At 46.3% G+C, this 875,326-nt stretch overlaps 1 protein-coding gene across 6 annotated transcripts; it reads right to left on the reverse strand.

Annotated features, from left to right (window-relative positions):
• Positions 1 to 8,719: 8,719 nt before the first annotated feature.
• Positions 8,720 to 670,427, reverse strand: SON (SON DNA and RNA binding protein). Of its 6 annotated transcripts, XM_078656944.1 has the most exons (12): positions 670,234 to 670,427; positions 579,303 to 579,472; positions 574,402 to 576,999; positions 494,245 to 494,402; positions 413,779 to 413,922; positions 282,953 to 283,132; positions 52,491 to 52,601; positions 28,156 to 28,272; positions 20,391 to 20,538; positions 14,370 to 14,438; positions 14,170 to 14,285; positions 8,720 to 9,711 (listed from the first exon to the last, which is right to left on the reverse strand). In XM_078656944.1, exons 1-12 carry the CDS (start codon positions 670,311 to 670,313, stop codon positions 9,553 to 9,555), a joined length of 4,050 nt encoding a protein of 1,349 aa, XP_078513070.1. In that variant the 5' UTR covers positions 670,314 to 670,427; the 3' UTR covers positions 8,720 to 9,552. The 6 variants fall into 6 exon arrangements, with proteins under 6 accessions (XP_078513070.1, XP_078513075.1, XP_078513072.1 ...); XM_078656949.1 differs by lacking the exon at positions 579,303 to 579,472 and having other exon boundaries at positions 670,234 to 670,379; XM_078656946.1 differs by lacking the exons at positions 8,720 to 9,711; positions 14,170 to 14,285; positions 14,370 to 14,438 and having other exon boundaries at positions 20,511 to 21,984.
• Positions 670,428 to 875,326: the final 204,899 nt, after the last annotated feature.

Here is an 875,326-nt window from a genome sequence, read left to right on the forward strand (position 1 = left end):
CTATCATGAGTACATTTGAGCGCATTACAATAATTAACAAATTTGATTTTGCGTCGCTGTTGTGCCTAAAAGGTGACAAAACCGTGAAGCACAATCTGAGCCTCAACTTATACATTTATTAATGTGGCAGTAATCTTTTCTGCTTTATTGCTTGCAAAGTCTGCATTTTTTAATATCTCATAGGATTAAGGCACCCAGTTTCAGAGATCCTTGTGTGCCCAGTAAATCTCAGGGAATAATAATGGGAAAATAACTCGGGAGGTTAATACATTTTCAGGAAAGATGTGTGTTTTCTTTAGTCTCTGTGAATCAAAGTAGCATAGGAGGTTAATATGTATCCTGCAAAGCACATCATGTAACATGCAGATGACAGAATTATTTTATGTTCATACGTAAGTGGGTTACTGCTTTTCACATAGAGATCCTTTTGTAACTTGAAGTTCATACATTGTAATCCTTCTAATATAGCACAGTGAGCTGAGAAGAACATTTGACTCCTACACCTTGTAACCTCCACTGTCATATGTAACACTTCCTGTACATAGATTTACACACCTATGTGATTTATTGTCAATGTATAATGTACACGTGTGATGTAAACCCTGCATTGGGATGAAGAGACCTATAAAAGAAATAAAACAAAATAAAGGTATTTAAATTGTTATTTGAGTTAATTTGTTCAAATACTGCGACATAACACCTCTGACATTCTTACTGTGCATGTATAACTCTTACTTACAGGGACTGAACAAAGTCCAAAGCACGCCTCTCTTATGCACTTGTGAAGTGATAACAAGCTGTGAGTGGCGGCTGGCTTGTACAGAGGGTGGTGAGGCAGGTGGCACAAAATAAATAAATTCACTTACCTCCACAGTGCGATGTCGGCCTTCCTTACGTGTGTTCCAGGAAGCTCCCGATGCCGGAAACTGCACCACCCAATCCTGGTGCTGCTTTCACAGCATGAAAGCCACACAGACATGCACATTTTAACACGTACAGCTCCCTGCTACTGCTACTCAGCAGTACTGGTCCCGCCCCGTCCTGACACTTAGTTCAGGAAGGGTTGTTGAAGAATAAAACGGTAATAAATAAACTTTATTACTGTTTTATTTTTCAGCTCTGGGGCTTGTTGGGCGACGCTCCTCTGTTGAAATGTAGGAACCACCCATGCAAGTTGTGTGCCTTTGTTTCCCTTCCATTGCATTTGCCTCGAGGTATGAGGCTCCAGATTGCTCCCAGCCTGGATACTCTAACAAAAGGAGGCCTGATGGCCTCTTAAAGTCGTCCTTTGTTTTGGGACCTGCTGAAATTTGAAATAACAAAGCCCCCTAGCTGCCTACACATTGCTGCTTGGAACAAAAGCAGACAACATGCAGGTTCTGCTGAATGTCCTGTGGTTTGAAAATTACACAGGGGTGGGTTCATCAGATTTTAGTGAGGCCCAACTCCTTGTCTGGGTAGTCGGCGTCCACACTGTGAAAAAAGTGGGTAGACGCTGTTTACCCGCGTGTACCCCCAAATGGTGCCCTACTTAAATACTACAGCACACTCTGGTCTAATTCCCAGTGTCACACTACTCAATTATGTAGTGCAGTGGTTCTAAACATTAAAATGCTGTCCATTATTGAACCCTACGTACTTATTAGGAACAGCCAGCCCTCTTTTCTCTCCACAGCTTATCATCATATCCTACCAGCAGACCTTAATTTGTTTCTTTTGCTTCCTATTTCAAACTGTTACACAAATCACGTCTCCAGTCTCTTCCGTAGACGCCAGCTTCTTCTTCTCTGCTCTCTTATATATATCTGCAGGCATCACCTTCGCACTAGTTTGATATCAGGTGGCCTGACTTCAATGAATGTTTACCATCGACATATAGCCCTTATAGAGAACAGAGCATATCATGCACTCTACAGGTAACACATTGCAGTCTAACTCTAAATATTCCTGGGCTACATATGATGGGGCCCTACATAGGACCTCATGTGGTTCTTATATAGAGAAAGTGTGGTGATCTCATGTTCACTACATTCCAGTGATGCAATGCTGGAATGTAGAATGTCCAATGTGGATTCATGATTTAGAGATTCCTTGTATGTCAGTTACTTTAGGACTGCTGAGGTTGTGGCAAATAAATACACGACTTAAGGCATTTCTGTCTGCTGATTATTACTTCACTACAGAAAGATCCATAATTTTATACTATCCCAACTAATTTTCCCATTAAGGCCATTTCTGTACTTGTTGAGCGTAAACAAACTCTCCTCACATTTATCAGCATTTAGTCCATTCTGCTAAACCTTAATCCTTACCAGATTTCAGTTCTGAATCCTTGCATCCTTGTTCTAGACCATGTTTCACCAAAAGTGCTTGCAAGTTTATTGTATATACTTATGATTTGTGTTCTCCAAACCTAATATGAAATTCTTTGTCTGTTTCTCCCACATAGCCCAGATTGCACAGCCATAAGATGAAATATAGAACATTGCTGCTTCTGCAGCAGCGGTCATATTTTTAATAAATATCTTATTTCTGTTATGTTCCCAGGGCTCAGAGGAGATTGCAGCCTGACAGGCATTGCTAGTGCCTCATCCATGTTTACAGCTAGCAAATGTTCTCCCCCATCGGTAGACCTTTGTGCCTGTTAGACCTGGTACCATTGGCGTGGGTCTCCCCTGCATTTTTACCTTTGCCTCCTTGTTTGTGCTGTGTGTTGGACTCCATTTTGCTGGTCTAGATGCTTTGGGCACTTTGCCACTGTTGTTCAAATGTTCATCGAAGTGCATGTGCTTTGTTTGTAAATTGTTGTTATGGATTAGTGATTCTATGATTGGCATATTTTATTTACTTGTCAGTCCTCATGTGGTTCCTATATAGAGATACATCATTATATACTATCCCAACTCATTTTCTCATTAAGGCCTAGCATAGTGCACTGTGTGTGCTCAGGGCCTGTAAATCAAATGCTGATAGTGGGCTGCAGCACTGATTGTGCCACCCACAGAAGCAGCCTGTAAAATGTAACTCTGGCCTGCCATTGTAGAGTCTGTGTGCAGTCTGGGACTGCCATGTCGACTTGGCAAGTGCACACACTTGCCAGTCCCTATACCTTCCCTTTTTTTGACAGAGGCTGGAGAGGGGCAGCGGCTCCAGAAGTCTGATGAGTCAGGGCTGGGCTGAATAGACCTGGGCTGCATTTTGAGTAGGGGGATGAGATTCCCCTGCACCTAAATGGGCCGGGTCTGCCTTCAACAATGCTGTCTCCACCTCCTGCCAGGAAGCTGCACTAGTGAGGTCAGAACTTGTTTTGGCTGGGTAGAGACACACTCTGCCTTCAGAGAACAAAGGATTTTTGAGTAAGAGGGGCCCTGACCCCTGACTTTTAGATCACTTCTGGGAATCAAGAGAAAATATGCCAAAGAGAAGAGCCGGAGAAGCTGAGGAGGAATACTGCCCCTGTGCTGTTTGCTGTCTGGGGTTGGTGTGCAGTGGCTACTTGCTGCCAAGGAAAGGAGAAAATTACTTTGCTGTTTGCTTTGCCATCTTGAGGAAGAGCTTCAAGGGCTTGAAACTGAGCGTGCCTTCTGTTCTGAAGTCTCAGGGACACAAAGACTTCACCACAAGGTGCAAGGCATGCTGTATTTAGGTGGGGACATGAAGCTCCGCACATATTTTTCATTGTCTTGAGTCATTGTCCACTGTAAACTGTGGCTGTTCATTGGTCAATAGGCTGAGTAGTAACTTCTTAGTACCTCATTGTCTCATTTTGGAACCTCCCACGGCAACACCCCCTGTTACATGTGTTGTTACTCAATAGGCTATAATTACAGCCTCCAAGCACTATTTTCTCAAATAGCTTTGTCCTGCCTGCTGCTGCAGGCGGGACACATTTATAGCACGGGTGCTGAATGCATAGGTCTCGCATTTGCGAGAGTTTGAGCTATTGGCATTGTAAATGACAATGCCTTTAATTTATCTGTTGTTTAAGCTACTGGCATTGTACATGACAATGCCTTTTATTTATCTGTTTCAAAAACAATGTATACATTTAGAAAATTGTCATATACAATGCCAATACCTAAAAACTCTCGTAAATGCGAGACCTATTGCATTGCAAATGCTTGTTTGCATCTATTGAGCATTTTAACCTTGGACTTACCAGAAGGCGTCGATCGTGATGTTGACTTATTACAGACAGGGTTTGTGACCAGGACCACGAGCAGTCTGCGACTTGGTGCAAGAGTGGGACTTGTGCATGACCGCAACATCCCAGTATGTTCAGCAACATTGAGCTTTGCCTCCCATTACTGGATTGTCTTCAGGAACATTCAGGTACATTTGTAGCATGAGTTGTGATCAGAGCCCAGGCACCATAGACACATGTCTTGTAGGTCCATACTCCCTGTAGCACATGCATTACTTGAATTCTGTTGTTTTCCTTAGCGCACTATTGTAAAAGAATATTGAAGCTGTTGGATACCAACAAATTTGGGAGCGGAATTCCCAGTCTGCGTTGAATGGCACATAAAGAAAGGAAATGACATCAGCATACAGGGGTGGTGCGCATATGGCGTTACGCTCTGTCACTTCCGGTGCAGCATGAAGCCACATAGCACAACCTACTGGCAGTGTGGAAAACTTGTTGGAAAGATAAGAGTCCGGTGCCTGCGAGTATTTATATTTAAGGTAAGGAATCTGAAGTTAGAAGTGTGGGTTACATAGCTGCCAAAGTGAGGATAATGTGAAAGTTATGGCTTATTTATTACCTTAACTGTTTTTTTGACTGTATTTTTAAGTTTTGTGTTAGAGGTAAGATTCATCTCTGGTCAATTGTGACTAGAAGTGAACTCGTTTTTTTTCCAGTGAACTTTCTTTTTCTTTTTGTGGTTTCAAACACAATCCCATAGGACTGAGCTTTTAACCACAAAAGGTTTTAAGGAAGGTCAAAGTCCCCTGGTAGTGATGGCCACATGCATTAAAAATGATTACCAATATCTTGTTTCGAGTATCAATGGGCACTGGTAGTAAGGATCATGAATGATTTTTGCATTAGTTAGCATTAATGGCCATACCCTCTAAGAAATTGTATTAAGTACAGTGGAATAATGGTACAACGCAGTAAAGAGACGGAATGACTCAAGCATCAATAATTCCCTACAAGCAGTAATGACTATTGCTTGCCTTAAGCAGTAAGGCCAACCAAAGGCACTAGACATTGGTGACGAACAGGTGAGCAAACTTACACTCAGCAAATGCAATGAGCAATTTGCACACTCGCGGTACTTCACATCTGATGAACAGGGCAAGTCCTCAATCCAAATAGTCCCCCAACCTCTTGGCCATCACTGTCCTTGCAATGGTACATAAAACAATCAGCAGCTGCGCTAATCTTCAAGTCTGGTTGTCCCGAAGAGAACTACTTGAAAACTGAAATCGCACACACGTCAGGTAGCAATGTGTACTCCACACCAGACACAGACCAATGAGCTTCACGAGTACATACATGGGTATTACACTTGCCTTGACCAAGACGGTGGCATAAACTTACACCGGGGGAATGGGCCGCCTTCCTTGCAGAATCCACCCCCGAGCTCTCCACCGACCCTATTACAGCCGATAAGCAGCTGGAGGAGTGGATTACCGGCTCCCTAGACACACTTCTTCCTAAAACAGTGACCTTCAAACATCCCAAACGAATACCAGCGGCTCCATGGTACACCCCAGAACTTAAAGCTCTGCGCCAAGAGTGCAAGAGAACAGAACGCTCTTGGAGGAGAAATAAATCGAAGAGCGACAAAGATAGCTACTCGACCTCCCTTCTAACCTACAAAACCGCTATACGAAAAACCAAAAGCGCGTTTTTCAAGGAAAGAATAGAGAAAGCGGGATGCTCTAGTAAGGAATCTTATGTCATCCTTAAAGAGCTTTTGAAAACCCCAGAACAGGGACCAAGACAACCCACAGATCCCAAAGTCGATCAGGAAAAATGCCAACAATTGGCTAACTTCTTCCATAATAAAATCCAAACAATTCTTGACTCAATCCCCCTTACGAATTCGTGTGATGAAAACGATCCCCCATACCCCTCAACACCTACTTGTCTCTCCTCTTGGGGGCAAGTCACAACGGAGGAGGTAGGAAACGCGTTAAATTCCATAAAGAGTGGATCTCCCAGGGACCCCGCCCCTTTCCGGATTCTTAAGGAAGTAGCTCCCACGATCACCCCCCCCCTGACACACCTGATCAATGCCTCACTCCAACAGGGAGTTGTACCCCCGAGCTGGAAGAAGGCCGTCGTAAAAGCCTTACTCAAGAAACCCTCCCTCGACCCCGAAAACTTGGCCAACTACAGGCCTATTTCCCTACTCCCGGGAGTAAGCAAGATCGCTGAAAAGTTGGTCAACAGGAAACTCTCCCAGTTTTTGGAGAGCAACAACAAATTAAAGAGCTCACAGACGGGCTTTCGTCCAGGGCAGGGCACTGACATCGCCCTCCTGGCCGAGGTTGAGGAAGCCAGAACACTGCTTGACGACGGAGGATCAGTGGCAGTGATCCTCCTCGACCTCAGCGCGGCATTCGATACCGTCAACCACCAACTTCTCATCAAAAGACTCAAGAGAGTTGGTGTGGAAGGCTCTGCCCTTTCTTGGATCTCATCCTTCTTAGATCAACGGACCTATCAGATTTGGGAAAAGAACGCCCGCTCCTCCGAAATTCCCCTCCAATGTGGCGTGCCTCAGGGCTCCTCCCTGAGCCCCACTCTATTCAATATCTATATGTCCACATTGGAGGAGGTTATCACCCCTTTCGGAGTGAGCGTCGTCAGCTACGCCGACGACACACAACTAGTGGTGTCTCTATCCCACCCCAGACAACAATCAGCAGACTTATTTAACTGCCTTTCACAGGTCCATCTCTGGATGAACAACTCAGCCCTAAAATTAAATGGGACAAAAACCGAAGTTTTGCTCCTCGGTCCAAATGGGCTCACACTCTCCCCGAACATCTGGCCAGCCTGTATGGGCCCCCCCCTGACCCGAAAGTAGAGGTAAAAAGCCTAGGGGTATGGCTCGACTCGGACCTCTCTTTCACTGTGCAGGCAAACAAAGTAGCCGGGACCTGTTTCGGGCTCCTGAAATCACTGAGGAAAGTCCTGCCCCTTTTGCCCTTCAACTCCAAAAAATTGCTTATTCAAGGCTTGATAATCTCAAGGCTTGACTATAGTAATGTGATCTACCTAGGTGCCCCTGAGGCGACCCTCACCAAGCTTCAAAGAATCCAGAACACTGCGGCCCGGATTATCACAAATACCCCTGCCAGAACCTCCGCCAAACCTGCCCTCAAACTCCTCCACTGGCTTCCCATAAGGGAGCGGGTCAAATTCAAGGCCTTGTGTCTAGCCCACAAACTACTTCAAAAGCAAGGCCCCCCCGCTCTCAGTAAACTTATCACACCCTATAGACCCACGAGATCTCTCCGGTCGGACACAGAAAACCTCATCACCACCCCCAGATTTAAGAAAACCCGCTCAGGCGGAAGACGCTTCTCAGTCCAAACCGCACGCCTTTGGAACTCACTCCCCCGCGACCTGAGACTAGAAACACGGTACCTTCACTTCAGGAAGCGGCTCAAAACTCATCTTTTTCCCCAATGACTCACGCCCACTCTAAACATTGATCCCCTGCCCCTCCCTTTCCTTCTTTAACCGTCCTGAACCGGCCCAAACCAAAGAGATAGGGTGCCTAGCGCTGGGATACCTTATGGTGACTATGCGCTCTACAAAAATAAATAATAATAATAATAATAATACTCAACAGCAGTGCTGTGGAAAAATCAATCTGTTGGTTCTTGGAAGCTTCTTAAATCTTCGCCACTGAAGAAATGGTGATAACTCCTTGAAGTATGGTGACAGATTTGTTTGAAACACCCACTTAAGGTCTGCTCACATGTCAACACCACCTGGTCAACATTACAGCAACATTCTCCACAGAATAGCTCTGAAAACTGATTTCTGCAGACAAGTATTTAATTCAAGGAAATGAAACAGTACCTATAGTGGAACATTCCGTAAAACAGGCAATTCCCCACTACCTTTATAAACGGGGCTGTTCACTGATTCCCACCTGAGCTCCACACCCTAAAGCAAAGTTCACTGACACGACCAGGAACTCCATCACATATCCAGGGGAAGCAGAATAAGGTTTACCAAGACCAGCACTTGGAATCTAACCAGCATCAAAGTTGAGCACTGGGTGCAAAAAATACAAAAGCTGCAGCAAATATGAGACAAATGCAAATTTTCAAAGACTACTGGACGAAAGCCCAACCCAGGGAGCAGCTCTAACTCTCACTGCCTGAGAAACAGTCCTTAGGCAACTTAACTACCAACCAACTCACTCAGCAAGGCCCTAGCTCAATAATCAGCCGAACGTCAGAGCAGCAAGCCCCAACCCTACTTATCATGAGAGACCTCTGTCCTGCTGAAGTATTATGTTACCAATTGTAATTCGCTGTTCGACTTCTTATAAGGACAAAACAACAACAGGTGCAATGCTATTATCTGTTAACACTGTAAAATTAAAACTGGGAAGATCAAACATAAAAAGCAAGACTTACAACCTGGAGTAAAGAAGGGTGATCCTTTTGTGCAAAAATGCTTAATCAAAAGTCAACTTCAGTGCCAAATACTTGCTTAAGGGATGTTATTTTTTGAATGTCATTTATTATTTCTTGAATGTCTAATAACAGTAATTTAATTCACAGGACACTACATTGGCATACAGCACATGCTTCTTCTTCACAGCTTATTTTACATTTATACATAGCTAAAGAAAAGGCAGACATCATGGACCAATGGCAACAGGCTGGGCGGGAAGTGCTGGGTACATCGCGTCATTTAGGCATGGTTCAAAGTGCAAACAATCTTAAGAGGAAGCAGATGTGCATGGATTCTGTCAGAAATTCAAGCTGTTCTAAACCATGCTACAGATTGTATACCATGCTGGAAACGGTTGGCGCGGGAATTGTTCCCCAGCATTGCGGTCCCAGGCCGTTGGCCCTTTAATGTTCGCTGCTTTCATCTTCATGCTAGAATGTGTAGTTCTCTCTCTCTCTGGGGAATGGTGCGGGCCATAGAACTGTCCGGTAATGTCCATCCGCCTATTCACGGAATAGCATTAGCAGCCGCTGCGGGCGAAGCAACGGGTGTCATACGAAACGATGGACATTTTCGAAGAGAGAAAGGGAAGTAAAGCAAAATACAAAACACTGTATAAAAAACAAACAAACAAGACCAAACACAACATTCATAACAGGCATTTGAAATGGAGGCTAGACTTGAAACGGTCCATTTCTTAATTGTAGTCTCAACAGAAATACTTAAGGAAATGTTGTAAACAGTTCAAACACACCGAAGTAGTATGGCACAAAAAAAGTTCTGTTTAGGGGAAAGGGCCATGTTCCTTCGGTTGTTTTGCGTAATGATGATCAGCAGGTTTTCAGTGGCAGGACAGCACATTGAAATGTGTGGTAGAGCTGTATGTACACCAGTAACTAGCTCTCTGGAGCTCCAGGGGTGTCTGCAGGGTTGTCCACGCCCTCCTTTGGTACTAGGCCCATTTCTTGAAGCGCTGCAGTAGCAGCCATGGCTTTGGCGTGCTTCTTGTTTGGGCTGGCTTGGCTTGGCTGACATTCTTTTCCATTTACCATCACCTATCAAACAAAGAGCAACCAATGAAAACAACAGACCATTTCCATTAAAAACAGTACACAATTTTCTATTTCCTTTTTAGGTCAAGCTTTGGCAGCGCATGCGCTGCTCAGCGAGGCACGCTATATTCAGGTAGGGACTTGAAGCTCTGCCCATTTCCCGCCCATTTTTTAAAATGGCTCCTGTTACTGTCTTTTCTAAATCGTTGCATTTGATTCACGAATAGGCTTGTTAGTCCCTCTTTGGTACCGCCTTGTCTGCATTTGTAACCTCCTATGAGGACTGGACTTTTTACTTGTGTTGTTACACAGTCTGCTTTATCTAGTCGGGAGCACTATTTTCTTTAATGATTTTCCCCTATTCTACCCACGACGTGCTTTCAAACAATGCAGCACACCGCCCGCTTTTATATTTTAATTGGTAATGGCGTTCCGCTTGAACTATAGCAGCCACCCTTCTTTATTTAATTTGCCAGTGCGGTCCGCTTTAACTTTAGCTGCTGTGCTACGAAACCTTTTTGTTTTCTTTCAGTGAAAGCGCGCCATACCATGCTTTCACTTTAATATTGGCCACAACCCTTATTTTAGGCACTGCTGACCATATTCAGGTTACAGTGAGTAGCATCTAAACAAAAGGGGCGCTGCCACCATTAAACTGAAGTGGTACAAAAGGGGGTGGTGATGGACGGAGCATCTGAATCAATCAAACTCACCCAGTCAAAAGATCTGGGTTTGATCCATCACCGTTCTTTAGCCCACTCTGCCACCCCAGTTCAGATATGGCTATATGCAAATTAGCCTGACCCTGTGCCTCATGGGGTGGCAGAGTGGGCTAAAGAACGGTGATGGATCAAACCCAGATCTTTTGACTGGGTGTGAGTGTTTGATTGGCTCGGATGCTCCGTCCATTACCACCCCCTTTTGTACCGCTTTGGCCGCCATAAGTGTGGCAGGGTATGCTCAGACGTGAGTCCCTTGCTCACTTTGCCACTGGATTCAAGCAAGCCGTGCTGAAGATGGCTGGAATGCCAGAAACCGGTCCTCGGAAGCTTGTTTCCGGTCCAGGGAAGACATGGCTTGGCAGTTCGGGCTGGACTGTTCCCATGAGGCACAGGGTCAGGCTGATTTGCATATAGCCATGTCTGAACTGGGGTGGCAGAGTGGGCTAAAGAACGGTGATGGATCAAACCCAGATCTTTTGACTGGGTGTGAGTGTTTGATTGGCTCGGATGCTCCGTCCATCACCACCCCCTTTTGTACCGCTTTGGCCGCCATAAGTGTGGCAGGGTATGCTCAGGGGTGAGTCCCTTGCTCACTTTGCCACTGGATTCAAGCAAGCCGGGCTGAAGATGGCTGGAATGCCAGAAACCGGTCCTCTGAAGCTTGTTTCCGGTCCAGGGAAGACATGGCTTGGCAGTTCGGGCTGGACTGTTCCCATGAGGCACAGGGTCAGACTGATTTGCATATAGCCATGTCTGAACTGGGGTGGCAGAGTGGGCTAAAGAACGGTGATGGATCAAACCCAGATCTTTTGACTGGGTGTGAGTGTTTGATTGGCTCGGATGCTCTGTCCATCACCACCCCCTTTTGTACCGCTTCGGCCACCATAAGTGTGGCAGGGTATGCTCAGACGTGAGTCCCTTGCTCACTTTGCCACTGGATTCAAGCAAGCCGGGCTGAAGACGGCTGGAATGCCAGGAACCGTTCCTCGGAAGCTTGTTTCCGGTCCAGGGAAGACATGGCTTTGCAGTTCGGGCTGGACTGTTCCCATGAGGCACAGGGTCAGACTGATTTTCATATAGCCATGTCTGAACTGGGGTGGCAGAGTGGGCTAAAGAACGGTGATGGATCAAACCCAGATCTTTTGACTGGGTGTGAGTGTTTGATTGGCTCGGATGCTCCGTCCATCACCACCCTTTTTGAACCACCATTAAACTGAAAGCACGGCATGGGGCGCGTTTACAAAAAAACAAACATTTGTTTATGAGCTTCACAAACAAATGTTTATTTTTTTGCAAAAGCACCCTATGTCGTGCTTTCACTTAAATGGTGGACGCGCCCCTTTCTTTAAACGCGGCTCGTTGTAACCTGAATACGGCGAGCAGCGTCTAAAGAAAGGGGCGCAGCCACCATTGAAGTGGTCTCACATTTGCGAGTTTGAGCTACTAGCATTAGAAATGACAATACCTTTTATATATGTGTTGGTTTGCAAAACACATAAATAAACACCATTGTCATTTACAATGCCAATAGACTAAACTCTCGCAAATGCAAGACCACTTTAATGGTGGCCGCGTCCCTTCCTTTAGATGCTGCTCGCTGTATTCAGGTTACAGCGAGTCGCATATATATGTATGTATATAAACATATGCATGGCGCTGTATCACACTGCCATTACAGACAACACGTTTTCAAATGAAATGTCCATTACATTTGAACAGACATACAGGTTTACAGATAAAAGTATACTGAGACAAACGATAATGTGTGGAAATTTATAATCTAGTGTATTGATTTATTTTGACAAACTCAAGCTGTACAGCCTAAAACAAATAAAGTCAACAAATGGAAATCAAGCAAATATGAGTTGCCAAACACAAGGCCAATGGTAAGCAATGGGCGCAATGCATTCCCAGGGAAGCTTTCAGAATGTCCCCAAGAAGTCGTCAGCGAACCAGAGAACTGCACTGTCTGGTAGGCTTCGACCTAAACAGGACAACAAATGGAAAAAATGAAGCAAGTACACGGTTATCCCTCCTACTGAAGTGTGCATATATTTGTAATGTGTTGTTAGGGGTGGGATTCACACACTGGTCAGAATTCTGTCTAAGTCCTCCAAGTGTATTTGGGTACAGACAGCTCAATAGGCTTTGAGGGATTCTGCATTATTCATGGCAGCATCATTTGCGTCTGTACAAAATGATCACCTGTATCAAACAGCAAACCTAGATTATTCGTAGTGCATGTAAAATCTATGGCTTTATAGAATGGACATTTCCTTAGGGGAAACCACACTGCAAAAATGCACAGCAGTGAAATATAAAACTCCAAATGAAAACTATACTCCCTATTTATTTCAGATGATATTTTAATCCGGCTAATGAGCTTTAATTCTGAACTTCTCTCTAATCTCTCACCGAATTTTTCTTAGAGTGTACTAAATATATGCTATGTATGGGATAAAGTACCCCCAGGTATACAATATATGGATATTGCAAGTCACAGAGGAGTTCTGGGCCCATATTGAGGAACAAGGTCAAAGACCGAGTTCCTTCATAAAGTCATGGAGCTCCGGAGTGACTTGCAATATCAATAAAATGTATGACGGGGCACTTTACTCCATATAATATATGGTTTAACCATCACCCTTCCCACAAACTGCTTAACTACTTCTTAGTGTGTTGCTCTTTGATATGAAAGAGGTAAGCTGTTTGCAGACGTGCATAATCTGTAGCACAATCTAACACACCAAAAAGCAATTAGATATTTGTTGCAAAAAGATAATAGAATCAGTTTCATTAAATGCAGTAGCTCAGAATCGAAACTGGCATAGAGATTCTCTCTTTCCTATAATTACCTAACTAACTAACCAACTTCATCTATAATTATTTTCTGTGTCCTGCCTTTATTCCTGGCTGCTGGCTCTAGCAGCAAACATTGTAACACCCGAACACAACTCTAATAACTTATTACAACTGAGCAGCTATGCTATGTTTTTAGTTCAGGTAAGTACAAATGTGACAAGCCACATGTAATAAGGAAATTAGAGAGATTTTCATACAGAGTTTGCATGCTCCCATGTATTATGCAATTACTGCTAATTAGCAGACAGCAGCGTCAATGCTGGAATATTTGTGGTTCACGTGGGTAATATCAACATTCAGATGCTAATGAACAATGCAGGAAAACAAAATATATTTCAATATTAAACAAAGGCCACGATGTTCTGGTACGGACTACTATGCTAAAGAGTCTACAAGCCCAATAAAAAAGTCGTCATATGCTTTTGCGGCATACATAACCAACTATCTGTTACATAAGCTGTACTAACAATGAAGTCTATATAAATATGGTTAAGGTAATACTTGACACAATCTATTTGTAGTGTCTTATGAACAGGTTGACCCTTTTCTTGTTGAGACGTAAAATAAAGAAAGATTGAAAATAAACTTCTTGAGAGCATAGGAAAAAGCTACCGCCACATATTAACCTACTTGACTAGTGTCCTACCTTACAGGTGTTTTTGTAATGACGGCGGTGTACATTTCAATTAAGACTTTGAGTTGGTGAGTGAACACTCAGTCTCCAGAACCACAATCTTATTATTTTTACAGGCCATGCGGTCACCAGGAATGTGCTCACGTTGAGTTCTTTGGTCCATCTTAGACATGCAGTGCTGCTAATTATTCTGGCAAATTAAACAAATAACTACACAACAATGAAGGAAAAAGTCATTTTCACCTTATAGAGAAACACTTTGAGATGGTCAGGTCCACTGTCATGCACCAAAATGAACTCAGGAGGAGACCATTTTTTCTTGTTGCAGAGCTCCATCAATGCGGATACTGGATGTTTACCTGGGGAAGTACAAAACACATAATTATACAATACTTTAATTGTTATTGTGAACTATGCAATCAACATCCAATAAAGAAACTCACCTGAAAGATCCTTTATTGCAGTCAAATTTGCAGATTTCTTTTGTGTCTTTTCCCCTTCAGCAACAAGGCCTAAACAGGACACACGAAATGTTAATACCATAGCATTTTAATCAATATATAATTATCAGGCAGCTTCAATCTGGCTCCAATGTTTCTAAAACTGCCACAGCGTTGGTTTTCATATTAAGCTGAATAGTTACTTGAAGATTCTAAGAAATAAGTGAAACAAAGTTTATTTTTTAACTACAAGAGCTGTCCAGTGCTACCTCAATTTGATGATAACAATGAATAATCTCAGTACATTCACAATAAAGAGTCAAGACTGTGTAGTACAGATGAACACCTAACGCCATAGGAGTCGTTGTGTTGCTTCCTTAGTGGCTTTTTTTATTCACCACCAGTTTGTGCTGAATTTGGTGGAACCATATCTCAGAACTGAAACAATGGACATGGCAAATTTGGTACATACTGCCTATACTGTTCAAATGTCATAAAGGGGACGGGAGGGCAAAAACTGTACGATTTCAATTGACTATGGGGTTTCCCACAGCGGTCACTCCAAATTAATAAACGTATGGACAAAAGTTCCCCAAATGTTAATCGCAGAGCGCCCTTTGTTAGTTTTGTGAATTTTCGGTCCGCCTTGCCAGCGGTACAAAGCAAAATGTCAGCATTTCATGCATTAGTGCCAGCTATGGATCTATCGCTTTTTGCTAGTGACCTCTAGATAAAAAGGGATAATCAATTATGAACGACATAAAAACGATCACATGCATTATTTGGGCCCATAAGGAGATAGCCCAATCTTCAAGAATTCCTGTAAAGGGGGAGGTATGAAGAAAAAACAGATGTGCAGGGGTGGAGATAATGCTGCAATTTACATAAATGGGTGGGCGTTGATGAAGATCTCTCCCCGGCCTGTCATACTAGCCAGGAGAGGTGCACACAAAAATGCCTTTACCCACCAGTGGCCATCACTAAGCCAGACCAGGGAGTCTGGGTACTGAACTGGGAGTCACTTGGCCAGAATAAGTGTCACAGGATGGCCTGAAGATCACTGGAATGACACCTGGCTGAAAAAAGTAGCAGCCACAGTAATAATGAACACATCATTTTACATGCAGTTAATTGGAATACATGGTGAAAACAATGACACTTGTGTTCCATTACAGAGTAACTCATTGAAAGAATTTACAGGCAGGAGGTGTGCTACTACCTCATCATTAAGAGATTTTGTGCTATGAGTGGGAAATAACTACGGACCAGCACTGACACAAACTAGTTGCTAATTTTAGGGGCCGTGTACTTTCAGTTCAGAAACGTTGTGTACTCAATAAAGATCTTGGCTTTGTCCAAACTACATTGAGGGATGGATTTGCCATTCACATCGAACATTCAGCTTTCTTTAGGGAGATAAATCTGAGATTTTATTGTAGGCTTTCTACAGAACCATTCAACTTAACAAGTTAATTGTTAATCCTCCCACCCAGAACATCCACTCAGAGTCCATACTTTTAAGCAGGCAGTTGTAAAAGACTTCAAAGCAACCAAGGGCAACATTAAATGTCCCTTTTTCAACCTGTCACACAATGAGATGCAACTAGGCAAGGACTTTGGCAATTACCCCAACATCACCATTAAATCAGCAGATAAAGGAGTGGCTACGCTCATATTTCATACATCGACTACAAAATTGAATGCTGGTGACAACTAAATGACATTTGCTATATTCTAAAGATCCAAATGGACCCCACCATAACACTACAGAGAGAAGTCAAGGAACTTGCTGGAGAAGCCAAGGACCGCCACTGTATCACGCGGCATGAGGCTACATTTCTACAAACTCCCAATTGTAGACCGTAGTACTTCTAGATCTGCACCAAGACTCATAAACCACAGAGTCCACCAACAGGAAGACCAATAGTATCAAGGATTTGTTACATTCTAGAACCACTCTAACAATTTACAGATTGTTTTTTGAGACCAATGGTCACCAATATGCCATCTTATCTTAACGATACCAAAGACATTCTTAATCTCCTGGATACTATTGAATTTGAGAGAGGAAAACATTGTCTAATAGGCCATGACGTAGAATCACTATACACCTGCATTCCTCCGGATAAGACCATGTGTACACTACAGACCCTGCTTAATTCTACTACACACAACTGCCTGACACATACCAATTTCACAACAAACTGCACAACTTTCAGTACGAAGATCAATTATTTCCCCAAATCACTGGTAAATCCATGGGCAGTACTTTTGCTATGAGCATGGCCAACCTTTACATGCACCAATTTGAAGTCAGTTACACACTTATTCTGCCTCCAACCCACACTCCCCACATATAAAGCTTTAACAAATGCCAAATCAATGATATTTAGATCATATGGGCCAGTGGCAATGGTACTATCACAACTTTTATCCATTTGCTCAATCCATGTAATAGTCACCTAAAATGTACATGTCAATTCAGCTAATAATAACTTCCATTTCTTGACCACCTGATCTATCGTGATAGAGGATGACTACTGAATTAGACATGAAGCCCACATACCACAAATTTCTCTTGCTTATTGAAACTTCTCACCATAGGTCACTCAAAACACAAACTTCTATTTCCTATGCCTCAGGAGAAATTGTTCAGGTCTCAAAACATTTAAAGCACATGCTAAAACACTGAATACTCAACTTTCACAGAGATCCTATGCTCCTAGACTTTTTTGTTTAACCAAACAAGGAAGAGAGCATGGAATAATAATAGAAAAGGCTCTCCTAGAAACACACAACAGAGTAACTTCTAACAGATTGGTCTGTGTGAATACATTTTTCAGGTTTCTGGAACATCATCAAAAAGGAGATTGAGAAGAAATGTCCCGTCCTTAACACTGGACAAATAAACCTTGCCATGACATTTTTCACCTTCAAAAGCAGCCACAATTTGAGGAAAACACGTGTCCACACAGGACTACGCATAACCCAGACTAGATCACAGGCAACCCTATCGTCATTCTCTAGAATTACTGTACTTTTCCCCATGTTAAAACTGGGCCTCACCACATCGTGGACACTACGACAACAGACAAAATGCAATAGTGAAGGAGTAGTCAGCTTGCTCACCTTCCCAAAGAAGGATTTTATTTTTCAAAAGAAAATAGCAATGACCCCCTTCGTCATGGGAAGTTTCTCCTATGGTGTGGGTGTCATTTTGCAGTTTTCACTTCCCCTTAACACCAGGTTTTAGCTGGTGGTGAAGGACAGCAAAAAACATGCCATTTATTTGCCTATGCTAAATAGGGTGAGCGAACAAATGGCAAAACCTCAGATGGGTGATACAAAAGGGGATGATGGACGGAGCGTTTGAACAAATCAAACACTCACCCCCAGTCAACTGATCTGGGTTTAATCCATCACCCTTCTTTAGTTCACTCAGCCACCCCAGTTCAGACATGGCTATATGCAAATCAGTCTGACCCTGTGCCTTATGGGAACAGTCCAGCCCGAACTGCCAAGCCATGTCTTCCCTGGACCGGAAACAAGCATCCTGGGAAAGACATGGCTTGGTAGTTCGGACTGGACTGTTCCCATGAGGCACAGGGTCAGAGCTAATTTGCATATAGCCAGTGTCTAACCCAGGGTGGTGTGGAGTGCAAAAAAACGATGGATTTAGGCCCAGATCTTTGTACTGGGGTGAATGTATGACATTGTTCTACATTCTGTCCATCAACTGTGTTTTTTGCAATTTCACCCCGAGTGGGCTGGGGATGCTCAGACGTGAGTCCCAGGCTCTACACACCACTGGAGTCAAGCTATCCAGGCTGATGAAGGCTGATAGCCAGAAACCGGTCCTTGGATGCTTGATTCCGGTCTGGGAAAGACATGGCTTGGTAGTTCGGACTGGACTGTTCCCATGAGGCACAGGGTCAGAGCTGATTTGCATATAGCCAGTGTCTAACCCAGGGTGGTGTGGAGTGCAAAAAAACGATGGATTTAGGCCCAGATCTTTGTACTGGGGTGAATGTATGACATTGTTCTACATTCTGTCCATCAACTGTGTTTTTTGCAAAACCTCAGATGGCACTTACTCGTTTAAGTTGTGGGTGGTATAAATCAGAGGCGCAGATGAAGTAGTCTCCACTTTTGACATACTGAATATTTGCCAGACACTAAATGAGGTGGGCGGACCTTCAGTTTGGTGGAGAGGGTACTCTGTTGTAAAGACCTCTCCCACAAAATCTAAATCGGACCCAATGTCTAGAGAAAAAGATGATCTAGCCTTTTCAGATATCAAATTGCATATCACATTGCCTTCACTAATGTGATCTATAGTCTTTTTCGCATATAAGAATGCAATCTTTGTTATCTTTCCACATGAGAATTTATGATGCAGAAATGAGCACTAGATTTACCATACATACTTAAGCCACCTTTAGGTCAAAAGAAAGTCAGATATAAGACATTACAATTTAAAATTCATCTGCTCAGTCTAAAAACAAATTTGAGTACTGTAGGACATTGTTTCATACCTTGGAATCGTGGGCTATTCAGAGTGGCAGAATATTGGCATGGATTAAGGTTATGACTTTGCTATACAGGCACCAAAATTAGACTTTGGTGATGGAAAATAGGGGGTGCTTCAGCTTTTCTTATAACAAAATTAGAGGGGTACTTCTCTCCTGCCCCATTAAGTAACTGGACGAATTAATCCGAGCTGGCCAATAAACTGCTCTATACAGTCAATTTATTAACGGTGACATGCTCTTTTTATATCAGTGTACCAGAAATCCTTTTTTTTTTTATGAGAAAGCAAGACCGGTATAAGTATGCAGGTGTGGTCCTACATTTGCAAATTCAACTACAGATTTGTCAAAAGAGCAAATCGGAGATCTGAGAAACCTGGAAATCTACGCTAAATAGGTTCACATTATACTCGAAATTCTTTACATAAGGCTGCTGACAATATTCCACCCTTTGTTATAGATGCCTCATTGATTATGCAGGAGATTGGCTTCGCATGAACTGCAGTGTCTGAAACTGGAAGAATACTGGGCTGCAATATTTAACTTTGTGAGTGATTACCTGGGTGTTTGGATTAAACCATGTACTTCCCTTGATGATTGTCTTTAAGCGCAGATTTCCTTCATATGCTTATCTCTCAATTACTATTGGATGATTTCACTGGCAACCATACCAGACGAATTTCCCCGAAGTGGTGTTGCTGTGATTATTCTCCCGCCCCAAACTTGACAGGCCCGTCAGTAACTTCCTCGACTTATAACTGCCACGATATCTTGGGAAAAGTCCTACGCTCCCGGCTATTAATGTCAGGACCAGAGCCGTGCTCGTGTGCTTTTAGTTGGGAAGTACATTGCTGCACAGGGAGGAATGAGCCTGGCTGCAGGAGTATTTTGTTGTATAGGCATGGGATATGCAGGGGGAAGACTTTAAAGGGGCTACCGAAGATGGTATTCACCCTAAATGAAGTGCCTCTGGTGTAAACAAATACTCTTGCTAAATTTGATTGATTTGAGATAAAGGGCCTTATTATGATGGCGGTAAAATTACTTTGAGAGAGAACATTATTAGATAGAAATAAGCGAAAGAACAAGCAAAATCTCCAATGCTCTAGATGTATGTAGTGTATCAATCTTATGTCATTATTTGTAATATTATCATCTATCATATGTTGTGTAAGTCTAGTCGACAGCTTTGTATTATGAACCCACAATAAGAAAAAAATCTTCATCGTCAAGTGACCTTTCTAATGAAACATTTTCAAAGTCAAGCAATATAAAATAAATAAGCATGAGCTAGGTTTCACAAACAAAGGAAAAACAGTCTGATTTGCTGGAGATTCTTTATAAAGTGGAGTTGTCCATTTATTATTCAACCATTGTTTCATTTATAGACTGACAGAAAGGTTTTCTTTATTCTTAAAATGACAAGAAATGCCCCCCCAACAACTGAACAACTGCCAGTTTGAGGACAGCTCACCTAGAATCGATAGCTACGCACCTTTTCGATCAGTCTTAAAATCAACCAAGATGGGCTCCACAGTTCCCTCTTTGTTTCTGCCCAGCCCCTCTCCTTCCTTCCAGCCCATTCTTCTCATTAGATGAGCTCCCATGCCTCCTGTCACTGGGGCAGCTCTTAGGAACTGATCCTGTTCAGAAAGAGAAAAGCAAGCAAAACCCAATGCTACGTTTAACCTCAAGGTGGAGTTTGAAAAACAAGAATTACTGTACTTTGAAAAACCCTAGTTGATTGCAACTGTATGTGCTACAATACAGCCCCTTCTCTTAACGCCCCTTCCAACAAGTACGTTCTGCAGTTTAGATATTTTGATATTACTCAAATGTAAACACATTTAATACAAAAGTAAAATTATTCACCTGAAACTAATATTATGACAGATAGTAGAATGTTTTTTTCCTACTTTGTGTAAGAACAAGTTATAGAAAGGTCTAGCAAATGGATATGGTTAAGAGATTTGGAATTTGCAAAACAAATGTAAAGAATATTTGCAAATGTCAAAGTTCCAGAAATGTCTGGCAAAATACAAGTAAAGTTAATTCACAGTTTTTTTCTTTAATTTTAATGTTTGTGATGCTAAACTACAAGATTTCACAGCATCGCTGCCAATACAATTTGTTTATAAAACTGTTGTAATGGATTTACTACTTTCCAATGTTATAAAAGGTATATTAAATTAAAATAAAACTCCTAAATGTTTACGTACCTATACCTCTTTTGCTGCAGTCTTGTGAAAAGATGGGCTGGCACAGACCATGGCAAGTAGACAGCTACAAGGATTTGGCCCTGCAACAAGTTTCCAGATCGAGGGGTGAGAGTTCACAGGGCATTCTGTGAACTATCACCTCTCTACTAACTGCCTACTAACCTAAACAAAGTCTATAATATTTTACAAACAAAGACACTAAACACCTTACAAATATTCCCATTGTGCACATTCCCACTGATAACATTCACACTTCCATTACATCAACTATGGTTAAGGGTACAGGATTAGTCACTATTCTATATTTTTCAAAAGAAACATTGAAATAGCTGAACGATACTGCCTCAATTTTAATCCCCAAAGAAATAAATAATGTCTGAGATATAAGGAAGATATCTTCCTTTAGATGTACTGAAGTATGGTGGTATATCCAGTATATCAATTGTAGTAATTCATTTATTATGTATATATCTGCATATATGAAAATATTAACAGACAAATATGAACTTTTGGTACATTTGTATGCATTGGGTCTAAAATGCATAAACATAGATTTCAGACACATTCTATGTTGAGTTCCAGAAAATGTGGACAACGGGGGTTGGACTGACATTAACTTTTGCTCAAACCTTGCTAACCCAAAGCGTTTCATTCGTGCGGATCATGCAATCATCTATGAAGAAAAGTAAATTGCTGATGCTTCATACCAACTGTCGTCTTGCTCTGTACACCTGGAATGGGATTTACTTACTTATGGCTTCCTCCTTCCATCTCTTTTCCAGGAACCTCCCACAAGAAATAGGGGAACCAGGCAGAGAATGATACAAACCCCAGGCAAGGTCAGCCAGGGTGGCGATTCCGCTTTTGTACCTGCTTTGCAATGATAGAATTTTCAATATCAACATCTGTTTCATTACCTTCAGTGTGTATTCAGTTCACAAAACAAATACAGGACAATCTCTTTAACCCTTAAAAAAAAATATTAACTCTAACCAGAACCTTACTTATCAAACTAAGATGCGCTCCAATTATCTGTGCAGGTTTTTTTCTACTCAGGACCATTTATGGATTCCATATGGTATGATGACCAACTGAGTATATCCAAAAGTGCAAGTTGTCAAACAACTGGTATGTCCACTTGTGGTCAGGTGTAACCTTTCAATTACGAACCAGCCAACCAAGGAAGTGAAGTAAGCAAGATAGAATGTTTGTCTTTTGTGAAGCTGTTACTTATTTGAGATATTATTGTAAGTTATTATGGTGACCTCTCAAACTCCTAATTTTATTATGTAGAGTGAAGATTCAGTATCTGGATTTGCTATCAGAACATAAGAAAGCCTCGTCTTTCATTGGAGTGCTCATTGCGAGAGGAAAAAAGTGAAAATCCTGGTCATCGCACACACTTGCCAAGCAGGTACTGCCCCCTCCACTCCCCTGGTATACATGTTCACTACTCTGCCAAACAGAATCTTATGCTCAGTCAGCTTAGATCTATTTGTACAACCTACCACTGAACACACAAAAAGAGGAGTAAATAATTTTTGGCTGACTCTACTAAACCTGAAACTAATATTTCAACCAACATTCCTTTCCTTCAGGAAAATGTAGAGGGCCTTGTTAGGACGGGTATATCCCCCTGCATGGTATAAGATGTCTACCCAACTGCAAGTAAATTGGGTATCCAGATTTTATTTTGGCCTAAAAACACAAAATCCTACATATACGCTGCCGGACTAGGTCCGAAATGGACATTGAAGCCCTGAGCTTGGCTATGAAGTCATGGAGGTGGGGTGAAAATAATCTAATGAGTAGCCCAAGAGACCTTTTTAATATTCAGGGATATAAACTTAATGCCTACATGCCCACTTCAGTAAAGTTCCATTCATGAATTATGACCAGAACCTGCTCTGATATGGACTGCCTTTACATGTTCTATGGGACCTGTTTAGCATGGGATTGCTGAGTAATACTTCCTGGGCACTGCCATTTGGTGAATGGAGGTGAGTCAGCAAATACAGTTGCTAGTTAAACAGAAGCTTCTGGGGAGAGCCTGGGTCCTTTGTTTTTCTCTGAGGGGTCACTTCCTGGAAGACTGATGAGAGCCAGGTGGAGGGCTTAACACTTATTGTACTCATGTTGTGGGTACTTCAACTGGAGCCCAGCATCACCACTACCTGCTGTGAGGAGCCATTACCTTCCTTGCACATGAACATGTCTGTGCTGCCGAGGAAAAACTAAAAGAAACCACGGCAAACTGTGTACTATTCAGTGTAAAAGTGGGGTCAAACATTCCCAATTTGTTCCTGTTCTAACTGGTTTCAATGCCCAAGGAGACGGACCTCTATGTTCCAGGACTGGTATCACTGAGAGCCAATCTCTAGAAGGTGAGGGGACATCAGCTGGTTTCTGCAAGCCTTGCTGGAAGAAGCTGTGGGTGTGCCAGTAACTTTGGGAGCGGCCTGTCTTCTGAGAGGGGAGCAAGACTTACCTGCAGGATTATACCTGCCACTGGAGGAAAGCCATATTGCCAAGCCAGGTGTGAGGAGGGGACCAAAGGTAGCAGAGGAAACATGGGAGAGAGAGCTGGAAATACATGTAAAGTGCCAAAGGTCTTCTGGTCTCCCTGTCCAACTACAGAGTCAAGTCCAACTGAGGAGAAGAACTGTCTGACTTGCTAGTGTTAAACGCAAAGCAAAGGCTGCCTAATTTGGAGATCGCCATAAAGAACGACAGAGACATCCTGCAATGACCCTACCTGTGCTGCATCAGCACCTGGACTGAGGGAGGAAGAGCCTTCCACCACAATCACCGAGCAGAATATTAGAGATGTCTTTGTGGTCCTGCTGCTGTACCAGCTGACTATGAGATAAGTAGGGGGGGGGGTGCCCAAATGAGCTCTGGTTAGCACACTTGCGCTTGGTAATCCAGAGTGTGCATCACATCCCTGTAATTCCATATAACACTGGTTATGAGCTTTGGCTATCAGTTTGGTAGGTCACGTGTACCGAATATGGCTAATCACACACAGGTATTGAAAAGTAATGTGTTAAGGACTGTTCTATGTCACAGAACGCTAGGAAGCTGCTTTGCGGCAACATAATGAGCCTACACCTAAGCCTTAATCATGATCTCTCCAATGTTTATATTCTATAGAGATCCCTGTAGACATTCAGTGCATTCCTGCAGCATTGCTCACTCTGTGTGTACCGTATTAAGTTGTGCTGTGATTAAAAATGCTTATCTTTTCCCAAAAAGATCATTATTGGCCTGGACTTTACAATATTACATCTAATGTACGATTGCTTGGGTTCTGAACCTTTACCCCACACACTACGTCCTGAGGCACCTTGGACTGCTTGCCTACTCTACCCTTCCAATGTGGAAATAAAGTACTCGACCCAGTTTGCAGAGCCCCAGTAGAACCCAGGACAACAGTGGCAAACAACCTGAGCCACCACAGTTGTGGCCCTGTCGCCACTGTCTTCCCAAAGCCCTGATCACCCCTCATCCCAGGAAAGGGGTCACATGCCTCGGGATTGAAGAAGAATTAATTCCCCAACTTAAAACGCGCCACAAAATATGTTTGCACACATATCACCTCTAGCCCCGCCCCCTACCTTCACCACTGTGCAAACACGCCCCGTACCGCGTTCTAAGTTGGGGGATTAAGTCCCCTTGCATACTGGGGGTCCATGGAGGCCAACTAGCCCACCAGGAACCTCCAGTATGCGCCAGGGGGTTGTGTTGCAGAGACCTGTAAAGAGGTCACACCCCTTTTTACACCTCTCTGCAACGCAGGCCCCTGGCGCTTTTTCAGAGGGGGAACTAATTCCCCTTTTATACTGGGAGTCCCTGGGGGCCAACTAGCCCACCAGGAACCTCCAGTATGCACCAGGGGGCTGCGTTGCAGAGAGGTGTAATGAGGCCACGCCCCATTTTACACCTCTCTGCAACGCAGCCCCCTGGCGCTTTTTCAGAGGGGGAACTAATTCCCCTTGCATACTGGGGGTCCCTGGGGGCCAACTAGCCCACCAGGAACCTCCAGTATGCGCCAAGGGGCTGCGTTGCAGAGAGGTGTTCTGAGGCCACGCCCCTTTTTACACCTCTCTGCAACGCAGCCCCCTGGCGCTTTTTCAGAGGGAGCAGTTTGTTGTGGTAGGGTGGGAGCCGCAAGGCTCCCGCCCTACCATAGCAAACAGCAGTGTCCCAGGGGTGTCCACCCCGGGACAATGCAGGAGCTGGCCCTGGGGGGTGGCGGTCCCCAGGGCCATCGAGGGCTCCAGGAGGGGGGCCACGCGTCCCCCCTCCCAACATCTACGAAGCCCCGGGGGTGGTGGTCCCCGGGGCTGGGGGGTCCGTCATGGACCCCCCTATTTTGGATATTAGTGCCCCGGGGAGGTGGCGGTCCCCGGGGCGTGTGGGGGGGCTTGAGCCCCCCACACAGGTTTTTTAATTTATTTTTTTAAACGAAGCCCCGGGGGTGGCGGTCCCCGGGGCTGCGGGGGGGGGGGGCATGAGCCCCCCCGCATTCTTACTAATTTAAAAAAAATCAGACTGGGTTTCTTTTTTCCCCCGCAGTTTATTAAAAAAAAAATTTTTTTTTTAAATTGGGGCCTTGGGGTTCCTTGTGGGACCCCCTGAGCAGGCCTAGGGGGTCAGGGTGTGCCTACCCTGCCCCCTTTGCGTGTTTTGCGCATTTGTTTTCTGCTTTCTTGTGCCTCGGTTCTACTGAGGCACAAGATGGCTGCCAACACTTCCTGGTTTGGAGTGTTGACAGACAGTTGACATCCAATCAGCATGCAGCTCGTGCTCGGGAAGGTACTCTTACTGTACAGAGTACGGTAAGCTCCTCTAGATATACTTATGATTTTACTTATGATTTTCTCAGGAACTACTGAACGGATTTACCCCATTCAACAAAAAGGGTCATCTGCGAACTGACCCTACCCTTTTTGCCAAATTTGGTGTAATTCCGTTCAGCCGTTCGGGCTGTAGCCCTGGCTAAAGGTCCTATGGAAAATTGCATGGGGAAAACACGTTTTGGGACACCCCTTTTTTTCTCGGCCCCCGCTTGACGGATCAACCCCAAACTTTCAGGGAAGGAGCGGAGCGGAGCAGGTCATTGTCTTCATCCACCGGCGCCAAAGTTATTCCAAATAGAATGTTGCGGATTTCCTATGGAAACTAGGTCCTAACTATAACTACCTACTGGCAACCGCCAATAGGTAATATATATATATATATATCCATATATATGAAAAATGTATTTGTGGGGGGACACCCCCCCACACCTCTGAATTTACCTTAAATGTGTGGTAAAGGCATACATGTTGTAAAAACATGCGTGGTGAAAAATGTCAAGTAAAGGCGCAACATGGTAAAAACCTTGTTGTAAAGGCTGTTTTCCTTTTCTAAGAGAATTGCCACCACGTCCACTTCTTACAAAGGAGGAGTACTGAACATTAAGATGAGGCTTGTGAGCAGGGATTGCTTTGGAAAATAATGAAAGTAACATGCAAGTTCAAACTTTTGTAGAGGGAGACACTTTACAACATCCTGATATCCTCAACAGTGCTTTATATGGATACAACTGGGGATTCGAAAACTCAATCATCGTCTGTTGTTGAGGTTCTTATGACCTGAGTGCTGCATGCTGGTTGATTGGAGGCACTATTGACCTCTAGAAAAGGAGGAGAGATAAAGTCTAATTGAAGGATTAATTCACAAAGCCTCAAGTCTCACTTAAGTCTGGAGTAACACCCAGCCACAGAAAAGAAATGCTATTGGGTCTCTTTGCTTAAGGAAAGCAGGGTTGATTGACATCACAGTTTCAAGAGTTATGGGTGTGAGTTGAAAACCGTTTCTCCTCTCTTTGAATATGGCCAAATAGCACTGTACTAAACCCAGGTTGCACTGAACTGCACCTTTTTATTTACTGCACTTATTCTCTGTACCAAAACCTTCAACAAAGTTGTTAAACAAATTAAATTAAACCGGCTTAGCAAAGATGTCAGGTAGGCATGCAGTGTATGCATATCCAAGAAGTTGTGTGGGGCAGTGCCAGTAAGCAACCGTATATGAGATATAAGATTTACAATCTCCTATGATGGGGAGCCAGTGACGGGTTCTCAAGACTGGAGCACGGCAAGTTTAAAGGAACATGTCAACTTAAATTTAAGCAAAAAGGTTATATATGTTTATTTCCAAATTGTTTTAACTTCTGATGCCATCAATAATTAAATTATATTATGCTGTGTTACTGAAATATAGAGGATATATTTACATATATGTATTAGCTAAGCTGGCAAACACTCCTAGCATGAAATAATCTATAAATAGAAAAAAAATCAATTTAAATACTTAAAGTGTTTTGTATGAAGTGCACACTCCCTACTCAAACGTAACATTTGTGAACTGATAACATCACTGAAGATAACATGAAACAGAAACCTGTTTTGAGAAAATATATGGATCGAGGTTAAAGCAATAGCATAATATCATGTCTAAGAAAAGTAACTCCATTTGGAGATTTGTTGGTCATTGGCCTAATTATCCATACATCAAATCACAATCAAATAACTAAAACTAAACAAAAGGAAAAGGATGAATACAATATGGAAATAATTCTTTGATATTCCAATCATCGTAATGATTATTTGTTGAATGTGTGTGGACATGGAACACACATGAACACACTTTGAATCCATACCTATACCGTGTAACTAAACCTAGGCCCTCTATTTAGTCTGGTTTTATCATCAATTAGATGCTATTGATTTTTCATTAACATACAACTGACCTCACTTCACTTTGTTAGACTCAACCTGGTACTGCTATTTCAAACGTAAGTATTGTACTTTCATATTAAGTGGGGTTATCTACCTACCAAAATATTAATTACATTTGTTATTCTCGATACACAATACCACTCAATTCTGATTCGAGATGGTTTATATTGTTAATTTGCAAACTGCCTAACCTATCAGCTACTCATCAACAATATGTCATTCAATAGGGGTTGAATGCTGAATTATCCCATACCTTTTTGAGCCAGGCTTGAGGGCCGCTGAGGGACAATTCTTCAGATGACAACACCTGTGCTCCTGTACTTCCAGTAAATTGACCCGGCAGAGAGTTCATTTGGGCCCATGTGTCAATCTAGGAGGCAGAATAAAAGTCATTCATTAGCAGGACGCATGTAACCTCTGTGGGGCATGTGAAGGTGTCAGGTAACCCAAACTATTATTACGCATTAGATATTGTATTCCACATTTTAGAAAAGTCTATGATGCACTAATTAACTCCAACTTTTAAGCATTGAATACAACTGTAAGTCAACCTGAATCTTTTAACATGTCTTCACATTAAATAATACAATAAATAAACTAGGACTGGGCGTAGTTTGCAAAGTAGCGCTTCGCGAAGCTACGCGAAGTGCACTTCACGAGCTACGCGTAGCACTACGCGAACTGCGTAGTAGCATGTTCGCACTGTGCAAGATGCCGATTTCAATGATTGCACAGTGCGGACAAGCATCCGGCCCTGTGCAATCATTGAAAACGGCATCTTGCACAGTGCGAGCTGTAGTTTTCTGCCGCTCAAGGAGATTTTTACTCGAGCAGCAGCTTTCTCAACGCGGACTGGTAGTTTCTCACTACTCGCGGTCGCGAGTAGATGTGACCACTCGCAATGAGAAACCAGACCTCCCCGCATTGAGAATCTCGCAGGGAGGTTTATTTTCCACGCTCGCGATCGGCAACTTGATGTTGCTGATCGCGAACGAGGAAAAAGTCTTGCCAGAATGTCATTTTGCTTGCCTGTGGTCGCCAACTTGACGTTGAGGACCGAGAGCAAGCAAAAAATGACCGCTGCACTATGCTACGCTATGCGTGTTCGCACTGTGCTATGTGCAGTTCGCGTAGTGCGAGGTTGCGCAAACTTCGCAAACTACGCGAGCGTAGCATAGTGCTTTGCCCAGGCCTAAAATAAACAAAGGGAAGGGGCACAAGCAGGGGAGGCTTTTGTGCTTATTTCAGTGTTCTACACTCAATAACATGCTGACAGGGCTCCCCTGGACATCTCAGCAGCAGCCCACAAATACTTGATTTGAATCTCTTCCATACCCCCCTTAACTTAACCAGTTGATGTTTATTGAACCTGGTACCTAAAGCACCAGAAGGCCTAGACTAAAGGGATGCTAACTGTAAAAAAGAGGGTTGGTGAACGAGGTTAAACATGGACAAAAAGGGTTCAAATAAAGCAGGTTGGTCATGACGGGGATAAGGGAGAGAAAGAGGGATGACAGGAGGAAGATGAGGTCATCTGTATAGAGTCCAAGATAAAGAAGTCCTTAGAGAGATTCATGGTGAGGCACAACCAGGGAGGGACCAGGCAACGTAGACCAAAACACTCAAGTACGGGCACTACCAGTCTCAGCAATGCTCTGGCCAGCACGGTGCAGAATATGGTGCATCTCTTTGAAGTTCCTCAGTCTATGTTTAAGCAAATGGATCTGTATCGGACATCAGGTGTGCACCGACCCAGGTAGGTGAGACCTCCAGAGAGCAGGGTGCAGAAACCACCATGTCCCCAGCAGAATTAAACAATGTCTCACGTCTTCTGGGTCCCAGAATACACATCTGCTGCTTCTGGCCACCATAGAGAGTTTTGCAGGGAAGAGCAGTTTTGCTTGGGTGACAGTTCTTGCAAATTCCCTTATAGAGGTAGCCGTCTCTTACATCTTTTCTCAGTTGCTCAGGAGGTATCAGGAAAGAAGTTGCACTCTTTCAGCTGGCCGCTTCCATTATTGTGTCCTTAAAGTCCTCTGTTCTCAGGATCAACATGATCGTGGGATTCGCTCTAACTTTAAAAAGGAGAGATATCGCTAATTCAGACTTAAACATCTTTATGTGCAATAGGGATTACCATGTCAGATAACCTCAAAGGTAGTCTCCCTATACTTCTTCAGGAACTCAAAGTACCATGATATTTCTAGTCCTCAATGTCTTGTGTATCAGTTCTAACCTCTTGTCGAGGCTGCACTTGTATTTTGGGACTCTCACAGCACCTGCAGAACCTGTTTACAGACACGAAAGTTCCACTGAGCAGGTATGGGGTGAAATCTCAACAACGGCAACTTTCCAATGCTATGCATATTACACATGGAATTCAGCAGCATTGTGTATCGCTTAATTCTATGTAGCATGTCCTTCATGTTTATACTCAGTGGCAAATAATCCCTCAGGAATGAAAATGGAGAGCAGTGTTGTCTCTCATCTTCCCCTAAGTGCCCATCAGCAAGTTGCTTTGGGACAAAAAAAATCTTGTTTCTCCCTCTCCTTTCATGGTCTTTTGACAGTGTGGTGTTATGGTTGTGATGTTTCCCGGTCCTGGGATCACACAGCTCTATAATCTTACACTCTTGTAATATGGCAGTTGAGTTCGTCACTCCTCAATCCTTCCTCTGTGTCATCTTCTCTGCAGCAGTCTGGCAAAGACCTCCCTTCATCCCTAAATTCACCCCCCCTTTTGTAAGGACCAATAGGGCATCAGATGGCTAGGTTTCTAGGGTCATGCCACTGTTCTGGTCTCCCAGGTCCCGCTGCTCCTCTGCCATCCTCTTCACGTTTCATGCTTCTTGATGGTCAAGGAACTGAACCCCCACCACCTCCCTCCATACACCACTTCCCCCTTCAGGTTCTTAATCAAAAAGAAGATGTACTTGCAGGTGTTGCAGTACTCATCACTGGTGTCCTTGAGTGCAGGCTGCTTTCAGCGCTGCCTCTTTCTGCTCCACACTGGTTCTGAAGTCCTGGTTTCATGTTTGGAGGTCCTTTGCAGAAGGAGCACTGTAGGGTTGCTGCTGTCAGGTCGCCATTGTCATATATAATATACATCACCGACCTTACGCCGCACACAGTCTGCGGCCCAATCGACACAGCAGTAATCACCATGGCGGCCTCATCTGTCAAACGGGGTTGCTGACTTACCTCTACACGGGGGCTACAGCCCAATTGACATGGCAATCATTTTCACTAAGGCTCCCCTCGCCACCCCGGCATACAGGGCCACACATTTTCCTTTGCAACTGGTCTACGGCCCAATTGGCATAGCAATAATCTTCACAGCGGCCCCCAGCATATGGGGTTACAGACTTCACTCCGAAAATAAGCATCGGCGTGATCAGCATGGCACTGATGCTGACCATGGCTAACATCAGGCCAACCCTCTGGCAAACGGGGTCACCAACTTGAACTTGCACACCGGCAACGACCTGATCATGCAGCAGCCGTCTCCTCACACCTCACTATAGGCATCCACTCGCCAGGATTCCTCAATGTACCTTGTGCCCTCCATTGCTTTCCTTTTCTTCACAGAGCACACTTGTCTTGACAACCAGGCAGGCACTGGTGCTCCAGGGGCAGGTGGCCTTCGAGATCACTGGGGAAGGTTTCCTCACCCAGTAGGAGACTTCAGCGTTCAGTCTTGGTCTTGTAGTGGTTTTCTTATTTGCACAGACCAACTGGCTGCTTGACAGCTGACCATTTTGAGGGCCTCTAGCTCCCCTTCCGACAGTCCATATCCTGACACCAAATGTGATTTAGGACCTGAATCTCTGAAGGTTGTGCTAATGGGCTACCTAACCCATGCTACACAAAACAGTCTGTTACAGCAGGAGAGACACCAAATCTGAAAGCCCCACAACACAGGCCATGGGAGAGACTAGCGGTTCACATCTTAATGTGGGTCACATTGATATGTGCATGAGAATGTTACTTCAGGGCCCAGCCCCACTCTTTAGGATTCTCTTTTCAGCCCTATCTACTTCCTGTGATGTGCCCAGGCCCCTTTCTAGTGACGTCTCTCTGGATCAAAGAGTGCCCTTTGAGGTGTACTGAAGAGCCTGTCTCTTCTTCCTCTAGCGTGTGTCCCACCCAGCTTACAAGAATGCAGCAATCCACAAAAATGCCTGGAGGTATTCCTCTACCTCCTCATGCTCTTCCAGTCAACGCAGGGTCTCCCAAAATGGAACCCAGAATCTTCCATGAATTGTGCCATTCACAGGCACGCATATACCCAGTACATGCATACAACACACGCTGCACAGCACTACATAAGAACTTAATGTAGGTCAAGGGTGAGTTAGGCACACAGCATCGGAACTTTACATGAGTGAGCCTGAAGGCCTCACTCTAGTGACAGATAAAAAGGCCTGTTCACTTCCACTGATCACTACACATTGTGAGGATCCCAGCAGGCAGTCTCCTCTGCTTACTCTTTTAAAATAAAAATATGCATAAACAATGGGAACCCCACCTCACACCCTGCCCGGACACCCCCAGCCGGCAGTCTTTGATTACTTTCGAAACAAATCACAATGAGATCCCAGTCTCCACCTACCCCTTCACCGCACTTCACCCCTCACCTGGGCCATCACTCTCAATTCTGGGTAGCTGTATTGATAGATGTCTTAAAGAAAACAGCAGCTGCATGATGAAAACCTTTCTGTCATTTAGCAAGTGTCTCTGAACGGTACTGGTAATAGAGCTGAACTCAGAGAAATCTGTACCTGCCAATCCTCCCACAACACCTTACTTTATTTTGCTGCCTATTTCAAAGGTGGACCTCAAAGAGACCACTCATACTTTATGAACAGCCAGTGGCATAGCTAGGAGGGGTCGTGGGGGCAGACCGGCCAAGGCGGCACAGGTTTTGGGACAGCCGCCAGCACCCCTTCCCCCTCTCTTACTTGCGGCTGTAAGAATTGGCATTAAGCCCCCCCCCCCGGAGCCCCTGCTCTTACGTGCGGTTGTCGCGACCGCATGAAGCTCTAGCATCTCCCTCTCTCTGCTCTTCAATTAGGCCGTGGGCGGCAGATGCAGTGGCCGCCATGGGCGGCCTAAGGCCTAGCTACGCCACTGTGAACAGCTCAGTGCATAGACTATTATTTTTTATGAAATTGGCCTCTCGTTGTCAAACTCATAGCTTTTCGACCAGGGCAACAGATATTCTCTATGGATATTGCAAAGCACAAAGAAAAAGGAAGCAGCTGATAGCTAGAAGGGAACTAGTGGTGCACGGCACCCTGGCCACCCTATGGTTTCCTACGAAGCTGAACGTGTTACATCAGAATAAATACTTTTTTTCTACAGTATAGGCAGCTCGTAAATTTAAAAGTAGTGGAGTAGACTTCACAAGAAATGATTCTCCATGACCAAGGAGTAAACTTGTATGTTGATCTCTTCAGTGTGCCCTCAGTTTAAATCATTGTTATGTTATTAGAGCTTGTAGCGTGCACGGATACTCCAAGGAGTGTCCCGGCGCAGACCTTGAGAAGTGAAGGGTGACTGATTAAATAACAAGCATTTACAATGCAATGGTTTCGCCTTTTGAAAAGTTTGAGCTATTGGCATTGTAAATGACAAAATTTGTATTTATGTGTTGGTTTTGAAAACAGATAAATAAATGGCATTGTCATTTACAATGCCAATAGTTTAATCTCTGGCAAATGCCACACAAAAACACACAGACCCACACACAGACCCACACACACCAACAGAGCCACACACACAGAGCCACACACACAGAGAAACACACACAGACCCACACACACAGACCCACACACACACAGACCCACACACACACAGACCCCCACACACAGACCCACACATACAGAGAGAGCCACACCCAGAGCCACACACACACACACACCCAGAGCCACACACACCCACCCAGAGTCACACCCACCCACCCAGAGCCACAAACACCCACCCAGAGCCACACACATAGTGCTGACCCAGTGTGAGGGCTCATGCGCCTCCTCCCGTGCATCTAAGAGTTCCCCTGCGAAGTGACATCCGGGGCGCACATGCCTCTGTGTTAGCCACTGCACTGGTTCCCCCAGCGCTGCGCTGCCAAGTCGATATGGCGTAACGATCTGAGCTGCCGACTCTGGCGTATCGGCGTCTGCTCAACACTGTGATTCTGGGCAAAACACTTAATCTGTGCCTAAAATGAATGTGTCCGTCTGTAATGTAACAATACCTTCGGGTTGAGTTTGCGCTATATAAAACTGCAAAAGAAAAAAAAACATGATGGCTCATGTGACTTCGCTCTCTCTGTGCTTTCCTCTATTTCTCCAGAGCTGGGAGGGCCTCTGCCTCTTCACCAAGAAGTGCAACCGCTGCTTCTCACCCAATTCAGAAATAAAGAGGACGCCTGCTCCAAGGAACAGTCACCAAACACGATCTGTCTAGACCCTGTGTGTGCTTCCCCCATCCAAGGACAGAGTAAGAAACACGGTTGCTGAAAAAACAAACACTGGGTTTTGAGCGAAGTATTCACACTTGACACTTTATCCTTCCACTAAGGCGCCCAGACCCTGATACAGTACAGAACTAGTTACAGTAGTTGAAAAGTAACCACTGGCGTCTGCGTATGGTTGTTATAACTGTCCTAAGACTTTCCTGAAGTTACTAAGCATTGCCTACGGACATTGTTACTGTTACACACACTTGCCCGCCACACTTTTCAGCAACTAGCTGAAATCCCTGCACTAGTTAAAAAGAGCTCCCCGGAGGAATCACAGCTCGTTAATAACCACATTTGAATGAAGGTATCTTAATTTCCCGAATATCATTAATGCCCCAAATTTTAATCATTCCTAGGGTCTCAAATCCACGTCAGACTTGAAAAATAACAAATTCAAAGGGAGACACAGCTTCACATTTGAGTTAGACCACTGTGGGTCTGCAGAGACAGACCTTCACAGTCGAAGCGCACGGGCCCTCCTGGGTGGATCTACACGTCTTACCTTTCCATTCTTGCTGTGGACCCGAGAAGCAATCAAAGTAAATGGGAAGCTCGAAGAGGGAACTGAAAGAGTGAGCAGACCTGACACTGCAAGCGAGCAAACCCACACCACATAGCTTACTATGAGATGTGAGGAGACAACAGGCAGCCAAGAAGATTTCAAACGTCTAGTTAAAAACAGCCTGAAAAAAGTACGTGAGAAGGCAATCCACAGCATTAAGCACGGGCACACGGACAGCGGGAGGGGGGGGGAACGGGCAAACGGACAGCGGGAGGGGGGCGGGTTAAGCAATCCACAGCATTAAGCACAGGCACACGAACAGCGGGAGGGGGGGCGGGAACGGGCAAACGGACAGCGGGAGGGCCCTCCTGGGTGGATCTACACGTCTTACTTTTCCATTCTTGCTGTGGACCCAAGAAGCAATCAAAGTAAATGGGAAGCTCGAAGAGGGAACTGAAAGAGTGAGCAGACCTGACACTGCAAGCGAGCAAACCCACACCACATAGCTTACTATGAGGTGTTAGGAGACAACAGGCAGCCAAGAAGATTTCAAACGTCTAGTTAAAAACAGCCTGAAAAAAGTACGTGAGAAGGCAATCCACAGCATTAAGCACAGGCACACGGACAGCGGGAGGGGGGGGGAACGGGCAAACAGACAGTGGGAGGGGGCGGGTTAAGCAATCCACAGCATTAAGCACGGGCACACGGACAGCGGGAGGGGGGGCGGGAACAGGCAAACGGACAGCGGGAGGGCCCTCCTGGGTGGATCTACACGTCTTACCTTTCCATTCTTGCTGTCGACCCGAGAAGCAATCAAAGTAAATGGGAAGCTCGAAGAGGGAACTGAAAGAGTGAGCAGACCAGACACTGCAAGTGAGCAAACCCACACCACATAGCTTACTATGAGGTGTTAGGAGACAACAGGCTGCCAATAAGATTTCAAACGTCTAGTTAAAAACAGCCTGAAAAAAGTACGTGAGAAGGCAATCCACAGCATTAAGCACGGGCACACGGACAGCGGGAGGGGGGGGAACGGGCAAACAGACAGTGGGAGGGGGCGGGTTAAGCAATCCACAGCATTAAGCACGGGCTCACGGACAGCGGGAGGGGGGCAGGAACGGACAGCGGGACATCGCGCAACCCACCCCTGCAAAGGACACTTCCGAAATGGCGAAAACAAAGCTTTAAAAAAAAAAAAAACACCGCCCACCGCCGCATGACGTGGGCAAAATGCGAAAAACTGTCGGGAACGCCCACGTATCTGGTCCGGCCATGACGGACAGATCTCTGTTCCAATGGCTAGCCTCCATTTATGGAGCTAGCCAATGGAACAGAGAGGCGGCACAAACATCCATACTGTAACTCATAAGATTTCGCCTGCGCGAAAGTCTGCTGCGCTGCTTTCGGCGAGGCGAAACCTAAAAAGGAATGTTTTCAGTCTTTTTTTTTTTTTAAAGAGTGGGGTCCTGGATGCTGCAAAGAACAAATGGGAGCGAATTCCAGGCCGCAGCAGCCCTGAAAGCAAGAGAGCTGCCACCCATCCTTTGCTAAAAAAAGCAAGGAATATGTGCTAGAAGCTGAGCGAAGCTGTTTAGCTGGAGTTTAGAACATAAAAAGCTTTCTTAAATAGATTGGACCGGAATCAAGAAGGGCACGATGCGCCAGGACCAGTGCTTTGAACTTTACTCGTTCGGATACAGGCAGCCAATGGATGGGGTGCAGATGCTGCCTCACACGTCTTCTTATTGGGATGTTGAAAAGAAGCCTGGCCGCAGCATTCTGGACTACCTGTAGTTTAAGTAGGTAGTCCAGTAGGTCAACCTACAGGGCGTTGGCATAGTTGATACGTGAAAGTATCAAGGCCCGAGTGACCATTTCCTTGGCTGTCCTAGGGAGGAGCTGTAAAAAAATACTGAGGGATTTGAGTATCCCGAAACAGTTCCCAGCAAGTTTCTTAATCTGAGTGGAAAAAGAAAAGTTCTCTTCGAACCGGACCCCAAGATTCTTAGCCGGTTGCCCTGTTGAGGCCGGTAAAGGATAGTCACCCGGCCAGAGTGTTTCCCTAAACTGAGGTGGGAAACTACCATAAAGGAGGATTTCGGATTTGTCCTCGTTAAATTTAAGTTGTGCAGAGGAAAGCCAATGAAAGACAGCTGTCAGACAGTTTTTTGCCAAGTAAACAGGAGCTTTGTGTCGCCGGCATAAGCTATAATTTTGGCACCAATATCCTCCGCCAACTGAACTAAGGGAGTCACATAAATGTTAAAAAGAAGGGGGCACAATGAGGACCCCTGGGGCACCCCAGTGGACACCCCTGCGGTGTCGAGGTGAACGGGGGTAGCCCTATCTGTTGCGTGCCACCCTCCAAGAATTATTTCAACCAGCACCAAGCAGTGCCTGTAATTCCTATGTCCGCAAGTTGAGCAAGCAGCAGGGAGTGGGGAACGGTATTGAATGCTGCTGAAAGGTCCAGCAAAATCAGAGCGGCCCTTCCGCCAGAATCCAAGCATTCCTGAATGGCTTCCGAGACTTCCACTTTAGCTGACTCGGTACTATAGGAGGCTCTGAATCGAGATTGGGCTGGATGAAGTAGGCCCGAGCTTTTGATGAAGTCAGTAAATTGTTTATTTACAACTTTTTCACAGACTTTCACCAAGCTGGGTAAAAGGGAGATGGGACGGTAGCTCGTTGAGTTCAGCGGGTTTAACGACGGCTTTTTTAAAAGTGTCAGAATCTTAGTCTGTTTCCACGCAGCCGGAACAAGGGCTTCATGGAGGGACAGATTGATGAGCCTGTTTACTTCCGGGTTAATTGTCTCTTCGACTGAAGCCAGGAGTCTTGCTGCAAAAGGGTCAGATGGAGAGCCTGATTTCAGGGCATTGATGACCCTAAATTAGTCATTCAGATTGATAGGTGTATGCCCACCAGAGAAGGAGGTGTAACAGGCGGACCCGACGGTGGTAGGGTCGTGGCCGAGGCCTGGTTGCAGATAATGAAAGATGCCTGTATAGCTCGGATCTTATGCATAAAAAAACTCGAAAGTTTCTCACACCAGGTGTTCGAGGAAGGCAGCGTTATTGACTCAGCTTTCGGGGCCAGAACACACTGAACAATGGAGAAGATCTCCTTGGAGTTATTTCTGGCTAGATCAATGCAAGCTGTAAAGTAGAGGCTTTTAGCATGGGCTATAGCAGTTTAATAGATTTTCTGGGATTTCCTAAGTGTCAACTTCGCCAAAGGAAAGAAATCATTCCGCCAACAACGCTTCAATTTTTTGCATTGCTGCTTCAGTTCTTTAAGTTCCGGCGTAAAGTAAGGTTTTGAGGGAGAATCTCTCGACCGCCTGGACGAAGGAGACAGGATTTCCACCGCTTGCATGATCCAACCGGAAGAGCTAGGGAGAACTCCCTCTAGGTCATTAGAACGAGCTGGCCAAGACCCAGCCAAAGCGCGGCTAAAACTAAGGGGGTCGATTTTAGCGGAGGCAGGACCTTGACCATCCGCAATCCAGGAAAAATAGGACAGGAAATGGTCGGACCAAGGTACCATAAGAGGATCTTCAACAGAAATAGGAAAGTTGGAACAAATGGGATAGAGAATATGACCGCCAAGATGAGTCGGTAGCTTAACCCATTGAGTGAGCAGGGGAAGGTTCAATGAATCCAAAAATTCCCGAGTATCCCCAGCACCTGCCTAGTCTAATGGAATGTTAATGTTAAGATCCCCAAGAAGGAGATAGTGGGAGAATCGTAGTGCGCAGGGGACAATAGCTTCCTCCAATGTTTTAAGAAATGCCCATGCCGGCCCCGGGGGCCTATAGACTAAGGTACCCCCCCAGCAAAAAATGAGGAGAAATGCAGATGCTGAAGTCCAAAGCTTCGCACTCTACCAACATGTTTAATGCAACTCCATTATACATTATGAAGTACCACCTGAGTCAACACCCATGTCAATTATGCCTTTTCATAAGCCAACTATTTATGAGAATGACTCTGCACTTTACAGAGAGGACTTTTCACCACAATCTGAAAATCACACTACGCCATAAACTGCTTATTGCTTACCAATGGTTTTGTGACAGTGTTTAATTACACCTTGGTCCTATGTTTGGTTCACTCTAGGAGTGTTTCTTCTCATCATATGGCTATCAACCATGATCACCCCACTACTGCATGTTACAGAAACAACAATGGCACAACCTGTGGTTCGTGAACTACAGACACATCTTTCATCTCATAGAGCTCTAATAGATCTCTACGCTAATCCTGTAAGCTTATCCTGTGCCTGATGGCACGGCCTTCGAAAAGGTTCCCTATCAAATAATGGGACCTACCGAGACAGTGCAATTACCTAATATTGTGAAAGTTTCAATGAATTAAGTATTAATTCCTAGTTCTATTCCAAATGACTGGGATTGAGAGACTGCAAAGGAAATTATGTATGATTTACAGGCATATGCCACTTTGAACAATGAAGATCCTTATTTGAATTTGGTCAATGATAAAGAAATGTATTGTTATCACTATGCACATTATTGCATGCATAGAACCAGCCATCCTAAGAAAATCTACAATTAAACACAGCAATGTGAAGCTCTACCTCCTAACAGTCACCCACATTTCTTTAAAAAATCTCCTTACTTCCAGAGTAACGGTAGATTATTCATTCAAAGAATGTATTCGGGGGACACAATCTTGACAGACTCAAGAGGCAGAAATGGATTTGGTACTATGTAAGACTTCAAAAAATCTTCTAAACTGAAAGTTAATTTGACTCTGTTTAATATTTGACAATCACAAATGAACATATCTGACTGATGTAAATTGAATGATCCAAAGTGGACATTTAATTCCACTAAGTTCCCTCCTGAATGTTCAGCCTGCAGGCCTCATGAGACTAATACTTGCATGTGTGCTTTTCGTCCCAACACTTCTGGCCCTAAAGCTAACTGACCTGATCCATGATATAACACACAAACACCAATAATAGATACCACATACAGTGTGGGCAAATTGTGCCGGTTTGCAGATTTAGTCTATAGACTGCCACAGAACATTTATCTAAAGAAACCATAGACTTTTCTGCCTTACGTTTGGGACCACACCTCACTAGAAATAAAAGATTCTTTGCGACAGGAATACATGCCATTTATAATGAATGGAATAAATACTCAGAAAAACAAGCTGCAAAAATAATTAGGCAAGTAGATCAAGAAAACCTGCAAGCAATTTTTAAGGTTATCGACAATGACATCATGCACACGCTCTTGAAGAGAGTGTATTAATTAAATCACAATCTGTCCTCAGGCTTACACCTCCTCAAAGCAGAATGAGGCATGTTACAATTTGGTGATGACTTGCTAGCAGTCCAAAACTTTAGGCAATGGAAAGAAGGGTCCCACCAGCCGAAATACACCACGGTACAGAAAGAGAAGCCGTTCAGACCGCGTCAGAATACTCAGACGTGCATATATAATTGGGATACACGACAGACGCTTCTGAATCTACATTATTTGAACTTCGGGGGAGACTCCCGGTTTTAGCCGGGCATGATTAAGAGTGACTAAGAGCATCATTCAACAAACTCCAATTCGTACATAATTCACCCACCATAGAATAGGAACTTTGGTCCTATGGGAGTTGGATGCTCTATTTAAAGACTACCCCTGCCCTGATCTGGAAACGTCGTGAAATGGCAGGTCTCCAGTTACCATGGCTTCCTGATGAAGACTGTTAAGCCGAAACACGCTTAGTCCAAGCTCAAGAAGCCATGATGAAAATTAAAACTTAGCCCATACTAACTTCAATTACTGACGTAACAACAGTAACCTGTTTATTCAAAAAATGTTCATATCCATAAGCTCATTAAAACCATATGCTTGCTCGCAACATTCCTTTAATGTCTGAGATGAGTATCTCACAAGTGTGTTTATGTCCGTATAGATTGTTTGTCCATTTTTCCTCTGAGGGTGCAACTTGCAAAAAACCATCAGCATGAGTACACACCGTGCACTATAATTCCAGCCCGACCCCTGTAAAGGAAACTTCAGGGCATCACAGTAAATCCCAACATACAGGAACACCTGCAATAAATCAGCATAGGGATATCAAACATCATGCAGGAAGCATTAATATGCATTGGCATCAGTAACATCAACAACAGGGAGTACCCTTAAACATTTCCTTCCCCGTAATAACTGGGGGACCTCAGAGCAACCCATACAGCAGGAATCTATATCTTCCAAAGGGGGGGGGGGGAATGATACTCTCCAACCCAATAGTATTCAATGAGGGCAATCCCAAGTTTATCTGGTGGGGCAGTTAAGTGCAGGAGAGTCAGGACAGTACAATCCTTCTGGAGCCCAAGTTGTAGGTGCCCTCTGCCATACGGGACACCTGATAAGGTAACACAGTCCCAGGGGGCGGGCACCGGCAATGTACCCCGTTGCCCCCCCTCCACCAACTTAAGACAGGCCCCACTCACCGGCTGCACTTGGTTCTCCCTGTGGGGCTCAGCTCCTCAATCCTGCGCAGGCCACTCGGGGCCCGCAAGGCCTCACTCAGGCCTCTGCTGCACAACCGGGGCTCCCTCTTCACTATGGGGGCCCCGCGAAACGCCTCCAGCTGGCTTCGGCCCTCCGCCGGGCTCCTCTCCTTCCTTAGGGACCCGGGGCTCTCCACTACAGGACGCAGGGCTCCTTTCCAGGGGAGAGGGCAGGCACCGGCAATGTGCCTCGAGGACCCCCCCTTTTCTCGGCGTCACCCGGGCCCCTCCTGCTCACAGGGGCCCGGGGGGGGAATCAATGCGGCCTCCGGGCGGCACAATCGGGGCTCCCTCGTCCTCACGGGAGCCCCGCAGGCACTCTGCTCTGCTGGCCGGCTTCGTTGGGGGAGGCGGGGCTGGCACCGACAATGTGCCCCGGCCCCGCCTTTCTCACCGGCCCCTCACTCCGGGGCACAGACCGGCGGCGTGGCCTCCCGCTCCGGTCGTTAGTAATCAGGGCTCCCCCTCAATCACGGGGGCCCCGCACCGACCCTTCACCTGGGTCCCCCTCCTACCTCACGGGGACCCGGGGCTTCGATTCGGCTTCTCCCGGCCTTCCCGGCCGACAGCCAATCCCTGCACGGCCTTCAAGGGTCACGGCTGCGCAGGCCAATCCGTGCGCGGCGTTGGCGGGGGCGGGCCGATGACGTGGCCTGGTCCCCGTCACGTGATGGGGGACCTGACGGCCTCAGGGCCTAGCGCGGCCCTTCCTTCACTTCGGCGGCCCTCTCCTGGCACCGGGGGCCGCCGCGACGATGCCCACAGCAGTGGGGGTCCCCTCGGCAGCGCCGGGCCGCGGCGGTGATTTCGCCTCTTTACAACCAGCGCAAGGCAGCGCCAACACTCCTCGGGCTGCGGCGGTGATATCGGCCTGAGGAAGGAGCTGAGGTTGTGGGCAGAGGGAGGAGCAGTGTGCTGTGAATAGCGCCATCCTGCTGAGGAGAATCGCGCTGGAGGAGCCTACCCTCGTTTTGGCGCGCTGTCCGCCATATAATTAATTAATTAAAAAGGGAGCCTACCCCTTATTGCCGCCGATATCACCGCCGCAGCCCGAGGAGTGTTGGCGCTGCCTTGCGCTCGTTGTAAAGAGGCGAAATCACCGCCGCGGCCCGGCGCTGCCGAGGGGACCCCCACTGCTGTGGGCATCGTCGGACCGCGGGTTCTCCTGACACTAGGGGATTCCCTTCACGAGAAGGCACATCAGGACAGCCTAGGCTCCCAACCTGGGGTCCCCTTATGGAACTCTCCAGGCCCTGTGACTGCAGTTGGGGCACCTCGGGACACCTCCCCGTCTCACTCCCTCCTGTAGATGGGATGTGAGGCCCTACAACCTGCTCACTATCCTGGGACCTAGCTGGGCCATTCCTCACCTCTCCCGCCACGCTGGGTCGGAAGATCCCTGCACCACTCTCTTTAGGATCACTCCCCAATGTCTTCATAGACGCTCTGGCACTTACCCAGAGGTCTGCCTTCCGTGCAAGTTCCCTGGGGTCTGAGAACCTACACAGCAATAGATGGTGACGCAGAATTGGGAAACAACTCCTCAGCATGTGCTCCCGGATAACGGCATGGCACAGCCCGTCCCAATCCTCCACTGATCTCCTCACCACCCAATCCTCCAATGCAGTCCAACACTCCTCCTCAAACTCTCCCCAGGACTGGTGGGACAGTTTTCCCCTGCCCCTGAACACTAACCCGTCCCCCTCTTCCTGGGAATCAGGCACGGTCTCCTGGGCTTCAGGAATGGGACTCCTTGCACTGGACCTACATTCGCTGCCACCACTGGATCCCACCCTCTCCGGTGTATCCAGGCTCTTAAAACCACTCTCAGGGGACAACCTACCCACCTGAGCGTCTCTCTCCCTGGCAAAGGCCCTCTCTGCCTCTGCCATCCTCTCCTGGGCTAGGACCATTTCTGTCTCTAGCCTCTGCTGTTGAATCCTCAGCTGCGCTAACTCCATGTGCTGCTCAAACCTGAGCTTCTCCAGCGCTAGCTGATGCTCCCTTTCTTCCCTCCTATCTACCCACTCTTCTGGGGACAGGGAAAGGGATGGGGCAGTGCCCCCGGGACAGGACCCAGTGCGAGACTCCCTCTCTACGGTATCCTCAACAGCTACTGGCGTCTCTGCCCTGTTAAACTCTTCCTCCTCTCCATCCAGGTAATTACCCTCCAGGGATATGGATTGGGAGCCCTCCCACTGGCTTCTACCGAATCCACCCTTTAAATACTCGGGGGGGTAATCAGACAGGTCCCCACCGATCTTTAAGGGCTCTCCCCTCTTGAGGGCCTCATAAAGAAACAGCTTTCTCCTAATGTTTCCTACTGGGGTTTTCCCTCTCTCCAGGAGGAAGTCTATCACCTCCTGTTCGGTGTACTCCATCAGTTCCACCTCCTCATAAACCAACCCCATTGTGGCGAGGTACACTCGGGACCCACCCACAGTGGAACAAGGGGACACAATTTCACAAAACACTTTCAGGAGGAAGTAATACAGCCAACAATAATCCCCACAACAAGGCTGTGAATTCCCTCAAAGCTCTACTTGTGGTGTAACCCGTGGCCGCAGTGGTACTGCGCAAACACAAGTCCTATCTCACCGCTGCCACCAATGTAAGAAATGGGGTTACCCAAATCTCCAAGGGGGTAGCATGGAACCAAGCGGGCAGGCCAAACTTCGAGGACATGTGAAGCACTCACGCAGTACCCACAGACAACACACCAGGCGCACCACAAAAGAGGCAGGACACCAGTTTGAGTTGGAAAATTAAGAAGTTTAGTATTTCCAACCTGCAAAGCAAAAATGCATAACAGTGGTATCATCACATGGCGCCAACTGGCACCAGAGCCAAGTGTATCAAGGGGGGATTATTTACATGGGAAGTAAGGGTTGAGTCTGTAAGTCCATACCTGGAAATAAAAATGTGACTAAATAAAATTGAACCTGGGGCCAATATGGCGGGGCCAACTCAGGCTCTCATCCTTAGTGATAGGCTGTAATGCAAAATACCATCAGCATGAGTACACACCGTGCACTATAATTCCAGCCCGAACCCTGTAAAGGAAACTTCAGGGCATCACAGTAAATCCCAACATACATGAACACCTGCAATAAATCAGCATAGGGATATCAAACATCACGCAGGAAGCATTAATAAGCATTGGCATCAGTAACATCAACAACAGGGAGTACCTTTAAACATTTCCTTCCCCGTAATAACTGGGGGACCTCAGGGCAACCCATACAGCAGGAATCTATATCTTCCAAAGGGGGGGGGGGAATGATACTCTCCGCCCCAATAGTATTCAATGAGGGCAATCCCAAGTTTATCTGGTGGGGCAGTTAAGTGCAGGAGAGTCAGGACAGTACAATCCTTCTGGAGCCCAAGTTGTAGGTGCCCTCTGCCAGACGGGACACCTGATAAGGTAACACAGTCCCAGGGGGCGGGCACCGGCAATGTACCCCGTTGCCCCCCCTCCACCAACTTAAGACAGGCCCCACTCACCGGCTGCACTTGGTTCTCCCTGTGGGGCTCAGCTCCTCAATCCTGCGCAGGTCACTCGGGGCCCGCAAGGCCTTACTCAGGCCTCTGCTGCACAACCGGGGCTCCCTCATCACTATGGGGGCCCCACGAAACGCCTCCAGCTGGCTTCGGCCCTCCTCCGGGCTCCTCTCCTTCCTTAGGGACCCGGGGCTCTCCACTACAGGACGCAGGGCTCCTTTCCAGGGGAGGGGGCAGGCACCGGCAATGTGCCTCGAGGCCCCCCCTTTTCTCGGCGTCACCCGGGCCCCTCCTGCTCACAGGGGCCCAGGGGGGAATCAATGCGGCCTCCGGGCGGCACAATCGGGGCTCCCTCGTCCTCACGGGAGCCCCGCAGGCACTCTGCTCTGCTGGCCGGCTTCGTTGGGGGAGGCGGGGCTGGCACCGACAATGTGCCCCGGCCCTGCCTTTCTCACCGGCCCCTCACTCTGGTGCACAGACCGGCGGGGTGGCCTCCCGCTCCGGTCGTTAGTAATCGGTCCCCCGCCTACCTCACGGGGACCCGGGGCTTCGATTCGGCTTCTCCCGGCCTTCCCGGCCGACAGCCAATCCCTGCGCGGCCTTCAAGGGTCACGGCCGCGCAGGCCAATCCGTGCGCGGCGTTGGCAGGGGCGGGCCGATGACGCGGCCTGGCCCCCGTCATGTGATGGGGGACCTGACGGCCTCAGGGCCTAGCGCGGCCCTTCCTTCACTTCGGCGGCCCTCTCCTGGCACCGGGGGCCGCCGCGACAATGCCCACAGCAGTGGGGGTCCCCTCGGCAGCGCCGGGCCGCGGCGGTGATTTCGCCTCTTTACAACCAGCGCAAGGCAGCGCCAACACTCCTCGGGCTGCGGCGGTGATATCGGCGGCAATAAGGGGTAGGCTCCCTTTTTAATTAATTAATTATATGGCGGACAGCGCGCCAAAACGAGGGTAGGCTCCTCCAGCGCGATTCTCCTCAGCAGGATGGCGCTATTCACAGCACACTGCTCCTCCCTCTGCCCACAACCTCAGCTCCTTCCTCAGGCCACGCAGAGGGGGCAGGAAATTAACTCTTCCTCAGCGCTTCGCAAGTATAGCGCTTGACAGGCAGGCTTTACAGCACTAGGGGGCCACAACAGTCCCAGGGCCCAGCGCTTTCACAGGGCCTCACAGCACCTCAGCCAGCAGCAGTTCTTTTGGGGGCACAATCTTCCCCATGGTGCTTCAAAGGGGCCACAGCTTCTCAAGGGGGGTAGACAGTCCCACTCCTCACCTCCTGGGCGCTTCTTCCTTGCAGCGCTGGCGTAATTCCCGGTCCCCACAGTGTCAGGGACCTGGGTAGGGGCCCTCCCTTGTCAGGGGCCCAGGGGACAGTAGAGTAGGGGGTTTTAGGGGTGCAGGGCCCAGCTCACAGGCCCATGTGGCGGTAGCTCCTCGCAGCAGGTCCCCTCTCTTTCTTATCCCAGCGCTGACTGACTCTCTGGTGGCACATCCCCCTTACTTATACCCTCCTCCCAGGCAGTGCCAGAACCTTCTAGAATGTTGGCAAAGCTGGCCTAAACTGGCTCAAGGGGAGGTGTTCAGCACCCTGGGTGCCAGGCTTTCCCTCCAAAAGCTAGGGGTAGCTGGGTAATATTATCTAGACCGCTAACCTATGGCAGTCCAGTGGCAAAACCCATGGCCATGGCATCCATTTTAAACATAGGACATTTCAGTCAGGTGCATTCTACAATGGGGGGAATATACAAGTGCTCACACCATTACATAGCATTACAATTTAACAAGGTGTCTCACACCACTCATGGCCTATACAGGTTTAATCCCATGGGGGAGACATTCCAAATTAGGGGGGCAAAAAGCGAAAAATTTCAGGGGACAGGCCAAGTCCAACATTAAAGTGTTTGGAGAACCACGGTTTTAGGCTAAGTGAGAGGGAAGAGGTGGAAGATTAAACAAGGGTGCCGCACTTTGGGGATTCATGAAGAGGTGAACTCTGGGATATTGAGTCTTGAGAAACAATGCAGAGACTACAGGGAGACTGGGATAGGTTAAGCTGGAGAGGAGGTGTGATGTCACATGAGTTTAATTGATGGGGAAGTCATGGGGTGTTTTTGAACGTCGTTTTACGAAGAGAACCGTTAGTGACAAGGAACAACAACATGACGTTGCAAAGGTTTGGGAGCAAGCGGAATTGATTGTTAATATAAGGAATGGGTGATGGAACGGAGTAGTAGGAATCTAAGAAGGGGTGAATACTTGTGTGTTATTCCGCATGAACGAGAAGGCTAATAACAGGAGGGTAAGTTAGCAGGACTGTGGGTTTGTCAGGCAAGGTAGCGGTAGCAATTTATGCTCCGTATTTCGAGGGAAAGCGCTGTATTAAATGTGGCATGAATCTTTTTGCGAGTAAATGTATATATTGCACAGAAATGTATATATTGCACGATAGCGGTTTGGAACCATATTCTACTAGCAATGTTTTTTTATTTGTGGAATACCCTTGAGGAAGGGCTTTTAAATAACCCAAAATGCATTGGGTCACATAAGATTTGCAACTGGCAATGTTTTATGTCTTTTGGTGTGCCCGGAAAAAGGCATGGATTTGCATATCCGTGGCATGAGAAGCAATTAAAGATACACTTATCTGACGTATGAAAAAGACCTAAGAAAATAAATGAATCTATGCAATAATTTTGGAGTACATGGATAAATTTTCATCAGAAATGTCGATAATGAAAAAAGTGAAAAATACGTGTAAATCACGATAAACGCAGTGCGCCTAGTTAAGGAGTGAAACTTCGCTCCATTCTTTGATGGTACACTCAATAATATGCTCATACAATTCTATACACACGATAAAATTAAAAATCTATTGCGACAGGTATAAAGTCATTTGGCATTGATAAACAAAATGTCAGATATTATGATACCCACAATAATGCACAAGTGGGCTAATCCAAACTTACTCAAATCAAAACAATATAATAACCCTGCAAGCAAACATATTGTACCTTAACAGTACATTTCTTACACACTACAATGTCTGCCTAAAGTGCTCGTGCAATCCTAAAAAAAGTTCAAACAAACAGTGAAGGTACAGGAGGAAACTATAAATGCGTGTGTAGGTCTTCCATATTAAGACCGTCCAGGGTCTAGGTGTTGAGTTTAATAGTGTGACTGGATCCGAGTTTTCGTAATCTCTTTTCACGGTCACCGCCCCTCACACTCTAAGGGACAGCATCAATTACAAAATAGAAAAGACCTTCAGCATCTTTGGTGTTGTACTGCTCAAAATGACGAGCCAGCGGGTAAGATTTATCCTCATTTTTGATGACTCGTAGGTGCTGTAACACCCGTTTGTGGATGGTAAGGATAGTACTGCCCACGTACTTCAGGCCACAAGGGCACTGAAGTACGTACACAGCATAGTCTGTTTTGCACGAGAACTGACCCTTGATTTTTTGTTGAACATTTTGTGCAAAACCTAGACAGTAACTGACAGTGTTCCTGCCGAAAGTGCAAGCCTTGCACTTCATGCATCTAATGAAGCCTTCCTTTCTGCTCAGCCATGATACAGTGGGTTTCTTCCTTACTTTGCTCGGTAACATGTTACTGACCATTGCTTGTTTGAGGAATCGGGCCCTTCTAAAAGTAACCCAAAATTGGGCCATTGTGGATAATATGCCAGTGTTTGTAAACGATATTTCCTAACTGCTGATTGTTATATGTGTTAATTAATCTGCACTGGCTATTCCCCTCCTGAGATACTTTCTTTTTCTTGCTCTTAGTATTAAAAAGTATTTCTTCTCTGGTTGTCTGTCTTGCCTTGCAGACATGCTTGGGAATGCCCTCTTTCCGAAAAACGTGATCTGAGGCATGATAATTCAACATTTAAATCTATATATATACACACACACTATATATATATATATATATATATATATATATATATATATATATATATATATATATAATTATGAGAATAGTTTGAATATAAAGTTGTATATATTTCAATGTTCTGAGAGCACGGATTTCCCTATAAATAAAATAAATCCCCACATATCTCTCCGACCATCTGACTGTACAAATCAGGCGTACAAGCCGGGGATGATGTAAAGACATAAGGCTCAACTCCATATTAAGTAGGCTGAAACTGCATTTTCTGTATTTCTGCAAATCATCAACATTTCTGCATTGGTTGCAGATGTAGCCCGTCCTTATCTTTCCAAGAACTGTGAAATTGTCAACTCATTTAGATATAGACATCAACAAGACACCTGATGCAATATCAGTCTGGAACACTGGCCTTGTTAACTCAATTTCAAGGCAAAACAAACAACAATAACCAAAACAGTGGGTTCTTATTTATTTTAATAAATGTGCTTTAGATTAGCATATTCATGCTTATTGAATATATCAAACATTTCTAAGGTGATGTTGGAAATGTCACCTTAGATAAGATACAGTATAAAAATACTGACACTTGACCACTTATCAGGGGTGGTCCTTCGTCTCAGAATATCGCACGCAAGATACTGCCAGAAGAAGATCCTGCCTGCCAGAGATGTTGCTGTATCGGACTTTCTACCAGTGGTGGCTGGTAGGGCACGGTGGGGAGGGGTGGGGCAGGGGGTAGGAAATTATTTTTTAAAAGACTTTCCTGTGAACTTTGCTCTCTCTCCTCTGTCTTCTTCTCTGGGAACAGAAGCCCCCAGGCTCCCAGACTCTCCCAGCCAATCACGATGTGACTGACAGCAGCATTGTGATTTGTCTTAGTTCGGTGCTCAGAGAGGGACTGGGAACCTGTGCATGCTCTCCACCCAGGCTGTACAATTCAGCCGGAAGAGAATGTATGACTGTTTGTCCGGCCAAACCGTCATGCGCAATTATGATGCATCCACTACTCCTCCCTCTGCTGGCGTCACGGGAGGCCAGCCCCACCCTAACATGGAGCTTAAAGGCAGACTAGAAATAAAATGATAATAACGTTCTGTTATTAATATTTTATTTTTACTTTGCTCTGCTCTTATAGCAGTGGGGTGACGCTCCTCTGCCTTAGGGGGGGAGCTGCCCCGCTTTCTACTGAAAGGCGATATCGAGACTAAGCCTCTGAGGAGCTGATGCTGAGCACATGTGTTTGCCTTTCAAAGGGAACACGGCCTCCCTGACTCCTGATTATTATAGCGTCCTGCTATAAACATCTATGCAATGCGCTGATTCTCCCTAAATCTAGATGCAAGCTATTTCTACTCCATGCTCTCACAGTATAGTGCATAGAAGTAGGTTTTAAGGTGCTAGGTTTTTAGATACAATTTGAACTATGGTAGGAATGTTCATTTTATTATCGTTGTTTGCAACATGAATTTGTGCTGTTTTTATCGTATTCTGTGTGATTATTTTAGATGTGCTGAGCAACATGAGGCACCTGGTGAAATAAACACGCTTTTTAGTTAAAATGTTTTTTTCTTACCACAGTTTGTGTGAATGGTAATGAAAAGAACGAATGAGGTGTGTTTCTAATCACCACAGTGTTCCTGTATATGGATGGTTCGTAACACAAAAACAATGGCACAACTTCAACTATGTATTGGGTGCAGTACTGAGGGGCTACAAAACATGTCTTTCACAAGTGTTGGTGCACTGAACTAAGTCCACTCATGGCACCCCTGGTTGAGAAAGCAAACCTTGTAGATCTGAGCTAGAGACTAAGTTTAGGCAACAAATAAGTGTGAGGATACCCCTGGCCCATTCCATATTGTGGACCGCTCTCCCTATTTCAGACTCCCATATGTCACACAGGAGCTGTAGTGATGATTGTGTAAGGCGATGAAGTGCTTTGTACAGCCAATGAATGTGCCTCCTGCCTTTATTCAGGAAAAAATAAAGTCTGGACTTCGACCGAGGCAACGACGGAGAGTGCGTGGCCTCCCTTTTCCTGAGCGAGTGCCAGGTGAGGTGAGGCTAGTCCTCCCTACAATGTTGGGAGAGGCTGTGAAATAACAGACTACATCACTGGTAGGTCTTTATATTCTTTATCACTAGAAGTGGTAAGTGTTGCAGTAGTATATCATAGGTCTGATGAAAGCCCTGAAGGGCTGGAACATGTCGACCAATTAATATTCCTGATATGTAGTAATATTGTCATACTACATCTACTCTGCTTTTAAACATGCCGTCTTGATGGTCATCCATAATAAAATTCTTTTGTAGACATCAATACAGGTATTTTTAATTCACATTAAATTTGTTTTCACACTCTTTTGAGCACTGCAACTAAACTTATCAGCCCTTTATAACACTCTTTGTCTGGTTGACAACTCTTTTTCACATTCCGGTTCTAGTAAACCTCAACTAAACATATTGAGGTTGAATCAAGCGGAAATGTGATATGACCCAGATGATGAAGTTCCGCCAACTGGTGGGCTGATGGGTTTCTTTTCACTTTCTCTCCTGTGTATTTCTAATCACGTGATGACTATTTAGCATCTCGGTTTTGAGCACTACATCTTGGTACCAAGCCCGAAAAATTTGACAAGACCCTTGTTACCTCTCGTGTAGTTCCATGGACTAAGGAGTGACCTGCAGATTCTGTTTCAGTAATGGTCCTTTAGTCTGGAGAATGTAGATAGTACTCACTGTAGCCTTCCATAATTCCTTGGTGTAGCACTTCTTTACAAATCCTTGTTTTTTACCTCGAGAAGGGCTAATGGTAACACCTGACCTAGAGGAGACTGGGGAGGGGGACGAACAGATAAATCATTGATTATGAAGGAGCATGTTTTAGACTGGATTGGATTGGGCCTGGAAAGTACAGTGTGGATGCACAACACTGGGCTAAAGTGATCTGGCGTGGGTACCTCGTGGCTTCGGCAACTTGTGACGAAGGAATAGGTAAAAATGGCATCATGCATGAGTATAGCCAGACTTCAAAGTTTTTAACTCGGATGAAGTTGATAGGTGATAGGTGATATGTGAAGCAACCAAAGCGAGTATGCGTATCCAAATAAACAATGAAATTACCACCAATCAACACATTCTGTTTTTCCACAGACACTCGTACAATTAATTCTGCTAGCAAATCTATAGGGCTTGATCGAGCAGTTTCAGGCCCATACACAAGTAGAATATCCCAAACACAGTTGTCTACCTATGTTATTTTTGTATCTAGAAATTCACTGGGAAAAAAAGCAAAAGGTAAAGAGATGTTATATATCATAAATAATGTCATTTAACTTGTCATGAGTGACATAACATGTAAGATCATAAGAGGTTCATGGTGAGCGCAAGTTATCTTTAGAACATGAAACCATTAATTTCAGTGGGCTTTTTGGTTTCAAAAAATTACTTTTTGCCTTTACTTACTATAAGGTTACTTTAACCTTTGTTGTTTTTCAGTGATATATATACACAGCTAGAATACATGCAAATGTGCAACACGTTACACTGACATTACATATTGACTACATAAACAAGTTGTGATATCCATGTAAACAAATCAACCATTATTTTACTACACACCTGTTCCTGGGCCCGAGTCAGCAAGCACAACGCCTCTAGGTCATATGGATTTCCCGCAAGTCTCTTCTGGGCAAATGCACGTTCATTCATTGCAGTAGTGATGTCAACAGGCTGGGAAGGAATACAAAACATTGCCCATTTACACAAGGTGCAGTTATGTTGATCTACCTAAGGTTTTAAGCAATCAAAATAAATACTTCATGTGTTGTGAAATACAACATTAAACAACCTACTTACACGCTGATTGTGATGCAGGGGCATAGTTCCCTGCTCAGAAGATCTGCAGTGCACAACTTCAGCACACACCTAGCACTGGGCTTGAAAGGGACTATTTGCGACAGGTTTGCTCCTGTGCAGTGCAGTGTACAGAACAGCAGCAATTGTTTTAATGTGACGCTGTCTACCAAGTGACAGGTTGTCGCTCTCACTAATGTTCTCAGCCTAACCTCTGCTGAAAGTAAACACTCACGGATCCGTTTGCTCTCTTATGCCTCTGTCCTGCTCTTTTTACAAGTTGTATTTCAAATTATGATTTGCATGCGGAAGTGCACCTGTTTTAACAAATCAGACAGTAGAGCAGTGTGGTTTCAGCTGGAAATAGCATTTTCTAAGAAGTTTACAATACAAAAACATGCCTGTGCTTCTTAAAGGGGACAAAATCTGAACACGATTGCATTGCAGTGAAAAAGTGATTACACATTTATTTGCATGCTGTGTGCAAACGTGCGCAACGCATGTAATTCAGACTCTGATATTTATTGATCAGGTTAGCACAGCTGTGGTGTGAATGTAGCTATCGTTAGTCTTTCGATGTAAATATGACCTGCCCTGTCTGTTTTACTAGTTGCAAATAAATATGCATGCGTGCACCCACACAGAGACACACTTTCGCACACAGAGACACACTTTTCCCTACCATCCCCTCGCTTTCATAGCTGGTAAAGAATACATCTTGTAAAATGACTCCCCCCTCCAAACCTCCCCTCCCCCACGAGGTTATTCCGGACCTGGTCTACAGACTCCCGCATCTCTGCAGACCTGTTAACTTAAGACAAGTGAACAGTATAAAACCAGGGTAACAGCGTAGTAATTCGGCACCAGAATGTCACTAAACCACTATTGTGGCGCGAAATAAGACCGGGGATTCATGAAGAATTCAATCTCTGGCTGCCACATTGAGAGTTTGGCTTTAGGAATATCTCGTTGTATCGCAAACATAATCGATCGATCCATAAAGAGATAGATTCAAGACATCGGTAAACACCGTTTACCACAAAACTTTTTCCCCGCAGGGAATCCCAACGTGGTCGTTACAACGACCGCGTTGTGATTCTGCATACCATTACTCCGCAAGTTGGAACAACGACTTGCGGTGGGGGGCGGGGAGGTGTTGGATTTAAAATCCAACACCTTCCCTAGTGTCCGCACAGACTGGAGTTGGAATAGTATATTATACTATTCGTTGTAACAACCGCGTTGTGATTCCCTGTGGGGGAAAAAAGACTGCGGGATAAAGTGATAGATTCTGCAAAAAACGTTAACACATTTTATCAAAGTTTTTTTTATCATACATTCCGGAAAATGTTCTGCGCCTTTAGGAAGAAATAAGTGAGTTTAAATAAAGTAAAACTTTCTGTAAGTGTTAGTTTCCTGACATATTACAGCACACACTTGAACAGAGTTTACATAAAACAAAAACAGATAACCCTTTACCTGCTTCACTGCATTATGATGCAGATATTCCACGCACTCAAACTACATACAGTATTGTCCATTAGTCTGTTGTTGCCTTTTTGGTTTTACATCCATGGATGTAAGAGGCAGCAGTGGAAATTCATTACAATTACTCCATTATTCGGTTCCCCTGAATATTGGAGATTTCCAAGCAAAAGCATACCATAATTCTGACCACAGCACTTATACAGGAAATTCAATACTTACCACACCTAATATCACATTTCCTTATTTACTAGGTTAAAGCGCGCTACTTAGTCACATGTTAAATGACAATGACTAACTAGTGGTTACAGAGAAATTTACAAATTAGTAAAACAAGATTTATAGTATAACATAATAATTTAAACATTCAATTAAAAACAGTGAAGCGTTTTCAAAGAAGGTGGAAAATGTGGAGGTAATGTCAACACAGTGTGGTAAAAGAGCACAGAAATGGCTGTGCTGCACTCTACTGAGATGCTCCTATTTCATGTATGGGCGGTGTCATGCATACTGCAGCAACATTTTTAGGTCGGAGCCTACAAGGACACACAGCTGTTTGGTTGCGAAAAGACTTCTTGGTGACATTCTGAAAGGTTGCCTGGGAATGCATTGTGCCCATTGCTTACCATCGGCTTTGTGGTTTGTAACTCACATTTCTTGCTTTCTATTTGCTGGCTTTATTTGTTTTAGACTGTCCAGCATGTCTTTGTCCCTCTCGTGGAGCACAGCCTGTTTACTATCGGTCCTTATATTCTTCCATGAATGTTCACTTTCTGTAAACAGACCTTTACATTTTGTTCTCAACTTGCCACATTTGCTGTGCATTCAAAGATAGAGGTAAAACTTCCGGCTGCGCGTTCCCGAGGGAGGTTGATCTTTACTTTTCTTTCCCTGACTTCACAGTGAGAGGATTTATGTGACAATCTTGCTGGATACTGGAGGTGGGAAAGGAAAGGTTTTTTCTAGCACACAACAAAATGTAAATGTCAGTAAGTGAATTGTGCAAATATTTTAGAATATATCAGAATTAGGAAAGCACAAATGAAGCACTTTTTTGTAATTCTGAAGTGCGGTAGAAACAAATATTTTAGTAAGATCACAATAAATCAATACATTTGGTGATGTCATTCCAGACATTAATCAATACACTTGGCAATGTAGTTTCCACACATTATCGTTTGTGCGCTGTATAGTTTTATCTGTAAAACGGTATGTGCAAATGTAATTGCCATTACAATACAAAATGGGTTGTCTGTAATGGCAGTGCACAACCACACTGGGAATACTCCGCTTCACACCACTTCACTCTATGACACTCTACTCCACACCATTCTATGTCAATGTTTTCTACGGCACTCTATGCCACTGCACTCTAGGCCATTCTTCGAAACACCACTCTACGACACTTCACTATGCCATGCCATTTCACCCTACGCCACTCCATGCCACTTTACTCTACACCATTCCACGCTACCCCACTCTACAATATGCTACACCACTATATGGCACTACACTCCATAATACCACTCTCCTCTACGTTATGCCACTCCACTATACACCCCTTCACTCTATATGCTCTCAACTCTATGACACTCTATTATACGAACCTCTACTCCACTCCATGCCGCCCCACTCTATGCGACAACACTTTAACCCTCTCTATGCCACCCCACGACTCCATGTCACTCCACTCTGACACTTTATAGCACTGACACTCCACTCCACTCTATGCCACTGTATGACACTCTACTCCACTCTACACAATTCCCTCTACGCCACTTTACTCAACTCTACAACACTCTACTCCACAACACGCTACTCCATTCTATGCAACTCCACTTTCTGCCACTACATTCTATGAAACACTACTCCACTCTATACTACTTCACTGTTTGAAACTCTACTCCACAACACTCTACGCCACTCCACTCAACGACATTCTGCTTCACCTCATGCAATTCCCTCTATACCCCTCCAGGCCACTTTACTCCACTCCTCAATGCTCCAGTCTACGACACTCAACAATGCTCCACTATACAACACAATTCCATTGTACACAACTGACACTTTACTCCACTCTGTCACTCCACTTTACGTCATTCCATTCTAATCTACAAGACTTTACGCTACGCCACTCCCCTGTATGCCACTCCATGCCACTCCACTCTACTCCCTTATGCCACTTTACTCCACTCTTCACCATTCCACTATACACACTCTATGCCGCTCCAATCTACGACACTCTGTGCCATTTCTTTGTAGGCCACTCCACTCTACTCTACACCACTCTTCGCCACTCGACTCTACACCACTCTCCTCTACGTCACTAACGTTTAGCCATGCTGTACAGCTGCCACGCTGGTGTACATCAGGACAAAAGCAAAGTGGCAAAGTCTATTGTTCTTGAATAGCTTTGCCAATCCTTGCCCTAATGGTCCAGACAATGTGACCTAAAATATCCACCTCAGCCCATCTTTTGTTGGTTACGCCAGTGTTTTGGCCTATCCAAAGGAAAGTCACTTAAACAGCAGTTGTAGCATAAAACTCAAGAATGGATTTACCTTCTTGTAGACAGGGAAATTCATCAAATATGGTTACTGCCAAAAATAGTCAGGAGGCTGCTGCTTCATCATTTATGGATCAGCAAGTACAGGCACAACAAAAAGCTTCGCTACAAATGCCATGGACAGAAGCATGCCATTGCTAGCTATAATAGTATCCACGGAAGCCGCAGACGAAGGAGGAAGCACGAGCGTGCAGGGGGCTGATTGGGACCCCACATTACCCTTCTGTCTTGAGCTGGCTCATGAGGCATTGACTCCTCTAATGATAAGCATACTACATTGCTAGTGTGAAAGTAGAAATGTGCTGTAATTAGTAATTGTAGTTACTCACATAGATAAACTTATCTCACTTTTTTTGTATATACACTTTTTTCTACCTTTGTGGAGAAACACTAGTGAGTGACAGGGGGATCTTCCCCTAGGTCCTGACGAAGAGGCTTCACGCCTCGAAACATGTTGACCCACACAGGAGAGAGAGCCCATTAATTAGCTCTATCTCTCCGCTTCACTTTTCTTTTTAATAATACCAGCCAGTGTTTAATAAAATCTTTTTCCACTAGGCCAGGTATTTTTTAACAATTCACACCTTATATCACTCCTGACCCCACTGACCCCACTGACACTCACTCCCAACACATAGCACCCCCATCTAAAGGTGCTCCAGTGTAGTCGCTTGTCGCAGCACTGCCCCGCCCCGCAGCGGGACGGGAAGACCCCGATGATGAAGCATGACACCAAGGGCCCTTTTGGTGTGTCAGGGGTATTTTAACAAAGAAGGTGTATTCCATTGACATCTGGATATACACCCACCCAATGTGAGGTGGACCCTTTTTGATTAACAGAATAGCTATAATAGTAACCATTTCTGCAGCACAGTGTAATATAGTAGTCAAGGTTATACTAAAGATTTTAGGTTCAGTATTGCAATGCAGAATAATATTTGTAAGGAACATCTTTCCACCCTGAAGAGATACTAAACAATGTAGTATTACATTTATATATATTGCACATATTACCACCCGCCGCGAGGCACTAAGCAAAACAAAATAATATATTATAAAACAGGATTTTGATTTTGTTTTTTTACTACTGTAGATTAGGCAATTGACCATGAAACATCTTATAAACAATGCTCTAAGTCCACTTAATCAAACACAATCATGCAATTGGGGAAAATTAATCAAAACTTTGCATCAGGATTTTCCAAATGTGATTCAGACTGGTTCAAAACGTTGGTTTTGGGATTTACTTTCCAGCGTAAAATATATTTTGCCCTAGAAAGTAGCTCCAAAGTGGCACTGTGCTACCTTGCATCTAAGGGAAGGGCCATGGGTGGTACAAAAAAATTTACACCTCCTTGAGGGAGGTGTAACGTTAGAGAAAAGCTTTCTTTTCTCAAATAATCTAATATTCTGTGTGTGCTGGACTGTACAGCACATATGCAAAGTTGGAAAAGTATTATACTTTGTCAAAGCATAGAGTACAAAACATGCGTGAGATCACGCACACACCCTTGCTTTGTCATGCAGTGTGCTTTTTGTACAAGGCAGTTTACAGTGCGCCCACGTAGGGAGAGAGTAGAATAGCATCATATCTTAATGGAGGTGTATGTGCTGTGAATAACAAAGATTACTATTCCCCACCTTTATGGTGCTAGTTTTACTCGCGTGATAGGATGACAGGATTTACCAGCATTCAAACATGGGACCCTCAGATCATGGTATGGTTCAATAAACTCACTATGCCAGCCTCCCGAGTAACAAACAGACTTAATTTGTGGGCCCTTTTAAGAAAGCGCTTCACATCAGCAAAGTAAGCAAATTGTTGTGTGTGTACCGCAATTGCACTCCCCAAAACTAAGTTCAAACCAGAAAATGTTGTGCGATCTTGGCTACTCCAGGGATGGCATGGTGCTAATTACATGGTTTCCAAGAAAAAAGGGAATGCAAAAATGATCACAAAAGTAATGTTTGGTCTACCCTGTAAAATGTCTCGTAGCGTAGTGATGAGGTTTGTAAAATGTGGTCCATATGAGGCAAATAAAATATGCTAGTACAGCTTTAATATTGCATTTCTAATTGTCAATTTCTTTTGGAGCCAAGTTTATAACAACGCATATTTACTTGCACTCTATAGACATCAGGTTGGCTGTCACTGAAGGCACACCTTCTGACCCTGCCTTGCCTGACTCCGTCCCCTTGCTACCCTGCCCCATAAACGGCATGCCCCCTTAAATCCGACTCCTATCCGGATTTATTGTTGTCGAATTTCCAACACTGACCATGCCACCAGAGTAGAAGTGAAGATTAAAGAAATGTTAACATGCTTATATATTGAATTAAGTCCTAGGTGGCGAAGCCTGCAAATCCTCTCCAAAGTTGTAATACTGTGCCTGTAATAGTAAAAGGCTTTGTCACTTTCTACCTCGGCGTGGATGGCACTGCCCTAATCTTAAACTTACAAAACCTGGGAAAGGTAGGGGAAAATGTCAGCAAAAACTTTTTCTTTTAAGCTAACAAAACAATTGGAATTCACCAGTTATAGTTCTCAAATAACTATAACTCATGCTCTAAAGAAACCTTAAGGTAGAGCCCCGCCAGGCATAGTCGTGTCATCAATGAGGTGATTTCAAATGTTGCAGTAATGTTATCAATGATGTCATAGAACTTGTTAACAGTGATGTATTATGTGAGATAATTAGTATGGCAAGGGCGAGAGGTATAGTTACTTTAGAGCATGAGTTATAGTTACTTGACGACAGCCAGGCTGTACATCTTTTGGCAGCGTGGGGTTGGCAGTAGGGTCAGGACTGTGTCCAGGCCCTGTGCCCAAACCATCATGGTGCACAGTGGACGGTTGGGGACAAGGCCTGGTAATTTTCGAAGCTAAAACATGCAGCCATTGAACCAACCACAAGGGGACTGTGGACGCAAGCTGAAGCTAGGAGTGATTTGAAAAATATGGTAAGCTCTCCTGGGAGTCATGGGTTTAATTACCCAGGAAACTTACTTACTTTTTTAACATTGCTGGGGGCTGCTGCACTCCGACCAACCCCAACAACATTAATAAAGAAAAGTCTAGAGGTGCCCCTGTGCCGTCTAGGGACACCACCAGCTTCCAAACATTTGAACAAATAGTCATTATGGGTCGCTCCTCTTCTGGAGCAGTGAATAATAAATGAGAGGTTTCTGATATACATATATATATATATATATATATATATTAATATTTGTTTGGTTGTCCCAGTCCCCACCCGGGGTATCCACACCTTTTTTTCTATGTTAGGGGCAGTGGGCCCTGTGGTCACTTTGTAATTATTTATTTATTTATTTATTCATGGAATTTGTAGAGCGCAGCTGTCACCTTACAGGTATCCTGGCGCTAAGGCTTCATAAAGTGGGAACAGTGAGTGTGACAGAGAGATGAGTCCAGCAGGTTATACCTTCGGAAACAGCCAAGTTTTGACACGTTTCCTAAAAAGGAGAAGTTCCTCCGTTTGACGAATCTCCAAGGGCAGACTGTTCCAGAGTTTGGCAGCAGCAACTCCGAAAGATCTTCCCCCAACCCTGACCCTCTTAAATCTGGGTACCTTCACCAAGCATGCAGTTGTTGAGCGAAGTGCTCTGCTTGGGATGTACCATACAAATTTGGCTTGCAGCGAGCTAGGCCCGAGTCCATGCAAGGCCTTGAAGACAAGGCAGAGGGATTTGAAAGATATTCTCTGCCTCAGCGGGAGCCAATGGAGCTCAGTCATTGCCGCTGATGCAGAGGATCTTCTAGGCCAGCCAAGAGCCAGCTTAGTGGCAGCAGACCGTATTCTTTGAAGTCTGTCTAGCAGCTGACCCGGTGACTCAAGCAAAAGAGCGTTGCAGTAGTCGAGTCTGCTCAATATAGTGCATCTGACTACCATGGCCCGGGCCTGTAAAGGAAGTAACGGCAGGATCTTTCGAAGTGACCTGAACAGGGCAAAACAACTTGACACCATTTTTCGCCACCTGACCTTCCTTGCTCAGCTTATTATCCAGCATAACGCCCTGATTACGAGCCGTAGAGGCCGGTTGAGTTTTAGTCAACGTTTCTGGAGGCCAAAAATTATCTGGAAAGGGGAGAGGGATTCGACTTCCAGCACAGAACAACATCTCAGTCTTGCTGGCGTTGAACTGTAGTGAGTTATTGTGTAACCAACTAGCAATGTCTCGCATACAGTCATGAAATGACTCCAGCGGGATTGAGTCTACACCCTCCCACGACAAGATGATTTGAGTATCATCTGCGTAGTTAATAGCATTAATCCGATGAGATTTAATCAACGTAATCAAAGGTTTCAAATAAACGTTAAATAAAATCGGACTAACTGCCGAACCCTAAGGCACCCCATGAGACACCGGGGAAAAAACAGATTAAAAAGGGGGGGAGAGACACCGCCTGCTTCCTGTTGAGCAGGAAGGAGCGAAACCAGCACAAGGCGACACCCCCTACCCCTGCCTCGCTCAATCTTTCCAGGAGGATAGCATGATTTACCGTATCAAATGCGGCAGACAGGTCAAGCAGAATCAGGGCCACTGCCTGACCTCTGTCTACACGCAGTCGAAGTTCCTACATGGCCGTGAGCAAGGCCGTTTCAGTCCCATGGGCTGGGCGGAAGCCAAATTGGACTTCATCCAAGAATTGATGTTGCTCCAGATGTTTAGAGAGGAGCGAGCTCACCCAACGTTCAGCGATTTTTGCAGGGAACGGTAGGAGAGAAATCGGTCTATAATTTTGTAGACATTCTGGGTTAAGGGAGGGTTTTTTTAACAACGGGGATACAAGAGCCTGTTTCCAGGATGCCGGAACAGTGCCGCTAGCCAGTGATTGATTGCAGATACTGCAGAGGGTGGGAAATAGTTCGTCCCCATAATCCTTCCAAATTTTATGAGGAATAGGGTCCAGAGGTGATCCTGATGAAATACCCCGAGCCAGCCTGCCGAAATCCTCCTCCGTAATGAGCGGGAAATCCAAGAGAAGATCAACAGGCTGCCAACCAGGGTTCCCATTTCCGTCCTCTACACACCCATCACCTAAGCTAGTGGAACCGGTCAAAGTGGGAGAAGTAATGAGATTATGGATAATGGTGTCGATTTTTTCTTTAAAGAACAAAGTGAGATTATCGCAGAGCATCTGCGTAGGGGGGGTCGAAGTTTTAGTGCAGTCAGGATTTGTAAGACCGGTCAGAATCTGGAAAATGCTTTTAGAGCTGTTTGCCGCGGTACAGATCGTGGAGCAAAAGTAATCGGCTTTAGATTTATAGATCAAGGCTTTATACTCGGCAAGTTTAGCTTTCCATAGTAGTCTGCTGGCATTTGTGTATCCTTGCCTCCACTTTCTTTCAGCCTGTTTACAGGTTAATTATAAAGCCTTTAAAGAGTCGTTGAACCAGGGAGCCAAGGCTCTGCCCTTAAACCTGCATTTTCTTAACGGGGCTAGAGAGTCTACCCTCGTAGTGATTCTGAGGCACAGAGAATCGTAGTTTTCGTCAACTTGACAGTCTGAGGAAAAACAATCTTCAACCTTAAATACCGTGTCAATAGATTTCAACCTCCCAAGGGCTCTCCAGTCCCTGCACATAAATTCGGTGGTAGTATCTTGAACCTGTGTGCGAACCTTATTGCTATTGACAAAAAACTTAAGAAAGAAATGATCGGTCCAGGCCATGGGCAAAATTTCACTCAGATATGCCAGTTGAGGAGTCGAAAAAATCAGGTCAGCCGATGTCCAGCCCTGGGAGTGGCTCCCGTAACAAGTTGATGAAGACCAATACTATCACAAGAATGGAGAAGGTTGAACAGTCCTGCGTCTAGGGAACCATTCGGCCACAGGTTAAAGTCTCCAAGGACTATCAATTTATTGTGGGAGGCAGCCATATTAGTAAAGATGGTAAGCAATGACTGCTGTTGCTGGACACTAAAAACCCCGGGTGGTCTATAACAGATGATACCGGTAAACATAGCCCCAGTGTGGCTGTGAATAGATAGACCAAATAGTTCAGCACCAATGACTGGGTCCAAGTCAATAGTTTTAATATGCAAGGAAGCCCTGTAGATTATTCCCACCCCACCACCTCGTCCTTTAGATCTGGGAAGATGAAGAATTTTATAGACCGGCGGGCAGGCCCAGCCCAGCTCAATCTCACAGTCCATGTGAGTCCAAGTCTCGGTAATAAATAGGGCATCCAGCTGATGAGATTCCAGCAGTAATTGGATTTCCTCTGCATGTTTGGGCAGAGATCTAACGTTAAGAAGCCCACAAGATAGAAGACCCCTGGTCACAAAATCACTCAGTGGAAGAGCCGATTCCGTGAAGGAGAGATGTCCCTCATGCGCATACGCACCCAAATTAAGTAGAGTCTCTCTAGAATATAGTGGGGGGGCTACGTCCGAGTGAGAGGTGCCTACGCGGGAATGCGGAGCAGCATAACTGGCACTGGGCGCGGCTCTGGCGCGGACGGGCGCAGACGGGCTTGCCTTTGGCGCGCGTTCGCCCCAGTATCATTTTATGTAGCCTGCTCCCCAACCACTAGACCGCGAATGAGGGCTACCCTCAAGATGGCGGGTCCGCTCGCACGGACGAACCGGGCCAACTGAGTTGAAGGTAGGAACAGGGTCGCTCTAGTTCCAACAGTATAAAAGCACAATATACACAGTAAAAAGTAGTAATTCACTTTTTTGGGTTAGTGACTTGGGGCAATCACATGCTTCTTTTCGCTAGAGCCTGTGGAGGGACCCCTCTGGCCCCCGTGGCTCCTGCTGGCTCTCCTGTTGGAGGCCGGGAATTTTTAAAATCTTTGCTAGGTGCCCATCCGGGGCACCCACAATCCTGACTTTGTTGGGGGTGAAGGAGAGCCGTAGGGCCCTAAGGTCCCCCGTGGCCCCAGCCGGCTCCCCCGCCACCATCATAGTGGGAGCCCGCACCATTCCTTTGCTCCTGGGCAGAAGCATCATTTTTTTACTGCTCCTGTTGGGCAGGGGCAAAGTAAATGTTTTACAAAGTAAGTGTGAGCAGTGTATACCCGCACTCTCCCAGGTAGAAACAGTAGTGTCCCAGGTTAAGGGGTCTCCGGGACACTGCAGCTGTGCCGATCGGCTTGTTTCTTTGGTAAAGTTTGGCCACAGTGTATGAGGTTCCCAGGGTCTGTTGAAAACTCGGAGAGAGGGGACACTTCTCCCCCTCCCTAGTATACAGATACCGGCCCTGGGGATGGGGTCTCCAGGGGCCTGTCATAGGCTTGGGGAGGGGTCACACAGCCTCCGCCCCTTAAAAAAAATGGAATCCCCAGGGAATGAGATCCCTGAGGCCGATGGAAGACTCGGGGAGCGGGGGCAACCTTTTATACATACATACCAGCCCTGGTGGTCCCTTTGGGCCTAGGGCGGCAGGGTATATTTTTTTTTAACTTTTTTTTTAATAGCACAGGGCACTGAGTCCATGAATCCTGAAATGGCAGCCGCTACATCTGTTGTTGTTGTGGTGGCAGCCAATCAGATCTCATCTTGAGATCTGTTGGCCCGGCGGATCCTCTACTGTGTGACATATAGAACGTTTTTTAACCTTAATTTCTCTGAATCTACTGAATGAAATTACACAAAATCACAAAAAGCAAGCTTTCTGGACAACGATCGTGTGACTGGTAGTTTGATCCTAGTAAAAAAGTGTTCTGCGCTTTCCCATTCTTTTGCCCAGAAGAGCAAATGGCAGCAACATATAGTGATATCAGTGAATGGGGTTTTATTCTGTGTGTTTACACTACGTAGGGGCATCAGGGAGGTGTGACCTTTGTTGTTAATACTCTTTACAGTGATTTTGGTGCAACTCTTTGGTTAGAGGAGTATGGTGAAGTTCAGAATGGTACAATAGTAATGCTGTATACAAAACGTTTTCTTACATATAATGGATTTCAGTGGCATGGTCAGAGGTTCCTTCAGATAGTTGATACCGATGGGCAGTTCTGTCAACAAATCCATACTTTTCTCAATAAGTGAGTGGCGTCCTGCAAGACTAGAAGAATACCACTTTTGGTAGAAACATATACGATAAAGACATATATATGGGAAACATCTTTTACAATGAATCCATTACAACACACGCTATTACATAGCATGCCATTTCAAGACAAGTATTTTAGAAAAAAGGGGGGTGGGTCCATGTATATATGCTTAGATAAATGTAGTAGGTGGTTTGTCTTTCAGAATGACATGTTTGATTAATGATATGAATATGCAAAAAATATTTAAAGAGAAGTAAATAAAATACTTCAGGCCAAATTAATAGAGAATGGTCTGAGTCTGTTTAACTAAAAGCAGCTGACTAAAGTGACGGCTAGGAGTTTGTTTGTCTAAAAAATTGCAACACACGTGGCATTATATAACATGCTATCACAACGCACGCCATTACAATGCATATGCTTTTACCACGCATGCCTTTAACAACTCATTATGTCGTAAAGGCATGAATGGTAAAAGCATATGAATTTTACATGTAAGTATAAGGTAAGTGTGTGTGGATCCTAGATGCAGTCCTGGGGTCTAAGCTGAAAACAGTTTAGTAAAAACGTTTTGGTTATTGCAATGATTTTTAAAGAATAACATTTTTTTTTAAAAAGTTCACACTTACAAACTTTTCAGTGAAAAACTAGCAATGTTATCCTATGGCAGGAAATTCAAGTCACAGGTAACGTAGGTTCTCGTTACTTTTGTAATCCAGTACTGGACTCCTAGGTCCAGCACTGGGAACTCTACCTAAGACAGGTAAGTAATTATGGTTCAGTAGTTGGTACGATTTTTAAGGAATATTTGAAGTTTGCAAAAATAGACAGAAGAAATTTCACAGAAAAGCAGTCAATGGTTTCCTATGGAGAAAATACAAGTTACTAATAAACATGGTTAGGATTACTTTTGCGGTTCAGTACTGGGCTACAAGGTACAGTACTGACTTCTCTCCTGATCACAGGTGAGTACTTCGAAATTCGGTATTCGGCTGATTTTAGATGAATATTTTAAAGTTTCAAATCGTCACACACAAGATTTTTCGAGTCAAACCAGCCAATGTTATCCAATGGAAGGAAAGTGAGTTATCGGTTTCTAGGTGAGTACTCGACTGGCAAGGTTAAGGCTCTGGGCATAGACTCAGGGGTCCCCCAGGGTCAGGTAGGTACAGTTGGTTCACCCTCAGCGGCACTGGGGCAGCCGGGTGCAGAGGTAGTTAGGCCCAATGTTATCCAATGAGAGGCAGGGGGCCTTCGGTTGGTGGCTGCTGGCTAGCAGGCCACGCGGCTGTGGGAGCTGGGCTCCTGGTCACTCGCTCAGGGCAAATGGGGAAGTAGGATAGGGCAAAGGTTGCACTGCCAGAGGTACTCGGGCTGCTGGGTGCAGGGTGCTTTTGAGCCTCCGGGGGCTCAATGTTATGCAATGGGAAAGGTAAAAAGGGGACAAAGGCTGCAGACTCGGGGACGGTGATTCTTCAGGTGCGACCACCACTTCGAGAGGTAAGTTGGGATCTTGGAGAAGAGGTAGGTACCCCAAAGGGAGCCGCAGGGCGCCGGGTGCAGGGGTGTCTTTGGGTGTCGGGAAATCTTACCCTCAGGTGGTCGCGGTTGGAGGGGTCCCTGGTTCTGAGGCTGGATGCGTCGTTTGGTTCGTCGAGGAGGGTCTTTGGTCACTGGACTTCGGGTACCAGTCGCCGGGGGGACGTCCTCGTGGTCTTGGATGACTCGGGCACGGGCCGGGCTCGGCAGGTGCAGAGTGGGTTGGTCTTGAGCTTCCTGGCTGGCACCAGGGGTTGGTTGTTGAAGCAGAGCCTCTGCTTATGGGAGTCCCAGTCTTTAAGAGGGTCAAGGCAGGCAGGTCCTCCGGGTGTTCCAAGTTTGCTGTCGGCAGGAGTCGCCGGGATTAAGCAGGAGCAGGTTCCAGGATCGACAGGCCGGTGGGGCTTGGGCAAAGTCAGTTGGTGTCGTCCTGTTAGCAGCCGCACGGCGGGCCTTCTTGTTCTTGATCTTCTTTCTTCTATTCTTATCGGGATCTGAGGAAGGAAGGTTCAGGGTGCCCCTAAATACTAAGTTTAGGGGCGTTACAGGGAGGGCAAGGGCAGGGACCAATAGGTTCCTGTCCTGGGGTGGGTATACCCCCTAGCCTGCTCCTCTCCTGTGGGAGGGGGGCAGGAGCCTAGCTGTGATTGGGCAGGGCTCCCCATCTTAAAGATGGCCGGAGCCCGGGGTCGTGCTTCACATCGCCTCTCCCACCTGAGGGGTGGGGTTGGCACAGGCTGGCACACCCCCCTTCCTGACGTAGGGTTTCCCGCCAGTCTTCCCACCAGAGTGGGGGTTAGATCTGGTGGGGGCCAGTTGCTGAGGACATCAAGTGGCCTGGAGAAGCTCACAAAGGCGGCAGGCCTTTGAAGCTTCCCCCTGCCCATCCTGGGGGAGGAGACCTAGCACCTTGCCCAGGATGTGCATTGTTGCAGGCCCAGGAGAGCAGGGGGCTCTCCACCCAGGGGTCCAGCAACATGTCTGCTTTGTGGGAGCCTCGACGGCCACTCCGACCAGACGTGGATTGTAGGTTAGGTTTTCAGGGGGCATCTCTAAGATGCCCTCTGGTGCAGTTTACATTAAATCCAGCACTGGCATCAGTGCGGGTTTAATGTGCTGAGAATGTGATATCAAACTTGTCAGTCTTCAGTGTTGCCATTATGGTGCTGTGGAGTTTGTAATGACAACCTCCCAGCACCATATACTCTTAATGGCATCACTGCACTTACAGTGCCCAGGAATGGCCCGGGTACTGTAGGGGCACAGGGCTCATGCACTTGTGCCCACACCACTGGCATAGGGCACCCAGCTAGAGGGGTGACTGAGGTATGCCAGGGCAGTGGGTCTGTGGGCATGGCACACAGGGATGTGTGCCATTTCGACTCTCTGTTAGTTCTGTACTTAGACACTCAGCCTGCAAAGGCAGTGTGTGGGTGTCAGGGTACAGGGCCCTTAAGGGTGGCACAATAAAGTGCTGCAGCCCTTAAGAGTCTCCTCTGGTCACCATGCCCTGGTTACCTAGGGTGCCATTTACTAGGGGCTGACAGGTGGCCAGAGTGGCCAATTGGGTTCAACACAGTTGTAGAGGGGGTTAGCAGGGGCCCAGGACACACTCAGTCAAAGCACATCAGCAGTTCAGGAAAAAGTGGGGGCATACCAATGCAAGAAAGATGCCACTTTCTCACACTTATTATGTGTAAAAGATCTTGTCAGCCGCCAATTACCCCAGAGAAACCTTTCTTATTGTAAAATAGCTTCACAAAGCCCCCGCCCCTCCAGCCGCACCAGACACCTCAGGTCAGCGATGCAATGAACATAGAGTACTTCTTCACCAAAGTACAGAACATCCTTAAATGCCTACTCCCGAGTGACAGAGTGCTACATTACAAGCGAGCTCACTGATCTGAGTTCGCATGTAACTGAACATTCGTTGGAGACCTTTGCGCCGTCACCCCAGGAATCACTTTTAACCCTTCTGTCCGCGGTCAAAAGCTGGTCGTCAAGAGATCCGGCACCACCCATATCCTGAAATTGGTAGCCCCAATAGTTGCCCCCACTATCACCGACCTGATCAATGCCTCACTTTCCACAGGTACGGTCCCCCCAAATGGAAAAGGGTTATGGTGAAAACGTTGTTAAAAAAACAACAATCTGGATCATGCTGACTTGGGCAATTATCGCCCCATCTCTCTCCTTCTGGGAATCAGCAAGATCGTCGAGAATTATGTAAATAACACATTCTCCATGTTTCTTGAATCCCATGACCTGCTCCATCACTCCCAAACGGGATTCCGCATGCGCCAAAGCACTGAAACTGCCTTGTTGGTCGTTGTGGAAGAATCTAGAAAGATTCTTGATTCAGGAGAGTCCTCAGCCATAACACTACTCAACCTTAGCACGGCCTTCGACATGGTGAACCACCACATGCTGGTTCACTGTCTCAGGAGCGCAGAAGTAACTAGCACAGCGCTTCAATGGCTGTGTTCTTTTCTGGAGGGAAGATTCTTCCAGGTATTTAAGGAGGACATCACCTCAAAACCCATCCCCTTACAGTGTGGAGTCCCTCAGGGCTCATCATTGAGCCCAACTCTTTTTCATGTTTACATGGCCCGATGGTGGATATTGTAGCCCCCTTCTGGATCCGCATGGTAACATACGCCGATGATAGACAACTGGTCGTAGCGCTGAAACATGCAGATCAGATGTCAAAAGCCACCACCCATGTCTTGAAGAAGTTTCTAAGTGGATGGGTATGTCTCAACTAAAACTAAATGGTTAGAAAACCGAGCTCATTAATCTCGGCAATCCTCTAAGCTTTAAATCTAGCACCATGTGGCCAGCGTGCATGGGCCCGGTACCGGCCCCAAAAGTCGAGATAAAGAGCCTGGGCATTTGGCTAGATAAGAACCTGACCTTCAAGGTGCAAGCTATGAAGACTGCAGCCACATGCTACGGCTTGCTCAGAATGGCCCGCAAAGTGCTTCCCCTTCTACCCTTCCAAGCAAAAAAAGTGCTAGTCCAATCACTAATACTCTGAAGGATAGATTATGGCAACGCTCTATATTTAGGCGCCCCAAACTCAGTAGTCACGAAACTTCAGACTGTACAAAATTGCGCAGCTAGACTGCTGATGGGAGTTCCTAATCACTGTTCAGCAAAACCTGCACTTCACTCCCTCCACTGGCTTCTAGTGGAGGAAAGAATCAGCTTTAAGGCCCTCTGCGTTGTCCATAAATCCCTGCAAGGGAACGGGCCACTGATAAATTTAGCCATGATTCGCCCCTATAGGGCTAACAGGAAATTGCGCTCGGATGAGCTCAATTTAGTAAGGGTCCCTAGGATCAAGAAAGCCTGAAGCCGAGGTCGGCCTTTTTCGTATAATACCGCCAAGCTCTGGAACACTCTACCGCTGTATCTTCGCAGGGAATCTAACCATCTTGCCTTCCGAAAACAGCTAAAGACCTTGATCTTCCCTTAAGTTTCTGTTTCCTCTAGTACGGCTGAGCGATGGGATGCTCCCGAGTAGCCATGCGCTATACAAATGTCTTTTCATTTCATTTATATTCCAATCCCAAGAGATCTTTGGATTCTCTGACAGGACGACTCCTAGGTACTGCATCCCCTCCTTGGCTTGTGTCAGGTTCTCTGCCCAGTTGTTGCGCCTGAGGGTATCCCATAGTGGCCAGACGTTTCCCCGAATATCTGCATTACCTTCAGAATTCTAGGGCCAGTTTTGCCCGTTGGACAGTTTAGAATCTTCCCTGCAGCAGTTGGGTCCCCCAGGCACATAAATATTGGCGCTTGAGTATTCTTGGCTGGTAGGGTCAGTGGCAGATAGGGAAGATATCGACATAAGATCTAATTACAAACTAATTTACAAAGCCAGTGATTCTCCCGAATACATCTAACCCTCTTGGATAAGTCTAGGGAACCGCCGCACCAGGTTAAACCTAAGTGTGCTACAGATAACAAGGGTAAATAAGATTCTCTGTGCATCAGAAGAGGCGCTAAGAAAGAGAGAAAAATCTTATGGTTCATGTGCAAGTCGAACAAGATACTTCCCTTCAGTAACACCTTATCTAGCAGAGACTATCTAGGTGCAAATTCCTTACCTTAGAATATTCCCCCAGGTGTCAGACTGAATCCGGAAGCTTATCGAACAGTACCCCTGCGCATCAGTAGGTGGCATCATTCAGCTCTGCATCTGCGTCGTGTGTGCCGGAGGTGACTTGTAGGGTACTTATATAGTTGCCACCCAGCATGCTGACCTTAGTTACTTTTGTGACTTTTCACGCCAGGAGCGTAGAGCCACGATGAGAACTGACCACTGCTAATGCCCTGAGAAGGGTGTCCCTTACACCATAATCGATTCACAGAGCAGGGAGGATGGGAGGGTGGTAAGTAATCTGCGACTAGATAGAGACTATACTACGTAAGGTGTTACTGAAGGTAAGTAACTTGTTCATCTGCTAGAGATTTCTAGTCACAGTTTCCTTACCTTAGAATAGATACCCAAGCAACACCTCCCCTGAGGTGGGTCGGCAAAGCCAATTGAATCAAATTCCTGCAGGACCAAACGGGCAAAGTGCCCATCATGATGGATATGACTGTCCAGGCAATAGTGCTCGGTGAATGATAGCAGACCGATATCCAGGACAGGGACACCGCACAATAATGCAGTGGTCAGAGCCTTGGCTCTGGTGGAGTGAGCCTTCAGGCCCTCAGAGGTTTCCTTCTTGGCCAAAGTGCAGCATATCTTAATACATAGAACAATCCATCTCGAGATGGCCCATTTCTGCATAGCCTTACCTTTTTTAGCTCCTACATAACCCAAGAAGAGTTGATTGTCCACCCGGAACTCTTGCGTGGTAAAGATAGAACAACAACATTCTTTTTGGGTCCAGACAGTGGAGCCTCTCCTCCTCTTTGGAGGGATTAGGCGGAGCAAAAAAGGTAGGCAGGGTGTTGCTCTGACCTACAAGGAAGGGATTAAGGTTAATCAAACAAGGGCCACCTCGCAATGGGTGGGTGTATATCCGGATGTACTTGGAATACACCTTCTTTGTTAAAATACCCCTCACACACCAAAAGGGCCCTTGGTGTCATGCTTCATCATCGGGGTCTTCCCGTCCCAGCTGCGGGGCGGGGCAGTGCTGCGACAGGCGGATACGCCGGAGCACCTTTAGATGGGAGTGCTATGTGTTGGGAGTGAGTGTCAGTGGGGTCAGGAGTGATATAGTGGTGAGTAGTTAAAAAATACCTGGCCTAGTGGAATTTTTTTTTTTTATTAAACACTGGCTGGTATTATTAAAAGAAAAGTGAAGCGGAGAGATGGAGCTAATTAATGGGCTCTCTCTCCTGTGTGGGTCAACATGTTTCGAGGCGCAAGGCCTCTTCGTCAGGACCTTGGGGGAGATCCCCCTGTCACTCACTAGTGTTTTCTCCACAGAGGTAGAAAATGTGTATATACAAAAAAAGTGAAAAAAGGCTATGTGTGTAACTACTATTAATAATTACAACACTATTATGCTACCACACTAATAATGTAGTATGCCTGTAAGATAAGAAAAACTGATTAAAAAAAGGATTAAAAATGCGCCGATCCCAGAGTGCGCTTAACTCTAAGTCACCTGTAAGGAAAAAAGAGAGGCACACACACAGATATACCGGTATGCAGTAAGGGATCTAGCATGAATCGTGAAGGGATTTGAAGCATATCTTTAGTCACACTCAGTCATACACACAAGGTAAGTAATCCATGGGGGATGTGAATAGCCAGGGAATTAAAATACATACTTTTCAATGGAGGAATCACTGCCTCATGAGCCAGCTTTTAGACAGAAGGGTATAGTGGGGTCCCAACTGCAGAGGGGAAGAGAGAGGTTGTACACTGTAAAAATGTCCCATTAGTCACCAGGTAAGAGTATTTTCTGGGATACACAGGTTCCTCCCATGGGAACGGCTATGCCGTACTTACTGAGCCCCTAGCACGCTTGTGCTTCCTCCTTCGCCTGCTGCTTCCGTGGTTGTGAGGGAGGACGGGCGCGCCGAGTTTTTATATGCTCCATTGATTGGATAATTAGTCAATTAGCTATGGAAAACCCGCCGAATTTGTAAAGACTAAAAAGGGCAGTAAGGCGGGCGGCCATATTAGAATGATTACTAGGTCCACCCTCCTAGTTCCCTTTAATGCATTAAAGATCTCCGATTTGTTAAGTGCGGAGTTCGGGCCCTGATTTTATGCTGAAGTCCGTAGCCGCTTCCACACTGGGGTAGACGGGGAAGGTTCTGACTAGTTCGGCGCCGCGCTGTGATGCACGACGCGCATGAACAGCGCATGCGCCGGACTGCTACCGCCATGCGCATGTGCATCGCAGTAACACTGCGGCTGAATGTATGCGCATGCGCATAGCAAACACCAAAGTGTTCCATGACTGCACGCGACCTCGGGCATCAATAAACAGCCAGAACGAGTGCATTATCTGAAGCACATTATTAATGACAGATTACAGGTGGTTAGGCTATGGCCATGCTGTGGTTATTTGGAAATGTACACTGTATACTGGTTGAAAGGCTAAGGAGAGGCAAAATCATGGAGGGATTGGATGGAGGTGCTGATTGCTTGTAGTTGTTATAATTTGCAGAATGTAGTCCTGTATAGGAAAGACAGGAAGTGATAGACACCATGGGACTACCACACCCCCAGACAAGTGGTCCTTGAGTGCATCTCCCTGTCCCTCACAAATTTTTTTTTCCAATATGAGGACACTTATTACCTCCAAAGACATGGTACCAGCATGAGGAGCACTTGTGCCCCCAGTCTGGCGGGTCTATACGTGCACCACCTGGAGTCCACAAAAATTCTGGAACAGAGCAATCCCTACAGACATCATGTACTTACATGGAAAAGGTACATAGATGACATTTTTGTCATCTGGAGGGGTGACCAAGACTCTGTTACCCGTTTCATGAACTGGCTGAACCAACAGGACCAGTTCCTGAAATTCACACATACGGCTTCTAACGAAAATCTGGTGTTTCTAGACTTGAATATCTACCCGAAAGAAGGTAAACTTGCTACAAGTACTCACTTCAAACCAACGGCTAAGAACAGTCTGCTCCTGTACAGTAGCTTCCATCCACGCCACTTACGGGAGAATCTGCCATATGGACAGTTCCTCCGCCTAAGGCGTAACTGTAGCAACATTGAAGATTTTAAAACGCAAGCAGCAGATTTGGAGTGTAAACTCTTGAACAGGCAGTACCCCACGAACATTGTTCGTAAAGGTCTCAAACGTGCACGTAACAATAACAGAGAAGCACTTTTGGAAGATACCGTAAGGAAAGAATCTGACCCTCGCCCCATTTGCGTAACAACTTATAACACAAACTCCAACCAGATCACTAAGATCGTGAACAAACATTGGAGAGTGTTATCCTGTGGGAAATTGAATTTTCCCAAACCTATGTTTTCACATAGGAGAGGAATGAACCTGAAGGATCTTCTGGTCCATACCAGACCTAAAGCAACCGGTGCTATTGAACCTTCCAGAATAGCAGGTGTCAGTGGACACCACCCTTGTGGTACGTGTGTATCTTGTCAATACACGCAAAAGAGCAGGAGTATTACATTTTCTAACAAATCCACATGGGAACAGCGAGCGTTCACAAATTGCAATAGCCGCAATGTGGTGTACCTAATCACATGTCCCTGCAACAAGGAGTACGTGGGCATGACCAGCAGACCCGTGAAGATTAGAATGGGTGAACACCGCAGCAATGTACGCTGCAATAAGACTACCACAAAAATGTCAACACATTTTGCGACTGTTGGACACAGTGCCCACGACCTGAAATGGACAGTCATCGAGGCTTTCCCCAACGATAGAGACCTTCTATCGAAAGAACAACGCTGGGTATACCGCTTGGGGACACACCGCACAGGCCTGAATGACGAAATTCCGTGGGCCCAACTGAATACCTAGGGCCTGTTGTGTGACGTGTGACCACCAACACCTGAGCCCTCGCTAGAGTTTCCCTGATAATGTGTGTGACTGTTGCTAAATTTGCCTTGAAAAAATCCCCCATAGGGTCTATCACTTCCAGTCTTTCCTATACAGGACTGCATTCTGCAAATTATAACAACTACAAGCAATCAGCACCTCCATCCAATCCCTCCATGATTTTGCCTCTCCTTAGCCTTTCAACCAGTATACAGTGTACATTTCCAAATAACCACAGCATGGCCATAGCCTAACCACCTGTAATCTGTCATTAATAATGTGCTTCAGATAATGCACTCGTTCTGGCTGTTTATTGATGCCCGAGGTCGCGTGCAGTCATGGAACACTTTGGTGTTTGCTATGCGCATGCGCATACATTCAGCCGCAGTGTTACTGCGATGCACATGCGCATGGCGGTAGCAGTCCGGCGCATGCGCTGTTCATGCGCGTCGTGCATCACAGCGCGGCGCCGAACTAGTCAGAACCTTCCCCGTCTACCCCAGTGTGGAAGCGGCTACGGACTTCAGCATAAAATCAGAGCCCGAACTCCGCACTTAACAAATCGGAGATCTTTAATGCATTAAAGGGAACTAGGAGGGTGGACCTAGTAATCATTCTAATATAGCCGCCCGCCTTACTGCCCTTTTTAGTCTTTACAAATTCGGCGGGTTTTCCATAGCTAATTGACTAATTATCCAATCAATGGAGCATATAAAAACTCGGCGCGCCCGTCCTCCCTCACAACCACGGAAGCAGCAGGCGAAGGAGGAAGCACAAGCGTGCTAGGGGCTCAGTAAGTACGGCATAGCCGTTCCCATGGGAGGAACCTGTGTATCCCAGAAAATACTCTTACCTGGTGACTAATGGGACATTTTTACAGTGTACAACCTCTCTCTTCCCCTCTGCAGTTGGGACCCCACTATACCCTTCTGTCTAAAAGCTGGCTCATGAGGCAGTGATTCCTCCATTGAAAAGTATGTATTTTAATTCCCTGGCTATTCACATCCCCCATGGATTACTTACCTTGTGTGTATGACTGAGTGTGACTGAAGATATGCTTCAAATCCCTTCACGATTCATGCTAGATCCCTTACTGCATACCGGTATATCTGCGTGTGTGCCTCTCTTTTTTCCTTACAGGTGACTTAGAGTTAAGCGCACTCTGGGATCGGCGCATTTTTAATCCTTTTTTTAATCAGTTTTTCTTATCTTACAGACATACTACATTATTAGTGTGGTAGCATAATAGTGTTGTAATTATTAATAGTAGTTACACACATAGCCTTTTTTCACTTTTTTTGTATATACACATTTTCTACCTCTGTGGAGAAAACACTAGTGAGTGACAGGGGGATCTCCCCCAAGGTCCTGACGAAGAGGCCTTGCGCCTCGAAACATGTTGACCCACACAGGAGAGAGAGCCCATTAATTAGCTCCATCTCTCCGCTTCACTTTTCTTTTAATAATACCAGCCAGTGTTTAATAAAAAAAAAAATTTCCACTAGGCCAGGTATTTTTTAACTACTCACCACTATATCACTCCTGACCCCACTGACACTCACTCCCAACACATAGCACTCCCATCTAAAGGTGCTCCGGCGTATCCGCCTGTCGCAGCACTGCCCCGCCCCGCAGCTGGGACGGGAAGACCCCGATGATGAAGCATGACACCAAGGGCCCTTTTGGTGTGTGAGGGGTATTTTAACAAAGAAGGTGTTCTTTGTTAAAATCCGGATGAAAATTCCAAGTACATCCGGATATACACCCACCCATTGCGAGGTGGCCCTTGTTTGATTAACCTTAATCCCTGTTAAGAGGAGGACGTGCCCACCTCGGTGCCCAACGGCACCACCTCTTCACACCCCCCTTTTTGATTTCCTTGTTCTTCAGACAGCGTACAGCTGTGGGAGCCCTTTTTCTCGAATTTATCGAGACACCAGTAGTTCTGGACCTACACATAGCACCCGATTAGGCTGCCTTGTGTTCATTTAAGTATTCTTTATTTCACGCACATCACAGCTAACACTCACACATAGTCACCACACACTTGTTCTAAGTAGCCATCCATCATGGAGGATGCAGGAGGCCTTACCTTTGACGATGAGGAAGTCGATAGAATCCTAGCCACGCTCCGCCCTTTTGAAGGACTAAGCAACACCGAACCAGGCGTGAATGACAGTGACTGGGATGAATTGGCTGTGCTCAGGCGAACACAGATCAAGACGGCCCTACACGGTCTATTCATGTCAGAGTATCTAAAATCCAAGACAGCCCCATCTGGGTTGATAGTTAAGAACGAACCTTTCATCTTTACCCATGACCTCGAATTTAAAAGAGACTGGTCCCTGATCAGCTGGCGATGCACCAGGGATTGGTTGGTTCTAATTGTAAAGACAGCAACCAAGTTGACCCAAGAACTCAAAATCGAGATTTCAAAATTGGAAGTAAAAATCAAGAGTTACCTATCCCCTACCGCCCTGAATAAAAGACTCGAAGAACTGAATCAAGAAATGACTGAGTTCGAACTCACTCTGAAAAAAAGTAAATCTAAAAAACATAAAAAAGATACAGAGGAGTTCACACATGAGCGGATTTATCCGTACATCAAGAAGGACTATGTGTCAAAGAGTCAAAACAGTGATCAAGACACCAACTTTTCTGACACCAGCTCAAATAGCTCCAATTCGAGTAGAAATAGTAATCAAGGTGCCAACAGAGGGAAGCCCTCCTTCAGAGGACAATTCCCAAGGGGAGGGAGAGGCTGGATACCATACCAGGTACCCCCAGGGTACATGCAATACCAACCGGCACCACCCTTTATGGGTCACCCTTTTCAACCTTGGGACCCACAGGCTCCCCAATTCAACTACTATGGGCAGCAGCCTTTTTTAGGCCAGCGCCGAGGCCCCAGAAGGGGAAGAAATCGAAAGGGAACCCAGGTTCATTGGAATCAACCACCAGAGACCACACCAGGTGTATCAACCCGGAGCCAAACAGCCTCCACCAGTCGGGGCACCTAGTAGTGAACCTGTCAGATCAAGAGTTAACAGAAGCCCAAGAGAACGTTCTGTCTAAGGGTCTAGGTTTTGTCCCTACGAATAAAATGGACAAATTTAAAATCTGTCTGGAGATGAAGGAGTTCATGCGGAAACTCAAACACCGAGCTTTTTTTCAAGACTCCACCAAAGAGGGCACCGAGCAGTCTGACACAGGGCTAAAGAAAAAGTCGACTTTCACCCCGTTAGACTCCACCATTCCTGTAGAACTGCTGACCTTCGAAAAAGCAGTAATGGAAGATCTTGAGAATTTACCCACCGGTGAAAAGATCTCCTTTCGGAATACTTCCAGGCAAGAACAAGCTGCACTGCAGGAACTTGCGAACAACCAGAGTATAGTGATCAAACCAGCCGACAAAGGCGGGGCCACTGTTGTACAATCCTACAGTAACTACGACAGGGAATGCAGGAAACTGCTGGATGATAAACGAAATTATCAACAACTAAGAGATGATCCATCTGAGGAAGTGAGGATATCGATCCAGATCATGATCGAAGAAGCCAGAGCAAATGACTGGATAACTAGAAAAGAGAGTGAGTTTCTAGTCCAGGATAAACCGAAAGTACCATACTTTTGCACTATACCTAAGATACACAAGGACGCCCCCTATCCACCTGGGCGTCCTATAGTGTCCGGCATCAACTCAATCTTGGAGCCACTATCGAAGTTTGCTGACGCATTCCTCCGGCCTATTGTCCAAAATACCGATACCTATCTCAGAGACACTAAGGCAGTCCTCCAATTGATAAAAGAAGTTCCTTTTGACCCAGAAAATGACCTCCTGTTGGGCCTCGACGTGGAGAGCCTTTACACAAGCCTCCCACATAAAGAAACGTTAGAGATAATAGAGGAAGTACTTTTCTCCACACCATGGGACTACCACACCCCCAGACAAGTGGTCCTTGAGTGCATCTCCCTGTCCCTCACAAAAATTTTTTTCCAATATGAGGACACTTATTACCTCCAAAGACATGGTACCAGCATGGGGAGCACTTGTGCCCCCAGTCTGGCGGGTCTATACGTGCACCACCTGGAGTCCACAAAAATTCTGGAACAGAGCAATCCCTACAGACATCAGGTACTTACATGGAAAAGGTACATAGATGACATTTTTGTCATCTGGAGGGGTGACCAAGACTCTGTTACCCGTTTCATGAACTGGCTGAACCAACAGGACCAGTTCCTGAAATTCACACATACGGCTTCTAACGAAAATCTGGTGTTTCTAGACTTGAATATCTACCTGAAAGAAGGTAAACTTGCTACAAGTACTCACTTCAAACCAACGGCTAAGAACAGTCTGCTCCTGTACAGTAGCTTCCATCCACGCCACTTACGGGAGAATCTGCCATATGGACAGTTCCTCCGCCTAAGGCGTAACTGTAGCAACATTGAAGATTTTAAAACGCAAGCAGCAGATTTGGAGTGTAAACTCTTGAACAGGCAGTACCCCACGAACATTGTTCGTAAAGGTCTCAAACGTGCACGTAACAATAACAGAGAAGCACTTTTGGAAGATACCGTAAGGCAAGAATCTGACCCTCGCCCCATTTGCGTAACAACTTATAACACAAACTCCAACCAGATCACTAAGATCGTGAACAAACATTGGAGAGTGTTATCCTGTGGGAAATTGAATTTTCCCAAACCTATGTTTTCACATAGGAGAGGAATGAACCTGAAGGATCTTCTGGTCCATACCAGACCTAAAGCAACCGGTGCTATTGAACCTTCCAGAATAGCAGGTGTCAGTGGACACCACCCTTGTGGTACGTGTGTATCTTGTCAATACACGCAAAAGAGCAGGAGTATTAAATTTTCTAACAAATCCACATGGGAACAGCGAGCGTTCACAAATTGCAATAGCCGCAATGTGGTGTACCTAATCACATGTCCCTGCAACAAGGAGTACGTGGGCATGACCAGCAGACCCGTGAAGATTAGAATGGGTGAACACCGCAGCAATGTACGCTGCAATAAGACTACCACAAAAATGTCAACACATTTTGCGACTGTTGGACACAGTGCCCACGACCTGAAATGGACAGTCATCGAGGCTTTCCCCAACGATAGAGACCTTCTATCGAAAGAACAACGCTGGGTATACCGCTTGGGGACACACCGCACAGGCCTGAATGACGAAATTCCGTGGGCCCAACTGAATACCTAGGGCCTGTTGTGTGACGTGTGACCACCAACACCTGAGCCCTCGCTAGAGTGTCCCTGATAATGTGTGTGACTGTTGCTAAATTTGCCTTGAAAAAATCCCCCATAGGGTCTATCACTTCCAGTCTTTCCTATACAGGACTGCATTCTGCAAATTATAACAACTACAAGCAATCAGCACCTCCATCCAATCCCTCCATGATTTTGCCTCTCCTTAGCCTTTCAACCAGTATACAGTGTACATTTCCAAATAACCACAGCATGGCCACAGCCTAACCACCTGTAATCTGTCATTAATAATGTGCTTCAGATAATGCACTCGTTCTGGCTGTTTATTGATGCCCGAGGTCACGTGCAGTCATGGAACACTTTGGTGTTTGCTATGCGCATGCGCATACATTCAGCCGCAGTGTTACTGCGATGCACATGCGCATGGCGGTAGCAGTCCGGCGCATGCGCTGTTCATGCGCGTCGTGCATCACAGCGCGGCGCCGAACTAGTCAGAACCTTCCCCGTCTACCCCAGTGTGAAAGCGGCTACGGACTTCAGCATAAAATCAGAGCCCGAACTCCGCACTTAACAAATCGGAGATCTTTAATGCATTAAAGGGAACTAGGAGGGTGGACCTAGTAATCATTCTAATATGGCCGCCCGCCTTACTGCCCTTTTTAGTCTTTACAAATTCGGCGGGTTTTCCATAGCTAATTGACTAATTATCCAATCAATGGAGCATATAAAAACTCGGCGCGCCCGTCCTCCCTCACAACCACGGAAGCAGCAGGCGAAGGAGGAAGCACAAGCGTGCTAGGGGCTCAGTAAGTACGGCATAGCCGTTCCCATGGGAGGAACCTGTGTATCCCAGAAAATACTCTTACCTGGTGACTAATGGGACATTTTTACAGTGTACAACCTCTCTCTTCCCCTCTGCAGTTGGGACCCCACTATACCCTTCTGTCTAAAAGCTGGCTCATGAGGCAGTGATTCCTCCATTGAAAAGTATGTATTTTAATTCCCTGGCTATTCACATCCCCCATGGATTACTTACCTTGTGTGTATGACTGAGTGTGACTGAAGATATGCTTCAAATCCCTTCACGATTCATGCTGGATCCCTTACTGCATACCGGTATATCTGTGTGTGTGCCTCTCTTTTTTCCTTACAGGTGACTTAGAGTTAAGCGCACTCTGGGATCGGCGCATTTTTAATCCTTTTTTTAATCAGTTTTTCTTATCTTACAGGCATACTACATTATTAGTGTGGTAGCATAATAGTGTTGTAATTATTAATAGTAGTTACACACATAGCCTTTTTTCACTTTTTTTGTATATACACATTTTCTACCTCTGTGGAGAAAACACTAGTGAGTGACAGGGGGATCTCCCCCAAGGTCCTGACGAAGAGGCCTTGCGCCTCGAAACATGTTGACCCACACAGGAGAGAGAGCCCATTAATTAGCTCCATCTCTCCGCTTCACTTTTCTTTTAATAATACCAGCCAGTGTTTAATAAAAAAAAAAATTTCCACTAGGCCAGGTATTTTTTAACTACTCACCACTATATCACTCCTGACCCCACTGACACTCACTCCCAACACATAGCACTCCCATCTAAAGGTGCTCCGGCGTATCCGCCTGTCGCAGCACTGCCCCGCCCCGCAGCTGGGACTGGAAGACCCCGATGATGAAGCATGACACCAAGGGCCCTTTTGGTGTGTGAGGGGTATTTTAACAAAGAAGGTGTATTCCAAGTACATCCGGATATACACCCACCCATTGCGAGGTGGCCCTTGTTTGATTAACCTTAATCCCTGTTAAGAGGAGGACGTGCCCACCTCGGTGCCCAACGGCACCACCTCTTCACTCCCCCCTTTTTGATTTCCTTGTTCTACAAGGAAGGGAGCCACAAAATTTGGACAGAAGGAGGCACGTCTGGAGAGCCAGTGTCTGGGTAGAAAGTTGTATAAGGAGAGAGAACACAGAGTGACTTCGAATCGTGGACCTTCCTGGCCAGTGCTATGGCCACTGAAAAAGGCAATGTTATTGGTTAATAAGTTAAGAGACTCAGATGGTGCACACATCAGAAAGGTGAGGACAAAGTTGAGGTCCCACTGAGGCATGATGAATGGCGTCGGGGGAAACATAGGCCACAGGGCTTTAAGGACTTAGGGCCAGATGTAGGTCGGTAACGTCCGAAAATCGGTATTTTCGGCCGTTACCGACCGGTATGTACGAATTGGTATGTAGGGGCATATTTTTACAGAATCGGTAAATTTACCGATTCGGTAATTTTACCGATTCTGTAAAATACCGAATCGGTATTTTTACCGATTCGGTAATTCCCAGATGTAGGTGGGACTCTTCTGAGTCCCAAAGGCCCTACAAATTCGGTATTTTAACACACAATCCAATTGGGTGTTAAAATACCGAATTCAGGTGTGCATGCACATGTGTGCATGCACACCTAGCCATGTGACAGACAGACATGCCCTTAGGGCATGTCTGTGTGCCACATGGCGCACATGCCTATTTTTGGGGTGCCAGAGGGTGTCAAGTGACACCCCCTGCACCCTTGCCAAATTTGGTATTTACCGATTCTGTAATTACAGATTCGGTATTGCCCATTGATTCCTATGGGCTTCAAGGCCCATAGGAATCAATGGGCAATACTGATTCAGTATTTACAGAATCGGTAAATACCGAATCTTAAAGATTCGGTATTTACAGATTCTGTAATACCTACATCTCCCCCCTTCATATTTACCGACTCTTAAATACCGAATCGGTAAAATTCGGTATTTAAGAGTCGGTAAATATGAATTACCTACATCTGGCCCTTAGCCACAACAGGTGACTTAAACAGAGAAGGTTGGTCTGGCAGCTGCAAACACGGCAGAGAGAGAAATTGTCGCTGTGCCAGAGAAGAGCCCTGCTGGGCCAAAGAAAGTAAACAAAAGAACCTTGGATAAAAGTGCAGAAAGGGGGTCAACATTGTAGGAAACACACTATGACATAAAATCATCCGACCGGCAGGCTTATACCTGGAGGGACACCTGGCTCGCAGAATAACATCACAGACTTAGGGAGGAAGGTTGAAAGCTGTCAACTGTCATGCACAATCTCCACCCATGAAGGTGAAGGGTGCGCAAGTTCGGGTGCAGGACCTCTCCTGTTGCTGCAACAGAAGATCCTCAAGAGCAGCCTGACTGGAGAACTGATGGTCATGCTCCACAGCTCGGGATACCAGACTCTCTGTGCCCAATCCGGAGTCACAAGAATGACTTGGGCCCAGTCGTTCTTGATCTTCATGAGGACTCTGGGCAGGAGTGGTATTGTGGGAAGGAGTACAGAGTGCTGGAGCTCCACTCAAGACCAAAAGTGTCTCTGCACGAGCATCGTCTTGGAAACTCAAGCTCACATTGCACATTCTCAGCGGTGGCAAACACATCTAACCAAGCTCTCTACACTGCTGAAAGAGACCTTGCACCACCTCCCGATGGAAATGCTATTAGTAATCTGCTAGGCATCGTTAGCTGAGTCTGTTCTCTCTGTTTTTCAGGGAGCCCGCCAGGTGTTGAACCCCCAGGGAAATGCCCTGCCATTCCAGCCATGTTCAGAGATACAGGGCCTCATGACAGAAGGTCCATTATCTCAATATGCCCTGTTTGTTGCAGTACCATATGGCAGTGGAGTTGTCTGATCACCTGCACCAGCCTTCCTCCGATCGAAACAAGAAAGGCTTTCAATGTCACCCAAAGCTACAGCGTTCACTGAGCTCCACCTCTCCCAAATGGCAGCCCCACCTCAGGAGTGACATATTTGTCACTACTGTCAGATGAAGTTGGAGAAGGGAGAGGGGTCAGCCACTGACCCAACACGGTTTGTTACCACCACTGCAGGTCTTTTGCAGTGCCCTCCGAGATCAGGACCATTTTGAAGAGATTGCCTTGATGCTGCGCCCACTGGGACTTTAGGTCCCACTGCAGAGCCTGCATATGCCAACGGGAATGAGTAACAAGCAGGATACAGGAAGCCATGAGGCCCAATGGCTGCAGTCAGTCTCTTCAAAATCAAATATAGAGGCTGAAACATTGGAATCATAGCCTGAATACCCTGTACATGTTGTTGGGGAGAAACTGCACTGTGTCCAGAACGGCTCAGATGAAAGGGAGCGTCAGGAAGGGAGTCAGGCACGACTTCGGCACATTGATAGTGAACCCCTGAGTGCAGGAGGGTCGCCTTAGTCTCAAGTTACTAGACGACTGCCTGGGGCGAGCCTGCCTTGAACAGCCAATTGTCGAGGTAGGGGAAGATTGGAAGCCCGACCTCTGAAGATGAGCTGCAACCACGCCATCACTTTTGTCAACACAAGAGGGGCGCTAGTACGGCAGAAAAGAAGCAAGGCAAACTGAAAGTACTCTAGGCTCACCACGAACTAAAGTCTGTGGGAAGGCAGCACAGGGATGTGGAAATATGCGTTCTGCAAGTCCAACGCTACCATCTAGTCTCCCGGGTTCAGGGCAGACAGGACTTGGACAAGTGCAAACATTTTAAACTCCTCCTTTTTCAGGAAGACGTTGAGAAGGTGCAGGTCTAGGATAGGCCAAAGTCCTCTGTCCTTCTTTGGCACCAGAAGTAGCGGAAATAACAACAACCACCTACTTCTGTTGCAGGCACCCTCTCTATGGCTCCTTTGGCCAAGGAAGACCTGTGCTACCTGATGGAGCAAGGAGAGATGGTCTTGAATCAGCCAATCGTGAGTAGCATGGGTGCCTGGGTAGTCGCAAAGGGGAGGGAGTAGCCCCTTTGGACAATCTGTAGGACCCAGCAGTCTGATGTTACTCACCGCCAGTGGGGCAAGTGATAGCATATCCTGCCCCCCAGTGGATGCCCATAATGGTTGGAGGGCAAACTAAAATGGCTTGGAAGCAACTGCTGCCCGGATGTGGGGTGGTGGACTGACCCGACCACTGGCTGCCTGTCCCACGTTGCCTATGAGGCCCGCACCCTCAACCACAAAAAGGCTGTGAAGCCGGTTGGCCTTGGTGGTTGGGAGGGAATGGGCCTTGGTTGGAGACCCCTTCCGTGGCCCCAAAAGGGGGAGGAGGTGGACTGGGGTTGGCGAGGGGCCGCAGAGAGGCCCAAGGACCTGGCTTCAGCTGTGCTGTCTTTAAATCGCTCCAATGCTGAGTCCGCCTTGTCATCAAAAAGGCAAGACTCATTAAAGGGGGTGTTCATGAGGGAAGTCTGGACATCACTTGGAAAGCCAGACATTCTCAACCAGGCTTGGTGCCACAAGGCCACTAACGAAGAAATTGCCCTGCCCAGCTCGTTGGTTGTGTCTAGTCCACACCTTATGGTGAACTTAGCTGCAGCTTGTCCATCAGCAATAGCCTGGGTGAGTATCGCTCGGGCCTCCTTCGAGACCATATGCTGAAGATGCCCAACTGAGTCCCATATCGTATGGGAGTAATAGCCCAATAGGCAGTGCTAGGCTGGTGGATGTGAACATTCTTTTACCAAGGGTATCCAGCCTCTTGGATTCCCTATCTGGTGGAGTTGAAGAGAAGTTGCTGGGGTAAATTCTGGATGTAGAGGCTTTGAACACCAAGCTCTCCGGAGTGGGGGTACTAGGTAAGGAAACTAGGGTCCCCAGGAGTGGGGCAATAGCAGTGGGCAGGAGCCCCTGTGCAGAGCTTGGACCATGTCCCCAGTAGGACGTCTGTAAGAGCTTCATTGATGGGGAGTAGGGGTTCAGAAGGGGTGACTCCCAGCTGAAGCACCTCAGTCAAGACATTCGCCTTGACTGCCACCATGGGAAACTAAAGGTCCAAGACCTCAGAAGTCCTACGAACCACCATTGCAATAGAGGCTCCCCTCCTCCATAGCCATGGTAGGAGAGACCAGACTAGTGACTGGTGAGGTGTTTAACCCACTCGCCTCTGCCAGTTCCTTGTACCAATTGTCCTGCTCCTTATCGGGCAGCTGGTAACCATAGGAGTTCCTAGACCCCTACAATGTATCTTCCTCTCCAGGCCTATCAAAGACAAAAGGCATTGGCTCTGCTCCGGGAAGCATGGGCCTGGTCGGTGCCGGAGTTGGCATTGAACAACACCTATCAATCTCCGTGTTGGGAATTATCATGGGGATAAAGCTGCTTAGGGGTGTCTGCATTGGAGTGGGTACTAAGAAAGGTGTCTGTTTCGCCGGCAGCTCCACTCCAGATCTAGCATGGGATCCACAGGGCCCGACTGATGCCATGGGCGATCCTGCCGGCATTGGTCCAGTAGGGGCCCCTCCTGCACCCAGGCACACAAAGGCACTCAAGCGGGGCAGGGCTGCACAAATATGAGGCGAATGGCCTCATAGAACTCCTTCAATTGGGTGGGGGTCGTCTTGGAAAATTGGAAAAGAACGGCGCTGACGTGGAGTGAACAGACGTTGGGCAGTGAGGAGGTTGAGGGAGCACTCACTCTATGCCTTCGGACACACGGTGCGGCAGTCGTCACAGGTCTTGAAGTTGTGGTCCAGCCCCAAGCATCACAAACACACTAATTGAGGGCCAGTCACCGACCCTTGCCTGTGACAGGCCCCACATGGTTTGCTCAGAGCAGCAGACAAATTCACAACATATGACAAAACATTGAAATACATCCAGCCAAAAAGGGAATGAGGATTAGCTTAGACTGGGTCAGTACTATCTGGTACAGAAAGGAAGGAACGGGCGTTAGCGTGCTGGGGTGGCACCTATTTAGGTACTGCATGTCACTTCCGATGTGGACGACGCAGACACGGAGCTGTATGCTGCCACCTACCGGTGCGTAGGGGTACTGCTTAAAAATCTTTCAGTTCCAGTCTGACGCCTGGGGAATATTCTGCGGTGAAGAATCTGCTAAAGTTTCTATCAGATAGACAGAACTTTATCTGAAAGGGAAGGAAGGATTTTTCTATAAGTGGTAACAGGAACTAGTTACCTTTCAAACTATTTCAAGTAGTAGAGAATCATTGATTTAAAAGGGCAATGAATCAACACAGAATTCTACATTCAAATCTCAAAATGAGCAGGCCCTTCCGATGGAGAAGTAAATGTCAGATGCATTCAAAATAACAGCATTTTGCCATCTGGAACGTTATCAGACCTCCAACAAGACTCACTGACCAGTCAGTAGAACACACATGTCCACCTGGACACAATGTTGCCCAGGTGAAACAAAAGTCAATAGGTTACAGGACTGATTTCCGCTGCAAACGTTCAACAACAGAACATGAAAATTTTGTTCCTATACTGGAACTTGTGACTTGCTTCCTGATTGACGGAAACATGTCTAAATCATATCGTCAGTAGCAGGCAGCCAAGCTCACTCATTGAGGACAATATGGTAGACTGAGACTCTCCACATCAAAGGGCTACCTTCAAATTGTTCCTATACTGGAACTTGTGACTTGCTTCCTGATTGATGGAAACATGTCTAAATCATATCGTCAGTAGCAGGCAGCCAAGCTCACTCATTGAGGGCAATATAGTAGACAGACTCCACATCAAAGGGCTACCTTCAAATGGGTTGATTTCAAATGGATAAAAATGAAGGCCCAATCGACTGCTTGCAAACTGGGAATCCAAGAGAAAATGGAGTTCATCCCTCAAGAGAAATTCCCTTGCATCTTCTGTTCAGTCACATGCAAACAGATGCAATGTACAGGCTGGGCTTAAAGTCTGTGGGGGATCTCTACCACAGTGTTATGCTTCTCATGCAAAGCTTGCAGGAAGTCTGGGGAAAGGTAATGCACATGTGGGGGGAAGCAAGGCCAGACTGAACCAAAAATGGATATAATGTTGGGTCATGCACCCTGAGCCCTGCAGATGGTTCAGTTCTTTATTTATTTTTTTTCAAAATATTTTTATTGGAAAAATGACAGACATCATCACTGTTTCTCATACAATACACTGTGCAAGCTACATTTTGCATTGTATTAAGGACCAAGGCCAAAGAAACATATATCTTACACATTGTGTTCCCCATCCCTGTGCCTTCGTAATTCCAATTCTACCACAGGTGATACGCAAATCTCCCCCTTTATAAGTTCCATTTGGACCATTTCCTGTCCCACTTCTTCGGGCACCCCCTAGCAACAAACACTTCTTTCCCAGCTATCAAGCATCTATCAAACTCCCTTTGCCAGACCGCCACTACAGGAGGCGTTGCTCCACCCCAACCCCTCGCAATTTCCTTCTTAAATAATTTTAAGCTTAACGTCAGAAACTGCTGCTCTGTCTCGTTATGGTCAGTAGCCTCCCATATATTGAGCAGGCCCAATCGTGGCGTCAAATTAAGTGGTTTCCCCAGCGCGGAATGCATATGTGTCGTGATTCTGTCCCATTGACTCCGCACCAGCGGGCATTCCCATAACATATGATAAAAGGTAGACGACTGTCGGCAGCCCTTCAGACACAGATAATCTGTCCGGGACCCAATTTTCGCAAGAGTGACCCCGGTCAAGTATGAGCGGTGTAAAATACAGAGTTGAATAAGTCGGAATCTAAGTGTGATGGCAGATGACATTAGCGCCTGCCTCCAATCCTCCTCCTCAATCTTCCCAAGGTCCCCCTCCCACCACTCCTTAAGCTTCCAGAAGGAATCAGGCATATTATTACTAAGTTTCTTATAGGTGAGGGAGATCGCCTTAGTGTGCAACTGCCCATCCAGCAGGCGATCTTCTAGAGGGGACGATTCCGGTATGTCCACACAACTGGGGAACACCGTCATCAAAGAAATACCAATCATATCCCATCTGTCAAATTCTGGGTGGTGGCAAAGCATACCGAGTTTCTGGGAATTCCACAACGGCGTCGCTTTAGTAAGCACGCCTGTCCAACCTAAACGAGAATTAGCTAACTTCCAGATCTGCAACGTGTGGTGAGTGGGACCGATATAATGTTGCCTCCTAGTTTGAGAATAAAGCACCCCAAGATAACCGGATCGATCCATCTGATACCTATCCAGAGCACATGCCGGGTCATCCGGCGGGGCGTATTGCCACCAATTCACAGTCACCAGTTGCGAGGCCCAATAATACAGCCGTATATCAGGGAGCGCAAATACCCCATCATACCATCCCTTCATCAATTTCTTAAGCGCAATCCTCGGGGCCTTCCCATCCCAGAGTAGCGTACGCACCTCCCCTTCAACTGCAGTAAAGTAGGTATCCGGAACCTTATGCGGGCAATTTTGGAGAATACACAAAAATCGTGGAAGGGCCAGCATCTTAAAAAGAGCAGCACAATCTACCAATGACAATGGCAGAGACCTCCAATGCTGGATGTCAGCTCGCAGCCTTGCCAACAAGGGCGTCACATTGCGACTAAAAAAGAGAGCCGGATCCGGCGTGTCAAAGATTCCCAGTTATCTAAATCCATCTTCCGAGACCATTAAAGCACAATCTCTCGGGAGGCGTGGGGTCTGTCCATGGAGCACATATAACACCGGCTTTCCCCAATTAATAGCATACCTGGAATACTTCCCAAAATTTGTACAAATATTGAGGACCATATGGATGGACCTGTATGGGTTCGCAAGGTATAACAATATATCGTCTGGATAAAGGGATATTCTATCTTCGCACTTGTGGGACCACCGCAGACCCTTTGTCATTACGTCACGCCGTATCCAGGCCGCCAAGGGCTCCAGCATGAGCGAGAACAGCAGCAGCGATTGAGGGCAACACTGTCTGGTGCCTCTCCGTAAGGGAAACTGCCTGGATGTATAGTTGTTCACTCTGACCTGCCCTAAAATGTCTGTATAGAGTAGCCGTACCCACCGTATGAATTTAGGGCCCAACCCTGCTCTTTCCAGAACTTCAAACATGTAGGGCCATTCAATCGAGTCAAACGCCATAGAGGCGTCAAGGGACAGTATGACAGCATCCTCCTCCAGAGATCGCTGACGCGCCAACACATTATGAAGCCGGCGGATATTAAAAGCCGTATTTCTCCCTGGCATAAAACCGGATTAGTCTGGGTGCACAAGGAAGGATATCACTCTTCCCAGCCTTGTGGCGAGTACCTTCGCCAAGACCTTCGCCTCTACATTGATCAATGAAATCGGCCTGTAGGAACGACAATCATCTACCGGTTTGCCAGCCTTGTGAATTATCACAATACTTGCCAGCCGCTGATTCGGCGGTAGAGTCCCTTTCTCCCAGCTTTCCTGATACATTTCTCGCAGCTGCGGGACCATTTGGGAACCCACTACCTTGAGAAACGCCACCGGGGTACCATTAGGCCCCATCGCCTTCCCAGATTTAACTTGGCTAAGGGCCTTCCGAATCTCCTCATCCGATAGATCCGCGTCAAGTAGCTCCCTATCTACGTCTGAAAGAGTCGGTATGTCGCTTTCTGCCAGCAGTTGACGTGAATCCTCCGCGGTATATGACATCGAGGGCGATTACACTGTTTCAAATTATTCAGCAAATGCGCCCGCTATTTTGCCTGGGCGGTAAAGAACCTCACCACTCGGCGGCGTCAATAGGGGCACCCACCTCACACCTTGCTCCTTTCATTCCAGCCATGCCAGAGTCTTCCCTGCCCTATCTCCAAGCTCATATAGCCTGTGGTGGGTAGCGGCCTGTTTAGCCAACATGTGCTCCCGAGCCTTAAGTTTGTATTCCTCCTTCTTGAGCGTCAGGCTATGCAGCGCCCCCTCCGAAGGATGGAGCGCATGTGCCTCCTCACGCTCCCAAAGGGCTTCCTCCAGCTGCACCAGAATCTCACGCCGCTTTGCAACATATTGCACTTTCAACGATGGGGCATACCCTTTTAGAACCACCTTATAAGCCTCCCATATCGTCTGTGCCGACTCTACCGACCCCACGTTTTCCTCCAGAAAGTACCCAGTCTGCACCCCGAGCTCTTCCCTGATATCCGGGATTTTAAGCAACCATGGGTTAATAACTATAGTGCGACTCTGCTGCTTTTCTCTATGAGTAAAGTGTATTCCTACTGGGGAATGATCCGATAGACCTCGGGGATATGTCCTGGGCCGCCTGAAGTTACCTACTGAGGCCGGGTACGTCAGGAAATTGTCAATGTGTGAAAGGCTGCCATGCACATTAGAAAAGTAGGTAAAGTCTGTAGGAACCCCCTGTAACTTCCGCCCCACATCCGAGAGACCCAGTGCTGTGGTAAACTCTGCCATAAGCTCATTTGGCCTCGCCCCCTGCCGTCAGTTGTATCATCCATGGTCATGTTGTTATCCCCACCCATTAACAAAATACCATCTGGGAGATCCGTCAGCACCTGGCCCAACTCTACTAAGGGATCCTTGCCCAACGCCGGCGGCAAATAAACAGAAACTATATGCAAGGCTCTCCCCTCCCACTGAGCCTCAGCCACCGTAAACCGCCCAGCAGAATCCGCCCAGGTATTGTGAACTATCAATGGAATGTTCCCCCGAACCAAAATACCTGTACCCTGAGATCCGGTGGTATAGTCAGCATGCACCAGGAGCCTGTACCCCCATCTATTCAGGGCCTTACTTTTGGTACCAACCAAGTGGGTTTCCTGTAGGAGGACTAAGTCTGGGGATTGTCTCTTCAAGTATTGCTGGACGATGCCTCTTTTTATTTTATCGCCCAAGCCATTAACATTCCAGGTAAGGACAGTGTACACTGAATCACGCACAGCCCCCATATCCCAACACGGTAAACATCATAGTAGCACAGGTCGGAAACACAGCCAACAATACCATTCGTAACTTGCAAAGAAAAGCACCAGCATCACTTTTGAGTCTGTCACATAAAATAGAAACATGGAAAATAAAACAATGTAATGCACTACAATCACTATGAAAGCAGTCTCCATGGCCCACGGCAAAAGAGCAAGCTCGTGCACAGTAAAAACACATATCAATGTTTTGGAAACAGCAACCAACCCCCAAACACCCCCTACCACTCCTTGCCCCCCATCCACCACCCACCCTGCCTCCCTACTTGTGGATTTAGAACTACCCACCCCGAACATGGCAGAGTGCCTCACACCCCCCTCAGAAATGCTAGAAATGCAGAGGGAACTGGTCCACTCTCCCGCAGACACATTATACAGTCATCCAGATTCACAGCCACCCTTGTCGTACTAAAACTAAGCAACATCATATCACATCAATAAAGTCAGCAAATAATACACATCATTTACCCCGAGTGCAAGAACAGTCTTGTTTCAATGAGCCAGGATCCCCCCCTCTGATACCCCCTACTTGCGTATATCGTCAGATCCAAGTTCCGCAGATGAACACTGAAGCTTTTCAGTCTTGCTCCTCCAATCTACTTGTTCCCGCTGCAGTATCCGTACTTGCCGCCTCCAACCGGGTTCCCCTTTGTAGGGCAGTTCTGTCAGGATGGTCCCTTCTGCGATTTCCAACCGTGCTCCAGCCCTCCATCCAGTCCCAGACTGCCTCCCGTGAGTCAAAGAACCATGACTTGCCATCCGATTCCACTCGCAATCGCGCCGGGAAGAACATTGCATATGTCACCTCTTGCTCCCTCAGCTCCTTTTTTACTGCTTGAAAACTTCTCCTCTGCGCCTGGACCTTGGCCGTGAAGTCCGGAAAGAACGCCACCTCGTAGTTATCCACCTTCAAAGGCGGGCCGGACCGCGAAGTTTGCAGAATTATGTCCCTGTCACGGTAGTTGAACACTCTGGCAATCAATGGCCTCGGGGAGCACCCGGCTTTGGTCGACCACCCGGCACCCTATGAGCTCTTTCAATAGAAAAGTAGCTGGAGAATGTCTTGGGCTTCAGGTGCTTCGTGATTAATTCCTCCACATACAAGTCCGCGGCTGGCCCCTCCGTCCGTTCCGGAACCCCTAAAATTCGAGTATTGTTGCGGCGGGCTCGCCCTTCATAGTCATCCAGCTGTTGCGACATCCTTTCCTGTTTTTTTCTGCATATCTAGCATCTGGCTCTGGAGCTCCGATGTGTCCACCTGCAAGGCACTTGTCACAATTTTCAATTCCTTCACCTTCTCATCCATTTTCCTGAAATCTGCTCTTAACAACGAGACCTCAACGGTGACTGAGTCCACCGATGAACGTACCCCACCTATCGCCACCATAACATCATGTAGAGTCTGCTCCGGTCCCGGTGTGTTGGCCACCACTGGTCCCTCCTTGTCCGATCGCGGTGAGTCACCTTTTTATCCTGCTTTGGCTCAAGCAAATTTCGCCAGCTGTTTCTGGGCGTTGGTTCTAGCGTCTTTTCCCCCTGTCGCCATAGTCACAGATGTCCATAAACCCCTTCACAGACAAGCGTAGGAGGTACCCCCCCACCAGCACAGCTGTAGCCAGACGAGGAAATCAGGTCAAGTAGATTGATGATATCAAGAGGCACCACTCTCCGGGGCCAGTCCAACAGCTCTCCACATACACCGACTAGCAGTCAAGAACCAGAGGCCAGCCACCTCTGTATCCCAGAACTCACCACCTTCCGTCTCGCTGCAGAGTCCAGGCGACACTCGCAACTGCACACGGCCCTTCCAATAAATCCATCCACCCGGGCTCTCCAGGAAGATCCACCACTCACTATTCCCTCCTAGGTCATCAGGAATGAGCCGCCGAAGGCCACAGCACAGATCCGGAGTCCACGTTCCCAGGCACCTCACCAGCTCCCAGCAGAACAACCAGGCCGAACAGAGCTCATCAGCAAGCCTCCGAATGTCCAAATGCAACAGCCCACGCACCTACCAGCGTCCGTGGGAGGTTGTCCGGCTCTCCTCTCACTGCCCTTGGTAGTCTCCTTCACCGCGCTCCCCACCGGTGGGCCTCCATCCCGGCCTCAGAAGCTCCGGAATCGGGTGTAGATGGCTGCAGGTCATGAAAACCTCACGGAAGGGCAGGAGCACGTTTAGGCTGCGGCCATTTCTCTTGGCTGCAAGCCACGCACCGGTTCAGTTCTTTATTGTTTTACAACAGTGGCCTCATTTACTCTGCCATAAAGAAGTACTCAGTAGGGTATGGTTTTCTCTGTGACTGGAGTCCTGCTTGTTCTTGATGCTTTAAAAACCCAATAGGCACCCTACAGTGATGCCTTCAAAAGAGAAAAAGAACACTGAAAGGGTCTGAGGGAGACTTTAAAAAATAATAGTGAGGTCAGCTGTTAGTTCTCCAACTTGCATTTTATAGGCTAACTGTAGTAGAAAACCATTACTACTTGTGGAAGGAGATATCTAAAAAGGTCTCCCAAGAGCAAAGTCAAATGCAATCAAGACTGCCTGTAAATTTCCAGACCGAGAGTCAAAAATTCACGTTTCATCTGTACCAACATGGCCAAATACTGGACTCATTAAATGATAGCCCAAAGAGCTCACATTTGTTTCAGTCTGGTGGTGTCATTTTGACGTTCTGAGAAAGCCTGGCCCACCTTTGGTATCATGAAGAAGGGACACCAAATACAATGTATTGACTGAGTCTGCATGTTGACCTTTGTTCCCCTCTCGTTGATTTGAGATTTAGGATGTTTGCCAGCATCCATAATACGTCTGTAAATCAGTATTTGTTATAATTTTCCTACTCTGACGTTCCTGGGTCTTGTAGGTAATTTAAAAAGCTCTTAATAAATCATTAAATAAATAAAATATAAGATGGCCAGGATAGTACTGATGGGCTGTAGAGAGCATGTAGCATGGAATGGGTTGGTGCTCTAATTTCAGGAATGTGAAGAGAATGGATGTGAGGCAAACTAAGGGGCTAAAACTAGTCACAGAGGGGAATCCAACGGAGATTTATAATATAGAGACCTAAAGGGGCCAGAACTCTAATAAGCAGGGAAGGGGGACCAACCCAAGGTGCCATGGTCAAAGCTTCTATTGGTGAACCAGGTTCAGTGGCACCAGGGCCCAAAGGTCTGAGTGGCCCACTGAATCCTGAATATTGCTGTATTTCACAGTTCACACAGCTAGCAGGGAGCCCATTTCCTTCCTTGCATTAGGGCCCAAGACACACTGACTGTGCTACTGTCTGGTGTTCATCACTGAAATTTGAGGGCACGTACCTGTTCAATGTTTTCTTCACTGTGGTTCAAAAAGGGAGCTCAAAATAATCTCCACTGGCTGCCTATCCGCCAACAGATCAAATTTAAAACTTGCTGTGTCATTCATAAAGCTCTCCAAAATATGGGCCCCCCTTATCTGGTGGAGAAGTTTATTTCTTATGTTGCAGCAGGTGCTCTCCGTTCCAGTGATAAATTTCTTCTCCAAGTTCCCTCCATTAGGAGGGCAAGACTGGGAGGTAAAGCTCTTTCGTACCTTGGTCCTCGTCTCTGGAACGAGCTTCCCGTTACCCTTAGATCATGTACAGAACATCTCACTTTTAGGAAATTGTTAAAAACCTTTTTGTTTCAAACTCAGTGAATTGTTAGTACCATCTCCTTTCCTCCTCCGTCCGTTTTTCAGCGCAGAGATACTCCTTCGGGAGTCGATTCTAGCGCTATACAAGCCCTTAAATAAATAAATATCATTAGATAATATCTGTGGATTTTCTTTTTTATTACAAGACACCTTCCCATGCATCTTCTGTTCAGCCACATGCAGAGTTAAACAGAGAGTCCAGGCTGGTGTTTGTTTATAAAGTTTTATAAAGCGCGAACATGACCCAAGAGGGTACCCATGCATCTTCTGTTCAGCCACAAGCAAAGAGTTAAGCAGAGAGAACAGGCTGGTGTTTATTTATAAAGTTTTATATAGCGCGAACATGACCCAAGAGGGTACCAGAGCACTTTACAAGAGGTCAAGAAGAAGAAACAAAGCTGATAAAATCTAGAGAGAAACAGGATGGGTGGGACCAAAAAGAGGGAGGAGTCCATCACAGAGTCCATGCCACCCACTAAATATACATATACATGATCATAGAAGTCCAATACTTTACATAGGTATTTCTTGTAGTGTGAGTGAGAGCTCTACCACAGTGTTCTGCTTCCTACACATCTCATGGCACAAGATGATCAGGCCATTCAGCAACATTGACAGTCCTTTTTTGGCTTTAAAAACACTTTGGCACCTTACAGGTATACGTTTCTCCCCAAGTTCACAATCTACTTGCTTCACAGATGATTTTTGCTTGATGAAATATCAAAGATGAGAGCAAAAGTAAATGTATCCATCTATATGGTATTTCGAAGCGCGTACCTAATCAAAATGCAGCAGAGTGCTTTACAGGGTCAAGGACAAGCATAAAGTCAACAAGTGATAGGTGAGGTAGCTGTGTTTCAGATTTTTATTTAAGGAGGCGAGTCTTCAACTCTTTCCTAAATTGGTCCTGGAGTATACAGGAATGCAGTTCCAGATCCTGGGTGCATATATGGAAAGCCTACCTCCCTGTTTTATCTCTTTTTTTACACTTCTTAGTCTGCAGTGTGATGGTGTCATGGCTGCAGGTGTCAGAGAACTGAGAGATGGTAACATTGCCTGCAAGATAAGCTGGTGTGCTGGTCATGATGGACATCAAAGACCACCAAGTATAAGATTTTGGCTGGTGGATACAAACAGCTCCATCTAAGGGCAAAAGGAAAATGATATTTATCCGGTATACATCTGTTCTTGGCATGTAGATTCACATGCTGTGCATAGCCTGTCATCTACTGTTGAGTCACCTACTTCGTGATTGAAAAAGACTTCTTCGAAGAAAAACAAAGTGCAAACATCCGGACCCAACACTAGATGGCAGGCTATGCAAAGCATGTGATCTACAGCTCACATGCCTCGAACAGGCCTATTTTCAGTCCCACACCCAAGGGATGAAAAAGAAATCTGTCAGCTAACTCCTCAAGATATACAGAGAAACCAGTAGCGTCCCAACAGGCAGCTCCCACAGTACAACTTTGCAGAACCAAATGTGATACTTTGTGACGTAATCAACACTTGGTTTTACCAATGTATTAAATGTTTTCTGTATTTTAATCGTGTGATTATTAGTATTTACAGACATGCAAACATGCAACATACGCATAAAAAAATGCTTGGAGGATTCAGCCTTTCAAAGTAATACATTACCCCCAATCTCCCCAACGACACTGGTAGCCTTGTTCAATTACATTTTCAGCACTGGGAGACAATAATGATAAAATGAGCAATAAAAAAATCAAGACGACTAAGCGAAGTAACATCCATGTAGCTTGCAAGTCTAGAAGAGTCAGCATTCTGGATGTCCGGGGCAGGAGAGATCCCTTGATTTCTGAATACATAGTTTAAAATTAGCCACATAGCCACTTAGTTTACAGATATAGATGCCTTGTTTTATGGGCAGAGTTCATAATGTACTTCAGTACTAGGATGTGCTTTACTGAATTAATCCAAAGATCTGTAGAGTGGATAGTGGAGCATTTCAAAAGTGCTGGAATGACCAGCTCAGCTTTAGTAAAGTGGTGGATTATGTGATCTACCCACACTGGCCCAATTGTAGAGCACACGTCTTAACACATTCAACACTGATGGGAAAGACCAGGGAATCCAGGTGAACTGCTTTATACCTCTTTATATTACTTAGTGAGGCCATGGCAGTTTTCAGGGAATTAAATCCGTGGCACCCAGAGACGTAGTAGTCACCCACCCGTTTGAAGCTGTTCTGCGCAGTTTGCCAGGAGATGCCAGGTCGAGTGCGATGTGCATGCAGTGGAGAAGGAAGCAGCTGAATTGCAGAGCTGCAGCAGTGAAAGGCCTTGCATTGGAGACACTATCAGTATCGTTCAATCAAAGTGGCTATCATTCTACAGCCTCTTTAAACTCTTTGTGTGGGCAATTGTATTGAACTGGAAGGTGCCTGCGGCACTGCCGGTGGCGGCCTGGCAAACATAGGATGTCACTGGGTGGAAGCTGGGGATGACATGATTCAGCGCATTCGCAGGGAAGTGTGAGCGGGCACCCAGAGCACGGGATGGGACATACTACTGCTGGCGCTAAAGCCTGATCCAAACTGGCGGCCATCTTGAACTGCTGACATTTGGACCGTCACCGGGGCCTGCACACGGAGGCACACAGAAGGCACTTAATCATTGCATGGGTGATCACAGAACATCGGATATGGGCCCTTCCTCTCTCTCCACCACACAATTCCCTCTGGTGACACCAGAATCCCTATGACCCCCATCCCCCTTTTCCCGACCTGCGACAGGGCTGCAGCCAGCCCATACCACAAGCCACATGGAGCTGTGTGGTAAGCAGTGCATTAAATGGGCAGGTACTGTCCGGTACTGAGTACCTGCACTTCTTCAATTCAAATAGGAAAGAACCTGCTCTTCTCAGTACTGCTGCAATTCATTTAATGGGCGAGTACCGGAACCTCTCAGGAGCAAACAGATACTCTAAATAGGGAGTACCTGCACTTCTATATGTCCTTAAAAAGCACTGGTGATATGTGGCTTCGGTTCGTCCCGCTCTTTGCTACCCCAATGTATCTATGTCTGAATGTAAATGTGTTGCGATAGACAAGTGTACGACTAGAACGTATGTCTTCCTTTACTAGTTAAAAACTCAATGAAGAGCAATAAAAAACAAGCATTTACAATGCAATAGGTCTCGGGTTAATTAAGTTTGAGCTATTGGCATTGCCTAATATTGCAACACCAATTGCACCAAAAGTCTATAAATTGTAGGCCAAAAAAATGTGTATTTATTTTTGTAGCAGTGGTGGCATGCTGCGCTTTAGATGAATATGTTTCAAAGTAAAGTGCGCCATACTGCAATTGTTACAATAGTTATTTGTGGATGCGTTAACAATTGATGTGTGCACTGATGGCTGGTGGTGTGTGTGCCTGTAGAAATTGTGCACTGATGGCTGGTGGTGTGTGTGCCTGGTGGAAGTGTGCACTACCGGCTGGTGGTGTGTGTGCCTGGTAGAAGCGTGTACTGACGGTTGGTGGTGTGTGTACCTGGTTAAAGTGTGCACTGACGGCTGGTGGTGTGTGTCTGATGAAAGCGTGCACTGACAGCTGGTGGTGTTTGGGCCCGGTAAAAGCGTGCACCGACGGCTGGTGGTGTTTGTGCCCAGTGAAAGCGTGCACTGATGACTGATGGTGCCTGTGCCTGGTGAAAGTGTGCACTGACAGTGTGGTTGTGTGTGTGTGTGTGTGGTGCTGTGTGTGTGGTGGTGTGTGTGTGGTTGTCTGTGTGTGTGGTGGTGTGTGTGGTGGTGTGTGTGTGTGGTTGTCTGTGTGTGTGGTTGTCTGTGTGTGTGTGGCTGTGTGTGTGTGGCTGTGTGTGTGTGGCTGTGTGTGTGTGTGGCTGTGTGTGTGTGTGGCTGTGTGTGTGTGGCTGTGTGTGTGTGTGGCTGTGTGTGTGGCTGTGTGTGTGTGGCTGTGTGTGTGTGGCTGTGTGTGTGTGGCTGTGTGTGGCTGTGGCTGTGTGTGGCTGTGTGTATGTGTGTGTGGTTGGCTGTGTGTGTGTGGTTGGCTGTGTGTGTGTGTGTGTGGCTGTGTGTGTGTGTGTGGCTGTGTGTGTGTGTGTGGCGGCTGTGTGTGTGTGGCTGTGTGTGTGTGGCTGTGTGTGTGGTTGTGCGTCTCGAGCTGTGAATCCTTTTAAATACAAGCATTTGCAATGCAATAGGTCTCGCATCACTGAAAGTTTGAGCTATTGGCTTTGCAAATAATAAAGTAACACCAATAACTCAAACTTTTAGTAATGCGAGACCTATTGCATTGCAAATGCTTGTTACTGGTGCATATATCTCTTGTACATTCTGTATATAATGATCTACCATGTTATATTCTCGACCTTTGTAATTATTGATAGTAGTATCCGTTCAACTTGAACCAGTTGTAACGAAATGTTTCTCTTGTAAAGTAGTATTTGTTCAACTTGAACCAGTTGTAACGAAATATTCATCTTGTAAAGTAAAGCGCTCTAGCACCTTTCGGTAATGTCACTGCTATATAAATAAATAATCATGATCCCAATCCGACCCTGCACACCGTCACTATTCACGATTACAGTTCTCCTACCTTCGATCGCTAGACTAAACGAGCTACGTGCTGCCTCGCATGAAGGGCTTCACACCTAGTCAGAGTAGTGAATAGCTATGTAACGGCGTTTACTTACGTCCAAGTACAGTATTGTTACATAAACTCCGGAGGCGAGCACATAACACACACTTGGTCGATGCGAGACACCACGCGTGCCTTGTGCCTGAGACGCTGATAGTTAACCCGGAAAGTAAGTTGTACGTAGCGTTAGGCGATTGAGAGGAAGTTTGCCGGATTCCGTAGTCCTGATGTGGCTTCTAAAGTGAACCTCTTCCACGTCACCTACATCGCAGGCCACGGAGACAACGAAACCGCTGGGGTAGGGAGCGACACCCACCGGCGAGGAGAGGGGCCAGGGGCACACAGTCAGAGGTACGGAGAGAGCCTTGTCGTGGTGACTCGTTGTCTGGTATAGAAGCGAATATATGAGGTAGAGCATGAGATCGGATAGCAGGAAGCGCACTGTACACACAGAGGATAAAACTACAGCCTCTGGAGCCCAGCCCGCTTGAAGGTAGAGTCAGGTAGCGAAAAGGGGAGCAGGAGGACACTACCCGTTACACACTAGCAGTGCAGACCTGGGTGGGGTAGACCCGAGCGTAAGACTTTGACATGATTACTGTCAGTTAGCAACATCCTTTCTCTGTAAGAGGGTAAATGGGTTACCTCCGTTTGTCTAGCACCAGTGACAACACACAGTCTTTTGTGCTAGAAGCGTGCAGTAGTGTAACGAAACTGGAAAACAAGCACGAGCAAGGAATCGAAACCGGCCGACGCGGGAATAGAAACCAGTGGTGCGCGCGCACCAGAGGAGCGGGGGCAAGGGAGCGCGATGACAAGCCGAGACGAGGTAGGAGATTTGTGTGTGTAAGGGGGGGTTCTGTGTGTGTATGCGCGGTGGCGGCGGCAAGGGGGGGCTGTATGTGTGTGTGCGCGGCGGGGGGGGGGCTGGGCTGTATGTGTGTGTGTGTGCGTGCGTGTCTGTGTGCTTCCAAGGAGCCATGGGAGACAGGAAGCGCGCGCGACCTGATCCCAGTTCCAAGGTTGCGCGTGCACCTCACTTGTCTGTCTCCCTTGACTCCTTGAAACCGAGAATGATTACAATAGAGTCTCGGAACGACAGATTGCTTCGCAATCTGTTCGCAGTTCCGAGACCTAAAAAACCATTTGCATCAGATGTCCAACTACAATTAATTAGTATTAATAGCGGTAGATTGCAGCAGTGGTGGACAAAATTAAAGAGCTGAAAGATAAAGTAATAACTATGAGGTAGCAGATCATAGCAGTCATTACAGAAGTCCAGGGCCCCTCAAACGAAACTAATTTGATCAACTTCATCTGCCCTAAATAAATCACTGCCCTTTTTTTGGACTATGGGCAAACCAGGCAAGAAGCAAGGAGCACAGAGGAAAAGGCCATTAGTTCTTACATTCCTCCCCTGCAGGTTCTGCATTGACCGGTCCCAGGATGCTTGTTTCCGGTCCAGGGAAGACATGGCTTGGCAGTTCGGGCTGGACTGTTCCCATAAGGCACAGGGTCAGACTGATTTGCATATAGCCATGTCTGAACTGGGGTGGCTGAGTGAACTAAAGAATGGTGATGGATTAAACCCAGATCAGTTGACTGGGGGTGAGTGTTTGATTTGTTGAAACACTCCGTCCATCATCCCCTTTTGTATCGCTTTGTTCGCCCTAAGTGTGGCAGGGTATGCTCAGACGTGAGTCCCTTGTTCACTTGGCCACTGGATTCAAGATAGCCTGGCTGATGAGGATTATAATCCAAAACCGGTCCCAGGATGCTTGTTTCCGGTCCAGGGAAGACATGGCTTGGCAGTTCGGGCTGGACTGTTCCCATAAGGCACAGGGTCAGACTGATTTGCTTATAGCCATGTCTGAACTAGGGTGGCTGAGTGAACTAAAGAATGGTGATGGATTAAACCCAGATCAGTTGACTGGGGGTGAGTGTTTGATTTGTTGAAACGCTCCGTCCATCATCCCCTTTTGTATCGCTTTGTTCGCCCTAAGTGTGGCAGGGTATGCTCAGACGTGAGTCCCTTGTTCACTTGGCCACTGGATTCAAGATAGCCTGGCTGATGAGGATTATAAATCCGAAACCGGTCCCAGGATGGTTGTTTCCGGTCCAGGGAAGACATGGCTTGGCAGTTCGGGCTGGACTGTTCCCATAAGGCACAGGGTCAGACTGATTTGCATATAGCCATGTCTGAACTGGGGTGGCTGAGTGAACTAAAGAATGGTGATGGATTAAACCCAGATCAGTTGACTGGGGGTGAGTGTTTGATTTGTTGAAACGCTCCGTCCATCATCCCCTTTAGTATCGCTTTGTTCGCCTTAAGTGTGGCAGGGTATGCTCAGACGTGAGTCCCTTGTTCACTTGGCCACTGGATTCAAGATAGCCTGACTGATGAGGATTATTAATCCGAAACCGGTCCCAGGATGCTTGTTTCCGGTCCAGGGAAGACATGGCTTGGCAGTTCGGGCTGGACTGTTCCCATAAGGCACAGGGTCAGACTGATTTGCATATAGCCATGTCTGAACTGGGGTGGCTGAGTGAACTAAAGAATGGTGATGGATTAAACCCAGATCAGTTGACTGGGGGTGAGTGTTTGATTTGTTGAAACGCTCCGTCCATCATCCCCTTTTGTATTGCTTGGTTCTGCATTGTAGGCCCACCAAAAACACTAATGTTTATAAAATAAATCTAAACTGACAAACCGGAAAACGTGGCAATTACAAACTATACCACTGACCTCCCCCTTGCCCCCAAGACTTCAGACTGACAGTAAAGTTAAGTATAGGAGATGAACATTGTTTATCAGCAAGTGAAGGGTATTAGGTTTTAATATATGCTTGAAGGAGTCTAAGCTTTTTTGCAATCATGCAGAAACAGGAAATCTTGATATCTGGGAAACTATATAGGGAACCTAGTGATCAATGTGGTGCCCAGACTAATCTCATATAGGAATCCCAGGAGGGGAGTAAAATGCTGTTCTAGCAAAGAGATTGTAAGTCTGTTTGAACTCAAGAGTTTCTAGCATGGTTACCCCCACGTTTTGACTGGTGTCAGTATGTTTTTGACTAGTTGACTGGGATTCTGCTAATCAAGATCACAGTCACTGAGCTTTCTCCCTAAATTAACCATGGTAAGTACTTGTGTACATCCACAATTGGCTACTGGTGTACTCTTGTAAGTGCCTACTATATGGCCTACTATATGGTACAAAGGTATCCAGGGCATAGCTACACCAGGGGTCTCCCATGGGCAGCAGCATGTATTGTGCCACCCATGAAGTCCACTCAAACTGTGACTACAGGCCTGCCATTGCAGCCTGTGTGAGTTGGTGCTTGCACCTCTCACAACAGATATAACTTCCTTATATCTGAGGTCACTAGACTTAAAACCTATAATTCACCCCTATGGTAGGCTCTTCAGTCCTGGGAGCAGGGTGCTTGGTAATAAGTGTGAGGGTAACCCTGCACGAGCCGGACACCCCTACAAATCCCGGAATCGATTCTCCAGGCTTTGCAAATGTGGTCAAACATTTTAATACATATAGTCATTACGAGATGTCCAACTACATAGCAGCGGCACCGAACCAGGGAATGTTTGGTATCAAATATGTTGGAATCATACCCCAACACCGATTCCACTGTTCAATGGATGATCGCATGTTCTAGGGGGCTCCCTTAGGGTACCCCCTGTACTCCTGGTAACAGCCTTTCAGGGTCTGACAGCAAGCTAGTGCTGCTGCCTACCACAGACACAATTCTGCCCTCCTGCTTCTGAGCCAAGCTCGAGCAGGGGATGGTAGAACAATAGGTTTCCTGTTGAAGGGAGGTGAGACCACCTCCCAGACAGGACTTAGTGTATTGGGCAGGGGTGGGTGCGCTTGCCAGCACCACCAGACTGCTTGCATACTCCAGTTTGAGCCAGTTCAGGGAGCCGTTGGCGCCCGCTCTGTTGCGAAACTGGACAAAGGACATGGGAGTATCCTCCCCTCTGTCCAGCCTCTACTCTGGGAGGGACCCTTGAGTTGTTCCAAACCTTCCTTTAGGGTACTTAAGGACTTACCTGTGGATGGGTCCTCAGATTCGTTGTGGGTCAAGACTCAAGAATGAAACTAAGTCACTCTTCAACCGTCTGAACACTTGGACTTAGCCTGGAAAAGAGCCTATATCAAGGGTATATTCCTTACTATATGACATTGTTCAAGGTTACGATGCAAGGTTCAGGACGCACCCCTAGTAGAAAATGTCAGCGACACGCAACACCCTAAAAATAGCTTTAGGTGGTGTGCACTGGAGAAATTCATACAAAACCAAGGGGGGGGGGGGGTTATCTGATTTCGATAATAAATCTCCGTGATTGTAAATGGATACATTCTTTGAACTCAGTCAACAATAGTTTGAATGAACTAGAGAAGATTTCAAGACAGGCAGGTTGGTTATATCTGAAGTAAGTAGCCATTTGAGATTTCTGAACTGCTGGGTTATTATATATATATATATATATATATATATATATATATATATATATATATATATTATAAGGAAGATTGTGATCTCACCATTGGGTTCCTTGCTAGACAATGTCAATATGTGCTTTAAACATTGAATACGAGTCATATAATCTTAATATTCCCACAGGGAGCTAAGCACAGAATCGGTGACACTTAAGACTGTCAACTTCTTTTGTGATGTATCATCTTGGAAGTAATCAAGCCAGGAAAATGGAGCTATTTATTTTGATTGTTAGTACTCATTACATTTTCAGCTACTATTACTTAAGTTGCATTACCACCGAAGGCGTTGCAACGGTTCCCTGCCCCATATGACATGTGGCTTACTATTAACCACCGGGCCGGGCACAAACATTCTTACTACAGCAGCTCTTTAAAACCCAGTTGATGACATATTACATTGTTGACAGATTCCGCGTTTGATCATACACAATAGAAGGAATATATCTCTTTACTCTGCAAGCGTTTACAATGTGTGCCATTACCCCACATTTTTTACTCTACAAAATATTTTACAGCGCAGGGCTTTACAACACATTCCATTAAAACGCATTATCCATTACAACGCAATTTACTATTATAACTCCACACACGCATTGTAATGGTTTGCGGTGTAAAGCCCTGTGTTGTAAAAGTTTTTGCGGAGTAAAAAATGCAGGGTAATGGACTGCGTTGTAATGCAGTTGTTGTAAAGGATGTTTACCCAATATAAGCCACTGTTAGTTACTCGAAACCCAGAAGACAACCGAAGAGATATCGAGGGGGTTGTAGCCCATGGTCAAGTTCACTCGGCAGAGAACAAAGCCATTTCCTTGATCCTGTTCTCGGACCTCCACACATTAGTCTAAGAACCTGTCTAATTGCTAGTCCAGATGCAGATTAAAATTGGTGCTCGCTTATTGATTTATTCAGTGTTTTGTATAGCGCAAGCCTGACCCAGAGGGGTATCAGAGCGCTTCACAGTACAGGACATGATTACTTTTTCTTTTCTACAGTACAATACTCTGGATAGCTTCACAAACAGTACAGGACATGATTACTTTTTCTTTTCTACAATACAATACTCTGGATGACATTTAACATCTTATAAGCTGCAACGTTCGGTCAGCTGTATTCTCTACGTACATGCTGATGTGGTAAACGCGAGTTACTTATTTTCTCGCTCCGGGCACGTCTTCCATTATTGCTGATGGGAAGCGTCGCGGGTAGACTGATTTGTTCAGCACTCTGTAGGTTAAGTCAGTTTTTGTTTCTGAAGTCAAAGAACCCTTCCCAATATGGTTTTGGTCATTTTTTATGTAGCAAAAGAGCACTAGTATTTAGTAAATGCTTGGGTTTCACACCATATACTAACTCGTCATTCTTTTTTTTTTCCTCTATGGTGACTTAAACTTAACTAGAAACCTACTCTGCACCAATACTTTAGATGCCTTACTTTTGAGCATATGATGCCATTTGTGGCTGTATGGAAGCAGGAATTCGGCTCTGTATTTAACGTTACATGGATGAATTAATCCAACCAACTGTTTAGGTAGGATGGGATTCATCCCATGGCCCTTTATGATCGGTGTCCCAGAGCTCGGACATACTTAGAATTTCTTAGATAATCACGAGCGATCATTATCTTTTGTGATGCAGGTCTAAATGCATTTAAGATGTAAGAATGCGCAATCCCTGCTTTTGAAAAACTATAAGAAAAATACTACAGGTGAGAATCATGAGTTCTGCCTTTTTATTGGATTGGTTTTTATATCACACTGACACTCAGTCTATTTTTTCTTACCACACAGACTGTGCACTATTAATCGTTTAGTCCTGAGGAAGACCCCTAGGTGATGGCCTTTAACCACACTCATATGTCTTTCGGGGGTCGAAACGTAGACGGAATCTAAATAAGCGTTCCATTTCCCAGCAGACATATCTATGTTAGAAGATTAAAGCATGTGGCTGCCTTTGGAATAACGGCTATTTGGACACTTGAATCTTTCATGTATTTATGTTTATGTGATTTTATGTTGAAAATGTATATGTTTCATTGTGTCTAACATATGTATAATGTATTGAGCAGATTTGTTTGTAGAGTCTAACTTATGCACTTGTCCTATTTTTCTGCATGTTACTGGGATACCCCATTATTATTAATGGTCTAAAGAAAAAGGTATCAACATTTGAACTGTTAGGATTTGGCAATTTGCAAATACCCATATGATATTTAATAGACAATCAATCAATCAATCAATCAATTTGTAAAGCGCGCTACTTACCCGCTAGGGTCTCAAGGCGCTGGGTGGGGAGGGAGCTGCAGCTAATGGTCACAGAGCCAGGTCTTGAGCTGTCTTCTGAATGCCGGGAGGTCTGTGGTCTGTCGTAGGAGGAGGGGGAGGGCGGTCCAGGTCTTGGTGGCACGGTGGGAGAAGGATCTGCCCCCGGAGGTGGTTTTGTGGATGCGTGGGACGGCGGCCAGGGAAAGGTCGGCGGAGCGGAGTATCCTGTTGGGTACGTAGAAGGAGAGTCTGCTGTTGAGATAGGCTGGGCCGGTCTTGTGGAGTGCTTTGTGTGCGTGGATCATGAGTTTGAAAGTGATTCTTTTGTCGACGGGGAGCCAGTGTAGGTCTCTCAGGTGAGGGGTGATGTGGTCTCTGCGTGGGAAGTCTAGGACCAGGCGTGCGGAGGCGTTCTGGATTCTTTGGAGTCTGCTGATGAGTTTGGACGGGGCTTCGGCGTAGAGGGCTTTTCCGTAGTCGAGTCGGATGCTGATGAGGGCGTGGCTGACTGTTTTCCGTGTGTTTGTCGGGATCCATCTGTAGATCTTGCGGAGCATGCGGAGGGTGTGGAAGCATGAGGAGGAGACTGTGTTGACTTGGCTGGTCATGCTGAGCGTAGAGTCGATGATGACCCCTAGGTTCCGTACGTGGTTCGTAGGTGCTGGGTGGGTTCCCAGGGATGGAGGCCACCAGGAGTCGTCCCACGCCGAGGGGTTGGGCCCGAGGATGAAGATCTCCGACTCCAGTCGGCGACGGCCTTCATACCCTGGTGCAGGTTGGATTTGGCGATGAGGGGGTCCTTGGTGAGGATCAGCTGGGTGTCGTCGGCGTAGGAGATTATATTGAGGTCCTGTAGTCTGGCGATGCGAGCGAGGGGAGCCATGTAGACGTTGAACAGCGTCGGGCTGAGGGAGGATCCCTGCCGGATGCCGCAGATGGTTTTGGTGGTATCGGATTGGAACGGGGGGAGGAGGGCTCTCTGGGTTCTGTCGGTGAGGAAGGAGGTGGTCCAATCCAGGGCTTTGTCTCGGATCCCTGCGTCGATGAGGCGTGTGCGAAGTGTGTGGTGGCAGACGGTGTCGAAGGCGGCGGAGAGGTCCAAGAGGATGAGGGCTGCTGTCTCGCCGTTGTCAAGGAGGATTCTAATGTCGTCTGTGGCGGCGATGAGGGCGGTCTCGGTGCTGTGGTTGCTGCGGAAGCCAGACTGGGAGGGGTCCAGGATGCTGTTGTTTTCTAGGTAGCGGGTGAGCTGGGTGTTGATGGTCTTTTCGATGACTTTTGCTGGGAACTGGAGCAGGGAGATGGGCCGGAAGTTCTTGAGGTCGCTCGGGTCCGCCTTGGGCTTCTTTAGTAGGGCATTGATCTCGGCGTGCTTCCAGCTCTCAGGCAGAGTGGCGGTTTCGAAGGAGAGGTTGATGGGCTTACTCAGGTGGGGTGCGATGAGGCTATTGGCTTTGTTGGCGATGTGGTGGGGGAGAGAGTCCGAAGGGGAGCCTGAGTGGATGGTGCTCATGGTCTTGATTATGTCTTCGGTGCTCACGTTGGTCCATGTGGTCAGAAGGTCGTGGTCGGTGGGGTTGGGTGTGTTCGTCGTAGTGGGGTTCGTTGGGTCCATCGGGCGGTTGAAGCTGTTGTTGATGTTGGTGATTTTGAGGTGGAAGAAGGCGGCGACGGTGTCGCACAGGGCTTGCGACGGCAGGATGTCGTTGGTGCAGGAGCTGGGACTGGAGAGTTCCTTCACGGTGTTGAAGAGCTCTTTGCTGTTGTGTGCGTTGTTGTCGAGGCGGTCTTTGAATGAGGCTCTTTTGTTGGTCTTGATGAGGCGGTGATGGTTGCGACTGGCGTCTTTGAGGGCTGTGTGGTTGGTGGGTGTTCTATCGCTGAGTCAGATGTTTTCGAGTTTCCGGCAGGTGCGCTTGGAGGCCAGGAGCTCCGGGGTGAACCAGCTGACTCTCTGGCTGGTGTCTCTGTTGGCGGGTAGTCGCACTGGTGCTACGGTGTTGGGGCAGTTTTCCATCCAGATTCTGAGGGTGTGGGCCCCCTCCTCTAGGTCGGTGGGGTTGGTCGGTGGGTTGATTGCGAGGTGATCTTCTAGCAATTCCTTGGTTACTTTGCCCCGGCGGGGGATCTCTCGGGTGCGGTGGTGAGTGACAGGTTTCTGGAAGGTGAAGTGGATGAGGTGGTGGTCGGTCCAGGTGAGCTCGGAGGCGTGGCCGAAGGCGACGTGTGGGCTGGAGGAGAAGATGCCATCGAGCGTGTGGCCGGCGGTGTGGGTCGGGGTTGTGACGATCTGTTTCAGTCCGAGGGTGGCGAGGTTGTCGACCAGGGTGGAGGAGTTGCTGTCGTTGTTGTTGTTTTCCAGGTGAAAGTTCAGGTCGCCGAGCAGGATGTAGTTGGTGGAGGTCAGTGCGTGAGTGCTGATGAAGTCGGCGATGGAGTTGCAGAATTGGGGGCGTGGGCCAGGTGGTCTGTAGACGAGGGTGCCTCTGAGGGTGGTCTTGGGGTCTGTGTGGATCTTGAAGTGCATGTGTTCGGCGGTGGTGAGGGTGTCGTCGGTGTTAGTGGAGACCTTGGTGTTCTTGTGGATGATGGTGGTTCCTCCTCCGACTCCGTTGGCGCGGTCTCTGCGGGAGATCTTTTATGCGTCGGGGATGGCCATTGCGATGCCTGGGGCGGAGGTTTCGTTCAGCCAGGTCTCGGTCAGGAAGGCGATGACTGGTGTTGTGGTGGTGAGTAGGTCCCAGAGCGGGTGTTGAGCAGGATGCATCGCAGGTGGTTGGATCCCGTTGCTGTTGGTACTTTGGCATCGTTGGTGCAGGTGAAGGTGCAGTTTCGGCAGGTGAAAGGGCTGTGGGTGCGCTTGGGTGTGGCTTTGTAGCAATTGGAGAGCCGTCCATGGTTGAGTGCGGCGAGGGTGTTGGCGTCGTAGTGAAGTCTTGCTTCGTCGCTAGCGTGGGGGCCAGGGATTCTGGCGCTGGGCGCGGTTCAGCGCAGACGGGCTTGCCTTAGGCGCGCCAGCGGCGGGCCCGCTGCGCGGCCGCCATATAAGGGGGAGGTGGGGAGGAATGGTCAGCTGGGAGGCGGGAAAGAGGGCAGCGAATGGGCACGGGGCAGCGAATGGGCACGGGGGGCGGGGCCGCAGGGGAGGCAGCGGCAGGAAGGAAAACGGGGAGAAAAACGGCAAAGAAACGGCGGAGGAAGAGCGAGGCCAGGGAACCAGGCAGGCCCGCTCGGCGGCAGGGGGCAGAAGGCAAGGCTGGCAGGCAGACGGGGCACACGGAGAAAAGGGTCACAGGCAGACGGGGTACAGGGAGGCAAGGGGTAAGGGCACAGGCACTCAGGGAGTGAAGGCGGCAGTGGAAGCGGCGAGGGGACCCGCAGGCAGCAGAGGAGAGGTGGCAAGGCATGGCTGGCACAGGAGTTGGTGGCGCTGCAGCGGAGGGGGGAGCGACCTACCAGACAGATTCCCCTCACTCCAGGACCCTTTTCAAGTACAGCCAGATGACACAGCCAAATACCTATTCTTAACTACACTGAATGCTAAGAAAATGGCCGGGGGTCCTTGTCTTCCTTGCTTTGGTCAATCAGGTAAAAATGGTCCTTACATTCTTTGCGGGCTGTCTGACATGCATAAAATTCATATGAGCCTGGTAAGTAGGAGCAGGCAATAACTTGGCCTGTCTTGAGGCTAAGTTTGCAAACAGCTTTGCAACAGAATTAAAGTGAGATGTGTGTGTAGGTGCTACTAAATTATGGGCCCTCAAAGGCACAGGTATCACCCTCACTGGTGGTCTCCACCATAGAGTTTTTAATTTCAAAGTATTTTATTAGTTTTATACAAACAAGTACAATAGCAGGGCTCGAAAAATCCAAAACATAGTACTAGTCCTGCAGGACTAATACCTTAAAAAATGTCCTCGACCTAACTGCAACCTACTTGACCTCCGTCTCTGAAAGTGGAGCAAATGTAACAAGATAACAAGAGTTAAAGGCATCTTTATTGCTCATTAACTTTGTGAGCAATAAAAATGCCTTTAAATCTTGTTATCTGGTCACATTTGCTCCGTTTTCACAGACAGAGGACAAAAGTTGGTTTGTTTTCCTACTTGCCAGAAAGGGTGAGTAGGACCTAAAAACAGCTCGACCTTGTTAAATTTAGCTCGACTATGCGAGCGGTCGAGTGGAATTTTCGAACCCTGAATAGCATTCTGTCACGGGGTTAGCAAAACGAGTTTGTACTAGATCCGAGGATTAAGAAATTATGACTGCAGCCACATAAATGTTTTACCAACATAAGGGAAAACAAGACCTAAGAATGTGGGTCTGTAAAAACTATTATTTCTTTCTCGCTTCCAAAACAACCCACTGCTCTTTTGTAATTTTAGAGAGCCTGGTCTCTTTATAATTTTTAAGAGCACTCTTGATATTGGGTATCCCTTCAAGGGGTCAAAACGATCAATTCCCATATTGTTAGAATTAGTCTTGCTATTGTATTAATTCTAGGGGTCCGATCAGTCTCTTTAACTGGCAGAATACATGACTGATTTCGCTTTCAATCTGTAAATTATTAGACCATAATTTGGCTAGTATATGAAACTGAAATCGGTTAATGCCAAGCCTCAATAAGCCTTCTGTGCCTCTTCCTTCACCCTGTAGCATTATGCTTAGCATACAAATTCTTTACTTCTACTTGTAACCTAACCCTAATGACCTCATTACTATTTTTTAAACCATCACTTGAAAGTGTTCCCTCATCAGTGCCTAAATGCCTCATAGATCACATCATTTAATGTGGTCTCTTGTATCTGGGTCACGTGCAACAAGTCTTCAGGGCTTAGGGTGCCTGTCCCTGAACTGTAGTTCAATTTCTCCCATTAAAGGAGCAATACAAAATAATACTCCCATACTGAGCGTTAAATAGAGGATAATTAAGGAAAAAGTGCAAACAAAGAAAATCTCTCTGGGGTGGATCTTCCTCAAACATCCAACAGGATATTCAAGACCCTCGAGGTAGCACGAAAAAATTGTGTTGAATAACACAAATAAATTGATAATAACATCATGTAAAGACACGATTATATTATCCTCACTTATCCACAACAGATAGAGGAGGGAAGCAGTGTCTACGTTGGTAATTATATCCACGAGTAATGACTGGTATGAGATCTGTATTTCATTTATTAATAATTCAAATTCAATCGTTGGGAAAGCTTAGTTAATTACCAACGTAGACACTGCTTCCCTCCTCTATCTGTTGTGGATAAGTTAAAATGTAGTAATTTAAAATCGGATCAAGTCAGGATAATATAATAGTGTCTTTACATGAAGTTATTATCAATTTATTTGTGTTAATCGACACAATTTTTTCGTGCTACATCCCTATTTATTAAGATAATAATGCTCAAAATTAAGATCTTATGGAATTTTATTAAAATGTTTTCTCAGCAACTAGACACTAGTTTTTGACACTCTAAGATGGCCGACACTGCCTCTCCCCGCTATTTGCTGTGGATTATTTGGAATATAATAACTTAATACTGCCTCAAGTCGGTTCAAAAGAAGCGTGCCCCTATCAACATTTTATTCTTATGCTATTTTTCTTTGAATGAGAACAATAACATTTGAAACTAAGATCAAATGGATATTTATGTCAATACTGGTTTAGCACCAGATGATCGGTTTTGACATTTCAAAATGGCCGAGTTTTGCTCCAAAGAAACATGAGACACATAGCGTGAAGCACTTCCGGGTCATATGGTTTAAATAACCTGAGGCTTTTCTGAATGCTGGATATCGTGTACCCTGACAGTTTATGCTGGAGCTCACGGTGTGGAAGTATGCCATCAGCCGCATGTTAATATACCGCGTCGGCGTAGCGGTATGTAATTCGTTTGGCTCTATTTTCGCATAATATAATTTAGTTGTGCCAAATGTTGATTATAATCAACATTTTTGCTGGATGGTTAATTGTAACAACCGAAACCATTGGGTACTTTTACCTGACTTTAATAATAATGCGACTGAGCACGTTAACAAAATACAGCGAAATTGCGGCAATATGCATCCGAATAGGAGTAGGTTAACGAAGAGGTCACGGCTGTGCTCTTGTTTGTCTCTACTTTTACCAGACTTTAATAATAATGTGGTTGAGCACGTTATCAAAATACAGCGAAATTGCGGCAATGTGCACCCGAGTAGGAGTAGGTTAACGAAGAGGTCACGGCTTTACTCTTGTTTGTTTCATACCGCTTGTCTTGTAATACTTTTTTGTGTAATACTCTGTCGCACGGATGTTTTTTAATAACTAGCAGCGGTACTAAGTGTATCTAAATAACGATATCTTATGCTTTGCTTAAACGCTTTTGACATAACCGCGAGTTCATTTCTGCTAGGAATCGATAAAACTGGATTCCTTTAGCCATAAGCCAGCTAATGTTTAAAAATGAATTACACTGAAACATACAATAACAACCTAACTGTTACCCATGCACTGATACCACAGTAGGTTGAATGACTCTTATCTAGAATTAATATATGAGATGTAATAAGAGCTCTAGATAATGCAAGAATACACAGCATAATAACAGCAAATATAATGTACTACTTGTACCTAGATCGGAAGAACCATACAGCCAAAGCACAATATAGCGTGATGATTGTACAATACGAACAGTTTTGAAGTAGTTTGGCAATCGATAAGCAGGTAACTAAAATACCGCTCTTTAAAATAAAATGGTACAAAAGGGGATGGTGATGGACGGAGCATCAGAACCAATCAAACACTCACACCCAGTCAAAAGATCTGGGTTTGATCCATCAACGTTCTTTAGCCCACTCTGCCACCCCAGTTCAGACATGGCTATATGCAAATCAGTCTGACCCTGTGCCTCATGGGAACAGTCCAGCCCGAACTGCCAAGCCATGCCTTCCCTGGACCGGAAACAAGCTTCCGAGGACCGGTTTCTGGCATTCCAGCCGTCTTCAGCCCGGCTTTTGGCCACCATAAGTGTGGCAGGGTATGCTCAGACGTGAGTCCCTTGCTCACTTTGCCACTGGATTCAAGCAAGCCGGGCTGAAGACGGCTGGAATGCCAGAAACCGGTCCTCAGAAGCTTTTTTCCGGTCCAGGGAAGGCATGGCTTGGCAGTTCGGGCTGGACTGTTCCCATGAGGCACAGGGTCAGACTGATTTGCATATAGCCATGTCTGAACTGGGGTGGCAGAGTGGGCTAAAGAACGGTGATGGATCATACCCAGAACTTTTGACTGGGTGTGAGTGTTTGATTGGTTCGGATGCTCCGTCCATCACCACCCCCTTTTGTACCACCTTGGCCGCCATAAGTGTGGCAGGGTATGCTCAGACGTGAGTCCCTTGCTCACTTTGCCACTGGATACAAGCAAGCCGGGCTGAAGACGGCTGGAATGCCAGAAACCGGTCCTCGGAAGCTTGTTTCCAGTCCAGGGAAGGCATGGCTTGGCAGTTCGGGCTGGACTGTTCCCATGAGGCACAGGGTCAGACTGATTTGCATATAGCCATGTCTGAACTGGGGTGGCGGAGAGGGCTAAAGAACGGTGATGGATTAAACCCAGATCTTTTGACTGGGTGTGAGTGTTTGATTGGTTCGGATGCTCCGTCCATTACCACCCCCTTGTGTACCGCTTTAAAATAAAATGTCATTAAAATCAACTAGGAGGAATCCCTCATGATATGTATTGGTTTATATTTTTAGAAACATATAAGATCACCTTAGAAAATCACCTCTGTATAGGTGGAGACCTTCAAAGTCACGCTTGGACTTTTTTGCGAAGTAAGCTGTCTTTAACATGAATTACTTTGACATTTACGCCAAAAGACTTTCTTGATTATTAAAAATAACCTTGTAATATATGGAATGTTGGTCGTGAATTTTCACTGTGTACAATTGTTTTGTATATAAGTAATGGATTAGCCTTAGAGATGAAAGGCAATTGATTTTGACACGGATATGTTGATAGGATTGAAGAAGTTATTGTTATTGTGAAACTAATGAATATTACACTTGAGTAATTCTTTATATTCATGTTTTTAGGGGTCACAAATGTTTATATACTTTACTGTCCTGAAGAAGGTCTAAAGGATTAACTCAACCGAAGACCGAAATGTCGACTTATACAGTCCTTTTCCATGTTGATGATTAATTTGCACTGATGATTATTTTATTATGATGGAATAGATGTCAACTTTTTGATTCATATAGGATTGGACTGCTTTATAAATGAAATATAGGTTGATTTTATAAGTCCTTTTTTCATTTGTTTATTACTGTGTTTCAACCATAAATTGTTGATCTGTACCCTTTTGATTCAATGAGCAATATATAAACTAAAGCATTTTATATCAAAAGATTCATTACTCCGTGTCTCTCTCATCTCTATTTGCAAGTATTTACACATTTAGGTTTTGTGAATGCTCTGGCTGTTTCATTCAAATTGAAGGTATATTTTGCAGTGTCTGAGTAGTCAGATTAGTTTTTGTGATTATTGTTAACACAGAATCATACACTGAAAAGTAATTATTTGAAGCAAGGTAAAAATGTCCTCTCTCTTTTCCCTTGTGCCATCTTCTAGTTTTTACAGCTGTTGTAGCTTACAATCCACCGATTCTGAAAAGCGAATTCATAGCATTATAACTGGAACTGGAGATTCTCTACTGTACCGTTTTTCCTCAGACACGGGAATGGCCATCATTTTCGTTGAAAATGACTTGGTGTTATCCACCTTGAAGAGGAAGTTGCGTCATTGGTGACTTCAGAAGGAGAGCAACAAGCGAGCGGAGTTGCAACTGCGGTGTCTGAGGGGAAGGCTCTTCAGTGCCTGGACTCCCAGTGAAACAGAGGTTAAAATGCATTTATGGTGTTCTGACACTGCCCGCTCAATTGTGTTGTCATCTAATAACTCTATGTCTTTAGCTGCCTGCAGTTCAATATTCTCTTTTGTTCAGGCCTGTAGCAGGTCAAGCATCTTGTCCTTATTGATGCAGTGCCTAATTAAATATCTAAGGCCCTTAACTATTTTATGACCATAATCTAATGTTCAGAAAATAGTATGCACATTTTCTTTCCCTGCTAGCCTCGATTCTTTACTTTAGACTAGGAAGCCCTCTTCTGGCCCGAACTCAGTTTATTCATTCGACCACTCCACCAAGCTGTATCCTTTACTTCTTCCTCTTAAGCCTATTCATAACCAGACAAAACTGTTAGGTACATTGTATACAGAAGAATCTGGCTCCTTTTTTACTCTATGTACCAAAGCCAGCTATATTGCCTCAGTTTCTATTTCTAATGATCTGAAGTATGAAGGCCCTCCAGAAAGTCAAGTCCTCCCTTTCAATTCCTTCGCTTAGGCCCTGGAGCTAGATATTCTCCCTCCCACAATGTTTCTCAATATCTCTATGGTTAATGCAGTAACAAGATATAGGTCTGTGGTTCTGTGTTTCTTTAGTCATACATTTTAGGATCTTCAGTTAATAACTGCTGCAGCAATCTAAAGCAGGGAGCGGGGCACTGGAGGACAGACGCAAAAGATTAAAAGGGTATGGGGGTGTAAATATTTTAGTCAACAACTGGAAGTTATTCTTAGTACGAAACAAAACTAAAGAAAATATGTGTTTGTGTCTTTGCTTTAGAAAAGAACAATGTGACGTGGATATCTACATAGGTAGACAACTGTAGAAAGATTAAGCTTGGGTGAAACCCCAGTACAAAGACTTATGGATTATGGTTCAGGAATGTGTGAAAAAGAGCTCTTTCATTTCACTTTTGAAGATTTTGAGGATAGATTAACTATGATGGCCAGCAGAATGGAGTTCCAAAGTTTTGGTGCACAACCTTAGAAGGAACGACTGAGTTCCCTCTCTATTCTACAGGTTGGTAGCTCAAGTACAAGAGCACCTGAGCTGCAAAATTCTATTGTGAACATGAGAACTACTTTAATGGACTGGCAGTGTGAAGACTGAGAAGGGTTTTTTGTGTATGATACATTCCAGGTTGAAGGTTCTTCTTTTTTTAGTCGGGAGGTAGTGCATGACAATTAACATTTCTGTGATTTATTCAAATTTCTCAGTTCAAGAGATGAATTTGGAGGCAGCATGAAATGCTGCTTTCACTGGAGTGTGAAGTGTTCTAAGTATACCAGTCAGCAGTGAGTTAACATAGTCTAATCTGGACAGAACTAGAGACTGGACCAACTGCTTGGAATGTTCACTGAGTAGGAAAGGTTTGACAACATGTAAAGGTATAATCTGGAACTGCACTCCTTTAGTCAAAGTGTTGAAGAGAGATTGTCCAGAATAAAGCCGGCATAGTGCATAGACATGGTGTTCAGAAACCAATTTTTTTTTAATTTTATTATATCCCGGACGCTTTTCTATATATGTCTCCTAAAGTCTTATCCATATTGCCTTTTGTGAAGGAATGCCGAGCTATGTAATTGTGTTGTCTTCTACCACAACAGAATCAGTATCCACACCAACCTTCATGTAGTAGGTTCTGATTTTTTTTGTGACGTTTCTCCATAATGTAGATTGCCATATGGATCTTAGTTCTCAGTGTTAAGGGTACAGTTAATAGAAATTGCTGCACTCCATGATATGTCATTCTACAGAGAGCATTGTAGGATCCTGAAGGGTCAAATGTCTTATTTCTGCTAGAATTTTCCATTTGTAAACGAAAGATCTATCAAAAGTGAAACTGTTCATTAGCAACCATGAGTATGTGTCTCTGTCTTGAGCAATCACAGGAGTACAAAGTTCAGGACGAACTGCACACCTTGTGGCAGTCAGCCTGGTACTATTTCTACATAACCACATGTGATTCTCTCTACTGGGACTGCAGGAGTACAGGATCATGTGCCAAGCTATGGAATGACTGCATGACTGTCTGCTAATAGGCGGGCCTTTGAATTAGTAATAGAGCACACTGGTGGGCTATTGTTTCACCACTGGTATGTGGTAACCTGATTTAGTGTGTTTTGGTTACCAGAGTCTTAATTGCCCTCCACACTGCTCTTAGCGAGTGGGAGTAATGCTCCCACACGTAATAGCACCTCCTTGCAAGTCTGCTTTCGGCCCATCGGGTGCTAGGTCTTTCTCCTCTTCCACCTGGTGGCTTTTCTCTGCATCAAACAAAAGATATGCATAATTTAAATAAGAGAGGAAGGAAGTTAAAGACTTCCATAACTACTTAAATTTCATTTGAATTCCTGGATCCCTTTTTACTCCAGCATGACAAAGATCCAATAAGAACTGCAAGGAAGCATGGCGCCATCATAACTGAGTGCTAAAATTACTGGTTCTCTCCCCCCTCCTCCCCATAGTGAAAGGATGTTTGGCAAGAATAGAAGGGACCAGAGAGCTAGACCCAGCTTTATGCCTCTTTTTTCATAAAATGTTACTTTTAACTTAAGACTGTTTTCTTAAAACTGTTCTTTCCTTCATCATAAACTGCAGAGTGCCTCTGGGCTCTGTTCACTTGACGATCCACATTAACAGTTCCATGATATTAGTAACATTCTTTATCTTCCCTGCTACAAGAGGCCTATCAATATGGGTTCCTTAATCAGACACTGGACAAACTCAAGAAGGTCGAAGCCGTGCAACTGAGTTCATGAACAGTTTTAGCTCCTATTACTATATTATGCCGCACTGAAGAACTTCTACTTACCTTTGATCAACGAAACAGTGTTCTCAAGCATCTGCATGGTTTCTCTGCGGAATACTACAGCCATACATACATCTTTATCTCCTTCATTAGGTAGAAAATGGTCCAGGGAAAGTCACCAGATGTCCAAATCACACACTTTGGGAACTCCAGTCTACATCACATATGAATTCTGAATGCCCACCAACGAATTTGAAAAAGGATGAAGCCTCGTCAATTCCATAATCTGCTTCTGATACTAAAGCCTACATTGGGGAATCAGCTATTACTATCCCCACAAGCCTGCCACAGGCCTAACACCGTCTCATGCACACTAACCAGGAACATGTATGGTTGGGGTTAACCTATTCTTTCCCTCATACCAAGGCTCTACAAAGATAATTTCCAAGGACTAGCACTGTCTGGTCTACTGACCCTTGTGGTGACCTCCAGCGTCTAAGCTTTTTGACTACACCCAATCAGTTTGCCTCACAATGTTGCACAAACGTGCTTTGAAGTGGGTGAAAAACAGCACAATCACATGCATCCCCTACTGGTTTTATGCACAGTTGAGCTCATGCCTCAAAAGATGGGCTGAGGTACATTAAATATCCAGTGTTGAGCAGCAGAACATAGGACTGAGATAGCAGAGTTGGCAGGTGAACTGTTGGGGTTGATACTGGCTGCCATGCAAGCACATTCAAGCGCTCTCTGAAAAGGTTTACATGCAGTGCAAACAAATCTTCCATCCTCTGCCTCCTACCATGACATTTTGATCCATATGTGTGGAGGTTAACAGTGAATTCAAGCATGTGCTGCAATAAGAAAATGTTGCATGTCTTAGAAAATACTGTACATACGTGAAGCCTAGTAGGCCACAATCGTCTACTTATTTTCGAACCCCCATTTCTTGTAACTGCCCAAGGCCAAGTAGCAATATTACTGATTATTAAGAAAAAGAAGCAAATTATTGAACAGGATCACTTTTGCATTAGTTATGCAAAATGTTCGTCCCCATGAGGGACTGTCATTTTCTTTCTTTTAATAGCATTCTTTAAAAAACAAATGTATGGGGAAATAGAGAATATATGTGTCCTGTTCCTATCATGCTGCAGAATAAATCAGCGTAACATTCTTTCACAGAAACTGTCACTTTTCATTACGAGACATAACCCTATATAACCAGGAAACTAATAGAACATTCTCTACGGCACCGACAAGGTAGAATATGGAAGGCACCTTAATTTTAGAAACGTGAGGGCCATTACAACTCTAAAATAAGACAAAAACTCAACTGCTTCATTAGCAATATGTATTTTAACAGAATAACTGCTTTATTGTTTCATTAACACGTGATCAATGAATGGGTTTCGTTGGGGTAAACAGCAGTAGGGGCTGCACCAAGTGTGCCCGAAGGAAGTGCTAAAAGCACATTCTGGTTAACCTGCATTTACTGCAGTACGCTCATTTAAAGAAAAGAGATTATAAAATTACCGAAAAGGCAGTAATACCACATTATATAGAAAAACCCTAAGAAGGTGTAACACCAGTCATAGGTTGGCGTTAGCTCCTCTGCTCATAAATGCCAGGACGGGGTACTTAAAACCAGGGACAGAAGGTATCAAACCTGACTGCCAGAGCAACGGTCATAGAATAGAGAATGCAGGACATATAGTAGCATAGAAGACAACAACCTAGCGATGAAAGGGATTATTGATAGTTACACCACATGATTGAAAAAAAAAAATAATAAGCAACATCAAGGTTAATACCAAACATCCAGATAATAGCAAATACCACATCGTCTACTGTCACCCATTATTTCATTCTCTTCAACTAAGATTATGTATAATACTTTATAGCAGCAAATCTGAGTTATTTGCTGCGTTATAAATATTATGAGCCGCATTCACAAAGCCCCAGTTTTGTGTAGTTAATCATATTCGGCAGACCACTTGTAGGAATCTACAACAGACCAAGGAGTACTCTAAATAGAAAAACACAAAGATTTTTTAAAGTGGAACAGAGCATTTTTCACAATAAAGAAATCCTTCTGCCACACCCACCTTTATAGAATATGGCATGGGTTTCAACACTTAGCCACCCTGGAAAGTTAATTACACCTTCCTCATCACTAGAGTAGTTTAATGGGCTTTACCAGGATAAAAAACGACTTTTTTAATAATATACTCACAAAAACAACTTTGGCGTGCTATGCATTTCATGATTATCATGGTTTATTGTAATTAAATAAAAGTATATTTATATGGTTATATTTAAAGCTTGTATACATGTCGTAACTTTTCCCGGAACATCCGCAGTCCCGTTCCTTCTTCAGTATTTACAAATCCATATTCTTAAATGCAATTAGGAAACTAAATTCCAACAATGCTGATTATTTCTCTGAATTAGATTGTCGATTTTACTCTGGCAAATTAATACGCCCTAAAATCCACGATAGTTACAATTACGCCCAATTAAGCCTTTCATACCACTAGAAATAATATAAGAAACAATTATTTTGATGCAATGACATGTCCTGTGCTAATTCAAATCGTAGTTTGTTATGCAAAATTACGACTATGAGATTGGTTTCTGTGTTCCTCTATTTCACCTATGACTGCTTTAGCAGTACCCATTCTTCTTTCGAAGATGCCCGTTAAGAAAGATGATCGAAAACTAAAAACATATTAAACTTGCATTCTGAAGATCCCAGTATTCAGAGTAGGAGTCCTTGCGAACGCCTTGCTTCAGTTTTACTGATTTTTTTTTTTTAATGTTACAGTTTGTCACTATGTTACAAAAATACACAGCAATAGATACCTATACGTAAACGCAGAAATAAAAATAGTATAGCGATGCAGTGACAAGAGGGAAACAAAAAAAAGAAACCTTCAAAGCTTTTATGTAAAACTGTTACAGTACCCTTAACTTTCGCATATAGTAATGGGTACATGAAAACAAACCAAATAAACCTGCAAGTACCTGTCATTCGCTCTGAGGTACAGGTCAACACCTTGACAATTCTGCAGCATGTGACCCGGATGATGAACCTGATAAGTGTCAGCAAAAAAACTCTGCCTTTGCACTGTATAAAGCACAGTACGGCAGCTTAAGTTAAATGTAAGACTACCACACAACACTTCTGTACTATTCTTCTCTTTCTCGAATTGTTTGCGGTTGATCGGAGAATACGAATGCACTATTGCAAACTTATTTTAATTATTTATCAGCTCTTCATTAGTTAGAAATTATCAACACAAATTCGCATTGACTTTAGGTCATGACAGACTTAATACGTGATGTGATGTTAACCGACTTAGACAATTCACTGACATTTTATAAGCAAGCACTGGCTTTGCCATTATATTTTAGCCATGTTGTACAGCAGCGTAACTGTGCAGCATGCTAAAAGTTAGAAAACAGCGCAATGACGCAGCCGGCACTGGACTCATCATAGCGCTTTCTGCTTCTTCTGGGTCCGGGTTGGCAAGACGGACAGGGAGAAGTGAGCGGACAAGACCGACAAACGGAGTGTGGAAAGGGATTGGGAACAGAACAGTAATAAAATAGCAATATGATGAGGTGCTCTCCATATCGCTTTTTTGGGTTATAGCAGGTGGAGGGGAAGGCAACAGACAACGGGAGGGATGAAGCAACAGGACAGCAGGGGTAGGGAGAGGGGATTGATGAAGGGGAAGAAACAATAGGAGCACAGGGGAGAGGTAAAGGAAGCAATAGGAGGGGACGAAGAAATATATAAAAATACCCGAATCACAACACGAGCAGTGGATGGACACTACCAAAGTTAAATCAATCAGCAGTTGGCCCATGCTCCACACCAAAGAACAGGAAGTAAAGATGGCATGGGCTGGCCAATTAGGTGACAGGAAAGAAAAGTGACAATGAAGCAAACAAATGGTAAGCAGTGAGCGGAATCCAAGATCCTTATAGTAAACAATAGCCTCCGTAGAGCCAGTGCATGCACTGTCAGCAGGGAAGATCTAAACACATATTGCCATATCAACACAAGAAACAGCTTAGAGTTTTTCCTAATGTAGTATATATAATAGATACTCTTTGTAACCCATGAGGTAATCTCGAAGAAACAGCTTAATTTTTTACCTAATGTAGTATCTGAAATTGAAACTAACTCAAGAGGTAAACTCGAATGTATGGGTCTTCATCCATTACATATCAAAGTAGGAATATAAGGTTGAAGACTATCTTCAGCCCATCCCAGTGGACAGAGCAGATAATGCTTCATTCAGTCCATCCCTGAAAAGGAAACATACAAGACCAAACCATGAAGCAAATGGCGGCAAGCAGTTACATTAATCGCGCTTTTTAAAATATAGTGCTTCCTGCTACCCAGCTGCTAAAAAATAGATCTCTGCCCAGGTGAGTGGAGCAGGTGAACTCAAGTTCTATATAAATATATATGCAGCTGACCATGCACAACTCTTCTATTCTACTATCATTAGATACCTTTTGGTCGAAGGTGTAATGCATGTGACATTAAAACGTCTTGAGAGTATGCTTATTTTATATCATCAAACACCAGCAGTGCTTCACACTACTGCTGAAACCCTGTTAAAGGGCAAGTGTTGAATGTAACTTAAAAGGATACTGCAGCAACATGCTTTCAAGACCTTTGAAGCAAATGTCCTCCAAAAGTTATTAACTCAGCATGAACATTTCAGATACCCTTCCCTTTTAGCCTGACAATCTTCCTCAAATTAAGGAGAAAAGTAGAATAACAGGTTTTGCTTTTAATCGCTTTATAATTCAAAATGTTACTCGCTGATTAATCAGTTGTGAGGTCTTCACAAAGGGACATCTATTTTATACATGAATTTACACATTGGTGTCATTTAGTTTACTTTGAATGAATGAATTTAGTTGTAATTTATAACAGCATTTGAATGTTGTCACTTTGCTTCACCTGAAAGAGACATGGCATAGTTAATATGCACCAATGGAATATTACAATCTCACAATGAATTCCTATTGCTACATTATGTACTTGATACGGAGCAATGCCTTATTACAATACTGTTTTAGGCATTATGCATTTGAGTAATTCACTGTCAAAAAAAATCTGAACGGTTTAGATACACAGTAAACCGCACTTATGAGCAGCCAATTTCACAACTAATGTACCAAAGTAACCTGGAAATGTATATTTTCTTATACCTATACAATCTTGTAGCTTCCTGCTATACTGGCCTCCAGTAACACAACTGGCCTCACGGTCAAAAAACCGCCCCCACCCTACCGGCCCACCGGGAAAATGCCTGGAGCCCACTACGGCAAGTCCGGCCCTGATTATGCAGAGGTTTTTGGAACTTCACACCTATTTCTGCAAATACAAGCGGACTTTAATAGCCTTGGGAGCAAAAACGTTAAAACAGGTTGTTTAATCGGAAAACCAAGCCCCACAAAACAATTCTGATTAGGTGAATTCAATATATTGTGTATACTGAAAATATGAATACTTACACCATCTTAGTATCAATCCTGCATACTGACTTGCAAAGTATTAGGAGATTGTCTGCACATAAACTATGGTACATCAACGAAATTCATGGATTACTGGATCATTCGCACATAGGAGTTATATGCACCAACAGATGTATTATTCCATGAAATATGGGAGAACAATTTGCTATACAGTGCCCCAAACAATCCATTAATCACTGTAACCATATTTGAAAGCATATCTTAAGTGAAATAAAACAAACAAAAAAATCAATACGTAAGTCATACACATCTCTCCATTCTGGTCCCTTTAAATTACAATGCAATTTTATTGAAACGCTTTCAACAAAACAGTTTGAATAGAAAGAAGGAGACTGATGAGTGGCTTTTTAATTAAAAACGAATACAATCTCTTAGGTGCGCTATTGCAAACACAGGGTAAGTGAATGGTAAGTAGCTCCTAAAACAAAAAGTGTACTAACAATTTTGTTTTATGAACCTTGGGCAATAACATCCCATCCTTTCCATGAAGGTGTGGTTTGGGGTTCTCCTAAAATAATGAACAAAATTATCTTTCTTACGCTGCTAATCGGCAGCTTGAACACTGCCATTATTGGTAATGCAGTAAGCTTTAGAAGTCCACCACATATGTTCTAATACATAATGCGTGGCTTTGAAGCCACCAGGATGGCTTTTACAACAGATTCCCAGTGATGAATAGTACGCCACAACCAAAACATTATAATATCGGAACGTAGGACGTGATTTTACACAGCAAACATTTATTTCAATAATGGTAAACAAAACAAGTAAAAAAAACAAAGTATATAAGCAGGACTTAAATTATTTGGTAATGATGCTGCTTCTTTAAACATTCTATACAGTAGTAACTGAGGGATGAGGGCTGCAACTTCCATATACTCGAGTCGCTGAGGAGAAACTGCCTGTCCCTGGAGACACTGATATATAATCAATATCATCACTGAATAGGATTGAGGAGGTTTCAAAGACAGACTCTGAAATCTATTGCTTACTTCTTGAATCCAACCAGTTGTAAACAGTAACAGAATCTTAAATGCTGAAAAGCGGTGGAAAGTCGATAAGAAAGATGCTTCCTCTGCATGAATAATGCAGAAAGGTAATAGAAAAAATACAGAAACAGTTTACTTTCTATTGTTATTGCATAAGTATTTCTTTTATTTCAATCAAGGCTAGTTCTGTTTAAAAAATGGTTTAGTTCCATCAGAAATTGAAATTGGGAATTTAAGTCAAAATGTGACCATAACTGAAAATTCCTCTGTGGACTAAATAGTCAGAAGCAGCAATCAGAGGTAATGCTTCAAGTCTTAGATTCACAAATTTGTGAGGATAAAAAGTGCTAGATAAGATTAACCTGTACTATGCAAAAAATTAATCTTCCACTACATTAATTTTAATTTAGATTTTTTTCCTCCTTGGAAATCCGGCAACTGGCACGAGGCGGCGTAGTCAGCTGAGATTCACCCTCTGTTCTGCTGAACTTCACATTGGAAATCTGGATAAATCTAAAGCATCATGGAGATGTCAAGGAGATTTCTTTGCCTTATTTCTGTGGTTGTAACAAATCCATTCTTAGTATTCTTTAATACCTGGCTCGTAACCAACCAATCTGGCAGCATGTGGTCCTTGTTAGGCCATTAAGGAATGGATTTCAGCCACTGAGAACGCCGTTGTTTGGCAACAGGTTTATAATTACGATTAATCCACTTTCCTCATACAAATCTAGAAATGTAAAACAAAAATATGTATATTGCAGAATTTGTATAAAAGCACGTTTTACAGTAATTCAATCTACAATAATATTGATTTGGGGGCATTAAGGAAAAACAAGTCACATTTAATGAACGATTATAAAATCTACCTCTTACATCCCACAATATGAATCTTATCAACCCTGAAATGGGAGGACTACACTAGGATCAATCAGTAGTGCACCTATAAATGAAGACTAAGTGTAGCCCAAATCATATTAGGCATAACTGTCAACAATACTAAGTTACATGAGCAGTTCTGTTGTAGACTATTTTTTAAAGTTGGATTAAACCCTGCTAAAACTGAACTGAACATGGACCATAAACATAGCTCCAACTTAGTAAATATCTAAACATCCATACATTTATGTTGACTGTTAACTATAAAAGTTAAAAAAAAATACAAAAAAACTAGGTCCTTAATCATTGATGCTAATTTTGTTTTTAATTCTGCTATCAAGTAATAAAGGAAAATGGGCTGAGGGGGAACATGCAACAGAAGGAATAAAAAGTAACACTGGAGACCAAGCAGGATCTGTCATTTAAGAGCATTCACAAATAATTTATCTGCCATCTAATTTAAAGTTATGTTTGGAGACTCTTCACTTCTCATTCTGTAGAAATACTTTTAAATCAGTCTTGTTGCTGTTTCCCATTCACATGGGCTACATATCAAAATAAGGCACAATGTGAAAACAGATCATTTATATGCTAACCTTTAATAAGTGCAACACAACTTTGGTTATTCAGGTGAAGCATAAGGTTATTAGATGTCCAGTAAACTAGGACTTCTACCAGAAACTTCCCAGACTAAAGTACACGGTCTCTTTATTTAATGGAGTTCTGTAAATGATTACAAACTGGCTATTTGTTTCCATAAACACTTTGCATGCGGCTGAAGAATGTTATGGATTTTCGCCACTTTTCAAAGACTACAGAAAACATCCAGTTGTTTACTATCACTTTTAAACATGGTGTACAGGTCAGCCATATTATAATGTATTCTAAAGAGGAGAGGGCCAAGAGGCAGACCGTATCTAATGTACACCTATTGATTGTTAATAATTTAGGCTTGCTCAAAGCATGTTGTAATATCCTCAACATAAAAATGTATGGCATCTCTCACCAAACACCAAATTGGTAATGAGTTGGAACATGGCAACTCATAACACAATCTTTTAAAGCTCTTCAAAACATCCAGACGATGAGAAAGCCTTTCCTAATGCAGCTACAGTCAAACTTGCTTGGAAACAGGCTCACTTACAAATAAAAAGATAATCGGTAGCACACTCGGTTTAAGATGCACCTCAAGAGAGGGACAGATATTTTATTCTTTCCTGAAAGAGCTCTTCACCCTCCGGTCTTTCTATCCAGTGGTTGGATGAAAAAATACATAAGATGTCTGCCTCTGATTTTGAGGTAGACTTCTGAATAGGAGAGTTTTGTGGTCAAGATAAGAGTATAATCAGATTGTGTGAGTGTTGACTACAACATCAAGTCAAGAACAGACAAGGCATCTGAAATGTATCTTGATGTATTTATTCTACCAATGTCAAAGGACAAATACGAAAGGGACTTGCAGCTCTACTTCCTCATCATATTTTCCGGAAAATTACATTTCTCTTTTTGTTCCCCATCTACATCTTACACAGCCGAATTCCACCACCTCTAGTACCATTGCACACTACCCTTCTGTCATTTCTACAACACTGAGGAAAATGTTGACTACGATCACATATCCTACATTTCGCACTCAAATTAAGTGGGCTAAACTAAAACACAGTCTGGTTCCCCAGCTTTTATTCAAGTTACTCTGTGCAGCGTCTAGAAAAACATTTTCTCAACAGTTAAACTATTCTTCCCATTCTTTTTCTCATCTTTGTCCAACTCTTCTACATATGAAATGAAATGAAAAAAATGTATAGAGCGCAAAACAATCACCCAAAGGTGTCAAGGCGCTAGCTCATCAATCATGACTGACTGGACAGTCCAGAAACGCATCAAAGATTAAACATCCAGGTCTTCAACTCCTTCCTGAACCTGGGAACAATCAGATTATGGGCATGAGATGGGCGAAGATGGCGAGCAGGAATGTAAAGCTGTAGATTCTGTTTAAAAAAGCTAGGCCCTATGTCATGCGTAGCCCTCAAAGCAATGCAAAGAGCCTTAAACTCGATCCATCGCTTCACTGGCAAGTAGTGTAATTCTTTGAGCACCGGTGAAACATTTATGTCTTGGAATGTTCAGCAAGAGACGTGCAGCAGCGTTTTGCACGATCTGCAGTTTGGATAAGCACTTCTTTCGCAGGTTGATGAAAAGCCTATTACAGTAATCGCCTCTAGATATAACAAGAGCTGAGACTACTAGTTTCCACAGCTCAGCCGGAATAAATGGGAGAATCCTTCTCAGTAGTTTTAATGTGTAGAAGGAATGGGATGTAACCTGGTTAACGTGGCTTTCGAATGAGAGCATAGAGTCAAACATGACTCCCAAGTTTTATTTATTCGTAGAAGTCGGTAATGGGCCCAGCTCCAAAGGCCACGAAGCAGGGGACCAAAAATTAGTATGGCCACCAAAGAGTAAGACCTAGGTCTTCCTGGAGTTCAGTTTCAAGCAATTGGTGGCCATCCATTCACCAGCCTGATGAAGACATGTGTGAAACGGTGCAGCAGTGTCAGCAGGCGAGCCTGTCACCGAGATTACAATCTGGCTGCCGCCGGCATATGAAATAGCTGAGAAACCCAGGGACCTGATTAACCTAGCCAGCGGTGCAACATAAATCTTAAAAAGGGTTGGGCTCAATGAAGTGCCCTGTGGCACTCCGCACGGCAAACTAAAGATCGGTGACTTGAACTCATCAAGAGCCACAAATTGCTCCTGGCCAGACAGGAATGATTCAAGTAAAGCAAACGCTTTCCCTTTAATACCAACCCCCTCAGGACTTCCAACAATTTTTGATGGTTCACCATATCAAATGCAGCAGAGAGGTCAAGCAGCACAAGTGCTCTATTGCCTCCTGCATCAACTGTATGCCTAATTAATTCGGATGCTGTGATCAGGGCCAGTTCGGTGCTATGATGCTTTCTAAAGCCAAACTGAGTAGCATTCAGGAAAGCATGCTTCTCAATATATTCAGATTTAACCCCTTCGCTGCAGGGGGTAATTCCCCCCGCTGTGCTGGGGGGACGCGCACAGCACCCGCATGCTCATGACGAGCTCAGCTCGTCATGAGGCAAGGCGCTCCTGTGCTCATGACGAGCTGAGCTCGTCACAGGTGCACCGGCTCCCGTGGAACGCTCAGCACAGCAGGGGAATTATCCCCGCATGCGAGCGTTCCACGGCTCATGATGAGCTGAGCTCGTCATGAGCACCGGAGTACCGTGCCTCATGACGAGCTCAGCTCGTCATGAGCATGGAAAAGGTTAATGCCATTCATGGCTTTTCCCACCATCTTTGCAGGCAAAGGGAGTCTGGAGATTGGGCGGTAGTTGTTAGGATCTGCCCCATCTAAATTTGGTTTCTTCAGAAGGGAGAGAACAGACGCCAGTTTTCAACTGGTGGGTAATATACCAGAGGTGAACATTTGGTTAAAATAGGAGACAAATGCAAGGCAATTAGTTCCGGTAGAAGATGGAAGATTTTAGGGGGACAGGGGTCCATTGGGGATCCAGATTTAGTAGACAGCAAAAGGTTAATGGGCTCCTCCATAGTCAGTGACGGGAAATCAGATAATTTTGGGGTGTCACTGAAATCGAGGGGGGCTGAGGAGATTTCGCTAACTACCCTAGATGCGGCTAACACCTCAGGAGAGGACGCAGTCCCTTGGGCATTAGACCTGTAGGAGCCACTATAGACCACCTTAACTTTTTTTCATAATATGTAAGAATTCTTCAGATAAGTCCAACAATTCATCCAGTTTGGGGTTACTGTTTAACCATAGCTCTGATCTTCCCAATCCTTCAACACAACATACACTGATTTCATAAGAACTCATTGTATTTATTTTCAAATGTGTACTTATTTAATCTTCTGAGTGCTATAAAATGTCTTCCACAAATATACCCACATTTTGTTTTTACATTTAACAATGCTATCACTCAGATATAATGATTAATGCACATAATGCATCACACCTACATTTGTTTCACAATCTAATTACTACTAAAAGCCTCCCATTTCTTACAGATACCAGGCATGCAATCTCTCTACAAGTAAACACCTCATCAATACATTTCTCTGACCAATTGAGGCCACACACTACTCCTACATTTTGGACAAATTCCTTTTTTTACCAGAAATGCCATTTCAACATGGGTGCTTCTGGATGTACGAGGAGAAATGTTGTCCCACATACATTTACAAAGTTTACTCTTTAAATCTATAGTATTCTGTATCAGATACACCCGGTGTGCAAATTCATCCCGAAAGTTACTCAACACATCAACTAAACATCCAGTATCCAACTACACACTTAAGTCTTACAAACAGCGCCTCCCTATTAATCACTGGCATGTAATCTCTTGCCACAATGCCATGTAATATCTTGGCAGATAGCAAATCACAGTATTTGGTCCTTCACTGGTGTGCAATTATACTATGACCCCCTCAAAGAATAAATCTTCAGGCCGCTAATCATATAATGGACAGGGGAAGCGTGACCCCCCATCCCTGTGCCTCGTAGAGGCCCCAGGGACCCCAATCCTCAGGGCCGAACATATATATTAAGGAGAGGGGGCAGCAGCACCCCATCCCAAGGCTTCATGAGGCCCTGGTGACCCCATACCCAGAGTCCGTTAGCAATTTTAGGGGAGGAGCGTGCAACCCCTCCTGCACCCTCCCCTGCTCGGCCTACAGTAGGACCCCTGGAAACCCATTCCCCAGGGCCATTATCAATTTGAGGGGAGGGAGTGAACAGCCCAGTTCCCTGAGCTGATGATCAGCTATGGGAACCCCATCTCAGTGGCGGCTGTGGAGCCAGACAGGATTGCAGGGCTTCTGGTACCCCCAACATACAAAAAATGGCATGGGTGCCCCGGAACACTCCTAAAAAAAGTAAAGAAATAAAAATAAAAAAACAATAAATGACCAGCCCATTTATTATTCACTGCTCCAGACAATGATTACCTTATAATGCCCTGCAAGTTCTTTTTGATAATACATTTGTATCCTGGTGGAGCCCCTAAAAAGAGTAGGGGCACCACCAAGCATTTGTTTTATTGTGTGGGGACCTGCTTGGCGTGCAGCAACTCCCCAGCAACATTAAAAAAAAAAGAAAAACAATAAGTCTCTTAAGCCATTAAATCCATGACCCCAGCATACCATATTTTTTTAATGCACTCGGAGCTGTAACTAAATGCACTTCAGTTGGCAACTTTTATGGCCTGAAACATTTTTTTTAAAACCCTCAGACATGTTAATATTTTTGGTGGATAAGGTTTTATTAAAAAATGATAATCTTTTATTAAACATTGCAGTGTTTGAATTTATATAATATGCATTTGATTACAACTATTGCTGATTTCTTGACAAAGACAAAAGGTCTGCTTCTTATATATATATATATATATACTAGCAGCCCGTCCCGACCTTGTACGGGTGCAACAGGCTTCCCCGACCCCCGCCCGCCCCGACATTGTGCAGCAGCCGGGCCCCCGCCCGGCCCGTCCCCCGGCCTGCCCCGACCCCCGCCTGCCCCGACCCCCGCCTGCCCCGACATGGGTCCCCTTACCTGAGCCGCCGCTCCTCCCGCCTGTCTCCTGCTCGCACCGCCACTGGCCTGTCCGCTGCTCCTCACGTCACCGCTCCTACCCCGCGCCATGTCCGCCGCTCCCTTACCTCAGCCGCTGCTCCTCCAGCCTGTCTGCTGCTCGCACCGCCGCTGGCCTGCCCACTGCTCCTCACGTCACCGCTCCTCCCCCGCGCCATGTCCGCCGCTCCTCGTCGCGCTCCTGGACGCCGCTCCTCCCCCCGCCCCTGACGTGAGCACGCACGTCGCGGCCGGCGCTACTTCGGAGGGACTACTTTTTTTATTACTGTAAATTTTTTAAATCACGTTTTGTTTTTTAATTTATATAGCCTATAACCATCTACACACCCTGACGATTCCAACGGTGTATCGGGTGTGTGGATTGGCGCTGTGGTTCCCGAGTTTACCCGCCTCAAAGGCTGAAAGTTCTTCCTTTATTATAGTAGTATAGAGATATATATATATATATATATATATATATATATATCAGTACTAACCCCTTGATAAAGCCAATCGACCCACGTTTTATATTTCTGTGTTCTTACCCTTTGACAAAGTCAGTAGGTCTGCCTTACTTCAAATGATACCCTTTTTTTGTTATTACATCAAATAGGCAGTTGTGCATACCCGCAGGGGTCATACGCAGGGATTGTCTGGAGGCCAGGCCGCTTGCCCAACCCCACGCAGCGTATGGTCAAAGATTGTGTGCTACGGGCGAGTCGGCTGCCCACAAAGTAACAAAAACTCTTGCCATGCACTGCTAATTACCTCACATAGTGCATCACTCATGACATGTTATATGGCATCATTGATAACATCACTAAATTTGAAATGACATCACTGTGCATATGTAGGATATGTGATCGTTTTTTTGTGACTTTCTAAGGTTTTTTTAATGCAACGTAAGATATTATTACAATTCCTAACTAGAACCTTCACTTTTTAACTGTACACACACACACACACACACACACACGCACACGCACACGCGCGCACACACACACACACACACACACACACACACACACACACACACACACACACACACACACACACACACACACACACACACCTCTTTCCTCTTATGCCTGCAACTGCCACTTCACCAGTTAGAATGTTCAAACCCCAAACGTGTATTGAGAAAAAGTACTGCCAACACAAAACCCTTAATTGAACTGCCTCCCGTAAGGGTCCTCAAAGACTCTCTGGTGTATGCTTTATGAACCTGGGAAGATAAGTTAACCACAAAGCCTCTATCACTCACCACAGGCTCTTGTTTTCTATGTGCACTCATTATCAGCACAAACATTTTAACAGAAAGCAGCAGCCATTTAAAACTCAAGCAGTCTGATGGTTACCAAGGCAACTAATCTACCCTATACGCCCTGCACTTACTACCTCCTGCTTCACTTTGGAGATGGACTCATTCAAGTACTCATCCTAAAGCACCACTAAAATGCCACATATTAACCAACAAGCAACACTTTTCTATTGCAAACCCAGGCAAAGAATTTGTGATGAGTCCAGTCAGAGAATCACTTACTAGTTCTGATCCAAAACACAACCAACTTTCTTTAAAACCAGAATGCATGCTCTTGGACAGATATTATACGATTTCCAACTGCTATTGAAACAATGCTCAGTAGCAGTGGCTGTCTCTGCACATCCCAGAGATGTGACAAGGAATACTGAACTTTGATCTTAAGTGCTATAATGAAATATACTTCACAATAAACTAGAAATCCAATCCTTTCCTGGTAACATATCATACATGATTTCCTCAGGACTCCTGCTTGAAGAACACTTCACAACTAAAATTCCACTCATTCTTGTAGTACAACACTGGGAGACTGATCCCACGTTGTCATTGCCCTACACTTTCCAATCCACCAACACATTACCAAAGCCACCATAAAAATAACACAAAAATTCCATTTGAATTAACATGACGTGACAGGCAACAAATCTCCTGCAGCAACAATCTCAATAATATGCAGATTTTATACTCTAACCAGCTTTTTCTTGTCTCTGTAATAATGACCCTATAGCTCTCTGAAATATTTACCCTAACCCGCTCAAAAACTCTAATCTTTATCCTAACCCAAACCTTGCATTTTTTAAGACAAATGTTTCCTATTGATTTATTTGGTACATAAAAATATTACTGTTCTCACAATACTTTATTATGTCTACTTATTGGGGGGATTCTCTGAAAGATATTGTCAGGAGATTCTTTGTCTTGGCATAGTTTCACAAATGTGACAGAGCTAGTGCTGCACTGGGCTAATGTTGGGTTCCAAAGATAGTCAGTGGGAGTTAGGAACTAAGGGCAGTGTCTACATTTTTAAACTAATGTAATTTAAGTAACCAAGACCAACATCTGTCCTTGTGTAATATACATCCTGATTGCGTTACCAAAAGAATGTAAATTTGGAATCTGCAGGTCACAGAAATTTAAAGAAAAGGGAAGAATGAAGAAAGGGAAAAAACAAGCTTACCAGTACCATTCAACACCTGACAATCGAAACGTCCTACAGTCATATGCACACAATCATTATACAATGTCAGGAGAAGTGTGCAGTTATTGCTGCTGGCACAAGAAATAACCGGAATCTGATTATCCCTCTAGCTCTGTCTCCAGCCAAAGGAAAGATCAACATGTCTAAACTGAACTGGTTTCATCTAAAGCCATTGCTTCCGAGGGTAGCATGCTGCATGATGTGAGTTTGACAACCTGAGCTGCTCACATTAAAATCAGGTCGGCAGAGTCTCCAGTTCTCTGGCAACATAGGTCTGCTAGACATTCCTGAAAAGGCCCCTTGGAATTCAAAACCAGGATATAACACAATGTCATGGAGCCTAGGAGAGAGAGGACTTGCTTGATGGTTGGGCCAGAGGCTACGCGAAGATGCTGGCATTTGATCTAGTTGGCCTTTGCGGTAAAACACTTGTGATCTTGTGTCAAAGACAGCTTCCAATAATTGAATGCCTAATGGCTTAACAGATGATTTGTCACACTGCTGTATATTTGGTTGTCTCAAAATATAGCATCACTTTTTGTCCGGAGTTGGTCTTTATATAACAAAAGAAAAGATAAGAGTAGATGAAGATTCCCTTGTGAAGTAGCAGGAGTAGATGTATTGAGTTGATGGACTTTGGAGATGAAGGAGCACACACATCTCAATCTGAATTACAGTATGTGTCTACACATTACACCTGTGTCTTGTAAAAGACATAGGTGTGCCCTTTGGCCATTATAGAAGTCAGTCATCTCTCCGTTCATATGAAATCCTTTTCTGCATCCTTCTTCCCTTGGGTTATTTTCCGTATGGCAATTATGTCCGAGACACTCTTATGTGAAGAAGGTTTCTGTTGAACGTACCATGCTGGAGCGCTCCTCTTTGGACCACTTCTTATGAGGCGTTTCTTAAGAAAAAACAAATGACTTGCCTTTGGTATCTGGTGGAAATTCCATGTAATCTCAAACTCCTTTCCTTTTGTTGATCTCCTAGGCTCCAGACTTGATTTGGAGAATTTTTCAGCAGTGCTCCTGTGTGCTGGTTTGTGACATCTTGCGGCTCCACACTGGCCCCGTTCTATTCAGGGTAGGACAGAGCAGAGCTGCATTTAAGTGCCACCCTTGCAGACTTACATCTGTTTCTCGTCTTTTAAAATAATTGTTGGTGACAGTGTGTTGCTCTCTAACTTGGGACCTATTTAAATTTTGCAGGCCCACATAACAGAACAGGTAGGTCGGATAGCAGTGAGGAAAATGCAGTTATATTGTATTTTCCAGAGAAAGAGCGCTACCGAAGGTAAGTAACATGTTCATCTGATTGATACTTCTAACTACAGATTCCTCACCTTTAGAATAGATACTCGTGCAGTACCTCTAAAGGTGGGCCGGTCCGTGGAGCGGAATCAAGACAAAAAGTTAGGCAGAACGGAGCAAGCAAAGTGTCCTTCTTGCAGGGCCTGGCTGTCAAGAATGTAGTGTTTCATGAACGTATGCACTGACACCCACACCACATTTTGACAGATGTCAAGGACAGGTAAAACTAGCACCAGCAGTGTCATATGGATTTGGTCCTTGCAGATGGGCACAGACCCTAGGAAGCAGTTTCTTGCCTAGTAGGTTTTAATGGAGAACACTTTCCACCTCAACAGATGTTCTCTTCTGCAAAGCCTTCTTGGGTTCCAACTGATAAAGCCTCTCCTTCTCACGTGAGGGGTGAGGAAGAGCAAAGCATGCTGGTAGGACTCAACTTCACCCTGCTTGATGGAATATAACATGACAATGTTGACATGAACCTTCCTACCCTTGATAGTAAATCATTCAAGACCAAGCAAATGGCCTGAAGCTCCAGTAGCTTGAAAAGGAGTCCGCATTCTGCTGGAGAGCAGAGGCCGCCAATTTCCAACTATCTTAGATTACCTTCCCAATTTATTTATTTATTTATTTACGTCGTTTATAAAGCACCTGAATCACCCCAAATGGGGTATCCCCGCGCTCAGGACAGCTGAAAGGACAGGCAACCAAATTAAAAGAGTAGTGTTTTGAGCTTTTTTCTGAATCCTAAGTAGTTAGGTGTTAGACGGATCTCAGGGGGTAGCTGATTCCATAGTTTGGGGGCGAGATATGAGAAGGACTTTCCACCCAATCTGGCATATCTTATACGTGGGACCTTGAGCAGGCCCTTTCCTTCGGAGCGGAGGGAGCGGGAAGAGACATATTTCACCAACGTATCTGCAAGATACATCAGACCCATCTGGTTCAAGCCTTTGAAAACGATACAACATATTTTGAATTGTATTCTTTTTCGGACTGGCAGCCAGTGGAATTTTCGCAGCAGAGGGAGAGAGGCGGGCCGCATTATTCTGTACCACCTGCAGGCCTTGCAGAGCTGACTCCTTAGCGGCAATCAGCAAGGCGTTGCTGAAGTCGAAACTACTGAGTACCAGGGCATGGACCAGGGTTTTGCGTGTGGATACCGGTAGGAAATGAAAAACTTTCCGAAGGAGGCTAAGAGTAAAGAAGCAGGCTTTTTTTATTGCCTCTATGTTTTCGCCCATACTGAGGTCATTGTCCATTAATACCCCCTAAGTTTTTAACAACTGTCTTTGGCTGAGGAGAAGGACCCAGATCATCAGGCCACCAACTGGGGGACCAGCTGGTGATAGCGTCCTTGAAGAGTATGACTTCCGTCTTCCCTGCGTTGAGCTGTAAAAAGTTACTGCTCATCCTGGAGGTTATAACTCTCATCCCTTCTTAAAACAACTTTTGAATATCCAGTGTGTCTTTCTTATACGAGAGGATAAGTTGTGTATCATCTGCGTATGAGATTGGGATGAACCCAATCTTCCTGAGAAGGGCCACAAGAGGGGCAATCTATACGTTGAATGAAGAGGGACTGAGACATGACCCCTGTGGTGCCCCTTTGGTGACTTGAGTGGTTTTAGAAGAAAAAGGTCCCAGTTTAACTGTTTGCGTCCTATTTCTGAGAAAGTCCTGAAGCCAGGCCAATGCTGAGTTCTGGATGCTTTTATAGCGCTTAGTCTATCCAGCAAGATTTGATGGGAAATGGTATCAAAAGCGGCGGACAGGTCAAGCAGTATACGAATAACTGCTTGACCATCGTCCACCAGCATGCGAATATTGTCCATTACATTGACCAAAGCTAATTCGGTGCTGTGCAAAGGACGAAAGCCTGACTGGGACTGATCAAGGCAATGGCAAGCTTCCATATAGGTGGAAAGGTGGGCGTTAATGTGTTTTTCCAGTAATTTAGTTAGTAAAGGGAGCAAGGAAATCGGGCGGTAGTTGGATCCCTCGTTGGGAGGAAGTTTGAGATTTTTCCTAATTGGCATAATCTGCGCATCCTTCCAATCATTAGGGATATGGCCCCGTGTGATGGAGCTATTGAAGATGGTGCAGATAGGCTCCACTAATTCTGCAGCGAGTTTTTTCACCTCTTTAGTCGGTAGTAAATCTTTGGGAGAGCCTGATTTGGCGGATTGCAGTAATAAGTTTGTGCCCTCAATAGTAAGCAAAGGGAAGTCGTTAAGAGTATGCTGATTTTTTAGAGCCGGGTCATGTCCAACTAGGGAGGCATAGTTAATGTTGGTGGGAGAGGCTAATATCTTATTGTAAATATTCTCTATTTTTTGCGTAAAGTCAAGTCAAGTCAAGTCAGAGAATTTATATAGCGCACTACATACCCAGAGGGTCTCAAGGCGCTTAGGGAGGGGTGGGGGATTACTTGTCAAATATCCACGTTTTAAGTTGCTTTCTGAATGCTAGGTGGTTCTGGGTAAGGCGAAGGTAAGTGGGAAGTGAGTTCCAGGTTTTAGCTGCCAGGTAGGAGAAGGATCTACCTCCCATGGTGGTTTTGTTGATGCGAGGTACAGTGGCAAGGGCTTGGTTGGAAGATCGTAGTTGGCGGGAGGGGGTGTAGAAGGATAGTCGTGTGTTGAGGCATTCTGGTCCGATTTCGTAGAGTGCTTTGTGTGTGTGGGTTAGGAGCCGGAAAGTGATTCTCTTATTGACGGGAAGCCAGTGGAGGTTTTTCAGGTGACCAGAGATGTGTTCATTACGCGGGATGTCTAATATGATCCTGGCTGAGGCGTTTTGGATTCGTTGGAGTTTTTTCTGGAGTTTAGCGGTAGTACCGGCGTAGAGGGTGTTTCCGTAGTCCAGTCGGCTCGTGACAAGAGCGTGGGTGACCGTTTTCCTAGTTTCGGTGGGGATCCAACGAAATGTTTTTTTGAGCATGCGAAGAATGTTGAAGCAGGATGAGGAGACGGCGTTGACTTGTCTGTTCATTGAAAGTGAGGAATCCAGGATGACGCCTAGGTTCCGTGTGTGGTCTGTCGGGATGGGTGCTTTTCCAAGGGCTTCTGGCCACCAAGAGTCGTCCCATGCGGAGGGGGAGGTACCTAAGATGAGGACTTCTGTTTTATCTGAGTTCAGTTTCAGACGGCTGTGTTTCATCCATTCGGCAACTTCTTTCATTCCTTCGTGTAGGTTAGTTTTGGCGGTGCTAGGGTCATTGGTGAGTGATAGGATCAGTTGAGTGTCATCCGCGTAGGAGATGATGTTGAGGTTGTGTTGGCGGGCGATGGCCGCGAGGGGGCTCATGTATACGTTGAAAAGGGTGGGGCTGAGTGAAGATCCTTGTGGTACGCCGCAGATGACTTCAGTGGCCTCTGACTTGAATGGTGGAAGGCGGACTCTCTGGGTTCTTCCGGTGAGGAACGAGGTGATCCATTCTAGTGCTTTTCCTTGGATTCCGATGTTTCTGAGGCGCTGTAGAAGGGTGCTATGGCAGACTGTGTCGAAGGCTGCAGAGAGGTCGAGGAGGATGAGGGCGACTGTGTCTCCATTGTCCAGTAGAGTTCGAATGTCGTCTGTTGCTGCGATGAGGGCTGTCTCAGTGCTGTGTTTTGCTCGGAAGCCGGACTGTGAGGAGTCGAGGGATTTGTTGGCTTCGAGGAAGGCGGCGAGCTGGTTGTTGACAGCTTTCTCGATGACTTTGGCCGGGAATGGAAGGAGCGAGATGGGGCGGTAATTTTTGAGTTTGGTGGGGTCCGCTGTGGGTTTTTTCAGAAGGGCGCTGAGTTCAGCGTGTTTCCAGCTTTCCGGGAAGGTGGCGGAGTTGAAGGAGCAGTTGATGACGTCTCGGAGGTGCGGTGCTATGATGGAGTCTGCTTTGTTGAAGATGTGGTGAGGGCATGGGTCTGTGGGGGATCCTGAGTGGATGGAGTTCATCAGGCGGATGGTGTCCTCAGTGGAGATTGGGTTCCAGTCATTAAGGATGTTCGAGGGGGGTGAAGGTTCAGCAGATGGTTGGGTGGGTTGGTCTCCGGGTTGGTTGTCGAAGCTGTTGTGGATGTCTGCAATTTTGTTGTGGAAGAATGAAGCTAGGGAGTCGCAGAGGGCTTGAGAGGGGGTGATGTCGTTGGAGTTGGCTGAGGGATTGGTAAATTCTTTGACGATGTTGAAAAGTTCCTTGCTGTTGTGGGCGTTGTTATCTAGTCGATCCTTGAAGGCGGTTTTCTTGGCCTTTCGGATCAGTTGGTGGTGTCTGCGGGTGGCGTTTTTGAAGGCGTCCTTGGTGCTGGTGGTTGGGTCTTTTTTCCAGGCCTTCTCAAGGGAGCGGCAGAGTTTCTTGGACTTCTTAAGATCATCGTTGAACCATGAGGCCTTCTTGCTGCCAAGTTTGCTTTGTCGTTTTTTCAGTGGTGCTAGGATGTCGGCGCTGTTGGATAACCATAGGGTGAGGTTGGTGGCGGCTTGGTCGGGGTTTAAGGAGTGGGCTGGGGGGTTTAGAAGAAGCGATGAGGAGATCTGGTCGATGGTGATTTTGTTCCAGTGTCTTTGCAGAGTTGGTTGGGGGTGGTTGTTGGGTTTGGGCTTGTTGTAGGTAAAGTGAACGCAGCTGTGGTCAGTCCAGAGGAGAGTCGTAGTGTGGCTGAAGGAGACATGATTGCTGGAGGTGAAGATAGGGTCGAGAGTGTGACCTGCGATGTGGGTGGGGGAAGTGACCAGTTGTTTAAGTCCGAGGTTGGCGAGGTTGTCCAAAAGGGTGGTGGAGTTGCGGTCGTTGTTCTTTTCAAGGTGAAAATTGAGGTCTCCCAGAAGGATGTAATCTTTGGAGGGGAGCGCGTGTGGAGTGATGAAGTCCGTGATGTCCTCACTAAATTGTGCGCGGGGTCCTGGTGGCCTGTAAAGGAGGGTGCCTCTGAGTGTGGTCTTGGGGTCGAAAGTGGTTGGCTATTTTGTCGCACAGTGATTGAGTTACTTCCTCATCTGGATTACAGGCATTAGGATGGATGAGGAAATTCAAAATGTTGAAAAGTGTTTTAGGTGTATTGCCTGCTTCTTCCAACTGGTGAGCTATGTGTTTTTTCCGTGCGGATCTTAGATTTTTATGATAGGTGTTTAAGGCCACCTTATACTGTTCCTTACTTAACTGATTTTTGTTTCTGCGCCATTGGTGTTCTAGTCTTTTACATTTGCTTTTCTCTAAGCGCAGATCAGCTGTATACCAGGGTGATTGTGTGCGCGTAGGGACCACACAAGATATTTTCTCTGGTATTAGAGTGTTTAGCGCGCTCTTGACTGTGTTGTAAAAGGACGACAGGTGGTTGTCGACTGTGTCTGAGCTGGCAAAGCTTCCAGGGATATATACCTCACGGAATTTGCTAGGAGAAAGTTTATGCCACTCTCTGTATAAGCGCGTTATTGGAGATTTATTTGGGCGCTTGTTCCCGGATACCAGTCAGATCAAAGGAAATACATGAGTGATCCGACCATGTTAGGGGGAAGGTGGCTTTATGAGAGATGTCTGACGAATTGGAGAGGATTTGATCTAGGATGTGGCCACCAATGTGTGTTGGAATATTGTTCCTTTTTGTAAGCCCAAGAGCAGACATTTCCAACCGGAACAAAGTCGCATTCGGGTCATCCAGGTTTTCACTATGAATCCAATAGCAATGCATCATAACACTGTAAGGTTGAGGGGGGGATGGAGAATGGTCTTTTGCAAGAACAACTGGTATTTATCAGCCACTACTACAGATCCTGGGACACTTCCCCAAAAACCTGGATGAAATCAGAGAAGCAGCCCTTAATTCTGGGCCCACTGGGATTTCAGGTTTAATTGAGGGAGACACCTGGCATTGTTGATGAGGATGCACACGGTCAACACACCAGGAACCCTTAGAACCATCCTCAATAAAATATAGCCTCTGTACTTCCACTAATAAATTATAACCTAGTCTGAACCAGATGGACCCCAAGAGCTACCATGCAATCTCTCGCCTTCCGTTATCGGCATAGATTGTGTAGAACGCCACGAATCAACAATTGGCATATTTTATACAAAATGATCATCTTTTGGATCTCACTCAGTTTGCATTCAACAGCAGCCACAGCACCAAAACTGCCCTGATTAAGGCCACAGAAGAGAAAAGGGCTGATCTTGATCAAAGAGGGAGTGCTGCCCTTGTTTTACTCGATCTATAAGCAGCGTTCAATACAGTCCATCATGACTTGTAGATTGACCGTCTCCATGATATCAGGATCAAGGGGGCCGCACTTGCCCTGTTGAGGTACTTTCTTTCTGGGCGAGAGCAAGCGGTGACTTTAAAAGAGTTTGTTTCCAAATCTTTTTCACTGCTGTGCGGGGTCCTCGCTAAGCCCAACATTGTTCAACATTTATGAAATTTGTTGGCCATTATGATTAGATCTTTCGTTTTTTCTTTAGAATCTTACGCCGACAACACGCAAATTGATGTTTCTTTGTCAACCTGTGATAACAATACAGGAAGTAGATCCCATGATTGTATGTGCGCAATCAGCAAATGGATGAATAACAAAGGCCTCAAGTTAAATTCCGGGAAGACAGAGGTCATCCTCTTTGGCACAGGTTTCTTTTTGGTCTCCATCCTGGTGGCCGGAGGAGTTAGGAACTCTCCCTACCCCAGTAAAAAAAGCAAGAAATGTAAGAGTCCTAATTGATAACAAGCTCACCTTTGATGATAAAGTTAACGCTGTTTTCTCGTCCTCTTTTTACACCCTGAGGATAATTAACAAAATCCTCCCTTTCATTCCACCAGGCGCACAGAAAACTATTGCAACATATTTAGTGCTTTCAAAAATAGATTATTGCACTGGCAGTTAAGTAAACATGCAGCAACAACATTTGGACAAACTTCAAACCTTGCAATATGCTGCTGCATGTCTATTGTCAGGGATCCCCAATTTTCAATCTGCTTCTCAAGCTATTCATAAATTACATTAGTTTGCAATCAGACAACGAACCAGGTTTAAAGCCTTATGTATGGCTTATAAAGCACTGCACGATTCTGGCCCAGATTATTGGAGACTTGGGGCCTCTTGTAACCCGACATCCAGTATATTGGTCCGTACACCGGAATAAGTTCCGGCGGGCAGAGCAATTTGGCCAGGGGGAAAGACTAGCGCCTCCGACAAGCTCAAGGAGGTGGAAGTTGTAGCCTAATGCCTACAATGGAGGGGGTGCCTGTGGAGGCACCACCGTAGGGATTAGGATGCCTCTTTCCCTCAGCCTTTACATGTCAGTCCCCCATTCCCCTTGGGCCTCCGCTATGGGGCCAGGGGGACATAAGTGGTGCCCCCCAAAAATCCATGCACCGTGTGCCAGGCACTATATGGTGGAGGAAAGGCCTTGAACTTCACAAAGTCCAAGTGCGTCCCAATGAATGGAATCCTCTTTCAGGAAACCAGATTGGAGGTTGGCTCAGTTATGGGTAACCCAATGATATTAACAATTCCATCGTCAAACAGAAAGGGTGTACGACTGAGGTAAGCCCTCCTTCATCAGCCTGTAATGGAAGGTAATAAAATATTATAATGTGCGCTTTTACACAAAAGGTGTCCTAACGATAAGACAAAGGTTCAACAAGGAATTATAAAGTGTACATAATGTAGGTAAGCAGGGACCCCCTGTTCTCGAATACTAGTTCCTGAGACAGGAAAAAAACTATTAATAGTGTAGATTTTCAGGCAACCATAATTTATAATTCTCAATGCAATATAGAAAGGAGAAATTTACTCCATGGCGTAGAAAAATATCAACAATTAATTTTATTAATGGACTCCATAACATGAAATATCTATATACGTATCAAATATATTTCTATAATATCATTGACACATATGTCATATCGGGTCGAAATTTTATTGTATACATTTCTCATATTTGAAGGAAGAATTTACAAAAGAAATCAACCCTAAACTAAGTTCTTCCATTCCATAATATTCTCCTTAAACCAGTATTAGTAAAATGCTCCCGCTAATTTCTATTAAAAAATTCTTCGTATATCAGAAATTCTCCACTAATCTCACATTCTCTCTGCGCGTTTCGGCATGAGTGCCTTCTCCAGGCGAATCATCAAATCACTGAGTCCTAAAATTTTAAATCTTTCAATTAAAATGAGCCATGAAATTCAACTATGAAAGCTGTGTGTAACTAAACACCCGGTGACCTGCAATCTTTCCCTCATACAGTGTTTTCAAGTGCACTATTCAAGTAGTACTGTATTTCTCTTTATGGTCTTCATGCCTTTTATACAACCAGTGCCTACTAAGGAAAAGTGTTCTTTCAAGTGACATAGTGTAAACATCTAGAGGCTGCATGCATACATGATAAGTAGAAAAAAAACCATGGTGAAGTGATAATTACACCCGGTTTGGTTCTCAAACAGGCTTCTACTCACTGAAAGACATTAATCCAAAAGCGGAATAACTAAACTGCCAATAGAAAGGAATAAAAAATAAAAAGCTGGAGCATTTTACTAATCCTGATTAAAGGAGAATATTATGTAATGGGAGAATATAGTTCCACATTTTATGGTTCATTTCTTTTGTAAATTCTTCTTACAAATGTGAGAAATATATACAATAAAACCTTGACCTGATATATGTATCAATGATATTATAGAAAACATATATATGTCTCACAGCTTTGATATTGAGGAAGAGTATGGGTTATTAATGGTGTGTATGAGATACGTTTGGTATATATTTTATATGCATATAGATATTTCATGTTATAGAGTCCATTAACAAAATGAATGTTTGATATTTTTCTACGCCATGGAGTAAATTGAACTTTTCTATATTGCATTGAGAATTATAGAGGATGGTTGTCTGAGAATCTACACTATTAATAGTTATAAAGTGTACATCCATGTATTACTGGCTTTCTCAAAGGAGGGCGGGTGGTTCCACTACTCAGTTGCCTAGACAGAGAACGCCTAGCTACCCTTGTAGACTTTGTGATACCTGGTCACTTAAAGAGCATGAATTGATCTCAAAGTCAGTGTCGGAGCATAATGGTAAAATTCAGCTTGTCAACAACATGGACTAAGTCTGTATGTCAGATTTCTCAATTAATAGCCAATGTAGAGCATCCAATGCAGCTGATGAAAAAGAATCCAGTGGTCTCTGAAGGAGAAACTTAGCTACTGCATCTTGAATGCCCTGGAGTCGAGCTATTGTGTCAGCACGGGTACCCTTAAATAGAGTTACAATAATATAGGTTGCTCAAAATTGTCGCCTGGTTGACCAGAGGTCTTCCATGGCATGTTAGAGAAGGCAACGTTTTCTGCAGCAATCTCATGAGGGCGAAGCGGATCAACATGAGCAGTGATCGAGAGGTTAGAATCAAAATACACCCCTAAGATGTGTACAGTTTGCAAGTTCAGGAGGCAAAAAGCTGATCAAAAGTATCTGTTGAGGGACTTATAAGGGGGACTGCTGTTTTAGCTGAATTCAACTTTAAGGAGCTGTCCGATAGTCAATGTGCTACTGCAAACATACATTCCTGAAAACTAACTATAGCACTCAAAGAGTTACTACCCAATCAGTAATTACCCAATCAGACATTGAGGTAAGAAAATACCTTACGAATATGCACTGCTATAACTTCCATGAACACCCAAGGGGCAGAGGTGAGGAAACGGGAAGCAAAGCAAAATTGAAAGTGTTCACGACGTACTATGAAACCCCAAGTAATGCCTGAGGGATTGCAGCACAGTTATATGAAAATCCAGGTTCTGCAAGTCCAGGGACACAATCCTATCTTTTAGATCCAGGGCAAACAGAATCCAAGCAAATGCAAGCCTTTTGAATTTGACCTTCAACAGGAATGTATTGAGAGACTGAGGGCCCAAGATAGTTGAGAGACACATGTCCGTTTTTGGAACGGGGTAGTATGATAAAAAGCCCTCACCTCTCTCCAATTCCAGTATCCATTCTATATCACCCCAGGAGAATAAGAGATGTACTTCTTGAAGTAGGATGGACAGATGTTGCTCTGAAATTCATTCCAGCGTGGAAGGAAGGTGTGGTGGTAAGGAAATCAAATGGAGAGTGTAGTTCTTAATAATCTGTAAGACGCACCTGACAGACGTGACGGATTGCCTGTCCGGGAGGAAATAAGGAATCCTGCCTGCCATTGGTTGGATGTGAGTTGCTTAAGTAAAGAGCGGAGCTCTGGATCCCTGTCAGAAGGCATGGATATAATGGAACGGAGGTCAGCGCTCAAGTCTACATGGCGCTTTGGTCTGTCATTACATTAAGTAGTACAGTGCCAGCACCATCCACTGGCATGCAGTAGCACAGTGAAAAGTATCCATCAGAAACCTTTTGTTAGTTCCCTTGGCTTCTTGTGCATGTGCTTAGGCCTTTGCAATCTAAATAGGGAAGAATTGCTGAGGAAACTTCAGGTGCCAGTTGCACAGACTCCGGTGTACCCAGTGTAGTTTCAAAAGTGTAAATTATTGTTCTTTCGAGCTTCTGGGTATGAGCTCCACAAATGACTGCTACATTAGGGCAACAGACTGGAAAAATATCATGGTGATGAAGACCCTGCAAGAGTCTTTGCTAAATGCTTGCCAAGATCTCCCATCTTTTTCACACTAGCCTTCATAGTAAAGGTCTGCAATGTGGACCACAAAGACATTCAGGATTTCTTTCCTGCACAAGAACAGCATCTAGCAAGGTGTGTACATGTTGCCATTTAGAATCCATGTGTTTGGCCTTTGCCAACCAAAGAGTTATGCAGTAGGCTCTCAGAGCATTTTAGAAGGAGCTTGGCCGCCATGTTTGATTTATCCTCATTGTAAGTTCTTACTGCAGCTCTAAACAATTACTTTTTTTAAACACATCAAGGTGATACCATGGGTTTGGTTCAGGCCCCATCTTTCTCCTTGTTGTTGTTTTCCAGTTGTCTTTTCCTCTTGAATCATTATATAGCAAGTCTTCTGTCCCAGTTAAAAATGTTGTATTTATCAATAGATGACTGCCGTAATAGATTTTTTGGGGGAATTGTTTTTTCCACACGATAAAGCGAGCTAAACAGACCTTGCTCCACTTTAACCTCTTCATTAATTAATGTTTCTCTCCCCTCCTTCAACATTTCCATTGCCTTTAGCTGTTCTGAAATTTGACAATCAAGTTGAAAATGTGTTATCAATGGGAGGTGATCGTTTTCAGAGCTTTGAATTATAGTGAAGTCTCTATATGCCTCTAACAGGAGGTTGCTTGGAAAGGTGTAATGTCCCCAAATATATGCGGACATTTTTTAATTGGTTTCTTGTGTGTTCGAAAGGCTTGTAAGCTTAGAGACAATTATGCATGTTTCTTGCAAGATGGTCCATGCCAGCTAACTGCACACTGTCTAATTCCCCAAAGTATATATATCTCCTTACAGTACGACCTCATATGTTGCAAATTACGTTGTCTGTTTTAAGAAGCCTTCTCAAGTTGGTTGTACGACGGTACAACGCAGTTAATTGCTTTGCTTGCCACGCATTTTTTAGCGGGCATGTTTTTACCGCAAATATGCATTTACAACGCATGCCAATAACACGCATGGTTTATATATTTAAAAACAATGTATTTGTGGGGGAGACTCCCAACTTAACTTAAATGCATGGTATTGGCATGCGTTGTAAATGCATATTCGCAGGAAAAATATGCGTGCTAAAAATGCGTGGTAGAGGCACGACGAGGTAAAAACCTTGTTGTAAAGGCTGTTTCCCTCTACAATTAGTTTCCTGTTGGTGCTGTCAGTTTTAAGTATACATTGATGATTATTATTAGTTTGACAGTACTATCTATTTTACATCCATTGATTAATATTGCCTTGAATGAAGGATTTTCTACATCTAATAAGATTGTATCTACCTTCATGCCTGTGGATACATAGATTGATACTCCTCTGGCTGGTCTATGATAATGGTTGCATTTTATTAGCTGGTTGTTGTATTTCATGATATCCTTCGATTGAGTGGGATTTAACTGCCAACGTCTCCTGTAAGCAGACTACGTTGCCTGTGTTTATGAAGATTAAGGCTTCATGTAGATGAGCATATGCTTATGACTGCGGCCATTCCATGATATATACTGTAAGATGGCAGCTCGTTGACTACACTGTCCCTCTATTTTTTATTTTAATATTGTTAGGAATAATTTGTATTCCCAGAATTTACCATAGATGCAAGCCAGCCCCAGTCAGAATCTTTCACCAAAGGTGTTTTGAGTGGCTATTGTGCAGATTCTTTGATTGTTTATATTGAGATCTATATGGATCTGTGGATTCTTATGTAGCACCGAGTCGAATGCGCTATTCGCACCTTAAGAATGTTTTTTAAAATCCTTTTAGTATTTTCTATTGCCCTAATATTGATTGTGATATGAGAATAACTCTCAGGCTCCTAGGGTTGAATTTCAATGCCCCAGTGTGGAAATGTTGATTTCTCGCAGAGGACCTGCGCCACATGTGTTAGAGTCTTCCATGTTACTATTGTCTATTACATCTGTGGAGAGAAATGAATTCTAGTAATATCCTCTGTTTGACAATACCTTAAAGGAGGAATGTGTTGAAATAAGCACAAGATATTTACCCTTTGTCGCATTTGGCATGTGAGATATATGGGGGAGTGGGAGGGTAAATGAGTTTGGCTTGAAGATTTTGTTTTCTTTCGTGCATAGTGTCACCATCCAACTGGTACTCTCTTGCATTTGGAGAAATTGTTCAGTTTTAATGATTGATTGGCAAATCAATTAATGCATGATTTTTCGCTCCATTCTTACTTCTATGTTGGGTTGCATCTGTTCCAGTGGGTGAATGCTTGCTTCACTTGGCCAGCGGTCGATTTTGTTTAAATCTTAAATAGATTTCCTTCCAGTCTGGTTGATCCTGTTGGTTACTGCTGGAACTGTATTGGTTGGATTTACATGCAGATTACTTTGTGTATTGACTCTGTCAGCTGGCAATGTCTGTGGCTGGACCTTTGTCCCCCTGTATAGCATACCCTCTTGTTGTACACTATTGGTCGAGGTTCTTAATGTTTGACATGGATATCTGTTCTGGTGGTTGTATTATCTTCTAGTATTTCTTTCTGTGATTGTGTTTCCTGATTCCTGAAATATTGGAAAGAGATTAATTTACAGAGAATGTCCAGGAACATCCAGATGTCCTGCCTTGTGTAGGCTGCCAACATATCAGTCTATTTGGTTTCTTTTTCTGCTTCTTTAATCTTTTCTTTTTTTCTTCTAGTTAATAGCTTAACAATTGATTGAGTATTTTGTGACACAGAAGGATTCTTCGATCAAAGAGGGGCCAACTGTAGGTCCGTCGTAGAGATTGTATGTCTTGTAGTTTCTGTTCTGTGAGGAACTGAAACACCCTCAGTGTCTGGTTCTAGGATGATGTGTGTATGTGCTGAGATGTTCTCTTCCTGGTGTATTAGATCCTATTATTCTCTGGTTCAGAAATGGTTCTGTTAACAGTAGTAAATGCTATATTATATCAGTCAAGCACTTTATAAAGTGGTTCTGGCCATGTCATGCATAACAGGATAGTAAAACCTCTGTAAATCCAGTAGTGTCTCTAGAAGTGAATTTTTAAGAGGTGGGGAGATATATTGGGCCACAGCCAAAACTCATTGCGCGCGGCCCCCTATGAAGGAAATGAATGTACATATTTGCTTAAAGTGTTTATATCTGATTTTGCATCTATATGTATATATCTATATATGCATGAGTGGATTACATACACATCCCTACAAATATTCAGATTTAAACATACTGAACAAACAACATTGCTTGGAAGTGAAAGGTAGTTTGACAAATTAATGTGTTTGGCAATGAGCAGTGTCTTTTTCTGCTGCCTCCTTGCATATTCAACAACTATGGTGGTGGAGCACAAGGGGGGGGTGGACCAATAGCTGAGGCATGGGCCGATTTGTCCCCTTCAGAGACACTAGTGTGGGAAAACCAAAGCTATTAGCGTTCTCTCATGTAAACTACTATGAGCCTTATTTAGTGTTTGGTAGACAGGAAACTACGTCACAAACATGAAAGTTGCCCAATCTGGTGTATTACAAGGGGATTGTAGAGTATGACACTTGTAATACAGCGGAAGAGATATCTGTAACCTTTTGACTGAGTATCCCGCCTTCCAAACTCTAAATAAGGCCCGAAATGTCGATAAATTATTTCATGCTTTATTTTTTTTGGCAGAGTTTTATATAGCGCGAACTAGAACCGAACCGAATCAGTTATCAGAGCGCTTTACATAGCACCAGTTACGTTACATGAGAACACACTTTCATATTAGGCACGGGGAGATTAAGTGATTTGCCCAGAATCACAGGGTTTTTTTTTTGGCGTCGTTACCGAGACTCGAACCCAGATCCCCAGGTCCGAGGTCGAGCGCCTTAGCCGTTAGGCCAACCCCTCTCCCCCTTTCTTTTGGGAACTTTTTTTTAGAGTGGTTCTTTGGTCAAATCTACTTTATGCTTGATTTGGTTTAACTTGATTCTTCTTTCTTTAAATAAAAAACAAATCATAGAAAATGCAGTCTTTTCTAGGCATGTTGTCTTTATTAAATTATTTTCATGAAGGAAATTGTATATTTAAAAATGTTTTCTATAATTCTGCATATACACAAAGAATGTTCCGTAAATCAATATCAGAGAGAATCACCAAAAGAAGAAATAATTTGTTATTCATTATTTGCTTTTTTGGTTTATGTACTTCACAGATATACCTTCGTTTGAGAGAACGATATTTAGAAGAGAAAAGTACAATAGACTTTTGCTCCTGGGCCACACATTTTATTTATACTTCTGCTACCTTTGAAAACAAAAACATTTGGTGTATATTTACAAGTTGTACAAGTGATCTTACACTATTCTAGTAAAAAGTGAGTAAATTCCCCAACAGGAATTACCAGTGTTCTGTTGCACATTTTGGTGGCACTTGCTATCAAACAATTAACGATTCACAGAAATGATACACGTTACCCTATGAAAACAAGCAGTTTCACTGAAATTATTTCTATCTTATTCCAAAACCTTTCAGAGTTGAACATAGAACTGGCAGGACTTAAACGTTGATCCATGGTATTTCTCTATATTACTACTTTATCAATTGAGATATGGTTCAGGCAAGAACATGATTCTTGGTTACCTTGTGGTGGTCAAATTTCAAGTGTAAGGTAAGATGTAAAGGGGGTCCTTAATTTTTCCCTGTCTCAAAGGTGGTCAACTACACTACTTAGAATAAACTTTAGTCCAAAAATGTATTTCACTTACGTTGCTCATCTGCCGCTTGCTCGTTAATCATATCTGATTTAAGTTTGTCCCAGTACATTTCTAAATAGAGTCAAAAGAAAAAAAAATGTAACTAATGTCTTAATGATCAAAACCAAAACCACAAGGAGACATTTTCTATTATTCTTTCAGAGTGCAGCTTTCCAAAGTAAAATTTAAGAAATTTCAGCGTATTAACATTTTTATTTGCCTATTCCTCCAGAATAATAATGCAGCTTTGGCCATCACTATTGATGATTTTTTTTCAGCTAGCACTACCAAAGATTTCCTGAGTTGAAAGAAGAACTTCAGAGGCAAACTTGTGTGCAATCATATATACTCAAAGCTTTTTATTAAGACTTTTGCCCGTCCTCCCTAGTGTAAACATGAGTGGACGTATGAATATATACTCGAAATAAGGCAGACAGGACATCTGCCATTTTTTGGCACATGTCCCAAATCCGTCAAACTCTAAATAATCTGTAACATTTCTGAATGATGGGGGTCCGTGCTTTTAATTTTAAATACCTCCAAAGTGAAAATTTCCCTCTAAAACATGCTTCAGTGCAAGCGTTGAGGCAGTAATCAGACTTTGTACATGACGTGCCAGGGCTCTTAATTTTATAATAATTTTACTTTATCAGGCCCTGATAACAGAGAAGGCACAGTGACAATCACTCTCCCTCCCTTCACCCCAAAGCTAATAACCACAGCATGCCATTTTCAAGGTGCAATGGTGGGCACAGTGCCTTACTCCCTAGGGCTTAAATTCATCAGCTTAAACTGCCTTTGTAAATTAAGTAAAATAACTAAAAGAAAAAATTCAAAACAAACAAAATGCTGTCATTCAAGACAATATTAACATTTACATTCATGATTTCGCTAATACAGGGACTCATTAAAGGTGGGCTGTTATGGGACATTTGCCCACAACATGCCACATTGACAGCCTGACCACATTTATGTTCTCTAGCTCCATTTAGAATACAGAGGGAAGGTGGTGTTCTCCACGGCAGAGCCGCCTCCAGCTTTGCCATCAAAACACTATCTATGTGGTTTATTACTAACTAGAGCAGGGCAGTAAGAGATACCTAATTAATGGTGACCCCTCCAACGACATTCCTATCGGTGGACCTTCCTTCCAGGAGCACCACTGAAAGCATTCATTATTTCAGTCCTGGAGATGGATTGCTGCTCTTGGGGTTTATTCTCCTGGAAATATAGGTGACTGCCACCATGGCCTTGCAGACCTCCTGGTTTCTACTCTCAAAGCTGCTAATGCAATGAAATCAAGAGGTGCAGGAGTTATTCTGGGGAGAAAACCACCTGGCTGACAACTGTTGTCAGTTTAACAACAGTTTGGTGGCTGAACTGCCAAATCTTAAATTAGGGTATTAGCCCTTATGCTTTCCTCATTTTCCAACCTACGGGACATATAATTTCCTTGTGGTGGGTCCTGAAACTGCTCCACAGATTTTTTCATTAAAATACATGGGTTCTTTAACAATATGCACGTCTCACCATTCACTGCATAAACATTACTGAAGTCTAGTAACAAGTCCATACTAAATTTTGAGGAAGGATGGTGAGTAAGTGTTAGTATTCGGTAAAGACATAACAGTATTGCATTATCTTTTCTGCAGTCAAGTCTCGCTCAATCTCATTCCAAACATGTGGCAACCGATCAGTTTGCATAGAAAAGTTAGAAGGATATGGTAACAAAGTATGCTCTGGTGTATAAGGATATAGGTTGTTAATGACTTTTAGACTAACGGTACATTGCCTCCGCATGTAGCACTCAAACAGTAATGCTTACAAGGAGAAGGAGCTCAAATAGTTGAATGACACGTGTGCCAGACACTGGAAAGCTACATGCTCCCTTCGAGTTTAGGAAAACCAAAGGATAACCACAGCATAGAAACCACCTTAATTTACTAAAAAGTTATTCTTGACCAATCTATCTACGTATAGAAGCTTTGAGCCTTATGATTCTGCACCTTAAGTATGGGGATACTTTTCAACTTTTTAGTTCTATTTATCTAGAATCTACTGACTCATTGGAAATAACCATTTCTATGCAGGATTTTCTTGTGCCAACTTAGGCCTCATTAAAAAGGAAGAAAGATTACCTGAATTCAGTGATAGTCAGGAGCACGTATTTATATATTAGGAGATTATGTACCATTACATCACAATATAAGGTCACGATGCAGAATGTGCATTTATATTCTGGGCAAATAACCACAGGCAAGGCAGTCTTCCAGATGAGTTTAATACACAAGACGGCTACTAGTTATGTGCTTACCTACTGATAGGACCCGTTTCAGAACCAACTAGGGAGCAGGTTCTTTCAAAGGGGAAGCATGTTTAAGAACATAAAATTGGCAAATGAAGATCTGAATTCACAAAGTGAACTATCAATTTCTGTAACAATTGAAAAAAGGTAATGTTCTAAGAAGCTTTCTTCAGTTCCTGCATCTTACAATCAATCAATTAATCAGTGAACTTGTAAAGCGCACTACTTACCTGTGAAGGTCTCAAGGCGCTGGGGGAGGGGGGTGCTGCTACAGCCCGAAGAGCCAGGTCTTGAAGAGCCTTCTGAAGGTGAGGTCTTGGGTCTGTCGCAGATGGAGCAGGAGGGTGTTCCAGGTCTTGGCTGCGAGGAAGGAGAAGGAACTGCAGACGGACGTTGTTCGTTGGATGCGCGGGACGGCAGCCAGGGCGAGGCTGGCAGAGCGGAGCTGGCGGGCAGGGGTGTGGAAGTTGAGTCTGTTGTTAAGGTAGGCTGGTCCGGTTTTGTGGAGTGCTTTGTGTGCGTGGGTGAGGAGTTTGAAGGTGATCCTCTTGTTGACGGGGAGCCAGTGCAGGTCTCTCAGGTGGAGGTGATGTGGCTGCCGCGGGGGACGTTGAGGATCAGTTAGGAGGAGGCGTTTTGGATGTGTTGTAGTCGTTGCAGGAGATTAATCGGGATTCCTGCGTAGAGTGCGTTGCTGTAGTCCAGCCTGCTGCTGAGGGCTTGGGTCACCGTTCTTCTGGTTTCGGGTGGGATCCACTTGTAGATCCTGCGAAGCATGCGGAGGGTGTTGTAGCAGGAGGAGGAGATTGCTTTGACATGCTTTGACATGGAAAGGGAGGAGTCGAGGATAAATCCTAGGTTGCGTGCGTGGTCTGTGGGTGTGGGAGCTACTCCCAGTGTGGTCGGCCACCGGGAGTCCTCCCACATAGAGGGGGTGGGGCCGAGGATGAGTACTTCAGTCTTGTCTGAGTTCAGTTTCAGGCGGCTGTTTCTCATCCATTTGGCGACTGCCTTCATTCCCTCGTGGAGGCTGGTTTTGGCGGTGTGTGGGTCCTTGGTGAGGGAGAGGATGATTTGGGTGTCGTCGGCGTAGGAGATGATGTTCAGGTTGTGCTTGCGGGCCACTTGTGCGAGGGGGCCTTATAGACATTGAACAGAGTTGGGCTGAGGGATGAGACCTGGGATACGCCGCAGATGATGTCTGTGGCTTCGGATTGGAAGGGTGGGAGGCGGACTCGCTGGGTTCTGCCGGAGAGGAAGGACGTGATCCAGTCCAGGGCCTTCTTCTGGATTCCGGCTTCTTGGAGGCGTGTTCTTAGTGTGCGGTGGCAGACCGCGTCGAACGCGGCTGATAGGTCCAGGAGGATGAGGGCTGACGTTTTGCCGTTGTCTAGTTTGCGCCTGATGTCGTCTGTGGCGGAGATGAGGGCTGTCTCGGTGCTGTGGTTTAGTCTGAATTTGAACTGGGATGTTGTTGTTGTCTTCGAGGTGGCGTGTCAGTTGTATGTTGGCAATTTTCTCTATAACCTTCGCTGGGATTTGGAGCAGGGAGATGGGCCGGAAGTTCTTGAGGTCTTTGGGGTCTGCCTTGGGCTTCTTGAGGAGGGCGTTGGTTTCGGCGTGTTTCCAGCTTTCCGGGAATGTTGTTGTGTCGAAGGAGATGTTGATGACCTTCCATAGATGGTGAGCGATGGCTGCGTCAGCTTTCTTGAAGACGTGGTGTGGGCAGGGGTCTGACGGAGACCCTGAGTGGATGGAGTTCATGACTATGCGTGTCTCGTCGTCGTTGACGTGGGACCAGGAGGACAGCTGGTTGGTGCAGGTGGTGTTCGGGGTGGGGTCTGTAGCGGTCAGGGCGGGTGAGGTGTTGAAGCTGTCGTGGATGTTGGCGATCTTGCGATGGAAGAAGGTGGCCAGTGAGTCAGACAGATCTTGCGAGGGCGGGATATCGTTGGCGCTGGGGTTGGCAACTGGTGCTCCAAACAATTTACTTTTTGTACGAACGTCAAATGTTTATGTTTTTGGCAATTTTTATAGCGCACAACTACCCAGGGGTGTCTCGGCGCTCAGTGATCAGGACGATAACTATGGCAGATTTTAATGTGGGAAAAGCCAGGTTTTTAATTTCTTCCTGAAGCTAATGAGCGTTGGGGCCGTTTTGATGGAGAGGGGGAGCGTGTTCCAGAGACTGGCTGTAGAAATCCCGAAGCATCTGTCGCCCCAGTTGGCTTTTTTTGTTCGTTGAATTTTGAGCAGATGAGCTGAGGAGGAACGAAGTGTTCTTGGATTTTCTAGTGGGCGGAGGGCATCCTTGAGGAACTGTGGGCCTATGTTGTTAACAGCTTTGTAGGCAATACACAATGCTTTGAATTTTGTACGGCTTCTGACGGGGAGCCAGTGAAGCTGTTGGATATACGGGGAGCTGGAGGTGAACTTAGGAATGCCCAGTAGGATTCTGGCTGAGGCATTCTGTACCAGCTGGAGCCTGTTGATAACTTTCTCCTGGGCATTAAGAAGGAGGGCGTTGCAGTAATCTGTTTTGGCAAAAACCAGAGTACTGATTAGGGTTTTGCCAGCTGAAATGGGAAGGGAAGGAAGAAGTTTTTTGATTTTCTTCAGAGTGAAGAAGGAGGTGGAGACTACGGAGTTGACATGATGTTGAAAGGTCAGTCTGTCGTCGAAGATAACTCCAAGGTTACGAACCTTGGTGACAGGTTCTGGTGGAGGTCCCATCTCGATTGGCCACCACAAAGGGACCAAAAGAACTAGCGTGCACGAATGTAAGAAGGATGGTCATTCACAGGAAACATTCCTAGGACAATATGCATCTGTTAACGTACAAAAAGAAGTAATGTGCCATATGACCTGAGTGTAGGCGATGCACTCGTCACCAAAAATATTAGGCTTAGTTCTTGCGATGAAGTGGAGGGCTCACATCCCCACAAGGACCAGTGTTGAGGAGATGATCTGTCACTGCCAGGGTTGCTATATCAGTACTCCACAGGTACACCACAACACTCACTACCTGGTTTTGATGTGTGAGCACCTCGCCACCATGGACACAATAGATCATGGGTATTGGCAAAATGTTTCCCAGGGGCCACAAAGTTTGGTTTGTGATGGGACCGAGGGCCGCATTGATGCCACCACTGTGGTGGTCATACAGGGGGTGTTTGGCGGGTTGAAGGTGGTTGTGGTGGTGGCATTATGCTGGGTGTAGGGGAAGCGAAGCATATACATTTAGTGGCTGAACTGCACAATATGAAACAGGAAAACCTTGAATTAATCCCAGCTTCCCCACTTTACCTAATTGTGTGATCGCAGGCAATTATTTCACTTTCGCTCCTTTTTATTCATTATTGCATATAAGAGAACCTCAAAATGAATGACTTCAGGATCTGCGCTGTACAAAAGCTTCTCTGGTGTTTGATTTAATAAACTATAATGTTGTTCATGTATAATATGCACCTAAACCACATACATAACTGACTTGCCTCTTAGTTCACTATTGGCATTGTTTTCAGGGTGGGGGAAGAATGAATGTTTCTGAATTTGTTTGCAAACGATCACTTAAAAAGAAAAAAATTCAATGCACTGATATGATCTGATGTACAAAAGTGAAACAGTTTTGCATGTTACTAAAATACACTTTTTGATTTTTGGAGAGTCCATAACATATTTTTACACTTGTACTGCAAGATGTCTTTAAACATGATTTGGCTCCTAAAGTTAAGCAGACCAGGACAAACTAGTTACTTCCTTTAACTTCAATTAACTTTGAAATAAAGGCATCTTTTTAATCATAGTGCTGAGTTGAGTAAACAGAAACCTAGTGCTGCTGTTGACCATAGGGTCACATTTAAAGGTCATGAGGGCCGCAAGCAGCCACCGCACCGTACTTGGGGTATCACTGCAATAGAAGTTGCAGGGACCCAGAATATTTCCCATTTCTGTTCATGGTGGTGCCAATTGTTAATGAGTGTCCACAACTTTTATTTCTCTCAGCCATCAGGCACTATATATTAACTAGACATAATTTACCAGTCAATGGTTCTAAGTGACTTCTGTGTGGAGACTTTCTCTAGGCTGCCTAGCCTGACTTCTCACTCTAGCGTAGATTGGTTCTTCATTTTACACTGCAGCCCTCACCGAATATACACTGTACAGTTGAGCATCCACTAGTCAACTCTGCTATTAGCATAATGACTACCTGCTGGTTATTTCTTTTTTCATCTTTGAACCTCAGGCTGCTTATATCTTGGACATTCCTCAGTTTGTTTTCAGGATGAAAATCAGAAGCATAAACTCTTGTAATACATACATTTCTCTTTAATTATGTGCTCACTTACAAAGAGAGGCTTACCTGGATACTTAAACGGTGGTTTCACAAAGATACTTTGAATCAGTTGCACATTAGTGTTGCATTTTAGTTTCTACACAATTGCAAAAAACAAGGAGACTTCTCACTACTAGAGGATCACCTGTCAATTGCAAGGAAAAACTAGACATAGGATCCTGAAAGGTAGTAGGCAAATAAACGTTATCTTTGGCAACATCCTTTGTGATGGATATAATTCTTCCTGCAGATTCCTCAATATTACAGGACTTCAGGTTGACCACCAGCTGCAGATTCATATGACTTCATTACCAGAAGTGATGTAGTGGGTCCTTAGAAACGCCAATCTGTTTTGTGATGTGGGACTGACCGGTTTTCTACTTTATTTTCCTTACTATTTCAAAGTTCTCTAGGAATGACTCATCCAAAATTACTGGCATATAAGCCCTATTTGGCCGTACCTTAGAATTATCACCAGGTATCAGACTGGATCCAGAAATTATTCCTGAGAAGAACCTCTGCACGAGAGTAGCTGGCTCCGTTCAGCTCCGCATGGTGTTGTCCAAGCCGGAATTGACGTTTGCGGTGCCTATACAGGCGCCTAGAAGGCTCGCTGTCCGTTACTTTTCATGACTGTCCACGCCAGAAGCACAGAGCCACGAAGTACACTGACCACTGGTGTGCAAAAGTAGGGCCCTGAAAGGGGAAAGCCCTGCCCCCTAGAAATCTGTTCGCAGAGTGGGGAGGATGAGTGAGTCAATAAGGAATTTGCGGCTACATAGAGTCTCTACCAGATAAACAGTTACTGAAGGTATGCAACTTGTTTATCTGAAAGCAGCAGATTCCTTACCTTAAAATAGATACCCAAACAATACCTCCCCAGTGGTGGGTCTGTGGACCTATTTCACACGAGAAAGTCATGCAGGACCGGACGGGCAAAGTGCCCATCCCTACGCAACTCACTGTCCAGACAGTAATGTTTGGAAATGTATGAAGAGATGTGATGTTACTATGTGAGCTAACGCAGTTGTTGCAGCTTTAGCTCCGGTGGAATGAGAAAGCAAACTCTTAGGAAATTGCTTTTTAGCAAATGCGTAGCAGATTTTATTACATGCCACAGTGAGATGGTCCTTTTCTGCACAGCCTGTCCCTTTTTATCTCTGACGTACTCCACAAAGAGTTGGTTGTCCACCCGGTACTCATGTGCGGTCAAGTTAGAAAGACAACACCGCTTATGGGTCCAGACGGTGGAGTCGCTCCTCTACTTAGGAGGGATGTGGAGAGTAAAAAGTAGGCAAGGTGATGGATTGGCCTACATGAAATTGAGTGACCACTTTTGGAAGAAAGGAGGCCCTTGTGTGAAGCACCAGTTTGTCAGGATAATTGGTGAGGTATGGAGGCTTGCATGACAAGGCCTGAAGCTCACTGACACTGAGCAGATGTTATCACAACCAGGAAGGCTGTCTTAATGGTAAGGATCCTGAGGAGACAACTGTGCAGAGGCTCAAAGGAAGTACAAATAAGAAAAGTGAGGATGAGATTGAGATCCTGCTGAGGCATAACAAATGAAGAAGGTGTAAACAATTGTTGTAAACCTTTCAGAGCCCTATGTACAATAAGGAATTTGAAGAGAGATTGCAGGTCAGGCAGAGAGATAGCTCTTCGGAGTGTCCAGAGCAGATCCTCGCTGGGCAAGGGAAAGGATGAATAGGAGAACCTGAGAAAGAGGAGAGAAAGGGGATCAATTTGTCTTTCTGTACACCATGCCACAAATCTGGCCCAACAGCAGGTGTAAACCGTCTTGGTGGAGGGACACCAGGTTGCCAAGAAAATGTCACAGACTTCAGGCAGGAGATCGAAAGCTGTCAACTGTCGCTGATCAATCTACACATAAGAAGGCGGAGTGTTGACAGGTTCGGGTGGAGAACACTTCCCTGCTGATGCAGCAGAAGATCCACCCTAAGGGGCAGTTAATTGGAGGACCGATGGCCATGTTCAATAGCGCAGGATATCAGACTCTCTGTACCCAGTTAGAGGGCACAAGGATGACTTGGGCCCGGTCGTTCATGATCTTCTTGAGCACTCTGGGCAGGAGTGGTATGGACGGAAAGGCTCTCCCCACTGCTGAAACCAACCTTGCACATTCTCCAGATGCCGACACCATTTGTGATCCAGTAAGCATTTTAGGCTGAGTTTGCCGACTCTGGCGTGGACAGAATCCACCACATGTTGAACCACCAGGAATATACCCTGCTGTGCCATGTCTAGAGACACAAGGACTCTTTGACAAACAGAACGCATTTGCCAACAGGCATGTGTCACAAGCAGGATGCAGGAGGCCATCAGGCCTATAAGCCTCAGAGTCAGTCTTACCAAAATCCAGGTTAGTGGCTGGAACATCTGTATTTTTTATTTGAGTTTTATATAGCGCTGGCTAGACCCGGAGGTATCAGAGCGCTTTACATAAAGATTTAAAAAATTACATCAGTTCCAAGAAAACATTTCAAGAGCGTCGGAAGACGAAGTAAATGGAGCTCAGAAGGGTAAGGGGGTGGGGTAAAGGAATAGGAGGGAGAAAGGATGGATGGAGAGACGAAGGAGAGTCTGCCCAAAGTCTGTCCGGGTATGTGATGGCCGAGGGGGAAGTCCACAGCCCATCTCCTCTATAGCTATCATGTAGCTCCACGGGGCATCAGTCAAGCGGCTAGGTCTCAATGAGAAAACAGAGAGCAAAGAGGAGGTATAAATGGAGCGTAAAGAAGAAAGTGGGTGGAGCAAAGGGGTAGGAGGGAGAGTATGACAGAGAGCCGAAATAAGGTCTGCCCAATGTCCGGCTGGGTAGGTGAAGGCCGAAGGGGTAGTCTTCAGCCCATCTCCTCTATAGCTATCAAGTAGCTCCACCGGGCATCGGCCAAAAAGCTAGGTCTCCAAGGTCAGAGGTAGGTTCACAGATTCAGTATCCTGAAGGGTAGGACGGATGGGGCAAGAGTTTGAGGTCTGGTCGAAGTCCTATTTTTCTCAGAGGAGTAGCACGACGTGGTAGGGAACACAGCGGCAGCCATCTTTTGGTCAGGTCAACAGGAAGTAACAGGAAGGGCTCAAAAACGTGCTTGCCAAAAGATCATGGTGGCCCCCATACCCCTCACCACAGACCCGGCCTTGGGGAGCATCCACAGAAAAACCAATAGTATGCAGCAGCAGCTCAGCATGTGAAACATGGATACACTAGAAACATGCAAATTAGATGGGAGCCATCGCTAACTCAAGATCGAATGTGGAATGTGGGTATGAAGCCCTCCGGGCCCCCTCTGGGCAGAGTCCGACGATCAGGCACGATCAGATGGCTTCAGCTTATGCTAACAGTAATTTCTGCGATTTCCACAGTACGATGAGTCAGAGGCATTAGAGGGTTTAGTTCTGGCGTCCTGTTTGAATGAGGGACATGGAAAGGAGTCATGAGAAGTAGGGATTTGGAGTGCCCCCACTGATTTAGCTACATCAGTGTCCTTTTTAGGTCGAGCCTAGACTCAGCGCGCATGCGCTGCTCTGCGGAACTTGTTGAGGTGGAGTAGGGAATAGAAGCCTGCCCCCTCGCCACCTATATTTGCCATTGGCTTGAGTCATTGTCCTTCCTAAATGCTGACTTCTGATTTGTAAATAGGCTAGGCAGTCCCTCTTTAGTACCGCATTGTCTTCATTTGTCACCTCACATGGCGACTGACCCTTTTACTTCGATTGTTACATGTTACCTGGTATTTAGTCTTTCAGCACTATTTTTTTTATCAAGTTTCTCTTACTGCAGGCACGACGTGCTTTGGAGCCTTCTCTACAACCCCACACCTTTTTTACCCCCGCTCTGTCCCTTCTTCACTCCCTCCTGTTGTCCGTGCCATCTTTACCCCCATGTTGTCGTGCCTTCTTTAACACTACCTGCCCTCCCTCCCATTGTCCGTGCCTTCTTGAACATATCAGCAAGATAAAAAGAGCAATAACGCCACACAGTGACCTCTGTGGGCAGAAAGATGAGGTGAGAAAAGCACGTTTGAAAGTGCAAGGTTCGATTGCTTTTGATGGACCTAAAGTGTGGGCTGCAGCAGAAAGTGATTTGTAGCTCCCAAGTAACTTGGCACTTTGTAGTTGGTGTAATCAAACCAGGCAACAGACGCTTATACTTTTCACTACATGTTGCTGAAGTGTTCTGCCTTTCTGTTGTACTGATACAAACATTTATCAATGAACGTAACCTAAGCGTATCCATCCTCGGCTGTCGTTAATATAGCGGACACAGCGCTGCGACACTTCGTCAGCAGTAGTAAGCGATACATAAATGCAGTTACAAGTGAAATAGCAATACTATGGTGTAGCTAGCAGCCACTGGCTTTAGACAAGTGTGGGGTGGCAGGTCTATGCTCTGCAGATGATGAAGTTGTGTTAGAAGGAATAACATGACTTCTGGGGGGCGCCAATAAACAGCGGCGCTGGTCCTCTAGGGGAATGATGGCATGGTATACTATGGTGGAGGGACAAGGATATCAGAGCTGCCAGGGTGGGGCGTGGGTGAAGCAATCACCCTGTGCAAACAAAGCTGATGCCAGCGACAGAGAGCCTCGCACCAGGAGGCAAGCCGCCCAGACACTAATTACGATCTGTGACAATATACTGATCTGGAGGAGATTCAAGAGTTGCAAAATTTCAAACCACCAAATGGCACCACTTGCCTCCCCAATCTAGGATTTCACAGCAGGAAGACAGAAGCACCAATAACTCCAGCATTGAGTAAAAAAACAGGTGGCCAAAAAAGCATAAATGCAGTTTAACTATTATTATGGAAGGGTGAGCTGGTGTAATCTCTTTTCCAGCATTAGAATTCTTTTTTTTGTAATTGGGCTGAACCTAAGCACACAAATTATTCTGTTGTAAGTATAAATTAAAAAACTAGAATGCAAAAGTTAGAAAAGCAGTAGATTCGAATGAATGCATTTAATAATGCATGTTTTCTAATCGGAAATAAAAACATGAGAAACAACAAATTCGAAATGTTCAAACTTTCAAAAGAATATATTGATTTGTCAGGCACACAAGTGATACAAAAACAAGCTTTTGCAATGCAATAGGTCTCGCATTTGCAAGAGTTTAAGCATTTGGCATTGTAAATGACTATGCCTTTTATTGATCTGTTTTAAAAGCTAACACAGGCATTGTCATTTACAATGGCAATAGTTGAAACCCTCGAAAATGCTGTACCTATGCATTGCAAATGCTTGATCATCTTTTCCAATGCTTGGGCCACCTGGGGACCAAACACATGACCAAACGCATGCATTCTCAAATGGCACACTTAACAATGTTTGCTGCATCTCTGGCTTACAGCCAGATGCACAAAGCCAAGCATGCCTATGCAAACATACACTTCTATTGATGTCACTGGTAGCTTTGTGCACTGAGTCTAGGGCACATCTGAATTATTTGCCATCAATTTGCCCTTGTTTACAATTTTGTGTTCTCTTTTTTTGTACTTTTGGAGGAGGTCCTCCTTTTCCCCAATGTGCCCTGTCGCATCTTGCCAATAAATTTTGAGTGTTGGCGATCCGCAAGTGATTGGCGGATTGCGCTGCCACCCTCTTCCCTGAAGTGTCAATAAACTTTGACTCCTGGTCAGGTAGACGAGCGTCCGCTGAGATTTATGAGTCGGCCCTTTTACAGGCATTAGACACAACTAGGGAAGCTGACCCTTGAGGTAGATAGGATTTGAGGGTGCTGCTTTAGATTTTTTGTCGACCCTGGGGGTAATAAGTGCCTGCACTGGGTCCTGAAAAATATCAGAGTGCTACAGCATGCCCTTGAGCATAGGAAGGTATTGGCAGGCCTAGTGTGTGATGGTCTGTGTTTCAAAAAGAAAATGGTCCTCAATAGGGTTTTTGTGAAGGGGACCTGGCGATATGCTGCTACCCTAGCAATGAGGTCTTGATGAGATGAAGCATTATCAAGGGGTGATGGCTTGGGCAGGTAGAGATCTGGGTCGGTGTCACTTGGGGTATCAATATCATAATTATCCCAAGGATCTACAAGCTATGGATAAGAATAATCTCCCCAAATGAAACTCAGGGGAAGACTGAAGAGACCCTTGTGACGTAATGTCACCTGGGTCAGTATGTAAATGATGGGGTGGAGGAGGTGGCTGAGGTTGTGGAGAAGCAAGAAGGGGAGAATGCAGAGGATTGGTTTATATGTCCTTCTCAGTAGGCATTGGTAAATATTTGGCCTCTTGAAGAGAGAGCTGGTGCTTAGATAGTTGGGACGCCTGCTGCACAGCTTTACTGAAAATGCAGCCAGTCAGAGTCTGAGTGTATGCAGTTTTTTCTGCTTTGGGGCAAGCCGCTCCTGCATGGTTTGGAGGATTGGTTCAGTAGGCAACTTCAGTGCCAATGTGGAAGTTTTCGATTCCGAAAGAGATTTGGTGCTGAGGTGCTCGGAAACGAAGCTTGAGTGGCCAGGGTGCTCGGAGCAGAGGAGGCAGATGGTCAGCTCGGAGCCGAGGCTGGTTGGCTCTGTGCAGAAGGGAGCGGTTTGGGTTTCTATTTCGGTGCAGAGCCTAAGGGTGGAGCGTCCGCAGCAGATGGTTTGTCTTTACCATGGCAGTGGTGGCCTTGGAGCCATATATTTGGTTGGACTGAGTGTCTGCCGGTTAACAGGAGCATGGGTACTTGCGGTATGCTGACCTTGAAGATGATCCTGGATCTGTAGACCGATTTCAAGGTTGGAGCTGGAGTCCTGGATGGAAAAGGCCTCTTCCTCAGCCACAGAGGCCTTGTGCAGCTCTTCCTCCTCATCTGGTTGCGCAAAGAGGTCAGGTGTTACTTCTATGTCCTTGTGCTGCATCGCTCTGCGACGTGTCAGGGGAATCCGCAAAGTCTTTTCACGTAGAGTCAAACTTTACCAAATCCTTCCACCCAAAAATTTCCCTTCCACTATCAGCCCCACTTCGGAAGAGGTCAAATAATTCTGTTTTGGATCAATAAGCATCAAAATGGAGCATCTGTTCTTCGTAGAACTAGAACAGTAAGTGTACCCTAGTGCAGATAGCTCTTTGGGCCCAGCCCAACAGTGCATTCAAATCAATAGGAGATCCAGTGTCCTTCATGTGACCCCCAATTTCCAGGATCTTTGTAAGGGGACTCATCATATGCAGTAGTTTATCCTAGCAGTTACGCCACGCCCTATCCAAACACTTTGTCGGATCCTTTGACTACTTGTTCATGACGGTGACCATTGTGGGGTCAACCTCCGGAGTATCAGTGACCTTGCCTGGAAGATCCGGTCTAGGGCATTCTGCTTGAAAGAAAGCTCCAATCTTCTTCTCAAAACTGTACCTAATGTCTGGCTGTATATAGCCCCTTTTACGTCGGGGGGACCCAATTGGATGACCCAGGTGTATAGTGTCATTAGGTTCAAAAGCTAGCACCTTCATCGACTTAGAGGGCAGTGATCGCTCACCTGCCAAGTCAGAGTGTATCTTTTTACTCTGCCCCAGTTCATCACCTTGTCAGTTAGAATCTGAGTAAGATGATTCAGAGACATCAAGTATCTTGTCTGAGGTAGGCTAAACAGGCAGTGGGTTATCCAGTGGAGGGGGCGCACTATAACCATGATCGCCCACCAAAGAATCAGCCAATTTTTCAAAGGCCTCTGAGAGAGGCCAAGTGAATTCTGATCATATACTAAAGGTTCTTTCTCCAATTCTAATGGGTAGCCAAAAGCTCAGTTTGGTTAATCAAGTAACAAATAAGTCAGTAGAGGGCCTTGAAATAAAATACCGTTCATGCCAGACATGCAAGGGGGTGTCTACACTGGGAATTAAGGCAGAGGTGCAGGAAGATAAGGGGGTCTCTACAGCTTCCCCGCTTAGAGGTCGCCCCCTGGTAAACTCAGCCCCTGTTAAACAATGTTCAGAGGGTATTCAGTCCATCAGTCCTGGGGGCAATTTAAATGTAACACCAGTAATGTCCCCATTGCAGGTATACCCTATTTTTAAAAAATGCAACACAAATACATCTAGCATTACAGGATCCTCGATCAATCCCCATTTTATTAAAAAGTCCGTCGGTAGTTCAGTTGCTGCGACCCTTGGGGAGGTTACCCCTCGAGAGAAAACAATGGTCCATAAGGTCGGAGGAGGAAGAAGAACAGGATCCGGCGTATTCCTAAATGGAAACAGAAAAGACTGAGGTTGCCCATTGTACTTGAGAAGCCAATTAGTTCAAACCTGCCACCAAGTAAAAAGGTCCCTGGGCCTCCAGCATCGACTGATTGGCATATCTTTAAAAAAAAAAAAATGTTAAGAGTTTTATACAGCACAATCTAGACCCGAGACATCGGGTATCAGAGCGCTTTACATGAGCGCCAGTTTCGCTACAGACGGATACATTCATTTTTGTTAGGCACTGGAAGATTACATGATTTGCCCAGAATCACAGGATGTTGAGCATCGTTGCCGAGACTCGAACCCGGTTCCCCAGCTTCGAGGTAGACAGCTCTAACCAAAAGGCTACATCTTAGGGCCCGTTAGCAGAAATCAGCGAACCCTTTACCCAACTGTAGTTGACCCCTCGCTGAGTAAGTTAGGGAAGCAAGAAGGCCAGGAAGATAGAGGGGCGCCTAAAGTCACCATGGGTGGTGCAGAGAATTTTTAGAAACTTCTCCAACATTGGTGCAGCTTATCAAGGAACCAGTAGAGACCCTACACCAAGAAATGTATTAACACATACATATGCTACTGTGTTAGAATAGGTTTCAGCTAGTGGGAGTGCCCCTCTTTCCCGGACGGGATACTCTCCCAGTACGGTTTCATTCCGGCCAGGGGAATGTTTGGGAGAGGGCTCTTTTGCAGCTACCCGTAGTAATAGATTTATGTCTGTGAGGGGATCTCACCTCAGGTCAATTGATAAGAAGCACATAGGGTCGCGTATTGGGCAAGCAACTAATATTTTGATTTTTGTCTTCCTGTTTGATACTGATTCAGCCCTACCCAATAGAAATGCTCTCTTGCAGCTGCTATTAGAAATAGAGGATTTACGACTGGTAACAAGCAAAGACATTGAGTTGATGTATTTAGACCTTAGGAGTGGCACCCCAAACACCAGAGTTACATTCACGTCAGGGGTAGTCTCAATCCTACTACTGGCTAATGGAGACCCTTTAAGAAAAAGAGGGATAGATGTGTTTCCATATGAGCATTCCCGGATGCTCCAGTTTGAATCCCCTGGGAAAATCCACCAGGAGCCAGGTAGTAGGTTCTCTATTCCCATGTTCACCATGTAGGGAGCAATCCGTGAAAAATAGAGATTAACATTATAGGTCCCCAGGTTCAAGGACCCAGCAGTCCTGTAGTGGAGGATGAGATGGGCCAGTGGATGAACAGATCAAAAGAAACCACAAAATTGCCATTGCTGCGAAGGTAGCCAATTGGGAACAATTTTACCTTGGAACCTAGCGGGGGTAGGAAAAGCCAACTGCAAGTTACACTACCTATTAGTACACGATCCTAAAATAATTAGTCTTCAGGAAACAAGGAGCTGTGTGGATTTTTACTTTGAGAATTTCTTTGTATATTGTTGCGCAGCAAAACCCTCCACTAAAGGACATGCTAGCGGTGGTTTAGCTATTTTACTTAGCTGTACCATAAAATGGAATTCTGTGGTTTTTATTCATCCCTCTAAGTGTTGTTTGGGAGAGAAATTGAGGATAGGTAAAGATAAACGAGGGCAGTCTATTTCCCTTTTTGTGGTAAATGTGTATATCCCCCGAACTCCAAATTGGCACGCTTTGCACGTTCTGCAGCGATAACAACCATTTCTCTGTGACAGCCAGGTATTTTTTGTTTGCATAAAGGGGTCATTTTTAACCAGGACATCCTTTTTTGATGTAGCCCAGGTCTATGTTATTGAGGCATTTTTTGGAAGAGTATGGCCAATAATCGGATCATCTAAAATGAGTGGCCAGTTTTTTCTAATGATTTGTCTGATCTGTCTATCCCGTTTGCTGTATTTTAGGATAAATCTGAATGTAGAGGATTCTTGGGTCTGTTTGGTCTCCTCCCTGCTGGCATTTTTGATTAGATGTTCCCTTGTCACCCCTCAACTTTTCTTTATGGCCTATTCTATGCATTTGTTGGAGTATCCCCTGGCACGGAATCTGCTTGCACAAGCTATATTCAGATCCTCCTCTAGGCTGCATATTCGTTTTAGTCCCAGCATCTCCCCGTATGGGATGCTTTGTATCAAATGCTGCGAGTCAAAGCTGCCTGCGTGCAATATAGCATTGCCAGCAGGGGGCTTTCTATGTAACTTAGTTTCAAGTTTGCCTTCTTTGATATAGACTTCTACATCTAAACATTTGATAAACGTTGAACTGATGACTGCTGTAAAATGTAGATTAGATTATTCATATTTCGCTATGTAATAAACTGATCTGCTTCCTCTGCATTGCTTCGCCATTTTAAAAACAAGTCATCTATAAAGCACAACCAACATTTAATCTTGGTCTTCACAGTTGTGTGTTCCTTCATGAGTACCAGCTCCTCCCACCATCCCATATGCAAACAGGCATAGCTGGGGGAGAAGCTGGCACCCATGGCTACACCCCTTTGTTGTTCATACATAATATTCAGGAATAGAAAGATGTTATTCTGTAAGCAGAACTCGACCATATTTATTTACAAGCATCCTGTTGTGTTGTATAAATTTGGGAGTCATGTTACCTAAGTAATATTGCAGAGCTCGAAGACCATTCTGGTGACTGATGGGATGTATATAATGATGTCACATCCATCGCTATGAGCAGAAAATCTTGCTGCCACTGTATGTCTTGTATCTTTAAAAGATAGTCGATTGTGTCTCTAATCTATGATGGCAACTGCTGCACAAAGTCCTATAAATACTAGTCCACATATTGGGAAGTTTTTTCCAGGAGGCTGTTCTGCGCCGATATTATCGGCCTTCCTGGCGGTTTTTGTGCATTCTTATGAATTTTTGGGATGAAGTATGATTGGTTTAACTGGTTTTTCATTCCTCAAAAACGTATGCCCCTCAGTGGTTATCATTCCTGCATTCCTCCATGATGCCAATTTCATATTATAGGCACTGTATGTAGCTTTTAGTTCAAGATGGTCACTTCTGCGATAACATGCTGTGCCTGCCAGTTGATTCATGGCGTCTTCTATGTAATCATTCTTTTTCCACAAGACCAAATTTCCGCCATAGTCCACATTGCGGATAACGATTTCATTATTTCATTTGAGTTTTTTAATCAGTTGATGATATTGAAGCTCTGTCCTTTTGGATTTGAATTGTTTAGCTCTCTGTATTTTATGATTTAATTGCTTTATGCCCCTTACTAGTTGTTCTTGGAAAATGTCAATTGAATCCCTTACTGTGATGGGATTGAATTTGGAGACAGGTTTGAAGGGAGTGGTGGTTTTAAACGTTGTTGTGTCTCCTTCCGTTGTATCATCCACTCTTGTACTATCATCTTGGGTGTTGTTTTCATTTGCCAGCTCATATAGGTCATCCAACAGTGGCTGATCTGAGTCTGTCAGGCTGATGAGCGAAAGGACTTGTCGTCAGAGGATTAGGTTGAAACGTTTCTGTATTTTTGTTTTTGTTTAGAAGATGATATAGTTTTCTAATACTTTTAAAGATGTCTAATCTTGTAGTTGGATAGTAAAACAAACTTACTGGGCAGTAGGAAAGTCCTAATGTTAAAAATTGTTCCTCCGCTTTAGTCAAATCTATATTGGTAAGATTAATAACTGTTGGACTACTGTTACTTGTTTTTTCTATTGACGTCCCCAGTCGCGTCTGCGTGAGCATGTCTGTGGTTTCCTTGAATCTTCTTGATTAAGCTTTTCGCCTTTCGCGGCGCTTGGTGGCTCTGCTGTTTGTTGCCTGTTTTGTTGAGTTCTTGGGCGCAATGTGTTGCACCTTTAGTAGACCAAAAAATCCACTTCCTCCACTATGGTGATTTTTGCCGGTACTTGTTTGTTCTGCATTCTCGGGTCATTGACTTCGGTTTCACTTTCATTGCAGAACTGAACTCTGAATTAGAGGATGTGCCTGGTACTGCTTTGGTAATCCCAGCACTGCCAGCTCCTGCGTCTCCATATTTTGAAACCTTCAGAGCATCATACTTTTGTGCGAATGTAAAGATACGCCTTGTGTCGTAATCAGTACGATCGTGCTGGAATTCATAGGTTTTTCTTTCTCGTATTTTATCTTCCTCTTTTTTCAACCTCTTATTCATTTCCTCTGTGAGTTTTGTAATTTCATCATTACATCCTATTGTAGCTAGTTCCTGAATAAATATTTCTATCTGCTCCTGTAGTTTAGCCGATCTGTTTCGGAATACTTTACCAGAATCACTACTAGTCTCCTGGATGATTCTAGGTTTGTCTCCGCCACTCATTCATCATTTCGCTGTCAGGATTTTCCTAGCTCGGGCAGTTAAAAGCCGTAATCCTCGAGGTACCCTTCCAACATCAAGGTAACGCTGGAGGGACTTTGCCTCCCACGATTTATTTTGTTCAGATTTGCTTAATTTTTCCAGTAGTTTGATTTTGTCCTTGATACTGGTATTGCGCACCCCCTGTAATACATGCTGGGGAATGGAGTCCAAATTAAATACTTTGTTATCATTAAACACGTCTGCTGCCGCTGCCTCCCTTTCCTTTAGCGCATCCGCTGACATCGTGCTAGTGTGAATATAATTCTGTACACTGACTGCAACGCGCTGCAAGAGAATTCCTTTGTCCTGTTTTTAAGACTCGCTTGGCGTTTAACTGCACATCTTCAGACCCAGCAACCTGATCCTTAAGGCTCTCTCCCCCGTTTTGACAACCGCCGGTCAGGCGCCCGGCACGTCTGGCGACCCGTGTTCGCCTACCTTCAGGTTGTCTTTAAGGAAATCTGTGCCGTTTGTGTTAGGTGCTGGGGGGCCGGCTGGAAATAATCCTCCCGGACTCGTCTCCATTCGCTCGTTCGGGAGCAGCAACTCCTTTGACAGCAATTGGCCACGTTTTGAAGGGGGTCCGTGTTTAGCTGTAGGAGTCAAAATACAGCTATACATATACACATAACGGAGCACGGACCCCGAGTAAGTGCAGATTTCTAAATTTATTCTGTTCTCAAAAGCACTAGCAGCATTATGCGTTTCAGCTCCTAAAGAGCCTTGATCACATGACGGTACAGAGTCTGTTTTTATACAACCATTTATAAATTTCTTACTTTTTACTCTGTTCATTCTAAAAGTGACATGTGCCCAAAGTGCAAAGTTTAGCATAAACATAGACAACATACTATTCACTGTTGATTTCAAACGGTTACCATAATTTTTCTGTTCATGTTAAAAACCTTTAAAATCATGTAATGTTACTTGCATGTTGTTGTATTTGGTTGTATTTATGTAATTATCACAAAAGTCTAACTGAAGTTCTTTAAGAATTCCATGGTGGTATTCCGACTTACTGAACGAGGAATTTTATATTGTAAAAATAGAAGATTTTCTTTTATGGTTGGGTTGTGATGACCTTGAATGTATATTTCTTATGTGGAACTCTTCAGAGTCCGAAATCATAATAAAATGATAATGGTATTGGAGGCCAAGTGGCGTTCTTGGACTTGACATAACTCTTTTTTGGGTCTTGTGACAGCAGGATCACCAGCCTTTGAGCAGTGTGGACCCAAACTCTGCTGCAGGGCATAGTCATGTAATTGTTTAGTAAATGGACCCAGTGCTAGGGCCAAGACCTTGCTTACAGAATGCTGGACACTGCTATCCAATGCATCCAAAAGACCTAGCCCCAAGCCAGAACCAGGTTCCTCCTGGTAGCCATCATAATCATCCCCATAGGGATCGTACTGAACCCTGATGGTCTCAAAACCAGGTGGGGCATTGGGTGACAGCCATGGGTTGGGAGGCAGAAACATGCACTCTCAGTGCAAAAATCAAAGTGGCAACAAAGTGCACAACACTCCCTCTAATCACAACACAACAAGGACGGTTAACAGTAAACACGACCGGCAAGGGTGAGGCGAACAGGACAAACTGTTAACAATAAAATCACAGATGGAAAAACAATAGACTACTTAACAAGCTGCGCAGCAGCAAAGAAAGAGGAATTACGATGGCAGTTCGAGCATTTAAGGGACTAACTGCATTGTGATTGGAACATGTGATGGTGGCCATGTACAGAATGTTCATGGGATATGCAGTTTTAAGTTTTCTGTGTTTTGAGTGACTGCTGTGTTTTTGATGCAGTAAAGACAGAGAAGCATAAACAGATCCTTCGGTCCTGACACAGAATTTGGTGTCCACATAGGCAAAGCCCACACATTGTCAGTCTAAAAGGACACGTATACACACACACACCTCGCTTGGAGATGTGTTTCACTGTACAGAATGTCACTGATCTACTTTGCATCCACTGGACATACAACAATCACACACCAGGCTGGTTGAGATCTTTATTTACATGTTGACTTGGACTTATAGGAGTAACTTCGATACAGGGCTTCACATTGTACCATACCACTATGCATGGACACAAAATACAGAAACACAAAACATGCCAGAGGTTAGCATGGGCAAAGGCCATATATTGGCACTCCATAATCAAACAACACAGACAGACAACAGCTCATTCAGAGTTATAGAGCTTCATATTACAGCGCACCAAGTTGCACTTCATCTTACAAATAACAATCAGTATGGATGGTGTGGCAACCGTCCATGGAGCAGCAGTCTCAAAATACATATCACACAATTCATATAATATTTTCTTTGTTTTTCATTTACCAGCTCCGAGATGGCTGTGCCATTTGAAGATGTAAATTTGGAAAAATAAATGTAAACATGTGCAAAAAACGTGGTTTAAAAACTGTGGCTCGGCAGCAAACGGCAGCTGGTAGGATCATAGAAAACTGAAAAATAGAATCCTATTCTTTGAAGGACTGGGACAAGAAGAGAGGGAGAGCAATGGAGGAGTGGGCATTTGAGCAAAAGATGAGCTGTGGTAGTTGGAGGAGGGCAATAATTTATGGTTGTAGCAGTACACGAGAGAGAGGGCAAGAAACATTCTCATGGAGAGCTGAAACAGGAAAAAACTGTTCCCTTTAATGTGGGCAAAAGCAGCATACAAGTCACCAATCAAAAGGATAATAAACAAGCTATGGTCCAGGGGACCACACACAAAAAGAGGAGGAAAGGGAACCCATGGAAAGTAAAACAAGCAAATGAGTGACAAAACAGTCCAAAATATTGGACATTCATAGTGCTTTGGAATCTTTAAAATCTTCCACCACTATGCCCCTGGTACCCGCTATTTTGGATTCTAATGGTGCCGTCTCTCCTCGGGTCAGGGATCTTGAATCTTTTCCCCCTCTCTCCTACCAAGATCTTGAGATCCTTCTTACCAAAACCAAATCTGGATCTCCACTAGATGTATGTCCGCTAAAGATCCTAAAGCAGTGCAGAGAATCCCTCCTTCCCCCTCTGGTTGACATCATGAACAGGGCGATGGAGGAGGGTGTTTTTCCCCAGCAGTGGAAAAATGCTGTGGTAAAACCTCTGCTCAAGAAACCCTTTCTTGACCCTGGGGTTTTAAAAAACTTTCGCCCCATTTCTCTGCTCCCGCAAAGATGCTAGAAGCCCATCTAAATAAACATCTTGCAGCATTTGTGGAGAACTCCGGATGCCTGGATCTTTCCCAGCATGGATTCAGGAGGGAACATAGCACCGAGTCTGCCCTCACCATAGTGCTTGATAACATCCGCACGCGGGTTGATGGGGGTCAGACCTCCCTCCTGATCCTCTTAGATCTCACGGCGGCTTTCGATACCCTCTCTCCCTCAGTCTTAACATCTCGACTGAGGGATATTGGAGTGCGGGGGGCGGCCCTGGGACTCCTTTCCTCTTTTCTCGATCTTAGAGAGCAAAGGGTGATGCTGGGTCAGTTTCTATCTCCATCCCTGTCTGTGCATTGTGGGGTCCCTCAAGGGTCAGCGCTTAGTCCTACCCTTTTTAATATCTATGTGACCCCCCTTGCCAGACTTATTAGATCTTATGGGATGGAGGTAGTCTCCTACGCGGACGACACTCAGATCCTCGTCTCTCTCTCCAAATCAGTTACGTCGACTGCCGCCAATTTTAGATCTTGTATGGAGGCAGTCGGCCAATGGATGATTCACAATTCATTGAAACTGAACGGGGAGAAGACTGAGGTGATGGTGTTTGGAGGGAGGGAGGACATCTGGTCCGCCGAATGGTGGCCGGACTCCTTAGGTGCCTGCCCGGATCTCACATCCTCACCGAAAAACTTGGGGGTCATGATTGACCCTATCCTTAGCATGTGCCAACAGGTCAGCAGGACTGTATCGACCTGTTGGGGGATCATCCACATCCTTAGGAAAATCAGGCACTACCTGTCTCTACAGGCAAGAAAGCAACTGGCTGTTGCCCTACTGGGCTCGCGTCTGGACTATTGCAATGCGCTGTATGCTGGACTTAATAAGTGCCAGCTGCAGCGCTTGCAGGTGGTTCAGAACGCAGCGGCCAGATTTGTTCTCGATCTACCCCAACGTGCCTCTGCCACCGCTGCTAGGAAGCAACTGCACTGGCTTCCTGTTGTGGACCGCATTCATTTTAAGTCCATGTGCATGGTGTATAAGGCCTTAGCTAAGACCAGCCCCACCGGGATTGGATGCATCCTCTCCCGCTATAATCCTGGTAGGAACCTTCGTTCCTCTAATAGACTCCTTCTCTCCGTTCCTCGGGTTCGGAAGACTAGATGGGGTGGCAAGGCTTTTTCCAATCTGGCCCCTAAATGGTGGAATGCTCTCCCTCTTAAGGTTAGGTCTCTTTCCACTCTTCAAGCCTTTAGATCTGCCCTAAAGACCTATCTCTTTGTACGTGCCTACCTGTAGTAGTGCTGTTGTAATTTGCTGATCTATTTTCGATAGGCGCCTTGACACCTTCGGGTTGAGTTTGCGCAATACAAATTGCTTAATAAATAAATAAACAGTCCAAAAGTGGTCAGCAATGGGCTGGTCCAAACCCTACTAGTTGGTATTGTCCACAACAGGTATTTCTGATAAACGGATAAAAACTGCATGCAGGCAAGACAAAATCGATATAGTTTTTTAGAAGCCAAATTTAATAGTTCAAAGAACCCTGGGCTGTAAAGGGGATCAGCTAGAAGCTGTCCTAATAAGAAAATATCTGAATTAATTTCACTGTTACTTACTACTCATGGAATATGGGACTTTGGCTGTAGTGATATTATCCCACTCAGCCCCCTGTAAATCTCAAGAGAAGAGTGTAGCTTGCCAGATGGTACAGGCCACGAATGCTATTAAATCAGTCAGCTGTATTTTGACGCAGAAAGAAACTTTGCTCCCTTGTTAACCATCTGTGCAGCTGTATCTGGGTGATGCAGCAAGAGTGGAGAGTCTAGCACTGTGGCTAGTCGAAAACAGTCAGACCACATCTGCCCACTCTGCGGAATGTATATGCTACACCTGCTACTGCAGATCGCAGCTCCTTCTGCAGCCATAGGAGTGCTTAATACATCTTCATTGACACTCCATTCCCACATCTACGTTTCCAGAGGGCTCCATCCTAGTAAAAGGTACACGCACATAACCTAATACAATGTCTTCCTAGTGTATTTTATTTATTTTACTTAATGCGAACATTACCTGAAGGTGTCAGAGCGCTTTACAAAAGAACCAGTTGCGTTACATAAGGACTTTGGGTTACATAAGAGATACAAACAGAAATATATTATATATATATATATATGTGTATATATATATATGTATCTTGTCCTAAGAGACTGAGGCGAAAACACACACACTCGCCTGTCAGCGCAACATCCATTTGAATAAAACGTGATGCCCGCAGCTTCCCTACCATCCTACTTAAGGATCTTAATGACAGTAATGAAAGTGCAGACACGCCAACCTACTCAAGGTTACTATTTTGTTTCACTTCACAGGACTACGTTGACCAGGAGTCCCGGTGTTGCCAAACTCCACCCACTCAGGGAGGACGACGCCAGCTGCTCAAACTAAGACGCGTTTGACTAGCGTGAAGAGAACATGGTGTTGAACTGCGCACAGTCCATGAGGAAGGGGCGTTTGTGGCCCCGAAACGCGTCGGACCTAATTTTAACTCAGGGGAATCTGTGAACATTGCAGAGGAGCCAAATACAGACCGGAGGGTCGGATGAAGCGGTGAGCCCTCCCGAAGCTCTTGCGCAATTTGCTCTACTATATATATCAGGGGTGGGGAATTCCTATCTCCCGACGCCCGAGACATCTAGATTTCTTAGGAGGGCAAGAGGTTTTAATTTGCATTTTGTCCAAAGGACAAGTAGACAGATTTATGGTAATACGATACACAGCTGTTCAACCCTGTAGGTCACAGCCAGTAAATAAATTGCTCTGAGCAGTTTATTGGCTGTGAAAGGGTCAATGCAAAAGCTGGGGCCTGCACTTTAATTTCCCCAGAGCAGAGCGAGAAAATGATAAAGCAGAGCTCAAAGTTGGAGCCAGCTCGATAAGCTCGTTTGGCTTCCAGGCCCCGCCCCCCCCCGGTCTTTTTATTTTCGTTACGCATGAGACACACAACGAGCTTCTGCAGCTCCAGTACACTCGCAGCAATGGCATGTAAGAGGCTGCTTTTTCTGCCTCTTGGCACCTTGCTCTGCTTGAACTGTATGATCCCTCCCTGCCTTGTATTCTCGGCTCCACTCCTGGGCCTCATAGGGCTCCAATATCCCTGCTCATCTTCAACTCACTTTGATTTCCCTTCTCATGCACTCCCTTCTTGGTACTTTGCGTTTCCTGTACACCTTATGTTACACCCGGTGCCTGAACCTGCCAACCCCACCCCACCACCATCCGCCTAACCCCACCCCACCACCCTCCGCCGCCCTCTCTGACATCCCTGACCCACTCCCCTTGGCCTCTTATATCTTACGTCATCGAGGGCTTACATTACAGCTTATTAGTTTCCCCTTGGGCTTTCATGCAGGCCTAAGGCCACCCCTAATTCTGTCCTTGCACTAGGCCTCTCGTCTCACTTTGTGCCTGCACCAGGGGAATTGTGAACACACCGCTGTAGCAACTACAGCAGCTGTAGAGTTTTTGATGGGCCTCTTCAGTCTGCAGGTCCGCAGACAAAGGACCATAATATACTTGAAAGGGTGGGTGGGAGAGTGAGTGAAAGGGTGGATGAATAGATGCATGGATGAAAAGTGAAAGGGTGGATGGATAGATGCATGTAGGAATAAGTGAAATGGTGGATGTACAGATGCATGGATGAATATGTGCAAGAGTGGATGATAGATGCATACATTAATGGGTGAATGGATAGATGCATGGATGAATGAGTGAAAGGCTGGGTGTATAGTTGGATGAATGAGTGGAGTGAAAGGGTGGATGTTTAGATGCATAAATGAATGAATGAGTGAAAGGGTGGATGGATAGGTGCACGGATGAATGAGTGGATGGATAGATGCATGTATGAATAAGTGAATGGGTGGATGTATAAATGCATGGATAAATAAGTGCAAGAGTGGATGATAGATGCATAAATTCATGAGTGAAAGGGTGAATGGATAGATGCATGGGTGAATGAGTGAAAAGCTGGATGGATAGATGGATGAATGAGTGGAGTGAAAGTGTAGATGCATGGATGAATGAGTGGATGGATGGATGTAAGGATGGATGTGTCAAAGAATGGTAGGATAAGTGCAAGGGTGAATGAAGGGATGGGTGAGTGAATGGATAAGTTGAAAGTGGATTGATGAGTGAAAGGATGGACTGCTTATTAAAAGGGTGGATTCATGGGCGAGAGAGAAGATGAATAGATGGCTCAGTGGGTGGGGATGAATGGGTGGGTGGGTGGCTGGGTGGAAGGGTTGATGGATGGACGGGTCGACAGTTGAGTGTAAAGGTGGATGGAGGGATTAGTGAAAGGGTGGATGGATATATGATCAAGGGTGGATGGATATATGATCGAAACGGAAGATGGACAGGTGAAAGGGTGGATGGACAAGCGAAAGCATAAATAGAGGAAGTGAAAGGGTAGGTGGATAGATGAGTGAAAAGGAGGATGGATGGGGTGGATAGATGGATGAATGAAAGGATGAATGGAGGGATGAGTGAAAGGATGAATGGAGGGATGAGTGAAAGGGTGGATGAATAGGAGTGAAAAGGAGGATGTGTGGGGTGAAAGGATGGATGAGCAAAAGGATGGATGAGCAAAAGGATGGACGAGCAAAAGGATGGATGAGTGAAAGGAAGGCGGGATGGATCACAGTTAGATCGATAGGTTTGGAGATGGCAGGATAGGTTTGAACAGGGGCATCCTGAACGCCCCGCTTTAGTAGCTACAGTAGAGGTGGAGCTCTTGATGGGCCTTTTCCTTCTGCAGCTCGGCAGACAAAGATTCGTAATTAATGTGAAAAGATGAATGGATATGTGGGCGAAAGGATGAGTGAGTGGAAGTGTAGCTGGCTAGATGGATGGATGGATGATTGAGTGATCGGGATGGTTGAGTGACGGGTTGGTGGATGGACAAAGGATGTTATAATGAAGGAAAGGGTGAATGAGTAGATGGGTTACAGGGTGTAAGGATTAGAGAGCGAAAGGATGGATGAATGTAAAGGATAAATGGATGGATGAGTGGAAGGATGGATGGGTCGAAGGGTGGGTGAAAGGATGAGTGAAAGCGAGGGCGTATAGATGAGTGAAAGGGAGGGTCTATGGATGAGCAAAAGGATGCATGGATGGTTGAAATGGATAGGTTTGGAGATGGATAGGTAGGTTTGGATATGGATGAGCAGATGGACTGATGGATGAACAGATGGATGAACCGATTGGTGAAAGGATAATAGATAAAAGAATGAATGGGTGCCAATGTAAAGGTGAAATGCTAGATATCAGTGGGTGATAGGATTAATGGATAGATGCTTAGATGGAAGAGACAAGAGAGCTATTCTGGCGAGGATTCCAATGACTTTTTTCGCTTGCTTGGTGTCATAAGAACTTTGGATCAACGTGGGGGGTATTTTAATTTTCTGGTTACTCACTTGGCCTACACTATGCTCCTTTCTCTACCTTGGGATTATCAGGTAGGCGTGGTGCTGTATGCCAGCGCGTTCATACTAGGCTTCTAGTATTTGGTCTCATAAAGGCCACATTGCCATAGAAATTCCTGGCACTGAACAAAACTACTTTGTAAAAGAGCAGAATGCTGTGACACACAATGAAGCCAGCTCACAGATAGGAAGAGATAGCATTTTAATAAAAACAAAAGGTCTTGGTTAACTTAGATTTAATTAGGCGTTCAAATGTGAAAGTCACAAAAGTGCACCCATGATATATGTTCTTGTTTTAATGCAGATTTACGTTTTTCATGTATTCACATGAATTTCCTTAAGTAGAACAGGAAACCGTAGTCCTAGAAAATATTTGTGATTTGCATCTTAGCATGAGCAAATATGAATATGCCCTAGCGGAAATTTGTTGAGTGTTTACAAGTTCACTTTTTCTCCAAACACATTTTTCCCAGCCCTGGAAGAAACTTTACTTCTGCCATTGTCCGGGGTAAATTGCCGACCTTTCTCAGTATGGGAAAAGATTAGAGAAGAGCTGGTAAAAAATTCAAATCCTTCTATAGTATTAGCCTGACATAACCAGAGAGGCTATTATCAGAGCTCTTCTATAAAGAGATTGCTGCCATTATTTGACGGCGCACTACATGGCACAAAAGGGACAAGTGGATTTTGTTACAGGACATGTAGATTTATGAAGCTACTTGTCCCATGGACAAGTACATATTTTAATAAATTCCACACCCCTGTATATATATATATATATATATATATATATATATATATATATATATATATATATATATATATATATATATATATATATATATATATATATATATATATATATATATACACACATAGCAAATTCGCTCAAGATTTCATTTTAACAGCGATTAGGCTTGGACAATTATATATTACATATCTTATCAAAGTTTTATAAAGCGCTCGCTCACCCAAGGGTTTCATGGCGCTGACCAACAGGACACTAACTCCACTACAAAGACCATCAAACATTAGGCCAAGGCCTGGGTAAACAACCATGTCTTGAAAAAAGCTTCCTGAATGGAAGAAGAGCAATACAGGAGCGAATCTCCATGGGGAGAGAGTTCCAGAGCTTGGGAGCGAGAGTAGCAAACCTGCGGCCTCCCTTTCGCAAAAGCTTAAAACGGGGAATAATCAGGAGAGTTTGGGACGCAGACCGGAGGCTACGGGAGGGAGTGTATCTAAGCAGAAGTTTCTGAATAAACTTAGGACTACGGGCGTGAAGGGATTTGAAAATTATACAGGCCGATTTGAAGGTGACACGGTGTTGAATGGGGAGCCAGTGAAGTTGCCTCAAAAGAGCTCTGGCTGACTGCCAACGCGGGAGGCGGTGTATAAGTCGAGCCGCCTGATTTTGTGCCATCTGCAGACGTTTGCTGAGTGTGACGGGGAGGCCGAGATAGATGGCGTTGGCATAGTCTAAGTGAGACAACACCAATGCCCTTACTACCTGGATTAGGGCTGGTCGAGTGAGCATCTGACTGATCTTTTTTATTTTCCGCAATTGGAAAAAACAGGTAGACACAACTGAGTTGACCTGTGGTTTTAAAGAGAGCTCACTGTCAATGAGCACCCCCAGGCTTTTAACTGACTTAGAAGGAACAGGGGGGGTCCAATGTAGATGGCCAATAATGAGGGCCCCAGAGCAATTGACTATTGCCAAACAAAACCAGTTCCGTCTTACCCGGATTTAACTTGAGTTGGTTCTCGTCCATCCACTGGCAGATGTGGAGCATGGTGTTCTGAAATTGGTGAATCGAATCAGGGGAATTATCAATTGTGAAGGTGAGTTGCAGATCATCTGCATAATTAAAAGTGGTAACTCTAAAATACTGAAGAGACTGAAGCAGAGGAAGCATATAAATGTTAAACAAAATAGGTGACAGTGAGGAGCCCTGGGGAACTCCACACGTGGTATGCAATTTGTGAGAGGAAAAAGGGGGAAGGCCGACCGCCTGAGTGCGGTCGCAAAGGAAGGATCTGATCCAATCATGGGCCAGGCCACAGATGCCCGCGGCTCTGACACGGTCGAGAAGGATGTTGTGGTCGACCTGTAGTGTAGTTCCTATTATCCCAATAGGCTCTGCGCATTGGAATAATACCTTCAATAGTATAGGCCTAGACCAGACGTTAACTAGGTCTACTACTGTCGATATTAGACTTAAAGTTTTGGGTTTGCCAGCTAGCTCAGAGTTCACTAGAAACTTTCTCGAATAGGCAAGGAGGAGTTTAACCTCCCTGGATAGACAAGAAGGGATTTAGTTTCTGACAACTATAGAACATGACAACTTTGCTCTCCCCTAATCAAGAGTGTATCTCGAGAGTCGTGTGAACAAAAGGCAATTTATTTTACTCAGTCAGTACGTGCATTCTTAGTCTCATCAGATTGTAGAGAAAAGGAAGAGACGGGCGTGTTCAATAAAAGATGTTATTTATTGATCAGTCTCTTTTCTCATACAAGAGAAATGGATCGATATTATTGCAATACTTATGGTTAAGTAAAGTGCATACATTAAAAGCAGAAGTATAAAATAATACTGTAAAAACATTGATATGGTTTCTAAGCCATATGAAGGTTTAAAATGAATAAGATATATTACATACACATATACATTTGACTAATCGTACTCAACTGGTGTTTCTAACTACGCCTACCCCGTGTACCTGACCTAAGTCTAATGCGTGGGCGGGAATAGAAAGTTACAGTTTAAGTTAAGTTTGTTTTGCCAAGTGACTGACTAAAGAATTCTCTGTGAGGGGTTATTCAGTTCTGTACCTGGAATCTAGGATGGATGAGGGATGGTATCTCTCGTCTCTGGCCTCGATATTCCAGGCTGCCAGCGAGGGCTACCCGGAAGCGCCGGAGCTGGATTTCTCGGCAGGAGAATAGACAGCTTCTCGTTCTCAGCGCGTCAGGAAGGCGGGGCTGCGCCAGCGGGGTCTGCTCTGCTCTGGGCTTCGGCAAGTCTGGCTGCTCCGATCTCGTCACCACCGCGTGTGTTTGCATAGGGCAATATCGGTAATATTTATACCTTTAAGGTGCCGAGATTGACGTAAGGATGGACATAGATACGTCAATAAGGATGTCATACGACCAGGTCGTTAGCACATTCTTTTGCTGAAGTTCTCGGTGAAATCAAAACAATGGCCGCAGGGTTTTTCCCAGGTTGTCATAGGTTTGATTTGTTTTGAGAACTCCGTATGCCTTATCAGGGGCTGGAGGAATATCGCTTGTCTAATTAGATGGCAAGCGTTATGACCTAATCAGATAACACGTTCCTGTGCCGTAGTGTGGCTTTATCAGATAACGGTTCCTGCATCATGGGGGTTTTCTGCCTCATGGGATGGCTGCTAGTTAACTTGTTAGTTTGTTAACCAGAATAGGGTCAGGAATAGGGGGATCGATACAGAACCTATAGGAATACATCACACCCACTCCATGCTAACTATGGACATATTTACTAATCTATGCATAGTAAAACATACAGTAGAGTATCGTGTATACCTAACCACCCCAAAATACATAAATGCATTTTGAAATTATCAAATATACGGAAAAAAAGCATTTACATGTATTGTATGCACTCAAGCTGTGAAATAATGCTAAAGTAATCACGCATTTGTATACATTATTGCTAAATTGTATATGAGAATTTACACATGAAATGGCTCTTAATACAGAAAAAAGTTCGAGACCATTCCATCACAGAATAAAATAATTATGAACATACCAGCGGGCAGCTCATGTCTATAAGCTATCTAAAAGTAGAAATCTTAGTTCTCTAAGAATAGTTCTTACTTTAAGCAGAAGATAGTGTCCCGAAAAATATGCAAAAATATTTTGGGGCTGCTGAAAAAATTGCTGTCCGTGAACTGGAGGGAAAAATGTTCATGGTATTTTGCTTTTCTAGTTGAAGGCCAAATTCAGGGAACGCCGTGTACGAGCTTGCTCAAAAGTCTCTATTTCTGCTCTGGGGAGAACATCATATCATTTAGACTCTCGAAAAAGTTGTCAACAGCTTCCTGGGAGAGTTCCACTAACTCGGAAATAGGTGTAACCATGCATTCGTGCGCATGATTGTCTCCATTGACATTCTGATTTGGATTGCTGACAGAAGGTCGTACCTGATCGATGCTGCTTTCATCTTGAACTTCACTACCCCTTAATCGTAGTGGTGAAGCTTCCACGAATGCCGTCATCAGGATTGGTAGCCGTTGAGGGCAGCACAAAGCATGAGCCTTTGTTGGACTCAACAATGTTTCTGCATCCATTGGCGCATCCGATTGTAGCGTCAGACAGGTGTCTAACACGCATTCTTCTCCGCATAGCAGGCACCTTAATACAGGTAAAACACATCGATGCCACATTGGTCGAAATGAAAGAAACCAAGTCATGTTCAGGTCTCTAAGCCGGGATAGTCCCAGGATTTTTGATATCCGGTCCCGGTATCCAATGGCTAGGATTGTTTCTTCCCTTGTCGCAGGTGTTTTGTCTGTGACATGGTTTGCCATAACGAAATATAAGGACTAAGAATAGGATTCCTGCAATTAGTCCTAAAATGAGGGGAAGTCCGCCAAAAATCGAATGGACGAAATCTGGAAAAATACCCAGTATGGCTTTGAATGGTGTTAATGCCATCGAAAATACTGTCTTAAATACTTTTGAGACTCCACTGGTATCAGAAATATTTAAGATTTCATTCAGGATTTCTGCAAAATGTATGGGGGAATTAGTCGATAACAATGAATGTATCTCTGCAGTCGTCCTTGCGACTAGGAGATCATACGTTTCTTTTGATGACGTGAGCCTTGTCGGCGTCTGAAGAAGCACTGTTTTCATTCTGCTTAAAGTATCTATTCGAATAGAAGTAATTTTCAAGTTGGGCCATGCCCTTGCCTCCCTGTCTGGAAAGGAGCTGGGGAACAATAAGCGTCCACAGCACTTGACCTTCGCAGTCGTAGTTACGAGATAAGGAGTCCCGGGCATAAGACTACAGCATCTGCGGTCCACAATTAGAATGTAACTCCCATTATAGAGTCTTTGAAAGAATGGTTCTATCTCTGTAGCAGGTGTGCCTAGCTGGTGACATGAAAGGTTATTTGAGTTCCCTTCACAGGCTCCATGCAAACTAATTCCGTTACACAGAAGTGTACCGCTTAGTGACATCGCACAATTATTGCCACTAAGAAACACTTTCTGTCCTTTATTACTGACACATGCATGTGAATAGGGCAGGTTCCATGTTGTTTTAATGTACCCTTTTCCCAATTTTTCGTACATGCCAGCCTGTATATATTTTTGGCAGTATTGAAACCTGAAGGTTGATATTGGAATATTAATTATCCCATGTATTATCCATTCACTGACAGGTCGTTCTGACATTGTCACTGGTAATCTTTCGAGTTTCTCAATGCTCAGGATTGTATAATCAGCACCCTTCTGAGCCATACTGATTTGTTTATCAGTAAGGTTAAAGATATTGAAAAGTGACGTTGTGTTGATTAAACGCCAAGGCACATAGCCTGAACGCAGATTTTGTAACGTCCAGCCAAGCTGTACAATAGAACGCAATTGAGACTGACCGTGTTGTAACAACAGTAAGTCTTGCGATATTATGTCGATTGCTGAAGACACAATGCTGTCCAGAGAAAAAATTCTGGAGGACAGAGTCATTAACCCATTGTCCACTACAGAAAGTGATTTTTTCAAATTAATACGGTCAATTTCCCGTATCCTCTCTGCTGTCTCAATTTGAGTAACCTTCCAGGCCTCATTGTATGCTGCATACACAGAGGCTGCTATGAAACGCTTTTGACGCTGTTTGCGTGGTCCCATAGTGAAATCACGCAAGTCAGCACCATCAGTAAGTAAAGTTAGGTGTTGCTTAATTTCTGCCAGTGTGGAAGTTTGTAGCCATTGAAGGCATAATTTGCCCACACTGTAGGTGGTTATTATCCCTGGGTGATGTCTTTGGGGATATCTAGGGTCTGGCCTGGTCATTTTGAACCCCTGTGTTTTGTTCAGGAATCTGTCTTGACAGTTATTAGTATCTGTGGGCCAGATCAACCACTGTTTCCAATCTGGATGTGTTCTGTTTTGGTTTAATACATAGTTTATGTCTATCTCCTCATCTGTAGAGCTATTGCTGTTCATTGTTGGTTTTGGAATAGACGGTTTATTTAAGTCTTTGATTTTGGCTAAGCCAAGACAGGTAGTTTGTTGAACAGTGTCATTTAAAAATATAATTTGTTCTGGGATCATGCAGGCTCTAAACAAAGATTCTATACCCTGTACTTGCCATTCTTTTGTGCCCCAAACACTTTTCAATTCAACATTTTTGTCCCAATAATCAAAACCAAAAGTATTCATTTGTTCAAAGAATGAGTCTGAATATATCAATTTTGTGTTGGTTATCATGGTCTTTGTCCCTGTCTTATTTGACAATTTGAAATAAAATGTTTCAGCATTACTTATGTTAAAACCTGAAAAGTATGAATATTTGTCATAAACGGTTCTTGAGCTTCCTTTTGGAGGGGTTGCACAATGTTCCCATTGATTATAATTTAAAACATTTCTAGGTTGTGCAGATCTATGTAAAAAATGGTTACCATAGTGGTTGTAGCAATACATACTATCATAATTTGTAGAACCCTGCAAATAATCATGTTTGGTAAATTTAGCAGACATCACTAAGTCAGACATCATATTGTTTATACTTTCAAAGTCCCAATCATCAGCAAATGTGCTTGGTTTTACGAAGTCACTCAATGAGATTTTAATTTGGTGTGGATATTTCAGGATTTCAACAGGACCATAGATTTCGTAGTCAGTGTTGTCCCATGCTACCCCACCCGGTATAGGATTGGCTGTGAAGTTGACTGAAGAAAGTTCTCTTTTCTCGACGTGTGAAGATGTGTGTGGTTTGAGGATCAAGTTGATTTTCTGACTTGCTGTGTCCATTTTAGCATATTTTCCCTCAATGAAGCGTCCCAAAGTTAGTATCATGATGAGCCAAAGTATGAGGATAAATGCACCAAAACCCACCCAAAATTCAATCCATGGAGAAATCAGATATGTTTCTTTCAGTTGTTTCAAAAGTTCTTTAGCTTTATCTTTAAAGGTTTTTGATGATGGCTGTGTTTTTGATTCAGTGAAGCCTTCGGAGGAATCATCGAAGTTTATGAAGTAGCCGGATGCAGTTCTGTCAATTGTTCCAATTGCTTGAGGATTACTGTTTCTTGCATAGTCGTTTGTTACTTCATTATAGGTTGGTGTGTCTCTGCTAAATGTTTTTATTTGGGTGTTCAGAGGTCTAAGTTCCATTGCATTGTTGCATAGTCCTTGTCGTTCTTCTGTAGGCGTTTCGAATGTGATTAGCCTCTTTGTTAGGACCGTACTGGTAGCGAACCTTGGTGTTCTGCTACTTATGGGGAGTCCACTTGCCCTACTATTTGTTATCGGCCACATGATTGTGGTTTTACCAGGTCGATGGATACAACTCGGTTCTCCTTTTTACCAGCAAGCGGCGGTAGTACTACTGATCTTGTCCCGTTGACAGACAAGACAGGAACTGCTTTTCTGTAAGAAGGCCCAAATTCCTTCTTTACCGCGATCTTTTCTCTGACTAGATCCCCGACTTTTGGAATCCAGACAGGTCTTGCTGGGACAGGTGGTGGTTCTTCAGTGGTTGTTGGCTGCTGTTTCAACTTTATGGTACTCAGGTCTTTTCTTGTTTCGTTTAAGTCCTGTAAAATAGCCAAACGATCTTTGATATCAAAGCTTTTTTTCCTTTACCACTGAAGTCTGACTGTCAAGGTCAGAGATTAACATCCTAGTTCCAAATAATAATTCGTACGGACTGAATCCCTTCAGAGAATTTCTTGGCAGGTTATTTAGACTACGTTGGACACTTATTAGATGTTTGACCCACCCAGCTCCCGAACCTAATATCCTTTCCGTTATAGATTGCTTTATGCCTTGGTTTTTTCTTTACACCATCCTGTATCCCTCAGGAAGGAAGTGAGAAGATTCCCGCTGTGCTATGCTCATTTGGCCATGTTTCCCCTCAGGCTGGAGGGCTAGAGTGAAAACAATGGTCAAACGTAGCATGCTCTTAGCGTATATGCCATTTAGACTCGCAAATCTTTGTATAACAGTCCAGACGTCAGCCGAGTGCTGGTGATCTACATTATAAGTGGAAACTAGCCTGTATATGTTAATCGCAAGCCTTGCTTTTTACTGTTGATTTTTTCTGGAGTGAAACGACACGGTATTACACCGTTTCTCTCACCACTGCGATTCCTGTTGCAGTTGGGGCACTTTTTTACAAACATGGTGTGATGCAGGCTCATGCCTGGCCACCAGTACCTTGATTGTAATTCTTCCAGAGAATCTTTTAGTTTGAGGTGTCTGAGACCCTCGCCCATATGTGCGTCTGCGATTAACAAGTTTCTCCTGTCCATGTTTGGAATCACTCTATCCCCCACTCCAGGGATTCGAGCAAAAGGGACGGAGTTTGCATCGATTATGTATGTATAATTGAGTGGATAGTTGATCGGTAGCGCTGAGCAGTCGCCTTTTGATGACGTTTTCACTGCCAGCACTGTTTCACCGTCAATATACTTCACTGTACGCTTTTTTCGAACTACGGAAGCCGATTTAGTTGCTACCGCTGTGGCTGTCTCAGCCAATGAATTCCCTGCAACGTGAACGCCATCACGCTGATGACTCAGTGAGTGTGTCACGTGAGTCTTTGGTAGTTCTTTTTGTAAAAGAGCTATTTGTTCCCAAAGCAGTTTTTGCTTTATTGTTGCACCTTTCGCATCCTTGAAACCATTCTGAAGCCAGATCTGCAAGTATTCATTGTAAGATTGAACGCAATAATACGAATCGCACACTATGAGTGTGAGGAATTCTCGATCGGTATTTTCAAGCGCCATCTTGAATGCCAGTAGTTCAGCTCGCTGAGCTGTACAATCTCCTAGAGATTGTGTTTTAGTGATAGCTGGTTTAAATTTCCCTTCGTGCCAGCGACCTTTAACGATCGCGCACGCAGCACTGTAGGCTTGTTTACCCCCTACTGCGGGTTGTGCTGATCCGTCTGTGTATATTATACAGCCGTAATGTTCTAGAGGCAGAATTTCGGTCGGCGGAGGACATTCAAATTCATATTGGAGAAATTCTTGTGTTTTTAAGTTAGGATCAAATTCGTATGCCACGTCTGTTGCAGCAAGAGAATTAGCCCACTGTATCCATCTCGGATGGAGCGCTTTAGCATTTGGAATGCTTGCCTTTGTTACCGCCTCTAGGGCTGGTATCGGTGTCACGATTATTATTCGTTTACCTTGTGCCAGGGCTCGTTCTTTTGCTATAGCTGTCTGTGTTGCAGTTAGAATTTTTTCCGTTGGGCTGAATTTCATTTCAGCCTTAGTGTACAAGTGTGATTTGAATGCAATTGGTACCTTTTCTCCCTCATTAGAGGTCAGGTATGTGAATCCGCATCTTCCTGGGATGACTCGAATCACAAGATTGCGTGTGTTATCACGTGTTTCTAATTTTGTTTTAATTAGCATGTCTGTTTGTAAGGATCTCAGAATTTCTGTGTGTATTTGAGTCCAATTGGTTCTTTTAAAATCTGGTTTTATTAGATCATAAAGGGGTTTGACCCTTTCTGCGTAATTTGCAATGTATGTTCTTCCGAAATTTAGGAAGCCTAGAATTGACTGTAGGTTTTTTAGTGTTCTAGGTGCTTGGAGTACGGCACATTTCTCTAGAAAATTGTCAGCCAGGCTTTTGCCTTCACTTGATAGTTCATATCCTAAGAACAGGACTGTCAGATGGCCAATTCTGGATTTTTTAAAGTTGAATTTGTAACCCTCTGCTGCGAACCCAAGTATTATGGTGTTCACTCTCTTCAAGTGAGTCTCCAAGTCATCATCTGTTAAGTATATGTCGTCGACATACGATAATGCTTCGTCGTCATATGTTTGTAGTAATTCTGTTACTCTCGCTGAGAATACTCCCGGGCTGTTCTTGTACCCCTGGGCTAACCGACAGAATTGTTTTTGAGTGCCATTTATTGAGAATGCAGACAAATATCTGCTCTCTGGTGCTATGTTTTGACAAAAGAATCCATTAGAGATGTCTAATGTTGTTTTGTATTTTTTGCGCACTATGTTATTCATTAGTGCAGCACTATGTGAGTTTTGCACTGCAAAAGTTTTGCAACATGAGTTAAGGTGTCGGTAATCCAAAACTAGACGATATGAATTGTCTGGTTTGGAGACCGGAAACAAAGGGTTGTACATTTGTGAGGTGCAAGTTTCAATCACCCCCTGGTATTCTAGCTGATCTAGGATTTCTTTTACCTGTTTTTTAGCTTCTTGCTTAATTGGGTACTGCCTCTGTGCAGTAGGTTGTGATTTTAACTGGATTTTGTGAGGAGGAGAGTCCTCATCCCATCCTACGTGATTTTTATATAAAGCAGGGGCTAGGGCTACTGCCCACTTTCTAGCAAGTGTGTATTTTTTATGAATTGGGATGTGATTTGAGAAGGCAGGCATAATTATTTCTTCGCCATGAGGGCACTCCCTGACAAACTCTGGTGGCCAGTCTTTTTCAGCTAGAAGGATGTCATAGCCCTTGGAGAGATTATCCCAAAATAGTCCCCTTATTTTTCTAGTCTTATCCCCCTCTATACGTAAAGTTATTTCATATATTTTGTGAGGTTTGCTAACTGTGGTGTCTGCCGTTTCCACTTGAAGATATTCATTCGTGTCCACTGTCTCCAGATGATTCATAAGGACTTTGCGAGCTATGCTCACTTCTGCTGCGCTGTCTAGCATTGTCTGAGCCCATTCTCCGTTGTTCAGTTGTGTCCTCAGTATTCTCGGCATTGTTAACTACCTTGATACTGGCTACCTTCTTTTTTGGAAATTGTAATTTCTTTTTTAGCTGAGCAGGTTCCTTGTCTTTGGACTTGGCGTGCTCTTCTCTTTGTTCTGATCGTCCTCTTCTTTCCGATTTCTGCGAGGAAGTCTGAAAAGATTGAGAGGGACGTGTATCAATGTCTTGATATCTATCAGGCTTCTTTATATTATCCCTATTTCTAAGGTTATATCTTTTCCCAGAGGGGTCACTCTGGGGTGACCTGTGTCTTTGGTTCGGAGATTTTTCTCTTCGCCTAGGAGACCTTCCTCTGGACTGGAATTTCTTTTCTTTAGGATTGGATTGTTTGTTTCCATCCCAGCTCTTTTTTTGTGATGTTGAGTTATTATTAAAAAATATTTTTTCAGGACTTTCAATCAGTTGTGGTTTTACTGGTATTCCACCTAAACTATCTCTACCTAGTTCCTCATAGGATTTTTCTATGATTCTGGCAATTTCAGCTGGTTGGTCTGCTATATCTGTCTCTTTTAGCCTCTGGCGGATCGCCACGTTTGCTGCTTCTCCTTTTATGTTGGCTAATAATATAGCCGAGACCTGCTTGAAGTCTTTTAGTAATTTCATACCAAGAGTTAAAGCGGGTTCTGGACCATATTCGTCTTGAATTTGTTTTAGCACATCTGGTATTACCGAAATGGATGGAACACCGTGCGTTTTTGTGTAGATGGAAGCAAAGACTGTACCCCAAGTGTCACAGTCCTCAATGTGTGGTGCGATTCCCATTGGAAGACAGATAGTCAGAATCCTGTGTTTTTCTAACGGGGTGGTGTCTGGAAACACAGCCTCTATTTGGGTGATTTTTTGTGCTAACCAGAATGGTATTTGTTCCCGTTTAGCTGGTACTTTACCTAGGCAGGATTGTATGTTCTGTGGTGTAATTTTATTTGTGTTCCCCTGGTGAGGGGTCAGCTGTGGAATTTTAATTGCTGGCTGAATTGTTGAAGTCCGCATCACATATTGGACTAATTGTCTATGTATCTTTATTAATTGTTTTAGTTGTACTAAAAGATCTGCTGCAGGCATTCTTTCGAACTCTGGATGTGGTGTGTATCCGGCTAGGACCGGCCACGTTGCTCCTGGTCTACCTAAAGGACCGAGCCTGGTGATGTGATTATTGTGTTTTAGGGCGCCATTAAATAAGAGCAGGTGCTCTTGAAATTTAAGTGGTACTTCCACCTCCTCGAAAGGAGTATACTCTTCAGGAGGTTCCTCTGTTTTGTAATAGTGGAAGTACTTTGTTACAGCATTTGCTGCTGGAAAATGTATCCATGAATAGTATACCTCTGTCTGCCGATATTCGTGTGCCTCAATTACGAATATGACTGTACCACCTCTAGGTGTCAGTCCATTTTCTATAAGTTTTAAGGTTATAGATTTCCTTTTGATGACCGGGATGAGTATTATATCCTGGTCTGCTTCTTGCAGTGCAGTATCAGCTGCTGCGAGTTCAGTTGCTAATCTAACTGCCTCTCTTTCATCATCACTGTCTACCATTTTACCGACAGGATGGTTACTTTGTTTGTTTGCAGATCAGGTTTCTTATGGAAACAAAGATTAGATGCACAATATTTTGGAACGGTTTATCCTTCAACGTTGACTAAACCAAGTACCATACATAGGAGTTTCCTCCTGCGAGGTTTGGCGGATATTACCTTTCACCCACTCCAGACGTCTTTGGAGTATTATGGGAAAAGGGGTCTGAGTGAGAAAGCACGACTGAGTTACTCTAAATGTCTTACGTTAGTTTTATCGCCCTTCCAAACGCGTTGGGCGCCATGTAGTGTAGTTCCTATTATCCCAATAGGCTCTGCGCATTGGAATAATACCTTCAATAGTATAGGCCTAGACCAGACGTTAACTAGGTCTACTACTGTCGATATTAGACTTAAAGTTTTGGGTTTGCCAGCTAGCTCAGAGTTCACTAGAAACTTTCTCGAATAGGCAAGGAGGAGTTTAACCTCCCTGGATAGACAAGAAGGGATTTAGTTTCTGACAACCATAGAACATGACAACTTTGCTCTCCCCTAATCAAGAGTGTATCTCGAGAGTCGTGTGAACAAAAGGCAATTTATTTTACTCAGTCAGTACGTGCATTCTTAGTCTCATCAGATTGTAGAGAAAAGGAAGAGACGGGCGTGTTCAATAAAAGATGTTATTTATTGATCAGTCTCTTTTCTCATACAAGAGAAATGGATCGATATTATTGCAATACTTATGGTTAAGTAAAGTGCATACATTAAAAGCAGAAGTATAAAATAATACTGTAAAAACATTGATATGGTTTCTAAGCCATATGAAGGTTTAAAATGAATAAGATATATTACATACACATATACATTTGACTAATCGTACTCAACTGGTGTTTCTAACTACGCCTACCCCGTGTACCTGACCTAAGTCTAATGCGTGGGCGGGAATAGAAAGTTACAGTTTAAGTTAAGTTTGTTTTGCCAAGTGACTGACTAAAGAATTCTCTGTGAGGGGTTATTCAGTTCTGTACCTGGAATCTAGGATGGATGAGGGATGGTATCTCTCGTCTCTGGCCTCGATATTCCAGGCTGCCTGCGAGGGCTACCCGGAAGCGCCGGAGCTGGATTTCTCGGCAGGAGAATAGACAGCTTCTCGTTCTCAGCGCGTCAGGAAGGCGGGGCTGCGCCAGCGGGGTCTGCTCTGCTCTGGGCTTCGGCAAGTCTGGCTGCTCCGATCTCGTCACCACCGCGTGTGTTTGCATAGGGCAATATCGGTAATATTTATACCTTTAAGGTGCCGAGATTGACGTAAGGATGGACATAGATACGTCAATAAGGATGTCATACGACCAGGTCGTTAGCACATTCTTTTGCTGAAGTTCTCGGTGAAATCAAAACAATGGCCGCAGGGTTTTTCCCAGGTTGTCATAGGTTTGATTTGTTTTGAGAACTCCGTATGCCTTATCAGGGGCTGGAGGAATATCGCTTGTCTAATTAGATGGCAAGCGTTATGACCTAATCAGATAACACGTTCCTGTGCCGTAGTGTGGCTTTATCAGATAACGGTTCCTGCATCATGGGGGTTTTCTGCCTCATGGGATGGCTGCTAGTTAACTTGTTAGTTTGTTAACCAGAATAGGGTCAGGAATAGGGGGATCGATACAGAACCTATAGGAATACATCACAGACCGTGTCAAACGCGGCCGACAGGTCAAGTAGCACCAGTGCCTGAGGGATTCCCAAGTCTGCACTAGAACGCAAAGAGTCTAGGACCGCTACGATGACTGACTCAGTCGAATGGGCTGGACGGAAGCCGGCCTGAGAGAAGTGTAAAACGTCAGACTGTTCAATAAAATTTGAAAGATGGGAAGTGACGTGACCTTCCAGTACCTTGGCCAGGTACGGAAGCAAAGATATAGGCCTGTAATTTCGAGAGAGTAGTGGGGTCCACTCCCGGCTTTTTTAAAAGAGGCAATAAAACTGCATCCTTAAAGGATTTGGGTACTATCCCTTGGAGCAAGGAGGTATTGAGAAGTGTTAGAGCCGGGGTAGGAAAAGCGGCAAATACCATCTTTAATATATAAGGGGGGCAGCAGTCACGAGGGGAACCTGATTTTACCCTATTCAATAAGGATATTAAAGCTGGAACATCCAGAGGAGGAAAGTGGTCCAGAGTTAGGGCGTTAGAGGCAAGAGCGGGGGCAGACAGAACAAGGGTAGTGGCAGGAATGCTGGATTTAATAGTGGCAATTTTGTCCAGAAAATATTGATTCAAGGTGTTACAGAAATCTTGATTGGCCACAGGCGTGAACTCAGTTCTACTGGGATTCGACAGTTTATTGACAGTGGAGAAAATCTCTTTGGGATTGTTATTAGACTGTTCAATTAAGTTACAGAAGATCTTGGTTTTGGCTGACAAGATAGTTTTCATATAGTCAGCACGTGCGGCCAGGTAACTGGTCCTGTCAAGAGTGTTATAAGTCCTCCTCCAAGCTCGCTCCTTTTGTCAGACAATAAGCTTTTTTCCTCTCAAATCAGACGAGAACCATTTATGGGCCTTAGAATGACGAATGGTTTTGCATTCTTTTAAAGGAGCGTGAATGTCACTGGTGGCATTGAGCCAGTTGGAGACATCAGACGCGATTGAATTAAGGTCAATGTTTGGGCCCGGTTGAGAGTTATTTAGACTTTCCAGAAAAGCTGGAGTGTCCAGAATGCCCCATTTCCTGATAAGTCCATGTTTAGTAATCGCATTAGTTTGGGGCTCAGAAATGAGAATGCTAAACTGGATAAAAAAATTATCCGACCAGATACACGGGGAGATGATAAGTGAGGATATATATTAATATTGATGCTCCAAATCTGGTCCAAAATATGTCCTTTAAGATGAGTGGCGGTATTAATATGGGGCCGAAGATTAAGCCCAGCGAGGAGCTCCATGAGTTCATCAGCAGCAGGGCCACCACGCTCACTGTTAGGCCAATAATTAAAATCTCCAATGAGCAGAATGTTGGTATAGTCTGTGACCATGGAAGAAAGTTGATGACACAGGGAGAAGGGAAAGGTTGGCATGTTTTGTGGGGGTCTATATAGTAATATGCATAGGAGAGGTCCCGAACTGGAGTCAAGCTTGATAACCAAATTGTCAGCTGCAGCAAGATCGAGGGATGTCAATTTAGAGAAAGCTAAGTCTTTATTAATATTGCCGCGACTCCGCCCCCTGCTTTCCCTGCATCTCGATCTACCTGAAGAATATAATACTTATCTGGTAGGGTGGCCAAAATATCTGGGGAGGAGTTGATGTTAAGCCAAGTTTCCGTAAGGAAGAGAATATCCGGTTTATGGCAAGTAAGAAGGAGAAAAATGTCCATTTGGTGTTTGGCTAACGACCTCGTATTAAGGTAAAAGATATTCAAATGCCGTGTTTTAGCGAAAGTGGGCTTTGTTTGCAGAGATTGCAGACATTGCTGGGGCAAAGATAAAGGAGTGCTAGCGGAGGAATATAGAATACCTAATTGACTCAGGTGTCCCATGATAACAGGGGACAAGCGACTAGCTGAGCTGCGGAGGATCAAAAGACTATCAACGGAGTATGTTGTTAGAAGGACAGGGGGACTGGCCCCTGGGCCCGACCCGGCGCGGACGGGCGCAGACGGACTTGCCTTCGGCGCGCCATCGGCGCTTCCGCTGCGCGGCCGGGGTGGGGGGACACATTATATGCTGTCTGGCGTAATAGTTGCAGAACAACTACAGCGGCAACCCTGGGCTACTCCCAAGATGGCGGCTGCCCTCCCAGTCCCCGTAGCAGCGTCAAGTCGGCTGCACGAGGGACCGATGGTAAATGAGGAGGAGAAGGCGGGTAAGTCCGCGGAAATGCTACAGCAGTTTTAAAAATACACAACAATTTTAAAAACAAAATGCGATAGTGCTCCCGGCTTTCCGCCTCAGGAGTGAGAAGCAACCTGTTAATGCAACGCACAAGAGCAAGTGCGACTTATATGCTGTCTGGCGTAATAGTTGCAGAACAACTACAGCGGCAACCCTGGGCTACTCCCAAGATGGCGGCTGCCCTCCCAGTCCCCGTAGCAGCGTCAAGTCGGCTGCACGAGGGATCGATGGTAAATGAGGAGGAGAAGGCGGGTAAGTCCGCGGAAATGCTACAGCAGTTTTAAAAATACACAACAATTTTAAAAACACAATGCGATAGTGCTCCCGACTTTCCGCCTCAGGAGTGAGAAGCAACCTGTTAGTGCAACGCGCAAGAGCAAGTGCGACTTATATGCTGTCTGGCGTAATAGTTGCAGAACAACTACAGCGGCAACCCTGGGCTACTCCCAAGATGGCGGCTGCCCTCCCAGTCCCCGTAGCAGCGTCAAGTCGGCTGCACGAGGGATCAATGGTAAATGAGGAGGAGAAGGCGGGTAAGTCCGCGGAAATGCTACAGCAGTTTTAAAAATACACAACAATTTTAAAAACACAATGCGATAGTGCTCCCGGCTTTCCGCCTCAGGAGTGAGAAGCAAGCTATACATACATATATATTATATATTAGTGCAGATGACCCTGCTGAGAAAAATGATACGACAGAAATGACTTTGAAAAGGAAAGACCGCCCTTAACAACACACAATTAACAACTTTACATTGATCTATCTATGAAATGTGTTCTTAAAGGACCAAGACTTTTTTAAATGCACATATGCCAATGGTATGCCAAAACATAGTAGAACACAACTGTCGTTAAACTTACTACAAATAAAAAATGTGACTGGACCTGGATTGAAAATTGAACACTCATGCAATCAGCTTTCCATTTTGTGAGATGTTGCATGGGTGTGGAAATTGCATTGCCTGTCGATATATTGATTGGTGTCTTAGACAAGCAGTTGTAATGTCTATTTTGTGCACTGGACAAGTAGACAATGCCTTTGCCTTCATGCAAGTGATATGGCCATGCTATCAATTAGTACGGTTCGCAAGCTTAAAGTCTTTTACTTTTCATCCATAATTACAGTAATTAGGGTAAGCAGGCCCAGAAGCATGAATCTCTCATGCTCACAGCCAATCATGAGTTGAAAACAGATCCTGTAAGTGGTGGGAAATGTTTCATGACGCACAAAAGGTGATGGAAGGAATGCTTGCAATTTGTCTCACCACTGGCAATCGCTTGGTGTAAAATTACAACCCATTTTTTTTGCCCACTATACTGCCTCAGATTAGACCCAGCCTTATGCAAATCAGATTTGGTCCATGCTGCAATAGGAACAGTCCATCCCTAACTGCCAAGCCAGATCCTCTCTGAAACTGAACACCAGCAACCAAAAAGCATACAAATCTTTCATATGGGGGGAAGCTATTTCCGATATGCCCAAATAAATAGAGCCAGGCGAGCAGAAAATTCCACCTTGCATCAAGAACTGGAGCAGGCCAAGAGAGCAGACCTCGGCTTACACACCAATGAAACGGTTCTCAATCTGGCGGTGGCAAGCCAGCCGTTTAAAGATTACTTTATCTCTAGAGATGTAATAAATCAGAGGTCTTGCTTTAACAAAATCTATGAGGAGAGCGAGCATACAGCAAACCTGCGGCCTCCCTTTTGCAAAAGTTTAAAACGAGGAATAATCAGGAGAGTTTGGGACGCAGACCGGAGGCTACGGGAGGGAGTGTATCTAAGCAGAAGTTTCTGAATAAACTTAGGACTGTGGGCGTGAAGGGATTTGAAAATTATACAGGCCGATTTGAAGGTGACACGGTGTTGAATCGGGAGCCAGTGATGTTGCCTCAAAAGAGGTCTGGCTGACTGCCAACGCGGGAGGCGGTGTATAAGTTGAGCCGCCTGATTTTGTGCCACCTGCAGACGTTTGCTGAGTGTGACGGGGAGGCCGAGATAGATGGCGTGGCATAGTCTAAGTGAGACAACACCAATGCCCTTACTACCTGGATTAGGGCTGGTCCAGTGAGCATCTGACTGATCTTTTTTATTTTCCGCAATTGGAAAAAACAGGTAGACACAACTGAGTTGACCTGTGGTTTTAAAGAGAGCTCACTGTCAATGAGCACCCCCAGGCTTTTAACTGATTTATACGGAACAGGGGGGGGGGCAATGTAGATGGCCAATAATGAGGGCCCCAGATCAATTGACTATTGCCAAACAAAACCAGTTCCGTCTTACCCGGATTTAACTTGAGTTGGTTCTCATCCATCCACTGGCAGATGTGGAGCATGGTGTTCTGAAATTGGTGAATCGAATCAGGGGAATTATCAATTGTGAAGGTGAGTTGCAGATCATCTGCATAATTAAAAGTGGCAACTTTAAAAAACTGAAGAGACTGAAACAGAGGAAGCATATAAATGTTAAACAAAATAGGTGACAGTGAGGAGCCCTGGGGAACTCCACAAGTGGTATGCAATTTGTGAGAGGAAAAAGGGGGAAGGCCGACCGCCTGAGTGCGGTCGCAAAGGAAGGATCTGATCCAATCATGGGCCAGGCCACAGATGCCCGCGGCTCTGACACGGTCGAGAAGGATGTTGTGGTCGACCGTGTCAAACGCGGCCGACAGGTCAAGTAGCACCAGCGCCTGAGGGATTCCCAAGTCTGCACTAGAACGCAAAGAGTCTAGGACCGCTACGATGACTGACTCAGTCGAATGGGCTGGACGGAAGCCGGCCTGAGAGAAGTGTAAAACGTCAGACTGTTCAAATACATTTGAAAGATGGGAAGTGACGTGAGCTTCCAGTACCTTGGCCAGGTACGGAAGCAAAGATATAGGCCTATAATTCGAGTGAGTAGTGGGGTCCACTCCCGGCTTTTTTAAAAGAGGCAACAAAACTGCATCCTTAAAGGATTTGGGTACTATTCCTTGGAGCAAGGAGGTATTGAGAAGTGTTAGAGCCGGGGTAGGAAAAGCGGCAAACACCATCTTTAATATATAAGGGGGGCAGCAGTCACGAGGGGAACCTGATTTTACCCTATTCAATAAGGATATTAAAGCTGGAACATCCAGAGGAGGAAAGTGGTCCAGAGTTAGGGCGTTAGAGGCAAGAGCGGGGGCAGACAGAACAAGGGTAGTGGCAGGAATGCTGGAATTAATAGTGGCAATTTTGTCCAGAAAATATTGATTCAAGGTGTTACAGAAATCTTGATTGGCCACAGGCGTGAACTCAGTTCTACTGGGATTCGACAGTTTATTGACAGTGGAGAAAATCTCTTTGGGATTGTTATTAGACTGTTCAATTAAGTTACAGAAGAACTTGGTTTTGGCTGACAAGATAGTTTTCATATAGTCAGCACGTGCGGCCAGATAACTGTTCCTGTCAAGAGTGTTATAAGTCCTCCTCCAAGCTTGCTCCTTTTGTCGGACAATAAGCTTTTTTCCTCTCAAAACAGACGAGAACCATTTATGGGCCTTAGAATGACGAATGGTTTTGCATTCTTTTAAAGGAGCGTGAATGTCACTGGCGGCATTGAGCCAGTTGGAGACATCAGACGCGATTGAATTAAGGTCGATGTTTGGGTCCGGTTGAGAGTTATTTAGACTTTCCAGAAAAGCTTGAGTGTCCAGAATGACCCATTTCCTGATAAGTCCATGTTTAGTAATCGCATTAGTTTTGGGTTCAGAAATGAGAATGCTAAACTGGATCAAAAAATGATCCGACCAGATACACGGGGAGACGAAAAGTGAGGATATATCAATATTGATGCTCCAAATCTGGTCCAAAATATGTCCTTTAACATGAGTGGCGGTATTAATATGGGGCCGAAGATTAAGCCCAGCGAGGAGCTCCATGAGTTCATCAGCAGCAGGGCCACCACGCTCACTGTTAAGCCAATAATTAAAATCTCCAAAGAGCAGAATGTAGGTATAGTCTGTGACCATGGAAGAAAGTTGATCACACAGGGAGAAGGGAAATGTTGGCATGTTTTGTGGGGGTCTATATAGTAATATGCATAGGAGAGGTCCCGAACTGGAGTCAAGCTTGATAATCAAATTGTCAGCTGCAGCAAGATCGAGCGAGCATACAGGATGTTTTCTCCCATGGTCAATGAAGAAGAAATGTAACCAGAGGGCCATCAAATTTTAAATGTGAAGCAGAACTGTATAGTGACGGACACAGACCAGATAGGCAGGGTACTCTTGGACCATTACACCAACCACTATACCTCCAGTAGTAATCCCCCACCTAGGGCAATTAAAGCTATTGTGTAGGAATCTAGGACCCTGGTGTAATTTTCCCGATTCATGCCCATATATAGGTATAAATTACCCGATCCTTATATAGGCATAGAAATCATTACCGTATTTAGACTGAGCCTATGCAGCCCAAATACGGCATGGCTATTTCCACTAAGTTCCGAGAATCAACAACGACTTCTTAGAAAAGCCCGCCTTCAGCAGCTAGGGACTTCCCCTTGACGGAATACTAATTTATCTAGGAAATCATGGAGTTTTCAAAGAACTGAGTCTTTGAGTGACGTTATTATGTCCAATCATACGTCAAACTCGGCACCTTCAAGGTATAAATATGCCTACATTTGCCCAGACAAACACACAGTGGCTTGGAGCAGATCAACTAACTACTTGCCTGACGCCCTGCAGCAGCAAGTGCCGAAGGAAGCCGACCCTCCAGCTGACGCACTGAGAGACGCTGTCTTTTCTCCTGCCGAGAAATCCAACTCCAGTGTTTCCAGCCTACCCTTGCGGGTTGCTGGGATATCGGGTCCTGAGAGAGAGAGATACAAGACCTCTTTCATTCTAAAACCAAGGTACAGAGCTGATTAGACCCTTAGAAAATTCTTGGAATAGACTCGTGGCAAAGAATACTAAACTTAAGCTCTACCCCAAGTCTAGTACTTCTTCCATTGTACTAGACGTAGGTAAAGTACACCGGGGTAGGCGCATTTTAGAAGCACCAGTTGAGTACTTTTAGTCATTCTTTTATCACTGTATGTATTTTAAGTATTATATGTCATTTTATATGGCTTAAAAACCATACCATGCTTTTACAGTACTACTTTATAATACTTTTCGTATTATATGCCTTGTACTTTACAACCAGTATTACGATTGTAGCAGTACATTTCTTATGCTTGAGAAAGAAGACTGTTCAATAAATACTTTTATTGAAAACGCCCGTCTCTCTAGTTTCTCAGCACCTCTGGTGAAACGAAGCATGCACGAATGACTGAGTAAAATAACTATCTACTGTTTCCGCGACTCTAGAGATACGTTTCTTATCCTGGGGAAACAAAGTTGTCATGTTTATGCGGTTGTCAGAAACTAATCCCTTCTTGTGAATTCGAGAAAGTTTCTAGTGACCTCTGAGCTAGCTGGCACTCACAATTAAGTCTAATATATTCGGTAGAGACCTAGTCGACCTCAGTCCTACGTCTAAGCTACAGGATATATTATTCCAATGCGCAGAGCCTATTGGGAATATAGGAACTACAATACATGGCGCCCAACGTTTGGTAAGGCGATAATTTAATGCTAGATACTAGAGCAACTCAGTCGTGCTTCTCACACAGACCCCTTTCTCCCGTAAAAACTCCAAAAGACGTCTTGAGTGGGTTAAAGGATAATATCCGCCAAAACTGAGTGGGACGAAAAATCCTATGTATTAGTTTTTGGTTTGTTCAACGTTCAATAAGTGTTCCAAAATATTGTGCACCTAATCTTTGTTTCCTTGAGACTTGTTCACAAACTCTTCAGTCAGTAAAATAATGATTACTGACGAAGAATTAGCTGCAGCTCAAGCAGTTTTAGAAGACAGAAATCTCCTACAGAATGACCCGGATGCTATAAACATCCCGGTAAATGTAAGAAAAACTATAACTAACAAACTCATAAGAGGTGGTAAAGTAATATTTGTTATAGAGGCACATGAATATTGACAGACAGAAGTGTTCTTTTCATGGATTCACTTTCCTCCAGCGGATGGAGAGACACACGAGTTCCACTACTACAAAGTAGAGGAACCTCCAACGGAATACGTTCCTTACGAGGACGTTGAAATTCCATTAACTTACCAAGAGCATCAGCTCTGGTTTAAAGGCGCCCTACAACATGAAAATCACATAACCAGGCTCGGTCCACTAGGTAGACCAGGAGCAACATGGCTGGTACTAGCCAGCTATACACCACATCCTGACATTGAAAACATGTTAGTACAGCTAAAATAGTTAATTAAAATACATAGACAATTGGTTCAATATGTCATGCGGACCTTAACAGTCCAACCCACTGTGAGGATTCCACAGCACACCCTCACCAGGGGAACACAAACAAAATCACACCACAGACTATACAGTCAGTCATTGGTAAGCTACCCGCAAAACGAGAACAAATTCCGTTCTGGTTAGCACAAAAAATTACTCAAATAGAGGCAGTATTCCCTGATAGTACACCTCATGAAAAACACAGAATTCGGACAATCTGTTTACCAATGGGGATAGCACCACATGTGGAGGACTGTGACACGTGGGGTACAGTCTTTGCTTCAATCTACACAAAAACACATGGTGTTCCGTCGATGGCGGTAATACCAGACGTTCTGAGACAGATCTCAATTATGGGGACACAGAGACAATTTTGCCGTCTCCCCCAGGGATTCAAGAATAGTCCAGGGTTATTTTCAGCCAGAGTAACAAAGTTACTACAAATGTATGATGATGAGGCATTATCTTATGTCGATGACATCTATCTTACAGACTATGATTTGGACGTGCACTTGAAAAGAGTGAACACCATAATACTTTGGTTCGCTTCTGAAGGGTACAAATTCAATTTAAGAAATCACGAATTGCCCACCTCAACGTCCTATTCTTAGGATACGAGTTATCAAGTGAAGGCAAAAGCCTAGAAGCCAACTTCCTAGAGAAATGTGCGCTGCTCCGACCTCCAAAGACACTGAAGAACTTACAGTCAATTCTAGGTTTCCTGAATTTCAGAAGAACTAATGTTCTAAACTACGCAGAAAGGGTTAAACCTCTCTACGAACTAATCAAACCTGATTTCAAACCAACAAATTGGACTCAAAGCCATACAGAAATTTTGTGTTCAGTGCAAACAGACATGTTAGCAAAAACACAGTTAGAAACACGCGACAATGTGCGCAATCTTGTTATCCGAATTATCCCAGGGAGATGCGGATTCACGTACCTGACCTTTAATGAAGGTGAAAAGGTACCAATAGCATACAAATCACACTTGTACACACAAGCTGAAATAAAATTCACTTCTACAGAAAAAATTCTGACAGCGGTTCAAACTGCAGTAGCAAAAGAGAGAGCCCTCGCACAGGGTAAACGCATAATGATCGTTACACCTTTACATGCCTTAGAGGCAGTGACGAAAGCAAGCATTCCCAATGCTAAGGCTTTACATCCGAGATGGATACAATGGGTTAATTCTCTTGCTGCTACAAACGTTGAATACGTCTTTGACCCCTACTTGAAGACACAAGAATTCCTACAATACGAACACGAATGTCCTCTGCCGACCGAAATTCTACCTCTAGAACATTACGGATGTGTAATCTATACAGACGGATCAGCACATCCCGCAATTGGGGGTAAACAAGCCTATAGTGCTGCGTGCACGATTGTTAAAGGTTGCTGGCACGAAGGTGTATTTATACCTATGGTCACTAAAACTCAATCACTCGGAGACTGTACAGCTCAGCACAAAGCACATATGGGAGAGGGTCTGAGACATCGAGGGATCTTAGAATCTCTAACAGAATTAGAAGAGATGTACTGGTGGCCGGGAATGAGCGTTGACGTTTACAAATTCGGAATTAACTGTGACACCTGTTACAAAGATCATAGCTTCGAGAACCACCAGGTACCTGACTACAGTATAGCCAGCCCAGTCCAGACACCATTGTTAGACAGCATCAGGCTTTCTACACGCAGACGTCGCCATAGACGTACGCGGTCCCACAAATATTAAGACAGGATTTATTTGGGCGTGGCCCAGGTGCTCGGCTGTCGCCAGAACTGTTATAAAGGATTTGCGAGTCTTTATCGGCACATACGCAATCGGCACGCTACATTCTGACCAGGATCCTGCGTTTAGCTCTCCAGCTTACAAGGAGGCCATGGCTAGCTTGGGTCTTGCATTGCAGTATTCTAGTCCCTTCCATCCTGAGGGTAATGCGGTAGTGGAAAGAAAAAAACGTGACATAACGCAATCCATAACAGTTAAGGTATTAGGTTCGGGTGATGGGTGGGTCAAACATCTAATAAGTGTCCAACGTAGTCTTAACAATCTGCCAAGAAATTCTCTGGGTGGAATCACTCCATATGAAGTACTGTTTGGTACTCGAATGATAATCGAAGACCTCGATTGTCAAACTTCAGTGGTGGAACAAAAACTCTTTGATGTCAAATATCGTTTGGCTGTTTTACAGGACTTAACTGAAACAAGAAGAAGTCTGAGTAACACAACACAGAAGCAAACGATCACTGAAGAAAAACCACCTGTCCCAGCAAGACCTGTCCGGATTCCAAAGATTGGGGATCTAGTCAGGGAAAAGATCGCGGTAAAGAAGGAATTTGGGCCTTCTTACAGAAAAGCAGTACCTGTCTTAGCTATCCACGGAACAAGATCAGTGTTACTACCGCCCCTTGCTGGTAAAAGGGAGAACAGAGTTGTGTACATCGACCTGGTCAAACCACATCATGTGGTCGATAAGAAGTAGTAGGCCCAGTGAACTCCCAAGATGTAGCAGACGACAAAATCTTGCTACAATCCAAGAGGTTCAAACTGAAAGACTTATCACCTTTGATAAACCTGCAGTAAGAAAAGTAGGACTATGCAACAAAGCCATGGAACTTGTGCCTCTGGATACCCAAATAACAGTTCGTCAAGAAACACCTGTCTACAATGATGTAGCCTCGGACTATACAAATATGACAAAAGAAGAAACAGCTCCAGCAACTTCAAGTAATCCGGATGCAATTCCAACAATTGACAGAACTGCTTCTGGCAATTTCATCAACTTTGATACCTTCTCCGAGGATACCAGTGATCCTGAAGCAAGGCTAGCAAATAAAACTTTCCAAAGAAAAAAAAACAGAACTCTTTCATCAACTTGAGAAAACATATCTGGTTTCACCATGGGTTGAGTTTTGGATTGTGTTAGGTGTACTTTTTCTCCTGCTTTGGCTCATACTTGTGTTACGTTTGGGAAGGATGAAAGATGGAAAATACAGTACAATGGACACAGCAAGTAAGAAAATCAACTTGCTCTTAAAACCTCACAAATCATCTCATCGTGAAAAAAGAGACCTGTCATCAGTAAACATCACAGCCATCCCCATACCTGGTGGTATAGCATTGGATAGAACTGATTATGACATTTATGGCCCGGTGGAGCTGTTGAAGATTCCACACCAGTTTAAGGTTTCTTTGAGTGACTTTGTTTCATCCAGCACATTTTCTGATGATGGACACTTTGAAACTGTTAACAATATGAGGATAGATTTAGAAATGTCAGCTAAATTTACAGAACATGAATACCTAGAAGGTTCATCAGATTATGAACAAATGTATTGTTTTAATCATTATGGTCACCATTATTTGCATAAATCTGCAGGCCCCAGAAATGTTTTTACTTACAATCAATGGGAACATTGTCCAATGCCGCCAAAGAGCAGCTCAGAAACATTTTATGAAAAGTTTCCGTACTTCTTAGGGTTTAATATTAAAATCCAGAAACGTTTTATTTTAATAATGAAAATAAGACAGAAATGAAAACAATTCTGACCAATACTAAACAAATTTAGTCTGCAAACTTTTATGCTCAGTTGTCTACATTAGGGTTTGACTTTTGGAAAGACAACATTGAGACAAAAACTGTCTGGGGCACAAAAGATTGGCAGGTGCATGGTTTAGAAGCCCTGTTCAGAGCCTGCATTATACCAGAACAAATAATGTTTTTAAATGACACTGTTCAACAAACTTCTTGTCTTGGCCTGGCTAAGATAAAAGATTTAAACAAACCGTCTATACCTAAACCCACATCTGACAGTAATGATACTACGGAAAAGGAGGTAGACGTACCCTATATTTTGAAACAAAACAGAACTAATCCCGTTGGAAAAAATGGTTAATCTGGCCCACAGACACGAATAACTGTCAGTGTAGGAAAGCTATGCCTTGAGTGGCTACATAAATCTACACTTCCAGAAATCAAACAACACTTATCTTTACTTAAAGAAGGCAATGATTTGCGAGATTTCTTAATGGGGCCTCGCAAACCAAGTCAAAAACGTTTCATATATGCCGGTATATACGCTGCTTACAACGAAGCATGGAAAATAACGCAAATAGAAACTGCAGAAAGAATACGAGAAATTGATCGTATTCATTTAGAGAAAAACCTTACTGTAGTGGACAATGGGTTAACAACTCTGTCCTCCAGAATTTATTCTTTGGACAGCATCGTATCATCTGCAATTGACATAATAGAGAAAGACTTGCTAATGTTACAACATGGCCAGTCTCAATTACGTTCTATAATGCTGCTAGGCTGGACGTTACAAAATCTCCGTTCAGGCTACGTGCCATGGCGTTTAATCAATACCACGTCATTGTTTACTGTGTTTAACCTTACAGATAAACAAATCTCTTTGGCACAAAGAGGAGCAGACAATACGGTGCTGCACATTGAGAAACTGGAAAGATTACCATTGACAGTTTCTGGGAAGCCTGTCATTGAATGAATAATACAAGGCACCATCACGATACCAGTGACGATTTTCCAATTTCAGTATTGTCTACAGCATATACCAGCGGGCCTGTATGAAAGGTTGGGTAAAGAATACATTAAGTCGACCTGGACTTTACCATACACACACAAATGTTCGAATGGGGGAAAGGAGGTATTCCGTAGTGGTAAAAATTGTAAGAACTCACTAAGTGGTACACTTTTGTGCCAAGGTATTCATTTATACGGAGCCTGCGAAGGTTCTGCAAATAACCTCTCATGCCACCTGCACGGTACACCCTCCACAGTGACAGAACCAATTTTCAGGCAGCTATCCAATGGCAGCTACGTTATGCTCAATGACCACAGCTGTTGTGGCATGTTGCCAGGAAAAGCGCATCTAGTTAGTGTGTCATCCAGGGTCACTTGTTGTATGCAAGTATTGTATCCAAGGAGCGAGACAGAAAGGGAGACGACGTTATGGCCTTCACTGAATATCTCTTCTATACGAATTGATACTTTAAGCAGAATGAAAGCCATTCTCTTACAAAAAACTGTGCCACTGACCTCGTCTAGAGAAACGTATGATCTGCAAGTTGCAAGGACTTCTGCAGAGATGCATGCATTATTATCAACAAACTGCCCAGTACATTTCGCAGAAATGTTAAGTCAAATATTAAATATGTCTGATACTAGAGGCATCACACATGTATTTAAGACGATTTCTACGGGACTGTTAGCACCATTTGAAGCAGTCCTCTGCATTTTTTGCAAATTTCCTGCACTCTGTTCGGCGGCCTGCCTCTCATCTTGGGACTCGTAGCAGGAATTCTATTTTTATTCCTTCTGCACCGATATGGCAAGTCCAGTCACCAGCGATACCCAGACTACCATGGAACAAGCCCTCCTTGCCATGAGGTATCGTGAGAGAATTACACAGATTCTTGGCTCATTTAAGGGATCTGAACACAACTTGGTTCCTTTCGTTCAGACCAATCTGGCAAGATTGCATCTTACCTGTTCTACGATGCCTGCTTTGCGGAGAGGAATGCGTGTTGGATATTTGTTTCACACTACCATCAGTCCTGCCATCGGATGTTGACGCTTTGCTAGGTCCAGTAACGACTCATGCATCGTGTTGCCCCCAACGGCTGCCCATTCTGATGACGGCATTCATTGAGGTCTCACCGTCAAGTCTAACTGAGGGTAAAATACGAGACACTACAGGCACACAGGTACCACCTGCCGCGGACATTGCTAATGCATTAAACGCTGACGGCGATGATCCTCATCTATGCACATTTGACCTTTTAACTGAAGTGGTTCCACTTTCGCCTACTATGGTAGACGGTTTCTTTGCCAGCCTAGACGATCTGATGTTTTCTCCTGACCCCGAGAATAACTTTTGATTAATTCACACAGCATTACCTGAACTCTGAAATTTGGCCTTGGTTTTTCAAAATAAACCGTCTAACAAATTTTTCCAAATTAGAACTTGTTGGCACAGAGTAATCTGCTTAAAGTAGAACTATTCTTAGAGAACAAGATTTCTTTTGAAAACTTCCTAATGACAATATTTGGCCTTGTCCTAAAAACGAAACAGTTTAAATATTATGCTATGGGATGGTCTCGACTTTTTTTCTGTACCTTAAAGAGACATTTCATGAATGTAATTTCGTCTTTCATAAATGTTAGAAAGTATGCTCTCATACTATGCTTCATATTGATTGACACCTATTTTTTCATACAGTTTATACTCATTTCATGTGAACAAACCTTTCAAATGCAATTTGTATTTTGGGTGGGATTGTAAACACTTGCCTTAGATATGTTCAGTGCTTATACATTTAGTTTTATTAAACTTAATATTGTGGAGTGGGTGTTGTGTAGGAATCTAGGACCCTAGTGTAATTTTCCCGATTCATGCCCATATATAGGTATAAATTACCCGATCCTTATATAGGCATAGAAATCATTACCATATTTAGACTGAGCCTATGCAGCCCAAATACGGCATGGCTACTTCCACTAAGTTCTGAGAATCAACAACGATTTCTTAGAAAAACCCGCCTTCAGCAGCTAGAGACTTCCCCTTGCCTGAATACTAATTTATCTAGGAAATCATGGAGTTTTCAAAGAACTGAGTCTTTGAGTGACGTTATTATGTCCAATCATACGTCAAATTCGGCACCTTCAAGGTATAAATATGCCTACATTTGCCCAGACAAACACACGGTGGTTTGGAGCAGATCGACTAACTACTTGCCCGACGCCCTGCAGCAGCAAGTGCCAAAGGCAGCCGACCCTCCAGCTGACGCACTGAGAGACGCTGTCTTTTCTCCTGCCGAGAAATCCAGCTCCATTGTTTCCAGCCTACCCTTGCGGGTTGCTGGGAAATCGAGTCCTGAGAGAGAGATACAAGACCTCCTTCATTCTAAAACCAAGGTACGGAGCTGATTAGACCCTTAGAGAATTCTTGGAATAGATTCTTGGCAAAGAATACTAAACTTAAGCTACACCTCACATACTTCTTCCCTTGTACTAAACTTAGGTTAGGTACAATGGGGTAGGCGTATTTTAGAAGCACCTGTTGAGTACTTTTAGTCATTCTTTTATCACTGTATGTATTTTAAGTATTATATGTTATTTTATATGGCTTAGAAACCATACCATGCTTTTACAGTACTACTTTATAATACTTTTCGTATTATATGCCTTGTACTTTATAACCAGTATTACGATTGTAGCAGTACATTTCTTATGCTTGAGAAAGAAGACTGTTCAATAAATACTTTTATTGAAAACACCTGTCTCTCTATTTTCTCAGCACCTCTGGTGAAACGAAGCATGCACGATTGACTGAGTAAAATAGCTATCTATTGTTTCTGGGACTCTAGAGATACGTTTCTTATCCTGGGGAAACAAAGGTGTCATGTTTATGCGGTTGTCAGAAACGAATCCCTTCTTGTGAATTCGAGAAAGTTTCTAGTGACCTCTGAGCTAGCTGGCACTCACAATTAAGTCTAATATATTCGGTAGAGACCTAGTCGACCTCAGTTCTACGTCTAAGCTACAGGATATATTATTCCAATGTGCAGAGCCTATTGGGAATATAGGAATTACACTACAAAGCCTTTTCACACCAGATCAAACTGTCCTTCTCGGAGAACGAATTGCGGTAGAAGATAGAAGATCTCATCACACAGGAGGAAATCAAAGCCATAAAGCATCTTCCCAATGCTAAATCATGCGTCAACAATGGCACACTTTCTGAATTTTATAAAATCGTTTCTGCACAGCTGGTCGATGTGCTATATAATGAATTTTTAAATGGCAGCCAAATTCCAAAGGAATTTACTGAGTCAATTATCGTCAATTTTCTTACAGACTAGCCCCTGTAACAGCCAGGTTTGTATTGACCTATAAGTCCCTTGGACTCAGAGTAAAAACTTCCAGCTAAAATTATTACATTGAAGATAGCCCGTGCTGCATCATCAGTGGTACACGGCGATCAAAATGGCTTTGTATAGGGCAGAACATTGTCATTAAATATAAACTTTCTTGTACAAGCAATAGATTACTATTCAAACAACAAGGTTGAAGAAAGCAGCTATAATTATGACTGAAACATTGATTAAAATGTTTGTGTATTTGATATAGAACATGTTTAAATTGCATGAATTTAGATCTTTTATGGAGTGGAGAAGTGGAGTGGAGTGGAGAAGCGTGGCTCAGTGGTTAGAGGCGGCAGACCCGGATGCTGAGATCGGCCGTGGACCAGGGTTCGATTCCCCGCCTCGGCGGGTCTCGGGCTCAAAAATTCCACGGACTCGACAATTCTCGCTCCGGTGCCGACTCGACTCACGGGGTCACACTCTGCGACTCTGGGCAATAGCTTGCTTAATCTCCACTACGGCCCCTCGCGGCGGGATGCCTGGCTTTCACCTTGTGGATACCCTGCTGGGGTATCTCACAGGGGAATACCAGGACGGGTTCCCTAAGCAAGCGCCTTGATACCTTCGGGTAATACGTGCGCTATAAAAAAAAAGTCGCAATATGGCATTTTTTTAAAAACGCTTCTGATTCTGTGCTAAACTGATAGCGCTGCTGCACAATTTATATGTTAAAGCAGAGGCAAAATCATAAAAAATGCTCAGAAAGCAGGGATTATTCCTATATCGCAAGGCGTGTCAGTGGTGTCCAATGTCACTGGTATTGTTGGCTCTGTTGAGCCCTTGGTGACGGGCCCTCAGACAAGACCCGCCTTTATTTACAGAAAGTGTTGATCGAATACTGAGTTCAGATACCAGCTTTTTTAAAACTTTGGAAGCTGCCCAAAAGCTCCCGATAAAAGTTCTCGCATGCAATAACTGAAAGATTCATGCGACTTCAAGCAGAATATCAGTTTCCTTTGACGCATCTCTTGATGCCTTTAAGGGAATGTGGGCAAATAGGCTTATCTCCGCAAAACAGTGCTATCAAGAAATGGTAGAAGGCTGGGTATTTTAATCTTGACACATTTTTACTAGCGCAAAAACAACAATTGATGGACAGTATGCAGAACAATGTCATACATTCACCCCAGTACAGAGATCTGGGCCTAAATCCATAGTTATTTTGCTCTCCACACCACCCCAGGTCAGACATGGCCATATGCAAATCAGCCTTGACCCTGTGCCTCATGGGAACAGTCCAGCCCGAACTGCCAAGCCATGTCTTTCCTGGACCGGAATCAAGCATCCAAGGACCGGTTTCTGGCTATCAGCCTTCATCAGCCTGGATAGCTTGACTCCAGTGGTGTGGAGAGCATGGGACTCACGTCTGAGCATTCCCATCCCATCCGGGGTGACAAATGCAAAAACAACAATTGATGGACAGAATGCAGAACAATGTCATACATTTACCCCAGTACAGAGATCTGGGCCTAAATCCATCGTTTTTTTGCACTCCACACCACCCCAGTGTGGCAAGGTATGCTCAGACGTGAGTCCCTTGCTCACTTGGCCACTGGATTCAAGATAGCCTGGCTGATGAGGATTATGAATCCGAAACCAGTCCCAGGATGCTTGTTTCCGGTCCAGGGAAGACATGGCTTGGCAGTTCGGGCTGGACTGTTCCCATGAGGCACAGGGTCAGACTGATTTGCATATGGCCATGTCTGAACTGGGGTGGCTGAGTGAGCTAAAGAATGGTGATGGATTAAACCCAGATCAGTTGACTGGGGGTGAGTGTTTGATTTGCTCAAACGCTCCTTCCATCATCCCCTTTTGTATCGCTTTGTTCGCCCTAAGTGTGGCAGGGTATGCTCAGACGTGAGTCCCTTGCTCACTTGGCCACTGGATTCAAGATAGCCTGGCTGATGAGGATTATGAATCCGAAACCGGTCCCAGGATACTTGTTTCCGGTCCAGGGAAGACATGGCTTGGCAGTTCGGGCTGGACTGTTCCCATGAGGCACAGGGTCAGACTGATTTGCATATGGCCATGTCTGAACTGGGGTGGCTGAGTGAGCTAAAGAATGGTGATGGATTAAACCCAGATCAGTTGACTGGGGGTGAGTGTTTGATTTGCTCAAACGCTCCGTCCATCATCCCCTTTTGTATCGCTTTGTTCGCCGTAAGTGTGGCAGGGTATGCTCAGACGTGAGTCCCTTGCTCACTTGGCCACTGGATTCAAGATAGCCTGGCTGATGAAGATTATGAATCCGAAACCGGTCCCAGGATGCTTGTTTCCGGTCCAGGGAAGACATGGCTTGGCAGTTCGGGCTGGACTGTTCCCATGAGGCACAGGGTCAGACTGATTTGCATATGGCCATGTCTGAACTGGGGTGGCTGAGTGAGCTAAAGAATGGTGATGGATTAAACCCAGATCAGTTGACGGGGGTGAGTGTTTGATTTGCTCAAACGCTCCGTCCATCATCCCCTTTTGTATCGCTTTGTTCGCCGTAAGTGTGGCAGGGTATGCTCAGACGTTGAGTCCCTTGCTCACTTGGCCACTGGATTCAAGATAGCCTGGCTGATGAGGATTATGAATCCGAAACCGGTCCCAAGATGCTTGTTTCCGGTCCAGGGAAGACATGGGTTGGCAGTCCGGGCTGGACTGTTCCCATGAGGCACAGGGTCAGACTGATTTGCATATGGCCATGTCTGAACTGGGGTGGCTGAGTGAGCTAAAGAATGGTGATGGATTAAACCCAGATCAGTTGACTGGGGGGTGAGTGTTTGATTTGCTCAAACGCTCCGTCCATCATCCCCTTTTGTAACATTTTTACTAGCAGCACGGTTAAAAACCTGGAAGCAGGTAGCAGTAAACAATGCTAACATTTCATTTGTTCCCATATTTTCCTATCTTTAAATTCACAATCATCTTTGGGCTGATCTCCAGACATCCAACTTAGCTACGGAACACATGAGTAAAGCATATTTTGGGAATTAATTGATTGGGCTAGGTAGTTGGTATAAAATTTTATATCTGTATCTCCACAAATCAATTGCTCAAACAGCTTTTTTTCTTCATTTTGCAATATACTGATGGGAGGATGGGCTTTGTTAGTTGGGTTAGATTCAATCGAATGGCCCATAAGGTCATACGTGAAGTCAACTGTTAGCGTACCGCAAATGTTTTAGATGTAGGCAGGGCACATGTAGTGTTTCTATGTCCCAAATTATTTGATAGTTGGAGTAATATTATGGATTTCTTAGCCGAAAAACTACAAATGTAAATCGAACCAGACTTACAAGGGGTGTTACTGGGGATCCCGCCCTCCAACTGCTGCCTAGATTTGCGATAGCAACAATACTTCTTTATTGGGTCATTAGTAGCTAAATCATTAATTCTACAAAGGTGGAAATACTCGGTTCTGCCGCTATACGAAAGCTGGATAATGGAAATAGATTGGGTTAGGAGGCTCAAGAAATTGTATGCCCAAAGGGTAGGTGCATCATGTATGGACAACTAGATTTCTTTTTTTAATAGAATCTGTTTTTATTTTAATTTTAAACTTCAGCCAAAGTATAAGTAGGCAAGCATTACATACAATGAATTCAACAATAGTTCAAGCCGTAGATACCTTCAGGGATACAAAGATTACTTTCTGGAGGCCCATCTTCCATTGCTGCTCCCACCTCCCCAGATTGGCTGTGGCCCTCCCCACCCAGCTACATGTCCTCACTATGTGGGAGGGTCTATTTATTGCATATCACTCTTGGGTGGTGTGTTGTGTAACTTCCAGTCCCGACCCCTTGATCTCTAAGTTGTAGTACCTCAGCCATGGTTGCCATATTTTGGTGAATTTTTGGGGACATCCTCTAGCTGCCTATGTTGTATTTCCGGCATCCAAATATAGATCCATACTGGCAAGCCATTCTACCAGTGTTGGCAAGCCCTCAGCACCACAGTGTCTAGCAATATCCCTCTTAGCGACTATTAATATTAAGATACCCAGAAGATTGTATCTAGGGAGGTCAATATCTGTTGAGATGCCCAATAATATATATTTAGGCTCCATACATATCTGTGACTCTGATATGTTGTTAAGTTGCTTCATTATTCGTAACCAATAACGTTGTATCTGCTGATATTCCCATATGGTGTGAATATAGGTGCCTTGAACGGTTTTACATCGCAAGCAGTAGGGGCGTTTCTGCCCTGTCCATAGCGTGTAGCAGTCCTAACTATAACTATTGAGGGAATCTCTCTCTCTATATATATATATATATATATATGTATATATATATATATATATATATATATATATATATATATATATATATGTATATATATGTGTGTGTGTGTATATATATATATATTTATCGAGAGGGAGGAAGGGATTCCGTCAAACCCCCCTCATATATATATATATATATATATATATTACCTACTGGCGACAGCCAGTAGGTATATATAGTTAGGACCTAGTTTCCACAACATTCTATTGGGAATAACTTTGGCGCCGGTTGAGGAATTTGCGTGTAATTTCCCAAAATGTAGGCCAGCTCCGCTCCGCTCCTTCCCTGGAAGTTTCGGGGGGATTCGTCATGCGGGGGCCGAGAAAAAAGGGGGGGTCCCAAAACGTGTTTTCCCCATGTTAATTTCCATAGAACGTTCAGACACGGCTACAGCCCGAACCGCTGAATGGAATTACACCAAACTTTGCAAAATTGTAGGGACTGGTACGCAGAAGTGCTTTATGTTTAAATGGTGTAAATCCCTCCAGTAGTTGTTGAGAAAATATAATTTGAAAACACATATATATCTACATAAGCTTACTGTAAGCTTACTGTACTCTGTACCTTCCAGAGTACGAGCTGCATTCTGATTGGCTGCCAATGTCTGTCAACACTCCAAAATAGAAATTGTTGGCAGCCATCTTGTACCTCGGTAGACTGAGGCACAGGAAAGCAGAAACAAAACCGTGTAGAACTCAAAAAGGGGGCACGGTAGAAGCACCCTGACCCCCTAGACCTGCTCAGGGGGTTCCACAAGGACCCCCCAGGCCCCCCCAATGTTTTTTTTTTGGGAAAAATCGCGGTGTACGCCATCTTGGGACCAATATACATGATAGCACCTCATTAAAAAGCATTGCAGTTAATAGAAGGTTTTAGGACTTTAGTTACATTAAAAATCATTTGTTGATGGTACCATTTTTATGGAATTGTGGTGTGTTCTAAGGTGATTTTCCCATGTGAAAAAGCCTTCTGCTGGGATATCATGAATCATGTTTGAAAGAAAACTATTGAAATGAAATGATATGAAAATGGGTTTTATAAAGCGCAAATCTACCCGAAGGCCTCGTAGCGCTATTATCTCATGCTTTTCCCACAGTGGTTTGGAAGGGGATCTATAAGCTAAACTGAAAGCATATTTTCTGTAAATTCACATTATCTTTCTCAGTCATGTGAGAATGAAGTCTGACATTCTCAGTAAAACATGTACATCCAACAAGGACAGAGACTGTCAGTTGATTCCTTTGTGTTCTACTGCAGCCTCCTAGAGTGTTCTAAAGAACAACTAGAGCGCTAACAGTCCTACTTATTACAAAGGTATGGCACACCTGAAGCCATCTTGATTGGAATAAAGTGGTAACTCTTTAAACATTTAATTTAAAAAGGAACAAAATGAGGGGGTATATTTTGCCATAGAAAGTATGATTAGTGCTGCAGAAAGAAAAAGTAGGGCACATTTTGAGTGACTTCTCAAATCCTCTTCTATTTCATTAAAAAATTCTGACATGCAGTCTCCCAAGATGGCCACCAGAGACAAAAGAGCCCAAATGTAGCCCAAATATCACCCAGATGTAGCCCAAATATAGCCCAATGACAGAATGTTCTAGAGTGTTCTAAAGAACAACTAGAGCGCTAACAGTCTTACTTATGACAAAAGTATGGCACACCAGAAGCCATCTTGATTGGAATGAAGTGGCAAGTCTGAAAACATTTAATTTAAAAAGGAACAAAATGAGGGTGTTCATTTTGACATAGAAAGTATGATTAGTGCTTCAGAAAGAAAAATTAGGGCACATTTTGAGTGACTTCTCAAATACTCTTCTATTTCATTAAAGAAATTCTGACATGCAGACAAGCATGCACTTTGAATACCAGCAGCAGACTTCCCTGGTGAGCAGTAGCTTTACTACAGTGATCTAATGAGCAACTAGAGTGCTAACATTCAGAATTTATGGCAAATGTGTGACACATCTAAATGCCTTCTTGATGGAACCAAAGTAAACAAGCATTGAAAATGCAATAGATCTCGCCCTCGTTTAAGTTAAAGCCATTCTGTTTGTAATGAGGTGGCTTTTTAGCTTTGCTTTTATTAGTGTTTTTCAAACTTTCATGTAGATAACATGCATATGTATGCATATATGTATACGTACGCATGCATTTATATTTGTATTTATATAGATATGCAGATTATATATGTTTATATATATGTATGTGTATATATATATATATATATATATATATACACACACATACATATATATATAAATGCATATGCATATATGCATATATATATATATATGTATATGTGTGCGTGTAGAGAGAGGTAGAGGTGTAGAGGAAGAGAGGTAGAGGTAGAGAGGTAGAGACTAGTAGAGAGAGAAGTAGAGAGAGGTAGAGAGGTAGAGAGTAGAGAGTGAGTAATAGAGAGTAGAAAGTGAGTATTAGAGGGTAGTAGAGAGCAGTAGAGAGAGTAGCAGAGAGTGAGTAGTACAGAGTAGTAGAGTGAATAGTAGAGTGAGTAGTAGAGAGTGAGTAGTAGAGAGTGAGTGGTAGAGAGTAGTAGAGAGTAAGTAGTAGAGAGCAGTAGAGAGTGAGTAGTAGAGAGTAGTAAAGAGTGAGTAGTAGAGAGTAGAAGAACGTGAGTGATAGAGAATGAGTAGTAGAGAGTAGTAAAGAGTGAGTAGCAGAGAGAGAGAATAGTAGAGTAGTAGAGAGTGAGTAGTAGAGTGAGTAGTAGAGAGTAGTAGAGAGAGAGTAGTAGAGAGTGAGTAGTAGAGAGTGAGTAGTAGAGAGTGAGCAGTAGAGAGTAGTAGAGAGAGAGTAGTAGAGAGTGAGTAGTAGAGAGTAGTAGAGAGTGAGAAGTAGAGAGTGAGTAGTAGAGAGTGAGTAGTAGAGAGTGAGTAGTAGAGAGTGAGTAGTAGAGAGTGAGTAGTAGAGAGTAGTAGAGAGTGAGTAGTAGAGAGAAGTAGATAGTGAGTAGTAGAGAGTGAGTAGTAGAGAGTAGTAGAGAATGAGTAGTAGAGAGTGAGTATTAGAGAGTAGTGGAGCAGTAGAGAGTGAGTAGTAGAGAGTAGTGGAGAATATTCCAAAGTTTGGCACAGCACCGCTTGCACAACAAGTCCAATCAAATCATATCACTTAGAGTCCTTATTGAAGCGCTGAATCTTGGTGTATATTCAAATGCTTTTATTTTTCTTAAGTTTATGTACCACAGCCAGCCGATGCGTTTCGTTCTGTACAACAGAACTTCTTCAGGGCGTTCTTATTTCCTTCAAGTTATGTCGGTATCCTGTTGTCATATAACTAGATATTTCTTCCAAATGTTAGACGAGACGCAAGTACATTCTTATTCAAAGTGACTAGGTATCAATTTTACCCACACAATTCGGGCAGACTTGAGTAATTTTTAGCATCCTCAAAGTCAGTCTTTCAAAAATTCCAAAGTATAGGACATGATAATCCAAATCCAAATGTTTCTCAAGAAAAGTCATTTTCAATCGTTCGGAATATCGGCGTTTGGGCAGATATGACCCACGGACACGGTTTATGACTTTTCTTGAGAAACATTTGGATTTGGATTATCATGTCCAATACTTTGGAATTTTTGAAAGACAGACTTTGAGGATGCTATAAATTACTCAAGTCCATGGATGCTGCTGGGAACGCGCCCAGCAACACCCATTGCACACCCCTTTAACGCAGGACACTGTGTTAAAGGGACTGATATTTATCAGGCAGGATTACGCCACAAAAAGTGGCTTAGTCCTGCCTGATAAATATCACTCAGTCTTCTGCGCCACCGGAACGTCACAAAAAGTGCATCATTCATGACATGGTCAGTGACATCACTGATGACATCTCAAATGACATCACTGATGACATCACTGATGACATCACTGATGACATCATCCATGTGACAATCAAATACACCTCATCACACACTAGTATAATCTTTCATCACTCACTGTAAAATAGAAAGTGTCATATTTGAGACCATTGACACACCAATAGAAATTTCTAAACCCCCACTCAGATATTCATAGAACTATACACAAATCTAATCACTTACCTATAGATTCAGTGTTATATGCAGTGAATAATCAACAGAACACTATCAAATATACTTATACGCCTATTTCAACATTACACACCAGCACACATTGTATTCACTTATAAAGACATCCTTCTGACTTATGCAAACAATTGATTATACTTACATTTACTCACCTACACACTTATACAAACACCACTTCATCTATTTATATAGATAGTAACTCACACTTAGTGTGTTATAAAATCACTATTACAAGTATACAGTTATCCATATAGTGACTCATACAATCACTAAGTCTTAGGCACACTTAATTAGATATAACTGTCACATACACTGCCTTTTTTTCAAGTTTAATGGAGATGTACCATTGAGAGAAATATTTCATCACCACCACACCCATAAACATATACACTCACTGAAACAACTGTTATAACATGTAGTCTTAACCTCATATACCTACTGAATGAACTATTCACAAATTCTTTGGCAATCACACCCCCCCACCAAACCACATAGACATTCATTTACCCATACAAATACTCAGTTAAGAAACCAATAACAAATATAGTCTTTAACATAACAATTAGGACAAAGCAATAAAGACTTTCACACAGTTTAGTAACTACACATTATATATAGTGAGACTCTACACATTAGTCAAGGAAACAATCAATGACACTGTTACTAAATCCAGCATCCACACATTTATATTTATATATCCACTCATTCTTCAATGCAAAGTAGTGTATTTATAATACATATTTAAATATCAAAGCAAACCACATTCACTGGATGATGTCATCAGTGATGTCATCAGTGATGTCATTTGAGATGTCATCAGTGATGTAATCAGTGATGTCACTGACCATGTCATGAAGGATGTAATATGAGACATCATCAGCAGTGGATTGCGGGTGCGTGAGTTATAGTGAGTACAACTAACTATAACTGGGGAAGTTCAATGGTTTTGTATGAGTAAAATGTCCAGCTAACTATAATATATATATATATTTATATATACGTGCGCAGACGTGCGCGGACCTTCGCGTGAGCAAGCTGCATGCTGATTGGCTGCCAATGTCTGTCAACACTCCAAAACAGAAATTGTTGGCAGCCATCTTGTGCCTCGGTAGACTGAGGCACAAGAAAGCAGAAAAACAAACGAGTAGAACTCAAAAAGGGGGGAGGGTAGAAGCACCCTGACCCCCTAGGCTTACTCAGGGGATCCCACAAGGACCCCCCCTGAGGAAAAAATCGCGGGGTGCGCGTACCGTGTGCGCACGGGTCCGCGGACCGTGCGTGTACCTTTCCGAGAGAGCTATATGCTTATTGGCTGTTAACACTCCAATGAATCACACAAATAGTATCTAGGGGTCAGATGACCATGTGACCCCTAGATACTATTTGTGTGATTCATTGTACGGAGGGGTATGTATCTAGTGTGGGTCGTTAAACTTGCCCTTGGGCCCTCACATTAATTGTTTTTGTTTGCCCTGTTAACACTCCAAACCAGGAAGTGTTGGCAGCCATCTTGTGCTCATTAGACTGAGGCACAAGAAAGCAGAAAAACAAATGTGTAGAACACAAAAAGGGGGCAGGGTAGAAACACCCTGACCACCTAGGCCAACATTTTTTTTTTTTTTTAAACACAGTCTGTTTTTTTAAAAATTACCCCCCCAGGGGGACCAAATCGCAGAGGCATAGTGATAAAGAAGTGTGGGGGTACCCAATCCACCCCACACTGCCCCGGGGACAGCAGCCCTCCGGGGTAAAGCAACACAGCCCCCTGGCGCATACTGGATGCTCCTGGTGGGCTAGTTGGCCCCCAGGGACCCCCAGTATGCAAGGGGAATTAGTTCCCCCTCTGCAAACGCGCCAGTGGGCTGCGTTCCAGAGAGGTGTAAAAAGGGGCATAGCCTCATTACACCTCTGTGCAATGCAGCCACCTGGCGCATACTGGAGGATCAAGGTGGGCTAGTTGGCCCCCAGGGACCCCCCAGTATGCAAGGGGAAATAGTTCCCCCTCTTCAAACATGCATGGGGGCTGCATTGCAGAGAGGTGTAAAAAAGGGTGTGGCCTCATTACAACTCTCTGCAATGCAGCCCCCTGGCGCATACTGGAGTCTCCTGGTGGGCTAGTTGGCCCCCAGGGACCCCCAGTATGCAAGGGGAAATAGTTCCCCCTCTGAAAACGCGCCAGGGGGCTGCGTTGCAGAGAGGTGTAACAAGGGGCAAAGCCTCATTACACCTCTGTGCAATGCAGCCCACTGGCACATACTGGAGGTTCCAGGTGGGCTAGTTGGCCCCCTGGGGCCCCCAGTATGCAAGGGGAATTAGTTCCCCTTCTTCAAACATGCAGGGGGGCTGCGTTGCAGAGAGGTGTAAAAAAGGGTGTGGCCTCATTACATCTCTCTGCAATGCAGCCCCCTGGCGCATACTGCAGGTTCAAGGTGAGCTAGTTGGCCCCCAGGGACCCCCATTATGCAGGGAGAATTAGTTCCCCCTCTGCAAACACGCCCGGGGGCTGCGTTGCAGAGAGGTGTAAAAAGGGGCGTGGCTTCATTACAGCTCTCTGCAATGCAGTCCCCTGGCGCATACTGGAGATTCCTGGTGGGCTTTCAGGTCTTATATAGTTAGGAATTAGCATTAAAAAAACCTTTGAAATTCACTGAAAAAACCATAGGTTTCAGGCCTTATATAGTTAGGAATTAGCATTTAAAAAACCTTAACTATAACACCCCTAAAACTTATAGTTTTTTGAGTGAATTTCAAAGGTTTTTTAAATGCTAATTCCTAACTATATAAGGCCTGAAACTTATGTTTTTTTTCAGTGAATATATATATATATATATATATATATATATATATATATCTTATCTACTGGAGTTTAAATAGGAAAAGCGTTTTTTCTTTTCCCAATAACTTTGGCGTCGATATGTATATATATATATATATATATATATATATATATATATATATATATATATATATATATATATATATATATATATATATATATATATATATATATATATATATATATATATATATATATATATATATATATATATATATATATATATATATATATATATTCAAACACAAAAGTTCCAAAATTGATAGCACTCCACTCGGGGATAGTTTTTCAAGTTATTTTATTCCAACAATTGAGATCGCCTACGCGTTTCGAACTTCAGCGTTCTTGATTAAGACAATCAGTCCTTCTTTGATTTCAACATTTTATACACATGAGAGTTGCTGTGCATGCTGGTACTTGTAGTGAAAGGCACTCAGCCCAAGAATCCCGTAACACAGCGCGCAACATGTAATGACAAGATTAACATAGAGCGCTAAGTGATCAATGAATAGAATTGATCAAACTTTAAAAACATGTACCCACTTTCACTACAAGTACCAGCATGCACAGCAACTCTCATGTGTATCAAATTCTTCGTTTCTTTGAAAAGAATTGCCGCACTCGCGGGGGGAGTTCATGAACTTATTTATTTTCAACAGCCTCTAAATAAACACGTTTCTGCGTCAAGCCTTCTTCGGTGTTCATGGCACATCGAGAACGGCATGTTGATAAAGGTTTGTTTGCATACATAGAAGTAAAGAAGGGACAATTACCACATAGCTAGAGTGAGGGCCATATTTAAGTTCATCACTGCATATTCACAAAGCACATATTAAATTCATAGATGAAAATACATGTTTTGCGCAAAACGAACATCACATTGATCATTATGCTACATTTTACGTGATATAGCCATTTATCGGCAAAAACTTTGTGCAATGTGAATCAGGTAAAAATGAGACAATCTCGCCGTGGATCGGCTGGTATCCCTTACTTTAAAACATCCTTCATGTAATATCTGCGAGATACAAATATGTACACTATTTACAAATGCAGTTTTACAATTAATCATTTTCATCTTAAAACAGTCATTCAATTAATAAGCATTAAATTCATGTTTACTTCGATGGAAGACAATGAGATCATCTGAAACTGGAACTGGAAATGAATACTCTACTATTTTCCCTAATGTACAATCAACTCCTCTCCACTGTTCAAACCCTTCGGAAATTTAGTCAGTAAGTCAATGATATATCTTGATTCTAAACGGCGTAGCTTGCGTTATCTGTCACCACCTCTTATATTGGTTGTAATATAATCCAAACCAAAATACTGCAATTTACTCCTATCACTTTGATGGAATTTAGCGAAATGGCGTGCAACTGGATAGGCAGCATCTGCTTTATCTATTGCTCTGAGATGTTCCAGAACTCTAATTTTTAGCTGATGAATCGTGAAGCCTATGTAGCGTAACCCACATGGGCCCACTAGGCAGTATACTGCATATAGTGTGCTACACGTGATAAATTTAGAGATTGCTTTGGATTTCCCTGTATTTGGCAGAGTGTACATAAGAACCCTCTTGCTGCCAGCGCACGCCTTGCACCTGCTGCAAGGGAAAAAACATTTCATCTCTTTCAAAGTGCTTACTCTGGGTGTGACTTTATCTAAATGACTCCTCACCAGCATGTCCTGTAAGGACCTGGCCTTCTTAAATGTGACCAGTGGATGTGTTGGTATATCATCCCTAATCATATTATCAGTCTTAAGAATGTGGCAGTTCTTTTTGAGCATCTTTTTTAGATAGTTTGCTTCTGAGGAGTAAGGAGTGATCATACAAAATGTGCCTTTCCTATTGGGTGTCATCCTCTCTTGGTTTATCCATAAGGAGAGAGCGAGAGAGACGGGGAAGAGTTTGAGGGAATATCTCTCTCTGGTTTCGGTGCTGTGGAAAGCCTGAAACCCCGATTGAGAGGGATCCAACAGGTTATTGCTTTCTAGGTGTTTGGATAGTTGGTTATTGACCTGTGATTCCATGACTTTTCCAAACAAGGGTAGGAGAGTGATTGGCCGGTAGTTGGAGAGCTGTTCAGGGTCGGCGGTAGGCTTTTTCAGGATTGGTCTGACTATGGCCTCTTTCCAGAGTGAAGGTAAGGTGGATTGAGAAAACGAGAGATTGAGGATTTTGGTCAGATTGGAAAGAAGGGCAGGTCCAATTTTGGATAAAATCTGGGAAGAGGCTGGGTCAGTAGGTGAAGCGGATTTAACCCTAGTTAGGGTGGAAGATACTTCTTCCTTAGTAACTACGCAATATTTTCTGAGATAGTTTGCGTAAAAGAGGAGGTTTTCGACCTGACTCTCTCTTGGTGGCATGCCGGTCGGTTGGGGAAAGTTTGTGAATGTTATTTATTTTGTTCAAAAGGAAGGTTGAAAGGGAGTTGACCCATTCCTGTGAGGCGATCTGCATTAGTTGGCAGAAGGGGGGGTTGGTGAATTCCTTCACAATCTTGTACAGCTCTTTGTGAGAGTTGGAGGCCTGATTTGTTCTTTTACCCCAGTAGGTTTTCTTGGCTGTGGCTATATGATCCATATAGTGCTGGTGTATTGTTTTATAATCCTGTCTGTCTGTTGTATTTTTTGTGTCCCTCCATTTACGTTCTGCCTTTCTAACGGCAATCTTTAGATCTGTGGTGAACCAGTGGGAGAGTTTGTTAGGACATTTGACTTTTTTCCTGGGAGCGATTTTATCAAGGGTCGTGCTGATACCTTGTTCAACGGTTTTGGCTGCCTCATTGGGGAGAACCAGCTGCACAGAGGAAAGGAGGACAAAGTGTGCAGAAAAGGACTCTAAATTTATCTCATTCCAATGCCTGCTTAGTTTAGACTCTTTCGGGGGGTATTGTTGGGTCGGATTTCCCATAATTTGGAACTTTATTACATGGAGATCGGACCATAGGACTGGGAGGGGTTGATCGATGGAGTGGAGAAGTGTGGCTCAGGGGTTAGAGGCAGCAGACCCGGAAGCTGAGATTGGTCCTGGACCAGGGTTCAATTCCCCGCCTCGGCGGGGTCTTGGGCTAAAAATTCCACGGACTCGATAATTCTCGCCCCGGTGCCTCCTCGACTCACGGGTTCACACTCTGCGACTCTGGGCAATAGCTTGCTTATTCTCCACAACGGCCCCTCGCGGCGGGATGCCTGACTTTCACCTTGTGGATACCCTACTATCTCACAGGGGAATACCAGGAAGGGTTCCCTAAGCAAGCGCCGGGAAACCCACTGCGGGTAGCTGTGCGCTATATAAGCTCAACTACATTTACATTTACATCGATCTTCACTTGGAGGGAGTTAGTAAATAAGAGGTCTAAGGTGTGACCAGCAAAGTGGGTTGGACCTATCACTAATTGCTTGAGGCCTAAAGTGTTTAAGCTGGAGGTACGATCATTTGAGTGTGAATCAACTAGGAGTTCTGCGTGGTAGTTAAAATCCCCCAGCAGGAGGAAGTTATCCGCGGCCAGAACATGCGGTGCAATTGCCTCTGTTAGATGGCTAGAGAAGTGGGCTCTATTGCAGATTTAATGCTGATTTCGACCCATTCTGTTTGAAGGGAGTCAATGGTATGTATTTTGGTGTTGGTTCTGAAAGCAATGTCTATTCCGCCACCACTTTTATTCTTTCTGTCCAATCCAGTCAATTGATAGTCTTGAGGGAGGGCTACGGAGATGTCCGGTTGTGAAGACTCGTGGAGCCATGTCTCTGTGATGAACAAGAAGTCTGGTTTCCCCGAGTCCAGTAGGGACCAGATTTCTAAGGCGTGTTTTGGAAGGGAGCAGGCATTGCCATATAGGCCCGTTAGATTGTTGTGCTTTGGTGTTGTGGTATTATTTGAGGAGGTTTTGACGCTGTGACGTGCTATTGTGGGTTGGCCGCTAAGAGGAGAGTTTTCCTGGCTCGTGGGGCCCTTGGTTATTTGAGAGGGGATGACACCTTCTGCAAGCGAGTGGAGCTCCTGTCTAGTATACTGTAATATAGCCATAGAGGGATTGCAGAGAGGTCGGAAGAAAAATGGGCAGAGTGGCTGGCAGCTGTCGGGCGCGGACAGGCGCAGACGGGCTTGCCTTTGGTGTGCCTTCGGCTGCGCGTCCGCACTGCGCACCTCCTTAACAGAGACAGTAAGTGGGCGGGGCCGCCACAGCTTGTGGAGCGCTGACCTCTAGTGTTAGCATTTGCTGTAGGCTAAAATGGTGGTGCTTGTTCCCTCCGCACAATCTGCACTTGCCGCGGCGGACCAGGCAGGCACGATAATGAGCAGGTAAGCGGCGCGTTAAAAGGTTAAAATATGTCTGGGGACAATCAGCGTGGTCTGACTTATCTTCGCTATAGCATGTGCCCCAGAATACAATATGATGATGCATAAAATGGCAGGACTGGCTAAATATGTCCAAGACAGCATTTATGTCGTCTTCAAGCAGGTAGGCAGTTAAAGCTGGGGTGAAGTAAACTGTATTATATCACAGCCAGAGAGAGATGGGTATAAGCAAAAGTCTCAAATGCCCCTTCTTAGTCATTAGCTTCATAACCTTCAGAAATGTACTAATTTGTTGCCTTTTTAGCTACAGACTCATGTGAAAGACCTTGCAGGTGAATCATCTGCGAGAAAATAAAAAATTCAAATTTGACAGCAAAGAACATAAACAACCAATTCCACTTCTCTATTTCAGCCCTGAATGAAACTACACACACAAAAAGTATGTGGCATTATCCATCACTAAAAAGATACTGTAGGAAACAGCTCAGATCCTTTCGTGAAAAAAGTGACAATTTTAATTTACCTCAAAAAAATTTGCAAGGAATCTTTACATCTTACAAGTAGTAAGACAAAGGAAGACAACACGGAAAATGAATAAATGCATCTGCAGCATTTCAGTCTGAAAATGTTGCTGCAAGTTTGAACTAATCTACAGCACCTGAGCGATACCATCAATATAAAAAGACCTTCTATTTCCTTATGGTAGAGGGAAATGTACGTGGGAAAGGGTTGCAGGTGGGAAGGGACCTAGATGCTAAGTGCCCTCCCCATCAAGTGTTGTCTTTACGCAGCTGCACTTTCATGCTGCGATTTTTTTACTGCCGTTTTGCAGTTTTAACGTTAAATCCAAGAATGTGGCATGTTGAGTACTATTACTGTCCAAAAACGTCACACATTACCTGGAGTCCCTTAGCAACTACGGATTAATAGTGGGCACATGTATTACTGGTACCTGACATTTCTAGGTTGGGTGCTGGCCCAAAGATGGATACATATGTAGACAGCCCAAACATAGGTCATTTGGGTGGAAGTGGTTATTGCTTCAGAGGTAGAACTGAAATAATGCTAGGTGGAAGGTAAAAATTTAGAACAATTAAGTATAGAAAGCTGGTAGATGAGGAAGAAAATCTGAGGAGAATAAGTGAGTGTAATAATCTTAGGTGATACATGAAGATGATGTAGGTCAATGGGAGGGCCTTAGAAGAATGAAGGAGTTTCACTGTACTAGGACAAGAATAAAGAGGGATGTAAGAAAAGAGAGAGAATGCATGACTAACATATATGAGGTAAATATGGAAGAGAGTGCATGGCAGGGCGAGAATGAATTTTTGGCGAACAAATGAAATAGTGTTTGAAGGTGGACCAAATGAGAGAACACGCCTGGAAGGGTTGAAAGACAGTGAATGAGAGATGACGGTGTAACAGAGTGAGTGCCCGAGACATGTGGCACAGAAATAAAGGTGTTAAAACCCTCCCAGAAGGGGTGAGAAAAAAAAGCAAGTGAGGAGTGATTTAGTAAATTCTAAAGAATTTTGGAAGTGTTCAAGTTTGGCCCCTCCAATTCATTAAGACAGTAGGTTCGACAAGTGGATGCTTTCTGGAGGACATGCAGGTTTATGTAACAAATGGTCCTTTTCACAGATAGATATTTAAAAATAAAATCAATACACCTGAGTTGCAAAACTGGACAGTAGACGTTTCAAATCTAGTTTCAATGATGATGAACATTGTGGGAAACACGTTTCTAACTTGTTATGTTTAAGAAACAGACATTAACATATATGAAATATTACCATTGTTTTTGTGCAACTAAATAAAAACGATTTTGCATTAAGTTGAAGGAAACATTTTTTCAAACATGCAGTTTTAAGAACACATTCCAAAACACCTTAGAAACAATTTAACTTTTGCTGAGGAATTCCTCATCATGGCAACAGAAGATGGCAATTTCTGCTGCTCATTCAGTTAGACAACTTGCCCTAGTCAACCTAACTTTCATATTTTTCTTTTGATTTTTCAATCTTTATTAAACAATAATGCATTGCAAAGATACACGACTGCAACCGTATCAGAGCTTCATATACAGACATACGATGTCCTGCAGCAAAGAATATCGTGAGTACCATATGTATAAAAACAGTTCAGAGAGGAAATAACAATAGTAGCACAAATACAGTGGGGTGGATCACAGAAAAAGCACCTTAGGTAAGGGAAAGAGGAACGTTGAACTTTGGGGGAGGGGAGCAGGAAGTGAGCAACATATTTATCGGGTCGCCGGCAGTGAGCGCGAGAAAGGTCGCCGAGCGCTGGGAATTACAACTTAGGAGATAGGACGTGAGGCGGCCCCATATGTCAATAGGGCGGGATCTGGCTGGCATGAGGTCCCAGAATTCAGACAGGAGAGTCTGGCAGCGTGAGGCATCCTTGAGCCAAAGCACGGCCGTAGATGCGGGCTTGGGGGGCACATGGAAACCCTGCGTCGCGCAAGGACAAGTAGCAGGGCAGTGTTTGACAAAGCCTAGGAGGCAAAGTGGGGGATCGGGCTGAACCTGTGGCGAGGTGATATCTGAAATGACGGAGCAAACCTCACACCAGTACGTGGAGACCTGGGGGCACAGCCAGGCGATGTGTGAAAAGTCAGCCGCAGGAGCAGAGCAGCGCAAGCATCTGTCATGAGGAGTGAGTCCAATCCTGTGCAGCTGAACAGGAGTCTGGTAGAGCCTATGTAAATATTTAAAATCAATAAGACGCAGACGATAGTTCGGGGATAGGCGCTTCATCTGGTTACAACAATAAAGCCAGTCAGCTTGAGAGATATCGACAATAAAGTCCTCATCCCACGCCACGCGCGCTCGGTCATTGGAGATGGAAGACGCCTCCAACGTGAGGGCATACATTTTAGTGACCAGTTTTCGAGGGGAAGAGGATGTATATAGGAAGTCAAGAGTGGCCATCGAGGGAGGAAGTTCCTTGCAGAGGGCTCTGAGTTGGTAATATAGTAGAGTATCTATGGGGCCGGAGTCGGCTGCAAGAGAGAAAAAAGTGACCCCAGGGTAACAGACACAGTAGAGAGCCATAAACGATTGGCGTGCTTAACCATCCCAGAAGTTTGAAGCGGGGGAAAGCCGGATGATGAGCGATTGGTACCTTGTGCGCCGAGAGCATATCGGAGCCTGAAAATTTACGAAGTCCCTCCAAGGCCCAGCGCAAGGTCTCGACCGTGTCAATCTCAGTACCTGGGAGTTTCGTTGGGGCGAACAAGGCGGTCGAGAGCGACCACGGGTCAGCAAGGTCTGCCTCCACCGCCATGTGCGGCTGAAAGGGGGTTGGATGGAGCCAAAAATGAAGAAAACTGGCTTGGGCACTAATGGGCATAAAGTTGAAATCAGGGGCGCCAAGGCCGCTGCGCGACATCGGGACGGTAAGGATGTTATAAGCGATTCTAGGCTGTCGGCCGGCCCAAACCAAGGTGATAAGCAGAGAGCGGAATTTACCGAAAAAATGGGCAGGGAAAGGGATAGGAATGTTCAAAAACAAATACAAAAACTTAGGGAGCACCACCATCTTTGCGATAGCTATGCGACCGGCCAAGGATAGAGGGAGTCGGATCCAGAGGGGGATCTTGGACTCAAACCAATCCACGGCACGGCCAAAGTTAGCTCTCCACAGTTCGTCTACGTTCCTGCTCAACCCGATGCCTAAATACCCAGTGGAGCCCGATGCCCACACGAGTGGGTAGTCAGGAGTAAAAGGCGCCGTGGCATCAGTGAGGGGGAACAGCACAGATTTATTCCAGTTCACTTGAATTCCAGAGTAGCCCCCGAACCGTATCACATCACGGACCAGAAGGCTGAGATTTTCTTGAGGATTACGGACATAAAGAGTAACATCGTCCGCATACATGGAAACTAATAGAGAACAAGCCGCAAACCCGATGCCACGTTGGGTGTGGTGTTGTCGAAGGCTGGCCGCAAGGGGTTCCATAGCGATGGCGAAAAGCAAGGGTAATAGCGGGCACCCCTGCCGGGTGCCTCGCCCGATGGGGATAGACTCAGATATTTGGCCGTTGATACGGAGACGGGCAGTGGCTTAGCTCGGGAGGTTTGTCCGGTTTTGGGAGTAAAGTGAGGAGAGCCGTGCGAAGCGAAGGGGGAAATTGGCCGGTCTCATAAGAGTCATTATACATGGTAGCCAGGTGTGGGATCAAGCTAGGAGCGAAGACTTTATAAAAGAAGACAGGAAGGCCCTCTGAACCAGGGGCCTTATCATCAGGCATACCATTGATTGCGGCTAAGATCTCTTCTTTAGAGAAAGGCTTGTCTAGGAATTCCCGGTGGGGGTTGCCGAGCCATAGGAGTTGGAGGGTATCGTAATATTGGTAGAGAATCTCGAGCGGGGGGACAGAGCCAGCGGTGTAAAGTTGGTGAATAAAAAGCAGTGAATCGCGCCTTTATTTCCTTGCGCCCTTATTTATATCGGCCCCCATCTTGCAGGGCTGTTAAGTAGGACACGGCGTGAGGCGGGCAGAGGAGGTTGGCCAGGGTTTTCCCGGGGCAGTCTCCCTCACCAAAGTGGCGCGCCTCCCTGCTGAGGAACGAGAGTTCTCAGTTAGCCTCATCAGCAAAGTCAGAGAGCTTCCAACGGATCTGACCTAGCGTGGCAGGGTTAGGGTCCCGAGAGTGAGAAGAGTCCAAAGTCTTAATCTCCGTTTCCAATTTAGCAAGAGTGTTGCAGATGGAGCGCAGGACGCCTGACTGTTTGGAGATACATTCCCCACGAATGACAACGTTAAAACCCTCCCAGAGTGTGGATGGAGAGTCAACGGAGCCTTCGTTGAGCTCAAAGTAATTGGTGATAGCTGTTTGAATCTCGTCACAGAAGACCGAATCGTGTAGCGCATTGGGGGAAAGCCATCAAGAGAGAATGCACGACAGGGGGAGTGTGGGAGGCGCAGGCAGAGGCGAACAGGAGCATGATCAGAGAGGGTACATGCCATGTGATTAACATTAGAGAGCCAGACGAGGACATCCGGGGTGGTAATCCAAAGGTACAAGCGGGACCAGCAAACGCGGGAGCCAGAGATGCAAGTGCCCTTGCGTGCCTCAGAGCGAGCATGGTGCCATGCATCACACAGGAAGTTCTCAGTAGGAATTGAGCGGAGGAGCATGGCAGCGCGCAGGTGGGAAGCAGGTGGGTAGCGTGGGGGCCAGAGCGGTCTAGCGTGGTCGACAGTGTAACATTAAAATCGCCACCCCAAAGGAGCGCGGCAGGGCCGAGGGACGAAATGTGGTGCCAGATTTGCGCAAACAAGTCCGGGTCATTGCTATTCGGACCATACATAGCAGCAAGTGTCAATGGCTGGGCCTGAAGGGTGCCATGGAGGATCACAAATCGCCCCCCAGGATCGATGATGCCCTGGATCGATGATGCCCTGGGAAGTTTGCCAAGGGAGCCCTCTGAGCATGAGGATGGAAATCCCCTGAGAATAATTAGAATAGAAGGAGTGTATTTCACCCCAGTGCCGGCAAAGGAGTCTAGAGGAACACGCAGGCAATAGGTGAATTTCTTGTAAAAAAGAAATGTCCACCCCATGTCTTATGAGGTGGGCATGGACCAGGCGTGCCTTACGTTGGTTGTTAAGACCGCGGGCATTCCAGGTCCAAAAGGTGGTGTCCGTCATGGTGCCATATTAGGTAAAGTAGTGTTGAGGAGTGTGATACGCGAGGTAGGAACCTCGAGTAGGTGCGGAGAGCAATGCAATACATCACAGAGGAGCAGGTACGGTGCAGAATCGTAGGACATGCAAAAGAACAGAAGAACATATACAAACACAGTCAAAAGAGCCTCAGAAGGAGGCTGCAAACACCCAGATCACCCCACCCACCCAAACAGGCTGATAAACCACCCGCACCCACCCCAGGGAACCACAACTGGGATGGGGGAAGTTTATGACCAAAGTGGGAATCATCCTGCAGAGGCATGGCGTCGCTCAGCATTCACCCCTGCCAAAGAGGCAGGGTGGCCAAGCCAGGTGTCATAGCAGACATCAAGAGACAGAGTGTCTGAGATTCGGAGGCGCCTAGCCCCTCAGCATTATAGCGAGGGGACGAGCCACCATGGAGTCAGGAGGTGCAAAGTGGGCCCAGTCTAATCCGGTGAGCGAGCAGCCTGAGAGAGAACAAACTGGTGAAGTCATGGAAGGCTGCAGAGTCATTAATTGTCGCCTAGGTTGCAATTAGCAGAGTCTTGAGAGTTGGCAGGGGTGGAGCGATGCGAGCGGTCAAGTGTCTTGGCAAAGACCAGAGCGTCATTAGGATCAGGGAAGACGAGTGTCTTGGAGCCTTGCCTGACAAGAAGTTGCCCTGGTGTCAGATCTCACCTTTCTCCCTGGTCGCTTGAAGAATTGCGTCACGCTCCCTGAATTTGAGGATTTTGGCAATGATTAGGCGAGCCGGCAGTCCGGGGCCAGGGCGAAGGAGCGGTGGGCCCGCTCAACAATGAAGACCGGAGAAAGGAGGCCGCCAAACAGTTCATGCACAAGTTGTTCCACAAAGTCTTCCATTCACGAGATATTGGTAGATTCGGGCACACCCATGATGCGGAGGTTGCTCCTGCGGGAACGCGCCTCCAAATCCTCGTTTTTATTACGTATCAATTCCAGTATTTTGTCCATCTGAAGGAGCTTTTGTCGATCCTGGGTGACAGCGTCCTAGACGTCAGAAACCCTTGATTCAACGTGCAGCAGGCGATTGTCATGCGAGTCCACCCGAGACTTGACCACATTCAGACGTGACGACAACTGTTCCAGCTGGGCAGCTATGCCCGAGAGCGTGGACTTGACCTATAGCTTGATGGACTTGAGGTCGTCCTCCCGAGAAGAGGCCATCTCTGCAGTGGGTAGCTGAGTCGCCCCCGTCGGTGACCGCGCCGTCCTGGCACGTCTGTTGGTGCTGACCGAATGCGAGCTTGGGTTGTTTGGGGTCAGTCTTATCCATGGCAGGGGCAGGCAGCGGAGAGAAGCGGCCAGAGGAGTGGGTGAAGAGCGCAACTGGATGGCGAGATAGCAGTACCCGAGGGTGAGAGGGGGCCGTCCCAGGTTGAGAATGGATGGAGCACAGTAGCATGTTGGATTGATATTTCCCGCAGTATAGAGAAAGAATTACAGGAAAAACATACGATTTGGGAGCAGCTGTTGTTTAAAAGCGTCCGCATCAATTATGGCTTTTTACGATTTTAAGATACTGGACTGACACCACTGAGATGTCCCACACGTCACATACATTTGAAGCTTTAATCACAATATAAGATTTGAAGCATCGTTTCTGGACATCAGTTCCTGTGGAACAACTCCACACAATTGAGAGCCAAAATACCAAGTCCAAGTCCTGAAGAGAATCCCGGATTTGTTTGGGGATTCGAAATGGCTTTGCTTTATGTATGGGGTCTGTTGATGGGGTGTTTTATGAGGAATGTTAAATAATATTTCCCTTAGCAGCTTCTGACAACACCAACCAGTAGGTTAGGAATCCCCATCCTCTCACAGGCAGGACAGGAAACATGTATTTCGAAAATGAGTAGCTGTCCGTATGGTGTTAATATGAAGGTAGGACTGGTTTAATTTCAGGCTGACACACACGAGTTATTGATGTTTTTCATGTGAATACTGATTTGTTGTTATTATTTGTTTTAAAAAACGTTCCATATATTATTTTTTCTCACAAACTTTTTTTGCACTATGTAAATGTTGTATATAGTTCTATTCAAACGTTTTTGAATTGTGCGATTTACTAATGTGGTGTTTCTTTGAAAAGACATGCTCTATTGATTTATGAATGTCTTTGTTGAAATATGAAAAATAAGTGAAATAAAGCCACAACTTTGGAATTAATGGTCTAAGGTTTATCACAACTCTAATCAAAATAACCCCCCCAGACATCCGGTTTGCTTATTTCAATATTGAGGTGGTCCAGTCTGGGGAGTTACGGACCCAAGCCTTGCTTGATCACACTGGCATCTAGAAGAGCAGTGCCCGCGCAGTGAATCAGCACGGGCCTGACGGTGCGGCTCGAGTGCCCCCAATCCAACAGCCAGAAGCCCCCAGCAGCGGCAGCACTCACCAGCACTTCCAGGTAGCAGAGAAAGGCGGACCACAGGTTGGATCTCCAGGTGCAGTGTGCTGCAGCAGAAGAGGCAGGTAGGCCTGGCGGCGCCAGCAGGAAGTCCAGCCGCAAGGTGCAGGCACAGAAACTGAACTCAGCCCAGGAGCAGCGTGGGGGGCAAAAATTGCATCAGGCGGTGCCCCGGGACAAGGTGAGTCCAGATACCCAGGAGCCAGGCGGTTTCAGAGATGCAGTCTGCAGGATTCTGGCGGATGATGGGCTTGGCCGGCAGAGCCCACTTAAGGGTGCGGCCATCTTGCAGCCGGCTAAGTCAGCCCCCTACCTAACTTTCATTTTGGATTGGAGTCTGAAATTGCACAATGGCTTATGCTGGTGAAGCCGCACAAAACAGTCAACCAGATGTTGGTCACACTGGAGCAACTTGGGTAGCACCTCTGGTACCTACGCCAATGGATAACAAAGAACCTATCAAAGTAGTGGTGCTTGGTCTGTCTGGACATTCTGTATCCAGGGTAACGCAGTACTACTGAGAAGTGCAGATCAAAAACATGCAGGAGTAACCGGTAAATAAATATGGCGATGTCCTTAAAGGTGGTAAACTTTGTTGGTAGAATCTAGATTCCACCATAATAAGGCATCACAGAATCTTCCGCTCTGACAGCATTCCTTGTGGTTTACATCTGCAGTTGACTGCTGGTTGCCGAAAACAATATCAAGACCACGAGTAGCGGAGCCATCTCAGTTCCAGCATATACTGGATGATAACCAAACTACTTAAGTCAGTATACTCCAGTAACAATTCTCAGAGGTGGATCTGATTGGGAGTACAACGTTGGTGCAAGAGTTATTGACAATCATGTTCTCTGCCTTGTGGCTGCTGTAGCAAGTACATATGGTGGGTAAAGCAGTGGGGAACTGTGCTCCTTCACTCAAGCACATTGCACAGAAACAGTAGTAAGGCCTTCTCCTTAATGTTTTTCACTTTTTTCTGTAAAATGATGTGACTGTGAGCATTTGTTCATATCCCCCTTTCTAAGGAGCTCTTTTTAGCTTCCAAAGGACATTGTCATAATAAGACTATGTTTTCTTATACGTCTAATGCTAGATATCACTCGATTATTCAAAACAATGCGGACAGCTAAATAAAACCTACTTAAAAACACAACACATGCAAATGAAAGGGTAGCCCTCAGAAGAGCCTTTGATTTAACATAGAACTTTATGGTGAGATGATTAAATATAATGCCTCCCAGAAATTTACAGATTACCATCCTCGACGCGGAGACCTATCAATAGGCGAGGGGCACCTCCCCAACACCTCAGTCAGCAGACAAGCCTATCAGCTTCACCAACCCGGTCTCCTTTCTTTTCCTCTTCTTTCTTTCTCTTACTGTATCCCCTGCCAAACCCCCGCACTATACAGACAACGGGACCAGAAAGTAGCCCTCCGCCCTCCCTGATCTGCGCCACACTTTTAATACCCACCCCACATGCTGCCTATACCATCTGTCCCTGGACACACTACCTAGCCACGGATCCCGTTCTTTCCCCACCTAGGAGACTTCTTCTACCCATGATCCTTGCCTCCCTGCGACCCCTCCTGCAAACCAAGGCCACTATCAGCTCCGCTAGATAAGCCTCCTGGGAACCAACCCAATGTCTGCGACACAGGCCTTTCAGGGTTCTACCCCCTTTACAGACTATTAGCTCCCATCCCTGGTCTCCGGTGTTACGCAGGAGCACCTGTCCACGTCCCCCCAGCCCCGGCAGCCCCCAAACATTGCCCCAAAATTCCACCCCCACAACTCCCTCCCTGCACTCCTTCCTATAGCTATGTATCTATCCATCACAGTTTTTCATGCTTATTCTTTCTATTGGGCAACGTCCTCACGTTATTATATTTGAATGAGGGATGACGATCATCTATGTTGTATACTCTTATTTTTTTGTTTAATACTTGCAACACACAAAAAAAAACATTACCGCCCTCAGGAAAACTGACACCAACTCTGCAAAAACAATAATTTATGTGCCTTGTTCTGCCATAGTAAATAATGCCAAACTGCTATCGCCAAAACGTGCAGTCATGACATGGCTAGCATTGGGACGGCCATGCTCTACCTTTGAGCCGCGTCCAGTAGTTTAGAGCCACTTATGTTGTTGAGTAACATGAGAATTGTAATGTTTGTATTAGGAGGAATGTCCTTTAAGGAGACAAGATCTTCTTTCGTTTCAAAACAAAGATGGGAACCTAAGATACATACAATATCATGTCCTGCTTCATTTTAAATAATTAAACTGGGATGGCGATGATTGATCATGTCCTCTAATGTAGGAACAACAGCTCTCTATCCATGTCACAAAATCAAATCCATGTTACTGTAAGTCCAACACAACCCAAATCCGTACCCAAGTTATGCTCTTTGGCATACTGATCTTCCCAGAACACCCAGGCAGGAATATAGTAAACTTCAGACTTAAGGAGAGCTGTGATAAACCATCCTCATTGCTTCAGCAAACAATGGAAATGTATTGAAAGACTTGCCTAGTAAAGATGTTAAACACCCACAAGCAGAAGCACTAACCACTGATGTTGTAAAATACAAAATTTCACCACCTATACATATCAAATACTAAATGTGTGACTAGTTTTGGAAATACACACTATCTATTGGACAATTCAAAATAAAGCACCATACGTTTATACGTTCAATAACATTAGGAAATGGGAAAAACTGATTTATTAAAGCCAATAAGAAATGGATACTAAATGAGGTTTAACTACCGTTGACAGAAACGCTAAACAACTATTCTTTAACAAAACACTGTAAACCACATAGTCATAAGTACATTCCTTTATTAAATAAAAAAAAGGATTGTCCCTAAAAAGTAAAATTCAAAAGTAGGTTGACGGATTTGTTGATAGTGAAATCAGAAGAAAGAGTTAATGTCAAGGCCCATATTCTTAATGAGGAGGGGCAGGGGAGAATCCTGGAGGACTTGCTTTAACGTAAAGTATACAGTTGTCTATCGACATCTCAACCCCCCTTTCACTAGAGGTTCAACAAATGACTTTTGATTTCAGAAATAAACTATACATAAATACAACCATATAAAATAGGTCTGAACATGAGTTTAAAGAAGAAATTGGGCTCAATCCTGAACACAGTTACGGCTAAACGGTATGGTGCTGATAAAGTAGAAGGATAAGAGTTTGAAGCTTTTTTAATTTTTTTATTTTTTTCATTTAAATGAGCTTTATTCAAACATTATACAATGATCATAAAAGAGAAACAATACTACAACCACACATTAAAAAGTAACACATTAAACCATCAACATCAAATACATCCCAGAGTGCTTAAAACATATTAAGAAATTCATCAACCTAACATACAATCGCATGCATCCCCAAATAAGTAACATTAAATACATCAGGCTAACACTGTTAAAAAACACATTTCATTCATAACACGTAAAGCATTTTTGTGAAACAAACAAACTTTAGCACAGATCACAGGAGTGCTTTGCTCCTGCAGATCTTGCAGGGCCAGTGTACACTTTAAAAGAACAGATCCTCTTAAAATTGGGATTAAAAACGCTTGGTAAAACCTGAAAAAAACCACAAAGTATATCAAGCGAAGGAGGTTTAGAGGGGAACTTCTGTCACACGGACAAAGAGACTGAGGCAAAATAAAACTGGCCAAAGGGGAAGCATAACTGCCATCTCAATCCCAAAGTGTAATCTGATATGAATGGACCTTTCCCAAGAGTGTGGAATAAAGTCAAGAAGTGTCTCTAATCCTGTAGTTTGAATCATAATTTAATCCTTATTCTGGGTTTTCACTAACTCTATCCATTCCCGCTCGCACGGTCTTAAAGCCATAAAAGATTTTTTTCACCTATAGACTTTAGTCTTTGGGCAGACCTGCAGGTTTGCAAAAGATAGATTGTCTGCCCAAGGTAATGGACGTCTTTCTAACATATCAACTTCTGACCAATATTAGAGGCTAAATTGGGCAGAAACCCTACACTAAGCACAAAACGTATACTAGCCATGTTGACACAAGGGGACAAGGATCCTAACGAGTCAAAGGTGATCCCCAAATAGAAAAATCAAAAAACTCTAGAAATGGGGTTCTCACCAATATATAGTTGCCTCATTTTAACAACCCTACAAGTCATTACATAAGTTTTACGAACATTAACCTCTAACTTCAAATTGGTAATAAAGCAAATATAACTCGCTACTATAGTTTAGAGCCCCCAAAATGTCACTGAAAGTGGGAATCCACTGTTGGCATAGGTTAGAGCTGAAATAGTAATCCATTTGTTTTTATAGCCGGAGAATCCACTCACCTAGGGAAGCACACAGCCTTTGCGCACCCCCATCCCAATGCACTGGTGCACTCCTCACGTTCCCCCTATTTAACAACAGGCGAAAGATCATAATGGAGAGCCCGCAAAAAAACAAGTAGCCCCTTATCAATTCCAAAGGCCTCCAGCTTAGCCCAAAAAATGGACCTCACCACAGAGTCAAAAGTGCAAGAGAGGTCCATAAATAAAAAGAGAATAGACCCCTGCTTTGCAATAGGATACTTACTAATCACTAAATGGAGATCAAGACATTGTTCCAAGGTTCCCAAACCAGTTCAAAATCCATACAGCAGTTTTGAGATTCCCCTTATCCTTGACCCAAGTGATCATCCTATCGAGGACAAACCTCCCTACAATCTTAAACGTGAAATCTAAAAAAGAAATCGGCCGATAGCACCTTGGGTCGTCTCGCTGCCTTCCCCCTTTTAAATATTGGAAAAATAACAGTTGTTTTCCTAGACTGCAGCAGGCCAGTTTTACAGTCCAGGTTAACGCAATTAACGATGAGGGTAGCTCAAAGGCTAAATTAGGGCAAAAATAGTGTGACGCAGAGAGGTGTGGGTAGGAAGAGGTAAGGTGGAAAGTGTGGCAAGGGAAATGTACGAACGCGATTGGTGCAAGCAGGGAGAGGTGTAGGCAGAGATATGAATGGATGTCTAGACGAAGACAGGTGTGGATTGGGTGCAGGTTGGAAGAGGTTCAAGCAGGAAGAAGTTTTGTTCTGACCGCTTCAGCTGCGATCATGCACGCTAGGTCACTTAAAAATGAATGTGCGGGGCGTGGCTATTGACCAGCCAAGATGGCCGCAGCTTAAGAGAGCTCCGTGACCAGGAGAGCTTCCCCACGATATCCAGACACTAATCCTGCTCTTAAAACTGCGCTACACCAGCGATTACGCAACCGGAGCGCCTCTGCTACTGGGAGAATCTATTCACGTCACGGAGCTCCGCAACTGGACGGGGATCTGCCAAAGGGAAAAACGCGGCCTACACAAGCGGCCGGAGCCCGGGACTAAAGTAGCGCCAGGACCCGTAGCCTTGGGCGGCGAACGCCACATTGATCCCCGGCAGAAGCGTGAGACACGGGAAACGGCACCGGAGCCCCGAGGGACACCGGCAGCCACCGGAGGGTCCCGTCAGAAAGCCGAAGGAGGCACAAGCGGCCAAATAGTGTGTGGACGACCCGAGGCGCCCCAACGATCGCGGTGCGGTGAAGGCAGACAGCAGAGTCCCACGCATCGCTAGGCCACTACCAGTGGCCCCCCGACCGGGTGGACAGATAAGGGAGCCAGCCTCTGGGCCTGGTGCTGACGCGCACTGACGGCGGACTACCCAACTATTATCACGGCCAGGTCTGGGAGTAATTACCGGCAGCCCCACAGCAGGTACAGACCGGGCCTACAGCAGTAGGTGAACTCGATCCCCTTGAAGCCTCTGCAGGAAGAAACGCAAGTGAAGCAGGCTCAAATAAAAGGTACTGTGCAAGATTGAGCACTGGGCCCGGGCCTGAGACGACACCGCAAAGGAAGGACAGGCGTGGAAGTCAGAATACACGCTACTGCTCCGGAACCCAGGCAGAATATTTGAAAGTGCGCCACAACAAGCGACTGAGTGGCAGGGGGCCTGAGGCGCAACAGACTCCCCGGCTAGAAAAATATGTCTACAACAAAGACGGTGCAAGCTCGGCGAAAGGAGACGCGCAACAACCCTCCACCCAAGCGTCAGGCAGATCCGGCGCCACAGAAGAGATCACCCTAAATGACGTAATGGCGACACTACAGTCGATGCAGTCTACCATGGGCACAATCTCAACAGACATTTCACTCATGCGCGCAGACCTAGCTAAAGTGTCAGACCGCCTGGGTACAGTGGAAAAAACGACGGCGGGACTAACGGCGGAAACGGCGGACCTGCAAATCAAAGTACGCAAACTGGAGCAAGACAACCCAATGTTAAAAACTAAGCTGGATGAGCAGGAAGGCAGATTGCGGCGCAACAATGTGCGCCTAGTTGATGTCCCGGAGACGGCCGGAGGTCCGGCCCTCGACCTCTTTGTAGAAGATATTGTCCAAAACCAGCTTCAACCACGAGGGCTCTCTAAATTCTTCTCGGTGGAAAGGGCCCACCGCATGCCAGGGGGCAAACCTCGCCAAGGGAATTCTCCACGTCCAATTTTGGCGCGCATTTTTAACTACTGCGACGCCATATTGCAGGCCGCACGAATAGCCCCACCAATCAAAATTGAGAACTCGGAGATCACTTTTTTCCCTGACTACACGGCGGCAGTGGCGCAACAGCGGAGGAGTTTCACAGAGGTGAAAAAGGAGCTCAGGGCGAAGGAAATTAAATGAGTCGAGGTAACGGACGAAATGGACCGGATGACGAGAGGAACCGCATGGAAGACGGCCTATGAGGACGTACATTAGACTTTATCTCACCACAGATGACAGCCTGGCAGCTCACACAAGAATTCCGATGGTGCTGCCCAGTTTCATCTGAGGGGCAGAAGGTTCTCTCAGGAGTGTTCTAGAGGGTGAGGAGCTCTGATTGGTTCAGGGAAAAGTTTGGGCCTTTTTTACATAACAAAGGCTATGGGTTGTGTTGGACAGGCCCCATGAAGGGCTCGCTCCCTCCCCGCAGGACAGGGCCCGGGCCACCGTCAGCACCATTGCCCGGCCCGGCCGCCATCTTGGACACGGCACCACGCGGCCGCGCGGCCTCAGCCCGACCCCAACCCTGGGCCTGGCCAGGCCCCGACATCCCGGCACCACCCTCCACCCAGGAGGTGAACGGCCCACTTGGCAGGTCAATGGGAGTACGAAGTGTCGATGGCTCTCCCCCGCCAGGTGCCGAGCACCCCCAGCCTCCTCGGGCGCTGGCTCCACCCCCCTGCTGGGTGTCTGGACTCCCTCATCCCAGACCTCCCGACCTCCAAGAGCGAGGGTCCGGACATCAAAGGGCGCCAGACCTATAACTGAGGCAGCCCCAGGGCAGGAAGGCAGTTGTATCCTGGAGTCGAGAGACACCGCGACGAACTCATCCTTGACGGACTGTTGGCGCTGCCACAGCCCTGCCTTGTGAACTATTGTCCTGCCTGCTGGCGCTGCCGCGGCCCTCTGCAACCTTCATCCTCGTGGGACCTGCTGGCGCTGCCGCGGCCCTCTGCAACCTTCATTCTCGTGGGACCTGCTGGCGCTGCCGCGGCCCGTTGTAACCTTCATCCTCGTGGGACCTGCTGGCGCTGCCGCGGCCCGTTGCAACCTGCATTCTCGTGGGACCTGCTGGCGCTGCCGCGGCCCGTTGTAACCTTCATCCTCGTTGGGACCTGCTGGCGCTGCCGCGGCCCGTTGCCACCTACGACCTCTTCGGGACCTGCCGGCGCTGCCGCGGTCTGACCCCTCCGAACACCGAGCTCGAGGATTGTGAGCTATCACCGTTACACACCCGTACCCGTGGGTACCAAGACTGTCCCGCTACCCCCTTCCCTTACTAGAGACTAGAATTGAGAGGATCATCGTGTCCTGACCGCCTTGTATCGTACCACTCTACGACCCGAAGTGCCTATAAAAGGTGTTACCCTAATCTTTGTGTGGTGTCCATCTGTGGGGGGGAAGTTACCTGTCTGTGCGATCACTGTGCTCGGCCGACCCTCCAGGTCCCCGTCTAACATTGGTGGCTAGCGGCGCGATCCGAACCAACGCGTACCGTACAGACAGTAACTCACCCTACGACTAAAACCACAATGACGACCAAAGAGAGCGGATCGGCGGAGAAGTTCCAGATGGAAAAGCTGGAAGAATACAACCACCGAGAGCTCAAACAATTTTGCATGGACTTAGGCATTGCTACCACCGGGCTAAGCACAAAAGAAGACTTCAAAAACGCCCTAGAGGCCTGGACAGAGACAAATACCGCAACCCCCCGGGACCCCGCAGCCCCGGAAGTCAACACCACCCGGACGGAGGAACGGAGAATAGGCCCCTCCCATGAAGAGATCCAGGAGCGGGAAAAAAATAGATTACACGAGTTAGACTTGGCACGACTCAGATTAGACGGAGAATTGAAACTGGCGGAACAAAAAATAAACTTAGAACACTAACGGCTCAGAGAAGAGCGAGAGGAAAAACAGAGACAGAGAGACCTCGAAGAAAAAAGACTGGCATACGAGCACGAGTGCAAATTAGCGGAGATAGAAATACGCAAACTGAACAAAAACCCAGGGGTGCCCGAGCAACCGCACTCCCCGGGTCCTACCGAGCAGAAGGTCCACATCCCCAAGGATGTGGTCCGAGAATATCACCGGAACGACGACATACAGCAGTGGTTCAAGGCCTATGAGATTGCCATGACCGCCCACCGGGTCGCTCGAAGTGACTGGGGAGCCGGTCTATGGGGGAGATTCGTCAACGAGGGTCGTGATGCCCTGCTGCAGCTTCCGGACCATCAAATGACGTCCTATGACCACATGAAGGCCGCCCTCCTCAGTCGATATGGACTTACACCCGAAATGTACCGCCAGAGGTTCCGCAACTGCACCCGGATCCCAGGTACGACGTGGGTGGAATACGTGAACTATTTCAGCCGAGCCTTCGAGGGGTGGATCAAGGGTAACAACGTAACCACTTACGAACAACTCTTCAATCTCATTGTGTGGGAGCACCTCTCCAACAACTGCTTTGTCGAGCTCAGGCAGCACCTCCTCGACAGTAAATTGACTGAACCCCGGCAGCTCGCCACCGAGGCTGACCGGTGGGAGAGCACCCGAGTGGCCCGGAGTGGGCCGAATGAGCAGAACAGAACCAACCAAGGTCACCATCGTCCCCGAGGAGGAGGAGGAGGCCCGGGCCGGGGCAGAGACGCCGCCCCGGCCGCACCCACTAACGCCACCCCGGCCCCAGCAGGCCGGGGAAACCCCCCGATGCGCCCGGGGTTCCGAGCTAACGTGACGTGTCATCGATGCCAGCGAGTCGGCCACTATGCCAGTGACCCGACCTGCCCGAAGAACCAGGCCCCCGGGCCCCGCCAGATGGCGGCCGCCGCCCTGGGAGAAGAACAAGTCTCCGAAGACACGGAGACCTATGAGTCGGAGCAGTTCGAGTGGGAACCCGCCGCCATGACCCTGGCATGCCTGGGAGGAAGAGACATGGTCCCGCGGACTCCCCTGCCCGCCAACACTCGGAAGTACAGCCAGTGGGTGAGCATCAATGGGCGCAAGGCCGAGGCCCTGCGTGACACCGGGGCCAGTGTGACGGCCGTCCGCTGTCACCTGGTGACCCCAGAACAAATCCTACCAAACGTACTTTGCCCCGTCCGATCGGCAGATAACTCGGAGAGCCTGTGTCTGATGGCCTGCGTCCCCTTCGAATGGGGAGGAGTGTCCGGCATGCTGAAAGTAACTGTCCGTGACGATGCCCCCGTAGACTGCCTCCTGGGGAACGATCTCGAGAGCTCCCCGTGGGCCGCTGTGGAAAGAAGAGAGCATCTGGGGATGTTGGGTCTCCCGGACTGGGCATGCGTAACCACCCGGTCCATGGCCACCCGCACCATCCCTAGACCAGAAGAACCAGAATGGGCAACACCTCCGCCCTCGATCACTCCAGAAGAAGACTTCCTCCAGGCCGACCACCCGGACCCCACCCCAGAGGGGTCCACACAGCCCCCCGAGCTTCCCGACCTGGCTCAGTGGCGTCAAGAAGGGGGGCCCACCCAGGAACAATTCCGGCAGGAGCAAAAGACCTGCCCCTCCCTCGAGGGATTGCGACAGCAAGCGCTCGCCCAGAGCCAAGGAGACACCACCGGGGCCCACTGGGTTTATTGGGACAATGATCTCTTGTACAGCGAACAGAAAATCGCAGAACTGGGGGCCGGGCGAGTGCTGGTGGTGCCTCTCCACTTCAGAGACTTCCTGTTGAACCTAGCCCATGATGTCCCCCTGGCCGGGCACCTGGGCCAAGACAAGACCTACCACCGCCTGGTGACTCACTTTTTTTGGCCCAAAATGAGGAATGACGTATCCAACCATTGCCGGTCCTGCCCGACCTGCCAGGCCAGTGGGAAGAGCGGCCGCAAACTCAAGGCACCCCTACAACCATTCCCCGTGGTGACCACCCCGTTCGAAAGGGTGGGAATAGACATTGTGGGGCCCCTGGACCCCCGAACAGCACAGGGACATCGCTTCATCCTGGTCCTGGTGGATCACGCTACCCGCTATCCTGAGGCGGTCCCCCTTCGTACGATAACAGCCCCAGTAGTGGGTCGAGCCTTGATGGGGATCTTCTCTCGAGTGGGCTTCCCCCGGGAAGTCGTCAGCGACAGGGGTACAAACTTTATCTCAAAATACATGAAGTCCCTCTGGCAACAGTGTGGGGTCACCTACCGATTCACGACCCCCCTATCACCCTCAAGGGAACGGACTGGTTGAGCGGTTCAACCGCACGCTCAAAGGGATGATTGGGGGGTTGGAAGAGCCCCTCCGTCGCCAGTGGGATGTGCTACTACCGTGCCTTCTCTTTGCCTACCGAGAAGTCCCCCAGAAGTCCCTCGGCTTCAGCCCTTTCGAACTCTTGTATGGACACCCGGTGCGAGGCCCGCTCAGCCTAGTCAAAGAAGGCTGGGAAATGCCCCCTCTAAAGAACCCGCCAGATGTTTTCAAGTACCTCCTAACCCTCCGCAACCAGACCAGAAGGTTCAGAGAGATGGCAAAAGCAAACCTGGAGGCCAGTCAGGAGGACATGAAAAGGTGGTACGATCAAAATGCCTCCTCCATCGAATTTGAACCCGGCCAACAAGTGTGGGTAATGTCTCCCACCGAACCATGCGCCCTGCAAGACAAATGGACGGGGCCCTTCAAAGTAATCGAGCGCAAGAGCCCTGTCACCTATCTCATCGATATGGAATCTTCCCGAAACCCTCTCCGGGTCCTCCACGCTAATAGACTGAAACCCCACTTTGTACGCTCCGAACTCAGCCTCCTGATGGCAACCGACAATGGAACCGAGGAGGACTCCGAACCCCTCCCTGACCTCCTACGGTCACGGGAGAAGGACGGCTCCGTGGACGGGGTCCGACTCTCGGAGGCCCTCACCCTGGAACAGCGCCAAGGCTGCCGAGTCCTCCTGCTACAGTTCTCCACCCTGTTCTCCCTCACCCCAGGGGTCACCCCCTGGTGCTTACACGACGTGGACACTGGAGACAGTCCCCCTATCCGCCATCGGGCCTACCGCGTACCAGACCGGGTACGGGCCTGCATCCAAGAGGAGGTGGCCAAGATGCTCACACTCGGGATCATCGAGCCCTCAGACAGCCCCTGGGCCAGCCCAGTGGTACTGGTCCCCAAAGCGGCCGCCCCCGGCGCCACGCCGGAGCTCCGGTTCTGCGTCGACTACCGGGGCTTGAATGCGGTCACCAGAACAGACGCACACCCCATCCCCCGAGCAGATGAACTAATCGACCGCATGGGAGCTGCCCGCTACCTCAGCATCTTCGACCTGACAGCGGGCTACTGGCAGATCGGTCTCACACCCCGGGCCCAAGAACGATCTGCATTCTCTACCCCTGATGGCCACTATCACTTCAAGGTCATGCCATTCGGCATGAAGAATGCCCCAGCAACATTTCAGCGGCTAGTAAACCAGGTCCTGACAGGACTCGAAGGATTCAGCGCCGCCTACCTGGACGATATCGCTGTGTACAGCCACCACTGGTCCGACCACCTCCACCACCTCCGAGAGGTGCTACAGGCCCTCCAACGAGCTGGCCTCACGATCAAGGCCAGCAAATGCCAAATTGGCCAGGGGTCCGTGACCTATCTCGGGCACCAGGTGGGAAGCGGTCTGGTGGCCCCTCTGCAACTCAAGATCGCTGCCATCCAGTCGTGGCAGTCCCCCATCACCCAGACCGAGGTCCGCGCCTTCTTGGGACTCACAGGCTACTACCGACGGTTCGTGAGGGACTATGGCAGCATCGTAGGGCCCCTCACGGAACTCACCTCCAAAAACCAACCAAAGAAGGTCAACTGGACCCCAGACTGTCAAGCGGCCTTCGAGAAGCTGAAGGCCGCCATGTGCTCCGCCCCGGTGCTCCAGGCCCCCGACTACAGTCGGGAATTTATCGTCCAAACAGATGCCTCCGACCATGGCGTTGGGGCAGTCCTTTCCCAGCTGAACCCCGAAGGACTTGACCAGCCAGTGGCTTTCATCAGCAGACGGCTCCTGGCCCGAGAACGACGCTGGAGCACCATCGAGAGGGAGGCCTTCGCCGTGGTGTGGGCCCTCAAAAAGCTCCGGCCTTATCTCTTCGGCACCCACTTCCGGGTCCAGACCGATCATCGACCCCTGCAATGGCTCATGCAGATGCGGGGGGAAAACCCGAAACTACTACGTTGGTCCATCTCCCTGCAGGGGATGGACTTCACTGTGGAACATCGACCCGGCCAAGACCACGCCAACGCGGATGGCCTGTCCCGCTTTTTCCGCCTCGACGAGGAAAGTCCCCAAGAAGATGGGTGACTCTCCCCGCCTTCAGCTGGGGGGGACGCATGTTGGACAGGCCCCATGAAGGGCTCGCTCCCTCCCCGCAGGACAGGGCCCGGGCCACCGTCAGCACCATTGCCCGGCCCGGCCGCCATCTTGGACACGGCACCACGCGGCCGCGCGGCCTCAGCCCGACCCCAACCCTGGGCCTGGCCAGGCCCCGACATCCCGGCACCACCCTCCACCCAGGAGGTGAACGGCCCACTTGGCAGGTCAATGGGAGTACGAAGTGTCGATGGCTCTCCCCCGCCAGGTGCCGAGCACCCCCAGCCTCCTCGGGCGCTGGCTCCACCCCCCTGCTGGGTGTCTGGACTCCCTCATCCCAGACCTCCCGACCTCCAAGAGCGAGGGTCCGGACATCAAAGGGCGCCAGACCTATAACTGAGGCAGCCCCAGGGCAGGAAGGCAGTTGTATCCTGGAGTCGAGAGACACCGCGACGAACTCATCCTTGACGGACTGTTGGCGCTGCCACAGCCCTGCCTTGTGAACTATTGTCCTGCCTGCTGGCGCGGCCCTCTGCAACCTTCATCCTCGTGGGACCTGCTGGCGCTGCCGCGGCCCTCTGCAACCTTCATTCTCGTGGGACCTGCTGGCGCTGCCGCGGCCCGTTGTAACCTTCATCCTCGTGGGACCTGCTGGCGCTGCCGCGGCCCGTTGCAACCTGCATTCTCGTGGGACCTGCTGGCGCTGCCGCGGCCCGTTGTAACCTTCATCCTCGTTGGGACCTGCTGGCGCTGCCGCGGCCCGTTGCCACCTACGACCTCTTCGGGACCTGCCGGCACTGCCGCGGTCTGACCCCTCCGAACACCGAGCTCGAGGATTGTGAGCTATCACCGTTACACACCCGTACCCGTGGGTACCAAGACTGTCCCGCTACCCCCTTCCCTTACTAGAGACTAGAATTGAGAGGATCATCGTGTCCTGACCGCCTTGTATCGTACCACTCTACGACCCGAAGTGTCTATAAAAGGTGTTACCCTAATCTTTGTGTGGTGTCCATCTGTGGGGGGGAAGTTACCTGTCTGTGCGATCACTGTGCTCGGCCGACCCTCCAGGTCCCCGTCTAACAGGTTGCAAAAGGGAAATGGGCCTAGGCCTCTTTTCAGTTTGCTATACTACTAAGCACTGCTTTTTTATATACCGGAGACTCCCGTCTCGACAACGGGGAATGATTCAGGCATGTGCATCTATGAAAGTTCCAACACTGGAGTAACTGCCGTTACACACTACAGTTCCTGCCGGCCCGAACTTCAGGATGGCAGAAGGTAGGACCTATTGAACCTAAGTAGCGCAGTTGGGACTAACTCCTAGAGGGGGACCCCGTAAAAGTCACCGAGGACTCACCCCTACATGTTTACCAAGTTACGGGGGATTCTAAGCGCTCTGCTCAGTTGGGGAGGTGGATGGTTGTTGATCCGCCGGGCAGGGAGGCAGGGTGGGGGGGTGGCGAGTACTAGGTACTATCAAGTTGATGTGGGTTTGTTTGAAAGTTGCAGTTCTACAGTCTTACCTCGAAACGCCATTAGTGCAGACACGGACACTGGACATACGAATGGGGGAATTATTGCTGACAGCACCAAGCCGACATACTCCAACCCATAAACACAATGCCAGGTAGCGAAATAGCGGGACTTGGTTCCCAGACGTCTCGCACACAGGTCCCTTCCCTGACAGTCATATCATGGAACGTAAATGGGTTGGGTAACGGAATTAAACGGGGTCTGGTACTTCAATATCTAATGAGGAAGGCCCCCACGGTGGTGCTCCTACAGGAAACACATTTGACAGGTACGGCCTGTAAGGCGCTGAACAGATGGGGGTTTAAAATGGACGCACATGCAGAATTCACCTCCGGATCACAGCAGGTAGGAATTTTAATTCACAAAAGCTCCCCACTAATAATCACGAACACCTGGACAGATGACCAGGGACGATTCGCCGCACTCACTTGTCAATGGGAGGGGAAAAGTCTATAATATGGTATCAGTATATATCCCCCTGACGCTCCACCAAGCAGCCCTTCGTGATCTCGGGAAGCTCCTATTAGAACTACCTGAGGGAGACCAATTTATTGGAGGGGACTTCAATGCAGTATGCGACGCAGCCCTTGACCGTAACCCACCGAGAGGGGAAAATAGATCTAATCAGGTCCTTAGGGAATTTATTGATATGTGGCGACTCAAACACCCCGCCGAACAGCAATACACCTTTAATTCAGGGGCACATCACAGTCTCTCTCGCATTGACTATATGCTGACGCTAGCGGTAGCCCCCGAGAAGATCAGACAATTGAACACTTAGCGAGAGGAATTTCAGATCACTCCCCGATACAACTCACTTACACTACATTATTACCCAAACGAGGAAGAATCTATCCACTCTACCCTGGCTACCTACAGAACCGCAAGGTCGCGAAGGCCCTGGTGACCGCCACTGAAGATTATTTTGCCGAGAACACATCGACAGTAGACCCTCCAACCATACTCTGGGAAGCGTATAAATCAGTAATCCGGGGGGAGGCCATTTCGATAGTTACCCAACACAAACGGGAACACAGACAAACCATTGAGTCCTTGAAAACTACAGCACTGCAGGCGGAAAGTGATCACGCAATGGATCCCAGCGATGCCACAGCACAAACCCTGGCGTTAGCAGCTCAGGAGTTCAGAGCCTACGCCGCAGACATGGCAAAGACTAAACACGCAAGTACCATGCATAGGATATACGAATAAGGGGACAAAACGGGCAAAATGCTCGCATGGTTGGAGAAAAAGGAGAGGTCAGACAGGTGGATAGCCCGACTAACACTGTGAGATGGCACCCTGACGACAGACCCCAAATTGATAGTGGAAGAACTAGCAACCTATTATACACAAGTATACACCCCATGGGTAGAAGTGTCGGAAGAGGAATGCATGCAGTTTTTAAATGACATACCAGTAGCCACCCTGTCGCAAGAGGACATAGACACACTTGAAGCCGACTTATCGGCAGAGGAGGTGGGGGAAGCACTGGGGGCGCTTCACACGGGCAAAAATATTTACAACAAGGGGTGGTGATGGACAGAGTCTCTGAATTAAGCAGAATACTCTCACCCAGTCAAGAGATCAGGGCTAGATCCAACACCGTTTTTTAGCTCATTGCACCATCCCAGTTTCAGAACCTGGCTGTATGCAAATTAGTCTGTCCCTGGCCCAGTGCATCATGGGAACAGGGCAGACCAGACTACAAAAGCCAATTCTTACACTGGGAAGGAAACAAGCTTCCGGGGACCGGTTTCTGGCATTTCAGCCGTCTTCGGCCCGGCTTGCTTGAATCCTGATGGTGCAATGAGCAAGGGACTCACATCTGAGTATACCCTTCCACGCTTAGGGTGGACAAAAATATTTACAACAAGGGGTGGTGATGGACAGAGTCTCTGAATTAAGCAGAATACTCTCACCCAGTCAAGAGATCAGGGCTAGATCCAACACCGTTTTTTAGCTCATTGCACCATCCCAGTTTCAGAACCTGGCTGTATGCAAATTAGTCTGTCCCTGGCCCAGTGCATCATGGGAACAGGGCAGACCAGACTACAAAAGCCAATTCTTACACTGGGAAGGAAACAAGCTTCCGGGGACCGGTTTCTGGCATTTCAGCCGTCTTCGGCCCGGCTTGCTTGAATCCTGATGGTGCAATGAGCAAGGGACTCACATCTGAGTATACCCTTCCACGCTTAGGGTGGACAAAAATATTTACAACAAGGGGTGGTGATGGACAGAGTCTCTGAATTAAGCAGAATACTCTCACCCAGTCAAGAGATCAGGGCTAGATCCAACACCGTTTTTTAGCTCATTGCACCATCCCAGTTTCAGAACCTGGCTGTATGCAAATTAGTCTGTCCCTGGCCCAGTGCATCATGGGAACAGGGCAGACCAGACTACAAAAGCCAATTCTTACACTGGGAAGGAAACAAGCTTCCGGGGACCGGTTTCTGGCATTTCAGCCGTCTTCGGCCCGGCTTGCTTGAATCCTGATGGTGCAATGAGAAAGGGACTCACATCTGAGTATACCCTTCCACGCTTAGGGTGGACAAAAATATTTACAACAAGGGGTGGTGATGGACAGAGTCTCTGAATTAAGCAGAATACTCTCACCCAGTCAAGAGATCAGGGCTAGATCCAACACCGTTTTTTAGCTCATTGCACCATCCCAGTTTCAGAACCTGGCTGTATGCAAATTAGTCTGTCCCTGGCCCAGTGCATCATGGGAACAGGGCAGACCAGACTACAAAAGCCAATTCTTACACTGGGAAGGAAACAAGCTTCCGGGGACCGGTTTCTGGCATTTCAGCCGTCTTCGGCCCGGCTTGCTTGAATCCTGATGGTGCAATGAGCAAGGGACTCACATCTGAGTATACCCTTCCACGCTTAGGGTGGACAAAAATATTTACAACAAGGGGTGGTGATGGACAGAGTCTCTGAATTAAGCAGAATACTCTCACCCAGTCAAGAGATCAGGGCTAGATCCAACACCGTTTTTTAGCTCATTGCACCATCCCAGTTTCAGAACCTGGCTGTATGCAAATTAGTCTGTCCCTGGCCCAGTGCATCATGGGAACAGGGCAGACCAGACTACAAAAGCCAATTCTTACACTGGGAAGGAAACAAGCTTCCGGGGACCGGTTTCTGGCATTTCAGCCGTCTTCGGCCCGGCTTGCTTGAATCCTGATGGTGCAATGAGCAAGGGACTCACATCTGAGTATACCCTTCCACGCTTAGGGTGGACAAAAATATTTACAACAAGGGGTGGTGATGGACAGAGTCTCTGAATTAAGCAGAATACTCTCACCCAGTCAAGAGATCAGGGCTAGATCCAACACCGTTTTTTAGCTCATTGCACCATCCCAGTTTCAGAACCTGGCTGTATGCAAATTAGTCTGTCCCTGGCCCAGTGCATCATGGGAACAGGGCAGACCAGACTACAAAAGCCAATTCTTACACTGGGAAGGAAACAAGCTTCCGGGGACCGGTTTCTGGCATTTCAGCCGTCTTCGGCCCGGCTTGCTTGAATCCTGATGGTGCAATGAGCAAGGGACTCACATCTGAGTATACCCTTCCACGCTTAGGGTGGACAAAAATATTTACAACAAGGGGTGGTGATGGACAGAGTCTCTGAATTAAGCAGAATACTCTCACCCAGTCAAGAGATCAGGGCTAGATCCAACACCGTTTTTTAGCTCATTGCACCATCCCAGTTTCAGAACCTGGCTGTATGCAAAATAGTCTGTCCCTGGCCCAGTGCATCATGGGAACAGGGCAGACCAGACTACAAAAGCCAATTCTTACACTGGGAAGGAAACAAGCTTCCGGGGACCGGTTTCTGGCATTTCAGCCGTCTTCGGCCCGGCTTGCTTGAATCCTGATGGTGCAATGAGCAAGGGACTCACATCTGAGTATACCCTTCCACGCTTAGGGTTGGACAAAAATATTTACAACAAGGGGTGGTGATGGACAGAGTCTCTGAATTAAGCAGAATACTCTCACCCAGTCAAGAGATCAGGGCTAGATCCAACACCGTTTTTTAGCTCATTGCACCATCCCAGTTTCAGAACCTGGCTGTATGCAAATTAGTCTGTCCCTGGCCCAGTGCATCATGGGAACAGGGCAGACCAGACTACAAAAGCCAATTCTTACACTGGGAAGGAAACAAGCTTCCGGGGACCGGTTTCTGGCATTTCAGCCGTCTTCGGCCCGGCTTGCTTGAATCCTGATGGTGCAATGAGCAAGGGACTCACATCTGAGTATACCCTTCCACGCTTAGGGTGGACAAAAATATTTACAACAAGGGGTGGTGATGGACAGAGTCTCTGAATTAAGCAGAATACTCTCACCCAGTCAAGAGATCAGGGCTAGATCCAACACCGTTTTTTAGCTCATTGCACCATCCCAGTTTCAGAACCTGGCTGTATGCAAATTAGTCTGTCCCTGGCCCAGTGCATCATGGGAACAGGGCAGGCCAGACTACAAAAGCCAATTCTTACACTGGGAAGGAAACAAGCTTCCGGGGACCGGTTTCTGGCATTTCAGCCGTCTTCGGCCCGGCTTGCTTGAATCCTGATGGTGCAATGAGCAAGGGACTCACATCTGAGTATACCCTTCCACGCTTAGGGTGGACAAAAATATTTACAACAAGGGGTGGTGATGGACAGAGTCTCTGAATTAAGCAGAATACTCTCACCCAGTCAAGAGATCAGGGCTAGATCCAACACCGTTTTTTAGCTCATTGCACCATCCCAGTTTCAGAACCTGGCTGTATGCAAATTAGTCTGTCCCTGGCCCAGTGCATCATGGGAACAGGGCAGACCAGACTACAAAAGCCAATTCTTACACTGGGAAGGAAACAAGCTTCCGGGGACCGGTTTCTGGCATTTCAGCCGTCTTCGGCCCGGCTTGCTTGAATCCTGATGGTGCAATGAGCAAGGGACTCACATCTGAGTATACCCTTCCACGCTTAGGGTGGACAAAAATATTTACAACAAGGGGTGGTGATGGACAGAGTCTCCGAATTAAGCAGAATACTCTCACCCAGTCAAGAGATCAGGGCTAGATCCAACACCGTTTTTTCGCTCATTGCACCATCCCAGTTTCAGAACCTGGCTGTATGCAAATTAGTCTGTCCCTGGCCCAGTGCATCATGGGAACAGGGCAGACCAGACTACAAAAGCCAATTCTTACACTGGGAAGGAAACAAGCTTCCGGGGACCGGTTTCTGGCATTTCAGCCGTCTTCGGCCCGGCTTGCTTGAATCCTGATGGTGCAATGAGCAAGGGACTCACATCTGAGTATACCCTTCCACGCTTAGGGTGGACAAAAATATTTACAACAAGGGGTGGTGATGGACAGAGTCTCTGAATTAAGCAGAATACTCTCACCCAGTCAAGAGATCAGGGCTAGATCCAACACCGTTTTTTAGCTCATTGCACCATCCCAGTTTCAGAACCTGGCTGTATGCAAATTAGTCTGTCCCTGGCCCAGTGCATCATGGGAACAGGGCAGACCAGACTACAAAAGCCAATTCTTACACTGGGAAGGAAACAAGCTTCCGGGGACCGGTTTCTGGCATTTCAGCCGTCTTTGGCCCGGCTTGCTTGAATCCTGATGGTGCAATGAGCAAGGGACTCACATCTGAGTATACCCTTCCACGCTTAGGGTGGACAAAAATATTTACAACAAAGGGTGGTGATGGACAGAGTCTCTGAATTAAGCAGAATACTCTCACCCAGTCAAGAGATCAGGGCTAGATCCAACACCGTTTTTTAGCTCATTGCACCATCCCAGTTTCAGAACCTGGCTGTATGCAAATTAGTCTGTCCCTGGCCCAGTGCATCATGGGAACAGGGCAGACCAGACTACAAAAGCCAATTCTTACACTGGGAAGGAAACAAGCTTCCGGGGACCGGTTTCTGGCATTTCAGCCGTCTTCGGCCCGGCTTGCTTGAATCCTGATGGTGCAATGAGCAAGGGACTCACATCTGAGTATACCCTTCCACGCTTAGGGTGGACAAAAATATTTACAACAAGGGGTGGTGATGGACAGAGTCTCTGAATTAAGCAGAATACTCTCACCCAGTCAAGAGATCAGGGCTAGATCCAACACCGTTTTTTAGCTCATTGCACCATCCCAGTTTCAGAACCTGGCTGTATGCAAATTAGTCTGTCCCTGGCCCAGTGCATCATGGGAACAGGGCAGACCAGACTACAAAAGCCAATTCTTACACTGGGAAGGAAACAAGCTTCCGGGGACCGGTTTCTGGCATTTCAGCCGTCTTCGGCCCGGCTTGCTTGAATCCTGATGGTGCAATGAGCAAGGGACTCACATCTGAGTATACCCTTCCACGCTTAGGGTGGACAAAAATATTTACAACAAGGGGTGGTGATGGACAGAGTCTCTGAATTAAGCAGAATACTCTCACCCAGTCAAGAGATCAGGGCTAGATCCAACACCGTTTTTTAGCTCATTGCACCATCCCAGTTTCAGAACCTGGCTGTATGCAAATTAGTCTGTCCCTGGCCCAGTGCATCATGGGAACAGGGCAGACCAGACTACAAAAGCCAATTCTTACACTGGGAAGGAAACAAGCTTCCGGGGACCGGTTTCTGGCATTTCAGCCGTCTTTGGCCCGGCTTGCTTGAATCCTGATGGTGCAATGAGCAAGGGACTCACATCTGAGTATACCCTTCCACGCTTAGGGTGGACAAAAATATTTACAACAAGGGGTGGTGATGGACAGAGTCTCTGAATTAAGCAGAATACTCTCACCCAGTCAAGAGATCAGGGCTAGATCCAACACCGTTTTTTAGCTCATTGCACCATCCCAGTTTCAGAACCTGGCTGTATGCAAATTAGTCTGTCCCTGGCCCAGTGCATCATGGGAACAGGGCAGACCAGACTACAAAAGCCAATTCTTACACTGGGAAGGAAACAAGCTTCCGGGGACCGGTTTCTGGCATTTCAGCCGTCTTCGGCCCGGCTTGCTTGAATCCTGATGGTGCAATGAGCAAGGGACTCACATCTGAGTATACCCTTCCACGCTTAGGGTGGACAAAAATATTTACAACAAGGGGTGGTGATGGACAGAGTCTCTGAATTAAGCAGAATACTCTCACCCAGTCAAGAGATCAGGGCTAGATCCAACACCGTTTTTTAGCTCATTGCACCATCCCAGTTTCAGAACCTGGCTGTATGCAAATTAGTCTGTCCCTGGCCCAGTGCATCATGGGAACAGGGCAGACCAGACTACAAAAGCCAATTCTTACACTGGGAAGGAAACAAGCTTCCGGGGACCGGTTTCTGGCATTTCAGCCGTCTTCGGCCCGGCTTGCTTGAATCCTGATGGTGCAATGAGCAAGGGACTCACATCTGAGTATACCCTTCCACGCTTAGGGTGGACAAAAATATTTACAACAAGGGGTGGTGATGGACAGAGTCTCTGAATTAAGCAGAATACTCTCACCCAGTCAAGAGATCAGGGCTAGATCCAACACCGTTTTTTAGCTCATTGCACCATCCCAGTTTCAGAACCTGGCTGTATGCAAATTAGTCTGTCCCTGGCCCAGTGCATCATGGGAACAGGGCAGACCAGACTACAAAAGCCAATTCTTACACTGGGAAGGAAACAAGCTTCCGGGGACCGGTTTCTGGCATTTCAGCCGTCTTCGGCCCGGCTTGCTTGAATCCTGATGGTGCAATGAGCAAGGGACTCACATCTGAGTATACCCTTCCACGCTTAGGGTGGACAAAAATATTTACAACAAGGGGTGGTGATGGACAGAGTCTCTGAATTAAGCAGAATACTCTCACCCAGTCAAGAGATCAGGGCTAGATCCAACACCGTTTTTTAGCTCATTGCACCATCCCAGTTTCAGAACCTGGCTGTATGCAAATTAGTCTGTCCCTGGCCCAGTGCATCATGGGAACAGGGCAGACCAGACTACAAAAGCCAATTCTTACACTGGGAAGGAAACAAGCTTCCGGGGACCGGTTTCTGGCATTTCAGCCGTCTTCGGCCCGGCTTGCTTGAATCCTGATGGTGCAATGAGCAAGGGACTCACATCTGAGTATACCCTTCCACGCTTAGGGTGGACAAAAATATTTACAACAAGGGGTGGTGATGGACAGAGTCTCTGAATTAAGCAGAATACTCTCACCCAGTCAAGAGATCAGGGCTAGATCCAACACCGTTTTTTAGCTCATTGCACCATCCCAGTTTCAGAACCTGGCTGTATGCAAATTAGTCTGTCCCTGGCCCAGTGCATCATGGGAACAGGGCAGACCAGACTACAAAAGCCAATTCTTACACTGGGAAGGAAACAAGCTTCCGGGGACCGGTTTCTGGCATTTCAGCCGTCTTCGGCCCGGCTTGCTTGAATCCTGATGGTGCAATGAGCAAGGGACTCACATCTGAGTATACCCTTCCACGCTTAGGGTGGACAAAAATATTTACAACAAGGGGTGGTGATGGACAGAGTCTCTGAATTAAGCAGAATACTCTCACCCAGTCAAGAGATCAGGGCTAGATCCAACACCGTTTTTTAGCTCATTGCACCATCCCAGTTTCAGAACCTGGCTGTATGCAAATTAGTCTGTCCCTGGCCCAGTGCATCATGGGAACAGGGCAGACCAGACTACAAAAGCCAATTCTTACACTGGGAAGGAAACAAGCTTCCGGGGACCGGTTTCTGGCATTTCAGCCGTCTTCGGCCCGGCTTGCTTGAATCCTGATGGTGCAATGAGCAAGGGACTCACATCTGAGTATACCCTTCCACGCTTAGGGTGGACAAAAATATTTACAACAAGGGGTGGTGATGGACAGAGTCTCTGAATTAAGCAGAATACTCTCACCCAGTCAAGAGATCAGGGCTAGATCCAACACCGTTTTTTAGCTCATTGCACCATCCCAGTTTCAGAACCTGGCTGTATGCAAATTAGTCTGTCCCTGGCCCAGTGCATCATGGGAACAGGGCAGACCAGACTACAAAAGCCAATTCTTACACTGGGAAGGAAACAAGCTTCCGGGGACCGGTTTCTGGCATTTCAGCCGTCTTCGGCCCGGCTTGCTTGAATCCTGATGGTGCAATGAGCAAGGGACTCACATCTGAGTATACCCTTCCACGCTTAGGGTGGACAAAAATATTTACAACAAGGGGTGGTGATGGACAGAGTCTCTGAATTAAGCAGAATACTCTCACCCAGTCAAGAGATCAGGGCTAGATCCAACACCGTTTTTTAGCTCATTGCACCATCCCAGTTTCAGAACCTGGCTGTATGCAAATTAGTCTGTCCCTGGCCCAGTGCATCATGGGAACAGGGCAGACCAGACTACAAAAGCCAATTCTTACACTGGGAAGGAAACAAGCTTCCGGGGACCGGTTTCTGGCATTTCAGCCGTCTTCGGCCCGGCTTGCTTGAATCCTGATGGTGCAATGAGCAAGGGACTCACATCTGAGTATACCCTTCCACGCTTAGGGTGGACAAAAATATTTACAACAAGGGGTGGTGATGGACAGAGTCTCTGAATTAAGCAGAATACTCTCACCCAGTCAAGAGATCAGGGCTAGATCCAACACCGTTTTTTAGCTCATTGCACCATCCCAGTTTCAGAACCTGGCTGTATGCAAATTAGTCTGTCCCTGGCCCAGTGCATCATGGGAACAGGGCAGACCAGACTACAAAAGCCAATTCTTACACTGGGAAGGAAACAAGCTTCCGGGGACCGGTTTCTGGCATTTCAGCCGTCTTCGGCCCGGCTTGCTTGAATCCTGATGGTGCAATGAGCAAGGGACTCACATCTGAGTATACCCTTCCACCTTAGGGTGGACAAAAATATTTACAACAAGGGGTGGTGATACGGGCAAAGCAACAGTGCCCAACGGTCTTCCGGTAGAATTATATAAAAAAGTTGCAAGTAAAATTACCCCCCATTTACTCAACATGTACACTGACAGCCTCGCACAGGGAAATTTACCCAGAGACCAAAGATTGGCAACCATAGTTACAATCCACAAACCGGGCACACCCCCAGAACAACCCTCATCCTATCGACCAATTTCCCTCATAAATGCTGAAGCAAAGATCTTGGCAAAAACGCTGGCACTCCGACTGCAACCACATCTGACGCCAGTGATCCACCCCGATCAATCGGGCTTTATGCCCAGACGTAACACCTCCCTAAATCTACGGCGGCTCAATGGTGTGCTGGCCCGTACCCACCTGCTTCAAGAAGACGTGACCATCCTTTCTTTAGATGCGATGATGGCGTTCGACCTAGTGGAATGGCCATTTTTATTTGCAGTGCTTAGGAAGATGGGCTTCGGCCCCAAATTCTGTGGGTGGATTAGATTGCTGTACACAGCACCCTTGGCCCACGTGGTGACGAATAACCATATCTCAAGGGAGATCAAACTGGGGAGAGGGACGCGACAGGGCTGCCCGCTCTCCCCGCTCTTATTTGCATTAATACTGGAACCATTAGCGACGTGGATACGCACGACACCACTGGTCAGGGGAATAGCATGGGAAGAAGGATGGGAAGACCGAATCTCCCTATACGTGGACGACGTACTGATTTATATGACGTCTCCGGCAGACTCCCTGAGGGCCCTCTTAGATGTTCTTGCAGCTTTCGGCAGGAAGTCAGGCTATACTACCAACTGGTCGAAATCACTGCTCTACATGCTGCGTGGCACGCCACCACAGCTTCCCCCAGGCTGGCCCTCCAAATAGTGACCAGAGGATTTAAATACTTAGGTATCTATGTCACCCCCCAAGAGAAACTCTTCCCGGAAGAAAATCTGTTGAAACCCATGCAGAGGCTGAAATCAGACGTTTCACACTGGCGATCCCTCCCACTGACATTGCTTGGTAGGGCGGCGCTTTTTAAAATGCAAGCGCTTCCTAGGTGCTTGTACGCGCTTCATAATACCCCCTTCTCGATCCCCCTTTCATATTTCAAGGAAATTGATGTAGAAATCTCCTCCTTACTATGGGACGGGAAACCTGCCCGTATAGCACACACTAAACTAATACGTAGTTGGTACGATGGGGGTATAGCCCTGCCGAGTGTAAAGTTATATTACTGGGCCGCACAATTAACGGTTATCAACCAATGGCTCCACGCCCCACATGACGACCCAGCATACAGGCTGGATAGACACGTGCTGCCGGCAGACCACCTTATGAGAGCCCTCTACACAAACAAGAAACGGCAGACCTTGACAGGCCCTACGGCACACACAATTAAAGTATGGCACGCGTCACAGAAAGCTTTAGGATGGGCAGGGGTACTAACACTCCACTCTGGGAAACGTGCAGACTGGGCACTTTGGCAAACACCAGAGGGCTTAAACAATGGGACCTAATAGGTATCACAAACATAGGAGATCTATGGGTGAGGGAGGAGATGATTACATTCGCTGCTCTACAAGATAAGTATGGACTGGCAGACACGGAGCTTTACCGATATATCCAAATCAGATACGCACTCCAGAGCGCTATCTCCCCGGGTACTAAGCTAGCCGACGCATCGCCCCTTGATGATAGACTCCTCACAGATCATATGACCAAAAAAGCCATATCCCAGACTTTTTTTTTTAAACAGATTTTTATTACGTTTTAGTCAAACAGCACACAGTCATGCATCGTAAGCGGATCTACATTAACACGGTTCTTTTCAGGACAAAAATCAACAGTGGTCCGCATCCCCCGTCCCTATTCGAATCACCCTCCCTCCACCCCCTCTACCCCCACCCCCCCTTGTCAGTGTGCCTCCTACTGTCTCCGCTAGAGAATGGCATAAACTCTTGTGCAACAGCACCCAACTCCTCCCAGAGCATCCACATTCACGGCCCTCAGCTGCTTAACGACCTAGAGGAAGCGCAGAACATAGCAGGCAATCCTAGCGGTCCTTTGTTCCTTCCAACATAAGTGCGGACATCATCACATGCATAAGGGTGTGTAAACCTAAGTGCTCTCACCTCCCATGTGCGCCCCCGCAATCCCTGCCCTAGTCTCCAGCTCCTGAGTCGCCGGTGCATCCCTCTCATCAACCCCACTAGCTTCCATCGTTGATTGTAGGTCCGTCACCAGCACCCCCCCATGCCCTGGCCGCATCCAGCGCTTTGTTGTTAGAAGTGCGTCTGGCAAGCTGTAGTCTAAGAGTCCCCTCACTAGTTGCCCATTGTAGGAAACCCCCCCGCCACCTCAGAAAGCTGGGCCCCCCCCTAGACTTCCAGTGCATAGTGAGCTCCCTTTTGGCCATAATCAACCCCAGGTCAAGGAATTTACTTGTAATTTTTGTGGCCGGTGTGTGCGGCAACCATAGCAAGAGACACGTCCCCATGCTTACGTCAACCTGACGCCCCGTGACCTCATTCAAACACGCCATAACATCGGTCCAGTATGCACCCAACTCTGCGCAGGACCAAAACATATGGCCAAAGTGAGCTCCCCCAAACACCTGCTGGATTTTGACCGGCGTCCAATAAGCCCTGTGGAGTGTAAAATACTGCACCAACTGAAACCGAACGTTGCGTGTGCCCTTCCAGGCCCGCCGTACGAGTTGTGTCCAAGTCACCTCCGGTATCTGTCGGCCGAGGTCTCCCTCCCAACGTTCCCTCAACCGATCTAGGGGCGGCGGATCCTCCAATGCCAATCTCCTGTACAGGCAGATAATAGCCTTGAAAGTGCCAGCGGCCATCGTGATGTACTGGCAGCCCAACGACGTAGGTGGCTCTGCCAAACCCATCTTCCAGTGTTTCTGGATTCCTGACACCAGTGTCACATGAAGCAGAAAGTCGCCCCTCGGCAAATCAAACAAAGACACTCTGCAGTTCGTGGAACGGTAACAAGGTACCATCTCTATATAGGTCCCCTATCATGTGGACCCCACGCTCCTCCCAGTCGGCCAGTGCTGACCAATCCCCGCCATGCGGGAGGGCGGTGCACATGCCCAGAGGGATCTCTGGGGCATACGGGGTGGTGAATCCCGCCCGTTTCTGGCTACGTAGCCAACATTGGCGAAGGGTGCGTTCTTCGAGAGTGAGCTGATCCAGCCGAAGCCTCTGTTGGAGCACTATAAAGGACAAGACATGGCGCTGAATAATCCTGTCCTGTGGACCACCCGGGCCTCTAAACTCCCGCACCACCGCCTGCGTGAGCCATTGCAGCTGTGCCGCCAGATAGTACCACTCAAAATCTGGCACTGCCAGACCTCCTTCCTCCCGCGACCTGAGCAAGGTGTTCAGTGCTACACGTCTCCTGCCGGAGCCCCAGATGAACCCTATCACCATCGATCGCAACATCTTGAAGAAGGAGACCGGAATCCACACTGGTAGCGTGCGAAAAAAGTAAAGCAGCCGCGGGAGGGCCACCATCTTCAACAACGCTATTCGTCTGGCTACTGACAGCGGAAGAGTACGCCAAAACCCCATACTGCCTCTAATGCCCCTAAACGCTCTGCCCACATTCCCCTCATAGAGGAGCGAGTGGGTGTGGTAAATATAGACACCGAGGTACGGTAAACACTCCGACTCCCAACACAGTCCCTCCAGCACTGTGGGCTGGGCGCAACGAGACGTCAGTGGGAATAAACAAGTCTTGGACCAGTTAACACGCAGCCCCGACAATTCACCAAACTCCTGAAGGAGGGTCCGGGCTCCCCGTACCGAGGTCTCCACGTCGGCCAGATATAGTAAGAGGTCGTCGGCATACAAGGAGATGTAATGCGGCTCGCCGCGCAGTAACACCCCCCATAATATCGACCCTGCCGGGCTCGCGCTGCCAGAGGCTCGATTGCCAGCGCGAAGAGGAGCGGGGATAAGGAGCAACCCTGTCGGGTGCCTCTTTCCACCGAGCATGCCGCAGATATGGAACGGCCCGTACGAACCCTGGCGGTAGCGGAGTCATACAGCAGCTGCGTCCAACGGACAAAGTCATCCCCTAACCCGAACCGACGAAGCACGCAAAACAAATACGACCACTCCACACTGTCGAATGCCTTTTCTATATCCACCGACAGCACTGCCGCGCCTGGTAGACCCTCCCCGTCAAAGTCCATGACCCGTATCAGTCGTCGTATGCACGTCGAAGTGTTCCGCGTGGGGATGAAGCCCGACTGATCCGAGTGCACCAGCGTACGCATGTGCACGGACAGGCGCGTGGCCAAGATCCTACTCAGCACCTTATAGTCCACAGTGAGCATTGAGAGTGGACGATAAGCCATCCTCGCGGTAGGCGACCCGCCCTTCTTCAACAACGGCACTATGATCGCCTCTCTGGCCGATGGCGGTAACCTGCCCAGTTCCCAGGCCTCGCCATACATCTGATGTAATTGAGGCGCCAGGTGGTCAATGTACGAGGCGTAAAATTCCACCGGCAAACCGTCAGCCCCCGGCGTCTTCTTCCTGGCCATGTGTTTAACCGCCGCTCTAATCTCTCCCAGGGTAATAGCAGCACCCAGCGCGGTCCCCTGCTCTGAGTCTAACTGCGCTAGCTGCGCCTCCTCCAAGAAGGCATCCAGCTCAACCGGAGGCGCTGTCAGCCTTCTCCGGTAGAGCTCCGTGTAATAGCCCAGAAACTGGTCATTAATCTCTTTCTGCGAATGAACCAAGCCCCTTGTGGACGTGGCCAGTGACAGTATCGGTGTGCCCCTAGTATGCGGGTTGGCCAGCCACGCCAACAACGTGCCTACCTGATCCCTCTCAGCATGCGCCCGGACCATGTACTCTCTATAATCAAGGCAGCGAAGCCTCTCAACATTAGTGGCCACCCGAGCCGCTAGCACTTCCTCCCTACTGCCCCTCACCGTATGACTAGTCTTCTCCGCCTGCCGCAGAGAGGCCTCCTCTCGATCAATATTGCCTAGCAACGTCCGACGCGCCCCCGCTGTGGATGAGAGGCACACACCTCGTATCACCACTTTGAAGGCATCCCACTCATGCGCCCTGGTAGACGCGGATCCCGCGTTCTCCCAAAAATAATGCTCTATGCCTTCCCGTATCTCCACGTTAAACACTGGGTCCTCCAGCGCCAGCGGGTTTAGTCTCCAAGTGGGAACCGACTGCCGCTGTCTCGACCAGAGGATCGTGAGCAAGCAAGGATTATGATCCGAGATAGTCCTCGCTAGATATTCGGTGCTGCGTGTGAGTTCCTGGGCTCCAGGCGTACAAAGAACAGTGTCAAGGCGCACATGGAGGTCATGGGGCGCAGAGTAAAACAAATAATCCCTAACCACCGGGTGGTGTGTTCGCCAGGCATCCAAGAGGTCCCACCGTTCCTGCCAATCCTTCCGTGCCTTGGCCACCCTGCGCACTACCGACTGCGCCAGCGGGGGATGGGAACGGACCATCTCCACATCCACCACCGAGTTAAAGTCCCCCCCCAGAAACACTGTGCCCACCAATAGGGACGCAAGCCTCCCCGAAAGCATCGAGAAGAACGCAGCCTGATCAGCATTTGGGACAGACACTGCAGAGCGTGACGTCCCGACCATCTAGACGCCCCAGCACAGCCACAAACCTCCCATCCGAATCCATCATCGTCATCATGGGTTGAAAGGGGAGACCTGCGCGCACCCAGATCAGAGTCCCCCTGGCATATGCGGAATAAGTGGTATAGAAGAGTTGCCCCCTCCATCGCCGCTGCAGCGCCTGCCCTTCCGCCTGAGTTAAATGCGTCTCCTGTAAAAAGGCCACCTGGACCCCCCCTACGGACCAAATATGCATGCACCTTATAGCGCTTCCTCATCGAGTTGAGCCCCCGCACATTCCAAGTGATACATTTCAATTCAAGTCTAGCCGCCATCTGTAGGTCTATATCCGAGTCCAACCCCACACAACCCTACCGGCACACTGACAACCCCCTGTAACGTGTAACAGAACCAACCAACCACCCTCCCCCAGAACAGGCGCCAAACAGTTGTTACCCATCCAAACCCAACCCCCGCCAACGAGGGGAACTCTGGTAACCACCAGAGACTCACAATCTATGTGAGGTATAGGGGTGACCCCACACCAGCCAGGCCGGACAACAAGAGGCCCACCACACCGGGAATAGCCGACCTCGTATATGGTAGCCTCCCCACCCCAGCTGTGCCTCGACCCACTTGCGTTCCCAGTTTCCCAGGATCCACTCACTCCCCAGCAACACCCCCTCAACACAGAATAAAGTGGTCCTCCCAGCGCCAGGAAATGGTCCCCCAGTGTCTCCTACAATGTCAATACCACCAGCCGAGCATACCCCCTTACTGTACTTCGCTCAGCATCTGGAAAGATCATTCGTCCATCAGTCCATCAGCCGTCTGTGGGGTAACCTGTGGCAGCTCCCCAGGATCCTTCTCCGAGCCCCCATCAGAGCCTCCAACATCTGCCTCATCGGAGCCCAGCCGGGAACCCGAGTCTACTGATGGGGCCTCCGTCATCACTCCAGAGATAACCGACACCGCCTGCAGGGCAGCCTGTCTCTCCAGTTCCGTCTGTGATGCGGAAGGGGACCTTCTGTTCTGTACCCGTCTCCGGTTGCGCCTACTCCTGCGTGGCTTCGGTCGCTCCTCCGTTGCCTCAGCCCAGTTACCAGCGCCGTCCTTGCCCTCTCGGTACCGTTCCAGCCACTGCCAAGCGTCATCTGGCGTATCACAAAAAGTCGCCACTCCATCCACCATCACTTTCAAGTGTGCCGGAAACAGCAAGGAGTACTGCACCCCTTCATCGCGAAGGGCCCTCTTGACTGCTAGGAAAGAGAAGCGACTACGTTGGACCTCCTGGGAGTAATCGGGGAAGAGAGACACCGACGCGTTGTCCACCTTATATGGGCCAGCCGACCTAGCTTGCCGCAGGATGATGTACCGATCTTTGAAATGCAGCTGGTGTGCGACCACCGGCCGGGGGGGTGGGTGGGGGGAAGCGGGGCTGGGGGCCTGGCCGGGACCCTATGAGCCCTCTCCAGGGTATAGAAGTGCGTCAGGCCCTCAGGGACCACCACATCCCGCAGCCACCGTTCCAGATAAGAGACCATGTCGCTCCCCTCAATATTCTCCAGCAGACCCACCACTCGGATGTTGTTGCGCCGATTGCGCCCTTCCGCATCCTCCGCTCTCCTATCCAGGTGGTGCACTCTGCGCAACAAGTCCTCCATCGCAGTGTCCGCTGCTTTCTGGGCCGGCCCCAGTGTCTCCAGCGCTAGCTCCGCTGACTTAACCCGGTCGGCGAGCTTGTCGTGGTCCGCCTTCAAGAGGCCCAGGCCCACCGATACCTGCGCAATGTCCTGCCGCAGCACGTCCCTAGTGTCCCCTATGGCCTTGAGGTTCTGGTCCATCTGCTGCCGCTGGAGCCCCGCACCCTGGCCCTCCGTCGAGCTATGTCCTTGCACCTCCGGTGGGTCCTCAGTTTGGTCGGCCGATGCCGCTCCTGCGCCCTTTCGAGTTTTCCCCATGACGCAGCTCCGGGTCTCGTCAATCGCGCCAGGTGCCAGAAGCCAACTCCCCGATGCGCTCCCGGCCGCTATAGGAACCGTGCCCCCAGCAGCTCCGTCCAGTCAGTTTACCAGGACCAAGGCCTGGGTGGTCGTCCCTGCAGGCAGGTCCAGGCACCAACTCCGGCTCCAACCGACGCTGTGGGCCTGCTGGTATCCGTTGCCCCAGTGGAGACACCACTCACCAGCCTCAGCTCCCTCCGATCAGAACCACCAGGGGCACACAACAGCCACAGCGCCTCGCCAAGTAGGAGGTAATCCGGCCGGGTATCCCCGCATCAGGGGGGCTCAGTGCGACCGCAAGCCTCTCACCTCCTGTCGACAGCAAGCCGTGGGGGCAACCTCGGGCCAGCCGTGCCTCCAAGGGACCTCCAGGGGTCGCCCGATAGCCAGAGTCACGTGGCGTAGGGGTTATGACACCACCGTCGTTGACACCACTGGGTAGAGAACGGGGCACCCTCGTCCAAATCTCGCCCAGCCTGTGAGCACACCAGCCGCCCGCCGGCAGGCCCACCAGCAGGCCGGCACCACACACCACCTCGGGCTCCTCAGCTACCAAGCCGGGCTCCGCGCCTAGTTCCTAGGCTGCACCACGCCTCCAGCAGCACATCAGGCCAGGTCCCCAGGTATCGCCGCTCCTCGCACTGTGCAGCGCACGCCAGGACCGACCCAGGCGCCGTCCCCTCCGGTGATCGTGCCGCGCCGCGGCTCAAGGGGGATGGGGCCGTGGAACAGCTCACCGGGCCCCACCGATTAGTGCCACCAGCCGCTATAAAGCCGCCACAGTTGGTCGCGGGTGTCAGTGCAGGGCGCCCGTGTCCACAGCCGCCAGGGAGACGTTTTCAGGCAGGCGCTGGCCACCGTCCAGCCGCGGCAGTTCCGGCCTCCCAGCCGCACCTCGGTAATTGAGGCCGGGGATTAGGCAACAGCAGTAGGCCACAGGCAAGATGGCCGGACGTAACCAGCGCCGTCCCTCCGAGCTCCGGGCTCGCAGCTGCCGCGAACCTCTGCCCGTTTGTATGTGCCGCCGAGGTGCTCCGCTCTCCCTAGGCACCACGCTGGGTCGTCGGCGCCGCCGAGGGAGGTCGGGGTTAGGATAATCACTGAGATCGGCCCGGGAGCTCGGGACTCAAGCGGCCATGCCCAGCGGAGTTCAAGCCACGCCCCCTCAAAAGCCATATCCCAGACTTATCGTAAACTGATCAAAAATCTCCCGGACCCGACGGTAATACTACGCAACAAATGGGAGGTGGACCTAGGTGACAGAGGACGCTGACTGGATGTACGCATTGGCCTCGGCCAGGGAGGCGGCTATTCCGTCTCGCCTAAAATTAATTCAAATCAAAGGGCTTCACCGGGTGTACTACCCTCGTACCATGATACACAAAATTGGACGTGCACTAGACCCACTGTGCTTGAGGGGATGCGGGCAGGTCGGAACATTCTTCTATATAATGTGGGAATGCCCCAAGATTCAATCCTACTGGGAGCAAGTGGTAACTGAGCTTGCAGAGGTGGGAGGGGCGGAGGTCCAGGTAGACCCTAAGTGCTGCCTTTTGAACATATGGCAACCAACAGACCTCAATGTGGGGTTGAAAACATGGGCAACTCTGGGAATGGCATTGGCGAAGCGTAATATAGCCAGAAACTGGGGATCCAGGGTGCCCCCCACGCAGTCACAATGGGAAAATGAAATGGAATTAGCTATGGTAGCTGAAAAAGCGGTTTGCACCCACCGGGATGCCCCAAGAAATGGTCGAGAATATGAGGAAAGTCGAATGACTCCCGAGGGAACATTTGTGAACCACCGAACGTGACACTGACCCCTGAAAGTAGCCCTTGATCTACAATGTAATCACTGTCCAATCGCAAATGGGGGGGGAGTGAGGGTGGGCGAGGTGGGACGGGTGGAAGGGACGATTACTATCACATTGGGACCTGGAAATTTTTGAATAACCTTGTAATGTATGTAGTGCCCGTGAACTAAAGTTTGTACTTGAAGTTAGACTGCAGTTAATGGATGTATGTATATATTCCTGTCAATGCACTGCGAATAAAAACGTTTATGCATAATAAAAAATAAATAAAAAAATGAATGTGCAGTGCAACGAATGTAAAATCAGTTGTTCAGGCCACATTCATGCCGCACTTTCTATTTTTCCATCTATTACAGGCTTGTGAAATGTTTTCTCCTTCCCCTTGCTAGTGAGTTCATTTAAGCCTTTCATGAGGCAGCTATTTTAACAGTCAGCAAGCAAAGTATATTTATTCTGAAGGCTCGTGTCACTTTTATTTTTTTATTAAAAGGTGTGTGTGTGTGTGTGTGTGATAAAAAAGCAAATGCAGCCTTCCACACACTGGAGCTGAATAATGCTGTAAGGACTCCCCATTATATCATAAAAGAATACATTAGAAACAGGGAAAAACAACAGCAGAACATGTTTTAAAACTGTTTCAATGCTTAGCAATCAGCACAAACTCTCGGATAGGACTGAAAGCATAGACAGCTCCCAGGCTTCATTGCAGAAAACAGCCTAAAAAGGCAGGAAAGCTAACTCATAGCAACATAGAGATAAACTGGCACTGTGCCTTTAAGGCAGTCATGACCCCCAGCTTCCCATCATGCCTCAGGGGTGACAGTCAGGTCAGTTGTTCTTTGCGGAGACTCAAAAGCCATAATACAAAGAGTTGACATTACCTTTTAAAAATACAATGATCCTTTGCCTGGGGAGGCGGGAGGGTTGCTTATGACTTTGATGAGGTTTACCCCTGGAAGAGAACTAGGATTACAGGTAAGTAACTAATCCTTCTCTTCCAGAGGATCCTCATCAATAGTCATAAGCACTAGAATAGAATAGAAAGCCTCACCTCATCCACCTGCGGGCAAAGGAAACAGAACGGTAAATTAACCAACCAGCTCAGATAACCAAGCCTGGATAGATATATTACTATCCGAATAGATTCCTCAAGGAGGCCTGGCCCACTTGAGTATCCGCCCTGTAATCGGATTCTTGACAATAATGCCTTGTGAAAGTGTGAACCGATCTCCAGGTTGCTACCTTGCAAATTTCTGGCATTGGAACATCATGCAAGAAATCTACTGTGGCCGCCTTGGAAACCTGTTCTCATGGCACCATAATTCAAAAACAATTGATTTCCTTATACCCTTTGTACCTTCCAAATAGAATCTGAGCACTCTTTTGAGGACTAAGGAGTGACGAGAACTCTCCGCTGGAGTTGCGGGAGTGGGAAAAAAGGACAGTAGGGAGATTGACTGATTAATATGGAAATCAAAGATAACTTTTGGCAAAAAAGCAGGGTGAGAACTTAAAACTACCCTGTTGGGGTGAAACACAGTATATGGCTCTTAAACGGACTCCGCTCCATGCTGGAAAGTCGTGGTCGTGTCGCGATGAGAAGGCCTCGATGTCCGAAGAGTGAAAAAACTCCGCTGAATCCGACTTCAAGAGTCGGAAGAACTCGAGACCGTGCGCAAACAATACCGACGCTATAAGTACAAGGCCTTTTGGCCTTAAAAAGTTAGTTTTACTCGGTTCCGACAGAGAGAAGTCGAGACCGCATCCGAACCCAATGGCGGAAAAAAACAATCTGGGGATGGAGCCGATGCCCATGCGCACTGTAGTCCAGGGGAGGAGCCACCTATCTCAGGATACTTCGAAGACTCTTCCAGGACAACAATGTGCGATCATCCGGACCCAACACTAGGCGGCGATCTAATGCTAAGATATGAATTTAGCAGCCCACATGCCTCGAACATGGCTCTTTTGCACACAGCGCTTGGATCTCACTTACTCTGCGAGCTGATGTTATTGCCACCAGAAAAGCGGTCTTCCAGGTCAGGTGCTGCAATGTGGCTTTATGAATGGGCTCAATAGGAGGACCCATCCATCTAGACAGCACCAGATTCAATTCCCAAGGGGGAGAAGGAGTTCAAACCGGGGGATACACGTTTTTCAACCCCTGAAGGAAATCCTTAACCACCTGCAATTGGAAAAAGAAGGCTGGTTGGGTGATTTCCTGTATGCCGTAATGGCTGACAAATGAACCCTGATCGAGGCATATTTCAAGGCTGCTTTGGCTAAATAAAGGAGGTAAGGAAGAATGACTTCTTCCTGCCCCTCTGTAGAGGTAAATTGATTATTAACACACCATAGGTAGAATCTCTTCCATTTTAAAAGACAGAACCTTACTTCAAAAGATGAAAGAAGTCGAAGTAAGTAAAAAATTTCCAAAAAAGTGAAGATTATTTCTGACTAAAATCAGAAAGAAGTGGAGCTGTGTAACCAGGATCCTTCCTGAAGGAGCCGGAAAGAACAACTGACCTGTCACCCCTGAGGCATGATGGGAAGCTGGGGGTCATGACTGCCTTAAGGCACAGTGCCAGTTTATCTCTATGTTGCTATGAGTTAGCTTTCCAGCTTTTTAGGCTATGTTTTCTGCAATGCAGCCTGGGAGCTGTATATGCTTTCAGTCCTATCCGAGAGTTTGTACTGATTGCTAAGCATTAGAACAGTTTTAAAACATGTTCTGCTGTTGTTTTTCCCTGTTTCTAATGTATTCTTTTATGATATAATGGGGAGTCCTTACAGCATTATTCAGCTCCAGTGTGTGGAAGGCTGCATTTGCTTTTTTATAATATATATATGTATATATATGGAGATACATATATGTTGGGCACATATATGATTATTTTTCTGGGGTCCAGAGCATGGGCGGGAATATTCTAGTGCTTATGACTATTGATGAGGATCCCCTGGAAGAGAAGTAATATGCTACTTACCAGTATGCATCTGTTCTTGGCATGTAGGGCTGCTGACATTCACATCTTGTGCATAGATCGCCGCCTAGTGTTGGGTCCGGATGATTGCACATTTTTGTCCTGGAAGAGTCTTCAAAGCATCACAAGATAGGTGGCTCCTCCCCCGGACTACAGTGCGCATGGGCATCCTCAGATTGTTTTTCGCCATTGTGGCAGGGATGGAGTATGATACAATAAGTGATGTCCATGCTAGAGATTAAGTTTGAGTGCTACAGCTGCGACAGGCACCGGGGAGGAGGGAGGGCGATGTGAATGTCAGCAGCCCTACATGCCAAGAACAGATGCATACTGGTAAGTAGCATATTCCGTTCGAGGCATGTGGGCTGCTGAATTCACATCTTGTGCATAGAATGTATAGCAGTCTCCTCCTAGCGGCGGTTGCCTGTGCCAGCTGAAGCAGTCTGAAAAAGAGTTTTGAGTACAGCCTGCCCTACAGCTGCTTGGAGTGTACATCTACGCAGTAGTGTTTGGTAAATGTATGTATGGTAGTCCATGTGGCTGCCTTACATATGTCTTCTAGAGGAGTGTTTCCTAGGAAAGCCATGGATGCCCCTAATTTGCGTGTTGAATGCGCTCTTGGGGGAACTGTTAATGTGCGTTTAGCTTTTTGATAACAGATTTGTATGCACTTAACAATCCATCTGGCTATACCTGATTTGGAAATGGGGTTGCCTTTGTGCTGTGGTGAAAAGGCAACAAACAGTTGCTTAGTCTTCCTGAAAAGTTTTGCTCTGTCTATATAGTACAGGAGAGCTCTTTTAACGTCTAGGGTATGTAGAGCTCTTTCTGCCACGGAATCTGGATTAGGGAAGAATACTGGCAGTTCTATAGCTTGATTGATGTGAAACTGGGACACCACCTTTGGCATAAATTTAGGGTTAGTTCGCAGCACTACCCTATTTGCGTGAATTTGTATGAATGGCTCCTGAATAGTTAGGGCTTGCAGCTCACTAACACTTCTGAGTGATGTAATCGCCACTAGAAAAGCCACTTTCCACGTTAGGAATTGTATCTCACAGGAGTGAAGAGGTTCAAAAGGTGGTCCCATTAGTCTGGTTAGGACCACGTTGAGGTTCCAGACAGGTGAAGGTGGGTGTCTTGGAGGAATGATTCGTTTGAGTCCCTCTAGGAAAGCTTTAATAGCAGGTGCTCTGAAGAGTGAAAGGTTCTGTCTGTTCTGAAGATAAGCTGCCACCGCAGCTAAATGTATATGTATGGAACTGTAAGCCAGATTGCATCTGTGTACATGTAAGAGGTAACATATGATGTTTTGAGTAGATGCATCTAGCGGATTTATGTCATTATTGTTACAATAGATGACAAATCGTTTCCACTTCGCCGCATAGCATGCTCTGGTTGTAGGTCTCCTTGCCTCGTTGATAATATTCATACAGTCGGGAGGCAAGGTTAGGTAACCAAACTCTATGACCTCAGGAGCCAGATCGCAAGGCTCAACTGTTGCGGATCTGGGTGCTGAATGTCGCCATAGCTCTGCGTTAAAAGACTGGGTGTTAATCGCAGCCTTTGATGAGGAACCACGGAAAGTTCTAGGAACGTGGTGTACCATGGTTGCCGGGCCCATGTTGGAGCAACTAGGATCAGTGTCAGTGAGTGTTGTCGCAGTTTGCGTGCCACTAGTGGTATGAGCGGGCTGGGAGAAAAGCGTACGCAAACTTGCCTGACCAGTTCATCCATATCGCATTGCCCTGAGACTGCGGATGTGGAAACCTGGCGGCGAAGCTTTGGCATTTTGCGTTTTCCCTTGTGGCGAACAGGTCTATTTCTGGGTGACCCCACCTCTGGAAGTACGGTTGCAGCACTGAGGGATGTATCTCCCACTCGTGCATCTGGTGGCAGTGTCTGCTGAGCAGGTCCACCATCTGGTTGTCCCTGCCTGGGAGGTGTTCCACCAAGAGGAAGATGTTTCTCTGAATGGCCCACTTCCAAATGCTTTGCACTAGATGGGACAAGTGTGGAGAGTGTGTCCCCCCTGCTTCTGTATGTAGTACATGGCAGTCATGTTGTCCGTCCGGATTAACACGAATTTGTTGCACAAGTGTACCTTGAAAGCCTTTAGTGCCATAAGGATTGGCATCAGTTCCAGCAGGTTGATGTGCATCCTTTTTTGCTGTGTTATCCATAGTCCCTGCACTGTGTAATGGAGGACATGAGCTCCCCATCCTAGGAGAGATGCGTCGGTCGTCAGCACTATTTGTGGTACAAGTTCTTGGAACGGTCGTCCCTTGCAAAGGTTTTGTGGGTTCCATCAATGCAGCGAGCTGTATGCACGACCGGTCACCAACACTAGGTCTTTCAATTGTCCCTTAACCTGGTTCCACTGACGTGCTAAGCACTCCTGAAGCGGACGCATGTGTAGTCTTGCGTGAGGGACTATGAAGATGCAGGAGGCCATCATGCCTATCAACTGCATAAACACCCTTGCTGTGAGCGAGTGTTGGGGTCTGAATTTCTGAATGAGCAACAGAATGCTGTTGATTCTTGCTGAGTTTGGCTGCGCCTTTGCTGCCAGAGTGTCTATTGTTGCTCCCAGGCACTGTTGTACGTGGGCGGGCTGAAGATGAGACTTTGGGTAGTTTAATGAGAATCCGAGGCTGTGTAGGAGGTGAATAGTGCGGGACACGTGGCTGGCACATTGCTGGGCTGACTTTGCTTGGATGAGCCAGTCGTCCAGATAGGGGTAGACGTGAATATGGTTTCTCCGTAGGTGTGCAGCCACTGTCGCTAGGCACTTGGTAAACACCCTGGGGGCTGTAGTCACCCCGAAAGGCAGTACCTTGAACTGGTAGTGCTGATTTTGGATGGTAAACCTGAGATACTTCCTGTGTGCTGGATGTATTGGTATGTGGAAATACGCATCCTTTAGGTCTAGTGTTGCGAGGAAGTCTCCCTGACTGAGTAATGGTAGAACTTGCTGTAAAGTGAGCATGTGAAAGTGTTCTGACAAGATGTATTGGTTTAGGGGCCTGAGGTCTAGTATTGGCCTGAGAGACCCGTCCTTTTTGGGGATTAAGAAGTACAGAGAGTACACCCCTGTACCCTGTTCCTGTATAGGGACGAGTTCTATGTCCCCTTTTTGCAGCATGCTGATAACTTCTTGCTGCAATAAGTCTATGTGCTCTGTGGACATAGGACGGTGTCTTGGGGGTATGTTGGGTGGAGTGGAGGTTAGCTCTAGACAATAGCCGTACTGAATACGTTGTCTCACCCACCTGTCTGTGGTAATGCTTTCCCAGACTGGCAGGAACTGTTGGAATCTGCCCCCGACCGGTGTTATATGGTCCGGGGACAGCGACAAGGCGTCACTGTTTAGTATTGGCGGAGGATCTGGTGTTGTTATTCCCTCGTCCTCTGCCTTTATTTATTTATTTTATTTATTTCGATTTATATAGCGCGTTATAACCCGGGGGTCTCTAAGCGCTTTGTCAGGTACGCACAGCAGACATTCAGAGGGCCATTCGAGAGTTTACAGCCCCATCCAGGCTTGTTGGAAGAGCACGGTTTTTAACTTCTTCCGAAAGCACAGCAGGTTGGTTTCTTTCCGTAATTCCACTGGTAGCTTGTTCCAGGCTGCTTGAAGGGTGATAGAAATAGCGCGGCCACCAACTGTGGCCAGCCTAAAATGTGGTTGGGTGAGGAGAGTAGCTTCCGACGATCTTAACATCCTACCAGGCCTATAGGAAGTCAGGCGGGCCTTCAGATACCCTGGCGCCTTTCCGTATAAGGATTTGTGTGCAATGCAGAGCCCTTTAAACAATACCCTCTGCCTCACTGGCAGCCAGTGCAGCTCACGCATGAGGGGGGATGCATGCGTATTCCTCGGTTTCTTAAAGATGAGCCTTGCAGCGTCATTCATGACAACTTGCAACTTGTCCAGAGGTTTTTGAGGCAGGCCTATATATAGCGAATTGCCATAATCCAGCCTCGCTAAGAGCATAGCAGAGACCGCACGCCTCAAAGTTGAGAAAGACAATAATGAAGAGATTTTTCTTAGTTGTCGGAGAAGGTCAACACAGGTTCCCACCACCGCCGTGACTTGTTTCTGCATGGATAGCTTGCCATCCACATGGATACCCAGGCTTTTTACTACCGCCGCTGGTTCTGGGGGTGTCCCTAATTCTCTTGGCCAGAAGCCATCATTCCAAGGGTTGCCCGCAATAGTGATTGGCAACACCTCGGTCTTGTCAGGATTGATTTTTAGCGAATTCATGGACATCCAATTGGCTGTGTGCTTAAGAATATTTTGTAATATCGTAAACGCCCCTGGCTCGTCCTCCATTTGGATGACAATTTGGGTGTCGCCAGCGTAATTGTAAACCTGGCAATCCATCTGATTAAGCAGTGAGATCAGAGGCTGTAAATAGATGTTAAATAAAAGGGGTGAAACGGCGGACCCCTGCGGCACTCCACAGGTAATCGATGTTGTAGTAGAGAACAGGTCTCCGAGCTGTACTCTCTGCGTCCTCCCTTGCAAAAAGGAAGCGAACCAGGCATGTGCTGTGCCCTGAATGCCGAATTCCCTCAACCGCGACAAAAGTTGTTTATGACTTTCCTGCTGTTGCCACGGTATCCACCTCTGCTTGTTTTATTATAGATGGTTTGCGTGTTCCCCTTATTGTATTGAGTCTGCTGGGACACCTGGCCTCTTGTAGCTCCTCTGTTATTGGAGCGACGAAAGGAACCTCCTCTGAATTGTTGGGACTGCAAGGCCCCCATAGATTCGGCTGTCTGTGTCTTTTTTAATCTTTTCTAAGATTGTGTCCACATCAGGACCAAATAAAAAAATCAGGGTTTACAAGCTGATTTAATAATGTGGTTTGAATCTCTTGTTTGAACCCTGAGATGCGCAACCAAGCATGCCTTCTGAGCATGACACTTGTATTGATGGCTCTGGCTGCAGTGTCGTCTACGTCCAGCGCACATTTAATGGATGCGTTGGATATTAGTTTCCCTTCTTGTATTAGTGTTTCTGCTCCTTCCTTGTAGGCATCAGGCAAATGTTGTAGCAGTTGCTCTAATGTGTCATAATGTGCCCTATCGTATCTGGCTAATAGGGCCTGTGTGTTGGAAATTCTCCAGATGTTAGCTGCTTGAGCAGCCACCCTTTTCCCAGAGGCTTCTAATACTTTAGACTCCTTGTCTGGAGGAGGAGCATCACCAGTAGTTTGTGAGTTGGCAAGTTTACAAGCATTGGATACCACCAAAGAGTCCAACGGCAGTTGTCCCTTAATGTATGTAGGGTCCACAGGCGCCAGTCTGTATTTTCTTTCAATTCTGGGGTTAACAACCCTTGCTCTTGTGGTTTCCTTGAAAATGTCTCCTGCGTGTTTCGGGACACCCTTTAACATTGGCAAGGTTTTAACTTATTTCTCTGAAGTGGAGAAAGTGTCAAACAAGAAATCCTCCTCAATTGGGTCAGCATGCATGTCCACATCATGATTATGTTCTACCCTCTCTATTAATGCGTTAAACGCTACTGTATCCCCTGTTGGTGAAGTTTTTACAGGGTAAGAAGGAGTATCAGGAATAGTTTGTGACTCCCCCTGGTCAATAGGGTCTGTCCAGGCTTGAGTCTGGTCATCTTGATCATTGTCCGCAGGGTAATTATAGTGTTCATCATAGTCATACCCCATATCCTCATTAGAGCGTGTGGGTGAGTAAGCAGCAGTGTCCTGGCCATGGTACCTTACAGTTTCAAAATGGACAGGCGATGTTGAAGAATCTTTTTTCTTTTTTAGTGCAATTTTATGATTCCAGAGGATTTTCCGACCTGATCTTTCTTTGGTAAATAGTAAGTCTGCCGGTTTCGGCGTCGATATGGAGTTTCGACTGATCATCATAGGAGGGCTCCTGGTACATAACATCCTCTTCTAGAGGATGATCCTTTTTCCAAGTGACACAGTTTTGGGTGGTTCGACCCCTGTTTTCGGATCGATCGCCTTAGGCCGAGCTGTCAGGGGCAGTCCGAATTTTATCGGCGGCTTTGGGACCGGCGAGGATATCGGACCGACGGACTTCGCCCTGTCGTCGTGCTTTTGGCCTTGCGTTGACTTCGGTGCTTGTTGCGTCGGAGGCGCGCTCTTTTTCCTCGATTCGACTTGCGCCTTCGAGGCACCTTTGGGTTTTGGCTCGAGGGCTTTGACGAGCTGTCGTTTTTCGCCTCGGTTCGAGAGCCTTCCGAGACTCGAGTCCCTAGTTTGTGTCGCTGTCCGTCGACGCAGACCTCGTCGGTTTGACGTACTTGGCTTTAGCGATAGACGTTAGCGCACCAATCTTCGGCTCAACACCTTTTGTGGTTGACCCCGCAGGGTCGTCGACACTTTTTTTCGACGTCGAATCTGATGTGTTCGAGCTCTTCGATCCGAAGACTGTCTTCAGCAGTTTCGGTTTTGTTTTTGACACAATAGTTTTCGGTTTCGCTTTCTGTAGTGCGACCGATGGCTCGTGTGATATATTCTTAGCCGGGCCGAGACGCGGGGCTATAGAAATGTTGTCATGATCTTGGCTAAGGCCTTTTGGCGATGCCTCGACCTGAGCCTTTGAAAGTTTTTGAGTGTCTTTTTTGGGCCCAGTACCCACTGCTGGGCCTGGTTCATCACTCGAGTCGTCATCGACAGCTCCGATGGGGGACACGTCGTCCCTTACCTCATCGACGTTTTCATCTTCATCGACACGTTCATCGGCGTCTTCATAGTAGTTGGAGTCGTGCTCCGAACCTGGATCTGACGGCTGTTCTGGCTCCTCAGTCTCGACGACCTAATCGTCGTCTTCATGGAAGATATTCACCGGGTCGGGCGCTGGCTTCGTCATTGTTTGTCTTGCTGCACGTCGGAGACTAAGTATCTTCTTTGACCGGAACCGAGCACAAGCTAGACAGTTGTCCTCGTTGTGGTCTGGTGATAAGCACTTGTTGCACACCGGGTGTACATCAATGTGCGGGTATTTAGAGTTACAAAGGGGGCATCGTTTGAACGGGCTCCGTTCCATCGACGATCGGGCCTCTGGTGTCGAAAAGGCCACGCGGCTCTCTTCGACGTCCTGCTTCGAAAAGAACTGGAACAAGAACGCGGCACCGATCGAAATAATACCGACGACCCTGAAGGCCTTTTGGCCTTGTAGAAAAGTTTCCGAACTTGAGTAAAGAAAAGTACATCCGAACCCAATCTGAGGATGGAGAGGATGCCCATGCGCACTGTAGTCCGGGGGAGGAGCCACCTATCTCGTGATACTTCGAAGACTCTTCCAGGACAACAATGTGCAATCATCCGGACCCAACACTTGGCGGCGATCTATGCACAAGATGTGAATTCAGCAGCCCACATGCCTCAAACCCAAATATATTCAACTTCCCTGGGAGTCAATCGCGAACAGCGAGACACGAGCAAGAGACAACCAGTGACTGAGAGGGTGTAGGTGATACAGAGGGGCGCGGGTGGAATCACAGAGAACAAGCGGTAGCAACAGAAGGGGAAGCAACATGGTGCAAGGAGGGAAGCATTCTATGGGGATAAAGAGCAACATGGAGTGAGAGGTGGGGAAGGAAAAGTAAATCGGTGAGAGAGAACCACGCTGGAAAGAGAGTAAAATGTGGAGGGGGAAGAGAAGCACACTGGCAAAAGATGTCACACACTTGCACTTTTGAGGAGTGGAATGACAAGTGATGTGTCCATGCTCCTGAGGAGGGAAAAAACAGGAGGAGGGAGGAAAGCCCATACAACCTAACAAAGAAGCAACCAAATGAGTCCCACGAAGCCAACTAATAGTAACCAATGGGGGCAGGGGTGCTCTAGGCCCTCAGTAAACTGACAACCTTTTTCTACAGACAGTGTATGCAAGGTCTTGTAGGTGAGACTTAAAAATGTGTTTGTGGTAAAACGTTTTCCCTTCAATCTCAAGAATATAAGAAGATTAACACGCTGGAAGGCCCTTCATTATGCGCCTTATAAATGGTCTTATGAAAGGACTTTATGATAATGATGATGATGATACTACTACGACAAATAACAAAAATAATGCAAGTAAAAATTGCTGCACCTGAAAGTTACATTTCTTCAGTGTCTTTGTAAAACCACCCAATTATGGGTAATCACTCTGACACTGATAAGTTATAGAAACAAATAAGGAGGAGATATTTAGGAGGTAGAAATCACAGAAAATGAGAAGAAGCTAGGATGTTGCAGTGACTGAAGCTCTAGAGAAGAGACAATCTGTTTACGAATGGTACACCAGCCAAAATCTTATATATGTCAAACCAAACTAGTGTGACTGTTTCTCTCTTACTCCCTGAATGAGAAAAGGAGGACTTGACCCTTTCATAAATATCCTTTCTATCTTTGTTTTTACTCTTTTGAAGTCCTGCTTTGCCCTCGTGACCACTTAAAATCTTCAAATCAGTAAGTCACCAGACGGCACTTTAATTTGTTTGTTTGTTAAATGTTTGTTATGCCTTAAAAATACTTGGGCTTTTAAACAGCTCTGTGTTGCAAAAGAATAGGTGCCTTAACCACGAGGCAGCATAATAACAGGGTTTAGACAAGGAATAATTGAGAAATGTGTACATAGACTGATCATTATGAGCAAAATATCACAACAATTTTAACTGTAAAAGCCTCCTCTCACACCCTGCGTATATAGGTCCTTTCTGGGTTCAACCCTGATAGGTACTTGATTCCTAGGTCAAACTAGGGGCCTGTCGACATCACCCAGGTAAGGCAAACCCTGGGGTTCTCAGAGTGGACAGTCATTTGAGAGTGCTTCACGTTTCTCTGGTTAACTATATCAGGCCCCCAGCAGGCACTCCCTTTCCAGTGACACTAATAGTACTTCTCCACTAGGGGGTGTTTGTGTCCGTATCTACCTCTCATATGTAGCCATTTATGGACTGCTAATTCAGTCTGCGGTCATTTACGCATGTCTGCCTGCCCACAATGCAGTGAAGGTGCAGTTGCCAATTGCCAGACAATGGTGATGTAGCATTTAGTCAGTATCAGCGCTAGATTCTGAAATTCAGGCACCGGATGGCATCCAGCGGAAACAGACAGCTTGTCATTTTCTAGATAGCTTGGGGAAATCTGCAGCCGCTGCCCCACACCGGGGACACACACCACTAGCACCCTGAAACATTCAATCTATTTTCTGTGAGGTGAGGTATGTATGGGGTAGTGAAATTAAATATGGCAGAACCGCACATTGCATGTCACCTACTTGACCAATTGGAGACACAGCTCCATTTGTTTAGCTAAGATAACTACTCTGAGCGCTAAGTTCCATCAGTCCCCCAGCTTCGCTGTCTCAACATTGGGCCGCTGCCGCAACGTTCCCTCTCGTCAGAACCATCTCCAGGGGCGTCCCTATGGCGGTCGCACCTGGTCAGACCCCCATGTTCTCTGCATCACATCCCCGAGGGCTGACTACAGGAGGATCTGGTCCTGCCCCAACCTACGATCCAGCATTAGGGCTGCAAACGTGCAAAGTCCCTCCTCCGTGACCACATCTGCCCAAAGATTGGTCCCAGGTTCCACCCACACCTTTGTGCGGAACCCGCTCTCTATTTCTGCGCATTCAGGCATCGCCCATATCGGTAGACTACGGACATATGGTGTGATGCGTGAGCCATCGCAGACATATTGCTTCCAAACATGCAAGTCCGGAAGTAAAAGTACACCATCCAATGTTCGAGGGAGTAGCATCCAAAAGGCTATTTAAAAGGGGTCGATCCAGTTGCTCGTCTGAAATACCAGTGTTTTCGAAGGACGGTGTGCCTGCTAATCATCTCATTGGCCAGTGCAGCAGGGCTGCAGCATAATAGAGTTCGTAATCTGAGGCATCAAGGCCTCCCTCATCTACAGGGGCAAAGAGTTTTCGAAGTGGTACCAACCCATCGCCTGCCAGTATCCCATACCAGGCACGGAAGAACTCTCTATAGCTAATTAAAGAAGGCCTTCCTTATAATCATGGATGGGCTGCAAAGAAATAAAGCAATCAAGGCAGAACCGACATTTTAGCAATGGCAAATCTACCCATTGGTGACAGTGGCAGTCGAGTCCAAAAAGGAAGCGAACAATGAATCAAAGCTATCACCTTCCCCAGGTCCCCCTCCATAAGCTAATGTGTATTGTGATAGACCTGTACCCCTAGATATTTTTTTTTTTAAAACCTTTATTGAGAGACACATATCAGTACAAGCACGGGCCTACAACCACAGGGGCCGGCCGCTAAATCAGGAGATTCAAAAAGGAGCAACATCAATGTGTACGGTAGAATGAATACAGGATAGACGTGGAATAAAATCGTTACACAGTAGGCGCCAGGATAAGAAAGGTTTCATTTTATAATTTATAGAGGAGGCAGCAGCCATATCTACCAGGGTGTCATGCAACATATACAGAAAAAGAGGGGGGGGGGACGGGAGGGATACAGCCCCCCACGCAATCAAATAACCACAGTAGGGCGAGGCCCAGAGACATCCTATGCCCATCAAAGGTTCAAAAATAAAGGACAAATCATAGCAAACAAGTAAATGGGACACCATATAGACAGCCCTCCCGCCCCGATAAAGGAGAAAGTGCAGACACTTACGAAACGAAGGAGAAAAAACAAAGGGACATAGCCCACCCACTAGAAAGAAAGCAAAAAGGGACCATAGAATAAAACAAACTAAAATAACAAACACCCCCCCCACCCTACATCACTGTAATGGCTATGGCCTACCCCACTAAACAGCGTGCCTGTCGCCCAGAGTCACCCGAAATATAGAAGAAAGAGAAAGGGAATAATAACGAATAATGAGAAAAGAGAAAGAGAGAAAAGGAGAGGAAAAAGAGGGAAGAGAGAGGAGAGGAGAGAAGAGAGGAGGGGAGCCGGCGATCGAAATACAGAACACCACCCCACCCGCAATAACGGATCACTAATCGAGGTCAAAAAGGATACAGAAAAAAGCCTACACAAAGGATGGAGACAGGAACTGTCCAAACAATGAGGCACGGAGATGCCATTTAACAAAACAAAAGTCCCGCAGGCACCCAGGAACGATCACCCCTGTCCACTTCTATGAAAAGCAGAGCTGCCAGACCCCGCCACGGCCAAGAAACAGCATGATACAGTGGGTCCATACCAGTCAGAGAAAGCAAGTGGGATCTTCGCGGAACACCGTCCCGGCGCACAAGAAGCAACCAGGAAAACTCGGCAGCAGTCAGAATGCAAAATTACCCCAAAGATCCACGCGGCCAAGCACAAAATCTGGGCTGTCCAGCACGAAGCAAAGAAATCAGGATGTAGGAAACACTGCAGCATCGGCACCGGGTCCACTTGATCCCATAGAATCGAACACCCAGCTGGAGATCCCAGCACAGCAGCTGGAGAAGTCTCAACAATACCAACTCGGGGAGACGACACCGCGTCACAAAATGGCGGAGCAACCACGGCGGCGATCCGCAACTCCAAGTCCCGACATTGCAAGGACAGGTCGATCCGCAGAGCAGCCAGGGCAAACAAGACAGCACTCCGTGTAGGGGCCGCCCGAATCAAACGAGGTCTGGGGAGAGCAAATGCAGCAACGTCCCTGTCTCCAGGAGGAAGACACTCCGAGGGGCCATCCGCCATCTTGAGCACATCGCCCGCCGCCATTGTCGCATCCGCCTCCAAGTCCACCAGGAGTGCCGGAGGCCCCAGGACACACAGCCGATCCGCGGGCGGATGGCGCTCGGCGGAGAAAGGAGAGTCACCAGAAGAACGGGCGTGCTCCCCACAACACTCGGGGGAGCCCTGCACCGGATCCCAGGCGGGACAATCAACAGGAGTGGGCTTCTCACCCGAGGGGTGCCGGACAGCGCGGCTTCTCTTCTTCGGGCCGGCAGGCAATCAGGCATGCGGGGTGGCCCACCATCGGGGGTGGGTCCGCTCCGGCGCTTCCGGCTCGCGGCTCTCAGGCTCCCACCGTCGGGTCTCTCCACCGGTTCCGGACCGCCGGCACTTCGAACACCTCCGGGCAGACACAGCACTCGGGGCCCCGGCGTCAGGGCCGGGAAGGCCAGCAAGGCGACAAGGGCAGAACGCAGAAACCACTGCACGCCAGAGCCCCGGAAAAAGACGGTAAGTGAAGGCTCTTCCTTGGTAACCGAATTCGGAACACCCCGAACAGGATTAAAGACAGGATAGGTGGCGGGGAGGAAGGGATCTCGGAGCGAGGCGTTTATGCGACTGTTCCGATCGCCATCTTGGCTCCTCCCCACCCCTAGATATTTAAAGGTGTCAAACTGCAAGGTCAGCCCCATGTGCGTCAGTACCTCTCTTTGATCCTCAGGGATTGGGCTCAAAGGAACAGGCAGGACTTATCTCAATTAATATGGAGTCCCGACAGTCTCCCAAAGCCATCCAAAATCGTCACTGCTCCTGGTAATACAGAAGGGACTGCTTTAAGATAAATCAATGCGTTGTCCTCGTATAATGATATAACCTGGGGGTGTCCAATAGCACAAGGCCCCACCTCGGCGCAGAGTCTTGCATCAGGTATGCCAAGGGTTCTATCGCTAGGGCGAACAATGATTGGGATAGGGGGCCCTGCCTAGTGCCCTAAGCCACAGAAAACATATCGGACACTACATCCCCCGTGCCCACCTGGGTGACCAGTCCCGAATACAGCAGTGCCACCCATGCCATGAAGGGCTGTCCGAATCCCATACGCGCCAGAAACGGAATGAGATAAAGCCCCCTCAGTGCGTAAAATGCCTTCTCTGTTTCAAAAGATATAGCCCAACCCGTCGTCCCCTTGCGTTGTGCCCAGTCCGTGGTGTGAAACAACTGTTGCAAATTAACGAATGGGCTGCATCCAGGTATAAAACCATTTTGGTCTTGATGCACTAGGGAGGAAACCCCCGCAGTCAGGCGATTGGCCAGGACTTTACTGAGCATCTCATGGTCAAGATTTAATAGGGACAGTGGGAGATAGGACTTCCCGTTTAGAGGATCACACCCTTGCTTAGGGAGGCCAACAATGACCACTTTCCGCATAGGGGTCAGCAGAGCCCCGTTGGCCACCGTTGTACACTTTCAGTAATGGGTGTGAAAATCGATGGGAAACCAATCAGTACCAGGATCCTTCCCATGGGCTATCTGTTATACTGCTTCTTGAACTTCCTCCAGGTTTAGTGGGCTATCTAGCGCCTGGCGCTACGGATCCATTGCCAGTAAGTGGAAATCCTCTCGGGTTCCACCTATGCTGATTCTACACCCAGCCCGCTTCCAATAATGCAAGTTAACAGTATTTCACTGCTCTGTCATTACAATTGGTGTCTGAAATGTAGAGGCTAATCGGCGCTGGTCTTTTGCAGCGGTTTTGAAGCTTCACATAGGTGGCCGTGGGAACCCTGCACAGATGTTGAAGACTATCTTTAATCAATGTAAGCCGCAGAAGGAATCAGGGGAAAAGTTGCTTTGTTTCTCAAGTTCAGAAACTTACAATGCATTCTCAATCACCTGCAGATAGTAGGTGTTCAGACAAATGATTCCAACAGCTAGATATTTATGGTACCACCACATTAGGGATTGTTTTAAGGGGCTGCATCCGTAAATGAAGAACATTTGCTGCTCAAGTTCTCCTTTTGCGTGTGATCTGAGGCATCGGAGAAGGTAAACACCCAAAATAAAGGCCAGGTCATCAGATAATTCTGGATGTATTTTGGCAAACAATGTAAGTATGATTTCCATAGAGCAGCATCTGATTCCTTAGACCATCATCATTAATGACAGAACTAATGTTATTTTCTACTAGATCAAAATGAAGCCATTCCCACCCTCAACTAATGTAACATTCCATGTACAACTCAGCATAAACAGATGATTGCAGCAACACCTGCAGAACCCAGTAAGAAAACTTTAGAAGGAGCAACTGAATATGTAGCCAAAAAATGAATTAACAAATTAGTAAATCGTACAATGTAACTGGGAATTCATACCTGTGGCTGGACAGTGTTGGTGAAAACGTCATCTTTGCTTTCTTCTTTGCTTTTCTGTACAGGGACCCACTGCCCATAGACCTTATCCACTTCCTTTTTCCTGTGCTGAGACCCAGACGAGACGGGAAATTCTTTCGTCAAAGTTACCTGATTTTTTGGTGCAGACTTTCCACTGGGGTTCTGAGAAAATAAGGTTTGGAAAGTAAGCAACTGTAATGGGTCGAACCCAAACACAATATGAAATCCTCCATGGCTCATAGCAGGGGAAAAGCAGAGACAGCTGTGAATTTGAAATTAGCAGAAGGATATTGAGGTGTTTTATTTAAATGGTCAGACCATATTAGAGCTGTTTAAATGTTGAATGCAGCCACAAGAGGGCGTCAGTATGTGATGAACAGTAAGCAGATACAAGTCTGCAATGTATAGAGGGAGGGAAGAGTGTGGGAATATTTCTGGACAAGAGTGCAAATGAGGATGATGGAAGAATTAGTGCCTTTGTTTGGAATCTGGGTGAATTGAGTGGCCACTCTATTAATGGAGTCTGGACCACAAAGCCTCTAATAAAAACAGATTTGAGCAACAGCACTGGATATTACAGACAAATCCAGAGGCCAAGAAAGTGCCCAAAAAACACAAACTATGTATCAGCTTAACTTTGTTTTGGCTACTCCGGTTAGTCACTTAGGACCTAATCATCACCTTTTGCATGCCTGGAGTTCATTTAGGTTTATTATTTTTGATAATATGTCTGGGAGCTAGTTATTTGTAGGGTTTGTGGATTTTGCCTTTTATGCTTTTAAAGGGTAAAGTGTGTGGTGTTCGGGATGGAACTAGAATTGGAATGTAGAAATATTTTGATGGTACGAAGTGATTCCTCTGTTGGCTGTTAGAAGCTGCATAGAGGACATGGAGGAAGGGCTCGGGAGTAGTTGCCTGTTGCTCCTTAAATCATCAGTACTTATTTGAATAAGAAACACATTCAAGACTACAAACTTGTCAGAAATTCCTTACACTCACCCACATGGAACTAAAAATAACTGATATTACACAGCAAATATATGAACATTTCCCAATCCAGAGACTAAATATCAATAGGCTTTGAAATCATGGCAGCAGGAAGATATGAAACAGCTGATCAGATCCTTACATATAACTCTTGAGAATTCAAATTCATGTATTCTGTTTACAATAATGCTGCACAATGCTAGATATATATATTCAGATGTTTACTTTTAAGCAATGCAAATTAAAACAAGTAAAACATGGAGCCAACCATAACACATATGCATAAAGCAGTTAGTAGTGATGGCACTACAAACGCAATTTGTATGAGTTTTCTTAAGATATTTGTATGAACATTACTAATACTTTTGCTTGCAAGTCACGTGGCCCACTAAGAAAACTGACTGCAGGCACATGACCGCACCAAATACATAGCCATATTAAAGCTCCACACAAGGGTGAATGAACTACAAGCCACAGGACAACAGCCCAAAGGCTAAACAACTAATCGCATGTCTTTACAGCCACAATGTACTTAGCTCATCTGTTATCCTGAAAACATACCTCACGTCTGTAGCTGTAGAGGTTGAGGCTTTGTGGAGTAAAGATTACCCTGGTAGTTTATGATAGAGGCCCTGTTAATCTATTTCTATTATATTATGAACATCTCCTGACTGTCTCAGACATAATTTGCTTTCATCAAAGCCCTGTAACTACTGTATATAACATTTAAATAAGGTGTGACTTTGGATGATGCTTCTAAATTTAAGTATAAGGAAACAATGGTGCTGGGAGGGATCCAGTGATTGCCAATAACCTGATGCTAAACCACCACAACTGTGGATTACACAGATGACGAACACAGACCCACAATTTGAATCATCCTGCACAGGATGAGTAGCAGACCAAAGCAGTACAACACATTTATGTACTGGAGCTACAGACAATACTCCTTGCATAGAGGCAACTTGCACTCCAGTCAGGGGATAAGCTATGCAAGTTCTTATGTCCATCAGCAAACCTTTACACAAAAACAGGCAAGAGGGACAGGATAATAGCCTATAACATGTCCAGCACAAAAGGAGTGAAATTGGATAATTGCACACAACATATACCTGGTGGCTTTTCATTTCACCAGGAGAATTCAGCATCCTGGAAAGTATATTAATCAAGAGTTTCTCCCTAGGGGGGAGTAGCATCAACCATTGTAATACTGAGAATCATCATCAATAAATGTATTTACAACTAGAGAAAATAAAAAATGCTGTGACAGATGAGAAATCCATACCATCCTTTCCATGTGCTTTAATTTATGTTTCAATGATGGCAAACAAGTGCAGGAGATCATACGTGGCACACACCGATAAAAATGTGGATGAAACCGCCATGGTTCTCTTATGACCTTGTCCACAGTGCCCGCATAAACTTACAACCACTTTGAAAGCTGTTAACCCGGAAGGAGAGAATGCACACCCAAAACCACAAGTTCGGAATTTGACAACATGATGATAATGCTGATTTATGATTTATATCGCGCTCGATTGCCCAAGGGCGTCATGGCTCCTGAAGTCTTAGAATTTGGATGTCTAGGCTCATCAGACAGAAGTAAGGATTTCTCAGGTAAAACATGCAGACTAACTGCATCAAGATGCTATGAAACAGTAAAGAAAAAGAAAAAAATATCAACAATATCAAGCAAATGTTAATGCTATTCTTCTTAATTTGATTGAGAGCCATTTTAGTTATGCCTTCCTAGGACACATTGTGCTATAAGCTCGATTTAAACATTGTGCTAATATCTTTTTGTCTTGCTTGTTATCAATACGTTTTATGAGGGGGTTATACAAGTATATCATCCATATTGTCCACCCTGACAGAAACTTAAATTCCATTCTAAGAATCATGTTTCCACATTCAGAACCAACATCTAAAGCTACTTCAGAACACCTTATTAGGAATGCATTCTTAATATACATCACACCATTGAGAGACAGAACTGCATAAAGGTATGGCAAAGCAACCATACCTGCAGACACATTTTGATAAGGTATTGATTATAAGGCACCTGAAATTCATTCCAAGTATAGTTTCTTTTTACTATTTATGAAGTAGTAAGAACAAAAGTTACTTACCTGTAAACTGTGGTTCTCCAGTATTGGTGTCTTTCATAGATTCACATGCTTGAATATCCCCCGTCGTCTAAGTGGGAGTCCCACGGTACATAAAATAGCAGTAACATATGCATGTATACATGAAAAATATCATAAATAAAAATATACATACATATAATGTAATAAATTGTAAATTCAAAAAGTACCATAGAACATAATAGGCCCATTGAAAAGCCTAAGGGAGAACTCACTTTAGTAGCATATTAGTGTCATTATGTGTTGGTCCACATTCCAGCCAATCAGGCTGTAGCCTCCTCTAGAACCTTCTCCTCAGAAGCCCAAGTCCTCGGATTTTCATAGCACAAAGTAAGTAAAAGTGCCTGAGGAGAAGAGAGCCTCGGAGGGGAGGATGGGAGGGTCGAATGTGAATCTATGAAAGACACCAATACTGGAGAACCACAGTTTACAGGTAAGTAACTTTTGTTCTTCTCCAGTATTAGGGGTGTCTTTCATAGATTCACATGCTTGAATAAGAGTAGAAAGCAGTAAATCATCACATAAGTCATAAAGGTGACATACCAAGCAAATAAGGTAAACATATTAGACAATATGCAATAAATACCAAAACATTATTAGCAAAAAACCTTTATGACTGGAGGTGGGTAGCAACAGATGCTCACCTTTATTGGAAAAGATTCCGCAGCACCGCTTGACCTACTGCCCCATCCGCGGCGTCTGTTGATTGCAGGCAGTAGTGTTTAGTAAAAGTATGGCTGCTCGATCAAGTAGCAGCTCTGCAGATCTGTCTTAGGGGTACCCCCGCAAAAAGGGCAGTCGAAGTAGACACCGCTCTAGTTGAATGAGCACGAACTGGAGGAGGAAGGGGCTTCCCAGCCCGTTGGTAGCAAAAAGATATGGTAGAGGATATCCACCTGGTTATGGTCTGTTTGGTAACAGGTTGTCCTTTGCAAATTGGGCCATACGCCAAAAACAATTGATCTGACTTTCTGATATTTGCAGTTCGTTGAATGTAGAATTTAAGACAACGTTTCACATCTAATGAATGCAATGACCGCTCAGCTGGAGTTTGCGGAGCAGGAAAGAAAGTTTTTAGGATTACAGGTTCGTTGAGATGAAAGTCACTGGGAACCTTCGGGATGAACTTGCGATTAGTTCGCAATGTCACAGCCTCATTGGAGAATTGCAGGAAAGGAGGCTGTATGGTAAACGCCTGGATGTCACTGACACATCTTGAGGATGTCAAGGCGAGCAAGAGAGCAACTTTCCATGTGAGAAATTTTAGACTGGCAGAGTGGATAGGCTCAAATGGAGGTAGAAGTAGTTGATACAAGACCAAATTTAAGCGCCAAGCAGGCGGAGGGCGACGGATAGGTGGAAACATCCTAAAAAGGCCCTTGTAAAATTGCTTAATGATCCTAGAGGAACATAGGGATGTGGAACCATCATGGCGGAAGCGGGAAATCGCCGCCAAGAACACTTTAAGAGTTGAGTGTGACAGTCCTGATCTCGCCAGGGATAAAAAGAAAGGCAAAATTTGTTCAGGTTTTGCAGTCATTGGGTCCAAATCTTTAGAGCGGCACCAGACACAGAAACGCTTCCACTTTAATTGGTAGGTTTTTATGGTGGATGGAGCGCGAGCACGCGCTAACACCTCCCTGCAGTCCTCGTCGATATTTAAACGCGCAAATTCGTTGTACTCAGGTTCCAGGCATGGAGTTGGAGGTATGCCGGATCCGGGTGACAGATTCGTCCCTGCTGCATCGTGAGGAGGTGCGGTAGAGGATGAAGTCGTAACGGGTCGGACTGCGAGAAGAGGAGCAGGTCCGTGAACCATGGACGTCTCGGCCATTTGGGTGCAATCAGGATGATGTGACAAGGTTGGAACCTCATCCTGTGTAACAGGCGAGGGATCAGAGGAAGTGGAGGGAAAGTATAGATGAAGTCGTTCGACCAATTGATCGAAAATGCATTTCCGCTCGACTCTCTGTGGGGATGCCGACTTGCAAAGCGTTGGCATTTCCTGTTGGCAGCAGTCGCAAAAAGATCCATCCGCGGCTGGCCTCACCGCCGGAAGATGAACTCGACCGTTGGTTGGTTGAGTTCCCACTCGTGATTGTCCGACGACGCCCGGCTGAGTGAATCCGCCAGAACATTGGCCACACCCGGCACATGAATGGCTGTGAGATGAATTTGACGTTGAATCGCCCAATCCCATATTTCTTGTGCCAGTTGTGAAAGTAGGAGAGACCTCGTGCCGCCCTGCTTGTTGAGGTAGTGCATGCTGGTGGTGTTGTCCGTCCTCACCAGCAAAGTGTGTCCCTGCACTAACCTCTGGAAGAATTTTAGGGCTAAGAAAATCACCAGGAGTTCCAGGCGATTGATGTGCCAAGTACGTTGGGTCGCTGTCCACTTTCCTTTCACAGACATGCCGTCGAGATGCGCTCCCCATCCCTCGAGAGACGCGTCTGTTGTAAGCGTCAGAGTTGGAGGTTCGTCCTGGAATGAACGGCCCACAGACATGTTTGGAGGGTGAGCCCACCACTCCAGCGCTTTCTGGATGCGAGGTGTTAGAAGGACCTTGTCCTCGAATGACCCTGACACCTGTTTCCACTGCTTGTCCAATTCCTCCTGTAGAGCCCTCATGTGCAATCTGCAATTTGGTATAAGTTGGATGCACGAGGAAGCCATGCCAAGGAATGATTTGAACGTTCGGACAGAAACGTACAGTTTTGATTGGAGGAACCGCACCATATTTACCATGCGGTCCTGTCTTTCCTGGGAAACGAACACTTTCCCCTGCCGAGAATCTAGCGAGGCTCCGAGAAAATCTCGCCTTTGCGATGGATGAAAGTGTGACTTGTGGCAATTGATTGAAAGCCCCAAGGTTTGGAAGAGGGAGACGCAGACTTGAGTGTGCTGCTCCCTTAGGTGAAAAGTTTTGGCCTTGATGAGGCAGTCGTCCAGGTATGGGTAAAATTGGACACCTTGGAGACGCAGGAAGGCAGCTACCGGGGCTAAGATCTTGGTAAAGACCCTCGGTGCTGATCGAAGGCCGAATGGTAGGACCTTGAATTGGAACTGCAACTGTCCGACTGTGAAGCGTAGATACTTTGTGTCTGGGGTGGATTGGCACATGGAAATATGCGTCTTGGAGGTCGATCGCGAATTCCTCTGGATTGAGATAATTCAGAATTTGGAGCAGAGTTAACATCTGAAAAGTTTTTGAAATGATAAATTTGTTTAGGGCCCGTAAATCTAAAATTGGACGCCATTCCCCCGACTTTTTCTTGACTAAGAAAAATCGGGAATAAAACCCCTTGCTGCGTTGACCTTGCGGCATGACTTCGATGGCTCCTTTTTTGATCATCAATTTCACCTGGGCCAAAAGTTCTTTGAGATGGGGAGAGGGTGGCCCCGAAGGTGGACGAGTGGGAGGGAATTTTGTGAATTCCAGGGTATGACCTTTGGAGATAACGTCCAGGACCCATTGGTCGGAGGTGATTTCGGCCCATTTGCAAAAGTACTGTGAGATGCGACCTCCAAGATTTACAGTCGGCAGAAGAAAGGAAGTAAGACTGTCACTGCTTTTTATTGTTTGAGCAACCTCTATATGTTGACTTTCGTTGATATGGTCTGGTGGCGAACTGACGATTCTGGGATTGGTAGGAACCCCTCTGTCGGTTATCGTTATAGGTGTTGTACGAACGATATTGACTTGATCCTCGAAAAGTAGAGGAACCTCCGCCTCTACCCCGTGCCCCCCGAAAGGGCTGCTTCTTGTATTGAAGGGTAGCTAAAGACTTTGCAGTGTCGGTGTCCTTTTTGATCGCCTCAAGGGCATCATCAACATGTTTGCCAAACAACAATTCTCCGTTGTACGGCAAGTCCAGGACTCTTGCCTGTACCTCTGGGCGGAATGTGGTAGATTTCAACCAGCCTTGACGCCTCAAGACTGCAGCCACAGCTAATTGACGAAAACCCGTTGAGGAGATGTCGAGTGCGCAATCAATGATTTCAGATGAAATCAACTCCCCCTCTTGTATAATGGTCTGCGCTTCTGCACGGATGGAATCAGGTAGTTGAGGAATTAGTGCGGCAACCTCGGACCACATCTGGCGGTCGTAGCGGCCCAGAATAGCCAAAGTATTAGCCTCCCTCACCGTAGTAGCCGACATGGTTGTGAATTTCTTTCCTATAGAATCCAACTTGCGGCCTTCCTGATCAGGAGGAGACGTGAGTGGTGTAGCAGGATTGCGTGATCTTTTCTGTGCTGCCTGAGTTATGACCGAATCTGCTTTTGGTTGTGACACCAAACAAGCCGGGGAAGACGCCGGAGCCTTGTATTTTCTGTCCAATCTGGGCAAAACTGCAGGTACAGAATTTGGACGTTCCATTAACTTAAGGCCCTCCTGCCAAATATAATCCACGATTGGTATAGTGTGGGATTGCCTTTGTGATAGGTCCTTAAAATCATACAAGAAACATTCACTTTCATATTGGTGTTTCTCGACCGTGAGATGAAAACGTTTTGCAGCACGGATCATCAAATTGTGGAAATTTGCAATGTCCACCGGAGGCGATGCTAGAGGTGAGGTGGGCGGAGTGGAAGGTGTTTGAGTCCTGTAATTGTCCCACTCATTCATATCGACGTCATTGTCGTCGTCATCAGTATTGTGAGGAGCAGGATCCTCGTCGCCAGTGTCAGGACGAGTACCACCCGGTGATGCGGGTGAAACTGGTGCAGGTGCCTGAGGAAATTGAGGTTGAGGCTGTGGAGGAGGCGGAGGTGCTAGAGAGGCAGGTGTAGAAGGAGGAAACCTGCGGTTATAGTCATCCAGCATGTGCTGTAGGTTCATGACCAGAGATAGAGGTATCTGTGTAATTGGTTCCGAAGGCACTGGTTCTGAGGGATCAACAGGAAATAATTTGTTCCCATCTTCGACGTTATCCACTACATCACCCTCATCACTATACTCTTGGTACTTAATGTGTAAATCAGATGGACTGGATGCCTGTTTAAATAGTTCTTCCACCTCCGAATCATTTCCGGATTCTTCCTCACCAGACTGGAACAATTGATCTGGGAGATGAGTTCCACTTCTCACTGGACTCAGTTGGATGAGAGGTACTGTCCTCAAAGAAGAAGCAGTAACAACTGCATAGATGGCAGCTGATTTCGGCAAAGGTTGATGAGACGTCAACGAGCCCGTTGACGTAAATGTGGCAGTGTTAGAATCAACCTGAGGCGTCTGCGTCGTCGCCAGAGGTAATCGGCGCTGAAATTGAAGGTTTTTTCTTCGTCGACGAAGATTTCTTGTCCATCTACGGGGCCGTCGACGAGATTGGAACCTTGATCGTCGACGATGCCGTCGACGATGTTAAGATGGTCGACGGAGGCGCCGTCGACGAGACAACCGTTGACGGGCCCGTCGACGAGCTGCTTCTAGAAGGCTTGATCTTAGTCGACGGTGTTCGCGTCGACGAAGGAAGCGTCGACGATGACTTCGCCGTCGACGGTTTCGCTTTGACGGTCGTCGACGAGATCTTCACAATAGAAGTGATGGGTCTCACCTTCTGGGCCACCGTCGACGAGGTGATCGTCGTCGAGGTAGCGCTGGTCGACATAAAGCATGTCGTCGTCGACGTAGAGATGACAGTCACTGACTTCGTCGTCGCTGAAGACGTCGACGGACGCGTCGACGAGCCAATGCCAGATTTTTTAATGGAAAGCAAGGCTTTGGGCGCAGACGTCAGAGAACCAGGTCCCGTAGACGTGCCCTGAAGCAAATCCTGTGGGGGGACAATCCTGGAGGACTCCAACAGTCTACTCTTCTTCAGAAAAGGAGATGGAACCTCAGTCTCAGACCCACGCTTCTGAGAGGATTTAGAAATAACAGATGATGAACTTTCTACGTCAGAAACCACAGACTCTGAAGTCTTCAACTTCTGTAGCCACAGAAGGAGACGGGCCTCTCTATCCCTTAGAGTCTTGCAAGGGAAAGTGCGGCAGTACTTACCGTTTTTCACCTCGTGGTCTGGGTAGAGACAGTAAATGCATTTACTGTGTGGATCCTCGTGGAAAAGGCGCAGTTTACCACAAGAAGGGCAGGCTTTAAACAAAGATTTCTTATTTGAAGACATTTTCTGAGGAAAAAACAGTTAAGAGTTGAAGAAAACTGAGCAGAGCTCAGGGAGACTCCCTTCACACGACGTGCGGTAGAAAATCTGAGGACTTGGGCTTCTGAGGAGAAGGTTCTAGAGGAGGCTACAGCCTGATTGGCTGGAATGTGGACTAACACATAATGACACTGATATGCTACTAAAGTAAGTTCTCCCTTAGGCTTTTCAATGGGCCTATTATGTTCTATGGTACTTTTTGAATTTACAATTTATTACATTATATGTATTTATATTTTTATTTATGATATTTTTCATGTATACATGCATATGTTACTGCTATTTTATGTACCGTGGGACTCCCACTTCGACGACGGGGGATATTCAAGCATGTGAATCTATGAAAGACACCCCTAATACTGGAGAAGTAGAATTACTGGCGTGCTCACTCACTGGATAATGGAATCACCAAGAAAGGATACTCTGACTGCAGATTCCTTACCTTGCGACCATTCCCAAGAGTCAAACTGGACCTGGATACACTTGCACTAGGTACTGTGTGGTGGCAAACTGAGCTGTCGGCCTCTGTCAGAACTTTGTCCTGAAATGACGACACAGAGCTGCAGAGAGGCGTCACTCCTGCACTCATACATCAGTTGCCTCCGTTTCCTTTATGCCTTCAGATGCACAGCATGGCTAACAGGCTGACAACAGCAAAGTTTATACCATGTTCAAAAAGCTAAGATTATTCCCAAATGTCCAGTCCACAGAACAAAGAGGGGGGAGAACAGGTAATATAGAGCTTCTGCCAAAAGAGCATTACCAAAGGCAAGTAACTTATTCTTCTGAATGATACTTCTAACAACTGATTCATGACCTTGAACCAAAGCAATAGCTCCTCCAAGGAGGTGTGTGAGAGGAGTCGTCTTACACTAGGAAGTCCTGCAGGACTGAACTGGAAAAATGACTTACCCTTGTAGTAATTTCTGGCGAAAGTATGGACAGATGCCCATGTGGCTACCCAACAGATGTTCAAGACTCAAATACTCTGAGCTAGGGACGCAGTGGATACTTTTGCACTGATGAAATGAAAACCAAAAGCTATCAAGGAAAATCCTTTTTGGTCAATGCTTCAAAGAAATTGACACAGAGGACACTCCATTATGACAAGGTTAGTTTCGGAACTGCTTTCCCATTCTTTGCAGCATCAAACCCAAAAATCAGTTGAGCATCAACACGGTACTCCTCAGTCCCTTCAATCCGGAAGCTATGGGCACACCAAAAGGTGTAGAGAGTGTAGCCTCTCCTGTTTACATCGATACACGAATGGTGGGAGAGTGAGAGTTTACACAATAACTAAAGGTGACAAAACCTTCTAAAGAATGGAGCTTTTTAGGGGAGAAGGTAGTATAAGGAGGCGGAACTGGCAAAGCCTGCAGCTTGCTAATGTTATGCGCAGAGGTGATGAAAACAAAGAGCAGTTTTCAAGGTCAAAAGCCTCAGTTTATGGCTGTGGATATGCTAGATGAGAGCACACAACACCAAGGCTAAAACCAAATTAAAGACACACCATGTCACAATATTGAGAGCAGTGGAAAATAATTGAAAGCCCTTTTAAGAAATGCATCGCAACAGGTGACTTGACAAATAAGGGTTGATCCGGCAAAATAAGAAAGGCCGAAATGGCTAAAAAGTAACATTTAACATGGCCCACAGCTAAGCCTTGTGGACCAAAGGCAGTACAACAAAAGATTAGACAATTTCACCCCTAAAAGGGGGTCATTCTACTACTCAGAGCAGGTGCGAAATTTAGCACAATGGTGTGAATATACAAACTTGGTGGAAGTGCAGAAGGCAGACAGAATTATATATACTACTTCATACGGATGGTCTGAAACTCTGTTGGCTCTATTTAATCCCCACATACAGAGGTGTAAGCTGTGAAGGTTCAGGTGCAGTACTTTGCCTTTGTGCTGGAACAGCAGATCTTCCCAAAGAATAAGTGGAGGGCATATGCTCAGGGTCTGGTGTTCAGAGTATCAGATCTGCATAGCCCAACCCAGGGCTGTCCAAATGAGCTGTGCTAGATCCCGTCTGACTTTCTTTAACACCTACAGGATAAAAATCCAATTTGGGAACGAACATCGCTGGCCTGCGTCTCATCGAAGACTAAATGCAACCCCTTGAGAACTTCTGAGAGCAAAATTCAAAAACGCTGGGCACTGAGTGTTTTCAGGTGTAGTAAAAAGTTATATCAAGCACAAGCCCTAATGGAAGAAGATGCCTTGGTACAAAAGCCACTCATGATTTCCAAGATAGCGTCTGCTGTGTTTGCCTGCAATGATTTTGAAGGATCCTGCCAGAAAAATTAATGTCAGGCAGATCCAGTGGACTGATAGCCAGTATTATAGCCTCCAAATTCCAGTCCGAGAGCATGTGGCCCCAAGTGACCCTGTCTAAAACATCAGAACCCTAGCCTACATGTCCCGCATTCACAAGAGATGTGGAAAAGAATTCAATTTGATTGGATCCAGGTTAGTCCCAATAAAGGGCACTTTCCACAAGGGTTTGAGATGATATTTGGACTTGATAGAAATGTCACAAGTTGGACAGCAACAATATTGTTTTCTGAAGGTGACACAAGATTAGTTAAGGGAGTCCACCTTAAACAACCAGCTGTCAAGGTACAGGAATGTGTGTTTGCCCAATAGGCAAAGATGACCCATGACTAATGCCATGACCTTTGCAGACTCAAGGGCGCGATGATAAACCTAAAGGCAGGATGGTGAATTGTAAACGGTCTGACCCCGCAACTGAATGAAGATACTTCCAGGGACTGTAGGACTGGCACATGAAAGTATGTGTCCTGCAGGTCAATGTAAACCATCCAAGGCCAGCAGAACCTATGCAAGGGTCATCATCTTGATGTTTTTTCTTAAAGAACAAATGTAGTAACCTGAGGTTTAAAGTAGGTCTAAAGCCCCTGTCCGTCTCGAGGACCAAGAAGTACCACAAGTGACAATCCATTCCCATTCTGACTCATGCAAAAACATGATGGCTACCGTGGCAAGCAATAGCCACACCTTTTTGGAGAGAATACTGGTATGAGAGGCAACATTTAAGAGTAAACGGACAGAGTGGGAAGAGTATTGAGAAAATGGAGGGCATAACCAACTAAAGGGCCCCTTGGCTCTAAGAAAAAACGCACCAGTAGGGAAGGCAAAGCGGGATGTGAACCTCTACTGGACCTGGATGAATGCTTGAGGGTGAATTAAAGAGGTTTGGTAACAATTTCGGACAAGAAAAGACGGAGGATTGATGCTGCTGAACCTTTCCTCACCCAATGGCACAGCCTCTTCCCTTAGTCATGAACAGTCTGTACTGGCTGCTATATGGCTTTAGGAGGCTGCCACATGTGAAAGGCAAGGCCGCTACAGTAACCTCTGACCTTTGGTAACATTGGCAGGCCTGGGTTAGAGGGCCTAATGATCAAGCTGTAGCTATGATGTTCAAGCATTCCAAAGCTATACTGGTCTTCTCTCCAAAAGTCTGGCCACATCAAAGGGAATGTGATTCAATGATGCCTTGGTATCTCCTAACATCCCATGGAGTGCATCTAGGCGTGACACTGGTAACCACTGCACAAGCTAAGGAGTTGGTGGTTGTCAGGTCTGAACAAAGGTTGTGTTTGGCTGGGTCTTGTCCATCTTGGCCTGTCTGTGCGAAAGCTGTCCCCAGGTCATCTGACAATGTTGGCAAACCTCAGGTGTCCTGCCCCAGAAGGCGTGGCTGCAGCATCCCAAAAGACTGACAGCATTCAAGAGTCACAGTGCCAAACTGCCCAAAGGAAACATTTCTAGGGGTATTGCTTTGATTCCCTATCCAGACAATTATAGCTGGGATTGACCTTAGAAGTGGAGGCTTGTACTACACGATTCTCTGGAGTAGAGTGCAATGTGAGGAACTTAGGCTCTCTGGATACTGGCATACAGCAATGAGGCATTTCACAGCTTGAGTAGAAAATGGTTTGGATAGAGCTGCAATGATTGGCCCATTAAAATGGCAACAGAGACTACAAATTAGAAAGATCAGATTGCAAAAGGGAGGAGTTTAGCCATAGTCTCTTCAGAGGGGAGTGACAGCACAAACCTTCAACTGCCAATAGGACAACCACTGCATATTATGAGCTTTCATCCATCTAATGCCCCATGAAAAATTGAGGAAATCAGTAAGTGTCTAAATCACTTGCATTTTGTAAGTAACAATATGAACAACCATTAGTGAAAGGTGTGGGGACCTCGTTATTTACCTTCTTATCAAGCTGGACTACTAGAAGGTCATGTATAGCATCAGAGTCTGGTTCAAAAATAGCCTCAATCTAACTGTCGCCAAGGAAGAGAGTCCAGAGAAAGGTCTTCTACATATGGTTGCGTCATGGTTATGGTATGACGTGACAATAGGGTGAACTTTATCCAAAGATGGATACAAATCGTAGGCAAGAGCTGAAACCATATCCAGAACTGGAGGTAGTGGTGATGTGGGAGGCGCTTCTAGTGAAGAAGAAGAGGCAAGGCCTGGAGGTGGAGCACACAGACTTCGTCTGGGGTTGGTAGCGCAAGGGAAGGATCCACCAGCTGACGTTTTACTGGGGGCCCTCAGTGGGCTTCTGGGGCCAGAAGGCACATTAGAGGAAGCTAGCAGGAATTTTAAAATCTGAAGCATGGCTTCTTTGAAGGCCGCAATTGGCTAGGCAAACGTGGGCATGCCGGCTCTAGGATACGTATCAAGCCTGAGGAAGAAGACAACGTTTGAATTTGGCTTTTCTAACCTCTCCCTAAAGTGGGAGTGGCTGGATGTCAAAGACTCATGCTAATTATGCTTTCTATGTTTTTTCTTTCAACTTCTTAGGGACATCAAACATAAGTTACCTACTTCTTTGAAGCTTCGAGTGTGCATTTGTCATGTGATTTGGAAACATGTCTGGCATTTGAGCCACCACAGGCAGGGTTTGTGTGCATTCATAACCAACATATATTTCTAGCATGCACAATAAGGGTTGAACCTTGTTATCTTTGTGGGAGACATCTTTGCACACTTGCAAAATAATCTGTAGAAGTTAAAAAGCTGTTGTAAAAGTTATTCAAGTGGTAGGAGTGCACATCCGAATGCTCCCTTGAAAGGCACAAAAGAAGAGGAACTGAGATTCGCACACAGGGGTTGTGCTCAGATGGCAGGTCCTGGAAGCAGAGAGGAGTCACAATGGAGGCACTGAACATGGCCTGAGCTACTGCAAGAGTTTCACATTTCTATATGGCGCCTGGGGAGATTCACAAAGTGAAGCGGGTGAGGAACTGTTTACAAATATCCATCAGAAAATATAAAGCTTAATTACTCATTACATGTTAAGAACTAACCATCGGGGGGCGTGGCTTGGACGCCGACCGTGATGGCGGCGTGAGCGATCGGCTCCGCTCCAAGTCCCGCAATTACTCCTGAAATCATCAGGATTATCACCCCCTGAGTGGTAATCTTCGCTGCTCTGAGCGAGGCGAGACCGAGGGAGCCTGATCCCGACCCTGAGGGCGCTCGGACGCTGCATCCCTGGCAGGTCCCGTGCCCCGACGGAGCTGCACTCCAGCGAAGAAAGATGGCGGCGCCGGGATTCTGAAGAGGCCCAGACCGGGTGTACGGAGGCTCCAGACGGAGGCGGGCTGGAGAACGGAGCACGGAGCGGGAGATAGAGCGGGGGTGCCCCGGCAGACTGCTCCGGCACTGGTTAGGGCGGCTGAATAATTACTGCCGTCCGGGAGCCGAGCGGGCGCGGAGCCCATCCCCCCACCTCCCTGCACCACTGAACGGGTGGCGTGCGGTATCCCTGGAGCCCGGAGGGCTTGCCGAAGGTGGTAGCGGCCGCAGCGGAGACCCGCACCCGGGGCCCCACCACAGCCTCTGTGATCGGGTGAGCGGAGGGGGCGGACCAACGGCCCGACAGAGAGCACGGTGCGATTTTGTGGGGGGGCCGGTCTCCCGCTCCCGTTGGGACGCTGCTGGTTGTTGGCGAGGCGGAAGGACAGCAGGGGCCCGCTGTGTAACACTAATGCTGACCAGGGAGTACTGAACTCGGGAGATATCCCTTGCTGCATTGCGGTGCTGCCCGCTGTGGGGCTACGCCGGGCGCACCTGCGGGTTGTGTGAGGAAGGAGGTCCAGCCTGGGGCGAATCATCACCTGTGAATTGGGCACCTCCACTACTGGCCCGCGTTTACCCTGCGCGTCTCCTTGGAAGTTGGAGCACTTCTGGTGTGGCCTTGAACTGTGGGCAGCGCCCTACCGAGTGTTTTAGTGGTGCGTTGGCTTGGTAGACCCCCGAGGAACTTTGGCCTCAGGAGCTGGGCGACACTGGTGACCGGCTGGCCGCACACCGGGGGTGAGCGATCGATTTGGTGGCGATTTTGGAGCAGTGCTGTGGGAACCAAGATGGCCGCCACTGGTGGAACGCCCGAAGTGCTTGCACGGTCCCAAGATGGCGGGGCGCCTGCTCCATCTGACGCAACGACTCAGGAGCAGCGGCTGCATAAACGGCTGGACAGTATATTGGACGCGATCACTGCAACGAAAGACTCCCTGCATCAGGACATTGCGCAGGTTGCCATGGGGCTGGGACTCCTTAAGGCAGACCATGCGAAGCTCGCTGACAAGGTAAAGGACAATGAACAATTACTGCAGGAATTGAAACCGGCGGTGGTCACTGCTGAACACAAACTGGTTGATGTCCTACGCCGCTTGGAGACCCTGGAGAGACGCGCGGAAGACGCCGAAAGTCGCAATAGGAGAAACAATGTGAGGGTTGTAGGCCTTCCGGAGAAAATTGAGGGGGAGGATGCGGTGGCCTATATGGAGAACTGGTTTACCACGGTGGTGGCGCCGGAGGGCCTATCTCCCTTCTTCTCCCTTGAGCGTGCGCACAGGGTCCCGGCTCGTCCGCCTCAGCTGGGTAGACCTCCCAGACCAATGGTGATAAAGTTGCTACACTATAAGGATCGGGACTTCCTGATACAAAGGGCACGCTCGCAGGGCCCATTTCAGGTGGAAAACAGCAAGGTCACGATCTTCCCGGACTATACTCAGGAAGTCCAGAGGAGTCGGGCGTCCTTCCTGCCGGTGAAGAAGGAATTGAGGGACGAAGGGATCCAGTATTCGTTGCTTTTCCCGGCCAAGCTGAGAGTGATCCTGGACGGCACGACTCACTTCTTTCTAACTCCGGACGAGGCTTGGACGTGGCTTGAGCATTACCGTGCTGGGACTGACCGCGCTGGCAAAAGTGATAAGACCGCGCAGCAACCCCTCCGGATCAGGAAGTCTCAGCGCATACGAAAACGGAATAGACTTAAGATGGCGTTGCAGGCCGCCCAAATGGAAGCGGACCGGAAGGGAGCGCTGGCGGCGACTGCGATCATCACGGGATCGCAACAGGAGAGAACATCGGAGGGTACTGGTTCCGACGACGATGGAGCGAAAACGGGAGGTGATGAATCGGAGGTGGAGAGCACGAGGGGTCCGGAGGTTACTCCACAGACATCGGATGGACTATTTAACGAGTGAGGTACAGGGGCATAGCCCGACTGTGACTCTTGTGTGGACATGGTCTCTCTGGTCGCTAAGTGAACACTCAGGAGTGAGACTGAGGCCGCACTGTGGGACCTGGGGTGTGGGGTGGGGGCTCCGCTGTTTCTGGGTCAGGCGCTGAACCACCCTCTAGAGGCCCTTAAGGCCTTCTGTGGTAGAGTCCACAGAGTAGTGTGATGTGTGTCATGTTGCGAGTTTGGAACGGGGCTGAAGCTGGGTTATTAGGTCCTGTCCTGGGGAGAGGGGTTTGGGGGATTTTGTTGGGTGTTGGGGTTAGGGGATCCGACTGCTGCTGTGCGACGGGTATTGGGCTGGTGCTGATTCTGTATAGACGTGACTACTATGGGGACATTACCTGATTTAAAATGCATTTCATGGAATGTCCGTGGTCTCAGGACGATGGTGAGGCGCCACAAGGTGCATGCCCACTTAGTGCGGCGTGGAATACAGATTGCGATGCTGCAGGAAACCCACTTGACTGAAACAGAATGCGCTGCACTACAGAGGAGGTGGCGGGGGCAAGTGGTTGGGACCACGTATTCAGCGTTTGCCAGAGGTGTGTTGATTTGGATTAGAGCTGGGGTGCCGTTCCAGGTCATGTCTAAGCGGGTGGACCCAGAGGGCAGATATGTGGTGGTGGAGGGGAGGCTATATGGTAGAGAAGTGACACAGTGTAGTGTGTACGCCCCGAATATGGAACAGGCCTTATTTTTTGATAGATTGTCGAGCTCACTGGCGCATTACCTGGCGGGCCCCATCATTTTGGGTGGAGACTTTAATTCAATCACTGATGTGGACCTGGATAGATCCCATCCACCATTGACCGACTCGACGGTGCGCAGGTTAGCTACTCAGAGGAAGGAGTGGCAGGACAGTTGGGGGTTGCTAGATGTGTGGAGAAAACAACACCCTGCAATGAGAGACTATTCCTTTTTCTCTGCATTACATGCGCTACATGTGAGGATAGACTCGATACTCTGTAGTGATCGCCTGGCCGCCATGGTTAGACACACAGAATACTTGACTAGAACAATTTCAGATCATAATCCCTTACTGATGTCAGTGCAGTGGCAACAGGTGAGATCGGCGATTCCAACGTGGAGATTACAGCCCCACACACTGGAGGATCCGGTGTTCAGCGACGCTGTCCACCAGGGCATAGAACACTATTTCATGGAGAATGAGGGCACGGCGGCGACAAGGCTGGTGGAATGGGATGCGATGAAAGTGGTGGTGAGAGGAGTGTGCATGGGCAGGTTTGCAAATGTACGGAATTCGCTTTTGACTGACCTGGTGACGGCTGAGAGTGTGCTACGGGGCTTAGAGCAACGTAGACCGGAACGACCGGAATTGCAGGCGCAATTGCTTGAGGCCAAGGAATTGGTTGCGAAGGAAACTGAGCGGCTGCGGTGCTACGATTATAAGCTATATATTGTCAAGGTGCATGCGGAGAGGGACAAAGTGGGTACGCTCCTTGCCAGGCTCGCTGATCCAGAACCTCGTGGGTGCCCGGTAATGAGCATAAGAACGGAAACGGGGGATGTGGCTTATTCGCAGTCAGTGGTCCTATCGCGCTTCACGTCATATTACACTGATCTTTACGAGTGCCAACTAGCGGTGGACATGTCTGAGATACATGCGTATCTGGACTCTATTGCTTTGCCGGTGCTGGAGGCTGAGGATGCAGAGGGTATAGGGGGACCCATCACGCTGGCGGAGATTAAACTGGCTATTAAACAGATGGCCAGAAACAAAACACCAGGCGTCGATGGGTTGCCCATAGAATTCTATGTGAAATTTGTTGACATATTGGCACCTAGGCTATTAGCAGTGTACTCGGAGGCGGGACAGCAGGGTTGTCTGCCCGAAACGATGAGGGAGGCTCTAGTGGCTCCGTTACTGAAGCCTGGTAGGGAGGCGCTGGATGTAACGTCCTATCGACCCCTATCCATGCTGACGGTGGACTATAAGATCCTAAGTTGTATCTTGGCCGCCAGACTCCTGCCGCTCATGACCAGATTGGTGCATGTCGACCAGGCAGGGTTTATCCCTACCAGGAACACATCTATGAATGTGCGCCGTCTACTACAGATATTGGATGATGCTAGGGGCTCACCACATGATCCGGTGGTGTTGACTGTTGACATTGAAAAGGCTTTCTATAGCCTTGAGTGGCTGTACCTAGATGAGGTGCTGGCGAAATTTGGCCTAGGGGAGGGATTCCGGCGATGGACGAGGGTACTGTACTCATCAGCCACGGCAAGGGTGCGCCTGGGGTCCTCGATTTCTTCGGCTTACCCGGTGCGTAGGGGGACGAGGCAGGGATGCTCGCTCTCTCCTTTGCTGTTTGCATTGTCAATGGAACCTTTAGCAGCACTGGCACGAACGGGCGAACAGTTTCAGGGGGTGACGCAAAGGGCGAAGTCGCACTATATATCGCTGTACGCGGACAATCTACTACTGTACTTGGCCGACCCCGGACAAGCGCTAGAGGGAGCTGTAGCCATGCTGTCCAGGTTTGGTGAAGTGTCGGGCCTTAAAGTAAACTGGTCCAAGACCTGTGTTTTCCCACTACGGGAGGGCACGCGCAGCCCCCCCCCTTGAGCTGGAGGTGAACTGGGAACCTTCCTGCTTCACGTATCTGGGTGTCCGTATTTATCACGAGGCCTCGCAACTATTAGAAGGAAACGTGGGGCGATGCGTGCGCGCGTTGAGGGGTTGTGTAAACTTCTGGGCCTCTCTCCCCTTGTCTGTGCTGGGCCGTGTGGCGCTTTTGAAAATGGTAGCACTTCCGAGGCTACTTTACTACTTTCGGACATTACCGGTGTGGATACCGCGGCGCGTGTTTACGGACCTGCAGATGTTGGTGACCGGATTCCTGTGGGGACAGAAACGGCGTAGAGTGGCGTTGACGACCCTGACTAGGCCCAAGTTGGAGGGGGGGTTGGCGGTCCCTGATTTTGAACTGTATTATCTGGCAGCTCAACTGCAGGTCCTGACGCAACATGTGGCCAGGGAATTTAGAGGTCCGGACATTAATAGGGGGCAGGGTATCCAACGGCATGTTTTGTCGTACATTGTCATGCAACAGAAACTGGAGGTGAGGGACCTAACGCTGGAAGAAAGGACGCTCAGGCTCTGCTGGAACAGGAGCCTGAAGAGAGCGGCCAACTCCCGAGCGTACGCCCCTGAGATACCGCTAGGGATGCTGACCGCGCTACCACATGGGGGCGATTGGTCCCCGCTATCGGACTGGGAGGAACTGGGGCTGCAGGTGGTCGGTGACTTGTACGTTGAGGGGACGCTGGCCCCGTTCCGAGGGGTGCAGGACCGATTTGGTCTGCCAGATGGGGATTTCCTGCTGCATGCAGCAGTGCTCGCAGCGATGCAAAAACACTGGAAAGGGGGGCTGGTAGAACCGGAGACGACTCTGGCGTGTCAGTACGTGGTCATGGCTGCGGGCACTGCCAAGGCGGTTACCTGCCTCCATAATAGACTGCAGCGCGAGGGACTGGCACAGCTGGGGGCACTGAAAGCAAGATGGGAGACTAGTGTAGGTAGGCCCATCCCGGATGTAGTCTGGGGCCATGTCTTGGAGCGAACCTGGAAGGGAACGAGGAATGCCCGATTCCAGCAGATACATTTTTTCATTATTCACAGGGCTTACCTGACCCCGGAGAGGATAGCGAGATATTTTCGGGTACGGGACGCCGCATGCCCGAGGTGTTTGGCGCATGAGGCGGACTTGGATCATTTGCTGTGGGGGTGCCCGCAACTAGGGTCATACTGGCATGATGTGGGAGACCTCCTGAATACAGTTACTGACAGGGAAGTGGATTTCGACATGGCTGCATGCTTGCTACTATGGTTCCCTCACACAAAGCGGACGAAAATCACTAGCAAATTTATCGATCTGGGCCTTATGTTGGCTCAGAGGGAGATTACCTGGCACTGGAAATCTAAGGAAGGGCCATCGGTGGGAAGGTGGAGGCATGAGCTGTTGAAATGGGCGGGTTGTGAGAGTGTCATCAGGATGCGGCAGGCTACCAGGAGTGCCAATGATAAATGCATGGATATGGCGAGAGCATGGGAATTGATAGTACAGGCGCTGCGCGACTACATGATGGGAGATGAGGCTGATGATGGCGAGTGATAACTGACATTGACTCCATGGAGCAGTACCATACAGTAGATTTCACTGAGCGATGTTGTGATCTGGTTTTACTGTAATTTATACACACTCGCACTAGCAGCAGTTGGGTGAGGGGGGGGGGGGGGGGGGCAAGGGACAATCACCTCGGGGTAGTCAGGCTCACCATGCGGGCCATGGGGTATTCAGATACTGGGATCTAGTGGCAGGTTGTAGTTTAAGGGACCTAGACGACTATCCCTAGAGGACAGGGAGGCGCACGTGCTGTATTTTATAGATGGTCACCATTAACACATATGATAGGTTACCGTCACATTAGGCCCAACGCCAGGACTGGCCCCAGGACTATCTCGTTGTGTGTGGGTTGTAAGGGGAGTTGTTGTTAGGGGGGTTAAAAGCGGAAACTGTGTATCGTAGATGACTGTTTATCACTGCTGGGCGGGCACATTGGAGGTTTTCCTATATGTGAGACATTCCACGCCGCCTGACCTCTGGGTTGTGGGCTGAATGGCTGTGTATATTGTCCGAATCGGACTGAATATTCAATGATGCTCTGAGTGAACTGCCTGTCCAGATTTGAGATTTTTTCACTGACTCCGCAATAAAAACTTATTTAAAAAAAAAAAGAACTAACCATCTAGTCCACATTCAATAAGACAGAAGAGCAATTTTTATTGATGATAGAAAATGTATTGCTGAAGTATATTTATGCGGCAGGTACAATGCCATACATATATGTTTAGTAAACATTATACTATAAATATTCAGTTGTGACAGAAATAGGAGTTGGCAAAATGTTTTTGAAACATCTACTCGATCTTCACACTCACTATAGAAGGTAGATTGCTACACTGTTGATGCACATCATGGTAATCTAGAACAGGGTGAACCTGCGAAACAAGTTACTCACCTGTAACGATAGCTTTGCAGCTTGGGTCCATTCTAGATTTAATGTCTCCACAGTGAAGCCAAGCTTTAGGTGGAAGAAAAATATAAATGGCATAAATATAAAAACCTCGCACATCACTGACAACAGAAGAATAAGAAGTCTAAAAATGAGGGATACAAAATGGGGAAATATAGGCTCACAATTGTCATCAATGAGACCCTATGTTTGGAATTCTAAAGGGAAGGAACTTGGTATCCACGTTTGTGTGAACCAACAGATGGTAAAATAATACACAGGATGTGAAGTTAAAAAAGGTCCACATTGATAACATTTAATTCGAAGATATACAGTACACACTACAAAATGTATTTGTCTCCAATATTAAACATGTCTTCCTTTTAGACAAAGTGAAGTACTCCTTTTATAAACAGTCATAAGTAAATACTTTTTAATGAGCACAATCAGGATTTCAAACACTGCTCTGCAAGTTACCCACACATCTCAGCATAGGGCAATCAACATATTTGCTCCAACACAAATAGCGATGCAGACACCAGAACAAAAGAGGCAGTCTCAAAACAAAAGTGAAAGCAGAGAAGAATGTCGATAAGGTTAGAAAATGAACTGGTGGACACATGACAGGAAAATAAATGTGATTTGACTCCTAGTTCGTTTGAATGCAGACTTAAAACAGCCTAGTGAATATCAAAGGTAGTTAATCGAAGTTTGGATTAGTGCTATGTTTGCTATTTGGTTAAACTAGCAATAATCAGCCCATTTATCTGGAAGCAGAAACAGCTGAGGAGTTACTTCTGAAAATACAGAACTAATCCGAAGAAGGCCTGATCAGAAGTGAACCAATGAGTAAGGAGAGTTTAAGGATTGTCTGATTAGGGTAAGGAAATGATTAGCAACCGATGTGTAAAAGTCATTCGTACAAAAGATTTTTGGGGTTGAAAATAGATGCACTACATTAAAAAAAAAAACTGAGAGCAGCAATGACGAAACTAAGCATAAGCATGTTAACTTCAGCCTTTGGGGTCCTCCTTGATTTTGGTGCAAACTTGAACACCATATCGATAAAAAATATGTATTCGGCTATAGGAAAGGAAGGTCAGCACGATACACCAATGTATTAAGAAAGTTTATCGCACACTTCATACTTCAGTGATGGACGATCTACAAAACAGGTTCTCACAATCATTGCTCTGATAACATGCTGCCATTGGCTGTTATACTGTAGCTCGGCCTTGTGTCTTCTGGCTTACAGGATTAAAACAACCCTGGCAATGTACTATGTAAAATAGCAAAGAAACAATAGTGATAACTTCCAAAACACTTTAACAGAGTTGCGAAGTTTCTGGGATGCACTATGGCGCTTCTTAGAGGACTGAAGCATGTCAGAACTTGGAGGTTAACATCACTCACCATTTTTTTTGTAAACAAATTGTATTAATTTATCACAAGTACCTAAGTATCAGCACTCAGAGTACATAGTGCACTTAAAATTACATTCTTTAACATCTTGAGCAGATATTATGCCATATTACATACAAAAAATGAAGTGACCGCCCTAGACCTACTAGAACGCCGCAACGTTGCCAAAAACATTAACACTTACAGACACCTTGCAGGATTGTACAGACGTCTTTTGGCCAGCTGATAGAACATACCCAGTTGGTGCAATTTGTTGATGATCGGATGTTCCCGTCAGGATAAACTAGGAACATTTGTGGAGAAGTCATTTTGTGATATTGGGAAACTGTTTTGGGAATACGCAGCGGCATTCTGGCGAATCCAGCTCTGTACATACATAGCTCGTTTGATGATCTTGTAGGTCCAGTGAACATCGGGGCACCCAATACTAGTGCTCATGCCTTGAGAAAGTCTTAGAAAAAGACGAAACACGTGTCGGCAAACCGTGTGCTGGGAGTTTTTTACATTTTCTTTAAAAAAAAAATGTTTTTATTGGTATTTACAGGCTAGACATTACATATACTGACAGACGTTTTGATTGTTATTCGCCGCTGTTTGTACAAAAAGAGACCTACAAACATGAAACATAAACCATATAGTTGAGGCGGTTTGTTTGACAGGAATATATTCTGTGTTGGTGGTAGAGATGTGGCTATGGTGGTTTGAATGTGTCCATGTGTTCGTCTACTTTGGACCACATCGCTCTATCGTGATGCCTACCTGGCGTGTTTCTAAGGGTGGTAGTGTCCGCTCCTCTTAGGAAGATCACCCATTTGAGCCAGCCTTTGAATGTGGCCTTGGATGTGTCTTTCCAGTTTGTAAGTATTATTTTTGTTGCTGAGGAGAGTAGAAAGTCAAGGAGGTTTTTGTCTTCTTGCGTCCTGACTTCTTGTGAGATCTGTGCTGTGGCAAATGTCAGTTTGATGGTGCAGCCTAGTGTGTCGTTGGTGAAGGCTAAAACCTGTGTCCAGAAGTTTTTGACTTTAGTGCAGTTGAGGATGATATGTTCTAGATCTCCTCTTACTAGACCGCAGTTCCAGCAGATATCATTGTCTATTAGTCCAGTGGTTCCCAAAGTGTGCGCCGCGGCACCCCGGTGCGCCGTGATGAGAAGCCAGGGGCGCCGCGGGCGCAGGATGTGGGGGGTTTGAAAGAAATGCCACCTTCTACACGCATCACAATCGGGCCCTCCGTGGTACCTGTAAATCGATCGCCGCAGGCTATTTTATAGTGCAATGCAGTGCAAGAAACGTAGTTGCAGCACTGTGTTGTGCTGGGGGAGAAAGCAGGGCTTCATATCAGAAAAGATATTTGGTCTCATTCCCAGCACTGGCGCTGTTTGAGAATCAAAAACCCCCTGCACGATGTACAGCATACGTTTTATACTAGAAACGTTCCCATCCAGTAAAAATAAAATGCTTAAAAACATATCAAACTTTTCAAACAGGGGATGGGTGCTCTACAATATAGCAAAAATTTAAAGTTTTAATAGGAGAAATTAAAACATTTGTCCAACTTAATACCGGCCTCAAAGAGGCATTATTTGTTTAGGAGGAAGCAAGGTAGCATAAAGAGTTATTTGCATTACTATTTAGCAACTTTCCAAAACAAAAAGGTTTTGTGCTGGAAACAAAATAGTATGACACTTTGCGCTACTTTGCATCACTTTTTAAGATTTTACAACAGCACAGAGCCTTGATAAATCTGCAGCAAGACATTGCTTTAACAGTGGCCAGTGTTGGTCTGGAGAGCAAAACCAGGTAAAACTTTTCAAACCAGCCTCACACTGCAGGAGGCTGTGACTAGAATTGGACCAGGGGGCATCGATGGGTCATGACATCACATACTACTCTGAAAGCAGCTTCCTAGCCTTCAAACGTTCGGGCATTTGCCGGTGTTGCAAATGGACAATCCTGACAGTGACCCAAAGACTTGAACTTTTGAAAGAAAGGTTAAAATACTAGTCAGTTTGCACATAAAGTATTGCTCAAGAATTCTCGAGCAGGCAAAGAACAACAAAAGGAAGGAGTAGTTTCTGTCCTGTAACTCCAGTTCTGTAGTAGGGGTATCACTGTTATAGTCATAATCTAGTGAATAGTCCCGCCCATGTGCGTGGACCCCGGAGCAATCAAAAATAATCTCTTACAGTGTCAAAAAATGCAGAAATGCATAGACACTTAAGAGAGAATTTAAAGACAGATAATGCAGCCAAAAAAGGTTACACTGTCCAGTACTTCAACTAGAAATTCCACCACAAAATCCACAAAACAGCAAAGCCTGTACAGATTTCCCTTGCTTAACAGCAAAATCCCTCAGGAATGATAGAGAGAAGAACCTGGACAGACAAGCCCCATAGGCTGCCATTATGTGGCTTTAAGGAACCTTCCAGAACCTTCTCTCAGTATCCCAGAATGCATAGCAGGTCCAACTTAGTTTCAGTTCTTTTTGAAGGCGTAAAAAACGCCAGACCTGTAGCATTATGCACCTGAACAAATCTCCACCGGGGAGGCGGGAGGGCGCTTATGACTATAACAGAGATACCCCTACTACAGAACTGGAGTTACAGGACAGAAACTACTCCTTCTGTAGTAGGGGATCTCTGTGTATAGTCATAATCTAGTGAATAGAATGGCAAGCCAATCCCCACATCAAGCGGCGGTGGAGTGCATGAAATTGCGCCACTATTGTGCGGACAAATTCCGCAGCGAAGCGTGCCCAACCTGAGCGTCTGCCCTGGCATCAGTGTCCAGGCAGTAATGCTTAGCAAAGGTATGGACCGACTTCCAAGTGGCCGCCTTGCAGATCTCTGCAAAGGGAACATTACGAAGCATAGCTGTCGTGGCAGCTTTGCCTCTGGTGGAATGAGCCTTAGGTTTACCCCCTAAGGTCTTATTAGCTTTGCAGTAACACAATTGTATGCAGGACACAATCCACCTCGAGATGGACTGTTTAGAGGTAGCAAGACCTGTCCTGACTGAGCCATAATTAATGAACAATTGGTCTGACCTACGAATATCTTTAGTCTTATCAAGATAAAACTTCAGCACCCTCCTCACATCCAGGGAATGTAAAGACCTTTCCGCTGGAGATGACGGATTCTGAAAGAACGTAGGCAAAGTGATAGTCTGATTGATATGAAAATCAGAAACAACCTTGGGAAGAAACTTAGGGTGAGTACGCATAACAACCTTAGCAGCATGAAAAACAGTATAAGGTTCTTGGCAACACAACGCCTGAATTTCACTCACCCTGCGGGCCGATGTAATGGCCACGAGGAACGCCGCCTTCCAGGACAGGTGCTGCAACGAAGCCTTATGAATAGGTTCAAAAGGCTCCTTCATCAATCTGGACAGCACCACATTCAAGTCCCACGAAGGCGAAGGAAGCCTGACAGGAGGGAATACTTTCTTCAAGCCTTCCAAAAAATCTTTGTTCACAGGGATCTGGAAGAAGGAAGTCTGTGAAGGGCCTTTCCTGTAGGCAGTCAAAGCAGCCAGATGAACCTTAATGGAATGGACATTAAGGCCCGACTGCGCCAGATGCAGTAGATAAGGAAGGATGACATCTTCCTTGCATGTCGTAGGGTTAAAGTTCTTAGACTTGCACCAGATGCAAAACCTCTTCCACTTGTAAGCATAAGAAGTCCTAGTGGAAGGGCGTTTAGCCTCCTTCAGTATGTCCATACAATCCTCTGGGAGATTCAGATGGCCATATTGCACTATTTCAGGAGCCATGCCGCCAAACTCAAAGACGAGAGGTTGGGGTGCACCATCCGCCCCCCGAACTTCGTGAGAAGGTCCGGCCTGCACGGCAGCTTCATGTGAGGAAGGAGAGACCGGTGAAGCAGGTCCGTGAACCACCACTGTCTGGGCCATTCCGGGGCAATCAGAATCATTCTCGCCCTGGATTGGGACAGCTTGATGAGAACCGCCGGAATCAGGGGAATTGGTGGAAAAGCGTACAGAAAGCTGTTCGACCAGTTGATCCATAACGCGTTCCCCAGCGTCGCCGGCTGGTAGTACCTGGAGGCGAAGCCTCGGCATTTTCTGTTTTCGGCGGTGGCGAACAGATCTACGTCTGGAGTCCCCCACCTTGCGAAGACTTCTCCCAGAACTTCGTCGCTTATGACCCATTCGTGGTTTTCCTGAATGAGTCTGCTCAGTTCATCTGCCTGAACATTCTGCACACCTGGCAGGTGGGTGGCCGTTTTCGACCGTCCTTGAGCCAGAAGCCAGTGCCAGATCGCCTGCGCCTCCTGCGACAGAGTGCGCGATCTCGAGCCCCCCTGCTTGTTGAGGTAATACATCGTTGTCGTGTTGTCTGTCTGAACAAGCAGAGAGTCGGTCTGAAAGGACGGGTGAAAAGCCTTCAGCGCCAAGTGCACAGCCCTGAGTTCCAGGAAATGGATGTGGTACGTGGCCTCCGTCTGGGACCACGTCCCTTGAATCTGCAGGTCTCCGGAGTGCGCTCCCCAGCCCTGGAGAGAAGCATCCGTCACGATAGTCTGTGTGGGAATGTCCTTGTGGAAGGGAACCCCTCTGAGAAGATTCTCCTTCGAGCACCACCACTTCAGAGACTGAAGAGCATGTAGAGACAGTCGTATCTTGTCGTCCCAAGATCCTCTCCTCTGGTCCCATTGATCCTCCAAGCACTCCTGCAGCGGTCTCATGTGCAGCCGCGCATGTGGCGTCAGGAAGATACACAAGGCCATCGATCCCAGCAGAGAAGACACCGTCCTCACTGTCGTGGATGGAGTAGACACGAGAGCCTGAGCCTTCCGAAGGAGTGATAAACGTCGCTCCTCCGAAGGAGACACGCTTGCTGACAGCGTGTTGATGGAGGCTCCCAAGTACTGGATGCACTGGACCGGAGTCGGGACAGACTTGGACATGTTGATGTGCAACCCCAGCTTGTTCAAGAGAACGCACGTCCTCTGGAAGTGTGCTTGAGCTTCCGAGAAGGAGGAGGCCTTGATCAACCAATCGTCCAGGTACGGGTAGACAAACACCTTGTTCTTCCTCAGGTGTGCCGCTACCACTGCCATGCATTTCGAAAATGTCCTGGGTGCAGACTTCAGCCCGAAGGGAAGCACCGTGTACTGATAGTGATTGGTGCCGACTTGAAAGCGCAGAAACTTCCTGTGTTTGCATGCAATAGGCACATGGAAGTATGCATCCTGTAGATCTATGGCACACATCCAATCTCCTCGTTGCAGCTGAGGGTAGATCTGATGCAACGACAGCATGCGAAACTTTTCTCTGCGAATCCACTTGTTTGTCTGTCGCAAGTCCAGAATGGGCCTGAACTCATTCTTGTCCTTCTTGCGGACGAGAAAGAACCGAGAGTAAAGACCTCTTCCTCTTTGAGACAGAGGTACATCCTCTATCGCCCTTTTTCTCAGCAGGATGTCTGCCTCCGCCTGGAGCTCGCGCAGCTGGTACTGCGAGCTGACCGGAGGGATCGATGGAGGAGGGCTGATGAACCGAAGACTGTATCCATTGCAAACAATATTCAGCACCCACTTGTCCTGAGTAATTTTTCTCCACTCTGCCAGAAAAAATTGAACGCTTCCCCCCACCGGAGCGGGTAACGGACGAGGGGGAAGTAACCGCTCAGGGTTGAGACCCGGCCGGGCCCTTGGTCGCGGTAGAGGACTGCTGTCTACCTCTACCCCCCTGGCGTTTCTGGAAGGGCCTTCTGTACTGCTGCTGTTGCGGCTGATGCTGCCCAGAAGACTGTCCCCTTCCTCGGCCCTGCGACCCGAACCGTCGCTGGAACTGGCGGTAGGGTTTCTTCTCCTTGGGCTTCTCCAGGCCCACCGCCGTCAGGGTCTCAGCCTCGGCCTTCATCCTGGCCATTTCATCATCCGCGTGTTTCCCGAAGAGGGTATCTCCGGAAAACGGCAGATTCGCCACACGTTGTTGCGCTTCAGGCTTAAGGGACGTCAACCTGAGCCAAGCATGGCGCCTCTGGTTTATACCGTGGCAGTATCCATGCGCGGACAGGAGGGAGATATCTGCGGCGGCACTAATGGCCTGGTTAGAGACCAGCATCCCCTCCTGGACGATCTCCATGAAGTCCTCTCTGCGGTCGCGAGGAACGAGGTCCGCAAACTGCTCCATCGAGTCCCACAGCGAACGGTCATATCGTCCCAACAGAGCCGAGTCACTGGCGGCCTTCATCGTTGTGGAGGACGTCCCACACTCCTTCCGTCCAGCCGAGTCCATCCAGCGGCTCTCCTTATCAGGAGGCACAGTGGATGCAGGGGAGGTGGCATGGAGCTTCCGAGCCGCTGTCACGATCACCGAATCCGGTGTCGGGTCCTTTCTCAAGAAAGCTGGGTCCGACTCTGGAGCTCTGTATTTCTTGATGAGCCTGGAGGGCGCAGACTTCACCACCGCCGGTGTTAGGAAGAGCTGTTCCGCAGGCTCAAGGAGCCCTGGCACCAAAGGTAGTAGGGGGCGAGACAGGTGTTTCTTATGTAATGTCTCAAAGATGACAGAAGTTGAAGGCGTAGGAGCTGTAACCTTGATCCCCAACTTCGCCGCCCCATGCAGGAGAACCTCCTGAAACGTACCAATGTCATCTACTGGGGACACCCTAGTCTCCGGTGAATCAGATAACGTTGGCGAGTAGGAACGGGTCCCCGAGGTAGAACGGGACCGGGACCTATGCCTCCTATGGCGATGCCTGGATCTCGATGAAGACCCGCGACCACTCCTAGATCTGTCTCGTTTACCCGAGCGAGACCTAGATCTCTTGGGCCTGGGCCTATCCGTAGGCCTCCCCGGGTCAGACGCCTTAGGCTTCGGAAGAACCTTCGACTTAGGAGTCTTCTTCGGGGGTGTCGGGTACTTGGGTACCGACACCGATCTCGGCGTAACCGGTGGAGGAGGCGTAACCGGAACCGGGACCTTCGGAGCCGGCAGGGGAGGCAACGGGGGAGGGGTCGGAGCCCTCGGAGGCGGACCCCTGGGTAAAGGAGGCGGAGTAGGCTTCTTCGGGGTATACACCACGGAATACGCCGTTCCCGGCGAGCCACCACCATGTCCAGACTGTGGGGAGCCCCCCACAGTCCTGGGCCTGTCCTGACGACCTCCTGACGCCGAAGACCGGTGCCCAGACATCGAATGTGGGTCCTTCGACGGCGATCGGCCCTTCGGCGTCGACCGTTCCACACTCCTCGACGTCGACCGGTGTCTATGCCTCGACGTCGACCCCGACCAGATGGATGAACCGCGAAATCTCGACGACGAGCGATGGCGCCTCGACGGCGACCTCGATCTCTTAGATCGCCTCGACGTCGATCTCTTAGACCGTCTCGACGTCGACTTCCTCGGCGTCGGAGACCTCTTCCGTCTCGACAGCGACCCTGACGACGAGGATCCCCTCGACGACGATGACTTCGACGGCGAACGGCGGTGTCGCCTCGACGGCGAGCGCCGACGCCGGGTCCTCCGATGTCGTCCACTCGACGCCGAGGAAATCGACACCGGCTTCGACGGCGGCCTGAAAACGTCCCTCGACGTCGACGGGCGACGTTTTCTCAACCCAGAGCCCTGGGGAGACCGGGAACTGGCCGTGGACCTTCCTCTCGACGTCGTGGTCATAGCCACTGACCCAGACGGAGATTTTGGACAAGAGCCGGACTTCCTGCCCTTGGGGAGCCCCCCAGAGGCCTCAGCATGGGCAGAAGGAGCCCCTCCTGACCCACCTCGAGCCTTCAATCTTCTTTCTTCAAGTCCCTGAAGTCTGATTTTTCTCCTGTCCTTCAGGGTCCTTCCAGAGAAGCCTCTACAGATCACACACTCCTCAGGGATGTGGGAAGAGGGAAGGCAGAGGATACAGACCTCATGGGGGTCTGATTTGGCCTTCTTCCTGGAGCACTCCGGGCATTTATCAAATAATGCAGGCATTATTGACAACAAAAGAGTGCAGAAACCCAAGAAGAAAGTCACCAAAGTACTCTGAAAGCACAAAAATCGAATTTAGTGCAAAAAACACCAACAAAACCCTTGAAAAGGGAGAGCTCAATGCTCCAGGGTCCTGCTTGCAGGAGCCGGAAAAAAGAACTGAAACTAAGTTGGACCTGCTATGCATTCTGGGATACTGAGAGAAGGTTCTGGAAGGTTCCTTAAAGGCACAGTATCCTATTTAAGCCACATAATGGCAGCCTATGGGGCTTGTCTGTCCAGGTTCTTCTCTCTATCATTCCTGAGGGATTTTGCTGTTAAGCAAGGGAAATCTGTACAGGCTTTGCTGTTTTGTGGATTTTGTGGTGGAATTTCTAGTTGAAGTACTGGACAGTGTAGCCTTTTTTGGCTGCATTATCTGTCTTTAAATTCTCTCTTAAGTGTCTATGCATTTCTGCATTTTTTGACACTGTAAGAGATTATTTTTGATTGCTCCGGTGTCCACGCACATGGGCGGGACTATTCACTAGATTATGACTATACACAGAGATCCCCTACTACAGAAACGAAAAATTCAATTATCAGTAGCTAGAAAGTCAATGGACATTGTTCCCACACATGTTCATGTGTTCTAGTGTTAAGAAAAAAATAGCATATAGATAGAGACATCAGAAAATAATGTCACCCTTTTCCAACTGATATGAGCGAAAGAGCGACGCAAAACACTCTCTTTTGGCGCATATCGGAGATGTACATGCTGTTACACACCTTCCACCACAGTCAGTACTCAAAAGCGTTTGCCACGGATTGCTACTTCCAAACTAAAACCTTTTCCAGATAGATTTACGATCTCTTTTTGCTGCTACAACTCAAAAGGGTGTACAAGCACTTCAACGCCATGGCCACATCTCTGAAATGAGTGTCTCTGCTAGACTCTGTCTATATTTTGCATTACGAATTCTTTTGTAGGTTTGGGTGGTTCATACTACTTTCCAATATTTGGATTGGTAAAAAAAACGCATGTTTTGCCACAGAAGTGTAGAATGCCGGGGGGAAGTTAAACTCATAATTAACAATTTGAGGAAATGTAGAGTGCTGCCGTGTGTGTCCATTTAATAGTAAGTGAAGTTTTCGAAAGCGATTTGGTTAGTAACTTGTAAACAGTGATTCCTTACAGTATTTAGAGGAAAAAGACAAAAATCTTTAAATTTACAAAGAACAACAACTAAAACAGCTCAAAACTCTGTGCTCTTGTAATCACTAAGGAAATATAGAGTGCCCTGATTCCAAGACGAGAATGCACATTACACCTATATTATTTATGTAAATGCAGGGCTTTAAGTGGGATGAAAAAAACTGGGGGGGGGAATCTCAAAGGGGCGTGGCCGATGTAATAAAGGGCGTGGCTTAAAACACTTAAGCTAAAAATCTGTGCTTAGCATAGTGTGCTGCCTGACCCACCGGTAAAAAAATGGCGGGGAGCCACGGTCAACTGCCAATTTGGTCAAGGGAGCCATGGGTCAAAAAAGTTTGGGAACCACTGTATTAGTCCTATTGATGCCAGTCGTGCTGGTGTCCAATAGGCCAGGTGTAACAGACAGAATTTTGTTTGCGCTAGTTTTGGGGATATCATGCACTTAGATGGGGAAGCCCACAGGGTGTGTAGCTCTTGTTGTGGCAGTTTGTCCTTAGTTTGGGTTTCCCAGTAGGCCGTTTTTTTTGTCATTGAGCTTAGACGTGGATGGACAGAGCAGTGTGTACAGAAGCGAGACCTGGTGGCCTGTCTTGTTTATATTCTCCATTAGTTGGAAGATAGAGGGGGTTTGTCTGTGTGTTTTTGTTTTCGTTAGGGCTGTTTTAATGGCTAGGAAGTTATAGAGTTATATGTCTGGTAGGTTGTGTTCCTTCTTCAGGTTGTTGAAAGTGTATGGTGCTCCTTCTGGTTCCAGTTATATTGGAAATTGAATCCCCAGGCTTTTCCATGTACTCATATCTAAGGTTTTGCCTCTGTATTTAATCTTGTGGTTCCCCCCAGAGCATTTCCCACCTCGAATTTTTGATGCTGACCTCTAGTCTACGGTCTATCATCAGTAGAGCCTGTTTCGTGAGCTTTAGGATGGGGTTGTTGTTGAGTGCTTGCTTGTTCGCTGTTAGTAGAGTGAGTGGGGAAGAGTTGTTTAGCATCGCTCTCTCTATGGTTAGCCAGGTTGGTGTGTATTTTTGGGTGGGTAGCACCCAGTGCATTCCTTGTCTGGCTATGAATGCTAGTTGGAACGTTTTAGGGTCCGCTATGTTAAGCCCGCCTAGATTCTTTGCTAATCTGAGCTTGCGTAGGCCTATCCTCGCTTTTTTGCCTTGCCATATAAATTTGTTGATCATTAGGTCTAGCTTTTTGTGGAAGTCTTCTGTGAAGGGCAGTGGGAGCATGTCTGCTAGATAGTTGATTATTGGCGTGACCATCATTTTGATCGTTTCAATGCGGCCCCACCAAGTGATAAACTTGGGTGACCATGAGTCTAGTAGGTCTTTTACTTTGTTCAGCGTAACTGTTTCGTTCAGTTCTAGAGTGGTTCTTAGATTCCTTTTGAATTGGATACCTAGGTATTTGATGGCCTTTGGCTGCCAAGCTAGTCCTATATCTCCTAGTACTTCTCTGGTGGTGTGCACATTGAGTGGCATGCAGTCGGATTTGTCCTTGTTGAGTTTGTAGTCTGAGTGTTTGGCGTATGTTTTTATTGTGCTCATGAGTGTCGGTATGGCACCTGCGGGGTCGTTTGTCAAGATTAATAGGTAGTCTGCGTAGGCCGCGATCTTGGCTGTTGTGTTGTTTATCGTTATACCTGCTATTTGTCTGTTCGCTAGGGTGTCTGTGATCAGGGGTTCCAGCGCCAGTAGGAATAGTAGCGGGGATAAAGGGCATCCCTGTCTTGTGCCTCTTTCAAGTTCGAACGGGGCGGAGGATCCTCCGTTTAAGGCAATTTTTGCTATGGGTTTTTTATATAGCGCCATGACTTTCTTCGTATACTCACTTCCTACGTTGTATTCTTGCAGGCACTTCTCGAGGAAGTGCCAGGAGACTCTGTCAAACGCTTTTTTGGCATCTAGTGTGATAGCTACTGCCGGATGCATGGAGTTTGAGGAGTGTTCAATCATCTGACACAGTAGTCTGGTGTTGTCATGTGACATGCGGGATTTCATGTACCCTACTTGCGTGTTTCCAATTAGCTGGTGTAGGAATTTGTTGAGTCTGGTGGCTAGCACTTTTGCGTATAGTTTGCAGTCTAGGTTAATGAGCGAGATGGGGCGGTAGTTTTTGGGCCATTGTGTGTCTTTGCCTTCTTTTGGGATAACAATGATGTCAGCTTGTGACATGGTTTCTGTTATTGTGCCCTCATCTGCACAGTGGTTGAATGCATTTGTCAGGACTGGGGCAAGGAGATCTTTGAACTTTTTGTAGAAGGGTGCTGTGTAGCCGTCTGGCCCCGGTGCCTTGTTGTCTTTTAGTGAGTTTATGGCAATTACTATCTCGGATTCTTTGAAGACTTGGCCTAACGCTCTAGCTTCTTCATCTAGTAGTTTGGGAAGATTGAGTTTTTTTTAAGTAGTCTGTGGCGCCTGCTTCATCTATGTTGTTGTCTTTATTGTATAACTCTTTGTAGAAGTCCCTGAACGTTTGTAAGATTCCCGTATGGCTTGTGTGTGTTGTGTTTCGCTTGTCAGTAATATTTGAAATGGAGTGCTGTCTTTGTTTGCGTTTGAGGTATGACGCTAATATTTTCCCTGCTTTGTTGGCTTCGCATAGGTTGATCTGTTTGTACTTCCTGATCCACATTCCTGCCCTTTGGCTCAGGATTCTGTTATATTCGTATTTCTTACTTGTGAGGGTGAGGAGGAGGTCTGAGGGGGATTAAACATCACCCACCAGGTACAATTTTTATAAGAAAGAGCAGGGCTTTAAGTCAATCAATCAATCAGAGTACTTATAAAGCGCGCTACTTACCTGTGAGGGTCTCAAGGCGCTATGGGGAGGGGGGGGGGGGGTGCTGCTACTGCTAGAAGAGCCAGGTCTTGAGGAGTCTTTTGAAGGCGAGTAGGTCTTGGGTCTGCCGTATGTGGATAGGGAGGGTGTTCCAGGTCTTGGCGGCGAGGTAGGAGAAGGATCTACCGCTGGAGGTCGTTCGGTGGATGCGGGGGCCAGCGGCGAGGGCGAAGCTGGCGGATCGAAGCTGGCGGGTGGGGGTGTAGAAGCTGAGTTTGCGGTTCAGGTAGGCTGGCCTGGCGTTGAGGAGTGCTTTGTGTGAGGAGCTTGAAGGTGATCCTCTAGTCGACGGGGAGCCAGTGTAGGTCTCTCAGGCGGGGGGTGGTGTGGCTGCGGCGGGGGACGTTGACGATCAGTCGGGCGGAGGCGTTTTGGATGTGTTGTCATCCTAGGTGTTTGGGTGGGATTCCTGCGTAGAGTGCGTTGCCGTAGCCCAGTCTTGTGCTGATGAGGGCCTGTGTCACCGTTCTTCTTGCTTCGGTCGGGATCCACTTGTAGATCCTGCGGAGCATGCGGAGGGTGTTGTAGCAGGAGGAGGAGACGGCGTTGACTTGCTTAGACATGGAGAGGGAGGATTCGAGGATGAATCCTAGGTTGCGTGCATGGTCAGTGGGTGTTGGTGCTGTTCCCAGTGTGGTCGGCCACCAGGACTCATCCCAGGCTGAGGGGGTGGGTCGGAGGTTGAGGACCTCCGTCTTGTCCGAGTTCAGCTTCAGACAGCTGCTCCTCATCCAGTCGGCGACGGCCTTCATTCCCTCATGGAGGTTGGTTTTGGTGGTGTGTGAGTCCTTGGTGAGAGAGAGGATGAGCTGGGTGTCGTCGGCGTAGGAGATGATGTTGAGGTTGTGATGGCGGGCCACTTGTGCGAGGGGGGCCATGTAGACGTTGAACAGCGTCAGGCTGAGAGATGAGCCCTGGGGGACGCCGCAGATGATGTCGGTGGCTTCGGATCGGAAGGGTGGGAGGCGGACGCTCTGGGTTCTGCCGGAGAGGAAGGACGTGGTCCAGTCAAGGGCCTTCTCTTGGATTCCGGCTTCTAGGAGGCGAGTCTTTAGAGTGCGATGGCAGACTGTGTCAAAGGCGGCTGACTGGTCCAGGAGGATGATGGCTGATGTTTCGCCGTTGTCTAGTTGGCGCCTGATGTCGTCTGTGGCGGCGATGAGGGCTGTCTCGGTGCTGTGGTTTCGTCTGAACTCCGGACTGGGACGGGTCCAAGATGTTGTTGTCTTCCAGGTGGCGGGCCAATTGCATGTTGACGATTTTCTTGATGACCTTTGCTGGGAACGGGAGCAGGGAGATGGGCCGGAAGTTCTTGAGGTACTTGGGGTCCGCCTTGGGCTTCTTGAGGAGGGCGTTGATTTCGGCGTGCTTCCAGCTTTCCGGGAATGTCGCTGTTTCGAAGGAGATGTTGATGACCTTCCATAGTTGGGGTGCGATGGCTGCATCTGCTTTGTTGAATACGTGGTGTGGGCACGGGTCTGACGGAGATCCTGAGTGGATGGAGTTTATGACCTTGCGTGTCTCGTTGACGTTGGACCAGGAGGTCAGGCGGTTGGCGCTGGTAGTGTTCACAGGGGAGGTGGAGTCTGGCGTAGTCGGGGTGGTCATGGTGTGGAAGCTGTCGTGGATGTCAGCGATCTTGCGGTGGAAGAAGATGGCTAGTGAGTCGCACAGTTCTTGTGAGGGTGGGATGTCGTTGGCGTTGGTGCTGGGGTTGGAGAGTTCTTTTACGATGCTGAAGAGCCCCTTGCTGTCGTGTGCGTTGTTATCCAAGTGGTATTTGAAGGAGGATCTCTTGGCTAATCTGATGAGGTGGTGATGTCTGCGGGTGGCGTCCTTGTGGGCTGCGTGGTTGTCCGGTGTGCGTTCGTGGAGCCATATCTTCTCCAGTTTCCGGCATGCGCGTTTGGAGGTCTGGAGCTCGTCGGTGAACCAGGTGGCTCTCTTGCTGGCGTGGCTGTTGGAGGGTTTCTTGAGCGGGCGAGGGTGTTGGCGCAGTCGTCGATCAACTGCCTGAGGTTGCAGGCTGCGGCGTCTGGGTTGGTGGGGTCGGCGGGAGGGTTCTGGGCGAGGGTGGTGATCAGCTGGTCTTCGGTGACTTTGCTCCAGCAGCGGCGAGGCAGCTGTTGGGTGCGGTGGTGCGTGGTTGGTTTCTTTTTTTTTTAAATTTTTTTTTTTTTTATTTAAAACCTTTATTGGTCATTATCATAAAGTACATTGCCTACTACCCCCATCCTCCCCTGCGAGGCCAGAAGCTGTGTCGTGTCATATAATGATGCTTATGCGTATCTAGCAAGGGGTGGACAGTTAACACAGCATGTCGCCTACAACCCGTTCGGGCCGGCCGCGTTGCATCTAACCGTGGGCTATCTGGGAGTCTTTATTTAATCAACATAAATACATTGCAGTAGTGTAGGCAATAGAATCTTGAGGTTACTTTTTCACTTAACTTTCAACTTCATAACATCTAAGTCACATTAACTTCCCCTAATGGGCCCACCATACACAGTATGTGGTGTGATGGATCATACAGTATGGAGTACCAGTAAAGTACAATGCAGCAGTATAGAGTGCTAAGTTCTCATAATGGTATAGAGGCGCACTCCATAGACATTGTTTATTCTCAGGGAACGTGTAATCCTTGCCGTCCGAAGAGTTCAATGTCGTGTCGTGCCATAGGTATGTTGTAGGTAGTATGTCATGTAGTCATACAGGATGTGGAGAAGCAGAACTGGGGGGTGGCTAGGATCATCGCGGTCCATGTCTCCCTTGTAGGTTCTGGCCTTAGTGCATGGGTATCATGAAAGGTGTGCTATGTGCTCAGTCATGGGGGGTGGCGAGGCTCGCAGTGTCTGGGAGGGGGGGGGCAGGTTAGCGGGTATGCGCTGGAGTCAGTCTACCGCATTACGCAGGGAAGTGCGACCAAGGGGGGGGGGGGTGACGGCGCGGACATTATCACTTATTCCACCGTCACACTCCTCCTCGGATTCATCGGTGTTTCGTGTGTGGAGTAGATACGCAACAAGGGGGCCCCACAGGTCCTTGGGACGTGAGTTACGTGGTAGCAGCTCAGCGTAGTAATGGAGTTGTTCCTGCCACGTGCTCATGCTATGTAGCCAGTCCTTAAATTTAGGAGCTCTCCCCCTACCCCATCGACATGCCACCTGCCGTTTAGCCAACAGGAGGCTCAGTGCGAAAAATAGTTTATGTGTTTTTAATGTTGGGATAGTGTGTCCTAGCAGAGCTAATTTGGGACAAGGGTCTGTGGGTATGCCGATCATCTCAGAAATAGCCTCAAACACCTCTATCCAGTATAGGGCCACAGCTCGGCACCTCCACGCTAAGTGCATGAAGTCCGCACCAGGTCTACCACATCGGAGACAGCGATCATTGTCTCTGAGCCCCAGTCGGTGTAGCTTAGCAGGCGTGAAGTAGAGTCTATGCAGGAATTTATAGTGTACTAACCGAAGACGAGCGTTTCCCGTCACTGCTTGGGTATGAGAGCAGCTCAGCTCCCATTGTTCGTCTGTCATGGAGCAATCAAGATCCTCATCCCAGTCTCGTCTAGCCCTGAGCGGAGGAGGGGATGGAGCTATTTGAACATGTTTATACAGCATAGAGACCACATGCTTTGGGGTATCCGTCTGAAGTAGGGAATGAAGTGGGGCCATGGTTTCTGGTTCGTCCGGAAAGTTGGGTGTAATGGATTTAATGTTTTGCCGAAGCCGAACATATAGGAAGGTGTCCATTATTGCAGGGGTGTGAACTCCAAAGAACTGCTGTGCAGTGCGAAAGGTACCCTGGAGGTACAGTTCTCCCCAGGTATGGATAGCTAGTTTCGCCAGGAGCTTGCGCCCTATTTCTTCCTGCGCAATACTCACACGGGGGTCGTTTGCCAGTGCCATCAATGGTGAGTAGAAGAAGTGTACTTCCATATGTTTCGCTATACGATTCCAGGCCCTGACAGTGCAGTCTACAATAGTGGGGTCTTTTTCTCCAGTACTGACAGTCGTGTAAAGGTAACCTGAAGGCTGTTCCGGTCTCATGTAACCGTCTTCAACCGCCAGGTGGGCCATGAATGGTGGGGGGTGGAACCAATATGAAGCAAAGTGCCCTTGGGCACAGTCATAGTATTTGCGGAGGTCGGGGACCTCGAATCCCCCTTGGTGGTAGGGTAGCATCAGCGTCTTCAAACTGAGTCTGGCCTGTTTGCCGCCCCAGATGAGGCGTGACAGTTGTGAGTCGAGGGCGTGGAAAAAACATGAGCCAGGGTGATAGGGTATGTTGGTGAAGAGGTACAATAGTTTGGGGAGTACCACCATTTTAATCAGGGAAATGCGGCCCGCCATGGACAGTGGGAGGTGTATCCATTTAGTTATGGAATCTGTCAGTTTATCTAAGGTAGTTCCATAATTGGCCCTGATAAGAGCCTCGCGGTTTCGGGAGATGGTGATTCCTAAGTATTTGACTTCTTCAGATTCCCACACCAAAGGGTAGTCTAGGGGAAATTTCGTAGTCTTGTCAGTCAAGGGGAATAGGGCCGATTTCGCCCAGTTTATTTGCACTCCTGCTATTGCCCCAAACTTATTTATCTCCCGAAGCAAGGGATTTAGATTTTCCTGAGGTTTGTTGACATAAAGGGTTATGTCATCTGTGTATAACGCAATCAGCAGTTGTCGTGTCGGGTAAATAAGGGAGCGATGGTTGTGGTGCTGACGGAGTTTAGCAGCCAGGGGTTCGATGGCAATCGCAAAAAGTATTGGGGACAAAGGGCAGCCTTGCCTGGTTCCCCTACGAATCTCAAATGGAGCAGAACGGGCCCCATTAAGGAGCACCGTTGCTTGGGGTTTATGATACAATAACCGAATCCAGTCAATAAAGTTAAAAGGGACTCCCATCCGTGCGAGTAGTGCAAAAAGGTAATCCCATTCCAGGGAGTCAAACGCCTTTGTGGCGTCTAGGAATACGGCAGCTGCCTCGCAACGGGGGTTGATATCCTGCAACACTGCTTGGAGGGTGCGTAAGTTATGTGATGTGGAACGGTTAGGGACGAATCCTGCCTGATCTGGTAGTACAAGCCTTTCCATTAGGAGATTGAGACGCGTCGCAAGTATTTTTGCTAAGATCTTACAATCTGTGTTCAACAGGGAGAGGGGCCTGTAGGAATCGCAGTGTTCTGATGGTTTGCCTGGTTTCAGCAGTGATGTTATTAATGCTTCCCGCATTGTGTGCGGGAGTGAGCCGTCCGCCAGTGCTGCATAGAAGACTTGTTTCAGTATGGGCGCTAGTATGTGTATGAAGTGTTTATAAAATTCGATCGGCAGGCCATCCGATCCGGGCGCCTTACCAGACTTCATGGCCATGATCGCATCCCTAATCTCATCGAGTTCAAGCTCATGGTGGAGGAATTTTTGTTGGGATGGCCCTAACCAGGCAATGGCGGTATCTTCTAGGTAATCCTGGAGGTTAATCGTGCCAGTGCTGTGTGAGCTGTAGAGCGATGTGTAGTGGTCAGTTAACACTCGGAGCTGTTCCGGGAGGTCTCGTTGTGGTATGTCATGCCTGTCGAGTAACGAGGGGACATAGTTTTGGTACCGAGGGGTTCTAGTCGCAGCCGCCAGCGCTTTGCCAGGCCTGTCTCCTTCCCCAAACATCCTAGCAGTGAAGGGCCTCCCCAGGAATTTACATTCTTTCTCTGCCGCCTCTGAGTATTCATTCAGTTTTTCCCTAAGCTGGGCCTGGGTTGCGCCATCTCTATCCCCCTGCGCCAATTCCCGTTCTAGCAGTTTAATCTCAGTTTCCAGTGTGCGTATGTCTTGTCGCAGTGTCTTTAGAACTCCCCCCCCTTTGGCTATGCAGGTCCCCCTGATCGTCACCTTAAAGGCCTCCCAAACAGTAGTGAGACTAGAGACTGAGTTGATATTACGTTCGAATAACTCAGTGACCTCTTGCTCCAGTTCAGCAGCAAAGGCAGTATCAGTGAGGTGTGCGGGGTTAAGGCGCCAGTTTAGGTAAGGGGCTACAGTGATGGGCACCTGCAGGGAGAGAAGGACCGGCGAGTGGTCCGAAAATGTTCTCGCCAGGTGTTGTGCACTGATTAACCATGGGGCCAGTCCTACTGACAAGAATATATAGTCCAATCGGGCCCATGTGGAATGGAAAGCTGAGTGATGAGTACCTTGCCTGGCAGAGGGGTGCAGGTGTCGCCACGCGTCTACCAAGCGGTGATCTTTCACTATTCCCAACAGTGAACGTTGGGTATTCGTGTAATGAGAGGCCTGCGGACATGACCTATCCATCCCAGGAATTAAGGCAGTATTGAAGTCGCCTCCCAGCATCACGTGATCAATCCCCAAGGCCTGTATTTTCCCCCACATCGTGAGAAGAACATTAGGATCATCAATGTTAGGACCATAATAACATGCAATCAATATCGTATGTGCGTGAAGTTTCCCCCATATCATACAGTAACGACCCTCAGAATCTATCTCAGTCCCGGCAAGAGTAAAATTAGTCCCCCTCCGAACCAGAACCGCAACCCCTCTTGCATAGTTAGAATAGGATGAAAACACCTTGCACGAGGACCATTTTGAGGCGAATGAAGGGGAACCTTGCGGGAGTAGATGTGTCTCTTGTAGCATGGCAATGGCAATCCCATGTCTGTCCAAATATCCCAGAATCTGTCTTTTCTTCCTCGGGTTATTCAATCCACGTATATTCCAGGAGACTACATTGAACTGCGAGGTTGGTTGCGTTTCAGTTAAATCCCCCATGGTACAATCAGAAAATATATATACCTAGGGTCTACAACATCCATGTGTGTATAACGTACGGCAACGAGTGTGTGATACGATCCCGAACTTCTACCGTGACATGCCCAACATCTAGAATGACTGTCAATTAGCACGCTCAAGTATGCAACATGTTGAAACATTATCCCACCCACACCGGCATCCCCAACCCGCCGGGTATACAGAATCCCTCCCCCCATAGACATCCCTCCCTCTCCCCAACTTGGAAACAAAAGTAAAGACAAAGTCTCCCCTAGTCTGCAAGCAGAAGGGGTATTTGGGGGTTCGCCCATCGGGGATCAACTCTAGGGGGCGCCCAACCTGTCCTCCACCTCCCTACTTGCACCCACACGGAGCCAGGCATGCCCCCGGGCTCACTACGTGGGACGGAGGTGGGTGATCAAGCACCAAAAGTTGTTTAAACCGGTTCATGTAATTGCCTGAAAGTGTACCTCACCAGGTTACTGAAGTCTTGTTCGTTCATACTCATCTTGGATGTGGTAGACGCCACTGCAACAGTTCAGTCTTGGTGGTTCATAGGCGATGCGGATCTGGAGCGTTGTTTTTCAGCACTCCTCTTATCCTTGTCTTTCTTGTGCTGCTTGAGGAAATCTTCCACCTGCTGAGGATTGTGAAAAAAGAGTTGTTTGCCTTGGTAGGAGATTTTTAGTTTCGCCGGATAAAGCATAGCGTATGGCATCTCTTGTTCCTGAAGTTTTTTCTTCACTCCCGCGAACTTCTTTCTAGCCTCCTGTACTGCCGGGGTGAAGTCTGGGAAGAAGGAGAGCGTGGTATTGCAGTATCCTACAGTGCCGATCTCTCTTGCCCGTCTTAGCACCGCATCCCGGTCCCTATAGTTTAGGAATCTCGCGATGATGGGGCGTGGAGGGGCCCCCGTTGGACGGCGCGCGGCCAGGGACCTGTGGGCTCGCTCAACTATTAGGTGCGGGGAGAACGACTCCTTACCAAAGAGTTCGGTAACCAGATTCTCGATAAATACCTCCATTCTTCCTGTGTTTGTGGTCTCCGCCAGGCCCGTGATGCGAACGTTGTTTCGGCGGGACCTCGCTTCTAAATCCTCATTCTTCTCAGCAATGATTTTCAGGAGCTTGTCCATTTGGGACATATGTCTGCCCGCCGAGGTGGCCCCATCCTCCAGCACAGAGATCCTTTCCTCCGCTTCGTTGAGTCTGGAGTCGTGGCTTTCCAATTTTGAGACCACGCTATCCATGCGAGTGTTGATGTTGTCAATCTTGGAGTCAATCTTGGACAGACTCTGTTGCATGTTAATCAGCAAGGCTTTCCAGTCTTCGTCTGGGGGGCCACAGGCCCCAGGGCTACCCTCCGGGTCTTGTGTGTTTTTGGGGGGTCTTTTAGCCTCAAAAGGTATCTTGGATTGTTTGGCGTCGTTGCGCCCCATGTCGCGTGTTGGTGTCCGTGAGGTCGACGTGGCGGCTGGGGCCCGGGCGTTTGAAGGAAGCTGTTGGGCCAGTGGCCTTAAAGTTATTGGGACTGGGTGGTGTAGCGGCCTTTGTGTGTCACGCGAGGGTGGGCGCAGGCCTATTCTGCACGTGGACCTGAAGACGGAGCGCGAGTCTGTCAGTGGCAGCGGCAGTGAGCGCAGAGCAGCTTAGTCTTCTTCGTCACCAGTAATCCGGGCAGGGAAAGGCCGCATTCCAAAATATGGCGCGTGATGACACTGTGCGCTGTGAGTTAAGGTAGGGTGCGGGCCGCAGCAGCCAATGGTCCCAGAGGAGAAGGTAGTGACACAGCTGGCCTGTGGCGAAGTCTACTTGGGGAGAGAAGCAAGGCCGCCGGTCGTCGCAGTCACCGGCAGTCCGCGGTCTCAGCGACCACCCGGTAACCCCTCAGGCGGCTAGGGGCGACCAGTGCACCAGCTGTTCTTGTCCTGCGGGCGCCCCCCCGCAACACTCGTCCAGGCAGGTCTTACTTGCACCTCCTACCTCACAGGTGTAATCTCCTCGTCCGCAATCGCCGAGAGGCGGGAAGGCCGCAGCTGATGGGCAGGTAGGCCCCGCTGTCCGTAGGGTGATGCGCCGGCCTTCTCACAAGGGCAGCGAGCCGCGGGGGGCCGTGATCCAGCAGCGGGAGGGTCCAGCACCAAGGCGTAGGTCACTGGGGTGCTTGGGAACTATTTGGCAGGCAGTGCAGTTCGCTATGCGGTAGTGCGCCGGCCGGTATGCAGTCTCGTTGCCGGGCCGGACAGGCCCCGCAGCCGTTCCCGCCAAGGGATTCAAAAGACGCGCTGCAAAGTTGCCGCTTCCTCACAGGCAGGGCTCACCTCGTTCACGCAGGGGTCTGCCAGCTCCGCCGTCGTCTCCCCAGGATGTCCAGCTGCGCCGGCAGCCTCCGCAGAGCACAGGGAATGCCGCCTCGACCAGGCCTCAGAGCCCCGGAGTTTCCCGGCGCACCCAGCCGACCAGGCAGCAGGTCGCAGTCCAGCGCTGCAGTCCGGTCCCAGAAGATGGGTCGGTATCTCCTCTCCCGTTCAGGCGTTTCGTACGTGTGTACCACCGCTGAGATCAGGGGGCCGCAACAATCCCGGTTCCGAGGTGTCTGGGCAATATTTTCCGGTCAGGAAGGTCTGAAGGATGGACTAACGGCTCGATCCGACGAGAGCCTCACTACAGTGCGGCCATCTTGGTTTGGCGCAACCTAGCGCCCCCGTGGTTGGTTTCTTGAAGGTGAAATGGATGCAGCGGGGGTCGGTCCAGTGGAGTTCGGTGGTGTGGTCGAAGGCGACGTGGGTGCCTGTGGAGAAAACGGGGTCCAGCGTGTGGCCGGCGGCGTGGGTGGGTGCTGCAACGAGTTGTCTGAGGCCAAGGTTGGCGAGGTTGTCGATCAGGGTGGCGGAGTTGCCGTCGTTGTTGTTCTCGAGGTGGAATTTCAGGTCCCCAAGGAGGATGTAGTCCGTGGAGGCAAGTGCGTGGGTGCTGGCGAGGTCGGCGATGGAGTCGCTGAACTGAGCCCGGGGTCCGGGGGTCTGTAGATGAGTGTTCCTCTGAGGGTGGTGTTGGGGGTCGGTGTGGATCCGGAAGTGGAGGTGTTCGGCGTTGTTCAGGGTGTCGTCTGCTTGGGTAACGACCTTGAGGGTGGACTTGTGGACGATGGCTATTCCTCCTCCGATTCCGTTGGCGCGATCCCTGCCGGTGATCTTGTAGCCGTCCGGGATGGCTATGGCGATGTCGGGCGCCGAGGAGTCGTTCCACCAGGTCTCAGTCAGGAAGGCCACGTCTGGGGCGGAGGTGTTGAGCAGATACCAGAGGTCGACGGTATGTTTGCGTGCGGAGCGGGTGTTGAGGAGTATGCAGCGGAGGTGGTTGGGTCCAGTCCTTGGAGGTTTGGTGGCTCTGTCGCAGGTGAAGCTGCAGGTGCGGCAGGAGAAGGGTCCGAGGGTCCGTTTCGGGGCGGCCTGGAAGAAGGTGTGGTTTCGGCCGGCGTTGAGAGCGTGGAGGGTGCTGGCGTCGTAGTGGAGTCTGGTGCCGTGGCGTTCGCGGGGTCCAGGGGTTCTGGCGCTGGGCGCGGTCCAGGCGCGGACGGGCGCAAACGGGCTTGCCTTAGGCGGGCCTTCAGCATGCCAGGGGCACACCCGCTGCGCGGCTGTGCAGCGTCCGGCATATATGGGGAGGTGGGAGGGAGGTACAGCTGGGAGGCGGGAGCAGTGAGTGGGCAGGGGGCGGGGCACTGTGGTGGGGAAAAAGTGGTACAGAAAGCAAAATGGGGCACAAGGGGGGAAACGAGTGGCACAGAGCAGAAAACGAGGCACAAAGAGGGGGAAACAGTGGTACAGAAGGCAAATGGGGCACAAGGGGGGGGCGAGTGGCACAGAGCAGAAAACGAGGCACAAGAGGGGAAGACAGTGGCACAGAAAGCAAAAAGGACGGAGTACACTTACCAGCGGCAGTGGCAACAGGGGCACACAGTCGGAGCTGCGTGGAGGGGGAGCGACCTACCAGGAGGGTCAGGGGTCGCTTACCTCACCGCGCAGCGTCTGGCATATATGGGGAGGTGGGAGGGAGGAGCAGCTGGGAGGCGGGAGCAGCGATTGGGCAGTGGGCAGTCAGGGGGGCAGTGGGCGGTCAGGGGGGCAGGGCTGTAGGGGGCACAGCGGAGTGGGAAACCAGTGCAACAGAAGACAAGAGGGGCACAAAAAACGAGTGGAACAGAGGGCAGAAGGGCACAAAAAACGAGTGGAATAGAGGGCAGAAGGGCACATAAAACGAGTGGAACAGTGGGCAGAAGGGCACAAAAAACGAGGGCAAAACGGGTGGAACAGAGGGCAGAAAGGCACAAAAAACGAGGGAAAAACGGGTGGAACAGAGGGCAGAAAACGAGGCACAATAGGGGGAGACAGTGGCACAGAAAGCAAAAAGGACGGAGGACACTTACCAGTGGCAGTGGCAGCGGCAGCAGGAGCACACAGTCGGAGCTGAGTGGTGGGGGAGTGAACTACCAGGAGGGTATAATAAAACTGGGGGGATCTCTCAAAGGGGCGCAGCCAGTATAATTAGTGGCGCAGCTTAAAACACGTAGGCTAAAAACCGGTGCTTAGCATCGTGTGCCGCCACACTTGTATTTTGCTGTTTCTGTCATTGCATCCCGATATATGATACAACAAGTAACATTATACCTACAAGAAGTCAGGACTATTGACTTTGTCAATGGTGGTTAGTTGCATAAGATAAATAAGCATCAACTATGGCTTGTATATAATATTGAAAAAGCTTCTACTTACAGCCCTGGTGACACCACAACAATGCTGCTGCTCCTAAGTTTGAAAAATAGAAAGGGAAATTCAAAGAGAAAATTACACTCTTTAAAGGATTTCCCTTCCCCTACAACGCTCACCTGCATGAAGTCATGCCGTACCTTCTCCACTAGGAGAAGGGAGCAGTTTGAGCAGCGCATATCGATGTACCTGCTGTCACTGCAGTCCGGAAAAAAACGGACAACTCGTGTCAGGGCACAAAACAGAGCCCCAGAGACCCGTTTCGGGGCCCCTTTAAAGAACTGCCGGTGCTCAGCACCGGTGAGACCCGGCCCACGTAAAGGCCTGAGAAGGAGAGTATTAAATTGACCAGTTTTTCCACTTGAAATTCAGAGGGATTTGTGTTGGTTTAAAACCAAAATGTTCAATTGGGAGCTAGAACATGTAAGAGTTAGGGAGCCAGGAGAGGTACATTACAACATGAATGCAAGAGTTGTGAGGTAGGGTGTGAGGTAGGGTGTAAGGTAGGGTGTAAGTCCATATTCTCTTGTGCAGGCATTATGATAAAGCTCAAAATTTTACAATAATGGAAGGTGGTTATCCAATTTCCTCTTATTAAAGGGTAAAGATCAGGACCAGCTTGGGGAACTCAAAATTCATGATCAGGATAGGCTTGGGGAACTCAAATTTCTAGAGGGCCTAAAGATCTGCCATATAATGAGCACTAGGTAGAAGTTACCAAGCTAAGAAACCATTGGAGCCATGCAACTCCTGATATTATGGTAAAGACACACGAGGTGTGGTAGCGTTTATTTCCAATTGAAGGAGAATTTAATTAGATAAACAAGGAAAAGGATTAACTTACAACAAACCAGCAATACATTCTACATTTGTCAAACTTCTAAATTAAAGAATAAAGAAACACAGATCACAGAGGACTCAATCTGGGGCGAACTGAGAAAAACAGTTTAACTCACTGCTGTATCCGCTAACATATACATCCTAAATGCTAGAAAAAAGCACTAGCAAATTCTATGAACATTTACTTTAGTTTCCTGAAGACAACAATTCATATTTCTGATGTTAGTAGTTGGATATTGAAACACGTTCAGTACTGAATTGCAATGAAAGAAAAACTTTTCCTTTATTGCCAACACATACTATTGTTCATAAAGACTTTAAGTCCGGGAGAAGTAGAGCAATAGAAGTCTAGTGTACACTGCAAGTTGAAAAATTCAGATGTAGATAAAAACCCTGGGGATGTGCAAGAAGTATCATATAAAATAAATAGTCAAAGGATCAAGGGAGCCGAAAAGCGTCGGACATGCCTTCTCAATAAAGCAAATTTATTTTCACCCTGGAGAGTTTGTTTCTTTTGGGGTATCCTGGTCACCACTGGGTAGTTATAGTTATGCCAGCTGATCCATAGGAAAAGCATTTTTATGTTGCAAATGACTGTCACCATTTGACAAATCTCCACAATACTTTCCAAAAAGGTGCTACTTACTAACTAGTCTGTACATGGAAAGTTTTGAAGCAATCTGTTAAGCGGGGGCCAAGAAAAAGTGGGATTCACAAAATCCAAACCCCCCCATGCATTTTCCATAGACTTCTTTAAACAGGGCTAAAGCGAAAACTGATGAACAGAATTACAGCAAATGTGGCAGGAAGCAACATCTTGGTATGTAGATTGTGTATTTTATGATTTGGCATAAATCCGTTCAAGTGATATTTGAGAAATTAAGGTTAAAAAGAAATATCTAGATATCTAGATGTATGGGTTTGCGAGAGTCTCGATGGACTCTCACGGGAGCGCCAAATAAAAAATAGAGCATTCAGATAGGCCTAGGAAGCCTCATTTCCATTTGGACCTCCCGCTCTTGCGGGAGTTAGACTCTGCTTGTAGCCATTACAGACTTAGCTTAGACATAGGCCCAGATGCATCAAACCAAAATCCGCTCGCAAAGGGGCAGATTCTCAGAATCTGCCCCTTTACGACCGGTATTTTTGCATTTGGGATGCATCATCCCAAATGCAAAAATCGCAAATTGAGAATTCGCTAAATTGTGATTATTTGCATTTAAGGAATCTCAATTTGAGATTCCTTACATGCAATGCATGAAAGTTTTAAAAATAGCGAATTCGCTAATAGGGCACGCAAATTACCATGAAGTACAACTTCATGGTAATTTGAAAAAACTTTGAAAAATGCACTAAAGTGCATTTTTCAAAGTTTCATGTTGCGCACACACATGCCCTAACATATGTGCACAGATCAATTTCAGGGGGTGAAACAGGGTGTCCTTTGGACACCCCTGCACCCTTGAAATCGCAATCTCAATTTGCGATTCGCTGATTGCGATTCGCAAATTGATATTGTCTTCCCATTCATTCCTATGGGCCCCTAGGCCCATAGGAATGAATGGGGAGGTATTCCTAAATTGCGACTCGCAATTTGCGAGTCGCAATTAAGGAATTCTAAGAAATCGCTATTTTTTTTTTTACTGATTTCTTGATGCATTCCATTTTGCTATTCCTTAATAGCGAATCAGTATTTTTCGCTATTAAGGAATCGCAAAATGGGTTCTTGATGCATCTGGGGGTTAGTTCCCTGTCCTGAACATGTGAAAAATATATAATAGTGTAGGGATACCAGAACCCAAGTCCACATGGGGACCCAGAGGGGACACCCCATCCCCAGGGCCAATTAAAAAAAAAATCAGTTTCTGCTGCGATCCTGTGAGGAAAAAAAAGGATAACTTACTTACCTTCTGTAACGCCTTATCTGAGGGAGATGATCTAGCTGTATATTCCATACCTTAGAATATTCCAGGCATCAGGCCGGATCTGGAGGACTTTTGCTTGAGCAATACCCTTGTGCACTGGTAGGTGGTGTTGGTCGGTTCCACTTAACGTCGTTAGCGTCACCTATATAGGAGCCACCTCGGCGCACTAATGTCAGCTACTTCTCACAAGTTTCCACAGCAGGAGGGCGGAGCCATTGAGTGCACCAACTGTGGTGTGTTTTGATCAACTAGGGCCCTGAAAGGGATTAGCTCTGACCCTAAAAACCTGTCCGCAGTGCGGGAGGATGAGTGGGTCGGTAAGGAATCTACAGCTAGATGTCTCTACCAGATAAGGGATTACCGAAGGTAAGTAACTTGTCCATCTGATAGAGACATCTAGCAGCAGATCCATTACCTTAGAATAGATAGCCAAGTAATACCACCCCCAGAGGAGTGACTGCGGACAAGAAAGTCCTGCAGGACAGAACGGCCCAAAAAGCGGTCCCTGCGGACTTCACTGTCCAGTCAGCAGTGCTTAAAGAACGTGTGCAGGGATGCCCACGTTGCTGCCTGTCGAATGTCAAGCACTGGAACACCATGTTGCAATGCCATGGTCACAGCCTTAGCTATGGTGGAATGAGCTCTTAAGCCTTCAGGAGTCTGTTTCTTGGCCAGAGCTTAGCAAATTCTGATGCAGAGGATGACCCATCACAAGATGGTCCTCTTCTGCACCTTACAATCTTTCTTTGTTCCAACGTACCCCAAGAAGAGTTGGTTGTCCACCTGGAACTCTTTAGTATGGTCAAGGGAGAATGACAAAACTCTTCTTGGGTTCAGACGGTGGGGTTGCTCATCCTTTTTAGAGGGGTGAATAGAAAGCGGGTAAGGTGACCGATTGCACCACGTGGAATGGTGTTACCAAATTCTGTAAGAAAGAGGCCCTAGTGCGAAGCACCAACTTATCAGGGAAGATGGTCAGGTAAGGAGTATTGGATGACAGAGCCTGGAATTGGCTCACCCTCTGGGCAGAAGTTATTGCCACTAAAAAGGCTGTTTTGATGAAAGCAGCCGGAGGGGGGCAGCTGTGTAAAGGTTCGAACGAAGCGCACATCAGGAAGGTGAGAACCAAATTAAGGTCCCACTGAGGCATGATGAATGGGGCAGGTGGGAACATATGTAAGCCCCTTAAAAATCTGTTTACAATAAGGGATTTATAAAGAGGGTTGGTCTGGCAGCCTCAAGAAGGCAGACAAGGCCGAAAGGTTCCCTTTAAGCGTGTCCAGGACAGAGCCCTGCTGGGCAAGTGTCAAAATACAGAGAAGGACTTGAGACAGTAGCAGAAAGAGGCTCAATAGACCTTTCTGTAGAATATTTAAAAATGTCTGCCACCGGCAGATGTACACGATCTTGGTAGAGGGAAGGCTGGCTGCCAAAATCACAAAATTCAGGAGGAAGGTCGAATATTGCTAACTGCTGCCGCTCAATCCACATGCAAGAAGGCGTAGAGTTGACCGCTTCGGGTGGAGGATCCTCCCTTTCTGCTGTGAAAGAAGATCCTCCCAAAGAGGCAGCCTTATCAGAGGATCAATGCTCAGTTGGAGTTCCCTGATCTCCATCTCTCCCAGATGGCCGCCCCATGGTAGCGCCGATGGACGGGCAGGACGGGAATGTGAAGATAGGTGTCCTGAAAGTCCAAAGCTACCAGCCAGTCTCCGGGGTCTGGAGCAGGAAAGACCAGAGCAAACATTTTGAACTATTTCTTTCTGAGGAAGTAGTAGAAGGCTCACAGATCTAGACTAGGAAGAAGGCCCTTGTGCTTTTTCGAAACCAGAAAGTTACAGGAATAGCAACCACAGCCTACTTCTAGTGCCGGAACCCTCTATAGCTCCCTTGCCAAGAATGTCCTGACTTCCACCTGAAGCAAGTTCAGGTGGTCCTCCGTCAGAGAGTCATAATTTTGGAAGCATGGAGGGTGGGGTAGTCTCGAAGGGGAGGGAGAAGCCCTGTCGGACTATCTGAAGAATCCACTTGTCCGATGTGATGTTTTGCCAATGGTGGAGGTGACGGCTGACCCTGCCACCAACCGCCTACCCACGATCTTGAAGTGCCGGCCTAGCGAAGGATTAGAGGCTGCAGGAGAGGAGTGGACTGACTACCTCTAGACGCCTGTCCCACGGGGTCGAAAGGAGCCGCACCCACAGCCGCACTGAGGTCGTTGAACTTACACAGTCTTGTGGGTGGGATATGATTGGCTTGGCTGAGAGCCCTTTTGTTGCCACAAAAGGGGCAAAAAGCAGACAGGGGCTGGGCAGGCACCGAGAGGCCCAAGGACTAGGCCATAGCCCGTAAGTCCTTAAAACACTCCAGAGCAATGTCTGTCTGGTCTCCGAAGAGACTGGTGTCATCAAAAAGCCAGAAGTTCTGAGCCAGGAGTGGCATAGAACGGCCACTGATGGCATTATACTGCTCAGCGAGTCATTGGTGTCAAGACTACAACAATTAGTGAACTATGCTGCATCTCTCCCGTCTGATACCGCTTGGGAGAGAATGGCCCGGGCCTCCTCCGGGACCTGTGCCATCACCGGTGCAAACGTTTCCCACCGGATCCATTGGGGGCCATCGACACCAGTGCCGGAGCTGCTACAGTGGAACTCAATGGAGTCCCTTCTGAGCCTCCGGTCCCGAAGGCGTGCCGGGAAAGTCAGGCCACCAAATATGAAGCACATGGGGTCAGATAAACTTAACTGGGTAGGGCTCGCTAAGGTTTTTGGAAATGCAGGGAAGCGTGAATCCAACTCAGGCACAGGTTCCGCAGAACGAGGCCTAGGACGTCGAGGCTCCTCCGTCACGTTGCCCACGGACGGGGAGACGTTAAAGCATGCTTCAACTTCTTGTGCATCTTATGCCTCTAACCTGACCAACTCGATGACTTCAAGTAGTAGGATGAGGACTTAGGACACTCAGAGCAATGCCGGGACATGCCTCTTGAATGGGAACGAGAGCTCCGGGACAAACAGCGTGGAGTCGAACGCCGGGCCACAAGCAGCTTTAAAAACCGCTCCCTCAAAGCCTTCAGAGTCATGGCCCGGTGGTCTGAGCACGAATTTGAGTCATGGTCACACTCCAGGGACCAGATAAAAATAAAGTGTGGATCCGTCACCAACATGGCATGATGGTAGGCGCCACACAGTTTGAATCCAGAAGCCTTCTTCAACATTGAGGAAAAACCTACATATCAAACCTTTGACAAAATGTTGAAAAAAGCCTGTCAAAAAGTGACAGAGGTAGCTCTTTTCAAGGATCTGCGTTAGCTGGCGCGAAAAGAACCAACGTCAGCGTGCCGAGTTGGCGCCTACATAGATGACGCAGACCCTACGCGGATCCGGCCATAACCACCTACCAGAGTGCAAGGGTATCGCTTGAGCAAAAGTCTTCCGGATCCAGCCTGATGCCTGGGATATTCTAAGGTATGGAATCTGCAACTAGATGTCTCCATCAGATACAGCTGAGCTGTTTACCGCAATTAAAAAGGTGCAAACTTCCAGTCTTGTGGTGTCTCCTCATTGAGCAAAGCCTTGGTTTTTGAATGTTTAGCAGCCAGGCTCAGGTCGCGGGGACGCCCTGCCACGAGTGAGATGGACCTGTGGTTGAATCTCAATCACGAAGAAACGGGAGGGCCTACTTGGGTAATATCAACAAAGGAACAACAAGTACCAACATGCCAGGAGGCATACATCCACAGGGGCGGGACTTGTTCTATATAGGTCAAGCTCCTTTGAATCGTCCTACGCTGAGCTTCATAACGCCCGTGAAGAAGAGCACAGGAGTGCTTGAAACGCGTTGGGCTGTTGATCATTAAAGGAGAGACTGCTTTCCCGCTGAGCTGTTTACCGCAATTAAAAAGGTGCAAACTTCCTGTCTTGTGGCGTCTCCTCATTGGGTCAAACCTTGGCGCACAGTCTTATGGACTATGTAGTGTGTGTCCTTCATTTTAAATCCTGGATGGATGCACTTTGAGTATCCCAGTGTACAATTAAAGGTCCTAGATGGACCTCGGCGTGCTGCGTCATATATCCTTTGTCCCCTTCCCACATATGCGCTTGTCTGGATGGCAAGCACGTGGTATCCAGTCCTCACGGGGTGGTGCATCTCTTGCGGCGGGACTGAAGGACACACACTACATAGTCCATAAGACTGTGTGCCTTACTCATCTGAGGATCCCACTGGAGGGCATTTAAAAGTGGGTGTGTCGCAGCACAAGTTAATGCTGAGCCTCTGAGGAAAGAGTCAAGGGCTCTGAAACAAGTCAGACTGCAGACGGCATCCTGCTGTGTTCAAGACTGGTGTGCCGAGCAGTTTTACCTGAACAAACGCCTTTAACAGCGAGTCTCCTTCCGAGTGCGTCTCTAACTGGGGGCAGTTTGGAGCTTTGATTGAGATATATATATGTAAAAGATGTAATCAGTGAGGTTATCTATGATGTCATCAGTGATGTCATAAATGATGTCTTAGAACATGTCATGAGTGATGTAATATGTGAAGTCATAAGCAGTGCACGGCGGGGGAGCAAGTTATAGTTTACTCAGCTAACTATACCTGGTGAATTTTAGTGGGTTTTTTTTAGTTCAGAAATTTAAGGTTGCCACTGACCTATCCACCTAACAGACGTTACTTTAACCTTGTTTTTTTCAGTGAATATATATGTGGGTAAGTGTGTGTGCGATTGGCTTGTGGGCGTGAAAGTGGATGTGAGAGTGCATGTGTGAGGGTCTGTAAGTGGGAGTCTGAGTGTTTTGTGGGTGTGTGAGAGCTGTACAGGTGCGAGTAGGTCTGTGAGTGGTTGTGTGGGTTTGAGTAGGTGTGCAAGTGGTTTTGTAGGTCTGAGAAAGAATGTGTGAGAAAATGTGAGTGTATGTGTGGGTCTAAGTGGGTGTGTGAGTCGGCATGCAAGTGGTTTTGTGGGCCTGAGTGGGTGTATCAGTGTGTGAGTGCCTGTATGGGTGAGGGTATGTGTGTGATATCTTGTCAGTTGAAATAAAACCATAAGGCAGCCTATTGAGACCTATGGATGCTTGACATTGAAATAGTTCCTTGCCGCTAAGAGCAGTTTTGCAGCAGGAAGACTTTTCAGGAATCACATGCCGTGCACTATTCCGCCTGTCTTTTGTTTTGTTTTTGTTTGGCTTTGTCAACTACCACCATTTGGAGGGATGTCCATCCCCTTGTGACATCAGTCTTGTGTCCCGGAAGTTCCTGTCGGTGATCTCCAGCTTCAGACCTTCGTTTTCTATGCACCCTGTAGTTTTTAAAACTTCTTCTTACTGTGTTGCTTCCTCTGGTGTTTGCATGTTTTTCATCTTTCTTTCAGAAGAGGTGGGAGGGTCGCATTTGATTCCATAAAATTCTTTATGCTGCAAAACTACTCCTACAGGTAAATAATCATTTTGGTTTGTTATGTGGATATTTTCTGAATTCACATGCTGTGCATTGATTTTGTAGCAATATCAGTCTCCTTCAGGAGGCCGAGTAGAAATCAATTTGTACTTCTGAACAGGTGTTTTAGTACTTTTTTTTCCTATTGGAGCTTCTTTGTTTATTTAAATATTTACACAGCAATGTTTAGTAAAGGTGTATAAGGAGGACCAGGCAGCCTCCATATATATATGTAATTGGGTCATTTGCCAGAAAGGCTTTGGTTGCTCTCTTCTTTCTTGTGGAATGTGCCCTTGGTTTCTCCTCTGGTGTCATGCCTTCTTTTTTGTAACATATCGGAATTATTTGCACTATATATCAGACAATGGTCCCCGTGGATACTGGTGTCCTTTTACCAGTAGGTGCAAAGGAAACAAAGAACTGATTTGCTTTTCTTACATGCTTTATTTCCTGGAGGGAGTACATGACCACTCTCTGGACATACAGAGTGTGCAAGGCTCTTTCAGCATCTTTGGTAGTTGGAAGAACGCTGGCAGAGGAATAGGTTAACATGAAACTGTGACACCACCTCACGAAGGAATGTGAGTTTGTTCTCATGAGCACTGTTGTCCACATGTATATGTAAGTATGGTTCCCGAGTGGTGAGAACCTACGACTTGCTGACTATGCAGTCTATAGAATTAAATATTTTCTCTCAGTCTTGGCAATAGGTTTGGATGGTTCTTGCATCAGCTGAGTGCGAACTATGACAACTGAAAACTATGTTTAGATTCCCATGAGCGTTGGCATTGGGATTGCGCCTCCCCTTCTGATCCCACTAGGAATATTTTTAAGACTGGTGCGCTAACAAAGCTTTCCCCTGTGAATCCCCTAGTGTATGCTAAAATTGAGGCCAAGTGAATCTTGAGTGATGTTTAGGTTAAGTGTTCACCCAGCAATTGAGTTAGGTATGTGATGCATGTGGTGTTCCTTGTTCTATTATCCATGAGCCTCAGTTTCTTGCACCAATGGATTTATCTCTTCTACTTTGAATGGTAGCACCTCCACATACATACTCTCCTAGTCTCCCTGAGGATCTCCACAGTTCTTTGCAGGATTTTCAAGGCACCCAAATTCTAAGGATTCAGAAGCCAGGCCAGCAGTTTGAGCTGGTCAGTTCTAGTTGACAGATCTGTCCGTCCATCTGTGGGTCCTAAACTGATGTGAGGCTTATTATTGCTCCCCGAGAGATTTCAACTAGACTGAAGACAAAGTCTGTTTCACCCATTGCAGGGCTGTTAGGATCAACATCAAGGTTGAGTGGTCGAATGTGTCTATTACATCAGAATCAATGGTGCTGGGGTGGAGGAGCATATGCAATGCTCCTGACTAGACTATTGATATAGAGTGGTGGAGTGGTGTGGCTCACTGGTTAGAGGCGGCAGACCCAAAAGCAGAGAACGGCCCGGGACCAGGGTTCAATTCCCGACGCGGCAGGGTCGTGGACCAGCGTCAACGGACTCGATAATTCTCGCCTCGGTGCCTACTCTAACCAGGGATCACACTCGGCAACTCTGGGCATTAAGCTTGCCTCATCTCTACAACGGCCCCCCACAAGTCGCCGGGGATGCCTGGTTTCACCTTGGAGATACCCAGTAAGGGACCATCTCACAGGGAAAACCAGGACGGGTTCCCCAGCGGTCTCCAGCGCCACGATACTCCGGCAAGGAGTCGCAGTGCGCTTCACAAGTACACCCACATTTACATATGGCACTCCCTTTGGATAAGTGGCTTGAGTACCTGGATGTGAAGTTTTGGCATTTTTCATTTTCTGCGGCTGCGAACAGGTCTTGTCCTGTGTGGCGTGCCCCGATTGGGAACATTTGTATATAGAAATTGGCCCTTTAGCTCCCATTCATAGGATGAGTTTGCTTCTTTGCCTGTACATTTCATATGTCAAACAGGTATACTGTAATAGGGGTTGATCCCCTTTGGATGGCCCACTTCCATCTGTCCATGGTCAGTTTGGACTGAAGGTAAGATCTTCCCTTCCTGCTTGTTTAAGCAGAATATTATTGTATTGTCAGTTTGGATAAGTACCATTATTCCTTTTACCTGTGCATGAAGAGCATCCAGTACAGGGAAACAGTTTGATCTCCAACACATATGTGCTTGAATGCCTCTGTCGGACTGCTCTTGCCTATGACTGAGGCTTCCCATGCATGCCCTCCATTCAGTGTGGGACGCATCTGTAGTGATGGTCAAACTCCCTGTGGTCTGTGACCATTAAGTCTGCAACCATTCCTGGGTGCATGTGCAGTCTAGCGTGCTAGATTTATGATATGCAGGATGCCATTTTTTGCCACTCACTGTTATTAACGTGCTAAATTTCCTACATTGCCTTCTTCTGGAAGAGGCAAATTTGCACCTTCAATACAAAGATTATCTTGGTAACTGGATATGCTCTTGCCCTCTTTATTTAGTGTTTACCCGAAGAACACTTTCTTCTATTCTAGAACCGAAAATGACTTGTCTATCTTTACATTGCACACCAGTTTGTGCAGTGTTAGCATTACAATACGAATATTGGTGTCGCGATCTCGCATTCACCAACCAATCATCTAGATATGGGTTAACGTGCCTCCCATGTCTTAAGTGTGCCAACATTGCAACTAGGCATTTTGTGATAACCATTGGTGCTGACTTTATGCAGAAAGGTAACACACTGAACTGCTAATGTACCTTTGTTTATGACAAATCGGAGATACTTCTTGTGGCTAGGATTCACTGGTATATGCAGGTAAATATCTACCGTGGCCATGTAGACCCCTCTTTTTATGAGAGGTATGACCTCTAGCAGCATTGTTATTTTGAAAAGTTGAGCTCTTAAGCACCTTTTTAGTTGTCTGAGGTCTAATATAGGCGTTAAAGACTGATCAGGCTTTGACACAAGGAAGAAACCTAAGTAGACCCCTTGCTTTAGTTGATTCTTGGAGACTCTTTCTATTGCGATCTTCTGTAGGAGCTCCTTTACCTCCTGCTGTAGATGGAATAACTTCTCTGGAGAGTCTTATAATGGTGGTATTGTGGGTAGTTCTTTGATCAACTCGATGCAATACCTGCACTCTATTATATTCAGCATTCATTTGTCTAAGATGAATGACCTCCATTCGTGGAGGAATCCCCCCTCTGTCTTGAACCATACTAGTGTAATGTGCTAGCGGTGCTTGTGACGAAAATCACTTGGTTACAGCACCCAAGGTCTTCGGTGCTTGTCCTCTTCTCTTGCCTCTCCCACAACAGGGCTATCAGGGAAGGAATTGCCATTACACTGGTGTGCCTTGAGGGTCTCATGGCTGGATAAACGCTGATTCTGTGTTGAAATACTCTGACTGGTGACCTCCTGACTGTTATGGTCCCCTTTTTGAAAAATCCTCGAAAAAGAATGGACGCTTTGGTATTCACTGTATTTCTTTATTTGCTGTAGGACACTGTCCACTACCGAGCAAGAATGCATCAATTGTTAAAGGAATGTTGATGCAAGAGGTCTGCGCCTCTAGCTTGAAACTAGAGACTCGCAGCCAGGCCTTCTCAGGGCTGTTCCTGTGCACATTTATCTGTTGGCTGTATCCTGTGTCAAGGGATGACTTGAGGCAGGTTTTCCCCTCCAGCACAATTATTTTACCCTCTTCTTGTATTCCTCGTGAAGGTGCTGCATGATCGGCTCGATATCTTTCCGCTGATGACCACAGCAGTTGAGGAGCGCACTGAAACTGGTGATTATCCAATGGGTGGCCGCCGATCTTACCACATTCCTGACCACCATTTTCATTCATTTGCTTTCGTTTTCAGAAAGAGGTCCATTCATTTGATCAACATCTATCTATTAACACATGATTGGGAGTTTTTGAACACCACCAATAGACGAGTGAAATAACAAGCTCCTCTCAGAGTCACAGGGAAAAATTGCAAACTGGTTTCATTTATGCAGAGGTTCATTAGAGAAATCCATGCATATAAAAGTATATCTTGGCGGGTGATATTTAGGGTGTACTAGTTTAAATAGGCACTTGAGTGCCAACACCAGCTAGAACCATTTGGATGAAGCCTGCCATCCAGCAATACTGATTCCTCAAGCTTTTCATTGATGAGAGGTTGACCGAGCTAATATAATCTGAGGAGTGTAGTTTGTAAGGTCTGGTTGTTGCTTACAGTTGTCCTCGTTATTCAATCATCTGGAAGCTCTAAAGGGGAGGTTTCTTCTGCCACTTATCTACCTGGCAGTTCATAGTGTGGTCCTCTGGCAGGGTGCAGAAAGGGCAGTGGAGAGCCCAAGGGAGAATAGCAGCCAAGAGAAAAGCTGACAGCGAGCTCACAGCAAGGAGAGATGGTGACATGCTGATCAGAAAGATGAAGCAGCATAAAATAACACCTGCAAACTCTGTGGGTCACAGGCGATCTGTAAGAGTTTATAATTGGCTCATTGCGTCCCACCCCAGGTTGAACAACCTGTCCTTAAGATAACCGCAAGCCCCATCACAGCTGCCTGAAAAGGCAACCAACTTAGGGTCTAACCTGATTACACACTTATTTTCGAAGGACTAAGGTAATTACAGCCGAAAGCTTGTATGCATCCCAACGGGAGCAGGAGGATGAACCACTGTCGTTCGGAGGACCAGTATGTAGTCTGCAAAGCATTTAAGCCTGTAGAGAATGATCTGCCTATCCCAGGGGGGTTGTTACTAGACGAAGGATTGGAAGAGAAAGCTGGAAAAAGAACAGCTATTCCTAGTATCTCTCAATCCATACTAAGGAGCACACAAGGTACCAAGGTCTAGACTACCAAAACCTATGAGTTAAAAGTTCTTGCATGAAAAAGATTCCATAAGTGACCCTTCAAACGACCATCAGAATGTTTATCTCCCTCTGGCTAGCTCCTCAGTGGGGTTGGTTAACACAGTGCCTGATGTTTCAATTGTTTCCTTAAAAAACATGTCTGCTAAGGCACTGAAGGCGATGGTCCATATTGAGCCAATTACTCTGGCACATTTACTGCTGAAACCAAACTGTTCAACTCTACAGCCTTGCGATTCTGGGATTTTTTGGGGGGATTTTTTTTTAATTGCCCCGTCAAAGACAGTATGGCCAATTTCCACCCTCAGCGCAAGCAGGAATTAGTTATCTCAAGGCCTTAAACAGTGCATTCAATTCTATACTTTTGCTCCTGAAACATTGTTTGGGGAGTGGCAAAGCATATTATGTCACTACTTACAACTATATTACAAGCTCTGATCAAAGGCAACAGAGCAACAAATGATCATGCTTCACAAATAGTATTAGCTCACGCGCAGGGAAGGTCAGCTGCTCCACTAAGTTCACCCAATAAAAGAACTTGTTGAAAAGACTACTAAAAATATGTGACTGGCACAGAACCTGCAAGTTGCCAAAACAAGGAATCAGCCAATACAATTGTTAGGCATCCTGGCTCTAAGACAAAGCCCCGTCTTCATAACATCAGTAAAAGTGAGCCTGCTCATTCAAACACTATTGGTAGTCTGGGGATGGCTGAAAATACAAGTTCAGCGAAGAAAGCCACAAAAGTGAAGAAAACAAGAAATGAGGAAAGCAAGGGCACCATGGTATATTCCTCAAGAAAATATTTTTCTGTCAATCTATAGGATACAAAAGAACAAGTTACTTACCTTCAGTAACGATATATCTGTAAGAAACAGTAGTTAGTATTAGATTCCTTACCTTAGAATATCCCCAGGCGTCAGTCTGGATCCGGAAACTTTTGCGTAGCAGTACCCCTGCGCGTCGGTAGGCGTCGTCTGCAGGCGTCCCCTGCGGCTCCGCGTCGTCGGCGTCGTGCGCCGTGATGACGTCGCTGGAGTATATAGACGCCGCCTCCGCGCGCTGACGTCAGTTCTTTGCACACAGCTTTTCCGCGCCAGAACACGCAGAGCCATGTGAGAACTAACACTGGTGCCATTAGAAACTAGGGCCCTGAAAGGGATGTCCTTAACCCTAGGTATCAGTTCGCAGAACGGGGAGGATGGGTGGGGCGGTAAGGAATCTAATACTAACTACTGTTTCTTACAGATATATCGTTACCGAAGGTAAGTAACTTGTTCATCTGAAAGAAACAGGTTAGTATTAGATTCCTTACCTTAGAATAGATACCCCAGCAATACCAACCCCGGTGGTGGGTCTGCGAACCAATACAACCTACACCAGAAAGTCCTGGAGGACCGAACGGCCAAAGAAGCCGTCCCTCCGGACTTGACTGTCCAGGCAGTAGTGCCTCGCAAAGGTGTGCAGCGAGGCCCACGTGGCCGCCTGGCAAATGTCCTGCAAAGGGACACCCCGGCCCAGGGCAGTAGTAGCCGCCGTGGCCCGAGTGGAATGGGCCCTCAGCCCAACAGGAGGCTCCTTCCGAGCCAAAGAGTAGCATGCTTTGATGCACAGGACGACCCACCGAGAGATGGTCCGTTTCTGTACCGCCCTTCCCTTCTTCTCACCCACGTAGCCAACAAACAGTTGGTCATCCACCCGGAACTGGCAGGTGCGATCCATATAGAATGAAAGCGCACGTTTTGGGTCCAGACGATGGAGCCGCTCTTCATCCTTTGAAGGATGCGGAGGCGGGAAGAAGGAGGGCAAGGTGATGGACTGCCCAATGTGAAAAGCAGAGACTACCTTGGGCAGGAAAGAAGGCCGAGTCCGAAGAACCACCTTATCAGGATGAACAGACAAGAAAGGAGGTTGAATAGAAAGAGCCTGGAGCTCACTCACTCTCCTGGCAGAGGTGATGGCTACCAGGAAGGCCGTCTTTAAGGTGAGAAGACGGAGAGGACAGGAATGAAGGGGCTCAAAGGGAGCGCACATCAGGAAAGTCAAAACCAAGTTCAAGTCCCACTGAGGCATCACGAACGGAGTTGGAGGATACATGTGCGTGATGCCCTTCAAGAATCTTAACACAATAGGGGACTTGAACAAAGATGGCTGATCAGGTAGCCTCAAGAAGGCGGAAAGGGCAGAAAGATAGCCCTTGATAGTGCCCAGAGCAGAGCCCTGCTGGGCAAGGGAAAGGAGGAAGAGGAGAACCTCAGACAGAGGGGCAGAAAGGGGATCCACAGCCTTTGCTGTGCACCATGCCACAAATCTGTTCCACCGGCAGGCGTATACCGACTTTGTGGAGGGACGCCTGGCTGCCAGAATGACATCACAGACTTCAGGAGGCAAGTCAAATGGCCTCAACTGTCGCCGCTCAATCTCCACGCATGGAGGTGGAGACTGGACAGGTTCGGGTGGAGGACCGTCCCCTGCTGCTGCGACAGAAGGTCCTCCCGAAGGGGCAGGCGGATCGAGGGACCGACTGTCATGCTGAGTAGCTCGGGATACCAGTACCTTCGAGCCCAGTCCGGAGCCACAAGGATAACTTGGGCCCGGTCGCGCCTGATCTTCTTCAGCACTCTGGGCAGAAGTGGTATAGGCGGAAAGGCGTACAACAGACCGCAACTCCACTCGCGCCGAAAGGCGTCGCCGAGCGAGTGCCGTCTTGGAAACTCCAACGCGCAGAACTGATGACATTGCGCGTTCTCTTCTGTGGCGAATAGATCTAACCAAGGCTCTCCCCATTGCTGAAAGAGGCCTCTCGCCACATCCGAGTTCAGACGCCATTCGTGATCCACCGAGCACCGACGGCTGAGTTCGTCCGCCCTGGCGTTCAGAGAACCTGCCAGGTGTTGAACCGTCAGAGTCACGCCCTGACGTTCCAGCCATTGCCAGAGGCGCAGAGCCTCCTGGCAAAGGGTCCACGACCCCACACCGCCCTGTTTGTTGCAGTACCACATGGCGGTGGTGTTGTCCGTGAACACCTGCACCACACTCCCGTTGACAAAGGGGAGGAATGCCTTCAGTGCTAGGCGAATCGCCCGCAGCTCCAACATGTTGATATGGAGCCGGGATTCCGCCGGAGACCAGAGGCCTCTGATCTCCGCCTCTCCCAAGTGGCCACCCCAGCCTTGGAGGGACGCGTCCGTCACAACCACGTGCTCCGGTTGGGGAAGGGAGAGGGATCTGCCCCTGACCCAATCGCGGTCCGTAAGCCACCACTGCAACTGTCTCGCAGTGCCCTCCGAGATCAGGACATGGTCGGATAGGTTGCCCTGATGCTGGGCCCACTGAAACTTCAGGTCCCACTGCAGAGCCCGCATCCGCCACCTGGCGTGATGCACCAGAAGGATGCAGGAGGCCATCAGCCCCAGAAGCCGCAGCGTCAACCTGACCGAAACCCGGGATAACGGCTGAAAGATGGGAATCAGAGCCTGAATATCCCGGACCCGCCGTTCCGGAGGATAAACCCGAAACTGCGCCGAGTCGAGAACCGCTCCGATGAAAAGGAGCTTTTGAGAGGGACACAGGTGTGATTTCGGCACATTGATGGAAAACCCCAGCTCGTGCAGGAGGTCTGCCGTCATCTGAAGGTGGTGGACGACTGTCTGGGGCGAGCCCGCCTTCAACAGCCAGTCGTCGAGGTAGGGGAAGACTGAAACCCCTAACCGGCGCAGATGAGCTGCGACCACCGCCATCACTTTCGTGAACACCCGTGGGGCGCTGGTAAGGCCGAATGGGAGCACGATAAACTGAAAGTGCTCGTGGCCTACCGTGAACCGCAGGTAACGCCGGTGGGCCGGCAGGACGGGGATGTGAAAATACGCATCCTGCAAGTCCAACGCTACCATCCAGTCTTGTGGGTCTAGAGCAGCCAAGACCTGAGCCAAAGTCAACATCTTGAACTTCTCCTTCCGGAGGAAGCCGTTGACGTTCCGTAGATCCAAGATAGGACGCAGGCCTCCCTTGTCCTTCTTGGGTACCAGAAAGTAGTGGGAGTAGCAACCACACCCTACTTCTGGCCCAGGAACGCGCTCGATGGCCCCCTTGGCCAAGAGGGCCGTAACTTCCTCCCGCAGAAGTGTCAAGTGGTCCCCCGACACACGGTGGTTCTGCGGTGGCATGGCTGGAGGAGTGGACTCGAAGGGGAGGGCATAGCCCCTTCGGACAAGCTGCAGCACCCACCTGTCCGATGTTATCGCGCGCCAGCGGGAGTGGTGATGGCGAACCCTGCCACCCACTGGCGTCACGTGAGCCCGAAAGCTCGGACTAGGAAGGCTTGGATGCAGCAGCGGAGGGAGGCGTGGACTGACCACGCCGCTGGCCTCTACCGCCACCACGGCGGAAACCACGGCCGCCACCGCGCTGGGGAGCGTTCTGCGTCGCGTGGCTGGCAGCACGTGCGGGACCTCCCCTCCCTTGGCCACGAAAGGGCCGAAACGAACCCGTCTGCTGGCGCTGGGTCGAAAGACCCAAGGACTTGGCCGTGACCCTGGAGTCCTTGAAGCGCTCCAGCGCGTGGTCCGCTTTGTCACCAAACAGGCGACTGCCATCAAATGGCATGTCCATGAGCGTATTTTGGACGTCTGGCGAGAAGTTGGCAGATCTCAGCCAGGCATGGCGACGAATCGCCACCGTAGTGGACATGGCCCGTCCCAGTGAGTCTGTTGTGTCCAGACCACAACGGATCGAGTACCGCGCCGCATCCCGGCCTTCAACCAAGGCCCGGGTGAGCTTGTCCCGCACTTCCTGGGGGCATTGCGGCAAACACTCTTCGACCGTATCCCACAGGGAGTGGGTGTAGCGACCCAAGAGGCACGCGGTGTTACAAGACCGCAGCCCAGCGCTCAAAGAGGAAAACACTTTTTTACCAAATTGGTCGTACCTCTTTGATTCCCGGTCGGGCGGAGCCGACGGGAATGCGGACTGTGAAGTGGAGGCCTGGATCACCAGACTCTCCGGGGAGGGATGGGTGGAGAGGAAGGCAGGGTCGTCCGAACACGGACGGTGACGCCTGGCAACGTTCCGGTCAACCGGCGCACCAGAAGCGGGCCTGGACCAGGTGCCCAGAAGGACATCCGTCAGGGCCTCATTAAACGGCAGCAGAGGCTCCTGGGGGCATGACTGCGGTTTAAACACTTCCGTCAGAATATTCGGTTTGACCTTCGCGACGGGGAGCTCAAGGTGTAAGGCCTTGGCAGCCCTCATCAGGACCACCGAATAGGCAGCACCTGCCTCAGACGCCACAGGGGACGGAGAGACAAACCCAGGGTTGGGCGACTCGTCCAGGTCACTGGCATCACCCAGATCACCTACCCAGTCCACATCGTACTGGCAGGCACGGGATAGAGGGTCCTCAGACCCCTCCCAACCCTCTCCATACTCCTCCTCGTCATACCCATATTCTGGGTCGACGATATAGACATCGGGGTCAACGGGCCCCATCGGCGTCGGATCCGGCGCCGATCGACGCCGGTCCGGCTCCGCGTCCGGAGTCGGGGAGGAAAGGGGGGTGGCGCCGCGCGGCGTCGGCGCAGGTGACCCGACGCCGGCCGGAGCCGACGGCGGAGTCGCTGCACCACGCGGGGGCGGTACCACGGGTTGTCCCACAGGAACCGACGCCGGAGAGGCCGGGAGACCAGCCGGCGACGAACCAGAGGGAACCAGCGGCGCCGGGGCCGGAGCCACCGGCGGCGCCGGGGCAGGAGCACCCGAACCGCTCGGGCCCCCAGACGGGACCGACGGGCCCGCAGGCGCCGAAGGCCCCGCCGGAGAAGACCTCGCCCTCATAGCAATGAGGAAGGCCTCGATCTCCTCACGCGACGCGCCTTCCCCAGGGACCGACGGGTGTGGGGTAGACGGCGTCGGCGACCCATGCGGGACCGCGGGGGTGGGGTCACCCGAGCCCCCGGCCGCAGCACGCGGGCGTCGGGGGGAGTCGGGGGTGCGATGGCGACGCCCCGACTTCTTGTGCTTACCTGACGAGCCGGAGGAATGGTGGCGACTCCCGGAGCGCCCATGGCGGCTCCGCGATCGTTCCCTCGACCGCTCCCTCGACCTCCGACCGGACCGGGACCGCTCTCGACGCGGGGCCGACACCCGGAGCTCGAGAAGCTTGCGGGACCGCTCCCGCCTAGCTTTTCCAGTCAAGGCCCGACAGTCGACGCAGGACTCCACGTCGTGGTCCGCGCCCAGACACCGGAGGCAGAGTCGATGGTGGTCGGTGACCGACATCATGCGGTCGCACTCGTCGCAGCTCTTAAACCCAGGCATCCTACCGGCACCGTAGAAGATTAAGTTAAACAAACACTAGGTCAAAAGACCGGAGTACTGCTCTTCGGATCTGCGCTAACTGGCGCGGAAAAAAGAACCGACGTCAGCGCGCGGAGGCGGCGTCTATATACTCCAGCGACGTCATCACGGCGCACGACGCCGACGACGCGGAGCCGCAGGGGACGCCTGCAGACGACGCCTACCGACGCGCAGGGGTACTGCTACGCAAAAGTTTCCGGATCCAGACTGACGCCTGGGGATATTCTAAGGTAAGGAATCTAATACTAACCTGTTTCTTTCAGATACATGATGTCGCGATAATGGAAGAAGGCTGTGCGATGACAGCTGCCTCAACTAGCTCAGAAGAGATTGCAGGCAGTAACATTACTGATAGTATGCCAAGGCAGAGATTTCATATCTCCAAAAGTTTTGAAGGTGAGCGTGCCGAACATCACGCAAGCTGTTATTCTAGCCAAAGAAGCAAAAGAATTGCTTGCTCCAAGGAAAAGAAAGAGGAGAAACAAGTGTGCACACCAAAAAAGCTAACAACCATGGCTGACAAGGCAGCACCTACTAAGGGACCCAATGGGGATTCCATGCCTGGTAGCCCCATAGTGGGTAGAACCTCTCCGCCACACAGAACTCTTGTCAGTAGAAAGTACCTGTACAACCAAGGAGCCACTCCTAAAATCCCTTGGCCACACCCTTTGATGCTGTGCAGGCTGGCCAGGGGGCGGCAAAAGGAACACATACAACTCAATTCAATCTCCCCATGTGGGATGGCAGCTGTACCACTGTGTGCTATTAGGAGTTCACTGATCTATTCATTTGGATACCTTGTGCAAATCATTAAGACAGATCACAGCTTTTACGCTATACCACCATTACGCTTGGTGACTTCAAAGGACCTAAAACCTGTGAGCCCAAGGCATCTCACGCAGGATGGTGAATTCTTAATTTCGACAAAGGTGGAATTTGTTTTCCACAATACAAGCAGATTAATCCTTAGGCTGCTGGATGACCTGTACTCCATGGGGATCAATGTAATTCCACTTTATGATCCGCCAAGGAAATGTCAACACCACCAGGTGATCAGAGCTTCTGCAGGGAGGTTTGAGGGGGAAATAAATAGTTGCTTTATGCCCGGTCTCCAGAACCATCCAGTGTGGGATTTGGTGGTTGTGGAGCTAATTTTGGAAAATTGCAAATCATAATAGGGACTAAGAAGATTAGTGGTGCTACCTAGAGGAGGGTACATTACTTCTGGGCAGATAGGTGAGCATGAGTGCTGGTGGTTGTCTTCATCCTTGTCATTGAAGAGACTGTAACCCGTTCATGTAACGACTGATTTAATTTTTTTTTAATTTACCTGACATCATGCTAATGATCATCCTTGCTAGAGTTCCTTATTCTAAGGGGTAGCGCCCCCTTAATACGAGTTGCTTTTTATTTAATCACAGAGTATCACAGCTCTTAATTATAAATTAGGTGATGGAGATGAAACAGGACAACATCTGCTGTTTGCAGGAAACATGGTAGCTAAGAGAAAATCCCATGAACAGCTTCCTGGAATTTCGCAATCCAGCAGTAAGTCCTACATAGGGAAGACCTATTGGTAAGGGGGGTAGGGGTGTTTTGTCTCTTAATCTGGGTTTCTTGCAAGGTGAATTGGACGTATCTGAAAATTACTGTGGGGTGCTGTCATAACAGTTATTGACATGGGTGTCGGTAGTATAGACATTCTTAATGTTTACATTGCTCCACACTGCAGTCCAGATGTTTAGGCCATTTTGAAAGGGCTGGAGGATTATCGGAGAAACCTTAGAGCTATTTGGCAATTCTGCTGAATGAATTTGTTATTCAGATGTTGTGACTTTAACCTCTTCCCCAACCTGTGAGATAGCCAACAGTGAGGCACTGAAGAAGATGCATGTTATGGTATTTCACAACCCCTTATACAGTGCAAGTGGTTCTCAAAGAAAGGAGAAGTGTTTGTTTTATTTTGATAAACGATGGTTTGCGGTTTTTAAATGGCTCCATCCACTCAGATTCTCCAGCTAGCGGCAATTGAGGAACTTAGCCCTCACTGACTGTTTAGTGCATAACCAAAATCCAAGGTCAAGGTAAAATGATTGATATGGAAGCTCTATCGAGGGTCGAAAGCAACTGTGACCCAATCATAGCCTGTCTGTTTACAGGCAGTGGGTGGACCTAGTGCCAGATGAAGTGTCCACTGCAGTACCCATACAATTTAATACAGTCAAATGCCAGGAAGGAAGTTTGTTGGGACTGTGACAAACATCAAAAGGAAATGGATCCACCCAGTAATATACTAGCTAGTTTCTATGATTTTACTACAGCACAAACTGCTGTTAACAAAAGTAATACAACCAGTGACTCCTTTAAACAACGCTGGAGCAGATAGAAACAAGATGTCACACCCCTTTAGGAAACCACAATCCATGCCGCTTAAACGAGAATGCAATGGTTCGTTTGACCAGGAGTGCCTAAATGTTAAACATTAGGGTTTAAATACTCTAATTATACAGCACTTTTTCTAGACACAAAGTAGCATTTCACCAGCTTGGAAAAGATGTGTTATATAGGAGAGAAAAAACAGAGGCCAAACAAAACCTATGGTTAGAGTTGATGGAAGCAACTGATAGAAACCATTTGGAAAATAATGTTGAATGTTATTAAAGGAAGTGTTATCAGTGAGGACTGTCATAAACGTATTAAGGAATGTTGAGCCACTTTAGGCAAACATACACTAGTGAACACCATACAAATATAATCACTAGCGCTAACAGTGAGGTGTAAGAAGGTGATCAAAGTAAAGATTATTTCCTGTGAGGAGGAGAGAGCGATACTCAGTCTTAAACCAAGGAAAGCACGGGGTACGAACTTATGTCTGGTCTTACATTTTGCCCAAGCGTGAAATGCAGTCACTGCGGAGGATAGAATACCAGCCTTCTGGCAGTTGGCAATCCTGGTGCCAGAACACAAAAAAAGGAAGCAGGAAACATCCTTCCAACTACAGCCCCATTGCTCTTTTGGATGGTGCAGGGAAAATCTTGGGCAAGGTGCTTCTAAACAGACTACAGGGTTGAATGATAGCAAAGCTACATTGACAGAGGCGCAGGCAGCTTCAAGACCAAGATCAGTACGGTGGATCAAGCCATACACTTACATTTGATTAATTTTAAGTACAAAGCGGTTAAGAATGCTGCCCTGTAGCTGATCTTTGCAGACCTCAAGTTGGCCTTTGACCTCGTCAGTCGAGAGAAGCTATAATAATACTTGCGCAAGATGGGTGGCAACAGCTTCTTGTCGATTGTTATCATTGGGTTACATACCAATAACACGGCTAAGGTTCGTATGTGCCCTTTGGTGAGTGCTGTGCTTCTTTCCTGACTGAACAAGATGTCTGGGCAGGGTTGTGCGATGGCAATGGTTCTGCTTAGTCTATTTTTGATTGATGTGGTTGAAACATCTATTAACAGCAAACTTAGATGTACCTACTATTGCAGGGAGTAAAGTGCGGATTTTTACCTACTATTGCATGGAGTAAAGTGCAGATTTTACTCTTTGCAGATATTTTATTGGAAACAACAAACACATTGTACAAGTTACTTGATACATTTTTGGATTTCTGTTATAAGTACCTAACCATCAACTCTACAAACACAAAAGGTAATTCTTACTAAGCCAATTATCTGGCTTAAAAGGAAACTTAATGTGCATGGTGCTCCCTTGGAGACAGGGCAATGACCCGCCTATTACAAAATTCAAGAGCAATCCTGTGCATACAGTTAAATCAGTTCAAGTGGTACAGCCTTAAGCCAGTTGGGGACAAGCTAGAGCTCGTGTTTAGGCCATTACCCGATCTGGTAGCCTCTTTGGTTTCTATGGTTGAGAAAATGAATTATTCAGCAGACCCTGGTGGAATAAACCCTGCAAACTTTTCACTGGGGCCCTTTTTTCAAAAAGAAAATGCTGGAGATGAAATGTATTAAGAAAATACACATTCTGGTGGCTTTCGTAACCCTGAATTTCTCATGTGTTCAGTTCCTAGACAATACTGAGTAAGGGAGATCAATCGTACCTTTTGCCATACCAGTGCCTCAAACTCCTCAGGACTATATTATGACATGTCAGATTTAGTTTCAACCTGAGATGTTTCTCTTCCTTTGCAGTGATGGTGTTAAGGCAGGCCCTATTAAATATTGTTTACATGGCAACATCCTATTAAATATTGTTGGTAAACAAACAACTGTATTCACAAGGCTACTGCACACAAACACTGAACTGTACACTCGGTAACAATAAGAGACTGAGAAGGTGCAGGGACAGTAATTCACGACTACTGGGTGGGTTAATAAGTATAAGAAATTCTAGTGGAGTTCAGAACAATTCCACAGGTTGTACAGAAAAGTAGGTAAAGGGCTACTTATCTATAAGACTAGTTCACATACCTGGGTATTTTCACATGTGTTGGATCCTGGGATCTCTTTTAAACATTATTATTTTTTTATTTTTTTTTAGAAAACTCAGTATCAGAAAACATGCCTGAAAGAGGCAACATTTTCTGAGGTACTTTTTTTTAAAATGTACATTCAATTAGTCAAATCATTACCTCAATAAATTTGGTTGAAAACACCACCGTTGTAAACTCTTTTTATATATCAAACAAAGCCCATTGGCTGTGCACACTCAGTGTTATAGGACAATGCTCCTTTAAGAATTACTAAACCTGCCAGCCTTTCCAGGATGCAGAGGCAGTTTGCAACAAGGAATTACCGTAGTAGGCTCCCTAACTTTAAAATATTTCACCAGTGCATTTGGAAACAGACAGGCAGAAGGGTTGCTTATGGAATCGGAGAGAATACTCATGAGAGAGAACGAAGATTACAGACAAGCAACTTTTCTTTCTCTGCCATTGAATTCTAACCGATATTCATAAACGGTAGGACAGAAAAGCATACTAAAAAATGTACAACATTGGAGGAGGTATTCGAAAGGCAAAACAATAGAATGATGATTAAACAAGTAAAACAAGCAAAGCGTTCTGACCTACTTAGGTTATGGAGTCAGTAAATAGTGCATTGTTAATGTAAGAATGGACTTCTAGGTTACTTCTCTGCAAATATCCAGTATCAGGAATTTTTCAGGAAAGCAACATACATGTAATCAGGTGGTATGTACTGTAGGCCAAGCAAGTAAGGATCTATACTCCTGATGACATGTGATTACACATGAAAGAACCCAACTAGCTATCGTTTTCCTAAATGATACCACACCAGCATGGACCACTACATAGTTAACAAATACCTGGTCTTTGTCTCTATGTAGTATTAATCTGCCCGTTTTACATCTACAGAATGTAATGATCTTCCGCAAAAGTATGGTCTTTTACAAAAATTCGGATGGAAATAGTTTCGTTTAGGTGGAAATAAGAAATGACTTTGGGCAGGAAAGAAGGTTGAGTTCTTAAGGAAACTTTGCAGCAATGGAATGCCAAGAAAACATCTTCTGCTGGCCCATGGATCCAGCTCTCCCCCAAAAGGAGTGAAAGAATTGCTGCAGAGCAGCTGGAAGGCTGTTGCAGGCGAAAAGGATGGCTCTTCCAAAGGCAGAGTGATGGAGGTATTTTTAGCTGCGGAGCCAGTCTCATGGCATCTCCAGAAAATCCAGTAAGACGCATCCAAGAATATCTGCACACGGTAAATGGAACAGCCACAGAACGAGCAAGAATGTTTATGGAATATAGTTTGCATTTCAGAATTTGCTTGAAAGCATCATGGCTGCTTTTAACCAACTAACTGCCTGCAAATTTACCAAGAACACTAAAACGTTTATACAAGATACCATTAATCTGGAGCTAAAATCATTCTCCAACTGTAATTCAATAAAAGTGGTGTACTGCACTTGGTGCCCTTGTGACCTAATTTACATAGGGAAAACAACACAACAAGTAAAGCAACACATAGGCTAGCATTGAAGTAGAATAAAATGTAAGCTTGCCAATATCCCATTTCACCAAATACAACCGTCACTCTGCTGATGGCATAAGATTGCAGGTGATTGAACAAGCCTTCCTACTTGAGAGAAGAGGAAACCTCAGCGTAATTCTGCAACACTTGGAATGTCAATGGATTAATCGCTGTAACGCATACAATTCATCAGTGGAGACAGTGCACTGGTCTCTAAAATCCTCAAATGGACATTTTAGTTAGTATGAGGCATGCATGATTATACTACAGCGGAAATAATTATTTCTATTTAGCGGACAATACCCTTGTTACACTCGTCTCAGAGTTTAGAACCAGATATCGTTTTATTTATTTATTTAGTGTTTTCTATAGCGCAAACATGACTCTGCATAGGGTATCAGATGACTTTACAGAAGTATTTTAACATTCGAACCTTAAAGATTACAAGTCACTAAATCTTTACAACATTAAACTTCAGGAAAGAGTATAAACATATATATTTACCAGTCAACAGTTGAATTAGTATCAAAAAGCTTAAAACAATCGTTGTTAACTACAATTTATCCTGAAACCACTCGGTGGGAAAGTAAACCAATTAAACGGTCAACGCTAACTACCGCTAAAAAACTAAATATTAACCTAACAGATGGTTAGCTTTACAAGTTTCTGTATCTACTGAGTAGATATTTCACTTTGTTCACGTGTCACTGGAACTCACATGCTTTGATGAGTTTATAATGATTTGTTCCCAATGTCATCGGTCATCATATGCTACAATGCTCCGAATTCTTTTTATCATCAAGTCAACATGTATTACCAATCCTTTTAACAGGAAGACAATTTGATATTGCAAAAGCGTTTGAAACACTTTCAACACCAAAGAACACTAATTACTGCTGGACTAGAATGACCTGACATTATACTGTTTATTACGTGTGCAATCGAAAACACAAATTGAAAACTGTTGCCTGTATATAGAAATCGCTACTTGTTCACGTCTATGTTTTTCCACATTGTGACAGTGCATTTTCATGGTCTTGTTTGTTTATCATGTTCTTGAGGTGTTTAATGTACATATTCTATATATGATTTACGATTAACTAAACAACAAGTTATTTCCTTGTGGCTTAATAAAATCACGTATGAGGCTAGTGATGTATACTTAAAACGGCTTTCTTTCAATGAAAATTGAATGAATGAGTTCCAGGTGAACCACTGTTCCAATAATATAAAAAATGCAGTTTGGGAATATCAAGCATGTCTGAATCTGAACCAACGATATCGGACTAGGGGGTCAGCAAGAAACTGGTCCTTTAGGAAGCTTTTAACTTCGTTCTAGCCACCAGAATTCAAGGGCTGAGATGACACGGATCATGACTCAGAATTGCAACTGGAGAAAGACTGAAAACAGCATTGATGCCAGTCGTGGTGGCCTCTCAGATGTAAGCAGATGTTAAAGATGTTGCATATATACCAAAGCATGTGAAGTAATAGAATCGAGAACCATCAGAGCAGTAGCTGCTGGAATCACCAGGCCGAAGGCTCTGGCACACCCTTGTAAGCCAGAAGGGGCCTCCAGGTCGGAGGGGCAGCCTTAAAGAGATCCATCATGGCCTGCTGGAAAGCCTCAACCTCAGAAGGAACAGCGGAGGAGCAGGAAACTGTGTTCAAAGGTTTTTAGTAACTGGGATCAGCTTATAGGGAAGGGAAAAAGAAAAAAAAAGAGGAAAAAGCCAGCACTGGGGAACAGTGTCACAGACTCTCAAATGGTCCCGCGAGCTCAACCATTTCTTCGACAATGAAGACTATTACTCTTTACTATTGTGTTTCTTTGTGTCTTGTGTGAGGGTCCATCCTGGACATGCTTTGTAAGCAGACTTACCCGACGAGAGACAAGCACCAAATAACTTTGCATCCTGATCATTGATGACACTTAAGTGTATGGAAGCAAAAGGATCATCATTGTTCCCAAGGCGGAAATGCGTGTCATGAGCTTTGGACTAGAACATATGCTTGATGCAACTTCAACAGGATTTGAACATCAATACCTAAGAGGGTGGCCATTTGACCTAGTCTGCTGAACAAGCCTGGAATTAATTGGTGAAGAGCTCTGGACCAGTTCATTAAGATGGCTAAAAACAGGAATTTATGCCAGCAAGCAAAACACTGCCATATATAAGATCGTGACTGCTCAGGTGATCTAAGCCATGGCTAGAGGTGCGAGGCACAACCTTGTGGCACTGGAGAGCTTTTCTTTTTCAAGTAAAAGTTTTTACTTTACTAAAAAATATTTCAAAAGCAGTCATTTCAATTTTTGATTCTCCCCGATTTGCCTTTCTAGAGGACTCCAGAACAACCGGTATTATTTGCTAGGTTACAATTTATTACAGCCACTAACAAAAGATAGAGCTAACACAGCAAACCAAAACAAGGATGGTTTATAGAGGGAGGCAGTGTGACTGGCTTTTTATCAGGGATTCAATATGATGGCTTCAAAAGGCAATAACAGCTCATTCAGTTTCCAATTATACCATTATCATTAGAATCACCAGAATATGTCAGTCACAAGCAAATCCTACAGCTTTTCCTGCTAATTCTACACTTACAATTTTCCAACAGCAAGTACCTTTTGCTGACTTTGTACATGGAGCACTTCCTAAATCCCTTTCTATTTCAATTATCTTCATTCAGTTTTTCCAAGTCTGCTAGAGGGGCTTCTCTGGACCCCTTCTGTTAGCCATTTCTTTTCTTCCCTCCCTGACCACACTTAGTACGAGAACTGTTCGCTCAGTTCTCCATCTTTCTAAATTGTACTGACCTAATCTTTAACTTTCAATTAGGTTTCAATTAAAAACACTAGTTTCACATTCCATTAAGCAAGCTACACGAATTAAATGTAATTTATTGTAACATGTCAATATTGAATCTACAATGTCTGTGAGACTCTTGATAACAAAGGTTTTGCAGTTGATCGATTTTTATCTTACTTAGATTTGTGCCTATTTTCAGTCCCTATGTAACCCAAAAGTATTCCGAGTAATAAGACTATCTCTTAGGATCACTACTTTCTATAGACACTTTCTTTCTTCCAAGCCATATTCTTTTTAGCATTCAGTTCTATGCTAATGACATTCAGACCATTAAGTCCTTCTCCTCTTACACTGACTTCATGCAAGTGTTCACAGCTGGTCCATCGGCTGTGGAAACCTTTAAGAAATCCAAATAGTGCCAACCAAAAGCTTCTAAATCCAACATCTTGTTTCATGCCTTGATCATGCCAGGTGCCCAGAAGCAATGCTTTTAATATAAACAAATTTCTTCCGCAAAAAATGTTTCACCACACAAAGTTGTTGAATACAAACCTGTCAAGAAAGTTTTTTCATCTCACTTCACTTTAGACATTCAATATATTCTACACTCTGGCATCTCAACAGCGTGACACTCTTCTACAGCTCTATTGGATTCCGGTATTTCATCACTGTCAGTTTTTATTGTGTCTTCTTTGCATTTATATTGGCACACTTTCTCACATTTCTCTCTTCACTACCTCTCTCCAGTAAACAATTTATGTTCAGCATCTCATATCCTTATTTGCAAGGTATCAGATTCTGGTTAACAAATTGGATTTCCATATTGTATCATTTCATCCTTATGGCTCAATCACTTTAACGCTCTGCTTAATTTTCAACATCTGTTGCCCTCCTTCACACTGTCTTTTATGCACAAATTCTCATTCATAACCTAGGTATTCCCACAGACAACTGCCCGGTTTTCCCAAGACATTAATATTGTAAATGTTTTCCCCCCTAATAGGAGGTCTAGGCCTCCCCGGAAGCAGGATTTTAGCTTTCCAGTAACACATTCTCATACAAAATGCAATCCAGTGTGCCACAGAGTGTTTGAATGTTGCCAACCCTTGAAAGACAAGGCCATAAAAATGTCCCAATTGGTTCGATTTCTTGACATTTTCTTTGCTTTTTAACAGAGGCCACTCAGAGAAAAGGCAATGGAGAACAGCGGTGCCACGCTTTAAAAACTGATGGAGTTGACAGAGTTGAAGGAGGAGCCCTTAGCCACGATCAAGTCCTAGATCGAGATAGAGATCAAAAACAGGTAACCATTAACAAAGTTTGTAGGGTTCGGAAGGAGGACCCTATTATCAAAATGTTTGAAAATGGAAATAAAGCTGGCAAGCAAACGTTAGGAAACGTATTCATTGCAAATTTCCTGGAAGCATCGAGTCTCCCACTGGAACCATTCATAACGATTCTGACTCCCCTTCAATTAAAGCAAGAAGCAGAGGAGACGAATCCAGACACAACAGCAACAGCTTCCATCTTTGATACATCTTCAGAAGGTAAAAGGGATACTATTACAATAGCTGGACTATCGTCAACTGCTGAGAAAGTAATGGACCCCCAAAAGTCCCCAGGCAAATGATCTCTTTTTCATATTAGTTCGGATACGAAAACGCCGAACCGCCAGAATCAGGGAAACAAATCATTGGCCACTATCTCTGACGTCCGAGGGCCGGAAGGATATCAATCTATTTCCACGCCTAAGACTTCTAACCGCAGAACAGAGACGATCGGTGAGGAACAAGAAGAGACTCCTAGTCTCCAAAAAAGCAATCTATTTTCCCTTACAGCGGAAGAATGGGAAAAAATGGTTACTACATATTCCATGGGAAATGGTGACAAAATATCAAGATGTTGGGAACTCCACTAAGGATAAGACCAAGGACTCACCAACAGAAGAGAATAAATTATGGGAATCCCTATTTAAACACAATGCAACTATCAACAAATGCTACGGAATATCAGATGGATATCCAGTTATCCGTACTGCCTAGCTATGCACGTCACAAGTATTGACAATAAATTATCGGAATTGAACAATCTGATTAAGAGGGTTCAATCCGAAACGGCAATAAGCCCCCCCCCAAGCTGCACTTGTTTTTCAATTATAGACAAGCTAGCCACATTACTGGAAGTAATGGGAGCCCTCCTAATTGATATAAAGAAAACAAACTGCAATGAAAATAATGGATCTCAAAAATTTAAGGGCAAAGGAGATGGAGATAGTAGCTCATCCGAAAGGGAAGCTCATTCCAATTCAACAAAGGAAACTTCGCACCAAGATAAACCAAAAACACAAAGGAAAGTGCAAAATACACCACCCACCAAACAAGGAGTCACTTATGGGTCTGCACAACAAGAATCATTCTAGAATAATGGCAATCTTAGATGGGGCATGCCCATGGAGTCCGATCAAATAGGGCTCCTTGACAAATCTCAACAAGAAGAGCAGCATTCGTGCGGCCAAGCTGAGCAGCAATGCAATTCGGACGAAGGGGACATACAGTTCTTCAAAAAGCAAACATCGAAACAACGACGCAAAATGAAGAGAAAAGGGAGGAACACAACCTCCTCCATAAAATCCTTCTTCCAAATAGCAAGCAAAGGACCACCAGGGGGCCTAATAGAACAAAGCAAAATTAACACTACACCAACTTTACTAGAGAAGCTGATAACTAGCAAAGAACCCTGCCCGAGGGGAACCGAAGACGCAGGAAATCCATCCTCGTATGTAAATAAGACAACTTTGCGAAAAAGAGACCCCACAAGCTAAAAACCAGATAGTATCCTACTTAAGTAAAGTTAATAAAGGAAAAATGGGAGAAACTACCCGTAATGGAGATGCTGGTAAAAAAATCTTGACTGAAATCAAACTCTCAGTAAATAAAAGCCCAACAGAACAACTAGCGGAGCGTATGAAAACGTCAAAAATTAGGGAAACCGACACCCAGAAGTCCGCAGAAGAAACAGCATTAACAACGCCAGCAGAAGCGGACAATATCAACCATGAAATTGGTAAAGTAAATCAGGCGGGATACGCGTTCCAACTATGCCGAAAGTCGTAGAGGTATGAATTAGACTCTAGAATTGCATCAGCCCAGAATATTCTTCGGTGGAACGATTCAAAAACAGTCCTATTTATTCTGGAGTTTAAACAAAAGGGCGAAGAGACATTCTAAACAGAAGTAATATTCTCCAATTGCTAACCTCCATCAGTAATTTAGCAGGCATAGTTAGACAAGATCTGGACTCATACATCTATTGGAGCAAGAAATAACAAAAACTACTTGGACCACAGGAGAAATAGAGGGAAAAATATTAAAGGAGGTCCACCAGTTAGAAGTATGGGGGATTCGAATAAAACTCATTCACCAAACCGGTTACCCGGAGCCATTACTGCGAAATATACATGAGCATAGCGAAAACTTTGCAAGAAGAATAAGGGGGGGTGTGCCCACAAAATCTGTGCTAAAAGGTGCCCGAAATATCAGTGTGGAAAACATGGACAAAGTAATCCAGAGAGTTGGGGATAATTGCGAGATGGATACATCAAAAGACTGGTCTTGGGTAGCCAAAGCCATTAAGAACAATAAAAGCATGCCTCATATCTAAAGCTTTGCTCTTGTAATGTAAACGGCCTAGGATCAACATCTACGAACGTAGACCTATTGTTGTACTTCCAGCAGTTCGACTTAATCCTAGTCCAAGAAACTTGGCTAGCAGAGCCCTTCCATCTACAAGGCTATAAGTCATACCACCTTCCAGCCAGCAGAAGCTCGCAGTTCGGACACTTGAAAGGAGGCCGAACCATATATGCCTCAATAAAATCGGTTACTACAGCTAAAGAATTATTGAAGAAGAACGTATCAAATAATGGAATTAACGCAATGCAGATGGAGATAGCAGGCTCCAGACAAAACAAACAGTTAATTCTGGTTACCATCTATCTACACCCGAGTAGAACGAAAATCGGTGCAAAATTTAACATTTCTAGTGTCGGAACTAATGAGGCTCATTACTGAAGAGGCAACACCGAACTATATTGTCTCAGGAGACTTCAACATGTTACTTTCGGGAAAAGCTGGGAACGATCAGCTGGCTGATGATCAACTTCTTGAATGGGGAATCCCACCCCAAGAAGAGTGTAAATGGGGCAAACAAACCAAGGTATCTAAAGGCTTCCTGGCAGAGCTAACAAGTCTCGGCTCGACAGCATCAAATGGTAGATTTCCTGGAGATCATCCTCAATCAGCTACTTATCACAACTTAATGGCAAGTACAGCGATAGACCACACTTTCCTATCTCTGTCACTTCTTAAATCAGTTATCGGCTTTGAGATCGGGACACAAAGGAGCTTACACTTATGGCTTACGGAACAGCATTAACATTCCCAACTGAAGCTCAAAAATTAATAGTAACATCAAATTTCAAGAGGATTAAGTGCAAAACAGCTGACCCGGGAAAACTCTTGGAAGAGGCATAAATCTGCTGTGAATCTCACAAACAGCAAGATGGCGATAGTATTTATAATTGAGACAATTTTTAAAAAATATTAAGCTCCGCTAGCTCTAACTCAAGATCAACACAAGCAACACCTGCTAATAAAAACGGTGAAGAATCATCCTTCGGGCATATAAATGATCAAAGATTAAATCTTTCAACAAGTCAAAGCTGCAAATTAAAAGGTAAATTAATAGAGCAATCCGCAAAAATGCGCCAGACGGGCCCGGACGTCGGAACACAGACAGAACTGAGGGAGTTTAAGTGTAGAAAAAAAAATTTCGCTGGCAAGTGAAACCGTAATCTGCAGAGAAGATATGGGCCAAACTATTATATGATGTAAAAACTAACAACAGTGCCAGATTTTAGCACACAATGAATAACTTAGACAACTCAAGAGCTCATAAAATCAACTCGTATATAACAGAGGAATCCTGGGTAAAGTACCTGTCCCATCACTTTAACAAAGAAACAGGCGGAATTATTCAAAACACTGAAGTTATCAACTGTAGTCTGCAAGCCCAAAACAATCTAGATGTGGAGTCTCATCTTCCATGCACAACCAAACAGATCAAAAACCGAATTATAAAAGGCAGGAAAGAGGGGGCCCTGGCCCAACGGAATACCACCCATGTTATATAAGCAGGACCCGAATTTATGGGCAGGGTAACTATGAGCCCTCTTTAAAAACATTTCAAGAGTAGGAAAAATTCCAGATTCGTGGAAGGGATAAATTATTTCCTCTATTTATAAAAAAAGGCAGAAGGAATCAAGCAAAAAATTACAGGTTTATAGCATTCATTGATATAGACGCCAAATACTCTGCGGTCTCTTGCTGGAAGACCTTTTTGAATGGGCATCAAAGAAAGGCTTAATTCCGATCAACCAGTCCGGCATCCAAAAAAGTCAGGGACAGTGACAAACATCCTTGCTCTTTAACTGTTAATAGACGCTGCAATAAAAAATAAAAAATATACACTATTCATCTGTTTTATCGACTACTCGTCGGCCTTTGACAGTAAAGACAGGGGGAAACCTTGGGCCAAACTATACAATTATGATGTAGACCTGAAACTCTTGAACCAATTGATTTCACGGAGACATGGGTTCAAATAAAACATCAGGAAACTGTCTATCAAGAAAAATAAGGAGCACAAAGGGGGTGAAGCAGGGATGAATTCTTGCCCCGACTTTGTTCAACCTCTTTCTTTCGGACCTTTCGTCATCTGTAACCATTTGCCCCAAACATTGGAGGTTTAACATTGTCGAGCTTATTGTAACATATTATAAATACCACATGCAGTTTCTCAGACAAGAACGGGCTATCAATAAACTTAGAAAAATCCAAAGTAATGATACTCAACAGATCGGACCAAAAACACCATCTTCAATGGGAACTGCAAGGTCAACAGCTGGAGGTGGTCAAAGAATATTAATTCTTGGGAATAACCTTCGATAGAAGGAGATCGTTCTGACAACAAAAAGCACTGATTAAAACAAGAGGGATCGCACTGGCAGTGGCATTAAAAACCTCAAGCAAAACATAGCAGTTCTAAGTCTAACTCCTCTATCAGAAGTGCTTCAAGCAAAACTACTACCATCTACCACTTACGGTAGTGAAAGTATGAGAGGGAGAGACGAGGCAATCTTAGACAAGGTGGTGTCAAAAACAATACTTATAATATTTATTCTCCCACAGTACACATCTACAGCACAACTAAGGCTAGAGGTTGGCCTCCAAAAACAGCAATTAGCAACTAAAGGTGCCTACACCAAATGCTGGCACAATATAAAGGGAGCAGAGCAAGGCTCTCTGAAATCATATTTATTGAAGGAGCTGGAAAGGAAAAAAGATAGCCCCGCAATGATCTACCTCCAAAGGCAATAAGCTCTCTTGCCCTACAAGACCTCTGGGAACTTAATGGGACTCAAAATCTTTAAGAAGCTTGTAAATAAAACTATAAAGTTACTATCTTTGGACTATTGACAAATCTACACTGACTAAGAGGGCTCACGAGTGGCTCGTTATTCAGAGTTACACAAAGTCTTTGTCACAAGCTTATTTGGGAAAAGGGTTCTCAAGAAAAGTGAAGGAGTCCTATTTGAAATTGAAGATGGGAATCCTACCTGTAAATCAGCACCTGCCACCTTGGGTACGTATAGAAACAAAACTGTAGAATCTGTGGCAACTTTAAAGAGGACGTCCTACATATACTGTGTAGCCGCATTGCTCTAAACAATGAGCGAAGACTTTTATTAAAACCACTCTGGAACCAAAGAGGGATAAGAACACGTAGGCAAGCACTAATAGCCAGTTTTGAGGGAAACCATACTCAGCTAGCATGTAGGCTGGTACTATTCATGAACTTAGCAAAACCCAGGTTAAATATAGCTACTAAATGACGATTCAAGCATAGTAGGCTACAATCAAAAGATAGAATTAGCTGCATAACCTTTAATTCTCAAGCTCCGTCCAAGTTTATAAGCAGACTATTTGTACCGCTAGAGCAGACTTGTTATTTGCTTTAGGGTATACAGAGCGGAGTCCAACAACTGTTATTTCGGATGTTCAGTTTTCTTTTATTTTAAACCTTGCACAGAAATGAAATTTCATATGTATTTGTATTACTTTAAATCCAGTCTAATCGTAATTCAAGGGTATTTTCAACATAGACGGTTCTTAAATGTAGTTTTCCTACAGTAAAGATTTTAATTAATCATGCAATAAAGAATTTTTGTACCTTTTGTTTTGTACATTTGCTTTGTTTTTATGGCAGTGGAGGAGACACTGCATATAAAGGGTGTGAAGGCTCCGCGCTTGAAGATAAATTACCAGGAGGAACCTAGAAAAAGGATGCTAGTCAATTTTTTTTTATATAGCAGCCAGATATCACTTCACGTTATGAACACTTTACAAGAACATGGTCTACCATCTCAAATACACACTCTACATACTAAAATTCATGGTCTCAAGAACATTACTGTAAATCTGTTTATGCACTGGCTAAGGGGAGGGCATAATCCCCAAAACAACACTTTAATTCCAAAGTAGAAATACTCTCCAGATCGGGGCAAAAGACAATGGGCCTCATTAAGAGGTGGGTGAGTTCAGAAATAGGACCCCATTTTGTGTGGGGAAACAGATAAGTATCCGACAGCGCAGTCAAAGCCATCTCCAATACAGAACACAATGCCAGAGAAGAACCAGCAGCTCCACAATTTCAGAAGGCATACCATATACAAAATAACTTCTGATGCTAATTTTAACATCCTCAGACTGCCATGTTCACAGGAAGCAAAAACAGATGACTGCTGCCAAAATATGGATTTAAAAGAGAGGAACTTTTGTTTTTAACTAATAAACTCTTGTTTTGGGGATTGGTGTTTGAAAAACATTCATCATGTGGCCTTCAGCATTTTCACCCAAAGTGCTAAAGCCAACCTAGAGGCACATGTAAGAATGGAGGGAAGGCTGGTGCAAGAAGAACAGAGGGAGGGATTCGAGCAGCTTGGCTAGCGTCTAATTGAGTCCCCAGACACCAAGTCAACCGGTATATCAAAGAAGAACAAAAAACTATTTGCAAGCTACACGATGTAGGGTTACACCCTATATTAAGGCATGCCACAAAGCTGAAAGATTTTCCATGACTTACATACTATCTCTTCAGCCTGATTTTGTGTGATGTTCTGGTATTTGTTCCATTTAGAATGATTGTACAGTTCACGGACATATCGAAGTGTCAATACTCGAGGTATTCAGTAATCAGAGTACCAAACTCTGTTACAAAAGGTTCTGCAGCTTTTCTAGCGGTATGTCCTTCACTGGTGATAACTGTTCCAACTGAATACCTTTAAGAAACATTTAGGGTGACCGTAATTAGGATCACTTTTGCTTTATAATTTAGTTTCATCAGCATTTTTTAATTCTGAGGAATTGGTGTAAAAAGCAACAACATAAAAGTTAGCAAAAATTGCAACTTATAGCACAAATTTCACACGCATTTGCTAAAAATCCATATGCTATAAAAGGGCACTCATGAAAGAAAATATTGAAGAAGACTGTCGCCTTAGAGGAAAGGTTTCTTCAAACAGTCTAAAATATCTTGGGATTGAGTAAAGGAGCTTATGATTTGGGCCCTTTCTGTATTCAGTAACTGAAGTCAGTTGTACTTTAAAGGAGGAATACCGTAGATTTTAATTGGTCACCTGCAATAAGTAAGGTAAGAAATTTTATTTAACTATTTTAATGTTTTATATTTTTATGTCATGTTTTAATGCGCACGAAATGAACTGTACATTTATGGCTTTGTAAAACGAAACCCGAATAAAGATGATGAATTGAATTGACTATATCTTCTTGACAACACACTTGACAGTATTGGTTTCTCAAACACCATGTGGCATCTTTTCCATTTGAGATTATAAGACATTCTTGTGGAAGGACGTTTGGTTTCTTTAAGTATTGTTATACATTAATGGAAGTTTAGGTGATCATTTTGTACGACCTCAGGAGACATGCAGCCACATTTAATGATTGTATGCTATGACACCTGAGGCAAGATGGCGTTCGAGTAACATCCTTGCCGCAATGCTCAGCGGAGTGAAAATCCCTTTCACTGCTAAACCTGTCTTGAATGCCTTCTACGCTCCTACGATAAATATGCAGTATCCTGGAAATCTAATACAACGCACAGTTTGCAAGTTTTCATTGTTTGCGCGCAGAGACTCGCACTCTCACCTCCTCCCATCCTCGTGGACGCCTGCACGGCTCGGGCTTCTCGGATTACTCCTGACCTGCGTGATCTCCCATCGGTGCGATCGGAATGCAGGAGCTCAGCGAGGACATTCAGCGCTCTCTGCAAAACGTTAAGCCACAAAGATTTCACAGTGCTTGGGACAGGTCTGCAATCTTCGGAGAACTGAAATCGCAACAGTGATACTTTGTTGCATCATCTGGAACCACCACAAGTAAGGATGGCTGGCAGGGGGACTAAAAATATCAAAGGGAAAAATGTTTCCGCGCCCAGCGCTCAGTCACAAGCATCCTCACATCCAGTTACAGCACTGTCAGCTACCCGGAAAAAAAGGTTGGAAATACTGGGTGCCAGAATCAAAGCCGGGGGAGAGAAGGGGGAGTGCGTGGATAAAAGCAGCACATTTTAAAACAAGCCAGAAAATGCTGAGACTGCTAAAAAAAGGCCTAGCTAAACAACACAGAGAGGCCAGCTATTCTCAGATGATGATTACTAGCACCTTTGGTAAAACGGTGGGCCTGGCACTATGCTTAAGTCTGTAGAAGAAGCGCCAAGTCTGACAACAGAAAAACTGGGGCAGATCGAAGGAGCACTGACTGACTCAAGCTAGCCAGCTGCATTATATGTAATAGGGCCACCAGGTACCCCCTTCCCCATAGATCAGGGGGAAAAACAGTCCCTGAGGTCCATGCTACACCTATGAGCCACCCGGATGAGGGCTGCTTGGAGGGCAAAGCGACAAGATTTAGTGGTAAAAGCAGTAGCTCAAGTGATTGTGCGAATATCACTGGTGGAATTGTAGAACCCGCAGTAACCCCACAAGTTGCAAGCGGCTCTCTTCCAAGCCATTCATTCAAAAACACCGGAGAATCGAGACAAATACTATTCATTAACAGATGAATCAGTGTTGTCAGACACAAGCATCTCAGTGTCAAGCGAGGAGGACGGTCCCAAATGGTACAGCAGCTCTAACATGGATCCTCAGAAAAGCAAGTTTGGACCGAAAACGCTGCAAAAAAAGAAAAATGGGGAATCGCCAAAAAAATGAAACATGATATCCCAGACAAAAAGTGGTACAGATCTGAGGTGGGATTATTCTGATACTCAGCTTACAGTATTATCTGACTCTATGGTCGCCTCAGGTAGTAATAGAAATAGAACAGGTAGCCTAAACAGAGACAATGGAGGACCAAAGAGCGACCCCGCACTGGAGGTTGTTCTTCAATCTATCAAAAGCTTCCAAGAGGAAGCCAAGGCTGATAGCCGTAGAACACGCCTGGCCGCCAAGAAACTACAAGGGGCTGTCAGAAGGGTTGGCAAAACCGGCGCTGAAATTGCAGATCGGATGGCTTCATTGGAGGAAAAGAATGAGCATTTAGAGAAAAATTTAGCCACACTTAAAACCCAAAGAGACGAACACGAGAGTGTGGTCAAAGATCTCATGTGGAAGATGGGAGGAGCAGGAAAATAGGCAGCGGCGCAACAATCTCCGCTTCCTAGGGATCTGTAGTGACCGAGGTATTTTCAAATGATTGGGTCGGTTATGACCGTTGCCCACCACCATCTCAGCATATTTTGGCCTAATATAGTGATATTTAGGCCTGTTTCTGACTTTACCTTGTTTTATGGCAGTGCTGACTATTGCCTTTGACATGCTTTCATGTTATCTTGCTTTGCAATTCATATCATCACATAGACATAGTGATGTGTAGACCTGAAGGGGCTTGCCTATTGGCTTTGGCATGATCTTATGCCTTCTTGCGTACTAATTTTGGCTCTTTGCAAAAGTAGAGGCCTATGCTTGAGCAACTCCATATTCTAAACTGCAGCCATCTTCTGAGCCTCTTTAGGTGAGAGGTTATATTTTAGTTTCCATGTGTTGTTCACCAGCAGTGAACCAGAGAGGACCGGTTCTTATCGGAGGAATGTGCTTACTCAATGCCGGAGTCATAGCAAAACGCTTGGCCAGCTGCTTGTTGTGCTCTCTTGGTACGAGGTGGTACAGGAATCCAGTGAGAACTGTAGGCGGAGTTTGCTAGAAACTTCGATGGAGAGCTGGGGGTCCGAGAGAGGGTGAGATGCTGGTTTGGTGGTTTTGGCATTCTGGTGATACATCACGGTGCAGACGTGCAGTCGTGTTTGTGGAACAGAGAGTCCTGACCCAACCAGAGAGGGAAAGAGAGACCGACCCTTCTTCAAATGAAAAGATGCCTAAGATTATGGCGAGGTGTTCCATGTATATCTAACTTTATCTAACTATGCCTTTTATTTTCAGGTTTTATGTATATGTATGTGTTGGGGATTGCTATAAATGTTTACTGCGATATTTAGTTATTACTTCTTCCTTGTCATCCTATTATCATGTAATAAAGGATCCTTAGAGCATATAATTTGTCTTTATTTATTGTGAGGGAAGGTCGTGCCCCTTTTTTTACCAAGTACTTACAGAGGGATGGGCGATTCCCCTCTAATGGCTAATTGTTGATACGGGAGGGAAATCGGCTCCCAGCAGGGATGTCTAAATTCTAATTATTCTATCCAATACATTGCTAGGAGGAGCATGCTCTGTGTACCCTCTCGGATGGGGAGGAGTTGTGATTTGCTGCGTATCCTCTCAGATGGGGAGGTGTTGTGACTTGTTATTTGTGAGCTCCTCTGCAATGGTCTTATATGTGGTTAGTGTTTATTCCTTTCTTGGGTAAGTATTGTGAAATGTGGTGTCTTTCTGGATCCTGAGAAAGGATGTGGTAAGTAATGGCCTGGTGACTGACAGAAGCACCAAAATATACAGAAAAGCAGGTCATTACAGGATCCCTGAAGAAGTGGAAAAAGAGGACCCAAGAGGCTTCATGATCTCATTTTTAAAGGGGGTTTTCTAGAGCTACATTCCTGGGATTGTGACCAAGAAGTTCAGAAAGTGCACAGACTTCCTCTTTCTCTTGCCAAACAAACGTACCCCATCAGCGCAGCAACATCCTCGTGCCATGCTGCTGTTTTTTGGCAACTTTCACCCCTGTCAAGCTCTTTATGATCTGGAAAGGCCCACGAAACGAAGATCCTTTGATGGAATAACTTTTCACTAGACCTAACTTTGCGCATGCCACAGTGGAACGCAGATGGAGGCTCAGGCAGCTCTTTGCTCCTTTTCAAAAGCTGGGAGCCGATGATACCTTCAGAATCCTGCACATTTTTTGTGTGTTTTCTTTTCTGTTTTAAGCACATTTCAGGACAAATTTGGCTTTTTCTAGGTTGTTGATTATATAGGCATTAAGGTGCTTTTTATGGGGGTGAAGATCCAGCAGACACGCAGGCTTTGTTGCCTCGGATGTCAAACCCCTGGCCTCGGTTAGGCCAGGTAACCTCAAAAACAGGTGGGGGGGGTGGAAGGTGAAGGGGGGTGAATGGTGTCATGCAGGTAGTTGGGAAAAATGATATGCGCAACAATCGTTGTCTAAATTGGTTTGTAGTTATTAATACCAGGCTACTTGATATACGGGATGTGCAGAGCTCTGGGCATGGAGACTCATCTGGTGTTCAGTCTCTAGCCAGATGGGGGTGTTAAGGGTTTTGTCTGTGAATATCTGCGGGCTTAATGACATTAAAAAAAGGCAAAAACCAGTGGTCGGATTGCAGGCAATGGACGCCAACATCGTATGCTTGCAGGAAACGCACATCGAAAGCTCACAAACCTACATTTTAAAGACACTTGGGTATAGGTTGATATGGGCAACAACACAGGGTGCTAGGGTACGCTGGGTAGCCATTTTAGCCAAAGGGAACAGGCTTGTGTTTAGTCGATCTAAAGCTAATAAATTTGGCCGCTGGTCTGTCACCGAATGTCAATATGGGAGTGGGCAAATGCTTACACTGTCTGCAATATATGGCAGCTGATGATCCGACGGTCTTTGATGAGATTTCAAATGAACTTACGCACTGGCCACTTCCCTTAATGATTTGCACGGATTTTAACATTAATCTCCCTAAAGACTGGTCTCTGAAAGAGGATTGGTAATATGTTGGGCGTACACCAAATGTTTTTAGGGCCTTAAAGACTATGTGTCAGACACATGGGCTAGTGGATGGTTGGCAGAGCTTAAAACCCAATGACCAAGGGTATACTTTTTTTCCCAACCCCCATCTTACACATGTAAGAATTAATTATATACTAATCTCTAACTCATTGAAATCGAAATGCCAATTGGAGAAGTTACCACGTGTCCTATCGGATCACAATCCACTAATTTGCACTTTACAAATAAGTATGGGGAACCTACCACCAAGGTCCTGGGCATTCGAGAAATCCCTGCTATTAGATGATAAGTATTGTGCACACGAGAGTATGGATCCCAAACTTTTTAGTAGATAATCTAAGGAGTGCGTCAATTGAGGTTGTCTGGGATATCTTGAAAGCAGGAGTTCATGGGAAAACACTGAAATTCTCTTTAAATGCCAATAAACGAGCTAGGGAATCTTTGAAGCTACTTCTGGAGAACTTAAGGCTGGCTGAAGAAGAATTGGTAAAAGTGACAACAGGAAATGGGGAGAAGATGAACTGGCAAGAATACAAAGTCAAGTGGCTGTTGCTAAGGCAACAATTATTAACACCTTTACTGACAAAGCTGTTAAAAAAGCCATGTCACAGAAGGAAAAGATGTACGAGTTAAATGAACTAATAGGCCATCACTTAGCCGTACGTACAAGGCAACAGACCACTTTAAATCTGATACGAGAGGTATGTGATCCTCTGCTAGGTAAAATAACTGACCCCGAACTCATAAGAGATGCCTTCTGGCGTTTCTACCGAGACCTATATATGTCAGGGGTAGGGGGTGACCCATTAGATATCGAAAGGTATCTAGATAAGGTGGACAATGAAAAATTTGACGATGTAGACCAGGCAATCTTAGAGGAAACACCGGATACGGAAGCGGTTTTAACAATAATTAAAAAACTTGGCAAAAAGGAAAGCAACAGGAATGGATTGTATTGTATCCCATCTGAATTTTAGGTCACCTTTTTAGATCAAATTGGTTGTATTTTAACAGATTTTATTATACATATTTTTAAGAGTGGTCAGCCTCCAAGCTCTTGGTCCAGGGCTAAGATAGTAATTTTCCCCAAAACAATAAGCCTCCTGATCAATTAGGCTCATACCGACCAATTACTCTCATAAATGCTGACTCAAAGATTTATTCAAATATTCTGGCCAATAGAATTGCACCCATTATTCATAAAGAAGTAGTCAAGAGCCAACACGGTTTTGTCCCAGGGAGAATAACCATTAATCATATCCAGAGAGTGATTACATTGTTTGACTGTATGAAGGTGGCTAGAGACCCTATGGCATTGGTTCTTTTAGACGCCAAGAAGGCATTCGATAGGGTCTCCTGGCAATATCTGTGGGCCGCCATGGCTAGGGTGGGAATCAAGGATGTGTATATCAAGGCAGTGCAAAAAATGTATATAAAACCCTTGGCAGAAGTAATGGTGAATGGGATTGTAACTAAAGAATTTGCCATATCACGCAGACCACGGCAGGGGTGCCCATGCTCACCACTCTTATTCGAGAAAGTGGATATTGTGGAGAAACTAACTCACACCAAAACAAGCACCATTGGGGAAATATACTCTCTCGTTAATGCAGTATTCCCTGATGATTTGTAAAAAACTGCACAGAAGTGGCAGGAAAAAGTAGGGATGTCTAATGAAGAATTTAACTACACATACTCCATGTCCCAATCTATTCTGATATCAACGAAATTACAAGCATAGTTTTTTAAAACCGGTTACTCTCTATACGCCTGATAAAATTGCAAAGTGGGGGAGTTGTAAGGGTACCTGCTGCCCAAGATGTAACCTACATAACGCTGATAGCATACATATTTTTGCCAACTGTGTCGAACTAACATCTTTGAAGAAAACTGAAATAGTACTGTCTAGTGATGTTATATTATATGGGGCGGCAGATCCCAGTAATGCAAGGGTAGGGCATGAATTTATTTTCATTGCTATGGCAGTTTTAAGAATCTGTATTGCCTCTGCTTGGCTGGATCCTGTAGCCCCTTCCTTCCAGCAGTGGCTAGACAGGCTCTTAGCAATATCTAATATTGGAGTTGCTATCTATAAACAGAAGGGTAGAAGACAGCGTAGAAAAGGGGTGAAGATCTGCGCCTCCCCCCCTATTAGACTGGTGTCAGTCCCAAGATAACATATAATCGAAGGAAGACTATTTTTTCTTTTTTAGCTCGGATAATACTTTGCTAATTGGGATATCCCTTTTTTAAGAATGTAATTTGTAACAGTTATGAAAACTGTAATAATTGTACTCTGTAATAAGTTGACAGAGGAGCATATAATGTATGACGAAGCAAGGATTTGTATGTATTACTGTCTGACAGGGGAGGGTGGGGGCGGGCAAGGGAGGTGCTTTTTTTTGTTTGTTGAAAAGTTGAAGATATTTAATTTAATTTAAAAAAAAAAAAAAGGATTGCATGCTGAGTTGATGTATTCTTTCTTTCCAGAAAGAGAGGTTTGCATAGCAGTTTTTGGAGAGGTGCAGGAGTTTCAGGAAGCATCATTGCCTTGGCCATTCTGGAGCTATGAAGATCATTTTGGAACACCTCAGCTTCACAAGTATATGTAATCTGGGGTAATGGTGGAAACAGCACATATTTTTCAAACAATTCATAAAACAGCATTGGCCAGAGAATTTGGTTCCCATACTCATTACTCAAAGTAGAATCTATTGTGTTTAGGAGGATAGCAAAAAAAAAATGTATAAGTGGAAAATCCCACTGTTGGAATATATCTTGAAGGACGTCGCCACTTAGCTTCCACTTGTGATTTTCGTTGAAATGTCTCCTTAGTTCTGGAGACCAGGGTGGTATCTTGCCTGAATGAATAAATGTCTTGTGTGAGGAGACAGTGCCATATTGATTAAGTTTCAAGAGGGAAAGTTCAGGGCCTGGTCCTGAGCAGTTTTGTTAATTAATATTTTGTGATCATGTCGGTTTGAATCAACAATTGGTTTGTAGTTTTAAACAGATGGAGGAGATTTCAATGATAGCTGTACAGCTTTGAATTCTAGTGCTTTTAGATGATAGAGTTACTGTTCTCAGGGCACAATCCCTGTATTGAGATGGGCTACCCAACCTGTCAGAGCCACACCCATCACTATTGTTTGACAAGGAAGGATCAGGTGGAAAGGAGTTCCTTTTAACAGATTCATTTTCTGACACCACTACTTGATTGAATCTTTGGTTTGAAAAATGAGGATCAGCTCGTCTTCCCAGCTACTCTTGCGTTTGTTCCACTGATCTTCCATGCATTGTTGAAGAGATCTCACGTAGAGGCATGCATTTGGAACTAGAAAAATGCAAGAAGGCACCATTCCTAGCATGGAAGAAACATGTCTTGCCATAAGAGACAGTGTTCAGAAGTTGATCACATTTCTGCTTAATGAATAACACTTTCTCTTCCAATGGAGACACTTCTCTTTTTGTGTTTAAGGTTGCTTCGAGGTAATCAAGAATCTGAACTGGTTTATGAGTGACATGTAGTTCAAGACTGTGAAGTAACTGAATGGTGTAGTTATAATCTCGACTATCTGTTGTTTTCTTGTTTATGAGCCAACTGTCAAGCTATGGCTGAACATAAATCTTCCCGTTTGTGTAGGGAAGCTGCTACTACTGACATATATTTGGAAAACATTATTGGAGCAGATTTCAGGCCGAATAGGAGAAATGTGTAGTGGTGATGGTATGTTTCCTATAGTAAACCTCTAAAATTTTCTGTGTTTTTCCATTATTGGGAATTGAAAATAGGCATCTTTTAAAACAACCCAACACATCTCCTTTTATCAATTGGGGATACATTAAACCAACTTTACGAATTTGTTTCTTTATGAATTTGTTGACTGGTCTTGGGTCTACAATCTTGCAATATTTTTTTTGGGGGGGACCAAAAAAAAGTTGTGAATAGATACATTTTCCTCTTTGTGGCAGAGGAACAGGTTCTAAGACTTGTTTTTGTGTATAGCTTAATACATGCAGCTGATCTTTTGGTGCACCTTTGGTGGAATTGTGGGAGGAAGAGATCTGAATTAGATGGCATATCAGTGTTTCAATGATTAGCAAAATTATTTGTCCCATGTTATTTGGATTCACAGTTAGGTGCTTTAATTCACTTCCTCTCAATCAATACCTTTTGGATAGCAGCGTCAATTTTTTTATTTCACGTCTGGGGTGCCAGAATTTCGGGAGCAGATGCATGCTTTCTCACTACTGACAACAGAATCAGGCTTAGGTTCTTATCGTAAAAACATAGTCTTGATCCTATGGATTGTATTTTTTTTAAGTTGTCTCAGTGTTATCTCAATGGTTGTTGGTGAAGAAAAGGTTTCTTCTACCAGTTCTGTAACCCTGGGACCAGAGGAAGTATTTGTCTTGGAGAAGCTTTGGTTTAAAAAGTTTTCCTAGCGATAAAAATAGTGGTAAGTGGGCCCCCTATTTGAATGTTAAGCTTATTAACACCTCTGATCAAGACAACATCATGAAATGTGGTAATGTCATTTACGGGTGAAGTACGTAGGGGATAGGTGGATTATGAACCAGTAAATGTATGAGATGATGGAAAATCTGGAGAAGGTGGAAGCTTAATTGGTGTTTTTGCCGGTGGTCTTTCTGCTGGTTGAGGAATAGACTGAGGCGGGGCAATCAGTGAAAAAGTCTTACGGTGTAGAAATGAATGTGCTCCTTTGAATCATGACTGGCTTTGGTGGAATGTCCAAAGGAGGTAAAGGTAGTTCAAGAGGCTGTAGATGACATTCTAGGATTCTTCGTAAAGGAAACTCTATGGCCGAAAAAGAAAATTGCCCTTAAGGTGATCCCAACATGGGAGCGAGAACATTACAAGGAGTCAAATTTGTTGCAGGAGTATATATAGATGTCGATCCAGACTGCCTCTACGGTAATTTGCAAGATCCTGAATACTTACATGTAATGACTTTACTGACAACAAGGTTACCAGTCACGAAAGTATTAACGTTAAAGGTATAGTCATTTAAGGTCTTGCTGCTGAGGTCTCCACTGTCGTTAAGCGTCTTCGCTGTCGAAGATTTAGACAGTGAGCACATCAGTGCAGGCGGCTTGTCTCCCCTTAGTTTTATAGTTTTATATAGCCAAAACTTGACACGAAGGTATCAGAGCGCTTTACATGAGCACCAGTCACGTTACACAAGGACATATTGATTTTGTAAGGCACAGGGAGATTAAGTGTTTTGGCCAGAATCACAGGATATTAAGCGTCATTACGAGACTCAAACCCAGTTCCTCAGATTTGAGACCGACCGCCCTAGCTTGATAGGCTACATCCTCTCCCCAAAGAGAGTCTCGAAGTTGAGTGGTGGTCCAGTGATTGTCTAAAGTGTTTGGTGGGGTGGCAGCGAGGTTAGTGATGCCTTTTCTCCCTGGGTCTTCCTTCTCTGGAGTATTTTCTGGTAGAATGCAAAGGTACAGTAGAGCAAAACCCCTCTCTACATGGAAGTAGGCTATTTTGGACCTTATGAAATAAGAGGAAAAAACTTTGTGTTCCAGCATCCAGGCAACATGAAATGGAAAAAAGAACTGAGGCCGAAAGGCAAACCAGTACAAGATATGCTGGGAACTAAAAGCGGAGATGTCTTGAAGGGATTATCTCAGAGAGAGAGATAACATTTCAGTAAAGGCTACTTGTACTTTTAATATGGAAGAGGCATTTATTGGTCTTTTTCAAAATATCCACCTCCATAACAATGATCTATATATTGATATTTGACAGAACTGTTATAGGGACTCTGCACACTGATGGAAATTTGTCTACGTTTAGATCTTCAGTGAGGATTCCTACGACGCAGAATATTCTAGTACTTTTATGGTCTAACAAGGATGCATAGCAACCCCGACGCCCCAGGGAGTGTTGCAGGTAGTGACTCACCCCAAGAATATTTAACTACAATTGTGGCAAAATGTTGCATTTTTCAAAATAATTTCACCAAGTTATGTCTAAGAAGCTCTAGTTGATGAAGGCAGTCCAGAAAATGCAATTTCACATAGCCCATTATTTTTGAAAGCAACTACCTGCACTTCTAAAATTAATTTGCTTTCATTTTTCCATCCTGGCTCTTTCAAGCATGTTCTTTATTACATGTTACCACACACATTTCTGATTGGCGGAGTGGAAAAATAAACAGACAACTCAATCTCAGGAAATATGCAGTAGAACTAGATAAGTTTTACAGGCTCGTACAGCAAGTGCTTTCACATAGGTTACTGTACCATACAGAATGAGATACCGATTGGGTTACACCAATTTTATATACTACGATCTAGACAGCAGTAATCAATACCACTCAACTATCAACTTTATATGTATATCTTAAAACGCCCAAACTGATACCAAATGTCAGATTGTCACACAACAGACAAGAAATTGTGACCAATATGCCAGTATCTCCAATCAACCAGTGGACAGGGTTGATGGGACACCATCATACCAGGAATACTCACAACATGGTAAGGATTACCACCTCACCCAATATACTAGGAAGTATTCTTATCTTGCCAGGGTCGGCATTAAACCAGAGGTGGGTAATAGGTACCTACGATATGTCATTGTACAAACATTAAACCAAGGGCAGGGGGGCTGGGGTCGGATAACAGGCTAGTAGGACCATGAGATATCGATTTTACTAGTAACCCATCATTTTATAGCAAACTACTCTTAAGAGGGCACATTTCCTCACTGTTGATAACTCTGGGTGTGGAGAAAATACTGGCCCTATTCAAAGGCCACTAGTAATGATGACTTGAGTGTAAATAACAGCATTTCGTTGGCTCCAAACAGCTCACTGAGAGAACATTGTATGGCCCCACCTGTCTAACTGTGCATCAGCGCTTTTAACCAAACTGTCTGATGATCTGAAAATGCAACCCGGTCAAGAAGACACATAGTTAGAAAAAATGTGCGATATGTCAAAATATTTCTTGATGTGCACGCCTTGTTCAGAGCCTCAAACCGACCAAAGGGTTGGGTGGGTCAAAGGGAGAGAGCGGGAAGAAGAGTTTACAATATTGGAAAACTTTTTTTGCAATGAGAGCAGCTTCCATCACAGTGCAAGGTAAAGGCCTATACATCTATAGAGGAGGTTTCCAACCCTAAAGGTAAATCATATGCACACCTTTTGTCAACACCCCTATCAACTAACTTACCCACAGTACTAAGCTCCCACATCTACATTCTATCATCAGCAGGCCATCAAAAGAAAGTTGAAAATCAGTTTTGAGTCAATGAAAGATCAAGGAGACACTGACAGCACACTGGCAATGGCCACAAAACATTTAAATGCTACTGTAGGTGAAAAGAACTCACGTCATTACAATCCGTGAACCAGATCATCATCAGGCTGTTCGAGCGTGTACAACCTAGAATTTATCCAGAAGCCTCGTCTGAGGGAAGGATCAATAGACCCCCCATTCACATCTTTGTTTCTTGCAGAAGGAACTCATCCTGTTACAAAAAGGGGATACAGAGCTTTTCCTGATAAAGGATTTTTTTTTAATTTCAAATCCGGCAAGTGGGGGTTACGCTTCAAAACAAATGATTAACTCTAAAAGCAAACATTTTGCAAGGTAACTTAAAAGGAGGTTCTACACCTTCTCCAGAACAAGGATTGTATGACATCCTTAGATCTGCATGATACCTATTTTCATATCCCTCTTCACCATGCTAATTAAAAGTATTTAATTTGCCATTATGAGTTCAAAATTCCCTCTCTTTGTCCTCACATCTGCCTAAAAATATTCAAAATTGATGGCTCCTGTAACTGCCCATCACAGAAAACAAGGTCATCACGTTTTCCCTATTTAGGCAATTTGCTGGTCAAGGGAAATGCTTTCAATTCAGCTACATTAGCTTACAGCTCTTTGACAAGCTAGCACTCAAGCTAAACAAAGACAGATTCTTGATGGCCTCGAGGAAAGATCCACTTTTTTGGTGCCGTTCTGGACACAAATAAAGCAAGCATTCTTATCTAAGGAGGGAGTAACATGCTTCATTACTCTAGCCAAGAAACTGCAAAAAGAAATATCAACCATTTGACTCTGTCCTTTTTAGGGATGATGTCATCCTCCATCTCTTTGAGCCCACACTGCTGACTTCATATGAGGTAGTTTCAGGAACAGCTAGACTAGCAGTGGCTGCAAAAAAAGGTTCAGTCGACAATCGATTACAAGTAAAACATCAAACGAAACAGGCAATAACTTGGTGTGTTCATCAAAAAGTCACCATCGTCGGCTTGTCTTTTCTCCAGGAAAACCCATTTCATAATGACAATGCCTCGCCGGTGTTGGGGTGCACACTTGCAGTAGTTAGCAAGTCAAAGTCCTCAAACTGAGTTCAATTGCTCTACTACAAGACGTATGGGTCAAAACAAATTTGCACCTGTGTACTGAGCATAATTTACATCCTATAACTTCCCTTCCTCAACATACATTACAATATCTTCTACAACTAGCAAGATCAGGACTGAGTTGTGACTCAGTAAAAGTCCATTTGGCTGCAATCTAACGTTTCCGAAGGTCTTGCAACCAACCGCCTTCTTAGTCTAATAGACTCACTAAAGAATTTGTTACAGGTGTTTTTAGAGTCTTTCGGCTAAAAAGACAACTACCACCTTAAGAGCAGCCCAATATTGCAGCCTCTCAACTGATGAAGAGCTTCTTTCAAGCCAAAAAATAGGGTGGAACTGCAATCTCTCTCCTGGAAGGTAGCTCTCAGTTTGGCTTATTTTCTTTATCAGCAAGACGATTCAGTGATAATCACGTTTTACAGTCAAGGAACCATTCCTACAGAAATCACTATCATACCACCCAAGGTCCCATAATTCATTTTTATGAACCAATGGATTTGAACACATTTTCCAATCCCAAGCAGTGCAGCAGAAAAATCACTTTATACGGAGGGCGTTAACAGATGTTAGAACTTTTATACTTTACAACAACACAAGAGTGCCTATTATTATGGACTGTGAATATGCAAGTGACAGTGTCCCTACTTACTAAGAAACCACAATATGGAAACATATGTGCTAACAAATAAGGTCAACAGACTGGAAAAGAGGAAAAGAAAAAAACTCATTTCTTAAAAGAACCCTCACTCGCCCTAGTGACCACCCACACCAGGACACTGTGGTTCTAATAATAAACCATCATGTGGCCTCACTGTTTTTGATGTGAGCAACTGGTCCACTATTAAAGTTTTTTGGGGTCCAGCTGTGATCTTTTAACATTCACTCACATCACGAAACACCTTTCATTGAAACACTTTTTCAAAAATAACCCGCTGCATATTCACAGTCCATAATAATAGGCACTCTTGTGTTGTTGTAACGTGTTAAACAGGGGTTGAAGAGTGGCCTCTTATATCCTTACTCTCCCGTTGATTGTATAAAACTTTTATACTGACACAACCAAACTCTTCAGAGAATCTGTTCAGTTTTTAGGGGCGAACTGCCACCCAAGGAAAAGACTATCTCTGTCTAAACTAAGTATAGGTTACTAGGAGTCTACAGCCATATTCTCCTATCATACTGAAACAAGTCGTCCTCTCCAAGGCAGAGTGAGAGCATATTCAAGAAGGACTGTGTCCACCTCCAGAGCTCCTACAGTGGATTTTTTCAGGACAGTGACCTGGAAAAATAGATACACCTTTCCGCAACATTAGCATTTAGAGTCCACATTTCAAAGAGATGCGGTGGTGGGACACGCAGTTCTACATAATCTATTTCAATAAAGTAAGCTTCTTTATCCTTTGCTTCCTATCAACCACTAAATGATTTACTGCTTGCTACTTTGATTCAGGCATGTGAATCTATGAAAGATTTAATATTGGAGAACAACAAAGTTACTGGTTATTCTCCAGTACTGGTATGTTTCATAGATTCACACGCGATCCAAACCACCTCCCCGACTCAGGTACAACTACATATTTTATTTCAATACTAATGCTTCAAAATCTGAGCTAGCATTGCCTCCGTGGGGAAGGGTGAAGGCTGTACTGTATTCAGATTAGATGAGTTTTGGATTTTTTATAGTTATGCGACTAGCTACTACTGTGAACTTGTTAAAGCCTTGTACACTAAGGTTAACACTGTACTGCTCACTAGGTCTACTGTGGGACTGCCAACTTGACATCACAAGGATTCAGCCAAGTCAATCTATGAAAGATACCAATACTGGATAACTTTAGTTGCAGGTAAGTAACTTTTTTCTTACAGTTAATGTTCCATAATTGTAATTATGAACATATTCTGGATTTCAGGATGTGCCTCAACCTCAATAAAGTGTGGCATATATGGAGGCAGGGACTAACTGTGAGTAACACTAAAACATGCATTAAAATTGCCTATCCACTGTGGAATCTGCTATTCCTGCATATTGAAGCAGTTAGGTTTAGAAAATTCAGGAAAATGTGGCCAGGCTGCTCCCTTCAAGCGTTGATGAATGACAGTTCAAATAAATTCAACCTAAGCTGCTTTCCGTCTAGAAGAATGTGCTTTAAATGTTGAACATAATGTGTTAGGTAAAGAATAGCACAATGGTATAGCTTAAATAATATATGTTTCAACTGTTACATTTGCAACTGGCTGCTCTACTGCAGAGCACGAGAAATCAAGAGTTAGTGTGTCTTTAATATCAGTATGTTTGTCCATGTAATAAAGAAGCTCTGATAAAGTACATTTGAAAAGATCTGCCTGCTGTTTGCTGATTAACTAAAGCGGTGCAATGTTTGGGACAAATCTTGGATGTGTACACATCTTCACTTTATCCCACTTTACCTTCAGGTATGTTTATCACATGTTCAATGCGTGCATTGTTGCTTACTTATCTTGGTAAAGAAGCTCATAAGACCACATTAACCGCAAAGCCAAGTTTTAAGGGCCAAAGAATAATCACTATACTTAAAAGGTTATTGTACTAGCTATGTTGTGATTGTAATATGTAAAGGCAAATTAGAGGCTTTGAATCCATTCCACAGTGAAAACTAAAAAAAAGGTTTCATTTAGTCAGAAATGTTTTCAATTACTGAGATGACTGAATAAAGAGTAAAAGAAATCAAAAGCCAACAAGTGTTTTGTGACATGCACAACTAAACTGCTTCATCAGGACAAATTTTAAAATTCTGATAAATAGTGCTCAGTTTCAAAAGCCAACAAGGGTCACACATCATGGATTCTCAAATTCTGCATTTAAATGGTGATTTGCAATTAGGGTTATTTAAATGCTTCAAATTGGATACGTTTATTGGTAGCATCAATGGTGCATAACGCTGATTTCATAATCATGGTCTTCAAAGTAAAATCAATTTTGTTGGGTACATGATAACCCCGCAACAACAATAAGAAAACAGTGGATGGAGAACAGCAAAAAGTAGTATACCAACAGTATTTAAATTCCAAGTGAGGGAGGTGGGGCATGAAGTGGTGGGTAAAGACATGTTATGCCTTCTACAACTATAGGGAAAATTGTAACATGAAAAACTCACAGATAATTTGGACTTTATAATTGAGCAGACAGTAAAGATAAATGGATTTGAATTGATGAATACTGTAACTGATGTAGTAAGAATTGAAGGGTGTTGGGGAAAGATGTAGGAATAGATGGCAATTGCTACCTGTGAAACCATTTATTGAGACACCTAATCACTCACTTACAAGTCAGTCACGCAACCACTGATTCACCAATACACCTTGTTGTATAGATTTAACACTCAAACTTTTAAAAAAACATTCGCAGTCATTGGATGATGTCATCATTGATGTTATTTGAGATGTCATGAGTGATGTAATATATGAGGTCATAAGCAGTGCACTGCGGGTGTGAGTTATAGTTGGCTCAGCTAACTATAACGGCTGAATGTCTTCGGTTTTGTACGAGTGAAATTTCAGACTAACTATATCGTCCCTCCAACCTTTGTTTTTTCCGTACATTTCGAAGCTTTTTTTAAATGCTAATTTCTAACTATATCGTCCCTGAAACCTTTGTTTTTTTCAGTGAATTTCTAAGGTTTTTTAACTAGCAGTCGCGTTTGCAGAGTGGTGGAGAAAGGGGTCTGGGACTCCAACCAGCTCTCAGGAATACCGATGCGTAGGACTTACAGAAGGTACCAGGAGGACTTCTTGGCCCCCAAGGTCCCTCAAAGTGGACTTCATCCCCCAACCAAGAGCGCACCAGGAAGCGCGTTTGCAGAATGGTAGACAAAGGGGACATGGCCTGCTATCGGAACTCTGTAATCCTGCTGTGTGGGACTTACTGGAGTTAATAGGAGGGATAGTTGGCCCCCAAGGACGTCCTTGGGGGCCAGGAAAGACATTGCTTGGCAGTTCGGAATGGACTGTTCCCATGAGGCTCAGGGTCAGACTGATTTGCATATGGCCATGTCCGTACTGGGCTAAAGAATGATGATGGATTAAACCCTGATCATTTAACGAGGGTGGGGGGATGGGGGGGGGAGTGCTTGCATTGTTCAACACTCCGTCCATCATCCCCTTTGGTTCAGGAGCGGTATAGTTAGTTGGACATTTCACTTGTACAAAACCATAGAAATTTCCCCCGTTATAGTTAGCTCAGCTAACTATAACTCGCGCGCCCGCAAGGCACTGCTGATGACGTCACTTATTACATCACTCATGACATGGTCAGTGACATCACTCATGACATCATCCAGTGAATGTGTGTGTTTCTGAAAATTAAATATGTTTTATATATGTATATCTCAAGGTCGATGGAAAAATAATTGGGTATATAAGTGTCTAAATGGATGATTTTATTTGTAAAAATGATTGTGTAGCTGACTGATTAAGTGTATCTTAGTGAATACATGGGTTAGCAAGTCATGTGTAAATATGTACATATCTGTATCAGTCTCTCACTTTGTGTATAAGTGGCTGCATGGGTTGGTGAGTAGCTACATGAGTGTCTATATGGGTTATTAGTTGTGCTTTTGAATATCAGTATGAGTGTGTGTGTCTGTATGGCTAGGTGGGGGGTATTACTTAGAGCATAGATGCATGAATGAGACTCACTGTTTGTATGTGTTGAAGACAGCATGTTTGCAGGACTGTATGGGTGGATGAGTGTGTGTATGGGTGTGTTAGTGAGTGAATGACTGTTTCAATAGTGTATTTATGAGTAACTACATATGTTTTAAACTACCATATGTGAGTATTGGTGTATATAAGTGAGTATATGTGAGTGAGAGATTGGAACAGTTTCTGTATAAATAAGTATGTCTTTCTCTAAGTGATTGTTTAAGAGAGTAAGTATGTGTATGTTTCTGTAGAAGTAAGTGTGGTGTGTGTATAACTGTATATGCAAGTAAATGGATGTTTGATACTTTATTTGCATGTGTGATTATGTGTGTGAGTAACTCTAAGGATGAGTGGCAGTGTGTAACAGGATGCATAGGTGTATGAGTACATATGATGAGCGAGTACATGTATGAGTGACTGTATAGGACTGTTGCTGAATGAGTGGATGCGTGTGTAGATCTTCGAATTACTGAATAGGTGTGTTGTAACTGGTATTGGTATGTCCATTGTTTTAAAGATATTAGTTTCTATTTTTGAGTGTGTGTATCAAAGGTTATATTAGGGTGAGAGATCTGCCACTATCACAAGGATGATGTCATCAGTGATGTCATGAGTGATGTCACTGACCATGTCATGAGTGATGTAATATTTGACGTAATCAGCAGTGCATTGAGGGCGCGCGAGTTATAGTTAGCTGAACTAACTATAATGGGGGAATTTCTATGATTTTTTACGAGTGAAATGTCCAACTAACTGGAACGCCAGTGAAACCTATGGTTTTTTCAGTGAATTTCTAAGGATTTTTAAATGCTAATTTCTAACTATAACGTGCCTGAAACTATGCCTACAGAGGTAGGACATGTGAAGAAAGAAGAAAAAACGCACAGAAAGAAAAAAAAGAAATGCAGAAAGAAGCAACAGAAGTCCTCAAAGACGAAGAAAAGTGCAGGAAGAAGGAAGACGGAAGATGTGCAGAAAGAACAAACAAAGGAGCAGAAAGAGGCCTCGTTGCAAAATCATCCTGTACCCTCAACTTTTTCAGATGGGTACTTGTGGTAACTAACTATGACTAACCAGTCCTAGAGCCAGTGCTATGCTAAAAGACACTTCGAATACAGTGAAAACACCTACATTCACTAGGGAACACTATGCGTTGGGGTACCCTTGTGATTAGCATGACCTCCTCTGTAAGCCCCTAGTACATAATAGGACAGAGGGATTAAAACTACCTCTTAAAAAGCGTCATGGGGTGCGATTGCACACTGGTGAAGGGGGGCTGAGGTTATATGTGTTCAAACACGCCCTGTGGGCGTTTTAAGTTTGGGGATAAAGTCCCCTTGTATCCTGAGGGTCCCCGGGGGCCAACTAACCCACCAGGTACGTCCAGTAAGTGCCACAGAGTTGCATTGCAGAGAGGTGTAAAATGGGGCATGGCCTCGGACCACCACTCTGCAACGCAGCACAGTGGCGCTTACTGGAAGCACATGGTGGACTAGTTGGCCCCCAGGGGCCCTCAGGATTGAAGGGGAATGATTTCCTCAACAGAAAACGCGCCACAGGACGTGTTTCCACACGTCACCTCAGGCCCCGTCCCCTCATTTACCACTGTGTAAACATGCCCTGTGGCCATTTTAAGTTGGGAGATTAAGTCCCCTTCAATCCTGAGGGTCCCTAGGGTCCAACTATCCCACTAGGTACCTCCAGTAAGCACCACAGAGCTGCGTTTCAGAGAGTTGTAAAGAGGGGCACGGCCTGGACCACCTCTCTGCAATGCAGCACAGTGGCGCTTACTGGAAGCACCTGGTGGGCTAGTTGGCCCACAGGTTGACCTCATGATTGAACAGGAATTATTTCCCCAACTGAAAACGCAAGGCTCCCGCCCTGCCATAGCAAACAGCAGTGTCCCGGGGGTGGGCACCCTGGGACAATGCAGGAGCCGGAACTGGGGGATGGCTGTCCCCAGGGCCATCACAGACTCCAGGAGGGTGGACGTGCAGCCCCCCTCCCATCAGTGACATAGCCCCGGACCCCAAATTAGAATGTTAGTGCCCCGGGAAGGTGTCGGTCCCCGGGCATGTGGGGTGGGGGCGGCTCAAGCCCCCCTACAGGAATATATATATATATATTTTTTTTTTTAAAAGCCCCAGGGGTGGCAGTCCCGGGGGCTTGGCGGGGGGAGGGGGCTTGGATGTCCCGCCCCGGTTAAAAATTAAAGCCCCGGGGGTTGGCGGTCCCCAGGGCTGTGGGGGGGGCCTGGTGCCTCCCACAAATATTTGAGCAAAGCCCCGGGGGTTGGTGATACCCGGGGCAGTGTGGTGGGGATTCTCAGGAACTACTGAACAGATTTACACCATTTAATTAAAAAAGGTCTCTTTCTGAACCAAATGCTACCTTTTTGCCAAATATGGTGTAATGCCGTTCAGCAGTTCGGGCTGTAGCCGTGTCTAAAGGTTGCTATGAAAAATTGCATGGGGAAAACATGTTTTGGGACCATCCTTTTTTCTCGGCCCCCGCTTGCCAAATCACCCCGACACTTTCAAGATGGGAGCTGACCGGAGCACCCCACGAGTTATAGGCGCCAAAGTTATTGGGAATAGAATATTGCGATTTTCCTATGGATAATAGGTCTTAACTATAACTACCTACTGGCGACTTCCAGTAAAGAAGAGTGTGAGAGTGAGTGAGAGTGTGTGTGTGCGTGTGTGTGTGCGTGTGTGTGTGTTGCCACTACCAACAAACATTTTTTAACACCCTTCGTTTTGACTTTATTCCAAAAGACAGTACACAGAATTGATAATGTTTGGACCTACCAAAAAGTGGCGTTACTTGAGCAGTTTCATATACATTAGGATGTCATGCATTCGCGAGGTTCATGGTTGCAAGGGAGTCACCTGTGTCCTAGATTGGTATGAAGTCTTGTAAGTTGCCATCTTGAATCGGTTTGTTCAAAGTAGCGAGTCAGAGGATGTAGATTCGGTAACCTTTATAAGATAATATCTTCATATTCAATTAGGGAACAAATGAGCACATTTTCTAATCAAATTAGCCTATTACCATCCTTTTAAACAGGAAAGGCATGTTAACCAATGTATATATGATCGGTCTGGCAAATGCAGGGTTGCGCGTAGAAACAATGCAAAATCCATGCCAAACGACATACAGTGACGTGAGGTTATCTCTTCCTAGCCCCCTGTGAAACATTTCAGTCTGCCCCCCATTAGTGTGGAAAGGTCGGGGGAGCACATGGGTAGCTACCTGCTGGCAGCATTGATCTTGTGCAGTAGACTGGTGCTTCCAAATGTACTATCTTCTTCACGATGACAGGTTATTGATGCGTTTGGAGTATTCCTGCTACTGTAAGAACATATTTACAGTAGGACATGGATACAGTTATCAGCTCAATGTCCTTTACAATTTCTAGCATTTCTTGAACACAGGGGCCAAAAAAGATGCTAAGTGTGCTCTGGGCTAAAGCCCACCAAACCTGTGCCATGAGTGATGGCCTGAAACCGCTCGTCTATCCGCTACAATCAACATTTTAAATGGGGCCTCATCAACATGCTCTTCATATACATGATTTAATACACAATTACATAATTTATACCCGTCCTGGACCCATTAGGCTTTTGCCCCGGATCTTTCCTTGGCCAGCTCTCCTTAAGTATCTTGCTTCACCATCCTCATCTAAAAAGAAATGGGGCTAGGTTGGCATTTTCTGTAGACACTTATAGACACTCATTAGTAATCTCTTTAGTCCATCTGAATTAGTTACAAATGCGGAGCTTCTTGGACTTATAGTCGCTTTATCTCCTACCACCGTTTTGGTCTTTTGGTATATCTTCCGCTGGGCCTAGCAACCTGCTTTACATGAGATTTCTTTGAATACTTAGGACCCCTACTTTCATGGCATTCTGCTCCCTTATTATGTATTTTAATTTCGGGTTAGAGTCCGACATAGTATCTGGCAATCAATTTTGCTGAATCTTGCACCATCCTTTGCTTGTCTCAACCAGTAATTGGCCATGCCCATGCAACACAACAGGTGATATGATTATTATGATCTCTGCCCTACCTAATCCACCTCCTTTCTCTACGCCCGTCCCATTGCTTGGCCTAATCACTTTGCCATAGTATTCAATTGCATCGTGCAACCTCTCGATGCGTTGCATAGTTAAATACCCTGGTGTAAACTATATCACTGATTTTATAACCACACTTGAGAATAATTATTCTCTAGATACTTCTATTGAATTCAACTCCTGGCTTACCTGCACTCTCGACTCATTAATCTATTTTAAAACAGTTAACTTTTACTGACGCTTATCTACAGCTTGTTGGTGTTCTCGGTAACTTAGAGAGCTTCAGCTTCGACGTAAAAGGACTGAAAGGACCTGACGTAAAGACTGCTAAGTCTAGCGATATTGTTTACTGTGCCATTTTAATGGTCCTATCAAACTTCTATGGTAATAATTCTAAGGACATTTTTTAAATTGTCACTTCTCATGTAGATCCTCTAAGTTGAAAGAACTCGACAGACCCTCGACAGTTACTCTGTCATGTTTGATTCCATTTTTCTGTGGCAAGGTCAACAATATTTATTAGGGCTTTTTGATTCTGATGCCCCCATTCCACCCTCATATTCACCTCCTAAGGGACTTGTCCTGCTAGATCTTATATGGTTTTACACTCTTTTCTGTGAAAGCCACATCACAACTTCTCTTGTCCGAGCCCTCCCCCAGGGATATTTGATTCAGCATGTCAATAGAGTGGGTAGCAAAGGGGGAGGGATTGCCATTCTCTATAAAGATCACTTAGTCTGCCGCATTTTGGGCAGCCCCCTCGCAGACTGTGAAAATGCCCACTTTTCCATCGCTCTCACCCCCTCAACTACATTTTCTGGCATACGCCTATATCGCCCCCCCAGGAGCACTGGGTCAATTCTGCAGCTCAATGTTTGAAGCAGTGGTAAACCTACCCAGTGCCTCATCTAATTATAATCTCCTAGGTGATTTTAATTTACACTTTGATAACCTCCAGCATACAACAGTCAATGATCTTACTCATGACCTTACAGCTTAAGAAATGCTTCTAAAAGTCCATCAAGCCACTCACAACAAAGGCCACCTCCTGGACCCGATATTGTCAAATACTTTAGAACTAAAAGGAAATAAGCCCGTCCCTCTCCCCTGGTCGGATCATTTCCTAATCCCTTCTTCATAGCAGCCATCGTCCCCCCCCCACATGACTGTACCACCTACACGCATTCAAGCCCGCCACTGGCCCAAATTAAGTATAGAGGAATGGACTAAGGAACTGCAATCTAACACACCCTCATTTAACCCCGACCCAGTATTAGCTAGCGGTGAGTTCCACTCATGGATTGAGAAATCATTAGGCTCAGCACTCCCAAGGAGATCCATATTAAAAAAAGACAGCGCAAACAATGCACCGTGGTTCACACCCGAACTCCTAAAATTAAAACAGGGGTGCTAAAGATTAGAAAGAGAATGGAGGAAAGACTTCTCTAACGGAAAAAAATCCAACTACAGGGCATCCATGAACTCCTAGAAAGCCGCACTCAAAACTGAACAGGCAGCCTTTTATGAAGAAACAATATCATCCTCCTCCAATGCGCCCAAATAATTATTTAAGATCGTAAAAAAAAGTCATGAAAGTTCCAGATCCCCCTGCGGTCCCAGACTCCACTGGTCTCCGCTGTTAAGTGCTAGCGGACTTCTTCTCCACCAAAATTCAGCTTATACTTAAACTACTCTCACCAGCTAACAGTGAACAACTCCCCACGCAGTTCGAAGCAGAACTTCAGAATAATTCCCCCAAGATTGAATCCTTCGCCCCACTCACTGAGGAACTTTCTCCTATCCTTAATTGTTGAGAGTGGTTCTCCGCTGGACTCGGCCCCCTTCAACATCCTGATATCCGCCACGCCAGTCACTATCCCTCCCATTGTCAATGTGGTGAACTCTTCGCTTGAATCTGGCATAGTCCCCCAGGATTGGAAGACTGCAATGGTGAAAGCGCTTCTGAAAAAAACCCACTTGGATCCCGGAGAGTTGTCCAACTATCGCCCTATCTCTCTTCTCCCGGGTATCAGTAAAGTTGCAGAAAGATTTGTGAACTGCCAACTCTCTGCATATCTTGAAACCTTCAAACTACTCCACCACTCCCAGACAGGCTTTCACCCGGACCAGGGTACGGAGACTGCACTAGTGGCGGTGGAGTCCAGAAAGATCTTGGACTCCGGAGGATCTGTGTCCATCATCCTCCTAGACCTCAGTGCAGCCTTCGACACGGTGAATCACCGTACTCTTGTACACCGGCTCGAAAAACTGGGAGTAACAGGGAGGGTGCTTTCCTGGCTGGAATCGTTCCTCGAAGGAAGACATTTTCAGGTGTTTTTTTTTTTTTAAGGGTTTTATTGAAGAAAACAAGAGAAAATTACATATATCGGGTGTCATACATAGAATACAATTTTGCGATAGGTGAGCGAAGAAATCAATGTGGAAAATTCAATTCAGAGGAGCATGCAATGTCAACCTAGTTTGGTACATCAATAAGGAGAAGTACGATCAACAATCTATCAAAGTAGCAGCCATCAGGGCTCACCCACCCATAGTTCAGGATAATGAAGATCAAGTCAGACACCCCGATACATAAGAAATCAATACAGGATAAACGACCAGTCTCTCGTAAAAGAAAAAAGAAAGAAAAAAAAAGGCCATAGAACTAAACTAAGGCAAAATAACAAACCCCTCCCCGATCCCCCCACCCTGCACCCCTGCAATGGCTACGGCCCATCCCCACTAGCAGCGTGCCTGTCACCCCGGAACTAGACCTAAAAGAAGGAAAAAGAAAGAGAGAGTGGAGGAGGAAATATCAAACAGGCACCCGGTCTCCCTTACTCCCCGCCAGTAGCAACCCGCCCCTACACGTATCCAGAATAATACAATGCAACGATAAAAGTCAGACGGGGGGGGAGCTTGTAAGAACCACCCAACTCCGGCGTTAGTATAGGTTACAAATCCCGTATCAAATGAAGTCATTGTGCAAACCCATCCAGTCAAAGTCAACCCTGGCCACTGCGATTTTTCATGCAAGCCCTGTCCGCTCGATCCGCCATCCCAATGAGAGTATCAAAATGTTGAGAAAGTTCAAAGTCAGTACGAAAGGATTGAGACGAGGATAATAGTACACAAAGTCTAAGAGTCAAACGATGTCCGCTGTCCACCAGAGATAAAGCGCTAGAGCGTATTTGAACCATCCAGGAGAAAAAGGGTGAGGTAACAATCCCACAGTCACTGGAGAACTCATTCAGAAATATAAGATCATCCATGTCCATCTGGGGCGGCATCGGCATAGGGCAGGATGTGGATTCGATAGTCCGGGGCTTGCTAGCCGTCGTTCGGGGGTCGACCAAAGATACAAAGTCTGGCTTCAGCGCGGGGCCCACCGCTCCAGACGCTTCCTGCTCCGCGGGTAAAACAGCGTGTTCCAGAACCAACAAAGGGTGGGAGTCTGGTCTCCGGCAGATGATATCAGCCGCTACGACCATCCTCTGGATGAAGGCGGTGACCTGTGATTGGAGCTCCCTAATGGCGGCCATTACAGTATGTAGCGACGGTATACAGTCCACCCGCTCCATCGCCCCTCGCGAATCGACCAAGCAGGTCTCTGAACTCCGGAGGTCGACTACTCCGGGGCACCAGGCACAGGCAAATCCGATGACAACTGTGGGCACTTTCAAAAGCGCGATCTCAACACCGTCGCCGCCAGCGAGGAACCAAGCCCGTCGACCCCGGGAGCCCAACGGGGCCTCCGGGCAGCGGATCCCCGACCACAGCAACCGGTGCGTCACGCCGCCTTAGCTGCGAGATAAAACTGCCACCGATCCACCATCCGAAACGGACAAATAATACTCCACTTCGGGAGACCGGACGCCACTCACTTCCCCCGGCCGATGTTATTCAACTCCAACCCGGCTGGGTTAGAAATCAAGGCCCGGGCTTCAACTCTGGGTTAGGCCGAGAATGGAACACAGCGTATCTTCATTATTCCAGCAGCTAGAAATTCCGGGATCGCACCTTTAGAGTCAGGAACACCTTAGCTGAGCGGGAGTCCGGTGAGAAATCAGGATAATCGTCAGGATTTGTGAGCAACTGGCGGAGGTCGGCGGAGCCGGGAGCTTATGCGGCCATCTTGGTTGCTAGCGTGGCTCCTCCTCCCATTTTCAGGTGTTTGAAGGCAACACCCTGTCACGACCACTTCCTCTGCAGTGTGGGGTTCCTCAGGGCTCCTCCCTGAGTCCCACACTTTTTAACGTTATATGTCTCCATTGGCTGAGATAGTTGCACCCTTTGGAATTCAACTGATCAGCTATGCAGACGATACACAGCTTATTGTGGCATTAAACCAGTCAGAGCAGACCCCCACAAACATGAGCTCCTGTCTTGAAGATGCCAGCTGGATGAGTCAGTCACACCTTAAACTCAATGGCGACAAGACTGAGCTCATGCTGTTGTGGAATCAAGCAATCTTCAACCCATATACTTTGTGGCAGTCGTGTATGGGATCTGCCCCAATCCCTAAAAAGGAAATAAAGAGTCTGGGCGTCTGGCTTGACCATGAACTCACTTTCAGAGCACAGGCAAGAAAAACAGCCCCCACCGGTTTCGGCGTTCTAAGGTCAACGCGTAAAACACTGCCCCTCCTACCCGATCCCAAAAAATCCTAATTCAAGCCCTCATATTATCGAGGCTGGATTACGGAAACACCCTTTATCTAGGAGCCCCCACCTCAATCATTCACAAACTACAGGTAGTCCAGAACTCAGCCGCAAGGCTCCTTACTGGCACTAACCTCTGTTCCTCAGCTAAACTGGCCTTAAAAACACTTCATTGGCTCCCGATGAAAGAGCGAATACACTTCAAAGACCTCTGCATTGCACACAAAAATCTACAGGACACTTAACCCCTCCAGGCCCCCCCCCCATTTTTAATAACCTTATTAAACCATACACCTCAACCAGAAAGCTTCGCTCAAATGACCTTTTCCTAGGCGAGGTCAGAGGAATCAAGAGGGCCCACACACGCTCTGGAACTCCTTGCCTCTTCACATCCGCCACGAAACCAATCACCTCTCTTTCCGTAGGCAACTAAAAACATGGCTATTCCCACAATAACTCCATCTGCTCCGTACCGCACGTCCAAAGCGCTGGGATACTTTCGGGTAGCCATGCGCTATACAAGAACATATTCTATTCTGTAGTATTAAGTTTGGTTCTCCTCATGATCCCTGTCTAGATCAAATTTTACAGGCTTCCAGCTCAGTTAGTCCAGTTTTTAAGGCGCTCTATTACCAATGTCTCTCCAGTTCCTTAATTCCTCTTGTTTGAAGTCCAGCCCTTGTTCTCCCATCATTAAAAGAAAAAGTCTATTAAAATACTTGAGAAAGAAATCAGACAATTAAATTTTTTCACATATTTCATTCTCATAAATATAGTTTCCATCCCAGTCACAGCACTGAATCTGTTCTGGTCTCTACTCTCAAACTCCAGCCGATTGTGGACTAAGGTGGCACTGCTACACTGACACTTAGACCGCCTGGCTGCATACATCAAACTCTTGCATCAAACACTTTTGTCCAGACATTCTCAGAGATCATGGCACAAGTTCTGTTCTGTACATTAAGTTGGATAAATCGGTCACAAGCTATTAGTCTCTAGCTTTAAAAGTCTTTAGTTATGCCCCTCTGTCACTATACAGCTCAAGGTTCTTCCCTTAGCACAGTTAAAGTGTACGTTATATTACTAGCCACACTCATCCATTCAAATTGCAAGGGTTTTGTAACATATGCAGAAACTAAAAACCTACTCAGACTAGTTTGTTCTCAGCCTACGCCACACCATAGTGTCCTGCCTCTCATAGGTGGCAGAGTGGATGCTTAAGAAAGCACTGAAAATTATCACAGATAAAACAGGGATTGTTGTTGTCGTCAGCAAGGACACTTCAAGCTGGTCTGCTCACTGGTGGCCAGCTGAGCTGACTCCAGCCTCTTTCACAGTCCAGTTCCTTTCACCGTAGATCGTTAAAGTCTCCTCTTATTGTTTTCACCACTTGCGCCTATTTCACAAAATCATGTCTTCACTTAGACTTTTAGCCTGTCAAATTGTGGTACAGTCTGTTATTCTTTCATGACTTGACTACAGCAATACTCTTTCCCTTTGTCTTTCTGCTTCAACTCTTAGTAAGCTGTCCAGGATTAAAAATGTGGCAATCTGGGCCATCTTTCATTTCATTGGCATTCTCACCTAATTATTTGGCTCCCAGCAGAATTAAGTTCAAGCCCTTTTTCTGGTTCAACTGGCCTCGTTAATCACATGAACTATGATCCTTACATTAGAAGACTATTCGGTTACTTTGATCCTCCTCTCAATGATGGCTCCCCATTTCTGAAATAAACATGCATGTGTTCCTCATTTTAAGACCTCGTAGCCAAAGCCAGGACCACTCTCCCCACCATCACTAAGCCTGATAAATGATCATTGTTCCCTTTCGCAAGGCTAAAAAATCTTTTTGCTTCTTTATTACATTTTCATTAGTAGTTCATATCAGGATGTCCTTATTGAGTGACGTGTGCTTTACAAAAGAGCAAGGACTGGATGACAACTACTTGGAGTTTCACCTTCCTCTTTTAACCATCTTCCAAGATTTCTTGTTTCAAAAGATTACATAGATTTAGCTAGTAGCAAATCTTCTGTTTACAATATCACTTCTCATGAAATCAGATAACATCGAGGTTATTTGAAACCAGCAATAGCTGTGTCATGAGGCGCTTTCGTTAAATCCCAAATTTAGAATTTAAGATACAGAGCTCTACAGGTAAAAAGGAACTGTGGAAGAAATCTTATAGGCAGGGATGACAATCCAAAGTAGGAAGTTTATTACAAATAATAGAAACTCCAGCCACAGTGTAGCACCCCGCAATGGTCTCAGCCGCCCTCAGGCTTCTGAGTTCAAAACACAACAGTCCACATTCCCATTCCAGTATTCCCCAGAGAATATCCAATGGAACAGCAAAGAGTGATAGAAAGAATATACCACAACATTAACAATACCACATACCTCCTTCATAGAACACAGAAAAAACAAGTAATGTTGCAAGTTCAATAACAACCCTAAAATATCAAAAACATGACCCTTTCCTTCCCCCAATAGAACACCAAACATAAAAGCTTAATTATGGACGACAAATCTATTGAAATTCCTCATTTTCTCACTCTCCGGTTTCACAGCACCTTTAAATACTTTCACCACATGGTGTAGTTTAGTAAAATGAGAAAAACTGTTTGTTCCCTTGTACAGTTTGACCTTCACCAACTACCCCATGTGGACTATCACAGGTTTCAGTCCATTGCAACAGCCAAACTGACCTTTCCTTTTTTCCTGCAGTAAGAGTGTGTTTTTCCTCCCTTCCTCAGCAAGTTGATGTCACTTGAGCTGTATAAACCAACCTGGAGGGAGGGTTGGAGGGGACAGGTGATGGGGAAGGCGACTGTGCACACCATAATACAAGGTTTGCACTTCCTGAACAGTTAAAAAGGACAGATTTTAGTCATATGTGATGTGAACCTATACTCTTCCACTCTTCTCTTCACCGCTCCAACCCAGTTATTACTTGTAGCTAACGCGATCTGCATGGCTGCCATCAAAGTTCCATTGAACTTCTCAATTATCACATTCATCTTCGGATGATACAACAAACACTACTTGTGTTGAATGCCCCTTTCATTCAAGAATCTTTCAAACTCCTTGGAGGTCAATTGCAACCCATTATCAGTAAAGATACATTTGGGTCTTTCTTGCATAGAAAAGACTTCGTGTTAAAACTCGAACCACTGATGAAGGGTGATTGCTGCCCCACTCCAACTTCTGGCGATCTACGAACCATGACCATAAGAACAAACAGATACTTCGTAATACCACCAAAATTCATTGGCCCAAAACATCAAATGCCACCTCCTCCCATACATCCGAAGGAATCTCACAACAATTAGGACAAGACCTAACTTTTTGAGCATCCTCACTTGGCTTGCATTCTTAGCAATCTCTCCCCATTCTCTCAATACAAATATCCATCCCTAAACCCCAATAAGTTATGCTTAACCTCTCCTTGGTCTTACAGATGCCAATGTGACCATCATGAGCAAGTACAATCAATCGCTCTCAGTCCGCGCAGAGGAACCAACTTCTCACCTGCTAGCACCAAATGTTTACTGACCGACAACTCATTCCAGACCTTCCTAAACCCCATATGATTCATAGAAATACCAATTTCTTTTTCACCAGCAATGATGGATGTTCTTATTTATTATTTTTTTTAGATCGTCTCTCTCAATTTCTTTCAACCACTCATCCTCCAATAGACAACCACCAGAGACGACACACACCTTAATAACTTCTTCCAACAGGTGTCGTTATCCACTCATGTACTTTCAGAATCAGTGGCTAACCTAGACAGGCAATCTGCAAATGTATCAACATCAGGAATGTATTCCACTACAAAATGGTAGACTTGCAAAGCAATCATCCATTTACAGATAAGGCTAGAAACACAACCCAATACTTTTCTACCAATCACTTCTTGGAGAGGTTTGTGATCTGTGTTAACAATAAATTTCACACCCCACAGAAACTTCTTGGATTTACTTATAGTCTAAAACATGGCTAAAGCCTCTTTCTTGATAGTCAAATATCGTATTTCCGCACCAGTGAGCGTGATGCAATAGTCACTTCTGCTTCTGTCTCAAAACAGCACCTAATCCTTTCTCGCTGGCATCCGTGACAATAAAACAAAGTAAACCAGGAATGTAACTTCTTAAACATTGGGCTGAAGACAAAACTAGACCTACCCTTTGAAAACTCCTGCTGACAATCACTATCCCACACAAATTGGACTCCTTTCTTAAGCAGATTGGGAATTGCACTTGCATGTGCTGCAAAACTAGGCACAAATCTGCTGTGAAATTCAGTCATGTCTGAAAATACTTGAACTTCCTCCTTGCACGTGGGATGTGGCAGTCCTCTCAGTGTATTGACCAAGTCCTCTTTAGTCCTAATGCCATTCACAGTAATCATGTGCCCCAAATAGGTGATCTCAGGTTGATAAAACATTTACATCTTAATTTTCAATGTGAACCCTTTAAGACTTAAAATCCTCAAGACCTCCCTGGCTATGCCCAAATGTGAATCCAAAGAACTGGCAAATATCAATAAGTCATCTTGAAAAAACTTTACACCAGGAACCCCTCCCCCCAAGATTTAAGACATGTCTCTTTGTAACACAGATGCTGCTAAGCACAAGCCAAAAGGCATCCTAATTAAACGGAACCCCCAGACGCCGTAATAAAGGCTGTAAGGTCCTTCAAATCTTCAGCTAGCCTGATCTGATGGTTTGCGGAAGTCAAAACCAAAGGCGGTGAAAAAATTGGCATCACCCAATAAGCTAATCATTTCAGTGATGTTGGGAAGGAGAAAACTATCCTCAGGCACTTTATTTAAATTTCTAAGATCCATACAACAAAGCCTGATTTTACCTGAGCGTTTTGGGGCCACGACCACTGGTGCTACCCACTGTATTGTATAAGAACTTTATGTAGCGCTGTCACCCTACGGGTATCCTGGCGCTGAGACTTAAAATAGACCCCACAAACATCGAGCAGTTTATCAATGGGAAACAGAATGTTCAGCCTTTGGAAACAGCCAGGTTTTCAGACTTTTCCTAAATCATGTTAGAGACTCAGCCTGTCTGATGTTCTGGGGCAGCTCATTCCACAGGTGTGCACCACAACACCAAAAGCTCTGCCTCCCGTCCTGGACTTCTTCAATCTGGTAGTCACTACCAGATTTGCGCTGGAGGAGCGGAGCGGTCTCTTGGGCTTAAACCAAGTAAATTTCTCCTGCAGCGGTACTAGGCCCAATCCATGTACTGCTCTAAACACAATACAAAGATTTAAAGCAGACACTTTCCTTAATCGGCAACCAGTGAAGATCCCTCAAGACCTCTGCCGTAGGGGACCTGCGCTGTCTATTTAGCACCAGTTTTGCTGCTGTAGACTGGACTCTCTGCAACCCCTGCAGGATGTATTGTGGTGCTCCCAGATACAGGGAGTTGCAGTAATCTAGTCTAGGTCTAGTATCACAAGGCAGTAGCGGGAGAATCTGCCGAAGTACGTACATCAGGGAGAAACAGACACTGGCTGTTTTATTAGCCTGTGACTCCATCTGGAGGTTATCGCCTACCAAGACCCCCAGGTTATGCACCGTTTTGACCGGGCCCAAGGGTTCGTCCTCGGGGGTGAGTTTAAACTCCAATGAAAGATTTTGAGGCATTCTAGTTGTGGAGCAGTATATCACCTCTGTTTTCCCCCGTTGAATTGCAGGGATTTCTTCCTGAGCCAGCTGGAGGTCTGATGCATACATTCCTGGAACGTATCCATAGACATCGCTTGTTTCCCTTCCAGGGAAAACACCAATTGGGTGTCATCAGCATAGTTGACCACGTCAATTCCAAAGGACTTAACAGGAATCAAAGGACGCAGGTAGATATTAAACAAGACGGGGCTGATACCAGAGCCCTGAGGCACCCTGTTGCGCACCGGGGACTCACTGGAGGTGAATGATGTCAGTCACGACCTGTTGTCACCCTTTCACTCCCATATTTTCCAGTTTTCCCACCAGTACCTTATAGCTCACTGTGTCGAATGCGGCCCACATATCCATTAGCACTAACACAGAAGGATTTTTGTCGGCGCGCATTCGTTGATTGTCCATTAGGGTTGACAAAGCAGTTTCAGTACCATGGCCTGGATGAAAGCCAAACTGGTTCATAACCAGCAGATGGGTAACCTCAAGTTCGCAAGAAAAGTTTTGCTAACTGCTTTTTCTAGAATTTTAACCGGATACGGCAGGAGGGAGATGGGTCTAATATTTGCTGGAACTGTAGGGTCCAGAGATGATTTCTTAAGCGGGGGGGAGAGGAAGGGGTCACCACTGCTTGCTTCCATACCTCTGGAAGCACTCCTTCCAGGGACTGACAGCAAATCTGCTGCAGCCAGGGAAAGATTTCTTGCCTGAATGACTTCCAAATCCTGTGTGGAAGAGGGTCTAGGGGCAAGCCCTAAGGAACACTTTGGGCAATGTTATTAAAGAGGTCCACCGTTAGTGCTCCAGGGAAGTTTCTACCCTAAATTCTTCACCTAGCGACTGGGGTAAATAATCCTTAACGCTAATATTGCTTGAATCAAGACCTCCAACAATTTTGGAGATCTTTTCATTAAAATGAGTAGCAATCTCATCGCAAAGTTTTTGCCATGCGACCACCTTATTACTCGTACAGGCAGGACTGGACAGGTCCCTAAAGATATTAAAGAGTGCTTTCATACTGATAGGCGCTTGCAGAATAGACTTGGCACAGAAATCTGCTTTTGACCTGGAGATACTCCTTGTACCGGGCCTGTACCAACTTTAATTCTTTCCTATCCAGCTCTTCTCCATTTCCCTTCAGCCTTCTTACATGTAGGTCATATTAGTTTCAGCTCCTCACGATACCAAGGGGCTAAAACTTTCCTCCTACTTTTAAGTCTTTTTACTGGAGCTAACAGGTCCAGTGTTCCAGTTATGTAATTGCAGTATGTATGATAGTTATTTTCCACTGAGTCATTCAGGGCAAAGAGGTTCTGATTCAAGAATGTTGGGTCTGTTCTATTTCTTATTTCCTTGGTCCATTCTCTTCCCTTTCGGTAAGTCACTGACTGACTATTATTATTCATTGGACCAGGCAACATAATCCTAAAATGGATTAAAGAATGATGAGTCCAGCTTTGAGGCAGAATATCAACCACCTATGTCTCAGTCTGGTAGGCGAACAGGAGGTCTAAAACATGCCCTCCTTGATGGGTTGTCTGTTGCACCAATTGGTTCAGACTGAGATTCTCACATGTTTGCCTTAGATCTCTCAAATGGTTGCCTGAGTTCCCATTGTCCCAGAAGTTGAAATCCCCTAATAAAATCATTCTTGAATGTGTTGGGGTCAGGTTGGTGATAGTGTCAAATAATGCTTGATATTGGGTATCTAAACCTGGAGGCTTATAACAGACCATGCCAGTTAATGGCCTACCTTTGGCCTCTTGCAACAAGAAGTCCAGTAGTTCGATCCCCCCCAACATAGTCTACCCCTAGTGGTGCAAAATCCCATTTTTTCTTTGAAAATCACCCCAACCCCCCCTCCTCCTCTCCCTGCAGCCCTTGGTTTATGGAACATTTTATAACCGTTTGGGCAAGCAAAGCCCATTTGTACGGGGGAGTCAATGTTAATCCAGTTCTCTGTTAGAAAAAGGGCCTCCAAATCCATGATCTCTAACATATTAATTATCTCTTGATGGTGCTTTTAAAGTGTTTTTATCATGAACAAGAGCATCTTGATGTTTCCCCCATGCGTCCTTCTCACCTATATTAAGCAGTTCTTCCCTGGAGTATCTTATCCTGTCTTGACCTTGACTTGGACATTAGAATGGCTGGCGCTAGGCACGACCGGGGCGCAGACGGACTTGCCTCTAGCGCGCCTCCGGCGAGCCTGCACGCTGCGTGCTTGCATTGCCCGTCCTAAATAGGCAGACATATGCTAAGCAGCCCACAGCACTAGAGCGCTAACAAAGATGGAGCTGGAAGGGAGAACGAGAGCCCCAGATTCCCGCTAAAAGCAGCGAGATGTGGAGTAAATTTTAAAGTGCAGGTAAGAGAAATACAATTTTGGTAGTATTTAAAACTTTATAAACTTTGAAAACAATTATCAGCCCAATAAGCACTATTGTCAGCCCCCCTGCTTAAAACCAGTTACCAGCAGGATAACGGTATTGTCAACCCCCTCCTGTTCCCGATAGCATAGGGCGGCAATACTAGTGACTTTACAAAATGCTTTCCCTATTATCAAATGGTCAGAGCAGGAAGTGTAAGACAGACAGCACGTGATAAAGAGGATTAGAAGTCTAGGTTGGTGCGCGCTTGCATTACCCATTGTAAGGCTTCAACCATCTCGATTATTCCCGCCGCACAAACGATGAAGTTCTTTTTAAAATGCCTCTAGTACGCTGAAAGGTAAATTTCTTAATTTACTGGCAATTGGTACTGCTGCTCCGTTCAACCGAATGCGATGCAGATTACCCTTGACACAACCAATCTTTTCTGAAAAGAACTGAGGAAACTAATGCATAAATAATTCCGATGTGAAGTCAATCTTTCTATCTTGAACCTGGGAAAAGGAATTGGGATCAAAATAGATGCCGAAAATTCTTTTGATGGGTCCAGCTCAAAACCTGGTCGCCCTTCACCAGGACATAGATTCTCCCAAATGCAACGATACTGCGGAACTCTATTTTTACATAAAAGAACCCAATCAGCTCAATGGGGTTTTACCCATAACTGACTGGCAGAATGTCAGGATCCTGGAGTTTGACCATTACCCAAAAATATTCAGCATAATCTTTCTCCGAGACAAGAGAAAGTGTAGCCCACCGAATCCATCATTATGAACACTTCAATACCATTTAGACAAACACTGTCTGAGGGGTGTTCACAATCTATGCCGGGCACACAATTAGCATCATTGATTACCTGTAGCAACATACTAGTGTAACTGCAACACACCTCAAACAGTTTCTCCTTTGAGATGTTCGATTTGCAGCACTGTGCGAAGTGACCTTTATTAACAAATTTTTTAAAACCACATTCACGGCAGAACACATTTTTAGAATTAGCTAAATGGTTAAGATTACCACATCTAAAGCACACCTTCTTTACTAAGATGCTGGATTGTTTCTTCTGTTTAGACGTAACGGAATGCTCTTTTGGATTGGCATCTCCTCATATGCTTTCCATAGTTTGTGGACAGTATGGGGGTATCTAAAATTTACGACAATACAGTCACCTAGTATGTCTTTTGGTGAATCCCTCACCCACCCTACCCTTCTCACCATCAGGATTTCACTCTACTTATATGGACTAAACCTTTTATATTTCGAGAGCCATTCAACTACTTTGTTCTTTAAATTGTCCCAAGTTTCCCTCTGGTCTCTCCTTAGGGCAGGTACACCCGTTAATACAAGTATGTAGGGACATGCAGCTGGTGGTAGACTCAGAGTATCAGGATTGGGTATTAGGTCAGTCCCCTTTGGGCTGTGGATGACCACCCTTGCGCTATCGTTCCCCGCGTAGCTTGTTCGATTGTCAAATAGAGAAGGAGGGTTACTCTGGGGCGCACTGTCCCCTGACCCTTCAGGTCTACTCCCTGTACTGGTATAATTCACAGAAACAGGGCATGGTTGTTTAGGGCCTTTGGAGCCTTGTGCCATATCTTTAGTTTTCGCAATCTCCTTGTTTTCTGCCGTCAATTCCAATAGAAGGGAGGCCCCCCCTTCAATAATCCTGTTACCTTCTTCAATAACAGTGGACAGTTTAGTTATAGTAAGATTCAACTGATCGATTTTACTATCTAATACCATCAGTTTCGCTCTTAAACCTTCAGCTATTTGTGTCTGTATTAAATCTAAAGCATTTAAAAAAATTTCCACAACAGTACGATCTTCCCCTTCCTCCGTCACGTTTAACCTTCCCTGGTTTAAGGAATAATCAATATCCGTTTGTACCCCAATTGTTCTACATGAACCCTCCTCATGTGTCTGAGTTTGGGTCCCCTTTGTTAGTTTTTGCGGATGACCCAGACTTCCCTTTCTTGTCTCCAGTTTTTTTCTCCTTTGTTTTCCCCTTCGGCGCTTCTACTTGTTTTTGCGGTCTTGGTCTCAAAAATATCCCAGCAGTCCCCGATTAGTTTGCCCTTAACTGCCCCTCTTTAGTTTGAAGCAATTCTATCACAGAGTGATTTGGGGTAGCAGGGGAGGTTTGCAAACATCTACCATCGTTCTCATATGTAGTAACAACCGGTGACAGTACAGTAGATTGCCTGTAAGTTGGGAGGTTGGAGGGATCGAGTGATAATCTTCTCTGTGTCATTTCAATCTCGTAACAAAGTACTGATTCTGCTCTAGTTAGAAAGTCATCAAGTGTCCCAGCGGCACCTTTCCTTTTACTCATTGTGGGCCAAACACAGAATCCCAACAACGAAAACAGTACCAGTCACTATAACAATTAACAGTGCCTCCAGTAGTTAGACAACGAGTTTAACTTAACGGTACCTTTATCGATGTAAGTCAATGGGGGTGGCCCAGCCCAGCCTCCTCCGCGATGACAGCGCCTCCCCCTGCAGCAGCAGCAGCTGTGTTTAATTGGGCACTCAGGCGGCAGCAAGGGTAATGCGGTGCACCCTGGGACCACGAGTCCCACCAGGGCAGTAAGACGCGTGGGACGGGCGTCTTTGTCCACGCAGCACAACAGCAGATCCCCGGGAAAGATTTGCAGGTCACCAGGAAAGGTTTGAAAGGGCCCCCTTGAGATGTTCGATTTGCAGCACTGTGCGAAGTGACCTTTATTACCAAATTATTTTAAAACCACATCGCGGCAGAACACATTTTTAGAATTAGCTAAATGGTTAAGGTTACCACATCTAAAGCACACTGGAACTACATCTTGTCTTTTTGCAGCTCTTGTATACACAATAAAGAATGTTCCACCCTTTTGCAATTACAACAACTTCACCGAGTTTAGGATCACTTTTTGCCAAACTGTGCTTCTCTAGTATTGTCACATTTGCACTTCAACATGAACTGATCTCATCTTTTCCTCTGTATTGTCCCTAAAGTTACAGGTGGATGCCAATTTACCAACGTAAGGCAGTGACCTAGTCCTCAAAAGATTTGTTTTCTTCTTGCCTTCTCTTCTTAAAGTAGTAACACTGTAAGATGATAGATACTTTGAGTAGAAAGCAAAGATCGATGTGCCAAATCAACAGTTTGTGAAGCAACAACTTCTCCTTTATCAAATTTGAAATTAGTAAATTCTCAAAAAATTCTTGTCCTTTTGCCCCTAAACAATGTATTAATAGAGGTTTTCTTTTCCTGGAGAAAGGTTTGGACCAGAAACTTTCAAGTAATTTACAAAAACCGCCTTCCATTTTTGCCCAGGAAGGAACAGGTTCACCAGGTGAAGAAAAAAAGAAAATAAGAAAAAAAAAGAGAAATTTTGCATAAGGAGAATGTGCAAAAAGAATATGTAAAAGTGCAGAATAGGAAAAATAGGTAAGAACAGTAATGTAACGATAGTGGAGAAAACCCAAAAGGAAATAAGGAAGAAAAGTGGAGATAAAAGGGAAAAAAAAAAAAAAAATAGCAGCGAAAGAAGAAAATGCAAGAAGAATGTTCCACTGGTACTCTATCACGTACCCATAATCATCCTGAAAAAAACTTCGTGTTAAGTTGCAATATGAAACGAAGTACTGATATTAAATACGACAGTTCATTTTCTGAAATAGTCCTCCATCGAAGTCGGTCTTTTATTGTAATTGCAAGGCTGACAATCCAGACAGGAAGTGACTGGAAGCAGGTCGAGGGGAGGGACTACTTGTGTTTAGCAGGTAAGTTTAAAAATTGCTGTTGGCATTCACCAGAACGTGCGGTGGAATACGGCTGACTGTAGATGATACGAAGCGGCACAGAAGCACTAGGCTGCAGTGTGAGGCTGGATTCCAGCATGCAGAAAGGAGCATGAGTCCGAAGGAGCTGCACGGACACGAGCGCAGTGTGTGTGGCTCAGGGACAGGCGGAGACTGGAGTCGGGAGGCCACTAAGAAATGGTAACAGTATCTAATAAGCAACTTAATGAAGAAAGGATTAATGCCTCCAAGTCCCGCATCGTAGAGGGCCAATAGAAACACCTGATCGAGGTCTTTAAGAAACATAATGACAGTACCTTCAGGAGCCCTGCAATCTGAAGCAATGATGAGCTGAAGTGTACCACAACAATCAAATGGTGTCGAAGTTTCTCAGCAGTAGTAGAAGGGTTGTCCGCTTGCCGCCAATGAGGAAGGAATCTTGTGGGCAGGGATGACAATCCAAAGTAGGAAGCTTGTTACAAAGAAGATACACTCCCAACTACAGCATAACTCCCAGTAATGGTCTCTCAACCACCCTCCAGATTCTCAGTGCAAAGCAGAACATTCCACATTCCCTATCTAGTATTCCCCAGAGCATACCCAATGGAACAGCAAAGGGTGATAGAAAGAATATACCAAAATAACATTTACAACAATAACACAGGAAGATTATAAATATAGATTGTGTTTTACTGCCTCTGAATTTATTTTACTTTATTGTGCATTTCCAAATAACTGGATAGCCAACAACGTTTTTGGCTTAAATCTCTATTCCTAATAGTGGATAATCACACATGTCCGGATGCTATCAGGCATTGTTTTAACACTGATACACCAAATGCTTGATCTAGATTAGTACATTCTTTTTTAGCAATCAGTAAACGGCTTAAAGAGTTTAATTCAATGGTAACTCAGATTTATTATTTAGATAATTAGAGAGAATTACAAGTGATTCCCATTAAAGTCTATTTTGTGCATTAAGAGAAACAGATTTTTACATAAAATCTACTTACCTAATTAACTGCACCTTTTAGTTTCAGTATAATTGTTAGGTTTGGTAAAGCAGACTGTTGTCATTTATCAAATGATTTCATCTTTGCAACGTACATACAATTTTCCACACCAGCGATATTTAACAAATCTTTTATGACATGTTATGCAGGTTTTTTGATGTTGAGACTCAAAGGAAATAGCAGTTGACACCTCAGTCCCTAAATTACGGTTATCTTAAATCAGGGCAAAATGGTTTTTGAGTGTCTTTTTCCAATTTTCCTCTGTGTGTCTTGGCACCAATGTACTGGGATCGTTCGCCTATTTTCCGACAGATTTTCCCAGGTTTTGTACTATGATGGCTCAATGATACTGCGGGCGTAGCGTTCTTTTGCAATTATTTTTTATATATAACTTTGGGAACATAATTCAGAGTATCAAAAACAAGCAACACGTGGTCAATTTTCCATCACTGTTTTGGAATTGCTCTGCCTCTTTTTCAGTGCATTCTACGTATGAGGTTTCCTACCGATTGCTGAAGCCCAATCCGAAAGGCTCAAAGAGGACTGCTCGGTCCCTAAACTAAGGTGGTCTTCAAAGAATCTCGCTAGAGTACTATGATCTTTAGCCAATTTTGTGACTATGTTAAGTTTGCTATTTCAACATTCTGAATATCTTTAGTGAAAATTATTTTTCTGAGTTTTGCGCTAAGATGACTTACCTGCTCAGTGACAATGCAGGCCCATCATTTTTAAGCAAAGTCTTTATAACTTTGGGAAAGTAATTTGGAGATTTAATCACATGCAACACGTGGATCTGGACCCTGCATCACCGTATCAAACACCCAGCACTTTTGTTCTCTAGTTTTTAGCTTTTTCCAGAGTTGAACTACCGTATGCTGGGAACAGGGTCATGTTGAAAATAGACCAGCCACGCACAAAGTGGCGAACGTATCCATACATTTTGAAGATGACATTTCTTGCTGAAATAAAAAGGTTCTTATAACCAAAAAAGCATGTGAAAAGTACAGAAAACACAAAATTAAGCCAGAGCTTTTCTATATAATCTGTGGAGCTGATGTTTGAGGTTCCTAGCACCAGATAATCGAAAAAAAATCTTGATTCTAACAGCCACTTTCTCCAGTCATTCACACAGTTTTTCTTCTTGGCACTGAAAAAGCTGATATTTAAATACTACTCATTTCTGTGCTATCAAAAATGATGGAAAAATAGAAAATCTGACAATGCAATATGTTTTTGGCCATTACTGGCTATGTTATGAGGAACCATGCAGACTCCAGCCATGGCAGATGTCCCAAAACGATACTGAAGAAGCTGTTCCATGTCCAACAACTAGATGGTGCAGCACAATTACCTAGGACAGGTCCAAGCTTTTGCTCAGAGCTTTGGCAATATGTGCTTTCACAGTGCGCTCTAAAGGGAACAATGAGGAGTTGAATCTATAGGAACTGGTCAAACTTGAAGACTAGGATTGATCCTTCAATGTGATACTTTTCAACATACTGGTGAGAATGTTTTCCTTTGTCTTGAACTCACTTGACGAGTAGTGGAGTGAAAGAAGGCTGAGAAAACATGGAGATGAAGGCATCATTGCGGCTAGTCTTTTCAGGAAGCTGCAAACCCTCAGCAGGGTTATCAAGGAGTCCAAACCCCCTAGATCTCTTTTACATTATTGGTAAAAAACATTCTTTAACTGCAACACTGCCAAGCAGGTTTTGCATACAAACAGGAAGAGGATCCTTTTCATGTTTCTTCTTTGATCCGTTAGAAAGCAAAATAAATCTAATCCCCCATGTATACGATAAAGAAATAGAGCACTGAGAAATATGTGATATGGATTGAATAAAAAGAAACATGTCAAAGAGGAGTGAAAACAGGCAGGGCAGTGGATCAAAATTCTTATACCATTAAGCACAATTTTGAATAATCTTACAGCTGCCACTACGTTGTATGCAAAATTGGAGGATTCATTTTGCTCGCTTTTACTGACAATATGGTGTTTCGACTAAGAAACTGTTCTGTTCATCCGTATACTCAAGTATTCCTCTTTAAAAGAGGAACTTTAAAAGCTATGCTCAGATGCTGTAGCCTCTGGATTATAATGTTCAAGCTGAGAATAGCTAGGTTAAAAAATGCCTCGAAGGGCATTTCCCCTTGTAAAATAGTTCCAATATACCTTACACAAGCAGAGATATTGAAAGCGTATGAGTGAAGAATTCATCGAAATTTTCAGCATGGAATTCAGGATGGTGCAATCAATTTAAAATTAGCTAAGCAACAGGAAAAATGTTCTTGTTTACCTATGTTTAGAGATATGTTTTGCTCTTTATTACCAAGTATTTTACAAAAGCTTCAAAACATTACCATGACCTAAAACGTATGCACTAATGCCAAGTAAAACCAGCCCTCAGGACCCTCGGTTAACCCCTTTGGAGCTGATGACTAGCTCAGCTCGTCATGAGCGTAACCTGCCGTGCGCTCATGACGAGCTAAGCTCGTCATGTAACGCGGTAATTTCAAAATTACCGCGTACAGCGGGAAAAGCCGCCACATTGATGCGGTTAAACACATAGCAGCAATACAAGGGAAGTGGCTATAATTAGCTGCTGTTATGTTTTAGCAATTTGGTGCTGGAGCAGGCCAATGCATAGGCCTTTTGATTTCCAAGGTTTGAGAGAGAAGAGAATCAGCCATCTGCAGTCCGATACTTGCTGAAAAGAACATTTTTGAGATGATGCTTCTAGCTATAGTTACTCAACTAGTGTTTAAACAACGCTGCTTCAACAAAATTTGCCAGGTACAGTCACTAGTAAACTTTGTGATAAAATGAGTTCTAGGCACCAAAAAGGAGTCTTTTGAGTTTAATCTTCTTCAAATCCGTAAGATTAGCTAAGTCTACAAAGGAGAGCAGATTCTCTTTTCTAGAAATAGGACTGCCTAGAGGATCACTATAATAAAAAAAAAATTGCAACGCAATACTCCAAGTGATCGATCACAAACCGTTGTGAAATTGAGGCATGTTATTGTGTCACTGTAGCTCTCTCGCCACCCCGCCCCATTTTTAAACTTTTGGGTTCTAAAAACCCTTTCTGTTATTTGATTGGAGCCTTCGCCAAAGCACTTCTGTGCTCCCATAACCAGCAACATAAAAGTTATCCATAAGGAGAAAGATCTATCTCACCCTAAAGAAATAGCATGTGGCAGGCTGTTGTGCCACTATCTGTTCCATCAATTTCTTTTTTGGATTCATCTTCCTGGCCCTTGTAATTGCGTCTTGTCACAAAATAGCACTGAATAATTGGATTCAATGAGTAGAGTAGCCTCTAGTGTACACACACACAGGATTTATTAATGCTATTAAAAGCAACTTTTAAAAATGAAAACAAATGCACCAGATGAGCAAACACAACCACCACAATTATGCAATACCTTCTGCTTAAGTGTTGAAACATATCCGTTTTTTCCAAGCAGATCCAGTAGGCAGGATGTTGTACACTGAACTCCTAGGCAGAGGGTCAGGATTCACTGTGCTTCTTGCATAGCACTGGGAGTCCACTAAAAAAGCTTCATCTCACAAACAAGGACGCTAATGTTCTGGTAATTTCTTCCTTAAAATTCAGCTTCAATGGAGAAGGGGTCCATAGCACTTTTCCCCCACCCCACAAGGACCATTGAGAGTAAACCTTGGACCCAAGAACATTTCTCATGTCATTTAAGAATAAAGATCACACCAGTATTTTCTCAGTATATCCCCAATATCCCTAATCATTTCAGAAAATAAGGTTAATATTACACTGAGTCCAGGATCCTGCCTGTACACATAATAGTAAGTGACTACTTTAGCTCACAGAAGGTAGGACAGAAGGAAAACGCAATGAGTGAAGCTCTTGGAGTGAAGCTTTGGGAATGAGGTGGCAGGGATAAGTACCCCTAAGGCTGGGTATTGAGGTTCCATATAGGAGAACGAATAATGATACAGCTCCTACCAATCCCTTCCTCCTTCCATCTCACAGCTAGTGGCAAAGTAGAATTATATTCCTCTCTGCCTACCCATGTATCTCAAGCCTTTTCATAAGGAGTTCCTTTAGCTATTTATTTGACCGCATACAATATGTGCTAGGGTTTTCCTGCTACTGCAGCAGAACATTCAAGAAGCAATTATGTTTTCAGAAAACCAGTTAAAAGCACCAGAAACAGAACACCAAATGATGCTGAGAAGTTTGCAAGCTACTTCCACCAGCTTATATTCATTCTGACTTGTATAGTTACAACCTTACATTTTCTGGCAGATGTTACAGAAGTGACGAGCACCTTTTGCTCATTTCATCACAGAATCATTCTGCCATTAATTTGACTGCCACCTTCAGGTACAACTACACTCAGTCCTTTTTGGTCTCATACTTCCTCACTATCTCTGACCCGACAAATGTTATGTTTTGGGAAAGGAACCTTATGAGGGTATAATTTTTCAGCCTCTAAATAATGACCAGTAAATGCAACAGGCCATATGGTAGAGACAAACATATGAAAAACAGCACAAGTCTCTTGGAGGAGCATCATTGCAACCATCTTCATCTAGATCATAATAATCCATAAGTGAGTAAACTGGGACCTATTCAGGAATTTGAATAGAGTCTTCCGGACCTTTCAACCTCCGATGACGTTCAAAAGCCCAGTGTAGGGGGGTGTGACAGCCATTTAGTTAGGCTTGCCGCGCTGAAACCTGGTGCTCAGTGACAAATACATATATATAGCCATGTCCTATGAATAAGAAATGTGTATGGTACTTGGGGAACTTTTGTCTTTCATGTAAGGCTTCCGAAAAAGCATACATGACGATATGTGGCTAAGTTTCTAACAGCATCTAGAGAATTCCTTATGGGATCTGGGATACACAAGAAGGGATCGACAGAGAACTTCTTTGCACGAGGTACCAGAATAGGCAGCAGTAATTCATTTGGCTGCTAGATTTGTATGAAAAAGAAGGTTGTTGGGATCAACTAAGTCAAAAACACACAGAAATATCAACTCTTCTTATGTTGCCGTAAGAAAATAAAAAAAAATATTTCACTCGTGAGCAGGTTAAAGATAGCAGGATATTAAAGAGAAATTTAATAACTAGGATTAAGGACATTTGTATTATCAGCTGGAAAACGTCAACCATCAGGTTCTTTTCAATCCAAAAGATTTACTTCTACAGTACATCAAATGCACAGAAAAGCATATTACAAAAGTGGTACACCCCTTAAAAAACTTGCTTACCTACTTTTGGGCCGCCTACCCCAGACAGATCGCAGAGGCCCAGGCCATACTTCATTTAGGTTAAAGGTACCCTTGATCCCCCAGTCTCTGCATTACGGAATAAAAATGATCTAAAAGATTAAACAACCATAGCTAAATCTCTTGAAAAAAATATTAATTTCTGCAATCCACTTTGCTACACTATAAAATCTATAATATATGAATGTGAAAACTATACTCCATACCTCAGTGTTTCCAAAAGGGAGCCCTCCAGGTGAAATTTACTTGCACTTAAAAGGTTTTTCACATTTATTTTTGATGATCTGAATTCAGACCCCTTGGCATATTAATGAATAGGAAATTGAGTTGGCAATGTAAAGGACAACCTACTATTTCTGCAGAAATATCTGTTTCCACTTAAATGAATTTTGTTCATGAATTCAATCCCACATTTCTTCTTAAATCCTATGCAATAACAGAATATGTTTCTTTGGAGCTTTGCGGCTGCTAAAAACAAGGTAACTTTGATATGAACAAATACAAATCATGTGTCCATGTTTTTATAGCTTGGACTGAAAGTAGACCAATTATTGTGCCTCCATATAGGACAAGCTAACAAACTGCTAAACACATTCTCTCTACACAAAGAAACACCAGTTTTAATAAGTGCAAAGTGTCAGACAACTGCAAGGGATATTTTTGAATCAAATGCATCAGAAGTGAAATGATAAAATAAAACAAACAAGGGAATAATGGAAACAATAAAAAACAGCATATTGGTCCATACAGTAGCGGCTGTATAACAGAAAAACTTGTTGAAGGCCCTACTGGATGCACATTTCATAAATTACATTTACGACAAATCTAGTTACTCAACAGCTTAGCGAGCCATCCATGTTCCCAATAAGACAGATCACCAATCATAACAAGGGGAAATCAAAGAGCAATAAGCAGATAAAAATGTTGTTACGAACAAAATATCATATACCAGGGCAATAATACAAACGTTACTATGAAAAAGTAGGCGTAGACTAAAGCAGATGGAAACTAGAAGAGCTTAAAGCGACACTGGCTGAGCATCCATAAATCCTAGTTTTAACAAAAAACTGGATAATGCCAATTCACATGCCATGTATTAATCAGGTTACAGTTTTCAAAGTGGGTTAGGGAGTCATTAGGTTTCGTGGGTTTCCTGAGGGAAATCATTCAACAAAATGGCAGAGCCAAATATGGACCTCATTTATGTTCCTTTGTATCCCTACGTAATCCAGAAAGTCAGGGCTGAAAATCCATACAGTGAACATTTGTGATCATGCTGTGGCACCATATTAGTCAAAGTTAAGGCGTCGTGTATCTGCTGGCGGTATACTACTCCACACACTGATTATTTGCAGGAGATGCCGTCTGGTCTACTGCTGTTTATTCCATTTTGGAGGATAGATGACTTTGAAAGATCAGTCACACAGTTGATTACAAGATGGTCGAGTTTATTATGTCTTATCAAGATGAATAGGCTAGCATGATGATGGTTTAAGTCTTCCATAGTTCAAAACTTTTTGATGTACATTGCACTCCAAGAAGCCCATGGTAAATGTTGAAAATCCAGTTGCGGTATGTCACTACTGCTGCAGTTTGGAGAAATAAGAAAGTTCAGGGCAGGGACATTCAGGTGACTGATTTTAATTCCTGTTCCTGATATTTAAAACAACATCTTTGAAGCATATTTGCATTGTTTAGGTGGGTTCTTCTAGTGTGCCTATGGATGCAGATACTGCTTGGCAGGGAATTGGGGTGTCACAGTAATGATAGAGCTCATGCTTTAGGCTAATACACAATCAACCACACAAGACACATTTAAACTCCTTCAGATAAAGTCGCAATGATATATGTCAGATATCTATGTTATAAGGCACAAGTGCCAGCTCCTGGTGGGCAACCTTTTCTTCTAGTATTTGGGACTGTTAGAGGCGATGCTATTTTGAGGTGCAGAGGTAATACTGTCAAACATAGGCACCATAATAACTACATTGATGATCCCGTAACACTGGCCTAACAGCCCATGGCACAGATTAACCACATGCTACATCAGTCACTTGCAGACCCAGAGCAACAGGTGTGAGCATGGCACTCCAAGGGCCCACACAACAATAACTAGGCAGAGAGGCACCATGCCTGCAGGAGGCGGGGAGCTGTGAGGTTTCCTGCGCCAACACGTATTTTTATGATCATACCATCCCACACGGTTGATTCCCATTTCAAATATCTGATAACTCAAACCACTACCACAACTACAATCTATCCTCCTTCTTAGCTACTATATTAAATAATGAGCAGGAATTCTTATTTCTTAATTGACACATTCGAATATTTTATTAGCAAAATAGTTATTTCCTCCTAAACAATCTAATTAGTTCGCTTCCATTAAAGTCATTATTAAAGTAAACACAATATACACCTCAACTCGCAGTGATTGACCAAACCGTTTAAATAATGGTACTTACATTTAAACTGAAAGAAATGGCTTTATGTTCATTGACTTTGAAAGGATGATTAAAGAAAGGTCGCGCTTCGTCTTCTTCATCGGAAACATGAGGCTTGTTCACAACCTCATCATCTTCCTTGCTTTGAGCAATCTGTTTACATTTCTTTACAAAATAAAAAGAATGCAGATTAAGCATCTACATTGTACATGCAAGGATTATGCAACTGAAACTGTTAATTCTTTACAACAGTTGACATCTAAATGGAACGAAGAATGGTCCAGCTTGCTAAGGATATAAAATTAATACTATTTATACATGTACATGGGGCACGCAAACAGATTTTCTGTAGTCTAAGAAGCTCCTCGGACATTTTGAATAGGTTCCTTTAGGGAATTCTAGAGACCGGACGTTTTTTTAAAGAAGTCGTTCATTTGACAGAGAGTTCTACTAATGTCGCAGATTAAGGATGAGGAATATGGTTTATGAATTTAAAGAAGACCGAGCCGGCGGAGAAACAGTAGGTTTTCCTTCTCCATTATGGGCTCTTCTTTAATATTCATAAACAATAGCAAGCTACAAAGGTGAACGTGGAGACAAATGTAAGAGTCTAAATCTACTGATCTGTTTTAAACAGACATGTCTCATTCCTGGAGTAAGAGACGTCATTTAGCAAATGTGTGCCTCAATCTCAAGGCGGCTGCTATGCAAATCTTGGGTCATCGATCATTTCTCAAGTGTGCAGCAGAGGCTACTTTACCTTTTGTGGAATTAACCACAGTTTACCATTAAGACTGTCATTGGCTTTTTGATAACCGGTGAAAGCACAGGCTACAATCAACTGACTGTGGATCATTATAAAAACACAAAACCAGTTTTGATAGACCGGTTATTCACAACTAGTGTGTTTAGTGCTAATTTTATGCAGAAAATACTGCAGGGCTACTAAAGTTTAAAGTAATGTTTCACTCAGGTGCTCTTAAATAGGAAAAGGAAGCTAATGTGAAATGTACATTTATTTCTGGGTGGATGGGCAGGTTAGTTAATAAGAAAAATGTTAAGAGGTTTTCCAGTATTGGTATCTTTTATAGATTCACGTGTGTGTAATATCCCAGTTGTCAAAGAAGTCTCATGGTAGACACAGTTAGCAGAACATTGTCAAACATACAGAACAACTAATCAGAGCAAACCTCAGTCAGGTCACAAAGCTCAGATTTCATAGTACTAGTGTAGAATGATTTTATGTTAGAAGTGTGCCCGAGTTGCGGGGAACTATTTCAACTAGAAGGGGGTTTGCCCTCTTACTCCACATGCACCTAGGCAATATGAACAGCAAAGAACAAAAGATAGTTCGGCGGAATTAATCTAACTGAAAAAACAATTTTAGAACCAGCAGGAAACTTAAATTAATCCTTCAAGGGAGAACTTATTCTCTTTGAACCATTTATCTTGTTAAAGAAACACAGTTGGGGGGAACGGCGGGTCGCAAGTGAATTTATGAAAGATACCAATACTGGAAAACTTCAGTTACAGGAAGTAACTTTTTTCTCATATATTATTGGATCTTTAATAGATTCAGGTGGGTGAATCAGAATAGCGAGAAGTAAATGAACAATTATTAATATTCAGTGTTAGTAGGTTAAAGGAGAAAAAGCCCTTACCATACTTAAATAATGACACCGGACTGCTAGTCCCACAGCACATCTCTTTGCGACATTGGATCTAGGCAGTAGTGTTGCGTTATGTGTCTATTCTTCCAGGCTGCTGCTCTGCATATGTTCAGTATGGATACACCAGCAGAGGGGGCTGTAAACGTAGGTACACTTCTTGACAAATGGGCTTGAACAGTCCCTTGAAATGGCGGGCCTGCTTCTTTATGACAGAACACTATCGCCGAAGACACCCAATTGAGCTAAACTCTGTTTTGATTAAGGATGACCTATCTGTGGGTCAACATAAGCCAAGAGTAATTGGCCAGACTTCCTTATTTGTTTGGATATTAAAAGAGGTTTACAATTTTACATGGAAAAACTAGAGTATGGAATGTTCTCTCTGCTGCATTAAGGAAATTTGGAGAAAAAGTCTTTAGAACTCCTGGTTCATACTGCTAAAAGTCTGATGATACCTTCAGTGTAAATGCAGGTTAGTTGTTAGGATAACCTTATCTTATTAAAATTGGAGGAATTGTTCCTTAATAGTAAAAGCTTGAATTTCGCTAACCTAGCTGACATGAGGGCTAAAGGGAGGCCTACTTTCCATGAGATGTACTTCAGTTCCTCCCTATATCTTGGCTCAAAGGCCTTCTCAATTAGTGGAGAACAAAATATATTTAGTAGCCTTGATGGAGGCGGGTGTCTTCTCGGTGGTTGGACCCTGAAGAGGCCTTTAAGAAATTCCTAACTAAGCCTGTTAGACCAAAGGGATGGTTTGTTCCATGTTCTCTTGAAGCGAGAAATAAAGCCCAAATATACTCTGACTGAAGCATGAGTGAGGCCAGACTTTGACAGGTGCAGAAGATATGGTAATATTTGTTAAGGGAGAAAATCTATTAAATGTAATTTCTTTTGAGCACACATGCGCGCAAAATGCTTTCATTTTGCAGTCTACGTCTTATTGGTGGACCCTGATATTGCTCAAGGTAGTATTTCTCTACAAGCTTATGAAATGCCCAATAACTAGAATCCATTATATTTAGGAGCCATGATGACAAATTCAGAGAGCAAGGGTCTGAATGGAGAATTTGCTTGTTGGAGAGATACAGTAGGTTTGTCTTCCAATCACATTTGTTGCTTTTCTGAGAGAAGTAGCTCTGCAAACCAGTAGTCTTGGCAAACATTAATTACGAAGTCTAGTTCCCACAGCCTTTCCAGGGCTTCCTCTTCCTTTACGACAACACCCTTAGCATTAGTGGGATTGGGGGAAATTCATATGCAGAGGCCAGTGATCAATTTTTTATCAAAGTAAGCATTCTTTCATGTTCCTAGTAAGGGGTGTCGAGTTTAATATTGGCATTTCCAGTTCTTCTTCTCAGCTGTTTCTTCTCAGCTGATCTGAATTGGATAGGCCTGGAAGATGTGCCACTCTTATCTAGATTGGACATTAGAACACCACATCTCATTTTCTTGTGTTTCCTTGGATAATTTGAGGGACTGTGTTCCTCCTTGTCTGTTTACATAATACATGCATGCTGTATCGTCTGGATGTACTAAGATAGACAAATTGTGCATTTGTGGCCTAAAAGAGCGGTACCTTAGAGTCACGGCCCTCAACTCTAGGATGCCGATGTCCATTTGGGTCCTTTCTCTAAACATAATCTGTTAACTTGCAGCTCTTGCAAGTACTGAGGTGTCCCTTATGACAAAGTGAGCTTCTCCTTGGAACAAAAGACAGGCTGACCATGGTGTGATTGGGCTGAAGCCACCAGGTGAGAGCTCTTTTTATCTCGAACTACTCTTTAATTAAAACTCTTGAATCCATACCTCGGACTTGGCCTGACCATTAAGCTGTAATGTTTGATATCCTCCTCCAGCCAATACCTCAGGCCCAAAACACTGCCCCTAGGCCGCTCAAAGCTCGAGCCTGGAACAGAGTTAACTCAGATCAGCTAAAGCACCAACTCAGCACCTCACAGCTGGACTATCCAGAATATAGAGATGAAGCAGCTTCCATCTAACTAAGTGGCATTAGTCTGCCATATCATTTCTGGCTCTCTATGAGACTGATGCACTCCCAGCACCAAAAACGACATCCCGTTAGTACACAGACCACCTCAGAAAACAGAAACAGCTCTGTAAACATCAATGGCACCTATGGAGAAAAGATTACAGAGGTCGAGAAAAAATAAAATATAAACAGACCCTTGGTAATCATAGAGCCTTACTTGCTTGAGAAAAATCTTTGCATTACACCAAACACTTTGAAACTGCCAACAATTATTTGAAATAACTAATTGGGACAGTATTTAAACTGACAAAGGCCCCTTGCATGAATAAGGTCAGGATAGTATCTAAACTGACTGAGGCCCCTAGCATGAATAAGGTCACTAACAGGCAAGAGATGTGCGATTATAAACACAGGGCCCCACCTTATAGACGCTAATTTCCATTTAACGTGACGCATTAGTGTTCTTAATAATATTCCATTCCCTTATCTATATAAATTCAACTATTCATATAGGTCACAGTGTCGTATTTAGAAAGAAGAACAGCATGTCAACTACTATCTATAATCCCCAACTTTCATGTGCTAAAATGTGTGAAGGAAGAGAGAGAGTACCTCATGGTAGAACCGCCGAACGGGGTTGCTCGCTAACAATTACCAGTTTACCCTCTTATCATTGGTAACTCTCTCTCAATAGTGAAAAGAAGAAAAAGGAGAAAGGAAAAGAAGGTGAAACCAGTGTTTGTTCACCTTCTGAAGAGACACAAACAGTAATGCTCACTCGCGCACAAGTCAGCCAAAAAAACCCCAGTGAGAAATAATAAGTGTAATTCTCACCATTTAAAATTGAAAAGCTTGCTGGCCACTCCAATTTTATTCTGGGCTGCAAACTTTCCAAACTAAAATTGGTTCCTGTTATAACAAACCTAATGTTTCATTGCCAACATGTTTTGTTGCTTGGATTTTGTCGCAACTTCATCAGGGCTAACAGGGGTTCATCCTTTTACTCGTTCACTTTGTGTTTAAATTCAACAACTGGAGGTTGCGAAGTTACAACATACCCACACACCTCCCTTATGGGTCATCCGTGTCAGCTGATCACATTCCCCTGCGAAACCCATCCATACTCTGGAATTCGCTGTCGCATCCCACCGGCGTGGTTTAGGAGCTCCGACCAAAACCACGCCGGTGGGCCATCACGTTTGGTACTCTGATCTATTCAAATGTATTACTATTTTATACGCCATGCACTGATCGTGTATTGAAATTATAGTATGATCGTATTTTATGATTTTATAATATTTTACAGGTATCTTTTATGGTTATACTTATTTTAACAGAATAAAGAATTTTGAATGATTGACCATTCAATGAGCTATTCCTGCTTTGGAGAGAGCACGGTCCTTGCGTAGCTTAGCAAAGAAAACACATTGCTGCTGTGTCTTATGGAAGGGTTTTTCCCCATCAATGAAATACATGAGGCCTCTATTTAATTCATATTGTGAAAGAGTTCTCTCCGCCACAGAGTCTGGTTAGAGGGAAGAACATTTGGAGTTCAATAGTTTCATTGATGTGGAAAGAAGAGAAAACCTTGGGTAGAAGAACAAGTTACTTACCTTCGGTAACGCCTTATCTGATAGAAATGATCTAGTTGCAGATTCCTTACCCCAGAATAATCCCCAGGCATCAGACTGGATGCAGATTTCTTTTTTTCCCTGCACACCAGTAGGTAGCATCAGTGCTGGAAGTGATGAGGGCGTTGAATTCAGTTTCTTTTCAAAACTTCCCTTGCCAGAAGAGCAGAGCCACGAATAGCATGGGCCACTGGTGTGTGAAACTAGTGCACTTGAAAGGGGAACAGTACCATACTCTGTAATCCATTCGCAGAGCAGGGAGGATGGGTGTGTCAGTAAAGAATCTGCAGCTAGATCGATATCTACCAGATAAGGCATTAACAAAGGTAAGGAACTTGGATATCTGATAGAGATTTCTAGCCGCAGATTCCTTACCTTAGAAGTGCTACGTAAACATGTGCAGGGAGGCCTTGAGCTAACGCAGTGGTTGCAGCCTCGGCTTTGGTGGAGTGAGCACGAAAATCCTTCAGATTGTTGGTTTCTGGCCAATGCGTAGCAGATTTTGATGTAGAGCACTATCTATAAGCTTTTGTGGGGTCAGGGTAGAACAACATTGCTCTCTTTGGGTTTAGCCAATGGAGTTTGTTCTCTTCTTTAGAGGGGTGAGTCGGAGCGTAAAAGGTAAGCAAGGTGATGGATTAGTGTACATGAAAGGGAGTTACCACCTTTGGTAGGAAGGATGCTCCATAATATGAATGTCAGCAGCCCTACATGCCAAGAACAGATGCATACTGGTAAGTAGCATATTCCGTTTGAGGCATGTGGGCTGCTGAATTCATATCTGTGCATAGACTGTATAGCAGTATCTCCTCTAGAGGTGGTTACCTGTGCCAGCTGCAGCAATTTGAAAGAGTTTTGAGGACAGCCTGGCCTACAGCAGCTTGCTGTTTTGCTTGCACGTCTACACAGTAGTGTTTTGTGAAGGTGTGTATGGTAGTCTATGTGGCTGCTCTACATATGTCTTCAAGAGGAATATTTCCTAGGAAAGCCATGGATGCCCCCATTTTTCGCGTGGAGTGTGCTCTTGGGGGGACAGTTAAAGTGCGTTTAGCCTTTTGATAACATATCTGAATGCATTTAACTATCCATCTGGCTATTCCTGACTTTGATATGGGATTCCCTTTATGTTGTGGTGAAAAAGCAACAAATTGCTTTGTTTTTCTAAATGATTTTGTTCTATCCACATAATAAAGCAGAGCTCTCTTGACATCCAGTGTGTGTAGGGCTCTTTCCGCTATTGACTGGATTTTGGAAGAACACTGGCAGTTCTATTGATTGATTAATAAAGTAAAGTAAGTAAAGTAAAGTCCACATTTGTAAAGCGCACAATCACCCGTAAGGGTCTCTAGGCGCTGGGGGGCCGTCGGGAAGATTAAGCGAGCTATTGCCCAGAGTCACATGGTGCTGGGCTGACCTGCCGCCGGAGCCGGGGATCGAACCGTGGTCCCCAAATTCCAGCATCAGTCGCCCTGGCCGCGGCGCCACACCTCTTCCACCATATGGAAACTGGATACGACCTTTGGCATAAACTTAGGGTTTGTTTTAAGAACTACCCTGTTAGCATGTATTTGCATGAAAGGTTCTTGAATTGTTAGTGCTTGTAGCTCGCTAACTCGCTTGAGTGAGGTAATGGCAATCAAGAATGCCACCTTCCATGTTAGAAATTGCAAATCGCAGGAGTGTAGAGGTCCGAAAGGAGGTCCCATAAGTCTGGTAAGTACTATGTTTAGATTCCAGACTGGGGAAGGTGGGTGCCTTGGAGGAATCACCCTTTTAAGCCCCTCCATGAAAGCCTTGATTGCTGGTACTCTAAACAGTGAAAGGTGTTGCCTGTTTTGAAGGTATGCTGCTGTAGCAGCAAGGTGTAGTCTTATTGAAGAGTATGCTAGTTTGCATCTGTGAAGATGCAGTAGGTAACATATGATGTTCTGAATGGAAGCATCTAATGGGTTGATTTGATTATTGTTGCAGTAAATCACAAATCTTTTCCATTTAGCTGCACAGCATGCTCTAGTAGTTGGTCGTCTTGCCTCCTTAATGATGTTCATGCAGTCTGGAGGCAAGTTAAGGTATCCAAATTCTAAGATTTCAGGAGCCAGATCTCTAGGTTCATCTGATTGGGATCTGGGTGTCTGATTTCTCCATGGTTCTGAGTTAGAAGATGGGGTGCGAGGCGCAGCCTTTGATGAGGAACTACTGAGAGTTCCAGGAACGTTGTGTACCATGGCTGTCTCGCCCATGTGGGAGCAACTAGGATCAGTGTGAGTGACTGTTGCCACAGTTTGCGTGCCACCAGCGTAATCAGTGGTGCTGGGGGAAAAGCGTACGCAAATCTGCCTGACGAGTTCATCCATATCGCATGACGACTGATGTGGGAACCTGGCGGCAAAGTACCGGCATTTTGAGTTTTTGTTTGTGGCAAACAGGTCTATGTCTGGATGCCCCCACTGATCGAAGAATGGTTGGAGAACTTTGGGGTGAATCTTCCATTCGTGTAGTTGTTGGCTGTGTCTGCTGAGCAGACCCGCTATTTGATTGTCTTTCCCTGGGAGGTGTTCTGCCAGGAGAAAGATGTCTTATGGAATTGCCCACTTCCATATGCTCTGTGCCAAGTGGGACAGCTGTGGGGAGTGCGTTCCTCCCGGTTTCTGGATATAGTACATGGCTGTCATGTTGTTCGTCCGGATCAACACAGTCTTGCTGTACAGGTATTTTTGGAATGCTTTTAGAGCTAGGAATATTGCTAGCAACTCTAGTTGGTTGATATGCAGTTTCTTTTGTTTGATTGTACAGAGCCCTTGTACTGTGTATTGAATTAGGTGGGCTCCCCAACCTGTCAGTGATGAGTCTGTTGTTAGTACTAGTTGTGAAACTTGCTCTTGGAACAGTCGCCCCTTGGAAAGGTTTAGTGGGTTCCACCACTGCAGAGAGTTGTAAGTGCGACTGTCTACCAACACTAGGTCTATTAGTTGTCCTTGAGCTTGGTTCCACTGCCGTGCTAGACATTCTTGCAATGGACGCATTTGAAGTCGGGCATGGGGGACAATGAATATGCAGGACGCCATCATGCCTATGAGCTGCATTAAGACTCTAGCTGGCAAAGAGTGTTGTGGCAGAAATTTGCGAATGAGTATCTGCATGCTGGCTATCCTCGCTGTGTTTGGATATGCCTTTGCCACTGAGATAGTTGTATATGGGATGGTTGTAGAATGCGATTTTGGGTAGTTTATCAAAAACCCTAGGCTGTGTATCAGCTGAAGTGTTTGAGACGTGTCTCTTGCACACTGTTTGTAGGATTTTGCTTGTATTAGCCAATCGTCTAGATATGGGAACGCGTGGATGTGTTGCCTCCTGAGATGTGCAGCTACTGTCGCGAAGCATTTTGTAAACACTCTTGGAGCCGTGGTTACCCCGAAGGGGAGAATTTTGAATTGATAGTGTTGACCTTCTATTGTGAACTTAAGATATTTCCTGTGAGCTGGATAGATGGGTATGTGAAAATACGCATCCTTGAGGTCCAATGTAGCTAGGAAGTCTCCTTGCTGGAGCAGCGGGAGCACTTGCTGTAGTGGGATCATATGGAAGTGCTCCGAAAGTATGTATTGATTTAGGGGTCTGAGGTCCAATATTGGTCTGAGTGAACCGTCCTTCTTGGGAATAAGGAAGTATAATGAGTATACTCCTGTCCCTAGGTGTTGGAAAGGGACTGGCTCTATGGCCCCCTTTTCCAGCATGCATTTCACCTCTTGTTGTAACAGGGTGATGTGTTCATTGGACATAGGACGGTGTCTGGGTGGTATGTTTGGTGGAGTAGAAGTGAGTTCTAGGCAATAACCATACTGGATAATTTGTCTCACCCACCTGTCTGTGGTAATGGAGTTCCAGACAGGTAGGAACTGTTGAATCCTGCCTCCGACCGGTGTTAGGTGGTCTGGAGGTAGTGTGATGAAGTCACTGTTTTGTGGCAGTGGAGGCTCTGGTGTTATTGCCTCCACGTCCTCGTCCCTTATTGTTGCCCCTATAACCTCCTCTGTTGGAGTTCTTGTTAAAGGAACCTTGTGTGTTGCTTTTGTATGTAGATGAGGTTTGTGAAGTATTGCCTCGTGTAGCTGCTCTGTATGAGGAGCGTCGAAAGGAACCTCTGTGTTGTTGAAACTGCAATGCACCCATTGATTTTGCAGTTTCCATATCCTTCTTCATTTTGTCTAAAATGGTGTAAAGTGCAGGCCCGAAAAGGAAGTCTTGATTGACTGGTTGGTTAAGAATGGTGGATTGCACCTCGTTCTTAAAGCCAGAAAAGCGCAGCCATGCATGTCTTCGTAATAAGACGCTCGTGTTAATGGACCTGGCTGCAGTGTCTGCTGCGTCAAGCGCGCATTTAATGGAGGCGTTTGTAATACATTTTCCCTCCTGTATGAGGTCAGTAGGTTGTGCCTTGAAAGGCTCAGGCAGGTGTTGCATCAAACTTTCAAGCTGGTCGTAGTGTGCTCTGCCGTAACGAGCTAGTAGAGCTTGTGTATTTGCAATTCTCCATGAATTGGAGGCCTGGGATGCTACTCTTTTACCCGAGGCCTCTAGTATTTTGGACTCTTATCAGGAGGTGGAGCTTCTGCTGTGGTCTATGAGTTGGCCTGTTTGCGTGCGTTGGCCACCACTAGTAAATCTAATGGCAACTGTAATGTAATGTAATGTAATGTATGTAATGTAATGTATGTATACTTGTAAAGCGCACTGTTACCTCGTTACGTGGTGTCCTGGCGCTGTATACCGCTGGGGAACCCGTCCTGGCTTTCCCTGTGAGAGGGCACCCCAAGGTGAAGCCAGGCATCCCCGGCGTTGCTAGGGCCGTTGTGGAGATTAAGCAAGCTATTGCCCAGAGTTGCAGAGTGGGACCCATGGTTAGCGTAGGCACCTAAGCGAGAATTATCGAGTCCGCGAACATTGACCCAAGACCCTGCCGCGTCGGGAATTGAACCCTGGTCCCGGGCCGGCCTCTGCTTCAGGGTCTGCCGCTTCTAACCAGTGAGCCACACTTCTCCACTGACCTCTGATATAAGTAGGGTCTGTAGGGGCCGCTCTAGATTTCTTTTCAATCCTGGGATTGATTACACGTGCTCTGGCTGTATCTTTAAATATGTCTGGCGCGTGTTTTAGGACCCCTTTCAACATAGGAAGTGTTCTGACATTTTTCTCAGTAGTAGGGAATGTGTCAAATAAAAAGTCCTCTTCTATAGGTTCATTGCGCATGTCTACGTTGTGGTACTGCGCTGCCCTATCTATTAGCTGGTTGAAGACAATGGTGTCATCAAAAGGTGACGGCCTTGTTGGGTATGAGGAGGTGTCAGGGATGGGATGCGTGTCATATGGATCAGTGGGTTCTACCCATGGTTCAGTTTGAGGTTTTTTTTTTTGCAGAGTTTTATATAGCGCGAACTAGACCCGAACTGAACAGGATAGTTAATATCATATTGGGGATCTGTGTCGCCCTCATTGTCCCCAGAGTGAGTGGGAGAGTAAGGAGCAGAAGGCATAGTAGGCATAGTGGGATAGAAAGGAATGAAGGGTCTAGAGGGAGAAGTCCCAAAGTCCTTTTTCTTCAGAGGAATGGGGGAATGAGGCTCAGTGTCCAATGGCCTCTTTTTCCTGTGTAAAATAGTAACTTTACCAGTTTCAGGGTTAATGTATATTTTTGCCTGATCCTCTGATGGCTCTGGGTGGAAGAGTTCTTCTTCCACTGTCCGTGGCTGTGTCTTTGACTTTTTTGGCTCAGTCTTTTTTGGATCTACCGTTGCCTTCGGGTCGACAACCTTTTTTGGTTCAACGACTTTCGGTGCCTTATTGCTCTTCTTCGGCTCGGGCTGTTTGTCTGGCTTGACGATTTATTGCGGATCGACCGGATCTTTAGGTTCGGTGCGCTTTCTGTGCTCAACAGATTTTTTAGGTAGACTGTCTTTTGTCGAGTCGACGATTTTTCTCGGGTCGACTGTTTTTTTAGGAGCACTTGTTTTCGGGTCGGTGCCTTTGTTTGGCTTGATAACCTTTTCCGGCTGGGCCACAGGCTTCGGTACGACGCCCACTGTGTCGGCGACCTTCTTCGGTTCGACGACTTTTGGTGCAGCGGCCTTCTTTGGGTTGACGGCTTGCTTCGGGTCGGCGCCCTTCGGTTCGGCGGCCTTCTTTGGTTCTGCGCTTTTTAGCTCGACGGCCTTCTTCGGGTCGACGCCCTTGGGCTGTACGCCCTTCTTCGGTTCGACAACCTTTCTGGGTTGTTGAAACTTCTTCGGGTTAACGTTACTTGGACCTGGGGTGTCTGAAGGCTTATTCTTTGTTTTCGAAGCCGAGCCGGACGGCAGGGCTGCCGAATGGTGTTTTGGATCTTGGCTAAGGCCTTTAGGCGATGCCTCGATCGGAGCCTTCTGTGACGGGGTAATTTGTGTCGGGGGCAATGTACTCACGATTTGCCCCAGTGGGATTTCGTCATCGGAGTCCGAGTGGTCCTCGACGGTGACGATCTCTAGATCCGAATCTTCTCCTTCTGGAAGTTACTGTTCATCCTCGAAGATGTTGTCTGGTTCCGGTGCCTGACGCTGCATCTCTTGCCTAGCGGCCCGTCGAATCCGGATCGTTTTCTTCGAACGGAATTGGGCACAGGCTGGGCAGGTTTCTTCCTTGTGGTCTGGTGATAGACACTTGTTGCATACTGTGTGTGTCTGTCAGTATGCGGGAACTTGGAGTGGCATTGTGGGCACCTTTTGAACGGGCTCCTTTCCATCGACAGCAGGCCCACGTGGCGTCGAAAAGGCCCAACGGCCCGCGTCGACGATCGAGTCGAGATGGAAAGCTTGATCGAGTCAAGAAGTACCGAGTGAGAACAATACCGTCGAAGTCGAAGGCCTTTTGGCCTCTAGAAAAGTTTTGTTTCGATTCCGAAGTTGGAGTGTAGGAAAAACATCCGAACCCAATGGCGGGAAAAAACAATCTGAAGATGGAGAAGATGCTCATGCGCACTATTGTCCAGGGGAGGAGCCACCTATCGTGATATTTCGAAGACTCTTCCAGGACAACAAGGTGCAATCATCCGGACCCAACACTAGGCGGCGATCTATGCACAGATATGAATTCCGCAGCCCACATGCCTCCAACATAAAAGAACCTGGGAGACGGGTGCAGAAAGAGGGTCAACTTGTCTGTCTGTACACCATGCCACAAACTCAGACTTATACCATTTTGGTGGATGGGCACCTTGCTATCAAGAGAACATTACAGACTTCAGGTGGAAGGTAAAAAAAACGTCAACTGCTGCAGCTTAATCTCCACGTATAAAGTAGAGAACCCTGCCCTGTTGCTGTAACAGAAGATCATCCCGAAGAGGCAGCCTGATCAGAGGACCCCGTGCTCATGCTCAACAGCTCGGGATACCAGACTCTCCATGCCTAATCCAGTGCCACAAGGATTACTTGGACCCGGTTGATCCCTATCTTCTTGAGAACTCCGGGCAGGAGCGGTACTTTCGGAAAGGCATACAGGAGGTCTGAGCCCCATTCAAGACGAAACGCCCATCTGAACTAGAGCTACCTTGGAAATTCCAGTGTGCAAAACTGCCGACAATGCGCATTCTTGACAGAGGTGAACACATCCAACCAAGGCTCTGCCCATTATTCGAAGAGACCTTGTGCCACCTCAGGATGAAGATGCCATTTGTGAGCAGCTAGGTATCCACAAAGGAGTTGGTCTGCCCTGGAGTTCAGAGAGCCCGCCAAGTGTTTAAACGCCAGAGATTAGCCCCGACGTTCCAGGAATGTCCAAAGATGCAGAGCATCTGGACAAAGGGTCCACGACCCTACCCCACCCGGTTTGTTGCAATACCACATGGCAGTGGTGATGTCCGTGAACACTTGTACCAGCCTTCCTCTGATTGAAGGAAGGAAGGCCTTTAATGGCAGCCAGATCGCCTGGAGCACCAACAGGTTGATGTGGCGTCTGGATTCCGCTGGAGATCAGAGTCCTCTGAACTCCACCTCTCCCAGATTGCTGCCCTGTCCTAGAAGTGATGCATCTGTCACTACAGTCAGCTTCGCTTGGGGAAGGGAGAAGGGTCTGCCACTGTTGCAATTCATTAGCTACCAGTGCAGATCTTTTAAGGTTCTCTCCGAGATCTGGACCATGTTGGAGATTCCATTGATGCTGTGCCCACTGGAACTTTAAGTCCCCCTGCAGAGTCCTCACATGACAGCAGGCACTTGTCACAAGGAGGATGCAGGAGAACACGAGGCTCAATAGCCTCAGTCGTACCAAAATCCAGGATAATGGCTGAAACATTGGTATCATAGCCTGAATATCCTAAAGCTGCACTGTGTCCAGAACAGCTCTGATGAAAGGGAGCACCTGAGAGGGAGTCGATTGTGACTTTGGAATGTTGATAGTGAACCCCACCGAGTACAGGTGGTTTGTCGTAGTCTGAAGGTGGGGGATGACTGCCTGAAGCGAGCACACCTTCAACAGCCAATCGTCGAGGTAGGGAAAGACTGGAATCCCTAACATTTGTTGATTAGCTGCAACCACTTAAATCATATTTGTGCATACCCAGGAGTAACTGGCAAGGCCAAAGGGGAGAACTGCAAAGTTAAAGTGCTCTTGGCCGACAGTGAATCGCAGGTAAAGTCTATGAGCAAGCAGAACAGGAATATGGAATTATGAATCATGCAAGTCCAATGCTACCATTCAGTCTCCCAGGTCCAGGGAAGACAGGACTTGAGCGAACATGAGCATTTTGAATTCCTCCTTTTTCAGGAAGAAATTTAGATGGTGCAGGTAGAGGATAGGACAAAGGCCTCCATACTTTTTGGGGACCAGAAAAGTATAAGGAATAGCAACCACAAGCTACTTCTGGTGCTGGCACAGTCTCTACAGCCATCCTGGCCTAGAGAGCCAACACCGCCTGATGAAGCAAGGAGAGGAAGTCCTCTATCAGCTTGTCGCATGTAGGAGACATGGGTGGTGAAGTGGTTACAAAGGGGAGTGAGTAGCCCCTGTGTACTAGCTGCAAAACCAAACAGTGGGGATGTTATTGACCTCTAGTGGTGCAGGTGATGGCTTATCCTGCCTCCCACTGGATGCCCATGAGGGTCAGATGCCATACGGAAGGGGTTTGGAAGCTGCAGCTGCCAAGGGGGGTGGTTGACTGACTACCTCTGGCTGCCTGTCTCACGTGGTCCATAAAAACTGAGTCATCGCTACAGGGGTCGCTTCTGCTCCCGGAAACAAGGAAAAAAGCAGAGCCTGTCCAGGTGCTGGCAGATCTCAAATGTCAATGCTCCCACGTCTTGGACGAGGTGAAGTCGAAGACCTCCGACTTCTTTGCAGGACTTAACAGAGGGGCCCGATGACTTTGAGCGAACTAGGATCGTGGACTCCAAGATTGATCCAGGGACCTTACTCTCGAGCTGGACCGAGAGCATTGTGGCATCGCTCGTAGGGAGGCAAGGAATTTGAGGGATTGCGCCCTAAAGGCTGTGGGGGGCATGGCAATCGGCGCAGGTATTCGCATCGCGGTCACATTCAAAGAACAAGAGGTATACAATGTGCGGGTCCGTCACCGACATCTGTCAAGCGTAGGCGCTGCAGTGCTTGAATTTGGTCTTCCTAGTGCACATTGCTTCCAAACCAGGAGAAGAACTCTCAAAAAATCTTTTACAAAACGTTGCAAAAGCACAGTTAAAAAGAGACTGAAGAGATAGCTCTCTTTGTAACTGCTCTGTCGAGGAAAGAAAATAACTAATGTGAGGGCGCTGGGGTGGTGCCTATATAGACACTGCAAACGCCATGTCTGACATGGGTGCAGGCTAAGCCACATAGAGCTGATCGACGTCACCAACCGGCGCGCAGGGTTATTGCTTACAAAATAATTTCTGGATCCAGTCTGACGCCTGGGGAGAATTCTACGGTAAGGTTTATGCGGCTAGAAGTCTATCAGATGTAGACATCAAAACCAGGAGTTGCTTGTGATGAGACTTTATTCTGCATTGCCTAGTAGTGGAGTCATCTGAGATTAAGATATGAGCTGTAGGTGTAGGTATCCTTTCCTTCTCACTCTACTGACCTCCCAGAAGCTGATTCTTGGCAACTACACTCATTCCTGTGGATCATAAAGTTCAATGTTCTCTTTCCACCCTTGGTTTTCTTGGAAGATTTCACATGGTGTGTTCCTTGCCTGGGATTTGAGAATCAGAAAAGCACATGATACAGAGGTCATGTGGATCCTGATCGGGTTTCTTCTGCCAAAAGAAGGGAATAATACAAATCAAAATGTAATACATAAAATTATTTCCTTATCGAATTCACAGGAAAACACAGAAACCAAAGAAAAATGTTTCTATGAATGGTTTCATAGAAGAAAAAAGCCTAAAATGAAAAGCGCAGCACAATAAAAAAAGTTGATGCAACTGCCTCTGGCAAGGCATGGCATTGCAGGGTATTATTGGTATGAGCTTCGTTGAAGAATCACTATTCATTTTTCATTAAAGAAAAAAAACGTTTACGGACAAGTTTTTTTTTCTTTTCACTCATTAAAAGCAGACTTTTTGGCAGCGGTTCAGTCCCTGCAATCGGGTAAGGCTATGGGACCCAACGGGATCCCTATTGAATTATATAAGCGCGTATCTGAGCTAACAGTCCCACACCTCTTGGCGATGTTTTTACATAGCCCGAGTAGGGGGGAACTGCCACAGGATCAACGAATAGCCACAATCGTTGCAATACCGAAACATGGCAAACCCCCGGATGAGTGTACGTCATATCGTCCGATTTCCTTACTCAACGCGGAAGCCAAGATTTTAGCTAAAATGATTGCCAACCGGCTAACTGCGCATCTTGAAAATGTAATTCACCCAGATCAATCATGGATATCCTAGTCCCCCTAACTACTGCATCATTAGACTTGACAGGACCAGCAAGACAGGCGGTGGAATCGCATGCATTTACAAGAGCAACTTTTCAATTAATAAAGTCACCGCCCCCTCTCTTACCACCTGTGAATACATCTGCCTTGATGTCATCAGTGAAAACAAACTTGTATGTTCACTACACATCATCTACCACCCCCCCGGGGACAACCTCACCTTCTCCCAACAACTCATGGACACAATCTCAATCAACTCTGGACGGCAAAACACACATTTACCTTGGTGATTACAATCTTCACTGGAATGATTGCAATGACGCAGTGGTTAATAGCCTCAAAAATTTCCTTAACGCTTCTGACCCCACCCAAATTTGCAACAGCCCGACCCATGACAAAGGCTCCATCCTCGACCTTCTCATCTCCAAAGAAGGCACTATTCAACTTGATTCAATCCAACCCTGTGACTGGTCAGATCACCATATTGTCACATACTTCATCAATGAAAAAGTTAAACGTAACCCGGTCCAATCCTCCAAGCCCAAAGTTTGGAAAAGAGACCTGAAGAAACTCAATCCAAACTCTTTACCCCCTAACAGCTGCAATCTCCTACTCCCCCCCTACCGGCGCTACTGACGTTCAGTGCTTAACTGACCACTACCTCAACGCTATGACCTCAATAATCAATGAGGCTGCACCGATGCAACTAAAAAGAGTCTCCACCAAGATCTCCAACCCTTGGTACGACGGGAGTCTCAATGAAGACAGACGGGCCATGCGAATGGCAGAGCGCACCTGGAGATCTGTTCCCTCAGCACTGCACCTAAAAATTCTGAAGAAAAAGAGAAACGCATACTTCAGGAAAATAAGACGCTCAAAATCAGATTTCTTCAGACTCCAGCTCGACCAAGCAAAAAACCGTCCAAGAAAACTGTTCGAGCTAATCCGAGCACAATCCAAGGAACAACCCCAGGCAGTCGACATTATGGGCAATGCACCTTCCTGTGAAGATTTATCTGCTTTCTTTAACCAAAAAACTGACAACATAAGAAGCGATCTCCTCATTGACGCAAGCCTTTACTCCAAACCCAACTGCATAACGCCCAATGAGCCAAAAAAACAATGCGACATGGTCATCCTTTGGCACTTACTCTGAAGAAGAAATTGACAGACTACTCAGCACCCTGAAACCATCCAATCACCTTACTGACCCTCTTCCTGCTAACGCGGTAAAAGACTTCATCCCTTTGCTCCTCCCATTCTGGACTAAAATTATCAATAGCTCACTTCAACAAGGAACCATCCCTGACTCCCTCAAAGTTGGACAAGTTACACCTTTACTAAAGAAACCAACAGCCGACCCCACTGATCTAAACTACCGTCCTATTACCAACATTCCCACTCTCGCCAATCTGTTGGAAAAATGCGTGCAACTACAATTGACAAAGCACATAGAACAGTTTGATCTCCTCAACCCTCATCAATCAGGCTTCCGAGCAGGGCACAGTACCGAAACTGCTATGACTCACATAATTGACGACGCCCTCCAAATTCTAGATCAAAATGATACCTGCCTCCTCATCCTTCTTGATCTCTCGTCAGCATTCGACACTGTGAAACATGAGAACTTACTCGAAATCTTAAACACAAGAATGGGTCTTTCTGGGACTGTTCTTCAGTGGTTCACCTCCTTTCTACACAACAGGTCTCAGAAATTCAAGAGCAACAACTTGATGTCCTCTCCAGTTCCTGTATCGTTAGGTGTCCCCCAAGGATCCTGCCTATCCCCAACTTTGTTCAACCTAGTCATCGAACCTCTCACCACCTTGCTACAAGCATCCAATGTAAACTTTCACATGTACGCCGATGACACTCAACTATATCTCAAACTACAATCCCCCAATGACATTATGCGTCTGAACTCAACGATCAGAAGCACACAATCCTGGCTGGCCGATAACCACCTCAAACTCAATGCTATGAAAACTGAGTTCCTTCTGATCTCACCTCCTGCGAAAATCTCTAACTCAAACACCTAACTGCACTCAATGTCCAACCGACCATCGTGGATGCAGCAAAATCCTTAGGCATAACACTTGACGCCAATATCAACATGCAGCAGCATATCAGCAAGGCAACTAAGGGAGAAAACTTCCAAATAAATACCTTGAGGAAACTTAAACCCTTCCTCCCAGCCAAAGACTTCCAAAATGCAGTACAAGCACTTGTCATCCCTCGCATTGACTATGGCAGCATCGCCCTCTGCGGTCTCCCCCTAACCACCACTGCACCCCTAAGAGCTTCACTAAACGCAGCAGCGAGACTCATCACTGGATCTAAAAAACACTCTCATATCTCCCCTGACTTTAAATCCCTGAACTGGCTGCCTTTTGAAGCCAGAATACATCTGAAAATTGCCTGCATGACGCACACGGCTATACACCTGGACTCACCCGGCTACCTCACTCAGAAGCTGACAATTTCCAGCGGCTCCAGAACTACAAGAAGCACAAACAATCTTCAGTGGAGGAGATGACCCTGGGCCTCATGGGAACAGTCCAGCCCAGAACTGGGGTGGCAGAGTGGGCTAAAGAACGGTGATGGATTAAACCCAGATCTTTTGACTGGGTGTGAGTGTTTGATTGATTCAGATGCTCCGTCCATCACCACCCCCTTTTGTACCGCTTTTGGCCGCCATAAGTGTGGCAGGGTATGCTCAGACGTGAGTCCCTTGCTCACTTTGCCACTGGATTCAAGCAAGCCAGGCTGAAGACGGCTGGAATGCCAGAAACCGGTCCTCGGAAGCTTGTTTCCGGTCCAGGGAAGACATGGCTTGGCAGTTCGGGCTGGACTGTTCCCATGAAGCCCAGGGTCAGACTGATTTGCATATAGCCATGTCAGAACTGGGGTGGCAGAGTGGGCTAAAGAACGATGATGGATTAAACCCATATCTTTTGGCTGGGTGTGAGTGTTTGATTGATTCAGCTGCTCCGTCCATCACCACCCCCTTTTGTACCGCTTTAAATATTTGGGGATCTGGGTGACGCCTAATCAAGAAGCCTTTTTTCGCCGTAATTTGGAGCCCCGTCTTGAGCGTTTTCGTATTGATGTACAATACTGTCAACACCTTGCCCTTGACCCTCCTGGGAAAAGCGGCTTTATATAAAATGAAGACATTGCCTCGGCTTGTTTATTTTCTCGAGAATACCCCATTCTCCGTTTCTCCAAAATATTTCAGATCAATAGACGCACTGGTCTCAGGTCTCCTCTGGGGAGACAAACCGGCACGCATCTCCCGACACAAATTAGTTAGGGGCTGGTATGACGGCGGAGTTGCTCTCCCTGATATCCAGCTATACTACTGGGCGGCTCAGTTGAAGATCATAAACCAATGGCTGCACGCGCCCCAGACTGAGCCAGCGTTTAAAGCAGATAGGTACGACCTAGGTAGCGGTGGAGTGTTTGCTGCACTCTATGATAAAAGAGGCGTCTCGGCATTGCTTGGCCCTACGGCCCACACAGTTAAACTATGGTATGAGGCCCAGGCCCGCCTTAAATGTAAAGACGTCCTTACGCAGATGACGCCACTTTGGTCGTCGCGCCAACTGGACCGCTTGTGCAACAGTAAGGGCTTCCGGGCATGGGATCTGATCGGTATATCCACGGTGGGAGACCTCTGGAAGCGAGGTGCCATCTTAACATTTGAACAACTCATGGAACAATATGAACTGGCGCCCACAGAAAGGTTTAGATATCTGCAAATTCATCATGCTTAGGGATCACTTATCCAGCCTGGTGATAAGGTTCCTGACTCTACCCCATTAGAAGATAGGCTCCTCACAGAGCACATGCCCAAAAAGGCGACCTCATTCATTTATCGTAAACTCATTGATAACCTACCGGACCCGACTCTGAAACTAAAGGACAACAGGACTAAGGAGGTGGGAGAGTTTGGTAAGTCAGATTGGCAGACTGCACTTTCCTCCCCTCGGGAGGTTGCTATACCATCCAGACTTAGACTTGTACAATTAAAAATATTACACCGGGTATATTACACTAGGTCACCCTGCACACGATTGGGAGAGCCGCACATGAATACTGTGTACGAGGGTGCGGGGAGGAAGGGACGTTCTTTCACACTATCTGGGACTGCCTTCCCATTGCCGACTACTGGGCTACGGTTATGAGGACTATGTCACAGGTAGTGAAGGACTCAATAGTTCCGGACCCACGGTATTGCCTATTAAACATTTGGGAACCCAATGATCTCACCCACTCCACACTGGACTGGATGACGTTAGGCATAATGTATGCAAAAAGAAACATAGTTAGATTTTGGGGATCCCCGGAGGTACCGGCAGTCAAGGATTGGTGTTCTGACCTTGACTTTGCAATGTTGACTGAACAGACAGTGTATTTGAATCGAAAATGTCCACGGAAATGGGATATTTGTGTGACCCTCCGACGCTAGACAGTGAAAGTGACTGAGTAAGATGGAATGGGGGGAGGGATTGCTGAGGGGGGAGGGGTGTATCTAATTGCCATAAATGTACTGCTTCCTATCATGTGTTTTTGTATCTGGATCCTATATTTACCGCTCTCTATGTATGCAGACTGTGATTATTTTTTTGTATGCTCTACGTTTGCTTTGAATAATAATAAAAATTGTTTTAAAAAAAAAAAGAGCAGACTTTTTAAAATTAGAATGCTCTTTTTCAAGAAATGGAAATTAAATGTGGCAAATATTGCATAAAGAAAAGCTGCAAAGCTACATTAACTAATTTGTGTTTAACAAAATTGGCTTTGCTGAAGAAAAGTATTTAAAATATTGGAGAGAGTAATTTGGTATATCAGACATGAACAGGTCTCTAACTAGGACAATCGTAGAAGATCCCTTGAAGAAGAATAGACTATTAAAACAGCTAGTATAGTCGACCAAAAGTGCTGAAATGTTTGGAAGATACAGGTCAGTGCAGGTCACACTATTGACTAGCGATGGCGCGGTGCTCGTGCGCGGACAGCCGGGGGCTGTCCGATCTGCGCACGCGTAGTATTTTGCCGCACCGCAGCAAAATCCTGGCCGCGCCCAAGTGGTTAAAGCAGGTGTGCTCAATGACGGGTAAGTTGCTACTCAAACTACTACAAGGAAAAATGTTTGACTGGGGGTTTCTTAAACAATATGTTATGATGGGTGATACATAGGGATTGGGGACTCCTATTTCAGACGGTGACTGGCCAACTGTGTGGGAAATGGCACCCAAAATTTCCCTTACTTCACGTGTCAAATTAATCCATTATTATGTCCCCCATCGGGCGTACCTCACGCCATTAAAACTTAGAATGTATGCCCCCCCCCACCCACGGCTGCCTGTGTTGCCGCTTTACTAAGAGACATCCTGCATATGCTGTGGGGGTGCCCCCACCTTATCCATCATTGGTCCGAGTTGGTACACCTGTTGGTAGAAGCCACTGAACATGTTGCGACCCGTTCACCCTGATTTTGCCTCCTGGGTATTTGCCATCGCCCAGCCAAATACAAAGTCACTAACTGCTTCATTGATCTGGCTTTGGTGTTGGCTAAGCGTAAAATCACTGAGGTGAAACAATGCGGATACTCCTAGGATAGAGGGTTGGCAGGCTGACATATTACAACGAGCAACCTGGGAGGGTATTTCTCTACTCCATGAAGTGCACCGGGGCAGGCGCTCCTTGGAACACTTCCTTCATTGCACTGGAGCCCATGACACTGGCTACGTCCCTGAAAGCCAACCCGATTGATCGTACCAAGGTGCATGTCTAGTAGTGCTGCAATGCAAGAATGTATATTGAAGGGTAGAGTTTTTCAAAGAATTATAAAACATACATCATACAACGGGAGTTGGCCACAACTGAGAAATAGCAACAGATGAGCGGCTGGAGAGAAGAGAGGGCCAAGAAATTAGAAGGTGAAGCTTGGCTTTTTTTTTCTGAGCGCATAAATTAAGGTTGTGTCTTGTGGCAAATCGAAGCATTGACTCTGAATACAATAGTGTATTTTGTGTCTTTAAAAAAAGCACGTGTAAGATTATTGCAAACAATTTTTTACAGTATGAAAGTGTTTCGAGTTCAAGTACTAATTTTTGTGACTTTGTTAATATAGTTTGGAAGAACCAACCATTTTCACTGAAGAACTTGTTGCATCAACAACAATTGTAAAAAGAGTTGAATGGCAGTCGAAGTTGCCACCTTAGCTTAAGGCTTACCTGGAAGAAACACTAAAGAGAAGAGTCCATCTGAATGAAGAGGCGAGAGCATGTGTAGACCCTGCAGTTGAAAAATGCAGATGTGAAGTATTTGAACCTAAAAGGTTTTGTCTGAATGTCGGCAAGATGTGTATTTGTAATCTATCTGCTCCTTCCCCGATAACGATTGGAGTCCCCAAGGATCAACTCTTTCCCCAACTTACTTCAATCTCTAACTTGAACCGTTAGCTGAATTACCACGTACCACCAACATCTCCTTCCACATGTATGCCGATGATACCCCGATCTACATCAAAATCTCATCTCTAGAGGAGATCTACTCTTTGAATGATGCCCTAAAGCTAACTTCAATGGCTTGCCAGCAACCAGCTCAAACTAAATGCACAAAAAACAGAGTTCCTTCTAATCTCCCAACCCTTAAAAGTCACACTGACATCCGGGAATGGACCTAGTCAATCACAGCACTAAACTGCACACCGAATATATTGGCCTCTGCCAAATGTCCCAGAATAATCCTAGACAGCAACCTGAAAATGCGAGACCACATCAACTCGATGGCTAAAACTGCCAGGTTTCACCTGAGCTACCTGAGGAAACTAAAACCTTTACTTGATGCCTCAGACCTAAAAATGGCAGTCCAGGCATTAGTTATCTCCAGAATCAAATATGGATGCTGAACCCTTTCAGGCCCAAGATCCCCACTTACCCCTAAAAGCTTGCCTCAACGCCGCCACCAGGCTTCTAAAAGGCTAAAAAAAATGGACCACATCTGAAGGCACTGAACTGGCTTCCTCTTGAAGCTAGAATCCAACTCAAACTGGCATGTATCACCCACAAAGCTCTACACACAAAATACCTTGCATATCTCGCCCAGAAAATCATGGTTTCTGGAGGAGCCAGAAACTCTAGGTCCGCCAGAGACTTTATGCTCCAGCCACCCCGCTTCCGAAAGGAAAAAACATACAATTGTGCTTTCTCTGGGGCCGCAACAAGAATCTGGAACTCGCAGCCGTATTGCATCAGAAATATTCCCTCTGTAAATATTTAAAAAGAAAGCAAAAACCTTCCAAATGGGCAAGTTTCTCCCACAAATCATGCATTGTACGATCAGTGTGCTCAGTGGCTTTGCTTACTTTTGTTGCCCTTAGAGTTTGGACTGACTGGCTGCTAACCATCTTGGACTGACCTTGTACTCCCACAAATGTATTTGCTGGATTTCTCTGCATTATGATCTAAACATTGAATACACCCCGTTATTCCCCAAATGTTTCCCTTCCTTCTACTCCTACTTATGTGTTTTCTTTTTTCTTTGACTATTTCATACTGGTATACAACGTGTAATCCTGTAAAGCGCTCTGATACCCTAACGGGTCACATTTGCGCTCGAAAAACACCAATAGATAAATAAATGTGTAAATATGCAGGATTTTAAGTAACAATGTAAAAAGAAGATTGTTTTTTTATTGCTATAAAATAAAAAGTACAAAAGTGCAACTGAATTGTTTACGTAATGAATTTGTTGCAGACTGGCAAGTGACGGCAACAGATGGAGGCTGGAGAAAGAATGGAAGGGGCAAGAAATGGAAAGGTGGAGCGCAGCAGGAGGGGCTGAAAAACACAGGCACACTCATGGACTACTGTTGCATGATAAAGGCAAGCAGCCATGATTCAAAATGTAGAGCATGGAAAGATGAAAGTAGTGATGAAATTAAATTAGAAAGCATTAATAGCGAATTTGAGCATTAGGTACGTTGATATCGAAAATGTATGTGACAGGTGCATGGCATGTATTGCAGCAGTATTAAAATGGAGACAGAATTAGGCATGTGTTTTCAAATTACTGTAAAACACGAGATGAAAGGAAAATGCTACTTACCAGTATGCATCTGTTCTTGGCATGTAGAGCTGCAGAGTTACACACTATGCATAGATGGCCACCTAGTGTTGGGCCCGGATGTTTGCAGTTTGTTTTGTTGTAGAAAAGTCTTTGGAAGTCACGGGATAGGCGACTCCTCCTTTGGATGATACTGCGCATGGGCATCGGCTCCATCCCCAGATTTGTTTTCGCCATTAGGGAAGTGATGGAGCTGTACAAGAGGTAGTGATGTCCATGTGATTTGTATCTAATTAAGATAATACTGGAACAGATAAAGGTAGCCGGGGAGGCGTGTGTAACTCTGCAGCTTTACATGCCAAGAACAGATGCACAATGGTAAGTAGCATTTTCCGTTCGAGGCATATGAGCTGCAGATTACACACTATGCATAGATTGTATAACAGTACCCACCTTTAGCGGCAACCACTAGTATCTGTTGCATTTGTTTGAAACAGAGCTTTTAGTACAGCCTGGCCCACAGTGGCTTGTTGTTTGGTTTCCACATATACACAGTAATGCTTTGTGAATGTGTACTGTGTAGACCATGTGGCTGCTTTGCATATATCATCTAGGGGAATGTTCCCTAAGAATGCCATTGAAGCCCCTATTTTCCTTGTAGAGCGGGCTTTTGGAGGAATTGTTAATGTACGTTTGGCTTTGTGATAACATATTTGTATGCATTTAACAATCCACCTAGCGATCCCTGATTTTGATATGGGATTGCCTTTATGTGGCGGTGAAAAAGACACAAAAAGCTGTTTTGTTCTCCGAAAAGCTTGAGTCCTTTCGATATAGTATAGTAATGTTCTTTTGACATCTAAGGATGTAGAGCTCTTTCTACGACTGTTTGAGGCTGCGAGAAAAATACGGGCAGCTCAACAGATTGATTTAGGTGGAATGGTGAAATGACTTTAGGAAGGAACTTAGGGTTAGTACGATGAACCACTTTGTTATGATGCATTTGCAGAAAGGGTTCTTGAATAGTAAATGCTTGTAGTTCACTAACTCTTCTGAGATAAGTAATGGCTACTAGGAAACCTACTTTCCAGGTTTGGAAGTGCAATTCACATTTATGAAATGGTTCAAGGGAGGTCCCATTAATCTTGTGAGAACCACGTTTAAGTTCCAAACTGGTGCAGGTGGCGTCCTGGAGGAATTATTCTTTTGAGTCCTTCCATAAAAGCTTTAATAGCTGGGAATCTAAAAAGAGATAAATGTTGTCTATTTTGTAGGTATGCTGTGATGGCAGCGAGGTGTAGCCCGATAGATGTGTAGGCTACGTTACACTTTTGAAGGTGTAATAGATATCCTATGATGTGTTGAATAGACACGTCTAAAGGATTAATTTGGTTGTTTTGGCAGTATATGCCTAACCATTTCCATTTAGCGGCATAACATGCTCTAGTAGTGGGGCGTCTAGCTTCTTTGATAACATTCATACATTCTGGGGGAAGGTTGAGGTAACCAAACTCTGACATCAGGAGCCAGATCGCTAGGTTGAGCTGAGCTGGGTCCGGGTGTCTGATCTCTCCATAATTCTGTGTTAACAGGCGTGGAGATAGGTTTAATTTTTGGTGTGGTACTACAGACATCTGCAACAGCGTGGTGTACCACGGTTGCCTGGCCCAAGTTGGAGCGACTAGGATGAGCGTTAGGGAATGTTGCTGTAGTTTGCGTACCACTAACGGAAGTAGTGGGAGAGGAGGAAAAGCGTACGCAAATAGTTCTGACCAATTCATCCATATTGCATTGCCTTTGGACAATGGGTGTGGGTATCTGGCGGCAAAGTTTGGGCATTTTGCGTTTTCGTGGGTGGCGAAAAAGTCTATCTGAGGTTGTCCCCACATTTGAAAGAACGGATGAACTTGCGGATGAAATGCCCACTCGTGGATCTGCTGTGTTTGACGGCTTAGAAGATCTGCTATAGTGTTTGCACTCCTGGGACGTGTTGGGCTAAGAGAAAGATCTTTAGTGGTATAGCCCATCTCCATATCTGCTGTGCTAACAGAGAGCTGCAGAGAGTGTGTCCCTCCTGGTTTGTTTAGGTAGTACATAGCTGTCATATTGTCTGTGCGGACTAAGACAGCTTTGCCTGACACTTGAGTTTGAAATGCTTATAGGGCTAGAAACACAGCTAGCAACTCTAAGTGGTTGAAGTGGAGTAGCTTCTGTTGCGGTGTCCACCTGCCTTGCATGGTGTGATGCAGTAGGTGAGCTCCCCAGCCGGAGAGCGATGCGTCCGCTGTCCTGACTATTTGAGGAAATGGCTCCAGAAACGGTCGCCCTTTGGAAAGGTTTTTGGTGTTCCACCATTGCAGAGAACGAGGAGTCCGACCGTCTACCAACACTAGGTCTGTCAGTTGACCTTGAGCCTGGTTTCATTGGCGTGCTAGGCACTCTTGAAGTGGACGCATTTGCAGTCTTGCGTGAGGTACTACAAGTATGCAAGATGCCATCATCCCTATGAGCTTTTTTATAAAAAGAGAAATGCTGGCCCTGCGATTTTTGATAGCTATATTTTGAGCAACAAACCAAATCCTTGTTATGATTTGTATGGTCGAATTTATTTAAACCATTTACTTTTTCATATAAATCTCATTAAGTTAAAGCATTGATTGCATGAGAAAAACACTACGTACATACAATTTATACAAAAACATTTGACAAAGAATTTTAACAAAAATACATAAATACATATAACAAAATGACATCCAATCATTTAGTGTACATAAATATACAAATACGGTCATACGAGAAGCATCAGTCGTTATGTAGTATTAAGCAATGAAGCTATTTGCAGTAAGGAAAAGAAAACAAAATGAATTGTAACAAATACAAATTTTCAATTGTCTGATAAATAAACTTGAATTCTTTCTGCTATTGCCAATTCCTTTCTGCTATTGCCGACGCGTTTCGAACTCGCTCTGGCATTTGGCAAGTTCTCATCAGGGCTTTCTCGTATTATTCTTCTGAAAATTATGTACAAAGAAAATGAGTGAGATTTTGCAATCCTCATTTTCGTCCCCTATATACATTGCCCCCTACCAAGACTTTCTAGAAAACGTGTACCTTTATTTTCAAGTTGGCAGCGGGTTTTCAATTTTCAAGAGATCTTATTCAATCAATGTAGATTCGGTTCTAGAAAATTACAACGCACCAAATTACAATATAATAATGGTCAGGACAGCCTGCGCCTAGATGGCCAGAGGACAATCTTGGAAAATTACCTTCAAACCAGTAGTCTGCACTTCTGTTTGGTAAATATTTGAAACAGCCATGCGTGGGACAAAAATCAGCTCCCACCCGCCAGCCGGCGGTGGACACGTCTTATTGCACCTACAAGGAGAGTTTAAAGTCACTCAACTATTCCAATCGGTTTTACAAACAGCGGTTAGAACGAGTAGAACGGGTAACAGAACCGGGTGCCTACCTTATTGTTGGCGCTTGGGCTGTTTGAATGCAGTTCCCCTGTTTTTCTAACTTCTAGCCGGTTTCAGTTCGTTTTTATATTCGTTTTTATGTTCTAAAATGACAAACACGGACAGTGTGAGCCCGCTCCTGTGTCATGCGCGGTATCACTAAGCGTTACCTATCTTTGTGCTTACCTAAATGTTGGTGATCTTGAAGAAACACACGCTCCCAAGTGCACTCCAAACCAATCCAGGGAGTCACTCGTTTGACTAAGTCGCCATCTTAAAAAGCAGACATGTGATCGTCAATGCGTGTCACATGACTGTCACATGACTGTCAGGGCTATCCGGGCTTTATGGGAGTTGGAGTCCCATTTTGCATTCTGATGTTTTCCTAAGTGAAAGTCTACATAAAAGGTTCCACTTGAGCACTGTATTATATCAAAGCGGATTACAATCGTGAAATCTCAGACATCGAATTTAGTCCAGTTTGTAAACTATTGAAGCGCAGGATTAAATACGCTTCTTTCCTCAATAAGACATCGTCCACATCCTTAATACATTGGGCTCGAGTCACTGTGTACAAAACCGTCCACGTGAAATCTGTTTCAGTGTGTCCAGTGTCAACAAAATGTTGTACCATTGGAGCGGTTAGCACTTTTGTTTTTATTCGTGACCTATGCTGTGTTATTCGGGTATTAACCTGCTGGTTAGTCTTTCCTATATACAATTTTCCGCATCCGCAGACAATTGCATACACGACATTCCGTGTTTTGCAGTTTGAAAACCCTTGGTTCTTCCACCTGACATTTTTGTGTGTGAATTCACTTCCCTCGATTGTTGTGTCACAAGAGACACAGTTGCCGCATCTATGGTGTCCCTCGACCGGCTTGAATCCCCACATTGACAATAAGTCATGTTTAGGTTTTTCAATGGTGACGTCCGCACGCACCAGTTGCTGTCCAATGCTGCGGTTTTTTTAAAAAGCAAAAATCGGTTTGGGAAAGGGGCATTCTAAGCCCTCCAGCAGGTGCCAATTTTTAAGTATGGTCTGTCGAATTTTATGGGTATGTGGACCAAATGTTGTTACACAAACCAATTTGTCCATTTCGGGTTTCACTTTACTTTGTAATAGACATTCTCTCGGGGTATAGCGTGCTCGTTTGAAAGCATGTTTCAGCAGCTTCCTAGGGTAGCCCCTGCTTTTCATATCCTCACAAAATCTTCCTCCGTGTAAGTCATAGTCTGTGACATCAGAGCAGTTCCTTCTGATGCGGAGTAGCTGCCCGTATAAATTGTATGTACGTAGTGTTTTTCTCATGCAATCAATGCTTTAACTTAATGAGATTTATATGAAAAAGTAAATGGTTTAAATAAATTCGACCATACAAATCATAACAAGGATTTGGTTTGTTGCTCAAAATATAGCTATCAAAAATCGCAGGGCCAGCATTTCTCTTTTTATAAATTATTCTATGGTCCAGCTGACCCTGTGTCCCGGGACCTAACTCCTTATTTTCTGCAATCATCCCTATGAGCTGCATGAACACTCGAGCTGGTAGCGAGTGTTGCGGTTTGAAATTTGTTAGGAGAGCTTGTACACTTGTTATCCTTGCTGAAGAGGGATAAGCCAGTGTTAGTTGGGTGTTTATTGTAGGGCTGAGATACTGTTGTATGTGCGAGGGTTGAAGATGCGATTTGGTGTGATTTACTGTGAATCCCAAGTCGTGAAGCAGTCGAATAGTAGCGCGAGTGTGTTGCACACACTGGCTGTATGATCTGGCTTTTATGAGCCAGTCGTCTAGATAGGGGAAGACATGAATATGTTGTCTGCTTAAGTGTGCTGCTACTACTGCTAGGCATTTGGTAAACACCCTTGCCGCTGTTGTGCCTCCGAATGGGAGCACTTTGGACTGGTAGTGCTGCCCGTCTAGCACAAATGAGATATTTTCTGTGCGCTGTGTGGATGTGAATATGGAAGTAGGCGTCCTTAAGATCTAGAGGGCTCCCATAGATTTGGCGGTGTCTGTATCCTTTTTCATTTTTTCTAGTGATACGTCTACATTGGGTCCAAATAGGTGTTGCTTATCAAAGGGGTGATTAAGAATGTTACTTTGTACCTCAGGTTTGAACCCTGATATACGTAGCCAGTTGTGTCTGCGTAGTAAAACGCTGGTGTTAACTGCCCTAGAGGCAGTATCTGCTGCATCGAGTGCACACCGAATAGAGGTGTTTGTGATGTTTTTACCCTCTTGGATAAGCTTGTTTGCTCTATCCTTGTACTTGTCAGGGAGGTGCCTCATTAATGACTCTAGCTCGTCATAATGTGCCCTGTCATATCTGGCTAATAATGCCTGTGTATTGGCGATACGCCACATGTTTGCTGCTTGAGACACTGTTCTTTTCCCTGATGCGTCAAGTAGCTTAGACTCCTTATCTGGTGGTGCAGCCTCCCCTGATGACTGAGTTTGCTCTCTTGCGTGCATTGGAAACTACAAGTGAATCTAATGGTACTGGACCTTTAATATATGCTGGGTCTGAGGGAGCAGCTTTATATTTTTTCTCTATACGAGTGTTAATAACCAGAGTTCTGACTGGGTCCTTGAAGACTTCAGGGGCATGCTTGATCACTCCTTTGAGCATTGGTAAAATGGATGAGGACCTTTGTGCATTATCAAAGGTATCCATTAGGAAGTCTTCCTCAACAGGGTCTGTATGCATGTCCACTCCATGAAATTGTGTAGCCCTGTGAATTAATTCATTAAACCCTATAGTGTCTTCTGGTGGGGAACGCCTTGAGGGGTACAAGTCATCCTGAGGGACATTTGGGACATCTGGGGTGGTATAATCATCCCACGGGTCAGGGGATCCTCTAGGCGTGGCTGGATCAGGTATGTTACCCCCCCCCATATCATCAGAGCTATCATCCCTGTCTGGTATGATGGAGGATGCTGGGGAATGCTGTGGTATGAGAGGATGTGGTGATGGTACAGGTGAAAGAGAAGTGGAAGGCAGTCTTAGGGGAGAGGTAGCCATGTCCTTCTTTGAATGCAGAGCTGGTGTGTCCAGTGGTCGCTTTTTTTTAGCCAAAATTAAGTGTTCAGTGATTGGATCCTCAGCTAGAGTCTTTTGAGCAGGGTCTGGATAAGTTAAATCCTCTGCAGGAGGGTGAACTTTTGGTGCGGAGGAAGGCTTGGGCACCGAAATGGCTTGTTTTAGTTTCTTGACAATTTCTTTCACTGGGGAAGCAGGAGTCTTTTTCGGCTCTGAGGCTTTTTTCGGTTCAGAGGATTTTTTCGGTTCTGTTTTTGGATCCAATGGTTTTTTCGGTTCCGGTGTTTTTTTGGAATCCGAAGCGGGTTTGCTTAGTTCCGACCTGGGTTTCGGTGCCAAAGGAGTAGTGATAAGTTTCGGAGTCGATGGTTTGGATGTAGGTGTAGTCTGTGCCGTTGTCTTTCTCGGTGCCGATAGATGTGCTCCGGCACCGTGTGAAGGCCGACTCAAGCCCGAGTCGCCTGAAGGCTTAATTGGCTTCTTAGCTGGGCCCGAAGGTGGGGCAGTAGAAGCAGAGTCCCGGTGTGCACCCGAGCCCGAGGGTGTAACCGGGGCCTTCTGTGTCGAGGAAGGGTCGGGTCGACGGTCTTACGTACGACCCGCTGCACTGGAGTGATGTCCTCGACCTCGGAATCTTCTGCCTTGGAGCTGCTGTCGACATAGTGTTGTTCTGGAACGTTGACGCCTTCTTCGAAGATGTCGTCCAAAATCGGAGCTGAAGATCTTTGAGCCATTTTTCTCCTCGCTCTTCGGTCCCGTATAGTCTTTTTGGAGCAGAAAGAGGCACATGCTGAACAGTCCTTTGTCTCGTGCTCCGGAGAGAGGCAGAGGTTACACACCTCATGAAGGTCGGTGTGGGGAAACTTCGACCCACATTGAGGACACTTTTTAAATGGCGTCCTTTCCATAGGCTGGAGTCGAGGCCTAGCTAGGCCCGAAGGCCGTCGACCAGAATCGAGATCCTCGATGTTGAAGAGTAGCGTCGACTGGAAAGCGTTCAAAACTAAGTTTTGGAAGTTGGTGAAGATTGCACGCCGAAGGAAAACGGTTCCAACACGGAGCGCTGGAAACACATTCGAGCCCGGTGGCGGAAAAAAACAATCTGGGGATGGAGCCGATGCCCATGCGCAGTATTATCCAAAGGAGGAGTCACCTATCCCGTGACTTCCAAAGACTTTTCTACAACAAAACAAACTGCAAACATCCGGCCCAACACTAGGTGGCCATCTATGCATAGTGTGTAATCTGCAGCTCATATGCCTCAAACAAAGTTACAGATGTGCTAGACAAAGAAAATGGCAGATGCTTACAAATTAAACTTTGTGGGTTGTACATAACATTGCAGAGAGGCAAGAACAAGCACTGGCAAAGCCAAACCGGTCTGACCGTTCATATAGCTACGGAAACTTTATTTGTTATTTTTTTTTATTTATTTGTAAGGTTTTATATAGCGCTGGCTAGACCCAGAGGTATCAGAGCGCTTTACATGAGCAGGCGGAATGTACAGGAAACAACAGTTCTGGACAAAAATAACTAAAGTTACAAGCCAAATCTCACCATAAAGTCGGGAGAAGGCAGAACAGTGAGAGTTAACAGGGTTAATGCATTTCAAAGTTAAGATGGAGGTAAACTATTCGGGTCCCACAATAAATACAATGGAGGAGAAAAAAATTGTAGTGGTAGGGGGCAGAGGGTAGGTGAGGAGGGGTCCATAACAAATGGACAAAGCACAGGGGAGAGTGTCAACAAGCAGCAACCAATGTACAAGTTAGAGAGGAAAGGGTAACAAGAGAGACCAGGGAGAGTGAAGACCAGGAGAGTAAAGGGAGGAACAATAGGACAAACATGTAAGCAGAAAGATAACCAACACAGGAGATAAAAGGCCATGCAGGATCATATAAATTAAAGACACCAGTATTTGCTGAGGAGGTGACATTTAAGAACTCTTTTAGAGCCAATGTAGGCGGGGTTGCAGCGCAGGTCCCTCAGGAGTCAATTGCATATGCTCGGAGCATTACCTGAGAAGGAGCGTGGGATGGATGGATTTCTTTTGTAGTAACGGGGGAACGAGTATTAGAGCCATGGAGCTTCTCATCAGTCTGGAACAGCCCGCTTTTTTGAGTTTGTTCGTTAAGTCTGAGATTGAGCGTGAAAAATGCTGCTCCCTGCGTGAGCAATATTTTCATCTGTTTTCCTACCTGCTTCACTGGGAGCAGGGAAACAAATGAAAAGTCCACCCCCAGTGGGCGGGAACATTTTTAATACTCCCGCCCACTGGGAGCAGACTTCGTGATTGCTCTCGCTTGGTGAAAGCTTTAAAATTGCTCCTGCCAAGCAAGAGCAAAACCGCTATGCCCCTCGGGGCAAAGCAGGAGCCCGACCTTGGGAGATGGGCTCCAGGAAAGATTTGGATTGCATGGCCAGGCTCCACAGGGTCCACAGGTCTGAATGTGTCTGGGGAGCACTCCCCCCAGGTATTTAATGGCTGGCCCCAGGAATGAAAATGCTACTTACCAGTATGCATCTGTTCTTGGCATGTAGGGCTGCTAACATTCATATCTTTTGCATTAGATCGCCGCCTAGTGTTGGGTCCGGATGATCGCACATTGTTGTCCTGGAAGAGTCTTCGAAGTATCCTGAGATAGGTGGCTCCTCCCCTGGACTACAGTGCGCATGGGCATCGGCTCCATCCCCAGATTGTTTTTAGCCATTGTGGCAGAGATGGAGTGTAAAGTGTAAAGGATGTCCATGCTAATGATTGAATACAAGAGTATGTCTGCAGCTGCGACAGGCACCGGGGAGGAGGGTGGGCGATATGAATGTTAGCAGCCCTACATGCCAAGAACAGATGCATACTGGTAAGTAGCATTTTCAGTTCGAGGCATGTGGGCTGCTAAATTCATATCTTTTGCATAGAATATATAGCAGTCCCTCCATTAGCGGCGGTTGCCCGTGCCAGCTGCAGAAACCTGAAAAAGTGTTTTGAGAACAGCCTGTCCTACAGCTGCTTGCTGCTTGGAATGTACATCAACACAGTAGTGTTTTGTAAAGGTATGTGGAGTAACCCACGTGGCTGCTCTGCAAATGTCTTCTAAAGGAATGTTCCCCAGGAAAGCCATAGATGCCCCCAATTTGCTTGTGGAGTGCGCCCTTGGGGGTATTGTCAAGGTACGTTTTGCCTTTTGATAACTTATTTGGATGCACTTAACAATCCACCTGGCTATTCCTGCTTTGGAAATAGGGTTGCCCTTGTGCTGTGGCGAGAAGGCAACAAAAAGCTGTTTTGTTTTCCTAAAGTGTTGTGTCCTGTCAATGTAGTACATCAACGCCCTCCTGACATCTAAAGTATGAAGCATTCTTTCCGCCACCGTTTGTGGGTTTTGGAAGAATGCTGGCAAGTCAATAGTTTGGTTGAGATGAAACTGTGACACCACCTTTGGAAGGAATTTGGGGTTAGTACGTAGTACTACCCTATTTGGATGAATCTGAATGAAAGGCTCTTGGATTGTGAGCGCTTGTAGCTCACTAACACGCCTCAGTGACGGAATAGCTATTAGGAAAGCTACTTTCCACGTTAGGAACTGGAGTTCACACGAGTGTAGTGGCTCAAAAGGTGGTCCCATCAGTCTGGTGAGGACCACATTGAGGTTCCACACCGGAGCTGGCGGTGTTCTTGGGGGAATGACTCGTTTCAGGCCTTCAAGGAAAGCTTTAATGGCAGGCACCCTGAAGACAGAGAGATGCTGCCTATTCTGAAGATAAGCTGCTATGGCGGATAGATGTATCCGAATAGAAGCGTACGCTAGATTGCACTTGTAAAGATGTAACAAATAGCAAATGATGTTAGGGATAGACGCATCTAGCGGGTTGATGTTATTGGCTGTACAGTAAATGACAAAACGCTTCCATTTTGCAGCATAGCATGCTCTGGTAGTTGGCTTTCTTGCCTCCTTGATGATGTTCATGCATTCAGGAGGTAGGTGAAGGTATCCAAACTCTAGGACTTCAGGAGCCAGATCGCCAGGTTGAGCTGTTGCGGATCTGGATGCTGAATGTCTCCATGGTTCTGCGTCAAAAGTCTGGGCGTGAGGCGCAGCCTTTGATGCGGCACCACCGAGAGTTCGAGGAACGTGGTGTACCATGCTTGGCGTGCCCACGTTGGAGCAACCAGGATGAGAGTCATCGAGTGCTGCCTTAGCTTTCTTGCCACCAGCGGTATCAGAGGGGCTGGCGGAAAAGCGTACGCAAATCTGCCTGACCAGTTCATCCATATCGCATTCCCCTGCGACTGTGGGTGAGGGAACCTGGCGGCAAAGTGTTGGCATTTTGCGTTTTCGTTTGTGGCAAACAGGTCTATCTCCGGATGACCCCACTGCTGGAAGTACGGGTGGAGTACAGATGGGTGTAACTCCCACTCGTGCATTTGATGGCTGTATCTGCTGAGCAGATCCGCCATCTGATTGTCCTTGCCCGGGAGGTGTTCTGCCATGAGGAAAATGTTCCTCTGAATGGCCCACTTCCACATGCCCTGAGCCAGATGAGACAGCTGTGGCGAGTGGGTGCCCCCCTGCTTTTGAATGTAGTACATCGCGGTCATGTTGTCCGTCCGGACTAACACTACCTTGTTTCACAGATGTACAAGGAAGGACTTGAGCGCCATGAAGATTGCCATCAGTTCCAGATAGTTGATGTGCATCTTCTGCTGCTGCGTTGTCCATAGTCCCTGCACCGTGTAAGTGAGCAGATGAGCTCCCCATCCCTGGAGAGATGCGTCCGTTGTCAGGATAATCTGTGGCACTGGCTCCTGGAACAGTCGGCCCTTGCAAAGGTTGTGTGGAGTCCACCAATGCAGAGAGTCGTATGCCCGACTGGTAACCAACACTAGGTCTGTCAATTGTCCCTGAGCCTGCGTCCACTGATTTGCTAAGCACTCCTGGAGCGGACACATATGTAGACGTGCGTGAGGGACTATGAAGATGCAGGAGGCCATCATGCCAATCAACTGCATGAACACTCTCGCTGGAAGCGAGTGTTGCGGTCTGAACTTTTGGATTAGCGACTGCATGCTGTCTATCCTGACTTGGTTTGGCTGGGCCATGGCCGTCAGGGTATTGATTGTCGCACCTAGAAACTGCCGGACATGCGCCGGCTGAAGATGCGACTTTGGGTAGTTCAACGAGAAGCCCAGATCGTGAAGGAGGTGAATGGTAGTCGACATGTCCGCGGCGCACTGTTGTTCCGACTTGGCTTGAACGAGCCGGTCGTCTAGGTAGGGGTAGACCTGGATGTTCTGCCTCCTGAGGTGCGCCGCCACGGTCGCCAGACACTTGGTAAACACTCTTGGTGCTGTGGTCACTCCGAAGGGTAGGACCTTGAACTGATAATGGTTGCCCTGGATAGTGAATCTGAGGTATTTTCTGTGGGACGGGTGTAGTGGAATGTGGAAATAAGCATCCTTGAGGTCTAAGGTTGCTAAGAAGTCCCCTTGGTTTAACAAGGGAAGAATCTGTTGCAGTTTAAGCATATGGAAATGTTCTGACAGTATATACATGTTGAGGGGACGCAGATCCAGAATGGGTCTGAGAGATCCGTCCTTTTTTGGAATAAGGAAGTACAGGGAATATACCCCTGTGCCCTCCTCCTCCACCGGCACGAGCGCGCCTTTTTGCAGCATCACCACTACCTCCTGCTGCAATAAGTGCAAATGCTCTGCGGACATAGGCCGTTGCCTTGGTGGAATGTTGGGTGGAGTGGACTTTAACTCTAGACAATAACCGTACTGGACAAGTTGTTGCACCCACCTGTCTGTGGTGATGTTTCTCCAGACGGGCAGGAACTGCTGTAGTCTCCCCCCGACAGGTGTTAAGTGGTCGGGGGGCAGTGACAGAGAGTCACTGTTTGCTTGGGGCAGAGGAGCGGGAGTTGTTGTTTCCTCTGCCACGTCCTCTGGTGCTGTTTCCTCGGTAACCCCCTTTGTTCTGCTTGGGGTACGAGGATTGTGCTCCACCTCTAGAGAATTGTGATTGTTGACCCATCTGTCCTCTGGTGACTCCACGTGCACCTGAGCGACGAAAATTGTTGCCACGGAACTGTTGTGATTGTAGGGCCCCCATAGACTTAGCAGTTTCGTTGTCTTTCTTAATCTTTTCTAGGGTGGTGTCAACATCTGGACCAAACAGTCTATCAGGATTGACGGGCTGATTAAGTATGGTTGTTTGAATGTCAGGTTTAAACCCCGATATGCGGAGCCACGCCTGTCGTCTCAGCATGACGCTAGTGTTAATAGCCTTAGCTGCTGTGTCTGCGGCATCAAGTGCACACTTTATGGCTGCGTTGGAGATCAGTTTTCCCTCTTCTATAAGCAGTTTGGTGCCCTCTTGAAACTGCGGAGGCAGGTGTTCTAAAACGTGCTCTAGGGTGTCGTAATGCGCCCTATCATAACGTGCCAAGAGTGCCTGTGTATTTGCAATACGCCAAAAATTGGCAGCCTGTGCAGCTACTCTTTTGCCCCCTGCCTCTAGCACTTTCGACTCCTTATCCGGGGGAGGAGCTTCACCCGTTGTTTGGGAGTTCGCCCTTTTGCGGGCATTTGCGACCACAAGAGAGTCAAGCGGCAACTGTCCCCGAATGTATGCAGGGTCCGCAGGTGCTGGTCTGTACTTTTTTTCGATACGTGGATTGACCACTCTCGCCCTGGTAGGTTCTTTAAAGATGTCCGCAGCATGTTTAATGACCCCTTTGAGCATAGGCAGTGTCTTTACAGTCCTTTCAGAGACTGAAAAAGTGTCAAATAGAAAGTCCTCTTCTACCGGGTCAGCATGCATGTCCACATCATGATTAGCTGCTGCCCTTTCAATAAGTGCATGAAAACCTGCAGAGTCTTCTGTTGGGGATGCACGTGTACTGAAAGGCTGTGGGTCCTGCCCCACATTTTGTGTGCCTTGGTCACCTATGTCATCATAGGAATCCTGCTGTGCATCGGGTTTATTGATGGGGAAAGTGTATTGGTCATCTTCACCATATCCCTCACCCTCAGAGTGGTCTGGGGAAGGTGTTGGGCTCCTTCTAGGAGGAGGCTGGATAGGTTCCATCAGGGCTGAAGCGTCCTGAGCAAGCCTTTTCTTCTTCAGGGGGATAACATAGGAGTCCACTGGCTGTGAAGTGATTCTCCTCTTGTAAAGGGTCAATTTGCCTGTGTCCGCGTCGATAAAACGCTCAGATTCCTCTTCTGAGTGGAGTAGTTGACCAGAAAGTGCTCCAGACGTTGAAGAATCCGACTTCTTTGGCGTCGATTTTGTTGTAAAGGCCTTCGGCGCCTCTTTTGGCGGCAGAAGGAAGAGAAGTTTACTAGCAGGCTTTGCCGGAATGTCCATCGGCTTCTGTGGCGACGACATCGGAGCCGACGTAGCAGAGGCCTTCTCCCTGATTCTCTGTAGTGAAGCGGCGATGGGGGACGCGTCACTTACAGCGGCCTTTGGTGCCGACGAGGAGGTCTTGACCTTGCCCTCGGATCCGACGTCCTGTTGGCCCTTCTGAGTCTTGGACGATGATGCCGCAGCCGCCGACCCAGAGTCCTTGGACCGATGCGTTGACGTTCCAGCTTTCGACCCGTGTGATTTCGCCGGGTCCGTCTCCACCACGCGTCCGACTAACAAAGTCCCAGTCGGAACCGGAGCCTTGTCGCTGGCCTTGGCGGGCTTTGACGGCGTCGCAGCGGTTGACCCGTGCCGAACTCCCTTCTTAGAGGAAATCTCCTCTGGCGACGGTTTCGACACTGTGGAATCGACAGTTTTCTTCGACTTCTGTAGACCGGTGGCCGACGGAGTCGATGAGGCAGCCGGTTTAGGTGTTTTTGGTGTAACGGCCGCCATTTTAGGGATGCTCGAATCCGTAAGTTTCGGTTTCGATTTCGGCCGTAAAAAGCTAGTTTTTCTCGGTTCCGACAGAGAGACGTCGAGACCGCATCCGAACCCAATGGCGGAAAAAAACAATCTGGGGATGGAGCCGATGCCCATGCGCACTGTAGTCCAGGGGAGGAGCCACCTATCTCAGGATACTTCGAAGACTCTTCCAGGACAACAATGTGCGATCATCCGGACCCAACACTAGGCGGCGATCTAATGCAAAAGATATGAATTTAGCAGCCCACATGCCTCGAACATCAGGTCCCTGGAGTTGAAATCTGCTTGGGAGGGGGGCAATGCCTTCCCTATTTTGCATATCAGCCAGGCTGCAGAACTGAAATCGGCCCAGAAAGGGGGGCTGTGCGGCCCCTCTCCCCCAGTTTTGAAAATCAACTGAGTCCCCTCCTCCTCCAATTATATTAATGAACACACCCTTCGGGACATGGCGCACCCAGGGGGCAGAAAGGAAATAAGAACAGTAGCCAGAGTTATCTTTTAAAAAACACATTTTACCATGGATTTGCAGATCCTCTGCGACTTCGCTTTAAAATTACAAAAACTAAACAAAAATTTGGGACCCCCATCACCAGGCTTAAGGGGTCATGTTATTTCTACCCTGGACCTTTTATTTTTTTAGGTCTCTTCAAGACATTTAGTAAGTGGCTTTTAAAAGTGCCACCAGAGGTTTCTGCTTGCCTGACTGGCCTGAAGCTTGAGTGCACGTGAGCGTGCACACGCGCCGCCATCTGTCTTTGATCGCAATCACTTTCACGGGCAGTCGGGTGCGCGGCCACGTCACTTTTGCTTGTTCCTTATGGCTCTCAGTGCTTCACCTAGGGGTCTTTATGCCTTCGCGCTACTCTCTGTACCTCTTGATGCTTTGTGGCGCTCTGATTTTCCTCATGGCTCGCTGTACCTCCTTGAGGGTCTGTATCTTGTTGTGGCTCTCTGTACCCCCTTCTAACTCTGTGTGCCCTCTTAAAGCTTTCTTGGCCTCTTTGGGTAGTGTGCCTCCTTCCGGTTCTACATGCTTTCGTACACCGCCCTGTACATCTTTGTGTCTTTTTGTTCCACCCTCTACCTCTCTCTGCCTCACACGAACGGCCACCATAGCCTCCTTTCGATTTGTGCCTATTTTAGCCTCATTGCGGGATGGTTCTGCCTCATCATGTCACATTTTGCTAAATGTGTAATTCTTCTACCTCATTAATGATGTGCCTCATTGTGGATTCCACTGTTATTATGAGTTTTTCCCTAGAATGGCTTCTAAATCGGTATAGACTTTTTTTCATCCTTTCGCCCCTCCTTATTCTAAAGTTTGGACCCGGTTTCTGGACTCTCTCACTCGGCTGTTCCGAAATGTCCTTTTCGCTGTCCTAACAGTTTTATTGTATTCTCGCTTATTCTTATCTCAGTTCTTTCCCCTAAATCTTGCCTCTTTCCTGCTCCCTCCTGCGCCCACCAGACTGTCTCATTAGTTCGCCTCACTGTTCCCTCCTTCAGGCCCTCTTTACATCACCCCTCATTATATAATACCTCCTAGGTGCCCTTCCCACCTCCACCTTTCAGGGTGCATCCCTTTTTGTAGCACTATTTATTGGGATTAGGCACATGCGCTCAATGTGTAGGGCATCAAAGCGCTTTCTTCTCTTTGGCACCCTTTTGCCACGTTGCCCTTTTCGTCAGATTCAGCATTTCTGTTCAACCACACACACAACACCCCACACACACACACACAACAATCAATCAATCATAACATTTGTATAGCGCGCTACTCACCCGGAAGGGTCTCAAGGCGCTTGGGGGAAAGGGTCCGCTACTGCTCGAACAGCCAGGTCTTGAGTTGTCTCCTGAAGGCGAGATGGTCCTGGGTCAGTCGAAGGTGGATGGGGAGGGAGTTCCAAGTCTTGGCCGCCAGGTAGGAGAAGGATCTGCCTCCGGCGGTGGCTCTTCGGATGCGTGGAACGGCGGCGAGGGCGTGGTTGGTCGATCGTAGCTGGCGGGTGGGAGTGTAGAAGGTCAGGCGGTCGTTGAGGTACTTGGGGTGAGGAGCCTGAACGTGATCCTCTTGTTGACGGGGAGCCAGTGCAGGTCCCTCAGGTGGCCGGAGATGTGGCAGCGACGGGGGATGTCCAGGATGAGTCGGGCGGCGGCGTACTGGATGCGTTGGAGTCTTCTCTGTAGCTTGGCCGTGGTTCCGGCGTAGAGGGTGTTTCCGTAGTCCAGTCGGCTGGTGACGAGTGCCTGGGTGACCGTTTTCCTGGTTTCGGTCTGGATCCATCGGAAGATCTTGCGGAGCATGCGTACGGTGTGAAAGCAGGATGAGGAGACGGCGTTGACTTGTCTTGTCATCGAGAGGGAGGAGTCCAGGATGAAGCCCAGGTTGCGTGCGTGGTCTGTTGGCTTGGGAGCGGTGCCCAGGGCGGGGGGCCACCAGGAGTCGTCCCAGGCGGAGGGCGATGGTCCCAGGATGAGAACTTCCGTCTTGTCTGAGTTCAGTTTCAGGCGGCTGGTCTTCATCCACTCGGCAACGTCTTTCATCCCTTCGTGTAGGCTGGTTCTGGCGCTGTCGGGGTCCCTGGTGAGGGAGAGGATCAGCTGGGTGTCGTCGGCGTAGGAGATGATGTTGAGGTTGTGCTGGCGTGCGATGGCTGCGAGAGGTCTCATGTAGACGTTGAAGAGGGTGGGGCTGAGTGATGATCCTTGCGGGACGCCGCAGATGACTTCGGTGGCCTCGGATCGAAACGGGGGAGACGAACTCTCTGTGTTCTTCCGGCGAGGATGCCGATGTTGCTGAGGCGTTGAATTAGGGTGCGGTGGCAGACAGTGTCGAACGCTGCAGAGAGGTCCAGGAGGATGAGTGCCACTGTTTCCCCGTTGTCGAGCAGGGCTCGGATGTCGTCGGTGGCTGCGACACCACAACCACACACACACAACCACACACACACAACCACACACACACAACCACACACACAACCACACACACGTCATTGCACACTTTCACCAGGCACAGACACCATCAGTCGTAGTGCACGCTTTCACCGGGCACAAACACCACCAGCCGTCAGTGCACGCTTCCACCAGGCACACACCAGACGTCAGTGCACGCTATCACCAGGCGCGCACACACACCACCAGCCGTCAGTGCACGCTTTCACCAGGCACGCACACACATCACCAGTCGTCAGTGCACGCTTTCACCAGGCACTGACACCATCAGTGCACGCTTTCACAGGGCACAAACACTACCAGCCGTCAGTGCACACTTTCACCGGGCACACACCACCAGCCATCAGTGCACGCTTTCACCAGGCACACACCACCAGCCGTCAGTGTAGGCTTTCACCAGGCACAAACACCATCAGTCAGTGCACGCTTTCACCGGGCAAAAACACCAACAGACGTCAGTGCAAGCTTTCACCAGGCACCCACACACCATCAGTCGTCGGTGCACGCTTTCACCAGGCACACACCACCAGCCGTCCGTGCACGCTTTCACCAGGCACACACACCACCAGCCGTCCATGCACGCTTCCACCAACCAGCAGTGCACACTTCCACCAGGCACACACACCACCAGTGCACAATTTCTACAGGCACACACACCACCAGCCGTCAGTGCACGCTTCCACCAGGCACACACACCACCAGCCAGCAGTGCACACTTCCACCAGGCACACACACCACCAGCCATCAGTGCACAATTTCTACAGGCACACACACCACCAGCCATCAGTGCACACATCAATTGTTAACGCATCCACAATTAACTATTGTAGCAATCGCAGTATGGCGCACTTTACTTTTAAACATATTCATCTAAAGCGCAGCATGACACCATTACTACAAAAATAAAATACACTTTTTTTGGCCTACAATTTATAGACTTTTGTTGCAATTGGTGTTGCAATATTTAGCAATGCCAATAGCTCAAACTTAATTAATGCGAGACCTATTGCATTGCAAATGTTTGTTTTTATTTGATTTCTTGGGACTTGGCGGAGTCAGAGGCACAAGATGGTTGCCAACACTTCCTTGAAGTGTTGGCAGCCAATCAGATCTACCCATTGTAAGAATGTGGCTCTGTATATACTGGACCAAAGTAAGGTACAGTGTGTACAGAGCCCACAGTCCCCAGAGGTTTGGCAGAGGCTAAAGTTAGATATGACCTTACTCTCTAAAGTGATAGCTTGGTTGAGCAGTAAGGCAGTATCAGAGGACTGTGTAAAGCATTTGTTGTACACACTCGGTCAGCCAATGGTCTCACACACTCAAGAACTGAACTCTAGGCCAACTGTTTTATATCAAAATTTATAGTGGTTTTATTTTAGAACCAACAAGGTATCAAAATATACTTTCGCAGAATGAGTTACTTTAGTTTAAATACTTTTCAAATAGGCAATAGACTTTTAAGTACAGTAGTTACAGTTGTTGCAATGGGCAACACAATTTCAAACACAATGCAACATTGAGCTAAATGTGAATTTCTAGTTAAATGCAATTACATACTTTATGGATTACTTTTCTAACCACAGGACTGGATCCTAGATTCAGTCCTGGGACATCTCCTGTAAACAGTTGAGTAAAAGCGTGTTGGTTACAGTAGTGATTTTTAAGGAATATTATTGTATTTTAAAAGTTGACACAAAAACTTTTTCACATAGAATCACCAATGTTATCCTATGAGAGGAAATTCACTTAGCAGGTCACTTTCCAGGATCCAGCACTGGTGTATCTCCTGTAAACAATTGAAAGAATGCGTTTAAGTCATACAGGCGTTTTTTAAGGAATATTTGTAGTTTTTGAAAATCGACACTTAGAAACTTTTCTGGTGAAAACCAGATAATGGATTCCTATGGAAGGAAATTCAAGTTACTGGTAAGTATGGTTACAATTATTTCAGGTTCAGTGCTGGGCTAAAAGATGAGGCACTGGGTTCTCTCCTGATAACAGGCGAGTAATTCGGAATTCGTTGTTCGGCCGATTTTAGATTAATATTTTAAAGTTTCAAAACTCCACACTTCAAAGAAAATCTGAGTGAAACCAGTCAATGTTACCCTATGGAAGAAAAGAGTGTTATCGGCTTTTGGGTAAGTTCTCGACTGGCAGAGTTAAGGTTCTGGGCATAGACTCAGGGGTCTCCCAGGGTCAGGTAGGTACAGTTGGTACACCCTCAGCGGCACAGGGGCAGCGTGGTGCAGAGGTAGTTAGGCCCAATGTTATCCTATGAGAGGCAGGGGGGTCTTCGGTTGGTGGATGCTGGCAAGCAGGCCACGCGGCTGTGGGAGCTGGGCTCCTGGTCACTTGCTCAAGGCAAATGGGGAAGTAGATTAGGACAAAGGTTGCACTGCCAGGGGCACTCGGGCGGCTGGGTGCAGAGTGCTTTTGAGCCGTCGGGTACTCCATGTTATTCAATGGAAAACTTAGAAGATGAACAAAGGCTGCAGGCGCGGGGACGGAGATTCTTCAGGAGCGACCAACACTTCGAGGGGTAAGTTGGGATCTTCGAGGATAGGTAGGCACCCAGGAGTTGGGCAAAGGGGGCCGTGGGGTACCAGGTGCAGGGGTGTCTTGATGTCGAGATATCTTACCTCCTGCTGGTCGCGGTCCCTTGTTATGAGGCTGCAGGCGTCGTCTGGGTCATCGAGGAGGGTCCTTGGGCACTGGATTTCAGGTCACAATCGCAGGGGAGACGTCCTCAGGGTCTTTGTCCACTCAGGCACAGGTCAGGCTCGGCGGGTGCAGTGTGTTGGATTTGCGGTTCCTGGCTGGCACTAGGGGTTTTGAGCAGAACCACTGCTCGTGGGAGTCCCAGTCTAGGTAGAGTCTCAAGGCAGTCAGGTCCTTCGGGGTTTTTGAGGTTGCGGACCACAGAAGGCCCCAGAGTTTCCCAGGTGCAGGTTCAAGGATCAACAGGCTGGTAGGGCTGGGGCCAAGTTAGTTCTTGTAGTCCTTTTGTTAGCAGCTGCATGGCAGGACTTCAGGTTTCTTGCTCTTCTTGCTGGTTTCAAATCGGGATCTCTGGAAGGAAGGTTCAGTGTGCCCCTAAATACTAAATGTAGGGGCGTGACCTAGCACCTCGCCCAGGACGTGCATTGTTGCAGGCCCAGGAGAGCAGATGGCTCTCTACCCAGGGGTCCAGCAACATGTCTGCCGTGTGGCAGCCTAGGCAGCCTCTCAGACAAGACGTGGATTGTAGGTTAGGTTCAGGAGGCAACTCCAAGTTGCACACTGTAGTGCATTTGACATTAAATTCCACACTGGCATCAGTGTGGGTTTAATGTGCTGAGAAGTTTGATATCAAACTTCTCAGTCTTCAGTGTAGCCATCATAGTGCTGTAGATTTCGTAATGACAACCTCCCAGCACCATATACTCTTAATGGCATCACTGCACTTAGTGCCCAGGAATGGCCCTGGGTACTGTAGGGGCACAGGGCTCATGCACCTGTGCCCACACCACAGGGATGTGTGCCATGTCGTCTTTGTTTAGTTCTGCACCAGGACACTCAGACTGCAAAGGCAGTGTGTGGGTATCAGAGTACAGGGCTCCGAAGGGTGGCACAATAACTGTTGCAGCCCTTAGGGGTCTTCTCTGGTCACAATGCCCTGGGTACCGCGGGGGACCATTTACCAGGTGCTGACATGTGGCCAGAGATGCCAATTGGATTTAGGCTTTAGTACAGTTTTTAGGGAAGGAACACAGGCCCTGGGTACCCGATTGGCAGGGACCCAGGGACCACCAAGGAAAAGTGCATCAGTTAAAAAGTGGAGGGGTTACTGTAACAGAAACCCACTTCCTTACACCTATGAGGTCAGTCGGATCCACGGAGGCTCCATGTCCCTAGATATCTATAAGGAATATGCTACTTACAAAGGATGCATCTGTTCTTGGCACGTAGGGCTGTAGATTCACATGCTTTGCATAGCCTGCCATCTAGTTTTGATGTTTGCACTTTTTTTTTTTTCTTCGAAGAAGTCTTTTCCAGTCACGAGGTAGGTGACTCCTCCTTTCGGTGATAGTGCACATGGGAATCGACCCCATTGTTAGATTGTTTTCCCGCAGAGGGTGATAACAGAGTTTGTAAGAGTAGTAGTATAGAGATGTCCATGTGTATGTAAGATATCACTGCAACAGGTATAGGTGCCCTGGGAGGCGGGTGGGCGCATGTGAATCTACAGCTCTACATGCCAAGAACAGATGCATATTGGGTAAGTAGCAGTTTCCGTTTGAGGCATGTGAGCTGTAGATGTAAATGTAAATGTAAATGTAGTATACTTGTAAAGCGCACAGCTGCCCCAGCAACGGGGCGTCCCGGCGCTGTATAACTCTGGGGAACCCGTCCTGGCTTTCCCTGTGGGATGGTCCCTTGCTGGGAGTCCCCAAGGTGGAGCCAGGCATCCCCGGAATTGGTGGGGCCATTGTGGAGATTAGGCAAGCTAATGCCCAGAGTTGCCGAGTGGAACCCCTGATTAGAGTAAGCACCGAAGCGAGAATTATCGAGTCCGCTGACCAAGGTCCACGACCCTGCCGCGTCGGGAATTGAACCCTGGTCCCAGGCTGACTTCTGCTCTCAGGCCTGCCGCCTCTAACCAGTGAGCCACACTACTCCATCACATGCTTTGCATTGACTACATAGCAGTAATCTCTAAAAGCGGTGGCTCACCTGTAGCTTTTGCAGAGTTTTGCAAGAGTGTACGTAAACTGCCTGGCCCACACTAGCTTGCTGTCTTGCTAACACATCTATTCAATATTGTTTTGTGAATGCGTGAGGTGTAGACCATGTTGCAGCTTTGCAGAGGTTATCTATGGGGATGTTTGCTAAGAAAGCCATAGAAGCCCCTAGTTTGCGAGTAGAGTTGTGCGCTAGGTGGAATTGTTAAAGTCCTTTTTGCTTTTGCATAGCATGTCTGAATGCATTTGACTAACCACCGTGTAATACCCGATTTTGAGATGGGATTGCCTTTATAAGGTGGGACAAAAGCCACAAAGATTTGTTTGGTTTTACGGGAAGGTTTTGTCCTTTCTATGTAATTGAGTAATGCTCTTTTAACCTCTTAAGTGTGTAGAGCACGTTCTGCCACAGAATCTGGTTGAGGGAAGAACACTGGCACCTCAACAGATTGGTTGATATGGAAGGTAGAAATCACCTTGGGTAGAAATGTAGGATTATTCCTAAGAACCATTTTTGTGTTGGTGTACTTGTAAAAATGTTTCCTCTATGGTTTGTGCCTGAAGCTCACCTACCCTCCTCAGCGATGTAATAGATATGAGGAAAGCGCCTTTCCAAGTGAGAAATTGCAGCTCAAATTTGTGCAATGGCTCAAGGGTGGAAACATCAGTCTAGGACAATATTGATATTCCATAGTGGGGCAGGTGGAAGTCTTGGTGGAATGACTATAGTCCTTTAATAAATCCCTTAATAACAGGCACTTTGAAGAGAGACAGCTGTTGTCTATTTTAAAGGTATACACCTATTACAGGAAAATGTAAGAATATGGATGTGTACGCTAAATTTGAATGCTGTAAATGTGGTAAATAGATGATGTTTTGAACTGAAGCCTTGATTTGATTATTACAATAAATAACAAACCGCTTCCCCTTTGCTGCATAGCAAGCCAGTGTAGTAGGAGGTCTAGCCTCTTTGATAATGTTTATGCAGTCTGGCGGAAGATTAAGGTAGGCAAACTATATGACTTTAGGTGATAGATGGCAAGGTTGAGATGACTGGGATCTGGATGTCTCATCTCTCCACGGCTCTGTGTGAGGAGATTGGGCGCAAGATGTAGTTTTTGGTGAGGGACTACTGGGAGTTCCAACAGGGTGGTGAACCACGGTTGACGTGCCCATATGGGAGCAACTAGGATTAGTGTAAGTGATGCCTGCCTGGGCTTTAGAACCACTAGTGGAATGAGTGGGAGAGGTGGAAAATCGCAGGCAAATATCCCTGACCAATTTATCATTTGGGCATTGCCTCTTGACAATGGGTGTGGATACCTAGAGGCGAAGCTTGGGCATTTTTCGTTTTGGTGTGTGGCGAACAGTTCTATACCCTACATCTGCAAGAATGAGAGGAGAACTCTAAGGTGGAGTTCCCACTTATCGATCTGTTGTCTCTATCTGCTGAGCAGATCTGCGAATTGATTGTCTACTCTTGAAAGGTGTTCTGTGTGAAGATACATTTTGTGACGTATGGCCCACCTCTAGATGGTCTGTGGTAGTGGTGACAGCTGCAGAGAGTGTGTCCCCCCTGCTTCTGTATGTAATACATTGCTGTCATGTTGTCTGTTCGTATCTGGACAGCTTTGCCTACCAGGTGAACTTGAAAGGCTTTGAGCGCTAGAAATATCGTTTGAAGCTCTAGATGATTTATGTGAAGCTGCTTTTGCTGTAGGCTCTACATGCCCTGAATTGCGTGCGTTTGGAGATGAGCTCCCCAACCAGTGAGCGATGCGTCTGCTGTTAGAACAGTCTGTGGAATCTAGTCGATGAAGGGCCGCCCTTTGGAAAGGTTTTGTGGATTCCACCACTGCAGAGAGCGATGAGTGCAGCCGACTACCAACACTAGATCTGATAACTGACAGTGAGACTGATTCCAGTGACGTGCGAAGCATTCCTGAAGGGGACACAATTGAATCCTTGTGTAAGGGACTATTAGGATGCAAGAAGCCATCAGATAGGCGGATAGAAGGACAGTGGCAGTGTCCGAGTCCGCTTGTGGTACGGCTTAGTAAGCACCAACTCCTTTTAAATTGAAATATGTTTTAAACTCGTTGGGGGACTGTTTGTTTTAAAACAAAAAGTGTGAGGAGCTTTGGGTAAAATCTACATCCTACCTGCACTCTATCTCTGGTCTTCCTGCCTCGGTCCGGCGCGTTGTTTCACCGTTACGTGGAGAGCGGGGAAGACAGAGCCAGGTACTTCCGGCTGGAGCGGGAAGCGCTCTAGTTGTTGTGAGGGTTCGCATTTAAATTCAGCATGCCTCAGCGGCCGCGCCTTGGGCACGCCAAAGGCAAGACCGTCTGCGCCCGTCCGCGGCCGACTGGGCATAGGGGCAAGAACCCCTGCTGGATTTGATCTGGCATCCCATTACAGTGCTCAGATGCTTCGCGCACTCTGCCCAAACATGGAGGATAAGTGTAAGCAGAGCATTTATTTATTTGAAAAGTTTTATAGAGCGCGAACAAGACCCAAATGGGTATCAGAGTGCTGTACAGAGTAGTCTTCAGCCATTATACAAAACAAAAAGGAAATAAGCGAGAGTACAAACTGTGGGAGAACATTCAAGAGTAACGAGTAGTGTGTATTAGAGGCGCCATGTATCGCTCAGAGTAAAACATCATACAACAGAAGGAACCAAGATGTGCGATCAAGGAATATTAACAAAAGGGGATCAAGCAAAAATCAACAAAAGATGCAGTTAAAGGAGCACTAGTAGAGAACAGGGAGGGAGGCCCCTTACTTAGGTTATCTCTAATCAACTGTAGATCATTGAAGAAGCACAGAATTGAGATATGCGACCAACTGATGGAGGGTCAGATGTACTGTTTCTTACCGAGATCTGGTTGGATACGGACTCTGCACCTGAAATTTTGGAGGCACTCCCTAGTAGGTATGGGATTACGAGAGTGGACAGATTGTCTGGCAGAGGAGGGCGCAAAGCAATCATTTATAAACATGATATTCAGTGCTCTCTTGAGCCAGCTGACATAGCAGACAGCGAGGCAGGCCTCTACATGATCAGAACAGCCAATTATGTTATTAAAGGGCTACTGGTCTAAAGATCTCCGGGACCCCATTCGAGGTTCTCACCTAGCTTAATTGACTACCTCATTCAACCTGCACTACGGTACGAAAAACTAGTGGTGCTGGGCGACATAAACTTGCACCTGGATGATGCACTCAACTCTGGGGCACATGAGTTGCACCAGGAATTAGCAACACTGCAATTATTGTTGAAGTCTGAACTCCCCACTCATAAGTTGGGTCATTTACTGAACCCTATTTTTGCCAACTGGGATGCTCTGGAAGTGGAGCCTCCGCTTCAAGGTGCTGTGGTCAGATCATTTTCTGATCTAGTTTATGATAAAGCTACCTGTACCTAAGACACAGGAGAAAGTTAAGATTGGTATAAAAAGTAGGAAGTGGGCTGGCTTCTCTCAGCGGGCTTTTAAACAGGCCTATTAAGGGAAGGACCACAGTCTGGCCTGGATGTTAATCTGGCTTGTGAAGCCCTTGGGAGATGTATTCATGATGCCCTTGATTGCACTGCACTATGGTCTCATAAAATGTCCACTACAAGACGTAAATCAGCTCCCAAGTTTAGTTAAGAACTAAGAACTGCTAAATCAGCTTGTAAACGCCTAGAAAGGTGCTGAAGGAAAGATTTCTCAGTCCACCTGGAAGTGGAAGCCTTAAGACCTACCATTCGCTTATTAGAAAGGCGAAGGCAGCCTATTTCAAGGAAAGGATCCAAACAGCGGAGAACTCTACTAAAGAGCGGTTTAAGGTTTTTAAAGAAATATCCTCTCTAGCTTCTATTGCAGTGCCTATTGCTGGATCTGAGGAATCCTGCAATCGGGTTGCAGGGTACTTTGCGGCAAATGTGGAGAAGATTTAATCCTCCTTTCCAGACTCTGCTCGTGATGGCAAAAGAGTGGAGGGGGAACCTGGGGATGCTTTGAAAATACATTGTCTCCACGAATTTATCGTGCCCCCCGGATACTCTTAAACAGATAGCCTCCAGTATTAAATCAGGTTCACCAAGGGACCCAGCTACCCCTAAGGTGCTTAGAGGAAGTATGTACACACTACAGCTTTTTCTGAGCTATCTTTTAGAGCTGTCTTTTAGCTCAGGAGTGGTCCCTAATATATGGAAGGAGGCAGTGGTGCTCCCTTTACAAAAGAAACCTCATATTAGTGCTGATCAACTTGACAACTTGCGCCCCATCTCCCTGCTCCCTTATTTTGCTACGGAAGCGGAGAAGATTGCGAATACACAGCTTACAGCACATATCTGTAAAAACAACCTTCTCTATCCTTCTCAATCTGGCTTCCGAGCCCTTCATTCCACCAAATCTGCTCTGCTGTACTCCACCGAGACCATTCGGAAGTATGTGGACGAAGGTCAAACAGTTGCCTTAATTCTTTTAGACCTAAGTGCGCTTTCGACACTGCTGCCCATCGTACCCTGCTGCAGGACCTAGAAAGAGGTGGTGTAGCCGGCGGGCCTTGAAGTGGATGGAATCCTTTTTATCTGAGCGCAGCTTCCAAGTCAAGCAGGGTACCTATTACTCCAGGAACATCAAGCTGACTCAGGGGGTGCCTCAGGGCTCTACCCTGATCCCGACATTGTTCAATCTCTATGTCGCCCCATGCCTAAAATCTCGGATCAATTTGGGATCAATGCCCTGTCTTACGCTGATGACACCCAGCTGGTGGTCTCTGACTCAAGCTCGGGCTGGTGCTGCCTCCAACTTTGTGTCCTGCCTTCAAGAACTGGCTGGGTGGAAGGCAAATAATTGCCTGAAGCTGAACGATAGCAAGACCGAGGTGTTGGTGATAGGGAACGGTCTGTCAGTATGGTCATCGGCATGGTGGCCCCAGACCTCGGGCCCTACTCCCACACCTTGCGAACAAGCGAAGAACCTTGGGGTATGGGTGGACAACAAGTTGTCTTTTGATTACCATACCAGGCAGGTGGCAGGCGCCTGCTTTGGTATACTACGGGGTTTACGGAAAACCCTAGACGCCCTTCCCACTGCATCCAGGAAGATCATAGTGCACGCTTTGGTGACCTCTCGCCTGGACTATGGCAATCTCCTGTATCTGGGTGCAACTGCTAAATGCATACAGAGATTGCAGTGCATCCAGATCGAAGCAGGGATACTAGTTCTTATGCTACCGAAGAGAGCCTCAGCCACAAGAACGTTGGCCTCCCTACACTGGCTTCCCATTATGGAGAGAGTAAAGTTTAAGGCCCTGTGAGGAAGGGGCCCTCGTATTTGCATGACTTTCTAACTCCCTATGTACCGACCAGTCTACTAAGATCTAGTGGGAAAGGAAAAGTGCATGTTCCCAAAATTAAGAGAGCCAGGATGGGTGGCCGCTCCTTTCGACATCTGGCGGCCCAGCTGTGGAATACTTTTCCTCCGAGTCTCCGGCTGGAGGGCCCTGAATTTATCTTTCGGAAAGGTTTGAAGACCCATTTGTTCCCTGTGGTATAACTTGATCTGGTACTAGGCCCCTGTGGATGCTGTTTTCTTTTAGCTGGGGACACACTGGTCCCAGTGTAACCAGGCGCTTTACAAATGCAATTATTATTATCATTCCTAGTAATTGCATGAACACTCGAGCTGGCAAGGAGTGTTGAGGCTGGAACTGGCAAAGTCGAGTATGAATGTTGAGGATTCTGACCGGATTGTGATAGGCCAGAGCCTTTTGTGTATCTAGAGTGGCTCCCTAATATGCTTGCGTGTTGGAGGGTAGGAGATGGGACTTGGACAGATTTACTGTGAATCAAAGATCCTGGAGCAGCAGCACTGTTGTGTAAGTATGTTGTAGACTGTATGCTTGCGAGCTGGCTTTTATGAACCAGTCGTCTAAGTATGGGAAGACGTGAATGTGTTGTCTTCGCAGATGAGCTAAGACTACTGCCAGGCATTTGGAGAAAGCCCTGGGAGCAGTAGTGACTCTGAAATGGGAGTACTTTGAATTGGTAATGTTGGCCCGATACCACAAACCTGAGGTATTTGCAGTGAATGGGGTGTATCGGGATATGGAGTAGGGGTCCTTTAAATCCAAAGTGGACAGAAAGTCGCCTCGCTGAAGGAGCGGGAGTACTTGTTGGAGCGTCATCATATGAAAGTGATACGATTGGATGTATAGATTGGGGTCTCTGAGGTTTAGTATAGGCCTGAGAGAGCAGTCTTTTTTGGGGAATTAAAAGTACAGGGAGTATACACCGGGTCCTTGATATTGTAACGGGAATGGTTTTATAGCTCCATTTTGTAACGGAGAGAGACCTTCTTTTTTGAGAAGGCTGAGATGTTCTTGTGACTGTGTGTGATCTTGGATGAATGCTTGGGGGAGTGTCTGTAAGTTCCAGGCAATAGCCATATTGGATAATTTGTAGAAACCATCTGTCTGAGGTGATTGTATTCCAGACGGGCAGAAATTGGGAGAGACGTCCCCCAACAGGAGTGGAATGACATGAGGTAGAGGAGGGAAGTCGCTATTCAGTATTTGCAGGGGAAGTGTGTGTTGAGTTGAGTTGCCTCTGCCCTTGTGCCCTCTAAATCTTCCCCTACAGTAACCTTTTGACGAGGGGGATTGATTATTGCCCTTGTAAGAGGAGGAGGGAATCTCTGATTAAGTAGTTTTGGAGCCACCCCTGTAAAAGGAGCAGCGAAAGGATCCCCGATTGGAAGGGAGTTGCAAAGCCCCTATGGATTTTGCAACCTCTGTGTCTTTTTCCATCTTCTCTAGAGAAGTGTCCACTGTAGGACCGAAGAGGTGTTCTTTATCATAGTGTTGGGTCAAAATAGAGGCTTGGACGTCGGGTTTGATCCCTGAATTCTGAGCCAAGCATGTCTGCGTGGCAATACACTAGTGTTAACTGCGCGGGCTGCTGTGTCTGCTGCTTCGAAGGCGCACCTAATAGTAGTATTGGTAATTAATTTACCCTCCTGAATTAGGTCATTGGCTTTGGTTTTGTGCTCGTCGGGTAAAAACTGCAATAACTTTTATAGCTCATCATAATGAGCTCTATCATAGCGAGCTAAGAGAACTTGCACATTTGCAATTCGCCAGTGATTGGCTGCTTGGGATGCTATTCTTTTGCCTAGTGTGTTTTGCTGTTCACCCTATGTGGGAAGGGTATGCCCAGACATGGGTCCCGTGCTCACTAAGCCACTGGAGTTAAGCTATCCTGGCTGAAGACGGCTGATAGCCAGAAACCAGTCCTAGGATGCTTGATTCCGGTCGAGGGAAGACATGGCTTGGCAGTTCGGGCGGGACTGTTCCCATGAGGCACAGGGTCAAGACTGATTTGCATATGGCCATATCTGAACTGGGGTGGCTTGGTGAGCAAACAACGAGTGATTAAACCCAGATCTGTGACTGGGGGTGAAAGTTTTGCCATTGTGCAACATTCCGTCCATCATCTTGTGTGTATTGCTAATCTTTTGCCTGAGGCATCAATTAATTTAGACTCCTTGTCAGGAGGAGGGGCATCTCCTGTAGTTTGTGAGTTTGCTCTTTTGCGAGCGTTGGAGACTAGAAGGGAGTCTAATGGAAGTTAACCCTTGATGTAAGTGGGGTCAGTAGGTGCTGGCTTACATATTTTCTCAATTCTGGGAGTGATTATTCTTGCCTGCACTGGTTCTTTAAACATTTTGCGGGTATGTTTAAGCATTCCCTTAAGCAAAGGTAGTGTCTGTGTTGACCTCTGAGAGGAACTTAAGGTCTCAATTAGAAAACCCTCTTCAAGAGCCTCTTTGTGCAATTCTACTCTGTGTATTGAGCAGCCCTATTAAGAAGCTCTATATACCTTATGTTGTCATCAGGTGTTGAGGGTTTGGAAGGCTATAGATCCGGATCTTTGTCTAATCTGATCTGTATTATAGTCCTCCCAGGGGTCATTAATGTCCTGTGGCCTATCTTCATCGCCATCCCCTTCATCTTGTGGATTAGGTGATTGAGGTTGTGGGGAATTTGTGGGTGCGATTAGAAAATTTGGGTCAATGGGTGAAGAGGGTGTAATGGGAGGAGGAGAAGGGTTAGTACCCAGAGTCTTGCGTTTAAAAGGAATGTGGTAGTCCTCTTGGAAGCTTATTTTCCTTTTCTCTGGCAGTTTCACATGAATATGTCTAGTAGTTGGATGGATAACCAGTTCCTTTTGTTTGGGATCCGTATTTGCAGGCTTGGACTGATCATTTTTCGGTATCATTCTCATTTCAGTTACAGGGCAAAGCCGATCTCATCCGCCCAGCCCTAGTTCTTAAACGCCCCTGGCATAAGTTAAAAGTGGATCTCTTCTCTGCCTGGTTGTCTGGATATAGGCCCCAGTTACCTTCAGACGCGGATGCGGCGAATCTGTGTTTTCAAGATTGGCTGACGGCTGGTCTGGATAGCTGCATTCTGGCTAAATGGGGAGGGAAGGGGCGAGGGCCATTTAATCCTTGGTTTAACGACTCCCTAATAACTGCAAAGAAGGGCTGCAAGCAGCTTGAGCGCGTCTGGAGACTATCTTATGACGCGGTAGCCAAGTCAGAATATCGGGCGGCTGTTAAGCAGCATCACAAGAGCAACCGGAGAGCACGAGCAGAGTTCGTGGCCAATAAAATCCTGGCTAGCCTGAACCCAGCTAAAACCATCTTTTCTCTGCTCAAAGGCATGAAGAGTGCTGGTGTTACTAGGGCCTCTCCCATTGCCTCCAATCACCAGTGCGACGAGCTGGCACGGTATTTCATCAACAAAGTTGAGCAGATTTATTTGGGCCTACCAAAGGTGGCCCCTGCTATGGTGAGGGAGGCACCAGGTGTGGGGGATTCCTTTGGGGGGTTATAATTTGTCATCTTTTCCTCCCTTAGCACCCACGGAATTTGAGGCTCTCTGCTCAAAAATTAAATCTGGTTCTCTGGCCGACCTTTGACACCTGCCCATTTTCGCCAGTTTCACTCCCTGATTACTCCGGTAAGCTTGGATTTGGTTAATTTGTCTTTGATGTCAATTTCTTTTCATCGGGCGTGGAAACACGCCAAAGTCATCCCATTGTTAAAGAAACCGGCCCTAGACCCGGCCGAACCTGCAAACTACCAGCCTATCTCCCAGATGCCGTTTTTTGCCAAGCTGGTGAAATCACATTTGAATTCCACTCGGTCTCAATTCATCGAGTACAATGATATCTTGGATCCATCTCAGCATGGTTTTCGATCTCGGCATAGTACAGAGTCCGCGCTGTTGGTGGTGGCGGAAGACCTTCGAGGCAGCTTGGATGGTGGGGGACTCAGAGGCCCTGGTCCTTTTGGACCTAAGTGCCGCGTTTGATACTGTCTCCCATGAGCTACTTCTCAAACGCCTTCAGGAAATCGGGGTCAGGGATGTGGCCCTGGACTGGTTCCAGTCTTTCCTGGAGGAGAGGTCCTTCTAAGTGTCAGTTCCACCTTTCCATTCTCAGGAGGTTGCCTTGCACCAGGGGGTGCCGCAGGGCTCAATATTGAGCCCTCTTTTGTTCAACATCTATGTTAGACCCTTGGACGAGGTGGCAAAGGGCCGGGGGATGTCCTTGGTGTCGTATGCCGACAACACCCAGCTGGTGTTTGCCTTTTCGAAGAAATGCGACTCCAACTTGGGTAAATTCAAAGAGGAGCTCCTAGTAGTCTCCGACTGGATGGCAGCAAACTGTTTGCAGTTGAACGCCAGTAAATCGGAGATTCTTCTGTTTGGAAGGAACCGGGAGCTATGGTCCTCGCAGTACTGGCCGGACCGCCTCAAACCCGCCCCACTCCCAAAGGAAGTTGTGAAGAATCTGGGGGTGTTGTTTGACCATGGCTTGACCTTTGATAAACAATCGAAAGCTGTTGCTGGGGTCTGTTTCGGGCTTCTGCGTGGTCTGAAGCCTCTGCTTGGTTTCTCCCCCCCACCCCCCCCCCCCAAGGTGTGACAGACTATTGTTCAGGCATCCATTTTGTCCAGATTGGATTATGGCAATTCTCTATACTTGGGCACCAACAGGCCTGGCGTTAGGCGCCTGCAGAGGGTTCAGAACGTGGTTGCCCGGATGCTGGTTGCACTACCTAGATCTTGCTCAGTGGCACATGTGCTCCCTAAACTCCACTGGCTACCTGTTGAACAGCGCATCCAGTTTAAGGTGCTGTGTCTATCTCATAAGATCTTGTCTCACCAGGCTCCAGTGTGGCTATTACACCTGCTGGAGCCATATGTGCCTGGGTGTATGCTGAGATCGGCCAACTCAGCGTTGGTCTGCATTCCTCGAGTTCGGAGAGCAAGAGCTGGGAGTGGGGGGGGTCGTTCCTCTATATAGCGGCAAAACTGTGAAACGCGCTCCCGGTTACTATTAGAGCTATGCCGAACCATCTGGCATTTCTTAAGGCCCTGAAGACCTGGCTTTTACCTATTGCTGTTTAAACATCCTGCCACACGGTCAGGCTCTCATCTTCTGGTTGCGCTGGGAGGCCTCGTTGCTGAGGCAGCCATGCGCGGTATAAATATGAAATAAATAAAAAATTAAACGAGGATCTTTGGATGAAACAGTTGTTTTCCCTTTGGGCGCCGTACTTTTCTGCATCAAAAGTTTTGGCTCCAAAGATTTATTCTGTAAGCGTGGGAATTGTTACAACGAAGTGCTTCAATTTCGATGACTACGGTTTTGGTTCAGCATGGGGCTAACTCCATCCTGAGCCGGAAGGCTTTAATTTGTGTTTCGGTACCGGGTCGGAGGGCGGGGGATCAGAAATATTTTCTCTGCCCAATCTTGGCCAGAGGGCAGAGGAAAGACGAGAGCCTTTTTCTTCAAAAAGTGTTAGGGCAGGAGGGTGTCTGTACTCACGGTACAGTGACCCGGTGTCACTTGCTCTTGTTCTTCCATGTCTGAGTCGGCTACGAACACAGGGATGTGTTTCAGTTCTTCTTTGGCTCCTTCTGCGTGGAATTCTTCCTGGTTGGAATCTTCACCGAAGAGGTCTGTGCGGAGCTGCTTAGTTGGTGCATTTTGTGACATCGAGCCTGATGGTCATGGAGCAACATCTTGGATCGAAACGATCAGCACACAGTGCAGTCTTGTTAGTTGTGTTCTGGGGATAGACATTGCACACTTCGTGCAGGTCGGTGCGCGGAAACTTAGCACGACACCCAGGACAGAATTGGAATGGAGTCCACTCCATCGACTGCTAGCGAGCGCGACACAGGTAGGTCCAGCGGCCCTCCATGCATCTTCCGATCGAAGACTTTGAACCGATACGATATGCGGAGAATGGGAAACGCGATTGAGAAACAATACCGTCGAGGGTAGTGGATTGTGCGTCGAGGGGAACCAGAGAAATTAATAGTGTAGTTTTGCAGCTTGAAGATCTTTCTGGATTCACTATGCTGTGCATTATTCCACAGTCTAGTGGTTGGGTCCGGAATCGTAGTCTTTTCTTTCTTTTTTTTTTAGCCCAGGTGGGCGCGACGTCCCACCTTCTGGTGTACTTCCTGTGACGTCGGCACGCTTCCTGCGGAAGCTCCCACCTTTTGGCGCCATCTTCGAATTCTTTTTTTTCCTCTTGTTTTTGTGTTCTGTTCGTGAATCCTTGGCAATGTTTTCAAGTTCTTCCTTAAGTAAATGATTTTTCACTTTGTCTCTTAAGTGTCTGTTTGTATTTTATCCCTTGTATTTCCACCTTCTCCTGCCTCATCTTTCTGGCGGAGGTGGGTGGGTTCACTAGTGAATCCAGAAAGATCTTCAAGCTGCAAAACTACACAACAGGTAAAACTATTTGTTTCGCAGCGGGAATCTTTCTGGATTAACTATGCTGTGCATAGACTTTGTAGCTGTTTGTTACGTTTGTGCGGCTGGGTGGAAGATGAGCGTTGGTTGTTGAATAGATGTTGAAGCACTTTCTGTCCTACTTGTGCTTCCTTGTTCATTTGTATATTCATATATAGTAGTGCTTAGTGAACGTGTGCACTGAAGCCCATGTTGCCGCCAGCATGCGTCTTGGATGGGTGCGTTAGCCAGGAAGGCTATTGTTGTTCCCTTTTTCCCGGCAGAGTGGGCTTTTGCCCCCTCGGTTAGTTCTTGACTTGCCTGCTAGTGGAAGCATTGTATCGTTTGTGCGATCTATCGTGCAATGGTGCCCTTTGTTACTGGTCTACCCAGGAAACTGCTTGCGAAAGACACAAAGAACTGCTTTGTTTTGCTGTGCTCTTTAGTTCTTTCCATGTAATGCTTTACTGCCCTTCTAGCGTCCAGAGTGTGCAGTGCCCTCTATGCGCTTGTGGATGGTTTCTGAAAGAAACTTGGTATTTGTATTGTCTGGTTCACGTGAAACCGTGACACCACCTTTGGCATAAAGTGTGGGTCAGTTCTCATAACCACCCTATCATTGTGTATTTGAATGTAGGGTTCTTGCAGTGGTAGCGCTTGCAGTTCACTTACCCTGCTTAGCGAGGTGATTGCCACTAGAAAGGCTGTCTTCATTGTGAGCATTTGTAGTGATGCCTTAGGAATGGGTTGAACAGGTGCCTTCATAAGCTCTGTTAGGACTAAATTAAGGTTCCATGCCGGCGGTGGCATCCTTTTTGGTGGTGCTATTCTTTTAGCCCCTTCCAGGAATCTTTTTACTACTTGTGATGTAAAGAAGCTCTTTCCTGTCTCTCCTCTTGTGCAGGCTACTATCACTGCTAGGTGTACCCTCAGCGAGGTGGAACTTAGGTTTGATTTGAGTAGGTGCGTTAAATATTTTAGCACCGTTGATTCCCTTGTCATCTCCTTGTGCAATTTCTCCTTGATACACCATTGTGTGAATCTTTTATATTTTGCCACATAGCAGGTCCGTGTGGTAGGCCTTCTTGCCTCTCGTAGCACCCGCAGTGTGCTCTCCGGCAGTTTCAGATGTGCAAACTCTAGGTCTTCAGGAGCCATGCCGCTAGGCAGAGGCTCTCTGGCTCTGGGTGGAGTACCTCTACGTTTTGCATGGAGAGTAAGTCCTTTCTTTTCCCGAATTTGTGAGGCGGTCCCTGTGCCATCTCCACTATTTGTGAGTACCAGGACTGCCTGGCCCACTGTGGTGCCACCAGAATCAGCGTCATGTTGATGGTTCTGCATTTGCTGAGCACCCTGTGCATCAGTGGTATTGGGGGGAAAAGCGTAGGCAAATGTTTTCGACCAGCTTATCCATAGGGAATTCCCTTATGATTGTTCCCCTGGTTGCCTGGATGCGAAGTATCGGCATTTTGCATTCTGGTGTTTGCAAATAGGTCTATTGTCGGAGTCCCCCACTTCTTGAATAGCCTTTGTGTTTCTTGTGTCTGTCTGCTGAGCCAGTCTGCCTCCAAGTTGACCTTCCCTGGTAGGTGTATAGCTAGGAGGTCTATTTTGAGTGGGATGGCCCATCTCCATATGTCTTGCACTAGGTTGGATAGTGCGACTGATTGTGTTCCTCCCTGTTTGTTGATGTAGAACATTGTTGTCGTGTTGTCGGTCTGTATCAACACTCTTTGCCCATACAGTTGTTTCTGGAAGGCTTTTAGGGCTAGGAACATGGTCTTTAGTTCCAGGTAGTTGATGTGCCTGATCGCATCTGTTGGAGTCCACAGGCTCCGCACCTTGAGTTGGGTCATGTGTGCTCCCCATCCCTTCTGGGATGCGTCTGTGGTGATGGTCACTGTTAGGTTTCGTGGTGTCAAAGGCTTCCCCTCTGTTATATTCTCCTTGTTCCACCATGCTATCTTCTCCTGCACTGCGTGCGTTACAACCACTAGATCTTCCCAACTCCCTGTAGCTTGTGACCATTGTTGTTGCGGCCATTCCTGGAATGGTCTCATGTGTAGACGTATATTGGGGACTAGGTGTATGCAGGAAGCCATCATCCCCATGGTCTTGCTCGCTGTCCTCTCTGTCAGACCTCGCCCCTTCTGGTACTGACGTGTCTCCTTCAGCAGGGCAAGTGTTCTCTTGTCGCTGGGGAACACTTTGCTCTGTATGGTGTTGATCTGTGCGCCTAGGAAGATCTTCACTTGCTCTGGTTCCTTTGAGGATTTCCCCCAGTGTGTTGAGAACCCCAGTTCCGTTAGCGTTCTTGTGACCCGTTGTGCATGTTCTTTGCATTGTTTGTAGGAACTTGCTTTTATGAGCCAGTCGTCGAGGTAGGGGTATACATGGATCCCTTCCCTCCTCAGGTGCGCTGCAGCGAGGCACTTGGTGAAGACCCTTGGTGCGTATTTTAGTCCGAAGGCCAGGGCGGTGAACTGGTAGTGTGCTTTGTTGATCTCAGTAGATGTTTGTGCTGTCTGTTCATGGGAATGTGTAGGTAGGTGTCCTTTAAGTCTATGGTGGACATAAAGTCTCCGTCCCTTATCTGAGGAACGACTTCTTGAAGAGATGTCATCTTGAATTTTTGAGTTCTTATGTGTTGGTTTAGGAACCGTAGGTCCAGGATGGGTCTTAGTGTTTCGTCCACCTTTGGTACGAGGAAGTAGTTAGAGTACACTCCCTTGTTTCTTTCTTTGAATGGTACTGTTTCTATGGCTTCTCTGTGGAGGAGTTCTTGAGCTTCCTCTGTGAGTAGCGCTAGTTCCTTTGCTGAGTGCGTTTTTCATTTCGGTTTCCTGTTTGGTGGTTTCTTTTCCAGTTCTATGCAGTATCCAAACTGTATGATGTTCAGTATCCATCTGTCTGTTATTTTCTTCCATTCCTGGAAGAAGTGTTTTAGTCTTCCTCCTACTGGTGTTACATGTTTGCTGATCTTTTGTCCGTGTGACCCTTTTTTGCTGACTTTGTTGTGCCGCTCCCCTAGAGGTGTTGTGTGGGTGGGCAGGGTTGGTGGTGCGGATTCACTTTGAAGTGGGTTGCTGGCCCCCTTTCTTGTTTGCCCGCGTCCATTCGTCCTCCCGCGAAAGGACTGCCCCCGAGGCTGGTATTGCCAGGTTTGTTTTTACTGGCCCTGCTGTGCTTGGTTGTCGCCCTCGTAGCCCTGCTGGGATGTCTGATGTGACGTTCCCGGGTGGTTTCCCCCTCTTCCGTTTGGCCTCCGTGTCGGTGTGCCTCTCCTCATTCCTCTGAATTGCAAGGCCCCCCATGGACCTTGCAGTTTAATTTTCCTTTTTGAGTTGGGTGAGTTTCTCATCCACTGGTGCTCCGAACAGGGTTTCACCATTGAAAGGGGTGTTCAGGATGTTATTCTGTACTTCCGGCTTGAAGCCTGATATTCTCAGCCAGGCATGCCTTCTCTCTGTGACCCTCATCATCATGAGCCTGCTGGACGTGTCAGCCACATCCAGGGCTGATTTTAGGCATGAGTTGGCTATATTCTTGCCTTCCTCCACCAGGTGTATTGCCCTCTGTTGGTATTGCTCAGGGAGGTGTTTGAGCAGTTGTCCGACCTCGTCCCAATGCTGGTACATATGCCTGTTGAGTAGGGCATTTAAGTTGGCAATGCGCCAGTGTACTGCTGCATTCCTCTCTATCTTCCTTCCAGTAAGGTCTATCCTCTTACTCTGCTTGTGGAGAAGTGTGGCTCACTGGTTAGAAGCGTCAGACCCTGAAGCAGAGATCGGCCCGGGACCAGGGTTCAATTCCCAACGCGGCAGGGTCTTGGGTCAATGTCCGCGGACTCGATAATTCTCGCCGAGGTGCCTACGCTAACCATGGGTCCCACTCTGCAACTCTGGGCAATAGCTTGCTTAATCTCCACAACGGCCCCAGCAGCGCCGGGGATGCCTGGCTTCACCTTGGAGGTGCCCAGGAAGGACCATCTCACGGGGAAAGCCAGGACGGGTTCCCCAGCAGTATACAGCGCCAGGACACTCCGAGATGGAGTAACAGTGCGCTTTACAAGTATACTTACCTACCTCCCTTGTCGGGTGGTGGGCCTGAGTTTGTGGGAACGTTGGCCCTTTTTCTGGCTGTTGCTGCAATGATGGAGTCAGCTGTGACGGATCCCTGGATGTAGGGAGGATCCTTAGAGAAGTGTTTGTATTTTTTCTCTGTCCTGGGTGTGACAGACCTGCAGCTTGCTGGTTCTTTAAATGCCTCTCTCCTCTGGTCCAGGACGCTTGGTAGCATGGGGAGGAATTGACTCCTGGTTTGAGTGGGGAGCAGGGTCTCTGAGTGGGGAGCAGGGTCTCAAGGAGGAAGCAGGCTTTTGGTTTTTCTTCCTCCAGTTTCACTCCATAAGCTGTTGCTGTGTTCCTGATGACCATGTTGTAGATCCCAATGTCATCTGGCGGCGAAGGCCTAGAAGGGTACATCTCCATGGCCTCTTCCGGGATTTCGGCGTCGAGGTCCTGCCAATCCAGGTACTGCGCCACCGAGGATGCAGAGTCCAAACTTGTGAGCTGGTCTTCTTTGCTTTCCTCGAAAAAAGTATAGGCCCTCATCCTCTTGGTGTTCCTGGGGCTCTGGAGTTTTCAGCAGCTCTTCGGCGTCGAACTCCTCGTCTTTGCCGGCTTCAACGGGATGGTGAACCTCTTCATCCGCTCGTCGAATTCTCTTTTCCTTTGCAGGATGTTATCCATTTCGGCCTCGAGCCTTCTCCTTTTCCTTTCCATCTCGGCAGCCTGTTCAGCGTTGAGTGTTCGGACGATCTTTTCGACGTAGGCGTAGACTTCGAAGAAGCCTTCAGGTCCTTTTCCTTCGGCGTCTAGTGCTCCTTTTCGGGGCGTGCTTCGACAACCTAGGCTTCTCGTGTGTTTTCGCCACCTAGCAGTCCTTTTCAAAGGATCTGCTGGGCTGTTAGTCCATGGATGCAGCTGCGGCCGTCGAAATATTTGGCGCCAGTGCTCCTTTCGTGGACTTAGACTCTGTTTTTCGAGAGTCTGACTCAGGCTTTCGAGAGTCTGTTGGGGCTTTAGGGGTCGACGTCTCTCCTACCTCTTTTGTAGTTTTCTTATCGGTCTCTACGACCGTGAAGTCGCCTGGTCCCTCGGCGATGTTAGTCACTGGAGAAGCCCAAATCCCAAAGCGACGGAGGTTGGCCTTTTCCTTGCATGCTGTGGTTGGCTATCCTCTGCCTCTCTCTAATCCTGAGAGTCTTCGGCGTGAAGACTGAGAATGCGTTGCAATCCTTGCTTTCGTGGTCGGCCGGCAGGCAGAAGTTCCAAACCAGGTGCTGGTCCTTCTGCGCGTATTGTGGTGGCAGTTGCGGCAGAATTTTAACAGGGTCTTGTCCATTCCTGCGCTCAGAGGGCCCCCTGTGTGCGCATTCTCCGTTGGAGGTCGAAGTATTCGAAGTTCTCCTCCTTCTTCGTAGTCCCAGCGGTCTTGTTCCTGGATGTATTCTCCAAACTTTTTCGGTAGATTTCAGCTTTTTCGTTCTTCTTTTCTCCCAAAACTCTGGAACCTCTCGGTGACGATCCAGACCCAACGGCGGAAAAAAGAATCTGAAGATGGTGCCCAAAGGTGGGACCTTCAGCAGGAAGCGTGCTGACGTCACAGGAAGTACACCAGAAGGTGGGACGTCGATGCCCACCTGGGCTACAAAAAAAAAAAAAGAAAGAAAAGACTACGATTCCGGACCCAACCACTAGACCGCGGAATAATGCACAGAATTATGAATAAAGAAAGATTCACGCTGCAAAACTGTATCGCTGTAATTCACATCCGTACCCGATGGCGGGAAAAAACAATCTAACAATGGAGTCGATGCCCATGCGCACTATCACTGAAAGGAGGAGTCACCTACCTTGTGACTGAAAAAGACTTCTTCGAAGAAAACAAAGTGCAAACATCCAGACCCAACACTAGATGGCAGGCTATGCAAAGCTTGTGATCTACAGCGCACATGCCTCGAACATCTGTTTTCTTTAATAACTTCACAACTACTGAACGGATTTACACCAAATTACATAAAGGTCTCTTTCTGGAGCAAGAGCTAGCATTCTGCCAAATTTGGTGTAATTTCAAGATTTGGGACCACCCTTTATCTCGGCCCCCTGCTTTAGTGAGTGGGTTTCTCAAAGGGCATGGAGGGAGCGACCCCAGAACTTTTTCCTCTAACAATGGCTACAGCAGAGGCTCACGGATGCAGACTTTTCACAGGTCTTTGTGAATGTTCTGTGGCAGTCTGTTCACCGTCTGGGAGATGCCTCCTTTAAGAATCACACCATTAGAATTTTCCCAAATCATACGAAACATGTACAAATGCGGAAAACATCTGGGGGTGTAAAACAAACATTTAGAGCTATGGGGCTAAAATGCATGATGATGTTCCCTGCCAAATTAAAAGTCATCAATGAGGGATGGACTCACTTTGCAATGCCAGAGACGTCATGGGACTGGCTGGACATTAGGGGAAATGGCAGAATCCTGGTCCCTGGTGCAACTTCTGGTGGGTTGACTGGGTCTGGTCGTGGTGGGGGCACCTGGAGTGAAGCACGCTGAGAGACGCTCGTTCGGATGCCCATGCGGTAGAGTTAGGACGGCACGCTGATGTTTAACAGCGGCAGCTGGAGACAGAGGAGGATAGAGCACTAGTTGAAGCGGTTACATCAGCTACGTCAGTGGACAGTGGATGAAACATGGTTGAGGAAACACCTGAACTTTCTGGTCGGTAGCCCCATAGCCTGTGTGGTGACTCTGCGATTGATGCCTGGAGTAACCCACTGAGTCCTTAGGACATACAGACAACTGTGGGGGCCGACTGTACGGCCAATGCTTGGTCCTACTGGATTTGCTCCCCCACCTCTCCCCGATACGCTGTTCATGAGTCAATGGACTGCACGGCAGATAGCACTGTGGCACACTGTTTGGGCCACAGTGGAACTTTGTAGCTCTCCCCCCCAGTCTTTTTCCTGATATTTCTCTCTCTTTTCTTTCGTTCTACATTTAGTGTTCTATTATTTGTGTTTTGCCCTTTTGTGTTGTTGGTCAGTCTAGGGTGTTGGGGGACTTCTGCACACAGACATGGGCAGTGTGGATTCCTGGTTTGGCCTGAGTGCATTAGTCTCAACAGGTGTGTTTGGGGAAGTGTAGTAGGTCCCTTGTTTGAGATCAGAGTATGCCCATGTTTGTTCTGCGGGACTGGCCTTAGGCGCGACCGGCACCCATGATAGAGTTTGTCTTTAGTTAAGGGGCTTCATTACTTCCCATCGTGTTGTAGCACACACTTGAGATAGTGGGTTGTGGATGGGTTTGGCATGGGTAGGAGGCATGGTTAGCGTTTGTTTGCGTTTACCTGGGGTTAGGCGGGGAGGGAGGTTGTTTTGATTTTGCAGCGGGTTGCTATGCAGGAATGGACTCTGGGGAATGCGAGTGAGTTGGGACATCTGTGGTGCCCTGTGCTGGGGTTAGCGGTAGTCTGACGGGGACTCATGGTCAAGTGGCAGGAAGCAAACTGCCGTGGCAGGACAAGTCTGTGTGATCACCTGGAATGTTCGGGCCTGAACACTTATTAAACGTTTACAGGCGAATACCTTTTGAAGACAGTCAGGGATACACATAGCAATGCTTAAGGAAACACACTTGATGGATATGGAGATGCAAACATTATTGAAAAAGTGGCGAGAACAACGTTCTCAAGTAATGCCGGGGGGTTGATTTGGATGGCCCCTCAGGTCTCCTACCACCCCCTTGGGTCTCTGTCGGATATTGAGGGCAGGTATGTTTTGGTCCATGGGCAATTGAATGGCATAGAAGTATGTTTTATGAACATATATGCCCCGATCGTGGATGTTGAATTCTTTAGCACTCCAGAAACAGAGCTGATTCTGTATGTGGGGATGCCTATCATTTGGGCAGGAGATTATAACTGCATGCTCGATGGGCGTCTGGAAAGACAACCTGCCCGCTACGAGACAAAACCCATATGTGGGCAGGACTCAGGGAGTTGATGGACCGGTTATCCTGTAGGGACATATGTCAGGAACTCCACCCAGGTGTGGTGGAGTTCTCCTGTTTTACCCCCTGCCCATGGTGTATATAGGCGCTTGGATAGATTTCCGGTGTTGAGTGACTGCGTGGCTAATGTACTGGGAGTCCACTACACGGTGCGATTCCGGTCAGATCATTCACCAGTGTTCTGAGAGCATGGGGCGGGGCAGTGGCACACCAGGATCCCACTACGGCGACTACGCCCTGAGGCACTGAGAGATTACATCTAAAGGGAGGAGATCCAGCTGATGCTTAAGGGATATTTTGAGGACAAGTGGCATTATATCCAGCAGAGGGCCACAGAACTGGGTGTCTTGAAAGTAGTGGTGAGGAGCCCTTTCCTGAGTGTGTGGCTCTCTGCGATGCTTGGAAAGGGATCTAATGCAAGCGGAGTGATCGCTGACCGACCAGCAGAAATGACCGGGTCGGCTGGAAGAGCTAGATTCAGCGCGGATGGAGACTGTGCACAGTAGCTGACATTTAAGATAGACTGGACTGTTTCACCAGGCAGGAATACGGCCAACAGTTACAAATCAGGGCGCTTGTTGGTGTGGCTTTTTAAGCGAGAGCGACCCCCTCTTGCTCATTTTATCCTGGTCCTGGACGGACAGCACGTCCGTGGCCAGCCAGTTGGGCATCAATATTCTCCTGCGTGACGATCCAGCAGGAGTGTATGCTACTCCAGCACACGTGACACGCACAGGCCAGTGGGTGTCTTCCTGGACAGGGTGGAGCTGCCTCGACTCACCGACTAGCAGAAGGAAAGACTGGAGGGCGAGCTTCAAGCTTCAAGCGGAGGTACTCAGCATGGCGATACGTGACATGGCCCACGGTAAATGACCTGGTCCCGATGGTTTGCCAGTGGAATCCCACCAAACCTACTCCACTTTACTGGTTCCCAAACTCCGGGAGATGCTCCTAGAGACTAAACACCAGGGCACGCTACCCGTGTCTATGCACAAGAAGCTCAAAGTGATGCTCCCCAAGACTGACAAAGACCTGAGTTCTTATAGACAGCTATCCATGTTCAATGTGGATGTCAAGGTCCTCTCCAAAGTATTGGCCATGAGGCTACGGTGTCGTACCTCGTAGCAGACAATGAATGTGGGTTTATGCCAGGGAGGGGCACCCAAATGAATCTGTTGCACGTGATGCACTTGAGGCGGGGAACATCCCTGGAGATGGTGTTGGTCGCGCTAGATTTTGACAAGGCATTCAAACACAGTTGGTAGCACTTTTGGCAGGTCCTGCGGCGTCTGGAGTAGACCTGGAATTGTTGTCCTGGGTTCATCTCCTATATGCTGAGCCTACTGTGTGGGTGCAGATGGGTGGTGTAGTGCCTGAGATCTTTTCTGTGGAGAGAGGCACTAGACAGGGATGCGCAGTGTCCTTTTTAGGTCGAGCCTAGGCAGCGTATGCGCTGCGAGCCATTCTGTATTGGAGTAAGTACTTTAAGCCCCGTCCACTCTCCGCCCATATTTGTCATCGGCTTGTGTCATTGTCCTTCGTAAATGATGGTTTCTGGTTCGTTAAAAGTTGTTAGTCCCTCCTTAGTACTGCCTTGTCTTCATTTGTAATCTACCATCACGACTGGCCCTTTTACTTCGGTTATTACGCGGTATGTCTTCTTTAGTCTGTAAGCACTCTTTTTTTTTTTTAGTAATTTTTCTTGTTGCAGGAGGGCAAGAGGGTTTCTTGTGCCAGTTGTGAACACCTGCTTGTTTATTTAACTTGTAGGAAACTGGGAGCTCTTCAGGGGCCATGGGAGACAGAAGGGGGTATCTCAGCGATGCTTTCAAGCATTTGGAATACAATAGGTCTCGCATTTGCGTGTTTTGTGCTATTGCCATTGTAAATGACAATGCCTTTTATTTCGGTTTTAAAAAACAAAACATAAAAGGCAGCGTCATTTACAATGCCAATAGATCAAACTCATGTAAATGCAAGACCTACTGCATTGCAGATGCTGGTTGTCTTACAGTACTATACCTGTTAACGAGTCCGGTGGGGCGCCTGAGGGTGGAAATCCCAGAGGTTGGACTGCCCTGGGATCTAGTGAAGTCCCGGTACTTGGGCACGCAAATGGTTTACGCGGAGGAACTCCTATATGACCTAAATGTGAAAAAGGTGATAGCTTGTCTCTGTACATCAGCCCATTTTTCTAACATACATATGGTGTCGGCGATGGGTAGGGTAGCCCTGAGTAAGATATTGCTTCAACCCGCAGTCTGTCCAATTCTTTCAGTGATTTACCGAGGGCTAAGCTTATGGAACTCAACAGCCTTTTGGTAAGACAAGATATCTTAAAACTGGAACCCGACAAGTGCGGGCTGGATCTCCAGGTATGCAGCTCTATCATCTTGCGGGACTGCTGCAGTATGCTACTCTGTTGTGCGCCGAAGGCCCCAACTGGGAAAAGCACCTGCTGGCTTGGAGGAGGACGATACCCTCCCCAAGTTACTGATGAGTTGCACCGGTGTGCAGCGCGATTGCCCCCACACAGGCGGTTCGGAAGGTTTTAACGCACCTCCCCCTTTGCGCAATTGCTCCCTCTGTGGTGGTTGAAACCCTTCCAGCAGGTGCAGTCCTTGATGGATAGGACGCAGTGGCTGAAGGGCAGCTGCCGGACAGCAGGCGATCTGTATTTGAACAGCACCTTCATTATTTTGACAGATGCTGCCACGCTGTTTAGTGTGGCTCCAGGCCAATTCCCTCAGTTTGGTAAGCCCCCTTCGGACAGGGCTGCAGATCTGGTCGACCTTTCCCGAGCAGCCAGAGGAATAATGTACATTGAGATCATAGTGTACTCAGGCACAAGCAGGGGACTCCTCTCCAAACTATGCGCTGAAGGCTGACAGAAGGATAAAAGTGGGACATGTCCGAGCTATCTGTTTGGCGTATATGGGGGACCCTCTCACAGATGCCGAATGGAAGCGGGCCCGCTCCCAGGTAAAGGACACTGCAAGTAACGAGAGCTTCAAGCTCAATCAGTTTTATTATTTACACTGGTCATATTTCACGCCGCAGTGGTTGGACAGGATTTTTCCTGGGCGCCCTGCCGCATGTCCTGGGTGAGCAATATCCCCGGTAGGTTTTCTACACATGACTTGGAGTTGTACAGCTGAATGAATACTGGGTTAGGGTGTTGCGCACACTCTGTGGGGTAACAGGAAAGAGTCCGCCATTGCCAGCCTGGACTTTTGCCACTCACCAAAGCAGGGAGAAAATATAGATTCGCATTGCTGGGGCCCAGAGACGCATAGCAATACATTGGATAGCTGCAGCCCACGCTGCGGTGCAAATGGTTGTTGGAGCTGAATGATTTCATAGGAATGTAGGCTGCAGCGTGTAAGGATGGACAAGAACACGAAGAGAGATTTGGAACTCTTGGGAGAGATGGTGGAACGTTTGAGTGAAGCGACTGGGGTGATTGATGGTTCCCCTGGACCTTCTAGTGTGGTGTCCCCATCATCGCCTTAGACATGGATGAAAGCACACTGTGCATGGAGCTGGCTGTAGTGAGCACTGTCATAGAATTTGCTCGGTATAGTGAAATGGACTTGTTCTGCATCCCCACAATTTGTACTACTGTGCAGAGTGTTGTTAATGGGGTGGGCACCCCCCTCTGACTCTACGTCACATCTCATGTACAATGTGATTCTGGCCAGCTCTTTTGTTTAACTCTGCAGCAATGTTTAGTTGTTTTGGGAATTCATATTTTGAATATATAAAATACTAATACAGACAAGTTTAAATAAATAGAAAATCTTTTTTGAAAAAGGCCCTTGTTTTTGGGGGAACTTGGAGGGGCGGGGTGTAGGGGGTAAGATATATTGTTTGGAATAGCAGGGACTGTTCTTTGTTGTGCTGCAGACAGCTTTGCACAACAAAACATTCAGAACGCTGCCTTGAGTCCATACAAAGCAAACACAAGGAGATGAACGGAGCATTGAAACTTTTCAGACACTCACCCCCAGTCTCAGATCTGGGTTAAATCCATCATCGTTCTTTAGCTCACTTTGCCACCTCAGTTCAGACCCAGCTATATGCAAATCAGTTTTGACCCTGTGCTTCATGGAACAGTCCAGCCCGAACATGGCTGATGAAGGGTGTTACCCTGAAACCGGTCCCAGGATGCCTGTTTCCGGTCCAGGGAGGACCTGGCATGGCACTCTAGTGAGGATTTGTCAAACAAAGCGAAAGTTATTAGCAAAACAAAAATACTTTTCCTATGGAATTAGATCCTAACTATAACTACCAACACCCTTTTCGTATAGGTGGTCCTAAAAGGCCTTTAACGATAGGAAGACTGTCTTTAGTTCTAGATAGTTGATGTGTTTGACTGTGTCCTGGGGCTTCCACAATCCTCTCACTTTGAGGTTGTTCATGTGCGCTCCAGATCCCAGCTGGGATGCGTCCGATGGGATGGTCACTGATGGAGCTGGTTGTGTGAATGGTTTTCCCTGTGTTAGGTTTCTCTTGTTCCACCATGCCATCTCTTGATGTATTGTTTGCGTGACAACCACAAGGTCCTCCCAGCTCCCTGTAACCATTGCTGATCAATGACTTATGCCGGCTTATATTACTTGTTTACCTGACTGTATATTGATATGTTTTATGGATGTTATTATTATCCTTTCATGTTAGTGACTACTACATTGCTCCCATTACCTCTGTTCATTCCTACTGCCCCTACCCTGTCATTGTGAAGCGCTCTGATATCTGTAAGGATCTTGTTCGCGCTATATAAAACTTTGAATAAATAAATAAATAAATAAATAAGCCATTCCTGGAACGGTCTCATATGTAGTTGGATGTGGGGAATTAAGTGTATGCAAGATGCCATCACGCCCATCATTCTTCCCACCATCCTCACTATCAGAGCTTGCCCCTTGCGAAAGGTCTGTCTCCTTCAGGACTGCCAAGGTCCTCTTTGTGCTTGGGAACACTTTGCCCTGTAAGGTGTTGATCTCTGCTCCCAAGAAGACTTTCACCTGCTCTGGTTCGGCGGAGGATTTTCCCAGTGGGTAGAGAACCCCAATCTTGACAGCGTTTGTATCGTTATTTTCTTTGCAGGTGTGGTATGAGGTTGCCTTTACCAGCCAGTCATCGAGATACGGGTATATGTGTATCCCCTGTCTCCTCAAGTGTGCCGCCACTGCTGCCAGGCATTTTGTGAACACCCTTGGTGCGGATTTCAGACCAAAGGTTAGCACTGTGAACTGGTAGTGTGTATCCTTTACCACGAACCTTCGTGTATGTTTTCTGTTCAATGGTATGTGCAGGTATGCATCCTATAGATCTATTGTTGTCATGTAAACCCCTTGTTGTATCTGGGGAATTACTTCTTGTAGAGCTGTCATTTTGAATATTTGCATTTTTATGTACTTGTTTAGGTTCTTTAAGTCCAGGATAGGACGTAGAGTATCATCCACCTTTGGTACGAGAAAGTAAGTAGAGTAGACCTCCTTCCCTCTCTGATGTGCTGGTACCCTTTTTATGGCTCGTTTGTCTAGAAGTTCCATTGTTTCCTGTAACCGAGTTGTGATAGTTCTCTTCTTGAGTGAATCTTTCGGTTTGGCTTTCTGTGTGGGGGATGTCCTTGTAGTTCTATACAATAGCCATGTTTTACGATGTTTAGTATCCACTTGTCTGTGTTAATCTTCCTCCATTCCTGGAGGAAGTCAGTTATCCCGCCTCCTACTGGTGTTGCATGTTGGAGGAACTGGCAAACGTTTGGTTTTCTTGTTATATGAGACACCCCTGTAGATGTTGGCTGGGTGTATGTGTAAGTTTTTGTGGAGTCACTTGGAGGCGGGCTGTTGGCCTCCACTGGGTGTGATACCTCATCCTCTTGCGCGCCCATGAAAGAACTGGCCATTAGGCTGGCATTGCCATGTCTGCTGTTGCAGTCCCTGCTGTTGAACCTGGTTTCCCCCTTGGAAGCCTTGGTTAAAGGATTGGTGAGATGTGGCTGATTGGTTGTTACCCCTGCCTGCTGGCCTTCTTTGAGGTACTCCCCTTCTCATGCCCCTGAATTGTAGTGCTCCCATTGACCTTGCAGTCTCATTCTCCTTTTTCAGTTGGTTTAACTTTTCGTAGAATGTGCTGCCGAACATATGATCACCATTAAAGGGTGTGCTGAGGATGTTAATTGCACTTCTGCTTTGAAGCCAGAGATACGGAGTCAGGCATGTCTTCTCTCTGTTACCCCTATCATCATTTGTCTACTTGATGTTTCCGCTGTGTCTAGAGCCGATTTCAAACATGTATTAGCCATGTTTTCCCCTCCTCTATCAGGTGGCTGGCCCCTTCTGGTAATGGGCTGGTAGGTGCTCGAGTAGTTCTCCGACCTCCTCCCAGTGTTGATACACTTGTCTATTGATGAGGGCATTGGAGTTTGCGATACGCCACTGTATTGCCGCACTCCTTTCCATCTTCCTCCCTGTCAGGTCCATCCTCTTGCTTTCCTTGTCAGGAGGAGGTCCTATATTTGAGGGGATGTTGGCTCTCCTTCTGGCTGTGGCTGCGATAATGGAGTCAGGTGGTACTGACCCCCTGATGTGCATGGGGTCCTGTGAGGAGTGTTTGTATTTCTTTTCACACATTGAGGTACCAGATCTGCATATAGCTGGTACTTTGAACACCTCCCTTTCCTGGTCCAGCACACCAGGAAGCATTGGCAAGAACTGGCTCCTTGTCTGTGTGGGCAAGTGTGTGTCCAGCAGGAAACATGCCCAAGGTTTTTTCTCCTCCAGCTTCACCTTGTATGTCTCTGCCGCACTCTTTATGACTTGGCTATCATTCCAATGTCATCTGGCCTAGATGGGTAGGACTCTACGTCCTCTATAGGCGAATCGGCTTTGAGATCCTGCCATGGAAGATCTTGGGACTCTGAAAATGTCGAGGCCTGGTACGATTTTTCTTCCTCCTCGCCGTAGTAATACAGGTCTTCTTCTACCTGCTCTTCGGCGGGTTCTGGAGTGTTCGGCGGCTGGAGTTCCTCTGCGCTGCTCTCGGCTTCGACCTAGAGCACGGGTTTCGATGAGATCATGTACAGGCTCATTTTGTCATCTAAATCCTTCTTTCTCTGGAGAATAATCGCCATTTCGGCCTAGAGTCGTCTCCTTTTTCTGTCCATCCCGGACGCTTGTTCGGCGTCGAGATTCTCCTACATCCTTTTCGCGGTCAGACAATGTCGCAGTCGATGGGCCTTGCTTATGTGATTCTTGCCTCGACGTCGAGTGTTCCTTTTCTGGAACCGCTTTCGACTGCTTTGCCTTTTCCAGGCTTTTAGCCGGCTGGGAGTCCTTAGCCAAGGATCCGCTGGGCTGTTTTTCATTTGGTGCAGCTGCTAGTGTCAAGGACTTTGACAGCAGTGCCCCTTTTTGGGATGATTTGGAATCACTTCTTCGAGTGTCCGTCGAGAGTTTAGGGGTCGACTACTCTCTTACCTCCTACCTGTTTTGAACCTAGACGTCAGTCGAGTCTTCTGGCCCTTCGGCGATGTTATCCTCTTTACTGGAGAGACCCACGTCTCGGAGCGATGGAGGTGTCCCTTGTCCCTTGCATGACGTGCTTCGCCATCCGCTGTCTCTCTCACCCTAAGGGTCTTAGGCGTGAAGACCGCACAGGCGTTGCAGTCCTCGCTCCGGTGGTCAAGCGGAAGGCAGAGGTTGCAGACTTGATGCTGGTCCATCTGCCAGTACTTGTGTCTGCAGTGTTCGCAAAATTTGAACGGTGTCTTGTCCATCACGGTGCTCAGGGGCACCCTGTGAGCGCATAGTCATTGGCCGTTGAAGAATTGGTTCTTTTCCTTCTTCGTCGTCCCTGTTAATTGACTGGTTCTCTGGTCACTAAGTTTTCCTGGTGATTTTCGTAGATTTTCCAGTGATTCTGCCTCCAAAGTTCTGGAGCTCCTTTGTTGACAATCCAGACCCAACGGTAGAAAAAAGAATCTGAAGATGGCGACCACAGGAGGGAGCTTACGCCGGAAGCGTGCCGACGTCACAGAGGACACCAAATGATGGTACATCGATGCCCACCCTACCTGGGCTGAAAAAAAATAAAAAAAGAAAATACAACTATTCTGGACCCAACCACGAGATGGCGGAATAATGCACAGCATACTGAATCCAGAAAGATTCACGCTGCAAAAATATATATTTTCAGTTAAGAAACCAACGGTTAGAGGGACATTATAGAAAGATAGCTATAGATACACAAACATTGAAATTCTATCACTCAGCTGCAGTTCCAATAGTAGTTACTAGGGGTCGCTTTCTAGTCCAATCCAAAAGCCTTAAAATTATTACAAGAAGCTGCAGTTCCACTAGTCATTACTAGTCCTCCCTCCCAAGTCAAATACAAAAGAATTGAAATTCTTACTTCAAGCCGCAATTCCACTAGTCGTCACCAGGTGTCTCACAAAAGTTTGAATGCAAAAGCATGGAAAGTTCCACATAGGAGCTGGTGGCAGCCCTACGTTGGCATGGTATGCCCAAACGTGGGTCCCTTGCTCACTTTGCCACTGGATTCATGCTAGCCTGGCTGATGAGGGGTGTTACCCCGAAAAGAACGATGATTGATTCAACCCAGATCTAGTAGTGACTGGGGGTGAGTGTAAAAAGTCCATCATCTTAATGCGTTTGCTTGGTGGCAGTCTAGATGGCATGACTCTTAAGACCTTCAAGAAATGCTTTGGTGACTGCAATCCTGAATAGGGAAGTGTGTTGTTGGTTTTGTAGATGTGCAGCTACAGCCGCTAGGTGTAACAGCTAAACAAGAGGTATGCAAATGAGATAAGTAACAATGTCTTGAACCTCTGCGGCTAATGAATCAATGTGTCTGGAATGACAGTAGTGACTATAAAGAAGGGGGACCCCAAAGTATAGGCAGGTAGGCTGGGGAAATAATATACAACCAAGAAAGAGAGAGTTCCTGCCAGGAATTATTGACTTTGCTCCTGGATGCTCCTATGTCCATGTATATATTCTAGAATCCTCTCCTAGGGCCTTATTTTTATTTTCCTGGAAGGTACTCTCTCTTTCTTGGTGGAATGACCGTAGTGAACAAACTTTTTCCATTCAGCAGCATAACAGCCATGAAAAGAAGGCCTGCGTGCCTCTTTAAGAATGTCCACGCACTGTTGTGGAACATTCAGGTAGCCAAATGATAAGACTTAGTAGCCAGATCGCAAGGTTGGGGGATCAGGGTGTCTGATTTCTCTGTTTCTGCGTGAGAATGTCCTGCCTGTTCTGCAGTATTTCGTCGGGAACTACTGTGTTATAGGAGAGTGTTGAACCATGGTTGCCGCACCCATGTGGGAGCCACTGAGATGAGGTTGAGAGATGTCTGCTGAAGTTTGTAAACCACAAACGGAAACAGTGGGAGAGGTGGAAAAGAGTAAGCTAATATCCCAGACCAACTCCTCCATAGTGCATTGCCCCTGGATTGTGGGTGTAAGTACCTGGCATCGAAGTTTGGGCATTTGGCGTTTTCTGCTGTGGCTAAGAGATCGATTTGCGGTTTACCCCAATGTTGAAAGTATTGGTGGAAGACTTGTGGGTGTAGTTCCCACTTGTGGAGTTGTTGACACCTCCTGAGGAGATCTACATGGTGGTTATCCTCTGCAGGGAGTACTCCGCTAACCAGTGAATGTTGTACCAGAAGGACCACCTCCAATTGGTCTGGGCTAAATGAGAATGATGAGGGGGCCCTGGTACCACTTTGCTTTTGGAGATATTACATGGATGTCATGTTGTCGATTCTGATTAGGACTACCTTGCCAATCAGGTGAGGAAGGAAGTATCTCAGAGCTAAGTGAACAGCAAGCAACTCCAGGCGACTGATGTGTTGATGTGTAGATGTGTCTGACTGGGTGTCCAGTGTCCCAGGACAGTTAAATTTTAGGAATGCTTTCAGCATCCCATGAGGGAGGCATCCGTTGTTATATTTACTGTGGCAGCGGTTCTAGGAAAGGCTGAGCTCCTTTTAACAAGTTGTTGGAGTTCCACCACTGCAGAGAGTGGTAAGCTGGACGGCTGATCAACACTAGATCTTCCAATTGACCTTCACTTGAGTCTATTGGTGCGCTGAGCACTCCTGCATGTTGAGTCTGGCATGGGGTGCTATCATAGCGAGGAGATGCAGGACTGTCCTCACTGTTACCTGATGATGTGTCGGAAATTGGGGAATGTGTGCCTGGAAGGATTGTATCTTGACAGTATTGGGGGAAACCATCCACTGTTGTGAGTCAAGGATCACTCCTAGGTAGGGATATTTTTGAAAGGTGTAGAGGTGGGGTTTGACTGCGTTGATGGTAAAGCCTAGTTGATTTCGAGTTTTTTTTTGGTGGCCCGAGTGTGCTGGAAGCACTTTTGCTGAGTTGCACTTTTGCTGAGCCAGTCGTCCAGATATTGTAAAGACATGAATGTTTTACCGGCACAGGTGAGCAGCTACTACAGCGTGACATTTGTGAACACTCTAGGGGCAGTTGTGACCCGAAAGGAAGCACTTTGAATTGGAAGTGCTGACCATTTCTGACAAACTTGAGATAGTGTTGATGTCCCGGGGGAATAGGAATGTGGACATTGCCGTTCTTAAGGTCGAGAGCGACCATTCAGTTGCTTTGTTGTAATAAGGGGATGACATTTTGAAGAGTGACCATGTGAAAGGGCTCTAAGAGAATGTATACGTTTAGGGGTCTGAGGTCCAAGATTGGTCTCCGGGACCAATCTTTTTCAGGAATAAGGGAGTAAAGTGAATAAACTCCTGTGCCCTGCTGGTAGAGTGGCACTGGTTCTATAGCACCTTTTTTGAGGAGTGCCTGAACTGAGCAACTACTGATGTTTTTGATTGCGAGGTGGAATACTTGTAGGAATTGAAGTGAGCTCCAAACAATAACCATGCTGGATAATAACAAACACCCATTGGTCGGAGGTGAAATTCCGCTAGGCGGGAAAGAACCCTTGTATTTGACCCCTGGAAGGTGTTATGGGATCGATGGGGAATGGTTGGAAAATCAGGGTTAGGTGGTTGTGGCGGATGGCTTCGTCAATGCACCCTTGCCTCTACCTTTGGAGCAGTTATCCCGTAGGAGCCTCTAGTATCCCATGGGGGGAGTTCGTTTGTGCCTGAAGACGCTGGTAGGAGGTGCCAGTCTCAGGGGAGGTGCTCTGAGCCTCCACAGTAAGAGGAGCAGCAAAATGAGCCACGGTGGGATGGTGTCTGCAATGCCCCCATGGCCTTAGCTGTCTCATTATCCTTTTTGATTTTCTTAAGGAGTGTCGACTTGAGAACCAAAAAGATGTTCTCCATCGAATGGGAGGACCAAAAGGTAATGTTGGACCTCAGGTTTAAAACCTGAGACCCGAAGCTAGGCTTGTCTTCTGAGGAGAATGCTGGAATTTATGCATCTAGCTGCAGTGTCAGCAGCATTGGGGGCACAACAGACAGTAGTATTAGAGATGAGCCTATCCTCAAGGACAATCTGATAAGCTTTCTTTTTATGCTCCTCTGGGAGATGTTGGAGGACTTCCCCCATCTCATCCCAGTGAGAACTGTTGTAGCGCAAGAGGAGGCCAATGAATTGGCGATCCGCCAATGGTTGGCAAATTGGACAACCATCCTCATTCCTGTGGCATCAATTTTCTTACTTTCTTTATCTGGTGGGGGTGCATCACCAGTTGTTTGGGAGTTGGCCCTCTGGCAACTACTAGGCTATCAGGTGGAAGCTATCCTCTTATGTACATAGGGTCATTGGGTGACACCTTATATTTTCTGTCAACCCATGGCGCAATTACCCTAGACCTAAAAGGGCAGTTGAATATATTGGGAGTGTGTCCCAACATGACTTTTAGCATCAGTGGGTATTGTGGCATTGATTGATTGAAGGATAGGGTCTCAAACAAAAAATCATCCTCTAGTGGCTCAGTGTGTAACTGCCCCTTATGAAGGTGGCAGCTCTACCTATGAGATCATGGTAGGCGGTTGTGGTCTTCCGGGGAAGAGGGTTTAGCAGGATAAAGATCAGGGTCTTTATCAGCAGAAGGTTCTGCGTCGCAAGTGTCCCAAGGGACATCATGAGGTGGGAAAGAAAAATCATCCCCTTCTTTTCTCGTCCGGTGTAATAATGGAAGGAACTCTCTGGTGAGTATGGAGCATGGGCAGCAGGGGAAGCCGGTGGTGAATGTGTATGGTGCTCAGCAGGTGTTGGAAGTGGGCTGATTTGCACCGGACTTGTGACCTGCTCCAACTTCTTATTATACTTTGGTGGAGGTTATTTATCCAAAGCCTCTAGAAAGGACAGCAGTCTCTTTTATGGCTGTGCACCAGTGTGTTGAAGTCTTGTAATGATGTGTCCAGTACCTGGATGAATCATGATATGTTTCTGCCTGGAGTCCAACTTCTCCTGCAGACACTGAAGCACAGGTTCCACAGACTCCGAACGGTTTGCTTTTTTGCCGAATGCAAATGTTTTTAGCGCCAATGTTTACGGGTGAGAAACAGGTGGCGACATCGAACAGTGTTTCAACGCCGATCAGCGGCACGGCTCTGATGCAGAAGTAATCGGCTCGGAGGCATGCAGCCTGTGCATTTGTTTTCAGCGTCGAGCCGAAGATGGGCATGTCAGACACAGCCGATCGTGCCGAGGGCAGTGGTGGCCAAACAATGGATTTTTGTCATGTCTGGCATGGGTAGGTGACACTTTAGGTGGTGTTCTGTGGTCGGGGTTGAGGTGGAGGTAGAGGTGGAGGTGGAACTGCGCGAGATCCTACATTTCAACCTCTGATACGGATCTGTTGTTGGGGAAGAATGCAACTTTGTCTGCAGCATACGCCTGCTCCTCTTCTTGAAGATCCTCAGGTTCCAAGAGATCCTGTGTTTCTTTGAAGCTGCAGAGACACATTTTGAGTCTTCTTGGACAGAAATGATCTGCAGGACTAGCAGCTGGCCTCATGTACAGGGGAGAGGGACAGGTTTTACACCTGGATGGAGATCGTGCACAGGTACTAGGCGTGGCTTCGAGGACAGAAGCGGGAGGACATCCGTTCCATCACCAGGTGGACAAGGTGCAGAGTTTTAAGGTTCGCCTCGAAGAGCAAAGGACCATGAGGGCCTCAGCTAACTAGAGTTGCGCTGACAAAGTTGAAAGGAATGGAGGGGGAGAGAGAGGCAGCTGCTATTGACAAGCGCACACGTCCAAATCAGATGGCGGAAGAAAATCTAAAAATGGAGTTGATGACCATGCGCTTTACCATCAAGTGGAGTCACACTACCTGGTGACTGGAAAGACTGCCTTTGAAGCAAAAACAACTTGCACATATCCAAGCCCAACACTAGATGGCAGGATTATGCTAAGCATGTGTATCTACAGCCACACATGCATCGAACATATTTTCAAATAATTGATGTCCCACTTGTTAATAGAAGTCTAGCTCAAGTGAGAAACACCTGCTTAAACTGACCTGCATCAAGCTTTAGGGGTGTGGCTTTAGTATATACAGTTGCTTACAAACTTTTGCTATTGGATTATTTATTTGCCAAAGATAGCTCATTATAAGGAGTCAAAATGACTGATTCCAATACATATCTTGATTTTGTTGTTTTTATAAAGCTTCTGGTCACACCTAGTATTTATAGGATGTTTATTCACTGGTACAAGTACAATTAATAGCTTATTTTGGCTGTTTATGTTTTGGTGAGTGTAAGCTCTATCTGAGTTGAAATTATGGTTTTCTCCTTATTGATAGTGCTGGTACAACACTTCAATAGGGGAGACAGTTTCACAAGAAGTTACTAGAGGGCTCTCTCAAGTAGTTGAAAAGGTAATCACATACTTGGGGGTGGGGAGGGGGCTTTAACCTAAAAATCTGCATATACACTGTAGCTACTGTGACTTGTGCTCATTTTCAGTAAGATAAATAAACCATAGCTGTTTATAGTGAGGAATGAACATCGTAATTTACAATAAGTGTTGTAGGAGTTATGAAAATAGTCATGTAACCATACTATACATAGGGAGAGTCAGTCATTGGGAGGTGTCTAACAATTTCTATTTTTCAGAAACTAGTTTTTACAATTTACAATATGGCAAATACTGTAGCGTTTCTAAAACTCATGCACATCTTAAATTATTCTCAAGACCCTTCGGAACAACGATTACAATGTTCTACATATGCTTAATAGAAAAATGTCAACAATCACTGTCTGCTTACATCCATGAGCTCCTGTATTGTGGTTCCCCCAGATCTTTGTGAAATTTTGTCTTCCACTGTAGGTACAGCAGGCTTCAGGTTCTGCAGTAAAGGTATGCCGGTCTTAATAGACATGGCAGCTGCATTAGCTTTGGCTATTGAAAGAAGTTGTGCCTTTTCTGGAAAAAGGTAAGCACACAGTTTAGAATTACAGTTCTATTTAAATTTAAATTCTTGGATTACATTATTTAAATTTAGCTGTAACACAAAGTTCTTAAATGACATGTGTATGTCAAATGTGGAAAAATAACTATTAACAAAAGTACTTATCTAGTAATTTTTACATTACAACTAAAAAGAAAATAATAACACAACCTTATCATAATGATCTCTCCACAATTATACTGCGTCTAATGTACTTTCCACACCATCACTTTAGATACCAGGAGAACCCATAGCAAAAATATTTTGTGTTACGTACATGCCCCTTCAACAACTAATTGATGTCATTTCAATTCATTTTTTTTTTAATGTGCCAACCTGCCAAAATAACAGCCACTGGCAAAGTCAATATGCCGGCTTTATTAAAAAAATCTAAGTTCTTCCTTAACTGACCATTTTGTATGTGCTGGGGTGTGGATTCATGAGAGGATAAATAAGACTATGGATGAATAGATGAGCGTAGGAATGACAAGACTGGTAAGCAATTGGGTGCATGGTTAAGTGAATGTGTGCATGGTAAAGTGAATGACTGAATGGCCAAGTAAGTGCATGGATGGGTGAATGAAGGGGTCGGATACATGGATGAATGAGCAGATAAATAAGCGAGCCAGTGCTTGGACAGACAAAAAAGTGATGAATAAACATGTAGGGATTAATAGGTGAGGTGAGTGAGCAAGTGCACGTGTTATCAGTAAATATGATGTCTATGTACACCATGATATATTAATGCACAACAGCGGCAATACTAATAAATGCAATGTCGATGTACGCCATAAACTATGCATGCATAACTATGTCAATACCGGTAAAAGCAATGTCGATGTACACTACGACAACAGTATGCATAATAAGGGGAATGTCGGTAAATATGATATCAATGACCACCATGTTTTATGTACACGCAATAACTCGTATTGTTGCTGTTGAATTCACAAAAGGGCCCTCCCCTTCAACCCAGAGTCAGAAACACATAGCCAGACAAGCCCTGTGACCCAAACACAGCCAGATTGATAGGTCACAGGTGGAATTACCCTCAGCTCGAAGACAAACTCGCAACCAGGGAAAAATGTGGTACACCTCACACATAGGCAAACCACACCACAAACAGGTCGGAGTAAATTGGCCCCAATAAAAGAAGTTTGGCCAAAGGCACCCATTCCCAAAATATCACAAAGTGAGATAGTACATATAGTTAGGAACACTCAGGACACAGCATGCACAGCACACGTAGTGATCACAAGTTCCCCATGCCTGACATCTGGAAGTATATACACTGGCCTGCACTAGCTCTCCCCGAGCTGAAGAGCCACCTGTGATTCCCCCTTATCAAGTGGTTGCATTTATGATTTATGACTAGGCCGGGACCGACGTGCTCTCTAAGAATGTGAAATAGTTTCATTGTACCTCACAAACTATACATGATCGGTCAAAACTTCTGTACATTGAGACTTTCTTCAGATGCGATTCTGACAATGATCTTCCAGCCGCTGCGTTTAACTAAACCAACTTGTTACTATTTTGCTAAATGCCTCGCCTTTCCATTTTTTCAAGGTAAATTCATATCTGAGCAACATTTTGGCAAGCCAGATAGGAGAAATTGGTTTATCGAGCCAGAGTGCTGCTGAAGGACAAGGACCCCTGCCCAAACTGATTCACATCTGCGCAACAAAACCGGTGAGCAAACACCATAATTGATTAAAAGTTCTGCTGAATCCGCGAGGCGGAGGTCAATGCGGAGGTCGTCGTCACAAGGATAAGATCCGATACTTAGCCCCAGCATGTGGCTTGTGGTAAACTTGGACAAGTGTGTAGATCACTTATTCCCCTGGTCATCATGATAGAGAAGGTGAAGGTAGTTTGTAGTATATTTTGCAGGAACTGCTAAGCGTTACACAGCTGGTCTACCAAGGCCCTTGGTGTGCTATACAAGGCCACTTATTCTAGCTTGGGCCACTGAGCATTACACAACTGGTTACACCTAGGCCCTTGATGGGTTATAAAGGGCAACCACCTTGTTCTTATTCTTTAGTTAAAAGAGTTTTCTTAGGGGCTGTCTGTTTTTTAACACTGACCTAGTCTGAAAGAAGTGAAGAGTTGGATTTTTTTTCTTGGACCACTGGGTGTTACAAGAGAAGGTATGCACGACCCCTGGGGGTGACATAGGGTGTAATTTGGACGTTAGGGAAAAATTCGGACTTTGGTGAACAAGGTGTAGCTTGTGTCTGGCCACAGAGGGCCCATAGTTGTCAGGTTGTTTCTTTTTCTCTGCACAAATCGTTTCTATTTTTGTCCATAGCCGATACTGACAGACTATTAGGCCCACTTAGCTCCATGTATCCCCTCACCTCGGGCTGATTTTTTGACAAAATAAACTATTTTTTCTGTCGATCTTTCTCTTGTAGTTTCTTATAGGTTTTACATTTATGCATTATTGATGTAGCGCTGTTAAAATTTTGCAATTGTGCTTCATGTTTGAATGTTATGTCATGTTAGTACGTTTATTGTTTATAAAATATTAACTATTTCCCCCGCCCCACAAATCAGAATTCTACATTTGCTATTTTGCTGCTAAAAAACAACTTATACTGTTCTGAACCAACCATTGCACTTTGATACAGGTTGTTACTATTTCATTGCTTCTGTCTTTGTCAATTGTTAAGCACTTTTGTGATGAATCTTCTTTAAAGAGCTCGCAACCAGTAGATTGTTGCCAATACAGCCCCATGTACACAGTTACCCCACAATCAGAGTGCAATTTGTAAATATTTAAAACCTTGAAACAGTCAAAAGTTCATAAACACCTAACAAGTTTCCTAACCCATCATGGAGAAACCACAGGCAAACTATGTTTCCCACACAGGCTTGCAAACTAGAGGAAAACTGCAGTCAGTGGCACGCCCATACCAAGGCACACGCATTGAGGGGGGAATGCTCGATACCAACACCATAGAACACACAAGGACACATACAGACCAGGTATGGAGGTCAGAAGCGGGCTAAACGAAAGGCCCTACCAGAATTATTGGCCATCTTGGAGGTTGTCACCGTACTGCAAGACTATCCTCAGGCACGCACACAAGGCAGCCGCACCTCCCCACCATACACCGGCAGGGAAGTGCTCTGTTTGATGCCTGCCATCCCAGCCGCCCCTGTGCTGTGTTACACCAATCAACCAGTCGAGGGGGCTGGTGGGCCCCTCACAGGGCAGCACGCCACCAGACTCAGGGTAGTGAGACTACCAGTCCAATCAGGCCAGGCGTAGTCAGTCGCCTTCCAGTACGGTGCCAGACTGTCTCGAAGTTCAACCCCTCCAACCATGGGTCACGGCCCACCAAGCACCAGCGTGACAAGGAGCTCATGCTCCTCACCGCCCCTCAGAACGCCCTAGAGTCAGAGAGAGGTTCATAGCAGTTCTGGAGGAGGATACCACAAGTGGAGAGAAAGATAGGAGTCCAATCCCTCCAATGTCAGACGCTGATGGTAGTGCTGTAGGGTATGCTCTCCCAGGGTGTGCTCAGGCTGCAGAGGAAGCATCAGGTAGTGAGCTTGAGGTCAAAAAGCTGCCTAGAAGAGAAGCACACAGCAGTGAGCGGAGAAGGCAGCCCAGGTGAGATTTAGAAGAAAGGCACAAGCAAAGGTTAGCAAGAGAAAGAGCTCTCACCGGGGAAGCCCAATGGGAAGAGAGAACACCACACCCTCCCCGGAGACATTCAGAGCTAGGCCCTGGGCTCTCCTTGAGGATGAGCCTGGGACGAGTCAGAAGAGAGGCCACCAGCAGAATCCCACACAGCACCCAACCATCGGCATAGAAGAGGGGCTGACCAAGAATAAGAAATCAGTAAAGCCTAACAAACACAATTACGACATAAGAGGGGCAGAATGGCACCCTTACGCGCACACTAGGTAAGCAGCGACAAGGACGTCCGCCGCTCCCCCTGAACACGCAATCAGGCAAACTAACCACTAGAGAGAGTGTCCAGAGAAAAAGGAGAGGTCTTGGCACGACCATTTTCCCATCTATTGGCCCACTGGACCGAAAGTAAGGGCCAGTATGACAGACCTTGGCTGGAGGAGGGATACTTCAAACCAGTGGACATAGATGTTGAGGAAAACTGCATCCAGCACGGAGGGGGGGATCCGAGATGGAAGTGCTACGTCAAAGAGAAACAGACAGAGCAGCTCCACGCCAAAACATGTCCACCGCTACAGAAGGATGTGTCAGGGACCATCTGTGCCATGGGAACAGATGGACAAGGAAAGATTCAGGAACAAAATGTCCCCATTAATGGAAGGGGCAGGAAAGTGAATCTCATGTATTGAGAAAACCTCAGAGAATCAACTTAGCTATAGGTGACGTCAAATGTCTGCTCAGCAGCCTCATGGCGACACAGTGTTTACGAGGGGCCACATCCCCGCAGTCACGGTGTATCAACACAGAGCATGACGGGATGCATTCAACTCATTTGGACACCAGATATGGACGGCCCTGAGGGAGATATTACCCGTCTGCCCAGACATAGGAGGATTGATGGCAGAAAGCATGAAGCCTGTGGAGACCGTGACTGACTAGACAGAAAGAAGGAATGATCGGGACAACAGACAGGACAGCCCTCGACCGACACGGGTCCCCAGGTTGCATTCTTCAACATCCTCAAAAAAGAGCCTGCCTGCTGGATACACACGGGGCTAGACACCAAACCTTGGCGGGAAATACAGGCTGACACATTACATTGTTACCCGAAAAGACAGGAGAAGGACAGGGAAAAGAAGGAGCACGCCCAGGGAGACACAGCCAAATCGGTCCAACAGAAGTTGAAAAAGACTGACCTCTAGGGGGCTGCATTGGCTGCAAACGTACAAATGGCACTATTCTATAAAGGAGCTCTGCCTCAGGACCCCAGGGGATATCCACCCATGCTAGAGGCAGAGGTCAGTGAAGCTGGCTACAGTCCAGCCTCAAACAGTGACACTATTGTCACAGAATGGGTCACATGACCAAAAATGCCACCTAAAAGCATATCACCCGCAGAAAGGAATAGTACCAATACAACCCCCACAGAATATCCATCATCAAAACTAAACCCAGAGCAACGCAAATGCATTGAATAATCAGCCTCAAGGAAAAAAGGTTAGAGCCACCCCGCCACAACAAGAGCTGGGTGGTTGGCCGAACACATGGCAACCGCAGCAGGTAAGGAACCCAGCCCAGCAAGCACCGAGGCTACAGTAGAGAGGGGCAACAGTCAGGGGTGGTAATACCTTTAAGCAATCGCCTAATCCAAATACGCAGTAAATCTAAAACTCCAATATGAGAAATCCACTTCATACCCAATTCAGAAAACTCACAACAATAAAGAATAGTGACACAGAATTAGGAAAAAAACTCAAGCCTTTACTTGCGTTCAGGAAAAGTCAGGGCTGCCATATGTTCCGTAAATCAAAAACCCACGGTAAATCTGCCATTCTGGATGCCTGCAAGGGTCTAGGCCCCACTCTGCTGCTAGTCCCCCAGGGCGGATTGGCTGGCCATAACCTAGCGGGAGGGCAGTCTGTCGAGGGTCAGGGTGGCCCCCAACCAGGCCATTAAATACAGGCAACCAGGTCCCTTCGCTCAAGTCACTAGGGTGTGCCCCAGATTGAAATCAACCCAATCTTCAACATTTTAGGCCTCCAGCAAATAGAGGCTGCCTTTTCAGTTCCAAAACAAGGTGACGCTCCGGCGCCAGGAGCCAGTTTTTCCGTGCACTTGGGGTGTGGAGACGACACAGAACTTCGTAGTCCATGCACAAATTTGGCACCAAGTAAATAGGGAAATTCACCCGGGCAATAAGCCGTTTCAGTTTGTTACTCACAACAGGTCCCAGCAGCGCACCTGACTCCCATCGTAAGGACATTCTGAATCCTCCTCTCCCCAACCACATCCAAATTCTGTTCACAGGATCATGCCCCTCCAAAGCCGCGGGAGGAGCGCGTCACCAGGTAGAAGTCCTCAATTCCTGCCAAGGGCAGCAGACACTAAGCATCCTGGATCCGAGGGAGAGGGGTGGCGATGGGAGGGAAGGGGGTTTCCATAGAAGACCATCATAGTCCCTCACACAATGTGCATGAAGATTCACACCACCACATCCAGCTTGTGTCATAAGATACACTGGGACTCACGAACATCATCCAAGGCCTGATCCCAGTCATTGCTACTTACAAATCACGGGGCCACAGAGCAGCTTCTCAACCTACACTGGTATGCCACATTACAACCAGCCCTACATGAGACCTCCGGAGGGCGCCCAATGATCTACTGGACAAAGCCCAAAAGAAGCCCAAAAACCAAAGCTTCCAGAAATAGGGCATAGTCAAAACATCGAACTCCATTAGGGAGAACATAATTACATGCTACGTGCAGAGACCATAGGGACTTGAACATGACAACGGGAACAGCCATTACCCACAAAACCCATTAAAGAAAAAACTTCCCCTCACATCGTACGTATCCAAAGCACGTCACTAGCACACCCCAGCTCCGGTAAAGAAACACATACATTTAACAGAAGCAGCCCACTGAGGAAACTACTCCCCCCCGCCCCCCAAACTGAGAGTTGGGGGGCGGGGAGGGGGCAAAGTACTGACAAAATAACGCTACCCAAAATGGCAATTCTCTAAAAACACCACCAGCTCTTTCCAGTACCTCACTAGAAAGTCTTAAAAAAAAGTGAATACAGAGTGTATCCCAAAAAAGAAAAACACAGGAACGCTCCGAAAACTGCCTGTGTTTTTTCCAAGCTAACCTACAAGGCACAGTTCTTATCCCACAGGTCTGCAAACAGCCACACGTGCACCATCGTCACTGTGGCCCGCCGCCCATTCAATCGAAACTCTTGAAAGGACATCAACAAGGCCAACTGCTCAAGAACACAGACTGCAAATTGACTTGACAAACATTTTTGGGGGAAACGAAAAGACTCTTTTTTTGCACTACACCAAGACAAGGGACCATTGGGCGCCCAGACGACAGAAAACACGCCTGAAGCACATCCCAAAACCTGCAAATGTTTTACAAGTTATGTATTTTTATATTCTTGTAGAGTCGGTTTAGCATGGGTGCTCTTGCGTCTCTCAGAAGACAGAAATAAGCCTAGTTTCATTAAACCAAGTTCAACATTCTTGCAAAGCATGCCCAGAGATCGCTCCCACCTCACTAACACCTACGCTGAACCAATCACCAGCATTCCTCACGTACTACACAGCGCACACCTACACAACACCTGGTATCAGCACAGGACCACCGTGGGCACTCAAAGCACGAATAGGTCGTGCTACATATGTTCACTCATACCCCACGGAGTAGGCGCAGACAGGCTTTACTTATTCCAAGAGATAGCCCCCAAGAAAGAAAAATGTCTCACCCACCCGTACATATGTGGGATTAGGGCCAAGACTGAACTAAACAGAACCCTATAGAGCAGTAATAAACATCACAGAGTATGAGACCAAACCCACAGCACTGTACCTTTTTACCGGACCTAGCGTCATTCAAAAGGAACTAGACAGGATGCGTAAGAGGGGCGCTATAGGAGAGGACACTTTGGCCGCAGTACTTCGTAGAAAAGAGGTTCTTGTAGATAGCACGACAACCGCACCAGTGTATAAATAACTAACCTCCTGCCTCCGTCTGAAGTCCCGGAGTGGCACTTAAAATATTTAGAGACATCTTTTTTTAATGACAAGCGCACCCTGGATATGGAATTCCAGTGCAGAACCGCTCACCTTGACCATGCTAGGGGAAATAAGTCCCATGGGAGGATGGTCAAACAACAGCATAGACACCCCATGCCAAGAAATCTGGCATACAGAGACTAATAGAAACACATGGTTGGGGAGGAAGGGGCAATTCCTAATTGTATGGAAATTTACACTGTATTCTTTGAGTTTCAGAGGCAAAAGAACCATGCCGCTAGTTCCAATGAGAACTGTGAAGTAAGACTGCATTTAGCGGACATGCAATGGGACACCTCCACTTTGACGGATGTGTATAGGCAGTGCAGCGAGCTTGTCTACACCCAGCTTGTCCCCAGATGGTGGGGCCTCAGCTCACTCATGGCCACACACACCCAACAATGGTCATCCCTGGTGAAGATCTGTCTGAATTGTACCAATATCCACTACAGAAGGAAACAACTCTGTTGCATCAGGCTCAAATAAGAAAAACAGCTGACTATTTTGGCTAGGCTCCGTACAAGGACATTCCAGAAGAATTTAGACTGTTTTCTGAAACTCTGGTAAATGCAGGATTTGTTTTGATTCATAGATTTGTAAAGCGCACGATGCCCAAGGGCGTCTTGGCAATGGAATTGGCAGGATGTTGGGGTTTGGCAGTAACTAGTGATGCTGATACGATATTCGAGCAAAGCAGTTGGAGAATAACCAAGTTTTCAGCAATCTTCTAAACAACATGAGCGACGTGCTGCTCTTTATCGAGATTGGCAGGAGGTTCCACGTTTTCGCTGTCCCCAATAGGAAGCTTCTGCCCCTCCCCCAGTGAACCTGCTTAAACCGGGGTATTACTAGCAATTTTGAATGAGGTGATCTTAGGTTTCTAGCTGGCATATACCATTTCAAATGCATCCTCAAATACAGTGGTCCTTTACCCTGTGGGGCTTTATATGCTAGGCATTGTGATTTGAATTAAATTATTTAATCCACTGCAGTCTATGGGAGACTGATTCATATTTGGGGATGTCCAGTATTAATCTAGCTGCAGCAATCTGCATTTGCTGCAGCTTTAATAAATACTGTGATTGTATCCCCACATGTAGGGCATTGCCATAGACCAGTGTGGAAAGGGCCAACGTTGTGACCAGTATTTTTAATGCATCCGAGGGAATAAAAGGACAGATCTTCCTGATCATCTTTAAAATACCCCAGAAGGTGGAGGCAAGCTTGTTAATCTGATACTCAAATGTCAATCTGTCATCAAAGACAACACCTAGGTTCTTAACCTTAGGGACTGGAATTGGGCATTCACCCAAGTTGTCCGGCCACCATCTTGGCAACTAAAAGGAAGTGTTGGATCCTAGCAGCAGGACTTCAGTTTTTTCGCCATTCAATTTCAGGCATTTGGTCTGCATCCAGGTACTTACCTGCGACATGCAGTAATTAAAACGATCAGCTCTCTTCCACATTATTTGAGACTGATAACACCACCTGGGTGTCATCGGCACAGGAGACCACCGAAAAACCACACTGCCTAATAACCGATGCCAGAGGAGCCACAGAGATATTAAAAAGTGTGGAGCTTAAAGAGGAGCCTTGAGGCATCATACATGGCAGTTTGAAAGATTTGGACGCAGATCCACCCAACTCTACTGCAAAAGTTCTGTCCGTAGGATAGGATGACAGTAGAGTGAGGGCGGTGTCTTGAATCCCCAGCTCCGCAAGTCTGCCAGTGAAAACTTCATGAAGGCCGCCAATAGATCTAACAAAATCAAGGCGGCCTTCCCTCCTGCATCCAGTGTTCTTCCAAGTTCCTCTGCCACCATGACCAGAGCAGTCTCTGTACCGTGGCCCTCTCTAAAGCCATATTGTGAATGGTACAGGAGGTGTCCTGCAGAGATGAGTTGTAATCTGTATGTTAAGCAATTTCTCCAGCACCTTAGAAAGGAAACCTAGAGATCGGACAGTAGCTGATAGGTTACTTAGGGTCAAGGTTGAGCTTCTTTAACAGAGGCAGGACTGAGGCTGCCTTCCACGACTCAAGGAACAGGCCTGACTATATTATCTACGTGAATACTAATCTGAGTTGTTCACTGAATATTTCAGGGAACAGATGGAAAGCTTTAGGCGGGCAGGGGTCTGACGGGGCTCCTGACTTGGTTGTCTTCACCATTTGAATGATCGGTTCCACCATGGGAGAGGAAAAGGAGAAACCCATGCCGGGTGTGCAAGTATCTAGCCCTGGCTTAGTTATCTTAGAGGAGGAGTCATTGCTGTCTTTGAAGGTTTTATACACTGGCTCAACTTTGTTTATAAAAAAAACTGTCCCAGAGTATTACAACATTCTGGGCTACTAGCTATTTGCGATTTGGCTGGAAGATTGGCTAGTAAACAGCTCCCTGCTGGTGTTTTTCGCCTCCAGTATTTTTGTCGTAAAATATTTGCTATTTCCTCAATGATCAGTTTCTTGTATTCTGACAGTGTATGTGCATATTCAATTGTTCTCGCCTGATCGTAATTGACTCTCCACTTTCTTTCAGACCTTCTGCATGCTCTTTTTGTGCTGTAAGTTTGTTTGAGAACCAAGGTTCAGAGGGATTTTTCCTTCTGGCCAAAAAACTGTTTTTGGGGGCTACAGCATAGGAGGGTCGATACCCTTCATCATTTTGCAAACAAAAGCGAACGTCCGCTGGCTACAAATAACCAGGTAGGAAATGTTAAAAATTATCAACACTGAGCTGGGCCTAAACACTATCAACAAAGAAATGGAAGCCATCCTTCTTATGGTGATGAAACATTGGTATATGTTGGACTTTAGGAACGCGATGGAGGGTGGGGTGTGTGCCAAGACTGGAGTTTCCTGTTGTACTTTTATTCCTTGAAAAGATCTTGAAAACTGAACTTTTGCTCTTGCCATCCAAGCACTGCATCGTCTACAAGCGGACAAGGAGGGAGGTGCCCCTGAGCAAGGACTGGTTTCATAGTATTTTTTCTTGGATTCCCCTATGGGTGTCCAAACTATTCATGTAATTACTTCCAGTTTTAATTTTTTTACTTCTGTTGTGTGGTTTCCTACATATGGGGGTTTCCTGCTCTAAAAACGCAGTTCTCAAATTAGATAATATGCAAATAGCAAGGAAAAGAATAGCAGATACTACAGCAACACATACAGTTTCGAATAATGTGATTGTTATGATACACAAGGAAAATGATGTAGTTGAAAATTCAACTAGAGACGGAATTGCCTTTCTGTGCCCCAAACCCCTCCTGCATCGCTGCTTGTTTTAAATTAGCGAACAACACAGAGGCGGGCAGCTCACTGGTTCGGACATTCCTCCAGCTGTTGCTTCTCTTCCTGTCAGAGCTTAAAGTAGGGCATCCAGGCGGCACTTCTTTGAAGGCTGGCAACGATGCTATGTTTTCCACCACGTTTTGATGCTATGAAGTGCACCAGGCACACTTCCCTCACACCTACTGCTAGGGGGCTGTAGGAAACTGGCTCTGTATATACTATTCCAAAATGAGGTATAGTGTGCAAATAGTCTAGGGGAACCACAGAGGTAGGCAGAGGTAAAAGTAGATAGCACCTTACTCTCTATTTGTAGTAGTGTGGGCAATCAGTAAGGCTTAATAAGAGGGTAGTGTTAGGCATTTGTTGTACACACTCAGGCAGCAAATGATGTCACACACTCAAAGACTGAACTCAGACCAATTTTGTTTGTATCAAAAATAGTATTGTTATTTTATTTCTAGAACCAAGCCTGCACAGGTAAGTGAAATAAATGCTTTGCGAAATACTATGCAGTGTTTGCAAGTGAATACAAGTTCTAAATGCAGTTGTTTGAAATACAGGTAAATCAAGGTATTAAAATACTGTACAGATTACTTTTTCATCTCAAGGTATCACATTGGGACATTTCCTAGAGAAAATCAAGTAAAAACAGTTTTGCACAATTGTACTTTTTCAGGTTTCCATACAAATCAACTTCACACTTAGAAAATTTTTAAGAGAAAAACAGTCAATAGGTTCCTATGGAGCGAAATAAAGTTAACGGTTACCAGGTAAGTACTCTGTCTTTGGGGTTGAGTTTCTGGGGTTAGAACAAGTGTTCCCCCATGGTCAAGGATGCACTCTTGTTACACCCTCAGTGGCACTAGGGCGGCCAGGTGCAGAGTTTTGAGGCCCAATGTTATCCAAAGGGGGACTTGGGGCCTCCGGTTGGTGACTGCTTACGAGCAAGCCACAAGGTTGTGGGAGCAAAGCTCCTGGTGTTAGGCTCAGGGCAAGGTGAGGGGGGGATCTGGTTTAGCACAATAAGTGAACTCGCGGCTGGGTGCAGGCTGCGGTTTTGGCGCCGGGTGCCATGTTGTTTTCAATGAGGATTTTCATTTATGGTTTTTAGCTGCAGGCTCGGTCCAAAAGACTGGGCAGTTAAGTTGGGCAGTTAAGTTGGAGGGCTCAGGACGTAGGTGCACCTCAGGTTCTTTTCTCCATGGCGCAGAGCAGCTTGATGCAGGGGTGTCTTCAGGTCAGACTTCATCATACCGGGCCACTCGCGGGGGAGGGGGTGGGGGGTCTCCGAGCAGAGGCTGCAGGCAACGTCAGGGAGTCCTGGAGGGGTCAACCCACTGTGGACTAGGACCCTGGAGCGATGGAGGAACTCGCTGGGACCGGTGGGCCACTCTATCCGTAGGCCACGGGTGCAGTGGTCGTTCTAGGCATTCGGTTTCTTAGTCCTCAGCAGGCTCTGAGTCTGGCTTTGGAGATTCTTTTGAACTGAGCTGCTGTTCACAGGAGATCCGGTCTTTGTTGAAGGCAGATAGTCATCTCAGGGGTTCTGTAGGTTGCTGGCTGCAGGACAAGGTGACTTTTGGCGCAGGATCTCTGAAAACTGCAGACGGGCCGGTAGGGCTAGGGCTAAGTCAGTTGTTCTCTGCATTCTCCTCTGCTGGGCATCTTCTTTTGTCCTTCATAGGTTGCGGGAATCTGCTTCTTGGTTCAGGGTTGCCCCCTAAATACTGTATTTATGGGGCGTTTAAGGGGTCTCGAGGTCAGTAGCCAATAGGCTACTGACATTAGGGTGACTACACCCTTGGTGTGCACACCCCATGTGGGGGAATGAGCACAATCCCTAATCCTGATTGAGGAGTGCCGGTCATCTGCAAGAAGGTGGGCACTGAAGAGTCGGTTTCACTTCGCTAGCCCCACCTGAGGGATGGGGTTGGCAGAGGTGGGCACACCTTCTGGCCTGGCTAATTTTTCCCGATAGCTACTGATCGCAGGAGAGGCTGGGAGTAGCAATACAAAGGCTGCAAGGCCTTTGAAGCTCCTCTGCCACAGATGGCTCTTCCTGGCCTGGGGGAGGTGCAGGCAACGTCAGGGAGTCCTGGAGGGGTCAACCCACTGTGGACTAGGACTCTGGAGCGATGGAGGAACTCGCTGGGACCGGTGGGCCACTCTATCCGTAGGCCACGGGTGCAGTGGTCGTTCTAGGCATTCGGTTTCTTAGTCCTCAGCAGGCTCTGAGTCTGGCTTTGGAGATTCTTTTGAACTGAGCTGCTGTTCACAGGAGATCCGGTCTTTGTTGAAGGCAGATAGTCATCTCAGGGGTTCTGGAGGTTGCTGGCTGCAGGACAAGGTGACTTTTGGCGCAGGATCTCTGAAAACTGCAGACGGGCCGGTAGGGCTAGGGCTAAGTCAGTTGTTCTCTGCATTCTCCTCTGCTGGGCATCTTCTTTTGTCCTTCATAGGTTGCGGGAATATGCTTCTTGGTTCAGGGTTGCCCCCTAAATACTGTATTTATGGGGCGTTTTAGGGGTCTCGAGGTCAGTAGCCAATAGGCTACTGACATTAGGGTGACTACACCCTTGGTGTGCTCACCCCATGTGGGGGAATGAGCACAATCCCTAATCCTGATTGAGGAGTGCCGGTCATCTGCAAGAAGGTGGGCACTGAAGAGTGGGTTTCACTTCGCTAGCCCCACCTGAGGGATGGGTTTGGCAGAGGTGGGCACACCTTCTGGCCTGGCTAATTTTTCCCGCTAGCGCCTGATCGCAGGAGAGGCTGGGAGTAGCAATACAAAGGCTGCAAGGCCTTTGAAGCTCCTCTGCCACAGATGGCTCTTCCTGGCCTGGGGGAGGTGTAAACACCTCCGCCCAGGAAAGGCTTTCTTTCTGGGCTCAGGGAGCAAAGGATCCCATCCCAGGGGTCTAGAAACATGTCTTGTGGTGGCAGGCTTGTGTGTACCAGTCAGGGAACCCAACAGAGGCTGGTCGTTTTTCCAAGGGGCATCACTAAGATGCCCTCTGAGTGCATTTTTCATTAAATTCCACACTGGAAACAGTGTGGGTTTAATGAGATGAGAAGTTGGATACTAAACCTCTCAGTTTTCAGTAAAGCTATTATGGTGCTGTGGAGTTCGTAATGACAAACTCCCAGCACCATATACTCTTAATGGCATTACTGCACTTACAAAGAATTGGCTTAGATACTGCAGGGGTACAGGGCCTCTAAGGGTGGCGCAATAAGTGCTGCAGCCCTTAGAGGCCTTCCCTTGCCACAGTGCCCTTGGTACCTTTTACAACGGTCTGACATGTGGCCCATGAGGTGGCAATTGGGGGTACAAGATACAGTTTTGGGAAAGAACACAGGCCCTGGGATCCTGATTGGCAGGGACCCAGGGCACATAAAGGCATCAGTAGTCTGGCAAAAAGTGTGTGGGGTGTGGCTTGCGGGTATCAGAGCGCTTTACAAGGTATGTGTCAGATACATAGGTACATGGTAATTAACATAAAGTTCCATGATAGTCAATGATAGTGTAAACACCCTATCATAGATACATAGGTGAACGGTGCATAACAAAAACGTTGTACGTATAATCAACCATAATATAGATACAATATCTAGGATACATGGATGGACAGTAAATACTTTATAGTTCCATGTAGAACATACGTTGATTTACATAATAACTGTAGCCCATGCTCAAGTGAATTTAGCCAGGAGAAGTGATTTCACTTCTTTTTTTAAAGATGCAGTAGAGAGATTAAGTCTAGTTTCTGGGGGCAGAGCATTCCAAATTCTGGGCGCCATCCCTGAAAAGGTTTGGTTGTATATTTCTTGTTGAATCTTGACGGTTTTCTTTAAGAGATTTTTGCCACTTCTTGAAGATCTGATCCCACGTGAGGGCGCCAGTTTCTGTGCCAGATAGCTGGGTGCGTTGTGATGAATGGCTTTATGCGTTCTACTTGCTATTTTTAGATGAATTCTGGCTTCAAAAAGGTAGCCAATTAAGGGATTTTAGGTCCGGGATATGTGGGAGCTTCTTTTGGAGCCAGTGATAAGTCTCGCTGTGGCGTTGATTGAGACTCTTAAAGGGGCAGTTGAAGCTCTAGCAAGGCCACAGAGACACTCCTGTATTCCACTCTTGGGATGACTAGAGCTTGTACTACCAGCTTTAAGTCCTTTTCAGGCAGGAAAGGTTTCTGTTTTCTCAAATTATTTATCTGAAAGTTTGCTCCTTTTGTTGCGTTGTTGATGTGTTTCTGCATTTTGATGTTTCTGTCCAGCGTTATTTCCAGCGATTTTGCTGAGTCAACGATGAGGTTGGCAGTTTAGTGCTGTTAGGTGTTTGATCCAGTCTTGCATTATGGGTACTGAGGCAGGAGGAGCGATTAGAAGGAATTTGTCTTTGAGGGCATTCAGTTTTAGATGGTTTTCTGCCAGTCAGATCTGAGTTTTTCGGAGAGTTGTGTTGAGCGATTTGATGACTTCTAGAGTATGTATCTTAAGGTATAGTTGTGTGTCGTCAGCGTACAAGTGATATTGAATGTTAGACGAGTAGAGAATTTCAGTGAGTGGTTCCATGAATAGGTTGAACAGTGTCGGAGATAGTGAAGATCCTTGTGGGACTCCTAAAGTGACTGAGACTAGTTTGGACAGGGAGTGGTTGACCTTGAATCGTTGCGATCTGTTTTGGAGGAACGAAGTGAACCAGTTTAGAACTGATCCAGATAATCCCATTCTGTGCTGCAGAAGGAATATCAGGTTATCGTGTTTGACGGTATCAAAGGCAGAGGAAAGGTCTAGCAAGCTGAGTAAGCAGGCTCAGTTCTGATCTAGGATTTGTAGAGCATCGTCAATTATATGGGTCATGGTTGCTTCAGTGCTGTGACCTGCACGGAAACCTGATTGGTATTTGTTGAGTAGGTTGAAATGGTCTATATGTCTTACAAGCTGGAGGTGTACACATTTTTCTAAGAGTTTCGCCAGAGTAGGGATGTTGGATATAGGGTGGTAATTGTTTAAGTCCGCAGGGTTTCTTTAGAATGGGGGATACCTGCACGGCTTTGAGGGTGTCTGGGATGCATCCTTGGGTTAAAGAGTTATTTATGATCTTGGTCCAGAAGGCAGCAGCAATGGGGTAAAGTCTTTTATGAAGTTTGCTGGGAGAGGGTCAGTGAAGTGATTGGCAGGGTTCAGGGCAATAAGCATTTTGAGAATAGATTCTTCATTGTAGGTATTGAAGGATGACCAAGATGCATTATTTTTTAGGTCGAACTTTGATGGATTTCGATGTGGGGCATCTAGAAGGGATGGCGAGGGGTTTGTATGCGAGACGGTATGTGTGATTAGATCATTGAGAAGGTCCTTCTTTATGCCAGCGGTATTCCGAGTGAAGAATGAAGCAAATTCTTCACAATTGGGTTGTGGGCATACGTTATCTTGGGGGCGGTGAGGTGCATCCTTAGATTGAGTTTTGATTAGCTCGAAAAGTTTTTGGGGACGATTTTTGGCCTGGTCTACTTGGTGGCTGAAGAAGTCTGCTTTAGTGCGCATGATCTTTCTGTATTATGCGTTTCTCTTCTTTCTTAGTATCTTGAGGTGATTGGCGGATGGAGCTGATCTCCATCTGCGTTCAGTTATTCTTAAGGATCGTCTGTTCTCATTGAGTCTTCCATCATACCAAGGCTTAGAGTCTTTTGTGGAGACTCTTTTAGTTGAAGGGGGGGCTGCCTCGTTTAGTATCATGTTCATGGAATTGAAGTAGCGGTTGGTGAGATCATGAACATCGGATATCTCTTCAAGGAGAAGTAGTAAGTTGGAGCTGGAAGTTGTGATTATGTTAGGATCAATGTTTTTCAGATCCCTCTTCCATACTTTAGGTCTTGTGGGTTGAGCCAAATTAAGTATTACTCTTTCATTGATGAAGAAGGTGATAAAATGATGATCAGACCAATCACATGGCTGGATTGTATCGAGCTGGATGGAATCAACTTTAGAGATTACTAAATCAAAGATTGATCCTTTATCATGTGTAGAGCTGTTGCAAATTTGGGTGAGTTTGAGGTCAGAGAGGAGGTTTTTGAGACTATTGGCCACTGGATCATTGGGGTCATTCCAGTGGAGATTGAGGTTCCTGAGAAATATTTGGGTATTTTGATGTCCGGCAATAGTAGAGACTATGTCCATGAAATGTTCGGCAAAGGTGAGGTTATCACCTAGTGGATGATGGAGGGTGTGTAGGAAGCAAACTGGTTTGCCATCGCTATTGATGTCGAGGCATATGTATTCACAAGATGGGAATACAGGAGATTGGGATCGGTTTACTGAGAGATTAATCCGTTATATGCAAGCGATACCACCCACTGTCTTAACAATTCTTTCCAGTCTGATGATGTCAGTTTGGAGGTATGAGTAGGTCAATGATGGGAGTAGAGGATTCCTTTAACCAAGTTTGTCAAAATTAACAAATCCAGTTATTGTGTAAGAATGAGGTCAGCTATGTGGGCTGCATGTCGTGAGGCAGAGCTACAGTTTAGTAGTATACACTTAAGACGGGGTGTGATGTGGGATGTATTGGCTTCCTGAAAGAGGGGAACTTGTCTAAGGTTGTTTTCTATGATACTTCTCGGTTTGTGTTTAGTGGGCCTGTGAGTGTTGGGAGAAATAGTTGGGATTAGAGCCATTTTGGGCGGGTAATCTGGAGGCATAGTGTTGTGAATCAGGTGTGGGGGCTCATAGCAATGGAGTATTTATTTATTTATTTTAAAGGTTTTATAGAGCACAAACAAGATCCTTGCGGATATCAGAGCGCTTTACATTGGATACATCTAGTTAAAGAGACAAATAGAAGCAAGTAAAATAAATATACATAAGAGAGAGTAAGTCTTTCTCTGATAACTGATTAGTCCTGCGGATTGGGCGCGTTGATTTAATGTGTCAAGGAACTGTTTTCCATATAAAGGAGTTAATTCAGAAAACAACTCTTTCAGGAAGAAGTTTGTTGAAGGACACTGACTTAGCCATCCCAGACACAATTAGTGTCACATTAGGTCCTCAGCACATATTCAAATGATGACAAAAGGAATAAACACTGTATAAACACTTCCTCGGCTGTTCATTGTTGGTAATATCTGAAGGCCGTGAATAGGTATTACTTTATTCCTGCATTTGTTAAAATGTACCTGGAGAACATCACATTCACAAAAAGAGGTGCAGTACTTTTATTGTATTTACTTTTATTATTTTCATTTATAAAGAACATGGTTACACCCTCCGCGCTGTAGATCTAATCTCCCAGCAATAGGGAGAAAGAAAAGGGGGGGCTGAGCAGACCTTACACATAGCATGCTGGAGACTTGAATGCCAGGTTTTAAGTCCTTTACGAAAAGCCCTTTCCATTGGTTCTGCTCTCAAGTTCAGCAGTAAAGAGTTCCATACCTTGGCCGCCAGATAACTGAAGGCCCTCTTCACTCGAGCCTGGCCCTCTTCACTCGAGGATCCTTCACTAGATTAGCCCCAGCGGATCTTAAGTTCTGTGAGGGGGTATAGGGTATTACTATAGAGTGCAGCTAACTCAGGCCTTTGTCCGTCAGAATTTTGTGACAAAAGCACATCGCTTTGTACATAATTATTTTCTCTACTGGAAGCCATTGTAGAGTGATCAAGGCATTTGAGATGGATCCTTCTGGGAAGATTTACAACCAAGCGGACTGCCTCATTTTGAATCAGATGTACGTTTTTCAGAATGCCCTTGGTAGTACCAAGGCAAAGGATGTTACAATATTCTATTTGTGAAGTTACTAAAGCATGTACAAAGGTTTTACTGTTCATTAATGGCAATAGGTCCAGGGTTTTTCTAAAGATTTTGAGAATACCACAGCACTTCCCGGCTACGCTACTTATTTGACTCTCAAACGAAGGTTTGGAGTCAAACCATACACCCCGATTTTTAGTTTTGGATTTAGGGATGGGGGTTTGGCCCAAGACCTCAGGCCACCAGGCTGATGACCAGATAGAAGGTACTTGACCCACTATCATTTCCTCAGTTGTGTTGCTGTTTAATTTAAGGCAATTGTTGGTAATTCGGGAGGCTGGTTCTTATAGACAGAGATGATTGGGCCTCAGCAGCATCCACATCTTGCGATAAGGTGACTAGAAGCGGAGTATCATCCACATATGATACAATTTTCACATTGTGCCTTCCCACAGTTTCTGCTAAGGGGCAGATGTATAAGTTGAATAAAGTGGACTCAAATTTGAGCCCTGTGATACCCCTTGAGATAGCGAAATGCTATCCGACATGTGCGAGCTTAGGACAACTTGGAAGCTACGGGATTGGAAGTATGAAGTCATCCAATGCAGCGCTGTACCACCAACACTGCACAGTCTAAGCCTCTGAAGGAGTAGGCTGTGCGATATGGTGCCAAAATCTGCACTTAGATCTATTAACTCCAGAGCCGCTATATGCCCTTCACCCGCACACCATTTCAGTGGCAAGAAGGAGCGCAGACTCAATGGAGTAGGAGGCTCTAAAAGCAGATTGTGTAGGGTGAAGCAGATCATTTGAGTCGATAAAACTTGTGGGCTGGCTATTCAGTTTTCTCTGTTATTTTTGCAAAAAAGGCAGAAGAGAGATAGAGCGCAAATTATCTAGTTGCATGGGATCGGCTGAAGGATTTTTTTCATATGGGGAGCACCAACGCATGCTTCCACTTTTGCGGAATTACACCCGAATAGAAGGACAATGCAATCAGCTGGGGAAGAATAACCTCCATTCCTTGCACCAAAAATGTTAGTGATGCAGGGTCCAAAGGAGCACCGAGTCATTTGATATACGCCAGCCTCATGAATAATTCTGTTGACATAATCTGCATTTATGTTTAGAACTGCAGGGAGGTGGATGAGTTGAGATGATGATTTCTGGCAATTAGCCAATTCCACATTGCCTGTGCTTCGAGAGCCAGAACTCTGGCGAGAGTTGCTCCCTGTTTCGGTACTGCACTGTGGATATGTTGTCCATCTGAATTAACAGGAACTTTCATTTGTCAGCTGAAAAGAACGACTTGAGAGCAGCAGGAGAACTATTCTCAACTTCAGATTGACATGGTAGGTGCGTTCTTTCTCCAATCAGGTCCCTTGCACCTGGGGTTGATCCTTGTTTTGTTTGTTTTTCCCCTTATCTTTTAAGGTCTTTCTCCAGTTTTAATCCCTTTCCTCTGGTCTCATCTTTCTGGAGGAGGAGGGTGGGTTCGCTAGTGAATCCAGAAAGTCTTCAAGCTGCAAAACGACACCGACCGGTAAAACTATACATTTTGCAGCGTGAATCTTTCTGGATTCACTATGCTGTGCATAGACTTTGTAGTGGTTTGTCCTTATTGTGGTGGTTGGGTGGAAGATGAGCTCTTGTTACAGGATATGTGTTGTAAGACCTTCTGTCCCACTTGCGCTTCTTTGTATATTTGCTTTCTGCACTCCATTGTCCTTTCTATATAGTGCATTACAGCCCTCCTGGCGCCCTTTCTGTGCTTGTGGTTGTTTTTGGGAAAAAACTAGGTATTTCGATTGTTTTGTTTATGTGAAACCGAGACACCACCTTTGGCATGAAGTGTGGGTCTGTTCACATTACAATCCTATCATTGTGTATTTGCAGGTAGGGCTCTTGAAGTGTTAGCGCTTGCAACTCACTTACTCTTCGTAGTGATGTGATAGCGATTAAGAAGGCTTTCTTTAGCGTGAGCATGTCAGGTGTAGCCTTGTGAATAGGCTCAAATGGTGCCTTCATCAATTGAATTAGCACTACGTTGAGGTTCCATGTTGGTGCTGGCATTCTGTTGGAGGTGCGATTTTCTTTGCTCCTTCTACAAATCTTTTTACTACTTGGGAGGTGAAGATGAGCTCTCCAACCAGTGAGCAATGCGTCTGCTGTTAGGACTGTCTGTGGAACCGGGTCGATAAAGGGACACCTTTTTGATAGGTATTGTGGATTCCACCACTGTAGAGAGCGATGGGTGCAGTCGTCTACCAACACTAGATCTGACAATTGACCCTGAGATTGATTCCACTGACGTGCTAAGCATTCCTGTAGGGGACGCATTTGAAGTCTTGCATAAGAAATAATTATGATGCAAGACGCCATCATTCCTAGTAACTGCATATATACTCAGGCTGGTAATGAGTGGTTGTGCTGAAACCGTGAAACTAGAGCCTGAATATTGCAGATCCTGGCTGCATTGGGATAGGCTATAGCTTTTTGAGTATTGAGAGTGGCTCCCAAGTATGTTTGCGTGTTGGAGGGTTGGAGATGGGACTTCAACACGTTTACTGTGAACCCCAGATCGTGCAGTAATTGTACTGTTATCTGAGTGTGCTGCAGACACTGTGGGTCAGAGCTGGCTTTGATGAGCCAATCGTCCAAGTATGGGAAGTCATGAATAGGTTGTCTTCGCAGATGAGCAGCGACTACTGCCAGGGATTTGGTGAATACTCTGGGTGCAGTGGTGATCTGAATGGAAGCACTTTGAACTGGTAGTGTTGTCCAGCTACCACAAACCTGAGATATTAGCGATGAGCGGGATGTATTAGAATATAAAAGTATGCGTCCTTTAAGTCTAGGGTAGACAAAGTCGCCCTGCCGTAGAAGTGAGAGCACTTGTTGAAGTGTCACCATCTGAAAGTGATCAGAGTGAATATATTGATTTTGCTCTCGGAAGTCCAGTAGAGGTGTGAGCCCCGTCCCTTTTGGGTATGAGAAAATATAGGGAGTACATGTCGGATCCTTGATATCACAATAGTACGGGCTTTATAGCTCACCTTTGCAGAAGAGAGTGAACCTCCTGCTTGAGGAGGTGTAGATGCCCTGGTGACATTGTGTGTGAACGTGGAGGAGTGTTTGAGGGTTTGTTGGTAAAGTCCAGGCAATAACCAGATTGGATAAGTCCTAGGACCCATCAGTCTGAAGTTATTGTATGCCAGACGGGGAGGAATTGAGAGAGATGTCCCCAGACAGGTGTGGAATGATGGGGGTGGAAGGGAGGGGGGTTTTATTTGTTGCAGGGGTGGAACCTTTACCTCTTCCCTTACCATTGTTGTCTCTAAATTGGCCTTAGAGTAACCTCTTGAAGAGGGTGACAGATTGTTGCCTCTATAGGATGTTGAGGTGTTGTCTAAGGATACGTTCTTGAAGCCCCCTCCACCCACGTAGAAGGAGCGTCGAAAAGAACCCGACTGGATGGGGACTGTAGGATTTTGCGACATCTGTGTCCTTTTTCATCTTCTCTAAGGAAGTGTCTACCACAGGATCAAAGATGTTCTTTATCAAAAGGTACATTTAAAATAGAAGCCTGGACTTCGGGTTTAAAACCTGAAATTCGAAGCCAGGCATGCCTTCTTAGCAAGGCACTACTGTTGATTGCTCGAGTTGCAGTATCAGCTGCATCCAAAGCACATCTAACTGAAGTGTTTAAAAATTAGTTTCCCAGCCGGAGCTAGATCCTGTGCCTTAGCTTTATGCTCATCAGGTAGAAATTGTAGCAATTATTTCAATTCATCATAGTGCGCTCTATCGTTTCTAGCTCAAAGAGCCTGGGCATTGGCAATACGCCAGTGATAATCTGCCTGTGCAGCAACTATTTTTCCTGAGGCATATATTAGTTTAGATTCCTTGTCTGGAGGAGGGGCATCCCCGAGGTTTGTGAGTTTGCCCGTTTAAGGAAATTAGAAACAAATAGGGAATCTAATGGTAATTGACCCTTGATATAAACTGGATAGGTTGGTACAGATTTATACTTTTTATCTACCCTAGGATAAGTATTTGTGCACGAACGGGACCCTTTAAAAATATCATCCGCAGGCTTTAGCATACCCTTCAGCATAGGCAGTAAATGAGAGGATCTCCGGGAAGAGCTTAGTGTTTCAAAGAGAAAATCCTGCTTAAGTGATTTTTTATGCAGCTGAACTCCATGATACTCAGCAGCCCTATTGCACAAGTTACTACTTGTGTAACGATATATCTGTAAGAGACATTAGTTAGTGATAGATTCCTTACCTTAGAATATCCCCAGGCGTCAGACTGGATCCGGAAAATTTTGCGTAACAATACCCCTGCGCGCCGGCAGGCGTCGTCCGCGGCTCTGCGTCCGTCGTCGTTAGCGCCGGAATGACGTCGGAATAGTTAGACGCCGCCCATGCGCGCTGACGTCAGTTCTGATACACAGCTTTTCTGCGCCAGATACGCAGAGCCATGATAGAACCAACACGGGTGCCATGAAACTAGGGCCCTGAAAGGGGATGACCTTAACCCTAGATATCGGTTCGCAGAACGGGGAGGATTGGTGGGTTGGTAAGGAATCTATCACTAACTAATGTCTCTTACAGATATATCGTTACACAAGTAGTAACTTGTGCATCTGAAAGAGACACGTTGGTGATAGATTCCTTACCTTAGAATAGATAGCCCAGCAATACCAACCCCGGTGGTGGGTCTGCGAATCAATAATCACACCAGAAAGTCCTGGAGGACAGAACGGCCAAAGAAGCCATCCCTCCGGACTTGACTGTCCAGGCAGTAGTGTCTTGCAAACGTGTGCAGCGAGGCCCACGTAGCTGCCTGGCAAATGTCCTGCAAGGGCACTCCCCGGCCCAGGGCAGTTGTAGTCGCCTGCCCGGTTGGAATGAGCCCGCAATCCAACAGGGGGCTCCTTTTTAGCCAAGGAGTAACATGCCTGGATATACAAGATGATCCACCGCGAGATGGTCCGCTTGTGCCCCGCTTTTCCCTTCTTAGCGCCCACGTAACCAACAAAGAGTTGGTCATCCACCCGGAACTGGCGTGTGCGATCCAAGTAGAATGAAAGCGCACGTTTTGGGTCCAGACGTTGGAGCCGCTCTTCCTCTTTTGAGGGATGCGGTGGCGGAAAGAAGGTGGGCAAGGTGATAGACTGCCCGATATGGAAGGCCGTGACAACCTTGAGCAGGAAAGATGGCTTAGTACGCAACACAACCTTGTCCGGATGGACAGAAAGGAAAGGGGGTGTACAGGAAAGAGCCTGGAGCTCCTTCACCCTCCTGGCAGAGGTGATGGCAACCAGGAAGGCAGTCTTCAAAGTAAGAAGACGGAGAGGACAGTTGTGAAGTGGCTCAAAGGGAGCGCACATCAGAAACGTAAGAACAATGTTCAAGTCCCACTGAGGCATCACAAACGGAACAGGAGGGAATGTGTGTGTGATGCCCTTCAGAAATCGAGTTACAATAGGGGACTTGAACAAAGAAGGTTGATCAGGCAGCCTTAGAAAGGCTGAAAGGCCGGAAAGGTAGCCCTTGATAGTGCCCAGACCAGAGCCCTGCTGGGCAAGAGAAAGAAGGAAGAGAAGAACCTCAGAAAGAGGGGCAGCAAGAGGATCCACAGCCTTTGCCTGTGCACCATGCCACAAATCTGTTCCACCTGCAGGCGTATACCGACTTTGTGGAGGGACGCCTGGCTGCCAGAATGACATTACAGACTTCAGGAGGCAGGTCAAATGGCCTCAACTGTCGCCGCTCAATCTCCAAGCATGGAGGTGGAGACTGGACAGGTTCGGGTGGAGGACCGTCCCCTGTTGCTGCGACAGAAGGTCCTCCTGAAGAGGCAGACGAACCGGGGGACCGACTGACATACTGAGTAGCTCTGGATACCAGTACCTTCGTGCCTAGTCCGGAGCCACAAGGATGACTTGTGCCCGGTCGCGCTTGATCTTCTTCAGCACTCTGGGCAGAAGTGGTATAGGCGGAAAGGCGTACAACAGAACGCAACTCCACACGCTACGAAAAGCGTCGTCGAGCGAGTGCCGCCTTGGAAATTCCAACGCGCAGAACTGATGACATTGCGCGTTCTCTTCGGTGGTGCTCTCCCCATCGCTGAAAGAGGCCTTGCGCCACGTCCGAGTTCAGACGCCATTCGTTATCCATCATGCACCGACGGCTGAGTTCGTCCGCCCTGGCGTTCAGAGAACCTGCCAGGTGTTGAACCACCAGGGTCACGCCCTGCTGTTCCAGCCACTGCCAGAGGCACAGAGCCTCCTGGCAAAGGGTCCACAGCCCCACCCCTGTTTGTTGCAGTACCACATGGCGGTGGTGTTGTCCGTGAACACCTGCACTACACACCCCCGGACAGAGGGGAGGAATGCCTTCAGTGCTAGACGAATCGCCAGCAGCTCCAAAAGGTGGATATGGAGCTGGGACTCCGCCGGAGACCAGAGGCCTCTGATCTTCGCCTCTCCCATGGGGTCTCCCCAGCCCTGGAGGGACGCGTCAGTCACAACTACATGCTCCGGTTGGGGAAGGGAGAGGGATCTGCCGCTGACCCAACAGCGGTCCGTGAGCCACCACTGCAGCCGTCTCGCAGTGCCCCCGAGATCAGGACATGGTCGGAAAGGTTGCCCTGATGCTGGGCCCACTGAAACTTCAGGTCCCACTGCAGAGCCCGCATCCGCCACCGAGCGTGATGCACCAGAAGGATGCAGGAGGCCATCAGCCCCAGAAGCCGCAGCGTCAACCTGACCGAGACCCGGGATAAAGGTTGAAAAAGTGGAATAAGAGCCTGAATATCCCGGACCCGCTGTTCGGGAGGATAAACCCAAAACTGCGCTGAGTCGAGAACCGCTCCGATGAAGAGGAGCTTCTGAGAGGGGCACAGGTGTGACTTTGGCACATTGATGGAGAACCCCAGCTGATGCAGGAGGTCTGCCGTCGTCTGGAGATGGTTGACGACTGTCTGGGGCGAGCCCGCCTTCAACAACCAGTCTTCGAGGTAGGGGGAAGACTGAAACCCCTAACCTGCGCAGATGAGCTGCGACCACCACCTTTGTGAACACCAGTGGGGCGCTGGTAAGGCCGAAGGGGAGCACAGTAAACTGAAAGTGCTCGTGGCCAACGGTGAACCGCAGGTAGCGCCGGTGGGCCGGCAGGACGGGGATGTGGAAATAAGCGTCCTGCAAGTCCAACGCTACCATCCAGTCTACTGGGTCCAGGGCAGCTAGGACCTGAGCTAGTGTCAGCATTTTGAACTTCTCCTTCCGGAGGAAGCCGTTGACGTTCCGTAGGTCCAAGATAGGGCGTAGGCCCCCTTTGCCCTTCTTGGGTACCAGAAAGTAGTGGGAGTAACAACCACACCCTACTTCTGGCCCAGGAACGCGCTCGATGGCCCCCTTGGCCAAGAGGGCCGTAACTTCCTCCTGCAGAAGTCGCAAATGATCCCCCGATACTCAGTGGCGTTAGGTGACATGGCTGGAGGGGACGCCTCGAAGGGGAGGGAGTAGCCCCTTCGGACGATTTGCAGCACCCACCCGTCCGACGTGACATTGCGCCAGTGGAAGAGGTGATGGCGAACCCTGCACCCACCGGCGTCACATGGACCTGAAAACACGGACTAGGAAGGTTTTGAGGCAGGTGCTGCGGAGGGAGGTGTGGACTGGCCTCGCCGTTGTCCCCGACCGCCGTTACGGCGGTTACCACGGCCGCCACCGCGCTGTTGAACATTCTGCGGTGCGTGGCTGGCAGCTTGTGTGGGGGCGCCCCTTCCGTGGCCACGAAAGGAGCGAAAGGCACCCGATTGCTGGCGTGGGGCTGAGAGGCCCAAGGACTTAAAACGCTCAAGCGCATGGTCTGCCTTGTCGCCAAAGAGGCGACGGCCATCGAACGGCATGTCCAGAAGAGTGGACTGGACATCGGCCGAAAAGTTGGCGGTCCTCAACCAGGCGTGGCGTCGAACTGCCACCATCGTTGCGATCGCCCTGCCCAGTGAGTCCGTGGTATCCAGCCCACACCGGATGGAATATTGCGCTGCATCTCGACCCTCCGCAAGGGCTTGGGCGAATTTAGCCCGGACCTCCTCCGGGCATTGTTGCAGCACGTACGCGACCGTGTCCCACAGGGTGTGGGTGTAGCGGCCCAAGAGGCATGCGGTATTGACAGACCGCAGTCCCAAACTCAGGGACGAGAACACCTTCTTCCCGAACTGCTCGTAACTCTTGGATTCCGATCGGGCGGGGCCGTCGGGAATGCGGTCGGGGAAGTAGAGGCCTGGATGACCAGGCTCTCGGGGGTGGGATGGGTGGACAAAAAGCAAGGGTCGCCCGGAGCCTCTCGGTTGCGTCTGGCCACGTTCCTATCCACAGGCGGACCTGAGGCGGGCTTGGACCAAGTGCCCACAAGAACGTCACACAAGGCCTCATTAAATGGCAGCTGAGGCTCACTGGAGCTTGCCTGCGGTTTAAGGACCTCAGTGAGGATGTTAGTACTCACGGCCGCGACGGGGAGCTCAAGGTTTAAGGCCTTGGCTGCCCTCGTCAACACTACACTGCAAGCAGCCCCCTCCTCCGTAGCCACGGTTGGAGGGAAGACAAATCCAGTGTCTGGCGAAGTGTCAATACCACTGGCCTCCCCAAGCTCATATGTCCAGTCCTCTTGAGACTGGCACTCCTCTGCTAGAGGGTCCGCAGACCCCTCCCAATCACCCTCGTCACCCATCTCCTGTAGAACAGGGTTAACAGACAGGGCCTCCTCATGGAAATAAAAATCTCCAAAGGCCGTCGGAAGCGGCGCCGCTCCGGCGCCAGAGTCGGACCGAAGGAACATTGGGGACGGCGTCCAAAAGGGGCACCGGGGGCGACACCTGCGGGGCCGGCGCCGGTGAGGTCGTGAGGTCGACCGGCAACGACCCGGATCCGGAAGCGGATCCGGTGAGGTCCTGCGGCGCCGGGGCACCCGACGGCGTCGGTGCCAAAGCACCCGACCTGCTAGGGTCTCCAGCCGGGGCCGCTGGGCCCGAAGGCGCTACGGGACCCGGCTGAGGAGGAAGGGACCTCATGGCCATGAGGTACCGCTCGACCTCCTCTGGCGTCGCGCCATGCCCAGGGACCCGAAGGTGTGGGGCAGGCGGCGACGCCGTCTGAGCCGCGTGGGTGGTGTCACCCGAACCCCTGGCCGCATCGTGCGAGCGTCGGGGTGGGTCGGAGGAACGATGACGCCTCTCCGACCTCTCATGCCTCTCACCTGAGGACTTGGATCCCGATGACCGATGTCCACTCCTGGAGCTGCGAGGACTCCGACCCCGCGACCGGTCCCTCGACCTCCCGTGGGACCGGGACCTTGAGCAGCGCGGGGCCGACTGTCGGAGCTCGAGCCGCTTGAGGGACCGCGCCCGCCTAGCTTTCGACGTCAGGGCCCAGCAGTCGGAGCAGGTACGGTCGTCGTCGTGGTGGTTGAGGCCTAAACACTTCAGGAACCGGCGATGGGGGGTCGGTAACCGACATCAGTCGGTCGCACTTGGAACAGGGTTTGAACCCGGGCATCCCTACCGGCAACGGCACGGTCGTCTTTGGAGGCCCATAAATGAAGGGGAAGAGCATTCCAGCTAGAGCCAGCAAGGGCCAAGAAAAAAGAGCCGCCCCATTTCTTCCTCCTGGTTTTTGGCTCAGCAGCCAGCACTGTGTGAAAGGAGCACAGAGCTCTCGTTGGAAGGTAGTGATTGAATCTGTTGGCCAAATAGCAGCGGTTAGTCTTTTAGAAAGCTCTGTGAGCCATCACAAGGTCCTTGAAATGAACTCTTGAGCAGATTGGCAGCTAACACCAATCTTTAAGGCGCAGACGAATAGGGTTATGTTTCAGGATATTTAAGAGAAGTTGGGCTGTAGCATTCTGCACCAACTGGAGTGTCTTAAGTTGGTACGCCGGGAGGCCCCAGTACAGCGCACTGGCATAAGCGGCTTTGAGGTTATAAGCGTTTGAATAACTGTTTTCTGGCAGTGTGAAGGGAGCAAGAATAAAAATCTTTTTGGGGATCTTAGAAGAACAAAGCATGCTCCGACCACACTGTCCCCCGGAGAGTGACGGATAGTTTATTGTCAAATTTTACCCCCAGGTTACGAGCAACTGTGACGGGGCCGCCAAAGAAAAACTTTGGTTTTGTGGGTGCTGCAATGAACATTGCTCTGGCCCATCCGGTGAATTACCGCTGACAGACCCACGTGATGAGGATTTGCGTGTTTACAGCGTAGAACACAACCTGTACCCCAAACGATTAAACCAGAACTTCCAAGGGAGTCATGTATGCATTAAATAGTGTAGAGAACAAGGCAGAGCCCATAGAAATGCAGAATCTTAAAAGTTTAGGGTCAGATGTAAAAGGTGGCATCCAAAATAACTGACTTCTGTCAGATAGAAAAGACCCAAACCAGGCCAATGCGGTCCCACCTATCCCGATGTTGCTCAGTCATTGAAAGAGAATAGGGTGGGAGACTGTATTGAACACCGCCAAACGATTCAGAAACAGTAGGGCCACCTGCTTCCCGGGGTCCACTGCTAGCTTGAAGGTATTGGATACTTCACCCAGAGTTGCCTCGCTACTGAATTCAGGACGGAAGCCCAACTGATCAGAATGCAGCAACTGATAGAGTTCAAATATTTTGACAGCTGGGTATTGATCAGTTTCTTTAGAATTTTAGAGAAGGCTGGCAATAATGAAATAGACCTACAGTGGGCCAGGATGGACTTGTCAGCAGCAGGCTTTTTCAAGAGTGGGAAAAGCTTAGCTTTTTTTCCAGCAGCTGGGCACAGTAGATTGATGTAGGGAGGTGTTTAGGAGGGAGTTAAGCGTAGATTTGCAGGATTTTAGGGCTTTAGCAGAGTCCTCCAAAGAGATGCTGTCAAATTCAGTCTAGGAGCACAATCATGTATTCCTATCAATCGTTAGCAGGTTCTCTTACCACAAGGTGTTAAAGGCGCCTGAAACATTTAAGGTGTCAACAATCATTACCTTTGGTCTTTTTGTCACAGACATTTGCAAGTTGCTCGCAAAGTTTAGAGGAGGATTCCAGGGCATATGCTGAGGAGCTGGGATTAGAAAACTTCTTCGCTATCGTAAAAGATGTCTCTAGGTTTATTGGTAGCCATTATAATTTCGCTGGCAAAAAAAATAGATTGGGCCCTCTTTAGTTCATGGTGGTAGACATTCAGCTCCTTTTCATAGAGATCCTTCTTTGTAGGTAGAACTTTCTCCAGGACCTTTTTAAGTATTTCACAATGTTATTCCTCGGCTCCTTGTTAAATCAAGGAGCATGTTAGAAGGCAGGACCCTGCCTTCATGGCCACTGTGGTGTCCGCCATATATTTTAACCAGGTATTAACGGCCTGTGTATTCAGTTCAATGGCTCCATTTAGAGGGGGAACACTTTTAGTAGGTATGGCAGAGATCTCTGAAGAGGTCTTAGCCCAACTTCAATGTGGCACAAATGGAGTCGATCTTCTGCCCTTCAAGCCCTGCTCCAATTTCCAACTGAAAAGTACTGTTGTGTGGTTAGTCTACATATTACACTTGACATCTGCTATTTCCATTTCACAATTTGAAAAAATGGGGTCCAAAATGTGGCCAACTAGATGAGAGAAATGATTGATAAACTGCTTAAAGTTCCACGGAGACATATTGTTAAGGAGGAGACACATGTGGATCAGCAGCCGTATCCACATAAAGATGCAGATCTCCCAAAATTGAGAAATTGAAGAATTTTAGGAGATATTTAGATAGACAGTAGTCAAGTGAGGGTTTAAGTACACCAGCATACCCGGGAGGGTGGTAAATTAAAGCACCCACCACCGTTTTACTCACCAAAGGTGAGAGGCAGAAAACCAGGCACTAAGCCCACCGAAGTTCAGTGATTTTGAAAGGAGATGCACTTGAGGTTTTGTCTGAAAATCATGGCCACACCTTCACCTCCTTTTCTTGTTCCATCACGTTGAGAAACGGGATAACCTTCGAGAATTTCTAATGCAATATTTGGTGCAGAGTTCATTCATCCATGATTCAGTGAGGAAAAGAACATCCTGTTGACAATCACGGAGTATATAATGGATGTGTAATGCTTTCTTGTTTAGGGAGCACACATTGACCAGAGCTGCCTGAACCAATAGGTGTTTGTGGCTTCATAGTAAATTTCAGCGGTGGTTGTGTAGTACTCTCAGGGGTAGTACAACAAAGCAGTATGGAAGAACAGGACAAGAAGTAAGATGGAAGGGGTATTAGACTCGAGAGATCATATGTAAGTGGACATGGACCGCCTTGCTTATAAAAAGTCAAGCTTCTCAGACAAATACTCTAAGCGCTGTCCTAATCCGCAAGAAAATTAGGCAGCGTGGCTGGCATGGAGCGCTGGCAGAACCCGGACGGGCACAGACGGGCTGGCCTTAGGCACAATAGCAGCATGCATATGTGAGTGAGTGAGTGAGTGAGTGAGTGAGTGAGTGAGTGAGAGAGAGAGAGAGAGAGAGAGAGAGAGAGAGAGAGAGAGAGAGAGAGAGAAAGAGAGAGAGAGAAAAAAACACCTGTGGAGGAAGGAATATGCTACTTACCAGTATGCATCTGTTCTTGGCATGTATAGCTGCAGAGTTGTACACTTAGCAATAGATCGCCACCTGGTGTTGGGCTCGGATGATTGTAGGTTGTTGTCTTCTTGGAAGAAGTCTTTGTAGTCACGAGATAGGTGACTCCTCCCTTGGACAATACTGCGCATGGTCATCGACTCCATCCTCAGATTGTTTTTGGCCATGATGGGAAATAGAGTTAATAGAAGTAAAGAGAAAAGATGTCCATGCGTGTGCATCTAAGTAAGACGAGTACTGGAACGGATACAAGTCCCGGGGAGGCGGGAGCGCATGTACAACTCTGCAGCTCTGCATGCCAAGAACAGATGCATACTGGTAAGTAGCATATTCCGTTCGAGGCATATGAGCTGCAGATTGTACACTTAGCAACGATTGTGCAGCAGTGTCTCCCCTAGCTGTGGTCGCTTGTATCCGTTGCAGCATACTGAAATAGTGTTTTAAGGACAGCTTGGCCTACTGCAGCTTGCTGCTTGGCTTGCATGTCAACACAATAGTGTTTAGTGAAGGTGTGTATGGTAGACCATGTTGCTGCCTTGCATATGTCCTCTAGTGGTATGTTTCCTAAGAAAGCCATAGAGGCTCCTAGTTTGCGAGTGGAGTGCGCTCTAGGAGGAACTGTTAGTGTACGTTTAGCTTTTTGATAGCATATTTGAATACACTTTACAATCCATCTGGCAATTCCTCCTTTAGAGATGGGATTGCCTTTGTGTGGAGGAGAGAAATATACAAATAGTTGTTTTGTCTTTCTGAAGGATTTAGTCCTGTCTGTATAGTATAAAAAAGCTCTTCTAACATCTAATGTGTGTAAAGCCCTTTCCGCAACAGTCTGTTTTTTGAAAAAACACTGGTAACTCTACTGATTGGTTAAGGTGAAAAGGAGTAATCACTTTTGTCAGGAATTCAGGATTAGGTCTAAGAACCACTTTGTTAGGGTGTATTTGAAAAAAATGGTTCTTCTATTGTGAATGCTTGTATTTCACCGACTCTTCTGAGAGAGGTGATGGCAACAAGGAAGGCAGTTTTCCATGTTAGGAATTGCAGTTCACACTTGTGTAAAGGCTCAAAAGGGGGGCCCATAAGCCTTGTAAGGACAGGGCTCGAAAATTCCACTCGACCACTCGCATAGTCGAGCTAAATTTAACAAGGTCGAGCTGTTTTTAGGTCCTACTCGCCCTTTCTGGCGAGTAGGAAAACAAACCAACTTTTGTCCTCTGTCTGTGAAAACGTAACAAATGTGTCAAGATAACAAGATTTAAAGGCATTTTTATTGCTCACAAAGTTAATGAACAATAAAGATGCCTTTAAATCGTGTTATCTTGTCACATTGGCTCGTGTTCAGAGACAGAGGTCAAGTAGGTTGCTGTTAGGTCGAGGAAATTTTTTAAGGTACTAGTCCTGCAAGACTAGTACCATTTTTTGGATTTTTCGAGCCCTGAAGGACCACGTTTAGGTTCCATACTGGTGCAGGTGGTAACCTAGGTGGGATTATTCTTTTTAATCCTTCCATAAAAGCTTTTATTGCAGGTACTCTAAAGAGAGATAGATGCTGTCTATTTTGAAAATATGCTGCAATTGCTGCTAGATGCAGTCGTATGGAAGAATAAGCCAAGTTGGACCTTTGTAGGTGTAGAAGGTAGCAATTAATATTTTGGATGGAAACATCCAATGGGTCAATGTGATTGTTATTACAGTATATTGCAAATCTTTTCCACTTATCAGCATAGCATGCTCTAATGGTGGGTCTTCTAGCATCTTTAATTATATTCATACAGTCTGGTGGTAAGTTTAAGAAGCCAAACTCTAAGACCTCAGGAGCCAGATCGCTAAATTCAGTTGGCTTGGTTCTGGGTGTCTTATTACTCCATGGTTCTGTGTTAACAGGGATGGCGTGAGCCGTAATTTCTGATGTGGAACCAGTGAGAGATCTAGTAGCGTGGTGAACCATGGCTGTCGTGCCCATGTGGGGGCCACTCGTATTAGTTTTAGAGACTGTTGTCTGAGCTTGCGTACTACTAGTGGAATGAGTGGGAGAGGCGGAAAGGCGTACGCAAATCTGCCTGACCAGTTCATCCATATTGCATTCCCCTCCGACCGTGGGTGTGGAAACCTGGCGGCGAAGGTTGGGCATTTCGCGTTTTCGTGGGTGGCAAACTGATCTATCTGTGGATGCCCCCACTTTTGGAAGAATGGTTGGAGAACTTGTGGGTGCAGCTCTCATTCGTGAATCTGTTGTGACTGAAGACTCAACAGATCTGCTATCTGATTGTGAATTCCTGGGAGGTGTTCTACAGTCAGGTGTATGTTTTGAGGGATGGCCCATCTCCAAATGTTCTGTGCAAGCTGGGACAGTTGCAGAGAGTGTGTCCCCCCCTGTTTTTGTATATAGTACATAGCGGTCATATTGTTCGTCCGGATTAGAACAGCTTTGCTTTGTACTAGTACTTGAAAAGTTTTGAGTGCTAGGAAAATCGCTAGCAACTCCAGATGATTGATGTGGAACAGTTTTTGTTGGCTGTTCCATTGTCCTTGAGTGGTATAGTGCAGGAGATGGGCTCCCCATCCTGTGAGGGATGCATCTGTTGTGAGCACTACTTGTGGAACAGGTTCTAGGAACGGCCGTCCCTTTGTCAAGTTTTTGGTGTTCCACCATTGCAGAGAGCGATATGTACGGCTGTCTACCAACACCAGGTCTGTGAGCTGACCTTGAGCCTGATTCCACTGTTGTGCTAGACATTCTTGTAGTGGGCGCATTTGCAGTCTTGCGTGAGGAACTATGAAGATGCAAGACGCCATCATGCCTATTAGTTTCATGAACACTCTGGCTTGAAGAGAGTGCTGGCATTGAAAAAGGGAGACTAAGCTCGGAATGCTTTGAATCCTGGCTTGACTGGGATAGGCTAGAGCTGCCGATGTGTCTATGGTAGCTCCTAGATATTGGTGAACGTGCGAAGGCTCTTGGTGCGACTTGGTGTAGTTTATTGTAAACCCTAAGTCGTGTAATGTTTGTATTGTTTGTTTTGTGTGTTGTACACACTGGTTGAACGATCTTTCTTTTATGAGCCAGTCGTCGAGGTAAGGGAAGACATGTATTTGTTGTCTTCTGAGATGTGCTGGTATTACTGCTAAGCACTTTGTAAACACTTGTGGTGCTGTTGTGACCCCGAATGGAAGGACTTTGAACTGATAGTCTTGTCCTTGTATGACAAATCTTAGATACTTCCTGTGCGCAGGATGTATAGGAACATGAAAATAGGCGTCCTTTAGGTCTAGTGTTATAAGAAAGTCTCCCTGTTGTAGTAATGGGAGTACTTGTTGTAAAGTGATCATGTGAAAATGATCTGATTGAATGTAGTGGTTTAGGGGCCTGAGGTCAAGGATCGATCTTAATGTCCCATCCTTTTTGGGTATTAGGAAATACAGGGAGTAGACTCCTGTTCCTTGTTCCTGTAAGGGGACCACTTGAATAGCATCTTTTTGTAGAAGTGCTAGAACTTCCTGTTGAAGCAGAGTTATGTGTTCATTGGACGGTGCCTGGGTGGTATGTTTGGGGGAGTTGCTGTTCTAGGCAGTAACCATGTTGGATAATTTGTCTTACCCACTTGTCTGTTGTAATGGAATTCCAGACAGGTAGGAACTGTGATAATGTGCCCCCCACAGGAGTGGAATGCTGTAGGGGAGGCAGAGGGAAGTCACTATTTGGGAGTGGAAGAGGAGCGGTTGTTGTTATTACCTCTACCTCTTCCCTTATTGTTGTTGCCTCTGTACCCTCCTCTAAAGTAACCCTTATTAGAGGGGGTTTGTGTATGAGTTTTAAAAGATGATGTGTTATCTGCGCCGGATTGCTTGGAGCCTCCTCTATAAGAGGAGCGACAAAAAGAACTTTTAGTCTGGGTGGATTGTAATGCACCCATAGACTTAGCAGTGTCTGTGTCCTTTTTCATCTTCTCTAGTGTATTATCTACCTCTGCCCCGAACAACTGGTTCTGATTGAAGGGTTGGTTGAGGATGGTAGTTTGTACCTCTGGCTTGAAACCGGAAATGCGTAACCATGCATGACGTCTGAGGATAACATTAGTGTTAACTGCTCTGGATGCTGTGTCAGCTACATCTATTGCGTATTTAATTGAGGCATTAGATATTAATTTGCGTTCCTGTAAGAGCTCTGCTGCCTGATCTTTGTATTGATCTGGTGGGTGTTCCATTAATTTTTCTAGTTGGTCGTAGTGAACCCTATTGTATCGTGAGAGTAAGGCTTGTGTGTTTGCTATGCGCCATATGTTTGTTGCCTGTGCAGCAATCCGTTTCCCTGACGCATCAATGATTTTTGATTCCTTGCCAGGCGGGGGTGTGTCACCAGAAGGTCTGGGAATTGGCTCTTTTACGTGCATTTGACACTACTAAAGAGTCCAATGGCATATGTCCCTTAATGTAGACTGGATCAGCTGGTTCTGGTCTATACTTTTTCTCTATTCTGGGGTTTAGTACCCTACACCTTACTGGATCTTTAAAAATCTCTGGAGCATGTTTTATGACCCCTTTGATCATAGGTAGTATTTGAGTAGATCTTTGTGACTGCTCAAAAGTGTCTAATAAGAAATCCTCCTCAATGGCATCAGAGTGCATTGGAACTCCGTGGTAAAGTGCAGCTCTGTTTAATAGATGATTGAACCCAATACTATCCTCTGGAGGGGAAGGTTTTGTTGGGTAGTATTGAGGGTCAGGGATGTCTGGTGCATTATTTGGTTGGAAATTATATGCATCATCCTCTTTGGGATATTCTGGGTTGACATCCTCATCCTCATTTAAAGGGTATGTATGTGGCTCTGGTACATCATCCCCCCCACCCAAGTCATACTCGTGGTGTGATGATGCAGGAGATTGAGCAGGAGAAGTTATAGGCTCAATATATGGAGTGATAGGAGAGGAAGAAGGTGAAGGAGAGGAAGGGTGCATTGGAGAAGTTGCACAATCCAATCCTTTTTGGCAGGAACCACAGTTGGAAGTGGTGTGTCTGCTGGTCTCTTTTTGTGAGGAATTGCTTCCACATGTCCAGTTTATGGATTGATATAGACCTTTTTCCGTTTTGGATCTGGTGTAAATAGATCTTCCTCTTGTATAATCCTTTCGGCGCAGATTTCTTAGGTGCCTATAGTGGTTGTTTAGTGTTTTTTACCTTAGGAGGAGTGGTGGAGTCCTGTGGCAATTTCTTCGGTGCCGAAGGTGGTTTAGGCTTGTCTGTACCAGGCCTTGTAGTCTTTGGTACCACTATTGAAGATTTCAGCGTGGAGACAGGTTTTTTTTTTTCAGAACAAAATTTTATTGTTGGTTTGAAAGTAAGATTGCACGAAATTCACAGTACTCCGCACACCGGAGGGACTGTGAGAAGAAAAGGCAAGATGCAAAGTGTTGCAATCAGTACAGTAATCAAAATGTACCAGTATAAGCAGAAAAATACCCACCCCCCTACCCTGTAAGAACTACCCCCCCCTCCCGGTTCCCACCCTAACCCCGTACATGACGTCCACTCAGGTCTGCAAACAAAAGAGCCATTTTGAATTGGTGATGCACTCCATCCCCACCCCGGTTCTCAAAGCGTTTGTTGATCAGCGACATCCCGCTGTAGCGGCGGCTCAAGCCACAACCCTCTGTACTCCGCCCATCTCTTCCATATTTTATAGTGCTTTCTGGGGCAGCCCCGGGCCTCATATACTGGACGTTCCAAGCCCATACAATAATCCAATCCTTGTTTCCACACCTCTATCGGGGGGCCCTGGGGTCCTTCCAAGCACGGGCCACATCCCTCTTGGCTACCGTGAGCCCTAGAAGTAGTAAGTGTCGTTTGTAGATGTTACCAGCCACCTGCTCCATGACGTGAAGAAGGCCCAACTTTGATGTACGGTGGAGTCTCCAACCCAAAACCTCGTCCAGGCAATCCCACACCCGCATCCAGAATCTCTCCAAAGCCCCACACGACCACACCGTATGCAGGAAAGTACCCACCTCTCGGCCACACCTCAGGCAATCGGGGGAAGCAATCAAACCGGCCCGCCACAACCTCTCTCTCGTAAAATAGGCTCTATGTAAGTATTTAAATTGGATAAAGCGCAATCGTACGGCAATAGCCGCTTCCCTCGGAGCAGCAAGAGCCTCCCTCCAATCCTCTTCATCAAAGACTCCCACGTCTATCTCCCAGGTGGTCCGTAGTTTGTCCAGAGAAGGGGAGCAATGAGTAACCAGTGACTGGTAGATGCGGGATATTTTCTTCTCCTCCAGATCCCCCATAAATAACTTAGCTTCCAATGGACTGAACTCCGGAAGGGAGTCCAATCCCTCCAGGGCAGGAGAGATGGCATGTCTGAACTGTAAGTATTTGAAAAATTGAGTGTGAGGCATGTTATATTCGTCTCTCAGGTCCTGAAATGATTTAAGGGTCGTGCCCTTCATGACATGGCCCAGCGCCGAGATCCCTATCGCATCCCAGCCACTGAACCCCTGCAGAGCCGCCAAAGCCGGCAATCGGCCATTCCGCCACAACGGGGTCTCCTCTGTTAACCTGTTCCACCATCCCATGCGGCGAAGCGCTCCACGCCAGATCCGAAAGACCACGCGGGTAACCACCGGGAGCCTCTTCCTCTTCCCCGCCGAGTACAAGAGGGTATGGATAGTGTCTGGTTCTATCAAATATCTCTCCAGGGCATACGCCGGGTCACCCCGGTCCCCGTACCACCACTCATTCAGTACTAACAAGTGGGATGCTTGATAATAGGATAGGATATCCGACGACGCTAGGCCACCACAATAGGTAGATAGGAAGCAGGTGCGCAGTGCCACTTGGGCGGCGCCCCCGGCCCAAAGAAAGCATCCCAGTGCCGAATTCACCTGACGAAACCACTGCGGCGAGACCGGGTAGGGGTGGTTCTGCAACTGAGAGCAGACAAGGGAGGGCCACCATCTTGAAGATGGCCGAGCGGCCATAGAGATTTAAGGGCATACGGGACCACGTTTTTATGTCAGACCGGACTCGGCCCCATACTGGAACAACATTGCGTTCCCATGAAACTCCCGGTATGTCTGTCAGGAAAACCCCGAGGTATTTAATACCCCCGGTGGCCCTCTGTAAAACCGACGGCGAGTCCCCTAGTTCCACACTACCTCCCAGGGTCCATAGAGTGGATTTCCGCACGTTAAGATGGAGCCCCGAAACCTCCCCAAAAACTCGCATAATTTCAAGGACTCTCGGTCCCGATCTATTTAGATTTGTGAGAAAGAAGAGCACGTCGTCAGCATTGTGTGCGATCCTATCAGACGGTCCAGCCTCCCATTCAAAACCTTTCATCTGCGCATCAATACGTACCACACCGCTAACGGTTCCATTGCAAGGGCGAACAGGTACGGCGAGAGGGGGCACCCCTGTCGGGTGCCGCGTCCAAAAAGGAAAGGCGCCTGAGACCGCGCCGGCCACCCTCACAGACGCTGTCAAGTCTGTATAAAGCAGTCGTATGTAAGAGAGGAAGTGGGGACCCAGATTCAAGCGAGGTAGTAGCGCGTGCAGGTATACCCAGCTCAGCGAGTCGAAGGCTCTATCAATATCAGCCAGCAACAGCGCTGCCGGAGTTCCAGTGGCACGCATCATTTCTAGTGCCACCTGGGCCCGCCTAATATTGTGTCTTGTAGCTCTGTGTGGCATAAAACCGGCCTGGTCCGGATGGACCAGGTTAGTGATCAGTGGGAGAAGGCGGTTGGCGAGGGCCTTGGCCAGTATTTTCGCCTCGATATTCAGTAGCGAAATGGGCCGATACGATTCGGGACGGTCGGGGGGTCTCCCGGGCTTGCAAAAGACCACTATCTCGGCGTGTCTCCAATCCCCCGGTAGGTGACCCAACTCCCTAGCAGCGTCCAGTGCCTTTTTATAACGTGCCCCTAACTGGAGATGATATTTCCGAAAAAACTCGCACGGGAACCCGTTGGGTCCCGGGGCCTTCCCTGCATTCCGCTGACAGTGGAAGCTCAAGGCGACCGCGCTCCTCATCCGAGATCCCCTGCGGCGGGAGATCCACAAAAATGTATCGATGTCCTCTGCTGGGAGGAGTTCCCGAGGGGCATACTGTGTCGCATAGTAGCTCGCAAAACTGTCAGCAATTACCTTCGGACCTGACATAGAAGCTGCGGCCGCATCTCGAAGCCCCGGCAACATCTGTGTTTGAAACGTGCTCTGGCAAAGTCTATACAGCATCGTGCTGGACTTATCCCCCCACTGGTAGATTCTGCTTTGTGTGGCAAGCCACCCCTGACGTGACTCCTCCAGGTGCAGGGACGCGGAGTCCTGCTGCGCCTGTAGCAGCCGCCTTACATCTCCCTCATCCCCGCCTCAGTGCATTGTTCCTCCAGGGTGCGGACCCGAGCCGCCGCACTTTCTAGGCCCTCCCTACGCTTCCTACGAGCTGACGCACACAAGGCTATGTCTACTCCATTGAGTGTGGGCTTCATAGCCTCCCAGAGGGTCACAGCATCCAATCCCGACGTCTCATTATCGTTCCAGTAGTGGGCTATGGCCTCCCGCATATGGGACTGGTAGTCGTCCTGTTGCAGGTGCCAGGTTGAGAGGCGCCATCGAAATGGCTGCCGCCTTCTATCCAGAAGTAGGTTAAGTACAATGGGGGAGTGGTCAGAGAGCCCGCGTGGTAAGATAGCTGTTGATTCCACCCTCCCCATCCTGGTACAAGGGACAAACAGGTAATCCAATCTGGAGAAGGATTTATGAACCGCCGAAACATACGTGTACTCCCGGCTATATGTATGTTGGTAACGCCATGCATCCGTCCAGCCCATGCCTCTCACCATGTCATTCAATCTTGTAGGGGCAGTTATCTGCTGCCCACCACCCGGTCTGTAGCGATCTACATTACAATCCATAACGTCGTTCCAATCACCTCCAATCACAGCCATCACGTCCGGAATCGCAGCCCAGACGGTGAACAGTTTCTCCACAAGAGGCCATTGCAGCGGGGGGGGAGCATACACACTGCCAAAGACCACTGGCTCGCCATCAATCATCCCCTTAACAAACACGTATCTGCCCTGGGTATCTACCCACTGTGTGGAGTGCTCATAAGACACCCTACGGTGAATCAATATCGCCACACCCCGGGACCCTCTAACAAAACCGGCATGGAACACCTGTTGATATCCGTATCGCTGCAAACTAAGGGTCTTGGTACCCAGAAGGTGTGTTTCTTGCAACAATAGGACATCTGCCTTCTCTCTTTTCCCTTGTCGCAGAACAGCGCCCCTTTTAATTTTGTCGAGCATGCCCCGTACATTCCAGCTCACTATTCGCAACGCCGCCCTGGGGGCTCCAAAGCAAGGCCTCTAGCCACCATCAACCTGGTAAATGTCCAAATGCCTGGGTGCAGGGAGCAGCATCCGTATACAAAACCGCAATAGAACCTGGTGTACCATCGTGCTGCAAAAAGCTACCCCTAGTGGACCCCAACTTCCATGTACCCCCACCCCCCCAACCAAACCCCACCTCAACTCCTCAAATCCTGGCCTCCCCCCCACCCCTATACCTCAGCAACATTGAAGTACCTGTCGCGGTGCAGGAGCGGCCCAACCCCCAACGGGAGGTCGGGGGCCACCCACTTCAATGGATCCCCATAGACCACACCCTCAACTCCCAACTAGCCCCGTAGGGGGGCACGCAACCCCTGTGGTAGACCCTAAGGCAAATGTCCGCCTTACTGTCTGCTCCCCCCCACCCTTCCTCATCCCGCATCCCATAGTTAACAGCAGAAGGCTGTAAAACAGTAGTTCGTGCTTCTACAAGGCATATACCATCGCCAGCTGGGTCGGTGTCACCGCTTACAGGTCCCATATCGCTGCATAACTCAAAAGTGGTAGCATACGGTCCATTGCCATTCACGGGTCGACTGTCTGAGTGTCCAGAGGATCAACCATCTCCGTATCTCCCTTCCTGGCGGGGGACCTCCTGGTGGAGCGGGACCTCCAGTTGCTCCTGCTGCGAGAACGTCGGTGGTTCCGCCGCGGCGCCGTCGAGGAGGACGAATCAGAGTCCCTAGCCGGCGAGGTTCGCGGCCGAGCTCCCACCGTCTCATCAGTCCATGTGAAGACTTCCTCTGGAGTATTAAAGAACAGAGTACGTGACTGATACACCACCCGCAGACGGGCCGGGTATAGTAGGGCATATTGGATTTTGAGGCTTCTCAGGCGAGCTTTGGCTGCTGTGAAGGATTGCCGCTGTCGCTGCACCTGCCTTGTATAGTCCGGAAAGATCATAATCGCAGATTGTCACACATGAGGGGTTCTTTCAAGCGGGCTGGTCTCAGGATAGTGTCCCGATCATGGTAGTTAAGTAGTTTGGCTATCACCGGTCGTGGGCGCTTCCCCACGGCGGCTTCGGAGCGGCACTCTGAGAGCCCGCTCAATGACAAAACAGCGAGAGAGGGTGTCCGGTGGCAGCCAGCCCTCCAGCCACTGAGTGAGGAAGGCCTCCATATTCCCTTTTTCACAATCCTCCGGAAAGCTGACAAATCGCAGGTTATTGCGCCGAGCCCGTCCTTCGGCATCCTCCGCCCTGAGCGCCAGGCCCTTCTGAATCCCTTCCATGGTGGCCACTTTCTTCTTCAGTATTGCCACATCGTCCTCTACTCCGGTGATCCTCGCCTCGGCTTCAGTAATGCGGGTCACCGCATTTCGCAAATCTTGGCGCAATAAAGTCAGCCCCAACGGCCCCTATCTTGGCATCCAGGGTGTCTCTAGACTGGGTGATCGCCGCCAGGAGCGCCGCATTATCCGGCCCCTGGAGCGGAGGACTCCCGGAGGACCCGGCCGACCCACCGGAGCCGGTGAATTTGTCAAGAATACCTTGTTTTGAGGCTCCGCCGCCACTCCCGCCTCTGGTCATGTTCCGTGGCCGGTGAGTCGGACCTGCGGGGAGACCTGCCTGAGCACCTCGGGGCACCACTGCCTCACCCCCAAGGGCCGTCTCCGTCAGCAGGCCGCTCGCAGGCCCAGCAGCTCGCTCTCTGCGGGGCACCGGGTTCCAACGGTCAACAGCACAGGCCGCACCTCATGGTTCCCCAGACTCCAATGGCGGCTCCACGGGCCCCCACCACTTCCTCAGCGCACATCAAAGCGTCCCGCTACAGCTCTCACTCCCGGACGGGACACGGTCGTGTGATCCCGGGGACACCCCAAGGCAGTTGGCTCAGATTATGTATAGCTGGCTGGGCGGTCGAGAGGAGGGGGGAGTGAGTCGCAAATGTTCCTGGCACCCAGAGGATCTCCGTGCCACTGCTAGGGCCTCCCCAGGAGCTCGCCGCGGCCGGAATCCACCACCGAGTCTTAGGCGACTCCCAGCCAAAATGGACGTCGTCCTTTGCTCTCCACCCCAAGGTCGGTCGCGGCCCGAAATGGCCGCCGGGCTCTCAGTGTCGTCTCCCTTGCTCCACCGCCTCCCAGGGCCGCCACCGCGCACCCCTGTGTTCACCCACCGTAAGGGTCACGTCTCCGGGTCCGGGGGTCCGTCAGGGCTCCCACCGCCGCCTCCGGTCAGTCAGTCCGTGTTCCGCCGGTCACGGTGATCCAGTGGCCAGTCAGGTCTCTCTGTGCCGCACCAGGGCCGACCCTCCGCCCCAGCAAGGCGCGCTCGCCAGTGTTTCACCCCATGAAGGGTGTGCAGCTCCCGCCGCCGCGTCGGACTGCCCGCCGACGGTTGGCACACACCTCCGGATGCCTCCAAACTCGAGACCCCGGCGCTGCTCCCCACCGTAGGCCGCTCCGCCTCCGGAAGCGATAGCTCACGACCAGCGTCACCGATGTGGTGCAGAGCCTCCCTGTGCCTGCCGGACACCTTCCGCTACAATCCCCCGCTGCGGGACACGGTCAGGCAAGGGGGGAACCAGGATAATTGTACGGGTAGTCAACCGGCGGGACGGAGCTCACCTAAGCCGCGTCCACCATACTGGCTGCCTTAACCACGCCCCACGTTGAGACAGGTTTTGTTGGGCCTGTAGCGCCGGAGTCTATATTCCCGTCTTTGTTTTTGGCACCGGATGGTTTCGGAGTGGAAGCTTTCGGGTCCGTTACTGTTTTTGTATTCGGCACCAATGTCTGTTTAGGTTTGGGTGCCGAAGAGTCTTTGGGCGCCGAAGGGCGTGTTAGCTTCGGTGTCTAAGGATGTTTCGTGCCAATGAAGGAGGTGGAATTGGCACATGTGTTTTTTTCGGTGCCGAGGCACCGGAAGGCGTAGTCTTTTTCCTCGGAGCCGAGCTTGAAGGCAGGGCGTCGGAGGGTAAATTTCGGTCTCGACTGGGCCCCATGGGCGGAGTGCTGACCGTTGCCTTTGGTTTGGGCAGTGTCTGTTGTGCAGGGGCAGAGGTACTAACGGGTTGTCGAGATGGAATCGAATCGTCAGAGTCCTCTGCTCCCGATATGATCTGGAGATCAGGCGAGTCTTCCTCGGCGACGAGTGGAGCCTCGTCCTCTGAGAAGTCTTCTTCGACGATCTCCTCCTCAAAGATGGCCTCCTATCCCGAATGGTCTTTTTCGATCGGAAGGAGGCACAGGCTGTGCAGGTCGACTCGTCGTGTTCTGGCGAGAGACAGAGGTTGCAAACCTCATGATGGTCGCTATGAGGGAATTTTGCTTGACATACCGGGCATCTCTTGAATGGAGTTCTGTCCATGAGGTGTAGGCCGTACGGCACAGATAGGCCCAACGGCCCCCGTCGACACACCGGGATGTAGCTGTGATGTCGAAAGGTTTATTAGATGTCGAAAGTTGTTATCTAAAGTTTTCGCTTCGAAAATGTCGAAAAGTGTCTTTTCTAGCCGGAGCGGAAAAATAGGCAGGTACTGTATCTATCAGAAAAAGCGTTACCAAAGGTAAGTAACTTGTTCTTCTAATAGATACATCTGCCAGTGCATTCCTCACCTTGTGAATAGAGTCCCACAGCAGTCCTCACTCCCGGAGGAGGGTGTACACTCTCCTATACCAGAAAATCCTGGAGGACAGAACGCGCAAAGCGGCCATCCCTCCTCACCTCGGTATCCACGCAGTAATGCTTTGCGAAAGTGTGGTGGGAGGACCAAGTCGCGGCTCTGCAAATATCCTCAACAGGTACACCTCTAGATAAAGCAGAAGTAGCAGACTTTGCTCTAGTAGAGTGAGCTCTTATACCCTCAGGAGGGTCCTTACCCGCCAGGGAGTAGCAGATCTTGATGCATAATATTATCCATCTTGAAAGAGTGCGCTTGTGCACCGATCTACCTTTCCTGCAGCTAGCAAATCCAACGAACAGCTGGTCATCCAACCTGAACTCCTTTGTCCTGTCCAGGTAGAAATTCACCGCCCTCTTAGGGTCCAAGCGATGAAGCCTCTCCTCCTCCTTGGAAGGGCGAGGGGGAGGATAAAAGGTAGGGAGGGTAACGGACTGTCCTAAATGGAAAGGAGTAACCACCTTAGGCAGAAAAGTAGCCCTGGTCCCGAGAACCATTCTTTCAGCATGAATGGTCAAGAATGGGGGCTTTGAGAGGGGCGTGGCCAGCAGCATGGCCGGTTAGGAAGTGCTTTGCCGGAGCTCCCGGCGCGCTGCCATCTAATCCGACGTTTATGGGACCCCAGGGCACCCGAAATCCAGACAAACTTGAGCCTAATATACACAGATGCTGAGGAGCTGACTTACTGGTGTGGGAACTGCCTCCAGCCAGAAGAAATCGTCCTGCGAGGAGAGCCGGCGTGTGTGCCCCTGGCAAGCAAGATGGCGGACGCGACATCGGGGCTCTGCCGTTGAGCCGGAGCCTGGGCGGAGTGCCGCTGTAGACCAGTGGAAGCGGGCAATGATCCAGATCGGCATAGCAGGGGGCCCAGTGACGCGACAGGGAGCTCCGCTGATCGCCTGGTCCCTGCCGCACTTGGCGGCTGTGGCAGGGAGCTAACGACGAGGACGACAGACGCCGTGCAGGAGGGTTGCCCGGTGCCGCCGCGCGGGAGCTCTTGGAGCAACAACTAGGAGGAACGGCCGTACCCGGTGGCTCGAACGGGGTGGTGGACTGCCACCCAGCCAACTGAACGAGGTTTGGTTGCCCGCAGGCCGTTGCGGTGGCGCGGGTGGAAGCATAGCCGGGCGGACAACGGCTCCACGGTCCATTGCCATACGAAGGGACGCACCTCACGAGGCCATTGGCGCCGGGCAGGTGAGCTGAAGAGCTCTGGGACACCGGGCAGCGGCGGATGTGGGACCCCGGGACGCGACTGGCAATGGGGAAGAAGGATCCGCTTCCCAGGCCGCCGAAGCAGGGGCCCATGGACAACTTTGCGGCGCCCAAACAACTGCTAGAGGCCCTCCCTGCGCCCTCGGGGGTGCGGACTGACACCAGCCTCCTGCTGGAGGCCATTCAGGCGTCCAGGGCGTACATCCAGGAGTCACGGGCGGCGTTGGAGGTGAAAATCGTGGAAGTTGGATCTGAGGTGACACTGCTCCGACAGGACTTCCGAAAACTGTCAGATAGGGTGACGGCGACCGAAACCAGGATTGCCGAAAATGACGACACCATAACCACCCTGAAGAAAGACATGGCGGAGCTGCAGGAGTCACACCGACAACTGATGTGGAAGGTGGACGATGCCGAAAACAGGGCGAGACGTAACAACCTGCGCTTCGTAGGTTTTAGAGAAGGAATCGAAGAAGGGAGCATGACCGCGTTCCTACGCACCTGGCTGAAGGAGACCTTCCCCACTGCCCAGTTCTCTCCGTGCTTCATCATCGAGAGGGCGCATAGGGCCCTCCTGGCAAAACCACACGAAAGAGCAAGACCGAGACCGGTTATTGCGCGTTTTCTAAATTTTGCGGACAGAGACTTAATCCTGCGGGAGGCGAGAAAAAAGGGTGAGATCCGCCTGGAGAACACGACGATAATGATCTTCCCGGACTACAGCCAGGAGGTTCAGAGACAACGCCGCTCCTTCGACGCTGTGAAAGCAAAGCTGAGGACACTGAACATTTCCTACATGCTCCTCTTCCCGGCGAAGCTCAAAGTGCTCTATAAGGACAAGTCTATCTTTTTCACTCACCCAGAGGACGCCTGGTAATGGCTCGAAGAGCGCCCTATCCTTAACAGTAGGGAGGCCGCGGGGCGAGAGGAATTGGACAAAGAAATACGGCAAAGATCTCAGTGGGAACTGCCGAAACCACGAAGGCGGAGGTAGAGTAGGGTGAAGAAGCACACACCGGCGAAGCCATACAGAAGTCGTGACTTGGGTCGGGTGCGGAGAGGACGCTCGGAGTCGCCAGGATCACCCTCAGGAGCAGGATCCAGGTTCAGCTGCCTCCGGAACAACATCAGGTCGGAGGGCGACGACGAAGAGGAGCTGGGGAGTCGAGCATCTGGGGGGGGGGGGGGGGGAAAGAACACAGGACTCTGCCCATCCGCTGGCAGTGGCAATCCGCCATCTGGAACAGGATGCTCCGGAGATGAACAATGCTCCAGTGACTGATACACAAGACTCGCATTCATGATCGGGGGTGCACCTGGTCTTTAGTGATGGCAGGCCGACACGGAGAAGCACGCAAGTTGACACGCCCTCTTGTTTTAACACGTTCTATTGTGTGTTTTTCCTGTTGGTTCTCTGAAGGGAGGGATGGGTGGGTGGGCGACAGGCCTACTCCTGCGGACAGTTCTGTCCTGTGTTAGGATGCGACTGGATGGGGAGGGAGGTGGGGAGTGAGGTGGGGAGGGGGGCGGGGCAAGGGGCTACCACGTTGATCCAAGTTGGGGAATGGGGGGGCGAAAGTCGGGAGGGGGACAGTAGTTGGGGAGAGGCAGCGAAATACTTTGAACCTCCACACCTCACAAGCATGCCAGAGATTCAATGCAGTTGGTTGCCGCTTTGTCGAATGGCGAGTACCGTAGGCACTCCACAGGAGGGGGGTAGGGGAATAACCTAGAACTCTGAAAACTCCTCTGAGGCGGAAAGCCGGAGGACGGTACTCTGACGCCATTTTAAAAATTCACTTGTATTTTGTGTATAATACTTTTAAACGCACCTGCACTAAAGCGCTGCCTCACGCGCCAGCAGACCTTCTTGCACTCCTGAGACAGCGGCAACTCAGCGCTGAGACAGGAATCTGAAATCACCCGCCATCGCGGTTCGAAGGCGAGCCACGCCCCCTGCGAGGCCACGCCCACCAAGGAGCTTATATAAACGCTGCCTGCAGCGCAACTAAACCTTACTCTGAAAACTCCTCTGAGGCGGAAAGCCGGAGGACGGTACTCTGACGCCATTTTAAAAATTCACTTGTATTTTGTGTATAATACTTTTAAACGCACCTGCACTAAAGCGCTGCCTCACGCGCCAGCAGACCTTCTTGCACTCCTGAGACAGCGGCAACTCAGCGCTGAGACAGGAATCTGAAATCACCCGCCATCGCGGTTCGAAGGCGAGCCACGCCCCCTGCGAGGCCACGCCCACCAAGGAGCTTATATAAACGCTGCCTGCAGCGCAACTAAACCTTACTCTGAAAACTCCTCTGAGGCGGAAAGCCGGAGGACGGTACTCTGACGCCATTTTAAAAATTCACTTGTATTTTGTGTATAATACTTTTAAACGCACCTGCACTAAAGCGCTGCCTCACGCGCCAGCAGACCTTCTTGCACTCCTGAGACAGCGGCAACTCAGCGCTGAGACAGGAATCTGAAATCACCCGCCATCGCGGTTCGAAGGCGAGCCACGCCCCCTGCGAGGCCACGCCCACAACATCGCCATAAATGTGTCGGCCACACAAGCGCAGCGGTCGAGCGCAGCGGGAGCGCCGTTTGCGCGCCGAAGGCGCGCTTAAGGCAAGCTCGTCTGCGCTCGTCCGCGCCTCGGCAGCGCCTGGTGAGCCACTTATGGCCCTGATATCCCCGTCCACCAGCAACACACCTCACTTGACGCGCGAGGCCCTACTCCTCCGTAGAGACTTTGCCCATGAGGGGCACTTGACCTTCCAAGACACCGCCTATCCTCTGCACGACTTCGCGCGCAAGGGCCTAATCACAGCCGGCCTGCTGAATGTAAGGTCCTTGCCCAAACACTCCCACGAAATCGCCCTGCTCATAGACAATCATCATCTTGACGTCCTATTCCTCACGGAAACATGGACCCACTCCGACTGCAACATAGATCTGGACTGGGCCTGTCCACAAGACTTCAAGATCCTGCATCTCCCTCGACCCAAAGGGCGGGGCGGTGGTGTCGGCGCTATCTACAGAGCATCTTGGTCAGTCAAAACTATTGCCATGGACCCAGTGGTCGGGACCGAAATATTCGGCCTCTCAATGGACTGTCATCTTGGTACTACCTTCACAGCGGTGATCTGCTACCGTCCGCCGGGAACGTTTAACGCTACTCAGCAGCAGTCGCTTCTCACCACCATCACCAATATGGCTACTTCCCACAACAACTTGATTGTCCTAGGCGATTTTAACCTTTGGCCCAACGGCAGCCTAGTTTCCGCCCTCAACAATCTGCTAGTGTCTTGCGAAGGACTGAAACTCTCCCAGTTAGTGGACAAACCCACTCACATAGCAGGGCACCAGTTAGATTTAATTTTCTCCTCCCCACAACTGGCTATTCTGAGTGACATTCTACCAATGTGTTGGACTGATCATGCCCTGATCAAATTTCACATAGTAGGCAGCAGGTATGGCAAACCGGTTTTCCACGGTCACATACCTCCTTACAGAGACTGGAAGGTCCTAGACAAACTTAGGCTGAATGGCCCTGTGTTTGAGGTAGAGGACACTTTCTCTACTACTCAATCGGTGGAGGCTAACTATCTATCCCTATGTTCTAGGATTTCCAGTACTACGGATCACCTCGTCCCACTGAAAAAGGGTAAACCCCAGAGACGAGCTCCCGCCCCCTGGTTTGATGACTCCTTAAGAGCTCTCAAACTAGTTTGTAGGCATGCTGAGAGAAAATGGAGGCAGGATTATTCTGACACTCATAAGACCATCTGGAAAACACACCTCCGGAAGTATAAAACTGCCATTGCCCTTAACAAAACTAAACACTATTGCTCCATTATCTCCAATGCCACAAACAGCTCAAAGAGTATTTTTCAAATACTCAAAAATCTGTCCAACCCGGATTGTGTTACCACCACACAGCCTCCCACCCAAGCCCTCTGCGATGACCTTGCAGAGTTCTTTATTAATAAAATAAAGACCATTATCCATAACCTGGAATTACCCCCCGCATTTGAAACCAATGAATTGCCGAGACCAGACAACAGCCCTCGGAACCTGTCGCTCCCTGGCTCTGGCCCTCTGGCAAGAATGGAGGCATTCCCCCCGATCCCGGCTGTCGAGTTTGAAAGACTTGCGCTTGGTATCACTTCAGGCTCCCCACTTGACCCCCTACCTCCAAAAATATGGAAAAACCTCGGCATGGATCTTTTTGACACCATGCGCCTAATCTGCAATCAGTCCCTGCAGAGTGGCCTTGTTCCCACCCCTTGGAAACAGGCACTAGTCACTCCCCTTTTAAAGAAACCCTCCCTGAACCCAGATTGCCTTTCCAATTATCGTCCCATTTCCCTGCTGCCATTTCCAGCAAAGGTCGCTGAGCGTTGGGTCAGTTCATGTCTGTCTACCCACCTGGAACAAAACAACCTCCTTGACGACTACCAGTTTGGTTTTCGTCCCGCTCACGGCACAGAAACAGCAGTTTTGACTGCCATGGAAGACCTTCGAATGCGAGCGGACAGGAACCAGCCAGTGGCTCTGATACTGCTGGACCTGTCTGCCGCATTCGACACGGTCAACCACGCCAGGCTGACGCAGAGACTTATGGAAGTGGGAGTGGAAGGCACCGCTTTGCTTTGGCTTCACTCCTATCTTCGGGACAGAAGACAGGCTGTCTCTCTCCCCCCTTTCCGGTCTGCCTTTGCAGCAGTGCCCCAGGGAGTCCCCCAGGGCTCCTCCATCAGCCCTATCCTCTTCAATGTGTACCTATTACCGCTAATTAAACTGATCCAATCATTTGGGGTCAAAACAATCAATTACGCGGATGATACACAGCTCATTCTCTCGTGGGAAGGCGAAGGTGCCATTCCGTTCTCAACATTCCACGACTGCTTAAGAGAGACGGCCAGATGGCTACATAGTAACTCCCTTCAGTTCAACGCCGCGAAAACGGAGGTTCTGTTCTGCTCCGGCACTAAGATACCCCGTCAGTTCCCACATGAATTCTGGCCCCCGGAGTTCAGTGTCAAACCTCTACCAGTGCCTTCTGTGCGCAACCTGGGAGCCATGTTGAACAACAACCTAAGCATGGAAACCCAGGTGACAAAAACTGTGGGGATATGCACTGCCCTGCTCCGATCACTGCGGAAAATCTTGCCTCTTCTCCCGGCACAAGCCAGGGCATCGATAGTCAGGTGCACGATACTCAGTCGCCTGGATTATTGTAACGCCCTGCTCCTGGAGTCTCCAGTTACGATGCTGGATCGACTTCAGCGAATCCAATCTGCCGCCGCCAAGCTGGCTCTTGGCTGGACGAGGAGGGCCTCAGCCACAGCTGCTCTGACAGAGCTTCATTGGCTGCCCCTGAAACAAAGAGTGGCATTCAAGTCCCTCTGCATTGTCTTCAAGGCTCTGCATGGACTTGGACCCAAACCTCTGCAAACCCTGTTCCAATGGTACATACCTGCGAGAAACTTACGTTCTTCTTCTGCTTGCCTGGTAAAGGTACCCAGATTTAACAGAACTAGAACAGGGGGCCGATCTTTCAGCGTAGCCGCGGCCAAGCTTTGGAACACCCTACCCGCTGACATTCGTCAGACTCCACAGCTTCTCCCTTTTAGGAGACGCATCAAAACTTGGCTCTTCCCCAAATAAACTGTCAGCCCAACTGTTCCCCCGGTCTACCGTCCACAGAGTATTTTCCAGCGCCAGGAAGCCTGCAAGGTGTCAGTTCGCGCTTTACAAATTCTCTAAATAAATAAAAATAAACATCCTGACATGGAACGTTAATGGTCTGGGCTCCAAAGTTAAGAGGGGTTTGGTAAATGCCTACATTAAAAGGGTAGACCCAGATATCACCTTCCTGCAGGAAACCCATCTCAGGGGAACCCAGTGTGCCTTCATTGCTAGGGGCAGACAGAGTTCTGGCTCATGCGGGATACACCTCCGACTCCAGAGGGGTGGCGGTCATCATCAAAAAACCTCCCCATTCTGCGTTACACGTACCTGGTTAGATGCACAGGGGACATATGCTGGGGTGCAGGGGGACCTGGAATAGGAACACATACACGCTACTTTCGATATATGCACCGCCCAAGTTACAGGCACGAACGCTTACAGCGTTGGCTACTATCCTACTAGACACTGCAGACACAATACAGGTGGTGGGAGGCGATTTCAATGATGTTATGAGTGTAGCTCAGGATCGTTCAGGGGAGTCAGATAGGGAGGGGCATCAGACCGCACTATCCCGTCAGATGGCTACTTTGGGCCTCACTGATGTCTGGAGATGGCTACACCCAACACAACAGGTCTTTTCATACTATTCTGGGGCACACAGGGTGTTCTCCCGCCTAGACTATATTTTCATGTCCCGACAATACCTGAAGGTGGATGACACCGCGGACTATAAGGCCAGGGGTATATCGGACCACTCGCCGTTGCTTGCCAAGGTAGGGCGTGCACGGGGCACTAGGGGAGGCTCCTGGCGCCTAGCAGCCTGGGAACTGCAAAACGCAGCCATACTACGAGGTATTAGGGCGGACATCAAGGTCTATGTTGCCGAAAACGAAGGTTCGGTGGAGTCTAGTGTCACCTTCTGGGAAGCCATGAAGCCGGTTCTGCGCGATAGAATACAGGGTAGACTGGGAGACGAAAGGCGTAGACTCCAGGCTGAGGTCTCGGCCTTGGAGCGGACGGTCCTAGGGTGGGAGAGCGAGTATCAGGCCTCTAAACAGGTCGGGACACTCAGAAAACTCCTTGACGCCCAGAGGCAATACCGAGAGTTGGTAACTAACGAGGCGAAGACCCAAGCCCTTGCCACACTCCGTCGTCTTTATGACGTGGGAGACAAGTCTGGCAAACTCTTAGCGTGGCTCAGTAAAAAGGAGCGGGCGGCTCGGTGGGTAGATAGTGTACACGGAGCGGACGGGACACTAGCCACTACGGACACGGGAATAGCTGAAGCGTTTGCGACCCATTATGAGCAGTTCTACACAGCTAGAGACCTGGCATCCTGCGAGGAAGCGCTACAGTACATGGAACAGATAGACCTGCCGGTGCCGAGTTTTTTAAGCGTTCTTCAGACCTCTTAACGCGACACCTTAAGGCCCTCTTTATCGGTGCGTACCAAGAGGGGGGAACTCCGCCCGGACCTCGCCCAGGCGACAATTGTCCCGATCTATAAGGAGGGCAAGCCGAGGGACGACTGTGCCTCCTACCGCCCAATTTCCCTCCTTAACACGGAGGTGAAGTTGTTAGCAACCATCTTGGCGGCCCGCCTCAGGGCGGTTATTCCAGATCTCATACATTCAGACCAATCTGGTTTCCTGCCGGATAGGGCGAATAAATTGAATCTCAGACGCACTCATAATTGGCTACAGGAAGTGCGGGGGCGAGATGAACATCACTGGTTCCTTTCCTTGGACGCCGAAAAAGCTTTCGACGCGGTGCATTGGCCATTCCTTACTGCAGTCCTCCACAGGTTTAGTTTTGGACCGAACTTTGTGAAATGGGTCCAACTGTTATGTTATGTTAATATTATTTATTGTGCGCACAGCTGCTCCAGCAAAGGAGCGTCCTGGCGCCCGACAAGGTAAAACATAACACTACCAACAGAAAAGCAAAAAAAGGACAACTAGGGGGCAAAGCTAAAACAGAAAAGTTTTGATGGCTTTTCGAAACTGCAAGAGATCCTCCAATAACCGAATCTCAACCGGGAGAGAGTTCCAGATAGCCACGGTTTTTACACGAAAAGATCGGCCACCGGCACGACAAAGCTTAAACCGGGGGACCACAGCGAAAGCCTGGCCCAGTGATCGGAGAGAGCGTGTCGGGACATAAAAAGACAAGAGATTAGACAAGATCTGAGGGGCGGTACCATTCAAGATTTTGAAGGCCAAACATAGAACCTTAAAATGGATTCTCATCCTCACCGGCAACCAATGCAAGGAGCGAAGAACATTGGAGACGGGGCAGAATCTAGGCAAACCAACTATCGCTCTGGCTGCAGCGTTTTGAACCCGCTGCAGGCGGGTGATTTCTGCCTGGTTGGCCCCCACCAGGAGGGAGCTGGCGTAATCAAGCCGGGAAATTACCGTCGCCTGAATCACCAGCTGCCTGGTCGGGGCATCAAAAAATGTAAGTACAGGTCTTAGGCCCCGGAGAACACCAAAACAACTGGCCGCGTTTTTTATAGTGTGGCCAACAAAGTAGAGGCTAGAGTCCAGCCAGACTCCCAAGTTTTTTAATTCTGAGACCGGAGTCGGAGATGGTCCCAACTCCGAGGGCCACCACCTGTCCCCCCAGAGCTCCGCTCTCTTTCCGACAATCATAATCTCTGTCTTTGTTGCGTTAAGCTGGAGACAGTTCGCCGTCATCCAGTTGGCCACCGCCTTCAGTCCATTCTGAACTCCTATACTCCGCCCCGAAAGCTAGAGTGCGGGTGAACCAGACGCTCTCCCGCGAGTTTCAGATCCAGAGAGGCACCCGCCAGGGTTGCCCCCTGTCCCCCCTCCTCTTTACACTCACTATAGAAATACTAGCAGCACGGATCCGACAGACCGCGGACATCTCTGGTTTCACAAGCACTGACACCAATCCGACACAAGAAAAGATCTCACTCTACGCAGACTATGTCTTGCTATATATCACAAAACCAGAGACCACCATCCCGGCGCTATTCCGGGAACTAGAGCATTATGGGCGACAGGCGGGCCATAGCATTAACTGGCACAAATCAATTCTTTTTGACCCGGGGGGACGGGACCGGTGGGGGAGACTAACGGACAGGCTGTTGACGACAGCTGATGATTTCCAATACCTAGGGATTTACATAACCCTGGATAAGACCGTATCCTTCCAAAGGAACCTGGAACGGATCATGCGGAATGCAGTGGCGGATATGGACCGCTGGAGACAGCTCCCACTCACACTCCTTGGCCGAGCGGTCATGTATAAAATGATAACTCTACCAAAATTTCTCTACGCTTTACAGAACGAATACTACCCACTCCCGACGGGGACATTCGCGAAGATCCATGCCGACTTACGCTCCTTTCTGTGGCTAGGAAAACATCCCAGGGTAGCCTTGGCTACACTCCAGAGACACCAGTACAGCGGGGGGATCTCACTACCTAATCTGGAGGCCTATTATTGGGCGGAACACCTGGTACCCATTAACGAATGGCTGCACGCCCCGGCGGACCACCCGACGAACGCCCTGGAGAGAGTCAAACTGTCATCACAGCACTTAATGTGCTATCTTTATGGTGGAGTTAGAGGAGCCCCAGTCCTCCCGGCGACGTCCCTCACGCTCGCCGCATGGAGCAAGGCCACTAAACGTATGGGGTGGGACAAGAAGCCCACGCGACAGACCCCGTTGTGGCACTGCCGATGGCTGACTGAACTGAACAAATTACGCGGCTTTCAAAGGTGGGACGACATCGGCATCTCCACCATAGGTGATGTGATAGCCAAGGGTGAGATGAAGTCCTTCCAGGCTCTTAAAACTGAGTTTGGTCTCCACAACACACAGCATTTCAAGTACATTCAACTTAGACATGCATGGCGAGCCCAAAATATCACGCTTGTTGACATCCCAGAATATGCCCCGTTAGAGGGACGGCTACTCCAGGAGCAGATTCCGGGGCAGGCGGTTTCCTTAACATACAAAACCTTGACGAACAATATGCTGGGGGACCTGGCGACACTTAGAGAGAGGTGGGAGGCGGAGGTGGGTGAGATGGGGGATCTGGATTGGGAAATTGTACCGACACATCCCAGGGAGGTGGCGATTAAATCGAGATTGCGTCTTATTCAATTTAACGTGCTCCATAGAACTTACTATGATAGACTGCGACTTAGTAAAATGGGGAAGGTAGATGACCCGCGGTGTCTCAGATGCCGCCAAGGGGATGGGGATTTCTTCCACACGATCTGGGCATGTGACGTAATCCAAACCTATTGGACACAGGTCTTCAGGGAGTTGGAAGACGTTTTGGGGGCACCGATCCCCCGGGACCCCAAGCTGGCACTGCTAGGCATGACCACGGAGGTGGATCTGACACGCCCAGTCACCATTTTCCTTGTCCTAGCCCTGGTGGTCGCGAAAAGGGACATCGCTAAGTATTGGGGGGCTTTGGTACCCCCGGGTCTAGAGGAATGGCGAAGGGGATTGGACTTGTATATGGCAGCCGAGAGGGTGACTTACAAGGCGAGGGGGTGCCCCAAGAAGTTTCGAAAAGTTTGGTCCAAGTGGCGACACCATCACGGGTTGGAGGGAGGGGTGTAGGGGAAAGGGATCTAGGTACGGGTCACGGCGCACATTTTGGCACTAATGGTATGGATGAGATGCAATATGATGGACAAGATGGGTGCCACCGGGCACGGGGTATTCGAATCTCTGCATTATGAAGTAATCTTTGGACTTTAGGGAGGTGGGGGTGGGGGGGCAGGGAAGAAGTGAAATTGCTGCTGTCTTCTTGCCTGTAATGTTGAGTTTGAAAAATGCAAATAAAAAAACCAAAAAAAAAAAAAATAAGAATGGGGGCTTTGAGCTAAGAGCTTGAAGCTCACTAACCCTCCTTGCCGAGGTAATTGCCACCAGAAAAATTGTCTTAAAAGACAAAAGTCTCAAGGGACATGAGTGTAAGGCTTCAAAAGGCGAACCCATCAAGAACGTAAGAACAAGGTTCAAGTCCCATTGAGGTACAATAAAAGGTGTAGGAGGAAATTTATTGGTAAGGCCCTTAATGAAACGCAAAACAATAGGTGATTTAAATAAAGAAGCCTGGTCTGTCAAACAAAGGAAAGCCGATAAGGCCGACAAATAACCTTTGATAGTTGCCACCGCAAAACCTTGCTGGGCCAAGGAAAGTGCAAATTGTAGTATATTGGACAAACGAGCCCTTAAAGGGTCAACGGACTTCTCCCCGCACCAAGCAACAAATTTCGACCATCTATAAGAATAAATGGACTTGGTGGAGTCACGCCTGGCTGACAAGATGACATCCACCACATCGTTCGGGAGAGAAAAGGAACTCCGGTTGCCCCGTTCAATCTCCAGGCATGAAGGTGCAAGGTCTGGAGGTGGGGGGTGTATAACCTGCCCCTCCATCTGGGAGAGGAGATCTGCCCTGTGAGGGAGACGGAGCGGCAGGCACGAGGAGAGGTGGAGAAGATCTGTATACCACACCCTTCTGGGCCAATCCGGGGCGATCAATATAACTTGGGCCCGGTCTTGGCGAATCTTCCTCAGAACCCGAAGAATCAAGGGTATGGGAGGAAACGCGTAAAGAAGTTGCGAATCCCAACTCAACTGAAACGCGTCCCCCAGTGTTCCTTGCATCGGAAACTGAAGGCTGCAGAATGACGGGCAGTGAGCATTCTCGTGAGTGGCAAACAGGTCCACCTGAGGAGTTCCCCACGTCCGGAAGACGTGACGAACCACCTCTGGATGAAGCCTCCAATCGTGGTCGGCCGAGAACTGCAGACGGAGATTGTCTGCACATATGTTCAGAACCCCTGCCAGATGATTTGCCATCAGACAAATCTAATGATCCTGAACCCAGGACCAGAGACTCTCTGCAGGACCCTACTCCTCCCTGCTTGTTGACATACCACATCGCGGTGGTGTTGTCCGTCAGGACTTGAACCGACCGACCGCGAAGGGAAGGGAGGAAGGCCTTGAGTGCCAAACGTATGGCCCGCAATGCCAGAAGGTTGATGTGAAGCAACCTTTCCTCTGGAGACCAAAGACCCTTGACCTCCAGATCCCCAGATGAGCACCCCACCCTAGAGTGGATGCATCCGTGATCACTGTGGCCACCGATGGAGGCAGTTGAAAAGGCTTTCCTTGAGACAGATTGCCATCCACGCTCCACCAAGACAGATCCGCCGCAGTTTCTCTGGAGATCCTCACTGACTCCCTGAGATCTCCGTTGTGCTGATACCACGGCCTGCGGAGGCACCACTGGAGTGCCCTCATGTGCCAGCGTGCATGGTTGACCAACATAATGCAAGAAGCCATAAGATCGAGCAGACAAAGGACCTTCAGGACTGGAACGACCGCTCCATTGTGAAACAAAGGTATCATTTCCTGTATGTCGCGAATCCTTTGAGGAGGAGGGAATGCACGACACACAGTTGTGTCCAGTACCGCATCTATGAACAGGTTGCGCTGGGAGGGCACCAGGTGAGACTTGGGTACATTTATCGAAAAACCCAACCTGTGCAACAACTAAGTTGTCTCTTGCAGATGATGGAGCACCTTCTCTGTCGACTCTGCTTTGATCAGCCAGTCGTCCAGATAGGGGAACACTGGAATCCCCGACCTTCTGAGATGCGCAGCCACCACTGCCATCACCTTGGTGAAGACTCGAGGCGCAGTAGTAAGTCCAAACGGAAGGACCGCAAACTGGTAGTGTTGCGAACCCACCGTAAAACGGAGATACTTCCTGTGCGACTTCAGGATTGGGATGTGGAAATAGGCATCCTGCAAGTCGATCAACACCATCCAGTCTTCTTTCAACCGGGCCTGAAAAACCTGCGCAAGAGTGAACATCTTGAACTTCTCCTGTTTGAGAAAGAGGTTCAAAACCCTGAGGTCCAGGATTGGACGAAGCCTGCCATCCTTCTTGGGGATCAGGAAATACCGGGAGTAGCAACCCTGACCCCTTTCCTGCTCCGGAACCACCTCTATTGCACCCTTTCTGAAAAGTGCCAGGACTTCTTCCTGCAAGAGAAGCAGGTGGTCCTCCGAACAATAACCTTGGCAAGGAGGGTAATTGGGGGGAAATTCCCGAAAGGGAAGAGCATACCCATTCTCCACGAGATTGAGAACCCAAAGATCGGATGTAGCCGATTCCCAATCTCGTAGAAAATAGGTAAGCCGACCCCCGACAGGACCCGCATGATCCAGAATGGTGGATCTAGGGCTGCTTTGCTGAAGTAGGTGGGGGGTGTGTATTAGAGGAGGAAGTTTAGGAGGAGGAGGCTTGACTACTACAGGCACGACCCCTTTGTCCACCTCTATAGGACTTGTACAAAGGATTCTGCCGTTGCTGCTGCTGTTGGCTCTGCTTATAGGTTCGAAAAGTAGACCTTCCAAAACCCCTGCATTTCCTGGTGGCAGAGCCTCTAGTCTGTAGGCCAAAGAACTTGCAGTTGCCTTGCTATCCTTGAATCTTTCTAAGGCAGCGTCAGCCTTCTTTCAAAAAAGACCAGTGCCATCAAAAGGCAAATCCAACAGAGCAGCCTGGACATCAGCCGAAAATTCGGATGATTTTAACCAAGCGGCCCTTCTAGTGGCGACTGAAGATCCCATTATTCTAGCCATAGAGTCCGCAGTGTCCATGCCACTCTGAATCACCAGGCGAGCCGCAGCCTACGTGTCAGACACTACCTCATTGAAGTTCTTCCTATCCTCCTCCGGAAGCTTAGATGACAACTGCTTGACCGTGTCCATTAAAGCATGTACATATCTACCCAGCAGACAAGTAGCATTTGTCGATTTCAAGGCCATGCTACTGGACGAGAACACCTTCTTAGCTTTTTAGAGTCCTTATCCCCTGCAACCTGGGGAAAAGCACCTGCCGTCCTTTTTGAGCAAGCCGCCTGAACAACCAGACTTTCTGGCGAAGGATGACAAGTTAAGAACTCAGGGTCACCAGGTGCCACCCTATAGCGTCTCGCCACTGTTCTAGACACTGTAGGAGCAGTTAAAGGCTTTTTCCAGACTTCCAAAATCGGTTCAGTGAGAGCCTCAGTAAACGGGAGAGTCGGCTCCACAACAGAAGAAGGTGAATGCAGAACCTCAGTAAGGATGTTCGATTTAAACTCCACAGAAGGCAAAGTTAAGTTCTGCAAATCTGCAGCCTTTTTAATCACAACATGGTATGGAGCAACATCCCTAGACGGTGCATCAGAAACTGCAGGCAACCCCCATTCAGGCAAAAATTCCAAACCACTTGCACGATGTAGCTCCTCAAAATAATCTTCCTGATCCTGAAGTTCACCTTCCTCCACTTCTGGATCCTCATATTCCTTCTCTTCCAAGAGACGCTGAGCTCTACGCCTCGATCACTCCAACCGAACCGAAGTCGTCGGATCCTGTAGCAACTCCGACAGAGTCGGGGCCGGCATCGAGTGAGGAGCTGGAACAGCCGGAGAATGGGAAGCTGGAACCGGCGTCGAGTCTCAAACCCGATCCAGAGGTCGCTCCGGAGCCGGCGAAGCCGTGTGCAGAGTCGATGACCTCGGCGGCGCCGAACCAAGCCAAGGTGGATATGGCGTCGGCATGAATGGCAGAAAAGGCGCCGGAGCGTAAGCTTGAGGGACACCCAAGTTGTACGACAATGGACCCATGGGACCAGCCGGAGCACCAGTGGGGTACATTGTTTCGCATACACGACATACATAGCATTAAGGAAATGCGAGGGGTCCTGGTCAGGACCAGGAAACGGAGGGTACAAACCCACTGGCTGCTCCGTAGAAAGCTGCACTGGAACCGGTTCTTCTTGATCCTCCTGTTCCTCTCAATGATACACCGGAGTCGCTGAAGCCTGAGGCTCTTCAACGTCTTCTTCCTCATGCGCAGAAGACAGACACGGATCCGGTTCCGGAGATGGCGCTCTAGACTGAAAAGGCGAGGCTTCACCTTCAGGCTCACGAGATGGCGAGGGAGACAAAGTCCTTATGATGCTTACGAGATGGAGACCTCTTCTTTGAGTCCGACTCCCTGCCGGAATGGTGCCTAGAGCTATGCTTCTTCCTCTTAGGTGTTTTCTTCGAGAAACTCAAAGCATGTCCTGAAGCCGACTTCGACGCCGACTCCGATCGAGACCTTGATCGAGACCTCGTCTTCGATTTCGGCTAGGACCTCGAGCGTCTGGATCTGGACCTCGAAGACCTCTTGGCATCCTTCCCTTTTACCTTGGCCAGAAGGAGTTTAACCTCTCGTTCGCGCAAAGCCTTCGGGTTCATCTTAGAACAGGATCGACAGCCTCCGACATCGTGGTCCGAGCCCAGATACCACAAGCAATCATCATGTGGATCGGTAATGGACATCATCCTGGCACACGATCCGCACTGCTTAAATCCGGTCTTCTTCGACGACATCTTCGACGAAAGACAACAGCTCGAAAAAGAAACAGAAACACAAATAGCAACAAAGTTACTATCCGCAACACAAGAGATCCCAAGAAACCGTTAGCGTCGACGACGCGGAAAAAAGGGAACTGATGTCATCACGCCGATGTAAGGGGTCGGTGACGTCAGCCGGAGTCGCGCGCGATGCCGTGCTCCTGTGACGTCGTCCACGCCCGGCGTGCTACAAGAGTGTTCCGAACGTTGCTGACGCATGGGGATATTCACAAGGTGAGGAATCCACTGGCAGATGTATCTATCAGAAGGTAAAATGGTAAAAGGGGCGCAAAAGTGGGCAAGAAAGACAGCAAGCAATGTCATAGTCAATAGGTCTCGCCCAACCTTAAAGGTGTTTAGCCATGCAGCACATTATCCTTGGCACTGTGCTCTCTGGGATTGAAGAGCTATAAAACTACACACTGGGTCATGCAGTGAGACTCAGGAATACATATTTGCCTCAGGAAACATTTATAGATACATTCCAAGGGTTTTTAATGCACAGACAGAAAGACAAGTGCTTCGATCCAAGTCAACATCACTTTAATATTGTGTGTGCAAAAGCATCACTTGAACAGCCTTTGAAAAAGCAGCGACGTACTTTCCAATGGTAGAGACGTCATATTCCTCCTCCTTTTATGCCTGTATTCATCAGGCTCCCTTCTCCAGAATTTTTCATTCAAAACACTGCTCGCATCATCCACTTACTAGCAAGTCCCCGGCCCGCCCTCTGTCGCCGGACCCTGGGTGTAGGAGCCACTTCTCATGGTAACAACAAAATGCTCCCATTGGTCAGGTAGACAGGAAATAATGAATAAACTGGGATGACGTCCGCAACAGAATCTCCGTGCATCTTAAAACAGATAAATTAACCTGACCATGTGTAATGTAACTGCTGCTTTCGTAAAGCGCTCCAATAGCCTTTGGGTCAATCGAGTTCCCTCTCTATAAAAATGCCCTAAAAAAATCAATCTGACCTTGTGTAATGTATCTAGCGCTTGTGTAATGTGCTCCAAAACCTTTGGGTTGCTAGAGTTCACATTATTTAATAAAAAAATGCCTCGCAGTCCCTGGGGAGGTGCCATGAATGTGATTTGAAATGAGAGCTCTGAGAGAAGGGGGGGGGGGGAGGACAACAGGAAATGGCAGTGTGGCGGGCAAGCAGCGACATGGGAGGGAGTGGGACGGACAAATGCTGCTCCCATTTGTCAGGTAGAGGAGAAACAATGAATAAACAGGCGGGTTGGAATCACTTAATCTCCACACACCTAAAAGCAAAACAATTTACCTGACTTTCTGTAATGTAACTGGTGCTTTTGTAAAGCGCTTAAATATCTTTGGGTCAGTTGAGTTTGCTTTCTATTAAAATGGCCCCCAAAAATGTATCTGACATTGTGTAATAACAATAGCGCTCATGGAGAGTGCTCCAACACCCTAGGGTTGCTCGAGTTCACATTATATAAACAAGCATCAGAGAAAATGCGACAGGAGCTGCCCAAGCCTTGCCCTTAACTGTGCTGCAAGGTTGGGCTGATGAAGGTGCGGTGACCGAGGCTCGCTAAAGCAACAAGCGGCGATGCGGGAGGGGTTTGGGGGAAATCAGCGAAAATTAAGAAAGCAACTTCGAAAACAGCGTCTGACATTTTATCTCAGTATTTGAACGGGATAGGGAGATTAATTGACAACAACCGAAAATGAAAGAGGCGCTTTTAAAAACAGCAGCCGGGAAGATTAAGCAACAGGAGCCGAAGTTGAACCACCGAAGATGGGCAAACAATGACATGGGCAGAAATCAAAACAAATTGTCTCCCAAATGAACACATACACAGAAGTGAAATGTTACCAGTAATTGGGCAGTGCTCTCTGGGAGGTAATCCCGTTCTCTCGAAGGGGAATATCCATTATAGTCATGATCTCTGAATAGTCCTGCTCATGTGCGGGGACCCCGGAGCAGTTGTTCAATATACCTTCTTAAGTGTAGAGTTTGCCTTTCTTCAGGAAGGCCTGCACAGACACTTATGAAAGAGACAGGTTATGCAGCCTATATATCTAGCCTACAATGGCCAGACTATTCATCATGCAGACAAAAAGGGTCCAGAATAAATAATTGTAGGATAATTTGAGATGATTTGCAAACAGCATAAATATCCCTCACAAACATTTTTATGGTAGAGAAGAAAAACAGCAGGACAGAGTAATTTCATAAGCTGGCATATGTCTAAAAAGAAGACACTGTGCCTTTAAAAACTTCGATACCACCAGTGTCCCATCATGCACAGCAGGTGGTAGTTACATCAGTTCTTTCTTTGAGGCAAATTGTGAACAGATATATATTATACGAATAACTATCTATTCCACCGGGGAGGAGGGAAGGTCACTTATGACTATAAAGGAAATTCCCCTACGAGAGAAGAGGAGTTACAGGTAAGAAACTATTCCTTCTCCCATGGGGGTTTCCATTTATAGTCATAAGCGCTGAATAAAGTAGCAAGCCCACCCCCAATTAGCTTGCAGGAGGAGACAGGATAAACTGGTAAATTCATGCAAAGAGATTTGAGGGAAGCCTGCCTCTACTCTAGTGTCAGAATCTAGGCAGTAGTGCTTGGTGAATGAATGTATTGATTCCCAGGTAGCTGCTTTTTATACATTTCAGGAATAGGGATATTGCGTAGTAAAGCAGCCGTAGCAATTTTACCTTTAGTGGAGTGGGCTTTCGGCTTAGCTGAAAAAGTTTTGTAAGCAAAATAAAATACTGGACACTAACCATTGTGAAATGGATTGCTTGGCGGTAGCTAACCCTGTACGGACCGGATCGTAGTTTATAAACAATAGGTCCGAATTGCGGATGGCTAGTGTTTTGTCTAGACAGAATGTTAGAACCATCCTCAAATACAGGGGATGAAGAGTTCTTTCCGTTGGAGTGAAGGGATTCTGAAAGAATGTAGGCAATGAGATTGTCTGGTTGGCATGGAAGTCCAAAACAACCCTAGGGAGGAACTTTGGTTGAGTTCTCATAACCACTTTTCTAGAATGACAGAGTGTATTGTTCATGAGAGCAGAGCACTTGGATTCCGCTAACCCTGCGTGAAGATGTTATCGCCACAAGGAAAGAAGTTCCAAAACAACTGTTGGAGAAATGCCTTGTGTATGGGTTTGATGGGGTCCTGTATATAGCATGAAAGGACTGCTTTAAGCTCCCATGTAGGGGAAGGGCGCCTGATGGAAAGAAAACCCTTATTCAAACCCTCTAGGAAATCCTTGGTGATGGGGACTCTGAAAAAAGAGGTTTGTGAAGGACTTTTTCTGTAGGCAGTAGAAGCTGCCAGGTGAACCTTTAAAGAAGGGAATTGCAAGCCAGATTTTGCCAAATGGAGTAAGTATGGAAGAATTTCTGGCAAGTGGTAGGGTCCTCATTCTTAGATGTATACCATATGCAAAATCTCTCCCATTTGAAGGCATATGTGGCACGTGTGGAAGGCCACTCAGATTCTTTGATCTCCATGCCGTAATGCAGCAGATTAAAATATCCATACTGCCATAGCTTAGAGTCAGGGGCCATGCTGCCTGGCCTCTGAATTTCGTCAGTAGGTCTGCATGGCAGCTTTAGATGTGGACGGATGGACCGGTAAAGGAAGTCCGTGAACCATCATTGATGTGGCCATTTCGGTGCTATGAGGTTCATCTTGGCTGTGGATTGGGACAACTTGATCAGGACTGTCGGAATCAGTGTAAAAGCGTAGACACATTTACTTGAACAGCTGATATATAGGGCATTCCCCACAGTCCCTGGCTCAAAAAACCGTAATGCAAAGCTTTGGCATTTGATGTTTTCTGCAGTAGCGAACAAATCAATGGCTGGAGTTCCTCACTGTTTGAAGATGTTTTGGACGTCATTTAAGACCCATTTGTGGATTTCTTGCAGGAGGAGTCTGCCAAGGACATTTGCTTGAGCATTTTGGACTTCTGGAAGGCGAGTTGCCATGATTGTGGCACCCATTTCCCTCCCGGCTTGTTGAGGTAGTACATGGTTATGGTGTTGTCAGTCTAAACACGCAGGGAGTGGGATCGGAACAACGGATGAAACGCATAAAGTGCCAGATGGGTTGCACGCAGCTCGATATTATATGTGGATTCTCTGAGACCATTTGCCCTGGGTTTGGTGGTGATCCAGGCAGGCTCCGCACACCAGTAGTTCGGCATCTGTGACTATGGTTTGAGGAGGAATCTCCAGATGAAATGGGGTACCTTGAAGGAGATTGGTTGGAAAACACCATGCAAAGCAGCCCCAGAAATGGTGAAGGGATAGTTGTATCCTGTCTTCCCAATTGCCTGCCAGTTGGTATCACTGGTCCTCAAGACATTCCTGACATTCCTGTAGAGGTCGCATGAGGAGATGGGCATTCGGTATGAGAAAGATCCAGGAAGCCATGGAACTGAGAAGGGACGATACTGTTCGCACCATTGGATGAGAAGCTTTCATGACAGCTTCCGAAGGATTGATAAGCATCTAGTTTTGAAGGACACACTTTTCCCCTTGTAGTGTCAATGGAGGCTGCTAGATAGTGTAAGGTTTGAACTGGGACAGAGGTCGACTTGCTGTGGTTGACCTGAAGTCCTAGCCTCTGAAGGAGATCACAAGTCCAATTGTAATGAAGATGAGCTTCCTGAGACGTGAATGCCTTGATTGAGTTGCCATATTTGTTTGAATCAAGCTGAGGGAGTGCTGCCAATGCCCCGGACTATTGACTCTTGGTGAAGCTGTTTTTTGGATCACATCACACCTCTCGCGGCCCCCGCTCCGCGGGCGCCGCTCGTGCCTGCATTGCTGAGGGAGTGCTGCCTGTAATACAAACTGGACCCGTAGGAGCGTGGAACCTTGCTCCTGGACACCAACTCACAGGCTGAGGACGGGACTGCGAGGACCAGCGTGCAGTGCGGCGCTGATCGGCCGCAGCTGGTCCTCTTCCCGCCCCTCCTTGCAGAACAAAATCCCTGCGGTGACCGTACCTGTTGGTTGCCATATTTGTTTGAATCAAGCTGAGGGAATGCTGCCAATGCCCCGGACTATTGACTCTTGGTGAAGCCGTTTTTTGGATCACATCCCACCTCTCGCGGCGCGGGTGCCGCTCGTGCCTGCATTGCTGAGGGAGTGCTGCCTGTAATACAAACTGGACCCGTAGGAGCGTGGAACCTTGCTCCTGGACACCAACTCACAGGCTAAGGACGGGACTGCGAGGACCAGCATGCAGTGCGGCGCTGATCGGCCGCAGCTGGTCCTCTTCCCGCCCCTCTTTCACCTTTCCCTACTTTGCTGGCAATCTTCCCGCGCACGCGGGACGTGCCCGCGCTTCGGGCGGGCCCGTTGTAGCCCGTTCGAGACCAATTGAGATCGGACCGGGCCCCCTCTCTTGGCTGTTGCATTGAGAAATTCATCTAGCTACTGTATAGGGGTAATATTTGACTTTGAATCCGAACAGGGACTGTGACCACTTGAACATAAGATGGCGGGGCGAGAAACCAGGAGCAAAGTGGCAAATTCTGCTGCACATACAGTTGGTGCAATGGGCAATTTTATCATCAGAGCCAATACTCTTCTGACTCATGAAATTGCCACCCTGGAGAGCAGACTTTTGCCAGGGGATTGAGAACGCTAAGCGGTCATCCCTAGGCCACATAGCCAAAGCCCTAACTCCTACTAGACAGGAACTTCCGGTGGAGATAAATGTATCAATTAGCACTCCATCGAACCAGGGAAGTACCGTGGCTCAACTGAGGGATCCCCCATTGAACACTTCCGTTAGTTCGGAGTTAGTCCCATCGTCAAGCAATGTAGATGCACCACCTGTAAATGAGATCGATGGGTCACATAACCGCCCCCTCCAAAGGCATAGGGAAGGAGAAATCCCCAAAAGGAAGCGCGGGCCACATACTTTGGGGGCCAAAAAGGCGAAGGTCCCTAAACATTATAACCCTATAGATAAGAAGGGGAGGAACGATGGTGAGCCCTTACCTCTACATACCTATACCCAAGCTAATACACAGGTTCATAATCAGCAGTACTCTCAGTTAGCTTAACATCAGCCAATGGTTTCCGAGGGGTGGGTGAAGACTCAGCAGAGTATAACAATCGGAGCAGTTTGCTTGAGTCTTTAATTCACCTGCTTGAAGTTAGACTTTCACAAATGGAGGTCAGGCTCACAAGAATAGAAGAAGCAACAGGGGCCACTATAGATTATCTTAAGGCAGTTAATCACCAACAGGGGAAGTTGGCTAATAATCATGCGGCTGAAACCGTAGTGGGGCCAGTCCTTTCTGTAGTCCCCCCCTCCCCCGAGTATCCCACCTCCATCTTCCCAACCCCCTCCTCCTGTTATCCCTTCTAATAATCCATCCTTGGGCACAACTAGGACTATGGTGTTAGAGGGGCAAATTGACTCAGAGGGCAAGTCTCATAGTAATAAGCGAGCTATTCATCTTCCCCCTGAGGCAGCTCAGTTTGTGGTTATCCTAAGCGGAGTCCCTGAGCTTGCTACTTCTGTTAATGAAACTTTCGCATCTCTGAAAAATAAAGTCCTCAGTTGGTTAAATAAATTTAGACCTCTCCCCCCTGGGCTTAATAGTGAAATTATGCTAGTCAGGCGAGTACCGTGGGTGGGTTCGACAATAAAAAATACCGCTTGTGATTGTGTCCTGATAAATTTTAGGGACCCGAGAACGGTGGCCCATATCTGCAACTGGTCTGTGGTTTCCCCAGATACCTCTATACAAACTCTGCCACTCTCAGCCTTTTATCCTGACAAATTCGAGCGGTTTGGGGATGAGATGGATGAGGGTTGGTCATGGGTAATACCCAGAAGACCACGCAGGAGCGACTGGTCAAGGCCGCTACCAAGAGCTCGCGGGAGAGGTGGCTGGAACTCGCCTTACCATCGCGGTCCATATAGTCAATTCTCACACCCCAACAGATTCAGTTGCCTGGATATGGTTGACTGATATTGCATCAGGGGTGGGGCTGAACAACAGCGGCGCACTAGCTTAGCTGGGTCTAGCTGTATTGGCAACTTGAGTAAAGATGGGGCCCGAGATGTTGATAATGGACCACTTATTCTAGCCAGGGTATGCGAGAAATCTTTCCCCAGTCCCAATGACAGGAGCACTATCCCTTGTGGCCGGAACCGCTTGAAGGTCACTTGGGACTTACCTGACCCAGATGCAAACGGGCCAAACAATCGCACCAATAAAGATATGGGTGATTTGGGACCTATCTCTATTGTTTCCTGGAATTTGGCAGGATTAGCTAATAAACTTGACTCGCCCGAATGGGGGTCTTTTATAGATGCACATGACGTCTGCCTTTTCCAGGAGACATGGGCTAGGGAGGACCACTGGCGCACGGGATTTGCCACATTCTCAATCTTGGCGAAATGGGGGGGGGGGAAAGAACGCCCGTCTGGCGGATTACTTATCTGGGTGGGCTCCCATCTAGGGTGCAAGGCGAGGTCCCTCGAAACCAACTCCGTGGACGTCCAATGCGTACTCCTGGAGTGGCCAAATGCCGTCAAACTGAAATTGGTCAACGTTTATTCAAGGCCAGTGGGTATAGCAAATGTCTCTTGTGCAATTGAGGAATTAGCCTTGTTTCTGAGTTCCATTCCGCAAGGTACCTCGTACGTGGTAGGGGGAGACTTCAACTGCCAATTTGAGCCGCTGCCATCATTTCTGGATGGTGCAACCATGGAGGAGGATGACCAATGGGGAATCCCCCCTTTGGTGGGCCCCCCAGTGAAATCTTGGACACCATTAGCTACCCAAATTATGTGCTTGACCCTAGTATACTCTTTAAGGGCCTGCAATGGCCGGGTCAACTGAGATATCCCTCCTAAACCGACTTTTAATAAACCAGGGCACAACTCTCGCCTGGACTATATATTAGTGGAAACGTGTGACTGGGTTAGAGTTGTGGATTTCAAGGTAACCCCCCCCCCCCCCCGAGATGAAAGTGACCACAATGCGCTGATCTTAAAATTTGTGGTGCCGGGTGTTACTATTGTCACCCAGGGGGGTGATGATCTCACGGAGCCTAGTATGATCCTATCCAGCAATCGGCGTAGAGTTAGATGGCCCAAACTTACAAAAAAAAACAAAGATATCCAGAGGCTGTATGCCAAGACTGTCCCAGTTTTACAAAAAGTTGAAAATCTTATCCTGCAACTCCCATCTGTGGAGAGTTATAGAGAACTGGGGGACATTCATTTGGAGTTATGTGGTACCTTAGCCGAAGTATTGAACCCAGTACTGAGGGTAAAGAAAGGCAAGGGGATGCGTGCTTCGTGGTATAACGCTGCTTGCAGGAAGGCCAAAGCGGACTTATTGGAGGCCATGAAGCAACATGGTAATACTGAACTGATCAGGGCTAAGAGGAAGGAGTATAAATATCTTATCAAGAACGCCAAGATCGAATGGGATAACGACAACTGGACGGACATGATGGGTTCTCTCAAATCCAGAGACCCCCGGAAATTCTGGCAAATCGTCAAATGCGGCTCGGTTGACCCAACTCCAGCAGTCGAGGCTAACATTGCACCCAGTGTGTGGGAGGCCCACTTTCGATCTTTGTATGTGCAGGCCGATGTAGATCAGTCCGGGGACCAAGTAGATCTAGTTGCAGGTTCCACCCTCACCCCATCTCTGGAGTGGGATAAATTTACCACGGAGGAGGTTTATTTATTTTATTATTTATTTATTCAAAGTTTTATATAGCGCGAACAAGATCTTTACAGATATCAGAGCGCTTCACAGAGACAGGGGTAGGGGCAACAGGACTGAACAGAACTAATGGGAACAGTATAATAGTCACTAAACATAATAGGAAAACAGTAGTGTACAGAGAACATACCAATATACATCTAGGTAACAAGTAGTATAAGACGGCGCAAAAACATTGATCACACTACAACAGAGTTCAGGTAAACTTTGGATGTAGGGATGGCTTATACCAAATACTAAGGATAGAGCGAACAAGGGGTGGGGGCAACGTGAGGGTGATTCAACAAACTAAAGTGTATCATATAGTGGTCGGTAGTAGGAGAGTAGCATAATAGTGTCACAATCAAATAAGAGTATAGTGTCAGGAGGCAATCAGGAGATCAAAAGTTCAAAAATACACAGCGATGCAGAGACTCTGATCCATCACCTATAAAGTTCAGGTGAACTTGGCCATGAGGATGGTTTTCACCTCTTTCTTGAAGAATGCAGTGGAGGGGATAAGCCTGGTTTCAGGAGGGAGTGCATTCCAGATCCTGGGTGCCATTCCTGAAAAGGAGCGCTTGTATGTTTTTTCCTTCCGGAATCTACGAGGTTTCAGGAGTAGGTTTTTTGTACTTCTATTGGATCTCGAGCCACCTGATATAGATAACTTTTGAGCGAGGTAGTTGGACGCCTTGTGGTGCACGGCCGAGTGTGTCATAACGGCAATTTTTAGCTGTATTCTGGCTTCTAAAGGTAGCCATTTTAGAGATTTTAAGTCTGGGGATATATGCGAATGTTTACGTGAGCCAGTGATGAGTCTCGCGGCAGCGTTCAGGGAGGCTCTTAGGGGTGCTGTTGTGGCTAACGGGAGTCCGCTGAGGGCCACAATTCCATAGTCTATGCGAGGGATGACTAACGCTTGTACAGCCGTTTGGAAGTCCTTGGCTGGGAGGAAGGGTTTAAGTTTCCTCAGTGTGTTGATTTGGAAATTAGCTCCTTTTGTTGCTTTGCTAACGTGCTGTTGCATGTTGAGCTTGGCGTCGAGTGTGATGCCTAGGGATTTCGCAGAGTTCACGATGGTAGGTTGGACATGGAGTGCTGTTAGGTTATTGAGCCAGGTTTGGGTGGTGGTAATTTTCGCCGGAGGTGAGATGAGTAGAAACTCAGTTTTCAGGGCATTTAGTTTGAGGTGATTAACGGCCAACCAGGATTGAGTGTTACTAAGTGTAGAATTCAGAAGTTTGATATCTTCCGGGGATCGTAGCTTTAGGTAAAGTTGTGTGTCATCGGCGTACATATGGAATTGAACATTGGATGCTTGGAGCAAGGTGACGAGCGGTTCCATGACGAGGTTGAACAGTGTGGGGGAGAGGGATGATCCTTGTGGGACACCTAGATCTGCTGGCACAGGTGTAGATAGCACATTGTCAATCTTGAACTTCTGAGTCCGGTTATAAAGGAAGGAAGTAAACCATTTGAGAACAGTTCCCGATAGACCCATTCTAGTGCTTAGCAGCTCCAGTAAGTTCTCGTGTTTGACCGTGTCAAATGCTGAAGAGAGGTCAAGAAGGATGAGGAGGCAGGATTCATTGCGATCTAGAATTTGGAGGGCGTCATCAATTATGTGCGTCATAGCAGTTTCCGTGCTATGATTCGCTCGGAAGCCTGATTGATGAGCGTTGAGGAGGTCATATTGGTCAATGTGTTTTGTTAGTTGGACACATTTTTCCAGCAGTTTGGCCAGGGTGGGGATATTAGTAATAGGGCGATAATTGTTCAGGTCAGACGGGTCAGCTGTAGGCTTCTTGAGTATAGGCGTGACTTGCCCCACCTTGAGGGAGTCTGGGATGAGACCTTGTTGAAGGGAGCTGTTAATGATTTTGGTCCAGAGTGGGAGGAGCAGGGGGATGAAGTCTTTTACAGCATTGGCAGGTAGGGGGTCTATGAGGTGGTTAGAGGGCTTTAGGGTGCCGAGCAGTTTGTGTATTGCTTCTTCCGAGTAGGTGTCGAAGGACGACCATGATGCATTATTTTTAGGTTGAGTGTTAGTCATTCTGGTGTGACTGGGGAATCGGCTTACATCCATGATGAGGTCATTTCTTATGTTGTCGGTCTTTAGCTTAAAGAAAGCAGAAAAGGCTTCACAGTGTGGTTCTCTGGGCAGCTATTTCTAGTTGGGGCAGCTATTTCTAGACTTTCTGCAGAAAAAGTCCCAGGGTTGGACAAACACCCAGGCGATTTATTTAAACACGAACCAATAGTTTGGGCCCCATACTTACAGGTGGTATTTAATGCAATCCTTGGAGGGATGTCGGTCCCTACTACCTGGCTGGGGGTGGAGATTGTCCCCATCTTTAAGAAGGGTTCCCCTCTGCTCCCAGCCAATTATAGGCCCATCAGCTTAATCGACGTCCCACAAAAGATTTTTGCGAGGCTGATCTTGGATCGCCTATTAGAATGGATGCTAGACCACTCTGTCCTGAGCCATTACCAAACCGGGTTCAGGAATAAAGGATCTACTATAGATCAAGTTTTCCGTCTGGCCCTCTTATATTGGAAAACGGTACAGTTGGAGGGTGGCAGCCTCTATACTGTATTCGTTGACCTACGAGCGGCCTTCGTCTTGTACCCCGTAGGAAACTCTGGTCCGTGCTTTCAAACCTGGGGGTTCCGCAACATCTCCTAAATATAGTCATTCGACTCCACACAGATAACTTTGCGCAGGTCAGATGTGGCAGGGAGGGAACTCTATCCAACAGATTCCCCGTTGACAGGGGGGTAAGACAGGGCTGTGTGTTAGCACCGACCCTGTTCTGCCTCTATGTCAACGGGTTCATTGCCCATCTGAATGGGGTTGAAAATAGAGACGCCCCCAAGCTCGCCGGCAGCAGGGTGCCGGCGATTATGTTCGCAGACGACACCCTGCTGCTGTCCAAGTCGCCCATGGGGATACAGCGAGTCCTCGATGGTTTCGAGGCATTTTGCCAAGAACATGGCCTTGAAATCAATGCACTGAAAACCAAATGTATGTTTTTCAATCCACCATCCAAAACTCGCCCTAATCCGCATATTGGTGCTAATAGGCTAGAAATGGTCCGAACCTTTGAGTATTTTGGGGCAACCTAAATGAAAAGATGCGTGGGGGCACCACCAGGAGAAATCTCAATTAAAACTGGCCCAAATAGCAGGAGGAATCATTAGGCTCATAAGCAAAAACAAATCTCCCTCCAAGCCGGTTGGACCACCGTTAGAGATCTATAGAGCACAGGCCAGGGGTCCGGCTATGTATGGAAGCGAACTCTGGGGCTACGTGTGTAAACGTGACTTAGTAGCAACAGAGAACCAATTTATTAGACAACTTTTATCACTTCCTTCTAGCACCCCTTTGTTGCCAATGAGGCTTGATTTGGGTCTGAGACCTCTTGATGAAGATCTGGGCCTACGGCCTTTAACCTTTTGGCGTAGGCTATGGTCTGTACCAGAGCTATTCAACTATAGGTCAGAATTGCAGGAAATCCTTATCCTCCCAAATGCGGGGAAAATCCCCTGGTTAACTTACATAAAAAATGAACTAGGGCGAATAGGACTACCCACCTTATGGTCCGATCCTCTGTCATCATGCTCTAGGGTCTCACGGAAGCGGCTTGTCATACTGTATCATGAAAGCCAACTTGCTGCATACTCACAAAGTACAGGTCTGGGTACTTTAACGGAATCATTTCTAATGGCTAAGGACATCTACAGGTTCGAACCTGTCTTAGATGTTATATTTCCAATCACCATTAGGAAATTGTACCTACAATGGAGATACGGCAGTTTGCCGATACGAGCATATACCAGTAAACGGTCTGAGTCCTCGCCGAGCCACTGCCCAGGGTGCAAACCGGTCCTCGGAAGCTTGTTTCCGGTCCAGGGAAGGCATGGCTTGGCAGTTCGGACTGGACTGTTCCCATGAGGCACAGGGTCAGACTGATTTGCATATAGCCATGTCTGAACTGGGGTGGCAGAGTGGGCTAAAGAACGGTGATGGATCAAACCCAGATCTTTTGACTGGGTGTGAGTGTTTGATTGGTTCAGATGCTCCGTCCATCACCAGCCCCTTTTGTACCGCTTTGGCCGCCATAAGTGTGGCAGGGTATGCTCAGACGTGAGTCCCTTGCTCACTTTGCCACTGGATTCAAGCAAGCCGGGCTGAGGACGGCTGTAATGCCAGAAACCGGTCCTCGGAAGCTTGTTTCCGGTCCAGGGAAGGCATGGCTTGGCTGTTCGGGCTGGACTGTTCCCATGAGGCACAGGGTCAGACTGATTTGCATATAGCCATGTCTGAACTGGGGTGGCAGAGTGGGCTAAAGAACGGTGATGGATCAAACCCAGATCTTTTGACTGGGTGTGAGTGTTTGATTGGTTCAGATGCTCCGTCCATCACCACCCCCTTTTGTACCGCAGGGTGCAAACTAGAGCATGAAACTGAGTTGCACATACTGTTCTTTTGCAACGCTTATGTGCAGGCTAGGAGGCAATGGATTGTTCCGGTGTGTAAAAACCTGGGGTTTTCCCAGTGTCGGCATGCATATAGGGTTTTTAAATCTGACTTATCTAGGGTTATAGTTTTTGCTATAGCCAAATATCTGGGAATAGTCTGGCATAAGAAAAGACACTTATTAATTGGGGATGTATGATAACAGTTAAATTGCAAATCTATTATAGTAACAATGTTTGTATTTATGAGGTCGGCCCTCGTTTTATAAATTGGTCTTATGTTCTTACCCTTCTATTTTTAGCGGTCTTTAATGTAATGTTTTTTATTGTATCTTTTATGGCAATATGTTGCCGAAATAAAGACGGTGATGATGATTAGTCAATCGTCTAGTATGGGCAGACAAATATCTGGTCTCCCGAGATGGGCAGACACTACTGCCAGGCACTTGGAGAATGTCCTAGGCACTGACTTCAGGCCAAACGGAAGAACTTGGTATTGAAAATGATTCTGCCCCACTATGAACCTCAAGAACTTTTGATGCTGTTTGGTGACTGGTAGATGAAATATCGCGTCTTGAAGGTTGATGGAAAAGAGACACTCCCCTGGTGTGATTGAGAAATGCCAACATCCGGAACTTTGCTCGCCTGATTCATTTGCTGGCTGTTTTGAGGTTGAGAAGGAATCGGAATTCATTCTGGTTTTTCTTTTTTTCTTTTTGACAAGAAAGTACCTGGAATAAATGCCTGCCCTGCTCATAAGAGTGGGAATTGGAAACTGGATGGTTTTGGGGAACATTGTTTAGAAGCCAGGTTTTTTGCGTTATGTTTTGCCACACTGCCACATAATGTTGGAATCTTCACTCCACCTGAATGGGCAACAGATTGATTCTGGGATTGGACACAGAAGGCTGCTTGCCCCCTAGCGCAGGCTGCTGGGTAAATCTCCCTCTAGGCTGCCTTCACTGGTAGGGCAGTTGGTGCTGTTGTGGAGCACCACTTTGCTGGCGGTACTGATACGAATGAGGGGCTTGAACACTCCGGAAATAGAAGCGGCATTGGTATGGTCGGTAAAAGATTCTCAGTCCCTAGGTCTCTCTAAACCGAATGCCTTGTGTGCCCATTTCAGTCGTCATCCGTGCCATTACATCGTAGGCATGGCTTCCAAATAGAGTGGTGCCAGAGAATGGCAGATGCAATATTCTTTGCTGCAATTCTGGATTCAGGGATGCTAGGCTAACACTGGAGTGCCTTCGAAGAGCGACGCACTGGTAATACTTGTGAGATGCTAATAAGTCTGCTGCAGCACTAATAACCTGATTTGGGACCATTAATCCCTCATTCAGGATTTCCATGAAGTCTTCCCTTTTATATCTAGGGAGATGTTCAGCAAACTGGTTCATATTCATTCCCACAGGTTCATTCCCACAGTGCCCTGTCGTATCTGCCTAGAAGGGCAGTGGCGCTGGCTGCTTTAATAGTGGTTGCTGCTGTGCCACAGACTTTACAGCCCTCACAGTCCAACTTCTGATTCTCGTTATCAGGAGGTACTGTAAAGTGGGGGTAGTGGCATGCTGTTTCTGTGCCGCCACCACAATCACGGAGTCTGGTGTAGGATCCGTGCGGAGGAAAGCTGGATACTACTATGGAGGTTTGTATTTCTTTTGAAGCCTGGATGGTGCCATCCTAACGGAGGCTGGTGTGAGTAAGAGATCCATAGCAGGTTCAAGGAGACGGACACTAGAGGCAGCAAAGGTCTTGATGCTGCTCTGTGTTGTAAAGTCTCAAAAATGACATGTCATATGATGATGATGTTGTATGATGACTATGCCCGGTGAGGACGATGCCCGGTGGCGGCGGTGAGGACGATGGACGATGCCCGGTGGCGAGGACGATGACCGGTGGCGATGACTATGCCCGGTGGCGGCGGTGAGGACGATGTCCGGTGGCGGCGGTGAGGACGATGTCCGGTGCCGCCGGTGGGGACGATGTCCGGTGCCGCCGGTGGGGACGATGTCCGGTGCCGCCGGTGGGGACGATGTCCGGTGCCGCCGGTGGGGACGATGTCCGGTGCCGCCGGTGGGGACGATGTCCGGTGCCGCCGGAGAGGACGATGTCCGGTGCCGCCGGTGAGGACGATGTCTGGTGGCGATGATATCTGGCGGTAGTGATAATAGTTCATGGTAGCGATGATATCTAGCGCTAGTGATGATGATGATATCTAGCGCTAGTGATGATGATGATATCTAGCGCTAGTGATGATGATATCTAGCGCTAGTGATGATGATATCTAGCGGTAGTGATGATATCTAGCGGTAGTGATGATGATATCTGGTTGCAGTGATTATGATGATGATATCTGGTTGCAGTGATTATGATGATATTTGGTTGTAGTGATTATGATGATATTTGGTTGTAGTGATGATGATATCTGGTGGTAGTGGTGATGATATCTGGTGGTAGTGGTGATGATATCTGGTGATAGTCATGATGACGATATCTAGTGGTAGTGATGATTATATCTGATGGTAGGGCCTAAAAGATGTAGAAAAGCAGCTTGAGCTGTGACAATGGCGTCTGGAATGATGGGGCGACGTGGAACAAGCTTTGGGTCTTGGAGTGACCAGTGCCAGTGCAGCTGAAGGCGGTGGAGTAGGTGGTGTTGGTGTCCGTGGTGGTGGTGAAGATTGTTGGTCCCCTTAAGATGGGGAATATGCCCTAGAGTACTCTGAATCTGGGGAGGTGTAGATGAGTCGTCTTTTTTCTAGCCTCCTGTAACCTGGACAATGTCGAAAGAGTTCTTGACATCGACAAACTGCGATGCCTCAACGTCAACCTGCTTGTCGATGGTGAGCGCCGTTGACACCTCGACATTGGAGTATGTCTCGATGTCGACATGGATCTCAGCTGTGACCTCGATGGACTCGGATGTCGAGCGAGACCTGTAGAGCCATGGAGCAGTTCTCACCATCTACAGTCCGGGCCTCTACGCTGATCTATGGCATTTGCTCAATGTCAAACCGTGGATAGACAGCAAACCCAAAAATGCGGTACCTCTTCTCGACGTTGATGCTCTCAACCTCCTCCAGGACCGATGGCGTTTTTGTCCAGTTTTCTTCCTGGTACGCCCTGCGGAGACAGATGACAGAGCCCTGGGAGAGGTCTGACCATCACCTCACCCTGAGATCCCACCTTTCAGACTGTGATTGTAGCCTTCTTCCGTCCTTGGTCGCATGAAGGCAAATCTTCTCTCGGTCTCTCATGGTACATCTTGAAAAATTCCTGCAATGATGGGAAGACTCAGGAACATGCTCTTTGTGAGGCAGATTATACACAACTCCTGAGGATCTGTCTTTGGCTTTTTCCTCCAATAGGATGCGCACTAGTGAAAAGATGGAATTTTTCCGTAAAGCTGCCTCTAATTTCAGTCACAAAAATACAAATAAAAGCCAGCAAGAGACCAAAGACGTTGAATGAAAAGGTTGTCGCCTAAATTCAGCTAGGAATTTACAAGAAAAAAGCCAAAATGTGTCCGAGCTCATTGCTCCAGGGTCCCGTCAGCAGGAGCCGGAAAAAAAAGTGCTGTGCATGATGGGATACTGGTGGTATCAGAGTTCTTACAGGAACAGTGTTTTTAGTAAACATATAATGAAAAGCTATGAGACTTTGTCCTGGTCTCCATCACAAACAAGGGTTTGTGAGGGATATTTATGCTGTTTGCAAATCATCAGAAATTATCCTAAATTTCTTTACTCCTCTGGCACTTATTTTGTCTTCATGACAACTAATCTGGCCATTGTAGCCTAGGTATATAGGCTGCATAATCTGTCTCTTTCTTATTTGTCTTTGTAGGCCTTCCTGAAGAAAGGCGAACTCCACACTTCAGAAGTTATATTGAAAAACTGCTCCGGGGTCCCCTCACGTGAGCGGGACTATTCAGCGCTTATAAGTATAATTGAAATCCCTTTTGAGAGAATGGAGGGTATGAAGGTCGGGGGGGTCTAACATAACAGTAAGCAGTTCAGCACTGCTTTATTGTAGCTATGCTTCTATCCCCAACTATATTAACAAATAAGCTAGGACTGCTCGACAACAGTCAACACTATAGAGTGTAGAAAGCGTAGGTAGCCCAGGTACACCTTTGCAAAAGTGCTTTCTTCCAATTGTCCTGAATATCCTGGTTTGCAAATACAGAAACTACCTAGCCTTCTTAACCTGATGCAATACCTGGAGAAAAGCTTGACAACATGAGAGGAGATGCATCATTAAATCACTATATTTGAAAAAAGCTCACTTGTGACAAGGCTTTTATAAAAACTCAGTGTTTCTTTAAAATACTGTTAGGTTGTGATGTAGGAGTCCTTAGGCTCAGCCCCCTGTCTCCCACACTCTAGCATTTGAATATGTCCACTAGATAAGCTCATAAAGGCACTGAACATCCAAGGTTTACAGCCATTTCTGCATTCAAAGTTTAGGTTCAACTCAGTTCCACTGAGTTTTTTTTAATAATCTGCAAAGGATAAGGGTGAAAGGTCTCTTCCTAAAACAAGTAACACTGAATTGACATGCATCTCCATCACATGAGGGTATTGAATACTTTATGCAAAGAACAGAGAAATGAGCAAGTGTGTAACTATTACACTTGCTTAAAGTGGATACAGCTAATCCACACCCATACTTCTTCTGCTAAATGAAAATGATTGATGCAGTTAATTTCCTAGCTTCCAGGAAAAGGACAGAAGACCAATTTGCTCCAACTGATGTAAAAACCCTAAGGCCAAACTCTATTATGAGCAGGTCAAGACTCAATTTTTTGCCTGATCATTGGCATGTCTACCTAGGACATAGATGCCATCTGTCTTTATCTTTCAAAGAACCTGTAAAAGTGTCAAATCATTCAGACAGGGAAATCAACAAGACACCTAATGCGACATCAGTCTAGGACATGTGCCTTGTTATCTATGTTTTACGGTCAGATAATTAAAATAAACAACGTAGTCTGAATTGACGTATTTTTACCATACTTGTGTATATTAGTACATACTAAGACTAGCATATTGATTGATGCATGCAGGTTCTCAGAAATTCCTCAAAATTCCCCATACAAAATCAGTTGTCAACAGAATAAAAGGCTCATCCAGTGGCCACTTAGGGAGAGAGGTCGTTCACCCAGGATATTGCACAAGATACTGCGAGAGATCCTGCCAGAGACCCTTAGATTGCCCTACTGTTACTGCATCCAGCCCAACACAGAGAGCTGATGCCCAGTCTGGAATGACCTGAGCCCAGCTGATGTTTGTTTCCCTTTCCTCTCTCGAGGCTACTGGGAATTACCGCTTCTTGCAGTAAACAGGTGGAGGTGTACAATGTGCTAAATCTAAAACTCTAGATGCAAATTAAACTATGCCATGCTCTCACAGTATAGCATATAGAAATAGTTTTTAGGGTGTTAGGTTGCTAAATGATTAACTATTTTACAAATGATAATTTTATTCTCTTTGTTAGTCCCATGCAACAGTGCAGTTTTAATAATATTCTGTTTTTTTGTATGTGCTAAGCAACACGATCAGACTGTTGAAATAAAACGCATTTAAATATTAAGTGTCTTTTCTCTTAGTGCAAAACTTGTGTATGATATTCTAAAGAAGGAAACGGAGTTTGAATTACCATTATGTTCCAGACTCCTTTTTTTAAGGGACTGTTAATAACTGAGAAAGCCTGAACACCACATCAACTATGTATCGAGTGGGATAGTGTGGGATACAACAAACTGTACTTTCATGCTCAAGCGTTGTGCACTAAACTATGCTCAGGCTTCCATGGGTGGGAAAGTCAAACCATGTAGAGCTAAGACAAAGCTTAGTTTATGCAACACCAGCACTTATTTTTTTTGAAAGATGGCATACTTCTTGGCAATTAAATAGTTTTAAACCAACTTACCAATTTCGGTTAGACGCTTTTGTGGTGATCTACTTGGTCCCACAATTTTTTCCAATGATCTTGATCGATTTCGTCGATCAGGTGATCTGCTAAAGCTCTTCTTTCGCACTGGCGATCTCCTTGCGGGCGACCTCGATCTCCTTACGGGTGACCTCGATCTCCTGCGCCGAACTGGAGATTTGCAACTGCCACGTCCTATGGAGCTTGACCTTCTACGGCGAGCAGGCGAGCGGCTCCTAGGTCGTGATTTTAGTGTTGTACTGTGCCCGTCTCTAGAGCTAGACCTTTTCCTTCTTCGATCAATTGATCTGGATTGGTTAACTGGAGACCTTTTTGTTCTATCCCTTGATGGAGAACGCCGCCTTCGCGACCTTGATCGCGACCTGGTTTTCCTTCTGTGTCTAGAATATGAAGGACTACGAGAACGTTGAGCAGACTTTGACCTTGACCTGCTTCTTCTCCTATGTCTTGATCGGGAGCGACTTCGAGACCTTTGAGAAGACTTTGATCTAGATCTCCTCTTGCGTAGTGGCGATTTAGATCTGGACCGGCGTAATCTAGAGTAAAGTTTTGTTGTACGCTTTGGTGAACGAGACCTAGAGCGTCTACTTTTAGATTTTGGTGGAGACTGTGCATCTTTTCTCTTTTCAGCAGATCTGGATCTTGATCTGTGTCGGGAACGTGAACGAGAATGTTTTCTCCTGGAGTCAGAGTGCTTTTTATTCTTAGATGAATTTTTTTTGGAAGGAGAGTGCCTTGAGGTAGAATGAGAACCTGAAGACTGTTTTTGCTTTTTAGATCGTGATACAGACCTTGAGCGACTCCTTTTAGATTTCTTATCTTCCTTTTCTTTTTTATCATTCTTTTCGCACCCTTTTTTACTCTTTTCATTTTCTTTTTTACTATCTTCTACAGAACCTTTGCCATCAAGCAAATCCTGACATTTTGATGCAAGCTCCTCATTTTGTTCAGAGCTTTTTATTGCTGCTAGATCAGTGTCTCTTGTGACTCCAACTGGATCAGAGTCCTTGTTTTGAACTACAGTTACATCAGGGTCTGGGGGATTAAATACACTGAGATCAGAGTCTGTGGGGTTAATAATATTTACACTGGAGTCTACATTTTTATCTTCAATTAGCTCAGAGGAAGCATTTTTAATTTCACTTAAATTAGAGTCAGCCCTAACTACTGTAAGATCTGTGTCCACACTTTTAACAACTAGATTATGGACTATATGCTCAACTACTGTGACAATGGGTTCAACAGGATCACTTACAGTCAAATGTGGGTCTGCACTTTTATCAATCATCAATGCAATGTCTGCATTTCTGATATCAGTAACATCAGAATCAGTATTCTTAGATTTAGCTAGACCAGAGTCCATATTTGTAACTACTGACAGTGCAGAGTTCTTATTTGTCACTATAAATTGTTCATATTCTATATTTTCATCTACAGCTGAATCAGAATATATGTTTTTAGTTACACTGGCATCAGGGTCTCTAGATGTAATTGCAATTAGACCAGAGTCTGCACTGCTAACTGAGAGTAATTCAGAGTCTACATTTCTGCCCATAGCTACTTCAGAGCCCATTTTTAATACTACAGTTAGATCAGCATCTGTGGGTTGAACTACTGGTAGCACAGAATCTGTAATTTTAATTCCAGTTAGATCACTATCTGCAGGTTTAAACAGAGTTAAATGAGAGTCCGCACTTTCTACAACAGGTACCTCAGAGTCAACACATTTGACAGTAGTTACATCAGAATCTGCATTTTTAGCTGTAGGTAATGTATACTCTGCATTTTCAACTATAGTTAAATCAGAATGAGTATTAGCCACCATAGGCAAAGCAGAGTCTGTTCTTTCGGCTACAGGTATCTCCGAGACTACACTTTTAAATGCAGCTACATCACAGCTGGCATTTCTAACTGTAGTTCCATCATATTGTTGATCTGTAATGACAGTTAGATTAGGGTCTGCACTTTTAACTATAGTTTGTTCAGAGTCTATATTTGTAACTGTGGTTAGAGCAGACCCTACATTTTTATCTATCATCAGTTCAGAGGCAACATTCTGAAGTGCAAAGCTTGTCGCAGTAAGTACCATCTCCGGCTCACGATCCATGGCAGGTAATAGTTCCCTTACTCTTAAATTAGTCTCACATGGTTCACATAAACCTAAATTGAGATCTTTTGAGGTAACATTAGAAGGACCAAATTCTAATGCAGTCTCAGGTGGGATGTCAAGATTAAATGTTTTTACTGAAGATGATGAAACAATTGCCCCATGAATAACCAATTTGCTTGTCTCTGAAACAACGGTTAGTGGGTCCAACAAAATTCCACATGTTTCTCGCTGTTCCTGTATTTCTGCAGGCCGCTCTGAAGGGGACTTTGTATGAAGCTTCGTTTCAACATCCGAACTTCCCCGATCTTCAGAAACTGAAGATTTTCGTCGTTCCTTTTTTTCCTTTTTCCTCTTTTTCTTTTTCTTGCTTTTGTGTTTTTTGTGCTTTTTACTTTTCTTCCTCGGTGATTCATTTGTGACTTCTTCATTAACTATGGCTGTTTCTGTAATGTTCCTCAGTTTGAGATCTAAAACAAAAAAAGTTTCTTTAGGCACTCACTTTGAACAGTAATGTTTGAAAACATCAGTAACAAATATTAAGCCTTAACGAGCTTGTGAAAGAATGTAAATTTGAAAGGCCGTTTTACACCTTTCTTTTTTTTCTGGTAACATTTTTTGTTGGTTCTATTTAAGCATATGCACAAGCATGGACTATTTTTTCATTAAAAATCTGACAAAAGAAATAGGAAGATGTATTGAAGATAAATGATCTGACTGTATGAGAATGATCAGTATAAAGTAAAAAAAGATTATGTTCACATTATATTTTGGCTGTAACAAATTGTCATTTTAGACATCAAATGGAAAACTTGTTTAGTGGAAAACTTGTAAAGTCCGAACCCCAATTTCGAAATGAGAATTCAGAGGACGCTCAGTGCTTAAAAATGACATTTTGTTTTAAATAAATTGCTTGTGTGGTCTTCAGTGCCATACTAACAGCTGAAAGCACTTTACAAATGTGGAGAACATAAAACCCAGGAAGGACATGCTGTCTAGGTTCTGTGCTGGCTATTTCTCTATGGTCTCATATCTGGGAGGCAAGGATACACAGGCCAAGCATTCAACTAGATCTTCATAGGAACACACCCATGTGGAACATTCAGTCATGGGCCCAGATTCAATGTTACTGTATGTAAAATGGCAGATACAGAAAGGTAAACTTGACCTTGGATTATATTCATCACTATCTTTACAGACTTACAGGTTAGCCCAATAGCACACATAAAACACAACACATTCACTTAAAATAGCTCATATATGCCATTAAACCCTATCATGGAGCAAGCAAGAACAGCACCCAGCACCAACACAATACCCAACAGAACATTTTATTTGGATGTTGGTATCAACTCACAACACAGTGTTCACCTTTTGTTGTGGATGTCTGTGGTGCAGTGTTCAGCACTAATCCCACTGCGAGGGTTTGAAAACAGTTGTAAAGTTAGTAGCCTTCAACTGTATGACTCCTAGACTTTTCCAAAAGACCTTCTGGAGCCCATGCCCCAGGGTAATATCAGTCAGATTGCGCAACAGCACATTTTCTTTTTGTCCAAGTACTGTAAAAATACTCAGGGCCTTGGTGGAGGTAGTTTTTTTTTGGATTTTTTATAAATCATTTTATATTGGATTCCCTGCTAGTTGAATAGGAGACCAACATCTATTAAGCCATTGTAGCGGATGTACTTAAAGGAGAGCCACTAATCGCCAGGTGCTCCAAACTGGAAGTACACTGGCATTATGCCTTGATTCTGAATGCTTGTAGGTGGGCACCCTGGATCAGTTTTTGAGGAAGTGCCATAGCGAAAAGACGTCAAACGCAACAAAGAGAATGATAAAGTATGCGAGAAAGTCCAATGTATTCGCATACAAGAACATTTTTCGATTGAGCATGGTTTCCAAAACAAAGTATGGTCAGTTAAGGAACTTGTAAACATTTAAGGATAATAATGTTAAAGGTGAAAAACAACACTGCACAATTAATAAGTCGGGGTGGGGGGGAGGGGGAGACTACATCAGACCCCAAACCAAGCCTTAATAGCCCAGGAAAAATCATTAAAACGAACAAGTGATTGCAGGGTTTATATTAAGATATTCCATGACAAAACATACATAGAAATGTTACAAGATTTACATAATTCAAAAAGCAAACCACCAAAATGGGTAGGCCCTGATGAAATCACAATTCCTGGTAAGTGCATTGAGTGACCCTCACAGACAGGGTATAAAGTAAACTACTGAACCAGATCTCACTTAGAGAAGTTCAATATGCAATGCAATGGGTAAGGGGAGATATGCAATAATACGAATTAAAAATAAATTAATTAGTAAATATCGTCCTGCTAAACTATGCAACCAGGTAAGACCAATGTAAACTCACTACGCCAATTATTAACTGAAATATAAAGCAAAGTATGGAAAGGCATGCATTAACGACCAATTCTAAATCATAAACAATGTTGCAGTGTTTAGAGATTAAGATTGAACGATTATTATATGATGGTCCACTGAATGTTAAAGAAGCATAACTTCAACTGCTCAAGAGAACGACTAAGCAGAAGTGAAACAACCAGAGAACTTATTCATTAAATAATTCTCTATTTAATGAAACAATCCTTACTTTGTTAACATTCCATCAATGTTGAGAAAGCATTCAGCATTCCATTTTTTTTAAATGAGTAACTAGCTACCTCTACTCTACTTTCCTTTCCCGAGGATTTTTACATTTCACATCAATGGAATGATTCAAAGAAAACAAATTGGTAAACGTTACCTGAACTAAGCTGTGGTTCTGTATCCACAATTTCAGAAAGCGTGCCCTCTATTTTCTGTAAATTCTGCTCATTCTGTACACTTTGGACACATACAACTGCGTCATCTTTAGGAATCTCGGTAACCATCATTTGGCTTTCTCCACCATTCATTTGGGGTTCGCACTTCTCGCTAACAAAGAAAAAAGGTCACAGCTGTAAAATCCCTTTCAGATTGACATCAATAACTTAAAAAATATAAAATCATGAAAAGCATTCATAAAAAAAAACATTTTATGGTTGACATTCAGGGATGTACAATTACATAATTGCCTCAAGTGGAAATACCATGTGAGCATCTGCCTAAAGTATTCATCCACCCCGCTTCCAGCAATAAACCAAAAGCAGGTGGCATTTTTAAAGAATCGCTCTTGAAATCAATTTTTCACAAATTAGCATTCTCTGAAACTGAGACTAGACCGAACAACATGTAGTATACCTAAACAAGACCCACAAGCACAGTTCTCATGGAGCCTGGCCATCACACCAAGGTGCCTTAGCGTCTCTTCAAGTCATAACAAGGAATCCTTTAAGGCCATATCCTTAGTCTGTCCCCAAATCTGAAATCCCTCAATCCATGGCCAAAGCGCCACATCTATTACATACATTTATGGTTTCTAAATAGGACAGCACACAGCAATAACGGAAAACAAACACTGCCGACTAATGTTCCCTCTAATTATTTTCCTTGGTGTACGACAAAGCAGTGTCTGTCTGCAAACGTTTGAGTCATGCGTGCAACAGAAATGTAGCAAGTGAGTAATACACGCAACAGAAATGTAGCAAGAGTCACCTTGGGACTTCTCGTGCTACCTTATAGAGTAATCAAGCGGCAACACCAATTACATTTTTTGACGAAATGGACAAAAACTCAAATCTGAAACATTATTTCAACCGCATACGGTAATAGATGTTAGAAAAAGTTCTAGAGGCGAGAGCGGTGCTGGGTGTGCAGTGCTGGCAGATGGTTGTTGAAACTTATTGTTGCAAGAAAGAGGTGCTACTTGTAGCCCAAAGACTTGTGTCAGAGAAAGGAGACTACTCCAACTCTAATGACAGCTGATGACGGACATACTTCATCGCTTAGGACTCAATTAGCTTGGGAGCTCTTTCTTTTATATTAGTGTCAGCAACGTGAGTAGGCATTAGTAGGTGGAGCCGAAACCCTGGGATGAATTCAAGGAATGACAGGCCGAGAAGCTGTGACCAGGTTGCAGTCCAGGACCATGCATCACTCGTGGGGCTTCTAGCCAGCAGAGCTCATACTCAACGAAGCTCCAGAGCTCCACTGGATGAGGGCAGTTCTTATCTAAGCATTGAGCATTGCCCTCGTCACACAGGCGGCTGGTATGCTCATGCCTGGGTTCAACGGATCCACTAGCCATAACGCTGCTGAGTGCCACAACAAACTTTGTCTGGGGAGTCTCCCGCAGCTCATTTGAGGAGTTGGGAGGTCATTAGAAAGGGTGACGGGTCTCACAGTAGTGGTTGTAGCAGTGTCTTTGCAGGCCCGGCTGGCATTATTACGGCTTGTGGCCAGTGGTTCAGCCTGTGCTTTGCTTGCCAAGCTTTATTTATTTATTTATTTTATTAAACTTATAATGCGCACAGCTACCCACAATGGGTTTCCCGGCGCTAGGGACAGACTGAAGAAGAACTAGCAGAGTGACATTTCAATAAGAGGAACCTCCGACATTACTGCTGAAAAAGCCAGGTTTTAAGACCCTTACGAAAACGGAGAAGCTTACATTCCGTTTTCAGGGTCACGGGTAGGGCATTCCACATCTTAGGACCCAAATGTGAGAAAGAACGACCTCCCATTTTAGCCAGCCTGAATCTGGGAATGGCAAAATCTCCATTTCCAGAGGAACGTAATTCTCGGCTAGGTTTATAAGCCTGAACTAAGCCTTGTAGATATTTGGGAGCTAAGCCATGTTTAATTTTAAAAAGATGACACAGGGCTTTAAATTTAATTCGGCTAGGGATTTTAAGCCAGTGAAGGTCGTGGAGTGCTGGTAGAGCAGAAACTCTCCTTGGAACATTTCGGAGAAGCCGAACAGCCGCGTTCTGAACAACTTGGAGTTTTTTAGTTGTTTTCTGGTCGGCTCCAAGATAAAGAACGTTACCGTAGTCCAGGCGTGAGATCACAAGTGCCTGGACCACGGTTCTCTGTGTCGAAGAAGGTAGCATCCACAAAATCTCCTGAAGCCATTTCAAGATGACAAAACACATTGAGGCCACCTTCACGGCCTGTTGTCTCATAGTAAGATTCTCATCAATGAGAAACCCGAGGTTGCGTACTACAGCCACGGGCAAAGGGATGGAACCCATATCAGTAGGCCCATGATGGGGGCCCCATAGGTCCTTACCCTTGCCCAATATCACAACCTCGGTCTTGTCACCGTTAAGCTTCAAAAAATTTCTCTTCATCCATTCAGAGACTCGAGTCAGACCCACTTTCAGTGCTGAGATGTCATTGCCCTCCTTGTTGGAAAGGGAGAAAATAATTTGGGTATCATCGGCATAGGAATATAAAGTGAGACCAGCTTCTTCAATGATGGTTGCTAAAGGTCTGACATAGATATTAAATAATAGGGGACTAAGTATTGACCCCTGAGGAACTCCATACGCCGATGAAAATTTTTAGAGGAGGCAGAGACAGAAAAGACCTGGAAAGTGCGACCACTTAGGAAGGAGGCTAGCCAGGCAAGAGCAGAACCCTCCACTCCCAGGGACCGTAGAGTTTCAATGAGGATGGAATGCGACACAGTGTCAAACGCTGCACTTAGATCAAGTAAAATAAGGGCAGATGTTTCACCATGATCGACACTGTCGCAAACTCTCGGTCACCCCCAGTAGAGTGGTTTCAGTAGAATGATGTGCTCTAAAACCTGACTGGGATGGATGTAGAAATCCCGAGCTCTCCACCAAATGGGTTAGTTGAGTGTTAATATGCCTCTCCAGGATTTTAGAAAGAATAGGGAGCAATGAGATAGGCCTGAAGTTGGAAAATATGGCTACATCTGCTCCAGCCTTCTTCAACAAAGGGACAATCATGGCATGCTTCCATACCTGCGGAACAGTGGATTCCAATAGCGACAGATTAAGAAGTTGCATTAATACACGGCGTGGGCCGAGGTCCAATTGTTTTAGGAGTTTGGCCGGTAATGGGTCGCGAGGAGAGCCAGATTTAATGCTATTAAGGCAGGAAGAGAAGGAGATGTCATCAAACAACAGCCAGTTAGTGAGTTTGATCGAAGAAGAAGGCAGAATCACAGAAGTCAATGCGGGTCCAGATGACAATGTATCATCAGAATCCAAACGGTTAAGTGATTCATGAATGCGTTCTACTTTCTCTGTGAAAAATTCTGCAATAGAATTGCATTGAGCCTTGTCTAAAACAGGAGGAGCAGGCGCCTGATCCGCACCCGTTAGTTTTTTCACCACCATAAAAAGAGTACGGGGACAATTCTGGGCAATTGTGACCGTATTAACGACATGTGCGGCTCTAGCCAATTTACAATGATGGTAGTTTTTAAGACCTTCCTTATAGGCTGCTTTACGGAAAGGGGAGTAAAAACGTCTCCACTTCCTTTCAAAAGTCTTACAATTAGATCTCATACGTTTTAGATCGTCAGAGAACCAGGGCGCCGGAAAACGATGAGAAGAGGAAGTCTTAAGGGTCAGAGGGAGAGACTCAACAATAGCTGAGTTTAACCAGGTGGAAACTGCGGTGTTAGATACAGATACAGGTAGCTCAATGTCGGGAAGGGTACTCATCAAACGCCGATTAAAACTAGGTATGTCAAGCTTACTCCATCGGCGAATATACTCCTTCTTATTGCTGTTATAACAGGACGGTAAATTAGTTCGAAAAAGGGAAAAATAAACAGCAAAATGATCTGACCATTCTAGAGGGCGAGCAGAAGAAGGACATTCATATGGAAGGTTGGAAAGGACGTGATCTAATAAATGCCCAGCAACATGAGTAGGCCCCGTGTTACACAAGTGAATGTTGAGAGCTTCCAGCTCCGACAGGCACTGTTTGCTAACATTGCATTGACCATCTTCAAAATGAAGGTTTAAGTCGCCAAGAATAGTAAAATTGGCGGCTTTCAGAAGTATAGGAACGATGGTTTCTGCAAAAGATGAAGCCCAGGTGTTAGAATTGCCAGGGGGGCGGTATATCAGGAGGCCTGACAGAGTAAACTGGGGACTAATAGCTAGTTTAAAAAGTCCAGCTTTACAATCTGGTAAAAGGAGGGCCTCAAATTTGCATATATAATTAGATTTAAATATTATAGCAATGCCACCCCCTTTACCAGTATCTCTGTCCTTCCTGACTATAGCATATCCGTCAAGAATGGCCATAGCAATATCCGGGCCGGAGCTTTTATGAAGCCAAGTTTCAGTAAGAAACAAGGCGTCAGGTTTCTCTTCAGCTATAAAATCGTAGATATTCGCTTTGTGTTTAGGGATTGACCTACAATTGATACTCCAAAAATGGAGTTTCTGACAGAAGATGGTAGGCTTAAATACATCAGATCGTCCTCTAGATTTTCCGCGTTTATGTAAACGTTTCATGGAGTTACATAGTAACATCTTGCCAGTAGTAAAACCACAGTATGTACAACTAAAGTTATTCATAGGCAGAATGCAGGTAGAGCAGCGTCTCTGTGTAGTATGTCGAAGAGCTTTCAACTACTCTCTTGTATAGATGATAGTAGAGCCGGTAGAAGCGATGGCAGACGTAAAGGAAGCAGAGTAGGTAGCCCCTACGCCCGTCCTGGCATGGACAGGCATAGACAAGCTTACCTCTGGCGCATCTCCGGCGCGCCATGGGCGCGCACGCTGCGCGCTGACGCTGCGCGCTTGCATACCAGCTCTTAAATAGTGTGTGGTGAATGTCTAACCCAAACACTAGCACGCTCCCCAAGATAGCGTCTTGGGAGCGTCACGAGCCCTGGTCCCACACCTAGGTCCCACACCTAGATTGCTAAAATCAAAAACAAGGTGTGGGAGTGGAAACTCCATGATTAATTTCGTAGTAGGCAATTTAAAATAGACTGTCATCAGAACACATCTACAAGACAGGAGGCGGTAAGGCTAAAAAGTTATCAAGGTGCTTAAGATAGGCCATTGTAAAATGTGTTGAGAGATAAAGTGTCAGATTTAATAACAGTCTGACAGCAATAAGGTAAAATACATTCATTCCATATGACTTGAGAAAAAATATCCAAGCATGATCAGCTTGATGAGCTTGACAACATTCGATAAATCACAACACTGCCTGTACACAAATAAGAAAAAGAGGATTGTGACACCAGCAACAAACCCTCCCCATAAACGGACCTCCGATGTTGAAGGTGAGGAAAACAAAACAAAAATGCATGTTGATACCCACAACGAGCCCTTGGGTCTGAGGGTAAACTGAGACCACAGATAATGCATCATGAGAATACACCCAGGATAGACCAAGTGGGAGCATTCAGCTTACTAAATCAGATTATATGACACTAATAACTAAAAGGATAGATACTATAAATATATATTTGAAGGAAACCCGGACCTAAACCAGGTGCCCACCCCAGCTGCACGTTAAAAACTTCCAATTGGAAAGAATGGCAAGAGGCAGAGAAAGTCCGCTGTAATAGAACCTATGGGCCTGACTGTTGTGATTTATGTAATTCAACACTTGGGTCCTAGGTGAACAAGATATGTAAAGTCTCTTATATTGTGAATAATATATGCCTTTTGGGTTTCTCTGTGTATCCCCCACCCTTGTTACTTCCCCTGCCTCCCTGTGTTCATATACCTGTGGAAACTTCCATGCCATTGTCCAAGCTGTCTGGTGTTTTGACAGTTGGCAAAGGCGCCCTATTCGAGGTTGTGTAACAATGTGAATACAAATTCTTCCTGAGGAGATACGCTTTGTCTTTATTACACCATTGGCGACGATTATTTGAACCCTGCTGTGTAGGGGGCAGCGACACAACCTCCGTCCTTTGTTGTTGACATCTTGGCATCTCCTTGATTACATCTATACCTTCAGAACTCCTGTGGAGATCAAGTAGTCGAACAGTGAATTCGGGCGCAGCAACAGTATAAACGTGCACACTCCGTGTTTTCCTGAGGTATGTCTATCTGCATGTCGAGTAACTTACAACACTGATGCTTAAAGACTGTGAGCAGTGTCAACGACTGGAAGATGGAGAAAGGGTATTCTTCTTGTGGATTGGTCGTTAATGTGGGCTGGTATGTGGGACGAAGTGCACCATTTTCGGCACGACTGAGGCTGTTGAGTGCATATCGTTTTATAGCTTGCTAATAAAACGCAGCTTCTGCATTGTGTTTCTGCCGAATGGTCATCCGTTTGGAGATTGTAAGTCCCAACCTAACGGACTGTGCCATCCTGGGTAGAAAAGCGCCTTCCTTTGAGAAGAACATCCACTTGAATGTGCCTTTGGTGGAGCGAATCAGCATATCTATGTATCGCTAACATTTGGGGTTTATTCAGAAAACGATCTTAAATGTTTAGGTAGAGACTGTTCCTCGGGGCCCGGACTCCGCTTGTTTGGGGCGCCGGTGCTGGTGCTGGCGGAGGCCCGTTTTGGGCGGACATCCTTTTGCCATCGAGGCCGCCCTTGCTGGGACCCCCGGCGCTTGTAAAGTCCTACATTTGAGAACTGTTATTTCCGGGGGTCCTCGTGGGCGACGATTGGGCTGATTCACGAAATGGCTGCCGGCCCTCCGGAACGAGAGTCGCCCTGTGGCGGCGGGCTCGAGGTGCCTAATTGTGTGGGGATCGGATCTGGTGGGCGTGAGCCGACAGTCAGAGATATCCTGGAAGCCCTGAGATCCCTGCACGCTTCCCTGGCCCTGGGCGTCTCGATGGGTCCGCCACGATCTGCCGCCATTTTGGGCGGCCGTTTCTTCTTGTCGCCCTCTTGTTTCGATGACTTCATTGCCTCACCCCCCTCGATTGACCTGAGTGTCTCTGCCACTGATCGAGGATCGTGTAGTGTGCTGGTGACTTTGGGGCGCCCTGCTTTTCAAGGTTCGGGCCCCGGGGACTTGGATGCTGTACTGCGACCCTGTTCGACATTGTTGCCTGAAACTATGGGTGGACTTCCTCCTGTGCCTGCTTCGATGACTTTGCCTGTGTCTATAATTGGGACCACCTCGCCCGCACCAGTGGCGCAATTGAACTCCTGTTTTTCATGGCTCGTGCTTCGATTGTTGATGCATCGATACTTTCAGTTTGGACTACTGCTCACTTGTGGATCTATCTACCCCCCATGTAGCTATGCTAGTCACCATTCCACTCGATTATATGCTGATTTCGAATTTAGTATGTGGTTATACGTTGCCATGTGGTGGGTGGGGTTTGTTGCTCGAAAGGGTTGGGGGTGAAATGTCCGACTTCTGCTTGATTCCCGGTATATGATTTCGTTGCACAATTGTTTATGATCGTAGGAGGGTGGGAGGTCCCCTTCTCCTAATATTTTGTGTTGCTTGATGGGGTGTCGTCCTGGTCTGTTTTTGATTGTGCTTGTCGGGTTGGGCGGGGGGCTGCGGCCGACCGTTAGGATTATAGTTATTATGCTCCTCCCTCCTGTCCTCCCGTTTTTTTTTTCCTCCGCTTTTGTTGCCTTTTTGTCTTGTTTTTCTTTCTTTCTTCTCGCTATATTTCGGGTTCTGGTTTAGGGCGACAGGCACGCTGTTTGAAGGGTAGGCCATAGCCTTCTACAGGGGTGCAGGGTGGGACGGGTGGGTTGGGTTCTATTTTTTGTTTGTCTTCTGGTTCTATGGCCCTTTTGTATCTCTTTTTCGTGAGGCCGCGTCTGTCCCGACCTCCTATGGTGTGTTTCGGGTGGGGGTATGGCGTCGTTACTCATCCTGCTATATTTCGGCTGTCTTTCTTCCCGATCGCCATGCCCCCACTTGGGCCGCTAATCCTTTTTGTCTCCTTTCTTCCCGTCGTGGGGGGCCTGTGTCGGCGTGTCTTCTGCCTTTCTTTTTCATATTTCCTTATTCCCCTTTTATTGTTTTGTTTTTCTTCCCTCCATTTTCCTTTCCCTTCCTCTCTCCCCCCCTCCCTGCTTAGTCCCCCCCCCTTTTTTTCCTTTCTGTGTCCCAGACGGGTACTATGACGGGCGGGGTTTGCTGCATTATCTTTCCGATCCCTCTGTTCTGGCTTGGTAGTGTCTCGGGTGGCGGGCGTGTTACGAGGATAATGCTCAGGGGCTGACTGTGTCTCACATATCCTGATTTCTTGACTGCATTGTGTTGTCCCCCTGATATTTTGCCCCATGCCCCCTTCTTAATGTTGAGGTTGGTTACGGGATGTCGGATGCCTCCGTATTGCAAGTGAGCCTGTCATACGTCCTCTCCCCATATTATAAAATTAAGCCTTATTTACTCCTGTGTTTTAGCCCTTTAGTTTCTGTATCTCTTCTCCCCTATTGCGATTGTACGGCCTCTGCTTGTGCTGATTGATTATGTAATATTTGCCTGTTGACTCCTGATTGTTTTGTACACTGCGGCCGGCCGGCTTGGTTGTGGGCCTCGACCTGTCTTCTTTTGATATCAATAAAGGTTTTCAAAAAAAAAAAAAAAAAAAAAGCTCTTTAGCCAAATTTTTTGCTAAGTCAATTCGATTTGTGTAGACTTATGTTTTGCATGGAATAGGAGTGGTTTATAAATCAGGAGGCTGTGTTTGTATAACTTTTTCTCAGTTCCTTCGCAATCTTTCCTCCAGTTCCGCTCAAGGCATTTGCTTATAAGTTTTTGATTCCCAAGTTCCTCCGTGTACCATGGGGCGGAGGGTTGTGCTCTTTTAGGAAACACAATTTTTACTGGGGCTAGTTTATTACAGGCTAACTCCACCCAGTTTGTGTATCGGTGGTAGACTCCTCCAGTCCTGATGGCATTCGGCAAGCCGTTGTGGTAAGTATTTCTTCCAACACTGTGCCCTCTAAGAGGGTTGGCCAGTTTGTGTGATTTTGATGAACTGAGTGACTTTCTGATCGGGGATCAGTTAGTAAGATGCACAAACAATCCACGGGCACAAGAGAAACTACTCGCACACAATCCAGACTTGAAGGTAGCAATTGATCTAGCTACAGGCATGGAACACACTGCTGAGTGTATTAAGGAAATGAGGAAGAGTAGCCTTTCCGAGACGGTAAATGTGGTGAAAAAGTCAGCTGGTATAGATGAAAAATTTAAGAAAGCTGATTCAGTGAGAAGGGACCCTCAAGCCACTCAAGTTAAGTATAATTCGGAGAGTAGCAAGGAGAAGGAAAGGTTTAGGTGTTTCTGCTGTGGTAGCTATAGTCAGCTGGCTAACAGCTCTTTCTGCCCTGCTAGGTCAATTGTCTGTAGGAAATGCAAAAAAAGAGGGCACTACCCACGCACGTGCAGGTCAAGTGAATCAGATCACAAACCCTTACATATGGTTGAAGAGATGGGTCCAAGTACCAACAAATTTGTGTCACAAGTCATGCCATTGGGAATGGATTAGTGTAATGACTATCCCACTTGTGAGATCCTTTTGGATGGATTTGGGGAGATGGTATATGCTGACTCTTGTTCTCCTTTTATCGATGCAGATATCAAGCCTGGTTGGTGCAATAAAGACCCTATTCCCTTGATGGGGATGCTTAACACAAGTATTGATTTCAAGGACAGAACTATCCAAGGGGCGGTTTATGTGGAGGAGAAAGGTTCCAATTTACCGGGGTGGAAACACCAAAGGGACTTAGGCATCAAACAAGATCCCAATAGCAGCAAACCTGTTAGTGGTAGAACCAAGGGGCCAGTGTAAAATTGCTGAAGAATTTCCAGAAGTGTTTCCAGAAAGGTTGGGACTAATGATTAATGTCCAACACAATATAAGACTTAAACAGAATACTGTAGCTGTGGTACATAAGGCACGCCCCATCCCTAATTTAATGAGAACACCTCTGGAGAAAGAGTTGGACATTTTAATAAATCAGGGTATCATTGAGCCTATTGAAAGCTCACTCTGGTTGGCTCCCATTGTTGTTGCCCAAAAACAAAGGGGTAGAAGTATAATTTTATGTGTAGACCTTAGAGATCTTAGCCACAACATATGGGTTGAGCAGTTCCCCTTACCTAAAATTGGTGATATGATCAGTATGATTGTTGATGCTAGACCTCTCATTGGCTTATCACCAAATTGATTTCTACCCCGATTCTAAATCCTTGATTTCAATTCATCCCCCCTTTTGGTGCTTTCCGGTTCTGCAGGATGCCATTTGGGTTGGCATCGGCAGCAGTCGTGTTCCAAAGAGTGATGCATCAATTATTGAAGGACACAGCCAATGTTATGTATTATCAAGGTGATTTGCTAATTTATGGTAATTCTGCTTACAACCACAATGTTCACACATTCTGAAAGATGCTGGTCTGACTATTATGTCACATAAATGTGAATTTTGTGGTGAGTCCGTAAATTCCTCCTTTGTCTAAGGATGAAATAAAATCCTTCATGGGTCTGGCGGAGTATATGGCTAAATTCATGAAGAACTTGGCTTGTTTCCCTGAACCCATAAGGCACCTTTTTTAAAAAACGGTGCCCGGTTCGAGTGGGATGAAGCGTGCGGTGAAGCTTTTAAAAATTTAAAAAGAGCCATAATTGAAGCACCTACCCTTGGGAATTTTGATACCTCTCGTAAAACCGAATTGTATACTGATGCCAGTACCAAAGGGTGCTGAGGCTAATTACTCTGTGGAAAGGGAGGCTTTAGCAGGTTTTTGGGTCATCACGCATTTCAGGTTTTTTTTGTAGGGTTTACCCTTCACCTTAAAAATAGATTGCAATGGGAATGGCCCAGCGGTCCAACATGGTGGACTTGCTCCAGACGAGCTCCCGCAGCCCCACAATAATCCGAAAAATATCCTGCCGTCTTTGGTTTCATGCAGACCCATCTTTTAAAGTAACGCTCCTGAAATATAGCGGCGCCCGGTGAGCCGTATCTGACCCATCTGCCCTGCCCGGAGATGCCCGGGCAGCCTGCTGATCCCCACCCTTGCACGAGGGGCGTTGCTGTGGAGGCACAGTGTTGTGTCGCGGTGAGTGCCGCACTGCCTTGCTTCCCATCGATGGCGGCTTATCAATGGCGGGGGAGCAACAACTGGGCGAGACCCGAACGAAAGCAGGCGGCTGTACTGAGCCGCGAAGTACCACGTGCCCGCAGCGATCGAGGGCACAAGAGGAGATTGGGCGGCCATGATGGGCCATGGCAAGCTCTCTCCCACCCTGTGAGGCCGCGATACCGGCTGGTCGGCGGACATCGGCGTTTGCAGCGAGCCACTGCCTCACCCCAGCAGACTTGATTTTGTGCAGAGGTGGGTGGCCCCGGCGACACACTCATCTATTGGATTGTCGGTGGTAGCATTATTCAGATTGCGGGCAGGTGTGCACGGTCGGCAGGGTCCTGGCGATCCTTATCCCACATGAGTGCGAGCCAAAGTTGTGGCGACATGTCCCTGGACAGCCGCCGCTGGGAGTGTTGAGCGGGCGGCTGTGTGTGGCCTAGCGAGACTCGGCAGCTATATAATGCCACGGCGTGCCTGCGTCTGCTCCGCGCGGCCTAGTGCGACGTTGTAGCCGACAGCTCCTCTTCCCTGGGCAGCACACATTATCGGCCCACGGACACAACTGAAGAGAACACAAGAGGGTCGCAGGTGACATCGGGCCCCCGCACTGCGTTTGCAGATGTACCTCATATTGGGAGATCGATTCGCAGATGAGAGGGAGACACCATACACATACCTACCTTCTGCGCCTGCACAGCTGGCCTGGGCCCTGGGGTGCCCTTAAACTGATCCGATTCCTCGCCTGGGAGGGGATACGCTGATTGTGTCTGTACAGCACTGACTGTTCCCATGAGGCACAGGGTCAAGACTTATTTGCATATGGCTGGGTCTTAAACTGGGGTGGCATGGTGATCAAAAGAACGATGGATTTAACTCAGAACTCTTGACTGGGGTTGAATGTATGATTTATTTAGCATTCTGCCCATCATTTGGTTGTGTAGCACTTTTCACCCAAAGTGGGATGGGTATGCCCAGTCGTGGGTCCCTTGCTCACTGTGCCACTGGATTCAAGCTAGCCTGGCTGATTAAGGGTAATACCCAGAAACCGGTCCTAGGATGCTTGTTTCCGGTCCAGGGAGGACCTGTGCTTGGCAGGTTGGGCTGGATTGCTCCCATGAGGCACAGGGTCCAGGCTAATTTGCATATGGCCAGGTCTAAACTGGGGTGGCACGGTGAGCAAGAGAATGATGGATTTAACCCAGATCTCTTGACTGGGGGTGAATGTTTTGATTTGTTCAGCATTCCGTCCATCAATTGTGTGTCTTTTGCCAACACAATTTGGGTTTGTGTAAGTCTTCCATTCCGGATTCTCTAGAGGCTCATGAGGTATGGAGATACTAATCCACCTTAGAATCCCCTTTCGACATGAGAAAACATGGACCAATCCCCAGGGTAGATATGTGATAGTCACGGGTTCGATGTATGGCGAGCCGCTTGCCCTGGGATCTATATATGCCCCCATCGCCCCTCACATGGAACTTGACGGAACGAATGATGCAACTTTGTGTAGAGATCCCCAGGTGTTGTCCCTAGTCAGGGTGATTGGAAAGACACCATATGCTCTTTTATAGACAGGTGGCATAGTGCAGGGAATACAGCTGAGCCTGTAAGTCAAAACTGAGGTCTATGATGCAGGGACTAGATTGGGTGGACACTTGGAGAGGACTTCATCCCACTGAACAGGGATAAACTTATTTTTCTAGAGCTCATGGGTCCTTCTTCCGTCTAGATTAAATTTTCTTGCCAGCAGCACACCTATATAGACTTGTGGGGGAGGAGATACTGCCCCGTGGCCTTTCAGACCATTCCCCGTTGCAACTAGACTTGCGAATTGATTCTGGACGCACCCTTTCCATTGGCGCTTATCATCGTGGCTACTACTAGATGATAAATATAGGTCACATATGCAGAACGCCCTAACAGAATATTTTTTGCATTATACTGGGTCGGTTGGATCGCCTGCTGTTGTGCGGAGGCAATGAAGCCCACACTGCAGGGGATAGATATTGCATAGTGCAACTGGAGGCCCAGCTGCTGGCTCAGGAGAGTGCCGGCTTTGGTGCACACTGGCTTGACTCGCGTAGACAATTACTCCATACTCAACAGATTTTCGCCAGTGAGCTGCTGGATGAAGCTCGAGTGGACTGCTGGGCTACCCGTAGCAGAATATATCAGTGGGGTGACAAATCAAGTGCTTTACTGCACTGTTTGTGTTAAAGAGCACTCTGCCCCATATCCATCCCGAGCCTGCGCAATCCTGATTGGAGGGTTCTCACTGATCCCTTACAAATACCCGTAAGCTACGCTGATTATTATGCAGAGCTGTACGCCCCCCCCGGAGACAATATCACCGCAACTAGTTCAGAAGTTTGATGACCTGCCTCCGCGTGCCCTCACAGACCCGGTACGGGATGACCTCAATGCCCCAATAACGACAGAGGAGATTCGGGAAGCACTGTCTGGGATGCGCCCGTGCAAGGCCCCCAGACCAAATGGCTTACCATGCGAATTCCAGAAGAAGTATCAATCCATGCTTACTGCCCCCTACCTTCATGGCGCTCTTGACGACCGATCTCTTCCAACGGATTGGTGCCACGCTGAGCTAGTGGTATTCTTAAAACCGGGCCGACCCCCCGAACTTCACTATATATATCGCTAGATATCACTCCTCAACATTGAGGCAAAGTTACTTGCCAAGATCATAGCCAATCGTATAGTCCCACACATCTCCGATCTGGTCCATTCTGACCAGGCAGCCACATCAGACGAGCCCACAATGCCATTGTCTCAGTGGACAGTCTGGGCGAGCCAGCAGCTCTATTGTTGGCAGACAGGTAGGGCCTTTGACTCCTTGAGCTGGACATATCTCTTTGCGCTCCCTAGTAGTCTTAATTTTGGTCCTCGTCTTCTGAAATATATTCAACTTTTCAATACTGATATTACTGCCTCCTTTCGAGTGGCAGATACAGTCTCACAAACCTTTCCTATCGGACAGGGCACCGGCAGGGCTGCCCCCTCTCTACATATCTTTTTGCGCTCGCTATGGAGCCGCTTGCAGCTTGAGTGCAGGCATATGCACAGTTCAGCGGGTTTGAATGGATGGGGCGTCGTCTGATCGCATAGCTTTATGCATGGACATACTATTTTTCCTTACGCGACAGGACCAATCAGGACCAGACTCCTCCGGATCATGCAGATCTTTGGTGACACATCTGGGCTTATATATTAACCCCCGTAAATCCGACCTATGGCCCATGCGCAATGCAGACCCTCTGAGCCAATGGTCTGAGGAGGTAACGGTGGTGCAGGGCGGTTTTAAATATCTGGGGTTCTTCCTGGAAGGTTCGCAGCCCCCATCATGGGAAAGAAACCTAGCCCCTCTGTGGGTGCAAATCAAGGAGCAGACTCACTCCTTGTCATATCTACCACTCACTCTTTTCGGTAGATCTGCCATTTTCAAGATGGTCTCCTTACTCCGTTTATAACTCCAAAATCACCCATATCTGATACTAGTTGGTTTCCACAACTACACTCGAGTGGCATTGAAGACATGCTTTCAATTAACCTATTGCGGTGGACTGACAACGCCAGATGTCCAGGCATATTATGCGGCATCGCATCTTCTCATATTAAACGACTGGTGGTATAGAGATAGGTCGAAACCTGCATATGCACTCGAGCGATGGCGTATGGGCACTGCACCCCTTTCATACACTCCTCTATGCAGGCCCGATCTGAAAAGCTTTGCCTCTGGTGACCATGCCGGTCTTTTAACTGTGGAAACGCACTTTCCAGCAGCTGGGATGGTGGGGCAGAATAACCAAAGAGGCTCCCCTTTGGCATACTGGCCTTATGCCGCAGCTAGCTGGACTCCCTGGCTTCTCGGGATGGGAGGCTATAGGAATCTCTACTGTGGGGAATGTCCTTCATGGACAGACCCTGAAGTCCTTTCAGGAATTACAGCAAGAATATGCGATGCCTCATCGCAATTCTACAAATATCCCGAGTTCCGCCATGCCTTCTCTCCATATCTCGCACCCCAGAAAACTATACATGACTTCAGTCCTTTTGAGGCAAAAGTATTCATTAGGGCGCTGGGGGGGAAAAAGATCACCCAAATGTACCGCACACTCGTCACAAATAGACACACGATGTTGTCTAAAACACGGGAGTCCTGGCAGACAGACCTGGGCCCTCTGAACGATGAGGACTGGACCAAGGCGCTGGCATCCCCACGAGGTGCCACCATAGCGACTCGATTACGATACATACATTTTAAGTTTTTACATAGGGTATATTATATTAGACATTGACTCTGGCGGCCTGGATGTATTGCATCTCCACTTTGCTTGTGATGCCAAGCGGCCGAGGGTACCCTCGTCCAGTGTTTGAAATACTTTTATTTGATTTGTTAACGACCATGTGGAAAACAACATCATAAAGTGATACATGTACTGGGCAACATTGATCAAATGTTAATAAATAAAACAGAAAAAGACGATAAATAAGGCTAAACATTCCCTCCTGTGCTGGGCAACATTACGCAAGTGTGCATGCTGAATAAAACCAGAAAAGCGATTTTTAGAAGGGGTAGGATAGCCCTTACATAAGAAAATGTATTTATTTATTTTTATTTTGAATGTTTTATCAGAGCGCTTTACAAACAGAGGTTACTTATACAAACAAATAAAGCAGATAGATCAGGTAAAACATAACATTTTGTGCAACGATGAGCCAAACGGTGCAAGAGAATGATGACCCGTAGAGTCAGGCAAAGGCAACTATAGTACCTAGGTGATCTGATAGACCTTTGTCATAGAAGGAATACTGGTGACGGTGCGAGTGTTCACAGGATTTCATTAGTCTATATTCATTCATGTAAATTTTGCCATGAGAATCGATTTTACTTCCTTTTTGAAGGATGCAGTGGAGGAAATAAGTCTGGTTTCTGGAGGTAGTGCATTCCAGATCCTGGGCGCCATCCCTGAGAAGGATCGTTTATATGTTTTGTTCTTGTTGAATCTTTGTGGATTCAATAGTAGGCTTTCTGCACTTCTTGTGGATCTGGTACCACCAGAGATTGTCAGTTTCTGTGTGAGGTATCTGGGTGCATTGTGATGTATGCATCATGCACGCAATTTTCCGGTGAATTCTGGCTTCAAATGGTAGCCAGTTCAAGGATTTTAAGTCTAGGGAGATGTGGGAGCTTCTTTTAGAGCCAGTGAGGAGTCTCGCTGCAGCGTTAATGGAGGCTCTTAGGGGTGCAGTTGTCGTTTTAGGGAGGCCACAGAGAGCGACACTTCCGTAATCTACCCGAGGGATAACTAGAGCTTGAACTGCCATCTTGGAAGTCATTGGCGGGCAGGAAGGGTTTCAGCTTCCTCAGTGTATTAATCTGGAAGTTTGTTCCCTTAGTTGCATTACTAATGCGTTTCTGCATATTGAGGTTGCAGTTGAGGGTTATACCCAATGATTTTGCTGAGTCCACAATGGTTGGTTGAACGTTGAATGCAGTAAGATGTTTCAGCCAATCCTGCATGATGGGGACTTTGGCGGGTGGGGTTATTAGGAGGAATTCAGTTTTTAAGGCGTTCAATTTGAGATGGTTCTCTGCCAGCTATGTCTGTGTGTTCCCAAGCGTTGCGTTGAGCAGTTTAAGGTCTTCAGGGGTGTGTATCTTAAGGTATAGTTGGGTATCGTCTGCGTACATGTGATATTGCATGTTGGATGCTTGTAACAGAACGGTGAGTGGTTCCATGAATAAAATGAACAATGTCTGGGATAGGGAGGATCCTTGCGGGACTCCTAACACTACTGCAACGGGTTTGGACAGGATGTGGTTGACCTTGAATTTTTGCTTCCGGGTTTGAAGAAAAGAGGTAAACCAGTTCATCACTGACCCTGATATACCCATTCTGTGATTCAACAGATCTATCAAGTTCTCGTGTTTGACCGTATCAAAGGCTGAGGAGAGGTCTAGTAGGATGAGTAGGCATATGCCGTTCTGATCAAGTATTTGTAACGCATCATCAATTATATGTGTCATATCTGATTCCGTGCTGTGGCTTGCTCGGGAGCTTGATTGGTGAAAGTTCAGAAGGTCAAAGTGATCGATGTCATTTTGTCAGTTGATTGGAACCCCAGAAGATTGTTAGAACAATGATGCGGTACATGTTAAAACTTGTGCTTGAATAAGCAGGACTATCCCCCCTGTCTCAAATAAAGTGCTTAAAATGACAGAATAAAAGGGGAGAGGGGGGGAGAGAAAGCTACAAAGAGTATCAAGGAAGCTCAGGGTCAGCGTGCAATATGTCCATGCTTCCCAGTTCCCGTTTTGCTGCAAATGTCAGGAATTTGATTGTTTTGCAGGAAAGTTGGATTGAAGAGCCGCGGAGACATTTTATCACGGCCTCTCTGCAGGTCCTGACTTGTGTTTCTCTTAGCATTGGCCTCAGAAGGATCTTCCTTAAATTGTATAAGGCCAGGCAGATACATTACGGATGTAATAGAGACTCTTCTCCCTTATCACTGAGGCGACAATCCAGAGATGGCCCAGTCCGTAACCATTTTGGGGTCAGGTATTTCATCGGAAACCACTCCAATCTTAGGAAACATAGTTTCCTCTTATAGTGATCTCTGAAGCATTCTTGTAAATAGGGTTGTTGTTTAAATTATTTGTATCTTCATCTATACCGTATGGCTGTGCACATCCCTCTCAAGATTCTTACATGGAGTTATTGCATTTTCGTAGCTGGTTTTGGGCTGGGACATTCCTCATTCACCCAGACTAATCCTTTTGCACATAACTGATGACATTGGGGGAAATATCTATAAACGTCACTTGCTTCTATTGGGCTTAACACTTGCGAAGCGTGACAATGCGAGAGCCTGGATGGACACCTCACCGCCTTCTCTTGGGGTTTAGAAGAGGGTTCTGGATTTTTGTATGGGGAGATACCAATATTTGCTGCGCTGGGCTGCCCCCAGAAACATCCCAAGATATGGAAGAGATGGGCAGACTACCGGGGAATTTGTTTAGAACCTATTCCAGACCGCACAATAGATTGACATTATTCACAATTACCACTAGATGGGGTGAACATGGTATCAGTGATTTAACTCTTTGCTTCGGGGCTGACTCAACATGTATCATATCACATAACGGATACAGGACACTTAAGTTTATTGTTAATGTAATATGTTGTTAAATATTTTTTGCACAGCTTGATACAAAACGTCGACATCAATATTTGTATTCTGTATATTTTGCTGCTGTGGTGTATAGCCCTAACGGGCGTATTTTGGCTGTTGACAAAATGTCGCTGTGAAGAAAAAAAATTGGATCACAAACCTCTCACATATCTTTTTTCCCTACTAAAGGTAGAGAACATTTCACCCCTCTTATATCCAAGTGGTTCCTGGGTTTGGAGGGTACAATTTCAAGATTGACTTTATTCAAGATGATAAAAATCGGGTTGCAGACTGTCTTTCGCAGTTGCCACTACATGAGGATGGGGTGGAGGTTGTGGCTTGTGTAGATGAACCTGTTTTGATTTCATGGCATGGTATCTCAAAGGAAGAATGGTGTAAATGCACAAATGAAGACACCATTCTTCAATTTTGAAGGACAGAATCACTCATGGGTGGCCTCCCAAGTCTAATGGATTACATTACTGGGAAGTAAGGCATGAACTACACATGTACAATGAAATGGTCATGAGAGGTGAGAAAATGGTTTCCCCCGAAGGATTGTGGATTTGGCTCATGAGGGGCACTTGGGACACAGTATCACAAAAGGCCCAGGTTTGTACTACCTATTGGTTTCCTGGCATGGACAGATTAGTTTAGCAAAGGGTAAAAGAGTATATCATTTGCTCTTTGAGTGATAAGAGAAAGCACATAAGCGAGAGTGCCAGTCTCCTGCGAGTGTGCCTTGTAAACCGTGGGACAAACTGGGGTTAGACATTATGGGACCTATCGATAGTAACTTGTTGTCAGGCAAGTTTCTCATTGTCCTAGTAGAATAATTCTACCATTGGATTGTACTCAATCTCATTACCACTAAGAACATGATTGACCTTTTGCCTGATACCTTCATGGTGGAAGGAATTCCAGGGTCTATTGTGACTGACAATGGTGTACAGTTCACCGCTGATAACATGAAAGAATTTTACGGATTTGTCCATTGTCCACCTTAGAACGGCGCTAAATTGTCCTAAAGCTACCGGAATGGTGGAAAGAGTAAATCACATGTTGAAAGAATGTATTCAAGCAGCACAAATCCCTGTTGTTGTTGCTGTCAAAAAGGTGTTGTTTTCATACCACACTGCCCCTTACTCAGTTACTGGCATTCCTCCATTCCAAAATGCTAAAGGGTAGATTTCCGGGAACTAAAATGTTACCTTATTGGATGGGAGGGGGAGAACCGCAGAGTGGATTGTGACAGTATGAGCGAGTCTACAGGCAGTTCGGAGGAGGGTAGGTATGATGGAGCGAGATAAAAAAAAAATAGAAATCTGTTTAAACTCGTGAAGTCACACTTCCATAACATAAAATAATAATATTAATAATTTGTGATGTGTTATGCTAACACAACCTAGATTAAACTTTACACACGGGGACATTAACATGTGTGCTCATAAACGTGCATAATTGTTGCATCTTTTGTTCGTGCAAAAATAATAAATTAATTTTGTTGTTTTCGTTTTGTCATTACTAACTGCAGCAGATTTAAAAGAGGCATGTGCTTATTTTGCTTTTCTTGTCTATGTGGTGTCATTTCTACTATTCTAGGTGCATATAAGGTTTAATGGTTTCATGAAGACTGGTAAATATAAAATGCTGCTTTATTTGTTTGCTTCTTGCTAGGTAACAGACTAATTGGGAGGGTTAATAAATTAGTAAACAAAGGGTGGAAACAGAATAAATAATATTTCTTACATTAATACTTTTCTTGTGTTTGTTTTATACTAGAAAAATAAGTTGCCTGCTTTTGGGCCTAGTTTGCTCGAGTTTGCTAAAAGATGAATTTAATTTCTGCAAGGAGCACGAGATGTCCATTTTAAAAGTTTCCATCAAAATTACATTCACTGAACAATGAAGAAGCGTTGTCATTATTTTTGTCGGACGTGGCCAAGGTCAGAAACCGGTAGAAAGAACATTTGATAACTTGGCATCCGAGGAAGTGTAATGAAACCAGTGAGAACTCTAGCTCAAATTTGTTGCAAATCAAGGAAGCTTTGGAACACGTACAAGAAAGACAATGGTCCCAAAGAATATGACCGAATGGAAGTTTTGAAATGTGGGTGACATGTCACTTGTCACTCTTGGACCAATGAGACATCGACTTTTGCAGAAAATTTTCCTTTACTTAGATTAGCTAGCATAGTAAGGTATAAAAAACCCATGCCCTAGGGATGGGCTGGCTGCTGCTTTTCAACTTTCAGATGAGGGTGTCGTGCTGTCGGACTTTGTGTGGAGCACGTAAGAATCCTTAAAGAACTTTACTTTATTTTCATTTATTTAGCTTAGTTAGGGACTTAAAATTTTAGAAATGCTAAACTTATAATTCCTTGCTTAAAACTGTATTTTTCTTATGATATTTTTCAAACATGCTTGCTATGATTCTAATAAAATTTGCATTTATAAAATTATATTCCTAATAATTTAAAATTAGTTAATAAAATCTTACTCTTGAAAACAAGCTGGTCTTGGTTATTCAGAAGTACAGGTTACTATTAGCTAGATGCCATCGCCATGGTGGTCATTTAAATAGTTAGGATTTGTTCAAATGATGTCATCGTTTACCGCGGATGTATATAATTGTATATAATTTGTAAATAAGTTGTATAGGTTTAATTTGGCCACCTGATTCAGTAGGTCAAAATATGTCATGTTTGGTTAATGGGTCCATGAGTTAGAGTAGTATTTTATGAAGTAGGTTATAGAGTTAGGTAGCATTGCTTATGGCATATTTCCTATAGGCCGCTGGATCAGGTAGAGCGGCAATGTCCCAGACCCCACTAAGTGTCCCGTAGTTTCACCAGGACCCTCCGCCTTGCCTAAGGGGCTATTTGCTGCTCACCTTGGGGTGATATTATTGTGCTGCAACGATCCAGGAGCAGTATTGTACTCATTGAGTAGCCACCCTTTATTAGAAAGGGGGTCCCTTGCCCCTCATGGGGTAATATTCTATTGTTATTTTTTGGTCCTCATGAAATGCCGATTGACCCTTTGGGCGACTAAGGCATGAAACATGTCCACCTCACTTCATTGATCGCTGTACATTGTGACTAGCACCACTTTTTTTTTTATTTAGTCCTGTACCCGAGTCTATTTTAGACACTTTACTTTACACCAGAAACACATCTGCGCTTTCCCTCTCATGCATTCATCCAAACGGCATATTCAGATCAAAAGATCTCAGACAAGGAGCCCCCAGGCCCATCAGGCATTGCAGCACTGACCAGATGAGGAGTGCCCAATGATGAAGCATGACACCCCAACAGATGTATGAGGGCATTCAGATCTGACCTTCTGGCCCCCTTGCGATGATATTTGCCAGCCTTGAGACTTCACAACCTTTTGATCCCTTTGCTTACGAGTTACTACTCCTACTTTGATGGTTAGCGAGTCTATCTGGAGACACCAATCGGACTATAAAAACAGGTATTATATCAAACATTAGGTTAAGAAAGGCAAGTTTATGGTGGGCGAGTGGGTAGTGGCGAGAAATTCGGAATCGGGGTGCGGAAGGTCTGGTAAATTTTTAAAACCCCTCAAGACTATCAAAGTCCACACCAATGCGGTTACTTTAGATGATGGAAGGGTGTGGAGTATGGATAGAATTTCCAAATGCTCAGACTCGTGTTGGAGGTCCATGACAAGATGCTTCTCCTTTGTCCACTTTTGATTCTCAAAAAGTGTTCCCCTCCAAGTTCCACAATCACTTTGCTCCTGTTTGGCACAAAAATTATAGCTTCTAGTAAATCTTTATAGGAAGGAGATGTGTTGTTATTTATGTAATTCTACACTTGGGTCCGAGGTGTACAAGATATGTAAAGTCCCTTATATTTTGAATAATATATGCCTTTTGGGTTTCTCTGTGTATCTCCACCCTTGTTACTTCCCCTGCCTCCCCACACCCTATACTTATTTACCTGTGGAATATTCCATGCCATTGTCTAAGTTGTCTGAAGTTTTGTGAATAAAAATAAGCTTTGTCTTTATTACAACACTGACAATTTTAAAATCAAACAACGTTGACAGTGAAGAGTCTGAAGCGGCCAAAACGGATATTGCACCAAGTATGGTAGACTCCGAAATAGATTCTGAGAACATTTCCCAAGTCATGGTTCATATGGAAATCCATCTACAAATTACAGACTTGTGGTCATCTCCATTAGGATTCTCCAACCTTTAGCGCAACCAGGAATTTGATGGTAATATGGTTGAGGAAGGTAAAAGAGAAAGAATATTAAATAAAATCTGGAAGTTCCATGTCCAATCTGCGTCGTGGCATAATACAAGGCGAAAAAGGCCGCAAGGAAATAGAAGGAGCCCTAAATAACATGCTGATAACCGTGAGCGATTAATCAATTCTGGAAACATTTCCAAGCGAACTTCTAATATAAGATCAGATGGACTTGTCACTAGCTCAAGATCAAATAGTAGTGAATGTCTACATCACACAAAATGAACACTAAAATAAACTATTAAAAAATCTTGTCCTCCTAATTGTTCAAAAAGAATGTCAATTTCCTTCAGTACCTATACTACTGCTGTGTGATTTGAACACAAATATATCGTTCTCTGAAGTGTATGACTAGTTCCAATTATAGAAGGAAAACGGGTAGGGTATACCAGGCCACATAATTGCTCAAAAAAGTTTTAAAAAACATCTCTGCGAAAAACAAAGACAACCTGAATAGGAATATAAAACAGGCCTTTAATTTAGAACAAACATCAAGAGACACATTAATTAAACATAGGTAACAATACCGAATGGAGCTCAAAAAGTGCAATATCATTGGAAAAACAAAAGAAATGAACAGAAATCATTTTGCCCTACGTGAAAATAGATCACAAGTTTACTTAGATATTATCGGGCAGAGACTGGGACGTACGAAAAAGATGGAATCATGTTTGAGTTAAGTATATTTTGAAGATGTATGCAAATAAATATCTGAAAATATTAGAGACTTGCCTAGGGGGTACATGAAATTATAGTTAATATTGCACAGGATGCACAAAGAATCTTAAAAAAAAAAAAAAAAAGAAATCAATGGCTGGATGGACTATCAGCAAATATATTAAAGACCAGCCCCACTCTATGGACTCATGTTCTTACTCCAGTGTATGAAAATGAGGAGTGGAGTGGGGCGGCGCAGAGTGGGGAGGCGCAGAGTGGGGAGGCGCAGAGTGGGGAGGCGCAGAGTGGGGAGGCGCAGAGTGGGGAGGCGCAGAGTGGGGAGGCGCAGAGTGGGGAGGCGCAGAGTGGGGAGGCGCAGAGTGGGGAGGCGCAGAGTGGAGAGGCGCAGAGTGGAGAGGCGCAGAGTGGAGAGGCGCAGAGTGGAGAGGCGCAGAGTGGAGAGGAAGTTACAATTTGGGTCAGTGCTAACTATTATATGGAAGCGGAATCTCTCCTTCTGAACACCTGGGAATGTTACGATCTTACATTGGATTGTATTTTGCGCCTACTTTTTAACCGAGAGAAGGAGATTCATACTCCCGATTTAGAGAACACTGCAGATCCGGAAAGTAGATTATGATCATTTATGATGAAATGGGATAACGTTCAATTACGTTTTATACTGGGAACATTTTTTAGACATTGTAAACCACAGAACTGATCCTAGATTAGCAATTTCCTAGTCTTTCTTGCTCAACTTAACATAAACCAAAACACAATTTCTATTTTAATATGCTATTAATAATCATTGAGCAAATCAGTGTACCAAAGCAGCGTTCCTAGTATAATTGGACCATTTAAGGAATTTTAGACAATGTGAATAAGATCGTTTTTTAGAATGAATTGTGAATCATTTATATCTTTCTATAGCACTCTCTTGCACATTTATGCAGAACTTACTTTACATTTGATATGCTTTTTATTTGGCACAGTCGATTGACTTAAAATACAGTCAGGAACTTCTTAGGACGTATATAATACTGCCTTTTAATTTTTATTGGGAACTGTGGAGATGTTGTGACTCTTACTTTTAAATTAGAGTACGGGAATAATAGACGGTAGTATGTGATTGTTTTTGTTGGTTTTGCCCAAAAGAGCAAACAAATAAACTAAAAGAAATTATTATATATATATATATATATATATAAAATTTTAGTTACACTTTGGTTCCGAGAACATAACCCTGAAATAGAATTAGTCCAATAAAGAGGATTTTTTTTCAAAGGACAGCAAGGAAAATTCTATTCTTAAGAATTATGCACAGAAGGCAAGGAATCAGGAATTCAAACAACTTCTGCCAGAATATCAAGAGGTTAGGTGCTAGAACAAATACCCATGTATCAATCTTATAACTGTGCAATAGATTTACTTCTTGGCTCAACCATTCAACATGTTCAAGCCCAAAATAAAGAGGCTGAACATACATACATAGTAAAGGGAATAGACAGGAAGGTTGGGTTTGAAGGTCGCGTGATTGCCGTGGGGTGGTGAGAGAGAGGCTAGCAGGCATTGGAATAATGAAGATTTACATGCTGCATGCAAAAGCTTGTCAAAGAAAGGAAAGTTCATAAGCGCGGCGCAGAGGAAGAACTGTTAGCAGAGAAAGTTGTGCACACGTGAATGGGGAGAAGGAGGGGTTGAACCTGTGGGTAGTAAAGGAGAGTACAGCTGAATGAATAATGGAGTGTAGTATTCATACTGTATAACGTGCTGGTAGAAAACCGAATATATCTTTTTTATCACAAAGTTATTGATCTGGCAGTGTACAGATTTGATCACTGGATTTAAAAAAAAAGAAAAATGCAATGTTATGGCATGTATAAACACGACTGTATACATATAGTGATTGAATTTTAATACATTTATATTTGTTAATTTCAGTTATCCCTGACGAAGGGCCATTATGGGTCCGAAATGCATTGGGCATAAATAAACTGCTTTGATGAAATTGGCATTTGTCGTGTTCTTGCTAAGAGGTTCGGAGGGCCCAGCTTGAACATCAGAAACCCAGGAAATAGCTTTTCCTTGCTGGCGGAGTGGAATACCCTTAAGAGTGACAGTGGATGATTTAAGCAACAGAAAGGAGTTAAAACAGAAAGAAAAAGAAAGTAATTGGATAAACTAACGCTGTAAATGCATTTTCAAAGCAAGCTGTGCCATCGGGTTTGGGGCGAAAAGTAGTCCCAGTATAATGTTGTTCATACATACATACACACATATATATGCGGGTCCAAAAATAAAGATTTTGTGCCAGAAGTATTGGGATTTGTGTTGTCCTTTGGTTCGCCGGAAAGAGGTGCCGAGATAGACAGATAGACAGACAGACAGATAGACAGATAGACAGATAGATATATCCAACAGAACAAGTTCGCTTCGGATCCCTGCCACTTCCAGTGGTGGGCCTCGGACGGGGTAGCGAATCCCAAATGTTACAGCCAAACACTCTCTTACGTGTAAAAGAAAGAAATCCGGGCCACTTTGAGTTTGCAAAGCGTCTTTTAATTCACAAACGGCTTGTCTCGACGCGTTTCGCAGGTGAAACCTGCTTTCTCACAAGAACGAGCAAACTGAATGGCATAAAATATATAGTCACATGGTATTAACGTCATACCAGGGGTAATAAACAACAGACTTGGTGGTTTACACTCGGGCTGTGATCAAACAATATAATGCATTTGTTAAATAAACATTAGTTTTTTTGAGGCATGACTGGATAATAAGTTCGTTTTAAAAGCGTATAATTCACCATGTAAAAATAAATGCTCTACATTCAAACGTACGCTGCCTGCGCGCTTTAGTGGTCTGATGTCAAGGTAAACAAAGTAACATCATCAGCCCAGTGGCCTATGACCCTATCGTTTGCAGTACTCCTTTCTTGATAGGTCGTGCACTCAGTGAACGGGAAGCAGCTATTCCCAACTGGGGAAACAATATTAACCAAATGTTCATTACAAGCCGTTATCCCGCAAACAGTCCAGGCAAGCATATTAAATCATACGGTAATGCCCAAGTGGGCATTACCGTATGATTAAATGGTGAATTATACGCTTTTAAAACGAACTGTTATTATCCAGTCATGCTTCAAAAAAACTAATGTTTATTTAACGAATGCATTATATTGTTTGATCACAGCCCGAGTGTAAACCACCAAGTCTGTTGTTTATTACCCCTGGTATGACGTTAATACCATGTGACTATATATTTTACGTCATTCAGTTTGCTCGTTCTCGTGAGAAAGCAGGTTTCACCTGCGAAACGCGTCGAGACAAGCCGTTTGTGAATTAAAACACGCTTTGCAAACTCGAAGTGGCCCGGATTTCTTTCTTTTACACGTAAGAGAGTGTTTGGCTGTAATATATGTATATATATCAAAGGGATCCAACAGATTACTGGGGTTTCCAATCACTATAGGCAATATATTCCGTCATTTTCTATAATTATTGCTCTTATCACTTGACTAACCAAATAAGAGGTGCTATTTTATTGTCATCAGGGGTAAGAAAATCTTTCCAAACCTTAAAGAATGCCTTTTAAGCTCCAGCTCAGATGCTGCGTCACCCATATGTGAACCAAAATTTTATTGTGGAAAGAGAAGTCTCAACTTCAGCCATTGGAGCCATTTTGTCTCCACTAGATCAATTCACCAAAGGTCTGCATCCTATTATTCCAGGAAACATACAATGTTATCTTAGGTTATCAGGATTTGTAAAGCACAACTCATCACCCAAGGGGTATCCTGGTGCTGGAGCAGGTTCGATTTCATCTGCTGGGTATTCGTAGAAGAGCCAGATCATCAGCTTCTTGCAGAATTTCCGCAGTGAGGAGGAGGACCTTATGTGTAGAGGGAGCTTCTTCGACATTTTGGGTGCGAGGTAGAAGGAGGCTAGTCCTCCTGTTCTGCTTTTGCAGGTGCAAATATGTTTGCTAGACAACAATATACTATCTATAATAGAGAGCCATTAAGGATGTATTTGCAGAATTGAAGACACTATCTTGAAATGTCTAATGGCAGAGTTTTGGTCCATACTGATAGTAAAATAAAAAGTGGGAGTATTTAGTTCATGGACTGTAAAAATCATTGCCAGGTGTGTTATCTTACTCCAGGTTTAACTTTCATTAATTAGCAACCAAATGCAAAACATAGGAAGGCAGGAGCTTTATCCAGAATTCTAGAAAATGAAAAGACAACTCAGGCAGCTCCAAATATACTTTGAAAAGTTGCAGCAAGTGTGCCTCCAAATGATTTATTCTTGAGGCAAGGTGAAGCACAGTGATCAATAAAGCAAAATAATGGTCTTGAAGAAAATCCTGATAGACACCAATGTATTCATGGTCTTCCACATGGAGACTAAACACTTCCTATACTGTCCACATATCTTTAATGAAACTGTTGAGTGGAGTCATGAAGCTCCAACAACTAGACAGCTACAGCAACAGAATTTCACGGACTTAGTTACTCGGAATTTGTGGTGGTCAAATCTTAAAGACGTACATAACTACGTACAAACATGTGGTGCATCTACAAGCCAATGTTATTTCATTCTTTTCCTGATCTATCAGACCCAAGGTCAACCATCTCTATGGGTTTTGAGGTACATTTCCTTTTGTCTTCCTCACACATAAGTTTAGTGGTATTCGCTTCTTTCACAAAGTTGCTTCACTTCCTACCCTAGAAGAGGTAGAAGATTCCATTGGAGACTTAGGTGGCAAAGTATTTGTGAGAATTTCTTTTTACAATTGCATGGGTTGGGTTACCTTCTATGATCACAACAGATCAAGAACCTCACAGCACCAGAGGGACAACCAATTGCAAGGCAGAGAAACTTTTCGCTACCTCCAAGCCTGTAGTGCGTTACAGAGAGCCATACCAAAGGTAACTGACCAGCCGGTCTACTCGCCCTAGGAAGATAGACTTTTAGAGGACTACCTCTAAGAAAAAGCCATTTCATGGACATATCGCAAAATACCTAACACACCTGATACCCAGGGTGAAACTCGTGCAAAATGGGTAGACGACGTAGGGGATATTAGTGACGAAGACTGGCGGGAGGCCCTGGCTTCTCCCCGTGCGGTGGCGATCCGGTCTCCATTCAAACTCAATCAACTTAAAGTATTACACCGAGCCTTAAACACTAGCTTAGTGCTCGTCAAGATGGGGGTTCTGGGTTCCCCAGCCTGTCCCAGAGGATGCGGTCATACTGGCACTTACCTGGCACTTACCTACACCAATGGTGGGATTGCCCGATCCTTCAGAAGTACTGGGGAAATGTCTTATCAGCATTGTCTCGAATTTGTCACAAACCCAATCGATGTTTCCCCCCAGCTTTGTCTTCTTAAAATCTGGGTGGTTACTGACTTGTCAAGAACTGAGAGGATGTGGGTCTCTGGGCTGTATGGTGGCAAAACACAAAAAAGCCAGAACATGGAAAAGAGTGGCCAGGCCAAGGTTCAATGACTGGGAATCAGACATGGATTGGTGCATGCAAGCAGAGAGGGTTATATAGGAGAGCAGGGGGTGCCCACTCAAATGGACTCAATGGATCGAAGGTTAGAAGCTTGGGGCTCCTCCCCAGATAGCGGCCTACTACTGACGCTGATTCGGATACACTCCGCACCACTCCGGACATCCCTTTGTACTGAACACGATGGGGGATGACAACTTAACGGGTGTAGATCACCAATTGCCCAAATTGCCACCCCCACCACTATCAATTATTTCCTGGAATGTGAACGGCCTGGGGCATAAAATTAAACGGGGATTGGTCCTGCAATATCTAAAACGAAAGGCCCCCACGCTTATCCTCCTACAAGAAACGCACCTCGCAGGCAACGCCAGCCAAGCAATGAACCGCTGGGGGTTCAAAATGGTCATACATGCAGAGTTTTCCTCCGGATCCCGGGGAGTCGGGATCTTAGTAAGTAAGAAGGCACCACTAATAATCAAACACACGTGGGCAGATGACCAAGGGCGCTTTGCGGGGATTACATGTCAATGGGAGGGAAGGATATACAATGTACTGACGGTTTATATTCCCCCATCACTACACCAAGGGACACTTGAGGATCTAGGGAAACTACTTAAACTCCCTGAGGGACACCTGATCATCGGGGGTGACTTTAACGCGGTGCTTAACACAGATATAGACTGCCAGCCTCCCCGAGACCCGAACAGATCGAGCCACCTCTTCAAAGAATTCCAAGACGCAATAGGGCTTGTAGATATGTGGCGGATTAAACACCCTAATGAACACGGCTACACATTCCACTCGGGAGCACACAACAGTCTCTCGAATAGATTACATTTTTACCTTAGAAATACCCCCGGAAACGGTAACATCCCTAGAGCACCTACCGAGAGGGATATCAGATCACTCCCCAATCCATCTCACCTATACCACACACCCCACTAGGCGACAAAGAATCTACCCAATTTACCCAGGGTACCTGAAGAACCCCAAAATTGCGAAAGCCCTAGACACTGCAACCATGCACTACTTTGAAGAAAACCTACCGTCGGTAAACTCACCATCCATACTATGGGAAGCGTATAAAACGGTTCTCAGAGGACAGGCAATTTCCACTATTACAAGGCACAAAAAGGAACAAAGGGAGGCCATAGAACGACTAGAATCCGCAGTCCTTCGGGCAGAATCTGCCCATACCTCAGATCCTACTGACGCCACGACACAAACACTTGCCCTGACCTCCCACGCATACAGAGCATATGCGGAGGAGATGGCCAAAGGTAGACACACTGCCACCCTACATAGAATTTATGAGTTAGGTGATAAAACGGGGAAAATGCTCGCATGGCTGGATAAATAGGAAAGAGCAGACAGGTGGATAACCCAACTGAAACTGACCGAGGGTACGCACACTACCTCTCCCCAAAAAATAGTTGAAGGACTAGCCACATACTATGAACAAGTATACACTGCACGCAGCGGTATGACGGAAGACGCCAGCACACATTTCCTCAATGACATACCACTTGCCTCTCTGTCACGGGAAGACGCACAAACACTGGAAGATGACTTAATGATAGATGAATTGGGGAGGCACTAACAGCATTACACACAGGCAAAGCGATGGGGCCCAACGGCCTGCCGGTAGAATTATACAAAACAATGGCCAAACGTCTCCTTCCACACATGCTACCCATGTATAACGACTGTCTCACGAGAGGTAGACTGACAGAAGAACAACGCTTGGCCACTATTGTGGCCATACATAAACCCGGCAAACCGACTGACCTACCGTCCTCCTACCGACCCATTTCACTGATGAACGCTGATGCCAAAATCCTGGCGAAGCTCCTGGCGTTACGCCTACAACCACACCTCACGACATTAGTACACCCGGACCAATCGGGATTCATGCCCGGGAGAAATAAATCCCTCAACCTGCGACGTCTTAATGGTGTATTACACCGTATTCCGATGCTGCGTGAAGAGGCGGCCATTCTATCCTTAGACGCAACTATGGCATTTGACCTAGTGGAGTGGCCCTTTCTTTTTGCGGTGCTTCAGAAGATGGGATTTGGCCCCAAGTTCTGTGGCTGGGTTAAGCTACTATACACAGCCCCCCTGGCGCAGGTGGTGGCGAATGGCCATATTTCGCGTACATTCACGCTAGGTCGTGGTACAAGACAAGGGTGCCCACTATCCCCACTCCTTTCGCACTCATACTAGAACCACTGGCGGTGATCGTAAGAACGGAACCACGGATCTGGGGGATCACATGGGAACCGGGTTGGGAAGACCGTATCTCGGAATCTACGTCACGCCACAACATTCTGTTTTTATGGAGGAAAATCTACTAAAACCACTACAGAGGCTCAAATCGGATGTAAAACACTGGCGCTCCCTCCCACTGACACTATTAGGAAGAGCAGCACTCTTCAAAATGCTTTCGCTCCCCAAATTCCTATACGCACTACAAAACACTCCATTTCCGATCCCGCTCACTTACTTCAAAGCGATAGATGCTGAAATCTCCTCTCTGCTGTGGGACGGCCAACCGGCACGCATAGCACATTCCAAACTTGTCCGTAGCTGGTATGATGGAGGGATCGCACTCCCGAGTGTCAAGCTGTATTATTGGGCCTCACAACTGACGATCGTTAACCAATGGCTGCATGCTCCACAGAACGATCCAGCATACAGCCTAGACAGAGCTATACTCCCCACAGACAGGCTACTGAAAGCTCTCTACACCAACAAACGACGGCATACACTCACTGGCCCAACGGCACACACAATCAGGATCTGGCATACAGCTCAAAGGACCTTGGGATGGGAGGGAGTCTTTACACTTGCTACCCCACTCTGGGATACACGACGTCTAGGCACCCTGGCCAACACTAAGGGCTTCAGACAATGGGACCTAATAGGCATTTCAAAGATAGGGGACATGTGGCATCAGGGAGCAATTATCACGTTTGAGGCCCTGAAGGAAGAGTACGGAATGGCGGACACCGAATTATACCGCTATACACAAATCAGACATGCCTTACAGGGCGCCATTCCTCCAGGGACCACGCTAGCAGACTCCTCCCCACTGGAAGATAGCCTTTTTTTCCAGGTGATCAGTAAGGAGTCTCTCGCTTACATACCGTAAACTCATCAATAATTTTCCAGATCCCATGGTGGTACTCCGAAGCAAGTGGGAGGTGGAACTAGGAGATATAGACGGCGAGGACTGGTTATATGTGCTGGCCTCGGCTAGAGACGCCTCCATACCATCCCGGTTGAAACTTATACAACTAAAGGTACTACACAGGGTATACTATACACGCAATCTTTTGCACAAACTGGGACGCATACCGCAGCCCGACAGCCTAAGAGGTTGTGGAATGCGGGGTACATACTACCAAACGATATGGGAATGTCCTGCCATACAAACATACTGGATATCGGTCATGTCGGATATATCCGAAGCGAGTGAAGTAGAACTACCACCAGAGCCCAGGTGCTGTCTCCTAAATATATGGTCCCCCACGGACCTTAACCGGGGGCTGCAAACATGGGCCACGCTGGGCATGACTTTAGCAAAGCGGAATATCGCTAGGAAATGGGGGTCTAACACTACACCATCGCGAACGCAATGGGGGAATGATATGGATGCGGCAATGGTGGCGGAAAAGGCCGTTTATATGAATAGGGGGTGCCCGAAAAAATGGTCCCGGATATGGGAGAAATGGAATGTGTACCGCGGTAACTTATGCGAACCTCCACAGGAAATGTTGGGCCCTGACACGAGCCTATAGGGTGAGATAACAGATGTGCTGTAGATACGATGCTGTCATGTGCAAGAATGATGAGGGAACCATAAGGAATGTGCGTATTAATTGGATGATGTAACTATTTTTTGTAAGACCCAATCTCGAATCTGTGATGCACAATGTTTATGTAACGGAATTAGAGCATTTATCGTAAGACCACATTGACCACATTGTATGTTATGGAATAATAATGTAAACTACTGATCCGGGAAGCGATCACACTTTAATGTAAGCACTTCACGACAGAGATGACAAATTGTAACTGTATTACGGCAATGCTAAAAAAGCCAATAAAATTGTTTAAAAAAAAAAAAAAAAAAAAAGGTTACCCTTCACATTGCAGCTTTCCTTGAACTGACCGCCGGTGAGTCGTCCAGACAGTAACAATGCAGGGAAGGGGTGCGGAAGAGAGAACCGTACCCTGCACCTGCACATTAAATGCATTCCACATAGGATTGAGAGAAAAGCGTGGCACCAGCTATAGGGCATTTAACTACATATGAATCAATACAATGTTGGGATATAACACTTACAGGTTGCGTGTTCTGGAACCACAGTTATACCCTCTATATTTATTAATCTCTGAACGATGAACTGTTATAAAACGCGCCTCTCCCATAATTCAGTAGAAGTCAAGTCAAGAAAGCTTTATTCGGTTGCTTCATTAAACAATCATAAAAGCACAAAGACAATAAAATACATGATTACATAATTTACATTTTTTTTAAAGAAAAATGTACTTATCGTGTCAGGTTAAGAAATACATCAATTCATAATCTAGGATGATAAAAAGTATCTATACAGTACAAGTCAAAATAACCACCTTAACTCCACAGAACACAAAAAAACGTTCAGATATAATTTATATATATCTATATCCAGGGCACGTGTTGCTGTCTTGCAGTTTTTAAATCCACAATTAATAACTATTCTAAATGTCAAACATTTACAACATGTTTCACTTCCAAAACATATCGCAAAACATTAAATAATGCCGCACAAACATTATCGTTTTACTAGTGAACGGCATGTGCACTTTATTCTCTACTCCTCTAAGGTTACCTCCACGTCACTATTAATTCAAAACAATAGATTTAAAAAAAAATCAATTGATTACAGTCCAAATGCATAATATTACCAATTACAAAAGTCAGAGAGGACTGAACTGATAGCACAGAACTCAAATATAACATAGGACTTCACCCTTCGTCACCCACTTAATAAACAATCGATTGATTAGTTAAACAAGGGGGTTCCTCAATTAGACGGGCAGACTATTTTGTTTTTATTTCGTCAAGAGCTGCTGTAAGCATAACTGTACGAAACAGAACGATGTTACTAGTAATACCGTTTTCGCCCATCATGAAGTATACTCGAGAAATAATAATGAAATTGCAAAATGAAGCAAACGACACCAGTCATTTTTTTTCATTTGTTTGTGATAAGCTTTTCAGTCTGTCTGGACTTTTGTAATAAGGTTCCATACCATAGTTAAGCTTTTCAGCATTGCTTCCTGTGTTGTAAGTATTTTGTTGTAACTCCTTCCGCAATTCTTTGAATTGCGCCGCTCTCTAACCAAAAGGATGCAATCCAGGCTTATTCCTTAAAGCAAATTTTGGTGGATATTCTCTGTAAACCAGTGTGGCAGTCCTAACTAGTTCAAGCATCATGGAAGCTACTTCTTCCACAGAGTAGTCTTTTTAACCATTTTGCTCATCTTTTTTAGAAAATGGAATTGTCTCTTGGTATATATTTTTCCAAACAACGTTTCATACTTTTCCTGATTCTGGTGTTTGATTCCGATTAGTTCTCAACTAAAATTCTTTAGTTCCCTTCACCCTCTTCCTGGTAACCCATTAGCTTACTTCCAGATTCCTAAACACTGAACAGAAAAACTGAATTTAAAAATGGATTATTGCCAATCTATAAATCATTCAAGAGTATGGGAGAAATGATTCAAGAAGAAGATTAGAAAAAGAGCCCTACTTTGGAAACAAGTTATTTTTAGCAATGGAAGTCTTTTAGTGTAGCAGGCTCTTTTTTGCTTTAGAAGATAATGAGATGGGGGTGCATTGGCAAATCTTTAGGAAATAATTAAATCCCCAAAGCAGTAGCAGTATTGGATAATACGCCAGTTGCATGGCACAATGGCCACTGGAAGAATCATACATAGCAAAATGCCCTATGCATCAAGACTCCCTAAACTGTAATTTTCTACAAAGCACATCGGGATCCTCAAAAAGGGTCTTTACATAGCCGCTGTGATGTAGGGCAATTCCATTACCTATTCATAAACAAATTGATCCTTTTTTTGGATTATTCGTGCCAGACATAAAAAGGGTAAGATGTACACGCTAAAATAGGCCCTATGAACAGCCTTGGACATGTAGCAGGTTTGTTATACTGCAAATAATAGATGCATTTTCATTTTTTTAGTTCTATTTAGGCCAAACTGTGTCTTTATAACAGAAGCATACACAGAAGATAATTTTAGATATTTCTATAAGAACCAGCATATACTTACAGTTTGGAGAGCTGGTCATAAGTACGTACAAGTCTTTTTACTTCCCATTGACAATTAGGTCAGAAAGTAGGCATAGAAAGTCATGGCCAAAGTATTGTCTGACAAAAATGTAGTGTCCTACAAATATTTTTATAATAACATCGTTTTTCTGGAGGTAGTAATAGAGAATCGATATGCTGTAGGGCAATAGTTTTGTAAATTATATTTAGGCCACCATATTCATATCAGATTATATTTTTGTCATCAGTATTCTAACATACAACCCATAAAGGAACTTCAATGTCGAATTGTGCAAAGCCAATCTCCCAGCAGATTCCGAATGTCATCATTCTACAACAGAAGATCAGGATATGGCCAAAGGTGAAGTCACTTATTAAATGAGAATGAAGGAATATGTGCTTACAATCTGGAGCGTTTAGTCCATTCTTCCTTTCTAAGGCCTCCTGCAACCCCTACCATTCCTCACCTGCCTACTGGGCCCTCCTGCAGTTTCCACACACTTGTTCCATTTTGTGAATTCTCTACTTGGCAGCCTGGGTGGACATCCAAGCTTTCTTCCCTCGTTCAGCATCCCTTTGCAATGTAAGTGGACCAGAAAACAGGTCTAAAAACTTTTACTGAAGAAAGAACTCCATCCATTGAACATGCAGACCATAGCTATCGGCAGTAATTATATAAGAGTGTAGTCTTCGGGGTAACCCCACCAAGTGATAATTTGTGCCCATCTTTTCTAGGACCACCCACAGCATTGGCCTGTTGGAGTTATCAAAGCTGAAGGCTGATCCCTAAAAAGCATAATAAACAGTGTGTCTCTTACATTCGTTGTGTGACTATATTTTCAGTAAAAAGCAGACCAAAGAAAAATCAGAATAAAGCTTTATTTATGCACCCTTATTGAATCATAAGGCAGACATGCATCAAAGTAGTGTTATCTTGGATCCCAAATAAAGAGGTCCTTGCAACTATGCATGCTGTGCTGTTGAACTCAGAAGTCTATAACCATTGCTATCTCTAAAAGGGAAAAGACTCAAAATCAGGCCACAAACATGACTTGAGCACTGAATCGGTTACCCCATTAAATCAAACTATTTGACTTCACCAAACAACAGGATAAACATTTTAGATAGTCACTAGTCTAAAATCCAGTATTTGAAAAGTAGCCAATTTTACTGTTTCTGTATTAAATAGCTCAAATGAGATTTTAAAATCAACTGTCAATCTAGAACTCTAAACACCCAATGCATTGTAGATTTTCCAAGAAAAGCAGCAGCTAAGCGTCACGATTATGAGCTTAAGAATACAGCCCAATATCTGTGGTAAGAGTAGAGTGTAGGGGAATGCTAGGCTTATGTGTAATAACATCTTAAGCGATTTAAAAAGAATTACATTCTGGAATGCTCTATTAATGTTAACATCCCCCAGGAAAATGTTCCTTCTCAACAACTTTAGATTGTGGGAAAAATACTACGATAATTCATCATTGAACCGGCTTTGAGATTGGGCAGGGTAATGACAAATGAGAATGGTTATGCTGGACAGGGAGAGACAATACTTTAAAATATAGAGAATTAGGTGTGGGGACTATTTACAGAACATTATGCATAACAGCGGCACCATCATCTTTGTTTTGCTCATCAAAGTCCCTGGGTGGAAGGCAAGAACAAAATAGGAGACTGCTTATTGATCCTATACGTGGTATGCAAGTTTATGACAGTGGAAATGTGAGCATGGTATATAGTACCAAATCTAACGTTGTGCAGTTTGCAACCATGGTATCTGAAGGCATCTCCGATAAAGATTTGCGGCCATGTCTAGGTATGAATGAAATTGCAAGATTAGCATTTCTGAGGTGGTGTGTTCCTTGAGTGAGTAAAGTATCAAATGAACATCAATATGGTATTATGTAATGTAAAGGCATATTTTTTTGTGGATAAGAGGCTGTCGATTAGGTCAATTTGTAGTTCTTATTTGGAAAGATTTTTAAGCAGTGATGAAGTGGAATTCAAGCAGAATCAGGAATTCAAGCAGGCTTGGGTATAATTCAAAACTGCATACTTTCCAATGATGACCTCATTACTGCACCTACATCACCAACATGTTTCATTAGTAACTCAATTTCCCTACCATACCCTTCCGCAACAAACTCGAGACTCAGCAGCAGACCTCTAATACATTATTTGTACTCTTCTTGTTGCTGCTCCACCTCCACAAATCATCCCAAGCATCCCCCACTAACTTCACTCCACCACCTATTCACACATCTGTCCTACTTCTCCCATGGAACTCATGCAGATTCTCAAATAAGCTGAATGAAGGCAAACTGCCTGAAGCTCAACGCGGACAAGATGGAAGAATGGATTATTGGGAACACCACCTCCCTGTAGAACGACACCTCGTCTTCATCCTGGACAGCAAAATCTGTTAAGTAACAAATCAACGCAGTCTCCTTCACCTGCTTCCACACCCTCCGCATGCTTCGAAAGATATTTAGATGGCTCCCGTCAACACCAGGAAAACCGTCACTCAAGCCATAGTCACCAGTGGCTGAACTACGGCAACACACTAAGCAGGAATCACCACCTATCTCCTGAAGAGACTCCGGATGATACAGAACTCAGCTGCCAGACTCCTCCTAAGCCTCCCGTGACATCACACACCCTCCCCCCACCTCAGGAACCTCCACTGGCTCCCCATCCAGAAAAGATGCCAAGTCAAGATGCTGACACACCCACAAGGCCCTCCACGACCAAGGCCCAGCATACATAAAACACTGCCTTAAGTTTCACTGAACCCTCCAGACACCTGACTCCCACATCCTCACTCCGCGCATCCGCAGAAGCCACAGTGGAGAACATTCCTTCTCCTACCTCACCGGCAAGCCCTGAAACTACCTTTCCCTCCACCTCCGTACATCATCCTTGCTCCTGGAACTCATAAAGACCTGGCTCTTCAACTGATCCCAGCACCTGGATACCCTTTCGGGTGATTAGCCGCGCTCTACACATTCACGGTTGATTGATTGAATCCATGTTATGCCACATCTGAACCTTTCCGTCCTAAACCATCTGAAAACCTCAGCTCTTTTCTCTAAAGTAGTTTTTTGATTAACTTCACTTTTAAATCACCCCCTCCTAACTGGCACTTGCCAATATTGTTTTAAATCAGCTGTGGTTTTACTGCTGAAAAAACTCATGCTGTCACTTCCTCCCCATGCAGGTTTCACCACTTTCATGCCATTCTTATCTCAAATACGAGAGAAACCAAGTCACTATAGATCTCTCATACAACAACCTTCTCAACTTCATCCAATCTCGCATCCATTCCCTTCATTTGCTTAGCTAACACCTTCCCGCATCTCCAATTTGACTTCCTCTTCTCACCACAATCACCATCTGCATCTTTTGACACTGGAAATCACTCCTTCTCATTCTCCTCCCTCACAAACAATGTTAACAATAAAGTTTCTCTATATACATCTTCTTACTTATATGAATGCTCATTCTCAAAAGCAGAGGACTCTAAAAGATCCATCCACACTTACGTTCCCATTGAAATCCCTCAAGGATCATTTCTAGGTCCTCTCCTATTCGCTCTCTTCACAACCACATTTGATTACATCACCTCTTATCTCAATACCAATGACACGTAGATCTTCTCTTTCAGCATCTTCACAACCCAATCACAATCTCTAATCAAACACATCACAGCAATTAAAAACTGGATCCCTAAGGTGCAGTCTTCCAAAACACCAAAACAAAGATCTCCAATTCCATCCTCCTTGATATACCAACACCTCTTAAACTTCTAGCCACTTCCCCGCTGACCGCATGACCAGGCATACTTCTTCAACCCTACCATGTGCATCCAAGAGTTCATTTTTACCACCGCTACAGCAGCACAGGGTCACGTTATGAACATACAAAGAGATACGTGCCTCCCAATAATTTATGCTAAAGCACCTATCAATTCTAGTTCCGGACCGGAGGCAAGGATTATGCTTTACTTTCTTCACTTTTATTCAACAGCAGCCATATTTAAGACTTATGAAAAAACTTAAAATCCTATGAATTATAAACAAACAGGAACCATTAGTCCATCCGATCAGCATGTAAGAGCCCCTTCATAGCCCCTTGTTGGCTCTCCTTCGCCCTCTTTCTTCGCGGCTCCAAAAAACTTTACATAAACGTTCATGGTCGTCGGGTTGACTTTTTTTTTCTCTAAATTCCGCTGCATTTAATCAGCAGTACTGGTATTTTTCCTTTCTATATGCTGCGCAGCCACGGGAACGTTACTTCGCATCTCATTCCCCGGCTCATTTGCCTTTTGTGGCTGTTTGAGCAATGTCAGGGCTGTGCGGTGATGTCTTCCAACCACTAGAGGGTGCCCGCACGACTTCTATCGCATCCTCACACTGAAGCGCGTCTTATACTGCACGACCAGCATGCTCGCTCCGATCGATTTTCCGACCTCGTAGCAGCGCAACCGGCCATATTGGATACGAAAAGCCCCGCTCGCCTGGAGTTGTGCGCCCAACACAATTTAGTGATTTTCTCTCATCGCTTTACCAATGTCACAGCACGGGGTCTGTATCAGGCGCCTCGTCTGCTACTGAAAGCAGATTATTTGATTGAGCGCTTCCAGGGCGTTTCATATTCTTTGGGGCACTGACCCACAGCTCCTTACCATTCACATGGATTTGGAATTAGGCGCCTTGACGCCCATTGGGCTAAGTTTGCGCATGACAAAACCCCCTTTATTTATTTATTTACATAGTTGACAAAGGCTCTATTAACAAACAGAGGGCATCTTGTGTCCCCGGGCTCTGACCCTTGTCCAGCCTTTCGGCTATACATACCTGGGAAATCCCCAGTTACAATTGCCCCTAACATGCACGAGTCACAGGTCTTGTATATGGAGGAGGAAAGTGTTGCCTGCCTACCAACCCACTGACTACTATTTTTGCGAGGTGATTGATGCCTCCATTTTTAAAGCGGTCTCTGAGGCAGTGGCACAGAGATGTCAAACCCCTCAACCAGAAGAAAGAACACCAAGAGCCTTCGGGCCCTTTATCTCCAGAACAGCCAAACGCAGGACAGAAGTCAAAATGGAAGCGCCTCCGCAACCCAGGGGGACAACCTAGATGTTTTTGATAGGCTCAAACGTGCATTTCTTGACCACGCCACCCACACCTTCAACCCGGCGAACACTCACGCCTCCCTGGAGCCACTAGATAGCAACAACTCTCCATGGGCTCCAAAGGCAATATCTAGATAGACCCTGGAGCCCATCCTCAGACACCAACATGTCAGCTGACAGCAAAGATACAGGGGTCAGGGGTCAGACATGTTGAATCCAGATCTGCTGCACCCGCGATCATCACACTGGGCGCCAGCAGGGAAGGTGCCCCCCTACGTGGCCGTGAGGTTACGCAAACCTCTGGATAAAGAGGTAAGTAACTGCCTCCGTCCCTGGAGGGCAATGTGGAGCGGACTCTTCGATTTCCTCGTCTACTTTGTACTCCGGTTACTTCCGGTCCTGGGAGTATCACGTATTTAAAGTTACCACGCTGGTGGAGGCACGTCCTTTGTAGCGGTACAGATGGGATAAGATTACTACAACGTGTGGTCGGTTAAATAATGAGGTCAGTCTATACTCTATACTGTATTTCAGCAGTCCGTTTTCTGCGTTATGCCCCTTTTTGTAGATCTCTTCTTATACAAATAAGTTGGGACTCTATGCCCTAGTCTATCGATTCAATCTGAGGGTAGCGGTCATTGGTAAATCGAATGTTTCCGTTTTTCTATTCAACCTGAATATTATTCTTGTTTACAGGGACTTCTAGTCCTGTTGAAGCCGTGTAGAATCGGAATTACGGCTGTCTACCTCTTCACAAAACTTTATAGATGTAAGTTACCCCATTAACCAGTTGACAACGGAATGTTAAACCCGATCTAAAGCATCCGGTGTTCTTTTTCAGATGCTACATAGGACTGTGTGCATGCTTGACTTTATTTTTTTGCTGTTATACCTAAATATTTGCTACGTAACTATCAGCAACTGCTTTCTAACCGCTACTGAATCAAATACGAAGAGTGGCCAAGATACGACTTGTGTAAGCATATTGTAATTGTGTAGATTATCACACCAGTACAAATATATAGAATCGTTCTCCTGAACATTTGCAATTCTTATGTTTCAGCCATTAAAAAGTCGATTCCTACTAAATTACTGCTAAATCCACTGACTATCACTACCGGCGAGCTTTTAACTTCTAGAAATACGTCCAATTTGAAGGTCAGATCTCAGCCTGTTAATTGATTATAGATCCCCATTGGATTATACCTCTGGTGTCACCGGTATATTTACTTCACTTTCATTTTTGTTTGTTTTTTGCACAAAGCGGTTCAGACTCCCTCTTAACTCTATATTTTTCTACACCATTTTTTAATTGGGACTATAATCACTTTTCTCGAATATTCCTATTTTCACATTGGACTATCCTTTTTCTCACGGTTTTGGACCTTCTTTTCTTAATATCCCGTTTATAAACTGTCCAGTCTAAAGTGGATACGATGTATTATACAGCGTAAGGATAAACTAAATGTATATACATGTTTTTATTAGGTCTCGTGACCTATCAATGCGCGCAAGCGCATTGAGGGAGCGAGAATTCAAGTGCTCAAAAAACTCGTGAAACCAAGGGTTTTGTAAGTGCGGTTTTCATTAAGTTCACGTGAATCACGTGAGCAAACAAGCACGCGCATTCACGGCCGCACAGCACATCAAAGGGCTTCTCCCAGCGTGCGCTCTGCGGCTTCTCCTCCCCTAATTAGCAGCTTCTCCCATGTCTCTCCGGCTTCCCTCCGGCCATTTGCCACACTCCTTGCCTCTGTCTTGCCTCCCCCCCCATTCTCCTCCCCTCGCTCGCATTCCCGCCCCCCACCAGGCTCTGCTCACAACAGGCAATCCCCCTTGTTTTTAATTGTTTCCTGCTTTCTTTGGCGCTTGTTTAAATGTCTATGTATGATCCACCCATCTGACATTTCTCCTATCCTTCGTTCTGGTGTTACTCTTTCCCTTCCCTTTGGTTGCTTTCTTCCTTGTTTTGTTAATGTTGCACTTTTGTAATGTTATGTTTTCGTGTCTGGTACATTAGTAAAGAAAATATGGTTTATGGTGCACTTGTGCTGTCCGCTACATTGGAAGTGCACAGACACATCCTGTGAGGCAGATGAGTTCTTTAAGTGTCCGACTGGCATGCTGCTGAGGCTTCCTGCTTGATAGTACAGAGATGCACAACGCTGCACGTGGTTGCTTTGCTCGTGCAGGAACATCAACGGGTAACAAGCTGCCGTGTTGGGTAAATTGGACGCCACACAATCCTTCACCATTCATTTTTGAAACCCTGAGTATTTCATCATTTGCGGTCCGGATGCCAAAAAGTGTAGTGGAGAGACTAGAATCAAAACGTCGCGGAAGCAAATCAGGTTTATTAGGGAAGAAAACAAGCACTGGCGTTGCCAATAGGTCTCGCATTAGGAAAGTTTAACCTGTTGGTATTGTAAATGACAAAATATCCTAATGCGAGACCTATTGGCAACGCCAGTGCTTGTTATTATTCTTACAGCCTTCAAAAAGTTACGGTTGTGACGAAGCACGCGGTTTCGTGTTTTCTGCATCAATGACTGGATCACTATTTTATTATTGTTGTGACTTTAACTTTGATTGTATCACTTGGATTTAAGTGTTTCAGTCCCTGTACATTTTGTAACACTTCTGCGTTAGTTTGATACCAACCAGGTCAAATCAATGAAATACATTAGTTAATGTCCTGGCAAACAACACTTCCTATGTTTCCTGTGTTTACAGTATTCTTTATTTTTCTTTCCCTGACTTAACAGTGACACTAATGGAGTTACAAATGTTATGAGTGCCAGGGTATATCTAGTTTTTGAAAGCTAATTCGCAAGTCACTGCTTGTTACTTGTGTTTTCTGCACCCAAGGTAGTGGGGTGTTTTTTTACCCTGAATGGCACCAATTCATTTTCATGTTATTTGATTAAACTTTATACTTTGTAGCCCATTCATAATTGATCTTGATATTGATGTGTGACCCCCTCTATCCATCACTACCTTCTTTAGATTTGTACATACGCTGGGAGTGTCCCGGGTGGCTCCAAGCACACACATGCTGCACAGAGTAAGGGCTTCTCACCACTTCACGAGCACCCGAAGTCATGGCTCACACTGGACCAAGAGAAGATACAGTGCATGAACAGAAGCCGTTGAAGACAGGTTAGCACTCAAATAAAAAAAAATATTAAAAAAATTTTAAATTAAAAAAAACAGAAGCGCAGTTGTCTATTGTTTCCTTAGTAGAACTGCACCTTAAAAATGACTCTTGGGAGGGTGTCAACTTCCACTTCCTTGTCTGATCCCCCCCCCCCCCCACCCCCAACACGAAATCCGAGCATTTAGCTGAACACACAGCACCACTTTCTGTCACAGACAGACCAAGATGACAATTAGCAAGGTGTCAACTTCCCCTTCTTTGTCGCTCCTCACAACAGGGACTATGAGGAAGTCACAAAAATAGCTGTGTATTTGGTTCACACAACTCTCATGGATGCAGACCAGTATCTCCTGTGCTGCAAACTCAGTCAGCATGCTGGTCACAATGTAATGACCAAAATCCACACATAGGGCTGGCAACACAGCATCACTGGAAACGGTGAAATACTACGGGACTCACACACAGCTGGCTTAATATGTTGCAGCAAGTCCTCCCACACCACGGTTGTGGCAGACCAATCCAATGGATAAAGGTGGGACAGGACGCTGCTACACTAGCTTAATTCACCGCAGTTCCACTCTACAAGTCCAGGAAGACACAGAAAGCTCTAGCACACTCGGGTTGGGGCCGACCCGTCTGAAGGGGCTCAGGGCTGCAAGCTTGTTGTTACATACGTTGCGCTTAGTCTCCAGAGGGTTTCTTCATTAAGAAGTTACTTCAGGCTTCAAATTACAGTAGGTTTTGCTTCACTTAGTCTCAGCTTGCATCCAGTTCTACTACTCAGATTCTTTTAAAAACTGTCCATACAATGTTGTAAATGAATGAATATCCAACTTCCAGGGTAGCTTAAGTAGTATTTGTTATGATGGTAAGATCAAGAGTAGAAGTACAGAGAGCCACACCAGGAGCAGCCTTCCTGCTGCTCAGCCCATACACCAACTGACACACTCACTGGCTGAGCAGCAAGTGAAAGGATAAGCCATGTGACGGGGATTAAATTGTATGACTTTAAACCTGGCGTTTGAAGACACTGTGGAAGGGTAGGCCAAACTTCTTGTTGTGCAATGCCATATCCATTTCCGTTTCCCACCTACCAAGGAGGACTGCTCCAGAGATGTTCTCCAAGAGCCCAGGCCAACTGGTTAACAAGTTTGCGTCCATATGCCATGATGTGAAGATAATGTATATTATCACAGGTTTTGTGGTTTCGTCCAACACACTATTACAGTAGGTGCAATGAGTCAGTGTTTTAAACAATAGGAATTGATACTTGTGGATGCTTAAGGGTCCAGTAAGACTGATAAGGTTAATTTTCTCCACGTGCTATGAAAGTATTGAAAGATACAAACATAAGGGAAAAGCGCTAAACCTTTTGACTCATTTTCTTAATTGGTTAATTTACACAAAAGATTTACAGGTAGAGTTACATAAAAAAAATAAAGGTTTAAAGAAAACAAAGGATGTAGTTAAACAGGGGTACTATGAGTCGAGAAGTAAAGACTTTAAATGGTCAAGGCCCTTCCTGAGATGCCCGACATTTTGAAAAAACCCACTTATAATTAAATAAGTTTGATAAAAAAACCTGAACAGAAAGATACTGCTACATACATAAAACCTTTGATGTACGTCTTGCACAGTATATCAGATGCACTTTGAGAAACCAGATCCTTATGCCATAACATACTTTGCCATATTTAACTGGCTCCAGCGTCGCTGCGGCTGTCTGCCGGGCCTGTCCTTTTGACTCTCCTCTGTTGGCTGGCCACACCTAGAGTGCATTGGTCTCCTCCTCCTACCTGCGGCCTCGCCCCCGTTGCCAGGCTGCTTTACTCACCTGCGATACCTGGCAATGGGACGGACCGACCCCAAGCAGCCCAAGATCACCTTTGATCAGCGCCGCCCGACGCGGCAGGAGGGTGCTGGTGCGGACGGAGGTGACCCCTTAGCTCCGTCTGAAATGGCGCAATCCTGCAAGGACGATCTAAAGGCCATCATGCTGGACGTTAAATCCATGGTCACCAATATAGTGGCACAGCTTGATCAGCGGTTGGCCTGCCTGGACACAGTGAAAGCCCGGGATGACTCCCACGATGCCAGACTCCTTCATGTTGAGACCCGGGTGTCTGACGCAGAGGACGCCGCTACCCAGGACCGCCAGAAACTGCTAAAGATGGACAAGATACTAGCTGTTATCCGCGACAAAAACAAAGATTCGGAAGCGTGCTCACAAAGGAGCAACCTTTGTATCACCGCAGTGCCAGAGTCCAACAACCTCTCTCGAATGGAGAACTATGTGGAGCAAATGGCACGCGAGTTCTCTGGCGATGTTCTCTCATCGGTTTTTATTGTTGAGCGGGCTCATCCCTCCCTCGGCCCCCGCCCGAGCCCTGGCCTGCCGGCTTGCCCATTATAGCCAAAACATTGAACTTCAGGGAGCGCAACGCCATCCTCCGGGCGGCCAGGGAAAAAGGGGACATTTGCCACCAGGGTAACTACCTCTCTTTCTACTCAGATTACACCACAGCAGTTCAGGCGGCATGCTGCGAGTTCCTACCGGCCAAACGGATCCTCCAAAAGCACGAGATCTCCTACTCACTGGTGTATCCGGCCAAACTGCGTGTTAAACAAGGCACAAAGATTCTCACCTTCCTGGATCCAAGAGAGGCGCTGGCATTTGCTAAAAAACTTGACAAGTCCCACTGTTCTTCGTCTGCCAACTCCCAAGCTGCTGCCGATAATAACCTCAGTGACAATGACTGACCTCTTCTTCAAACCCTGTTTTTGCATCCTTCACATTGTTTGTTCTTCAGGCCTGTAACTCTTATTTAGACCACCCCCCCACCCCCCCCCAGAGGCAATGCCGCTAGCTTATTTGTTTCTGATGTGAAGTTCCTACACTCCTTGGTGTTTATTCCTAATGTCTGCTGACGCTAACGGCCTGGCCACCCTGTCTCTTTGGCAGGGGTGTATGCTGAGCATCGCCATGCCCCCATGTTATAATTCCCACCATGGACGCAGATTCTTCCCTTCCAAGTTGTAGGTCCCTGGTGTGGGTTTGGGTGGTACCTAAGCCTGATTGAGGGGTTGGTGTGGGTGCAGGGTTGGGGGTTTCAAAGTGACTGTCCACCGCCTTGGACCGGTCTGGTTCCCATGTCTCTCACCCTTACGCGCAGCCTCATTCCTTAACTCCATCCTCCTGGACAACTCCCTGAACGACGTGTGGGGTCATGCTCACCCTGAGGCGCAGGAGGGCAAGCATTTCACTGGTTCTCGGGGCTGTTGGTCCCGACTGGACTTATGGATCACCACCCCGGACGCATTAGTCTAGAAAACCTCAGTAGACCATATAGCGCGCACGCTTTCTGAACATGCTCCCGTCAGCCTTTCCCTCAGTCTCCCTCACTCTCCTTGCCGCGCCTTCTCATGGCGACTCCCTCCGAACGCACTTCGTGATTCGGTCTTCTGCTACGAGATACAGACTGTAATCGTAAATTATTTTGAGCTCAACAAGGGATCTGTGGACTCCCATCCATGCTCTGGGAGGGCTTCAAGACAGTAATCGGTGGGGCATGCATCTCCAAGCAATCCGGTGTTTTGCGCTCCATATGTGGCACTTTCGATAGGATTGAAAGGGAGAGCAAAGTGCTGGACACTTCTCAGGCCCGCACCCAAATGCTGATAAACTTGCTCAGATACGCGAGAAGCGGACCGAATTTTCCGAAAAGGCGAATAGGGAACTGGCCTTTCTCGTTAGGGAGGTGCAGGCACGTCGTTTCAGTGAGGGCGATCGCCCAGGTAAAACTCTGGCTAATCTCCTTAGTCTACTGCACAGCTTCCTCCACTGGAGGAAGACTCTCCGGTGCACTGCACGAAAATGACTGACAAAGTCTAAAGTTTTTGCATGTAGTTCGACCAAAAGTTAAATCCACAAGTTTTAGAGGTTCCTCATATTTTTAATCCACACTCATTGTTTTCATGAATGATTCATCAATGCTTGAAGATGCATAAATCAAATATAATCCAAATGAAATGTCATCCAACAATTAATAGTCCCAATGCATTTCGGGCTGATGACAAGCCCTTCCTCAGGGGTCAGCTCTACAAACAAAGGAAAATATCATAGGGTCACTCAATTATTCCAGTATCAAGCTGTAATTACACCAATACTGCAGACTCCATGCAGTGCATTAAACATCAAATGGTGTTAAATGATACCAAGTCAACATGCTCAAGACGTAACCAAGTGTAAAGAAATCGAAACGGAGAAGCCCTACACCAAGGGGTAAGGTGAGTAAATGAAAAAAGATCGTGTGTACCAGGAAGCTCCAAAACGCTAGAAGTGGAAATGGGCAAAAGAATGCTTAACTGTGCCCAAGTGCTCAATGATTTAAGAAAAGTGCATGAATGTGCCAAACAATCCAAAAATAAACCGCCACGAGGCTCAATACTCACGGGATGATTACATCCGTGAACCGGTAACAACAGTCTGCCAAAACATAAAACCCGGTTAAAAAAACACACAGTGAACCTGCCTAAACGCGAGCACGGTTGCAAATGTCCTCAGTAGAGGTACTCACAATTCAAGAAGTCAACGGACTCCCTCAGTCTGCAACCAACAGGATACCTCTCGCCGACCGAGTCTCGGAGGGATTAGTAAACACGCAAAGGGTGATAGTAGCCATAAACAAAGGACTAAAGGATGATGTAAAAACCAGCACCATCTTGGAAAGGAGTAAAACAGTGAAAAGCCACGAAACAAACTAACAAGGGGCATGATAAAACCAATCAACAGAAACGACATCGTGTTAAACAGAAACTTAATCCCACCCATGTTAAACCACCATGCAGTGTGCAACTCATCATGCTAAAAAACAGGTTATTAAGCATGTACACATGATATAACAAGTGAAACAATTACATGACAAGTAATGCCAGTATTAAAGGTAACACAGAAATTCCATCCTATCATTTAATCCGTGTGGCTGCATCGTCGCCATGAAGCGGATCCAAAAGTTCTCTCTTTTCAACAAAGTGTTTTTGTTGTTATGCGTGGGTGTTATTTGCAAAATCTCTTTTAAATTGCGTCCCCTGGTATAGGCAAACAGCGGTGGTTGTGTGAAGGCTCCCTGAAAATCAGGTTCCAAGCTGAGTAGAGACCAATGATTGGCAATGATATGTCTGAATTGATTGCTCATAACAGAATACTTGGAGACGACTACCATCCGGGTATTCTCAGTTTTAGACCGGACTTGCAAGAGGTCATCACGGTTCATATTCCCACATCGGGTAACTGCCTTGACCAATGTCTGTTGAGGGTAGCCACGAGCTTTGAACCTTTCAACCATGTTGGACATTTCTTGTTGGCACAGATTATCAGATGAAACAATGCGTTTAACACGCATCAACTGCGAGAGAGGTAAATTTTGTTTCAACCCAGATTGATGAAAACTCTGGTAATGTAAAAGTGAATTGCGGTCGGTAGGTTTACGAAATATAGTGGTAGTGACCTTTCCTGCGTGTCGTTCAACCTTAACATCTAGGAAATGAATGCATTCTTTGTCGAAGCTCCAGGTGAACTGTACTCGATCGTTGATTTCATTCCAGCAGCTCTTGACGAAATAAAAACAAAATAGTCTGCCCGTCTAATTGAGGAACCCCCTTGTTTAACTAATCTATAGATTGTTTATTAAGTGGGTGACAAAGGGTGAAGTCCTATGTTATATTTGAGTTCTGTGCTATCAGTTCAGTCCTCTCTGACTTTTGTAATTGGTAATATTATACATTTGGACTGTAATCAATTGATTTTTAAAAAAATCTATTGTTTTGAATTAATAGTGACGTGGAGGTAACCTTAGAGGAGTAGAGAATAAAGTGCACATGCCGTTCACTAGTAAAACGATAATGTTTGTGCGGCATTATTTAATGTTTTGCGATTTGTTTTGGTAGTGAAACATGTTGTAAATGTTTGTCGTTTAGAATAGTTATTAATTGTAGATTTAAAAGCTGCAAGACAGCAACACGTGCCCTGGATATAGATATAATATATCTGAACTTTTTTTGTGTTCTGTGGAGTTAAGGTGGTTATTTTGACTTGTACTGTATAGATACTTTTTATCATCCTAGATTATGAATTGATGTATTTCTTAACCTGACACGATAAGTACATTTTTCTTTAAAAAAAAATGTAAATTATGTAATCATGTATTTTATTGTCTTTGTGTTTTTATGATTGTTTAATGAAGCAACCGAATAAAGCTTTCTTGACTTGACTTCTACTGAATTATGGGAGAGGCGCGTTTTATAACAGTTCATCGTTCAGAGATTAATAAATATAGAGGGTATAACTGTGGTTCCAGAACACGCAACCTGTAAGTGTTATATCCCAACATTGTATTGATTCATATGTAGTTAAATGCCCTATAGCTGGTGCCACGCTTTTCTCTCAATCATATGTGGAATGCATTTAATGTGCAGGTGCAGGGTACGGTTCTCTCTTCCGCACCCCTTCCCTGCATTGTTACTGTCTGGACGACTCACCGGCGGTCAGTTCAAGGAAAGCTGCAATGTGAAGGGTAACCATGTTTTTTTTTTTTTTAAACAATTTTATTGGCTTTTTTAGCATTGCCGTAATACAGTTACAATTTGTCATCTCTGTCGTGAAGTGCTTACATTAAAGTGTGATCGCTTCCCGGATCAGTAGTTTACATTATTATTCCATAACATACAATGTGGTCAATGTGGTCTTACGATAAATGCTCTAATTCCGTTACATAAACATTGTGCATCACAGATTCGAGATTGGGTCTTACAAAAAATAGTTACATCATCCAATTAATACGCACATTCCTTATGGTTCCCTCATCATTCTTGCACATGACAGCATCATATCTACAGCACATCTGTTATCTCACCCTATAGGCTCGTGTCAGGGCCCAACATTTCCTGTGGGGGTTCGCATAAGTTACTGCGGTACACATTCCATTTCTCCCATATCCGGGACCATTTTTTCGGGCACCCCCTATTCATATAAACGGCCTTTTCCGCCACCATTGCCGCATCCATATCATTCCCCCATTGCGTTCGCGATGGTGTAGTGTTAGACCCCCATTTCCTAGCGATATTCCGCTTTGCTAAAGTCATGCCCAGCGTGGCCCATGTTTGCAGCCCCCGGTTAAGGTCCGTGGGGGACCATATATTTAGGAGACAGCACCTGGGCTCTGGTGGTAGTTCGATACTCTTCAACTCCTTTGGCTCGGTAATTCCCATCGGGAATTCCTGGATGAGCCCTTCTCCAAGAAGGAGATTTTAGCTGCTATAAACACTATGCCTGGTGTCCAGGCCCCTGGCTCTGACAGCCTGCCGCCTCCTTTTATAAAGCCTTCGAATCGGGCCAGTTCCCCCAGACGCTGCATGAGGCACTCTTAACCCTACTTCTCAAGCCGAACAAGCCTCCCCCGAGCAGTGAGATCGCTACCGCCCCCTCTCCCTCATCAACACGGACAGCAAAATCTTAGCCAAGCTGCTTGACTTCAGTCTACTTCCGCTCATGCCACTCATTGCCCTCCCAGACCAATCCGGTTTTATTCCCAGTCGCGCCACCTCTCACAACCTCCAGACCATTTTCTCCGTCCTTCATCAAATCAATCCGTCGCTTCCGGCAGTGGCGGCTTTACTCAATGCCGCCAAGGCCTTTGACACCTTGGATTGGCCCTTTTCGTTTTACCACCTTCCTCGCCTGGGCTTTAGCCAGGTCTTCATACGAAAGGTGTTACTCTTATATACTCTTTCCACTGCTCGTTTCCGTATCAACTGACAGATTTCCGAGCCCATTCCTATCGGGCACAGTACCTGGCAGGCTGACCACTCTCCCCCCATGCTCTTCGCTGTCGCTATGGAACCTCTCGCAGCTCGCCTCCACCAGCACCATACTCAGAGAGGCATCGGTTTCGCGGCTCGGGCTCTTCTGGTTTCCATGTACGCGGACGACAACTCTTTATGTTAGTCACCCTCAGGAGAATCTCAGTCCTCTAGTCCGTGAGTGGATATGTTTCGGTGGCTATTCCGGCATTCAGATTAACTGGAACAAATCTGTATTATTTCCTCTCACGGACGCCACAACTCTCTGATTCGGATTACCCATTCGTGTGGGCTTCGGAGCCCACTGGGTATCTGGGGGTTTGGTTGAGCAGAGACGTGGATGAACTCTGGAGAGCCAACTTTGGCACGCAGTAGACTGGTTAGAGTCCAAGATCCCTCTTTGGAACCGGCTGCCGCTCTCATTGGCCGGGCGCATAGCCATTGCCAAAATGGTAGTGCTCCCGAAGTTCATATAGCTCTTCGTTAACATCCCCATCCCTCTCACCACTCATTGTTTTCGCAAGATTCGCTTTTTGCTTATTAACCTGGTCTGGGCTGGATGGCAACACAGGATCCCTTACAACACCCTTACTCTTCTGATGTCGCGTGGCGGGCTGGGAGCCCCGGACTTTAAGCTCTATGCTCTCAGCGCTCAGACCAGCTTTCTCCATTTCTGGCTCCACCCTACTCTGTTTCAAACCCATGTGGCGGTGGAGGCCGACCTCGCCGCCCCCGTGGCAGCTGACAACTGCACTGTTCTCCCCGGCAAACTTCAACGCACTGAAATTGATACGGTCGAAACCTTGCGCTGGGCCTGGGACGGAATTCGTAAGATTTCTGGCTTTGATATGTTCTCTGCACACACTATGCCCATCGCTCACCACCCTGCCTTTCCTCCACTCCAGTCATCGGGATGGTTAAACACGCCGCTCGTCTAGGCCTCTCCACAATAGTGGACCTGTATCCCAGGAAGCTCTACTCAACCTTTCCTAAACCTTCTCCCTCGTTGGCGACTCTGGATCTGCTCTATGCCTCTTCCAAGAAATTGGTTACTAAAATGTACGCTTACACGCTTGCAGCGTCCTCTATATCTACTGACCGGGCGCACATTGCATGGGGTGAGTACCTGGGAATCAAGATTTTTCAAGATGAAACGCCTCTCCCCCAACTATCGTTTGCGCCTTATACACTTCAAATACATACACAGGCTGTATCGTACCCTGCCCAACTTCACAGATTAGGTCTGGTGGCAAGTGACAGATGATTGCGCTGCTCTGCGTCGTATTTCGCTCACCTCGCCTGGATGTGTCCCTGGGTCTCGGCATACTGGTGGGAGGTTTGTGCAATTATTTCCGAAATCACCTCGTCACCACTCCAACCTGACCCCGTGATCTGACTCTTAGGCTTTGTTAAATTGTGCCCGGTTGCCTCTCGCCGCTTGACTGCCATGCTGTTAGTCCTCGCGCAAAACAACAGTTGATGGACAGAATGCAGAACAATGTCATACATTCACCCCAGTACAGAGATCTGGGCCTAAATCCATCTTTTTTTGCACTCCACACCACCCCAGTTCAGACATGGCCACATGCAAATCAGCCATGACCATGTGCCTCATGGGAACAGTCCAGCCCGAACTGCTAAGCCATGTCTTTCCTGGACCGGAATAAAGCATCCTAGGACTGGTTTCTGGATATCAGCCGTCTTAGCCAGGATAGCGCAGCGTAGGATCTCAATGTGTTGGGGTCGCAGGCCTGCACCCAAGGAGGCCCTTTGGCTCGAAGATTCGTCCCGCTGCCAAACCCTCCTGTCTGAGTTCTGGGACCTCTTGCCAGCAAAGTCTCGTCCACTGGACATATGGGGCCCCCTCATTATCTACCCTTCAAGCCATGACCACCCGCAATCTGCAACTCCTCCCACACTCCTTGCCAGCTCCCGCCCACGGCGGCCGCCGGTGCTAGTCCATGAACTGCTCACTCCTCGTTCACGGCCCTCCCACTGTCCCTGCCTCTCCCCTCCATGCTTAGTGCCTCCGCTCGTCGTCTACTTTCACCCCTCACAGGGATTTAGGATAACTCTCCATGGCATGGTCTCCTCGAACGTGACACAAATATGTGACTTTTCTGCTGTAGTACAATGTATTGATAAGCTTACTCTTCTGCTATTGTGAAACTCTAATTGTGCGGTGCAATTTTTTTCAATTAAAGGTTTTTGAAAAAAAAACATACAGTACTTGTTTTAGTACTTGTCCTACTAAGGTATAGATTGAATACATATATAGGTTGGGGCAGTACACTCTTACCGAATACATTCCACTTTCCCACTAATAACTGTCAGTTGGAAACTTGCGTATGCTGTGTGCTCCTCAAAGAATTGTTCAAAACTGCAGTGGAATTGAATCATTCCCAACTATACGTTGGGAAAAATAAAAGATTTTAATACACATCCATAATAGTGGTAATGTCCCACGGTTCATAAAAATATTACCGAAACAATATTAGTATTTCCCTTCTTTAGCAGAGAAAATAATCACAAGCCGTAAGGTTCACAAGTCACAGCAATAGACGGTGAGCATACATGCCCAACAATAGGTAGCCACATGCACCATACCAACCTAAAAGAGCAGTCAGTTTTTGGCAAATCCTTCTGTACCATTTTCCCTCCGTAGGTTTCAAGAGACCTGGTAGCCAGGGTCCGAAACACTACCACAAAGCAGCAACACAAGGGCAGAAAAAGAAAGATCGCAGAAGATTCACTGCAGTGTCCGTAGGGGGGAAAAACAAATGAAGCCATCAGGGTAACAAACCATAAAGTTGTGTGCTTTCGCACAATAACTGCAGGTGAAGAGTGACCTCCAGGGGCAGATGCTATGCTGCTGCACGTGAGGAATCCAACCGTGACCAGCTTCTGGGAGGGGTGTAAACGCAGGGGAGCACGGAAACACTAGACTGCATTGCCTGTTTCTGCCCCCTCCTCTACTTCCAGGTTATTGGTCACACCCCGTGCAAGGATGCAGGGCCTGCCCTGACAACAACAGAGGATGTTCTGGACAACAGAGGATGTTCTGGACAACAACAGAGCATGTTCTGGACAACAACAGAGCATGTTCTGGAAAATGATCCTTGAAAAGACAAGTGCACTGTTATCCATTACAGATAAGGACTCTGGTTTATAGGTCTATTTTACAAACGGGCACTCAAACACAACAGTACATAGAGAGACAGAAACATAGACAATTCAATTTGTCATTCTACGACACATCGGGGTAACTACTATTTCAAACCAATCCCATTAGCGTATGTCCTTAGCTTATATTTAGGAATTGATCGCAGTCACAAACCATTATATATGCAATTGGAATAAAACGAGTAGACTCAATGGCGTATTTATTGTAATTGAAGAAGTTTGTGAATAATTTGAAAATTGTGATGTGAGACAAAGTTGATTTTTTTTAATAGAAAATACATGATACAAAACTAACACGATGTATCGCAAACAGGAGAAATACCAGCAGGCAACCAACCAGTGCCAAAAAAAAAAAAAAAAAAAAAGACATATTTTGTCTTTGTCTTGAAAAAGATTCATCAATAAAAGAAAGCCATCGAAACGCGTCAACGCCAGTGTTTGAAATATTACAGTTACCCTGTTGTGTCGTAGAATGACAAATTGAATTGTCTATGTTTCTGTCTCTCTATGTACTGTTGTGTTTGAGTTAGGTAGCAAGGGCATTAGTGAGCTTTATTTTCTCAAAAAGTTTTGTTGAATTATGTACCCGGCGCGGGCTCTGCTGCCGTCCCGGAGATGGTTGGCGGACTTTGTGGAGACTACTGGTCTGATTGATGGATGGAGATTCAAAAATCCCAGTGAATCTCAATACACTCACGCTTCGGCTGCACACAAGTCCATTTCCAGGATAGACTATGTATTGGTGACGGCGGCACAGGCGGCTTGGGTCAGGGAGGTAAGGCACTTGGCGAGGGGGGGTCTTGGATCACTCGCCGGTCTGAATCGGTTTAAACCTTGGAGGTCACGACGTGGCTAGGGTGGCACCTATTAGCGCCTGGCGGTTGCGAGACCCTGCAGCAAAAAAGGAGATTGTGCGTGTTGCGGACAGTTATTTTCAGGAAAACGTCGGAACGGTGGACTCTAAATGCTCCCTATGGGAAGCCTACAAAACGGTTGTGACGTGGGGGACCCGGATGAGGGGCCCCCTGGTATGCCTATTAATGTTTCTACCCTTTTTGTCCAGGATACAGAGGCATGGAATACACCTGATGTCATACGTAGACGGCCCGATGCGGAGAACCGGCAAGCTTACACCTTTAAGGGGGCGGATCTGGAATGGCGGCACGCCCTCCCCGAAGAGGTAAAACCCATCCCGGAGTCGATCCAGGTGTGCGAGACACCCGGAGGCGGAGTAGGAGACTGGTGGCGTGAGTGGAGAGACAGCGGAGCGGAGTGGACGGAAGAGGACGGCGATCGGAGGGCGGAGGAAGGTCAGAGAACAGAGGACGAGGAGGAAGGAGAACGTAGTACGGAGGCGGAGGAAGTGGAGGAACATCGTAGGACACAAGAGGGAATACCAGCGCGACCTCGGAGGAGGACGGGGAGAGAATCAGAGGCGGAGCGGAGCTACGAGGAGACTCCAGGAGAGAAGGCGACGACAGGACCGGAGGACGAAGCTGAGGGCGGCTACCGCTATAAGCCAGGAGGCTCTGTGGAACGCGCATCGCCCAGCCACACTAACACGGAAGTGTGGCTCGACCAGGTACGGTCCAAGTTCACAGGGTGGGCAGGCATCAGGCGAGGGAAGCCCCCTTAATAGCACGAAACCCCCTCTGCACACCCTTGTTGTTGTTTTATGAGCACAAGGGGTCACGTCACTGAGCAGGGGTATTAGTGTGCACGTGTGTTTTCCTCACCCCCTTTCCCCTACAAGAAGTGTCTTACTGAACACTTGTACTGAGACGGATTTTCTTTTCTTTATCTTATACCGGCACGACGAGGATATCGAGACGGCGGGGAAAAGGCCTACCACTCCCAGGAGTCCTTGGGATCGACGCTCCGGAGGGGGAAGAACCACGACTGAGGAGGCAGAACAACCCCTACCCTTTTACCGTGTGCCTGTACAGAAACGCAGACTGTATAAAATAATAAAACCTGCACTACCCCGACAACCCGTGTGTGCGAATCTATTTGAGACCCCCCCTGAAGTCCCACAAGTGGTGGAGAATGCGGGCAACCAGCCAGTGATAGACATCGAGGACACAACGATGGACGCGATCCTGCAGGCCCTCGTGAAGGGCCAAGAGCAACTAGCGTGGGCGGTAGAGCAGCAACTCGCCGCCGCCCAACTGGACAGAGACACGTTTCGGAGCACAGTGGTCCAGCAACTGGAAGGAATGAGGGGTACCGGCGACCCAGCCAGTCTCCCAGTCCGTGAGACCCGGACCCCCCCTACACCCGCAGGGATCTCCTTGCAGAAATACGTCAGTGGGGAGGACCCAGACGCCTTCCTAACCAACTTCGAAAGGGTGGCTCTGGCGTGTGGCTGGCCTTTGGACAAGTGGCCCTTTTTCCTAGCACCATTACTGAACGGAGAGGCCCAGGCAGCATACCAGGTAGCCAACAGCAATGGCACCACCCCATATGCCCAGATCAAGACAATAATTTTAGATCACCTAGGCTTGGACTCTGAAGCCTATAGGGTACGGTTCCGTAAGGAGAGGGGGCAAGCCGGCGACAATCCCAAAACATTATTCTTTAGACTGAAAACCGCCGCGGATAAGTGGCTTACCCCAACAGCGAGCTCCAAAGAACAAATCATGGATAAAATATACCTGGAGCAATATCTGGAAGCCCTTCCCTATGGCACACAGCGGTGGCTACGCCAACATTCCAACTCGTCTACCGCCCAGGCCATGGAGATGGCCTCCACCTATGCCAGAGCCCAGCCCCGTCTTCACAACGTGGAACCAGACAGACCAGCAAAGGGACCGACCAGACCCGAACGCAGAGTAAGGGCTCCGCCTGGACCCCTCCCTCCCCCTCCACGACCATCGGCTGCGGAACCTACTCCATTTCGGGGTCCGCAGTGCTTCGACTGTGGACAGTGGGGCCATATAGCTCGCCTATGCCCCCAGAAACGAACCCAGGAAGAACCGATGGACATCAACTATCTTCCCAAGGCGGTGCTTTATTCAGCAGAATTAGGAGGCTCCTTCCACGTGAGTGTTTCGGTCAATGGGGTGGTGGTCAGGGCCCTCCTTGATTCCGGGTGTAAGCAGTCCGTCATACAAGGGTCTTATGTGAATCCTCTACAACTGCTCCCTGAGACCAGTGTGTTCATAAAATGCGTACACGGGGATGTAAAGGAATACCCGGTAGCACACCTCCCCATTGGGTTGGAGGGTATGGAAACGATGGTAGTAAAAGTGGGAGTAATGGACGCCCTGCCTGAAACATTGATCCTGGGTACCGATAACCCCCATTTCCTGAACCTGTTCAAAGCCCATTTAAGCCAGGACAGTGACAAGGAGGTAGCGGTACCGAACCTCTTGTCTACGCGTCCATGGGAAGGAGATAGGTCGTTTCGCTTCGCCCAAGCTAACGACGACACCCTCCTCAACGCTTGGGAACAAGCCCATGTCGGGCTAACCAACCCTTCCCACACCTACCCCTGTTTTCTGATCAAGGATGATCTACTGTACCGACAGGCCTCTCGGGATGAGCCAATGCAACTGTTGGTGCCCGCCTGCTTTCGAGAGCAGATTATGTTCTATGCGCATACCCACCTGTTGGCTGGACACATAGGGAGTGAGAAAACGACACAAAATGTACTCAGGAACTTCTACTGACCAGGCATCTATAGCGATATAAAAAAGCACTGCCAGACCTGTGATCTTTGCCAAAAGAAAAATACCCAGCGACCTCCGGCCGTCCCGTTGCAACCCCTTCCAGTCATCGGAACCCCCTTTGAGAGGGTGGGTATGGACCTGATAGGCCCCTTAACCACTAAAAGAGGCTTCAGGTACGCTCTCGTGATTGTGGACTACGCCACCAGGTTCCCCGAGGCGTTTCCTCTAAAAACCCCCACCTCCAGGAACATAGCCGACAAATTTCTTGAACTATTTTCTCGAGTGGGGTTCCCTAAAGAGATCCTCACGGACCAAGGGACCCCATTCATGTCCAAAGTTATGCAGGAAGTGTGCCAGCTATTAGGATTGCACCAGATTAAGACTTCCGTGTACCACCCGCAAACTGACGGGTTAGTAGAACGGTATAACCGGACATTAAAGACGGTCCTAAAGAAAATGGTTGAGGTGAATCATACAGACTGGGACTCCTTGTTACCACTTGCCCTGTATGTGATCAGGGGCCAGAGACAAAGTAGTCTTGGGTGTTCGTCATTCGAGATGCTCTATGGGAGACAACCCAGGAGCTTGCTGGATATGACAAAGGAAATGTGGGAAACAGAACGAGGAGGAGAGACCAGAGCTCTTCTCGAATACAGCACAAACTTAAGGAACAAGTTGGGGAAAATCAGGGAACTTGCATTTACCCACTTAGAAGAAAGTCAGAAGCAACAACAGACACACTATAACAGGGGAAAAAAATGGAGAAGCCTGAACATTGGAGAATGGGCCCTGGTACTGCTGCCGTCGACGGCTAAAAAGTTCCATACTGAATGGCAGGGCCCCTATGAAGTTATAGATAAGATAGGCAAGACGACGTATCGACTACGCCTCACAGCAAGGAAGTCCCAGATTTTCCACATTAATCTGCTGAAAAAATGGCTAGGGACAACTCCAGTGGCAGCCCACCTGGTAACGACCCCCAAGACGGTACCCTCAACCACTATGGATGATTTGGTTGTCAACGAGGAGTTGTTTAAAGACGAGCAGGAGGGACTCCGACTAGTTCTGAAGAAATACGCACATGTATTCTCCGACCTTCCCGGAAAAACCAGCTTGGCAGAGCACAAGATTGATACGCCTGCTGGTACCATAGTAAAGCAGCGTCCCTACAGGATCCCGGCGGCCAAAAGGGAAGCCATAGCCAAAGAGGTTGCGGAAATGCTCAGGTTAGGCGTGATACGGCCATCCAGGAGTGAGTGGTCATCCCCCATTGTTATGGTGCCCAAACCTGATGGCAGTAGCCGTTTTTGTATGGACTTCCGTGCTTTGAACGAAGTATCAGCGTTCGATTCGTACCCGATTCCCAGGATCGATGAACTCATCGAGAAACTCGGGGAAGCAAAATATATAAGTACGCTGGACCTGACCAAGGGGTATTGGCAGGTGCCCCTTCGTGAAGAGGACAGGAAAAAAACAGCATTCGCTACATCTGAGGGACTGTTCGAATTTACGGTTCTGCCCTTTGGACTGCACGGAGCCCCCGCCACATTTCAGAGACTCATGAATACGGTCCTACGGGGACACCATCGGTATTGCTCTGCATACCTAGATGACATTATCATTTTCAGTCCCTCATGGGACGCTCACCTGCACCATCTCGAGGTTGTACTGCAACTGCTTGCCTCCGCGGGTCTACACGTAAACTCCAGGAAATCCAGAGTAGGATACCAAAAGGTCAAGTATTTGGGTTACCTTCTGGGACATGGGGTCATTGAACCGCAAATCGAGAAGGTGAGGGCCATCGCGGACACCCCATTCCCCAAAACCCTGAAGGATATGCGCGCCTTTTTGGGCCTGGTGGGCTACTACCGGCGGTTCATACCAGCTTTCTCTGAGGTGGCGGCACCCCTGACCGATACCCTCAGGAAAACGAGGACCGGCCCAGACTTCCACAACCCTACGCCGGCCATGTGGACAGCCTTCCAAACCCTTAAGAAGGCTATCACCACCAGGCCAGTACTAACGTCTCCGGATTTCAACAAAACCTTTGTCCTGCATACAGATGCTTCTGACTTCGGCATCGGGGCTGTGTTGTCCCAGGACACTGGTGAGGGGGGCCTTCGGCCCGTCCTCTACATCAGCCGGAAGTTGTTTCCCCGGGAGGTCAGGTATCCAACTATAGAGAAGTAGTGCCTTGCCATCCGGTGGGCGGTGGACAAGCTGCGCTACTACTTGGAGGGGCGTTCATTCCTGCTGTATACGGACCATGCCCCTCTATTGTGGATGGCGAGGAACATTTCGAATAACCCTCGTGTCATGCGGTGGTTTTTGGCCTTGCAGCCCTTCAGGTTCCAGGTCCGGCACCAGAAGGGGTCCGAGAATGTCAATGCGGACTTCCTGTCTCGGTACCCTCTCCCCGATCGGGAGAATCCTGGGGGGGAGGTGTGTGACGTGGGGGACCCGGATGAGGGGCCCCCTGGTATGCCTATTAATGTTTCTACCCTTTTTGTCCAGCATACAGAGGCATGGAATACACCTGATGTCATACGTAGACGGCCCGATGCGGAGAACCGGCAAGCTTACACCTTTAAGGGGGCGGATCTGGAATGGCGGCACGCCCTCCCCGAAGAGGTAAAACCCATCCCGGAGTCGATCCAGGTGTGCGAGACACCCGGAGGCGGAGTAGGAGACTGGTGGCGTGAGTGGAGAGACAGCGGAGCGGAGTGGACGGAAGAGGACGGCGATCGGAGGGCGGAGGAAGGTCAGAGAACAGAGGACGAGGAGGAAGGAGAACGTAGTACGGAGGCGGAGGAAGTGGAGGAACATCGTAGGACACAAGAGGGAATACCAGCGCGACCTCGGAGGAGGACGGGGAGAGAATCAGAGGCGGAGCGGAGCTACGAGGAGACTCCAGGAGAGAAGGCGACGACAGGACCGGAGGACGAAGCTGAGGGCGGCTACCGCTATAAGCCAGGAGGCTCTGTGGAACGCGCATCGCCCAGCCACACTAACACGGAAGTGTGGCTCGACCAGGTACGGTCCAAGTTCACAGGGTGGGCAGGCATCAGGCGAGGGAAGCCCCCTTAATAGCACGAAACCCCCTCTGCACACCCTTGTTGTTGTTTTATGAGCACAAGGGGTCACGTCACTGAGCAGGGGTATTAGTGTGCACGTGTGTTTTCCTCACCCCCTTTCCCCTACAAGAAGTGTCTTACTGAACACTTGTACTGAGACGGATTTTCTTTTCTTTATCTTATACCGGCACGACGAGGATATCGAGACGGCGGGGAAAAGGCCTACCACTCCCAGGAGTCCTTGGGATCGACGCTCCGGAGGGGGAAGAACCACGACTGAGGAGGCAGAACAACCCCTACCCTTTTACCGTGTGCCTGTACAGAAACGCAGACTGTATAAAATAATAAAACCTGCACTACCCCGACAACCCGTGTGTGCGAATCTATTTGAGACCCCCCCTGAAGTCCCACAACGGTTCTTAGAGGTGAATTGCTATTGTTTATCTCCGGGAAGAAAAGGAAGGGCCGTGCGGAGATGGATAGAGTGGAATCTAATCTGCAGGTGTTGGAACAGGAGGTGTCGCTGGACTCCACCCCGGAGGGAATACACCGCCTGAGCATCCTTAGGGAGGAGTATAGGAGCTTGGCGCGTGATGGAGCGAGAGCGCAGCTGGCAGATACCCAGAGCAGGGTGTACGAGCATGGAGATAAGGCTGGGAAATTGATCGCCGGGTTAGAAAAGGAGGAGTGGGCGTCGCGGTTAGTACCGGTGCTGCACCCCGACAGCTCGGAAAAAATAACGGATCCGCAGGATATTGCAGACACGTTCGCTGGTTACTACGCGGCGGTGTATACTGCAGAGTCCGAAAACGCAGACATGATCCGGGATATTCCGATGCCCACCCTCTCGGATGAAGAGAGGGACTACCTGGACGCGCCATTTGTGGCCCAGGCTATTAGGGGGGTTCGCTCAGGAAAGGCCTCCGGCCCCAACTGGCTCCCCATTGAACTCTTTAAAGTAAATGCAAATAAATTGGCTCCTTTGTCAAGGATATGTTTAGTCAAAGCAGGGAGCGGGGCCAGCTTCCTTACGACCAGCGTGTCGCGAATATTGTAGTTATATACAAGGAGGGCAAACTGAAAATGGAATGTTCTTCGTACCGGCCGATCTCCTTATTGAACGCTGAGCCGAAGGTCTTGGCGAAGCTGCTTGCGACACGTCTGGTCAAGGTCATCACGACACGGATTCACCCGGATCAGTCCGGTTTTATGCCCCACCGGAACACGGCCCTTAATTTACGCAGATTACACGAGGTTCTGGGCGGGGCTTCTCAGATACATGAGCAGACGGTTTTGCTGTCGCTGGATGCCACTATGGCATTTGATCGAGTGGAGTGGCCTTATCTCTTTGCCTTCTTGAATAAGTTTGGCTTCGGTCCGGAGTTCGCTTCTTGGGTCCGCCTCTTGTACTCCTGCCCTCTGGCCCGTGTGGTTGTAAATAAACATAGGTCAGCTGATTTTGCTTTAGGGAGGGGCACCCGGCAGGGTTGTCCCCTCTCCCCACTGTTATTTGCTTTGGCGCTGGAACCCCTGGCGGCGTGGGTTCGTTGGGACAGATCGATCAGGGGCCTCAGGTGGACGTCCGAGTGGGAGGATAAGATATCTCTTTATGCGGACGACATATTATTGTATTTGACCTCCCCCCGGACTTCACTCTCTGTGTTTTTAGACGTACTGGCGGTGTTCGGTAGATACTCCGGATTTGCCATTAATTGGGCGAAATCGGTCCTTTTTGTCTTAAGTAGTGATCCTCCGGCTATTCCTGCGGGCTGCCCGGTTAGGCTGGAGGCGGAGGGGTTCAAGTATCTCGGCATCTTTGTGCTCCTGGATCCGCAGTGTAGGTACACTAATAATTTGTTGCCGCCTCTGGCCAGGCTCCGGAGGGAAGTTGGGCGGTGGAAGTCTCTTCCACTCTCCATGCTGGGGCGTTCGGTTTTAGATGATGGCGCTTCCCCGCTTCCTGTACGTACTCCAGAATTCCATGGACACGGTTCCCCTGTCGTACTTCGAGGAGATCGAGTCTCTCCAGAGACAACTCCTCTGGGAGGGTAGGCCCCAAATCGCGTTTGCTAAACTGACATTGCCCTGGTATGACGGGGGAGATCGGCTTACCGAATATCCATAAGTATTACTGGGCGTCTCAGCTGGCGGCAATTAACCATGCCACCTATGGCTCGCCGCATGATCCTGGATACGCCATGGACCGTGGCCAGATACCCGGTGGTGAGTTCTCTAGGGCACTGCATGCCAGAATGGGGCGTTTTCCCTTGGTAGGGCCTGCGGCGGTGGCTGTACAGGTGTGGCATGATGCTACTCGCTCCATTAATTGGGAAGGGAAGATAACTATGGCTACACCACTATGGAATGCTGAATGCTTGGGTAGCCTATGGAAGACCAAAGGCTTTGATAAGTGGGACCTTATTGGGATCTCCCGAGTAGGTGATATGTGGGGTAAGGATGGGATCCTCACATTTGAGACTTTGCAGGAGAGGTATCAACTGCAGGGGAGTGAGTGGTTTTGCTACTTGCAGATCAGAAACGCGTTGCTAGCCAGTATTCCCCGGGAGGTGACCCCCCGGAAGCCTCTCTGCTGGAGGATCGGGTGCTGGATGGTCATCTTCAGACTAAAACGATCTCCCTGATTTATAAAAAACTTGTTAACCATATGGGGGACCCTCTAGCGGCTCTTAGAGATCAATGGGCAGCTGATGGGCTGATCCCTGATGATGCGGATTGGAGGGAGGCAGTGGCTTCGCCTAGAGTCATTGCTATCCAGATGAGACTCAGGTTGGTGCAATTGAAGATCCTTCACGATGCTATGTCACTGGTCCACGTTTGGTGCGCATGGGTTTGGCTGCCAGTGGTGAGTGCAGAAGGGGATGTGGTGAGGCTGGGACATTCCTGCATGTGCTGTGGGATTGTACCCTTATCCGGGAGTTTTGGTCCGCTGTATACGGTAAAATACGAGAGGTGTGGGGAGTTGACTTTGAGTTGGAGGCACGGCGTTGTCTCTTGAATGTTTGGGAACCAACTGATCTCACGTCTCACGGAAAGGTGTGGGCCACGCTAGCATGTGCGATTGCCAAGCGTAACATTGCTCAATTATGGGGGGCGCTCAACCGCCCTCTCTCGGGAAATGGATGGAGGACCTGGACTGGTGTATGTTTAGAGAGCGTGCTGTGTATGTGGCCACGGGGAGACCCAGGAAGTGGGGGAAAATTTGTGGGGTTTGGAATGTTTATAGAGGGGTTATTTGTGCTCCCCCGCTGTGTCAGACGACTCGCCTATGTCGGAGGATCCCTGAACCTGTAGGTCATTATTTGTATTGAAATGTTTTGTGATTAAGAGGATGTGACATCATTTAGTAAATTGCTTTACCGGAACCCAGTGTATTTTATGGTTTGTATTTATGATTTATTTTTGTGTGTTTTAATAAAAAGATAAAAAAATATATATATATGATTTTACAGAGACTATCAACGTTACACTTCATGATGGACAGCCACATTCCCCTTCTATACTCAGTTTTTCTCTTTTCTTTTCATTCCACTTTTTTATTTTCCTGTTAAGTGTAGCTATTGTTATTTGATTTTCTATTAATTCAGACTCCAAGGATGTGTTGTTTCTTGAAATGCCTGCAATACTTCAGGAGATCAATTTCAATACTAAAGCATTAGTAGTCGTTTTGGACAGGGTTGACAGGATTGACTAACATAAATCCAGTTCCAAATATATTTTTCCGTTTTTTCCAGCCATTTCTTTTGTGTAAACTAATCGCTCCAATTGCGTTCTCCACACATGTATTCTTGGCTCAATACATTCTTTAAAACATAGGTTTAAAAATGTGTAGATTATCTTTCCTTGCCTATCCTTGTCCTATTTTCACTACAAAGGCTATCATACCCAAATTTGAGTTCTCTTCTCAACACGAGGCCTTTCATATAGATCTTATCACCGGCACCTTATTGCGTCACCAGCCTTTAACATTTTGTCAATCGTACTAGACTAAAAATCAACGACTGCATTGTTCCAATATGGACCATATTCCACACACGTAGGTAGCGATACTAAGCGAATATCTTTATTCTGCATTTTCCTCAACACGGGTACAGAGTGTAGAACGGAGAGAATTTTACAACAGTTTTATAGGAACCCCCTGTCACAATCAGCAAACATATCTACTAACTGTAATGTTTATTAATGTAGGGTCTTTTCATAAGTCAGAGTATTTTTGTACCTTCTTCAGCTCCACTTACTAATGTGATTATATCTTCACCATACTGTTAATGCGGAACATTTATTCTAGCTTGTCGACCTTTACAGATTTCAGGTGCTTTTATGCATAAATTCTCTCTCTCCAAGTCTGCTCCTTTTGTTTTATACCTGGGATGCTGGGTATTTAGGAATGTACAGGAAGAATGGTGCTCAAACTAAAATGCATTTCAGGGTTAGTGTGCAGTTGAATGTAAACGGTGCCGCCAGGTCGGGGGAACTACCCATTAACCCCCGTTGTTTTGTGAGTCAGGTACCCACAATGCTTAAATTGGCACTCTCCTGGGCACACGTGGTGATCGGATGTAGATTCCTGCTTCTGGAAGCAGGAATCGACATCCGATCGTCCAACCGACCGCAGCACCACAGAAAGGTGCACCCGCCCTTGTGCTCCAGACTAGTGTCCTAATTCGCCAAAATTCCTCACTTTGGTATCATGCACCAGACTGATCCATGACCCCGGTCACACTCCGCCCGACCTCGTTCATTACTGCATCCCGCAACCAAGCTCATGTTTAAGACCGATGGGACTCTCTGAATTGGCGTACCCGCCATCGTTCCTGCACACTCAACAACAGTTTCCCCTCCACGCACCGAGGCTGGCGCTTCGTCCTTCTCCGCTCATCGCATCACCCCAGGCCGGATAGACTTTTCACCGGTACTGAGGGCCCACACTCCCGGACCTCGATCTACGCAGCAGCCCTTAAGAGTCACAAGCTTACACGTTGTGACGAAACACGTGACGGCTGATTGTTTGTGTTTGATTCCACATTACTTTTTTCTGATTAAAATTGCTTAAGAAAAATGCTGGTGTCGACCTCAGTATACTTCACCAATAGAGACTACCGCTTCGGAGTAAGTTCCAAAGAGATTTTGATGATTAAGGTTTTACTGAATATTCCTTGTGCCAAGGAAAAAACATTGTGCTTGTGGATTAAGTTGCAACTTTTAACATTGTCTCTACGTTGGGTGTGATCAGAAGAGTTGTATACAAAACGCAAGACTCTTGTGCCCGTTTTTTTTAGTTTCCTCCTCTTTCCTTTGAATTTTTTTTACTAAAAGACAGAGAATAATTTTGTAGTATCCATACAATATTTGTAATTATTCAGCCTCAAGATGGTCACACGTTACCATATCCATTTACTATTCCAATGCCTCTTTATTCTTTATTGAATCCCCCTGCATACGAAGAACCATATTCAGTGGTGGACCAACCTGCCCCTACACATCAGAGCCTCCTCCTCGGCTCTCGAATTCCACAAGAAACTGAAGACCTGGCTATTCACCTAGCACAAACCTTGGATCAGCTCATACAATCCTGCTTCAGTACCAGGATACCCTCTTGTGTGAATTAAGCGTTATATAAATACATGTAATATAACATGACAAAGCATTGCATCTGGGGAGTTTTCCCAGTGTCATGTATTGCTAAGTTCTGAGCTTCATCAATACCACTTACTGATGCTTCCGTTTGGCACTGTCATTTTGATCTTTGTTTTTGTGTCAATCTTTTCTGTATTTATGGATTTTGCAGCTTTTGATCTGATAGTTGCGGCATATTTCTGCTGCCAATTCAAAATGATCTGAGTTAATTACTATCCTTCTTGAAAGTTTCAAAATAGAGTCCAATATTTTTTGAATCGCCAACATCGCTGAAGAAATTGATCAATTAACTATAGACACTGGCTGGTCACAGTTACATTGGTGAAGCAGAGCCTGTAGCAGCAGTCTGTGGGCCGGCAACAAGCACTGTCCGCACAACAGTGAATCCCAAGGTCACGTGGGCCCATCGGTCCTGGCCGCCAAGATGGCAGCACACGTCTGCCAAGAGGGATCTCGAGGAGCGTTCTTGTAGCTATGTGAATAACATTGCAGGCCCCTGCACCCATGACGCTGGGTGTGTGCCTGGCACCTTCCTTCTTGGCCCTAGAGGTGCGGTGCACACCTTCGATCTATTGTGAGGCTGGTGGTGAGGCCCAGGAGACAAGTAGAGTAGTCTAGATGCCTTCCCTCTCCCCCAAAGATTACCTCTGGCGACAGAATACCAAGCGGGCACCTAACATAGTGGGTGAAACCCTGCCTGAGGTGACTGGGCTGCAGTACTCCCCGGACATAGGCCCACTGAGCCTACTTGCGTGCCGCTGCCTACATTGATGAGCCCTGGGAGAAACGCTGCCTGCGCAGTGGTGTCAATAGAGGGGGAGTGAACCCCTCTGCAGGACGGGGTGTAGAGCATGGAGCCATGCTCAACAATCGCCTGGTGAGTGAGACAAAGGAGGTGGCCCGCTTAAGTACTTGCTGCGGGCGGGACTTCAGGGAACTAGATCGGGGCACAGGACGGGCGCCATTTAGAGAACAAAGCGGCGGCTGAGGTGCCTGGCTTCCCTTACCCCCTCTTCACTTCCAGAGAACCTGGACGTTCTGAGGGGGATGGGGGTGTCAAACACAGGCGGTGCTGGGTGTGCAATTTTTCCATAAGTGAAGTAGTAGCAGAGTCCTAGCTGGTCCTTGTGGCTCCCTCTGTAGGGGCAGGAGCTCTCGTACGGTCTAATTCGCTAACCTAGAAAATGGTGTTACTGCTTAAAATACCAGGATCCCTGGCGCTGCGCGGTTTCCCTGTGGTTGTTTATTGAGCGCGTGGTGCACCCTGTCCCCCTCCCCCCAGACCTTGAGATGGAGGCTTTGCTGGGGCAGGGGAGGCTGCGTCAGGGGTGGCCAGGTGAACACCACCGCCTTGGCTTGCCCAGTTGGAAAAGATACCTCACAATCCTTTGACAACTCTGCATTGCAGCTCACTGCTCTACACTAGTGACCGGAAGGAGGCACCGGTCCCTTTGGTGACTGTGTACGAGAACAACTGCACACCCACCAGTTACTCTACAGTGATTAGTGCATCCCTGGGCACCATGGGAGAGAAATGTCTTGGGGTGCCTATTCCTCTGTTCACCTTGTAGTTCCTGAACCCTCGGACTGCCTCCTTCTCTTTATTCCAGCTGGACCCCAGTGTTCCCCAATTAGTCCTTAAAACTCCTAGCACTGGGGAGACTGTATCCTAACATTAGGGCGAACGATACCATCACAATGGGGGAAGCCAAAGACCAGGTCACCAGGAGCTCAGCCCAGTACTCTGGAACACTCTCCACCACTGACTGGAGACACAGAAGGGCCGTAACACTCAGAGGGCTCCCTGCACTTACATCTTGATAAGGTCCCTGCAGCTATAGCAGACACCAAAGCCACTCTCCAGCAAGACATTAGTGCAGTGTCGGGGGAGGAGGGTCTACTGCGGGCTGAGCACCGTAAACTACCTGAACGAGTCACAGAGTTTTAAACTTGGATGGGTGAAATACAATCAGAGCAAAAAGCCGTGGCCCAAAGGTTAGAGGATCTATTGGAAAGAGTGAGCATCCTGGAAAGGCATGTAGAGGATGTAAAGGAACGCAACCACAGCAATATCAGTGGTGGGGCTCCCAGAGCGCGTAGAGGGGACCGACATGGTGAAGTACTTGGGAAATTGTCTCCGGACAGAAGTGGCCCCAAATCACCTTACCCCCCCTTCTTTTTCCCAGAGAGGTCCCATAGGATTCCAGCTCATCGCTAGCACCGGGCCGCCCACCCCTCCCCGTGGTGGCTAGACCGCTCCACTATAGAGATAGACATTATCCTACAGAGAGTGCAGACGGATGGCCCCTTCACGGTAGACAATTTCAAAGTCTCGGTCTACCCCCGACTTTACAGCATCAGTCCAGGCACAGAAAGCTTTGTTCCCAGAACTTAAAACGGCCCTCAAAGATAAATGATGCAATACTCCCTGATGTTTAGGATTATCCTGGATGGCACAACTCTCTTTTGCGCAGATGTGGAAGCAGCTTGGAACTGGCTGGAGGCCTACTAAACTGGATCAACACTCCCCAAGGCCGCAAACTAAGCAAAGATTGAGAAAACGCACACGGGGGGCCATTTGTGGAAGATCCCAGAAGAAACCGTTCCCATCTCAAACTAAGCATGAGTGGGCAGCGGCCATGCTCGCAGAAACTGAGATAGACATGACACAGAAGACAGACGCTGAAACTGGCACCCAAGAGCGCAAATGGCTGGCCTCAGACTCAGACACTTGCTCAAGTACTGGGAAGCACCTGCCTCAAGTACCTCCACAATCTGCTCAGCTGACAACCTGATCTGAGAGTGGGGCACCAGAGGGGGTGCGGTTTGTTATTGTTTTTGCATTTATCCTTGGGTCCTGGATCCGACCTCCCATGCAGCTAAAGGTGACCTAAGAGGGGGTTATTGTTATCGCTATTGTCTTCGTTCTCTGTCAATGACCCCTGCTTGTGACTGTGGATCAGGCCACGGGCCCTCACTAGGCAGCCCTTGGCGTTGACATGCTGCTGGCCTATGCATCCAGAGGCATTTTGAGGACTAGGCAGGCACAGTATGGGTACCACTCATCTAGCTTAGCCCGTCCCAGCCAGATTAGCTCCTGCCTGGGTACTGGAGGTGGCATTCTAAAAACAATGTTTTTGCTTTTCAGGTTTGGGTGGCCGGCCGTTGCTGGGCTACTCATGGGAGAGGGTGTTTGTTGTTTTGTTTCTCTGTCTCGCAGGTTCTATGTTTGCTGTTGGCGGGTGGGATGGATCAGGGACTACCCTGAGTGCTTTTACACCACTCAATAACATGACAGGCTCTAAAGCTACATTAACCTTTATATCCTGAAACATCAGAGGGATCGGGTCGGCTTCTGAACGCCAATACATCCACTGATATCTGAAGATCGGTGTGTATAGGTGGCTATATTACAAGAGACTCATCTTACGGGGGAGAAGTTGACCGATTTCTCTGTAGCTGGAAGGGGCAACTGTTCACAACCTATTACTCAGCAGAGGAGCTCTTTAATGGATTAGGGCGGGGACACCCTTTGAGCTCACTCACTCAACACAAGTCCTGATCACGGGTAAACTCTTAGGCAAATATATCACATTGGAGAGCGGGTGTGCCCCAAATCAAGACCATGTGGCCTTCCTCCAAACGTTATCAACCTCACTGGCCCCTTTTGTAACCGTCAACCTCCTTCTTGGAGCGGATTTTAATTATGTGGCTGATACTACACTTGCCCGCTCCTCTCCCCCACACCTGGGGTTTTGGCACATGCATTTTAGAGACTGGAAAAGACACTGGGAGGCATCGGATATTTGGGGAGTTCAGCATGGGCAGACAAGAGACTAATCTTACTTCTCCAACATATATCAGCTGCATACCAGGCTGGATATGTTTTTATGCTCCAACAGGTTTATCCAATATGTGACATATACAGAGTACCTGGATCAGATGCTATCTGAGCATTGCCCTCTATTTCTGAAATTCTGCCCAGTAGAAGATCGCTTTGAGGTACCCACGTGCCGGCTTAACCCCCAGCCCCTTGAAGAGACGTGCTATCGGGAATCCCTAGGTACTGCTACTACTGATTATTTTGCACACAATCAAGGCAATGCATCAACTGGACTCTTTGAATGGGAGGCATTCAAAGTAATGGTTAATAGCCACTGCCTGGGACAATCAGTTGGAGTAAGGAGGGACCTCAATGAAGAACTTCGCACATTGGATGGTACGATAATCAAACTAGATAACGCCCTGGGGTAGGACAAGGGCGCATGGGTAGGTCTACGGGAGGCTAGGGAACAATGCAATGCCATACTTGAACGCCTGTGTTGCCATGACTATAAAGATTACATTGCTTGGACACATGACGAGGAGGGCAGACCATGCAGATTACTGGCCTGGCTCATCAGGCCTGAAACAAGGTGGGTTTCATCACACAGATCTCGTCAAGCAACGAAACACTGCTCTACTCGCCCAAGGCGATTAATAGGACATGTCGAGAATACTACGAATCTCTCTATAAACGACCTGGGAGCCCCTCGCCTCGGAGGCCCTGAAAGCCTTCTTGGCCTGCACCCTGCAGCGGGTCCAATGACCATGAAACCCAGGAAGCCCTAGGGGGCCTTGTCTCGTTCAGGAAATCAAATCCGCAATTAAGGATATGGCAGCTGTGTTTGCTGGCACCCTGGCTCCCCGGCTGGAGGCCTTGTAAGCAGAGTCGTTGCGACTGGGGTCCCTGCCTGCTTCCACCAGGGACGCCATGGTGATTCGACTTCCTGAATTCAAGGACCTGAGCGCCTTTACGTCTGCATTTAGCCCGTTATCCATGGTAAACATGGATTTAAAAATCCTAAGTAAGACCTTGGCCCTCAGACTACTCCTGCATATACAGACACTAATACACAGCAACCAAAACTGGTTAACCGAGAGCAGAGCACGTCCCTCAACCCCTAAAGATATCATAGCCTCTATCACCTGGATGTACTGCTCCGCCCCCGCACTACTATAATGTCAGTGGACCTTGAAAAGGTCTTTGCAGCGGTGAGCGGAGACTTCCTTTTAGAGGTCATGCACATGATGGAACTGGGAGAGGCTGGATTAAATGGATTATGCTACTATACTAAGCCCCCGCCGCACGGGTCAAAGCAAGCCACATCGTTTCCACACAATACAATGTATATAGGGCACTAGACAGGAGTGTCCATTATACGCCCTCCGGTTTGCCCTACCCACAGTGCTGTTGGCAGAGCTTTTCTGGTGAGTGGTAGCGGGCTCCAGGTTGACGGTATCATCTCCTTGTACGCAAACGATCTACTGCTTTATCTGGATGATGGTCCAACAGGAGCTACTTCTGCGATGAACATACTGGGTGATTTTGCGTAGGTCTTTGCCTCCAGGTCACTAATTCCAAGACATATTTATTACCCCTGGTAGCCCATGCCCGCAAGCAGGGAAATATACCATAGGGCCTGATCTGGTCTCCTTCAACCATCTGATACCTGGGTATTCGTGTTTTCCATACCCTGGAGGTTCTCCTGGAGAGAAACTTGGGGAACGCTCTTAGATCCCTTTAACCTGCATCCCCCTTTTGGTGACTTTTTTAATTGCCCACTAAGGCTCGGGTCTGCCTCTCTATCCAAAATGGCCATGTTGCCAAGATTATATTTCACTAACCTTCCAGTCAAGTTACCAGGTTCCTGGTTCAGGCAGTTGGATACCTTACCGAGACAACTGATATGGTTCTCAGTAGCTCCCCTGGGAAGGGAGGCTTGGGGGCCCCAGATGCAGTGGGTCACTCATTGGCTTGACGGAGCCTATCAGGAAGGACTAGGCCCAGTGGGATTGGCCAACCATCAGGGTACATTGCTTGCAAAACTACTCTGCCCAGTGGATGAGGTACCCAGCCAGGTGTATTATCAACAGTGGCCTTAAAGTGCTAGAAAGTGTGCGTACAAAAGGATGGAGGGAATTCCACTATATGCCACTGTATTACCCCTGGTAGGACTCCCTTATGGCGATCCGCTTGCTTTTTTCCCCAGATGCCCAACTGGCAGCCTGTACAGACGCCAGTCTAATAACAGTGGGTGACTGCTATCAGGATAGGAACGCAGATACTGCTAGACGTTTTAATGAGCGAGCATGACTTACCTCACGTCAATTTTTAACATGTGAAGCACTAGTGAGATCCTTTTGGGGCCTGTGGTCAGGCAGTCGGGACGAACCTGAGACACATGCAGTACAACAACTACAACTACTGGTGACCATGGGTTCTGGGAAACACCTGATAAAATAGTTCTTTATGTCATTGGCAGGCATGGTCAGGAAACTTCTAGTGGCAAAAAGTTGGTGGGACACTTCTGGGGCAGGAGGTCAAGAACCCTGAGTGAGGCATGGTCTTGGCATACCCATAGAGAATCTCTAGCAATATGAGGCCCAAGTATACCCAAATTAACAATGTCCAAATTACATATTAGACTCCTCACAGACTACAGATCATCTATTGTGGGGACCATGGGCACCTTATTGGACGGAGACTTTTGCCATATGACCTGGAACTACCCTCACTTGTGGCCATTCTGAGAGATGTTACGTACACTCAATATGACACTGGGTGGCATGCTTACCTGCACCGTAGAAACCTGCTTGCTGGAATTGTTCCCCAGACCACGGGCGCGAAAAGTGGGCACTAAATTCTTGGCTTTAGCTCTGAACATGGAAAAAAGACATATAGCCATGATGTGGAAATCCAGGACAGACAAGGTCATTGAGACTTGAGAGCCAGCTGAAGAGAGAGCCCTACTTCGAGAAGACATCTGTGGTATACATGGACATCCAATAGCAGGGTTGTGGCTGGATGTACTAGAGACTTGGGAGCACCCGGAGGAGGATGCAGGCGATGGGGCGGCAAGTCAGGGTATGCCAACCGAAAGATCTGGAGCTGACCCCATGGCAATTCTGATGAAGAAGATGCCAGGCTCTAGTGAAAGTTGTGTGTCACTGTGCCTGTGGGGATGCACGCTTCAACATGTGGATGCGAAAGTGTTACCCTCCTCCTACCTTTAACTTCATCCCTCCTTCTGCACTTCTCCTCGCCACGCATTCCCTTCCCTCGCCCATGCATCAGTATTTCCTCCCAAACTATCATCTTGGCTGAGCCCTTTTCCCCTCTACCTCCCAGTCCCATCCTCACCTACCGGCCACCAAAGGGACCCTATATCTCCTTCCTACATCACACCTGGCTGAGAGGACGGATGGGCCCCCGAGACAGCATAGTTGGATTGTTTTTTGTGTTTAAATGTATAGGTCTCGACAAACATTTTTTTTTAATACAGATTTTATTGGGCGTTACAAGATACAGTAAGTAGCGCATAATAAAGTACATATAAAATGCAAGAGCATATTTGGCAACATTCGTATACATAACCAGCACATTAGGAAAGGTCACTGTCTAGTACAACAGTTGGGACACTCTTATAGGCAATAGATTCGTACATTCATAGTTGCATTTAATTTCAACCCAGCTTAAAAAGATAACTGTGAGTAATGCAAACTGAAGAGCTCCCTCCCTCATCCACTGACGGCACAACAAGGAATCTCCGACTCCGACGTATCTCAGTAGCAATAATTTAGACAAGTAACAATAGTAAAAATAATAAGAAAACATAAAACAAAGTAAGAACCCACTGTTATTTAATCACACGGTGTCAAGTATATTCTTTGCAGTTTTAGTCAAACATCATTAGTGCCCCTAAGAAGTGAACGAGGGATGACGTGTAAGTGAAAGAGGGGTTTGTGCAACGTTCTCAAAATTGGTGACAAATGGAAGAACAAAATCAGTAAAATCACAGTATTAGTTGATCACAGCTTCAGAAAGAGCCGAAGAATAACAATTAATGTTGAATCAATTTCATGATACCAAGCCAAATGTACAGAGAATAATGTCCATGAATTATGTAACGCTGGCTGGTTGTAATGCGGGATAAAGTAGACGTTTCGACCCCAAAGGATTGTAGGTGTCGATGAAACCTTAAAGCGGGGTCTTCCTCAGGACAGGGTGAAGTGTAGGAAGGTGGTGGACGGGGCCAGGCTTATCTAAAACAATGTGGAGGTGAGGCTAGATTTGCGGACCCGACACTAGTTCTGGCCAAATTCACCAGGAGGTTGAAATCGGGTGCTCAACCTAGGGTTTTGACATGGAGAGAAGTAGTAGAACACTGGGGTCTAGCAGAGTGTGCTGCTCTCCACAGGGAAGAGAATGGTGGCTTACGGAAAAGACCCATAGCGATGAGCTGGGACCTCTTATTGGAGTCTTTAAAGGCTTTGGACAGCTTTTCCACCCTGTGACATGTCACTATTATACCTTTTATAGCTCTTTACCATGATGGACTGTGATTTGGTCACTCCGTTATGCCTACTGATTTTGCCCGTCATTCTCATTGCCAGCATGTATGACGTTTCGAATCTGACCGGTTGTAGTAACATCTTCTCAATGGATACCATCCCACGAAACGATAAGCTGGGTTCCTATGTAAGCTCCCAATGTTTGGGGGGACATTGTCCAAACAGATACGTCGGGGACACTACAGTAAGAGGGTATACCCATAAGTCACTGGGACCTGGGTGCACTATGGTACAGAAGAAAGGGGTCCCCGTAGCAATAATTTAGACAAGTAACAATAATACAAATAATAAGAAAACATAAAACAAAGTAAGAACACACTGTTATTTAATCACACGGTGTCAAGTATATTCTTTGCAGTTTTAGTCAAACATCATTAGTGCCCCTAAGAAGTGAACGAGGGATGACGTGTAAGTGAAAGAGGGGTTTGTGCAACGTTCTCAAAATTGGTAACAAATGGAAGAAGAAAATCAGTAAGATCACAGTATTAGTTGATCCCTGCTTCAGAAAGAGCCGAAGAATAACAATCAATGTTCAATCAATTTTATGATACCATGCCAAATGTACAGAGAATAATGTCCATGAATTATGTAACGCTGGCTGGTTGTAATGCGGGATAAAGTAGACGTTTCGACCCCAAAGGATGGTAGGTGTCGATGAAACCTTAAAGCGGGGTCTTCCTCAGGACAGGGTGAAGTGTAGGAAGGTGGTGGACGGGGCCAGGCTCATCTAAAACAATGTGGAGGTGTACGTAATCAAAGTCGGGTAATTGCAACAAATGAAATATACAGGGAAGACAACCAAGTCAAAATGGCTTGGCATACTTTATTCTATGTCGGGCCAACAGGCTCCAAATCGGGTGGAGAGCGGGATACTCATAACAATTTACTTAGAAGAGCTAGTGGGTTCAAAGAGCATAAGTTAAGGAATGAAACTTAGTCTAAGCGTGTGTCAAGCCACCAATGACTAGATTCTGAACTTACGAATGGAGGTTATGACTTCTAGGATCCGCGTTGCCGGGTAAATCTTGCCGCCAGATCCGTTTGGTCCATCAATTACACTGCAGAAGATTAAAAACATACAGCGGAGGTAGCAGCAATGTTATCCGAATGCGGATAGCCGCTGTGTATGTACCAGTGACTTATGGATATACCCTCTTACTGTAGTGTATTCTGAGCAGGTGCATGCCTGCGAGGTATTTTCTTGCTTGATTTAGTCTACCACTATGGTGGAGAGCGAGCTCCTATCATACACGGAGGAACATATCAATCAACTAATACAAAATCCATCGAACACTTTCCTTTCGGCAACAACACCCAACATTGACTTTACCCTAAATGACAAGATTGCTCGGCTTGAACGCCTAGAAAAGAAATTACTCCGCACTCGCCTGCATTGTCATTTATTAACGAAATATCTGCAGGAGAACATAATTCCTGTGGGCTTACAAATTAACATAGAGCCTGCTATCTTCGTGGATGTCCCCAAATTCCAAGAGGGTTTTAGTTTTGTTGCTAACAACTGCTCCCAGCACTGGATGGTGCTGGGAGTAGAGACGGCGGAAGAACAGATCCAAGTCCTCACCCGGGAGATCGCTGCTCTCAAAGCTGAAATTGCAGGTGATACTACACTCACCAATGCCAAGGACGCCCTTACAAACCTACAGGCCACATTGAAGGATTTTGAGACAACTACACAGAAAAAAAATTGGAAAAACTGGCAAGAGACGTACGCCTTTTTGACAATACACAGGTATACCCATACCTGCATGCTGACTACTACAAGCAGGACAACCAGTGCCGGTTCTCGAATAGGGGAGGCTACAGAGGACGACAAAACTTCACAACTTTTTCAGATTCCTCCTATAGCTCTGGTAGCGAGAACGAGCAACCAGGCACCAGCACGATATCCAGTACAACAACCCTTTCCCCTTTTTTTAGGCCAGGGTCAATGGAGACCCCCGAGAGGTCGGGCAACAACTGGCAGAGAGGACCTCCACGCGGACAACAACAAGGGGCAATATGAACTGGAACGAGGACGCAGCTCGAAACAAGTCACATTCAGACCGGAGAGCCACGGGGAGATATCAACCAGACGCAAAGTTTACCGGTGGGAGCGAACCCAGTGGTGAATATATGAACATACACTTTGAAAGAAGAAGAGTTGAAAGTCTTGAGCAAAGGTCTATCATACGTCCCCACTGCTCCTCCAAATAAGTTTGCTCTGAAGACAGAACTCTACAGTTTTTCGAAAAATGTGCTTAAGATACTATTTCAAGAATTCCACCACGCAACAACGAACCTCGGAAACGGGGTTACGGATACCCTCTACATTCTTTCCACCTACCTATGCCATGACTAGTAAGATACATGCATTTGAGAACATGGTATCCAGAGATGTGGACAAAATATTGAATGAATTCAAATATATCAGGTTCAAAATCAGCAATATTGAAAAGGCCGCCCTCACAGCCCTAAGTAACAACAAGAATCTGGTTATTAAGCCTGCGGACAAGGGAGGAGCCATTGTTTTGCAAGATGTGGAGACCTACAGGAAGGAAATTTACAGACAATTGACAGATGGGGTCAGCTACAAGAAGCTACCCACGGATCCCTCAAAGAATTTGGCTCAAGAGATCCTGCAGATCACCCAGAGAGGTAAAGATCAAGGTTTCCTTTCACATCAGGAATTTCAATTTTTGAACCCCAAACATCCCAGACTTCCCACCATATATACTTTACCCAAGATTCACAAAAACATGGCTAATCAACCTGGCCAGCCAATTATATCTGGCTGTGGGTCCATCTTGGAACCCTTATGTAAATATATTGATCGTTTTTTTAAGCCCATTGCCGAGAACACCAAGGCATATCTACGGGATACTATGCAAACTATCAATATAGTGGATACTCTCCCATTTGACCCCTCCATCCAGCTCCTAGTGACAATGGACATCGTGTCCTTTTATACAAGCATCCCACAACTAAGCGCACTGGAGGGGACAGAACAGGTCCTGAATCGAAGAGTGGCAACAGTATCGGTACCCACAGACTTTATCATCGACCTCCTCAGAGTAGCAATGATGCAGAATTTCTTTGTGTTTCAAAATGACTTCTTAGTGCAGACTAAGGGAGTTGCGATGGGTGCATCTTTTGCCCCAGATCTCGCAATTATATTCATGGACAACTACGAGAGCAAATACATCTTCTGCAACCAGAACCCTTTCCACATAAATGTAACCCTATGGGTCCGCTACATAGACTATGTCCTTTTGATCTGGACAGGAACCCCAGAGGTCCTAGCAAGTTTAAATACATGGCTGAATGACCAAGATCCGGGCATCCAATTCAGTGTACAATCAAATGCCAACCAGATTGACTTCCTGGATATAACTATCTTCAACAAGAACGGCGTTTTACAAACCACTTTGTTCAGGAATCCGGCCGAACGTAACTCCCTCCTACAATATAACAGCCACCATCCAAGGGGACTTAGGGACAATCTACCTTTTGGGCAATTCCTGTGGGTCCGCAGAAATTGTTCCTCCAAAGCCAATTACATGATGGAGTCTGAGGTACTAGCTGACCGCCTCCGTGAAACAGGATACCCGGGGAGAATAATTAAACAGGCTTGCAAGCGGGCATGGTACAGCCCCAGGGAAGAACTACTACAACCCCGCATCAGAAATGACACCGCCAATCAAAGAATGATCTGCGTGACCACATTCTCCACCAAGAGCAATGCTATTAAAAAGGTTGTCAACAAACATTGGACGCTTATAGCGGACGACATTGAGCAAAAGGATTTACCCCTACATTCCTTTAGGAGGGCCAAAAACATCAGAGACCGGGTAGTCCATTCATTCCTGGACCCCCCTACAAAGGCCACTGTGCTCTCAATGTGGAACCTGCCACCGTTAGTAGGTCACCACAGATGTGGAGCCTGCAAAGCATGCCAACTACAATACAATGTAAGGTGTTCAAATATAACCAGCAACAAGTGGAGCTGAAATCTTATACCAATTGCAACACTACTTGCGTAATCTATGTGATCCAATGCCCTTGCAACTTGCTATACATAGGACAAACCCAGCAAAAAATTAAAGCACGAATCCTACAACATGGGAGCCGCATCCGCTGCGAAGTTACAGGTGCACCCCTGGTTGAACATTGCAAAAAGACAGGCCATACTCTGGACTCTTTTAAATGGACTGTGCTTGAAAAGGTAGTCCTGGGAGCCAGAGGGGGTGATATCACCAGGATCTTGAACATGCGAGAAGCTAAATGGATGTCTTTCTTTGATTCGATAAAAAACAAACTCAACAAAACAGACAGCAGCCATGTGCAACTCACTGCATTATCTAACTAGGGGCGCTATCCTTTGGCTCCAATTTCCACCCAAGCTGTAGATCTACTGCAGAATAGCCAGCATGGATATTGCTCCGTAACATTCTCTACAGGGCGTATGTATATCTGATTTTTGTTCCTTAAAATATTCTGCAAGGCGGATGTATGAACCCCCCTATTTGAAAGATTTTTGATGTTAAACATGTGGGGATTTTTGATAATTTTTAAAAATCTGTCAATTAACATACGATAGGACGCCTCACCCTCATGTACGAGAGGTGTGCGCCCGTCTAACGATTTTCCCTTCTTGTTTCCAATATTCTATGTATATTGCCATGTGATTGCGGCGCCTCACTCATGTTTTGAGAAGTGCGCGCCACTAGATTTAACCTTCAACCTTTATGTGAATATTAGAATTGTGACATTGCTCAATCGTGAACCTGCTATACACACGAGCCTGCACTGTCATCCTAGACACGTTGATGCTGCCGCCCGACAGTCTTTTCTCCATTGACATAACCACGCATCCTGCGGTAGTAGTACGTGCACGCCGGCGAAGGGCGTCTGTACTTAATAAGCTTCCACAACCCTCTGCGCTGTTGCTGATCTGGACGGCAGACACACGAAACCTCTCGAGAAGCTGGAGGTTCCCCCCCCTTCAGGTATTTGACGACCGATCCACCCAGGGCAGTGTTAGCTGACACTCCTTTCACTCCCTAGACATCAGATTAAGTTATGGCCCTCGGCATCACGGACCGCGGCTGCGGCTGTCTCACGATGCCATTGTTTTGACACGAACAATCTTGACTAAGCTGTGAGTACCGATGGTTTTGTTTTAAGTACAGACATAAACAGCAGCCATCCGCATTCGGATAACATTGCTGCTACCTCCGCTGTATGTTTTTAATCTTCTGCAGTGTAATTGATGGACCAAACGGATCTAGCGGCAAGAATTACCCGGCAACGCGGATCCTAGAAGTCATAACCTCCATTCATAAGTTCAGATCTAGCCATTGGTGGCTTGACACACGCTTAGACTAAGTTTCATTCCTTAACTTATGCTCTTTGAACCCACTAGCTCTTCTAAGAAAATTGTTATGAGCATCCCGCTCTCCACCCGATTTGGAGCCTGTTGGTCCGACATAGTATAAAGTATGCCAAGCCATTTTGACCTGGTTGTCTTCCCTGTATATTTCATTTGTTGCAATTACCCGACGTTGATTACGTACACCTCCACATTGTTTTAGATAAGCCTGGCCCCGTCCACCACCTTCCTACACTTCACACCCTGTCCTGAGGAAGACCCCGCTTTAAGGTTTCATCGACACCTACAATCCTTTGGGGTCGAAACGTCTACTTTATCCCGCATTACAACCAGCCAGCGTTACATAATTCATGGACATTATTCTCTGTACATTTGGCATGGTATCATAAAATTGATTCAACATTGATTGTTATTCTTCGGCTCTTTCTGAAGCCGGGATCAACTAATACTGTGATCTTACTGATTTTCTTCTTCCATTTGTTACCAATTTTGAGAACGTTGCACAAACCCCTCTTTCACTTACACGTCATCCCTCGTTCACTTCTTAGGGGCACTAATGATGTTTGACTAAAACTGCAAAGAATATACTTGACACCGTGTGATTAAATAACAGTGTGTTCTTACTTTGTTTTATGTTTTCTTATTATTTGTATTATTGTTACTTGTCTAAATTATTGCTAGGGGGACCCCTTTCTTCTGTACCATAGTGCACCCAGGTCCCAGTGACTTATGGGTATACCCTCTTACTGTAGTGTCCCCGACGTATCTGTTTGGACGATGTCCCCCAAAACATTGGGAGCTTACATAGGAACCCATCTTATCGTTTCGTGGGATGGTATACATTGAGAAGATGTTACTACAACCGGTCAGATTCGAAACGTCATACATGCTGGCAATGAGAATGACGCGCAAAATCGGTAGGCATAACAGAGTGACCAAATCACAGTCCATCATGGTAAAGAGCTATAAAAGGTATAATAGTGACATGTCACAGGGTGGAAAAGGTGTCCAAAGCCTTTAAAGACTCCAATAAGATGTCCCAGCTCATCGCTATGGGTCTTTTCCGTAAGCCAAAATGCTCTTCCCTGTGGAGAGCAGCACACTCTGCTAGACCCCAGTGTTCTACTACTTCTCTCCATGTCAAAACCCTAGGTGGAGCACCCGATTTCAACCTCCTGGTGAATTTGGCCAGAACTAGTGTCAGGTCCGCAAATTTCCAGTAAGTAAGTGCAATCTTGAGTAGTACCGGGGTCGATGTTGGGACTGGCACCAATGGACACAACAGTCTGTGAAGTATCCCCCGATGAATCATCCGGGGTATATTTCTCGTGCCCCTTTATAGATTATAGGCCTGCAAGATATAGGCCTCAGTGCATGCTGTGGCTGTAGGGGGAAGGGAAGTGTACAATAATTTAACCCACTGGATAAACTTAGATGGGCATCCCAAACATCCTGAGGGTGGCCAGCATGCATTTCGAGCTCAGTGTATGGTAGGCCTGTCAAAGGTCCTACGAAAGGCACCCTGCTCTCTGGAAAATCTCCGAACAGGCAGCCATGATGGGGGAAAAGCCTGTGAATATTTAGTGAGGTACTTCTGGTCGAAACAGTACCCACATTGATCTGGGTGTATTAATCTCGGTAAAAGGGGGAGGAGGCGATTAGGAAGTATTTTGCCAAGTATTTTGTATTCTGAACTAAGCAGTGATAGAGGCCTATATGCGATATCTGTATGGTCTCTACCATGTTTAGGCAGCGAGGTCAGTAGTACCTGCAATGTTGTGAGAGGCAGTGACCCTGCTAGTAAAGATTCCAGATATAGCCCCTCAATTCAAAGAGCCAGCAGTAGGGTGAAAGCAGCATAAAACTCCACCAGGATGCCATCTAAACCTGGGGTCTTGTTACAGTGGAGTTCCCTAATAGCAGTACGGATTTCAGCCACTGATATTGGCACTGCAAACGACACCTTACATCTGCCGTCGCTTGGAGTAGGCGCAACATGTCTAAGAAGCTGAGGTTGTTCGTTGTCGTAAAAGGTCACATTGATTTAGTTCCAAGTAGTTACACAGGTTTACACCGGGGTGACAATCTCAAGCATAGGTCTGAGGGAGGAGCATTTCTAATCAGCCGTTCTAATAGTGTCTGCCTTGGGATGTACACGCTGAAACCTATGATATGCAACTGTTCAAGGAATTCCGCATATTCAATGCAAGAGTCACAGAGCTCTTTAGTCCGTGCTCTGAGCCGCTTCACGCTCAAGCGTGCCCAAGCCCTTCTCCACCAGGCTTCAAGTTCCGGCTTACAGTCTGACATGCTCTCCCACAATAGAACTAATAACTGTCCCATGCAAGACCACTTTGAATCGTTTCCATTCTATCATTATAGAGGAGGCTGTATCAGTGTTGTTTAGGAGATAAGTGTTGATGGTTGAGAACACAGTGTCACGGAAAACACAGTCTTTTAGGAGGCGAGAATCAAGTCTCCATGTGGGAATTAGGTGGGAACTCGTCCCCCAGGAGAAAATCACTTGCAATTAATTGTGATAGGAAAATGTTTACCGATATAGGGTGTGTGTGTGTGTGTGTGTGATTCGCGTAAAAATGACAGAGTGCAGAATATACGATCTATTCATGTGTGTAACTTGTGTGTCGAAGAATAATAAGAATATTCAAGCATGCCCATGTTGCGACTACGCCATGCATCCCACAGTGACCACCCCTCGGCCCAGTTCAGAAGAGCTCTGGCCTGATGAATTGAAGTTGCACCAGGCAGGGGTGAACAACCCAAATTAGTGTCCAAGACTGCGTTAAAGTCCCCACCTGATATCCAGAGATATATATAGTCCAGTCTGCAAGTACCATTCCCACCTGGGTAAAAAAAGGTGTCTCGATTTGTGTTCGGGCATAGAGGCTTCCAAACACTAATGGTATACCATCCAGAGAGCCTCGGATCAGGGTGTACTGGCCATTAGTATCTATTCGGTTGTCTTGAGGAACAAAAGGGACCCCCTTCCTGATCCGAATCGTTGTTCCTCATGCGAACGCTGAGTATGTTGTGTGGAATAATTGTCCCCTCAATTTCCTTTGGAGTTTGAGGCATACAGATGGGTTTCCTGTAGGAATACTGTATGTGCCTTTCACCTAGTCAACTGCGCATGTTATCTATGACATTTATGAATAGACACCATCCCTCGAACGTTCCAAGTGGTGAAGTTATAGCGCTGAGTCGCTGTCATGGGCACCTCCTATGCGTGTTATAGTATCTGTGCATACTCCAGAATCAGGCCTATTGTATTGTATCAATAGCAATCTGGCACCCATCACAAACCCCCAGGAATTTCCCAATACAAGGTCCAAAATGAAGGAACATAGTTCGACCAAACAAGTATAGCAGCATAACATAACCACTGTGCTGTGTAACGTGCAGCTGCAAATGGGGCCATTTATGCACAACAGCCAACGTTGACACCTGGGAGGACCTAGTGTACCCATCCAAAAAAACATTGCGTCCTGGCCCCAGGGCCCAGCCAAGCCAAACACAAACCCCAATGTAATACAAAGTAGTTACACCCACCCATTTCACCCCCATCAACAACATATATACCTACTTGAATGTAGTATATGGAACCAATCGGCAATTATTCACGCCTTGGGATAATACCCCAGCACATACCTCAGCTACCCCGCCAACACTGTGGCAGAGTAGAGACAATAAAATACAGTAGGATCCAATGCCCATCCAATGTATTCAAGCTACAACCCATCAGCCTAGTAAGTCATTTGCCATCTGCAGCGTCATGGAGGGGAAAAGCGTCGGACTGTTGTCCGATTCGGAGTGAACCGTGTCGCCCCATGAAGATTCTTCATCTGTAAATTGGCGTGCCAACCGAAGTGTAGCTGCTGATATGATGGCTGCTTATTGGCCCTCCAACAGCTGCTCAGGGGTGTAGAAGAAATGATCCTTGCAGCGTTTGTCTTCTGCGCCGGAACTTTGCCTGTGGTCGCCGTGTGATATACGTGGCGGTATGTTTGAGGTTTTCAGCTACAGGGAGATCGGGGAATGCATGTTCTAACCATTCCCATGCTTCTGCTGGAGTATCAAAGAAGGTATTCTCTTGTTTGTGTATGATTTTCAGCCAGGCAGGGCACAGTGGAGCATATTTTAAATTTGGGGATTGGAGGTGTTGCTTGATCCCATGGTAAGAGCCACTCTGGTTCTGAACGTGTAGGGTGTAGTTAGGAAACAAAAAGACATGTGCGTTGTCTTGTTTGATCAGTACTTTTCACATGCAATTTGGATGCGTGTACCACGATCCTTGAAACAGAGTATTCGGGCTACTATGGGTTGAGGGGGTGCCACTGGTGCCCTCCTCTTTGCAGGAACCCTATGCACCCATTCTACACAGAACAGCTCTGAAAGCCCTTCCGGGGCCACCACCATACGTAGTCAAGTCACTATAAATTGGGTTGCATTAGGGCCCTCGCTATTTTCCGGCATTCCAATTATTCTGACATTATTTCAACATGAGCGCCCTTCAGCGTCTTCGAGCCTGTCCTGCAACACAGAGATCTGATGTTGGAGCCTTTCCATGATTTCAGACTGTTCCTTCCGCCAAGGGGCTAGGTCCTGTAGCGGCATCGTATTAGTATTCACTTTGTCCATGAGCTTCCTGTGGTCCGCTCCAAGGAGATTAACATCTGTAGCGAGGGACCTAAATTGCTGTTGCGAGACTCCCTAATTTACTTCAAAAGTAAATCCAGGTTATCCTGAGGAGTGCCCAATGAGGTGGGGAGTATCAGTTCTTCTTCCATGCCCACCGTGGAGGTGTCTGCGTCGGTGTGCCTGAATTCCTTGCATCAGTCTGCTTTCCTTTGGTGCATCCCAAGACTCCATAAGTAGCACCCCAGACGGGGGGCATGGGGGTTGAGGACGTAGTAAGCACTTTGGTGCGAGGTGGGTTCTTGCTGCTCCGTGTCTCTGGCCTGTCACCTCTATTCTTGCATGTCCACAAGTGGGTTTTGTAGGGCCACCTCCAATCAAGCCGGTTAGCACAGATGCCTGAACCTGGGCGACTGTGAGGGCCAGTCTGGGCTACAGGTTGGTGCTGTACACATAGATAAGGGGGACACCTCGGGCAGCTTGCATCTTACGCCTCTTCACTGTCCACACTGTGAGGCACTGCTATATTTGTAGGGCTGTTAGTATCCACACGGGCTAGGCAGATCTGCATCCAACAGGGACCAGGCTTTGCATACCGAGATCACCCCGCCGCTTCTCCTCCACAGTGTGACCTCCCCACGTGGCCACCAGACCAGCGCTTCTTATATGAGGGGAATGCATCCAGGAAAGGGGCGTGCAGATGGACCAGGGAACAAAACGCAATGTGGTTCAGTCGTAGCCCTGCCAAGGGCCAGGGTGCCCTGTCCCTTTACCTGCTGTGCAGCCCAAAAGTCTTCAGACCAACAGTTTTGCGTCTTCTGGGCCCATCACGTTCACGGCTCCACACAGTCTGGCCCAGCCCTCCTCCGTCGCAGGTTCCTCGACTCACACGGCCACAGGCCCAGTAGTGCTCCATGAGCCACATTAACTCTCTGCACCACAGCCATCGGAAACTTTGGAGACCGCTTTAGTCTGGCCTCTCCTCCGTGTGGCCTGGGGTCAACAACAGGCCCAACCGCGTCAGGAGCCACAAATCTACAGGAGCGGCGGGGTCAGTGATGGCCCGGTTCCTCGTCTCCCCGAGGAGGCAGGTCGCAGAGATCCACAAGCCTTTACAACATCTACAGGCACCACACAGTGTTAAAAAGTTATTCAGCACGGTCTCCGGTCCAGGTGGGTCCAAACAGGCCCGGCAGCAACCAACAGCATGCAATCTGGGATAGTGTACACCCAGACCCGGCCTGGGCGGCTTTCACCAGTCACTGTATGGTCAGGGATCAGCTTCTGGGTGTCATGCGGGCTGATGCTGTAGGCACCACCAGATCATGCAACCTGGAAGCAAGCATTGTGGGGATGGTGCGCCACCATTTTCCGCCAGACCCGGGAATTGTACCACCTTGCAGCAATGATGTGGCGCCAGAATGGGGCTATAACATGCCACCGATGTCCAAGTGGGCTTCCATCTCACATATCCGCCATCTTTGGCGGTTGGCCACGGCCCAGGTCTCTACAAACACCCTTGAAAGTATCATTGAACTGTCAACCTGTGAATAAGCCTGGTTTGGTAGATGCAGTCCAAACACCCTTGGAGCCAAACAAATGATGAGGTTGGCTAAAACGGGAGTGCACAGTTAGGGGGGTTTCATGTACAGAAAGATTATGTACAGCAAAGTGCCTTGTAGGGCTTCCCGGTGATACCAGATCAGATGCTTCTATGCTTGAATGGAACCTACTGTATTAACACACATGGTTTACTTTTTGTTGCCCCAAAACCCTAAGAGAACAGTATATATGTCTGTTGGAGGAAGAACAAGTAACATCTTTGTCTATCATTCTTCACTTTGGAACTGCCAAGAACAGACTAAACAATTCTTCTCCTTATCTTTAGGTGAATGACATATTTTACCGGGCTGGGGCTTACTTTTTCTCCAAAGATTTCTAGTTTCCCCAACAGCACTGAGTAGAAGGGCATCTCAATCAAATCCTTTTGTGAAACCTCTGGTGGACTGATTTCTAAGACTGACCTATCACTAAGTGTATTAGATTTTAAACTTATTTCAAGAATCCTACCACCAATTTCCCATTGGCTTAGCTCAATATTTGTTACCTCCAAGCATACAGACCTTGTTGATTCCATTTCTTCTTTAAAGGGGAAAATGTTTCCACTTTGCTGTATTGAGTTATTGTTAAAAGGAACTATGTAATAATCTTTATATACTTGTATCTCTGCTTGAACAGTCATACTCATTTAGGAGTAGCTCTGGTAATCATCTAATTTATTTCCCTCATTTGGCATTTATTGTCACAATCTGTTACCTCTTGCTTACCTACTTGCAACTTTCTTGTATCTTCAAACGATCTGATTTTCATAAAATTCTCATTCATACCTTATTCACGGATATAGTTTTTCCCATTAGTGCCTGTACGGCTTTTACAAAATATCAGGTGAAAAAGCTCTCAGTACTTCTTTTACTATTACAGACAGTAACTTGTTGAACCAATTCAACAAACTGAGGATTTCCAAGTTACTAATTATTTCCTCGGATGTGTTCCTTAGTGCATTCTTAGTAGTTGACACACCTACCCCGTTTATTTATTTATTTATTAAATCGGCTCTCATCCCTTGAATGAAATTTTTTGTCACTTTTCCTCTCTGTTTGCACCACACATCTGTGAGATATTTGTTTAAGCACTGCTCACGGATGTTCCTTTTCTTCTTCGCACCTTTATCTGATAGCTAAGACCGCCTCTGCGGACCTCCCTGACTGCACTCATGCGGCACCGCAGTCCATTTAAACGCCCAAGCAGTCCCTTCAGGTGTGTGGTCTTTTGCTGCACTTCAAAAATCAACTTTCAACTAATTTGAGACTATGAAACAGGCGATTCCTCTTTCACAGTTCCAATTTGCTCAGGGAAAACATCACATCAAAGGACATATTGGACTGTTATTAACGCCCACAAATTGGAAGAACTATTCAGTGGATAAGTGCCAGTGTGTAGCTATTCACAAAATATGTATTTTTTGTATTCAAACATTTAATTGATTGTTTGTTCCGAGTGAAGTGTGTGGAAGTAATATTAAAGGCATCAAGTTACCACACCCAGGTCATCCTGTCGTGTTACCTTTTCAGTGGTAATTGAGCTCCAGTATGTTGCCAAAATAATTGTAATAACATTAATATTCCGATTCAATATTGCCCCGATTATCAATGCCACTAGAAATTAGCAATTAAAATAATTGGCATCAAACTTCTCATTACCAACAATGCCATCAACATACAATATAAAAAGCAAAATGATCTATTTTAAAGCGTGCACGCACACACACACACACACACACACACACACACACACAGAGAAGGACAAACACGGTCGCTCTAAACACCACATATCTCACAGCAACTAGATGACATAGTAAACTCCTGCCATAGTCATATCCACTAAATGACTTGCACAGTTAAAAACAATATTTATTCACACCTGACTAAAAATAAGTGTTTCAGCATCTGTGCTCTTTATCAACAGTAAAGATTTTCATAGTCACAAAGGTTTGACCCGCAGGAGTTCAACAACGTTCCCAAAAGTACAAAACGAGATGGACTGCAGAGGTCTCTTCAAATTAGGTCATGTTCATGAGCATTTTGATCAACAACATCAATCCAAAAACTGCATCAGCTTACTTCATCACAAATCATGTCTCAATATACCAACCATATGCCCAGATGCCCAATAATTAGCACCAATCATAAGCTTCAACTGTGGCAACCAACAAATATTAAATGAAAAAAAGGAAAATACTATAATACAAAACAAGCATTGGCAACGCCAATAGGGCTGGCCATGCCAAGCTTATCTGGTGGTTAATTTTTTTGCATTCTTATTGTACAAAACATTTTTATTGCACAAACATATCATACAACGAAACTGAACGCACGCAGTCTCCTAAATGGCACCGTAAGAGTGGTTTGCCATAAAAATGTTACAATAACAAAAATAACGATCAAGTATCATCTTAATTGACATGTTCTGATTTTGATGGGCATGTGTCCTTACAACAACTATAGAAACCCTTTTAGTTTAATGCACATCACAGAAAATGATGGTCTTACAGATGCAAAAAAAGGAAATATTGGCTGAGAATTATTGTAACATGAAGACATCTTAAACACGCAAGTATAAGTACAAAACATAAGGAAATAAATAAAAAATAATACACAGACTAGGAATAATAAAAAGCATTGGCAAACTAAGGGACTAACTTACAAGAATGACACTGAAGTTCTCTCGTGATCAGGCATAATTATGTTGCTGTCGGCTGAAGCAAAATGACAGCTAGACACACCAAAATTGAATGAGGCTGACCCATATATATGTACGTAAATGTCATGAGCCGTTCAACGTATAAGCCTGTCTCTATGCCAGACAGAAAGAGGACCGGGTACACTTCCTATGTGGCAAGCTACAGAATGCTGATCAAAATATCTATTCACTTTAACATGGGAATTCATCATTACAGCACTTGCCACCAGACCTTACACATTCATGCTAATGACTCTCAAAGATATATTACATTTATACAGAGGCACATGCCACTGATTTCCTCTCCAGTGCAATTATACAGCAGCTATACACAATTTCATCAGAGGGGTATCAAATTAATAGATGAATGCACTCAATGTGGCAGATTCTGGACGCCAGTCTTACAAATGTAATCAGCCTAGAGACAACGGGGTTATTCTTATGGTATTCATTTTAACCTATTGTTCAAAATAACAAGGCATGTTATTCCACGCTAGCTTGGTTTTTCTTCACTGCCACAGACGATGGAAAAATGTTATCCAGAAGACACAGTAGACTGACATTTCGGTTGTTGATAAGCAATATAGATATTGATAATCAGGTAGGACTGATGTCGTGTGCATCAGAAAAGGAGCTGTTTTGTGTTACGACTCGTGGAGTTTTATAATTTCTTAGTTCATATGAACCACGGACGTTGGTAAAATGACAATAAAAAGCTAAAATGGTTATGAACTCTCCTTTGAGAACAAGTGACTTTAATTATGGCAGACTGTAAAAACGAAACCATGCCACAGCACACAGTGAGCTGCCACACTCTATGAGAGGAAGGGTTATAGTACTACGGTCAACAGCGAATGTGCACCGTGTTTTGGTTCTATTTTCCGCTTGGTTTGTTTTCATGGAAATGCACTCACTGTTGTGTTTTTTAAAGCCCGAAGGAAGTACCACTCCTCGGGGAGTCATCCTATCAGAATAAGAGGGGCGGGCACGCTCAACCTCATACGTTAAGTGGGCCCAAAGTTAAAATGCAGCATTTCCCGATGATGCGAACACACACGAATGGCCGCCATTCCCTGAGCCTCACGGCAACACTCTCCGTCCAAGATAACTATAACTGGTAATCGGCTCAACCCATGAACCACCCCCACAGCTGCCTCAAAACCCCTCTCCCCTGGATCTTTGCTCCCCACCGAGCTCCATCTTCCTCCCAGAGATCCGAGCAACATTTACGTACCCCAACTGACTACCACCTCGTTAACAACCCCATGCTGCTCTCTAACACCCTCTCTCTCCGGATACCTGCTCATTGTCTCCTCCTGTATCTCCTTGAATTTACTGACAACGAAGGACCTGAAGATCTCTTCGAAGTTGGCCGCCATAACTCGGCCGCGATCTACTCCGCGGCCGCAGCAGATCCATCCCACAATGCAACGCTCCGGAAACGAGCAGCGGTCCAAACGCGAGCGACAGCCGGTCCTGTCACGGGCGCAGCCAACATAAAAGAGGGAACGTGCCCTGTGACGAGTCAGTCTGCGCCCCATCTCTAGCAACGCGGCCATCTTACAATTGTAGCGCAGAGAAAACATATAGAACACTTTGAGAAATGTTAACGTATTCCAAATTTTTTCATTCTTTAAAATTAAGAAACGAATTGAGCTTTTTATAGACACGTATACAGAAATATAGCATTTGGATAAAATGTTGTGTTACTCTTTATATTGTTTGGTGGTTGTAGTCTAACATTAAAACTGTAATTTGAGTCCCTTGCTAAGACATAGTTGCCTTTCATATGTTGATTCGCTTAACTCTAGCGCTAAAAAACTGTTTTCGTGATTAGATGACCCGGCCAACGCTTCGTGTGTATTAGGGCAGTCCACCTTTTGGCTCTTCAAAGGAATGTGTGCCAGCGAGTTCATTTTATAAAGTCAAACGATTGCTAGCAGCTGAAAAGTGATATGTCAACAAACTGCCCAATGTACAAATGTGTCCCTTTTTCTTTGTTTAGGAGTTTATCTTAGCCCGGATTTTTATATTGCCCTTTTTTTGCATACTTGGCAAATTTTTAAAATTAGAAAGTGGGAGATTTTAAAAAAAATATGGCAGACCTGTCAAGTATCACGCATCAGGGCGTTAGGCTAAAGCATATTAGTGTGGTGGTCTTAGTAGTGAGCCATCCCGGTTTTATGGTATTTATATTTTTGTCATTTCCGTCTCTATTTATCGATATTTATTTTTTTGCTAATTTTACCTGTATTTATCCATATTTATTTTAGGTTTTGTCAAAAAAAGCTGAAATGTATATATTTTTACATTTATTAAACCAGTTAATGTACACTCATGCCTGACCGGTTTCAAAGATATATACACACTTAGCAGATAAAATACGCACTTATAAGAAAACGTGCACATTTTAGTATCAAGGTTGTGCAAATCTAGTGCTGTTTGATGGTTCTTTACTAAAGCTCCTTAATTTTTAATCACTTGCCTGTCAATCCACATAGCTTTTGGCCTGGCAGTTATGGTTGATAGAGAATCATTCAAAAACAAGCCAATTTCCATTTTTATCCACATTTAAAAATAAATACAGGCAAGAAAATAAATGGTATTCTGTCTGTATTTATCTGTAAAAATCTGTAAAAACGGAAAACAGGGAGCCTTAGATGTAATGTATCCACATGCATCCGAGGGGCCGGGCGCAGATCGAGGATATAAATAGACGAGGGAGGATCTATCGTGGTCAGACTACAGATCCACGAGCACTGTGTGTGTGTAAGTTTTGTCAACTGCACCACTGAGGCCTTTACACATAAGTACATGCTGGGGGTCGTAATCACCACAGTCTACATGACACCAGCGCAAGCCTGACAGACAAGAGGAGATGTAGCAGTGCAAGCCTCATGCTGATGGCAGAGTGCACACTGTGCTGCCGGAGAGTGAGCCTGGATGCTAGCCTCCGTCTCTGTTTATTTATTTTATTATTTATTTATTTGGCACATTTATAAAGCGCAATGGTTACACTAAAGACAGTGTGTCCCCGCCCTGTGGCACAATTGCCGAGGTAGTGCTGCCCAACACCACTACACTACATATCTCGTGGTAAAAGGTACGTTTTAAAGTTTTTCCAGAAACAGCCTCCTGGACCTCCATCCGGAAGCCCACCGGGAGCGCATTCCATTGTTCAGCAGCCAGTATGCGGAAGGACCGTCCCCCCATCCTCGCTCTCTTGACGGCGGGTACACACACCAGACCCACTCCACCCGATCTTAGCTGACGTGTAGGGACACAGGGGGTCAATAGCTCCGACAGATATGATGGAGCACTCCCCTGCAGGATCCGATGACAGACACAAAGTGCCTTAAATATGACTCACTCTCTTATCGGGAGCCAGTGTAGTGCCGCCCGAGTGGCCCTCGCAGATGACCTTCTAGGGCGCTTCAGGATTAAGCGGGCTGCCGCATTCTGTGCTCCCAGCAGACGGAGCATACTTTTAGTCGTCGCACCTAGATAAAGAATGTTACCATGATCCAGGCACGACGTCACCAAGGCATGGACCATGGTCTTCCTAGCTACCGTGGGTAGAAGGTCCAGCGTTTTCCGCAGGACCTTCAGAACCCCAAAACAGGCGACTGCCACCCGCCTGGTGTGATAGTCAAAAGAGAGGTTCGAGTCTAACCAAACTCCCAATTTTTTTGCCTGCACACAGGGCGTTGATGTCATCCCCAGATTCTGGGGCCATGTTGGACCCGGCCTCGTGGCGTGGTCCTACCCTTCCCGCATGGCGGGCCCTGGACGACATCGGCCCTCCATCGACCCGCTGTCGCCCCCCCCGGACACCACCCTCAACGAACTCCCGACGAGAGCAGCCCCCCTGGCATCCCCCGGCTCTCCCCCCTGGAACCCGGCGAACCCGGCTCGCCCCAACTCTCCAGGTCCGGTCACCACCCCAGGCCACCATTTCAGGCCCGACTCCATCTTGGGCCCATCACGTCCCGAGCACGTGGCCTCGGCCCGACCCCGGCCGCGGCCCCAGCGAAGCCCCGACATCGAGGCACCAAGATCAGCCCAGGTGGTAGAGCGGCCACTTGACGGATCAAGGAGGAGGGGAGTTTCGATGGCCCTCCCAGCCGTCCCCGGACGCCTGGTATCGATCGCCCTCCGGCCTCCCTGGGCGCTGGCTCCACCCCCCTGCTGGGTGTCTGGACACCTTCATCCCGGCCCCTCTGCCCCCCAGGCGCGAGGGTCCGGACATCAAAGGACTCAAGTCCTATATCTGGGCCAGCCCTGGATCAGGACGCCAGTTGTATCTTGGAATCGAAGCTCTGCTGACCTCGTCGCGGCTGATCCTGATAAGAACTCTTGTGCCTGGAACCTGGAACCTCTGAGCCCTGCTGACGCTGTCGCGGCTCGACCAAGCTGAACCACCTTCGGAGCCCTGCTGATGCTGTCGCGGCTCGACCAAGCTGAACCACCTTCGGAGCCCTGCTGACGCTGTCGCGGCTCGACCAAGCTGAACCACCTTCGGAGCCCTGCTGACGCTGTCGCGGCTCGACCAAGCTGAATCACCTTCGGAGCCCTGCTGACGCTGTCGCGGCTCGACCCAGCTGAACCACCTTCGGAGCCCTGCTGACGCTGTCGCGGCTCGACCAAGCTGAACCACCTTCGGAGCCCTGCTGACGATGTCGCGGCCCGACCAAGCTGAACCACCCTCAGAGCCCTGCTGACGACGTCGCGGCTCCTTGCACCCCCCCCAGCTCGAGGATTGAGAGCTGGGCGCAGGTATCCTAGTACCGGTTGGTACCAAGACGGTCCCGCTACCCCCTTCCCCCTGATACTGAGACTTTTGAGGATCCTCTGATCCCCCTGTACATATTGCTGCGAGAACTTGCCTTTATTCTTGATATAAAGACTCTTAAATCTACTCTCGTGTGGTGTCCCTCTGTAGTGGTGTGATTGCTCGGCTGTTACGATTGTAGGAGAGGAGCCTCGCCGAGGAGGCTTCTCGACAGCGCTCGGCCTACTCCCTAAAGAGAGGTGGGTCTCGGGGTGGTCAGTCAGACATCTTCTGTCTCCCCTGGGATCGCCTTTCTAACAGGCCACCATGCCGAGGACCACACTGTCGGTGCCCTACCCACCACAAGTACCTCCGTCTTGCTGCAGTTCAACTTCAGGCAATTCATTGCCATCCATGCAGCCAGTTCTTGCAGGCATGCCGTGAAGTTGGATGCAGCCATCTCCGGAGCCTGGGTCAGGGAGACCACCAGCTGAGTATCGTCAGCATAGGATACGACCCTGATCCCAAACCCATCAGCAATCCCCGCTACTGGAGCTACGTAGAGATTGAACAAGTTTGGGGACAGGGTCGATCCCTGCGGCACTCCCTGCCTCAGCTCGATGACTCTAGAGTAGTGAACCCCTGTCTCACCTGGAAGCAGCGCCCAGACAAAAAAGATTTTAACCAGCTGAGGGCATTGCCCGACACCCCTCCATTTCTCAGGCGTTGCACCAGCGTGTGATGGGCCACCGTGTCAAAGGCGGCACTTAGATCCAACAGGATCAAGGCCGCCGTTTGACCTGCGTCCACCAATTGCCTGATGGATTCGGTGGCAAAGAGCAGCGCAGATTCAGTGGAATACCGTGCTCGAAACCCAGACTGGGTTGGATGAAGGAGACCGCATTGCTCAGTTGGTCATTCACGACTTTTTCTGCCACCTTCGCAAAGTACGGCAAAAGTGAGATTGGTCGTAAATTGTCTAGTTAGTCCAGACCAATATGCGGTTTCTTAGGGAGCAGCAGGACCACAGCTTCCTTCCAGCAGCTGGGTACTCTGCAAGTCCTAAAATATATCTCCACCAGATGTCTTATGTAGGGCTCCAGACACTCCAAACTCCCTCTCAGCCTTTTCGGTGGTGCCGGGTCCCTGGGAGAACCGGACTTAATGCTGCGGCAGATTTTAATTAGGTGCTCCGGGAGGGGCATCAAAAATTTCTTCAGCCCTTCTCCCTCCTCCTCAAGTTCACGCTCCTCAGTCCCTTCGTCTCCTATTCTGGCCGATACAGGGAAGGTGGCGTGTACTTTCTCTACTTTATCAGAAAAAAACTCAGCTATCCGATTGCAAAACTCCTCTGAGCCCACTGCTGGTGCCATTAAAGTAGTAAGGGAGAATATCTCCTTATAGACCTTAAATAGCTCCCGAGTAGAGTTGCTGGCTAAATCGATTCTCTTCAGGTAGTGAGCAGCTTTGGCCCTTTTAATTAGTCTGTGGTATTTCCTAAGTGCTGCTTTGTAACGCTCTTTCCCCTGTTCTGAGAAGTCTGCCCGCCACTGCCTTTCCAGTCGTTTACACCCAGCTTTCGCTACTCTCAAGGCGTCTGAGTACCACGGGGCAGATTTCTGAGCTCTGCTGGCGGTAGCAGAAAACAAAGACAAGCCACAGAGAAATCGAGCCTGGAAGGGCTAACTGGGCTTGAACTGGGGTTTCCCTTGAACCCGTGTTGAGTTTGCAGATGACACAACTTAACAATTAGCACAACTCTACGCACCGCAGCAACTTTATATATACAGAGTTAACATATCTGCTCTGTCCGTCTGCTGTGCGGGTATCCATGCATACCCCATTAATGGTGCTTGCATTGCTTCATTTGCCCACGCTAGTCTTGTGCCTGAGGGAAGCTTGTCTGCATTTTGGAAGAATCTGGTGCAATCCAGTCTGCGTTTTGCTTGTTGCCGCCTGAGAAGCGGTTGTACCTGAGTCCGAGTGCAGCTACCGGAGGCGTTCTCCCGGTCCCCAGCCGCCCGGTACCACAGCCGTAATAGCCCAGCTACCGGAGCACAGCTACCGGAGACGCTTTCCCGGCCCACAGCCGCCCGGTACCACAGCCGTGACAGCGCAGCAACCATACCGCAACCCCACCCATAGCGCAGTTTGGAACCCGCGGTTTTCCGACACCAGCACCCGTGCCGGTTTCCTGAATGGTGAGCTCTGGCGACAGACCGGAGCAGAGTCTTTAGAGCGGTTCAGCAGCAGACCTTCCACGCTGTGAGTCTGGCATTCGGCGTCTGGGTGTCCTGAGCGGCAGCTACAGCTGCCATTGCACTCTCCAAGTTGGGCGAGTCAGGAGAGCCGGGAGCGCCCGGAGGAGAGCACGGGGAGTTGCGGAGCTCTGCCCCCTGCCAGTGCCCGAGGTCAGCATCGCCCGTTGCAGCCATCGGCTGAGCCACGGAGGTCCCAGCAGGCTTCTCCAGTCTCCAGTCTTCAGTCACCAGGCTGCCAGGACCAACCCCCAACCCCCCACAGGTGAGAGCGCTCAGGGGGGGTTCCAAGCACCGTGTTTTGCTCTGCGTACCTCCGCCTACCGCTTAAGAAGAGGACTGGTCAGAGTCCGGTTCGGTCAGTGTCCGAGTCACCTGGAAGTGTACGGTGAAGGGAGCTTTGGGAGCAGTGATCACTTTCTCCCCCACCCCCACCCCCCAACTATCAACAATCATTAACCAACAACGCTGCCCATATTCTCTGCCCTGTATCCTGGTTTTAGCCTGCATGTCCAGGCTGCAATTTTATTAGGTTGAAGCGGTCCTTGGAGCCGGACCATAACCATAATAGCTACAATAGCTACAATAGCTGGACAGTCCAAATATACTTTCAGCTAGTGATACTACTGGGTATCACTATTTACTTTACAAAACAAATCAAATCAAAATTAAAATGTACAACTCGACCGAATAAAAGAATCAAAATAATTCAGGCGGTCACTCAGACTAAACTGACAAAAAAATAAAACTATAAATACAAGATAATCAACAACCATGAGATCTGGCAAAGAAAGGCGTTCTGTCACAAAAGTGATTACCAGCAGGAAAACGAAAAGCGCGATCTTAAAAGAACCAACTAAAACTCAAGCCATAACAACAACAATACTGGGCATCGAAATGATTCAAACCCACAAGGATTCTGACATATTGGTGGACATTGGGGAAGTACCAAGTACATCAACATCAAACCAAAAATGTCAAGAAAAGAATTACTTACAACCCAAAATATATTCTATATTTTCCTTTGTTAAAGACGCCGGAGCAGTGCTAAATCTCAGCATCAGCAATCGGTTGGGCCTCCCCTCCCCTCTACATCCGGCAATCGATACAGTGTCAGCCCCACAAATGACCACCTTAACTTCAGCAATTACAATCCCTGCCGAAACAAGGGGTGGTATAAATCCTGGATGCAATACTTATCTTGGCAATAACATCAATGATAATAAAGGTAGAGATCAAGGGACCGAATGTGCTGACTGGAAAAACGGAAAAAGCTCTTTAAGCAACTGTGGGAAACAGACCAAAGAAACTACCATCTCTCCCCTTTCCGATAGGACCATCCACAAAACCTTTACAACAATTCCATTAGAGCCGGAAATAAAAATACGGTCCCAACCATGTCCAGATTTTTTCCCATCCATAGCTTCTATATCACCCACTGGATCTCAAACCGACCAAGTTAACCCCGAGACCATTTCTATTAGAACTATTGTTCCAGACCTTTGTTCAACTAATTCAGCTGAGGTCTCCCATCCACAATCAAACTTGGGAGCCTGTCATGACCTTCAAGGAAACTTAAACGTAAGTCCCTTCATAGTCTGCAAGGTCAATGAGACCCTGGACTCAGCTCCAGGATCCACCAGCTCCAGCAATTCCGCCGACACGAATACTAATCTCAAGCCGGAATTGTAAACACCGCCGATCAGCAGCCCACCCCTAGTCCTGGGGACTCCAGTAGCCGTCGGTAGGCCAGGAGTGCCCAGGGGAATCGAAGCAGAGGACCTAGCTCTCGCATTTGACAATGCACCTGTTCTTTCTAGCGATGAATGGGAAAATCTCGTCACCACATACACTTCCGCGATCAAAGGCGAAATAGGGGATCAACAACCAACCCAATCTACAGGGAAGTCGAAAGAGGAACCCCCATCAGCGGAGAACGCACTCTGGGCTCCCCTGCTCAACACGATGCAACTAACAACAAAAGCTATGGAGTACCACTCTGATAAGATGGACATACAGCCATCTCTACTCAACTGTCTAGCCCTTCATGTTACTAGTATTGACAGGAAGTTATCTGACTTGAACAATTTCACTTCAAAAGCTCAAGCCGAAACATCGATAATTCCATCAAGCTTTCCGTGTTATCTAATCATTGATAAACTTGCATCATTACCTACGGTGATGGGCGACCTTCTAATGGATTTTAAAAAAAACATCAATACAACAGAGCCAACTGTTCCATACAAACTAAATCTTAAACAAACAGGAACTCCTAAAAGTACCATGGACCTAATCGATGAGGGAAAGGATAAGCTACCTCTATCAGATACGAATAGATCACTCCAGGCTTCTTTTTCAGCTGAGGCCAGAACCGACCCTCATGCGAGAGAGGCAGTTATAATTAATCAGGCTCTTCAAGACGACCTAGGAAGCCACTGCAGGGGTGGTGCGAGTATTCAATCAAGTCCTATCCACATCAGCAAAACGCACTTTCCAGAACTATCTCGAGCGGTACAGGGATGTAATATCTACAAAAAACTTCCAAGTCAAACAACTGAAGGAGACATCTCGCCAATCAAACCCCAAAACTCTAAACAACGGCGGAAACAGAGGAGGAAAGGGAGGAATAATACTCCTCCAATCAACACATTCTTCCAAGCTGTCAACGAAGTTCAGAGTGTACTGAAATTAGATCAAAGAGCACGGAACGACCCACCAACTCGTCAGCCCAATGCTACTGCCATCTCATCATCAGATTCAACAGTTCAAGGTAACGCAGGAACTACACATTCAATGAAACTGAAACAACCCGCTAACTCCAACACTGCAGATCTGGCCACAAAAATCCTGTCTCCCCGACTAAAAGCGAATTTTCCACTGCCTCAGACGCAGTCTCAATGTCTCCCGACAAGTTAGGAGGTCCGGTAAAGCCTAACTTAATAATGGAAATAGCAACAGGGGGAGCCTCAGCTGGCCCAAGCACGATCAATATAGAGTGGCGGAATAAAGGGCTAAGCGTCGATTCAGGAAACAGAGACGGCCCTGTATTACAGCCATCCTGCTCCCTTGAGGGGACAAAAGCGCTTCCGCACCTCGTCACCTCCGCAGACAGCCTACGACGGGCCCCTACCCAGTCAATACTCTTCATCCCTGAATATAAATCTAAAGGTCAGGGAGACACCCTCAACAGAGGGAACATTCTTCGAATATTAACCGCCATTAGTAATCTGACAGGGATTCGATCGCAAGACTTAGTTACCATTCAATGTGAAACCTTTAAAAACCTCTCGGAACAGGAAGTAACTAAAACTATCTTGGTCAACCAGGAAATAACAGCGAAAATTCTTAAGGAGAAACCCCAAATGCAGGCTTGGGGGATTCGATTATACGCTCATGACGAAGTGGAATATCCAGAACCCCTTCTTGGACAGGTTCACGAATCTAAAGTCGACAAGATAAAAAACAAAGTCGATCCCGGTCCCTGTAATTCCGTGCTCAAAGGAGGACGAAGTTCCTCCATTGAGGTTACACAAAACAGCAGAGCAACCGCTCTGACGAGTTGGGACGAAAGAGGTACTGAACTTTCAATCGACTGGTCTTGGATCTCGAGAACAATAAATAGCAGGCCTGAGGCTCATTGACAGATGGAAAAAAATACAATAAACACCTCAATGTTAAAATTTTGCTCCTGGAACATAAACGGCTCTGGTGCAAAAACTTCCAATAAAGGATTATTATTGTATCTGCAGCAATTCGATATAATCCTATTACAGGAAACATGGCTGGAAGAGCCTTTTCACTTACAAGGCTTCAAATCATACCATCTCTCAGGGACTAGAAACTCAAAATTTTGACATTTGAAAGGCGGGCTCATAACCTACGCTTTAATTAAATCGATAAACTCAGTGAAGGAGCTATCAAGCATAAATACCGCAACAAATGGAATAAAAACAATACAGTTTCAAATTTTAAGCCGCAGAAACAAAGAAGTCTTAACAATTGTTAATTCTTATATTCATCCTCATAATAAAAGATCCGGTGTAAATACCTTAGTAACTGAATGGACAAATCTCATCACTGCGGAACGATCTTCAAATTTTATCGTCTCGGGGGACTTTAACATGTTCCTTACAGGAGTGACTGACCTGGATAGTCCTGCAGCAGAATACCACGTAGCATGGGGTATCCCAAACCAGGACGCCTGCAGATGGGGCAAGTCATCTAAAATCTCGAGGGGCCTCCTAACCGAGCTGACAAATTTATCTTTGGTTGCATTAAATGGTCGTTTCGCAGGAGACCGACCACCGGCTCCCACTTTCCACACTGCCCAATGTAATACTGCAATCGACTACACTTTCACGTCTTTATCGACTTTTGGCCTAATAAAAGGGTTTACGATCGGAAATCAGGACTGCAGCGACCACCAGCCCCAAGAGTTCACCCTTGATGCTCATGGAACAGCAACCATTTACCCAATGGAGGTCACAAATTTAATGACAACAGCGAAACACCGGAGAATCAAATGTAACACCCGCGACCCAGAACAACTCCAGGCCCTAGTGAAAAAAAGATGGGAGGAAAGTAAGCTGTCAAGCACCAGCCATTTAAAAGCATGGGAGAACTTCATGGACAGCTTCATTCCAACCAACCCTGAAAACAAGTCAAGAGATGGACTAGTAAGACCAAAAAAACCTGGGGTCGCCTCGTGCAATCCGGCACAAAACAAAACACTCCACCTCTCACGACACCAGGATGCCGAATTAAGGGAGTTAAAAACCAACATCAACAGGGCAATGCGCAGTCTCCGTACAAACGGCCCAGTTGAGAACATCCAGTCTGAATTAAGGAGCCTTATAGCACGCAAGAAGAAAATAATTTGGCTCGCCAAAATAGAAAGGGACGAATCAACATGGGCTAAACTGACATACGACGCCAAAAACAACAACAGCGCCAGGTTTTGGCAGACCATCCGAATCGTAGAGAATCCATCCACTCTAGGAACCAGCTCGTATATAATTTAGGACATCTGGGCAAAGTTCCTACTGAATCATTTCAACTCAGAAGCTGCCGAATCCGCGGAAGCCCTACTGGAGCTCCAAAGGGACCAACAACAATCCAGTCTTGAAGGACCGGTCCTTCCCATCGTCTTCACAACTAAGCAGCTCGGGGGTAGAATCAAGAAAGGACGCAATGACGGAGCTCCAGGCCCCAATGGTCTTCCGCCAATCATCTTTAAACAGGATTCGATCTACTGGGTCAAAGCACTCTTCCCCCTTTATAATAACATCCTAGAAAGTGAGAGAATTCCTGACTCCTGGAAAGGATCAATCATTTTTCCTATCCACAAAAAGGGCGCCACGTGAGACCCTAAAAACTATAAGCTCATCGCTTTAATCGACATGGAAGCCAAATTCTATGCAGGGCTCTTACTAAACAAACTTACAGTTTGGGCTCAGGAAAAAAACCTAATTCCCATCAATCAAACTGTTTTTCAGGAAGGTCTGGGGACTTCAACAAATATTCTCGCCCTTTCTCTTCTGTCTGACGCCGCCCAAAAAATCAATAAATCGCTATTCGTCTGCTTTATCGACTACAAGGCAGCTTTTGACAGCATCGACAGGGGGATACTTTGGGCCAAACTAGCGAGGTGGGGAATTCCTACAAATCTTCTCAACCAGCTAATCCTGCTTCACTCTGAAACTTGGGTCCAGATTAAAATTGGAGCGGGAGATAACCTGTCTAGAAAAATTCCTACTACCAAAGGATTGAAGCAGGGTTGTGTCCTGGCCCCAACCTTGTTCAACCTCTTTGTTTCCGACCTTTCCACCGAGCTGGACAACTGCAACCATCATGCCCCGAACCTGGGGGGCTTAACTCTATCGAACCTCTTGTACGCAGATGACCTTCTCCTAATCAGCCGTACTCCAATCGGCCTCCAGAATCTGATTAACGTCACAAGTACCTTTGCTGAAAAAAATGGGCTAACCATAAACCTGGAAAAATCTAAAGTAATGGTACTAAACCAAGGTCCTAACAAAACCTATCCACGATGGTCAATGAACAATCGGCTGCTGGTCCCTACAGAAGATTACAAGTACTTGGGAATCATATTTGAGAGAAATGGCTCATTCTCCAAACAGAAAGCGTCCATCAAAGGCAGAGGGACTGTATTGGCAGTCGCTTTAAAAAACATCAAGCAAAAAATAACCGGCCCTAGCCTTCTCCCTTTGCTAGAAGTGCTTCGAGCACGGCTCCTACCCTCCATAACTTATGGAAGTGAAGCAATGAGAGGAAGAGATGAGGTCACCCTGGACATAGTGGTTGCTAAGGCCCTAATAATAATATTCAATCTTCCGCACTTTACCTCACCAGCACAAATAAGATTAGAATTTGGACTGCTAAAACAGGAAATCTCACGGAAAGGGGCCTACGCCAAATGCTGGTTCAAAATAAAGGGGGCCGAGCCGGGCACACTGAATTCACACCTGTGGTTGGAAATCTCAAAGAGAAAAGATAGCCCAGCGATGAATTACCTTCATTCAGCAATCAATCTGCTAGCTTTACAGGACCTATGGGACTCTCGCTTATCCCAGAAAAGCTTTAATGTCCTGGTAAACAAATCAGTAAAGATTGTATCTCTCGCAGAAGATAAAGCTGCCCTTAGCAGGAGGGCCCACGGCTGGTTCGTAATTCAGAGCTACATGTCAACAAAGCCCCAACTTTACTTAGGAGCTGGTTTTGCAAGAACAACAAAAGAACGGTTCCTTCATCTGAGGTTGGGAATCTTACCAGCAAAGCCCCACCTTCCTCCATGGAAACGTACAATCTCCTCTAATTGCTGCAGACTGTGTGGAGATCTTAACAAAGACATAATACATCTACTATGCATCTGCAATGGTTTGAGAGCGGAAAGGAGACAGTTTTTAAAACAGCTCCTGATTGCAAGTCAGGTTCGATCTTGTAGGGAGGCGGTAAAGGCCTGTTTCGAGGGCAGCAACATCCGCCTGTCTTGCAGCCTTGTGCGGTTTATGAGGGAAGCAAACGCAAAGTTAAGTCTGGAAGACCCACAAGTTATCAGTCTTCTTGCTATACCAGCGGGCCTATGAGTCAAGTACAACAACTACCTCTATTAGTGCTCTGATTATGACCTACGAATACTTCCTTGGTTGACAATCTGCCAGCAGACAGTACGGGCTGACTTCGAGCTCAACGACTTTGTATTCTCTACAAACAGCAATTCATGGGGTGCATCCATCCACGAGTACAAGCTTTATGATGACTTATCCTTTTAGTCATGAAGAACTATCTTATTTATTAGTTTTTATTCCTTTGTAACTTTATTGAATTACAACACATTTGTAATCTTTTAGCATCTTTTAAAGGTGAAGCTGTATCTTGCGAATTAATGTTTTACTTGTTTGCGAAGGTTTTAATTAATCATGCAATAAAGTCATTATCTTATCTTATCCCTGTGCCCAGGGGGCAGTACAGTCCAAGGCCTGCGTAATCCGTCTCTTCAAGTTCTTACATGCCGCTTCGGCATCTGTGCCACCAGGATGGCCCCCCTGAACTAGGGCATTACTAAAAAGTCCCTGCGAAAAGCCCCCTCATCTCTGGCTAACCATAGTCTTATTATCAAATTAATTTTTTTGTTTATTCACAAATTGAGTTTGATAGGACTGTGTTTACAACTCACAGGACTGTGTTTACAACTCACTTAATTACATTTGCACTGCCGCAGCCTGGGGGCTTGCTGCATTCAGTCAAGCTGAAACTCAGCCCAACAGCTTCGGATATCACATGGCCTATCACAGCAGCACGTCACTGCAATCACAAACACTACTACCTATCCGGAGTATGATGATTATCCGGCAGTGATGCCTCACATTAACCCTGTACTACCCCACTGTGAGTGTCACCAAGTGAAGTGTGTTGTGATTGGCCAATGATCCTGTGGGCGTGGGAGAAGGTATGACCAAGGCACCAGGTTTAGAGGGCAAAGAAGGCATTATTTTTAATGAGCTTTTGAACACAAATGTCTTTCTCCTCCTTTGTGTCAAGCGGTCTCGGGGGAATGCGCAGGGATCCGTGGCTGTTGTCTTTTCCTCGGTCTGTTTCCGCTCGTTGGTGGAGGCGCTTCGAGGGACCCAGGCCAGCTCAGTCACATAGAAGAGACCAGAAAAAGGATGCCGTTAGTGCAGGCTCTATCCAAGTGATGCACCTTTAAGGACCGGGGTAGTGAGGAAATACCCTAGTGTACAGTGCTCATAACTCCGTGCACGGTGAGCGAGGTGTTGGGGTAGGAGGTGAGATACAGGGTCGGAAAGGGGAAATGGAGGAGGGTACGGTAATACAATGGGGAGGAAACAAACAAGGGCTTTTTACACTAAATCACACGTGAGCACTCCGGCTCCCCACCCAGGCTGCCCAACGCCGCCGTACCTGTGACAGCCACACTCCTCCCTCGGGAGTGTGGCACGGCGGATCACGGGGTCGTTGGCCTCCTGGCTCTCCGTCTTTCTCCGTCTTCACGACACCTCCTCGATGTTCCCTCGGGTCCTTCTCCTCTTCGTCTCCGTCCTTTTCTCCGCTCTCTACCATCGCGTCTCCCTCCTTCCGCTCTCCCGGGGTGTAAACACCCCCTCCGTACATCACTTCCCGACATTTGGCCAGTCCGGCAGGGCTGACGTCATCAGGGGGTGGTACCTCCTCCTCGGGAGCGAATGCCCAGTTAAAGGGGCCGCTGTATTCTTCGTGTACTTCTCTGTCGTACTGCTCGTTTCTCCACGGGTCAGTCTGGAAGGGAGAAGGGGGTGCAGGGTCAGCGGGGCACGGACTCCACCATTCCCCGTGGGTAAGCCTTCCTCCCTCTCCCATGTTACAGATCCTTACGCACTTACTCAAGTGATGAGTAAAACTTTTTTTTTTGGCACCCACTGGAAGACAGTGGGGTTGGAGCCTCTAGTCCAGGTGGCCGGATCCCGTATCACTATAAGTGTCACACATTTGTTCATTGAATGTCACTCGTAAGTTCACTGAAACCAAGAAAATGTCACACATAAGCAATCTGAAAACATGGCAGTTATGATAGTGGGGGGATGTAATTTTTCCCACTGATATGTATTGAAGTAAAGGCAATTTTAGACAGGAGACAGCTAAAATAAAGCCATTATTGTCTTAAAAAATGAGTCTCTCGCCTGAATCGGATCTTTTGGTATTTATGCTTGTGTTCTCACCCTAGAGGGCTTACAAGAAAGAAGTGAGTAAACTGTCCACTTTTAAGTCGCTTCTAGCAGACACCGGTTGCAATGCACTCCTACCACTGGTTATGTATATTTACCGCTTACTTTATGGGTTAACTTAACTCTGAATTTTTGTGTTATGGGTAAATATTACTCTATTTTTTATGTCAGTCCTGAAGAAAACCACAACACCTTTACGGAGGGTATGAGGCTGAAACATGTCGACCCACACGCTCTATGACAGGTTGAAAACTACCCTGTCACAGTCTTGTTTTTTAATCATAACCTTTGTACACCCCAATAAAGTTCTTGGTGTACCTTGGAGTTAGTTTTAGCTCACACACACTTTCTCTTTTCTATCCTTCATCCCTCCCTGCTCATCTACAGGTTTTAGGATACCTCTTTACTTTCAACTAAAACATCCCTGAGCTCCTTCCCCTCAGAGAGGGGGTTGTAGCCCACACTGTGACTAGGTTTGCAATGCGAGGAGGTTACCCTATGATGAAGCATACCACCTCAGGGAGGGTGAGGGAAAACCGTCCTGTAAAAGGTACACCACAACAATGTTCTGTATGTACTGAGACCCAGATGCCCATTTTGTGTTTTTTGTTGTGGTATAGGGGAGTTGTACACTGCTGGTCTTTAAACCTCCTCAGGCCCTATTTGTGTGTTACTTGTACAGTCTCATTATTCATGTTCTTCGACTTCTTTCTTTTCAGGCACTACTTCTTCTTGGTTAGTCACTGTGAGAAGGTGGCTCTATATATACTGGACAATAGGGCAGTACAGTGTGTATAGAGTCCACAAACCCCAAAGGTTTAACAGAGGTTAAAGTCAGAACTGACCTTACTCTCCAAAGTGGTAGCTTGGTCGAGCAGTAAGGCAGTACCAGAGGACAGTGTAAAGCATTTGTTGTACACACTCAGTCAGCAAAAGGTTTCACACACTCAAGAACTAAACTCCAGGCCAATTGTTATTATGTCCATAGACATTGTTGTTTTATTTTTAGAACTGAGTTATTAAAATATACTTTTCGAGATACAAGTACTCTCAGGTAAATACTTTGCAGAGGAGCAATACGTTTGTACACACAATAATTACAGGTTAGCTAATAGCAATACAGTTCTGAAACACACTCTAGCATTGAGCTCAATGGGTTTTCATAGGAAAGTACAGTGGATTACTTTATGGATTACTTTGGTAGCTCCAGGACTAGATCTTGGATTCAGTCCTGGGGTCTAGGCTGAAACCAGATTAGCAAAAACGTTTTAGTTACAGTGATGATTTTTCCTGAATATAAAGCTGTTTTAAAAGTTCACACTTAGAAACTTTTCGAGGTGATTCTCACAATGTTATTCAATGGGAGGAAATTCAGGTTACAGGTAAAGTATGATCGCGTTACTTTTGTAACCCAGCACTAGTCTCCTAGGGCCAGCACTGGGAGCTTAACTTAAAACAGGTAGGTAATTGCTTTTCAGTATTTCGTACGATTTTTGAAGAATATTTGCAGTTTTCAAAAGTAGACACTTAGAAGAAATTTCATAGAAAAGCAGACAATGGGTTCCTATGGAGAAAAATACAGGTTACTAGTAAACCCGCTAGGGATTACTTTGGCGGTTCGGTACTGGGCTAAAAGGTACAGTACTGGCTTCTCCCCTGATCACAGGTGAGTATTTTTGAATTCGGACTTTGGCTGATTTTATAGGAATATTTTCAGTTTTCAAAACTTCACACTTAGAAAATTTTTGAGTCAAAATGGGTCAATGTTATCCAATGGCAGGTAAGTGAATTACCGGTCTCCAGGTGAGTACTTGGTTGGTGAAGGTAAGGTTCTGGGCACAGACTCAGGGGTCCCCCAGGATCAGGTAGGTACAGTAAGTACACCCTCAGCGGCACAGGGGCGGCCGGGTGCAGAGGTAGTTAGGCCCAATGTTAGTCAATGAGAGGCAGGGGAGCCTTCGGTTGGTGGCGGCTGGCTAGCAGGCCACGTGGCTGTGGGAGCTGGGCTCCGGGTCACTTGCTATGGGCAAGGGGGGAAGTAGATTAGGACAGAGAGGTCACAACCAGCGGCACTCGGGCGGCTGGGTGCAGGGTGCTTTTGAGCCGTCGGGCGCTCAATGTTATCCAATAAGGATCTTGACAAAGGAACAAAGGCTGCAGGCTCGGGGAAGGTGACTCTCCGGGGGCGACCAGCACTTCGAGAAGTAAGTTGGGGTGTTGGAGCACAGGTAGGTACCCCAAAGGGAGGCACAGGGGGCTGCAGGGCGCCGGGTGCAGGGGTGTCTTTGGGTGCCGGAAAAGCGTACCCTCGGCTGGTCGCGGTTGGGGTGGCCCCTGGTTCTGAGTCTGCAGGCGTCGACTGGTTCGTCGAGGAAGGTCTTTGGGCACTGGACTTCGGGTCCCAGTCGCCGTGGGGACGTCCTCGTGGTCTTGGTTCGGGTTGGCCCGGCCCGGGCTCAGCTGGTGCAGAGTGGGCTGGTCCGGAGCTTCCTGGTGGGCACCAGGTGGGTTGTTGCAGCAGAGCCTCTGCTGATGGGAGTCCCAATCTTCGAGAGGGTCAAGGCAGGCAGGTCCTCTGGGTGTCCCAAGGTTGCTGTCCACGGAGGTCGCCGGGATTAGGCAGGAGCAGGTTCCAGGATCAACAGGCCGGTAGGGCAGGGGCCAAGTCAGTTGTTGTTGTCATGTTGTTAGCAGCTGCGCGGCGGGTCTTCTTCTTCTTGATCTTCTTTCTTCTTGTTGGTATCGGTATCTAAGGAAGGAAGGTTCAGGGAGCCCCTAAATACTGAATTTAGGGGCGTTACAGGTAGGGCAAGGGCAGGGACCAATGGGTCCCTGTCCTGGGGTGAGTACACCCCATAGCCTGCTCCTCTCATGTGGGAGGGGGGCAGGAGCCTGGCTGGGATTGGGCAGGACTCCCCATCTACAAGATGGCCGGGGTCCGGGGTCGTGCTTCACCTCGCCTCCTCCACCTGAGGGGTGGAGTTGGCACAGGTTGGCACCCCCCCCCTTCCTGACGTAGTTTTTCCCGCCAGTCTTCCCGCCAGGGTGGGGGTAGGCCTGGTGGGGGGCTGGTTGCTGGGTACAGCAAATGGTCTGGAGAAGCTCTCAGAGGCGGTACGCCCTTGAAGCTTCCCCCTGTCCATCCTGGGGGAGGAGACATATCACCTCGCCCAGGATGTGCATTGTTGCAGGCCCAGGAGAGCGAGGGGCTCTCCACCCAGGGGTCCAACAACATGTCTGCTGGGTGGCAGCCTCTGCAGCCACTCAGCCCAGACGTGGATTGTAGGATCGGGTTTTGGAGGGCATCTCTAAGATGCCCTCTCGTGCATTTTACATGAAATCCCACATCCCTGGCATCAGTGCGGGTTTAATGTGCTGAGAAGTTTGGTACCAAACTTGTCAGTCTTCAGTGTAGCCATTATGGTGCTGTGGAGTTCGTAATGACGTCCTCCCAGCACCATATACTCTTAAATGACATCACTGCACTTACAGTGCCCAGGAATGGCCCTGGGTACTGTAGGGGCACAGGGCTCATGCCCATGTGCCCTCACATCTGGCATAGGGCACCCAGCTAGAGGGGTGACTGAAGTATGCCAGGGCAGTGGGTTCTGTGGCATGGCACACAGGGATGTGTGCCATGTCGACTCTTACTTTAGTTCTGTTCTTAGGCACTCAGCCTGCAAAGGCAGTGTGCGGGTGCCAGGGTACAGGGTCCCTGAGGGTGGCACAATAAGTGCTGCAGCCCTCAGAGGTCTTCTCTGGTCCCCATGCACTGGGTACCTAGGGTACCATTTACTAGGGGCTGACAGGTGATCAGAGATGCCAATTGGGTGTTTTGTTTCAGCATAGCTGTTCTTTGTAGGGAAGGAACACAGGCCCTGGGTACCTGGTTGGCAGGGACACAGGGCACACTCAGTCAAAGTACATCAGCAGTTCAGAAAAAAGTGGGGGCATACCAAGGCACGAAAGATGGCACTTTCTCACACAACCCCCCCCCCAAACAAAAGGTGATGAGACTAACTTTGCCCTGGGGAGTCTTCATTGTCTAAGTGGAAGAACCTGGAAAGTCCATCTGCATTGGCATGGGCAGTCCCTGGTCAGTGTTCCACTTCAAAGTCCATACCCTGTAGGGAGATGGACCATCTCAGTAGTTTTGGATTTTCCCCTTTCATCTGCATTAGCCATCTGAGAGGTCTGTGGTCAGTTTGAACCAGGAAGTGAGTCCCAAACAGGTAGGGCCTCAACTTCTTCAGGGACCAAATCACAGCAAAGGCCTCCCTCTCAATGGCACTCCAACGCTGCTCTCTGGGGAGTAGCATCCGGCTTATAAAAGCAACAGGTTGGTCTTGGCCTTCCTCATTGTTCTGGGAGAGGACTGCTCCTATCCCCAGCTCTGAGGCATCCGTCTGCACTATAAACTGCTTGGAGTAGTCTGGTGCTTTTAGAATGGGTGCTGAGCACATTGCTTCTTTCAGGGTGTCAAAAGCCTTTTGGCAGCTAATAGTCCAGTTCACTTTCTCGGGCATTTTCTTGGAGGTAAGTTCTGTGAGGGGAGTCACAATAGACCCATATGCCTTCACAAACTTTCTGTAATATCCAGTCAAGCCAAGGAATGCCCTGACTTGAGTCTGGGTGGTTAGAGCTGCCCAGTCCAGGTTGCTCTGGATCTTGGCCTGTAAGGGTTGGACCTGGCCTCCACCAACAAGGTGGCCCAAGTACACCACAGTGCCCTGCCCTATCTGGCATTTGGATGCCTTGATAGTCAGTCCTGCAGATTGGAGGGCTTGCAGAACCTTCCCAAGGTGGATCAGGTGATCCTGCCAGGTGGAGCTAAAGACAGCAATATCATCAAGATAGGCTGCACTGAAGGATTCCAACCCAGTCAGGACTTGGTTCACCAACCTCTGGAAGGGGCATTCTTTAACCCAAAAGGCATCACAGTAAACTGATAGTGCCCATCAGGGGTGGAGAATGCTGTTTTCTCTTTGGCTCCTGGGGCCATGCCAATTTGCCAGTCCCCTGCAGTCAAGTCAAAGGTGCTTAGAAATTTGGCTGCCCCTAGTTTGTCTATCAACTCATCTGCTCTTGGAATGGGGTGAGCATCTGTATTGGTGACAGAGTCGAGCCCTCTATAGTCCACACAGAACCTCATCTCTCTCTTTCCACCCTGTTGATGAGGTTTGGGGACTAGAACCACTGGGCTGGCCCAGGGCCTCTCAGAGGGTTCAATCACCCCTAGCTCCAGCATCTTGCTGACTTCAGCTTTGATGCTTTCCTTGACTTGGTCTGATTGTCGATACATTTTGTTTTTGACAGGGTTACTGTCACCAGTGTCCACGTCATGGGTACACCAGCTGGTTAGACCAGGGGTCAAGGAAAAGATGCTAGCAAACTGCTGCACGACTTACCTGCAGTCAGCCTGCTGTTGGGGAATGAGGATGTCTGAAAAGACTACTCCATCCACTGACCCATCTTTTGGGCTGGTAGAGAGGAGATCAGGGAGAGGTTCACTCTCTGCTTCCTGTTCCTCATCAGTCACCATCAGCATGGTGAGGTCAGCCCTGTCATGGTAGAGCTTGAGGTGGTTCACATGGATAACCCTTTTGGGTGTCCTGCTGGTGCCCAGGTCCACTAAGTAAGTGACCTCGCTCTTTTTCTCCAGGATAGGGTAAGGGCCACTCCATCTGTCTTGGAGAGCCAAAACCCACACCTGTTGCCCAGGTTGAAATTCAACCATGGCAGCTTTTTGGTCATACCAGTGCTTCTGCAGCTCCTGGTTGGCCCCAAGATTTTTGGATACCTTATCCATGTACTCAGCCATTCTGGACCTTAGGCCAAGCACATAGTCCACAATGTCCTGGTTGGGTTCTTAGAGAGGCCTCTCCCAACTCTCCTTTACAAGACAGAGTGGTCCCCTTATAGGATGACCAAACAGAAGTTCAAAGGGTGAAAACCCCACTCCCTTCTGTGGCACTTCCCTATAAGCGAAAAGCAGGCATGGCAACAGGACATTCCATCTCCTTTTGAGTTTTTCAGGGAGCCCCATGATCATACCTTTCAATATCTTGTTGAACCTTTCTACAAGACCATTGGTTTGTGGGTGGTATGGGGTAGTGAACTTGTACTGCACCCCACACTCCTTCCACATGTGTTTCAGGTAAGCAGACATGAAGTTGGTACCTCTGTCTGAAACCTCCTCCCTAGGAAACCCTACCCTGGTGAAGATACCTAGGAGGGCTTTGGCTACTGCAGGAGCTGTAGTCACCCTAAGGGGAATTGCCTCAGGGTACCTAGTAGCATGATCCACTACTACTAGAATGAATTTGTTCCTGAGGCTGTGGGAGGTTCCAGTGGACCCACAATGTCCACGCCTACCCTTTCAAAGGGCACCCCCACCACTCGTAGTGGTATCAGGGGGGCCTTTGGCTTGCCATCTGTCTTGCCACTGGCCCAACAGGTAACATAAGTGCTCAAAAACTCCTTCACTTTTTGGTTCATCTGGGGCCAGTAAAAGTGGCTAACCAACCTTTCCCAAGTTTTGGTTTGCCCCAGGTGTCCAGCTAGGGGGATGTCATGAGCCAAAGTTAGGAGGAACTCCCTGTACTTCTGTGGCACTACCACTCTCCTGGTAGCTCCGGGATTGGGGTTTCTTGCCTCAGCATACAGTAATCCCTCTTCCCAATAAGCTCTATGGGTACCACTGACATCTCCCTTTGCTTCTGCAGCTGCTTGCTGCCTCAGGCATTCAAGAGTGGGGCAGTCTCGCTGGCCCTGGCACAGCTCTTCCCTAGTGGGTCCCGCTGGAACCAGGAGTCCAGCCTGGTAAGGCTCAAGCTCCATAGGCTCAGTTCCCTCTAGGATCTCCAAGTCCTCTCCCTGAGGAGAGGGGTCCTGAGAGGCTGGCTGTGTAGAAGCTGGTTCCCCAGTCTCCTTGCTTTTTCTCTTGGTTGGTTGGGCCATACTTTCAGGCTCCAACCCCACTTGTTCACCCTTCTTTTTGCTCTGTGCTCTTGTTTGGACACACACCAATCTAGGGATACCCAGCATGGCTGCATGGGTTACTTGCTCAACTTCAGCCCAGGCTGAGGTCTCCAGGTCATTCCCAAGCAGACAGTCAGCTGGCAATTGTGGTGAGACCACTACCAGTTTCAGGCCAGTAACCTCCCCCATCCTAATGTTACCATAGCTAGGGGGCGTTGGGTGGTAATGCTGTCAACATTGGTGACTGGGTAGGTTTTCCCAATCAGGTATTGCTCTGGGGAAACCAGCTTTTCCCTTACCATAGTGATGCTGGCACCTGTATCCCTCAGGGCTTCTACTCTGGTTCCATTGATGGAGGGGTATTGCATATATTTGTTACAGTTGGTTGGCCACCCAGCCACACTGGCAACCTCCATGTTCCCCCAGCAGACTAGACTAGCCTGAGTGTATTCCCAGATTTGCTCTGGGCAGTCCTCTGATCCCATCTGTAGATTTACTGTCCCTGGAGTAGCTGGAATGGGTGCCTTAGGGGCTTTGTTGTAGGGGCAGTTCTTGTCTACAGTTAAATGTCCCAACTTCTTACAGTTGTTACAATAAGCCTTGTTAGGATCAACGTTTCTTCCCCTATAGGGCTGAGGCACATAGGGAGTAGATTGGGATCCACCCACCTGAACAGGTTTTTAGGGCCCTTTGGAAGACTCAGACTTTTTATCTGGGGGATTCTCACCACGTTTCCCCTGGGGGGGTTTTGTGACCACCTTCTTTTGGTCACGCCCAGTGGTTCTTGTTACCCTAGTTTTGACTCAGTGCTCTGCCTTCTTTCCCAATTCTTGGGGAGAAATTAGATCTAGGTCTACCAAATGCTGATGTAACTTTTCATTTGAGCAATTACTTAAAGTGTGTTCCTTCATAAACAAATTATACAGTCCAGTAAAGTCATGCACATTGTGTCCAGTTAACCAACCATCTAGTGTCTTTACTGAGTAGTCTACAAAATCTATCCAGGATTGGGTCTGGGTTTTGTGAGCCCCCCTGAACCTAATTCTGTACTCCTCAGTGGTGAGTCCAAATCCCTCAATCAGAATCTTCTTCATGAGATCATAGGACCCTGCATCTGGCCCAGAGAGGGTCAGAAGTCTGTCTCTGCAGTTACTAGAGAACAGTTCCCACAGGAGTGCCCCCCAGAGAGGTTTCTTTAGCTGTCTGATATCACAAACCCTCTCAAAGGCTGTGAACCACTTGGTGATGTCATCACCTTCCTCACATTTAGGGACAATCCCTTTGGGGATTTTAGGGTCATAAGATTGCTCTTTCCCCTTGTTATGGGTATTGCTGCCACCAGAGATGGGGGCTAGGCCCATCTCTTTCCTTTCTTTTTCTAGAGCCAGGAGCCTGGTCTCTAGGTCTAACCTCTTGGCCAACTTTGCTAGGAAGCTGTCCTCTTCACTGGGGCTTCCCTAATGTGTTCCCTGGGGACTAGTCCACCTGTGTGGTCCCTAGGTTCCCAGTGGTTGATTCTTGGAGTCAGGGGTACAGGGACCCCCTCCTCCCTAGGAATGGTGGGGGGATTATCAGTGTCCTCCTCCTCATCCACTCCTTCTTCCTGTAGCTGGGTGTCACCATGCTCAGAGGAGTGGTCTTTTGCATACTCAGCCAGGACCTCTTGTAGCGTTTGTTTGGTTGGATGCAGACCTACAGTTATTTTCTTTACTTTGCATAGAGCCCTCAATTCCTTGAAGTCCATGTGCAAGTAGGGTGTGAGGTCGAGTTCCTCCACCATGTTTGTATTATCCTCACTAACAGATGGGTTCTGTTGAGACATTCTAACCTGATAGTTCTAACCCTCTACCCTAGCTTATAGTGACTTTTATTTTCATAAAATTCTAATGGGACTTAAGCAAGGCCCTATCAGATTTTTAGTATTTTTGGAAAAGACCAATTTCAGAATTCTAAAGGCAATTTATGAGTTCTGTCATGAGATCAGATGGTAACCAAGTAGTCCAACAAATGCAAGTTTGTATCCCACCGCTGATCCACCAATGTGAGAAGGTGGCTCTATATATACTGGACAATACGGCAGTACAGTGTGTATAGAGTCCACAAACCCCAAAGGGTTAACAGAGGTTAAAGTCAGAACTGACCTTACTCTCCAAAGTGGTAGCTTGGTCGAGCAGTAAGGCAGTACCAGAGGACAGTGTAAAGCATTTGTTGTACACACTCAGTCAGCAAAAGGTTTCACACACTCAAGAACTGAACTCCAGGCCAATTGTTATTATGTCCATAGACATTGTTGTTTTATTTTTAGAAACAACAGTTATAAAAAAATATTTTTCGAGATACGAGTACTCTCAGGTAAATACTTTGCAGAGGAGCAATAAGTTTGTACAAACAATAATTACAGGTTAGCTAATAGCAATACAGTTCTGAAACACACTCTAGCATTGAGCTCAATGGGTTTTCATAGGAAAGTACAGTGGATTACTTTATGGATTACTTTGGTAGCTCCAGGACTAGATCTTGGATTCAGTCCTGGGGTCTAAGCTGAAACCAGATTAGCAAAAACGTTTTAGTTACAGTGATGATTTTTCCTGAATATAAAGCTGTTTTAAAAGTTCACACTTAGAAACTTTTCGAGGTGATTCTCACAATGTTATTCAATGGGAGGAAATTCAGGTTACAGGTAAAGTACGATCGCGTTACTTTTGTAACCCAGCACTAGTCTCCTAGGGCCAGCACTGGGAGCTTAACTTAAAACAGGTAGGTAATTGCGTTTTAGTATTTCGTACGATTTTTGAAGAATATTTGCAGTTTTCAAAAGTAGACACTTGGAAGAAATTTCATAGAAAAGCAGACAATGGGTTCCTATGGAGAAAAATACAGGTTACTAGTAAACCCGCTAAGGATTACTTTGGCGGTTCGGTAGTGGGCTGAAAGGTACAGTACTGGCTTCTGATCACAGGTGAGTATTTTCGAATTCGGACTATGGCTGATTTTATAGGAATATTTTCAGTATTCAAAACTTCACACTTAGAAAATTTTTGAGTCAAAATGGGTCAATGTTATCCAATGGCAGGTAAGTGAATTACCGGTCTCCAGGTGAGTACTTGGTTGGTGAAGGTAAGGTTCTGGGCACAGACTCAGGGGTCCCCCGGGATCAGGTAGGTACAGTTAGTACACCCTCAGCGGCACAGGGGCGGCCGGGTGCAGAGGTAGTTAGGCCCAATGTTAGTCAATGAGAGGCGGGGGCCTTCGGTTGGTGGCGGCTGGCTAGCAGGCCAAGCTGCTGTTGGAGCTGGGCTGCGGGTCACTTGCTCAGGGCAAGGGGGGAAGTAGATTAGGACAGAGAGGTCACAACCAGCGGCACTCGGCCGCTGGGTGCAGGGTGCTTTTGAGCCGTCGGGCGCTCAATGTTATCCAATGAGGATCTTGACAAAAGAACAAAGGCTGCAGGCTCGGGGACGGTGACTCTCCGGGGGCGACCAGCACTTCGAGAGGTAAGTTGGGATGTTGGAGCACAGGTAGGTACCCCAAAGGGAGGCACAGGGGGCTGCAAGGCACCGGGTGCATGGGGTGTCTTTGGGTGTCGGAAAAGCTTACCCTCAGCTGGTCGCGGTTGGGGTGGCCCCTGGTTCTGAGTCTAGGCGTCGGCTGGTTCGTCGAGGAGGGGTGTTTTAGGCACTGGACTTCGGGTTCTAGTCACCGGGGGGACGTCCTCGTGGTCTTGGTTCGGGTTGGCCCGGCCCGGGCTCGGCTGGTGCAGAGTAGGCTGGTCTGGAGCTTCCTGGTGGGCACTAGGTGGGTTGTTGCAGCAGAGCCTCTGCTGATGGGAGTCCCAATCTTCGAAAGGGTCAAGGCAGGCAGGTCCTCTGGGTATCCCAAGTTTGCTGTCCGCGGAGGTCGCCGGGATTAGGCAGGAGCAGGTTCCAGGATCAACAGGCCGGTAGGGCTGGGGCCAAGTCAGTTGTTGTTGTCCTGTTGTTAGCAGCTGCGCGGCGGGTCTTCTTCTTCTTGATCTTCTTTCTTCTTGTTGGTATCGGGATCTAAGGAAGGAAAGTTCAGGTAGCCCCTAAATACTGAATTTAGGGGCGTTACAGGTAGGGCAAGGGCAGGGACCAATGGGTCCCTGTCCTGGGGTGAGTACACCCCCTAGCCTGCTCCTCTCCTGTGGAAGGGGGGCAGGAGCCTAGCTGGGATTGGGCAGGACTCCCCATCTACAAGATGGTCGGTATCGTGCTTCACCTCGCCTCCTCCACCTGAGGGGTGGAGTTGGCACAGGTTGGCACCCCCCCCCACTTCCTGATGTAGTTTTTCCCACCAGTCTTCCCGCCAGGGTGAGGGTAGGCCTGGTGGGGGGCTCGTTGCAGGGTACAGCAAATGGTCTGGAGAAGCTCTCAGAGGCGGTACGTCTTTGAAGCTTCTCCCTGTCCATCCTGGGGGAGGAGACATATCACCTCGCCCAGGATGTGCATTGTTGCAGGCCCAGGAGAGCGGAGGGCTCTCCAACCAGGGGTCCAGAAATATGTCTGCTGTGTGGCAGCCTCTGCAGCCACTCAGCCCAGACGTAGATTGTAGGCTCGGGTTTAGGAGGGCATCTCTAAGATGCCCTCTCGTGCATTTTACATTAAATCCCACACTGGCATCAGTGCGGGTTTAATGTGCTGAGAAGTTTGGTACCAAACTTGTCAGCCTTTAGTGTAGCCATTATGGTGCTGTGGAGTTCGTAATGACGACCTCCCAGCACCATATACTCTTAAATGGCATCACTGCACTTACAGTGCCCAGGAATGGCCCTGGGTACTGTAGGGACACAGGGCCCATGCCCCTGTGCCCTCACCTCTGGCATAGGGCACCCAGCTAGAGGGGTCACAGAGGTATGCCAGGGCAGTGGGTTCTGTGGGCATGGCACACAGGGATGTGTGCCATGTTGACTCTTGCTTTAGTTCTGTACTTAGGCACTCAGCTAGCAAAGGCAGTGTGTAGGTGCCAGGGTACAGGGTCCCTGAGGGTGGCACAATAAGTGCTGCAGCCCTCAGAGGTCTTCTCTGGTCCCCATGCCCTGGGTACCTAGGGTACCATTTACTAGGGGCTGACAGGTGGCCAGAGATGCCAATTGGGTGTTTTGTTTCAGCATAGCTGTTCTTTGTAGGGAAGGAACACAGGCCCTGGGTACCTGGTTGGCAGGGACCCAGGGCACACTCAGTCAAAGTACATCAGCAGTTCAGAAAAAAGTGGGGGCATACAAAGGCACGAAAGATGGCACTTTCTCACAGTCACTACAGGAGAGTGCTGGTGTTCCCCAGTTGTCTCTATCAGGTACTTCTTTTCCACAGTTCTGCTGCTCTCTGCTGCTTTCCCTTTTTTTGTCAAATCTGTTTATTAGCAACATTTCTTAGTTTTGTAAAAGAAACAATACTGGAAAGATAATCACAGAGCATTGGACTTTCTCGCTGGCGGTGCAACAATATGGGATATCGGGCACATTTCTACAGGCTTTGTAACTGATAATCAAGGGACACAATGCTATATGTGTAGTAAGGTGAGAGATTGCCCGCCCATCGCCGATCAGGCGCAAGTTGCCAGGGCCCTCACCCCAATGTAAGTCCATAGTTGTCCACACGCTAAGTCTCTGTGTATCAGCATGAGTGAGGATGGACCCTACCGGCACTATGAGTGCATACAAGAATGACTTTAGTATAACAGTTGAAACCAAACAGTAAAGGAAAATATAGGAAAACAATTGCAGTTGCAGGAAAACATTGATGCCTACTGGTCCCCCTCCCTCCCCCCCACAGGACAGCCCCCCCCGCACACGCTCCTCTCCCCAGATCACAATTCTATTACACACCCGGAGCCCACACGCCTCACTACACAAGGATGCCCATCAAGCAGTTGAACAAACTGGGATCCATCCCGCGACATACCCCATTCTCCCGGCAGCACCGCTCCATCCTCCACCACTCCCACGCCTCCCGCCCTCTCATCCCTCTGCAAGGCATCAAGCATGCGCTCCCATCGATCCGCCATGGGTTCCCTCCGGAGGCCCACCGTTTCCTCCCTGCGTATGTCCGTCCACTCAGCCCGGGCCCACGCCTGAAGGGAAGAGACCCACGCTTGCACGCTTGGCGGATCTTGCGCCTTCCAGCGCCTCGTAATGAGGCGCGTGGCCACCACCAACCCCAGGTCCAAGCTTGAGGATGCCTTATCTTTGGGCGGTCTCTTGAATTGATGCAGTATGTACTCCGGCCACTCCAGGGGTATGTTGCGTCCAGTGCACTTACGGAGCACTGGGCTTTGGAGGACTCTCTGCTGCTTTCTCTTGCCTGTATGCTTCTCTCCCGCCCTCTCCGTGTTGTGCTCACCCATGTGTACTTATCCCTTCTGGTGTTGCTTTTTCGCTTCTGTGCTTTTTCCTCATTTTATTAAGGTGATTCAGTAATAGTTTCAGACCTTCCATAGAATCTCTTTACAGGTTCACACTTCAAGGTGTTTCTGCCTCTCTGTTGACCACAATGAGATACATACTTGAAATTTGAGTCTTTAGATTGGCTATTCTGCTGGTTTTGAGACGGGCTGGTAGTATTCCTTTCTCAATAACGTGTGCCCTTTGTTCCCAGCACATATTTCCAGTCTTAGGCAATGGCAAAGAATATGCAAGTGCGGAAGCAGATTTTTATCTTAACAATATTAGATCTAATTTTGGTTGGTTTTAGTTAGCATTCTTAGGCCCCATCATACCACAGCATTTAAAAGAGTGCTTATTTATTTGTGTGCACAAGCCTTGCACATTCATATTTTTATTCTGTTTCAGAAAATTACTTAAATTCATTTGCAGGTTACGGTGTCTTTCTATCTGCTTCTAAATGTAACATTCTTCTAGCTTACCCAGTTGAGAAAGAGAACTTTGCAACATGCAAGGATTTGTTTGCTATTCAAAAATGTGCAGAAGTAGCCTATTGCGTGAATGTTTAAAATTCATGTTTCTTTCTACTGTGCAACTAAAATGTGATGTGTAGATTTACTGTCAAATGGAAATCACATGGAAGCAGCTGGGGTTAAGTAAATTAATAGTTTGATTGGTTGCTATGCATTTCACATTTCAGTACTGCCCATTTACCTAATGTCATGCTATTAAAAGTGTGAGCTTTCTTTGTCTGAAACACTATAAAAGACATGCTTTTAGGGGAACAGAGAGACGTTTTAATGCATTTTACTTTTAGCTTCAGCACAGTAAGGGTTGGAGATTAAGAGATGCAGCCAGACTTAGCTTTGGACTTTGAATAAGATAGACCTTATGTTAGTAGTCTGCTTGACACTTAGAAAGGGCTAGCTTATACCTTTGCTTATGACTTTATTATGCTAATTTGCTTGCTTGATTAACTAACCTTCCTAGTTGAATAAATTAACTGATACGAGATTAGTGTCTCAAGCCATTTCCTTGTTGTTAATGGCTAAATATATGATGCTTGGATTCTCCCTTTGCTGCAACTTGACGCACCATAAAATTAAATGTGTTGGGCCGTCAACAGATTTTTGTGGAGAACTGACTTGCAATTAAATACTGGTTAATTACACTACTTAGTGAAAATTTGGCAATTAATTAGTTAGGCTGATTAGTTCATTAGGCCTTCAATTAAAGAATCTTGTTTCGAGGTGTCCCCTGATGAAGTGTTGCCATGGTGTTTGGGTCTGACTGAGGTGCTTTGGCAATGCAGTTCAGAAGATTAGAATGATGAGTATTGTTAAACCTGGCACCATTGTCGTGGGTCTCCCTTCCATTTTTTGCTGTTGCCTCCTGTGTTTTTGCTATGTGTTTTGCTGGTCTAGATGCATTGGCCACTTTGCCACTGCTATTCAGTGCCAAAGTGCAAGTGCTCCCTATTGTAAAGTATTGTATTGGATTAGTGACTCCATGATTGGTTCATTTGATTTACTTGTCAGACCCTAGTACAGTGCACCATGTGGACCCAAGGCCTGTAAATCAAATGCTGCTGGTGGGCTTGCAGCACAGGTTGTGCCACCCACAGAAACAGCTTATAAAATGTGACTCAGGCCTGCCATTGCAGAGTCTGTGTGCAGCCTGGGGCTTCCATGTCGACTTGGCAAGTGCAACCACTTGCCAGTCCCTTAACCTTCCCTTTTCTACATATTAGTCACATATTAGTCACCCCTAAGGTAGGCCCAAGGGCAGGGTGCTTTGTATGTAAAAGATAGGACATGCCCTGATGTGTGTAGCATGTCCTAATAGTGAATTACAGCCAATTTTGTTTTTCACTACTGCAAGGCTACCTGTTCCCATAGGCCAGAATGGGCAGTTTGATAATAATATCTTGTAATCCTAACTGACTCAGGGAACTAGGTAGAAATTCGAGTTTAGTATGACTGAACTCAGAATGATAAAACACATCTTTTAGTGAAGTTGGTTTTAACATTCTGTGTTTAAACATACCACTTTTAGAAAGTAGGTATTTCCTTGCCTAACCATCCAAGCCTGCCTCTGCTAGGTTGTGTATTCCATGTCAGGTTTGTGAGTGACAGGGGCTGGGGGGCTCCAGGAGACGGGGTGAGTCAGCACAAGGCTGAATAGACCTATCTGCATGAGAAGTGGTGGGAAGAGTAGCACCTGGAGCCTTCCACAACAATGGCTCCACCTCCTGGGTTGTGTCTGATGACCCTGACCCACACTGACAAAGGAAGAAGTTGTGCACTGGCAGAATGCACCCAGAACTGGTTTGGGCTAGTGTGGGAGGGCGTGTTTGATAAACAGGCGAGGAGGCTGGAATAGTGGTCTAAGTGAAGGAGTTTTATTAATAACAGAAGGGTTTGTGAATTGATGGGTTGACTGTCCCTCGGGTTCTTCCTCTTCTGAGTCCTGTGATGAGCTGAAGGGGGTCGAAACTTGCAGAGATGACTTGGTCTCCTTGTCTTCGGGACTGAGTTGGTCTCCCCGGAGCCTCATAGGAGGATGAGAAATAAATGAGGGAACCGTGAGAAATATGCTCTAGGTAATGTTGTTTTACTTCCACCGTCACCACACCTTTAGTGTTTAAAGACTTTGGTTGTGCACAAGAAAATCGGGAAGGGTGGGAGTCAGGATGCTTAGATGGGTTTAGGAAGGGTGAGGTCAGGTTTGTTTTAAGTGCCATGGGGTGGGTTTTTAGGGAGTGCTTAATGGGAGCAAGACGACACGATGCATCCTCCGGACACCACCAGTCCTCGCACCAGCTTTCTTCTCCCTCCTCCTGGTTCACTGGGGTCTTGCTACCGATGTCTCGAGTCCCGCGTCCTCCTCCTCGGGTCCCGCGTTTTCTTCCTCGGGTTTCGCGTCTTCATCCTCGGGTCCCACGTTTTCTCTCTTCGCTTCCTTGATCCAGCTTCTTTCTACTCCTTTCGCGTCAACGCTCTCTTCCCCCGCCCTTTGAACTTGGTTGCTTTCTAGTGGTCCGTTTCTATTGCTTCCGGTGTTCTTAGGGGTCACTTCCGGGTTGTTGTTCTCGCCGGCGTTTTCGTGTGGAAAAACAGGAGAGGACCATGGTATCGGTAGTCCTGGGTTACAGCGCCAAGACGGAACCCACGGTTGTTGCTCCCCACCCGGTGATAGTCCGGTAAGTCTTTCCTTTGCTCCCATGACTTCCTCACAGCTAGGTACAGACACTCTCTGCCTTCAGAGACAAAAGACTTTGGTGTATAAAAAGGGGGACCAGACCCCAGAACTTTAGATCACTTCTAGGAATCAAGACGACCCTTTGCTAAGGAGAAGATCCAAGGAAACTGAAGGAGGAGACTGCCCCGTGCTGTGCTGTTGGGGTTGGCCTGCAGTGGTTACTTTATTGCCAAGGAAAGGAGAAAAGGAACCTTGTGTGTACTTTTGCAATCTTGAAAAAGAATCTACAAGGGTTTGAACTGTGTTTGCCTCCTGCCTGAAGTCTCAGGGATACTAGACTTCACCACCAGCTCCCCTGAATTCCCTTGCTGTGGAATTCTGCCTGCAGAGAGGTGTCTACTGTTGTTTGGCCCTCTGAGAAGACAGCGAGTTGCTGGGCGCTGGAAGCGTGATGCAACGAGGAGAAGCGTGTCGCCGCAGCAATTGCCGCCGCATTGCCGAAGAAGCCTCCACTACAGCTGTTCACATCTCATCATCGACTAAGGGTGTTGCATCACCGGAGAAGCACGTCGCTGCCACGGAAGTCGCCATCGCATCACTGGAGAAGCGGTTCGTAGGGCCTATCACGGCTCAGAAGTTACTGAGTTCACTGCACGGCCGTCGGGTGTGCACGCATCGCATCCAAAGTTGTCGCATCGCATTGAGACACCATTTTGTTGCATTGCACTGGATCGTCACATCGCATCAAGGCACCATCTTGTCGCATCACACTGGATCACAGTACGAAACCAACGCATCACCTCCTCTCCGTTAAGGAACCTACACATCACCTCCCCTGCGCTGCAGTAAGGAACCGACGCATCACGTCCCTGAAGCAAGGAACCAACGCATCACCTTCCATGCGACCCTTTTGTTTGTATTGCATGACGCATCCAAGGTACTTTGAGAGTAAAGTGTTGCATTTACCATCTACATTGAACTGAGCTATTTCTATCATTTTAAAGTCTAATTCTGATTACAATATTGTGGATTTTTGTCGTTTGGTCTTGTGTTAAGTCTAGTAAAGATTACTTATTTTTCTAAACTGGTGCAGTGTCCATTTGTAGTGTTTTCACTGTATTACTGTATGTGTTCACAAATGCTTTACACTCTGACGCTGAGATAAGCCTGTCTGCTCGTGCCAAGCTACCAAGTGGGTGAGCAGGGGTTATTTTAGAAGTGTACCCCCTTACCCTGACTAGAAGTAAGGGTCCCCATTTGGTCAAAGGTACCTACCTCTGCCAACTAGAGACCCCCAGTTCTAACTTTGGTGGTCAGCGGTGAGGATTTGGACTTGCATTTGTGACTCATATACAGTGATTGGTGTACACTACTAGTGAGTGCAGACCATAACGCAACCAAATAATTTTTGGTAGAATTTTCCTTGGAACTTCTTTTTTCTTTTTGAGAACTACCAACTGTTTTTCACCATGAGCAAAGCTGCATCCGACGCATCTATGGATCTACAGTTTGAAGAAGATATGGTGGATACCTACACTGTGCCACAGCTTAAAACCTTCTGCAAAAGATTTAAAGTTCCTGTGAAAGGCATAGCCAAAAAGGAAGAGTTCCAAAAGGCGCTGAGGGCCTGGTTGGAATCTAGTAATGCTACTGAGCATCTTGTAGAGCCTAGGGATGAGGCAGATAATGGAAATGGGCCATTGGGCCTGACCGGGGAGAAAGTACCTTCAAGGCCAGGCAGCAGTGCTTCTTCAAAGGGCCCGTCCCCAGAGTAGCTGGAGTATAGAGAGAGAGATAGAATGCATAAGATGGAGCTAGCCAAGCTCAAGATGGGTGGGCAGATGGAGTTAGAGAATAATAAGTTAGACTTGGAGGAAAAGAGGATTCATTTAGAGCTTGAAAGAATGTTGAGGGAGATGGAATTGAAAGCCAGAAGTTTAGAGATTACTCCCTCTGATGGCACCACACCATCCATGCCTGTAGAAACAAGGGTGTTCATTCCCAAGGATGTTATTAAGGAGTTTCATAAGAATGAAGATATTGGGCAATGGTTCAAGGCCTATGAGGTAGCTATGTCCTCCCACCGGGTCCCTGAGAAGGATTGGGGAGCAGGGTTGTGGGGGCGGTTCCTTAGTGATGGGCGGGACACTTTATTAGATTTGCCTTCTGAAGAACAAAATTCTTATGTACACATGAAAGAGGCATTAATGTCCAGGTATGGGTTGACCCCTGAGCTTTATAGACAAAAGTTTAGGAATTGTAAGAAACTGGAGTCTTGCACTTGGGTAGAATATGTTTCTTTCTTTGGCAGAGCATTGGATGGTTGGGTGAAGGGTAGCAAAGTGAATGATTTTGAAGCGCTATATAATTTGATTTCATGGGAGTACTTGTCAAAGAATTTTTTTCCAGAGCTACACCAGCACCTTATTGATAGCAAGCTGACTAACCCTAGGAAGCTAGCTGAGGAGGCGGACCGCTGGGTGAGCATCCGGGTCCACAAGGGTCATGTGGGAGACTCCACCAAAGGTGGACAGGGTCCCCAGCAGAAGAGTGGGGGTGACAAGGGTAAACAGAGGTAGTTCCAGAAAGGGCCCCAAAGTAATCCCCAAGGAAAGGGTTCCCAGCCTCCCCCTGAGAAGAAGCCCGGGGCCCGACAAGTAAACCCGTTCATCGGGGACCCCTGAAGTGCTTCAAGTGTGGTGAAGTGGGCCATAGGTTTTATGATCCCCAGTGCCCACAGAGGGATAAGACAGCACCCACTGGTGCACCACCCCGGCAGATGGCGAGTGTAGCCCTGGGGGAGGAGATGGGTACCCAAGGTGGGTGGGGTCCCACAGAGATATCCCATGTCTCTTTAGGAGACTCTGAGGTGGTCCCCAGGACCCAGCTGCCCGATAACACTAAAAAGTACAGGTAGTGGGTGACCATCAATGGCCATAGAGTTGATGCTCTGAGAGACACCGGAGCCAGTGTGACAGCTGTGATTTGTCAGGTGGTGTCTGAAGAGCAGGTGTTCGCCAATGCCTTTTTGTTGTTGCAGCTGATAACACAGAGAGCCACTGCAAGGTGTACCAGGTTCCCTTTGAGTGGGGGGAGTCTCAGGTACCCTTCAAGTAGCTGTGAGGCCAGCCATGCCTGTTGACTGTCTTTTGGGTTACGATTTGGAGAGCTCCCCTTGGGCTAAGGTGGAGCAAAGTGCTAATTTGGAGATGTTGGGTCTGCCTGAGTGGGCGTGATTGACCACACGGTCCTTGGCAGCCAGTAAGGGTGTTCAAGAGGACCTGGAGCTTAAAAGAGTGGCCCAGGTGCCTGCCTTAAAGAGAAGAGGGTGGGGGCGAGGGAAACCCGCCCTAACAGTTCCCACGGTCCAGGAGGAGGCACACCTTGAGGGGGATGCCCTGGAACCTACAAGGGAGCAGATAGCTTAACTGGGGGACCTGCCTGAGCTGACCCATTGGCAGCAGGAAGGAGGACCCTCTAGGGAAGAGTTCTGCGAGGAGCAGAAGAAGTGCCCCACTCTTGTGGGTTTGCGGCAACAGGTTGCAAACCAGGCAGCAGGTGATCAGTCTGGATCACATTAGATCTTCTGGGAGAATGTTCTCCTGTATAGTGAGCCTAAGGTTGCTGAGCCTGGGTCAGCCCATGTGCTGGTGGTGCCCCAGCACTTCAGAGCCTTCCTACTTGGGCTGGCTCATGATGTGCCTTTAGCAGGACTTTTGGGGCAGGACAAGACCATTGAAAGGCTTGTCACCCACTTTTATTGGCCCCAAATGCACAAGAGTTCAGATACTCATTGCAGGACCTGTCAAACGTAGCCAGGCAAGAGGAAAGAGTGGGAGGAAGGACAAAGCTCCTCTCCAGCCATTCCCTGTGGTCAGCACCCCCTTTGAAAGCGAGGGCATTGACATTTTGGGGCCTCTGGATCCCAAGACAGCCATGGGCAACAGGTTCATCCTGGTCTTGGTGGACCATGCCACCCGGTACCCGGAAATCATCCGTCTCAGGACAGTGACGGCCCCCATGGTGGGACGTGCACTGATGGGGATTTTCTCCAGTGTGGGGATGCCCAGAGAGGTGGTGTCAGATCGTGATACAAACTTAATTTCTAAGTATATGAAGTCCCTGTGGCAGGAGTGTGGGGAAATGTATAAGTTCACCACTCCTTACCGCCCCCAAGGTAATGGGCTGGTTCAGAGATTTAACCGGACCCTCAAAGGCATGACTATGAGGTGTAAGTGGGACGCCCTCTTGCTATGCCTTCTCTTTGCTTACAGAGAGATGCCACAGAAGTCCTTAGGGTTCAGCCTCTTTGAACTGCTCTATGCAGACCCTCCAGGATATCGCGATTTTGCAATTTCGCGATTTCGCGATTTGCTGCGAAATCGGCACTTTTAAAAAAATGCCGCGATTTTTACTAAAGTGCCCGCGAAAACGGCACTTTAGTAGAAATCGCGGCATTTTTACAAAAGCCGCCGCTATATCCTGGGGGTCTAATGGTTGTAATCCTGTTCATGGGATTAACTCCGAGGTTAGGCAGCTAAAGAGTTGCGTGCTGCTCGCTCAGTCAGTAGTTGTGCCCTGATTCGTTGGTGCCTCAGAGTGACCATGCAGCAGTATACCGAGCGAGTCCGCCGGACCTCACCCAGCCGACTCTGTGTGCGGCAGCTGGCTTTCATGCCACCCGCGGGTCCCTGCATCGGGGTCTGGGGCCAGAGAAGTCGTGGCGGCTGGCCCTTCATACAGTGGTGGCTTGCTCAGAGTGCGTGCCACTCATGAACAGGTATTTATCATTCTTTTAGGATATTTTTTAATTCATCATAGGGTCGTGACTGTTATCTACAGTTGAGCCTGCTCAGTAAGTGCGCTGGACGGGCTAAAGGCCACGGGCTGGGCTGCACATTTATTTACCGTATTTAGGGGCATTAGACTTGAGTAATTAATGGTGCAAGGGAGTAAAGGTGAATCTGGAAGTGGGCGGACAGCAACGAGTGAAAACATAAAAAGCCTTTTTCTGAGCACCGTCATTGAAACGACCTGTTGCAGAAGGTTACAAGGCCAAGAAAATCACAAGCAGGACTGCAGGCCGGCGCGTCAGGCCCCTATCACCACACTGTAGCTGCAGCCCATGGCCCCCCCCACCCAGACTGTCCAGGCCAAAAACACTTTCTGTGTCAGCCTTGCTGCAGTGATTAGAGAAGCACATATATCATGAGATCCGTTTAAATAACATGAAGTTAAAACCAATGTTAGTGGAGCTGAATTCTTTGTGTGTCCAGGAGTTTTCATGCAACTAATACAAATGTCAAGATAGCTCTGGTGAATGATGGAGGGCTGGGGCAAGAGCAGCTTTTATTGAGTGACAGTTTTCCCATAAGAATATGAGCCACGCTTATTCTCAAACCTCTATTTTATGAGAATTAGCTGTGAGTTACTGCTTTTTATTTAGTTTTTGCCCTTCCATTTCTAGTGGTTTACAGCAGTTTTAAGATATTCCTAAAGTTTCTTGTTGCTCAAATTGGTGTAATTTCTGATATTTATATGTTTTCCTTGTGGTCATTGCTTGATTTTGCTCCCGAGAAAGTGTCAGTCATAGTCGTTGAATGTCACTCATATTTATAGTAAAATTATGAAAATGTCACACATATGCAATCTGAAACCTTGGCAGCTATGTATGTCGGCCCACGAAGCTGCAAACATGCAGCAAAATGCCCCGAGCCCTGTCTTGTCAGTGGGCGACGAACACACCTGATGTATCCCACCCACAACTCCCTCATCTGCTCTCCAGGTGCCCAGACTTTTACTTACACTTTCTTCCTTGGGTATACCGCACATCCCCACAATTCGGTTGTTCCCACCCAGGTGAGTAAATGCTAGCGCCAGTTACTGTCTCCAGGTTGTTGAGTATGAGGTGGAATTGGTGTGCAGATGGGTTTCCTGCCCGGAGGGCTTGAGGCTGTGATGGTAAGAAGCACAATATCGATTTCAGCCCTGCTATCCTTGTTTCTGCCTCCTGTGTGTGGCGAGCATAACTTGAGGGGCATTCAGAAGATGATGCATGTGGGGTATATATCCTCGCAGCCGCTCCCTGCCTGGCAGTGGGGTTGGAAGTGCACTTCTGACCCCACTTCTCATATACATAGCTTCATGTTGTTAAATAACTAAAAAAAAAACAAGATATCTGTGTTTGTTGTAGGAAAAATGGCCAAATAAAATGCCGCAAAATTGCCGCTAAATTTCCATATTTGTGCTGCTAAATTTGCTAATCCATGCCGCTATATCCTGGGGGTCTGTCTATGGTCACCCTGAAAGAGGACCTCTGAATTTGGTAAAGGAAGGCTGGGAGAAAGCTCCCAGGAAACCTCCCCAGGATGTATATAGTTACATGCTGGCCTTCAGAAACCAAACCCGGCATTCCAGGCAAATCGCCCAGGCGAATCTGGAAGCCAGCCAGGAAGAGATGAAGCGGTGGTACGATTAGAATGCCACTCTGATTGAGCTTCAGCCTGGTCAGAAAGTTTAGGTCATGGCCCCCTTGGAGCCCTATGCTCTCCAGGATAAGTGGACCGGACCATTTGAGGTGGTGGAGCGCAAGAGTGATGTCATCTACTTGGTGGACTTGCAGTCTCCAAGAAACCCTTTGCGGGTCCTGCATGTCAACCACCTGAAGCCCCACTTAGAAAGGTCCGAAGTGGGCATGCCCCTAGCGACCGATGATGGAATGGAGGAGGAAGCTGAGCCTCTTCCTGACCTCCTGTCTGCAACAGAGCAAGATGGGTCAGTGGATGGTGTTAACCTCTCTTCCACCCTGACCCCTGAGCAGCAGAATGACTGTTGCCAGTTGGTGGGACAGTTTTCTGATCTGTTTTCCCTGATTCCAAGTGTCACTGATTGGTGTGTCCATGATGTAGACACTGGGGACAGTCCTCCTGTTAAACATAAAGCTTACAGAATGACTGACAGGGTGAGAGCTTGCATCAAGGAGGAGGTCTCCAAGATGCTTGCCTTAGGGGTGATTGAGTCCTCTAACAGTCCTTGGGCCAGTCCAGTGGTCTTCATCCGAAACGGTGCAGCACCAGGTGCCACACCAGAACTCCGGTTCTGTGTGGACTACCGAAGGCTCAATTCAGTCACCAGAACTGACGCACACCCCATCCACAGTGCTGATGGGCTCATTGATATGTTAGGGGCTGCCAGGTACCTCAGCACGTTTGATCTAACGTCTGGGTACTGGCAAATCACCTCAACTGATGGCGCAAGAGAGAGGTCAGCATTCTCCACACCAGATGAGCACTACCAATTCTGGGTTATGCCCTTTGGGGTGAAGAATGCCCCTGCCACCTTTCAGAGGTTGGTCAACCAGGTGGTGGCTGGACTGGAAGATTTCAGTGCAGCCTACCTGGATGACATTGCAGTGTTCAGCGCCAGTTGGGAAGTGTTGATGGGGCTACGGAGAGCAGGCCTCACAATCAAGGCGAGTAAGTACCAGATCGGGCAGGGTTCTGTGGTGTACTTTGGACGCCAGGTTGGGAGCGGCCTGGTGGCGCCCCTTCTGCCCAAGATTTAGACCATCCTGGCTTGAGAACCCCCCAAGACCCATACAGAAGTGAGGTCCTTTTTAAGACTCACTGGGTACTACAGGAAGTTTGTCAAGGGGTATGGCAGCATTGTTGCACCCTTGACAGAGCTGACTTCCAGGACGCAGCCCAAAAAGTGAATTAGACTGACACCTGTCAGAAAGTTTTTGATGCCTTGAAGACTGCCATGTGCACAGCGCCCGTTCTCCTGGCACCCAACTTCTCAAAGAGTTTATTGTCCAAACAGATGCTTCAGAGCATGGTGTGGGGGCTGTTCTTTCATAGATAAATGAGGAGGGCCTAGACCAACCTGTAGCCCTCATCAGTAGGAGGTTACTTCCACAGAAACATAGGTGGAGTGCTATTGAGCGTGAGGCATTTGCTGTGGTCTGGGCACTGAAGAAGTTGAGACCATACTTGTTTGGGACTCACTTCCAGGTTCGGACAGACCACAGACCCCTCATATGGTTGATGCAGATGAGGGGTGAGAATCCAAAGCTGTTGAGGTGGTCCATTTCCCTACAGGGGATGGACTTCACGGTGGAACACCGCCCTGGTACAAAACATGCCAATGCTGATGGTCTGTCCAGATTTTTCCGCCTTAGCGAAGAGAACTCCCAAGGGGTGGGTAGTTCTCCTCACATTTCAGCTGGAGCAGACACGTGTTAGACCTGGCACCATTGGCATGGGTCTCCCTTCCATTTTTTGCTGTTGCCTCCTGTGTTTTGGCTATGTGTTTTGCTGGTCTAGATGCTTTGGGCACTTTGCCACTGCTATTCAGTGCTAAAGTGCAAGTGCTCCCTATAAGTGTTGTATTGGAATAGTGACTCCATGATTGGGTCATTTGATTTACGTGTCAGACCCTAGTACAGTGCACCATGTGTGCCAAGGGCCTGTAAATCAAATGCTGCTGGTGGGCTTGCAGCACTGGTTGTGTCACCCACAGAAGCAGCTTGTAAAATGTGACTCAGGCCAGCCATTGCAGAGCCTGTGTGCAGCCTGGGGCTGCCATGTTGACTTGGCAAGTGCACCCACTTGCCAGTCCCTAAACCTTCCCTTTTCTACATAGTAATCACCCCTGAGGTATGCCCAAGTGCAGGGTGCATTGTATGTAAAAGGTAGGGCATGCCCTGATGTGTGTAGCACGTCCTGATAGTGAATTACAGCCAATTTCGTTTTTCACTATTGCAAGGCTACCTGTTCCCATAGGCCAGAATGGGCAGTTTAATTATAACATCTTATAATCCTATCTGACTCAGGGAACTATGTAGAACGTTGAGTTTAGTATGCCTGAACTCAGAATGATAAAAAAACATCTCTTAGTGAAGTTGGTTTTAACATTTTGGGTTTGGAAATACCACTTTTAGAACGTAGGTATTTTCTTGCCTAACTATCCAAGCCTGCCTCTGCTAGGTTGTGTATTCCTTGTCTGGTTTGTGAGTGACAGGGGCTGGGGGGCTCCAGGAGACAGGATGAGTCAGCACAAGACCGAATAGACATATCTGCATGAGGAGTGGTGGGAGGAGTAGCACCTGGGCCTGAATAGGGCTGTGCCTGCCTTCCACAATGCTGGCTCCACCTCCTGTGGTGTGTCTGATGACCCTGGCCCACACTGACAAAGGAAGAAGTTGTGCACTAGCAGAATGCACCCAGAACTGGTTTGGACTAGGTACAGACACTCTCTGCCTTCAGAGACAAAGGATTTTGGTATATAAAAAGGGGGACCCAGACCCCAGAACTTTAGATCACTTCTGGGAATCAAGACAACCCTTTGTCAAGGAGAAGAACCAAGGAAGCTGAAGGAGGAGATTGCTCCCATACTGTGCTGTTGGGGTTGGCCTGCAGTGGTTACTTTATTGTCAAGGAAAGGAGAAAAGGAACTTTGTGTGTACTTTTGCAATCTTGAAGAAGAATCTCCAAGGGCTTGAACTGTGCTTGCCTCCTGCCTGAAGTCTCAGGTATACAAGACCTCCCCACCAGCTCCCCTGAATTCCCTTGCTGTGAAATTCTGCCTGCAGAGAGGTGCCTACTTTTGTTTGGGCCCTCTGAGAAGAATGCGAGTTGCTGGGAGCTGGAAGCACACCGCAACGAGGAGAAGTGTGTCGCCGCCGCAGCAGTTGCAGTTGCATCGCCAAAAAAGCATGCCGCTGCTGCAGCTGTTCGCCATCGCATCATCGACGAAGCGTTTTGCATCACCAGAGAAGTGTGTCGCCACTGCAGAGGTTGCCATCGCATCACAGGAGAAGCGTGTCACAGAGCCTGTCGCAGCTCAGAAGTTACTGAGTTCACTGCACGGCAGTCGGGCGTGCACGCTTCGCATCCAACGTTACCGCATCGTGACGCCATTTTGTCGCATTGCACCGGATCGTCACATTGCTCAAGGTGCCATCTTGTCGCATCGCACCGGATCACAGTAAGAAACCAACGCATCACCTCCTCTCCAGTAAGGAACCGACGCATCACCTCACCTGCGTTGCAGTAAGGAACCAACGCATCACCTCCCCCGAAGCAAGGAACCGACGCATCACCTTCCCTGCGACCCTTTTGTTTGTATTGGGTGACGCATCCAAGGTACTTTGAGAGTAAAGTGTCGCATTTACCATCTACATTGAACTGAGCTATTTCTACCATTTTAAAGTCTATTTCTGATTACAGTATTGTGGATTTTTGTTGTTTGGTCTTGTGTTAAGTCTAGTAAAGATTACTTATTTTTCTAAACTGGTGTGGTGTCCATTTGTAGTATTTTCACTGTTTTACTGTATGCGTTCACAAATGCTTTACACACTGTCTCTGAGATAAGCCTGTCTGCTTGTGTCAATCTACCAAGGGGGTGAGCAGGGGTTATTTTAGAAGCGTACCCTCTTACTCTGACTAAAGGCAAGGGTCCTTATTTGGTCAAAGGCACCTACTTCTGCTAACTAGAGACCCCCAGTTCTAACAAGTATTAATAGAGTAAAGTGAAAAGCGCATTGTGTTTAGCGACACATATTGTGTTATTGCTTATTGTGTCCTCAGTATGTTAGGATATTGTGGTTGCACAGATTGCTGAACTTATTGCTCGTAATGGTACATGTTGAAATGTTATTGTGATTTATTGTTTTGATTATGTATTTTATGTGAAGAATTTGGTGAACTCAAGTTAGATAAAGGTGGATCAACGATGCATATTCCTACCCACTCAAATGGAACACCTACAACTGGTAGAAGCACTAACAGTGCCTTTGTCCCCCCTCCTGATTTAACACACATTTGGTACGCGGGCCGGGTTTTACAAAACTGCTCTGTGTCTCTACACATCCCTGGCCAGTTGAACTGATGGTCCACCCTGGATTTTTCTAATTCTCAAACTGTCCTGCCAAAGGCACTTCATGGGACTGTGGCAACAGGAAATTGTTGTGTACCAACGGAACCATAAGCCTCTTGCTAGTTCTGAGACGTGGCGAAGATGGTGGACAAGTTTCAGTAACGTTCTGCGACACCTCTGTTATCGCCAGCATCCTGGAGTTGCAAGTGGCCTACTTCCTGCTGCCAGAGAGCCACCTTCCGCTGCTCGGCTCTCAGACCGGATTGTGGTGATCGTGATTGGCCGGTGGCCATAGCGGATCCGGGTGGGACCTAAGAAGGCGGCCACCAAGCCTGAGCTCGGAGTCTTCTACAGGGCGCCGTTGAACGGAAGGAATTCTTCTTGGGCTGAAGGTACTTCCTCTCACCAACATCGGATGAGTGTGCCTAAATTCGATCGCACCCGCTTAGGAGGGCGCTCCTTTCAAGTTTGGGTTGCTCACCTTTGGAATGAACTCCCGATAGCAATCAGACAAGCGCCATTCTGCACTTTAGGAAATTACTGAAGACATAGCTGTTTCAGCAGTAACTTTGGCCTCTCCCTGTACATGTGCCTCTCTCTTTTTTTTCCGCTCAGTTTCCGCTAGCGCCGGGACACTCTTCTGAGTAGCTGTGCGCTCTACAAATATGATAACTAAAACAATTAAAAAAATTGCGTAGAAGGCTCCAGTATTACTCAAGTCAGGCTCTTCCCTCCTACTGATACTACCTTTCTGCACAAACCCCATTGTGCAAGGTTGAATATGCTTTAGAGAACCTGGGTCCCTCTCTATAGTCACTAGGGTGAGCGCAACTGGACCCCCTTGGGTCCTTTCACTCACACAAAGCATAGTTGCCATCAAACTGTACAGGATCTTACACCTGAAAATCTCTCTTAAAGCATCCCACCTGGCGGCACTTGTAGCACTACACCACCTTGGACTTGGAAGAACCTCCCTGACAACCCTCCCCATTTATTTATTGTTGTGCAAGCGTGGGTAGCCAGAGATGATGGGGGGAAAGAATGGAGGTAGGGTGGAACCGAGGAAGGTGAAAGGAGAGGAGATAGCATGTAGGAGTAGGAGGTGATAATATGAGGACTAGTAGAAGGAGGGTGGAAGTATATGTGAGGGAGAGAGGCGGGGGTAGTAAAACAGGTATAATGTAGTGGGAAACATAGCACCGTCATGGGCAGGTTGAGAGACTCTGTTAGGTTGCGGGATTAAGGACCCCAGTATTTATAGAGAAGATGTTGCTTGAGATCTTTTTTGAAGCTGAGGTAGGAGGGGTTGCAACGTAGGTCTTTAGGGAGTTCCAGATAGTAGGCGCATTTCCGGAGAAAGAGCGTGACTGGGTTGATTTCTTGTTTACCAAGGGAGGTACCAGAATGAGGGTATTTGTGCTCCTCATTTCTCTGGCACAGCCCGCTTTGTGAAGTTTTTGTCAGCGATACAGTGGGGTTTGAAGATGAAAGGCTTTATGCGTAATGCACGCATTCTTGTAGGTGGATCTGCCTTCGATAGGAAGTCATTTGAGATCTTTGAAAATGGGAGAGATGTGATCAAACCTCTTACAATCAGAAATAAGCCTGGCCGCGAGGTTAAGGACTGACTTGATTGGGGCTAAATGGACTTTAGGTGTTCCGGCGAGAATGGCGTTACCATAGTCCAATCTGGAGAGTACTAATGATTGAACAACAGATCTAAAGTCATCAACGGGAATGAAGGGTAGAGAAAAGAGAGCGCCTTTAGCTGCGTTTTTTATGTGGGGAGAAAGGCTGATGTTTTGATCAATACTTACTCCGAGAGATTTTACTGAGCTAGAGGTAGATAAGGAGCAGTTGAGGGCTTTAAGATCAGAGATCCAATGTTGAATGGGTAGTCGGTTATTTTTAGGAGCAAAGAGAATGCCTTCTGTTTTTTTAGGATTGAGTTTAAGGTGATTGTGATGGAACCATTGTTTAATCTTAGTAAGGGCATCATTGAGATGAAGAATGTCTGCATGGGAATTGATTTTATAGTAATGCTGGATATCATCCGCATAGAGGTGATAGTTGATTCCTGCTTGCTTTAGCATGAGGGTGAGGGGTTCCATAAAGAGGTTAAATAGAGAAGGAGAGAGAACAGAGCTCTGGGGAACACCCAAGGAGGCCGGCATAGGTTTCGAAAGGCAATTGCTGATTTTAATTTGTTGGGTTCTGTGTTGAAAGAAGGAGGTGAACCATTCGAGAATAAGACCATTAAAGCCAAACCGATCTTTGAGGGTGTTGAGTAAGGCAGAGTGGTTTACAGTATCGAAAGCAGCCGAGAGGTCAAGAAGAATGAGAAGGGAGGCCTCCCCCTTATCGAGGGAGTGGTGGATATCATCAACAATGTTGAGCATCACAGTTTCAGTACTGCAGCCCTTGATGCAGCCCATGATGCTTCCTACTGGACACACCATTACCATTTTCCCTGGGTCCTCCTGAGGTCCCATGGGAATTGCCAGGGTCCTTACCCTCAGGTTTGGCACCAGACTGGGGACAACTCTTTTGCTCCTTTGGCTTAGTTCCCATGCTGTTCCTGCCCCTTGTTCACCCTGTTAGTTAACCGCTTGTCAGCCAGCACTGCAAGCTTCCCTGGATCAGTCTCTGTCAGATCGACAGGTATTACATAAGTGTGGTAGAGCACTTCCTCTTGAGTTGCTCTGTCACCATCAACTGGTTAAGGGACGGAGAATCCTTGGCCTCCGTCCCTCATACCCACTCAATCCATGAATCCAAGTCTCAAATACAACAACATCCACACTCTTGCAGTCCATGAACCTTTAAAGGTATGAGATGGCGTCACCCCAAACCTCTGAATCAGAACTTTCTTCATTTGCTTATAGACCATCTGGTCTTCCACAGTCATCCTCTTAAATGACAGCTGTCTCCTTTAATAGCTCCCCATTAAGGCAGCTGCCTTGGACACCTCATTCAAGGCCTACACCTTACAAATGACCTCAAAGATCACAAACCATTCCAAGATATCCGACCTTCCACATACACATGCACAAGATCTCTTGGAAATTTGGCAACAAGAGGCCTGAATCTGAGGCCGTCACTTATCCCATAGGGAGTTGTCATGACTGCCATCCTAAAGTTCTCTCTCAAGGGCTATCTTTTTCCTCCAACTCTTTCCCTTCCTTTTCCCACTCCTCCCTTTTTAGGGCTCGCTGAGTCAGTGCGCATGCGCTGCTCGGAGAGACATTTAGTAGCTGCATCAAAAAGCGCTACTTTGCCGGCCACCAGCTTGCTAGAACACTCAAACGCGCGCGCAAAGTGCACAGCACTTTTTCCGGTTGTGCGCGCGTGCGCAACACTTGTGTTTTTTTTTTTTATTGACGTGCGGCGTTAAGGACAACCGGCTGCTCCTGCACCGAATCGCAAACATCATGCGCACCATAGGATGTGTGAACAACTGGAACGAATGCTACATCAACAGGTGAGCTCGAGCGGCTGTCGCGTTTCCTTGCTAATCTCTTTCCCGCTTCCTGTGCGCCCTTGCCCCCAAGTGGCAGCGTGACGGCTATTCTTGGACACCACTCTAGCTTTCTGACCATATCTCTGTCTAGCGCGACAGAGATACGGTGAGCAACATCAAAGCTAATAGATGATAAGTAGCTTTCCGTTCCGCCATTTGCTCTTTATTTTTTCAATATAGAAGCTCGTCGCTCCACGACTGTACAACTGCCCAGCCTCGCAGGCTTGGAATTTCTTCTGCGTATGGAAATGTCCGTTTTATTTTTGTATTTGTACCTCGAGGGAACGGAGGCAAACGTGTCGGAGCCTGGAGGCAGACTTTTACACTTAGGGGACACTCAAAAATGGTTCTCTCATCGCTCCCCACGTCCCAGAGACCTTTCTAAAGTAGTGAGTGAGTATGTTCCAAATGCTGGTAGTCATTCTTACATTTATTTAACCTATTGCTATGCACACGCAACTGTTGCTTTCTAGCTAGATTTTGTGCTATACAAATACCAAGATACATGCACACCCTGCATTGTCCGGAATCTGCTTTGTTGAAATATCAATCCTCCGAATTGATAGGAACAGGCCATGTGGCAAGTGGGAAGGTCTCTCAAAATCGGGACCAGATGTTGCTTGCTAGAAGGGATTACTTTGCAGTGATGACGGCTATGAATTAGAAATATTTGCATTCAGGCGCAGGTATAAAAACAAGCATTGGCATAGCCATTAGGTCTTGCCTTTGGGATCTTTTTAAGTGTTTAGTTATCCAGCACAATATCCTTGGTGCAACAACATCAAGTGTTGCATGGCTGAACACTTATAAGGTCACAAAGGTGAGACCTATTGGCTATGCCAATGCTTGTTGCTGCTTCTAGACCCTCTCTTGCAATTTATCTTCTCAAGTCAATTCCTCCTGCCTCTCCAGCCTCCACTCCCCTTGTGCCTCAATTCTCCCTGTCAAACGGCCAGGACTTCTCTTCCTGCTCAGCTATAGCCTTCGGGAGAGCCAACTGCAAGATCATGGTCTCTACTAGGCACAACACACCATAGGAATTTATACCTAGAACAGGTGATAGTGTACCATAGAAATTTGAGATGGCCTGCACTCTTGGAGCATTCTAGAAACTAATGGGGGGAGTGTATCAGGAAACACTGGAAAGTACATTTGGGAACACACAGGGCATGCTTCTGGTATAGATCTTTGCAAAGGGGATACATGGATCTGACTCCACAGCAATCTCCTCCTGGGTTCATAACATGTTTCCCTCCCCTGAGTTTACCACAGCCTCTCCCTTTCACTCAGTGTCTCAAACTGGTCCCTCATTAAATCAGCAAGGACTTCCCTAATGCTACTCCTGGGAACCCTCCACTCTCTGTTCCTACATAGATTCTTAATCTGATCTACTGACATGGTGCTGAGGTCTTTTCCTAACCCTGCGATTTTTATTATTTATGTGTGCAGACTTTGCGAGTAAAACTTGACTTTTTGTTTTACTGGAGTAAGTTGGAAATGTTGAATGTAGCACCTGCGCCTTGGACTCCTAATTATTAGGTGTCCCACTGCTTGATTCCAATTGTCAGAAGCCTGTTCAGAGGGCCATGGGCTAGCAGGGGTTACTGGGCCCAATTGTGGTGGTTGAGGCCTTTTACTCCTGATGTCCCAGGGCCCAGTCTCCTATGGGCTCTAAGCAACTAGGCCAAGTACCACCTCAATACTTGACTCTCAGACGTGGTGTGGGTGGAGCAGTCCAGGGCTTCTCAGGGAGGAGGCGGGTGTAAGGTGAACACAGGCTCACAGTTCAAAATACATCCCTCAACCCTAATGGATTATTGTCCAGACAAATACTTGCTTTTATGTAAAAAACATTATTTGTATACGAACACAAAATATAATACGGCACACCACAAATAACATACACAGTCTTTATAAGACAGGCATGCTAGCAATAACCAGGTCAGCTCTCGAGTCCCACTTCCCTGTCTAAGGACCATGGTTATTCCCCATTTATGTGAGGAGACATCCAAGCTAAGCCCCATTAGTGAGTTCAACTCTTAGAATAAAAGCTTTGAGAAAGATAAAGTGTCCCTGCACCGTGGTGCGTTAGTCAGAGCAAGTTCCCCCAGAGGGCTAGTGGCCCAGTGCTCAGCCTTACCCACTGTTGCTGGATTGGCAGTGCAGAGGGCCTAGGTCTCTGTCTACAGCCCAGCGATGTAGTAGTCTGGATGCTGCGGTCGAGGTGACAAGCATACACCGCTCTCCTCTGGTCACTCTGTAAGTCTCCCTGAGTGCAGTGGATGCTTCTGCATTCTTGTAGTTGAATCATTGCTCTTCCTCTGTGGGTCACAACTCACGGGATCCCCAGTGGTCCTCACTCCCTCCAGCGATCTGCTTCAACTCAGGGGTGTTGGTCAGACAGAAGGCGGTTGTAAGCGGGACTGAGGAAACAGAGGAGACTGTTAACTGTGGTAACTGTGGTTTTATTGGTTTTAGCAATTTCTGTCTCCTGGGACTGGGTCGATAGTATGGAAATGATGCCTCTTGGTCCTTTTCCGGGGACCCGCTCCCTCTTAGTCCACGTCTTCGCCTCTCCAGGATGTCCCAGGCTCGTTGGCGACAATAAGCAAAGAAAAAAAAGGAACCCTACTTTAGACTGGGGTGTCTATTTATAGCACATAGGGACAGGGTGTGAGCAGTCACTCGGTGCCACACAACTCTAAGAGGATCGGGTGCCGATAGTGCACAGGAAGGGTAGTGCATGGGGATAGTCGGTGTTTGGCGGGACGGCTTTAGACCTTTCTCCCTGCCCAGCCCGCGATATGGGAACGTACCTGTGCTAGCCACACTTCTCCAGAAGTGTGGCTGGGCGGAACGTGGTATTGTTGGATCCCTGGCTGCGGTAGACTTCAGAATGATGTTGGCCGTTCTTCTCGTTGGCCATTCTTCCTCCGCTGCTTCGTTCTTCCTCCTCGACACTCTGGTCTCCTCTGCTGTTTCACACTCTTCTCCTCCGGGTGAATAACACACCTCTCGTCTCGGAGTTCCGGTATTTTTAGCTTCCGCGTCTGTGACGTCAGCAAAAGGGGCGTGGACTCCTGCAAACTCGGCCCAGTTAAAGTAACATAGTCCCGTCTCGGTCTCAGGCAGGCAGAATGGTGATATTTCAGGTTGCTGTGGGGAAAAAGACGATGAGGAGCTATTGGTAAGTCCCAAAGGTATCGTATCCCCTGACAGGCTCCCGAGTTGGCTCTTCTTGTCACATACCCCCCCTCGATTCTCCCGATTGGGGAGAGGAAAGCGAGAGAAATGTCAGCGCTGTTGTTATACTACCCTTTTCAGTGGCACACTGTAAAGGCAAAGGGTTGTAGGGTCAGAAACCACCTCAGTACCCTTGGGTTGTGGGAGATGTTCTGACTCATCCAGGGGAGTGGAGCATGGTCAGTATAAAGGGTGAATGGGTGTCCTTCCAGGTAATCTCTTAACTTTTCCACCGCCCATTTGATAGCGAGACATTCTTTCTCTATGGTAGGATACTTCAATTCCAGAGGAAAGAGCTTTCGGCTGATATACAGCAATGGATGTTCTATGCCTTCTGGGGACAACTGGGAAAGTACTGCTCCCACCCCATACTCTGATGCATCGGTGTGTAATAAGGAGGGACGGTTAAAGTCTGGACTAGATAGTACGGGACTAGTAGTGATAGCATGTTTTAGGGTATTGAAGGCATTCCACATGTGGGTTGTAGGGTATTGGAAGACTTTGGGTTTGGCATCTTTTTTAGGGTATCTGTCAAAGGGGCTGCGACCTCTGAAAAGGACGGGATAAATCAGCGATAATACCCTATAAGTCCTAAGAAAGCCCTCATCTCCTTTTTATTCTTGGGGAATGGGGTTTCTGCGATGGCACGTACTTTCTCTATTTGGGGCTTAATCATGCCATGTCCCAATAAGTACCCTAGATATTTGACTTTCTGATATCCAATACGGGACTTCTTCTTTATGTGAAGGTCAGCTTCCTTTAAAGCTGTCAAGATAGTTTGCATATGTTTCATGTGGCTTTCCCAGGATGGACTAAAGATTATGATATCGTCTAAGTAGGCGGAACTATAGTTCTGATGTTCCCTCAGGACGTCATTCATAAGGCGCTGAAATGTGGCGGGGGCGCCATGCAAACCAAAAGGAAGGACATTAAATTCATATAGCCCGTCGGGTGTTACAAAAGCTGTTTTTTTTTCGATCTTCTTCTCTGAGTGGTACTTGCCAATATCCTTTGGTCAAGTCAAGGGTACTAATGTATTTGGCCTCTCCCAGTTTTTCAATGAGCTCGTTAATGCGGGGAATAGGGTATGCATCAAATGAGGAGATACGGTTTAGGGCGTGGAAGTCCATTGTGGTAAATAAATAAATAATACCCTATTTTTGACTAGACTTATAGCATAACAGATAGCTCAATAAATAAGAGTCAAGATTCGAGGTAGTAGGAGTTTCTGCAGGTTTATTACAGCATAAGGACAGGATCAGGACAACCTGCATAGGAACAGAATGACAGGGCCCAGCAGGACAACTGGGGCCCAGCAAGGGAAAAGAGGCCCAGCAGCTGCTGGGGCTAGGTCTGGGATGAGCGCGCTAACATTTAATAACAAAACATTGACTTATATACATAGCGCAAACACATAGCATTACATTGCAGTGGGCGTAACAGTAGGTGGAGTAGAAGGCGTGACGCGTAGCAGTCGCGAGAGATAACAGTAAAAAGAGGTGTAACTGGGAGTATACATAGACATGTGATGCAAAACGTAACAGAATATGTCATGAATGGGCGGAAACTTTGGAGGGGGCTACCTAAGGAGCCGGGACCTCTAACCTAATGGTGCGCGAAAACTGACAATGACGTGTTACTAGGAGAAGCTGGGGGCTACGAACTCTGTGCTAGGAGCAGAGACTAAAGTCTGAAGGGTCGGAGCGACATGTACCTAAACCCTATCTGGTATCTACTGTTTAGGGAACATGTTGATATAAACTAGAAGTCATGAGGGGAGAGGCTAACCTGACTCTAAGACTGGACCATGCATTATTCTACATGTAGTGCGTGAAGAATATTAAATGACCATTAAATACAGTATTTCTCTAACATGGAGACGAGAAGGCTAGACAATGACGGAAACTATTGATGCAGTTCAGTAGCTTAGGAATGCAGAGGAGGAGGACTGAACTGATAACTGGAACTATAACATACTTTTCGCAGACTCAGAGGCAGAGCCGGGGTGCACCGGGCACTGCAAGGCAGGAAGTAAGTGAAGGGTCGAGGATACAGGTGGGGGCTGTATCGCTCCTCAGCGAGGCTTTCAGGAGACAGGAGCTGAATCTGTGGTCCGGGCCCTTTTGAGGCCTGGAAACGGGGACTTTATAATTGAATAACGTGCACACTGAGAAACGTGGCAACATTACTTACATAGGCCTGATATTCGTAGTATTCACGAGGACTGGAAAATAGCATACTAGGGGTGGACACAACTGTAATTGCGTCTTTAATCAGAGATGGGGAATAACATATGCATATTGATCATGCACACATAACATATGATGGATGAGGCGTAGGGACACAGAACATGGCAAAATTTACTTTTCCACATTCCCTCCTTGTCACTACGTTTCCATCAGGAAACATCAATATTCATGATACCGTCTATCATTTCATACAGTACCATTTGCTCGTCTCGAATTGTCTTGGAACGGGATTTAGAACAGGGCTTGGGACTGGGAATACAAGAGGTAGCACACATGCTGCAAATCGCAGGGCCACATTGTATACAGAGGCAGCAGCTAAATATGGTCGCTACTGCAATGCCTAAAAAGGACAGGACTTTCCAACCCCATGCGGAAATTATATTCCAGAACCAACCGGACCATGTCCAGGTGCCTGGATCTTGGTGTAACAGATGGGCAATTTTATGGAGTCTGGTTATAGCTGAATAAACAGACGGCGCGTTATTTGGAATGAAAATACAACAACTGGATCCGAGAATTCTACAGGCCCCGCCCCTATCGGCCAGTATGACGTCAAGGACGAGACGATTCTGTAAAACGACAATTCTCATAAAGGATTGCTCTTCGGTTAGGTTACCTAGAGCGGAGGCAGTCTCATCTACTACTGCTTCAAGGGTTCTTGTTAACCTACGGATTAGCTTACTATTTACAACTGTACCTAAATAAGGGAAAACACCTTTATCTATATCAATGAATTGCTCTGCGGCGGTTTCAGTATAATCGACAATCGGGAGATTTCTCTTGTGTCTAGTGTGTACTAAGAAAGAATTCCTATGATAGTCAGGTGGGGCTAGAAAAACAGGTGGCAGTAGGAAAGCAATGTAACAGGTTCCCTCCCAATCGAGGGGCAGACGGACATATGCAGTTTGACCACAAATAAAATAAGAATGACGTGAAGCTTTGAAAATAGATTTCCCACTGTCACTATACTGGATAACAGTAGTACATTCACTATGACCTATATGTACAGAACCATAACTACGGACACATAATTCGCCTTTGACTGGTAGTACTGAAATAGCGGGTGAGTCTGGAGTAGTATCAGACTGAACATTCAGAACCATGAAATTCGACGAATAATTACCTAAATTATATACTTCATTTTCTAAATCTAAACCTGTTCTGTGGGGGAGACCTTGCTTGTCTGGGAAACATGTACTGTTAAGAAAAGACATATCTATTGAGGATGACGTTAACGTGGACCATGCTCCACACGAACCATTGTGTGAGAATGGATAAGGAAGGAGTGGCAGAACTCCCTTCGGTGTCTGGAAAGGGGGGAGTCGACCACACACCCAACAATTAGTGGCATTGCTGGTCTGGTGTGAATAATGTAACATACGGATAAATGTGTTATTACGCATGGCGAGGCGGTATGAATATTCGTGAGGAGGCAGATCACTAAACGTGTGCTCTACTGTAGCATGAGCAGACATATTTACATGAGGAACTGAAAAACACAGATAGAAAGCATAGCTGGTGCAGGAAATCATTATGCTGAGAAGTAATACGAAACTCAGAAAAACGATACATTTGATTGAACTTTGACTGACTCTCTCACTATGGGGGTCTATTTTATACATGTCAGAAACAGTCTAACCGTTTCACCTAGGGGAGGACTTATACAATCAAACTGGCTGACTTATTAGACCTGAGCTTTAACTTATACTCTTGTTGCGGAGTTTTCTCTAACAAGGGAGGGGTTGTAATAAAGTCTTGTGCGGGACAGTCCTTTAAAACAATGTTCTGGCAATCCTTCGAATCCTGGGAAATGTTCTTGGAAATGTTTTTGAAGACTGGTTTCGATCCTTTGAAAAGTTTTACATGAGAAAGGTGGACCCACCCCTTCCTGCCTTCCAACTTGACGGCAGTTCGGGTGGTCAAGAGGACCTGACGTGGCTCCTTCCAACGTGGTTCCAGCGGACTTGATCTGTCGAAATTTCTGATCATCACTAGGGAGCCTGGAACGATCTCGTGCGGTGCCACCTCGGTATTGTCTGGAAATGCGGCGGCAACCTGTGAACGACATGAGTTGAGGGCAGACATCAAGGAAGCTAGGTAATCTGTCAGCATATTACATGAAACATCGGTAATACTTCGGGGTCTAGGAGTACCCCACATGTTAGGGGGGCGGCCGAATACGACCTCATACGGGGACAGACCTGATCTGGAATGTGCGACCATACGCATATAAAACAGAGCGACTGGCAAAGCTATTAACCAGTCTACACCCTTGTCTTTACAGACTTTTGCTATACGGATTTTCAGAGTCTGATTATGCCTTTCGACTAGTCCAGCTGCTTCTGGATGGCGTACACAATGGAACTTCCACTGGTACCCTAACAAAAGGGAAACGTGTTTCATGAGTTCAGATGAGAATGGCTGGCCGTTATCAGAATATACGACTCTAGGGAGTCCATATCTAGGGAAGAATTCACGAACCAACTGCTTGGCAGTGGTCGCGGCTGTGTAATCTGGGACTGGATATGCTTCTGTCCATCTGGACAAGGCGCATACAACTACAAGGACATACTTGAAACCTCGACATCGCTCCATTTGAATATAATCCATCTGGAGGACCTCAAAAGGGTGGTCAGGGGGCTGGAAACCACCTTGTTCCACCGGGACACTTTTACCTGGATTAAACTGACAACATATCATACAGGTACGGACTTTCTGCTTGGCTGCAGCTCGTAAATGCTTGTTGAACCAAATGTTCTGGATACTGTCTAACATAGCTTTTTCTCCTAAATGTGCTGGACTATGTGCAGTATTGATAATGACTTGAACCATAGAATCGGGGAGAAACCATGTGGCTCTACCCTTCGTTACCCATCCCTGATCTGTCTGGACCCCTCCTTGTACAGACCATTTCTTGATTTCATCAGGAGTAGCATGTGACTGGATATCTATGACATCTTGAGTAGGGTCCTTAACTGTCATGCATGTAATCGGATCTGGAGTATGTGTCATATTAACTGGAATGTCTGGAGTCTGTGCTGTAAGCTTGGCTGTGCGGTCTGCTAAATCATTACCTTGGGAAATAATGTCAGTGACTTTCGTATGTGCTTTGCACTTCATGATAGCAATAGATGTCGGTAAATGTATGGCATCTAACAGGGCTTGAATAAGGAGACCATGCTGAATCTTGGTTCCATGAGAAGTCATAAAACCTCTCTCCTGCCAGAGCACTCCGAAGTCGTGTACAACTCCGAATGCGTAACGTGAATCTGTGTAAACATTAACCTTCAGGTTCTTGGCATGTATACAGGCTTGTGTCAGAGCGACTAGCTCTGCTGCTTGAGCGGACAGGGTATCAATACGGTGTGTTTCAATAACTTCAGTGTCAGTAGTCACTGCATACGCGGCGACTAGTTCTCCTGTACTAGTTCTCATACATGAACCATCCACATAAAGTGTCAGGTCAGGATCTGGTAACGGAATGTCTGTCAGGTCTTGTCTTGGCTTTGTCGTAATGTTAACTACTTCCACACAATCATGTGTGTCTGGATTTGAACTAACTGATGGTAACAGTGTAGCAGGATTCAGGACGTTGCAGCGTCTAATTTCTATGTGTGGCTGGAACAGTGTCAATTCATAACCTGTTAAACGTGCAATTGTCAAGTGCTGAGTTTGTGTTCGGTTTAAAAGAACTTCTACTGAATGTGGGACTTGTACTGTCAGGGAATGTCCTAGAACTATAGAATCACTTTGTCTGATAGCTAGTGCTGTGGCTGCAACTGACTTGAGGCACGCAGGCAACGCCTGGGCGACTGGATCTAATGTGCTCGAAAAATAAGCACAGGGCTTGTATTGACCTGCTTGATCTTGTGTGAGGACAGATAATGCTGTACCTTCGCGTTCAGTAACGAAAAGTGTAAAAGGCTTACTGTAGTTCGGTGTAGCTAGAACTGGAGCTTGACATAGGGCTTTCTTTAACTCGTTAAAACTAAGTGTATGGTCAGATGTCCAAGGGAGGACAGTCGATACGGCTGCCTCCTGTGTCGTTAACTGTATCAGTGGCTTGGCTAGGAATGCATACTGGGGAATCCATTGTCTACAATAAGAAGTAAGGCCGATAAAGGCACGTACCTCCTTCTGGGTTCTGGGCTGGGGAAGACTCGCTATTAACTGGATACGGTCGGGTGTCAACTGCCTACCCCTCTTGGACAGCAAGTGTCCTAAGTATACCACTTGCTGGACACAGAATTGAAGCTTCGAAGGTGACACCTTGTGCCCCATCTCGGCTAGAAAATACAGAACTGTAAGTGATGCACGCTCGCAAGCACGTTCAGAACGGGCTGTGATCAGTAGATCATCGACATACTGGAGCAGGGCAGTGTCAGTTGGCATGTGAATGTTGTCTAGTTGTCTCTTGAGTGCTTGACTGTAAATACTAGGGCTTTCTGTGAAACCTTGAGGAGCGCGTGTAAACATATAGCTCCTTCCATTTAAACAGAATCCGAAAAGAAACTGGCTGTCTGGATGAATTGGAACACTAAAAAATGCATTCTTGAGGTCAATAACAGTGAAAAACATGGCTTCGGAATCAATGGCTGTTAACAGGGAAGAAATGTCTGGGACAACTGGGTACTGAGGAATAATACATTTATTAAGCTCTCGTAAATCAATCACTAATCGATATACAGGGGGTGCATTTGGATCAGTACGTTTCATGACTGGAATGATCGGAGAATTACATACATTGGAGTCAGTTTCTACAACTACTCCTTGAGCCATGAGCTCGTCAATAATTTTGGATAAGGCTGCTACAGCCTCAGGTGGCAATCTGTACTGTCTGATTCGGGGTAACACTACACCTGGTTTGAGAGTCACACGATGGGGTGTGATTTGCATGTAACCTACATCAGTTGGACCTTGCGCCCATAAATGCTGCGGAACATTAGACAATCTTGAATCAAAATCTCGTAATACATAGTGACCCTTAAAGTCACGTAGGAACAGACGTATTCCCTCTGGGGAACAGCAAATAACTGCACCTAATTCTTTCAGTGTCTTAATACCTAATAGATTTTCTGGACATGACTTAGTAAGTAACAGATCAGTAGTACGGGACAATGGACCTACTTCTAGAGTAACTGGCTTAGATATTTCATTAACTATGGGTTTTCCTGAAAATCCAAGGGAAACATTTCTTGAGCCTGAGAGCGGAGCCCCTGGAACTTCGGCGTGACTAATTGTGGTCCTACTTGCCCCTGTATCGATCAAAAACTTTCTGTCTTTCCCTAATACTTGACTGTGAACATAGGGACCTTCTTGGTCTACAGGTATCTCGATGAGAGGCAAGCCTACCTCCCTCTCTAGGCTGTTTCATGAATATGACTGGTACTCTGGATACTCGGACTGTGCATACTGGTACATCTGCGATGTAACGTGCTGTGTTGCAGCAATAGGCTGCGGTACCGTAACTGTCTGTGGTGCATTCTGTGACTGAGGAGTCTGTGAAACTTGTTCTTGTCTCGGCGGACGTGGTCTTTCTTTAGTCTTACCAGTAGCTATGTTGTGTTTCAGAACTGCACACTCGTTTATAAAATGACCTGGCTGTTTACAATAATTGCAGTTCCCTTTAACGGGAGCCGCAGGGTGACTGGCTTGATTCGGACCCCTCTTCTGACTGTCTTGAGGAATAGATTGTGCAACTAGCACTTTCATTTTCGTGTCTTTCATACGTTTTCTTTCGTGTTCTTGCTCTTCTCTAATTCTATTCTGGTGATACTGGAGCATCTGGAGCATCTGGGACGGAGTATTTGCTTGCCAGGTGCTTTCGACCTTCAAAACTCGATTTTTAATTTGTGGACTTGAATTCTCGACTAATTTGGTAACGAAAAGATGAGGGTATGACTCACTACTTGTCTTGAGACCACTGTTAATACTAAAACATTTCTCAAATCTAGAATAAAAATCACTAATATCCTCATCTTGTTTCTGTTTACAGGCTGAGATTGCATCCCAGTCTTCTTTCCTAGTTGTCAATAATCTGGGTAAAACTTGAATCAATAATTCTGGTAATTCTTTACATTTATCTCCAAGACCGGTACCTGGTACTCGTGCCTTGTCTTCAGCTTCTAGAGCTGCCCAATCGATCTTTTTCTCTCCCACCTCCCATTCTTTTTCCTTTAACTTTTCATACACCCCTGCGGGTAGCAGGACCTTTAACATTTTAATGATATCTGGGTAAGTGTATTCTCCCATACGGAGCATGTCTTTTAATTCTCTATGGAACCCTGCTGGATCTTTGTCGTGACAGGGGATTAACTTCTTCATTTCAAGAAGTTCCATCTTTGATATCGGAGTGTATACAAACACTCGTTGCATTACGCCACCCGCCCCTTGGACTGGGTGGACTTCTCGTAGCGGATTCTGTCTGTCTATGTAGAATGGTTTACTTTCTGGGGGTGAGACATGAACAAAATGCGGGTTCAGGAACGTTCTATACTTGTGGCGCTGTTCTAGAATGACACTAATTAAATCGGTACTTAGACCTCTCCATCTATACTGGAGTAACTCGTTCAGGATATCGTGCAACGGGCCTGGATCAGAATGTTGACCCTCATACAGGGTAATGAGGTGCTGGATCATATACATACCCACCAGTCGTTGCTCGGCTGGGGGCAGTTTCAGAAACATTTGTGCCACTATTTCGTCTGGAAAAGTGGTAGAATCAGTAATCCATCGGACTGCTGATCGGGCTAGTTCTTGTTCGTGCATGGTACTTAATTCGCTATAACCGACTCGTGATTTCAGAATGTGATCGGTAGCTTGAAATACTTGTTCTAGGGAACCTTGTTCTGGTGCTAGATGAAGAAAAATAGACTTAGGTTCTGGACGTAAATGGCGATCTGGAAATCTGGATTTTCCTACATACGCTATTCTGGCGGGATTCTCGTCTTCCTCTTCAGGATCAGAGATACTTTCTTTCTCGCTTACTTGTGCTGCTTTACGCTGTTCGTGTAACCTTATTATTTCTTTACGAATTTTCTTGTACATACTTTCCATGGCACTAATGGTCTTGTGCTTACCCTCGGCTATATTATCACTCCACCTTGTTAGAATTCTCATTTCGGCGGGATCTTTAGACGGGTAATCTTGTTCTCTTATTAGACAATTGATCAGGAACTTTAATATCATGAGCTGAATCTCGGCTTTCCTTTGAGACATAATTTCGCCAATGCTTTCTGGATCATCCCCTGTACGGATGAAACGATATATTCTGTCTAGATCTTCTTTCATATTTGGTAAGGTGACTAGATACTCGGTCACCCTTCTTACGCGTACGGAATATAAAACCATATTATACTCGCCTGGGACTGCGTCATAGACACATTCGGCAAGGGCTTGTCTGATTTCTGTGACAGACTTATTACTTTTAGGAGTACGCTGTGATGCTTGAGCATGTAATTCGAGTGCTGATAAACGCTTGTGTGGCGGCGGGGTTTGAGGAGGACCTCCTCCTGCGGCCCCTATACTAGAATCGTCGACTGACATTCTTCGTGCCTGCAGGGTCGGTAATTGTAACGTGGGCTGAACTTGTATGACAGGCTGACCCGGGGGTACCGTAACAGGTACTCCGGTGTCTGGAGGAACGGGAAATGCCTGATTTACAGGGACAGGTGGAGCGCGAACTGGATTTGCATATTCTGGAACTGTGTCGTCCAAATAGGACGAAATAAAAATATCAGCTGCGGTCGGTTTGTGACGTAGTTTGGTCGGAACTAATGGTGGCGGGAAATTACTGGGTGCCTCTGGGGTCGCTTTTGGCAAACCTTCGGCAAGGAGAGGATACATACCCTTAATAAGGGCATGCCTCTGTCTGTCTGACTGTTCGGCTTTGACTTGTTCACCTAGCTCGATTAATTCTCTTTCTTGGGCTCGTTCTTGGGATTCTCTACTTAACTCTGACTTTCTGACTTCCTTTTCCGTTCTTCTATGCGCTTCCTTACGCCATAACTCGATGGCATCTTTCTGTGACTGTCTGGCTTTCTTTTTCCATAATGCTTCTTCTACTCGCATGATACATTCGGCATCCCATGTACCCGATACGGGCCATCTATACTTTTCTTCTAACTGTTTGGTATACTCTACCCATAAATCTAGATACAATATGGCGCTTATGCCATGTTTCTGATACATAAAGTGACCTGGACTGTCCCTAGGCGGAACAGGAACTGCTGCTTCCAGCAGACCCTTTCTAGTTTTTAACTGACGTAACTTGGAAAAGAGCGGCATTCTAAACTTGAATCGGAACACAATACAATACACGAAAAACAATAACAATTGGGAAAACAATTCAGGCATACCACGACATTGGAAATACATTAAACAATATCATAACATAACAGTTCGAACAGAATACTACCTGAAAATACTGAAAACAGAAACAGAACAGAATTCTCGAGAACGGAACAGACTAGAGTTACTGGATGCACTGCTGTAACAGTACGGAACATACCGGTCCCATAAAGGAACGCATCAAGACCCGTATCCACCTAGGTGAACACTTCGTTTGTGGGCTTGGGTACCACCAACCCACGGACCAGGAGTCAATTTAGACTGACCCTGTCTAGACACTACCCCAGCAATGGTACTCACCGGGCAGCACGGAACGGAAGGCCTCGGACTGGACTGGACGACGGACGACGAACTTCGGACTTCAGTTACGGGTGGGCCTCCGGATACCTCGGACCTTGGACTCTCGGCTTGGGCTCTGGTCGGGACTCGCCGCGTTCCTCCACCGTCTCGTTCGGATGCTGGACCGCCTCCTCCGTCTCCTCCGTGGGCCTGAGGGATACTTGAAGCAGAAATATCTGCACTTGGCCAGTATGGTTCCGTCACGACTGCAGAGGGTCAGGGGGTCGGCGTGGCTTCACCGACGCGTGGGGAAAAGGGCAAGTCCCTGTTCGGGCGCCATTATGTGGTAAATAAATAAATAATACCCTATTTTTGACTAGACTTATAGCATAACAGATAGCTCAATAAATAAGAGTCAAGATTCGAGGTAGTAGGAGTTTCTGCAGGTTTATTACAGCATAAGGACAGGATCAGGACAACCTGCATAGGAACAGAATGACAGGGCCCAGCAGGACAACTGGGGCCCAGCAAGGGAAAAGAGGCCCAGCAGCTGCTGGGGCTAGGTCTGGGATGAGCGCGCTAACATTTAATAACAAAACATTGACTTATATACATAGCGCAAACACATAGCATTACATTGCAGTGGGCGTAACAGTAGGTGGAGTAGAAGGCGTGACGCGTAGCAGTCGCGAGAGATAACAGTAAAAAGAGGTGTAACTGGGAGTATACATAGACATGTGATGCAAAACGTAACAGAATATGTCATGAATGGGCGGAAACTTTGGAGGGGGCTACCTAAGGAGCCGGGACCTCTAACCTAATGGTGCGCGAAAACTGACAATGACGTGTTACTAGGAGAAGCTGGGGGCTACGAACTCTGTGCTAGGAGCAGAGACTAAAGTCTGAAGGGTCGGAGCGACATGTACCTAAACCCTATCTGGTATCTACTGTTTAGGGAACATGTTGATATAAACTAGAAGTCATGAGGGGAGAGGCTAACCTGACTCTAAGACTGGACCATGCATTATTCTACATGTAGTGCGTGAAGAATATTAAATGACCATTAAATACAGTATTTCTCTAACATGGAGACGAGAAGGCTAGACAATGACGGAAACTATTGATGCAGTTCAGTAGCTTAGGAATGCAGAGGAGGAGGACTGAACTGATAACTGGAACTATAACATACTTTTCGCAGACTCAGAGGCAGAGCCGGGGTGCACCGGGCACTGCAAGGCAGGAAGTAAGTGAAGGGTCGAGGATACAGGTGGGGGCTGTATCGCTCCTCAGCGAGGCTTTCAGGAGACAGGAGCTGAATCTGTGGTCCGGGCCCTTTTGAGGCCTGGAAACGGGGACTTTATAATTGAATAACGTGCACACTGAGAAACGTGGCAACATTACTTACATAGGCCTGATATTCGTAGTATTCACGAGGACTGGAAAATAGCATACTAGGGGTGGACACAACTGTAATTGCGTCTTTAATCAGAGATGGGGAATAACATATGCATATTGATCATGCACACATAACATATGATGGATGAGGCGTAGGGACACAGAACATGGCAAAATTTACTTTTCCACACCATGCAGAACCGGGTGCTTCTGTCTGGTTTTGGAACCATGACTATCGGGGAGGACCATTCACTCCTGGAAGGTCTGATTACCCCAATACGCAGCATTTCCCTGACTTCTTTCTGTATGTCCTTTCTCTTGGCGGCAGGAATGCGATATGGTCGCTGTTTGACCTCAGCGCCTGGTGTTGTCACTATTCGGTGTTCGATTAGAGACGTCTTTCCAGGAAGATCAGAGAATAGGGGTGTGGAAAGGAGACGGCCCTTACCTCGGCAGGGCGGCATGTCGTTCCCACATCCATAGGGCGCAAACCCAGCCATGGCGCTTCCCGGTCATCCCGGACTCCTCCCCTCTCTCTCCCTCTGCAGGAACCCGTGACGGAGTGCGCAGGACCGGAAGAAGTTCCCCTTGACCCCGGAAGTTCACCGCTGGAAGACAGAAAAGACGGCGACCAGAAGGAGAAGACGTTCCGAGCAGCAGACCCGTGGCAGGAGGACGCAAGCGAAGAACCCGAGACCGAGAGCGGAGGAAAGGAGAAAACCCGTGGAGAGGACGAGGAGGACGACGTCTGGTCAGAAGACTGGTGGAGTCCTCAGGAGGTGGCTGGAGAGCGGCCGTGACTCACAGGAGAGTTACGGCGGGCCACGTGAGTACAGCGTCTCCGTGTCCCCTCTGTTTATAGTGTAAATAGCGTTCTAGTTAATCACCTGTAAATTCACCGCCTCACTGTATATATATAGATAAAAGCACCCCTTTCGTGTACAAAAACCCCCTCTTCGCCCGTCCTCACAGGATCACCCTTTTTTCCTTCCCCTTATCTGATTCTCTCCCTCACGACCCTCCCCTCCGTCCTGCCCTCACTATATGTCTTCCGGTCATATCACATCCCTGGTGTCGGTGGCTGAGCTCTGACCGTCCCAAGCTCCGGGACTAACGGCCCTGTTCTCTCTCTCTCTTACATACCTCCGAGGGACACCAGGACAGAACAGGACCAGAGCACCCGCATCCTACCGGAACTCCTTCCGACGACATCACTCCCTGAAGACTGCTACCCAAGATACCGACCTTTCCTCCGGACATATCGTACCCTGTTTGACCCAAACAATAAATACTGTGAATAATTGCACACTTCATCCGGCCTCCTCGCCTGTTATTCCGGCCCGCCCGAACCCCTTCCCCACACTTGGTGTCAGAAGTGGGCATTACCGGAGGAATGGAGGAGGCTGTTAAGAAACTGGCGGAAAGCCAAGAAGCCCTGGGCAAGATGATGGAACAGTTTCTGAAGACGGCTGAGGATGATCGCGGACAGCTACACGACGTTCTAAAGGGCCAGGGCACAGCTCAGGATCAGGCCATAGGACGTCTCACCGATGTTATGGGACAACAGAGACCGGTCACTTCACTACCCTCCGTCGTATTGCAGAAGTACGTGCCGGGCGAAGACCCAGATTTCTTTTTTACAAACTTCGAACGCCTGGCCCAGGCATCTGCATGGCCTGCAGACCGTTGGGGTCATTATCTGGGTCCGCTGTTAACAGGGGAACTACAAGCAGCCTATCAACAGGCGAACGTTCAGGGGCAAACCCCTTATCAGGATATCAAAACTTGCATCCTGGAGCGTCTGGGGATAGACGACGAAGCATACCGGGTTCGTCTGAGACAAGTACGGGAAGGACCCCAGGAGACACCCCGGGCCCTGTCGTTCCGCATACAGGACTTGACTAATCGGTGGTTGAAGCCTGCAACGGCCTCGAAGGAGGATATCCTCTCGAAGATATACCTGGAGCAGTTCTTAGCCTCTCTTCACCCAGCTACCCAAAAATGGGTACGACAGCACGCCCGTCTCACGCTAGAGAGTGCCGTCGAGATAGCCAGCGCCTACAGCAGGGCACAAGACTTCAACAGAAGTAAGGAGGAACATCCTTCCCGCACTCCGTCAGGCGGTCACCCCCGGCCCCAGCGACCTCCCGGACCCAAGAAGCCCGATCCTATTCCCTTGCTGCATTATCCAGTACCCCATCGACCGATACAGCCAGGACCCCAGTGCTACCATTGTGGTGGGTACGGACACATAGCCCGCACATGCCCACAGAAGGAGGAACCCATGGACATTGGATACGTGCGGAACTATGTGTGTCTCACCAACGAAGCAGCTCCTCCCCCATACCGGTGTCCGGTGAGAATAGACGGACACCAAGTGATGGCCCTGGCTGATTCTGGATGTCGACAGAGCGTCCTACGGCCCCAGGAATTACCCATCCCTGTCGGCCCCGTGACCGGCACGGTGGCTATCAAATGTGTGCATGGGAATACGAAGAGTTATCCAACAGCCCGCGTACGTGTACAAGATCCCGTCAATGAAGACAGTTCGCTAACAGTCGGCCTGGTACCCAATTTGCCAGAACAAGTCATCCTGGGCAGTGACTATAGTGCTCTTCCCCGTCTTCTTCAGGAAACCACCGACTCCCTGGAGAAGTGGTGGGCCGAAGCCCCATATTCCCAAAATCCTGCCTCATCGGGGTCACCTCCTAAAACCCCCAAAACGAAGAGCCAAAAGAAGAAAGAAAGAAGGGACTACGCCTTGGCCTATCCTGTGCAAGTGGACACTCATCCATGGGAAACCGATAGAGAGTTCCGCGCAGCCCAGCAAGAGGACCCTATTTTACAGGATGCCTGGGGGCGCGCTCTGGATAACGAGGACCCTCTACAAGTAGGTCCTTATTTCTTTAAAAAGAATGGGCTCCTATACAGGAAGGGAGAGCCCCAGCAAAACGCCCAATTGAACATTCCCAGCCTTTACCGGGACAAGGTGCTGTTTCTGGCTCACAGCCACTTGCTGGGGGGTCACTTCAGTGACGAAAAAACAGGACAAACAATCCTGGAGAGGTTCTATTGGCCTGGGGTGTACGGACAAATAAAACCGTATTGCCGGGAGTGCCCGGTGTGCCAGAAGAACAGTCGTTATAGACCTCCTCGAGTCCCGTTACAACCGCTCCCTCTTATAGACATCCCCTTTAGTAGAGTAGGGATGGACCTCATAGGACCCCTGCTTCCCTCTAGAGGTGGTCATAGGTATGCTCTGGTCTTGGTGGACTACGCCACCCGCTTCCCTGAAGCAGTCCCACTTCGCCAACCTACCACGCAGAACATTGCGAAGGCCCTCATTTCCATTTTTTCCCGGGTTGGATTTCCCCGGGAGATCCTAACGGATCAGGGAACCCCTTTTGTTTCCTCCCTTATGCGGCAAGTCTGTTCCCATCTAGGGATTAAACAAATAAGAACCTCAGCCTACCACCCCCAAACTGACGGGCTCGTGGAACGCTATAACGCCACCCTGAAAACCACACTCAAGAAACTGTTGGGACTAGAGAGTAAGAGATGGGAGGAGATGCTACCCCTGGCGTTATTTGCGATCCGGTGCAAAGTCCAAAGCAGCACCGGGTACTCCCCTTATGAACTCCTGTATGGGCGGGCACCACGCACACTGTTAGACATGGCTAGGGAGGCGTGGGAAGCAGAACCTGACCGTATCAGACCACTGCCCGAATATGTAGACAACCTGAAGACCCACTTAGGGCAGATACGGGAGATAGTGAGACAGAATATGGTGATCGCACAAACCACCCAAAAAGTCCAGTACGACAAAGGAACCAAACCCCGTTCCTTTGACCCTGGGGACCTAGTCCTACTCCTTCTACCATCTTCTGACCACAAGCTGCTAGGGCAGTGGCAGGGCCCATTTTCCGTCTTAAGACAAGTGACCCCTGTCACGTAAGAGATCGAAACAGACTTTACTCGAGGACTAACACAGATATACCATGTGAACTTCCTAAAAAAATGGGAGGGACCCCGTCCCGTTCTCACGGCAAGTCCAAAAGAAAAACCCCTCTCATTTGAAGGTTGTATCGACTCTGATTTACCAGAAAAGAACAAAGAGGACCTTAGACGGTCCTTAAGCACCCTACAAACGAGTTTCTCCTCTCTCCCTGGTCACACCACCATCGTTGAACACGCCATACCCACGGAGCCAGGCAAAACAGTGAGACAAAGGCCCTATAGGATCCCTGAAGCTCGCCGACTTGTCATCAAAGAAGAAACTGATGTGATGTTAAGGATGGGCATCATAGAACCGTCCATCAGCAGCTGGAATTCGCCAATAGCCTGGTTCCCAAACCCGATGGCTCGACCCGGTTCTGTATAGACTTCAGGGAGGTGAATAAGGTTTCTAGCTTCGACACCTATCCCCTACCACGAGTGGACAAGATGGTCGAGCGCATAGGCAAGGCCGCATACATAAGCACCCTTGACTTGTGCAAGGGTTATTGGCAAATCCCACTTAAAGAAGAAGACAAAAAGAAAACCGCGTTTTCGACCCCTGAAGGCTTGTTCCAGTTCAAGGTTATGCCCTTCGGGCTCCACGGAGCCCCTGCTACCTTTCAAAGGGCTATGAACCTGGTACTACAACCCCATTTCCGGTACGCCGGTGCCTACCTCGATGACATCGTCATCTACAGTGATAACTGGGGACAGCACCTGGATCACTTGCAGGCTGTCATAACGTCACTTAGGAATCATGGCTTCACCATTAACCCCGCTAAGACCACCCTAGCTGCCCAAAGCGTGAAATATCTGGGATACCTGTTGGGGGAAGGGGTTATCAGACCCCAGGACAACAAGATCAGAGCCATCCAGGCCATAGCCTTTCCTCGCACAAAAAAAGAACTTCATGCCTTCCTCGGCCTGTTGGGCTATTATAGGAGGTTCATCCACAATTTTTCCCAGACCGCAGCCCCGTTGACGGACCTGTTGAAAAAGGCCACCAGAACCGAAGAGGCTCTACAACATCCCTCTTCTCTGCTGCAAACAGCATTTCAACAACTCAAACACTCTCTCATCTCCGAACCAGTACTCCTGAGCCCTGACTTCACACAGCCCTTCATCTTACAGACGGATGCCTCAGATCAGGGTTTGGGTGCAGTCCTTTCACAGAAAGATTCAAAAGGGGCCGACCGACCCATTCTCTACCTTAGCCGGAAGCTCTTTCCCCGTGAGATGAATTATGCAGTCGTTGAGAAAGAGGCCCTAGCCATCAAGTGGGCAGTGGAGAGCCTTAGGTATTACCTTGAAGGGAGGGAATTCATCCTGTACACCGACCATGCCCCCCTAGAGTGGATGGCCCGCAACAGGGGCCACAACGACAGGGTGCTCCGTTGGTTCCTGTCCCTGCAACCCTATAGGTTTAAGACGCTCCATCGGAAAGGAACAGATCAGGGTAACGCGGACTACCTCTCCCGTTTTCCACATCACTCTACCCCTACAAGAAAGACTGCTAGGGAAAGGGGATGTGGAAAGGAGACGGCCCTTACCTCGGCAGGGCGGCATGTCGTTCCCACATCCATAGGGCGCAAACCCAGCCATGGCGCTTCCCGGTCATCCCGGACTCCTCCCCTCTCTCTCCCTCTGCAGGAACCCGTGACGGAGTGCGCAGGACCGGAAGCAGTTCCCCTTGACCCCGGAAGTTCACCGCTGGAAGACAGAAAAGACGGCGACCAGAAGGAGAAGACGTTCCGAGCAGCAGACCCGTGGCAGGAGGACGCAAGCGAAGAACCCGAGACCGAGAGCGGAGGAAAGGAGAAAACCCGTGGAGAGGACGAGGAGGACGACGTCTGGTCAGAAGACTGGTGGAGTCCTCAGGAGGTGGCTGGAGAGCGGCCGTGACTCACAGGAGAGTTACGGCGGGCCACGTGAGTACAGCGTCTCCGTGTCCCCTCTGTTTATAGTGTAAATAGCGTTCTAGTTAATCACCTGTAAATTCACCGCCTCACTGTATATATATAGATAAAAGCACCCCTTTCGTGTACAAAAACCCCCTCTTCGCCCGTCCTCACAGGATCACCCTTTTTTCCTTCCCCTTATCTGATTCTCTCCCTCACGACCCTCCCCTCCGTCCTGCCCTCACTATATGTCTTCCGGTCATATCACATCCCTGGTGTCGGTGGCTGAGCTCTGACCGTCCCAAGCTCCGGGACTAACGGCCCTGTTCTCTCTCTCTCTTACATACCTCCGAGGGACACCAGGACAGAACAGGACCAGAGCACCCGCATCCTACCGGAACTCCTTCCGACGACATCACTCCCTGAAGACTGCTACCCAAGATACCGACCTTTCCTCCGGACATATCGTACCCTGTTTGACCCAAACAATAAATACTGTGAATAATTGCACACTTCATCCGGCCTCCTCGCCTGTTATTCCGGTCCGCCCGAACCCCTTCCCCACAAGGGGAGAAAAAGGCCTGAGCACTTTCAGTATGTCGTCCTGTTCTTGCTTCCTTAGGTCTTCATTGATCACTAGGTTCTCCAGAGTGGAGTCGGGGAAGGTACAAGTGGGAATGGCAAGATTGTTGCTCTCTGGGGGAGGTCCTAGCCATTTTTTTAGGGGAGTTTATATGGTATGTCTGTGTCTTCCAGGGGTTAACCTGGATCTGATAACTAGTGTTCCCTATCGTTCCCACTACTTCATATGGTCGTATCCACTCTGCCTGGAATTTTTTTGTGCTGGAGGGAAGTAGAATCAACGCCCATTCCCCTTGCTCGAGTTTTCTCCATCATTTACCCTTGTCATAGGCTACTTTCTGTTTTTCCTGGCTTTTCTCTAGGTTACAGTATGCTAACTCTTTAATTTTCCCTAGTTGGTTTTTCAGATTCTGGCTGTATTCCAAAATGTTCCTCACGTCTCCTGCCTCTTCTGTCTCCCATGCCTCCTTTGTCATCTCCAGAAGGGTTCTAGGATGGCGCCCATATAAAAGTTCAAAGGACGAACACCCGAGAATGCTTTGGGTTTGCCCCCTGATGACATATAGGGCTAAGTGAAGAATGCGGTCCCATTCACTGATAAAAACATTTTTTAGAGTGGATTTGAGGGTGCCGTTATAACGCTCTACTACACCGTCTGTTTGCGGGTGGTATACAGATGTTTTAATATGCTGTAAGTCTAGGAGCTTGCACACCTCTCGCATCAGCATGGAGACGAAGGGAGTACCCTGGTCGGTTAAAATCTCATTCGGAAAACCTACCCGAGAGAATAGTTCAATGAGTTTGTCAGCTATTACTCGGGAGGTGGGGGATTTTAAGGGGAAAGCCTCGGGAAACCGGGTGGCTTAATCCACGATCACGAGAGCGTACAGGTTACCCTTCTTGGTTCTAGGTAGGGGTCCTATCAAATCCATCCATACTCTCTCGAAAGGGGTGCCTATTATCGTTAGGGGTTGTAGGGGCACCGCTGGGGGCCTGTGAGTATTCTTCTTCTGGCACACTTCACAGGTTTGGCAATGGTTTTTGATGTCTTGATAGATTCATGGCCAATAAAAGTGTCTCAGAATGTTCTGTGTGGATTTTTCAGTCCCTATGTGTCCCGCTAGGAGGTGTGTGTGCGCATAAAACATCATCTGCTCCCTAAAGCACATAGGAACCAGCAGTTGTAGGGGGTTGGAGGGAGTTCCCTGCCGATATAGTAGGCTCTCTTGGATTACAAAACGGGGATAACGGGGATCAGACGAACCTTGTGTACTATGAGCCTGCTCCCAGGCATTGAACAGGGTCCTATCGTTGGCTTGGGCAAACTTGAAGCTTCGGTCTGTGGCCCACGGCTCTGGAGGCAGTAAAGCTGGTATGGCCGGAATTTTTCTATCGTTCTGTATGAGGGGAGGTTGCTTGAGGAGTTGTGTGAAAAGCTCTATAAAGTTAGGGTTATCTGTTCCAATAATGATCTCCTCGGGAAGGGTCTCTAGGATCCCTACTCTAACCATACACTTCTTTCCCCCCTCCAGGTCTAAGCTAATATTTGCTATCGGGTAGGGTTTAACATCCCCATGGACGCATTTGATATGGACCCACGAATACGGAACCACTTGGTTTGGTTTAACGAGGACCCCTTTTATTACTGACTGCTTGCACCCAGAGTCAAGAAGGACCCTAACCTCTTCCCCATTCACCCTTACACTCACATGATTGATATGCTCCTCCCAGTTCCGCGGAGTATAAGACGGGTTTAGGGAGATAACCCACTTCCATGGGTTCTTCCAAGGTTTTTCTCTGGGGACAGAGTCTGGCGATGTGGCCCCAGGCTCCGCACTCAAAGCATTGAGGCCCTCGGAAACTGGGTAGATCTGGCTTCTGGAACCTGTGGGGGAGCATTTCGTTCCCAATCCTAGGTTTCTTTTCTGTTTTCGCTACAGGTGGTCTGCTGGGTTTCTCTTGTTCCCAGGGGTGTGGCTTTGGTTGGGCCCTTGCAAAGGTAGTAGCCATTTCCATGGCCTAGATCGTAGTCAGATTGGAATGCTGTCGGAGCCATTTCTGGGTGTTGTATGGCAATGCTTCTAAGTACTGCTCCAAGTAAATTTCATCCATAATGTCCTCCTTGGATGAAGTTGCAGGTGTAAGCCATTTGTCTGCTGCCATTTTTAAACTGAAAAACAAAGTCTTGGGGTTCTCCCCAGGCACCCCCTCTCCTTCCTAAAACATTCCGCGATATGCCTCGGAGTCTAGTCCCAAATGGTCGAGTATTATCGTTTTGATGGTGGCATATGGGACATTCCCTGAGGTGTTTGCGACCTGATAGGCCGCCTGGGGTTCAGCAGATAACAGGGGTGCTAGGAAAAATGGCCATTTCTCTACGGGCCAACCACACGCATGGGCTACCCTTTCAAAATTGATCAGGAACGCGTCCGGATCCTCTCCGGGTATATACTTGTGTAGTGCTACCCCGGATGGACTGGGATGTGGGCTCCTTGTTTCTCTGTATTGCGGCATAACGGGGTCCATTATCATCTTTTGTAGCCCGTCAATCTGGGCCGAGATAATGGTTTTGAATGTTTCTCTGTAGGCTTGGGCAGAGGTTAAGTGTTATTCCACTGCCCAGCCCAACGGTTCTTGCCCTTTTACTAAGTGTTGTAGTAATTCCTCCATCTTGTTGTTACAGATGGTTACCTCAGTGCCCGCATTCTCCACCACTGTAAGCGGAACTGAGGAAACAGAGGAGACCGTTAACTGTGGTAACTGTGGTTTTATTGGTTTTAGCAATTTCTGTCTCCTGGGACTGGGTCGATAGTATGGAAGTGATGCCTCTTGGTCCTTTTCCGGGGACCCGCTCCCTCTTAGTGCCCGTCTTCGTCTCTCCAGGATGTCCCAGGCTCGTTGGCGACAGTAAGCAAAGAAAAAAAAAGGAAATCTACTTTAGACTGGGGTGTCTATTTATAGCACACAGGGACAGGGTGTGAGGAGTCACTCGGTGCCTCACAACTCTAAGAGGATCGGGTGCTGATAGTGCTCAGGAAGGGTAGTGCATGGGGATAGTCGGTGTTTGTCGGGACGGCTTTAGTCCTTTCTCTCCGCCCAGCCCGCGATACGGGAACGTACCTGTGCTAGCCACACTTCTCCAGAACTGTGGCTATGCGGAACGTTGTGTCGTTGGCCCCCTGGCTCCGGTAGACTTCGGAATGATGTTTCCAGGCGTCCTCCTCCGCTTCTCGAACTCGTTGGCCATTCTTCCTCCACTGCTTCGTTCTTCCTCCTCGACACGCTGGTCTCCTCCGCTGTTTCACACTTTTCTCCTCCGGGTGAATAACACACCTCTCGTCTCGGAGTTCCGGTATTTTCAGCTTCCGCGTCTGTGATGTCAGCAAAAGGGGCGGGGACTCCTGCGAACTCGGCCCAGTTAAAGTAACATGGTCCCGTCTCGGTCTCAGGCAGGCAGAATGGTGATATTTCAGGTTGCTGTGGGGAAAAAGATGATGAGGAGCTATTGGTAAGTCCCAAAGGTATCGTATCCCCTGTCAGGCTCCCGAGTTGGCTCTCCTTGTCACAGCGGTGCTCCGTGCTCCGTGCTCCGTGCTCCAGGGGGAGTGTTCTTGATTCTGGAGTGGGTGATGTCTCCTTACCGAACAGGGAGCCTGACAGACCTTTGTTCCCCAGATCACAACAGACAGAAGTCATGTTGAGCTTCTCCACCTGATGTACAGCAATAGTTTGACAATTTGGAAGCCTCAATCTTCTCATCTCTTTTTACAAGCCTTTGTGAGACACCAATATGATTTAGTGTCTAAGGGCCTGATTTAGATCTTGGTGGACAGGTTACTCCGTCACAAGGGTGACAGATATCCCGTCCGCCAAAATATAAATCCCATTATTTCCTATAGAATTTATATTTCGGCATACGGGATATCGATCAAATGTCTTGCTTTACACTCCCAAATAAAAGAAATTCTGCACTCCCCAGAAGAGGCATTCGGTAAGGCAAGAAAACACCTGGAAAGGGGCTTCACACTCACCAAATGAAGCACATCGAGAGGCAGTTTTCAGAGTAACAGAAAGGTTTTCCCAGATGTCAAAGTAAAACAACATGAAAATATATATATATTCATCACAGGTTCAAAGGCATGAGATAAAACACAAGCGGATACTTATGGTAAAACACACGCAAATAATAAGCACCTACAAGTCAAATAATATTAACGAAGCTAAACATAAGCAGATTATAATAAGGGAAACTCCTAAATCAAATGCACGAGAGCAAATATAATAATAATGGACGTCCAATGCAAGAAACAAGCACTGTCAAATGCAAGTAATCAAATACAAGAAATTATAGAATCAAATGAAAGACTCAAATATAAAGAGCATATATACACAGAATACATCAGATACTGCCAATGAACAAGAACCAGTGATAACAAATAAACTTCACAGGCTGGTCACTCAGCACACAGACAAAAACACATGTGGAATTAACTCTATATCCTTACATATATGACAATACCAATGATCAGAGACAATACCTCACCGGCTGCAATATCTTCATCTTAGCCCACACAAGACTGGGGGATTCCAAATCACAGTCCTGGGGTCAATAGACCCCTCAAGCTGGGAAATACAGCACTAAGCAGACGTTTCCGTCTCTCAGGAGAAATCTGGCTTCCGAGCCAAGAAACCCCAGTTTTATAATAGTCTCAGTGCATGAGAAGACATTCTCTACAGCACGGGTACTCAAAGTACGGTCCGCGGGCCGGTAGCGGCCCGGCAAGCCTGCCGTGGCGGCCCGCGGACCTTATAGACATAGCACCTGTGTTTTTAAGCTTCAGCAAACACCGCCGGTTGCAGCAGTGCGTAATCAGAGAGACTTCTCTGTGGGGCGGGGCGATTCCAGCCACAGTCAGAGTGGAGCTGCAGGGGCGCTAAGAGGTGAACAAAGCCTCATTAACAAACAAATGATCTTTTAAAGACATGTGAAGTACTGGGGTGCGGCTGTGTGTGTGTGCCTGGGAAGCTGTGTCACCCCAGGCTGACACACACAGGGGGAGGGGGTGAGAGGACAGCAGGGACTTAGAGCCCGGTAAGGTGGGAGGGCAGAGCAAGGAGTGAGAGCCCGGTGAGGTGTGAGGGCAGCAGGGAGTGAGAGCCCGGTGAGGTGGGAGGGCGGAGCAGGGAGTGAGAGCCCGGGTGAGGTGGGAGGGCAGCAGGGAGTGAGAGCCCGGTGTGGTGGGAGGGCAGCAGGGAGTGAAAGCCCGGGTGAGGGGGGAGGGCAGTAGGGAGTGAGAGCCCGGGTGAGGTGGGAGGGCACCAGGGAGTGAGAGCCCAGTGAGGTGGGAGGGCAGCAGGGAGTGAGAGCCCGGGTGAGGTGGGAGGGCAGAGCAGGGAGTGAGAGCCCGGGTGAGGTGGGAGGGCAGAGCAGGGAGTGAGAGCCTGGTGAGGTGGGAGGGCAGAATAGGGAGTGAGATCCCAGTGAGGTGGGAAGGCAGCAGGGAGTGAGAGACCGGGTGAGGGATGTGGGAGGGCAGCATGGAGTGAGAGCCCGGGTGAGGTGGGAGAGCAGCAGGGAGTGAGAGCCCGGTGAGGCGACGGAGGGCAGCAGGGAGTGAGAGCCGGGTGAGGTGACAGAGGGCAGCCGGGAGTGAGAGCCGGGTGAGGTGACGGAGGGCAGCAGGGAGTGAGAGCTGGGTGAGGTGACAGAGGGCAGCAGGGAGTGAGAGCCGGGTGAGGTGACAGAGGTGACAGAGGTCAGCAGGGAGTGAGAGCCAGGTGAGGTGAGACAGATAGAGATAGAGCCAGATAAAGACATATAGAGACAGAGACAGATAGGGACAGGGGCAGGCAGAGCTAGATAGGGTCAGAGACAGGGAGACACAGATAGAGGCAGAGACAAATAGAGGTAGAGACAGACCGAGATAGAGAGAGACAGAGAGAGAGAGTGACAGAGAGTTAGACAGAGAGAGAGCCAGAGATAGAGACAGAGATAGAGGCAGGGACAGAATGAGACAGAGACAGACAGAGGCATAGACAGACAGAGATAGAGACAAAGAGAGATAGAGGTAGAGACAGAGACAGACAGAGACAGGGACAGACAGAGACAGATAGAGGCAGAGACAGACCGAGACAGACAGAGAGGCAGAGAGGGAGACAGAGGGAGATAGAGACAGGGACAGACAGAGACAGATAGTGGCAGGGACAGGAACAGACAAATAGAGGCTGAGTGACAGAGAGACGGAGAGGGAGACAGAGGGAGGGAAAGGGAGACAGAGGGAGGGGGAGGGAGAGAGAGGGAGACAGAGGTAGAAAGAGGGAGAGAGAGGGAGCTGGAGGGAGGGAAATAGAGAGGGAGATAGAGAGAGGGAGACAGAGAGAGGGAGACAGAGGGTGACAGACAGAGGGAGACAGACAGAGGGAGACAGACAAAGGGAGAGAGGGAGGGAGACAGACAGACGGAGGGAGAAGACAGACAGAGGGAGGGACACAGATGGAGGGAGACAGACAAAGGGAGGGAGGGAGACAGACAGGGGAGTGAGGGAGACAGAGGAAGGAAGGAAGGAAGAGAGGGAGACAGAGGGAGGGAGACAGACAGAGGGGGACAGACAGAGGGAGGGAGACAAAGGGTGACAGACAGAGGGTGACAGACAGTGAGAAAGGGAGACAGACAGAGGAAGATAGACAGAGGGAGAGAGAGAGACAGACAGAGGGAGACAGACAGAGGGAGGGAGGCAGACGGAGGGAGGGAAACAGACGGAGGGAGGGAGACAGACAGGGAGGGAGACAGACGGAGGGAGGGAGACAGACGGAGGGAGGGAGACAGACAGAGGGAGACAGACAGAGGGAGGGAGTCATAGGGAGGGAGGGAGACAGAGGGAGACAGACAGAGGGAGAGAGGGAGACAGACAGAGGGAGGGAGACAGACAGAAGGAGGGAGACAGACAGAGGGAGGGAGACAGACAGAAGGAGGGAGACAGACAGACAGAAGGAGGGAGACAGACAGACAGAGGGAGGGAGACAGACAGAGGGAGGGAGGGAGACAGACAGAGGGGGAGACAGACAGTTAGAGGGAGGGAGACAGACAGAGGGAGGGATGGAGACAGAGGGAGGGAGACAGAGGGAGACAGACATTGGGACGCAGAGAGAGGGAGACAGATGGAGGGAGAGAGGGAAGGAAAGAGAGGGAGGGAGACAGAGAGAGAAAGAGAGGTGAGACAGAGAGAGACAGAGTGAGGGAGACTGAGTGAGACTGAGTGAGACTGAGAGAGAGGGAAGGAGGGAGCAAGAGAGAGAGATAGAGGGAGGGAGGGAGAGAGAGGGAGGGAGAGATAGGGAGAAGGAGAGAGAGAGAGAAAGAGAGAGAGAGAGAAAGAGAGATGTGTGTGTATGCTGGGTCTGTTGGCTCAGTGGATGAAGGCGTCCACTGCAGGGGCCTGTGTTCAACTTCATGGTCACAGTTTTTTTCCTCTAGCCCCTCCCCCACTGCCCCGCCTCCACCGGTGCGGTCCTCGGCCACAAACCACACTGTAAATTCGGTCCCCGAGAGAAATTTTGTGAGTACCCATGCTCTACAGCAAGGAATCTTACTGGTGCTGGCCAAGCTCCATGAAAGTATTCCAAGGCAAAGGAGTTCTCACGTATTCTCTTGACATATTTCAGCCCCTAACTTTTGTGAAGCTTGTGAAAGTAGAAAACATCTCCAAAAGTACAGAAAACAATCTTGAATGTGAATAACCTAAATAACCATGATTAACCTGGTGGCCTGCTAGTGTGTGCAGAGCTCAAGCTAGGCAGAGTCAGAATTGAAGAGGGAGTTAGCGCACATTAAAGCCCAAAGGTAAAACTCAATTTATCAATGTATAATGTAATGCACATTTGCACACCCTTGCCTACAGCACTATATTCCGAAACAGAGAAGCACATTTTACACATTTCTCTCTCTCATGCTTTCGAACGCACATCCCACACGTTCTCTTTCTGGCAATGCTAAGGGTGTCCTGCTTTGTGAAAAACTCCCACTCTAAAGCTACATGGAGACACAAAATGAAATCTCAAATCAAAATGCAAGTGCAGAGGTAGAGTAAATTACACATAAGTCAATTAAAACGATGGTAGTCAAAGGTCATCAAGTGGTCCCAATACACAGGAGTGCATTTAGCAATACATTCCACCCCATGACCTTTGACTATCATAATATACATATCTAAAATCAACTTTTTGAATGGAAGCACTCATATAAAATTAAGCACACATTAAAACAGTGACATTAAAAAATCATGTAACTTCTTACTTCATTTAAAATAGCTCAATGGCTCATGTATATCTGATAATAACTACAGAAATAAATGTGTAATGAATACCCAAACAAAATCAAACACGTTACCTTATTAATGCTCCTAATGTTATAAATGGCTAGTCCTGGAACTTCTACTATTGAACCACCTAAAGTTATATACTTTGCCTAAAGCAATACATGAATCTCAAAATCATCTTCATCAAGCTGAACAGCTTCTCCTGTAACACTCTGGGTATGCAGTGCATCATTCCTAGCCATATAAATGTACACAGCCCTCCGGTTATATTTAAAACAATATCCTCTCACATTTGTCATTCAAAAGTAAAGTATCTTTGAAATAATAATTTTTCATTTTCTGGATCAGTCTCATTTGATCACACTTAATATGATTTGTAAAAACAGTTGTCGGTTTGCACTGTCAGGTGGTCACTTTGGGAGGTGAGGCTCCCACACCCTCACGGCCCCACTCAGACATAGGCACCAACACACCGGGAAAGGGTATGCAAGGCGCCAACACGTTGCTGTATGATATAGGAAAGTACCAAGTATCTTCTTGAAAGCATAAATGTTCGTTTCAGAAAGCACACGTTCTCCTTTTCTGCTTTGGATTTAATGTAAAAAAAAATCAGCAATGATTTCTGCTGATTTTGGGGAATGGTTTGGAGATTCTGGCTACACTTTGGCCTCTGGGTTCTTGGTAGTGGAGTCAAACCGTCCTTCCTCTCGCACAGTAAGAAGGGTTGGAGCAGTTCTCTTCCTGACTATCTCTCCATACACTGCTGAACCAGTACACCATCGACTATTTGGCTTAAGCCCAATGTCTGATAATTTGTATCTCTCTAACTGGCCCCTCACCACCTATGGGACTGGTCTGTGCATGCTGAAACATAAGAATCACAGTTTTACTCAGGTCTAGGGGAATATGCATCCCTTTATTCTCTGCCCACCTGTTAGTGGCTTTCTCTCCCAGGTATCCACATGTTTGGTGTGCCCACTTAGCCATTCCCACCAAATTTGAATTGTGCATCACCCCCTCTGTCTCCAAGATTTTGGCTTTTTTGTCTGCAAGGAAATTGAACCAACATTCTAGTGAAGTGGTAGGACAGTGAGCTTCTATGTGATACACAGTGACTGCTCTTTGCAATAACATTTCCCTTATTTCTTGCAACAGATCCTTACCCCACAACATAGGTGACTCCTGTATCTCAGGCACATTTTGTAACACTTCGATGTTTTCTACTGTGAGATGCACCACCTGCTCATGCAACACTACAGTTTCTGCCTGTAGGTACCACATGATCACATTTGCTTCTTGTGCATTACCTGTTCTGTATAATTCAGGGGAATTCATCATCCATTCCATTAGAGAAATTTCTAATTTCAAAATAACATTGTGCCTTATTTTCATCTGCCAATTGTCTTTCTGCATGCAAAAACACAAAAGCAACTGTATCTGCCCAGTGTCTGTCAAAGTGCAGTAAACGCTGGCAACTGTTTTTCGAAGGGAATAAACCACTCTCCAGCATCTGACAACATTTTAATCTAAAAGCCCAGGAGCACCCTCTTTTTTCCTTGTTTTTCCCACATACTCCAAGTAGAATACTGCCCCTGAACTGTCACATATAACTCAATGCCTCCTTTCTGTATTGACCACACATCTAAATCATGTTGTATAGCCTCTTTTGGCAGCTCAAAAGCACATTGCTGCTTCTCTCTCCACTCAGAATGATGTTTAAAAATTGCATCATGTTATACGTAAGGACCTCATTAGAGCGTTAGATGACTACGTCTTCCTTAATGTAGGGTCTGTATCCTTCTCGTTGTCCCTCTGGGAGGCCTTCAAAACAGTTATGAGGAGTCAGGCCCTTTCACTTATAGCGGGCTCAAAGAAAGAAAGGAACAGGGAGTTGGTGGATCTTGAGACTGAGATTGGTTTGCTTGAGGGGAATTGGAACTAGGAGTTATGCAGGCCAAAGTACATCTTCTGAGCCTTAAGCAGCATGATTATAAATCATTGGCAACTGATAGGGCTAAGACGCTAGCTAGGGAACAGCAGGGTGGGCTTTATGACCTGGATGATAAAGCGGGGAAACGCCTTGCCTGGTTGGACAAAAAGGACTGGGCCAGCCACCTGAACCCTGAACTCATCACGGAGGAGGGAATTTCGCTTACAGACCCAGAGGATATAGTTGACAGGTTCGCGGCTCATTTTCAGACTGTTTATACTGCGGTCTCGTCCCGGTCGGATGATGACTCTCATCTGCTGCTTCGGGATATTCAGCTCCCGTGTCTCTCCTCGGAGGATCGGGACTTCATGGATAGTGCCCTATCCTCTGACGAGATTGCACAAGCTATTCGTTCCCTAAATTCTGGGAAGGCACAGGGCCCAAACGGACTCCCATTGAACTCTACAAGCTCAAGCCAGATAAACTAGCGCCCTATCTGGAAGACATGTATGTTGAGTCACGGGACAGGGGGATTTTGCCTAGGGACCAAAGGGTGGCATCAGTGGTGGTAATCCATAAGGAGGGTAAAAAACGAATTGTGGCTCATATAGGTCTATCTCTTTACTTAATGCCGAACCGAAGATTTTGGCCAAGCTTTTGTCTAACAGACTGGTAAAAGTGGTGACCGGCTTGATTCACCCGGATCAGTCGGGCTCCATGCCCCACAGAAACACAGCCCTTAATTTGCGCAGGCTTCATGGGGTAATGGCTAGAGCCCATACTCTGAGTGAGCTAGCCGTGGTTGCTTCACTCAATGCAACCATGGCCTTCGATACTGTCGAATGGCCCAATTTGTGGGCGGATCTGGCTAAGTTTGGGTTCGGCCTTGAGTTTATTAGATGGGTGGGGCTGCTATACACTAAACCTATGGCCCAAATAGTTGTAAACAACAGGGTTTCGGCACCATTTCTGCTCAGTCGGGGCACTCAGCAGGGATGTCCCCTGTCCCCCCTCCTTTTTGCACTTGCCCTGGAGCCGCTAGCGGCCTGGCTGCGTTGGTAACCATCTATCCGGGGGTTGCGATGGTCCTTGGAGTGGAAGGATCGAATATCCTTATAAGCAGATGATATTCTGCTTTATCTGACCTCGCCTCGGAAGTCCCTGATTGTCGTCTGTGATGTCTTGGCCTCTTTTGGCAGAAATTCGGGGCTCTCCATTAACTGGGGGAAGTCCTTATTGTTTGGATTGAAAGGTGACCCTCCGGTTCCTCCTCGTAACTGTCCAATACAAATCAACGCGGATGAATTTAAATACTTGGGTATTTATATTTCCTTGGACCCCGCCGTGAGGTATGCCCGAAACCTTCTTCTCCCTTTGCAGAGGCTGAGGAGTGATATTGCTAACTGGATGAAACTTCCACTCTCTCTGTTGGGTCGGGCGGCCCTCTTCAAAATGATTGCTCTGCCCGCTTCCTATATGTCCTTCAGAATGCCTTAGATGTTGTGCCCGCTAGCTATTTTCATGAATTCCAGGGGCTGCAGCGTAGCCTACTATGGGAGGGCAGACCTCGGATTGCGTTAACTAGGCTGAATCTTCCCTGGTACGATGGAGGCATTGCCCTCCCTGACATCAGAAGTTATTATTGGGCCTTCCAACTGGCAGCGATCAACCACTGTACGTATTGTCCAGTGGGTGATCCGGCCTACGCTATGGCTAAATGGCTTCTTCCTGGGGGGGTATAGCAGGGCGCTGTACTCGTGAAAGGCAAAACCTGGTCTGACTGGGCCAACCAAGCATGCTGTTCGGATCTGGTTTGATGCTAACAGTTCCTTAGGTTGGAGAGATAGACTGACTTTGGCCACCCCACTCTTTGATTCGGAGAAGCTGGGCAACCTTTGGAGGACAAAAGGGTTTGATAAATGGGATCTAATTGGGATCTCCACCATTGGAGATGTCTGGGGAAAGGGTAGGATCAAATCGTTCACAGATATGCAGGCGGAATATAGATTGACAAACTCTGAATATTTTCGTTATGCACAAGTCCGGCATTCGCTCCAGGCTGCTCTCCCCAGGGATGTGGAATCCCCTTAGGCATCGCCGCTTGAAAACAGAATCCTTGACGGTCACCTCCCCGAAAAGACAATATCCTTAATTTATAAAAAATGAATTAATCACAGAGCTGACCCCCTTGAAGTGCTGAGAGCTAAGTGGGTCCAAGATGGTATAGAATTAGACGACGAAGACTGGCAGACGGCAGTGTCCTCCCGAAAAGTGGTTGCTATTACAGCTTGGCTGAGACTGGTTCAATTAAAGGTATTGCATAGGGTCTATTTCACCGGACCCCGCCTGGTACATATGGGCTTGTCGGAATCTGGTCAGTGTAGGTCGTCACTGTGGCCTGACTGACTCCTTTCTTCACATCATTTGGGAATGTACACATATCTCCGAATACTGGCCCAAAATTCATGATATCATGTATAAGGTGTTGGGGATCTCTTTGATTCCGGAGGCAAGGAGGTGCCTCCTGAATATATGGGAGCTAACCGACCTTAACTCAGCACAGACACAGTGGGCTACTTTGGGATTCATGATTGCGAAAAGGAACATTGTCCAGCTATGGGGAGCCAAACAACCTCCCACGGTGGAAGTATGGGAAAACAACTTGGACTGGTGTATGGTTCGAGAAAAAACTGTCTATCTAGCGAGGGGACGCCCTCGGAAATGGTCATTGGTATGGGGACCCTGGAATCATTACAGACGAGAGATTTGTGTGCCACCCAGAACTGTTGATTTCGATGTGTCCTCTTCTCCATAATGTCTCTCACCATGTGCTCATGTATTCTTCTTTTACCCCCCGATGTACTATTGGTATTATGATATTACCTCTGTACTGTGATTTTTGCTGACACTTTGTTTAATAAAAAGAATTATTTAAAAAAAATAAAAAAATGCATCATGTCTGTTTTAAGTTTCCTCATATCGTTTCTCAATGTAAATCAAGGTTTATCACTCACTGAACAGTCTGATTTGTACATTCAGCAACCGCTAATTGTAACAGGCTGATTTGTTTATTTTCTCTGTAATTTCTAAATTGTCCCTGCACATTACAGTCAAGGCCAAGTGCACAAAACTCTGCTACATTTTCTTGATTCAACATCACTTCAGAGGCTCCTAAATCAAACAAACACACAATCTAAGTTAAGAAAGCCTCTCCTGTTTTCTGCTGGAATCTGTCTGAAACACTGTTAATCTCATGTGAAGTAAAGTCCTCCAGAGAATTAGTTAAACCTCCTGTGAGCATTGTCCTCATCCTCGGACCATCCCCTTCTGCCTGGGACGACTCCCGGTGGCCCCCCGCCCTGGGCACCGCACCCAAGCCAACGGACCATGCACGCAACCTGGGCTTCATCCTGGACTCCTCCCTCACGATGACCAAGCAAGTCAACGCCGTCTCATCCTCCTGCTTCAACACCCTGAGCATGCTCCGAAAGATCTTCCGATGGATCCCCACCGAAACCAGGAAGACGGTCACCCAGGCCCTCGTCACCAGCCGACTAGACTACGGGAACACCCTCTACGCGGGCACCACAGCCAAACTCCAGAAAAGACTCCAGCACATACAGAACGCTTCTGCACGACTCATCCTGGACATCCCTCGCCACAGCCACATCTCTGCCCATCTGAAAGACCTGCACTGGCTCCCCGTCAGCAAGAGGATCACGTTCAGACTCCTCACCCATGCACACAAAGCTCTCCACGACATGGGCCCGAAATTCCTGTCACGCCTGCCAGCCCTTCCACAGTACGGTAGACATCGCGAGACCTATCCAAGATGGCCGCGTGGTACGGCGCATGTGCGAGGGGATCAGGCAGGATACTAAAGCCTGATCTCCCAGCTGCTCTGGGCTTCGCGCTCTAGTTTCCCCGTCGCCAGTTGCGGCGCGTCACTACCGCATAGCCCGTCTCGTTCTTGTTTCCTGTTTAGGTTCCGCCCAGATCGGACCCTTTTCGTTCCCGGAATTCCGAGCAATCCTTTTCCTAAAGGACCTTTGCCCATATCATTTACGGAAGCTTTGTTGTGCTTCCCCGAACCTCGTAGCTCAGAGGTTTATGCGTCAGAAAACCGCTTTGCTACAATAATTGCGGTCTTGTTCCGATTCCCCCCTTTTTATTTTCGTACCTCTTCCCAGTGCCGGCTGTCTCCTCTCAGGGTCTTGGGAGGGCCGCTCACCTGCGCTCCTGCGGATCTGTCTCTCGGCCGGACTATTGTTCCGTCGGGGGGCCGGCCTTGCAGGGTGTGGGTGGTTGGTGCTTACCTTGGATTCTGGGAGTTGTGGTCCGCCTGGTGGTACTCTCCTTTTTATTTATTTATGTTTTGATCCCTGTACCTTGTCTACTCGACTGCTCTACTTGGAGGTTGGCTTTCGTCACAGTGCTGCGGAGAAGATGACCTGGTAACGCGCTTGTAGCGCACCTTTATATTAACATTCCTTATGTGAGGTCTCTGTTGTTTTTTACACATACGCACATTGCTCTTCCAGACACATTATTGCTGTGCTCCTAAATAGCTCCATTGGTAACCACGCTGCTAACCCGTTGTTCTCAAGGGGTAAGATAGCTCAGCCATATATATATTACCTCTATGGTGTGTGGCGTGTCCCTTGGTTACATACTTTTATTTATGACAGACGTCTCGTGCTGCTTAATCATTGTGACCATTAGGAAAACAGATAATCCAGATCACCCCTGTGTTCTCGCCGGGTAACAGGCCATATATATATGAGGAGTACTGTAGTTATTGTGTGTGGTTTGTTGTTGTATTAATTAACCATTCCTTTTAGCACCAGCTCCACCCAGAGAGGAAGCCGATCAAGAGGTCCAGTGTCTCTTCCCCTACTTACCTTGTTTTGTTCCCTCCTTTCCCTTCCTATCACCATTGCGTTCTAGTGTCATTAGCTGCAATTGGGGAGGGGAGGGGACGGGTTGGGCTAGACTTCGGTTCCTGGCACTCCTGCGGAAACAGCCTTGGCTCCTTACAATACCTCAACAGCCGCCTCTGTCCCACGAATTCGCAAATCCACCGTCGGAGGAAGATCCTTCTCCTACCTGGCGGCCAAGACATGGAACTCCCTCCCCACTCACCTACGGCTGACCCTGGACCACCTCTCCTTCAGGAAACAACTCAAGACCTAGCTGTTCGAGCAGTAGCGACTCCCCCCCCACCCACCCCCCCCCCCCCCCCCCCAGCGCCTTGAGACCCTTACGGGTGAGTAGCGCGCTTTACAAATTTTGTTGATTGATTTTCAATTAACCTGCAGCTCTCCTTGGAGCACATTCTTCTCCTTTGACTCACACTGGCTATCTATAAAGTCTAGTAATTTATACTGCATTTCGCACAGACAGTATCTCCATCTTGTATATCAGAATTCTTTTTAACTTCAACCAACTGCTGCTGTATTTTACTACATTATGTTTCTAACTACACACATTTTTCATACATGGTACAAAAAGCACTGAAAAGAATCCAACTTTTTCTCCCTGAAGTGCTAAGCTCTCTTGCCTCTTGAAAGGAAACTTTTTGCAAACATAAAAATATCTGTGCGTGTCCCTCGTCTGTTAAACATGCATAGGCGACATCTTCCCACACCAATAGCTCAGTTGGTATCTTGGAAAACGCAACTGAAAAAATTTACTTTTTAGAATTGTATTTTCCTTGTTCCCCTTTTAAAACGTACCCCACTCCTGGTACCAAAACGTCTTGCTTTACACTCCTAAATAAAATTAATTCAGCACTCCCTAGAAGAGGCATTCGCTAAGAAAGGAAAACACCCGGAAAAGGGCTTCACACTCACGAAATGAGGCACATCAAGAGACAGTTTTCAGAATAAAGTGTGGGGTTTTATTATTGCAACACTCTCTAACAGAAAGGCTTTCCCAGATGTCAAATGAAAACAACATGCAAATATATATATGCATCATAGGTTCAAATGCATGACCTAAAACACAAGCAGATAATTATGGTAAAACACACGCAAATAATGAGCACTTACAAGTCAAAAAATAATGATAGAGCAAAACATAAGCAGATTATAATAAGGGAATACTCATAAATAAAATGCAAGAGAACAAATATAATAATAATGGATGTCCAATGCAGGAAACAAGCACTGTCAAATGCAAGTACTCAAATACAAGAAATAATACTATCAAATGAAAGAGTCAAATATAAAGAGCATATACACACAGAATAAATCAGATAATGCCAATGAACAAGAATCAATTAATAAAATTAGTTCACAGGCTGGTCACTCAGCACACAGACAAAAGCACACGTGGAAAGAACTTTATATCCATACATATTTGTCAATACCAATGATCAGAGAAAATACCTCACCAGCTGCAATATCTTCATCCTAGCCCACACAAGACTGGGGGATTCCAAATCACAGTCCTGGGGTCCAGAGACTCCTCAAGCCAGGAAATGCATCACAGAGTAGACATGCCAGTCTCTCAGGAGAAATCCGGGCTTACAATCCGAGAAACCCTAGTTTTATAATATTCTCAGTGCATGAGAAGACAGCCCCTACAGCAAGGAAAATTACCGGTGCTGGCCCCGCTCCATGCAAGCATTCCAAGGCAAAGGAATTCTCAGGTATTCTCTTGACATGTTCCAGCCCCTTATCTCAGTGAAGTTTGCGAAAGTAGAAAACATCTCCAAAAGTACAGAAAACAATCTTGAGCATGAATAACCTAAATAACTGTGAGTAACCTGGGGGCCTACTTGTGTGTGCAGAGCTCAATCTGGACAGAGTCAGAATTCAAGACTGAGTTAGGGCACGTTAAAGCCTGTAGGTAAAACTTAATTTCTCAATTTATAACATAATGCACATTTGCACACCCTTGCCTACAGCACTAAACTCAGAGACTGAGAAGCACATTCTACACATTTCTTTCTCTCGTGCTTTCAAATGCACATGCCACACGTTCTGTTTCTGGCAAGGCTAAGGCTGCCCTACTCTGTGAAACACTCCCACTCTGAAGCTACAAGGAGACATGAAATTAAGTCTCAAGGCAAAATGCAAGTGCAGAAAAATTATATCATACATTCAAGATAGAGTAAATTAAAACACACAAAGTCAATTAAAACAATGGTAATCAAAGGTCATCACGGGGTCCCAATACACAGGAGTGCATGTAGCAATACACCAAGATCTAGTTCAGGCCCTAAGTCTTCGAAATGTGTTTTTTGGGTGTTGCTCCTTTTTTTATTGCAAATCTCTTTATAGATTTCATTTTTTTAATACATATAATACCTGCATGCAAGCTGTATTGGACTTTGGTTTGTATCTTTGACATGGTACATGTGTGTAATAATGCCCCAATCACCGTATCTCGACAGTAGAAATATGATTAAGTATAGGCTTTTGAGTTCAACCACAACTCACATCCATTAATCAAACAAGAGAGGAAATGAGGGACATAGAAGTAGGATAACCATCATGACCATACAGTTCCAGTTATCTTGTACATCAAATATGTCATTGCATGTCTATTACCATTAGCCTTCACATGTAATAGCATATAGACAGGGTGATAACGTCAGTATCTGTAGATGGTCAGTTGGTGGCCATAGAATAGTTAGTGAACGCAAACAATATAGAAAGAACTACATGAACTAACAAAATGAACAAGTAAACATGTGGAACAGATGCTCAGCCCATAGTGTCCCATCGTTTTAGGTATAAATTCTTGTGTTGCTCTTATCGCCAGTGGTCACCAGCCACCCCTTCGCCCCTGAGGTGTGCGCTAATACAATTACACAAGCAGCTTGTAGTCTGACAGCCAAAGGTGTGTTGGTATATCTATTACCCAACTCGCTAGCAGGTTAGTTACTCACAGAATGCTTATCAGTGGAATCCCCATATGCCATGTCTGCACTGAGCTGTAAAGCAGTATAGAGAGCATCCTACTTTGCTGCAATGGGAGTCCTGCGCAGCCCAACGTTTCTTCACGCCTAATGGCAAGGCTTTCCGCCTTGGCCCACGCAAGCATTGAGCCTCACCAGGCAGCTATATTGGGAGGGTCTGGTGATTTCCATTTCTTAGTGATCAGCCTTTTGGCTACTATCAGACCTAGGTCGAGAAATCTGGAAGTGACCTTTGTGTTGGGCGCCCTGTGGAATTTACGTAGCAGGTAGGTTATCCTTGGGTGTTGCTCCTTTTGAAATTCCCTGTCCTGTCCTTGGTCAAGGAAGCAGTCTATCACAATAGGATTGACTCCAAGTTTGATAACCACACAACACAGGCCACAAAAGGTTATCGAGGTTCACATCTGGATTTCAGCCTCACCGATATATGCTCAACGAATATTTGCTAATGTGCCTCAGACCCACTCTTTATAATTGTCTTATCAGTTCCATCTCCTTCCTGCAATATGTCCAAGCCCCTTTGACTAGTGATCACCTCTAGAATCAAAGAACGCCTTAGAAGTGCATTAAGGGCCTGGCTGTCCCTTCATCCAATCTGTGTGTCCCACCCAGTTCTCACAAATGTAGCATGGCTCCTCTACCTTCACATACCTTCTGCAGAAGACAGTAGGTTGCCCCAATATAGAATACACAAGTCTCCAAACACTGTACCACTCATGGGCACATATGCACCCTGAAGCGCTGCAAGCAAACATGCTGTGTGTAGCCTTCCATGTACTGGATCACTCATAGGCACACATATGTAACAACTCGATGTACACATCTTGCCCACAGGCCTCCATGAGCTGCAGTGATAGGCACACATACATACCAATGTGCTGTATATCAATATGCGTGCATCCCTCCATGTACTGCACCAACAGACTCACAAACATGCCAATGCATTGCACTCAAACAAGCGCTCATTTCTAGCCCTGCATCCATCCTGATGTAGGTAAAGGGTGAAATACTAGCAAAGACCAACCCTCAGAAGAAGGGAGGAAGGTGTCAACTGCCAAAAGAATGGATTTGGATGAAGCTACGTCTCGAGCTGATAGAAAGGGAGGTTAAATTAGTCCAGGGGGGCAAAGAACCAATAAGTAAGGCCCTGACAACAGTGAATGCGCAAAAATACAAATGACTGTTTGAAAATAGAACCGTGATTCCAAAATATGCAAAGATTTTTTATTGGACTTATTAATCTTTTTTATCTTTTTATTCTTTTTTATTTATCATAGTTACATACGAAGCCAAAGGAAAAAATCATGAATCATGTATAATGATCATTTAACACAGAATAATCAGATGCATAAACATAGACATAGGGATCTCCCACTCCACAAACATAGAGCTTAATTAAAATTAAGGACAAAGAAACATATACATATACTTCCAACAGTCAAACCATCTCATACATTCCACATATCATATGAGGCACTGCAGCAGAGGCAGGAGCCAATGAAAAGTACCAAGAGGAAGGATGAAGCCAGGGACTATCATTTAGAAGTTGCCAGGGTTCGCACCTGCGACACCTTGCTACCAATGGCACTCCCATTGCGACCATGGCCCTCCCCTTGCAACCCATGGCACTCCCCTTGCGACCCATGGCAGGTAGATCAAAATGAAGAGCAGAGGGCAAACAGGATGCCGATAAGAACTGTTTACTTTCAGAAACTTCTCGTTCTTGTGTCCGCCGCTTTCTGTTTTGGAGAAATAAATATATTCATCCTGGTAATGTACACTCTGATAAACTTTCCTTGGTTGTCTTGATTGCAAAGATTAATACAATATACGATTCTTAAAATGTAAAGCCTTATTTCTCTATTCTGGCCAGATAGATAGCTTCCAAATTACAATGCTTTGTAAGAGGAATAGATGGCCTTGAATAGGGTGCCCCTGGTGACATGGCCCACCTGGTAAACTTACTATACATTAACCCCTTGCTTGCTGATGATGGCCCCCATCCGTCATGCACTACGGCGCTCGTGTGCTGATGACGGCTGGGGGCCGTCATAAACCCGCCCACTCGCGATTTTGCCGCACAGGCGCAGAATAGCGGCAGCATGCAAGGGGTTAATACCAGCCTAAGGGCCTGAGGGAGATGAGATTGTATATTTATCTGATATATTTGAGAACAGAGCCAAACTTTGCATTTATAAAAACTTTTAAAAAATAAATTATGTGACACCCCACCAAGTCAGCTATACCAGGTTTGACAAACTCCAGACAGTCCTGACCTTCGAGCCAATAGCGTATTGCATTTTTGGAGATGTTATTCATTTCCCTAAACAGAGTCGGTACAATCTAGTACAGTTACAAAATTAATTAGGAATACAATCAAAATGGCACAATACATCAGAGCTAGTGAAGAAATACATCAAACACCTTTCTTTGTATTGAGAGAGCCTAAATAACTAAAAGCAGACAGGAGCCTAAATAACTAAAAGCAGAACGGCTGTGTGCTTGTGTTTCAGAAAAAAATGACTAAATCTATATAGATTTAACAGGTTGGTTTTGCATTTTGTGCTCTGTAAAAAAAGAGAATGCATATACTTCTTTCAGAGAAACGTGATCCGCTTGACTCAACTAGAGCTAGGGTAACCAACCGTCCGTAAATTTCATAGACCGTCCGTAATTTGGATCTCACGTCCGATGTCCATGACGATCCCTTTTACGGACGCCTTTTGTCCGTAGTTTTGCGCATTGGGGAACATCACTGTTCCTCTGCCAGAAGCCTCACCTCCCTGATGGGGCCGCCACGCACTCATCCTCTGAGCGCACTAAGCGCAAGGCAAGCCTCTCCACCCATTGTCATTCTGTGTGGGGCTGATTGCCACATATAGAATGACAATGCGACAGTCTGGGCTCTTAATGCATGTGTTGGCCTCCTGCAGCCTCGGTCTAGGGCAGGGCATTCAGTCAGGTGGAAGAAATACACAAATACGCCAATGCTGCTACACGAGAATCAGGTTCACAAAAAGAAGGCGGTGAAACAAGTTTAAAAAAAAAAGGGTTATGGGTCTTTCACTGTCTCATCATTTTAAAACAGACACATTTTCAGTGTTATATTCAACAAAACCACACTAGCTGCTTTTTCATTTTATGCAACTGACAACCATTGACAAAGCCAATAGTTCTGGCTTGTAGGTGTAACTCTACTTGTTGTGTTCTATATCTAGATGCAATGAAAGAAGCAGCAAATTACTAGTCGGGCGGCACACTATGCTAAGCACAGATTTTTAGCTTAGTTGATTTAAGCCATGCCCTTAGTTACTTCGAACACCCCCTTTGGAGAGACCCCCCCAGTTTTTTCATTCCACTTAAAGCCCTGAAAATAACACCATGTCATAGTGGCATTGTGCTTCATGAATGACTCATGACTTCCACTTTTTTTGGATTGCCTATATACAGGGGTATAGTGAGCCCTCCCCAGTCCCACTCCTTGCTTTTAGGAACTACACCAGGGGTGAAGCACTTGATGGGCCCCTTCTGTCTGCAACTTTGCAGACAAAGGCTCAGCTCATAATTAATGTGAAAAAGTGAATAAGTGAAGGGATGGCTGGATGGATTAGTGAAAGGGTGAATGTATGAATGAAAGGGTGAATGAATGGATAATGAGAGAAAGAATGGACGGATAAGTGAGTGGATGGATGGATGAGAGAAGGCAAATACATGGATGTATTGGTGGAAGGGTAGATGGACGGGTAAATAGATGGATGAGTGGATGGATGAGTGAAAGGGTGGATGATAGGTGGGTTAATGGGTGGATGGCTGAGTGAACTGATGGGAGGATTTATGAATTGATAAGTGAAAGGATGAAACGATGGATGGATGAGTGAAAGGGTGGATGTAAGGCTGGATGAGTGAATGCAAGTGAGGGTAAATGGACAAAAGGGTGGATAGATGAGTAAAGGTTTAAAAGGGTGGATGGATGGATGAGTGATGAAATGAAAGGGTGGATGGATGAGAGAAAGGATGGATGAGTGATAGTATCAATGGATGGATTAATGAGTGGATGAGTAGATGGGTGGATGGACGGATGGATGATAAGTGAAAGGGGATGGAGAGAGAAAGGGAGGATGGATAGATGACACAGGGTGAATGGGTGTATGAATGAGTAAGTGAAAGTATGGCTGGATGGGTGAAAGGTTAAATGGCTAGATGGATGAGTGAATAGATGGATGAGTGGAAGAGTGGATGGATGAGTGTACGAATGGATAGGGTAAAAGGATGAATGGAGGTATGGATGAGTGAAAGGGTGGGTGGAGGGATAGATGAGTGGAATGATGGATGGATGGAAGGATAGATAATGGATAGGCTTGCAAATGGTTGAATATTGATATGGATGGGCACACAGATGGAAGGACAGAATGAATGGTGAAAGATTGAATGATGGTTGAAAGAATGATTACACCTAGCGCCTTGAGACCCTCTGGGTGAGTAGTGCGCTTTATAAATGCCTGAACTTGAACCTTGTAACCCCCATTATCTTAAGTAACATTTCCTATACATTGACTTTCACGTTTATATGTGTCATTGTCTCTGTATGATGTGGGTGATGTAACGCACCCAACACCCTGTTCTACTTACATGGGATGAGTAGCACTATAAAAGAAATTAAATACACATGAGAGAGGGTCTTTGTGGAGATTAGGTGCCATTGGAGGGTGGTTGCAAGGCCGGACTGGCTGGACCGGGCATCATGCGTTTCCCTGAGAGGCTGGAAAAGTGGGGTGGGGACGGTTTTGTCACCACGAAAAGACCTGCACATTTGCTCAAAGCTGTGCATACTGAAAAACCATGAAGTGCACAATTGGCTCAACCTAATATAAACTTATTTTCACTTGTACTTAAGTGGTTGTCTATGTAGTTACTGATATACTTTTGTGCAACCTCCTCTGAAGTGTCTGTAAAACGTACCTTTTGTCCTGAATTCCGACTTCTTGTCCGTAATTTTTGTCCTGAATTTTAATCCTTTGTCCTGAATTTTTACACTCACTTTCCTGAATTTGCACCTATGCCAGTTGGTAACCCTAACTAGAGCTGATTAAGTGGGTTGCCAAGCGCTATAAAAGACTTCACGTACAAGAATCGAGATACAGCAGAAGAATGTGTAGGGACTGGTGTAATACAGAATGATGCAGCCAGTCCCATGCGGAGCCTTCTTGACGCCACTGACAAGGGCTTTATGTGGGATGCAAAAAGCGGGGGTCTCTAAAAGGGGGGTGGTCTGTGTAATTAAGGGTGTGACTTAAAGAAGTAAACTACATTTCTGTGATTTTGATAGTGTGCCAACTAATCGGTATTTTGGTTCCTCTTTGAGCTTTCTGTACTTGTATCCAGATATATAACAAAACTGACAACCTAAAATCAGCCAGGACTATTGGCTTCATCAATGATCGTTAGCTCTTCAAGATAAATAAGTAACAGCAATTATTTTGCTATAAATAATTACTACTGATTTTTTTAAATTATGGGATCTGTGGAAACTGTAGTGATCTTCAGAGTGTTTTAATCGCTCAAACACACAATAAACCCACTCACCTATAAACACTGTATTTTATTTTGCCTTATCAGCCTTTAGACAGCTGTGTATCCCCAGCGCAAACATTACACAAAATGGCAACTGGAATAGTGACCAATTGCTCTGTGCACTCTACAGAGAGGCTAACGATTGGATGGCTGTCTTCAGAACAACTTATTTGACCCAGTAACAGGAAGGTTGTAGGATTATTAAACCGTGTGGATGATGAGGAGGCGTGAGCGGCTGGGTGCCCCTGCAGCTGGTGCCTGGGCGGCTTTTGTTGATTGGCCGTCTTCTGTTTTTCCTTAAAGGCACTTCCTAGTTACTGATAAGGCTTTGCATAGGGAGCGTGGGTAGCACCTCTCTCACCCGGGAATAAAGGTGGAGCTATACCTGGGGTACACAGTGTGTTTACTGCTCCCTGTAGGCAGGCGACACGCCATACATTTGAACCACAGGTGGTGGCCGGGGGGTGCAGTCACAGGTAGGGGTTCAGGGGTGGGACATGCAGGTAGGTGCACAGATGCAGAGACGTTTTAACACATGGGCAAAGTGGGCTCTTGCCCAGGGCCCCAGCTTTTCAAGTGGCCCCCTTAAAGAGCCAGTTCTGTTCTGCAGAGTCTTGCCCTGATTACTGACTAATTTTTAAAAGAATTTTTTTAAATACAGTTTACCTTTAATTTATTTTTAATGTGGGTGATGTGTGATAGCCTATTACGGGCATTTTGCAGCCCAATGTTGTGTTTAGGTTTCATCAAACATCCATAAATAATTTTGTTTTAGATCAAAACCAGACCCCATGTATGAGAAATGGGAGGGGGTCTATAGAGATTATTTGCAGTAATATTAGTGAGCTGCTGCTGTGTTACAATATTGAAAGACACATCACTATCCCTGACTTTTTAGAACTAAACACATTTAGAATGTAGATGAGTGAGTCTGTGCATTTTCATTGACCTGGCCAAAGATGAGAGCTGAAATAGGTTCATAAATTCAAAACTGTTCTGAACAGGGGCCCCCAAAATCAGTTTGGCCCTGGGCCCCCAAATTCCTTAAGATGTCCCTGATCACTATGTTAACAAACACTCCTACTTAAAGAGCCCTCTAAATGCACATCCCAAGCCTGTAACTCAGAGGGCCCCCACCCCCATCCTCTTTCCGGGCCTGGCTCTGGCTCTGACTGAAGAGAAACAATGTATGTTGATACTTTGTTTCTCTTCAGTCAGTGGGAGGGGCTCAGAGCAGGGAACAGGCTGCAGAGAGCCTGCACCTGCTTTAGAGGGAGGGAGGCTTGCTTTAGCTCAAGCCTCTCTCCCATAGCCCTCTACCGAAGAGCTGCGGGCCCCCTTTATTTACTTTAGAGTGGGGGCCCCCGTACCGCGGGGGCTGCAGGGGTGTTTGTTACGCCCCTGAGCAGCTGGAGCTGAAGCAATCCGGCTATATGGACTTCGAGGCCAAAATACGACCCGGAAGGAGTCCGCAGGGGAAACGGAGAAGCGGCAGTCCGGGTCAACCACTGAGGAGCTGTTTGCGGGAACAAAGAGGCGTGGGAATTGTATCAGGAAGACATCCTCCAACGAAAAGGTGATGGCGGGGGATTTGATTTCAGAGGGAGAGAAGGGGCTGAGTATGGTGGGCACCCCTTTGGATACCCAGCAACGTGGTGGGGTACTAAACCAAGCAATATCACACGCAGAAAAGAAAGGTTTGGAAGACATTTCGAGCCACCCTATAGTACCCATCACACCTGCAGTACCTGAGTTAACCTACTCAGTCCCGATGGCGCCTCTGGAGTCTTGGGGGGACAAAGTCGAACTGAGTACGGTGGGGGGCCTTAGTATGGATGCATCAACTTTCAATGAGAGGGCTGACAATGGCAGGGGGGACCCTATGAATAAGGGGCAGCAGGAGGAAAACATAAGCCCCCAGACAATGGATAGAAGGGTTCTCACAGAAGAAATCCTACCCAGACGGGTTAGCCAGCCAGAACACCCCATTAAAGAGCACCGCGGCATTGGGAAAGCCACGGTGGGCCATTTACATGGAAAGGGAGATAATAGAGATGCAAAGTCAGGGGATCCATCTCACGCACGGGCCAAACACTTTGCGCAAAAAATGTATGGAGAGAAAGAGACTGACATTGAATCAACTGACTATTTCTACTCATTATCAGATGACACAGAATCAGTAGAGGGCTCCTTCTCCATGACTAGCGCCAGTGACGTTGAAGATGAGAATCTGCAAGACACTAGTGGAAGAGACTCCGCTGTAACATTACGAATGGCTAGAAGGGTGACTAATCGTACAACACATGCTAATCCAGGCAGGCAAGAACTAAACTGGGATTATTTGCCGGTAAATCAGCTAGTGGGGGACAGAAGTAAGCAAGCCCCGGATGTGGAAGAAGCCCCCACCACAACGCTGGACGTGATATTACAATCAGTCATGGCACATTGAGAGGAGGCCCGACAAGATAGCAGACGATCTCAAGCAGCCATACAGAAAGTACAGGGTTCGGTTTGGAAAATAGCAAAAGTATGTTCTGAAATCTCGGATCGCATAACGGAACTGGAAACAAAAACTGGGAATGTAGAGGCAGAAATGGTGTCAATAGAAACGCAATCCGCATCGCATGAAGTTAGGTTCACGGATGTTCGGTGGAAACTTGAAGAAAAGGAAAACCGTCAGCGGAGAAATAATCTCCGATTCCTTGGAATTCCGGAGGATAAAGGGGGTACAGACGTCCGCCTCTATATGATTGATCTTTTAGCCAAAGCTTTTCCTGAGGTGGAAGGCAGGAATTGGGCCCATGAAATCCAAAGGGCACATTGGGTGCCTATGACTGTTAAACAACAATCAGCTGCAATTGGAGATGGTAGACCCCGAGCAATACTGGTCTATTTTGGGAACTTTTTTCTTCAGCAGATTATTTTTGAAAAAGCCAGACCAGCTCGCAAGCGTAAGCTGGAAGATGTGGAGTTTTTTTTACACGTCCTGACTTTTGCCATGTAACTGTTGAGTGGCGGTGGAGATTAAGACAGATGATAAGCCCGTTTCAAGCAATAGGAGCGCAGGCATATTTTATGAGCCCTGCAAAGCTAAAAATTGCAATTGGGGATAGCACTTGCTATTTTTCATCAGAAGTCAAGGCGCAGGAATTTTTGGAGGAATTAAAGGGGAAAAGTAGAATGGCCTGAGGCAGGGGATAATATAAACATATATGGCTGATGGTGGTTATCTGGTGACTGTCTCATCGCTGCTGTGAGCAGTCGCTCCCCTGGCTCCCTGCTAGAGAACTGGTTTCTGGTATTGTTATACTGCGCTTGAAATTCCTGCTCTGATACTTAGAACGCGATAATTGCACAGAGCTGCGCTTGGGATCTGGCTTCTTACTTTTAGCGCGTTATTTTGCACTGTAACGATTAGCTTTAAATGTGCCTCATTTTGTCTGCATAGATCAATTGTAATTGTTGCGCATTTAATTTGAGTGTGCCTTCGTTGCTCTCTTCTGTGGCGCTTTACTGGTAGTGCTTGGCGCTTTGCCGCTCGTGCTTTACCACACGCCGCCATTTGGTGATTGTTGTTTTTCCCTGCAAGCCCGTCCTCTAGAGCCCGCCCCGCCTCCCAGCTGAGCCCCCCTCCCACTGATTACATATAGCGCTCCCGTCCCCGGAAGCGCTGTGATTTTCTCATCGCTGCTGTGAGCAGTCGCTCCCCTGGCTCCCTGCTAGAGAACTGGTTTCTGGTATCGTTATACTGCGCTTGAAATTCCTGCTCTGATACTTAGAACGCGATAAATGCACAGAGCTGCGCTTGGGATCTGGCTTCTTACTTTTAGCGCGTTATTTTGCACTGTAACGATTAGCTTTAAATGTGCCTCATTTTGTCTGCATAGATCAATTGTAATTGTTGCGCATTTAATTTGAGTGTGCCTTCGTTGCTCTCTTCTGTGGCGCTTTACTGGTAGTGCTTGGCGCTTTGCCGCTCGTGCTTTACCACACGCCGCCATTTGGTGATTGTTGTTTTTCCCTGCAAGCCCGTCCTCTAGAGCCCGCCCCGCCTCCCAGCTGAGCCCCCCTCCCACTGATTACATATAGCGCTCCTGTCCCCGGAAGCGCTGTGACTGTCTCATCGCTGCTGTGAGCAGTCGCTCCCCTGGCTCCCTGCTAGAGAACTGGTTTCTGGTATCGTTATACTGCGCTTGAAATTCCTGCTCTGATACTTAGAACGCGATAATTGCACAGAGCTGCGCTTGGGATCTGGCTTCTTACTTTTAGCGCGTTATTTTGCACTGTAACGATTAGCTTTAAATGTGCCTCATTTTGTCTGCATAGATCAATTGTAATTGTTGCGCATTTAATTTGAGTGTGCCTTCGTTGCTCTCTTCTGTGGCGCTTTACTGGTAGTGCTTGGCGCTTTGCTGCTCGTGCTTTACCACACGCCGCCATTTGGTGATTGTTGTTTTTCCCTGCAAGCCCGTCCTCTAGAGCCCGCCCCGCCTCCCAGCTGAGCCCCCCTCGCCCCTCCCCCTCCCCCCCACCCATTTATGTCAGATGCACCCGCGCGCAGCGTTTACGCGCAGCGACCGCGCCCAATCCGCGCCGAAGGTGCGCCAAAGGTAAGCCCGTCTGCGCACGTCCGCGCCTGGACCGCGCCCAGCGCCCGTCCCCCTGCTCTATGCCGCTCCCAACCCCCCAGAGTAACTTACGATGCCGCTACTCTCCTCGCCCTCAACCCCGGACGCACCCCACTATGCTGCGAAGCTACCTCAGGACGTACCCACGGCCCATTCTCCTGCCTCTCCTGTAAGTTCAACTGCGTCAGGACCCTCACCAAACACACTTCCTCCACACACAGCTCCGAACCCAACGACTTGAAATGCATCCTAATGAACACCCGCTCGGTCCACAGACATGCAACAGAACTCTGGGACCTAATCGACACTGCGTCACCTGACATCGCCTTCCTTACTGAAACATGGATGAACGCATTTTCTGCCCCCGACATCGCCATAGCCATACCGGACACTTACAAGATCATTCGAAAAGACCGCACCGATCAAACTGGAGGAGGCATCGCCATCGTCCATAGAAACACCATCAAAATTACAACCAGCTCTGACGACAATCTTGCAACCGCCGAACATCTCCACTTTCAGATCCACACCGACCCCAGGACCACCCTTAGAGGCACCCTCATTTACAGGCCCCGAGGCACCCGATCTCAATTCAGCGATGACATCACAGACTTCGTCAGCCCGCACGCCCTCGCCTCCGAGAACTACATTCTTCTAGGAGACCTCAACTACCACTTTGACAACATACTCGACAACAACACCAACACCCTTCTGGACAACCTGTCCAATCTCGGACTCAAACAACTTGTTGACACCCCCACTCACACAGCCGGACACACGCTCGACCCTATCTTCACCTCCAGCAAGCACATCTCCTTCGATCACACTACAGCTCTCCACTGGACGGATCACAGCTGTGTTCACTTCAGCTACAAAACAACCCTGACCCACAACCGTCCACAACCCATTCCCCGGAGAAAATGGAACAAAATCACCACCGACCAACTCCTCACATCACTCAGCCAAAACACTCCCACCCTAGCAACGGACCCAGACCAAACGGCCACCAACTTCAGGCAATGGATTACCCACAGTGCGGACGAACTAGCACCCCTGAAAAAACACCAGTTGAAATCATCCAGCAAAAAGGCTCCCTGGTTTAATGATGACCTTAAAAAATCCAAGAAGACATGCCGCACCCTGGAGAAGAATTGGAGAAAAGAACTAACCTCAGACAACATGTCCTCCCTCAAGACAGCCACCCGCAAACACCACCAACTGATTCGATCCGCCAAGAAATCAGCACTTAAGGACCGTCTCGACAACAATTCTCATAACAGCAAGGAACTCTTCATTATCGTCAAAGAATTCACCAACCCTTCCGCAGCATCCAACGACATCACTAACTCCCAAGACCTCTGCGATGCGCTATCCTCCTTCTTCTACAACAAAATTGCCGACATCCGCAACAGCTTCAAGAATACTCCCAATGACCAACCCGCCCCACCCCCTTCAGATCCCACCCCTCCAACTAACAACCTCAGCTCATGGAACCCAATCACCACTGAAGACACCATTCGCCTCATGAACTCAATCCACTCTGGCTCACCTTCTGACCCCTGTCCCCACTACATCTTCAACAAAGCTGACTCCATCATCGCTCCCCAACTCCGCGATGTCATCAACTGCTCTTTCAACTCCGCCACCTTTCCAGAAATATGGAAACACGCCGAACTCAGCGCCCTTCTGAAAAAACCCACAGCAGACCCCTCAGAACTGAAAAACTACCGTCCCATTTCCCTCCTCCCTTTCCCGGCCAAAGTCATTGAGAAAGCCGTCAATAGCCAACTCGCAGCCTTCCTTGAATCCAACAACTCCCTGGATCCCTCACAGAACGGCTTTCGTGCCAAACACAGCACCGAAACCGCCCTCATCGCGGCGACTGATGACATCCGAGTACTCCTGGACAACGGTGAAACAGTGGCCCTCATTCTACTCGACCTCTCCGCCGCCTTCGACACTGTCTGTCACAACACCCTCATACAACGCCTCAACAACATCGGCATACAAGGAAAAGCCTTAGACTGGATCATCTCGTTCCTAGCCGGGAGAACGCAGAGAGTCCGACTCCCCCCTTTCTACTCAGAGCCCACCGAAGTCATCTGTGGCATACCCCAAGGCTCCTCACTCAGTCCCACCCTCTTCAACGTCTACATGAGTCCTCTCGCCTCCATCGCACGTCAACACAACCTCAACATCATCTCCTACGCCGACGACACCCAGCTAATCCTTTCCCTCACCAAAGACCCCAACACCGCCAAAAACAATCTTCACGAAGGTATGAAAGAAGTAGCCGAATGGATGAAACAGAGCCGCTTAAAACTCAACTCAGACAAAACGGAGGTGCTCATCCTAGGATCCTCCCCCTCAGCTTGGGACGACTCCTGGTGGCCTTCCTCTTTGCGATCAGCACCCACACCCACAGACCATGCACGTAACCTTGGCTTCATTCTAGACTCCTCTCTCTCAATGTCCAGACAAGTCAACGCCGTATCGTCCTCCTGCTTCAACGTCCTTCGCATTCTCAAAAAGATCTTCCGCTGGATCCCCCTCGAGACAAGAAAGACTGTCACCCATGCACTGGTTACGAGTCGACTGGACTATGGCAACACACTTTACGCCGGAATTACAACAAAATTGCAGAAAAAGCTCCAGCGCATCCAAAACGCGTCAGCGAGACTCATATTAGACATCCCGCGCCAAGAGCACATCACCGGACACCTAAAAAACCTCCACTGGCTTCCCGTCAACAAAAGAATTACTTTCCGCCTTCTTACCCACGCACACAAGGCCCTTTATAATCTAGGACCCGAATGCCTCAACACCCGACTGTCCTTCTACTATCCCACCCGCCAACTAAGATCATCCAATCAAGCCCTCGCCGCAGTCCCGCGCATCCGGAAAACCACCATGGGTGGCAGATCCTTCTCCTTCCTGGCTGCCAAGACCTGGAACTCACTCCCCACTCACCTCCGCCTTACTCAGAACCACATCTCCTTCAGAAAAGAACTGAAAACATGGCTATTCGATAAACAATGAACCCCTCCCTCTAGCGCCTTGAGACCCTCTGGGTGAGTAGTGCGCTTTATAAATGCCTGAACTTGAACTTTATCTAATGTCATGATGTAACAATGTTATGATGTAATAATATTGGATGCTATGATGTAGAGGGTATAGGGGTGTGTGGCATAGATCATGGCGTAATACTGCCTCATCGCTAACTAGACCATGGGTCTAGCTGCTTCCAGGGGGAGGAGCTGGGGAGGAGGGAGGGTAGGGCAGGGTGCAGGGGAGCTGGGGGAGGGGGAGGTGGGGGAGAAAAGCCAGACAAGGTACATAGGTAAAGTGAAGAGGACACAAAGAATCAGTAAAATGAGTATTGAACAGGCAAGGTGGGTGTTTCAAGGTGCAAGGGTATGGATAAACTAAAGATTTGTACAGTCAATGTGGCAGGACTTAACAATAGGATTAAAAGAGATAAGACTTATGAAATATTGCGATACATTAGCCCAGAAGTTATTTGTTTGCAAGAAACGCATATCCCCTGGGGTAAGCGGGCAATATTTCAGATAAATGGCTATGACTTAGCTGTTTGCTCCTCAAAGACATCCACGATTAGGGGAGTTGCGATTTTTATTAAACATAAGGTGGCAGTGAATAAGCGAACCCTGGCAGACAAATCGGGCCGATGGCCAATTATCTCATTAAGTACGAGATTGACAATAGGGACTATTTATGCCTCAAATCAAGATGATCCTGAAATTTGGGAAGAGTTGGAGATAGAGTTAGCTACATGGCCAACCCCACACATTATATGTGGAGATTTTAACATCCATCTTGGGAACTCACGGGACAGAGGCCTGAGGTACACTGGAAGGAAGCCAAAGGTTAATAGGGCATTAAATACGTTCAAGGCTAGCCATGGGCTTGTGGATGTGTCGGATGCCAAGAATGCTAAAGATCCAGGATATACAGATTTTTCATGTCCACATCAAAAAAGCGTGTGCCTAGACTACTTTTTGGTCTCAGCTCGGATTCTCGGGGAGGCGGAAATTACTAAAATGCCCCAAATCTTTTCAGACCATAATCCTCTCCTGTTGGAAGTAACATACCAAGGCAGAGAAGGGAAGTCTCGTCCATGGACCTTTGACAGGAAATTATTAGCCGATGATGATTTCGTAACATTTCTTAAAGATTGGACCAGGGAGTATTTCGATGCTAATCGGTAAAGTGCCTCCTGCGCGATGATGTGGGATGCATTTAAAGATAGTCTTCGGGGGCAAGTGATCAGTTTTGTTGGTCAGCGGTATAAGCAACGCAAGGAGCAAAGTACTGGTTTTATGACTGAACTGGCACAATTGGAGATAGAGCATATTATTTTGTTAGGTCAGGGGAACCTTGAGAAACTGGGGCGGTTCGGAAAGAGATAGCAATAGTTAAGGCAGAAATTAATAGTCTGTTTCAAATAAAAGTGGCTCAGGCATACCAGACACATCAAAGAGAGTGGTATGAATAAAAAGGGAAAGAGTGGGCAGACTATTGGCCTTTAGGATCATGCAGCCATCTCCATATAATAATACAGGCGAAATTAAGAATTCTGATGGGCAATCGCAAAATACTCCGATTAAAATTACGGAGGTATTTGAACAATTTTATAGTAAATTATACCAGCTGGACCCTAGTGATCCAGGACAGGTAAGTGATATGAGAAACTACTTAGGATCTGGTAGACTGGAGGCAGAAACACACTCTGAACTGGAAAGGGAAATTTCACTGGAGGAGACAAAGATAGCTCTGAATGCCCTTTCTTCGGGGAAAGCATCTGGCCCCGATAAAATTCCAGTTGAAATATATAAGGTATTACAATCAATTTTGGCCCCAATACTACAAGATCTTTTTTTAGATGTACAATACTGTGGGATACCCCCTGGATCATGGCAGGAGACAGATATAGTAATATTTCCAAAAAAATGGAAACCACCTGAGATGCCAGGATCATATCGGCCTATATTGTTAATAAACTCCGGCGCCAACATTTATTCAAAGGTTCTAGCTAATCAGCCCAAAACACAAGAGGGTCCCTGAGTGTGAATGCTAGGGGAGGGAGGCAGGGAAAAACTCTGGAATCAAGAACAGAAGAACCTCCCCTAGGTCCAAATATACAGAAAGGCAAACGCTCTAATCTTTGATTCAAAACATCATCATTGTCCCACACAAGAGTTATTTATTTGAAAAGCATATGTCTATTTATTTTCTATAATTTTTTTTCATTTTATAAATCCAAGAACAGTACGGACATAAATGTATATACATACCCTATTTACATTTCGAACACAAAAATGCAGCCTGCCCACTCACCACTTCAATATAATCACCAATCACACTCATCCAAACCATCATCAGTCATATCACTCAACAATATATACAAAATCACAAACAAATCACAAAAGAAAAACATTCCTATATATACATCATTTAAAAACGGTATACAAAAAGAAGAAAACAACAGAACAACAAGCGCCGACGCGCGTTTCGGAACAGGACCAATATTATCCAATCCTTCGTCAGGGCGCAATTAGGTACATGGAAGTTCTTCAATAATTTTTCAAAACATCAGCAAAATATCAAAAAATTCAAAACTATAATTATTTACAACGCTTTTTATCAAGTTTTTCGTTGAGAGATGAAATCCAGGATGCAGCTTCACATCACATTATTCCATCATATCTGCGGGGACAATGAAACGACCCATAAATGACCTATATACATATCAATAAGATGCTGCTGGACTACTGTACCCAAGAATGAAAGACAAGGTAGTGACCAGAAGGAAAATGGAAACGATAAATATAGTCAAGCAGTAACGAGGAAAGAGGATCAGAAAAGAAGTGTCACAAAGTACCCAAGCATCTCCATGTGATCAGGAAAAATAAACCAGAGGGTGCGTAAAAGATACACCATCACCATATCTCCAAGAACGGAAAGCATTCAACCCGTGTACCGAACTTCTATGCCTTTGGTGGAGAAATCAATTTACATAAGAAACACATACCACTATCCTCAGAAAGGGAAAACGTGGGCGATACACGATGGCAAGAGGATGCTTCACAAAGGGGCTGAGTTTCGGCTCTAGAAAATTAAAAAGATGGTTAGGAAAAAAACAATCCCTACCCGGACACTCTAACGAGGCGTTCTCCCTTTTCTCACGGGTGAAGAGGATGTAACAATCGAAAAATATGGTTATTACCACCAATTAACTCAACATTAACTCTAAGTTAAGACGGATCCAAAGTGATTGGTCTCCCTCTTTCTCCTTATCCAACTCCCGATGGTAACGCTAATTCCCTATCTCAGAAGAAGAGGTAGTCTAATGTACTATAAAGTAGCCCACTCATAGATAGGAACCTACCAAAAGGATGGTAGATCTAAGTCCAGGATGAAAATTCACAACGTAGGTTCAATCTGTGGTGTATAAGTACAGGCTCCCCAACAATTCTCTCCAGTTAGAGCGGGCCACAGAGTCTGTAAGAACGGAGTTGGTAGTAAACAGTAAGAATAAACACCCTAAAGAGATCGAGCACAGCTACGAAATGGGAAGGAAAAAATATATATCGCTACCTACACGGGGAAGGCCATTGGCCCACACGAAGTTACAGATTCCAATCGATATTCTAGTTGTTTTGTAAGGTACCCTGGGGGGAGAATTCCCGTAGCTGTAAAACAAAAATAAAACACAGAACCCCAAGTCAGGAAAATGCCGAGAACCGGGGCCCCAGAAGGGAGGAGAAAACTTACCGCAAAGAAATAGCGCGTCTCTTCAAGATACGTCGTGGCAAAGCTCCGACCGAAATGCCGAGGCGGTCAAGGAACCAATCCAAGGAGGGTTCTCTTTATAAATGGCGCACTAGCCCACCCAAGGTAACGAGGTGCACCTGGAGGCCAAGCGGCCGGCCCACCGGCGCACGTAACCATCAGTGAGCATGCGCGGTAGCAGAGATAGAAAGGAGACTGCCCGCGACGCTATCCGATCAGGAGATAACCTCTGTAATATAACAGTGTAACCACGATGGAAAAAATATATAAGAGTGGAGCGCCTCGAGGAAGACATGGTGAAACACGAACAATCCATAAAAATAAAACCAAGCAATTTGATAAAGATACAAATAAGAACTGAACTATAATACCGGAAGTGTCACGAGACCCCAAGGTGGGGCAAAGTAATTGAAGCACAAGGGGATATGAGGAGACCCATTCCTAATAATCAATTCATCATGTAAGGGCATTATGCCAGGGAATGGATTCGTTCAATCCAACTTCTGCCGTGGCCAGAGAGTAAATCCAAAACACCTCTCTCTTGGCTCTATAGCCATTGATGTTGTTATCGATAGGCTTATGCACTTTTTCCAGAATTCTCCATCTCAGGTCCCTGAGGCAGTGTTGTTTTTCCTGCCAGTGGGCTACCAATGGAGCCCCGCTCTTATTATTTTTGATGGCTGACTTGTGCTCACTGAATCGGAATCTAAATTCTCGGCTGGTTTCGCCCACATACCCTAAGGGGCAGGGGCACAAGATGAGATCACATTAGATGATCTACAGTTTGTCATTTCTTTGGCAGTAAATTAATTTTTGCCCCATGTCAATTCCGAGGAAACAATAGCTGACTCACAAGCATGACAATGGCCACATTTGTGTGTACCAAGAACCGGATCAGATCCCGTGATGGATTTCTGAAGTGCTTGAGGTCCTGACGTAAGTTTTGAGTGGACCAAGTAGTTCCTAAGATTTTTATTTCTGCGAAATGCAAAGATCGGTTTAGGAATAGCCATTCCTGCTGATCCAGAGTTAAGTATGTGCCACTGAGAACAGACAATTTGTCGTATCTGGTTGTTATAATTAGAGTGGCGTGTCACACAAACAAGTTTAGACTCAGTCATCTTGTTCTCATGGTTCAGGAGCGCATCTCTGTTATAATATTTGGCCCTTTTGTAAGAGTCTTTAAGTAGCCTGGGTGGGTATCCTCGTTTCAGAAGTTTCTAGCTAATCGGCTCTAGAGGATCATAGCCAAATTGTTTTTTCCATAGCAGCATGGCTTTATACCTGGTAGAGGTACTACAGGTTATATCCAATGGGTGATTTCCTTGATAGATATAGCGGAAGTTAAAGGAGATGGTTTGGCTGTGATCCTCTAGGACGCCGAAAAGGCTTTTGATCGGGTGACGTGGCAATATCTCTGGGAAATCTTGAGGGAGAGAGGGTTTGGCCCACGGCTAATCATGGCCATTCAGGCGATGTATTATAAACCAACTGCAAGGCTGCAAGTGATGGGTAACACGTCTGATCCAATTCCGGTAGCGCGGGGTACCAGGCAGAGCTGCCCGTGCTCCCCAATCCTCTTTTCCTTATACATAGATCCCTTTATTAATCAGCTGATCTCAAATACTGCAATTGAACCTTAGCGAGCTAATGGCTATGAAACCAAAGTGCTCGCTTATGCAGATGATATTGCCGTGGTTACATCTAGGCGACCGGAGCAGCGCGAGGGCACCTTTGTTTGGACTCATACGGACCCGACGGGAGAGACACTATAATAACCAAAATTCGCATCTCCCCGAGATAAACTAATGAAGGGCGCGGTGACGACTTAGTGCGCACTAATCACCCGCCGACAAAAGATGTTTTCGGGCGGAATTTAAAATACCATTATATTAAGAAAAAACCTCGGTTTCAAAACAGAGAAACACAACAGTCCTGCACATTTGCAACCAGTGACAAAGTCGCTACATGATAAAATTGATACAATTGGTAGCGCCATAAGTTTAATCTCAAAAGGCTTTGAAGTTTGGGACTGAAGCATGTTATGAGTCCATTGCTAACTTGAAGATACCCAACCATGCAGGGTCTATAAAATATCGTTTTGAATACATGAGTATTCTGCAAGACAGGTCCTGAGGAAGGCGGTTCTTTACTGCCGAAACGCGTCGACCTTGCGTATCAATTCGCACTTCAATCTGCGATCCCTCAGACGCAGAATCAAGAATGAATGTAGTATGAATGATAAGAATGGGGTGTATGTAGTTGTGAGAATGTATATTTTCTGCATATATTGTTTTCTCTGCATGGAATGGTTTTTATTGATTGCATTGTAGTATTGTGTGTTTTTTTATAAAGTGTTTTTGAAAATAGATAAATTGAAATGATAAAATGATAAATGAGAAATTTTTGTACTATGAAATATAACCAAAAGAAAAAAATAATAAAACTATAAATTCAAAAAAATGTTGATGTTTGCCCATATGTATTAAAGTATAAATATCAAAATGTTGGAGGTATCCCGCTAGAATTATAGAGGTCAAGGGGGAATATTTTTTGATAGTGTTTTGCTTTTCCTCTCTTTCCCTGACCATTGTAGTGAACACAGAGGGGGTCCCATTCTTATGTTAATACATCTAGGCCAGCACCAGCAATTACGGAGATCGAAAGCATGGCAGAGGAATTTGGGAGCAGATCAGGCTATCGACTTAATAAGGGTAAGACCCAGGGTAATTTGTTCAAAACACTGTACCCTACAAGATCAGCGCAGGCTGACTCTGTCATGTATCTGGGGGTAAGGATAGGATTTAAATTAGATACGCTATGGGCATTTAATTTTGATCCTATGCTTAAGGATATCTGTGAGGAACTTCGGCGAATAGATAAGCTACATTTAACCATAGTGGGTAGGATAAATGTGTTACAAATGAAAATTTTCCCTAGAATTCTATACCTGTTTCGTTCCATCCCCCTAGAACTGACGGGCAACATAATTCAGAAAATGAATGCTATTTTCTCAAATTTCATCTGGAACTATCACAAAATAAGGCGGGCTCTGAGAACATTAACTCTTCCGTGTGAGAGAGGCGGCTGGGCTTCCCCATACCTACTTTTTTACTATTGGGCAGCTTTTTTGCAACAGATGGGTATCCTCTTGGTGGAGGATAAGATGGTTAGAGAGGATAACATGCCTTCCATATACCAGCTAGCTATAGGAGAGGAAGCAAAACGGCTGTTTTTTAGACAATGGGAGCCGAGGTACTATAAGAACGGTGAACACCCTAAATATCGATTCCAAAATATAGGCTGCCCAAAATATCGAATCAAAAATATAGACAGCCCAGAATATCAAATTACTGAAATATAGACAGCCCAGAATATCAAATTTAGGGTATGAAATATCGAATTCCATAATATCGGATTTAAAATATCGATTTCCATAATATCAATTTTTTTTAGTGTTATGTATTGTAGTATATGTATTAAAATTATGTATTAATGTTGTAATGTATGCTTAATTTTTTTAAAGTAATGATTGTTATGTCATTTAATTTTTGCGTAATTTAATTCTGTAGCGGGTTGTGGGTTTATAGGGGAATAGGGTGGGAAGTAATTTAATTATAGTAAATTGAGTATTACTTTTTATTTATATGTATTGATAATTAATTGATTAATAATTAATTTGTATTAATTGGTAAATAATTTTTATTAATTGATTAATTGATAATTATGTTAATTGTAGTTATTTGGAGCGAGTTGTGGGTTTATAGGGGAATAGGGTGGGAAGTGATTTAATTGTAATAAAGTTAAAAAAGATTTTTATTTATATGTATTGATAATGAATTGGTAATTAATTATTAACTGGTAATTCATTTTTAATAATTAGTAATTACTTTTTTTAAGTGGTAATTCTTTTTTATTAATTGGTAATTCATTTTTTTAATTGGTAATTTTTATTAATTGGTAATTCTTTTTAATAATTTTTTTATTGGTATTGATAATTAATTTAATACAATGTTAATATTAAATCATTACTTTCCTTACTGTTACACTCTCTGAAGTGGGAATAGTAATTTTTACTCCTACGCTATCCAACGCTTTCCCTACTGTTGCACTCACTGGAGTGGGAATAGTAATTTTTACCCTCCCGCTATCCAACGCTTTCCCTACTGTTGCACTCACTGGAGTGGGAATAGTAATTTTTACCCTCCCGCTATCCAACGCTTTCTCTACTGTTGCACTCTTTGGAGTGGGAATAGTAATTTTTACCCCTACGCTATCCAACGCTTTCCCTACTGTTGCACTCTTTGGAGTGGGAATAGTAATTTTTACCCCTACGCTATCCAGCGTTTTCCCTACTGTTGCACTCACTGATGTGGGAATAGTCATTTTTACCCTCCCGCTATCCAACGCTTTCCCTACTGTTGCACACTCTGGAGTGGGAATAGTAATTTTTACCCCCCCCCCCCGCTATCCCACGCTTTCCCTACTGTTGCACTCACTGGAGTTGGAATAGTAATTTTTACCCCTACGCTATCCAACGCTTTCCCTACTGTTGCACTCTCTGGAGTGGGAATAGTCATTTTTACCCCTCTGCTATCCAACGCTTTCTCTACTGTTGCACTCTTTGGAGTGGGAATAGTAATTTTTACCCCTATGCTATCCAACTCTTTCCCTACTATTGCACTCACTGGAGTGGGAATAGTAATTTTTATCTTCTCGCTATCCAACAAATTCTCGTTTTTTTTTACATTACATTTATTATTTTAAGATTTTTTACATTGTTTTAAGTATGTTTTATTTAATTGTTTTTAATATTTAATTATTTTTATATTATTTTTAATATATTTAAAAAACTCGATATTTTAGTTAACAATCTGGCAGATGCATCAACGTAGCCTTTTGCTATTCCTAAATAGCGATTTTTAAGGAATCGCTATTTAGGAATAGCAAAAGCCTATGCATGTAGGAATCGCTATTAAAATAGCGATTCCTTAACATTCCTTAATTGCTACTCGCAAATTGCTAGTCGCAATTAAGGAATGCTGTCCCATTCATTCCTATGGGCCTACAGGCCCATAGGAATGTATTGGAGATTGCATGAGCAATTTGCGAGTACCAGTAGGTACTCGCAAATTGCTCATGCAATTTCAAGGGTGCAAGGGTGTCAAAATGACACCCTGTTGCACCCCTGAAATTGATCTATGCACATATGTTGCACACACACATGCCCTAAGGGCATGTGTGTGCGCAACATGAAACTTTAAAAAATGCACAAAAGTGCTTTTTTCAAAGTTTTAGCAAATTACCATAAAGTCCAACTTCATGGTAATTTGCTCCCCCTATTAGCGAATTCGCTATTTTTTTTACTTTCATGCATTGCATTTAAGGAATCTCAATTTGGGATACCTTAAATGCAATCGCAATTTAAGGAATCTCAATTTAGAGATTCATTAAATTGCGATTTTTGCATTTGGGATGATGCATCACAAATGCAAAAATACCGGGAGCAAAGGGGCAGATTCTGAGAATCTGCCCATTTGCTACCGGTATTTACTTTAATGCATATGCCTGTATATTTTTAACAATCTGTATTTTGGATTCGATATTTTAGTACTTACCTGTATGTAGATAGGGATTCTATATTTTGTCCGATATTTTGGAGTCGATATTTTGGTCATTCTATATTATGTCCCTCGATATTAAGTCACTGAACCCTATAAGAACATCCGCTTTAAATGTATTAAAACAGCCAGGTCAGTTTGGATAGGAATCAGTAAGACTCTGAAAGTCCCCAAACTTAATAGATACACCCCGCGATGGGGGTCATCACTATTCCCAGCAGAAATAATGGATGGAATGGCTAAAGGCTGGGAGCAAGCAGGTATTACACGGGCTTTGTGTCTATATAACGATGAAGCACAGATAATACCTTCCTCGGATTTAGTAGAGGAGTTTGGAATCAATAAAGGGACTTTGTTTAAGTATATACAAATGAAGGGGTGCCTTAAAAACTTGGAAAAAGGATTGTTTAATCTAGGAGCAATACCTATATTGGATAAAATACATCAGGGGGACGCCCGAATTACGGAGTTCTATAATATATTGTTGGAAACTGTACCAGATGACCTAGGCAAAACAGGGACACAATGGGCGGAGGAATTGGGAGATGCAGAAGTAGATTTAGATGTGTCTTTGGAATTGGGGAGGATTATTCTTTTGGCGGCCAATTTAAAGACACAAGATTATAAAACTATTTTTGATTTGTACTATACACCAGCCAAGCTGTGTGGAGGAAACGAGAATCTGATAAATGTCCTAGATGCCTCCAGGGCCCGCTGATATTATTCATATGTCCTTTTGATGTAACTCCCTTAACTCATTAAAAAAGGCAATTGAAAACTTCTGGCAAGAAACATATGATCAATATTACCTCATCTATGATGCTATTTGGGTATGACAGTTGAGCTAAGTTATCTACAACTCACAGGGATTTTGTGTTTATTACAACTACTGTAGCCAGACTTTTGATAGCTATGGTATGGAAGGATGCAGCAACCCCCGTCATACACTTCTTGGCTCTACCAATTATTAAATATTCATGTTCAGGAAACGGCTTCATATAACAATAAGGGCTGGCGTATAAGAGAGAAGGGATGTAGGATATGGGGACCTATGATTAACTGGTTTAAAAAGACAGGAATTGGTTAAGCCCTGATGTTTGTAAATATAGGTATATAAGTATCTAATTGAGTCACACTATATGCTATTTGTTTTTTTATGCGGGATGTTCATTATGTATTCGTTTTTGTTTTTGTTTATCGGCCCTATCATGATAATAATGTTATGTATAACTGTGATAAGGAACTCAATTTACAATATTGTACGGAAGGAATGTAAATAATGGAATTAAGCTATATGTGATCAATGTACCTGGTGGCAAAAAATAAAATATAAAAATAAATTAAATTAAAAACAAGCATTTGCAATGCAATAGGTCTCGCATTAGGAAAGTTTGTGCTATTGGTCTTGTAAATGACATTTTTTTATTTATGTGTTGGTTTTGAAAATAGCTAAATTAATAGCTTTGTCATTTACAATGCCGATAGTTATAACTTTCGCAAATGTGACACCTATAACCTGGGGTTGCGCCGAGTGATGCTGTGGTGGTGCTGAGTGGTGCTGTGGTGGTGCTGAGTGATAATGTGGTGGTGCTGAGTGATAATGTGGTGGTGATGAGTGGTGCTGTGGTGGTGCTGAGTGGTGCTGTGTTGGTGCTGAGTGGTGCTGTGGTGGTGCTGAGTGGTGCTGTAGTGATGCTGAGTGATAATGTGGTGGTGCTGAGTGATAATGTGGTGGTGCTGAGTGATAATGTGGTGGTGCTGAGTGATGCTGGGGTAGCGCTGAGTGGTGCTGTGGTTGTCGGGTGCCCCACAAGACTCACCTGGGCTTGTGAAGCAATTCCGCAGAGACGACAGGAGCCACCGCCCCTGTACCCAACTGACCCGTGCGGGGAGTGGTACCCGGCAAGGATGAGATGGAACCAGGGATGGGGACCAAATAAGGATTGGTGGAAGTGGAGTAGGGTATGGTCTTGGCACAGCTGAGGGAACAAGAAAGGACTCAATTAGGATAAGGCACTACTCGTGCTTCAGAGTAAACCACGAAAACACATGCAGGAAGGAGCCCCTGTTCCCCGAACTTACCAAGGCGCTCTATGCGTGTACAACCAAGGAAGGAAAGACCAGCTAGGCAGCGCCCATACGCTTCATCAATGTCAAAAAGGAAAGCGCTCCTGCCTGGACAGCAATAACCCAGGATGAAGCGCTCCTGCGCGATGATTAACAACCAAGAAAACAGCGCTCCTGCGCAATAAATGACAACCAAGAAGTTAGCGCTCCTGCGCGATGTGCCCCTATACCAAGGCTCCAGGGTAAGCGCTATAGCGCGGCCCAGTACATGTTAAAACAGCGCTCCTGCGCAACATGTAATGCTCACAGCGCTCCTGCGCTCAGCAAAGAAGTAACTGCAGCAGCGCTCCTGCGCGGCTGCATGGGAAGAGGACAACTCAGGGGATGACACGGTAATGCCAGGGAGAAAGCAAAGATGACAGCGCTTCTGCGCGATAAGATACACACGGGGAAAACAGCACTAGAAAAGCCAAAAGCGGCAAAGGAAATTGTCATGAACTGCGCATGTGCACAGACAGCGTTACCGTGACTCGTAGTTCAGGCGAGGTCTTCAGAGGGGTCAAGATGCGAAGCGGAACAGTCCTCTGCAGTCTGCTGGGCTCTGGACGGGTAGCTAAGTATCAGAAGCATCGAGCCGGCGGAGTTTCACGCATTTAAGCGTTTTCCCCCGGAAGTGCATGGGGTGGCAGAGAACTAGACCGGGACATCACTCCGCCCGGAAGTGAGGATTTCCGACGCCTGCATGTGTTTTTGCGGCGCTCGGAACGGCGGAAAGCCGTTACATGACATTGGTGGTGCCGAGTGATGCTGAGGTAGTGCTTAGTGGTGATGTGGTGGTGCTGAGTGGTGCTGTGGTGGTGCTGAGTGGTGATGTGGTGGTGCTGAGTGATAATGTGGTGGTGCTGAGTGATGCTGTGGTGGTGCTGAGTGATGCTGTGGTGTTACTGAGTGATGCTGTGATGGCGCTGAGTGATGCTGGGGTGGCGCTGAGTGATGCTGGGGTGGCGCTGGGTGATGCTGGGGTGGCGCTGGGTGGTGCTGTGGTGGCGCTGGGTGGTGCTGTGGTGGTGCTGAGTGATAATGTGGTGGTGCTGAGTGATAATGTGGTAGTGCTGAGTGATAATGTGGTGGTGCTGAGTGATGCTGGGGTAGCGCTGAGTGATGATGTGGTGATGCAGAGGGCGGAAAGGCACAAAAAACGAGTCTAACAGAGGGCAGAAGGGCACAAACAACGAGTCTAACAGGGGGCAGAAAGGCACAAAAAACGAGTCTAACAGAGGGCAGAAAGGCACAAAAAACGAGTCTTGCAGAGGGCAGAAAGGCACAAAAACGGAGTCTATCAGAGGGCACAAAGGCACAAAAAACGAGTCTTTGATTTTAAAAAAACTCAGCCATCAGACCAAACCACAAAATGTGCCTTCGACTAACATGACAGATGTAGTCTCGATTGACCTCTATCCTGAAATATCTAAGTGACCTATAATCAGTGTAGCTTCAGCGTCATCAAATCCTAAAACGTCACCAAGATAGCTTAAACCGAAGCCCAGAAAACCCATCACTGCTGTTGTAGCAGGCTGTTGCGCTGGCTTCACCACAGGAACTGCCCGCAGGAACTCTTACCTCTTCCGTTAGGAAACTCCATTAAAGATTAGACATCTATGCTGCTGACGTGTCAGATCATCACCCGGGAGGAAGATGTACAAGCCTGACGTTTGTATAGTGAAAAGTTCTTGTGAGTTTTCACAGATAGTCACGTAAGCATAGGGCAAATACCAGGTGAAGGAGAGTGCATTTCTGAAGACCTTCTCCAAGTACTTGGGGACAAAAGCGGCAGGCTCACAGTCTCGACACATGCAAAACACAGAGGCACAAAGGCACACAGTAATGAACTACTTGGCTGCATTGAAGCTGCATGGGACGCTCTGTTACAGCGGTCACAGGAAGCGGGCATTACTGCAGAGATCTGTAGTAAACCCGCAGGCCGCTGGTTGTAACCCATGAAGCAGACATGGCTGCAAGCGCTGCCGTGGGGAATTGTGTAAGGCGCCAAGACAGCAAGAGTTGGCTTTGTGTGTCTGTTCACTAGCAGAAGTACTACTGTGCTGCACGCTGTAAAAATGAGCAAACATGTTTGCTTTATGTTTATTGTACGCATGTGAGTGGCTGCAAACTCCTGAATCCAGCTCGGGGGACTCCCACCAAGCAAGTAATGTGGCGGGAGGGGTGAGGAACAGGGCTGGAGCACCGGGCACAAGGGGGAATGGGAGGGGCTGAGATGCCTCATGGCTCCAGGGAAACCAGGAACAACGTACTATAAAAAGCCGAACAATGTCTAATTAAACTCCGGTGAAAAAATTGAGATGGTTAGAAACAAAAGGACTCCTATTAAACAAGCCTGGAGTGCTGCGGGAATGAAGGAGCGCAGTAGCAGCAGCATGCCAAACTTAAGTTGCATTTTGATAAGAGCGTCTCTGTCGCACGGCCTGGCGGCCGTGAAAGTGAAAGAGTTTGCTTTGTGTGTCTGTTCACTAGCAGAAGTACTACTGTGCTGCACGCTGTAAAAATGAGCAAACATGTTTGCTTTATGTTTATTGTACGCATGTGAGTGGCTGCACACTCCTGAATCCAGCTAGGGGGCTGCCACCAAGCAAGTAATATGGCAGGAGGGGTGAGGAACAGGGCAGGAGCACCGGGCACAAGGGGGAGTGGGAGGGGCTGAGATGCCTCATGGCTCCACGGAAACCAGGAACAACGTACTATAAAAAGCCGAACAATGTCTAATTAAACTCCGGTGAAAAAATGGGGATTGTTAGAAACAAAAGGACTCCTATTAAACAAGCCTGGAGTGCTGTGGGAAGGAAGGAGCGCAGTAGCAGCAGGATGCCGAACTTAAGTTACATTTTGATAAGAGCGTCTCTGTTGCACGGCCTGGCGGCCGTGAAAGTGAAAGTACGGCCGGCCGGCCGTGGGCAGTGAATAATTAGGGGAGGAGAAATGCCTGAGGCAGAGCGCACGCTGGGGGATGCCTGTGGGAGGGAGGCAGATGGCTTTGATGTGCATGCGCTTTTCACAGGCACTGCATGGAATCGCCCGATGGTTAAGCTCTGGTTAAGCCCCAATATCTCTCGCAAGCTCAATGCGCAAGCGAATTGACAGGCAAGACCTAAAAAGGATACCTATGTGCAGCAATAGGAATGAATAATACCATGCTGGATACAATATGGAAGTCCTTCTATTTAAGCAGAAGTTCGACGTTACACACTGATGGGTCGGTTCCGAAACACACGTCTTGATAAAGGAAGTTTGGGGACGGAATCCATCTGGGACGTCAACAGGAATAACTCTGGGGATAACAGCAGAAGGATGACGATAGATGGCTATCCGACTGCGATACGTGTTGCAACTCAGAGAAAGCTATCGAGCGGTAGAATCTCGCTCGAACCATAGCGGTCCTAGTCTGAACTCGGCCGAAAATGGCAATAAATTGATAAAAGTTTCATGGGGCAAACAGCATACAGTTTCAACAGAAGTCGCGATAGCGGGCACACGGCGTCCTGGGGATTGGGATAGGAAAAATGGACCCGCCTTCAGTGAGGATGGCCAGGTAAAGGGTGAGCTATGCACATAGCCACGGAATTTTACTCAAGAGGGCCAGTAGGCCCCACTTCTGTGACACAGGTAAGCCGGCCTGGTCATATTACTAACTACTTATTATAAAATGCTATGCTGGCACTACTGTGCTTGTGCTACTTATCTCTTGATAATGGCAGCAGCCCTTCCCCTACTATGAGGGTAGCACTTGGGGGCCCTCCGGTCTAACCAGACAACAATCCATGAGACAAGCCAAACATGATCCATGTTCACCCATGACCAAAATTGTACCAAGGATCCAGATATCACCTCAGCTGGGAAACTAGAGCAGGGGTTTAGGCCTATTTCCATGCAAGGAACATTTCCGATTGGATATTGAAACATTTTAAAACTCATTGGTTTACCTAACTTCAGAATAGCTGCAGAAAAGATGTATTGTGTGTCATCAAAACAATGTTGGAAAGAATATATTTGTAACAGGCATTGGCAAAGCCAACAGGTCTTGCCTATCTGTGAGCTATTGGCTTTGAAAATATGTTCTAGGCATGTTGTAAATCAGTGTGGCTGTTCTTCAGCAAAGATGAAAGTTAGTGGCATGATGTGGGGTGGAGTGAAATTGGGTAAATTGGGATTGACTGTAGTAGGGTTGGTTGGGGTAGGCTGTAGTGGAGTAGAGTCGGATAGATTGGAGTGGAGTACAGTAGAGAGAGGTAAATTGGAGTGGAGTAGAGTGGGGTAATTTGGAGTGGGGTAGATTGGAGTGCGATTGCTTGGGTAGAGTAGATCAGGTGGGTAGATTGGGTGGGGTAAATTGAGGTAGAGTGCACTGGTGTAGGTTTCAGTGGATTGGGGTAGTATGGAGTGGGGTAAATTGCACTGTTGTAAATTGGAGTGAAGTAGGGTAGATTGGATTGGAGTGGGATAGATTAAAATGGGGTAGATTAGAGTGGGGTAGAGTCGGGTGGGGAAGATCGGGGTAGAGTGGAGTGGAGTAGATTGGGATAGAGTGGAGTGGAGTAGATTGGGTGGATTGCAGTGGTAGAGATTGTGTGTAGTGGGGTAGATTGGAGTGGAGTTGATTGAGGTAGATTGGAGTGGGGTAGATTGGGTGAGAGTGGAGTGGAAGGAGGTGGATTGGGGTGGAGTGTGGTAGATTGTGGTGGATTGGAGTGGGGTGTTATGACTCGCTCAGCTAGCACAATCATGGTGGGGGTTAGTATGGGACAAAGGAGGGTGGTCTTATAGTATAGGCTTCCTCTCTGCCTGTTTGCTGCAAAACCCGAAACCGGTCCTAGGATGCTTGTTTCCAGTCCAGGGAAGCCTGGCCTGGCAGTTCAGGCTGGACTGTACCCATTCGACGCAGGGTCAAGACTGATTTGCATATGGCTGGGTTCAAACTGGAATGGCATGTAGAACAAAAAAAACGATGGATTTAGGCCCAGATCTCTGCACTGGGGTGAATGTATGACATTGTTCTGCATTCTGTCCATCAATTGTTGTTTTTGCATTTGTCACCCCGATTGGGGCGGATATGTCAAGAAGTGTGTCCCATGCTCTCCATGCCACTGGAGTCAAGCTATCCTGGCTGATGAGGGGTGATACCCCAAAACGGGTCCTAGGATCCTTGTTTCCTGTCCAGGGAGGACCTGGCCTGGCAGTTCGGGTTGAACTGTTCCCATTGGACGCAGGGTCAAGGCTGATTTGCACATGGCTTGGTTCAAACTGGAATGGCATAAAGAGCAAATAAACTATGGATTTAGGCCCAGATCTCTGTACTGGGGTGAATGTATAACATTGTTCTGCATTCTGTCCATCATTTGTTGTTTTTGTGTTTGCTGCAGACAGCGTGACCGAGTTACCAAGGTCAGCTGTCTAGTGTTTTCTGTCCCGGAAGTGAGTATGTTCAAGATCTCGTGAGACCTCGGATGCGTACGGGTCATGCCAGCGATTATGGGCAAGCATGGCTTTATTACAGCATCCCCACTCTGAGATCTTGCTTGGCTTCATCACCTTTGAGAAAGGGAGTGCTGTTTCAAGCCTTGTTATCACCCACCTGAATTTTCTAGCGCAACGTTCCGATTCCTCCTTGTCATGCTTTACACTCCCAAATAAAAGCACTCCCTGGCAGAGGCACTCGGTAAAGCAGGAAAAAGCACCTGGAAAGGAGGCTCTGCACTCAAAAATGCGGCTCATCAAAAGACAGTTTTAAAATAAAGAGTGGGGTCTAATTAATGCAACACTCTCTAACAGAAAGACTTTCTCAGATGTCAATGGATCAGGTAAAACAACAAACAAATGTATATAGATATATGTGCACAAGCAAATAATAATACACTCACAAGTTCAAATGCATAAGATAAAACACAAGCAGATAGTAACAGTAAAACACATGCAAATAATAATAATGGAACATTCACAAGTAAAATACAAGGAAGTAAAACATAAGCAGATAATAATGGAACATTCACAAGTAAAATGCAAGGAAATAGAACACAAGCAAATAATAATAATGCAATACTCATAAATCAAATGCAAGAGAGCAAATCAAATAATAATGGGCGTCCAACGCAAGAAACAAGCACTGTCAAATGAGAGAATCAATTATAAAGAGCACAACATGAAAATATCAAAGAGCAATGAAACTCATAGCTCACACATCACCTTTGAGTTCAGCATTCTGGTCAACCCGACTGGGAAGCCCTTTTAGTCATCCCGAAGTCTCAATGGTAGCAAAACGTTCTTGTGACGATATGTCCATCTCACTAGTGAGCTTCAGTATGACCTCCAATACTTCCTGTCTTTAATACTCTTTACTAACATGGAGAGAGACTTCTAGAATTCCCCCCTCCCTTTGTCTATTTCAAAACCAAAGCTGACCGTCCTGGTCTGTTCCAAGGTCAAGACGGAAGCCAGCCGAACCTCCGTGTATTAACTCAGAGACAGAGAAGTACACATTTCCCTCTCATTCTTTCAAACACACATCCCACACATTCTCTTCCAAGCAGGGCTGTTTTGCTCTGTGCTATAAAGAAACTAAACATCATACTCTAAAGCTGCAAGCAATCACAAAATGAAATCACGAGGCAAAATGCAAGAGCACAAAAAATGATGATGTTCATTTAAAATTAACTAAGTTAAAACACATAGGGCCAGATGTAGGTAGCCTAATACACTAATGGCCGAAATTACAGAATTTCGGCCATTACCGACCGGTATTAGGCTTTTCAGATGTAGGGGCCTAATGTTAGGATTCGGTAATTTACCGAATCGGTAATTTAAGTAAATTACCGAATTCTTAAATACCGATTCGGTAAAATACCGAATCCTTAATGTAGGGAGCACTCAAATGAGTGCTTTTCCCATTTTAGGATTCATTATTTACCACCAACTACAAGTAGGAAACCCCAAAAGAAGCAATTTTTTGCAAATTATTACAGTGCCATGTGGCAGACATATATGCCCTTAGGGCATGTATGTGTGCCACATGTGCACCCATACACTATTCAGGGGTGCAACAGGGTGTCAAAATGACACCCTGCCACCCTTCAATGTGTTCCCCCTTTTACCGAATCGGTATTTACCGATTCAGTAATTCACATTCATTCCTATTGGCCTCCAGGCCCATAGGAATGAAAGGGAATTACCGAATCGATAAATACCGATTCGGTATTTACCGAATCTTACCGATTCGGTAATACTTACTGAATGAATACCTACATCCCATTTACCGATTCTAAAATACCGAATCGGTAAAATTCGGTATTTTAGAATCGTAAATCTGGATTACCTACATCTGGCACATAGAGTCAATTAAAACACTGGTAGTCAAATGTCATCACATGATCTCACAATGCACACAAAAGCATGTAGCACTACACTTCGCGAGCCTTGTTTTTCTGTAGTCTGTCTACCTTTTGCCCTCCCTGAGCCTTGTTGTGTTTTCCCCTAACCTACTCTTTGTATCTTTTGCCAGTGCTGGACTAGTATGAAATTATTGAGTCTTCAACTGTCCCATTGAGGATTCTGTTTACCTGTTTATTTTTTCTGCTGTACTATTGGATACCTGCTGTTAGATTCCTATTCGCCCTGGTCAAGGGGTATTTATTTCCCTTTGGCTCAGAGACTAAGGTGTCTCGGTTAGCTTTTTCAGGTCACTGCACTGTACTGTTTATTTTTGCTCTTTATGTTAATTTTTGGATCTGCTACCTACAACCACTTGGTGTACAAGACTGTGACCTATTCGATACCTATATATATTTTTGCACAGGCACCTTTGCTATAGAAAGATCATAGTCACCTGGAGTTTACTGTTTTATGGATTATTTTGCTCTGGGTCTTTGATAGTGGAATGCGCTGTACATACACTCTACCACAGCCTTTTTTGTTTTCCTATTAGGGTGATTGTTAAATCTTACAGACATTTTGGAAGGGTTATGGTAGGGGTTCTTACTTCAGAACCCTATCATGTCTAATGGGTTCTATTTTCTTCTCTACATCTTTGGTGGATTCCTATAATCACCCAGAGAATAGATCCATCATCTTTTTGAGGGCACACTGACCACATTCATGACACAGATGGGATCTGACATGTAACACCCCCTTTTCCCCCTGGATTGGAAACTGCCAATACTCGTCATTTAGTGAGTGTTGGGGGGTGACTAACAGGGGATTGGGGTGAATGTCTTTGTTCCTGCCGGAGTTGGTTTAATAGGTTACTGGACGGCATCATGGGGTACATTGTGGTTGACTGGAGTGGGGTAGACTGGAGTGGGGGTAGACTGGAGTGGAGTGGGGGTAGATTGAAGTGGAGTGGGTGTAGAATGGAGTGGAGTGGGGTAGATTTGAGTAGATGAGAGTGGAGTAAATTAGGGTAGAGTGGGTTTGATTGGAGGAGATTGGATTGTGGTAAATTGGAGTGAAGTGGATTGGGGTAGATTGGAGTGGAGTGTGTACATTGGAGGGATGGGGAGAGTGAAGTTGGGTAGACTGTGGTAGATTAGAGTGGAGCAGTGTAGATTGGAGTTGAGTGGTGTAGATTGGGGTAGAATGGAGTAGTATTGGTTGGAGATTGAGTGTAGTGCAGTAGATTGAAGTGGAATAGAGTAGTATGAAGTGGGGTAGATTGGGGTAGAGTGGAGCAGATTGGGGTAGAGTGGAGTGGGGTAGATTGGAGTGGAGTGTAGTATAGTAGTGTGAAGTGGAGTAGATTGAGGTAGACTGGAGTTCAGTAGATTGATGTAGAGTAGAGTGGGGTAGATTGGATTAGGGAAGAGTGGGGTAGATTGCGGTAGATTATAGTGAGGTAGTTTGAAGTGGAGTGGGATAGATTGGGGTGGAGTGGATTGGGGTAGATTGGGTTACACCGGAGTGGAGTTGGGTAGATTGGAGTATGGTGGGGTAGATTTGGGTAGATCTGAGTAGAGTGGCATGGTGTAGAGTGGAGGGGCATAGAGTGGAGAAGTGTGCTGTTTTTTGTTTTTTTTTACTTTATTCACAGCTACAGTCTCACATTTTTCCGCATTGCATTACACAGTGTCAACATGTCAGCCGGTGTTTTCTATTTTCTCCCCATGCATTACCCAACATTGTCGTTTCTCAACAGTGATACTAGACTGGAGATCTCATACCTTAGTAATATACAATTCCGTCTCATTTCAGCATCATAGTATGATACAAAGGTAATGTCTCAACATCCCTTCCCCTCCCACCTCCCCCACCCATCTGTGTACGTGAACTTCCCCTCTCCCGGCGGTCGATCAATTTTCCTATCTAAAGAGTGCTCGGGCGTAACCGGCTGTTGTGGGCGGTAACATATGGTGCCTCGTGGGGCATTACAGGTACTAATATTAAGGATAAGGCTGACTGGGGCCCTCCCTCACTCACTATATTCTGTGGAGAAGTGTGCTGTTGAGTAAAGTGCAGTAGTGCATTTCCAATACAGACAACACAATCTCATAATAAACATGAGATGTACTCTTAGCAAATCAACAGGTTTGAATCCCGATGAAGTGATCATGGGAAAAACTGCAAGACTTCCAGGAATGCTGTCAGCAGCTTTGAGAAATTTTACTGATGAATTGATCTTGAATGATTGCAAGCGCCTAGCTAATACAATACTCTATTGAAAGAAAACCAGGTGCAACTGGCTTCACCTTCAGCTACAGACCAATGTCATGGCCTACAACTAAGGGGCTGATTCTGATGCGGGTTGGAAATGCTTCCCGATTGAATCGGGTTGGAAATGGTTTCCAACCCACTCGGATCGGGACAGTCCGACCGACGGAGTACAATGCATCCGGATGCTTCCCGATACGATTTGGTTGGACTCCTATTGACTTCAATGGGAGCATATGTACCTAACCGCATCATAATTGGGCTCTGGGTCATTGCCGATCCGGTTTGGAAGGAGCAAATGCCATTAGGAGGCCTTCCTAACCGCATCAGAATCAGGCCCTAGGTGGGAATGCTTTCCAACCCGCATTAGCATCAGGCCCAAAGTGAGCTAGTGCTCGTGAAGAAGCAAATGGGAAGGTCTTGTCTCAAGCCTCATTAGCATGGACCTCAAGAGGTTATTCTTGTGAAAAATATGGCTGTGAAGTGTGGAGTTTTGCTGTAATGGATCCATCCATCTCACACAAGAAGATTGTGCACTGCTGATGAAGGGATGTGACAAAAGCCATTGACTCACAAAAGTTACGTTCAATATGTGGATCCAAATGGGGGAGGCAAATGATGAGAAAGAGGTAAACAAGGATAAAACCAAGAAAAAGAAAATAAAAATGCAAGAGTATGAGAGAAAGAAGCAAAGCAGTACAATAATATTCAGCAAAAGTTGGTGAAAAACCAGCCAAAGCAGCACAAGACAGTGGAGTGGGTGTAGATTAAGTGCTGATGTGAACACCGGAGAAGCATCAGAAGAAAAGAGTGCACAAAGTGCTGCAACAAGAAGATCAACAAGAGATACATTTTGGAATAAGAAGAACATAGGTCCCTAATGGGTATATCTGACAAAGACTGAACCAGGGGGAAAAGGTATTGACTTGAAATGTTTGCAGTTTTTGTTTAGAGATTTACAAGAGCCACCATTAAGTGAAATAACAGCACTATGAAATGATCAGTTTTCCTGAAAGACGTGAGTTGGTATTCTGATTTTAAAATACTGATTTATTTTCTGTTACAAATGTTTGCTTTTGATAGGGTTGGACTACTTTAATTACTCTCAATTATTTGGATTACATTTGGATTACATTTGTACTTTGCTATTTTTGCTTTGAAGAAATTAACTTAAAGGATTAATAATGAAAAGAAGAATGCCTTTAAGAAAAGGAAGGATTTGCATGGCCTTCCAATTAATTACTATACTTCTTATTTCATGTGCCTTATTGGTATCTTGGTATATACATTTCCTCCTAGTGGATATTTTTCAAGCACTACTAAAGGTTCAATTAATAGTTCAATCTATTTAAATATTACTAAAAAAGGTGGACCAGGATGTATAAATACTTATGATGAAAGAGTGAGGTTGCTGAATTTAAAATTGGGGTGTGATTTAGATCTTGGTGGGACTACTGTTGTCACTACGCGTTGGAGTTTCCAAGTACTCCATCAAGCTGACGGAATCCTGCCCGGCGTATTTAGATGTGTGCTGGCTGAATCTCCGTACGCGTCAACCTAGTGTTTGCTGGCACATACAAGGCTAACCATTGCTGACGCGGTAGACTCCTTTGCTGGACAACATTACTCTGTCGCCATCAGGCTGAGGAGATTGCACCAAGCATATTTAGATATCACAGTTGTTGCCGTTGTCCAAGAGGTGGTTCACCGACGGAGGGATTCTATTGTGGTACGCGCTCAACAGTGTACTTTTACTGTGGCCCTTGATTGGATACCAGTATAACACACCTGATGAATTTTGCCTAATTAATTTCACCTGCATATCATACTGTAAAACACACTCCATTTCAGACCAAGACCCTATGCCAATCCACTGCACTATGGCATTTGAAAGGAGAAATGTGATCACTGAAGTTAGGTTATTTATTTGCTTTTCCCTGTTTCTCATCCCTTTTGTCATCTTTCATTTATTCCTTTGTGGTTAACTAATTTGATTTCATCATATTTATTTGGATAAAGGCACTGAGGAGTAATCCCCGTTTTACAGAGGGTGAATTGTCAGTCATGGTGGATGTAATCATGATAGTAGGCCACAAGTTTTTGGATCCCAATTACAAAATATAACCATATCTCCGAAAAGGCAAATGTGGGCCAAAATAGTTGACACAGTGACTGCTGTAGGAAACAATCTGTGCAAACAGAAGTAAATTATGAAGAGGTGAAACAACCTGTGGATGAGAGTGTGTTCCCTGGCCTCCAAGCATCACCTGGAGGCCCAGAGGACTGGTGGTGGTTCTCCCAGCCCCCATTACAACTCTTTCCCTGGGAGGAGAAGGCCTTGCAGATCCTACATCCTGAAGGTTTGAGAGGGATCCCTGGTGAAGTGGAGACTGGTAAGTTAAACTTTTCAGAGAGTCACTAAACCTAAATGTCCTGGTTGATTTGAAATTAGCTGTTGCTAATGTGTTCAGCATATTTTCTTTACATAGAAACTTAAATATATCGGTAACATCTTGTTAGCTTGAATGTGTTGTGTTGTATTTGAGATAACAGATTTCAGTTTCCATTACATTTCACATGATGTTATGGTGCTTGTGTTTTTATACCAGATAACATATATGTGTTTCATATAGTAAATGTTTGTTCTCTTTTTACTGCAGTTTCACTAGATATTTTCAACTTACAATTTGAAAGAGTGAATAAATCATTGAAATAACTACAAATACTATGATGCAGTGCTTCTCTTTTGTGAAAATAATATTGCAATGTGATTTTGCTCATTCTCCCTTTTCTATCATATTTTCACATATGGTAATGTGTCATTTATTGATCAATCTCTACTTAATGCTCTCTTTTGAACATTTCTTTGTGTTGCATTTTGTATATTGTCCTTTTCTTGTCATGTAATTGAATTGATGTCCCCCGAGTACCTTCATGGCGTAGGGAATTGAAAAAATGGATGAGTTGTGAGGGGAGGGGACTCCTAAGGGATGCTAGAAGTGGGATCAGCATTCTAGATAACCTATGGGCTCACCCACGAGATCTCCTGGGCTGGCCACACACTACAACTCAACATCCTAGCAGGAACGCTTCAGTCATCTCATGATTCCTATGACCCATACACTGATAGGGACAGCGCTAGCTACATGAACACTTCCTATCTCATTGGTGCAAAGGTGCGCATTGAATAGTGATACAACATGTGCACTTTTAAAGAGACTCATGGGGAAGGTATGTACATTTGTATGCTAAATATAAGTGGTATATGTGAAAAAGTTACTCTGCACTGTTTCTATGATGACTAATGCTAAACATCCTTCTAAGTTGTGTAAATGTCTGTGTTTAGCCTGCGAAGCCTTGGAATGGTTAATTACACATCTCTCCTCTCTTCTGTGTTGTGTTGAATGTTTGGTACATTTCTTGTATACTTACTATTTTTTTGTTGTGTCATTTAAGGATGTCTTCTTAACTGCTTATTTGAAGTAGTTTTGCCTGAAATTGAAACTGTTTGTGTAATTAATTACAATACCACTGAAAGATATAATCATGATATTCGAACTCCTTTTCCCTTTTAGGTTGCTAAATATTTTTCTTGACATTCATTGGATGCGTATTCCACACTTTTACAATGTATTCATTTTTTCACATTAATAATAGGGTCAACAGCCAGAGCACGTGACCAAACACCTTACACTGAGGAAACCTCCACTCCTACCCAGGATCAAGCCTCCAGGGAGGACTCCACTCCTGAAAGTCCGGATGAATAGGAGCTGCCTGGTCCATCTGGTCTGCCTGGGCAGACAGCACCAGTGAGACTCCCTCGGCCCACACTTACACCTCCCACCCCATATGTTACAACACCTCAGCTTACCGACACCTCTACTTCCTGTGTCCAAACCAACTTCACACCGATCTTGTGCCCCCAGTACTGGTTGCTATTGAGACAACACCACCACTACCTCTGGTTCAGCCAGGACCCAGCGGGAAGGGAACACTCGGTCAAGGGCACAGGGAAGTGGGGTTATGGGTCATGGGAGTGAATCTGTGGGCCAGCATAGTGAGACCACTGGGTTCACAGTCACCCAGGCCACCGTCGACCAAGTCTTGGGATCCATCCATCAGTCCCAAGACATGATGGGCCAAGTCCTTACAGAGCTCCAGGACATGAAGCAGTTGCAGAGGGAGCTCAATGTTCAGATGAAACATCACAATTCCAAAATGGGCTCCCTGACTGGGGTGCTGCATGACATTTACACCCATATGTGCAGGGCCTTTCTAGCACCATCTTCCCCTTTCTGTGGTCCAACAACATCTGGGACAACTACATCTGCCTCAGCCACAGAATGGCAGTCCCTGCCATAAGAGAAAACACCTACAACCACATCAATCCCTGCAATTGTTTATCCACAGTCCCTGCAGGAACACAAGTTCATCCAGACCACCAGGAGGGAATGCCAGACCACCACCACCAAGAGACGCAGAACCTAATTTCCTACAGTGTGACTACCATTCTCTCTGTGGACTATTTTCTGGACACATTTACTTTTCTGATGCCTGTTGTATTTTGGACATTGAACTTCAAACAATTTTGGCTCTTCAATAATGGTTTAATTCACCATGACTGTCTTTTTTCAAATTTTATGTGCTCTTTTGTTTTCATCCTGTTTTAGTTTATATGTTTTGTTTAATAAAAGCAAAACTAAAAAAGTCAAAGACTGGTATTGTATTTCTTTGCTTTCTTTATTCATTATTTTCCTTCAATTGTACATTTTAAAATGTAAAACAGCAGATGTTTGTTAAATCATAAACAAATTACAAGCTGGTAATAGTTCTCTCAATTTTCAACCATGCACAAAATACAAATGCCCAAAAATCATCAAGTAGCATTTTATTAAACTTTAAAAATATGTGTCTATCAATTTTACCTGAAACATAACAAACCATTCACAACACAAATACTCAGAGCAATTTTTACATTTCCAGTTCCAGACCTTGCCATCATAAAAGAAGGGGATATAATCAAAACAATCGGATTCAATAGGCAAAATATTATTGAATTATATAATCAGCTGGAGCCAGATCTTCTTTCTCACAATAGGAAGTGCAATAACACAAAGAGTCAAAAATTCTGGAAATAATCAATTTGGTGGCCACAGAATCTTTCCAATACACTGTTGCAGTATTTGGGGGAATGTTACAACCAACTTTAAGTGGTGTGCTACAAGAGGTTCTTTCCACAATGATGAGCCACATCAACAGCTTCATTCACTTAAGATCAAATGAACATTTTGGCATTGTGAAGACAGATTAATATGCTTTGTGCCGACTACCACATGTGGCTAGAGCAATTCAAGCAGCACATATTGGCTTGGTGCCAACATTCAACAGAAAAGTCCAGTGCAATCTTCAGCTTTCCATTTAATCACTGTGCAAGTTGTCTAAGTACAAGATATGTGCAAACAAAGTCTTTGTGTGTCTTCTACAGGATCAACCCATGTTCCCTTTGTACTTTTCAACAGCAGCATATAACTGCAAATGTCACAATGTTGAAATTTCCAAATGAAGTTGACACGGTGAAGGATCCTAAAACCGATCAAAATAAAAAGATTAATTTAATTACACTACACATTCTAGATGAGTACTTTTGAGGATGCATTTTCAAAGAACAGTCAAAGATAAACATTGTAAATGAACATAGTAGTCAGTGTGTCAACACTTTTATCAACAAACATCTTTGGCCTGGATTGCATCAATTTGCCCTTTCTGAAAAAAGTTCAGCACAGACTGTTCTCCTCATGAGATTAAAAGTTGGTTTAATCTTAATGTCATAATATGTAAATGTATACTTACACTCAGGTGAAGAATTTGTCCATAACATCTCGATGAAAGTCAATTCCTTCCTCTTACCCACTTTCATTTGGCATTTCAACATCCTCACCCTGTGGCTCATCATGGTTTCCATTGTCTGCAATGTACAGGATGTTCCTTCGCAGGGCTATGTTGTGCAACATGCAGCATGCCCTGGTCATTTGGCACACCTTATCCGGTGAGTAGAGGAGGGCTGCACAAGTCTTATCCAGACAGCGAAATCAGGCCTTTAGGAGCCCAAAAGCCCACTTCACTGCCCTGCATGTTCCTCCGTTGGCCTCAAAGAAGCGGACTTCCCCTGGTGTTTTTAGATTCCTCAGCAGTGCTAACAACCATGGTCGGTTAGGATAATGTGAGTGTCCTAAATGGGAAAAAAGAGCCAAAATATGTAAAACAATTTCAGATTCTTCTACTTGAAATTACCCAAACAATATAAAATAGTCTTATTAAACCGTTGCTCAGCACACCAACACAATTGTTTACATATGTCATGATCAATATTGACAAGTAGAAGTACATATGATTAGTTAATAGGGTGTATTGGACTATCAGGAAAGACGCAATTCCTAATTGTGGACATAATGCATTACATATTAGTTTCATTCACATACAATCCTATTGACCCACAGACAGGCCTCATAACTTCACTCATTTTTTTGGGGCAGCCCCATCTCTGATAAAATACTCTTTCGGCCTGCTGACACCAGTAGAGGTCAGTTTCCCAATCTGCTACCCCGGGAGGAGTGTCAGCTCCCCACATCCTTGCAATATTCTGTTTTGCCACCCCTGATGCCAGCATCAACCATATTTTGGGATATTTAGGCCATCTCTCTTCTCCTGTCACCCCCAGGAGATGTCACTGCGCCTCCATGGGGACCAAATCTGTAGCTCTGGCCATGACTTGTGTGATCTCCCTCCAATATGTCTGGATTTTGGGGCAGGCCCACAGCCTGTGGAAAAAGAATCCAACCTCTCTGCACCCCCTGGCACAAAGTTCTGATTCACAATGCCCCAGTCAGTGCATGAGCATCCTAGAGGAATAGGATCTATGCAGTATTCTTAATTGTATTAGTCGGAAGCGTCACAGGGACTCTGTATCGCCTTAGCCCAGTCATCATCCTCTAGTAGTCCCCCATCTACCTCCCACGCCTCCCTCAATGGTCCTAATGGGTCTGGGGAATTATTCATCAATTTCCTGTACATGAGTGAGGTGGCCCCCTCTGTCATCTGGTCTAAGAGAAATAGATCCTCAAGTGGTGAGTAGCTTGGCATTTGTTCCCCCTCCACTATATGTCTTCGTAGGGCGTGGCCCAGATGGAAATAACTAAGGGGCATATACATCAACAGTTTTTTTTGTCGCAAACGCTGCAATTCGCTAAAAAGCAGCGTTTGCGACTTAAAAATCGGAAAAAGGTATGTATGACACAAATCGCATCGCAAAATAGGAAATTGCAAAAATTGCGATTTCTTACGTTGCGAGAACATGAAATCTGCGAACTTTTTTGCGATTTCTTAATTTGCGATGTCTTCCGTTTGCGACATTCGCAAACTGGATATCGCAAAATAAGAAATCGCAGTGACATGTAACAAAAATTCGCAAATTGCGAATTTGTGAAAATCGCAAAAATAAGAAATCACTATTACCACCAAGTGCATGCAGGTGGTAACCAGATGGAAGGTATAAAAAGCTGCCCACAATGCAACTAAAACTTCCACAATGGCAGCACTATATGTGATAGCCAGGAGGCTGCGTATCCATGCCCTTTCACAGAGGAGACTGAGACAGGAGAGCATATTCAAACTGCGCATCACGCTGTTCCAGCAGACTGAAGAGGACATTCATGAGAAGTACGGGCTGCACCCACACACCATCTTGGACCTGATTGAGACCTTGGACTGCAGAATTTTTTATTGCCAAGGTTGAGCGCATATACGATTCTATGAGCACTCCCTTGACTGTTAACGAACATCAGTCGGTACCGGCAGAAGGGATGGAACAAGCACTCCCAACGGCGAAGGTTACTAATTGGCAATTGTTTGACGATATTTCGTTCCTCTCTTGTCTGAACAGTATAAGATCGGGTTCTTCTCGTGATCCTGTACCTGCTAAAATCTTAAAGTTACTGGATCCTGAACCCCGACGGGTTCTTATGAGACTTTTAAATGCATCCCTAACAGAGTCCCTTATGCCTCGGGACTGGAAGCACGCAATGGTCGTCCCTCTTCAAAAAAAGGCCGGAGCCGATACGTCCAACCTTGCAAACTTTCGACCCATATCCTTGCTGCCTGTTCTCTCAAAAGTGCTGGAAAGACACATTAATACTCAGCTAAACCATCTTGTGGAAAGTTCAGGATTCTTACATTCCTCCCAGTCTGGCTTTCGTGCGCACTATTCTACCGAGACGGCCCTACTGGGGGTGACGGAGAGTTTGCGGCACGGTATCGACCGCGGGGAAACATCAGCACTCATCCTTTTGGATCTGAGCGCGGCGTTCGATACTGTGTCTCATTCTATTCTTTTGAACTCTCTCCAGTCCCTGGGAGTGGATGGTCCTGCGCTAGCCTGGATTGCCTCCTTTTTAAGTGAGCGCACTTTCCAGGTCTTTTCTACAAAAGCCATATCTGACATCTGTCTATCGGTGTATGGTGTCCCGCAGGGGTCCATACTCAGCCCTCTATTGTTCAACATCTATGTTAGACCCCTGGCAACCATCGCGGAGGATGCTGGGCTGACTATTTTTTCATACGCCGATGACACCCAAGTGGTTTTCTCCCTTTCTCCCTTTCCAGCAGTGAGAGAAACAGTGTATCGACCCTGAAGTCCGGATTGTCTCGTATGGCTGAGTGGATGCAGAGGCATTTGCTTAAGCTAAACGGTGACTAAACCGAGGTCGTTATCCTGGGGAAGCATAAAGATCTTTGGGGCCCACAACACTGGCCCAGTGATATGAGACCCCTTCCCCAGCCAACATCTGGAGTTTATCATCCATGATTTCTCATAGATGATAAACTCTCCACTAAGGTGGCCGCCATCTGCTTTGCCACCTTGCGTTGGCTCCAGAAAATTCTATGGATGCTGCCCCATGCCACCAGGAGAACCGTGGTCCAGGCGTTAGTAACCTCTCGCCTGGACTATGGAACTGTCCTCTATCTCGGTGCAGACATAGCAACCATTAATAAGCTTCAGGTTGTGCAAAACTCGTCGACCCGACTTCTCCTTAACATCCTGAGGAAATCATCTGCCTTTCAGGCTCTCCGAGAATTACACTCCTCGGAGAGGGTTCAGGAAACAGGAGCTGAATCTGAGTCCGGGCCCTTTTGAGGCCTAGAAACGGGGACAATTCAATGAATTAACGTGCACACTGTAAAATGTGGCAACGTAGGATTACATAGGCCTGATATTCGTTGTATTCATGAGGACTGGAAACTGACATACTAGAGATGGACACAACTGTAATTGCGTCTTTAATCGATCAGAAGGGAATACATGCATATCGATCATGCACATATAGCATAACATGGGGAACACGTAGGCACATACAACATGGCAAAATTTACTTTTCCACATTCCCTCCTTGTGCCCTACGTTTCCATCAGGAAACATCTATATTCATGATACCATCTATCATTTCATATAGCATCATTTGCTCGTCTCGAATTGTCTTGGAACGGGACTTAGGACTAGGAATACAAGAGGTAGCACAAATGCCGCAAATCGCAGGGCCACATTGTATACAGAGGCAGCAACTGAATATGATCATTACTGCAATACCTAGAAATGACAATACTTTCCATCCCCAGGCAGATATAATACTCAGAGCCAACTGGACCATGTCCAGGTGCCTGGATTCTGGTGTAACTGATGGGCAATTTTATGAAGTCTGGTTATAGCTGAATAAACAGACGGCGCGTTATTAGGAATGAAAATGCAGCAACTAGATCCGATGACTCTACATGCTCCTCCTCTATCGGCCAGTATGACGTCAAGAACGAGACGATTTTGGAGCACGACAAATCTCATAGCAGATTGCTCTTCGGTTAAGTTACCTAGAGCGGAAGTAGTCTCATTCACTACTGCTTCAAGGGTTCTGGTTAGTCTACGTATTAATTTACTATTCTGGATAGGTCCTATAAAGAAGAAGAAACCTTTATTAAAGTCTTGATATTGTTCTAGAGTAGTTTCAGTTTGATCGACAATTGGGGACTCAATCTCCCTTCTATGTCTGACGTGTACTAGATGTGTGTTTCTGTGATAATCAGATGGGGCTAGAAAAACTGGTGGCAGTAGGAAGGCAATGTAACATGTTCCATCCCAATCGAGGGGCAGACGAACATATGCGGTCTGACCACAAACAAAATAAGAATGACGTGAGGCTTTGAAAATAGATTTCCCACTGTCACTATACTCGACAGTAGTAGTACAATCACTATGTCCTACATGTACGGAACCATTCTTTCTGACACATAATTCGCCTTTGACCGGTAGTACTGAAATAGCAGGCAAGTCTGGAGTAGTATCAGACTGAACATTCAGGACCATGAAATTCGAAGAATAATTACCTAAATTATAAACTTCATTTTCTAGATCTAACCCTGTTCTATGGGGGAGACCTTGCTTGTCTGGAAAACATGTTCTATTCAGAAGGGACATATCATTTGAGGATGACGTTAACATGGACCATGCTCCACACGAACCATTATGTGAAAAAGGATAAGGAAAGAGTGGCAGAACTCCCTTCGGTGTCTGGAAAGGGGGGAGTCGACCACACACCCAACAATTAGTGGCATTGCTGGTCTGGTGTGAATAGTGTAACATTCTGATGAACGTGTTATTACGCATAGCAAGACGATAGGATAACTCGTGAGGAGGCAGATCACTAAATGTGTGCTCTACTGTAGCATTAGCAAGCTTATTTTCATGAGAAATTGGAAAACATAAATGCAATGCATAACTTGTGCAGGTAACCATCAAACTTAGAAACAATATAAAACTTAGAAAAACGATACATCTAATAGAGTTTTGACTAACTCTCTCACTATGGGGGTCTATCTCATACATGTCAGATACCTGTCTAACCGTTTCACCCGAGAGGGACTTAGACAATTAAACTGGCTGACTTATTTTACTAGACCGGAGTTTTAATTTATACTCCTGTTGCGGAGTTTTCTCTAACAGAGGAACATTCAGTTCTGGATTTGACTTAATGTCAGGATTAGAGTCTGGTTTCAGGCAGTCTTTGGAAATGGAAATGTCTGTAGAAATGTCATTAAAAGTCTTGTTTCGGAGTCCATGAAATTTCTTGACATGCGACAGATGGACCCAACCCTTGCGGCCTTCCAACTTCACGGCCGTACGGGTGGTCAGAAGGACTAGTCTCGGCTCCTTCCAGCGAGGCTCCAGCGGACTTGAACGATCAAAGTTCCTGACCAACACGAGGTCGCCTGGAATGACCTCATGTGGTTTCACTTCAGTATTGTCTGGAAATGCGGCGGCAACCTGTGAACGACAAGAGTGTAGGGCAGACATCAAGGAAGCTAGGTAATCTGTCAGCATATTACTGGAAACATCTGTAATACTGCGGGGTCTAGGTGTACCCCACATATTTGGGGGGCGGCCGAATACGACCTCATAAGGAGACAGACCTGATCTGGAATGTGCGACCATGCGCATAAAGAATAGAGCAACTGGCAGGGCAACTAGCCAGTCTACACCTTTCTCTTTACATGTCTTAGCAATACGGGTTTTCAGGGTTTGATTATGTCTCTCTACGAGACCGGCTGCTTCAGGATGGCGTACACAATGGAACTTCCACTGGTACCCTAACAAGAGGGAAACATGCTTCATGAGCTCAGATGAAAATGGCTGGCCGTTATCAGAATACACGACCCTAGGGAGTCCATAACGAGGGAAGAATTCACGAACCAACTGCTTGGCAGTGGTCGCTGCTGTGTAATCTGGAACTGGATATGCTTCTGTCCACCTGGACAAAGCGCATACAACTACGAGGACATACTTGAAACCTCGACATCGCTCCATCTGAATATAATCCATCTGGAGGACTTCAAAAGGGTAGTCAGGAGGTTGGAATCCACCTTGTTCCACCGAGATACTTTTACCTGGATTGAACTGACAACATATCATACAGGTACGGACTTTCTGCTTGGCTGCAGCTCGTAAGTGCTTGTTGAACCAAAGGTTCTGTATACTGTCTAACATGGCTTTTTCTCCTAGATGTGCTGGACTATGTGCGGTATTGATAATGACTTGAACCATAGAGTCGGGGAGAAACCATGTGGCTTTTCCCTTCGTCACCCATCCCTGATCTGTCTGGACCCCTCCTTGTTCGAACCATTTCTTGATTTCTTCAGGAGTAGCATGTAACTGTATGTCTATGACATCTTGTGTAGGGTCCTTAACTGTCATACATGTAGTCTGTTCTGGAATGAATGTCTGTGTCTTGTTAACTGGAATGTCTGGTGTCTGAGCTGTAAGCTTGGCTGTTTGGTCTGCTAGATCATTACCTTGGGAAATGATGTCAGTAACTTTCGTATGTGCCTTGCACTTCATAATAGCGATAGATGTCGGTAAATGTATTGCATCTAACAGAGCTTGAATGAGGAGACCATGCTGAATCTTGGTTCCATGAGAAGTCATGAAACCTCTCTCCTGCCAGAGTACTCCGAAGTCGTGTACAACTCCGAATGCGTAACGTGAATCTGTGTATATATTTACTTTCAGGTTCTTGGCACGTATGCAGGCTTGGGTCAGAGCAACTAGCTCTGCTGCTTGAGCAGACAGGGTGTCAATACGGTGTGTTTCTATAACTTCAGTTTCAGTAGTCACTGCATACGCGGCTACTAGTTCTCCTGTACTAGTTCTCATACATGAACCATCCACATAAAGTGTCAGGTCGGGATCAGGTAATGCAATGTCTGTCAGGTCTTGTCTTGGCTTAGTCATAGTGTTAATGACTTCCACACAGTCATGTGTGGCGGGATTTGAAGTAACTGACGGTAACAGTGTAGCAGGATTTAGAATGTTGCAGCGTCTGATTTCTATGTGTGGCTGGAACAGTGTCAGTTCATAACCTGTTAAACGTGCAATTGTCAAGTGCTGAGTCTGTGTTCGGTTTAAAAGAACTTCCACGGAATGTGGGACTTGTACTGTCAGGGAGTGTCCTAACACTATGGAATCACTTTGTCTGATAGCTAGAGCTGTGGCTGCAACTGACTTGAGGCACGCAGGCAAAGCCTGGGCTACTGGATCTAATGTGCTCGAAAAATAAGCACAAGGCTTGTACTGTCCCGCTTGATCTTGTGTGAGAACAGATAATGCAGTACCATTACGTTCTGTGACAAAAAGTGTAAAAGGCTTACTGTAGTTCGGTGTTGCTAGAACAGGTGCTTGGCATAAAGCTTTCTTTAATTCATTAAAACTAAGTGTATGTTCAGATGTCCAAGGGAGGACAGTCGATACGGCTGCCTCCTGTGTCGTTAACTGTATCAGTGGCTTAGCTAGAAATGCATACTGAGGAATCCATTGTCTGCAGTAAGAAGTGAGGCCGATAAAAGCACGTACCTCCTTCTGTGTCTTGGGCTGTGGAAGACTCGTTATTAACTGGATACGGTCTGGTGTCAACTGCCTACCCCACTTGGACAGTAAGTGGCCTAAGTAGATCACTTGCTGGACACAGAACTGGAGCTTCGACGGGGACACCTTGTGCCCCATCTCGGCTAGGAAATACAGAACTGTAAGTGACGCACGCTCGCAGTCACGCTCAGTACGGGCTGTGATCAGTAGATCATCGACATACTGGAGCAGGGCAGTGTCAGTTGGCATGTGAATATTGTCTAGTTGTCTTTTAAGTGCTTGACTGTAAATACTAGGACTTTCTGTGAAACCTTGAGGAGCTCGTGTGAATTTATAGCTCCTTCCATTTAAACAAAAACCGAAAAGGTACTGGCTGTCTGGATGAATGGGGACACTGAAAAATGCATTCTTGAGGTCTATTACAGTAAAAAATGTAGCTTCAGAATCAATGGCTGTTAATAGGGATGAAATATCTGGGACTACTGGATACTGAGGTATGATACATTTATTAAGTTCTCGAAGGTCAATCACTAATCGATATACTGGAGGTGCATTTGGATCAGTACGTTTCATGACTGGAATGATAGGAGAATTACATACATTGGAGTCAGTTTCTACAACCACTCCTTGAGCCATGAGCTCGTCAATAATTTTGGATAAGGCTGCTACAGCCTCAGGTGGCAATCTGTACTGTCTGATTCGTGGCAGGACAACACCTTGTTTCAGAGTCACACGATGGGGTGTGATTTGCATACAACCAACATCAGTTGGACCTTGCGCCCATAGATGCTGGGGGACGTTCAGTAATCTTGGATCAAAATCGCGTAATACATAGTGACCTTTATAGTCTCTTAAAAACAATCGTATTCCTTCTGGGGAGCAGCAAATAACTGCACCTAATTCTTTCAATGTTTTAATACCTAACAAATTTTCTGGACATGACTTCGTAAGTAACAAATCAGTAGTTCGGGACAATGGACCAACTTCTAGAGTAACTGGCTTTGATATCTCGTTTACAATAGGCTTTCCTGAAAATCCAAGGGAAACATTTCTAGAGCCTGAGAGCGGAGCCCCTGGAACCTCGTCATGACTGATAGTAGTCCTACTTGCCCCTGTATCAATCAAAAACTTTCTGTCTTTCCCCAATACTTGACTATGTAAATAGGGACCCTCTTGATCTACAGGTATCTCGATGAGAGGCAAGCCTACCTCCCTCTCTAGGCTGTTTCATGAATACTGTTGATACTCTGGATACTCTGTCTGAGCATACTGGTACATTTGCTGTGTAACATGCTGTGTTGCAGCAATAGGCTGCGATGCTGGACTGTCTGTTGTGCATTCTGTGGTGACTGAGAAGTCTGGGTAACTTGCTCTTGTCTAGGCGGACGTGGTCTTTCTTTAGTCTTACCAGTGGCTATGTTGTGTTTCAGAACTGCACACTCGTTTATAAAATGACCTGGCTGTTTACAATAATTGCATGTCCCTTTAACGGGAGCTGCAGGATGACTGGCTTGATTCGGACCCCTCTTCTGACTGTCTTGTGGAACAGATTGTGCAACTAGTACTTTCATTTTCGTATCTTTCATACGTTTCCTTTCGTGTTCTTACTCTTCCCTGATTCTATTCTGGTGATACTGGAGCATCTGAAGCATTTGTGACGGGGTATTAGCTTGCCAAGTACTTTCGACTTTTAAAACTCGATTTTTAACTTGTGGGCTTGAATTCTCGACTAGTTTAGAACAAAAAGATGAGGGTATGACTCGCTACCTGTCTTCAGACCACTGTTAATTATAAAACATTTTTCGAATCTAGAATAAAAATCACTAGTGTCTTCATCCTGTTTCTGTTTGCATGCTGAGATTGCATCCCAATCTTCCTTTTTCGTGGCTAGTAACCTTGGCAAAACTTGAATCAATAACTCGGGCAATTCTTTACATTTGTCCCCAAGACCGGTACCTGGTACACGTGCATTATCTTCAGCTTCTAGAGCTGTCCAATCTATCTTTTTCTCTCCCACCTCCCATTCTTTTTCCTTGAGTTTTTCATATATGCCCGCAGGCAACAGGACCTTTAACATTTTAATGATATCTGGATACGTGTATTCTCCCATACGGAGCATGTCTTTTAATTCTCGATGGAACCCTGCTGGATCTTTGTCGTGACAGGGAATTAATTTCTTCATCTCTAAGAGTTCCATCTTTGTAATAGGAGTGTAAACAAATACTCGTTCTAGATCGCCACCCGCTGTCCTAACTGGGTGTACTTCTCGTAACGGATGCTGTCTATCTATATAGAATGGTTTACTGTCTGGAGGTGAGACATGAACAAAATGCGGATTCAGAAACGTTCTATATTTGTGGCGCTGTTCTAGAATGACACTAATTAAATCGGTACCTAAACCTTTCCATCTATACTGGAGTAACTCATTCAGAACATCATGTAACGGACCTGGATCAGAATGTTGTCCCTCATACAGTGTAATGAGGTGCTGGATCATATACATACCCACCAGTCGCTGCTCGGCTGGGGGCAGTTTCAGAAACATTTGTGCCACTATTTCATCTGGAAAAGTGGTAGAATCAGTAACCCATCGGACTGCTGATCGGGCTAGTTCTTGTTCATGCATGGTACTAAGTTCACTATAACCGATTCGTGATTTCAGAATGTGATCGGTAGCCTGAAATACTTGTTCAAGAGAACCTTGTTCTGGTGCTGGAGGAGGAAAAACTTTCTTGTGTTCTAGGCGTGAATGTCGGTCGGGAAGTCAAATTCTACCTACATACGCTATTCTAGTGGGATTCTCGTCGTCTACCTCTTCAGTAGAAGAGTTGTCTTCTTTCTCACTTACTTGTGCTGCTTTACGATTGTCGTGTAACCTTATTATTTCCTTACGAATTTTCTTGTACATACTCTCTATACTACTGAGTGTCTTGTGTCTTCCCTCGGCTATATTATCACTCCACCTTGTCAGGACTTTCATTTCGGTCGGATCTTTAGTCGGACAATCTTGTTCCCTTACTAAACAATTGATTAGAAATTTTAATAGCATGAGCTGGGTCTCAGCTTTCCTTAGAGACATGATTTCGCCAATACTTTCTGGATCGTCTCCTGTACGGATGAAACGATATATTCTGTCTAGATCTTCTTTCATATTCGGTAGGGTGTCCAAATACTTGGTCACCCGTCTTACACGCAATGAATATATAACCATATTATCATCGCCTGGGACTGGATCATAACGGCATTCGGTAAGAGCTCGCTTGATATCTGCAACGGACTGATATTTGGGCGTACGCTGTAACGCACGTTCATGTAACTCGACTAATGTTACACGTTTATGTGGCGGCGGGGTACCAGGAGGACCTCCCCCCGCGGCCCCTAAACTGGAATCGTCGACTGATACTCTTCGTGCTGGCAGAGTGACTGATGTAGCGGGTACTTGTACTGTAGGCTGGACCGGGGGTACCGTAACAGGTGCTGTAACAGGTGCCCCGGTGGCTGGAGGAACAGGAATTACATTATTTACAGGAGCTGGCGGAACAGAATTTGCATATTCTGGGACTGTGTCGTCCAAATAGGACGAGAGAAAAATATCAGCTGCGGTCGGTTTGTGACGTAGCTTAATCGGAACTAATGGCGGCGGAAAATTACATGGTGCTTCCGGGGTTGCTTTCGGCAAGCCCTCGGCAAGAAGAGGATACATACCCTTAATGAGGGCATTTCTCTGTCTGTCTGACTGTTCGGCTTTAACTCGTTCACCTACTTCGATTAATTCCCTTTCTTGGGCTCTTTCTAAGGATTCTCTACTTAATTCTGACTTTCTGATTTCTTTTTCGGTTCTTTTATGAGATTCTTTGCGCCATAACTCGATGGCATCTTTCTGGGACTGTCTGGATTTCTTTTTCCATAATGCTTCTTCTACTCGCATGATGCACTCGGCATCCCATGTGCCTGATACAGGCCATCTATATTTCTCTTCTAGATCTTTAGTATACTCGACCCATAAATCTAGATATAATATGGCACTTATGCCATGCTTATGATACATAAAATGACCTGGACTGTCCCTAGGCGGGACAGGGACTGCTTCCTCGAGCAGCCCTTTTCTAGTTTTTAACTGACGTAATTTCGTGAACAGAGGCATAACTAAGACTGGAATCTGGACACAATACAATACACGATAAACACAATAATAACTTTAAGAAAAACAAATCACTCATACCACGACATTGAAAACACATGGAATAACATTTATAATAACAGTTCGGACAAAATACTACCTGGAATACTGAGAACAAAATACATGAATTTCTCGAGAACAGAACTTACTAGAACAGACTAGATGCACTGCTAAAACAGTACGAAACTTACCGGTCCCATAAGGAGACACGTCAGGACCCGCATCCACCTAGATGGACACTTCGTGTTGGATCTGTGTACCCAAACCCACGGACCACAGACAAATTAATTGACCCTGTCTAGATACTACCCCAGCAACGGTACTCACCGGGCAGCAAGAACGGAAGGCCTCGGACTGGACTGGACTGCTACGACGACGGACGGACGAACTTCGGACTTCAGTTACAGGTGGGCCTCCGGATACCTCGGACCTTGGACTCTCGGCTTGGGCTCTGGTCGGGACTCGCCGCGTTCCTCCACCGCCTCGTCTGGATGCTGGACCGCAACCTCCGTCTCCTCCGTGGGCCTGAGGGATACTTGAAGCAGAAATATCTGCACGTGCACGGTATGGTTCCGTCACGGCTGCAGAGGATCAGGGGGCCTGCGTGGCTTCTCCGGCGCGTGGGGAAAGGGCAAGTCCCTATTCGGGCGCCATTATGTGGTAAATAAATAATTAATTACCGGTTCTATTTTTGACTGGATACAATATAAACAGATAGCTCAATAAATAAGAGTCAAGATACGAGGTAGCTAGAGTATACAGGTTTTAATTAAGCATAAAAAGGACAGAAACAGGACAGCCTGCATGGGAATAGGATGGCAGGGCCCGGCAGCTGCCGGGCAGGGTCTGGGAATGATGCGCATAACTTTTAATAACAGTGCACAATATTTATAGTTAAACAAATACATTACATTCAATACAGTAGGCGTAGCAGTAGGCGGAGTTTGTAGCAGTCGCGAAAGATAAGGCATAAAGTGGGTGTAACAAGAGGTGTGTACAGGGCGTATACATAGACATGTGATGCAAACGTAACAGAATATGTCATAAAAGGGGCGGAAACATGGAGGGGGCTACCTGAGCAGCTGGGACCTTTAACCTAGTGGTGCGCGCAAACTGGCAATGACGTGTTACTAGGGAGAGCTGGGGGGCTAAGACTTCTGCGCTAGAAGAGGAGACGAAAGTCTGGAGTGTCAGAGCGACATGTACCTAAAGCCTATCTAGTATCTGTTGTTTAGAGAACATGTTGATGGAATCCAAAAGTTATCAGGGCAAAGGCTAACAGACATTAAGACTGATGCATGCATAATTCTACATGTAGTGTGTGTGCGAGGAATATTCTATGAATATTAATACAGTATTTCTCTTACATGGGGGAGGTGTGGCTCACTGGTTAGAGGCGGCAGACCTGTAAGCAGAGAACGGCCCGGGACCAGGGTTCAATTCCCGACGCGGCAGGGTCTTGGACCAGGGTCAACGGACTCGATAATTCTCGCCTCAGTGCCTACTCTAACCAGGGAACACACTCGGTAACTCTGGGCATTAAGCTTGCCTCATCTCTACAACGGCCCCCCACAGACGCCGGGGATGCCTGGTTTCACCCTGGAGTTACCCAGAAAGGGACCATCTCACAGGGAAAACCAGGACGGGTTCCCCAGCGGTCTACAGCGCCAGGACACTCGGGTAGAGTAACAGTGCGCTTTACAAGTATCCAACATTTACATGGAGACATAAAGGCTAGACCATGACGGAAACTATTGATGCGATTCAGTAGCTTAGGAATGCAGAGAAGGAGGGCTGGACTGATAACTAGAAACATAACATACTCTTGGCAGACTGGGAGGCAGAGCTAGGCCGAGCCGGGCACTGCGAGGCATGAAAGTAAGCTAAGGGTCAGGGATACAGGTGGGGGCTGTATCACTCCTCGGAGAGGGTTCAGGAAACAGGAGCTGAATCTGAGTCCGGGCCCTTTTGAGGCCTAGAAACGGGGACAATTCAATGAATTAACGTGCACACTGTAAAATGTGGCAACGTAGGATTACATAGGCCTGATATTCGTTGTATTCACGAGGACTGGAAACTGACATACTAGAGATGGACACAACTGTAATTGCGTCTTTAATCGATCAGAAGGGAATACATGCATATCGATCATGCACATATAGCATAACATGGGGAACACGTAGGCACATACAACATGGCAAAATTTACTTTTCCACAGTCTCTAGCCGTATAAAATTTAAAGCCCTGTGCTATCTTTTTAAAATCAAACAGGGCACGGCCCAAAATACTTACAGAGTCTTGTTCAACCCTACCAGCCTAGTCGCACATTTAGATCTTCCGCAAATTGCGACTTTGTAATGTAATGTAATGTAAAGGACATTTCTACCGCGCAACTTTCACTCCAAGGAGTATCTTGGCGCATAGACAAATATAATATAAAAAATAAAAAAATAAAAATAATTTAAAAAAAAAATATATTTTGTTCCAAGATTCAAACTTGCAAGGATGGGGGGGTCGAGCCTTTTCCCATCTAGGTCCTAAATATTGGAACGCGCTTTCAATTGCCCTGAAATCTGAAACCAACCTATTTTGTTTTCGGAAAAAATTGAAAACTATGCTTTTTCAATAAATATATAAGCTGCTGCCTTTGTCCTATGGTACTGCTGCGTTGTCCTTTTCTTCTTCTGTCTTTCCCTTGCGCCGGGAAACCCACAGAGGGTAGCTGTTGCGCATTATAAATTCAAAATAAATAAATAAATTGAGGAACTGAAACCCTTTTTGGAACACCCAACACTCAGGACACAACCAATTCCCACCCATATGCAGGTATTGTGCTCACGGCACCTTCTGGCCTCAGGCAGTTTTCAAGGAGTCATAGCAGAGGTTGGCAGGGTGTCACAGAGTGCTCTATCTCACTTTTTCCATGCCTTTTTAAAAAAATGTTCTTTATTCTCAGCGCGAGCTCTGCAACTCGGTTTTGGGACACTTCTATGTTAATTCCTTGCGCATTTTCTCCATTCGCGGAGGTCAGACTAACAGCGCCCCTGAGTCTCAGGTACTTTTCAATGTATGCATGCATGTATTTTTCTATCGACATTTAATGGGAAATAGAGACGGATAATTCTCTGTGCTTATTTTTGTTTACTCATGAATGTGAACCTCTTAAACTGAAATTATCCTATTAAACTGAGATTATTTGATGGACTGAACCTATTTGGAATCAGTTGTTGCGAAGAGACAGTTTTGACGTCGCATCGGATTACATTCGAAATCCCCTTTGTTGAACTTTTTAGTACGGAGAAACATTGACTTATTTCAGCAGTATCAAGAAACCGGATTACTGGAATAATGTACTTTATCTGAAGTACCACGAAATCAAGTTTTAACTACTTAATTATCAAGGAGTATTGTCTAGCTCATTCACGGCCATTATAAGGTAGGTCTGGGGTGGCATACACGGCAACCTACATATTAATGTTTAAAGTAATGCAAGTAGAGTACAACCTTTCAGACTCTGAACATTTTCGCTATTTGCACGCTTGACACTCATTAACTGCTGCTCTGCCTAAAGAGGAGGAATTACCGGAGGCCTCGCCTCTTGAGGATAGAATCTTAGATGGTCACCTCCCCGACAAAACGATCTCCCTGATCTATAAGAAACTTATCAATAATAGGGCGGATTTGCTTAAGGTGCTGAGGGTTAAGTGGACATGTGATGGTTTAGAACTGGATGATGAAGATTGGTAATTAGCTGGATCCTCTCCAAAAGTGGTCACTATTCCTGCGAGGTTGCGACTGGTACAGTTAAAAATACTGCATAGGGTCTACGTTACTGGTCCCCGTCTTGTACAGATGGGGTTGTCGGAAGAGGGATTGTGTAGACGGAGATGTGGATTGGTGGGTACGTTTATGCATATTTTTTGGGAGTGCCGCTACATGACCGAGTATTGGGGTAGGATTCATAACGTTATTCAAGAGGTCACTGGAGTCTCACTGTTGCCGGAGGCGCGAAGGTGCCTTCTTAATATATGGGAACCTACTGATCTGAATAATGCGCAGACGCAGTGGACCACACTGAGTTATATGATTGCAAAAAGAAATATCGCCCAATAATGGGGTGCTGAGCTCCCTCATACCCTCGATAACTGGAAGAAGGACCTGGACTGGAGTATGTTCCGAGAAAAAACTGTATATACGGCGAAAGGGCGTCCCCGGAAGTGGGCTTTAATTTGGAATCAATGGAATCAGTATAGAGGAGAGATTTGCACACCACCTTGAAATTCAGTATTTGTTGTTCCCCCATCCCCTTGATACCCTTTATAAGTACATATTTTGATTCGGCTCCCCTCCCTTCTTGCCAACGTACTGCAGATCATAATGTGATTCATCTGTATTGTGTCTTTTTCTGTTTGATGCCTTGATTTAATAAAAAAGAACTATAAAAAAAAATGTTTAAAGTAATACAATTACATCTAATTCTGTCTCTTGCTATTTTCTTGTCCTCCTGCAGGATTGCCTTCTCCCAACTTATTTCATCTGACAGAGCACCCTGGTGGTCCTTCTGTGTCTCTCCACTCCTTGCGGGAATTAGCACCCCCAGTTTAGTCTCTGTGTTCTGGGGTGGCTACACCCTCTTGGAGTGAAGAGACAACATCTTCGCTTCCGTGGATGATTGAGTTTGTTCTGTCCTGACACAGGGACAGAACTCGGGTATGTGACACCGTTCTTCTCAGTAACAGAGGCATATACTGTCTCATAATAGGTTACTAAGGCTTCTGCTATATCTTTCTTGGCCCAGCACGGGGACCCCTCTGGATCCTGGACTTCAAGGATCCAGTTCCTTGCTTCATCTCACTTCTCTAACTAATCAGTTTGTTTGCTTTGTCGTCAACATCTTAGAGCCTACGTTGCGTCACATGCGTGCAGTGGCATTTTCAGCTAGCTCTCTAAGCTCCTGCTGCCTTAGGCACAGCTGATGTCTTAGGAGAGTACTACCGCATGGTGCACTAGCCTCCAATGAAGCAATCTTTCGTTAGAGCGCTTCACATTGCAGGTTCCACTCCTTCTTCTCGCCCCTATGAAGGCCTGTGCATAGCCCAGTAGGACTGTCTTAAAGGCCTCCCATAGGACGCAATTGGAGTGCACCATTCCTATGTTTTCTTGAAAATATTGTTCCGTCAGTCTAACCCTGTCCCTAAACTAATTATCCTTGAAATGCCAGCGGTCTAATATAGGGGGTTTAGTATATTCCCTAGGTGGGCCCTAAAGTCTCACCTCCACTGGGGAATGGTCAGATGTACTCTTCGCCTTAGGTTGTGCCCCATGAAATTGACCCGAATGCATAGGGTGCGTAAAAATATGGTCTAAGGGGGAGCTGCTACCCCGAGTGACTGAAACAGGTTTACAGTCGTGCCATAGGATTATACTCCTGCCACAAGTCAACCAGCCCCAGTGCTTCCGTAAAGGCCTGCACCGGCTCCGAGCCCATCCCACGATTGGAGGTCAAAATCCTATCCATTAGCGGGTCCATAGTGGCGTTCAAGTCACCCCCAATATAAGAATACCGGGAGGAAGCTCCAGCAGTAGAGTGCTCAGCCCTGGAAGGTTATCAGTGTGAAGCTTCAGCTGTCTGTAAACCGAACAAATATTAAGTGTGCATCCCTCCCATACTCCAGACAGGGAAAAGTACCTACCCAAGGGGTCATGCCAGACACGGCCGAGCAGGAACGGAACTGATGCATGACTAAGATACCTATGCCCCTAGAGCATGACATAAAACCCACATGGGTAAGGAGTGTACACCCAAACCTATGAAGTACCTTATAGTGAGATCAGCAATAATATCTACCTCTAAAGAACTCCCCCCCCACCCAGCTACCCTGCACTGTACGCTTAAAACTGCCCACATCCCCAATTTGCACAGTACCTGTTGCCCAAAGAAAGTCATTGAAACTAGTTATGGTTGGTTGGCTCTGCCATATCAGGCCAGATAACTGTTTGATATCCCCCTCTAAAAGAATTATGTGTAAAACCTCCTATGTAAAAGTCCAACCAATAGTTACGTTCAGTATATGCCTTAATCACTTCACAGCCGTGGTCCCAGTGGTTCAGCACAATGGAGCATCAAAGTTACTTGCAGGTCCCCCATTGTCTCCTCCGTAGAGAGTTCTAGTATCTGATGAGGGAGTGGTTTGATCCAGGAGGGCTAGTCGAGCACTGCTCTCGTCCTGTGCCCCTTCCCGAGTGGTCAGCCTTGGCTGGAGGTGGTCATCAATCTACTGGTACTTGCATTTTTTCCTCTCCTTACCCTGATGTTGCCTGTTTCCGGATGCCCGCCAATTCTCAAACAAGTCCCACGCCTCTTCTGCCATTTTATAGTGCCATGACTTTCGATCTGCTAATATTTTAAGTCTTGCAGAATACAGCATCATATAAACTCAAACAATATTCTGTTAGATTGTACTTACAAACAAGCCAGACCCTCTCAGGTCCAAGTTGTGGCATTTGCAGGGGTATGCTGCTGTTCCTTAGTACAAAGAAATCATGGGTTGATCCAGGGAAACACGCACAGACACTTGTGATATACAAATCAGGTAAGCAGACAACTTGCACATTGATCAAATAGAAGTTCTTCCGATTCCAGTAGACTTGTTCCCTGGCATGTGGTGGTACTAAGACAATATGTGGGCCATCAATTACACCAACCACATGTAGGCCACCCAAACCATAAAAATCTTCCTTCATGTTCACAAAATCCTCAAGTTGTAGAAACTTGATGAAGCTGTTGGTGTGTCTCATCATTGAAGAAAGAACTTGTACCACACCCACTGAAAGTTAGTTGTGACATTCCATCAGATGCAGCCACTGTGTATTGGAATGATCTTGTGGCCACAAAATGAAGAACTGCCATGAGTTTGACCATTTATTTATTTATTTTTTTACATTTATTAAGCGCAACAAATACCCATGGGTGTAATAGATATGGGATTTCTAATGTGAGGAAGAACTGGCTCCAGCTGACATAAATCCAGTGCAGTTTGCCTATTCAATCTGAATTTTTTTATAATACCCAGTTCTTCTACTGTGGCAAGGTCTGGAAATGGTCGGAACACTTGGGGCTGTCGTCACCTCACTCTCCCTGGATTCATATGTATGCTTAAAAAATTGACAACGTTGTAAAACATTTACAATTTTGTTTTTAGATAAATGACACAAATGTCATGATTTGCTAAAAATATATATAGTTTCTTAACATATTTTAACACATTTAAAATTGGCTTTTTTTGTAACAATATTTTTTTTACCTGTCTTTTGATTGAAAAAATAATTGTGTAAATAATACATTTTAAATGTATTATTTACACATGAATTTGTTTACATTTTTTTCACACACAATACCGTCAACAGAAGTGTAAACAACATTGCACAACTATTGCATTAAACCACAGTAACTCACTATATATAAATGTTTTTTTTGTTTTAATTAATGAGTGACATTAGCATTTTGTATATATAAACAAAGTAACCTCCATTTTGAGTGGTGGTATGCATTAAACACTCACAAACACTTTTTGACCATCTAAAATGGCGGGTGTTATACCTCGCTGTCAGGACATTTGGAATTAGACACTGCAGTGGAAATTGACTGGGTAGTGGGTGGGGAACACCACAACAGACACTACAATAGGCTAACATGTGCGAAAACAACATATGAAGTTAATGGCTGTGTCCGTCTCTGTGTACGTCGTGTACATGTACGCGGCATTTAGAAAAAAGCTTGGTTGCTTTCTAACACTGCAGCCAACAAGACCACCTAAACTTCTGCTGCTGTTTCCGACCTCCGGTAGCCAGGATGCCAGGAGCAGCAGGTGACAAGGCACCAACCTTCTCAAAAGAGGAGCTGGAGTTGCTGGCAACGGAGGTCATGTCCATCTACAGCCAGTTCCATGGCTCACCAGAGGAACAGGTACATGTTTAAAATGTATTAGTAAATCTGGCTGTTTTTTTTAACACAGGCTCGAATGCTTCTTTGAGTTCCTGAGGGCTTGACACGCATTCACGAAGTGCTCAAAGGGCGACACTAAGGCTTACCGGCTCACCGCGACCCTCTACCAGGCAGCACAACACCTCTGGGGCCCTGACGCTGTGGTTGCCCCCGCCACCGAGCTGGTGACATCGCTCGGCCGCGGAGTGGGGTAAACTACAGCTCCCAGCCTGCCTTGGGAGGACTGCACCGTCCACTTCCTCTGCAGCGCGCCTGGAGGCGCTTAAATCCCTACAGCTTCCACGGAGGAGCGGGGCTTGACACGCACTCGTGAAGTGCTCAAAGGGCGACACTAAGGCTTACCGGCTCACTGCGACCCTCTACCAGGCAGCACAACACCTCTGGGGCCCTGACGCTGTGGTTGCCCCTGCCGCTGAGCTGGTGACATCGCTCGGCCGCGGAGTGGGGTAAACTACAGCTCCCAGCCTGCCTTGGGAGGACTGCACCGCCCACTTCCTCTGCAGCGCACCTGGAGGTGCATAAATCCCTACAGCTTCTTCCGCATCGCGGACGCGCGCGGACGGCGCTGGGCGAAGCCCGGGCAAAGGGCGGGCCGTCTTTGGCCGTCCAGGGCCGGACGAGGCCGGGCTGGGCCACCCCCCTTGCCCCTTGACTGACTTCATAAGGTACATTATTATTGACTCTGTTCTGTTACTGGTAGGATACCACGACTGTCATCTTTTCGAAATACTTGCTAAAGGCCACACAAATATTGTACTGGACTGGTAGGAAGGGAAGGAAGATACTGCCTTATTATCCGGATACCCATTGTTAGATCGTCCGAGAAGGTCAGGGTCAGGCGATAACGTAGACAACATCTAACCATGTCCAAACCTCCAAAAACGCGCTCGGTTACGAGTAAAGCACAACTAGCCGGTACACCAAATCACGTTAACCTTGAGACAAATGCCGTATTATCTCATAAAACTAAAAAACCTACCGCGATTGACCTGATGCTGATGAAAGTTACAGGGGAGATTGAGCGCATGGAGAGGAGTCTGTCCGCTTCTCCAATTCCCTTATTAGTCACCCCCACACAATCTAGGGATTTAAGTAAATCTGAAAGTTCCATTACGGAGATAGTGAGCAACTCAACCGAGGGCATCCCCTGCGCACAGTTGGCAGAACAGACAGGGCAGATGATACCAGGGACAGTAATCCTATCACACGTAAAAGGTCTAATCAACGGGGGTGCAGGAAGGGCCAATCTAAGAAAAATAAATTAAACACAAAGGTGTATCGATCTAAAATTTGCGAAGAGGTAATCCCTGTAGAAGTAGAGCCAGACCACTCAGGTCCACCAAGATGGATGGACGAGGTAATCGGAGACTTAAAAAAACATCTCGAAGCCTTCATCTCTAGCCAACTAAAACCGATTGTCAGCAGGATAGACAACGAATTGACTAAACAGGGAAAGACCAAGGACCCGATAAATAGTAATTTTACTCCAGGCCTCAACAAAATTACCAACACGGTTACTGGCCAAAAAGCGGATAAAAACAACTGTGTCAGTAATATTCAATGTACGATCGCACAGGTACACGACTCACCCAAAACCTCAGTATATCCAGTGAGGGGAAACGCCCAGAAGGAGGGAACTAAGAATACAGATAAAGCCCAACAGCGAACATCTATGCTAACAGGGCAAGAAGGGTTTCACTCAACTCAAGGACTAACTAGCGTACATCAAAAAGACCATGCTCTGTATGAAAGACCAGAAAACTGTCCACCACACATAAATCTGCCCCCCGAAGCATGCCCCTACGTCATTGTGTTCGCAGGGGTACCTGAACTTAAGGCGGCAGAAAAAGAATCACACTTAGACCTAAAAACTAAAATAACTAAATGGCTCACGGGAGAGAGGACGTGTCCATCGCTACGGCATTCGTGACTACGAGGATACCCTACCAAAGAAATACAGAGGCATCCGGGTACTATGGTATGAAGCAAAATTATTACCAAGACGAAAGGATAATCCGTCTTAAAGTACCGATAAAATTTGAAGACTGAACCGAAGTCAATAAATTCCATATGACCAGGCGCTGATTTAAAGCCGCAAATCCGGAAAACAGACACAAATGATATTATTCTCCCAGTCCAAAAGAAACTGAATAAAAAAGAAACATATATTACACAGAGGATTTAGAGACATCTTGTCCTCTAGTGTGTGGAATCCCATAAGATATAAAGATCCACAAGAACATATTTGCAAATTGAAGAAGTTTGGTTTTTAATTAAAAGTCTGTCCTGAAGAAGGTGTTAGAACTCTTTAAGGCACCGAAACGCGTCGACAAAGGACTTTCTTCTGTTTTAATGTTATAATGTTTTGTTAAAACTTCTACATATGTGAATAGTATTTTGTATTGATTGTTTTTATTGTAGTAGAATTACTTAAACTGTATGCATTGGATGAACCTTGATTGATGTAATGTTTTTAGAAAATGCTATGTAAAAAATGAATTCACATGTTTTTAACACAACTAAAAATAAACTTTGTGAGACAAAAAAGATACCTTAGTTTTGTGCAGATATAATTATCCGTGCCACGTTACAACACTAAAAAGGTCACATTAGTGTGTAGACCTTTTGGTCACAAACTAAAAGCTAGTTACACGGAAAGGAATTCTCTTTTTTTGTTTGCTTTTCACCCAGTCCTTTCTGGTACTCTGGGTAACTCTCTCTTTTGAAACTTGAATATTCATAGGCCCTTGAACACTGGGGAATGTGGTGAGATCCTCCATGTAAGACGAGCGAATTAGGTTAGGTGGTAGAAAGAAAGATATCACAGGGGACTGTATTGTGGCGAATTTTAGAGACACCACCCTAGTGGAATACATACTAGGAAACCCAAACAGAAACCAGACAAGTACCATTCGCACCCTACCATTGAGATACTTTTACCCGAGGAGACGGAGTACTTACACACCGAGCTATCCCAAGTGGAATACAGGAAGGGCACCACCTAGACAATGGGACAGAACGCCCAATCACCCAGGTCAATTTTTACCACCTCGAGACTATCCACAGTGGAGAAATAGATTTAGTCCCCTACAGTCCCTTGACGAAAACGACTGACTACTCCCAGTAGGGAATGGGCAAGAAAAGATGACTACAGGGGATGGAACTGAAAGCACTAGGAAGGGGGCTGGGGAAAGTTATGAACCAATGAGGACTGAAGAACCCCCAACACACAGTGGCATGGGTGACAGCGGTATAAAGTTGCCTAAGATGGTTGAGCACAGACCTAATGATCAGGACCTAAAGGGTGGAAAAGCTTCAAGGGCAGGGCTAGTTCTACTGTCCTGGAATATAGCGGGTTTGGGGGGGAAATTTAAAAACAAGGACTAGAGGGAGTATATCTGTGGCTTCCATATAATAGCACTCCAGGAGACCTGGATACTCGATTCTTCTCCCTACCAGTTAGATGGCTATAAATGCTTTGCCGTGCCTGCACAGGATGGAAGATCAGGCAAGGCTAAGGGAGGGTAAGCCTTGTATGTTGACCTCGATCTAAAAGGCACATGGACGCAACTACATTGGGCATCACACACTCTACAGGCAGTGGTATTCCAAGGACAAGGTCAGAGGCTGCTGTTATTAAATTTTTACAACTCAGGACCGGTTGATGGGAACTATACCGTTATAGAGGAATTAGACAGCAGATTAAATGAAGAAATCGAGCAAAGGACGGGGGGTGCAGAACCAATTATTTTGGTCATGGGCGACTTTAATTGTCACCTTTGCCCAAAACTTTTCCCCGTAAGTCCTGATTGGTCATCTTGCCCAATAGAAAGTGGACCACATTTTGAGCATAATAAAGAAGGAAAACTGCTAATGAAGCTGTTTGATAATCATGCTCTTATACATACCATGGACCTATTGGCCCCTAGATTAGATGGCACTCTCACACCAACTTTTAAGGGTAGAGGCTGCTCATCTCTCATAGATTTCATTATAATATCTACTTTTGCAAAAGATCAAGTTAAAGAGGTGAGAACAGACTGGAGCCCTTTTAGTGTCCATAATCCCCTAATCATTGAAATTTTACTTAATGGGATCACAACAAGGAGCGATTTCGCAGACATTGAGTTGTGCCCAACAGATCAGGGGAGGCGATTAAGATGGTCAAAAATCAATGCTCAAGAATTTTACAGAACCTTAATAGAAAGAGGAAAAGGTCAAATAGAGGCCTGTTTAGAACTTACAGTAGAGGGCAGAGATGTGGTCTTAGCATTTGAGTCCTTAACCAAGGTGGTTGATGGACTACTAAAATCTAAACGTCCCATAATGGACATAGTACTTCCGCGATGGTTTGACTCTAATTGTTCGCGGGCACTCAGGGAGCTAAAACTCTGCCTTAAGACTCTACAGAGGGATAAGCAGAAAGTTGCTTTGTGTAGGCGCAATTATTAAACACAGGTAAAACAGAGAAAGACCATGCTGCAAAAGGAAGTCTGGGCAGACCTGAGGGAAGCAGGGGAAAACAGGGACTATACTCAATTTTGGAAAATCATCAATAGGCCCTGTTTTCAAGACAGCAGTTCCCCGGTCATTAGTACTAACATACTCCCAGAGTAGTGGGTCACCCATTTTAAGAGCCTTTACAATCAGCAAGGTGACGCAGTTACGGCAGAGCTCTGGGAGGGGGCTCGCCCCACGGATCTAGAATTCTCTCTACAAGAAATCACCATGGCCATTCAAGGTCTGACCCGAAACAAGGCACCAGGCCCGGATGGCACGCCACCAGATCTTTATCTAAGTAACATTGAATTATGGGCGCCCGTTACGACTAGGGTGTTAAATGCAGCGATAAAATCTGGGCTCCCGCGATCTTGGTCTACAGCATTGATTGTCCCTATCTATAAGAAGGGCAGTAGGGACAACCCACAATGCTATAGACCAATATCACTGATAGACGTGTCAGCTAAGCTATTAGGTAGGGCGGTTTTAGACCGTCTCACCGCTTGGACAGAAGAGCACCACACCCTAGTAGATACCCAATACGGATTCAGATCGGGCAAATCAACTAGCGACCAATGTCTTAACCTCTACCTACTAGTTGCTAAATATACAAAAGCCAGCAACGGAACGGTGTATATGGGGTTTATGGACCTGGCCGCGGCCTTCGATAATGTAAACAGAAACAAACTCTGGGCCCTGATGTCTAATCTGGGAATCGACCCCGGACTTATAAACATTTTAAAAGAATTACATTGGAACACCACTGCTAAGGTTCGCTATAGCGCGGGGGGGGGTGAGTACCGATCCCTTCCCGTGCACTAGCGGAGTGAGGCAGGGGTGTATCCTGGCTCCCTTTTTATTCTCACTGTACATAAATGACCTAGAAAGTACACTGATTGCTCTGGAGACTGACTGCCCTAAAGTAGGTTTGCGCCATATACCAGTGCTGTTGTACGCGGACGACGCGGTCCTGCTTGCACGAACAGCACTGAGTCTGCAACATCTTGTGAATGGATTTGTGAAGTTTATGGAAAACTTAGATCTTTCCGTGAACCTGACCAAATCCTTTGTAATGGTGGCAGGAAAAAAACCTCCTAAGAAATTTGTATTCAAAATAGGGGCCCACGATTTAGAAATTGTTACCACCTTTTCATACCTGGGTCTCTTATTTGATGGGGAGATCAGGTTTGACTCCTTGCTTGAGGATAGGTGTAGGAAATTGGTCTCAGCAAACGGTGCTATATTAAACTTTGCCCGTAGTCTGGGCCGCTGGTCACCAGAGCAAATAATGACTTTGTATAGAGCAGTAAGTACTGCCAAGGCCACATATGGGGCAGAGGTCTGGGGCTTCAGGGATGTAAGACACTTACAAGTAGAGGAAGACACGTTTCTACGTAGGATCCTGAAGATACCGCAGAGTACCCCAGCAGCAATTGCACACACTGAGCTTGGGATCCGATATATCACCGACCAGATAAAGGTGAGACCTATCCTGACTTGGCTCCGAATCTGGATAAATCCGGAAGCGGAGCTAAGCAGGCAAATAGTCAAAGACTGCCTACAGAAAGATAAGTGCCTTCAAATACCATGGTTAAATTATGTTAAAGATACATTAGGGAGTATAGACCACCAGACACTGTTCAGGGATCCAACCTTGATTGACACCTCTTGTAAATATCGGACCCAAAAGCTATTATTAGCAAAATATGAACTGGGCAGACAATATTCTGATTCTCTACAAACATCTGTAGTTGCACATCGCTTAGTAAGCAACGGGGAGGGCATGGAATAAAATATATATATATATATATCACAACAAGATCCCAAAGGTACAACCATCCACAGGAACGGCGCAACAACAGGGTACAGACTTCATGGGCAAAGTTCAAGATAGAGTGTTGTTTATTCAAACATCAGATGTCCAAATGACGCGTTTCGGCTGCCAGACATGCGGCCTTGTTAACGTAGCGTACTAATGGTGAGTGAGGCATATATATATACAAGTGGTAGTGGCAGTGTTTTTACTATGTTAGTCATAGTGACTAGGCATTTTACAACGTGTGGTGACTGTTGGTAAGACGCTGATGTGCTGCAAACTGATAGAATGACATCACATTTTACTGCAGCATGCATTAACAGGGTAAACAGACTATGTAAATACCGAGTGTCAAGCGTGAGCAGTGTGGTAGTAAGTGTGGAAACAAAAAAGTTAAAGTTAAAGCAGATCGTGTGTATTGGGAAGTTCTCAAAGATAGAGACAACCGCTAGTAAAACGGAGTATCTCTCCCTCCGCTTAACACCCAGAACTGAGTCATCACCCACAGCGCGAACGGCTGATTTAACAGACCGCAACACTATAATCCCATGGGTGGCGGAAAGTCTAATTATGGAGTAGGTGTCAAATATTGAACTACTAGTAACAAACTGCGTGCATCAATCCCCAATGGAGCCTTGTTGCCGTAATAATAGATATGCTTAATGCTGAGATAACTACCACTAAATTCAGTTCACATTAAGGGTGTGAGTGAGGGTGGTGTTTATATACAACTTGAGGCAGGCGTGCGTGCATTAATGAATAAATATACAGTGAATATCTGTGTCGTGATTGTACCTCCTCAAGGGCATGGCAAAAGTGACATAAAATGCAATCTAAATATATGCGGAAAATTGCAAGTGGACTACCAAATAAGTACACAGTATGACCCATATTGAATCCATTAGATATATCGCTACGCGCATTGGGAAAAGGCACAATCCTGTTTCACAATCATGCGCTAACAAGGAGTGTATACATATGATAAACATCCTACCGTGACATACTGTGGCTGCAGCTATCAAAAATGCTCAAATACAAACTGTTGATAACAATTAGTTGTGGAGCACTGCATGGGCTAATGTCTCAATGTTATTGCAAAGTGGGTACTGAAAGTGCAAAGGCAAAGCTGCGTTGTGAGGATAGTATGTACATAGGTGATAGAGGACAAAACTTCATAATAAAATTACATGACATGATGTCTCAGAGTATATATACGAGTACTCTTCACAGGAAGTGGTGCCGATCCTCACTGGTGTTAAGGCCGGAAGGCGATTTGGTATTGAATTGCAGGATATATTTGCTCTCTAGTTGCCGCAGTAGCCTCTCCCTGTTGCCACCACGCCTGAGCGGTGGCACGCAGTCAATGACTGAGTACTGGAGTGTCGTATATTGATGCCTTAGCACGGCAATGAATACACAGGAGCCAGGTACCGGTTCACATCTCTTTATTTCTATGTGTGCTCTGGGCGCCTCTTGCGTCCGTCCTCTTGCTCGTCCTGATGGTGAGTGTCCCTTCCTGTCTGCCCACAGGAAGTCGTGTCCAGTGTCCTGGACGCTGCCCCGTGGCCCACAGGGTCCTAGTGCCCTGGGATGATGGTCAAGTCACCACATCTCCCCCTTTGTTGCAAACGGAATGTCTTTGTCCCATGTGCAAATCCTTGGCCTAGGGGAAGAGAGAGAGAGAGAGAGAGAGAGAGAGAGAGAGAGAGAGAGAGAGAGAGAGAGAGAAAGAAAGAGATAGAGAAGTCTCTACATTTCTTCCAGTAGCCTTCTCGTCTTCTTGCACTCCCTTTTTGGTCTTTGTTCTCTGCTCTGTTCTGGTCCTTCGTTTTCCTCTTTTGTTAGTACTGTCTCCCTTTTTGGTCTTTGTTCTTGTTCACTCTCTTCAGTTGTGGTTGCACGTTCTTCTTCCTCCACTTTCAATTCCTTGAAGTGGGAGCTGTTCCTTGTTATTTTCCTGTTGTCTGAAGCTGCAGTCACCATTGACCCCTTCACATCAGTCACAACCAGCGGGTCTCTTGAGAATGGACTGTCCGACTTCCTTTGTTGTTTCTGTCGCACTACCACCAGATCCCCGTCAGCCAGCTGGTGTTCTGTTGCATTTCTCCTTTTGTCGGCATATTCTTTCATTTTTTGTTTTGCTTTTTGATCTCTGGCCGCAATGTCACTTCTGGTCGTGTTTGCCGTTACCTCTATCTGAGGTAACCGTGTTCTGCTCGATCTCCCCAGCACCAGCTCTGCCGGGCATTTGCCGGTGGAGCTATGAGGGGTGTTCCTGTAGTCTCTGAGTACTTGACAGAGCGCTTGTCCAATAGATATTTGCGTCAACTTCGCCCGCATGATGGCTTTCTTTATTGTCCCCATGAATCGTTCTGCCATTCCATTGGCCTGTGGCCACAGGGGAGTTATTTTCCGATGTTTTATCCCCAGGTAGTCCAGGAATCTGCGGAATTCCTCTCCCGAGAATGGAGGACCGTTGTCCGTTTTCAGTGTTTGCGGGGAGCCCCAGGCGGCAAATATGTCATCTAGCACTGGTAGCGTAGCACTTGCCGACGTTGACGATACTTCTCTTACTATTGGAAACCTCGAGAATTCGTCAATGACCACTAGTAGGTATTTTCCATTCTCTAGTGGCCCACAGAAGTCTGTTGCCAGCTCTGTCCATACTGCCGGTGGCAGTTCCGACATCTTTAGTGGTGTCTGTTTGGCGGGAGGTCCTGTTACTTGACAGGTGTGGCAGTGTGCTATCTCTTCCTCTACCATGTTGTCCAAACCCGGGAACCAGACTTTTTCTCTCAGCATCTTCTTTGTCGCCACAATGCCTCTATGCGACTCATGTGCTAGTTCAACTGTTCTCTTTCTGAGCCGACGTGGTATTACAATTCTGGAGCCCCTCATTAGTATTCCTTTCTCTGTTTCCGACAGTTCTTCGCTTATCTTTTTGAAAGCCAGCATTTCCTCTTTATTGACTCCTTTCTCTGTGATGGTGTTGCTGTTGATGTGTCTCCACCTCTGCTGCCGTACCACCACTCCAACCGCTTGCAGTGTCGGGTCTCCTTTTGTTTCTCGCTCTAGTTCATCATTTGTTATCGATACCGGAGTTCTCTGTTTCACGATGAAGTTCAGATATTCCTCTGCCATCGTGGCGCCCCTTTTTGATAGGGAAGCGGATGCCGTGACATGTAGTCCGCTGGATTTTGATCCTTCCCTGGTTTATGGACAATCGTGAAGTTGTAGTCCATCAACCTTATTCCCCATCGTTCAATTCTTGGTGGTATCTTTGCCTTTGGGTTTCCATAGATTGTCACTAGCGCTTGATGATCTGTTACAATCGTGAACGGTTTTCCGTATATGAACATGTGATAGTGCTCACATGCCCATACAACCGCCAAGCTCTCCTTTTCTGGTTGAGAGTATGCCCTTTCTATGTCTGACAAGCTCTTGCTTCCATACGCCACTATCTGTCGCGGCGAGTCTTTTCCTGGCTTGTGTTGTGCTAATATCGCACCAAGGCCTACCGGGCTGGCATCCACTGTCAGTTCGGTGCAAAGTCTCGGGTCAAAGTACGCTAGGTGGTCCACTGCCGTTACTGATGCCCTTATTTCTTCGAACGCCCTTTGACACTCTGTTGTCCAGTCAAAAGCTTGGCCCTGCTTCGTCAGTTCTCTCAGCGGCGTACTCACTGTCGCAAAGTCTTTTATGTATCTCGCGCAGTAGCTGGCGAGACCGAGGAATGAGCGCACGTCAGCGACATCTTTTGGTTCTTTTGCCTTTTCAAGGGTGTCTATTTTGCCCCGATCTGGTCTCATTCCTTTCTTTGAGAAGACGTGTCCGAAGAATACTAGTTCTTCCCTGCCTAGCTCGCATTTTTTTTCGTTTACGGTCAGGCCCACCTCTACTAGCTGTGAGCACACCTCTCTCAACGCCTTATCATGTTCGTCATCACATCTGCCAAACACCAGGATATCATCACTATAGTTCAGACTGTTTTTGATCGGTCTTATTATTTGCCTTATTGTTTCCTGGAAGATCTCTGCTGCTGACGATATTCCGAAACTTAGCCTCTTGTAGCGAAATAATCCGAGGTGCGTGGAGAAGGTTGTGATGTATCTGGACTGTTGGTCCAGCTCCAGCTGGTGGTACCCCTTGCATAGGTCGAGCTTGGAGAATTTCCTCATTCCGGTCAGGCGACTTATCATGTCATCTAGGTGCGGCCCTGGGTGTCGTTCTCGTTCTATGGCTGTGTTGGGTATTCTCATGTCCACACATATTCTTATCTGCGCAGCGTCCTTTTTAGGCACCGCCACTATTGGTGATACCCATGGCGTTGGCCCCTCTGCTGGCTCGATGATGTCCTGTTCCAGTAGCGCCTTTATTTCTTCCTCTACCTGAGGTTGTAGATGAATGGGCACCCTTCTATGATGCTGGGCCATAGGCCTGACTGATTCATTTATGTGTAATGTTATTTGTCTTCCCTTTAGCTTTCCAAGGCCTTTCGTTAGTGACGGGTACTCTTGTAGGATATTTTCTCTGTCTGACATGTGGTACATCATTTTTAGTAGGCCCATTATCTTGGCCGTTACATTGCTCAGTAGGCATGGTGCAGGAATGTCTCCTCGTAGCACGTGTATGTCTTCCGTGACGGTCTTGCCCTTGTGCGTCATGGTGTCCGTGAAATTTCCCATGTTCGTTACTGGATTCTGTGCACCCCATGTGAATACTTTGACATTTGACGGTCTAAGTGGAGGTTTTTTTTTCATCTTATCATACTCTGTGGCACACATGATGTTGCATGTGGCTCCGCTATCTAGCACAAATTCTGTTTGATGGGGCCCTACGTCGATGGTCACCCAATCCGTCTTTTTTATAGACTTCCTGTCCACTAATCGGATGTGCTCCTCCTCCTGCCCTTCCTCTGCGGACATGAGGTAGAGGCGTTCTACCTTTCCCGCCGTTCTTTGTTCCTCATCTTCGTCTTCCGACCCCGCCGACGAGCTCCTTTCGGTCGCTTCCATGTGACGTACATGTTTGGTTGTCGTCACTCTTTGTTTTCCTCTTTCATTTCTGAAATGTGCCCCTTGACACATGGTGGCAAAATGGCCGGGTTTGTTGCATTTTCTGCATGTCTGACCAAATGCCGGGCATGCTCCTCGGTGTGGAAAGTCCAAACCGCACCTGTAGCATTGAGAGCCTTCTTTCGAGCCCTCTTTTCTTGCTCCTTGTTCCTTTGATCCTTTCTTCCAGTTGCCCGTCTTGCGGGTGTCTGTCATCCGGTGTAGATGTTCTCCCTTTCGGTCGATCTGCCTGGCTTGCACCATTGCCCTAGCCTCCGCTCTTGCCAAGTCTAGAATCTTTTCTACACTCGTCGGTTCTTTAAGTAGTCTCGTGCAAAATTCTGTGTCGCGACAGCCTTCTATCAATCTTAGGCGAAGGGCCTGCTCATTGTCAAAGTTCTCAAATTCGCAATGAGCCACTAGTTTTCTCAGCCTTGTTGCGAAATCATCCATTGACTCGTCCTGCTGTTGAAACGCCATATTGAAATTGTACCTCTCAAAATCGACATTCCTTTGGGGATCGAACTTTGTCGTCAAGCATTTGATCAGCTTGTCATATGTTTTTATTTCGCTCGGGGGCAGTGTGATGAGGAGGTCCTCCACTTCATCCCCCGCAAGGTTCAGGAATAGTCCTAGTTTCTTCCCGTCTACCACATCAGTCGCCTCCACATAGCGCTCAAACTTCACGATCCACTTCTCCCATCGAATTCCCACTTGTGGTTCTGACACACTGAATGGTAGTGGTGTGCGATACTGCGCACTGTGCTTTGTTTCTGGCATTTTCTATTTCTGTGGCCCTTTTGTTGCCTTTGTACTGTTATTCCTTTATTATATATTTTCGTTTTGTCTTTTCCCTTTCACCTGGCAGCCTTTGGCTTCCTCTTGTAATTGCTCCTTCTCTATTGTACTTTATTTTCTTTTTCTTATTCTGTGGTCCTTATCTCTCTTTTCCTATCTTCTGTGACTGCTGTGTCACTCAATTTGGAGCTTTTGCTACTCCTTTTCCTCTTTTTCCGGCGTTTTGCCTGTTTCCAAAATGGCCGCCCGTTATTCTGGCCTTCCCATTGGCCCGGGCGCCTGATTTCAAGATGGCCGCCAAGTCTTGCGATCTTTCGCGCTTACTGCAACGTTGCCTGGCTTCAAAATGGCCGCTCAGCCGTGCAGCGTTTCTATTGGCCCAGGCCGCCTGACCCCAAGATGGCCGCCGAGACTCTCGCGAGAGCTCGCGCCTATTTTCTTTTCTTCGCGCTCTTTCCTGCAGCGCTTACCCGATCAGACGGGGGTCCCAGCCGGCAGTCTTTCCCGCAGTCCTTTTCAGTCGGGGTGGGCTCCCGCTTCAGCGATGAGTTCCTCTTCCCCAGACAGCGATGCAGGGTGGCCTCCTGTATTCCTGTTCCCCTTTTCGTGCGAGGGACGCACACGCGTGGATTTCCAAACCGCCTCGTCGCCAGTTGTCGTATATTGATGCCTTAGCACGGCAATGAATACACAGGAGCCAGGTACCGGTTCACATCTCTTTATTTCTATGTGTGCTCTGGGCGCCTCTTGCGTCCGTCCTCTTGCTCGTCCTGATGGTGAGTGTCCCTTCCTGTCTGCCCACAGGAAGTCGTGTCCAGTGTCCTGGACGCTGCCCCGTGGCCCACAGGGTCCTAGTGCCCTGGGATGATGGTCAAGTCACCACATGGAGGTGCTCTAAGTTGTTATTGTGCACCTCCTTGAAATGTCTGGCTAGGGGGTATGCTGGGTCACTGTTAACGATCGCCCTGAGGTGCTGGGGGGATTCGCAGGTGTACTTGTAACTTCATGCTACCGATGTAGCGTAACCCACAGCTACATTCAAGGATGTACACAGGAAACTCCGTTCTACATGTCAGTCTGTACCTGATAGTAGGTGGAACATGTCTGAAGTCGGAGTCTAACTGCGTGATGTTTTTTCCGAATTGCACGCCCTACAACTGTGGCATTCAACAAAACCCTTTCGATCTGCCAACCAATTCTCGGTAGTTGTGATCTCAGGACTGTTCCTGACTAGCGCATCTCGCATAGAGACGGCTCTCCTGTATGTAATATCGGGTTGTTTTGCCACTATAAGTCGCAGCATAGGGTCAGATCTAATAATACCCCTATGTTTGTTTATGACTGATCTGATAGCCCTCCCTTCAGTGTTGTGGGTTATGATCAGTCTGGGGTTAACTGTGCTATTGGGTTCTGTCAGTATGTTAATAGCGCTGATAGTCTCGGGGGTGGGTGGTACCTCCAACAGTTCCTCCCTGGGGATGGCATTGGCTCTTTCTGTGGCTATGCGTATGGGAGCCGCTGAATATCCACGTGCCCTGAATCTTTTGGCTGCCTCACCCTGGCACTCAAGGAGATCGTCTTTGGTACTACATATTCGAGCCAACCGTAACATTCTCCAATAGGGAATGCTGTCTATGAGGTTTCTGGGGTGAAAGCTAGAGGCGTGCAACGTGGAATTACCTGCAGTGAGCTTCCGATGGAGTTTGGAGTGTAAAGTGCAGTTGGCGATATACAGATTGACGTCCAAGAATTCTATAAGGGTGGCACTAATATTGGCATTAAATTCCAAGTTGAGATCGTTGGTATCAATCTCATCAATGAAAAAATTGCGCTGTTAACATCACCTCGCCAAATTAAAAAGATGTCATCTATGTAACGCAGCCAAGACACTATGTTATTGCTGAATGCCCTCGAGTGTTTGACCATGAGAACCCGTTCCTCCCACCAGCCAACATGTAAACATGCATACCTAGGCGAGAAACAGGCTCCCATGGCCAGGCCTCTAAGTTGCTGGTATACCTTCTTGTTAAACATAAAAAAGTTGTGTCTAAGACACCAGTCAATTAAAAACAAAATGAGGTTGTTATGTTTGTGACAATTGATGGGTCTTTTACCGAGAAAATGTTTGCATGCAGCTAGACCATCATGGTGACAGATGCTGGTGTATAGCGATGTGATGTCTAGGGATATCAACAGGTAGTCCTCGTGCCAAGGAATGTCTTTCACTTTTAGTAGAAAGTCGCTGGTGTCTCTGAGGTAGGTTTTCTGGCTGGAGACCAGATCTTGGAGAAAGAAATCGACGTACTTGGAAATGTTCTCGCACATACTCTTCCTGACCAAGATGATGGGTCGACCAGGGATGGGGTCACACTTTTGTGCACTTTGGGCAGAAAGTATAGGATCGGGAGAACAGGCGACTCATTGTTAAGAAATGCACATTCATCTTTACTTAACTGGTCCTGTGATCTGAAGGTATTAAGGCGTTTCCTTAGTTCCTTGTTGCTATTGGCCACTTCATTGAGGCTTGAGAGCCTGTAGCAATTGGTATCACTTAGATGCCTATTGGCCTCTTCTAGATACAAATTCCGTGGCCACAGCACAATATTTCCACCTTTGCCAGCCTTCTTAATCATGACTTCGTTGTTATTTTTCAGTTTCTTCATAAGGTCATTGTATTTAATGTCCCGATTGCACTTTCCGGCTGATTGTCTCTTAGTTTTGAGATGCAGGGCTTTAAGCTCATCTGTGATAACATCACTGTAGATATCTATTGCATCCCTTGGCATGAACGGAGTGAAGGTGGAATGTGGCTTGAAAGGGCTCGGAATTCTGCATGAACTCTCTATACCCTCATCTTGCAGTAGTTGTTGTGTTGGCTTCGGCGTGCATGGTACAGCTAACTCACCTAATATACGCAATGTCGGGATGTCTTCCACTGTTAGAGCTGGCTCATCAAGTCTCTCAAAACCCGACGTATTAGGGAGAATGGCGTTTCAATTTGAAAAACTTTATTAGCTTTAACTTCCTAATAAACTTGTAGACATCAATCGGGGTGTTGCTGTAATCAAAGGTGCTTTCAGGGCAAAACGTGAGGCCCAGCGTGAGGAGCTGTTTTTCTGCCTCTGTTAAATCAATTGTGCTCAGATTGATGATTGTCTTAGTGTCAGCTTTCATTTCTTTCCCCAGTTTCCTTTTCTTTTGTTCGTTTGTTTTGACTTTTCAGCGTTTCCTCCTTTCCGGCCTCCTTTGATTACGCCGGCGTTTTCTTTCCTCGGCGGCCGTGGCCTGAGGGTCTGACGCCTGTCGCAGAGTAAAAAATCCATCTCTTCACCATATATATATACCAAATACAAATGATGGTTGCTATTTGTATTATCCCACAAATCACTCAGCCTAGGTCTCCAACCAGTCGATTGGGAGCTACGAGTAGCTCTCAGACACCTTAAGAGTAGCTCACAGCCTTGAGTTCAACTTCAAAGAGCACAAGATCATATTTCATTTTAAAGTCAGGGCCGGACTGGCCGTAGCGGGCACCGGGCTTTTCCCCGGTGGGCCGGAGGGGTGGGGTCCGGTTGTCTGGCCATGGGAGCCGGTTTTGTCACAGTTGGCCCGTTTTGCTGCAGTGCCCCCTGTAACAAAAGTGGGATCAGTGTTTTTTACTAACACACCCCCCACCCACATCCTGCTCCCTGGGCCAGTTAAGCAGCAATCAGCCAGGGCATGTTGCTGTTCCCAGTCCGGCCCTGTTTAAAGTTAAGGGAAAGCTGTGTTCATTTGACATCATGATCGTCAGGCTGCAGATAGCAGGGCCTGACAATGAGCAGTGCTCAGTCAGATGTATGGGCCAGACTGGGGCTTAGTCACAGAGATGACCAACTTAAACATCGAGGTATGTGAATCTTAAAAATAATTCCTTGTCAACTCAAAATAAGAATGGTGAATAAAATGATGCTTCAGAATGCTTTTAAATAGACGGAAACTAAAGTGGAGAGTTACCTTAATTATTGAGTTAACACTTAATTTCAATTTTTTCCCATTTCAAAGTGTTGCATTTACAAACAGCAGTTCCTTTACTCACAGAAAGTACTATATACTGTACCATAAGTATATAGGAAAAATACAGCCCTTTTTTAACTTTGGAGAAATTTGAAGTGCAGAAAAATGCTCCATGATATGAAGTGTTTGGTAGAATATTTATCTACACTTTTAATTTCTCAAAATTAGGAAGAACATTCTATTGTATGTTTGTGCCATTCATGTAAATGTGCCACATATGGCGACAACCATGTCCTGTGCTGCAACTACATACGACACAATCTCTCAGTCACCCGTACAAATGAACCCCCTTCCTACTTACACATGTTTGTACATCCCTAAAGACCACGCTGTCATTGACACACATGGCAGCCCTTTCATCGTGCCCTCAGTTATAGTATTTAGTTGAAATCATAGTATCTGGCTGTATGGACATTAGGCTTCAAGTCAATGTAGGTAGGCGCGGGGGGGTCTGGTTACAGTGGTTAGCCTTCAGTAGTTTGCAATGATTTGGACTGATCAGAAGTAGCTCTCACTGCAGAAAATGTTGAAGACCCCTGGCCTAGATGATTTGACTGGGCTGGATTAGTTAAGGACAGGAGAAGGCATAATGGTACTCAATAGGTTACTACAAATGTGCCTTTATTTATTTTATCAGAAGGAGAAAAGTAAATATTTTGTTCTAACATTTGACCAATGTTTGTGAATTATTTCTGAAAACTGTGTTACATCAATACAAACAAAACATCACAAAATACATTTTCTTTCTTTCGTTTCTTGTATCCATACAGGTCAACGCCCATCAGATGAAGATTATATAGAAGGCCATCGCCAAGAAGGCGTGGACCCTGAGGTTCTACAAGCGTTGAAGCCTACATTGCTGCTAGAGGTGGGTGGACCTACAACACTGGACCAAAAAGTGTTCTGAAGTCCAGCTCGAGCAGTTCTCCGAACAAGAGAAGCATGTGCACCACACCCTGACCCCCCCCCTAAAGGTCCTCATACTTGCGGTGGCCTCTCTGGAGCTTGAAGGGCAGTTGAGAGCCAAAAAGCAGCATCAAGGGGGTAAGTTCTTGTTTGAGTTTAACATGTTATATAACTATTTCTTGTATCAGCAACAAGATATGGCATCAACATTAAGGTCAACATATGTCCAATACACAAGAAGAGCTCTTGAAGGTGTAAGTTTTACACAACGTGTATGATTAAGTGTTTTGTAGAGGAATTATTATTTTTTTTTAAACAAATTTTATTTATCAAGCGTCACATACATTGCAGGGCCCTGAGCACCAGAGGCTACTGCACACATCAAATATACATTAAATTTACTTTGACTTTTATGAGCAACAAACAAATCCCCGTATAACGACCCCCCACTCTCCCTCCCCCCAAATCGCTTCCATGTCACACACAGTCATCTACTGCACCATTGTATACCCATAAAACCACAGTCCCTCCGGGACCTCCCGCCCCACCCCTGTACAAGCATAAGAATGGTATACGCATCAGCCAGGCAGGCGTGTCTCCATGTCCTGTGGCGGGTCCAGGTCCAGCCCCCGGTAATCCGCCCACCTGTGCCATATCTTGTAGTGTTTGCGCGGGCATCCCCTGGCCAGAAAGATAGGTTGTTCGAGCCCCATACAGAAGTCCAGCCCGTTTTTCCATGTGGCTACGTACGGAGCCCTAGGTGCTTTCCAGGCTCTAGCAATGCCTCTTTTCGCAAGTATAAGACCCAATAGCAGGAGGTGCCGCTTGTACCGATTACCCCCACTCCCTCCATGATGTGTAGTAGGGCCAGACACGGTGTGAAGGGGAGCTCCCAACCCAATACCTCCGACAAGCATGTGTACACTCCCCTCCAGAATCTATGTAGGGAGAGGCAGTCCCAGACCATATGAAGAAGTGTACCCTCCTCCCGCTGGCAGCGAAGGCACTCAGGTGACGCGATCAAGCCCGCTTTCCACAGGCGCTTCCTGGTAAAGTACACTGTGCAAATATTTCAACTGCACTAACCGCAAGCGTGTTGCTATTGCCGCCCCTCGCGGGCACGCAAGAGCATCAGCCTAGTCCTCTTCTGTCAGGTCGCCCACGTCTATCTCCCATGTTCGTCTGAGCCCCGGCAGGTCAGGGGAGCAGTGGATGACCAACGTTTGATAGATGCGGGAGATCTGGAAGTTCCCCCATAAAGACCTTTGGCTCAATGGGGCTAAAATCAGGGAGTGACTCCAGGCCTTCCAAACTGGGGGCCAGGGCATGCCTAAACTATAGGTAGCAGTAGAATTGGGCTCGTGGCATACCATAGTCTTCCTGCAGGTCTTGAAAGGACTTGAGGGTCAGATCCTTTACAACATCTCCCAGAACCAAGACACCTATCGCGTCCTACCACCGGAAGCCCTGTAGCACTGCTAGTTGAGGCAGACGTCCATTGCCCCAGAGAGGGGCCTCACGGGTTAATGTATTCCACCACCCCATCCTACGCAGCGCCTGCCTCCAGACAGAGAATATCAGCCGCGTGGCCGGTGGCAGGGGTCTCCGAAGCGGCGCAGAGTACAGTAGGGTGTGAAGGGAAGTAGAGGAAATTTTAGGAAAAGTTACCTCCTGATTTCTGTTCACTATTAAAGGACGGGTTTGATTAGACACATGCCTGCCTATACAACAAATATACATCAGCTGGTTTGATGTTATAAGGGATAGTTGTAGCAAACAGGCCACTAGTCTTTATTGTGTCAGGTGTGATGCTCCTTCACTATTGTGAATGATGTAAGGTTAGCCCTATTACAGGTGACATAACATGAAATGCACTTATGAAACAGTGGATGTTCCAAATGTCACATTGGTAAGTAGTTTTGTTGCAAAACCAAGAGTGAGCGTGTGAGCTAAAATGGCTAGTAACATCAGATTAAATGGCTACATTTTGTAATCAAGACATATCCCAAATGTGTTTTGCTTATGTAAAGATTATAAATCAACGATGGAGAAAAATAAGAGTCCTTAAAGGGACTTTTGCAGATCGTATGTTCCATCACATATATGTTGGAGTATCCCATCTGGAAAATTCAAAATCAGGCACAAATTATGACTTATTAGGAAAATTTAGAAATGCATCAAGATGAAATCTGTTGCATATTGTGAATTGCCTTTGAATCCATAATGTAAAAAATGTATTTGAATCAGTGTATGTAATATTTAAGCCATCATGATATGAAAGCCATCATATCTTGGAAAAACGTTTCACAATGGTAAAAAAAACAATTGTATGAGGTAATGATAAACAAGAACAAAGGTTTGCAAACCTGGAAGCATGTGAAATCTGATAATTTGGACAACTGTGTAGAGAAAAACTTCATGATCAGTTCTATTTACACTGATACAATAAAACTATTGTATATGTCTTTACAGCATCTTCAGGAGCAGGTGAAGGGGACATTGGGCACTTAGTCTGATAAGCATCTGGCTACTGTGCTTCGGGTGCTGAGACCACAGACACTGAGAGACCCAGTGGCACTGTGGAAAAAGTGTAATATTTTACTTGGCATAAGCAACAGACATTTTGGCAGTGGTGTCCATTTAAGTTTCCTTTGTAATTCTTTCGTCTTTTGACTCTGCTTGTGCTATCTATTTTAGTTGACCACCTGACTCAGCTAAAAGCAATGTACGTGCTGAGAGTTTGTAGCTGCCAGTACACCTGTTAACTGTCAATAATGTACTGCTGCCATAACCATTTCTGCTCCCCCTCCCACTTTGCTGAACATGTAGTTATTCATCTGCCCTTGTTTGCTGATAACTATTACTAAAACGTGTTCTTCCTATTTTTGTCCACATGCTTCCACTGCACAAAACCTGAATAAAAAGGGCACTGGTCTGTGTACTATTTATTTCCAACTCCAGTGCTATTTTTTTGGTCTTTGAACCCTTGGACAAAAGGGTGACCCTGCACCAGTGTACCCCTAAAAAAGTATATTTCCACAGTTGGTTCTCGACTCGTGGGGATCCATTGGAGACACGGCCGTCCAAAGGAGTGGTCTTGTAGAGGATTGGAATTTTGCTGAGGAAGCGCACTGCACAAGGAGACCTTTGTCTTTGCAGGCCGAAGTGATTTTTCCGGTTTTCCTGATTTGACCCTCCAGGTGGTGGCTGGTCTCAACTGGGGTTTTATTTGGCGCACTTTTGTAGTGACCATTAGGTCGACCAGAGATCAGCAGGTGGGAGTTGGAGTCTTCTGTTTGGTAAGGTCGCTAAAGCGGCACTCTTGATTTGTTAAGCCTGGGCTGTTTGTTTGAATTTGTTATTCAATCTTTGCAAAGTTTGAAGGCAGGTAATGTGGAGATTTTTCTCCTTTTTAAATATTTTGAAGTAGTAATATTTTACACATTGGTAAAGCATGCCTCTTCTCAGCACACTCCGTAGGTGGTGTTGCTGCTCTGGTGGTAGCAAACAAAGTTTAGAAAAAGTCAGCTGGCTCCCCCAATGTTACTTCATTATATCTTTCTGTGCTGACATCTATGTATTCTAGAACTGTAGAGTTGCCCGGGCTCAAGAGTGGAATCTTGGCACACTGATTGCTGAGTTGAGCCAGAGGCGGTTGGGTGGCTGAGCTGTTTAACCTACAAACTTAAGAATAAATATCCAGACAGAATACCTTCATCTCCTCTCTTCATTTAAGGACTCATCTATTTAACACTGGCAACGACTAGGAACAAAAACTGCTCAACTTCTAAATTGTCTGGCCTCCTCGTTCTGTTGTGTTTCTATCTAGGACCCTAATTCGATATTCCTGATTTATGCCCTTATGTGGTTATAATAAATGGTATCCTTATAAAGGCATAAGAATCATATCCATATTTAGTAATAGCCCATGCAGTCCAAATACGGCAAGGCTACTCCCCTAGACTCCTAGAAAGTACAACGCGTTCTTTAAACAAACCAAGCCTCCAGCAGCCCGGGAATTCCCCCTGCTTTTGTTTTGATTTGCGCAAGAACTCCTGGAGTCCAGAAAGGACTGTTAGTTCTTAGTGACGTCTTATGTCCAACCTTACGTCAAACACGGCACCTTTCAGGTATAAATATACCAACGTTGCCTTAAGCAAACACACGGTGGTTTGGAGCAGAGCGGCTATCTACTTGCCCGACGCCCAGCTGATGCGAGAGCCGAAGGAAGCAGACCCTCCCTTTTGACACACTGAGAAAGACGCTGTCTTTTTCTCCAGCCGAGAAAATCCAGCTCCGGTGTTTCCAGTCACCCTTGCGGGTTGCTGGGAGATCGAGTCCTGAGAGAGAGATACAAGACCTCCTACATTCTAGAACCAAGGTACTGAGCTAACTAAACCCTTAAGAGAATTCTTGATTCAGATTCTTGGCAAAAACCAACTTAACTTAAACTGCAACTTACTTACTCCTTCCCACGTATTAGGCTTAGGTCAGGTACACCGGGGTAGGCGTATATTAGAAGCACCAGTTGAGTACGTTAGTCAATGTTTTTATGTATGTATATATTTTATCCATTTTAAAGTATCCTATGGCTAAGAAACCATATCCATGCTTTTACAGTATTATTTCATAATACTCCTTTTACTGTACGCACTTTACTTCATGATAAGTATTGCAATTGTGGCAATTCATTTCTCTTGCATGAGAAAGAAGACTGCTCAATAAATAACACCTTTTATTGAAAACGCCCGTCTCTCTATTTCTCTGCACTCTGGTGAAACTAAGTATGCACAATTGACTGAGTGAAATAGTTGTCTATTGTTTTCACACAACTCTAGAGATACACTCTTTATTCTGAGGGAGCAAAGTTGTCATGTTTATGCGGTTGTCAGAAGCGAATCCCTTCTTGTCTATTCAGGGAAGTTAACTCATCCTTGTTTACTCGAGAACGTTTCTAGTGACCTCTGAGCTAGCTGGCAAAACTAATTAAGTCTAATATAGTCAGTAGAGACCTAGTCGACCTCAGTCCTACGTCTACACTGCTGTTTATACTATTCCAATGCGCAGAACCTATAGGGAAAATAGGAACTACACTACAGTTCTCCATTACGAAGTAATTGGTCATTTAACAACTTCGTCATTTGAAATAGTTTAAGCCTGCTTCATCCTGTGAAGTCTACTAAGAAGTTTTTTTCCAGCGGTAGGAAAGCGTCTGGCCAGTGTGTTCATGTACTTCTAGAACTACACCCTGCAAGCAAGACCTTTTCCGCTTTAAAGCACTACAAGACCTGCAAGGATGACATAATTAACTTTGCTCTACTAGTACAGCTCGATCTGATACCTTTCTGCCTTGAGGCGTTGCTGCTGGAAATTGATCGACATGACCTACAAGTAAGAATTTTCCACTTTAAAGTGCATAACGTTTAAAAAAAACAAAAACAAAAAGAACGCTCCCCTTACTTTGGTGAGTTTTGGGTTTATTTTTAAACACATGCTTTTATTTAACTCATCCGCAAGGCTGTCAAGAATGACTTTTAATTATCATTGACTTTACTGCTGTCCAAGTGGATCTCCCGTTATTTTTATTTAAAATTACCTGCCCCTGCTTCGTACATCTCACGGGCTCTCACTGCATTCCTCCCTTGCTCTTTGTGACATCTTCACGCAAAATCAACAATTGACAAACTCGTCATTGGAACACAGCGTTTTAGACTTCCACTCACTCGACAAAGTCTATTGTTGGTGGTTACCTAGCAACTCATGTATTCACAAGACAGCAGCGTGTTTGGCAATTTCATATCTCTCTCTGACACGCACAGCTTGGTGTTTCTCTTGGGAGTTATATTTTGTTTTACCTTCCTTCTTCCTTCCTTCCCGTGTCTTCTTCCAGTCTACAACCTTAATCACGCACAGCACATTTTATACAAAATAGCGTGTCTGCACAATAGCGTGTTTCTCCCTGATACACACAGCTTAAGTCACAACAGCGTGTTTTGATAACTACATATCTCTCGCTGATACGCACAGCTTGTTGCTTCTTTTGGGAGTTATATCGTTCGTCAGTCAGAAACTTTATTTCGCCAACACAAAGTAGACGTATACTACATATAAAAAAGCAATTTATCTTCCTTCATGCGCTGATGAACACAGCAGCTTCATGTGAAGACTTGTTAAGTTTTTTGTTGTTTTTTTTGTCTACAATTTTAATCGCTGACACGCACAGCATATTTTTTTAAAATAGCGTGTCTGCAGACATTACACATTCAATGCTGACTCACACACAAAGTACTCACTACTTTTAGATACCTCTATAACTTATACTTCCTTGACTTTAGTCATGCAAATGTCACTGCAGCTCCTTTCTTCTTACAGTCACCAGGTGACCCCCCATAAATTGGTCAAAGTGGAAAATAATGTTCGAACGCTATGCTCGTGTTTGTGGTACTTCTCTAAATGTTGAGAGGAAAACAGCTTTGCTTATGCAATGTCTTGGATCAGAGGGTCAAGATGTATTTGATCATCTTCCAGACCTTCTTGACAGTGCTGCAGCAAATCTGAAAGAATTTGAAATATGCATTTACAAACTGGATGCTCATTATTTGCAGAAGGTTAGTACCATATTAAAACGTTATCATTTTGGGAGAAGGATGAAAGAGTATTGAAAATTATGTTATGGATTTAAGACGCCTGGCTTCCACTTGTAAGTTTGATTTGCTTATAGATGAATGGATAAGAGACTTATTTCTGTTGTGTTGCGTGTCCGAAAAGGTGCGTGATGAACTAAGGCTCAAGGATGAGCCTTCCCTTGATGAAGTTTTGGTGGTAGCCAAATGGATTGAAAATTCTCTTGAGTGTGTCAAAGAGATCAAAAAATATTTAAATCAAGTTGTGTCGGTTTGAGTAAGTCTCATTTTCAGTTCAGTAAAGATAAGAAATGTTATAGATGCAACAATGCTGGTCACTGGGCTAATGATAAATCATGTCCTGCCTTGAATGCCATATGTACCTATTGCAAAAAAGGGACACTTTGTTATTGTCTGCAGGATCAAGTCCTCTACACAAAAAGTCAATGAAATTGGTCATGAGGTATCAACTGATCTACTTGATTTAGAGTGTGGTCAAATTATTGTTCACGTAGGGGGTTATGGGCCGTTAGATTATATTCTTGTGGAAGGTCAGAAGACCAAGGTCTTATTTGATTCTGGCGCAAAAATAACTATTGTTTCAAGTACATTTTTCAATGAAAATGTAAGAACCAAAGGTAATCTACTTAAAGCTGACATTCGTCCCACTGCATACGGTGGAGACTCTATTGAATTGCAAGGCTATTTTATTGGCCTAATAGAATATGAGGGTTGTTTATCTTCTGAGAAAATGTATGTTTCCAAGAAAGGTGACAGTATTATATGCTGGTGGCATCAGAAGGATCTGGGGGTTATATTGGTTCCTAACAACACTCCTCCCATAATTCTGAAATATAGAGGAGCTCTTAAGTTAATAAATCATCACTCTCCCCTACAAGCTGAGCTTATGAAAGAATACCATCAGGTTTTTGTTGGCAACATGGGTGTTTGAAGGGATGCTGTCACAAAATAAAATAGTCTCCAGGGTCCATCCCTGTTTCAAGCAAAGTATGTAATGTTCCCTTTACTGTCAAGGATGAAATGCTGAGTGAGTTAGAGAAGCTTAAATCACAGGGTATTATTGAAGAGGTGGAAGGCACGTCCTGGTTGTAGCTGCCAGGAAGGCTGATGGCTCTTTGAGATTATGTGTAGATCTCAGGCAGCATAACAAATGTGTGCTTGTGGATAAATGCCCACTTCCAAACATTTCAGACCTTTTGAGCATGGTGCGTGGTGCTAAAATGTTCAGCACCATCGATTTGACGTCTGCGTACCATCAGATTTTGCTTGATCAGTCCTCTAGAGACTTAACTGCCTTTGTTACGCCTTTTGGGGCTTTTAGATTTGTCATACTCCCTTTTTGGCCTTGTCTGCGTTGCTTTGGTCTTCCGACGTGTCATGGAGAAGGTTTTAGCTAATCTCCCTGGAGTATGTGTATACCAGAATGACATTTTGGTCCATGGGAGTGACGAATCAGAGCATGGCACGTGAGTCCGACAGGTGTTGGACAGACTTTCTGCGCACAATCTTACCATTAAAAGTGAAAAGTGCAAGTTTGGTCTTGATAAAATAGACTACTTGGGCCATTCCATTATGGCTGATGGTGTAATTTCCAAGGCAGAGTTGGTTAATACCATCAGAGAGTTAACTGCTCCCTCATCCAAAACGGAACTCATGTGCTTTCTAGGGATGGCAGAATATTGTAACAAATTTATTAAGAATTTTGCGGAAGCTTCTTTCAACATGAGAAATTTACTAAAAAAGGGGGTGAAATTTGAATGGAACAAGTTATGTGAAAAAGAGTTTGTTGAGATAAAGTGTAAATTCCACAATTGCACAGAGTTATAAAAGAAACCATTTCACTAGCGAAGCAAAACTGCCTTGACCGCAAGGAGGAGGTTTCAAAGAGATTTGGTGTTTATCGTTTTGCGCCTCACGCTACAACTGGTAAAACCCCTTTTCTTTTGTTTTGTAGTAGACAACCTGATACTTTCTTAGAACCACCATGGGTCAATACATTTCTTTCTGACAGGTGCGGTGTTCCTGATCTAGTTTCCTGGAAGGAGAAAGAAGATCAAAAGTGTTTGAAAAGTAAAGAAAATTATGATGTGAGGCATGCTGTCAAGTCAACTAAGGTTGCTGTTAGTGATCTTGTCATGATCAAAAAACCTGGTTTCTGTGTTTCTGGTGCTAAGTTCTCAAGACCTTTGAAAGTCATTAAAGTTTTTCATAATGCTGTGAGAACCTCTAACCATAGAGTTTGGACTTTAGGCATGGTTGCCCTATGCAGAAAGAAGAATCACTTCGATAATCATTTTCATGATGTTTGTGACAAGAGTGTTCCTGGGGTTTTAAAGAGATCTAAAAGAGAGTCTTGTGCTCCTTCATAGTTGAATGACTATGTTGTATAACTTTGTTTTGTTGTATTACTTCCTTTCTTACCAGATCTAGGAGAGAGTCTCGTGTTCCTTCATACTTGAATGACTGTTGTGTAACTTTGATATGTTGTATTACTTCCTTTCTTACACGCATTTTTCACTCTTGTTTTGTTGTGTAACAGAGGTAGATGTGTTGTAATGTTACGTCGTTATATCTTTCTGTACTGACATCTATGTATTCTAGAACTGTATAGTTGCCCTGGCTCAAGAGTGGAATCTTGGCAGACTGATTGCTGAGTTGAGCCAGAGGCGGTTGGGTGGCTGAGCTGTTTAACCTACAAACTTAAGAATAAATATCCAGACAGAATACCTTCATGTCTTCATTTAAGGATTCATCTATTTAAAAGACACCTAATAGAGACATGTATGTCAAATATGGTATGTCTTCCATAGCGTACGGTCCATTGTGGAACAAATACACCAAAAAAGATTCTGATCTATAATGGCCAGTTAATGGGTCATTTGATTTGAAAAACGTTCAATATGTAGAGCAGTATTTATTTAAAAGGAAAAGTAGACAGGATATGTTTGATTGTGTTCGTATGTGGGAGACAGAAGTGCGATAGAGAGAACGAAAAGAGCAGAAGCTATAGCAGAAAAAGAACAACGAAAAACGATATATCAAAAAGCGCTAGATTTAAAAAAGATAGAAAAAATAGAAAAAGAAGATAGGGAATGTCGATTAGAGGTAAATGGCCAGTATCCTATTAGGCGCCCTATTTCCTATTCCTCCCATACTTAATAAACCTTAGGATGGCTGCATCCTATTAGAAGGCCCCCTAACCACATATACTTTTCCTACTCCAAGTACCCTGTGGTAAATAAATAATTAATTACCGGTTCTATTTTTGACTGGATACAATATAAACAGATAGCTCAATAAATAAGAGTCAAGATACGAGGTAGCTAGAGTTGACAGGCTTTAATTAAGCATAAAAGGACAGGAACAGGACAGCCTGTACGGGAATGGGATGGCAGGGCCCGGCAGCTGCCGGGGCAGGATCTGGGAATGGCTAGCAAACTTTAATAACAGTGCACAATATTTATAGTTAAACAAAATACATTACATTCAATACAGTAGGCGTAGCAGTAGGCAGAGTTTGTAGCAGTCGCGAAAGATAAGGCATAAAGTGGGTGTAACAAGAGGTGTGTACAGGGCGTATACATAGACATGTGATGCAAACGTAACAGAATATGTCATAAATGGGGCGGAAACATGGAGGGGGCTACCTGAGCAGCTGGGACCTTTAACCTAGTGGTGCGCGCAAACTGACAATGACGTGTTACCAGGGGGAACTGGGGGGCTATGACTTCTGCGCTAGAAGAGGAGACGAAAGTCTGGAGAGTCAGAGCGACATGTACCTAAAGCCTATCTAGTATCTAGTGTTTAGAGAACATGTTGATAGAATCCAAGAGTTATAAGGGCAAAGGCTAACAGACATTAAGACTGGTGCATGCATAATTCTACATGTGCGTGTGCGGGGAATATTCTATGAATATTAATACAGTATTTCTCTTACATAGAGACATAAAGGCTAGACCATGACGGAAACTATTGATGCGATTCAGTAGCTTAGGAATGCAGAGAAGGAGGGCTGGACTGATAACTAGAAACATAACATACTCTTGGCAGACTGGAGGCAGAGCCAGGCCGAGCCGGGCACTGTGAGGCATGAAAGTAAGCTAAGGGTCAGGGATACAGGTGGGGGCTGTATCGCTCCTCGGAGAGGGTTCAGGAGACAGGAGCTGAATCTGAGTCCGGGCCCTTTTGAGGCCTAGAAACGGGGATAATTCAATGAATTAACGTGCACACTGTAAAATGTGGCAACGTAGGATTACATAGGCCTGATATTCGTTGTATTCACGAGAACTGGAAACTGACATACTAGAGATGGACACAACTGTAATTGAGTCTTTAATCGATCAGAGGGGAATACATGCATATCGATCATGCACATATGACAGAACATGGGGAACACGTAGGCACATATAACATGGCAAAATTTACTTTTCCACATTCCCTCCTTGTGCCCTACGTTTCCATCAGGAAACATCTATATTCATGATACCATCTATCATTTCATATAGCATCATTTGCTCGTCTCGAATTGTCTTGGAACGGGACTTAGGACTAGGAATACAAGAGGTAGCACAAATGCCGCAAATCGCAGGGCCACATTGTATACAGAGGCAGCAACTGAATATGATCGCTACTGCAATACCTAGAAATGACAATACTTTCCATCCCCAGGCAGATATAATACTCCAGAGCCAACTGGACCATGTCCAGGTGCCTGGATTCTGGTGTAACTGATGGGCAATTTTATGAAGTCTGGTTATAGCTGAATAAACAGACGGCGCGTTATTAGGAATGAAAATGCAGCAACTAGATCCGATGACTCTACATGCTCCTCCTCTATCGGCCAGTATGACGTCAAGAACGAGACGATTTTGGAGCACGACAAATCTCATAGCAGATTGCTCTTCGGTTAAGTTACCCAGAGCAGAAGTAGTCTCATTCACTACTGCTTCAAGGGTTCTGGTTAATCTACGTATGAACTTACTATTCTGGATAGGTCCTATAAAGAAGAAGAAACCTTTATTGAAGTCTTGATACTGTTCTAGGGTAGTTTCAGTTTGATCGACAATCGGGGACTCAATCTCCCTTCTATGTCTGACGTGTACTAGATGTGTGTTTCTATGATAATCAGATGGGGCTAAAAAAACTGGTGGCAGTAGGAAGGCAATGTAACAGGTTCCATCCCAATCGAGGGGCAGACGAACATATGCGGTCTGACCACAAACAAAATAAGAATGACGTGAGGCTTTGAAAATAGATTTCCCACTGTCACTATACTCGACAGTAGTAGTACAATCACTATGTCCTACATGTGCGGAACCATTCTTTCGGACACATAATTCGCCTTTGACTGGTAGTACTGAAATAGCAGGTAAGTCTGGAGTAGTATCAGACTGAACATTCAGGACCATAAAATTCGAAGAATAATTACCTAAATTATAAACTTCATTTTCTAGATCTAACCCTGTTCTATGGGAGAGACCTTGCTTGTCTGGAAAACATGTTCTATTCAGAAGGGACATGTCATTGGAAGATGATGTTAACGTGGACCATGCTCCACACGAACCATTATGTGAAAACGGATAAGGAAAGAGTGGCAGAACTCCCTTCGGTGTCTGGAAAGGGGGGAGTCGACCACACACCCAACAATTAGTAGCATTGCTGGTCTGGTGTGAATAGTGTAACATTCTTATAAATGTATTATTTCTCATAGCAAGACGATAGGATAACTCGTGAGGAGGCAGATCACTAAATGTGTGCTCTACTGTAGCATTAGAAGACTTATTTACATGAGGAATTGGGAAACATAAATGCAATGCATAACTTGTGCAGGTAACCATCAAACTTAGAAACAATAGAAAACTTAGAAAAACGATACATCTGATAGAGTTTCGACTAACTCTCTCACTATGGGGGTCTATCTCATACATGTCAGAAACCTGTCTAACCGTTTCACCCGAGAGGGACTTAGACAATTAAACTGGCTGACTTATTTTACTAGACCGGAGTTTGGATTTATACTCCTGCTGCAGAGTTTTCTCTAACAGGGAGGGCTTGATTTCAAAGTCAGTAGCGGGACAGTTCTTGAGAATAGGGCAGTCTTTCGAAATGGAACAATCCTTTGAAAAAGTTTTAGTCCGTAATCCATGGAACTTCTTGATGTGGGACAGGTGGACCCACCCCTTACGGCCTTCCAACTTCACGGCCGTGCGGGTGGTCAGAAGGACTAGTCTCGGCTCCTTCCAGCGAGGCTCCAGCGGACTTGAACGATCAAAGTTCCTGACCAACACGAGGTCGCCTGGAATGACCTCATGTGGTTTCACTTCAGTATTGTCTGGAAATGCGGCGGCAACCTGCGAACGACAAGAGTGTAGGGCAGACATCAAGGAAGCTAGGTAATCTGTCAACATATTACTGGAAACATCTGTAATACTGCGGGGTCTAGGTGTACCCCACATATTTGGGGGGCGGCCGAATACGACGTCATAAGGGGACAGACCTGATCTGGAATGTGCGACCATGCGCATAAAGAATAAAGCAACTGGCAGGGCAACTAGCCAGTCTACACCTTTCTCTTTACATGTCTTAGCAATACGGATTTTCAGGGTCTGATTATGTCTCTCTACGAGACCGGCTGCTTCAGGATGGCGCACACAATGGAACTTCCACTGGTACCCTAACAAAAAGGGAAACATGCTTCATGAGCTCAGATGAGAATGGCTGGCCGTTATCAGAATACACGACCCTAGGGAGTCCATAACGGGGGAAGAATTCACGAACCAACTGCTTGGCAGTGGTCGCTGCTGTGTAATCTGGAACTGGATATGCTTCTGTCCACCTGGACAAAGCGCATACAACTACAAGAACATACTTGAAACCTCGACATCGCTCCATCTGAATATAATCCATCTGGAGGACTTCAAAAGGGTGGTCAGGAGGCTGGAATCCACCTTGTTCCACCGGGACACTTTTACCTGGATTGAACTGGCAACATATCATACAGGTACGGACTTTCTGCTTGGCTGCAGCTCGTAAGTGCTTGTTGAACCAAAGGTTCTGGATACTGTCTAACATGGCTTTTTCTCCTAGGTGTGCTGGACTATGTGCGGTATTGATAATGACTTGAACCATGGAGTCGGGGAGAAACCATGTGGCTTTTCCCTTCGTCACCCATCCCTGATCTGTCTGGACCCCTCCTTGTTCGGACCATTTCTTGATTTCTTCGGGAGTAGCATGTAACTGTATGTCTATGACATCTTGTGTAGGGTCTTTAACTGTCATACAAGTAGTCTGTTCTGGAATGCGTGTCTGTGTCTTGTTAACTGGAATGTCTGGTGTCTGAGCTGTAAGCTTGGCTGTTCGATCTGCTAGATCGTTACCTTGGGAAATGATGTCAGTAACTTTCGTATGTGCCTTGCACTTCATAATAGCGATAGATGTCGGTAAATGTATTGCATCTAACAGAGCTTGAATGAGGAGACCATGCTGAATCTTGGTTCCATGAGAAGTCATGAAACCTCTCTCCTGCCAGAGCACTCCGAAGTCGTGTACAACTCCGAATGCGTAACGTGAATCTGTATATATGTTCACTTTCAGGTTCTTGGCACGTATACAGGCTTGGGTCAGAGCAACTAGCTCTGCTGCTTGAGCAGACAGGGTGTCAATACGGTGTGTTTCAATAACTTCGGTGTCAGTAGTCACTGCATACGCGGCTACTAGTTCTCCTGTACTAGTTCTCATACATGAACCGTCCACATAAAGTGTCAGGTCGGGGTTAGGTAATGCAATGTCTGTCAGGTCTTGTCTTGGCTTAGTCATAATGTTAACAACTTCCACACAGTCATGCGTGGTAGGATTTGAAGTAACTGACGGTAACAGGGTAGCAGGATTTAGAACGTTGCAGCGTCTGATTTCTATGTGTGGCTGGAACAGTGTCAGTTCATAACCTGTTAAACGTGCAATGGTCAAATGCTGAGTCTGTGTTCGGTTTAAAAGAACTTCCACGGAGTGTGGAACTTGTACTGTCAGGGAGTGTCCTAATACTATGGAATCACTTTGTCTGATAGCTAGAGCTGTGGCTGCAACTGACTTGAGGCACGCAGGCAGAGCCTGGGCTACTGGATCTGATGTGCTCGAAAAATAAGCACAAGGCTTGTACTGTCCTGCTTGATCTTGTGTGAGAACAGATAATGCAGTACCATCACGTTCTGTGACAAAAAGTGTAAAAGGCTTACTGTAGTTCGGTGTTGCTAGAACAGGTGCTTGGCATAAGGCTTTCTTTAATTCATTAAAACTAAGTGTATGTTCAGATGTCCAAGGGAGGACAGTCGATACGGCTGCCTCCTGTGTCGTTAACTGTATCAGTGGCTTTGCTAGAAATGCATACTGAGGAATCCATTGTCTGCAATAAGAAGTAAGGCCAATAAAAGCACGTACCTCCTTCTGTGTCTTGGGCTGTGGAAGACTCGCTATCAACTGGATACGATCTGGTGTCAACTGCCTACCCCACTTGGACAGTAAGTGGCCTAAGTAGATCACTTGCTGGACACAGAACTGGAGCTTTGAAGGGGACACCTTGTGCCCCATCTCGGCTAGGAAATACAGAACTGTAAGTGACGCACGCTCGCAGTCACGTTCAGAACGGGCTGTGATCAGTAGATCATCGACATACTGGAGCAGGGCAGTGTCAGCTGGCATGTGAATATTGTCTAGTTGTCTTTTAAGTGCTTGACTGTAAATACTAGGACTTTCTGTGAAACCTTGAGGAGCTCGTGTGAATTTATAGCTCCTTCCATTTAAACAAAAACCGAAAAGGTACTGGCTGTCTGGATGAATGGGAACACTGAAAAATGCATTCTTGAGGTCTATTACCGTAAAAAATATGGCTTCAGAATCAATGGCTGTCAATAGGGATGAAATATCTGGGACTACTGGATACTGGGGTATGATACATTTATTAAGTTCTCGAAGGTCAATCACTAATCGATATACTGGAGGTGCATTTGGATCAGTACGTTTCATGACTGGAATGATAGGAGAATTACATACATTGGAGTTAGTTTCTACAACCACTCCTTGAGCAATGAGCTCGTCAATAATTTTGGATAAGGCTGCTACAGCCTCAGGTGGCAGTCTGTACTGTCTGATTCGTGGCAAGACAACACCTTGTTTCAGAGTCACACGATGGGGTGTGATTTGCATACAACCAACATCAGTTGGACCTTGCGCCCATAGATGCTGGGGGACGTACAGTAATCTTGGATCAAAATCTCGTAATACATAGTGACCTTTATAATCTCTTAAAAACAATCGTATTCCTTCTGGGGAGCAGCAAATAACTGCACCTAATTCTTTTAACGTTTTAATGCCTAACAAATTTTCTGGACATGATTTCGTAAGTAACAAATCAGTAGTTCGGGACAATGGACCAACTTCTAGAGTAACTGGCTTTGAAATCTCGTTTACAATAGGCTTTCCTGAAAATCCAAGGGAAATATTTCTAGAGCCTGAGAGCGGAGCCCCTGGAACCTCGTCATGACTGATAGTAGTCCTACTTGCCCCTGTATCAATCAAAAACTTTCTGTCTTTCCCTAATACTTGACTGTGTACATAGGGACCCTCTTGATCTACGGGTATCTCGATGAGAGGCAAGCCTACCTCCCTCTCTAGGCTGTTTCATGAATACTGTTGATACTCTGGATACTCTGTCTGGGCATACTGGTACATCTGTTGTGTAACATGCTGTGTTGCAGCGATGGGCTGCGATGCTGGAACTGTCTGTTGTGCATTCTGTGATGACGGTGAAGTCTGTGAAACTTGTTCTTGTCTAGGCGGACGTGGTCTTTCTTTAGTCTTACCAGTGGCTATGTTGTGTTTCAGAACTGCACACTCGTTTATAAAATGACCTGGCTGTTTACAATAATTGCAAGTCCCTTTAACGGGAGCTGCAGGATGACTGGTTTGATTCGGACCCCTTTTCTGACTGTCTTGTGGAACAGATTGTGCAACTAATACTTTCATTTTCGTATCTTTCATACGTTTCCTTTCGTGTTCTTGCTCTTCCCTGATTCTATTCTGGTGATACTGGAGCATTTGGAGCATTTGGGACGGGGTATTAGCTTGCCAAGTACTTTCGACTTTCAAAACTCGATTTTTAACTTGTGGACTTGAATTCTCGACTAGTTTAGTAACAAAAAGATGAGGGTAAGATTCGCTACCTGTCTTCAGACCACTGTTAATTATAAAACATTTTTCGAATCTAGAATAAAAATCACTAGTGTCTTCATCTAGTTTCTGTTTACAAGCTGAGATTGCATCCCAATCTTCCTTTTTCGTGGCTAATAATCTTGGCAAAACCTGAATCAATAACTCGGGTAATTCTTTACATTTATCCCCAAGACCGGTACCTGGTACTCGTGCATTATCTTCAGCTTCTAGAGCTGTCCAATCAATCTTTTTCTCTCCCACCTCCCATTCTTTTTCCTTGAGTTTTTCATATATGCCCGCAGGCAACAGGACCTTTAACATTTTAATGATATCTGGATACGTATATTCTCCCATACGGAGCATGTCTTTTAATTCTCGATGGAACCCTGCTGGATCTTTGTCGTGACAGGGAATTAATTTCTTCATCTCTAAGAGTTCCATCTTGGTGATAGGGGTGTAGACAAATACTCGTTGCATTTCACCATCCGGTGTCCTAACTGGATGTACTTCTCGTAACGGATGCTGTCTATCTATATAAAATGGTTTACTTTCTGGAGGTGAGACGTGAACAAAATGCGGGTTCAAAAACGTTCGGTATTTGTGGCGCTGTTCTAGAATGACACTAATTAAATCGGTACCTAAACCTTTCCATTTATACTGGAGTAACTCGTTCAGGACATCATGTAACGGACCTGGATCAGAATGCTGACCCTCATACAATGTAATGAGGTGCTGGATCATATACATACCCACCAGTCGCTGCTCGGCTGGGGGCAGTTTCAGAAACATTTGTGCCACTATTTCGTCTGGAAAAGTGGTAGAATCAGTAATCCATCGGACTGCTGATCGGGCTAGTTCTTGTTCATGCATGGTACTGAGTTCACTATAACCGATTCGTGATTTCAGAATATGATCAGTAGCTTGAAATACTTGTTCAAGAGAACCTTGTTCTGGTGCTGGAAGATGAAAAACTTTCTTGTGTTCTAGGCGTGAATGTCGGTCGGGAAGTCTAGTTTTACCTACATACGCTATTCTGGAAGGATTCTCGTCGTCTACCTCTTCAGTAGAAGAGTCGTTTTCTTTCTCACTTACTTGTGCTGCTTTACGATTGTCGTGTAACCTTATTATTTCCTTACGAATTTTCTTGTACATACTCTCTATACTACTGAGTGTCTTGTGTCTTCCCTCGGCTATATTATCACTCCACCTTGTCAGGACTTTCATTTCGGTCGGATCTTTAGTCGGACAATCTTGTTACCTTATTAAACAATTGATTAGAAACTTTAATAGCATGAGCTGGGTCTCAGCTTTCCTTAGAGACATGATTTCGCCAATACTTTCTGGATCGTCTCCTGTACGGATGAAACGATATATTCTGTCTAGATCTTCTTTCATATTCGGTAGGGTGTCCAAATACTCGGTCACCCGTCTTACACGCAATGAATATATAACCATATTATCATCGCCTGGGACTGGATCATAACGGCATTCGGTAAGAGCTCGCTTGATATCTGCAACGGACTGATATTTGGGCGTACGCTGTAACGCACGTTCATGTAACTCGGCTAATGTTACACGTTTGTGTGGCGGCGGGGTACCAGGAGGACCTCCCCCCGCGGCCCCTAAACTGGAATCGTCGACTGATACTCTTCGTGCTGGCAGAGTGACCGATGTAGCGGGTACTTGTACTACGGGCTGGACCGGGGGTACCGTAACAGGTGCTGTAACAGGTGCCCCGGTGGCTGGAAGAACAGGAACTACATTATTTACAGGAGCTGGCGGAGCGGGATTTGCATATTCTGGAACTGTGTCGTCCAAATAGGACGAGAGAAAAATATCAGCTGCGGTCGGTTTGTGACGTAGCTTAATCGGAACTAATGGCGGCGGAAAATTACATGGTGCTTCCGGGGTTGCTTTCGGCAAGCCCTCGGCAAGAAGAGGATACATACCCTTAATGAGGGCATTTCTCTGTCTGTCTGACTGTTCGGCTTTAACTCGTTCACCTATTTCGATTAATTCCCTTTCTTGGGCTCTTTCTGAGGATTCTCTACTTAACTCTGACTTTCTGATTTCTTTCTCGGTTCTTTTATGAGATTCTTTGCGCCATAACTCGATGGCATCTTTCTGTGACTGTCTGGCTTTCTTTTTCCATAATACTTCTTCTACTCGCATGATGCACTCGGCATCCCATGTACCTGATACAGGCCATCTATATTTCTCTTCTAATTCCTTGGTATACTCGACCCATAAGTCTAGATATAATATGGCACTTATGCCATGCTTGTGATACATAAAATGACCTGGACTGTCCCTAGGCGGGACAGGAACTGCTTCCTCGAGCAGACCTTTTCTAGTTTTTAACTGACGTAACTTGGAGAACAGAGGCATGACTAGACTGGAGTCTAGAAACAATACAATACACAATAAACACAATAATAACTTTAAGAAAATAAATCACTCATACCACGACATTGAAAACACATGAAATAACATTTAAAAATAACGATTCGGACAGAATACTACCTGAAATACTGAAAACAGAACACATGGATTTCTCGAGAACAGAACTTACTAGAACAGACTAGATGCACTGCTAAAACAGTACGAAACTTACCGGTCTCATAAAGAGACACGTCAGGACCCGCATCCACCTAGGTGGACACTTCGTGTTGGATCTGTGTACCCAAACCCACGGACCAGAGACAAATTACTTGACCCTGTCTAGATACTACCCCAGCAACGGTACTCACCGGGCAGCAAGAACGGAAGGCCTCGGACTGGACTGGACTGCTACGACGACGGACTACGAACTTCGGACTTCAGTTACAGGTGGGCCTCCGGATACCTCGGACCTTGGACTCTCGGCTTGGGCTCTGGTCGGGACTCGCCGCGTTCCTCCACCGCCTCGTCTGGATGCTGGACCGCAACCTCCGTCTCCTCCGTGGGCCTGAGGGATACTTGAAGCAGAAATATCTGCCGGTGCGCAGGATGGTTCCGTCACGGCTGCAGAGGGTCAGGGGGCTTGCGTGGCTTCTCCGGCACGTGGGGAAAGGGCAAGTCCCTATTCGGGCGCCATTATGTGGTAAATAAATAATTAATTACCGGTTCTATTTTTGACTGGATACAATATAAACAGATAGCTCAATAAATAAGAGTCAAGATACGAGGTAGCTAGAGTTGACAGGCTTTAATTAAGCATAAAAGGACAGGAACAGGAGAGCCTGTACGGGAATGGGATGGCAGGGCCCGGCAGCTGCCGGGGCAGGATCTGGGAATGGCTAGCAAACTTTAATAATAGTGCACAATATTTATAGTTAAACAAAATACATTACATTCAATACAGTAGGCGTAGCAGTAGGCGGAGTTTGTAGCAGTCGCGAAAGATAAGGCATAAAGTGGGTGTAACAAGAGGTGTGTACAGGGCGTATACATAGACATGTGATGCAAACGTAACAGAATATGTCATAAATGGGGCGGAAACATGGAGGGGGCTACCTGAGCAGCTGGGACCTTTAACCTAGTGGTGCGCGCAAACTGACAATGACGTGTTACCAGGGGGAACTGGGGGGCTATGACTTCTGCGCTAGAAGAGGAGACGAAAGTCTGGAGAGTCAGAGCGACATGTACCTAAAGCCTATCTAGTATCTAGTGTTTAGAGAACATGTTGATAGAATCCAAGAGTTATCAGGGCAAAGGCTAACAGACATTAAGACTGGTGCATGCATAATTCTACATGTGCGTGTGCGGGGAATATTCTATGAATATTAATACAGTATTTCTCTTACATAGAGACATAAAGGCTAGACCATGACGGAAACTATTGATGCGATTCAGTAGCTTAGGAATGCAGAGAAGGAGGGCTGGACTGATAACTAGAAACATAACATACTCTTGGCAGACTGGAGGCAGAGCCAGGCCGAGCCGGGCACTGTGAGGCATGAAAGTAAGCTAAGGGTCAGGGATACAGGTGGGGGCTGTATCGCTCCTCGGAGAGGGTTCAGGAGACAGGAGCTGAATCTGAGTCCGGGCCCTTTTGAGGCCTAGAAACGGGGATAATTCAATGAATTAACGTGCACACTGTAAAATGTGGCAACGTAGGATTACATAGGCCTGATATTCGTTGTATTCACGAGAACTGGAAACTGACATACTAGAGATGGACACAACTGTAATTGAGTCTTTAATCGATCAGAGGGGAATACATGCATATCGATCATGCACATATGACATAACATGGGGAACACGTAGGCACATATAACATGGCAAAATTTACTTTTCCACAACCCTTGATGAGGTTTCTGACAACGGGTATTTGTCTTCAGACGACAAAGAACAAAATAAGCAAGATGGGCGACAGACTCACTCTACTTTGACTAAGGCAGAAAAGGATACCTTAAAAACGGCTGCTAGGGAGGAGGCTCGCCGGCCTCACGCTGCATCTCTTATTGTAACAATGATTCAACAGTGGAAAAATACAGAGCAATTTTATTTTGTAGAAAAATGTGTTTGGGAGGTAATATTTGATTATAGACAAATTTCTCAGTAATTAGAGCCAAAGGATATAAATACTGATTATAAACAATTAACAGATGGATTTTCCCTTTTTTGGCCTTATCTGATATGATTAGACGAATGGTTAAAATACGAGACGCAACATTACGTTTACGAAAAGAGCAAGAATTAGCTAGAAAACAGAAAGGTGTAGAAACAGTTCAAACCACAGCACAGAAAGTAGATGCTCCGGTGGAAGAGGTTACACCCAGAAGTGCTACAGTTACTGTGAAACCTAAACGTGAAGCTGCAACCCTGTATGTTCCTCCAAAGGGTGCTGGAACAAATGATGACAAAACTTTGGATGATGCAAAGGGATATTTTTATATATAATTGGGTTTACACTCCTTGGAGTAGAGCTGACGTGATGGCTCTTAAAGCTGCTTTGCCCGACCCCTGGAAAATTCCTGCCGCCTACAATGAGGAGGTGGAAGGAGCCATTAGCTCCTGCACTATGACCTTGCCAGATATTGATATGTTCTTTGGGCTTATTTTGCCTCCTGAAAATGTGGAGAACAATACGTAAAATAGATGACAATGTAGCATATGGTGATACCTGGGAACATTTAGAACAAATAGATGCAGAAAGGTAACCTGTGCAGAAACCTCGGAAGGAGATATTAGATCTTCCTAAAGCTATTGTGACTAAGTTAAAGACTCTCATACCCCCTAAGAAAATAGATTGGACTACATTAGCATCCTGTAAACAGAAAACAGATGAGTTAGTTTCTGACTTCTTTTCAAGGTTTGAGGAAAACATTCCATGATTTTAGTGATTAGTCATTGCCCGATGATACGGGCAAGCATTTGTTTGTTGACAAATTTGTCGCTAATATGTTACCAGAAGTAGCTAGTCGCTTAAAGGCCAGCAAGAGTTCTTGGACCACGTCTTCCCCAGTTTCCCTTTTGACTATGGCCCAATATTATGAGCGACACGAACAGGAAGCGAAAGGCAGGAAGGATAAGAAGGTTAAAGAATTAAAGATAAAATGTATGTTCGCTCAAGTATATGGTCCACCATTTAGAGGAGGTGGAAGAGGCGGATGTGCAATGTATAAACCTGGGGTGCCCCCTCTCCCTTGGGCAAATTTGTCCCCTAATCAGTGTGCTTATTGTAAAGAGACTGGGCATTGGCGTTCTGAGTGCCCTCTTTTGCAAAGTCAGCAGAACCAACGGGGAAGGGGTAGTGAGAGAAGACGCCCAAGGAATTTAGGAAACAGGGGAGGTACAGGAGCTCGCCCCAGATTTGAAGCAGTTGAACAAGGACCAAATTACTCTAATACTTTTGATAAAGGAAATCAATATCAAATGTCTGATTATTCTGTGATGCCCTTACAGATCCTCACTGTCCGATTTTCTGTCTACTATGAGCTTCATTAGGAATTGGATGAATGACAATCAATTGAAACTGAATCCCGACAAAACCGAGCTCATGTTGACCGGGGGTCCAGCCAACCCGTGGAACTCTAGTTTTTGGCCCCCATTTCTGGGTAAGCCCCCCTTCCAGTTGGCTCAGTAAATAGCTTGGGAATAGTGATCAGCAGCGATTTGTCCATGAAAGCCCAGATTGGTTCGGTTGTATCTGCCTGCTTTTTCCATCTGCGCAGAATCCGGAAGATCAGCAGATTCCTGACCACTGAGGCCCTGACTCTGGTCGTTCTTGCCTTGGTAATTTTGCGTATTGACTACGCCAACTCATTATATGTTGGTATCCCAGCATATCAATTACACCGTATGCAGCTCGCGCAAAACCACACTGCCAGGTAAATCACCCGTCAGCCCAGTCGGCACCATGTCAAACCTCTGATGAAGAGCCTACACTGGCTCCCAGTGGCCAAACGTTGCACCTTTAAACTGGGCTGTACCATCTTTAAAGCCCTTGCTGGGAATTGCCAAGCCTTTTTTCTTCAAGGATTGAGCGTTATATCCCATCCCGGGATTTGCGTTCTTCCAATCTTAACCTACTGTCCACTCTACCGTTCAAACACAAAAAGCATGGAGGGCTCAGATTTGCGCTTCTAGCCCCACAATTTTGGAACTCACTCCCAATGGAAGTGAGAACAACGACCCCCTATGCTCAGTTCAGGAAAAAGCCAAAAACCTAGCTTTTCTCCCAAGCATATCAGTAAGGTCACTTCCCGTCAACGCTGCGTCCCTTCTGCCCTCAGAAACCACTTTTAAGAAATTCCTTCAATATAACATAACATATGCATAGGGATGCTTAGGATGGGGTAAGGAACTGAATGAGGTGCCAGTAGATCAAATGGGTCCTTAAGTTGACAAAAACATCTTAGGATCTACTGATCAGTTTCTGGTTGATACAGGGGCTACTCGTAGTGCTCTGTCTAGCAAATTGGTTCCTAGGGCTCTCCTGTCCGGCACAATGATAACGTTGACAGGATTCAACGGGCACCTACATCTAGCCCACTTTCACAGCCACTTGAATTCAGACTTGATAAATTTACTGCAGCATGTCCATTTTTGCTTTCCCCTACCACACTGGACAACATTGTAGGTATCGATATGCTTAAATATTTTCACGCCACAATACGTTGTTCTCCGGAAGGTGTGCGGGTTATTTTAAATAACAATTATACCATGGTTGAGAGATCCTGTCTTTTCAATGAGGATGCCTCTTTGGCGTCCTTACCTAGTGTGAAGAAGGAACACTGGTATTGTTACCATTTCTTGCCTTCCATCATCACAAAGTCTCTAGAAAGAAATTACAATTTTGTAGACAGCAGGTTACCTATTTAGGTCTCCTCCTGTCTAATGAGGGACGTGCACCCACATCAGATCACATTCAGACTATTTTAGATACTCCTGTGACCCGTACTCAGGAGGATGTCCGTGCACTGATTGGCCTTACTTTTTTTTCTTGTAGGCAGTGGATCCCCAGTTTTTTGCACATTATTAAACCTTTGTTGGCCCTTTTTGACTAAAGACACTCCAATGCCTTTCCCATGGACTACTGAATGTCAGAATGCCTTCCAACAGTCACGCCAAGCTCTTTCTTCTTCGCCAGTATTAGGAACTCCAGACTACACTCCCTAACAAGAGCATGTGAGCTTAGTACAGACTTACTTGTCAATATTTTTACCGACAGCCAGTACGCATTCGGGGTGGCATATAATTTTGGTCGCTTATGGAAAAAAAGGGGTTTCCTCACCTCACATGGGACACAGATAGTGCATGGAGAATTAGTGCATAATCTTCTTATTGCCCTAACCTATCCTAAGAAAGTAGCAATTGTTAAATGTAGGACACACAAGAAAGTGACTGATAAAATAGGAGCAGGTAAATGCATTTGCGGATCACACAGCCTGTGAGACCGCAATGCAGCAAAGTACCACCTCCATGTATGTGGTGAAGTCACAAGCTGAACGTTGGCATGATGCCAGGCAGGAAGTGCTGGACATGCAACAATCTGCCTCTGCTGATTAACTAGATCAATGGTTTAAGGAGGGCACACTGGATGATGAGGGCTGTTAGAGAAATAAAGATATAACCAAATGGAAGTTACCCACAGCCTACGTACATCCCTTGATTCACATGGCACATGTTGGTGCATCCTCAATAGCAAAACAACTTATGCAAGTTTGAGATCATCCTGATATTGCCGGCACTGCTAAAAAGATAGTCCAGTCTTGTCTTGTCTGTCTCCAGTATAATCCTGGAAAGTTAACGCAAACTCCAACAGGAGGGTTTGCGACACCAACTGCACCTGGACAACGGACCTCATTTCATTGGGCATGTTGTAGAATATGTCATGACAGGGTTGGGGATTTAGCAGAAATTTCATGCCGCTTTTCACCCACAGTCAGCAGGCCTGGTGGAGCGTTACAACTCCACCCTGAAATTGAAATTGGCTAAAATACAGGCTTCCACATCTTTGAAATGGCCTGATGCACTGTCCCTAGCTCTGCTTTCCATCAGATCGATATCACATACATGGTCATGCCTTACACCGCATAAAATAGTCTTTGAGAGGCCCATGAATATTTGGGGAGGTCCCTAAGCCTTGCCCTATACATGATGTACCCCATGTATTGATGAGTGACTATGTTTCCCAGTTAACTGACAGCTTGTCTTCTATTTATCAGCAGGTACGGGACGTTCTTCCAAACAGGTCGCAGGGTGAAGGCCATGATCTGTGGCCTGGCGATTCCATGCCGCATGCCCTTGGGAGCCCTGCAGCGTTGACAGATAACAACGACATTCTGATTAGCGAGGAAGAGCGAGCTGCGTCACCTGAAGGACCTGAGGAAGTCTTCCCGGACCACACGATCCCTGGTACATCTAAATATCTGCTTCGATCCAAGAAGAAAGACATTTCATCGCAGAAAGAGACTGTTTGAGCGACTGCCCTGGGTGGTTAAATACAGACTACAAAGGGTGGTAGCCTATTAGTGACTACTCGTCTCAATGTTAGTGAAGAAACCAACGCCTGCCCAGGACCTTAGGGCATTACCTATTTTGTTGTTTGCCGAAGAAAATGAGCTTGCCTAAGAAGAAGGAGATCGCTGTGACAATGTGCAACGGCTGTACAATCTGCATCCTTGGTCTGACTTTGACTATTGCCAGCATCGCTACTGTAATGTGAGTAGTGGAGGAAGTAATGCCTGGAGCCTCCTTACCTAACATTACTGTTACATCACTTGCTGCAAAAGAGCACCATCATTTTGATTTGCCGCAAAATGAACAGGGATACCGGCAAAATCTGAGAATCAATTAATTACTTCAAATGTTGCATTAGACACACCAGCTAAGCAATGCGACTAACTGTTGGGTGTGTGGCAAGATTCCTCCTCATCAGAACATAAAAGGAATCCCGTTGTCACCTCTGCCATTCTCGCATAATGGCTCCTGTGGCGCCTGGTTCGCACTGTTGTGGGCCTCTGAAATTGCTAATATCACTCTAGCTGATGTAGGAGGACTTAATGCAAAGCTTAATAAAGTTTGTTACCCCGATGAGGAAGGGGACCCACAAGCCAAAGAACTGTATGGGAAATGGAGGAGTACCGCAGAGGAAATTCCTCCACACATTATGTTTTACCCAACACTCGAACGGCCAAGGGTAACAGGCCTTTTGTCATCGCCGTTACTAGAGCCCGAGCAAATCTTTGTGTGAGCAGTTTTGGTAGTATCCCAGTGGGAAAAAGTGACTGTACCACAGTATTGAACATTACTGGAACAAACATTAGCAGTTTTTTATCCTTGCACAACACTTATTTCATTTGTGGAAGTAAAAGCTACTATCATGTACCATTCGGATGTTCCGGAACATGCTACGTGTCCTACGTGTCCTACTTGCTTCCTCCTGTGTTCCTAGCACCTGCGTCTTATCATAAAGATCAAAAACTGTTTAATGACATTTCCTTGAACCGATTCAAAAGAACTATAAATAATGGTGAAGTGGATCAAACTGACACTGCATTACACCAATATGTTGACTTTCATTTGGGTCTCTTTTTCTCTGTTGGTGCAGCTTTGAATAGCAGGAAAATCAGGTGCTTATGTATCCAATGCGGGCCAATGCTTTGCTCCCTCTGTATTTCCACTTGTACTACTTGTCTACCATTTAAAATACATGTCCAAAATATCAAAGCCCGTTTAGAAATAAACCAAGAAGTCAGCGATATGATGCTGATTGATATACATGATATTTATGGTTCCCCTTTCTAAGCATAAGAAAATGTCTTAGCTTATGCCAAAAGGGCCGTGTGTGGAAAACGTGTAATATTTTACTTAGCATAAGCGACAGCCATTTTGGCTGTGGTGTCCATTTAAGTTTATTTCATAACTCTTTTGTCTTTTCACTCTGCTTGTGCTATTTTTGTTGACTTCCTAACTCATCTAAAAGCAATGTACATGCTGAGAGTTTGTAGCTGCCAGTACACCTGTTAACTGTCAATCATTTTCTGCTGCCGTAAGCATTTCTGCTCCCACTCCCACTTTGCTGACCATGTAGTTATTCATCTGCCCTTGTTTGCTGATAACTATTTCTAAAACGTGTTCTTCCTATTTCTGTCCACATGCTTACACTGCACAAAACCTGAATACAAATGGCACTGGTTTGTGAAGCCAGTGTACTACCTCAGGCAGCACTTGGGAGTGCTGTGTGGATGTGGTCCCACTCATGAGCGATTAATAAACTTGTTAGTTATTTCCAACTCCAGTGCTGATCTCTATATTGTTGGTCTTTGAACCAGTGAACCCCTAAACAGTTATATTTCCACAGCACCTAGGGCGAGGGGACTGCAATGGAGGCCACCAACTCTACAACATCATCTTCGGAGGCATCCCCAAGCAAGCAGTCCCTAGTGGTGGTGGACCCTATAGCAGCTGTTACACCTGCATCCTTGTCCGCCATCCAGAGATCCATCTCCACCCTCCCTCTTGCTCCCCACAGTGGGCCAAAGCTGTCCTCCTAAAAGGGCTGCGGTCTTCGCTTCAGGCACCTCCCCTCCTGCTCTTGTGCTCCCCGGTTCTGCTGAGTGAGGAGGCTATTGACCTTCTAGACAGCATCTCTGTAGGCCAGACTGCACTCCTGAATGCCATCCAGGGCCTTAGTTGCCATATACAACAAATGGAAGTATACCTGGAATTCATTCATAGTGCAATATCTGGCCTGCCAAGATCATTTACAGGCCTAGCCTCCTCACTGACCGCAGCTTCCCACGCAGCCCAACCTTGTGCCCCAACTCAGGTCCCTTCCTTAAACTTAGATGATCTAAATAGTGCATTGAACAAAGACCTCCCATGTCTTGATGGAGACATGGAAAGCATAGCTGAGGCCACACAGACATGGCTAAGTGATGCAGTGAATGCCTGTCTGCCCTTATCCCGCTGCAAGGGAAAAGTACATCGTCCCCCGGCCCCCTGGTTCACTGAGGCCCTCAAGAAAGAAAAATCTACTTGTAAGAATCTGGAGAGACTGTGGCGTAAGAACTACGAAGTGCACCAAAAGAGATCTACCGTAGGGCCAGAAACAGCTATCACTCGGCATGCATGAAAGCTAAAGCATGCTATGTTACCACGACTATAAATACAGCTGTTAACAAATCCCAGACTCTTTTTAACACGGTGAAGGAATTGGCTGGAGAAAACTCAAGAGCGGAGGCTCCCCCTCTTAGTACTCAGCAATGTCAGGACTTGGCGTCCTTCTTTACTGAAAAGATCGAGAAGATCGTCTCTAATATCAATAAAAATAGCATTACCTCTCATAACCAAGAGGACACTTCTCAAATCTTTAAAGGAAATTGTCACCTCGAAGACTGGCCTCCCATTACATCGGATAAACTGAGGAAACTTCTTAAATCTATTAAATCGGGTTCTCCCCGTGATCCTATTCCCATCAGCATTATTAGCCAACTGGAGGATTCTACCCTGACGCCCATTATAGAGATACTTAATGCGTCCTTGGAACAGGCTTCAGTTCCTGCTTTATGGAAACATGCCATAGTTAGCCCTTTGCTGAAAAAGCCAGCCGCCGATCCTACGATATTGGCCAATTACCGACCAATATCGTTACTTCCTGCTTTTTCCAAAATGCTGGAAAGGCATATTCATGAAGCTCTCTCCACTTATGTGGAAAATAATGAACTACTTCACCCTTCTCAGTCCGGTTCCAGGAGTGGCTACTCCACCGAAACCGCCCTGCTCGGGATCACGGAAAAAATCAGAGAGCTCAGAGATGATGGCCAAACGGTGGCACTGGTCCTGTTGGACCTAAGCGCGGCCTTCGACACCATCTCTCACTCCAAACTGCTCATTAGGTTGGGGGAGAGTGGTGTCGAGGGCAAGGCGTTAGAATGGATCAAATCATACCTATCCCTACGGACCTTCCAGATCATCTCCTCTGAGGCCTGTTCGGATGTTTTCTATTCTCCCCACGGTGTACCACAGGGATCTATCCTGAGTCCCCTTTTGTTTAATTTGTACCTCCGCCCATTAGCCAACCTTGCAGAGAACTTTGGTCTTGTTTTGATGACGTATGCAGACGATTCTCAGATTCTGTTTTCACTATCTAAATCTGACTCGTCTGATCCTTCTGCACTTAAAACAGGCCTTCATGAAATTTTCTGCTGGATGTCGGCCAACCAACTTAAATTAAATGGGGAGAAAACAGAGATCCTCCTCCTAGGGAACAGTAAAGATCTCTGGAGCGATTCCCATTGGCCGACCTCACTGGGCAAGCTCCCGACCCCTGCTACTCAGGTCAGAAATCTTGGGGTCATCATTGATGATAGCTTATCTATGGTGCAGCAAGCAAATAAAGTGGCTGGCATATGTTTCACTATTCTCAGATGGCTACGCAAAATTGTCTGGATGTTACCATCGACCACCCAGAAGACCGTAGTCAATGCCTTAGTAACATCTCGGCTTGACTACGGTAACATCCTGTACCTGGGTGCAAACAAAGTAGTAATAAGACGCTTACAATTGGTACAAAATGCTGCGGCCAGACTGCTTTGCAGAATCCCGAGATATGCCAGGATCACGAAACATCTCAGGGACCTGCACTGGCTCAGGGTCGAAAATCGGATCCGCTTTAAAACCCTGAGCTACCTGTTCAAAATCAAAGCCGGGACTGCTCCCAAGTATCTTCAAGATATTGCCAAGCCTTACCTTCCCAACCGCAATCTTCGCTCAGTTACATCAGCGAACTTTGCGGTACCAAGGTATAAACGGGCTAGAATGGGCGGAAGATCCTTTTCATTTCTGGGTCCAACTCTTTGGAACACACTGCCCATTCAAATACGCAAAGAAGAAAACTATAGGAGTTTCAGAAAAAGCGTGAAAACCTGGTTGTTTGATAAATAATTTGCCTTCGGATCTGTTCTCTCTCTAGTTGTGCCTTGTGTCTTTGCTGATTCGGCGCCGGGAAACCCTTTGTGGGTAGCTGTGCGCCTTATAAATGCTATAAAATAAAATATCCCAATTCCCAGTTCCCAGCCCTGTCCCTTTGCATGCACCTACCACAACAGACACAAGCAGCACACACACACATAAATACAAATACAGCAAGAAAAACAAGCACACACCCAAACAATATACAGACAACACAACCACATCCACAACCATACCCACCACCACACCCACCATACCCACAACTACCACCACCAGCGCACCCACAAACACCACACCCACCACCATACAACCACGACCACATTCACAAGCACACCCACGACCACCACCATATCCACAATCAATCAATCAATCATTTGTAAAGCGCACTACATACCCGTGAGGGTCTCAAGGCGCTGGGGGGAGGGGCCACTACTGATCGAACAGCCAGGTCTTGAGTATCCTCCTAAAGATCAGCAGGTCTTGGGTCTGTCGTAGGCTCAGTGGGAGGTTGTTCCATGTCTTGGCGGTGAGGTGGGAGAAGGATCTCCCACCGGTGGTTGTTCTTCGGATGCGCGGGACGGTGGTGAGTGAGAGGTCGGAGGAGCGTAGCTGGTGGTTGGGGATGTAGAAGGAGAGCCGTCTGTTGAGGTAGGCTGGGCCGGTCTTGTGGAGTGCCTTGTGTGCGTGGGTGAGGAGCTTGAAGGATATCCTCTTGTTGACGGGGAGCCAGTGTAGGTTTCTCAGGTGGGGGGTGATGTGGCCGTGGCGTGGTACGTCAAGGATCAGTCGTGCTTAGGCATTTTGGATGCGTTGTAGTCGTTTGATGAGCTTGGTCTGGACTCCCGCGTAGAGGGAATTTCCGTAGTTGAGTCTGCTGCTGACGAGGGCCTGGGTGACTGTCTTTCTTGTATCTGTCGGGATCCATCTGTAGATCTTGCGAAGCATGCGGAGGGTGTTGAAGCAGGAGGAGGAGACGGCGTTGACTTGCTTGGTCATTGAGAGCGTTGAGTCGAGGATGATTCCCAGGTTGCGTGCGTGGTCGGTGGGCGTCAGGGCTGCCCCCAGTGCTGTCGGCCACCAGGAGTCATCCCAGGCTGAACGGTTGGAGCCGAGGATGAGGACCTCCGTCTTGTCCGAGTTCAGCTTCAGACGGCTGGTCTTCATCCAGTTGGCGACGGCCTTCATTCCTTTGTGGAGGTTGGCTTTGGGAGTGATGGGGTCCTTGGTGAGGGAGAGGATCAGCTGAGTGTCATCAGCGTAGGAGATTATGTTGAGGTTGTGCTGTCGGACTACGTGTGCGAGCAGGGCCAGGTAAATGTTGAACAGCGTCAGGCTTTGGGAGGATCCCTGCGGTACGCCGCAGATGATCTCGGAGGCTTTGGAACGTAATGGGGGGAGGCGGACGCTCTGGGTTCTGCCGGAGAGGAAGGAGGTGGTCCAATCCAGAGCCTTGTCTCGGATCCCTGCGGCGTGGAGGTGTGCGCGTAGTGTGCAGTGGCAGACGGTGTCGAAGGCGGCAGAGATGTCTAGGAGGATGAGTGCTGCGGTCTCGCCATTGTCCAGCACGGTCCTTATGTCGTCGGTGGCGGCGATGAGGGCAGTCTCGGTGCTGTGGTTGCTGTGGAATCCTGGCTGGGAAGGGTCCAGGACAATGTTCCCTCTAATTTATTTCCTCTGTGTGCGGCAGTTTAAGGTCTCTGTGCGCTGCAGCCAAAGCTATGTTTGCCAAGAACCAGACTGCGCGTGTGGGTGCAGCAATAAATATCCGTGCAACAATCACTCCAAACTTTTGCTTAAAAAGTGAAAAGACGGTGCATTTGCACACATACAGCGCCACATAATGGGTCTTATTTATATAGCGCTTGTTACCCCTGATGGGATGTTAAAGCGCTTTTTTGGCGAGTAGCACTCAACTCCGTAACCCATAAAGGATTAGTGGTGAATCAGTAAAGTGAAATATGAAAGTAATTTGTGTGGTGAATGATGAAGTTGGCCTTAAAAATTACACGATCTTAGATAGGAAGCATGTGTAGTTGGTTCCTTGACCATTATTTTACCCTTAAAAAAGGGAATGTGGCACAGTTATTCAGGTCAGAATGTTCCTTTGGGAGTGAGGTCACGGCTGATTTGCAAATTGTTCTTTACGCGCACAGATGAGCTAAACAGCCTTGTAAAGAAAAGCTAATTGGTATAAAGTGTTGATTTATGTATTACATCCCTCACTTTGCTTTTCTCAGCCAATCTCCATAAATATGAAAAAGAGGACAACTCACTCCAATATGTGAAACAAACAGGAATGACTAAGGAAGGGCCAGGCCAACCAGTCACTCACTGGGCACCACTAGATTTCAGTTCACGAGAGAATTAGCCTGAAGACATGAGTCAAGATATTCAGAGCCGTTTTAACTTTCTACCAGCAACTTCCATACTACCCTCTACCAGCAAGACAAAATCTCCATTCATGAACCGATCACACAACCCTGATAAACTAGAGCAGTTTACATTCAGGATCGAAGAAGCCACTGAATCTATGCAAACCACACCATTGCCAAAGAACAATGGCTGTAGTGGAATTTTCTAACATATTTATCACACTCCATTGCTCTCCACTCACTGGCTTGTGAAAATCATGGCTTGCTCAGTACTTACCTAATCATAGGTTTTAGGAACCACGGAGTGGCTGTGAGGTTGTAGCTCTGGAATAAGCTTGTTGTCGTGGAATTCCTTTATGCAGGGTTCAGGGCGTGTCCCATCCACAGGAGTGGGAGGTGTAGTTTGTTCAGGGATATAACACAACAGAATGTTGTCAAAAGTATGGTGACGGTAGAGACAAGGCAATTTTAGTTTGATGTCTACTTTTAAGTAAGCATATCAAATATGTAAAACTCATTTAGGTAGGAGCAATCATAGCACGAGGTAAGGCTGCAGCCTTAAGATAACAGCACTAGGTCACGTGAAATTACTAGATCTGAAAACGGTTATCTCATCTCCTTTCATCTTGATGGTAGCACTCAGTGGTGTCAAATAACAAGAAAAGACCTCAAAACGGATATTTCATCTCATCGTAGATGTCAGCACTAGATGGTGTTAAATTAGGCCAGAAAATAGCTTCATCTCAACATAAGATTTTAACATTAAGTGGTGCCAAATTACAGGCAAGGGCATGAACATGTCTATCTCATCTCATCATGGCTTAAAATGTCAGCAGTAACTGGTGTCAGATTACAGATTGTTAATCTTAAATTCACAGTAACACACAAAAATACTAGTTACTGCTTTGATGACAAAGTGTCACTCGTTTGGCAGTAGAATGCCACTTATATACACACTGAAACCACCAAAATGCCACACATAAGTAGTGTCACTCATAGTCCTTGAAATGTCACTCAAACGTACACTGAAATTATCCATATGTTACACATAGCAATCTGAAACCTTCCCAGCTATGCCTGAAAGGCTGGGGCCCTGGACCAGAGCCCACTTTGGCCATGCCTTAAAACGTCGCTGAAGGCTACAAGCATGATGTGTGTTCAGGTGTTTCTGAAAGCACACGTCTGCTTGTAGACTTGCTGCATTTCTTTTGTAAATAGAGGGGGCAGATTGTGTGCCCGCTCTATTAACAAAAGAAATGCAGCAAGTCTACAAGCAGACGTGTGCCTTCAGGTGTTTCTGAAAGCACACGTTTGCTTATAGACTTGCTGCATTTCTTTTGTAAATAGAGGGGGCAGATTGTGTGCCCGCTCTATTAACAAAAGAAATGCAGCAAGTCAACAAGCAGACGTGGGCCTTCAGGTGTTTCTGAAAGCACACGTTTGCTTATAGACTTGCTGCATTTCATTTGTAAATAGAGCGGGCAGTTTGTGTGCCCGCTCTATTAACAAAAGAAATGCAGCAAGTCTATAAGCAGACGCGTGCTTTCAGGTGTTTCTGAAAGCACACGTTTGCTTGTAGACTTGCTGCCTTTCATTTGTTAATAGGGCACAGATACGGGGCAGAATGTGCGCCCCTTCGTGAAAGTATTCATGTTAATTTCAGCGCACACAAGCGCAGCGAATAACATGTTTACTTCCAAAAAGGCACACAATCTGCCTCGCAGCCGTGCCCTTTTAACAAAAGAAAGGCATCAGGAGCCACTTGAGGACAAACTTCGGGTGGTCTCTACAGCCACCAACTACAGAAGGAAGTGACCTTTTTTCGCACCGCACGCATTTTAATAGCGTCGCCGCGAACAGTCCTCAGCTGCAAGTGCGCGCTTCAAGTATTACTCTGCGTGCTCACAGAGACATCAGTGCGCGGGCGCCCAGGTGCGCACGTTAGTGGGAACAGTGGTCCAAGATTCTGTTTTCTTCGAGGTATCGGGTTAGCTGTCTGTTGACGGATTTCTCGATGATCGTGGCCGGGAAGGGGAGCAGAGAGATGGGCCGGAAGTTCTTGAGGTCTCTTGGGTCTGCCTTAGGTTTTTTTGAGTAGGGCGTTGATCTCGGCGTGTTTCCAGATCTCTGGGAAGGTCACGGTCTCGAAGGAGAGATTGATGATGTTGCGCAGGTGGGGTGCGATGGAGCTGCTTGCTCTGTTGAAGATGTGGTGCGGGAATGGGTCTGACGGAGAGCCGGAGTGGATTGTGCGCATGGTATTGATGGTGTCGTCGATGCTCACGCTGGCCCAGGCTAGCAGGGAGTCGTGGTCGGTGGTGTGCGGAGAGTCTGTTGTGTTGCTGTCTGTTGGGGCTGTCTGGGTGTTGAAGCTGTCGTGGATGTCTGCTAGCTTGCGGTGGAAGAAGGTGGCGAGGGAGTCGCAAAGGGCTTGCGACGGCGGGATGTCGTTGGTGTTGGAGCTGGGGTTGGAAAGTGCCTTCACGATGTTGAAGAGCTCCTTGCTATTGTGTGCATTGTTGTCGAGGTGGTCTTTAAAGGAGGTCCTCTTGGCCGCCCTGATGAGGTGGTGGTGGTTGCGGATGGCGTCCTTGTGTGCTGTGTGGCTATCCAGAGTTTGTTTACTGTGCCATTTCTTCTCTAGTTTCCGGCAGGCTTGCTTGGAGGCTAGGAGTTCTGGGGTGAACCAGCTGGCCCTCTTGCTGGTGTCTCTTTTGGGGGATTTCTTCAGCGGGGCGAGGGTGTTGGCACAGTCCTCGATCCAGCGTCTGAGGCTGTGGGCAGCGTCGTCAGTGTTGGAGGGTTCGGTGGGTGGGCTGAGAGCGAGGTTTGCGTGTAGTTGGTCTTTGGTGATTTTGCTCCAGCATCAGCGGGGGATCTGTTGGGTGTGGTGGTATGTGGTGGGTTTCTGGAAGGCGAAGTTGATGCAGCGGTGGTCGGTCCAGAGGAGTTTGGTGGTGTGGCTGACGGAGACGTGCGGGCTTGAGGAGAAGACGGGGTCGAGTGTGTGGCCGGCGGAGTGGGTGGGCGTTGTGACGAGTTGCTTCAGTCCGAGGTTGGGGAGGTTATCGATCAGGGTTGTGGAGTTGTTGTCGTTTTTGTTCCCAAGGCGAAAGTTCAGGTCTCCGAGGAGGATGTAGTCGGTGGGGGTCAGGGCGTGCATGCTGATCAAGTTGGTGATTGAGTCGCTGAACTGGGGGCGGGGTCCAGGGGGTTGGTAGGCGAGGGTGCCTCTGAGGGTGGAGTTAGGGTTTGTGTGGATCTGGAAATGCATGTGTTCGGCGGTGCTGAGTGCATCGTCGGTGCTAGTCGAGACCCTAATGCTGTTCTTGTGGACGATGGCGATTCCTCCTCCGACTCCGTTGGTGCGGTCTCTGCGGGTGATCTTGTAGCCGTCTGGGATGGCTATGGCGATGTCGGGTGCGGAGGAGTCGTTAAACCAGGTCTCTGTCAGGAAGGTGACGTCTGGGGATGCTGTGTTGAGCAGGTCCCAGAGCTCGACGGCATGCTTGCGTGCGGAGCGGGTGTTCAGTAGCATGCATCGGAGGTGGTTGGGGTTTTTCTTGGTGGGTGGTTCGTCGGCTCTGAGGCTGGTGTAGCTGCAGTTCTGGCAGGTGAAGGGGCCATGTGTGCGTTTTGGGGCGACCTTGAAGCAGGTGTGGCTCTGTCCGGAGTTGAGAGCGTGCAGAGTGCTGGCATCGTAGTGGCAGCAGTCATTGTGGTGGGTGTGGGGGCCAGGGGTTCTGGCGCTGGGCGCGGTCCAGGCGCAGACGGGCTTGCCTTAGGCGTACCTTAGGCGCACCTTCAACGCGGCCTCGCAGTGGCCGGCATATATGGGGAGGTGGGAGAGAGGAGCAGCTGGGAGGCGGGAGGCAGGGGCAGCGAATGGGCAGTGGGCAGTCAGGGGGGCAGGGCCGCAGGGGACGCAGCAGCGAGGGCGGTGAGGGACAATGAAGTTAACAGAAGGAAAAAGGGGCACAGAATCGAGGGAAACACTAGTGGCACAGAAGGCAAAAGGGCACAAAAAATTTGCGGAATAGAAGGCAAAAAGGGCACAGAAACGAGGGAAAAACGAGTGGCACAGAGGGCAGAAGGGCACAAAAAAACGAGTGTAACAGAAGGCAGAAGGGCACAAAAAATGAGTGGAACAAAAGGCAAAAGGGGCACAAAAACTAGGGGAAAACGAGTGGCACAGAGAGCAGAAGGGCACAAAAAAACGAGTGGAACAAATGGCAGAAGGGCACAAAAACGAGTGGAACAGAAGGCAAAAGGGGTATAAAAACAAGGGGAAAATGAGTGGCACAGAGGGCAGAAGGGCACAAAATAACGAGTGGAACAGAGGGCAGAAGGGCACAAAAAACGAGTGGAACAGAAGGCAAAAGGGGCACAAAAACAAGGGAAAGACGAGTGGCACAGAAGGCAGAAGGGCACAAAAAATGAGTGGAACAGAAGGCAAAAGGGGAACAAAAACGAGGGTAAAACGAGTGGCACAGAAGGCAGAAGGGCACAAAAAAGAGTGGAACAGAGGGCAGAAGGGCACAAAAAACGAGTGGAACAGAATGAAAAAAGGGGTACAAAAATGAGGGGAAAACGAGTGGCACAGAAGGCAGACGGGCACAAAAACGAGTGGAACAGAAGGCAAAAGGGGCACAAAAACGAGGGAAAACGAGTAGCACAGAAGGCAAAATACAGAATATAGAAATACAGCAGCAGCTAAGAACAGAAGGCAGAATGGGCAGAGAGGCACCGGGGCAGCGAGGGGAACAGAAGGGAAAACCAGGCAGAGACATGGGGGCAGCGAGGGGTACAGAAGGAAAGACCGGGCAGAGAGAGCACGGGGACAGCGAGGGGAACAGAGGGAAAAAAAAGGGGCACGGACCATGTACAGACAGCGGGGGAAGACAGACAACAGCAGTCACAGACACAGCAATGAAAATACAGGCAAACTATAAAAGCAATAAACCGGAGGATGAACAAACTTACCTAAAGCCTACCACTGGCCACCAGGGATGAGGCACAGGTGGTAGCCTGCGGGTGGAGGAGGGCCTCGAACTTCCTCAGCAGCGGCAGCTGGGGCAGGGACACACAGGCACCACACCCACAAGAACAACCACAAGCATCACCACACCAACAGCACACTCATCCAAACACACAACAAAACAATATCCACCGAACCCAAACGCACTCACCCCCCGACCAACATACACCTGCCAAGAAACACCCCCCAAATGTACAAAACATATACCAGACCCACATACAATTGCATAACAGACACACACATCACCCACTACAGCTCCCTCTACCTCTTTATCCTAGTTCTGCTTTTATTTCTGCTCTGACCTTCACCTCATCCAAACGCAAAACCACCTCTCCCAAACACAAAGCCACCCCCCAAAACACAAACTCACCCCTCTAAAACACAAACTTACCACTCCCAAGGAAGATCATTGAGGTGCCTGTTCTGTGCTCACTAGATGCCCTTTCCTGAGGAGGTTCCCTGTGGCTGTTTCTTTGGAGGCAAGTTTGGTGAAACAGCACAACAGTGCTGCTAATGAACTTTTTTGATCTTCATGTTTATTATATTAAAGTTCCGTCATGATATAGGTATCTTGTTTGGCGAATAAACCAATATTTTAATTTCACTAAGTTTGTTCTGACATTAATTTTCATTTGCAATTGTTTGATTCTTTGAAATGTTTATGACTATAATGTGAGGAACATTTTTAGGTTTCGCCTGGGCCGGAGCACTAGCTCCGCCCAGGAGAAATCTTATGTTCCTACAGTGTGGGGCTTAGTCCCGCCTCTGTCTTCCATTGGCTAGCTCCATAAATGGAGGCTAGCCATTGGAAGAGATTGGCTGTCAATCACGCTTTCCCTGTGAAAACGTGATTCGGGGGCGTTTCTGACTTTTTTTAAGTCCAACCCCTTGTCCCGGGCCGCGCTGTGATTGGCTGCCGGCCCGGGACACCCCAGTGACGTCATTCCCCGGGCCGCGCTGTGATTGGCTACCGGCCCGGGACCTGACTTGTCTTGAACCGTGTCGGCACTGGCTTATTTGCGGGCTAATTAAAACTATTGTGTTTTGTATTTAAGTTATATCTGTGGTGTAAGTTGTGGGCCAGATTAGTAAGAAGAAAGTGCCACAACTTATAGTTAAACAGCATTGTTCACAAGAAAAGTGAAATGTGCTTACTCCAACATGGCGGAACCAAGCTTTTGGCCGGGATTCCGTTTTCTATGTTTCTATTCAGTATCGGAACCGGAAGCAGGTTCTTACTTAAGGACCCTGCGCAGCAATGGCGGGTTCTCTTATTTTCTCGAGAACACACCGAGCAAGCTAGGAGACGTTCAAGTCCTGGTAAGTACAGGCAGCTATACTGACAACCTGGGGCGTTAGTATGTTTCCCTCTGAACCTATACCCCTACAACACTCAGGGGCGATACTACGCAGCTCCCGCACTTTGCCCTCGTATGATTTTGGCTATAGGGGGTTGTTGGGGTGAGCTTGGTGGGATTGTTACCAACAGGCGTGATTTTTTCTTTAAGCGGGGGTTTGTTTGTGAACCTCAGAAGCTATAACTATTTGTACTTGAGCCACAATGCAGGATTGTCACTCTATATTGGCTCGAGCAGCGAGGGGCTTGAGACACGCCGAATGGCAATCGCGTATAACGCTGTTTTAGCCATGTATGTGAAATTGTACTTTAAAATGCAGAATTTGACCCATTGTTTTTTTTTTTCTGTTGGAACACGCCCACTCCCCCAACGCCCTCCCCAGGACCCAAAGCTGCCTGGAGCAAGTCTTTGAGCTCGCTTTGCTCACTGGCCGCCAGTACAAGTAGCACGGCTCAGTGGCGGACCAAAACGTGAGCCCCCACCCCACTGCAAGATATGCTAACGGGGCCCCTCAAACTCACATAAGTGGGGCTGAGGGTGCCCCCTCCAGTATGGGCAAGCCGGCCTCCCCCTACGCCCCCACGGGGGCCTTTGTTACAACCCTGGCACGGTTCTTTGTATCCCAGACACCGCTGCTCATTTAACCTGGGTGTCCACTACTAATTCTGAGAATCTTGCTCCCACACTCCCCCTACTTCTAGAGCCCTTCGGCCAGTACACTCGGTGGACGGTGCGTCGTGCATTACCTGAGACCCCCAGTCACCGCCGCTCCGTCGATGCATGACGCCCTTATCCATTCCTGGCACCGCGTGGGCCTTTATGAGCTGCCTCGGTTATTTCATAAGGGACAGGAGGGGGGCGCCGCTTTATCATCCGGGGCCCGCGCGCCTTTAATGGGCTCGAGTAATGGCCAGCTTTTATAGCCGCATTACCTGCTGTCCCTGTTAACCTTTGATTTCGTGTCTTAATGACCTGTGGATTTATTTCCATAGCGAAAGCTTTCCGGTGGTTAAACCATGGGGCTGGCAAGGACAGAGCGAGCAGAGAGGAGTTTACCGAAGTTTGGACTCTGCGAAGCGTCCCACAAACCGGGCCTGCTCCAAGTGGGGCAGGAATTGGGGCCTGCCTGGGAAGTGAACTTGGTCGCCCTGTCAGTCACAGGAGCCTATAAGTGGGATGAAAAAACTAGGGGCCTCTCATAGGAGCGTGGCCACTGTAATTATTTTCAACATAACATTACTCGTCCGGCAACAAGAGAACCATTGGCTTTGTCAGTGGTTGTAAGTTGCATGAGCTAAATATGCAACAACTAGGACTTCGTTGTGTATACTCTGATAATGGTTTAGGTCTTGTGGGCAAGGTTGTGTGGTTTTAACGCTAGAGCAGCCGACCTTCGAGCTGACAAATTAGGTTTGAATCTGACCTCTTGTGAATAAAAAAAGTGTCCTTGTGCAATGTAACTGGTGTTCATGTGAAGCGCTCCAAGTTTGAGCTATATAAAACAGAAAAATTAGTCTCTTTGAACTTGCATCAAAAGCAATGACTTTTTTTTTCTTCACCCTGAGGGTAAAAATGGAGAGCCGGTTAGGAACCCGTCTAGGTACCTGCTTTTAAAAACTGCCCGGGCTGAACAACGGCAGGACCCGGCCCACTTAAATACTTGAGTCACAGTACCTTCTCTATTTTAATAGGTGCCGCAGACTATCGTCCTAACGGCTGGTGCACCAACAGACGTACCTGATGAGAGTAAAGCTAATATCACCTGATCCTTGTGATTCGGTCCTGCCGTGAATCTAGTACCACCTTGAATACAGTGTGACTTCAGAGTAAGGAAAAGGTAGAAGTCTCCGAGGCAAGCACAAGATGAAAGCGTAGGTGAACGCTGTGTGATCGCCTGTCACTGCAGCATTCCTGCAGGTTTTATTAATTTAAGGAGTGTTACTAGCTTTCTTGCAGAATCAGGAAAGGAGGGAAGCTGTGCTTCAGATAGGGGCCAGTAGATGCGGGTGGGTGGGTGCCGGTGCTTATTTTTCTTCAGCAGACTTCGATCTGTGATAACAGATAAAAAAGACGAAAAGGGAGAAGGAGGGGAAAGGTAATAAAACCGGGACAAGTGGGCAAAACGGGGATTGTAAAAGAACCTGGTGTGCCTCCGTGCTCATCTATTTGAGAGCAAGGTGTCTTGTTGCAATTGTGCCCACAGGAAGGTATGTCTCTTCCTCTGAATCTCGCTATGGTGAAGCGAGCAGAGTACAAGGTCAAAGTCTGGTAGGAGAGAAGCCAAAAAATGGCCAGAGATGGGCCCAACAACTCTTTCTCCTGAAATACAATGAGCAGAGTCCGTGCTCGATGGTTGTGTGTGCCTTTTATGGGTGTGTACTTGAGTTCCCCGTGTGAGGGGGTGTGTGAGATTGTGTGTGCTGCTATTTGCTCTGTGTGAAGGTGTGAATGGTGGTGTTCAGCTCAAAGCTTATTTCCTGTACGGTGTATGCATGGTTCATGAAGTTCTATTTTACTTTCATTGTTTCAGTGTTATGTTCCTTTAGTTTGGCTGTTATGTATTCAGTTTCTTGTGTTCCTTTTATGTTCTTGTACTTTATTGAGCTACTGTTCGTGCGGGGGGGGCGAGTGAGGGGGAGATGTGTGCTATTACCCCTGTGCCCTCAGCTCTTACCTGTGCCCTCAGCTCTTACCCCTCTGCCCTCAGATCTTACCCCTCTGCCCTCAGCTCTTACCCTGCCTTGTGCCCTCAGCTCTTCCTAGGCCCTCGCTTCTGACTC

The sequence above is a fragment of the Lissotriton helveticus genome, chromosome 8, assembly GCF_964261635.1.
Source record: "Lissotriton helveticus chromosome 8, aLisHel1.1, whole genome shotgun sequence".
Lineage (NCBI taxonomy): Eukaryota > Metazoa > Chordata > Amphibia > Caudata > Salamandridae > Lissotriton > Lissotriton helveticus.

Excerpts from the sequence above, each read along its gene's own strand:
- SON (XM_078656944.1), bottom strand. The coding sequence starts at position 670,313 with ATGGCGGCCAACTTCGAAGAGATCTTCAGGTCCTTCGTTGTCAGTAAA. Across the intron at positions 413,923-494,244 it reads CAATACAGGAGCTCATGGAT|AAATGTAAACAGATTGCTCA; the intron begins GTAAGCAGACAG and ends TATTTTGTAAAG. Across the intron at positions 20,539-28,155 it reads CTCAAGCCTGGCTCAAAAAG|GATCAGTTCCTAAGAGCTGC; the intron begins GTATGGGATAAT and ends CTTTCTGAACAG.